We start from the raw sequence: 1,079,835 nt of genomic DNA on the forward strand, positions 1-1,079,835 counted from the left end.
TCCACTTTAGTTATGCACCTGATCTTCAAAACTTATTTGCAAATATTTCATTTTTTATGTAGGTAAGGAGATATCAGTTATGCCTGGGGAAGTTTCAGTAGCATACCGTAATGTAATACACTTTCAACACAGTGGGATTAGCATCAAATATGAACTGCTTCTGACACTTCTCTGCTACAGAGAACATATAAGGTGTTTGTACCTAGAATTGTATTGAAGGGGCATATATTGTATAAGTAGGGGCATAGCGAGCAGATCGAGGGACGTGATCGTCCCCCTCTATTCGACATTGGTGAGGCCTCATCTGGAGTACTGTGTCCAGTTTTGGGCCCCACACTACAAGAAGGATGTGGATAAATTGGAAAGAGTCCAGCGAAGGGCAACAAAAATGATTAGGGGTCTGGAACACATGACTTATGAGGAGAGGCTGAGGGAACTGGGATTGTTTAGTCTGCGGAAGAGAAGAATGAGGGGGGATTTGATAGCTGCTTTCAACTACCTGAGAGGTGGTTCCAGAGAGGATGGTTCTAGACTATTCTCAGTGGTGGAAGAGGACAGGACAAGGAGTAATGGTCTCAAGTTGCAGTGGGGGAGGTTTAGGTTGGATATTAGGAAAAACTTTTTCACAAGGAGGGTGGTGAAACACTGGAATGCGTTGCCTAGGGAGGTGGTGGAATCTCCTTCCTTAGAAGTTTTTAAGGTCAGGCTTGACAAAGCCCTGGCTGGGATGATTTAATTGGGGATTGGTCCTGCTTTGAGCAGGGGGTTGGACTAGATGACCTCCTGAGGTTCCTTCCAACCCTGATATTCTATGATTCTATGAATGGTATTAAGCACTGAAAAGGAATTCTTGAGTTTGGAAGTGTTTCAAAAGTACACTTGCACTAGAACATAATGGGCAGTACAGGATAACAATTAGATCTGCCCTCTATATGTTTCTCTTGAGCCTTTTAAGGTACATTTATCCTGAACTGTAAAAGGAAGACAAGACTACTTTTTATTTCCAAAAAATATATACAAGATTTTCTATTCTACTGACTTTCCAGAATGTATCAAATTTGAAGGGCAAAATAACATACAGCTATTTGGATTGTGAACTATTTTGGGGCAGAGGCCATCTTTTTGTTCTGTGTTTATACAGCACCTAGCACAATGAGGACCTAGTCACTATGGTAATACAAATAATAAACAATAAGTGAACTTTAATGGGCTACACTGTATGCCATGACTTAGAGTGGTGTACACTGCAGCCTACATCAGAGAGGTCTCTTGTTTTATACAAAGAGCAATTACTATCCAGTTACCAGGGATGGGCCTTGGCCCTGAATGTCTGGTGCAAAACTTACCCATAACTTAAGTGCATTTAGCTCCAAGGTTTGGGGTTGGGCCCCATGTCTTCTATGTATTTTTATAAGAAAACAAAGAGTGGTGTTCATTGGTCCTGCTTTGAGCAGGGGGTTGTACTAGATGACCTCCTGAGGTCCCTTCCAACCCTGATATTCTATGATTCCATGATTTGGCCCATTGAAGTCCATAATTAAAGACTCCCACCCTAAGTAGACTTCCAATTTTTGCATCAAACCATTACATAAATACAGTAAGCTATTAAACAAATGGGAAAGGAAAAGCATCCTCTATTCTTCCTCTTCTAAAGTCTTCCCTTGAGTCACTACCATTGGTGTACTTGAATGTAAATATAGTGTCACAGCAAATACATATTTGGTGTCTGAATTGTTTATTTTATTGGCCTACACAAGTTATTAAATCTGAGTTATAATGCATATAAATTAGTGGCCAGTGAGTGTTGTTTAGTTATTGAGAAGCCTTGCCATTGACAGAGTGACCTGTACTGGCTTTCTTGACAGAAAGTGTTGAAGTTATTATGCTAAATTCTGGACAATGTAGTATAAATATTTACCCACCCATTAAAGAGGTGCTGGATTCAGCCTCAGGATGTTAAGCTCCAGGAGAGCATACAAGTTTTCATAGGAAGCCAAGATCATGTTATACAGGGGAAACCTCAGATCTTGATGTAGTAAATGAATGCTTGCACTAACAAGGTGATGATAAAAAGAAGCCTGGACTTGGGCACAAGCACATTTCATTCATGCCTGCAAAAAATAATACATAAAAATTGTAAAAAGTATATATCCCCACAGACCCATCTCTCTGTGTGGGTTCCCATACGGTGCCTGTCAGTGTGGTATCGGAGATGGTGAACTCTTTTCAGTGCTGATACTTTCGTTATAAATTCATGACAACAAAAAAGTCCAGTGAAGATCTGAAACTTGGCTTTCAGTCTCAAAATGCATCTTTCATCAGTTTTAGGAAAAATATCTGGTGATCTTTGAGTCAGGGTTTTGTTTCCATACCTCCTCTACCAGTACCAGAAATGCAGGCACTGCTGGATAAATTAGTGGAGTTTTTAATACTTATTTCCCTGCGCGCCCCCCCCCCCCCCGTTTAAAACAGCAGTGTGAGACTCAATGTCTTTAAAAAGGCCGTGAGCAAGAATTTCACAAGCTCCCTGCCAAAGCTTTGTCAGTACCACCCATTTCTTACCCGAAATGATATCCCTGGATTTTTTTTTTTGTGGGGGGGAAAAAACTGTCTAATATGCTTAATTAAGTTAACCTGTGTGATAGGGAAATGAAGGATTCCACTAAGCTTACTTTTAACATGTGACCTACTGTAAACTAGGATATACCTAGGTCTCCAGAGATGAAAGTCTTGTCCATGAACCTGTTGGGACACCATCCTGTTAGGCTTGTTATTTGTTAAACGAGTGCTGATGTTGTGCTCAGTTTTATAGAAGATTAAAATGCACACATGATTCCTGTCCTGGGAAGCGTACATGCCCCTTTATTGTAGATATTTGGAATGTTGGTCCTTATTTTTGGTTTTGTTCTACCAGGATGGTTTTTGGAAAATGTGCCCAGAGGGTTAAAGTAAAGAGGTTTCATGAGAGGACATCTATTGCTCTTCTACTAAAGCAGAGAAGCTTCCCCTTTCTCTCCTTGCTTTGAAGGAGCAGGGCTCTCCCTCAGCTCCCCCATTTCCTTAGCCAGTGCAGAGCTTCATTTGCTGTTTCAGTATACTTCCTCCACTGAATCTATGTATATGGATTTCTTTTGTGCCCAAGTAAATGGCAGTTAGTCAGGTATTGGTATGAGGAAGAAGTACAGCAGCTTAACTGCGTTAGTGTCAAAAAGTGGTACAATGAATCTGAGCTTCACATGATTGCTGGTTGAGATGTAGAGAAAAAGCCGGCAAAGCCTGAGAATTTGTCCAGCTGCTTGGCACATCATAGGCATTTAAATGTGTTCTAACAGGATTGTTTTTATATATTCTATAGCACTGCAACTATGCTAGTCACCTAAAAAACCAGATAAGACATGGTCCCTGAACAGAACTACTAATGGTCTAATTTTAGATAGGACACAACAAACCAGTAGCCAAAAAGTAGGGGAGAGGTTGATTGTCTATGTAAGTAAAATGTGCAAATGTCCTTGTTAGCTCATTTCTTTTCTGTCTCAATAGTGGAAGGGTCCATTTAGGGAAGGAAGAACATATTTCTAGATCGTGTGCTTTAAAGGATTAAGATGAGAGCATCTTGCACGCGCTCTCTCTCTCTCTCTCTCCTTCAACCTTCTAAACATAGATATCTTGTACTTTTGTACTATTTGGAAGTCATATGTTAAGGGCCATGTCCTCTGCTAGTGTGAAGTCACATAGCTCCATTGACATCCACATGTTTCTAGACACTACTACTGCTCTAAATAGGGTGACCATATCCCAAAGGGAAAATGGGACACCGTATAGGGCTAGCCCGAGCCCTCCTGCCCCCCTGCATGGGGCTGGCCTAAGCCACTTACCAGAGCGTGGGTCCCCTCTCCCCATTTGCAGGGCTGGTGGCACGGCTCGTCCCCCGCATGAGCTTGGGGCTGGCGTCGTTGCTTGCCCAAGCCCTGCCTGTCTCCCCGCATATTCATCCGCACTACACTTTTTTGACAAAAGTGGGCATTTATCCTGTTTGCTCAGGCCACCTGATCAAGTCAGCAAGAGCAAACAGGGCAAATGCCCACTTTTGCCAAAAAAAAAAAAAGTCAGGATGGCTGGGACACGGCTTTAGAAAAGGGACTGTCCTGGCCAAAACAGGATGTACGGTCACCTTAGCTCTAAATAGAGGTTGAGTAACCAGACAAATTTGGGTCAGGTACATGTTTACTGGACACTGTCTCCTTTCTCCTTTGCTGTTATCTATTTTGCTGTCTGTGACTGCTGCAGTTTCGGCGTTAACAGCTCCGACCACCCATAGCATGTGCTTAGCAGCTGCAAGACCTAGATGCCAACCTTCAGAATGCATTTTTCAAGCAGTAATATCTCCTGAGGCTGGCTCTTTGGTTGGCATTAGGAGTAAGGTTTGATGGCAAGCAGGGAATTTTCTTTAGAATGTAGAAGAATAAGGTCTCCATAACACTTCACTCAGTCTAAGCTTTTCTTATGGGGAATTCACTAGTCCCTTGTACACATGAAAATAGGGTCTTGTCTGATTTTTTTTTTTTCTGACACTCCATATTTGAGGCACTAATGGCAAGGCTTTGAGAATTCTCAGCATTTATGAAAAAAACAGCCATGGCCCACCTTGGGTTTTATGGGAGAAAAGGAATGTGAATCAAAAAATTAAATTCACAGAACTTTGTGTGTGGCCTTCTCTGCTATGCAGAACATCTTTGTGTATGTTCATGTCTGCCATAGCTTTGAGAAAAGTCTTTTACTTGTATAGCAACAAACTGTCATAAGTCAGAGTGTTTACGTTCTTAAGTGTTGTGTCATATTTCTTGACTAAGATAATGAAACAAATTAAACAAAACGCCACACAGATTCTTCTGTTAGAAAACTTAGCAAAATTCTTACAGATTCAGATTATAGCAGTAGGTATATTTGACTAGCTTCATTTTCTGTTTTTACAAGCAATCTCAGCTGGCATGCTGAAAGTAAATGCTAAGTACAAATATGCATTTTTCACATTAAATTACACAAGGAACAATGGTCTAATTGTTACCCTCTTTCCACCTACATCCTAACTTTTGCTCAAAGACTTCATTGAAAACCCTAACCTAAAAGGAGCTAGACTGGCTTTCAACAGGAGTTGGGCACTTTACTCCCTTAGATCCAGCCTAAACACAGATCTCAACATAAGAGATCTGATACACTGATTTTTTTTCACCAGCAGAGGATCTCTACTGACTTCAGCTAAGCTATATAGATTTACTCCAGTTGAGGTGCTCACTTGAAATGTCTCAGAACCCTTAAGGCACACATTGCGGTTGATTAATTACATACAGCTCATGGGCCAGATCAGCAGCAGCGACAATTTTCACAAGCTGAGATTTGTCCCCATAAGTCAATGCATTATGAGTTACCAACAATGGTGATTTTCAACTTGTCTGAGAAGGTCAGTGATTTTACAGTGATCTTTGAGGTGTCTTTGATGACAAAAAGGGTGGCTTTAGACTCTTCATATTAGAAGGGTACTTATAGCTTTTCCAGGGAATATAGATGGGTCACCTTCTAAGGGATAAGGTCACCTAAAAGTAGGTGTCTAAATGACTATATCAGCACACAAACAAGAGTGGCCTGACTTTCAGAGCTGCTGATCACCCACAAGACAAAAAACCAGGCCACTCTTATTTAGGTCTGATATGTGGATTTGAAGTTAGACTCTAAATCAGCTAGGTTTCCAAATGTTGCCCTTATTTTTCTAAATGCTTATCTAAATCAAACCCCAAATTTGGATGTGTAACCTAGACCTGCTCAGCATGGTTCTGTCTCCCTAAAGTGGTGGCTGAGCCATATGTAGAAATGGATGAGCCTACTCCAGCCTTAAGAGAGCTGGTTTGTTTAACTGTGCAGTGGAAGATCATGCTTTCAGATGCAAAGGTCCCATGTTTGATCTCTGCTGCCAGTGACCCATCCAAGGAATAAAAGAAGCTTATCCAACCACTTGTGTCTGAAAACCTAAGCTGGAAATCCTAGCATGAGTCCAAGTCTTAAATTGCTCAGTCATTTTTAATCTGTGAATTTTATGTAAAACTATTGGGGAGGGGGGTAGAAATGGTGGTGACACATTAGGGCCATAAAGGCTAGTGGAGTGAGAGGGCTATCATAGCAGAAGATGATAGAATCATAGGACTGGAAGGGACCTCAGTAGGTAATCTAGTCCAGTCCCTTGCACTAGACCATTCCTGACCGGTGTTTGTCTAACCTGTTCTTAAAAACCTCCAAAAAACAGATTCCCTAGGCAATTTGTTCCAGTGCTTAACCACCCTGACAGTTAAGAAGTTTTTCCTAATGTCTAACTTAAACGTCCCTTGCTGCAATTTAAGACCATTGCTTCTTGTCCTATCCTCAATGGGTAAGGAGAACAATTCTTTTCCCTCCTCCTTTTGTGTGCTTGAAACTATTATATCTCTTCTATGAAGAAAGATTTAAAAACTTGGATGTATTTAATCTGGAGGTCATTTTGTTAAACCCTTTTAATTATTATTTAATTATTATCTGAGATGATAAGCGTGGGAGAACCCACCTTTTTTTACTTTCAGTAAATTTTGCCATGATGGAGAAGCTTAGTAGACAAACCTGGATTTGATTCCCAACCTCCCTCCCCCCTCAGTCTCACATGAGAAGTTAAAGAGCAAGGATGAATTAAACACAACAGAACAACTCTGCCTTGTTGCTGAGCAGACAAACACATAACACTCTATTGGCATATTGTACTAAATGTCTTCATAGCACACAGTGATAAGATAATTTGTTTTTCTTGGTTGTGCTGTGTGCTACTCCCCATCCCATAATAGGCCTGAGATAGCAAGAACATGTATTTTCTCCATGCTACTGCTTGATTTTTCTTTCTGAAAATTATTAATCTCTCTCCAGGTGATCTGGATTTACATCTATTTCAGCATCCTTCCCTGAGATTCAATGAGAGAACCATACTCACATCATGAGTAATGCACGTAAGCGTCTGGGAGATTAGATTCTTAATATGATGTTCTACAGGGAAATTTAGGTTTTGCAAGTACTGTATTTCCAGAGGGGGAAGTGTCTATAGCAGAAGCATGGAGATTGTATAATGAAACTGAATTTCTCCATCTACCACTTTTGGTTTAGTTACATTAATGGCACAGGAGAAAAAATGGTAAAATACTTTCCCACACCCAGATCTGCAGCCAAAGAAAAATGTTTTTTCAAAATATCAGTGGAACTTGAACTTCACTGAATTTCAACATGGGATTGAATACCTGTGGAATGCATCATTTGTTCCAGGAGAGCCTTGAGTGAGCCTGACTGTTATAAAAAGCCAGTCAGCTACAAACCAGCTGAGCAGCAGAGAGGCTAAGAGAGGGAGTTTGCCTGGGGAGAGCCCACTAAGGCTTTCATCTTGCAGGCTTCTCTGAGTAGTTACTAGAACACCTGAGGAAGCTCTTAGAAGGAAGGTAATATGGATGGTGAGCGTTCAGCTGTTGTTACCTGCACAGGATGTGCCATGTTTGTCTTTCTTCCACAGGAAAGAAGCGACTTGCTGTTTGTACAGATCACCGCTCCCAAGAGAAGGGGGTAGGTGATGGTGGTCGGGGACTCCCTCCTCAGGGGGACTGAGTCATCTATCTGCCACCCCGACCAGGAAAACTGAGAAGTCCGCTGCTTGCCAGGAGCTAGGATTCATGATGTGACAGAGAGACTGCCGAGACTCATCAAGCCCTCAGATCGCTACCCCTTCCTACTTCTCCACATGGGCACCAATGTTACTGCCAAAAATGACCTTGAGCAGATCACTGCAGACTACGTAGCTCTGGGAAGAAGGATAAAGGAGTTTGAGGTGCAAGTGATGGTCTCGTCCATCCTCCCTGTGGAAGGAAAAGGCCTGGGTAGAGACCATTGAATCGTGGAAGTCAACAAATGGCTACGCAGGTGGTGTCAGAGAGAAGGATTTGGATTCTTTGACCATGGGATTGTGTTCCAAGAAGGAGGAGTGCTAGGCAGAGACAAGTTCCACCTAAGAGCATCTTTACAAGCAGGCTGGCTAACTTAGTGAGGAGGGCTTTAAACTAGGTTCACTGGTGGAAGGAGACCAAAGCTGTGAGGTAAGTGGGAAAGTGGGATATCGGGAGGAAACACAAGCAGGAGAGCGCAAGAGGGGAGGGCTCCTGCCTCCTACTGAGAAAGAGGGACAATCAGAGAGTTATCTTAAGTGCCTATACAGAAATGCAAGAAGCCTGGGAAACAAGCAGGGAGAACTGGAAGTCCTGGCACAGTCAAGGAATTATGATGTGATTGGAATAACAGAGACTTGGTGGGATAACTCACATGACTGGAGTACTGTCATGGATGGATATAAACTGTTCAGGAAGGACAGGCAGGGCAGAAAAGGTGGGGGAATTGCATTGTATGTAAGAGAGCAGTATGACGGCTCAGAGCTCTAGTATGAAACTGCAGAAAAACCTAATAGTCTCTGGATTAAGTTTAGAAGTGTGAGCAACAAGGGTGATGTTGTGGTGGGAGTCTGCTATAGACCACCAGACCAGGGGGATGAGATGGACGAGGCTTTCTTCCAGCAAATAACAGAAGTTACTAGATCACAGGCCCTGGTTCTCATGGGAGACTTCAATCACCCTGATATCTTCTGGGAGAGCAATACCACAGTGCATAGACAATCCAAGAAGTTTTTGGAAAGTGTAGGGGACAATTTCCTGGTGCAAGTGCTGGAGGAACCAACTAGGGGCAGAGCTCCTTTTGACCTGCTGCTCACAAACCGGGAAGAATTAGTAGGGGAAGCAAAAGTGGAGGGGAACCTGGGAGGCAGTGACCATGAGATGGTCGAGTTCAGGATCCTGACACAAGGAAGAAAGGAGAGCAGCAGAATACGGACGCTGGACTTCAGAAAAGCAGACTGACTCCCTCAGGGAACTGATGGGCAGTATCCCCTGGGAGAATAACATGAGGGGGAAAGGAGTCCAGGAAGGCTGGCTGTATTTTAAAGAATCCTTATTGAGGTTACAGGAAAAAACCATCCCGATGTGTAGAAAAAATAGTAAATATGGCAGGCGACCAGCTTGGCTTAACAGTGAAATCCTTGCTGATCTTAAACACAAAAAAGAAGCTTACAAGAAGTGGAAGACTGGACAAATGACCAGGGAGGAGTATAAAAATATTGCTCAGATATGCAGGGGTGAAATCAGGAAGGTCAAAGCACACTTGGAGTTGCAGGTAGCAAGAGATGTTAAGAGTAACAAGAAGGGTTTCTTCAGGTATGTTAGCAACAAGAAGAAAGTCAAGGAAAGTGTGGGCCCCTTACTGAATGGGGGAGGCAACCTAGTGAGCGAGGATGTGGAAAAAGCTAATGTACTCAATGCTTTTTTTGCCTCTGTCTTCACAAACAAGGTCAGCTCCCAGACTACTGCACTAGGCAGAACAGCTTGGGGAGGAAGTGACCAGCCCTCTGTGGAGAAAGAAGTGGTTCGGGACTATTTAGAAAAGCTGGACGAGCACAAGTCCATGGGGTCGGATGCATTGCATCCGAGAGTGCTAAAGGACTTGGCGGATGTGATTGCAGAGCCATTCGCTATTATCTTTGAAAACTCATGGTGATCAGGGGAGGTCCCCGATGACTGGAAAAAGGCTAACATAGTGCCCATTTTTAAAAAAGGGAAGGAGGGGGATCTGGGGAACTACAGGCCAGTCATCCTCACCTCAGTCCCTGGAAAAATCATGGAGCAGGTCCTCAAGGAATCAATTCTGAAACACTTAAAGGAGAGGAAAGTGATCAGGAACAGTCAGCATGGATTCACCAAGGGCAAGTCATGCCTGACTAATCTAATTGCCTTCTATGATGAGATAACTGGCTCTGTGGATGAGGGGAAAGCAGTGGACTTGTTATTCCTTGACTTCAGCAAAGCTTTTGATACGGTCTCCCACAGTATTCTTGCCAGCAAGTTAAAGAAGTACGGGCTGGATGAATGGACTATAAGGTGGAGAGAAAGCTGGCTAGATTGTCAGTCTCAATGGGTAGTGATCAATGGCTCCATGTCTAGTTGGCAGCCGGTATCAAGCGGAGTGCCCCAAGCGTCGGTCCTGGGGCCAGTTTTGTTCAATATCATCTTTAATGATCTGGAGGATGGCATGGACTGCACCCTGAGCAAGTTTGCAGATGACACTAAACTGGGAGGAGTGTTAGATACGCTGGAGGGTAAGGATAGGATATAGAGGGACCGAGACAAATTAGAGGATTGGGCCAAAAGAAATCTGATGAGGTTCAACAAGGACAAGTGCAGAGTCCTGCACTTAGGACGGAAGAATCCCATGCTCTGCTACAGACTAGGGACCGAATGGCTAGGCAGCAGTTCTGCAGAAAAGGACCTAGGGGTTACAGTGGACAAGAAGCTGGATATGAGTCAACAGTGTGCCCTTGTTGCCAAGAAAGCTAACTGCATTTGGGCTGTATAAGTAGAAGCATTGCCAGCAGATCGAGGGACTTGATCGTTCCCCGCTATTCGACATTGGTGAGGCCTCATCTGGAATATTGTGTCCAGTTTTGGGCCCCACACTAGAAGAAGGGTGTGGAAAAATTGGAGAGAGTCTAGTGGAGGGAACAAAAATGATTAGGGGACTGGAACACATGACTTATGAGGAGAGGCTGAGGGAACTGGGATTGTTTAGTCTGAGGAAGAGAAGAATGAGGGGGGATTTGATAGCTGCTTTCAATTACCTGAAAGGGGGTTCCAAAGAGGACGGATCTAGACTGTTCTCAGTGGTAGCAGATGACAGAACAAGGAGTAATGGTCTCAAGTTGCAGTGGGGTAAGTTTAGGTTGGATATTAGGAAAAACTTTTTCACTAGGAGGGTGGTGAAGCACTGGAATGCATTACCCTAGGAAGGTGGTGGAATCTCCTTCCTTTTGAGGTTTTTAAGGTCAGGCTTGACAAAGCCCTGGCTGGGATGATTTAGTTGGGGATTGGTCCTGCTTTGAGCAGGGGGTTGGACTAGATGACCTCCTGAGGTCCCTTCCAACCCTGATACTCTATGATTTGGTGCTCCTAGTCAAAACTGATCAGATACTAGCTGCATGAATAATGGGTTTAGGATTTCAGCCTCTTTTTGCAATTAGCTCCCAACCTCCTCTCTTCCACTGCAGGGTAGCAAAGCCTTCATCCAAGGAAAACACTGATCTCCTCTGTATGGAACAACTCTCTGAAGACAGAGTTAAAGCCGGTCTACTTACAATTATGACAAAGAGCAGTCCTATGATACACAAGAGTTGTACCTTCCAGTCCTCCACTCATATTTGAGAGAGATGCCATGTCGCTCAGTAAATCACTGTAGGTGCTTTCAAATCCACCTGTACCTTAGTATTTTCATGTGAAGGTCAACAGTCAAAAATCAGCATTTGCCCTCATTGAGCACAGTCAGTATCTGAGATAAACATTGCTTTTCTCTGCTCAGAACAGGAAGAACTTCAATATCTCAGATAATATTTACCAACAGCTACCCACAGAATTTTGACGTTTTAGTAGTGACTAAACCACTACACCTTATGGACCAGATTGCAAAACCCCTTCCTCTTCATAGGCCCCAATTTAGGAAAGCACTTAAATTTATCCCTATTCAGGAGAGTACTTCAGCCTGTACTTTAGTATTTAAGCACCCTCCTGAGAGGTATGTTTTCTTCAGCAGGGGCCATAGTGAAAAAATGTTCACACACATTGTCCCACTGACTTTAGTCACCTGAGTAATTCCTCTCCTCTGTGTGTGTCTGGGGGGGGAGGGGGAAAAGAGAAGTGTATCACAATCTAGCCTTAAACCATCATCATTCTCTAATAATTGAGTAGTCCTGTGTATGCACTACTTCTGTGGTATAAATTGTGTGTGTGTATAATCTAAATATATTTAATGACCTATATAATAAGTATCAAATGTGGAATTTAAGAGGTTCTTTAGACCTTTTTGTATTTTTACTTACTATCAAATGCATAAAGAAAAGGAGTACTTGTGGCACCTTAGAGACTAACCAATTTATTTGAGCTCACGAAAGCTTATGCTCAAATAAATTGGGTTAGTCTCTAAGGTGCCACAAGTACTCCTTTTCTTTTTGCGAATACAGACTAACACGGCTGTTACTCTGAAACCTATCAAATGCATGTTGCCTTCTCAGCTTTTTGCTGGTTTCCATTTGTGGTAATAGTTATACTGAAAAACTTAACCTTTGCTAGTTTACAAGTCTTTCCTTCTACTCAGACTAGAATATAATTGTAATACCTTATATCAATTGGAAATTCTAACCACTGATGATATTCAATAGAATATTTAAAATGATATTCAAACAAATTCACAAACTGCATCTTACAAAGAAAAAAGCATCGGAGTCTGGGCAGTGGCACTGAGTGCCAACATTTTATTTTGTAGTCACTATACATATTTCCAAAAAGCTAAAGCATATTTTTCTTTTCAGGCCCTCTGTCTGGCATCCATTTTTAGAAGTACAGAAAAATTCCTCTAGCCTTCTAGATAACTAAGTCCTAAAGTGCTATAAAAACAGTGTAAATATTTCTATTACTGGTGTTCCAGTTACCACAAAAGGGTTGCTAAGCTATTATGCTATTATCTTTGTCAGGAAGTTTGTTTTCCTCTCATGAAGGAAAACTGCCAGTCATTTTAATATGGTTATGCAAATATCCTGTTTTCCAACGGATTCCATCAGAGCAATCAAACACTCTTATCCTCAGTGTAAATGTAAATCTACTGAATCTTCCTCTGTCAATATTCCTAAGAACCACTTGTTGTTTATGTTCTGGAGTGATTGCAATAGCAAATTTATCTATATTTAACTTTGTCCCAGGAGACAAAGCCCACTGTGGGAAGACTTTACTATTGCAAAATGAAGAAGACTTTTACAAATAGTATTTTAATATCATGTTTATTAAAAGAATATAGTTAAACTATGATGTTGCTGTGTTTAATGGAAGGATACAGAGTGTGACATATTTAGGGAAGAGGAGAGGATAAAGTGGTGGTTAATCATTGTAAAATGTAAACAAGTATGTAAGCCTTTAATTGACTCTTTTGAACTGTAAATAGACTCTAGGATAGTGAGAACTTGTGAGTGTGTGCTTGCAGAAAGAGAAATTTTGTTTTAAATTAAAGCATTACCCTCCTTGTGGTGTTTGACGTCTCCACAGCATAGGCCCTGATTCAGCCAAGCATTTAAGCTTATGCTTAACTTTAAGCAAGTGGTTAAGAGCTTAGCTGGATCAGGACATTCAGTTTCACTTTCTGGTTCTCACTCTCACTAAATGTAAATAGAAAGTGAAGCTGACCTGTCCGATCGCATTAGAGATCCAGGTAAATAAAGCATAAAAAGTAACTAATTTAATTAAACATAATGGTAAAAAGTGAGGTGCCAGTCCTTCAAATATGAAAGTTATGAATATGCTTATGACTATCCCTTTGGACTACTTGCATGGGTAAAGTTATGTACAAGCTAATATATTTAGGCATTATTCTAAATAGAATCCTAAAGTCCTCACTCAATTTTCTTCACTAATTACTTCCTTGATTTCAATCACTGTTTTGCTTGAGTAAGGGCTTCCAGCTTTTGGCCACAGTCTCTTTTTATTATTCAAGGTAACTGAGTTTTTATTATCGAATATAAGTAGATATAAACCTGGGTCCAATCATGAACCAAAATGAACCTCACACTTTAAACTTCAGATGAGTTCAGTTAACCTTTTAGTTTATTTGTGTTAATTTTTGCATGCCTCTGCACTGTCTGGTGTTCCTCAGAAATAGATTCATAGATATTTAGGTCAGAAGGGACCATCATGATCATCTAGTCTGACCTCCTGCACAACGCAGGCCACAGAATTTCACCCACCACTCCTACAAAAAAAAAACCCTCACACCTATATCTGTGCTATTGAAGTCCTCAAATCATAGTTTAAAGACTTCAAGGAGCAGAGAATCCTCCAGCGAGTGACCCGTGCCCCATGCTACAGAGGAAGGCGAAAAACCTCCAGGGCCTCTTCCAATCTGCCCTGGAGGAAAATTCCTTCCCGACCCCAAATATGCTAAACCCTGAGCTAAACCCTGAGCATATGGGCAAGATTCATCAGCCAGATACTACAGAAAATTCTTTCCTGGGTAACTCGGATCTCACCCCATCTAATATCCCATCACAGGCCATTGGGCCTATTTACTATGAATATTTAATTACCAAAACCATGTTATCCCATCATACCATCTCCTCCATAAACTTATCGAGTTTAATCTTAAAGCCAGATGGATCTTTTGCCCCCACTGCTTCCCTTGGAAGGCTATTCCAAAACTTCACTCCTCTGTTGGTTAAAAACCTTCATCTAATTTCTAGTCTAAATGTCTTAGTGGCCAGTTTATATCCATTTGTTCTTGTGTCCACATTGGTACTGAGCTTAAATAATTCCTCTCCCTCTCGGTATTTATCCCTCTGATATATTTATAGAGAGCAATCATATCCCCCCTCAACCTTCTTTTAGTTAGGCTAAACAAGCCAAGCTCCCTGAGTCTCCTTTCATAAGACAAGTTTTCCATTCCTCAGATCATCCTAGTAGCCCTTCTCTGTACCTGTTCCAGTTTGAATTCATCCTTCTTAAACTTGGGAGACCAGAACTGCACACAGTATTCCAGGTGAGGTCTCACCAGTGCCTTGTATAACGGTACTAAAACCTCCTTATCCTTACTGGAAATACCTCTCCTGATGCATTCCAAGAGCGCATTACCTTTTTTCACGGCCATATCACATTGGCGGCTCATAGTCATCCTATGATCAACCAATACTCCAAGGTCCTTTTCCTCCTCCATTACTTCTAATTGATGCGTCCCCAGCTTATAACTAAAATTCTTGTTATTAATCCCTAAATGCATGACCTTACACTTCTCACTATTAAATTTCATTCTATTACTATTACTCCAGTTTACAAGGTCATCCAGATCCTCCTGTAGGTTTCAGAGTAACAGCTGTGTTAGTCTGTATTCGCAAAAAGAAAGGGAGTACTTGTGGCACCTTAGAGACTAACCAATTTATTTGAGCATAAGCTTTCATGAGCTACAGCTCACTTCATCGGATGCATACTGTGGAAAGTGTAGAACATCTTTTTATACACACAAAGCATGAAAAAATACCTCCCCCCACCCCACTCTCCTGCTGGTAATAGCTTATCTAAAGTGATCACTCTCCTTACAATATGTATGATAATCAAGGTGGGCCATTTCCAGCACAAATCCAGGGTTTAACAAGAACATCGGGGGGGGGGGGGGGGTTGGGAAAAAACAAGGGGAAATAGGTTACCTTGCATAATGACTTAGCCACTCCCAGTCTCTATTCAAGCCTAAGTTAATTGTATCCAATTTGCAAATGAATTCCAATTCAGCAGTCTCTCGCTGGAGTCTGGATTTGAAGTTTTTTTGTTGTAATATCACAACTTTCATGTCTGTAATTGCGTGACCAGAGAGATTGAAGTGTTCTCCGACTGGTTTATGAATGTTATAAGTATCCCTGTCCTTCTCTAAATTGGCAATACCTCCCAGCTTTGTATTATCCACAAACTTTATTAGCACACTCCCACTTTTTGTGCCGAGGTCAGTAATAAAAAGATTAAATAAGATTGGTGCCAAAACCGATCCTTGAGGAACACCACTGGTAACCTCCCTCCAGCCTGACAGTTCACCTTTCAGTAGGACCCATTGTAGTCTCCCCTTTAACGAATTCCTTATCCACCTTTCAATTTTCCTATTGATCCCCATCTTATCCAATTTAACTAATAATTCCCCATGTGGCACAGTATCAAATCGCTTACTAAAATCTAGGTAAATTAGATGCACTGCGTTTCCTTTGTCTAAAAAATCTGTTACTTTCTCAAAGAAGGAGATCAGGTTGGTTTGGCACGATCTTTTGTAAAACCATGTTGTATTTTGTCCCATTTACCATTGACTTCAATGTCCTTAACTACCTTCTCCTTCAAAATTTTTTCCAAGACCTTGCATACTACAGATGTCAAACTAAGAGGCCTATAATTACCTGGATCATTTTTTTTCCCTTTCTTAAAAATAGGAACTGTGTTAGCAATTCTCCAATCATATGGTACTACCCCTGAGTTTACAGATTTGTTAAAAATTCTTGCAAATGGGCTTGCAATTTCATGTGCCAATTCCTTTAATATTCTTGGATGAAGATTATCTGGGCCCCCCGGTTTAGTCCCATTAAGCTGTTTGAGTTTCACTTCTACCTCAAATATGGTAATGTCTGCCTCCATATCCTCCTTCCCATTTGTCATGCTACCATTATCCCTAAGATCTTCTTTAGTCTCATTAAAGACTTAGGCAAAGTATTTGTTTAGATATTGGGCCATGCCTAGATTATCCTTGACCTCCACTCTATCCTCAGTGTTTAGCGGTCCCACTTCTTCTTTCTTTGTTTTCTTCTTATTTATATGACTATAGAACCTTTTACTATTGGTTTTAATTCCCTTTGCAAGGTCCAACTCTACTTGACTTTTAGCCTGTCTCACTTTATCCCTACATGTTCTGACCTCAATAAGGTAGCTTTCCTTGCTGATCCCTCCCTTCTTCCACTCCCTGTATGCTTTCTGCTTTTTCTTAATCATCTCTCTGAGATGCTTGCTCATCCATCTTGGTCTACAACTCCTGTCTATGAATTTTTTCCCCTTACTTGGGATGCAGGCTTCCGATAGCTTCTGCAGCTTTGACTCAAAATAATCCCAGGCCTCCTCTACCTTTAGATCCATAAATTCTTCAGTCCAATCCACTTCCCTAACTAATTTCCTTAATTTTAGAAAGTCAGCCCTTTTGAAATCAAAAACCCTAGCTGCAGATTTATTTTTATTAATCCTTCCTTTCAGTTTGAACTGAATTAGCTCATGATCACTTGAGCCAAGATTATCCCCTACAACCATTTCTTCTATGAGGTCCTCACTACTCACCAAAACCAAATCTAAAATGGCATCCCCTCTAGTCAGTTCAGCAACTACTTGGTGAAGGAATCCATCAGCTATCGCATTTAGGAAAATCTGAGCCCTATTATTATTACTAGCACTCGTCCTCCAGTCTATATCTGGGAAGTTAAAGTCTCCCATGATGACACAGTTTCCATTAGTATTTACTTTATTAAAAACAATAAAAAGGGCTCTATCCATATCCAAATTAGGTCCCGGCAGTCTACAGCACAGCCCAAGCACTATCCCAGGGGAGGCTCTAATAGTTTTCTTCCCCAATGTAATTTTTGCCCAGACGGACTCAGTCATATCCATTTCATCGCTTCTTATTTCTTTACATTCTATCTCATCATTGATATACAGTGCTACTCCACCACCTTTACCTTTATTTCAGTCTTTCCTAAACAGCACATACCACCTCAATACCTGTAGTCCAGTCATGACTACTATTCCACCATGTTTCTGTTATCCCTATAATATCTGGTTTCACTTCCTGCACCAGTAGCTCTAGTTCCTCCATTTTGTTACCTAGGCTGCTAGCATTCATGTACAAACATCTTAATTTTTGCTGTTTGGCCTCACTCACATCCTATTAGGCACAGTCATTTTACTACCAGTATAACCTATTAGACTTGTATCTACACTGCCCTTCCTCCTATCCACGGCTGTATCCACTCTTATTTCATTTTCTTTCCTCTCAATGCTAAATTCTGGCGTGGAGATTACCTGGACATCTCCCAACCATCTCCCCCTAATTCCTAGTTTAAAGCTCTCTTAATCAGTTGTGTCAGCCTCCATCCTAGAAGTCTATTTCCTTCCCTACTCAGATGAAGTCCATCCCGAGAGAACTGTCCTCTATCCATGAATGCCTCCCAGTGGCCATACATCCCGAAGCCCTCCTTATAGCACCACTGCCTAAGCCATCTGTTGATAGTCATAATCTTGTCACACCTTTGTTGCCCTTCTCTAGGAACAGGCAGAATCCCACTAAAGATCACCTGAGCCTCGATTTCCTTAAGCGTCTTCCCCAGACTAGCATAGTCTCCCTCAATACCTTCCAGTGAGAATCTAGCCGTATCATTTGTTCCCACATGAAGGATAATCAGGGGATTCTTTCCCGCTCCCTTTAGAATCCTTTTCAACCTCAGGTCTACATCCCGTATCTTAGCACTTGGAAGACAGCACACCCTTCTATTCTCTGGATCAGCTCTGGTTACAGACCTGTCTATTCTCCTCAGTAAAGAGTCCCCAATCACATAGACCTGTCTTTTCCTAGTGATGGTGCTGTTCTCCAGTCTATCCCGTGTTCCCTCTGGCTGCAAGTTCTTTCCATTCCTATTCTCCTTTGTAATCCTCTTCAACCCATCCTGAATCCTCCTGGGGCTCATATTTGGTGTAATCTCCATTAACTCTTCCCCTTTTCCTATAGGACTAGCCACTCTTCTCTTCTTCCTTGCCCTTCCATCTTCAGTGATTACCTGCTGAGCCCCTTCTTCATTTTCCAACTCTGCAAACCTATTCCTGAGCTCTATTTCTTCTTCACTAGCCCATCTTTTCCTCTGCCTGGTTCTTTTAGTCACATGCTTCCACTGACCACTTTCCTCACCCAGTCTCCCCTCAGAATTCCCCAGCCCTGCTTCCATCTGCAAGTCTGAGCTTTTCCCTTCAGATACCTCATGTCTTTGCTCCATAATCTGCTCAAACCCCTTCCTAAACTCTACCAAACTTTCCACCTGCATCTCCAAACCTCGGATCTTTTCCTCCATCAGCTTTATCAGACAGCATTTCATACAGACAAAACTCTTACCAGGTGCCTCCTCCAGGGTCATGTACATACCACAGCTTCCACATCCAGTCATCTTGAGTGTGTCTTCCATGACATGGGTCACTCCCACTGCTGCCTTTGTATCTGTCATTGCCTTCTCACCTAAATCCTGTTAATCTGGGAAACACAAACCACACCAAAACACCACCACCCCCAGCAAACAACAAGCACCACAAGACAAACGCCCCTTTCGAACTCCCACTCAAACTCCCCTGTTTACAGCTCTGTTTGCTAGCTCCTGTGCCGCTGCAGCTGTCTGCAGAAATGGAGGTTCCAAAATACTGCCAGGAAATATATTGCACTGTTTCTGACCTTTCTGAAACTGGGAAGCAATGAAAATCTGATCAAAGGTCCAATGAGATCTACAGTGTGAATTCCAGGCAAAAGTGATCATTTCATACTTGGTTGAATAAATGTCTGAATTATTTGAGTTTGGCCCATTAGTCACTGATGATACTCTTGACACTGGGGACCATATATAGACACAGAGCAACTAAAAGGACAGAAAAATATCCATTCTGAGATGGTCATTTAATTCTATATGATTTAAACTGTGGAGTAGAATATCCTGTGTACTGGAAATACCATCTTGGTCTTGCATCTCTATGGATCAATCCAATCTTTTTTGCTAAATCCACACTAATTGATGTGAGAATTTTGATGGTCAGAGCAGAAAAATCCTGTTGCCTTCTAAAAAATGTGCGAGCTATCCTAAAACTCTTTCAGGGAGAATCATATTTTGACAAAAAGGCATTTAATTAACCAACTTCCCTATTTTTCTTGTAGGTCTAATTACAGCTGTCCTATAAAGACCCTTGAATTGGGCCTGAATGGTATGCCTCTAGTGCATGCACCTTTTAAAATAGGTGTTTTCTCCTAAATAAATGTAAGCATTAATGACAAATGTGCAATTAGAAGCCTTAGGCTGAAGTTTTCTATATGCACAGAGCAGATGCAGAAGGAGAGACAGGCCTGTTGCTAGGCTTGAGACATGATTCAGCATCCATACCCACTGAATGATGGCTTTGTAAGGCAAGCTTGGATTGCTGTATCTTCTTTATCAGCACTGTGCATAAAGAACTTTAGTCTAGGGCTAGGTCTGAGATAGCATCCTTAGTCTCTCTTCTAAGACTGCCAACAAGGTTGCCAAATGCAATGAAAGTAACTGTTCTTAATGTGCTTTAATACCAGGTACTTTGGTGTGGTGCAGAAGTATGTGTGTGAAAAAGATGCTTGCATTTATAGAAAATACCACAAGATGACAAAGATGAGCCAATTACTATTTGTTACACACATCAGTAATCCCATTAGAGTCAATCTGACTACTTCCGTGAGAAAGGTAAGCAGAATTTGACCTAATGTATAAAATGTAGAAAAACCACTTGGAATTTGAACCAGCCTTCCTTTGGATGGCATGTGCTCTTTCATCAGTCTCTTCTGGGATAACGCATGTTCTAAATTGTCATAATGAAGATGGCAAGGACAAATAAAATGTAGCTACAGGACCAGATCTTGCGGACAAAGTTCCTGTTGACTTTAACTGAGCTCCCACTAGAATCAGTGGTGGTTTTGCCTGACTTAAGGACTGCAGGATTTGGCCTATATTGATTTGTATGCATGTGCTCAGAGCGTCACTGAACTGCAAAAATCAAGACTCCCTCAAACATAGGGATATTTTCCACTGCAGCTTTTCTGAGAATGCTACCTTTAGTTTTTACTCCTGAAAACCATCATTTTATACTACACAAACACTTTTCTCTTCACTGATTTTTGGTGGGAGAGGCTTGAGGTTTGTTTTACTGCATCATGAAATAGTTTGTGCTGTGTTTGATTCTTTTATCTGGTTGATGTGATCACAAAAGTCCATTTAGGGCTAAGCTTTTTGCTTCCATTTCTAACAGCAATGTTATGATGGAGATACATTAATTCTGGAATACATTAATTCAAATATATTCAGCAAGGACTAACACAGATATAGAAAACATCTTATTATCATCCACTTGCAGCAGGGCTTTCATTTTTCTCTTAGTAACAGGTCAGGGTCAGCCACCTTCTCAAACCAAGTGACCTCTGTCTGTTATCTCAACTTTTATAGACCTAGTATACCAGGTCAATCCCCCATTTGTCTCTCTGGAGAACTGTTAAATCTAGCCTGTTTGATTTGTTTGTTTGTTTTTCCCATTCAGAAATGATAGATTTGGGGCAACCCTTTAACTAGTAATTCAAAATAGCTAGTAGTAACTTCCAAAAGCATGTGTTCCTGTATTTGATTTAAACACTCTTCCCTCAGGAGGGAGAAGGGGGAATGTATGGAGGCAATACCTGAACTGTCCTCCAGACAGAACAACAAAACTGAGTTGGATGTGGACTAACTTGTTACTATGAAATACCGGAGTTGGGCTGGGCTTTTTTAGATCTTTCAAGGGTACATGCTGAAGGATAGTGTCTACTGCAATGAAACAAAGGCCCCACTTTAAGCACTGAGGCAGTACTGTGATAGAAATAATCAATAATCATGGGGATAGAGGTGTGTGGTTTTTATGTATTTTATTTAGGCATGTTGAGTTTTCTTCCCCCGAAACTAAGTTTCAAATATTTAGTCTCTGTAAGAAATTCTCATGATATATCCACTGTCTTGAAGTCTTGTTTACTGCTGATCTGATGCTTTAATATGTGTGAGACATGTTGTAAGTGTTGCTATGTTTGTGAACCAATAAAAAGCACTCTAAAGAAAGAAAAGAAGTACTAGTGGCACCTTAGAGACTAACCAATAAAGAAGTGGAATTTAATTATTTTACTAGGTAACCTGGGGTTTCCAAAGGAGCCTGAGGTAGTTTAGAACAAAATTCCAAATGCATGTTAATGGGATTTGGGTACCTTTACTCCCTAAGGCTCCTTTGAAAACCACAGTCAAACCTGGATTAAGGTGGAGGATTTAGTGTGTCTCTTTTTGCAGACTCCATTCAAGAGTTGAAATAATATCACAAATAGTGAACATAATTTTATGCATTAGCTTACTTTTAAAAGTAAGTAAGTACTCAATTTTTCCAGGTTGTCTGTACCAAATGACTCCCTAAAAGGTAATTAATGAACAGAATGGCTTCTAAACTAGGGTGTTCAGTAAAGTTGTTGGTTTTTTTAAAAGCTTCAGTTATTGAAGGATGATACAGTTTACTAATTAAATTTTGTTTTTCTGTTTTAAATTTAAAGGATTATAATGGGGGATTAGAGGCAACAAAAGGTTAATGGGATGGGTTTGAACCATCTAAAATGTAAAAGGCTCTATCTCAACTCAAAAGTTACCAAAAATGTATGGTTTGTAATTAAACAGGAAACCAGCAGCAATCTGCTTATTTTGGGGAATTTGTAAGGAAAACTTTATACAGTTCTATTATGTCCAAACTCCATGATACTATTAAAAACCTCTCTCCAGTTTAGTACCATCTCTGAAAAATAAGTCTCCTCATTGCTGACGTAGCAAAGCTAGTTTATCAACATTACTGAGGTTTTAATGACATTCCACAGGGAAATGCTTCTAGAAATTAAAAGGTAATATGACAAAAGGATTGCAAAGTTTCTACTCATTGTTCTGCTGATGCTGTCACTATCGTTGATATGAGCCCTCACAAAGTTACCAGCTGTCTTTTACATACGTTATGCACTTAAAACATTAATATGACCTTTAAAGAACATTCAACACTTTATGCCTCTTTCTCAAAATGTTTAGATTTGTTCAGAATGTACTAGTGTGTGTTTCTTTAAGGCAGCTCAGCATTCAATAATGGGTTTTGTGGTGCTGTGACCCAATGAAATGTATTCTGAGGAGCACATTATGTATTAACATTTCTTCAGTAAAACAGACTGTCAGGTTTTATAAGATGTTAGTCTAATCTATTCATTACTGTTGCCTAGGAGTTATGTTCATTTCAACACGTTTCAGTTCTGTTTTGTTTTTTCTGGTGTGTGAATTTAATGTTAATGTACCACTTCCACTGGCTAAAGTGCCATGTGGCATGCAGTTTTCACACACAAGTCAGCCAGAGTGGAAGTCAATAGTGGAAACATAAACACAGGTTTTTATACTAACAAAGTTTTTAAAATGATTAGCTGGAATTAAGAGTGAAATAAGTACTGTAGGAGAACTCATACATGAGATAAGCAAAATGAATCCTTTGTACCTTTCTGGCTATCATGGGCATTAATATCTCTGCTTACAGAATACCATAAATTACATAGCACTTGTAAGTAGCAAATCCTACTTTAGGATTTACTGTCTGTATCTCATTTTAGAAAATGAAAGATAAAAATATTGGGACAAATTCATCACTGGTGCAACTCAGCTGAAATCAACGGACTGACACCAAGGATGAACACAACCCATGTTTATCCAGTCTACCTTTAGTGAGTTAGTCCTCTGTAGTGTGAAAGTTTATTCAGAGAAAGTATTGCCAAAAACAAAATATTTGGTATCATGTCTGTGACAGGGCAAGGACTGAAGCCCATCATCGGATTAAAACATTTTCCAGGCCTAGCTGTACTCAGGCCTTTTTCATAAAGTAAATTCATATTTGGCTATCCTTTGGAAAATGTACTGAAAGCAGTGAGAGGTGAAGGGTAATTTCTAAAGTACAGTAGGAATGAAAGAGTGAACAATAGTCAGCTACCTGGATTTTCAATTAAAATATGACCTACTGTATTTGTCTGTACAGGATATTTTTGTTAGACTTTCTGGAGTGATGCCAAAGAAGTCATGACCCTGCATTTTGCTCATGATGGATGGGATAGATTATGTAGGGGGGGGACTCCTACTGCATTTATAGCCCCAGTTCTCAAAAAAAGTCAACATCTCCTTTTAGTTACACAGCTACATAGGCAATATTGATGTCATCTCTAACTAAGATTAGGCAATAAGGGCCAAATGCAGAAATCTTTAAGAGTTGTGACTGTGTTAAAGCTTTTTGGTTTTTTGGGGTCTAACTAAGAACTTCAGAATTTGCCTTCAGGAATTGTTGTAATAGAACAGACGAGTACTCTATCTGTACTTGACATAGAGCAAGAATTAGAGTTTTTTGCAAAATGTTGGTAACAAAAATATAACTTGTGAACCAAAACACCAAGTTTCTTATAGCTCCAGTCAGAACAAGCTTATTTCCCATATTCTCAGAACTACTTTGTCTATCTTCATTTTCTTATCTCTTTTACTTATACCCTAATATGACCCCATTAGGCAGGCTAAAGTCTCCTCCGATTTTGCTCCTGCAGTCTGAATCTTTCCAGAGGAAGAAACATCCCAAATGGATAAAAGTTATCCAAGAGAAACACTAACAAAGACAGTGAGATACTAGGTGCTTTGGTTGAAGGTACACATCCAGTCATGGCCAGTGCAGTCTGTAGCTTAGGACTGCTCCTGGAGTCCTTTCTCAGCAACATGAGGCTCCCACATAACAGCACCAGAGAATAATGCTTTCTACCATCTCTGGTTAGCAAGGAGCTCCGTCCCATCCTGGTGAACAGTGACTGGGCCTCAGTTATTCATGGCTTTGTCACTTCCTGGCTGAAATAAAATAACTCCTCACTTAACGTTGTAGTTATGTTCCTAAAAAATGCGACTTTAAGAAAAACGATGTTAAGCGAATCTAATTTCCCCATAAGAATTAATGTAAATAGGGAGGTTAGGTTCCAGGGATTTTTTTTTGCCAGACAAAAGGCATTATGTGCATTTTAAACAAGCAATTTAATACAGGTATAAGTTTTAAACAATTTTAAAGAAACAATTTAATACTATAATCATCATTGCTGAGTATGAAGCTTGGTTGAAGTGGTAGAGTTAGAGAGTGGAAGAGGGTGGATTGTCCGGCCGCTCCTCTTGCTGTTCTTGCAAGCTCAGGCACCAACTTTGCCAGCGACGGGGGGCTCAACCCTCAGCCCGTCCACACCACCCCTTTCCCCCAAACCCCATCCTTAACCCGCCTCTTCTCCCCTGCCTTGTCGTCGTCCTCCTCCTCCTTTACTCCGCACGCCATGTCCTTGCTTCTTCCCCCTGCCCCCAGCCTCCTGCCGGCGGCAATCCACTGTCTTGCGGTATTCAGGAGGCGGGGGGAAGAAGCAAGGATGTGGCACGCAGCCTCTCCCTCCTTCCCCTGCCTCCTGCCTGTGGCAATCAGCTGGTTTGGGGCATTCAGGAGGCAGGGAAGAGAGGAGGGATGGGGGAGGCTTGTGGGCCGCATCCTCGCTCCTTCCCCCGCCTCCTGAACACCGCAAGACAGCTGATTGCCGCAGGCAGGAGACGGGGGAAGCAGGGGTAAGGCGCTGATCCACAGGGTCCACAGGCGGGTGAAGGTGCCGGGTGGGGAGCGTAGGGGAGATGATATGGGGTCCGCCAGCTGTGAACAAAGCAGGCAGCCAAATGACGTTATAGGGGAGCCTTGCACAACTTTAAACAAGCATGTTCTGTAATGGAGCAGGGACGCAACCTCGAAACAACGTTAAGCAAGAGGACGGTCAGTGGGGAGTTACTGTTTAGCAATGTGATAAACCTGGGCGTGAAGCCTTCAGCACTTGGGGAAGTGCAACTAGTACAGAGCACTGCAATGCATCTCCTCAGCAGCACAGGCTACCCTCAGCTCATTAACCTTGTGCTCTGCTCTCTCTACTGGCTTGCCATTGAATATTACATCAAGTTCAAGGTCTCAGTCTGAATTTTCAAAGTTGTTATGGCCTGGGCCCAGGCTATCTAAAATATTGCCTAAAGCTCAGGCTGAAGACTACCATGGACCACCATGTTCCTCTGGCACAATGGAACTTTCTACAATAAGGGTAAAACTCATCTGTGCAGGAGTCAGAACTTTTTCAGAGACCACCCCAGGTCTGTAGAATGAACTCCCACAAGAATCCAGGACCAACATAATCCTCACAACCTTCTGCTCTAAGAGCAAGGCGCAGTTCTTTGACCTGGCCTTCTCTAACATAAACATGTTGCAACATGTGTATGTTATAAAAATTCCATAATAAACATTCTACTGAACACACTCCTCCCTCTGGGGACAGGATGAGAGAGCAAACTTGTGATGAATGTTAGTCACGTCGCTTAATGAACTACTGGAAGGCGTTCAGATAATATGGTGATGAGCATGATATAAGAATAGCATGAAATTAGTGCAAAATGGGCCAAATTCTGAGAGGTGCAACACCACAGTTCTCATTTTCTCCCAGTCCCAAGGAGAATGAGAAGAGAGACACCTCACAAGGCAATGTCACAGTTGTAATTTTCTCATAGGACTATCCTTGGCAGCCATATAGTGACTCTGTAATAACGTGCTAGAATCTTTGAAGGGGAATCCCCCTAGAATGGAAATATCTTTAGAAGGAGCATCTCACTAACTATGTTCAAGTCTGTGGGAAATTATGATGCTATGATGATCTCCTCTAAATAGAGAGGAATGATATTTTATTTTTAAATTATGGTTTATTCTTGGCAACTCCCCCATGGTGACTTTGTCCCAAAAACAAGACCTTTAGGAGACTCTCAGAAGCTGGAAACCCCATTAGCAGTATTTATTCAGTAGACCTGACAAAGACAAATCTGTTTTTATAACTTTTCTCCTCCCACCCAGCTGTTCCTTTCCATCCCCATTCCAGAGAAGTTGCTATCTATGTTAATAACCACTCTGTAGAGATGAAAGAAATAGATCTTCCAAATGAAGAGAAGATCAGTTGGAAAGCAGCCCTGTATCTGCACAATCTGACATGTGGCACCTGATCTTACAGTTTTGAAATATTTTCTATTATTTTTATTTGTCTTTTGTAGGGTGGGGCATAAGGGAGTGTTGTACGTAGGCATGCAGAAAACTTTGCTAATCTGAGTGCATTGTGTATGCTGTGAATGTATGACCATAACTCTGCATATGTACATACACAGACTACGAAGTTACCTGTAATTATCTATACAATAGTCTAGACCACTTTCTCTCTCTCCACTGAACACAAAGTGCATTTCTACTCTCCAAAAAGTGACTGTAAAATTGTGGAGTTTCATGTTAATGACTCAACAATTTCAGTATCAAATGTATTGTCAATTTCAGATTTTCAATATCAGAGTCCCATCCCGTCCCTCCAGGCCCACCGTGCCAACCCTTCAACCTCAAACTGAGATCTTAGAATCAAGCTTGGTTTTTTCTTAATTGTATATGATCAATAGCAATGTTTGTAGGCTAAATTATGCCCTCAGTGATACCTACGCAGACCCATTTATGTTAACAAGGTTGCATAGACATAACATGTAACTGATTGGAACTTGGCAAACTCTTCTGTTGATTATGCACAAAAGAAAACAGGATCCAGCTCACAATATTTTATTGGTTTGGTTCTGCATAGTTAGCAGTAGAAAAGAGCAGAAAAATCTTTAGCCTTTAAAGGCAGGTATAATTCTGAATGCATGTGTAACCCAAGCTGACTGGTGCCAGTCCGCGAGCCATCAGCTGCCGGTCTGCGCGCACATTGGAAAAAAAAATTACCGGTCCCCCACATCAGATAGCTTTAGAAGCACTGATCTAAACCATCCCTGATAGGTATTTGTCTAACCTGTTCTTAAACTTCCAGTGACAGAAATTCCACAACCTCCATAGGTTATTTGTTCTAGCGCTTAACTACCCTGACAGTTAGGAAGCTTTTCCTCATATCTAACCTAAATCTCCTTTGCTGCAATTTAAGACCAGAATTTCTTATCCTATCTTCAGTGGTTAAGAAGAACAATTTATCACCCTCCTTTTTATGTACTTAAAGACTGTTATGTCTCCCTTCAGTCTTCTCCAGTCTAAACAAACCCTATTTTCAATCTTCCCTCATAGGTCATGTTTTCTAGACCTTTAATCATTTTTGTTGCTCTCCTCTGGACTTTCTCCAATTTTTTCACCTCTTTCTCAAAGTGTGGTGCCCAGAACTGGACACAGTACTCCAGTTGAGGCCTTATCAATGCTGAGTAGAGTGGAAGAATTGTTTCTTGGGTCTTGTTTACAATGCTCCTACTAACACATTCCAAAATGATGTTCATTTTTTCTGCAACAGCATTACATTGTTTGACTCCTATTTAGTTTGCAATCCACTATAACTCCCAGATCCTTTTCTGCAGTACTTCTTCCTAGGCAGTCATTTCCCACTTGTTCATCACGGTATGTGAAATGTCCATTTTACTTGAACTAAACTTGGAAAAATAATATTGAATTTAGAAAAGGAAAAAGCAAGTTATTAATATTTTTACTTCACTTTCAAGATATTTTCTATTTTTCACATGAATCTGCAAAGCCTCCATAGTATCTAGCACTTAGAGTCATTTATTTTATGCTCAAAATGGCAAAAATAACATTGACTTCAATTAGAATTAGGCCCGCTCTTATAACTCAGTGGCCAGGCATATGCAGCGTTTTGCATTATCTCCGTTATCTTCTATGACAAAGTGAAAATGAAGATGCTTGTGCTTAAGAAGCCTGATGAACTTTCTTCTTTTACACACAGCCCTGTTAAGGTTTGATTTTATTTAAATAAAACATCTTGTGGTGACTGGCTTCTGTACCTCTTTTTAGTAAAACCCTGTGAAAACCATCTCAGGCATTCCCTGCAACGCCACCAAAATTTCCAATACAGCTTTGATTATTTTGTATTTTTTATTTCAGAAGGTGGAGAAAGCTACTAGGGAATAGGCTGTTCTAGATTTGATTTGGACAAAGGAGGAGGAACAGCCTGAGAATTTGAAAGTAGAAGGCAGCTTAGGTGAAAGTGATCATGAAATGGTAGAGTGCATGAGTTTAAGGCAGTGGTGAGTAACCTGTGGCCTGCAGGCTGCACGCGGCCCATCAGGGTAATCTGCTGGTGGGCCGCCAGACAGTTTGTTTACATTTCCGCAGCCATCTGCATCTCCCAGTGGATGCGGTTCGCCGTTCCTGGCCAATGGGAGCTGCGGGAAGCGGCAGCTAGCACGTCCTTGGCAGGTGTAAGTACGGAGAGCTTATTTTACATCCTCCCTCACAGTCATACTTTTTGTGATTTTTAGTAGAGCTAGAATCCAGTCCTGCCACCCAATACGTGCAGGCATTGGCATGTATCTTTGTAAGATCAGATACTTCTCTTATGCAAATATCAGAATTGAGTTGGTATGTGATGATTCATGTTTTGGTATCAGAGGGCAGGGTAGTGCTTTTAATTGCTAAACCTATGTTTAGACCTAGATTGAACAGATAACCAACCTAGAAAAAAGATATGCAAAGCTACATAAAGAGCCTTACATAGTTTCAACTTCCAGTTATTGAAAGTTGTGTAATCAAAGGTAAATGGCTATCTTGAGTACAAAGCGTACAGTTCCTTGGAAACGGTTGTCCAGTGCATAAGCTTTAGCACAATGCTTGACTAACAAATTTTTCCTTTGTTGGACTTTAAAGATTTATCCCCTCATTTAAAAAGATCAAATAAATAAACTCAAGTTTATTAAATCTATGTTTGCATTTAAAACTGTTCTGCTGTTCATTGTAAGATAACTCTGGAGACATGGACTGTGTTATTATATCACTTCCATTAAACATTGGAAGCTCATGTTTTTACAAAAAAATTCATACAAGCATTTTTCCCCTGTTAATCCAAACAGAGAGGTTGTGAACTGTACCTCAAAACAGAACTTTTCAATAGTTCTCTTTACAAATCAGGAGCACCAATATGGTATGCCAACTAGAATGCAATGTAATTAATTGTCCTTTTAGAAGAAAAAAACTTTTAAGGCAGAATACCTTCTGCATATAGCTCATAGGCATTTTTAACCAAAAAAGGTAATATAGCATTTCACTGTTTATAATAGCAACATGAAATACGATGTTTCAAGCTGTTAGAGAAAACATATTTCAACCTTTCCTGCCCATTTCCAAGTTTCTTTATCTTTTTAAAAACTGGCTATGAATCTCTGACAGATTTATAGAAACTTCCATTTTTCAATTTCAAAACGTTTTAACAAAGCTTCAGAGATGAACAAAATATCATCTGAGTTCTGGCACTTGTATAAGAATTTCACACACAGTTTGGAACGAATAAACATGTAAAAATCAATCCCACAGACTGACAGAAAGCGGAACTAATTAAAAAGACCAAAACCGCAGAGATCGTTTTTTTGAGACAAACATGTCTTTTCCTTAAACTTATTTCAATATTTATCACATGAGCAAGGTTACTGCTGCAGTGTATCGTGAATAATATTAATACTCTGGCAGTATTTATAAATGTTTGGCACTGCAATGTGTTGGTTATTAGCATTACTGTAATAATAAGATGAGTGTAAATGTTAAGCCCTGCTAGGTGACTTTCAGTCCAGTACTTTAGGCCTCTGTCTTACCAGTGTACCTACATGGACTTCAGTAAAGTTACTCTTGATTTACACCAATGTAGACAGAGGAGAATCAGTCTCCATGTAGTTTTCATTAAATGTTTTCTTACATAATTCCATTGTCTATTTAACAATAATATGTTAAGCTATTCTGTGGGTGTAGGGCCAATATTACAGGGTGCTGAGCACCCTAAATTTCTTTAGACTTTGCCTTGCACAAGGTACTCGGCATCCCTTGAGATCAGGCCCTGATACAAATCAGGCAAAATGCACTCTCAGAATTACACTATGCTATTATGTTCTATTGTGATCACAGAGAAATGTCAGTGAATTTGCTGCTGGAGTGGGGAACAGCAGTTTAGGATGAAAGAGTTCTCTTCCTCAACGTAGAAAAAATTCCACAGTCAATGTCACTAAAGGAAAAAAAACACTTCTGAAACAAAAATTGTTTCTATCATTTAATCATGTCTCTCTGTTTTTGCAAACTCTGCCCTAGCCATGTTAGGATGGCCTGTGAAACTTGTCCTGAAGATGAAACTCTCTAATCAGTGTTGGCATATGTCAATTGTGAATTAAGATTATAAACTTGTTGTTCAAGAAATTCAAGGTAGGTTCCATTAGAACACTGAACTCCACCTTTATTTATCAGCAGTGTTTTGTTATTTTTTCCCCATTAACTTCCTGCTCATATAAATCGAGAGGTCCAATTTTCACTAGCGGTTTCCTTTTGTTTCTAGCACACTGTAGCATCTGAAACAGGAATACGTGAACAGGGGATTGCAACTGCACCTTCCACTGCAGAATGTACTTCCTTGCCACTGTTACCAAGTAAGGAACCTCTTTTGATTATACTACTGTGCACTAAACTGACTGAAATCCTTTTTTATTTAATTTTTTAATCTTGATTCTTTAGTATATTTTAGAATAAAGTTTATCTGAGGTCTGTTGGATTACTCAGCAGTTCTGTAAACATCAAATGCACTCAGTAAGCATTACAATTTTTAAAATTAAAGCGTTAGAGGTAACAAGTTATAGAACACAATTCTCTGCAGATCCAATTTTAGTTGATGATAATGGAAATTCTCTGTGCAAAACAAATGGAGATCTGCAGCAGAGCTACATACTGCAGATAACACCGCTACAACAACGCTGCATGAAACAGTATCTATAAGAAAGACACGTGGATTGGAGAGCTTTGCCTTCAAACGTGCATTATTGGATATCCAAGCTTGTGTCCACAGTATGTACTGTATGTAGAAGCTCCCTTTTATTAATGTTATGTGGTGTTCTATGAATTCAGGCCATTATTTTTCGGAGGACAAAACAATAGTCTTAATTGGAAAGTGAAAATAAAATAGAAAGTGAATTATGGTGTGTTGACCATCAGACTTTTTCAAACTTGTTTCTTAGTGGATGGCTTAACAATACAACTGGTCAAAATTCAGAATTTCCTTTCGAGGGGAAATTCTGACATTTTGAAATATGCTACAAATGGAAATGTTTGAAAATATTTAGTTTCAGCTCAATCAAAACAACTGGGAGGGAGGGATAGCTCAGAGGTTTGAGCATTGGCCTGCTAAACCTAGGGTTTGTGAGTTCAATCCTTGAGGGGGGCCATTTAGGGATATGGGCCAAAAATTGGGGATTGGTCCTGGTTTGAGCAGGGTGTTGGACTAGATGACATCCTGAGGTCCTGTCCAACCCTGATATTCTATGAAACATCATTAAAATGTTTTGTTCAGATTTTGATTTTATGTAAAATTAGAATTTAATACAATATAAAATAACACATTTTTAAACAAAAAGTTGAAACATTCTGTTATGATAAGTTTGAAGTGTTCCGGTTTTGACCTCATTGAAACTGTTTTCAATTTTTTTTCTAAGTGAAATTTCATTGAGACACATTACTGCAGAAAGTTTTGATTTTGACAAAAGAGCATTTTCCAATGGAAAATTTTTGACAAGTTCTAGATAGTAACTTAAGTATCATGTGTGGAATGTCTCGCTTCCCTAGAACAACATGTTCAAATCCCAACACAGTTGACTCATACTTCTGAGGTAGCTATATTATCATGCAATTTTCTTGCATGAGGATCTTTTGGATGTGAACCAGATGTTCTACGTGAACATAAAAGATGTAAGGGCACTGTTTGCAATAGTAGAGGCTTGCTCTGGTGTCCTTGATCCACCTCTCTGTGTTGTTCATTGTGTTGTATTCTGTTTGGATACCACCCAAAGCGGATGGTTGTCAATGGTGTTGTATGTACATCTGTCTATAAAGTGACAAGGGATGAAAGTCAGTGTACAAATGTAAAATATCTGTAGCTGAAAAAGTTAGCAAAATGGAAAGAAAGCAGTAGGAATCAAAGGTATTTCACAGGGGAGAAAAAAACTAAAGATAAATATCGAAACACTACAGCAAGTACTAATTGTAAACAAAGGATCCACAAAAACATAGAGGTATTAGTCCTGGGTTGCAGCAGAATAGATGATGCCTTGCATTTGCTATAATCCAAACTATCTGTCCCAGTTGTAAAATCTAGCGAATAAACTTATTCCAGTTCATAGGCCATGGAGCTGGGGGGAGACACTTGGTTCATGGCCCAACCATTTTTTGGCTAGGCCAAACTCCAGTGGTGCTGTGACCCCAAGTGCTACTCACTCAAATTTGGATAGGGTAGGGGCTAATGGGCCAGGGGTAGGGTGACCAGATGTCCTGATAAAATCGGGACTGTCCCAATATTTAGTTATTTGTCCCACGTCCCGACTGATGTACAGTCGGGATGCCATTTGTCCCGATATTTTGCTTCAGCGGCACTCCGGCTTTTTTTTTTTTTTTCTTTGTGGCGGCAAAAGACCCAGAGCTGGCCCTGGTGGTGGTGGTGGTGGTGGTGGTGGGGAGGAGTGAGCCTGTGGCTGCCCCCCCATGTGTCCCGATATTTTGTTCTTGTCATCTGGTCACCCTAGTCAGGGGGTCAGTCTGCTGGAGGTGGTTGTGGGATGCCTAAGAGGGCAAGAGAAGGATCAGGCAGGGGTGCAAATCTATGCCCCCCCCTTAAAAGGTGCACCACAGCCCTCACAGTTAGTAAGGTGACTGCTATTGTCTCAAGTGGTGCAGGCTGAGGGTAGTTCTGGATAAATAGGGAACATTGTGCAATCACATAAGAAGGAAACATAAGCTTTTGGAAGTACAAGAACCCAATCACAAAAAATAGCTGAATCATGATCATATTCAGAGTAGTGTGTGTGTATATATAGGAAGTGAATGCCACTGATATTTTTGAAGGGAGGAAGAAAGGGAGTAAAATTTGGGTTAAGTACCAGCTTAACAGGTCCAAACCAAATGCTTTTCCCCTCCCCATTTCCATCCCCACCAACAGCCTCATATTAAATAAGAGAAGGAGTGGAAGCTAACCTGCTTTGGATGTGTGACCTCTACCTTCTAGTGACAGGCCCACAGGGATGATAGGAGATTTGCTGCTACTCTCAGTTAGAGCAGAGCAGTCATTCTCAACCAGAGGTATGTGTACCCTGTGGGTACACAGAGGTCTTCCAGCGGGTACACTAACTCTAGATATTTGCTAGTTTTACAACAAGCTACATTTAAAGCATTAGCAAAGTCAGTACAAACTAAAATTTCATACAGACAATGACTTGTTTATACTGCTCCATATACAGTGAAATGTAAGTACAATATTTATATTCCAATTTATTTATTTTATAGTTTATATGGCAAAAGTGAGAAAGTAAGAAATTTTTCAGTAATAGTGTGCTGTGACACTTTTTTGTATTTTTATCTGATTTTTGTAAGCAAGTAGTTTTTAAGTGAGGTGAAACTTGGGGTGCACAAAACTAATCAGACTCCTGAAAGGTGTACTGCAGTCTGGAAAGGTTGAGAGCCACTGCATTAGAGCACATCTCCTTTAGATCAAATGAGGCCTTTGTTTTTGGAGCTACAAAAGTAGGGGTTTAGGTCCAGGTCTGCACTAGTGTTTGATTTTCCTAGTAATTGTGTCTGTCATGAATGCGTGGATTCCTTACAATAGGTAAATATTTTATCCATGAAGAGCTCAACTCAGAAAAGCTAACTGATTAATGGTCACACAGCAAGTCCTTGCCAGAGCTAGGAAAGATCTGATCTATTGACTCCCACACCTGTGCTTTAGCCACAAAACCATTCTAAGTTTGCATGATGTTTGCAAGCCTATTGAACTGAAAGAATACGTCGTACGCTTTCTTTAATGTGGGTTTATTTACAGTACCAGGAAAATTTTCTCAACCTTAAACTCTACTGGTAATTCTATATAAAACAAGTCAGTGACAGTGACTAGCAAGTATTAGTTAAAACAGGGCAAGCTTAAGATGTATGAACACAGGGAAAAAAGTATGAGTATCTTTTTATGAGCAAAAGTGGAAATAGCAAAATACTGGTAAGTGATCCTTCGCATATGTAATCTCATAACATGACACAGGATTGTGCCGTAGATTGCGAGAGATAGGAAAGCAAGGCATACACTGAGCATTCAGGGCTTTAATTGTCACTTTTCAGTTATATATCCTAGTATATTGTAAGGAAATGCTGCTTCATAACTCAGGATGACAGGTACAACTCTTGGACCATCCCAGAGTAGGAGAAAAATTCTAGGAGACTGTGACACATCACTCGATGAATATTTCCATACAGAACAGCACTGGTCTCAAGCTGAGTCTTATTTATTCGGGGGGAAGATTTATATGTACTCAGTAAAATTCACCCCTGTGAAAAGGGACAATCCCAAGGCCTAGTTACCTCTTATGTCCCACTGCTGCCCTGTTTTTGAGACTTTAATGGTGCACAGACCTCATGCTGACCCTCAGCACTAAGATGAATTTCACTGTGAGCATGTGCATATGTAAAGAGATGGCCTTGAATCCAAACCCCAGATTCGAGTTCAGAGTTGACAAATTTAAAATGGAAAAGTTCAGATCTGAATCTACATTTCAAGCTCCCAAGTTTAAGAGTGTTTGGAATTGCCTATGAAAGGAATGCAAAATTCGGATCTGGAGCTGACATTTGGATTGAATTAACACATAATCCTGCAAATTCCATTGTTTCATTTAAAAAAAAAAAAAAAAGAAAAGGCACTTGCATGTCCTCTGGGATCAGTGTTCTCACTCAGAGATCCCCACACATTCAACAATTTCTACTGAGATGTTAAAATATCTTCCCTACATTGTAAAAGAAACTGGATTTTACCCTCTGTAATATGAAATAATTCAAATTCCACCTAGCAAAAGAAACAGCATACAAGGCACATAACAAGGATTTTTGTTTATACAGTTATTTAATATAAATTAAAAAGCATATTACATTGCCACCCTTTGTTCTCAAAATAATTTTCACTTTAAAAAGTGTGAAGATTTGCAGCAGTTCTCTAATTTAACATGCATGAGAAAAATTTAATCATTCATCCTGCTCCACTAGCTTGCTGGTGCCCCCTTGTGTTTAAAAGAACCGGATACATTTTGCCTGATGCTTTTTAATCCTTTAAGAAGTAAACTTCATACAGGAGAACTTGAAATATTGGAGCCAGTTGAAAAATGAAATCTAATTTTGAGAAAAAACTGAATTTTTGAAGCTCTTTCTTTTTGAAGGGCTCAAAACAGGTCACTTTTTTGTTTTTTCATAATGTTTTAAATGTTTAAATATTCTGAAAAATATTATTGAAAAATTTGAAAGTAAAATTTTTTCACATGAAAATGAAAAATTTGGATAGTGCTGACAATTTTTTAAAAAAGCCATTTTTCAAATAATTGTTTTTACTATCGCTATTAATTATTACAACAGCTCTATTGAACCAAAAATATTTGTTTCACTATTATAGAGGTATTTCATAGAGACATGATTACTAAAACAAAACTGGGTACCTGTGGAATGAGATACTACTCAGTGTAAGGCTGGCAGAAGCTCGCCCTATATTCTTAATCAGAGAAGGCATGGTAAGAAAAGATTTACAAGACTTGGGGCCTGATTCTGATGTCACTCTTACATGTTCTATACAGGCATATAGAAATTCTCTGAGATCAGAATCTGCACGTGTATTATGTAACTAGGCCTGTCACTTACTTGCTTTCACACCTTGGGCAAATCACTTAACTATGCTGAGCTTTAGTGTCTCCATCTATAAAAGGAGATATTAACACTATGTACCTTTTTTACAGCATCTTGAGATGAGGGTGAATGACTATAAGAAGTACCCTGTATGTCTGTCTGTCTTTTGGCACCATAAAAATGTTGTTGTTCATAGACATATAATATCAGCTTCGTTGCTAATGCCTACATTTTGTGTTTAGTCATGTAAACAGACCTAGGGGAGGGAAAAACCATGGCATTCAGGTCCCAAAACTAACACAAATGTCTTTGTGAATTCTCCTCTGAGTCAGCAGCAGAATTGGCAAACACACATGTGATTGGGACTGGGGTTAATGGCAGAAAATTACACCCATCATATCTGTTGCAACTCAGCTGTCGGTGTATAGTCCACATTGATTTAGAAGCATATGAGGACATGTCAGCAGCATATCTACCAAAAAAGAGATACTAGACTGTGGCACAGCAATTGGAATAGTGAGGTGCAGATACAGATTAGATGGATGGTATATGCAGATATAGTACAAAGATCCAATGAGTTCTAAAGGATGCTAAAATGCATTGTGTTTTCAAAATTTGCCTTAAAAGGGACCTCAACCTAGCCACTATATGTTCACAAGTTTGCTTATGCAAGTACAGTAGTTTGTACATGCATTTTTTGAACACTATCATTTGTGGAAACAAATGATGGTATATACACTGTTATCTGAAGCCTCTTAAATTGTATTTTCATCTGTGGTTATGAGGACTTTCCTGTATATACTTCTGACCGCTGCCCTGCAAGCAGCACATATTCTGGAAGAGGATTCCTTAGTCCAGGCTCTTGACTGAGAATCCCGAGCAGGGTAAGATCCAAATGACTGATCTTCAGCTACCATTCTTTAGCGGTAGCAGACTATTTATTTGAGCTCTCTGGGACAGTCTTCATGAAATTCCCAATCAACAATTTAAGTCTCAAATGATTCATTTATTAAGGGTATACAGAGAAGATGAGACTAAAACAAAATGGCCTGCTTGACACTTCTAGACTGAAATATGACAAAAATTAATCTAGACAGGTTCTTCTTAAACGTAAATTATTCTTACTCATTTTTAACACACTACTGCTTGTGTTGAAGCTCGCTGTGTTGCAGATGCTACACCTGGTGTATTTTATGGGTGTGTTAGTTTTAATTATGCAATGGGAGACGTACAGCATCCTTTACACCATTGCTGTTTGCTCACATATGGCTGTGCATGTGCAAATACACACTCTGCCCTTGCACTTTATAATAATCAGGACACAATCATAGCAGCCTTATTTTATTTATTTAGATGTATAAAAAGCATAACATGAATATGCTCATCTAATACTCTGGGCACCTTTGATTATTTTTTTAAAATATAAACAGACCTGTCAATTCCCCAACAACTCAATACATAGTGATGACAGAAATGACCGAAATTAATTCACTGAATGTGCAATCTTCAAATGCCTACATTCATCCAAATCCAACGCTCATATTCTTATATGATATTCAGTCCTGCTTGGATCTATGTATTCTTCCCTGGCTAAATTATTCCATATAGAAACAGTTTTTCTTGGGGCACATACATTAGATGTATATAGGTAGGAAGATTGAAGAAGACAACACATCTGTTCCTTTAACTATCAGCACCATCCTTACATCTGATTTCTGCATAGTTTATTACCTTTTTTTCAAGTGAACCTTCACAGAGGCCATGCTTGAATTTGGGCCTCACTTGTTTTTTTAGCACAAGCTTTCTAGAGATGAATTATTGATATCAACACAGGTAACTTAAAACAAACAAACCTGAAATATTGACAATAGAATACAGTTAAGGATGAAACATAAGGATGAAACATACAGAAGGCAAGAAACTCTGTAGTAGTCCTTCTGCATAAGTACTCCACTAATTATGGTTAACTATAAAAGGGTCTTGCAATATTTGTATGTTAAATACCAGGGGAAATAATTATTGTATTAGACCCCTATGGCACGAGTGGCTGAATGTAAAACATGTGATTGTTTCCTGAGACTCTGTGTAACCATAGTATATTTGGTAACATCACCCAGATAGTTTTGCAACATATTGTTGTATCTTTTATACATTTTGTAATGCCAGATTCTGATACCTTCACTCACATTGAGTAGCACTTTAGTCCATAAGTAGCCCTGTTTCAGTGGGACCATATGAATAATAAAGTACTACTTTTTGTGAATGAGATTGATGAAATCTGGCCCTAAATTATCTGCTCTCTCTGCATCAAATGTGCCATTAAATAATTGACACTCTAGTAGGCAGGAGTTCTAGTGATTTATTCCATGATATGTAATAAAGATGTATCAATGTATAGCTGTCTGTTTCACGTATTTGTCTACCTTAAACCATTATAACTACCGGCAAAATGCCTCTTGATTTCAATGTGAACCAGAAAGGAAGTATAATTATAGATTAAGGCCAGATGGAACTATTGTGATCAAATGATACATGTGCATACAGGAGTGACTGCTGCTCTTATGCTGTTCAGATCATTTTGATTATATGTATGCCACTGTCTTTAAATATCCATCTAACCAAACTGCTGAAGAGATGTATTAGAAGGAGCACTGAGAAGGTTTCACAATACCTGAAGTGAATAAAAGGCTTAACCTCTTCACTGTACAATTTACAAGGAAAAGTATAGAGATCTTAGATTGGAAAGGCAACATCAGTGTGGAACAGGTCACTGAATTCAACAGGTTTCAGAGTAGCAGCCGTATTAGTCTGTATTTGCAAGAAGAAAAGGAGTACTTGTGGCACCTTAGAGACTAACCAATTTATTTGAGCATAAGCTTTCGTGAGTGCATCCGATGAAGTGAGCTGTAGCTCACGAAAGCTTATGCTCCAAATAAATTGGTTAGTCTCTAAGGTGCCACTAGTACTCCTTTTCTTTTTGTGAATTCAACACACATCTCTGGAGAAGAGTATATTATAAATTAAATAAATGCCAAAGCATATAGACAAATACTCAACTCTTTTCTCCATGTGATATAAAGGGGGCTGAAGGAACTTTAGCTGTAACCAGAACCATGAAGGCTCTTGCTTTCTAATCTAGGGGGAACACTGTCTGCCTGCTTTTCTAACTGGCACCTCAGTAGAGTCAGAAAGGCAAGAGTCAGAATGCAGTAGTGGCTGGCATAGGTAGAGCCTGCCATTCAGAACCTATATTTGGGGTTAGTTGTGACTTGAACTACACACCCCTGCAAGGGAGTAACAGGAGTCATAACTCCCCTATGCTCTCTTAGGTCCAGGCATGCAGGAATAAGTGGCTGTCAGTGGGTGGGGAGTGGAGGGAAATGACAAGTGGCTTGGTTCCATCCCTCCTGCCCCCTTGCCTATTCAGCTGGACTGGCATGGGGTTTGCTATAATTTCCTTCCCTCAACAGCAAGAAAGGAGCAAGAGGAACTGTGACTCAGAGTTGTGTCTGAGTCAGTGCCTCTCTGGCTACTCCCATGGCAATGCAGCTTATACACAACTTCTTGCAGTTATATAAAAATCTAGCCTTCAAAGTCCTCTCTGAACTCACAGATAGCATTACATCTCACAGTGTCCTCCTCAGTGGGAGAAGCATTGAGTTCCTTCAGCTTCCTCAAAATGTCTCTTGAAAACTTTTACCAGTACTAGTGCTAAAACTTGTACTAGTTACTGTTAGCCACTGAAAGAAAAGGAGTACTAGTGGCACCTTAGAGACTAACCAATTTATTTGAGCATAAGCTACAGCTCACTTCATTGGATGCATTCAGTGGAAAATACAGTTAGCCACTGAAGAGACCCCAAATCTTGGCTGCTGTAAAGTGAGCAAAGTAAACACAAGTAATACAAGGGAGAATGGGGTGTCAAATGTGTTTTGTGTGTAAGCAGATGTTATAAAATAATAATTTAGGCCCAAATTCTGCAAGCACTTATGCTCATGCTTAACTTTAAGTAAGTGGGACTACTTGTGCTTGAAGTTAAGTATGTGCATAAGTTTTTGCAGGATCAGGGCCACAGTGAACCTTGTGACTGTTCACGGTTACTTCATGTAGAGCTAAGAAGGGAAGAACCCAAGGCAGGAAATGTAGGAATCCCTTTTTATTTTAAAGTAAAAGAGTTTGTATCTGAAACCTTCCTTATCTCTCCTGCTGATCTGCTAACAGGTTTTATTTTATTTGACAAAGTAATACATTAGTTTGGGTAGCAAATCCCCAGTTTGACATCTTTACCCGGTCCTATGCCCTAAAAATGTATCCCGTTTTTAGGGCATATATTACTGTATGCAATGAGTTAATTTGACATAATGCATATTTCTGTTTATAAAGTGAACTCTAAATACCTCTCTCACCCTTGCCCAAATTCAGCAAAGCGCTTAAGTCCTTCTAGCACTAGCTTCAGCACAGCAATTACATTTCATTGGAAGGGGAAAGAATAAGTCAGCCAGGGCCAGTCCTAGTTATGATGCCTATACAATAGGACCCTGATCCTGCAAACATGAGTATATACACTTACCTTTACTAGCTTGGCTCATGTCATTGAAATCACATACTGGCGAGTTGGTGTCTTTACATTTTGGGCCATATCCAATAGCTGGAGTTTTGCACAAAAAATGAACTGACTTCAATGAGAATTCCTCAGAGGGAATGATAGGATATAAACAGCAAGCTATCAAGTGCTTTGAGATCTGTGGATGAAAAGTGCTATATGAAAGCTAGGTATTGAGTATTACATGGTCCAATTGTATTCCTTGTACATGCCCTACCTGTTGACATTTTGCAACTGACGATTGGAGTTGGGAGGTTATTGCTTACAGTACTACTATTGAAGAAAATACATTGGCTATGGGATTGTTCTTGTAAACACAGTCAGTGTTTTGTTTCATGATCATGTGATTATCCTCAAAGAGTGTCACTCTATTGCCAAAGCTGTTCTCTTCGGTGCCCCTTATTAAAATTCTACCACCCAATCCAAGAGAGAATTGGAGTGATTTCCCTGCCTCCCATAGGGTTCACCTCTAAGCCATCCAAGGGGTTCATAAAAATAATCCTAGGACAAAAATAATTAAATCATTCCAGGTCAACTGCAAGACAATTGGGGAAAACCCCAGACCCAAATAAAATGTCTGTTTTCTGTGTTTCAAATTATGTGAGAGGAGCCCTGCTATACTATCCAGGTACTCAGTATATTTTTCAGGAGCAAAGTATAAACATTGCATGCAAGTTTATATTAAATTAAAAATATAAGCTTGATTGCCAAGTGGTGCTGTCTCCTTCCCTGCTTGTGAGAAAGCATTTTTGTTCAAATGGGCAGACAAATGAATAGATTCACTGGTCCATTCCGCTTCTTCCTTGCAAGTACACACTCCAATGGTAGACTGGGGATTATCACAAGAGGCCCTTGTTAAAACACTGACAGAACTTCACTGACATTTACTGAAAGTTCAGTTGGCAGCTATCACAGAGCCTGGCCATTGAAGGGGAGTCAACCTACCTGCCACAGGCTTCTGGAAGAGAGAATGAGCCAACTCAGTTACATCTGAAAAGAATTCAATCTCTAGGTGGCTGGTTGGTATCTAATTAGCTAATGAGCCTGATAAAAGGTTACCAGGGTGCAGCTGGGATAAGTTGTAGTGCCTGGAAGCTGGAGAGGTGCTCCCAGGAGAACTCACCAGAGCAAGGGCTCTGGAAAGTGTGCTCTGAAGGACAGGTAACTCCTAAGCAATGGCTGGCAAGTCCAGCCTATCAGGACTGACATGCTATACCAGAAAAGAGCTGCAGCTGTCAGATCTAAGTAGACCTCTAGCTCTGGGGAAGGGCCAGGTAGTGGCAAGATCTCTAACCCCAAAAAAGGGATCTGGGCAGAGAGAACCCTACTGGAGTGAAGAGATGGACCTAGGTGGGAATAGTCTGTCTCAGGATATCCATCTTCCAACTATGATGCTGGGAGGAAGGCTTGCTTGTATTTTAATTTTATTTTTGATAAATAAAGTAGACCTCCCTACCCTTCAGGAAGGCTGTATTGTTCCCTATGTAAAGCCTTAGTGACCTTCTGGATGACATTGGGGGATAGGGAGCACCTACAAGGTCACATTTAGTACCCCTTCCTGGCCATAGATCCAGGACATCCTTTGACAACAGCCCTGTTCTCCAATGTACATATGTTAATGTTGTACAGGTGCACATTTTATTTGAATGTATGGTACCTTTTTTGAGGGGAAGATTTTTGCTTGCTATACTTACATGAGTAGTCTGATGTAAAAGGGATGAATAAAATGAGCATGATTTTTATGCTTGTTTTTTCCATGAACCAGTTCACCTTAGGATTATAGATTTCAAGGCAAGAAGAGACCTTCAGTCTGAGCTCCATGCTTTGGTATTGGCTCTTTCTCCATTCACAGGATGTTAGTGTGCTAGCCAAATCGCGTATCTACTGGCACTGCCTGTACAATGGTGAAACCAGCATCTGTTTTTTGCTTTATCTGACCATTTTATATCCATGAATGCATCAACATTCCTTATGAAAGCTACCTGGTACTTTGACATTAGATTAGTAAGAAGTCCATGGCCCTGCACTCACCAATGTGGTGAAAAGTACTGTTGCACTCTGTGCCTTGATCATTGCATGAATGCAAATGATCATAAGTGGAAGCAACATAGCCTATAGACTTATGGAGACAGGACTGCTTCTTTGAATGCGAGACTTTATTCTTAAATTTGATCCTTTATAGGAGTACATGACACATACTACATTTTTAATTTTCAAGACCTTTTATGAAGGCTTGATAAGTCATTAACATTTAATATTGTCCCCATTCATCCAGATGTCTGGTTCAATATATAAAACCCCTAAAATAATTACACTGGCTGGCTGGCACAGAAACTCAGTATTTGAAATCTTACTTGTCAGACCAACATTTTCCAAGGCAATTACAAAACAATGTCATCATGAGGAGGGCTGCCTTTGAATGGGCTATAGTCCCATTCAAGTCCTCTGCAAAGAATAGCCTTTATCAAAAGGCATATGTTTTGTGATAACAGCCAAGCCATGAATGACTACTTTGTTGCAATGTATTGTGTGTATGTTTAGGAAAGGTCCCAATGCTCAAAATCTTCACAGATGGTAAGAACCCTGACGTGAGGTATTCCACCATCTTAAAATCCAACTAGTTAAGCCATTCACTTACCACGGATGGCTTAACTTTGGTCAGCCCCAGCTAGATAAATGAGTGATTTCACACTCGCCAATCATGAAAATATCACTTCTACTCTCTTAACTGGATGCTTCTACATCTGTACTTTCTGTGTGTGGGAGTATTCATCAAAAATGATGAGTTAAAGTCCAGGTTGATGAGTGTTACTCTATGCAATAAAACCTAGAAATGAGGTCTATGGGCTAGATTATGATATTTTGTCACACTGAGTAGCACCTAAATAGTCTGAGACTATTCACATCTATAAAGGTTTTATTTAGTAAGAGTACTGAAATTTGGATCCTTATGGCTGCATTTTCCAAGACTACGGTAGGCAGTTGGTTAATTGCGTGTGAAGATTTCCACAGTTTCTACTTTACAAAACCTAATAGGGAAAAAAACCCACCTTTTTTATATTTTAAACTTTGTGAAATATATATTTTGATCTTGCTCATATATAGGATTCTGCTGTGACTCTCCAGCAGGAATGAATGAAATTTAGACAAAGGAAAAGAGAACTGTCTTTGATATTAAGGGCATGATCCTCTAGCAGTTTATACTCACATAAATAAGAGTAGCAAGATTAGGCTCAAATATATCACAGATCTACGAAACAACATACTATACTGCTACTCTAATAATATTTTCAAAATTGCCTAAACTCATATTTGCTTAAAAATAAAAGTTAAAAGGGAGTAAACAATGGGTTTTAAAAATAGCCTAAAAGCATACTGACTCATTTTAAAGCCTCTCAGGATTACATTCTGTCAAGAAATTATCTAAATTCTAAAATTCCCTTGATTATACATTTACCCAACTGTGTCTTTCCACTCCATCATGTCCGATTTCAAACTTATTCTGAGAAAAATTGTTCTTTGTTTTAGTACTGCAGTGACCATAAAAGCCTAACCAGTTAAACCACCAAGGAAACCTGAGAAAGTGAAATTAGGAGTCTGACTACTGAAGCACTCCTTCAGTGAGAGAGAAAAAGAATCAGGTCTGTGGCCTAGCGCTATGCGTAGAAGGTAAGAGTTTGAATTCTAATACCATCTCTAGCCCCCAATACTTCTGCAGCTTTGGCTAAGCCAATTGGAGTTACACTGGCACCCTGTAATCTGCCCTGAATAAGGGGTAGACCATAGCTGCACTGCTCCAGGAGCAATGAGGCATCAAAATGACTCCATCATAATAGGGTCCTTGTGTCCCCCTTGTTCTGTGGGAGAAGTAAACTGTGCCTGCCTCTTCCTTGGTGCAGCTCATTTTGGAAGCAGTGGTAGCCAGTGTATTGGGGAGAGGACAGAACCAAGGCCTGGCCTACTTGTGCAAGAGGGGGAGCAGAAGCCTAGCAGCAGCTGCTCTCACTCCCCCTATAACCTGCAATGCAGGTAGCCCACCTAGGGGAATGAGGGAGTTCCTTATGCACTTTACTCCCTTACACAGGTATTCATGAGCTACAAAATGCCCTGCTTCCATTTCCCCATCTCTAACATCACTGATGAGGCTCAGTGAGTCAGGTCTTTAAAGATATGTAGGCTCCTAAAGGCGAAAGTAAGTGCTTTTGAAAATTCCACTAGGCACTTATCTGCATCTTTAGGCAACTACATTAAAAACTAGGCCCTCAGGAATGATTTTAGATGACAAGGCCTACATATTCTTAAAAAGAGGGGAAAATAAAGTTAAAAATAAAACTCTGGTGGGCACTCAACCATTAAATCCTGATCTGACTAGGCAGTTGAGCACCAGCAAGATGCATGAGGAGGGCCTCCTCACCACAGTCCTATTAAATTTTGGCCTTTCCTTGGGTAAAAGCCCAAAATGTGCTAAAGGATTTGTTTTCTTTAATGAAAGATTCATGGACAGGTTCAGCATCCATGAAGTCTGGGAAAGTTAAAGAAATAAACTATGATACAAAAAAGATTAGGACACTGAAAATCCTCCAAAAGGAGACAGATCAATATCTTCAATAATTACCCTGTTAAGTGGCATTTGGCTTTGACGATGTCAAACCACCAAAGACTTTATAGTGCTAATAGTGTCTTAATTATATTTTACTCTGATTGCTATCAGCAGTCAAGACACATTAATTTTCTCAGCACCCTGAATGCTGGGGGTGATATCCAAGAACTCACCCCAACCCCCTTAAAAGTTCTTCTGAGGTTGCAGTGTGTGGTTTCCAAAAGTTGCCTAGGCTTCTGCAGCCTGCTGGAGGGAAAAAAACGTTAGTGACCTTTGAGAGGAATTCTCCCTGCACATGTCAGCTGCTGCCATCATTCAGGCGGGTTACTCAAACGCCCAAGGTCAGCTCACTTGCTGCAAACCCGCTTTGTTTAAGGGAGATCTGGGTTGGGATTTATTATATTTATCTATGGGTGTCATTGGCAGGGTGTTATGGATACATAAGAAGGCGCCTTCCTTTGCAGGCTACGGTTCAGCACTCCCCCCCCCCCCCTTGCCTGCAGCAAAAGTGGAGGAGAGCGCCTGAAATCTCCTTTGGCCTCAAAGCCTGTGGAAAGGCACTGGGAATGTTTCAAGTTTAGAAAAGAGCCACATACCCTCCGCTCTGCCGGCTCCCCTTTCTCTAAATTCTCCCATCTCAACACCGCAGACTTACTGCAGAGAGGATTGGGCAGCTCCATCCTAACCTCTCTGCATTTTCTAGGCACCCCAATTTCACCCCCTCCCGGCAACTTCGGAGTCCGACCAGAGCCTGGGATTACCACAGGAGCCCGTTCGGCAGTAGTGAGTCTCCTCCTGTAAAGGGAATGCTCCTGTCCCCACAGTCCCTGGACAAAACACCCAGCTACAGGTGCTCCGATCTCAGATGCCTGCCAACCAACGGTGCAGAGGAGAGAGGGCTCGTATTCCACCCGACCGGCGCCTCAGGGCAGAGCCGCACAACGGTTCTGTCTCGCTAGTCCGGCGGACGCCCGCAAGCCAGCAAAGCAAAGCACGGGCGCTGGTGGGGCCCCTGGGTGATGCCGGGAGCTCGAAGCTGGTCTCTGCGCTACCGTGAGCGGGAAGTGCGCCCAAGTCTTCCTCGGGCGGTTCCTCCGGCAGCTTAGGGTCCGCGTGTGCGTCGGTGAGCCCCGGATCCGGGAGAGGTTTGGACCATGTGGGAAGAGACGCTCCCATCCGCCTGCTCCCGGCTGGATTTTCGTGCATAGTTCTGCACCCATCTGAGTCACGCGGGGGGACGGGGGAGGGGGGCTGGGTTCCCACTGCCTTATGTCTCCAGCGGACGCAGTTCGCGTGAGCGGACTGGGCGCAGAGCGCTGCTATTTAAAGTCAGTGCCGCTCTCTTCGCCAGGGGGGCTCCTCGCGCAGCGGCTGCAGTAGCAGCAGCGATCAATTTAAACCTCCTGTGCCGGGCAGAGGCTGCATCTGTGACTCCTTGCAAGGGGAGCAGGGTCAGCTCTTTGGTGCGTTTTAAGCTGCTCTGTTTTCCAGGGCAATTTTGGGAATTCTCTCTCTCTCTCTCTCTCTCTTTCAAATTTGGCTGCCTTCAATTCCAGGGATCCTACTTTTATTGTTAGTGGTGGTAGTAGGATTGCTTGCAAGTGTGCTGTGTGGCAACCTGCAGTAGCGGACTGGCTTCTTGTGCCCATTGAATGAGAGCTACCCCCTCCCCCCCCCAAAAAAAAAAAGGCAAAGAGGAAGGATCCCTTCAAGTTCAAATATTCTTTTTGGTACTAATTTGCAGCTGAGCTTTCCAGGCTTGGATAAGAAATGGATAAGGATGAGCTTGACCTTCACAGAATCCCCCCAGAGGCACCTTGGGGGCCACGTAAGTGTTTATAGCAATGGGGGAGGGGGGATGCAAAAGGTCTTAGAGTTTGGAGCTTGGGGATGTTGTTTAAGGGAACGTCATTTTACTCTAGTCTGGTAATTCTAAAGGAAAACCAGATTATCCAAATGCTTCCCCATCAGAAGTGCCATATTAAGGAACTTACTAGCAATTTTTATTTAATACTTTAAAATTCCAGGAGTAATATCCTACTTAGCAAAGTACTGGCAAAAATAAGTCTTTATTTTCTTCTAAAACATAAAACATGATCAGTCATAGCTGCCCAAATATAGCAATTGAAAGCTCAAGTCTTACAAAGCCAATCTACCCATGAAACACTGAAAAATGTGGTATGTGGTAATGATATATAAACAAATACTATTTCAATGAATTCACATTATAAAACCGAAGACAAACAAAGAAGGATTTAAATTGAAATGTCTTTCCGTGTGTGTATAAATGAGGTGTGCAGCTAATCAGTAATGTATTTGTTAAATAAGGTAATTTGTGTATCCCACTGTTAATTAATGAGTGCAAACAGACATCTATCGATTGGAGAGTGAAAGTACATTCCTTGGCTGAGAACTTACTTAACATTTAGAACCAAAGAACAGATACCTTGGATGATATGGGGCACAGGGAGAGAATTTCCTTGGTTTCCCCATAGAAATAAATCATTGCCGTGTATATGTACATCTATATGCACACACACAAAAAAATTCACTTACTTCAACAGTTGGAAAACAAATGACACTATCAATGTTTATTGAATGAAATTTTCTCCTAGTTTAGAGGCTGTTAAACTCAGAATTGAGCTGCTAAGCAGGAACATACTGTAACACTTGATTATCCAGCTGAATTGTATACAAACGAAGTAAATTTAGAATGGCAACGTTTATAAATTCCATACTTTACAATCAAAATTCCAAATCTAACTATGTGCTGCTAAGAATAGCATGGGGAGCCCTTTCTTCACTCCCTTTTTTTGGATTCCCATGAAGACTGTTATCCTAAAGTCTGCGTATTAAACAGCCAAATATTTAACTGGAGTTCAGCCCATTTCTAAAAGTAACACTGTATGCTCATCAAATCTCAGACTAGCCAGAGTGTCTCAGGATAAAAAAGAAAAAAAACTTGTGGAAATAAACCTGACAGAAAACAGCTGGGTTTTATATCAAAATATTGCTCTTCTGCTGTCCATTAATTGCCCCCATGTTAACATATTTATAGTAGAAAAAGAGGTATAACTTCTTCATTTCAAAGTTGAACATGAAGGGGCACTCTGGAGGGGAAAAAAAGCAGGAAAAACAGGGGAAGCTAAAGTGTTATCAAAGTACATCAAGAGTGAAATCAATATGAGGACCGATTAGTACTAAAAAAAAATACTATTTCTCATGAGGCAGGCAGCTATTTATCATAAAGCAATCAAAGTGATAGCCAAAAGAGCTCTGAGAAATTATAAATAATACTTTAGTGACATTCTCCATTTAATTTACTGATTCACCCATTAGAAGCATGAACTGAATGTACCCAATCCCATCAATATGAGCAGGGAACAATTTTTGGTCTCCCAAATACATCATTGCATTTCTATTGACAAGCCATCCAAAACGCTTCTTTTGAATGTTTATAAAAGTATAAGCCATCTAACTACACTGCAGAGCTGTAGATTGTCAGTTTACCTTGGGAACCTTTGCTCCCACTGAAAAATGATGTAGGACCTATTCCTGAAGTCTCTACTTGGTCCTTACTCAAGCAAAACTTCCACTGACTGTGGTTGCAATTTAGCCTGGAGTAAGGATTGAGGGACATGTTTTTAAAAAAACAGAAGAGAATGGGTAAACAAGAAAAATCTGCAAAAAATTGGTTGACTTATGCGAGACTATAGTCGAGCCTAAGTGTCATCAGTGCCCCTCTGCCATTGACTCATCAGAAGCCCCCTCCAGGAATTTTGGGCTTCATTGGTATCATGAAGGGGAAAGATCAAAGGGGATGAGTGTCCTCTGCTGTGTCATGGCCCCCCAAACGCCTAGGCATGTGATAGTGCGCGGCATTGCTAACAGGTTTCAGCATTCTCTTATGCTGTGGAGTTGCAAGTAGAGGTAGTGCTGGGGCTCCCTCTATAAAGGAGGCACGGGCAACATAGTGTCTGAAGGAACCATGCTGGCACAGGTAAGATGATACCTTGGGGAGCAGTTTGGTGGCAATGGGCATGAGGCTCAGTATATCTTTAGGACTGGAAGATGAGGTCTCCTGCAGAACTAGAATGGAAGCAAATCCCCACTTCCAAGTGAAGTTTAAACCTTCAACCCCTTCTTCCCCTCCCCCTTCCCCCTGGGGTGAAATCTTGACCCTACTAAAGTCAATGGGAGTTTTGCCAGGGTTTCACTCCATACCCATTTCCCTGGCTCTCCCTCTAGAAGAGATTATTCAGCTCTGAATTGGAACTTCTAGAGCAGACCTATAGGTTTATTGTTTTTATTACATTTCTGCCCTTGATAACAACACTTGAGCTATTTCCACTACCAGTTAAAGTGATGAATTATCTCCAGCTAATAATTAATCAGTAGTGATGTGACTAACTAATAACCACTTTGATTTAATTAGACTTTCTCTTCCAGCTCTGCAGTCATTCATCTCATTAACTTTGTTTTAATTTGAAATAACTTATTCATTTATGGAGATGGGTACACATTCAGCCTGAACACCTCCAGCAGGTAGTTTTGATTCAGTGACAGTTCTTGGGGTCTGCAGCCAGATGTCTCACTCTGCTGAATAACTTGCGGTACAATATGTCTAGTCCTCCATAAGCCTGGCAGGCAGCAGAACAGTTCACCAGTCACTGCAAGGGGTTATGGAGAAAGTGAGTATCAGGAAATAAGTTACACAGCAGAGCTGGTAATGGGGTTAAGACCCAGCATGTTTACCACAACCAGAAGCTGCTATAGCTATGGTCTGTTACGCAACTGTAGTTATGAAATATGGAAGAAGGCTAGCCTGCCAAAACAGAAGGCAGAAGAGTCACCCTGGGAAGTGGGAGCATTTGTTGGCACCAAGAGGGAAAAAATGTCCCTTTTAAATTGTATTATACCCCCTGGATTCTGATGAGAAAAGGAAATGCTGGGGACTCACTGTGAGTGAGGAGAGAGACTGTATTCAATCACTTTTCTTGGGGAATCTTAGCAGACATTGCAGATTTCAGGGCCTGATCCTGGTGCTGAATGCCCTCATCTCCCATTGGCTTCAAAACACTGAGCACTTCTCAGGAACTGCTCAGCACCTTGGTACGACTGAGACTTTGGCAAGCCGCTTTCTGGTGCATTTATGGCAGCCTTCTTCACACATGGTTAGAGTAAACCCCAAAAGTAAATACAAGAGAGGCATTTAGCTCTAATTCATCCACCATCAGTAGGGGTATTTACCATACATTCTAAAAACAAAGCTAAGTATAACTCAAAAGCTTTTACAGCCTCACAATGTATATTCTGAGGTCTGAATCCTGTATGGTGCTGTGTATGCTGAAGTCAATGAGAGATGAGGGTGTTGAGGAACTGTCTGGATTGGGCCTATATTGAATACATGGAATTGACCTCATACAAGGTGACAAAGCATTTCAAGAACTGTAGTCTTCAGAGTTCCATTTCATATGCAGTCACAGTTATTTTGTAGGTAAATAATAATCTATTATTTATTTTGACTCCAAGGGCATAAGCAGGCATATGTCACAATTTGTTTTTTTTTTCCCCTTGTGATAATGGCTAGGGTCATGACAATATACCTCTGGATATATAATATCTAACTGGATCTGCTTGGCTAGTGACCATATTATGTGAAATTGGTCTGCATACCTTAGGAGATTCCAGTAATAGCATGGATGGGAACAAGAGGAAAAAGTGTATATGCAAATTTAAAATGATGAGCCCCAACCATGTTTGCCATAAACATTCTGCCTTTATAATTGGATCCTACAATCCACATGCAGGCAGCACTTACTTTGACTTTAAGAGTGGTTATATGCATGAAAGCATTGTATCTCCATCACTTGTAGAACACCTGTCACACTGACACCTTCAATACCCTAGTCATACTATTAAAAAGGCAGTCCTGTGCCAGCTGTTATACCAATGTGTTCTCTGAGAAATTCCTGCTATTTTTGGTTCTAAGTATAGGAAAATATTGCAATGTCTTAGCTGCTACTCTGAGATAATTTAAATAAAGGTAAGCTTTTTAACAGCAATCAAAATAGGTGGCTTGTAAGTTAGAGCCCTCTCATGCAAACTTTTATTCATGCAAATGGTCCTTGTAATATTTATACTCTGGGATTGTTAGTGCTGGTTAGGACTACTCGCATGTATATGGGTTTGCAGGTTCTAAGCCCTTAGAGTGCAACTCCCCAAGATGGAATTTGTCACTTTTTAAATAATCTTTAAAGTTCCATAGATAGATAGATAGCTATCTTTACAGAGAATATCGCTGCTTTTTTTTTTTTTAAGAGGTTACAAGGGAACTTGTACAACATTTTTCTCCTAGGTCAGTTGCACAGCATAGATGCTTATTGGTCATATTATAATCCTGATACTAAGCCTTTTTACAGCACATTTCAAATTGCTTTACAAACATTTAAGGTATCATGTCAGCATCCTGTGAGGCTGGAAAATATTATCTCCATTTTACAGAAGGAAGGATTCAGGCAGAGAAATTCAGTGACTTAACTTTGGCTATAGAGCAAATTAGTTTGAGAACTGAGTTTAAAACTCAGGTGTTTCTGGATGCCAGGCCTGTGACCATTCCTGTCTGTATGCCAGGAAACTTGATCAGTATGCACCAGTATGTGCAAAATTCTCTCTCCTGTCCACACTACAGATATTTATTGCCTGTTCTGCACTCACTGATGTCAGTTGAAGTTCTGCTCATAGAACAAGCTCAGAATATGGTATAGAAATCTGCATGGCTGATGAGATCAAATAGCAAAATTCTGTCCAAGGAGAAGAGATTAAACTAATTTTAAAAGCACCCGGTTAATAATGACAGGAAAGGAAACGCATAAACAACTATTAAATTCACAAATACAAAATTCAGAACATGTTGCCTTGTATTAGGTAAATCACACAACCACTGTTCTGAGCCGGCTATTCTGAGCAGATACTTAACGTTGGCCTTTTGATGCTGCTGAAGTAAGGATGAAAGACTTTTAGACTCTTGTCTTCACTGTATCCCTAAATATAAATAGCTTGCTCTAAAATATAATTTATCCATGCCACCTTTTTCCATTGCTTTTATTTTTGGGGCAGTTTTACAATTGACTTCAGTGGGATAAGATAGGGCCTTATTTAGGACTCTCAGGGTTTGACTCCTTAACTTCAGTGGGGTTTGAAAGTGTTCAGCTCCTTACAGGATCTGGGCCTGCTTAGTGTGATCAATAACAGGAAGAAATTTATTCATTTATGTCTAGTCTGTCATATTGTTCTATTATCTCTTCAAAATCTTGTTTCCCATCCCCTATATGTTTGTGTATAGTGACTGATTTTTAAACTTTTTTTTTTTTCTGGACTGGCATGTAGAAATTCAAAGAACTTTGTGCCAACCCAGGGGGAAAATTATTGCAATATACAAAAGAAGGAAGTGTTTGTGCCAAAAGTCACTAAATTGACCCAAACTGATTTGTGGTACTGATGTCTTAAAAGGCAATTCTGCACGTGCATCTGTGTGAATACACTTTTCCATCCCTATTCTAGCACCAGAGCCACTGCAGGAAAAATTTCAGGGAGAGCAGCAGACCTAGTGGGTGTGTTTCACTGACTTGTGTGCATATGCTCCCTGACTTGATAGTGGCAGTGTATGCACGTGTACGTACACACACACACACAGTGTTATGAGTAGGAACAATCTGTTCATTGGGTTGCTGAGAGATGAACATTCAGGCATCCATTAAAACTGTTTTCTTGAACATGAGTATGGGCCCATTTGGTGGTTATGTGTGTGAGGGAGCTGAATAAGGCCATGTGTCCTCTGCTCTAATATTCAAGTGTGCACACTGCCAATATCAATTGAAGATGTGTATTGAATGGTTTGGGGCATCAGATGTGGCAGCAGTGAGAGGATAAGACTGAACAGACTATGTCAAAGCAAGCTCTGTCATGTACAGTGAAGCCCTGGTATAGTTCTACTTACTGGTAGAAATTATTACATTGCTGTATATATCCTGTGTTCACTGGCACAGAGTCTGAACCTGGTCTAAAGATGAAAAATGATTTTCTATATGTAATATGCATTTCAGCATGTGGTCAGGCAAACCTCGTGCAGATGCTGGTATCTGAGTGCATATTGTGAATGTTCTTTTTGATGAATGACGAGTCAAGGTTTCTAAAAATAAACTAATGGTTTTTCCTTTTTTTATTTCCTGTGACTTAATATATTTTATTCAACCATATAATTACCAGGAGACTTAGTGTAACAGCTGAGTTACCAAGTTTGGATATGGAACTAAACTGTCTCACCATTTGCAGTGGGGGTAGAGGATTAGGATCCTGGGTTTGTGATGTGTGTTGAGGATGGAAGGGGAATGGATCCAGGGTTCTGCTTCAGGCTTCTTTCTAATACAGAATGTTCACATGTTTTATTTGTAGAATATTGGGAAATGCCCTCTCCTGTCCCTTTAGCACTGTGGAGATCGTTGGAAAGACCTTGTAAATAAATGCATCTGCACAATCAGCAAAAGAGAATCTAAGAAATCTATTAAGGTCTGTTAATTACTAAAATAATTAAGCGTGAGGGAGCTTCCTATTAACTATTCCCTCAACACCACTCCTAATACTGAGCAGGCTATAGTCCAAAATAACAATTACTTCCACTTCATTAAGTCAAGCAAAATTTTTTTTACATAATTTAAGCTTCCTAGCACATACTCTCAGTTCATCATCTTGCTGATAAGCCCATAATCTTGCATTCAAATAGGTCTGAAGATATATGCATTTCATTCAGATTTTAAGTAAGCGAAGAGTCCACCTTTTTGTGGGGATTATCTACTAAAATATCGGGATCTTCTAACCTATACAAATCATAAGTTACTATCTTGTTTCTGTGTCCTTGGAAAATATAGGGCCCAATCTAAAATATGTCTGGATGTCAATGGGAAATTGAGGGAGTACATCTCTTTAGAGGAGACTTGGAGCACTTCCCAGGATCAGGTCCATACAGTACCCTGTATATCCAGTGCAAAAGCAAACCTTATAGAGTATACTATCTATCTCTCAAAAAGGTACATCTTTAGGCAGTATAATGTATGCCTGATATAAGGGCTTGTCTTATAGGATATGCTGTATGGACAATGGATGGGGAGGGCTTACTGAAGTCCACTATGCATTGTAATAATAAAAATGGAATGACCGAATTGACTAGAGACATGACTGGGTAGTAATAAAACCTCCCTTCAATATGATAGGTAGAGTTCTCAGGGCTGCTGTGTCCAGACAAGTGATTAAAGAAATTTAGACCATAACAATATACTGTACATGTTTCTAAGTGATCTCTACTCCTTGACCTTGTGTGTATTATAAGATTAAAATAAGAATTTTCTCTTTTCCCATTCCATGTATTCCTTTTCTGGGCTTATGAGATACAGGCTCTTAAGTTTTTGGTACGTACAGTATGTACTATGTCTGTGCATTCTAATCCACACTACTAGCATTTCTTTATAGCCTCTGTTTGCAAATATATTTTGTATGAAAGATTGTTTCCTTTTTGTCCTTTTGGGAGCCATAACATGTTTAGCTTTATCCACACCTGTGCTTAGAATTACTGTTGCACTGTTTGCTGAAAACTAGAATTTCTGTTAATGTCAGTATATAGGGTCTTGTGAAAGGCATCCAAATCATAGATTCTGAATGTCTAGATGACGAAATGAAATAAAAGTTTGAAAGTTGGACCAGGGGGGAAAAAAGTTAGTTTTATCTTTGGATCCATGCTTGTGTCTTCCATTTTCTTCAATGAAAGACACCTATAAACACTGGCAGAATTTAGCCCTAATCATTTTAATTCAGTGTATTGGGATTGCAGGTTTCCAGGGACGTGGAATTCAATGATCTAAAAGTAGAATCTTATTAGTAGGTGACCTGAATTCTGTCTGAACAGTTTTCTAGGTCCTCTGCTGATCACAGGGAAGCAGATTTGAAATATTATTTCACCTTTACAGTCATTATCAATAATGATATTTGGCAGGCAGTTGAGCCTGGGCTAAAATGCATTTCAGAATGAAAGCTCAGTTTAAGGCATGCCTTGGAGACTGACTTAAACCAAACAACAAAGACAAGAAATTCAGTATTATAACTGAAACCCTGAGAAAGGTTCAGCTATTGTGCCATGGTGTTGTACAGGAGGTTCAGGCTTTCCAAACACAGAAATGTATTACATATCTGAGCTATAGTACCTAAGGACATTCTCATACTGAGTAAATTCTCTTTTAAGGTGGGTGAGGAGGCTAGATTGAGGTCCAAGGATTAAACACTGATATGTAACATTAATCTGAATAATCCTGTTGAGGTGGGTTTATAATGGAATAAATCTTTTGTACTTCTATAGCACCTTCCAACTGCAGATATCAAAGAACAAACCATAATGAGCTTGCAATGGGGTTGCACAGATGTACCTGAGGGCATGATTTGGAGAAAACAGGTGTCGCACAGGTCTTACTGAGAGTATGATTTGGCTTGCCAACCCTTTATTACGCATGATTATGATGAGGAGAGGACTTGACTTTCGGATTTGAATTTGTTGGGCTGGCAGTTGAGGGCAAAACCTTTTTCCTTCCAACCTGAGTAAATTTGAAATGGAGTCAATGAGAGATAATAAAACATGGAACTACATAGTGGCATTTTTGCAAAGTAGGCTGCTGCAAATTGCAGTGGAGGAGACCAAAACAGCATATTTCTGCCCTGAATCAGGGGAGTGCAATGATTGTGTTAAGCCATCTTTGCAACCCCACTTCTGAGCTGCTCCAGGTGTTCCTCAGCTACAGCTCAGGATCTGGGCCTAAAGTTACCATGCTACACTCATTAGTTTGGCTGTCTGCTTCAAAGAGATCATTGGCTGATCAGCACATTTAGAAAATATGGCTTCATTTTAGGTCCATATTAGTTTCCTCTCAGAGCAAATATGGTCTCAAACTAGGGTTACGATAATAACTGATAATAATGCTAACATCAGCTGGAAGAAAAACTGTGCCTTAAAAATACCATTTCAAATGATCATGTAAAAAGTATTTTTTCTTCATGCTGGTCCAGTAAATAAGTTTATGATAGACGTATGAATCTTCAAAAAGGGAGAAAAAAATCACTGCCAGAATATAAATGATTCGTTGGATGACAGAAAGCAGAACCTCTACAGCCTGCCAATGGAAAAGCAGAACCCTTTTTCACACTGTAGACTTTTAAAATTTTATAATAATACCTGCTGCATAAATATAAGCCTTCCACGTTAGTTGTTTTTAAATGGTAGGTACATTAATTTCATTTTAATCTTTCTCCTTTCAGCAGCTTGCTAATAATCCTTCTGCTAAAGAAGCTAGGCTCTTGTTTCCAAAATATAATTTTTTTTACTTTTTTCTATTAAAATGAATGAAGCCTCTTTTTTGAGTCAGTTTCTCTGTCTTGCAATGTATTTTTCCAAAATAGTTTATCTAAGGCTAGTCTTGAAAGTTTTTGAGTCTAATCAGGCAAAGCACTTAAGCAAGTGCTTTAATTTTAAACATGTGAGTAGTCCCAATGATCACTTTTGGTGAAGAACAAGGTGGTCAAGTGGCTGAAGGCCTGATCTGCAGATGCTAAGCAGCCTCCATTTATAACCACCTTCAGTTAGGGTTGCCAATCCTCCAGGATTGTCCTGGAGTTTCCAGGAATTAAAGACTAATCTTTAATTAAAGATTAATGTCATGTGATGAAACCTTCAGGAATATGTCCAACCAAAACTGGCAACCCTACTTTCAGTAAAAATTTAATTTGCATAGTACTTTCCAAGATGTTCTCAGCACCCACCACTAGCATAGCCTAAACTGAAACACAGGGACGCTACTCTTTCTTTTAACTACTGAGTCATATTACAAGTTAGAGTCTGCATCCCTTTCTCAGGAATATTTTTAATTACATCAGTGGGTGTTTAGTCTGAGTAAGAAGTGTGGGATCAGTCCACTCTTCCTTAAAGACCCAATCCTGTGAGGTGCTGAGCATCCTGAATTCCAGTTAAATTACAAAGGAGCCTGTTCTACCTCCAATTTAAGCCAGTGAGAGTTTTGCCATTGACTTCACTTCTGGAGCAGAAACACAGGTCTAATTGGAGTTAAAAATCCACTAACTCACAGGATCTAGCACTAAATCTTTATAGCAATGTCCAGTCAAAGCAGTCCTGGAGGGCCAGATACTGGTTTTGGTATGTTCACATAATTCACCTGAAAGCAGTAAAGATCTAGTCATGCAACTGGCTCTCTCCAGACAGACCCCAACACATAGTAAAGTCTGGGGCCCAGAACTGCCCACGCAGAATCAACTGCAGAATTTAAGCTTGGAAGTTTTTGCAGGTTGGAAAAAACACAGATCTATTTAAACGTCTATTAAAAATAATAGTTAAAACAAATGCATTCTGTGTATAAACTGCCTGTGGCTCAATACTAATCAACTGGAGAATATTCAATTGAAAAATAATCAGTTCTCCTAGTCATACTTTTTCAGAGGGGTGACACATCCAAACACATTGAGGTTCAGTTTCAGCTCAAAACACTGGACAAATTTCAGCCCTTACCAAATGTAATCCCCTTGCCCTTTTGTTTCACAGCGGATTTTGGAACAGAATGTTTACATCTTGCCTCCTCTCTGTGTGGCTGCTTCTATTATTACTGTCTTTTTTAGGAATAGGGTTTAAGACATAAAAAAGATGAAAATACAGGAGATAAAACAGAGACAGAAGTGGAGGGGGAAGGAGACACTTTAAAATAAACTCTGAGCTGGAAGTTTGCATTCTGTCCGGAACCTGAATTAGTTTTGGAGCAGCCTCATTATTTTTAATATCTATTTCCCCACTTGACTCTTCTGTCAGCTTTTTCCTTATTTATCATCTAAGTGACCCCTGAGGGGACACTTGTGAAAGAAATCTAATCTGTAGTGAAGGACAAAAATGCAGCTTTTGTTAAACTGCAAATGACTTGATAAGTTGGCAAAACCAAACATTTTTGAATTCCCATAAGAATTTGAAAATACATCTGGTTCTTCTTCCCCCCCAAATAATGCTGCATTGTTGTGGGGATAGGGAAGACGGAAGCAAAAAGGATGGGGCGGGGAGATATTGTCCCAGTAAAACTCAGGTTGAGCCAATTTTTGGGTGGTTGCCACCTCTTTCCACTTCCGGTGGTTGAGCAAATGCAGATAGGTTTGTAGCAGTCTAAGGGGCGGGGGCTAGGGGGGAACAGTTTCTCCCACTGGTTCACATGAACTGCTCTGAACTGGAACAGATGTGGATGTACAGAACTATCTGCTTACAGCAACCATTCCATTTATAACTGCAATTTTCTATTCAGGTCTTTATCATTTTAACTTATTTTGTGCTTCCACATTCTGTTCCAAAAACCACATAATAAAATAGCCCCAATTGGGTGGGTTTTCAACGTGCATTCAAAAATGTTGGAAATGTTATTCTTTGCATGACTTTACAAGAGCAAGACTTTTCTGTTCAATGCTTTATTGGTAATAGTGATAGTCTGAGGCAGTGTTCATTTTGGGTCTGGAGCCTGTGTAAGTTGGGTTCAGAATGCTGGCTCAGGATCAAATTAGGGCTACTCTGGCTTCAGATTCAAGGGTGCTAAAAGCTCACAAAATGTTCCTTACAATATTTAATCTTAAACTGGTCCTTTCATAAAACATATCTTTTAGTGGCCAATGTTCAAACTAGATGTAGAAAATAGATCCCTTCTTGGTTTGGATGAAAAACCTAACCAGATCAGTAATGACCAATTCAGATCCAGGGATTCAAATCCAGTTCCCCTGAAATTCAGGCCTCTGTGTGGATGGTGGTTCAGATGAGCTCCTACATTGTTAAACTCTTCATTAATAAAATTCAGCATTGAATGCTTTCCATTCCATCGTACATAAGAACACAAGAATGGCCATAGTGGGTAAGACCAGTAGTCCATCTAGCCCCATATCCTGTCTTCTGACAGTGGCCGGTGCAAGATGCTTTAGAAGGAGTGAACAGAACAAGGCAATTTATCAAGTGATCCGTCCCCTGTTATCCAGTCCCAGCTTCTAGTAGATAGTGGCCTAGGGACATCTATATCATGAGGATGTATCTTTGACCATCTTGGCTAATAGTCATTTTGGACCTATCTGCCATGAACGTATGTAATTATTTGTTAACGGAGTTATATTTTTGGCCTTCACAACATCCTCTGGCAATGAGTTCCACAGGTTGGCTGTGCACCCTGTGAAGAAGCAGTTTATGTTTGTTTTAAACCTGCTGCTTGTTAATTTCATTGTGTGACCCCTGGGTTTGTGTATTATCTGAAGGAGTAAATGACATTTTTTCTCCACACCATTCATGATTTTATAGACCTCTATCATATTCCTCCCCCCCCCCCCCGAGTCATCTCTTTTCTAAGCTGAATACTCCAAGTCTTTTTACTCTTTCCTCATATGGAAGCTGTTCCTTACCCCTAATCATTTTTGTTGCCCTTCTCTGCTTTTTTCCAATTCTAATATATCTTTTTTGAGATGGGGTGACCAGAACTGCACACAGTATTCAAGTTGTGGGTGTACCAGGATTCTATATAGCAACATTATATTTTCTGTCTTCTCTATTCCTTTCCTAACATTCTGTTAGCTTTTTTGCTGATGCTGAACAATGAGCAGATGTTTTCAGAGATCTATCCAGGATGATTCCAAGATCTTTCTTGAGTGGTAGCAGCTAATTTAGAGCCCATCATTTTGTATGTATAGTTGGATTATGTTTTCCAACATGCACTGCATTTATTAGCATTGACTTTCATCTGCCATTTTCTTGCCCAGTCACCCAGTTTTGTGAGATCCCTTTGAAACTCTTCAGAGTATGCTTTGGAGTTAACTATCTTGAGTAATTGTGTATTATCTGCAAACTTTGCCACCTCACTGTTTACCCCTTTTTCCAGATCATGTATGAATATGTTGAACATCTCTGGTCCCAGTACAGATCCTTGGGGAACCCTGATATTTACCTCTCTCTGCTGCGAAAGTCCATTTATTCCTACCCTTTGTTTCCTATCTTTTAACCAGTTACTAATTCATGAGAGTACTTTCCCTCTTATCCCATGACTCTTTAAGTTGCATAAAAGCCTTTGGTGAGGGACCTTGTCAAAGGCTTTCTGAAAGTCCAAGTACACTATATCAACTGAATCACCCTTGTCTACATGTTTATTTGACACCCCCGCCCCCAAAGAATTCTGATAGATTGGTGAGGCATGATTTCCCTTTACAAAAGCTGTGTTGACTCTTCCCCCAACGTATTGTGTTTATCTATGTGTCTGATCATTCTGTTCTTTGCTATAGTTTCAACCAATTTGCCTGGTACTGAATTTAGGCTTACTAGGCTATAATTGCCAGTATCACCTCTGGAACCTTTTAAAAAATTGGCGTTACATTAGCTATCCTCCAGTCATCTGGTACAGAGGCTGGTTTAAGTGATAGGTTACATACCAAAGTTAGTAGTTCTGCAATTTCATATTTGAGATCCTTCAGAACTTTTAGGTGAATACCATCTGATATTTATCAACTTGTTCCAAAACACTGACACCTCAATTTGGGACAGTTCCTCACATTTGCCACCTAAAAAGAATGGCCCAGGTGTGGGAATCTCCCTCACATCGTCACAATTAAGTCTCATAACATTTCAGTGTAGTACGTAGTTAAATGTTCTGACTCCTGCTGACTGAGCTGCAAAGAGGTTAAGGGACATGCCGACAGTTGCAGAAGGAATCAGTGGTAATGTTGGCTTTAGAATACAGAAGTTACTGACCCCAGTCCTGTGCTCAGTATACCAGACCACACTGCCTTTATTACAAAATTACTTTAGTGGTCAATTTTTTCAGAATGACTTTGTTTGTTTGAGTATCAGGGGACTGTGCTTGTCAAATTTGTTTTAGCTCTCCACTTTCAGCCTTAATACAGCAAACAAATTCCCCCTAAGTTCAGAGACCGATGTCTCTGAGGTGTCTGGCTATAGGAAAGGTGCTCTCATAATAAAAGTTATCACCCCCTGGGATTCAGGCTAGGGTCATGCTTTCAAAGCTGTCCATTTGAAGTGAGAGGTTTTTTGCTTCCCTTATTATGGTATTGACTAATATGCACTTATGGGAATCTTTATGCATGCTGTATTCTCATACTATTCAGTGGGAGTTTGGTATAGTAAAGAACTGCGGGATCAGATAGCAGGTTGGCAAGTTTTGATGAAAAGGAAGAAGGAGCACCTCCCTTTCATATGCTGACATTTTGTTTGTACAGAAGGAAGTTCTGTAGTCCATTTAAATCCCATCTGCCCAATGTATGTAGCTTGCTATATTTTTATTTTACTTATTTTAATTCCCATTAGGAGTTTTGCATGACAAGAAGCCACAGGAGTTCAGCTTCAAGTGCTTTTCTAATGCCTTTGAATATGTTCATGATTACATCGTCTGTTGATGCCACTAGAAGAGTCCTTGTTTAGCCCCTGAATTGAAAGATTTTCCTCCTAAATAACTGTACTTTCCCTGCACCATCCATTCTAAGCTTTCGCCCTTGCTAGATATGCGTGTAACCTATGAAATTCAGGTGCAGGGTGGTGTGCAGATTTCAAATATTTCCAAAGTTGAGGAAGCTTGGATTTGGAATTCAAGTTTCATATATTACATAGACATAGGATTACATAGGATCTAACTGCAAAATTCAGGTCAAGGCTTAGCTCTGGATATCCAAAGTTCATTGGTGTTTGGACTGGGGCCATCTCTAGTTTGTTCATTCTTTTTCTTGAGCCTGTTACCCTGAATTGTTCTGTCCCCTCTACAATTCGTGATTTATAATTGCCTGATAAAATATTGTCAAGTTCTAGCTTTTATTTAAAGAATATCTAATGTAGGCAACTTAGTATACAATTGTTTGATGGGTCAATTCCACCTTTGTTTGCATTAGCCGGTCCCTGTTGACTTTATCCTTTAAGCAGAAGTAATCTTAGGTAGTCTGGTTTTAGTCTATGACTTTGCTATTTTGTGTTCAGAGTAAACAAAGGCTATAACCCCAAGTGGGTAGAATTACATGGGGGAAAGGAGTGTTCTTTCCTTCAACAAATAAATCAGCTCCTTCTACAATGCAAGAGTATATACCAGTGTAACAGGGTGTGTATAGTAAGCATAAGCAGACATACTAACAGAGGGGAAATCTCTGACAAGTTTTACGTATGTCCCCTGTTCAAGTGAAGTCTTTTAGCAGACAGGTCTGTCACATTTATTCCCTAATAACTTTTGACAATAGGCAGACATTACCACAGAGTTTATTTTCAGGAAGATTGTTTAATTCTGCATCTTGGGTTTTTTTCTGGTTACTTTTCCTTTTTTTTTTTCATACAAAGAATCTGGTCATTTATTGAGTTTGAGGTATGGTTATATTTGGGAAGGAAGCAATAGACACAGAGAACTGCTGGACTATATCTGAGGTGTCTGGCTATAGGAAAGGTGCTCTTAGCTCCCATGATTTCTGCAGACATAATTCCCACTGAAGTGAATGGGAGCTTTGTATACTCCAGTGACTGTAGAATCTGAAGCTGTATCCAGGAATGATTTTATATTCCTGAATTATCTGTTGGTCAGCAGGCAGGGAAAGTAAGACACAATTTTCTTGTACAAGGGAGGAATAGAGTGTTGGTTAGAACCAAGCATCCCTACAGGAGCTCCAATTCACCTTGTTTGCAATGCTCTTACAGTTGCAATCCCCAGACTCTTCTGAGCAGAGATTGAAAATTATGTGGAAATATGCCAAACTGTGTGTCAGAACAGGCCACTTTGTTCTTTGGAGCAAAGGAAATTGAAGCTAGGTTTCCAAAGAGAGATGCTAACCCATTTTGTGTCTTAGCACTGTAAACCTGGGTCTGTGGGACCTGGGCTTGTGGACTTGGTGTTTCCAAGTCCATGCTGGAGTGTCCATATGGCATTGTAAACCTGGGCGTACAATTTCTGGACCTGGGTCTCACGGCTAACATGTACATACTGTATTATGCAGACTTTCTGACTCAAGTTTGCTGCTTGAGCTCATTGCACTGCAAAATGAGAGGCCTTGAACCTCAGTTAGTGGGACTCGGACTCTGACCCACCCCCCCAGCAGGGTCCTAGGACCTGAGTGCTTGCTGACCCGAGTCAGACTGATTTTGAGTGTGAATGGAAGGGGAGCTTGAGCTCAAACCTGAGTCAGAGCTCGGGTTTAGTGTGCAATGTAGAAAACAGACACAGATATTCATTGCTTTCATGTCTCTACATTTACTGCTGCAGTCTCTCCACAACAGTAAACTCTAGGCTGAGCAGCTCCTGAGAGGCACTGAGTGCCCTCCACTCCCTTAGCTTCCCACGGTCAGAGGGCACCCGGATGGAACAATGAGTCAGTATTAGGCAGCTGTGCAACATGCATCTGATCTGATTAATGTATTCTGGGGAAAGCAGGGCTGCCTCACTTGGGAGAATGATCAAGGATTCAGGAACAGGAGGAAGATAAGATTTCATTTGGGAATTGCACAAAAGAGACAGTCCATCCTGAGAGGCTCAGCTGGGAAGAAGGGTCTGGGAGGCGTTTAAAGGGCTTTGGGTGGGATTACAATTTTGGTGAATCATGGTTACATTTTACAGAGTGTATAAATAGTAATACTGCAGTACAGATGTATACAACACTTTGCAGTAATAAAAATACTCCAAAGAACATATATTCTAAGGGTGAACACAGAATAGTACAATTACTACAAGAACTTGAAAGACAAGTTGCATTTGGATGTTAATACAAGAATATGGAATTATGATAATGGATTAGACCACTGGTCCATCTAGTCCAGTATCATGTCTGCAACATCGGCCAGTACCAGATGCTTGAGAAGAGGTGTAGGAAGGTGTAGCAGCAGGCAGGTATGGCATGGGATGACTTGACCCAATGGAAGTTTCCTCCCAGCCCCAATAGATAAAGCATAGCTAAACCTCAAAGCATTAGGGTTTTATATTCCTTCTAAAACTCATGTATGGTTTTGTAGTATTTCCTGTTACAACTTTGTATATTCTTTTTATCCATATAAATGTCTAATACCTTTTGGAAATCTGCTAAGCTCTTGGACTCAGTTGATATTTTGTGGCAATGAGTTCCATAGGCTAAAGCACATTCTGTTAATAAGTATTTCTTGTTATCAAGTTTCCCTTTGCACCTTCCAGTTTCATTTAATGTCCCCATGGACATTCAACAGGTGGTGGGTGGGGGGTTAGGAGTGATTTTAAAGGAGCTTAGTGAATATTGATTTGGAAGCTGGTTCATTGCCAGCTTCTGTAATTGGAAGAAGACATGGCGGCCAGACTGTCAGCTGATATAAATCAGAGTAGCTTCACTGAAGGCCATCTATACCATTTGAGGATGTGGCCCAGAGTCAAGAGTGGGCAAGGGGAGTAGTGATAAGGAGGGAGGCAAGGGTAATGATGTGAGGATCAAACAAGATTTTTGTGACATTATAATATAAAAATTACTCAGTATTGTGGTAGTACAAAAGTAACAAATGTTCATTTGGATTTCTGTTGCTAGGGATTTGCTTTGCTTTGTTGTATAGCAGCAAACTAAGGAATTTAGTTTGAACATGCACAAAAGGAAAAGAGGAAAAAGATTAACATTTAAAACTCAAAACTTCAAGTAAATCTTCACTTAGTAAACTCCTATATTCTCTTTCACTTAGTCTTTTAAAGGGAAAAATCCTGCCTTCTAAGTTTTTCACATCCTCTCCAAATGTTCCTGTTGGAGGGGAAAAGTCAGCTTTACGTGGTAGTGCTCAGAGTTTGTGTTAAAGTTTGAGCCTGTGTTTTCTCAACACAAAAGAAGACGTATGCTCATAAAGAGGGAGAGCAAAGAAAACCAAAAGAAAATGTGCTGGCAGTCACTTAATGTTTGCATGTCAGTTACTGGAAAACTGTGGGCAGAACAGGTGTCAAGGTTCCTTCCCCACTCTGAACTCTAGGGTACAGATGTGGAGACCTGCATGAAAGACCCCCTAAGCTTATTCTTACCAGCTTAGGTAAAAACTTCCCCAAGGTACAAACTTTGCCTTGTCCTTGAACCATATATTGCCACCACCAAGCGTTTTTAAACAAAGAACAGGGAAAGAGCCCACTTGGAGACATCTTCCTCCAAAATATCCCCCCAAGCCCTACACCCCCTTTCCTGGGGAAGGCTTGATAAAAATCCTCACCAATTGGTACAGGTGAACACAGACCCAAGCCCTTGGATCTTAAGAACAATGAAAAATCAATCAGGTTCTTAAAAGAAGAATTTTAATTAAAAGGTAAAAGAATCACCTCTGTAAAATCAGGATGGTAAATACCTTATAGGGTAATCAGATTCAAAACATAGAGAATCCCTCTAGGCAAAACCTTAAGTTACAAAAAGACACAAAAACAGGAATATACATTCCATCAAGCACAGCTTATTTTACCAGCCATTAAACAAAAGGAAATCTCTAGCATTTCTAGCTAGATTACTTACAACTTAACAGGAGTTGTAAGGCTGCATTCCTGATCCCGGGGGGAGGGATAGCTCAGTGGTTTGAGCATTGGCCTGCTAAACCCAGTGTTGTGAGTTCAATCCTTGAGGGGGCCGTTTAGGGATCTGGGGCAAAAATTGGGGATTGGTCCTGCTTCAAGCAGGGGGGTTGGACTAGATGATCTCCTGAGGTCCCTTCCAACCCTAACCTTCTATGATTCTATGATCTGTTCCTGGCAAAAGCATCACACAGACAGACAACCCCTTTGTTCCGCGCCCCCTCCAGATTTGAAAGTATCTTGTCGCCTCATTGGTCATTTTGGGTCAGGTGCCAGTGAGGTTGTCTTAGCTTCTTAACCCTTTACAGGTGAAAGGGTTTTGCCTCTGGACAGGAGGGATTTTATAGCACTGTATACAGAAAGGTGGTTACCCTTCCCTTTATATTTATGACAGCAGGGCACATGGAATCACTTTAGCATGCCAACCTGATCACAGCAAAGTGTTGTAAGGTTAGATTTGTGCTGGCTTGCTGATCTTGACTCTGGTTAGACAGAAGTTAAACAGAGAAAAATAGGAGAAATAAGGTGATGCAGAAACTGACATGCTGTAGAGGGACTAGCAGGAGCCTTTGTTCACCCCTTGTGGAGATGATGCTCTTCTGATCTAGACTGATCAGAACATTTTTTTCAGGATCAGGAAAAAGGTCCAGTGATGTGGTAATTGCCCAAGTACCAGCCTGTAATGGTAATGATGTCCTTGGTGTGCTTTAAATTCTCTGCAATATTAATTTATTAAATGCTTTAGGGAATAAAATGTTAAAGGGGTATCAACATTGGTCAGTCAAAAGAGCTGTCCTGTCATCTGCATATGGACATTCCCTTTCATTTTATGACAGTTCTAGTCTGGTCTAACAGTCTTGTAACTTCACTAAGAGCTTTGGAAAACCCTTTATCAACCATTTGTAGGTCAAAGATTAAAGTGACTTTCCACTTCAGAGAAATTAAGGTTTTAATTCACTCCAAAATCCAGCAAAACAGTGGATAAAGCATAGGGTGGGTAGGGGTCTAGGTACACATCCAATCAGAATGGAGACAAGAGCAGAGCTGTAGATACCTTACATGCTCAGAAGATTCAACTGAATGCACAAGAGCTGGGGAAGCCAATGCAGAGAGAGATAAGCATACTAGCATAGGCTAGTAAACCTACCAGCATTTTAAAATAGTGCCAGAGCTGGAATATAAATTTATTTGTGACATCACTGACACTTTCTTCAGTCTCTGGCCTCTCTCACCCTTCCTCAATGATACCTCTCTCCTGCTACCTCCTCCTGTAAATTATTTTACACTAATAACAATATACATAACACGTAACATTAACATACTACAAACTGTTACTGCACTAGTACTGTGCTAGAGTGGAAAAGAAAAGCTTATTATGTAAATCCTAAATATAGTGCTTTACAAGGGAATGGCTTGTAGTCTATTTGTTTTTACCCTTCTGTTATTCACATGAAAAGAAAACCATGTAATGATCTCTCTGGTGTAAATGAAGTTGATAGTCCTCAAAAAATGTTTTATGGTGTGTAAGGGGAGATTCCTGTGAGAGGCTGTTAGTGAGAACAAGCCAAACAGGAGGCATGAAAGGAGGAATCAGAGGCAGCAATATTACAAATGCACAAGTCATTGAAGTCATTAAGCATTTTACAAAAGTTCAGTGTGGAGAGAAGTTGCTAAAATTGGGAGTTTGCAACATAGAATCAAGGAGTTCTCAGTAGATGCTAAATGAACAGAGAAAGATCCATGTGATCTTACTGAATTTAAAAGATAAACAGAAAGAGGGAAGCTCTCCACAGTACTATTCTATGTTCTTGCACCTTCAAAATCTTTGGGCCTTATTTCATAAAATATTATGGAGTATTTACAGAAATGGTGCAAAAATGTTGCAGATACAGTATGGTAAGTTCTATTCACTTTTAAGCGTTACTATAGAATACTGTAATGGCTTTTGTGTTAACAGGTAACTAACAAAAATTACAGGATCACCTTCAGATGGAAAACTTCAGACTTCTGTCTTGTTCTGAGTGATACATTCTCTTATTCACCCCAGCATGTGTACATATTCCATTATCCAGGATGTGGTAAAAACATTTTGGAAATGGCTTTATAAAAGTACTTCCACCTCTGTTTTCCCTTGATACCAACAGCTATTGCACCCCTGAAAAGAAAATTTCTAAAAACTAATTAATGTGCCTGTAAGGTAAGAGAGTGTTAAGTTAATGTTTGTAATGTAAGTGTTCAAATTTTATGCACTATTTGCTTAGATGGCCTTAGAAATTTGTTGTTTAAAGGCAAGGACCAAGGCCCCACTAGGATCTAGGAATGGACTCTAGAGGAGTCAATAAAAATGTGGATATGCCAAGGAAGAAGATAGATGGGTTAGGCCCGTGGCTAGGGTTAGGTCAGATTCCAGGTGGTTTCCATTATCTGCATCCTTTATTCTTCAGCCTACGACGTGCATATAGTTCTGACCATGTCCACTGAACCTTCCAGCATGAACAGAAAGGGATGATATGTCAAAACTTCTTGGACTCTGTTACTATAGATATATTGATTCTCCCTTTCCAGGCCTTTTTCTGGGATGGGGGAAGCTTATTTTAATGTGCAAATAGAGGAAGCAGGAAGACCGCAACTCTACCTCTGTGTAATTAAACACTTAAGTAATGCCAGTGGGAAACAACTGTTTTTAAAGTAACATGATGGAACTGTGTAGGAGTTTTGGTGGCAATAAGCCCAGGTATACTTACAACTGAGAGTGCCCTCTCTCTCTGGCCTCATGTTTCAAATATCTTTAAGGTCGGACCTGTTAATGGGCTCTGCTTAACTGTTTTTAAAGACCTGATTCAATAAGCAGGTATATAACTTAAAGCAAGTGAATCAATGGAACTACTCACATGTGTAATGTTACATGATGCTAAGGCTCCATTCAGCAATGTAATTAAGTCCATATCTTAGTGAGGCTCAAACAGGACGAATGGTTGTTCAGGTTTTAAAGAAATATATAAAGATATCAATACATTTCATAATCCATATAATAGTAGCCTGTATATACGGATTATTCATACAGGGTAATTCTGGTAGAATTCACTGCATTATAGTCTCAGGGGTTTCTTTTATTCAATTCTGCTTCTTTCTGTGAATTCTATTGAGAGCTGGGTGAAATTTTTTCATATTTTGAGGGGAAAATTTCTAAGTTTGTTACCCTTTTTTTTTTTTTTTTTTTTTTTTTTGCAAATAGTGCTGGAATTCCTATAGTATTTCAGAGATTTTCTTTGATATCTCCAATATCACAAAGAAGCATCATATATGTCTTGCTATTCTCTATGCCTCCATTATCAGAGTATGTAGGTGCCAATAATATTCTTCTTTGAGTGATTGCATGTGTCAAGTCCATGGCAGGAGTATACATGACCAGTGCACTAGACCCGGACATTTTTTCCCCTGTCGGTATCTGTCAGGGCAGTGCCCCTAGCATTCGTGCACCATTGCTTTATGGTAGACAGACCAGGGCTGCCCCCAACCACCCTCAGTTTCCTTCTTTCTGCCCATGATAAGTATTCAGAGCATGTCAGCTTGCTACTGTACATTTTCTCCCACTGCAGAAGGTTTATCTCCCCTCTGTAAATAGTTAGCTAATAGTACTTGTTAGTGTAAGTTAGCATGGCTTGCTTTGTTGTTTTTTATTACAGCTTTGAGTATCAAATCCCTACCTTACAAGGGGAATAGTCTCCCAATACTGGGGTTTATGCCCATCTCCAAGCTTTAAACCTCATGCCAGCTGCAAAAAGTCTTTGCTGATGCGTAACTCCTGTTCTGATCTTTGTCTAAAGACCCTTGGTGAGGGTCACTTGCAAGATGATCCACCTTCTGAACCTTTCCGTTCAGGATGGGCATCCGGTATTTCTACCTTGGTTAGCAGTGCCCCTCCAGAAAATGCATTGGAAAGTCAGCACCAATCCCTTTCTCTGGTGCCAGCGAAGAAGCACAGAGCATCGAAACATTGTATTCCAGCTGAGGCCTCACCAGCACTGAATAGAATGAGAAAATTACCTCCTGTGACTTACATAGGACGTTCCTATTAATACACCCAAGAATGATATTAGCCTTTTTAGCAGTTGCATCACATTGTTGACTCATATTCCATTTGTGACTCATTAGACGCTGCAGATCCTTTTCAGCAGTACTATTGCCTCACCAGTTCTTCCCCATTTTGTAATTATGCATTTGATTTTTTCTTCCTAAGCGTAGTACTTTGCACTTGTCTTTATTGATTTATAGCTTGTTGAATTCAGACCAGTTCTCCAATTTGTCAAGGTCTTTTTGAATTCTAATCCTGCCCTCCAAAGTGCTTGCAACCTCTCCCAGCTTGATGTCATCTGCAGATTTTATAAACATATTCTCCACTACATTATTTAAGTCATAATGAAAATACTGAATAGTACCAGACCCAGTACAGACCACTACTGGATCCCACTAGATCCATCCTCCCAGTTTGACAGCAAGCCATTGATAACTACTTTTTGAGTACAGTCTTTCAACCATCTGTGCACCTGTTTTATAGTAATTTCAACAGGACCACATTTCCTTAGTTTGCTTATGAGACTGCCATGTGGGATTGTGTCAAAAGCCTTACAAAAATCAAGATATTTTAGTCTACAACTTCCATCCTATCCCCTAGGCAAGTAACCCTGTCAAAGAAGAAAATTAGATTGGTTTGGCATGAGTTCTTGGCAAATCTATACTGGCTATTCTTTATAACCCTATCGTCCTCTAGGTGATTATAAATTGATTGCTTAGTAATTTGTTGCAGTATCTTTCCAGATATCAAAGTTAAGCTGACTGTTCCACAGTTCCCTGGGTCCTCTTTCTCCCTTCCCACTTTTTTTAAAGATAGATACTATGTTTGCCATTCTTCAGTTCTCTGGAACCTCACCCATCCTCTGTGAGTTCTTGAAGATAATTGCTAATGGCTGCAGGACTGCTTCAATTAGGTCCTTAAATACTCCTGGAGAAACTTCATCTGGCCCAGCCAACTTGAGTACATCTAACTTATCTAAATATTCTTTAACCTGTTCTTTCCCTATTTTGTCTTGTGTTCCTTCCGCCTTGTTGATTGTGTCAAGAGTCTGGTTGAGGTTCACCTTTTTAGTGACGACTGAAGCAAAATAGGCCTTCTTGAGGTTGTCTCTTATTACTCTCCTTCCCTGCTACGTAGAGGCCCTATACTTTCCTTTGCTTTCTCTTGATTCTAATGTATTTATGGAACCTCTAACTGCCTTTTATGTCCTTTGCTAGGTACAACTCATTTTGTGCCTTTCTGATTTTGCCCTTACATGCTTGTGCTATTCATTTATACTCATCCTCAGCAATTTGTACTTGTTTCTACTTTTTGTAGGATTCCTTTTTGATTGTCAGGTCATTAAAGAGCTCTTGATGGAGCCATATTGGCTTCTTTTGTTTGCATCAGGATGATTTGCTGTTTTGCCTTTAGTATCATCTCTTTTGAGAAACTGTCAGCTCTCCTGAACTCCTTTTTTCCCTAAGATTTTCATCCCATGGGACCTTATTTACCAGTTCTCTGAGTTTGCTAAAGTGTTTTTTTGAAGTCCATTGTCCTTATTTTGCGGTTCACTCCTTCCTTTCCTTAGCATTAAATCTATAATTTCATAATCACTCACCCAAATTTCCCTCAACCTTCAGATTCACAGCCAGTTCCTTTCTGTTAGTCAGAATGGAGTCTAAAGTGTCTGTCCCTCTGGATACTTCCTCCACCTTCTGAAACAAGAAGTTGGCCCCGCTCTTTCTGTGTTGGACCATTCCAACTGGTTTTCTTATTTGAATTGTAATGAGAGGGAAAGCTGGCTACTGTCCTTTTTCTGTTGCATTTTCTGCTGTTGTTCAGAGCCTGATCAGTAAGGGTGTGGAGAATATTAAGAACTTTTAAAATAATTGTGTACATTTTATTTATAAAACCTACAGGACGGGAGCTGGAGGAGGGAGAGCTCTGAGGCTCTGTCATTCCCACAAGACATGGGAATCCCTCTAATATCTCTCACATCCACTACAGGCACATTGCCTTGCTGCAGATTCCGAGTGCCTCTGCCCTGAGTCCCGCATTGCACCACCACGACTCTGATAGAACTATGTTGCCATGGATTATACCACTCCTCAGTACTTCTGAGCGTAAGAACCACTAATACAAAATTCTCTTTCACACGTGGAACTATATTCCCATAAGCAGTACATACCAGTGAAGATTCTAAATGAGCATTTTGATGTTATCAGTGTGTCTGGTTATTGTCACATCACATAGCTCTTGATGCAATATTGCTTTATTCAGATAAAGCCAATGTTAGGGTTTTTAAAAGATAATCAGTGGATAGAAATGTCCATCTTCTAGGTGTGAGCAATGATGTTACCACCAATGATGTCTGTAAATCTTAGAATTGTCTGGCCTTCCTCAATGATGCAATATGGTTGATTAAAAATACAGATAAAGTCAGACAATAGCTTGTGGGTTAAAAAACAAAACAAACAGAAAAACCATCACCTCTCACTGATTTTTATGGAGCATATTTTCACTTGCGTGTGCTGCTGCCACAGTATTTCAACATTTTAAAGAGCACTTCAAATTGTTTATTGAGCTGGTATGTGATATGCCATCCAAACCACCAGGGCTAATATCATAAATCACCCCGATGCAGTTTGCATAAAGAAAAGAGCCAACTGGGCATCAACATACCAGAAAAGTTCCAGACAATCAGTGTGTCTCCAGCTATGTCAACATGATCCTAAATTATTATTTTTTAATAATAAGAATGAAGACACTAATTTGTCTGTCTTCAGCTGCTGTTGGTATTTGATTTGCTGAATCTTGTTTCGGAGGCCCTGGGTCAAGTCCTGCACTTGTGCTTGAAGGCCTGCTCAACCAGACGCAGTAGAGATGCTATCTGTTACAACCAGTTGAAAAGGAATCCTGACAGTGCAGTGGAGAAATCCACATAGCAGGCTGAAGTAGGTGCTGCGATGTGCCCTTTTAACTCCTTTCAGCTGGCCCACATTGTTCAGTGGTAACAATGCTAGTATACATATATGTGCTTCTATAATAGTGTGCACTCAACAGCTTTGGAGCTAGCCAGGCTCTGTCTAAACTTAATGGGGAAGATATTTATGTATCCATCCCCAGGGTATCTCCTTCCACAAGCCACCATTTTATTCCAGCCTCTCAGGCTATGAGAAACATCTCAGCACATGAGCCAGCAATATTGGTTAATGCACTTTTGAGTTCCCTGTCTGCTAAATCCAGAATTTACAGCAATGTTTGTGGAGGTACAAATTACCTTTCCTCTGTTGGGTTCATAGGGCCACCAATGGCAGGAATTAGCCCTGTAGAGAGACAATGAATAAACAAGATGAGAATGGTGGAGATCAGTTCTAAACAATTTCTTTTATTGAAAATGTGTAATAAAAGTTAAACATCAAGAAACTGAATTCAGGGCCACATAAGCCAGAATCAGGCCCCAGGTAAAAATTACATAGAGAAAATAGGTTAAGGAATTTGAGGTTTTGTACTAATATTGAAATAACTATTCCTTTAATTGTACTTGTAACCTGGTTGAGCTATGCAGTCGCTTGATCATGTGTACAGTTACTACCATCCTCTGTCTACACTGTGTATTGTGTATGTATACTGGGAGTAAAAGTGTCTTTAAACCAACTTTCCACTATGTTCTCCCTCTCTCTTGCCTGTCCAATTCTGGATCTAGCTAGGGACCAAGCTGACCCTCAGTGAAAATCATGGTACCTACTTCCCCTCCTTTTCCCTGACTGACAATTGCTGCTGTACTTTGCACCGGCTGGCCCCTTAGGGGCCATTATGCCAGTGAAAATTGTTGAAGCACCACATGCAATAGCCTCTATCAGACACCCCACTACTCAAGCATGGCCCCTACACTGGAAAGGAAGGGTGTAGTGCAGAGCCTACTATGCTGTATCAGTATCACTTGGAGATTCTCCTAGGCCAGGGACAAATCTGGCGGCTTTGCTATGCAAAGAAGCTAGAAACTGGTCCAGCAATCTGGCCCTGTATGTGTGTGTATTAATCCTTGGACTGTATGCTTTTCAGGTCAGGGGCATTGTCCTCCTATAGGTTTATACAAGAGACAAGGTGGGTAAGGTAATATATTTTACTAGACCATTTCTGTTGGTGGAAGGAACAAGCTTTCAAGCTTCACAGAGATTTTCAGGTCTGGAGAAAGAAATCAGAGTGTCCAAACTAAATAGAAGGTGGTGCAGATTGTTACACATAACACACATGTTGTAGGAGACCACTTAAAATGAAGAAGGCAATTAACACCTCTTCAGTCAGGACAGTGGAAGATTAGTGGGCAACAGGGTGTTGTAAAAACTGGGCCATGGAACACGTGTCTGTGGTAAGTCCATGGTTTTCAGTGTTCAGCAGAGTTATGAATTTAAATTCCCAGGCTTGTCTTTTGAAAGGGTTGTGCAGATTTCCTTTAAGGATGTGGACTGAGAGGTCAGATTTTGAGTGATCGCTTTGTGAAAAGTGCTCGCCTATGAGTGATATGGTGTTTTTGTCTTATAATTTTTCTGTGAGTTCATTTGAGAGCTTAGTAATTTATCTGGCTTAACCCAAATAGTCGTCATCGGAGCATTTGATGCACTGGATGAGGTGTGCCACATGTTGTGATAGGCATGTGTAGGACTCATAAATCTTGAAAGGTGTGTTGATCATCATAGCAGTGGACATATGTCTACAGGTTTTGCATCTGTTATTCTGGCAGGGTCTGGTGCCACTTTGAGTTGGTGTGTCCTGGTCAGTGGAGAGCTCACTTCTGATGTTGATGTTGGAGGGGCAGGATGAGGGGGTTCAAGGCCAGAAGTTAATATTTTGCTTACATAGGGCAATAGCCTATCCAATGTCATCACGCCTGTTCCACTCTTACCACTGTTGTTCCGTCACATCACATCATAGAGTATCTCCCGTGCAACAACCAAGGGTTCCAAAAATCCAAAAGGTTAAGAAAACAGCATGTGAGTAGATTCAAGGGCAAAAACAGGAAACTTTCTACATAAGGATTGAAACAGTTCCTTCCATAACTCAATATTGCACCATCTTTGGTTTTAATCTATAGGCTGTCATTTGTTACTATTGCCCTCCACTCTAGTCAAATATTGCTATCAATAAAAGTACTGTGGCCAGCTCAAATGAATTTCTTTTCCATTTTCAAACAACAAATTTGCTCTCCGTGTATAGTAATTTTAAAGGCAATCACTTTGATATGATTTTTGAAGAACACAAAGATTGAATGTTAATGTTTTCATTTCAGAAATAGAAGCACATTCATGAAAACAAAAACCTCTTAGCTGGCAAGCAATGCATGATGCTTCTGAAATCAAGTTGAACATATCAATGTGGAACAGAAATTATGAAGACTAAAACAGGAAAGTTTGCTGATAGACTGTAGTTGCAATATGTTGTTGAAATTCTTTTTGGAATTACAGATATGCTGAAGCAACATATCAAAAATAAAAATAAAATGACTTTTGTCTAAATATTTTGATAAAAACACAAACTTTCCATCATATAGAATATTATTTTCCATCATGTTTCTAGGCTTGGAGAACAAAATATTAAGGTTTAATTCCATTTTATTCCACTGTTTAGTATTCCCACTGAACTATCTGACAAACATTTACCCGATAAATGAACTAGTGGACTTGCTTACTATTTTCTTTAAAGCAAAACTATTTTTCAGTTAAGTAAAAATAGAAATAACATATTAAACTATGGTGGAAGCATATAAACTTAATCCCATCTTGGAAGGAGAAAGCGGTGAGGAGAGAGGGAAATAATCCCTCTCTTTAAACTTCTAGGATGAAACTCTGGCTCCATGAAGTCAATGGGAATTTTGCCATTGTCTTCACTGGGGCCAGGAGTGCTTCCTAGAGCAAATCTACTAATAAGAACACGACACTTTCAGGAATTTCACTGGGAAATGATGGAAAGAAATAATGTGTGCTCTCCCTTTCCATACATCTTCATTTGTGCCGTGAATGCATTTCCCATTTCTCTTATCATTCATGTTATCAGACAAATAATCGCAGAACACATAATGAGTGTGGAACGCTATGGCCTGCTCTATGCCTTACTATGCTGGCCTAAAGCTTCTATGCTGAAGATTCACAGTGATTTTAAAGTACTTTGATCATGAAGAAACCATTAATAATTTTATAAATGGCTCCCTCCTCTCCGCAAGAGAAAAATACGTTCTCTGTGTGCTGTAAACATATTTGTTTATAGTCCTTTGTATCATCGATTTAAAGGTTAAAAAAGCTATTTTTCTGAAAAGCAGGAAAATGCACTAACAATAAACCTATTTGCTGGCTGCTTATTTTAAGTTAGATACATGGTAGTTTTATGTATTTTCTATTCACAGTATAAAAATAGGTTTTATGGGCTCAGTCCTGCAAGCACAATTTCCATTGCAATTTGAAAATGAACAGGAGTTTTGTCTGCACAAGAAATGCAGAATCTGCCCCCTTTTTGAGAACACTATTGCATGAAGTCATTTGTAGCTAAGCTTTGATGGGCAATAAGAATGATATGGTAACTATAATGGTTTCTGATGATCTGTAGGCAGCACTGAATAGGTGATATTCTCTTTTGTGTTCTCTCTAGTTGTCAGGTCATAGTACATCTGAAAACTAGTCTTTATCTGCTGGAGTTTCTTAGTTGCAGGGGGGTAGTTTCTGCATAGTGTTCTGTATAAGATACTGAAAAACATTAACCAATTTATCCTGAAATTATTAGTAAGCTACATGGCAAACTCAAAGCTCAGCCATGCTATAATATTTTATCTTTCTTTGAAGCATCTAATACTGGCTGCTTCCAGGGATAAGATACAAGACCACATTAGAACAGTGGTAATATCTGGTATGGCAAGTCCTGTCTGATTCTGATGTCCTTTGGAACTACGCTGTCAGGAAGCAGGGAGATAGGGGTGATTTTGGGAACAGGACAGGCCTAGAAGCACTGTATTCAGGCACATTCCCCTGCCACCTCTGAAACTCCTGAGATTCTCCAGGTTTAGGGATAGAACCCACAGCTCATTTCAGGGGGCACAATTCCTAGCTGGCCAATGGAATAATCTAGAAGAAATTCCATGAATAGAACCTCCAGGAGACTTCTTCTCTTATCCCTTTTTGTAGTGTACAGGAATGGGGTAGTATCTCTTAAGAGAGCCTGTGAGCCCTCTTATGAGACTCCCTGTCTATTATTGCTGAAGCCACCGGAACTTGACAGAACAGTAGTTTATATGCATAGCTTGGCTTTGTGTGTTTGCATATAGGTAGTAAACATGGTTATTTGGAATCCAACTGCCTATGTGGTGTCTTCATATTCTCAGTATTGTGCAGAAAGCAAAGACAAAACAATTGTTTTAAAGGGATGCTACCCAATTCCTATACACCGTACCTTCAGATGGACTTTACTGCAGGAGAGGGTGATCTGGCCCTTTGTGAGTCTTTATTCATTTCCCTGGCTGTAGTAACACTTGCAAGTCCCTGACAAGGAGCTTGTTTGAAAGTATTTAACTTCAACGAGACTTTAAGGCAACGCCCTGTATACCTATTTTTGGAAGAATTTCAATCCATTCTAAATCTCTGAGATAACATGATATAACTAATTGCCATGGGTGTGTTTATTTCATCTACAGAACAGCAGCTTAATACAATAGACCTTTGTTAAGGAGGAGACTCTGTTTATGGTGCATATTGTAGGCTGCACAGTCATAGTTGGCGTCCCTTGTGAAGGCCAAAATATAAAGATTTTATGGGCTGCTTCAAACAGTAATTCATGATTTTAAACTAAACATTATATTAATAAGACTTTGCACTTCTAGTATGCCTTTCAGCTGAGGATCTCAAAGTTCTATACAAATATATTAGTCCAAATTCTGTCCCTGGCCAGCACTGAAAGTTGAGAGTATGCTGACATCTGAATACTGTGCTCCAAGAATCTTGCTCCCAAGATGGGATTCCCCCAGAAATCCTAAACAGGAGCAGCTTGCTTCCTTGGACAGCATATGCCACAAATCCAGCTTGTGCACTAGCAGGCTATGGGCTGGACCTCCTCCTTGGCTAGCAGGCCACACCCTCTTGAAGTGCATGTGTCTGTGTGGTACTCAGATCTCTCCTGATACCTCCTTGAGAATAAGCAGAGAGTCTGCCCTGTTATCTGGATGGGGAAGAGGCTTCCCTTCCTTGAACACCAACAGACAGTACTTAAATTAAAGGTACATTTCATATCCATCCAAGATAGTTCCCAACCTAGTGAGTCTTTCCAACCTTATTTCTATTATTATACCCCTGTACTTACCTTGTCAGTGAGAGATAGAAAAGTATCACTTCTCCCGCCAATGAAATTTAGTAGCTTATTAACATCATACAGTAACACTGCATTACAGTTTAGGACAGGGAATGAAGATGTCTGCATCCAGGTGAAACTTCAAGATCTTCAATGACTACAGATACTACCTCTCTCTTAATGTAGTGCTGAGTCATTGGTTCAGGACCAACTCTCTGGGCTACCTATTGAATCAAGCCCATCCCATTTTGCAGTACATGCTATTTATTGGTGTTCTATGTAAATCTTCAACACAAGAACAGATTCAGCTCAACTGTGTGTAGATTGAGATATCTGACAGTATCACAGCGTAAGGTGAAATGGCAGCATTTAGATATGGAACACTACTAAGTGGCCTTTAGACCACATTTATATGCTTGCAACATCTTCAATAACATACATGCTTCTGTAGAGACCCAAAAGGTGGTAGTGTACAGCATAATATTAATTTACAATAAAATGTATAGATAAAACAATATATAGTTTACTTATACCTTCACCCTGGAAGTACTAATGCATGTGTTTAAGTTTAATCAGTGAGTTGTCCCATTGATCTCAATGTGTAAAGTTAAATATGTGCATAAAAGTCATTGCAGGATTAGGGCCTTAGACTGTAAACTATATAGGGCATGGCCTGTCTTCTTATTGTGTGTCCCGGGGGTAGCACAATGGAGCCCCAATGCCTCCAGATGCTAAAACAATATAAGTAATAATATTTGTACCCCCACTTGTACAAGTTCAGCATTGCAAGCTGTTATGGCTAAGCGCATTTTACATTTTTACTTATTTTGGATTAACAAGAGAAAGCAGTAGTTCGATATTTGTGATAGCTCAAACATACATACATATTAGACCAACATACCTTAATATTTCCCTGAATATTCTTCTCCCACAAGCACATCTGTCCTTTCTCCTGCTCCTCACAGTAGGAGTGACATCCTTTCTCCCGTGGGCCATGCAAATTAATAATAATTGATATGTAAAAGTTCCATTTAAAAGGAACTATCAGAAGTCATAAGCTACAAAAGCGATTTAACCTCCCTTCCTTACCTGCTCTACCCTCTTTTCTATTGTTCTGCCCCATGCCATAGACCCAACACTTCAAAACACACTCACTGAAGTAATCTTACTTCCTTGAGTAATTCCATTGAAATCAAATGGCTACTCATGTGAGTAAGGGTTGCAGGATTAGGGCCTTTCAATTGTAATCCCTTTGAAGGGGTTCCTGTGATTCTGCTCTCATTAGCAGTGATATAAATACAGAATGATTTCACTGGAGTTATCCCAAATATGCGTCAGTATAACGGGAGCAGAATTTGGCTAATTGTTTCTTTTATGTGGCTGTAAATTAAAATAGACAGCTATGGGGTACATAGATAATAAGAATTATGCAAATTATTTAATTAGTCATGCCAATAAATAGCTTCCCTCACAAGAACCTATTAATATTGTGTGTAGAATAAAGTAGTGGCATTCTCAGTAAAGGTTTTAATGGACCATGGAGACTGAACTCTCTTCTCACTGTAGGTCAGAAATGAGCCACATTGGTGGGATGGGGTGGCGGAGTGTTCCCTGACATTATCCCTGCTGTACTTGTCCAGGAGACAAGGAGTGGATTTCAGTTTCCAGGACTTTTGTTTTTTTATGAGCACTAAAATGTATAAAGAAAACAAAGAGGAGGTGGTAAGTGGATCAACTTTGTGGGAAAGATTGTTCTCAGCTTAGTTTAAGCCTGACGGAACAACCTGTACCTTTGAATGTTGCAGATGGACAGAAAATCAAGGAAAAGCAGGGGGTGCTGAGGGAGAATTCTGCTCCAATGTATCTTCCACAGAGCCATGCTGTGGGAAGTCAGATTTCCAGAAAATTCTGCTTTGAAACAGCAACTTTTGTTTATTAGTAGCAGGCGGAAGTATAGTACAGTATAACCCAAACATAGAATCTAGAGAGGAGGAAAGTCAGTACAAGTGGCAAACAAATATATTTGTTTACAGGCTACCAAGCAGCTTTCTTAACATGGTTTTTGTATATACCTAGCATGATGAGGCCATGATCAGATTTGGAGCCTCTGAATACTACTGTAATACAATAAATAATGATAAACATGGTGCCTTAATTTTAAGGATTCTAGTAACAAATTTTCAATACCAAAGCCCCTTTTGAGAAGGACCTATAATATGATTTTTAAACTATTATTTCACACAGTTAAAAATCCTGTTTATTTTTACTGCTAATCGCTGCATGATTTTTAAATTTTCCAGCATTACCACTGTAGAAATCAGACCCATATTTCCTAAATGGCAATGAACTAATTCTTTGTTTGACATGAGAGACTCTAATCCTTACATTCATGCAAAGGTTGGCAGACCAATCTGCTTTTCTCTGTTGGATTTCAGTGTGTGTTGGGAACAACTGAGGTTTCAAACTTAGATGTATTTATTCCAGCCATTTTCTTAAATATAATCATTCAATAGAAAACAAATGAAGATGAGATAAGAAAAAAACTTCAGTTAAATTCTCTCTGAGAAACATTTCTTTCAGCTATCTGCAATAATTTGTTTACATACAGTCAGGGTGACTTCATGATATTCATTTAGCTGTGAACACACTTTACTGAGAGCTGTATGTTGCACTCAGCCTGCCTGCTGATCGTCCATTGATTCTAATGAAAATTTCTTTTGTGGTTTGAGAGTATTAAATGGCCGTTAAGTGCTTATTACTAAAATATTTAAACTAATTGTTTTGGTGTGCAACCAGGGGGTCCAATACTGCAACTTGCCTGACGTCCTGTTCCCGTGGGTACTCCCACTGAAGTCAAAGGGAGGGAGTATTACTCAAGTGAGTTACGGTTGCAGGATCAAGTCCCAAATTTGCATAAAAGAAAATAATCCATTTGTAGTTACGAGAGGACAGTTTGGATGAGAATCTTAACAATTGTGTTTCTAAAGTCTGAGCAAAGTGAAACAAATGTTTTCAACAGGGAGGGAATTCATTGTGGGAGAATACTCCTGCACATGCCATTTCCTTTCTTCTGTTGTCTCACTTAGATTTTACAATAGTATTTTTTCAGGGTGACTGTTGTTTCTTCTGGTCTTCTTATTCTTAATATTCCTTCCTCAGGATCCTTTCTGTTTGGTTCATACAAGTATGTGATTTGCAGCTGTGCTTTACCAACCTTAGTTGTTTGACCAGTGCTTGATTATTTTTTTTAAAACTTTTTGTTTTCATCGCAACTGATGTCTCCTGGGGTTTTAAGTTTGAGTACCTCTTTTTCCCTGAGGATTGTCTGGCTGACAAAACTGGTTATTACCTTCAAGGCCTTCTTCCCCAAAACATGCACTCATGCTTCTGTCTCTAGGCAGAGTTTGGCTGACTTGTTGCATTCACATTAGGGAAGTGACCAGGGAATTCCATCCCCCTTTCTCTAAGAATGAAGGGGGACATCACAAGACTGAGTTGACTCTGTATATGTAACACAACATTCTACCACAAAAATGCAGCCTCCAACAGTAGGTAGTGCCCTGAGGAAATAACTTGTTGGTTGACCTGAAAAGATTCATAGAATCATAGCAACTGAAAGCTTTTGTCAGACTCAGAGGCAGAATCACTGGACGAAAATAAGAAAAGCTGTTGTAACACTATATTTCTAACTGGAATTATTCAGGGGGCTAAGTTGTGACTTGGACTACCTTCTCCTTGTACCCTGGGGCAGCCTGCCTGGATCCTGAGTCCAAAGCTCGCCTCAGAGCAGATAGCTGGGAATTGGTTACAGTCGTCGCTCTCTGGCCTGTGCAGCTTTGACTATATTGGTGCCAGGGGCAGAAGGGGTGTGGTCATAACTTGCTGCTGTTATACATCATCCGCAAATTACCACTCATTTCCTTCACCTCCAGAACACGCCAACAGAAGTGGAATCATGACTCAGAAGTCTGGGTCGTAGTGTTCCAAGGCTACTCCTGGACTGATGCAATTTATGCCCCAACCCTTTCAGGGCAGTGCCTAAAGGCTCCATCTAAGCCAGGAAGTACTGACAATTTCTAAACTTAAAGGTATTCAGTTAAGTGCAAAGATTTTAGAACTCAAGCAAAATAAGTTATTTAAACTTTTCCTAATCTAAGAAGCTTTGAGTTCAGTTTGATTTGAATTTTGAGCAGCGATTTGCTTATATTGTTTGAACCATTTCAACATTCTTTCCTGGAAAAACAAATAAACAAAACCTACTTCATACTACTAAAGCAACAGGATCGTCCACAAAAAGGCCACATTGCTTTTGCCATCTTCTGAAACTTTTCAGCTGAGAACCACTGGAGATCCTGCCACGTCATTTCTTTTGGGGAAAGGATGTCTCAGGATCCAGAGGAAAACTCCCTAGAGTGCAGGGACCCCATGGAGAGCATACCTCAGGCTCTTCATCTTAGCCCCTCCTCCCTAAGCATCGCTCACCTCAAATTGTTGAAGATGTTCATTGAATGCACCTGTCCCTCCATCTGAGCTGCAGAGTGAAAGTTAACATTCAAACCACCAGCACTAAGTCCTAGGGGATTTTCAGGTAAGATTTCTATGTTGCTGCTAGGGAATGATATTGTACACCTCTGAGCTCTTTTTCAGCTGGCTTTCCTTCCCCTTCCAAATGACTGATCCTCCCAAATATTCATGGGATTACAACCACATAGCGTTCAGATGGAGGGGCATAAACCTATATTGGAGAAGAGGAGAATGCTGCAGCTTTGGCTCCAATCCCATCATCCTTCCCAACCTTGCATTCTGTGCCCATTGGCCATATTTGGCCTATATTTGGGTTACTTTCATCTCCTTAATGCCTAAATGTGGGAGGAGAGAGAGAAAGAGGGTGCATGAGAGATGCAACAAGGGTCCATATTAGTATTTCATCATCTCTGTCCTACTCTCCCAATCTGTACAGCTCGCCAAAAAAAAAGAACTGCTGCTGAGAAACAGCAATTATTATGACCAGTTACTCTGTGGATCAAAAATCTTGAATGTGATTTCTCCCTAAAGACACACGAATACAAATCAAGAACCTACCTATCTTTACTAATTGTCAGGATATAGAGACATGTGGACACTAATGAATAATGGAATTGCCTGGCAATGCCACAGGTCAAGAAAATAGAAGACACTTATGCCTAATGTTGACTGAACACGGGCGTGCGCAGTTAATTGAAACTATTGTTCAAATGTTGGCCTCTGCCAGGTGCATACAACACCATCATAATTCATATATGGTCAAGGCTGAGACATATGAGACATGGAGTACGGTATTTTATTATATACTACATTCCTGTAGGTTTAATAAGATGCAAGAGCAAGGATAGTGAAGAAATAGCTCATTGGCCCTCTCTGTTGGCCATTGAGAGAGCAGTAGTTGTATCAGCCCTTATTTGCATCTCATGTAATGTATTCTGATTGGCTAACAGAAAGGGTTGTGATAGTCATACTCCCGGAACATCAAGAATGGCCTTAGGGTAAAGAGACAGTGAAGTTGGGAATTTCCATAAAAGACCTCATGCTAAGAAAAAATACTAGGTTATGCCCTTGCCTCTACAGAACGAAAGCATGTTGACATGCTATGTTTGCTATGTATACTAATATTTCTATAAATACCACTGGAAATGTTTTCCAAATCCGAGAAAACATGAATTGTGTTTAATATGTTTAAAATAAAATAGGAATTGAAATCCATATAGTTTACATGAATGAAAGTCTCAATTTGGAAGAGTGACTTCAACAATAGTTTAAATGCTGCTAAAGTACAAAGGGAGGGTCTGAGGTATAACGTATGGCCATAGACCATTCAAACTAAAATTCAGTTATGCTTACTATTCTGAACAGTATCCCCAAAATAAACTTGATGGTGTGCACCAGAGTGCTTTTACCTTTTATGCCAGACAGCAAATTTGACATCACTAATTATATGCAGGTTGGGATTTTAGCTAAATGGCTTGGACTGACCTATCCAATATTAAATTATATTATGACATTCTGATGTAGAAACTTACTGCAAACTTGTTCTAAGTAGGATTCTATCAATAAAATACTCACATTTCACATGTTTTCTCGTAGTCATAAAACAAAATGTTTGGTTCCTTACCTACTGTGTTTACATTTGTTCTTTCATATATTGCCAGGCTACTGGTGTGCAAACACAGAGGTAAATATACACTGGCAGATGGGTGATTATTTGAATTCACACAATAGTACTGAGTCATCTGGACAGAGTTCCAGTCTGATCTTGCATGTATCCTATTGTAGACTCAATGATTTATGTTCCAAAATGCAACCTCACAACAAAGAGGGCTCAATTAATCACTTCCAATTTTCTCTTTATTTAAGTCTTTACTCATACTTATGTTTTGCTGCACCACTGTATTTTAATATGTTTTAGATTTCTTGGATAACTCCTGGAAAAACACCCGTCAGTTCACAAACACACATTTTACAAGTCCTGAAGGTATATACAGATTCTTTAGCTTAGGAAAGAGGTAATGATCTGCTCCCATGTTTCTGGTCACCTCAAAAGTCCCAATAAAGACACTGGGATTTTATCAGGCACAAGAAATTCAGAATAGTGTTCAATATATTCTATAAAACCATTTGAACACTACATAGCTAGAGAATGAATGACTTGGCCCTTAAGATTCTGCGACTGAGAACAGGGATATCACCTTCATATATGTAGGAAGTGTGTATACATATATATTTTTCCTATGTATGTGTGTACATATGAATCATAAAAATAGTTAATGTTCCATAATATAAATTTGCATTGAGCTTTCCAGTGAAACCCTGATTTGGCCACAGCTCTACATTCTTCAAAAGAAAATCCTTTTGTTTGAACTTCTTGTTCATTAATGATTTGCTAATGTTTGGGATCTATGCCCAGATGCTAAAGAAGAGTGGCACCTCCATTCTAAAGCAGTTTGCGAGCTGGGCATCCAGGTTCTGATGAAATGCTTAAGTTCCAAAGAGATGTTATACTTGTGCCAAGAAACTGAAGAAATGTGGGAAATGCCCCACAGTTCTAAAGTAGTATGGAGCTGTGCACCAGTATTCTGAAGAAGGTGTCAGAAACATACCCCATTCTAAAAGAGTGTGGGTGCTGAGCATCCAGGTTCCCAAGAAGCACAACAGTTGTGCCAAAGTTCTGAAGAAGTGTAGAAAATGTTCATAGTTTTAAAGTGGCATGAGAGCTGGGTTCAAGATTTCAAAGAAGTATGAATTCCAAAGAATCATAGTATCTGGATCCCATAGTTCCAAAGAAGAGTGATAGCTGCCCCAGATCTCTGGCAAGCACAAGAAATATACCAAGGTGACTTACACGTCTCCTCTCACATCCTGAGCCAATGCCTTCACTACAGTGGAACAGCTAACTCCTACATGTCCTTCTGTGGAACTCATCTAGCCTGCAAGGAATCTGGAAGGTATTATTATATCCACCTTCTAGCCCTGCCTAGCCTTTAAGTGAGTTTTGAAGCCACTACATTCATTGAGCCTGGAGCAAGAACTCTCCTCTGCCCCAGTCCTCAAAACACCAGGATAATCATATCATGCAATGAATCTGGACTAATGTAATAATTACAAATGAGATTGTAAGCCTTGCAAGGATACCTTAAAGTCTTTAGTAAAACATACTGGATATTAGGGACACTTTGTCTCCATAGACTTAATGAAGTATGCAGACTTCTTAAAGTCCATAGCAAAGCAGCCAGAAAGAAAAGTTTTTAAAAGTCTATGGGTGTCAGTTTGAAGAAATTCTAGTACCATTCTACCATGTAAAACACCATAAATCTAGGATAGAGTGCTGGAAATGGCCTAACCTGACGATTACTTTAGATAAGCTATTACCAGCAGGACAGTGGGGTGGGAGGAGGTATTGTTTCATATTCTCTGTGTGTATATAAAGTCTGCTGCAGTTTCCACGGTATGCATCTGATGAAGTGAGCTGTGGCTCACGAAAGCTCATGCTCAAATAAATTGGTTAGTCTCTAAGGTGCCACAAGAACTCCTTTTCATTTATATCCTGTAATTAGTAAAAAATATACGTAGATACATTGAGGTACTAGAATTTTTTTCTTGATAACTTTATCAAAACACTAAAGAAATCTCTAGACTAACGACTTTATGCTAGAGTTACATGTTTGGAAGTATCAATAACCTTTTAGGGAAAAAATACACACAAGAACATTGTCGTTTTAACAACCAAACATTAGAAAGGCAGGAACTGTAAATTCAGTTCAGAATTTGATAGTATAAAAACACCCAGTTAAAAACACCCAGTACTCGAGACAACCTTATCTCGCTTTTACTAACGTCTTGGGGAGGGTGATTAGAGCAAGGTTAATTTTTAAAATGATTGATTTTATTTTATTAAATAAATATTTGACTTTTTTTGTTACTTTTAAGTTACTGTGTCTTTGGGGAGGTGTTGGTTTTTTTGTTAACCTTTACTCCATCTTAAAGTACTGGTGTGTATGCCAGTATTTATATATACATACTCTCTCACTCACACACACACACACACACACACACACACGTGTTTACAATGCAATATGTGCAGAACAGTTGAAGTTTAAATGCAAGTTTTGTTCAATAAAACATAATATTAGCTAGTTCATATGTTGGATTGTGTTGTAAATGCTATGTGGTATTAGAAGACCAAACTTTTACATAATCCAGCTACACTGTTCAGGAAAGCATCTACTGACTGCAGTGTTAATTTGCATGAATGAGGATTGCGGCCTCAAGCCTTCGTTACCTTTCACTCTCCATTCCCTCAGTTCTCTGTGAGGTGCTTGTCACTCACGACTTATATACCTCAAAATTGCTAAGCATTTCCACAGCCTATTGAAGTCAATGGAAATCTTTCCATTGAGTCCAGGAAGCTTTGAATCAGGCCTGAAGCGTCTACTAGTTCTACTTATAGGAACTCAGAGGTAAATATTGATATTTTAACACTGAGTAGCTTTTATCACAACACAAAAGATGCTTTGACTGATACATACTTTGGGTTTTATGCAGGTTCAATGGGAGTAGATCACATTGGGTTTTGAGGTTTTGTAAAATCTACTGCAGTATATATTTCCATGTTGATATTTATCACAGGCTATAAGGTTCTGTGATGACCTTTATCACAGTATGTGTTTCTGTAGTGCTAGCTGTGATGATAAGTATGTTCAAACTGGTTAAAAAGATATATAGAGGTTTTTTAGCCAACCTTTAATTCCACTGTGGAATTCACCTCTACGGAATATTATTGTGGCAAATAATTCCTTACAGCTGAGCCAAATCTGAAATAGTAAATTTGAATTTGGCTGAAGGTTGGCAATTTCAGATTAAGCTAAGAATTCGTGAACTCAAAAAACCCAAAGAACTACTTTGCCTGTATAACTTGTATTAAAGCTATACAAGGGTATTTTATCAGCCCAGTTAAGTGCCAGACTCCCTTTTTGCAGCCCCAATTTGCACCCACAAAATGAATTAATTAATGACACATAAGTACTTGTGTCATTAACTACCTGACTTGCCCCTTTCTGAAAATGTACCTCACAGTTGAAGTATAGGTTGAATAAATTCAGAGAAGAGAAAAAACGAAATATGTAAAATGTTGCAGAATTTTATTTGCAGTGAAATGATGTCCCCTCACTCATCTCTATAGTTCACAGTATTGCCAACCCCAAATGTTCAAAAATCATGAGGCAGGCTCACCAAAAATCATGAGATTATGTAAAAATAATAGATTTGGTGTTCTTGTTATTTGCCTTCTGCTTTTTGAGACTTTAGGCTGCACCGGGGTCACATTTTTTAAGCTTTCTCCACAGGCACAAGGGCTAGAAACTTACTTAATTTCAGCCTTTCTTAAAGAAAAGTATCACATATCCACTTGACTCCAGGAGCAGGGGCTTTAATGAAAACAATAATTATCATGGGACCTCATGACAAAATAGTGAGAATTGGCAGCACTGCTTTCACTTCTGTTTAAAGGCTAGTTACTTTCCAGAAGGCTCTTAAACACAACACTACAGTGATCGAGTTGCAGTTCTCATAGGAGAATATTTAAAACCAAACACCAAGAAAATTCCACATTTTTAAGTTGAGGAAAAAAATGGAGACTTCTGAAGTATATCGGGGCCATTGCAGGCAGGAAAGGAAAACAAACAGGCACAGGAGCTCTGGGCAGCTCTTCCTCCTGAAAATAGTTGGAGGGTCAAATCTTCCAGTCCTTAAACAGGTAAAACTCCTACTGTCATCAGTGCCTCCACTCATAGACATTAACGTGCTCAATAACTATACACTTCATAGACTCTAAGGTCAGAAGGGGCCATTATGATCATCTAGTCTGACCTGCACAATGAAGGCCACAGAATCTCACCCACCCACTCCTGCAATAAACCTCTCATCTATGTCTGAGCTATTGAAGTCCTCAAATCATGGTTTAAATATACTTAAATATCTGAGCCATCTTATCCAGGGCTATACATTTTATACACATTGGCTCAGGGACTATGTTTTCTGGCATATTCAGAACAGTGCTGAGCACATAGATGGTGCCTGGTGAATAATACAAGTCATGACAATAATCATTGACTTTATGGACTCTATGGATGCAGTTTCTGTTCTTTGTTCTGGAATTGGCCTCAGTACAGCTGAAACCCTAAGAAATTGAGACGTAAACACATCTGATACTCATACAACACTTTCTAACTCCTGCCTTTACTCAAAGTAAAAAAAAAAATTACAAAACAAAATGGTGTTCAGGTAAAATGTATATTTAACAGCAGCCATTACTCAACAACCCAACATGGGGCAGGACCTGCCACTCCTTGGGGGTTTAGAGCTCTCCTCTCATCTGACTCTCGTTCTCTTTCTTTCTTCATCCTTCCTGACCTCTGTGCTGCTTTTCATGGTGTCAGCTATGACATCCTTCCTAACCGCCTTGGGACTGTTTGCTGGAGTCTCAGAGAATTGGCCTTCTTGGTTTTGCTCCCATCTATCAGAGTCCTCTTTTTTTTGCAGCAGAGAGAGAGGCTGGTTCAGTGGATAGGGAGCTACCCTAAGAACCTTGGGTTCTACTCCCACCATGGACTTCCTTTATGACCTCAGGCCAGTGCCTTTGGGACAGAGTTTCAAAGATTTTTAGGCACCCAAAGATGCAGCTAGGCATCTAGTGGGGTTTACAAAGCACCTAACCTTCTAGGCACTTTTGAAAATCTCACTAGGTGCCTAAATACTTTTGAAAATCTGGCCTTTAGTTTCTCTGTGCCCAGTGCTTCAGCTGTACAATGGGGTTAACAACACTGCTCTACCTCACAGAGGGGCTGTTAAGATAAATAGGTTAGACATTGTGAGGCACTCAGATACTATGGTGATGTGGCCACATAAGTACCACAAGTAGAGTGGGAACTTTATCTATACCACTGCTATCCTTTCCCTTGGTTTTGGCCCCTTCTTTTCACCTATCCCCCTCACAGCTCCCTCTTTTCTGAATGTAACCGGGGCTGTATTTCTTCTGAGTCCCCTGTGTTCTGTCTTCAACACCCCCTCCTATCCACCCCCCGCCAAAGCGCCTTGCAAAGGGGTTCGTGTTTTATAGGCTCTTCTAATGACTTTCAGATCCTTAATTTAATTACCAACTCTTTCTTATCTTAATCACCCTCCCCCTTTTTGTAAACAAAATATGGACTCCCTGCCCCAGGGGCACAAGCTGGGAGCAGCACCTCTCCTCTGCAGAACTCACATGTCACACTCAGGCGGTGCTGCAGTAAGAGCTCTGCCTGGGGCTAGGATGTGCGCTGTGAGCAGAGCTCCTGCTCCCCCAAAATGGTGACTTTTGACTTTTAGGCAAAAAATATGGAGTCTCTTGAACCAAAATAGGAATAAAAATTCTACTGTACAAGGGGGAAAGGGCATGCAACCTCCACTCCACTGCTAATGTGCAGAATCATTTTATTTTTAACTAAAATGTATTCAAGTCCCTGTGGGGCTGAGAAGAGACCATTAGTAAACAAATCTTGAGTTTTAATAAGCACTGTAGAAAGCAATTTAGGTAATTATCCAGAAGGGAGCTGGAAAGAGCGGAGGGCACAGTCAGGGTAGCAGGAGGTAAGGCTGAGAGCGGAGGAACAATAAAGGGTGGGAACAGAGAAGGAAGGCGGGGCAGAGAAAGGAAAGAACTGCTAATATTTCAGATGGGGTACATTGGGAGGAACTAAGACAGGGATGAAAGTGTTTGACCAACCTGTTTCTTTTTTTTTTTAGACACTGACCGTGCATTTCATGGGGTGGAATTTCTGCCAGAAGATCTTGGTGAGGCTCCGAATAAGACTGCAATGAGAGTGAATGAGAAATATTCCTCTCTACCTGCTGAGGAGAAGGGGATTCACATTATCAACATCCGAGCTATTGAAGACATTGGATACGTCCAGCATGAAAGTATAGTGAGTAGAGCAGTTATTAGATAGTACTTATCTTCTGGGGTTTTGTACCCTGGCTTATCACCCTGGAATTCAAGTGCCTTCATTCTCAACACCATTACCCCTCTGCAAAAATATATAAATGTTAAAAATATATATTTGGGGATTTGGATAGTGTGAGTTCTGCACTATTCCTTGTCAGATGTGAACAGTTACCGGCAACCACAATACAGGCAATTTTAAAGGGTTTGTGTTGACTCACATATAGGAGGAAGGGAGTGGGAGAGATTGAGGGATCCTAATTTGAGCTAAATCATATAAAGGGCTTTAGGGTGACCAGATGTCCTGATTTTATAGGGACAGTCCAGATATCTGGGGCTTTTTCTTACTTAGGCTCCTAATACCCCCCCACCCCATCCCGATTTTTCACACTTGCTATCTGGTCACCCCAAAAGGGCTGCTTATTCCCAGATTAAACAAACCAGCAAACAAGGCAATGGCAGCTTTTTGAATCTGTGTGGCTGTATCAAAGAGAGCCCTTAAATGTCTAAAAATATGCACCCAAAAGCTACACATCTGCTTGCATTGATAACATTACACCAATAACCTACAGTATAGATTCCTGTTGTCTGAATGGATTTTCACTGTCATTTGTTATGCCTTCATTAAATTTTTTAATTAAAATGTTTTCTACCTTAAATACCCTGCAGTAATTTCTAAATGTTGTAATGTAGATGCCCAGGTCGTTAGGAATCAGTAATGTCACATACCTGTAAAAGGTCAGAATGTGTATAGGTGTGTTGATACCATTGCTATCCCTCTGATCAATATTGTCTCATTGTTTCCTTGAACTCCCTTGTCCATCTGTATCCATCTGTTGTCTCTTGTCTTAGATTGTAAACTCTTTATAGCAGGATCTGCCTTTTTTTTACCTCCTGTTTGTACAGCATGTAGTACAATGGGGTTGTGGCCCATGATAGGCACTATGGTTATACAAATTAATAATAATAGAGGAGGGAACAGAGGTTGAGAAGGACCGAAACACAAATGTTAAATGATCAAGGAAAATGTACTGGAAATAGAATGTTACCTTCCACAATGGAGAAAGAATACTTAATTGGAATTGACTTGGGAGTGAAGAATAGAGCATGAACAGCCTCCTAAGTATGGGGATTTAAAACTAAAATGTCCTTTTAGTGGTTTTACCTTTAGATTGAGCAGTTTGATCCTCATTTGGTGTAAATCAGCATAGCTCTGCTTATTTCAATGTCGCTACACTGATTTACATCAAATGAGGATATAGCCTACCAATATCTTCTCAACCTTAACCCAAGGTTAATGCAGTTATTGGTTTGGGAATTTCCTTAGCATTTTAGTAGCATTATAGCAAGAAATTCCTGTTATACTTGCCATGTGGAACTGTGTATTCTCCCCCAAGTATATAAATGATATTATAGATTACAGGAGTATAGCCGCTTGGTTAATAGACCAGCACCAATATTTCTTCCAAGCTGTACTTGCAAGCTTCTTAAAATCTTTCCACCTTGCCAGTTCAGATGTGGTCTTCATGATATCCTCATACTTTAGTAATTTTATTGAGGCCAAGTCTATAGACTCCTTAAAGTCCTTAACCGATCAGGTTTTACCACAGTGTAAGTAGGACTCAGGGATGGGGCAGGGCCAGGGGAGGAGGGAAGGAGAGGGGGACAGGTTCTCAGCAGGAATCTGTACAGAGCTGAGAATCTCAATGTCTGTGATATATTAACCCAGATTTGTTTTTATGAGCTGTGGGGTGGGAGGTGTTAGTCTCTATGTTTCCCCGTCCCAGTGATTTTAGTAGTTTCTAAGATCAATTAGATTCTGTGCTGGGCTTAGAAAATGAAATGAGCACATGAGCTGCTTCAATACTTGGTTGAATCCTTTCCGTGCTTATAGTCTCCATAGAAGATCATGTGGGAATGAAAGATGTGCAAATGTGAGTCCATTTGGGACTGAGAGAGGAAGGAGCCATATTTTTTTGTACCCTAGAGCATTGGCACATTTCCCTGCTTTTTTGGATCCTCAGTAGTTCCCATTCTGTTTCTGAATCTTGGTGCTGTTCCCATGCTTGTTTGGAGCACTGGTGCAGTTCTTAAACCTTAGCAAATTACTAGTGAATGACTCCAAAATTAAACCATCTGTACTGTCCAATCCAAACATACGCGCTAGAGCTCACCAAACACTCTGGAATAAAATACATTTTAAGTAAGTTGACCATGCTGCTTGGGGGAAATAACATGACAAAAACCATTACAACATTCTTTTTTTTTTTCGCAAAAAATGAACAACATCTGTTTTTATTGAGGTGAAAATTTCCATTAGAATTATTCTCGAGTGAGTAAGTGTGTGTGTGTGTGTGTGTGTGTGAGAGAGAGAGAGAGAGAGAGAGAAAGCTGGTAGCAATCTTAACTATGGAAAGACTCCAATCTCTCCAGATTTAAAAACAAACATTTGAAATACAAATGGAGTTTGCAAAGGAAGATCCCAACTGAGAGAAGTGCCGCTGGTCCTCATCATCCACTGGGCCAGATTCTTTAATGCAATCTGTCCCCTTTCTGCTGGCTAAAAGGGACCAGAAAGCAAATAAATCTTCTATGCCATCCTTTGCCACCCCTATTACAGAAGGTGTTCTGGGGGGTAGGGAAAGGTATGGCCATAGTGCACTGCTCTCAGATGATCTCCAGATGATAGGTGGCCCCTTGGGTGCAGGCCATAAACAACTGACACAGTAGTTCTAATCTGCTGGAATCATCTGCTTGATCCAATGCAGAACTGGCCACAGAACCTGGAAGGTGAAAATGGCTTCTTTGTGACTTCCACAGACTAGCCCAGTTATTTCAATAAGAATTGAAGACACTCAGCACTTTTCAGAATTGGACCACTGATAGATAATGAGTACCCCAGAAAGTCCCATTCACTTTGTGGGAATAGTAGGTGCTCATAGGATCAGGCCATAACTTTTACCTTTTAGACCAGCCTGCATTTTACTGAGGAATTCATCATTTGACCCCAAGTTTTCAAAATTAAATGAGACCGGTGATCTTGATGGAATCCCCAGAGTTCCCAGGCCTTATTGAGAGTGGCTGGTTGCACTTAAGAGATTTGACTGCATGAAGACTGAAGTATTTTGTATCCCAGAATATTTTGCTGTCACAAAATCTGCTCATCTTTGAATTGCCCCCTGCAAACCAAATGTCCGAATGGTGTTCTTGAAGGGGGATGCTGAGGAGAGGAGTGATGCCATCTGGACTCTTCCTTCATCAACAAATGAACAATGAGTAAATTATATCTTGTTACCATTGGCATAGTTATTACTATGCTTGTAAAACAAGAGAGACATTTGCTTGGTCATCCCAGCCTGGCTCCCTATTTGAAGTGTTTATCAGCTAGCTCCCTTGCAACTCAGGCAGATTGAGAATTGTTGGCCAAAGTCAGAGTATTGCCTGAGTGTAAATTGACTTCAGAACTTGGCCTAATAATAAACAAAATCTTGGGACCAGTTTGTCCCCTGAAGGCACTGGCTTACATTAGAGGAAGTATGGAACTGCCTTATCCCAGGAGGAGTTCTAAGACAGCAGAATCCTGCAGGTTTGAAGGACAGTGGGTTGATACTGCAGAAAGAGATGTACTTGGGCCACACTCACCAAGACCAAAGACACCCTAAATATGTGGAAGGTGCTTCTAGTGAAGGATCAGAGGAAGAGGGGATGATGCCTCTTTAAATCAGACTAGCCATTCCAACAAAAATTGACCTTTTAGCAGAATGTACATATTTTTCATGCATCCTGAAGGATTTTGTTTTAATCTGGTCCTAAGAACTTAATATTGAGTCTAAAGTAGGCTGTAATGAATTGCACTCTGAATGTTGTTATGAGTACAGCCAAACCTTGTAATACTTTGAATTAAAACCTCACTAATAGGTATGACCACATCCTTCAATTAACATAACTGTAAAGATAAGCCCCTCATCTAAGAGAAGAGGAATATGTGAACCCACCTAGGAGCTTTTGCTAAGTGTTGTTGTAGGTCCGGTGTGGGTGGAAGGAAGGAGAGAAGGCTGAACAGACAGAAATAGGGAGAGACAGAAGCCTGGTCTACACTTAAGTTAAGTCAACATAGCTGAGCGCTGGTAGGTATCCTGACCTAATCCCTGGTGTAGGCACAACTAGGTCAGTGGAAAAATGCTTCCATTGACCTAGCTACTGTGGCTCATGGTGGTGGAGTTTCTACAGCAACAGAGAAACCCTTTCCCATCACTGTTGACTCATCTACACTGCAGCAGTATAGTGGCACAGCAATGGTGATGTAGCTATGCAACTGTAGCATCTATAATGTAGAAATGGCCTAACAGACAGAGGGAGAGCCAAAAGGAACAGCTGAAATCCAGGTGTCTGTCCCTGGAAGAAACCTGAAAGAAGTTTTTCAGTCAGGGATGCAGGTTAACAAGAGTGTTCTTGGTGCTTGTGCTTGATGCTTGCGTGGTCCTGCTATTTGATTCCTTTTGCATTTAGAGAGACAGGTCTTTTGTAAATAAACAAAACTGCATCAAAGAAACATCTGTTACCAATTTCTGCTCCCAACTGGGACATCCCAGGGCCCCAAACTTTGACTAGCCACTCAGGTGAAAAAATGGTAACAATATGTAGCTCTCTTCATTTGAAGATATCAAACCTGGCCTCTTTGTGAACACAACTGTGTTTCCCCAGATGTTTGCATCCACTGTTTTATGTACCAAGCAAACTGCAGATGCACATATTGCAGTTGGACATGGAACTTTTTGATTCATGATTGGTGGCCAACTGCTACCATTTGCACCAGCAATTTATTACAGGGGAAAGTATTTCTTGCCTTAAAATTCTGCCTACTAAATTAAAAGCCATAAAATGTAGAAGGGCTCCTGAACCTTTGTAGTGTCACTGCTGCCATTAGTATTTACTGTGGAAACAAGTAAAATCTATTGGCCCATTTCTGCCCTTGTTGTTATGTGTGCACATCCAAAGGCAGAATTTGGTATTGTGTGAGGACGCACTATATGAGAGAGGTGTATAAATAGTGTTATGTATTAATATTTTATTAATATTAATTTTTTGTATTTACCCTGTCAAGTCTAGAATTAATAAAGAAATGATTGATTTAGGGTTCTACTGGAGTTTCAGTCTCAAAAATGGAGTTTCTAGCGTCTCATAACACCAGTGTAAATAGGTTTTAATTTGCAGTGAATTATTCCAGTCTGGAGTACGTATCTTTGTTACCATCAAATTGCAATGAGACGTGGGCTGTACACGAGAGAAAAATTAAACTAAGCAAGGACTGAACCCGGTTCCCTGTCTACTATCCACTTGCATTTTTGGCTCTGCTACATAGCCAGCTGGCTCCTGTTAGTCTCTATCTAAGCTGATCTCTTTCTCAGATGATGCAAACTTGTATCCAGAGATAAGAGAAGTGAGAAATGTTTGCACATGAAATTAATCTGTTTATCAGAATTAAAACACAGATGTCTTTGGTGAAGGACAGATGATCTTACTGGTGATTAGCCTACAAAGGGGGAAAATCAAACCCACCAAGTAGCTCACTTATGAACTAGTGTGCTGGTAATTAGATTAAATTCCAGTCATTTTATCTATTAATTTCTGACCAATAAAACTCCAACTGGTCAATCATCAGAATTGCAGGTGTTAACTTGCAAAATCTTTCACTAAGTGGCACAGGAGGCAGTCCTCAAACTCTCATGTGTTTGAAGATAAGACGTTCTCTGCTCTGTACAAGGAGAAACAATGTAAATGTGGTTTTTTTTAATGTTTGGTTTGTTTGGTGTCCATGTCTGCAAGTGTACTAATTACTCTTCTTCCTCCCCCCATTGTTCACAGTTATTAAATTCGCTGTGTCAGGATCCAGATGCCAACTGCAAACATGGACTCTATTTTCGAGATGGCAAGAGGAAAGTGGATTACATCTTGGTTTACCATTTTAAGAAGTCCTCAGTCAGTAAGACGCTCACTAGGCGAATTCATCACAATGACTCAAGTGCCCGAAGCATCAAACAGGATCATCAGCTTCCTGGGAAGGGTGGGCACCTTGACGTGGGAGAAAGTGAGCTCCACATGGACTATCACGAAGATGACAAGAGATTCCGCAGAGAGGAGTATGAAGGCAACCTCATGGAGGCTGGTCTGGAATTGGAAAGAGATGAAGATGTAAATAAACTTTTGAACTCTTTTACCTTAATAAGATAAGTAAGCGCCAAATACTGAGAAATAGCAAGCAGTTCCTGAGAACCTGAAACCCCTGTTGACTCTAGTGGGAGTTACAGATGCTCATGGCCTCCCAGTATTTGGCCTTTATATTTTGTAGCACCCTCAACTCCCTTTCATACCAGTCATCTCAGCAACTCACTGGGTCAGCCCATAGTGTAGTTGATCTCCCAGTATATAAAAGACAGTTTCTGAAGTAAGTGTTAACTTTTTAAAATTCATATTTTAATTTCTCAAGAAAAAAATGTGATGCAGGCTTCTCACGGCATTTTCATCATCCAGGAATTGAAGTACTCTGAGTATTTAGTGAAGAATAAAACTGGAGCATTTTTAGAACTGTCTTATCTGATATTTTCCAGACAGATACCCATATTTCTCTGGAAAATATCTGATACGAGTATACAAGTGTACTGTACTTCAAGAGCTTAACTGCCTGAACTCTGCACTAAACTAAGATATGTATCAACAGCCCCAAAGAGCCTGATATGGCAGCTGAGATCAGTAACGAATAAACCCTAGAAGTTGTGAGAAGAGTACGTTACCTCAATTTTTGTCTTAGCATAATAGGATATAATTTCTCCTTCTTAATAAATATAATATAACACAAACTGATAGCACATTTTGAAACCACTGGGAAGATGTTACTCAATATGCTCATTAGCAATATTCAGATTCTCTCAGCTATTCCTATTCTATATAATGTCCATAGCATTAATCAACTTCATGGCCTAAACAAGCAAATATATTGTGAACACATTCAGGACAGTAGCATATTTAGCCTCTCATGGTGTGGAGGTGCTGAAACGAATGGAATCCCCTTGGTTGTTCACACACTCTCCTCTCACTTAGTCCACACAAGGCCCTCCATGCAGACACTACAGGTTCTGCGGGTTTGGGTGGGAGCGTGACCAGTCAGTGGCATGGAGAAGTTTTTATGTAGCATTGTCCCAAGACAAACCAGTTGAGAAATTCCCATGGAAATGAGTTCTGACCCTGTTAATATTAAGCACCACATCCCAGTACCTGTCTCTTACTGTCTATGACACCCCTCCCATCCAGCCCCCGAGAGATAGTGGGGGGTGTGAAGGAACAAGGTGGCAGAGAGGCCTGGTTCCTGAGAGTCCTACTTCTGGGGAAAGGGAGAAGCCAGGGGAGTACCACAGAAGGGCCAGCCATCAGTGAATGCCCTGGACATCTTTGCAGATGGCCAGATGTGTGTAAGTTTTCTCCGCGGATTTCAGGATTTCCATATATTTTGGAGAGCCCTTTCTCCTACTCAAGGCCTGCAAATCCTGCCTTCTCTCCCTCAGGAACTCAAACATCTGCAGTATTTCCCTCTAATTATACCCCTCTTATGGGTTTGTCCTGGCCATAACTTTCTCCCTCCTGTTGGAGCGAAACTGAGGACAAAAGTGGAGTGGAGGAGGAGAAAAAGTATGACCAAAAGTGGTGACCATTGTCAATCCAAGAAGTTAATCATTACAATATTTAATACATCTCAGAGTTAGACTTCTGCATACTGCGGGCTTTTAAAATAGCAAATACATTAATACAGACATCAGGGGGAAAAATTTTTGTGGAATTGCTAATAGTGATCTTTAACTCATCTACATAGTACTCTTCATAATTAGCCTCCTTGTTAAAATATGTAGAATTTTTTAAAAATCTGTAATTTAAGAGACTTTTTGAAAGTTCTTAAGATGGACTCACATCAAACCCTGAAATCTGAACATCCCTGAACCTTTTGGACTGTTCAAAACCGAGATGTGAATTTGAGGTACCCCTTAGATTGAACAACTCTATTGGTGTGTTTAAAATATTGACCTAGATCTGAAGTTTCTCATTTTAGGACTATCTCTTGAAAGTTCATGTTATGTTGTATCCTTTATTATAACAGAAGTCACTGACACTTTAATATTACAGCTAAAACTGAGCCTGAAAAAAAAACTCCCAGTTTCAAACACCCCTTGAACTTTGGTCAACATCTAAACTGCATCTAAATTCTGTGGGTTTGGCCCACCTGTAATTCCAATCTGTTTTTAAAAAGAGCTATTTACACTGAAATTGTCACATTTCAGTTTAGCCTCCAAAGGAATGAAATCTGTTCATGGGGGCCTTGTGTAAATAGTCTAGATTAAGTGCATGGATTTCAGATGTTATTTCATCTTTCCGCTATAATTAGAGATCAGTGATGCTGTACATAACTCCTTTCACCTGCACAGCAAAAACAATGTGTTCTATTAAAAGACTGACTATATAAATGATTGAGAGTGTATGTGATCTGCTGCCAGTGTGATTAGCAGAGATAGCCATGGTCAGATTCATTTCAAAGGAAGCGACTATGTTTTAATTAACTGATCCAGCCAATGTGCCTGAAGTTGCAGAGGGAGAAGGTAAACATTTTGTAAATTTTATTTACAATATCTAAAAGCTGGGTTTTAAATCTGTGATCTGCGCATTAAAAGATGCTCAATATGTCCATTAAATATTCATGAATGTATAGATAGGACAAACCCTGGAAAAGCGAAATGAGTTTCCATTTCAGGTTCTATATTCCCAAATGTAAGTAAAAAGAGCCTTCCATCTAATTTGCAAACTATCATAGTAGATTGGCAGTCATCTTGTGCCAAGTCATGCAGTTTAAAATAGTTTACACAGCAGGGTGTCCCCACCTCTGACATGTAGTACTACTTTAAATAATGTTGAAGGTCTTTGAGTTCAAACTAGGACATAATGCATAGCCATCCTGAGGGACACTGTCCTCTCAATACAAGATCAAAACAGAAAAGAAATGTACTGAGATGAGAGCCACAGGGATCTACATCAACTTTCATGTCCAAAGCTTGAACGTAAGGCAAAGGCTTGCAGACACTTGCTTGAGTCTGAAGGGCATTATTGGGAGAGCCATGAAGTCACACTGCAGATCTTTAATATTAGTAAAAGTGAGCACTTGTTACAAGTAAGACCTATATTAAATTGCTTAAACTCTCTTCCGTGGAGTTAACTCATAAATGTTTTTGAAGCTGTGACACATCGGAGGTTGGCAACTATTTATGTCCCCAGAGTAATGTATTTCCAGAAAGCAGGTGCAGAATATTACAGGCTGAAACAAGCTTTTATACTTGCATAAGCAAGTATAGCAGCGAGAATGGAAAGATAAAGCCAGAAAGATTGAAGTCTTTTCCTGTTTAAAGCTATACCTCAATTTAAATTGAATAGCCTATTGATCTGATGAATGATGGGAGCCATTCACTCTCATGCTTTGAAATGGAAAGGGGAGAAAACCACTATCACAATATAATGTACATTTAAATACATGTGCATCTGACAAGGGCCTGAAGGATCGTGGGTGGCTGTAAGTGTCGGAAAATCTCTACCACATATGCGTGAGGATGACAAGCACAGGAATCGGACAAGGCACTCTTCTTTTGCTAGTTGCCCACCTTCCTAGGATTCCCCTTTTCAATGGCAGGATGGCATCTAGACAACACTATTCTGGGGGCAAGGAGGAGGAAGGCTTTTTTTTCTCATGCATATTTGGAGTTTCCAGCACTTCCACTACACACAGGAACAAAAAGGTCCAGTGCTGTCATCTGTTGTCTTTGTGAGTATATGCTATCGAAAACATGGAATCACCCCAGGTTCTTCCTTGCTTTCAGTGTTACAAGCGAGGTGGTTATGCTTTTGAAGATTTCTGTTCTTCAAATGCAGAACCTGTACTACTGGCTTTAAAATTCTCTGCAGACTTACTTGCCTTTGCACATAGATAACACAGCTGTTCATATGAAAGCTCCTCAGTTTATGTGCAGGCCAGAAATAAGGCAAGTAGGTACTTCAACTCCATGGCTCTTAGATCACACAATACAAAAATATCTGAAGAACTAAATATTACTTATAAACTGGGCTGCCAAAGGAAGGCAGAAAATAGATGGGAGCAATTCCTGTGATCTATATGTGTTCATGAGCTCCATGGCTTCCTCTTAATGCCAACTGCTGATTTTGAAGGCTAGCCTCAAATCAAATGTCACCAGTCTGCTCTCGTGAAATGCATTGGCATGCCCTATCTGTTCCTCTTTACAATTACATGACTGCACTCAACACATGCAGCTCAGAAGCAGCAAGCATGAACTCTCTCAGCAGCTGCGTCATTACTGGGGATAGTGAGGAACACACCACCAAGAGCAAATGTGTCTTTTGAAAATAACTTTTATAATAGAAAAGATGAATGAACCACAATTCTGCACAATTCAGCAGGGACAACCCACCCCATCCCTGTACGCTAGCATTTGGAGGGCGGGGGTGGGGGGCAGGATTGTCATAGGAACCATTACACCAACTCTCTGCCTCTTCATATAGTCAGCTATGCTGGCTTTAGGACAGCTTCATGTCAGCCATGCAGTACAAAGTGGCCCTAATGCAGGGAAGAATCTGGACCAATGTATAAAGAAATTGGATATTTTCCTATAAATCTTTCTGTAGTATTAATGTAAAAGTTCACCATTTAAGTTCAGATGTATACAACAGCTCTGCAGATGAAGCATTTTGGCCTCTTAGACGACTGTCATTCTGATCCTTAGAGGTTCTGAGCATATGTTGTGAGACGCTGCTGACTATCCTCAACTCCATTTACATCAATCCATTTAACACCTTTCACAAGATGCTCAAATCTCATAGGTTCAGGCCCTTTTGGGTATGTCTACAACCCTCCCAACCTGAGCCCAAACATCTACATCACAGTTAAGCAGTCCCTTAGCCTGAGCCCTGAAAGCCCAAGTCAGCTGGCATGGGCCAGCTGTGAATTTTTAATTGCAGTGTAGACATACTCTTGTCTAATTCAAATGTGAGTGACTGGGTATATTTTCCTTGTCCATAGGAAATACCTTTTATTTTCCAAGTAACTCTTACTTTCTCACTTTAAAATAAGATAATTATTCTACCTTGGGATAATTATTTTGTTGGAGGACAATGGTGTTTCATGTTTGTGGTTTGAGCACCTTGTGGACAGTAAATCAGAAGATTTATTCAATGATAGTATTGTAGCTATTTAGAAGCAGTTGTTCCCCAGTTTTGTTTTAAACAGATTAGATTTATAATGTTGTCTGGTGGAGGCTACTTGATTCCTCAATATGTATGAAACTGGAAGAAAAATAGCATTTTATTTTATTTCATCTGAATTATTGTCTCTTTCTTCCTTTTTTAGACTAAAATACATGGGGTTGGCTTTGTAAAAATACATGCACCTTGGAATGTTTTGTGCCGGGAGGCAGAATTTCTGAAACTCAAGATGCCCACAAAAAAGGTTCGTGATAATTTTCTTTTTCTCCAACAGTCACACCTCCACATACACACACAATTTACACACAACACTTATGTAGGGCTTTTCATCCTCACAGCACTTTACAAGCATTAACTAATCCTCACAACAATTTTGCGAGGGAGATAAGTATTCCTATTTGCCTTTTACACATAAGGAAATTTGAGGAGGAATGCCTAATTAACTTACCTAACCCTACAGAAAGAATCATGTTTATAACTGGGAACAGAAATCAAGAGTTCCTAGCTTCTGGTCCTATTCTTCACATGATACAAATGAGTTTGTACAGTATTTCATACCTTCAGTACATTTTGAAATGGTAGATTGCAGCTGATAATGGACTCTTAAATATACATTATGGGGGATGCTTATTTTTTCTTACTCCAGCAAAGCCCCAATCCTGAAAACACGTGTGGGAATAGCATTTTGAATGCAAATAGTTCCATTGAGCTCAGAGACTACTCATGTGCATAAAAGAAAAGGAGTACTTGTGGCACCTTAGAGACTAACCAATTTATTTGAGCATGAGCTTTCGTGAGCTACAAAGTGAGCTGTAGCTCACGAAAGCTCATGCTCAAATAAATTGGTTAGTCTCTAAGGTGCCACAAGTACTCCTGTTCTTTTTGCGAATACAGACTAACACGGCTGTTACTCTGAAACCTGTCATGTGCATAAAGTTAATCATGCATGTAAATGTTTGCAGGGTCTGGAACTAAATTAGCTTAGAATAAACTACCCTTCGGAATATTTGGAATATCGTTATAAAAGTGATAGTGTATTTTCTCCAGAGACCAAAATTTAAATAATCTTTGATATGTAGCTGTACCTATTCAATGAACATAACGTAGAGGTGGATTAATATTTAATGATATCCTAAGTGCTGGTTCCAGACACTGCAGAGAAAGAAGTCTCTAATGGAACAAGAGACAGCCTCAAAGCCCAAAGTAATTTATTGTAAGTAAAACTAAATTTAAACTTTTGGTTTAAATATTGTATTAGTAGCATCCTAGCCCACTTATCACTTTGTTTACTTTAATTGTGTTTCCTCTTTTGTTAAGGCCATTAAGTTCCTTGGAGCAATTGTATTACATAGGAAAGGGCATTTTTGTCAAGAGAGTGAGTGAGAGGTTTCTAAGCTTTCAGGCACAGTCCAGTTATTTCCTGTACCTAGCAGAAATGAGGAATGAATTTTCACTTGGCTACGCCTAGAAATGAGCTCAAACCAAACTCCTTCATCTAGGTAGTTTGTTTCTGGCTGTAGAGTGGAACTTTGTGGCTCAGGCTGTGACGTTTATTCTTTTCTTTTTTTATCTTCTAATGCAATTCCTGTATAACTTTGGCACTTGTTTGGTACCATAGGCCCAAATTGCCCTTACTGCACTGGTGAAAAGTAGTTCCACTGTGGTTCCATTACATGGAAGAGGTGGGATGCCAAAAGTCCACGATGCAGGGCATTCACATGCAAGCTTCCCTATGTACCATGGAGATCAGAAGTGTGCTCCTGATGTGGTTACACTCATCAGTTCTTGGGAGAAAGGAATCCATTGCTCCTCATTAGTTTATTTGAGTGTATTTATTTAAATGATGGTTTTATTCCTTATACTTCAGAATCTTTTATGAATAATTTTGAGAGCAATACAGTATTAATTGTTCATTTTCCTTCTTCTCAGGTGTATCAGATAAATCAAGCCCATGGTCTTTTGAAAAAAATTAATTCTGTAATTCAAAAAATAACAGAACCTATCCAGCCAAAAGTAGCAGAACTCAAACCACAGACAGTAAAACGCCTCTCTTACCCCTTCTCCCGGGAGAAACAACACTTGTAAGTGAAAGCTTCATCTAAATTAACCATTTGCATCAACAGGATCCAGACTTTGTAATACCACTTGCAACACAGGCATGAATAGGTTAATAGAAAAATGTTCATCAGCACTGTAGTGCTGATCATCACAGTAGTGATCATTAAAATGGACACTTTTCCTTTTCATAATAAGTGAAATCTTATCTAATTCACTGTGCAGGAATCAGACTTTTTAAGAATCTCTGTGTGGCATTTGTGTTCATTTTAGCTGTCATATAGTATATGTAGCAACCCTCCTGAACAGAGTAACAAATATGTCTGTTTTACTACAAAGATAAATTTATATCATAATGCTTATGGTTTCACTATGGTCCTTTTCACTGCAAAAACGAAGTGTTCAGTAAGATTTATAGATAGGAGTATGGTTTGATAAACATAACTGATAGCCTCTTTAATAGTATATGGGCAGGTAATACATGTATTGTGTACCATCTACAAGGAGAGGGCCTGATTTGGCTCTCCTTGAAGTCAGTGGTAGTTTTGCCATTGATTTCAATAGGAACAGGTTTGGGCCCATTTTGAGATCTCAAGAATAATTTCAATTGTGTATACATACATGTCAGGAAAAATGGAAAAAGCAGAGGCTGGGCGCAGCATCTTCACCACACAGACATTTGTTTTTACCTTTAGTGGACACAGAACATGAAAGGGTGCTGTGCAGTAGGACGGTATCAGGCAGAATCTGGCTGCATGTAAATGACATGTTTGCAGAGTATGTCACCTTTGATATGTGCCCAGATTTGTAGAAATTGACCTGATAAGAGAATTTATAGCATGAGGGATGTTCATCTAATAAAACAATCAGATGCCCGAGTATCACTAAGGATCAGATTTAGTAACTTGTACTCGGATTGAAAAGGATCTTACACATGTCTTGTCTCACTTTTTTTTTTCTTCTTTCAATTAAACTACTTTTAGAGTAATCATTGGATAAAGGAGGCAAAAGATGGCCCAGCGTGATTAACAAAAGAACTCTTGGCTAGATCAAAAAAATCACTGGGTGAAATGCTAGGTCAGTGTTATGCAGAAAGTCAGAGTAGATGATCATAACGGTCCCTTTTGGCCTTAACATCTATGAATCTATAAAACCAATGAACCATGTTGCCAAACCCCCTAAACCAGGGAGTTTGGGATGGGCGTTTCTTTTAGAAGGGATATTAGATTAGATTCATTTTATGTTTATTCATTGACAATAACATTCATTACAAGCAGTAAACTTTACTGCTCAGCGGTATCCTCAGGATAAATGACAAGAGGTCACCAAGTGTAGAAAATTATAGGCAGCTTTTTACCTAATGTGCAATCTTTTTTTCTCCTTTCTAATGTTTTAACAGATTTGATTTGTCTGACAAAGAGTCCTTTTTTGACAGCAAAACTAGAAGCACGATAGTAAGTATTGTATTTTAAAATCATTTACAGCAGGGGTATTCCCATCATGATGTGGGTTTCAAGTGCTCCTTTGCTAGTTTTAATCCAAACTCCCAGTACCAAATGCCACTAATTGTCAATGACAGAAATTGGTTAAATAACAAAATGAAGCATTTCCAGCGCACAGTTCTAGTGTGGCTGCTAAATACTGTTTGGGATTAACAGTATGCCTTCTTTTGCACAGTAACTCAGTTTTGATTCTATTAGGCTTTGTCCACACTTATGGTGGTGTGTAGAGTACAGGCACTATACATGTAGAAACATGCCACTGTGAAAGGCAGGGGGTGTCCACACTTCTCACTGCAGTGTGTAGCTACACGCGGCAGGGAAAGACTGTGGCATTGGGGAGGCTTTCCACACAGCTTTCCGCCTGCTAGAGCCTTTCAATATTGCTGGAGCCTTTCACTACAACTGGGAAAGTCTCTGGCAGCAGACAGGCAGCGGGACACTACATTGCTAAAAATAGCAGCGTAGACATGGGAGGTGTTGTTGGGGCATGTAGAGAGCAACGTAGGCTATATTCACTGGGGGTTCAGGCATTTTGGGCACTCTACTCTGCCCACCTAAGCTGTGCCTCACCGTTTACGCTGCTCTTTATACACATGCTCACTTGGTGTGCAGTGTCTGTACTTTACACTCCACCAAATGTGTAGACGTACCCTTAGAGTCTCAGTAATTCTGGGACGCAGCATGGACTTGGACTCAGATCTGGATGCCTTTCCTGGCTCTGCTACAGGTCTGCTCAGTAACATTGGGCAAGTCACTTCCCTTTCCTATGCCTCTATTCCCACATTTGTAAAGTGAGGCCCCTGACCTCCTTTGTAAAGTGCTTTGAGATTTACTGATGAAAAACACTATCTAAGAGCTAGGCATTACTGGCACTGGTGGATATTTTTAAAGCAGCATTGGGCTATGGAGAAGGATTAACATCTCCTAACTTTTAAAATAATATCTGTATTTAACAACAACAAAAATTACATTAAACCAACCTTAATAGGAACAGAAGTCACTGAATTTCAATCGGAGTTATTGTTTGAATGACCATTCCCCCTTATTATGTTAACTTGTGACATTCACTTCTATGGTGCACTTTAGTCAGTGCTAGGGTAGATTGTCAGAACTCTAATAATATTTAGCAGGTGTATAGAATCTTTCATCCACAGAGTTCTTTACAAAAGAAGTCAGTCACCATTTTACAGATGGTGAAACTGAAGCATCTGGGAGTGAAGTGACTTGCCCAAAGGTACACAGTGAGTTGGTTCAGAGCCAGGAACAGAATACAGATTCTGCCTCCACATCTGGTGTTCTATTCATTAGACACACTCCCTCGTATACTGCTTGTACAGCATTTTATAAATTTGCCCTAATTTACACCCCTACAACTCCATTGCAGGACTTAATGCTCTGTGTGTAGGAGAAGTGCCATAGAGAGACAAGGTGAGTGAGGTAATACCATTTACTGGACAAACTTCTATTCGTGAGAGAGACCAGCTTTCAAGCTTACACAGAGCTCTTCTGAAGAGCTGCTATTATTATTTAATTGTTTTGTGCCACAGACGTGCAATGCAAATAAAGACATAGTCCCTGCCCCAAGAGCATTTACAATCTAAGGACTAGATTGTGCCTTAGGCATGTCAGAGGTGATGTAGTCTAGTGGATAGGGTACTGGATGTGGAGTCAGGAAACCTAGGCTGTATTACAGGCTCTGTTCCTGACCTATGACATCATCATGAGCAGGTAATTTTACCTTTCTGTGTCTGTGTTTCCTCCTGTCTTTTGTCTGTCTTGTCCATTTAGTTTGTAAGCTCTTTTGGGCAGGGTGTCTCTTGCCATTTTTTTCACAATGGAGTTCTGGTATTCTTTAAGGTCCTTAGGCACTACAATAATACAGATAATAATAATGGTGTCCCAATCTCATCTAAGACCTCTCGGTGCAAATAATAATAGAGGAATGATTCCTCTGAGGCTCCTCTAACTTCCTGCCCACTTGTTTCCTTGCTCATCTGCTGTATAGACCCTGAGCATCCCGAGACACTATGGTTTGGGTAGCCCTTACACAGCTGTATGATGTTAAGGGAATCCTCACACACAGACATGCCCCTTGGCTGTGTCGGGGTGGGGGGTAGTCACAATATAGCCCTAAATTAAGAAAAGAGCGAAGGGAGGAGATGAGAGGTTTGGGCAGGGAACAAGGATGAAGACAATATGATCAGGCAGTCCCTTGAGAGGCTAATGCATGTGTCTCAAGAAGAGCTATGTTGTTTGTTGATAGAACTATAGTTTATAACATATCATCATTAGTAAACATATGAGACAATTGAATTGATTTCTGTAACAACCCCCAGCTCAACCAAGTTGCCATATGTGAGAACGAGAGCAAGAGCTCCAGCAAGTTAAGAAATAGTAATATTTAAGGGAGATAAGGTGGGTGAGGTAATAACTTTCATTGGACCAGCTTCTGTTGGTGAAAGAGACAAGCTTTCAAACTCCATGAACCAAAAAGCTTGTCTGATTCACTAACAGAAGTTGGTCCAAGAAAAGTGATTACCTCACCCACCTTTTATCTCTTGTATCCTGGGACCAACACTGCAAACAGTAAGATTTAAGGCAGAATGACAGACAGGAAGAAGGTTGGCCTAGTGGATAGGGAACTTGATTGGGCTTAGGCAAGTCACTTAGTCTACTCTGTGTCTCAGTTCTCCATCTGTAAAATGAGGATAATATTTTCTTACCTCACTTCAATGTTGCAAGGATAAAATCCATCCATGATTATGAGGCACTCATATTCTGTGGTGATGAATCATATACGTACCTCATAAGATAAAAGCAAAGACATCCAAAATTAACCCTTTGAATGTTATATGAATAGGCATATAATTTACAATGCCAGAATATACTTGGGCATCCTTAGCATGTAAATTCTTTACTAAATAGACCTCAAAGATTATTTTGGCTTCATCAAGGTCTGTGTGGTAGAGTCCATATTGCACTTCTGAAACTGGTGCACTCTCTCAAAGCACTAACTTATAGATGTGGCTGCACTAGCAAGTTATAAACATTAATTGGCCCTCTAGAATATCTGTAAGAAGAGCAACAGCACCCTCGGTTATCGCCTGCCTTGAAAGAAGCGAGGAATGTCCCATATATCCACCTGCCCACTCAATTCAAGAGGGAAAGGAAATTGCATGATGTTGCCCTTGGCTGGGACAAGGTGTAGAGGAGATAGAGCAGGCCAGCATCCTGAAGAAACCACTTTGTGACCAGACAGGGCAAAGGGGAGTAGAGTGCTTTCCCTCACAGGGTTTATTTATTATTTCATTCATTTTTAATTATAAAAGAATTTCCCCTAGCCTCCCTCCAGCCCAATATTTGCTTCATTGCATGAGAGCACATCTCTTTGCTACAGGGGTGATTATTCAGCCACTCAGGCTGCCTGGTGGAACATACAAACATGTTTGACAATAAATTAAATAATAAATAAATGCCATTTTCGGCACTGAAGTCATTATGCCTCGGAAATTTTAGAGTCGAGTTATTTTATTGTGTAACTCAGTGTTTGACAAAATGGTGAGTACTTGGAGCTTTGCCTAGATCTAATGGGCCAGATCCCCAGGTAGTAAAATATTCACAGTACCATTTTAGTCAATGAAGTTACGTCAGTTTCCACCAGCTGAGGATCTAGCGCTATATGCCAGTTTAGCAACATACAAGATGCTTGTAGGAAAAGGTCTTTAATCTGGGATCTATGTGTTTCCTATGGCGCCTATGAATAGCATCACTATCATAGTGAACAGTTAAAGCTAACACACTCCTCCTCAAACAAATAAAAATCGCATATCTTACTAACTGGCAGTTTAGTCATCAAGCTTTTCTTCCCCCTTTCTACAGAAAGTGTATATGAAAATAACCACATTCTTTAAAACATAATAACATCAAGCTTTTAATAGAGAACATTGATTTACTAGCTGTGATCAACAGCTCAATTGTGCCAATAACTTTTATTTCGGTTGTTCTCTGAAAAAGATTTGTTTGCACAGAACATGTTGATGTCCACTGGCAGTATCTCAAGTAACTCTTTCTTTTCTTCCATCTTGCAAATATAGGTTTATGAAATATTGAAAAGAACAACATGTACCAAAGCCAAGTACAGCATGGGTAAGGAACTTTACGTAGGTTTGAGATCAGCATAATTTTCAGGTGTCACAAATGTTTGCAAATTTGCAACTGAAGGGATGGTTTGTTCATTTGTTTTGTTTTTATCCTCCATGTTTTGATTTAAGTTCATTTAGTTTAGTTATTGTGTTTTTGATTTATGTTTAGTCAGGAACATTTTTCATCTGTAAAGATGTAGATTCATTGCTGTAAACCAATTTTATGGTCAGATCTTTAAGCAAATTGTAAAGCAAGACTAATATTTTCAGGCACAAAGAGGTCATTCACAAAGGGACTGAATGGCAGTATAAAACACTAAGATATGGCCCAAGAACTAATAATGTGTGGTCATTTCTTGACCACTAGGGGTTCAATCCTATCCACATTAAAGTCAATGAGAGTATTGCCATGGACTTCAGCAGCTTAAGGATCACAGTCTAGATCCAGCCACATAAATCCAGTCTGTTTCAATAGTCACCTAAAATTGTTATCATTTGATATCTCTTTAAGGGCTTGTGTGAAATGGTCTCAGTTGACAAGTCTTCAAAACTCTCCCATAATTGGCACTTGTTGGCATTCTTCACTAACTCAGCAGAGAGGCCATGTATGGGAGTAGGCATGGGGACTAGATTAATCCCTCATCACTAGAAGTAGACATAGTCTCTCCAGTTCAGTGACAAAGTGGAGGAGAAACTTACACTACTGCTGCCGATGGATGTGGGATTTTAGCCTTCAGAACTGATCCAACTGTTAAATTCATTAACAGGAAGAAATAAAAATCAGGTCACCCTGATAAAGACCTACTGACCATGTATCCCCTCTTCAGCTGTTTTATAGTCTCTTTAACACTGATTATGATATGCAGGGATCCACTAAACTATGGCACTGAAGTGAATAAATAGCTCATAATAAACCAAATCATGTGTGGCAAAAACTAAATTTCCTCAAGTCCAGTCATCTCCACACCTGATATCCCACGGAAGACAAAAATCAAATGGAAAAACTGGAAACTGTTAAAACATTCATTTGTCCACAGGTAGTTAAATACAAGTATGAATTACAGGTAGCTCTGACAAAATAGTGACAAAAATGCTGTTAAGAAATCCATCTAATAATGGAGGGATGATTAAGCCAGATGTGCTTTGTATACTCTGACTTTGCAATTTAAGACATAACCTACAGTGTACAGGTGGCGAATCCTTATATGCCTTAAGATTACTTTGGGTGCAACCAGGCACTGTTCCTGTAACGTGGAAAATCCAAATGCAGGAGTGGCCTCCTTTTCTCAAAGCTCCTGTTGGATCGGTTTCACAGCCGAAATGACAAACTTTCACAGTGGCAGGGGGAAAGTCCCACAGCTCAGTGTGAATCTTGTCCTAGAGTTGGCTGCTTTCTTGCTTTCCTGGTCAGAAACAGGAACCACATTAACAGTTACTTGAATGAGGAAAAAGACGTTATGTTTTTGGGTCCCCCTGCTTCTTCCGCCTTCACCAGACGTGAGCATGGAAAAACCACACACAGTGCATGATATAAAGAGGTGATTGGGCCACGTAATCAGTGGGTGTAAATCAGTGTGGTTCCATCTGACCTTGTATGTTCAGTCATTATATAATCAAAGAAAGTTTTGGAACAGATTTGAACAAATACGAGTAACACTGGGATATTTTGGAAGTGCTTTCCTCTGAACTTTGCTGCCAAGTAGAAATAACAAAGCTGCCCAGTGAACACGCTAGTCTTTTGCTGTTTATTAGTGCATACTTGTGAAACTGCGAATTGTAGTCCAAAACTTTTCATGTCCATATGTAGTAGGTGGGGTGCTCAAATCCTCAGCAGTGCAATCACTAGAGCTGCGCATTACCAGCCTGCTACCTATTTCTAACTGAAGGTAGTATGAAACCTGCAGGTAATTCTTACTGCTTGATAACTGTGCAGTCTTGGTAGGATTTTTTTTTTTTTTAAAGTATGGCCTTGAAAGGTGCTGAGCACCTCTTGAGGGTTGAGGACACTCAGCAACTCCTCCAGCAGTCACTTAATGCCTTGTAGGATCAGGGCCTCAATGAGCTTGTAAAAATGTCCAGAGTACCAAAAAACACACCCTTCATTGGTTCATGCTCTTAGGGTGTATCTACATTGAAGAGCATATCCATGTCCATGGATGGTAAGGGGGTTCGGGCATGTGTCAGAGGCCATACCTACATGATAGCGTAGACCGGTGGTTCTCAAACTTATTTGATCAGGCCCCCTTCTTTTTGTCTGTAGTCATTTATTTCCCCCTCCCCCCAAGTATATATACCACCACCCAGCACTGAAGGCAGAGCAGAGAGTAGTGGCTGCTGGCTGTTCACCCAGCTCTGAAGGCAGCACTATGCCAGCAGCAGTATAGAAGAAAGAGAGACCATGTGAAAAATAACACTCATCAATATCACTTTTCACACTGAACTTAGCGCCCCGTTGCCACCCTTACTTCTGTGCTGCTGCTGCCACCTTGGGGCTGAGAGCCAGAGCCCCGCCACCTCCAGGTGATGGATGGGGGTGGGGGAGAAGGAGAGCCGAGCCTACGTGGTATGGCTCCAGCTGTACCCTTTATCCCTGTCTCCCAGGCGTGCACGGACCTTCTGCATGAGCCCCAGCCACCGGGGCTGACAGCCAAAGCTCTTAAAAAAAAAAAAAAAAACCAAAAAACCCCCCCACAGTCCGTGCCTCCCTTGGCACATTCCCATGCTTTCCTTGGGAGACCTACCCCATTGTTTGAGAACCACTGGTGTAGACATACCCTATATTTCTCTACATCCGGACCCATGCTGTTATGTCAGTGAGGGATCAGTAAACAATTGTCTAGCTAGAACACACCACAATATGTCAGGTTTTTTGTTTTCTCTTTGTAATATTCTTAAACTCTTATTATACACATTGGCCCAATTTTGATCTGGTGATAATCAACTTAGCTCTGTTACAATCAATGGAACAATGTCAATTTACTCCAACTGAGGACGTGATCTTAAAAGTCATCATTCAAGATTAGGTAGCAGAGTCACCAAACATATCTTCAGTGGGTAACGATACCCATTCAAAGACTTGTAGAAACTCCATATTTGGCAGTAGCTATATTAATGCCAACAGCTGTAATAAAACTTACAGTATCTCGAAATTATATACCGTAGCCTCCAAGGATCTGTGTCCTGCTAAGCAGTCTTTGGAATTCTGTAGCAAGATGAGATTTCTAAGTGCATTCTTCTCCCATTGCACAATTCTAATCATATGTATAACTTCTCCTGTTATGTCCTCACTTCTCTTAATTAATCCCAAAGTTAAAGAATGAGATCACTCTCCACAAGGCAGAGAATAAACTCCACAGAGCTCTCTCACCCCACACACATTATAGATGCAGCATTAATTGCTTTAAGGCTCATGCATGTAACTAATAGACAAATGTGTAAACAGGGACAGGAGAGGGAAGAAAGACGGAAACTACACTTTTAAATAAAAGATGGAAATGTGGTAAATATGGTAAGTATTATGCCAAGGTCTTTGCAAAGGCTTTCCTTACAACTTTGCTAACCAATCTCAAAAACTCTGAGTGTATGATGAATGCCTATGTATTAGGGTTGCCAACTTTGTATTTCAAAAATAAGGGACTGTTTTCTTAGCACCCCTTCCCCGCCCCTCCTCCTGATACTAGTAATACTAATCATTAGTAGTACTCACCTACATTTGCCTGGGGTATTTCTTGCTGCTTTTTGCAGCACTCGGAAACTCCCGACCTTCTTGTACAGAGATTTAAAAATAAGGGACGTCTCTTGTAATAAGGAACTGTTGGCAACCCTAGTATGTATGTTCCCTTACACAATCAATCCAGCCATATTCTTCTTATGATCCAGCCTTTTGCTTTAAAATCTGCAGCCTTGCTCTTCAAATCAGACTGACTTTTCAGAGAATGTCATTTATTGTAATGACTGGTTTCAAGTCATTGTCTCCTAATTCTTCATTCTCAAACATATGACTTCCTCTTACTCTCTGCAGTTTTCCATTTTGTAAAATGAATCCTGCTTAATGATCAGTATGAATGAAAATGAAACTATATAGAGAGGAATTAAATGGCAGAAGATTTATTAGCTAACCAAATGAGTACTATTTTGAGGGAATTCTTCAGAAATGTTGGATGTTAACTTGAGACTGTACAAATTTAAAATTGTACATTGCTATTATGCCTTTGTCTTCCAAGGAATCACCAGTCTGCTTGCCAATGGAGTTTACAGTGCTGCATATCCTTTGCATGATGTAAGTGATCTTGGAATATATTTTACATTTCTACAATCTGACACCAAAAAATCCTTAGTGTGTTATGTATTAATGGCATCATCCCAAACATCTTTAGTGTTTCACAAGCTTAATTTCCTACTCCGCTTTTATAATGAGTTTTCACAACTTGTACAGTCTTTACCTGTCAGCTGTGTTGGCTTTTAATAATACCTGCCAAGTTAGTTCCCTTGGTCATCAAAAATGCTACTTTAATATAAAGTTAGTGGAGTTATTAATGTGTCTTGGCAAATTAAATACTTTTGCTACTTTTTGACCTTCTGCTCCCAAGGACTCTGGCACTATGGTGAGGAAATGTATTCATATCTGTACTCCAAGTGACTAATTTCCTGGTCTAAATCCCCTGGCATCCCCCTATATAAATAGCAAATGTCAGTGATTGTATGTATAATGGGTTGCCATTGGGGAAGTGTCCAAATACTTTAATGTACAGTGCCAGTAGAGATTGGTAGGATCAGACAGTAAGGAAATTTATATGGAGTCTTTTACCACAGGTGTACTGGTGTGGATCTGTATCAGGTTGGTAGTGACCCAAAGATTTCATCCTCTGACTTGATGGTCTTATAAAATGAGTTGGGGGTCACTATCCATGCCAAAGTGGACTGATGGGTGCACCACAGTTAGCATTAATTGACACCCTTACCCAAGAGACTGAGAAGTGGCTGGTGTTGAAACATTTACAGATGGTCCCTTCCTATAGAGGCTTCATGAATGTCTACAGAGCAGTGTTTGATGCCCCTGCTGCACCTGTTCTGTGAGTGTATAAAGGATCGTGATGTGAAGCTGAAGTAACGCAGTGGTGGAAAAGGCCCTTTGAACCTCATACTCCTCTCACTTGCAGGGGGTTTAAAACTCATGTAACTTCATTGACTTGAATGGGTTTATCACTGGTTTACATTGGTGTGAATGAGATCAGAATCCGGCCTTTTGTCTATCTGGCATTTATCACAAGCATCTGCTATAGAGATACCATTTAGCATTCAAAAAAGATTAAATAAATTCTACTTCATGTACATGCTAATGCTCTGCTGTGCTTTATTAGACATGTAGACAGCTACTGATAGCCACTGATATGTATATTTTATTTGTTCCATAATTGTATTCCTTATCATATTTAGAAATGACCCCAAATCAAAGCCCCAGATTTAATCATCCCTGAGCTTTGGGACAATTTGGATATGGGTCAGCCTTCTAAGCTGGTCTCCTCTTTTTATAATGGATGAACTAAACCCCAAATATCACTCAAATGTGGGCCTATCTCTAATCACATTCTTCCCTTAACATTTTTAGGCTGCCTTTATTACTTATTCATTGCTTTTTACCCTGTGACCGACTTTATTACTTTTTCTTCATGTGCTCGATGACAGAAGACAAAGTGTGCCATGAGAAATGACCCCATATAATACAGCATTATTTTACAAATTGCCTTTCTGTTTTTGATGCATTACGTGAGTGGGATACATGGTATGTGAGCCGCATAACGGCTCTGGGTGTGACTTGTTGGATGATGCCATTTTTCTTTCTTTAAAGGGTGACTACGAAGGTGAAAATGTTGAGCTCAATGACAGAAAAGTAAGTTGATATATGTGATTCAGCAAGTTCTCAAGAGTGTTAGCCTCACAAGTCACCTGTCGGGAACTGGACATTTGCCAAGATTTCCCAGAAAATATCGTGGAAAGGCAATCAGTGCCATATAGCAGAAGTATTTCTAAATGTTAATTTTACTCCAACATGGATGTGTATAAATTACCCCATGTAATAATGGTGCATTTCACATCATCATAGGAAAAATGTCAACATTTACATTCTAATTTCTCTTAAGGTTGCTGTGACATTAAGTACAATCTGGACTGATGGACAGCTGTGTCCCCTCAATTCTCCAACCTGGGGTGCCTTTTACACTGCTTTGCTGTGAGAGCAACCACTCCTGGCCTGCTCACACATACATATGTAAATCACTCCCAGCTATACTGCATGAGTGCTATGCATGAGTAAGGGAATCAGAACCTGACCCTGAGGAAAATAATCTCAAAAGTAACCATTTTGATACTTAGAATTTATTGGGCAAAAAAAGATTGCCTGGTTTCAAACAAGGTTTTGCTGTATGTAACTAAGTTAAGGGCAAATTTTTATTCTTTAAGTCCCAGCCTGTGCTAAGGAGTGCTACAGTTCATCTCCCAAATGGGCCCTACTGGCAGTATTGGATCTCACTTAGTTCCAGTTTAGCCAAGTTCATGACTTAAAGGATGTTGTTACTCTCCTGATGCAGGGTGCTTCAGACTGACTGTGTTTCAAGACACCGTGTTAAGAGAGAGAGAGAGAGAGAATTTCATCAGATCTTCTGTTTTCCATTTTTAAATATATAATATTTTTATAGAAAAAACAAGAAAGTGGGAATGAGAAGGAAGGTCATAAGATAGGCATAATAAACTATGGAAGGACAATTGCACAAGATAATATTTGGTACATATATAGTGTTCTGTAAGTATAATCAACTTAATTCTCATAATGCTTCCAAGAAAAGGGGTTTCCATTTTGCAGACAGAAAAACTGAGACAAAAAGCTTAAGACCAAAGTTTTCAAAAGAGGACACAAAGTTTGGGGGCTTCAGTTATTGGGTTTCTAAACTTGAGACTTCTTGGGGCTGACTTTCAGAATTGGTGCATACCCACAACTCCAAATGAAGTCAGTGGGAAGTGCAGGTGGTCAGCAGTCTGAAAATCAGACAAAAGGCATCTGAGATCGGGCCCCCGAAATCAGAGGCCAATGAGGCTTTTGGGTTTTTTTATTTAATTTTATTTTATTTCATGGTAGAATTGTAAACTGCTGAGATGTCAGGTTTCACCACATCGTGATTCAAATAAGCTAATGACTTTAGGAAACATCAGCCTGTTGTTAGCTATTCTTATATGAACAAAATATCTGAAATTGGTTTATCTGCACCTAAGGGTAATTAATTTAGAACTCCTTGTGTCTACGAGTTAGAAGCCTTTTATTTAATTAATTATTTAACAATTAGGCAATGCTAGTTTTTATGATTTAATTATTTTGCTTCTATGAATCAGTTTAAATAAAACTCTAAAGAAAAATATCACACTCTTTGGTTTTGTAAATAGGCCAGTATTCACATCCCCATTCTCAGCTCCACCTGGGCTATTTAATATTCCACTTACTGTTTTTTAATTGTTAATTCAGAGAGAGGGTTTGACTTTAAGCCTAGCTTTAGGTAAAAGTGACGCATACACTGCACCACGCAAGTGGATAGCCATGGCTGGCATTGACACACAGAGGCACACCTCCAAATTAAATCCTGCCCAGCTATCCCTGTGCTGCAGGTTAGGTTCGTAATTTGCTGTTGGCCTATACCCCCATTCCAGCCAGAAGTAGGGATGATGGGGTGCAGGCTATGCCCATCTCCATGCCCAGTCACCTACTGCATGCTCTGGTAGTGGGAAATAAGTGAGCATGCAGCTCACTTGCTTGCTTCCTCATGTCTAGAACTAAGGTGCAAGTGACCCCTGTGATGATAGATGGAATGCCAAATTGGTTAAAATTAAACTAGAAACAAAGGGGGAAAAGATGCAATTAGAAGCAACTTTTAAATGAATCCTGGTATTTCAGAATTTGAATGTACTTGCTGATTAAATTAATCTGATTCTGATTCTCTGTGCTACATTTCATGTGTTTTGGGTTTTTTCTTACCAAAGATTACAGTTAAAGAAACATATTGATAGCAACCAACTCATGCATTTAAATTTTAGAGGTTTTACTATTGTCAAATGATTGAATGAAGACAGTGGTGACCATGAGAACAAACAGACCTATTCATTGCTATTGCTTGTAGGGATTAATCATTGTTATATTGTTTATACTAATATATCAAACTAAAGAAAAAAAACTAAATAGAGAGATTATCATTGTACTGGTTTCAGAGTAACAGCCGTGTTAGTCTGTATTCGCAAAAAGAAAAGGGGTACTTGTGGCACCTTAGAGACTAACGAATTTATTTGAGCATGAGCTTTCGTGAGCTACAGCTCACTTCATCAGATGCATACCGTGGAAACTGCAGCAGACTTTATATATACACAGAGAATATGAAACAATACCTCCTCCCACCCCACTGTCCTGCTGGTAATAGCTTATCTAAAAGCCATTTCCAGCACAAATCCAGGTTTTCTCACTGTACTGGAATTCGCACTGTACTGGAATTTCTCATTGTACTGGAATTCGCAGGTAGATCATGGGAATCTAGGGCTTTATTTTTCCTGGTTCTGTGTGAAGAACTTTCACAGAAATCAATGAGATTTTTGTACCAAAACTAATATTCTGTGGCAAGATATAAAATGTGCTGAATGGCAAGAAGGATGTCAAGGAGCCAGTTTAATAACTCCTTGTTCTCTCTTCAGAATTGGACTGGGTCAGGAAGAATCAAATCTCAGAAGTGTAGTCTTGTTTACAATGTAAATTATGTAATAAATTGAGTGCTTTCAGATTAACCTAGTTTTGTGAGTATTTAATTTCATTTTGTGAGCCATTAATGGTGACCTTTATTTTCTTTGGCCCAAATCCTGACTGAAAGTAATGAGTGAAGACCATTGTGTTCTTCTTAAGATCTTAAATGCAGTTTCTTGGACACTTCAGTACATTTCCTCTCTACAGATGCAAAATATTAGTGCAGCAACAGCAAACTAGTTTATTCCAGTTTAGTGTCTGTGTGTGTCTCTCTCTGTCTAATAACTCCAAGAACAACCATCCTTCACACCCACATCCATTCTGCTAAAGACTTGACTGATGTATGACTTGCAACAAATCATAAAATCCCCCTTACATCTATCCATTAGTCCTGTTGTTGGAGAGCTTTTAATGCAGTAGAATTCATCATTGTAGCATGCAGTGTGCCAAACCATCAAACTTGTTTTTCATACTTAATGCAGATGCATGTATTGGTCGATTGAGGTATGTGCAACCACAAGAAGAGCGACACCAGAGCACAACACGAACTGTGCAGTAACTTGGAACAAAAGGAGAAACAGCTCATTTACGTGTTGCCTTATTTTAGCTTTCATTTGTGATTTATTTTATAGCTCCTGTGTGAGGAATGGGCAAGCTATGGAGTCTTTTATAAATACCAGCCAATTGACCTAGTGAGGTAAGGAGAATTCTAAATGTCCTGTTTCCAGGCAGAATTTTAGAAGTTTCATAAAGTTTTATGCAGTGTGATAGAATCATTAGATCTTCATAAACACAGATCCTGGAGCCCTTCCCCTACCTTCCACCAGACTGCCCTCATGAAGTTCACAGATACAGATATAGGGCCTGATTCTCTCCCTGGATTCTACTGGTTTCCCAGGCTCAGGATCCCTGGCAGTGGAAAGTCCTCCCTGGGGGATGATAAAGAAAGACACAAACCTTCTATAGGCTTAGAGCCCTTGATGCAGCTCAGAGAGAGAGCCTGGGGGGGTGGGCAGAACTTGCTAGGGATGGGTCAGGGCCGGGGCACCCAGTATACGTGCTGATTCCCTGGCTAGAACATAAAGCTACCTTCCCTCCGTAGCAGGGGCGGCAGGTTTGCATAATTTTTGGTGGTGCCCAGAACAGGTCCAAGTCCCCCCCGCCCCGCCACACACACACACACCTGTCTTGTAAGCTGATATATATTTTTTAAAATAACGTAAAAATGTGAGGCCTCTGGCATGGGGCTGGTAAAGAGGGGTTTGGGGTGTGGGAGGGGCTCAGGCAGAGGGTTGGGGTGCAGGGGTGAGGGCTGTGGGGTGGGGCTGGGGATGAGGGGTTCACAATGCAGGAGGGGACTCAGGGATGGGGCAGAGGGTTAGGGTGCAGGGGGATGAGGGCTCTGGCTGGGGCTGGGAATGAGGGGTTTGGGGTGTGGGAGGGGCTCAGGGCTAGGGCAGAGGGTTGGGTGTGTGGGGGGGTGAGGGCTCTGGGATGGGGCAGGGCTGGGGATAAGTGTTTGGGGTGCAGGCAGGCTGCCCCAGGGCTGGGGCCAGAGAGGACTCCCCCCCCCAACCCTCTCCCTGCCAGCAGCAGCAAGCTCCAGGGGAGGGGCCTCCCCTCCCTCCCGGTAGCACACTCACCTCGCACCACTGTCACTGCACATGGCCCTAGGGCCCCTCTCAGGTCCAGGAAGCCCCCTCGCCTGCCCTCCGGTGGGCTGGGGGGGGGCTGCCATCACATGTGCACCTCCTCTCCTGCTGCTGCCCCTCACTGTAGCCTCACTGCGGGTGGGGGATGGGACTGCCCCTTGCCCAGTGTGGGGCAGGAGCAGTGACTGCAGGCCGGGGGGAGGGTCCCGCTGGAAAAGGGAAGGGTCCGAAGTGGAAGGGAAGGGCAGGGTCAACCTTCCCTGGTGCTAGTGGATAGGGGCATTAGGACACTGCAGCAACAGTTGATGCTGGGAACCAGCAGAGCCCAGCACAGCATGGAGTTGCAGGGGGCAGCCACCCGCTTGAGACAGGGACACTTTGGGGCCCGGGGGAGAAACACGGTGGCAGAAAGTGGGGGCCAGGGGAGATTCAGGGGAGGTACATGGGGGCAGCAGGCTCGGCTGGGAGAGAGACCGGCCCCAAATATTGGTGGAGCTGGGCCCTGAATATTGCTGGAGTCTGGGCACCCCGGGCCCATATAACTTGCCGCCCCTGCTCCATAGAGGCACTGTGGCAGGATATTGATAATACCTAGATATTTGTGCTTAGTTATTACAGTGACTATAGACCATTAGACAGACTGACAAAGCTTGAAAACCAGAAAGTGATGGGTCCAGATGGGAAACAGACATTTAGTTTAGTTACATCAGCCCTTTCAAGTGACTTAAACCAGAAGATGCATTTGAGCTTGCAGTTAAGTTTAAATTAAAGTTCCAATGGGAACGGGGACAAGGCTTTCTTTTCCTAAATTCCCACTTTACTCTCTCTCAGGTTGACCATGCATTCCCAATACATTCAAAAGTCCAGCTTACCACAATGGGAATTTAAGGTGCACAAAAGAATATAAGATTTTGATTTTTTTTTCTTTTTATTGAGGACGAGTTTTGTTTGTCATAGTTGAGATTCAGAGTCCATGGAGTAATTTCAATAAAGAAAAGGGAAAAAATTTTGTTTAGGGAGATTTGATCATGGTAAATCTAAATATATCTGTTTAGACACACACAAGAGCAAAAGAGTTTGGCTAGTAGAGCTAACTGACTTTCTTGGTTCCTCCATCACTGGATTCATTCCAAGGGGCATGCAAAAAGGAATCCTCCTAGGGGAAATGCATTCCAGTTAGTCAAGAGTTTACTTTCCCCTTCAAGCTTAATACTGCTGTGATTCATAATTTTAGCCATGGTATATTTTAAGCTATAGTAAACATTTCACTGTTTTTTTTTCCCCCAATGTATTTCAGAAAATACTTTGGAGAGAAGATTGGACTGTATTTTGCCTGGCTGGGAGTTTATACTGAAATGCTCATTCCTGCTTCCATTGTAGGGGTTATTGTGTTTCTGTATGGCTGTGCAACGGTGGATGAGAATATACCAAGGTAAAAAAAATATGCAAATTCTCACTTTTATTTCTTTACACATCCAAACGGCATTCAGAATCCAGTCTGTTATACATGTATGACACCAATCGTTTATTCAAGCTTTATGTTGGTGCTGAGTTGTAGGGTTGGAGCACTGAAATCTTCAATCCTACCTGGGACCAGGCCATCAGTTGGAATACTGGCCACAGTCCTTTTGCATCACTTATGCAGTGTGATAGAATAATGAGATCTTCATAAACACAGATCCTAGAGCCCCTCCCCTACCTTCCACCAGGCTGCCCTCATAAAGTTCATTCGTATCATTCATGGCATAGAAAGAATTCATACTGAATAGAGTTCAGAAATGTTCTGAGGCTGGAAAACAAGTCTTACAATAAGAAAAGGAGTACTTGTGGCACCTTAGAGACTAACCAATTTATTTGAGCATAAGCTTTCGTGAGCTACAGCTCACTTCATCGGATGCATACTGTGGAAAGTATTCATCCGATGAAGTGAGCTGTTGCTTACGAAAGCTTATGCTCAGATAAATTGGTTAGTCTCTAAGGTGCCACAAGTACTCCTTTTCTTTTTGCAAATACAGACTAACACGGCCGTTACTCTAAGACTTACAATGTGAGGCTTAAGGAGCTCGATCTATTCAGTTTATCAAAGAGGAGTTTGAGCGGTAACTTGAGCATTGTGTACAGAGACTTAGATGTGGAAAAGATATCCGATGGAAGGGATTTTTATTCTTGGTGACAAAGATATAACAAAATCCAGTGGCTGGAAGTCAACTTTGAAATAAGATGCAATTTCCTAGCAGGGATGATGATTAAACTTCGAACATCTTACCTGGGTGATGGTGAATTCACCATCATTGTTTGGACTCTTCAAAATGAGATTAAATATCTTTCTAAAAGATATTCTTTAATTCAGCTTCTGGGAAAAATTCTGCCTGTGTGTGCAGGAAGTCACATGGAACATAGGATGGTCATAGTGGTCTCTTCTGGCATGAGAGTCTGTGAATCCTGATGTTTATTTGTTCCCTTCATGGGCCTTGGAGAGAACAGGAAGCTCTGCATTACCCTCACCATGCTCAAAACACTTGCAGTTCTGCTTCAAGATAATGAGTATGAACAAATATCATGCTTCAGGGATTCAGTCAGTCACCTGCAGGGGTCAGGAAGAATATTTTCACCCAAAGCACAATTGGCCAGATGTATTTGGGATGGGAGTAGGGGGCAGTCACCTTCCTCGGAAAAATCAGGCAGTGGCCACAGCTGGAGATAGGACACCAGACAGGGTGAACTAATACTCTGAAGCAGCACAGAAAATCCTCTTTCTTAGAAGCTTGACTGGTATATCTTGTTCACATGCACAAGATACAACTGATCTCCACATTGGGATTGAAAAGGAATTTCCCTCCAAATCATATTGGCAGAGACCTAGCAGGTTTTCACCTTCCTTTGCAGCATGGAGCACGAATCACCTGCTAAGATCATCTGGGCAAATCTCACCTAATCAATTCCCCTCCATTTCAGGGGCCTCAAGGTGTTGCTGGCACCTCAGTCTCTCCTGTTTTCTGCTTGTGGCACACAACAATTTAAACCCAAGTAACTGGGCTCAGTATAGGAGTAATAGCGTGAAATTTACTAGCCTGTGATGTACAGGGCAGAGTAGATGATCTAATAGTCCCATCTGGCCTTAAACTCTGAAATCTATGAAAAGGTGCACAAGGTACATGAATTCACCCTGTGCAGCCAGTCTTTCTCCTTTGCACAATTCCAGCACAAGCCTTGCCTCTCTGCATCAGGTTGAATTCCAAACTTAGGCTGCAGTCATAAACACACAATGTGACTACTCAGGTGTATAACATCAGTCACATGTGTTTGCAGAATCAAGTGAGTACATGTGTTCATGTCAGATAATTTGGCAAAGTTTTAACATCAGTAAATTTTCTTATCTGTTGGAGTAAAGATACAATTAATCGTAAAATTGAATGTCCCTGCCAGCAGTTTAAGAATCTAGGCAGCCTGGTTCTGGAACAATTATAATTTAGAACTGCTGCATCATAAAATTTCCATATGCCTGATCAGAAATAGTTCACATCAATCAGGCCATTGGAGATGAGAAAAGATTAGTTTTCTGGATGTTTGTTTTAGTTTTTCAGGTATAGTGGAAATATCAGTGCTATAGGATATGTAAAATAAATTAAGATAATTACATAATTTTGTATTGAACAACAGTTTTTCCTTCTGGTACTTGGTTGAAGCAACTAAAAACCCAAAATAAAATGCTACATATCTGTGAAAGTGTAGTGTCATTAAGGCCTAGAGTTTGGCACACCAGGAAGCTAGTTACAACTCCCCATTCCTGGAACCAGCTCTACACCAGACTCTGTCTGATGGACTGCATTAATATATGTATGCTGTCTGGCAATGGGTCCCAAGTGTCTATCTGCCAGCCTGCAAATGCCAGAACACAGTCAGCTTTGGCCACACCTCCTGCACGCCTCATCCATTTGAGCATTTTACATGTGATGGGTACTCTTCCACACCAGGGGAATCTCTAGGAGGGAACATTTGATCTCTTTCTGTTCCCTTTTAATGCTGGAGCTCTCAAAGGGTTTGAAGCAGGTTTCAGGACTGAGTCCACACTATCCAATACTGGGCAAAAATGTTATGTTATCAGTATTCTATCACCTTAATATCTAATAGTGAGTTATTATTATTTATTAATACAGTGCCATAGGTGTGCATGACAATATATAAGTATTCACAGTATTCATCTAAGAGTTTGTTCTCCACAGCAGAAAGATAAAATATGTACAGAACAAAATACATGTTCTCAGAAAGTAGAATCTGGAAAACAGCTGTGGGTAAAAAAACAGATAGCATGTTGACAAAATAGAAGGTCACAGTTAAGCTTATGATGAATCAGCACTTGCTTAAGTTTTGAGTTTATATACACCTAAATCTCCAGAGATGTGACAAAATAATCGTGTGGCCTGTTGATGAGGTATGTGCTAAAAATAATTTATTTTAGCTCACTTGTTGACAGCGACTTTTCTGTCCTTTTCATAATTGTAGATCAGATCATTATATAAATTAATCTTAAAAGAACATAAAAAAATTGTGTAACCAGAACACAGATGGCATGTCTGTTATAAAGTAGTGGAAAGCATCTACTATGAACAACAAAGACAACTCAAGAATACATATGTCTAAACTACGTAATCTGGTCAAATTAGTAAAATCCAGGTGCCGGGTGTTTTTTAATTGTACTATTTAGTTATTTATTATACATTTTCAAAAAAGGCTTCTAATTTTGCATTTCCAGTTTTGCTTCCATAATCTGTTTCATGTGCAAATGATAGAAATTTAGATATCAATCAGGAACAACGATATCTGTGTCCACAAATCATGTAGTTGGATGTCTAGGGCAGATTTTCTGGTCCGATAGGGTTGCTTTGCATCACTCCAACTGTTGACAAGCTTAGCAAACAGCATAGAAGCTCCTCCAATATCCCCTTACCAGCCTCTAGAATAGGGGGGATTTCTGTGTAGACGATGTAGTGAGCTCATCTTCCTGCCCCAGATGCTAGAGTAGTTGCTGGGAATCATAGGCAGTCTTGCTTAAAGTAGAGCAATCCCCTTCCTGCTGTACTTTATGCTGGGCACTGGCACAGGTTGAAATCAGTTTTGCCTATCACCTCACCAGTCCTATGCCTTGCTTAGCACAGCAGGACTAGAGAATCTAGCCCCGAAACTCTGTCACTTTCGCATGCTACTGATTGCACCTGCAATTGATTGTAGATGCAAAATTAGCATTTCAATTGAGGCACCTTAAAACATGTAGTGCTAAGATTCATGACTGTAGTAGTGGCCTAATTCCAACAATTCCAAGACACTCTTTCTCATGCCGCACAGCAAACTTTAGACCGGACTGCCAGATAGTCTCTTTTCCCCATTAAATGGAGTGCAGGTCAAAGCAAAAAACATTGGATCAATTTCATTTAATGAGTCCCTTCTAACAGTGTTGCCTTGATCTGAGGTCACATATTCCCGATAGTGTAGTTCCAGAGACAGAGCTAAGTGAGGGGGTTGTCTTGAGGACAGTAGAGAGGAAGAACAGTTTTGTGATTAAAGCACTGGAGATCGGAGTTCAATTTCCAGGTCTCCCACAGACACACTCTCTCACTCTCTCTGCCTCAGTTCCCCATGTATCAAATGGGGTTAATACTTATTTTTCTCCTATCCTTTGTCTGCCTTTATTTACACTGTAAGCACTTCAGAACAGGCTCTCTCTCACTTTGTGTTTATACAGTGAATAGCATAGGGCCTGATTCATTTCCTCTTGATGTCAATGGAGAGACTTCTGTTGACCTGAATGGGAATTGGATCAGGACTATAGTGGGACCCTGATGTCATTTGGGGCTTCTAGGACTGACCATAATACTAAATAAGTAACAATACTAAGAAGAGGTTGAGAAATTAGAAGAAATTTGAAGGGAGCATTTGGCAGCCCAGCAGGTTGAATGTGCATTCAGTGACTGGGAACATATGCAGAGGACAAATGCCTTATCAGAAGAAATGACCTGTGCATGGCAGATGAAATGTATTAACCTTACTCTTTGCATTTACTTGTCGCTTTCCTGGCAGTATGGAGATGTGTGATGAGAGAAACAACATCACCATGTGCCCTCTATGTGACAAAACGTGCAGCTACTGGAAAATGAGCTCTGCCTGCGCCACTGCTCGAGCGAGTCACCTGTTCGACAACCCAGCAACTGTCTTCTTCTCTGTCTTCATGGCTCTGTGGGGTACGAAATTTATGGCTTTGACGTGGGGTTTTTAATTCTCTTAAATACAGGAGGGAAACAAACAAACAAACAAAAGCTAAACCAGTATTTTTATGCTCAGGCAGTTAATTATGTCAAGTTCCTCGTCACCCAGCCCCCTCCCTGCTTTTTTCCAATGAAACTGTCGTCCCTAAATTTATATGCTGGACTGAAGGTTAAAATTCAGGAGGTTGCTCAGACGAATATAAAATGAAATTGTTAGGCATATGTCATAAAACTGCTGCATGGCATGTCTAGATTTCATTAAGGGGATTGCATAGCTTGCCAACAAAATCTAGTTACAGAGCCAGCTTCCAAATTAGAACATTGCTGAAGAGATGTATAGAGTACGTGGGGCAGAGAGGGAAAAGAGGAGCGTAATGGCCGTTCGTGTCTCAGAACAAAACATGACTGAATTTTGCTGTGCTCATAAGTGCAATTAAGTTTATCAGGGAACAGGCCTGGACTAGTGGTCTGCACAGAGGATCATGAACCTGAAGCTGCTGCGTTCTAATTATTTTTCGAATGCTGACTCCTCCTGAGCTCTTGAGCAAGTTTCTCTGCTTCAGTTTCCACTTGTAAAATTGAGTTGTTAATATTACCTGTCCCAGGGAAGTGTTGTGAGAATGAATTAGATAAAGTTTGTAAAGTGGTTAGAAGCGTTGTGTAAGTGCTAAACATTATTACTATTGTCTCAGCTAGATTCCCTAGTGTGGACAGTAGCCTAGATGGTATCAGAAAACCCCAACACAGGAGATTTCTGTTGAAGAGAGATTCAGTGCTGAAGTAACACAAGGACTTATTCCTTTAGGATAGAGAACTCAGTTAGTCAAGATCATTGCCACTGGTGGGAAGCACAAAGCAATAGTTTCCTTTTAGCTGGTTGGGTGAACAGAGAGAACTCCAATTTCTAGCATTACTAATCTTTGTGGGTGACATTCACTTGCTGTGGGAGGTTTCATATAAGGCCCTCATGGCTATGGAACTGTCACACTGGCCCTGCATGAGGGGGAATACCAGTTAGGTGACTAACCACATCCTCTGCAAGTCAGGGGGTTTCCATTAGGAGAGACAGAGATAGATGGTCTGGAGCCACTTGTGTACAAACCTAATACATAGGAACCCTGCACCAGGGAGCACAGACAAAGGCTAGCTGCCATTCCAGCCCACAGTCTGCATTTCAGCCTAATAGCCTGCTTCCGCTTCGGTGGGGGTGGATTCATTCCTGCCATCCACCACATTGAATAGCCACAACGTCACCCAGTACGTCACTAAAAGCAGCACAAGGAGATCTTTGCCTATGCGGGCTTTTATGTATGAGTAGTGAGCTCCGTTTTTGACACTGTATCTCATATAGTTCTGGAAATACAACCCTAGTTTCCATTTACTGAGGTATATAGGGAACCATTTTTTTTATTAGCAGTGATTTAAGATGTTAGTGTATCCTTCAAAATAAAGTAATAACTTTGTTTTCGTGGCCAAAATTTATAGAAGGTGCAATACCATCTGCTATGACTGAATATTCTGTTCAATGTAAGGTTGGAAGAGGGGTGGGTACCTATCATATAATCCTGTCGAGAGTTGGGTTAAAATGCACACAGCAAACAGGCATAATAAGATAATCAGCAGGAAATCTGAAGGAGAGGTGCAGAATCTGTGGTGGTCAGTGATCTTTTATCTTGAACAGCATCTTGTCATGTTACATATATTGAGAAATGTGATATAACCCAGAGCAGCATGCCAACCCATGTCAGAGACTTTAAATAGTCTGATTCTGTCAAATGGGTAATCAAATATCTACTTGCACTCTCTCTCTCTCTCTCTCTCTCTCTCTCTCTCTCTCTCTCTGTGTGTGCATTGACAGGTACTCCAATTGGTCTGCAGCCTACTCAAATGTATCATGACATGGACGGTTGCCTGGATTCCATTTCTTAGCCGAGTATATTGGTCCCCTCCACCCATTTTTGGTGACTGAAGGGGCAATCTCTATCATTGTGCAAAGTCAGAGTAAACGAACAACTTGGGGGGGTGTCAGCAAAACACCTCCCCTACAACTGCTTGTGTATTTGGATACTTGCATATCCTCCATCACCAGAGCATTTGAAAGCCTCACAGACATTTATGAATTTATTCTTTGGGGCAGAGAAGTATTGCCCTTATTTTACAATGAAGAACTGAGATATAAGGCAATCAAGGCCCTTCTTTTAAAAAAGTATTTAAGCATATGCCTAACTTAAACGCTTGAATTTTTCCATTAACTTTAATAGTACTACTTACATGCTTAAGTACCTCAAAGAGAGGCCTTAGGCCTGGATACATAAAGGTACGTCGGCACCTCTGTGTCATTTTTAGACCCCACCATGATCCACAAAACTCCTACGTATTTTAGAGTAAGGCTATGTCAACACTGCTGCCTTTGTCAGCAAAACTTATGTCGCTCAGGGGTATAACTGTTCCACCCCCCTGCGTGACATAAGTTATACCGACATACGTTTTCATGTGCACAGCACTATGTCGGCGGGAGAAATTCTCCCACGAACATAGCTAGCGCCGCTCGCTGGGGTCAGGTTTTTATGCTGACGGGAGAGCTCTTTGTATGCCCGTCGACATAACGCGTCTTCACCACATGCGCTGCAGCGGCACAGCTGTATCGGTTCAAGTGCACTGCTGCGGCGTGCACTCTACACCTATGTTTCTGCCTCTGGGCTTGCACCCTGCTGCCTCCCTCTAGGCTAGGGTTCCCAGCCATCCAGGATTGTCCTGGAGTCTCCAGGAATCAAAGAGTAATCTTTCATTCAAGATTATGTCCTTTGTGATGAAACCTCCAGGAATACGTCCAACCAAAATTGGCAACCCTACTCTAGTTACCCAGATGTTTATCTCTTACCCTAAGCCCCAGAGCAATCCACACCCGGGGAAGATAGGCATTCATTCACCTAACTTGTGTGCTGGGCCTGATCCCGTCAGTGTGCTCAGAGGCTGCCACATAACTCCACACAAAACAAGGGTGGGGGAGGGAAAGTTTCTTATATGCTTTAGCCCAGTGGTGAGGGTACTTGCCTAGGAAGTGGGAAACCAAGGGTTCAAGTCCCCACTCTGCCTGAGGGGGAAAAGGGATTTGACCAGGAATCTGCCACTTCTCTTAGAGCCCCAACCACTGGACTATGGGATACTCTGATGTGGGACTCCTTCATTCTCCTGTAGAAGTTGTTCCACTTTCAATACATAATTGAATAATTAATATTAATTGGGCTGGAGGAAAAGGGAGAATCACTGTGTATCTTAGTGGTAAGAGCACTCAGTGGTGAGGTGACAGATCCGTTCTCCTCATCAGGCAGAGGGGAGTGGACTTGAACGTGGGGTCTCCCACACCCCACGTGAGTACCCTCATCACTGGACTCAGTGTTACAAGGGAGCTGTCTCTCACCCCCCAGCTGTTTTGTATGGAGTTGTGCAGCCTCTGACCACACCTACTGGATCAGGCCCTGAAGACAAATTTGGCAGAGGAACCCTTATCTTCCCCCAGTTCATGTATCACAAGCTGAGATAGGCACCTCCCTTCAAGGGGTGGGCCTCAGGACATATCAACTATCCCATTGGCTCCTGGCCTAGGTTACTGGCTTTTGTGGATTGCATTCCTGGGCACCTATGTCTCCCCATTCATTGTACAGGAAGCCTAGGCACCTAACTCAGGTCTTGTGGACTGTGGTGTTGTTCCTGTGATTATCTGGGTGCCTGAGACCCTTTGTGGATGTGGACCTAAGTGACTTCCACAAAATCACACAGGAAATCTCTGGAAGGGCTGGGAACGGAACTGCGATAACCTGAGTCTCAGAATAGGGCCTTAACTACAAGATCATCCTTCCTCTCTCACATGGCCAACCTGCCTGGCACCCACACAGTTATTCCACATCTGCTACTGTTGCTACAAGCCAATAACAAGCTTCCCAAAGACAGGGTTTTTCCCATACCATACCCTTATGTTTCTGTGACTTACTGGTCTTTCTCACACCACCTCCAACACACAGCTGTATTGCTATGGAGACAAGAGTTCATTCCTTAGGTATCAGAAAGGTGAAGATTTTGTCACAGTTATTTTTAGTAAAAGTCAGGGACAGGTCACGGGCAATAAACAAAAATTCGCGGAAGCCCATGACCTGTCCCTGACTTTTACTAAAACTAACTGTGACAAAATGGGGCTGAGCCCAAGCCCTACTGTGGGAGGAGAGCAGGAAGGTCCCCCTGCCGCCCATGGTGGCTGACAGTTCCGGATTTCCCCACCACCTGCAGCAGCTCAGAGCTGCATGGGTGCCTACAGTGGCTCGAGCTCCAGGTGGCCCCCCACCACCTGTGGCTGTTGCAAGTTGTAAGGGGCCCTCCATCACCTGCAGCGACTCAGAGATCTGGGGTTCCCCTGCTGCCCATGACAACTAGGAGCTGCGGGGGTCCCCGCTGCCCACGGCGTCTCGGAGCTCTGGGGCCAGCTGGTGAGAGCTCCGGGTCCCCCCCAACCTGTGGCTGCTGAGAGCCCCTCCGCTGTGGCTCAGAGCTGCAGGGACCCCCTGTCACCTGCAATACCTGGGAGCTGCGGATCCCCCATCTCTTAAATGAGCAGTCTGACATTGATTTTCTGTCCCCTAAAAATAAGGCCTGAATTTGTGTGGTTTGAAACCTCATCCAGAATCCCTCAAAATCCAGCTCAAATAATGATCTAGAAAGCAATCTACCAGAACCTTTGAGCTCAGTTTGTGTTTATGAGCACAGATGAAATGTGAAAATGCATGTGTGTTTGGCAGAAAGACATTCTTTCTTTGCTATTTCTTTGAACCTGCCGCACTCAGTTGGTGCTTCTCATATGAGTTAACAGATGGCTATGTTTCAGATGTAATATTTAATTTTACATTTTTCTAAGTTGATGCTGTAAAATGATTTCTGGTAGCAGCATGACACAATGTGTCTTTCATTTTCTCACTGTACATGGAAACTACAGACCACAGTGTAAGAGCTCCCAGGGACACAGAGAAGGGGCAGGGATTCACGGATTATATCATAGACTGTTTTAAGATATAATTATGATGTTACCAGTTTACAGGAAGCACAAGAGTTATAAAGGGGTTCAGCTGTAGGCTTTGTACGTGAGAATTTCACTTGGAGGACTGATGAATGCTAAAAGCATAGCCTGATTCCAGTCACCCTTTTATCTATATTAGTCTTTCTCTCTCTCCCCTCTCTGCCTCCAAGGTTTTACTGAATATCATGGGTACATCTTGTTGAGCACATCTGTTAGTATTCACTGCAGAAGAATTCTTGTGCGGTTAGCCTTTCTCAATGGACTTGCTTCTTTCATAATTACTTATTTACTGAACTGTGCTGGTTTGTTCCCAGCATTAAAATGTATGTCCTCTGAGAACTTCCTCCACCTCAAAGGCACGTACACTGATAAAGAACAGGGTTATTTGCTACAACTCAAGAGTTGTTTTCATATTGCTCCTTTTTCCTGGGTCTAGCTTGTTAAAAACAAAATGACTGCTGCACTGTGGATCCCCTTACAATGGCCATTAAAAAGCTCCCTATTTGCAACACTTATCAGGTTTGGTCTACATGCAGTTTTTGTATAACTATTTTGGTTACGTGTATGATCATTTATTGAAACAGTTATACTAGTAAAACCTCTAGTATGGACATATTTACATCAGTATAAAGGTGTCTTATACAGTATAGCTTAGGGTATGTCTACACTACGAAATTAGGTCGAATTTATAGAAGTCGTTTTTTTAGAAATCGGTTTTATATATTCGAGTGTGTGTGTCCCCACAGAAAATGCTCTAAGTGCATTAAGTGCTTTAACTCGGCGGAGTGCTTCCACAGTACCGAGGCTAGAGTCGACTTCCGGAGTGTTGCACTGTGGGTAGCTATCCCACAGTTCCCGCAGTCTCCGCTGCCCATTGGAATTCTGGGTTGAGATCCCAATGCCTGATGGGGCTAAAACATTGTCGCGGGTGGTTCTGGGTACATATTGTCGGGCCCCCGTTCCCTCCCTCCCTCCGTGAAAGCAGCAGCAGAACAATTGTTTCGCGCCTTTTTTCTTGAGTTACCTGTTCAGTTGCCATACTACGGCAAGCATGGAGCCCGCTCAGGTAACCGTCACCGTATGTCTCCTGGGTGCTGGCAGACATGGTACTGCATTGCTACACAGCAGCAGCAACCCCTTGCCTTGTGGCAGCAGACTGTGCAGTAGGACTGGAAGCCGTCATCGTCATGTCCGAGGTGCTCCTGGCCACGTCGGCCAGGAGCACCTGGGCAGACATGGGTGCAGGGACTACATTAGAAGGGACTTGACCAGGTCATTCTCTTTAGTCCTGCAGTCAGTCCTATTGAACCATCTTATGGTGAGCAGGCAGGCAATACGGATTGCTAGCAGTCCTACTGTACCATCTTCTGCCGAGCAGCCATGAGATGTGGATGCCTTGCAGTCCTTCTGCACTGTCTGCTGCCAACCAAAGATGTAAAAGATAGATGGAGTGGATCAAAACAAGAAATAGAACAGATTTGTTTTGTACTCATTTGCTTCACCCCCTCCCCCATCTAGGGGACTCATTCCTCTAGGTCACACTGCAGTCACTCACAGAGAAGGTGCAGCGAGGTAAATCTAGCCATGTATCAATCGGAGGCCAGACCAACCTGCTTGTTCCAATAAGAACAACTACTTAGGTGCACCATTTCTTATTGGAACCCTCCGTGAAGTCCTGCCTGAAATACTCATTGATGTAGAGCCACCCACTTTGTTGATTTTAATTCCCTGTAAGCCAACCCTGTAAGCCATGTTGTCAGTCGCCCCTCCCTCCGTCAGAGCAACGGCAGACAATCGTTCCGCGCCTTTTTTCTGTGCGGATGCCATACCAAGGCAAGCATGGAGGCCGCTCAGCTCACTTTGGCAATTAGGAGCACATTAAACACCACACGCGTTATCCAGCAGTATATGCAGCACCAGAACCTGGCGGAGCGATACCGGGCGAGGAGGCGACGTCAGTCCGGTCATGTGAGTGATCAGGACATGGACACAGATTTTTCTCAAAGCATGGGCCCTGCCAATGCATGCATCATGGTGCTAATGGGGCAGGTTCATGCTGTGGAATGCCGATTCTGGGCTCGGGAAACAAGCACAGACTGGTGGGACCGCTTAGTGTTGCAGGTCTGGGACGATTCCCAGTGGCTGCGAAACTTTTGCATGCAGAAGGGCACTTCCATGGAACTTTGTGACTTGCTTTCCCCTGCCCTGAAGCACATGAATACCAAGATGAGAGCAGCCCTCACAGTTGAGAAGTGAGTGGCGATAGCCCTGTGGAAGCTTGCAACGCCAGACAGCTACCGGTCAGTTGGGAATCAATTTGGAGTAGGCAAATCTACTGTGGGGGCTGCTGTGATGCAAGTAGCCCACGCAATCAAAGATCTGCTGATATCAAGGGTAGTGAGTCTGGGAAATGTGCAGGTCATAGTGGATGGCTTTGCTGCAATGGGATTCCCTAACTGTGTGGGGTCATAGACGGAACCCATATCCCTATCTTGGCACCAGAGCACCAATCCGGCAAGTACATAAACCACAAGGGGTACTTTTCAATAGTGCTACAAGCTCTGGTGGATCACAAGGGATGTTTCACCAACATCAACGTGGGATGGCCGGGAAAGGTACATGACGCTCGCATCTTCAGGAACTTTGCTCTGTTTCAAAAGCTGCAGGGAGGAACTTTATTCCCAGACCAGAAAATAATTGTTGGGGATGTTGAAATGCCTATAGTTATCCTTGGGGACCCAGCCTACCCCTTAATGCCATGGCTCATGAAGCTGTATACAGGCAGCCTGGACAGTAGTCAGGAGCTGTTCAACTACAGGCTGAGCAAGTGCAGAATGGTGGTAGAATGTGCATTTGGACGTTTAAAGGCGCGCTGGCGCAGTTTACTGACTCACTTAGACCTCAGCGAAACCAATATTCCCACTGTTATTACTGCTTGCTGTGCGCTCCACAATATCTGTGAGAGTAAGGAGGAGACGTTTATGGCGGGGTGGGAGGTTGAGGCAAATCGCCTGGCTGCTGGTTACGCGCAGCCGGACACCAGGGCGGTTAGAAGAGCACAGGAGGGAGCGGTACGCATCAGAGAAGCTTTGAAAACCAGTTTCATGACTGGACAGGCTACGGTGTGAAAGTTCTGTTTGTTTCTCCTTGATGAAACCCCCCGCCCCTTGGTTCACTCTACTTTCCTGTAAGCTAACCACCTTCCCCTCCTCCCTTCGATCACTGCTTGCAGAGGCAATAAAGTCATTGTTGCTTCACATTCGTGCATTCTTTATTCATTCATCACACAAATAGGGGGATGACTACCAAGGTAGCCCAGGAGGGGTGGTGGAGGAGGGAAGGAAAATGCCACATAGCACTTTAAAATTTACAACTTTAAAATTTATTGAATGCCAGCCTTCTGTTTTCTGGGCAATCCTCTGTGGTGGAGTGGCTGGTTGGCCGGAGGCCCCCCCACCACGTTTTTGGGCATCTGGGTGAGGAGGGTATGGAACTTGGAGCGGAGGGCGGTTGGTTACACAGGGACTGTAGCGGCGGTCTGTGCTCCAGCTGCCTTTGCTGCAGTTCAGCCATACACTGGAGCATACTGGTTTGATCCTCCAGCAGCCTCAGCATTGAATCCTGCCTCCTCTCATCATGCTGCTGCCACATTTGAGCTTCAGCCCTCTCTTCAGCCCGCCACTTACTCTCTTCAGCCCTCCACCTCTCTTCCCGGTCCTTTTGTGCTTTCCTGCACTCTGACATTATTTGCCTCCACGCATTCATCTGTGCTCTGTCAGTGTGGGAGGACAGCATGAGCTCAGAGAACATTTCATCACGAGTGCGTTTTTTTTTTCTTTCTAATCTTCACTAGCCTCTGGGAAGGAGAAGATCCTGTGATCATTGAAACACATGCAGCTGGTGGAGAAAAAAAAAGGGACAGCGGTATTTAAAAAGACACATTTTATAAAACAGTGGCTACGCTCTTTCAGGGTAAACCTTGCTGTTAACATTACATACATAGCACATGTGCTTTCGTTACAAGGTCGCATTTTGCCTCCCTCCCACCGCGTGGCTACCCCCTCAACCCTTCCCCCCTCCCCGTGGCTAACAGCGGGGAACATTTCTGTTCAGCCACAGGCAAACAGCCCAGCAGGAACAGGCACCTCTGAGTGTCCCCTGAAGAAAAGCACCCTATTTCAACCAGGTGACCATGAATGATCTCTCACTCTCCTGAGGATAACACAGAGAGATAAAGAACGGATGTTGTTTGAACGCCAGCAAACATACACGGCAATGCTTTGTTGTACAGTGATTCCCGAGTACGTGTTACTGGCCTGGAGTGGTAAAGTGTCCTACCATGGAGGACGCAATAAGGCTGCCCTCCCCAGAAACCTTTTGCAAAGGCTTTGGGAGTACCTCCAGGAGAGCTGTGAATGCCAGGGCAAATTAATCCTTTCACATGCTTGCTTTTAAACCATGTATAGTATTTTAAAAGGTACACTCACCAGAGGTCCCTTCTCTGCCTGCCGGGTCCAGGAGGCAGCCTTGGGTGGGTTCAGGGGGTACTGGCTCCAGGTCCAGGGTGAGAAACAGTTCCTGGCTGTCGGGAAAACCGGTTTCTCCGCTTGCTTGCTGTGAGCTATCTACAATCTCATCATCATCATCATCTTCTTCGTCCCCAAAACCTGCTTCCGTGTTGCCTCCATCTCCATTGAAGGAGTCAAACAACACTGCTGGGGTAGTGGTGGCTGAACCCCCTAAAATGGCATGCAGCTCATCATAGAAGCAGCATGTTTGGGGCTCTGACCCGGAGCGGCCATTCGCCTCTCTGGTTTTCTGGTAGGCTTGCCTCAGCTCCTTAAGTTTCACGCGGCACTGCTTCGGGTCCCTGTTATGGCCTCTGTCCTTCATGCCCTGGGAGATTTTGACAAAGGTTTTGGCATTTCGAAAACTGGAATGGAGTTCTGATAGCACGGATTCCTCTCCCCATACAGCGATCAGATCCCGTACCTCCCATTCAGTCCATGCTGGAGCTCTTTTGCAATTCTGGGACTCCATCATGGTCACCTCTGCTGATGAGCCCTGCATGGTCACCTGCAGCTTGCCACACTGGCCAAACAGGAAATGAGATTCAAAAGTTCACGGTTCTTTTCCTGTCTACCTGGCCAGTGCATCTGAGTTGAGAGTGCTGTCCAGAGTGGTCACAATGGAGCACTCTGGGGTAGCTCCCGGAGGCCAATACTGTCGAATTCTGTCCACAGTACCCCAAATTCGACCCTGCAAGGCCAATTTAAGCGCTGATCCACTTGTCAGGGGTGAAGTAAGGAAATCGATTTTAAGAGCCCTTTAAGTTGAAAAAAAGGGCTTCATCGTGTGGATGGGTGCAGGTTTACATCGATTTAATGCTGCTAAATTCGACCTAAAGTCTTAGTGTAGACCAGGGCTCATTCTCCTTTATTTTACTTCCCTAATGGGAATAACTTATAAGTACCTTTATACCAATATAACTGTGTCCACACTTGGGGATGAGCTGGGGGGAAAGGGGGTCATACCACTTTAACTATACCAGTATAGTTAGAGATCTGCAACTGTTATGTATGGACAAAACTAATACTGTTCAGCTTGCTAGGCAGCCATATACAAATGACACCTGCTAATATCATTACAGAGACACAAAATATTAGTTAAATTTGATTTGAACACCTAACTCCCTGAGGTACCTTTGAAAATTCCAGCCTTAATCGTGCACTTAACTATCCGCTACCAGGAACAAACAAAGGTTTTGTGGGTATATGAGCATTTCTTTTGGCTCCCATAGTTAAAAGTTGGCTCCCAGAGTTTGGCCCTTAGTATTTACCAAGTACTCCTACTGGAGAACTCAGAATTCTCACTAACATAAATTTCCATTTACAATTTAATTATAAATTATTTTTAAAAACAGCTCCTGAAATTAAACTGCCCTAATAACTAGCCACCTTCTGTCCAAACCTAATGGAAGTTTTGGATGTACCAGATATGCAAAACCAGGCCCTTATGCATAATAGTTTTACTTATTAACATCTTGTAGATATCAGGCCAATTCTGCTCTCAGTTGTTCTCAGTGGAGATCCTCTGGATTTACACCAGGGTAACTGAGAATAAATTTGACCCAACACACCTAAGCAGATACTTTAGACAAATTCTAACCCAGGCCAATTTGATTTTGAAGACCTTATAAATGGTCCAAATAACTATGCTCTAACAAACTTTTTTTTAATTTCTAGCTGCCACTTTTATGGAACACTGGAAGAGAAAACAGATGCGTCTCAACTATAGGTGGGATCTGACTGGGTTTGAAGAGGAGGAGGTTAGTATTTAAGTTGGTTTGGTTTGACTCCATTTCCTGGTTTTGTTTTGTTACATTTTAACTTCAATAGTTACACTGTAAATGGTGCCTTACTCTAAACTGTTAAGACTTTGCTTCATGGAATACTGCAAGATTTTTGCAGTAATTCCTTGGTGCAAAGGAAAATCCTGTATGTGAACTATTTCTGAGTTTTTTTATTATGGGTGTATTGCTAGCACATCTTGTTACCATGGAAGCATAATTGTATATCTACAACAACACCCCTCACACACACACACACACACACACACACTGTTTTTAAAAAAATTATGTTAGGTCATACCTAGTAATGCAGGCACGGAATATATTGCTCATACATAATTCCCTGACTCAAGAAAGGATATTAAAAGCAGAGAGACTTACTCACCTCTTAGCTACTCTGCTATAAGTCAGGAATGGCTCTGTCAAAGTTGATAAAGTTTACACCATTGTAAAGCCAGCATGAAGAACTAGTTTCTGAAAATGGCATAGTTGCTCCATTCAAGCCAATGGGAAAAGCTCCCATAAACATTAATGGTGCAGGATCACATTTTAATCAGGAAAATTTTGTGGAAAATACTGCAGGTACATTGGTATGGAGCATTGTGTAAAAACACTAGGACACAAATTTGGAAATTGTCTTTGCCGTGTGTGCCAAAAGACATGTTTGGGAGTGGTTAGAGATAGGAATATCCAAGCAAAAGAGTACTAAATATATAATATATGCAAAAGAGTGCTGAATATTAAAATATTTATGGAATAAAAGGAAAAGAGTCATTTTGAGGATCTACATTTCAAAGCCCTTGATCCAAAGTCCGTTGGAGGCAGTTGTAGGTTATCAGTGGCTTCAATACGTTTTGGATGAGACCCTAGCCGCACAATTCATTTGAGCATCTTTGGCATACACAAAAAACCCATAGAAGATAAGGAGGACAGTTTAGATTTATTCCATCTCAGGTGTTTTGGGTTTTTTAGAAACAATATTTGGATTGCAAATTGGAATTGAAGGCAATGGGAGTTCTGAGTGATAAATATTTTGGGCTTTATTCAGCCCAAAAAACCATTCAAAGCCATCACTCAGGTGCAGCTGTTCCACTAACTTCCATGAGAGCTGGACTGGGCCCAATATCTTTGTAAAGTTCATTTCTTGGGATTTATGCCTGTACTTCTTTTATTAAAAATATGACTGCCTGTGCAATCTAGACATAGTGATTATATTCACAAAAAATATTATTCAGTTATATGGGAGTGTATTGTAGGACACCTTTTATTAAACAGTGTGTCATGCTATCTGATGGGCCTGATATAATTATTCTACAAAAGCTTTTTTATTTTTAATTGACTTCTCAGAAGAAAGTTTGGTTTCTAAGGTCCCAGTCCTGGTAAGTTCTCCGTGCAGGCATATCCTGTGCCAATGCATGCTGCAGGATTGGGACCTGCAATTTTATTGGATGACAATAGGAGGATGCTTTTTTTCCTAGCTATTGTAAGACGACTATCCTTTTATTTTTGGTATCTAATTGTTAGCATACATGAAAGTGGAAAGGATTAACTGTATCTTTCCAACAGCTAACCCCTTCGTGGGTGTGTTCAGAGTTCTCTGCAGTAAAAACAATGTCTGACCAGAGACAGCAGCTGTTAATAAAGTATATTTTACTCTCCACTTAATATGCTCCCCGCTAGCTCCCCTCGTTTAGCAGCACACTTACGCTCCTAACTTCCCACTGACTTCAATGGGACTTAAGCAGATGCTTAAATGCTTGCTGAATCAGGATCTTAGATGGCATCCTAAAATACTAAAATATTTAATCTTCTGTAGGGTACATTTATTCAGTAAACTCTTTGATGCAGTAATGTTAGTATCTCTTCAATATGAACACAAGAGCAGACTGGTTTTTCCTGGTTGTGTCTATCCATCCACTCTATCATGTTGTTGCATGTGATTTAAAAAAAATAAATTCAGTGCAATTTGCAACAGTGCAGTAATCATCTTTTTTGTTTGTTTTTTGTTTTGTTTTTTTCTTTCTTTTCTGGTTTCCTGAAGGAGGCAGTCAAGGTTTGGAATTTTTTTAATTGCTCTACCTTTTTTATTACCTGTCTATCAGTGAAAGGTATCTTTTTGATTTCACCCACTTCTTTTTTCCAGCATCTAATTTCCTTAAAGCTCCCACTACAGCTTTCTTTCCTTTTTTCCAGTGGTTGGTCTTTTTTTTTTTTCAAATCCATTCTATTTTTCCATCCAGTGCATTCTTGTGGGTATTTTTGGAATCCTTCAGCTGTTTTGTTCCTTCTATTTCGGGTTATTTTCCTATATCTCCTCTTTTCATTGTATGTGGCTAGTTTAATATGCAGTGTCTGTTGCCTTGCAAAGATGTACCTTTCTAGGGATGTTGCTGTAGGTATGAATAAATTTGGTATCCAAACTTGGCCCACCTGAGGGCCTCATTGGCAACTTGCCAGTACCCCAAGAGCTGCACATATTTTGCCTAAATTATAGCAGATAACAGCTACCCTTCATGAAGCATGGTTCATAGAGATTATAGTTTGTAGAATGCAATGTTTCATCTTGATCCAAATGGCAATGTCTCATATCAAGATGGAACATCAAATGTTGTGATCTGTAGTCTCTGCAAGCTGCACTGTAAATCACAATGACCCAAGCTTGATCTGCACAGGGTTACACTTGATATATTCTGTAGAGCTTTTTTCTGTTTCCTAAACATTTATTCCAAGGAACAGAATTTAGAACGATATAGTACTTAAAAGATTTTAGCTACAATATGCTATCAACATTACGTTAGTGATATGTATAGTAAATTAGAATTCAGTATGAGAAACTGGAAACTAGTAGGAACTGGACTTCTCATTTGTTCATATATAGATGAACTAGGAAATCGATATAATTTCTTTACTATTAAATGTGACTTATTTCACAGGCTCATCCAAGAGCAGAATATGAAGCTAAAGTATTAGAAAAATCACTGAGGAAAGAATACATACATAAAAAGGTATGGTAAAAATATTTATTTCTTTAACCACGTAAACTTCTTTGGTGAACAAATCCATTTACAGATGACTTGACCAAGATTTTGGAAACAAAAATAAACATAAAGACACTGTTGTATATCACATGTAAGCTTTCAAACATTTCTTTAACCATTAATTACATTTGCAGTAGTACATACATTTCATATATATAAAGCTTGTACAACTCTAGAAATGACTTCAATGTTTGGGTATAAGATATATTTTAATAGAATTCTTCACCTATCATTTGAATTCTTATTAGGCTATGGATAAAGTTTGAGAAATCTATAACTTAACCTGGTATCTTGCAGTATTATAAGTAACTAGAACTTCTCAGGAGAGATTCTCATGCCTTCCTAGCATCCATCATCATAACAACATGCTAATTGTTTGGGTCAAACCTTGAGGTCCTTTACTTATTCCAATCAAAGTTTGGCTGAATAAGAACTGAGCAAAATCTGAATGCTGATTCATATCCTACTGCAGATTTTCCCACAGGAGAGGTATCTGGAAGAGGAAAACTCAGTAAGCGTCTCTGATGGATTTTCCTCCCTACTTTTCCATTGGGAAATTAAGATTTGCTTTCTCCTTCTTTATGGTGTATGTATCTATTGGAATGGACTGTTCACAAATTTAAAAATGCCTCTAAAAGACAAATGTTCAGCCACTGGATTGGAATCTGGCTTTCTGCGCTTAGGTCTTGAGATGTTTGTGGCTTTTAAAAATCCCATGGCATTTAATAAAATAGTTACTAAAATAATTAATAATAATACTAACCCCAATATCCTGGCTGGATTCCAGCTTGGGCAATAACCTTCCACATTTCTAAATATAATCCCCCTGCCATCTCAGCTGAATAAGGTATCCTTCACTTCTGGTCCCAACTTCTTTTGTTGTGTTGTGGTTAAACAGTTGCTATGTGTCACCCCAGAGGTGGCTGCATTTCAGTGGTGGATGAAGTGATACCTGTGAGTAGCTTGTACAGCATAGCAGACATTTGGATTGTAAGACACATTGGGATCCTTCAAGATAGAAAGTATTCTGTAAATGCAGGCTATTATTATAGCCAGTTATCATATGACAATTAGATTACTTAGTGATGGACACCTATCTACTTAGTGATGGAATTATTTTCATTTTGTCTGTTTTGTTTTCTTACATGCTGGCATTTAGGTATAGTTTGGCCATTCTTAAACAATGGCATCAGCTGGTTCGAATACATTTTAGTTAGACTATAGCAGAAAATGTTCAAGCTTAACCTCTTTAATATGAAAGGGTTTTAATTTCAGTGTGGAATATCTTACATGCAGCATTACTTTAAAAAAAAAGAAGCTTTTTTGTGATGAAGAAAGAAGATCTGAATATGTTGTTTTTATTTCCCCAGCAAAAGTGGGGGGCTTTCTACTTTTAATACTTTAGAAATACAGGTCTCACTCCTGTAAATTTCAGCCTAAAGTGCCAATGTATTAAAGCTTGCAGTAAACATCCCTTCTGAGACTTCTTGGAAGCCAGTCAAACCAGGAAAAAACAGACCTGAAATTCCTGATATTTCTCAGACCAAACCTCAAAATGAAAAAAAACCTTTCAGAAGAGAAGTCTTTCAGACTTTCTTTATGCATCATAAAGAAGAAGAAAAGGGCCTGATATTTTGTAAATTCTTTGCAGGTCACCTTTAAAAGTGGGATTTCTTCCAGATAGTTGGTTGTTGGTTTTTTGGTTTTATTTTTATTTTTTTTTAATAAACCTGAAGCTGGAACACAAATCATTGAGCAAACTAATGAAGTACTTGTTGCTAAATTGCACTGTGTACTTACTCAGCAGAGAGAGTGTGGATTAATTTGGCATTGTTAGTCAGTGCTTTGTAACGTTGTATCGCATGGTCCTTTTTTTTCCCTTTGATTGCCATCAGAAGCGTCGACATTTGCCAGAAGAGACAGCAAACAAATGGAGACAGAGAGTTAAGACAGTCATGGCTGGGGTGAAATTGGTACATTTCATTCAAATTTATGGAGAAACTCAAACTATGAGTAATTATGGAAGACACAAATTGATTGTTTTGGTTGTTGAACCGTTGTTTAATATTCACGTTCAGTTGTTATTTTCTCCTCTCTTCGGCACCCAGAAAGACACTGTGTTTACGTGTAGTGGGGATGGCACTGCATGGCTAATCTTTGGGTTACCATATTGAATGGATGTTGCATTTTTGTAATGAAGCATGTGCCACATGTTTGACAGAGTTGCCTGCTGTTCTATTAGACAACATGCATGTAACTTTGAATGAGATATTGTTGTTCAGTACAATGTAGTGTCATCTTCTTTAATGTTACTTTCCTTTGACATTTTCTTTCCGCTCTTAAGAAATCACTCTCATGCTGCAAACTTTACAAATGAAATCAGATCAGAGATGACTTTCTAAATGAGATTGTCATTCCCAGATAGATTGTGTGATCAAAATTAATAGAGTGATCAAATATAGTAAGTGTGATCCTGCAGAGATTTTGCATGTGAGTAACTTATCTCATGGGTAGTCTCGCTGGCATCAATATTATTCATGTGTGTAAAAGTTACTCATAGTTAGGTGTTCACAGGATTAGATCCATAGCAAAGGAAAATCAACCCTGGCAACATTGCACTAAGGGCCCAATCCTGAACAGCCTTCCCCATGTGAGCAATCTATATTGCAATGGGATAACCTATAGGATTAAGTATTCCTCATGTGAGTAAGGCTTGCAGGGACAGTCCTAATGGTGCTTTATTGAAAACATATTCTAACAAAAAAAGTTTAAATCTTTTCTGGGAAAGGAAAATAAAATATTTACACTAGGAGAAATCTAATTTCACAGTGTAATAGTTTACTTAAGTGTGTTTCTCAAAAAAGCTGTTCAGACTCATTTATACAATGCAGGACTTAGCACCAAATTGAAGCTAAATGTGCTGTAAGAAGTTTACCTGTATAAAATTGTAGCTTTAAACATGTGTCCTTCCACCTTCTAACTGGTTGCGTGTTTGATTGTTTTCCTGTGCCTTGGTGTTTTTGTTACAAGAACAAATAGAAGGGATCTTTTTAGATGCTGTATTAAATTACAGGGTGGATTTTTTTTTTCATATTTTAGACTGATAAAGAGAAACTGACATGGAAAGATCGTTTTCCAGCATATTTTACCAATTTTGTTGGCATTATCTTCATGGTAAGTATTTCCTGGCAAATATTTAAGATTCACCTTAGTGAGTCATTGTGAAATCCACCTTTTACAATGGACACATCTTTATCTAGGAGAAAAAACTATTTGATCACTTTAAAGTTTAAATCATTTGAAAATCACTTTGCTCAGGTGGTACTTGACTTTTGTTTTGCTTGTATGTCTTTCTTTCATAGTGTCCTTAATGAGAACTGGGAAACAAAAGATATATTTCTCTATAAAACTGTACACTTCCCATGCACTGCTTTGAAAGGGATGGTAATTTACCACAGGCAGTCTGCTTTGGAGAGTTTGTCAGTCATGGGTTCTTTTGGATTACAGGTTCCAAACTGAGTGTGTCTTCTCTTACATCTGAGTCAGAGCAATCGAAGTTCACCAGTTACATGTAACACAGGGTCTGTAATTCAGAAGATGGGCAGAAAATTGCTGTAGTTATTATGACTCAGATTGTCCCTTCTCATGGTAATAACTGCAGGACAGGTGGCTGGGGATCCCCACTCCAGAGTTCTTAACTAATTGTTTCATGAAATTGTCTCCATGGAATAAGCCCTGGGGTCTCCAATTCTGGATACTCTAAGGAAGGCCAAGGGCATTCAAATGGAGACCATGTGCTTCCATGCCAGTTCTGATCCTGGTGGCTACCAGCCTCTCAGCTCCTTAGCAGCACAGCTCCAGTACAGCCTCATTATCAGGGATTCCCTCTGGCCTTATCTGTCCTCTGCCTTAGTGTGTGTGTGTATGAGCAAGAGAAAAGAGACTCTCAATGGAAAAGATAATATAGGCCGTAGGCTGTATTACCTCTTCCTGGGAATGTCTGTGAAGATGAGGAAGGACAAAATTGTCCTAGGCCCTAGTCTACACTTGGCCTATCCAGTTGCTGCCCCCTATTCCAATGTGTAGACCGATAGAATGGCCTCCGAGGGGGCAGAGGTGCTACACAGGTAGCTGACCCCCCACTTCTGCATTGGAGGTAAAACAAAGAACTCATGGAGATGTTTGAGTCTGGGAACAATGATCTAGGCCTACATGTAGAATAGCCCATAGTTCAGTGTTTTAATTCTTTATTCCGAACGGGTGGGCCTGCACCATTTGGGATCAGAGGACAGAAATATGTTCCTGAAGTCCTCTTAAGGCCCAATCCTGAGAGGTTCTGAGTGCATCCTTTGATTTCAGTGGGAGCTTCTCAGAAAAGTGCTCAGTATCTTACAGGATCATGTTCTTAATATACTCTTCCATTTAAGCAGGGCTTTTTTCCCAAATCTTTCAGGAGTCAGCTATATTTTTCTGGGTTTTATTATACTCTTGTAATAATATGTAGTTGATCTGCAGCACCATTACTTTTAGTTTAATCTTTGAACTCTCACAAAATTGGAGGTCTCAGAAGGACGTTCAGAAGTTTAGACACAAAGAAAAGTTAAGCCATATCACTCTCAGAAATATTCTCCTCTTCATATCTACAGGCCAAATTCATTCCTGGATTTTCCTTTATAAAAAGCCACTTACCACATATCCATTATGTTATGAGCATCAATTAAAAGTGAAGTGCATTAATATTAATATAAACTATACCTCTAGCATTTGCATTTAGCTTTCTTTTTATTAAGTGCTAACACCATTATATAAAATTACTGTTATGATCAAAGTGCTAGGAACAGAGGATCTGTGCCAGAGCCAATTGAAGTCAATAAGAGTCCTTTCAATGATATCAGTGGGATTGGGATCAGGCCCAGGGAGTACATGGGAGGCATTTCAGAGTTCAGTCTGCTTGCTGATGAATGACAGTCTGGTGTTTTATAACAGATAATGCCACCTTTTATTCCCAGGTTGGACTGACATTTGCTATCGTGTTTGGAGTCATTATATACAGAATCTCCACTGCAGCAGCCTTAGCCCTCAGCTCAACTCCCTCTGGCCGGTCTAGTGTTAGAGTAACAGTCACTGCAACTGCAGTTATTATTAATCTGGTGGTGATCATCATCCTGGATGAAGTATATGGCTGCATAGCCAGGTGGCTAACTCAGATTGGTAGGTATAAATCATTGTCAGTTCTATTAGATCAGTTATTTTATAAAGTACAAAAACTACTTATTTACATGGCATCATTTTCTAACTTCAGACAAATAAGCAAAAACAGGAAATTCAACCATAAGGCTGCAATTCTATCTCCTTAGCTTAAAGAAAAAACATCAAAGGGCACATGAAATTGGTTTTATTTTTAGCTGCTTTTTTCTCTCTGCTGCTATTGCTCCAATTATGAGTGGGCAAAATGGATCCAGATAAATTAAAACTCTTGTGCCCAGTCATAACTTATTTTGGGGATGCAAATTATTTTGGGTCTTTCTAAGGTTTGGTAATGTACAGATACTTTTTCTTTTCTTTTCTTTCTTTCTTTCTTTTTTTCACTTCCAATCATTATTTATTTAGCACAGAAAAATATAAAGACATGGAAAAAAGATGTGCCAAAACACTGTAGAACTAATTTTCTTGTGCTATTTTCAGACAGGACCAGAAGCAGAAGGGCCAGAAATTTTATCCAATCTCCTGTTTTATGCTAGATCCATACTAATTTTACAGACACAAATAGTTTGGATATTCTTATTGCAAGTGAGATTCATGGGAGTTCCAGACACAGAGTTGTTATCAAATTGGCCCTATTGTTTAAGAAATACTGTAAAGTAGGTCACCCAAATTACCTTTCTTTTTTCTCTAATCAATTTTCTTATCTTCCCCTGCCATAGCTGTTTGTTTAAATGTGCAGTTCTGCCATCAATACATGGAAGCAGCTCCCATGGACTTCACTTGAGGACAGCCCTCCTGTTTTGTTATGCTCTTTTGTTGTTGTTTTTTAAAAACCTCACATATATTAAGTAGATCAGAATAAGTTATATGTGTGGCTTATTTCTTTTCCCATTGGTCATTGCCTTCAGTGGGATCAGGTTTCTGCACCTCCATTTAAATATGTTCATATGTCCTTAAGGGAATAGTTGTTTGGATTACATTAGGGAGTTTTCCAAAGTCCCAACTTCATAAACCCTTAACACTTTCCAGTCCAGAAGTTTCCTTTATGTGTGTCTTGTTTACTTCAGAGGTCCCCAAAACAGACAAGAGTTTTGAAGAGCGGCTGATCTTCAAGGCCTTCCTTCTGAAATTTGTCAATGCCTACACTCCCATTTTCTATGTTGCTTTCTTCAAAGGCCGGTGAGTAACCTAGACATATAGTTTAAAATTTCAGCTGTTACTCTGAGATTATTTTTGTAGGGACATGTTCTGGTTGAGTCTCAGTGTGCAGCTAGTACTGGGAGTCTTACATACATCTAAAGATACATCTAAAGACATCTAAAGTGTGATCCATAGAATTTATCTGTCTCTCTCTCTCTCCTGGTATTGTCCCCTTACTTGACTTCCCATTTCTCTTTCTCATCTCCTCATGTTATCTCATTTTAACTAAAATTCGTTTATTTTTCTTTGTTAGATGTACTTTTAAAATAAGTTTGCAGATATGTTTCTGTAATACTTAGGATGTATAGAGGAAACTTGGAAAAAACTTTATAATTTAACTAATTCACCAATTAAATTTAAAAAATAAAATATTCCAAACACAAGTACCTAAAATTGTCCTTTCTGAACTTTACTATGTGATGACAAATTATTAACTGATCCTAAAGTCCTTGGGCATGTGTAACTCTCATTCAAAGAATTAGCTATTTTACATGAAGGACTGCAGGATCAGATGTATAAAAAGGTAGAATATAATTCTAACCATTGTTTCCAAACTATCCTAGATTTGTTGGACGTCCAGGAGATTATGTCTACATTTTTCATTCTTTCCGAATGGAAGAGGTAATTGCAATTTATCTTGTGCATATTCATCATTGATCAAGAAAATAACAGTGAATTCACGATCAAATGATTTGGCAAAAATGCTGACTTAATCTCCTTTCTTGGCTTTAGTGTGCCCCTGGTGGTTGCTTAATGGAATTGTGCATCCAGCTTAGTATTATCATGTTGGGCAAACAGCTGATTCAGAATAATCTCTTTGAGATTGGTATCCCGTAAGTAATATAGTTACCTTCATTTTATACCATACGTAAAGTACACTGCATATCAACCTTTTATGATGCAAACATCTGGCTTCTTTTGGTTTATAGTCCTCGTGCAAGAAATCTTTACAGCAAGACTATGCCTGCAATATAGCTGTGCCTTTGTACCCCATAGCATTTTCAAACCCCTCATGCATTTTTGTAACATGCGGACTTCTTTGAAAAGTGTTAGACTATTGATTTTATACTCTTTACTGCTGAGTTTGATGTTCAGTATTTGGTTCAGTTGTTACCAGATTTGAATATCAGTGAGTGCTGATCCCTAATTGCTTGTCTTTACCTTTGGCTTTTACACAGTTTTTGTACAGATTATGAAAACTGATGATATAAGGCTTTTTTTGTGTCTATTAGCATGAATTTAACTGTCATTCCTGAACCATCCAAACAGGGGGTGCTTTTTTAATGGGGAAAAAGACCTGCTAAGCTGATCATTTTTTTTCTTCCAGAAAAATGAAGAAATTAATCAGATATATCAAATTAAAGCAACAACGCTCTTTAGATCATGAGGAGCATATGAAAAAAAAACAACGCTATGAAGTGGACTATAACTTGGAACCCTTTGCTGGGCTTACTCCAGAATACATGGAAATGAGTGAGTGAAGTGGAAAATAATTAAGTTTAAACTGTAATGACTATAACTGTGGAGATGGTGAGTTGAGTTCTTTGAACTAGCAGATATGATTCATGTTACATTACTTTATAAAAATGTCCCCCCTGGCAGTAACTGAAACCCTGCTGGCTGCTACAGGTGACTAACTGGTTCATACGGTATGGCATAATGCCTGTGTGTGTGTATGTATACCACTGTCCTAGAGTGGCTAACCTAGAGAAGATAAAAGAGCCCTATAACAACAGCTCAAGTGGAAAAGGGCTGGCTTCTATCTTCCATACCATATGTTTGTGGTAATAGCTGACAGCCATGGTTCCAGATACCTCGATACAGTACTGAAATACCAGGTGTTATCTGTTGATCTTTGTTACAGTTTAACACACAGTTTGAAATATACTATATTTATAGCTCCATTTACATTTAGCTCCAAGAGACAAATTTTGCTCTCAGTTGCACCCCTGTACACCAGCAATAACTCCACTGAAGTTAGTAGAGTTAATTCTGGTTTAAGAGAGCATAAAATTTGGCCCTGTTTCCTGAATTCTGGGCTGAATCCTCACAGATACTCCAGCAATCTCACACAGATCACACACAAATTGTTATTTAGTAATTAGGGCTGTTGATTAATCACAGTTAACTCATGCAATTAACTCAATTGCACTGTTAAATAATAGAATACCCACCAAAGTTTATTAAATTTTGTGGATGTTTTTCTACATTTTCATACATATTGTATTCTGTGTTGTAACTGAAATCAAAGTATATATTATTTTTGCTTACAAATATTTGCACTGTAAAAATGATAAACAAAAGAAATTGTATTTTTCAATTCACCTCATACAAGTACCATAGTGCAATCTCTTCGTCCTGAAAGTGCAACTTACAAATGTAGATTTTTTTTGTTACATAACTGCAGTCAAAAACAAAACAATGTAAAACTTCAGAACCTACAAGTCCATTCAGTCTTACTTCTTGTTCCACCAATTGCTAAGACAAAAAAGTTTGTTTGCCTTTAATGGAGATAATGCTGCCCTCTTCTTATTTACAATGTCACCAGAAAGTGAGAATAGGCATTTGCATGGCACTTTTGTAGCCAGCATAGCAAGGTATTTATGTTCCAGATATGCTAAACATTCGTATGCCCCTTCATGCTTCGGGCACCATTCCAGAGGACATGCTTTCATACTGATGATGCTCACTAAAAAAAAATAAGCGTTAATTAAATTTCTGACTGAGCACCTTGGGGGAGAATTGCATGTCCCCTGCTCTGTTTTACCCGCATTCTGCCATATATTTCATGTTTATAGCAGTCTCGGATGATGACCCAACACATGTTGTTCATTTTAAGAACACTTTCACTGCAGATTTCACAAAATGCAAAGAAGGTATCAGTGTGAGATTTCTAAAGATAACTACAGCACTTGACCCAAGATTTAAGAATCTGAAGTGCCTTCCAAAATCTGAGAGGGATGAGGTGTGGAGCATGCTTTCAGAAGTCTTAAAAGAGCAACACTCCAATGCGGAAACTACAGAACCCAAACCACCAAAAAAGAAAATCAACCTTCTGCTGGTGGCATCTGACTCAGATAATGAAAATGAACATGCGTCAGTCCGCACTGCTTTGGATCATTATCGAGCAGAACCCGTCATCAGCATGGACGCATGTCCCCTGGAATGGTGGTTGAAGCATGAAGGGACATGTGAATCTTTAGAGCATCTGGCACGTAAATCTCTTGCGATGCCAGCTACAACAGTGCCGTGAGAACACCTGTTCTCACTTTCAGGTGACATTATAAACAAGAAGCAGGTAGCATTATCTCTTGCAAATGTAAACAAACTTGATTGGCTGAACAAGAAGTGGGACTGAATGGACCTGCAGGCTCTAAAATTTTACATTGTTTTATTTTTGAATGCAAGTTTTTTGTACATAATTCTACATTTGTACATTCAACTTTCATGATAAAGAAATTGCACTACAGTATTTGTATTAGGTGAATTGAAAAACACTATTTTGTTTTTTTACAGTACAAATGCTTGTAATGAAAAATAAATTTTAAGTGAGCACTGTACACTTTGTATTTTGTTGTAATTAAAATCAGTATATTTGAAAATGTAGAAAACATCCAAAAATATTTAAATAAATGGTATTCTATTATTAACAGTGCGAATAATAGCAATTAATTTTTAATCACTTGTCAGCCCTATTAGTAATTGATTAATTAGTACTTAATTTAAGCATAGAGTGTCAGCTTACTGCTGTTGAAGGAGCAGGGAACGGGTAGCTGTAATCCACCTTTCCATTCCCCTCATTCTGGAGGATGCTAAGGATTGCTCTGCATTATGCTGGTTGCTGCAGTCTCATAAGCACCATTCCAGGGCTGATTGAAGTGTGGTACATTCCAGCCCCACTCCCAGCATGACTCCTCCCTGCCTCTGACATGCTTCCTATTCAGATGGGGAGCAGGTGGCCTAAACCTGGCTAAACCATCTTTGCACCACTCAGGGGATTTAATTATGTCAAAAGAATTCCCAGCTGCCCCTTTAGGGCATCTTTGTGGTTGTTTTGCCTGACCAGCACAAACTATCAGAACAGGGACTTATGGCTCTTTATGCTTGGATGAAGTACCAATTAATCAACTACATATAGAAATTTGTGTGAGGTATAACTAGCAAGTCTCTCTATGTTGTTAGGGTTTGTAGAAACATTTACGGGGGAAGCATTAATTTGTTGTAACACACCAAAGCACAGTTCATAATTGCAGAGCACTCTCAGTGAAACAGTTTCTCTTTTCAGTTATCCAGTTTGGATTTGTAACCTTGTTTGTTGCATCCTTCCCGCTGGCTCCTTTGTTTGCGTTGTTGAACAACATCATTGAAATACGTTTAGATGCAAAGAAATTTGTCACTGAGCTTAGAAGACCAGTTGCAGTCAGAGCAAAAGATATAGGTAAGTAGATTACCAAATAGCCTAGTCATGAGATAATGTTACTCCTTTTTTATTTATTGATTGATGGCAGGAATTTTTTTATGCTGAGTTGGGTTAATTAACAGGAAGATCTTTATAGTACAATTGAAAACATTAGAGTGTAACTTAGCTGTGAATTGTCATAACTTATCAAAGCTTTACTTTTAAAATATTAAGAGCAGTGTTTTAAATTCAGATTAATATTTTATTAAGTTAGCATAAAACATCTGAGGATCAGGAATGATCAATAAAACAATGAGATACAGTGCATGGTTTTCCACATCAATAGTTCTTCCTGGCCATGCAAGTTTTATTGCGGAAACAAAAGCTTCTGCATTAAAAACTCCAGATCCTCAGCTGGGCAGGGGAGATACATAGGGGCAAAGGGGAGACTGAGTGACTGTTGAAACATGTGGGAGTTATTTCAGCTGCTTCCTTCCTGGCCAGTATGAATTCTGGGACATTGGAGGCTAGAAACAGCAGTGGATCTGGCTGAAACCAGGTCCTACAATTGCATAGAAGCACAGAACCAGGTCCGCTACCTGAGGGATCTCTTGACGGCAGAGGAGATGAGAGATGGATTTGCCCCTACAAGCTATTTTCCCTCATTACCAGTTAATTGGGATACTGGAAATTCACAAACAGAAAACTCAATGAAAAGAATTATTCACGTTATAGTATAGTCAATCTGAGCAAAGAAAATCTACGGTTAATTACCATACAATGTGTTCCACAGTTCTGGGGCATTTCTGAATGCTCCCCACTGTGCCTAGGTATTGAAGGACACATGAAGGGTTGTTTCTGTGGTCTTTTCCTTTCCTTTTGTCAAATTGTTGCCATCACCATCACATCCTTTTTTCTGTAGTTTGTGTGAGTTCCCTGGCTTCTTCAGCAACTGCTGTGTTTTTAAAATGTCTGTGTATTGTAATTCAGTGCTAGTGAGATATTTGAGGAGAATTTCAGATTAAAATGAGTTTCTGCCAAGGTTCCACAGGGCCAGAATATCACCTTGTCATGAAGAAAACCACATAAGGCTTGAGACAGGAATCAACAGACAGAAAGGAGGAGCATGCATAATGAGAGGGGATGTTCTAGAATCTAGATAATAGAAATCCTATGCAATCACTGGCAGTGACCAGGGGCCTACTCCTGCTCCCCACAATCAGCTCTTCACCAAGCACAACTGGTACACAGCCCAAGATTGGCCTTTAAACATGAGCAGAAGAAGGCCCTATATCTGATTCTGTTACAACTCTGCTGGAAAAACAGATGCTTTTGTCTGCTCCCTTAGTTTTTCTGAAACACGAATTAAGTCACTGTTGCTAAAAAGAGATATACTAACAATGACCAGATTCAAAATAAATGATGAGAAAGGTGGAATTGACCGTCTGTTTATTCATAGATGCTAGAACTAGAGGTGCTGAGGGTGCTGCTGCACTACCTGACTTGAAGTGGTTTCTATCATATACATGATTTAAAGTTTGATTCAATGCCTCTCAGGAGCCTTGCTATACAATTTGTTCCAGCACCCCTGTGCTTATTAGTTGCTCAGGGTTTATCTTAATTACATAGGATTCTCTAGGTTACAAAGTACTAGTCCCTGGAAACTTTATGTATAGTAAACACGCACCAAACCAGTAGATGTTAGACAAACTCATCTTGAGTGTCTAAGGGCTACAGAAGCTCAAGTCCCAGCTGGGGTGCTGTTTTGTCATGGAACTGTGACCTTATACATCTAGATACCAGAGTCATTGGCACAGATCAAACCTGGGACATTCAGCACCAAAACCACAGGCCCCTAGTACTTGAGCTAAAGGAGAACTCTTTTAGCTGTGATTAGTAACCAGAAGGTTGTTACAATCCTAGGGGGACAGTTGCTGGTTGGGTGCGTTATCATATACACAAAATCAGTGTGTTATACCAAGACACCACAGAATATAAGGAGAGACTGCACAGTGGGACTGGGTGATCTTTGTGCATCGTCCTTCCAGCACACCCCCACGGTTGATACTAAGTTAATATGCTGTCAGTATATCTTTTGCATGCACAGCCTCCATACTGCAGAAACCATGCTCAGGGGTTCCCAGATACAGTGAAGTGAGCAGCAAGGAGAAACCTTACCAGAGTGGCTTCATTAGAACCATGCTGCTGGTGAGGAGGGCAGAGGCAATGCAAAGAAATAAGGCATCCATGTGGAAAGCCCTAGTTTATGACAGATCCCTTAAGATTGGTACTCTCAACAGAGCAATATATTCTGCAAAGGGATCTTCTGTTGAGATTCTAGTTCCCCATGTGTCATTTTTTTCCTCCTTCCTACAGAAAATTATTTGGGCCCATTTGATCAAGCTTCATGATTTTTTTGCTTATATACTGGCTACTTTCTTCCATTTTGCAGTAACCTTGCCTTTCTCTCCCCCCTCTCCCCCGCAAAAGAGTGGCTGGCTCAGGTGCTTTTAAAAATGAGGCAGGTGTCTAAATATGGATGTATGGAGCCATATTTTAGGCTCCTGTTGGTTTCTGTTGTCTGAAATAGGGTTTGTTACAAACTGAAGACAAACTAAATAAAGTAGTGATGTGCAATCATGAGACGTGGCAGATACATGATATTTTCAGTTAACAACGATAAGTTTAACAATCTGAAAGCATTTACCACCATGTTTGTCTTTCCCATAGGAATCTGGTATAATATCCTCAGAGGTGTAGGAAAACTTGCTGTAATAATAAATGTAAGTAATTCTTTGTCAGTAAAATTTGAATGCAATGGGCCTGATTCTCCACTCCATTACACTGGTTTTCTTCTAACTAATTTCCACTGAAGTCAGTGGAGTCACATGATTTAAAGAAGCTCATCAACTAGAGAATCAGGTCCAGGGTTTAGTTTTACATTGTCACAGCGTATCATATATTATTTATGCATTATAAAAACTTGCAAAATTAAAAGGTTCAGTACTAAAGGCTAGTTGGCAATAAAAGCCATAGTAAACATAATCAGTGGTAGCCTTGGCATCTTTTTCCAGACTATTTTTACTGCATCTGCTGACCTTAAACTAGGCTTGCTTCCTAGTGGTCTAGATATTTTTTAAATATCTTTCCTTGACCACATTTTTAAACAAATGCTAATTTAAAAAACCTGTTACCCCTCTACACATATTGGGCCAGATCTTCACCTGGTGCACGTCAGTTTAGCTTGACTGCATTCAGTTTACACCACCTGGGGATCTGATGTGTTCATATTAGGAAGATTGGATATGATCCATGTCTTTAGGACTCTGTGCAACTACGGAAATTAATAAGAATGTTTTCATTCACTTCAATGAGTGCAGACTAGGCCCTTAGGAAAACATGCAAGACTACTTCGATGTGTCATATAATCAGACTGCTTTGGATCATTCGAGTCTTCAGAAAACTTTTATACTGGGGTTAAAACAGTAGAATAGCTCTGACTTTTGTTTACATTTACACATTTTTCTGTGGGGGTGTATTCCATGTGGTACACAAACAAACACTATTTCATCTCATAGTCCCTTCACACCCACCAAAAGTTAGATCTGTGTCAAAGTTACAAACAAGGTGAAAAGAGGGTTTAGAAACAACAAGAGAGGAGACAATGCTGGACATGTGGCGTGGCTTGTCTTGAATACCATGCATCTGTGGAGTCTCTGGTTTTCTCCCAGCCTTAAGTTCTAAGGATGTGATTTCCCCTTACATTATCTTATAAATAGATCTGGATGAAATCTTTCAACCAAAATTTTTTTCAGGAAAAAATGCAGATGTGGGTCAACTGAAACACTGTGCAAATTTGTATAGATTTTGTTGAATTGCTTTGGTCAAAAAGAAATAGCCTACAAAAAATTCTGAAAAAGTAAAAATGTTTCATTTCAACATTTCAAATTAAACATTTTGATTCAAAATGACTTTTTATTTTGAAATTACCTTGAATTTCATTTTGTAAAAATTAAAAAAGAAAAAGAATCAAAATCAAAATGGAGCCTTTTGTTTTGAGTAGAACAAAACATTTTGTGTGACCCAAAATGAATTTTTTTAACTTTTCTATTCACTAAAAGTTTTGAAAATTTTCATTTTCTGGTCAACTCAAAATTATTGTTTTCTTGAATTTTCAGACTTGACAGAAAACTAAACAAATCTATTATTTGCACAGCTCTACTTTTAAGCTCTCTCTCTCTAGCTCCTGGACAGTTGTCACTATGGAGTCTTCTTCCAACTGGAAGGAGAAGATGAGAGGCCACTCAGAAGTGGTCCTCGGGATAGCAAAGAGCATATAGCCCATCTCCCTCCCTCCAAGCAGGTTAGCTCCACCATGCACCTCAGTAACTTGGGAAGTGATTTCTCACTGAAGACTGATCCAAAACCCATTGAAATCAATGGAAGGACTTCCACTGACTTCAGAGGACTTTGGATCAAGCCCTTATTTCCAAGCAGGGAAGTCTCAGAGGCAGCACCCAGAATTGTTGGCAGAGCTAGTTCCCAATCAGTCTTATATTTTGGTGTTCTGCCTTTAATTTCCCCTTTCTCATCTTTTCTGCTTCTCCTCTTTTGCCTTAGAAAATCTTCCTATTCTCCACATTCCTCCCTGCAATCTCTTCAGGCATTAACCACTGTTGTTCTCCTTACCTTAATCAATCTACTCTCTGTTTTCTATCATAGCATAAGTAAAACTTTTTGTACTGCACATACATGAGCTGCACGCAAATTACAGTCTTTCATGATAGCAATAAATGAGAAAAGCCAAAGCTATTGAGAACACAACTAAATTGTCTGTCCTTGCACTCTGTATATCACGCTTATTTATAAAACCTGAGGAGAATAAGAAATTTTAGTGACTGTAAAAAGGCCATCTGGCCCAACATGCTTGCTGTTTTATCTTGATCTAGTTAAAAACCTCATTAAAATTAACAGATTTTTGCAAAGCAGAGGGCATTTAAAGAGTTGGTTCACCATAAGTTATTTGCAGCACATAAAAGTACATCCAGAGCAATCAATCAGAGCTTATACAATCCATCTGGGACCAGTTGTAATTGGAGCAGAGGGGAATAGCATGGTGTTTTGCTTTTTAGCAATGTTGCACAAGTTATTCTGTACAGTCATAGAATTAATATAATTAATACACAACAGAAAAGCACAGTAAAATCTAAGACACCTTTAAGGTTGGAAATATTACTGGTATTTAAAAAGAAAAATACCTGCTATTTATTTATTCTAGTCATTTATCTAAGAATAGCAAAAGACCAAAACAAAAAAACAAACAAAAAAACTCTGCAAAGTCTAAGAAACTCTAGAGTCTGGGTCTGATCATGGTTGATCAAGTTGTAGTGATCTTTAGCAGCTTTTGTTACAAGGAGATCTTGTTCCCTTTTTGTTGTGATCAGCTATTATCTGATATGCAGGGCCAGCTGAAACAAATCTGGGGTCTCTGCAAGGTCATTTGTTTGGAGCCCCCATCTTCAACTCCCAAAGCTCAGTCTGCAATCTTCTCTTTCTGTCTACCCTAAACACAGAATGTGAGGGCTTGCGATAGGGGTTGAGAGGGAGCTGAAGTGGGAACAGAAAAAGTAGTGTGTCCAGGACTAGTACATGTGTTTGTGGAATTCGAAGAATAGAGGTTTTGTGCTACATAAGGGTGATGGGGACCGAGTAATGAAAACGGGGACAATATCTGGATTCCCCAGGGAGCTGAAGTTATTTACATAGAGATCTCAGCCAACATGAAGCTACTTATACTTGACACCATGCAGCTCTGGAACTTGAGCAGCAAACATCACACTGATGAGGTTTCCATATCCTTAGCATCCCATGGGCTGCAGACTTAGACTTATTGTCTGAATCAGCCCACTGTATACCATTTCTTCGATTCATAAGCATTATGTGGGGAAGATGCACTTGAGTATATTATCCACTAAACATTACCTGAATATTGCGTTCATTCTTTACTCTTATGGCTTAGGCATTTGTGATCTCATTCACATCTGACTTCATTCCACGCCTCGTGTACCTGTATATGTACAGTGAGAATGGCACCATGCATGGCTTCGTGAACCATACGCTATCCTCTTTTAATGTCAGCGATTTTCAAGGAGGAACAGCTCCAAATGACCCAATGGAACTTGGCTACGAGGTTCAGATATGCAGGTACTCTCTTGAATGATAGCCATTTTAAGTTATTTTCCCTGTTGAATGGAGGTACTAGCTTCTTCATGTGTCTGGTGGGACTCATAGTTACACAGTCACATACCACCTGATTTAGGTCCTATTGTAGTCTATTGGCAGCTCAGTCTTCTTTATCCAATAGAGAGAGCAGTTACCATTGAAATCTTTGCATATAGGTAAAGTTACCACAGCACTTGTAGCATATACATTGCTTAGTTTGAGAAAATGAGTAAACATTAAATACTTGTCAGGGCATTTGAAAAGTGTTTATTGCTGACAAAATATTTATCAACTATTTGGGTTACAGGAGGGAGCAAAAAAAAAAAAAAAAAACTCAAACTTCCAACATTGTATGGAACTCCCCTATCCAATTTCAGGATCTAGCATGATTGGTGAGTTTAAAAAGTCATAACCTCCTCCACTTTTAAAAAGTCATAACCAGCATCCTTCCAGCTCAGGATAGGGCAACACCACTTTCTTAATCACCCAAAGCTGCTGGTGGGTCAGTGCAAGGCACTTCTCTCCTTTGCTTGGCCAAAAAGGCTCTGCATCACATCAAGTCACTACAGAACTAGAGGGAGATACTGGTAGTCATAGGAGGGTCTTCTGCAACATGCTTATTCCAGGATGGTGCCATTTTACTGAGATGATCTTATGTTTCCATGATTCTATTTTTGAGGCTTGTAAAATATCACCACATCGTAATGTTGTGCTGTGACATGATGTTTTGATGCAGTCACTTCACAGCATACTGATGCTTTGGGGCAACAAGATGACATTTTGCCAAGATGTCACAATTTTGCATCATGATTAGGCTTGGCAGGAATCGATTTAAATCGATAGATGTCAGTAAACATTGATTTCAACTGACGCACCAAAATAGACGGGGGAAAAAAATCCATCTGTTACAAATGGCACAAATGCAGCCTCCCCCGTGCACCTTGTGTCTGCAAGGATTGGCTGTCTCTGGCCCTGTAGTAGTGCAGAGAGCATCTGCAGCCTTGCTGTCACAGGAGTGAGGGAATCGGGCCATGATGCAGAAGCTGCAGAGACTCGCTGTGGGGCCAGTGATGCTGGATCCCTGCAGCACAAAGTGCAAGGAAGGCTATGGTCCTGGTGGGGCAGAGCAGAGACCCCCGGCCAAGGCCGCAAGGAGGAGGGCAAGCCTCTGGCCTCCAGGAGGCCACCCCGCTGTTGAATGGCTCCTGCCTGGAGATGGAGACATTCAGCAGAAAGGTGGCCTCCTCTGCGGCTGGGTGCTCATCTTCATCCTTCTCATTGCAGTCCTGGCCAGGGGTCTCTGCTCTGGCTGCAGCCTTCCCCATCCATGTGCCTGCAGGGATCTGGTGTCATCGGCCCCACAACTATGCAGGGAGCCATCTGCAGCTCCACCATCACGGCTCCTCTCTCTCACTCACCAGGCAGGAGTATAGGGGCCATTCCCAGGCGGAACTGTTCAGCAGCAGAGTGACCTTCCCTGCTGCTGGGGGCTCATCCTCCTCCTTGCAGTCCTGGCCAGGGTCTCTGCTTTGCTGAGCCAGCACTTTGCTGGGCCTCCCCTGCATCATGTTTCCTAATGTCTTGGGCCCTTCAGCGCCTGGGTCCTTGCAGCTCAGCTGTCAGTGCTGGGAACTCCCTGAAACATCACTGTCAGCACTTTCCCTAACTCCAACCACAACCTTGTCTCCCTTAGTTTCCCACAACTTTAAAAATAGAAGTTGTTTAAAATAATAATAGATATTAATCAAAAATGCAAAAAAATAAAAACTGAAGTCTGCCAACCCTAATCATGATGTACTGATGCAATGACACTACTTCAAGGTCTACCCATCATACTGTCCAGTTGATCCAGTAGTTCAAGCTGACAATAATGGCAACTTTGTCTACACTGTGGGCCCAATTTTCCCATCCCTCCTGGTGTGGAATTCCCATTGACTTCAGCACTGACAGAATCAAATCCTTAGTCTTAGACCCATCTAAAATCCTAATATACATGGAACTAGTGTGATCAAAACAAATGTTCCATATTATTTGCGTTTTTAAAGGAAAATTCTTGCTGAATATTTCAGCTGGTCAAGAAATCTGGGTCAACGTTGAAATGCATTCTTTGCCTAGGCTAACTTAGATATGCATCAGCTTCAAAATGTTCTCAAAGCCTGCAATTGGGGATCAAAGCCAAGAGCAGCAATGAAAGTAATTCAAACAGCAAAGATAAGGACAAAGATTGGAGACATTACAGAAAAAAATACAGGATTTTGGTCTGTTTCTACTGGAAAATGACAGAAATTGACAAGACAAAAAAAGGCAGATCATTCAGAGTTTTTCTTAATTTACACTATTTACAACTGTCGAAGAAATCAAAACTTAACCTGTTAAAATGACCATTAAAATTAAAAATCACTTTTACTGTGACATGAAAGTAAAAACCAGCTAGAATCAGCAAAGTTATCTACTCTTACCTACCTTTCCTTTCCTCTGTATCCCTGAGGTGATCTCTCTTGGGGGAGGAAATACCAGTTTGATTGAAATGTTTTCAGTGTAGAATTATGACTAGAAGGGAAGAGTAGGCTTCATGGTCCAACACAGAGCACTGTGTTTTCTTCTCTCCTTTCCCCACAAGTCCCTTTTTAATTCTCATTCCATCTTTTCTCTCACACTCCCTTTCTTCTTGTAAAATCACATTTTAGAATATGGAGATATAATTTCTGCATACATTTATAATATAATGGTATTAATTTAAATTCTTCCATTTTTTGGTCAGGATACTTTTTAAAAACAAAATAAAATTGCTATTGTTACATCACAGATTCATAGAATATATAAACCAGTGCTATGGTGAAATTCTTCTTTCATATCAACTCAGCAAGAGCTTGACTCCAATCTTCTGTTCTTCCTATGTGTGGAAATCTAAATATTGGAGTTCTGATCCACCATATCAATTTGAGTTCAGTATTTTGCTCTTATAGCTGAACCTGAAACATAAAATACCTCCCAAACTTGGAAGAAGTTGAGATTGTGATCTGAATTTTGCAGCTCAGCCCCTCTTTACTCTGAGTTTATATTGTTCATACTGATCAGAAAGCATAAACATTTAAGAGTTGTCTTCTTCTAATCCACATAAAATTTCAAGGCTGTGGCAGGCTGTTAGTTTTGTCTTGTTTGGCTGGATTTTTACACAGCCTTTCTGTAAGAGGGATTTGTATCAAAAAGATCTGAATTAGTGTTTAATGCATATTCTGTACTAAATCCTAATTGTGTGAACATTTTAAAACAACATCCTTGATTTATTATGTCTTGTTTTACAGATACAAAGATTACCGAGAACCCCCATGGTCTGAAAACAAATATGAAATTTCAAAGGACTTCTGGGCTGTCCTAGCAGCAAGATTAGCATTTGTGATAGTTTTTCAGGTACTGTTTGATGTAAATCTTTTCAGACTCCTAACAAGGAAAGAGAGATCACATATACATACATAAAACTATTCCTTAACTAAATGAGATGAGAGTCCACTGGATATCATTTACCAGTCAGAGTTCCTCCTTGGGGGCACTGATCTTCACAACCTTCTCAAGCATGATGCAAAGCCACAGAACAGCCACAGGATGTATCCCCCACAGGGATACACTGCTCCCTGCACCACATGCAGTGTATATAGACCAGTAACTTTAATGGGAGGTGAGGCACAAGGCCTGTGCATCACTTAGGTCCCACTTAAATCATACAAGCATGGACTAAGAAGGATTTAAGTGCAGACTTGGAATAGCCAATGGGCACTCTGTACACTTGCACAGGGCCCCTAACATAGGGGGTGCTCTGCTCACCGGATTTGGATGGGTGGCATTGTGATGAGCCAAACTTGAGTGGCGCTGTGACCCCACGTGCCATGTAGAAATGCCACTCATTCAAATTTGGCCTAGCCACCAGCCCGTCTTGTCCTGTGAGCGGGAGGCAGGCAGTGGGATTGAAGAGAGTCACTGGGCAGCCAGGATCAGGAGGAGCCTCCCTAGTCCGGGACAGCAGCAGAGCGCTGAGCCAAGATGGGAGGAATGGGGGGCCCACTGGTGAGCCCCCAGGAAGATCCCAAAGCAGTGGGTGAGGGACTGGGGGTAAATTGTTGGTGGGCTATTGGGTGAGCGGGAAGAGATTCAGGGCTGTGGGGTGAGGGGTGGTGGCAAGTGGGGAATGTTAAGAAGCAGTAGAGTGAATTGTGCGGGCCGTGGAGGTAATGGGGGGCCAGGATGTAGGGGCTATGGCAACTGGGGCTGTGGTGTTGGGGGCTTCAGTGAGAGGGATGTATGTCAGGGCTGATGGGATACATGGGGTGGCTGTCAGGATAAGTGGGGACTGGGGAAGGGTTTCTGGGGTATATATATTTTTGGGAGGTGCATTCAGGGCTTGGTGTAGCAGGTAGGTATGGGTTGGGTGCGCTTGCTGGATGGGCCTCTATTCATGTCGTGCAGCTCTGGCAGAAGCTGGAGCAAAGCTCAAGCAGTCACAGCATTCCACAGGTTTGGCCCAGCCACCCCTCTGTCATGACAGGAGATGAGGTGTGGCAGTCACTGGGCCTAATTTGAATGTAGGTCCCCAATTTCCATAGAGCACAGGGCCTCAAAAGCCTTTAAACCAAGCCTGCTTAAGTGATTCATAGACTGGTATGCTGGTCCTGAATGGATTTCATCTAGAGTCATTTCTGGAGCAGGCCAAAAAATGAATTTCCAGCCATGGGAAATGCCAAGATTTCAAAATTTGATTTCCTCTGAAACTGGGAGGAAAAAGTCAAAATCTCTGCATTTTTTGCTAAATAAAAATATTTCATATAATGGATTACATAAACATCAAAATTGAAGTAAACATTTTGACCTTATTGAAATATTTTGATACTATTTCATCAACATTTTTGACAAAATGGTTATGTTCCTATGAAATGTTCTGTTTTGTCAAATCAGCATTTTGTAACAGTGAACTGTTCCCTCAGAAAATTCTCAGCCTACTTAGTCATTTTTCATGCACTGTTAATGTCAAGCATAAACAGCCATATACCAACTACAGTATTTCCCTCTGTCTTCTCACTACTGTATTTGTTCTGCATCAGTCAGGGAGACCTATCCCTGCCATTTTCCTCTGTCGCCTAATATTTATGGGAAAGTGATGGTAAAGCTAAATAGCTGATACATGGAACTTTAACATGCTTGTGAGGAAGAGAAAAGCCCAGCCTAGAATATTGTCCCTTCTGAACTACAACAAAAATCTAAATATCTATATCTATTCTCATTTCATTTGACCTTGCTAACATTTTCTTAAAATTTATTTTTCAGAACTTGGTCATGTTTATGAGTGACTTTGTGGACTGGATTATCCCAGACATTCCCAAGGACATTAGTCAGCAGATTCATAAAGAGAAAGTTCTTATGGTGGAGGTGTTCATGAAAGAAGAACAGGGAAAGCTGCAAATGATAGAAACCTGGAAAGACAAGGACATGAAAAAAGGTGAAAACTGTAACAACCACAGCCCCAAGGTCTCAAGGAGCCACAGCGGGAGCATGTCCTCCTGCCATTCATATCACATTGATGTATAGAAGAGGAGGGTAGTTTTGTTTTGTTGAGGCATTCCACTGATAAACAAGCCATCACTTAAAGGGCAAGACTTGATTTATGGACAACCAGGTGAATGTTTAAGTATGTGCAACCATTTTGCTCTCATCTTTGTGAGAAATGCACTTCTTACAAATATGGAAGGCCACATTCTATTTCTGATAGGATTTTTTTTTAAGTAATGCAGGGAATTTTTATATTTCATAGTTAGATAACACTGTGGATGTTAGTGTGTGTTAACAAAATGCTGGTACTTAGAAATGTTCTCTGAGAATCTGACTTTAGCTTATTAATTAAGAAATAACCAAAGTAAATTTCAAATCATAATTTTAAATCTTTTTTGGCAGCCAATCCCTGAAAGGCTTTGAGCAGATCTACAAAATATATGCAAAGTCAATTTTACAATGTGCTCTAGCATTTCATTTAACAGGAGAAGAGAAACAATATAAACCTTATAAGGCATCTTCAGTTTCAAAAGATGCAGCTCAGCTCCCCTGGCAGACATAATCTGGATTTGAACCTGCAGATCCTAGGCAAACAAAACTCTCCTTGTCAGGAGTCTGAAAAGATTTACATCAAACAGTATATAACTAGGCTAGATACACTGAAGCTGGTGCACGGTAAATTACCCATTGGGAGATTCACCCCATCGACAGGGATAGGGCGGGGGAATAGCTTTTTTTTTTTTTTTAAAGCTGAGACTCCACAGGGACCCTGCTAGCAGTCTGCTGTGCACTAGAGTCTTCCATTTGGGCACTTCCCCACTGTGAAAAATAAGCAGATGAAGTCGGTGCAGCACACGTTAACCTTAATCCTAACTCTGTGCACCACTGACAACTGTTCACTTACCCCAAAAGCTCATCAGGTGAACGATTCATGTTGGTGCAGGTGCTCCAGTGCCCTAGACTGTACTGTGGTCTTGTCATAATCTACTAAGGGTTCTGAAGCAGTACCAGCACAATTTCATAGGATTTCCCAGCAGCCAGAGCACTGTAGAGCATTTTCAAAAGTGTCCCTGAATCATGAGCGCATGTATAGCTACAGTAATTTACACTGCCCTGCCTAATATATAGGCAACATCGTTGCTGAAAGGATACACTGAATCCACCTTTCCCCACCAGCTCCTTCTCTGCAGCCCACTCTCCTTTGCAATGAAGAGGAGGTCACAGCCATTTTGCTTGGCTACAGTCTCCCCAGTGTGGCAGACTTTCTGATACTGGTAACATCTACCAGAGACTATGGCAGGAAGAGTAAGGGTAGATTCTGGATGAATATGGATCCTATTGTCTTTAATGGAAGTTTTGCCTACTCTGGAACTACAGGACCAGAACTTCAATTACAGGACTTTTATTTTGTCTTAAAATATGTTATCTTATATATATAACATTTCCTTAAAATAAATCTAAAATCCTTATCTGTAATGCATATCTAGACCCCATCAGTGCAACTCTTTTCATGTACAGTAAATTTTTAGTTTAAGGTTTGTCTAGTGATAAACTGCACTTCCTAAGAATATTGGTGCAATGAACCTCATTTCTTTTAACACCTTCTCTTGGTGTTATACTGAAAAAGCAAACTAAACAATACACTAAACCAAATAACTAAAATAAAAACAAAAGTTTTTCAGTCTGTCTACTGTATGGTTTGTTACAAAACCAAATGTCAAAAGACTTATAGTTCATGAAAATAAGTGGGGTGGGGATGGGGGGGGTGTCTTTTTTTATTTTTATTTTGTTTGCCAAAGTAATATAAAGATTTAAAATAGAACTTTAAGAATACCACACTTTGTTTTGTAATATTTATTGTTTTTACTATAAAGTATGTGATTACCTTCAGATGTTTTTTCTGTAGTCTGTTCAAAAAGACACCAGAAGAGAAATTATGTGGAAAGAAGTGAATTATAATTACCAAATATTGTTAAAACTAATTTAAAATATTGATCCAACCAAAGATTTTTATTAATAAAGGGCTTATATTTTGTTAACGCTTGTTTCTCTAATATTTTGACTTGCAGGAATGTCACTATTTTTTTTAAATTATAATTTGACATGTTTTAGTAAAATAGGGCCAAATCCTGTCTGATTTATTCTCGCACAGAGTATGCCTGGTAGTACCTGTATGCAAAATCAGGCTCACTGACTGCAGCAGAGCCACTAGCATATGAGTAAGACAAGCAGAGTTTTGCCCATACTTCTTATAGAAAATATATTCTTTATTTCATTCATTAATAACCTAAAAATTCTAGAAGGAAACCAACAGGTAGACACCTTTTATGAAGATAAATGTTTGGGAACTTCCTCTGAAGGAATTTCAACTGTAAATAATTTATCTAATATTCTTGGCTTAATACTGACATTCCTGTAAATAGTAAAACTATACCCAAGTACATATTTGTCATAAATTTTATTATTTGCTGAAATCATTAGAGTAACTGATGGTTATACTTTCTTTTGTACAGTAAATTGTTTGAAATGAGATTTTGTATATAAATACTGTATTACTACTTAGATGACTATATAAAAATCCTTTCATGGAAACCATTTTTTAAGAAAAGTAAATGCTTTAATTTTTTTGTTGAACATTTATTCAGAATAAATTGAAATATACAAGAGTTTCTCCTGTGGGACAGATTCCATTCCCCCGTCATCACCACAGACTGTGTGCAAACATGAGTATTGTTGGACTTGAGAAACGTGGAAAATGAGTTGAATGAATGCATAAATGTAGTGATATTGTTACATGCAGTACTCTTTACACCAGTGGTGGGCAACCTGCACCCCACGGGTCACACGTGGCCCATCAGGGTAATCCGCTGGCGGGCCGCAAGACAATTTGTTTACATTGACCATCCACAGGCATGGCCACCTGCAGCTCCCAGAGTGGCCGCGGTTCGCTGTTCTCGGCCAATGGGAGCAGCGGGCAGGGACGTGCTGGCCGCCATTTCCCACAGCTCCCATTGGCTGGGAATGGCAAGATGCGGATGGCTGTGCCTGTGGACAGTCAATGTAAACAAACTGTCTTCTGGCCCGCCAGTGGATTACCCTGAGGGGCCGCAGGTTGCCCACCACTGCTTTACACTGTGCTTTGTCTGTGTGAGCATTAGTGACAAGAGCTGAGAAATCTTTCTGCCATTATACATGAACCAATCTGTTTATAGACGCTATTGTAAGCAGAGCTGGGGCTAGGCATAAGCAGACTAAGCAATTGCTTAGGGCCCTGAGCAGTTCAAGAGTGGCCTCTATTAATTATTAATGTGTGTTGGGGGGGGCAAAATATTCCTGCTTAGGGCCCCCAATGGACTAGCACCGGCACTGATTGTAAGCCCCTTGTGTGAGATGCTGACTGCCCTCATCTCCCACTGACTTCAGTCAGAGCCGAGGCTGCTCAGCACCTAAGAGTCTTCATTAGCATAGTTTTAATTGGATTCCTGGCAAGGATATGTGTCTGAATAGCAGACAAAAATGTTATTGTATCAAATGGTAAAACTAAAGCTGTAACACTGGCTCATTCTCTCACATCTCCCTTTGCTTAACCCACCTCAGAATGTGGAAGAGTGGAGAAGATGAAAGGGATAGATTGTGCAGATTATATTCTCATTGCAGTTGTCAGACCTGTTCAACTAACATGGTTGGATTTAAGCAATTTAATTTTTTTGTCCACCAACCTTTGGATTGGAGTTTCCAGTAGACCAAAAAAGAGCGATTTTTTCACACCAGTCTTCCCTTTCAGTCCCCAAAATCTGCAATTCAGCTAACTTTGATTGGTGCACTTAGAATTTAACTAGAAAGTAGCGTGTCATGTACTGAGATATTGGATATTGAAAAGTGTTCCTAGACTACACACAGACACTTTAAATAGTTTATTTTTAGGAGCTTAATATAACATATAAGGCCCCAATTCAGAAAAGCATTAAAACACATGCTTAACTTGAAACATTAGTCAGCCCACTGAAGCCAACGTGCAGTGTTTTATATTATTGTGCTTGGGCTGATGTATTCTCCAAACAAAGGTAAGGCCTTAGTTTTGTACTAAAGATGTCTTATCAAGTAGGCTAAGAACAAACCTTAACAATAACCCATGTCAAACACAGTCCCAGTTCATGTTATTCAGGTAATAGATTTGGACCAGAGTGGGCAATCTTGTAAGAAGCCGATAAGGCATTGATTAACTGGTGGTTGGCTTGGTTCTGTCGCTTCTGAAAGACTGATGACAAAGTAGGAGGTAGGTATGCCATAGAGGTGAGAATTCAGTTAGTTATCTAATGCTAATGAAAGCTCTATTTATATTCTTGTTGCAAGTGGAGGCAAGTTTGTTGTTTCACCTTTCAGATAACAGTTTGAGGAATGATTATGTTCATAAAAGATTGAACAGAAACAACAGCGGGCATTAATTCACAACCAGAGTGCTGGGAGTGAGGAAGAAATAATAGTTCTAATTGCAAAGACCTAATTGTGATTCTCAGCTACAGTGTGGGCAAGAGTCCCAGTGTGTGAAGATGGGTAGCACTTGAATCTTTCTCAGCTGAGTACTGCATTAACATGAAGGTGCCTGTTCTCTGACATCCTATCCATTAGCACTTTAGAGCTGCTTCCTGCAGTGAATGTTAAATGCTAGCGATCCAACAAAGGAAAAATCAGTCTTCTCCAAGGGGCAGAAATATAATTTGAGTGCAAAGCTGTAACAACTGAAATTGTGAAATTGTCCACTGTGCACTTAGCAAGTGAAGGCTGAAGGGCAGGAAAGATTAGAGTTGGAAGTGTTTAGCTGGAACATTTTAAAATATTGCTACAATACACTACTTATCTTTCACTAACAAAAGTAGGAGAGACATAATTTCTGTTTGAAGCGGAAATCACTCTGACCCTATTCTGTTGACAGTACAAGACTAAATCTTCTGGATTGCCATTTCATTGTGTTTCTAAGATACAGCACTACAAATACTTTGCAGACTTAAATTGCTTAAGGGTAAATAAGACTCAAGTCAAGGCACAGATATGCTTTTATTTTTAACCTTTCAGTGATGTTTGGTGCTGTAGCTGCTAATGAGCTTTCTGGTTGTTACATGATATTTAATAATAATTTTAAAAATTGCTTTTCATCTTCTTAATTGAGAGGGTGGGGCAGCACTGATACCTTTAGGTATTTTGAAAGCATTTTCATTTTCCAATGACATTTTCAGAAGTAAAGAACTCTTCTTGTTTTTAATCCTTATATATGTCTTAAAATTCACTATTATTCTACTCCCCTTGCTCAATTATTTTCACATGTAAGCTGCTATTTTTCATGACTTAAGCACAATATGCCATTTTAATACAGTAATAAATTAGAGTAATAATCATTTTTATTTTATTTATTTTTATTTTAGCCAAACAGACACATACTTAGGGAAAGAAAGTAATCATTTTTTAAAGTCCTAAAGGACACCATAAATGTTTTTTTCTTCACTTTTGACATCCTCTTTACGGGCCTAATCCAAAGCCCACTGAAATCAAAGGAAGTCTTTCTTTGGCTCCCTTTAGCTACAATGTAAATCAAACGACTAAGAAAGGGAAAGTTGACAGCAATGAATACAAATCAGAAGCTCGGAATTATAGGAAAATTGATAAGGGAAGCCAAAGGACACAAGGAAAAATCAATGGTCAGAGGAATTAAGGACTATAAAATGGAGCTTTTTAAGTGTACTGGGAATAAAAAGAATCCTAACAATGGCTAGTAGATGGAAATGGTAGTATTGTCAATAATAATGCAGAAAAGGAAGAGGTGTTAATAAATATTTCTGTTCCGTATTTGGGACACTGTTTCATGTAGTTATATCATATAATGGGGGGTGAAACACTTTCCAATAGGTACTCAGGAGACTGTTAAACAGCTACTAACATTAGACATTTTTAAATCAGCAATGCCAGATAACTTGCCTTTGAGAGTTTTAAAAGAGCTGGCTAGGGCGCTCACTGGATAATTGATTTTCAATAACTCTTGGAACACTGGGAAAGTTACAGTGGATTGGAAGAAAGCTAATGTGCCAATATTTTACAAGGGCAAACTGGAAAACAAGGTTAATTATGGGCCTATCAGCCTGATATCGATCCCAGGCAAAATAATGGAAACAGCTGATATGGAACTCAATAAAGAATTAAAGGAGGTAATATAAGTAACATCAATCAACATAGGTTTATGGAACTAGATCCTTTCAAACTAAAAATATATTTTATTGATGAAATTAGAAATTTGAATAATGGTAATAGTTTTGATGTAATAGACTTCTGTAAGGCATTTGACTTGGTACTGCACATTTTGATAAAAAAACTTCAGCAACACAAAATTAACACAGCACACATTAAATGGATTAAACACGGGCTAACTGATAGATCTCAAAATGTAACGGTAAACAGGGAAACATTTTCAATCAGGTGTGCATCCAAAGTGAACTTTTCCTAAGTCCCAGTATGACCAGATGGGAATTGGTTTGGACCCTTATAGGGAAGAGCCACAAATGTCACATCTGGAGTTAAATTTCTCCCATGTCCACAGGTGTTTGGCTCTGAGCTTTTGGTTCAGGTGCATCTCTAAATAGAGGGATGTAGCTCTAAAGTCAACAAAAGGACCTCCTGCTGCTGTTTGGTTTAGCCAGGAGTAAGAAATATTAGCCATTCACTATCAGGTGACTGGGCAGAGATGGACAGAAAGGCCCCTCTGCTCTAAAGGTCCTCCCTCAAAGTTACACAAAAATGGCAAAATAGAGTGAGAATGTGGGTGGGAGGGTGGGTGTAGCTGTGTACAAACGCTCTCAGATTGCAAGCCACATTGCTGTAATTGTATGCACTTTGTATTTAAGAATGATGCTGTATAATTATCACAAAAAAGCATGAAGTGTCTGAACTATGTTGAGGTACAGTTAAGCATACTGGAGGTGTCTTTTAATTGTTATTGTTTGAATAAACTAAAAAATGTATATACTGTGTATATATAAAAATTGTATAGATTTGATTGACTCCAATTCCTACACCTTCCATGTGGCACTTGTCTTCCTAGATGATATGCTTTCAAGTGCAAGGAACTTGTCCTTCATTTGTGTTTGTATGTTGTGACAAAACTTTGACCTTATCTCAGTGGGTCCTGCGCTTCCAAGCGGATTATGCTAGCCTCAGAGGCTCACTGTGACCGCGACGTAGACCTTCTCTCTGTAGAGGCAAGGGTCACAGCCTACTGAGCCATTTTCATCATAAGCCAGCAAGGGAGGTGGGAAGAAGCAACCCTCCCTTGCAAAGTCTCGGTTGTATCACAATCTCTGTGATTACTCGGGGAGAGTGGGAGGGGAGGAGCCCGGGCCTGCCCTCTACTTTGGGCTCCAGCCCAGGGACCCTAATAGTAGCAGCTATTGGTAGCTGACTTTTGAAACAGGACAAGTATAATTCCCTGGGCCACTTTCCCACAGCAGCCCCCACTTCCTCTACATCTACTTCACCCCATCTCAGGGCCTCCTTCCTTGTGCCTGACAGGGTTTGTACTGCCCAGTTTCTCCAGCAACGCAGCTTCCTCCTACAGCTCCTGACACATGCTCCTAACTGCCTAACTGGGAGGCTTTTAACTAGTTCCAGCCAGCCCTTGATTGGCTTCAGGTGCTCCAATCAACCTAGCTGTCTCCACTGCTTTCTAGAAGGATCTTAATTGGCCCCAGGTGTCTTAATTGACCTGGAGCAGCTGCCATTTGGTTACCATAGTAACAGGGATTTGTTTAGCCTGTGGCTAATATACCTGTTTCTCACTACTTTCTTATAGCCATCTGGCCTTTTCCCATCACAATGTGTATTTGAATTCAACACTGCACTACGAACCCATCATGTATTGAATGGTTTGTTTAAAGAAGAGAAAAATATACTATATCTCAGAGGTAGCCTTTACTTTGAATGCCAAAGGTGGGGTTCTGTGACAGTGGATTTATTTTCTTACTCATTATTTCTGAATTCCTATGAGTAACTAGCCTAGTCATATCCTGTATCATTTATTGGCAGCACTGAATTATCCAGAATGTAAAAGGAAATGACTACTTGAAGAACACTGTTTGAGCAGGCAGGGCACCTCCCTTTCTAATCAGATTCCAAAAAATGTGTACCTTCCAACTGACTCATACAGAAAAGGAAAGGACTGTTTGATTATGTTCTTTAATGGGAAAAGTAAAATGTACTTAGTCGCACCTCTAATCAGTGACTGTATTTAGATGAAACAATCCCAGATGTCTGCATTGGTACTTGTTTTTTAAGAAATAAATGCACCTTATTTTGGTATTAAATTATGAGTCATTGTCTGTGCTCAATACTGTGACTACAAGAGGCCTGATTCTGCTCTCACGAACATCACTATCAATCAAGAGTAACTCTCCTGAAGTCAGGTTTCAGAGTAAAAGCTGTGTTAGTCTGTATTCGCAAAAAGACAAGGAGTACTTGTGGCACCTTAGAGACTAACCAATTTATTTGAGCATGAGCTTTTGTGAGCTACAGTTCACTTCATCTCCTGAAGTCAGTGGAGAAAACACCACTGGTGTAAAACTAGTGTGAGGTCCCATTCAGAATTACTTCCCATTTTCTTAATGTGAAGCCAGCTTCATTCTTTCTTTTTGTTAAATGGGCGTTTTAGTAACTGATGGAGGGGAGGGGACCAGTTTTTATTTTCTAGTTTATGAGAGCACTGGGAAGCGAGTGCAGAAATAGAATATTTGGGTGCTGATAGGAAAAAGCATATGTTACTTAACAGCACTCCGTTCAGCCAAATAAAGGCTATAACATTGAAGGTTCCAAAGGGAACTCTGTTCAGTTGGAAGAGCTCACGGCTGAAATATTCACACTGGGAAAATCTTGTCCTTACTTCTGCAGCCACAGAGGCTTCTTTAGCAGAAGATCTGCTGCTTTTCTGCTGAGCAAGGTTGGAGCAGGATTCCAGAGGCTGAAATCAGTGGGACTAGTCACATGCTTGGGCTTGTGCAAAACGTGTTCCCAAGAGTGGGACCTAAGTTGGTGCAAAAATTGACCCACTCTCTGTAAAATAATTCATGGTGATGCACTTTAAACCTCTTTTTTATAATTGTCTATAAATTTGTATCTCCACATAGGGGAGACAACACACACACACACTTCACCCCTTAAGTATTTCCCTTCCCCTGTTTTTATTGGGTTGGAAGCTGAAAGGAAGATGGCAGGTAAGTAAGAGAATAAATGTATACAATATTTAGACACTAAGTGATAGCATGTTAGCTTTGGGGACTGGCAGTCAAGACTCCTATAGTATATTGCCAACTCTGCCACTGATTCACTATGTGATTCTAGACAAGTCATTTAGTCTCTCTGTTCCTCAGTTTCCCCATGTGTAAAAATTTATATGTGTCTTAATTAAAAAGTGTGGCTTTAATGGACAGCAATGTAATGTTAAGCTAATGTGTGGATCTATCATAATAGTTATATGTATAATGCTTGTATGTCTGTTAATTACATTGTATGATAAACATTGATTATTTCAGGAAAAATCAAATATAAGAGGTTTTTAGCTAGGAAAAAATAAACAAAAGTTTAAAATTTACCTTTCCCCTAAAGGTAATTTAATTTAATTTAACTGATGCTAGCCTTCTGCTGCCAACAGTAACACAACATAAATGTATCTACAGTTGGTTGGATTAACCCTCCCCTTGTTTCAATAGTAAGTTCAGCCATTGGTAACAATTGATTTTTTTGTTGATGTTGTTACTTGGTCAAATCTTTTAACTGTTTGCAAGGTATTTATGCCGAAGTTCAGTTCCTTGGCTGTACTTGTGTTTTTTTCCCCACAGAAAGCTATTTCAGAAGTCTATCTCTAATTTTCTCTCTTTTAAACCATGATAATTTTACATTTCCAAAAGCCCCTTTCATACTGGACAATTCCCTTTTAGGATCCTGAAGCCCTTTACAAACAGTATAGAAACAGCTTCTTCATCAAAATGCAGCCACCTGTGAAATGGAAGGCAGCCACAACACTGCACACAGCACACGTGTAGAGAAGGGTAAGTTTTGACCAAAGACTCAAGGGCAAACCACTTCATTAATTAAAAGTACCACGGGAGCTTTAATGTCCATGCAGAGCATTCATGATCTCACATACAAAAGACCCTCAAGATGGGAGTAGTGTAAGAACCTCAATATATAACAAATTTCATGGAACTCAGCTTATCTATCTTAGAAGTACAAAGAAATGAGATATTATCCAGCTAAATTACTTTTCTTGTCCTTGTTCTTTTACTTCCCTCTGGATTGTTACTTTATTTCTCCTTAACTGCAATATTCTTCAGTATTTCTGTCTGAGATGCCCATAAGTTCCTTAAAAGAGAATGATGCTTGATACCTATTTAGCTGAAAGTCAGATAGGTAACTTATCTCCATCATTCAAACCTATTTAAACCTATTTAAATTGAAGACATCATCTGTAAGTTCCAGCTACCAACTGACCAACTGTTCAGCAGTTGACAATTGCCGGTTTCAATTATGTTTTCCTCTTTTTTTCTGGCCAGAGAAGTAAGACTGCTTTTTTTCACAGCCCCATTCTGGCTGGGGTGTGTTTTGGGGGATCCATTCAGTTCCATAGGAAGAGGATGCCAGCAAAATGATTGATCACACCAGGCTGGAATGCAATGAATTTCAATATCACGTCATTTTGGATGCCCCCCTTCTGCTTTCTATTTGCCAAGATAAAAACCACATGGCCCTTGCCAGTTTTCTCACTCTTATGACAGTCAGCCCAGCCATTCTTACAAAAGCCACTTATCCACCTGTAAAGCAACAGCAGGAGGGAGGCAAGCTTTCTCAAGTCCCATCTGGTTTGAATCCAGCTTCTACCTCTGAAGCTGCCTGTTGGCTCTCTCCTCACCCTGCAGCTGGGGCACCGGTTTTGATCTGGATAGTCAGGTCATATATGTGGTAGCAGCTCTTTTAAAGACATGTTCCTGAGCTCTCCTCTAATCTGTACAATCTCAGTCATGAGCAACTACAGATCCAGTGAGCACCACGCCCTCTTACCTCAGCTATTCAGGTATATGAGGGAGCAGGGCATCATGCTAAAGTATCAAATTGATTTTGACTTTCATCATATCAAAGGCAAGCAAAATAAATATGAACTGACAGACTTGTAGCTCAGAAACAAGGCAAGAGATTAAATATATACAGTGATACTGCAATATGTATTATATACTTCATACTTTGTACCCAGGATTCCCAGTCTTGGGAAGGGAAAGCAATCTCTATTAAATGAGAGAGAGTGGTCTGATAAAGAAATCAGATCCCATATTTTCCAAGCCTACCATAAGGCACGTCATTGAGGAGAGGGGTGGAAGACATTGTTTATATGAGGCTGTTTGGCCAGTTTATATAGATGCACTGACCTCAGACCCAGAGGATGCTGCTTGAGAGTAGTAGAGAAAGCACTATAATTACAACTGGATACAGCAGCTCCAATGTGATGGGAATGAGCACTGATATCTACATTAGATTAGAGTAAGTAGACCATCGGTCCCACAGGAAGCATAGTGTGAATGTACTAGAATACAGAAAGAAGTATATAGGGGACCAGACTGTAGGTGTCCCAGAATGAGGCAAGCCCAGCCAGATGGGCCAAAGCTGGGCCACGCAAAGCACCTTCCAAAAGTGTAACACAAACCCACTTAGCAAAACCGTTGTTGCTCAGGGGATTTCAAACACAGTGCTATATACGTTACTTAAATGTCATTAATGTACAATACACACAACTTGGTATACTGCTTTTAAAGCAACAACAAGGAAACAAATGATGTACCTTCCAATAGACATCTAAGCTGTACCATCTACACCACGTTTACACGCACAAAGTAACTGAAGCCAACTCGTAGGGCAGAGAGCAAAATCCTTTACAGAATACATTTTGTATTCTTTAGTGGATGCCTAGATACCTTGGAGACTGGCACCTTACAGAAATCTAGAGAGCTGGAGTTCTTACTAATGCTGTTCTCGAAACTCTGCAGCACAGATCTGTTTAATGTTCTATAAAGCTTTGAGCACCCTCTGTCTGATTTTGTAAGATATTGCCCTTGAAATCTACATATCATTTGATTATGTGATAGGATCACTCTCAGAGCTATATATCTGGGAAACTGTCACTGAAATCTGAGCTGGTCAAATGCATAGTTTTTGTTAAACTTTATTCTGCACATTGAAAAAGTTAAAATTTGTTGCCTACTGGCCGACATCTCCTTCACTCAACCCTGTGAATTGGCTTTAGAGGCAATAGGCTAAAGGAAAGCAAACTGCTTGGGTTTTTCAACTGTGCATGTATCAGACTAGCCTTAACAGACCAAATTCAGGCTTGGTAAAAATGGGTGCAAGTCCATTGTGCCAAATTTCAGAGGTGAGTCTAAGGAAATTAAACAGTGTTGATACCAATTTAGACTCCCTTACACTCACATTTACATACTGAACTGCAATTACACCACTTCACATATCAGCTCTGACTCTGGCCCTGAATTTCTAGGTGTCTAAAATAATCTGAGTTTAAGGAGGTTTAATTTACATGCTGAGGGAGCTACCAAAAAGGTGTAAATTACTGTAATTTAGATTTCCTTTGCAATAGACTCAGCTCTGAATTTGACCCACTGACATCACCAAGCCTGAACTGAGTTCCATGTATTTTATTGTTTCACTAATGCAGTTTGATAGATTCATATTTTATTGCAGAATAAAAATACACACTAAGATGCCTCATTCTGTACAATCAGACTTTATATTGTTTGTTACTAGGCCTTATGCCTGATAATTCTTTACATTCTGAACCTGAGTATTTCAAATTGCTGTGCTGTGAATGGATCTTACCTGGACCTCATTACACCAGCCCACAGTAACTCTGGTGTCTCATGCCTTTGTTTAAAGGCATCATCAGGACACAAGAAAGAAAATACTTAGACCTACTCTGTTCCTTAGAAAACAGGGAACGTAAGTGCCTGGAGTGAGTTCTATCATGTCCATCATTATCAGTGTTGATAATTCTCTCCAGTATTAGCATATCCTCTCCATATGACACTGCTGCTGGTAATTCTCCCCTTCCTGCACCATTTGGGGCTCCCACAGAACCAGACCTTTAAGCAGGTCTGATATTCCAGCCAGTAGAGGGCAGTGGTGATGCATATACATTAGCCATCTTATAACACCTGCCTGATAGGAAGTCCACCCATTTCTCCTGGATCAAAAAAGAAGAGAGGAGGCTGGTGACGACACCAGTGTTAACCCTGATTTTTGTGATTAGCTGGAGGTAGGGTCAGAGAAGGTTTCACATGTACCATGGGGATGATAGAATTTAAAGGGACTAATTGTTGGGGGTTGGTTTGTTCTTTTGGGATTTTTTACAATTTTTGCCGGAAAGTTAAGTTGTAGAAAATGGGTTTTGGCCTCCTTAAAACTGGAGCATGAGGATGGAGATGTGGGAGACACAGACAATAACCTTTGAGTTTGTATAGGTGAGACTGAAAACTCTTTGGGGCAGGGACTGTACCTTCTGTGTATGTACAGTGCCTAGTAAACTGAAGGCTTGGCTGGAAATAATTAATAATGTTTGTGGTCTGGGGAAGAGTGAGAGAGCTCCTCCCCACCCCGGACACACAGACACACAGACAGCAGAGTATAGGGGAGAACTTCAGGTTGGTTTACAAAGTTATGGGAAAAGTCAGGGGTTGGTCCCTGTAAAGCCCATAATCACAAATTCCCCAGGGCTTAGCAGCGTCAGTGCTGAATTTAGGCTGGGAGCTTTTCTTAAAACTAAAAGCTTTCTCTGTATAAAAACAGGCTTGAAAATATTAATTGATTGCTGGGTTTGAAAATTTGTCCGATTTTCTTAACAATCATGGGGTATTCATAATTCTAGGCTTCACCTTTGAGTTCAGTGAAATTCTCAGGTCCCTCAGCTTTTAGAAGAACCTGATATCAATTCGTTGCTGTGGATGGCAGTATAACTCAGGCAGCTGCTGCTGCTGCTGATAGCCTGCAGCTGAGTTGACCTCTCCATTGAGCAGCCATTTTGACTTTTGGCCACAAGGAGAAGCATCTTAATAGCATGATGGACAAGGAATAAAGGACTCCTATGTTCTGATCCTGGCTGTGACACTGGCTCCCTTTGTGACCTTTATCAACTCACTTCATCACTTAACTGCTGTGATTCATTCCCCTCTTGTAAAGAGAAAATAATAAGTAGGCCTTGCAGAGTTATGTGCCGATTGATAGCTTGTAAAGCACTATGTAAATGCTAAACTTGACCAGAAGCCATAAAATCCTTCAGCAAATGGGGGCCTAGTTATCCCAAGACTCCCTGGTTTATTTAAACACTTACCATTCACAAATGTTTTCAAATTGCAGGAAACTATGCACAGATAACCAGCCAAGCAGCTAGACCCCTTTTTCCTGCAGCAGGAGGCAGGTAGTGAACTGAATGTTTACACCAAACACACACATTGTGCATAATTTAACATAAAATGACTCTGTTAACTTTATGTATTCCTCACTGTGGGGATAGTTTTCAAATAAGGTTTAATCTGCCCTCATATCTATTCTGAATTTGGTCAACTACTTTTCTGTGTCGTCAATATCCTAAACACTAATCTCTGCAGGAAACTATATGGAATAGGCACAATGTACTTAGCAGTGAGCACCCTGACAGTGAGCACCCTGACTTACTCCATAATTACCCCATTCTAATTTATCTACCCCTACACTGAAAAATCCATGTACACTTCCAGGAGTTCAGTTTCAACATGATGTCATAGTTCAATCTCAGTTTAGGTGCTGAGAACTGAGCAAGGTGTGAAAATAGGCTTGTGATTCTCTTATGATTAGGGCTTACTATTGGATTAGTAAAAAGAATATGCTAACTTAATTCTTAATGTAAATCCACTGATTTAAAGGGAATTACACCAGGCATAAATTTGTCCCACTTTTTTAGTGTGAAATAAACCTTTATGCAGCTACCATAATAATTCAGAGTAAAACTTCTGAATCCTTTCACATTCTTTTCTATTTTTTATATTTTTGAACATCAGTTTTTACTCTTGATACAATTCTTAAGGGGAAGGATTTGATTTAAATATATACACAATCCTTAACTGTGATGTTTTACTTAACATATAATTGAATTGCTTTGCTTTTTCATAATAATTTAGAACCATTTTGACAGTTCTTCCGTTGATCTTTAGACTACAGATTTTGATCTATTTATTCAGTACTATGTGTGTACATGGCACTAGTATTCAGGGTATGTGTGTGTATACGGTAGGATAGATAGTTGTATGGTATTGCCATCTAGTGTTCACTTGAAAATAGAGCACTCCCGGAGGCTGAAAAGTTTGCATCATTCATTCATGTGATTTCCGGTGACAGGCAGATCTCTGTGTAAAAGAAAGCTGCCTTCAGCACAGTGAAGTTTTTCTTCATCTCGGCTAGGCTTTCAGGGCAACATAGATTAAACCAGGAAGTAAGTAGCAACTCCTATGAAATGAAACATATCTTTACATATTGTTCATAACAGCAATTTGATTTCCTTTGGAGAAAGTATATTGAAGTTTGTTCCAAACTTTGGAAAGTATAAGATTTTAGTTACTAATAATGACAGTGCGTTGTGAAAGTGAAAGTAAGAAATGTTTGTAGAGAAATAGCTAATGTTAATTGCCTTCCAGGAAGGTAATCATGCCAAAGAGCTTTACTTTTGTTTTTAAGAACTTGTATATTTAATAAAAGAAAGTTTTAGCTTCTGATGAAAGGTGTTTCCTAGGCAAGTAGAAAGCAAACAACATGTGAGACTTCCTGTATGTTTTCTTACACACAAAATATTTTTTTCTTGATATTCTTTCACAGGGCTTACCAAAATGGACCCATTTTTGTCTCTCTTGCATTCATTTTCCATGAGTTTATCTGACCATGATCTCTCTTCCCTTAAATTTCTGTGCCTGGACAAAATTGGCAAAAGGAAGCTTGAGTCCGTCAAAACTGGTATTGATCTCTTCCTCATCCTCCTTGAACAGCGGGAGATTGCAAAAGAGAAGGTAGATTTTCTCCAGCTCATGATCAAAACCATTAAAAGAGAAGATCTGATAATCCAACTACAGGAGTTCATAGAAGGTGGACAAGGTGATGTTGTCAACCATCTAGATGAGACAGAAAAACGTAGGTGGACACATCTTCTTATTTTTATTTTGCAAACTAACACTGTGGGAACCACTGATAAATGGGGTTTTCTTTAAGTAAGGTATATGTGGAAATCTTTCAATCTAACCCCTAACACTGTTGCATGGGAATACTTTGGAGCAGAGGTCTGCCTCGCTCTTTAAAAAAAAAAAGTGAATAATGTTTCAAATAGTTGGAAATAGTTTTGTGGTGAAATTTACCCCTCTTCAAAAGGACAGTACATGAACTATGCATTATTTGAGTCTCACTTACTCTTAACAAGGACTTCCAAACTAGTACTCTCTCTGGCTCTAAACTGCCACATGGAATTCCACACACTAGCTTCTGCACTGGCCACATGCAGGAGGGTGAGGGAGTACATGCTGCAACCAGCGTTTCAGAAAGGGTAGCATAGCTCCCCTGGCACTCATGGAGAAGTTTTGTCACTGTATGATGCAAGGCTTCTGGAAACTCCATCAGGTCTGAGGTGTTTCTACACTGCCCTCAGCACATCCAGTGGCTTTACTGTGACAGTGTGATCCTTAATAGGTACCTATACAGTAAGAATTAATAGAGAAATGCACATTGTAAATGTCTCTTCGTAAATCATTCATTTGGCATAAACTGGATTTTTCCATTTTGTTTATTTTTCAGGTCAGCAGAATGTAGCTTTTGAAGTTATATGTGACAATGTTGGGAAGGACTGGAAAATGCTAGTTCGAAGACTAGGAATTTCTGATACAAAAATTGACAGAATTCTAACAGCCAGTCCTTATAACTTGCAAGAACAATTGATGCAGTCACTTCGAGAGTGGCAGAAATGGAAGGGAAAGGAAGCTAAGGTTGCTGACTTAATAAAAGCCCTTCGGGATTGCAAAATGAACTTGGTAGCAGACAAAGTCGAAAATGAACTTTTACAACGGGAGAACTAAAACTAAATGAAATCAATACAGTATATACAAAATGCAACATTAAAACTGAGAGCTTAAATGAAAAGGGAGGGAATACTGTCTAACTGTTAGAACAAGAGTCAGGATACTCCACCATTGATTTAGGAGCTTAAATTCACGTTTAGAGACATAGACCAAGATTTTCAGAAAACACTTATGATTTTGGGTCCTTAATTTTTGGGTTCTCAATCTGAGACCATGTAAAGGATTTTGATATTTCAGAAAATGCTGATTGCCTGCCCTTTGAGAATCCTTATTTTTTTGTCAAGTTAGGCACCCAAAATCATTAGTATCTTATGAAAATTCTGGCCTTAGCATCTGATTTGTAGATACTTAAATCTTGATGCCCACAGTCATATTTAGGCACGCAAGTGTGAAATTCTCTTTGCCTCCCACATCTGCCACATAGGAATATTACTACTTGTGGAACCTACCTCAAAGGAGTGTTGTGAAACTTATTCATGTAATGCTTATAAAGAAGTTTGCGCTGCTTGGATGAAATGCTTCTTCCTAAGTATAAAATATTATTCTTAAATTCACAAAAATCAAGAAATTCAAAATTGCAATTCCTTCAGTACCCCCAACTCAGCCCACTATCCATATATGGTATTTTGCATGACTGCAGATGCTTTTAAAATTTGCTTTGAAATATGTACGCAGGGTGATTGGTGTGGGAAACTGACTTCTATGCATTTCCAAATTTTTGAAATTTCCAAATTTTTGGCTAAATAATTTTGTTGGTAATAAAAAAAAAAAAAATAGATACTAGCAATATGCTGCCCTTTCTGCCAGATCTCGAGAGGCAAGGAATATGTTCTGAGTGGTGCTTCAAGCACTTCTTTTCCATGCAAGGGTGTTAAACACCATATAGAATTAGGCCTTAAGATTGCAGTGCAAGGGGCCCAGCAGTTCTGGTGGCCTTTCCTCAGCTCAAAAATGCCTGTTCTCAGAATAAACTGCCTGAGACAAAGGGTTTATATTAAGTGCCTTCCCTGCCATAACGAAAGGGATGCTACCCTGCCACTGTAAAATACATAGAAACTCCTTGCCCTGTAGTTGTGTAGAAGGCCCTCCTTGTTCCTTCTGCAAAAGATTCGGCCCATTGTAACTGTACATCTGAGGATGCTGCTCACAGCCACCACCACAGCAACTCTGACAGCCGACCCTGTTAGTAGAACGCAGAGCACTGACCCCATTTGGATCATCGGCACAATTTTCAATGGGGAAAGTAGAATTCAGTTGTCTGTGCTCTTAATAACATCAAATGTTAAGACAAAGAGATACAAAGTGAATAAAGAAAAGCTTTTCTTATGGAGAAATGAAGTTACTGAAGAAAATATAACCCTATCACCTACAGTTTATCCACCCTGCTATGCAGATGAGGATCAGTTCTTTACTACATGGTGCTCTAACTGAAGGTGGCTCCAGGTCCAATACTGCTTTAATCAGCATTCTTCAGTTTTCCTTGACGTCAGCTCCTTCAAATCTGGCCCTTACACTAACCCAAGATTGTGAAAACTGCACCTACTTTAAAACGTGCTTTCATGCCTTCTCTATCACCTATGTCGAGTGCCAGCATCTTGCATGAGTTCCTCTGAAATCAATATTGATTTGACTTTGACTAGGACAGCAGGTAGCCTCAGAAACATAATGTAAAATTCATACCTAAATGGAGAGGCTTCACTTCTCTGCTAAACCTGTCTCATTTTGTTTGGGTAGCTGATAGCATACTGCTCTTTGTCAGTTCCACTGCACTCAGCACTAGTATGAAATTGACAAGAAGCCTGAAATTCAATAGGAATGACAGCAGGTAGAAACAACACAAAACTGTGATGACTGTCTCCATATTTTCAATTCAGCTGATGACTGAGCTTCAGAAATTGGCAAGTTAACACATGATTACAATTACTAGAAAGGTTGAAGTAATGTGTACCTAGTACCTTCATACAACATTGTCATGAAGGCTTTTCTTTAGAAGCTGAACAGTGAAAGATTGGCACACAGATATTTATGATCCTAATAAGCCGGAGACCAGTGTTTGCAAGTGTCTACATAGAAAGGAGTAAAGGGTGATGCTCTGGCTTCCACATGTCTGCCTTTGTGCATATATAGTTTTAAGTAATTGAACCGTAATAGAACAATAGCTTGCTTTGCCTGTATCTCATACAGATTTCAGAAGAGTTCTTAAGAACTAATGAATAAATAAACAAATTCTGAATTCAGTGCTGAATAAAATGCTAATCTTGAGCTGAATGACAAATTCAACAAATTTTAGTTTGTTAAAATAATCTATGGATTTTTTTTCATTACTCTTCTTGCTCTAAAGATAACATGATCTGTTTCAAAATTTTCTGCCTATCATTCTCTATATTCAGGGGTTTTTTTGGTAATGTTGGTTGGATGAGCTGTTAAGTTTACAGAAAATGCAAATGTAATTTTGTAGTGAAATAGCAAAACCTCCTCTGCAACAACTGAAAGTTCAATGTCCCAAGCAATTTGTCCTCATTACTTTTTCCCCTTTATTCCCAATATTTAACATAACATATGGTATTTTGGATCACAGCAGATATACACATATATGATACAAAGATTACAAATATGGTACTTCTTGCATGTAATTAGAATATCTTCTTTTGAGAACTAACCGGAAAAGTTTTTACATGTGGCTGAGTCATATTTTTGAAGGAAGCAGCACCTGACCCATACTATGGTTAAAACCAAATTTGCTCAAGAAATGGAACTAAATAATATAAAATTTGTTGACTCTGTGAAATAAGGAAGCAATGGGGATAGGGTGGGGAGCGGTAGAATGCACCAAATAGATCAAGTTTGAATTTCTGCATGTAAGATTGAAATTGTAAGATTTTATATGCGCATTTCACAAATGGTATTTCTTAAAACATCTTTCCTTTCACGAAAAAATGAATTTGGTATCTGTGTTGGTAGGGGAGAAAAAAGTAAAAATGTGCAGTTGTCAATTACATATTTTCCTGATTTGATATAACATGAGAAAAGGAAAAATATGGGAGCCTTCATTCAAAGTTTAATTTTTCTTGAGTTCTCAATATCAAAAAGTTGTGATTAAAAATCCAAAATTCAACTTCTTATAGTCACATAAACTGTGAAGGAAACTGTGTCTAGTGATTACTACGGGGAATTAGAAGACCTCTCTTCTGTTCCAAATTCTGCCACTAGCCTCCTCTAAGCTTGGGGAGGAAAAAAAAATCACTTGGCCTCTAAATGCCTCCATTTCCCCAAATATAGAACAGGAGTAAAAAGAGTTCACCGTAGTTATCAGGAGCTCTGAGAACAAAGTATTGTCATTAATGCTTCCTCACCCACTCATAGATTATGAACAGCAAAAGTTTAAATGAAAGACATGCAAAGCTAATCTCTAAAGTCTGTGAATCCCTACATTATGTGGCTTTATAAATGAAGGCATATTACAGCCTTTCTAACCATTGAATATATAGTTTAAAGGGAGAGCATGAAGTTATAGCCTTAAAATAATAAATAGCATGAAAACTCAAAAATGTTAGAAATATTTCCCCATTCTGTGTTTACTAATTGTATTTCACTTTTTGTACAATAAAAATAAACTAGATTTTTTTTAATGTGCATTGTTAGTCAGTTTTGCTTCCTGGTTCTCATGCGCAATGCTTAGATTACAAAAAATGTCAGTGAATGCTTAAAGCCAAACAAAAGTCTCCTTTCAATTATACTTATTAAATTGAATTAAAACATTTATATTGAATACGAAACCTTGTTTTTAAAAAGTGGCAATACTAAAACCTACATTTCGGGCATTGGTTACTAGTGTTCATTTTCATAAAATCAAACAATATAACATGTAAGACTTAATACTGTTTCTCTTGGAATTTCTTATAGTTACTTCTGGGGCACAATTGCCACAGTATGAAGACGTGAATGTACCACATCATTCTGTAGTAGGCCAGTGTAATCTCAGAAAGGTTCTGCCTCCTCTGGAGAGCCTGAAACCAAATCCCTGCAAAAAGTGTTGCATGGGGAAGAGTTGTGATGTAAAAGAGTGCACTAAAATTCTCTTTCTTTTTAAATCTGACCATGCAATGTTGAGTAAAGACTCAGGAGGCTTATTTGGCAGAAGAGAAGGCACAACACTTTAAAAAAAAAATGCATGAACAATTTGAGTCTGTTCAGGCTTCTGGAAACATCTAGGCATACTCAGAAATTAAACAGCCATTAGCATAGTCACTCCAGAACAAGTGTTACACCATACCATTTGAAAATATATATATATTTATATAGTGCATGTATTACTGTGATATGAATACCTGTGATGCCCATTCTAGCAATTTCATACCCTTATCCTTCCACCACCTTGTGAGGGCCAAATACTTCATGAGAATTACTAAAGCCTTACCTACTCAGACCCATGGTCTGCTAATGAGTTGTTTAAAAAAATATATCAAAATGACCTACCAGGGCTAAGGATGCTGGGCACCTCTCCCACCTCTGATCTCAGGCAGAGTACTTCTGGAGAGTTCTTTCATCAGGTCACTGGACAGGGGAGATAGTGGGGCTGTCATCTTCCCTGATCCCCTGCTCCCCTTCCCCCCCACACACTTGCCTTTGTGTTTTGGGATATGAATCATATATAATGTGTTTAAATGTAAAAACAAATGCATGTACCATTACTTTTTCATAAATTAATTAAAGAACTTAAGTACTTATGCTATAGGGTCATCATTAAAATTCCTTGTATGTAAAGGGTTTAAGTGCAATGTTTGTTTTCCTTCCACATTCTCTATCCCTGGAGCACATTTTATCTCACATTTCACTGCCCTGAAATACCAGCATGCTAACTGCTGTATATAGTCCCCTCATTAACACAAGCAGCACATTGTGTGTTCACATGCTGAATCTTTCTGAGCTGTACCTTTCACCTCTGTCTTCTTAACTCATACTTTTCATGTCTTGAGTATTTTTAACTTCCATTTTTAAGTCTGGTTCATATTATTCTTTGAGGTTCTTGCCTTTTCCCTGCAGAGATCTTCTTTTACCCCCTGAAATATGTTGATAAATTTCCATCATTAGGAGAGATTTTCTGAACTACTCTCTTTGGTTTATTACTTATTTCCTGTAACAGTGTTTTTACTGCAAATTTTAAAAGTACAATTATGAAATCACAGAAATGAATTCACCGCCTCTTCTGTGTGCCATAGGAAAGTTAGATTTTTTTTACTGGGGGAAGGTGCTGTTTCCTTCCATGATGTTGAACTACAACTAGTAAAACTATAAGAGCTTTAAAAATGTGTTGCTACATTCATAACCCCTTCATTGTTGGAGCAATTAGAGCTATATAAGGAGTCTGTATGTTGCAGTGGATTCTGGAAATAGTAGATTGAAACGAAAGAAAAGGAAAAGAAAGGAAAGGAAATACATTATATTCTGCCAAGGTTATAGCCAATGAAGCTCAGATTTCTTTAACTTTATAAGGAAACACATACAGACATGCCTATAACATGAAGACACCCATACCCACTTGTATATAGGAACCTATACAAACATGCAGCCATCCTTTAGGCTCTGAAGAGAGTATACTGAAGTAGGCATAAATTTCATCAGAAGAATTATTTCTTTCATACTGGATTTTACCCATTCATCACTAAAATAGCTACAGCTTCACAAAAAAATCACGGTGTGGAGGTTTCTTATCTCAGTACTCATTGTAATACACAATTTTATTTTAATCTGTATGTTTAGTTAGTAATTTCAACATTTCCAGTGACATATGATGAATGACAGAGGCTGAAGTTGTTTAATTTTAGTGTATTTTCAAGCATACCACAGATTTTTTTACTTTAGCAGCAGAAACTCAATTAGCATTAATATGTCCATTTCCCCCATCTTTCTAACACAAGAACAGACATACTGGGTCACACCAAAGGTCTATTAGCCCAGTATCCTGTCTTCTGACAGTGGCCAATGACAGGTGCCCCAGAGGGAATTAACAGAACAGATAATCATCAAGTGATCCATCGCCTGTCGCCCATTCCCAGCTTCTGGTAAAGAGAGGCTAGCAACACCATTCCTGCCCATCCTGGCTAATAGCCATTGATGGATCTATCCTCCATGAATTTATCTAGATCTTTTTTGAACCCTCTTATAGTCTTGGCCTTCACAACATCCTCTGGCAAGGAGTTCCACAGGTTGACTGTGCATTGTGTGGAAAAAATACTTCCTTTTGTTTGTTTTAAACATGCTGACTATTAATTTCATTTGGTGGCCCCCTAGTTCTTGTGTTATGAGTAGGAGTAAATCACACTTCCTTATTTACTTTCTCCATATCAGTCATGATTTTATAGACCTCAATTATATCCCCCCTTAGTCGTCTCTTTTCCAAGCTGAAAAGTCACAGTTTTATTAATCTCTCCTCATATGGAAGCCATGCCATACCCCTAATAATTTCTATTGCCCTTTTCTGAACCTTTTCCAATTCCAATATATCTTTTTTGAGATGGGGCGACCACATCTGCATGCAGTATTCAAGATGTGTGCGTACCATGGATTTATATAGAGGCAATATGATATTTTCTGTCTTATTATTTATCCCTTTCTTAATGATTCCCAACATTCTGTTCACTTTTTTGATTGCCGCTGCACATTGAATGTATGTTTTCAGAGAACTATCCACAATGACTCCAAGATCTCTTTCTTGAGTGGTAACAGCTAATTTAGACTCCATTTTATACGTATAGTTAAGATTATGTTTTCCAATGTGCTTTACTCTGCATTTATCAACTTGAATTTTTTCTGTCATTTTGTTGCCCAGTCACCCAGTTTTGTGAGATCCTTTTGTAGCTCTGATCAGTCCGCCTGGGACTTAACTATCTTGAATAGTTTTGTATCATTTGCAAATTTTGCCACCTCACTGTTTATCCCTTTTCCCAGATCATTTAGGAATACACTAAATAGGACTGGGCCCAGTACAGACCCCTGGGGGACACCACTATTTACCTCTCTCCATTCTGAAAACTGACCATTTATTCCTACCCTTTGTTTCCTATCTTTTAACCAATTACCAATCCATGAGAGAACCTTCCCTCTTATCCCATGTGCTTACTTTGCTTAAGAGCCTTTGTTGAGGGACCTTGTAAAGGCTTTCTGAAAATCTAAATACACTATATCCACTGGATACCCCTTGCTGACCCCGTAAAAAAAATCTAGTAGATTGGAGAGGCATGATTTCCCTTTACAAAAACCATGTTAACTATTCCCCAACAAATTATGTCCATCTATGTGTTCTTTAAAAAGTTTCAAGCAAGCCTGTTTTCATATTACTTTTGTGCTAAGAAATAACCACTGTAAGTGAAAATTTGGTAAAATTGTTTTGCATGCTTTTGTTGATTTTTTAAACCCCTTTACTACTACTGAAGTCAATAGGACTAGTCATATGAGCAAAGTTTGCTGGCTCTGGTCTCAGTACCATAGGTACTTCATATGTTGAGCTACTTTTTCAAAAGGGCTGTATCCATTGCTCTAGAACTATGGGTGTAATTTTGCACACACATATTTTGACATACAATTATATGTGACAAAGTTTTGTCTGTGCAAAAAGTGACTTCTTGTGACAGGATGCTATGAGCAGCACCCTGATCACTGACATTGCTGCAGACTGGGTGACAATCATTGGGCTAACAAGGTAATTGGGGGGAGAATGTAATGGGAGGAAACAAGGGCCGCTCAAGAGGAGCTCAGAGGGTGAGTGTGGGCTGGGGAGGGCTTTAGAAAAGCCTACCTTTGTTGTAAGCCTGTATTACTATGAAGAGGGAAATAAATACATAATTTGGTGTAAGATAAACAGCCCGGTGTGTGTTTGTGTTTGTGACTGTGAAACCATCTGAACTGGCTTGGCAGTGAGGTTCACAAGGTAGCAACACAGGTGCCCTGTGACACTTGTATACAAAAAAAGCATTTGAACATACAAATTGATAGCTGATTTTGTATACAGATCAAACTGACTTATCTGCAGAAATTCAGTACGGACATCTAAAGTTGGATCAAAAAAGAGTGCGTGCAAACACTTGGTCAAAAAATAATTGTCTCTACGTGTAGCCTCTTTAAGTGGTTTAGAAACTTTTCCTATGTTTGTTGTACATGGTTCTACTCCAAAGCTATAATCATTTGTCTTGTAGAATAATCACTCTCTGCTATTATTCAGGATCTAATAAATTCTGTTTGTTAAAGTAGGCATGTCTCCACTTTTAAAAAACAACTTCTCTTACCCCATCTATTAAACTAGACACAGCACTAACTATAGCTAAACAATAAAATCAACCCCCCAATCACCCTTTTTATCTTCTTTTCTGAACAGTAGACTCATGGGCAAATGCTTTCTGTGGCATTATAGCATATATTGCTCAATTATAGCAATTTATAGAAACACTGGGCATTACGAGTGCTCAGCACCTTTTAGGAGTGGACCATACACACTAGATGCTAGATCCTGGTCCTTTACCCCGCTCCAGTGGCACAAAGTGAGCAGAACCAGTGTGGGGGAATTGTTAGCAGTCATACTCTGTTAGCTTAATTACCATTGCATGGCCGCCACCTATGAAGGCGTACCTTGGGGAGGCTGGAGTGTACTGATTTCTGCCCATTCCAACTAGCAGAGCATTTGGTGAGAGCTGTTACAAGTTGGCAGAGTTTATAGCTGCCTTCAGGCTACTCTACACTGGCCAAAAAACAAAAAAAACAAAAAAATCCTAGGATCAAGTAACTACAGCTGGGTCCTGACAGCCCTTCCTCATTGCTGTATCCAGCGGAGCCTGGGCACAGCAGAGTGGTTGGGGCCTAGGAAATAAGAAAATTATTTCCAAGTCTTCTAAAAATGTTCCTAAAATATTTGAGGGTGCACCAGTTTTTGCAGTCACATTCACTCATGAAAACTGGGAATTGTGTGTGAAGCTGCATGTTTGTGCATGCAATTACTAATTTATATGCACACAGATTAAAACTAATTAGAGCAAAAACTATGTAGTGTACAGTCTACCTACATTTGCAATGTTGTTATACATCACTTAGCCAATATTTATTTTGTATAATTCAGCAATGTTTTCAAGTAAAAACATCACTTTTAACAATAGAAAGCAAAATAGATTATATTTCCACTCAATATATACATCTTTTTTAGAGAAAAATGTAAAAATACCTCTAATCCCATTTTCCTGATAAACCAAAAATAGACAAGCAGTTACATTTACTGAGAAGCTTTGAAAACTTCCTGTGCCCTGGAATTTATTTCAGTGCTCATAATAGGCTTAAATCTAAAACACAGTTTTGGTGTAAAGTAGGGCTGTCAAGCGATTAAAAAAATTAATTGCGATTAGTCGTACTGTTAAACAACAATAGTATACCATTTTTTATTTAAATTTTTTTGGACATTTTCTACATTTTCAAATATATTGATTTCAATTACAACACCAAATACAAAGCGTACAGTGCTCACTCTATATTTATTTTTGATTACAAATATTTGCACTGTAAAAAGCAAAAGAAATACTATTTTTCAATTCACCTAATACAAGTACTGTAGTGCAATCTCTTTATCATGAAAGTTAAACTTATAAATGTAGAATTATGTACCAAAAAACCTGTTTTATTTTTGAATGCAATGTAAAATTTTAGAGCCTGCAAGTCCACTCAGTCCTACTTCTTGTTCAGCCAATCACTCAGACAAATAAGTTTGTTTACACTTGCAGGAGATAATGCTACCTGCTTCTTGTTTACAATGTCACCTGAAAGTGAGAACAGGTGTTCTCGTGGCACTGTTATAGCCAGCGTCCAAGATATTTACGTGCCAGATTCGCTAAAGATTCATATGTCCCTTCATTGTTCAACCACCTTTCCAGGGGACACATGTCCATGCTGATGACGGGTTCTGCTCAGTAACAATCAAAAGCAGCTTTCTTTTTTGGTGGTTTGGGTTCTGTAGTTTCTGCATCAGAGTTTTGTTCTTTTAAGACTTCTGAGAGCATACTCCACACCTCATGCCTCTCAGATTTTGGAAGGCAGTTCAGATTCTTAAACCTTGGGTCGAGTGCTGTAGCTATCTTTAGAAATCTCACATTGGTACGTTCTTTGCATTTTGTCAAATCTGCTGTGAAAGTGTTCTTAAAATGAACAATATATGCTGGGTCATCATCTGAGATGACTATAACATGAAATATATGGCAGAATACAGGTATAACTGAGCAGGGGACACACAATTCTCCCCCAAGGAGTTCAATCACAAATTTAATTAACACATTTTTTTTAACGAGCATCAGCAGCATGAAGCATTTCCTCTGGAATGATGGCTGAAGCATGAAGGGGTATGTGCATGTTTATCATATCTGGCACGTAAATACCTTGCACTCCCAGCTACAAAAGTGTCATGCAAATGTCTGTTCTCACTTTCAGGGGACATTGTAAATAAGAAGAGGGCAGTATTATTTCCTGTAAATGTAAACAAATCTGTTTGTCTTAGCGAATCACTGAGCAAGAAGTAGGACTGAGTGGCCTTGTAGGCTCTGAAGTTTTACATTGTTTTGTTTTTGAGTGCAGTTATTTAACAAAAAAACTCTACATTTGTAAATTGCACTTTCACGACAAAGAGATTGCAGTACAGTACTTGTATGAGGTGACTGAAAAATACTATTTCTTTTATCATTTTTACAGTGCAAATATTTAGAATAAAAAATAATATACACTTTGATCTCAATTACAACACAGAATACAATATATATGAAAATGTAGAAAAACATCCAAAATATTGAATAAATTTTATTGTTTAACAGGACTGAGATTAATTGCGATTAATTTTTTTAATCATGATTAATTTTTTTCAGTTAATCGCGTAAGTTAACTGCGATTAGTCGACTGCCCTAGTGTAAAGCCTAGGAAATTGTTCTAGCTATATTTGGAGACTTATCAGGTATATATTGCAACTATTTAAGGAGAAAATAGGTCAATGACTGAAGCTGATGAATGTTGCCTTCATTTACTGTTCTATGTTTTGATTGGACAGAAAGTGGCCTTGTCCAGTTTCATGCAAGAGAATGATTTCATAGCCACCAGTTGGATTTAAACACTCAGTTCTGAATGAAGAGCTCTTTTTAAAAAAAAAAATAACTGGCAAGATAATCTATTTATTTGCTTCTTTGGGGAAAAAGATTTCCTTTATTTTCTGGGACCAGTTAAACATTACAGTTTCCAACACTGCAAACATTTACTTGCGTGAGTAACCTGTTCTCATTCGACTAAAGACTACTTGAGTAAGAATTTGACACATCCCTATATTTTGTTTCAAATGAACACATTACTAAACAAGAATGTACGTCCTTAACTATGTAACCTAGACAGCTGCCAAGAGAGGTATTTTAATGTTTGTTGTATGACCAGTCCTCCACATATTGGCCGTGATTTTCCATTTCTGTATTCTGTGTAGTTATTGTGTGGGGGATGGACAGAGGCGTCTTTAATCCACATTTGTGCTCCCCATATTTTTGGGGAAGCCAGTGGCCTCAACAAACAGAGAGCTGCCCATGATCCCTGTGGATAGCTAGACCACAGCATCCTCTGGCCATTACTCCCTCCCTCTCTCTAGAATCTCTGCAGAATGCCTCCTTTCTTCCCTGGCATCACTTAAGAGAGGAGCTGGGAAGGGGGTTAAGTACAGAATCCTCAGGCCAGATGGGAAAATCCTCTGCTCTGGAGATATTCCCTAGGGACCATTTTAACCAGATTTTCAGTGAGTAGAGTAGAAGGGGCAGATTGCAATGAAGAATTAAGCACAAGGTATAGATTCTCTTTATATACTTTTCATTATTCATGGGAATTAGTGATCACAAAAGGTCTCCAGAGCTGCCAATCCATAACAACTCTCCCATAAGAGATTTAGATGGAATATTTATATAAGGTATGTATGTAAAAAAATGTAATTTAGTATTAAATGTTCAGTGGTCATCCTTAAAAGACTTGGATTTGCTTTGCAAGTAAATAATGTTACCACAGTATTCAGTTTCCCTAAACTTAGTATTCTTACTGTAGCATATGCTTATTATTGGCAATGCTGTAGTCAAGCAAAACTGGAAAGTTTAACTGAGACCACTGTACCTGACAATGACTGACAAAGATGATGCTGCCAAGCCTCCATCCACAAGGAGACTTACCAAAACCGCTCGTGATCCAATGCTGCATCATAAGGAGTGTAAGCTGCTTTGTGTGGACTGAGCTCTGAGGCTAATAACTTGAGCTCCTGGGGAATCAAGACATCTTTCTTTCTAATGCAGCCTTGCCTGGGGCACATCACAGGTTAGCCTCTTTGTCCTGTTTAAAAGGAAAGAGGACACTCCTTAATTTCCTTCCACAAACATGTACCCCCATTTTGGATCCCCATGTCCTTTGTAAGAGCTGAACAACCTTACATCCATCATGCCACAGGAGCTTAGGGCACCTCGAACACTGGCGTTGCAGTGAGGACTATAACTTTGCAGAGGGCTGTGAATTTGCTTGGATAAGACCTAATGTGTCAGATGATCAAGCCCTAGTTAAATCTAATGTATTCAAATTAGGCAGATAGCTGAGTTTGCTCACCAATCTAAAGTAGCAAACAGGGCTGCTACTAGAGTTGCTTCAATACCTGTGTGCAGGACAGAGAACATCCTGTTTTGGAAACGTTGTTATGCTAAGCACTACAGCAGCAGCAATGTCCTGTTTTTTCTAGTGAGAATGGATTGGGGAATATTTCTAGTTTGTTTCAACAACATTTTTTGGTATCACAAAAGCGACATCATTGAAGGCTGACAAAACAAAACACAAATCATGCAACTGAAATGAACCACAGGAGCTGAAAAATCTTTCATTCATGCTCTCCATAGAACTTTCTTCAAGTATTAACAAGTGGCCCGGAATACAGGCTTTTTTCCGGGATTCTGACCGTAAACTGATATAGGTAAGATGTACTGTGTGTCTCCTGGCAGTTCAGCTTCTGGGGTCAAGGACTTCTCTGCTGTAGGCTGCCAGCAACAATGCTGTAATTATTACATGTCGTTGTCTTTCCATAATATGTGGTAAAGCATCCAAACTTTAATGTGGTGGTTTTATACAGCACAGAAAAGCTGCTTCATCCCACTTGGCACCGTGAAGGAAAGCAATTTAAAAGAATAGAGGACAAATACAGACCAATCCAGCAAAATGCCAAAAATTACTGTGAGGTGCTATGGGAACTAAATTCCTGCTGATTTTGGCAGGAAGAACTCTGCATATCTCAGACTCAGATCCACAGTTTCTAGATATTAAAATAAAACAAAATTAGTGAAGGGCCTGAATCAAACCCCCAGACTCATGTACCTCTGATCACCAGAGTAGTGCGGAATCTGAACTTGGACTTGATGCAAATTTCACTGCTAACACCTCTCTATATATTGTATTGAACCACCCCTGGAACTAAGCACTTCATAACTTTGGGAACTCCAAAATCCAAATCCAGATTTGAATTTTGCAGTTCACACCTATCTCCAGAAACTACTAAATTGACACCCTAAATTCTGGTAGGCCTGAAAATTGACACTTTCATTTCGAGAATAACATTGATAATCCAAAATTCCCTCTTGTTTGAAACAGGGTTAGGTCCCCCACATCTACTAGTTACACTGAAAATTCCTTTGATTAGCCCAAGGGTTAACTAGCTGAACTAGCTGAACTTATTCAAGGTTCCCCTTGGCATGTGGTTAGTCAAACTTGTATCCAACAGCTGATTACTACTGCAAAAAGCAATGTTTGTACTTTGCTTGGAAGACGATATATATTGGAATCACACTTATGTTACTTATGCTAAAACAGCACAGTTTACTATGAGATTACAATGAAGAGTTTGAGACTAAAGTCAAATGCTTCCTCTTGCCCTGATATATTCAAACATTTCTAAATAAAATTATTGTAAAATGATCTGGAAAAGCAAAACTATCCTGTAAGGACTATTTATTATGCCAAGTCAAGTCTAAGGACTATAGTTTGCCAGTATCTCCATATGGATCTATTTCCTTGTGGCAACCACCAGGGGGAGCCCTACCTTTTGTTAACACTCTGCATTCTATTTTTAGATAAACCCTAAGCACATAAGGTATAGCTCTGGGAGAGATTCTGTACTGCCAAGAGGCTCAGTAGAGAATGTGCAGCCCCAGGGAAAGGGAGGAAAGACGGCTTTATAACTTCTTTACACTCTCCCAATTCTAGAGCATTATAGGGACCAGCTGGTGTACCATGTGGTGTAAATTAGAGCAACCACAGGCTTCTCTCATTTACAGCAGCCCCCCAAAAGCTTCCTAGGAGCTGTTCCTTAATACGGAGCTGCAAAGACTCTATCAAGTACTGATATGACCTCTTCTGCCTCCTAGCCCCATGCCCCCTGCAGGATGGCAGCATACGATCATTTATGATTACTGTACATACTTGAGAAATTTTCATCACTGGCTGCAGGGCTTTTATGACCATTGTATGGGAATGGAGCAGCATGCATGGGCCACAGTGGAACGGAGGTCATTCTATGTCCATTTTTAGCTCATGTGAATTCAGTGCTGCATGAAAGATGTTGGACTGAAAGCTCTGGAAAATGAAGCCCTTTAGTTATTCATAAATAAGTCAGCTCAAACAGCAGCAGTACGAATTTCCCCATGCTCTCCTGAATAACACTTTCTAGGTGGTAAAGGACAGGTCATTCTCTTTGCCCTTTTGGTCCTTGACTTCACTGATGAGAGAGCCAACCAGAGTGCTATTTGGTACCAATTTCAGTGGTGGTTTTTGTGAGGATGGCATCTAGGTGCTGGTAACTGGTCTGAGACCACCAAATTAATCTCACAGCAATTAAATATTCCAAATCTGAAATATACAAAACCGTGTTCTTTTTACATGAAGAAATATGAACCATTAAAAGAAAGTGTTACTGCTGTGCACATAATAGAACCTCTTTTTGTCCCTTGAATAATATGCATATTGATTTGGGATGGGCTTTGAACTATATTTTGAATTAAAACAAGCTATATGCATTGCCTAAATTAGGCAGAGGGGTGAGCATATTGCATTTCTATGTATGAGAATTTAATGGGTTTTTTTCTCTGTTTTGACAGCTTTACTTATGGCCCAACCTAGGAGTCTGTTCATAAGAAAATATTTATGCTGGCTCTTTTATGAGAGAGTAATGATGTCAATAGTATGGCACAAGTCAAAATGTTTCATGTGAGCAGAGTTTAGAGGAACATGAATTTTAGCCCAGAAACAAACTGAGGGCAATGTTTCCCCTTATTTATTATAGACTGAGTCCCTTAATGATTCGTGACTGTTCCATCCTGGACTTCTATTCCCTTCATTACACACACACACAAGACTATTACTGTCCATTTGCTAGGTCTTTACTGCTATCATCACATTATCGTCCAGTAAGATATTAGCTAATGATTAACTAGTTAATGTTTGTACAGTGCTAATTAAGTGTTAAGTATAATTATTATATACCAACAAGCAGTGCGGAGCCAGGTCTCAGATCTTGTCCCACTCCCTCAAGACAGCAAATATTTTGTCAGAAGGTGGGAGAGGGGACAGTGTTTCCCATCTTTCTCGTCTCCAGAGATAGCTAGTATATTAATCTTACAGTCAGCAGATGGATTTTATGTGGCTTTTATATAAGGAAACAAATGTCACCAGCTTTTACTACACCTCCATAAAAGCTGTGAGATACCATCATAAAGAAATGTGACACCTATTTGAAGAGCAAAAGGTATGTCCAACAAGCATGAGACATCCACAATAGCAACAATTTTTTAACTCTGAGTATGACATCCTACAGTCATAGAATCATAGAATATTAGGGTTGGAAGGGACCTCAGGAGGTCATCTAATCCAACCCCCTGCTCAAAGCAGGACCGATCCCTAATTAAATCATTCCAGCCAGGGCTTTGTCAAGCCTGACCTTAAAAACTTCTAAGGAAAGAGATTCCACCACCTCCCTAGGTAACGCATTCCAGTGTTTCACCACCTTCCCAGTGAAAAAGTTTTTCCTAATATCCAACCTAAATCTCCTCTACTGCAACTTGAGACCATTACTCCTCGTTCTGTCATCTGCTACCACTGAGAACAGTCTAGAGCCATCCTCTTTGGAACCCCCTTTCAGGTAGTTGAAAGCAGCTATCAAATCCCCCCTCATTCTTCTCTTCTGTAGACTAAACATCCCCAGTTCCCTCAGCCTCTCCTCATAAGTCATGTGTTCCAGTCCCCTAATCATTTTTGTTGCCCTCTGCTGGATTCTTTCCAATTTTTCCACATCCTTCTTGTAGTGTGGGGCCCAAAACTGGACACAGTACTCTACAGTCCTTAGATGCCAAATCTGCCAGTGATGTCAACAAGAGCCATGCCTGCTTAAGGATGGCAGAATTGGGTCTAAAGTCCAACATAACAAAGTATAAAAATGCAGTTTTATGATACTGTAGTGGGTTGGTCACCCGCTGCGGCCTTAAAGGGCTTAAAACAGCCCAGGAGGGGGCTGTGGCTGGGAGCAAGCAGTTCCCAGGCTGATTGGGGGAAGCAGGCTCAGTGTGGCCACGCCCCAATCAGGGCTCAGCTGGCCCTTATAAGAGGGCAGTGGGCTAGGAGCAGAGAGTCTCCTTTAGCTGTGGAGGGAGATGGGCCTGGCTGCTGGGGAGCGTACCAGGGTACCAGAGGTCAAGCAGGGTCGGGGAAGGCCAGAGGAGCTGGGAGGCTCCAGACTGGAAAAGCCCCAGGCTGCAGGCCTGGCAGATGGCCTAAGACAGGATACTAGGGTTGCAACAGGGGAACTGATGAGTAGGCAGAGGCAGCAGGTCCAAACCTCCCTTGCCTGTGATGATTAGCTTATACACTGCAGTCTGCCCCAGTGTGCGGTGGCTCAATGGTGACTGGCAGTAGCCAAAGACTGAGGCGAGGTGGGGATAGTGGGTGGGGTGTTCCCTGGGGAGGGGAGACCCAGACACCATGGGGGTACTGCCAGGGGGCAGCACCCTGGGTAAAAGGGGCACTGGGGTCTGGGAGGGACACAAAGGCAAGCAGGACACTGGCCTGCAGAGGGTGCACTGGAGACTGGTGAGCTAATTCCCTTAGAGACCACCAGCAGGAGGCACTGCAGGGGTGAGTCCCGCACTATGACAGATACCCTGGAGTACACACTTCTAATTTGCAAAGAAGATTAACTAAATATAGACAAAACTATTTGATAGTAGAAACGCAGAGTGCTAGTAGTCCAAAATGAGGATGTGCAGTTATTATCCAAACATGCTTTGTTTCATTCTGAATGCTAGCTGTTACTTCATAAGTGGATGCGTCCCTAGCAGCAGTTCGGAAGAGGCTATCCTGAAACCACTGACTGAGGAAGGAGTCAATTGGAGGCTTCAGTGAGTTTTTACCTTGAGGATTATTTTCTTAGATATATTACTGGCCTAAAATCAATTAAAAATAGAAATCTAGTTACTTGGCTATTTGGCTTGAAATCCAATTGTGTATTTGAAAGATTGGTGTCAAAAGGTAGGGTTTTAGGTTTGTGGGGCACTGGGTAGTCTCTTTGGAATAGATACATTCTAAACAGTCAGATAATGTCTGCACAGAAGGTGCAACTATAGAATGTACCTGTCATAAATATAAAGGGAAGGGTAAACCCCTTTGAAATCCCTCCTGGCCAGGGGAAAGCTCCTCTCACCTGTAAAGGGTTAAGAAGCTAAAGGTAACCTCGCTGGCACCTGATCAAAATGACCAATGAGGAGACAAGATACTTTCAAAAGCTGGGAGGAGGGAGAGAAACAAAGGGTCTGGGTCTGTCTGTAGTCGTCTTGGCCGGGGATAGACCAGGAATGGAGTCTTAGAACTTTTAGTAAGTAAGCTAGCTAGGTATGTGTTAGATTATGATTTCTTTAAATGGCTGAGAAAAGAATTGTGCTCAATAGAATAACTATTTCTGTCTGTGTATCTTTTTTGTAACTTAAGGTTTTGCCTAGAGGGGTTCTCTGTTTTTGAATCTAATTACCCTGTAAGATATCTACCATCCTGATTTTACAGGGGGGATTTCTTTATTTCTATTTACTTCTATTTTTTATTAAAAGTCTTCTTGTAAAAAACTGAATGCTTTTTCATTGTTCTCAGATCCAAGGGTTTGGGTCTGTGGTCACCTATGCAAATTGGTGAGGCTTTTTATCCAACATTTCCCAGGAAAGGGAGGGTGCAAGTGTTGGGAGGATTGTGCATTGTTCTTAAGATCCAAGGGTCTGGGTGTGTAGTCACCTAGGAAAATTGGTGAGACTTTTTACCAAACCTTGTCCAGGAAGTGGGGTGCAGGGTTTTGGGAAGTATTTTGGGGGGAAAGACGCGTCCAAACAGCTCTTCCCCAGTAACCAGTATTAGTTTGGTGGTGGTAGCGGCCAGTCCAAGGACAACGGGTGGAATATTTTGTACCTTGGGGAAGTTTTGACCTAAGCTGGTAAAGATAAGCTTAGGAGGTTTTTCATGCATGTCCCCACATCTGTACCCTAGAGTTCAGAGTTGGGGAGGAACCTTGACATGGTGGCAGTGGTGGGATTAACCTGAAATCATTTTGAGATCCAGTTGAGATTTTTTGAACTAGAAATACAGATTTTAAAAAGGAATTTTTTTTTTCCTGTGGAAAGGAAGTCTAGAAAGCAGCTTTGAAACTGAAAGCAGCTTGGTTTTTCTCTGCTTTGTGGCCAAGCAGAGACAAAAGGGGATTATCTTTGTGAATTGCAGGTTTTCTTTGCCTGGAGGCAGGGTACTTAACTCCTGCAGGGAAATTCACAGTCTTCCAACCCAGAGGTTTTTTTTTCTTTTCTTCCTAAAAGTAAATAGGGGGGGTGTGCTCTACTCATTTGCCTGGAGACAAAAGTGGCAGGGGTTTTTTTTAGGATTTTGATTTTTTTGTTTTACAAGGAGCACAGGTTTGAAAAGGAATATTTTTTTCTTTGGGCTGGGTAAGCAGGTTTCCAAGTAGTTGGAGGTTTTTTTGCTTTAATTTGGGCCCAGAGCAGAGACAAGGGAATTGTCTTTTTCTGTAGGCTGACAATCACTATCAGAGAATAGGTATTCTATTCCAGCACAGCAAAATTTTACAGCCAAGTTTTGTTTGTTTATTTCTAAACCTCGGGTGTAAAGTTTGTTAAAAACAGAGAGGTTAGAATGGCAAAATCCGCGGTTCGACTACAGCTCGAATTAGCCAAACTTCAGGCTGAGGAAAGACAAAGGGAACATGAAAGACAGATAAACTCATGCGGCTGAAGAAGGAACAAGAAAGGGAGGCAGAACAACACCAAGCGGCTGCTCACAAGAGAGCTATGGAAGCGAGGGACAAAACTGGAGGAGAAGGAAAAAGAGAGGAAGTATGTGGAGGAGATGGAGAAGATAAAGGCTCAGCAGAATATCCCAACAAACCCTAGTAATCCTTCTCCAAGTACCACTTCCCATCCCAGAAAGTTCCCCACCTACAAGGCAGGCGATGATACTGAGGCCTTCCTAGAAAACTTCAAAAGGGCCTGCCTTGGGTACAACATCTCTACTGACCAATACATGGTAGAGCTGAGGCCGCAGCTCAGTGGACCCTTAGCTGAGGCGGCAGCTGAAATGCCTAAAGAACACATGAACAAGTATGAACTGTTTAAATCCAAGGCGAGAGTCAGAATGGGGATAACACCCGAACAGCCTCGTCGGAGGTTCAGAGCCCTAAGGTGGAAACCAGACATGTCATTTACCCGACATGCCTACCACATTGTGAAACATTGGGATGCCTGGATATCAGGAGCAAGTGTTGAATCTCCAGTAAATTTGCCCTTCCTAATGCAAATGGAACAATTCTTAGAGGGTGTTCCTGAGGAAATAGAAAGATACATCCTAGATGGGAAACCCAAAACTGTAATTGAGGCAGGAGAGATTGGAGCCAGATGGGTGGAGGTGGCAGAGAAGAAGAAAACTGGTCGCAGTTGGAGCAGAGACCAGAAGGGACCACCCCAGACCACACCCTATTACCGGGGGCCGCCCAAAGCCCCACCTACCTCCCAAAGAACCCTCCAGACCCCTTATCGTCCCACCACCCCGTTCTCCAGCAACCCTCCTCGCCTCAGTGACCCGTCAGCTGGACGATGTTTTAAGTGTAACGAGCTGGGGCATGTAAAGGCCAACTGCCCCAAGAACCCCAACAGATTACAGTTCATTGCACTGGAATCACACCAGAGGTCCACAGGCCCAGATACCTCCCAGATACCCTTGGAGCGGAGGGAAACTGTGAGTGTGGGTGGGAAGAAGGTCACCACGTGGAGGGACACCGGAGCACAAGTGTCAGCTATCCATGCTTCCTTAGTGGACCCCAATTTAATCAACCCAGAGATCCAAGTGACGATTCAACCCTTCAAGTCCAACTCTTTCAATTTGCCTACAGCCAAGTTGCCTGTCCAGTACAAGGGCTGGTCAGGAATGTGGACTTTTGCAGTCTATGATGATTATCCCATCCCCATGCTGTTGGGGGAAGACTTGGCCAATCATGTGAAGCAGGCCAAGAGGGTGGGAATGGTCACCCGCAGCCAGGCTAAACAAGCCGTGAGGCCTAGCTCTGTTCCGGAAACTTCTATCAGGACCCAGTCAGAGGTGATGGACCCGGACCCCAGGCCAATGTCTGCAACAGCAGTAGTGGATCCAGTCCCAGAGACCCAGATGGAACCAGTCCCAGAACCGGAACCAGCCAAACAACCAACACCAGACCCCGTGCCAGCACTGAATCCAGTACTTGCAACCTCAACACCAGAGGGCCCCACTGAACCTGAACTGGCAGCAGCCGATAACCCTACACAAGAGGCTCAGCCGGAGCCTGAATCCCAACATAGTGCACCAGTGGAGAGCGGTTCACAGTCAACAGAAACAGCTCCATCCCCTATATCGCTTCCAGAGGGACCAAGCCTAGGTCCACAATCCAATGAGGAACTGATGTCCCCAGCATCAAGGGAACAGTTCCAGACCGAACAGGAAGCAGATGAAAGCCTCCAGAGAGCTTGGACGGCAGCACAGAGCAACCCACCGCCTCTCAGCTCTTCTAATCGATCCAGGTTTGTTGTAGAAAGAGGACTTTTATACAAGGAAACTCTTTCTGGTGGACACCAGGAAGACTGGCATCCTCAGAGACAGTTGGTAGTTCCAACTAAATACCGGGCCAAGCTCTTGAGCTTAGCCCATGATCACCCTAGTGGCCATGCTGGGGTGAACAGGACCAAAGACCGTTTGGGGGGATCATTCCACTGGGAGGGAATGGGCAAGGATGTTTCTACCTATGTCCAGTCTTGTGAGGTGTGCCAAAGAGTGGGAAAACCCCAAGACCAGGTCAAAGCCCCTCTCCAGCCACTCCCCATCATTGAAGTTCCATTCCAGCGAGTAGCTGTGGATATTCTGGGTCCTTTTCCGAAAAAGACACCCAGAGGAAAGCAGTACATACTGACTTTCATGGATTTTGCCACCCGATGGCCGGAAGCAGTAGCTCTAAGCAACACCAGGGCTAAAAGTGTGTGCCAGGCACTAGCAGACATTTTTGCCAGGGTAGGTTGGCCCTCCGACATCCTCACAGATGCAGGGACTAATTTCCTGGCAGGAACTATGAAAAACCTTTGGGAAGCTCATGGGGTAAATCACTTGGTTGCCACTCCTTACCACCATCAAACAAATGGCATGGTGGAGAAGTTTAATGGAACTTTGGGGGCCATGATACATAAATTCGTAAATGAGCACTCCAATGATTGGGACCTAGTGTTGCAGCAGTTGCTCTTTGCCTACAGAGCTGTACCACATCCCAGTTTAGGGTTTTCCCCATTTGAACTTGTATATGGCCGTGAGGTTAAGGGGCCATTGCAGTTGGTGAAGCAGCAATGGGAGGGATTTACACCTTCTCCAGGAACTAACATTCTGGACTTTGTAACCAACCTACAAAACACCCTTCGAACCTCTTTAGCCCTTGCTAGAGAAAACTTACAGGATGCTCAAAAAGAGCAAAAAGCCTGGTATGATAAACATGCCAGAGAGCGTTCCTTCAAAGTAGGAGACCAGGTCATGGTCTTAAGGGCGCTCCAGGCCCATAAAATGGAAGCATCGTGGGAAGGGCCATTCACGGTCCAGGAGCGCCTGGGAGCTGTTAATTATCTCATAGCATTCCCCACCTCCAACCGGAAGCCTAAGGTGTACCATATTAATTCTCTAAAGCCCTTTTATTCCAGAGAATTAAAGGTTTGTCAGTTTACAGCCCAGGGAGGAGACGACGCTGAGTGGCCTGAAGGTGTCTACTAAGGGAAATGTGGTGGTGGTGTGGAAGAGGTGAACCTCTCCATGACCCTTGGGCGTATGCAGCGACAGCAGATCCAGGAGCTGTGCACTAGCTACGCGCCAACGTTCTCAGCCACCCCAGGACTGACTGAACGGGCATACCACTCCATTGACACAGTAATGCTCACTCAATTAGGGTCCAACCTTACCGGGTGTCTCCTCAAGCTAAAACTGCTATAGAACGGGAGATCCAGGATATGTTACAGATGGGTGTAATCCGCCCCTCTGAAAGTGCATGGGCATCTCCAGTGGTTCTAGTTCCCAAACCAGATGGGGAAATACGTTTTTGCGTGGACTACCGTAAGCTAAATGCTGTAACTCGCCCAGACAACTATCCAATGCCACGCACAGATGAACTATTAGAGAAACTGGGACGGGCCCAGTTCATCTCTACCTTGGACTTAACCAAGGGGTACTGGCAGGTACCGCTAGATGAATCTGCCAAGGAAAGGTCAGCCTTCATCACACATCTCGGGCTGTATGAATTTAATGTACTCCCTTTCGGGCTGCGAAATGCACCCGCCACTTTCCAAAGACTTGTAGATGGTCTCCTAGCGGGATTAGGAGAATATGCAGTCGCCTACCTTGATGACGTGGCCATATTTTCGGATTCCTGGGCAGACCACCTGGAACATCTACAAAAAGTCCTTGAGCGCATAAGGGAGGCAGGACTAACTGTTAAGGCTAAGAAGTGTCAAATAGGCCTAAACAGAGTGACTTACCTTGGACACCAGGTGGGTCAAGGAACTATCAGCCCCCTACAGGCCAAAGTGGATGCTATCCAAAAGTGGCCTGTCCCAAAGTCAAAGAAACAGGTTCAATCCTTCTTAGGCTTGGCCGGTTATTACAGACGATTTGTACCGCACTACAGCCAAATCGCTGCCCCACTGACAGACCTAACCAAAAAGAAACAGCCAAATGCTGTTCAGTGGACCGGAAAGTGTCAGAAGGCCTTTAACAAGCTTAAAGCGACACTCATGTCTGACCCTGTACTAAGGGCCCCAGACTTTGACAAACCGTTCCTAGTAACCACAGATGCGTCCGAGCGTGGTGTGGGAGCAGTTTTAATGCAGAAAGGCCCTGATCAAGAATTCCACCCTGTAGTGTTTCTCAGCAAAAAACTGTCTGAGAGGGAAAGCAACTGGTCAGTCACTGAAAAAGAATGTTACGCCATTGTCTATGCTCTGGAAAAGCTACGCCCATATGTTTGGGGACGGCGTTTCCACCTGCAAACCGACCATGCTGCACTGAAGTGGCTTCACACCGTCAAGGAAACTAACAAAAAACTTCTTCGGTGGAGTTTAGCTCTCCAAGATTTTGATTTCGACATCCAACGCATCTCAGGAGCTTCTAACAAAGTGGCTGATGCACTCTCCCGTGAAAGTTTCCCAGAGTCAACTGGTTAAAATCGTCCTTGAGATGTGGAAAATATTGTTAGTCTTTATGTACTTGGTAGTATATTTAGAGATGCATATGTCTTATTAACTCTGTTTTTCCTAGAGCTCCAGGAAGAAATCCCAGCCAGTGTTTCACCCTAGCTGAGATTTGGGGGGCGTGTCATAAATATAAAGGGAAGGGTAAACCCCTTTGAAATCCCTCCTGGCCAGGGGAAAGCTCCTCTCACCTGTAAAGGGTTAAGAAGCTAAAGGTAACCTCGCTGGCACCTGATCAAAATGAACAATGAGGAGACAAGATACTTTCAAAAGCTGGGAGGAGGGAGAGAAACAAAGGGTCTGGGTCTGTCTGTAGTCGTCTTGGCCGGGGATAGACAAGGAATGGAGTCTTAGAACTTTTAGTAAGTAAGCTAGCTAGGTATGTGTTAGATTATGATTTCTTTAAATGGCTGAGAAAAGAATTGTGCTCAATAGAATAACTATTTCTGTCTGTGTATCTTTTTTGTAACTTAAGGTTTTGCTTAGAGGGGTTCTCTATGTTTTTGAATCTAATTACCCTGTAAGATATCTACCATCCTGACTTTACAGGGGGGATTTCTTTATTTCTATTTACTTCTATTTTTTATTAAAAGTCTTCTTGTAAAAAACTGAATGCTTTTTCATGTTCTCAGATCCAAGGGTTTGGGTCTGTGGTCACCTATGCAAATTGGGGAGGCTTTTTATCCAACATTTCCCAGGAAAGGGGGGGTGCAAGTGTTGGGAGGATTGTGCATTGTTCTTAAGATCCAAGGGTCTGGGTCTGTAGTCACCTAGGAAAATTGAGGCTTTTTACCAAACCTTGTCCAGAAGTGGGGTGCAGGGTTTTGGGAAGTATTTTGGGGGGAAAGACGCGTCCAAACAGCTCTTCCCCAGTAACCAGTATTAGTTTGGTGGTGGTAGCGGCCAGTCCAAGGACAACGGGTGGAATATTTTGTACCTTGGGGAAGTTTTGACCTAAGCTGGTAAAGATAAGCTTAGGAGGTTTTTCATGCAGGTCCCCACATCTGTACCCTAGAGTTCAGAGTTGGGGAGGAACCTTGACAGTACCCACAATGGCTGAGAGGATATATACTGGTATCTATCTTCTATGCCTTTGCATAGTGAATGAAATCCAACTTTGTGCCAATGGTCTGCACAAGGCTGTCCTCATTATTTAAATCCTCCATGTGCACTATGCTGGTGGTGGACACCTGGTTGGAGGAGCCATACAGGAGGTCCCTTTATGCCCTGTGTGCTGGGAGGGTAGCTCTGGTCAGGCCAATACAGAGGATGTCACTGATGGCAGGCCATAGGAGGAGCCACTGGATCTACTATTTATTTTTCTTATTTATTTAGACAAATAATAAAAAAATGCCCATGGAAGGCTCTAGGTACCATAATATATAAAAAGTAATATAGTATTATTCCAACAGCATTACAATAATAATTTCAAACTAGAACTCAGCCAACCAGCCACCTGCATTTAAAAAAAAAATACATGGATCCAGTGGCACTAACCGTTCATTCAAGTAGCAAGGGGAAAGGGGCCAGCCAGTATTCCAGCTCCTATGTGGGGGTGTGGGTGGGGGTGTGTGAGACCATTGTGGAGAGGGCTGTCCTGCAAGTCCTCTGGCTCTGGGTTGGGGAGTGATGGATTTTTACCTATTACAGCCCTTGCAGATTTCATCCACATTGTCTACTAATTCAGGTTTCATGAATGCAAAGTGAATTTCACTCACTATGAATAGCCCATTTTTAAAATTATAGTATGAGAGAGGCAATGTTCAATCAATGATGTAAAAACATTACATAGAAGACCAAGTTACTGATCTGCAGCTGGTATGTCCCCCCATTTATTAGAAAAGTGTATTTAAATTTCAAATTTAATACACAGAACTTTGGGGCATGTTTAATTTATGATGGAGGGTTAGGGCAGGTCCATACAGCAGCCAGCAGAAAAGGAATTTTAAAGAAAAGCTATGATCAGTGGAAAATAAATGGAAAACATACAAGCAAACATTCAAAATCCCTACAACTTTAACAAACAGTACAGGTATCTTCTGCAAAGGAGAGAAGACATGCTTGCTGTGTTTCCTTCACTTTTTTTTTTTTCAAATTTATTTTGCATTGACTAGAGAACCATCCCAAAGGCCTCATTTTATTTCTCTGATAACAGTAGATCTGCCCTTTTTAAAATTTCATTGTCCTCCCTGAAGATTCTATTTCTGGTTCCAATTCTTTTCAGCCTGTATGTTGCTACTTGCAGCTACTATTAGATGTTATAACCTCAGTATTCACTGTTACATGGAGGATTCTCACAAATACTTATATGACCTGTCAGATCCTGGAATAGCAGCCGCCTTCATGTCCAAATGCTCAAGGAAGAATTCAGATTTAAATAGTTTGGCTATACCTTAATATAGCCAAGATAGCATTCCTATTGTTTGTTACAAGACAATAGTGTTAGAGGTGAGCTTCCTTTGACAGTAGTTTAGTGGGACACAGCTATTGGTAGATACTGTAATTTCATTAGGAACCTTGGGATCATCTTGGAAGGTGAGGTCGTTTTTGGCCAAGTATATTGCTGTCACCCCAAGTTGAATTTTTTTCCATGCTTTTTAAAATTTTTATCCATTACAGTGCTTGTTATGATTTCCTGGCGTAGCTGTGTTCTCTTTGATGGCTTTGAACTATAGTAGCCATTTAATTTCAACAAATCAGAAATGTCCAGCCAAAACTTCTAGGCAAAAATTTGAAATTATAGAGGGAAAAAAAAATTTGTGTCCACTGCATATGTACATGAATTAATGGATTTCCTAGAAACAATTTTTGTAAAGCAGTATTTTCATGTGAACCGAAAACTTGCACCAAAAGGTTCTTTTGTCTGGGCTATATTATAGTGGAATTAGTAAAAGAATCTACAGGTGGATGTTTCAATCCAATTCAGTTCTATATGATTTTAGTAACTGCTGGATATAATTTCACACAAATGATGCTCCTATAATAAAGGGATATTATCATCTTCAAAGCTAGTCCTTTTAACTCTTCTTTTTTTTTAAGTTTCAACTACAAAACCTGCCACTATAACAACACTGTCTGGTGTTTGGGGTTGTGTTTTTGTTTTGTTTTTAGAAAAATTTTTCTCTTCCCTGCTGTGGTGTGAAGAACCCACAACACAGAATGCTGTCTATACATAAAATGCTATCCAATGCACTTAAATTGACTTTGGATCAGGCCCTAAGTCAATGAGGGGGCCTTCCACTGTAAAAATAGTGATTATTTCCCCTCATCCTCTTTAATTTATAGAAAGCTGAGGTCAGTGGTTCTCCACTCTGGCCCACCACTCGTTCAGGGAAAGCCCCTGGTGGGCCGGGCCGGTTTGTTTACCTGCCGCATCAGCAGGTTTGGCCGATCGTGGCTCCCACTGGCTGCGGTTCGCCGCTCCAGGCCTATGGGGGCTGCAGAAAGCAGTGTGGGCCGAGGGATGTGCTGGGGCGCGCCGGGGCTTTCCCTGAACAAGCAGTGGACCAGAGTTGAGAACCACTGGTTTAGGTGTTACAACTAGTAAATTTACAATCAGTCACAGAAATATAATGTTTAGGTTGCTGGTGTCCTTTGAAGCAAAACCAGAGGTGAAAGTAAGCCGGTACAGCGTACCGGCAAGAGTTAGTGCACCGTACCGGGGTGGATCGGCTTCCCCAGGCGCAATTTAAGGGGCCTGCGGCTCCCAGCAGCGGCTGGAGCCCCCAGCCCTTTAAATTGCTGCCAGAACCCCACTGCCAGAGCCCTGGGGTGGCAGCGATTTAAAGGGCCCTGGGTGGTAGCGGCCGCCACGCCCTGGGCCCTTTAAATCGTCCCCGGAGCCCCGCCGCTACTTCCCCAGGGCTCCGGCAGGCTCCGGGGACAATTTAAAGGGCCCGGGTGGTAATGGCGGCCGGAGCCCTGGGGAAGCGGTGGCGGGACTCTGGGGATGATTTAAAGGGCCCAGGGCTCTGTCCGCCGCTACCACCCAGGGCCCTTTAAACTGCTGCCAGAGCCCCTGACTGCTGCTGTTACCCCAGGGAGGGGGAAGGAGGCGCTTGCCAGTACAGGGTGGGCCGGGGCTGGCTCTGACCTCCCCCAGCCCCGCCCCTTCTGGGGGCCAGAGCCAGCCCCAGCCCAGCCCCGTACCAGTAAGTCCCTAGACTGACTTTCACCCCAGAGCAAAAACAACGTATGTAGCCTGTCTGAAAATTGTTTAACTACTATGGTTACAACTAATGCCTAAACTCACTATAAAGGAGAATGATTAGGGAAAAGAAAATTTTGTGTAGTGTTGCTTGGCCCTGTTCAACAGCTACTGAGGTGGATACATTTTGGTGGTGTGTGAAGATTGTATGTCAGTTTGTGGACTTGATCCTGCAAAATCCTCCAAAGGGATCCATAGGGGTGGAGCCTTATTTCCTCAGTCCTGCTGAAGTCAACAGAACTCTACACAGGCTTAACATTTCACTCATGCAAATCCTTCTCACTTCATCGTGACTAACATACATGTAGACTAACTTCATGTATAAGTATTAAAATAATAACTTGCATTTCTACAACTCCTTTCATCCCAAAGGATTTCACAACACTTTACAAATTTGGCCCAAATCTTGCAGGGGAGTTCCATACAGGCTGACCCCTGCACCCTCTTGGGGCCTCATTGGTTTGAAGATTGAGAGGGCACAAGGCTTCACTTCCACAGAGCTCACTTTAAGGTCAGTGCTCAAATCTGTAAAGTGCTTTGGTATCCTTTTGAGATGAACGGAGCAATAGGAATACCAGGGTTTTTTTTATTTTTTTTAAATTAATGGATTTTATTAGTGCAAGGGCCTCATCTACACTATTGACATCAATACGAGTTTTGATTGACTTCAGTGCAAGCTGGATCAGGCTCTAAGAGAACATCATTGCATTTCTCTTCATTCTACTATTTTGGGCCCAAATCCTGCAAATACTTACACAGGTGGTTAACTTTAGTCCAATTAAAATTAATAAATCAAAAATGAGCAATAATGACTGAATCCAAAGCAATAAGCAGTTATAGCTTGATAACACAACTGTTTATTTCTGTCGTCTTTCATGTTCATTTTGGTTTACTTCTGCTACTAACACACTTTGCAATGTCTCCCAAACATTTGAGCATTTTGTTAGTTATTCAAGAACCATGGCACATTGGAGCTGTTTCTGAAATCCTACCTCTAGCCACTTCTTGTTTTATTATTATTCTCAGTTATCATTACTGTCACATGCTTGTGCATGCATCTGGCCCTTTCAAAATGTAAATTTTAATTAAATGAAGAATATGCATGTGACAAAGTAAATAAGAAATGGATCATTCTTCACATCCACTGTACAATCTTACCTCCCTAATTTATAATTGTTTGAATTTTTAAATTGTTTTTTTCAAACTTCATGTTTTCAAAAGCTATTTGATTAACATTTATTAAAATTTCCTTGCTGATAGTCTAGTACATATTACTGAATTTTGGTGGATGCTTACTTTGAGTTAAATCAAAACTATTTATTTTAAAAATCTTCCCAGTTTGGAGATACTTTTGTGATTTATAATTGAGAGGGGTAAGTAATAAGACCTCAGTCCTGAACTGAGAATCACGCAAGCAAACCCCTAGGCAGAGGGCCCTTTATGTTCAGCAGGGCTGCACTTGGGACTGCCTATACAGTTCTCATTGCAGGAATGGGGACTACCGTTTAGAAAATTTCACAGGATTTTTAGCCATGCATGATTTCCTATCAAATAAAGGCTATAAGCTCATCCAATGCCTTTGAAACTTTAGCCACAAATTTCTTTGTTCAATTTTGGGGGAAAAATTGGAAAAGAACATCTTTCATGCATATTAAGAGATCACCAGAAACCTGGGCTTTTTTTTTTTGCTCTAGCTAAATCAAATAAAATATGATATTGATGTGTTGTTGTTGTTTTCCCTTGGCTTATACGACATGCATCCAGCTCAAAAATGCAATTCTTTAGTGGACCTGATTTTGACTTTATTTATACTAGTGTATATATCAGGAGCAACTCCAGAAAAATCAATAGAGTTACATCAGTGCAGAGCTGACATAAATGAAAGGTGAATAAGACCCTAGTTTCTGGAAATCTTGAATTCTATAGCCAAAGGGCTGACCTACATTTGAATGCACTTATCTTTATAAATGGACACTACCATTAATTATTTCTGTCCTCTTGTCTGTAGGTTACCCTCAGGCTTCTTCTCCTCTTATTTCTTCTCCCTAAAGTGTGATCTTTCTTCTACCTACTTCAAGATACATCTTGTATAGCAAGGGCAAAGTCTAAGTCACATCTATTTATTAACAAAAGAATAATCAGTGCTGTTGGCAAACCTATTCTCTCTACCCATTCAATTCAGCAGGCTATGACTTTGAAATGTGAACAAAACACATTTTCCTGATAAGTCAAAGTCATCTATACAAGACAAGGGGTAAATCAGGTACTTTAAGCTCAATTCAGAGGGGAAAAAGCTATGCATGCAATCTTTGATTTCCCAATGGATCTTTTATGTAAGAGGGTGGCTTTGAGGCACAAAAAGAAAAATCTCAATACAACTGAACCACAGTGAACTATGTGGGCAGCAATTGAATTTAAGGCATAGATACCATTATATACTGCCATGAAAAAACAGCCCTTTTTGTCTGTTCAGATTCTGATTGCATGCTCTATATTATAGCTGACGGGTTGGGTTAAAACCTTACCTCTGGACTCTTATACTGAAACAGGTGTCTGTTCTCATTGGACAGCTGAACCCAATGACCTTATTGTGTAAAACTAGGTAGGACTATAAGAGGAAGAGGGTGGTAGGAGTTGCTCTTTTGCTGAGCTTGATAAACACTGAGATCTAATTTACCATGTGACCAAGAAAAGAAGGCTTTTTCCTCTTCCTATTTCCCAACTTCTCTTGTTTCAACTTGATTATATGATTGTCTTGTGGTGAAACAGCTGAACAAGACATTTAACATGTGGGATTCATTGTGCTGATTACTTTATTTTCACTGACATAGAGAATGGCTCTATGTGGACATGGCTAAAAGTATAACAACATCTTATTATTCATTGAGATACACCCAACTACCAAGCCAGCTTGCTGATCTTGTGCAAAGAGAGGTGTAAAACTCCTTTGATTACAGGGAACTAAGGTGCCAAGGATTTCTTCTCCTCATGCAATGCTTATTCTATACGCTCTGGTTAAGTTTTTGGTATTTTTCTTGATATATTAGAGAGTGAATAGGAACACTAAGTAATCTGTAAAATATACTCTTTGTAAAAACATGAAAATAACTAGGACTTGTGTTGTTTTTATATCCAATATACATTATAGGTATTGTGTACAGACTATAATATTACTTCATACAAAGGTTTCTAATTTTGGTCTTGATCTTGAAATCTGCTGCCCAGGAGCAGACACTTATGCCTATGTGGAGTCCAACTTAGCTCAATGTAGTACAGCATGAGGGGCAGGGCTTCATGTGCATAGGTCTGATTGCAGGATCAGGGCCTAGGGTATTTCTACAGTGCACCTCTAACTGTTGTATTTAAGAGCTGCTGATACAAAAATCATAGCATATATGCTTCCCTCTACTCAATGTGTGAAAGAGAAGCAAATGGGATACCAATGGCAGATACAACTCAAAAAATATCAGGAGAAAGGAGTCAATTCTACATACTCCTTCTTTCCTAGAAGCCTCTGCACCCGTAAGTATCTGTGGAGCCGGGATCTGTGGGACAGGGAGAATGATGGAACTGGGGTCATCTGGAATTGAGGGGAAGCTGATAAACAAAGTAGACAAAATGCTCCCTTCCAACATCAATAGACTGCTAGAGAGAGTTAATGTTGCAAGAAGCAGAATTAATTCTCTTCTGCAGCTCTAGCCTTTTCCAACAGGGAAGGTAGTATGAAGCCACAGAGGAGGAATCAGAGCAGTGTGGCTGACAAGGTGGAGCAGGGAAACCTTCTTGCAACATTTATTAATAAAATAAAAAATTGGAAATAGAAAAATAAATCAGAAGCTAGAAATTGATAAGGAAAGCAAAGGGACGTAAGGAGAAATCTATGGCCTACAGCATTAAGGACAATAAGGAGTTTAAGTATATTAGGAGCAAAAAGAATCCCAACAATGGTATTGGGACACTATTAGAAGGGAATGGTAGAATTAAAAATATTAAAGCAGAAAAGGCAGAAGTGTTCAGTAAATATTTCTGTTCCATATCTGGGGAAAAAACAGATGATGAAGTTCTCTCCATTCAACTAACATCTCAAGAGAATGTGTGCAGCAACTAAAGTTAGACATGTTTAAATGAGACGGTTTGGATAACTTGCACCCAAGAGTTTTAAAAAGCTGCTGAGGAGATCGCTGGACCATTAATGCTGATGTATAATAAGTCTTTGAACACTGTGGAAGTTCCAGTAGACTGGAAGAAAGACAATGTTGTGCCAATATTTAAAAAGGATGACCTGGATAATTATAGATCTGTCAGTCCAAGGTTGATCCCGGGCAAGAAAATGGAGTGGCTGATATAGGACTCAATTAAAAAAGAATTAAAGGAGTGTAATACAATTAATGCCTATCAAGATGGGTTTATGGAAAATAAATGCTGGGAAACTAACTTAGTATTTTTTGATGCAATTACAAAGTTGGTTGATTAAGGAAATAGTGTTGATTATACTTGGATTTCTGTAAGATGTTGGAGTTGGAACTGCAAAACATTTTGATTAAAAAATTAGAATAATTAAGCTGCGACATATTAAAAGTTGGATAACTAATAGGTCTCAAAGTGTAACTGTAAATGGGAAATCATCATCGAGCAGGTGTCTCTCAGGGATCAGTTCTTGGCCCTATGGTGTTGAACATTTTTATAATGATGTGGAAGAAAACATCAGATTATCACTGATATTGTTTGCTGATGCCCCAAAAATTGAAGGAATGGTAAATAATGAAGAGGACACATCACTGATACTGGATCACTTGGTAAGCTGGGTGCAAGCAAACAATGTGTTTTAGTATGGCTAAATGTAAATATATACACCTCGGAACAAAGACTTTAGGCCAGACTTACATGATGGGGGACTCTATCCTGGGAAGCAGTTACTCTGAAAAAGATTTTGGGGTTGTGATAGCTGATCAGCTGAACATGAGCTCCCAGTGCAATGCTGTAGCAGAGGCTAATGCAATCCTTGGATGTGTAAACAGGGGACTCTCAAGTAGGAGTAATGAGTATTTTACCTCTGTATCTGGCACTAGGGTAACCACTGATGGAATGCTGTCTCTGGTTCGAGTTTCCACAATTCAAGAAGGATGTTGATAAATTGGAGAGGGTTCAGAGAACAGCCAGGACAATGATTAAAGGATTAGAAAACATTCCTCACTGTGATAGACTCAAGAAGCAAAAGAAGGTGACAGTCTATTGGGAACAAGTATTTAATAATGTGCTCTTCAGTTTAGCAGAGAAAGGTGTAACAGGATCAGATGGCTGGAAGTGGAAGCTAGACAAATTTAGACAGGAAATAAGGTAGGGGTGTGTGTGTGTGTGTGTGTGTATATATATATATATATATATTTTTTTTTTAAAGAGAGAGGGTAATTAACCATTGGAACAGGGGTTTTGATAGATTCTCCATCACTGGCAATTTTAAAATCAAGATTAGATGTGTTTCTAAAAGATTTTAGAATTATTTGGGGGAACTTCTATGGCCTATGTGATACAGGAGGTCAGACTAGATGATCACATTGATTCCCTACTGGCCTTGTAATCTATGGACCACTTCTTGTAGATGCTTGGACTCCAAGGAGGGTAGGAGGAATGAAATAGTTAACAATGTTGACATTTAAATGATCAGCATCTTCAGGTTTGTCTACCCAGCAACTAGACACCTTTGGCTGGCCTGTGCCAGCCAATGTGGGCTCATAGGGGTTGGGCTGTTTCATGGCGGTGTAGACTTCTGGGCTCAGCCAGGAGCCTGAACTCTGGGACCCGCCCACCTTGTACGGTCCTACGCTGATCCTGAACCAGGAAGTCTACACAGCAATGTAACAGCCCACAGCCTGAGGCCTGCAAGCCTAAGTCAGCTGGCCTGGTCCACTACTGCAGGTGTCTAGTTGCTCTGGAGATATACCCTTTGAACCTCAGTCACATGAATTGGGCACATCATGCCCAATTGAACTATCGTTCGAGGCAGTCTGCAGTCACCTAGAGAACTCTGTTCAGGTTTTCTTCACAACTGTAACAGCTAGAGCCTTTGGGGCTTGTCTACACTAGAGAGTTGTCCCACTATAACTGTTTTGGTATAGTCAAAGCAGTACACCTCCCACCCCCCATGTACATGCACTAATGTAGGTATAAAGGTGCTTTATACCAGTATAGCTATTCCCATATAGGAAAGGGAATAAGTGTGATAAGTCACCTTTATATAACAAGGCAATACTTCATCCACACTAGGGATTTTATTGATTAAAAATTACCCCCTTAACTGATATAGTGATATTGGTACAATTTTAAGTATAGGATGATCCTTATTATTTTAAATAAAAGCTAACAGTCTGGAGAACAAGGAGTAGCTGGGGGATTGGATTGCTGACATGGGTTTCGGCAGCCAGGCCTATGTCCAGCAGTGAGCAGTACAGCGGACAGCAAGCGGGCAGCCTCAGGGCAGTGGCTCTAATGCCTAGCAGAGGGGCTCTCAAACTGGGGGTTGCGAGGTGTTAGCCTCCACCTTAAACCCCGTGTTGCCTCCAGCATTTATAATCTAAAGTATATTTTAAAAGTGTTTTAAATTTATAAGGGGGGGGTTGCACTCAGAGGCTTGCTATGTGAAAGGGGTCACCAGTACAAGTTTGAGAACCGGCCACGCACCGTGGGTGGAGGGAAGAAATCAGCGTTTGTCCCTGTATTGCATGAACAGGCGACCTTTCCACACGCACAACACACACCTCAGTGTTGTTCACCCTCACTGCCCAGCCCGTCCCGTGGTGACTATGCCGCCTCCACCCTGAGCCCTCCCTACCACTGACTCTCTGGCTGAACAACCCTGGTCCCGCCCCAGCCGCGCAGGGCAGCAGCGCGGTTTGTGCACACAACAGAGGGCACGTCACTACTGAGCGCTCTAGGCCGGCCCAGGCTCCGCTAGGTGGGGGAGGACGAGGAGAGTCTCGAACCGGCAGCCTCCCAGCGTGGCGCAGACCCGCAAAGGGGACAGCCGCTCCGTGAGCCCCTGGCGCCGCGCGGTGCATTGTGGGACCCGCACTGATTTGGGCCCGAGCCGCGGAGGGCGCCGGGAAGAGTGGCGGCGGCGGGGGCTGAGGGAACGCGAGGCAGCGGCGGCGCTGGTACTAGTTGCGGCGGGTGCGGGGCCCGGCCGGCCGCTGTGAGGGTAGCCTGCCCACCCCAGCCGCCGCCGGGACACGGAGCGGCACCTACCCGGCCTCGGCCAGTCCCGCAGCGGCCACCGTGGAGGTGGCGGTGGACGGAGCCGGGCCGGACCAGGAGAGATCCCAGCGCCGGGACAACCTCTGCCCCAGGGAGCCGGGAGAGAGAACAGCCCCCGGCGGCCGGGCCCCCTCTGCAACTTCAGCTCCCACCTCCGGGACCTGGGAAGCCCCAGCCCGCCTCCTCGCTAAGGCTCTTGGGAGCCGAGACTACTCCAGCCGCTCAGGGGAGCGAGGCCTCCGGGAAAGGGGCCTTTCCCCAGGCCGGCGCTCCCCTGGGGCCTCCGGCAGGGGAAAAGCCGCCTATCTGCTCCCTAATCCACCCTCGCAGCTCCTGAGGGGTTGGGGCCTCTGGGGAGAGGAGAACAACCCCTACACCGCAGGGACCTCGGCGCCAAACCATCGATCTCTTCCCCCAGTTAGTCTCTGGGCCCTGGGACGCGCCTTCCCCACCTGTGCCCCCCGCCTCTGGGATACCCTTTTGTTTAGTTTTTAGAGCGGACTGATTACTGGGCTGGATCAGGACATCTCAGCGCCGGAGCCTCTTCTGAAGAGTCATTGGTGTGAGGGTAAGTGGAGGGAACAATAACCGAAAGTACAAATACCCCAACAGCCCCACCCCACTTTCAAAACAGCATCCAGCAGCACCCACCACTGGGATTATAAATGTGTGAGAGAAGACCCAGGAAACCGAGGGAAGGAAAGGATCCTACCGTTACTAACAGAGGGGGGAAAAGAGAGAGCTTTTCCAAATTCCCCACAAGAAAAGCCATTCCCTCTTTTCTTTCTATTTTTACTCTTTTGAATAATGCCATTGTGACCTTAGAGGGATTTCTGAACCATGCACTGTTGAAGCTTGTTGCACCAGCAGGATAGAAGTGGCTTTGCCTTTGCACATGCTTCCCCCACCCGGGCTGTTGCAGGAACTGTGGGCCATCAGTAGAGAGAAGGGAAGCTGAGACTGGTTTCTTTGCACCCATTCTTTTTTGCCTTGGGGACTTCACTGGCCGGTTGAAACCGTTGCTGCTCCTACTGGACCTATACTTTGCTCAGCAAGTTTAATTATCCTTTTGTGTGTGGGGTTGTTTAGTAAATGGACATTGTACCCAAGGTGGATGGCTGCTCTACAGTCTGAAAGGTGTCTTGGGATCACACAAAGCTGCTAAAAGAACAGGAAAGATCTGGTGTTGCTAGAATTTTGGGGGCTGTTTTCAAGCCATTTTGTTTCTTCGAACAAGGTAAATAAATTAGTGGTGTTTAAAATAAAGGCCTCTGATGGTTTGACATGATATATATATTTTTTTAAATAGTGAGACAGTATCTCTGAAATGCATTGTAAAATCTTTCTTCCCAAGAATGAGATCTTCAAATTAATTCTGAAATGTAAAGTTTATTCGTCAGATTTAGAGACAAATAAACTTTTACTGATGTAGATGTTCAGATGAAGTATGAAGTCTGTTTTCATTATATAGTAGTTGAAAGCATGGGGGGAGTGTGCGATGTTTCAACCCCTATAAGAAAATTGATTGCTTCACTGCTTGTATGTGTTTGCAAATGGATTTTTATTCTTGTAAGCTTGTGAAGAAGGTTAAGGCACGCTCTGTCCCAAGAATTCCTGAGGTCTTAGTGGCTCAGTGCTAATGCTGAATAACAATGCTTTCTCGTTTCCATTGCATTTAAATTTGAGGAACAGAAATTTCTCCAAGTTCTGTTTCGAAATCATGATGGCTGAGCATTCAAAACGGGCTGTAGGGTTCTACTTAAATTGATGATTTTCCAAGTTTAAGCTCCTCTTGTAAGGCGTTGTTACTTTTATTAAGCATGATAGCACAAAAATACTCTCATATTTTTATTAAATTTCTGTGCCTCAGTCTGTTTTTCTTTACAGGCAACTTTTACTATTGGTATCTACAGTGATAACCTATAATGTACTGCAGGCACGTGTTGAAGCCTTGTTGGTTTTGTTTTAGTACTATTACCTGAGAGGTTTAATGTCCTTTCACATCCTTAATTTGGTTTTAATTTCCCCTGCGCTAATCTGTCTGATTTTCCAATTGCTGTATCCCGATACAGAAATGTGCTACTGCTAATTTTCTTGCAGCAAACTGCTACAGTAGAGATTGTATGGCCAGTATAACAAGATCGAAGTACTGGCTCTCTGTCATGAATTAATCCAGTTGTCTTGATGTCAGAATAGAGTTTCACGAGTTTGGGGGAACCATGTTTTGCTCTTTCCAAATAGCTGAGCGGTACAGTAGATAATTGATTGGTTTAACTGTATCATTTTTTGTTGGCTGTGTGTGGCTTCAGTACTTTTTGAAGGTACTAGCTACAGTTTAAAAAGAAAAAAACATAAATCTCTTAGAAAATGAGGTCACAAGTAGTACTATAGAAATATAGTTTTGCAGGAAAATCACTAATATTTGTCAAAACTGAGTCTTCAGTGAATTGGCTCATTGTACACTGCATCTCTGTAATATTACATGACATAGCGGTAAACACCTAAGTTATGTCAGCCTCTAGTGTTGGTATCACTGGGGAAGCTAAATTGATGATGTATTGTGGATGCTAACTCTTCTTGGATAGGCAGGGTCATTGTGCATTTTGGTTTACCGACATTTTGTTTGGACTTGTACTCCGCACTTTTCGGTTACTATTAATAACTTTACATTGAATCTTTTATTTCAAGATGATGTGTGAGGTGATGCCAACCATCAGCGAGGCAGAGATTCCCTCAGGGGGAAATGGAGGCCATAGTTCAGGCTCTCCTTTACAGTCGGATGCTGATTCCCATTTTGAGCAGTTAATGGTATCCATGTTGGAGGAAAGGGATCGACTTCTGGACACACTAAGAGAGACTCAAGAAACACTAGTATTGACCCAGGGCAAGCTACATGAAGTCAGTCATGAAAGAGATTCCTTGCAGAGACAGCTCAATACTGCACTTCCACAGGTATGGATGCTTTGAATGGCGGATATCTTTTAACAATCTTAGTGTTCGTTTTATTTTTTTATTTCATTCACACATATTGTAAAGTATAAAATATTCCAGAGAGCACAGATGGGTTGGTTGGTGAATGGAAAGTAGGCCTTTCTGGTGGCTTTTATTTAAGACCTAGGAAATTCTGTATGTATCTTTTAAACTACGTCTAACAAAAGCTTTGAAAGGTTAGGTCTGATACTGTGTTAATGCGCACTGTGGTGCCATGGCGGAGCAGAAGTCTCAGAACACTGCAGAATTGACTTAGCTCAGTAATTACATTATGGGGTTGGGTTTGTTTTTTTATCTTCCACTGAAGTATTAGCTGTTCGCCTCTGTAGGGGAGGCAAATTACCAAAGAATATGTATCATGTGTTGTGATATATAGGCATTGTAGTGTGTGGTCAGGAATGACGAGCAGTGTTTATGCACCTTACTGCTGCTTTTTTTTTTTTTTTTGGGAACCCTGCTGCTCGGCTTTAGCTGCAACCCTGCAATAACCAGTGCCAGCAGCAGTTCTGGCTCCTGGGGGGGCACAGGGCTCCGCGTGCTGATCACCGGCTCTACACTTCCATTGGCCGGGAACCGGGCAATGGGAGCTGGGGGATGTGGTGCCTGCGGGCAAGAGCCACACAGAGCTGCTTGCGTGCCTCCGCCTAGGAGCTGGACCTGCTTCTGGCTGCTTCTGGGGTGCAGCACGGTCCGCGGTGCCAGGACAGCCGCTGACCGGGAGCCGCCCGAGGTAAGCCCGTGCCCCAGTCCTCTGCCCCAGCCCCGATCCCCATCTCCCTCCCCCCCCCCCCAACCCAGAGCCCCTTCCTGAAACCCAAACCCCTCATCCCCAGCCCCACCCCAGAACCCGCACCCGGAGCCCCTCCCGGACCCTGAAACTGAAACCCTCATTCCCAGCCCCACCCCACAACCCTCATCTCTGCACCCCAACCCTCTGCCCCAGCTCTGAGCCCCTCCCACGCTCCAAACCCCTCCTCCCCATTTTCTGCATCAACCATTTTCTTCAACTGGCTTGCCAGAAAAAAAAGTTTGAAAACCAGTGCCCTAGTGAACCTATTATTATTTATTTTTATTTTTTCAATAGTCCGTATGCATACTTCCCCTTTCCATATGTTCAGGTAATATTTAGGGTTGTTATACAGTAGAATGAACTGGTGTTTGTTTATGAACACTCCAGAGCTGTGTTTGTGTGAAAAAGAGATTCAAGATTGCTGGGGTAACTGTATTTGTAGCAGTAATGTATTTTGTTGATGTACTCTGGTTTACTGATCAAGGAACTGAATCTGTGATTGGGTCTGCATAGGTTCAGGGAGTCCACTTGTGCAGGTTCAATTGTAGGATCACAGTTCAGTCACTATTTGTCTACTTATATATGGTACTGTTGCGAAATTCATAAAATTGTCTTGTAGTTTGTGCTCTGAACACAGTATTGTTTAAAAAAACACAAACAAATCCTACTTCTCAGACACATACCAGAGATAGCTAATATTCTTCTAGTACAGTAGTCCCATCAGTTACCAAAAGGCCTGTGTTAGCTAATGGAATGCTGTGACAAATATATAGGCTACTAAAATAAAGGAAAAAATATAAAAATGGTGGTTCAGTGCTTTTTTTAACTAAGTTTGGATGTGTTACCTATAGAATTCACTCTAACTGAAGTAGATTGACTGATACGTAGTCTTGGTCTACTTCACTCTCTGTTGCCCAGAGCAATGCTTCCTTCATAGGAGAACTAAGCTGCCTTTCCTCTTAACTTAACTGTAGACTATAACCATCAAATGTATTCTGAACTATTGGGTGCACTTAACGTATGAACAGTGTACGGAAGCTTTTGTAACTTTGCCAACACTACTGGTGGCTCAGGTTAGTGCTATATTAGACTTTAAGTTATATGAACACAAATATTTGCCACAAATAAAAGGGAAAAAATATAACTGGCATGCATAGCAACTTGTGCACAGGTGACAATCGCAGCATATGTTTTTTACACAAATTCTAGATGTTGCGAAAACAAACTTCATGCTAAACAGTATAGAAACAGATATTTCTGGATATCAGCTCTATTATTAAAAGGTGTGCTAACACATCCTATTTTTTGACTCACCGTCTTGCATGGTATAAAAACAATAGTGTTATGGCTTGGAATCATTTATCTTCTGTATTCATGGTAGTCTTGTTCAAAATTTCTTTATTTCGAAAAATCAAGTTTATGTAAGTCAGGAATAAGAACTGCATTGTGCGTATACATCTTTGAGCTTCTAGTGGAATGCAGAGCCTGAATGAGGAGAAAAGCTGCTTATGGTTTTGTTTTGGTACTAAGTTTTATTATGGTAACAGTATGTAGTATTTTATTTTAATTAAGACCTTGATCCACAATCTTTGCTGTACCATTTTGATTTCCACATTTTAGCACTTTTGGGGGTGTAAATATTGATTGTGAGTGTTTGCAAATTATATTGAAGTGAGAGTTCAGGTGCAGTTGTGGTCGTAAAAATATTCAGGTAACTATATAAACATCTCTCTCAAACCATATAGTGGACATAAATAATCCATTTTCTGTTTAATCACATTCATTGGGAGAACATGAACAGAGATGTCAAATGAGATTCTTACAAAACAATGCTGAACATTTAATCTGAAGACAAACTTTTTAAGACCATAATTTACAGTGATTACTTATGGTGCAATGGCCAGGAATCAGTTGTCTCATCTTTATAATTATTGACATTTTTAGCAACAGTTGATTTTCTTTGTGTTGTCAAGGAGCATCCTGGATTTAAATAATGTAGAGTTTTATAGATTAGAAACAACATCTTTAATTGCAGTCAGATATGATGAACACAAATATAATTTACTCTCTGTGGGAAGTACTATTAGTTAAGTGACATGTTTTGCAGCAGCTGAAGTTTCCTAAGGATCTTTGGATATAGCCCTATGTAGAGTTTGTGAAAACAGTCCAGTTTTGAGGTGGCCCAGGCTGTACCTACTGCTGTAGTAAGGTCTGCATTTGATAGCATACCTTATGGCTATCAAATTTAAAAACAAAAGCTTTTGGTCACAGCTGCAAGTTAGTTATCCAGAAGCAGCAGGAATCTCATAAGACTTTCCGATTCGTGCAAATGTTTTAATAGAACCTTGAGCTTGTTTGGAGGTTCTAGCAGGGGAGTGCAGCTACCGTAAACCCTTGACCGAAGAACTGTACTCCTCTATCTGGGAGGTCATCCTCTTCGACCGAGCGTGTGCCAAAACAGGCAAACTCTCTAAATCAAGGTGGTAAAAATAAACTGCTGATTGTTCCAATTTCTTCCCTCCGTCAGCTAAACCTCATTGAAGCCGCAGTCTCTTAGGCACTGGGTAGATTTGTTTACAGCTTCATTGATTGGGTTGAAGGACATGTGGGAATCAGAATACTGTCTGCATATTGAGAATCACTACTGTTCATAGTGCCTCACTAATTTTCCTAATGGTTCCCAGCTTTCCACGTAGAGCATAAGGGGTGATGCAATGTAGCCTTGCAGGACCGTGTGTCAGTGTTCTTGGGGGCCGATGAGCAGTTTCAGAACTACCTTCTGGTAGTCTCTGAGTAGACTTTGAGCTACTCCAGGCTCTGCTTGAGAATGTTCCGGACAGCTGTATGTTACTTTAGTCTGTAGCATTTGGTTTGACTGCTCAGTTACCCTAATTTAAATACATTTGTGAAAATCCTAAAGGGTTTATTTTAGTGGTTGCTTTCCTATTAAAAAACGAAATCCATCTGTAACCAATGGATGAGCAGATGTTAATTGATCGTATATGACTGATGGTATTGTGCCCTTATTAATTTTCAAATTGATTTATCATTCTTATTTAAACAGACCTGTTAGTTAAATTTGATTTTAAAGTGTTGAGCATTTTATGTTTGTGAATTAACTTCAATGTTATCCTGATGTGTTAAATCCTCAAATACAGATACATTTTTAAAAATAACCTGAAATTGTCCTCAGGCTTTGTTTTTCAAGTAATGTGTTAGGCAGTTTGTAAGTGGGAAATTTTGGAGATAAACTAAATATTTGGATTGCTATCTAGTGAGAAGCTTTTAGAAGAGGCTTAGTTTAGATGCAGCTTTGAAAGGTGAGTAAGCCTTCCTTTTTATTTATTATTTCTTCTGAGGTGTTATGTAGAGGTTCCAGTTGGGATAAGGGCCCCAGTATGCTAGATCCTGTACAAATGCATAGGAAGATAGCCTGCAGGCTAAAATGAGAGGTAGCATGCTAAGTGTGTTGTAGGGGAGAGGGCTATGATTAAAGTATGCAGAGTCTTTTGATACATATTTTTGTGCATATTTATAAATAAATGTACTTCACATGCGCCCAGTTTCTCCTCAGTTTAATTAGTTGTAATTACTTGTAAATATCATGGAATAACTGAGTTCTGCAGAGGGATTTGAATGAAGAGAGGCGAGTGGCTTAATGGATAAGTCATACAGAGTGTTCAGTACCTGCACTGAATTAATATTTACATATTGGCACTGTGCTCAGGACTATATAGACAATTCCTGACTGAATAGGAAGGATTTAATTATTTTACTCCATTCTGAATTAGCTCACTTCACTTTTAATATAGTGTTGTGCTGGGAATGGTTGTCTGTTTAAGTTTAAATGGTCCATCGTTAAACATGGAAGTTTAATTTTCACCTGATTTTGAATGAAAACTTTTTCATTAAAAAATATTTATTTGGGGTGGAGCATTGACCCATCTTTTCCAGTACAATAGAATTTTAAAAGAGAATTAAATGTATCCCACTGAAGAATGCTGAATGGAATTAATTCTTTCCCCTTTCTTTCTTTGAAAAATGTTTTTCCACAGAAAGGCAAGTATTAGAGCCATAGTACAAGTCATTGTCATGTGTTTGCAGGTTCAAGGTAAAAAAAAAAAAGTACTAATTAATCATGTTAAGATGAATCAGTTTTCCAAGTTTATTTAATTTTTATTTTGTAAGCAGAGATTGATACCATTGCTGAAGCTTCAAAACAGTGACATGCATGCATGGTTTTTTTGGAATAAGGGATATTTACTAAAATTTAAATATTGGAATACGAGGAAACGAAATGTCTTAAATACAACTTTGAGGTAGTAAAAATACTTTCTAGAACAGCTTTCTTTTGGACCACTTGGCTACATAAGTAAACTTGCATGTAGAAACATGAACAACTTTGATTTATTGACTTGATTTTCAATATAAAAGTAAATAAAAAATGTTCAAACAAAAATGTGAATTTTTGTAGTTCTAGCAGTCTTAAGATCCACAGGACTCTGACTTGGCTTCCACAGCTCTGATAGTTTTTGAAGGAGAGAGAAATGTTTCACTCGTATCATGGGATTCAGTCTTTAAAAATTTTAAGTTATGTTTGTGCGTGTGCTTTTTTGTATTTTTTTTAATTGTGTTTGTAAGGTAGCTGGCAGTCTTTTAGAAAACTATTTTCAACAAAGGTATTTTTGTGTAAAAGTTTGCAACTGTTTGAAAGGTTTTAAGTGAACAGACTTATTTTCTGTACTTTGTCCTGTCAGGCTTTTTTTACAGGTTGGATAAAAATCAGTTATTTTTTAAAAAATCTGATTTTTTAACTTAACATATTTTAAATTTAAATTAGTTTTATTTTTTAATTAAAAATAATATAAGTAAGGCATAAACTTATAATCTGTTAAACATTTACGTTAAATACAACAATAATATTAAGTAGTACACATTTTCTGCCAAGTTTTAAAGAAAAACTGCTGAACTTGTGGAACCCATGGGCCAAGAGTTGTGGAAGTGCTAAACCAGCTTTTGACAGCAGTAGCCTTCTCTGAAGGTACAGAGAGAATATTTTCTTCATTTCAGTTTATTCAACTGGTTCAGTTCAAAGGTAGTTCATTCAAAGTTGAGAAACCAACTGAGAGTTAAAACAAGCTTTTCTGCTGTCTCTGTCTTCCAAGGTATGGACAAAAACTAAGTGTGAGGGAATGAGAGCCCACTAGTTTTAAAACCTCGAAAGATATGGTGATCAGAAACAGTCTATTCACTATCTACTAAATACTTCTTTTGTTTAATAAATGTTAGTTTTAAATGCAAAACATGTTGTGATTTTTGACAAACACATTTTAAGGTAGTTTTAAAATTTAAATGCTGTATTTGTGCACGTTTAAGTGGACTTGCATTGTATCTGTATTGAGCATGATACAAATTACAATTAAAATTATCTAGTAAAAAAGAAATACATTATTCACCGTTGTCTAATATTACAAAAAAGTAAAAAATAAGAATATGAATAACATATATAATTGCTTAATAGATACAGTGTAATCTCTTGGTTAGCAAAAAGCAGAAAACTTAGTGTAAAGGCTATATTTAGGTGCAAATCAACACATTTTAATTGTTACCAACCAGTGAGAATCAGCCTTTCTTTAGGAAAGTAACTAAAAGTTACAAATGCAAAATACAATTAAAATCAATTATTTAAATCAGTGTTTCATTCTCTCTTATTTAAATCATGATTAAAATTGGTGATTTAAATCAATCCACCCTGCATTTTTTACCTGGTAAAAGCCAGTAAACTGAAAATGTTGATTTTTAACTAGGGCCATGCATATACGTACAGTGCTGCAGTGGTGAGCTGTACTGATACAGCTGCAGCGCATCTGGTGAAGACGCTGTATGCCAAAGGGAGAGAGCTCTCCCGTCGGCATAAAAAAGCCCCCTCTGCGAGCGAGATTATCCCGCTGACATAGCGCTATGCACATGAGCACTTATGTTGGTGTAACTTACTTTGCTTGCGGGGGTGATTTATTCACACCCCTGAGCGACATAAGTTATGCTCACATGGGCTATAATGTAGACCAGTAGTTTTCAACCTTTTTGTGGGGGCCCAGTTGAAGAAAATTGTTGATATCGGCAACCCAACAGAATGGGGGATGAGGAGTTTGGGGTCTGGGAGGGACTCAGGGCTGGGGCAGAGGGTTGGGGTGCAGGGGTGAGGGCTGCAGGGTGAGGCTGGGAATGAGGGGTTCAGGGTGTGGGAGGGGGCTCTGGTCTGGGGAAGGGAGTTGGGGTATGGGAGGGGGTCAGGGCTCTGGGGTGGGGCCGGGGATGAGGGGTTTGGGGTGCAGGAAGGGGTTTCAGGTTTAAGGGGGGACTCAGGGTTGGGGCGTGGACTTACCTCAGGCGGCTCCTGGTCAGCGACACAGTTGGGGTGCAGAGGCAGGCTTTCTGCCTGTCCTGGCACCACAGACCGTGCTGCGCCCTAGCAGCAGGTCCGGCTCCTAGGCGGAGGCATGCAAGTGGGTCGCACAACTCGCACCTGCAGGCACTGCACCCCCCATTCCCATTGGCTGATTCCCGGGGCGGGGGCAGTGTGCGGAGCCCCAGGGCCCCCCCGCCTAGAAGCAGGACCCGCTGCTGGCCGCTTCCGGGTGCAGTGTCATGTCGGAGCAGGTAGGCACTAACCTGCCTTAGCTGGGCAGCACCGCTGACAGAACTTTTAATGTCCTGGTCAGTGGTGCTGACCGGAGCGACCCAGTGCCTGACATGCTGCAACCCAGTCCTGACCCGAAGTTTGAAAAATGCTGGTGTGGACAAAGCGTAAGTTTACAGAGAGTACTCCTGTATAGCTTTGCAGTCTTAATCAGAAAATATTATGTTTTGGGGTGTGTGGAGATCACTGGTGTTAGTTTTTTTAAAAATGAAAAATTCATAAATGCAACATAAAGGTTTTGCAGTTATAAGTTGTCAGGAAGTGCAAATATTAATGTTCTTTCAGCAATGTTAATTTTGCTATGTTATGCATCCTGAATGTGTTCGGGTGGACTGATTTAAATTACCTTGATTTAAATCACCAAGTGGAAAGCCTCAATTTAAATCTATTTTAATCTACTTTTCCATTTGTACTCCAGTTATTTTCTAAAGAAGGTGCATTCTCATTAAAACATGTTGATTTGAACAGAGCCATTACCCTAGATTTGTGCATTCCTTTGCTACCTTGGAGCGTACACTACATATACACATTTATTCAAGCAATTATGTAGCTTAATATTTTCAGATTTTTATTAATTTTACCTTTTTTGTCAAAGTGGTGAATGATATCTCACTTATTAGATCATTTACTTTTTGCTCATGATTTGTGTGAACTTGTATTAGGATGGTAATTAGAATTTAATTAAACACACAGAACAGCATATAAAATTTATTTTTATTAAACCAAACAATCTTAAATGTATAAACTTCTCTTCTCAAAGCACGTTTCATATTTCCACTCAATGATTTAGTAAAGGAACGGGGGATTACCTGGGGTGAGTGAAGTAAACTGGTTGTGATAGTTCCAGCTATTTTGTCATGATGTTCTTCACAAATTATCATCCAAATAGGTCATTTCAAATAGCTCAAAACAGTCAACCACTGAATTCCATCATTTAGCTTGGTGAAGAATTAGTTGGGATCCTCCTGCTCCCTTCAGTGACTCTCAGAATCATTGAAATGCAAGACTAGAAGGGACCTCGATAGGTCATCTAGTTCAGTCCCCTGCATTGAGGCAGGACTAAGGATTTATCTACACTTGAAATGTCACAACAGGGGTAGTCAAATTTATTTTTTGTCAAGGTCCAAATTTCTTGGTCAAAGTATATTCAAGGTCCAGCCCCCCCCGCCAGCTTCCCAATCACCTGCCAGCTCCCCGCCTGCCCTGTCCAGAGAGTAAGGTGATCTTATTTCCCTAAATTGAAAATGTGACGCATGAGGCTGACCTGAGCCACCTGGCGTGGGTGCTTGCCCTCCTGTCCCCAAACTTTCCTTCGTGCCCCCAGATAAGCCAAATAGCAAATATGGGGCAGCGGGAGGGAGAGGAATGGGTGTGTGCTGGGATCTGGGCAGCAGAGTAGGGTGTGACTGTTGGAGTACTTTAGAGCTCAGAGACTGGAGGTGAAGCCATTGGACTATGATCCAGCTACCCTTTGGGCTCTGGGATAGCAGAGGGGCAGGAAGGAGGCTCTGGGTAGTGGGAGGGACCAAGGAGACTCCAGAAAGCAGCCCTGGGGAGATGAGCGGAGGCCAGGATGTGCCAGAAGCTGGTGACTGGAGGTGGACTGGGAAGGGAAAGAGGCTGGTTGGGAGGTGGGAGAGGAGCCTGGAGAGGGCTCTAGGGACTGGCCCTGAAGGGGAGGAGGCTCTGGGGACCGCCCACGGGTAGTGGGCTCCGGGAGTGGGGGCCACAAGACCAGAGGGGGGTGTGCTCAGGAGACAGGTTTGGACGGGAGGCTCTGGGGACTGCATGGAGCGCAAGCATGGTTCAACATGGATTCAGCCCGTGTGCGGAAGTGGCCTGTAGTTGTAGCTAGTCGGGGTGGAGGCACAAATAAAAGATTCTGGGGGGTCACATTCCTCCTCCCCCAATTTTTTTGGATGTCCAGAAGCGAGGAAGCAGCACTCCCACTGGCAGTGGCACTCTCCATGAGTTTGCTGAGAGGGAGGAAGCAGCAGGGTGACTGACTGAGCTCCTCCTCCCCCAGTTACATGGGGCTGCTTTGCCTTCTCTGTTGCTGGAGTCCCACGCATTGCCTCTCACCTGTAGATGGTCTGCAGAGCAGTCAGCACCCTACTCCGGCAGCAGGGAAGGGGAAAGGGTCCCATGTAGGAGGCGGGGAGGAGTTCAACTAACTGCCATGCTGCTTCCTCACTCCCTGTGCTATACAGGCACACAGAGCACTGCTGCCAGGAGGAGTGCTGCCTCTTTGCTTCTGGGCATACCCTCCAGAGCCATCCAGAGCAATTTTTGGGTTGCGGGGGAGACATCACCCGGCATGGCCTGCCCCTGTGGTCCATTGAAAAGCATCTGGCAGTCCGTATTTGTACAGCAGTGCATCTATGCATCATAGCTGCAGCACTTCAGTGTGGACACTGCCTATGCTGACATTAGGGTTCTCCAGACACCACAGGTAATATATCTCCCTGAGAGGAAGAAGCTGTTCAAGGTAAAATATAAAACAGATTTATTAACTACAGAAAGATAGATTTTAGGTAATTCTAAGTAGCAGGCGTAGAGATCAAAGTTGCTTACATAAGACCTAAAAATAAATTTGTAGTGTAAATTCTATAGACTAAGCAAGATTTGAATCAAGCAGTTTTTCACCCTAAAAGATATTACTGGCAGCTCACAGTTCTTAATACACAGGCTGTATTCCCATTCAGGCTGGGACCAATCTTCCCCACTTCAAAGTTTTTGTATTCCAGATGTTGAGATCGGGGAGGAGAGAGGCCAAGTGATGATGTCACTGTCCCTCTTTTATACTTTTTTCCAGGGGCTAGAAAGATTCTGGGTTCCCCTTAATGGGCCATGGTTGGTCCTGATGTAAGTGTGTCTTAGTAGATGCTCCTTTGCCCCTGAAAGACTGGCTGTGGACGCACACACACCCACACCCAAAACATCATAACTTCAGATACAATGGTAACACACACAATTCAACAGGTATTAATGTTCAACAAATCAAGACTTCTTAAATGATATCTCACAAGGCATATTTTGCACAAAACACATAGTCATATCACAGTGGTGAACATGAGGCTTCCTGGGTGCTATTCTGAGGTACCAAAGTATCACAGAACTTTTTCATTTCCATGTTCTAATTTTTGTAGACTGTTTTTCACTGTAACTGTTTTAGTGCTTGATGTAGTTATTTTTGTATATCTAAGTTCTAAAAGCTGCTTTGGGCTGTTATGGATTCTTATTTTTAGGAAAAGTATTTTATGTGGTGATAACTGAGTCTTAGGCTTGTAAGTCTGGAGTTGTATTTTTGCAGGTTGGCAATCAAAGGTGATTTTAAAAAAATCCACAGAAAATGCTGTGAAGACTACAAAGTTTTCATTTACATTCAGTTTGTCTCTTGGTGTTGTCTCACATGTTTATAGTTGCATACATTTGGCAGGCAAGTGTAACTAGAGATTTTTTTGTTCCCTTAGAGCAGTTTGTGCTAGCCTTCAAAATGTATTTTATGGGTGGGGTTCAACAATACCATCTTCTGAAACTTGAGCCTTTTTTGTTCTATACTCCTCATACAATTAGTTTTTGCTTCCAAAGTAGGATGTGAAAATTCTAAGACTTAAATCACCATTTAGTTGTGCAATATCAATATGTCTCCATGGTCTAAGTAGGCTGTAGAAATCGGGAAAATACTTAGTACTGCTTGGTATAATTTGAGGTCAAATGTTTAGACAGCTGCACCCATTTTTCTTGTCTCATAGTTTAAAAGCTCATAAGGTAATAATTTGTAATTAACAATTATAAAGAACATTGTAATTACTATTGGAATTTCTGATCATGGTGGTAAATGTGATTGATTCACTTGCAGAAGAGTGGTGGTCACACTTTCAGAATGAGCTCTTTGGAGAAGGCTTCTAAACTCAAAGCCCTGATTGTCATTTACACCAAAGCCTTGTCTGTATATAGAGATTTTTTATTCAGTATAATCCAGGCGTTCTCAAACTGGGGGTCGGGACCCCTTAAGGGGTTGACAGGTTATTACATGGGGAGTTGTGAGCTGTCAGCCTCCACCCCAAACCCCGCTTTGCCTCCAACATTTATAATTGTGTTATAAATTAAAAACATTTTTTTTATATATTTAAGGGAGGGTCGCACTCAGAGGCTTGCTATATGAAAGGGGTCACTAGTACAAAAGTTTGAGAACCACTGGTATAATCTAAGATATGAATTTACATCAATATAGTTATAACTATGGTTGACTTCAAAACTAAACATTTTTTTAGCTTGTATAATAGATATTAAATTCTTAATTATGTTTTAAAGTAAGTATTAGTAATTTTGGGAGGAGAGGAATGCACTGGGGAAATTTTTGACATCTTTTTCTTAAATTACTTTATTAGATAACTGTACCAAAATGTCATGTGCATATCTGTTAGGAAGATGTTATCTTCATGTTTAGAACTGTGGCATATAACAAATGAGAAATCAAATTACAGGCTTAAGATTGCTAAGATTCTTTTATATTAACCAGGTTGGTTTAAAGCGTATTTTTCAAAATTACTTCTAACAGATTCTTGAACTTCCCAATGTATGTTTCAGTTCCCATAGCTATTAACCCTAGGGTACACTTACATTGTAGATCAACAAAATGAGAGATTTTACTTTACTTTGCACAGAGTGAATGCCAAGTTCTTAACTGGCAAATAAACTTGGATAACTAATATTACTTCCTGTATATAATATAGCATAAACATAAAATAAAAAATTTAAGCACCCATAACTTTAGTTCTCTCTCAAATGTTGGTAGACTTGTTACAGGTATCTGTCCTTATTGAGCACTACCTGCTTGAGCAAGTTTGGAATTATAAAACCACTCTGTTCGTCACTTGGCAAAAAAATTATATATGAGAGCACTGAGGGCGGGGGGAAATTCTTGTTGACGCTTGCCTAACGTGGGGCTTGGTTAACCTCCAACAGATGTTCCCAAAACACTCCCCTTTAACACAGTTTGAAAAATTTACTTTATAACTGATAGCCCTAGCCCTAATTCTGCCAGCCAGAGGCAAAGATGAATGACTGTGTGGGTCAGGGCAGTGCCTCAGCTGCTTCTCACAGCTTTCACAAACAGGAACATCATTCCATTGAAACTATTGTGCAGAATGTGTTGTGACCAGCATCTGTTCTTGCAAGAATATTTAGATATCTAGATTTGGTGTCAGTAAAATCTAGGTATTAAATACTCATGTAGTGACTAATTGTCTTATAAACGTTGAATTGCAGACGCATCTTAACTGTATAGAAAGCCTAAAAATGTATTTAATACTAAAATGCCAGTTGGCAAGAATTCTACCATTATTTATTGATTTTGAATACAAAGTGTGCTTGGTAATTTACAAACAGAAACATACTTGTAAGTTCCGTTGGGCAAATTGCAATTCAGTAATGTTTGATTTCAGAGTATTTGATCTTTCAGTACGCTTTGCTTTTGGTCAGTCCTGTAATGTGAGGTCCCAGCAGAAAAGCTGAATCCTCATTAAATTTTCACAAATGTAAATATACTGTAACCAGCGCCAGGCTTAGAATTTTGGGGACAGGAACCATACATACCATCCACCCTTGCCCCTCCACACAGACAGGCTCTCTCTTTTTCTCTGTTATATCCCAGCATGTGTGGGATCCTAGTGGATCCCAGCCAGTTTTTTGTGGGGGAGAGGGAAAGAGTGGGGGAACGTTCTTAAGAAAAGTCTCAAAGATGTAATTGAAATTTAGATGGGTTTGCCTCATACCTTGTCAAACTGGTGGCACAGGATTTTTCTTTTTTAATTAAACTAAAAGTGTATCCTTTGCCATAATGGTGGTGAGGGATGGGGAAAAAGTAGGTGTGGGAGTTTCTTCACTGACATGAGCTCCATAGATAGTTGTAGCTTTAGGCATCTCTGAGAAGTCATGCAGTATCAGCTGCCAATCAAAACATGACTGGGGGATGGCGAAGAAAATTCTGAATGTTCTTATTGTGAAATCCTGGAAAGATTCCTTAGTCCCGAAGAGTGTTAGACTTCAATAATTTAAGGTGGTAATAAGAAATGCGCCTGTGTTCATGAGAGGTTTAGACCAAATGCCATTGAAGAGTGAAATGCAGAGCATTATAAGACTTTATTCCTATATTAACTACAAATATTCTTAGTTTGTATTTAATCTGCTGTAGTTTTGAGGAAAATTCTATATTGCCTAGGACACCCACTAATGCTGTTTACCAGGTCACAATAGCTGTGTGTAATTCAATTAGAAGTCATACACTGCAAAATCATGATTGATTTATACTTTTTTCAGCAATTAAATTTAGTATTTGCTTTTAAAAACATTTTTCTTTTTGTTCAGATTCAACAGGATATGTGGTTCATAAGTCTTTATGTGTGTACTGCAGGTACACTTTTAGTGGAAATATGCTGTCCAACCAAGAGCAGCTAAAGTAAAATACGTTTCATAATACAAGAAGTAACAACAGCAGCCATATGATGGAGGGATGATCGCTATCACCTGTTTATGAATAAATATTCAGGTGTCACATGAAGTTGAGAAGAGTGCTCTTGTTTGTGATGATATTCTTGTTTGCTAGCTTTTGGCTGTAAGTTGCTTCCAGCATTTGAAAGTATTACTTTAAGAAGGCTGTTCAGTGAGGGAGAACAATCTGAATAAGCCATTTTCAGTCGAGCTTCAAATTTTCATTTGTTCACAAAGGATTAATACTGTTAGGAAATATTTATGTTGTATCCAAATATTGGACATAGTTTAATCTTTGATATCTTTTTGGATAAATGAAGCTTCTGCTATACTGTATTGTCCATTCAGATGAATATGAGGTCGTTGACCCTTGAGTCTGTCATTCTAGAAGATTTGAATTTGATTTGTTTTATAGGTGTAAAATAATGTAAGTTGTAGTGACTTTAGTGTGTGTGTAGCATAGTAACTTAAAAATATTCGCAAAAAGAAAAGGAGTACTTGTGGCACCTTAGAGACTAACCAATTTATTTGAGCATAAGCTTTCGTGAGCTACAGCTCACTTCATCGGATGCATTATGCTCAAATAAATTGGTTAGTCTCTAAGGTGCCACAAGTACTCCTTTTCTTTTTGCAAATACAGACTAACGTGGCTACTACTCTGAAACTTAAAAATATTTGTGATTTAGTCATGTTTGACATTAGAGGAAGTGTATAGAAACTATTTTCAGTCCTTTACAATGTTTGCTTAAAGACGGAGGCTTGCCTTCTAATAAAAGAGCAGGATGAAAATAAGCTTATATCCATCATATGAATGGATGTATCAGTAAAAGAAATTTTAAGTGTATTGGCAAGACAGCATATTCTGTGGGCTTTCCTAGTCACATGAGGAAGGGTCTAGTTCTTCTCCATCGATTTTTACTGCACATTAGAAGCAAGAGAGTTGAGTAATGTCTAGACATTACCCCCACCTCCCTCCTAATTCCCCTTCAAAGTGTGGGGAGAGAGGAGGATTACAGTGAAGTGATTGTATTTATTCTATAGCTTCTTTAGACCTATACTCAAAATATTGTACTTAAATTGAGCATTACATAAAGATATACAAGAAGGAAAAACATGAATTTCTAGAAAAACAAACTGCATCTTATGTGTCTTTATTAAATGCCTAAAAACTTCATTAATGCAGAGTTAAGTTTGCCCAGTGATGACTCTCATGTCTTTCTTGAATGTAGAGAGTGGCTAAACAAAAATCTCTGAAAACCAGGAAATGAAGCATTAAGGTAATGTACACTTAAATCTTTGAAAACCAGGAAATAAAAAGTTAAGGCAAATGATGCCCCCACGGTGCAACTGCAGCACTGCCCCGTTGAAACTGGCAATAGCTACTGCAAATTGTTTAGTAGGGCTTGTATGAAGCTAGCAAAGAAAGTGGTGGATTCTCCATCTCCTCAAGCCATGACTGGATGCCTTTCAGAGACTTTACTCAAACACAAGGTACTAGGCTCAGTACAGTAGTAAATGGATGAATTTATCAGGCCTGTTATGTAGGAGGTCAGATTAGCTGATCTAACGGTCCGTTATAATCTCTCAAATCCATGAATCTGCAATAAGTAGACATGAGGAAGGACTAGGCAGGGGCAGGCAAACTTTTTGGTCTGAGGGCCACATCAGGTTTCCAAAATTGTATGGAGGGCCGGTTAAGGGAAGCTGTGCCTCCCGAAACAGCCAGGCATAGCCCGGCCCACGCCCCCTGACGACTCCCCCAGGACTCCTGGCCCATTCAGCCCCCTCCGTCTCCTGGTGTCCCATCCCCCCCGGGACCCCTGCCCCATCCATTCCTCCCTGTCCCCTGACCGCCCCGGACCCCTTGCCCCCTGACTGCCTCCTGCTGTCCCATCCAACCCCTCCTCTCTTTCCTGACTGCACACCCTGGGACCCCTGCTCCATCTAACCACCCCTTCTCCCTGACCGCCCCTGGAACCTCTGCCCCTGACTGCTCCCCGCCACCCCATCCAACCCCCCTGTTCCCTGTCCTCTGATCGCCCTGATCCCTGCCCTCTATCCAACCCCCCTGCTCCCTTACCGCGCTGCCTGGAGCACCGGTGGCTGGTGGCGCTGCAGCCATGCTGCCCAGAGCACCAGGACAGGCAGCCATGCCGCCCAGCTGGAGCCAGCCACGCCACTGCGCAGCACAGAGCACTGGGCCCAGCAAGAGCTCACAGCCCCGCCGCCCACAGCATTGCGCCAGCGGTGCAGTGAGCTGAGGTTGCAGGGGAGGGGGAACAGCAGGGGAAGGCCCTGGGGCTGGCCTCCTGGGCCAGCAGCTCAGGGACCGGACAGGAGGGTCCCGCAGGCATGCCAGCTGTCTTCTTTGTTCGGTATAGCTGAGAAGTGATGCAGGGATTAGCTGGAGCAGTCTGGGAGAGCTGTGACTGATATGAAGAAATGATAAATTTTGAAGGTTGTGTCAGTAGAGGAGCACAAGGGTATCTTCTTGCCATAAGGAATGTCAGCAGCCTGGTGGAAAACATGGCAGTGATCTCCAGGGTTTTGTGAATGGTAAGTGAAGGCAGTATCTCAGAAGGAATCTTCAGGGCACAAATGAAGGGGCTGTGGGTGCGGTTGTATGGTGTAGGCATAGTGTTTAAGTGTAAGTAGATCCTGTTTGCCACACTTGGCCTAAAGTTTTGCCTTAATAAAGAGAAGATATTAAACTTCTTTCTGCAGATCTCAAGTGCTGTCTTCCCAAAGCATTCTGTAGCATCTTTAAGGATAAAGCGCTAAGGCTATGTCTCCCCTAGAGAGCTTACAGTGGCACAGTTGTATTGATGCAGCTGCGCTATTGTAAGATCTCTAGTGTAGCCGCTCTATGCTAGTGGGGGAGAGCTCTCCTGTCGATATAATTAATCCATCCAATCCATGCGGTAATAGCTATGTTGGTGGGAGATGATCTCTCACTGTCATAATACTGTCCACACCACCGCTTATGTCTGTGTAACTTATGTTGTTCTGGGGTGTTATTTCACATCCGAGTGACATAAGTTATATTGACATAAGTGGTAGTGTAGACATAGCCTAATATTCATAGCTCAAAGAGAGAAGTGTTAAAGTTACATTGCAGGGGTGTCATTTACCTTTTTTCTTCATATCTTGGTTTTCAGAGGCTTCAGTTTAGCCACACACTACGTTTTCGAAGGTCTCAAGGCAACACTGGGCAACCTTAACTTTGTGTTAAAGTTTTGGGTAATTTAATTTCCTTGTTTTAAAAAAAAAAAAAAAAAAAAAAATTGTCAGCAACCAGTGTACCACAACCCAGCTCTCCCTCTGTTGCTTCTGGCTTTTTGGCAGTGATTACCCAGCCACAGGCTGCACTGGACACATATAAGTCCATTTGCTGTGCCTGCATGATCTGCTTGTGTCCCATCTCTCTGCCTATCCAGCACAGTCTGGTTCTTGCTCTTGATTCAGCCTTCCCCACCATGGAGAGGTAGGCATCAGCACAGGATCTGCAGGTTTAGAAGCTGAGGAGGTTGTGTAGGGCAGGGGTGGCCAACCTGTGGCTCCGGAGCCACATGTGGCTCTTCAGAAGTTAATATGCGGCTCCTCGTATAGGCACCGACTCCGGGGCTGGAGATACAGGCGCCAACTTTCCAATGTGCCAGGGGAGGATACTTACTGCTCAACCCCTGGCTCTGCCACAGGCCCGGATCCCACGCCACCCCTTCCCTCCCCTGAGCCTGCCATGCCCTTGCTCTGATTTGGCTGCCAGTGGGCAGGAGGCGCTGGGAGCTGATGGGGGAGCTGCTGATGTATTACTGTGGCTCTTTGGCAATGAACGTTGGTAAATTCTGGCTCCTTTTTAGGCTCAGGTTGGCCACCCCTGGTGTAGGGACTAATATAGAGTCAGTGGAAATCTTCTGAAGTGGAGACAGACATGAGGGGGACATTTTTGTTGAGTGATTGAAGAGACAGGTGAAGCTATTCCAATATCCTCTGCTGCATAGCTCTGGCTCGGAATAATTAAAACAGCAATATATTAAAAGGGTTGCATTTTTAAAATGTTCGTAACTTTCTTCTCAACATTATTAGATCTGTCCTCAGAGGATTAAATATATAATTATTTTGAATGTCAGATGGAAAATTAAAACTGGTTTGCTTTTTAAAAGGTTGATAGTTTTAAAAAACATGTAAGCTGTTATCTAAATAGTTGCGTAAGACAACAATTTGCTTGATTTTTATTCAGGTGTTTCAAGTTGTATTCAACTTCGGGCTGAGAGGTAAAACTGCAAAAGTTTTTGTGAAAGATAAGTGATGAAGATAGGTATTGGAATGAAAAATAACTTTTGTGATTGTGTTATAGTCCTGTTGGTCCCAAAGGTTAGATAATTTTTCACAATATCTATTTAAATCCATTTTGTTGTTAAGAATTCTGTTTGAAGCTTTAAGTGGGATGTGTCAACCTCTTGGCTCATGTTAGTGGGTTTGACTGGTTTGTGACACAAGTAATTTACTACAACCTACTTGCTGCATTCCTATGTGCTTAATTATTGACTAATTTATCTTCAGTATTGAGAGATCTCAAAACAGGTTTTTATTTTAAATGTTTAGGGGAAAAAAAGCTAGTTTGATATCCACATTCCATTCTGAACTCTTCTATTCAGCTATTTTTTAAAAAAATCCTTTTGATTGTGCACATTTTAAAAAAACCTTGAGATTAAGAAAAAAATTGAATGTAAACATGTTTCACTGTTTTCAGCTGTAGATAGAACTGCTCACAGTGTAAAATTTTAATTTCAAAAAGAAAAAAGAGCCTACTCAGCTAATGGTTGAAGTCCTATATTTCCTTCCTCAAAAATTATCTATTTTGAAATGTATTCTGCCCCCTAGGGTAACAGTGTGTAAGTTTCTGTAAGTTCTTTTCTGAGAAACATACTTTGTTCTAATCACAATAGAAACTCACAAGATGAAATTGAAAAATAATGGCAAAAGTAGAGAGATTTACTGAAGTTCTCCCGTCAGCAATAGTGGAGATACTAAATTTTTCTGTCTTGTAAAACCAGCAACAACATCATATGGAGGGAGTGTTGTTTTATCCTGGCATTGTAAAATTCTATTGGATAGTGCTAAATAGAGATGTGTCTTTTTACACGAAAATGATAGCCTGAACAGCTATTTATGCAAATCTGGCATAAACTGCATTTTATCGTTTACCACTTTGTCATGTGTTTTTGAGTTTAGTAGTACAGATAGGTATGTTTGTTGCATTACGCATGTTTCAGACTATAATCCTAGTATTCTCTTTAATGTGCAAGGTGCAAAAACCAATTAACCTATATACTCTATTTGCATGTAGCTATACAGGCAGAACCAGACTTGTCAGTCACCGATAAGAGAAGGTGTGGCTAGCTACCCTGAATAGCCTGCCAGTTTTTCATTCTGCCTCTGACTATAAGAAGGTTTGGCAGATCTGTGGCTGCATAACAAAACAACCAACCAACTTTGGCCACACAAAACAAACAAACAACTTTGGCCATACATTTGCCTTCTGTAGCTGTATTTCTGGTTCTTTCTCAACAATGGGATTTAATGGCCTATCTGCTGCTTAGACACTATTGGTGCATCCCCTCCTCTCCCACTGTTGTGGAGTACAGTATGGGGGGGAAGGGGATAAAAGACAAGAAAGTGGGGAAACCACTGTCTGCTCTACTCCACTTGTGGAATACCTAGATAGGGATCTTTGCATGTTCTGTGATCGGGATACCTGCATTTCTCAGCAGTGCTAGACGTGGCAGGACATATTCATGAAGTTCCTCCCCCAAGCTAGAAGCAGCAAATCTGGACCCTGAGCAGTAGGAACCTTGAGCAGGTTTCAGACCCCTCTCCCTGCATGACAGGGGAAAAAGGGATACAAGAGGACTCGTCTATGGAACAGGACAAATCTTCCTAGATGGCAGTTTGCATTAGTGTTACCATCTTTCAGGCTCACAAAAAGAGGACACTGCTGGAGGGCATGGAGGGAGCTGAAAAGGGGGTTACAGTTTGTGGGAGTGCTAGAGGGGGTATATTCACCTCACTCTTGAGATGGGAGACAGTGTGGTGTGGCTCCCTGTCACAGTGGCAGGGCAGCTGGCCCAGGCCCGGGATGCAACACCAGCTGTCTGTCAGCACCTCTGTGTCTCTTCCCCTCCCCAGAAGTCCTGGGAGCCCAGGCTCCATGAGCTTCCTGGCTCTGCGAAAGCTTGATACAAAATGCGTTGACTTTCTAAACAAAACTTTTGGAATTCCGATTCTTCAGGAAACTTCAACATTTCATTTATCTTTCTGTTCCAGACATTTTTTTTTGGAAACTTGGAATTTCCTGTGGAATGAGAATTCCAGTTTCCAGCCAACTCTAATAGTTATAACTCAGCTATTTGAGAACTTCCTTTTTCTTCCCATGTTGTCATTTTAGTAATGGAATGAGGGAATGGTTGTGTGCTTTCTGTTTGGCATTATTAATGAAGAACTTGTAAGGACACGTTTTGCTTTAGTAAGGTCTGCATCTTGGCAGCATTAGAAGGTTTTAATTTATGTAGGCAACTTAGAATGAACAACATCTGAAATACATCTTTGTGTTTTTGATTGTGTATTCCGTATCAGGTTTTCATTAAATGTATTAAACTGTCCTAATGAAGTTTTATCATCCTCCTGCTTGAAAATGGCAAAAAGAATTTAATTGTCATGCAACAAGAGTAAAGATGTTTTGCTTTTCCTATTTTGTTAAAGGAGGACTCCCTTTTTCCTCAAACGGAGCAATCTTTTATGATTGACTTAAAAAAGCCATTTGAACTTCACTCTCAGTAGTAATCTGAATTGTTTTTCCACTGAATAGACTTTTTTTTTTAAGAGGGAGGGTTCATGATAGTCATGGATTGTATGTAATTGATGACAGTGATACCACTATTGTTTTTTGTAGTGACTTTTAGCAGTCTAATGTGTCAGGAGTCCCGGGAGCATATGCCACAGAAGTTATTTTTTGTGTTTTTTTTCCAATCCCATGTATCTTTTGGATACAGTTTACAGAATGAAGCTTTGTCTACACTGCCAATTGAACGACAAAACGTTTGTCATTCACAGGTGCTTAAAAAAGGCCCTCCCCCACCCTGAAAGACACACGTTTTGCTGTGGGAAGTGGCAGTGTAAACGTTGGCAGTGTAAAAGTGGCAGAAGCACTCTCCTGTCGACAACGCGAACCCCGCTCACAAACAGCGTTTACACTGCCCGACGTGTCACTAAAAGGTGTGTTGTGTAGACAAAGCCTTGGGCTCTGAAACTTTTGTACATCAGCTTTGAGTCTGCCTGTTTTAGTTGCACATGTTAACACTGTAGTAGTGATGTTTTAGGTAGAGCTGAGGCGTCCTTTCAAAGGAATTTGTTTTCAGGTATGTCTAGCTTAATTCAAAACAGCTTTGTATTAAAGCTTTAGACTTAGGGCTTGGCTACACTTGCAGATGTATAGCTCCGGGAGTTAAACCAGCCCTCGGAGACAGCAACGGGGAGAGTGCTGCCATGTGTTCACACTGTCAGTTGCAAGCGCAGTGGCATGGCCATATTTGCGGCACTTGCAGTGGCATTTGGAGCAGTGCATTGTGGACAGCTATCCCACAGAGCACCTCTTCCCATTCTGTACTGGCGCTGTGGCTTGTGGGAAGGGGGAGGAGGGTGCATGGCATCCTGGGTCCTGTCCCAGTGCCCCATGATGGATCGCTTCCATCTAAATTTGGTGCCATCTTTAAGTGTTTTTTGTACTGCACACTCTGTCTTCCCTTTCGGTCTGCGGGAGTGGATCCCAAACTGCTGAGAAATATGCTGATGGGTCTCGCCAGCACGTCACGAATTGCGTTCAAGTTACTTCTTATGCTACAAAGTGACAGTGAGGAGTCCGACGATGATGTCGACACACATAACGCATACGACACGAGATTACTTGTGGCATTCACGGACATGCTTACCACCATGGAGCGCCGCTTTTGGGCTCGGGAAACAAGCACTGAGTGGTGGGATCACATTGTCATGCAAGTCTGGGATGACGAGCAGTGGCTGCAGAACTTTCAGATGAGGAAAGCCACTTTTATGTGACTCTGTGCTGAGCTCACCCCCACCCTGTGGCACAAGGAAATGAGATTGAGAGCTGCCCTGATGGTGGAGAAGCGCGTGGCGATTGCAATCTGGAAGCTGGCTACTCCAGACAGCTACCGATCGGTTGCTAACCAGTTCGGAGTGGGCAAGTCTACTGTTGGAATTGTGTTGATGCAAGAGTGCAGGGCCATTAATCGCATCCTGCTCAGAAGAACTGTGACTCTGGGCAACGTGCGTGACATTGTGGATGGCTTTGCACAAATGGGTTTCCCTAACTGCGGAGGGGCTATAGATGGCACGCATATTCCAATTCTGGCACCAGACCCCCTAGCTTCTGAGTACATAAATCAGAAGGGGTATTTCTCGATGGTTCTCCAGGCTTTTGTGGATCACCGTGGGCGTTTCATGGACATTAACGTAGGTTGGTCTGGAGAGGTGCATGATGCACTCATCCTTTGGAACACAGGCCTGTTCTGGAAGCTGGGACTTTCTTCCCGGACCAGAAGATCACCGTAGGGGAAGTTGAAATGCCCATTGTGATCATTTGAGACCTTTAATGCCCTGGCTTATGAAAACGTACACAGAGAGCCTTGACAGCAGCAAGGATCTGTTCAACAGGCAGAGTCAGTGCAGAATGACTGTGGAGCGTGCTTTTGGCCATTTTTGGTTGCCGGGGGCCCCTATACTCAACACTGTCCCCACATTTTCCACAGGATGGGTTCGTCCTGGAAGATATCTTGCTGCTGAGGGTGACCTGGGAAGCAAGGGAGGGTCTTCCGCAACAATGCGGCTTCTGCCCTGGCCCTTATGTGGCTTGCCTGTATGCAGCAATGGTCCCCCCGTCCCTAATGGCACAGTGACACGGACATGTTAGCCTTACTGGGACAAGGAGCACAGTAGCTCTGCCAAGGAACCTGCGCAAGTGGATTGCCCAGCTTCTGCAGGAGACCTTCAGTGAGATCACTGAGGCTGATTACCATGATGTGAGAGAGCACATCAACGCCCTATTCCACATCTAAGCATGCATGCAGCCCTAACCCTTCTTTCTGTAACCCTCCTCACCCCAACAGCCCGTACCCAACAACTCCCTTCTCAAAATAAAAGCCGCTTACCTCATCTGCTGTTTGTTCTTCCCCAAGCACCGTCCACTGCGACTGGTTACCTTCCTCCTGGCTTGAAAACAGCTCCTGGCTGCATGCATCTAGGGATACTAGGCCCCCTTCTGTCTCTGGGCCCCCCTCCTCCTCAGCACCCTCGCTTCCATTTTCTGCCTTCTGCCTTTTTGCACTCTGGGCTGTCATGGCCTCAGAAGTGTCCATTGTGCTCTTCGGAGTGGAGGTGGGGTTGGCCCCAAATATCTCATCCAGCTCTTTGTAGAAATGGCTGGTCATGGGAGCAGCTCTGGAGCGGCAGTTTGCCTCCTGCGCTTTGTGGTGGGCATTCCGCAGCTCCTTCACTTTAACCCTGCACTGCAGTGCATCCTGGTCATGGCCCCTTTCTGTCATGGTCCTTGATATCTGCCTGTAGGTATCTTAATTCCTACAGCTGGAGCGCAGCTGGGACTGGACAGCTTCCTCCCCCCAAACACTGATGAGGTCCAGCACCTCGCCATTGCTCCATACTGGGGATTGCCTGGCGCGTGAAGGCATGGTCACCTGGAAAGCACGGCAAGCAGTCCACGCCTTGCTGAGCAAACAGGAAGGGGACTTTCAAAATTCTCAGAAAATTTAAAGGGCGGGTCTGACAGTTGGTCACCTTAGGGCAGGGCAGTAGAGTTCAAAGTTATGACCAGAGTGGCTAGAACAGGCATTGTAGGACACTTCCTGGAGGCTGATCAGAGCGCATTAATAGACCAGGTGTCCACACTGGCACCATGGTGCTCCAGCTGGGGCGCAGCAAGCTCTATGCTTCTTGTGGAGGTGGATTACCGGGGTGCTCCAGCCGCAGGGTCCGCGCGCTCTAACTGCCTTGCCAGTGTGGACGCCTCTGGAGTTAGGGCGCTTGGGGCTGATTTAATGCGCTCCAACTTGCAAGTGTAGACAAGGCCTTAGTGTATGTGTAGTCCTCAATAAACAGTATATTTTGCTAGGCTTGAAAAGTTTTTAAGAAAAAAGGAAATAAAAGCACAGATAATTGAAGTGACTTGACTCATACCACACGAGATTATTCACATACTGAGGAGAATCCATGTCTCTTGACTCCCAGTCATGAGCCCTGTTTCCTGGAAAACATCACCCCTCTTCTAGCATCACCATCCCCTTCCTGGATAAACTTTTTCCTTAGATGTGTTGAATAAAAATAATTGATTACAACTTTACTGAACTACTTATTGTGGTAATAATTAATATAATTGGGTTGCACACCGTTTACGATACTGATGTATTGTTGTTTGCTTTATTCCAGGAGTTTGCAGCACTTACTAAAGAGCTTAATGTATGCAGGGAACAGCTCCTTGAAAGGGAAGAAGAAATTGCTGAACTGAAAGCAGAAAGAAATAATACAAGGGTTAGTTACTTGTCTGATCTCTATTGATTATTGCCATCTGTGGCTGGCTTACCACCTAGAGCCGGTCTGTCCCTCTTTTTTGCCAGGCCCTTTAAATTTTTCTGTCTAGCTCCACCTGGAGTGGCTGCAATATTGTTTGTTTTAAAATGAAATTACCTCAAATACAAAACAAGCGTCTCTGCTGGGGTGCTGTATTCTAGGCCTCACCAACTCAGCCCTTGCTCTCCTGGGTTGGGAGGAGAGGTCAGCAAGCAAACAGTCCTTCCTGGATGATAACATCTGCTCTCACAGTGAGAACAGGGAGCTTCTCTGCTATCCCCTACCTACCTGGGTTTTGTCTTGTTTGGTTGGATGATTGATTGAGTGATTAGGAGACAGGGAGTTACAAATATCTATACTACAAAAGTCTTGGCTTCAGGCCTTTAAATAGTCTCTCCAAGACTGTCTTCCCTGAGACCATTTCCTCTCTCCCCATGTCTGCCCCACTTCTCCCCAGGATATTTGGTCTGTTGAGACTCTTGGAATGGGGAGACACTTGACTCCATCCCCCTCCAATTCCTCTTTTACTTAAAGGACCAGTAAACCCCATTAAACCATCATTAAGGAAAATATAATTAATTGGAGAATTGAACTTAATATTGAGATTCCATTCAGACTGTGTATCATGCTCTTATACACCAACTTAAAACTCAAAGATAAAAATTTGTAAATTCTTCTTTGAGTATTGTCCATATGGGTTCTCGCTGCTGGTACAATTGTGCCTCATATAAGGAAGTGACAGTATAGCAGTGTCTTTTAAGGCTGTGAATGCACCTTGTGTATATTCCAGCTAACGGCAGATAAAGGACTGCAGCTCTGACTGCCAGAGGGTTCCTTCATGATAAGGGATTTTGAATTAGCGTAAGACTCTGAAGTAGTGGAGCAGAAGTGCAGGTCATGGAGATCCACACAGTTCGTGCAACCATGGTTCGAGCAGTTGCTCCCCAACAACTTCTTCATATATTTCCTGTGTACAACCCAGTCCACGTGATTAGAAAGCAGTTCCCAGACTTGAAACAGACAAGGACCTGAGAAGTCTTATTGAAGCAAAGATTAATATGAAGCTCTGTCAACCTGGCATCTTACCTAGAGGCTAGGTCTGGGGAAGAATGCTGGGTAAAAGGGTGAACAGTGGTCCATGTTGCACCTCTTCCATTTTATTAACTTTATACAAAGATATTACTGAAATGTTAAAGGCAAACAAATTAATATATTTAATCTTGAACTTTGACTCCTGGGTTGAAAGTTCTTAAATCAAACCTAATATTTTAGAAAGTAAAGTCATTCTAGTCTGATGTTCAAAACAGGTATAAACATCTTGTTCCTTATTTACTTTTTTTGTTTTTATTTCAGCTGCTTTTAGAACATTTGGAATGTCTAGTCTCCAGACATGAGCGGTCCCTTAGAATGACTGTTGTAAAGAGACAGGCTCAGTCTCCAGCAGGAGTTTCTAGTGAAGTTGAAGTTCTCAAAGCACTAAAATCATTATTTGAACATCACAAAGCCCTTGATGAAAAGGTAACGAAGTGTGCCAACTAATGTGTGTCGTCCCCCCCCCGTCCCCCTGGCCAAAGTGTGGAACTAATAACTTTTTGCTCGTGCAGTTTTCAGAAGTTAGGTTCTTTGACTATGCCATATCTGCTTTAAGAAAATGTACACTAGTGTAACTATACTGATGCAGTTACTTCAGTACAACCTCCTAATATAGATGTGCTGTACTAAAGCAAAACCAGTGTAACTAACTTAATATAGTAACATACCAATGTAAGCTGCATTAGTGTAAAAAGCCCTACTTTGTGCTCATGCAACATATCTACATTAGGGGTTTTCACACTTATTTTCTTGTATTACAGTAACACATAAAAGGCATCATTGATTAGGTACTGTACACACGAAGTAGAAGACAGTGGACAACAGGTGGTCACAACAAATAGTGGGAGCACAGAGTAACAATGCTGAAGCTTATGCTCAAATAAATTTGTTAGTCTCTAAGGTGCCACAAGTCCTCCTTTTCTTAATGCTGACAGTTGTGGTTAGAGAAATAAACAGCAGTTTATAAACCATTGTCAAGTGTTTTGTAGTCATCATGGTATAGGTGAGTTTTAAGGAGAATAGTGTGGTGTGGCTATGTGGCTTTTTGCAGGGTGCTGTTCCCATGAAAAAGAAATGGCATGGGAGAAAACAAACATGTATGCCGGAAAATTTGACACAGGCAATCAAGGCTGGCATCGCTGATGGAGAGAAAATAGAGATCAGTCTGATCTGAGGCCACAATGGGCATTAAAAATGAAAACAAGTAGTTTGTACTTGATGTTGTGGGAAAGGGAAGCCAGTGAAATGATACAAACAAAATGGTGGTGTGGTTGAAACAACAAACCAGGAACACTTTTTTTTTTTTTCCCCAGCAAGAGTTTTAATTAATTTAAGAGGACAGAGACAGGTAAGCTGGCATTTATCAGTGTTGGAGGAGGAAATTAGGGACGTGAGAGACAGGAGAAAGGGAAATGTGATGGTTGTGGATTGCAGAGACATTTTTTATAAATAGGGTTTGGGTATTCCATTTGGACTGGAGAAAAAGGGTGAAAGGGAAGTTGCTGGGGGAGGAACTCAGAGAGGTGGTGATGATAGGGAAGGTTCAGGGAGGAGTTGGAGTCAGACAGAGTTGGGGTGGGTGTTACCAGATTCAAACAGAAAAAGGCAAGAGAGAAGGGGAGGTGTGATTTGTGAGAGTAGGAGTGAGGAGGTGGTGGAATGGGACAGGAAGAACAGAAGAGTGAAAAGCTGATGAGAGTAACATAGGGAGAGGGTAGAATGCAAGGGGAGATGAAGTAGGGGAAGGGAGAGGAAAAGGGAGATAAATGCAATGCAGAGAAATGGTAAAGTTAGAGATGAGAGCAAAAAGTGTAGAGTGGTACCAATAATCAACAGTGCAGTGTGGTTACAAGGAATCTACTGATTCCTACTGTCTCTGTTCCTAATCACAAATACAAAATTATATAAATAATCAAATGCTCAAGGGACAGTTACTTGTGTATGTAAGTAGTTAAATGAGAGAAATTAGTAGCAGTGTAGTAAGTGGCTCCGTACTTTAAGGTGAACAATTACACCAGGCCTAGACAAGGCAGATCAAAGAAGCAGTTAAGTGAACTAATGAGTGAGTCGGTGAGGAGGTGATGATAATTACCAGTTCAGTCAGTGCAGTCAACAGGGAAAGCAAAAACATGTTTTCATAGAATATCAAGGTTGGAAAGGACCTCAGGAGGTCATCTAGTCCAACCCCCTGCTCAAAGCAGGACCAATCCCCAATTTTTGCCCTGATCCCTAAATGGCCCCCTCAAAGGTTGAACTCACAACCCTGGGTTTAGCAGGTCAATGCTCAAACCACTGAGCTATCTCTCCCTGCAATGTTGTGAAGTCGTTACGCCTTTCTGTATGCTCTACTTGGTTGGAGTTTGAGTGTGCTGCTGCTTCTTGCTGCAAGAGCAGCGAAGATAGGATGGTGGCTGCTCTGGGGCTGGGGGAGTCATGCTGCATCTGGGGAAGATTTAAAGAATAAAATCTCTTCAAGGAGCTTATTTGCACTGGTGTTACACTTCTGTGTAAATTTTCTTAATGTAGAAAATTCATTCATTCTACCCCTTCGTCTGCACATGCTCTTCATTCTTCATAGCCTCACTTTCATCCCACTCTTCCTTTCCCTGGTCCACACATCCTTTCCCTTACATTGACAGCATATGTGTGTATAGAAGAAAATGAAAAAAGAAGGAAAGATAGTGAAGTAGGACTAGAAAGGGAGGGACAGGGGAAAAGCTCCTCTCTGCCCCCGCCAACCCTGGTTTTGTTACACAGGAGGAAGCTGGTTAAAGGGGGAATCCTGGAGCTCCTCAGTTTACCTGTGCATTGGGCCTTCTACCATAGAGCTCACCTGTGCAAATGGGCGCAGCTTAAAATAAACCCCACTCCCAACTAGCAGTTTGATTCCTAAATTTTGTGTCTAGTAAAATGCTTATTTCTTATAACTTGCAAATTCTATAAATTGAAATCATTAACTTCTCCTTAGATAATACAAATATTACAGGTCTTTGAGTGTTCCTTACAAGGGGGAGGTATATTTTAAATACACAGAATTTAGTCTAGGTTTAAAAGGTGGCAGCAAGTGGAGTTCACCTGCCCAATGGAGAAGTTCTGACTCCTTGTTAGGTAAAGTGTCAGTCAAAAGTTTATCTTAAAATCTTAGTCAGTTTTCCAGAAGATCCTTTCTGTGATGCTTGTTAAAACTTCAGAATTTGATGGTGTAAGTCATTGACACTGGTGGAGCAATTAAGCATATTGAAATGGGAATCCATAGTGCTAGGCATATAGCATTTTTGTCTTGTGTTCACAGTTGCTCAGTGCTAAGATAGCTATAAGATTGTTACTGATGACTTTATTTTTCAGGTAAGGGAAAGATTACGAGTAGCACTTGAAAGATGTAGTTTATTGGAAGAAGAACTAGGTACTACGCATAAAGAGGTAGGTCCCTATAGTAAAATAAAATTTTGGGGGATGTTTGGGTGGAAGAATTTATTCCATAGCATCAAATCAGCATTCTTCCAAATAATGCAGATGATTCTTAAAGTTATTTACTAGTAGTTTTTTGTTTAGTTAGATCCCAATTAGATGAGTTTGATTTCACTTTAGTTTTTGTTGATAGAAGTCTATATAGGAACTATACATATGAGCTGATAATTCTGTCTCACAGATAGAATTTTTTCTGGTTTAAGACCAATGGCCGTAGCATAGCAGGCATGGAATAGGTTTTTAGCTGCCTGTATTACATCTTTGCCCATGCATACATGCATCAGTCTCTTCTTTAAAGCATTAATAATCTTCTAAAGATTAAATCAGTAAAATTCATTACTCCAAGCTTACTCATTTGCTTCAAAGTGAGGTCATTGTACTATGTTAGCTATTGCTTATGTGAAAAGTGAAATACAAAGTGAAATGTGCTACAGTTTTTTTTACTTTTGTTTTTAGTTAATGATTCTGAAAGAGCAAAACAATCAGAAAAGAACACTAACTGATGGGGTGCTGGATATAAATCATGATCAGGAAAATACACCAAGCACAAATGGGAAGGTAAGGTTGTTTAACACTGATGGATTTTTTTTGTCGTGTATGGGTTGCAATATTTGTCCACTCTTAAGTATATAATTAAAGCACAAGGTAATTATTACAACTTTATTATTGGATAGGCTGCACAAACGAACTTTAGCTTTGTTATATTGAAACAATATAGTATATTTCAAAGCTCCATGTAGTGTGGAAACTTAAGGTGGTGGTTTTTTTTTTAATGTAATAGAGATCTTCTGATGGTTCTTCAAGCCACGATGAAGACCTTGCTAAAGTTATAGAACTCCAAGAAATTATAGACAAGCAGACCAACGAGCAAGGCCAAATGAAGGAACGTCTCACTGCTCTTTCTAGCAGAGTGACAGAGCTGGAAGAAGATCTTGACACAGCTAGAAAAGATTTAATAAAATCAGAAGAAATGAATACAAAGTTGCAAAGAGATGTACGAGAGGTGAGGAATGAACTGTGAAAGTCTCAGTAGTCCCAGCTAAACCAGATGCTACGTGGGTGTACTAAGCCCTTTCCCTCTTATGGCGATAGGTGCTTAAGTCTGGGGTTCATGGAGATGCTACCTCATTTTAGCAGTCCATGGAGGGAATCTACCACCTGGATTTAGGCACCTAAATCCTGGATTTAGGCACCTAAGTGCCTCTTTGGATCTGGGCCTAATTGCTTAGCTCATTCCTGAGTGCTAATTTTCTTGATGTTGTATCGTTCAATTGTGTATTCTCAAATTTGTGTTTCTATTGTTTGCTAAAGTGATGGTTACTAATTAATTAGTAGAAACATTAACAATCTTGTAGGTGTCCTACATTCTGCCCTCTGGGCTGGAAGAAATGTATCTTGCTAATTGTCAGCTAGGGTCTAGACTTAGATCAAGGAAAATTTGGTGTTGCATATATGTAGCTACCCCAGGGGGAAAAAAGATGTGGAATTTATCCATGCTTGCTTTAGAATAGATGTTCTACCAAAAATTCATGAATATACAAATACGATAAACATTGCTATCTCTGTAATCCTCTAAGGGCAAGGCTACTCTAGGAATAAGAATAAAATTTAGATACCCGAACTTTTGTCAATTCTTTTTTTCCTTAAGTTAACTATAACAAATTGTTTGAAAAATGCCTAATATCTACAATATAAAACACTTCGTATTTTCAAAGATTTCAAAGTACAGAACATAATCCTCACAGTTTCTTTGATTTGTGGAACTTTGTGTAATAAGACCGACTGTTCTAAAGGTGATTTAAAGTGTACTTAAAAGAAGCTGGGAGATAACATTCAATGATATTTTTAAAATAAATTTTAGTCTGGAAATGTAAGCAGTGCTGTACACTATGCAAAAATAGACAATCTGGAAAAGATGTCAAAGCCTAACCCCAAATATTCAAACTTTAGTGCCTAAAATTAGGCTCTTAAATCCATATCTAGCTACCTAAATAAAGATCCTGGTTTTAAAGATACTGAGCTCCTGAAGCACATCTGAACTTTAGTGGGATTTAGGAGTACACAAAACCTTTAAAGATAGGACACTTTTTTTAAAATTTAATGGCTGAATGAGTTTAAGAGCTGAATTTAAGGCTCCAAGTTAAAAAATTTAAGTGCGTTAAGTTCAGTCTAACACACTATAAGGAAAACTACTCTAATATTGTAATAATTCTGAGGTAAATAACAATTAAGCATTCTGTAACTCACTACTTGACTCTGTGCTAGTCCTTTTTTTTATTTTAAAGTGAGTGTGTAATTTAATAACACAATTCTTCTAAGTAAATATTTCAACACCTTATACTTTCTCATTCTTACAGCACAATCAGTAAGTATGTTTGATAATCTGGGCTAAAACAGTATCATAGAATTCTATGATTCTATGATACTGTTTTAGCCCAGATTATTAAATAAATAATTCATAGCTTTTAGTGAGTAAATGTAATTTCTTTATTCTGACAAATGTTTCTCATAATATAGGCCATGGCCCAAAAGGAAGACATGGAAGAGAGAATTACAACTCTTGAAAAACGCTACCTCGCTGCACAGCGTGAAGCTACATCTGTGCATGACCTCAATGATAAACTTGAAAATGAAATTGCTAATAAAGACTCCATGCACCGACAGGTAATAATTTTAATTAAAATATTAAGAAAATTCTGTTCAATATATTCCTGATGAAGATGGTAATATTTAAACTATAGTAATACCCAATGTGTGCTAAGGCACTTACTTTTTATGTGAAGAAGATTACGATATTTTACGAGCAGTCATACTTTAAAAATAAGTCTAATGTGCTATGGTTGCCTGTGAAAGTCTGAGGTCAAAGTTAAGGTTGTATTTTAGATTGTTTTCTCTCTGAAGAATTAGAATTCCAATTTTATGTTGGAAATGAAAAGAATTTGTTGTGGAGGTGAGGAGTCTGTGTATCTGGGTATGATTATTAGTGAAAAGTGTTAATGTTCACTTGGAGGATGTTGTAATTCTAACTGGAGACTTTCTCTAAATGGTTGTGTTGAAAAGAAATGTAGTTAAGTATTCTTAACTAATACAGTGTTTTGTGTGGAAATTCCATGATTTTGTTGTTTAGCAACAAATAATTAAACATTTTGACATATAAAGCTTATGGCAGAGAAGGTTGTGCTCTTGACAGATCTTGGGGAGGCACACTGGTGCTGTCCTTTTTGCATATTTTTGCATGTGTGTGAATTATAGCTGCTTTGGAATTAGTGGAGTGTATTATGTTAAAACTTTGCCTATGATTTCCCACTTTTATCAACCGCCCTCTAAGCTCCTTGTTCACCTACATCTCTGCTTCTGCTGGTTCTCTGGGCTGCCCCATGCTTGATCCCTTTCTATATCTCTTCTTCATGTACTGCAGCTTGCTTCATGCCCCTGGACTCCTTGGCTTGCTGGAGTAACTTTGAGCTCCATTTTTATAAAATGTTGGAAAGTTTAACAGGACAGGAGAGTGTGGGGTAGAGGTAGAAGGGAAGAGCTCCACTGCCCATCCCTTCTCAGCACCACTGTTCAACCCCACTGATTAATCCTAATGCTTGGCTGTTTCCTCCTTTTCCTGTCTCCCCACAATGACTAGTCTGCATCTCTTATTTCTGGTGTAGAGCCTTTATGAACCTTTTATCCTTATTGCCTCTGTGCATGCATGTCTCTAGCCCAGTGGTCCCCAAACTTTTCACATCGTGCCCCTATTTAGCCCTGCCTTCTTCCTCCTCTCTCCCTCCCTAACCCCTCCCCCCCTCCCGGGGAGCTGGGGCTGGAGCCCGTGCCAGGGACTGAGCTGGAGGCGGGGTTGGGAGCAGAGCTGAGGCTGGAGCCCGAGGCTGGGAGTGTCGCTGCAGCCAGGCCAGTAGCCAGAGGCCAAGGCTGGGGCCAGAGCTGAGGGCATAACTCGGCTGGGTGGTGCTTCCTTCCTGCCCTCCGTCGGGGCTGGCCTGGGCCCTGTCATGCCCCCCTGAATGTTTCTCAGTGTCCCCCTAGGGGGGCTTGCCCCACAGTTTGGGGACCACTGCTCTAAGCTAGACTGAGCAAACCTGTGGGAGGCAATGGATATCATACCAGGACTCCCTTTGAATCTTAGCAGAGAGATAGCACAATAAGATGAGCAGCTGGCTGATGGCTCTAGCTAGGGGTCTAGGAAGGGAAGCAGTTAGGTGAGTGGGGCTACCTGGAAGAGAGGACAGAATGAAGGAAAGTGGATTGCTTGGGGATTGAGAAAGTAGGTAGGGAGCAGGGTGTCCAAACTACGTTTCCCAGTAAACCCAGTTAGTTTGGTGGTGGCAGTGGAAATTCCAAGGGCAAAGGGTAAAATTAATTTGTACCTTGGGGAAGTTTTAACCTAAGCTGGTAAAAGAAAGCTTAGGAGGTTTTCATGCAGGTTCCCAGATCTGTGCCCTAGAGTTCAGAGTCGGGGAGGAACCTTGACAGGAACCATTTCTGATTTTGAATAAATTTGATCCATCTCTTTCCTTTGACTTAGACAGAACAGTTGCACCAAATAATGCTCATTACTTTCTTTCTTTATTTTATTGAAAAAAGAAAACTGGTTTATGCCTGAGATATTTGTGTACAACTAAATTAATTTAAACTTTGAAGGGTTATAAGCCAGTCACTTAGCTAGAGGGAACAGAAGGAAACATTAAGTCATTTTTAACCTTAACTTCTAAAATACTGAACACATTTACTTTTAACTTTGCCAGAAAACTAAGTGTTAAATTTAGTGCTCATATAACTAATTTTACTTAAATAGCAAAGGAATTCGATCTCCTCTATAACTACAAACCTCTGCATAACCTTAAAATTGGATCCATTAGCAGTGCCTTCATGATAGTGTGCATGCTGTGGTTGTGTTTATGAAGGAATTCAATTTTTAGTGCAGTGAAATAGCAGTTTTATTTGACAAACTTAATTTTAAAAGTTAGTTTGGGTAGCTGCTTTTCTCCTTTCTGTATTTGGAAAGTACAATCAATGCTGAAAAACTGTTTTCCATTAGTCTAATAAAGGAAGCTGTCTGTCTCTCTACTCCAGTATTTGATAAAGGAACAAGTAGCTACCATGTTAGTTGTAAATGGTGACTCTTGCATTCTCGATCTTTAGAGTGAAGATAAGAACAGACAGTTGCAAGAACGACTGGAACTGGCTGAGCAAAAGTTGCAGCAGACTTTGAGAAAAGCTGAGACTTTGCCTGAGGTGGAGGCTGAACTGGCACAGAGAGTTGCAGCACTTTCAAAGGTGGGACAGTAGTTCACTGCATTGTGAGAGTGTCTTTTCTGTGGTCATTCCAACTATAGCAATTCTGTTCTCAGTCTTATTTTCACTGATTTTCCAAACAGAATCAGTAAAATGTTTCCTATATTCTGTGCTTTCTGTTTATTCATTCTTCTAATTATCTAGCATATGTTCAAAATATTTAAATTCTAATGACTTCCTCTTTCTGTATTTCTATTATTGGGAGTTTGCTGTAGCAGCTTTTGTATCAGCTTTGTGTGTCGCATTGTGAAAAGTGTTTACTTTCCCTTTGCTGTTTGAATTACTATTTTTGTTACTGTATAGAACTGCTTTAGTCCAGAAAGAATGTGCTGGGAGTCATTTAATACGATCAGCAACTTATGACTTGGCAGGGAAGAAGACAGTTTCTTCCTTTTTTTTAAATTAAGGCCATGTCTGCACTGCTGCTATGCCACAGTAGTGCCATCGTGTAAACAATTCCTACAGCAACAGAAGGGGTTTTTCCATCGCTGTAGGTAATCTACCTCTCTTACCAGCGGCAGGCAGATTAATGGAAGAATTCTTCTGTTGACCTAGCTGCATCGACACTGAAGGTTAGATGGGCATAGCTGTGGTGCTCAAGGGTATGAACTTGTCACACCCTGGAGTAGTGTATCTGTTGACCTAACTTTTAGGTATAGGCCAGGCCTAACCAAGGATTGAGCTGAAGATTTTAAGTAATGGGCAGTCAAATTTCAGCTTGCATTATATGTCCTTAAATTGCTGCAGGGAGAATAGCGGCTTATAGTGTGAAGTAATAGTATGTCTAGTAGCTATAAATGGACTTCTTGAGTGTCTTTAAAGTCTGTTTTCATATTTTTTTTTCAATCTTTCCTATCCCTTTATTGGCTTTGTAGTCTGACCCTTTGTCTTCTGGGAACTCTGCTGCTAAAGAGGCTAAACTGTTGGAACTTGCCTCCAAGTTTAGGAAGGTAGAATTTGTACACGGGTCCTTGTTTCTGCTTGCCGCTTTCTGCTTTTTATGATTACTAACATAGGCAATGGGGATGAGGGTAGAGAGGAAATCCTGTGACAGGATTTGTACATTATTGCATTGTTGGAAATATGAATGTAAATTTTCCTAGTGAGAAGTCCATTGTCAGCAATGGTTGAACCATGAAATTCCAGTGTGGGAGGATTAATTGATCATCATTTAACCTAATGAGGATTCTTAGGTTCTGGTAGTAAGCTGTTTTGCACTTCATATAGACAAAAATGGCAGTTTGCACGCAAAAGCATGTTATGCTTCCTGCTAGCACATCAGTCTTCAGTACATTCTTAAAGAGTTAAATACTAGTTCTAGTTTGTTTTCAAATTGACAGGCTGAGGAGAGACATGGCAACATTGAAGAACGGTTACGACAGATGGAAGCACAATTGGAGGAAAAGAATCAGGAATTGCAAAGGGTATTACAAAAATATTTTTTGGTATAGAAATCAACCTGAAAAGTAAAACTCTGATCCCTTGCATGGTAGCCTGTGGTTGAGCTGGGCCTTCCCTTCTTCTATGTCCCACCTCTAATGTGGTGCTAAAAGTTGCAGCGAGGTTGGGGGATTTATGATGATTGTTAGTTGTTGCTCTTAATTAAAGTTAGTGAACTTGATTGTGAGCTTTGAGTTTCCAACTGAAATTTGAAATAAAATGTTGAAAAGTACCGGTCTACCACAATTTATTCTAATTAGATCTCCCTTCTCACAAAAAAAGCAATCTTCTGTAGACCTACTGAGTCAGCTGGCCTTGGAGTTGGCTCTGCAGGCTTTGAAATCGACTTAGTCACTATACTGTAAACTCACACTTGGAAGCCAGCGAATCTAGTACTTCTGATTATCTGAAGGTTTTGGGTATCCCTGAAGGCCTTTGGATGATCAAGGTATTTGGATTAATTCTGAACCTTTGAGGAAAGTGTCTTTCATTGGAGAAAATAAGGAGTTTGGGTTTGATGAGCCTTACAGTTTTAACAGTCTGGAGATCTTTCTAAATGACACTTTTTTTAAAATGTTTTGTAGGACAGATAACTTCAACAGCTTTGAATTAATCATACTTTTAATGCTTCCTAAATAACTTAGGCTAGACACAGAGAGAAGATGAATGAAGAACATAATAAACGTTTATCAGATACTGTTGATAAACTTCTGTCTGAATCCAATGAAAGACTTCAGCTTCATCTCAAGGAAAGGATGGCTGCTCTGGAAGATAAGGTAGAAAATAATTTAATGTGATGATGAAAGTAGCTTAGAAGTTAATGAAATGTTTAGCAATATGCTTGTTACACATTTTACAATACATATATAATTTAGTCTTGTAACTTTATTTGTTAAATAATGTATCTTTTATCATAAACAACTTCCATTTAGAGACACTATCAGCATGACTTTTTGAAAATAGCTGATTCTTAGAAAACTAAGCCAATTTATCAAGAGTGCTTTCTATGTCCTAAACTTAATTCTTAGGGGATGGGGAGGGGGATTCCTTTAATTTTTTTTAAAGGATTTTTATGCTTTCTATTGATGATTGGCGTTGTCCGTATAAACATGTTTGTTTTGGGTCATACAAGAAGTCTGTTGCAGAGTCAGGAACAGAACACAGATCTTGAGTCCCATTCTTCTCCTATATCATTTGCCCTACTCCTCCTTTCCTGGCTAGTCCAACGTTTCCTGGATCATGGTGGTGATCCTGTCAGCTAGAGAAATATCATCTTTCCCTCACAGGAGAATGTCTACTTGACTATAAAAATGGTCACTGGACCAAGTGATCAGTTATTGTGTGCTTCAGACCTCTGTCCAAGGTTCTGTTCTTTGCCCTCCTAATTCAGCTCCTCTTCCAGCTTGTGACATCTTGCAGCCTGCATGGACTTTCACTTATTGGCTTACTTTCATCTGTAGTACTTCAGAGATTCGTCTTTGAAGAAATGCAGTGATTCCTCCCAGTAGGATGAAAGAATCCTTAAAGGAAAACAAGGAATTTCCTTCTGTGGTAGCATTTTCTCCTTTTGTTCAGTGATCATTTCAGTTTGCATTCTCCCGTATTGAAGATGTAGATTCGAGTCTTCTGTAATACAGTGCTCACCTGGGAAAACTCTTCAGTAAAAGTTAAATGGCCCTTTCTTTAAAGACTTCAACATGTTGGCATATTTTATGATCCATCTGAACTTTCAGAGGCACTTGTTTTCACTGTGACAAGCAAGTGGTCTGTCTCCAGCACCCCAGCTGAGTTTCTGAGAATACTATTCCGGGGCTCTAGAGGCAGATGACTTCTTTGCTACAATGCCAAGAGAGCTGGGGTTTTGCTTTCCTCTCTGCTTTTGTTCTCAAAGGGAACTGAGGAAAATCAGGCATGACTGACTAAAGCTCTGCTGTGGCCCTCTTGGCTAATTTTGGGAGCTAATGAATTAAGTGCTTAAAGTTAGGCTCTCTAAATCTGAAATATTTGGCCTCTGGCTTTGTAACATAGTGAGGAAGCAAGATTCAAAGCACTGACCTATTCCCACCACCAGCGAATATATTTTATGCGCTGTGTTGCAGTGCCTATATGTTTGACCTAACCATGGTACAAAACCTCTTTCTGGAATAAGACTGAACTCTCTAAGTTTGAGATAATATTCATGAAGTAAAAAGAAATTTTTAGATATACTTCACTGTTAGTATTAATGCTCAGAAAAGTACTGTTACTTTTCTGTATAAATGAATGATTAATAGGAAACCAACAAAAATGCATAGTTGAATAGAATCACATTTGTCTCTAGCCGGGTCATTAAGCCTTTCTCCCCAGAATGTCCTATATTGTAGCTTACAGTGTTTCAAAACTGAATTAAGATGCAAACAATTAAAAACAAGAATTTTCAAGATAAGTGTGTAACAGGTTTGGGCGGGGGAGGAGAAAATAAGTCAAAAGGTTATAAACTTCCTAAAACATCTTCCCTTTTGCAGTGACAATGCCATTTTCATTGTTATTGTTTACTACAGTTGCATACATTATTGGAGGTCTTGTCCTTCAGCTGAAGGAAGCCAGATGCTGTGGTGGTGGTGGTGGTAATCTTTGTAGCTGACAGACAACTTTCGTAGTCTGAGTTGGGGAGTCAGTTTGAGCATGATCGTAGTGGCTAGTTATTGTATAAAATGTGTATATTTATAGTACAGATATTAATAAACAGCCATATGATGACTATGCAAATCCATGCACTCTTCTTAATGAGAACTATAAGAGTGCCGGAGTTTACAATACTGTATAGCTGACAAATTACTGTATGGCGGTAACTGTACCACAATCCTGATTTGATTGTCTAAGAGTCATCTTTTTCATTAAAATTATTTCTGCTACTTAGAATAACTTTGCCAAAAGGAAACTAGCAAACCGATAAAACCACTGTTTGTTAGTAGAGCCCAGCACAGATACAAAATTTGTATCATCCAATCCTCAATCCACAAAAATGGTCTGCAGATTTGCAGGGCTCTAATTATTAGTCGTAATTGTTTAGTGTTCTGGTAACTTTTATCACTAGTAATTTAATCATATAGAGGAGCACAGACCCAGGAGTCTGAATCTATTTTAATTATATTAAAAAAATAACAGTGGTATGCCCAACAAATAGTTTTCTTTAGTTAATAAATTAAGTAGCTATGAGTTTAAAGAGGTACTGCAGTTATGCCTTATGTAATGGACCTTTGTAATAGCTTTTCTTAATCACCCTTCAAACATTGAAAGATCTACAATGATTAACAGTAACATAACTTGTGCAATAAATTTTATTTTAGAACTCTCTTCTTCGAGAAGTTGAAAATGCAAAGAAGCAAGTAGAAGATCTTCAACATGAAAAGGTATTATACAGATACATTTTGATTTGAGAAACTAACTGTTTCATTGGGACATAGCTGGAATATGATATAAACTATACTAAAAAACTTTCTAGTTATAGCAGGTTGTGTAAAAATATTTAAACTTCCTTGGTTTCTTGCCTTGGTCTTGGTAATTTCTTGTGGCACAATTAGTACTGTTTATTGTAAAAGGTTGGTTGCTTCCTTTGGTTCAGAGGATTATTGTTGCAGCTTTTACAGGTGACTTAAGTTTTTCAGCAGAATTGTCTATTTAATTTAATTCAGGTAAGTACAAACTAGGTGAAAACAAGAGGGCTGTATTGATGATTTACCAGGATTCTGAAGGCCCTGTCTAACTCATATTTTTGCATAGCTTATGCACTGAGCAGTAAAAACACAAATAAAACTTTTCAGTGTCAAGTGCATCTTAATGTATATTTTATAACACAGGCATCCAGTGTACATTTTGAGAAGCTTGCTACTGAACAATATTGTGAAATTTGTACACAACTGTTTTAAAAACTACTTCAAAAATTATGGAGTGGGACAGGAGAAGCACCTATCATACTTGGCTGCTGTGTGGAGCTCTTGTCGGTCGGGGGAGGATTAAGCAGCTCAGAATCATCAGGAGCAGAGCTCTTGTCACGAAAGGTGTTGAAGATGTTTTGGAGGAGAGGAGTGGATTATACTTTCTGGGCATGGGGTCTCAGAATGCACAAAATTCCTTTAATTGTCTGGCCATCCCACTTCTTTCTAAATAATGTCGGGCACAGCCTTTCATTGACTGTTTCCCAAAGTTGTGGTGATTCACATTGTGAGCAGCTATGGGAATGTCTGCTCTGACATCACAATACTTGTATGGCTTATTCAGCAATGGTATGTACTATGTGTCCTAAAATACTTTGCTGTGAAGTGAGTTTCAGGGTTGGCCAAGTTGCACAGGTTTTACATCAGTTATGCAGATTTAAAGAAACTAAGAGCTGCAGGTTATATTAGTGTGTTCTGCAGGATGGGCTTTGAATATCTGTGGCATGGGACAAGAGTTCTCAACCTGGGAACTGCCACTCGCCATTGGCTATCTAGGTTCCTAATTTCACTCATATCAGTCTTCTGTTGAAGTGACTTATTCAATCATTCAGTTACTACTTACATATAAAATTCTGGGAAGCATGAGGAGATCCTAGTTGCAAGTGGCTGGATTTAAGGTCCTGTTTTGTACAGAGCTTCAGTCATCCTCAGGCTGTCTTTACTAATTCAGTTTTCTCATTTACTCTAATCAGTGTTAGCCAGTCATTCACATGTGGATACATCCCTTATTCAGTTGTTTCAATTAAAAGAAAAAATCAGCATTAACCTTGCATAATTGAATGAGGCATCTCAATTACCACAGTACTTCCAATACTGCTCTCTGGTGTTTGGTAGATCAGTAATGGTGATTTAATGGTTACCACTGTTAATATGGCAGAAGTCTTTTGAAGGCCTGCTTCACTGAGGAGTAGTTTTGAAGGCAATCCGTTGCATGGAACACAATAGTGGAAATGAGCTCTATGGGCCTGGAAGATGTACACATTTTTTTTTTTTTAAATGAATTTAATGGCAGAGCTCTTGTATGTTTGTTTCCTGATTTGTTTTTCTTGTTCTATTCTTTGCAGGATCAACTCGTACTAAATATAGAAGCAATGAGGGCTGAAAATGACCAAATGAGGATCAGAGCCACTTCTCTTCATCATAGGTACAAGCATTTAATGAGAATACTGTTTTGCTAGAGATTAAAATCAGCTTTGTTATATTTTGTTTTTCTCTTATAATTTTAAACATGTTTACTGAGTGTAGTAATGAATATTTCTATGCCAAAGTTACAATAGTACTTTCAGTTTAAAAATTAAAACTGGAGGAGCAAGAACAGTCTTTTCCGAACATCTAAAGATTTAATCTATGTTCACGTTTTAGCCGACCACATTTGGGTAGTGTACCAGATTTCAGATATCCAATGACACCATTATCTGTGGCTGACAGTCATACGGATCCCTATAGCACCTCATCAGTGTTAAGACGGCCCCAGAAAGGGCGTTTGGCAGCTCTACGTGATGAACCTTCAAAGGTAATGGAACATTATTACTTTGATAGCAAAATATGCTGGGATTCTTTTGATCTAATAGGCAACTGCAAGTTTGTAGGATAGAAGTACATAGTATGTGACTGCTGCATAGTGTAGTCTTGTTAAATAATGACACTAGAGTTTTTGGCACTTATAATATTTATAGTTTATCATAGTATCTTCCCAAAGTGGGCTACTTAGACGTTTAAAAACTCTTCTTTTTCTTTAAGGGATTGACGTTTTTATTTTGTATACTAAAGTGTAGGTTTTTGCTAGATTGTGCTTTTTTTGTATACACTAGATTTCCTGTTTCACTAAAATACATAATTACCCGTACTTTTAATGTATGTTTTAATTGTTATTTAATAACTGAAAAAGTAGGGATTTTGATACTGTGTTCATTGTTAAAAAGTGTGATAGAAAATATAACTTTGAAACTGAAATATATCATCTGAAACAACCCAAATCCAGATTTTAATTTGTGTGCACATTCAAAGATGATGTAGTTTCAATTTAATAATCTAGCACGCTATCCATCATTTGGCAAGCAATCTCTCTGTACCTTTAAATACTTGAGTTTTGACAGGGCTCAGTTCCTAAATATACTGAGTTGTCCCTCAAACATATGATGGAATTTGGATTAATATTGTTGGCAAACCTTTGCAATATTGCATTAGAGTTGGGTGGGATATGTGTGAGATTTCTATGATTTGAACCATTACTATAAGTCTGCAGTTTTCTAAAGAACTGGTTTTGTTTTTACTGTTTTGTAAATATTGCTTTCTTGATGGATACCTACAGCATGTAAGTGAGAACTTGTTGACTTTGTTTTTGTATCTTTTTAGCTTCTTGAAAGTAATTAAATAGTAAAGGTTTTATATTGTTTTTTTCAATTAGATTGGGATTTCTATTTTTTTTTTTTTAAAACAGGTTCAAACCCTTAATGAACAGGATTGGGAACGTGCACAACAAGCAAGTGTGTTGGCAAATGTAGCACAAGCATTCGAGAGTGATGTTGATGTCTCGGATGGTGAAGATGACAGAGAGACTATATTCAGTTCAGTCGATCTTTTGTCACCTAGTGGTCAGGCTGATGCTCAGACTTTAGCCATGATGCTTCAAGAGCAATTGGATGCAATTAACAAAGAGATTAGGTATAGTTTATCTGTTAATTACAATTATGATAAAATAAGCTTCTTTTATAGCAGAAATTAAATATCTTCCATTGATCTGTGTGTGGTTATGAGTAAGCCACACAACCTCTGTTTTATTTGAAAAAGAAAAAAATTAAAAAGTGGTTATGCTTGGCCAACTTTGTAAAATGCTTTTAATGCTGTATATATGGATGGACATTACCATATAAGTGGTGGTGGTGGTAGTAGCTGTTGCTGCTAATAGCAATTGAGTGCAAAACTTAATCATCATTTAAACTGCCATGTGATAAGTTGCTGGCTATTCTCCCATAAATTTTTCTGTAGTAACTACTACTATCGTAGTATTCTTCCAAGGGTGTTAGAGTGGATGATCTTCTGTACTGTGCAAGAGGTAAAATACCTAGGCACAGTGGAGTAATAATAGTAGAAAGGCTGGTGTCAGAGTAGCAGCCGCGTTAGTCTGTATCTGCAAAAAGAAAAGGAGTACTTGTGGCACTGAAAGCTTATGCTCAAATAAATTTGTTAGTCTCTAAGGTGCCACAAGTACTCCGTTTTTTTTAGTAGAAAGGCTGTAACTTCTTTGGATTTCCTTGTTTCTGTTGTTTTTAAATAGTACCTTCAGTTTTCATTTTAATTATATTGTACTTACTAAATAATAGTTACCACATACTTTGAATATATAACACTTTCATATGAGATTCTTGAAGCATTTTACAAATAAGCTTCACAAAATCCTTGTGAAATAAGGAAGTGTTGACCTCTTTTTATAGATAGGGAAACTGAGGTATAGAGTGGTGTGATAACTTGCCCTTGCTTACAGAGGAAGTCTGGTGCTTTTGCCACAAGGCTAGCCTTCCTCTTAGACTACCTTTCAGTTTCTCAGTCCAAATGATATTTTTACAATATTACAGTATATTAACTCGTCCTTCTATACAACTCCCTGTGTTTGGATCCCTCTCCTTAATTGTGCCTAAACACTCTTTTCAAGCTCTTCCTTTCAAATAAATTCTTCCGAAAGGAAAGGCCTACATATTATTCTGCATTGTGAAGTTTTACTAATTTGACAGAACATAAAACACCTGAACTGCAATACTAACAAAACATCAATCACAGTGCCTTTTGTCACCTCGTAATTCCTATTCTTTTTATATGTTGTCTGTTTGAATTGCAGCTGTCTTGTCTTTCCTGTCTGTAGAGGTCTAGTTTTCTAGAGTCCTACAAATAACCACACAGAACTTAAAACTATTATTCAGCCAGCCCTATCACTTATCTCAGTGTAATTGAGTCTCACATTGCTTTTGCAAATATACTTATTTTACAGTGAATTGATCAACTTTAAAAAAAAAAAAAAAAAAAAAAAGAAAATCACCTAGTCTTTAAACTTTTTTTTTAGATTGATACAAGAAGAAAAGGAAAATACGGAGCAGCGAGCAGAGGAAATTGAAAGTCGAGTTGGTAGTGGGAGTCTAGATAACAATGGACGATTTCGGTCAATGAACTCCATTCCCCTTCCTTTTATTGGTGGGTCCCTCGCTGGTTCCTCTCCTCCTGGCAGTGGCCGTTCCACACCAAGGCGCATTCCACATAGTCCAGCTCGGGAAGTGGACAGACTAGGTATCATGACACTAGTAAGTATCAGATTTTTTTTCTCTACAGTAGAAAATATCTTCATTCTAAATAATAACCCCAGTAACCTTTGTCCTTTGAATCATTTTCCCTTATTGAATTTTTTTTACTTGTGTCCTTTCACCTCCAACATCAGGTTCAAATTGCTGATCTTAACTTTCAAAAAGTCTCCAAGAGTTTGATCTCTCTTTGCTCTGCTCACATCTCTTACCTACGTTTTTCTCCTCATCCTAGTCTTGCTCTGTGCTGCCGCCTGTGCCTGGGAGAACTTGGCCTTTTTCTTCCAAATCCTGGTGCAACAGCCATTTAGCCCCTTCTTTCTTAAGTCTATTCAAATCATACATGTTTTATTGCTGCCTGTTGGTCGTAATCCACATTTCTATTGAATGCTCAACAAATAAATAATTTTATATAAATATGTGAAACCAATAATCTTGAAGGTTAATGATTAAGTGTTGTTTACATTTGAAATGTACAGCTATGAAGTGAACTGAAATAAATCTATTTGAGCTAGCAATTTATAGAGGAAATGTTTTAAGCAAGTTCTAATCTAAATATTTTCTTTGCAGAAATTGACTCAAAAATGAGTTTTGCAGCTGTTTCCATGAAAAAATAGGTCAGAATATTTATTCCCAAGGCTTCCTCTCCCAATGCAGCATGACTTTTTTAAATCTAGTTTTAGTGAGCAAAAATAAGCTGCAAGTCCTGTAGCAGCTAGAAATTGTCATGAATTTTTTTGTTCAATAGTAACTGAAACTGTAATTGATTTAACTTAAAATTCACAACTCCAAGATTTAAAGGAACTGACCAAATCACATGTGGTAATATTTAGCCAAGCTATTATAACTGAATAATTTTTTGAAGTATGGTAATATAAAGATCCTAAACTTCCTCCAGAACTACAGGAGTGGAGATACTGGATTTTTATTAATGTGTATTGTGAATAATGGATTATTTTTTTACATTATTTTGTAGTTTCCTGATAAAAATCCACTTTATTTATGAACATTAGCTAACATTAATCCTGTTAGCTTGCATTAAGCCCATGTCATTGTATCAAATGCTATCACAGAGATAGTACTGCTGCCTTGGTTCCCCCCATCCCCGTCCCAGATTTGTGAATGCAAGCTAGTTTAATCATGGTTTTAAAAATTCAGTGCTGTTACTTTTTTAGTTTAACTTAAAACAAGTGAATTAAAAGCTTGTAGCTGTCTTTAACAAGTACTGGCTGACACTATTTTTTTTTCATTAGTGTTGATTTCTTGCAGTGGTGTCTTTTACTTTAGCCATCCCAAAATTAACTGGATATTGAGGACTGGATTAATCTATGATTTTATTCATCTTTCTATTCTGTTCACCTGTTCCTATAATGATTAAGATTTTCTTTACGAGGAATGGATGATGTCCTTGGGTGGTATTTAAATAGCACATTTAGACCCTGAATCCATGTATGTTTAATATTTGATGCACCTTTCAGGGTTATCTAATTTATTTTCTAGTGATGGAAGTCTCAAGGGTAAACTAAGTCTATACTGTGATTTGATTAGCTTGTTCTTTGTTATCTGGCATGTTGGGGGAATGGGGGATGCCAGTAAGTCAAAAATTCTGGTTAACTAAGAAGGAGGGAGTTTGGGTGCGGGAGAGGGCTCGGGCCTGGGGGTTGGGGCATGAGAGGGGGTACAGGCTCTGGGAGGGAGGGAGTTTGGGTGTGGAGTGTGGGAGGAGTTTTGGGGCGCCGGATCTGGGCGGCACTCACCTTGGTCTGTTCTGAAGCAGAAGCGCAGCCAGGCAGCTCTGCATGCTGCCTCCACCTGCAGCTCCATTGGCAACAGTCCAGGTCAATGGGAGCTGCGGAGCCAGCACTTGGAGTGGGACGGGGGCAGCGCACAGAGCCCCTGTGGCCGTTCGTCCATCTAGGAGCATCAGGAACATGTCGCCACTTGCGGGGAGCCATCTGAGATGAGCGCCGTCTGGATCCGGCACTCCACAACCCCCCCTGTGCCCCAACCCCCTGTCCCAAGCCCCTTCCTGCACCCAAAGTCCCTCCCAGAGCCCATGTCCCGTTAGCCCTTCCTGAAATGTCAGTTTCTAGAGCTTTCCTGTTGGTAAAGTGCCGGATAACACAGCTTTTACTGTAGTAACATTGATAATCAAAACAGAAATATTTGAAGATTGAGCAAATCTTTACACATTTTCCTTGCTTGCTTACCTTTTGCATATTTTTAATCCAAGTAGACTTGGCAAGCCAGTCAATTGACCAGTCAAGTAATGTCAATCAATGACCTTACAATTGACCACGGCCGGTATTCTCAAATATTCCAACAAGAATACCCTGATGTATGTGGCAGCCTACTATTTTAATTGCATCATAGTGCCATTCTGCATTTTTAGTATTTAATTTAATTGTGTTTTGCATTTTTCTGAATGAAAATAACTGATGTAATTTGTTTTTTGTAATTGGGCATAAGTATCTCCCCTATGCCTATTGGAGATGATAAAGTTGTACTTTTTTTTTCTTCCTTTTACTGTTCTAAAATATTAGTACTCTAAAATATTTGTCAATTTTTGAATTAATTGTTAATATTTGACTGGTCAATTGACCAGTTATTTTTGGACCGAATGCCCAAACCTACCCTATCTTTTTAAACATTCTTTGTTTGTATTACAAAGTGCATTGAATTTTTGATACTCAAATTTTTTTTGCCTACAAGTCCTTTTTTAAAATACGTAGCCAAGTACAGTGTAAATCTGTTTCCTAAACTATATAAATGTAATTTTTTACCAGTATCAGTCTGATATGATTATGCTCTATGTACAACTTCAGTTAATGAACAATCTTTGATCTTTTGCTCTGCACACTGTTAAAGGTTGGGAATGTCTAAGAGGTGAGATTCAACAGATTTTGGTGAGGGTGGGGGAGAAGAAGTAGTGGTAATAGACTGGGCATATTCATTCCAACAACCTAAATGTAAGTTACCTCACAATACTGCTGCCAGAGTTCTGGATTTCATGATTAATACTGTAATGCTTCTGCTTATATAAAGTGTAGAAAAGGGAACAAGATTCCAAAGTGGTCAGAATGAAGAGTGTTTGAAATTCATAGGATCTAACTCAGACAACATAGAAATCTGCCTTGAGTACCTTTTGGTTTTGTGATCAAGGGATCTCCATACATCTGAAGAAGTGGGTTTTTTATCCACGAAGGCTTATGCCCAAATAAATCTGTTAGTCTTTAAGGACTCCTCGTTGTTTTTGTGGATACAGACTAACACAGCTACCCCTCTGATACGTGTGATCAAGGGAGAGTCTTTGCCCAAGTATTCTCCTTATTTAAAAAAAAAAAATGAAATCAAAATTTAATTTACTGGTTTTCTTGCTGAGAATGTGTTTTTTTTTTTGTTTTCTTTTTTAATTTTGCCTTGTAGATATGGGTGAAATATTGTTATCCTCTAAAACTACTATTTACGTATCTACGGTATTTCCATTATAAAGCTAGATTTTTCAACTATATGGTGGTCTAAATATTTTCTAGTTTTCTTCCATATATGTTCTGCTATATTATCTTCTCCCTAATGTGTTTTTGTCTCTGCTAATGCTTTGAGTTTGTGCTACAGTTTGCAATAAATCTGGTTTCTCTTAATTTCTTTTCTTTGCATGCATCTGTCAGCCTAGTGATTTAAGGAAACATCGTAGAAAGGTAAACTCTTTAGCCACTTAGTTACGTTCTTTTGCTGTGTCATTTACAATAAAGTATGAGTGCAAATGAGATCCGCTGGAAGAGTTACATATTTGTGAATAATTGCAAATTATTTCATGTTCAGATTTAATCTCTACTATTAAAATAATATTAAATTAAATTAATAAAAAATTATGGGAATAAAGAAATGAAAAGGAAGATGATCTGCTTTAGAGGAAGAAATAGTAATTTAGTTTGAAACACTTTTACCCCAAGTAAAGGGTGTAGTATGTTATCCATTTGCAGTAGCCATTCCTCTGTCTCTGTAAAGGCATACTTGCATTGAATTTTGAAGATTACCAGCACACAATTAAATTACTTAGTTTGAATTTCTGATCCTCATCACACTTGAAGGAACTTCATAAGTGTTGACAAAGGGATTCCTGATTTCAAGAAGTTGTGGTTAAATCTGGTAATCATCTAAGCCCATGACATCTAGAACACCTTGTTTAAAACTCTTCTGGTTCCTCATAATTGGAGTAATGCTTTACGTGGCTTTACTGAAAGAACTAATAAGGGTCAGGTGTGTATATATTGTATTATTAGCATACTTAGTTTTAGGGAGTTGTTAAAGGGAATGTATACTTGCTCTGAGCCCTACTTGCTGGATAGGGAGGCAATGAATTCTATATAAGATTGCCACTGTCCGATTTCCAGCAGAAATATTAATTCAGCAACACTGGTTGTCTACAAAAGTAAGAGGAAGTTCAGAGAGAATGAAAGAGTAGAAATGATGGCCCCAGAATAAAAGAGCTGGGAGAACCTTATCACTGTCAAGTGTAAAAATAATCAATACATTTTCTTTTAATTCTTTGTACAGTATTAATGTAGGATTCATGCTAAAAACTAAACCCTAAAGTTTTCATTCTTTTTTTCCTGTAGTCTCCAGTTTCTGGAGAAGAAGTACGAGATGACAAGACCACAATAAAATGTGAGACATCACCACCATCTTCGCCTCGATCTCTGCATTTGGATAGAGTCCATAAAGGAGCTTTGCATACATTGAGCCACGAAGACATCAGGGACATAAGAAAGTAAGTAAGCAAGATGGCAAAAAGATATGAGGGTAATATTCAGATAACGTAGCTAAGGTTCAGATTTTTAAATAGCTGATTGACTACAAAGTTGTTGTTCAAATCATGCAAGTTTTAAGAAATTGATTTTTAAAACTTCTGAAAAGTTAAAGTAAATGGAAAAGTCAGAATAATTTGTCAGTTGATTTGCTAAAGTTAATATGTATAAGCAGTCCCTTAGCACATTCATTAATGGCAGCTGGTTTTCTATGGGGAAGTTTGCAGGTACTAGCAGTTTGCCTTTCTTTTTATCACTTTATGTAAAATGCATATTATAGAGAAGAAAGTTAGATGAAAGGAAGCTGGATTTTTAATTTATTATGCAACTCATTTCCAGATCTGTGGCTTAAATTCAACCTATGATCATCTGAACTTGGTAGGGAATCTGACATCTAGTGGATTGTAATATACAAATAATCTGCAGTTGCTTGACATAGGTCAGTCACCCTAATAAGATATCTTAATAAGAAAAGGGATAAAGTGTTGAGATATTGGATGTTGTCCGGTGTTTTTATTTATGCTCCATTTAATCTTTTGATACATCTTCTTGTGATGCTTTTCACATCTTTTGTAAAGAGAAATGTTTAAAAACTGGAAATTAATTTGCTGAGATAACTTGACAGTCTTAATCAGCTTCCACCAAAACCTCAAATTGCCATAAAAATGTATTGTGCTGAAAGTAGGGATTATTTTGTGTGTATTCTTTTACAAACTAAAAAGTTTTTTCTTTAAAGTTCTACAGGTTCTCAAGATGGGCAAGTAAGCAACCCCAGTAGCAGTAATAGTAGCCAGGATTCCCTTCACAAAGCCCCTAAAAAGAAGGGGATCAAATCTTCCATAGGTCGCTTGTTTGGTAAGAAAGAAAAGGGTCGACCTGGACAAACCGGCAAAGAATCATTGGGACAAGGTTGGTTTGTTATCTTCTAACTTGTGTATTATCAACAGTATAAAAGAAAGGAAAGACTTAGGCCATATCTACGCTTACTGGGGATTGATGCTGCTGCGGTGGATGCAACGGGGTTGATTGAGCGCGTCTAGTGAAGACCTGCTAAATTGACCACAGAGCATTCTCCGGTTGACTCTAGTACTCCACTAGAGGAGTAAGATAAGTGGACGAGAGAGCATCTCCCGTTGACGCAGCGCGGTGTCATTCACTTAGTTGAAGTATCGTAACTTAGGTCGACTTGCTGCGATAGTGTAGACAAGGCCTTAGTCTCATGGTATACATTTTTAATGTGTTTTTCTAAGTAATGTTTGTTTTAGATTCTAGGTGCATGACACGTGGAGTGCAGAGAGAATAAAGATATTCTGAAATGCTTGTTCATGTCTCATATTCAAGTACTATATGCTTTAGTGTATCTCTGGGGGAAAAAAAGGGCTATCTTTTTTTTTAATTTCTTCTCCTGATCACATCTCATTAATAAAATGAGTTACCAACAGAAACATAATTGGACAATTACTGCTGATTAGTACATTAGAAAGTACTAATTACTTTGTTCAGGAATATGATAGTTATGCTGGTTTATACCAATAAATTCAAGGTAAAATACAAAAAATATGTCACTAAGTACCTTTCTTTATTCCTTGTAGTTGGCTTGGCAGAAACAGACAATTCTTCTCAAGATGCCTTAGGACTCAGCAAACTTGGGGGACAGGCAGAAAAAAATAGAAAACTACAGAAAAAGTAAGTTATCAAATATGTATTTAGGGGAAATGAATAATTTGCGTTTAAAGGAAAAACTTCAAAGATTATGCCTGATGCAGTATCAAGCCTCATTAAGTTTTGCAGATTTATTTTTTACATACATCTCTAATATAGTGTGTTTAAAAATGGGTTGTGGTCTTGACAAACCTGATGTGATGGCATTCAGCACTGAAATCATTACGGTAAAAAATGATAAATGAATTTTGGAAAAGTAAAAATGGACTTAGTAAAAAGGTGTCTTGAAACAGAGATGGTCATTTTATATTCCTGTTCTTGAGGTTTGTTCCTTGTGTAAATTGCTGGCAAGAGTCCAACAAGTGTCTTATCTGCCAGCTGAGAGCCACATAGTGCAAGCCTCCCTTCTTGGAACATTAGGGATCCCTAGTGTGTCCAGCAGCTAGTTCTTTTTAGCAGTTGACTATGAAGCAGTTTCCTTTTTTCATTTTGTCTGCTCCCTAAATTTATTACTCAAGATTTTTCTGTTTCCTCTTGTCTTTTGTCATGGCTTTTGCCCCCCCCACCCTTTTTTTTTTTTTTTTTTTTTTTTTTTTGGTACATTAGTTTGCTGAACACTTACTTGCCAGTCTTTGGATATATCTACACTTTGAGCTCGATGTGTAATTTCCAGGGTAAGGAGACATACCCGTGCTAGCTCTGTTTGCATAGCATGCTAAAAATAGAAGTGGAAGGGTGGCTGCCTTGAGTAGGATCTCCTCTGAGATCCTAGGTATGTATTGGGGCAGCTAGACCATCCCACTCCTCTCGCCACCCTGGCTAAACTTCTGTCTCTAGATAATTTAGAGCTAACATAGTTACATTGTCTTGAGCTGGAGATTGCACATCCAGTTCGAAGTATAGATGTGCTCTTTTAAGTGACATGTTTTAAAGAGCAGTAATTTTTTGCCTGTTTCTGGAATCTTTCCAATAAGAATTAAGGTGCAAAAAAATTTCTGCTTTGTTTACCATTTAAAGATGTACTGCATTTTGTGGTGTTGCCAAATGAACCAGGCAGCAGAGAGGTAGCAAAGTCCATGAGTGCAGAAGGCAGATGAGATCTTTCATGGTGGTAATCTGTGACTTAATATTTAACTGGCAGAATAGAATACTATTGAAAACTTGAAGGTAGGCAGTCCTTCCCACTCACCCTCTTAATAAGATACTAGTTGGCTGTCATTATGTTGTGCGTTATAAAAACAAGAACATATATTTTTTATACATCTATAGTATTACTGTTTTTAATCCACCCAACTATTGTTTTCCTCTGTGTCAGAAACTAAGCTGAATTGATTTAAGGTCAATTATGGGTGTCTTGCTTCATCTTCAGGAAGATTAGGTAGTGAATGTGCAAGAAGCAAGCACATCAGAGTTTCCCTTTTAAATGAAAATGACTCCTAAAGTGCAGAAAATATGCTCTTAAATTCAGTAGCAAAAAAAATAAATGTATGGTTAATTGCCAAGAAAATTGGCAACATTTTTATTTGAAAACTTCAATATTGGTAATCTATTTTGACTGTAATGACACAGTGAACTGTTGCTTCTAAAATTGCTGATACATGGAATCCCACCTTGTGACTGAATTCTGTTCTAAAGATTTTGATAGTTTTATGGAGTTTTCAGATATTACCTCTACTTTCTTGAAAGAGAAATGTTAGCCTAGCTATATCACAGCAGCACCTATTACCATAGCTTTTTGTCTTTGCTCCCCCCCCCCCCTTGGAAAATGTTCTTGATTCTCAATGCCAGCTAAAAAATTCACATTTTGCAAAAATAAGACCCAGCAAAAACATTCACATGCAATTCTGGCTGGCTTCCACCAACTCAAAAGCTACTTCTTGCAGGTGAATAATAATCATTTTGCTTTGAAAATTAATATGCACTTGCTTCCTGGACTGCCTTTCAAAATTTTGTTACCATTGCTGGAAACTATATTCAGATCATTGGCTGTTCTCCATTTACTGAGTTATTTTGAAAATATTTACCTGCATTTGCGAGTATGTTACAAGCATAATCTAACTAATCCTTTAAACAACCCATGATATTTATCAGGTGTTACATATCAAGTTATAATTTACAAATGACAAATCATAATTGGAAATTGTGGCTTTCCCAAGATCAAAATATAGGATTTCATAAACTCTGATTCCCAGTCCTGTACACCCAGTCCTGTACACATATGTGCTTACTGATCAATATGATGGGGTTTACATAGTAAATTTCAAAATGCAAAGAGTATTACCGAAAAGGCATAGGTTGTCATAAAAGCCTTGTTATGCTGGTGGAAATATGTAGCAAAAATGTACATTTTCTTTAATTTTACTGTCCCACAGGACAGAGTGTAGGACTCTTCAACCTGTATGAGTTGGGGTCTAACATAGGGTTGCCAGTTGTCCAGTTTTCGATTGGAATGCCTGGTTGAAAAGGGATCCTGGCAGCTCTGGTCAGCAGTGCTGACTGGGCTGTTAAAAATCTGGTTAGCAAGGCTAAGGCAGATCCCTGGCTCTGCACGGCTCCCAGAAGTGGCCGGCATTTCCCTCCAGCTCGTAGGCGGATCTGTGGACACGGGGGCTCCATGCGCTGCCCCCCCGCCCCAGGCGCTGGCTCCGCAGCTCCCATTTGCCATGGTTGCGGAGCTGCCTGGCTGCACCTCCACCTAAAAGCCGGAGGAAAATGCCAGTTAATTCTGGGAGCCACCTGAGATAAGCGCCACTCGAAGCCCGCACCCCAGCCCTGAGCTCCTTTCCGTACCCAGACTCCCTCCCAGAGCCCGCACCTCCTCCCACACTCAGAATCCCTCGGCCCCAGGCCCCCCTTTGTACACCTCAAACCCCTCATCCTTGGCCCTGCACCAGAGCTCACACCCTCAGTTGGAGCTCCACCAACATCCCAACCCTCAGCCTGGAGCCCCCCTTCACCCTGAACCCCTCATTTCTGGCTCCACCCTGGAGCACACACACCCAGCCCCACTCTCCTACACCCCAACCTCCTGCCCCAGCCCGGAGCCCCCCCCATACCTTGCACCCCTCATTTCTGGTCCCAACCCAGAGCCCACACCCCTAGCCAGAGCTCTGACCACCTCCTGCACTCCAACCCTCTGCCCGATTTCTCACTAGTGAAATTGAGTGAGTGAGGGTGGGGGAGAGCGAGAGAGGGAGGGAGGGGTGGGATGGAGTGAGCGGCGGGGCAGGGTCTCAGGGAAGGAGCAGGGGCAGGGCAAGGGTGTTCAGTTTTCTGCAGTCAGAAAGTTGGTAACCCTAATCTAGCATTCTTCACATCACAGTACTATACTTTTATCAGTGCATTCCAAAAACTTGCCAAAGTGCACTGAACACGGGAAGCACAAATATGTTAGAAATAACTAGAGAAGATCCATCGCCACCTCAGTGGGAGTAATCATAAACATGAAAAGGATAGTGTCAGAGCAAATTCTCAAGGCTAACTGCTCATTTTCAAAAACATGTACACAGTCGAGTATCTGAGTGACTCAGTAAGATTCCATACGCTATATTGCAAATCAATATTCTGGTAGCTTTTATGAAAAGGATTAAGAATTTCACATTTCTCTGAAACCTAATGTAAAAAGTAACTGTAGCAGCAGTGACTAAAAAGCTACTTTGTGCTTATTTTATGTATTACTTCATATCTTTTTGTTTTGTTTCTGTATACACAATCTCAAACGTGTTTGCAACAGGCATTGTTACCATTTTATTTGAAGTCTCTATTAACAATCTTATGTTTAAAGAACTGAATTACAGTATTACATTATTTCATTCTGTTTGTTTCTATATTTGTGTTACGAGTTCAGTTTAATTATAGTTTTACATTTTTCCTTCATTGTTTTATTTCCTTATTATTTACCATTTGATGTGGTAGTGCAAAATCAGGGTAAGTTTATATTTAATTTATTAGGATTGTTGTGGATGTGTGAGAAATTTGTTTGGAAACTTTCTTTGATTTTAATGATGTATTAGAAGCCCTAATTGTTCAGCAAATTAAATGCATGTTTTTACAAGAGGTGATGTTTCTATATTAGGCAGTGAAATGTTCTGTTGAAGCATTTATAGTGAAAGCCTATTAACGGTATTTGTTAAGGCATTGACAAAAACAAAGCCGTTTATCTTACACTGCGTGCTCTGAATGTACATAATGAGAATTTTGGTACTTCATTTAAATGATAAAACTATACAACCTAACAATTTTAACTCTGTTTTGGAAAGCTGTTTAATAGTACTAAATTTTTCAGTGTTGCTGTAGCATTGCTGAGGTTGTCCATTTGCAAGGTTGACTATTGTGCTTTATTCCATGAGATAACTTCATGCTTTTTCTTGCTTAACCTACATTGCTTTTAATTGTGTTGCATATGTCACCTCTCCATTCTGTGAATGACACCAGTCTTGTTACCCTTTTTAGCATCTTCACCACTACAGTGTTAATGCTTTTTCATACTGTACAAGTAACGAAATGATACAAGATTATTGGAAATTGATTCCTTGCATAGGAAATGGAATTTTGTCATTTCCTGGAATTTTTATTTTGACCTCACCCCCTAAAATTTGCAAACCCATATGTAAAATTGAGTGTACACAGGTGATGGGACGTGGGTCATGGATTATGTGGGAGTAGGGAACAGGATGTATCCCTTAACTGTTCAATTCCAGTTTTTAAAAAAAAAAAAAAAAAGATATAGAATTTCTTAACAATGTAAATCGTTTTGGACTATTAGCTGGACTTCATTAAAACATAATTTTAGCCTTAACTTTTTTGTTTGTTGGTTTTGTTTGCAAATAATTATTTTAAATAATCCATTTTTAAAACCAAGATTTTATCACAAAATAAGAAAATAACCTGTCAGTTTTAGGTGTTCATTTTCTGGATGAGTACTTGTTTTTTGCTTGCAAGGTTATTCTCAACCTTATTACTATCGTCTAGTTGGGACTTCAGTTGAACATTAAATCATTCACCTACAAAAAACTATAGGAGAAACAATAAAATCAATGATCTGTCTGTTGATCGCCTGCGACTGGCTAATTTCTCATAGTCTTGACACTTCTATATATATAAATAAAATGTAAGGCTTTTCTGTACCCTGACTGTAATTATTACATTGCAGAGCCGTAGTTGTACTAAAGTAATCTTGTGGCTGTAGCATTCTAAGGCTTCTGAATTTTGACAATTCCTTAAGACAAGAATCATTCAATATTATAGGTCTAGAGATGTGAACATTGTTCACTTTTGATGAACACCTATTGACTTAAATGGAAAGAGATCATGCGTATGTAGCCAAGGATACAGTATCTTGTTACTGCATATATATTTTTAATGGAATACTGTACCAGAGATGGAGCTGGATTATTAAAGAGAGTTTTTGGTGACTGTTGTATTTAAAAATTTCGTGGAAATTCATTCATGAGAATAACTGGTCCAAATTTATAAGCTGGATAAACAATGGGGAAGAAGAAAAAGCAAAATTGAAATATGTTACAAAATTCATCAAATTAGCTAGCTCTAACTTTGGCTGTTTAAAAATATACTGCCAATGCACAAAATCATGCTGTCAGTCTAAATTTATTTTTTGTTGAATTTTTCACTCTTACCTTTAATTAAATATAACATGCAAATACTGTTCCCATGGTATAAATGCCACATAATGCAAGTTCTCATTTGCCTGTTTACTTGGGTCTAATTGTGACAAAAGCAGGTTTTGACCACCGTCTTTGGGACCTCTTCAACGGCCTTTGTAGTGTGTACAATAACTACATGTATGCTGTAATGCAAATAGTTGGGATTGTACTGTCCATACTCTAGCCTTAGTCTTTTTTCATTACAAGCAGGCAAATCCTGCTTAATGGTAGCTTAATGGACAAAATTGAACTTCAAAAGTCCTTACGTAAATTCCATCTGGTGCAGAATGCCGTTGCTTAGGATGTCTGAATTTATTTCCTTGTTGTAGGTTTCAACAGTGTTGATTATGATTTCTTTAATTTAGAAGCCGTTAGAGAGTCCCTGTCCAGTAATATTTTTAATGCTGTGTATGTGTATTAGAATCCAAAAAGCCAAACATAATTTTAGTCCAAGTTCTTTTTTTCAGATCTGTGAGTGAGACTGTATAAGCTTTATCCTCCCTTGGGAGGATGAGGAGGTATAAATAAGTGGGGAAGAGAGAGGTTGGGGAGTATGTCAGATATTTTATAGAAAACAGAGTGAAACTTTTTCAATTAGTGTTTACAGAGGGTTCCTGTGACAAAGAAATATGTTGTAATAGTTGTAAAGTATATTTATTCACTGAATAATAGCAAATTTGCTACATAAGCAGTAAGTGATGTCCGTTTTAACCAGTCTCTCACCAGCATAGATTGATGGTTTTCAACCTTTTCTACCAGATCTCCTTGAAATCCTCCTCCAAATTATATGGGACTCCCCTCTCACTTAGCAATATGGTAAGGGCAGGATGGCGCATGTTTGCAAACACCTGGCACAGAGCATTTTCTAGTTCCAAAAAAGCAAGACTTAGCATTTCTGCTGTACTGAAATTTTACCCTGATCATGCCATACCGCATTTGCTATGGCCCTGTCCTCTTTTCAGGTATCTTAGTGTCTGTAAGATTGTTAAAGGAGAAAAGCTGGATGAAGGAAACAAAATACCAGTGTTAAATAAATGAAACGTAGAGTTAAATTACTATTTCAATATTACTTTCACTTCATTTAATGACTGTTTCTATAATTTTAGACATGAATTGCTTGAGGAAGCTAGAAGGCAAGGTCTGCCTTTTGCACAATGGGATGGCCCTACTGTGGTGGTGTGGCTAGAAGTAAGTGATCCCATTTTAAAACGTAGGGTACCTATACTTGTAGCATTTTTAGTAACTTGAAGATTTGAAGAAACATATATTTACATATATTACTGACATATTATTTTCTATTTGCCAGTTGTGGGTAGGGATGCCAGCATGGTATGTGGCTGCTTGCCGAGCAAATGTGAAAAGCGGGGCCATCATGTCTGCCTTGTCTGATACGGAAATACAGCGTGAAATTGGAATCAGTAATCCTCTGCACAGGTTGAAACTGAGGCTTGCCATTCAAGAGATCATGTCACTAACAAGTCCATCTGCCCCTCCTACATCAAGAACGGTAAGAAAAAAATTGGAAGTAACTTAAGCTAGTGGGAGGGAAATTACTTCTGAAACAGCATCAAACATTTTTTTCTCTGCTCTGTTAAATACAGAAATTTCTTCAGCAGATTCCAGAATTCTAATGTAAGAATATTCTCAGTGGGAAATTTGAGTTTTTAAGAGAAATTGTCAGAAATGTACCTTAAATTGCTAAGGACCAAAGTTTAAAAAGAGGAGACTTTTAGTTTCCAAAAAACTCACGTGGAATAACTATCATATTAGCTTATAATAGCTCTTACTTTACTGCCAAAAACATTAATATTATAAAGTGGACACTGTATGCTATTGAAGTTGAATGAAGATGTCTGCTGATTTTTTTTGTTTAGGGAAAGATTAGCTAGTTTTCATTTCAATATGACGGTCTATTTTAAATGAGGGAAATATTAAGAATAGGTATAATTTGCCAGGTGTATATTGAATCATTTTTTGATTAAGGAATATAACATACATATATGTAACTGTTGTAAATTAAAGGAAGAGTTCATTTTAGAATTTGTAAAAGATTGAGTAAGTTGCTATCAGAGAGAAATTAATTCAGCCGAACGGGTGATAGGAATTCTGAGCAATGGCAGCATCTCAGTATTATTGATCATTAAGTCTGCGAGTCTGTCATGGAGGTCATGAAATCCGTGACCCCCGTAACTTCTGCAGTGGCTGGTGCAGGCTTAGGGGCTGCCTGATCTGGGCAGCAACTGAGCCAGAAGCAGCAGTTTGGGTGTATGGGAGGGGGCTGGGGCAGGGAGGTGTGTGTGGGGAAGTGCACCCACCTCGGGGTGGGGGGCTCTCCGGCTCCCACTGACATTGCCCTACAGCTCCTAGGCAACAGAGGGACCGGGGGCCTCCGTGCTGCCCAAGCCTGCAGCTCCCATTAGCTGCAGTTCCCAGCCAATGGGAGCTGCAGCAGCCGGCGCTTGTGGTGGGAGCAGCATGCGGAGCTGGGTAGGGAGCCCCTGTCAACCTCCCCTTGGCCCTCCCCCACAGCAGCAGCAGGGGTCCCACTCCTGGGCCGCGCACTGCCCCCCATTTTAGTCCCAGGTATTTTTAGTGAAAGTTATGAACAGATCACAGGCCGTGAATTTTTGTTTACTGCGCATGACCTGTCAATGACTTTACTAAAAATACCCGTGACTAAAACGTAGCCTTATTGATCATGAAGTGTGACTATTGCCATGAGAAACTGTCTGTGATTGTATTGGCTCCATGTGGGCATAGTGGTCCACCTGCACGTAGCCAGTGGCAGTATTGGGGCTTGTGATTGGCATGTTCCATATATGCTCTGAATTTTTCTGGAGAACTGCCATGGTTTAAAAACATTTGAGTTACTTTTGCATAATTTAAAGTATTTCTATAATTGCATGAGACATTTCAGTAAAAGGAGAGGGTTGAATTGATATAATTGTATTCTGTCATGTACTGTTACTAAGAGGCGCACTGACTCCTCTTGGAAAATATTGGAAAAAATCCTGGGTAAAGGATATTCTGGTGATTTATTCTCATTCCCCTTTTTATGTTGCTAGAGATATTGTACAAAAACAAACTTCTTGTTGTTGATGATTATTTATTTGTTTTTAATCTGAAGTCAAAGAATTTTGACAGATCATTATGCCGTAATGGGCTAAATTCAGAAAGGAATAAGCAGCAGACAAAATATATTAATGTAAATGTTAGTAACTTAGGAGGAAAAAAAAGGGAAAAATTCTCCAGAAAATAAATCCGTATAGTTAGTTTTAAATACTATGGCTTTTTAAGTACTATATTTTTTTCATACCTTTTCCATAAGTTAGCAATGTTTTGTAATGTAGAATGTCTTTCCTAATAGGGAATGGGTTCTTTTGGTTCTTCCTTACTTAGTGGGTTTATGCAGATGTGGAAAAATTTGTTCCAATAATAATAAAAAGTCATCTTTGTTTATATAACCAAAATCAGATTCTCAAATTATAATTATGCTAAATCTTACATAGGTCTCATCCTGCATTCATATTGCACCCAATGGTCCATTTACTTAAATGGTAGTTATGTGGATCTTTGGCTGCATGATCATTCTGACTACCATGTAGGAAAATATTTCTGGAAATATTTGACGCTTGAACAGAGAGCAAGTGGCTATTGCAGAAACTGCTAATAAGTACTGGTAATAATTTTAGCAAAATACATATGACGTTTAGTAGATTAGTATCACTTCTCATGAAAATAGTGACTTAAAAAAAATCAAGAATACTTTCAAGTGTGCAGAATTACAAAAATGTTTAATAAAATTACAATTGCTGTTGTGTTAGAATGTTGTCCAGAAGTACATGTAACACACCAAAGGAAAATTTGTAGTTAAGAACAAATAATTTATAAAAGGGACATTATTAAAATGAGTATTTTAGAATTTTGTTCAACATTACAGTTCTTGTCATAGTTGATTTGTTAATCACATCAGTGTAAACTGTTTCACACACTTTGTAATTGTCAAATAATCTTTGAAAGGAGATGCCCCATGTCAGTGCACCTTTATGCTACATTATCATTTTAAATAAATTTGTACTTCAGACTTTAGAAACCATTGCTTTTGCCCATGCCTGCTCCTTATATGTACCTATTGCTTTTATATTCTGCAACCTTTCCTCTTTGTTACTGCTTTCTTTTCATTGGATGTGATTGGTTCACTGTGGGGTCATATTAGACCACGGGAAATGTCTGGGTAACACATGAAGAAATGGAAAATCTTACAGCCACGCCACAAACGGTTAGTTACAGCACTACACTTCTGTTACTTTATAGTGCTTTTCCCACTTTTTGATTGCTTGAATCATGTGCCTTTTAGTCTTTCAAAGAATGAAAGTATTAAAAAAGCTCAAGTATTTGGATTATGGCTTCCTTTAGTTACTAACCCTATATGAAACTATAATTCACACTTTACTCTTTTTTTCCCCTTGGGGACAAAAAAAATCAACAGTGATTTTTATTGAAGGCAGACTAACTGTATTGTGTGTACAGCCAAATTAATTTATTTGCACATAAATTTCTTCTTTACAGAAACCCAATCAGTACAAGCATTTTCCTATTTCCATTAAATTTTATATTATTTTTAAATGCATGGTGCTTGCATTCTTTAGATTTTTAGCATGCCATAAAGATACTGCATCTGCTTTACATCTTTAACTTTGCTCTTAATACTAAACTTATAAATACTAACATTTGTGTGTTCTTTTGCTTTTCTAACCACATAACATCAGGAAGATGAGGAGGGAAGCTGGGCTCAGGTTGGAGATTTTATGTAATTTATTATACAGTATATGTAAAGCAACACAATGCAATTAGAGCATGAATGATAATCTTTGTTTTCCTCTGAGAATGTTTTGATAATCTAAATTTGTAGATACTATTACTAACCTTATAAACTGGCAATGTGTTTCTCAGACTGTATTTTGTAGTTCACTCATTTTAAAATTTGTTAGCACATCATGAACAAATATGAAAAAACACATTTTGTTTAGAAGAAGTTACATCTGTCATAATACAGTGGGCACTGCACAAGTGTCTAAATAAAAATTTGTTTTTCTTTCCTCTTAATTTCCAAGGCTGTTTAACATAACAGGAATATTCAAAAGCCCTGCTTATTGTTTGTTACTTAAACGATTTGTCCTCTATGACATTATAACAAGTTAAGAAAGAACAGCTTTCACATTAAACTGTGGTCTGTGACTCTTTTGGGCTGAGCAGCAGAACAGATAAATGGTTAGAGAATTGGTTTAATACCAAATAACTCCTTATTGCATCTAAAGCCTGGAGTGCTGTGGAGATGCTGGCTCTGTGTCAGGCCAATGGTTCAAAGGAAATATCTGCCTTTATGGAAGACTCTACTACAATCTCACTATTACCATGATCACTGGCCAACTTCTATTATCATAGAGATGCTATGTCCAGGCACAGTGTGTTTTTTGTGTCACCAGTAGAGTCCTGCTTGCACAGTTGTTCAGCCTTAGAGCTGTAGTAAATCCCATTTGTAGCCTCAACTAATGTGATGGAGTCTGTCCAGGTGTGTGTGTGTGTGTGAGAATATAATATTATATTATATAGAAAAAAGGATAAAAAGTAAAATAACAGAGAGCTTCTTTAACCCAATATCTTTGAACTGTACAACTTCGTTTCCTCTCTGGCCTCCAGCACAGTCCTGTTACGGAAAGTATAATTTCTTCTTCGAGTACTTGCTCATGTCAGTTCCATCCTAGGTGTGCGCGCACACCATGTGCATAGTTGCTGGAGATTTTTCGCTTAGTGGTATCCTTAGGGCTGGCCTTAGTGCCCCCTGGATGCACATGCACCGGTATAAGGGGCACCGCTGGATCTGCACCCTCTCAGTTCCTTCTTCCCGCCAGTGACGGTTGCTTGGAACAGTCTTCTTGCTCTTGCAAGGTTTCCCTAACAGAGGTCTGTATCAAGCAGAACATTTTTCTGCCTGTCTTCTTTCTGAAGCCTCACAGCACTGCTCTGGAACAGAGGCTTCACACATTAGATGTCGGTGGCCTTCTATATCGAAGGGACTAAACTCTTCCGCAAGACTACACAGCTTTTTGTAGCTGTGGTGGACAAGATGAAAAGACTAACAGTGTCTTCCCAAAGAATCTCATCCTGGATAACCGCCTGCATCTGAGCAGGCGAAGATTCTGCCTCTAGCTATCATGACAGTTCATTCCACAAGAGCCCAGGCTTCATCAGCAGCATTCCTCATGCAGTTACCAATCTAGGACATCTGCAGGGCTGTGACATGGTCATCGGTTCATACCTTCCCGTCCCACTATGCCATCACCCAACAGGCCTGTTGCGATGCCAGTTTCGGGAGAGCGGTGTTGCAGTCGGCATGTCTGTAAACTCCAAGCCCACCTCCAAGGATACTGTTTGTGAGTCACCTAGCATGGAATTGACATAAGCAAGCACTCGAAGAAAAAACTATTACTAACCTTCTGTAACTGTTGTTCTTTGAGATCTGTTGTTCATGTCCATTCCATGAGACATGGTGTGTTCAATATCTCATCAAAGTTATGTTATATTGTTATGTGTCAAACTGATATATTGAAGGGGTCTGAATTTGAGCAACATCTAAAAAGTCATCAAAATTTGATAGAAAAATTAATGGAAATCTTACTTATTCTGAACGTTTTTATATTCCCTTTTTTTTTAAAAAAGCATCCTTTTCCAATGAAAAGATTAAATGTAAAGTGGCAAACTTCAGCTCAACGCTTTCATTAGTGTGTTTTTCCCCAAGTAAAAAGGACCAGTTAAAAAATGGAAGGCAAGGCAACTTATAAAAATATTTTTTACTAATGTGAAGTTTAGGGAAATAAATTTAGTGTTTCTTTGCCTTTTGATATGAGAAAATCACACTGAATAATTCTTACTTTTTAAAAACAGACTCTAGCATACGGTGATATGAACCATGAGTGGATTGGCAATGAGTGGCTCCCCAGTTTGGGGCTCCCTCAATACCGCAGCTACTTCATGGAATGTCTAGTTGATGCTAGAATGCTAGATCACTTGACTAAGAAAGATCTCCGTGGACAACTTAAAATGGTTGACAGTTTTCACAGGTAAATAAATTTAAAGAAGTCTTCATCATACTCTTGATTAAGTATTCTAGCTTGTCCCTAAATATGTTTTTATTTTCCCAACAGAAACAGTTTCCAGTGTGGTATTATGTGTTTGCGAAAATTAAATTATGACCGAAAAGAACTGGAAAGAAGAAGAGAAGAAAGCCAGAATGAAATAAAAGGTTAACTATTTCTGTCTTGGCTTCACCTTAGATTTTAAAATCTTCCCAGTAAGATGCCTCAAAATTGCATTACTTTAAAATTAAGTCAATTTCTTTAAATTGGAAAAGGATTATTTTATGGTGTCGTAAAAGTGCCATATGGAAGCAACCTATTAGTAGGGCCCTATGTAGTCTACAATTCTGTAGCTACAGAATATGCCACAGAACCCACTGTAGAACAATCGTGCTCTGAAATGAGCTTTCATTTAATTTTTTTTCTAACCCTTATTGTTCTGAAGAAAATTTTCCAAGTGTGAACCGAAGAAACTGTTTTATTTAAGAAGCATCTCTGAGATGAGTTGTCCCCATTTTTTCAGTAACTCTGAAGCCTACTGTTATGTGATAGTTTGTGAATATTAACCATTTGTTACTGTGTGGTGTTTTTGTTTTTTTTTTTAATTAAAAACATCCAGTTAATCTCTGGATACTGAAGAGGGGATGGAGGTAGTGTTGAAGCAGGAGTAGGAATTCAAGCCCGCACCTTACCTCCTGCATTCCCAGGAAAGATCAAGTGCAGTAGTAAACTATAGGGAAAATCACTGTTTTTAAAGAACTGAAATAACCTATCAAAATATAGAATTCCCCTCCTCTCCAAGGATAGGAATGTCTAACCATTAAAGGGGTTTGTGAGATGGAAAGAGCTTCTGCACCCACATAAGTGCCGGGCTAAAGGTGCAGTCCATGCAGTCTAAGGAGCACAAGAACTGCTCCATCCATACTTTCTCACAGGCAGGGAGGAGGGTGGGTTATATGCCCCACTTCTTCACACCCACCCGTAAAGCAGGACAGCGTAAAATGCAGTAAATGATGTGGCAATGAGCACTGTCTCCCTTTGCTCTGTGGAGCACAGGAAGGAATTCTGTATTGTCAATAAAAACATCTGCTGCATATTGAAAATTTAGAGACCGCATAAAATGAATTGAATATCAAATTAAATAACCCAAATATTTTATACATATGGAAGTGACCTTATTTATATTGATACTTATTTAAAGCAGATTTCTTCCTCTAAACTCTCTGAGACTAGTTGGCTCCGTAATACCCCTTGCTGTGTGGCCTGTGCCTAAATGACACAACTGAGCCCTATGCCAATGCGATATAGAAGAAACAAGACTTGTAGTTATTTGTATAGACATTTTGTTATGCAGTTTTATATAGCATATTTGTTTTTCCTCTTTAGATGTTCTTGTATGGAGCAATGACAGAATGATCCGCTGGGTACTGTCAATCGGTCTTAAAGAATATGCAAATAACCTTATAGAAAGTGGAGTTCATGGTGCACTTGTGGCCTTAGAGGAAACTTTTGATTTCAATGCATTCGCTCTATTATTACAAATACCTACTCAGAACACACAGGTAATAACTTCATGTCTGCTGATTTTTTTCCCTAGCCATTTTAATAAACCATATGGTCATACAATCTAATTTTATGTAAGCAAGTAATTGTTTTAGTCAACTGTAGAAATTTTAAAAATTGAATGTTATCTATAGTGTCTTCTACCATAGACCTGGAAAAATATCACAATAAAACTTAAAATTTTCCATAATCTCTACCATGTGTTCTAATTTAATGTATTTGTGTTTAAACGGGTTTGTTTTCTCACAGCACATCTTCTCCTATAAATTGGCTTATCCTTTATTATCACTTATTTGTCTCTGTTAATACCCACAGTGTGCTAGGTGCTCTGTAAATACAAAGAAAAGGCGCTGTTTTCACTGTGAAGTCATTAATTTTGCATCTGATATCACGAATTTTCATGACACAGATATAAGATTGACTGCACTGAAATCCCCCTTTAAATGTGTGATTGCAACTTTGCAAGTACTAAATTAGTGCTGTATTACTGTGATAATAGCGTTGCCATATATTCATTTTATAATGTGTACATCGGAATATTTTTTTAAATGTACTATAGATGCTTGTGGCTTGTTAGCCTTTCAAGACTCACTTTAATGTTTTCATTTTTAATTTAGGGTCGTGCTGTTTTGGAGAGGGAATTTAATAACCTTCTTGTTATGGGCACTGACAGGAGATTTGATGAAGTGAGTTTTGATTTATTGGTCTGTTTTAATTTGCATTAAGAAGAAGCCTGATCTCTGATCAACCTATTAAAATGAAGGAATTTGAATTGGATAGTCTCTTTTAAACTATTACTATACAGAGAATGTTTTTTAAAAAGTGGAAGCCTTAACTTGAATTTTCTTACCTTTGTGAGTTACTGTACGTATTTTGTGTGTATAAGATCATATTTAGACAGAATTATTCTGAACGTCAAAGTGTGAGGTGTTCAGCAAATTCGTGTTGCCTATAACTTTAACCATAGTTAGTGTCAGAGATTGCCTTTTTGTCTAAATCTCTCTCTCTTCCTAAAATATAAGAAAGTAACAGACTACTGACACTCACTTAATAAGGCATAGTATATATAGGTGTTGTGTAAGCATGTAGCTCTGCCAACGTACCTAGCCTTAATCTACAGCAATCCTTCTGTTCTAATTCTGGTCCACTCTTGAGCACACTACTAGTAGGCTGTTGGCTTTATAACTTGTAAAATGTAAACTAAAATAAAATTACCAAATTCTCGTATACTTTATATTCTTATCCAGCTTATGATCTGAATGCATTTTTAAAGCAAGAACATCTTAGTTCTGAAGCAATGTAGGTGCAAATAAGTGTTTATCATTGCTGCTTACTACTCAAGTGGGTTAGTAAATCTTACTGTATCATGATGCTGTAGTTATTTGTATTCGGAAGTGATGTTTATTTTCAGGTGCTTATAAAACATGGACATAGAGTAGAAGGTCCCAGTTGTTAAATGAAAAGTTAGAAGTGATACTGTAATATTATGGAAGCTGGAAAATAAAAACAGTAGCAATAAGGTGAAAGATAAGTTTTTTATTCTTCAAGTGGCACCAGTGGGGGATTAAATATTTAAGAGCATGTGTTGATTTGAACTTCTGTGCTGCTGATGTAGCCAGATGTGCAGTGCAAAGTGCATCGTAGGCAGACTACAGATTTGTTGCCTGCTGAGGTGAAGAAAGAACAAGTGTACTTTTATGATGGAACTTACTGTCCAGTGACAGAACTTATAAAGTGGTCTTATGAACATTTGAAACATCTCAGAGGAAGTGGATTTCCCCAGCACATATGTAGCAATGTTTATTTAGCACTCTTATCAAGAGAAATACAATGTTGTTCCGATGACTTTCAGTGCAGAGATGCATGAAAATCACCAGAATGCCCTTCAGAGGCCATGCATGACCTTAGAGGTAGGAGGAAAAAGTTACTTGCTCAGTGAGAGAGAGCTAGTCCCAGGAAAGCTACATCTATTATTGCTCACTTTGGTTTTTGGTATTCTTTTCTAGTGCTGTTTTTAGCAGGTGGGACCCATCTGATTTTCATCTAAATAGTTCAGCATCATTCTGTGTTACATGAGCTGCTTTTTTCCAGTGCACAGTACTTTAGGTAGCTTATGACTTGCCATTTTTTTACTGGAGTGGATAGTGAGAGTGGGTGAAACTGGAACTGTCTGCCTTCTTTACAAAGAACAATTTAAAGCAGAACTTCCTTCTTCTGAAGGCTGCACCCCATGCCACTCCTTTTTCACAAGTCCACCCAATCAGCTGTTTGTTTTTTCCCCTCTTTTTAATGCCCAGTTATCCAATCTATATAGATCTTTTTTCCAAGAAATGTTTTTAAGCTGTTGCCTTTTCAGTTAGCAAGTGCATGTAAGCATGGCTTGGAGCCCATGCTATAAGGCAGTGCTTTTGTGAGATCAATTAAGTAGGATAGTATCTGTTCCATACTTTGGATATGAGACTAATGGAAAGCCTCCCAAGTGTTGCAGTAGTGGTAATGACAGTTCAATAAGTGGCACTTACTCTGTTTCAGTACTTAACTGATGCCTCCACATAGTGCATGGGGGATTGGTGCTGGAGGTGCCCATTTTCCAGAAGAGAGTTAAGACCTAGAGTTTTTCCATTTGCAGTTATTAAAGATATATGGTACTTTTTGAAAGTAGTAACATTAAACCCTAGTTTCCCAGACAGATTCCAACTTGCATAGTAATGTATTTTATAGTATTCATGCAGAATTTCCTACCAGAGACAGCTACATGTCACTAATAGCCTAGTGATCCTTTTTTAATCTTTCAGGCAGGCTGGGATCATTCATAATGAAAGCTTCATGTAAATATTTTTCTTCCTCCTACTACTTTAAAAGACATATTTAAAGTCAATTCCAGAAGACATATTAGGAAATTGAAGAATTCATTTTTTGAGATTTTTGTGGTGCAATTCTAAGGCTTTGTCTACACTGTATACGTCTGGCGGCGTCATGCAGTATACATGTAGCTGCATAGTGCAGCCAAAACCAGGCTGCGTCCATGCTGTGATGTGTAGCTACTAGTCCATGAAAGGCTCTGGCAGAGGGGAGAGAGCAGGGCTTTCCCCCTTGCCTCTACCCTGCTAGAGCCTTTCCCTTTCTCTGTTGTGGGGAAAGGTTCTAGAAATGGGGAGCTGCTGGAATCTTTTCTGTGGCAAAGAAAGACTTGGTCATTGGAGGCAACAGGAAAAGGATGAACCTTTCCCAGCTGCCGCCTCCTGCCAGAGCCTTCTCCTGGCTGGGGGAGTCTCTTCCTGCAAAGGGCAAAGGCTCCCGCAGCAGGACACTATAATAATAAAAATAGCAGGGTAGATGGGGAGGGGTGGCTTGGATGAATAGAAAGCACATAGGGTATGTACTCACATACATACCCACACCCTTCAGGCACATCTTTACTCTGGTTGCCTAAGCGATGCCACACCAGCTACACTGCCGTTTATACCTGTGCTGGGGAGCTATGCAGATATGTACTCTACATACCATCGAAAAGTCTAAAATGCAGATGTACTTAGGAGGTGGAAGAAGTACATACGGCGGCCATAAGACACCCTTGTGCTCTCTGATCTAGTGCTGATCCAGGGTCCCTACCATAATTTAGACAACACCATGGGCGGACTGGCAAGGGGGTGTTTAATTTGTCTCCCCAAGCTGCACTATAGGCTGCAGCACTGCCTAGTTGGAATCTGTGCCTTACTTTGTGTTGTGGCCCCACCCTGACATGCCCCTTCTACCCTCAGCTTACCCTCTAAACTACAGCTTGCAAGGAGGGTTATTGGAAAGTACCTTTACCGCTATCTTCCATGGTGACTGTACCAGAAAATCTTCCCACAATATAAAAAGGAGCTTTTAGGGCACTTTTATGCCGCTCCAGCCTTTTTATGCAGCACAAGGGCCAGAGCAAATCGTGAGGGGTCTTGCTTTAGGAAATGATATTTATATCCATTTAATTCTAAATCCTAAAGAAATTGAGCTAAATATTTTTAGATAAAAATAAATGTTCAAAACGTTTAACCAGATCACTTGTAGTGGATTGTGATACCAAATATAAACAATCCATGAATATATATGCACATAAACATACAAGGCTTTTTTCTACAGGATATTGTATTTCTCGGGCAGGGCTCCAGCTGTCTTGGTTAGTAGGTCCAGTGTCACTCTTGTGAATTAAAAAACATCATTTTTTAAGCTGGTTTCAGAGTAACAGCCGTGTTAGTCTGTATTCGCAGAAAGAAAAGGAGTACTTGTGGCACCTTAGAGACTAACGAATTTATTTGAGCATGAGCTTTCGTGAGCTACAGCTCACTTCATCAGATGCATACCGTGGAAACTGCAGCAGACTCTATATATACACAGAGAATATGAAACAATACCTCCTCCCACCCCACTGTCCTGCTGGTAATAGCTTATCTAAAAGCCATTTCCAGCACAAATCCAGGTTTTCTCACCCTCCACCCCCCCACACAAATTCACTCTCCTGCTGGTGATAGCCCATCCAAAGTGACAACTCTTTACACAATGTGCATGATAATGAAGTTAGGCCATTTCCTGCACAAATCCAGGTTCTCTCACTCCCTCACCCCCCTCCAAAAACCCACCCCCATACACACACAAACTCACTCTCCTGCTGGTAATAGCTCATCCAAACTGGCCACTCTCCAAGTTTAAATCCAAGTTAAACCAGAACATCGGGGGGGGGGGTAGGAAAAAACAAGAGGAAATAGGCTACCTTGCATAATGACTTAGTCATTATGCAAGGTAGCCTATTTCCTCTTGTTTTTTCCTACCCCCCCCCCCGATGTTCTGGTTTAACTTGGATTTAAACTTGGAGAGTGGCCAGTTTGGATGAGCTATTACCAGCAGGAGAGTGAGTTTGTGTGTGTATGGGGGTGGGTTTTTGGAGGGGGGTGAGGGAGTGAGAGAACCTGGATTTGTGCAGGAAATGGCCTAACTTCATTATCATGCACATTGTGTAAAGAGTTGTCACTTTGGATGGGCTATCACCAGCAGGAGAGTGAATTTGTGTGGGGGGGTGGAGGGTGAGAAAACCTGGATTTGTGCTGGAAATGGCTTTTAGATAAGCTATTACCAGCAGGACAGTGGGGTGGGAGGAGGTATTGTTTCATATTCTCTGTGTATATATAGAGTCTGCTGCAGTTTCCACGGTATGCATCTGATGAAGTGAGCTGTAGCTCACGAAAGCTCATGCTCAAATAAATTCGTTAGTCTCTAAGGTGCCACAAGTACTCATTTTTTAAGCTGTAGATGCACTACTAGAGAGTAGGAGGGAGGGGAGGAAATAGTTCAGTTTGAGGATGCACTCTGTTCCACATAGCCCTATTAAAAGGTTCCAAATCACTTAAAAATGAAACAATACATAGGTTAGGGAGGTACTGTAGTACAGTACTATTGTGGTTTTGTACTGTTTTCGTTCACTGTTTGCATTCACTTTCCTTTAATCTTTTGTGCCGTAGTGCTATATTTCAATATAGATATTCCAGCAAAAGTGGAATTTAAAAGGGCAAGGGGATTATTTAAAGTAATTTATACCTGGTTGTTAGTGTTCTCTTGTCTTCTTTTATAACCCTTCCATTTACTTCTCACTACTAGATTATATGGCATTTGTGAATTATCTTAAATCCTAAATCACAAATATACCCTAATGTGCAGTTAAGTTAAAGATAGACAGCCATATCTTTTTTTCCAAGAAATACCAAGTATCTTGACTCGTATAGATGCTTGCAGTTGTGGGGAAAGGTATTGACCCTGCTCTAATTTTAATTTATGGTAAATAATCCCGTTTTTGGAATTACTAATGATACTAATCAATCTGACAGGATGATGATAAAAGCTTTAGACGAGCACCTTCATGGAGAAAGAAGTTTAGACCAAAGGACATAAAAGGCTTAGCTGCTGGATCTGCAGAGACCCTTCCTGCAAACTTCAGAGTTACCGCCTCAATGTCTTCACCTTCTATGCAGCCAAAGAAGATGCAAATTGATGGTACAAAAACTACTTTGCTATTTTTAAGCATGAACTTTTTTGCGTGAGGTTGTAAGTTAGTTAAGTAGCCAGAATATTTTAATTTTAATCTGCATAAAAGCATCTGCCTTGTGCATGTTTATATGTGTAAAACTTTTTATTTCAAATATAAGTTTATTTTTGTAGTAACTTGTGTGATCTTTCTACCAGATATATGGTTCCTTTTCAGGTTTTTTTTTTCTCTAGGAAAAGACTAGAAGGTCTTTTTATTTAGGAAATACTTTTTCTATATCTCGGACTAGGGAAATAAGATGAATATCAGTGCTTGCCACATGGAAAATGTTATTGGTGATGGAATGTACCACGCAATTACAGTTTGAGAACATCCTTTGGGCAAATTTGGACCAAAGGTCCTTGGTAGTGTACCTAGTTTGTTTGAACACTTTAACTAAATACATGAAGTTTAAGAAGAACCCCAATATATTACACAAATATTAAGAATGTTAGTGGGATGCTTAAAATTGTAAATATTACTCTCACTAGTGTAAAATATCTAGTCCAGGAGTTCTCTGCACCATATAATGTTTAATTTGATTTAAATGTAAAATATTAAACATTCACATTCTAAAAATTCAGGTTTTCTTCTCCATGTGCAATCAAAAGCTGAGAGAAATCTTAGAAAGAAGAATATTAATAGTTGTACTTCTAGACATGATTCACTTCTGCCATTTACAGTGCCCTAGCTTGCATGAGTATTGTTTTGTTGGGAATTTTTTGTAAAGCTAAGCACTGAAACTGGAACTAGTAAATAGATGAACTTAAGGTTATTTTAAATTCTGCTTTTCTAATTTATTGTAACCTTAGTTGAGTGTGTACAGTAGCTGTAATCACATTGCTGTGTGATTTTTTTTTTTTTGAAGACTAACTGCATGCTGTGTTCTGCATGTCTTCCTTCTATGATTGTTGAAACAGGCAATGTATCAGGAACACAAAGGCTGGATTCCACTACAGTAAGGACTTACTCCTGTTAAAGGCTTCTGTTGGTGAGTAAAAAAGATAGGTATAGCAGGAAAATAGGCCACTTTGTAAATTATACATTTTAAAGTTTAAACCAAATCCAAAAACTGTTAATATCTAAATGTAAAAAAAAAGGGAAAACCAACCAGTTTAAAATATAAATACTACATTGAGAATTTTAAGGTAGTTCCTTCTAGCTAAGGCTGTCAACCTTTACATAATATAATCCTAATTTTAAAGTTAATTTGCAAAGGAAAATAATTGATCTTTTTTTTCTTTTTTGCTCCTTTATGATATATTTTTTTAAAAGGCATGAAAGGGTTTTTCTGCAAAAAATGTTGGATTTTTGGTCATCTTTACATTAGGAATTCAGGCATTATCTACTTCGATTTTCCTCAAGGACTTCACAGGGTCATCTGGTAGTCCTAGCTGGATTATGACATCTCAGACACCAAGAAAGTGAAACCTAAATTGAGAGGGAGAAGTGAGTAGTTTTCATTCACACTGGGCAGAGTACTGTTGCTCTAGTTTCAGGGCGAAAAGAGGTAAAAGAGGAGGAGCGTGAGAGGCTGGAGAGGAAATAGCCAGCTAAAGAGGGTCAAGGGAGTTTAGTATGGGGTGTCATGGCTCAAGGCTATCTGCACCTCTTACCCCTTCCTTGGTCTCTCAGTGCACTCCCTCAGGTGTGAAGCCTGTTGCCTTCATCTGTTCTTGGGTGGAAACCCACAATTCGCCCACTCTTAGACCTGGCCCAGGACTCTTGTATGTACCAGGATTGCTCAGCAGGTCTGACTAGGTTTGGCTACCTGTGGTGGTCCTTCAAGGAGTATCCCTGTTGGAGCTCCACTTTAGGCGATTGTGAGCCCCAGTGCTTGTAATCGGAGATTTGTAGGAGCAGTGCCTGGTTGGGTTGCATATGCACTTTCCCTGTCTTGCTTCAGGCAGTTACACAGAACTGTGCGACCAACCCCTCCTCAGTTCCTCCTCTACCGCCCTCGGCTTGAGATGGAGCACTTAGCAGTGCCTCTCTGCTTAGAATAGTTACTGTACTTATTTAGTTAATAGTTTGTTGTTAGCTAGCTTTATAGTTACTTCTCCTTCACTGTTTTTCTTCTTTTCTAAAAACAAAAACAAAACTTTTTTCTCTTATAGGAAATTAAGTTTCCGTTATTAGATCCCTTTTTAGAATAGCTTAGTTACTCCACATTTTCAAGTGCTGGAAACACCTGCTACCTCCCATCCATTCAGAGACTGTCTGACCCTATTCCACCTAGCCTGACACATCATCACGTCAGACAATGGGTATTAGAGATCGTTGACACTGGCTATTCCATCCCATTTACCTTCATTCCCCATACCCACCCTCCCTCCCAACCGTCTTCAGAGACGTCTCTCACAAACATCTATTGTGACAGGAGGTAAACCATCTCAGATGCCTAGGCACAGTAGAGCCACTACCAACACAACACAGTGGGAGGGGATTCTACTCACATTATTTTCTAACCCAGAAAAAATCTGGAGGTTGGAGGTCTATTCTCAATTTAAGAAGATTCAACAAATTCATGAAGACCCAACACTTCAGGATGGTCACGTTAGCAACCATAATTCCAGCACTGGAAAGAGGGGACTGGTTCTCAGCCCTTCACCTCCAGAACACACACTTCGTATAACAATATATCCCTCACACAGGAGGTTCCTCAGATTTTTCTAGGAATAAACCATTTTCAGTAGAAAGTATTGCCCTTTGGACTGTCCACTTCCCCAACTGTATTTTCAAAAGTTCTCATGGTGGTGGCGGCTCACCTCCACAGAAAAGGGGTCATAATATTCCCCTATTTGGATGATTGCTTACTCAAAGCAGTGACTCAACAAGGGGCAGTAAAAGCTACTCAAAACACAGTAGCTCTTTTCACATGTCTAGGCCTACAAATAAACACACACAAATCAATGTTCACATCTGTGCAGAGACTGGAGTTCATCGGGGCCTACCTCGACTATCCAGAGGCTACAGCTTTGCTACTCTGACACCGATTTATGACTTTACTAAATCTAAGCTCCACAACACCAAACAGTCCCCAGACATCAGCCAGGATCTGCCTCCAACTGTTGGGCCACATGCGCAACAATGTTCGTGAAATGTGCCAGTCTCCACATTCGAGACCTGCAGGCCTGACTCCAGACAGTGTATGTTCCACACAGGCACAACCTAAACAAACATCTCATGATGCCAACCAAAGTAAAAAAAAAAAAAAAAAAAACTCTGTTTGTGGACCCAACCAAATGATGGCTGCACAGAACCCTCCAATAATAATAATAAATACAGATGCTTCCCTACTAGGTTGGGGAGCACACTTGCGCAATTGTACGGTTCAAGGCTGCTGGTCCCATTGGAATCCATTCTACATATAAACTTACTGGAGCTGTGGGCAGTTCACAATGCATGTTCCCATTTCCTACCTATGATCAAGGACAGAACTATAAAGATCCTCACAGACAACGTTGCTTGCCTGTTTTATATAAACTGACAAGAAGGGGGAGGCATGGTCACAATCCCTGTGCACAGAAGCCATGCTATTATGGAATTGGTGCATCAGTGACAACATCGACATCTCCGCTTCCTGCCTCCCAGGATGCCAAAACATCACAGCAGGTGCATTAAGCAGAAAATTTTCCCAGGACCATGAGTGGGAAATGAACCTGGAATACTACAGAATATATTCAAATGGGGGGTTCCCAACCTTATTGTGATGATCCAAAATGCCAAGTGCCCGCACTTCTGCTCCAGAGCAGGATTGGAATCCTGTTCCCTGGGCGATGCTTTTCTCATCAAATGGGATGAACCCCTAGTATATACCTTTCCTCCAACCCCTCTTCTATCCCGGGTGATACACAAGATCAGGACACCAGATCCTCTTGAAAGCCCCCTGTAGCCGACAAATTTGGCTTCCTTACCTCCTAAAGATGGCTGTGTGCCCACCCCATACACTTCCTCTTCTGCCTCATCTCCTCTCTCTCAGGATGCGGGCCAGGCCCTCCACCCAAACCTGGCAAGATTCCACCTCAAGGAAGTAAGGGACATTCTCTTAACAATTTCCATCCCACCATCAACCTCAGCCTGGACCAGGCCACACAAGAGATCCACTTCCTGGACAGTATGGTGCTAATAAGCGATGGTCACATAAATGCCACCATATACCGGAAACCTACTGACCGCTTTTCTTACCTACATGCCTCCAGCTTTCATCCAGACCACACCACACGATCCATTGTCTACAGCCAAGCTCTACGATACAACCGCATTTGCTCCAACCCTTCAGACAGAGACAAACACCTACAAGATCTCTCTCAAGCATTCTTACAACTACACTACCCACCTGCTGAAGTGAAGAAACAGATTGACAGAGTCAGAAGAGTACCCAGAAGTTACCTACTACAGAACAGGCCCAAAAAAGAAAATAACAGAACCTTCCACCTTCAGCCCCCAACTAAAACCTCTACAACCTATCCTGAAAGATGACCCATCACTCTCACGGATCTTGGGAGACAGGCCTGTCCTTGCTTACAGACAGCCCCCCAACCTGAAGCAAATACTCACCAGCAACCACACAACAAAACACTAACCCAGGAACCTATCCTTGCAAAAAAGCCTGTTGCCAACTGTGTCCACATATCTATTCAGGGGACACCATCATAAGGCCTAATCACATCAACCACACTATCAGAGGCTCGTTCACCTGCACATCTACCAATGTGATATATGCCATCATGTGCCAGCAATGCCCCTCTGCCATGTACATTGGCCAAACTGGACAGTCTCTACGTAAAAGAATAAAATGGACACAAATCAGGCGTCAAGAATTATAACATTCAAAAACCAGTCGGAGAACACTTCAATCTCTTTGGTTACTCGATTACAGACCTAAAAGTGTCAATTCTTCAACAAAAAAAACTTCAAAAACAGACTCCAGCGAGAGACTGCTGAATTGGAATTAATTTGCAAACTGGATACAATTACTTAGGCTTGAATAAAGACTGGGAGTGGATGTGTCATTACCCAAGGTAAAACTATTTCCCCTTGTTTATTTCCCCTCCTACTGTTCTTGTAAAGTGCTGAAAATGGCCCACCTTGATTATCACTACAAAAGGCTTCCACCCCCCCGCTCTCCTGCTGGTAATAGCTCACCTTAAGTGATGACTCTTGTTACAGTCTGTATGGTAACACCCATTGTTTCATGTTCTCTGTGTATATAAAATCTCCCCACTATATTCCACTGTATGCATCCGATGAAGTGAGCTGTAGCTCACGAAAGCTTATGCTCTAATAAATTTGTTAGTCTCTAAGGTGCCACAAGTACTCCTTTTCTTTTTACAGATACAGACTAACATGGCTGCTACTCTGAAACTTCTCTTAAACCGTTGTTGTAGACCAACTATACAACATACATACCTGCACAAATGGAGATGATTCAATACATGGTGCCAAAATGGATAAATCATGGTGGTTTCCTCTCTTCTACTACTGGTACTGGACTATATATTGGAACTTTAAACAAATCGATCGATCAGAGTACACCTCACAGCCGTCACTGCATTCCACCATAAGGTGGATGAGTTCTCGATCTTTGCTTCCCAATCGCCAAGTGTTTTCTCAAGGGCCTTCATAACATTTACTCAGAAATACAAGCCCCTACTCCATCATGGGACCTCAATCTGGTGTTACAGGGCCTTACTGGACCCCCATTTGAACACTCGTGATCTGTTCACTACTTCACCTTTCAGTGAAAGTGGCTTTCCTCGTGACCATCACATCTGCCAGGTGAGTAGGGAAATTGGGAGCCCTTATGGCATTTCCTCCCCCATACACAACATTCTTCTTTGAGTGCTTGCTCATCTCAATTCCATTCTAGGTGTGTGCGTGCGTGCCCTTGTGCACACTCAGCAGAGACTTTTGCCTTAGCAGTATCCGTAGGGTTGACTGTGGCACTTCCTTGAGTGCCATGCTCATGCATCGGTATATCAGGTGCTGGCGATCCTATGCCCTCTCAGTTTCTTCTTACCGCCTGTGACGGTTGGTCAGAGTGTCTTGACTTGCATTCCAAGAGTGTTAGCCGTTCTTTCAGTCCATTGTTCTGTCTCCTTTGTAGTTAGGATTTTTAGGTACTTCGTTTGACCGGTAAGTTAAGTGTTCGATAGTTTTAGTAGTTAGAGTCCCGGCTGGGACTTCGCTGCAGAGTGGGGCATGTCCCATTCCCCAGGCTTTAAGCCACGGTCATCATGTACCGGGCCAGTGCCCATTAGTGACCTGCACAATAGCTGTTTGAAATGTCAAGGGGAATCACATAGAAAACACCAGTGCAAGATCAGCAAGAACTTTCACCCTGAAACTCAAAGGGAGTAGGATATCCACTTGAGGGCCCTCCTTGCGCTTCATCTTGCTTTGGAGCCCTTCCGGTCAGACTCCATGCCTAGCACTTCAGTGTCAGCGCATAGCGCACTGCCGGCACCGGAACCCGCCTGTCACCATGCCCCTTCCCCAGTGCCCAAGAAGCAGCTGAAGCCGAAGGGCCTGTTGGCACCGCAGGATAAGGGGGCTTCGGGGAAAGGACATGTGTTAGGCCACATACTCACCCCGGAGCTACACAGGGGAACTTCTGTGGCCAGACCCCCATCCCAGCCAGGGATCCTGACCCCTCGTAGGGCTACCTGTGCCCGAGGCAGCCCTAGTGGCCAACAACCAAGTACAGTAACTCCTCACTTAAAGTCGTCCCGGTTAATGTTGCTGTTTCATTGTTATGTTGCTGATCAGTTAGAGAACATGCTTGTTTAAACTTGCGCAATGTTCCCTTACAAGGTTGTTTGGCAGCTGCTTGCTTTGTTCACTGCTTGCAGAAAGAGCAGCCCTTTGGGGGCTTGGAACCAGGGTGGACCGGCAGCCTCCCTGTCAGCTCCCCGCACCCCTAAGTTCCATGTGCGGCAGCCACCCAGCAGGCTATCAATTGCCGGGCAGTTCAGCTGTCCCTCTCCCCACTGCCATGTGCTGCTCCTGCCCTCTGCCTTGGTGCTGCTCCCCAGAGCCTCCTCCTTGCTGTGCAGAGGTGGGAGGAAGAGGGATGCTAATGTCAGGGTGTCATCGTCCCCCACAACTTTACCGCATTTCCACAGAGCCAGGGTGGGGGGGGGGGCGCGGCACGGCACGATAGGGCTCAGGATGGAGGGAGCTTGCTGGCAGCAGCTGCTGTCTCAACTTGCTAATCTACTGGCTGTAGCCCATGAAAGCTTATGCTCAAATAAATGTTAGTCTCTGAGGTGCCACAAGTACTCCTGTTCTTTTTTGCGGATACAGACTAACATGGCTGCTACTCTGAAACCTGTCATTAAAAAGGCAATGTACTTAGAGTGGCGTCAGCATACTTAAAGGGGCAATGCTCGTCCATCTCTCTCTCAAACACATTGTGTGTGTGTCTCTCTCTGCCATGCTGTCTCCCCTCCCTCCATTCATGCTGCCTTGTAGAGTGTGAGGCTATATTAACAGTGTGTTAACCCTTGAGGGCTCAGCCGAGTGCTAGTTCATTATTTAGCAGTAAGGCATTCCCTGGGAAATATTCCACCCTCTGATTTGACCACCTCAGCTAAGCTTCACAACCATCATTCCTGTGTACAGTATTAAATTGTTTAAAATTTATTATGTGTGTGTGTGTAGTGTCTTTTGTCTGGTGAAAAAATTTTTCCTGGAAGCTAACCCCTCTTCCCCATTTATATTAATTCTTATGGGGAAATTGGATTTGCTTAACATGGTTTCGCTTAAAGTTGCATTTTTCAGGAACATAACTACAACGTTAAGCGAGGAGTTACTGTAGGCCAGCTGGCACTACAGACGCCAAACCAGGTGATGGACCCGGTTAAGGCCCAGACCTCCAAGGCCTAGCCAGTTATGGATCTCCTTCCAAAGCAGCGTAGTGTCCCCAGTCCCTGGACTGCAGGCGTTGATCTCCATCACTGCAGCCTAGGACTCTGGCGCTGCAGCCTCGATCTCTGGGTGGAAGACCCAGGTCTCTAACACCAAGGTCACCACCTATGAGGTGCGGGATGCCCAAGTCACAACACCAATCCCCGTACCCACAGTACCACCGAACCTCCCACGAGAGATCACCGCAGCACAGATTCCCATTGCCTAGCGGTCCCCCCAGCATCGATCCCCCTTGGTGCGGATCGTTTTTGGTCATGGTACCATGCTTCAGGGCAGGCACCGTTCCTTGCCTTGTCCTTACCAGTCGCCGACAGACTTCTACGGCTTCTTCTAGACAGGCATCTACAGTTCTTCCCTGGTCAACAGAAGGGCAATGGTTGGAGCCAGAGGGAGAGTTCAGCTTCTCACCTAGGAGAGGCAAATCGCCAACGGCCCGCAAGACGGGCATGGCCCTGGAGGCAGTAGCGTGGTAGCAAGGGCAGTGGCCAGCCCTGTGGCAGTACTGGAGCCCACGTGGTGTATCCGTCATGCTGGTTCCGTATTCCCACCATTCCTCTCAGGCTTCATTGGACAAACTGGTGGTGGCTGTGCAAGAGGCAGCATGGTGCTGAGTCTGATGCAAGAGCGGTGCAGCAGGTCTCAATGGCCAACGAGCCATCCCTGGACAGGCAAGTGGAAGCCGCCCCGCCCTGTGGTTCAGTCATCCTCTTCGTCTCCGGACTAGGTGGTGGCGGGCCTCTCGCAAGCAAGCAGCCCCCCTGATAATTTTAAGAAGGACCAGGCACTGCTCAAAAGGGTGGCTGCTAACCTGAACCTGGAGGTTGAGGAGCTAGTGGAGGAGTCCAATGACCTCTTCAATGTCATACCCTCCTCCACCCCAGCCTGGGTCGCATTGCCTGTCCACCCAGGGGTCCTGAAAATTGCCAGGTTGGTGTTGGCAGATCCCCTCTTCCATTCTGCCTGTCTCCAAGAAAGCAGAAAAGAAATATTATGTCCCTGCAAAGGGATTTGAATACCTGTATACCACCACTTCTGCAGGGTCCCTGGTAGCATCAGCACCCCCAAAAATAAAGACAACAAAAGACTAGCCCTATTTAGCAGAAAAGTTTATTCAACAGCCAGCCTGAAATTTTGGGTATCTATCAGGCCTTGCTAGGCGGGTACAATTTCAACTTGTGGGACTCCATCAGCAAATTCAAGGAGGGCCTTCCACAGGACAAAGCCCAGGAGTTTGCCGCCAGTGGATGAGGGCAAAGCGGTGGCGAGAAGCATCCTCCAGATGGCCTAGGATGCTACAGACTTGGCAGTCATGAGGTGCAGCTCCTGGTTACAGTCCTCTGGGCTGTCCCAGGAGCTGCAGACTACTCTCTATGATCTCCCATTTGAGGGAGCAGGGCTCTTCTTGGAGCTGACCAGTGCATGGCTCTGTGTCCTTAAGACTTCCATGCCACCCTCTGGTCCTTGGGCTTGCACACCCCTCAACTGGCTAGAAAGCCATTCCGGCTGCTGCCTCACTCGTAGGGTGTCCCCCAGCCCAGCTTCTACAGAAAGGAGAAAGACAAGGGGTTTAAGCGACATCACCCTTGGTCTTCCTGCTCGTCTGCCCAGCATGGCTCCTCTCGAGATCAGGGCAACCAGAAGCAGATGATTTGAGGACGCGCCTGAGGATGGCGCCCCAGCCACTGCCTAGGATCCACTCCCCCGCTTTTTCCTCGACTGTCTACGCCCCTTCCAGTCAGCCTGGTCAAAGCTGACCTTGGACCGTTGAGTGCTCAACACAATTTCTTTGGGCTACACCTTGCAATTCATGGCCGACCCTCCCTTCCACCCCGCTTCGGGGACCCTTCTCATGAGCAACTACTAGTGCAAGAGGTAGAGAACCTTCTGCACCTAAGGGTGGTGGAGGAGGTCTGTCCAGACATGAGAGGGAAAGGGTTCTATTCCCGTTATTTCCTAATACCGAAAGCAAAAGGAGGCCTCAGACCCATTCTAGACCTGCGATACCTCAACAGGTCCCTCAAGAAGTTAAAGTTCCTCATGGTCTCCCTAGCCTCCATTATCCTCTCCCTTGATCCGGGAGACTGGTACTCCACTCTTGACTTAAAGGGCACATATTTCCATTTTCCTGGGGTACAGGTGTTTCCTCCATTTTTGTTGGGCCACTGCCATTTTCAGTTCACGGCACTGCCCCTCGGCCTCTCCTCAGCACTGGGAGTGTTCACGAAGTGTATAGTGGCCACTTACCTAAGGCACAAAGGCATGCAGATTTACCTGTACCTCCACGACTGGTTAATAAAAGGCTGATACTGAGATCAGGTACGGCATCATCTCAACCTGGTTTGCTCCATCTGTTGCGACCTGGGGCTATTGATAAACAAGACAGTCAACCTTAGTCCTGATGCAGCGCAGAGTTCATTGGAGCGGTCCTTGACTCTACCCAGGCCAGGGCTTTCCTTCCTGAGGCCATGGCAGACCTGATCTCATGTATACAAGCTCACTCTCTCACCAACACATGCCTACAGCTGTTGGGCCCCATGGCAACCTGTACTTGCATGATTCGGCACGCGCGACTCCACTTCAGGCCACTGCAGACATGGCTGGTGTCAGTCTAAATCCCCAACAGACCCAGCATGGACCGTGTAGTCAAGGTCCTGGACCACATTGGTCATCACTAGCATGATGGCAAAACCCTGTATTAGTGGTGGAGTGAGTCCTGTTCACAGCTGTCCCCCCCCCCCCCCCCCCCGTATTCTCCACTGATCTCAGCTTCCAAAGGAAAGAAGCTGTCACTCACCCTGTGCAGTAACTGAGCTTCTTTGAGATGGTTGTCCCTGTGGGTGCTCCTCTACCCTCTCTCTTCTTCTGTACTTCAGAGTTTTCGCACTAGAGTCTCTGCAGTAGAGAAGGAACTGGCGGGTGGGGGTGGGGTTGGTCACACGGCACTATGTAATCACCTGAGGTAGCATGAGATGAAGACAGTGCACGTGCGACCCAAACAGGCATTTCTACTACAAATCTTCAGTTACAAGCGCAGGGGCGCAAAGTCACCTAAAGTGGAGCACCCACAGGGACATCCATCTCTAAGAACCTCAGTTACTGCACAGGGTGAGTGACATCTTCTTTCCTTTGGAAGCTGAGATCAGTGGAGAATACAGTGACCCAATGGAGCATTGTTTAACCTTAATAGTAGGATCACAGGATAAGATAAAAGGATTTTTAACACAATAACCAGTCTGTACATACATCTATCTTACCTAAAGACTTAGGTTGGCCTATCTTATTCCAGAGACCCCCATCCTCTCGGGATTGGGCTTCAGTCTGCTTCCCAACAGTGTCTGCCTACTCCTGTCCTTTTTATCCTTCCAAATAGTTTTGTTCCAGTTTTTCCACTTTGGGGGTTCCTCCCCTTTATAAGCGTGCTCCCCTTTATAAGCGTGGACACTCCCCACTCTGTGCCATGCCAGACTGAATTCATCATGGTCTTCAAAGTGAAAGATGCCTTTCATTGTCCTTAAGTTACAGTAAATGGGGCTGCCTGAAGCTATTGTTTCCTTTCCTGCATACATGCAGGTAACCTCATATAATCCTGTATCAAACACAGTAAGAAATAGATGGAACATATAATATTCATAAAGTATTACAGATAGCTCCAAATACTTCACATAGTGTGGGGGAAGATTTGAAGGGGGCACATGAGAGAACCAGAGGGATGGGGCTGTGACATGGGGGAACTTGAAAATGAGCCAAATCAGGGTATGGCTGGGTATAGATGGGGAAGCAGGTGGGGAGAATTTATGTAATAACTACTTATGTAAATGACTTAGTACATATTCATATAATATGCAAAATAGGACAGGGCATCATTTTTCATATTCTCTAGTTTTCCAAATTCACAGCCTTAATAGGTAGATGGGCAGAAGATGCCCTTTAACTGTACCTCAGAAGATCCTACAACAAGGTGGGAAGGAGCGTCTATGTTAGGTTACATCATATACATCTCAAATCGATCTGTTACTTCTTAAAGAACAGGCAGAAATTCCAAAGTTGTCTGATTTAAATCTGTCACTTGAAAGCGAAAATCATGTTTCTGTAGTGGTGCTTAAAATATTTTTATCGTCTATATTCATAGTTAAATTACTTTCAACGTTCGCTCCAGGGAACTTGGTGCTGATAAGCTTTCATAGCAATCGATTCAATTTCCTAGTATAATTGGAGCTTCAAAGTCTGTAGCCTTTAATATAGAAAAGTACTCTAAAAGAGCTCTGTAGTATAAAATGCTGAGAAAGAAAGCTCCTGCAGGTGAAGGGCAATTTAAATGAGCTGGATCCATCCCTGTATAAATCAAGTAGATACCTTAAAAACATTTCTTTGTGAATGTTAAAGCTCTTAACTCTAATCGCCTTAATATTGTTGTTTTTAGAATATATATATTACACAGTAAGATCATCCAGAAAAAAAAAAGTTAATCTCTTATTGGGAATTGAAGGTATTTGACCTCTGGCCTCAAGCTTCATATTGCAACTGAAACATATATTGGGACCAAATAGAACTCTATACTTCACAAAATGGTAGTAATCCATTAAATACATGCCACAACAATGAGCTGTTTAACTGAGAAACTTGGAATGTAATGTATGTTTGCTTTTTTATTTATATATAAATATATATATAAAAAAATCCTGAGACACTGTATAACAGATTTCTTTTTTATTTTGCAGTTTACCCACACTATTTCTACCGGTGATATGCAGCATTTTGAACTCAAAGACCATATTTTAGAAATCAGTGGAATCTTTAATTTGTTAATACTTGTTAAATGGACACTTTGAGATATTTTATTACAGAGTTTTTAATTAGCAAACAAATTCATGAGTACCATAGAGAAAATATTTTAGAATTAAATGTCTCTTATATTTAAGTAAACCTATGTGACTTCATTTATATAGTTACTTACCATTTCCATCTGTATTCAGTCTATAAATCAAATCCTTGCTGATTTTATCCGTAATTTTAGTCTTTCCAACTGAATGTACTGTAATGCTTGTAAGTATATGTCCCTATAAGCAATATAGGGCTTTTGTAAATTATGCAGTTATTGTAATTATCATTGGGTTTTTTAATAATGAAATTGAAGGTGAAAAGGATTTTCCTGTCTTTGTAAAAGTATCATGACACCAAGCAGTATATATTTTGTCTTTTGGAAATATTAGCTAGTTCTAAACATGAAATAAACCAGCCTTTTTCAGATAAGCATTCAGATAAACGTTTTAGTAAGCAGGTCTAATAGATTATTTTTATTTCTGTTGATAGTTGTACCTTTTTTACAAAGAAAATTTGTCAGGGTGAATTTGTCTTCATTTAATGCTTTAGTACATTTTTAAAATGGGGGAACATTATAACACTATGGAACATGTTTTAGAATTAGTTAACTCCTTCATAACTTCCAGTCTGCTGTATTTGTATAGCATGTCTTTACAATGACTGAACATAAGCCATAAACTGAGAAATGTTTTCTCTCAGCCAAGGAAGAAAGACTTCATAATAGTTCCTGGTAGTAATCCACAGGCCACAAAAAGTGCTTTCCTCCCATATCCTTTTGATTAAAAACATTTGTGGAAAGGCACTGATGCAACTATTCTTAGCGGACCAATCATGAAGCACTGCAGTCTAATATAAAAAAAAAAAGTAAAACATGAAGGCACAGTATGCTGAAGAATAAAGTAGTGCAACTTCGAATAAAGGCCTTATTTTTCTTAAGTCATCTTTTTGCATTCGTTTGTAAACTTGTTCTAAAAATTGTCCAGATTTTTTAAAATTTTTGATGGTTGTAGCCATTTCAGGCTTTGCGTAGAAAATGTATAATTGAATGGCACATTAAAAAGCCAGTAAGAAATCTGTTCAGATCATGGTGCATTATTTATTATGCAACAGTATATATAGCATGTCTTTTTTTTTCTTGTTTGGTTTCTTCTCTTTAGTTTACTTGTACAACTGAAATTCATTGTTACTGTTCTGTGTTTTTTTCTAATCTTTTTTTGTGTACTTCTGATTATGGAACGAAGTATGTACAGCCTAAGTACTTTGAACTATTTTTACCACAGTATTATTTATTGCTTTCTTTCAGTAAAGTTCTGAAGCATTTTTCCACTGCCAATAAAATGCTATTGAAAAAACTAAGATGTAATCGTATGCAAAAATGAAACTATTTTTTGTGGTGAATGCTGGAGAGTTGTCAATAAAGCATCTTAACAATTGATCGCTGCTATGTAGATCTCGCTTCAAATGAAGACATGACTGATTCAGCAGATAACTGATGTTCACTATGGCTTCAATTCAATTTTCTGATGGAGGTCAAAGTTCACATTTGATCTGTTATATTATTCAATATAATATATTGATTTTATTTAGGTCTGTCAATTAATCGCAGTTAACTCACGCGATTAACAGCTGTTTTAATTGCACTGTTAATAGAATACCAATTGAAATTAAATATTTTTGCATGTTTTTCTACATTTTCAAATATATTGATTTCAGTTACAACACAATACAAGGTATACAGTGCTCATTTTATATTTTTATTACAAATATTTGCAAGGTAAAAATGATAAAAGAAATCGTATTTTTCAGTTCACCCCATACAAGTACTGTAATGCAATCTCTTTATTGTGAAAGTGTACCTTACAAATGTAGATTTTTTTCTTATATAACTGCACTAAAAAACAAAACAATGTAAAACTTTAGAGCTGAGAAGTCGGCCCAGTCCTACTTCTTATTCAGCCAATTGCGAAGACGGACAAGTTTGTTGACACTTACGGGAGATAATGCTGCCCGCTTCTTATTTACAGTGTCCCCTGAAAGTGAGAACAGGCACTTTCACATCGCACTTTTGTAGCCATCATTGCAAGGTATTTACGTGCCAGATATGCTAAACATTCGTATGCCCCTTCATGCTTTGGCCACCATTCCAGAGGACATGCTTCCATGCTGATGAAACTTGTTAAAAAAAAAAAAAAAAAAAGCATTAATTAAATGTTGACTGAACTTCTTGGGGGAGAACAGTATGTCTCTTGCTCTGTTTTACCTGCATTCTGCAATGTATTTCATATTATAGCAGTCTCAGATGATGACCCAGCACATGTTGTTCATTTTAAGAACACTTTCACTGCAGATTTGACAAAACGCAAAGAAGGTACCAGTGTGAGGTTTCTAAAAATAGCAACAGCACTCAACCCAAGATTTAAGAATCTGAAGTGCCTTCCAAAATCTGATAGGGATGAGATGTGGAACATGCTTTCAAAAGTCTTAAAAAAGCAACACTCTGATGCCAAAACTACAGAACTCGAACCACCAAAAAAGAAAATCAAACTTCTGCTGGTGACATCTGACTCAGATGATGAAAGTGAACATGCGTCGATCTGCACTGCTTTGGATCGTCATCGAGCAGAACCTGTCATCAACATGGATGAATGTCCTCTGGAATGGTGGTTGAAGATGAAGGGACAAATGAATCTTTAGTGTATGTGGCACACAAATATCTTGTGATGCCGACTACAACAGTGCCATGCAAACGTCTGTTCTCACTTTCAGGTAACATAAATAAGAAGCATGCAGCATTATCTCCCTTAAATGTAAACTAACTTTTGTCTGAGTGGCTGAATAAGAAGTAGGACTGAGTGGACTTTTAGGCTCAAAGTTTTACATTTTTATTTTTGAATGCAATTTTTTATACATGATTCTACATTTGTAAGTTCAACTTTCATGATAAAGAGATTGTACTACAGTACTTGTATGAGATGAAATGAAAAATACTATTTTTACAGCACAAATAATTGTAATAAAAATAAATATAAAGTTAGCATTGTACACTTTGTATTCTGTCGTGTAATTGAAATCAATATGTTTTAAAATGTAGGAAATATCCAAAAATATTTAAATAAATGGTATTCTATTTTTAATTGTGCAGTTAATCACAATTTTTTTCAATCATTTGACAGCCCTAATTTTATTGTTTCAACTGATGTCTGGAAAGTAATTCAATAATGTTTAAGGTATATCCTTCCACTTCACATCTGAGTAAATTAAACACTCAATGTCTTATTTTGCGTAGAGGAAAAAAGGTTAATGTTCTTTTCATTAGTTTGAGGAAGTTCAAAGATTTCTGGCCATTAGAAAGCTATAAGTACAAACTGCCCATGTTAATATATTATTCTCATAGTCTGAATTTTGAATATCAGAATGTTTAGAGGAAAATACATATTTGAGTAGTACAAGCATAAGCTAAGCCACTCTAAGAGAACCACACTTGGACTTGCACCATTTAAACCGGTTTTCAAATTAGTGCAGCTTGTGTGTAGACAAACCTTATGTCTGTCTTTACCTTTCTGTAGTTCATTTTTCAGTGATGAGATGTTTCAACTTGTCCTCCAGGTTAACAGCTTCATGTTCAATGTGATATGAGGAAGGGAGAAATCTTGTGAGTGATGTTTTAAAATACAATCACATAACACTTTGCAGTTTGCCTTTACTTGCATAAATGAGCTTCCCTTCAGTCATTTTGTAGGTCAGCCTGGATACATTTCTAATTGCAGAGAATAATTTTCTCACTAGCAAGAGATGAAACTATAAAAAAAAAAAAAAAACAAAAAACCTCTCCCTCTCCCTTTGCCTGGCCTCCAGTTGAAAAGTTTGCTGTCCTAAAGCTGTAAAGATTTTTCAGCACTGAAATGAGGGAAGCTGTCCATAGTTAAAAATGTCTATTAGAACATCTTGGAAGTGGGGAAATACTGGGGAATAGTCTCCCATAGAATGTGCTGACAACATTTTTGCAGGGGTAGTCAAAATGACAAATGCTACTTTGTGTAAAATGAGAAACAATTAGGAATTGGTAGGGAAATTGAGTAGAAGGCCAAATAGAAAAGTGGTAATGCTACTGATTTTTTTATTGTATTAACTTTTTAACAAATCTTCAATATAATTTTAATTAAAATTTGACCACCTCTCTCTACTACCAAAGAAAAACATAACAGCAATATGCCATTCTTAACTTTATGTAGGAACACTTCTTGGAGTGTTAAAGTAGATAAATCTCAGCCTGAATTTTAAGTAGATTATATATTTAAAAGTTTTGTGTATGTCATTATGCAAAGTGCCAAATGTATTCCAGATGCTTGCGCCACAGCAGCTGCAGTAAAAGTGAAAAGTTTGTGCATATGACTAAGAAGCGAGCACTTCATTAGGTGATTTAAGAAAAATGATAGTCAACTGGGAAAACTTTAAAGAAGTAATTTTTTTGGAGATTTTAAGAGCAGGAACAGTCTCACATACAGAAAACACAATTTACCCAGTTCAATCTCCTCTCCCATCTTACCTTCTCCTATAGTTTATATTTATAAATAAAAACCTTTTGAAAGAAGGGTGACAAGCATTTTTTACTACTGCTGGGCCTGTAGGCTGTATAAATTTATTAGTCTGAAAGTTGTATGATCAGAGATCCCTGTTTAAAACACCTAATAAATTTATATGACAAAATAAACTTGGATCTAGATAGAGTTATGTGTAGTGCTGAGGAGGAGCTGGTGGTCATGGTACATGGGTACCAATGACATAGGGAAGGATAGGAGAGACGTCCTGGAGGCCAAATTTAGGCTGCTGGGAAAGAGACTGAAATCCAGGACCTTTATCGTGGCATTCTCAGAAATGCTTCCAGTTTCACACGCAGGGCCAGCTAGGCAAGCAGAGCTTCAGAGTCTCAATGCGTGGATGAGATGATGGTGTAGAGAGGAGGGGTTTAAATTTATTAGGAACTGGGGAAACTTTTGGGATAGGGAGAGCCCATATAGGAACGATGGGCTCCACCTAAACCAAAGTGGATCCAGACTGCTGGCACTTAACATTAAAAGGTTGCAGAGCAGTTTTTAAACTAAGAGATGGGGGAAAGCCGATTGTTGCAGAGGAGCATGTGGATTGCCAGCAGATCGAGGGACGTGATCATTCCCCTCTATTCAACATTGGTGAGGCCTCATCTGGAGTACTGTGTCTAGTTTGGGGCCCCACGCTACAACAAAGATGTGGAAAAATTGGAAAACGTCCAGCGGAGGGCAACAAAAATGATTAGGGGACTGGAACACATGACTTACGAGGAGAGGCTGAGGGAACTGGAATTGTTTAGTCTGTGGAAGAGAAGAATGAGGGGGGATTTGATAGCTGCTTTCAACTACCTGAAAGGGGGTTCTAAAGAGGATGGTTCTAGACTGTTCTCAGTGGTAGCAGATGACAGAACAAGGAGTAATGGTCTCAAGTTGCAGTGGGGGAGGTTTAGGTTGGATAGTAGGAAAAACTTTTTCACTAGGAGGGTGGTGACACACTAGAATGTGTTATCTAGGGAGGTGGTGGCATCTCCTTCCTTAAAAGTTTTTAAGGTCAGGCTTGACAAAGCCCTGGTTGGGATGATTTAGTTGGGGGTTGGTCCTGCTTTGAGTTGGACTAGATGACCTCCTGAGGTCCCTTCCAACCCTGATATTCTATGATTGGACAGAGACTTCTCTTAAAGGAGAGTCTATTGATAGAGATTCTCTGTTTTAGTCATGAGGAGAGGATGGAAGAAGATAAAGTAATGGCCAGATCAGATGAGAAACATTCACATAAAAAAGAATCTGACACATCAGAAAAGGGCAGACAAATAAACTGACAAGTTTTTAAAGTGCTTGTACACAAATGCTAGAAGTCTAAATAATGTGGGTGAACTAGTGCCTCATTTTAAAAGAGGATATTGATATAATAGGCATCTCAGAAACCTGGTGGAGTGAGAACAATCAATGGGACACAATCGTTCCGGGGTACAAAATATACCGGAAGGACAGAACAGGTTGTGCAGGGGGTTGGGGGGAGTGGTACTATCTGTGAAAGAAAATGTAGAATCAAATGAAATAAAAATCTTAAATGAATCCACATGTTCCATAGATCTCTATGGATAGTAATTCCATGCTCTAATAAGAATATGACTGTAGGGATCTATTATCAACCACCTGACGAGGATTGTAATGATGAAATGCTAAGGGAGATTAGAGAGGCTATCAAAATAAAGAACTCAATAATAGTAGGGGATTTCAATTATCCCCATATTGACTGGTACATGTCACCTCAGGACAAGATGCAGAGACAAAATTTGTCGATACTTTCAATGACTGCTTCTTGGATCAGCTGGTACAGGAACCCACAAGGGGAGAGGCAACTCTCGATTTAGTCCTGAGTGGAGCGTGGGATCTGGTCCAAGAGGTAACTATAACAGGACTGCTTGGAAATAGTGACCATAATATAATAACATTTAACATTCCTGTGGTGGGAAGAACACCTCAACAGCCCAACACTGTGGCATTTAATTTCAAAAAGGGAAACTATGCAAAAATGAGGAGGTTAGTTAAACAGAAATTAAAAGGTACAGTGACTAGAGTGAAATCCCTGCAAGCTGCATGGACACTTTTCAAAGACACCATAATAGAGGCTCAACTTAAACGTATACCCCCAAATTAAAAAACACAGTAAAAGAGCTAAAAAGGAATCACCGTGGCTTAACAACCATGTAAAAGAAGCAGTGAGAGATAAAAAGGCATCTTTTAAAAAGTGGAAGTCAAATCCTAGTGAGGTAAATAGAAAGGAGCATAAACACTGCCAAATTAAGTGTAAAAATGTAATAAGAAAAGCCAAAAAGGAGTTTGAAGAACAGCTAGCCAAAAACTCAAAAGGTAATAACAAAATGTTTTTTAAGTACAGCAGAAGCAGGAAGCCTGCTAAACAAGTGGGGCCCCCTTGGACAATCGAGATACAAAAGGAGCACTTAAAAGACAATAAAGTCATCGCAGTGAAGCAAAGAATTCCTTTAGTTTCTGACTTCATGGCTGAGGCTGTTAGGGAGATTCCCAAACCTGAGCCATCTTTTGAAGGTGACAAAGCTGAGGAATTGTCACAGATTGAAGTGTCACTAGAGGAGGTTTTAGAATTAATTGAGAAACTTAACAGTAATAAGTCACTGGGACCAGATGGCATTCACCCAAGAGTTCTGAAAGAACTCAAATGTGAAATTGTGGAACTATTAACTATGGTTTATAACCTGTCCTTTAAATCAGCTTCTGTACCCGATGACTGGAAGATAGCTAATATCATGCCAATATTTTAAAACGGCTCTAGAAGTGATCCCAGCAATTACAGACCAGTAAGTCTAACATCAATACTGGGAAAATTAGTTGCAACAATGATAAAGAATAAAATTGTCAGACACATAGAAGAACATAAATTGTTGGGCAAAAGTCAACATGATTTCTGTAAAGGGAAATCATGTCTTAATAATCTATTAGAGTTCTTTGAAGGGGTCAACAAACGTGGACAAGGGGGATCCAGTGAACAGTGTACTTAGATTTCCAGAAAGGCTTTGACAAGGTCCCTCACCAAAGGCTCTTACGTAAATTAAGTTGTCATGGGATAAGAGGGAAGATCCTTTCATGCATTGAGAACTGGTTAAAATACAGAGAACAAAGGGTAGTAATGGCAAATTTTCAGAAGGGAAAGGGGTAAGTAGTGGTGTTCCCCAAGAGTCAGTCCTAGGACCAATCCTATTCAACTTATTCATAAATGATCTGGAGAAAGGGGTAAACAGTGAGGTGGCAAAGTTTGCAGATGATACGAAACTGCTCAAGATAGTCAAGACCAAAGCAGACTGTGAAGAACTTCAAAAAGATCTCACAAAACTAAGTGACTGGGGATGAATAGCAAATGAAATTTAATGTGGATAAATGTAAAGCAATGCACATACAATATGATGGGGGCTAATTTAGCTACAACTAATCAGGAGAAAGATCTTGGGAGTCATTGTGGATAGTTCTCTGAAGATGACCACGCAGTGTGCAGTGGTAGTCAAAAAAGCAAACGGGATGTTAGGAATCATTAAAAAAGGGATAGAGAATAAGACAGAGAATATCTTCTTGCCCTTATATAAATCTATGGTATGCCCACATCTTGAATACTGCGTACAGATATGGTCCCCTTATCTCAAAAAAGATATACTGGCATTAGAAAAGGTTCAGAAAAGGGCAACTAAAATGATTAGGGGTTTGGAACGGGTCCCATAGGAGGAGAGATTAAAGAGGCTAGGACTTTTCAGCTTGAAAAAGAGGAGACTAAGGTGGGGCTATGACAGAGGGATATAAAATCATGAGTGGTGTGGAGAAAGTGAATAAGGAAAAGTTATTTACTTGTTCCCATTATATAAGAACTAGGGAGCCACCAAATGAAATTAATGGGCAGTAGGTTTAAAACAAATAAAAGGAAGTTCTTCACACAGCGCACAGTCAACCAGTGGAACTCCTTGCCTGAGGAGGTTGTGAAGGTTAGGAATATAACGGGGTTTAAAAGAGAACTGGATAAATTCATGGAGGCTAAGTCCATTAATGGCTATTAGCCAGGATAGGTAAGGAATGGTGGCCCTAACCTGTGTTAGAGGGTGGAGATGGATGGCACGAGGAAAATCATTACCTGTTTGGTTCACTCCCTCTGGGGCACCTGGCATTGGCCACTGTCGGTAGACAAGAATCATAGAATATCAGGGTTGGAAGGGACCTCAGGAGGTCATCTAGTCCAACCCCCTGCTCAAAGCAGGACCAGTCCCCAACTAAATCATCCCAGGCAGGACTTTGTCAAACCTTACCTTGATCTCCAGGATACTGGGCTGGATGGAAGTCCATGGAAAGCACTTCAAATAACCTTTTTTCTTTTTTTTTTTAACCACCCATGTAATTGAAATTCATTTTCAAATATTGTATTGATAGATTCATGTAGCACTCAGATTTGCAAGTCTAGTTCATTTGGAAAGAGAGACTTTTCTCTTTATTATTTGGCAGGAGGGATGTGTTTTACATTACAAATTCAGTTCCTGTCTGCCTCCTGTTTTTTCTGAGACTATGAACTATAGCATGACTACATAACCACATCAAGCAAGTAAAATCACCATATCAATTGAGGTTGAGCAATTTTTACTCAGACTTTAAACCAGTAGCATTTATTTAATTCAAATGGCCAATTGACATGTCCGGGAAGGGAGACGGAAGAGGGGATTTTAATTGTAGTGCTTGCTGAAACTTTATTAAAGAGATGAAAAACCATATACAACAGAGCTCTCCAACAAGTCCTTCCACAAAATCAGGAAGGACAGGATGTGACGTTTGAAAGTACTAACGTACCTACCGTCCTCCCCAAAAACTAACCCACCTTCTCTCCAGGAAAGAAGCAGCAAAAAAAAAAAAAAAAAAAAAAAAAAGTCTATCAATCCGTTATTTTCCAGTACCGGTCCTCTATAAAGCAAGGTTTAAAATTGGAATAAAGTGTTTTTAATGAGACATTTAGATTATCCATATTTAATGCCCCTTATTCAAATTATAACATCCCTGCCTCAAGGTAACTTTTTTATTTCATTGGGTCCTTTGTTCGGTTAAATTCACGCTAACCAATATTGTTGCAATGGGGTGGGGGCGATACTCTGTAGAGTTATCACGTTTTATCCTTTGGCAAAAAAGTCCCCACTTTTTGCTTATTTTATTGTATTTTATAGCCGTTTAATAGGCGTCTCGATGTTCGTGTTTTCCGTAGGTCTCATCGCCACAGTATGTATCTTAGCGCTCCCCCGGAATTTGCAATCCTTCGAGACTAGTACTTTCATGTGGCTCATTCAGGTTCTCCCAGTTTGACAAGCCTGACTCGTTGAAATAAGCAATAAAAATGATGTTGAAATGAGCTCTGCAGAGCAGCAGCAGGAAGGCGCAGCACCAGAGGATGCATGGATAATGGGCTCTGGAAAGCTGCCGGAGGTGCAGAGAGAGTGGGAAGCGCAATGGAGACGGTGGGTATCCCGGAGTGCGGTCTGGGGAGCAGCTCCGAGCCCAGAAGCAACGATTCTTGCGTAGACAAAGGGATCCGGGAAGCTGCCGGGGGGCAAGCCGACAGGGGCACTCGGCCAGCGCGGCTCGGGCCGCAGGCGGAACCCCAGCAGCCCTGGAGCTTGTGCAGCCATACCCCACCTCCTGACGTGCGATGGAAGAACAGGAAATGGGAGTCTGGGAGAAACGGAAATTGCAACAGCAGCCGAGCTAGGAAGCAGCAGCTGCAGAAGCTGTGCAGTCGGGAAGTGAGCTGGGAACAAAGTAAGTGGCATGAGCGCAATCCCCGGGGCAAAAAGCTGGGGATGAGGAGGAGACATTTGCTTTTCCGTATTCTCCCCTTTCCCCCGGGGCACGCTGCGGCCGCCTTCATCTCTGTGCCAGTTGTTTTGCTCTTCAAAGCGGTGGGTGTCAAAGAGAAGTCAGGCCACCCACCGCCTTTTTGGGGGGCGGGGAACAACCGACCCGGGGTTGGTTCACCACATCTCTCCCTTTTAGCCCCGGTAAAGCGAGCGGGAGCTAGTCTTGGGCCCGCCCTGGCTTGCGTTGGGGGGTGGGGCTGGACGAGTGTGGCTGCTGAAGGTGGTGGGGTTAGAGGAGGCTGCGGCGGAGCTGAACTTTCTCTTACGGGCTAACCCCCCAGCTGAGCAGCACGGTTTGATGGCGGAGCTCCGGCTCTGTGTTGCGGTCTGAGCGGGGGGAGGCTTAGGGCGGGGGCAGGGTACTGTCTGCCCCAGAGAGGTGTTAATGATTTGGTCTGCAGCACTCCCCCCTGATACGCACTGTGCAGCTACATGACTAACTTTCTTTGTTTTCTCTCTCCCCCCCCTTATCCCGTCCTCCTGAACTGTGGCTGTTTAACCATGGCCTTCAGCTAGTCCCCCCCCTCTCCCTGGGACATGCGAGTGAGTGTGTGTGTGTGTGTGGGGGGGGTTGGTATGTGTGTGAACTAGGCAGTTTGAGCTTCTCCCTGGGTCTCTGTTTCTGAGATGTGGAAGTGGACTTCTCTGGGATACTGGGTGGGTGCAGCAGAGCTCTTCATTCTTTCCCTAGGTTTACCCGTTTGAGATTGGGGGCAAGGTTTCCACTCTGTGCCTGGGAGGCTTGTGGTAGCTGTCCATGTTACTGTCTAAAAGCCAGTCATCCCCTACTGAATCTGTGATTAAATGCAGATGGGTGTGACTGATTCCAGGGCCTACAGCAGCTGTCTCTGTATAAGACTTCAGGAGGGAATGGGGTGTCTTTCTGTAATCAGACAAATGAGGAACAAAGCATCATTAGGCGCAGCTGACTCCTAATTCGTTTTCCTTTGGAAGGAGTCACTGTCATCTCGGAAAAAAGAAAAGGAGGACTTGTGGCACCTTAGAGACTAACAAATTTACAGCGGCTACTCTGAAACCTGTCATCTGGGATTAATTTTAAGTCTGGTTTTTAACATGGCCTCTGGTGATGAAAGATTCTTCATGTGTCTCACTCACAGGTTATTTCTGTGTGTGACAATCTCATTCATTCAAACTGTCAAAGCTTGATAGCCCTGCAGGCGTGACAGTCTTTCAGTGTCTATCCGGAGTAGAAAACTGGTTATATCCTGAATGAGACGCTAAATAATTAGTGCAATACACTTCTTTTTCATTGGCTTTCTTGGTGCTTTCCAGTAGGACTTCCACAATTGGGTACTGTGATGGATTTGGAGCTACTCAGTAATATTCATAGGTATTGTATGTTGATCTTGTTATTGGGATTCTTACTGTGTGACTATATTGGGTTAACTCAGTAAAGAGCTGTCTGAAGAAATAGGTAGGTAGAATACTGAATGAAGGTAGGCTCTTCTCAGCAAACAGAAGGGACTGTGCCAAAACTGCTAGCTTTGATTATTTTTGTTTCCTCCAACCTACGAAACTGGTTTTGACCAGATGGACTGGGAACACCAATCAGAACAAAGAAGCTCTGACAGGATTGAAAAGGGACCCTTTCTCAAGAGAGGGCCAGTAGTTAAACTGTTCAGGGGGACCAGACCAAGACACACAACTGCCCCTGGCTGTGTCTGGAGACTTTATACCTTTCTAGGAGGGTGGTAAGCTGGATGTGCATCTATTGCCATTTTAAAATCCCATTTTTCTTCTAATGCTTTGGTCTGTTTTGAAGAAAGCGGTGTGATCACTGGTCACAGGCTTTCAAAGGTGCCTGCACTCAGTTGGGCCTGCAGGTTAATAATGGTGGATACCCAGGCCTCAGTTCCCAGAGAGGTGTGGGAGAATTGCAAAATTCCTCTTGAGATAGGCAAAGGCAGGAGGCCTAACATCTGAATGGGTACACTCTGAGAGATCACAAAGGGAAAAGAGGTGCAGTTAGCTCTTTCACTGTGACAGGTACCCATCCATTATTTTGACTCCAACAAGCACCTCTAGATATAGCATTGCTGACCAAGTTAATTGACTGGCACCTCCCTCTCGTTCAGGGAACCTGTTCTTAGCCCGTTGTGGGAGAAGGGAGCTTGAATTCCTCTACTTCCAAATATGCTCTGTGGAAAACTCTGTGGCTGCTGATTCGTCAACATAATAAAGGACAGAAATGGCCTGATAAATCAAAAGCATATATTTAGCCTCTGTGTGTTTTGAATTGCAGTTCCCTTTTTCCAGAAATTTGACCACATGAGTCAGTGACTCCTGGATACAGTATGGATCATGTTTCTCTGTAGTCTAGTTGGAAAGAGATCTGCCAGATACAGATACAGCAACTACTGAGGAAACCTATTATGGTGGGGCTGCAAATTATGCCTAGTAGAAAATGAGAAAATGTATCTGATTTTAATTATTATTGCTATATCTTTATAGTTACCCTAACAGAACTCTGGTTGGGGGACAGAGGGGGGAGAGGATGGACATTTGTTATAGTATGGTCTTGGACCAGGATTTTTTAAAATACTGTTTATAAAAAGTCCTTCAGCTTCCAGTCTTTCTTGATTACCACTTTTAACAAGGTTGAGGAGGAAACAAATACATTCAGAGTTAGGCTTGAATATTGCTAAACTCAGAATTGATTGAATTATCTTGTAACTTGTAGGCTGCAGTGTAAACACTGAATAGCCATGTAATTCACAAAAGCCAGCTTATTTGTTGGGGAGCTGCCTAAGACAGCCAATGGGAAATGCTGACCAGAGGGGTCAGTGCTAAGCCCCACACTTCTCACAGAGGTAAGTACCTAAGTCCAGGCTGCAGGGAGGAGCCTACCTGTACATGACAATCCACGAATGGATACCACCACCTGGAGTCAGATGGCTTAGGCGTCTAAGGTGTTTCTTGTGGAGAATGAGTTAGGCACCTGCCTCTCTTCCAGCAAAATGGCTTGAGGAGGAAGTGGTGTGGTGCTGATCTTTTAATTCTTAGCCAAGTGATTAGAGCACTCATCTTGGATGTTGGAGATCCAGGTTCATTTCCTGTCCCCCCCTTCCCTCCAGAGAGGGGGGGAGAATTTGAACCAGGGGCTCCGTCTGTTCTGTTGAAGCAGTTCCACTGTGGATAAATAATGAAAGAGTGGTTGGAGCATGCGATTTGGATCCAGAGTCTCCCACCTCCCAGATGAGCACCCTAACCACTGGACTACAGTGTTACTTGTATTCTTTCTCCCTAGCTCAATGAGAACAATCATCATGAGAGACTGAGGGACCCCTACATAGTTCAGTGGCTAGCACATGTTCCTGAGAGGTAGGAGACACCTGTTCAAATACTTTCTCCTGCTCTGTTAGCAAAAGGAGAATTGAACCTGGGTCTCGCACATCCCAGGGGAGTGCTCTAACCAGTGGACTAAAAGTTATAAGGTCCTACTCAATTTTGAATGGGACCCAATCTGGCAGGCTCCCTCTGGGCACACCTGTTGTAGTGGGCACTTGCACACAGCTTAGGTGGCCTGTCTTCCCCGGTTCATGAATTGGCCTAGGGGTTAGGTGGAAGATAGGTGACCAGATGCCTAGAGGTTGTGTACTGCTGCCTGAGGCAGAAATATAGGCATCAAGTAAGTTTAGGTGCCTATACAGTTTGGTGGGAGTTTTGTGGATTGCATGGACGTAGGTGTTTGAGTCTGGGGTTTAGGCATCAAAATACTTTTTTGGATCCCTCCCTAAGTGACTGACAGAAATGGAACTATAGTGTAATCGCATGTAAAAGCACATACTTGGAACATTTATGTATATATTAAAATAAATATATATATATATAGCTGGCACTGCAGAAGCCCTCCTGTCAACATAGCACTGTTTACACTTGGGGTTAGGTCAATGTAACTACATCACTCAGGGGTGTAGGAAAATCCAACATAAGTTTGTAGTATACACCAAGCCTCCGTCTTTCTAGCAGAACAGAAGCAATTATGTTCCCTGTCCTAAGGCACTTCCAATCAAACAACATCAGACAGTGCAGTCCAGCACAAACACCAAGTGGAGGTTCGGTGTTAAAATGGTTGAGACTCAAAAATGTGTGTGGCTAAAAGAGTTGTTTTGAATGAAGACTGGCAGATTTTAGATGGGAGGGAATTTCTGGTATATGGGGTGGCACGGAAAAAGGCACAAAGTTGAATGGGAGAATATACTAAAGATAAGGGCATAAATGCAGAAAACCTAGTATTTAAATTAAAAAAACTTGAAAATATTGAATTTTAGAGAGTGAGTGGTTTAACTGATGTTTGTCCTTAATTTTTATAGAAACTGGAGATGGGGAGGTATATAAGGTTATCATGCCTTTTTGTCTTCTCTGCTCCTATTCTTTTTAAGGCCTCCCTGGAGATTACTCCATAGTTTTCTATCTCAGGGCTGGTCTATATTTACAGTGCTGCAGTGGTGCAGCTGCACCACTGTAGTGCTTAGTGAAGATACTACCTATGCCTAGATACTGCACCTCCCGGAGAGGTGGTTGGTAGCTCTGTCTAGAGCCCTGTATGGATACACAAATGTGTATCCACATCCGATCCATAGATATCCACAGATAATTTTTGCGGATATCCACATCCGTGGATTTGCAGGGCTCTACGCTGGGGTCCGGGCTGAGGCTCCAAGGCGTCCTCCCTACAGGAGCCCGGTTGGGGAGAGCCTCGTGGGCAGCTGTGGGGCACCCACACAGAGTCGCAGACACTCCACGTGCCCTCAGCCGGGCGGAGATCCTTGGGGACGGGGACACGGCTGGGGCTGCTCTCATCGTGGGCAGGTGGAGGGTCTGCCACAGCTCCCTGGCTGGGCTCCATGCTGGTCCGGCAGGGGGGAGTGGGCAGACCTGTGGAGTTGCCCAGGGCAGGTAGCGGCTCCCCACAGCTGCCCACCCAGCTCTTACCGTGGCCAGGCTGCGGTTCCGAGCCGTTCCCCATCCCTGGCCGGAGCCGAGTTGGGGAGAGCCGTGCGAGCAGCTGTAGGGAGCTGCGGCAGACTTAAGGGGATTTTTTCCTTCTGCTTTATACTGAAACATTATGCAAACAGAGTAATAATATGTGTACATATTTTTAATCAATGAATATCTTTAAAAATGTAGTATGTGTACTGCTATTGCCTGCAAGTGGACAAATGCCTTCTAAATCTAAAACATTTTAAATTGTTCAGATTGTTTTCATAATACTTGATATCTGAATCTCATTAATGTAAAACATGAAAGGAACCTACAGAATATAGCATTTAGCAATTGCTGTGCTCATCATTACTAAAGGCTAGAAAAAATATTACTTTTAAGACATAAGTACACATATAGTATCTGAGTGTTAATAGCTTTTTGTGAAGCAAACTTTAATGAGAAGACCCATTTGAACAGAGCTCATCAATGGTTTATCACGTTACTAATAAATGAAGTAAGCCCACACATTTTGACTCTTACCAGAAGAAACTTCCTCATTCTCTTTGAAAGAATGCCAGTTATTATTTCCGGCCTTTTTTTAATGCCATTAGAAAAACCACAGGGAGCTATCAGTCTGGTTTGCAAATGCAACTGGACAACTGATAGTATTAGTAACCACATCTGCTGTAACTGCCAATATTACGAATGTTGTTTAGTTAAACAATTTACTTCTCTAGTATATTCGGAATATTGGACTAGTCCTTAATCAACCCAGTTATAATGTGAAATGAATTTAAATGCAACTCCAGTGTGACAGTACTTCATTTGATGGTGTTTCAGATGTGGAAGGCTACTGCAGGTCATGCCATTTCAGTCAACCAGAGTGATGGAGCTGACGACTGGGAGACAGATCCTGATTTTGAGGTACAGTAACTCCTCGCTTAACATTGTAGTTATGTTCCTGAAAAATGTGACTTTAAGCGAAATGATGTAAAGCGAATCCAGTTTCCCCATAAGAATTAATGTAAAGGGAGGAGCTGGGTTTAGGTTCCAGGGAAAAAATTTTCACCAGACAAAAGACTATATTATATATATGTATACACAGTATAAGTTTTAAACAAACAATTTAATACTGTACACAGCAATGATGATTGTGACGCTTGGTTAGGGTGACCAGACGTCCCGATTTTTAGTTCTTTGTCCCACGGCCCGATGTTGCGGCTTTGGACGCTCCAGCTGCTTTTTTAAATTTTTTTTGGTTCGGCAACTCGGCTCCGGCTGCTTTTTATTTATTTATTTATTTATTTTTGCTTCCCTCATGTGTCCCGATATTTTGTCCATTTCATCTGGTCACCCTAAGCTTGGTTGAGATGGTGAAGTCAGAGGATGGAAGAGGGTGGGATATTTCTTACAGGGAATGCCTTACTGGTTAATGATGAACTAGCACTTGGCTGAGCCCTCAAGGGTTAACACATTGTTGTTAATGTAGCCTCATACTCTAAAAGGCAGCACAGATGGAGGGAGGGGAGACAGCATGGCAGACAGAGACACACACCCTGTGTGAGAGAGGGAGAGATGCACATTGCCCCTTTTAAGTACTCTGACCCCACTCTTAAGTACATTCCCTTTTAAACTAGATCAGGAAGTTGAGACAGCAGCTGCTGCCTACAAGCTCCATGTCCTGAGCACTGTTGTTCCCGCCCTGCTCTATGGAGATGGGGTAAGCAGGGTGCAGGAGCAGGGGGGGAACAGTAGTGCTCCCCCACCCCCCAGCAAGCAGGAGACTCCAGGGAGCAGCTCCAAGGCAGAGGGCAGGAGCAGCACATGACAGTATGGGGAGGTACGGCTGCGGAAGTTGAGACGGCTGCCACACAGGGAACTTAGGGGAGCAGGGAGCTGACAGGGAGGCTGCCGGTCCACCCTGGTTCCAAGTCCCCACCAGCTAGCTCCAACAGGCTGCTCTTTCTGCAAGCAGTGGACAAAGCAGGCGGCTGCCAAACAACGTTATAAGGGAGCATTGCACAACTTTAAACAAGCATGCTCTCTAATTGATCAGCAGCAAAACAATGTTAACCAGGACAACTTTAAGTGAGGAGTTACTGTATGGTTCTCAAACTTTATTATTTAAGCACTAACGATGCTATATGATGAAGATAGTTCCTGCTCTGAAGAGCTATATCTAAGCAAGATATGAAGAGTAGATGGGAAATATTTGGCAGCCTGTACGAGAAAATAAGTAGTATCCTTTTGTGTGCGTGTGATTGCTTAAATTGCTTTATTTAGGTGGGCATTGAAGGAAAAAGAGAAGGGTTTAAATGAAGACTTTGTAATGATTTTGAACTGGGAGTGTGTTCTGTTCATTGGCAATGACAGAAAAGACAGGGAGGTGGTTCTAGTAGAAACAGGTGAATGCGGCAATGAGGTTGTTAACTAATCTTTCTTGTTTCAGTGGCATGAGAGAGCCTTAAGGCCTTCAAAGTGCTGAAACTCTGAAATCTTGGGTTAAAGTCTAATAGTTTTTAACTTATTTTACATGTCTTTGACAGAATGATGTGAGTGAGAAAGAACAGCGCTGGGGTGCTAAAACTGTGCAAGGATCTGGACATCAAGAACACATCAAGTAAACTAGCTCTTCTTGATTCCTTTGTGACTGTTAATGTAGGCAATTTTTGATAAGTTCATATCCTTAGTAACTTACATCCTGATGGATAAAATACAAGAGGCTCTCTATAGAGCATTGGTTACACAAATCCTTTCCAAAGTTGCTAGTCCTTTATGGCTCCCAGCATCTCTAGTTGTAAAATAAGATAAGAATTGATGTTATAGTGTTTTCTTCACTGGAAACATGATTCTTCTTGCCTCCTTTGTGACTGCAGGCACCTAAAAAGTCTTGCTTTCTGGCTATAGGTTGTACAATTGCTCTTTGTAATATTCACAATTACACACGGGTGCTCAGCTGTGCTCCGGTGAAAAGATGTATATCACCATATGACATGGACATTTTTGAGGCAGGTGGTACACATATCTCCATTTCCTGGGGATAGATTTAGGCCCTATATTCCTAGAATTGGCTTAAAAATTGTCATCCTAACTTCTAAAAATTCTGGCATGCCAAAATATATTGTAACAATATTTTAGCCTCTATCTGAAAGGAAAATGCATGTGTCACAATGGACCATCAGCTCACGAGCTTGTTTAAATGGTAAGGTGCCTTTACAACCAAATTCTCAATCTCGTACTTCTTAACAAGGCATGCTTGAAATTTTAGTCTCAAAACTGACTTCTGCTTTTGAAAGCTAAAGAGTGTTCTAGCTCTTCCTTCTATCTTACATATTCATAGGGCACTAGTCACTGCAGTATGTAGGTGCCCATTGTTTGCTGAAGGAGTAAAAGGTCACAAATGCTGAAAATAGGGAATTATTTTTAATAGTTAAATGGCCTACTTTGAGCAGAAAACATCTGCTCAATGTGCAGCAGTAGTGAAAAAAGCTAACAACGTTTGGAACCATTAGGAAAGGGATAGATCGTAAGACAGAAAATATCATAATGCCACTATATAAATACATGCTATGCCCACACTTTGAATGCTGCGTACAGTTCTGGTTGCCTTTTCTCAAAAAACTGGAATTGGAAAAGGTACAGAGAAGGACAACAAAAGTGGGGTATGGAACAGCTTCCATGTGAGGAGAGAATAAAAGGATTGGGAGCATTCAGCTTGGAAAAGAGATGACTAAGGAGGGGACACTATGACAGGGGTCTCTACAATCATGACTGGTGTGGAGAAAGTGAATAAGGAAGTGTTGTTTACCCCTTCACATAACACAAGAATCAGAGGTCACTCAAATTAATAGGTAGCAGGTTTAAGAGAAACAAAAGGAAATACACCTTCATAAAATGCACAGTCAGCTTGGGGAACTCATTGCTGGGATGTTGTGAAGGCCAGAACTATAACTATTAGCTAAGATGATAAGCGATGCAACCTCATGGTCTGGGTGTCCTAAGCCTCTAACTGACTAAAACCGGGAGTGGACAACAGGGGATGGATCACTTGATAATTGCCCTGTTCTGTTCATTCCCTTTGAAGCATCTGGCACTAGCCACTGTTGGAAGACTGGATACAGGGCTAGATGGACTGTTGGTCTGACCCAGTACAGCAATTCTTGTGAACTTTAGGGATCAGTTTTACTCTCTGGAGTACATTGCTGATATTTACAGGCTAAATATACAGCAATTATGCTTTAGGCAGCTTTAAACTCATGTGAGAAGTGTCAAGCACAGATCATTGGTTTTCCCTCTACATCCAGCCTCTTTTCCTGTTTCCGGAGAGAGAGCTTGGCAGAAGGGAAAGGAAATCAACCTATTTTCAGCTCCTCCTTGTTTTATATTAATGTCCAAAAGCCTCAACTGGAATTAGGACCCCATTGCAGTAGGTATTGTACAAATGCACTGGAAGAGATGGTCCCTGCCATGAAAAGCTTACAGTCTTTTTTTTCCCCCTCTCTCCCCCCTCAAAAAAAACCCCACACTAGGGGAGAACTAACAAGAAAGGGGTGAGGAGGAGAAGAGAGAATGGTACAGTGATGAGGGTCATATAAATACCTAGATAGGGTAAACAAAAAAAAAAATCATATTTGGTAACTAGGTAATCAACTTTTCAGGATTAATATCAAATAGCAAACTACTCTTCCCTGTTATAGCCCCAATGCAGGATGGTAGATCTTAAAATGAAGGGTTCTGGATTTTTTTGTTTTTTAAAAACAAATTTCACAATGAAATGAATGTCAAAGTTCTTAAAACCAGACTTGAAGTGCTTGGTGTACTGAAGGTTAAAAAAAAATAATAATTAAATACATATTGTACACTTACCAGCATTTATCTTCTAATCCTAAAGTTAAGATCAGGTTTTTGGATGCAAAATTAGCACATCAAGTAGAAAGTCTTGTCTCTGAGGAAGTCTTAACGTTAACCATGTCTATAAAATTTATTATATAACTACCAGATTCTCTGTTTTAAAGCATTCACCAACTGAGAGAGAATGTGTTCCAAGAACACCAGAGCCTCAAGGAGAAAGAGCTTGAAACAGGACCAAAAGCTTCCCGTGGCTATGGAGGGAAGTTTGGTGTGGAACAAGACCGTATGGATAAAGTAAGTGTAAAATATCTTCTCAGGAGATGTATTGCGGATGGGTCTGATAATGCAAGCCTTACTCACCTAAGTAAATACCATTGTAGTCAGTGGGATGGGATTATTTTTGTGAATTAGGTGTGTCTATATAAAAGTTTTGCTGATTTAATTATATCAGTACAGTAAAAGTTGCAAACTCTCTAGTATATATGCAGTTATATCTGTATAAAAGTGCTCATACTGCTATAGATTATTCCAGTTTGGGAATCAAAATAACTTATGACAGCATAAACCATCTTTATTCTGGTATAACTGTGTCTGCTCTAGGGCTTTTGCTGATGTAACTGTCAGCAAAATTATCACTCCACTAACGCTAGTTATACTTGTAAAACCTTTCTGTAGATCTAGGCTCTGTGTGATCAGGTCCTGTGTCTCATTTTACTCAAGGGAGTTAGTGGGTCATCTGTGAGTAACAAAGGGAAGCCTTTTTGAGAACTGATGTATTGGTGCTCCACACCTCTTCCTGGTCTTGTGATTTTTAGACCTGGTCTGCTTGCTCGTGTCATGTGCTCATTAGTAAGGCTAAGATTTAGTCATGGGTAATTTTAGTAAAAATCATGGACTGATCACAGGCAATAAACAAAAATTCATAGCCCTGTGGTCTTTCTCCTCCTGTAAATGTGTAGGTTTCTAAAGATACTCTTCTAAATTAAGAAAGCACCTAGATATGAATAAATCCATTTTCTATTTCATTTGCTGCATCAATTCTTTGTGTACTTGCGACTGCCTAAGGATGAATGAATAAATATATGTATTTATATTTTCTTGAATTAGAAGCTAGCGCTCACTTCAAAAAAGTATGAAAAAATGAGCAGCGAGAAGTAACCCAGATACCCAGAAAATGGCTTTGTATTTTAGGCAGATTGCAACTATCATCTTTGAAATATAAACTATTGAGTCAATGTTTAAAACCACTGTCAACATCAGTGCAAAGTATAAATATTAATGATCCTTAGGTTTTTTTTAAAATAACTGCATGCTTACTGATGGTATTAACATTAAAAGATGCTGACTAGAAGTTGTTCTAGTTGCTCAACTGCCCCCATTAGTTATCCAACTTGTAATATCATTGCAGCACAATACTGCACTATAAGAAAATTAGAGCTAAAATATTGAGGCCTAAATAAGATTACATTTTAGTTTCTTGCTTAATTAACTTTGTGGGTACCTAGCAAGATGGTTTCCAAGATACTCCATTACCTGTTAATCATATCCAACAGATTTTGGTTTGTTTGTAGGCAGGGCCCTATTGTTTCACAGAAATTTGCTATATAACCCTCTGTACCCTTAAAACAGGCTAACACAAATCAGTGGAGAACTGGGGTAAGAGAATTATTGGATTAAGTTATTAAGTCTACCTTGTGGACTCCAAGCTCTCTCATGCTGGCTACTTATGCCTCCCCTCATCCATTTAGGATTCTAACTGAATGCATTAAATAAACAAATGCTAAGACTGCTTCTAAGTGGATGGGGTGGGGGGGAACGGAGTTAATAACAAATATTGCAGATAGTGCTGTATTTGTAACACTTAACTTTCTGTAAAAGAACAAAATTTTAACTGTCTGGATGTCTGCCCCATCAGTACTCATGATGGTACAAACGGATCTTTAAAATGATACCACAATACCATACAATTATTTATCCTTTAAAAGATCAGTCCCTTCCTTTCCAAGAGCATCTACCTAGCTCTTCACTGCAGGCGAAATCCTGTTTCCTTTTAACTGAATGGGAGCTTAACCATTGACTTCAGTGGGCCAGGATTTTGCCCTGAAGTCTAAGTGTCATAAGTTTGATGTGGACTTAACTGATCACTTGCATAACTGCATGGGTCAGAGCTCCAGGATTAATTAAAATCTACCAGAGTACTGCTTCACCACGGGTTTCCAGGGGAGCTAGGTTTTTTTAAATCAATCTTTTGAATATTTTAAATATACAGAGATACATCTTTGAGTACTTAACACTTGGTGTTTAGTTATGAAATAGGAAGAGACGCTTTCCATTCTGATGTGGTGCCATGGAAGAAGATAAAACAGTGTACAGATTTAATTAGTTGAATTTGATAAAGCAGGAAGAAAAACATCTGGCTAAACATACAGTTTAAGACTTTCAAAACAGTGCTGTGGGATTTAGCCACCGATCTTCCACAAAGTTATTGAAAGATGTGTGAATAAATTATCTGCACTGCTTTGAACATTTTTTTTTTCCATCCCCTTAAAAAAGTCATTAATGTCACTGAAAACTGGCCACCACACGTTATCAACAAGCTACATGAAAGAGACATACTGGGTTGGTCAGAATTATAAAGAAGTATCTAACCTACATATAAATCAGAGTTGACATGCAGAATTTGGCAACATCTTTATTATATTCAGATTCATAATTTCCACATTTTGTAAGTGGACAATTGCTTCAGAATATTATGTTCAGCAAAGCTTCACCTCTCTGTTTTGAGAATATAATTCTTTGCAACTGGAGGTATTTTCAAAACTCACCTTTTGCTTAGCTAGCCAAGGCTTCTGGTGACCTTGTGCTCATTTAAAAAAGAGTCCAGTTTTATGTTTTATGCCAGTTCTGAACTGCTCATTTCACAAGGATTTCAACTTGGGACACTCCTATTAGTGGCTCTCTGAATCAGCAGCAAACTTCCCAAAGCAAGGCTGATTGCAAAATGCAGTCTATTGGATTTTGGTATGGGCTGTGCATGTCTCATTTTTGTATTGTATTATCAGTCATCTTGACTCATGGAAGCAGCTTGGGTAAGTGTTAAGAAATGTATATGTGTTTCAGTGATAACATGTTCCCATACAATTTTCAGGCCAGTTGCCCAAATGCTTCTCTGGACAGAGTAGATGGTAGAACTTTGAGCCCAGGTGATTCATTTAATAAGATATTCGAGAATTCCAGTATGGAATTCCACCTAACATCTTCCTATTGTATCAGGGATGGTCAGTTGAATTTAAAATTCCAGTGTACTCCATATATGTCTGCCAGAGATATTAAAGCAATACTGTATTCTGCAGAGAAAGATGCTGATTTGGGAATCAAGGTTTTTAGTATTTTTTGCGTATCCCAGTAGGCTGAGAATGAAAAATAAGCATTCCTCAATGGCCAAATGTTCAGTGCAGATTGTTCTCAAAACCATCAAAAACTAAAGCACAAGTATTATATAGCTGCCAGGGTTCTGCTGATATAAGGTTATGTTCACTTGAATCAAAACCAATTCTCTACCTCCCCCCACTCATCTACAGATCCATGGGTACAGAGGGGCCTGATGCAGCGGAACCATTGCCATTCCACTGCATTGGACAATATGCTGTGAGCCAGAGCTAGAGATCTATGCCACAGAACTCAGCTCCTCAATCTTTGGCAGAGCCATGTGCAGCAGACTTTTCATTCGTGGAGAGGAGTTGTGGAAGGGCTGTGGCAGCAGCTCCAGCCATTAGATTGGACTAATAATTGCAGAGCCCTCTCACTCAGCATAGGCACACTTGTCACATTTTCCAGTGTCTGACCAAATTATTCAGTTTGGACACAGAGTGCAGAGTTTGGGGGTTATACTAGTACTATATTAGTGCAAATTTGAAGCTTTATCAGTAGCTAGAGTAAGATGCACTTTCCAGTGTGTAATTTCATACCATCTTGTCTTATTTGAAGATTACTCCCGGCTCCTTTGTAATTCAGTGTGACATAATTGTACTTTAAGATGTTATGCCTGGCTCATGTTCCAGTGACTGATTGGAACAGAAGGGAGGGGGGAAAAAAAACATTAAGCCGTGAAATGGTCATGAAACCAGGCTTTGGAAAAGCTGTTGACTGATAAGAGATGTAATGTGCTTTGTACTGTCACTTGCCATTTTGTACTGTATAACAGTGATAACTTGAAAAGCAAATGGTGGGGAAGTGGTAAGAGTCATCTCTTTATTCTGATATAGACTTTGGGAAAGAAAGAATGTCTAGCAGCTTCCTGTAGCATACTTAACTGAAATATTCATGGAAACGATAGCCCTAGCCAGAAGTTGTTTACAGCCATAACTCTAGCTTTCTGTACCATAAAACAGAAATGTGCCAATGATCATGGGAACCAACTTCAATTATATTAGTTTTAATGTTTACACCAGTAATCAAATACCTTTCAACAATTAGCTGCCTACTTTTCTACTGCAATGAAAATTATTTTGATTTTACTTCAGTGATTACCATTAGTCTTTTAGCAGATATCTGTTCTCTGTTTGAAATTGTCTGCTTGCAAAGACAGGAATTTGTGATAACTGTGTGTTGTTTGTAAATAGAGTCGGATTACTTTTCTCTCTCTCTGGTTTAAAAAATTCCTTGCCAAAGTGTAATGAAGTGATTGTGGAATAAAGTGAAATAAGCATAGTGTTCCTAGAAACATTTTGTTGTTCAAGTTGCATGGGGCTCAAATAGTAAACTAGTGATCTGAGGCAGCTAATGACATTTAGCTAGAATTAACATAGTATATGAGAGAGTACATTTTCTATCTGCGTAACTTTTGGATCAATGGATGGTGTTATCTTCCAGAACTGTCATTCCTGTTTTCCTAAATTAATGATTATTTCTTTTAGGCTATGAGAATTCTTGTTTTTTGTTTTGTTTTTTTTTTAATTTCATACCACATCATAGCCTATATTTGAATAATTTTCTTGCTATCCAATGATAAATTTAATGTCTGGTGGATGTGAATGCTGCATTCAGTCTAGGCACCCTTTGATGTTAGCCTTTTGCTTTAAACTTGCAGAATTCTACTAAGTTTCTTTTGTCCAAGAAGTATCTTGTGTTTAAGTTTGTAGTGATGATTTTTCTACTGTGTATGGTCGATAGCTGCATACACCATTATCACTCCTTGTATTTTATTGGAAGTGAGGCCTCCCTTGGATCATGGCAATAGGATTTGATTCAATATCTTTCCTTTTACCATCTCTGTAGTTTATAAATTTAATTTATAAATCCTGAGTAAAAAAACACACACACACCAAGTATATAGTCAGTGTTGCCAGACTCTTTCCTGGGATTTTGATCACTTTCTTTCCTAGGACTATATTGACAACTTGGTGACACAATCCTATAGATTCTTATTCCTATGAGAAATCTTTACATGGGTATTTTGCAGAATTGGACCCTTAACATGCATGGCTTTCACTGTGCAACTGCTACTAATGCTGACAAGTTGACAAGTTGCATGTCTAAAGAGCCACATAAATTATAAACAGGCCTCTAGGTGGTGCCTACTCTCAAACCTTTTGTTTTCAGACTTAGTAAGTGTAGTGTGTTACCATTTTTGTTAAATGCAGTAATCCATTTTTGGATTTCTAACTTCTTTCAGTCAGCTGTTGGCCATGAATATCAATCTAAGCTTTCTAAACACTGCTCCCAAGTGGACTCAGTAAGAGGTTTTGGAGGCAAGTTTGGAGTACAAATGGATAGAGTTGACCAGGTAAGTAATTTCCTACAGTATTGCAGTTACTTTCAGCAGTTGCGTTCATCAGTTTATATAAGGTATTGGTTTTATCACGCTAAAAACTGCTACTGCTAGGTGTAAACATCGCTGTCCCTCATTTTTAGCACTGCACTCTGTGCATATCAGTAAATTGGCTTTGGTTATTATGGATATTAATACTTTCTTAAGAAGCAAAAATTCTTCCCCCACAATTAAGTTGGAGGATGGCCCGATTTGAAGGAAAAGATTAAAAACTTGCCAGTTAGCCAAAGCACATAAGTTTATGTGAATTGAAAGATGAATACCAGGTAGTGAAGGAATTTAGCATGGTTTGGGGTGCCTAGCAAACTGAACCACTAGGCTGACTATCAAAGTGGGGAAACTTTCCAAGACTGGTACAATAACCTCCCACTGAAAGTGGTGGAAGCTCCATTGTACGGAATCACTAAACCTGGCAAGACCCTAATGTACTTCAGGGAACAATCTGCTTTGGCAGTGGCTGAGAAAGATGTTTTGAGGATTTTGGCCCAGAAATCTAAACAGACACTTATGCTCGAGAACCAAGAGGGTTAGAGCATCACTAAGCTCTGATTTCTTTTATGCTGAATATTTTTCTGTTGAAGCAGACTATTGTGCTACTAATGTCGGACTTTTTTTTTTAGAAATGCTTATAACTATTATTTCTCCTACAGTCTGCTGTGGGTTTTGAATACCAGGGGAAAACAGAGAAGCATGCCTCTCAAAAAGGTAACGTGTTGAGGTGAATGTGTGTATGTAAATAAATAACTTTTATCAATATTAGCTGCTTGTTGTAAGACTGTACTACAATAGCTTGTATATGAAACTGTTGAGGAAACACTGTTTGTAAGGTGCCTAGCACAATGGGGCCTCAACCTGCATTGTCAGCTATCCAGTTATTCTGTGTCCAAAATGATTTACTACTCTCTTGTAGTAAGTGGACTCAAAAACTACTCGATTGGCCTTAACAAAATGAAATACTCTGTTTGTCTTCGAGGGTCTGACTTGTCCTTTGTTCCCCACCCCCAAAATATTTTAGACTGGGCTCCCTGGAGAGGCCACTGCTCCCTAGATTTCAGCCACCTGTCCCTGGTGAAGATAAACCCCCAGCGGCAGCTTTAACTTATGCCAGTTCCCACAAGGACTATATGCTAGTGGAGAATGGGCCATAGCAGAGCCTTGCTATTCTGTGCCCCTTCCTTCTCCTTGTAGTGATGATCTTCACCCCAAGCCCTGTCCTGCCTACATGACAGGAAGTGGAGGAGTAAGATCATACTAATGTTTAAAAAAATGCTAGAAATCAAAATAAGAGTATAGGCTTGCATTTAATCTCTTGCTGGTGGGGAGGGGATTTTAATATGGTTAATATTAATGGAATAAATGGTTCTTGTGTTTTGGACAACTATCAATGAAAGGGCAAACTAAACCCTAGCAGAACCCATGAATGGTTCCACTAGCTTAATTTAAACAGAAAATTACTTTAGGCAGAAGTTTTAACAGCATCCAGATTTACAAATAGGGAACACTGACACATACATGTGACATCATGAGCCGTAATACTATGCTAAATTCTGCTTGTTGTGTTTGTACATTTTATTTTGTGGGCTAGTAGCTATTTTGAAACTGAGATATTATGCTGGATTTCTGCATTGCAACATTGACAATGACACATGGTGAGTTCATATGTTTGATTGTGCTTTGTTCTCTGGACTCAGATTACTCAAGTGGTTTTGGTGGTAAATATGGAGTGCAGGCCGACAGAGTAGACAAGAGTGCAGTGGGCTTCGATTACCAGGGTAAAACAGAGAAGCATGAATCTCAGAAAGGTTAGTCAACATACATGTTTTTGTTCTATTTTTGATGTGATGCGGGTGCATTTACCAGGAACGGTCTTGTAAACTATTTCATTTTGGTAAATATTGATAGATTTTTTTTGTATCGTTATGTACACTAGATAAGTCATAAAGGTTACTGAAAACTTTTTCTTCTTGAAGGAGAACTTTAAACCATATACTTTAGTTTAACTAGCACAAGGCGAGGTCAAGTTTCAGTTACATTGTAACCAGAGCTGATCAACAACCTTTTTGCAAAAAAAAAAACTTCTGGCAACCTTGAAATTTTTTGACCAATCTAATATTAAACCCTTAAATGCTCAAACACAGCCATGAGGTATTTCTAACAAAATCACCTGATAGTTAAAATGTAAATTTTCCTAATATGAAGGTAACACTTAGAGATTTCTAGAGTTAATATAGTGTTGTTATAACTGGTTAAAAAAAAAAAATGTTTGCTTGCTTGTTTGTTTAAAAAAAAAAAGAGTTTTGAAATTTTTTAGCAAACAAAGGGACACCTATTTTTCTCAAAATCTTCCCATTTTCTGACCAGTGCTAAATAATGTATTTGCATCACATTATCACATGAAGTAATAAAAAAGGCAACCGTACTGCTCTTGATGTATCCTTAGAATTCCATTGTAATTTCACTCTTTCAATGCCTAGTTATAACTGAACTCTTTGAAAGATTAAAGTTACTCACATTGTTCAGTGCTTTGGCTAGCTTTTACACTGCTGTTTTGTTTTCCCCTACTTAAGGGGAAAATGTTAGGTGATACGTTCTGAAGAATTTAAGACTTAATATCCTGGATCTAGATTAGCCAGGGATGTCAGTATTCTTCTAATACATAATTTAAAACAAGTGGCTATGGTTAAAGCAGTCTTGTCTTAATAGTGTCTTTTTACTGTACATTTGTAAATAAAACTGTGTTTACTCTGTCTCCAGATTATTCCAGAGGCTTTGGTGGTAAATATGGAGTTGACAAGGACAAAGTGGACAAAAGTGCAGTTGGCTTTGAATATCAAGGCAAAACAGAGAAACATGAATCACAGAAAGGTTTTTATTAAACTTTATTACATAAAAGTTTGCATGGGTTGAGTCTAACACTCTTAAGTAAGGGTGAGAATTTCAAAGCTGGGAGGTCTACTGGTAAAATATCAGCATTCTTGCCAGTGAGACTTTTTTTAAACTAGAAAGTATGTAATTGCAAAATCCATCCCCAATCTTGCAATCTGATCCATATGGGAGGACTTTGATATGCATGTGGAGTTTCACAGACGTCAATAGGACACGATGGTCTTCAGATGCAGATCAGATTGCATGACTGGGACCTTTGTAACTAATAAACAGCAATAATAATGATATCTGGATAAAGAACCATATCATAATATGTTTTTTGGTAGTGTAGAGATGGTGTGCTGCATGCATCAGAATTGTCCTTTTCTTACTTGCCATGTAGCTATTCTGTGAATGTTGAGACACTTACTACAGGGTAAATCAGAGTATAGTGTGGGTGGGCTATTCTGCACTTTCTGAATTACATTAGTTTTTTGGATAGCTGTTTCCCCCATTAAAGAGATGACTTGGCAGGGGGAAATGGACCATGAAAATAATTCAGTACCATTAATGAAATACTAGGGTATGAAGTCCCATCTATAATATCACTATTTTGTTCAAAATGTTATCTGTAACAATCACACTAATGGCTTGTGGAATTTTATGTACATAGATTATGTGAAAGGATTTGGAGGCAAGTTTGGTGTACAGACAGACAGACAGGACAAATGTGCACTTGGTTGGGATCATCAGGAGAAAGTGCAACTGCACGAATCCCAGAAAGGTATATTTGAGTTAAACTTCTTAACTACACTATTAACACACTTCTGGTTCATGTTACAGTTTATTTTCTCTGCAGCTCTGGTAAAACTGTTTCATAGTAACATGGTAGTTGCTTCTCCATGTTTGAAATGTTACTGTGTTGCAGTTGGTGGAATGTCTTTACAACCCTTTAACAAATCATGACTGGTATTGAGTGCCACTGAATATATTGACTCAGAGTGCTGGGAGATACGTTGAAATAGCCTTATGAATCTGCACTTAGCTTGGATTCTTGATTTTTTTTTCAGTGAAATTCTGGAAGCCAGCCTGTCAGAATTGATTCCTATATTATGTAAACTGCCAGTTCGTATTCATGGACAAATTCTGCTCACTGTACTCAAACTTTTTTCGTCTTCCTTGCCCTGTCTCCCCTCCCACACCTGCAGGAGGTAGAAACTCAGCATCAGTGATTCTGACCTCTTCCTTCTCATCCAGATTTTCATGGCCTCCATGAAGATGGGAAGGTCTGCAGCCATAGTCTTTTCCACAGTGGATCAGTCTGTGCTGCTCCCACGCTGAAAGGGGATCTCATCTTTTCCCTTTGCCACTTCCTGTGGTATTTCCTTTGAGAAGGGATGATCTGTGCCCTCATCTTAGCACCTTACATCAAAATGGCTGTGCCAGAACAGCTATCAATGAATGGAGCAGTTCTGAACACAGATTTTTTTTTTTTTCCCTGTAGAGCAGTAGCAAGAATATTCCTTATTTCTGACGGTGCCAAATAGGAATAACTTTAGGATTTTTTCCTCCTGATCTGTATTCCTTTCAAAGCAGGGCTATAAAGTACAAATGGTGATGGTATCCATGAAATAAACTTAATTTGCTCCTAAATATTGTCCTACTCACATATTATATTTTTCTTTTGAGTACCTGTGAATACACACACAATCTGATCATGAACATATTTTAATATCCGAGTGCATGTTTACAGTATAAGCAGTTGTGCAGAGAAGTGTTGTCTGCAGTATTGGAAGAGCTGCAAAATACAGCTAAGAACATGGAATTGTCTCTCTTATATTCCTGTTAATATTAAGTGGAGCTGGCCTCTTCCTAATCCCAAGTGGAATTGTTCACATTCTGAATATACACTTAAAAATGAGTGTTCAGATTCTTCTAAAAGTGCTCCTTATTCATCAGAATTGCTGCTTACGGTTATGTTTTTTTTATTGTTTCTAACTAAACTTATCTGTTCCTTTTTCCCTCCCTTATTACATGTAGCTTTTTCAGATTATAAGAGTGGTTTTGGAGGGAAATTCCATGTTCAAACAGAGAGGCAGGACCCATCTGCTGTGGGGTTTGAATACAAGGAGAAACTAGTGAAGCATGAGTCTCAACAAGGCACAGTCTCCAGTTGTAACTTTCCTAGTGCAGTCGCTTCTAACACAGACTTTAAATAGTCATGTAAAAAGACTGATGTTTGCCATAAGTAATCTAAAGAAGACATTCTCTTAAATTTCTATCCCCATGTTATCTAGCAACATCAGGCTATTTCCTTAAAATGAGATGTTAAACATGATCTCATAACAAGCCTATATTAAGGATATGGGTTCATAAAATTCCAAATGCTGCAGCTAATAAAATAGAAGCAGATTTCCAATATTTAGTTCATGGCTCTACACTAGCATTCAATCACACCAGCTTAAAAGTCCAAATGTAACCCTTTGCCTTAGTTGAAATACACATCTACCCCAATATAACACGAATTTGAATATAACGCGGCAAAGCAGCGCTCTGGGGGGGCGGGGCTGCGTGCTCCGGCAGATCAGCGTGTCAGCATGTCTACCGACACGCTGCTCTGAGCGGTGTGTTAAGGGTGCCAGGCCGGGGCCAAGGGGTTGAATAAGGGGCAGAGGGTCTTGGGGGGGGCAGTCAGGGGACAGGGAGCAGGGGGGTTGGGTTGGGGATGGGGTCCAGGGGTGATTAGGGACAGGGGCATCTCGGGAGGGGGCAGTCAGGGGACAAGGAGCGGGGGGGCTTAGATAGGGGGTGGGGTGGTTAGGGGCAGGGGAGTCTCTAGAAGGGGCAGTCAGGGGACAAGGAGTGGGGGGTTTGGGTGGGTCAGGGGTTCTGAGGGGTCAGTCAGGGGGTGGGAAGTGATTATTAATAACGGAAATGCTCGAGGCCAAAGCAAGTTCGATATAACACGGTTTCACCTATAACACGGTAAGATTTTTTGGCTCCCGAGGACCACGTTCTATCGGGGTAGAGGTGTAGTAGTAAAGTATAGCATGTTATAAAGCTGCCTTTGTTCTTTGTGAGATAATTCAGGTAAGAACTACAAGTTCTATTTTCTGCTGACGTCTTAAAAGAGAAGTCTGATAATGTAGAGTCTTTTGGAAACCCTAAATCAGAATAGTATAATTGCAATTTATAAAGGTGGTTAATAAAGCCATGCATTTATTCTGATTGACAATACACACTAAAGAGGAAGATAGCTTGCCTGCTATTTCTAACAGCAGCCAGTATTTTACGTACTGTCGTGATCTAGTTCCAAACATTTGAAGTCTAGGATAGCTTTAGGAGGAGTTCAAATATACACACACAAAGTCACTGATTAGTGGACCCTATATTTTGGGAATGGGAGCAAAGGAAGAAGTTGTAAGTCAGTTTTCCAAGGCACAGACCTTCGAGCACTCTTCATTTGAATGGTAACTGTTCATTTTTAAAATAAGGCAAAAGGGAACTACATGACACATTCCCATTGCAGATACATGGAACACCTGTCTTAATTTTGCATGAACCTTGGATCAATACTGAAATAGCAGAAAACGTGAATTTGGCAGCCGTGTGTCTTTACTTGATCAATTCAATGAATGCCATGCAAATAAAAAGTATTTAAGTGACACTTGTGCCCTGACAAGTGTTACTGCAAACTTGATAGCACACTACTCTGAACAAAGGAAAATAACTTGGGTAATATGACCTATACTACAGGAAATAACAGTTAGTACTGTGAAAGACTGTGCTCTAGAAGTGGTGCACCGTGAGGGGCCATCCCTTATTTTTTGCTTGGTTCCTGTCAACATAGCAATTATTAGCTTAACTTTCACTAAAAGAATGTGAAAAGCATGCACATAGCTCACGACATCTTTCTTGCCTGCTGGTATATGAAGAGGCTTCTGTAGATAGATATGTTTGTATATATTCTGATTTGCGTCAAAAACAAGTTGCATTTTCTTTGGAATTCTGCATGTAGCTGCTTTTTGAAATGGCCATTTGCATTTAACAGACCTTAAAAAAGGGAAAAGATTAAACCTGCCTACTGTGACCTCTTTGTCCTGTTTTTTAGATTATTCAAAAGGGTTTGGTGGAAAGTATGGAGTACAAAAGGATCGAATGGATAAGGTAAATTGTTTGAAATGATCATGAATTCAGTAGTCTGGCGATTGGTTTAAAATTCCACCATTATTAGTGAGGCTGGATTTGTAGTGCTCTGATCTCTATACTTGTATCCTGCTTAGGGAATTCTCCTCTCCAATTCTATATGGTATATAGCGCCTTTCATCTGAGGATCTCAAAGCATTTTACAAAGGTGATTATTGGTGATTATTGTGATTTTACAAAGGCCATTATATTCAGGGGGGAAATTAAAACACAGGACTTAAGTGATAGCGAAATTCCCACTCAGAGAGGAGCAGAATTAAGAAATATAACCCTGAAATCTAGCTGGCCAGTCTTCTCTTCTAACCACCAGACAGTACCTCATCTTACACCTTGTGAATGTCCTCTCAACTAATTAAAAATAGTTGCCTCTGTGTTTACCTCATTTGTCCATTTATAATTTAAAGGGATGTTGCTATGTTTCATCATCCTGCTGCAGTAAGTAGCACACCGAACTGTTTGAATAGTCATTTACCCACTCCACAAACTAAAAGTAGCTCTGTCTAATATACCCCGGATAGAATTTCATCAGAACCCACAATTCTAACTTTAGTCTTTTATGTAAACTTTCAAAAACACTGCTTTATTTCACAAGTTTAAAAGATGAAGGTCTGTATACAGACCTGCTTACCACACTAAATAAACCTATCTGTTAACTTACAGAAGTATCAAAGCTTCAAATTCTTCTACTTTATCAGTGTATTGTCTTGCCCATGATTCCAAACATCAGGAAATCTAACTGAGGGAACTCTTTAATTTATTTAGTTATTTTTATTGCTTGATTTAAACACCTATCTCAAAACTACCTCTCTGTTTAGGGTTTGCTTTTAGTTATTTTTTATGTTTTAGGCTGGATGTTTTATCTTGGTAGAAACCTTTCTGTTATACAGACTGAAAGATTATTTTGTATTCAGAACAACAAGCATTCAGCAAATTTCCCTGTCTCCTACTCTTATGACTCATCAATATATAAATGAGATTAATCAGTAATAAAATTAGTGTTAATAGGAATCTAGTGTGACGTGTCTCTGAATGAAGGTTAGCCCTAAATAGTGTGGTGTATTGAAAGAATTAATTCCCTTTTTCATGTTTTAGGCCCAAAAATGTAGTGGGCTTTAAAAATAATAATTAATAAACCTTGGAGGTAGAAGTCCTGATTTAGAATGTTGCAGCAGAAGATCATGCAGGTGGGTGCTGCCTTGTTTACTGAATGAGCATGTGAAGAGAGAACTGGTGCTGCTTTGTGTAGTAGTTGATACTTTCTCATTTCTGGTAGAATGCATCAACTTTTGAAGATATTGAGAAACTGTCATCAACTTATCAGAAGACCAAGCCAGTAGAAGCTGGTAAGTTTATATTCTTGATTACAGAATCCCCTTTTTATGTTTCTCTCATGGGCTGTAGAAGGTGGGTCACCTTACTCTGGCACCCCTAAGGTTATTTCACCCCCTTTGGTACCAATGAGTAAGAATCCAAGCTTCCTTTTTGTGACCTTGGCAGGTCAGTAGCACCCACATATGCCTTATTTTACTCATTGACTATAAAGTCTCCTCTCTGAGTGACAGGTGACACTCATTTCCCCCCTCAGTATTAACATTTGAGTCCAAATTAGAGTTGCATTTAAACAATACATTGTTTCTTTGTGAGGGAGAAAAAACAATACCAAGAAACTAAAAAGCATCTCCTTGATTCTCACACAGGCTGAGACTGTGCTAAGCTTTTCTAGAATGGGCTAGACAACTTAGGCTTTGTCTACATGAGAAAATTGTACTGATTAAATTAGTTTAGAAATGGACTTAATTAAATTCGGTGCAACTTCTTGTGAAGGTGTTCTGTTTCAGTTTGAAAGTCATTTATATCAACTGTAGGTTATGTTGGCTAAGTTTGGTTTCTAAACTGACTTGAACCAGCACAACTTTCTCATCTAGACAAGGCCTTACAAAGATCAAAGGTAAGTAATGTTGCTGTTGCATGTCATTTCATGTTAGCTAATTGCTTTTCTCCTTCCCCCTCTCCAAATCTTCTGGAAGGCTGTCTAGGAGAGCCTTTCTTTCTCTCTAAAGAAGGCACTTTCTTGCATAGAAATATTGGCCTGAATAAATATTGACTGGCTTTACTTAGCAATCTTATTTGCTTTCACAAACACTGGGTTGAGTTAATTTTAGTTCTCAAAGTATCACAAATACTATTACTCCTGAAGGAATTCTGCACCAAAAGTTTAAGAATTCGGCACACAATATTTTAAAATTCTACAAAATTTTGCACATTTTATTTGTCAGAATAACACAGTATTTTCAATTATTTGCTGACAAGTATTTTGAAATAAATTACCAAAATAATTGAAAATGATGTGATTATGTTGTTGTTTTATTGTGTTGTTTTGACAAATGTGCAGAATTTTTAATTTTTGGTTCAGAATTACCTCAAGTGTACCAGGGTTCTATGTGGTGCAATCTGGATGCAGACAGTTTGGTGGGACGTGTGTGTGTGTGTGTGTGTGGAATCTGGATGCACAGGAGCTGGGGGGGGGGGGGGGGTCTGGGTGCCGGGGCATGGGACTCTGCAGGGGAGTCCAGGTGAAAGTGGTTAGGGTGCAGTGGGGCAAGGTCTGGGTGTGGGGGAATCAGTGGGAGGTCTGGGTGCTGGGAGAGTGGGGATTGGTGGGGTGGGGGTCAAGGTGCAGCTGGTTGGGGCTCAGTGGGGTGGAGGTCTGGGAGTGGGGGGCTCCGGATGCAGGGAGTGAGGCTCGGGGGGATTTGGGGTGGGTTCGAGGGGGGGACCCTGATGCAAGGGGTGAGGCTGAGGAGCAATGGGGCCAGGAAGTTGGGGAGGGGGTCACTTTATGGGAAGCCGCTACCGCAGTGCATCTGGACCCCCCAGCACCCAATTCCCCCCCCCCCCGTAGTGCCTCACCCCCTGCCTCGCACCCATAACCCCCAGCCCAGAGAGCCTCACCCCCTGCACCCAACCCCCTCCTCCCGCAATGCAGAGTTTCCTGCAGTTGGGGGAGGTTTCTGGGGGTTGATTTGATCTAGCCCCGGCTGCTCAGTGAGGGGGCAGGGAGGAACCCAGTCTCCATTGTCCCGTCTCACCCCCGTGGTGACTTACCTCTCCCTGGGCTGCTTCAGGTGCCTGAATAGACACACCTGCACTGCCAGGGAGGGGTGAATGAGCACTAGTGTAGCCTCTCTTTGCTCCCCCACAGAAACCATTTGTCTGTGGGGAAGCAAAGAGAATCTGTGGGGGGACACGTTACTGAGCACGCGCAGTGGTGCAGAATTCCCCAGGAATAATTAAATACACTCACACCAGAATTGTTTGCACAGCCACCTTGACAGCACTCCAAGTAGGGAACAAACAGAGCATTGTGACAAAAGGGTCCAGTTGCACTAGGTAAAATTCACCCCTGTGCAGTGGACCAGAACAAAGGCTCTGCACTGCCTGAGTCCTACTAAAGTCCTCAGAAGTCTCTGGGCCTGATCCTGCAAGCCTGTTGTGCGCGTGGAACACACATTAAATGCAAACAGAGGTGGTTTGCGGGACAGGGCCTTATGCTTTGAATGAATCTTGGAATAGGGAATGTTTCTTTTCCTTCACATGTTAGGGGAGGGAGAAGAAAGGGCAGAGGAGTGTGGTTAAGATGTATTTTGACTATTGGCAGTGTAGCTGCTGAGATACCATGTCTGGGCTGTGTCTGTCTGCCAAGACTTTGAAATATGACAAAAAGCTAAGTGCTGAACCAAGTTGTTGCAGAAGAAGGGCTTGTAGTAACTGAGCTTAAAGAATCTTAAGAACTGATACTTAGATGTAAACAGCTCTCTTAAAAAGCTTTAGTACTGATGGTACTAAACTTCTGTGTCAGACTACTTTAGTGAAATCTTCCTTTTTTTTAGCATTGTTAGCATATGTTTGGGGTGGCAAGAGAACGAATCGCACTTCAGCTCCCCAAAACACATTGAATTTATACCAAGAGGATGTTGCTACAACAGTGTATGTCTATTAATTGGCCAAAAGATACGAAGCTCTACACTCAACTCAGTGGCATTTGTTAGTATGTCTGTAATACAGTAACTTTGAAATGCCACATCCCAGGAATCTTAAGTGCCTCCTGCTACTACTTACATCAGGGGAGGGCAAACTACGGCCTGCGAGCCGGATCCGGCCCCTCAGAGCTTTCGGTCTGGCCCGTCAGATTGCCAGCCCCGTGGCACAGCGGAGCTAAGGCAGGCTCCCTGCCTGTCCTAGCCCCGCACCACTCCCAGAAGCAGCCGGCACCATGTCCCTGCAGCCCCTGGTGTAAGGGCGGGGGGGGGGGGGGTCAGAGGGCTCCATGTGCTGCTCTCGCCTGCAGGCACCGCCCCCATGGCTCCCATTGGCTGAGAATGGGGAACCGCAGTCAGTGGGAGCTTCGGGAGTGGTACTCATAGATGAGGGCAGCATATGGCAGAGCCGCCTGCCACCCCCAGGAACCGCTGCCGGACATGCTGGTCTCTTCCGGGAGCAGTGCGGGGCCAAGGCAGGCAGGAAGCCTGCCTTAGCCCCGCTGTGTGCCACTGCCACCTCAGAGCCACGTGAGGTAAGCAGCACCGGGCTGCACCCCACACCCTGAACCCCTTCTGCACCTGCACCCCAACCCCCTGTCCTGAGCCCTCTGCTGCACCCCAATCCCTTTCCCTGAGCCCCTTCCTACTCCGCCTCCTGTAACCCCAACGCCCTGCCCTGAGCCTCCTGCTGCACCCCTCCTGCACCCCAACCCCCTTGCCCTGAGCCCCTTCCTGCACACCACATCCCCTCCCACACCCCCTCTCAACTCCCTTCCCCAGCCCTACATTCATGGCCCTGGATATAATTTCGCCACCCAGATGTGGCCCTCGGGCCAAAAAGTTTGCCCACCCCTGATCTGCATATATCAGAGGCAGCCGCTCTACTTGCTGCATGGGGAGAGTGTAGCCTGGACTCTAACAGAAATAAGAAAAGAGCCTAACAGAAAGGATTTGGGGACAGGAAGCACAACAGTCCAGAGAAATGGGGCTGCACTGGTGAGGGAAGCAGGGCGTGGTGGGAGCAGGGGAGTGGACCAGATGGCGGGAGGAAGCAGTGACCTGGAAAGGACTTAGGGCCAGTGAGGAAGCAGGCACCTGGAGGAAGGAAGGGGAGCAGTCTTGGCAATTTGGGGGAGCAGGAACCCGTAATGGGATGGAGAGTAGGGTTGATGAGGAAAGCAGAAATTGGGTGGGTTGGCATGGAAGTGGGGACCCAGAGTCAGAGGAAATGGAGATGGGGAAGGAAAAATGGGGCCCTCAGAGAGGGGAACATGGACCTGGAATGGGTGCGATGGGGAAATGGGGACCTGACAGGGGTATGGTGGGGGGAATGATGACCTGGCAGGGCACTGAGCCCCTGCCATGGTGGGTGAGAGAGGAATGGGATCCAATGGTATGAGGGAGTGGAACATGGGTGACACAGAGCCCCTGCCATGAGGTAAGGGTAGGGGGACTTGCAGGGATTCCCATCAATAGAGAAGGATGGCACACGGGAAGCTCTCATGAAGTGTGTGTTCCCCCACTATGAAATCTGGCTGTAAACTGACTCCAGTATGGCACCTTGCAGAGATTCTGTCCAAGTAGAACACTTTTTTTCTGTTTTTCATTTTGATCTTAAATTTTTTTTAAAATATTTGTAATGTTACAGTGAATAATAAAACAAGCAACATCCGAGCTAACTTTGAAAATCTAGCCAAGGAAAAGGAAGACAGAAGGAAAGCAGAAGCTGAGAGAGCGCAAAGAATGGCCCAGGAGAAACAAGAACAGGAGGAGGCGAGAAGGAAACTAGAAGTAAGTAAGATTCAGAGCCCTTCTGGGCAAACTCTGGTGGTTTCTGAGTGTGGAGTAGGAGAGGAGAAGGGTATATCCTCTAGAAAACATGCTCCTTTCTTTCTCTTGCTAGACTTGGACATTTAAGTATCCTGGTGCTAGCACTTCACCTGGGAGCCAGGGCCCCTTTCTAGCAAACTGCACCTCCAGACACACAGCTGGACTCCCACAAGAGCTATAAAAGTAACCTCTGAGTAGCTAATGGAATCCTAGAACTGGAAATGGAGATAATGTTGCTTAACCTCAACATGCTTCATAGAACACAGTGATGCTGGAAATGTGCATGGTTTTTAATTTTGAATAACTAAGTTCTACTTAGTAGTCATGACTGTCCCCTATTAATGAGACTGGATGGTTTGAGTGTTAGCAATAAATGTTCTTTCACATCGAGGTCACTGGCTGAAATCCAGGCAAGGTTGGTAGTTGCCATTCCTAGGAAATGAGTTGATGATCTCAGTCTTGTCTCTTAGGGGACAGGGCACCATGTTACACATATAACCATCCTTGTTAACAATTTCAACAGACGCCAAGGTTTGAATGGGTCTAGAGAATGAACTACCATCTCATCTCTATGGGGTATTGTGAGTTAGACTGAGGGAACCTTGCACAGTTTCCCATAGACTGAGGTCATCTGCCTCCAAGATGGTCAGTGTAGCCCTGCATAGATTTAAAACATCTAAAAATTGGTGTTACATTCTGTGTGGAAGAGAGATTTAAAATACCACAAAATAAATTCATTTATTATTACATAACCCAAGCTATGTCTAAACAAAGAAACATATAACTAGTGTACGTATAGTCAAATACAATAATAGCAGATAGGCTCGTTAATTCACAATTGAACAACTGATTTTTTGCAGTATAGGTTTCGTAGGGCATGAATGCGAATTCTCCCACTCCTGTGTCTCCAGTCAAAGGGTGATCTCTCCATCTAGACTGCTTCAGCTAATTACCTCACTGCTTTTGTTGGTTACATGAGATTTGTTTTGTTTTCCCTCTCATGCTCCTTTTACTTCTAGTTAGGATGGTGTTCAGGAAGCTTTTCTTTAAATGCTATGTTGAATCAGCCAATTTCTAACAATTGTTAGTTTCAAATGCTAGAAGTTGCTTTCTAATCCAAGCTTCGTGTAGAACAATTTATGGTGGCAGAAACCCAGCTCTGGGCTGCTTGGTAAGACCATATTTTAAGCATCTTAAATGTTATATGGAAAAGCAAATACACTGTTGGCATCTAAACTACAGTCTGAGAAGCACATAGCCATTTTAAAGAACATTATAATTCAATCTGTACTTAGACATTTGAGGCTGCTAACTTAGGTTGCAAGTATCTAATGCTATCTTTAAACAGAGAATTTCACTTGTTTTACACTTGTACCAATTTAAAGTAGTATAATGCTTGGCACTTTTCCAGTGCTTTTCATCCAAAGAACATAAAGCAATTTTCAAAGGTGGATGAATATCAGTGTCTCCACTTCATTTTTAGAGGTAAGGAAACCGAGGCACTCAGTTTAAATAGCTTACCCAAAATCACACAGTCAATGGCAGAGCTAGGACTGGGAATCTGTGAAACCTTTCTTTTGGGCTACCCTGCAAGAAGTCTATCTAATGCTACAAAATATTATGTATAAAATAATAATTACAGAACTTAAAGGTGAACTGTAAACAATTTTTTTCCCATTATTTTGCTTCTTAGTAATGCATAAAGAACACCTCTAACTTTTCTCAACTTTTTTTTCTGCTTGCTTGCTTCATCTACGCATCATACATTTCAGGTCTTGGATTCCCTATTGCTATAGAACTCCCTGAGAAGACTCTCCAAGATACTAAAACCTGAGCAATTGCAAAGAAAGAGGAGACTTGTTCACACTCGGACAGATTTTCATAAGAGCGCAGCACCAGTGTGTTGAGTTCTTCAATCTGGGCCAATGTTCAAGACTCTTGTCCTTGTGTGTTGGTTATACTTGTTTAACTCAGCCTCTTGACAAATAATGAGGAGCAAAGGTTTCTGTATAAGCCTTTCAGCTGTAGGCTGGGATTTCTACAGAAGGTCTTACAGGGAAGACTGGGCTTGATAGTCCTAATTTTTTCTAAAAAGTTGAAAAACACAGTATTTCTCTGTCTTTACCCTTCCTTTTTTTTAAATTGTGAAAAATGCCCTGTTTTTATCATAAGGGAGCCATAAAAAAAAAAAAGATATTGGCTGTGTCCCTGCAAAGAGCACATACTTCTATTCTCAGAGTACTGCATGCTCCTGAAAATGTCTGTTACATTAGTGAGAAGAATTAAACACAGGGCAGACATGTTAATTTCTGTTGCTGAATGGCACAGGCAGTTACTCCTGAGTATTGCAGATAAAGAGGCAAATACTAACTAGCTGGCAATGCCTAACTTTTTAAAATCATGGTAATATTAACCTTTCTGTATTTTAATATCCTACCTCGGTCCAAAATTAACCCAAAAGATTCATGCATCCTTTTGCCTGAAGATTGCACCTGAATCAGGGGCAATATAACATGCAGTGGACTGTGTGGAGCTCCAAATTGTTGCATCCTGTGTGGCAGAATGCGGTGGTAGTGTTGCTTTTATTTACACCATGTGGAAACCTTATGGAAGTTCAGGCCACAGCATTGTAGCAAATTTAGTTCTGTCCTAGCTATTCAAAGCCTGTTGTCTTGTCAGCTGGTTAACATGCTAGGAAAAGCTTAAAAGTTTGTTTCTCATCAAAAATGACATGTCAGTTTTATAACTAGAGCATGTGGTATCAAGTTCCCTACACTTGAATTAAAATGCAATTTGAAGCCCGGTTCATGGATTTTAAAATACTGAATACAAATAACATACAGATCGTATGCAAATATTCCAAAGAGCAGAATCAGGTGCTCGCTTTACATTCTACACATAACCTACATAAATTACTCTTTTTCTTCTGATCCACCCTATTTATTCACACACCTTATGGCCAGTCTAAACAAAACACACAGGTTTAATTATGCAATTAGTTAAATGCTGTGTTTTCAAGTAAAAAAAACCCATCCTTTGTCACCAGTCCTTCTAGAGTTAAAGAGCATGCTGGTCATTGCACCCACACTGCTGTTACTTCACTATCCTGGAGTCACTGTTCAAAGTTATCCTGAATTTAATCACTTTTCTTTTTGATAAAGGAACAAGCGAAAGCCAAAAAACAAACTCCACCTCCATCTCCCACCCCACAGCCAGCTGATGAGAAGCTGCCCTCAAGCCCAGTTTATGAGGTTAGTTAAAATCACAATTAGTAGCTTGTCCTAAACACATCTCAGTAGTGAATAGGCTTTATATTTGTGGGTAATTTTTATGGCTTTGCTATAAAGTTATGATGTCCAGTAAAGTGGTAAGCTGCCTTCTTGTAGGAAGTTCTATTTAATGGGTCATAGCGTTTGGGTTTTAAAGCTAGATGTGTCAATGTAGGGAGATATATAGGTAGCCTTGTATCCATTCTCTCCTGTTGAAATATTAATAAGGGGTTAATGTGGGAAATGGAGTACTTACAACAATTAATGTTAGGGTTCAGCCTTAAAGGGTAAAATTGAAATAAAGTGAGAGATGTTTATTCTTCCTAGTATTAAAATGTGATTGTTTTTGTTGTAAATAAGAAAAATATAAATGCAAGCAAAAAAGTGCCTAATTTTGAGAAATAGACTTGTCTTGTATCATAAACCACCATTTATTAGCAATATAACAATATTTACACAATGGACCTGTTGACATTACAGACACACGTGTCTGCTTAGTTGTAATGCACTTGTTGTAATGGTATCTAGAGATTTAAAGGTATCGTGTCACTAGTTCCTGGAATCATAACAGTGATGGCTGACTAACTTGATATCTGTAGAATAGCTGAGCTGTTCTGTTGGATTCTAATCATACTTAGGGTGACCTCAAGACAATCCTGCACATGTACATATTGTTGTCATGTAGTATTGAATATTACCATTTTCAAAGGAAATGTTCTCACTAGTTTGAATTCTAGTGCTGAATGCAGTACCTAAGAACTTCTCTTCTGCACTATTGACGTCTTGCTTGAGGGGCTGCTTATGTGACCTTGACAAGTTTCATCTTTGTTTTTCTAGGATGCAGCTTCATATGAGTCAGATGCAACCTACAAGAATTCCAATACAATATATTCAACTGTACATGAGACAGAATCTAGCTACAAAGCTGAAGAGTCAGACTACCAAGAAGCAGTCAGTCAGCGGGAGTCAGAATATGACCCAGAAACAGTTTATGAAGTGGCAGGGGCAGGAGACCTCTATCAAGCAGGTAGAGTGCTCTTATTTCTGAGTTGGTACTTTCAAATGGTAGGTAGTGAGTCAGTGAATAATTGTGCTAATATGTCCCTGTCACTGGTTTGGGCAGCAACATAATCTGAGTTAACAACATTTTAATTTTTAATTTAAATGTGCTGGTATCAAATTAAAGGGGCAATATGGCAAAGAAGAACATTGACCTGCCTTTATAATGAATGGGCCTTATTTCCAATGCTGAAAATAAATAAGATTCATGATTTAATGTTGAACTAACTATAAGGCAAACTAGTGACCGCTTTTAGCTGAAGTTTAGAGAGAGCCATCCTCTTGCTTCTACATATGTCATGTAACACAAATTGGCTTTGGAAAAAAATACAAAGGTGAACTTCAAATAAAGGCTTATTTTAGCTAGTGCTGGCCAGCCATCTTGAAAATCCTACTAACAAATAATTGCCTTTAGAATTAAGCAACAGACACATCTTTTAACCTTTGCAGTCTGAGACATTAAGCCTAGAAAGTTAAATCTGCTGGTCGGGAGAGTAGAGATTGGAAGGGTGTGTTCCTATTTCATCATGTAACTTTGGGGGTGGGGGTGATATAAGGTGTGCAGGATGGTACTTTTTTCATCTTGTAAATGTATTGTTGTTTTTCTCAAAATTTCCTCATAAACTAATTCAAAGCTGCCTGTCTCTTACCCTCTCACCAAGGCCATGCGAGAATGAAATTTCTCTTCAAAGTTTGTCCCTGGATCTAGTCACATTTTATAGACCTTTTCCTGAACTAAAGCTGTGGGGCTTCATTTTTACCCTCTCATGCTCCTTTCTATAACAGCCTCCCCATCCATCTCAATTTCTAATTTGTTATAAAAATATCAAAGAAACCAATCAAAACCTATGCAAATATTGCCAAAATTGTGCCTCTTCTGGGTACACACTGACACAGTTGGCTAGTTTTTTTCCTTACTTCAATCTGTGGCCCAAATTACAATGGGGATGTGGAAGATGGGTGCCAGATTACACTTTCATAAATGAGGGCTCTATCTATACATAGTGTGGTTTTAGTTCTCTAATGTGTCTGTCTTTTCTAACACTCTTTAGAAGAAAATACTTATGATGAATATGAAAATGAACTTGGAATTACAGCCATTGCCCTTTACGATTATCAGGCTGGTAAGCGCGGGTCTTGTTCTTTTTAATTTTGTAACCTATGAATAACTTTCTGTCTAGTGTAATATTAGCATAATACATATCCTCCACCCAGAATACATTAAGCCCAGCTCTAGCAATTAGATATTAAGTGACTGCCAGGGCTGAAGAGTAACATGAATATTATGGTTATAGAAAGTTTTCCTTGGTGTGATGGGTAGCAGTCACTATACAAAATTAACGGCATACCCAACTTATAATAGATAAGAATTGAATGTTCTCCTTTTAGGATGAAAGCTGCCACTAAAAACAAGTAAGAGGAGGGAGTCTGTTGCTCAGATAAATCTTTTGATTATCACATTTTCTATCCTGTTTTAAATGTCCTTGTTTGGCGCATTGGAGAGAGGAAGGTAGCTAACATTACTAAGGCTCCTCTGTGAATAACTCCCTTTTAAATCACTTAATGCTACTAAAAATACCATTATGTAGGAAAAAGCTGACCAAAGTAGAACTTCATGTGAGAGTACTGAACACATTGCCTCTTCCACTCTTTTCTCAGCGGGCGATGATGAGATTTCCTTCGATCCAGATGACATCATCACGAACATAGAAATGATTGATGACGGCTGGTGGAGGGGAGTGTGCAAAGGCAGATATGGGCTTTTCCCAGCCAATTATGTTGAGCTGAGGCAATAAAGAATATTGTCAACCAATTATGCCTTAATGCCATAGTCATTAAACCTGATTTAATACACTACAAATCATGATGCTTTTTTGAGGATGGAGGGGTATATACATATTGCTTTTATATTTAATACTTTGCTCATGCTTTTTAAAATGTTTATGCCACAGAATTCGCTAATATATTGTAACTCTTATGTTCCCCACCAAGGTCCCTGGTAACGGTTCTTATGTATTTTGAAATATTTTTCCTTATTCTTTGCCAAATTAGTGATTGGCATTAAATACCATTTCAAGGACTATTAGCTGCCTGTCATAAGAATGCATGTTTCACTCATACCTGTAAGTGAACAGAATTACCTAGTGATTAAGTCTAGTTAGTCTTCCACTAAATGTTGTCAGCTAAAGATCATGGCTATGCAGGTAATTTGCATTTCCACTTAAGAAGGAGTACACCTGTATTTCCATATATAGTGTATGGATAAGGGAAGAGAAGGACTTGAAAGTTTACAGTTAATGACAACTACCTAACTTTGAATATTGGCCAATGGTTAGAAATATATTGATGCTATGAAGGAAACAGTCCAGTTATTCGTTATTTCATTTTAAAGTGAGGTCTCTTGGCTCTAACATGGACTTTCTCGTGCTACCACTTTTGTCTTTTCCCCTATGGACATCTTAGCACTAGCTCTTGCTAATCGCTTCGTTCTCTCCCCCCTCCCGAAAAACCCTTTTAAAGTTGTTACAGAAGTGCTTGCAAAATTCCAGTGTTGACTCACCCAGGGACGTGCTTGGTCTTTTCAAGGAACCCCAAACCGGCATCCAAACCAGTACCCCACTACCTACAGTAACGGTCTCACTGCTTTAAAGATTAAAAGGCAGTACAATGTTGGTATATTGCATTGTGTGTACAAATATATTTTTTCTCATACAATGAAACAGGCAGGCTTGCAGTTCAGTAAGACAGTTATAACTGGATTTCAGTCAAGAAATGTTAATACAAATAGCATAAAACCATTCTAGATAGTCTCCACTTCTGATCCACACAAAAACAACTGTCCTCTTTATATTTCAGCAGAAACTGCCAGTAACGTTTGTCCCTAATGATGGAGTTAATCCTGTTTTTTGCCCAAATAGAAATTGAAGTTCTTGTCACTTTTAAAAATTGGTTTATTTCACCACGAAAGTTGGTGTCCCTACCAAAGATAGTAAGTTCCAGCTAATAATGCATATGTTAAATGTGTATATTGTCTGTATCCACCTTCTCATAAAAATGAGAATGGCAGTGTGGAACTGGCACATTTGGACCAGTGGAGAACAGAACATTTTTGTATAAAATGGCACAGTGTATCTAGGAAGAAGGTATCATGTGGAAACCAAATCTTGGGTGATTGGGACAATCTTTAATGAATGTCATGTATGTCATATGACTATATTTTTTTCTCTCCCATGGTTTCATTTCTTTGTCATATTGCATTAATAGATTGGGTTGGGTTTTATACGCAATTTATTTTATCCAATTTTGCATAGAACACCACATAGGAGATATGATTTTTTGTAAATTAAATATTCAAATAAACTTTTTGAACCATTTTCATGGGATACTTTTGTATTTTAAAGCTGATGTTTCAAGAATGTTGAGGTTTCAGTTCAGAGATTCTCTTTGTTCACTCATCTGGTCACCTTCACCATATCTGCTTCCATGTCAATCAGACCCTTAACACCATGAATAATCAGTATTTCCAGTGGACACTGCTACGTGGTGCCCAGTTATTGCAGTGATAGGTACTGTTCTGAATGAGTGTCCCAGCAGCGCTCTGCTGAACTTTCTGAACACTTCCCTAACACGCAGATCCACTGGCTAGCCTCCTGTTCCTGCCCCCATGTGGAAACATTTAGATTTTAAAAAAGGGGGTTATGGGCCAGAGTTTCAAAAAGAGCTTAGCTCTCATTTAGGCACTTCAGTGAAGTGAGCTGACTCCCCCTGCCCAAAACAAACACATGCAGTATGCCACAGCTCCCTTCAGAGAATGAGAGGTGCGGAGAACAATGGGAGCTACAGGATACTACGGTTTTTTGAACACTTGACTCCTAACTGTGTTTTGTGAGGGAGAAAAAAGCTGTACATAACTGGCTCCTAAGAAAACCAGCTGCTGCTTGGGTCATAAAACTTTACCTTCATAGCCCTGCTATTCAAGGTCCTGAAGCATTAGCTTCTCCACTATTTTTTTGATACAAAGCTAAAGCAAGTTGCATATCTGTGTTGTAGAAACCACCTTGGAAGAAGCTGGATGGGAGTAGGTTGTAGCTGTCCAAGGAGACAGCCAGGCCTTCTGGCATCTGGGTGGAAATTGTAGATGGCTTGGGATTTTGTGTCCAAAGAGGTAGCTGAGCCTTCTGGTACTGGGGAAGAAGATACATGTTCTTTTTTCCCCCTTCCCTCATGTGGACAGGGTCATAGGTGACATAAAATTCTGGGGGGCAACTTGAATTCCAAGTTCCCCATCCCACTAACCCTTCACTAGCTAGTAACTAGGTACCCCCACTGCTCTTCCCTTCACTGTGAGACCTGGATCACCTGAAAATGAGTAAGAATGCTAGGTGCATGTTATTGAAAAAATGATCATAACTGGAAAGAGATCCTTGTTAACTGCTACTAGGGTTTGGCACTAACATCCACTTGAGATGAATGAGGCTGATACATATCTCAGAGCTTGTGGCTCTCTGCAGACTGCATTGCTTTACATTTAGTTCATACTTTGAAGGTTTTCTTTGTAACTCAAAGAAAAAATAAGTTCCTAACCCTTTTTCTTAAATTCTGTTGCACATTTAGGGGAGGGGGCAATGGGACTCTGCAGCTGGGAACTTGCCCAATATAGGGGTCTCTGCGTATACCAGATATATTAATTTAAGCACTCTTGCTTTTAAAATAATTTGGACAGACACATAAGCAGCATTAAAGAATAAATATACATGACAATTACTTCAGACATTCAACAACAGCTGATGCCTGGTGTGGAAATCTAGGCTTGCAGTGTCAAGGGTTAATTTTTATACCAGTGAAAGTATAATAGTGTCACAGGATGACTGGCCCTTTAAGGGGGGTTAGAGCTGAGATGCACCTGTGCCAGAGAAGCTTGCCTCCACAGGTGGAGGAAATGAATTCACTGTGGGGAGGGAATGCAGTGGCTAAGAGCTGGCCTGCTTGGAAAAACAGGAGCAGTCTGTGGCTCTCAGAGAGGGAAGAATCAAACAGAGGGACTACAAGCAAAGAAGCCCTGTGGGTCAGCATTCTAGAACGTGTGGGAGCATAGCTAGGAGTACAGGAAGAGGCCCTGGAAAGGCTACAGGGATCGAAAGTCCGGGCCAGTTGTGTAGGGTTCACAAGGCTGGGAATCCATAGAAGAGAATGGGTGTGGGCTCCCCTTATGGTGCCACCCTGTGAGGGGGTGCAGTGACTCCCAGCCATTAAGGAGAGGACTGAGCTGTTGGTTGTTGCTACCTTTCTACCAAGCAAGATGAGGCAGTGACCCGTGCTAAGAAGGGGAGGATAAAGAGACTGAGTAGAGCCCAGGAGGGGCTAGAGCTTCACACAGAGGCAGGGCAGAGGTAGAAAAGGAGACAGACCCTCAGAAAACATGGCTGTGCCCAGCTTAAGGCTGGGACAGAAGACTGGTTTTGTGTTTGTTTGGACTTTGGTACTCTGGAAGAGTCTGAATTGGCTGGAGGGCTGAGTTACCTCAGCAACTGAACAGTGCGGAAGGTGAGAGGAGATGATAAACTGAGACAGTAGTCGGGCCTGGAGCCAGACCAGGTAGGCTCCAGTTATGTGTAGAACAGAAACAGTGTCTGCAAACTTTAGTCTGTGTTGGTTCTAAAAGCCCCTTCATGCATGATGGCAGTAATTGTGTACTGCTGTGTGGGTAGGTGCCCCTGCAGCAGAGGACTTTCATGCTAACTGATCAACACTCTCTCAACAGTGGTAGAACTGATAAAGTGGGAAGTAACAATACATAAAGAAGAAAGCCAAGTGCTTGGCTTATGTCCTCAGGAGTGACACATTGTTAGTCAAAAGGGAGGTAAAGAAGGATCCATCTAGCAGGAAATTGGGGAGATTATGTTAACAGGATGCTATCAATTTAAATCATGCCTCAGCTTGATTTTGTTTTTTGTTTTTCAATCTGAATGTTAAAAGACACCTAAGATCATTGTAACTGAAAATTTAGAGAATATTTTTTTCTTGTTTTGTTTCATGCATTTGACAGCACTTTTGAGTGGTTAGTTCTAGGGCTTTCCCTGTGCAGTCAGTTTTCCCTTTTGTGTAAGTTTTTCACAATCTACTCAGGAATTACTTTTTTTTTTAAACTAAAAATATAAATTTAAAATTTAAAAACTGTCAGGGAGACTTCGGAACAAACACAGCATCTGAAACTACCATACTTCGAACTTTGGTAAGGAAACTTTGACTAGACTGGTTTCAGAGTAACAGCTGTGTTAGTCTGTATTCGCAAAAAGAAAAGGAGTACTTGTGGCACCTTAGAGACTAACCAATTTATTTGAGCATGAGCTTTCGTGAGCTACAGCTCACTTCATCGGATGCATACCGTGGAAACTGCAGCAGACTTTATATATACACAGAGAATATGAAACAATACCTCCTCCCACCCCACTGTCCTGCTGGTAGTGGGGTGGGAGGAGGTATTGTTTCATATTCTCTGTGTATATATAAAGTCTGCTGCAGTTTCCACGGTATGCATCCGATGAAGTGAGCTGTAGCTCACGAAAGCTCATGCTCAAATAAATTGGTTAGTCTCTAAGGTGCCACAAGTACTCCTTTTCTTTTTGACTAGACTGCCAGTTGGCTGGTATCTTCTGAGACTTCTAAAAAGGGTAGTAATTTGCCTGAAGTAATTTTTCCCCTTTAAATGGAAGTAAATAAGGGGCCAACTATGGAGGGAAAAGCCATGAAGGCAAAGATTAAATTATCCTCTGCAGAAACTTACATCTTACAGTTTTATATGTGATGTGTCTATAACCTCAGTTTTAGGCATCTGACAATAAAAATAACTACTGCAATGCTAGTCTGTCTCCTGTCTAGAGAATGGAACTCTCTCATGTAACTCACTCTATAGTGGAGATGAGACTATACCTAATTTGTTAATTTAACAGCTTCCCACTGAGACTAATATCTTAGAATAGGTGACACTTTCCATACATAAATACAAGAATTTCCAACTGCAAATTCACAAGAAATCTGTGGTCTTGCCAACGAGCCCATATCTTAGGAAGATAAGAGGTGCCTTAGAAGTAGTCTATATTTGTTACGGCTGTAATGGTGCAGCAAAGTTTTGCAGTACTATTTTTTTGAATATGTGCTTTTTTTCATTAAATATTTATATTCTGGTAGCACCCATAGATGCTGTGTGCCCATGTTATTGCTGCCTTCAAGGTATTTTCAGGCCTTAGAATAGCAAGATAGTTGATTCTTGTTCATAAGTAGTACTTGCACTCATGAGCATCTGCAACAATACTCTTGTAAGAACTATCCAAGTGTAAAAGTTACCCTCATGGGTAACTTACAGGAGCAGGAAACAGGACTATTCGGTTCTCTCACTAGCTCTGTCGTTGATTCACTGTATGACTTTGGGCAAGTCCTTTAATTCCTCTTTGCTCCCAATTACCCACTCTGTAAAATGAATAGAAATAATACTTAATTCATAGGCATGCTATGAGGTTCAATTGATGTTTAAGATCCTCCAGTAGAAGGTGCTCTGGTAGCATTAAATATTTGTATGCAGTATCCAAACATTTGGTTATTAAATCTTTTAAATGTTAATATTTGTTTGTTTACAATATGATTAAATGCGTAATAAAAATGCTCCATAAAACATTTAGACTTTCCCCTTCCCTATGTCTGTAAAACAGTTAGTAGCAGTGATGCGAAGAACATCATCTGAAGGGAAGTTATGTGGGAGGTGGAGAAATATTCAAAGAATGTGAAACATCCCTGATAAATGCACTTGCATTTGTACAGCAGGAGCTGTGATCATCTGTTGTGCTGTGTGTTTTCTTTCCCATTCCTTTCTGAATATGTATTTGAAGCCATAGGCGCCGACTCCAGGGGTGCTCTGGGGCTGGCGCACCACGGGGAAAAATTAGTGAGTGCTCTGTACCCACCGGCAGCCAAGCTCTCCCCCACCCCGCTCCACCTTCTCCTCCCCGCCTTGAGCGGGCCGTGTGCCCACTCCTCCGCCTACCTCCCGGTGTTTCCCGCCTGGCCACACCAAACAGATGTTTGCATGCTCTGGGAGGAGCAGGAATGTGGCGAGCTCAGGGGAGGAGGCAGGGCCAGGGTGGGGATTTGGGGAAGGAGTTGGAATAGGGGCAGGGAGGGGGCGGAGTTGGGGTGGGGACTTTGGGGAAGGGGTTGGAATGGGGGCAGGGAAGCGGTGGGAAGGGGTGGGGCCTCATGGAAGAGGTAGAGTGAGGGAGGGGCTGGTGCAGAGCTGGGATCGAGCTCCCATGGAAATGAGGGGAAGTCGGCGCCTATGGTTGAAGCAATGTGATTCTAACTTACTTATGGTTTCCCTGTGTATTGTTATGAAATAGTTAAGAAAGTGCATACAAGATTTCATGTTACATGTTCTCAGCTGGTAGAAATAGTTGTTTTGTGTATGGTAGATCTGAAGAGCTTGTCACACTTTGTGCCTGAGGATTCTGTCCTCTTAACTGCAGGCAATCCTGATGCCTTTAGGGAGACCTCTGACATTCTCATCCATTAGATAAAATGTCCTAAATAGGACTGAGTAGCCCTGTCCCTTCCTGCTAATTTGATAGCAATTAAACTATCCAGATATTTCAGAGAGAGAGAGAGAGCTCTTGGCTAATGTGAAGACTCTAGCAAGGGTGTCTTTTTAATTTAAAAGGTATGTAGGTAATGCTTTAATTATATATACAAAGAGGCCGATGAAGATGCAATCCACAATACGTACCTAGGAGGGTTAGTTAGTATATCAGAGTTGTTTTAAGAGCCTAGCAAATCTTTATCAATGTATTTATAGACTGCATTTTCTAAAACCTCTCCATAAGCTGCTGCTTTACTTTTAGTTTGCCCAGATGGCAGGCTTAAGAGGGTGGTGAAGGATGCTCTTGCATTCAATTTGTTTTACATAAAGCCTTGAAGCTGTGGAATATTGTGCTAGATTTTTATGTGCAATGTGTCTTTTCCTGCTGTTTTACATTGTGACCGGACTCCCCATAGTGGGGATAAATCCAACTACGCAGTTTGTGACAATTAACTAGAAACAATGAGTGAAGGAAATTACAGTCTGTAGTATCATGGCACTTGCTCTGAATGCGAGATTTTGCTTCAGCAGAATGACATGAATCATCCTTTTATGATTTCAGGTAAAGGGCATAAAGAGAGCCCGCATGTGGGTCTCAGTAAAATCTCACATTATGTACAGTACCAGGAAATAGTGCCCATCACTGGTATTATCCAAAGCTTGAAAGACTTGCCTCACTAGTCTCAAGATACTTTAGATCTCCATCATGTCAAATGGAGCTGTTTTTAGATACCAAAGTAAGACGTGCCTCAGATTAAATAGTCGTATTCGAAGAACACTTTTGCAAACACAGGATTTATGAGCAAGCCCACATATTTCAAGCCACAAATATAAAATCTCCTAGGAGACTTTAACCTATCAGAATAACAGCAAGAAGGTGGGAGTGTGGAAAATATCAAACAGTATGACTGTCAGTGAAACCATGAAACAAAGGACTAATGACAAAGCTTTTTTCCTATATAATGTACTAGGCATAATTGTAAACCTGACCACAGCAACTGTCATTTTCTGGATCATCTAGGGCATGCAGAGCAAAGGAGAGGGTCATTAACACATGAACAATGAGTCATTTCACTATGATAGAGAGCTCAGGGTACGTTTCATTTCATATAGTTAGCATTTACCCTTTTACTTAGAGACTGCAAGTGTTAATGAGCATCATAGAACTTTCAGACAAAAGTATAAATAATTAGTGCATATTTTACTATACTCAAAGTAAAGGATATTTGAAGGATTATCCTTATCTGCAATCTTATGTTATACTGAGAAGAAAAGTTTATTAAATTTAGGGGAGGATTGTGTGTGTGTGTATACATGTGTATAACCATGCATTCTTAATGGTACTATTGGCCTCTCACATTATGTCACATTGGGCAAAATGTTTGTAGGACGGTTTACAAATAACAGTCATAACATTGCTTCTTGCCTTAGAGATTGAGGCAGTGATGGGCAAATGTTTTGTTGTTGCCACATAAGGAGGAAAACCCCAAAATTTGTAATGCAAAGGAAGGGAGTAGTATCCTGAAAGTCTCCCAAATGCAGAATTCAAATTGATGACAATGTGGTCTATTGAGGGCCTTCTGAAGGAAAAGGGATGGCATTGCCTTGAGTTGTGTTGAGAGTACGTCCAAAGAAAGTTGCAAACAAACAATAGAGCTTTCAGCAATGGCCGATTTTAATGATTAACTTTTAAAGGTCAGCTGGAATCAGGCAAAATTCATGAACAATTATTCTCACTTACATGTAAGCATCCAGTATACTTAATGGTCTGCTAGTTTATCATCCATGGTAGTTGGGATAATGAAAATAGGAGACTCACTGCCACAGTCAGAAGATACAGTGATCTCTCCTGTGCAAGCGAATTGTGTTTTCTCATAGACTCTCTCTAAACCTTTCCCTTTAGGTTAGGGTTTAAACAAACCAAAGAAATGTAGGGCTGGAAGGGACCTCAAGAAGTCATTCAATCCAGCCCCCTGTGCTGAGGCTGGACCAAGTAAACTTAGACTTAGAGAACTAAACCTAGAAGTGGTGACCTTTCAGATTTAAGATAACTATAGACCTGGTGGCTTCCAAATGAGAGGTGACGGCAAAGAGTCTGCTTCCTCCTGTCTATCATCCCACATCCTTTGCCTGTCCCACACAAGATGAGAAGTAAGATTATCATGTAGGCATGTATTTGAGGGGATTCATTTCCTTCTCTGTGTAGCTGAAGGTGAGGAATTGAAACTGGTTGCAAAAGATGCTTAGATGTGTGCCTGACTAGTATCACAAGTTTTAGCCACCGTGTTGCCCCTGACATACCGAATAATCTCAGACTTGTAACAGCCTCTTTCTGCCTGTTTCCCCTTTACAAAATGGAAATAATATTTACCTTTGGGAGTGGGGGAAAAGGGTGCAGGTGGGATTTCAAGGCTTAATATGCCAGTGTTTGTAAAGCATTTAAGAGTTTTGGATGTTAGGCGTTCCCTAAGTGCAATCTACTGTTAAAATATTAGAGAAGCCCAAAATAGCAAACAAGTTATTTGTTGTGCTAATCTATCAACCTCATCAGTTTTTTTATCCCAAAAAAAACTCACTCAAACAAATCACTAGCCCTATGTTAATTTTTGGTATGTAATATTGATAGTACAGGGCTAGAACTAGAACTGTGCTAAGATAAGGACTCAATTTAATTGTTTCTTTTAAATATTGCACGATACCTACATGAACCAAAGCCTTAAGGCAAATTGTATCATTGCCTAATCTCTATTTCCTATCCAAAGTGGGTAAATGTAATCATAAAATATTTTATTCACTGATATTCCCACTAGTCTGTGTCCAGCAGTAAAGTTAGCACTGACCAATTATTGGTGCTTTTAAAGTGAATGGTGAAATAGATTCCACTTCAAAAATATCAGTGATTGGAGAGAGAAAGCAGCAAGTGTTCAAATACTGCAGGATGGGGAAGTGTTATGAACTAGAGATTACAGCTCAGGACTAAGAATCAGGAGGAGGCTGGGTTCCATTTCTGCCTCTGATACTGATTCACCCTGTGACCCTGAGGCATTCACTTCACCCTTTGGTTAAATAGGGATCATGAAATTGTCCTTTCTATCTCTTACTACTTGCCCACATCTTAGCATCCCAGTTCTGAAAATGGCCTTTCACCAGAGGGAGCATATATTCACTAGTAGTCACTGTGTCTCTGTGGGTCACAAATGAGAATAGTAAATTCAGGACAAGCTGCTGGGAAAAATGGGCAGACATCGCCCCTCAAAATAGGTAGTTATTCTTCTATGAGATATAGCAATCCAGCAACAAAAGTAAACTTCTGTCTCACCACACTGGCTAACAAGAAGTCAGAAATGCAGCCTCCTTAGGTATTCCAGTCCTGGATTCAACACCCAGACACTAGACTTAATGATAAGTGGTTATTAAAAACCAATTTCATCAAACAAAAGGGTTCTTCTGATCCTAAAGGACCAGCCACATTCCCAGGTCAATATATAACTCAGTTCTTACCCAATAATCACGCTGTTGCCAATCCTTCAATATCTAATATCTAAAGGTTTATTTATAAAAAGGAAAGAAAGGTGAGAGTTAAAATTGGTTAAAGGTATCAAATACATACAATAATTGCAAAGTTCTTGGATCAGGCTTGTAGCAGTGATGGAATAAACTGCTGGCTTATCAAGTGTCTGGCTGCTTCCAAATCACTGGAAGATCCTTAGTCCCTTGGTTAGAATGCTCCCATTAGTATAAGTTCATAGTCCAGAAGTCTGAGCAGGAAAGAGGTTAAAAGGAGATGTTTCCAGGGCCTTTTATAGGTTCTGCCAAGTGAAGGGAAACCCACTGTTCTAGTTTGTGGAAAATTACAGGTAACAAGATGGTGTTTGGAGTCACATGGGCAAGTCACATGTCCATGCATGCTTTGCTTAGTTGTAGTAGAGGCCATTACCCATACTCTAGTTAGAATGTTCACATGAAAGTCCATCAGCTGTGGATGGTCATCTTCCATGGTCCATTGTGAGTTGTAGTCCTTGCTGGGCCATTTAACTTGAACAGTTCCTTCTCGATGTGCTGTCTAAATACCTTGTTGGCGTTACCATAGGAGCAAGCATTTGAAAGATAGGTATAGAGTTAATATTAATAACTTCAGGTAAAAAAATGATACATACATGCAAATAGTGTAATCATATTCAGCAAATCATAACTTTTCTATAGACGTCTTACATGACATGCTTTGTACAAGATTTGTTGTAGTTATATATATATAACAGTGGAATGATCTCCATGGTCATATTTTAATCAGATAATGTCACGCTAGTACTAAAAGGTAATTGATGTACTGTGTCAATAGATGTAGCACCACAATATGGTAAAGGGGAGGTAAAGACAGAGCGTAGTCAGATGCAGATAATGGGACTTTAAATAATGGTTTCATGTGAGGGGAAGTGGAAAGGTTGTCTCAACTGTCCATACTCTTCTAGTATGGTTTCAGATAGAGGTATTGCTGTCATGGGATTTTGCATGTGTTCTGATGTATGAATTAAGACATTTTCCCCAAGAATTTGAATAGCTTTTTCCATACCACCCCCTGACCCAAACTATGCAATTGCTACTCCGTTGTGGAATGGAAACACTATCTGGACACCAGCATGCCCTCAGCTAGAAGGCTGGTGCAAGATAGACTTCCCTCAATCCTTCTCCTCTAATGCTTCTCTACCACTGTAGGACTGGGAATTCCCAAGCCCATATTTAGTTCAGTATTGTACCTATTTGTGCAACTTTACATAGATAAGTTGTCCCACTGGCATCAATGGGATTATTCACCCACATAAAATTATCCATGTGTAAGTGACTTCATTGCTTTACTCTTGTCCCTGTTCCACGGGTAATGGTTCTTTACTGCTGAGCTCTGTGCAGGTTCAAACACGAGAACTCTTTAGGGCTCACTTGGGTTCAAAGTTCATTTACTTTGCATGTTGAATAAATAACTTTCCTCAGAACATCTACTGTATATTCTTCACAATGTACTCCTAGACTAACCTGATCTTCCTGGGTGTCAGAATGTGCAATGTGGGCCAAATTCAGAGCATGTGGCTCATGATCATTAGTCTAAAAGCCATAATTACAGGAGACTGGGGGCAACAATATGGCTGTTTCTTGCATGTTACCACTTATTAAATAAGAATACGTCTTAAATGGGTTGCAAGTATAAGAGATTAATTAAAAATTAAGCTATTTGGGGAATTAATGTTAAAGCCTGAAGCTGACAGAATGATATTGTCCTGCAAGAATCTACGATAATACTGTAGATCTGTAAAGAGAGTTATCAGAGTTCCCCAGGCTCAGCATAAATTGGTACATGAACAGTTTGTTAATGGAGTCTACATTGCAAATGACTGCTTAGCACTGAGTGAGATTGGGGATGCTGTACTTATTAATGTGTGGGACTGTGCTGTCATCTGATTAGGTTCAAAGCTGCATTACACAAATCGGTGGTTACATTCATTTAACTTATTCATGATGATTATGGTTGGCAGTGACTATTATTGATTGAAAAATAAACTCTATTACTAAAGCCTTACTTTCAGATGGTGATAGCTTTGAGAAACATTAATCTTTTGGACTGATATATTCCTGTAAGATTTATCCCAGGTGTAACATTGCAAGAAGCAGGGCCACAGAGTACATCTAAACTAACATTTTTCTCAGAGAAGCTAAGATGAAACTTAGTGAACTGTCATCTGGTTTCCCTCTTATTCACATTTCAGTTCAGACGTGGTCCCCAAACTGTGGGGCATGCTCCCCTAGGGGGGCTTGGAGAATGTTCAGGGAGGCACGGAGGGGCCCTCGCCAGCCCCCACGGGGGGTAGGAAGGGAGTGCCACCCAGTCCCACCCCCCCAGCTCCACTCCTGGCTTCGGCCCTGCTCCCAGCCTCAGCCCCCAGTCCGGGCTCTGCTCCTCGCTCTGGCTCCAGACCTGCCCCCAGCTGTGGCCCCATTACCCTGTCCACATCCCCTCCACCTCCTGAGTGCGGCCCCACTCCTGGTCCTGGTTCCAAGGGGGAGGAAGCACAGGGACTGGGATAAGGGGGTGGGGGGGCGCAACCCTGAAAAGTTTGGGGACCACTGTTTTAGTTTATGTAAACCTGCTAGATGAATGCCATTCTATCTAATATGGGAAAACTACTTGCTAGTCATTCAGCTTGTCAGAGACATCCTCTTTTCCCGCTCTGTGGTGAACTCCAGACTACCAGAAAAGAGGGAAGCAAAGACTAGTAAAAGGCACCAGTTATAAGGACAAACTCTTCCACCCTCTTCTAGGTAAGTTTTAAAACCATCAATTCCCAACCCAAACAGGACATGTGAGGATACAGGATGGGAAAAGAGGAAGAACAACAAACCCAAATTGCTAGTGAGTCATTTCCCTTATCATTTATTTATCCCCTGTTGTCTCCCATCCCGTGAACAAATTCCAGACTACAGGAATAGGTAACCAGGTACTCATACCTAAGAAGCAGCTTGGAAAACTTAAGGAGTTAAGTTTCCCTCTGCTGTCTTTGTCCACCTGGAAAATTGAGATGAAACATAGCTCAGAAGGAAGCAACGTTACAAGCAGATTATGAGAATCTTGCACAGACAGAAAGTAGGCAGTATTGCAGGCCAAGGGAGTATGCAGCATTATGAGAAGGGGACAAAAAAGTTGGAAGGAAAACTAGCACTGAAGAGGGGAGACAGATGCTACCTGAGGACAAGGATATGCCAAGTTTTTTTATTGAGCTACATAGGGTCTAGCACTCATTATTTGGTGAGGGCAGTTGAAGTCCCAAGGTCCAGCAATTTCTTTTCTGGAGGGGTGGGAGAGATGCTGTCTCAGTCTATGACAGCAATTCCTGGGAAGCTGAATTCATGTAATATAGGCTGTCTTTCAGGAAGCTTGCTGGGCTAAACCAGAAGGTCCAACGCTCATGTGAGAGTCACAAACCAGGGAGCCGTGTTCACAGTTGCTGGGACATGACAGAAAGCAAATAAAATAAGATCTAGCAGCAAGCGTGCCCTGTTCTAGGTTAGCAGCAGCAGCTTCTGCTAACCAGAACCACTTGCAGTAGAACCTCCCAGCCAGGATCAAGATGAAGGAGCCTAAAAGCCTGCACAGAGACTAGTGGTGCCTGTCGGCCAGTGTGCTTTCCCCTGGAACTCTGTGTTGGAGAGGGAGACCCTTTCTTCTTTCAGATTCCGCTAGGGAAAACCTGAGGATGGGGTGGGAAAAAAGAAAGGGGGAAAGAGAGCCCCACCAAGGATCTTTTGTATATTTAGCTGAGTGAAGAAGGAAGAGGGAGGGAATGAGACAGCAGCAGAAACTGAAGGAGCAGCAAGAAAAGGCGCAGAGTCAGGCTGCAGAATCTGAGGGAGAGCTGGAGGGGGTGGTGGTAGCAGTGACACGGAATGAATGCATCCGATGAAGTGAGCTGTAGCTCACGAAAGCTTATACTCAAATGTGTTAGTCTCTAAGGTGCCACAAGTCCTCCTTTTCTTTTTACAGGTCCCAAAAACATCATTAGCATTAACACCACCACCAGAGGAGCCTGGTTGGCTGGAATCTATTTGGTGGGGGTGGAAGGGATAAAGGGTTTGAGAAGAAGAATCCTATGCCTCCAGAAGCAGGGAGGGAAGGATCACGTACAACATGCATGCAGTCCGGTCAAAGTTTCTCTCTGAAAATGTTCCTGCCACTGGGCAGGCACAAGTGCTATAGGAAACCTCAAGATTCTTTATGTACTGGGAATCTGTACTGTTTTCAGTTGGCAAGCGTGTTCTCTCCGTGTGCTGGCCTGGCTCTGTGCAGATAGCCAACCCAGCAGACCATGATGGTATTACTCAGAAAGACCACAGTTTATTGCCTTCAAGACTAGGGTGACCGGATGAAATGGAGAAAAAAAAGTGGCCGGAGTTGCCAAAGTAAAAAACAAACAACAACAAAAAACGCTGGAGCGGCCAAAGCTGCAATATCGGGAAAAATGGCATCCCGACTGTGCATTGGTCGGGACGCAGGACAAAGACCTAAAAATCGGGACAGTCCCGATTTTGTCAGTTCGTCTGGTCACCCTATTCAAGACACAGTACTAACTTCACAGATCAGTGTCTACAGGTACACTAACACATGAATGCCCATTGGCAAGGAGTCAGCTCAGTCAGCAGCAGGACTTTCTGCTGCCCCCTAGGCTAGACAAAGGTGCTCTTTTATACATTGATACAAACAAGTCACGTATTATACTCCTGACATTACCAACCCTACACCTTGTACCTACTGGTTCAAATAAAACATCCCCATTCGTTATTCTGTCCTCTTGTCCTTGTCTTACTCGAGGTTGATGTGGTCCTGTACCATCTCTCAGGAATGTGTTTACATGAATATTCAAAACCTAGTGTTAGAGAGCTTATTCCTTCACTCTCCCACTTCCCTGGTCCTTCTCACATGAACAGAGAGCAACAATACCCGAAGTCCGAAGGTGCAAACAATTAGATGTTTATTGGGGTGAACTTCCAGCAAGCTTAAATACAAGTTCCTTTTTCCTTATTTTCGAATCCCAACTTACTTCCTGTTTGCCCCTAATTTATATAGTAATATTCTTAGCTATACCTTAACCAATCATTCTACTGAAACTTAACTAACCAATCCTAACATATTGTAACATGATTAGCTAACCAATTATATCCCACCACCTTAATTAGATTACACCCAGCAAAATTAATTATACAGCAGACAGAAACAATCACAGAACCAGACAGAGATTATACAGACAAACAATAGCAAAGTGGGAACTATAATGACAAAACAATACAGAAGTGAGGATTTCACATCCCAGCTATTGATAAGTGAGTTCTTGCCAGACAGGATGCTATCAAACTAAGTTTCCTTTTACATTTTCTAGGCACTTCCCTTTCTCTGGAGGTGATAGGAATACACTCGGTCCTGATAGTGCCTGACAGCCCAATAGCACCTTATTTCAGTGTGACTAGTTTGGAATGTGAGGATGTGACTGTTCGCTTCCCAGCTTATGGCTGCCTCTGCTGCTTAGCCAAAGGCCTTAGCCTAAGAACAGGGCCTCAATCTGTCACAGTAAGAGAAGGCCCTTACACCGGCAGACAGTGATTTTGATTCTTTCTTTTATACCTCTGGAACTAGCCAAGTGATAAGAATACCCCTAAATTCTTAAAGTACAGGCCTTTGCAGACAGGCCTGAATATCTATATCCTAACACCTAGTACTTAGGAGTAGCTGTGTTTTAGCAATGCTAGTCATGCTTTTGCCAAGTTCATGTTCCGGACAGTGAACTTGTAAGCAAGCATTTGCTTTATTACAGGAACTGACTTTTGCTCATAGCATGGCTTTTGCTGACTTTGGTTCAGGCCTTGCTCCAGGCTCTCCCTCTCCACTATATGTACAACCAATTTAGGGTTACCAGACAGTGCTTAGTCATGGCCTTTTCTGGCTGGAACATCCCTGTTCTTGTTCCTCTTCTTGAATTTCTCTCTCAGTCCTGTCAGAGTTACTAAAAGGAGCTAGATTCAAAGAGCTGAACTCCTTGCTTTCAGATGAGGAAAACTAAAAACTGAGGGATGCAGGTGGTGGAGTCTGTCCGTTTAGAGTCTGGTCTGGTGCCTCGCACAAGTTAAAGGAGCCTGAAGGCTGCTCTAATTTGTGCTGACTGCCAATGGCCACTAGGAGCTATTCTGCCAGCTGTGGATTGTCATTATGCAGGGTTGCCTGGTGTTCAAGCACAAAAAGAGAGAGAGAGACAAAAGAGAGTGTAAGATTCAAGCTTTAGTTCTTCCTCCAGCTACACTGTTCTCTCTCATCTAGCACTTCCTAAATTCCTATCCATAATTACACAATCACGCCCTCTATTGTTGGGTTTGCACACATCTGAGGGTATGTCTACACTGTAGTGTAAGCCCAGGGGTAGTAGAACTCAAGTTAGCATACCCTGGGTTTGTTAACCTAGGGCTTGAGCATCTACACTCATTTGTAACCCCAGGTTAGGAATTGTTTAACCCTGGGTCCCAGTTTGGGGTTCAGCACCTACACTGCATTTTAGGGTCTGAGTCCAGCCCAGACTTCTTAGTGTCCTCTCAAAATGTGGCTGCTTTAGCCCTTTGTTCACAGTGCAGTGTGGACTGTCCAGAGGAAAAAGAAAGCTGGGCCATGGGATTGTGGTATAATTTAGGCAGACTGCCAGAGCATGAGTCCGATGAGGCTATGTCTATTGTCACAAAGCAATAGGGCTTGAACCTTGGATCCTGGCTTGACTCAGACTTGGACCTTCTACCCCCATGGGGTCCTGGAACCCTGGGTTAGTGCAATTTGTCTGTAGATGGACTAAGGATGCAAACTAGGCTTGAGTCTGAGTTTGAATCTTAGTTTACATTGCAGTGTAGACGTACCCTGAGAGGCTTGGAAGAAATTTTCAATTTACAATATTAATAGTGTCGGAACTGATTTAATACCTTTGTGTGGGCATCTGCTATATTGCTTTTATCTTTGGAAGGTCAGCAAATATCCCATGGATGGTACTGCAGTCAACTGCAATTTCATCTTGTTTTTGTTTAATTTTGGATTTACTTCTCTGGCTCTTTCTATGGTCATGATCTGTCACAGCTTCTGCCAAGCTGTCTCCATGTCTGTGCACCAGAATGTCATCAGCTATGAATGATTTAGTTGGAGATTGGTCCTTCTTTGAGCAGGGGGTTGGACTAGATGATTTCCTGAGGTCCCTTCCAACCCTGATAGTCTATGATGCTGATCCCTGCAAGTTCTGTTAGTCTGTCTTGTTGGCAGCAGTGATAGTCTTCCGCTGTAGGTTTGATCCCCAATGGCATTCTCAACCAGCTGTATTTACCTGCTGGTGTGCCAAATGTGGTGAGACTGCAGCTTCCCTAACCAATAGAATTTGCCAATATACTGAGAATGTTTTTGCTTTTGCCAAGTTAAGTAATATTTTTTCAACTGTAGGCATTTGATAGTGAGATCTCTTTTTAGCCCTTTGTTTAGTGCTGGTTGGGTCAATGCCTGCCATTCTTAATGGCTACTATGCTGGTTATTCAACATATGAGCTTTCCCAATCCTTCAAAAACACCATGTAATCGTCTAGAAGTTTTGCTGCATGTATGCCACCATATATTGTCCGCTTTGGATATGTTGTCTTGCTCATGTGTATATTGTATGAATCATTTGTCACAGGTTTGGTGTTAGTAGATTCATGAATTTACTTATTTTAAGTGAAAGTAGTGGTTTCTGTGGTGTTTGTTCTACCTGCAATTTCAGCTTGTATACTCTCCTTTGTATTCTTCTTGTAATTTACATTGTCCCAGTAATGATATGATTGTGTGCCACTGTATAATTTTAATTTGGCTGTGCTTAGATCCAATTTCACTTTCTCTCCTGCATGATGCTGAGGAAGTAGTCATAACCTAGTCCATTTGCTGATGCCCACTGTCTGTTTGGCATTTGATTTTTGTTTATGTGCTACTGCCTTGTCCTTGAATCTTGAGTTAGTTTCAGCTTTATGAACCATTAACTTTTGCACTGCAGTAATGCCATATGTGCAAAATTTCATATTCTGAGTCACTGCTTTCTTCCTCAATGTGGTGCATTATTTTCTTTATTTTTCTTGTCTGCAAGTGTAACCCACCCACCTTCTGGGTGTGGTATTCTGTCCCATCTAGTGGTACTGAGACCACTTAGAGAGAGGGAGAGAAAATGAGTCTGTTCTACAGCCTTAGCTAACAGTCAGTTGGCTTTTAGCTCATGCAGTAGAGGCTCATGCACTGAGCTCTAGACAGCCTAGGTTTGATCCCGCTTGCCGACGGAGTTACACAAGCATTTGGGATAGTGATTTCTCTTGCCACAATTATTGTATATGATCCCATAGGCAGGGCATTTTCCATCACCAAGTTTTTCTCCACAGATCTTCCTCTTCCTTTGCTTTGTATTTGTGCATGTGCTTTTGCACAAATTTGGGTGTGTTTTCTTGTATTTTCATGCTTTCCCTATGCTAATTGGTGAATTACCTCTGCTGGCTCTCCAAATGCTACGCATTTGCCTTGAGGGGGCCATTTAGGGATCTGGGGCAAAAATTGGGGATTGTTCCTGCCTTGAGCAGGGGGTTGGACTAGATGACCTCCTGAGGTCCCTTCCAACCCTGATATTCTATGATTCTATGATTTGGGTGGAAGCTTGTTCACTAACTATGCTTATGTTTATAGCTCTTGGGAGAGTTAGGCTTTCAGAGCACTCTAATTCAAGATCTTCTATCTTTTGCTTCTGGTACTAATCTATCACTATTAGTTTATCTTTTAAGATTTGATAATCACATTTCAGCCATTTTTGGCAGTTTGGCAATAAACTGATGTACTGTTTCTCCAGATGTTTTATTACACTTGTTGGAAAAAATACCTTTCATATACGACTTTTTTTGCGCATTGAAAATGCTTTCATAGTTCTTCTAAGATTTACATGGGTAGTCTCAGTCTATTGCTGACATCTAGACTCTGTTGGAGCATGTGGCAGTCTTTGCTCAATATACCTAATAGTGGGCTGCTCTTGTAAAACTGACAGACCCCAGTGACTACTGGATTGAACCTGGGACCACTGGAGCTTAGTGCATGAGCCTCTACTGTATGAGCTAAAAGCCATATCCTTAGTAGCTAAGGCTGTAGAGCTGACTCATTAATCTCTCTCTTTAAGTGGTCTCAGTGCCACTAGATGGGACAGAACACCGCACCCAGAAGATGTATGGGTTACACTCTTATTTTATTTTACTTTTTATTCAGTCCCATTGCAAATTTTATTACTTTCTCATTATAATCTAAAGAGTGTCTAATTGCTAAACACATCCTCTTTCTTATCCATCTCCTAGGAGACAGGAATCTGTTTGTGACATGCGCCTCTGGTGTTATCTGGACCGAAGATCTGCTAGGCCACTCCAATCCTTGACTCTGGGAGCCAGTCTTACCCTGCTCTGCTGTGAGAACCCCCACTTCTGGGCTGTTCACACACAGCCTCTGGCGTGTAAGCTGCTCCCAGCTATTTGCAAGCAAATGACACTAGCCAATATCTCCGGTCCCAGAAACAACCCTAGGAACCTCCATCTTGCAGTGTCCAGTTATGCCTCCTGGACGCTGCAAGCGTATATAAGTTTGTCAATTTAACAAAGAAATTGATATGTACCAGGCTTGTTATCCCAAGGGGAGCCCGTGACATGCTTCAAACCAAACGCACTGCTTCAGGTAGAATAAACAAACAGATTTATTAAGTATGAAGATAGATTTTAAGTGATTATAAGTCAAAGCATAAAAGTCAGATTTGATCAAATGAAATAAAAGCAAAATGCACTCTAAGCTGATCTTAACACTTTTCAATGTACTTACAAACATAGATGCTTCTCAACACAGGCTGGCTGGTTGCTCTTCAGCGAGGCTCTCCCCTTTGATCAGTGATTCAGTTGCTTGGTGGTGGTGGTGGTGTATGTAGATGGAAGAGAGAGAGCATAGCAAAATCTCTCTTCCCTTTTATCATGTCCTTTCTTCCCTCCTGGCTTTGCCCCCACCCCCACCTCAGAGTCAGGTGAGCATTACCTCATCGCAGTTCCAAACTGCTCTAAGGAAGGGGGTGACTCCGTCAAACAGATTCTTTTGTTACTGCCTAAGCCAGTGTCCATTGTTCCTGTGAGGCAGGGCTGGGTTTGTCCCATCCATGCCCTGACGAGGTGTGAACTGCCTCTCTGTTCTTGAAGAGTTTTTGCATGGGCTTGCTTTAAGCCAGTGGTTCTCAAACTTTTGTACTGGTGACCCCTTTCACATAGGAAGCCTCTGAGTACGACCCCCACTTATAAATTAAAAACATGTTTTTATATATTTAACACCATTATAAATGCTGGAGGCAAAGTGGGGTTTGGGGTGGAGGCTGACAGCTCGTGACCCCTGCCCATGTAATAATCTCGCGACCCCCTGAGGGGTCCCGGACCCCAGTTTGCGAATCCCTGCTTCAAGCCATGCGGATACATTTTCAGCCTCATAACTATATAAATTAAATTATAACCTTATTTTAACATCCCTATAACACCCATGCTCAGTGCATTATGAGCTTTCCAAAGACAGCCAACATGACAAACTTTGCATTGGATACCATACAATCATTTTATAAAATGTAGGGGTGTAGGGTGTTCCCCCAAGGTACAGAGCGTCACACCATTATGCTGCCATGAATTCCCAGACCCTCAGAGTTTTTGTTTCAGATTTCCTATACCCGCAGGGGCTTTCTCACTTCTGACACTATGTTCAGCATTCAAGCACTGGGGGTAGGAATGAGAGAACAGTGCAACATTCAGGCTTTATTCCTTCTTCCACATATGCTGTGCTCTCTCACCAAGTAGTTCCCGAAAGTAGAGTTCTCTAAGGATAAGTCTGTAACTGGAGCTGGAGGCAAAATTTCCAGCTTGGGTAGATGATCAGAGCTAGCACATGTACAAGCTAGCATGCTAAAAACAGAAGTGTAGCTATAGTGGTGTGAGCAGCTGGATGGGCTAGGGGCCCTGAGTAGTTACCTAGGGTTTCAGATGGGTATTTAGTTGGCTAGCCTGTCTCCCCACTCTCACTGCTGTGACTCAGTCAGCACTATCCTGGGTATATCTACCCAAGCTGGAAATTAGACTTGCAACTCCAGGGTAGGCATTTCCAAAGTTCATCTGCATACTATAATCATACTTAATACTCTCTATTGGGAAGCTACTTATAACAACAGAGGGATGCTCCAGCCCTGTCCCCCTGTGCTAGCAGCTGGGAGAGGGCTGGCATAGGAGCTGCTGTGGCAGTTCTGTGCCATTCAGGGAATCTTCCTGTGCCCAGATGGCTGGTGTTAGGGCTGAGTTCTGCCAGCAAGCCATTGTAGGCTTGCCAATGTACCAGAGGAACAAAGCTAGGATTCTTTAGATGGCAGAACAATTCCTACTTTGTTTTAAATATATGTTTTATTGGCTTAAGCACTCTAATTTTCCCCTTTCAGGATCAGACCTCTGAGAACTAGCGTTGTGATTTTTATTGGCCGTGCTCTAGGCTGATATCACACTGGACCAATATTTTTGGACCCTTCTACAGTGATATATAGCGTTTTTATATACATGATACAGGAAAACTTGTCAGATATTTTCTGGGATCTTGGGCAGTAGTACTTGCCAACATATTAAAACAAAACAGGAACATGAGAATACTAATAGTTTAGAAATAAAACTTTACTAATATGAAAATTCAAAGACAGGCTCATGGTACAGTATGTTTGGAGAGTGATATACATCACTAAATGTTAAGGGACATTTCCATTGCAAAGCCTATTCTCCGGACTCCTGATTCTGATGTCACTTCAGTTCTACCTTGGTGTAATTAATTTGATAGAAATGGAATTACCCTTGGTTTATACTTGAGTAAGTAAGAAGCAATTCAAGCCCCAGCTGTTTATATGTTCACCTTTTTAGTTTGTTTAATGCAGACACTAGACATGGGTATGATCGAGAATGTTATTGCAATGAAGCTGTTAGTATTAATAGTATAAAATACAGCAGTGTTCATTTTGAAAGGATTTTACACACATTAGAATTTGTTCTGCTGTCACTGTCCTTAATTGCACCGATGCAGAGGGGGACCATTAAAATATTAGTGTAGAACTTTAATATGTATGCACAGAAGAGAGAGCATCCCTACAGAAATGCAAAGACAGCTCTGCGCTAGCATGAGTACCCAGCAATCTGTAAGGCTAAGCAAAAAAAGGCACACTTTCAGACTGGAATTCAACGGGGAGGGCCAAGTTGGACCAGCAGTGATACTTGTATTTATATGAAAAATGCCAGTTTTATCTAACGATGGGCCCCCTCCAACAGCACAGTACCTCCTAGGCGCATGCTGGGACATTGGTGTTAACACTGAGACAGAGTCTAGGCTGTCAACTGAAATACAGCCATTTATTGCAGCAATTAGGTTTGCCTTAGAAGTCTTTAAATACCCAGTAGCCCTGAGCTTAATAGTTGCAGAGCAAAAAGTCATGCTCCCTCCAACTTGCTTGGCCACTTCAAGGCTTCGTGTATAGGTCTGCCATGAGCACAGGATACATACCCTGAAGTTTGCCCTGTTCCATGCTTTGAACCAGTTTTGTGGCTTTCCGCGCATTGAGTCCATGAACATAGGGGGTGGTAGCATGACTGATTGATTGGCACCTAAAAATCTTTTCTGTGGAATGATGTATGTGTACGAGAGAGATTATGATGTGGAATATGGAATGGTTGGGCTCTTATAATGGAAGATAATAATGAAGCTACTAGGATAGTGTGGAATTTATGGTTTCTGTAAGGCTTGGCTAATATTCTCAACCCTCCACCTCACTGCTTGCTGTGGGGTAGGGAGGTTTGGCTAGACTCACAAAATCTAGATTCCTAGTTAGCACTGGAACAGCAATAATCCCTTCTTGATAGCCTCATCCATGGGCAAGGCTGGGGCAGACCTCAGGGAGAGGCCCTTAGTTGCCACCCTTCTCACCACCAAAGCTTGACTGGTCCACTCAGGGGCCACAAGGTACTTCACTAGCCCAGGAGCCAGACTGTTATAAGAGCTGATGCAGCTTACATTGCTCCTGCAAGACATGGGTCACCATTGTCACCCGTTAGTCTCTGCCACACAATATATTTCCTTTGGGGGTTGTTTTTTTCCCCTTTCTCAGAGAGGATGGGAGATTAGGGGCAAGTAGTGCATTGATAGTTGTTAGCACTATGGAAGGTGTCCAGTTAAGGTTAATTTAGGTGGGGCAGGGGGGAGAGATTGTCACCGAAGTACCAGGCATTAGCCGTATACCATCAGGCTGGGTCCTTGCTATGTATTGCAGGCATAAATGTTTGGTACAGAAAGATGTACCCTTTCTTTAAACCTCATCTCTTGCATGGGAAAAAGGCACTGGGGCAAGGGTGGTGCTGATCCCTGGGTTAATTTTACAGGACCCTTCTCTTAAGGATTGGTGTTTGGAAACTATAGTGGACTCTTCTTGGGTAGTTTCTTCGGGAAGGAGCTGCATGACTGTCCTCCATTAATTTGGTTAGATAAAGTTGCAGCTGTAGCTTCTTCCATGACTCTATATGGAGCATCTTATGCTCTAGAATATCTGGGCTAAATGCAAGCAAACTTCATATAGCCAAAGGGTAGCCTTGCTGTTGAAGAAAGCCTGTGGACTTTACGTAGTGTTTTTACCATTGGTAATAGTTCTTGAGTTGAATCAACCTCTTATTGCTGAATGCAGGTAGAATGGATGGCCAAATTTTATATATAATAAACATTCAAAGCATTGATTCCAAACTATTGTTGGCTATAGAGCATGCAAACCATGAAATTTAGGTGATTAAATATACATAACCCTTTGTATGGCAGAAATTATATTCAATACTTCTTGCCTATGTGTCTCTAGAATGAGGCTGCTCCAAGCCATGTGCACAAACATTCCCCTTTTGTATTTTACATTAGTGACAAGGTATAGACACTTCTTTGTTACAGCAGATAACTCTGCATGGAGTGTATCCTCCCATATATAGTGGTTGTAACATGTGACACAGTAGTTAATGTTGTGGGCTGTGATTTTTGTTGGCCAGCACATGTCATAGCAGAGATGTGTCTGCTGCTCTCAGTGAAGCTCAGGGAATAATTTGTTGCTGACAGTTTCTAAGAACCCTTTTTATTCCCAGAGGTCTGTAAATGTTTGGTAGAACACACTTTTGTTCACAGCTTAATCACATTGTTGGTAGTTTGTTTTTCTAAGCATGCTCTCATTTATTAAACCCAGGCCAGTATGTATGCAATAACAACTCTTGAAATACTAGTTCAAGAGGGACACGGCCTGTTCAAGAAAAAAAAAAAAAAAAAGCACAGTTCACACAATGAATGCAAGTAACCCTTAAACAGTACAGCCATTGTTATAAATGTCCAAGCTATTGGCATTTACTTAAACACTGCATACTCTTTAATACATCTCTCAAACTTTGCGTCAAATACACACATTGATGTTTAGCTATTGTTAAAGTTACTTATGTCAGAACACATGCTGTATACACAATATATTGTGCATTATGTAATGACAGTGCAATTCTTGAAAATCTGAGTACTTCAGGAGGATTTAACTTGAGTACTTAGTTTACAAAGGGATCTGATTTATAGACCTAGTCCTTAGGGCTAAAAGGAAATTTGCTGTGATGGCCTCACACCTCTAACCTTATGATTGCTATTTCTTGGTCTCACAGGTGAAATCTATTGCCTATGGTAGACTTACTGTAGTTAAGGCCCTGCATACTTTGAGGCATGAGGGTTGTACATTTTGTGGTAAAGCCCCTGGATTCTGAAGTATGCTGAAAATTGTCCATTTCCTTTAAATGTTTAAAATTGAGGTATTTAAGTATAAAAGTGAGCAATATAAACAAAACAGGGCCCTTTTATTTTCCTATTACAGTCTATTAATTTTGTTAACTTCAGTTTTCAATGTAGTTTTGGCAACCCATAACTTCAACAGAAGTTGTCAAAATAGAGTTGGAAGCTCTGGGAGATTGTCAAAAGCCACACCTCTCCTCTACTACCCAGGAAAGCAAAGCAGTAGTTTTGGGTTCAGGTGTTAAAATGAGCAGCAGTGCTATAGTTAATACTTGCTATTTACACTGACACATTTTACGATTGAGTTAATACCCCAATAAGGCAGTCCAAACCCTCCACAGGTGTGGTTTCAGGCACAATATCAGTGCATCGGTTTACATTGATTTGAGGTTTTCAAGATTTTCTTCACAACCACAAGCAAGCAAAAACCTTTTGTAAAATGAAATCTTGGATGCTGAAGCATAGTTCTTCAGCCAAGGGTAGATTCTAGAGCAAACTGTGCAGCTGTGAAATCTCAAACTATGTGGGCCCCAGCTTATAATGCTCTTGACTCATAACTGCTAGGGTCTTACCTCAAACTCTATGGCTTAGATCCATCCTGCGGTTCCTGTTCCACAGAGGTTTATTTTGAGTTCTGGTTTCAGCTTGTGCATGAAAGTGTTCTTTGCTGTGTTCTGTTCTGTGGACTGTGATATGGCCTCCTCAAGCAAGAGAGGAAGTCACCACTAGGGTGCTCAAGGGGCACACTTGGGGCAGGGACGGACGGACGGACGACACTCCAAAGTGCGTCTTCTGAATGCAACATTGTCTTCTTTAGCCTATGAAGATAAAGTACTAACAAACTCGCTCTCTATCTGGATAAACTACAGCTGCATCTGTTTTAGGCATTGAGCGCTATCTCCATAAAGGGCCCATAGGACTCAGCGTTTTAACACCTAATCTTTAGGCAACCTACTGCCTAATTGAATCGACAGCCCTGAGTTAGGAGCCAAGATCCGTGTACTACACAGGGGGAAGAGGATGGGATCTACAACAGCCAGAAAGCTGAATGGGGAACCTCCTAAAGTAGCCAATAGGAAATGGTGAGGGGCGGGGCCCTAAATCCTACCCCTGAAAGGAGTTTGGTGCCTAACTCTGGGCTGGATAGAGGCACCTCTCCCTCCTCAGGATTCACAGCCACGAACCCACTCCCTGTCAGTTTTCCTTTTTTTTTAAAAAAAAAGGCAGCAGTGCCCAGTTGGGGCTTTGAACTTGAATTTCCCACATCCTGGGGGAGTGCTCTAACCACTGGCCGAGCAGACAAGAAGGGCAGCAAAGGCCCCACCACCACCCTCCTTGGTTTTGCATGAGGGCCATTCTGATAGATGTGTTTAAGGCAGCCTCAGGGTGTGTCTACCAGAGCAGGTCCTGCAGGCAAGATAGGTAAGGAAAACCATACTGTGAATAATGACAGGTTTCAGAGTAGCAGCTGTGTTAGTCTGTATCCGCAAAAAGAAAAGGACTTGTGGCACCTTAGAGACTAACCAATTTATTTGAGCATAAGCTTTCGTGAGCTACAGCTCACTTCATCAGATGCATTCAGTGGAAAATACAGTGGGGAGATTTATATACACAGAGAACATGAAACAATGAGTGTTACCACACACACTATAACAAGAGAGTGATCACTTAAGGTGAGCTATTACCAGCAAAGGGGGGGGGGGGAGGAGGAGGAAATAAACCTTTTGTAGTGACAATCAAGATGGGCCATTTCCAGCAGTTGACAAGAACGAATCCCCTCCCTCCCCCCACTGTTCCTCAGATGTTCTTGTCAAATGCTGGAAATGGCCCACCTTGATTATCACCACAAAAGGTTGTTTTTTTTTTTTCTCTCCTGCTGGTACTAGCTCACCTTAAATGATCTCTCTGGTTAGAGTGTGTTCGGTAACACCCATTGTTTCATGTTCTCCGTGTATATAAATCTCCCCATTGTATTTTCCACTGAATGCATCTGATGAAGTGATGCTCACAAAAGTGATGAAGTAGCTCACAAAAGCTTATGCTCAAATAAATTTGTTAGTCTCTAAGGTGCCACCACTACTCCTTTTCTTCATACGGTGAATGGCACCAGAGCTGAGGCATCACATAGGGTGCTGGGCTGCTCAGTGGTGCATGTCCACAGCAGAAATTCGGGCACTTTACCAGTACGAATGTAGGCATCAACAATGTCAGAAGGCAGCAACTGAGCAGGGGTTTCTGTGATGAGTGGTAGCTAAATGGTGTAGTTAGGTGCCTAAAGGTTCAGTTAAGCACCTAAATTCCCCTAATGACTCCAGCCCTTATTTGGTAAGAAATACTAGATATATTCTTCAGCAAACACCACAGAAGACAGAGAGAGAAATTTAAAAAAAAAATCCTGGATTTAGATTTTTCTCATCTAATTTAGTGACTAAGGGAACAAATAACACTTTTGCTTTTTTGAAGTCATGGGTATACTTATGCATCTAGGTCATCAGGCTACTGGACAGCACATAAATTGCTATTCTATTTGTAATATTACAACTTACTTATGTTTCAGCAGTTGTCTCTTCACTTTGAAGTTGTAAAGGGTTCATGGCAAAAATATTTTACAGATGGTCTTGATGACACTTTAAAGGTTTCCTAATTCCTCTCCATAATAGTGTAGCAATGTAAGAAACTGTCTAAGTCCAGAGATGATGCACTAGAAAGGTTATCGTCTATGTGTCTAGCTCTGAAAGTGTATTGCTCATCATCATAAAATCATAGGATTGGAAGGGACCTTGAAAGGTCATCTATTCCAGTTCCTGACTCATGGCAGGACTAAGTATTATCTAGATCATCCCTGACTGGTGTTTGCTGAACCTGCTCTTAAGTCTACAACTTCTCTAGGCAATTTATGCTAGTGCTTGCCACCCTGACAGGAAGTTTTTCCCAATGTCCAAGCTAAACTGCCCTTGCTGCAATTTAAGCCCATTGCTTCTTGTCCTAGTTGCAGAGGTTAACAAGAACTGTTTTTCTCACTCCTCCTTGAAACAAACTTTTATGTACTTGAAAATTATTGTGTCCTGTGACAGGATATCTGGCAAGCAAGCAAGCGAGCGGAGAGCAGGGTACTGCTGTGTCCCATTAACTCTCCAGCCTGGGCGGTCTCTTACAATGCTTTGATAGTGACAAGCATCAAACTCTTCCAGGCACAGTTATCACCCAGCCCAATAGCATATGGAGCCCCCGCCACACATCTGGATTGTATGAATACTCCCTGAGCCACTCATGAATCGCACAGAAAGGCACTAGGCAATTCCACCCCCCACAGTTCCCGAGCCTTGCATCTCGGAACTGTAATATCTTGCCCTGGTCAGAAGCCTGACCAGTAGCCATATAAGTTTATTACCTTTCAACCCCTCCCTGTGTTGAGCTTATAAACTGAGCTGAGATTTTCCAAGCACTTCAACCAAAACATTGTTTTAGGTGAAATAAAATCTTTCTGTAGTTAATAAATCTGTTTTAAAGTGATTATAAATGGTAGGCACGAAAGGTCAGAGATAGTTACCAAAAAAATAAAAGGTAAGCATACAGTCTAAATCTTATTACAGTAGGCAGTATTGGGATCAAGCAGTTTTCTCACCTCACCCAATGTTACAGTTCTTAAAAACTTCAGCTGAGGAGACTGATCCCAGGCTTATAAGGGTAAGCCTGTTGTATTATCTTCCCTGTGTTCATGTTGCTTCCAGCGTAGATGGGAGAGGAGAAAGGCAAAAGCATGATGCCACTGTCTATTTTATATCCTCAATCCACGTGCCTGGAAAACATTAGCCCAGACATGTTCCTGGTGGGCTTTGCTGAGTCACAGGGTTGAGCAATCCCCCATTATGTGGTGTGTGTCTTACAGAATTGTAAATCCCTTGCTAACAACTCCTCAGCCGAATAATGGGTGTGGAGCACCACCCTTGTTGTCACTGGGGAATTAGCAGTTGAGCCTCTCAAACTTCCAAAATATTTCAGTAACAGCCATGCAGCAAAATCTCAACTTCATGCCTACTAACGGTATACATATTTGGATGGAACAATGGGTTTCAGTAGATATGACTTTTTCATATATCTTACATGGCATGCTTTGTAATAAATATAATCATACAACAGTGATGAATATGGGGATTTGCTTTGAGGTTCAGAGTACCACCTGTCTTCCAGACTAAACAAATTTATGTCAGTCTTCCCTCATACGTCACATTTTCTAGACCTTTAATCATTTTTGTTGCTCTTCTCTGAACTTTCTCCACATCTTTCCTGAAATGTGGCACCCAGAACTGGACACAACACTCCAGTTGGGGCCTAATCAGCAAGGAATAGCGTGGAAGAATTACTTCTCACGTCTTGCTTACAACACTCCTGGTAATACAGCTCAGGATGAGGTTTCTTTTTTTGCAATAGTGTTGACTCATATTTAGCTTGTGATCCCCCAGATCTCTTTCTGCAGTACTCCTTCCTAGGCAGTCATTTCCTATTTTGTATGCATGCAGCTGATTGTTCCTTCCCAAGTGAAGTACCTTGCATTTGTCCCTATGGAATTTTATCCTATTTACTTTATACCATTAGTCCAGCTCATTTTGAATTTTAATCCTATTCTCTAAAGCATTTGCCCCCCCTTCCCCCCTCAGCTTGGTATCATCCGCAAAACACTTCATCTTTCTGTGCTTCAATCTCTGCACCTGCAGCGAACACTTACCAACATTTCTAGAGTGGTTAGAGCTTCTCAGAGGAAAGTATTATTGTGTTGGTAAAGTATTACATTTGAATGAAAGAGAAGAGGCAATAGTTTTGGAATGTTGCTTATACTCAGTGATTCCACCCCTCCCTGCATAGAGGAAAGGTAGCTGATTACATTGTTGTAACAAAATGGATAGTGGATAGGAGATGTGGCCTTACCGGAGTAATGGTAAGAAAGTATTATTTTAGCAAGATGCATTTAAATATATATCTCTAGTTTGTCTATTTAGAAATCTGATTAAAATTATTTTGAGGTGTTCTGATAAACTGGCAACAGCAAAGCAGCACAATTTCTAATTCTATACTAGTCTCCTTTGCATCTGGAAGTCAACTCCCCTCACCCAGCTCATGTGAGGAAAGTTCATCAGTTCTCTAACCTTCTGGTGATGGATCTGAGACTGCTACCTTGACTTGTCATGAATCTATTTACATGATCAATATTAATTTAAAAATAGCCATAATGTGGTCACACCAAGCCTATAATTTTCTTCAGGCTCATCCTTAAAAGAGAACATACATACGCATCTCAGTGGAAAAAAAAAGTTTTCAGAAGTTTGTTCAAAGGGAAGCGAATTAACTGAAGCCTGAGATCTGGCAGATATCCAACATCTCACCTCAGTTCTTATATAAGGAAGTTTAAAATAGACACAATTTAAGGTTATGGAAAGGTGTGAGTGGAAAAACTAGTTCTTTAAAATACTAATGTTATTAAGTACAGCTTGAGATTTCTCTACAGTGGCTGTTGTAGAATCTCGGAGGGTAAAAGGAGTATAGTAGGCTGAGCATTTATGCCAGTACATTTTAATAAATATAGTGCTGTTCTCCAACTTGCACATTAACTTCTAAACCTAACCAGGAAACTTCAAGTTAGAAATCCATACTCACGCTTTTTAGAGTTAGGCCTGCATACACTGTGGGTTAAAAAAATCCAACCACAGTTCTGTATCCACATTTTGGGAAATGACCACCAGCCATTACGATCTACTGAACTAGCTCCCCCACTCAAAGCACCCTGAACTTTAGGGCATTTGCCATCTGGATTTGAAAATTCTGGCTTATCTTTAACATTTTAATGAAACTTTTTTAGTGGTTCAAGATTTTCAGTGCGGTAGGCAAAATCTATTTTCATCTTTTGTCACCCTAACAAAAACATGCCTACTAAAGTTGAAGGGGCAGTACAGAGATGCAATCTGAAAAACACATGTTGCAATTCCTTAAAACGCTGCTTATTTTCTGAAAAAATGTGACAATAATTCAGCCTTATTCTTTGACTTATGTAGTTGGCCCAACATGCAGTTGTCAGATTCATTTTGATGAATTTCTGTTGAAAGAATGTGTATATTAATTATATTTTAAAGCCAAATAAATAAAGGTTTTAAAACATTCTGTGCCTATATAAAAATATAACTCTGAGACCATGGCCCTCAAAGACCACTAGATGTCAGCATAAAACATTAACATAATTAAAAGCAAAAGCTTATTTGTTCTAGTTATTGTATCTGTTAGCTTGCAATCAAAATACAGTACACTCAACTAAATAATTACATTCTAAGTGTATGTTCTAGTAATACATTTGTTAATGGAAATTAACAAACACAATCTGATTTCAATTTTCTTTATTTTATTTAGTTTAATTTAAATGATTGTGATTAAGTCATATAGTCTCATGATCAAGAGAAGGCCCCAGAATATCATCTAGATCTTAACATTTCAGTTTTTTTAACCATTTTTAGTTGTGCATTGATAGGGACTTCTCAGTTCAGAAAACAAGGCACTCTAACTATTTTATCAGCTACGACAATACATGGATGATAAAAATGTTCCTTTCCTCTAAGTACATCATTTGAATACAACATGGTTTTATGCAGATCAGATTCAAAACATCCAAGGCACACACTTGTTTTCCTTTGTGTGTGTTTTGAAGCATCATTGAGTTAGGATTTCCGATAACCATACTGTTCCAGATTAGTCGCACTGGACAGTATTTTGTTGTGGTCTTGGACATAAAACTGTGAAGACTGTGAAATGCAGAAACATGTTACAGGAACAAGAGAAAAAACCACCAATATAATTTGGATAATAATATAAATTATTAAATATTCTGCTCTCAGAAAACTGGTTGTATAACCACCTTGATTCCCACATAGAATTAGCAGTTCCACAGCATGCTATAGTTGTGTATTACACAACTATTTTTTATGATTAATTTGATCATCTACTGACATGTATACTGACAGATACAAAGATATTCTGTATAAGTGAATTATTAAAATACCTGAAATAAAACAAAGCTGTTGATATTAGAATAATATGTAGGAAAACAGGAAATAAATAAAAAAAAAAAGTAGAAGAAATAGATCATCATGCCAGGAAAAAAAAGGAAGTATTAGATATAAAACAGAATGACTGCCGTTAAAATATTTATTTCAATATCTAAAAAAATTCAAGTTACAATTAAAGATAGAAGAAGAATGTGGAGCCCAACTTATCCAAAGTACTAATGAAGTCTGGCGGTAGTGTCTATCGCAAGAGGTCTGGACTCTGGATAAGGACTGCTGCTGCTTTTTCTTCACTCTTTGTAATGCGGCTCTCTCCTACAAAAACCGTTAGAATTTCACCAGATTGCTAGGTAGGCCAACAATTCAAATGTCTTGCATAATCAGCTACACTTATTTGATAACACCAAAATAAAGACCGACCTCAAGTCCAGAAAAATGATCAGCTGAAATCACTTCCAAGCCAAAAAAAAAAAAAAAGTTCCATCACTTAACGCAAAAAGAAAAGGAGTACTAGTGGCACCTTAGAGACTAACCAATAAATTGGTTAGTCTCTAAGGTGCCACTAGTACTCCTTTTCTTTTTACGAATACAGACTAACACGGCTGCTACTCTGAAACCCATCACTTAACAAAATTCTTTTCTTTTCAAATCTTATATGTAAATCTGAAATTCAAAACCTATTTGGTTTCAGCATTAAAAATCTTTAACTAAAAGATAAACCAAAGCAAACTTCCCCCCCTAATATTTGATAAACTCACTTTCTCTCTAGCTGTATGCAGTTAAAGCATTTTCTGCTGTTTCAATAACGTTACATTAGATTGTAAGTTTGGCAACTTTTTAACAAAAATTCAGACAGCTTTCACTGTTTGCAATCAGAACCACAACCTTAGTGCAATATTATATTTATTTCTTACAGGAATTTTGGTTGCCATACAAGAGTATTAAGGATCGGGGAAAGTGCAAGTTACAGGAGCTTGATTTTTAATCAATTCGAAATAAGAGGAATTAAAGCACAAAAATTACAGCAACATAGATAACGTGAACACAAATTGTTACACAAACTATATTGAGAAACATTAATATCTAGAAAAGAAAAGAAAAAATGTAATGGAAAAATTATCAATATTTGTGGCTTACACACAATCATTGCCAGATCAACTGGGTAATGCTTGTTTAAGAACTCAGAAAATCACTATTTTTATTAACTTAAGTACCACAAATAATTAGCTTTTGTGATATGTAAATTCTGTAAATCAACAGTCACATCTAGTCATTTTATAATATATGAATGAAACTTAACTTAAAATGTTCCCAGACACTCAGGGAAAGGAGCCTGCAGTTATACACAATTTACATCTTGTGTGATTTTGGTATTGTATACACAAATATTACAGAAACTAGGCATGTAAATGCAATTTATTTAAATTACAGTATATAAACAAAAGTTGATCCTAAAACCTGGAATATCATAACATGTTTCATAGATCTCTAACATTTTCTTCTCCACTATCATAGTAGCGTGAAATAATAGGGCCATTCCCCCACCCCCACATTTTCAAAACTGATGAAAATACTAGGACTTATATCTGTTACTATTGCTTTCTGTAGCAAAGTCATCAAACAGAGCTAGAGACCAATTCATCTTGGCAGAGGTGTATTTTATTGGTAAAAGTAGATCCTTTCAGGCCCTGTTACCCTTTAGATCGTAAGACACAATGTAAAAATAAACTATTTCATTAGCTCTTTAGTGTTTTTAATCTCTGTTCTACTAATTATACTGTACCTATTCTTTAAGTGCCTGAAAAGATACATAAGCAAGAAACAACACTTGTTTAAGAAAGGGATTACCATCAGCTGTAATTTACTTGTGTATGTCAGCACTCATTAAACCTAAATTCAACAATAAGATTGTGATTAAAAAGCAGCTTAAAAGTCATCTTCTACATTTTCTTTTACTACCGTATTATCTAATGTATTTTCTGGCACATATTATAGAGGTAATACCAACTGTAGTCAAAGAAACAAAAAGGAGCATGGTATTAGTGGTTTATTTACTGAATTCTGTAATATCACCAAATGGAAGACAATGATGGCTGAATTACCATTTTTACACTTTTTATAGTATTTGATGGCCTTAAGGTGCCATTATTGAATATCCGAATGAAAATGTCATTCTCTGCAACAATAGCCATGTAACTATGGAAAAACTCAGTACTCTTGAAAGTAAAATGCCTCAATATTTGATTTTTATTACAAGGTTACTTGGAACTTTCAAATACAAATATAGACCTGCAAAGGGTGTAATAACAGATGTTAAGTCAAAAGATTTGTTCCATAAAGGGGGCAGGAGGTTGAATAGTTGCTTTGCTAATGCATTGTTAATTGTGTAATCACTTTTGAAGAAGTATTCATCCTCCTTTGAAGAAGTTCTAGGAAAAATAGAAAATATAACACAGCTCTGCTGGTTCAGATGCATCCAAATGAGGTTGATTTAAAAAGGTCAAGACTTATTATTCCACAGAAATAGTATTAAACCACAAAAGTGTTTTTTTTTTGTATTTTTTGTATTTTTTTTTTTTTTTTCAGTTTTTAACATTCTAGCACTGAAGTGGCACAAAGGCTGCCCAGTAGACCAGCCACTTATTTTCTTAAAATATTGTGCTTATAAACTATCTGTACAACTATTTAAACTTGCAGTAAAGAAAGGTATTTAAATTGCTAAACTTTATGTACTTGTTCTAGGGCTGTTGCAGACCTAATTAGACACTTGATTGTGAGAAGAAAAAAAAATTATAATTAGAGATCGGCTGGACCATAGCAAGGGAAAAAAAAATCAGGAACCTTCCAAAAGATGGGAGAACCTGATGGTATGGTAGGTTGAGAGTCTGGCTGTCCATACATGATGTGCCTACCTTGAACAGGTTGAATGTTCAGAAAGCAAGACCCACAAAACTCTTACAAAAATTAATAGAGGTGTTAATTATAAAAGGGGTCAGATAGAGAAAATTGTTAACTTTTTTTAAAAAAAAATCAAATCTGACAAAATGGTGTATCCCCATGACACACAGAGAGTGCAGAACCAGTCAACGATCAACTCCAAAGTCGGGCCAATTGTATGTAATGCTGATCAGGACTTGATGGATCACTCTCTGGACCCTGCCACTAATAATTTCTGATTACAGTAAAGAAGTCACTAGAGAGTGATGGGAAGCTTTCTGCTCCTGCTTAGGCATTGACTATGCTTCCTCTGCCAACAGCCCAACCCAGACTAGCCAGGAAATGGAAATGAGGAACCAAGTCAATAAATCTGGACCTCTCTGTTTTCCTGGCCTTTTGGAACACTTGCATTCTAGGACACCACATGTCCCCTCCCTTGTTAACATTTACCCTTTAAATATTTTTTTAAACTGTAGATGATCACCTGCTGAAACATTTTTATTTCTACTAACAGGCCTTATCCTGCTCCCAGTTAAGTCAGTGGCAACATTCCCACAAACTTCCATGGAAGCAATATCCTGTCTTCTATCCCAGTTTTTCAGAGTTGTTGAGCACTTGCAACTCAATGAATTAAGCAGGATCTGTGGGGGCTCAACATGTTTGAAAAATCTGACTATAAAAGTCTAAAGATGCACATGGACACAGTATAGCTAACACTCATCACAACCACATTTTAATCTGCTCAGATAGTCAATGTTAGGCCTCATTAGCAGTTTATCTGGCTGCCAAATGGGGGTGTCTGGTTCAAACTAGCCTCATCTTTGTATCTCAGAGAATGCTCTTCCAGTCTATACATAGTTTCCACATTCTACTTATCACATCAGTACACCATGTTTAAAACCTGTTCTGCTACCTTGGAACTGTGCTAAATATAAACGCAGAAATAAAGAAATACCTAAGTAAAGCAGAACAGTTACCTTTGAACAAGTCTCCAACAGCACTATCAGCTTCACTGCCAACAAACCAAAGATCTACACTGGATCAAAATGACATTGTGAAAGAGGAGGTGAAGTAATGCTTCTGCTATTTATTGATTAAAAACGGGTAAAAAAAAGTTAAGCATGTGAGGATCTATTTAAAAAAGCCAAAAAGGGGAAAAAAGTTGAGATTCCATGACAAGAGTGTCAAGAACAGATTACCCTGGATGGCAGGGGAGCGGTGTATATAAAATAAGGTGTTTTCTGCTCAAAAATGAAATGCTTGTGGTTTTAAACCAAAAGAAAAAACGTACATGTTCTGGGTCCAGCTGAAGGGCATCATAAATGGATAGGTAATATTTCAAAGTTAACAATTATCTTTTGTCTCTATCTCCACCCCACACCTCCCCACCCCCACCTTTCAAATAAAATAGCCCCATTAATTTCATTTACTTGGGTTTAAGCTTGGGCACTAAACATACAGTCTGCATTACCGAGTACCAGCAGCTAAATTAAACCTTTTCTTCTTTTGCTGGCACTCACAGACAGCCAAGACATTTTGCGTATTTCAGTACCAGCCCATCTCTATTTATAACAGAAGTTTGAGAGGCAAGAGTAGCCATTTTTATCTGTCCAGTAGCTGTTTCAAAGCTCTTTCTATATTCATTCTGTGCCCAACTCTAGTCACTCCAAGGTCTATCAAGTCTTCCTTCTGAAGGTTTGGTAAATGGGTGCCATCTATTTCATTGTCCATGAAGGTCTCTTTATGTTCACCTAAGTTTAGACTTTCCAACCAATCTGCCACATCTGGTTTAGTCCACAGGTGGACAGGCTTAGTTGTAAAAGGCTTATTTGAGATTGGCTGTTGCAATATTGAGGGAGAAGGAGACCTGCTGCGACCTGTGTTCAAGCCAAATAAGTCCCCAGAAGGAGGCTGGCTGGGTAGGCTAAATACATCAGAGAGAGTTGGAGAAGGAGATGAAGCTGAAGCAGCAGGTGTCAGAGGAGCAGGCATGATGTCTTTGTTAATCTCTGTTGGTGAAACCACAGGGCTTGGAGCATGTCTCACTCCTGATGTCCTACTGTCATAGTCTGGGGACCTGCTCTGCAATGTGATGGGCTGGCTGGGTCCAGGCCGGACTGTAAAAGTGATGGTTGTACTTCGTGTACCTGAGACAGTGCTCATTACTTCTGTGCTCCTGAAATTAAAAACAGAAAACATCCAGAAACGTCAGCAACTGAAGGAAGGATTTTCCTTACCAACAAGAGAAAAAAGTGGCTTTGGAGTAACAAAAATGAAGGTTTTTTTTTTTTTTTTTTTGGACAGATCTCACATATGAATGTACTTTTTGTAACAAGGTCAGGTTAAGGCACAAGCACCAAGAAGTTTCCACAGTTCTTTCCCACAAAACAAACCCAATTCTCTATGATCAATGGTAAGCCATATCATCATTAAAAATTAAAATCTTGCCTATGGGACGTTTAAAAAAATCCAGAGAACATGATAAATTTACATTTTCTGCCCTCTCGACGGTCTCTATAAAGTAATAAAAAATTAAATGAGAAACTTAATGTTATAAACACAAGGACTCTTCGGGTATGAGTTCTAGATATGTAACTAGGGCATGAAGTTTAGCTGTGAATATGAACACCCCTCAAATACTAGGAGTGGTTGGCTTTGGTTTGGTCCCCTCTCTGACTAAGTCAGGATTTAAATCTCACACAGTGAAATAGGATAGCTAAAAAAAATGCAGAGCTTAAACATGAATTTGAAACTTACTTGAAGCATGTTATTTACTTTAGCTTTGAACTTAAAAATATCAAATGACGAGTTAATTTTAGTGCCTATTTTGATTCCTACTCATTTATATAAAAAGTTTCCTGAATCTCTTCAAATGATCCCTGCAGAGACCACCTCTCAGTTTAGTCTTTAAGTGTCCACTAAAGCCTTTGCTGACATTGCCTAGTGAAGGTGCCAATAATTTATATGGATATGGGTACAGGGGATTGGCATTACCAATCTTTTGGTGGAGATTATGACTTTTGTTTATGTTTATGAAAACTACTGACCTGGGCAGCATTTGAACTACCTACCTACCTACCGGTAAAAAGCTCTTTATCCCTTTACAAATACCTTGGGCCATCCAGTCACTGTTTTTTGGAAAATTTGCTTCCAATATTTTTTGACAACAAACAGGCAACCCATCATAAGTGTGACGAGAGTACCAATCAACCAACAGCAAACCAAATTTATGTTTTAATAGTCAGTTCTTCTTTCCTCCCACAATATTGCCACTTTCGGTTTCCCTAATCAGATTTTTTTTCCCCATGGCAAATGACTATCTGTTCCTCATGATGAAAAACTTTCCAGTTATAATGAGATGATCAAGGTGGACATCTCAGGCCTTAAAAATCTATGAATCTATTTTCCTTTTTGTTAAAATGACAAATAAAATAGTTTTTCAGTTTTAATTTATTTGGCACAGCTCCAGTTACTGTGGGTCAAATTTTGTAAGATGCTAGGTGCCTTCAACTCCCTTTGACTAGAAGGAGAATTGAGGGTGCTCAGAGTTTTGACAGCTCAGTCACTTGAACAGCAAGTGTATAATAAAAATATGGCCTGCCTATTTTTTTGTGAACAATGCGGGGATGTCTATTTGTGCCCTGGAAAATGGTTTAAATGACGTGTTAAGTGATGCAGTTCCAAAGTTATACAATCTGGCTACCATGAAAATGGTTAAATTTAATCTATTTCATCAACTGGTATTCTACAGGCATATTAATTTTGAGCCAATAGTTCATATAGATGTTCAAATACAAAACACCTGTACTAGCAGTATACACTATTTCAATTATATTCACTGTGATGACAGCTAAAGGTCAGATAAATCAGATTTATCTGAAAAGCTCAGAGTAACACAACATATCAATTCTTAGCAGGGCCTGATCCTGCAAAGCCTTATTTTTTGAGTAATTTGTATGCACACAAGCAGTACTAATTTCACACAAACCATTTCACAGGTTCAAAGGGAACAGGCAAAATCTTTTAAGGCTTGCAGGGTCAGTCCTTTAGTTACTCCAAAAATATATTAGGAGCCATAGTTTCAGAATTTAGCTAGTATTGCACAGTATTGTAATTTGACCAAGAAAGGTAAAAGTCTGCAAGGTTTTCAGTACCTTCTTGTGAGTTTCTTGTATCCTAATGGCTCTCAGCACCTTGCAGCATTGAGCCCGAACAAACAGCACTAGCAGATTGTAAGACATATATAGTAGGAAAGAAATCAGTGAACCAAGAGAAGTAAATAACTTTACTAATTTTAACTTAGAATTAAGTGGCCACACTCAAATTCCTCAATAAGGCTAGACACCATTTGAAGACCATGGTAGTTTTGCTATGAAAAAGAAGGATTGCACTCTATGGCCATGATTTATATAAACGGCCGAATCCACTAGCATGTGAAAACCTCTCCATATGCCTCCACCTACTGTGTGTCTTTGATTTAACTTTCCTATACTATTATAAAAAAAACCAACACAGTTTGATTATTAATCCATGTGCATCACAGTGGTGCCAAGGGTCCCCATTGTGCTAGGCACTGATATTTTCCTGTTGCATAGCAGTGATATAACTGACAACATTGGGTTCCATCTCCATCTTCCACTTCAAAACATACAGTCACTGCACATAAATTACTGCTGTAATGGACTCCAAGTATATATTTGTTCAGAAAATCATTACTGTACCTTTTACATCTAAACTGCATTATGCAGTATGTTCTTATCATAAATATTTATACTATTTCTATGGCACTGTCTGATAGATGGGACAAATCTGTTTTAGTTGATTAATGAAAGACATTAGCAGCTCTATCTCAAACAAACATACTGTAATGATAACATTTACACTTTTATAGCACCTTCATTCCAAGAAACCCAGAACACCCCACTAACATTAATGAATTTAACTTTACAATTGCAAGCCTCCTCTGAGGTCGCTGTTAACATCATTGTACGGATGGGACAATAGAGACAGAAGTTCTGTGACTCAACCAAGGTCACATAAGAAGTCTGTGGCACAGCAAAAATAGAACTCTCCTCCTTTCCTCATTCCTAGTCCTGTGCCTTAAATCACACAACCCTCCTTTGGCTGTCCTTACATGCCATGCCAATCATTGCATTAAAACATGTGCTATACAGAAATCTATATAGCTTCTTCAGCATACTCAGTGTCATAACATGAGACCATCGTACATTTGTGTAAGAAAAAAATTGAGTAACTCCCATTCTGCCGATGGTTTGTTATTCCTTTTCTATGGCAACTATGTTATTCTAGACTCTTTGAATTAATTTTCTTTCCTTTCATTTCTGTTTTTTAAAAAGCTATATATGAAAGACTACATATTGGTTCTCTACTGTTGTGTGGCTCATCGTTAAGACAGGAAGGTCAGCAAACGGTAGCCAATGGATTCATATATTCTAGTTGGTGACTATAAAGGTGTGAGTGTTTGATCATATTATAGTAGTGATATGAATGTTCTCCTGCCTAAAACCAAATTTCTTTATAAATTACAGACTGAACTCTTTCCCTCCCTTATTTGCATACTTGAAAAGGTAAAGAACATGATGATTATTTTAAATAAATCTATGCCTGTTAAGAATCAGCAAATGATAATATTTTGGTGTAGGTTTCAGAGTAACAGCCATGTTAGTCTGTATTCGCAAAAAGAAAAGGAGTACTTGTGGCACCTTAGAGACTAACCAATTTATTTGAGCATAAGATTGCATCCGATGAAGTGAGCTGTAGCTCACGAAATCTTATGCTCAAATAAATTGGTTAGTCTCTAAGGTGCCACAAGTACTCCTTTTCTTTTTGCGAATACAGACTAACACGGCTGTTACTCTGAAACCTACACCAAAATATTAACAGCCGTGTTAGTCTGTATTCGCAAAAAGAAAAGGAGTACTTGTGGCACCTTAGAGACTAACCAATTTATTTGAGCATAAGATTTCGTGAGCTACAGCTCACTTCATCGGATGCAATCTTATGCTCAAATAAATTGGTTAGTCTCTAAGGTGCCACAAGTACTCCTTTTCTTTTGGTGTAGACATTCACTTGTGTGTGATTGCACTGGTTGCAATGCATATTACACTGTCTCATATGACATCATAATATATAAAGTACTGTGTCACAATGGTGTATTTCCTAAGTGAAAAAACAGTCCATGTGGCTTGCAAACAAGAAATCTTACTAGCTAATTCTGAATCATATTTGCATGATTTAAAATTAAAAATATAAGGGTGTATTTAACAGAGATTCAGTGGCTGACAGCATGCTGCAGTGTATTCCATGGCTCCCTTGCGGGAAAGGGGAGAGGGGGAAAACAACAAAACCCTGCATTATGCTCTCATCAGAGTTATTTTTATATAGTGACTTGCCTAAAGGCCTGCTGTCTATGACAAAGCTCTTCCACCTTCTTTTAGGAAAAAAAGTCTTAGCAAAAGAAAGAGCCAATAATATATAAATAGCAATACAGTACGAAATAAGGTTATTCAAGCCCTAACTTGTGGAAACAAAAATTTTCTTTAATCTTTAATCACAAATGTTTGTATTTTACTTCAGTTCAGCACAATAGACAAACTGAAAAGCTATTTGCTAGAATCTGTTTGCTAGCGCGATCAGAAGAGGCCCTTGGGTCCCATTGTGAGGTGGTTTATGGGAGGAAGGAAGTGAGGCAGGATCACGAATCCTGGTTCTGGGGCTGGTGAAGATAAGGGACAGTGTGCGGGTTGGTGGGGCACAGAGTATTTTGCTGATCTGTGGCCAAATAACTCATTTATTACTGGAGTTTATTCAGTTGGTTCAATAATGAAGCAGACTCATGTGAAAATGGTAAAGCAAAGCAAGAGGATACTATGAGGCTATGTGGCTGCGTGTGAAAAAGCTAGTTGAATCATCATCTGGGATCAATGTAGTGAGTGGGTTTTGCTGTTGAACTGTCCTGCGCTGTCCCAGGTGAATGATTGCTTTGGAGAGACTCTGTATGATCTGACAAATTTTGTGAATTAAAATATTGCAGAAACATTGGTAGTTAACTCATTTTGCAAACATAAAGAAGTCACCCACGAGTGAAGGGGGAAAAAAGAGAGCTTTATCCAATAGAATAATAGTATGTAAACACCACATAAAACCCCCACAAACACAACAGCAAAGCTCTGAGCACACCACATATTTGAAAATCAGGCCACTTATTTAGGCACCTAAATATGGATTTAGGAACCAATTTAAGAATCTTTGCTGAAATCTTTCTCCATGAAAAAGGTGGCTTTAATCTCCGTTTGAAATCAGATCCAGTTCTGTAAATCAATGGTTTTAGAATGGCTACCATTTCTGGATTAGGATAAACTAATCCCAACTGCAGTTAGGAACAAAGTTAACACTAAAAATGTGATACCAAATGAGTGAACATTAAAGAAAAAGAGAAGGAACAACATAGAATACTCTATGCTTTTTGTTGTCACTTACTTCACAGCACTTCAGCATGACACTCTTCTGTTAACAGCAGTCATGGGAGCAAATAAAAATGACAAAATGGAATGACTAAAACATGCAAAACAACATACAAAAGCAAGAGATCCTGTGAAACTGGCTGACAGACAATTAATGAGATGAACTGAAACTAATGGACACAATAGTAACCGAAAAAAAATCACTGGTGGTTTGTATGTTTAGAATAGTCACAAGAAGATGATGGTGTTGAGTTAAAGCTGCAGTCACCTTATAACCAAATGCACTGATATTTACTATGCATAACTCGCTACTGAATTTAACTCTGCCTTACCTGGCTGTGATATAATTATGTCACTTCTCTAGGTAAATATTATAAAAAATTGAGACAGGTAAGAAAACATTTATAATAGCAAGTTCATTTACAAAAAATCATACCAACACACTACTGATTTTTACTCCCTTCAGGGCTCAGTCCTGCAAGCTGCCTAAGTACTTTTGACTCCCATTGTTTTCAATGCAAGTTGAAGGCACTTAGCACCACCACACAGAATGAGGCCCACTGCTAACATAAAAAACATCAAAACATTTAATGAAACAGAACCATATAAGAATTACATCCTGAATAAATAACCATTTCTGTCTAAAGCACTGTGATTTGGTAACAGTGGTGATAGTAAACTACAATAACTATCATTACTATTTATTCCTTATTAGCATGTTGAATCAGACTGGAGCAATTAAGGAAACTCATGGTGAATGATGCCCTTTTCACCTTGGGCTGTTCTACTGCTTTTTTCTTCTGTTTCGGAACCACTTGGTTTATTTAGTGTTAATCACACTGACATTATTCACTGGATCCTCCAGGTTGGATTATGTTGCTAAGCAACTACTTGGTTCACAGAGTACACAGTAATCTGTTAAAGTGGTTAAAAACCCCTGATTTATTCTACTATTTTACTTTATCAGATCCATATAGAAGCCTGTATGTTTTAAAATGAATTTATAGAACTGCTAACATTAGCTCCCAACATTATGGGAAAAATATAACTCCTTCGCTGCTACAATGAAGATTTATTTTCCAAATAACTGCTAAGTTTTTTTTTAATAGATGAACCTAAATCAAAATCCCTGAGGCTGAATATATATCCAGCTATTATTAAAATCTCTTTTTTTATATTGGGCTCAAATAGAATCCCCATGAATAACAAAGCCTAACCTTTTTGGGGAGAGCAGGGTGGAGAGGGGGAGGATGAAAAGGGAGGCAGTGAGAATCAGATATCCAGACTTGGGGCGTAAGAACTTAGGTAATGTAGGAAGATATATTAGACAGACTCTATATAACATTTTGCAATTAGGATTGGTCTCCAAAATTGCCTGAACTAGATGGTTGGCAGGATCTAGGGGTGGGGCTACAGGCCAGATTCAAACACAAATCAAATCCCTTCTCTAGTTAGTTATCATTTCTTCTTTTTGCAGTGTAATTTAAGCAAGTGCATCCTTTGGATTTCTTATCTCTTTCTTCCTGCCTTTGTGCACAAATTAGGTAATTCAGTTGAGACACAAGTAGACTTTCTAGCTAAATGATTTTCAATATTAACATACGTTCAGTGTCCCAGGGCCATCACAACAACACACAAGAATTATTAACATAGCAAGGTATGAAGAAAGAAAGGTCTTGGCTCCTTCTACTTGCTTAATAATTGAGGGTGAAATTCTGCTCATTACTGTACAATAAAATCTCTGTAGTCCTCATTTACCAGAAAACACACAGAGGTCATATTTCATTATTCTCTTTGACTAACGCTCACAAATTATCTATAATTTAATGCATCTATGATACCTTAAAATTTTAATCAGCACCATGAAATGATACAATCACCATGACTGAGCTACAGTTATGACAGCTACAAAGCATCATATAATTGGAAGTAAGCCTTACAGTTAAAGCATCTGTTGCTCGCTGTGCAGAGATCATTTTAGTAATGTTTAGGAATGCTACATAGGCTGTAATTTTGTACATTTCACATGAACAATGTATGTTCTAATTTCATCAGGCATCTGGTGCCAAGTGTTGTGAACATAACCCAAGCTAACCTGTGAACAATGCTTGTATGTGTACCACTGCTTCTCTTTGGATAGGCCTACTAAAATGTGTATCAGTTTCCTTTGGCAGAGTTAATTGAGCTGCTCCTTTAATTCAATACGATTTCTGCATTTCTGAGGTAAGTTTCTTAGTTCTCTTTCTAATACTACTTTGCAGAGAGAAAGGCAGCAACCCCTATATTTAGCTTGCCCAATACTTTTGTATATTAAAAAGAATTCTAATGCCTTGAGGGCTTGAAAATTTGGCAGGAGGATAGTCCAAAGTATGCTGGAACTTAGCAAATAGTTCTGTTTATCAGGCACAAATAGAAAAAACAATCTTGAACTTATTCAGTCATAGTTGGGATAGGACTAAAAGCAGTCACTGAAGTCAGCATGTTTGACCGAATACACAGGGTGAAACAGATCTGCTGAGTAAGGCAGTGATGCTTTTACACAGGCAGTTTCTGGAGAAGAACTACAAATTTAAAGTGGACAGTTCTAGACATTAACACACATGCTAGGGCCAATTTCAAGTTAATGCCAGGATGAAGAGCTAGGCACTCTGTCCACTCCCATGAGTTTGCCATTAGCATCTCACGCCCTTTCCTCTTCCTCCTCTCCACCCCTTCCAGGAATTTGTCATCCATTCTTGCCCCTAGACAGAGCACAGAGGAAGTTAAGCAGAAAAAAGACCTAAAGGGTCCAATCCCACTGCAGTCATTGGCAAGGCTCTCAGACCTCATTGGGAGCAGATCAGGCCTGAAATGCAGAGTCCTGTGCATATTAAGCAGCAGAAAGCTTTCCTGATATTTCACTTTCATCTCAATCTTATTACTTCAGTTATATACTCTCCTACCTCCCCCTCGTAAACACACTAAAGAATTCCTTTCACCATTGATTTTTACATCCTTTAAATAGTTGTAGACCATCTCTTGCCCCCATTTCCTCAATCTCTGCTTAGCCAATAAATAATTATTTAGCTCTTTTAAGTCTTTTCTCATACATCAATCATCCAGCTCCTCAACTCCCTTTTTTCTGCCTATCTTTAAATACCTCATGTGTGTCTACACCTTTCTGATACTGAATTAAACAAAAACACCTTTTCCCTCCCCAAATATTCAAGAGGCATTCTACTAGAATTATAGAAAGAGTGAAATCCCTGTTTGGTGAGGTGATGCATCTTTATATGCAGACCAACACTTTATAGGCCTCTTTTTTTTTTTTTTTTAAACCGTTATGTCACATTGTTAACACATGTCTGATTTGCTGTCTGCTATACAACCTAGGTCTTCCAGCATTACTCCTTCCCTGCATTCTCTGTCCCAAATATATGTTTGGGATTATTTTTCCACAGAATAATTAGCTTGCTGTCAATTTCTCCCCCCAGTAAATGCAGTGCTTAATTTTGACTCATTAAAGAATTCAGTGAAATTAAGAGTTCTGATTATTTCAGAATAGGAAGGAATGGCAAAACATGTACTAGTTATTTGCCACACAATATTTGGAAATAAACAGGAACGTTCAGTTCCACTGTAACCTGGAAAAGAACTCCTAAATATGACAGAATTAAATAAGACTAGGCATATAAAGCCAGGTATTCTAGCTGTTTAATGTGACTTTAGACACAGAAAAGCAAGAACTGCACACATTTAAAAAATGACCCTGCAGTCATGAAGGTAACAGAAAGACTATACAGTCTGGTCTTGTCATCTATGATTCGGCAACGTTCTGTTTTACGGGATTACCTAAGGCATCCTCAATTCAGTTTCTGCTCCACCTTTGGCAAAAGACCATCTACCTTAAGCAACCAAGATATGTTGGTCAATTTGTACAAATTTCATTGAAATGGTCTTTTTTGTATTAAGGCCTCTCAAGTGCATTAGACAACCCACCTTATGTTCTCTGTTTATGTCAACCACAACTGAAAGGCATTCCATTCCCCTGGAATTTTTTACTCATATCTTCAGTCTAGGAATGCTGTATGATCCTTCATACCTTCCTTTATGGCCACCAGTTCAACAGCTTATATCCAGTGGGAAAGAACAAACTTTAACTACTATCCTCTAAGGCTTGAGATAATACTGAGAGATCATTTGGTATTAAAAAAGGCCACTCTTTCTATAATGCCAAACATCTCCCTGATGTACCCAAAGAGTGGGAGCCATGTTGTGTTTCTTCTTTTGGGGCTACTGCCTACTCAGCACAGTAATTCTTGGGGGGGAATGATTTGGATAGTAACTTTAATATATAGTGGCATTACATTTTTGCACATATGCTCCAAACAAAAATAGATTTCCACATGGCAGATCATATCAAGCAATTAACAACACTGCAGACAAAGATGGGATTGCAGGTCAGCAGTCACTCCTAAACTCTGCATAATGCCAAACCTCTCCATACCACAAAGAGGATACCATATTTTCTTAAAATATACAAGTCAAACCCTATTATTCAAATCTCTTGTAGGACAGTGGTAACATTCAGAAAACTGGAGTTAAAGATAAACAATTTTTTAACCCAAATCTAGGATTTAGAGGAATATATCCACTTTTCAGATGTGGCCTACCTATAGTTACTTTAGCAAAATATATACACTTTTCCATTTACCTGCAGGCCTCTGCACATGACTGTCATCAAGGGTTATTGTACCCCTGTTCTTCCAGCTCATTTTTAATGACAATTTTTGTGTTCAGTGTAATACAATATACATTTAAAAGTGCAAGGATATAAGATATCCTGTGGGATCTCTTCCTAGGACTTTTGTAGGTATTCTTTGGAAATCAATTCCATAAAAAATGCATGAGCTAGGCTGCAAAAGGAGTGCCGATCTAGAAACTTTTCTAGCTCCCTGAAATTTTCTTTCACAGATTGTTCAGTAAACAAATACGTGCAATTGAAATATAAAAAAACCTGAAAACAGTAAATATACCAGGTGATTTACAAGGATATTGCATACAGGGGTTATTTAAATCAACAATTTAGTGGTAACAATGTGATTTCAATAAAAAGCTTCACGAAATTGCTTTGTGGATCATGTCTTGTCATACTATAAGGATTAAATTTAATGTTGCTGATTAACTGAGTTATCTAACTAAATCAAATAATGTTATGTTGAGTGTGTGAAAAAAGACTTAAGTGAAAACTGATATTTTATCAACCTCAAACAGTTATGGAATGGAATAAAATTTCAATATAATTATAATTGTTGAGTAAAACTGCAAGAACTCTGTTGTATAAATATTATTGTAAAAGAAAATCCACACCAGTTCTTAAACATAAACCTAAATAATTCACATCAAAATAATGGATACTCTGTCTCTCAAAGGGATAGCAATTGAGAGAACTCATGTAGGAATGCAGATTGGGTAGTCCTGGTGCTTGTTTACACAGTGGGGCAATGCGAACACTACTGGGTGTGATTTTTAAACAGTGTTAATGTGTTGCACATTAATTCAACTATGTAGACCCTTCTGGTGTGGACTAAAAATTCCCTACTGCACCTTAACGTAGTACTGTTTTGAGCAGCACTACATTAAAGGACATTAGGGAACTTTTAATGTGCATCTGCAGAATCTATGAACCAATTAACGTGCAACACATTAGTGCATATTGCTGCTCTATGTACACAAGCCCTTCAAGCTAGTGTCCACAAAAACAGAACTTAAAATGGAAACAACTAATTATAAACTTCCCGCTGGTTTCTGCTTCTTGCTTTTGCTGTTTACTGAACCTTCCTCAAAAGGAACTTCCACAGAAACCTAAAATTTGTGTGTTAAAGGGGTGATATTCTAGCAAAGGGAATTATAATAGAGCTAACTGTAGCTTGTAGCTAGGGGTAGCCCTATTGGCCAATGTGGTGAGTTTTTTTAGAAGCCTCAGAAAGTGGGCTCATTTTTCCAATGAAAATGTACATTACTTTCATAAGTGCTCATTATTTTATACTGGAAATTAGCAGAATAAGAAGGGTGAAAATTGTCAATTATATAGTGTATTTATACCTTAGGGTGATCTTTTAATGTTATCAAAATTCCTATGGTGGAGCCTGCTTATGTAAATTCTCAAAAGCATACCCTTGTTTAAGAAACTGAGTAATTACATCTTGAAAGAAGTACAGATCTTGTTTTAATTCTTTTAGTTTCATTTACCTTGTACTGAGACTTGCAGTTTTTGTTCCAGAAGGCGACTCCAACCCTTCCCCTGGCTTTGAGGATTTCTCTCTGTTCATTTGTTGTAGTATTGAGTTCAATTCACTAATAACATTAGCCTTTGGGCCTGAGAGAATTGGGCTTTTTACCTCAGTTACATCACCCCATAGCTTGGAGGTCCTTTGCTGTAAAACTTTAGCTGTACTGGGCTGTGCACTGATAGGAGGTGGGGGTGGAGCAGGTGGAGGGATAACAAAGCTATCTACAGTTTCTTCAATTAGAGCATCTTTGTAAAGTGCATTGCTTTTGTTGATTATGGGCTTCATTTTTGGCTTAGGAGGTACTGGGGGTTTGTCCACCAGAAACGTTTGCCCATCTGCATAGACTGTACAGGTATCCAAGTTCTCACCACCTTCAGAGGATAAGGTAGAGATGCTGGACACTGTTGAGATAGTGCTGGTTGTCTCTAAGTGATGGTCACTACTAGATCGACTGTCTACCTCCTCAATCCCAGAGTCAGTGACATGATCAAAACTTTCAGGGGGTGGCAGAAATGAGGCAGGCAAACAGTTTGAAAGACCCACTTGTTTTTTACTGTCTAAAGAATTCGTGGATTGGTTGGGGTTAAATGAAGCAGATGTAGGTGTTCCATTTTTTCTTTGCTTAAGTAAGTCCGTTAGAGCAGAACCTGGAGCTAAACGGTCATCGGGGATATCAAAACTGTTAGCAAATTCTAAGGGAGGAGGTAATGGCTCAGTAAAAATAAATTCTTCATCAATATCAATAGATGCTAAAGGGGGTGGAGGGATGCGAAATGGCAAAATGACAGGGTCATCAACAGAGCTAGCTGCTACAATAGTTTTGCAGGGAGATGCAGGTGGCTCAGGTGTAGCAGATACATTCAACCCACTTTCTGCTTCTTCACTATCTTCTGGCATCTCCGATGGAAAATTGTCTGGATTCATTTCCATTTCAACTCTCTTATCTTCAAGGGTGTCATCAGACTTTGCTGCATCCACAGTATGAACCATTAGTAAACCAGCTGACTTCTGCTGTGAAGTATCCATAATATTTATCAGCATGTTTTTCTTTTCTTCAGGCTTCTTCTCTTTCCCCATATCTGTTTCATATTTGTTTTCAGTCTCCTGCCTTCTGAGTGGGCCACGTGTATTTTGCCTGGTAACAGCAGCAGTCACAGGAAATGTTGTTTCAATATTAGATCTCAGCTTTGTATCAATATAAAGTGGTTTATTAAGGTCTGCTTTACCAGTTTCTCCTTTGCCTGGAGTTTGTTGCGTTTGTTCTTTCATGGCTCTATCTCTTGCAGACAGCGCGAGTGCTAGAGGTGAGTTTGGATCTAATAGCTTTCCTGTGAGTGGATGAACATAATTATCCGAACTGGACACATTAACGGTCTGAGTTGCAACCATATCGTTTTCAGTAACTTTTTTTATGGATGAAGAGTTTAATGTCCTTTCATCACTTTCATTGCTAGGTTCACTGCTATTAAAAAGATTTTCAGATTCTCTAGGTGCAGGAACCGGAGAAGGTGACATAACTTGCCTAAAACTATCTTCATTACTAAACGTGTCCTCATCAGTAAATTTAGATTGCCTCATACGTGGTATTGGGGGCAACAGGCCAACATCCTCATCTCCCAAATCTGTAGAAAGGAAAGCTGGAGAATTACGCCTAGCTTCTAATCTCTTTTCCCTGTCCCTCACTGCTCCAGCAATGGCCGCTGCAAATGGACTACTGACGTTTAAATTATCATCAGGTCTGAGCTGTCCAGGCTGCTCTGAAGACTGAGGGTCAATCTCCATACTGCTTCCTTGGCTACTTTTCCCACTACTGCTGGTAGATGGTTCTTTCACAATAATTGTTGGAATTGGAATAGAACAGGTCTTTTCTGGACTATCCTCAACATTAGACTGTTTCACTAGCATTCCCTTCCGCCTTGCTGGTTTGGCTGGCACGTAAACTGCTTTGCTTGCTATTTTCCCAACTTCAGAATATGGGTTTTCTGGCATCTGACCCCTCTTGTTTCTGAAGTTTGCCTGCAACGCAGCATTCCTACTATACAAGTCCTCAGAATCTAGAGAATAGCGGTCCAGTTCTCTTCTGTAATACATCCCTTTGTCCCTCATTATTGTTCCCATATGTTCAGATCTACCTGAAGAAACCTTTGAACCTGAATTCTGATTAAATGCAGGTTTTATTGTTCCATAGCTTCTTGATGTTGGAGATTTGGGAGAGTTATAAAGGGAGGGAGAAGGAGGTGGTGGTGAAGGGGGTAGAGACTGTGGTGGAGGGGGGATATCTTCAGAAGTGTCTGGCATGGACAGACTTCTGGTAAATTTCAACATAGGAGGAGCCAAAAATTGACGTTCTTCCTCTGTTATTCCTAAGAAAATGAATAAAGGGAAAACTTTAAAAATCTGCAGTATAATTAAATACAGTGTTATATTTTTCCACTAAAGATATGACCCTAAGGAAATGTCTACACAGCCCGCAGGAGCGAGCCTCCCAGCCCAGGTCAACAGATTTGGGCTAGCAGGGCTCATGCTACTGCACTAAAAATAGCTGTGTAGACAGCATTTTGAAATTGTGGCTTGGGTTGGAGCGCAGGCTCTGAAGCCCACCCTTCCCCCCTCTGTAAGCTTCAGAGTTAGAGCAACAACTTCAAAGCACTGTTTACACAGCTATTTTTAGAGTACTAGGGTGAACCCTGCTAGCCCAAGTTTGTTGACCTGAGTAGGTAGGCTTGCTTCTGTGGGCTGTATAGACATACCCAAAGATGCTACAGCAATTTTGCATGGCATGGAGCAGATCTGAAATAATAAACCATGGCTGGCTTGTTGATTCCTGCTCATTAAAAGTTCTCTAATTGTTGAATTTCCATAAAGCCATATGGTAGTATTAAAGAGGAGTGAAACAGCAACAAAACCGTTTCAGAGTAGCAGCTGTGTTAGTCTGTATCCGCAAAAAGAAAAGGAGTACTTTTGGCACCTTAGAGTTTCTAAGGTGCCAAAAGTACTCCTTTTCTTAAAGCTGAACTGATTACTGATTGTAGGCAAATGCTTTTGTTTGATGTACCTTCGGAGCCAATATATTACTCTTCAAAAGAAAGTGAAAGTATGAAAAAAAGACAAACTACTCAAAGCAACATTAAAGATTCTGTATGAGTGTGAGCTAATTGCATAGAAGGGAATTTTCTCTGAAATGTGTCAAGAAGGCAAGGCATTCTTATACAGAGAAACTGTGTTTCTGACTCTAGCAATCCAGAAACACACAAAGTAATGCTATGCTTACACAGCAAGTACAATATTAAAGCATTTCTGGGAATTTTGCCTGTATTGTTTTAGTAAAAGGAATATAGAGAACCATCAATATTACATAAAAAGTGACATTTTAATTTTGGATAACATTTTTCAAATGCAATTAAGTGATGTAGGAGCCTAAGTCCCCTTTTCAAAAGTGTTTTAGGCACTTAGGAACCTCTTAAGTCCCTTAGATGTTTTAGAGAATGTTAACCGCTGATACAGAGGGTCTCAACCTATTTACTATTGTGGGCCGCATATGCAGCTCTCTCTGTTATATGGGCCACATCCACACAGTATATACACTACCTTAATGGCCCTGATGGTGTCACATGGGCCACAGCTGTGTGCTGATTGGGCTGCAGGCAGCCCAGAGGTTCAGAACCACAGCTCTATGTAATAAAAGTAATTTATGATTTTACTCAAAGAGGAAGGCATTTTGTATAAAAGGTGGCTATGCCATAAGACAATATCTGGAAATATTGTGTGTATTTTGCTGAACAGCTTTACACAAGCACAATGCTTATAATTAGTTCAGAAATACCTTGAGTAAAGTAGATCAATTTTAACAGCAAATGCACCAAAAACTAAGTTTTCCCCCCTCCCCCCAATAAAAAGGATAATTTTGAATTTAAAAAGTGAGCTTATTTTATACATCTGACCAGTAGGATGCATATCACACCTTGCATAGCACATGATGGTATTTTCATGTCAATAAAAACATCTGGATGACTCTTAGCTATAGTTGATTTATGACAATAGATCTTCCTCGATTCTTTTTCTTTGCACTTTCAAAATTCTGGCCTTCCTTGTTAAAGGCAATTTTCCATAGCTATTACAACCCCACAACACTTGCCTAAAGTGATCAAAGCAAAACATGGAAGTTGTACTAGTTTTCAGGCAAACTGATTTGGTTTTTGAGCTTTGAATCAGAACTAATGAGTCAATTAAGTTGAAGAAAAATGGAGTCAAAATGTTTTAAGCAAGAACAGAAGTTAATAAAAGGTGCCAAATGAATGCATGTGTAGAATTTACATGAGAAAAATTTTACCTATAGATTTTTGTCTTCTCATTGTACTCCGAGGTATACCTAGAAAAAGACCTTGAGGAGTCCCAGGTACAGTAGGTGGCATCACAGCAATACCCTGTCTATCGTACATGGACTATGAAACAAAACAAAAACGTTATGTACAAAAGGGCAATGTTAGAGAGAGACACCATAAGAAAAATAATTCATCTCCTGTTCCACGTACTACTTTGTTGTTCATCTTAAATAGTCAGTGGTCAAATAAAATTATCTATTCTTCTACCACATTTTAAGGGTAAATTTGAAGGTATAACAAGCAATCGCATTTCTGTTTATCTCCCTCCTAAAAACATTGCCACAAACTGCACCGTTGTTCAAGTCACCCTGCACCTACATCTGGGTTCCAATATTTTGACATAGAAGAGAGACCTTAAATTTTCTAGGTGTAGTGTGTTAAATACTCAGAGTTCTAAATCTGCTTATACTACGCGGACGAGTAGCCCCACTGATTTCAAATGAAATTATTTGTGAGACTCAGAATTTGGTCCTAAACTTATATTTTGATTTTATGAAGTTGAAGAGTTTTGACAAGGAAATTATAGTTGAATAGCATGGTTTAGCATGATCATCAGGAACAGAACAGAACAGGATCTCAGCATTTCAGAAATAGTGTTTTTATGGAAAGATGTGTGTCTTCTTCAAGTGGTCTCACCATTGAATCAGAAATATTCGAGATCAAGTAGACAGAATTAGTGACAGCAGTTTCCTACCTAGGCTTATTCTGGGCCTAGATGCTTGTAGGGTATTCATTATAGCCAGAGCGGGGAGTGCTGCCAACAGTTAAGGCTACCTGTTTATAACTGCCAACTTTAACCAACTTTTCTGGGATGAACTTTCCTATGCTAGCTGTCTGACTCATTCTGAAATTTTATTTTTTTTTAAAAGGAAGTTTCAGCTACTACGGTTCAGTTATTTTCAAGAACAAGGATAGGGGAAAACACATAGTTTTGCCCATGTTAAAAAAATGTTCAACTATATAATTAGGAAGCTCCAGGTCCTCCATGCTTTGCAGAAGGGACTTGAAATTTGGCAGGGGGACACCCTGGTGTCAGTGATGCACCTTTTGCCGTCTCTCTGAAACTCCACACAAATTTGGCCAGGTTCTCCAAACACTGTAGTTTGCAGATGCTCAGTAGAGACTTGTTAGAGCTTGGCAGTTACTGAACAGTCTTCCATATTTCGTGTGCACTGCCATTCTCCAGGCCAGGGGCTGAGAAGGACTTTCCCTGCAATTGCTCCTTACTGCTGCCTGGGGCCCATTGTGGTGCCGAATATGGAAAATGGGAGCAGGAAAACTATCCTGCAGTCTTAATGCTCCCCCTGCTTGCAGGCAGGCAAGTGATGAGAAGGAAGAAGCTGCTTGACTGGAATGCAGAGGGGGAGGAATAGGAAAGTGGTGTTACAGGAGCAAGGAGGGAGGAGCCATGGGACTCCGGTGGGAGGGGGCAGGAGCAGGATGAGTTGGGTGAGTAGGACAGAGCAGGAAGGGGCAAGAAAGAGAGGTTAAGATTTTTAAAATATAATTATGCAATAAATTGACAATTAAAATGGGGAGGGAGCTGGGACAATTAAAAAATAGAGATACATCAGGTGGCTGTTATCAAACAGTTGAAGGAGAGACAGAAAGCCATCTTATTTTCCAGTCAGCGTGGAATACATGCAGATCAACAGAAGAAATTACTCCTTGTAAAATAGATTGTGGGCACATCTCAGAACATGGAATAATCAGTAGTCTTCCCCTTTCTCATTAGTGTTTAGCCCGCTTCTAGGGCACCCCTGATCCTCAAGGGGTAAAGCCCTTAATTCTTCCCTCCTCTCTCAATGGGCCTGGGTTCTTTGCACTTGGTGCCTTCACCTGGGCTCCAGCCCAGTGCAAAACTAACAGACATTTGGCATTACAATGTATAGTTACAGGGAATCTAGGACCAGACAGACTATAAGGATATACAACATGTTATTCCTTGAAAAGATAGGGGTAAATTGAGGATGGCCTCAAGCCCCAGCTGTCTCCAAGTGCAGGGAAGGCCTAGTGGACTCAGCTGGCAGTCAGCCCTCCAAGGCGCAGTGGAGTCTTAGGGCTCAGTCTCTTCTTTGTGGAGCTGGGTTCTCCAGATCAACCCCCCTAGTTAAGACACACAAAATGGCATCTCCCTCTGTGCTGCAGATAACAACTCCAGTACTGCTTCCTCTTTAGCTACTGTAACCTGACTCCGGTAACCATTTGTGGTTCACCAAACCCTTGAGGAGGAAGGATAAGGGGCTCTATTATTTTTGGGATCAGGAGGGGGGCTATGTTAGCATGGCAGCTGAACACCTTCCCAAAAAATGATTGTCTGCAACTCACTAAAAGACATTGCCGCTTATCCTAAATCTGTATCCCCCCGATCTGTCTAACAATGTACAGGTTGTCCTCCAAGTGCCTCATAATGGATTTGTGATTTTTATCCTCACAATACGCTTTTGAGGTAGGAAAGTACTATTATCCCTATTTTACAGATGGGGAACTTAAGTAGAGAGATACTAGGGCTCAGATCCACAAAGATATTTCAGCACCTAATTCTCCTTGAGAATCTAGGCTTAAGTGACTTGCCTAAGGTCACATAAGAAGTCTTCGGCTGAATCAGGAACTGAACCAGGGTCTCTTAAGTCCCAGTCCAGTGCCCCATCCTTCCTACTTGTAGACGTCACAAACCTACTTATTTTCTACAATACTGCTGATACAATTCTGAACACTCTGGAATTCCTTCCTCTGCAGCTGACAAGAGCGAAGCGTATGAATAAGGATTGGTGCTACTTCAGTGGGAAATAAATGCAGCTAGACAGTAGGGAAAAATTATTTTTTCCTCATAAGACTTTACAACCAGTGGAAGCAAACTCAGATTTGAGGGTGTCTACATTTGGAACTGGGAGCGTAATTCCCAGATGAAGGAGAAACACCCAAGCTAGCTCTGATCAAGCTAGTGCTCTAAAAATTGAGCGTGGCCACAAAGGAACAAGCACCCAGAAGCGCTAGCTGCCCCAAGTGTGTGCCTACCATCTCCGATTGGTATGTACTCGGGGCATCTAGCACTCTATTTTTAAGGCATTAACTCAATCAGCGCTAGTGTGGGTGTCTTTTCTTGAGCTAGTAATTACACGCACTAACTAGCTTTCCAGGATATAGCATTTCAGTCGTTCGTGCTTTTTATAGCATTACTGCTATCTCCTCCCCTTATAAATTACTCAACTTTATCTATTCAAAACCAAAACAAGCAATGTTGTTGGGAGTAAATAAACCCAGTAATGAAACAAGGATTAGGTTTATTGTCAATGACGAAGCTTAGAATGGTGATAAAGAATAATCATAATGATTAACTACATTTATAAACCCCCCATTGCTGGTGTATACATAACAGCATGGCAACTAGTGTGCATAAAAAGACTGGACTTACTAAAGCAGTACTAACTAGAACCACAGCTTCATAAGTGAAAGCAAGAATTTAGGAACCACCACGTACATTTATATCTGTAGCTGAAGGAAAGCATCTACTGGAAGGCCGCGGTTTAATCGTTGCCACTCTTGAGTCCACAGTTACATTGTCTGTAATTCTTGATGGCTTGGAAACTGGTACAATTTCATCCACTTTATCTGTAACATAAAAGTATTCACTAAAATAAATATAATTTGTCCAAAGACTGAAAATCTAAATATTGCAAGGTCAAAGGAAGAGTTTTACTTTTCAAAAAATGCAAAGAAAAAGGGTGGCTTTTTTTTTTGGCATTTTAACAAGGCAATGCTTGAGCATCAAAAGTCGTGCAAGCCGAGCACTTATTTATTGCTGCTGCGTAACATGCATGCTTTAGTTTTAAGCCTGCATGCATTTAATGTTTACTTAGTGTGACTCGAAAAACAATCCTCTTCTTCAAACCTTCAAAATGTGAAGGGAGAATATCTATATAGAAACGGAAAGAAGACCTTTAGAGATAATGAACCCATAGAGCACTATTTCACATAGCGATAAGCAGACAGTACTTAGTCACCAGAATTTCAGTGATATTTTGAACAACAAGTACTTCAAAAGTGCTCTTTGTGTCTATTCTTCTTCTCCAGTAATTACTTTCTAATCTATTCATCATGTCAGTCTATTAGACAATATAACTTAGCATTATTGGAAACTGCTCCATGTCTCTCTGTTTAATTAAACTTTAAATATGCTTTATATTAGTTTTGGTTAAAACTACCATATTTGTGGTCAGAAATGGGCCCAATAGGCAAAGTTCCAATCTGGATCAAAACTTTCCCAATGCTGGGGAACAGTGGTTCAGAACTGGGATTCTGATTTAGCATGCTATATAGTGATAGGAACCATCTGTGAACATGTGAGATCCCTCAAAGTTCAGGAGTGTTTGGACCCAGGCCCAGCTCCAGTTGTGACTATAAACCAAATGCAGCAGTAATACTATTGAATATATTTAGCACTAATATAACGCCTTAAGTCCAAGGATCTCAAATCACTATGCAATCAACCATAGTCTTACAACTCCCTTATTACAGGTTGGGAAATTGAGGCACAGAGTAATTAAGTTACTTGCCTAAGGCCACTGAGTCATTCAATCTCTGAACTTGGACTAGAATCCAAAACTTATACTCTAACCAATAGCCTTCCGCACTGCCCCTTTCACCTTATCTTTTGTTCCTGTGAAGTCTCAGACTGCTGACTGGCACTAAATGTACTACCCCCAGGCTGGTAGTCATGCTAAGCTAGGATGGCATTTTTCTTTTTAATTTCTCTAAAGCAATAGGGCACCAGTCACGCAACCTATGTGTATTCTCAGAAAAAATGTACTAGAACCAACTAGAAGTGATTCCTTAGCCTGGTAGCTCCTCTTGTCTCAGGCTTCCACAACTTAAAATTTTTACAAGCCACACCTTACTTTTCAGGAGTTAAGTATGGTATGTCTTTGTATGGTACGGTAAGGTTTGATAATTTAGTTTAGGAGAAAATAAAACTAGCGCATTAGGTTATTACTGACTTAAAAACAGCTAGAAGTGGCACCACTATGCAAAGTATCAAATTTGAGCTTGATCCCTCACTGGAAAAACAGCTACGCTCAGACTCTAGGAGTGTGGTAAGGGACAGGAAGTAGGCAAGAGGAAGAAAGATGGTCTCTCCCTAACCAGCAGCTTTGGCTGGTGCAGAAATGGAAGAATTATATTCAGCCTTCTCTGGTTGGGAAGACACTTGTTTTGGGAGAGGAGACTTTTGGAGCACTGGGTGACAGGGAGAGAGCAGGAGAGGAACAGCTGCTAGAATTATTAAGTTGAACATTGTAGGTGGTTGGCTTACTTGGAAGTGTTACTGTCTGCTTTCCACTGGAATTAGTATTACATTTTTTGTTTGTTTTATTTATTTTCATATAATAGACCATCCAGGGAGAGGAGAAAAAAAAAACACGCTTAAAACCTTCACAAGCAAATAAAATAAACATTAAAAAAATCACATTCCATATGGTCTTAACAGTAATTCAAACTGTGCACTTTTCAGAAGAAAATACCTGTAACCTTCTGATGGGCAAAAGGTATCAGAAAGCCATGGGTTTAGCCTTAAGCATTTGAGCTACACAGAAAAAAATATTGCTAGATTGCAGAATCAAGTTTAGGGGTATCTACCATTGATTGTAACAAGGGCATGGGAATTTCATGTTACATCTCTCCAGCCCTTTATATGATCCTAGAAGGCCAAACACTTGTTCTTGGGATCCAGACAGAGGGGTGTTTTGGGGACTGAAGCCCTAGACACCCAAAATCTGTAAATAACAAATATACCATATAAAAACATATTCCCTTTATTTTGAACAGACACATAACCATACACCTATTCAGACAACAAAAAAACTACAGGGAAAGAATGATGAGGCTATGACAGACACTTGAAAAGCATGGAAATATTCATTTAGGGGATGAAACATACATACTCTCCAACTGTACTGATTTTGCAAGACAATACTGGAAGTCAGATCTTAGTATTTGACCTGACCACAATATCAGTTTGTACAGATTTCCTAACAAAATCTGATATTGCTACCACATCAGCTTGTGGGGAACTTTATTCTTTGTGATTTTACAGCTTTAATGTTGTCAGCTCCTCAGTCCTTCTCACCCTATAGCTGCTCCCATTCCAATTGTATTTGGTTCCTTTCCAGGCATAGCTGAGAACAGCTGAAGCAAGTTGGAGTGGGGAGGGAGAAGTTGATATGATTAAGTTGTTTTACAAAAAAATCTTTTTAGGGGCTTCTTGCACCTAGCTGTGGTTCCAACTGCAGTACAGGCAGAGTTGCTAATGCTGCCCAACTTGTCCTTTTGCACTGCTGTCTTTGATCAGAGCACAAATGTAGAACAGTAAGATGGCATTTTAAAACTAGAACAAAAATTTTGAAGCTTCCAAAGCAGCTAGGGTGTGTGTGGGATGAAGTAAAAGTAATCCAAAATGGCAGCAGCTACATGGCGGGTCCTGCAGAATATACCAGAATCTTAATATATGGCCCCCACATTCCACCACACTTTTAAAGTGACAGCACTATGTAAATAAATACATTTTCATTATAATATTAGATATGTGCTACCTACGTCAAGAGTCAACTGGCCTTTTCTTGACTTCTATGTAATTCCACAATAAACTCATCCAAAAGAAATAAAAAGTAGATATTTAGGACAAATTTTTCAAAGGGCTGTGCCCTTAAAATAGGTTGTTCATGTCCGCAGTAGTAGTGCGCAAGCCATGTTTGGGCCAGTAATGCATTTTCAAAAGGCAGCACACTGGAACACTTTTTGTCAACTTTGCTAGTGGACTTCTCCTCCCCCATCTCCTTTTTTGTGTTTTGACATATTTTTGTAATATGTATTCTTGCACCACTAAGAGGGGCTCTCATATGATGTTACTGGAAATGTATTTATTTATGAGGCTACCTATATAAACAAACAAAATTTAGAAGAGGCACAGATGGGGTGCAAATGAAATGCAGGTGCAAGAATTTACACCTGGCATGAGTGGTGTGTTGGCGGCATGGCCAAGAAAGTGGACCAAAATGGAATTCTTAAAGGGTGAGCGCCCACATGCAGTTGGTCATAGGAGAAATATTTTGAATTAGAAAATGTATCTGCAACATGCCTACACCAGGGGTCAGCCCACACCAGTGACATTTCATCATTAACCCAGTCATTTAGCAAAATGCAGCCACAGGCAAAACAAACTGTTATGAGGAGCAGTTTGTGGCTAGTTTGTAGAATAGTAAAATGTTTCCTGCTCATATTTTGACCAACTTCAGTCTCAGAGAAGGGGAAAGGGAAGAGGAGTATCCACTGGCTCAGCAGCCAGAGCACACACCCAAATGCATCCATAGGACAGGATTTTTAGGCCAAAGATTAACGTTCAACATTTGTCAGAGGAGAAATTCAGTATGCTTGACAATCAAACTCTCCTGAATTTTAATGAAAACTTTCATGGGGATCTGGAGAGTCAAACACAGGTGCCATGCTACACCTGTGATAGTTACAGACACCACTGCTCAAGGGGCTCTTGATAACTGGAACCTTTCAGAGGACCACAGAGATATCACAAGTATAAGCCAGTCTGATGCCTCTGCATGCATGCAGCAATTTCTGAGTGCCACTGTATTAAATTTCCCCGAGAGAGGCAGCACCAACAGTCATAAAATAATTGTCTTCCAAAGTGCATTTTCTGTATGTCCTGTGTGCTACTGATCGCACCTATATTCTGCTCAGGGCACCCTCCCCTCAGGAAATTAGATGGCCTAATGGGACGAGGAGGAGTTCCATTCTATCTGTGTGCAGGTCATTTGTGATGCAAAAGTTTAATCACAGAGGTAGTAGCACAGTGCCCAACAGCATGTCATGACTCTTACATTCTCAGGAGGTCTGGCTGCTAGGTAAGTAGCATTGTTATGTTTAAATTAATATCTGTGATATTACTAGGGATGGTGTCCCCTCAATAATATATTTATTTGTTGAAGAAAATGGTACTTATCCCATAAAGACATGGTGAATGACTCCTGTTCCAAATTCCCTGACTCTCTCAGAGGAAAATTATTATGCTGCCCACCCATCAAGCCACCAGATGCATCGAAGAAGGAACTCTGAAAATGAGAGTCAGGTGCCCAGTGGCACATTACTGTACAGGCCCCACAATATACCATATAATCCTGGCAAGACTGCATATTACACAACATAGCCAAGAGATGTGGATTAGCTCCACCTGAAGGGCTAGAGATTGACCTTGTCAGACCCACAGAGGATAAGAATGATCATGATCCAAAAAGGCACTTCCAGGCTAACCCCAACACCTCAGGCCAGCATGCCAGAAACACCAGGCAAAGACTGATTGAACACAGTTTCTGAGGCTAGTATTGCCAAGACCTGTATACTTACCACCAAGTCCATAATGTTTGCTCAGAGGGGATGGAGGTAATGGAGAAAAAAAACTCAAAAAACAGCTGCCTCAAGAAATGACTTGTATTTGTAAGAAAAGCAATGAATGCCTGGCACAGTGTAAAAAAATGCTCCCATGAGGCTAAAGTGAAAGAACAGAGGCAAATGTTCTTCAAATACCAGCAGCACACATTGTTAACAATGCAAATATAAACTACAAAATGTTAGACTAATCTAGTCAGCCAGAATACAATGTTAGCCAAAATGTAGAAATGGTTGAGTTCTGCCACTCATGGCCTTATGGCTAAGAATTAAAAGGACAGGCACATAAAAAAACCCTAAAAATCCTATCGTTATTGTGATTATTTTTTCTTCCCTCCCCCTTTTGCCTGGCGTGTAGGCATGGGCAACGAGGCCCTCTCAGTTATGGCTCTCTGCAGCCGGCCACTGCGACGAGGCACAGTGGCCTGTGGTGGTTCTCGAGAGACACTTGTTCCTTGATCCCCTGGTAAGTATACAGTGGAGGCTGCCACTGCATCCTCACCAGTCCATGTTGAGGCACTGGTTAACTCAACATGGGGGGTGGCTCTTTGGGAGATACGTGTTTCAAGGACCTGCGTCCTTGGCTGTTTGAGGAAAGCTAAAATCTCAGACAGGTAGTTATGGATGGCTCTTGTGGATGTAGCCACAATGCCTAGCTGCAGCTCCATGCGGCCCATGGACTGTGACATGAGACCCATGGACTGTGCATGCTCCCTCTTGATATTTTCCAGCAGCTGCACAATCCTACTGTTGGTTTCCATCAACAGCCTTTCCCCCTCTGTTAGGTGGGGCTGCCCTCTCCAACCCTGATCCCTAGGGACAGGCTGAACACCATGGTGCTCTTCATTCATTTCATCATTCCCCTCCTCCTCCTCAGGAGAGTCACTTTCAAACTGAGGAGTCCTACTGAGTGACTGATCCCCAGGAGACTGTATGTCCATTGTACACTCTGGAGTCCGCTCTGGTGTTTGAAATCCCTCAAAATCTTCCCCAACGTTGCTGTGTGTTTCAGACGACGACAATGGCCACTGCCAACTCTCTGTAGTTCTGGCTGGTGAATCTTCGTCGGAAGCAGGCTCTGAAGATTCCTGTTCTTGTTCAGGCGTGGAGGGTGAGCTCGCTCTCTGACGTCTGGGTTGCCCCGAGCATCCAGGAACCTCCCCATCTTGTTCCCCAGTGACATCTGGCAATCAAATAGAGGAGCAACAACCACTGTATCTGAGGCCAGGAAGATGGAGGAATCTACATGCATTGGACAACACATAGAAAGAAGCCAATTGGGAAAACCACAGTGTTTGTGTTTGGGCAAACAGAAGGGCAGACTAAAGTTTAGTGGCTGAACTGGGTATGTGGCAGTTGAAGTTACTAACCACTTTATATACGTGCACATTGTCCTGCACCCATAACACACACAACTGTGCTGGATCCCACGGCATAACTACCAATACACCTCATTGTGATTGTGACAGAAAGTGTCAGTGAACCTCTCAAAAAGCTCACCTATGAATTGCAGTGGTGCCACAGTCAGAAATCCCTGTGATCAGCTCAGGGTCAATTGTCCAATTGAGTCTCCTGTGGTGTCAGATGTGCTCCACCACTGGCCTGTGTGGTAGCCCTTTGCTGTTCTGAAGCACTGCTGGCTATCTTCTCTTTTGTCCGACGTTTCATATCACCCCTCCACCCCCAGTGTTTTGGGCCCCCCCCCAATCATAGCTGTAGAGCAACTGTGGTTGCCAACAACATTTATCCTGTGAGCAATGGCCTCCCAAGCCTTATCTTTTCTGTATGCATTATTTTCTCAGTGCTTTCTCCAAACAGTATGTGATCCTATTTGAGGACATTGCTCACCAGGACTTTTTTTTCCCATATAAGATAACCTTCATTTTGCTCTCTCCTGGCTGTGTCTTCCCTTGCCTGAGGACATTTGGTGGAAATGTGCAAGTACTTCCCTGTGCACAATTTAATATGGAAGGAGGAGTGGTTAATTATGCTATTGAAGAGGACATTGCAAATGTGCTTAATCTAAATCCACCCATATATAAAAATATACTCCCACCAACTGAAAATGACTAGACTTTTTGCACGCACATCAATCATCGGCTCTCATTACAGTATGATCTACTCAGCACCATTTCTGAATTGTTCACATTTGTGGCTAGAACTCTCACCCTTTTTATGCTTGAAACAAATAAATAATGAGTATCACATGTTTTGGGGAGACAATTTGACTGTAAGAAATCTATCTGGGGCTGTTCAGCTAATACAATACAATAATTTAGCCCAAAGAGCCTGCATTTTTCACTCAGGCAAGGGATATGTGGAAGCACCACTGTAAGACTATCACATCTAAGTAACAGCAGCTGCTGATCATCACCAACTAACTGGTTGCTCTGTAGTGTTGGTGCTAGGATGTGAGGAATGGTGATTCCATGTCATATCTACGCCCTGGCACTACAATCTAGGAAAGTGTTGCTCTTTAAGGACAACATTCTGCTCTTTGATCCACACCATGTGCTGCTCTTAAGAACTTCAGCTGGAGTTGTGCATTTCTGTCTGATGGATGCTTTTGAGGTCAAGTTAATCATTTTTGTTAATGGGCTTATTGTTTGTTCAGGAGTTCCTGGGGTGATTTTTATATATATTTTTGTTCTTGGTTTTTAGGACCCCTTCTCAGAGACCCAAGGATCCATCCCTCTATCAGCACATTTATATACTGATCCCTGTCTGTCTAGATCATCATTAGGGTCCTCATCACTCACTATCTGAATGCCTTGAGTATTCTATTTATCTAAAGGGCTACTTACAGTTAATGATTTAATATAATTATTTAATGTGATTAATTTTTGTGCTGGATATTATTTGTGCATTTAATATATTCACTACTTTAAAGTATTCACATTCAAAGTATTCACATTCGGTCTGTGTCTGATTGGACTGTCCAGTTGCATGTTTTATGGAAAGTGATGATGAGATCGTATTTGTAAAAAGGTATGAGCTCCTTATGGAAATGAATATTAGGGACAAGTTGTCATGCAATCATTGGCTGTGCCACTGCATGAAAATTTTGAAAGGGACTTTGACATTATCCTTCTGTAATACCTGCTGCCTTTGCAATTCTATTTTCTCTAACACAGCCACAGCTGTTACCTTTGTTGCCAAGTATCTTTTAGCAGCTACAGTGTAGGACCATGAAATTAATTCTCAACACTTCTCTAATAGAGCAGACATGCAAAAACAGGGGACTTCTTTTTACCACACAAAGCAAACACACATTCCAGCTAATTTGTATGGAATCAGAGAGATAAAGGGAATATATATTCCAGTTGTGCCATTGGTTATACAAAATGTGTCATTCTTTTGATATATCATCAGAAATTTCCCCATATTTGAATACTCCATTCTCCTGACAAGCACTTTGAACAGAGCCCTCCTAATGATGGTAAATAACAGAGTAAAATATTTTTTTTAAAAAAAGAGCAAAAACTGAAAAAACTAATTTGTGAATATTTTTGTCAACATCATTTAATTTAGTTTGATGGGGGGGGGGCGTTATTTTTGTTGTTTGCACATATTTGGGCACCTGTCAGATATTTATGAAAGTGTCCGTGACCCTGGAAAGTTTCACAAATATTAGCACAAGTGGTTATTTCTCTAAAAACAGAATTATGAAAGCTTACAATTTGTCATTCTCCTACTTAAATATTTTCTGTCTCCAAGTCAGGGAGCTGAAACGGTATCATCTGGCATAGCATTATCATCATCACACAAATGACAAATATCCTAAGCAAACAGTTTGTGAATAACTAATGGGCTGATAGTTATTAAAACTATTGGCCAATACTTATGAATAATGAACACATTCACAGATACTGGGATAGGTTTGCTAACTAGCCACTAATGAAAAAGGGATTAAATTCATAACAAAGCATTCAACCAACTCAAATAACTACGTTCTTGTAAGCTTTATTAAATATCGGTATGGGCCATGAATGCATCACAGGCATAGCCTTACACATACTTTCATTCACTGCACGGCAATCATGGAAACTTTAGCTCAGGGTCAAGAGCTCATGCCACAGTGTCAAAGGTATCAGTTTCTGCCCAAGAAATCCTTTCCTTGATGACTAAAGGTTGCCCTGATTCAGACTGGAACTCGTTAATATAACCAGCTGCTATATTGGAACTGTGAAAGTGGTGTGTCAGCTACAATAGTGGAAATGGAAAATTTGGTTTCCCTAGAAACTGTACTGCTCAGCTGGAGGAATGGATGGCCAAGTGGCTCACTGCCCTGACAACTGGTGACAGGAGGATTAAAACCAAAGTTAAACTGTTACCTAAACTAACTGCCTCAACCCTACCTCCTGGCAATGGGCTGACTCTTCACAAGCAACAGTAAATATGCCAGGTCATTGGTGCAACAGAGACCATAAATGTCTAACAAAATGTGAATCAACAAACCGATTCTGTTCTTAATTGGCTTAAACAACATTTCTCTCTTTTTGAAAGAAGTTTTAAACATAGTGGGCACAAGCACCATGTTGTGGCTGCCCATGATGCAATGCCAATGGCAAGGGAAATGTGAGGAACTGTCCAGACTCCTTCTGACCTCAATGATAATTTGCATCTAATCAAACAATGCCTGTACCCACATAAGCCAGCTTGGCAGCCTGCTTGTTCACAGTGGTACATAAGACTGCACAGTTGAACGCCTGGCTTACACTTCTCACAAAGTCATTTTATTTCCTGGCAGCATAAAAATACCTTAAGGGGTGAAGCAACAAGTTTTGATGGTCTCATGAATTGTGGACTCATTCCACGTCCCTGATCCCACCTTGCCCTGACACAATGAGACTTTAGCCACAGCCCAATTTGTCCAGTAGGGAAGTAAGAAAGGTGTGCGCACATGATGAGTGGGGAAGATAAGGATCTGGGAGTTTAGGGCCCATTGCCCTTTTAAGTTTAATGTTTGGTCACACAGTATGCACCTGTTTTTCAAAATCAAAATGGCCTTTTCAGATCTCTGGGGGATGGTTTCTGCTTCAGCCTACTGATCCTATTGCATTTATCAACAGATGTGACTATTTCTTTAAGCTGGCCTGTGCATAGTGACTAATGAGCCAGTATTAGAGGCCTCCCTCTCCTCTGTGTTGTCAAATGAGTCCTCTGTTTCTCTGGCGAAAGACAAGACTGACTGATTATGTGCACACTGTACTGACACTTTCATGTGCCTGTTGCACTTGATCAGTCTTTTCTGACGTGGTAGCTAATGCAGTGTTGTAACTTCTTCTGAGGGCCAGAGTGACACGTTTGTCATGTGTCTGTTCATTATTTTGTGTTTTCTCATTCCCTGCTCTGTATATAGCAAACTACATATCCTGGATGCTGCAGGCAGGACATCTGCTAAATAGTGGCAGAAGGCAGGACTACACCAGGTTTCTGGAGGCATGGATAAGGTCATGGTGTTGGAGTACTGCTTTGTAGCGCTGGCTCCTTGCACCATGAAAGGCGTTGTCACACTTGCATGGTATCAGTCCTTCCAGTTTGCCAGTAAACATATTTAGAATGCTGGAGATTGTTTACATTGTGTTTTCTGGTTTGTAATCCAAAGAGAACTGCGAGGCCTACCCAGCTGTAGGGATAGCAGGCCAAGAACAGAGCACAGGCTACACTGGGCACTGGACAGCAGACAGACTCTAGGGACAGCAGAAGTATTTAATTAATTTTTGTTCATCTGAGATAATTTGAGAGACTTAAGCCTGTGTTGTGCCTTACCTGCCACTTGGACTGGCAGTGGATCCCTCCCCTGAAGTGTGCTGCTCTTTAAGAATCCCTCCTTTTCAAATCCCACAATTTCTTTTTCACCTCTGCTACTGGATCGTTGCCATTTCCATTATCTTTAGTTTTCCCCACAAATGGAGTTGTTGGACTTGAGTTGTGGGGCAGCGTCTTCCTGCTGACAGGTAGGTGGAGATGTTCCTTGGGCACAACAAGTGTAGCCAGGAGCTCAACAGCTGTAATGCAGTTGAGGAGCTTCCTGGGGACCTGCCACTGCTGCTCTGGACCTGGGCCTCTGCCTGTATCTGCATCATGCCTCCTGTTGCAGGTGCATTTTTCAAACTGCTTAGGTACCAAGGTGATAGGTGCCTTGTAAATACCTAAGATAGATACAGACAGAAACTGTGCCAGGCACAATCAATTATACAAAACTTAATGCAATGCCAATTGCATCTTCATACTGTGGTTTCACCCACCTTTTCTAGCATCCACATTCAAAGATTTTGCATGTACATTTTTCTTTTGAAAACTGATGGCCATCCAGGGCACCCATCCCTCCCGTACTTTCAAGCTTTTGAAACCTTGGTCCTTTATTTATTTAAAGCACACAAATTCTTGATTCCCTGCCTGATCTAAATGTAAGATTGCAAAGTTCATCTCAGTTTCACTACTTTCACAACCACAAACAATATATGCTTCCTTTTTTCTTGTCATGAATCTGCAAAAAGCACTTATTTGTCTTTGTCAAATGGCAACGGGACAAATGTACCTTATTATCTACCTCCTCCCTTGGAACAACTAGATGCATCTAGATAGTACTGGAACCAAAGGTATACTCAGTTATGCACAGGTATTGGAATGCATGTGTATTTTTAAAATCTGTTTGTCAATAGTGTGCATTTATTTTTTTGTCAGAAATGTAACAGCTTTTGTGCAGTTATTTTTGGTTTATGGAGAATTTTCATTGTTTTTAGCATAGAGATCAGAATCAGAAGTGAGTACAAATTAGGTAAGCGAAGTACAAGGGGTCTAGGCCAGCATTTACAAGCTTGCAAGCTTAAAGTTAAGTATCTAATTAAGTAGATGGCTGGACCATGATGGGCTGAATACTTGCAATCCCATTGTGTGCCCTGTAGATGTTCATCACCTCTGAAAAATCAGGCCATTCACTTATGTAGGTGTCTAAAGATAGAATTACATGACTAACTTTAGGCAGTCATGTTGGAAATTGTTAGCATTCGTTACCTGTACGAGTATGACTGGGTGGACAAAATTAGCTCAAAAGAAGAAAATTCAGCAAGGAAGACTGAAGTATTGCCAGCTCTTTAGTGCACGGGGTGATAACATAAAGATGGCCTCAGCCAAAACCCTGGTTCTGAAATGCCACCCTGAAGGGTAAAATCCAGATCCAAATTTTCAACTTGGGATTCTCGCTTGTGATAAGAAAACAATATAAACAATCAAAATCTGCCAAATAAATGCTTTTTAAATAGAAGAATAAAATGATGCAAAGGTTTTAAAATACTGAATAGGTTAAGTGGCTAGTCTATGTTAGATTCAAATGGCCTCTACAGTGTCTTTTTTAAAAAGATATCTGTGCCAAAAAAACTATATATAATAAAATATTTGCAGTTTTCCATTCAAAGTTATGCCAATGTTCATAGATAACATAATCATTTTAAATTGCTCCATGGTGGAGAATTTGCTACAGTGGACATATATATTAAATCAGGAGCAAATGTGGACCACCGACTTGCAAGAGGCTCCACGTGGCCACTGGGCTCCACTCAGACAGCAGTTTGCAGGATCACACCCTAGTTATAATACCAGATTCAAACAAACATTTACCATGGTGAAAATACGATGCAGAAAATTTAACTTCAGCGGCTAGTAAAAGGAGAAAGTAATGCGAGCTTTGACAACATAGTTCCAAATAAGCTACAGTTTCTGAACAGCATGAAAGCAAAGACAAACCATCTAGAGAAAGTTTCCTTTTAAGAAAATTGGATAGAAATACAATGTGTTTGTTTTGAGATACTTCCCATTATACTGGAAGTCCAAGAAAAAGATAAAATATCTAAAAATAAATATTAAAACATAAAAACTGTTTGCTGGTAACAACAGATTAACTAAACATATAAATCATTCACCTTAATATCTATAAACATCAAAACATGATACATAAGAGTGTTTGGCATATATCTATTCACAATTAAGAGGAATTTAGGCTATTTTTCCAAGCAGGCTTTATATGTACTTTTATGACTCAGTATTTTCACCCCAGTGCATATAGATCATGTTTGCATATTATGAACATATCATACCCTTAAAAGATAATTCTGAGAGAGGCAGACACAGACAAGTGCTATTTTTGGTATCTTAAAATTCTTATTATAGGCCCAATTTTCAAGCACCATCTCTTTAACAGTATGTCCGATATCCGAGAAGCACAAAGGCATTTAAAATGTGCCTAAAGCCTTAAAATTCAACCTACCTTACAAGGAGTTTCCTACCTTGCAAGAGGAATGGTCATTGTGTATCACTGGGTCCCTGTATACAAAATAAAAACAAGAACAGAAAATAAAAACAAAAGACCATTCCCCATCCTGCAAGTCAGGTGGGATTTTAAGGACTGAGAACAGAAAATGGCATTTGAATGTCCTGTTTAAGAGACAGCATTTGAAAACTGGGCTCAGTCGGGTAAAAAAAAGAAAAAAAAAATAAGACAGATAGAAAGAAAAGAAATTAAGTCATTTTTGCAATCTTTTATCCTGTGAGACATGTACTTTTCACACCAAGGAAAGAAAATCAAACCACCACGAGTTATCCAAAACATTTATTTTAAGCTTTATAAGAAGTTAATGAACATGGAATAATGAACAATTGAAGAAAAAAGGGAAATGGCAAGAAAAAAAAATTTTTGGGTGAGATGCAGGAGATTGTCGTGCATCTCCCTGGTTCCTGAAAGAGAGAGAGAACATATTAAAAAAAATTGAAAACTTTTATATTTATGCAATTGTATCACACTGGAAACATTCCTGTCTTTTTTTTTTACTGCTCATAAATAACACATTGCTCTGAATGCAGTACTACATATTTAGCTGATGATGACTCATAAGAGTTCTCTTCTCACAAATGCCAGAGCATTCCCATTCACATGGACCCAAATGCCACAAAAACATGTTTCCTTAAACACTTACGATTTCTTTTCCAGCTTTTCCCACAAACTGTTGTTCTATTTGGATAGTTAGGAAACCTTCTTCAATTGCAGTTCTGTGACAAAGAAAAACAACTAAGTACCTGTTATGAAAGGGCTTCAAGTTTAGGAATAATCAGATTAATGCAGTTTAAAGTAATAAAAATTCATAACAACAACACTGATTGCAACTGACAGCTGTATGTTTATGTGGAGACCTAAAAAACCTCATTTCTATTCACTACAGTCAGTGTTTACAAGAGGGACAATTTTATGTGCCCAACTTTAGACACAGACCCTGACTTTCAGAAGCGTCCAGCAATCACTGTTTACCTACTGACTTCAGATGAAATTGCCAGAGTTTGTTTCTGAAAAGTCAGACTTAAAGCATTTACAGCTGGGCACCCAAAATTATGGATACTTGAACATGTAAGCTAAGTCTTTTCTTTCCCCAATACTCTAACTCCAAATACTTTTCTTTTTAATATTTTAAGATATCATAGCTATGGCAAATATGTGGGCCAGATTCTATTCTCTGCTGCACTGGTGTGAATCCACAGTAAATTCTCTCAAGTCTAAATAATCACTTTTAGCTTAATCAGTATAAATGAGAGCAGAATATCTATAATCACAAAAATAAGAGAGGCATACAAGCTCTAAAATCTGTCCTCAAAAACCATTACTGCATGTCCTTGTAATGGTAACAATTCAAAGATTCGTTATCATTACTTGTGACTACAATATCAATTAACACTTCCAATAAGTAGCAAAAATATATTACTTACAAGAACATTCTACAGGTACTCTTCATTAAACCTGGAGCTGCAGTGCCATTTTTTTCTTATCTTTCAAATGTAGTGTCTGGTGAAGGTCTGGAAAACCTTTTTCCTATTTACAATCAATGTTGGTAGCGGAAGTTATCAAGGGAGTTGCAGAAGGGGTGTTATTTCCATTTTATTTCTGCAGACAAATCTTGGTCATATATTCCACCACGTTGAAATTAAAAACGGTTTCTGAATCCAGGGACTTCTGTGCATGATTTCTTCAAACAGGGTAACTTTTTTGTTTCAACCTTAATATAGCATTCACATATTTATTTGCTCTGTGATTTCATTGTTTCAGATGTGTGCCACCTTTGAAACAATGGACAACAGTAATGGAATGGAGCATGAATGTTTGTTGGAGGACAGAGCCAATAATATTCATTTTGAATGCTATAACTGATATTTTTCTCGTAAATAAATACTATTACTTGATGCCAGATACCCAACAGACTTCTGTGCTGATGATTATTATATACCTGCAAGATTGTAACAGCATGTAATCTGGCCAAAAGTAGGGAGAGTCCTACAATCTACATTTATACCTTAAGTCCAATAAACAAAAATAAATGTTTTCTCTTTGAATTGGATACTAAAAGGATACCTTCTAAAAGTTTCCAGCCATCTCTAACCCAGTATTTTGTAATCCAAATTTGTTTTCCTCTCATCTAATCCATACTTTGTTGTATTACTGTCTTCGGTAGGCTCAGCAAAAATGGAATTATATCTGTGTTATCTCCAATTCTTAGTTTCTCTCTTGGCCTTTTAAATTTCTCTACTCCAGCTAAAACAGCTAATCCTTGCTTTTCTCTGCAGAGGCCCTAAAAAATCTGAAGTTGCTTGATAAATCAAATCCATTCTTTGCTAGAAAATCATGAGATCTTTGGACCTTTTTGGATGTAGAGCATACATCATAATCAAAAACTTAACTAAAATTAAATAGTCTAAATATTAATTGAAGATAAATTAAAAGCAGCTTTTCACAAGGCACATGAGTTCCACCTATTTATTTTTTAATGACTAGAGTTCAAGATTCTCTTAATTCTTTTAAATATAAATTTCAAATTTCCAACATTATTTGTACGACTACTGAAATAAAATGACAAATTATGGTGGGGAAAAACATATCACTTAGAGTTCTATGTCATTTGATTAGTGAATTGGAAAGATGACTTTTTAGCTAATATTTTATTAATTTTTGTCGTGAGGGTAATAAATGAAGTGCAATATTATGAAGATTTTCTTCCCCAAATAGCCAATTAAACAATTTTGTTTACAAATATACCATAAGTTAAATAAATTCATTTTTACTTTTTTAATTTGTTTCTCCTCTTTACTTATTTTAATTTACTGCATGACATTTTTATTTGATCTTCCCCAAGACTGATAGGGGCACCTGCACACACCCTAACTGTGGCTTTAAAACATGATGCTGCAACATAAAAAGATTTGTTACCTAACAGACTGCTATGTCTCACTCATTCACTAATTCTTTACCTACAAGCAACAAAAGAAAAAACAGAAAGGATTCTTACTTTAAAAAAAGTGTGTTTTGAAATCTGATGCTGTCCCTCTGTAGTGGGCAATTGTGGTGAGCAGAAAACCTCAGTGCAGCAGACTTAGTATTGTTGAGGTTTCAGTGGTCTGTGATATGATAACTTGAGTAGAAGCTAGAATAATGCCTATGTAATTTTTTTTCTTTGAGGTTATATGACAAAGTTTTTATTACCTAACTGGAACTTTTATGTATGGATGTTAAATGGTATCCCCGATCTGAAGAGAAGTACCAACAGCCTATATACCCTTCCCCTCAACCAAGCCAAGCCAAAAACAAGCACACTCTCAAAAAAGTCTCCTCCCCGTCACCTATAACTAGGAAACATTAATTTTATCAAGTTATCCTACAAAAATGAATGCAAAAATTCTTGATAGTCATATAATGAAAATATATTTGTTGCTATAAAAATCTTATGTCAGAAAACCAATAACTGTTTATTCCTTCATATTCTGAAGAGACAGTTTCTAAGTAATCTTGCTTTGAGCAATAAATGTACCAGCAGTTGATCTTGCTAGCAGCAGAAAACAGTTCCAACATAATGAGAGAGCAGGAAAGATTAAAAAAAAGCAAAGATGAAGAAAAAGAAAACAACTAATTTACTCTGTATTATCCTAACAAGATATAGGAGAAATAGTTCACTACTGAAGAGGCATGCTACCTACAAATAAGCTTCTCTATCAGCAATCTTAACTTTCCTTCCACTGATTATAACTATACTGAAGTATCACACAGAGGCTCAGTCAGGATTGAGGCCCTCCCTTAGGCAAGGTGCTATGCAGACACGTAAAGACACAGGCCCTGCCCAAAAGAGCTTACAGTCTATGAAAGTAAGTGATATACAAAGGGTGAGGAAAAGAGGATACAGCTAAACACAAACAAACTTGTATATACATATGTATATTTACATTTTGGTAAAATATTAAAGATCAATCTATCTGCCCCTCCACCTGGCCATCATTAAGTGGATGACTGCTGTATAGAAATCCCAGCAAATGTGGGTCTCAAGGAGAGATTTAAATGAGAAGAGGGTAGTGGCCTTATGGATCAATCAGGGAGGGCATTCCATGCATACGGGACAGTGTGGAAGATGTTATATTAAAAACTGAAATTGTGCAGAGCAGAATTTCTCCAGGTCAGAGTTTAAGCTGTGTGTGAAGTCCCTATTTCCTGAGACAGACAGTGTGGTTATGTGAGTAACATTTGGCCATTAGGAGGGCAAGTGAAATCACTCATGTAGGACTACACTGATGATATGTTACTTGCCACTGTTTCTCAGTGATTGCCAGTTAGCACAGTAACTCTGAGGGGAGGATATGGAAGGGTTTGGGAAAAAAATCTGAGACAGAAGAAAAATGGGGGTGGACGGAGAAGAGAACACAAAGGAAGAAATGAGGGAAATATTTTCAAATGTGTTCTTCTGACTGAAAGTTAGTTCTTTATGTGTTTGCAAGGTATTAGCTAAACAACTAAAAACATATACAATATTTAATGTACGTTTGACACCATAAAATAAACTGGACCATATGCCAACATTTATAGTTATGCTATTATCTTTCACTATGGAAAGGTGAGAAACAGATTAAACAAGAGACAAAATGCTTCCCCTTACCCTTCTTCTTCCGTACTGAAGCTTGGAAACAGAAAGGGAATGAATTGTAAATCAATTCTGAAGGTAAGCCCATTTTAAATGCTAAATTCTTGACTGATTTTTGAACACAAACATTTTTCTTCTATTCTTAAGAGGTCAATCTCTCCATGCTAACTGTGGATTGTGCATGTATTTTTCAAACCACTTTAAACAAACATCTTGGCATAGCCCAGTTTATCAGGGTTTATACTTTGACTATATAGAAAATTACTGAGTTATAAAACTTAGATACCTCGGCTATGCAGTGTGAGATTTATTTTTTAAAATTAAAAATAATCAATTTGGGCACTTATGATATATAAATGGGCTATGAAAATAGGGCATTTAACATCATTGCAGTTCGGAAGTGGAATGAATTGTAGATACATTTTATATGCCATTAGTTAATACTTTGGATTAATTTCTTTGTAGGATAACAGCAACTGCCATTGGTTAGCAGTAGATGGGACACCCATGCACTATTATGGAGAACAGAGTAAAATATGTCAATACAAGCAGAAATAGAAGGGGTTTGGAAACAGGCAACAAAAGTGATGGGAGAGACTTCCATATGGAGAGGTTGAAAAGATTAGGACTACCTAGTTTAGAGAGGGGACAGGATAGAGATATACAGTATAATGAATGATATAAAAGGAAGGGAATTCCTTTTTACCCTTTCTTGCTATAGAATAACAAGGGAACATTCAATGAAATTAAAAGGCAACACATTTAAAACTGATAAAAGAAAATACATTTGTACATAGCACATAAGTAGTGGAAACTCTTTGCTACAAGACATCAGTGAGACTGAGTTTACTAGATTTAGATGAACGGTGGATGTTGTCATTATTCACATATATAAATCTAGTATAAATACACACACCCTCTCTCATACTTCAGGACATAAACCAACCTCTGTTCAATGGGAGTAATAAGAACTTTTCTGTATGAGCATCTTATTTCATTATTGTCCACTATAAGGTTTCGTGTACCTCCTGTTTATAGCCACAGCTAGTGACAGTACATTAAACTAGGCAGACCACTGATTTTATCTAGAATGGCAGCCCCTATGTTCCTTGGGCTGGTGAATGTTAATATCATGGACATGACGACTGTAATCTTGTAGGCACAGAAGAATTTATGCAGTGCTATGCAGCCTTTTAGGGGATAATGAACCTCTGGATTGAATTTAAACAGTATTCTTTGGACCAAGAAAGCCTTGAAAATGGAGCGTTTGTTTAGTCCCATCAGGATGGAAGTGTAGGGAAAGACATGCTTTAAAAAAAAGAAAGTGCAGGTAGCTTACTGATTCTCAAAATAGTTTCTGATTGGGATGCCAATAGCCGTAAAGCCTCCACTGTATGGAGCTAATGAATACCACCTGAGATAAGTAGGGCTAGGATTGAAGAATGCTCCACCTTTGGGTAGAGAACACCTCCAGCTACACAACAACATTTTGAGCCAGTTAAAGCACTGTTCTTTCCTGAAGTCGTTCTTTCCAGTCCTCCTTTGCTAGAAGGATGGTATGATTCCCCTGCTCACATACACATACTTGGGATTGCTGTCACTGAGCAAGTGCGAGTATAAACAGCAGTGTATTGTAGTGGCAATGGAGACATGACTTAGCTGTACTGAGTATGTACCTATGGGGTGCAGGAGGGCTTGTACTTTGCACAGTTAAGTCGTGGCTTCACTGCGGCTACCTGTGCTACTGCAGCAAATATTGGTATTTATACTTGTGCTAGCTTGAGAAGAGCTAGCACAAGCATATGAGTGAGAACAGGGGACTCACACCCCTCTCTCATAGTGTAGATGTACAGAAGAACTGTAAAGAGGGAGAATTATAGGAGTCTCCTCAGGCTCCATAGTGACATGGAAGACTTTGGTGGTGGGCGGGTAGGAGGGCTGCCTAAAGAATATTTTGCTTATAGCAGATTTGCATGATAAACCAGAATGGTTTAAAATTAAACAAAATTTTAACACTCTATGAAAGAAAAAAGTCTCACATTTTAAACCCTGGAGGAAAAATATTGATAATTAACAGATAATAAAAACTTACATTCAAAAAGGTTATGACAAAAAATAATCTAAGCTATGAAAATCTGAGATTTGTACCATCACCATACTAGCCTAAACTAATAGATGTTTTTGCTTGGTTGTAATGTGACCCAAAATAGTTAGGGCCCTATTCAGTACCCCTTTCTTGGTCTTTAACTTCCACTTAAAGACAGTGAGAGTTTTCATCCCTTAAGGGATGGATAGTGTCCTTCCTTCCACAGAATGTTAGCGCTTTCGAACCTTTATTTTATTAATGTGGCTAATTATCTACAAGACTTGACTCCTTTCATCTGAATGAATGTTAATTAATGCCTAAAATAAAATGATTACGAAACCTGTATTGTTAAACTCATGCAGGATCATAGTAAGGAAAGAAGAGACCTAAGAGATGATCAAGTCTATTATTCTGTAAGTGAGTGATATAGTTCCTTTATATAATACACATCAGATATTTATCCTAGCCAGATAGCTGTATCTAAACATACATTTATTTTTGTCTTTTGCAAATACTGTCAGATAACATATTTGATAGTCTAGGCTGCTGAAGTACCACTTTTCTCCTGACCCAACAGGAAAAAAAATATTCCTTTCTTCAAGTCAGAAATCCCAAGCAGTTATACAAATCTACAATATACACCCTACTGCTGGGACACCTACATTTACATCACTTAGAATTAGCGAGTCAAAGACTAAATACTCATCACTTTGCATTGCTAAAAGTTAACGGAATACTCTATTAAGTTTGTGTTCAAACAGAAGAGTCAAAGTGATATTAATATATACACATTTTCAGATTAGAGAGTCTAAGTTGCAGTTGCAGGTGTACTGCTTTAACAACTGTCAACTTTTCAACAATGGCTTCTGGCAACTTACCTTTATCCACTAATGAGAGGCCACAGAAATTTAAAATAAAACAATATTAGATGAACTGAAAGATTAAAAAGCAAGCTAATAAAATATGATACAGCATTACTGTGCCAATCTTTGATGATGCATAAAAAAAATGTATCAACATTCTCTTGCAGAGCAGTAAAGGCACACATTTAAAAAAAAAATCACTCATGCACATCATGCATAGTTTGATCTCTCCAGAGATGCAGCATTCCTGAAACTTTTCTATATCATGTACTATCCAGGGTGCAGTTCCTTTAAAATAATTTTAAGTTTTCTTTACATCTCCATTATCTCAGCATGCTTGTTAAAAACACTTTCTTACCAAGCTCTTCAAGCTCTGAGGTCATTGACTTAGACCGCAAGGTCAACGCAGTGGTTGGAGCTCGCTTTGGAGGTGGTGGGGCTTTGCATTAAATAGAAGGATATACAGTATAAGTAAATATACATCTCCAAAGCATAGTATATTCACATATACACTTTTTAGATTCAACCAAAGATTATCACATGGAATACACATTTTTATTAGATTTTAAAAATCTATCTCCAATATATTCATTATAGGAATATCAAATACACGTACACAGTAATTTCTTTGGGGGCAGGAAACAAAACATTCAGTATGCTTTGTGAAGGGCCAGGAGCTTTTCATGGATTGTATTTCTAACCATTTCTGGCTTTCCTACTGGTTAGTCAAAAAAATCAGCAGGCTTATAATGATATACAGCAGAAATCTTTAAGCTAAGTGTTTATACACCCGTATTTTTTAAATGTACCTAACACATTGTGTATGGGCACATAAAAAAATAACTTTAAAAAGAGTCTACCTCACAGTCCTTTATGTCATCCTTTCAGGCAGTAGCCCAGGGACACAGATATACTTTACACTATGTCCTGAAGGTCAGCTCAGGCTCTGAGGAAAATGAATTCCAGCTTTCAGTAACCTCCTCTGAAGATACATAAATCAGAGCGCACAAGCTAATCTCAGTGGTCATGATAGGAAAAGAGGTGGTTCCTCAGGTAGCTAGGAGCCAAGTCACGTAGGTCTTTAAAGATTAATGCAAACATCTGGTTTGTACCTATAGGCCAGTGCACAGTCTTTGGAACAGTGATGTAAAGTTAACACTGCTAGAGAAGTAGTAGAGCATTAGATTTTTTGCACCACATATAGCTTCCAAGTGCTTTTCAAGGAGTGCTGCACTGTAGAACAAATTAAAATAACCCTCTCTGGAAGTCATAAAAGAGAGTCATATGTCATAGAGAAATGGTCTTCCATCATGACAAATATAGATAGGAAAACTGGGGACTTCTGGGACAGCAGGAGCAGTCAAGGATCCTGAAGTATCCCAAAACTATGAAGCACCTTAACAAAGAGTAGCAAACAAATCAGGGAGACAGACAAAATTCATGCCATACTCTCTAGGTACACAAGCATCCCCTCCATCCTATCTGAATTAAGGCTCATTCACTTTGCTGTTATCCAAGCTTCTGTCAGTTAGACACTGGGAAAGTAAAGACATAGCATTGTCCAGACTCCATGATAAATATGCAGCTGTGTCATGAATATACTAATTGCACAACAGGCCAAACTGCCTCACTGTCTCCCCCAGTGGCCTTGCAGATACATTGAACAAGAGGAATGAAAACAATCTGTTGAGAAGTCTGTACAAGAGAGATGTTTAATCATCACCTGACCCTTTGTCCATCACCAGGAGGAGATCTTCAGCCACAGAGACCTGGATAGTCTCTGTACAATTCCCAAACCAAGACCATGGTTGACAGGGATCAAAGAAATCTGTGATCTCCAAGTGATTCGAGTGTTGCCTTGTCATCACTTTCTAAATAATCTTGCCCCCCAAAAGGGGGATTATAAAGATGTTAATTTGCAAAAAGTCAACATCAAGAGAAAGTTCATTGAGTAGAGGACTGCTTGGCTTGAGAAAAGCTAGCAACCTGTCCTTCCGTAGGGAAGCGTCAACATTCACAAATTTACAAGTTCCCTTTATTTATGGGCAGAAAACATAACCTATGTCAGTATAAAGAAATGCTAGGTGTGTCTGGAACATGTAGCAGTAAGATAAAACAATTCTATCAATACAATCATTAAAAATAAATGAAGAAAGTAGTTGGGTAAGATTTATTTGGGCTCAGTATATTTTCTTTTTAGGTATTCTAATTTTTAAAAATCTAAATTCCCAGTGGATTATTAAAAAGCAAAGTAAACATAGTGCAGTTCTTTAAAAGGCATGTCTTTGAACAGAAATGCATGTAGTAGGACTGGTATTCATTTGTTCAATCCCTCCCATTCAAAGACTAGTGCAGGCATGACTAAAGTCTGGCCCACAGAATTCAACAGCGTTGATGAGGTATGGAGGGAGAGCTGATCTTTAATATGTAGGATTACCTCAAGGAGACCTCAGCTGTCAGGTCACGCTGATCAGTATGGAACATCCATGTTAGGAACAGAGAAGTTAGTGTGTGTGTCACTGTTGTATGGACGAGGAGGTCAGCAACAATATTCTCTGATTAATACAAATTATGTGCATTCAGTGGTTCCTAACAAGTTGCTACTACAGTTCCTGGTTGAACAAACTTTGGGTACACTTAATCAAGTGCAATTAAAAAGTTATTTGGGGAGATTCAATACCAAAAAAAGTAAGAATACAAAGAACTGTCACATCTCTTATGGGTATAGTCTAATTTCAGTACATGGGTTGCCGCACATCAGTCCCCATTAAAACTAAAGAGTTAAAATAAATTCATGATTTGTGTTAACTCTTTAGCTTTAATGGGAATAAATGGGGTGCTTTTAGGTGAAAAAGCTCCTATTTGGTACAAAGATACTACATTCTGAAAGTAATTTTGCTATGTTTGAAGTTACACCAAGTCACCCTAAAATATCTGCTCCCTTACTGAAGCAGAAGCTTCTCCCTTCTCTAGAGGTGGTAACGGAGGTGGGCACAACACCCTTTCCTCTGCTATAAGCTGAGGGAGAGATCCCCTTCTTCTTGGCTAGAGTGGTGATAGCTCCCCATCCAGTTTCAATCTATTTTAACCAGTGAGCATCTCAAAATGTATTGCTTTCTTATTAACATGTCAAGCTAAATATTTTAGTGCTTCATTTTCTTATTTTCACAGATGCAGTATTTTCAAATGCACTCAACATTAAAATTCTCATGGGACTTTAATAGGAGCAGAATTAGATTCGGGCCCAAGTCCAAGCAGGTTTTAAAATCCCAGCCTTTTTGCCTAGAGCTTTGAGTAAGAGACAGATTTTTTTTTCCATCTCCCTCAAATACTCTAACATATTAAAAAGTCTGAATATAAATTCTTAAAAGCACATTGCAGAATGATCTAGGAAGATGGACTTCAACAGTGAACATGACAACAATGAACTATATCTTGTTCGGCACAGATATACCTATAAACGAAGTCTGGCTTTTTCTTCAGCAAATGGAAATAGCTTGTAGATTACATAGTAGAATGCTGTTGCATATTTAAGATAAGGAATATATAATATAGCAGTAACTAAAATAATGTAAATAGTCTCCAGCCTACATCTTGTTTTTCTTAAGAGCAGTACCAGAACAAATTCAGGCAGCAAAGAAAAAAAATGTACCTTTCTTTCTAGCTGTATCATCTGGATCAAGATTTCTGGTTACTGTGACAACCTTAAGAACTAGATGATTACCCCCTTGTCGAATCATGTTCACCACCTGCCTGTGGCCAACTTTCACTACATTTTCATTGTTAACCTACAAGGGAAAAAAAAAGACCTTATTTTAGATAAGAATTAGGAAAAAAAATTCTTTCAATTTTAAAAATGGGGGAGAGCAGCACAGGAAATTACAGAATTTCTATATTTTTAAATAAGGAAAATCCATTACAAAAATGGAAGTCAACTGACATTGCAACAGGAAAAATATAAACTAGATCTTAAAATATATGCATGATTCTTTTATTTCCATGGTTATCCATGAAATCAGAAGGAAGAGATTTGGGTTAGTTCAGAGTTAAATGTCACGTCACTTTTTTTTTCCTCTATAGAGTACAAGGGGCAAAAATATTGATTTTCTTAAGTTGACTATACTTCTACATTACCTGCAAATATTTATGTCTACTGTTTTTCCTTTCATACGCCCAACAGGATATTTAGAGGGTTTTCATTTCTATTCAGATCCAGGAAATAATGCAATGTCACCCTTTTGAAGAATTCTGACACTTAACAGGCTCTTTTATTTGATGCTCTTCTCTGTTTGCTTTTCAGTGGTCTGCCCTTTCCCCAGCTCTGCGGGAGCCCGAAGTAACAGAGGCAATGACAGCAGGGCTAGAACAATCCAAAAGCATTCTCACAGAAAAGGAGAGTAACAATAAGTTAGCTATTGCATAACCCTAACCTATTACAATGGCACAGTCTGCGGACATGAGCTATAGTTCGGGCTCTGCCGCTGTGTATGTGACCTTGGACAAGTCATTTTGCCTACTCTGTGCCTCAGTTTCTCTACTTGTAAAATAGAGGATATAGAATGCTTATCTTTGGAAAGAACTTTGAGATCTTTGGATGAGAAGTGCAATATTAGTGTAAAATATTATTATATTGGAAAACTATTGGATCTCTGATATTGGAATAAACCTTTGAGATTTATATTTAAGTCACCGTGTTCTACGGCTGGCTGACTATACTGAGTGCCACTGATTGAGCCTGGAACTGTCCTTAATGAAACTGTTCAAAAATTATTCAGAATGTCAAATGGCACAATAAATATTTTCACTGAGCTTAATAATTAATGAAGCAAGACATTTTACTTAACATCTTTTACAAAATCACCACCAGAAAATACAATATACTACTAAACTACCACTCATGTGGCATCCAAGATACGTTACACATGGAGTCATGCATCAACATTGTCAATATTTTAACTGCAGGAAGGTGCTTTCCATCTGATATCCTTTAGCTACTTTGACCACTGTGATAGAACGTCTCAAACAATGGCACAGCTTGAGTTCACTTCTACATATGGCCAAAGGGCAATATGCTCTAGACACTATTTTCTTTTACTGTTGTCCGTATCCACTGATTTTCCCCCACCCCTTAAACTTGCCTAATACCAAATAGCAATTTTTATACTCCAAGACAAGATGCAATTGGAGTACTATTAAGTCCTACATTATTTAAGTTAGTTCAGCTTGCTCATTAACTTGAAGGTGAGCAGTTGAACTCTTATTATTACTACTTACGTCAAGCAATATAGGAAGAAACTACATGTCACACTGGTGTTGGAAAGTATGTGCACAGAGAGCCCTTTCTGCCTCCTTTACCCTGCTGTTTGAGCAGTATTTAGGTGATGAACTGAATAAGGACCCACAAATCATTCAGGACATCACAAACACAGAAATTCCCTGACTGGATCAGATCTCAAGTCCTTCTAGTCCACTATCATCTCTCCCATAAAGGCAAGCACCAGATGCTTTGAAAAAAAAGGACAAGAACCCCACAGGTGGCAGATTTGGGACAACCTGCCTCCACCATTAGATATCTTTACTAGTTAGAGATCGATCTAAGATATGCGTACACCCTCCAAAATGTTATCATTAAATATTCTATCTACTGTGTTATCCACTTGAATTTTGCCAAGTTCTTGGACTCAGTGACTTCTTGTGGCAATATGTTCACAAGCTAATTATGAATTTATCACCTTTTAATATAACTGAATATCCCGTTGTTCTTGTGTTGTGAGACTGGAAAAATAGAAGTTTCTGATCTACCTCCTCTATACCATGTATCATTTTACGTACTTTTAACATGTCCCCTCTTACTCGTCTCCTTTCTAAACTAACAATCCCAATCTTTTCAATGTCTTTTTCTTATGAGAGTGTTTTCATGCCCCTAAACTCTCTCACATTTCTCTGAATCTTCTTTAAGTCTGCAATATCCTTTTGGAGATAGGGTGACCAGTTCTGCACACGGTATTCCAGATGAGGCTGCATCTCTTATTTATTTAGCTGGATAGAAAAATAGGGTCATTTTCCCTAGGTTCACCAAACAAGAACAAAATGCTGTTTTTTCTGACCATTTTGATTTATTTCTGTAGTACATAGACCTGGAGTCTCCGTATTGTCATTCTGTGTGGCTTTGTGCAACGTAAACATCTTAAAAATTAATGGCACCATCTTTAGTTTACATTAGCATTAGAAAAATGATGTTGACTTGAATCTCATGTGATTCTTAATTGTTTCTAAGTTATAACGTTGACATCAAGCACCAAGACTATTTTTCCTGCTAATTGCAATTTCAGGCTGAGAAGATAGCCAGTAAGAGATCCTTAAAACAGAAACAGTTTACAGTATTCATCAGCAGATGGAGACAGGCAGATGTGGTAAATGAGGCAAAATTGCAGACTCCTCTATGCATGTACATTTTGTAATTATCATAAACAGATGGACATTCAAGTCCTAGTAGAATTTATACAGAAACAAATGCCAATTCTTAAAAATACAAATCAGGATGGATGAAAATCGATAGTTTAAAAAAATCAGATTTATTAATTGCAGTTAAATACAGGTTTATTAAAAACATTTAAGATTATATTTGAAATTGACAACCTATGTTAAGATATAAGCTCGTTATAAAATATTAAAATACAAAATACAAAAATATTAAGCAGTATGTGTTTGCTGCCAAGTTCACAGGATTACGTTAATGCAAACTAGGCACCTTTCAGTTCATGCTAGCAGGGTGTACACAGGGCAGTTATAACCTAACACTTAAGTGTGTACTGCAACTCAGACTCCTGTAATCTGCACTACAGAGCTGTGTAGACAAGCCCAAAACCCACCAAAGTTGAACCACATAATATACAGTTGACATCCCTTGTGGAAGTATCATACCAAAATTTAGTCTTGTAGCACTAAACTTTAGGAAGGATGATTTTAACAACGGCAAGATTATAGACTTATAGAAAGAGACCTTCTAAAAATGTTAAAATGAATTACTGGCACGTAAAACCTTAAATTAGATTGAATAAATGAAGACTTGGTACACCACTTCTCACTTTTTATCCAGAATATAGATTCACAGAATTTAAGGCCAGAAGGGATCATCAGATCATCTAATCCAAGGGTCGGCAACCTTTCAGAAGTGGGTAACCTTTTCTCCTTCTATAAGATGTCATGTCTGACAAAAGAACATAAATGGTCAATGATGCCAGCCTGAGATGTGCCAGTGACACCATTTAACACACACAAATATCAAACAAGCTTTTAAAAAAATTATTAAAGGAAAATATCTGACTTCATTTATATGCAGGTGTTAAGAAACATTCATAAAAATCTCTCATTTTTCAAAGCAAACTAAAAGTTACATTAAAAAAGGTCTGACATTGATAAACTCTCTGAAAGACTGAGCATCCATCACTACTAATCACAGGGAAGTTTAGAGCAAAATTTCCCATTCAAAGTTATTGTGATTTGGAGGACAAATAAAAAGAAGGCCCATTCTGCATTGTCAAAAAACCCAAACCAAAACAGAAATACACTCCTGAATTTTTCAGACATTAAATGAAGTAAGATGCACGCACTTTGATGAAAATATATTTTTGGTAAGGGGCCAGTCAGGGAACCATTGTAGTCAAAAGTTCCAAAGCAGTGGTCAACTTGGGTGCCCCTAATACTGTGTGTGCTCATACAGATGTCTTTTCACTTTACATGAGCAAAGGTAGGTGTAAATACACACACTGAAAATCCAGCCCTATAACATGGTGACTGGTGGGGTTCCCTCACTCTGGTGGTGGAGGGTCAAAACTGAATAGCTATAATTGAGATGCTGGCTGCAGTATATAAATATATATATATATTTTTAAAGAGATGACTGAAGGAACATGACAAAAGCAGCTATAAAATTCCTTACAACTTACTAGCATCTGGTATTGGCTGATGTGTCTGAGACTGGGTATTAATTTAGCTACACCACTGGCATCTGGTAGGTTAACTCTTGAGTTCCTAAATATATTTTATGAAACAAAATGAATGTTTTACTTCCTAAGAAGCTCCCATTATTAAACAATTCAACAAGCCAATTCCTCCACTACAGAACACAAGTATTTCTAATCAGAATCTATATGTTGCCTTTACTTTTTTTTTTTTAAATGTGGAGTTATTTCTTTTAAAAAAGTCAAAGTCAGTACTGATTAGAATAACTCCCTCCCCCAATGTTTTCAGAAAAAAGTCAGAGTTACAATAAATCAACCGAATATTAATCAAACATGTGCACACTTTACTATAAAAAGTGATAAATGGCACCATCTGTTGGCATATCATTATGTGCAATGATGTTATTTAACATTTGGAGCAGGAACACATTTATACAAGGCATATTTTTCAAAACCTGTCCCAGATTCAATCTATAATTGAATGCGTACAATGGGTTTGTTAAAGAGGCACAGATACGGGACATTAAAAAGCTGTTGAAACAAAAAGATTTTTATTACAAGAATAAAGATGTTGAAAGGAGGTATGAGGGTACTTTGCTTCTAGAAAGCAATGGAAGTATATCGTGTGGTTAAACCATAGCAGAACCAACCAACTGGTGTCTCACATCCATTAGCACCATCACCACCCTACTGAGGAGACCTTGTATTCTTTGGATTATAAAGAAAGGGTAATTAATGACAAAACTCCATTGACTTCTGCAGGTACAAGTAATTTGGTGATGGTGCTTCTTTGCTTCTATATTAAAGCCTTTGCAATGAATAATCTCAGATGACTACTGCATCTCTCCAACTTGTTCTTTAAAATCTGACTGAAGAAGGTAATTGTTATAGTCAATGAAGTACTTAAATGTATATTTCACCTGTGCCAATTCCTTTAATGGCATAGAAACTCTAGAAGAGTGGATTTAAATATGGATCTTGGTATTAAATGTAATTATGTTATCTGAAATACGACAAACATTTTTTTTTCTTGAAGTTTCACTTGTTTAAAAAAATTCTATATAAAAATGATTATGTTTTCAAACTCAGTGTATTTGTTGGCTGTGGATTTTGTACAAAAAATTAAGCAACAGTCATGAGGCAAAGTACTTTTGGGTTTATGAAAGACAAACATATTATTTTGAATTTGTATATATTAGCATTGATTTCAAATTTGCACAATCAACATGTGGGTTCTCCAGAGGAGAAGACTACGATTGGATATGAAAGCTTTGGCTTTTAACAATGATTGATGACAATAATTGGAGAAGATGCAGATGATAGTTTGATGGAGTGCTGTTCAACAACAGCTGTAAAACCAGACACATACATTTCAACAACTTAATTTCACTAATAGGAAAATAAAACCATGCATTTCCATAGGAATGTAATATGTATATAGCCATGTATCACCTACCATTAAGGCATCCATCCTACTGTATCATTTTGGGCATACCTCTGCTCTCAAGTACACAGTGAAAACTCAACCTAAACTTAAAATTTGGAAAAGAAAGGGATATGTACAGTGGTGCCCCTTACATTTGTAATTTGCTTTAGATAAGTAAAGTACTGGAGGGGAAGTGGAGGATCAAAACACACAATGGTGCTATGGACTAGCCACTCTATGATGGGTACGCTCATAGGTGAGTGCCTTAACCACTAGGCTATCCGATGTTCCCAGGTTGGTCTTTCTCAGTCTCTCCTGTTGAAGCTGGTCCACTTTGTATAACATTCGTGCGTAGTCACCAGGCCAGAGAGAGAGAGAGAGAAAATGACTCTAGAGACTGGTGGTTCAGGCACTCACCTGGGAGGTGGGATAACCCAGGCGATATCCCCCAGCTCCGTGAATAATTCCTTTTATAAAGCGGAACACTTCAACAGGAAAGACAGAGTTCCAACCCATTGCCTGGTGGTTAGTGCACTCACTTGTGGGTGGAGATGTAGATTCAAGTCCCCCCTCCAGAGTGAGGATTCAAACATGCATCTCCCACATCCCAGCAGAATGCCTTAACTACTGGGTATAAGTGGGCAACACCACCATCGCCATTTTGTGAATATAGCCCTTCCTTTCCTTTCCTTTTTTAAAAATACCCAAAATGAAGTGTTCCATTCAACAGAAATAAATGTTTTCAGTTTGCCAAAAAAAAAAAAAATATTTTGGTTCAACTCAAACCAAATTAAAAAAAAATATTCAGAACTGCCAGCTAACTGAAAAATCAGTAATTTGCACAGCTCTAGTAAGGTCAACATTATGTAGGGCCTTCTAAGGGACAGCAGCCTGAATATGCGGCAATAAAAGGGGGAACCAATGGTCAGATTTTAGCCATGGCAGTGAGGCAGATTCTAATGACAACCACAAAACGAATGAGCCAGTTATTTAATTATAACCATCAGGGTTATAATTAATGCAACAACTGCACACAACACTGAAAATTACTGCAATGCCTAAAAGCTGAATCTACTTCAGAAAGGAGGTAAAATATGGAATTGTCCCAAAGAATTCTGTACAGCCAATTTTTGTGGATTTAATATTAAACAAACACACACACACACACACACACACACACGTTTTCCTTGCCCCAAATGTGGCTTTTTCATGCTATGTACTCTTCATGCTAGATGGGGAGATTTGATTATCACTAAATACACATCATCCCACACAAAGTAGCTCCATTAGACCACCATTATTTTCCCCTTTCCAAAAAGATTAGGTTATAAACAGACTTGCCAAGATCTGAATAGTGCTACTGGATTTACGTGCGTATGTACAGTTGAGAAGATGAAAAAGTACAATGATAAAAAGATGTGGGCTTTTCATAAAACCATGTTTTAATGGATCTCCGGTAGGTGCTGATGTGGATTTTCTTGACACGGCCAGTAGGAATTCATTCCAAGGGGTATTGCTGTGATATAGAGAATTATGAAATGTGCTAGTAAAAAAAATTCTTTATAATTTATGTCAGCAGATGTATTAAATGGAAACATTCACCATAGCAGCCTTCCTGTAGGAATATGAAAAAGGAAAGACACCAGTAGAGAGATATGGTTAAAGATTTCTTCGCTTTTTTTAAAAAAATCTATTTAAGTTAATTCCCTCCATGCATCATAACAAGAACAGCCTTATTTGCCAACAGATACATACACTTGCCTTCACCAGGAATTGATCCTTAACTTTTTCTGCTGAGAGAATAGCCAGAAAAATAGATCAGCCATTTGCAAAAGCACTGATGTTAGCAGACCTCAGTCCTCCCTCTTATGGTGTTATCTGGCTACTAGTGCCTAGAGTCAGACTTAAATGTAAACCTGCTGCAGTTCCCATATTTCCCAGCCCAAAATCATCAACCTATTTGAAACAGCGAAAAACAAAATTGTGGATTCACATAGGTCCACAAATACCTCCCTAAACACTTTAAAATAGTTGAGCACCTATGCACATACTTAAAACAGACTAAAACACAAATATTACACAATGTGATCGCCACTTGCTTCTCCACTACCAGTGCAGCTCTCAGTTTGGTGTTCCTGTGTTGGATGGCTGAGGCAAGCTTGGCAGACGGATCCAGGAATGTGGCCTGTCGCATCTGAAAGTTCTACAGCCACTGCTCATCATCCCAAACCTGCATGATGATGCACTCCCACCAGTCAGTGCTCATTTCTCGGGCCCCTAAGTTGTCCTCCACCACCTTCAGCTGCTCAATGAACGCCACCAAAAACCTTGAATTGGTTCTCACTATGTCCCACTGCAAACTGACCACCAGGAAATCATCATGTTCCCCATGGTTCTTCTTGCAGCTATGCAAAATATCAGAGAATCATGTGTCCTGTGTTTGCAACTCTCATGACAGTAGTGCAGAGCTGTCCAGGCTCCATGCCTCTGTCAGAGATAGCAGACAACAAGTAATCTCACAAGTGGGTTTGTAGGAAATTGAAAAGGTGAAAAAATTATGGGATAGAGAATGCTGCACTATGGGAAGTTGACTTTTTACTCCCAGTCACCCCTGAAAGACTTATTTCAGCCCCACCACGCATTGCCAAAACTTTCCAAAGGATGGTATGCTTGATGGTGATGGGCTGCACACTGGGATACTTACCGATGGTGCACTGCACATTGACACAAGCACTCCTGGTGATTACGCACAGTACTGATGCAAGGAGCTAAGTACACACGTGCACAAGCGCTATGCTAACTATGGTGCCTGTATGCTGACACAACTTGTGTCAGCAAAACTTTGTAGTGTAGACATGACCTTATTTTGTTAGTCATTTTCATGCAGCCCTTAGGAAAGATTGATACAGTGAATAAACTAGTGAATAAGTTAGATATTTTCCACTTGGTGGAACATTTTATTTAAACATGTATGTATGTTGCATACATACACATACATTCATGTGTACACATGCATACATTCGTGTGTGTTGGAGTGAGATATATAATGGCCTCTTTTTTTTTTTTTTTTTTTTTAAAAAGAGCCCTGTTCTTTGCAGTATAGATATTAGAATCTGTTTGGATTCACTTTATGGTCTTTCATTCAGATCATTCCTGAGACAACTACCCACCCTTTTGGCACATGTAAATTTATAACAGCAGCACCAGATCCCGTTGAAATACTGAAAAAGGTTTAAGACACAAATGTATTTGAGGAGAGCTGAGGGGGATAAAGGGAGTTAGTTTCTATGTGTAACAGGGAAGTTTTTATGGGAGAGTAGAGATCTTCTTTTGAAATTTCCTGGCCGGATTGCATAATTTTCCAAAGATCTCAGGATACATATTGAAAAGTATATCAACCCTAATGGAAGAGTCCTATAGAATGCAATAGAAAATGATAGCTTTTCTGTAATCTTCTTTTCACCATCCTTTAGAATGCAGTAGAGATTTTTCTTGATGCATAATTCTATGGGACAGTTGTACAAAACTTCAGAGGTCTCCAAGTTGTTAGAGAAATCTCATCCCTATTAAATTCTCAATCCTAATTTCCATAAGGAAACCAACAAAAATAGATAAATCAGTGACTTAAGAATTACACTTCTGTGTGTACACTTGGAGATAGAATAATTTAGAAAATCCAGTATTGGACCTAGTTCCATCTACAGCTTTTTCTGATTATCAGCACAAGTCAGTAAGGGAGGAAACACATACAGACTAATACATTTTAAAAATCTCATCTTCTCATTCAACGGTTGCTCTTAACCCTGATGTTAAAAGCAGCTTTTTCTCTGTGTTCAATTTAGGAGAAAATGGGATCAATATTTTAGGACGCATGGGCAATCAGAATAATAAAGTACCTCCTTGTCCAACATTTTCTTTAGGACTAAAGTTCTAAGAACATTTTTCTCTAAAGAATTTACATTTTCTGTATATTCAAATGAAAAAAAGGTATTCCTTAGAAATCCATCTTTAGAGAACATGTAATGGAAATACACCCAAGTCAACAGACTCCTCTGCTTCCTGATTCCCCAGTGGGTTATTATTTTGCTCATAAAAAAGAATTTCCACATAACACAAAACACCATTTTAATAGTATTGCTGCTGTGTAGCCAGGGGCAGAACCTGTTGTGTTACATTACAGGCCTGCCAAGTTGGAAGAAGGTACTTGTATGAACTATGACAGACATGGAGGTTGCTGCCTGTCTACTGCCCGTACCAGGGGCAGCTGCAAGACTCTTGGCATTTATTTTAGGCAGAGAGTAATTGGAAGCTGTGGTAAGTAAAGAAAACCATCATGAGATAAACACACTGAAGACCTAAGCACCACTCAGTAACTTGGAGACATCCCCATTAAACAGAATTACTGTCTCCATTAAGTAGTACTCATTGCTATTATGAATCACTGGATTTAAGTCACGCTTCCTAGGATATGTCACAATTAAGCACATCTCAGGGTATGTCTACACTATGAAATTAGGTCGTTTTTATAGAAGTTGATTTTTAGAAACCGATTTTTCCAGTTGATTGCATATGTCCACACCAAGTGTATTAAATCGGCGGAGTGTGTCCTCACTACCGTGGCTGGCATCAACTTAAAGAGTGGTGCACTGTGGGTAGCTATCCCACAGTTCCTGCAGTCTCTGCTGCCCATTGGAATACTGGGTTATGCTCCCAATGCCTGATGGGTCAAAAACATTGTCGCAGGTGGTTTGGGGTACGTCGTCAGGCCCCCCTTCCTCCCTCCATGAAAGCAACGGCAAACAATCGTTTTGCACCTTTTTTCCTGGGTTACTCATGCAGGCGCCATACCACGGCAAGCATGGAGCCTGCTCAGCTCACTGTCACCGTATGTCTCCTGGGTGCTGCTGGCAGACGCGGTGCTACATTGCTACACAGCAGCAGCTCCTTGCCTTCGCGGCAGATGGTGCAGTACAACTGATCGCCATCGTACGTCTCCTGGGTGCTCCTGAAAGATGCGGTACTGCATTGCTACACAGCAGCAGCTCCTTGCCTTCACAGCAGATGGTGCAGTAGGACTGATCGCCATCGTACATCTCCTGGGTGCTCCTGGAAGACCTCGGTGAGGTCAATCAGGGGCACCTGGACAGACATGGCTATCCTCCTCTTAGAGCACCGAATGGGAGCCAGAGACTCCAGGTCATTCTCTTAAGTTTCATCTCATGGAGATTCAGTCCTGCCTGGAATATCACACGAGCTGGAGGCTTCTGCCTCAGGCTGCTCTCCCAGCTGGCAGCACTGCACGGTCACACCTACCCCAGCCTACCCCTTGCTCCCATGGCTCATGAAGCCTGGACAGTAGTCAGGAGCAGTTCAACTATAGGCTGAGCAAGTGCAGAACTGTGGTAGGATGTGCCTTTGGACATTTAAAAGCTCTCTGGTGCTGTTTACTGACTAGGTCAGACCTCAGCGCAACCAACATTCCCATTCCCCCCGTGTTCTTGGCGTCTGGGTAAGGAGGTTATGGAACATGGGGAGGAGGGTAGGTGGTTATACGGTGGATGGAGCAGGGGTCTGTGCTCGTTGGTTTCCTGTGTCTCCAACAGACACTTCATCATGTCAGTTTGCTCCCCCATTAGTCTCCGCATCACCTCCTGCCTCCGTAATTCGCGCTCCCTTAATTCTCTCCTGGCCTCTGCCACTGAATGCCTCCATGCATTTTTTTTTGCCTTCTAATCTGCGATAACCTCAGAGATGGAGAGGATAGGGGGACCATCAAAACATTCTATGCTCGACGATTCGGGGGGGACTGCATGGTCACCTGTGCTGCTGAGTTTGCCACGCTGGACAAACAGGAAATGAAATTCAAAAGTTCCCGGGGGTTTTCCTGTGTACCTAGCTAGTGCATCGGAGTTCAAAGTGCTGTCCAGAGTGGTCACAATGGAGCACTCTGGGATAGCTCCCGGAGGCCAATACCCTCAATTTGTGTCTGCACTACCCCAAATTCGAAGCAGCAAGGTCGATTTTCGCGCTACTCCCCTCATCAGAGAGGAGTACAGAAGTCGATTTTAAGAGCCCTTTTGGTCGACAGAATGGGATTGGTTGTGTGGATGCAGTCATTTTTAAATCGACCTAATGTGGCTAAATTCGACCTAACCCCGTAGTGTAGGCCAGGCCCCAGTGGAATATACTGTTATCAGTGGAATTGTATGTTGGATGAATTTGGCCAATCATTTTCACATGGTAACTTGAGAGAAAGATTCCATATTTTTGTAAGATGTGAGAAAAAAAATTCTATTGCTGTATAATCCATTACAGTATTTCACAGAAAACAACAACCCCCCCCCAACAACAAAAACCTCCAAAACACATCAGAACAAAACCCACCACCACACACATCAAATAGCTTTTTATTCCTGTGAACACTTCAAAATGGTACGGTAACTGATTGGTACAGTAAAAGCTGTGTTACGTGGCACTTTACAAACTGGAAAGTTCTAGAAACCAGCATTTTTGATAGGTTTGCCAGGTATCCGGATCCGGGCAGCAGTCACCTTGGTCGGCTCCCCGTAAGCAGCGACATGACCCTGCTGCTCTTAGGCAGAGGTGCAGCCAGGCAGCTCTGCGTGCTGTCCCCACCCCACCCAGAGCACTGGCGCAGCAGCTCCCATTGGCTGGGAACCGCAACTAATGGGAGCTGCGGGGGCAGCACCTGCAGGCAGAGGCAGTGTGCAGAACCGCCTGGCCGTGCCTCCACCTAGGAGCAGCAGCAACATGTTCCTACTTGCGGGGAGCCACCCGAGGTGAGCGCTGCCCAGATCTGGCACCCCAAAACCCCTCCCTAACTGCAACCCCCTACCCCAAGCCCCCTCCCGCACCCAAACTTTCTCCCTCCATTGGTAAGTATAACTCTTAGTTAACCGGAGTATTTGATTAGCCAGCACCTCCTATTCCCCCAACATGCCGAATAACACTTTTACTGTATATGCCTGTACAAATCCGGATCAAAATTGTGAATTTACTTGATATGTAACCACTGTGTTGAAGTAGGTGTCTTACATTCTGAGCATGTAATCGACTGCAGAGAGCTGTCAAGAAGAGACCAAGGCAGTTTATTGTGTACCTTCATGAACAGACAAACACAAGAGTCATCAATGGCAACTGTCTTCCCAATCGAAGGGAACCCCGCTGTCACAATGGTCTTGCTAAAAAGAGTGGCCAGGCTGAAGAAAACTGGTTTTCCCTGTTTGGAGTCCAGGAGGGCAGCGATTTTCCAGCTAAATACCTGATTGGGGCTCTAAAGCTGGTCGATCACATGACAAAGTGGGCAGAAACCTAAAGGCAAGATCAGCTGCAAGCTCTCTCGCTGTCACCAGCTGAACACTGTCAGGCAACAGAAGGATTGCATGAGATGGAGGGACATACTGACCTGACACATGGACTGGGCATAAGGACTTACAAGAAGAGATGAGCATAGACTTAGGGTAGAAAGTATACAGGTTGTTATTGTTTTAAATCTGCGCCTCTTGAATGCTGAGAGAGGAAGAACTTGTCTACACATGAAAGTTATTCTAGAATAAAGCAGGTGTGAATTTAAAGTGGAATAGCTATTCCAGAATAATTCCATGTAAACAAGTCTTAAAAGTTACCTACCCCTCTGATGATTAAACGTTATTGTGGTTTTAGTAACTACCCTGCAATGCCTCTGTTCCTTACTTTAACTCTAGCACCAAGTGACAGGTAAAGTATAAACCAGAGTATCCATAGAATCATACAATCTCAGAAATGTAGGGCTGGAAGAAACCTCCAGAGGTCATCTGGGCCAGCCCCTTTGCTGTGGCAGGATAGTGTATTCCTAGACCACTCCTAACAGGTGTTTGTCCAACCTCCTTTTAAATGATGGGGATTCTGCAACCTCCTAAGGAAGCCTATTCCAGATCCTAACTACCCTTATTTTTTCCTAATATCTAAGCTAAATCTTCCTTACTGCACATTAAGCCCATTATCTGTTGTCTTGAAAGCACATGGGTTCCAAAGGCTGGGTCGGATTACAACAGACAGGTAACTGTCCACTAGCAGGACAGCCAGGTCAGTAATAGGCACAAGTTAGAAAAAAAATTAGCACTGTACAATATCAATAAAACACACATTAAATGGCTTAACTGCCAAATGACAGATCTCAAGAAGTAGTAACCAATGTGGAATCCTCACTGAATGGGGGTATTTCTGTTGGTGTACTGCAGTGATTAGTACTAGGCCCAAAGCTATTTAACATTTTCAGCAATGATCTGGAACTACGTTTAAAATCACTGCGGATGAACGTTGCAGATGACAACAGTTTGATAGAATGGTAAATAGTTATGAGGACCACGCAGTCATACACTCTGATCTGGCTTGTTTGGTAAGATGGAGCCATTCAAATATCTAGGAATGAGGAATGCAAGCCATACCTATAGAATGTAAGACTGCATTCTGGAAAGCAGTGACTCTGAAAAGAATCTAAAGGTCACAGTGGACAAGAACTGAGAATGAACTCCCAGTGTGATGCAGTGGCAAAATGGGCTAATGTGATCCTTGAATATGTAAATAGAGAAGTGGTGAGTACAAGTAGGGATGTGATATTCCTTCCAGAGCATTGGTGAGATGGATATTGTATATGGTGTCCAGTTCTGGTGTCCACATTTTGAAACAGATATTGGAAAAATTGAAGAGGATGCAAGAAAGAGCCACAAAAATAATTCAAGGACTAGAGAAAATGGCTTACAGTGAGATCTTAAAGAGCTCAGTATGTTTACTTTATCAAAAAGACGACAGAGGTGACGTGATTGCAGTGTACAAGTATCTTCAGGAAGAAAACACACTGGGTATTAAAGAGCTCTATTCCCACAGAGAAAGGCATAACAAGAATCCATGGCTGGAAGCTGAAGCCAGACAAATTCAAATGGTAAATAAGGCACAGTTTAACAGCGATTAATCACGATTAACAAAGTCTTAAGGGGAGGGGTGGATTTTTCGTCTCTTGAGATCTTCAAATCAGCATTCCAATCCAAAAAGATATCTCCTTTTGCTAAACACAAGTTATCGATACCTCAATACAAGGGTAACTAGTTGAAATTTAAGGGCCTGTGATAATAGGTGGTCAGACAGTAGAAGATCTTATGGTTCTTTCTGACCTTAACATCTGTGGGGTAAAGAAGGCTATTATGAGAGTTCTCACCTGGCTACTGTTGTCAAGAAACCCATTTTGTTGATATGCTCACTATAACACAATGTTTGCAGATTTATAAATTCTGTTGCTATTTTCAATTGTATCTAGCGACAAATGGCTTAAATCAGGTTAGCTCTTGAGTGGCTGAACAACATATTTTAGCTTATTTTGTTGTAGTACTTGATTACATTACTTGATATGTGCTTGCCTGATGTATTTGAGCTGAGTTTTTACCTCAGGGCAGATCAGCCTTCTGTTAAGTTTGCTTTTGGTTTATTCAAAAATAATTATACAAAACACAGGAAAAATCATTAAATATTTTGGTATATTCAGATATCCTTTTTTGGTAAATGCTCCAAATGTTTATTAAAATTTGAAGGTGAGCACAGCAGAGAATCTGTATCTTAATGTTTACATTATAAACACAAAGCCTACAGTTAATCTGTGCCTAGATTCTATGATGAAACACTATAAATACCTAACCTATACATAAATATAAATAGCTATTTAGAGCTCACCTGTCTACGATAGCTAGAAGAATGCATGTTAATATGTTACTGCTTAATCTCTGCCCTGATCTTTTTTGGGTCAGCGCATAGTCTAAGGTGTGTGGAAGAGTTGCTGATGTTGAGGAGACTTGTTGGGAAGTACACCAACATCTGGACCATTTTTGTAGGTATGTTGTGTCGAAGACTTTCTGCTATGTAATAATACCTCCTGCACCTCCGTCGAATAAGTTTGACCCAAGAAGGAGCCATGCTTTGAGGCGGAGAATCGCCAGGTCAGGATGTAGGGTACGTCCTCTGTTCTAATAGAGGAGGTATGGAATGACTGGAAGAGAGATTGGCAGGCACATCACGAGCTGTGGCAGGTAAGGGTACCATGTCTGTCTCTACCAAGTAGGAGCGATCAGAATGACATGTGCTCCATCTCTTTTTATTTTCAGCAAGGCTTTCGATAGTAGGCGAAAAGGAGGAGAGGCATAAAGAAGGTTCCTGTCCCGGGGAGGAGAAAAGCATTGCTTAGGGAGTGTTGTCTTATCCCTGCTCTGGAACAGTAGCATGGACATTTCTTGCTCGTGTAAGTGGCGAACATGTCTGTGGTCAGCATTCCCCACTGCCTGAATAGATCGTGAAGTACTACTGGGTCTAGTTCCCACTCCTGGTCATTGAGAATTTGCGACTGAGACTGTCCACCATTGAGTTGTGTGTGCCTGAGAGGTAGGCTGCTGACAGTGTGATGTTGTGGGAGATACACCAGTTCCATAGTCTCATTGCTTCTGCGGGGGGGGGGGGGGGGAAGGGTGACCAAGCTCCCCCTTCTCAATTTATGCAGAACATGCAGGCTACGTTATTTGTTAGGACTCTGTGTGATCGTTGGATCAGCAGGAGGAAGTGGGTGAAGGCATTCCTGGCTGCCCTTAGCTTGAGAAGGTTGTTGTGAAGGCATATCTCCACAGGTGACCATTGGCCTTGCGTCATAAGGCCATTTAGATGTGCACCCCACCCCATGAGTGATGCGTCGGTGGTGAGAAGCAATGACAAAGGGTTTTGTGAGATGGGGATCCCTTTGCAAATGTTGGTTGGGTCTCTCCACCAGTCTAGGGAGATTTTGACCCTGGTGGGTAGTCATAGGGGTTTGTCTAGTCTGTCCCTGTTTGGTCTGTAAACTGAGCTGAACCACATCTGAAGGCACTGCATTTAAAACCTGGCATGTGGTTTTACCGCTGTAGCTGCTGCCATGTGCCTCAAGAGTTGTAGGCAGTGTATGGCTGATACTTGTGGGCTCTTTTGAATGGTCTCTGTGAGCGTGGCCAGAGATGAATCTGTGGTGAGATAGGAGAGCTCTGGTCTTTAAAAGAGTCAAGGTCAGCGCCTATGTATTCCAGGCACTAGACTGGAGTGAGCGTTGATTTCTGGGCACTGATCAGTAGGCCCAATTCTGTAAACAAATGAATTGCAGCTCTGGAGACTCAGTAAGTCTCTTGGAGAGGCTGGGTCTGAGGAGGCAATCGTCCAGATAAGGGTAAATCATGACCTCCTGGGAGCGTAAGAGAGTGGCCACCACTGAGAGAAACTTGGAAAATATTCTCAGGGCCAATGATAGCCCAAAGGGGAGCACCCTGTACCCGTAGTGGTCTTGTCCCAGAGTAAATCTGAGAAATCATCTGAGTCAGTAGGACTGAGATATGAAAATAGGCATTCTGAAGGCCGAGGTGTGACAAAGTGGGACTGCTCTTAATGTTTCCTCTGAATACTGTAGGGGTGCATCAGTTTCTCCTATGCATTTCGTAAGTCTCTAGGTGGTGGAATAAGGGGGTGTAATTGTTGCAGAGCAAAGGGCCAGTGTACATAAATGGCCGACACTCTGCCTCCTGGCAACTGATAGCCTGGACCCTTCCCCCCGCAAGGTGATAGCTAAAGGGTTGGAGAACAAAGGAATCAGGTGACCTCTTGGCCCGGGAAAGGGACAAAGCCCAGAGGAGGAGGAGCTGGAGGGCGAGTCAGTTTGGGGCTGGCTGGGGATATGGAGTGAAGCGCAGACGTGGTTGTCTGGCTCACTGCCCCCCAAAATGGACCCGGCTGAGGGGTCCTATTCTCTCTACCTACAAGCTCTGTTTTAGACCATGTTCCTGTTGTCTAATAAACCTCTGTTTTACTGGCTGACTGAGAGTCACGTCTGACTGCGAAGTTGGGGTGCAGGACCCTCTGGCTTCCCTAGGAGCCCCGCCTGGGTGGACTCGCTGTGGGAAGCACACAGAGGGGCAGAAGATGCTGAATGATTCGAGGTCAGACCCAGGAAGGTGGAATCTGTGTGAGCTTCTTGCCCTGAAGACAGTCTGCTCACAGAGAGGAGACTTCACCAGAGTCCTGACTGGCTTCGTAGGGAGCAATTCCAGAGCATTGCCCGGGGACTCTGTAACATGAGGGCTCAAAACTAGTCTCCCTGTTCCAATGCTGGAATGATCATTGCTAAATTGACTATCTTGAATTTTTGAGCCTTGACAAACTTGTTGAGAGCACTGAGGTCTAGTATGGGTCTCCAACCTCCCTTCCTCTTGGGCATTAGGAAATAATGAGAGCAGAACCCTTTGCCTTATAGATGTTGAGGTACTGGTTCTATGGCTCCTAACTAGAGGAGACGAACTACCTGCTGTCATAGTAAACTCTCATGAGAAGGGTCTCTGAGGAGGGATGGGGAAGAGTGTTGTTGAGGGGGCAGGGAGATAAAATGGAGAGAGTACCATTGTGAATTATCTCTAAGACCCATTAGCTCTGAGGTTATGTGCTTCCAGGTGCTGTGGAATGCTGCCAAATGGGAACCAAATGGGTGGGTGGTGGTGGTTAGTTGTAGCAGTTGTGGGAGTGGTCTATCGGCACCTCAACCAACATGTCAAAATTGGTGTTTGGACGTGGATGGCTAGGTTGAGGAAGATTGCGGACCAGATGGTTTATGTCTTGAAAATTTAGTTTGTATAAAGCCTGGTTAAGTGCTAAATATTATTAAGAATTGGTATAAATCATGCCATACACAGATAGGTCTTTGCTCGATGTGGATCTTGTTTTTAAAATATTTTCTTGACCCACTGCTATGTTAAAAAGTTCTGTATCCAAGTGAAAATTGTATCCAAGTGAAAATCGGTAGAACAACGACAAAATGATATGGGACTGGGACTCAGCAGAACTGCATGTTAATCCCAGCTCTGACCTTTACTCACTGTGTGGCTTTGTGCAGATCATTTCAACTCTGTGTTTCAGTTTATCCATCTTTAAAATAGGGAAAATATTGGTAACTTGCAGTGGTTCAGTTTGGCTCAATCTATGAATGTGAACAACTTTGATATATTTAAACAGAAGCCACTGTATATTATAAAAGATCCAATTGCAGACAAAATTCTGATATCTTTACTTATCTTACTCCACAAGTAAAGCCACTGATTTGCATGGGTGTATTCATGGAACGAATACCTATTCAGTGTGGGTTAGAATATCAAAATCTGGCTGGGACCTCATTAATCTACACTCCTAAAAACACAGAAAACTGGACTCTTTCCGCAAAGATTAAACAGTGGAAGCTCTAGTGAGGTCCCTCATATATTAACATTTCATTTTTACACAATGCTATATACTAGTAAATATAACGTAATGCAATATACTAGCAAATGCAATAAAATATCAATGGAAACTAAAACAATTGACAAAATAAAGAACAAACCTTTTGGAACACTTTTTTTAAGTTGTTTTTGATTGCTCTATTGTTAAGTCGCAAAATCTAATAATTCACAATGGGTCTTCTAGTCATTATTTCAAACTGACAAAGTTCTATTGTACTTAATATTCATGCAGAATGGCCCTTTATCATCTCAAGTAACAGTACAGATGCTAGAGAATGATTTATTTTGGGTTACTAAACAACAGTATTAGAAGTATGAAGGAAACAATCCCCAAAACATGTGTGTCATAATGGGTAAATGTTCACACCAAACTTTCCATTAGGTTGGATTTTATTTGTGAACAATTAAATGTAGAATTTTAGTCTTATGTGATATGATGACTCATAGAACACGAGTGCTGGCCTTTAAAGTAGGCCACAGCTACCCTATGACTAAATGCTTGTCCTGGGGCAATATCCTTGCAAGCAAAAATAAAATACACAGTCAAGCAACGTGTTTGCTTTATGCATTGCTTCAAGTCTGTGTGCTTGAAACACCTCACTTTCAAAAATGGGTCTTAGGAGCGTTTCAAAATTTTACCCAAAATGCTCGGAAGCCTTTGTGCTCCACTGTTTGCCAGTGTCACAACTTGTCTTAATTTCTTATCATGGGAGAAGGGACAGTGGAACGTTGGGTCCTTGACCAAAAGAATATGGAGACTATCGAGGCATTTTTATTTGGAAAAAAAAAAAAAGCCAAAGTTCTCTGTGCTCTGCCATACACACATCACACACCCACAGATGGTCCTGCTTTACTAGTCCCCTTACACTTATGAAGGCACCATGACAAATAGTAGACTGACAGCAGTCTTTTTGTTTTGTGTTTGTATAGAGCCTAGCACAATGAGGTCCTGTCTATGACTGGGATCCCTAGGCACTACTTCAATATAAATACATAATCATAATTTGGGATTTTCCAAATATACAGTCCCATTCCTGACTGCAAATAAATCAAGTAATTAGTATTTGTAGAGATCATTCCTTCCAATGCAACTCTACCAATAAGAATGTATTCCTTATAAAACAGATACAATTTTGTCCAGAGAAAGAGAGGCAAAAGCAAGGCAAAAGGTCCAACTGAAACTAGGTGACCTACCCACTGGGCAAAATTGTAAATATCCAGGAGCAACAATTTTTGAACAATAGGCTTACAAAAATAAAAACCTCGATCAGGTCATATATACCATCTCACATTTTGTCCAAAAGGCCAGATTTAAATATCTCCAAAACTTTGAAGAATTTCTAATCTGTACTAGAAAAACACCTTTTCTAAATCTATAGAGAGATAATCTGGAGGAAAAAAAAACACATGTAGGCTCAGCCTAACCTATTAGCTTCCAAGCCAGGAAAAGTTGTTGTACACCAAATCAAGCAGCTTAGCACAATCATAGACTAAGTGAGGTGGAAAAGGTTCAGGAGTAGTCTTGGCTTCATCAGTTCCTAAGCCATTTGAAAAAACTCAGTGTTAAAGAGCAAGGATCACTAAAAGATATTACAAAAAGGATGGAAAATGAGATGCCCTGCTTGGGTTAAACGGGGGGGGGGAGGGATGGAAGGCGGGTTTGAAGAGATGGTCTTTCAATTAAAGGGTGACTTCTGCTTCCCAGAGGAAGGCAGCTAAATCACCATGATGTCCATAGGAGGGGAGAACATGTGGTTCCAGAATTCAGGGAGATGCGATGAGGGAGTATCTTGAATTCATGTGAAAGCAGAAACTTGCAATTAAAGGGAGTGCCAGAGAGAGAGAGAGAGAGAAAAAAAAACATGGCTAGCAGTCCATCAAATCTTCTACATTAAACGACAGCCATAGCACTTGAATTAAGGAGCACTATGTAAGAGCTTTTGTCCTAACTTCATTCTGACAGCTGTCAGCTGCAAGGATGACAAAGCTGGGCCATATCTGGACTTTTTCTCCAGATATGAGCACTGCTTCCACAGCTGTGTGCACGAGAAGACGCTCTGACCTCACAATCCATGAGTACTTCACCAAAACAAGTAATTGGCTTCTACCATTCTTTTTATGCAAATTAACAGTACTTCAACACATCTGTGGGACATTATAAAGCTATTCTTTCCATACAGAGAGAATAAATGACTAGATGTTCTGAGAGAACTAGCCTGCTGATTTCAGTTCCCTCCCTCCCTCCCTCTCCTTACACTAACCACTAGGTTAGCCACTGTCACACACTTTGTTGCTTCTGTAGGCTAAGCTCACTGCACATACAAGAGGCTCCTTGCATTCCTTTATTCCTACCCCTCAAGCTTCCTATGTGCTCATCCCACCTCCTCCCCATTTCAAGGACTCCCTGCAACCCCCATCCTGTGTACTGCCCCATCTGCTCAGGCCAGTATCCCTCATTCTCCCCCACCATATCAGAGGCTTTGCGGGTCCCCTCATTCCCTCCTCTGCCATGTGCCAGAAGCTCCAGGTGTCCGCCCCCCTAATTGTTCCCTCTGATCCCTCCCGCAACACCAGAGGATGTGCGTGATTCCCTTTCCAATCGCTCCTTCCCCCATAATATTGTTATTTCTTTCTTTCTGGGAGATAAATCATTTAGGGTGTCAACATTTTAAAAACTCTGTTGGGGACAATGGGAAAAGCTGAGATGTGTGTGGTGGGGTTTTGGTATGCTGGGAGGTGTTAATAGCTGCCCTCATCCAGTTCTTTGATATATAAAAAATTACAGACCTGACGGAAGCTGACGGATCTGCTATCCAGATGTCAGGAGCCCTGAGCGTCTCTGGAGTGGGGCGGCTGCCCCATTCCATGAGGAAAAGGGCTAGGACAGGCCAGAGAGGCTGCACAGACCACCAGCCAATCAGCAAGGGCCTGTGGAGAGCCAATCAGGACCGGGCTGGGTCCTATACAAAGGCTGCCTAGCAGAGGAGAGGGAGTCTCTCCCTGGCTAGCAAGGGAGGACAGGATCATGAGGTAGCACCTTGGACAGAGCAGTGCTGGGCAGGCTCGAGGGGCGGGGGGAAAGCAGAGGAGAGCTCCAGCCTGGTTACCTGCTAGGCTGCGGCCCCTGCTAGAAAGGGCCGAGAAGGTGCACAGGGCCAAAGGGGAAGTGGCCCAGGTAAACTAGGTGGACAAGAGGGGAGCGAAGGAGGGCAGAGAGAGGCTGCCGCTAGAGGGTCCCTGGGTTGGGACCCATAGTAGCGGGTGGGCCTGGGTCCCCCCCTTTTCTCCTTGCACTGCACCTGACCACAGAGGAGTGTGGCCGAGACAGACTGCAACTTGCCCCTGAGGTGAGGGGCTAGACTTTGGTGCTGTGGTTGGCCACTGAGGCAGGTGCTAGCTGAAGGACTGTCATTATTTCCCCTCCCCCACGGAAGGGCGTGAGACCGAAATAGTGGGCACTGCCGGAGGGCAGTGTCCTGAAGAGGACGCCGCTGAGTGGGGAGCAACGTGGATCTTGAACCAGCAGAGCAGAGGACGGGCAAGAGGGCGCTCCACAGCTGACAAGAGCTAATTCCCGGAGCAGCCAGCAGGAGGTGCCAGCAATGGTGAGTCCTGACCCCGTCACAGTCCCCCATTTCACCCTTCTGAGTTTTCTGACTTTCACCAAAAACTGATAGGGTTTGTCCATTAATGCTTGGAAAATTCCCTGTTTGGAATTGATTGGATACAGCATTCAAAAGTTATTATGTTACAGACCATCAACAGAGAAATGCCATCAAGTTGAGTGTAAGGCCTAGCTTCACTCAGCCAATTACCTCACACAATCTAATTTGTAGAGGGATAGGTTAGTCCTGGCTCTTCCAGTTTAGAGAGATACATTTATAGTGTTTCTATTCTGAAGATGCCAAAGCTCCAAAGAGCCTTTGCACTGCCTAACTATGACACTGACAACTCTTCCCTTACTCTTTATGAGGAGTTCAAGTCCGCTACCCTCCCTTGCACTTCCTCTTCCACATATCCATTTCCCCAGCAACAGATCTTTCTCCTGCTCAGCAAAGAAATCAGGAAGCCTGAAAGTTTAAGTTTTCATAGTTGCTGAGGACATGACGTCTCTCATTCACTATTCTTGCAATTTGTATTTAAAAATCAACTTTAATTATGATTAGGGGGTTTGGGACTGAAACTAATGTTGTCACAGGGAGACATTTCTGGACAGATTTTTATTTAACTGAACATGCATGTGCCACTTGTGTTCTGACATGCAAGCAGCTATCGCATGTAATATATACACAGCTGTATATTCATTATTCTGCTCGCTGCTGGGAAATTAGTAATGAGCTGAAAATGAACTAGAAACCAGTGATTCAGTATTTAGCAATATTTTTTTAGCATAAAGTGATACTTTTCTCCTAAAAACGTTCACATAATTCTCCCTTAAATTCTGATGGTCATGTCATCTATTGTTCTATCCATAGAGGGCTTGATTCCACAATTTTTACTCATTTTAAATAGTACCTTAGCTCCACAAGTACCTTAGCTCACTGTTTGCAGTGGATTCATGCTTGGGTAAATGGCAGAATCAGATCGGTGAAGTGTACACTCAGTTTCCCACATAAGAATAAGAAATTCCTTTTTAAAATATCAGTCTTATTTTATGGATTCACCTTTTACTGTAACAAAAATACAGGAATTTCAATTCATACCTTAAAATAACCCAAAGTTTATTTTAAAAATGGCAACTTTATGAAAGAGAAACACAGCCATCCAGAGCTGTGATGGATGAAGTCTCCTTTGTTTGATAGCAATAAGCAGTAAGACTCTTAGCTAAGTGCCTGGGACAATTATGGATGTCTATGCAATCTATAAATTGAAATTGAAACAATAGATAACAGATTAAATCTGAAATAACAGATTTTGCTGAGTTACGTATTCATAAAATGTACTTATGTATCTAGCAGTGAACAAGAAATAAAAGGCTACTGTGCATGATAGGAGCATCTAACACAAATCTTCTCTCCTGGTTAATTTTGTTTCTATCCTGGTTAACTGTTTTCAGAGTGACCAAATCTAACCCAATGCAACAGAGGATAGTACATATTACTATCGAGAAGTTATTTTTATTTATATATAATAGAGAGGAAAAAAACAGCAAAAAATCCTTTGACACTTGCCCTGCCTATGGAGTAAACAAGAGTGAAAGCTTCCCAAATGTAAGATTTTGACATGTAGGTATCTATGAAATGTGTTTCAGAGTGGTAGCTGTGTTAGTCTGTTCAGCAAAAAGAACGAGGAGTACTTGTGGTACCTTAAAGACTAACAAATTTATTTGGGCATAAGCTTTTGTGGGCTAAACCCACTTAATACTCCTTGGGTTATTTTATGAAATGTGTGTTCAAGGAAGAAAACTATAATATACTGTACTATATAAAATATGCTATTTTACTGGCTATGATCAATGACTTAGGAAATGTTATCCAGTCTCCTCCAATCTGATGTGAAATTTATCTTCTAACTTGTTGGAAACATTTTATATCCAAACATTCCTTAGAATTAAGTAAATCAATTCTAGAAAAGGAGCAGTGCCACCTTGCTAGGTGTTTACTACACATCTATCCCCCACAATAGAGATAACTATATTAAATTCTTTTAAAAATTAAGTATAATTGGCATTTACTGTGCATCAAGCTCAGACTGACATTGGAGTTGCAGCATTTTGTGATTGCATATGCCACTTAAGACAGGTTTCAGAGTAACAGCCGTGTTAGTCTGTATTCGCAAAAAGAAAAGGAGTACTTGTGGCACCTTAGACACTAACCAATTTATTTGAGCATGAGCTTTCGTGAGCTACAGCTCACTTCATCGGATGCATACCGTGGAAACTGCAGCAGACATCATATACACACAGAGATCATGAAATAATACCTCCTCCCACCCCACTGTCCTGCTGGTAATAGCTTATCTAAAGTGATCATCAATTTGGGCCATTTCCAGCACAAATCCAGGTTTTCTCACCCTCCACCCCCCCGCCCACACAAACTCACTCTCCTGCTGGTAATAGCCCATCTAAAGTGACAACTTTGACAACAAAGACAGTGTTTCCAAGAGGGCTGCAGGAAGGGTCTAGTTGGGTCATGCATGCCCTGGCTGTACTTACCACTTCCCCTGGGCAGCAGCATGGGGAGTGGGATCCAGGCAGCAGAGTGAAGGAAGTGCATTCAGGGCGCACACAGTTGGGACCAGCTGCTGATCATATCTGGGCAGCATGGAGAAAGCGGCCAGAGCCAGCAAGGGGATGGGCAGCAGGCTGGGGCTGCAGGAGGGGGCAGGGCTTGAAGAATGAGAACAAGGAGACTTGGGGGAGGTGGGGATGGGAGAGCGCGCAAGCAGGGGCTTTGCAGACCAGGCTGGGCAAGGGAGGGGGCTGGAGGATTGAGACAGGGAGGAGAGGGAGGAAACAGGGGCCGGGGGACCCACCCACTTTAAATAGCACTCTGCAGCCCTGTATGACAGCTTCTAGAAAGCAAGCAACAGTATACAAGTAATGGTTGGTCCCCCCACCCCAAAAAACAAAATGCAGTTTATAGGTCACCTTAGCAAAATGCTTGGGAACCAGAACTTAAGATGTTAAAAACCACTGAATGCAGTTAGTGGAAATATTTTGGCTATAATGTTTAAAACATGTGGGAAAACCTCTTGCCTCAAAGAAGCGGAAGGCGAAACTCTCCCACTGACATAGTGCTGTCTATACGAGGCGTTAGGTCCATATAACTACATCGCTCATAGGTGTAGATTTTTTTTTACATTCATGAGCAACATAGTTCTACCAGTATAGGTCGGTAGTGTTGATCTGGTCTCAGTGGCTGATATAGGAGCATAACTGACTGGCTCGTAAAAGAATCATTACCCTTCTTAGCTAGAAAGGTAATGTCCTCAAGAACATATTGGGTCAGACCAATGGTCCATCTAGCCCAGTATCTTGTCTTCCGACAGTGGGCAATGCCTGGTGCTTCAGAGAGAATGAACAGAACAGGCGATCATCAATGATCCATTGTGCCGCCCATTCCCAGCTTCTGGCAAACACAGGCTAAGGACATTTCAGAGCATGGTTTTGCATCCCTGCCCATCCTGGCTAATAGCCATTGATGGACCTAACCTCCATGAACTTATCTAGTTCTTTTTTGAACCCTATTAGAGTCTTGGCCTTCACAACAACCTCTGGCAAAGAGATCTATGGGTTGACTGTAAATTGTGTGAAGAAATACTTCCTTTTGTTTGTTCTAAACCTGCTGCCTGTTAATTTAATTTGATAACCACTGGGTTATGTGAAGGATTAAACAACATTTCCTTATTCACTTTCTCCACGCCAGTCATGATTTTATAGACCACTACCATATCCTCCCCAGTCATCTTTTTTCCAAGCTGAAAAGTCCCAGTCTTATTAATCTCTCCTCATATGGAAGCTGTTCCATAAACCTAATCATTTTTGTTGCCCTTTTCTGTACATTTTCCAATTCCAACATATCTTTTTTGACATGGGGCAACCAGATCTGCACACAATATTCAAGATGTGGGTGTACCATAGATTTATATATAGGCAATATAATATTTTCTGACTTATTATCTATCCCTTTCCTAATGATTCCCAACATTCTGTTGGCTTTTTTGACTGCCGCTGCACACTGAGCAGATGTTTTCAGAGAATTATACACAATGATTAAGATCTCTTTCTTGAGTGGTAACAGCTAATTTAGACGTCATCATTTCACATGTATAGTTGGGATTATGTTTTCCAATGTGCATTACTTTGCACTTATCAACATTGAATTTCGTCTGCCGTTTTGCTGCCCAGTCACCCAATTTTGTGAGATCCCTTTGTATCTTTTCACAGTCTGCTTTGAACTTAAATATCTTTAGTAGTTGAATGAATGTGAAACATAGAAAATTGGAAGGATCGTTCAGGTTGCAAACAAAGACGTGGATTAACTTTCTCCCTCTTGAAAACAGGATCTAGGTGCATTAACATTTCACTTCAGTGCAGCATTGGGAAACTATCATGTATTTTACTTTCCTTGCTTGCATGCTTCCAAAACTGAACTACGTATGCCTGATTTTTTTTTTTAACATCTATTATCACAGGATCATAGAAATAGAGGGTTGGAAGAGACTTCAAGAGGTCAAATAGTTCATTCCTGTGCACTGACACAGGACCAAGTATATCTAGACCATCCCTGACAAGTGTTTGGCTAATCTACTCTGAAAAAATCTGCAATGATGCAATGAAAAATCAGCAATGATCAGAATGATGCAATGAAAAATCTGCAATTTCCACAACCTCCCTTAGAAACATATTCCAATACTTAACTATTCTTACAGTTAAATAGTTTTCCGTAATGTTTAACCAAAATATTCCTTGCTGCAGATTAAGTCAATTACTTCTCCTCCTACCTTCAGCTGACATGGAGAACAATTGATCACCATCCTCTTTAAATGAGCCTCTAAGATATCTGAAGAATGTTATAAGGTCCCCCCTTCAGTCTTCTTGTCTCATGACTAAACTTGCCCAAGCTTTTTAACCTGTCCTCATAAGTCAGGTTTTCTAAACCTTTTATCATTTTTGTTGCTCTTCTCTGGACTCTCTCCAATGTGAGCCCACAAAGAGAGAACACAAATGAAACTGCTGAATTGCCAGGCAAGCAAACAGACTCAACCATACCCTGCTGTTTGGTCAAAAATGCAATTTGAGGAGTTCAAAAATAAAAATTACTGGCTTTTTGCTTTGGGTGGTAAATTTGGGTGCCCAGTATGTCATGACATTTCCAATTTGAATCTGCATTCTGCAAGAGGGGTTAACATCTCTCTAAGCTCGGCCGCTTGTCAAATATCCTCATATGGAAAGAGTAAAGGGACAGAGCTGTCCTCCCTTCACAAAAAAAAATAAATGAACACAAGAAATCTGCAGCTCACATGGAGACTGAAAAAATTCAAGCAATGGCTAAAAAAGAAACTCTTCTTAATCTGAATGCCAAAAGTGAGAAGCAGCATTTGAAACTACTGCTCATGTATTCCAAACAGCCTACTACATTGCCAAAACAAATCAACCACTCAGTGACCACAAGAGCCTCATTGACCTACAGCAAATCAACAGAATTGAAATGGGGCATTTGTTGCCTAGTAGAACAGTTTGTGTAGACAATTAATCTCATATCTACTGAAATGAAAAAGAACATAGTCAACAAAATCATCAACAATTAGTAAAAAATTACAGTACTTGTCAATTAATCAACTACTCTTGCTGGAAACTCGACTCATCATTTTTTTGAAAGCCAGTATAGATGGAAATATGAGGCCACTTATGTTTCCTCTGGACTTGATTGAGCTGCAAAGTGCAAAAGCAGCAGCCATTAAAATGGAAAATTTAAAATGCTTGCTGCGTCGTGGGTTCATTAAAGAACTATTATTCAAAGTGTTGATCTGCTTTTGTAGTGATGGCGTAAATGTGACATTATGAGTCAAAGCTGGTGTTGGAAAACTACTACATATGGATTTTCCTAACATGATATTATGGCATTGCCTCAACCATAGACTGGACTTGCTGTTGATGAAGCTTTAGAAGTCACCGGAGGTACAAATGACTAAGGCTTTTTTGGATGCATTATATTCGTTGTATGGTCAATCACCAAAAAACTCTCATGAACTGAGTGCTCATGCCAATGAATTACACATGGTCCTAAAAAAAAAAAATAGGCAAAGTGTTCAATTTAAGGTGGATGGTGTCAACGTGGAAAGCAGTCAGTGCAGTCTGGCAAACATACTCTGCTTTGGCAAAACACTTCGAGGAGGCCTCACAAGACTGGTTGAGAGTCGGAAGTGAACGTCTTAAATTTCAAGGACTACACTCAAAGCTGTGTTCTGTAAATTTTATTAGAAACCTTTCTTTAATGCTGGATGTGCTGACAGAACTGAAGAACTTGTCTGAGATGTTACAAGAAAGAGAAATGACCATTCCAAAAGCAGACAACTTAATGAAAATATACATCAAGAGAATCGAAAGTCTAAAAAACAGACCCAGGAGTTCACTCTGAACAAGCCCAGAAGGCTGAACAATCCATGATGTTCAAAAACAGCAAACTAAATAGCGCTGGAAAAAGCCCCAGAATCAACTCATCTCAATTAATTCAAGCAGTCGTTGACAACATGAGGAAAAAACTATTCACAACTACCTCAAACAAAGCAGATCAAAGCACATGAAGAAAGGGCTTTTGATTATAAGAACTTAACGATTTGTCAGTTTTGAATCCAGAAAAATGGCAAGAGAATCCAGAGAATCCCCACTTTGGAGAAAAGGAAATAAGAGCATTGGCTGATCAACTGAGAATCAGTCAACAGGAAACACACTTGGGATTTGTGGAATTCAAGGCTTCTGAAGGAAAACACATAGCTGGAATGTTTAAAAAACTCGTCCTTGCAGTGGACACCCTTGCTGCAAGCAACGCTGACTGCGAAAGAGGATTCAGTGTGATGAATAGTATCATTACAGTGAAATAGACTGCACTTACCACTTATCATGTAGCGGACTTGCTATTCATTTCACGTATAGGACCTCCTTATACTCCGTGGAATCTGATGCCATGTGTGAAATTGTGGCTTGGAAAGGGCCGACGTGCAGCACATTCATCTCAAGGCATGGCATTATGAGAACAGGGACAGCAGCGAGATCAGCTGTACAGGCCAATGCGGGAGTTTCTATAAGGTTACTTCAGGCTTTTATTCCAATATTGAAGTTTTATTCTAGAGTATTGGTAGCAGCTTTAAGGGTACGTCCACACAGCCAACGTTAAAGCGCTGTCACGGCACAGCTTTAACGTCGGCTGTGTAGACGTACCCTTAAAGCTGCTACCAACACTCTAAAATAAAACTAGTAGACAGCTATGTATCGAAGTCATGCGAAGGGATCCATTAAGTTAAGTGTGTAGGTGGGAAGGGGGGTTGTGACACGACCGTACCGGTAAGAAATTTAAATTACTTTAAGTCCTGCCGTTCTTATATACAACACTCCTGTTAATACATCTCAGAATAATATTAGCCTTTTTAGCAACTGCTTCACTTTGGACTCATATTCACTTTGTGTCCATTCTAACCCCGAAGAGCCTTTTCAGCAGTACTTCAACTTAGCCAGTCACTGCTCCCCATTCAGTAGTTGTACATTTGATTTTTTTCTTCCTAAGTGAAATACTTAGCACTTGTCTTTATTGAATTTCATCTTGTTGATTTCAGACCAATTCTCCAATTTCTCATGGTCGTTCTGAATTCTAATCCTGTCCTCCAAAGTGCTTGCAACCCTTCCCAGCTTGGCACCCTCTGCAAATTTTATAAGCATAGATTCCACTTCATTATTCAAGTCACTAATGAAAACATTGAATAGCATCAGGCCCAAGACAGACCCCCCCCCCAGTGGTCCCACTATATTACCTTCCACATCCTGTTTAACAAACCATTGATAACTACTCTGAGTATGGTTTTTCAACCAGTTGTCCAGCCATTTTAGAGTAACTTTATCTAGAAAACATTTTTCTAGTTTGCTTAGGAGAATGTCATTTGGGACTCTGTCAAAAGCCTTACTAAAATGCAGATATCACTTCTAAAGCTTTCCCCCATCCAGTAGGTCAGTAACCCTGTCAAAGAAGGAAATTAGGTTGGTTTGACGTGATTTGGTCTTGACAAATCCATGTTGGCTATTACTTATAACCCTATTATACTCGAGGTGCTTACACACTGATTGTTTAATAATATGTTCCAGTATCTTTCCAGTTATCGAAGTTAGGCTGACTGGTCTATAATTCCCTACTTCCTCTTTGCTCCTCTTTTTAAAGATAGATACTATGTTTTCCTTTCTCCAGTTGTCTGGGACCTCACTGTCCTCTAGGAGTTCTCAAAGATAATTGCTAATGGCTCTAGGATTATTTTAGCTAGTTCCTTAAGTATCCTAGGGGGAATTTAATCAGGCCCTGCTAACTTGAAGTCATCTAACTGTATAAATATTCTTTAACCTGTTCTATCCCTATTTTGGCTTATGTTCCTTTTTGTTCTTAATATTAATTGTGTTAAGTATCTGGTCACAATTAATCTTTTTAGTGAAGTCTGAAGCAAAATAGGCATTAAACACCTCAGACTTCTTGATGCCATCTGTTATTAGCTCTCTTTCTCCACTAAGTAGAGGACCTACACTTTTCTTAGTTTTTATGTTCTTCAGAGTCTCCGTTTAAATATCATCATGTTTGATTCATGCTCATGATCAAGAGATCACAAACTCCAGGATGAACGGGTCATCTATGAAGCCTGACTTCTGACTTGAACAGTGTTACTCAATGTGGGCTGCGGAAAACATGCCAACTATTTTTTTACTTTTGCTCTTCATACTACCATTATTTTTTAAACCAAGCATCACTTCTTTAAAAAGCCATATTAGTTTACTCTCACTTATAAATGTTAGGCAACCTGCCACTGAAGAAGCTTTGAGCTACCTCACTGCCTAGCATTCATATTGCTGGCCTCTAGGTTAGCACAGAGCACCTAACCCGAAGCACACAAAATTGGATTTATGTATTTTTGTCTCACCCCAGGGTTATCACTTAATTTAACAAGAAAAGAAGATGAATTTTATTTGACGTAACTGCAGCCCATCTGGAGGCTTGCAGGAGATCTAACATGGCCCAGGGCTAGGATTTAAAACTGTATGACGACAACTACTAAAAAAAATAAAAAATCCTCACTGAGCCGTATATAGTTTTAGAACTATTTCTCTTGTAGATGCCATTTACTGGCTAAACAATCTCCTGGTATTATAATCACCACATCTCTAAATTATAGTTACCCATTTTTACTTTTCCACTGTCATAACAAGAAATATGTCTGAAAGAGAGAAAGAATAATCTAACTGAGACAGGCATTTTGAGGAATTTCTCTTATTTTTATTAGTGGCCAAAGCGAGTAAAACTGCTCTGCCTTTGTCTGGTCTTTTATATTGAATAAGGATGACTCATGCAAGTCTAAAATAAGCAAACCATTTTAGAATGTGCCTTGACAATGGTAATTGTGTTATATCTTTATAGTCCTATCACATTTGAAATTACTCTATTTCTAACATAGTAACATGCACCTATACGACATTCATAGTTGACAAACTGTTCTCTTTAGATTTTACCTTTAGTGGGTCATTTCTAATTTAACATTTACAATTTGATTTTTTTTTAAATGAAGATAACCCATACTAGTCATATAAGGGGTCAGCAATTTTTAAGATGCCGAATGGGTCCAATCATAAATCCATTCTGTATGACACCAGTGGGTAATGAAAAAATACTGGAAGAGCTTGGTTTTCTAATATGCCACTAACTGTGAAAAAATCGGTTGAGTGTTCACAAACAGAATGAAATGCAATTGAATGAAGCTGAACCAAGTAACCTCTCATTGTTATTCAGAAGAACCACTACTATGGGATAAAGGAAGATAAAGAACAGTTTTTAGTAAATGAAAAGAAGATACAGTATGTGCTGTACACTAATAGTTCATATTGAGCTAAATAAGGTCCCTGGTCTGTAAATATACACAACAAAATTCTGTATCAAATTCCTCACCTCCCACACTGGACTAGTTCATAACCTGATCACAATTTCTGGACTGGTCCCTAACTTTAAATGGACTGAACCAACCATAGGCAAAGATGACGTTTTAAAAAGTGATATATGATCTTGGTATGTGAAACACATTACTTGTATGTGGATTGTTTCGATATAAAAAGGAGACATTTGCATATTCTTATGCATCAAAATATATGATTATGTTAGTTAAAAGCCAAAATATATATGTTTTACACACACACACTTTACATATGAATTTTCTATGGTTTTACTACACTGGGAAAAATTGGTACAATACCTGTCCTTGCTCTCTCCTATAATCTGGAAAAGTTCACAACCAGATCTGAACATTTTACAGTTCCATCTGTAGTTTTCAAATTTGGGGCCCAAAATTCACATTTTAAATACTGCTAAGGCCCTAAATATTAAGTTCTCTCACAGCTTGGTAGAAGTTGACAAAGTAAACAAAGTAAAAGTTAAAAAAAAAAATCCGTGAGTTAATGGGCCATGAATGGTGGATAGCAAAATGTTAATTTCCTCTCCATGGAGGTACACTCGTCTCCTCAATCTGCAAACGTCGACTTGAAAAGAAAGCTACAATTGAGAAGATGACTAGTCAGTTTGAGAATTCATTTTAGAGATCAGATATTGAGTAACTGGGTCCTACTGGCCTTCTGGAGGTTTTTCGCAAGTCCTCTGTATGGGAAGTGTGTTCACTGATGATATCAATCTGGCCAAAGGCTGCCTAAAAGTGAGTTGACTGAAAAAAAAAAAAACAGATGTCCCTGATGTTAATGTCAGCCACAAGAAGTTTTAAAAGTTTCAACTTAAATTTAAATGTTTCCACTAATAAAACCCCTTCTAGTGGCTGGGAAAGGAAAATTATTAGAAGTAGTCATTTAGAAGTAAAAAATAGCCACATAAAAAGGAAGCATGGCCACAAACCAAAGTTCTGGAGAAAAAAAGGGGGGTGGGTTAGGAGCATGAAGCCCCACTATCCTTTAAAGCATTTTGAAGGTATGAGGGACCTCTGAATACAAAGTAAGCTAGCTGGGGAGGACTAAATGTCCTCAAACTTTTTTTAAAAAAATGTATTTAAACCATAGAAAGGTTCAGGCAGGTGTTTTCGGACAATGCCAGCAAATCCCAGACTTCAAATTTTCAGTATGGCCAAAAAGACAGGGTTTTTAGAGCTAAATAAGACTTTCCAGTTTTTGCATGTGGCTTTGATTCAAATTTAATTTGTATGTTGAACTAAATTTAAGTAAGTATGATAGTAAGGGCTTTTCTTATTTAGACCTTAATACAGTGCCACACAGCTGTTTGGTTTAAAAACTGCTACATAGCCCACATCAGCATCCAGATTTTTTTTTTAACCATTTTATTTATTTATTTTTAACAGTGGCAGAAGGGGGGCAGAGAAGAGTTAGTGGAAGAGAAGAAAAATTGTCTACCTGCTCAGCACTTGTATAACATTTGCTTACAAACCCTACAGGACAGTTACCATGCCACTTTTTCCCCTCAACACAGATTCACTGTTACTTCCCTGAACAGGTGTTTGGGATTAGATAGACACAGCTAGTGTGGGGCTCTCAAGTCTTCCTCTAACACTTGCATGCCTCTTGGGGTATGTCTACACTACCTGCCAGATAGGCGGGCAGCGATAGATCCAGCAGGGGTTGATTTATTGCGTCTAGTCTAAATCAACGCCCGAGCGCTCTCCCGTCGACTCCTGTACTCCAGCACCGCGAGAGGTGCAGCCAGAGTCGACAGGGGAGCGGCAGCCATCAATTCACCATAGTGAAGACACCATGGTGAGTAGTTAAGTACGTCGACTTCAGCTAAGTTGCGTAACTTAGATCAATTCTCTCCCGCCGCTCCACCCAGTGTAGACCAGGGCTTGGTTCTTCTTTTGCTCTACAAAAGTCTATTACTTTTTCCTGTTTGTTTCCATGGGAGAAAGAAAGAACACATTCTTCTGTGCCAAACACTAAGTCATCTTGCCTTTCTTGAGGGACAGTGCTTTACTCATTACTAAGGTGACGCGAGTCACAGCAGTAGCAATAGTTTATTATCATGCCTCTTTAACTCACTTATTATCATGCCTCTTTAACAGAACCACTAACCCAAGAACCTATTCTTGCAACAAAGCCTGTTGCCAACTGTGTCCACTTATCTATTCAGGGGACACCATCATAGGGCCTAATCACATCAGCCACACTATCAGAGGCTCGTTCACCTGCACATCTAGCAATGTGATATATGCCATCATGTGCCAGCAATGCCCCTCCGTCATGTACATTGGCCAAACTGGACAGTCTCTATGTAAAAGAATAAATGGACACAAATCAGACGTCAAGAATTATCACATTAAAAAACCAGTCGGAGAACACTTCAATCTCTTTGGTCACTCGATTACAGACCTAAAAGTTGCAATTCTTCAACAAAAAAACTTCAAAAACAGACTCCAACAAGAGACTGCTGAATTGGAATTAATTTGCAAACTGGATACAATTAACTTAGGCTTGAATAAAGACTGGGAGTGGATGTGTCATTACCCAAGGTAAAACTATTTCCCCTTGTTTATTTCCCCTCCTACTGTTCTTGTAAAGTGCTGAAAATGGCCCACCTTGATTATCACTACAAAAGGTTTCCGCCCCCGCCCTCCTGCTGTTAATAGCTCACCTTACCTGATCACTCTCGTTACAGTGTTCTCTGTGTATATAGATCTCCCCACTGTATTTTCCACTGAATGCATCCGATGAAGTGAGCTGTAGCTCACGAAAGCTTATGCTCAAATAAATTTGTTAGTCTCTAAGGTGCCACAAGTCCTCCTTTTCTTTTTGCGGATACAGACTAACACGGCTGCTACTCTGAAACGTAAGAAGGTAAGAAACATTTTTGTACTATAGTGCATATTCTGAGCAGGATCTGATATGATTAAAAGGAGAAATTCTTTACTAAATAAATGGACTGTGAGTAGTGGCTAGTATAATCTTACACCAAACTCCTATCAGCACGCATACATTTATATCAGCACATATACACCCACATCCTGCGGGTTAATTTTAGACAGAGTTAGAATGTTCTTTAGGGCTTCAAATTAGTAGTATAAAATTTAGGAACTGGTTTACAGTCTTTCAATAAGCATTTCAAATCCGGTCCGTTACAAATGTAATTTTTTTCAACAAGATGGCAGCATATGAAGGAGGCTCAGAAATGCCTATTTTGATGAAAAATGAGTTTTAAAATGAAATTTACAGTTTTAAATGATTTATAAAATCTAAATGATTTATAAAGTCCTGTTTCATGGTGCCCTGAAAGCCTAGCTAAGGAATGTAATGGCAGAAAATGCTAATTCATTATGCTGCCCTCAGAATATAGGCCAGGTATAAATATCATGTAAATTTCCCTTTAAATTAGTGAAATGCTCTATTTACATTATTATACATTGAATAAAAATTTAGTTTTACTTTGTTAAAAAAAGAAAACAAAAAGCTTGTTTATTTTAATTTAATTAAGAATAAAAAGTAGGATGACCATACAGGTGACCTATAGGGTGACCATATGGCCCATTTTGTCTGGGACAGTCCCTGTCCCGGCCATCCCGACTTTTCTGGCAAAAGTGGGCCGTTGTCCTGTTTGCTCTTGCCGAATTGATCAGTTTGCAAGAACAAATGGGACAATTTTTCAGTTTTGACAAAAAAGTGGGGTGAGGAAGAACATGCGTCAGGGGGCGAGTGACGATGCCAGTCCCGTGTGGGAGGGAGGCAGGGCTCAGGTAGGGACAGGCAGGGTTTGGGTGAGCAGTGATGCCAGCCTCAGCCTTGCGCAGGGTGCAAGCAGGGCTTGGGCAACACAGACGCCAGCCCTAGCCCCATGCTGGGGGATGGGCCTTGGGTGAGCAACTCGGGCCAGTACCATACGGTACGCCATTTTTCCTTTGGGAAATATGGTCACCCTAACTTCCTACTCCCTCAAGAGTACACCATGTCCCCATATGGACAGGGCCCTGGCTATACTCCCCTACGCCATCTAGGTGGCCAGCTACATCACACAAAGGCGTGCACAGAAAGAAGGAGGCAGAACTTCCTCACGACTACTTTAATACTGAGTAAACACTTCCCAATGTCTTGTCTCAGAGTCCTAGAGGTTTGCTTAACGGGCTGATTAATTCAGTTTTCCCCTGCTCCAGAAAATGGAGAGCAATGATTTTTTTGAGTCCCGAATAACTAACACAGGTGCCCCTAAACGAGTGTGCATGTGGGGGGAAGGGGTGAAGAGAGAAGAAGGAAATAAAGGGCAATTTATTTTAGAAGATGCGGAGGAAAGGGGTAATTTAGTTGTGTGAGCAGGATATTAAGGTACAGCATGAATCAGCAAAAGCTGCTATACTGTTTTCCTTTCAAACAAACCATCTTTTTGACAGAGGCTGCACAGCACATTTATGCACAACAGAAATGCTAACTATCTGGAGGCATCAGTTTAGTGGAAATAATATAAAGTCAGGTAATAAGAAAAAGGTCCAGGCTACATAAATATCTAGAGAAATACATATGCATTTTTGCTCAGATTCAATGTGGTGAACTCTGCTGAAAACCCCTCCTTCCAATCAATAGCTTTATTAAGAGATGCAGATGAAACACGGTGCACAGTACTTGACCTCCACAGCACAGCCAATGAGGTTCTCAGTACATAAGAGATGTTTAACTGGCTCTATATGCTACTGTCAGGAGGACCCCAGTATTGAACCCTAGTCCACAGAGCCCTAGATGGCGCCTCTAGCCTCCACACAATGATGGTACACTGATGCATTACTCCTGACCACCAGTCTTAATGCTTAAGGTCAGCACCCCCTCAGCAGCAACACCCCAGATCCTCAATTAGCTGGACAGACCACATTCTCATTAGCTACCTGGACAATATAAAGATCCCCAACAGGAGGAGGAAGCTGTCTGAACAACAGATCATTGCCTGCTGGTAGCCTTGCCTTGTTACTTTCGCATAATCTTACCTTGCCACCTTACTGTCTTGTTTGACCCTGACCTGCTGCCTTGTCTGACCCTACTTCACTTGGCCCTGCCTTACCACCCTGCTGCGTCACCCAACCCTTATCTCCCTAACCCACTGATCGAGCCCCTTGGATTTTCATCTCCCAGCTACTGATCCCTGCAACTAGTTCAACCATTGCTCTGGATTGCTTCTGATACAGTTTGACCTCCTGGGTACCAGGCATACTTGGCCACTGCTCTGGACTGCCTCTAGCCTGCTTCAGCCATGAGGAGTTACAACTACATATAAAATATCAACTTTTTATTTCAGCTGAATTAAACATTTTTACACAATTTATAGTGTAGACAGAATGGCTTCTCTTTAGTGACCACATGCATCTTAGGATATCCTGTGAACACAACAGAATGCGTACATAGGAAAAAGTTACTAAGTTATCATACTAAGAATGATAAACAATATGATTGTTTCAATTAGAATGATTTGGATCACCCCAGCTACTAGAGTAGATAGCAACCCATAAACATTTAGGGAAGAAAAACAATATTTACTCACCCCAATTGGCCACAATTATCTTCATAAAAATGTTCATCATGTTAGTGATGTTCAAGTTGCAGTGGGGGAGGTTTAGGTTGGATATTAGGAAAAACTTTTTCACTAGGAGGGTGGTGAAACACTGGAATGCGTTACCTAGGGAGGTGGTAGAATCTCCTTCCTTAGAAGTTTTTAAGGTCAGGCTTGACAAAGCCCTGGCTGGGATGATTTCATTGGGGATTGGTCCTGCTTTGAGCAGAGGGTTGGACTAGATGACCTCCTGAGGTCCCTTCCAACCCTGATATTCTATGATTCTATGACCAACTTAATATATCAATGCCTCTTTTGTCTCTAGCTTTCTGCTTTATTCTTCTTCTGTCACTTTGCTTTTTGAGTCTCCTTTCCATTGCTCCAAGGAAGAGGAGATGTCAGGGAGCACTGAGCATTGCACACTTTTAACATGCCCATGAATACAGTAGTATGATGCCTATTATCACAGGTATCGTGATAATGGGTGTTGTGTGGCTGTTTAAAGCTACTCTCTTCACCTTCATTATTTCATAAATCCAGTGCAATGGATTACTCCCAGGTCACAAGTATACCTGGAAATTGGCATCAATGGCAGCCCAGTCATGCTGCCACTGCTCATCGTACTGAAGTGCTAGGTTTTCCATTTTCAAGTGCAAACAGTTCTCGACGCAAATGATTTATTTTAGATAAAAGAAAACAGTAAACCAAAAAGAAAACAGTAAACCAAAAAGAAAAAAAGGTTGGAACTCCCTGAGAAAAGATATTCTCATACCTACTGTGCTAACTGGTTGCTGCAATGCTGAGAATAAAATGGCTGACAGTGGCAAAGTTCTTAGGAATTTAGAAGTATAATACACAGAAAAGGGCAGTATATTTCACTGCTACAGATGGGCTACAACTCAATCAACACTCAGTGCAAGGATAATGGGTCACAAAATAGCTCCTTATTGTTTCAATGCATCGTGCACTGGGAAGTGTTTGAAAAGAAGCAAAATGTAACAACTCAATTTTTGAACCAAACTGTAGTTTAGTCTGACTACTAGTTACACACATACAGTTTTGCCTAGTGCAGTCCCGAGAGCCCAACCAGAACCAGTCTGTAGCCTGACCTGCTCCCTTCTTCCTTTGCCCGGGAACTCATATTAAAAGGAGAAAATCCTATATCTCAGGGATCGGCAACCTTTGGCACGCGACCCGCCAGGGAAATCTGCTGGTGGGCCGGGATGGTTTGTTTACCTACAGCGTCTGCAGGTTCAGCCGATTGCAGCTCCCACTGGCCGCGGTTCGCCGCTCCAGGCCAGTGGGGACTGTGGGAAGCGGCGTGGGCCGAGGGATGGGCCACTCCCAGGTTGCCGATCCCTGCTATATCTTAAAACTCCCTATTTTGATACAGTTATGGACTCTATGTGTGGTATAGTAACACACCCAAGATTTAAGTTACTAATAGGGTACAGAAGTTATTTTCATTCAAATCATTTGTCAAGTGGATGTTGCCTGCTGTGACCAAGCAATAGCTAAATCTTTTCACAGTTTGCCATCACTCACTGGGGCAGAACAGCAACAATGTTATGAGATGTCTTACCCAAGTTTTTTTTTTTTTTAACAGATTATTTTGATAGCACACCGTCATTCTTCCTTGCTCCTAACAAGTACAATTTGCCACTGAATAGTTTATAGTAATTGAGTTTTTCATTCACCCAAGAAAGTGAACTTCCATTTTGATTTTGTGACAGCTGAATCACACCATCTAACAGTCAAATCCTAAATTTTTTCTTCCAAATACCTCACACCTACCGGTAATAATTCACATGTCTTAAAATACGGGGTCTTTGCTAGAGTATTTTCATACCAAATAGGTTCTAACTTATACAGCCCTAGAATCTGCACATGTATGCTAAGTTTACACTGTTCAGTTGGCACAGTCTACGCACAGGGATGTGTTCAGTTGGGAAGCAGGTTGACATGTAAAAGCTCTAACATTCCGATTGCTATGCCAGCTGTGATACTAAATAAAAGTGATGACTCTTCAGGGGAGTAGAAGCAATGTTTAGCCTTTACTCAAATCTACATTATTCAGGATGATAAATTGACAAAATGCACCAAATTTCATCCTCAAGTATTCCAAGCTTTAAATTTCTATAGTGAGTGGGGAGATTTGGGCAAGGTTCTAAGCAAATAGAAATTTCTTTCCTACCAAATTGCAAGCCCTGGCTCTGGCCAGCTCCTTTAACCAAGGAAACTGCTAGTAGTCAATGGTGGGACTCTTTAAAAGGGATTCTGTAAATAAAAAGGTTTCAGAGTAACAGCCGTGTTAGTCTGTATTCGCAAAAAGAAAAGGAGTACTTGTGGCACCTTAGAGACTAACCAATTTATTTGAGCATGAGCTTTCGTGAGCTACAGCGATGAAGTGATGAAGTGAGCTGTAGCTCACGAAAGCTCATGCTCAAATAAATTGGTTAGTCTCTAAGGTGCCACAAGTACTCCTTTTCTTTTTGTAAATAAAAAGGGACTCACTTGTTTAAACATGCAAGACAGATGTGATCTGTACTCTTGATAGCATAAGCAAAAGAACAAAAAACTCTTGCTCTGGCCTGGGAAGCACAGCACGGGCATTGGGGTTATTTATGAATCCCACACTAAATTATATTGCCATGGTGTCAAGGTGGATAGAAAATATCTGAAATTGAGGAAGAGAGAGAAACAAGTGGACATAATGCACAAGATATTAATCTCAAGTCTGTTTCTCCACAATGGGTAAAATTCACCCTAGCACTGGGGAACTGCACAAGTCCCTATACTCCACATATGCCCTTAAGGTAAAGTTTAGGTGGTACATATAGCCTCATGAAGTCCCTCTGTGCTGGAATATATTCACTCAAGGTGCACACACAGTTCCCATTACTACTTTCAGCATGGATGGATACTGAAACAGGAAAAGGAGCAGCAAAGTTTGGATTTCACACAACTCCAGAAAATAGATAGGTTCAACCCTTCAGCCAGTCACCAATTTCTCACACAGAAACCATCCCAACTGCTGTTGTGTCTGTGTGTCTTAGTGCTTGCCCAAACATATGAAGAACATAGGCAAAAAGACGACAGAAAAACTCAGGGGAAGCTGAAGTATGGAAAGATTTCTGCCTCTGTATTCAAGTGTCTGTTCAGATGGAGTTTCTGCCATTCTGTCCTCTTTCCAGCTGCTCTGGTGCTTCTCTGAGATGCATGAGCAGCAAAGTGAATTATATACAATGGAGCAGTAAAATCCCATGGACCTCAGAAAAGGTTGTGGTTTCGCCCCACAGAAGGATTTTTTCACAGAAAGTTCTTTCCCCACCCTATGACTTGTTAAATTGTGGAGGGAGGCCACCACCAACTTTCACACTTTTCCCATTTCACTAATTGGTAGGGTAACCATATTTCCCAAAGGGAAAAAGGGACACCACGTAGGGCTGGCCCGAGCCCTCCCCACCTCCTGCAGGGCTGGCCCGAGCCACTCACTCAAGCCCCACTCCCTGTGTGGGGGGCAGGCAGGGCTTGGGTGAGCAGCAACACACATACTAGATAGGGTGACCATATTTCCCAAAGGCTGGGGCTGGTGTTGCTGCTCACCCGAGCCCTGCCTGCCCCCCTGCACAGGGCTGATTGTTGCTGCTTGCCCAAGCCCTGTTTCCCCTCCCTGTTTGGGGCTGGCATCACTGCTTGCTCCCCACACATGTTCCTCCACACCCCACTTTTGCCAAAAAAGTAAGGACAGCCAGGACAGGTCTTAAAAAAGGGACTGTTCCGGCCAATGACCCCTGTCCCCTGCATTCCAACTCCAAACTCCTTTTCAAAATGTTTTCTGTAACTTTACCTCCCTCTATGCCCAGACGGGTAAAATGTATACGAAACTCTGTTTGGTGTTGAACAAATATGAGGTGATGAGCATTCCAATAAGTGCTCATCTAAACCTAAGAGGAAGGGAAGAGGCTGGAGTGAAAAGTTCCGACTGTTTTAAAGCAGCTTTTGATCTTTACAATGTGATCTTTACTGATTGGCCTGTGGTGTCTATTGCTGTAGCATCTAGGTACTTAGTTACAAGATAAAAAAGCTCACTGAAAACTATCCACAATGGGCAACACTAAGGAAAATGTTTGTGGCTACAGAAACCTTAGCAGGAATACAATTTGTGATGAATAAAAAGAAGTTTGTTAAACTCTGGCTCTGAAGGACCACCAATGGAGAAAAACCCCTCAGTTTCAGAAGCTGTCTCTCTCTACCTTTAACAATCTGGCCCTTAACACACATAACCTGTCATGGCATAGAAAACCCAACTGTCAGTCCTGGACAACTCAGCACAGGGAGCGGTCAGCTAGAGCCTCCCAGCTGACGTTTAATAATGTGACAGGGTAGAGGATGACTGGCTGTCTCTCGGATACAAGAATAAGAGATATTCAAACCCACACACTTTGAATACCACCAGCAAAGAAGAGGAAACCAGTGCTGAGACTGGCGCATGTGTTTTGTTGAAAGTGGCTTGTCTCGTTGGGGAAAGGAGCAGCCCTGTTATGTGTAATGGCTGGATAGACTTCATAAGGCAGCCGTAAGCAGTTACATTAGTCTGTTCTGGAGGTGACAAAAGATTGGATGACTGCTGTGAGGTCCCAGTTGAAGAGGAGTAGTTGCAATTTCCTGAGTAAGCACAGATGATGAAAGGCCCAACACGCTACTGCCGCTCTCTGAGACTGCAGAATAGGATATGGATCCAATGGCATGCACTAGCTTTTGCATCTGAAGACCTGGATTGAAATCCTAGGTGAAACAATATGCTCTCATTACAGCCTTCTCTGATCCAATTTCCTGGTGTGTTCCCCTCCACATCAGTAATCCAAGTTTTGATACTTCCTTTGATACATCTACTGAGTAATCAAGTGATATTGTCACTCGTGTTTCCTCTCCCCCCACACCCCCAATACTCCCTCCTGTCTGTTTTTAACCCTTACTTGCTGTGTTAAATCAAATCAAGACTGCCCTTTCTTCTGGACATGGCCCATGTTCTTTGGGAAAAGCCTAACATATTTGGGGGCTAGGTAGGGGGGTGGGTAGAAAGAGTCCCTTAGGGTCAGTTAGGTGTCTACAAAGTTTTAAAAGTACCACTAGGTGCCTAGCTGCATCTTTAGGTGCCCTGAATACCTTTAAAAATCTGGCCCTGAACACATACAACCTGTTATGACTTGTGAACTAGTGAGTTGTGCTCGACAGGAAGGGGACTGGAACAGCAAAGGTGCAGCAAGCTGCAGATAAAGGGGATATGGCAGAGCAGTGTAGAGGAAGCATGCAAAGCATGTCTGCGTCATCGTGCCTTCCTCAAAACCCACAGCTGTTAGTCAAATTCAGTTAGAAATTAAAATAATAATGAAACGAAGTATAGTAATTTCTGTGCTTGGCAAAAGCAATTCTGCAGAGAAACAGTTTATCAAGAGACAAAAATATCTGTGCTTGGGTCCTATGGTGCCAAGAAGGGATGTGAAGAAGAAAAAAAATTTCTTTTTTTTGTTTATGTAAAAGTCTCAGAGAGCAAGTGATACTGTTGCAAAGGATGTGTGTGGGCGTTGCTGCCAGGATCTCTTTGTTTGGGATCAATTGGGTGCTTGCTGCTCTATAATATACAGAACTCAAACACTGCAGAAGCAAGCAAGCAAACTGTACCCAAAATATGGTAAATTTACTTTTATTCCTATTTACTAACTAATGTTACAGTTGGGTATTTATTTCCCACTATATAGCAGAACATGCACGAGGAAAAAAAGGGGATTTAAAATGTTTTTTAAAAAGCTGTTCTTAACTCATGGTAGCTTTGGGGAAAAAAAGCTTCAAACATTCCATTGTGATGCAGTTCAGGGCCATGAATGCATATTTTTTTCTACTAAACCACTCTTTGCAGGCAATGGAGTAACAATGGATACTTTGGATAAAGGAACCTCATCTATTTTGTATGGTCTTGTAGCTGTTACACTACGTGAATGGGGTGCTGGTTTTAACAGCTGTATTATTTTCAGTCTCTTGAAGGCTTTTTGGGATTAATCATGAGGTAATTTTTATGCTAAAAATTACAACACCCAGACTTTTGTTTCCTCCTCTTTCGTGTTATAACTTAATCTGCTACATAGGGAATTCTCCATTTAACAAGTACAGGAGCTTCAAGGTCAGCGCTTAAGATCAACATTTTAAATCCGGGGTGCCTAGATGCAAGGAGCCTGAACAAAGGCTCAAGGTTCAAAGGCACTGAACAACCAGGGTCCCACTAAAGTCCAAAGGAGCGGCAAGTGGTTTGAAAAATCAGGATGCTTCTAATTTTACTAATTTGATTCGTTTTAGGCATTAAAGTTTGCAAATGTTGGCCCCAGCCGCCATCATATTTGATTTAGTTTAGTGACAAAAGGTTTGAGATCAGAGTAAATTAGTAATAATCTGTTTACCATGTTCATTATTTTAAGAAAGGAAGCACCTAGTCTAAAGAGAAATATAGGACAGAAGTTAATATTGCCAACAGCTATTGGAAACTCCCACAGTACTGAATATTTACTATTTTATAGTGGTGTTGTAGCCATGTTGGTGCCAGGATATGGAGACACACAAGGTGGGTGAGGTAATACCTTTTACTGAACCAACTTCTGTTGGTGGAAGAGACAAGCTTTCGAGCTCCACAGACTTGTACCTGTGATGGCTGGTGTTTGATGGAAGCATTGCTTAGTTGTTAGAGGGTCGATTCCTCCTTAATGCAGAAGGGAGTTGGTAGGGGAGCCCAGGCCCTCCCACTCCACTAGCCCCTGGCCCAGTGAGGGTTACCAAAGGCAAGGCACCCAAGAGTGCCTTATAGCTGCCCTCCCAACCCCCACTCTATAGTCCAAGCTTTGCAGTCTGTAGTAAAAGTACTGAAAAAAAAAGGTATTAACTGAACCTTTAGTCTGGGCCTAGCAGGTAGGCTCCTCTTTCCCCAGAGGAGCTGGCCCAGTATCCCTTCTAAAGAGCTACCAGGGCCGGTCCTTCTCCCTGGCTTGTCAGTCCTTTTCTGAGCTGTCTGGCTTCCTTTTAAGTTCCACCTCCATCCGGGGCAAGCTCTGAAGGTATGGCTGGGCAGGGTCATCTGGGACCAGAGTTGCTCTGTAATCCCCTCAGTCCTAGTGCAGAGTTTATAAAACCCCATCACAGTGCCCCTCAATAGGTATTGTACTCACCTTCCTGTTCGACATGCTGTCAACCGCTCCTTTTTCAGCATGGTCTGACATACCTGCTAGCATATTTTGAAACTGTATTCTACTCTACCACCTAAACTTCTGCCAGGAACAATGTCACTTCCTTACATAAACACTTGCGTGACCTCACTGATGAGAAAGTTCATTTCACTCAGTGAGGTCTACTCTAGTTCTGGTCAGCTAATCAATACAGAAGCAGAATACATGGCATACTGGAATGAAAAATACACCCTGCTGCTAAATATACCCCCAATTTCTTTTGGCCTTGACATTAACACTGCTGCTAAGTTGGCCCATTCTGCATCAAATGATCCTGGTGAATTCACTATGGATGAAATCCACTGAGCTGTAAAGCAGTTTAAGGAAACAAAGGCATCAGGAATCTGTGGCAGGAAGCTGTTAAAAAGCACTGGCCCACCTATTCTTTTGTGGCTGCAGATGCTGTTCAATATCATCTGGAGAGCAGAGCTGGTCCCACCTGATTGGCAAAAAGGCATTATTTTATGGCTTTGAAAATGTAAAGGCAGCAAGTGAGACTGTTGTAACTATTGCAGCATTACTCTTCTATTCATTCTGGGGAAAGTTTTTGCTTCTGTCATGCTAGCCTGAGCCATGGATATCTTAAGGATCAAGAGAAGACTGCAACAAGCTGTCTTCACTCCTGGAGCAAATCTTCACCATGCGCCCTTATCAAGAAGATTTCAAGCATCCCATTCACATTGTATTTGTGGATATCAAAGCTGCATTTGACTACATCGATGGGGATTTGCTTTGGCCAATCTTGAAACTTGCAGGTCTTCCTGACAAGCTCTGTAAAATGCTCTGTCTCTTATATGATGACTTCTCAAGTTGCATTCTTGAGAATGGGAAAAGAACCACATTCTTCCGAATTAGGCCGGATGTTCAACAACAACACGTCGCTGCTCGAAAAATGTTCAATGCTGTCATAGATGATATGCTTGATCAGATGCTACATAAATGCATTTTAGGCAAATGCCTTGATAAGAACCTTACCAATACAGATTTTGCTGACAACATAAAGCTAATTGTTGAATCAATGGACAAGCTGGTTGTGGCACTTAAAGCCCTGGAAAGCTCAGTGGCAAGAGTTGGTCCGAAAATCATTTGGGGTAAAAATCAAAATTCTTCCAAGTTGGTGATTTTGAACATGTTACAAACTCTAGCAAAATCTTAGTGGACGACCACTCAGTCAAGACAGTCAGTGATTTCGCTGACCTAAGCTTGAAGCCCGCACAGCAAAAATGTTGTCAGTAATGGGGTGCCTCCCCAAGAATGTCTTTTGCAAACTGAACACCCTGATAATTAGAAAGATGGAGATGAGACTATGTAATAGTTTGGCATGTCAGTATTTTGACCTATGGGACTGAAACATGGCTCCTTTCTGTCAGATTGAAAAGTTTTTGTACACCAGTCAGATGAAGCATCTTTGAATGTTTGAAAACATCACATGGTACAAATTCAAACTGAACGAAGAAGTCTGCTTCCTAACTAAACAGGTCCCACTCACTCAAACTGTCACTCAATGCTCTTTAAATTGGGATGGTCATCTGCTCCAAATGCCTACCAATTTCCCTGCAAGAACAATCTCTAACTTTGACCCAATGAAAGGATGATAATTTGAAGAGACCCTCCAGAAGACCTAAAACATGATGGCGGAACGGTGTGCCTGTACCTCACAGGCATCATACCCCAGTAGCACATCAGATTTGATTCAGGACAGAATATCATGAAGGTGCATAACATGTACAGATTCCTCTACACAGTCCAAGTGACAGCATGAGAACAAATGCTCACGTCCCATTCTCCTGTTATCTTTTTATTTTGCTTTGCCCTTTTACCACTTCTCCTTTATTGCTACTTTTGATTTTGTAAATCTCGACATATTACAATTTTTATATAGTAATATATGTGGGCAGCAATACTTATTAATTGTCCTTCTGTTAATCTTGTTCAAAACTTCAATAAAAAAACCAACAACGAACTGTGCTATTGAAAACATTACACAGCACTAATGAGAACTGGATCACAACAGCAGCTGGCAAAATAATCCTCTACAATCAAAACTTTCCATTTAGCTTTCTGTTTGAAGTTAAAGCAAATGTAGCCATTTTGCTTTATTTTAACTTCAAACTGAAATTACCTTAGTTTGCATGATAGCTAAGAAAAGATTAAGCAGCATACAGTATCTGTGATTTGATTTAGTGGGTTCCTGAGAGTTATGTCAACTTTAGATAATCTGTAACCCATCAAATTAGAAACACAGATTCCCACTATATTCTCTCTCTTTTAATTTAAAAGGAACCTTGTTGGTACCAGTAAATTTTCCAAGAAATATGTATGACACCAGGGGGGAAAAAAGGTATGTCCCAATATAGAAGTCTATTCTCAAAGAGGGATGCAGCCTTTTGACAACATAGTTAATGAATTTTTTTTTTTACCACAGACTCAGAGCTAAAAGTTACAAATTCAAGTTAAAATACCATACAATTTGTACAAGTGACACAAACCGGTTTCTGATGCAATGTACCAATTCCTTGTTCTGAAAGATCCATTGAATGGATGGAATGACATTAAAATCATTCAATTATTTAATGAATGAAAGCAGATTGCGTGGTTTTCCAGGGATATAGGGACCAAAAATGTAGGGACTGATCTCGTACCACTGAAGTCAACTGGATTATGCCATTGTCTTCAACAGGAGCTATTACTCTTTAAAATTACTCTTTGCATATCTTAGTGTTTATGGGATCAAAATATATTTTAAAGAAACAGTACCTGTTCCCCAAGGAGCATACAATCTGGTATAGACAGAACTATTTAGACACAGAGTACAATGAGATATGAGCATGATGAATCTTAGGTGGTAGTAAAATCATGCAAAATAAATTTTTTAAACATCTTTGTGGAAGAAATGGATTTGAAAGAACAATGGGAGGTCATCTGGCGCATGAGACTAGGTCAGCATGAATGACGAAACAGATGATAGCTGGAAGAGAATATGAGAGAGAGTAGCAGAAGGGAAAACTTGGGGAGAGAGAACGAAGTGAGAGCCTTCAGGTACAGAACCTCCAAGGTATGCCAAGACACTTGAACTCTACAGGGAAGGCAAGGAGAAGTCAACGAAGGGTTCTGAATAGTAGAGTAATATAGTATGAATTGCAGAAGAAAAGTGTGATTTTGGACACAGCATTTTCATAGAAAGTTATTGGTGGGAAGAGTATAAGGGAAACGAGGTTTTAGAGATGTAAAGCAAGAACCAACAAGAGTAGGAGACAGTCAGGACCGCAAAAGAAAGAGCAGTTGAATAAGATATTGAGGTTGCAAGTGAATGTAATGGGAAGGACACCAAAATTTTCAAAGGTGATGAAGAAAGGAAGATATGGAAAGATATGGAGTTCACCCAGGTGAGAGAGGACAGAAAGATTATAGCAGAGGAATAGAGTTGTTTAGAGGAAAAGAAGCTAGGCATACAGTCAAGATTCTGCAACTCAAAGCAATCTCTCTCTCTCTCTATCACAGCAGATGTAGCGCATTGCAATAGAAAATTTGTTTTCAAAGGATGTGACCCATAGGACACAGGCTAAACTACATGCTTCTTTGTAATTGCACCATACATATTTTAGATATCATTTAGAAAAATATAAAACCTAGCTGAATCACAACACTGCCATAATAAAAAGTATATTTAATTGGAAGGCGATTCAACCACTAAAAATCTCTCTTTCTTGAAAATGACTCTTCAGCAAATGTTATAAACTAATTCTGACTGCCACCATAAACTCTGATCTTTCTTTATACTCTAAACAAAGAAGCCAGAAAGGAACTGTGAAATGAGGCATAGCTGGATTGACAGTTCCTTAAAGTTCACTACTGTGCATGAAAGACATTACAAACTGCACTAGTTTGTTAAATTGATTAAACAATGTTCTTGACTCGATATATTTAAGTTAAAATTCCTCCTGAATAGGTGGTAACTTTTTTTTTAAAATTAGTTTTAAAACTGGAACTCAATATTCCTCAACTAAATTCACTATGCAGAGCAATAAGTCTCTTGCAGGACTACTGGAATTTTCAAGGTCATAACTGTCTGTTCATTTAATTTATTAACGTATGAACATTTTTGTTTTAATATACTATACCGGCTGCAATATATTGTAATGTCAGAAAATGTTACCTTCTCAAGATCTAATATACAAAGCACAAGTATTAACAGCAAGTTAATCCATATATTGAAAAACACTGAGATTTCCTAATCTTGAGAGATGAAAGGGACTACTTTATAACTAGACTGAAACCATATCCATTTCCCTGGTGTCTGAGTACCTTCCAAACTTAAAGATGATGACTAGCTTTGGCTAGGCAATTCTTTTTTTCTTCCTCAGACAAGTTATAGGTGTTCTTTATTTTTTATTAGCATAAATAAAACTAACACGTTATGGTGTTGTCATGTGGGATAGCAAGGCCTACGCAGTCAATTCTGCAAGTAGATAGTAGTCTCTTTCTTGCAAGCACAGAACTTTAAAAATGTCTGCAACACATAGTGCTGTCATTTCATAAAAGCGGTAGATGCACATGCTCTGGTGCCACTTGCTCCATTAGAGCTGCCTAGTCACGCCACACAATTTGTCGTCATTCACGATTCTTTTAGACCTTAAGAGAAAATCATATGTGGGTTTTGTTTGTTTTTAGTTAAAAGATAGCAATGAAATTGGCATCGGCTGAATGTAAGAATGTCAGCAAATATTTTAAATCTGCTTCAGTCTCAGAACACAATCTCAAAGCGGCTTATAAATCTTCATTTTCCCATAAAAGAGTATTTCAGCATCACTTCAAGTGTATCTTCTAAAAGTACCTGTAGGTGCTGGCTGAAAATGGCAGCTGCAAGCAACTGTGTATGACCATTTTTTAAATTTTAAAAGCATTTTCTCATCTGAAAAAGAAAACATCACTTTTGAACATAGGACATATTTTAATTTTATCGGGGGTGAGGGGAGGAAAGGCTTCCAAGCTTCAAAGGCTGCCAGCCATAGAGACTCCAGTCAGAGAAGATATTCCAAAATAGAAGATGAAATTTTCAGCTTCTATAGAAATCTGCAAAACCCTTCAGTTTGTCCCATACTGAGGAGTTATTTTCTAGCAATAGTGAACAAGTAGTGGTCCTCACTGCCACCAAAATGAGAGTTCCAACAGTTTTTGATAAAAACCCATCTCTCCAAAAATTAAAGCTGTGTTTAGGGTTGCCAACTTTCTACTCTCACAAAACCAAACACCCTTGCCCTGCCCCTTCTCCAAGGCCCCACCTGCTCCTCACTCCATCCCCCTTCCCTCTGTTGCCTGCTCTCCCCAGCCTCACTCACTTGGTCATTTTCACTGGGCTGGCTCAGGAGGTTGGGGTGCGGGAGGGGGTAAGGGCTCCAGTTGGGGGTGCAGGCTCTGGTGTGAGGCAGGGGATTTGGGGTGCAGGAGGGGACTCCGGGCTGGGGCTGAGGGGTTCAGAGTGTGGGAGGGGCTCTGGGCCAAGGCAGGGGGGTGAGGTGTGGGGGGGTGAGGGTGCAGACTCTAGAGTAGGGCTGGGAATGGGGTGCAGGAGGGTGCTCCGGGCTGGGACCAAGGCGTTCGGAGGGCAGGAGGGAGATCGGGCTGGGGCAAGTGGTTGGGGTGTGGGAGGGAGTGAGAGGTGCAGGCTCCAGGCGGCGCTTACCTCAAGAGCTCCCGGAACGTCCCCCCTTCTGGTTCCTACATGGAGGCATGTCCAGGTGGGTCTGTGCGCAACCACATCCGCAGGTGCCATCCCTGCAGCTCCCATTGGCCGTGGTTCCTGGCCAATGGGAATTGCGGAGCCAGTGCTTGGGGCCAGGGCAGAATGCAGAGCCCTATGCATAGGGGCCAGAGGGGGGACATGCAGCTGCTTCTGGGAGCTGCGCCGAGCCACAGCAGGCAGGGAACCTGCCTTAGCCCCACTGCGCCACCAACCAGACGTTTAATGGCCTGGTCAGTGGTGCTGACCGGAGCCGCCAGGGTCCCTTTTCAACTGGGCGTTCTGGTCAAAAACTGGACACCTGGCAACCCTGTATGTGCTGTTTATTATATACAGACTGCTGAAAAGTCTCAGAAGAGCTTACATTTCCCTCCCAAAAATCCATAAATTTCCACACAATGGGTTATAACAAGCTGAGTGACTTTTCTCAGAAATCAGACATTAGAATGGCCACTAGCAGGTTGTGCAAGCCAGACCACACAGATATTCTGTGGCTAGTAGCTGTCTCTCCTCTGCTCCTTTCTGTCTGAAGGTAGGCTTTGGAATACTTCAAAGCACCGACTCCCCATATACCTTCTGTAGGAGTATAATAGAATATCCTTTTATTATATACTCATTCAAGCTCCTGACATTACAATGGGTACTTAAAATACTTCTCCCAATTTCAAAGTTTGAGATGTTTCCTATACATATAATGGGGGATACAGGTAGAACTAATAAAAATGTTCAAGTAGTTAGAAACTTAGGGCATGTCAGTTTTATTGCTAACATTTCTAAATCTTGATATGAAATATGTATTAGTGTGTCATACTGCGATGTCCAAAGCAACGACAAGTGCTTCACTATCTTATCTGGCCCTGCTGGAAGTTTTCAACAAGTCCACTTTAGTTCAGCACGTAAGACTTCGAAGGAAAAACCTTTGAGAAGGGCAGTCAATCATCTACCCACTGCTATTTTGTGTCAAAGACTAGTGTTTTGGCAGAGGATCAGACAGGCCTAAGAATTAGTAGAATTAGGAGAACCTGCTGAATATTTTGTGCCATCAATCAGAAGGATTTTTTGGAAAAGCAGTTACTGGCTGTAGGTAATTTGCACAGGCTGGATTGTACCTCTTGAGCTAACATAACGCCTGCCAGCAAAAATATATTTAAGGTACATTATATCTTATCTGTTAGGTACTTGCAATCCACCTAATGCTATTATTAGATTTATACAACAATCTTTTAGAGCTATATGTATTCAAAGAACAAGTGTATTTTTATATGAGCTGCCAGGAATGATGTAATGACCTACAGAAATCATCCAACTAATAATATCTAGTTTTAGCCACCATTGAAATAGAGGTTTGATTTTTAAAAAAAAAGTATACAAAAATATAAATGACGTTCCCATCTTCCCTTTCCTTCCTATGCCACAAAGGGGAAGCCTTCTTTGAGCGATAGCTCTTTGAGGCACAGACTCTCTCTATTTGTATAGCAACTATCACATAGGGCCCAGATTCTGACTGGGACTACTATGAGCCTTCAATCTTGAGAGCAGCAATTTGGAGAAAAATTCTCTGGGGGACAGACTTTGTTGTTGTTGGACCAGGCATCCTGCTCCATCAGTTTACATGTCCAAAAATAATCTTGTGTATTCACTCAAACTCTTCTTCAAAAACCCTACACCTGACCAAAATTGCAAAACACACAAACAGAATAATAATTCTGTTACTTTACAAATATGGCAAAAAGAGAAATTGTTGTATACTGAGCTAAGATCAATGGTTGGGACTCTGAAAGTTGCACAAAGAATAACTTTCTCTGTCAAGCCTCTTCTTCCCAGCTTGGTATCTTTAACTGCAAACTTTATAAGTGTATTCTCTATGCCATTATCAATTCACTGTATGTTGGGTTTATTTTTAAATGAAACTAAAAGCCTTAATCCCTTTTGGGTTCTAAATTGCCATCAGCTGTAAAATATTTTGCTGAATTTTTGCATTGCCACCAGGATTTCTCTAAGGCTTAGGGCCCTAGGTTGTGGTCAAATGGCTCAACTACTCACCTTTACAGAAAAAATGAACGTTTTGCCACTTGGCTTATTCAGGTGTCTAACCCACACCACCAACCTGGAAGATGGGAAAGCAGCTTATGTCTCACATTTAAGAAATAAAGGTATTATCCCTTGGAACAGGAAGCTTCAGAATGGATTTCCAACATAAAACAAGCAACTTTTGTTTGAATTTCTGATAGGCTGATTCTGAAAAGGATTCAGATTAAGTGAAATTTTCATGTCTTATAAATAACACAATTTGTCCATTTACTTCAAGCTTGTGTTGGAAAAAAGTAACATTTAATCTGAAAATTCAGAGTTCTGAAGCATCTTTGGAAACAGAAATTTTTATCTTAAAAAGAAAGGATCAATAAACATTGCCTTAAGTACCCTCCTCTGCCCCCGATCCCCCCAAAATAAAGCTATGACTAAAATTGACACAATTGACACAAGTAGCTATGAAAAATCATTAAGGTCATCTGAAGATCCGAAATAGGAGAGAAACTTTGAATTCCTTTGTTGAGTGCCACAACAGAAGTCTTCTTCCTGAGTGAGCTAATACATTCCAGGTAGGTGCAAAATAGCAGCTGTGATGTTACCTATATTGCCCTCAGTTAAATGGATGCATCTCTCACTGAAGTCAGTGGATGAATTGCCCTAAAAATGGGACCTAAGTCTGCACTGAACAGAAAACTTCAGTGTGGCCTATTTCTTTGAATAAACTAGATTGTCTCATTGAAGGTTATTTACTTTTTAATTTTTAGCGGTGAATAATTGCTAACAACTTAGCACTGCAAATGAATGACACAGATTTGCTATGATATATGTCAGCTAATTAAATAGACAGTTTATTTTACTGCTCCACACAGCTATGAGGTTCACACAAACATATCTGGGCTCAGGTCCCAGAGAGAATCTTGTGACTTAATACAGGAAGGATAGTTGTGAGATCAGGATAGAGGAAAAATACTAAACAGACATGGATTCTATTACCAGCACCTCTTGGGAGATTTTTGACCAACTCACTAAACGTTAGGTTGTCGTCACCATTCTAGTACCATATACCTCAAATAATCTCACTAGGTTCAGTATGACTACTTGAAAAATAAGGTACTACTCAACATGAGTAAGAATGGCAGAATATGGCCCTTATTCTCTCTGTGCCTCAGTTCCTGGTGACAGTACTTCCCTTCCTGGCAATAGTGTTTTTTTTAAACTAAATCAGTACTCAGATATTACTTGATGAGTGCAGTAGGAAAGCCTATATTTAAGTGAATTTATATATGTTATAAATATAAAATATAAATTAATTTACATTTATATAAAATTATTTAGAGACTGGAAAAATGGAAGAGCTATTAAAGAAAAAGAACCACTTATTTTCCGACAGCTGGTGCACCACCAGTCTGCCACCAAATCTGCTTTGAAGGCCATTCACCATACTAAGCCTTATTAAAATTAATGATGTTACTGAATAACTACCAGAATTCTGCATTCTTATAGATGATTCTGCAGATAATCTACTATAAGAAAAGGAGGGCCAAATAGTCATAAGGGACATAGACATCAATTTACCATTTATCCATATGTAAACAAATATCTGCCAATGTGTCACCCATCAGAGAGGAGAGAGATAATAGCTGAGATAAACACTTTTCAGTGCTCCTTTAATTTCAGTTATCGTCATAGCTCATTAAGTCAAGAGAACATCAGTTCATTTGCTTTTTATTTTACAGAACTAGGACATTACTACACTTTCCATATCAAGTGCACACAAATATTTTTCCACCATGTATTCTAGTCAGAGAGTTAAAAGAAAATAATTTCTTAACATTTTAATAAAAATGTTACTTTAGGCAAGTAGATTGGTACCGGTCTTTATTATATAAGAAATAAGGAGAGCTAGTGGTGCCTAATGACAAGAAATTCTAAGGATGAAACTGCTTCTACAAAAAGATATTTGAAAGCCTGATAAAGTGTGATCATGGGACAAAAAAATTACCAGTAACCCCCAATTCTTGTCATCCATGCAACCAATTCAGTTCCTTTACTGTGATGAATTTCCAATAATAGATTGGGTCAAATGCCTAACGTTAGGTCAACAAAGAGCAATGTGGTATAGTGAATATGTTAATGAACTATACTTAATATTCTAAATTAGGAGGGAAAAAAGCCAGTATGAAAAGAACAGGAAAAGAATCAAGTCTCATGGAATAGAGAGAGGTAACTAAACATGGGAATTCACTCATTATACCATAGTAATATGTACAAAATAGAATTAGGGTGAAATCCTGGCTCTGCTAAAGTCAGCAGGAGTTTTGATATTGACTTCAATGGAGGCAGGATTCCAATCTTAGCTTTTTCAAAGGCAGCAAACTAAAATACTTTTATAAGCTCAGTAGGGCACAAATGTTATTCAACTACAACACTATTAAAACTATTAAAAATATGAGGAACTAAGATAATTTGGCCAAGGAAAGATGCTTTGTTTCATCACCTACAACTGTGTATTCAGTGATGGGTTAATAACATTTTAACTACAGAATCCCACAAAAGTTTCCCTTTCATCCGGTGATAAACCCCATGCCACAGGGATGTATTCATTCAGACAGAAGGGAGTGAAGGAGGAACTGGGAAATAATTTTTCTGAAGATTTAACAAAGGACTTCCAGGACCTCTGCCCTTCTGAGCTCCCTTAAGCACATCAATGGGCATGTTACACTTTTTGTTGGGTATTAGATCTATGGTTTATGTAGAAAAGGCTCCTATAAGAAAAGGGAGGGATACAGCTACAGCCATGAATGCAAAATGTGTCTGAGGAAGTGGGAACGGGTTCATGTTCTCATTAACTGCAGTACGACAACCAAAAATAGTAAAATGGAAAAGATAATTGGGACGAAAAGCAGCAGCATTCAGCAAACAGGCTAAACTTCAATTAATTGGGAGCATTTATGGAAATTACTAGGACATTTTACAGATGAGGATAAAGCAACACATGCACTAGTGGGATTTACTACATGCTTTTTAAGATGCCTTTAGAGGCCTGCAAATAGTTATTTTTTCAGCAATTTGAAATCTGTTCAATGAAATGCCAGGAATCATGGCAGAAAATATTTCAAAAGGAAGCTAAATAGGATATTCTGAGAGAGGGTTGGTTGTAGATCTTCATTCAGGAATTGGTTGGGCACCGTATCTAAAAAAATCCCAACCCTTAATAGCTATTAGTAAACCTTTATTCCTTATTTGTCAAGGATAATGCTATGTTAAATTATTTAAAAGACTCATCACTATTTACCATGGATTACTTGTACATACAATATTCAAGTGCAATAATAACCTGACATGCAATTACTACTGCCTAAGTGCCTGATAACAAAGCCCAATGATGTCAGTGGAAATGTTGAAAGCTAATTTCCAGAGGACAGTGACAAAAATTGTGTCTCTACAATGAAAATGATAAGACTGTTCATGTGGTAGACACTCTTGTGACATTTGGGGGCTGAAGGAAAACAGAAGAACTTTCTACCATCATTGTCTCCTTAAGCTTGGCCAAGGTGTTGTTTTAGTATGGAAATGGTTAGCAAAAAGGGTAAGTTAAGGATCTTTTCCTAAAGTACCTGAATATGAACTCATGCCCCTCCTGAGTATTGCTGTAGAAGTGGCAGGATTGTGCTGTGATATTCAGTACAAAATATGTGCCCAAGGGAAGGTTTCAAAAGGTCTAGACATTATTGAATAAAAGGTTCTTAAAAAGATATCCTGCAAGACATTGGGGTGAAATCTTGGCACTATTGAAGTCAGTGGCAAAACTCCCATTGCCTTTAAGGGGGCCAGGATTTCCCTCCAGGAGTATCGTCTGTGCCAGATGCATTTAATTACAGAGTGGAAAACAAGTAGCCAGGGTCAAGAATTACTACATACTAAGAGGGAAGAGGAAACAGGTTAAATTTTAAAGCACAACTACACAAGTCACCTGATCCATTGAGGATTGCTACAAAAAAGATCTACATCATTAATAGAAGCATCTAGGCATTTTAACCTTACTCTGTATTCATTCAGGATCTTGTAGAATACTAGTCCCGGTAACACTATTCTTAAAATAGTTAACCACATGTAATTTACATGGAGAAGAGAAAGAAACAGAAGACTAACTCCTACCCGACTCACTTTCCTAACTCCCTACTCATTTTGGATGAACACAAGTTTCAGATCTCACTCACAGCAGAGACCAAAGGGTGGTTAAAGAATAACCAACGCTCTTGTTTTGGGACTGGATTTAGGAATCCTTGGGTATTAAGACAGGATAGGATCATTAATTCCTTAGTTAGTGCAAGTAGCTCTCAGTATTAAAGAAGGGCTACCTTCTCTTCAACCCTGGGAGGCAAAATGAATAGAAGAGTTAGACTTCTCTTGAATATCCAGTTCCACAGCTACAGGATGATTTAACTCCTGAAAAGCAGACACACCATCTGGGGGAGAAGAAACGTTGGTAGACATGACATACCGCAGGCAGTGGCTGGACATACTGGAGCAGAATATTTTTTCAACTCTGAGTCTGTTAGGAAATCCTGTAAGAGAAAAGGAGAATACTCAGTTGAATCCTTGGGGAGTGTCAGTAAATACCCCCCTAGCAGGCTCAAACTGAAGTGGGAAGAAAGGGGATCTTCCTTTCACATGTATGTGCCTGAGAAACAGCTGCCGTGGAGAATATAACTAGCAGAGATAGACAGGCTCTTAAGCTAAGACCAGCCTGGTTGGGATCTGTGCATGGTCGGACTTGACCACAATGTGCCAAGACAGACAAAACCCTTGGGGGTAGATGTTACACAGATGATGCTGAATGAGCAGGGGGATCAGGTACCAAATGATTTTATAAATATAACTCTTAAGATGATGAATTCTCACTGGAGCTGGTTGAAACAGTTATTGCAAAACAATTCATTACTTGGATATTACCCTTTTCCCTGTTCATCAATTGTCAGTGATGTGAACAAGTTCTTGCATAATTTTTCCCTATTGCTTGCCCAGCTTTAACTCTCATCCTTTTGGGTGGCTTAGAGCAGAAGGAAGCCATAATTTAGGACTGCATTCTTTTCGTAAGACCTTATCCTAATTACCATGTCCACCAGTGGAACTGTTGGAGCAGAGTATCATTTCTGTGAAGATGAAGAAGATCCTTATGGCACAGGGAAGAAAATTTGATAGGATACAGGGTCACTACCTGGTCTTCAATAAATCAATGGGTTAACTTGAGCTCCAGTTTCCCTCTCCTTGCACTGGTGCTCAGGGGAATGGCTATTTGTTAGCTGCTAAGGAGTGAGTGGAGGAGAATGCTAAACAGAAGGTCTGAGTTTTCCATTTCCTTTTCTTTTTATATTAACTTATTTTCCTTTCTTGCCATATCATTCTCCCTTGATGAAAGAGTCTTGTTGATCCCTCCATATCATCTGCTTGGTCATTCTACAAACTTATTGAAATGAAGGAGAAGCATGCACAACAGCATGACTGGAAGGATTTAACGAAGGGAGATTGTCTGTACAAAGCAGCAGATGGGGCTGAAAACTTGAGTTTTCATTGTCTGGTAAACGGGAAAGAAGCATCCTTAAATTCCCATTTAGATAGGATTGGTTCAAGGGACATCCCAGTCTGCAAAACTTTCTCCCGAAAATACAAAAGACAATGGTGCTGAAAATAGCCTGGGCCAATCAAGTCTCAGAGTTGGCGTAACAAGGCAGTATCTTGAGGTAACCAGAAATGAGAAAGCAACTCGAGCCACAAGCCATGGAAAATGCCTTGAAATCAGACCACGAAATATTCCTCAAACACAACTAGGGGAAGGTTTTACAAACATATCACAGAATCCATGAACACTGTATAAGCCTAATACTAGGAGTACAACCCTGATTAACCAAAACGTTTTGTTGTGCGCCCCAGGGTTGTGCTGAGCTTTCCCGCCAAGCCCCTACTTGATAGCTTCATCGTGCTTAGGACATCCAGCAAATCTTTAATGCTCTCCAGGCCAACCAAACCTGGAACATTCACCTATCCAGAAAGCCAACTAGCATTACAAAAGTTTGCCAACAGCAAACTATCCACTGAGCACCAAGCTCAGAGGACCCAGGCTGCACTAGAGCCAGCTGGATAGGGGTAAGCTAGTTGGCATGATCTAAAATCAGAGGTGTGAGCCCCAGGCTTAAAATCGATGCTCCACAGTTAACAGACAGCTTCAGTTTCCAATGGCTTAGCCCTCAGTTATCTGAAAAATTTGGTTACCCCAAGACCTTTGATAATTGAGCTACCTAAATCTGAAAGGGTACCAGTCTGGTAAGAAAACAGTTGTTCCAAAGAGAAGAACCCTCAGCTGACCCCCTCCCCCACCACCTAACCAACAAACAAGAACTGAGGGGACGAGCCCATTGTGCCCCATATTCACAAAGCTTCATTCTCTCACTTACACCATACACAGTCTCTGCACTGTGCTTCTCAGGTCTGGGGTCCATGTAGCCCAGCATGGATCAACAAAAAAAGGGGAAACAATTGTTAATACTTTTATATAATGCTGGAGATGAATCTTTACACAAATATAAAGATATGGTTCCTGCCCTTGGGAACGTATTATCTAAGTTAATTACTATGTGACAAGATGCACGGAAGATGGAAGACAAAAAGGCAGGGCAAAAGGGAACTATACTCACGACAAGATGAAAATGCCTATTCTTACAAGGGCAGTATCTTGTTAGTGCATTGGGTTGGTTGGTAGAGTAGATTTCTGGGTGTACAGAATTAGGACAAGACATGACAGGACTAAGGGAAATAATAGGAAAAATGCACAGATGTGTTTGTTGAAGAAGAATTCTAACAGGATGACAGGAAGTGGAATTAGAGCACATGGCCCAAACAGTGGAGCAGAGATGTATAGAACTTTGAAGGTGAAGTCAAGGAGATTAAAACTGATGGCTAGGAGGGTAATATGCTTAGGAGAGGAAGAGGCATAATTAAGAGAAATTTTGGATAGGTTGTTGAAATGCTTGGATCACATCTCTCAAATGTCCCTCATCCCAAGGGATGTCACTCATTTTTGTTCTGAAGTTATTCAAGTCCCACAACAAATTTGGTGTCTCCTGGTTTTTGTTGAAAGTTATTTATCAGAAATAAAGAATCATGAAACTATGGTGCCATTTATAAATGGTTTATAACTTGTTAATAAGTATTATAGGCTTGGTAAAGACATCACTAGCATAAGTCAGAAAGGGTTATAAGACTAGCAGAAGGTGTTATAGATGGTTATAAGCAACCTGTTGGACTAACAATTGAACAAACTATGTACTAAAACCTCTATTAACCATTTATTAACACTTTATAAATGGATGCTTTCTTCTTCCACTCATTTGGGTGTTTGGCATACGTTGTGTACTACATTTGGATTTTTGCAGGTTGAAAGGTTGGATAACAGACAGAGTTAAATGTCCAGAGAGAAGGTGGATTATTATTTGTTTAGCACTGACAAATGTGCTTAGCAATGTACACTACAAAAATCCCTACCCAAAGGAGCTTACAATGAAGTATGCAGTGGTTTCTACTTCATGAAGGAGAAATCTTAGCAGCAAAGAAGCCAGCCTCTTTCTGAAAAACCTTTTTATAAAAATACTCTATTACAAATGAAGTCTTGAAAGCATTTTTTACTTTTTAAAAAAATATTTATTTTTGTTGCAATAAGCCGTGTAGGAATAACCCACATGCACAGACTTGTTGCACTTTAAGATAATTTTGTCATTGTAGTCCTAATCGGAGGAATAACTATGAAACATTAAAGGTAACTTTCAAAAAAAGATGATTTGGGGCAGGTGTCCCTTCTAATAGAAAGGAAAATAAGAGCCTGATACAATATTAGCCTTTCAAGAAACAGAGAAAGAAATGGAATCTTGTTTTCCAACATTATAAACAGCTGATCTGTTGGACACAGTGCAATCTGCACTACAACCAAGTTGATTAAGAAGAGGTACACAGATTATTTTAATTTATTCTAATCATCTCAGAAAAAAGTTTGTTTTAAGTGGCTTATAACAACCAAGTCTACCACCACAAAACTGTAGTAGCTTACCTAAGGAGATTAAATAAGGTACTGTCAAGGTTCCTTCCCCAGGGTACAGATGTGGGGACCTGCATGAAAGACCCCCTAAGCTTATTCTTACCAGTTCAGGTTAAAAACTTCCCCAAGATACAAACTTTGCCTTGTCCTTGAACCATATGCTGCCACCACCAAGCATGTTAAACAAAGAACAGGGAAAGAGACCACTTGGAGACATCTTTCCCCAAAATATCCCCCACAAGCCCTACACCCCCTTTCCTGAGGGAGGCTTGATAAGAATCCTCACCAATTGGTACAGGTGAACACAGACCCAAACCCTTGGATCTTAAGAACAATGAAAAATCAATCAGGTTCTTAAAAGAAGAATTTTAGTTAAAGAAAAGGTAAAAATCACCTCTGTAAAATCAGGATGGTCAATACCTTACAGGGTAATCAGATTCAAAACATAGAGAATCCCTGTAGGCAAAAACCTTAAGTTACAAAAAGACACAAAAACAGGAATATACATTCCATCCAGCACAGCTTATTTTACCAGCCATTAAACAAAAGGAAATTAACACATTTCTAGCTAGATTACTTACTAACTTAACAGGAGTTGTAAGGCTGCATTCCTGATCTGTTCCAGGCAAAAGCATTACACAGACAGACAGACAACCCTTTGTCCCCCCACCCCCCCCCCCCCGCTCCAGACTTGAAAGCATCTTGTCCCCTCATTGGTCATTTTGGGTCAGGTGCCAGCGAGGTTACCTTAGCTTCTTAACCCTTTACAGGTGAAAGGGTTTTGCCTCTGGCCAGGAGGGATTTTATACAGATAGGTGGTTACCCTTCTCTTTATATTTATGACAGGTACAAAACAAGTTTTTCAACACTATAATGGCATATTGTTATTGCGCTCTGAACAGATGCAGTTATTTGATGCATCCCCTGGCAAGGATATACAAAATACTGCAATAAACTACTATAAGGTCACCTCATTATTAATACTTAGCATTTTGATTTACTTAGACTTAAAATAAAAAAAAACATAAGTCTATCCAAGGCATTAAGAATCCCAAGAAATCATTAACAATTCAATACAATAAAATTCCAGCAGCATTAAATTAATCATTTCAGCAGCAACTTAGCCAGACACTTACAGAAACTTCTTTCCAACCCTTTATTGTTAGAGGAAACACACACTCAGTCCTCTTCAAAAGCCCTGTCAAACAGCTTTAAATCTTCAAAGTGCTGAGCAAACCACACATCCATGTGAAGTAGTGATACAGATGGAAAAAGACAGACGTTACATGATTTGTCCAAGCTATCACTATAGTGAGGCAGTGACAGGGCCAGTATTACAACTCAGGAGCTCCTGAAATCTATGCACTTGCTTAATCCACTACACCAGTCTGCAAGTGGGGCTGACAAGAAACCACCGTTCTAAAATTCGTCCTAGAACATTTGGTTTTAGGTTTAGCAAGTAAGAGAATTTGGCAGCAAGAAGGAAATTAAGAAGTAAAATCAAGAGAAGCAATGCCACTAGTCAGGTCACTTGAATGTCTAGAACAGATAGAAATCAGGTGTCTTTCCAAAGTTACATTAATAATATTTAGCAAATGAAATTTCTGAATTTACAATGCAGTAGCAAGGCTATGAAAGGATACCACTGACTTAAGAATCTTATTTTAAGAGAACAGATTTTTTCCCCATTTACTAATGAACTCTTTGGCTATTAAAATGAAAAGAATTTTTAAAATCCAATTTAACTTAAACTCTTTATGCTGCGTCCTTACTCTTTTGATTTCCCTCAGCTTGTGCAATGCAAAAAAATCAACAGTCTGGTCCTCCTTTTCTTACAGTTAATTCCACTTTCAGGTGCTGAAATAAAAGGAAGCCACAGCTGCTGCTGAATGTGCGGGGTTTTTTTAAAAACAAGACCCACAAAAACATTGTACATTGTGGATTTTTTTTAAAATAGTGGAAAAATGTCCTAGCTTGACACACCAAAAAGGCAGCGCGTGTGTGTGGTGGTGGGGAGATGGCAACCGCAATATGGCAGCTGAGATTTGGGCATGGATCTAAATAAGTGGTGCTGGTACTATTTTCAGTGAAGGGACCTTGACATTGGAATTAATTACCTCCCTCAGTCTAGCAGAGCCCAAGTCTGCTGACCTTCAGTGCACTCTGCAATGATGAACTGGTTTTCCTAGACATTTGAGAAAGTGGTGGGTATTAAGAGCTCCTTGTAAAGGACTTCATAAAGTTTTATTGGTCCTTCAGAATCCAGGATCTATGCTAAATGTTTTTGCACGACATCTGCTAGCACCTTATCTATTAACTACACACACACACACACACACACACAGAGAGCACTCCTGTAATAATGAGATTGAATGGGTTTAATAGGAGTAGGAAATTATTAATCCTGAAGAGTTTGTGGGTAGAAGAGTCTACTGTTATTGTCTAGTCTGTAATTTTAAGTATCATCTTTTTATAATACATTGTTTTGTATGTCTGTCTGGAGAGCGTAGTGTTGGACCATTGAAAAAAGTGCTTTTATTGAATTGTTAGCTCTGTGGGGCATGTGAAGATAATGGGAAAAACAGGGTGACTGAGCGATGTAAAACCAGTATGAGGGAGCACACTAGAGAAAAAGCAACAGGGGAGAAGAGTCTTATCTGCGGGTTCACATCAAAAGGTGCATTTCAAAGGTATACTGGACTATAAAAGGAAGGACAATGCACCCCTTTTTTATTCTTCACTGAGGAAGCAAAAAGGACAGTGTTTTTTTGTATTCATGAAAGCTGAAATCTGGCCCTATGGGCTAGTGATACTGGGAGATTGCATTAGCTAAGAACTCACTTTAGACCAGGATTTTAGCTTGTTATAATTAAATTTAGACTCTAAGAAGCATTTACAACTTTTGTTATACATGTAACTTCTTGTTCTTATTACCCTTGCTCATGATCTCTTAAATCTTTGCCTTTGTTAATACATTTAGATTTGTTTTCACTATAACTCAAAGTGCTGCATTGTTACACTGGAGATGATACTCAGCTGAATGAAACAAGCTGGTGTGTGTATTCTAGTCCATCAGAAGTAGTGAACCTGGTAATTACTGTGTCTAGAGACAGGGGCTGGACACTACAGGCTGACGCTTCAGAGGAGTTTGGGGACTGAAGTACACCAAATGTTTATCTGTAAGGCAAAGTAGGAATGGCAGAGCTCAGAAGAGAGTGCTTGAGTGGCTGACAGTGTCAGGGAGCTGACACAGAGCTACCACAAGAAAGTGTGTGTGTGTAGGGGGGTGCCACTGAGGTGTGTGTGTGGGGGTTAACACAGTGACTTGCAGTCCTAGAGAGCCTGAGAAAGTGTCATAATTGTCTTAAAGTGGCACCTTTACTTTCCAAAATACTGCAAGTGTGACTTTTATACAAGTATCACTTCTCGGGCCCATGACCTTGCTGAGTTCAACTCAAAATTTGTTTTTCATTGAGAAACTATAAACAATGAACCTAAAGATGAATCAATTAGGATGATATATTGGCACCTGCCTTCTGAACACTACATTCTGATTTTCATGTGCAAGTGAGTGAGGATAAAAGGCTTAGGTATGGACAATGTTACACAATATATTAAGTAACCAAAATTTCAGCATGACATACAATTGTACTGAGGCCAAATTATGTTCTACGAATTTTCTAATGTGAATGATTGATTTTATATATCTATCTCCCATGATTGTTTATCTGATATGCATTGTTTATCTGATATGCACTGCACTGCACCTGAAAGAAAGTTGCATTGCCACCTTTCTTTAATACAAAGCCAAAAGCCAACCTACACTGCCCTTGCTTCAATTTAAACCCATTGCTTCTTCTCCTATCCTCAGAGGTTAACTAGAACAATTATTTCTCCCTCCTTCTTGTAATAACCTTTTATGTACTTGAAAACTGTTATGGCCCCTTTAAGTCATCTCTTCTCCAGACCAAACAAACCCAAATTTTTTGAAAATCTTCCTTCATAGGTCATGTTTTCTAGACCTTTAATCATTATTGATTTTCATTTTATTTACTTCAGGCCACTTCTCCAGATTGTCCAGATTATTTTGAATTTTAATCCTATCCTGAAAAGCACTTGCAACCCCTCCCAGGTTTGTATCTGCAAACTTTATACATGAATACACTTTCACTTATAATTATACAGTGTATATGCATTCCTGTGTGTTCAGAGGGATATTTTTTGCAATCCACCAATTTTTAAAATAAAAATACTCATGAAGCACAAATTCAGTTAGATTAGGTCTGGTTTAATAGCATGCAATAAATAGTACACTTGCCAAACCCCCCACCCCTGCCCGCCCTATCCCATCTCACCATAAATGGGGTTTGCCAGATCAGCAAAGCTTTTTTTTTTTTTTTTTGGCGGGGGGGGGGGGGGGAAGGGGGCGCACGCTCCATGCACATTTGGGAACCAAAATAATTAAGTATGTTTCTATTTAGGACCTGGTCTTCCAGTCCTCAGACAGACAGAACTCTCACTAAATTTAGTGGGCCTTTTGCCTGAGAAGATGTAACATTCCTTTCCACACCAAGGCTTGTCAGCAGGCTTTGGACCTGGCTCTTTAGAACAAAGAGCACAGTTCTTGCCAATGAGCTAAACTACCTCCATTACTGGGTAGCTGTAGTAAGGTCTTATACTCTGTGGACTAGCCACAAAAGCTAGCTAGCATGTAACATGAAGACTGTAGGACTGTGTCCCTAAGGCAAGTTCCTGCATTTATGAGGTAGTCTTAATAAGTACTGCCAATTCTTGCTGTGATATGACTAGAAACTCAGAACAACTAAAAAAACCCAAAGCAAAAACAAAACAAAAAAACATTGTCAAGAGTTGCCCCCTAATGACTTATTTAAAACAATTAAGATTTTAACCCAGTCTAGTGAATATATAAGAAATGTTAAAACGGGTAAGATTAACTGCTTTTTCATATATTCAGCATCTTATTTACTTAAGAAGCAAAACAGCATGAATGTAGCATGCAATTTAAAATAATTCTAGCTCTTGCAATGTTTTTTATATTTTGTGTTCAGGCTATCTTAATACTGGGCTGTTTGATAGTACAGCAAGTCACGAATTAGAATGAACTGCTATAATTTTGTAATCCTTTTACATGCAGTGCACTTTGTTGTATGTATGAACTGAGATTAGGCTGAAGCACTAGCCACACTGACGTTTGTTTTAACTTACACTTCATTGTACAATGTAGAACACATGACTGTTTCCACCCCCTCCACAACAGGTAATAATTAATGTTATTTTGTCCCTTTAAATAGTACATTTGAATTTGCATTAATGAAAATACATTTCAGATTTTTTTTTTTTTTACATGTTGGTATTTATTTAGCATCAAGACCAATTCAGGCATATCAGGACCCTGGCAGACTCTCCTGATAGAAGCTACCCTATATAATTACTTCTCCTATGAGCCGCTTATTATTCAAACTGTAGGGACAGGGTGAGGTACTTAGCAGTTGCCTGGGAGAAATCGGAAGTTCCTAGTTTGGAGAGTGGGCGTTGGGCCTTAAAGAAACAAATGAGTACATATTGCCTTTCCTTTCATGCAAACATCCCCTTCTCCCAAGGTTGGCCTTACCATTAGCTGAACAGAGGCGGCTGCATCAGGTGCCAGACTGTAGTGGGGTGCCACTAGGACCCAGAATGTAGAAAATTGTGTCTGCTGCTGGTATTGTATTCTCACTGCTCTAGATGCACACAGATGGTGGAGTGATATGCTGGAGGAAGGAGGGCACAAGAGACATAATAGGCAGGCAGGAGAAAAGGTGAGAGGAAATAACAGAAAGCAGCAGGAGCTGCAGGGAGAGAGACGAGGAGGAGCCTCTTGTGTACCTCTCTAGCACCCCGAGGAGCCTGGACTGATTAACACCAGCTTCTCAGGGAGCTTCCTGTTTCCTGCTGCTTTCCTGAACCCACTTGAGGAGAACAGGCACTCAACTGAAGTAGTAGGAGCCAGTTAGGCCCTTAAGAGGCCGATATCTTCCCTCCCTCAGGCCCTGCTACCAGTCTGCTTATTTGTCCCCTTCAATTGCAAGCCACTATAGATGGCACAAAACAGCAGTCATGAGTGAAAGAAGAAAACTCCCCTCTGGGGCAGCATTCAGAAAAAGAAAGCAAGCAAAGGAAGCTTTTCTATCTAAGCAGGAAGGAGCTCTCCTGAGATACATAGGACACAAATGTTCACGGTGAGCCTTCCGGCCCCAGTGAGGATGTGTCAAGGATGTGGTGAGGAGATGCCTGATCTTCCAGTTAGTCAGAGTGCAGGTGACCTGGCAGCTACTGCAGCAGCCATATCTCCATCTCAAATGGATGTAACCATGCACATTCCTGAAGAAAAGTGTAGATCAGAGAAGAGTGTGGTGGAGGCGCAAGAAACAGCTGCTGCTAAGTTTAGTTCCATAAGTCTAGATGATCCAGGACTGTGGACCCACTTGAGCAGTAGCCTGAAGGACTTCCTTGTACTGCATGGGCCACAGCAAGTGAAAAACTTCGTTTCCCAAAGACGGACAATGAAAATAGAAGTTTCCATCCAACACATTACTGGCGTGAAATCCCCAATGGTGACAAAGTGGAGAGGCCATGGCTTATGTACTCAAAAACCCAGAATGCTGCATACTGTTTTTGTTGCAAATTCTTCCAATATAATGTTCCAGCTACGTTGGGTTCTACAGGAACAAAGGACTGGAAAAATCGGGCTAGAAATCTGTCAGCAAATCACCAGAGAGCATTCCATAGGTGGAAGAGCTTGAGATGAGATTAAGGTTGAAGGCCACCATAAATGATCAGCATCAAGAGAAGACTGCCTCAGAGTCTCTTTACTGGCACAATGTTCTGAAAAGGCTCATTGCCATTGTGAGAGTGCTTGCTACTCAAAACCTAGCACTGCCTGGCACTTCAGATCAGCTGTATATGCCAAACAATGGAAACTTCCTTAAAATTGTGGAGCTGATGACTGAGTCTGATGCTGTACTCCATGAGCATCGAAGAAGAGTCACCACCCAAGAAATGTACACACCCCACTACCTTGGAATCACACAGTTACTGGCAACAAAAGTCAAACAGAAGATGGTGGCAGATCTGAAGTCAGCAAGATATTATTGTGTTATTCTGGACTGCACACCTGACATCAGCCACACAGAACAAATGACTTGAATGGTGCGTTTTGTAACAACAACAACAGAACCTAGTGAAAATGTCCCCACAATGGAGACTGTCAGAGAGCATTTTCTAGAATTTTTTGACATTGTTGATACTACAGGAGCTGGTATGACAAATGTGCTTCTTAAGAAACTGGAAGATACGGGAATTGTGGTAGCTGACATGAGGGGTCAGGGCTACGATAATGGTGCCAACATGAGAGGAAAGAACAGAGGAGTGCAGACATGGATCTGAGAGTTAAACGCTAGAGCTTTTTTTGTCTCATGCAGTTCTCATTCACTGAAGTTGGTGGTCAGTGATGCAGCATCAGCTTCTAGTGAAGCTGCTGAATTTTTTAATGTGTTCAAAGCACATATGTATTTTTTTCTGCATCAACTCATCGGTGGTGAGTTTTGAAGCTATATCTGGGAACATCCTCTCTGACACTGAACCACTGAGTGCCACACGATGGGAAAGTCTAGTGGAGGCGATACAGCCTATCAAACACGAAATTGGGAAGATAGATGATGCCATAGTTGCCATTATAGAGGATAATGCTATGACAGGAACTGTTCGTGGGAGAACAGTGGCAGAGGGAAATGGAATCACCAGAAACATACATAACTTCAGATTTCTGTGTGGCTTAGTGTTGTGGCACGACATACTGTTTTGAAATAAATGTTGTAAGCAAGAGACTCCAAGGTGTTGACCTTGATATATGTGGAGCAATGGAACAACTGGACAAAGCAATGTCATACCTACAGTCTTACCGGTCAGAGGAGGGATTTCAAAATGTTTTAAAGAGCACACAGAAGTTGGCAGAGGAACTTCACACTGAAGCTATATTCCCCACCCATTCAAGAATACAAGAGTCACCAAAGAAGACTACATTTTGATTACGAGGCATGGGATAATCCCGTAAGAGACCCCAAACAACAATTCAAAGTTGAATTCTTTAACCAAGTGCTAGATTGTGCAATACAGTCAGTTGAAGAATGTTTCATGCAGCTCAAGGAATACAGCAGTATATTTGGGATGTTGTATGACATTCCAAAACTCCTCACTGTACCTGAAGAAGACCTACACCAGCAATGTAGGGCACTAGAGACTGACACATGATGACATGCGCGATATTGATGCAAGTGATTTAGGAGATGAACTGAAAGCCCTTTCAAGATACATGTCAGGAGGTATCAACTCCAAAGGCTGTTCTGGAATATATGTGTACAACTAAGAGGACCGCCCTCTTTCCAAATGCTTTTGTTGCTCTGCGCATACTTCTAACACTTCCTGGAACAGTTGCCAGTGGAGAACGCAGCTTCTCCAAGCTGAAGTTAATAAAAACACATCTACGCTCCAGAATGATACAGGAGAGGCTGGTCTGCCTTGCAACCATCTCAGTAGAGCATGAGCTGGCCCAGACTGTGGACCTTCAGCAGGAAGTGGTTCAAATCTTTGCAAGTAAGAAGGCACAGAAAGCACCACTTTGATTATTCAAACAGATAAAAATGCCAGTGTTTACTATGCAGACAAGAAAAGTTACATTTGCTGTTCAGGCATTTGAAAGTTAAAGTGTTACTTAAAATTTTTGAACAAGGCATATTAAGTTGTTAGTTCTCCTTTATTGGGGTAGGTAGCAGAGGAGTAGAACAGGAAGAAGGCAGACTTGAGATCTTTCTAAGTTTTGGCCCAAGCAAGGGGACATGGGGGCGTCATTTGAGCTCCTTGCCTCAGGTGCCAAAATGTTGTGGGCCGGCCCTGCCTTCTCCTCATGTCTCACTGTGTGTCATTCATGACACTGAAGTCCTGCACACACTTTATCAGACCTAGAGGACTTCATTCAGTTCTACAAGGCTCAGCAGAACAGTCTAAACCAGGTAGCGAGGAGTTGAGCAGGCACAGAACAGTGTGTCTCATCCTCTTAAGGTCCCTCCCAACCTAGTGCCTCTACAACCTGTTGAAACTAGCCCTCAAACATATTAGAAAAAACAATTTGATTAAGTTACATGCTTAAAATAAAAGTAAAATGTTGTCAATGGATTCCTCTTCAGCCAGAACACACACATTCCTCTATCTGCTTCATCTTTTGATTAATGCTGATCTGTTCTCTCAGGAAAATTGATTCATGATGACTCTCTCCTCTTACAGACTATCCTTAAATATAATTTTCTCTCTGCAAAACCCCCTCACAGTTCATTATGAAGTAGGAGAAGACAAACATTCAAAACTCATTGCAAAAAATTAAACTTCTGTGGTGGAAAAAAACATCATGCTTTGGCTGCCAACCAGAGACCCCTAAGCCCTTCATGTGGACTTGCGCAGATGATCAGAGGAGAGTAGTCATTGAAAAGCTGTTCCCTCCAGCACTGCTGCTGCTGACACTTCCTAGCCTTCCTAGGGCTGACCAGAGGAGAGAAGAAGGAAGGAGAACATTTTAAGCATTTACATTTATTTCCTTAGAATGACGTCACTGATCCTTGGTGGTATTTTTGTTTTGAAAAATTTGGCTTTGCATATCAGATACTGTCTGTAAGGTTGCTAAAAATCCTCCCTCAAATGCCATGGTGATGGGCACAGTATAAACCTACTGAACAGTTTATTGGTTAGTGGGATGAGTAACTATTTTTTCTGCCCCAAGGAGAACATTGTTAACATAGGATAAGAAGATTCTCTTCTGTGAATGCGATTGTTGTTCCTTCTCAACAGGAACAGCCTCTTGGGGCAACTGAATGCTCCAAACTATGCCAAGTGCCTCTAGACTTTTCTAATTTGAATGAGGAGAAGGGTCCAGCACTGAATTAGCTAGGGATTAGGAAGTGAGCAAAAGAGGTATGAGACCCAGGCTGGGTCTTACACCAAGAACATCTCAGCCTAAAAAGGAAATCTAGACCCATGTGTTTTAGATTGTGTATAGATAATTAGTTTCTGTACCTGTGTTACTAACCTTAAAGAGATAGTTTAAAAAATTCAATTATGCTTTGCAGTAGGTTTGCTCTGTGGTTAATTTGTGCATTTCTTTCAGCTTGGACACTTAAATCAAAAGTATATTTTGCTTCTGTGTCTAATTCATTTCACTTACAGTTCCCCGGTTTTGCAATGTCTGGGTTTCAAATGCTGCATGGGAAATGTTTATTTAAAATCTAGCTCTCTTTGCAATTTAGAAAAAATATAATGCAAACCTTTTATAAACCATACAAAGTTTCTTTTTACTAAGTTAAATTTTAGCCCAAATTTGTGTAGTAAATTTAATTTATTTTATTTCATGAAAACCAGAAATATAAAAGAAGAACTGGATCTCTCTCTTTTGGAGCCTATTCCATCTCATTGGTTGATACAAAGGGCAGTCTGAAGTTTTAACATCCTAAAATGGTTTATTTGTTTATTCCTGCACACTAGTTGGCACCAACTACTGTTCAGATATTCTAGCTGCTAGCCACAAAAATTTGATTTGTTTTAGCTTTACACACACCCCCTGGAATTTAATTACCTTACTGCTTTCTTTTAAATCTTCTATTTTGCCTTGTAAAATGCTTTACATTTGCATTTTCTTACATTATGATGTCATGTACTCAAGTTATTTTACTTATTATATACTTGTTACAGTGTTTAAAAGACTTTAATTGAAATTCTAAAGTCTGGGCCTAATGATGGACTTCCAAGATTGGTTTAAAAGAAAGAAACACAAAAATGGTGGTCATCTTGAGACAAGAATGTCAGGACAAGATATTTGTAATGGATAGAATTCTTATCAAGAACAGACATAACTGTGACCATTATAACAAATATATTTCTTAAAAGAGAACTGATCCTGCTCAGCATACCCAACTGAAGTAGCAAATAGACACTCATGATAACTTGTGTCATCTTTTTAGTCACAAAGTTGGGCAACGTGCCACAAATTGAATACTACTTCTCCTTCCCTTTTCTAGATGCAAACAAGCTTTTGAAAAGAGATACTAAAGTCTATATCTTACTCCAATACAAGACTAAGCCTATAATAAGTCCTTTTACAAAGAGCCTATAAATTAAACAAGAAATCTTCTTAGATTGAGTATATTTAAATTTAAATTAAGAAAATGTGGAAAGACTTCAGTGTGAGTATTCTGCCCCGCTGTCCTTCCTAAATAAAACACAAAGGAACTTTTAGCTTAAAAAGTTTGACTGATTTCAACTGCTGCAGAGAGGAGAAAGGCAGTTTTTCTGGGGTAACCAGGATTCAACACGTTTATCTTAAATTACACCTGGAAATGAACTAGTGCCACTCAGAAACATCTGAGAAACCATAGAACAACCCAAATTTATTATACCAACAGTGATACCCTGGTGTAGTAACTGTTTGTGCACGCTGACTTTCATATGATAAACTCTGCATATTGCCATATAAAGGAATTAGTTTATTGATAACGACACTGGGGGGTCTTTACTAAGTATGAATAGAGGATATCTAACATCCCCTGTGTGCGTGGGTGTGATAGGCAATGAAGGTGGATTCTCTCTTTGCGATCATGTCCAAAAAAGCTGAAAATAACTGTACCATAAACTTTAAAGACAAACACCACAACAAAAGCCAAATAACCTTCAACAATATAGCATTCCAACCAATAAAAATTTCAGTGTTAAGTAGAATTACATTCAAGATATCTAGTAATGGGTTTTACAGGCCTATAGCTTCTTTTTGTGGAAAGTTCTTTAAAATTATATTTGGTGAGCCGAGTTAACATACTGTAACTGAAAAAAGTTTTAAGTATACTGTTGTTGATTTAACAGTGTAATGGACTGTTGCCAAGAATGGAAGCTGTATTCAATTAGCTTACAAACATATGTCTCAATGTGTTTAGAAGTGTGGGGGTGCCATTAAATCTGCTAAAATTGTTTTGCAGATGGAATCTGATTAGCGTGCATCTCTGTCACATAATTATGTCCAACAGTAGTTTTTGCTCATGAGGAGAGGAAAAAAAAAAGAAAAAAGTTAAGACGACAGAACCTGAAAACGATGTACTTTGCTCCGTTGGGATGTGTTGTATTAATTTAGAGGGAATATCTGGGTCCAAAGATGTTAACATAACCCAGTCACTGTTCAACATATAATAGTGTTAAACAAGGTACGGGGTTTGGTATGCAAACACTTCAGCTAGCTTAGTACTATGACAAACATGTTATTAAAAATCCTTTAGTAACAGAGCAGAGAAGGAGGAAAAACAGTTAAAGCATTTAATGTAAAGTATTACGTAAGGCTTTAATTTTAACATTTCTTGTTCCTGTTCCCTTTAACTGGAGAGAGTCTTTAGAAGGAAAATACCCGTTTGACAGTCTCTTATCAAAGATGGTAATAACTATCCTTTTGGGTAAAAGAGACTGGTTGAGATGGGCTGGATGGGGTGGATCACATGATGATTACCTGTTCTGTTCATTTCCTCTGAAGCATCTGGCATTAGCCACTGTCGGCAGACAGGATACTGGGTTAGATGGACCATTGGTCTGACCCAGTATGACCATTTTTATGTTCATGTTCTTATGTTCATACATACTTTTTACAGTTCAATTCACAATTTAGAGTAAATTTGTAGGCTCTATTATAACAGATACAAAGTTGATGATAAAAAGTAGACTTGAACTCATGGTATAAATTTATATAAACTTTGCTTCTCACCTGTAATGTACAGTGGAGAACACTAACAGTACTATAGCAAGAAGTCACCAGTTCCCTGATGGTACTGATCTAAGTTTTAAAAAACTTAAGAATGGAATGACTAAATTGCCAAAAAATATGCGCACATTAAAATTTGGTAGTATGCCAGAGCACCAGAGGGTAGCAGATGTGGTACCTAGCTTTAAAAGTTCAAGAGGTGATCCCAGGCATTACAGTCCAGTATAATTTCAGTAGCAGGAAAACTTGTTAAAACAATTAAAAATACATGTATAAAAGATATCATAAATATATATGATATGATCAAGTAAACCAGCATGGCTGTAAAGGAAAATAATGAAACAAATAATTGGAGATAGTTGTATTAAATGAGAACCACTTGACATAACTTATTTGGACTCCCAAAAACCTTATGACAAATCCCTCATGAGGGGCTATTAAGGAAATTAAGTTACAGGGCAAGAGGTAAAGTACTGTCATGGATTAGATACTATCTAAGACAGAAAACAAAAAGAAGGAGTAAGTTATCCATTTTCAATATAGTAAAAAGTTTAACATTGTGGTGCTCCAAGGATCCATAATGGAACTGGTGATGTTTAATATATTTATAGTGACCTGGAAAAGGGAATGAATAGCAAAGTAGCAAAATCCACAGATGACAAAGATTTTTAGTTAGTCAAGTAGTGAAGGCTGTGGAATTTCAAATGGGACCTAAGTAAGGAAAGTGAATTGGCAGTCCTCTAGTAGATGAAATTCAATATGGACAACAGGTGAAATTTTCAGAAGCGCGTAAGTGAGTGAGGAGTACAAGTTCCATTGAAAGTCAACTGATTTGTGCTCCCAAGTCAAGAAGGTATTTTTGAAAATCCCTGTAGGTCTTGCCTTGTATTTGTAAGTTATAGCATGAACTATTTATACATATTACTGAATTCTAAATTCATTGGGAGCCACTCTGGGAAAGAGACTTGTTCATCATTATGCCCAACTCAAGACAAGCTTTCATTACAGTGCAGCAGTAGTCAAAAAGCCAAACAAAATGTTGGAATTAGAGTAGGTTTAATAAGAAGGCAAAACAACGTTATGCTTAGTATAATATGTAAAGGTAGTAAATTTATATGGCTGTTCAGAAGATCTAGATCAGGGGTGGGCAAACTTTTTGGCCCGAGGGCCACATCTGGGAATAGAAATTGTATGGCGGGCCATAATAAATACTCTCAAAACTGGGGTTGGGATGCAGGAGGAGATGAGGGTTCTGGCTGGGGGTGTATGCTTCAGGGTGGGGCCAGAAATGAGTTCAGGGTATGGGAGGGGGCTTTGGGCTGGGGGGAGTAGGATGGGGGGTGGGAAATGAGGGCTCCAGCTGGAGTGGGGCTGGTGATGAGGAGTTTGGGGTGTAAGAGGGTGCTCCAGGCTGGGACAGAGGGGTTTGGAGGGCAGGAGGGGCATCAGGACTGGGGCAGGGGGTTGGAGACTCTGGGCTGCGCTTACCTCAAGTGGCTCCGGAAACAGTGGCCATGTCCCCACTTAGGCTCCTATGCGGAGTCACAGCCAGGTGGCTCTGCACACTGCCCCATCCGCAGGCACCACACCTTCAGCTCCCATTGGCTGCACTTCCCGGCCAATGGGAGCTGCAGGGGCAGTGCTTGGGGCGGCGGCACGTGGGGCGGGGGCAGCATGCAGCCCCCTGGCTTTCCCTACACATAGAAGCCAGAGTGGGGCCATACCGCTGCTTCCGCAAGTGGTGTGGATCGGACCCCGACCCTGATCCCCAGCTGGAGCAGCAGAGTGGGGCCATGCTGCTGCTTCTGGGAGCCATATGGAGCAGCCCCCGACCCTGCTCTCCGGCTGGAGTGGGGCGAGCCCCAGACCCTGCTCCCCAGCGGATGCTCGAGGGCCGGCTTAAAACGGCTGGATCCAGCCTACAGGCCGTAGTTTGCCCACCCCGATATAGATTATATATAGAAATCTAGATCTGATTGCACATGCGCGTGTACACACGCGCGTGTACACACACACACACACGAGAAATATACATCTCATGCTTAATTGTATAAGTCAATCATTGACATGTGTTAGGAAAAAATTTCCTCTGAATGCAATGGAGTTTCTGGCATTTCCTCTGAGACATTACATACTAGCTACTACTGGACACTGGCCAATACCGAGACATCTAATCATGTTATGGATGGAAAAGCAGCGCTGCAAAAATAATACATTAAAATAAAGATTTTTTTTATGACAGTATTACTTTACACGAAATTAGGCTCTGATCCAATGCTCATTGAATAAAATTTTTTTCCACCAACTTCAATGTATGTTAGCTCAGGCCTTTAGTGCTTATATATTAAACAAAAAAATTTCCAAAAAGAGATGAGAAAAAGCTGAATCATATTGGTCGGTCTTCTAATTATATTAGAGATAATTTAGGGTCCAAATTGGACATGCAAATGTATGTTTTGCAAAATCAAGAATTTACAAATTACATTAGAAACATCTTTAGAACAGTAGTATATATTATTTTAATTTTACAGTGTGTTTCTACCGAAGTCTTGATTTTTTATTACTTTTATATTCTGTACATATATTTTACAGACAAAAAGCTTTGTTAAATGTATAGTATTAAGGATGCAAAGTCAAGCATGCAAAAGTTAGGAAATGCCAGAATTAAGATTGCCTTTGTGCATCTGCATTATGACACAGTCTAACTATACGATCACATACTATTTTTTCCACAGGATCCCTGCCTTATTCAGTGCAGAGTATTACCCTGCTCGGAGGATGAAGTAGGTAGTAAAGGTAGTTTGTGTAGCAAAGGAGGTTGTTGTCTGTAGGACCCCTGTTTATTTGTTATTGAAGTTGGAAAGCGAGTAGTAAATCATAGAATCGTAGGACCAAAAGGGACCTCGAGAGGTCATCTAGTCCAGTCCGCTGCACTCATGGCAGCACTAAGTATTATCTAGACCATCCCTGATAGGTATTTGTCTAACCTGCTCATAAATATCTCCAACAATGGAGATTCCACAATCTCCCTAGGCAATTTATTCCAGTGCTTAACCACCGTGAGAGTTAGGAAGTTTTTCCTAATGTCCAACCTAAACCTCCCTTGCTGCAATCTTAGCTCATTCCTTCTTGTCCTATCCTCAGAAGTTAAGAAAAACAATTCTTCTACCTCCTCCTTGTAACAGCCTTTGAGGCAGGAGACTGCAGGAAGAGAAAAGACAAACAGTTAAAGCAGTTGAATGCTGCCCCACAGAGTTAGAAATCTGACCCTGCCTCTGCCACAGGGCTCCTGTGTGATCCTGGGCAAATAAATTAAATCAAACTTATCAGTGTCACTTAATGTGTGTTCCTCATTTTCTGGATGTCTGACCTGTGACTCTGGGGTCTGATTTGTAGAACAGCTGAGCACTCACAGCTGCAACTGAAGTCAATAGGAGTTGTGAATGTATAAAGTACTATATAGTGCTAGGTACTCTGAAAAATCAGCTCTTACGCATCTCAAACAGGGCACCCAAAATCAGTGTATACTTTTGACTTTAATCTCTGGTTCCTTAGTTCCCCATCTGTGAAATGGGTATAATACCACCCCACCACCACATCACAGAGGTCTTGAAGATATATTAATGTCAGTGAAGCATTCAAATGAGTGCCATAAAAAGCCGATAAGGAAATTAGTAATTTCATCTTCACAGCAGGGTTTGAAAAGTGTGCAGTAAAGAAAGTATGGTGCTGCTCATTGAACAATGAGGGGAAAAACAAAATATTGAATAGCTGCACATTAAATGAGTACTGTCCTTCCCATGCACTGAATGAGACACTGTTCCTATGGAAAAAATAGCATGTGTTCACGTAATTAAAGACTATCACAATTAAGGCGATGTTTTTGTCATGAATATTATTAGTAAAAAAGTCAGGGACAGGTCATGGGCAAGAAACAAAAAATCATGGAAGCCATGACCTGTCCCTGACTTTTACTAAAAACATCCCTGACAAAACAGGGAGGGAGGAGGGTCTAGCACCCTGCCCCTCACCCGCCTGCAGCAGCTGGGAACTGCAGGGTCCCCTGCCACTGCCGGTTGGGGAGTTGTGGGGGGCCCCCTTCCAGCAGCCGCTGAGAAGCTCTGGGGTCCCTCTACCATAGCCAGAGGCAGCTGGGAGCGGGGGTGGCCCCTCTTGGTGGCTGAGCAGCTGCAGGGCTCCCTGTCAGCAGCATTGGCTGGGGAGCTGTGGGGGCCTCCCGCAGCCGCTGAGCAGCTCCAGGGTCCCTCAGGGGTCCTCGGCGGTGCCAGCAGCTGGTCAGTTGCAGAGGTCCCCCACAACCCAAGGAGGCTGGGCTGCTGCAGAGGTCCCCTGCTGCTGGCTTCTGCAGGTGTTACTGAGCATGTTCAGTTCATGTACGCATGATCAGTACACCTTAAGTAGCACATTCAGTCAGATAGTTTTTCACACTACAGGGCAGCTGGTCAGCTGTGGGGGCCCCCAATGTCACAGAGGTTGGTGGAAATCGCGGATTCCGTGACAATCATAACCTTAATCATAATGTATTCACACAACGGGGCTGCATTAAGGTTACAAATGCAAGCGTAATTCTGGCATTTCTCAACTTTTGAATGCTTGACTTCGCAAGCTTAACAATGGTCTTGGTGAGTCGCTATCTACGTGGGGATGGCACATGCACAGTCCATTCACAAATAGGAGCTGTGAAGGGATGGAGCATGCTCAGTCAGAATAGAGAGTTGACTCGGCAGATGAAATTAAAAAACTGATGAAATTAAAAATGTCTCCACTAAACATGTATGAACTGTGATTTTTCAAAGACTTATAACAGTCAAATTTGGGTGGATTTTCATTGGCATGGCAAGAGACACCATGGTGACATAAAGGCCACACCCCTTGCCAAATTTCTAGTCTCTGCTCCCAAGCTTAGGGTTGCTAGACCTTTCTAAGAAAAGATTACCAGAATTTTTTAACACGGACAAAACATCATATTATTTCCTAGACTTATTCTTGGAAATGAGTGAATAGTTTGGCTCAAATCTTTCAAAAGCAATCAGCCTGAAGCAGACACCTGGTATTAAAAAAGTTCAGCCCAAATAGTTAGATTCTGGCAAAGTGTCTAAAACCAGGGTCTTATAATGTGACGTGTAGGCAAGCTTAACAATAGATAGTGCTACCTACCCAAACCTATAAATAATTATAATATCTTGTTTTATTTTTAAAGGAAACATTCTAGTGCAGTGATGGTTACCCAACATTGCACCAATGCATTAGTGCATGAAAATGTCACTGTGAAATTTACTAGGAACCATTTTCCTCATCCAAGCTGCAAAAATGGCTTAAAAAGGGAGAGAGAGTTAGACAATTACATTCGTAATTAAATTACAAGTAGAATGCAACTACATTTATAGAAATCAAAAGTGTGTTTTTAGTGCCAAAAGGTAAATAAAATATCTTTTAGGAACAAATGTAACTTGACGGAGTTTAAGGCCTCTCCTTCATCCACGTACAAAGTAATAAACAGCACAACACCTTTTCAGAGTATATGTAGCATCTTGAATGGACACAGTACTTTACATGTTTGGTGTTTTCATTTTACCCCCATTTATGTAGCACTTATTACTCTATCATGGTTTAATTTGGAAAGACAACTGCATGGCTGCTCAAGCAGTAAACTTAAGAGTAAATGGATTCTTGGCTGCTGATGGCCCAGTTTCTGCTTGTTTCCATAGAAACCAGCGTAGGAATGGTAAAAATAAGAAAGTTTTTGAAATGCTACTTTAAAAATAAAGGAACCTTTTCCCTTAACTTCTTTACACTTGCTGAACCTCTGTTTCCATGCAAACGGGATCTGAGTGGCCCCCAGTTTAAAGTTTTTTCCTCCCTTTCTGACTATTTCAACAAAAACTCTGAATGGAGAATTCCCATTTAAAGATGGTAGTTGCTGGCTAAAAGCTACAAGTGCTGAATTACAAAGTTTGGGAACCCATAGCATCTGCAATACTTGGGGAAAACAGAAGTAGAAAAATGCCATATGGATTTTTTTTTTTAATTCTTCCCCCTCCCCACATCACCTTGTGAGGGGCATAATGATCTCCAAGAGGACAAGCTAGCTAATGAATTTGGACGTGAGCCCATATAGAGTTTTCACTGTTGAGATTCTTCAGTTAATAAATGCCTTTCATGACACTTATGCGTAGTAAGGAATGCATGCTCTCACTATAGAAGAGATCCTTCATGGACAAAGGGAAGCAGTGAGCTTGGTCTTCAAAAAACATTTTAGCCCTCAAAACAGAAGCAATTTTTCAAACACTGTGACTTGGCAGGTGGGGACTCACTAAGATTTTGTAGTAAATAACTGATATTAGGACTATAAAGTCTTTGAGAGAGGAACCACCTCTCATTCTTATCACTGTAAAGCAGTAGGAGTACCTACACTAGAATATAATTGCCACTTAGAAGCACCTAAGATGACAGGCCCAGAGGGTCTCACATTCACCACTGATTTTCCAGGTTCTCTGGCCCAACCCCCACAGCTGAACAAACACAGGACCCAACTTGTGGCTTAGATAGAAATGTAGGAGGCACAGAAACTATTCCCAGTCTTTAACTTACCATGCTACAGACCCCTAGGTCTGGTGAGTCTCCAGATCATCATAATCATGATGTTCAGCTAATTCACCTTAAAGACCAGTGCGGGTTGACTGGAGCATATGAAGTTGTTTTCATTCATTCCTCCTCAGCAGCTCCCCCTTCATGGTACTTCCCATATAGATGGAGTCCAAAATGTCTCATTCCTGTCCTCTGCTATTTAATGTATGTATGAGGACACAAGAGAAGATGGACTTCTGGTACCAGCAAAAAGCTGATGACACCCAGCTCCTCCGTTCTTTCACATGGGCAGTCATTCAGCTGTCTGAGAGTCAGGCAGATATAACCATCTGTCTGAGAAGGCCTGGAGGAACAAGTATGAACTACAAGAAGGGCAACAAGTATGCATTACGACTCCACAGCAAAATCATGAGAAATGAACAGAACATCCTGAAGAGAAGGTATAGGAAAAAACTGGATTTGTGAACTGAATATCAAGTAAATGCTGATTATTTGCAATCACTGGGGAACCACAAGATGAGGCTTCTTTCAGGAATTTACATGCCTCTGACTTTTCTGCCTCTATAAATGAATTAGATTTAGAAACACATTTTCCAGTAATTAAGTTTATAAAGTGGCTTGCATGAAAGATGCGATCAAATTGGCTGAAGGAGAATCCTGAACCCATGAAACTACCTCCCAATGAATGCTATCTTTGGGACTGTAGTGCCTCTGAGACCAGATTACAAGACTAAAAAAAAAAAAAAAGTATTCTGCGTATTAAAGTCAATTCTCCATAGAATTTACCTAAAACAGAATGAATAAAAGCTTGAAACTTGCAACTAAAAGTATTAAAAAAAAGTTGGTTCTGCAGTTTTTCTTATGTTTAATATTGAAGTTAATATGAGCAGGTGAAAAAAGAAAAATCAAAACCTACTCTCTGGAGTGTATTTTAGCCATTATGCTATCTGCAACTCTTTGGTCTGTTGAGAGACAGTATAATTTGCAACAGCTTGTGTTTCAGCATACCAAGGTGTGTACATATTGAGAAGTACATGCACACTTCGCATCTTAATTAAGGGGAAAAGAATTTGTAAAGAGCGGCCTTTGGGTATTTTTTGATTTACATAATGCCTTAGGTACCTTGCATTTAAAATGTATAAAGACAAAGGAATGAACCGACATCAAAGGCTAAGGGGATGAGATATAGGGAAAGAGAATAGTTAAGTGACAAAAACAAAGACTAGATGACCTCCTGAGGTCCCTTCCAACCCTGATATTCCAGGATTCTAAGGAAAGAAGTTAAAGCAGGAAGTGTATTACAAATGACTTTATATGCTTCCATACAACCAAACTTGTACAATATTTTGTACAAAACAAAAACAACAGATGTTTATATACTTATGAAAATACTCAAAGCACTATTATAAACACTAATAATTATTCCTAACAGCCTCTACTGTGAAATGGGTAAATATTTTTATTTTCTATTTTACAGATATGGGTAACAGAGACAGATTAAATGTCCACTTGGGATGGGGACAGACCTCCTAATGCTCTAGGAACACAACTGATTCAGGAGTACTGGGTTCTGATCCTCATTTTGTCATGGACTTTGTGTATCCTTGCGCATAATAATGAACTTCTAAGTCTCAATTTTACAAGTTAGGGCAATAATAGTTGTGAGGCCCCACTAAACAATGCTTGTGTATTGCTACTGTGGAAGACTGGAACATCATCCCAGAACCATATTTAAGGTCACTTTGAAATACTGATAAATTGCAAATATGGACAAAGTATGGTCAGCACATCTTTTACAACGGCGTGAAAACAGCAGAGAGAGTTTTAGTTCTTCCAAAGAAAGAGAAACCTCTCCTCCTGAGGATGGTTAACTAATAAGCTAATAATCCATTCACCTTAATGCTTTAGTTTAATACAAGCATGGATAAGATCAAAGAAACATTATTCTGATCAATGCATAAGCAAGGATAGATTAGGCAGTGTCAATGTGTGAGGCCTGAGAAGTGTCTGGATGGAGTTTGAAGATCTGATATTTTTATTGTTTTACTTTTTAGAATCTTGACAATAGCTGCATGAAATTTTTGTCTAGATCTCCTGCATGCTTGTTCACCTGTGTGATAATTAGAGGACAAATGGACACGCCCATCACAACTAGTGGGGAACCACAGTTCTCTACTTCATGATGTGGAACTTTCCCTGAGGAGGAAATGGCAGGTTAAGGAGAGTTGAGGTTAGTGTGATTGCCTCACTGCTAGGGAGTGGAAAGACAGAAAGGGGCCAGAGGCACAGAACCCGATCCATGTATGCAGATCTACATCCTACGAAGTCCACAGCTACCTGATTTCCCCTTCTGTTTGACAAAGGAGAGATCTCCATACAGAGAATCCCCATCACACACAGACCCAGGATACACGATGAAGACCAAATCTTGGGAAGATGTTACAAAGTAAAATTCTACCCTGGACCACGAACATGCATGTGAAATTTCAGGTTTAGTTTCGACAGAGAACTCTAGCTCATTCAATAAATTTGGGCTTTATAATGGAAAATTAACTTCCACCTTGATTATAGAAAACCTAGTCTCCGTAGTTGATAAGCACCCTCTTTAAGAAAGAAAATGAAAACTTAAAAAAAGATACAGCTGTTCCAAAAACCAAACGAACAAACAAACAAGTCAAAACACCACCTTCCAAAATGCCGGCCATACACTATACTTATATTTTCCCTTCTGCTCTCGCATGATGAGGAGTAAGGAAATTGAAGATTGCAAATGCCATTCTTCCATTCCTGGGCATTGCAAGATTACATATGTGTCAATATGCTATAACCTAAACCATCTGAGAATATGTTTGCAGCCTTTCCTAATCAACCATACTCTTTGGTTATATTTTCAATTTCTTTAAACAGAAAGGTGTTTTTTTTTTTTAAAGCAACCCTCAGCAGCTATTTAAAGCTGCAGACATCAGCTCCAAACCAAGAGAAAATGTCAGCTTTTATTGTAGTTTCTGAGTCTGCACAAAATACACGTTACAAGGCTGTACCGTACTTAAGAATGCAAAGCTGAATGTTCCATAAAGGTACACTACCAAAAAGTAAAACAAAACAAAAACAAAACAAAACAAACAAACGACCAAAAATATTTACCTTCTATAGAGAGGCAAAAGAGGATGCTACCTGCTTTTTTCCACCTCATTTACAAACATGCTGTTGAAGCCTTTTGCATGTACTAGATTACATTATGGAGTTATTCTAAAATTTTGGAAAAAAACTGGCCAGAACTTGCAAGGAATGACAGCTTACCATTCTTAGTACATCCCATACCCAAATGCACAAATAAGGAGTTCTTTAAAGATGCCAGGTCACTAGGGCCAGCCCACAACATTTTGGCACCTGAGGGAGGGAGCTCAAATGACGCCCCCATATCCCCTCGCTTGGGCCAAAACTTCAAAAGGTCTCAATTCTGCCTTCTTCCTGTTCTACTCCTCTCATATTCTCCTTAACTTTCAAATGCCTGAACAACAAATGTAACTTTTCTTGTCTGCATAGTAAACACTGGCATTTTTATCTGTTTAAATAATCAAAGTGGTGCTTTCTGTGCCTTCTTGCTTGCAAAGATTTGAACCACTTCCTGCTGAAGGTCCACAGTCTGGGCCAGCTCATGCTCTACTGAGATGGTTGCAAGGCAGACCAGCCTCTCCTGTATCATTCTGGAGCGTAGATGTGTTTTTATTAACTTCAGCTTGGAGAAGCTGCGTTCTCCACTGGCAACTGTTCCAGGAAGTGTTAGAAGTATGCGCAGAGCAACAAAAGCATTTGGAAAGAGGGCGGTCCTCTTAGTTGTACACATATATTCCAGAACAGCCTTTGGAGTTGATACCTCCTGACATGTATCTTGAAAGGGCTTTCAGTTCATCTCCTAAATCACTTGCGTCAATATCGCGCATGTCATCATGTGTCAGTCTCTAGTGCCCTACATTGCTGCTGTAGGTCTTCTTCAGGTACAGTGAGGAGTTTTGGAATGTCATACAACATCCCAAATATACTGCTGTATTCCTTGAGCTGCATGAAACATTCTTCAACTGACTGTATTGCACAATCTAGCACTTGGTTAAAGAATTCAACTTTGAATTGTTGTTTGGGGTCTCTTACGGGATTATCCCATGCCTCGTAATCAAAATGTAGTCTTCTTTGGTGACTCTTGTATTCTTGAATGGGTGGGGAATATAGCTTCAGTGTGAAGTTCCTCTGCCAACTTCTGTGTGCTCTTTAAAACATTTTGAAATCCCTCCTCTGATCGGTAAGACTGTAGGTATGACATTGCTTTGTCCAGTTGTTCCATTGCTCCACATATATCAAGGTCAACACCTTGGAGTCTCTTGCTTACAACATTTATTTCAAAACAGTATGTCGTGCCACAACACTAAGCCACACAGAAATCTGAAGTTATGTATGTTTCTGGTGATTCCATTTCCCTCTGCCACTGTTCTCCCACGAACAGTTCCTGTCATAGCATTATCCTCCATAATGGCAACTATGGCATCATCTATCTTCCCAATTTCGTGTTTGATAGGCTGTATCGCCTCCACTCGACTTTCCCATTGTGTGGCACTCAGTGGTTCAGTGTCAGAGAGGATGTTCCCAGATATAGCTTCAAAACTCGCCACCGATGAGTTGATGCAGAGAAAAATACATATGTGCTTTGAACACATTATAAAATTCAGCAGCTTCACTAGAAGCTGATGCTGCATCACTGACCACCAACTTCAGTGAATGAGAACTGCATGAGACAAAAAAAGCTCTAGCGTTTAACTTTCAGATCCATGTCTGCACTCCTCTGTTCTTTCCTCTCATGTTGGCACCATTATCGTAGCCCTGACCCCTCATGTCAGCTACCGCAATTCCCGTATCTTCCAGTTTCTTAAGAAGCACATTTGTCATACCAGCTCCTGTAGTATCAACAATGTCAAAAAATTCTAGAAAATGCTCTCTGACAGTCTCCATTGTGGGGACATTTTCACTAGGTTCTGTTGTTGTTGTTACAAAACGCACCATTCAAGTCATTTGTTCTGTGTGGCTGATGTCAGGTGTGCAGTCCAGAATAACACAATAATATCTTAAAAAGAAAAGGAGTACTTGTGGCACCTTAGAGACTAACCAATTTATTTGAGCATGAGCTTTCGTGAGCCACAGCTCACTTCATCAGATGCATACCGTGGAAACTGCAGCAGTTTCCACGGTATGCATCTGATGAAGTGAGCTGTGGCTCACGAAAGCTCATGCTCAAATAAATTGGTTAGTCTCTAAGGTGCCACAAGTACTCCTTTTCTTTTTGTGAATACAGACTAACACGGCTGTTACTCTGAAACCTGACAATAATATCTTGCTGACTTCAGATCTGCCACCATCTTCTGTTTGACTTTTGTTGCCAGTAACTGTGTGATTCCAAGGTAGTGGGGTGTGTACATTTCTTGGGTGGTGACTCTTCTTCGATGCTCATGGAGTACAGCATCAGACTCAGTCATCAGCTCCACAATTTTAAGGAAGTTTCCATTGTTTGGCATATACAGCTGATCTGAAGTGCCAGGCAGTGCTAGGTTTTGAGTAGCAAGCACTCTCACAATGGCAATGAGCCTTTTCAGAACATTGTGCCAGTAAAGAGACTCTGAGGCAGTCTTCTCTTGATGCTGATCATTTATGGTGGCCTTCAACCTTAATCTCATCTCAAGCTCTTCCACCTATGGAATGCTCTCTGGTGATTTGCTGACAGATTTCTAGCCCGATTTTTCCAGTCCTTTGTTCCTGTAGAACCCAACGTAGCTGGAACATTATATTGGAAGAATTTGCAACAAAAACAGTATGCAGCATTCTGGGTTTTTGAGTACATAAGCCATGGCCTCTCCACTTTGTCACCATTGGGGATTTCACGCCAGTAATGTGTTGGATGGAAACTTCTATTTTCATTGTCCGTCTTTGGGAAACGAAGTTTTTCACTTGCTGTGGCCCATGCAGTACAAGGAAGTCCTTCAGGCTACTGCTCAAGTGGGTCCACAGTCCTGGATCATCTAGACTTATGGAACTAAACTTAGCAGCAGCTGTTTCTTGCGCCTCCACCACACTCTTCTCTGATCTACACTTTTCTTCAGGAATGTGCATGGTTACATCCATTTGAGATGGAGATATGGCTGCTGCAGTAGCTGCCAGGTCACCTGCACTCTGACTAACTGGAAGATCAGGCATCTCCTCACCACATCCTTGACACATCCTCACTGGGGCCGGAAGGCTCACCGTGAACATTTGTGTCCTATGTATCTCAGGAGAGCTCCTTCCTGCTTAGATAGAAAAGCTTCCTTTGCTTGCTTTCTTTTTCTGAATGCTGCCCCAGAGGGGAGTTTTCTTCTTTCACTCATGACTGCTGTTTTGTGCCATCTATAGTGGCTTGCAATTGAAGGGGACAAATAAGCAGACTGGTAGCAGGGCCTGAGGGAGGGAAGATATCGGCCTCTTAAGGGCCTAACTGGCTCCTACTACTTCAGTTGAGTGCCTGTTCTCCTCAAGTGGGTTCAGGAAAGCAGCAGGAAACAGGAAGCTCCCTGAGAAGCTGGTGTTAATCAGTCCAGGCTCCTCGGGGTGCTAGAGAGGTACATAAGAGGCTCCTCCTCATCTCTCTCCCTACAGCTCCTGCTGCTTTCTGTTATTCCCTCTCACCTTTTCTCCTGCCTGCCTGTTATGTCTCTTGTGCCCTCCTTCCTCCAGCATATCACTCCACCATCTGTGTGCATCTAGAGCAGTGAGAATACAATACCAGCAGCAGACACAATTTTCTACACTTTGGGTCCCCGTGGCATGCCCCCACCCCAGCACCTGATGCAGCCGCCTCAGGTCACCTCATGGTAAGGCCAGCCCTGCAGGTCACAAATGAACTAACTGTGGGCTACTCCAGTGTCTAAACATTGTCAATATTTCCTACTTTTAAGTTATATTTTTTAAAATAGGAAAAAAGAAGCTGTTTTAAAAATGCTTTTTGTTCCAATGACTTTTAGCCAGGCAAATAATATTTATAAAATATGTATTTGTTATCAAATTGAAACAGGGTTTACCAGCCTTAATATTTAGGAAAGAAAGCCTCCCGGGCCAGTGCTAACCCATTCTAGGTTTTCCTGCAATAGCTATAGCAAGTTCACTGAGGAAGAGGAATTGTTTTGCAGAAGCAGTCTGACATTTGTAAACAACTCAAGCTGCTGACTGGTTTTAGGCCACCAACCTGGAGTTCTCTTGGAACAGGCTGGAACATCCCCTCACCCCAAGCAGTAATACCAAGACTGGCTCTGGGTAGTTCTCAACTAGTTTCTCGGTCTGAGGACTTGTCTAATTGGGAAAATTTATTGGTGTAACTATACTACTATACTTATAGTGCTATAATTATAATGGTATCACTCCCCATGTTATAGGGGACCCATTTCCAGAATAATGGAGTGTCCACACTGAGAGTATATGCTGATATATTTCCCCATGCAGACAGACCCTGAGCTCCAAGGGAGCAGAGTTGCTAAGAAATATCGTCTTCCTTGTTGGCATGTTGTAAACCAAATCTAACCTAAGGCAAGGCATGTACCCAAAAAGGAAAGCCATATGGTTAGACTTGCTCTTAAGAGTATCTAGGAGACTGGATTTTTATTTTTCACATGTACACATATTCATAAGCACTACTGCAGGACAAGTTGGAAGAAAAAATATTTTGAATCTGTCCTTATGGTCAGATTTCATGACCTTTATTTTTCATGTGTGGAACCCAACAGATTTATTCTTTCAAAATATCCTCAATTAATTGTACATATTTTACATAGTAGATGATTCTGTATGTAGATATAGTAACTGATGTATGATTTCAGAGTTTATAAGTATGTTCTGTGGACCAGAGTTAAGGCTGTTTTAGGAATATATAAAAAAAATAAATTTTACATGTCATTCATATGATCAGTTAATAACAATGGCGTGAGTAATTACCTAGTTGAATTACCTTAACTCAAAATTTTCACACTTTAAGAACTGGAGGATTTTAGATTATAACATTTTATGTTCTTTACAAGTGTTGTTTACTGTAGCAACCTTAACTGTAAATTAGGTACTTATGAGGGGATATTCATTTCTCATTTATGTTAAACCATTTAATAAGGGTCCCCAGTATTTCATTTGGTGCAGTAACAGTGTTTTTCCAGGACATACAGAGTATATTAAAAAAAAAGTATTAAAAGGAGAAGAAACACTGTTGCCATAGCTATAATTTCTGCAGTCTGCAACCACCTCCACTCCCCATCCTCCTACTCCTTCAAACTGCTAGTATTCCCAACCTCTTGCTCTTTAGAAAGCCATATATTCAAATCCACCTGCACAACTGATTATGCATGTTTATAGGAGTTGAGCTGAAAGGGACTAATCCTAAATACTTAGTATAAAAAGACATGGCATACATTTGTATCTCTTCACATTTAATAAGTCCAAAAACTTGAACTCCACGATTTACTTTGACTAAGAATTCCTTCAAAACCACGAGCGCCTATTAGTTTTTGTTAAATATACAGTGCCATCTGCAAAGAATAATTAATGTATTTAAAATACAACTGAAGATGTGTGGGGGGCAGTTGTTTTTGTTTGTTTTAAAAGACCTATATGTAAAACCCAAGAATAAGTCATCTGGTGATCTTTGTGTATGGAATGCTACAAACTATTGGTAATGTTAGAAACAGAGACCATGGGCACTTTTTTCTACTGTTAAAAAGAACACACAAGAGTATGTTTTTATAGAAATATGTATTTCATAGCATGCTTCTTCAAAACCAATTACGGTTATCTATAGATGGTAGATGTTCAATAAGGTTGACTGAAAAAGATAAACTTCTGAGTAATAAAATTAATTTAACTATCTCAAATAGTGGATTTGTGTGTGTTTATTCCCCCTTGATAACCGGACCTCCAAACTGATTACAGTAAGAGTGGTGTGTAGTCTACATGCTATTAATCAAAAAAGACAACACCCCAAAGTGGAACACACTCAACCTCTTATGCTAAAGGGACTGATGCTGCCACTTCCAGAGAGCCTGTAAAGCTGCTACCTTCCTGTCTGCTCTTCATGTCACTACAGATGACTGAGCAACGGGGTAAGGGGGCACACGTACTCTAGGTCTTCGTATGCCACACTGAGAAAAAGCAAACATTGATCCATAAGAGGAGAAAATTTTGATAAAGGTGATAAGTAAATGCTACAGCTTAGTTTATAGTAGCATAGTCCTAAAAAGGAAACCCTACCCAACTCCTCTTTTCCCCCTCCAAAAAAAAAAAAAAAAATAGGCATACAACATTTTGTACTGCCTAAATGCTATTTTACTCTGAAGAAAAAACAAGTCAATGAAACAGATACAAAGATCAATTTTTCTGCAAATAGCACTTTTGTATTTGATTTAAAAAGAAAAATATGAAGACAAAAGACATGCAAAGACATTTTTAATGTCTCATACTCTGAAGAATTTCTATATCTATACATATCTTACCCCAACATTGTCAAGATAGGGTCTACCAGTAAAATGAAAGGTACTAGTTACAGCTGTTGTTGTTTTCTAAACTTATTTTTTATTTGTGATATGCTACAAGAGGCTCTTTTGTGCCACATCCCCACTTCTATCAATTTCTCAGTAAGTGAAATGTATCCAATAGGTATGGTGAGTAATCCATTTTGCTGCTTACTGATCTTGGGTACTATGTGGGAGAGTCACACTGCATGTGTAAATTACATTAAACAAATACTCATGTCAGAACAAGACACTTGAAAGCAAGCAAGATCCTTAAAGATATACTTCTCCTCTTGGCATAGACATGCAGCTCACAATAATATGAATGCAAGTTACTTACATGTAATATAAGAACTCCCTTAAACGCCTACTTAACTATGCATGTGAGTATTCCCATTGAAGTCAATGGAACTACTGATGTGCATAAAATTAAGCAGGTGCCTAAGTGTTATCAGGATTGGGGCCCTACCATGTTTAAGCTCAGTCTTTTTCTGTGCAGTAATATGCAGTCTGTAACCTTTTTCTTTGTGGTATAATAGTTTTATTTTTAAAATAATTAAAAGTTACAGATTCACAATTACTGGAATTTATACCAGAGACCATGTGTCACTTGGAAAGGAAATATTTAAAATAGCATATCTGCACATTTTTGTAGTTAATGGCAAGAACACCATAAAAAGGACTGAAAATCTCTTGGATGTGCTCTTTTTAGACATTAATACTTTAGAGACCCTGAGCTATCTCACTACAAAACTCACCAAAAGGCCTAATTCAACAACAAAAGATATATCCGTTTCCTGTCTACATATGTTAATAGAATAAATAAATAAAAACACTTCTCAAAACCATTTACAAAAGAAAGAAAATATCTCCAATTTCATAGATGGGGAAACTAAGGCACAGTAAGATTAAGTGGCTTGCCCAAGGACACACAGCAAGTCAGTACCAGAGTCAGGGAGAACGAACAAAGGTCTCTTGACTCCCAGTCCTTTGCTTTAATGACTAAGTCATAATGGCATATGAAATAATTTAGGAATTGAGTTTAGACATAAAAACTAGAAAAATATTTTGCACAAGCCCACGTTTGTAACTCAAGTAGAACTTGCACTCTTACTTTTTCTTAAGTAATACCAGTAAAACAAATGTTAGTAAGACACACATAGTTCTATGTCTTAAGTACAGCAGCAAACAGGAGCTGTTCTGTTCTGTTTTAATTCACAAACTGATAATCATCTATATTTGAAAACAAAATGAATGGAAATAATGGTCAGTCTTGTACTCATTTCATTTCTAAAAAGCTATCACTACTGAATTTCTTATTTAGTGGGCCAAGTTCAGCTCCTGCTTGCACCTTGTGGTTACCCATTCACTTTAATACATTTACATGAGGCATAAGCCAGCACAGAAGTTGGCTCAGCAAGTCTTTTTTCCCCTCTAAACGCTCTAGAATTATCTTTTTCTCCTTTAGGTCATGGGTCAGTCAATAGTGGACCAGTTAGTTGTTCGTAGTCAAAAGTTATTGAAGAGGTAAGACAGGGACAGTGCAAAATTATTGTCAGTCACATGAGTCAGAGGGAGAATATTACACAAGATCTATGAAGACTGCATTTTCTCACTTAATACCTTGTAGCCTCCCATGATGCATACTGACATGAATTTCTACCTCGTTTGGATTCTTGCTACCTCCACTCTCCTAGCATGCCATCAGGGAAGAAGCAGAGATCAGCTGTGGCATGATCAAGCTAACAGTCCCTTAAATTTAAATATCAGTGGAGGGCCCTCAGGTCAAGAACTCACTTCTCTCACTGGTCTGCCAGAGCCCAGCCAGTTGGTTATTCATATACAGAATAGGGCTTTCCTCTTTCACACAGGCTTTTGCTGAACAGATTGTCTCCAGGGAGTGGCAAAATGTAATAGTAAAATGGTATTCCGGATTCAGAATCCAGTTGTTGGGTGCTTTTATAAATTACTTACATAAATAAAACAAAAAATATACTTGACTCATTTAAGTCATGCAACTCAGTTCAAGCAGGTAATAGAATACATGTGGACATAAGTTTGGACTCATGAGGCAAAAATTCTCTTGAATGTTTATGGTATTAATGGCTGGATAATACTATTTCTCTCAGTATTTGTTGCTGTTTTACAGGTTTCTCTCTTCTTCTAAAGTAAAGCAGAGTCCAACCAGTACATTGATTTGGAACAGGCAATTGGGTGCTTCCATTATTAACTCAGTAGTGATAAAGTTTCAAATTAATTAGTCTGACCTATATTCAATAGCAACTTTGTAATAGTTTGACTACCTGCATATAATTAGAACTGTTAACGCAGTAATACATGATGAATATAATCCAAGACAGTTATTCTGAATTTCTGCAGTTTTTTTCTCCTGGCTTTAGTATGTATGATGTACACAACATATTAATACAGTAGGCAACATGCTAGGATAGGATCTGAAGAGTGACATTAAAAAAAAGCCCTAAAACACGGCATGCCACACAGGTATCCAGTCTTCAGCTATTACAGTTATGTTTAAACCTTTGAAGTCTAAAGCCCTAGTCCTACGTTGTTAAAGCCAACTAGAGTTTTGCCACTGAATTTAATGGTGTAGGATAGCACCCCATGATGTATTTATATTTTTTAAAAGAGCAATGTAACTTTTTAAAAACATCAGCACAAAGCAATATTCTCTTAAAAAGCTTTATCTGAAATTACTCTATGACCTAGATCATATTAAGTACTGAAATAACCAAATATGCGTTATAAAGATTATCTATGCAGTTCACATTTTAATGGACATTGCATATCATAAAAAATGTGCCCTTTCAGAATCATATGCTCTTTAGTTTCCTGTGTCTTCATTTAATACAACACCAAATTAACAATTTAAGTGAAAGCTGAACTTGGCAATCACGGCTAACACTGTAATTAAAGCCATGGCAGCAACCAGTAAAGGATTTTTGTTTTTTAAATAGAAGGGTAATTTATCTCTAGAATGTTTTTTTTAATTTAAAAACTTCTAGTATATGCCTCTAGAGCTCATAGATAAACCAGCTACCTTAGAGATTTTTTTTAGGCACTACTGTACTGTCTTTAAAAAAAATGAGAGTTAGCTTTATAGGAGATGGAAAGAACTTTTAGGTACACTGCAGGGGAAAGGGGGAGGGAATTCAAGAAAAGGAAAAAAAAAAAAGGAAAAACCTTAGGTCCTCCGAGCAGCATATCATCTTACACAAACTGCTTAAGACTAATTAGTAATGTAATAAAACAAGGTAATCTAGATTAAACTAGATTACATACAGCTCCAGTAAATAAAATGGACCTATGAGACAATGATTATGTAATGGTGAATTTTTTATTCAAGTGTGTTCTCCATTAAATCATTAATATATTTTGAATGTTGGTATCTTACAATTGGCTTGTCTACACAGGGACATCGAGGAAAATTAAGCCGAACTAACTAAAAAAGTGTTAATTTAAAGTGATTAGGTAAACCACATTAAATCTCTGTGTGGATACTCTTCTTCAGAATGAAAGTGGGCTTAATTCGCTTTAGCTTAATTCACTTTGGAAGTAAATTAAACTAAACTGAATTAAGGCCACTTTAATTCCAAATGAGGGTATTCATGACATATGCAAAAACAAAAGGAGTACTTGTGGCATCTTAGAGGCCAACCAATTTATTTGAGCATAAGCTTTCGTGAACTACAGCTCACTTCATCGGATGCATTCAGTGGAAAATACAGTGAGGAGATTTATATCCACACAGAACATGAAAAAATGGGGGGGGGGGGAGGGAGAAAGCCTTTTGTAGGGATAATCAAGGTGGGCCATTTCCAGCAGTTAACAAGAACATCTGAGGAAGAGCGGGGGGGGGGGGGGGGGGGGAGAGGAAATAAACATGGGGAAATAGTTTTACTTTGTGTAATGACTCAACCACTCCCAGTCTCTATTCAAGCCTAAGTTAATTGTATCCAGTTTGCAAATTAATTCCAATTCAGCAGTCTCTCGTTGGAGTCTGGTTTTTGAAGTCTTTTTGTTGTAATATTGCGACTTTTAGGTCAGAGATCAAGTGACCAGAGAGACTGAAGTGTTCTCCGACTGGTTTATGAATGTTATAATTCTTGACATCTGATTTGTGTCCATTTATTCTTTAACATAGAGACTGTTAGGGGGCTTATTCCTTCACCCACTTTCTTCCCTGGTCCTTCTCGCATGAACAGAGAGCAACAATACCCGAAGTCCAGAGGTGCAAACAATTCGATGTTTATTGGGGTGAACTTCCAGCAAGCATGATTCCAGTTTCCTTCCTTAGTGTCCTCCTTCCCAGCTCTGACACCACAGAGCCTTACACCTGTGTCCCTGTTCCCATTCCTGCCCTTAGCAAAACATTATTCCAATTTCCTTACCCCCATTCCCTGTTCCCATTTCCCCCTTCAGCAAAACATGATTGCAATTGCCTTACCCCCATTCCCTGTTCCCATCTCCCACCCCCACCCCCACTCCCCCCCACATCCTCATTGACTACAGATTATATAGTAAAACTTGAGTTCTGCTTAGCTATACCTTAACCAATCATTTTCCTGAAATTTAACTAACCAATCCTAACATATTGTAACATGATTAGCTAACCAATTATATCCCACTACCTTAATTAGTTTACACCCAGCAAAATTAATTATACAGCAGACAGGAACAATCACAGAACCAGACAGAGATTATACAGACAAACAATAGCAAAGTGGGAACTATAATGACAAAACAATACAGAAGTGAGGATTTCACATCCCAGTATTGATAAGTGAGTTCTTGCCAGACAGGATGCTGTTTCCTTTTACATTTTCTAGGCACTTCCCTTTCTCTGGAGGTGATAGGCAATATCAGGACAGGATTGTATTCCTAACAGCCCAATAGCACCTTCTTTCAATGTGACTAGTTTGGAATGTGAGGATGTGACCGGTCGCTTCCTAGCTTATGGCTGCCTCTGCTGCTTAGCCAAAGGCCTTAGCCTAAGAACAGGGCCTCAGACTGTCACAGTAAGAGAAGGCCCTTACACCAGGAGACAGTGATTTTGATTCTCTCTTTTATACCTCTAGAACTAGCCAAGTGATAAGAATACCCCTACATTCTTAAAGTACAGGCCTTTGCAGACAGGCCTGAATATCTTTATCCTAACAGAGACTGTCCAGTTTGACCAATTTGCACATGGCAGAGGGGCATTGCTGGCACATGATGGCATATATCACATTGGTAGATGTACAGGTGAACGAGCCTCTGATAGTGTGTTTGATGTGATTAGGCCCTATAATGGTGTCCCCTGAATAGATATGTGGAAACAGTTGGCAACAGGCTTTGTTGCAAGGATAGGTTCCTGGGTTAGTGGTTCTGTGGTGTGTGGTTGGTGGTGAGTATTTGCTTCAGGTTGGGGGGTTGTCTGTAGGCAAGGACTGGCCTGTCTCCCAAGATCTGTGAGAGTGATGGGTCGTCCTTCAGGATAGGTTGTAGATCCTTGATGGTGCGTTGGAGAGGTTTTAGTTGGGGGCTGAAGGTGACAGCTAGTGGCGTTCTGTTATTTTCTTTGTTGGGCCTGTCCTGTAGTAGGTGACTTCTGGGTACTCTTCTGGCTCCGTCAATCTGTTTCTTCACTTCAGCAGGTGGGTATAGTAGTTGTAAGAATGCTTGATAGAGATCTTGTAGGTGTTTGTCTCTGTCTGAGGGGTTGGAGCAAATGCGGTTGTATCGCAGAGCTTGGCTGTAGACAATGGATCGTGTGGTGTGGTCAGGGTGAAAGCTGGAGGCATGTAGGTAGGAATAGCTGTCAGTACGTTTCTGGTATAGGGTGGTGTTTATGTGACCATCGCTTATTAGCGCCGTAGTGTCCAGGAAGTGGATCTCTTGTGTGGACTGGTCCAGGCTGAGGTTGATGGTGGGATGGAAATTCTTGAAATCATGTTGGAATTCCTTAAGGGCTTCTTTTCCATGGGTCCAGATGATGAAGAGGTCATCAGTATAGCACAAGTAAAGTAGGGGCATTAGGAGATGAGAGCTGAGGAACCGTTGTTCTAAGTCAGCCATAAAAACGTTGGTATATTGTGAAGCCATGCGGGTACCCATAGCAGTGCCGCTGATTTGAAGGTATACATTCTCCCCAAATGTGAAATAGTTATGGGTGAGGACAAAGTCACAAAGTTCAGCCGCCAGGTTTGCTGTAACATTATCGGGGATGGCTTGTAGTCCATCTTTGTGTGGAATGTTGGTGCAGAGGGCTTCTATATCCATAGTGGCTAGGATGGTGTTTTCAGGAAGATCACCGATGGATTGTAGTTTCCTCAGGAAGTCAGTGGTGTCTTGAAGATAGCTGAAAGTGCTGGTAGCGTAGGACCTGAGGAGGGAGTCTACATACCCAGACAATCCTGCTGTCAGGGTGCCAATGCCTGAGATGATGGGGCGTCCAGGATTTCCAGGTTTATGTATCTTGGTAGCAGATAGAATACCCCAGGGTGGGGTTCCAGGGGTGTGTCTGTGCGGATTTGTTCTTGTGCTTTTTCAGGGAGTAGGTAACCCTCAGTGGGATCAGAGGGTAATGGCTTGTAGAAAGTGGTGTTGGAGAGCTGCCGAGAAGCCTCTTCTTCATATTCTGACCTATTCATGACGACGACAGCACCTCCTTTATCAGCCTTTTTGATTATGACGTCAGTTGTTTCTGAGGCTGTGGATGGCATTGTGAGGCTGAGGTTATGGGGCAAGTGATGCTGCTTTTCCACAATTTCAGCCCGTGTACATCGGCAGAAGCACTCTATGTAGAAGTCCAGTCTGTTTCGACCTTCAGGAGGAGTCCACCTAGAATCCTTCTTTTTGTAGTCTGAGGAACATTACACAAAGTAAAACTATTTCCCCATGTTTATTCCCCTCCCTCCCCCCCCCCCCCATTCCTCAGACGTCCTTGTTAATTGCTGGAAATGGCCCACCTTGATCATCACTACAAAAGGTTTTCTTTCCCCGTCCAACCCGCTCTCCTGCTGGTAATAGCTCATCTTAAGTGATCACTCTCCTTACAGTGTGTATAACATCACCTGTTTTTTCATGTTCTGTGTGTATATAAATCTCCTCACTGTATTTTCCACTGAATACATCTGATGAAGTGAGCTGTAGCTCACGAAAGCTTATGCTCAAATAAATTGGTTAGTCTCTAAGGTGCCACAAGTCCTCCTTTTCTTTTTGCAAATACAGACTAATACGGCTGCTACTCTGAAACCTGTTCATGACATATGGTATCTAGTTAATTCAGATGAATTTTCCAGGATGTCTCCATGTAGCCCAACACATAAGATATATTTAATATTAGTAGGGAAATTATAAGGAGCTGTAGTGTAAGATAATTAAACCTGTGTGAAACATTTTTAGGGAAAAAAAAATATATCAGCCTAGAATTGCCACAAAGGTTTTAGAACCTAGGCTACATTTCAGGGATTTGCACAGCAGCAAGCTCTCTCTGCCATTGTCCTCACAGCTGCCGTCCTCTTCTCTTCCCTTCTCCATCCTGTCCAAGTCCTCCCAGAGGAATGCAAGGATGTGCAACCGCCTCCGCTTGTCTTTAGTCAATCTTCTGTCCTTTTTACAGGATCTTCAGGTTGCACACAGTGACTGTTAATGGAGGGGTCAGAGGAGGGTAGGCTGCCTGCAACTTTTACATCCATTTCACTAGGGACCAGCAGGACAAGAAAACTATATTTGGTACCTGAAACCGTACTGGTACTACCCGCACCATGAGCCTGGCAACTAAGGTGCCCCATAAAGCATTCAGTTACACCCTGATGTTTCCCAAGCAATGTTGGGACATCTCGGGCCTCAAATTTCCTCTGCTGTTAGCAACAGGTTGTAGACTCCAGTTCACCCAGATCACTTTCCAGGATTTTAGGGAAATGCAGGTGCAGATGGCAACTATATCAGATAATCCTCCATCTCTCTTCATGGAAACAGAAAGCTATTGGTGGTCACTTCTCACCTCTACCGATCCTGAGAAAGATCGGTCACCTCTTCCATGAAGCAGAAAGTGGTGTGTATTGTGACGGGGCAAGGCCAGATGGCTATAGAAAAGTAGTGGGAGACAGATATATTAGCACTAGGCTAAACAAATCCCTGTTACCAGGATAAGTAAATGGCAGTTGCTCCAGGTCAATTAAGACACCTGGGGCCAATTAAGATCTTTCCAGAAGGCAGGGAAGATAGCTAGGTTGATTGGGACACCTGAAGCCAATTAGGGGCTGGCTGAAACTAGTTAAAAGCCTGCCAGTTAGTCAGCTGGGTTTGTGTCAGGACCTGTAGGAGGAAGCTGTGCTGTTGGAGGAACTGAGAAGTATAAACCATTTCAGGTGCAAGGAAGGAGGCCCTGAGGTAATGGTGAAGTAGATATTGAGGAAGTGGGGGCTGCTGTGGGGAAGTGGGCCAGGGAATTGTATGCGTCCTATTTCCAAAAAGTCAGCTACCATAGCTGCTACTATTAGGGTCCCTGGGCTGGAGCCCAGAGTTGAGGGTGGGCCTGGGCTCCCCCCTCTCCTCCCCAATTAATCACTGAGACTGGGAGACAACAGACTGTGTGAGGGAGGGTTGCTTCTCCTCACCTCCCTTGCTGGCTTATGATGAAAGTGGCTCAGTAGGCTGTGACCGTTGCCTGTAGAAAGAGAGGGCTACATGGAGGGTCACAGTGAGCCTCTGAGAATAGCAAAATCCACCAGGAAGCATGGGACCCACGGAGACAAGGACAGAGCTTTGTCACAGTATGCTACAACCTACCAAACAGTCCTCCAGAAAGACTTTAATGTATGGTGAGGGAGCCCCTGGGACCTACTGGGAAAAGTGTCTCACTTGTATTTTCAAGTTTGTGGGAAACCAAAACCCCAAGCAAACAAACATTTTCAAAGGCTGTGAGCTTTCATCCCTTTTTGGGTCTGCAAAGCCCATAGGAATTGCAATTGGCATATTTTGTTTATCTCATGGCAATTGTTCAGCAGAAAGGAGGCTGAACTTGATACTTTCTCAAGAAAGGTGTTAGTTGTAATGGGCTGATAGCTCAACAAGCAATGCTTAGGTCCCAGCTACTAATATAGGCAAAGGGCCAGTATGCTTAGAGATGCAACTCTTTGAGAGCAAAGCAGAACAAGTCAGGGAGACGGTCAGTCCCAAGCAGATTCAACAGATCCTCCCCACCACCTTTCCCCACTATTGTTTGTTCCTGCTTTATACCCATGTAGTAGCTTTTACGCCAGCTACAAGGAAGTGGGTCAAGCAGACGTGCAGCTATGGAGTTCATTCAGCTTGCCAACCGGCTCACTACATGGTTCCCAAACTTCTACTCCTACCTGATCGCTCCTCTGGGGAACAGTGCAGGAGCCATATTTTCTTAAATCCACCCCTGCTAAAAACTGTAAATACAATATCTTAATCAGTTGTCTAAATCTCAAATACAGACATTGTAGAGCTTTTTGTTTTTTGTTTTTAAAACATGGCACATTATGTCACCTAGAAGCTGGAACATACAGCTTTTACTTTCTCCTTTATAATTACAGTTAGAGAAGTCATTTAATTTATGACAAATGTTTCAGCAGGTTACTTAGATTGAGCTATTAAGAGCAGTAAAATGGTACTGCTGAAATAAATAACGGAGCGTCCATAAAATGAGCCATTTAGGTATTGCCTAATGGTGTAACTCAAATGGTCTTTTACTGTGAATTCTATATTTTAGCTTGGAACTTTGTTGGCACAAGACAAAATGGGGTGCATCTTGGCTAGAGGGGCTGGGAACATCAGAAACAAGAAAGGCAAATCTGATCCTTTCAGCACCCTCGCTGTCATCACCCAATGACCACCCACCTAACCAAGGTGAAAGAAGGAGGTAAGCAATTTCACTCAGAAGAAAGCAAATCTGTCCTGACTTCTCTCCCTCATCATACAACCCCAAGGCCTTGCCTATACATGGAGTTTTATCACCAGTGGAACGGTTTTGATAGCACTGATTCAGAAGTACCAGCAGTAAAACCAGTCAAAGCCACAGTGTAGACATGGCTCTGGTGCTTTCCCCATACTAAGCTCCCTCTCATGCACCAGTAGAACAATGTGATAAAATCCTTAGTGTAGATATGGCCCAAGAGGAAACAGTACTAGTAAAAGAACAGTGCTCTCACCCCTGGGAAAAGTCCCCTTATTTTCCTCTCTTTAAAATCACCTCACCTAGCTTCTGATTAGTTGGTGCCTTAGCCTGCTAAGGCTTTGCATATCTTGAGCTGCTTCCAATCCTCCTGCTACATAACAGGATTTAATTTTCCCAAATTTTAACTGTGAATTTTGGTCAATGCAAAGCTCATTATAAGATCATATGTGAAACAAATACAGGTCTGCCATCTACTTATAAAACTCCACAAATTGACAATCATAACATATGGTTTAAATCAGGGGTTCTCAAACTGGGGGTTGTGACCCTTCAGAGGGTCACAAGGTTATAGTGTGTGTGTGTGTGGGGGGGTGTCGCAAGCCATCAGCCTCCACCCCCAAACCCGGCTTCTCCTCCAGCATTTATAATAGCATTTAATATAAAAAATGTGTTTTTAGTTTATAAGGGGGGGGTCACATTCAGAGACTTGCTGTGTTAAAGGGGCCACCAATGCAAAAGTTTGAGAACCACTGGTTTAAATGAAAGTGTTAGTTGAATTTCCCTTTTGTGGAATAAATTAAGTTGTTAGCTTTTATACCTACTTTTATTTCTATAACAACGTGTTTGACAGTTTACAATTCCCTGCCCCAAGGAGTTTACAGTCTAGTGTCCCATTAAAGTCAACTGAAAGATTCCTTTGGCTTCAATAAGAGTTGGACTGGGTTCTAAAAGAAGCGTAACATACTGAGTGATAGCAAAGCACTGGGTCAGGTGTATGGGAAGGACAAGGGCTACAACACTTAGATATGAGAGAGACTCTTCATACATATCTTGTTAGTTCTTTTGTTTAGACTTCGAGGACTGCCTCTTCCTATACAGTTGGAGAGTGCCTACCACCTACTGGAGTACAGAAAGTAAAATGATTTATGTATACAGCTTATATTTACTTTGTATTTTTAAACACCACATTTATGCTTTGTAAGTACAACAGAAAAGCGCTCAGCTAGGGCCAAGTCAACACGGGAAGACAGTTTTTGTTTTAAAGAAAAAAAAAAACACAAGAAGGGGAGTGAAGCTCCTTGGCAGGCAGGATGAGAGGGGATATTCCAGGCATAAGAGTGGCATAAAAAACGGCATGGCATTGTTTGTAAGAGAAGACAAGGGGAATGATGAGGCATGCTGACTGACAGATACTGCAGCCACATACACTATCTTTGGTGACCATATTGTCTTAAGTTTATGTATGCCTGTAGGCCAGGGATTGTACACAATAGCAGGAGGGAAGGTTATCTCAGCTCCTCCAAAAACAGTGGTGGTGATGGTGAATCATTTAGGTTGTAAACACCCCCTAGAGAGGTACCATCCCCTGCATACACTGGTTCAAACTGGATTTTCCAGAGACCAATGGACAAATAAAGGACTTTTGGCACAAAAAGGTCATGTTTAAACTGACTTGGGGGCTTTCTGATCCAACAAACAGACAGGACCCTTTGTCCAAGGGCCCCAACCCTTGCAGAAGGGTTGGAAAGACTTTGGACTATTAGGGCTCCAAAAACTGCTGGTGACCTCTGGTAAGCTTTTAGCAGGTGTAAAGGAAGTTTTATTGTTTTTATAGGTTTTATCTGTAATGTTTTAACCTTAAGAATAAATGTGCTTGCTTAGAAGTATGTGTGTGGTAACTTGTAACTGCCGGCAACACACTGTTTCTAGCCCTCAGAGAGAAAGCAAAGCACAGGTGCTGGCCTTTAGGCAGACTGGGTTGTTGGAGATATCAGTGAGTAGGGCACAGGGCCCGTGCAGTTTTAAAAACACCAGTCAGGAGGGAGAGAGGTGTGTGTCTGTGCCCCAGAGAGGAGACGCCTGCTATACAGAAACCTTAAGGGGGTGCCCTCAAAGGACCATAGAGGGGGAACCCAGGTGCTGTTACCTTGAAGCTGACACTGCATTTGCAGTGCAAGTGGGGAGAAGTGGAAGAGACTGGTGTCTGTGGGTCCCTTTTGTACAGTGAATGAGTATCTATTTTCATGAATTACATTAAATTTGCACCGGTGAGACCTGTAGTTGAGTTTCCAAGCACAGCAGTTTATTTGGAAATTTCAGCTAGAACTTGCTTGCACTTAAAAGAATTTTCTAAATAGCAATTTTTCCACAAATGAGGTATCTGCGTGGATGCTGATGTAACGAGATAAGTAAGTATGATTCCTGCAATAGATTTGCTCATCTACCAATTGTCCTAATGAAACAATTTAACTTTGTCACCAGCAGAAGGAATTAGTCAAAACTGAGTTCGTTGTAATAAGCGGTTTTGAATTCTGTGGGGACCTTGGGCTCTCTGTTTTCAAAACACACAGAGATAATCTGAAAACTCAATGGCTAGCATTAAAAGCTTAACAGCTGTCTCATTCTTTTTTTTCCTCTGAAAGTCTTACATCCTTGCTAGTGACACAGTGCAATGATTGTTGCTAGGAGGCTGTTGCTCTGAGTTACAACTCAACTAGCAATGGAAAATAGCATTATGAGCACAGAATATTGGTCATAGCTCTATTAAGGAGACATTTTTACTTGTTGGCCAATCAGTATATAATTTCCCCACACTTGCAGTTTAAATGATTTATTTATTTAGTGACATTTTATTCTTGCTGATATATTTTCATGCATCATATTTAGTATGAAAGTTAGATTTAGATACACATTGTGATACTACACGGATAATTATCTGTAATGAATTTTACTTGGAATATATATTTTTACTATTATTTTTAAAGCACTTTATATTTTAAGTACCACACTGCAAACTTCTATGACACACGGTCAGAAAGGAAAATATTCCATTTCCTCTTGCTTAAATAATATCAAAATGATTTATAAGTAGCTATATCTTGTCCATATCAAGACCGCAAAACAAGATAGTTTTGCTTCTTTCATACACTCTGCATGTCCTTTACACCAGGTAAAACATTTAAAGGTTTAAATTGGTAGCACCCATATCCTACTTCAAAAAGTTAAATATTTCCAGATATGTCTCCTTGACATTTTTGAAGCTTTCACACACATACAGAGAGATTATTAGTTCAAAGTCAGGCCTTGCAGTACAGCCATAGGAACATAAGAATGTCATACTAGGCCAAATCAATGGTCCATCTAACCTGTCTTCCGACAGTGGCCAAATGCCAGGTGCTTTGGAGGGAATGAATAGAACAGGCAATCATCAAGTGATCCACTCCGTCATCCACTCCCACCTTCTGGTAATCAGAAGCTGGGGATACGTACAGTATGGGGTTGCATCCCGAATATCTTGGCTAAAAGCCATTGATGGGCATATCCCTCATGAACTTATCTAATTTTTTTGAACCCCACTATAGTTTTAGCCTTCTCAACATCCCAACAAGTTTTACAGGTTGACTGGGTGTTGTGTGAAGTAGTACTTCCTTTTGTTTTAAATCTGTTGCTTATTAGTTTCTGGTTCTTCTGTTATGTGAAAGAGTAAGTAACACTTCCTGATTCACTTTCTCCACATCATTCACAATTTTAAAGACTGCTATCATATCCCCTCATTAGTTGTCTCTTCTCCAAGCTGAGAAGTCCCAGTCTTTTTAATCTCTCCTCATATAGAAGCTGCTCCATACCCCTAATAATTTTTGTTGCCCTTCTCTGTTCCTTTTCGAATTCTAATAAATCTTTTTTGAGAGGGGGTGACCAGAACTGCACACAGTATTCAAGGTGTGGGTGTACCATGGATTTATATAGTGTCATATTTGCTGTATTATCTATCCCTTTCCTAATGGTTCCTAACATAGTTAGCTTTTTTCACAGCCATTGCACACTGAGCAGATGTTTTCAGAGACCTAATCACAATGACACCACAATCTGCTCCTTCAGTGGTAAAAGTGAATTTAGACCTGATGATTTCATATATATATAATTTGGATTATGTTTTCAAATGTGCAATACTATGCATTTACCAACATTGAATTTCATCTGCCCAGTTATGCGAGATCCCTTTGTTAATCTTCCCAGTCTGCTTTACACTTAACTATGTTAAGTAATTTTGTATCATCTGCAAATTACGCCACCTCACTGTTTATCCCTTTTTCCAGATCATTATGAATATGTTGAACAGCACTGGTCCAAGAAACAGATTCCTGAGGGACACACCACTATTTACCTTTCTCCATGATAAAAAGTGACCATTTATTCATACTCTTTGTTTCCTGTCTTTTAACCAGTTACTGATCCATGAGAGGAACTTTCCCTCTTAACCCATCGCTGCTTACTTTGCTTAAGAGCCTTTGGTGAGGGACCTAGTCAAAGGCTTTCTGGAAGTCCAAGTACACAATATGCATAGGATCATCCTTGTCCATATTTGCTGACAACCTCAAAGAATTCTAATAGATTGGTGAGCATGTTTACACTTTGTTGACTCTTCCCCAAGAAAGCATGTTCATCTGTGTCTCTGATCATTCTGTTCTTTACGCCAGTTTCAACCAGTTTACCTGGTATTGAAGTTAGGCTTACCAGCCTGTCATTGCCAGGATTACCTATGAAGACTTTTTTATAACTTGGTATCTCATCAGTTATCGTCCAGTCATCTGGCACAGATGCTGATTTAAATGATATGTTAAATACCAGAGTTGTTAGAGCTGCAATTTCATAAATGAGTTCCTTCAGAACTTTTAGGTGGTAAGAAGGAACCAAGTGGCAGTTTCAGTACAAAATGTTAAGGGTTAAAAACCTGATGATGCATGATGAAGGGGAGTTGCTAGGGTTGCCAACTTTCTACCCGCACAAAACCAAACACCCTTGCCCACCTCCTGACCCATCCCTCCTCCGAGGCTCACCCCTCGCTCACTCTATTTGCCCTTCCTTCGCTTGCTCTCTCCACCCTCTCTCACTTGCTCGCTCTTTTTCATGGGGCTTGGGGTGCAGGAGGGAGTGAGGGCTTCGTCTGGGGGTGCAGGCTCTGGGATAAGATTAGAAATGAGGGTTCAAAGTGTAGGAGAAGGCTCCAGGCTGAGGCAGTGGTTTGAGATGTGAGAGGGGGTGAGGGCTCTGGCTGAGGATGACAGGTTTGGGGGTGCAGGAGGGGACACTGGGCTGGGGCAGGGGGGTTGGGATGCGTGAGGGGGTGAGGGTTCTGTCTGGGGGTGCAGACTCTGGGGGCTGGGGAGGAGGGGTTCAGAGGGCAGGAGGGGGCTCTGGGCTGGGGGTGCGAGGGCTCTGGCTGGGGGTGCAGACTCTGGAGTGAAGCTGGGGATGAGAACTTCGGGGTGCAGGAGGGTGCTCTGTGCTGGGTTTGAGGGGTTCAGAGGGCAGGAGGGGGATCAGGGCTGGGGCAGAGGGTGGGGCATGGGGTGTCAGGGGTACAAGCTCTGGCTGGCGCTTACCTCAAGCAGCTCCCGGAAGCAACGGCATATCCCCGCCTCGGGCTCCTATGCAGAGGTGTGGCCAGGTGGCTAGGCGCGCTGCCCTGTCTGCAGGCAACGCCCCCACAGCTCCCACTGGCCATGGTTCCCAGCCAATGGAAGCTGCTGAGCCAGTGCTTGGGGCAGGGGCAGCATGCAGAGCCCCCTGGTGCCCCTACACACTGGAGCCAGGTGGACATGCCGCTGCTTCTGGGAGCCACACAGAGCCACAGCAGGCAGAGAGCCTGCCTTAGCCCCGCTGCTCCGCTGATTGGACTTTTAACAGCTCGGTCAGCGGTGCTGACTGGAGCCACCAGGGTCCCTTTTCGATCGGGCGTTCCGGTCGAAAACCAGACACCTGGCAACCCTAGGCATTGCTACAGTTATACATAAACAGAATTTGGTTTTACCTTCTTAATTTAAAAAAGAAACCTAAAAAATTACTTACAAAAATGTGTTATTCAGGTACCAAAGTCAAGCACTTTAGAGAAAAATTGCTAGAGTTATGACTGCCTTAATAAATACAGCATTTTAGAAACTTCATTTTCATAATTATAGTTTCAACAAGGCATCCCACGAAAGCTTATGCTCCAATACGTCTGTTAGTCTATAACGTGCCACAGGACTCTTTGCTGCTTTTACAGATCCAGACTAACAAGGCTACCCCCGACAGTTTAAACAGACAATATATTCTTCCATTTCAGGTTCTGAATATCCAACTTACAAAAACATTTGTTCAATATGATTTTTTAGAATTATCAACTCTCCCATGGAGAATAAAGTGTTTAAACTACTATGATTAAATTTTTTTTTAAAATGGGCATCTGAATACTGAATTTTTCCATTAAGCATCAGGAACAATTCTAAACAGCAGCACAAATATGCTACACACTCAGCAGCTGAATCTGAAGATCTTAAGACAGATAAGCAAGGAAGAAAAGAATCCATCAGCCCTAATGTAAGTTCTTTTGCAGGATCTCCATTCTCTTAAAAAAAAAAAATTGAAAAGAGAAATATTTTGGAGCATAACCTAGGGTCTTAACTTTGTTGACAGAGCAAAAATGATCTGTGACTCTAGCACACTTCTTTATTCGCTTTTATAGGTCATGCCTCAAACCTATTTTAATTCTGGTAGTAATAACCAATGTTCTTTGCAGTTGCCCCTACTTTGACAGCCGTTAAGTGAGTTGAGCGCCTCTTTAATCCGCTGCTCAAATGGATATTTCTCAAAAAATAGAACAAAATTACTATTAAGATTTTTGCTTTAATAATAAAGCATTACATGGACATTTCCTTGGCCACCCTATTGATATTACAGTAGCATCTAGAAGCCCCAACTGAGACTGAGCCCCCCTGGTTTTAGAAAAAATAGGTTTATCTAGACTAGGAAAACCCTATATTAATGTAATCTAGTTGTTCACTAAACCTGACCTAACCTTGATGACTTTTCTCATCTAAACAAATTCGTAAGAGAGACAGTTCCCAACCTGAAAACCTTAAAGTCTAAACAGACAAGATATGCAAAGGGTGGGAGAAAGGAAGTCTCATTATCCTCATTTTATGGATGGGGAACTTAAACACAGATAGACTTCTTGTGTGACCTTGGGCAAGTCATTAATCTATGGTAGAGTTGGGAGTTGAACCCAAATCTTCCAAGTCCCAGTCCGTAGCCTTAACATTCTTCCTCTCTCTCAAAGTAGCCGTAGCCAGAGTATAATCATGGGAATAGGGGAACTGTAACAGATCATCAGATTGCAACTTTTCTTTTCCACTCACTCAATTTGCACATAACAGCCTTTGCAGTACCCAATCTGTACCTTCAGAGTATATATTTAAAATAGCAATTTTAAAAGCAAACTCCTTCATTACAAGACAGTTTCTAGCTAACACAGGGAAAAGCAATAACAAAACCAAAACTAAACCTAATTAAAATTGTAATTCAAAAAAGCTATTTCATTCAAAGACACCATTGCAGAACAATAACTGCAGATACCATGTAAACATATTAAATTTTATTGAACACAGTTGCTGTACTTCATTAAGAACCTACATGTATTGGCGCTCAAAACCACAGCAGAAAGCATTCTTGATCTACATTAAAAAAGGAAACTTGCATATTAGGAGAAAAAAAATACACCACAGGGTGGCCGACTATAAGGTCTTGCGAGGATAGGCACTTCAAACAATTGTCAAACACCTTTTGAAATCAAACACTCTCCAACCATGGAGCCAGCTAGTAAGAGAAACAGACTGACAGAATCAGGGACAGTGAATAAAAAGAACAGGGTACCTAAGGAGCTACTTCTCAGTGCTAACTCAAATTACAGTAGAGTACAGTACTGGACTAAGTTCTAAGTACTATTTGTAGTAACAGTATTTCCACTCCTCAAGTGTTCAAAAATCACGAATCAAGAAAAAAAAAGATTAAAAAAATATTTTGAGTTAGTTTATTTGCCTCCTGGCTTTTGGAGCTTTAGAGTTCACATTTTCAAACTTCTCTCTGCAACCATAAAGGCTATAAATTTTTTTAAAAGAAATAAAAAAAATATGGTGGTAACTGCAGGACTTAGGGCAACAAATACTATGAGACTTGTGACAAATAGCAAGAGCTAGGTATGAACCTGGCAGACCAAGTCATGCTAGAGTGTATTCAGGTAAACTCGCTTGTGTATTAGTATAGATACAAGAAATTGTTAGATGTACAAGTGTGCATTGGGTGTTTAAACTTCATGAAAACTAATGGGACGTTATTTGCATTGTTTTCACTTATTTGTTCCTGTTATAATGTAATAGAAAACATTTACATTGTGTATACCCCTGTAACTAAATCATCCATCAGAGAAATCTTGTGAAATGCTAATGAAAGACTTAAGGACTTTAACAGAAAATGCTAATTTCAAAGCAAGTGGTCATTATGTATGATGGGTGGAGGTCAAAAAACCAAGTGCATTCCTCACTTACTATCATCAAAGGAAAAGCCCAGTGGGTAGAGACACTGTCAGCTGGCTTTCTGTGTTAAACTATAAATATGGATTCAAAGAAAGATCCATTATCTCTGGACTGTTGGGATCTTATGGGGGAGTGTACCAGATGCAAAGCGGAGATCCTCAGACAGTCTGGGTACCCTGAAAGACTTTTGGAAAACTGGCAATTTATTACGTGGCTGCTAGCTCTTGGAATTACAAACTCCGACTCACCTGTTAATATATTTTACCTGCTTTAACTTCTCAATAACTGTCATTTCCTTTTCTTATCTAATAAACCTGTAGTTACTTTACTATAGAATTGGCTGCCAGTGTTGTCTTTGGTGTAAGACCTGGAGTACCAATTGATCTGGGGTAAGTAACCAGTCTCTTGGGACTGAGGCAACCTGATGTGGTGTGATTTTTGGTTTAAGTCACCATTATCATTACATTCAGTTTGTCTTGGTGACAAGATAGATTGGAGAGTCTAAGGGGACTGTCTGTGACTCCATGATAAGACTGGTACAGTAATCTAGGAGTTCACATTTGTTACTGGCTTGGCAAAATCTAAATTATAGAACACACCACTAGCTTGGGGTGTCTGCCCTGTTTTCAGATAGTCTGCACTGAGGTGTGCACTCACAGCGGTGAGCCACTCCAGACAGTGGACAGTCATGACAGGATTCATATGCCACAGGTCAATAGGGCTTAAAGATCATAACCTGATGCTATTAAAAGTTTTAATTTGTTATTGAGAGTGTTAAGGGTTAAAGATTAGTTACAGTGAATCAGTCAGTTATGTGAGGGTCTTGACACAAACGACCTTGAAAAATTACATAAAGAATGGGGTTTATCCTGTAAGAAGAAAGCCTCAGATCAGGAACTGAGAACTTTGCTCATAAACTTTGACCAAAGAGCGGGGCCTGAGCATTGCTATGCCCCAGATGCTGCTGCAGCAGAACTGGTTCAACTGAGGCTCCTGGAAGCCGAGAAAGAACAACATGAGCATGAAGTAAGGTTCGGGTACTCTGGATCAAGAAGAAGAAACAAACCGATGAAACTGAGGATAGAGCCACTCGAGACAGTGCGACATGGGGAAGGCTGGGAGTGACCAGCAGAAGATGCATGGCAGCCCATTGTGCTAGTTATTTTAAATCAAGCATTTACCAAAGGTTTGAAAATGTTACAATGTTAAAAGAGAGTGTAAAGAAACTAAATTCCGATTTTCTTCAAAAGGAGCAAATGTAGTAGTTAATTTGGCTGTTTTCTTCCCCTTCACTACACTCTGTAATCAAAGAACTCCTCCCCCCCCCCCACACACACACTTTTTTTTTGGCAATAAAAGCAATGAATAAGAGGTGTGATGGCAAAAACTAACTTTACGTGCAATATCTATATACTTTTTAAAAATAAATAAATTTGAACATTTGCCATTACCAAGTCTCAGACTGTTTATGAGACAAGAAACAAACAAAACCCAGATTAGATATTCATCTGAACTGACATTATTCTAAGCATACCTGTTTTAGTCATGATGTGGTTTTTGGATATCAAACCCATTTTTCCGCAATTATGTGAAAGAATACACCCCTTCCCTTGTGTTTATAACTTGTACACTATTCTGCTGGACAGTAAGTAATTAAAATCATCCAGCATCTTAGGAAGTTTAAATATAGAAAGTAAAAACACTATCATGTATGGTTTTCTGACCTATTCTATGGTTATAGATATTCACAAGACAAAAAAACCACTGAAGTCACTATATTCAGGAGCAACAGCTGTAAACTATCACTGATATGAACACCTTAACAGGTATGTACAGCTGCAATCGAAGGGACCATTATGATCATCTAGTCTGACCTCCTGCACAATGCAGGCCACAGAATCTCACCCACCCACTCCTGCGATTAAACTCTATAAGTTTATGGAGGAGATGGTATGATGGGATAACACGATTTTAGCAATTAATTGATCTTTAAATATTCATGGTAAATAGGCCCAATGGCCTTTGATGGGATGTTAGATGGGGTGGGATCTGAGTTACTACAGAGAATTCTTTCCCGGGTATCTGGCTGGTGAAACTTGCCCATATGCTCAGGGTTCAGCTGATCGCCATATTTGGAGTGAGGAAGGAATTTTCCTCCAGGGCAGATTGGAAGAGGCCCTGGGGGTTTTTCGCCTTCCTCTGTAGCATGGGGCATGGGTCACTTGCTGGAGGATTCTCTGCACCTTGAAGTCTTTAAACCATGATTTGAGGACTTCAGTAGCTCAGACATAGGTGAGAGGTTTATCGCAGGAGTGGGTGGGTGAGATTTCGTGACCTGCATTGTGCAGGAGGTCAGACTAGATGATCATAATGGTCCCTTCTGACCTTAATATCTATGATATTCCAAGCCAGGAATTCTTTCCCCTGCTTCCCCTCCCACCTTACATGGACTGATGAAAAATAATCCCACACCATCCCTCTGTCAACTTATTTAGTGCATTTGTATATGTACAGGAAACAGCACAGATTTGTTTCCTCTGCCCAGCTCTCCTGTTCTCTTTTCACCTCAACACATCTCATTCAGGGAGTTCCTGGTTGGTGACTCATGAGTTTTTTTTTTCTGCTGGTGGCTTTGGACTCTTACACCCATTTACTCTTCAACAAAACAATCTGTTTCTACATGTGTAGAAGCAGCATCAGTGGAGGAGAAGCCAGTACTAGGTGAAATAAAGCTCTCCATGAACAGCTTTCATGTGGTTGATAGCCATACTTGGGCCTGCAAAAGCTGTTCTCTTATCTACCTTGTTGAACCCCTCTGGTAAGCCTCCATGGTCTCCCTCATACTCCAAGGGGCACATATGTCTACAATGAAATTTTGCCTGCTACATTAAGGGTTAGAGCATCCGGCACAGACAGCTGCAGCGGCACAGGAGCTAGCAAACAGCTGTAAACAGGGGAGTTCGAGTGGGAGCTCTGTTGGAGGAGAAGGTATTTGTATTTGGCTTTGTATTGGTAGTATTTGTATGTGGAGAGGTTTGTAGGGCCTTTGTGCTGGGAGAGAAGCTGAGCCCTGATTAAGGGGCGGGGCTTCTCTGACTAGGGGTCCTAAAAGGAAGCCAGCCAGTCAGGCAGCGACTACAGACAGCTTCAGCGGCACAGGAGCCAGCAAACAGAGCTGTGAACAGGGGAGTTTGAAAGGGGAGTTTGTATTGCGGTGCTTGTTTGGGGTTTGTTTTTGCTGTGGGTGGTGGTGTTTTGGTGTGGTTTGTGTTTCCCAGATTAACAGGATTTAGGTGGGAAGGCAATGACAGATACAGAGGCAGCAATGGGAGCGACCCATGTCGTGGAAGACACACTCAAGATGACTGGATGTGGAAGCTGTGGTATGTACATGATCCTGGAGCGGGTACCTGGAAAGAGTTTTGTCTGTATGAAATGCCGTCTGATAGAGCTGATGGAGGAAAAGATCTGAGGTTTGGAGATGCAGGTGGAAAGGGTTCGGAAGGGGTTTGAGCAGATTATGGAGCCAAGACATGAGGTATCTGAAAGAAAAAGCTCAGACTTGCAGATGGAATCAGGGCTGGGGAATTCTGAGGGGAGACTGGGTGAGGAAAGTGGTCAGTGGAAGCATGTGACTAAAAGAACCAGGCAGAGGAAAAGACAGGCTAGTGAAGGAGAAATAGCGCTCAGGAGTAGGTTTGCAGAGTTGGAAAATGAAGAAGGGGCTCAGCAGGTAATCACTGAAGATGGAAGGGTAAGGAAGAAGAGAAGAGTGGCTAGTCCTATAGGAAAAGGGGAAGAGTTAATGGAGACTACACCAAATATGAGCCCCAAGAGGATTCAGGATGGGTTGAAGAGGATTACAAGGGAGAATAGGAATGAAAAGAACTTGCAGTCAGAGGGAACAGGGGATAGACTGGAGAACTGCACCATCACCAGGAAAAGGCAGGTCTATGTGATCGGGGACTCTTTACTGAGAAGAATAGACAGGTCTGTAACCAGAGCTGATCCAGAGAATAGAAGGGTGTGCTGTCTTCCAGGTGCTAAAATACGGGATGTAGACCTGAGGTTGAAAAGGATCCTAAAGGGAGCAGGAAAGAATCCCCTAATTATCCTTCATGTGGGAACAAATGATACAGCTAGATTCTTGCTGGAAAGTATTAAGGGAGACTATGCTAGTCTGGGGAAGACGCTTAAGGAAATCGAGGCTCAGGTGATCTTTAGTGGGATTCTGCCTGTTCCTAGAGAAGGGCAACAAAGGTGTGACAAGATTATGACTATCAACAGATGGCTTAGGCAGTGGTGCTGTAAGGAGGGCTTTGGGATGTATGTCCACTGGGAGGCATTCATGGATAGAGGACAGTTCTCTCGGGATGGACTTCATCTGAGTAGGGAAGGAAATAGACTTCTAGGATGGAGGCTGGCACAACTGATTAAGAGAGCTTTAAACTAGGAATTTGGGGGAGATGGTTGGGAGATGTCCAGGTAATCTCCATGCCGGATTTTAACATTGAGAGGGAAGAAAACGCAATAAGAAAGGATACAGCCGTGGGTAGGAGAATGGACATAAGTAGGAAGGGTAGTGTAGACACCAGTCTAATAGGTGATACTGGCGGTAGAATGTCTTTGCCTAATCGGGTAAAGAATGTGAGCGAAGCTAAACAGCAAAAATGAAAATGTTTGTACATCAATGCGAGGAGCCTATGTAACAAAATGGAGGAACTAGAGTTACTTGTGCAGGAAGTGAAACCAGATATTATAGGGATAACAGAAACATGGTGGAATAGTAGTCATGACTGGACTACAGGTATTGAAGGGTATGTGCTGTTTAGGAAAGACCGAAATAAAGGTAAAGGCGGTGGAGTAGCATTGTATATTAATGATGAGGTAGAATGTAAAGAAATAAGAAGTGATGGAATGGATAAGCTAGAGTCCGTCTGGGCAAAAATTACATTGGGAAAGAAAACTAGTAGAGCCTCCCCTGGGATAGTGCTTGGGGTGTGCTATAGACCGCCGGGATCTAATTTGGATATGGATAGAGTCCTTTTTAATATTTTTAATAAAGTAAATACTAATGGAAACTGTGTGATCATGGGAGACTAACTTCCCAGATATAGACTGGGGGACGAGTGCTAGTAATAATAGGGCTCAGATTTTCCTAGATGCAATAGCTGATGGATTCCTTCATCAAGTAGTTGCTGAACCGACTAGAGGGAATGCCATTTTAGATTTAGTTTTCGTGAGTAGTGAGGACCTCATAGAAGAAATGGTTGTAGGGGATAATCTTGGTTCAAGTGATCATGAGCTAATTCAGTTCAAACTGAATGGAAGGATTAATAAAAATAAATCTGCGTCTAGGGTTTTTGATTTCAAAAGGGCTGACTTTCAAAAATCAAGGAAATTAGTTAGGGAAGTGGATTGGACTGAAGAATTTATGGATCTAAAGGTAGAGGAGGCCTGGGATTATTTTAAATTAAAGCTGCGGAAGCTATCGGAAGCCTGCATCCCAAGAAAGGGGAAAAAATTCATAGGCAGGAGTTGTAGACCAAGCTGGATGAGCAAGCATCTCAGAGAGATGATTAAGAAAAAGCAGAAAGCATACAGGGAGTGGAAGAAGGGAGGGATCAGCAAGGAAAGCTACCTTATTGAGGTTAAAACATGTAGGGATAAAGTGAGACAGGCTAAAAGTCAAGTAGAGTTGGACCTTGCCAAGGGAATTAAAACCAATAGTAAAAGGTTCTATAGCCATATAAATAAGAAAACAAAGAAAGAAGAAGTGGGACTGCTAAACACTGAGGATGGAGTGGAGGTCAAGGATAATCTAGGCTTGCCCAATATCTAAACAAATACTTTGCCTCAGTCTTTAATAAGACTAAAGAGGATCTTAGGGATAATGGTAGCATGACAAATAGGAATGAGGATATGGAGGTAGATATTACCATATCTGAGGTAGAAGCGAAACTCAAACAGCTTAATGGGACTAAATCGGGGGGTCCAGATAATCTTCATCCAAGAATATTAAAGGAATTGGCACATGAAATTGCAAGCCCATTAGCAAGAATTTTTAATGAATTTGTAAACTCAGGGGTTGTACCATATGATTGGAGAATTGCTAACATAGTTCCTATTTTTAAGGAAGGGAAAAAAGTGATCCGGGTAACTATAGGCCTGTTAGTTTGACATCTGTAGCATACAAGGTCTTGGAAAAAATTTTGAAGGAGAAGGTAGTTAAGGACATTGAAGTCAATGGTAAAAGGGACAAAATACAACATGGTTTTACAAAAGGTAGATCGTGCCAAACCAACCTGATCTCCTTCTTTGAGAAAGTAACAGATTTTTTTAGACAAAGGAAACGCAGTGGATCTAATTTACCTAGATTTCAGTAAGGTGTTTGATACCGTGCCACATGGGGAATTATTAGTTAAATTGTGTAAGATGGGGATCAATAGGAAAATTGAAAGGTGGATAAGGAATTGGTTAAAGGGGAGACTACAACGGGTCCTACTGAAAGGTGAACTGTCAGGCTGGAGGGAGGTTACCAGTGGAGTTCCTCAAGGATCAGTTTTGGGACCAATCTTTTTATTACTGACCTCGGCACAAAAAGTGGGAGTGTGCTAATAAAGTTTGCGGATGATACAAAGCTGGGAGGAGGTATTGCCAATTTAGAGAAGGACAGGGATATCCTACAGGAGGATCTGGATGACCTTGTAAACTGGAGTAATAGTAATAGGATGAAATTTAATAGTGAGAAGTGTAAGGTCATGCATTTAGGGATTAATAAGAATTTTAGTTATAAGCTGGGGACGCATCAATTAGAAGTAACGGAGGAGAAGGACCTTGGAGTATTGGTTGATCATAGGATGACTATGAGCCGCCAATGTGATATGGCTGTGAAAAAAGCTAATGTAGTCTTGGGATGCATCAGGAGAGGTATTTCCAGTAGGGATAAGGAAGTTTTAGTACCATTATACAAGGCACTGGTGAGACTTCACCTGGAATACTGTGTGCAGTTCTGGTCTCCCATTTTTAAGAAGGATGAATTCAAATTGGAACAGGTACAGAGAAGGGCTACTAGGATGATCCGAGGAATGGAAAACTTGTCTTATGAAAGGAGACTCAAGGAACTTGGCTTGTTTAGCCTAACTAAAAGAAGGTTGAGGGGAGATATGATTGCTCTCTATAAATATATCAGAGGGATAAATACCGGAGAGGGAGAGGAATTATTTAAGCTCAGTACCAATGTGGACACAAGAACGAATGGATATATACTAGCCACCAGGAAGTTTAGACTTGAAATTAGACGAAGGTTTCTAACCATCAGAGGAGTGAAGTTTTGGAATAGCTTTCCAAGGGAAGCAGTGGGGGCAAAAGATCTATCTGGCTTTAAGATTAAATTCGATAAGTTTATGGAGGAGATGGTATGATGGGATAACATGGTTTTGGTAATTAAATATTCATGGTAAATAGGCCCAAAGGCCTGTGATGGGATATTAGATGGGGTGGGATCTGAGTAACCCAGGAAAGGATTTTCTGTAGTATCTGGCTGGTGAATCTTGCCCATATGCTCAGGGTTTAGCTGATCGCCATATTTGGGGTCGGGAAGGAATTTTCCTCCAGGGCAGATTGGAAGAGGCCCTGGAGGTTTTTCGCCTTCCTCTGTAGCATGGGGCACAGGTCACTTGCTGGAGGATTCTCTGCTCCTTGAAGTCCTTAAACCACGATTTGAGGACTTCAATAGCTCAGACATAGAGGAGAGGTTTTTTGCAGGAGTGGTGGGTGAAACTCTGTGGCCTGCGTTGTGCAGGAGGTCAGACTAGATGATCATAATGGTCCCTTCTGACCCAAATATCTATGAATGGAAGACAGGCGAGCATCAGATGGTACGGCTGAGATTTTTGTCTCCTGAAATGAAAGAATTGTCTTCCAAGGTTGTGCTTTTAACTAATGCCACAGATGTACGTCTCACATTAATACTAAAAAGATCTTCATAATAAACAAGGCATTTGTGATGTTACACCCCATATTCTTCATAGAAATATGGTTAGATATGAATATAGTATAACTAAGATATACGTTATGCAAGATGGGTCTTGCAAGGTATCATTGGAAAGGTTATAATTTACTGAATGTTTATCCAATTGGTATGCATGTATCATTTTTGTATGTGAAAGCTGAGAATATTGACCATGTCTCTGTATTTCAAATGTGCTATGTTGGATGAGGCCAAACAATGTTAGTGACTTATTGAAGAAAGGCAGACAAGCATAAGGATTACCCCAGGAACTGTGTGTAACAGAAACCTCTCAGAGACAGATCTACACAATGGGAACTGTTTGACCCAGATCACAGCAGAAAAGCTTTCCAGCAATTGGAGCAGTGGGGGCGGGGGGAGGAAGAGAGAGATAAAAGAGGGACAATGACAACATGTGGGGTTCTCACTCTCCCTACAACAACACACCTGAAAACAACTGAGGAACAAAGACTGAACTGTGGGAAGTGACGACCCCAGGCTGAAAGGATTTTTAGCCTGTGTAAGAAAACCTGGGAAAGCCAAGGCAACTTAAGATACCTTAAGAATCTGCCAGCCTGTTTATCACTCAGGGTGAGAATTTGCTAATTTGTATCCTATCTATCTAGTGTGTTAACCTTTGTTTACCTTAGTAAATAAACAAAAGCTGCAATCTGCTTTGTTCTGTTTGCTATCCCTTTAACCACTTAAAATCTACCTTTTGTAGTTAATAAGTTTATTTTGTGGGATTATTAAACCCAATTTATGTAGTTTCTAACGGCAGGGGGCAAGAAGTCTGCACATCTCTTCACACTGAGGAAGATGGCAGATTTTTATGAGCTTGTGCTGTGCAGATTTGTCTATACAGTGCAAGACAGTATTATTTTGCGTTTATCTCCCAAAAGAGGTGTGCACGTGAATGCTGGGGAAGTCCTCTCACACAGAGCTGACTTTAGTCTGTGGCTACAGCTGAGTGTGGCCCTCTCTGCGTGCACTGCAAGAGGCTGGAGAGCCTAATTCAGCAAAACAGGCAGTAGGAACCTAGGCTGGTGGAGCAGGAGAGGCTCAGTGAAATCCCAGTATAGCAGGTGGCATCCCAGAAGGAGGACTCGACCCATCACACCATTACTCCAGTATTTTGGGATCTAAGTTTGAATTAAACATAAGCATATTAAAAAGCAGCAGAGGAACTAGGTGTGAGTCAAATCCACAACCAGACCAGGGCTGCTCACTAAGCTGCACTGACTCATCCCCCAAGCAGAGCCTGCAGTGACTCATCCCTCAGGCATGCTGCAGCAGCCTATCCCAGGGTAGGCCCCGGTCACATGACTCCAAGGCACCCTCACTGCCAGAGCTGCAAGTAAGTCTGTGCAACAGCACCACTCAGCTAGGAACCCTTTGCTGCCTTGCAGCATTACAGACTTCCTTGATCCTTCCCCAGCCCTGTTCCTGACCTACCCCATAACTGCACCCACTTCCTGATCCCCAGACCCTTGGACTGATTCCAGCCCAGCTCTGACCTTTGGCCTGCATCGAGACTCCAAGTATGATTCTGATTTGGCTTGTGTATGGACTCTAACCCCGGTTTTGACCTGTCCCTAGAATTCAGTTTCAGCGCCGCTCTCAGCCCAGTCCTGACTATGTCCAGCTTCAACCCTAGGTACTGGTTCCCAACCACTGCTTCAACCACCAGGCCTGACCACTTAGAGCCCAGACCCTGACAGTTTGCACGCGCGCACACACACACAGAGCCCAGAACCTCAGGGCTCAGATAGAGCACTGGGATGCTGTGCCACAGGAGATAGCATCCCTACTCCAGAACCAGGTTGCCCAGCTTAGTTAGAGAATGCCTCTCTCCTTGGGCCCTCCCATAGCAGCAGCCCTGGAGCGTGGTCTGAAAATCCCCCTGCCAGAGAGATTCAATGGCAACCACCACAAGTTTCAAGGGATTTATTAACCAGTGCTGCTTGCTGTTCTTGATGCAGCCATCCTTGCACTCAAACAATGAGGTGAAGGTGGAACTGATAACCAGTCTATTGTCTGGAGAAGCTCTAGAAGACTGTGTTTTGCCCCTCTTGGAAGGGCCCCACCCTTTGCCCAGGTCTGGACCAGAGTCCTCCAGGAGAGAACTCTCAGACCACAGAGTAGAGGTACCAAAATGTCCTCTACCTACACCGCAGAAAAGACGGCCACTTCACCTTAAAGTTTCTCCACAAACCCAGACCCACTATGCTGCCAGGAAACCACCCTATCCAGCCGTAGTAGAGGGATCACAGCTGGACATAACCAGGAGAGCAAGTTCCCCAAACAGATTCCCTCTGAAGTCCATATGTACCTCTGCACTGGCGGAGCCCTACCAACCACATCTGCAGATTCTCCTCTGCCTCCAGGCCCCAGCAACACCCAAAGTAACCTGAATCTCACTAGTACTGATCAACTCCAGGGTGTCCAGTACCTTTATAGATTTGGCCTTTGCTCATGCCAGCCATTTGCCAATCTGGAGAAAGCCTGTCCCACAGCAGGTAGAAACTACTGACACAGTATACTGTCCTCCGGGACAGCCCCTCTCCTCCTCAAGATCTGGGACAACCAGCAAATTATGCAGTTCAACTTGATCCTTTTGTTGCATTTCCTGATCATATTGGGCATTTCCTGGGTGGCATGGGAGGTATGGTTAAACTCCTGGTTCTGCCAGCTGTGGTGCCTAGTAAGGTCAAGTGGGTGGTGGTGGTGGGGGGGGGGGAGAAGAGACTAAACTGGCCCCTGGGAAAGCATCTCCCTGCTTGGTACTATATCAGCATCAGGAGAGATGGGTTCTTTGTTTCTGACCAAATATATGTCCGGCTAAGTTACCTCAAGGATATGTCTGATAAAAAGAATGCAAGATGTCCTACCCCCACATCAACCCTACATCTGCCCTATAGGCCTCCAGCAAGAGGCAAAGATCCTTGTTGTGCGTATTTATCCTTCATCAGAACCCAAACTCAAGGCCCTAAAATTATTTGGATTAGAATCTGGCTAAGAACTTCCTCCAGCCCTCCAAGTCCCCAACTGGAGCCCCCATCCTGTTAGTTAAAAAAGGACAGAACACTGCACCTCTGTGCTGATCATCACGCCTTCAGCAGTATTACTGTCAAGAACAAATACCCTCTCCTGCTGGTTAAAGAGCTTCTAGAATGGGTTAGCATAGCAAAGGTCTTTACCGAGCTCAACTTGCGCAGTGCATACAATTTGGTCTGCATCTGAGAGGGCAATGAGTGGAATACAGCCTTCCACACCAGGTTTGGCCACCATGAGTAACTGGTTATGCCCTTGGGCCACTCCAGTGCCCTGGCTACATTCCAACATTTCATGAACAATATCTTCAAAGATGTCCTAGACCAGTTCATTGCAAAATACTTGAACATCCTCATCTTTTCAGAGCACCAGAATCTCTATGACCAGCACATCCAAAAACTGCTGGAACACCTCTGGAAAAAATGTCCTGTATGCCAAACCGGAAAAACATGATTTCAATTGCACCACTGTCAATTCCTGGATTGTGTCATCTCACCTGATGGGATCAGTATGGATCCACAGAAAGTTTCCACCATTGTGAACTACACCTTACTAAAGATCACCCATGATATGCAGTGTGTCCAGGGATTCATTAATTTTTATTGGAGGTTCATCATGGTATTTTCCTGAGTAGTTGCCCAATTATCCAACTCCTCCATAAGAATTCCACGTAATGGGCTTTTGAGCAACTAAAGAAGGCCCTCGTCGCTGCACCTATATTGAGGTACCCAGACCTGTCCAAGCCTTTTGTTGTTAAGGCAGATGCTTCCAATTATGCCATTGGAGAGATACTGCCACAGGTACAGGTGTCACCAAGCATTTTCCATCCACGTGCATTTTATCCAGAAAGCTAACTCCCATCGAATGCAACTATGAAATCTATGACAAAGAGCAGCTAGTCACCAAGACTGCCTTTGAGGAGTGGCATCACTACTTGGAAGGCACGTTTTCTCCCATCTAGGTATTCATGGACCATAAAAATTGAGAACACCTACAATCCATGAAGGCCCACAACCACGCCCAGATCCAACGATCCCTGCTCTTCTCTCTTTTAGAGATCTCACTACATTATTGGCCCAGAGGTTGCAATGGGAAGCCTGATGTGTTGTCCCGGAGTACCTTAATGGCAAGGAAGGACGATCAGACCCCACTACCTTTCTGAAGCCCCGCCATTTCACCCATGTGCAAGAGAACACAGACCTGTTAGCCTTCGTGAAATCCTCTCTACCAAGTTGCCAATTTGTGACTAAACAGATGTCTCCCAGTGCTAAGTCTGACCCAGGTATCTGTTAGAAATGGGGTACTTCTGTTCAAAGACCACATATGTGCCCGAAGGCCGATCCTGCCTGGCAATTCTTTGACTGTTGCCATGACTCATCTCAGGCCAACCATTTTGGATGGTATTTCTGGTTGCTCAGATTGCACACCTCCATGAGATCTTACATCAACTGACGTGAGGTATGTTGCCATATGAAGGTTCCCCACCCTAAGTCCCCTACCTACTCCTTTCTGACCCTCGGAATACATATCAATGGATTTTATTGTGGAGCTCCCTAACTCCCAGAACACCACCACTATATTCACATATTATGACCTCCTATCCAAGATGTCCCACTTTGTGCCCTGCCACAAGATCCCCACCACAGAATGGACAGCCCTTTTCTTTGAACATGTTTTGAAGCTTCATGGGTTGCCCTCCAACATCACGTCAAATCACGGACCACAGTTTGACTCCCACTTTTCAGAGGAGCACTTTCACCCCTTAGACTTTGAACTACATCTCTCCACAGCCTTTCATCCCCAAACGGATGGACAGTCAGAATAGGTGAATCAAATTTTAGAACAGTAATGAAAAACTAAAATGTTTGTTTGCAAGCTGTCAGCTTCTGACTTAAGTTCTGTCATAAGATTATGTGAAGCCCTGATCTCATCTAAAGTATTAAAAACCTCAACCTGACTTCATAGCGGATGGATTGCCTGTACCCTGGCTGACCATCTTGTCATGTCCAACTTTGACATTTTAATGTAATGCTACTAAGCTTTTTCAACACATCCTAATGACTAGTAGAAACAGAAAATGATATACAATCTTTGAACAATTCTGAAAAATAGAACTGGGAGTACAACCATTGCAGCAGCTTTGCCAACAAGGTTCAGTGAGTAGGCGGTACACTGGACAAAAGATGCATACTAATTTACCTACTGAATTTGATTTTGAACACCTTTATATGCTGCAACTATGCTAGCTTATTGTCATAGCTTTGCCCCTTGCAATCAGCCATATTTTAAAAAAAAAACAAAAAAACAGACTTTTTTCAGCTTCTCTAAAATAATCTCCATAACACATCCCTCCTATTTTGGTACACACATCAATGAAATCTACAAAGCTCTCAACAACCTTTCTCTCTGTACAACATACCTTCCCTCCTGAACAGAACAAATGCCTCAGATGTTGTGTGCAGTGCAGTCAAACATAAGAGATGTATTTAGCTTTTCTAACCCTGTCAAAAATAGCCTGCCATACTTTTCTTGCACTCCTATTGCTAAATTTATTTTGAATTTGGTTTCATAAGTTTATCACCTTTATGGTACCAGCCTTATTAGCTTCCGCATGATCTCAACACATGAATTTATTTGAATTGCCTGCAAGGTATGTTAATTACCATTATGAGGACTGCCTAGTTTCTCATCTGAACCTCTCAAAGCTAAACAACTTTGACTTAAGTACAGCAAAATATCCAAGAGATAACACAAAATATTGTGCCATATGTCCTGCATCTAATAGCAGGTTTGAAAACCTTTGTTAGCTGTGCAAACCATTTCCAACTATTGTGTAAGTTCCATCCCATGAATGATTGCCTCCATATGTTCCTTCTAACGTTCATGTTAGCTACTCACTCACTAAAGTGGAAAAAATTTGTGAACCCAATTTTACAAAGGAAGATGAGGAATTTGGAAAAGTAAACAAGAGAAAGAACAAGGAGGCAAGAGTTGACCTGTACATCGATCAAGATTTCTGGCATAATTCCCCATTAAGAGTTTTGACAAAGCGCTGCAATTTTAATACCTGCTTCCCTTCGCATTTGCAAGTAGCAGAACCATCCATAGATTGTTCACAAGGAACATGGTTGAACTTTGCAGGGTTCAAGAAACTCTGTAAACCACTCACGTTTCTTCTTTTCCACAGGCCTGTTGCAGCTTGCGCTTTTGAGCACTATTCTTGTGCTTGTTGGTATTCATGGTGGAAATCACAGTTGACTAAAAACTCACCTACCAAGCTCTTCACTAATGAACTGCTAGGTTTGGAATGACTGCAGTAGCAGATGAAAGATCTAACTAATGTCTCCATGAAAAATTCAGAGAAATCAAGTGAAAAATCATAATCTCTCTGAAAATCAGAGCTATATCAGGGGAAACTAATAAGCCAGAGCTCAGGAATGCAGATGAGATCAAGTGAAGGCAGCTGTTACAGAAAAGGCAAGGACCACAGGATGGGAGAAAAGAGCAAGAAGTAAACAAGGCCCTTTATCGGCTTCTGAGTGGACTAAGCCTGGTTCCACTGGAACCATTTGAACCCCCCTTGCACAGCCTTGACCAGGCTGCAAAGCTCTGATTCAGATAAAAAGTAACCATTAGGTTTAAGATAAATATTATTATGCATTTAAAATAAAGGTACTGTCAAAACATATAATAAAAACAGAAGCATGCAGGGTTTCCTGAATGCCAATTTAAGAGTAGTTTTTAAGCAGGATTTCAGTAAGCCCATCTCTGCACAAAATGAAAATGATAAATTCTGAGGATGGGTGGGGAGAGAATAGGATCTTATTAATGTAGGATAATATTGTGCAAATGGAGTACTACTCTGGCCAACTATTTTCCATCAGTTTCTTCTGGTAATTTCCTCCCCCCTTTTGATATTTGAGGCACTTTTTATAGCAGTGTGATAATTGGTTTCATCTGATTTATGATTAGATGGTCACTTTAATTTTGGTATCATCCTGTATATGGCTATTGCCCCTATTTTTAGGTATTTAATTTGTCGTATATTAATTGAGCTCTCCAAGTTGATGGATTTGCACCATTCTGACAATCTGAAGGTCAGCTCATGTTTAAGAAGGGACAACAAATAAATTTGCCATGTACAGCCATCTGAACATTGACCTCAAGCTATTTTGAACAACCAGCAATTGTGCTGAACTGTACTAAATTCTCTTTACCGACAATTGCCAACAGAGCATTGTGACCATTTTGTTTATACCTGATTTGAATTCAAATCAATTACTGTAGAATTTAAGAGACTTCCATCCTCCACTGTATAACGAGCCTAGTAATAAACTGTTAAGGAATATTTTAAATAGGATTAGTAAAGTCTGTTGACACAGTCATTAAAGTTCAAAACAGAAGCTGGCCTAAACACAGCTTTTATATATAACCCCCTAGAAAGCAAGTTAAGTTATAAATAGTGATTTGTTTAGCCGTTAAATTATAAACAGGGTTACCATACAAATTAACATGCAACTGTGATCATTAATTATTGACTGCAGAGAAAAGAGAAATTTAAAAAGTACTATTCCTGATTACAAAAATCGTGCCAGTTGTCATACATAATCTATAAAATGTCATACCTTTCATATTCCCAGTTAAACACACAAAATTCATACATCCTGGAAGATTTAGGAGAATTAATTATGAGACATGAAAACATATAGATAAGTTATTGGTTCAAATCTAGCCAAAATCGGTAGTGACCAGTACCATACAGTAGCCTATATGAAATACACTGGTAACCTCAATCTAGTTCCCAATGAACAAATATCTACCCTTTAAAAAAAAATAAAAATAAAAGAAAGCACAACTGGCACTCTTGGTAGAAAAATAAAGTACAAAAACTGAAGACTGTGGCCTAGTGCACAGAGCACTGGACTGGGATACAGGAGATCTAGGTTCCAGCTCTGCCACTAGGGTGCAGGTGACCATGGGCAAGTCACTTCACCTCTGTGCCTCAGCTCCCCCATCTGTAAAATGGTAAGTCCTTTGTAAAGCACTATGAGATCTACTGATAAAAAGTGCTATTAGGTATTATTAATGTACATAGACACTGAACTACTTTTTGCCCAGAGGTGGTCCTTTCCAAACATAGTTTAGACACATTGGCAAGGTCAATGTGTGTGATGTTTACATCATTGCGGCTTGTGTCACAACACTTCTGTGAATAGGTAAAGTGCTTTAGGTTGGGATTTTCAGTGCTGTTGAAGTGAGTTTAGACATCTTTCATTAGTTATAAGAAAAAATTAAAATTAATGGAAAATGCATCTGATCCTCCCTAGACAGGTTTGAAAGTTCCAACCAGAGTCTCCAGACCTAACATTTGGGCCAAACAAGAAAAGAAGATTAAATAAATGAAAATAACTTCTGGAGACAAGCTAAAATTCACCATGTCGTAGAAAAAGAGGGTTTAAGGAGACATTTCATGCATAACCCATTTGCGGCTATATTAAAGACGACACCATGTGTATCTACGAACGTGCTGGTTTAAGGATAGCGTTTCAGCTGTATTTGAATTTCCTAGTATTTGCCAATTTATAGAAGATCTTTAATTTTAGATTTGACATTTTTGGAGGGTAAATACACATAAGTGATTGCCTGACTCATTATATTAAAAGGTGTTGACTTTAATTGATGTGGACATGGAAACAATAAGACATGCACATGACATTATACGGAAGTATGGAGGCTGCAGGTTTATTTAACAAATACCTAACTGGGGCAAATTACCCTAAACTACTCAGCAGGGCTATTTCAGTGCAGATCTCAAACAGGCACCAATGACCCCTGTTGCATTATTAACCAGATGATGAGGGTGAAGGCAGTTGCCCTAAGGCCTGCCAAAGGAGTCTGTCAAGATACCATAGTCCTGACCTCTCCTCTCCTCACCAGAGGTAGAAGAGTCACAAGCTGTGCCAAACATTGAGGTATGCCACCTTACCATGCCATGCGAGTGCCCAGGACAAATGCTAGAACAACCCACTGGGATATAGAACTCCCAAATGAACCTTACTAAATCGGTAAACAACACTGGAACCTAAAGTTGTGACAACCGTGATTTAACTAACAACTTCTCCCCCTCCCCACAACTAGACCTCTTGGATGCAGTGGTCCCACACAACAGCTCGCTAATTTTGTCACTTAGAAAAAGCCTTTCTAGACCTATAACTGGTGATCAGCCATTCCTGTCATCCCAGGATATCCAGGAAACCCGATATAAAGATGGTATGGGTTGCTGACACACTGATTCAGCCCCCCTCTTCCCCTGGAAAACTTCCCATACTTTCCTTTCACCCTCCTAAAGACAGAAGTCCGTAACACAGACCTGCATCACCTCCACTGCCTATTGGCAGTAGTGGTGGGTGGGAGACGCCCAAGTACCCAGACATGCCACAAATCACTCCCTACCCACACAATGAGGAAGGAGCAGGAAAAAGGGAAAACCAGTAACTCTCAACAGGGGAAGAGGAGGAAGGTGGAAAAAGGAATAATGCTTCCAGGACAATACTATTGTCCACCCCTGAACGAAGAGGTCTACACAACTTCCAGTCTCACCAAAGCCCAAACTCGGATAGCAGAGTAAGCATTTCTTAACATATTAAGCGATTTGAGGGATAGTTCTCAATTAATACTGGGTTGTACGACTAAAACACCCGCTTTAGAGACAGAGTTTAACTTTGGATTCAAGGACACATTTCTATCTCTGACTAATATTTCTAGGACATTGCTTAGACCCATTACTCAGATGCTTTTCGTGAGTGATTATATATAGAGAAAATCCAAAAATATTTAGAACTCTCATAATAAAAACTTTCAGAAATACTTGCAACAAATATTTTGTACTCATTTAAAGAGAGCTGTTCTTGCATCTAGTAACTGAAATAAAGTCATAATGATCCACCTTTTAGTTAAAACTAAATGATCTGTTAAACTAACAGAGTTTTAAAAAAGAAAAGGAGTATTGTGGCACCTTAGAGACTAAGTTGTCATTATGTCCTGTCACGATCATTACAGAAATAAGGAAGATGAGTGTAAGTTTAAGCCCCAGGACTGAATAACTTACTTTGTTAGAGGAACAGAACATGTTATAGAGTAAGTTAACCGAAGAAAAAGATTATGAGGGAGGCTTCACTTTTGTCAACAGTACAGACTGTAATTTCTGGAGAAATTAGGTATTACATTCCTATGTATGTATTCATTAAAAAGCTTACTGTGCTCTTACAGAATCTTATGCTACACAATTGCTTTAAAAGAACCTTATGACATGGGGATATAATAAGGACAATAGGTAATTAATCTCTAGGATGCTATTCCAGAACTTCAGATGTTATGCCTTTTATGAATTTATGCTTCCGGGGCAAAACAGAGCTTGAACTTCACCTGTGTCTTGACATATACTCAAGATGTTAGCCTAAATCAATAATACATGAGGATTAGCTATGTGGTCTCTGATATGAATCAGTACTAGTCTCACTACTTGTAGCTCTAGGGAAAAAATATTATATATTTCTGAGCACTCTGATACCAGCTACTTTCCATGAGCCAAATGATATTGCAAATGCATGCTCCATCTTAAGTTTTCTTCCACAATGAGTTATTCTATCTATAATTGTCATACTACTTTGACTAAGAGTTCCTTGTTTCAGCAACCAGCTGTGATACTGGATTAAGAACTGACACTTTCTGATATGGGCTGCTCTGAATGATTCTGGGTGTGTAGAAGCACATCCACCTTCCATATCTCCAACCCCTGGTGCCTGTGGGCTACCACATCTGAGTCTACAGATCTAGCCACAAAAATCCAGCAAAGAAAGATGCATTTAGCTACCTGATCTTTTCCTGTTAAGCTTTTGTTTGATGGAATTTTTCAAGAACAAAACCTTAGACCTATGATAGGCCTACGATTGCAATTACTTGCCAGATTCCTCTGCACAGGCTAGTCAGCCCTTATTGACCTTGGGTTCCAAATCACCTCCAGCATCAAGAGAAAAGGAAGCCTGCTACTTGTCATAAAGGCTTTCTAGGAGTTCCAATTATCTCAAGGACACAAGGAGAAAGACAAACAGCTATGAGACTGGATTGGGAACGTTAACAGGCAAAAAGTAGCAACTGACTTATAAGGGAAACATGGCAGCTGACATGAATTTGCTGTCAAAAACAAAAAACTGAAAAATGAGAGAAATACTGTTTCTTCTGTAATCTTTCACATTTACAATAATCTTTGGTGTTACTTTAACACTTGTAGGGAAAAATTATTCAGGCAGTAGGGTGGGATCTAAGCTCATGACCTTTAGTTTATTTTGCAGTTTTCCTGATACATCTGTGGTTCTGGAAAGTAAAAAAGGCAGAATCCCACATTCAGAAGGAGAAAAGTTTTAGACATTTTCAGAAAAAAAATGCACAGGTTATTCACTGAGGAAGATGAATAGCATTTGTAATCCCTGTGAAAACAGTTTCTTCTCACCATGTTCACCTCATAAACCTTGTACTCCCAACAGTTATAACTCTGTCTCAACACCAGGTAAGAATGGTAAGTCATCAAGACTGATGAGCCAGATATTTCTTTAAAACAATCTTGAATCAGGCCATCCAGTACAGGAATTAGGTCTTTAAATGCTAAGAGGAGAAGCAGCTTCTCACGTGTGATTTGAAAAAAAGAATTAGGTTCTACACTACAGTGGCAGTGTTTAAGCACTTCCATGGTCTAGTGTGGAAGCTAGAGCCTTCTGTTAACATACAACTGCTACATAAGTGCCCTTATTTAGATTGAAATGATGACAGTAGGAGAGAAGAAAGACTGCAACAAGTTTGCTGTTGGTTCTGAATCCCATATGTACAATAGCATGGAAAAGAACCTTCTCCTGTGAATTAATTTATTTATTGAGAACACATTAGAAATTAAATGCAAAAGAATCAGTAATTAAATTAAAGCAGTATTTTGTCCGCAATACTGAACTCAAAAGTAAAAAGACTCCAAAAAAAAAAAAAGATGGTTGCTCCGACAACTTGCCCCCTGCAATTCTCCCTGTATCTGTTGTATTTTCTGCCTGTATCGGTTGTATTTTCTATCCCTCTTTCTCTTAAGAGTAATATTAATTGATGTTTATCAGCACACACAAGAGATTATATAGACTGCACAATGTGCATAGCAGGAAAACCTCAATAGTGCAAATTTCCTGACCTGAGTGACCGCAGTCTTAACATTACATTAATTCTAAGATTTTTATTCATTGAACACACTAGCATATTAACAAGCACCTTTCAGTAACAGGGAACTTACTAACCAAACTAGAAAAGGAGAAATTAAAAATGTCTAGACCATGTTAATATATGTGAGTTAACTGCAAAGGTGCTTCAATATTTGGATGTTGATTTCACAGATATTTAGAAGGTGATCATATTCCTTGAAAAATAACTATTTTGAAAAAATAAATATTTTCTTGTAGTGCATGTTTTTCATATACCAAAGAACATCATTTCTAAATTCTAGACAGTCTTTAAGCTTGTAAAAAGAGATAACTAGGCATTCAGTGCTTCACTACTGGAAGGCTTAGAATCTTTACATAGCCACAAAATCAATTGCCATTTTCAGAATAAGCAACATCACTGAGAAGACAGCTTACTGAACATAAAACATACTGCCAGCTGTATCATTCCCCAAGTATGGCGACAAGAGAAAGTCTTAACATAAAATGTTACCACCACTTGGGGGAAGGAGAAGAAACAACAACCCCCAAACCATATATTACAGTTGTGCTTCATCAGGGATAGAACGTTGGCCAATGTGAGTTTTGTTCATTTACTACACCTTCGATTGATATAGCTTCACCGGCTTCCTTCCCCTACAATTCTGCAACTTTGTGGCACTACCTCTTATTTATAGCATTTGTATGTACCTCATATTTTAGAAAAAATATTGTCAAGGTTCCTCCCCCACTCTGAACTCTAGGGTACAGATGTGGGGACCTGCATGAAAAACCTCCTAAGCTTATCTTTACCAGCTTAGGTCAAAACTTCCCCAAGGTACAAAATATTCCACCCGTTGTCCTTGGACTGGCCGCTACCACCACCAAACTAATACTGGTTACTGGGGAAGAACTGTTTGGACGCGTCCTTCCCCCCAAAATACTTCCCAAAACCTTGCACCCCACCTCCTCGACAAGGTTTGGTAAAAGCCTCACCAATTTGCCTAGGTGACTACAGACCCAGACCCTTGGATCTTAAGAACAATGAACAATCCTCCCAACACTTGCACCCCCCCTTTCCTGGGAAATGTTGGATAAAAAGCCTCACCAATTTGCATAGGTGACCACAGACCCAAACCCTTGGATCTGAGAACAATGGAAAAGCATTCAGTTTTCTTACAAGAAGACTTTTAATAAAAATAGAAGTAAATAGAAATAAAGAAATCCCCCCTGTAAAATCAGGATGGTAGATATCTTACAGGGTAATTAGATTCAAAAACATAGAGAACCCCTCTAGGCAAAACCTTAAGTTACAAAAAAGATACACAGACAGAAATAGTTATTCTATTCAGCACAATTCTTTTCTCAGCCATTTAAAGAAATCATAATCTAACACATACCTAGCTAGATTACTTACTAAAAGTTCTAAGACTCCATTCCTGGTCTATCCCCAGCAGAAACCAGCATACATACAGACACACAAACCCTTTTGTTTCTCTCCCTCCTCCCAGCTTTTGAAAGTATCTTGTCTCCTCATTGGTCATTTTGGTCAGGTGCCAGCGAGGTTACCTTTAGCTTCTTAAGCCTTTACAGGTGAGAGGAGCTTTCCCCTGGCCAGGAGGGATTTCAAAGGGGTTTACCCTTCCCTTTATATTTATGACAAATATAAATTAGTGCTTTTTTTATTTCTCAACCCATAAAGCTAGGCTTCCATAGTACCATGAGACCAAAGGTACAGGACTCAAGGAAATTTTACAAAATATATTTTATAAACTTCTGAAGTTTACTTAAAATAGCTTTCCTATACATAGTAAGGTCACTATTTTAAGGTCTAGCCTCAGAACTTAACAACTTAAGCATTAAGTCATTTAAAAGAGGGGATTCATAGATTTCTAAAGTAACAAAGACTCTATTCATAGCTGTGATTTACAGTGATATATCCACATTTAAACTTCAAAGACTGACTATCCATCCTACAATTTGATTTTTGAAAGAAAATGTGACTAAAAGGCAAGAGAAATGGTTATTTATACACACAGAAATCTACAGTATAAGAAAGATCTCAAACATACAAAAGCCAATACCATAAATTGGTCAATGGATTTTGAAATTCTTGTCAAAGAAACTTATGCAGTTATACTTTGGGTTCTGTATGTATGCATGCAGGTTGGTTCTCCTAGGGCAAGGCCACTACTCCAGAAGCTGATCAAAATGTGCCTTTGGCTTGGTTGTGCTTCCTGCATATCCTTGGGAGACCACAGAAACGTTAGTGACGTTGGTGCATAGTGATTCTGTACTGGCAGCTTTGATGGTGCTTGTGACTAATTATTCCTCTGGCACGGGTACAATATTTATAGGAGGACTACATTGTAGTACCCTTATTCATAAAGAATAAATTCATAAAGAGTAACGCCTAGTGGTTTCAACTACTCTTAGAGTAAGGCAGTAATCAACTTGCATAGTATCACATCACAATCTGGCCCTTAAATTGCAAACTTTCCAGGACAGGGGCCATCTCTTAAGATATGTTAGCACAGTGCCCAACAGATCCAGGTGCTAACCTTGACTGAAGCCTTTGCATGTTATAATAATTACTGACATTCTTTCAATCCCTTCTCTTCCCCAACGAAGTACGTTTCCATATTTTATTTTATCATCAAGCAGGTATCTATGATATCTCAGGTATTTCAAGTAAATACGAGTAATGTCTGAGGTACTTTGGGACTATCCAACTCCACAATACAGCAAAGTCATGGCAGGATAAAGACATTTGCTATCGGTGACATATATAGCAATTTCCTGCATATCTTTGGGAGACCTTATTAAACTAAGTTTAAGTATCTTTGGGAGTCTGTTGCAGTAAATGCAAAATGCATTTTTGTGGGCTGAAATTTCATGCAACCTCTCTAGGGGGAGATGTGATGTGAGACCTCATATTCACAAGACTATATTGAAAATGTGTCAGACAAGAACAGGCTTTTGGGAGTAAGTCTGAAGTGGATTTTCTGGGGGAATACATAGGGAGAGGTTAATGCATATTCCCCCCACTTTCCCCAACAAGCCTTTTGAAGCTATGCCCTGAAAAGTGCATCACTACCTGCTGATTACCTGTTCCCAGAGACTAGATCAAAGGCCCCAGCTACATAAAGAAACAGATGAACTGCCCAGCCTGCACTCTGGTTCAGAATTGGAGACAGTTATGAACTTGTAACTATGAAGAAAAGCCAGCTGTGGGTTTTGAAGGTCTGACACCAACCAGAGCTTGAGGTTCAGTTCGGGTGACATTTGGTGAGCTTTTTAGCACGTGTAGGATCTTTCATTGTTTTTAAATGTTTTCTCTGTAATGCTTTCGCCCCAAGAATAAACGTGCTTGCTTAACAAAAGGTGTGCGGTAACTTGTGTCTGTGGGCAATTACACTGTTCATAGCCTCTAGAGAGAAAGCAAAGATACTGGCCTGTTTAGGCCATCTGGCTTGCTGAGAATATCAGAGTCAACAGGGAACTCTGCAGCCTGGAAAAACCCTGGTCCCAAGGTCACCAAATAGAGGTGATGGCTGGGACCCAGAAGCTTAAACTGGGTGCCCTGGTTGGACCATGGAGGAGGAATACTTGCCCTGAACCTGTGATACCAGCTTCTAGCTATCATCTGTTCTGAAGCACACTGGTTGCTTGGATGTCATTCTGGGCAATGGTTTTGTATGCCAGACAACAGCCAAATGATTTTGTCTGCCTTTCAGTTGTATTTTTAAGAGAGTTATTTGCTTAGGTTTGAATAACTGAGGTCTTGTGGGAAGTCAAGTCCTTGTTAATCTACCCATTTGCACCTGTGGTGAGGAAGCTAGTTCTTTTATTAATGTATTTTTAGGATCCAACGAAACTAGTGACTGATCTTTAGGGTCACAGTCAGTGAGCCTGAGTAGCATTCTCATCTATCACGTTACTCTGTGGGTATTCTGCTGAGAATGTGAGATGTTCATACTAGTAAATCTAGACATGCAATGTGGAGTAGTGTCATTGCCTACAGGTAAAGTGCTTTGTTTGCAGTACTCAGAGAAGGGTCTTAATCAGGTGCCGCTTTTCTGCATGGTTTCCTTGCAAATCCAGTGGACTCTGATGAACAACAGTTTCAACGTTGGGTTTCATGCAACTTCTAACACCATATAATGTTTAATAAGCTCTGAGGTGTCAGGTTTGTTAGGGAAGAAGGCAAAAGCCATCTCATTAACTGCAAAAATGCTCAGCATGGTCCGAGTCTGTTCAGGTTTGTAAAAGCTGAGATAAACAGTAGGTATTCCCAAAGGCCAACATAAGCATAATCACTCCTATTTTATTCCTACAGTCACACCAATACCGGCTTGATACCAACACCTACATGATTTAAAAGTAAGAGAGGTGTAAACCCAAAATTTTCACAGAAAGTTTCTTATGGACTGTGACCAAAGGGAGGAGGTGTAGAAATTTTTATTCCATCTAGCATCAGGAATGTTGTACTCACAAAGTGTGTTCAGAGAGAATTGTGTGACTAATTGGTAATCAGGGATTTCCTAAAACCTCCAACTGCTGGTCAAACCAGAACCCATTTCAGTTTTCTTTGAGCACAGACCTAGGAGACATTAGTGTCTGATCTATATGTTTGGGAAATTAAACTATTGCTACGAGATACTGCATACACAGAGGTTCTTGCTAGCCTTCCAGTACCAGATTACTTTTTCAGTGCAATGTACTATGCATCCAGATAAGTAAGAGGCTAATTAATTAAGATGAGCTATTATCAGCAGGAGAAAAAAACTTTTGTAGTGATAATCAAGATGGCCCATTTAGACAGTTGACAAGCAGGTGTGAGGAAACTTAATTTAGGGAAATAGATTCAATATGTGTAAAAAGAAAAGGAGTACTTGTGGCACCTTAGAGACTAACCAATTTATTTGAGCATAAGCTTTTGTGAGAAGTGAGCTGTAGCTCACGAAAGCTTATGCTCAAATAAATTGGTTAGTCTCTAAGGTGCCACAAGTACTCCTTTTCTTTTTGCGAATACAGACTAACACGGCTGCTACTCTGAAACCTGTCAATATGTGTAATGACCCAACCATTACACATTAGAAGTTATTCTTCTAATTTACCTGTTCAGGTAAGGATTACAGTACAGTAGATTGGTTTGTCCTGGTGAGCTACATACAAAGACTACACTGTCCAGCAATAGAACCCAGAATGTTCTACAATATGCACTGCCATTCTCTCAATGTTCAAATGAAGGAGATTGCCAACTTGGCTGCCTTTCTTTTTTTATGATGCAATGACAGAACTTACTGCAAAGTATTGTTTTAGGGTGGACATTAGCCAGTCAGCTTTGAGTTTTTTAGCGGAACAAAGACAATGAAAACACAGAAAATTTAACACAAGCCAGTATTAGCCGTTTGCTTTACAATTTTTTCATTTAAACTTCTTTTCTGGCTTACACACTTCCTATTTTCCAGTGTTAACCAGAGCACAAGTCAAGAAAATACTAAAGAAGATTCTATAGGAATGCATTATACATTCTATAAAATAACCCTGAATAATTCCACAGAATTCTCTTTTCTCCATTGCTTGCCTAGCCATTTGAATTTGGCTATGTAAACATCTGTGCAAACAGAGATTAACTTTACAAGAAAAAGAACAATGGATGTCCTGATAGAGGAGGGAAAAAGACTTAAGAGCACAAATTTCAGACACTCATCAAATAAGTGCAGGCCTCAGTAAACTCTAGTGGTTAGAATTCTGAATGCAGGAACTCATAACGTTTAGTAGAAAAAGAAAGACTGAATCAATCAGAATCTCTGATGCAAGGTTTATTTTAAAAATAGCCTTGGGCTACATCCCATAGACCTCCTCTTTGTCTAAATCAAAGTCTCACACAGGACACTGTAACCTGTCTTACTTTTACAGGAGCTCATTAATTAAGGATGCTTTCATACATGCTACCTTGAGTACTCTACTGTGGCTGCCACTAAATGCTTTGATGTGGCTGTTCAGTGAAACACTGATGTTTCTTTGGGGCCCTCTCATAAACTAATTTTTGCGACAAGGCAAAAGAGAAGCTGCCCCACGTGCACCCTTCATGTGAAAAAAGAGCTACGCTGTAAATATCACAGCTGTGAATGGTGCATAGAATTGGGGTGAAGGCACCTTCATTGACAACAACTTCATTTTCTCATTTTTCTGAGCAAAGACTCAAGTATAAAAATGATATAACTGCTACTGATAACAACCCCATTTTTAGAGAGACTAAAAAACTAATGCAACAGAGAAAGTCAACAATAAAAACGGAAGGATAAACAGACTGAGGCCTATAATGAGCCATTTTATGTAAATCCTTCAGCGTTTCTGAATCTACGCATTTCTTTTGGCTTTTTTGTGCAACAGGATAAAAAGTCATCTCCAACCTCATACAGGGCTGAGATTATATACACTAAATTTGGGGTAATTCTATATTAGATTTCAATCTGACAGTTAAAGATCCATTGATCTAAAAAACAACAGTGGTTTCCTATGTTATGATCACTTGTACCTAATTACATTTAAGTAGTCTATAATCCTAGCCAGTAATATTATGTACACACACACACACACACACACACACACACACACACACACACACAGGGTGCTTTAAAAAGAGAGTCTATTTCCCGAAGTTGAAAATGATTAACAAAATTGACAAGAAGGAAACATAAAACAGCATGAATGATTATTGGGAGCTGTTTCAAAATGTTCTACTAGATACTCAAACCATTTCCACTATCAAAAAAGGCTTCTTTTATTAAAAAATTATCCTGGTTAAAAATGGAAATGAAAGGAACAATAAACATTTTTTAAATTATTATATATCTCAAATGGGAAAAAGGGGAAGTTGATAGCAATCGCTATAAATTAACCATAATAAATACAAATAATTGATAAGAAAAATGCAAACAACTCTATGGCTAGCATGATTAAGGACGAAAAGAAGGGATTTATAAAAAAAAATCTAGAAATAGAATAGGTCCGTTACTAGACAGCGATGAACTAAATGTCAATAATAATGCAGAAAAACAGCAGTAGTGTTATACAGTATAAACATTTCTGTTCTGTATTTTGGAAAGAAGCTGGATGATGTAGTCACTACTCATTATCATAATAAAATACTTGCTATTCCAACAATACCTAGGCAGGATGTTAAACAGCAACAGCTAAGTTAAACATATTTAGATCTGAAGTACCAGACAACTTGCCCCCAAGAATTTTGTTTGTTTTAAAAGTTGATCAAGATGCTCTGTGAGCCACTGAGGTTGATTATTTAAGTAATCTTGGAATACTGGGGAAGTTCTGGAGGAATGGAAAGAAGCTAATATTCTGCCATTTTTTAAACTGTGTAAATGGAAGTTGCAGGTAGTTATCAATTAGTTTGATGTGACCCCAGGCAAAAATGACGGAAGGGCTGATACAGGATTCAATCAAAATATTGAAGGCTGCAGCATAATTAATGCCAGTCAACAAAGTCTTATAGAAAATAGGTCTTGTTAAACAAACTTGACATCGTTTTTTGACGAGAAAGAGTTTGGTTGATAAAAGCAACTGCATTAATATAGTTTGACTTCTCTAAGCCATTTTTCTTAGTGCCGTGTGACATGACTTTCCGAACATAAAATAAGCCTAAACAGTGTAGCGCATATTAAATGGACTAAAAACTGGCTGATAAGATTTTAAAAAACAATTGTAAACGTGGAATGATCATCATTGGAATATTTTTAGTGGTTCCTCACAGGGGTCTGCTCTTCGCCCAATGCTAATCAATATTTTTATCAATGATATGCAAGTAAAGCTGGCAGATGACACAGAAATTGTTGGAGAGATAAATTATAAGGATAGGTTAATTCCATACAATGATCTGGATCACTTAAACAACCTGTGGTTTAATACAGCAAAATGCAATGTACTTTCATAGAATGGTGGACTGTAATTTGGAGAGGACTGTTACTGAGAGGGACTGAGGGTTCATGGTGGATAGCTAACTGAACATGATCTTCCAATGCAGCATGATGGCTAAGAAAGCTAGCATGATCCTTGGTTGTATATGCAGGGGAATACAGAATAAAGGGAGTGGGGAATAAGAGTAGGGAAAAATTACTGCTACAGAATACAATATTAGAGAGACTGTTACTGGAATACTATGTCCAGTTCTCTTGTCCACACCTAAGAGGATATTGACAAAATGAAAAGGGTTTGGGGAAAAAAAAATCTAAGAATTATTTAAAGTCTAATCTCCCTTACAGGGAGATACTAAAGAAATTCTATTTATGCTAGAGAAGTGAAGAAGTGATTTGATCATGATCTGTAAGTACCTACATGGGCAAAGATCTTTTATAGTAGAAAGCTCTTTAATTTTGCAAACAAAGTCATAACAAGATCCAATGGCTGGAAGGAGACTGACAAATTCAGACTAGAAGACAGACAAAATTTTAACAAGGAAGGTAATTAACCACTGGCACAACCTACCGAGGGATGTGAAGGATTCTCTGTCACTTAGCTACCTGACTCTTATTGATTTGAATGGAAGCTTGGCACTTATTTCCCTTTGAGGATCTGGGCTCTAGTCTTTAAATTAAGATTAGAATTTTTAAGTAATGCCATAGGTCAGCCAGAAGTTTTGTGGGCTTGAAATAGGTGAAATTCTATGGCCAAATGTTATATCGAATGTCAAGGTAGATGATTGTAATGGTCCCTGCTGCTCTAAAATCTAAAACTAAATGTTATGAAGTTTTTTGGATATGAACATAGGGCCTGAACCTACAAAAAGTCACTCCAAGTCGCTTCCTCCCACACATGAATGAAATCCCCCTTAGTGCAGAGGGACAGCATAAGGCTTTCCCACCACTTACATTCTCAAAATAAGGATTAAGTGGGATTTAAGACATTGTGTGGGTCCCCTGCACAAGGGTGAATTTCAACCATATCTGTGGAAGAAAGCTAGTCATACTAGTACCTTTTCAGGATTAGGTTTGTAAACAACAGCTCTATTTAAAAAATAAAACTATTCTTAAAGTACTACCTGAATGCACACAAAATATTTAATTACTATTTTTCCTAATTTACACAAATCTGATATTCCAATGCAGATATTAAAAATGAAGCTTCACTATACTTTTCAGAATTACACTATCTAGGTTACAACAGTAAAAGCTTGCTAGTCAAATCAGTTTAATATTGCATTATTCTTGTATGCAGTTCTTATCCACCAAAGCTTAAAATGTACCATAAAGAAACAAAAGAACTTCTACTGCTAAACCTGTGACTCTAAAATCAGCTCTTTGATTATACAGCTTTTAAAATTTGATCAAAATGATTACTACTTCTCTTTGTATCTACACTCAAAAGAATGGATATTCTGATCTCAGGTAAATATTAAATGAAGCCATATACAATAAAAATAAAATGATTTGCTTCCATTTCATCCATACTTAAATCACAAATTTATACCAAATAAATCTTCAAATAACAACTGAAGAAAAAGGCAAGAATGTGTTACAGACTCTTAAGTACCAACTAGATTAAAAGGAGAAAGGATTCCTATTACGATCTCTCAGTCTAGAAACCACTGTTCCATAAATCTAATATGGATTCCCTTCTATGTATCAATTCAGAATTGTTGGTTTTTTTTCATAGTTACCCACTGAAATATTCACTTAATTTTAAATCTTTCAAACCAACCTTGAATTTTGCTTTCTTCTTTTTATAACAATAAAACATTAGATTGTTAGTTACCAACTTGGAATTCCAGTTAGAACTATAAAACAATCAATACTCCAATAATAACATTTCAATCTGCCTGAAAATGCAAGTTTTTAACATCACTTAAAGAGGAATGAATAAAATCATTTTAGTAAAATGTTCCAGACATGGTTTCATTTTTATAGTAGGTATACTTTAGTTTAATGATGACATTGCCATTACAATGATGATGCATTATTAGATATATGTCACACACATGCACATACACACACTAGTTCAAATATTAATTGTTTTGGGGAAGTTTAGTGGCCTGCACTAAAGTCAAACTAGGAAAAAAAAAAGTCAAACAGGAAGTCAAACTAGAGGACCACAATGGTTCATACTGGCCTTAAAAATCTATACTTCTATGCTAAACCTTTGCAAAGTTGGCAATGTAATTATGCCTCGTTAAACTATTTTTTAATTATACCCTAATTAAGAGTTCATGGGTTACATTTAAAAAAATATGTGAGAGGCTATACCCTAGATGTATTGATAAAGAACTATACCTTATACAAATGAAAGGATCTATTTCTATGTGAAAATGAAGTTACTCAAAGTACAATTGCCACATATTTTCCTAAAAGTTTCCAGTAGCAAAAATAAGCCTATAAATACAGTATCCGAGAATCTTTGGATTAAGTATCAGTCAGTAAAATAAGAAGCTGTTTCAAATGTAAGGGAAAATTCTTGATGTTAATTTTGCTAAAATAGGAGAGACTAACAGCCATAAAAGAGAACTATTACACAAGCCAGATATGGGAACAAGGAAATAGCTTCCTAATGGCATCAGCATGAGTGAATTACACTAGATACTATATTCTGTGTTTCTATAGCATCTTCCATCTAAGGATCTCAGAGCACTATACATTAAGAAAATTAAACCTTGAAACCCTCCTATGAAGCAGATGTGGTGTGACCTATATTTTACACAGGGGAAACAAAAGGCAGAGAGGTCAGGGTGAGGGGTCTTGGTCACCCAGCAAGTCAGTGAGAGGGTGAACAGAGAAGTACCGTGTTCTGACTCTTTCTTGCAAACATATTGATTTACAATCCTCCAGCATATACATAAAAGCAATTTTTTTCATGTTTATAAATATTTATACAATTTAATCAACGTATAAGTGCTGTAAAAATCCAATTGCTCAATATAATCATACTCATCAAGTCAGCTTGATCACTGAGAAGGTTTACTTGTGGAACTATGACTTAGCTGTAAGTGCCAAGGAAAACTATCCAGACATCATTTGGTGCCTTACTACATTAGTAATTTGCTCTATACTTATTCATTTTTTCCACTTGGGCAGGTACTACAGTGTAATAATGCATACAGATATCAAAAATGTAAGAATAATTGAAAGGACAAGTTACACAGTATTCCTCTAATTATAAAAGCCAAATGGGAAACAAATTTCCTATCTGATGGATTATCAATGCTAACAAGAGTTATGTGAAATCTAGAATACCCAAGTGCTTATTAATGTGTATATTATAACCTCCAGCTCTTGCCTGTTCTCAATCTGAAAGGTCATTCTTGCATTTTTCCTTCAATTTTATTTGTGCTGTATCAGAAGAGGACCATTTCCAGCAGTTGACAAGAACGTCTGAGGAACAGTGGGGGAGTCTGTTCCTCAGACATTCTTGTCAACTGCTGGAAATGGCCCACCTTGATCATCACTACAAAAGGTTCCCCCCCCGCCTCCGCTCTCCTGCTAGTATTAGCTCATCTTAACTGATCACTCTCCTTGCAGTGTGTATGGTAACACCCATTGTTTCATGTTCTCTGTGTATATAACTCTCCCCACAGTATTTTCCACTGAATGCATCCGATGAAGTGAGCTGTAGCTCACAAAAGCTTATGCTCAAATTGGTTAGTCTCTAAGGTGCCACAAGTACTCCTTTTCTTTTTGCGAATACAGACTAACGCGGCTGCTACTCTGAAATCTCCCTCTTCAAGGCAGTATTTAAATGCATGCTTTAAGTGCTTTACTGAACTGGGGTCTAGAAGTTGATTTAACTCATTATGAAGCTTGTTAAGAAACCAAAGTTATAGTTTTAACTATATAGTTATAACTATAGTTATAATTTTGTACAGTATTACTTATCCTACAGTTATTACACCTCTTCAAAATCTCCAAAGCAATTCTTTTAAGTCATTTTGTCAACCTGTTATCTCCTTTTTAGGAAGTTAGCCATTGTTCACGATCAATCAAAGCTGACTGTGAATAGCCCCTGTGAAAATTGACCACTTAAAGACAAAAAGAAAAGGAGTACTTGTGGCACCTTAGAGACTAACCAATTTATTTGAGCATAAGCTTTCGTGAGCTACAGCTCACTCACGAAAGCTTATGCTCAAATAAATTGGTTAGTCTCTAAGGTGCCACAAGTACTCCTTTTCTTTTTGTGAATACAGACTAACAAGGCTGTTACTCTGAAACCTGTCACTTAGAGAAAATTTAGTGCTGACACTTTTACAGATCTTCAAAAAAAAGCACTATAAAATAGCAGGTTATCCTCCAAATGCCTAGCACTACCAGAATAAAATCTTAAAAACAAACTAGCTAAAGACCCATCACACCAGTAATTCTCATTTTTAAAGTATCTTTGCATGCTTAAGCATATAAATTGATATGTACTTACTACTGTAAATTAGAAGTCAATGATCTGCTAGGTTTCATAGTAGTTACATACCTCAAGTAAATATACAGTATATAAAATGTACTTAAAGCTCAGAGGGGCATGTACATTTGTGTGTATCCTGAAAAAACTATTCAGTCTATTCTTTCATGGATACATAGGGAGTTCTTGTGCATATTTGCATGACCATGGAGTTACAAACTTAAATTGTCTTTACATTCAAGATAGACTAGAACCCTATATCTTTCATTTCATCTATGCAGAATTTGTTTTGTATTCCAACTTAAAAGTCTGACAAATACAAACGCAACTCTGAGAGGGGAAAAAAAGATAAATCAGCACAGAAACACAAAACATCAGAAGGAAAATCTGAACACTAATACATATGCATATACTGTGTGAACAGTATTGTTTTTAGTTTGTAGATTCATGTTGCAAAACATATCTGGAAACATAGCATCAACTGTGCTGACAATATAACAAGTGATGTTCTATTTGAAACAAAAGTTGTAATGGAAGCATCCTCCAAACTATCATGGCCTGTGTTACAGCAATAAATCAGTCAAAAAACCAACCAACCAACCAACCACTCAGTACTTCTTGCTACTGGTCTTTAACAATCCTCTGCTAACTGGCCATATCTACCAAATATAAAATCTGGCATGGAGGCTTTCTTGTGGATGCAATTAAAGGACATAATGTAGTTTACCTTTTGTATAAAATTAATTCAGACGTCAATAAAATCTCTTTACTGTCTAGAAATTAATTTGCATTTAGAATGTTGTCACCAATAATTTATACTGTGCTATTGAAGTCCTTTCATTTATTCCCCACTGTTACCCAACACAAGATTGCAAAAAGGGGCTTAATATAAATGCTATAAAAATTAAGTTTAGCGACCCTTCAAAATATATTTTTTTAAAGTCACAGAATGAGTAGTCTATGCAACTACCCCAAATCAGAAGTAGAATCAACCACCAGGAGTTTCTCGCATGGTATATTTTCAAACTAAAACCAAAAGCTCTACCCGAAACATTTGAATCTCTGTGTTATTACTTTCCTAAAATGATACATGAAACCAAAATACTATTGTTAATATATTAGCAGCATCCTCTGCACTACTGGTCATAAGCATAATTTACAGTTCTTCAAGGTAAGTTTTTCAAAATAAAACAATGTTTTTCCCCCATCAGAATTCACAATCAAATTCCATGTTTTCCTACCTCAATCAGGAAGTCTCCAGTTCTCAAGCCAGCTTGCCATGCTACTCCCCCTTCATCCACAGATTCCAGGTACTGCAAAGCAGGAAAGGCTGGAGTTGGGGTGAACTCTTCAATAGGTGTATCAGCTTTGAAAATAAATGTCATATTACAAATAAATAACACAGTATTTGCAAATATAATTTTACTGAAAAAAGACTATCATTATGATTTATGTAAAAACATACTAGGTGCTGAAAGTAAACTAGGCCTCTGCCGCACAAATAATCTATATACAGGCAATCCCTTGGCCTTGGTACTCTACAGTTCTCCATTTTTGAAAAGTATATTTCCTTTTATTGCCACATAAAGCAATCAAAATGTGCAATAATAGTTCAATTTTGATAGTGAATGTCAAGGCCTTTTGGAAATGTAGTATATGTTAAAATGCCCATCTCATTCTCTGAAAGAGCTGACTAACATGGTTTATGATCTATAGCTGTAAGGAAAAGTCTTATCAACATTAAATGAAAACGTAAAAATCAAGTTAAGTTATTCTTTATAATTTATATGCATCTCAAAACATGAACAGAAGAGATATCAGTTTCTATAGTAGAGAAGGCACAGCAGCCCCAGTAGCAGCCCTGTATCAGAAAAGATTTAGGATTAGTAAGGGCACTGGATCTTTTACCTGAGGAACTCAGACTCTCGTGAGAGAGAGCATGAGAGTGACTGAGAAATACTTGGGCTTCCACAGAGGGTGTAACCTCTTTTTGCTGCATAGACAACTCATGCCAGTTAATCAACAAACTGATAAAGACATTGGCTTTCCTGGGGGTCCCCACACACATGCATTTAACTAGGACGACAGAATAAATCCTTTTACTGGTATTAAAACAAAGAGATCGTATTAATAATTTTAGTGAGGGAAGATAAAAAATGGTGTTCCCAGAATGAGGGTGTGGAATATCCTTCATGACCACATGTGGGCAAGCCTTGGAGCCAGGCAGGGCAAGGGAGAACCCACAGAAAAACTGAGGGGGAGCAAGAGATGGGACATACCATCAATATATTTTTTCAAACATAAAAGGAGTAAAATTTACTGTCATTGAAGTTAAAAAGCAGAGCACTAAATGTAAGGCTTTACTCTTAAGAATCCTCTAAAAGTAGATTTTACTCTAAGAAAAAGGTTAACATTTTAACATAGGAAGAAAAGCAATTTTTAGAACACACTACAGGCCATGCAACATATGTGCAGCTTCTGAATATATAAAAAAGGATCATATTTTCATACTAAAACTGTACCAATGTCACCTTGCACAAGGTCCACACCTATTTTAAGCAAAACCCTAACCTGCCTTTTCTATTTTCTATTCACAGACAATTTTAATAGACTGACATTTGAAATACAGAAGGTAAGATTTTTTTTTTCCTCTGAAGCAAGACACCTGTAGTTTAGCTTAGATAGATAACAGAATGGCAAACATGGCAAAATGTTGCAACCGCCCTGGAAATAAAAATAAAACTAAAACTTTCTTCCTCAAGGAAAATTATAATGAGACAGCTCTGTACAAAATCCAAACTGCTCAAACAGAAACCACTAAAATCCATCTGAGTAGCACAGCATACAGCAAACACTGTTGTCTAGCAACCAAGTGCACCAAGAATAAATTCCTGTTTATTTAGAGATGTGTGTATATATATATATATATATATAAATATATTTTTACACATGCACACAGACACACACAGAAAAATACATACCTTTTGCCCCTCTGAGCACAAATCCAAATCCTTCATTGTCTTTTTTCTGCAGGACCACTGCCTTTTCTTCTATAATGCAGTCACTGTAGAGAGAATTCCGAGGATAGCGACCATTATTACATCCCTTCATCACCACTGTAGTAGCTGCTCCTCCAGTGTGCAGGTTCATCATCATCACAGCCAGTTAATCAAATAATATTGCAGTAACCAAGCATGGGGAAACAAAACAAAAAAAACAAACCAACAGCAAACAATGTGGGGGAAAGACAAAAGACAAAGCTTAATGGTAAAAGAGAACATGACAATGCAACTTAAAGGGAATGAAAAGGCAGACAGAGGAGAGAAAGAGGAAGAAATCATGCATGGTGGTTTGTGTTCTATATGAATGACTGAATGAATGTGTGATCATGTCATTTGTGGGTTAGCTAGGATTGTAAAAGAAAAGAAAGTAAGTGAGCTGAATGACAATATCATTAATAAACTCCTCAATCATGGATGTACCAGATGCATCTTCTAGTGAAGCCAAAATGAAACCAACCAGAAGAAAAATGAGGCAGCATTTTAAAATTTAAATTAGATCTGTTTTCTGTATTAGCCAGCTAAAAAGGCACAAATATAGTCAGAAAGCTATGCCTTGCATCAAAAGCCCTTTTTCAATCCTATTGAATGTTGCATGCTGCAAGAATCCCACATGATCATCTGACAACCTACAATGCTAACAACGTGCAGCTGCCTTGGCGTCATCAAGCACAAATCTCCACAGCATCAAGAATCTGCATAACTGAAATAGTAACAAGGCAAGTGCAATCATGAAAACAAATTTTTTAAAAATATTTCCTATTCCTTGCAAAACAGATAAATGCTATAAAACAGGGAGATAGTGAAAAGGACTCTGTGCAGACAGTATTCACTTAAAGAAAATGTAGCTTTAAGATTCTTTATCACATTGTCAAAGAAAAAAAGTAGACACTGGATGAAGAAAATGCAGATTTGCAAAATAAGCAAATAAAAACAGGCTTAGCTTGGACATTTTTTAAAATGTGCAAGCCTAGCTACAAAAAGATTTAAGTGGCCTGAACTTTTTTCCTCACCTTTCTTTCATCAGTACAAGGTAATTAGACTTAGGTTAATATGAAGTGAATACAAGGTAAGAAAACCAAACGATTTTAATCACAGCTATCAAATACAGATACTACTGCCCATTAAAAGCTGCATGGCACTTTTTAAACAAGGACAAGGTTAGAGGTTAAATAACTAACCACAAACAAAATGTACTACGAAACATAATGCTGCAGGGCTTAAAACTACACTACTAGTAAAGATGGAAGTAAATATGAACTAGGAGTGAATTATAATTCTCTCTGTTCCATACATGCAGATCAACTTCAAAAAGGAGATGCTTGAAGGAGACTTGAAACAGCACAATTGGCTGTTACTGCTCACCTATAGAATCCAGTCACTAAGGCTTCTTTTGCAGAGGAGAAGAAAGCATTCATTATTGCAAGAGAGTCCAACTGTTTTGGTACTATTATAAAAAGAACCCAGAGAGGGATGAACTCTGATAAAGAAAAAATGGTGGGAACTGCATGTTTAAAGCTCTGAATAGAGATGTATGATTGCATCATGACACTTAAAGGGTAGGCCTACACCAGCCGCCGGATTGGCGGGTAGCGATCGATATATCAGGGGTCGATTTATCGCGTCTAGACTAGAAGCGATAAATCGATCCCCGAGTGCTCTCCCATCGACTCCGGAACTTCAGCTCCACGAGAGGCGCAAGCGGAGTTGATGGGGGAGTGACGGCAGTCAACTCACCGCCGTGAAGACACCATGGTAAGTCAATCTAGGTACGTCAACTTCAGCTATGCTATTCTCATAGCTGAAGTTGTGTACCTTACATCGACTCCCCCGCAGTGCAAACCAGGGCTAAAATACCCAGAACTAACACCAATGGACACCTTCCAAACTCTAGCACATTCATATATTACAGACAGTTTCTTATAGCTCAGCTTCACTTTAGAGAAATCCATTTAACAAGCACTTCAGGTAGAATGATGATGAAGGTAAGTATCAGACGTGCCATTTAGAACCCACCCTCTCTCCATTTTCGATCCCACCATCAATATTCCAGTGTCAAAGCAACTAGCTGAATTTCCCCAGCAGTAATGTTCTTTGCGCTGTGGATAAGCTGTGTTGGTCCCAGGATATTAGAGATACAAGGTAGATGAAGTTAATATCTTTTATTTGACCAACTTCTATTGGTGAAAGACAAACTTCTGAGATACACTTCGGCTCTAGGAAAGGTACTCAGAGTGTCAGAGCTAAATACAAGGTGGAACAAGTTGTTTAGCATAAGTAGTTTACACGTATTCTAAAGAGACCATTCAAGGCTAAGTAGCCTGTTAATACCTCTGCAGCCAGACAGCAAAAAAGTGGGGTTAATGGGTTACAGATTGTTGTAATAACCCATATTAAAGACGCTGGATTATGGCTATTTACAATAATGTAAATCATACTGTTACATTTTAAGAATACCCAAACAACAAGAAAGCAACAAAAAGATTTGAGAAAATGAATCTGTGGCCATTCCCTCCTCTACCCTGCAGGAAGGAGGGACTTGCCTTGACCTTATGGCTGTCAACTAGTGTCTCAGAACAGAAGTTAAAAGTGGGACAGAGTAGGCATAAATTGATGTTTTCACTGCTGCAGAGCCAGGAATCCAATAGCAGGCAGAATGAGCAAGGGAAGCTATCAATAGGCAACAAGCTCATTTTTTCATCCCCTAAAACGACAAAATGTCTAAGCATAAATTGTTTCTAATATAGTTTCCTTAGTTTATTTTGTCCCAACAGGATTCTTTTATCTAATATTATGCTGGGTGTACCATGCTGGAAGCCTGTTTACAGTTTACATGGGTCTACCAGACTAAATGGTGCCCATCCCATAACTAGGTCAAATTATCATGGATCAAGCCTCCTTGGTAGCACTCCCTCAATCCTGGAGGTGGTGTGAATACTTAGCTACAGGGTATTTGTATAAGGCCTTAACTACCAATGACGAGTAAGACACACACAGGACTGGTCTCCAACAGATAAAAGGAACATTTTCCACGGTCTGTTTGAGTAGAAAATATGGCTCCACATGAGACTTATTTCAGAGTAACAGCCGTGTTAGTCTGTATTCGCAAAAAGAAAAGGAGTACTTGTGGCACCTTAGAGACTAACCAATTTATTTGAGCATGAGCTTTCGTGAGCTACAGCTCACTTCATCAGATGCATACCGTGGAAACTGCAGCAGACTTTATATATACACAGAGAATATGAAACAATACCTCCTCCCACCCCACTGTCCTGCTGGTAATAGCTTATCTAAAGTAATCATCAGGTTAGGCCATTTCCAGCACAAATCCAGGTTTTCTCACCCTCCACCCCCCTGGATTTGTGCAGGAAATGGCCTAACTTGATTATCATGCACATTGTGTAAAGAGTTGTCACTTTGGATGGGCTATCACCAGCAGGAGAGTGAATTTGTGTGGGGGGGTGGAGGGTGAGAAAACCTGGATTTGTGCTGGAAATGGCCTAACCTGATGATTACTTTAGATAAGCTATTACCAGCAGGACAGTGGGGTGGGAGGAGGTATTGTTTCATATTCTCTGTGTATATATAAAGTCTGCTGCAGTTTCCACGGTATGCATCTGATGAAGTGAGCTGTAGCTCACGAAAGCTCATGCTCAAATAAATTGGTTAGTCTCTAAGGTGCCACAAGTACTCCTTTTCTTTTTACATGAGACTTAGTGGCTATAAGGATGACTATACACCAAACTCCAGAAGGTAAAAAAATGTGAATTTAGGTTTGTCCTGTTTTGAACTGAAATTAAGGAACAGGCATTTAACAGAGGAACAGAGGATAATGTTAGTTTTTCCACTATTAGATTATGGCTGTCAGGTTAGTAGAACTAAATTGATAGGTTATTGCTGATACAGGGCATTAGTTAACTTACCACTGGACTGGTTAAACCTGACATACATTATATACAAGATGAAATGTAATTAGACCATCTGTTAGAGTGTGCCGGCCATTACTTTATATAACATTTTTTTCCCCAAATGGGCGGTTTAACCTATGCCCCTTTACTCCCCCATAACAGTTTGTCGGCCCCTGACTTTGAACTATTATTATCTGGCAGAAAGAAAAAAGGTTCCTAATTCTAAATCTGTTGGTGTGCAAACCAGACCACCACACCACTGAAGGAAAAGTTATTATATAAAACATACTCCTTTACATCTATGTAATGCCTTTTAAATCTGAACCATTTTGTGAGGTATGCAAAAATTAGGGATTCTTACAGACTGGGACACTGAGGAAGGGAGGTTAGGTGTTTTGCCCAAAGCAACAGAGAGAAATGCAAGTGGCTGCTTTGTACACATTTAATCTCTCCCAGGGCAGAGAAAAGCTAGCTTTTATCCATTCCAGAGGAGCTCTCAGCGTGGGTTCCCAGTTTCCATTCTTTTTAACGGTCCGTGTAGGCAGCTACATTTGAATTCTAATACTGCTTGAGTAATGCAAGGAATCCCAAATTGCAGCTCACTGACATGACTGAGATTTGAGGCAATTCCTACAGTATATTTTATTGCAAGATACAATGAAATTCCAGTGAAGTACAGGTTCTGCCACTGCTGGGATGGGTCAATCTGTCTTACTATTTATAGGTATCTCCTTTACTGTAACAAGCTCTGGAATGAGAGGCGGATTCTAGTAATTAAGAACGTCAAGATTAATGAAGAGACGACATTTGATTGCTTAAATTTCCCTGGCCATTGATCATCCAGCTGTGCAATTCACTGAAGCAAAATGTAGAGATAGAATAATTCGTTGAGCGGCTATTAATTATTTTCAAGTGGCAAGAGTGCATTTGGCAGTATACAGAATAAGTGGGAAGATACACAAATGGTCCCTGTCCCAAAATGCTTACAATCCAAATAGAACCAGCCTGATATTGTGTTACACTTATCATCAAACTTTTAGTAGTCTCTCTGCAGTACTTCCCATGCAGAGACCTCTGATCGTGCTGATGCTTATTTAAAAGTACATGCTGATTCTAAATTCTGGTTATTTATTTTGAAAAATAATTGTATGATAGGCATGAGAACTACAAAAGCTTGGGAAATAGCATCTCAGGTTGCAATTTATTCTTTAACCTCTCTACTGTGTAGTCTTTATATGTATACTGCCCTCATGACCTTAAGTATTGGATATGTATTAGCATTATTATTTTTATTTCTATGAAGATTGTTTTTATCATTTTGCAGAATATATGTATGGCTGTTATGTATTTTTATTTCTTCTAGTACTATTTGCTTTTGCAAGGCAATTGCCATAAACCGAATAAAATCCAGCAGAAGCAAGTTTTATTAAAATATAAAGCATGACTAAGGTTTGTCCCCCCCACCCCCAAGAAGTATCAAACACTTCACACATGGTTTCAACAGAATAAAAGTCTACTCTTGCTAAAACCATTTCAGTTTGTCATTTCTGCAAGGAAGAAAGGGGGAGACAAATTCTAACTTATATTGAACTCTTCCTTTCATATAGGATAGCAGAAATCCTTTTGGTTGTTAAGAGCAAAATTTCTTAGGTGGCATTAAGAAAATTTAACTTAAGGATCTTTAACAGTGATCAATTTTCTGTATGGACAGTAGCAAATATTACTTTTCAAGACATGATTCCACTGAAGGAAAATGTAACCTTTTATCAGGATAAAAATATTGGGACACATTCAGGAAACTGGACTGAAAACCCTCCTCAGACACGAGAATAAACATCCCTACCACCATTTACAGGAGGACTAGACAGTAAAAGAAGTTGATGGTACACTAGTTGGACTGTCGGAGAACGAAGGGATGAAGGGAAAAGACTAATTTTTTTTTAAAGCTGTCCTTTGGTCTCTGCAATGACTGTAGTTGTGGAATTCATGGATTTGCAAAATAGAAGCAAAAGGAGAATATCAGCTTTCATCTAAAAAAGTTTCTCCCCTTTTCCTTGCACAGATTAGTGATACTCTTGAAAAAAAAACAAAACCAATTAACTGTGTTCAGATTCTGCAATAGGTGATTGGGTGATGACCTAAACATTCCTCCACACACACGCAGTTTTTATGTAAAATGAGTCAATTTAAGTTTGGGGTGTCTCACAAAGAACCCTCTTGTGAATCCTCTCCAAAAAGTCTCAGGGCTTGCTTTGTGTTTACTGTGGAACCTTGACAGAGAAGAATCTATTTTATTTAAGGATGGCAAAAATTAGTTTGAAGACCCCTCCCACAAGAGCTAAGGGAAGCCTCCCTTAGCTCTTGTGGGAGGGGTCTTCAAACTAATTTTTTTATTGGGTTCATTTTCCAATAGCAACTATTTTCATTGGGTGATGAGTAAGAGTATCATCAAGAATGTAGGAGATAATCTGGCCTTGGAATTCTAAAGCTATCCCAACAAAACCAACTGTAATAACAATATATAGAAAACATGGAAAACACCGACAACTGTCTCAACTTAAGAGTGATAAATAAAGCTAGAAAGAGACTTTAATGTTAAAAGAAAGGATAACTGAGATATGTCTAAGACCAGCCATTGGGTTTGATCCTGCCAGGTGCTTGCAGAGAACCTGCAACTTCCAGTGACCTTGTAAACTGGAATAATAGAAATTGGATGAAATTTAGTAGTGCAAAGTCATTCATTTGGGGACTAAGAATTTTTGCTATCAGCTGGGATCTTACCAGTTGGAAGTGACAGAGGAGGAGAAAGACCTGGGTGTATTGGGTGGTGATCACAGGATGACTATGAGCCATCAATATGATGTGGGTGTGAAAAAGGCTAATGCAGTTCTAGGCTGCAACAGATGAGGTATTTCTAGTAGAGACAAGGAAGTGTTAGTACCATTATACAAGGCACTGGTGAGACCTCATCTGGAATATCGTGTGCAATTCTGGTCTCCCATGTTTAAAAAAAGATTAATTCAAACTGGAACAGGTACAGAGAAGGGCTACTAGGATGATACGAGGAATGGAAAAAACTTACCTTATGACACTCAAAGAGCTTGGCTTGTTTAGCCCAACCAAAAGAAGGTTGAGAGGAGATATGATTGCTCTCTAGAAATACATCAGAAGGATAAAGACTAGGGAGGGAGAGGAGTTATTTAAGTTAAGCACAAGAAAAAATGGCTATAAACTGGCCATCAACAAGTTTAGTCTCGAAATTACATTAAGGTTTCTAACCAGAGGAGTGAAGTTCCAGAACTGCCTTCCAAGGCAAGCAGCAGGGGGAAAAACACTTAACTGGCTTTCAGACTGAGCTTGGGGTCAGGAAGGAATTTCCCCTGGATCAGATTGGCAGAGACCTTAGGGGGGAGTGGGGGAAGGCGGGCGGTTAACCTTCCCCTGCAGCATAGGGCACGGGTCATTTCCAGGTTTAAACTAGTGTAAATGGTGAATTCTCTGTAACTTGAAGCCTTTAAACCATGATTTGAGGACTTCAGTAACTCAGCCAGAGGTTAGGGGTCTATTTCAGGGCTGGGTGACGTTCTGTGGCCTGCAATGTATCACGATGGTCTCTTCTGACCTTAAAGTCTATGAGTGATGCACCCCCTTACCAGTGCCCCTTGTATGATGGCCTGGGTAGCCTTCTTTCAGCAGACACACTTTCAGTAGATTTTTTTCTTATTTTATTGAAAAACAAAACAAAAACAAAACCACCCAACTATTTCCCCCTTTCTGACCTCTTGGTTTACTGCACTTTCCCCCCACCCCCCCACTTTTTTTTTTTAAACTGCACCTTCCCTGATGACTTCCTTTCCCATGCCCCAAAAACCTCACCAAAAAGCCTCATGTTGATTAGAATAGAAAGGGTGTCCACAGATATTCTGTGAGAAACCACTTGTGTTTCTGTAACTGAGCTGTTTCCTGAACTAGTCAGCTGCAGAAGTAGTGTGTATGTTAGGGATAAGTAAGGTAGTAGTGAGAAACAGCAGAATGCTTTCAGATTGCTGCTCACTGCTTTACCTATAGCAACATGCCCATCTTCTAGCCCTCTTGCCCCAAAAGTGTTTAATATTGCAACTACCCTGTTAGTATATATTCACTGCTAGTCACCACAGCTTCTAAACACTGTACAGAGATTAAGTACTACAATAAGATGTCCAAGGAATGTCTCCTCTTCTTCCATATAGGAATATGCATCAAACTTTTGGACAAGTAGAGGAACCAAGAGGGATTAGCTGAAGATTTTGGATATTTGTCACATACTAAAAAAAAAAAAAAAAAAAAAAAAGGACTTGCATTTTACTATAAATTACAACTTTAACAGCTTTGAAAAAACATTTGATGAATGTTGGTGAGCAGGGGAGTTGCGCTATTGTTTCCAACCTTATGATTAGTAAATTTGCAAGGAAAATAAGATTAACCGTAGTGGTAAAAAGTGATCCTGTCTTTAAAGACTACATATTTTCACTAATTAATCTTTTAAAATACAGCAGGACAGCTCTCTCACTATAAAGTTTTCTAAAGAGAAACTTGGACTCTCTCACTCATCTTTATGTCACTCAAAGTCGAACATATAAATTATACTGCTTTCCATAGAGAAAAAGTGTAAATAAAATAAATGTCTCTCTCTTTCATTCTTGTAGTCATCTATGTCATAAACTAAGATTTATGTAATCCAGTTTGGGAGGGAGGACAGAGGAGAAGTTAATCAAATCTTTGTCACAAAAATAAATTACCAGAGTTGTAATACCTTAAAAACAACAACCTGGAGTTGGTACATTCACATCTACTGCAGCCAGCCACCTGCAACAATTTGTTCAACTGTTCTTGCAGCCGAAATGGCTAACAGTTTGTGCCAGCCACTGAGGCAAAAATGATCAATGAAACCTTGTGACAAGGCCACTCTGGTATCCTACATGTTTGTGGCAAATGTAAAATTGGTGCCTGGAACATTCAAACACTGTCTGAAATGGCTCAAGTTGTCCTTGTTAAGCAGCTGAAGAGTCTGAGCTTCAATAGTTGCACCTTATTTGAAGTATGCTAGCAAAGAAGCAGTGAAAACAAAGTTGAGGACTCTATTTCTTTTCTCAGATTGCCCCAATGGGTTGCTCCAGTAAAAGCTGGCTATTGTACTTTCACTTATTGTTCAGTGGGCATTGGAGAGTTGGCAGGTGAGTAACGAGCAACTCAGCAATGTCCGATTCTGTACTGGCTGTGGGCATCTTACCATCATCACTGTGTATGGTCCCACCAACACCATGGCTGACAATGAAGCTGAAGGTTTTACCAGAAACTGCAGGTAGTCTTTAATGAAAGCTCAAGATAAGACAAGACATCATGACCCTGGGCAATTTTAAATGTACAGATAAGAAAGGATTCCCAGAGTGGTTAAGTACAGTGGGGAACTTTGGTGCTGAGCAAAAGAACAAGGGGTAGTGACTGCTGGAATTTGAAGCTATCAATGACATGGTGATCATGGGCTCGCTCTTCCTTTACCTGAAAATTCACAAGCAGACTTGGTATAGACAAGTTGGTTTCACTAGGCTTGTGATCATGTTCTTGTCAGTAACAGTTGGCAGACACAAGTCATTGATGTATGAGTTTGCATATTTGCAGAACCTGACACTGACTCATGGCTCCTGCTGACAAAAGTGCACCTTTGACTTCAATGACAGCCAGTTAATGGGCTGAAGCTCTAATTAGAAATGAATTATCAAATGGCTTTCCATTCTGAACTTCTCAAAGTCACTGAAGAATTAGAGACTGCAGTCTCACTTCCTCTGTCATCTGTTGAGGAGTGGCATTATTTCAATACCTCAGTGCTCATAACTCCCAGCTTGGTACTGAATTCTTAGCCCTTCAAATATCAACCATTGATCACACCAGTTTGAGCACATTTGTCAAGAGCAAAAGGAACAGCTGAATGAGTTCAAACACTGGAATGTTGTCTAGTCTCTAAGCAAGAAAGATAAAGAATTCTGGTGGTCAACACAGATAGCCATGTTAGTACAGGCAGTTGCCAGGCACAATTTCAGCAGCCTCCATTCAACTTTGCACTGATTGTGGAGGAAGGTGGCACCATTTTGCCCAGTAAAGAATTGGGATGGTGGCATTAACCAGCCTGCAAGATCACTAGCATCAATGGGAAGATCATTTTTAGATATTTCTCAATTGTCTGGTGCCTACTTTCCCTCTTCCCACTATAGTATAAGTGTGAGTTCCGATAAAGCAAGAAGGGATCTGGTTTGCCATCCATAAGTTGAAGTCTGGGAAGGCACCAGGAGTTTGTAATGATACCCCCAAATGGCTAAAGACAGTGACTACTATTTTTCCATCGTTGCATAGGCTGTGCTAGACCATCTGGCACACTAATATCATACCTGATGACTGGAAGGGCATTATTCTGTCTCTGTTCAAAATGGGCCACAAGGTCAAATGTAGCAACTATAAATGCATTGCGTTGTTGTCACTCACAGGGGAAAAGTCTTCTCAAAAAGTGCATCACCGATTCAAGATATTACCATGGAAGCAAAGGCCAGTCTAGTCAGTGTGGCTTTAGAACTGGGCCATTCCACTATTGACCAGATTTTTACCTTGAGACAGCTTTTCTGAGAAGATGGCTGAATTTAATAAGCTATGCATAGCACTTTTAAAATAGGTTTTCATCAGGCCTTTGGTTCAGTGCATCAAGCAAACTTGTGGGATCATCTGATCAGGTGACTTGGCATCCCTGGGAAGATAGTGTTATTAATAGAAGAGCTCTCTCTACTGGGGAACAGAAAGTGGTGTTTGAATTAATGGTAGATATCCAGCACATTTTCCTATTTCCACAAGAGTTCAGCAAGGCTGTGTCATCACCATTGTTGCTCAGTATCAGCACTGACTGACTGAATAAGCTTGAAGAGGCAGTTGCTGGTGGCATTGAGTTGAACACCATTTTACTTGGAAACCTCAAAATACATCAGTGACATTGCCTCATTCGTTCAGTTTGATAAATTACTGCCGTTGATGACTGATCTTACCAGGCAAAAGTTAGCATGTATTGATTTAGTTATCAATTCAGAAGAAAAACAAAAAATAAAAAAAATAAAAAAGCTCCACAACTAGTGTGTCCCCCCCCAGCCATTACCATTAAGCGCCGCCAACTCTAGATTACAACCAACACAGTACAGTATTAACCTGCCCAGACACAATATCAAGCAGATGGCAATTCTCAGATACTTGGTGCTGACATATTTGAATGGAAGACCGATGAATTACAAAATGCGTTTATCAGAGACAGTGCTTGAGTATGTTCAAAAGATATGGACACTTTCATAGCAGCTGCCATCATGTTATGGGTCCTTCAGTGGTGTCTCAGGAGAAGTCATTACATCAAGCTTTTTATGAAGCTGTGAATCTAAAGAACCATGGTTATATCAATAGGTTTCAGAGTAACAGCCGTGCTAGTCTGTATTCACAAAAAGAAAAGGAGTACTTGTGGCACCTTAGAGACTAACCAATTTATTTGAGCATAAGCTTTCGTGAGCTACAGCTCACTTCATCGGATGCATACTGTGGAAACTTGATCATCATACACATTGTAAGGAGAGTGATCACTTTAGATAAGCTATTACCAGCAGGAGAGTGGGGTGGGAGGAGGTATTGTTTCATGGTCTCTGTGTGTATATAATGTCTTCTGCAGTTTCCACAGTATGCATCCGATGAAGTGAGCTGTAGCTCACGAAAGGTTATATCAATGTTATTGCATCACAGTGAAATGTGGGCACTGCGAAACACTAAACAATGGATGATTGACATTTTTGATTCTCATGGGCTTTGTCAACTGTTCTTGTCCTGCCACTTCACACAGATCAGAAATGAGGATATTCTTAGACAACCCCAGCTACTGCCTCCATCAGCTCTGGTCCAGTTTCAGCAGTTTTTCTGATACAGGGAATTACAAAGTGCATTTACCAAAAAAGACAGCTGCCACACAGCTGACAATCAGATGGTTGCCAAAAGCTTTTGTGGCATAAGACCACCACCAATGACAGATACAAACTGAACATCCAGCGAGACCATCCGAAGGATTAAGCTAGTGTTGATACTGGTGGCGCTCAATATGAAAAGAGGCAATATCTTTGTGATTTGCCTTGTTGATGAAGGAAGAGTATCAGCTGAATTGGACATTACTAATTTTGGTTTCTCCTCTCCTCCTCCCAATTACCATTGTTTATAAACCTCACTAACCTATGGTAAAGCAATGCAATGCTTTGTCCACCAAAATAGAAAGGAAAAGTATGACAAAGTATTCTGATCTATCAACTTCCACAAGATTTATTCCACATTAAAATTCCGATTTTATTTTTGTGACAAATATTCAACACAGGGCAAATTGAAGAAAATAATGTTGAAATTGTAAACCTATAGATATTCCTGATGTGAAAATTTATGCATATACTTAAAAATATATATATGGAAAAGGAGAAACCAGGACACAAAGTTCCCTCTTCTCTCCACTGAACAGTTGCTTCATTACATGCAGTATCCTTATTACTCATAGGGCTCTAGTATCAATTCCTCTGAGTTTGGAGTTTGAACTGAAATATTTCTATTAAATGCTATCAACATCAGTTCTAGTGCCATACATGAAGCACAGCTATGAATGAAGGATGCAGTATACGGGATGTCTAGTAGTACCTAATGTGATGGTTTTATTATACAGATCCCGATCCAGTGAAGAATAGACAGAATCCATCAATTCATACATATCACGCAAACAGTCAGACCGTTGCAACTTTTAGCTACTACTCTCTATCTTGATTAGAACAGGTGGCCTACTGCTAGAAAACTAATTATTGATTGTCTGAGCTGTCCACTCCTGCACTGTCATCCTGAGCAAAGAAGATGACTCCAAGAGCATAAAACCACCATATGGGGACCACCTGGTTTAAATAGACATGGGCACTTACCTGATCTACTTTTGATATTGGTATTTCTTCCTACCTGAAAACAGCTGCCTTCATAACCACTGTTGCTCTTGCCATTAAACCATGAGGAAAGGGGAATTTCTACTGAATCATCTTAACACACTAAAATAATTAACACACTATAACAATAATTAATCTTAACACACTAAAATATTAATATCTAGCTCTCATAGCACCAATAGATCTCAAAGCACTTTTACAAAGGAGGGCATCATCATTATTGCAATTTTACAGATAGTGTAACTGAGGCCCAGGGAAAGAAATTACTTCCTCAAAGTTGCAGAGCAGAGGCAGGAATTGAACACAGATCTCCTGAGTCCCAGTCCAGTGTCCTATCCACTAGGTTAACTGGCATCAAAATTTTATTTTTAAGAAGAGATCACATTTTTATATTTTATGTATAAACACACAGTCCTAAAGAGGTTAATCCATTATGCTTGAGCGGCCAGAAAGAAAACTAATCAAGGGGATTGTAACAGAGGTAACTAAAGAACACCGCATTAGGGGTTGGTTTGGAGTCTTATCAAACCCTTGTATCAGGAAACTTGGGGTGGAGAACTTCTAGGAACACATTCACTCAGGGTATAGATTGTGTATCTGCACTTCTGGTTCCAAGCAGTGTTGAAACTCAGGGCATGGAGGGGAGCTGCAAATATATTTGGGCTGAAGTTGTTTCCAAACATGACCAAAGTGTTGTGGGATCTGGGCAGAGGGTAAGGTGGGTTCCCCTGCCAAAAAAAACCAAACCAAACCCAAAAAAAATCACCCCAACATTTTGATCATCTTTGTTTGGCACAAGATCTTATTCAATTGCATCTCTCCAAAAGGCTACAAAAAGGATATGGCAGAACAGCAAGAAAACAATAAAATGCTTGTGAATTGGCAATTATAAGTGTGACTTACAATAAAAAGAAAAATAGGGGAAAACTCTGGTCTGGCATTGATGGAAAGCATGTGGATCTAACACACAGAAGAAATTACTCAAGCACTATTATGAAAATATTGCTCCTGTAAGAATGACAAATGACAAATCAGTGTCACCTTGGGTTGTCTGTTGAGCCTGCTGTATACATTAGATATGCCAGGGATATATTCTAATTTGCACACCCCATCCATTAGACATTCTAGACAAGTTTCCACATTTTCGTTTCCTACATCATTATTTTGGTTTGCTTTCCTTATGGAGATTCCCACTTTTCTGTCCATGCCTAACCCCTACTCCATCCTTTATTTATAATTTAAATCTCCAAACACAGTGGGTGCATTTACCCAGGGTGATTACTTACCATGCGTGTCCCCTACAGTTTTCTTGTGCAACTTGCAGCATTATAGCTCGCATGGGGTCTATTACAAACAAGCCCCTTGAAGTTGTTTGCCTGACCAGTTTACCCCCAGAAAATTGTTAATGCCACACATAGCTGAACTATAAGAACTTAAAAATGTAGTTCCTATTTCTTATTCCTAGTGAAAGGGATATGCCAGCCTAGCAAAACAAAAAGAATTAAGATTGTTACCTTATTTAGACTAAAACATACATGCTTTATATAATGTTTGCTGTTGAAATGTATTGGGTTCCGCATTAAGAAAGATACACAAAGGAAACTGAGACACAGAGACCAATGCCAAAAATGTCAACTAATTTTGGGTGCTTGGATTCATTGTATAGCCTCAAGTCTGATTGTAATTTCATTCTTTAATAGTCTCCAGTATGCCCCCCTGTACGTTTATATTACAGAGGTAGAAAAAAAGATGCTGCCTGCAAATCACAGACCTGTCTTTTTACTTCCTATTTCAGCAGTTTCTCTGGATGCTCTCTACAATCATAAATGTAAAGAGCTCAGCCACAGTAGCATGTATGACAGCGTAAGAGGTAATGTGCTTTAGCAGCTGCAGAAGCTGTTTATTGGAAAGCAAAACCATTTTCATTATTAACCAAAAAGTTTTGTTTTCAAGTATTATAGATGCGACATCTAGGGTGACCACCTTTTCAAAATGTGAAAACAGGACATGTGCAGAAGCCCCATCCCGCTCTGTGGCCCCAACTCCTGCTTCTCCTCTTCCCCCAAGGCCCCGCCCCTTGGCCAGGCCAGAGCCAGGGCGGAGCCAGGCAGTGGTAAGAGCTGCCCAGGGAGCCCAGGCCACTGTGGGGAGCTCTGGACTGTCCATCTGCCCTGGGTTAGGTGCTGGGATACGCAAAAGTAGCCTCCAACCCATGTCCCTGTCCCCGGGGGCATGCCGCCCACAGCAGGTAAAGGGTCCACAGCTCCCAACAGTGGCTCAGGCTCTCCGGGTGGCTCTTACTACAGTACTACTCTGGCTTCTGGCCTGGCTGGGGCAGGGCATTGGAGGAAGAGGAGAATAGGAGGCAGGGCCTGATGGCGGGGTGGTGGGGTGGGGAGGGGAGGGGCACTAAGGCCCACCTCACCCCCCCTCGCCCCTCCACCAGGAAGAGGCTGGTGTTGCCCCTGAGCCTCAGGCAGGTGCAGAGTGGCACCGCAGGGAATCTGGGACAAATGCGGTCTTAGAGTCATTCCCCATCTTTTCTCTGCCAGTCAACCATGGCTGGCATCTGCAGAGTCAATGTGGCACCATGCTCCAAACCGATGCACTTTGCTCATGGCATGGGTGGAGACTGAAATTGATTAAGATCACACCAAGGGCACGTAGTCCCATAAGAACCAAGTTGGGTCGCTGAGCTCAGTGGTCTTTGCTCTCTGTTGCACATCAAAAAGCAGCAGCTGGAATGAACATTCGCAGTCCCCTGACATCATTTATTCAGTTCTGAAACTTTGCCTCTGTATTCCCCCATTTACTGTGTTGCTATTGTTTGTTCATCCAACATTGTCTCACCTCGCCACAACCCATACAGGTGCTACCTTTGAGTTGCCCACCTTCACTCTCCCTGTTCGTTATAATTCTCACCCATCTTTCACTCCTCCACATTTACCGACTCTCTTCTTACACACAGAATCCTTTCAACTCCCTAAACTTAACTCTGGGTGTCTTCCCACCAAAATAACCCAGAGCTTTTATAATAATAAAGTAAAGAAATAATAATAATAAAACAATTAAAGACAAGGAACTAACAGAATATATGCCTTAAAACATCCTCTTCACTACGTTTGTATGCTTTGCCCCCCCCCCCCCCGATACACTGATTTGTCACTTTTTTATATTGTAATCTTTCCCAAGTACGGACTTTGTCTTTATAAGCATTGTGCTAGGTCCTGTACAAATGGTGCTCCAATCCCCAAAGGGACCTTTGAGTCCCGATTAAGTTATATTACAACAGTAGAAGCAAGGGAGTAAAGCACTTCAGAGATTTGTCATCTGGAGCAGCAGAGTAGAGATAATGTAAGCCTGAAAAAGGAAAGACCTGAAAAGGGAAGCACGTATGAGAGTGTCAGGTGATGTCTGGGGTGGGTTGGCTCTGTTTCCCAACAAATAGCTGGACATGAGGCAACTGGGAAAGCTAAGGTGGTGTTTATATTTTTTATTTTAACTGCTTAGCCATCTGGAAAACATTCTTAGTTTAAAAAGAGATTTGGAACTATTTTATTTTCTTATTTATCTAGGAATGAGTTTCATCTCTTGCTGAGAAAGTGATTGAGAAACTAAGTTGGCTATTAAAGCACTTGGTCTTTTTCAAAGCAACTGCTATTGAAACCACCATGATACATTATTTCATTTCACCAGAGTGCTGCCTCTCCTACTACTGTACTAGATCCTCCTTGCTCAGCTAGAGGGACAGATATGGCAAATGACTGGAGCACACAAGCTTTCATTTCCAGCTCCCTCAACGTTACACAAAGTCTGCAGCAAGCAGGCCAGGTACCTTCTTAGCAAGAAGAATGCCAAAAATAATGTTGCAAAAAGAAAAGGAGTACTTGTGGCACCTTAGAGACTAACCAATTTATTTGAGCATGAGCTTTCGTGAGCTACAGCTCACTTCCACGGTATGCATCTGATGAAGTGAGCTGTAGCTCACGAAAGCTCATGCTCAAATAAATTGGTTAGTCTCTAAGGTGCCACAAGTACTCCTTTTCTTTTTGCGAATACAGACTAACACGGCTGTTACTCTGAAAAATAATGTTGTGAAGGACTACATAAAGTTACCTATATAAAACAAGTTGATAGCTATAAACTCTCTTTCCTATGGTTATTATTGCTACAGAATAGAGGAAAACTTCACAAGTGGTCATCACAGATCTTAAATCTAGGCTACAATGGATAACATGACAAAAATTTGGCAAATCATCATCTTCTTACGATAAGCTAGTTACCAAATAGAACTGGATACTGCAAGTTGGGATTGATGCCTGTTAGCAAAGTTGTAACTTACACTTACTATCTATACTAAATCCAATTTTATCAGTGGTAGAAGTCAGTTCTAGGAACTCAAATTTACCTCAAAATATTTAAAATAACCAAGTAATGGAAAGTAATACGACTATATCAAGTTTCTACAGAATCACTAAATCAAAATATTAAATTATCCTGTCATAAGTTAGAGGAAGAATTTTGTTTAGAAGTTCTAGACCTTTCAGAGCCATTTTAAAAATTCAAGCTGTCTGAAGAGTTCCGGTTCTTTTAAATAATTTTATTACACAACTGTGTAAAAGCTACTTTTTGGCACTGAATGAAGATGCTACGCGCACACACACACACACACACACACGCGCGCTTCAAGACATGAATAGCGACTTTGCAGCTCATGTTGAGGTCCCCAAAAGCGTGCTTCTACTCCCATGGAAAGGAATTGCAGAACTCCATTGGCTTCATTGGGAACATCAACAGTCCTGAAAATGTTTAGACTATCTGAATCACCCAAGTCTGCAAGATTTAGATGGAAAGACCTTCCATAGGAATTCAGAGATCCCAAAATAAGTGTTACCCTCTTAACATAGGGACTCTGAAGCTCAAAGACCCATGGGTCGGTATAAGCAATTTTTGGATATTTATCTGATCCAAACCCAAATGCCAAACTTTTGGATGTACACCCTTCTAACTAAGACAGTTTTCAGACAGCTTTAACATATGCTGTGAGCCCTGGACCAAATAATGATCTAGTCCTAGCCTCAGAATCACGGTATGAGAATACAATGTACACAATATATGAAATAGCATATTTTTAGAACTAAATTTTACAGCTTTGACTTGATCGGATATGACATCTTCATATTACAATTCAAATTAGGGCATCTAATAATCCAAGAAATCACATTGTGACACACAGTTCCAAATAAAAATCACTAATTGTAGCCCACAAAATGCAGACCAAGGCATAATCCATCTTAATTCCACAGAAGCAAGAGAGAATCACTCAAGAACCCGCAAAGAGCTAATTCAGTAACATGACTGAAATGCCACCATTCTCTTACACTGAATGAAGGATGAGTGACAAATCACGTGACGCCTCTACCAACTTTTCAACCATCTGTGGAGTGTATCGGTAATGTTCAGACAGGAGGATATTCTACAATGCAAAAGCATCTACGGCTGCATTACTTGTAATCTAAAAACTTAAAGGTAACTTTCCCTTTAAAAAAAGAAGACTAGTGTACTACAAATGAGTGAAACAATTCAGAACAAGCAGCCATGTCTAACTATTTAAACACTGAAGAACTGTCTCCCACCCCAAGGCATTTCACATGCTCTAACATTTTTTCCTCATTATAACTGCTGCTAACTACTTATTGTCCATGCTTTAGATGTACGTGCATGCATAATGGCTAAGTCTACCTTAATCATTAAATTTCAGCACTAACACACCAAAGGAAATTTTCTTCTGTATGAATAAATGCACATACACAAACTATAATCACAAGCAGCCTTGATGATAAAAAGTGCCTAACATCTGCCAAACCAAATTCAACTGAAAGAATACGGAAGGAATCCCCAACTATATCATGATAGTGAGATAACCCATCTCTCCCCACCAAGGAGACAATAGAATGTCTAAAACCCAATGCCTGCAACCAAGAACCGTTTTAAAAATACCTTCCAAAAAAATGCAACAAAAAATATAAAATTGTCCCAGAAACAGAACAGAATAACAGATACACCCAAACTCGATTATACTGCTTATATAGGTTACACTTAACATGAAAAATTCATAAAGAGGAATAGACATCATCTGACTGACAGATTTGACTAAAGGTATTCCCAGAAAAGCATACTGCTGGCTAATTACACTCCCAGCCTCTGCTTCACTATGCTCTAGACCTGGAGAACCCAGATGAGAGTGCAGAGTGCAAAAACCTCTAAGATACTGATAGTGCCAATGCAATCCTGCAAATCTTATTAATAACCACTGACTATATTGCCAGTGATAGGTGTACATACTAAGGGTATGTCTACACTACTAAATTAGGTTGATCTTATAGAAGTCAATTTTTAGAAATCGATTTTATACAGTTGATTGTGTACGTTCCCACTAAGCGCATTAAGTCAGCGGAGTGTGTCCTCAATACCATGGCTAGCATCAACTCATGGAGGGGTGCACTGTGGGTAGCTATCCCACAGTTGCTGCAGTCTCCGCTGCCCATTGGAGTTCTGGGTTAAGCTCCCAATGCCTGATGGGGCAAAAACATTGTCAAGGGTGGTTTGGGGTTGTCAGTCGCCCCTCCCTCCCCCTGTGAAAGCAACAGCAGACAATTGTTTTGCGCCTTTTTTTCCTGGGTTATCCGTGCAGATGCCATACCACGGGAAGCATGGAGCCCGCTCAGCTCACCACTGCTGTTGTGAGCACTGTAAAACACCTCAAGCATTATCCTGAAGTATCTGCAGAACCAGGCTAAGAGAAGCCAGCATGAGGACGATTGTGATGAGGACATGGACACAGATGTTCCTGAAAGCATGGGCTGTGGTAATTGGGACATCATGGTGGCAGTGGTGCTGGTTGATACAGTGGAATGCCAATTCTGGGCCCGGCAAACAAGCACAGACTGGTGGGACCACATAGTGTTGTGGATATGGGATGATTCCCAGTGGCTGCGAAACTTTTGGATGCATAAGGCCACTTTCCTTGAACTTTGAGAGTTACTTTCCCCTGCCCTGAAGCGCAGGAATACCAAGATGAGAGCTGCCCTGACAGTTCAGAAGCAAGTGGCGATAGCCCTGTGGAAGCTTGCAATGCCTGACTGCTACTGATCAGTCGGGAATCAATTTGGAGAGGGCAAGTCTACTGTGGGGATTGCTGTGATCCAAGTAGCCAGTCTGCAATCACTGACATTCTGCTATCAAGGGCAGTGACTCTGGGAAATGTGCAGGTCATACTGGATGACTTTGCTGCAATGGGGTTCCTTAACTGTGGTGGGATGATAGACAGTATGCATATACCTATCTTGGCTCCGGACCACCTTGCCAACCAGTAAGTAATTCACAAGGAATACTTCTCAATGGTGCTGCAAGCACTGGTGGATCACAAGAGACGTTTCACCGACATCAACATGGGATGGCCGGGAAAGGTGCATGACGCTCGCATCTTTAGGACCTCCGGGCTGTTCGAGCAGTTGCAAGAAGAGACTTACTTCCCAGACCAGAAAATTGCCATTGAGGATGTCGAAATGCCAACAGTTATCCAGCCTACCCCTTGCTCCCATGGCTCAAGAAGCTGTACACAGACGGCCTGGACAGTAGTAAGGAGCAGTTCAACTATAGGCTGAGCAAGTTCAGAATGGCGGTAGAATGTGCCTTTGGACTTTAAAAGCTCGCTGGCACTGTTTGCTGACTAGGTTAGAGCTCAGCGCAACCAACATTCCCATTGTTATTGTTGCTTACTCTATACTATCTGTGAATAAGGGGGAGATGTTTATGGTGGGGTGGAAGGTTGAGGCAAATCGCCTGGTGGCCAATTTTGAGCAGCCAGACACCAGGGCAATTAGAAGAGCATAGCTAGGCATGCTGCGCATCAGAGGCTTTGAAAACCAGTTTCATGACTGGCCAGGCTACAGCGTAACAGCTGTGTGTTTTTCTCCTTGCTGCAAACCCCCTTTGTTGATTTTAATTCCCTGTAAGCCAACCACCCTCTCCTCTTCAATCACAGCTGGCAAAGGAAATAAAGTAACTATTGTTTTGAAACCATGCATTCTCTCTTTATTAATTAAAAAAAAAGTGAGATAACTGACAAAGTAGCCCGGGTGTGGGGTGCGGGAGGAGGAAAGGACAAGACCACATTGCTTATTGTAGCCACACTACAAATCAAAACTGTTTGAATGACAGCCTTCTGTTGCTTGGGCTATCCTCTGGAGTGGAGTGGCTGGGTTCCTGGCATCTTCGTCCGCGCGTTCTTGGGCATCTGGGTGAGGAGGATATGGAACTTTGGGAGGAGGGCAGGTGGTTATACAATGGATGCAATGGGGGTCTGTGCTCCTGTTGGCTTTCCTGCAGCTCCAACAGACGCTTCATCATGTCCGTTTGCTCTCCCATGAGCCTCAGCATCACCTCCTGCCTCTGCTCTTCGCACTCACTAAATGCTTTCCTGGCCTCTGCCACTGAATGCCTCCATGCATTAAGCTGTGCCCTATCAGGGCGGGAGGACTGCATGAGCTCAGAAAACATGTCATCGCGAGTGCGTTTTTTTCGCCTTCTAATCTGCAATAACCTCAGGGACGGAGATGATAGGAAGAGCATAGAAACATTTGCAGCTGCAGTGGGGGAAAAAAGGGAGAGTAAAATTTAAGATGATACTGCTGTGATCCAAGTAGCCAGTGCAATCACTGACATTCTGCTATCAAGGGCACTGAGAACAAAAAAGGGAGACTCTTTCACAGTGAATCAAACAATTCACAGCAGACAGCACATGTGCTTTAGGTACAAGGTCACATTTTGCCTTTTACATTGAGCGCATGCGGGTATGGTGACACATCTCACACGGCTGGGCAACAGAATTCGGTTTCCAGGCAGCCATTGTAAGCCTTTTGGTACACAGGGTTGGCTTCTTATGCCTTCATAACATGTGGGAATGGTTTCAAACTGCAGCGCCATCCTCTCCCATAGCAAGCAATGCCAGTTGGGTTTCACATTTAAAAGGAGGGGCTGCGGTTTTCGGGTGGATGTGCAGCACACACTTACCCCCACCCTGCTGCGTGGCTATTCTCTGGGATGATCCCCTCCCCCCGTCGCATGGCTATTGTCTGGGATGATCCCTTTTAGCCAAGTGCAAACAACCCAGCATTAACGGGGTCCTTTTACTGTTCCCTTACAAAAATTCCCCTATTTCAACCAGGCTACCATGAATGATTTCACTTTCCTGAGGCTAACACAGAAAGATAAAGACCGAATGTTGCTTGAATGCGACCAAAACCCAGGACCATTCGCTGCCATGCTTTGTGCTGCAGTGATTCCTGACTACTTGCTACTGGCTTGGCATGGTAAAGTGTCCTACTGTGGAGGATGAAATAAGGCAGCCCTCCCCAGAAACCTTCCGCAAAGGCTTTCAGAGTACCTCCAGGAGAGCTTTATGGAGATGTCCCTAGAGGATTCCCACTCCATCCCCAGACTCATTAACAGACTTTTCCAGTAGCTGTGCTGGCCGTGAATGCAACCTAATTCTTCAGGGCAAATCAAACATTAAAACACTATTGCTTTTAAACCCTGTACTGTAGTTGCAAATGTGCACTCACCAGAGCTGCCTCCTCCGCCTTCAGGGTTGGGGATCCCGCCTTGGGAGGGTATTGGCTCTAGGGTGATGAAAAGGTCCTGGCTGCCAGAGAGAAAGGATTCACCACCTGCCTGCTGTGCATTCTCCTCCTCCTCCACAAAATCCTCCTCCCTGTTGCGTGAGACTTCCCCCTTGCAGGTGTCCGTGGACAGTGGTGGGGTAGTGGTAGGGTCCCCCCCTAGAATGCCATACAGCTGATCACAGAAGCAGCATGTCTTGGGCTCTGACCCAGAGCAACCGTTTCCTCCTTTGTCTTTTGATAGGCTTGCCTGAGCTCCTTAACTTTCATGCAGCATGGCTGTGTGTCCCTGTTGTAGCCTCTCTCCACCATGCCCTGTGTGATTTTGGCATATATATTAGCATTTCTTCTTTTTGATAGGAGTTTGGCCTGCACAGATTCTTCTCCCCATACAGCAATCCGATTCAGTGTCTCCCTTTCAGTCCATGCTGGAGCTGGTTTGCAATTTTGGGGGGACTGCATGGTCACTTGTGCTGCTGAGCTCGCCATGCTGATCAAACAGGAACTGAAATTCAAAATTTCCCGGGGCTTTTACTGTGTACCTGGCTAGTGCATTGGACAGCACTTTGAACTCCAGAGTGGGCACATTGGAGCACTCTGGGATAGCTCCTGGAGGCCCAATACCGTCCAATTGTGTCTGCACTACCCCAAATTCGACCTAGTAAGGTCAATTTTAGCACTACTCCCCTCACCAGGGAGGAGTACAGAAACAGATTTTAAGAGCCCGTCAGGTCAATGGAACGGGGCTGGTTGCGTAGACGCATTCATTTTAAAAATTGACCTAACGCGGCTAAATTCGACCTAACCCCGTAGCGTAGACCAGGGCTAAGTGAACTTCTGACAAGTTCCTCCCTTTAGGGCCATGCATGGAGGGATGCTGGATTCACCACATAAAATTAAATTAAAATGCATGGTTGCCACACTGTGATCAAGGAGAATGCCCTTTCTGACTCCCTGTCCAGCGCCAGACCTCCCCCAAAGGCATCCATCCAGTTTAAGTATAACACATATGGACAAGGACATGATAGAGTTGTGAAGCACCTGAGACAAGGCTATAGGGCTATGTCTACCCTGTAATTAAACATCTGCGGCTGGCCCATGTCAGCTGACTCTGACTCTTGGGACTCGGGCTAAGGGATTGTTTAATTGCAGAGTAGATCATAGAATCATAGACTATCAGAGTTGGAAGGGACCTCTGGAGGTCATCTAGTCCAACCACCTGCCCAGAGCAGGCCCAATCCCCAACTAAATCATCCCAGCCAGGGCTTTGTCAAGCCTGACCTTAAAAACTTCTAAGGAAAGGGATTCCACCACCTCCCTAGGTAACGCATTCCAGTGTTTCACCACCCTCCTAGTGAAAAAGTTTTTCCTAATATCCAACCTAAATCTCCCCCACTGCAACTTGAGACCATTACTCCTTGTCCTGTCATCTGCTATCACTGAGAATAGTCTAGATCCATCCTCTAGACTGTTTTGGCTCTGGCTGCAGCAGGAGTTCTGGGACCCCGTGAGGGGGAACGATCCAAGAGGTTGGGCTCCAGCCTGAGCCCAAGTGTCTACACAGCAATTAAACAGCACCTTTCCCCATGCCAGCTGATAGGGACCAGCTGTGGGTGTTTAACTGCAGTATAGACATATAAAATCAGCTTGTCTCTTAGGGTAAATTGTTTTTCTTGTAGCACACACTTAATACAAGTATAAAGGATTACACCATTTGTAGTCACTGAAAAGTTAGAGCTCAAGATCACTGAAAGAGATCCCTCAATCACTGTCGGATGTAATACAACATTAAAATAATCCCATAACCATGGTAATCCAAGCTTCTGTATCATGTAAGAAACCTAAAATGCCAAGTGCTATGTATCACAGATACAGAATAAGGCACAGATGGTAGCATAACACTTCTGTTAGCCATCACTACAGCAGAGAGTATGGGGGTACACCTGCTTAACCTCACATGAAAAATCACTTGTCACATTTTGCAAATCATTTAGATAGATTTGGATTGGTAAACATGGTGACATTATTCAGCATATATCCCCTTCCTCTTATAAACTATGAATCTGTAAGGGCATAATGGATATCTGTCCTCTTCTTCACAGTTGAAAAGAGGTTTAATGAATCACAAAAACGTTTGTTTTACTAAACTTCACTTGTCTAAAATGAAAAATGCCACATTCAGGATGTTTGGTTCAAATACATCAGCCTATTAATATGAATGTTTAAATCATGTACTAACTTTTGCACAGTGTGTTTTGCTCTGGTTAAAAAAAAAAAGGAGGTGGGACTTTTTCAGCAGAGTATTCAAGAAACTGAAAGGGACACATGTGAGAACCAAGTCACCCTTGAAAAAGAACTGAATCCGGAGTTAAATCAAAGTGCTAAGGATTCAATCCTGTCTTCCACAACAACCTGATTATCTTATAAAAGCAACAACTTTAGTAAAGCAGCAATTACTTTGAAAATAACTAGTCATTGCACTATAGTCTTCCCTTACAGTGCCAGGATTCATGACAGAGAAAGTGATCAAAGCAAGGTACAAATCTGGAAATAGTTCATTGGGAACAAGACTGCTGTCAACAGAACATTACTCCAGAACTGTATTAGTTTGACATCTCTCTTCCTTTCAGTTATTCTTTTCCCTGTGGGGAGCTCCTAACTTGGGGACTAAATCTATTAGGCCTAGGCAAAAAATGTCTATGTTATGGGCCAGTTTTTAATATGGGCTCCTTTTCTGCACCCACAGATGACAGACAAAATTGATGTCTCTGTTTAGATCAGAGATAGACAAACTATGGCCCGTGGGCCAGATCCGGCCTACGAGCTGTTTTAAGCCAGCCCGTGAGCTCCCGCTGAGGAGTGGTGTCCGGGGCTTGCCCCTCTCTGGCTCTCCAGCCAGAGTGCTGCATCAGGAGCCGCACCATGTGGCTCAGCCCTGCTCCAGCACTCCAGCTGGGGCACTGGGTCCAGGGCCGCGCCACTTGGCTCCTGGAAGCAGCTGCATGGCCCTGCTCCAGCTCCTATGCTCCAGCTCCAGCTCATAGTAAGAAGGTGATATGGCCCTGCTCCAGCTCCAGCTCATAGTAAGAAGGTGATATGGAAGGGGGGGGTTCAGCTGTTGTGACCTGCACTGGATGTGCCATGTTTGTCTTTCTTCCACAGGACAGAAGCGACTTTGTACAGACAAAGTGCAAGCTGGTCTCCATATTGGAAGAGAAGATTGAAGGTCTGGAGCAACAGATAACGACCCTGCGTTGCATACGAGAAACGGAGGATTTTCTGGACAAAAGTCAGGATATGCTTCTACGGGCACAAAGCTCTAAAGATTTAGAGCAGGTTGCACAGCAGAGCCAAGAGGCCAGTGAAGAAGCTTGGCAACATGTGACCTCCAGAAGAAGAAGGGAGAATGTCCGGGTTCCAGCAACGCGGACACAGGTAACTAACCGCTTTCACGTTCTCTCCACAGGTACCGTTGCGGAGAGTGGACCAGATGATATGTCTGGGGGGAGAAAGCAGAAGGAGACTCCGCCAGTTGAAAGGCATGAGATGCACTGTCCTGAGATGGGGGGTTCCACGACCACCACTCCCAAGAGAAGGAGGCGGGTGGTGGTGGTCGGGGACTCAGTCATCTATCTGCCGCCCTGACCGGGAAAACCGAGAAGTCTGCTCCTTGCCGGGGGCTAAGATTCGCGATGTGACAGAGAGATTGCCGAGACTCATCAAGCCCTTGGATTGCTACCCCTTCCTGCTTCTCCACGTGGGCACCAATGATACTGCCAAGAATGACCTTGAGCGGATCACTGCGGACTACGTGGCTCTGGGAAGAAGGATAAAGGAGTTTGAGGTGCAAGTGGAGTTCTCGTCCATCCTCCCCGTGGAAGGAAAAGGCCTGGGTAGGGACCGTCGAATCATGGAAGTCAACGAATGGCTACGCAGGTGGTGTCGGAGGGAAGGCTTTGGATTCTTTGACCATGGGATGAGTCAAGGAAGGAGGAGTGCTGGGCAGAGACGGGCTCCACCTTACGAAGAGAGGGAAGAGCATCTTTGCGAGCAGGCTGGCTAACCTAGTGAGGAGGGCTTTAAACTAGGTTCACCAGGGGAAGGAGACCAAAGCCCTGAGGTAAGTGGGAAAGCGGGATACCGGGAGGAAGCACAGGCAGGAAGGTCTGTGGGGGGAGGGCTCCTGCCTCATACTGAGAATGAGGGGCGATCAGCAGGTTATCTCAAGTGCTTATATACGAATGCACAAAGCCTTGGAAACAAGCAGGGAGAACTGGAGGTCCTGGTGATGTCAAGGAATTATGACGTGATTGGAATAACAGAGACTTGGTGGGATAACTCACATGACTGGAGTACTGTCATGGATGGTTATAAACTGTTCAGGAAGGACAGGCAGGGCAGAAAAGGTGGGGGAGTAGCACTGTATGTAAGGGAGCAGTATGACTGCTCAGAGCTCTGGTACAAAACTGCAGAAAAACCTGAGTGTCTCTGGATTAAGTTTAGAAGTGTGAGCAACAAGAGTGATGTAGTGGTGGGAGTCTGCTATAGACCACCAGACCAGGGGGATGAGGTGGACAAGGCTTTCTTCCGGCAGCTTGCGGAAGCTACTAGATCGCACGCCCTGGTTCTCATGGGTGACTTTAATTTTCCTAATATCTGCTGGGAGAGCAATACAGCGGTGCATAGACAATCCAGGAAGTTTTTGGAAAGCGTAGGGGACAATTTCCTGGTGCAAGTGCTAGAGGAGCCAACTAGGGGGGGAGCTTTTCTTGACCTGCTGCTCACAAACAGGGAAGAATTAGTGGGGAAAGCAAAAGTGGACGGGAATCTGGAAGGCAGTGACCATGAGTTGGTTGAGTTCAGGATCCTGACACAGGGAAGAAAGGTAAGCAGCAGGATACGGACCCTGGACTTCAGGAAAGCAGACTTCGACTCCCTCAGGGAACAGATGGGTAGGATCCCCTGGGGGACTAACATGAAGGGGAAAGGAGTCCAGGAGAGCTGGCTGTATTTCAAGAAATCCCTGTTGGGGTTACAGGGACAAACCATTCCGATGTGTCGAAAGAATAGTAAATATGGCAGGCGACCAGCTTGACTTTACAGTGAAATCCTAGCGGATCTTAAACATAAAAGAAGCTTACAAGAAGTGGAAGGTTGGACATATGACCAGGGAAGAGTATAAAAATATTGCTCGGGCACGTAGGAATGAAATCAGGAGGGCCAAATCGCACCTGGAGCTGCAGCTAGCGAGAGATGTAAAGAGTAACAAGAAAGGTTTCTTCAGGTATGTTGGCAACAAGAAGAAAGCCAAGGAAAGTGTGGGCCCCTTAATGAATGAGGGAGGCAACCTAGTGACAGAGGATGTGGAAAAACCTAATGTATTCAATGCTTTTTTTGCCTCTGTCTTCACTAACAAGGTCAGCTCCCAGACTGCTGTGCTGGGCATAACAACATGGGGAATAGATGGCCAGCCCTCTGTGGAGAAAGAGGTGGTTAGGGACTATTTAGAAAAGCTGGATGTGCACAAGTCTATGGAGCCGGACGAGTTGCATCCGAGAGTGCTAAAGGATCTGGCAGCTGTGATTGCAGAGCCATTGGCCATTATCTTTGAAAACTCGTGGCGAACCGGGGAAGTCCCGGATGACTGGAAAAAGGCTAATGTAGTGCCAATCTTTAAAAAAGGGAAGAAGGAGGATCCTGGGAACTACAGGCCAGTCAGTCAGCCTCACTTCAGTCCCCAGAATAATCATGGAGCAGGTCCTCAAAGAATCAATCCTGAAGCACTTAGAGGAGAGGAAAGTGATCAGGAACAGTCAGCATGGATTCACCAAGGGAAGGTCATGCCTGACTAATCTAATCGCCTTCTATGATGAGATTACTGGTTCTGTGGATGAAGGGAAAGCAGTAGATGTATTGTTTCTTGACTTTAGCAAAGCTTTTGACATGGTCTCCCACAGTATTCTTGTCATCAAGTTAAAGAAGCATGGGCTGGATGAATGCACTAGAAGGTGGGGAGAAAGTTGGCTAGATTGTCGGGCTCAACGGGTAGTGATCAATGGCTCCATGTCTAGTTGGCAGCCGGTGTCAAGTGGAGTGCCCCAGGGGTCGGTCCTGGGGCCGGTTTTTTTCAATATCTTCATAAATGATCTGGAGGATGGTGTGGATTGCACTCTCAGCAAATTTGCGGATGATACTAAACTGGGAGGAGTGGTAGATACGCTGGAGAGCAGGGATAGGATACAGAGGGACCTAGACAAATTGGAGGATTGGGCCAAAAGAAATCTGATGAGGTTCAATAAGGATAAGTGCAGGGTCCTGCACTTAGGACGGAAGAACCCAATGCACAGCTACAGACAAGGGAGCGAATGGCTCCGCAGCAGTTCTGCGGAAAAGGACCTAGGGGTTACAGTGGACAAGAAGCTGGATATGAGTCAGCAGTGTGCCCTTGTTGCCAAGAAGGCCAATGGCATTTTGGGATGTATAAGTAAGGGCATAGCGAGCAGATTGAGGCACGTGATCGTCCCCCTCTATTCGACATTGGTGAGGCCTCATCTGGAGTACTGTGTCCAGTTTTTGGGCCCCACACTACAAGAAGGATGTGGATAAATTGGAAAGAGTCCAGTGAAGGGCAACAAAAATGATTAGGGGTCTGGAACACATGACTTATGAGGAGAGGCTGAGGGAACTGGGATTGTTTAGTCCGCAGAAGAGAAGAATGAGGGGGGATTTGATAGCTGCTTTCAACTACCTGAGAGGTGGTTCCAGAGAGGATGGTTCTAGACTATTCTCAGTGGTAGAAGAGGACAGAACAAGGAGTAATGGTCTCAAGTTGCAGTGGGGGAGGTTTAGGTTGGATATTAAGAAAAACTTTTTCACTAGGAGGGTGGTGAAACACTGGAATGCGTTGCCTAGGGAGGTGGTGGAATCTCCTTCCTTAGAAGTTTTTAAGGTCAGGCTTGACAAAGCCCTGGCTGGGATGATTTAATTGGGGATTGGTCCTGCTTTTGAGCAGGTGGTTGGACTGGATGACCTCCTGAGGTCCTTTCTAACCCTGATATTCTATGATTCTATGTGCGCCAATGGGAGCTGCAGGGACAGTGCCTGTGGATGGGGCAGCGTGCAGAGCTGCCTGGCCGCACCTCCATACTGGAGAAGGGACATGCCACTGCTTCTGAGAACCGCTTGAGAAAAGCGCCGCTTGGAGCCTGCATCCCTGAGCCTCTCCCCATGCCCCAACCCACTGCCACAGCCCTGAACCCACTCTAGCTCGCCAAACCCCTCAATCCCAGCCCCACCACAGAACCTGTACCCCTTCCCCAGCCCTGATCCCCCTCCGAACCCCTCGGTCCCAGCCCAGAGCACCCTCCTGCACCTCAAACTCCTCATCCCCAATCCTACCCCAGAGCCTGCCCCCACAACCAGAGCCCTCACCGTTTCCCACATCCCAACCCCAATTTTGTGAACATTTATGGCCCGCCATACAATTTCTATTCCCAGATGTGGCCCTCAGGCCAAAAAGTTTGGCCACCCCTGGTTTAGATGTACTGAATTTGCAACCAGTCAGCTGCTTAAGCATCTAGTTGTGCTTAGTGTTGCAGATTCAAGGAAATTAGGTCTACTGAGGACCTATTTAAACCAGACCCTATATCTACTCCATTTTGCAGAACAGAAAAAGTAATGGGGGCATTCCTCCGCTAAGTGCATGGGCTAAAGAAACAGTTTTGCCTTTCTTGATGGAATTGTTCCATAATATACACAAACTAATTTCACCTGTATGTAAGAAACTAACACACATTCTTCAAGCTAATTCATTTTAAATAAACTAATGGCACAGTGTTTCTACATAATGTATTTTTAGTTTTTTTAGAGAAAGTGTGTTTATTTCATATAGGTTAAGTGGATTCTTCAATGTCTGTTGATAAGGCTTATTATAGTTCCCACAACTTTTTTTTCCTATTAGCTCAAGCTCCATTTTTACAACCTGGTAGTCATTACTACACCTACTGGGTCCAGTTTGGTAACCTAGTAACTGGAGGAGAAAAAAACCTAAGCATCATTATTTTTCTTCCATACTTGAGCTAGCCTGGAAGAGCCCAGGAAAACTTTGTTGTCTCCCTTCTCCTCTTAAAATACCTCATTGTGAAGCCAGTGAAGTGATCTACATGAGAAATGCTCCAATATTTAATTCCTAATGGAGGGTAACATGATGCCCTTTCCTTCAATTCTCTCACCATATTTATTAAACCAATTGAGCAATGGAAACTTTTCCTCCACTTCTTCCTCAAATTAAGCTCTGCTCACCCACAGAAGTGTTGTACTACTACTTATTTTCAACAAATAGGACCAGATTTTCTGTTGGCAGAACTCGACTGAAGTCAGCGCAGTTATGCCAACAAAGAATGTGGCTCATTATTTAATGACAAACTTTGTTTGTCAAAAACTTAGTTCTATAGAATATTTCCTTTGACAAAACATAAGCATTTAGGAACTCTGAGAAAACATGCTTGTAGTCCAGGGTGGGGTGGCTATAGCTCCTCGTTTTACCAGAACAGCTCCATTCCTTATAGATGAAATAGCCCCATCACTAGAGATTTACAGAGTAATAAAGGACCACACTCTTTAAACAAATCTGTTATTATTGGGCACTTAACTAAATATTTAGTATCTCATACTACATCAAGGGAGTTGTAGTTTTATGTAGTTCACAGCGTACAGACTATGGAAGTCTATAGAATCATAGAATATCAGGGTTGGAAGGGACCTCAGGAGGTCATCTAGTCCAACCCCCTACTCAAAGCAGGACTAATCCCCAATTAAATCATCCCAGCCAGGGCTTTGTCAAGCCTGACCTTAAAAACTTCTAAGGAAGGAGATTCTACCACCTCCCTAGGTAACGCATTCCAGTGTTTCACCACCCTCCTAGTGAAAAAGTTTTTCCTAATATCCAGCCTAAACCTCCCCCACTGCAACAGTCTACCTAGTATACTTTATCCTGTGCATCTTTGCAACCATGAAGGTGCAGTCCTGGTTCCTGTAAAAAGCCCCACTAATGGGCCTGATCACAAAGAAGCTATGTGAAGGTCCAAAATATGTTCCTCTCCAGCTAAATCAGAGCATCAAGGGTGCTGTTCTGTGACCTGCCACACACTGGCTATAGTAGACTGCAGCAGCAACATACAGGGTGAGGTAAAAGAGGTCAATCCGCATAGTTGCATGTCCACCAATGATGTTACCAAAACATTATTCTGTGTTCTCATGTGCAGTGGAATACCACTATTCCCACTGCCTTTTCAGCAGCACATGCCTGCTGAGGGAGAGTAGGATAGGATCTTGGTGGATGGAAGTCTTAAAACAAAAACAAAAAAACACCTCACCACCAGTCACTTAACTAGCTTTATTAGGAATTGCAAAATTATCCACTAATCTTCAGGACAAGGATGCTAAGAAAGTTGTGTGTCATCTTACGTTGCTAGCAAATATTTTTAAAATACTTGCATGAAATTGTGTCTTCATTAAATTACAGCATTTCAGAATTTATCAAAACACTGGTTTAGGCAGTGCATATTTCTTGAAAAAATTAATCCTAATTAGATAGTCAGGACAGGAGAGTGGAGAGCCTTCACACCAGGGAAAAAATAAACATTTTCAATATGCCACCATTATTATCCCAGTGCTATGGTAAAAGATAAGATTGAGTTTCTGTGCTGCAAGATCACCCTCCCTGCCAGAAGTTGGTCATGCTCATGGTGTGTGGGGGAGGGGAAACCCTGTTTAAAAAACAAAAACAGATACTTAGCAGAAACAGCAAGAAAAAGAATCCCACAATTTACAGTTAAATTGATTTCTACTCAATGTTGCTTCAGATGGAGAATCACCCCTTAAAACAACTAAATATGAGAACCTATTGCATGGCCCTCTTACCAGGGTTTGTGGTCCTGTAACCAGATAGTGTTCCACTTACACTGCAAAGATCATCATCAAAGGCTCAATTCTGCAAAGCACTGGGTGTCTTGAACTCCTACCGATTTCCATGGCAGTTGGGAACACTTGGCCCCTTACAGAATAGGGCCTTAAATTCTCCCTCTTTAGAGAGGCTGCAGCACTAAAGTAGATTCAGTTGCTCTGGCTGAGTTTTGAAGACCCAATTCCTACCTGAATAATATGTTAATATAATCCTATATTTACAAAAGATGTAAAGAGATTAGTTTTTTTAAGCATAAAACAAACTTCTGTAATCCGAATATTACTAGCTAAAAGGAAGACATCTTACCTTAAAGCATCAAAGCTGTCATATGATCCAACTGTGTAGTGTCTAAACAATTTCTTTGTTCTATCCGTTCGAGTTTCTGCGTAAAGATGGAAGATACAAAACTTTTAATAATACTTCTATACTTATAGAAGGAAAAATAATCTAGTGCTCTTTTTATTTGTAATGTGAAAACAGATATTATTTTCTCTCTTTTATATTAATACAAACCACTGGAAGTACCTCAAAGTATGGTCTCAAGTGCTTCAGGTGAGAAAAATGTTAATTTTGCAAATGATAAAAATATAGATATTCCACATCGCACACACACACACACCCCGAATACAAAATTAGCAGTAATTTTTCTTCGAGTACATCACTTACAACAAATTCTCCTTACTCAGAAAGATCAGATCAGATGTTGCAAGTTACTTGACAAAGCTGTCCACATCACCACCTGGAAGCTCCTGACAACCAACCAATCTGATTTTCCCCCTAGATTGGACTAAAAATATCAAACCCCTTTTTAGTAAGTAAATAAGTAAGTAAATAACATGCATGCAAAATAGTAATTTTGGACTTTGGGACCACAATCAAAACCATTTGAATAATTCATAACTAGCAGTAAGAAAATGGGGGCACAGGAAGAGATGTGTGCGCTCTCATCCATCATTGCCAAGCAAATCACAAAAGAAAACAACGTCGGTGTGGAATTTGTACTCCCTTTACATCTGTACAGGGGTAACACTGTTGGAATACAAAAGGCCTCAAAAGGGATGAAGTATAGCAATATACCTGCCAAAAAGCCATTTGAAAAAGAAGTCAGCCATGTTACAGCTTGGGAGACACTTCTTTGAAAAAATATATAAACCCTACAGATGGGAATGACAGCATCAACCTAATCTCCAAGACCACAAACTCTTTTTTCAAATAAAACCCCCTTCCACTTTTCCAGACCCTATCATCATATTAACACTGGTTTAATGTTGATAAAAGTTTAAGTAAAGGTTTAAATTTAGCATCACATATACAAAATAATGTGTAGTTGTTCTCTGAAGATGTACAGCAAAACCTATCAATAAAAAGGAGTTTTTAAAAAGTATATCAGGAACATCCTAACAATGGTATTGGTCCATTACTAGATGGAAATAGTAGAATCACCAACAATAATGCAGAAAGGGTAAGTGTTCAATAAATATTTCTGTTCTCTATTTGGGAAAAAAGTGAAATAGTCATATCTTAGGATACCACTTTCTCCATTCCACTAGTATCTCAGGGGGATACTATACAGCAGCTCCTAAAGTCAGACATTTAAAAAAAAAAATCAGCAGGTCTGGATATCTTGCACGCCAGGGTTCTTAAAGAGCTGGCTTAGAAATTTGCTGGACCATTAATGTTGATGTTCAAAAAGTCTTGGGGCACTGCAGAAGTTCTAAAAGACTAGGGGAAAAAAAAGCTGATGTTGCGTCAATATTTAAAAAGAGTAAATGGGATGACCAAGGTAATTATAGGCCTGTCATCGATCCTGGGCAAGATAATGGAGTGGCTCATGAAAGAAAGACAGAAAGGAAGGTGGTAATAATTAATGCCAATCAACATGGGTTTATATCAGCCTGATTTGATACCTTTATGAGATTACAAGTTTGATCAAAGTAATAGTGTTGATGTAATATAGTTAAACTTCTGTAAGGCATTTGACTTGGTACCACACAACAACATTTTGATTTAAAAATTGAATATAAAATTAATATGGCACACATTAAATGGATTAAAAACTGGCTAAATTATAGCTCTTCAAATATAATTGTAAATGGAAAATCAAGTGGGTGTGTTTCTAGTGGGGCCCTGGAGGGATCAATTCTTGACTATTTAACACTATCATCTATGACCTGGAAGAAAACAAAATCATCACTTAAAGTTTGCAGATGACACAAAAATTGAGGGAGTGGCACAAATAAAGAGAATGGGTCACTGACATAGGAGGGATCTGGATCACTTGGTAAGTTGGGCTCAAGCAAATATGCATTTTCATATGGCTAAATGTAAATGTATACACCTAGGAACAAAGAACATAGGCCATACTTACAGGATGTGGGACACCATCCTGGGAAGCAGTGACTCAAAAACTTTTGGGGATTGTCAAGGTTCCGTCCCCACCTCTGAACTCTAGGGTACAGATGTGGGGACCTATATGAAAGACCCCCTAAGCTTATTTTTACCAGCTTAGGTTAAAAACTTCCCCAAGGTACAAACTTTGCCTTGTCTTTAAACTGCATGCTGCCACCACCAAGCATGTTAAACAAAGAATAGGGAAAGAGCCCACTTGGAGACTGCTTCCCCCAAAATATCCCCCCAGGCCCTACACTCCTTTTCCTGGGGAAGGCTTGATAAAAATCCTCACCAATTTTTACAGGTGAACACAGACCCAACCCTTGGATCTTAAGAACAATAAAAAAAAATCAATCAGGTTCTTAAAAGAAGAATTTTAATTAAAGAAAAGGTAAAAGTATCACCTCTGTAAAATCAGGATGGTCAATACCTTACAGGGTAATCAGATTCAAAACATAGAGAATCCCTCTAGGCAAAACCTTAAGTTACAAAAAGGCACAAAAACAGGAATATACATTCCATCCAGCACAGCTTATTTTACCAGCCATTAAACAAAAGGAAATTAACACATTTGTAGCTAGATTACTTACTAACAGGAGCTGTAAGGCTGCATTCCTGATCTGTTCCCGGCAAAAGCATCATCACAGATAGACAAACCCTTTGTTTTCCCCCCCCCTTCCCAATTTGAAAGTATCTTGTCCCCTCATTGGTCATTTTGGGTCAGGTGCCAGCGAGGTTACCTTAGCTTCTTAACCCTTTACAGGTGGAAGGGTTTTGCCTCTGGCCAGGAGGGATTTTATAGCACCATATACAGAAAGGTGGTTACCCTTCCCTTTATATTTATGACAGGGATTGTGGTGGATGATCAGCTGAACACGAGCTCCTAGAGTGACACTGGCCGAAAGTGCTAATGCCATCCTTGCATGCGTAAACAGGGGAATCTTGAGTAGGAGCAGAGAGATCATTTTATCTCAGTGTTTGGGACTGGTGTGACTGCTGTTTGAATACTGTGTCCAAAAGAGTGCCACGAGAATGATTAAGGGATTAAAAAACATGCCTTACAGTGATAAGCCAAATAGATTGAGCTCTTTGAGTCTAACAAAGATGGTCAAGGGATGATTTAATTACATCTATAAGTACCTACGTGGGGAACAAATATTTAGTAATAAGTTCTTCAATCTAGCAGAGAAAGGTATACCATGATCCTTGGCTAGAAGTTGAAGCTTGACAAATTCAAACTGGAAATAAAGCATACATTTTTAACATTTAACATTTTTAACAGAGGTTAATTTACCATTGGAATAATTTACCAAGGGTTGTGACTGATTCTACATCACTGACAATTTTTAATCAAGATAAGATGTTTTTCTGAAAAGATCTGACAGCAGTCATTTTCTGCAAGATCTCTGGCCTGTGTTATACAGGACATGAGACTAGAGAATCAAAATGATCCCTTCTGGCCTTGGAATCTATCACCATTTTGGGATCTGAAATCACATGTGATCCAAAAGGAAACCTCATAGCTCAACGTTCTAAGTCAGGGATCCTGCAAAAGTGTCAACTAGCCACACCTGCAGAAGAACTGCAGCAATCCCTAGTGCCTCCACCAGTTAGTTTCTTTCGAACTGAATGCAAGTCATAAAATATTCAAAAACTACCAAAATATGTAATTAAGAAGTTATGAGAGTCATCTTTGTGGAGAGGTATGGGGTAAGTGTTTATCTGTTGCCATATTTATTTTCAGAAAGAACAAAAATATCTGTATGTAGTTAATTTTTTTTCTCCAAAATATTCACAACTCTTGGAAGCTACATAACTTCCTAGGAGCTCTCTAAAATAAAACAAAATTTTAATGATCTAGAGAATGGGCAGCCTATTCTCCAGCCTCGTGCAGAACAATGGTAGCTGTTTTCTAAGCAATATGAGATTTTTTTTTTTAAATGCGCTCCGCTCCAGAGGGCTAGGTCATTTGCTTCTGGATACAAGGGCCATTGAGATCATCCACAGCCAACCAGCATAACCTACCAAAAATCATGTCATGGAACGATTATCACGATGACATTTTGAGATATCAGATTACAGAACAATTTTAGAGTATTCAGCATGGTTGTTATCCCCAGAATACATCGGGGTAGTTCCCAATTCCAAATAAGACAAATATCTTGGACATGAAACACTTTTGGGCGATTTCCAGTCACTACAGTTTGGTTTGGGAAAATCCCTCAGGTTTCCCTAAAGTTGTCCCTAAAACTACCACCAGATTACAGTGATTTGATAATCTGTCACACAAATTCAATACAAGAGTTTCTATATAACTTGAGATCACCAAGTCCTCAGTGTTCACTAAGGTTGCTTCATACAGCCCATAGTCCTGCAAGTTGACCACTAGATTATGTTTCCTTTTTAGGAAAGATTGTTCTTGATATTTGTGATCATTTATTGTACTTAGACTTGAGAAAACACTCTTTAGTCAGGTTTTATTTCTGTACCATATTAAAAATAGTCAAGGGCTAAACTTTGACCAAGCACTGTCAGCACTAATGCAGAAACTCCAGTTCCTGGGAGCACTTACTAGGTTGATTAAGCTTTGATTTAAAAAAAAATCTTTTCAAATTCAAACTATCCTAAAAGCTAAACAAGTAAACCTATACACAGCTGCCTCTGCATTTTGAAATGTAATACACTTTTAAAAACAGAAAAAGGAATGCAATAGATTCTGTATACCGGTAGACCAGTTCACAAGATATGTATGAAAAGTTGGCCATAAAGAGATATGAAAAGTTTCATATAAACAGATGGCCAGATTGTCCCCTTCCTGTGGAATGGTGACAGAGGAGAAAAACTCCATGGCTCTATAGTTCCCAACAAATTGTTTTGTTGGGGCCTGGTGTTTGTCTCCTCCCATGTCAACATGAGTTGGTGGTTCACCAGACAACTCACAGATCTTACCAAAGCTATATGTAACACCCTCATCCCAACGGTCCTTTTACCTGCCTCTGAAACCGGAACCAACAGTGTGAAGAAGGCCTCACTGAAGAGGCCTATATTCACTTTTCAGTGGGATTCACCACTGGTTCCTGTGTGAGAGAGGAGGATGCAAGTAATACACGTCAGGCTCAACCATGGCCCAGAAAGTTAGCTGCATGGTCTGGGGATGGAGGTAGGGAGGAAAAGCCTTGAGGAAGATGCATTCCCCTTTCACAGAGGAAAAGCTGTGAACTTAGCCTACAAAATAAACTGCCCAAAGCTATAAGGCTGGATTTGAAGTAGCTACACAATATTCAAGTGTATTGGTAATAAGCTACAGGTGTGTACCATCTGAACAAGACACTATTGTAAGGGATGTGTGATGTATATGTATTATGCATTTGCCCCCAGGTGTACTTGTTAGCTTATGTAGTTGATGACCTGCTGTGACCTTGAAGACTTCCCCAAAGAACAACTTTGAAGTGACCCACCTATAAAATGGCCTAGATACCAATGAGCAGATTTCTTTTGGAAATTGTACTGAACATCACAGAAACACTAATTATATCAAAAGGTAGTGAGACTTCATGTGAAATCTATCCTTAGATCCCATTTACAACGTGTTACGAGCCTGTTTCAGAAGCCAATTTGAGAGAATAAAGATCAGAAAACAGGACAAAAAAGAAAATTTCGGTGCTCTCAATACTGTTAGTTGAGTCTATTAAGGAGCCAGATGCTGCTGCTGCAAGAAACTGTTTTCTACAGCATGATATCGCGGTTCTATCAACATATCCAAAGCAGATGGGAGGAAATGCAAAATGCAGTAAAACAGATTACATTGTTTAACTACTCCAGTATGTGCAAACCAGCAGTCTATTGTTTTCATTTTTGTGCCTTCCAATAGTGTATTCACAAGGAATACTGAATTCCTAGGGGAAACATTTAGACTTACTAGTCTCCCATCCCAGAGTCCAAACACGTTATGGACAAGGTGAACTCAATTTCCTGGGTGGATACATCAGCCCTGAAGTTCTGTGGCACCCGTCCTCCCCTTACATATATCCCTGTTCACAATCCAGCCTACCCTGTTAGCCAGCATCAACAAAATAACAATCCACAAAGAGAGAAGGAAGCAGTCACCACAAATTGGAGGCCCCAAAAAACACAGCTTCCTCTCCCTTCCGTACATGAATGAAAGGGATACAAAAAACCTATAAGTAGTTGCACAACAAACAATTGTTCTGGAATCCGGCCAGAATTTGGGGCAGAAATAGATTTAGTGGCACTGATGGATTAACCCATTCAGTCAATGGATGGAAGGCAGACATCCATTCTCATCCTCATGTACCTCTCTGAAGCATTAAACACCACCAATCATGAGATACCGCTGTCCACCTACGAGGTGTTGCAGGAGTCCAGTCAACATGCTAAAATGATTCAAATCCTTCCTGGAAGGATGAGTCAAAGGGAAGGGAAGAGATGGGATAGGAAACTAGACCCTTCAGTTGTAGAATCCCACAAGGATCAGTTCTCACCAATCCTAATTAACTATATTCCGGTTGAAACCCACACACCTTCTGGGTGTGATGTTCTGTCCCATCTAGTGGCACTGAGACCACTTAGAGTAATGAGTCTGCTCTACAGCCTTAGCTAACAGCCATATGGCTTTTAGCTCATGCACTAAGCTCCAGAAATCCCAGGTTCAATCCTGCCTGCCAATGACTGGGGTCTGTAGGTGTTACACAGGCACTAGGAGAACCACTAAAATGACATGGAGTCAAGAGTGAGCAATATCCAGATGACACACAGTTCTACTTATCCTTCACCACATAAGAATACACTACCATAACCAAGATAGCCCTTTGCTCAGAGGTGATCAGCTCATGGATGAACAGCAGCTGGTTCAAGCGGAATCTCAGCAATACAGAAATTATGTTGGTAGACAGAGGAAAGTTAAAAGGTTGTCTGAAGCTCCAGGATAAGGACAGTGGTCGACAACTCCATTCTTCAGGCACATTAGAAATGTCCACTACAAGAGTAAAAGCTCCTCTGTGCAGGATGCAGAGCTTTCTTGGGGGTTGGTCCCAGTCTGTGGAGCAAACTTCCACAAGAACAAAGAATCATCTAAAGCCTCCTCACCTTCTAGTGCAAGGTGTACTTCATTGATTGTTCTTTCTCTAATACAAGTACTCAGAAGCATATACATATAAACAATAGAAACCTACCAAACCACAACACTGCACACATTCTTCACCTTGGGAAGGACATGAGAGAAAGAAAAACAAAACAAAAAACCACGACAGATGTTATTCATGTCTTTTAATGCACTTCTGGAAGGCTCTCAGATAGTATGGTGATAAGGGAAGTGTAATAGCCTGTATGGAATAAAACAACTTGACAAATTTATGCCTAGTCCATTGAAGCCCATAGAGTTGCACCAAGAATGAGATCCTCATAATACAGGATAGATGTGGTACAAACTTAGATTAATTTAGCTCATATTTAGTAAAGGGGAGATTTTACTGCTCAAGACAGATACCCCTGGTATGCTGCAGTATAAAGACAAATGACAGTATGATGTCACTAGCATACAGGCTGAAAGAAATGAAGGTATTCATTGTGACGATATGTGGACTGAGAATTTTTTGGCCCACTTCCCACCCAATGAGAGGCAGTCCTTCAACTGGGGACACATGGATGTGGTTTCCACATGGATCTCCCACTATACTAGCCTGATCATTGGGCCAGAAGATTTCCTCCATAGCTGCCCCACCTCCATACCAAGAAGATACAGTCCTATTACTCACAGCAATGTTTGCCTAGGGAGCAAAGAATGATCTTATCCCTTAACTGGGATGTCCCTATGACACAGAGCAGCCAATGTCAGCCAAACTGGTCCTATTACAGTATTATATTTTTAATAGATTTCTACATTTTAAATGGTTTTGGAGTATAAAAAAATAGTGAAAAAAACATGCAGCAATTCCCTTTCTTTTCTTCCCCCTTCTCCTGTTAGCAGTGCATTTCAACAGCTGTGTGTTGGTTACCTAGGAAACTGCTGTGGGTTGATCATTGATTGGATATGTTCTCAGACTGCTTGCCAGAGTTGTGGGCAGAGTTTAGAGTAGCAGACATGTGCATGTGATGCATAAAGAAAGTAAATACTAGACTACTTCATTTCTTTCTTGTAATATTAGAGACAACCCAAAGCATTAGATGCTTTATCCCCATTAATTAATGTGAGTTATTTGTAAAGTCAGGTTATATTACTAAACTATTTCATTTATGATTATAAGTGTCACCATGCTAGAGAGATTTTTAGGACTTTGGTTGTATGCTAATGAGCTAATTTATAGTAGGGGGAAATAGCTCTGCATGCTGTATGGAAGTGTTTCCCCAAAAACAAGCTAACATAGCCATTCCAAATTACCACTCATGGAGTTATAATCCTTCTTTGTTGATTAGCTGGTCACAATAAATTCAATAGCTTAGTGCCGCCCCACTAAGCACATTTTCGCCCCTCATATGGGTATCTGGGATATTTTTTTACGTGTGATATGTAACCACAGACATTCCATACTTTGGGCCAGGTTCTGGCCAGGTGCTGTGCATAGGTCTGTCAGAAAGCAAGTATCTGGCAGAGATAGGGAGTGAAGGCATCCACCACACACTCTCTGTTCCCACTGCCAGAATAAAACTTTTGTGGAAAAGCCATATACTGTCCCAAAAGGAAGGACATTAGAGGGTGCTTCTTCAAAGTCAGAGGATGTGGACTGCATTGTTGTTCCTAGTCCAACAATGGACCCTGAACAACATGCAGGGGGCAGGAACAATCTATGCAGGGAGCACAGGATCTGTTCAGATACCAGCCATAATATGGATACTGATTTTGCACCACGTACACATGTTCATTTTGGGAACTTTGCCTACTTAAACCAGAATTTACCCTAGAGGTATATCACTCTTCATGGCACAACACAGTATTTTTTCAATTTCCCACAAAATATGTATACATGCCTATCATTTCCCCCCCTGCAGTAAGCATAAGAAACCCTTTTAGACTGAAAGGAAAAACGTTACCAATATAGGTATAATTCTGACTGAAGCAGTGTTGCTCCTGCTACAGTGAAATGGGGAGTAAAGACAGCTAGCAGATTTGATAAAGGCCAGAAGTCATGCCTCAGTTCTCTACCCAGTTGTAGCTTTTAAAGCTTTCGGCCAGGCTTACAGTGGAAACTTTTGCCAATGTAGCAATGTTGGTTAGGGGAGTGATTTTTGCAACATTTCTAAACTGGCAAAAATCCCATTGTAGACATCCCATCATAAAAGTGCTTTTGCCTGTATAGTTTATTTTGCTTGGGGAACCAATATAAGCAATACAGGCAAATGCATTTTTAGGTCAATATAAGCTGTGGTTACACTAAGAGAGTTATGCCAGTAAAGCTATACCAGCAAAAAACTTAAATGTAGGCTAAGCCTTAGAGGTTCACATCCAAGGCCTAAATTGGACCATCAATGCTGAATGGTCTGATCATGCATCTCTTCCACAATATCTTCAAAGCAACTAATCACGTAAGCATTGCAGGACAATGCCCTTCCAATATGCGGTCTTCAGAAGCAGGTCCAGAACTTCCCTTTGTCCTACACAGTATTTCGTGCAGTTTTGAAGCTAAAAATAAAACAAATTAGTTCTGTAGGCAACTTTCATCGCGAGCAGAACCTGTCTAAGGTACAGAGACTAGAACGTACCCCCAAGTTATGCTACTTCGGAACCAAAACCTGCAGTTAGGTACAATGCAAGGTGATAGCTAATATCAGAAGAAACAAAGATTATCTTGAGTACTTTTTTGTGCAAATTTGAAGAAATAGCATTATGACCTCTTTTGGGGTGGTAAGATTCACTATGATTACTGATAGGAGATGGTAAGGATACTAACGAGAGATAGTAAGAGCTCAGGAACAAAGTAATTTCTTTTTAAACAAAATTAAAGGTGGTCTTTGTTGACCACTGCAAAATCCTTTTACGAGTAAGAGGGGAGGAAAAAAAGACTTGCTTAATTCTAAACAGATTTTAATTTTATTGAAATTTTAGTGTTCACCTCTCTTGGGCTCTCACAGCCTAAGACCAGTTCTTCTTTAGACAGAAAAACGACAAATTTTTTAAAAGTATTTGAAGTTTCTTCTTTTGAAATAGGCACAAAATGCTTGAAATAAAACTACTTCCTTGCAGTACTGCTACCCTGGTTCTTCTGGAATTATGGATTTTAAATAAAAGACCATTGGTAGTACAATTTTGCAGCCTAGATGGTGATTATTAGGACAAAGATTACTAGGATTATGGTGAATTGTCTTAGTCACAGAAGATACTGAAAGGGATGATCAAATTTAGTGAATCATGGAGTTTGCAAAGGAAATCTTACACATACCATCTTATTACAAGGTAACATAAATTAGAGTTATGAAAAGGGCATCATCAGCCTGGAACAATGGTAGAGAACACTGATTCAAAATCCCTAGCCCATGGACCACCAGTGGTCCGCTGATCCCATAGTGTTAATTGAAAACTATTAGTGCACTTAACTTTCTTGCAAGTAGAGCTGGACATGCACAAATTTCTCCATCACATGAAGATTTCAAAAATTCCTTGTTAGGACAAAACAGAGACCTTTCAAATTTTAGGTGTAAAACCAGAGACCACTCTTCCCCACATCCTCCCCAGAAATAATCTGGAGGTTAAGAGATTCACCTAATTTCTAGAGAAAGCGCCGAGATGGAAACGGACACATGGAATAGTCTGTTGGTTCACGCTCTCGCCTGGGATGTAGGAGACTCAGATTCAAGTCCCTGGTCTGAATTAGTGAGGGCCTAAACCACCAGGCTATTCTGTGGCTCAGTCTTGGTCTTTCCACAAAAATTCCATCCTGGACCTGAGCAACCTTCCCAATGAAAGTTTTGTCAAAACTGATAGGTTTCCATGAAAAGTTTTGGTTTTGACCAACTGATAATATCGACAAAAAAACGGTTTACAAAATTGGCTCTAATTGGAAGAAAACCAAAAGTAAATACTTGCCTAATATTTTTCCATATAAGCAATTGTTATAGCATTAGCTTCTCTTCTTCCAGTAATGTTCTGTGTTTCAAAAGAAAGATTACATAGCTGAGACCATCAAATTAATGCTGTATGTAACAAGATTGACACCATTATGTTAACTCTGTTTCCACAGGTTTTGGTTTTTTCTGTGTTTGTTTTTATTGTTTTTTGGTTTTTTATTTAATGTCACCTGCATGCATTTACTTATGAAGAAATAAATGAAAGTATGCAAACATCAAAGATGGAACAAGTCTCTGGGATGGATAGTGTTTCCTCACAAGGCCTTTCCTGTTTTAGGCAAACTAGTATTGACTCATTTGCAAACCACAAAAGGGACAGAAGGGTTTGCTTTAGGGTGGCTCAGAACCAGCTTGCTTTGCTGAGCACTCACAGAGGGTGGCATTTGGCAATTGCTCCTCTTTCCTGAGGGCTCTCTCCTGTGGGTTTCTGTATTCTGTCTTGTTAAGAGGGGCGACACATGCATGGAGGTCACTGGTTAGGGAGGAAGCATATGTTGTAGTATCCCCAGCAGGCTGGAGTCTCCATTGAGTCAGCTGGAAGAATCGATTATATTATCCATGTAAGGAGAGATTCGGGCATGAATGAGTACTAGCTGGCTTTAATTCAGCCTACATAAGACTGAGGTGATGTTGGTTGGTTGGAGAAAGAAACTAGAGACATGGCAAGGGTAAATATTGCTTCCTTTGACTGAAGATGTATTATAATCTTTTAGTCGTCTTCAGGGTATACTGCAGGCTCTCTTGCCCAAGAATGAATGCATTTTGGGTACTGATTTATCTGGGATTCTAGGGATTATGTGGGGAGTTGATTCATTGGTATTATATCTATGTCACTGATGAGTAATTTAACTTGATCTGGGGGAAGTTATCAAGTCTGATTACTAATTTAGTATATTTTTAAAATGATGCTTGAAGGTGCCAAGAGCATTGGATGGGTGCTTTTATTATAGTTTGTAAAAATTAAAAGTAAATTTCAATAGTAAAAACATCTCCCTGTTGAGTTCAAATCCTAAAGGAAGAGCCTTGAATCTCAACCTAATCCATAATCATGAGCTGTTGTAATTTTATCAGACACCCCCCCCCCCCCATTATATCAACCAATTCCAAAGGGGGGGGGGGAAACCCCAAAACAAGTCAAGTAGAAACAAAATTAATCTCACAGAAACATATCAAGAGCCTAATTCTGAGATGATCAGCACTCAACTCCCATCCTATTTACATGATAAGGCCCAAAGTTAAAACGTAATCCCAAATACATTTTGCTAAAGCTTTTTATAAAGTTATGACAGTTGGATGAGCAATTTGTAACAAATAATTTATTTCAATCAGTTTTCACTCTCTGTTCTTAGCTGTCTGTCAACATATTGCAACATCCTCAAATGTATTCATTTTTTTAAGTTATGCAGTGAAGATACATCTTGAACCTGGGAAGTCCCAAAGTAGGCTGCACGCTAGTACTTTCATTGTGCTCTAGCAATTTCCACATGGGACATTACTGGTGTAAAACAGAGAACCTGGTGTAATACTGCATAGCAAACTATGCTGCAAATCTGTAACTTGCTGTGTAGACACAGAGTCAGAATATGCTGTTATTGTTAGAGTACCCACTGGTACAATGATTTGTTAGAATATCTGTAGACTGCAAAACAATAAAGTGCAGACACAGTCAAGCAAAACTGATTTAAGAATAAATCCAAACAGTCACAAGATTTGTCATTACTTATAACTTGAGTTTTTATTCCCTACAGTGAAATGCTGACTAAGGCTCTGAGCCTGCAAATGTTTACACATGCCTAACTTAAACCACAAGTAGTTTTAGGACTTCCATGGGATTTGCATGCTTAAATTAAGCACATGCATGTTTTCACAAGTGACCTCTTGAAGCCCCATTCCAGAATGTGAATAACTGGAGTAAAATGGAACTACTGATGAGAGTCAAGTTACTCACTTGGTCAAGTCTTTGCAGGATTCAAACTAGAACAACTTCCAGCATGTATTTATATTCTTATTCATTACATCCAACATCAGTCTCATTCAGTTAACTGAATGCTGTTTTTCTAATTGTTACTTCCAGTCTCAAAACTGACTGCAGATTTTTTATTTATTTTTTTTTCTCCAAGAGACCAAAGCACAACAGTGGGGATTCAGGCACCACGCCAGTTTAGGCCCACATGAAATGGAGTTAATATATTCCATCTCTGGAAAAGAGGAAGATGCCAGCTGCATCACTAAAACATTCTCAGCAAGTATGTTTAGGGAATGACACAGATGAGCACCATTTGCCCTCTTCCAGCAAAAGATGATGCAAGGAGGAGGAGGAGAAGATTAAAGATAGATAAGACAATGCTAGCAACAAACAATCCTTCAAATACTGACCAGATATAATCATTCCAGCATCTGCTTACACATTTACTCCCTCATGATAACCAACACTTTAGTGGTACCATTTTTATAAAGCCTATTTACAAGAGGATATAATTCAGACACAAAAACCTGGCATGGACTCTCGCTATAGGATTTTTTAAAAAAATCATGGACTATTGTACTTACAGTACCAGATACCAATTTTAGTTACACTGTTAATTCAGAGTAACGGCATTTGCTACTTATTTTGGGGATCTACAACATGTATGCTGAATTCTCATGTATCTATAACAGTAGTTTTATTTAAAGTTTTAAAATATTTTTAATATAAAAGGATGACGCCACCTATTGGGTATGAATGAGCATGGGATGTGGGATGATGCAAGGTTCCTCCCGGTCCTTTCACCTCACCCATCCTCCACCCGCCTCGAACAATACTTAGCAGAAAAATGGAACCTTACAAAAAGCTTGGCAGCTGTGTCCACAGCAACTGATCAGTTCTAAATTTGAATTGCCCTGCTATTTCCCCACCAGATATGCCCTAGAATACACTGAGCATCAGATTGAGAAACCTTGAGAATATTTTAAATGATATGCTGGGTCAGCCGAGTAGAGAACTCAGTTCCAGTGCTGAAGTGTACTGAAAAGAGAAGCGAAGCCAGAGGTATGGAAAACCTGTGTGGTACGAGAAGGAAGGAGATTAAGGTCACTTTAGAACCTAAAGCTAAATATCTCCGAAGGACAAGAATGTTTCTAAATTTGGATCACAAGCATCCCTTTTATAGCCAGTACATCAAAATGCATTTTAGGATACCCTTAAAAAAAAAAAAAACACACCAAGAAAAATGTCTATTTGAAAATGCTTATCAATACATTTAAAAATTGAAAGCTTAAAAAACAAACAGGATCTATATTTAAATAGCAAATTACAGATACCGTCAATGAAACAAACAATGAAATTCAGTTAACTCAAACTTAACCCTTAACTCAGTCTCATGTCACCCTACATTTTCCGCTCGTGTACTTTAAAAGTCCAAATTTCACTTTTGATGGTACTGTATATATCCATGTGCAGCAATATTATAGGGAGATGAGTTCAGAGAGATTACACGCTGCATCAGAATGCTGTGCGACATTTTATTGCCATTTCCCCAGGATAACTTGTAAATTACATGGGGATTTTAATTTCAAGGTAATTAATCTGAGCTGCTATTTCATTTTAACAGAACAATAGCATTTTGCAAACTTGTATGAAATCCAAGACATCTTATGGAAGAAATTCTGTTCCTTAAAGCAATCTGTTCACTAGTACAGTACAGAACCTACTGTCTACTGCACCTATGATACTCCGCAAGCTACACAAGGTACTGAGATGACCTACTTTATTTTGATGGAGGCAATTTATCCTAAAACATGTACAAATATGTATTACATGCTAATGTACAGATAAATGAACACAAAGCCTACTAACTGAAATGTAAACTGATTTATGAGATTGTAGTGATCAGTTTAGAAAACTGGACTGGTATCCAGTCCAATGGAGAGATGGAATGGAGTTTGAAAGAAGAAGTGACTAATTGAATATATTTCTAAATTAATGAAGGTAGATAATTGCCTTCACATCCCTAAATTAGAACAACATTCATTATAAGGACAAGTTCCTTTTAAAATTCTATGACCGGTTATCCCAAATATAAAAAAAATTTAAAAGATGAAATTAAGCTTTCCATATATTTCCAAATCCTACAGTAACACATCTGGAATTGTACCTTTTCTTCTCACTTTATTTTCTAATTTCTCAATTATTCTTTAAAATGTGCTGTAAATTACAATATATTTTAGGTTTAAGAAGAAATAGACTATAGGCTAGGCACTAATAAGAATGTATGAAATTATGAGCACAAATGCAATACACCACATTATAGTTTAAAATTTTAAAATAGAATCCTTATTTTCCAAGCACTGCTCCATATTGTAGTCTCATCTTTACATTTAAAAGCCACGCAACGAGTTATTCATTTAAGTTACACAATACCTCCAAAATGAACTTTCTTCTTGAATCTTGAGTTCTCAGTCATAGTTTCTAACCTAGGTGTAACCATCTCACTAGAATGTGTTGTTCTTTTGCATCCCCATGACGAAACAAACACAATCCAGATAGTAAATTTTGAAATGTAACTATTTCAGCTGTACACAAAAAGTTGCTCCAAAGTGCAAGATTAAGAGAAAGACAGAGAAAGAAAAAGGAAGCTTCTAAATTTTTAAATCCATAATGACGTTCACAGTAATTCTTACTCTTGTAAACAAGAATAATAATAAAAAAATCCAGCATCAACCAAAGAATCTGTTATTTTATACAAGTTGTAGGCTCAGAATCACAGCCCATATCCTCCTAGTTCCACACTGTACCAACAGATTTTTTTTTTTCCTGGTGCAGGTTTCCATGGAAATGCATCAGTCACTAATCTAAATAAGTGCGGGTGAAGGACGCCTGAAAACCTAGAGCAATTACGCATGCCATTAGAGAGGAAAAGAATATGATTCAACCCAGCTATTAGTAACATGGTACAGCTATCACGTCTATATTTTTGTTGTACTGCTCCAAACAAAACTGCTTTACTGTTTCTGAAAACCCACTCTTTTCTACTGTCTCTTCAAAAGTCCACATTAAAAGTATCTCTCAGGTAGTGAGTGTGTGCTAAATTCAGACCATTTCAGATGCAAAACACAACACGAATAGTTAATTAGCATGCATTTGTTTTACCATGGTTATTTATTTAAGCATGAATCCTTCCCTCCATAACTAAAAGCAGAATATCTTTGACCAGCTATTCCTAGAAGAAATGGGAAGGTTGATGCTTTGATCTGCATTAAAGGGGTCTTAGTTCCCAAAGAACCTATTTAAATATAAAAATCTGGGTTGCATAGTGTTTCTCTACAGGATAGTTAATTGTCACAATCAACAATGGGCAAGGGTTTGTATCCTTGTACATAAAATCCATGCAATTCAGTACCCAGCATATTTATGTTTGGTACAATGCATAGCAGTATAGGGTTCAGTGTCTCCCATATCTGTGGGAGAGACGCAGAGAACTCTTAGCCCTACAATGACCTTCTACAATCACTTCCTTAAGGCTCACTTCTGCTGTCATGCAGAAGCCAAATGACAATGGACGGACAGTTGGCATGCTGAGACTGCTACATAGTATACTGAACCGTAATTTCTCTGTTGTCTTGTCCTCTTCCCTCCATCCCCATTTGTTTCTCTTTCAGCTATTGCTTCCTGTCATAGCCTAAGGAAGCTAGCAATTTGGGGAATGGGCTGCATTTTTATTACAGCACAATGTAGCTCTGGATAACAATGGGGATCACCAGATGATACTGCACGACAAGTACAGTCAATTGCTTTGTCAGGAGGATGAAACTATTTAAAAAATATATAGATGGTAGCACCCCCCATTAAGGTTGTCTGACTCTTCCCATTATGAGATCCTGTTTTCAGTTGCAAATAACTTTGTCAAACATTAAACCTTTTGGGCTGAAATTTTCCAAGCTGGAGGTCTGCCTCAGACTGAATATTTTTTGAAAGTTTCAGCCCAAGCTGTTCAGCCATTTCTGAGACCAAGGATAGGGGAATATACATTATTTTGCCCATGTTAAAAAATTCTGGTGACCTTTTCTTTGAAAAGTTGCTGTTCAACGTGCCCAGTAGAAATTTGAGACTTTAGCAGCTAAAACCTCTGAAGATTCTATCCTCATTGAGCATGCACACCCTCACCCAGCTCATGGCTCCCAGTGCTGACCAGACTGAACATGCTCCATATCCAAAAAACAATTTAGTATGCTTCTCTCTAGCCCACAGCTACAGTTGCAAAACCTGACTTTCCCTGGAATTGCTGCTCCCATCACATGCAACCTAAATTCTGACATTTTAAACTTTTTTTTTTCTGAACTTGAGAACATTGTTAAACGTAGTTGTGCTAGCACCATGTTATATGCTGTTCAGACAAGAATATAGTGGTTACAGAACAGGACTGGGAGTCAGAATACGTGGGTTTTGTCCTGATTACATCACTGGCTTGATATGCGATTGTGGGGAAGTCACAACCATTGTGTGTCTGTTCCATTCACCTCACCACAAAAAACAAAAGCAAAAAAACAAAAACAACCCCACACACCAAACACACCCAGTAAAATATGTGATAATTCCTTTGTAAAACACTTTGGATAAAGACCACGGTAAATGGGAGAGAAGTAAGATGTAAACTAACTCCTGCTCCCAAAAGCTTACAATCCATACAAATAATTGGGTAGATAGCAAAAAGTAAAGACTGAGTAAAGCTTAGCATGTTTTGCCAAAGTCATGCATTTCCAGAGCCATTTTTGATTAACTGTTGGATTTTTGTGCTGGTCCTTTCAGGACTAAGGGGGAGTATATTAAAAGTTTGAAGGCAACGAAGTTTGCTTTCACTCCTTGTGCAAATACCAATTATTTTCAATCTGCCATTCCTTCAAAATTTTGCAATCCCAGGTCTTTCTGTATAGTCATATTTACCATTTTTGTGAACCACAATCACAACTACTAAGGGAAGAAGTATATTGAGAACACAGTAGATGCATGGAATAACTGCCTACAGTCAGATCAAAGGTGACATTCAACATTTTTCTTTTCTCTGGACTATGCATGTGTTGGTATGGACTTCACTGGGTACAAGATCAGACCCCATTCCCTCTGATTCAGGTCTCCACAAAGCTTGACGTTTCTGTAACTCCCTTATATTGGTAATCCAGTTGCCTTCCATAAGGATTCGTGTTTTGTCAATTGTGTTAAATTATTTTGCCTCCATTCCCTAGTTTTCCTAACGTTTTAAAGTATGTGTCCTCATTGGAAGCCTCTTCCCGCTCCCCCCACCAATAAACCGTGTCTAGTCACTCAAACTATGAGATCGTCTGATTGAATAAACTATGTAGCATCAGGGCAGGGCAGTATTTAGACTGGAGATCACCATGGAAACCCTAGTGGTACAGTAGGTTGTTTTGTTGATTCACTAAGAAATATGTTTAAATAAATTATTAAATCTTAAGGATGGTCCAGTTTATTGTTACCAGTACACCTGGATTAAATGCAACACAAAAAGGACCTGGCTGCTTTTGATCAATAAAGATACCACTGAACCTTCTGCAAGATTAGAGATGTATCAGTTTTGTATCCTGGCCAGATTACTAAAATTCAGTCCATATTTCAAGAGGATAATTTGCTTTTTTCTATCAAACTGCTGTGCACCATTAAACAACTGTCCCATTTCATCCAAAAAGCATAAGAAGTGGTGACTCAATTGATCCTATAAAAATGGAAAAACCTGGAAAAAGTAGAACAATTCCACTTTATCTAATTTGGTACAGGGACAGTTGATGGATTCACCAGAAAAAATGCATGTCACTGTGCAATGTGGTCTGCATATCTGTGAGCATCTATTGGTTTTACATGTTGTCCAGTTTATGCCCTGAAAAGTAACATCCGAAAGCCTTTGCAATTAAATTCAGCTAATATATCTACAAATGTACAAAACAGACTGTCTCATTTGCAAAGTATACTGAGGTCATCTGGCTGAAAGACAACAGGAAATGCACCCTCATCAGCTTCAGAATTTTGGAAGACTGCAAGTGAACCGGACTTAACTTTTATCTGAATAGTGAACATAAACCCTTGAAAATTTCTAAGTACTGCTGGTTTTTTTTTTTTGCAGACACAGACTAACATGGCTGCTACTCTGAAACCTCTTATAAAGTGGATTTTTTTCCCCCAAGCCTGTTACCTTACACTACATTTTCCAAAGCAGCATTAATACTGGACATTGTCAGAACTCCACACTGTTTCAGAGTCCAATGCTACAAAAGGGATTTTCAAGGGAAGATACTTATGCCTCCTCAGAGCTTTAGCTCTTCCAGGATCACTGTTTTATACAGTTACAGTAAAATCTGCTTGATGGTCTCTCTCAACAACCTGATCTAATACCTTGCTTCCTCTTCTCACTACTGTTCTTCACTGAGTTGGATGGTTAAACTATTTTTCCCCACAACAGTAAAATCCTCTTTGTAATCAACATACTTGTTCCCAGAATAAAGTTGCTCTTAAAATAGAATTTTCCATTTGCTAGCTCAGTCACCTAACAATCCAATATTTTTACATCTGCTAATTAAGTGCTAGCTATGCAAGAATATTTCATTTAACTCATTAGTAATATAAGATCTAAGAATAATAGTGTTTATTGCAATAACAGTGAACAATTACAAGATTTCTGAGATTATAAAGTAAATTGAATAACAAGTGAAGAGAATGTAATGTTTTCCACATCCACGGAGAGCCATCATTTTACTCCAGTCAGAACGTTTATTTTAGATTAAACAAAAACCAAATAAGTACAAAAGTAAAGCCTCTAGGAGAAAGGCTAGGGTATCTGTATGTGTGCATATGCCTGCCCTCCACTATTGTGTGTCCATTTAAATGCAGACTATTAGTTTTCTGCGGACTTTTTAGAGATAAATATCACAGGACACACAATCACAACAGTTACATATATCACAGAGAACATACCAGAATGCTGGAAAACCCAAAATTATATTTGTTATGACTCTTAATTAACTATCATATTAATCTTACAGAGTTTAGGATGAACAATTAAGAGGCATAAACCATAGACTTACTCCTATTCTCCAGAGGCATTATTGGTGCCAAAGATTCCTGCCTCACCTCCCTGGTAGAGCATGGCATCGCCTCCTCCTTTAAATCTCCAACTAAATATAGCTCTTCTAGCCTTCATTAATTTTTCCCCCCACATTCAATCCTATTCCATCGTCTCTTCCCACTCCATTTCTCTCCCCCGCCCTCATTGTATTACCTCCCTATGCTACCCTATTGTTTGCTCACTATGCCTGCACCCCTTTACCTGTGGGCCATTCCTTCTATCCTCAGGCCAGTGCTAATTTCTCTGTGCTTGGGAACTGGAAGAAAGTGTCAAGAATTGATCCTAGAGTGCAAGTTATTCTTCCTGCCAGAACCCATCAGCTGCCTGAGCCAGGGCCAGGGCGCTGAGAGAAGAGAAGAATGAAGCCCCCAAAAACCCACAGGGCAGATCCTCTGGTGGTGTAAGTTGTGATAGCACCTTACACTGACAATTCATGGCTGCTCTGGGAACTCTTGCTTTTCCACCAAGTTTGAGTTAGGAGGACAGTAGAGATTGTTCCAAAGGAGTTACAGCAAGGCACAGTGTCATTTTGGGTTGGATTGTCACTCTTCTATAGCACTTTTGTCTTGTATTGACATAGATCTCTGTTCTTAGCACTGTGTAAGTCACACCGATATAACTAATGTGTGCTGAAGCCTTGTACTGCTAATGTAAGTTACACACATAAAACATGGGTTGTACCTCTCATTGTGAACAGGTTACAGTATGAGTATTTTGTTTGGTATGCTGGAGTGTCATTCAGATTGCGAGCTCCACCAGTGAAGGTTCAGTGAGGGCCCTCATTTAGAGTCTATTGACCAAAACTAAGACTAAAGAATTCCTGTGGCTAAACAGTTGGCCATGAGTTATTTACAAATAGGAAAATTTTACAGAAAGCTTAGAGAGTTTAAGTGTTTAAGCTGTCTAATCAAATACTCGGGTGAACAAAGCTGACCTTGCTTATTTCCTTTGTGGTACATTAAAAAGGTCGGTCTCCAAGCATCCCAAAGTCATCATCATTCCTCAGAACAATCAAGTTACCATTGTTCCATAGCTTTGCATATAGGAAATGATTTTGTTGGTTATTGCCAGAGAAATCTTGCTAAAATCCTGAAATAAGTGTTAAAAGTCTTGTTCATCACATCCACTTTCTTGTACAACTGACCACTGGGCAGTGAAATACTGAACTAGCAGACAATCTGAGATATCCATTGCCTACAATATCTAATCCTCACTTGTGAGAAATTATTGAAAAGCAATTAATTTTCAGTTCATTTAATTAAGCTAAGAGCTTTTTTGCACTCTTTTAGAAAGAGCATATTTTCTTTACTATTCTACATAGCCCTAACACCAACAAAATTCCAATCACCATTAGATATCGCACCTGTGTGTTTCAATGCTATCCCAAGTTAGACTGGGCCAGGATGCTCAGGCTGCTGACAGTATCCTTGCTGGTCTGCTAAATGGCTTCTGACACTGTGTACTTGGACCTGATCTGAGCTACCAGTAGCCATTTCATTGTTACATTAGTCTTTGGAGGTTTTTCTAGCTAAGTCATATGGCTTTTGTTACATCTGTATGAAAACCCATTTTAGGTAAAACGGTTTGTATCTCGGTATACCATTCTGTTCACCATGCCCAAGGAAAACAGAAAACGGCTCCCTCTGCCATAAGCCTGTGGAGCCAACATACTATCAGACACTGAGAAATAAAAGCTTGTGTGTCACTAAAATGAGTGATTTTAATTTTGAACAAACATAGAAAGTGTATCAGTGGGGTAAAGAAGGTCACAGAGTAGAATGGCACTAAATCACCTTCAATACCATTTATCTGTCACAGCAGCCACTAATTTGTTAGTTACGTCATCCAAAAACATTAAATGACTTCTCTTTAGCTAATGAAGCCTTCAAAAGCCAGAAGAACCACCAGCATCAAAAACAAAATACATCACAAATGCTGGAGGGAAATTATGTATGGCATTAGGCCATCTCTCGCTAGTGCTAGACTGTCTATAAATTTAAAGTTTCTAATGCTTTGTCAAAAATAGTTTTAAAATGTCTAAAAATAAAAGGAAAAGGCCTTCCTAAAGTAAAGATTGTTTATAAGGACTTTGAAATCTTTATAGTACATGATGCCCCTGGGTGCATCACTGGCAGATTGTATAGCTATACCATTAACTGCTACTCACGTCAATATGGGTCACGCAAACAATGTTTTATGGTACAAAAGGTCCTTTGCATCTTCAAATATGACAACTATAGGAATGCATGTAATAGATATTATTCAAATAGTACCCATGATATCATCTGTACCATTCTATTTGAGACATTCCCTATATTTAGGATGAAGAATTGTCTGAAGTCACAAAAGTCAAGGTTTTACACAGTGATCATCATACATGAAGTCACTACTACCACTAGGAGGAATAAGAGGCAATTCATTTTCAAATAAATAAATAAATCTACCTTAGTGTGACCCAGGAACCTCTTAGCGCCAACTAGGCAAGGGACACAGAGTGGGTGCACAGGAGCTACAGGGATCTCTTGGGTCCTACATGTACATTCTAGTTCATCAAAAGAATGTCATGTGAGGTCTCAAACAAGAGACCGTGTCACAGTAGTCATCAATACTGCAAAATGAATGTATGTATGTTGTGCAAGTAATTTTTTTTTTTAAATTATACACACACAGAAAATTATGTTCTTAAATCTGTCTAGGAACCGATTACCACCAAAGCTGAAAAACATGTTCTCTGTCAGACAAAACAATTTATCTGGCTGTTTACATGTAAATTAAGTACTCTATGTGATTCCTGAGGCAGAGAGTCCAGCCTTCCAGGTACGGCTTGGAAGGAGAGGAAGATACTGCACCTGGATTAAATGTGGGCTTCTCCCAAGCAGTAAAGGCAATACTGGGGCTTGTCACTGACCGAGAACGAACACAGGCAGGAGGCACAGATCTTGGACCCCAGCATCTTCAGCATAATCCAATACCCAGGTGTGGGTGCTGAGGTGGAGAACCAGTGAAAACAGAGTCCCCAGAATCTCTTAATTCCTGAAACTGCTACTAACACTAAAAACTACAACAAAAACAAAAAAAAGGACTATGTACAATTCTAAAAAGTGTCCTCTTTTCTCTCGCTGACGCAAACAGCTCCGAATTGGATCATGTGGCAGTGAGAAGGAACTGACGGTGTGGATAGGGCAGACCGACCTTGATCACTTCAGATGAAACCATGAGATGGAGCAAGGGCACGTACATGAACCAACAGACACTACTCCTTTCAAAATTCTCTGGCTCCAGATTCATGGCTTATGCATAGTACCCTCAGTGGAATACTATTGGGACCACCACTCGAAGAAGAATTCAGAATTAACTCTCTGAAATCTGATCCTTTAAAAATAAAAAGCATAATATTTTAGCCTGCATGAAAGCCATTTCATTTGATTGCTCTCTATGCATTGGAATAAGATTAAAGAGAATGAACCATGTAACAGTTCTTAAATTGTGTAAATCTTTAGAATTCTTCTTTTGACCTTCAAAAGTGATCTAACTGGATGAACAACAATTATGTTTAAATATGCATTGTAGGACCTGCAATGTAATGGATTAATCATCACTCAAAATACCTTTTACAGAAATGTACTAGACAAATTTTGACTGAGATATGAAGACCTAAGATATGGGAGAGAAAATGCATGTAACTATTTTTAAGTGTGCCATTCTGATGTATCCTGAATTTAGTTTTATAAGGGACAAGTAGTTAACACAGAGTAAAAGACTTTAAAAACTGCCTTACGGTATGCATGTCATATCTGAGATAGATGGCAGGGATGAGAGGAGTAGAGCTGGACTCACGATTCATACTGAATAGTTTAGACACAAATTCAACCTTGTATGTAGAGCTGGGAGAAAAACGGATTTTGTGGTTCACTGGCAGTTCTGAAAAAAAATTGTCCATCTCCAACCGAATCCAAAAATTGTGAAATAGATCTTTGTGAATTTAAGAAATTTGGGTTGAATGATGTGTTTTGTTTGACCCAGAACATTCTGTTTCAGGTATTTTTAAAAGGCTACCTTCACAAAACAGCTGGGGGAGAAGGTGATGGTTGTCTCTTTATAACTTTTAGCCCAGCTCTTAGGGTGCTCATCTGGGATGTATGTTATTCATAGCTGCAATCCATAGTCATTCATAATGACAATGAAGAGTCACTGGGCTAGGAAAAGAGAGTAAGGAAAAGAATGAAAGTGACTGTAGCCTCGTGATGAGACTTACTCAGGATGAGACAACCATTTTATATAAATAGTCATTGGACTTGAACTTGGAACAGCTTCAAAACAAGAGGAAGTTTGAGATCAGAATATCCCATAGCTCAGTGTTCTGGGCACCCTCCTGCAGTGTGCAAGACCCAAGTTCAAATCCTTTCTCCACATCAGACAAAGGGTGGGGGGTAGGAATTAAAACTGGGTCTCTCACATGCCAGGTGAGAGAGTCAACTGCTTGAATAGAGGCTCTAAGGAGGACACCTGAACTTCTTCCATTATGAACATGGCATCTAACTCTTCCGCTCCCACACCTCCCCAAAAGTTTGGCCAAAACTATCTGTGTCAAAATTGTAAACGGTTTCAAGTCAACCCAAAGTGCACTTTTCAGTCAATCAGCTATTCAACTGAAAAATTTTGCCCAGCTCTATTTTTTTGTTCAGGAGTTTCTATTTGCAATTGCTCTAGAACTGTGTGACACCTTACTGCAGGTTTCGGCTCTGTGTACTCCACAGAGAGCCGGACCCAAGTTTCATGGCAAAGTCCCTGAATTCTGTGGAACACTGTTAAAAATTCTGCAGCAGATTCAAATCGCTTAAAACAAACAAACAAAACCCAAAAAACAATGAAGTTTATATTGACTTTAAAGATGAAAATAAATATAATCACACAGAACATCCCTACAGTTATTTATATTGATAAACAATATTGTTGCTGGTGCTACAATTTCAGTTTTAATATGCTACATTTTTCTTTTTGACAATGTCTAATCTGTCACATTGGCAGTTAAATCCAAAACTAACTGGTATGAAGAGACAATTCAAACCATTGATGAGCTACAGTTTCAGTCTGTATGTTCACTCAGGAAGACAGCATCACATTTACACTCTTATGTTTTCAAGGTTCTGTCTGCAACATGAAAGATAAAAATGTAGTTTTCGTTAATTTTAGTTTTTTGTTCTAATGAAAAGATTGCCGTACAATTGTGCTTCAGGATCAAATTCCACCACTCTGAAATGCATAGGGCCTTGCATACATGTTGTAGTTAGAACTATTCCCTGCCCATGTGCACAGTTGACTTATGTCAGATTCACAGTTGACTTATGTGAGATTGTAAGGCAAGGAGGGACCACTGTGATCTTCTAGTCTGACATCCTGTATAACACATGCCACAGAGCTTCTACAAAACGATTCCTCGAGTACATCTGTTAGAAAAAACATCTAATCTTGATTTTTAAATTGCCAGAAGAGACTGCATTACAACCCTTGATAAAGTGTTCCAATGGTTAATTACCTTAAGTTACACCCTATTTCCAATCTGAATTTGTCTAACTTCAACTTCTAGCCATTAGATCGTGTCATCTTTCTCTGGTAGATTGAAGAGCCCATTATTAAATATGTGTTTCCCATATACATACTTCTAGACTGTAATCAAGTCACCCCTTAACCTTCTCTTTGTTAAACTAAAATAAATTGGTTTTCCTCGAGTCTACCACCAATTTATCAACATGACTTTCTGCTTCCTGTTTGGAGGACTTTTTTTTCTTTTTTTTTTTTAAAACACACACACACACACACACACAGCTGAGGAGAAAGCAAATATTAATGACTGCCAGATTCACATGCAACATAGAATCATAAAGGTTAGAAGAAAGCACAAAGGGAAATCAACTCTAGCCCCCTGCCAAGATGCAGGATGTATTGGGTCAAACATCCAAGACCGCCTCCTTTTGAAAACTTCCAGTGAAGGAGCTTCCATGACCTCCCTACGCAGTCTGTTCCATTGTCCTACTGTTCTTACATTTCGGAAGTTTTATGAACCTTTATATTGGCACGCATAAAGCTCACACTTTCTGGAACTATTCTTGTACCAAAACCCCCCCAACCAACCCACCCACCCAAGTGTTTCCAGAAAATAAATAAATAAAAAGGAGTGAAAAGTAATACAAACAGAATGAAAGTCATTCTAATGCATGTTGGCAAATACTTTGACAGTATTAGCCAAGCTCTAATGAAGATGCTTGGGACTGATCAGGAAGATGAAGACAATTGTCTTCATATTCATTAGTTTTCTCCTATACTTAAAAAGTGAAATCACTTATACAGTTTGTGTTTTTTTAAAAAGAGACATAAGGCTATACCTTTATTGCAGAGCCAACTCGCATTATCTACATTCAAGTTTATTCCTCACAGGTTAGCCTAGCTCAGGTGTGAGTTGCCACACTACAAAATGAATACTAGAAGTGCACAGAATGATTGGGTTAGCTGCTAACGATCACCCTGTGCTGCTACCTCAAATTTAAGCTTATACCCCCCCGACAGGCCAGCAAACTTGAGTTAATTCCAGCATGGTGGTGCTTTTAAGTGTTTCAGTGCAGAGAATAAGGGGTAACACTCAAATTAGCAGCGCAGTGAATTCAAGCCTAAAGAGATTTTAAAATGAGGTCTGATGAAACACAACTAATATTTCCTTAAGGTTGCTGGTCTAATCAGTCTTAGACTTCTACTCATATTCATTTTCAACGTTTGGTTTGGTAGGAAAGTCTGGCCCAAAGATGTCCTCAAGGAACATGCAAAATATGTAACTGTTTGACACCAGCTGGATGTTGTACCACATTTATAATATAATATAGACTATTCCGATAGGATTCCACTGTTTTAGTTGCACCTTGCAAGAATGGTAGTAGTCAAAATATGCCATGGTATTCTGCCACATCAGTACAGCTTTCAACAGTGGGTGGTGTTGGAGAACTGTTTAAATTAATGGGGAATGAGTAATCTGTGTCAGCAAAAACACCCATGCTCAAAAAAAGAAAGTGACCTGTAGAAAATGCTTATTAAATGCACTTGTGAGACAGACACATTAATTGCTATCATCTTGACATATGAAAGTTCACTCGCTATCCTACTTGTGGTCTTGTTCTCTGTATGGCAGTGAAACCTGAATGGGAACTTCGTTAAACATAAATATGGCATAACATTCTATTTGGTGTTATGTGTAAGAATATTTTGAGACATTTAAAGACTGTATTTACAAAGTATGGTTTTCACCTTGGACACCATGTGTTGAAAAACATCAATAATTTGAGTAGAAGATAGGTTTCAGAGTAGCAGCTGTGTTAGTCTGTATTCGCAGAAAGAAAAGGAGGACTTGTGGCACCTTAGAGACTAACCAATTTATCTGAGCATGAGCTTTCATGAGCTACAGCTCACTTCTCACGAAAGCTTATGCTCAAATTGGTTAGTCTCTAAGGTGCCACTAGTAGTCCTTTTCTTTTTGAGTAGGAGAGCACCTCTAACACTTTGTCTTTCATTGTGCAGCTGTGTATGTAGTTACCACACTTCCACTTGTGCAATAAGAGAGATCTGAATTCATAATCCCTAAACAGCACTGACAAATGATGGGACAGTTCAACCTTCTTAATACAGCTCCCCCATAATGACCTTTTGGTCTTTTTAATAGGAATTCTTGATTAAGGAGCATCATTTTATGCTGCTGTTTAGAGAACTCATTAAGCTTCTAGACATTCCCATGAATCTGTAGACAATCTCTGCTTTGGGATTCAGATACAGTCTGCTGCCTATCCAGCTACGACAGGCCCATTGCCAAGGTCCAGCGTAAACAAAAAGTCAGAGTAAAATGTTCAGTCCCTCTGTAGCTGCAACATGCAGAAAAGTATCAAACTACTTTATCCCTCAAAAATCATTAAAAGGGGATTCTTATTTCTTCCATTCTTTTCTTAAGATACTATAGTATGTTGTGTTTAACTACCATTTTAGGGTTTTCCAGTTTATTGTGGCAGATTTTAGTATTTCAAAAGTGTGCTTTCCTGAAATCCAAAACCCTTAATACTGCTACATGCCACAAATTCATTCCTTTTACTGTGCACTGAATTCAGGCAATTCATGGTCACTGGTTCTAAGGATCCTTCTTATCTTGAGTCAGTCCCTCCCTAAATACAGAATCAAGACACAGGAGCACACACATTGTATTCTGTGCGGTCCATCACTCTGAATAGCCACAAAAACCCTTTTAGACTCAGAGCACCTGACAAATCCAAAAGAAAGGGCAGCCTGAATTTTGCTAGGATGAGAAAGAAATGGAGGTAGTTCAGAGCTCCATGGAGAAAGCAAATTCACCGATTAGAGAAACAGCTATTCAGCAACATGAATTAGTATATATTGTAGGGGTTTCAGAACATGTGCACACAGTATGTAAACTGCTTTGCTTTCCCTAATTTTGTTTTGCTATCCCTTTTTTAAGTGGATTTGGGGAGTCTACGTGCTTCAGCTGAAGGGAGTGAGATGCCAAATCCGCATCTTTGTTGCTGGCTAGCATCTTGAAAATGCGGATTAAAAAGGAGTCCGTCAGTAACAAATTTACATAATCTGTACTATGAGAATTTCTGACATCTTCTCAACCCAATTGCCTAAAACTAAGTGGTGGGGGGGTGGCAGTAGTAGCGCAAATATAGAACCAGAACTAAATTCCTCTATTGTCCCCCAAGCAGGGCGAAGAGAATATTTAGAAGACAATGATGAGAATGCTGGAGATGGTCATAAACCAGAAGCTTGTGGATTTATGGATCTGAAGTTTAAAGAGCTGCAGCTGAAACATCAGTGGTAGACAGGCAAAGCACATGTGTAAGATGAGAAACATCAAATTTCAATCTAATACCTTATGGCTGATCCGTATTTAACCCCATCCTGGTTTAGAAAAGCGTATATAATGAGCAATGAAAAATAATTTACTTTACATTGATAAAACTGTCTGATAAATTTGAAACTAATATCTAGTAATTGAACCAAGACTGGTGATGCGAAGATTCTTGCAATGAGAACTGAAGCATAATCCCTGTTAACCATCAAGCAACTGATCACTTACAAGCACCTTTCATTAAAGTCTATTTTATCCTCAGACTCCTGGCTCAGTAAGTACTTTCCTAGTTACCAAAGCTGCTTTTTCCAGCTAGTTGCAGAGATCAGCTTTGCATAAGTCGCATTTCTTCTAGTTCATCATAATGATGAAGGTTGTTTTTTGTTGGGGGTTTTTTTGGGGGGAGGGGGGCAAAAAATTCCATGTTGCCATTTTGGGTAGCCACCAACTGAAGATATATATAAATTTTCCTTTGAATCCTCTCCTTTATTAGGGAAAGACGTGACAGAAGCTTTGAGAATAATGAGTGATTAAGGGGAGATGCCATTTATTATAATGTGATTTGCAGATTAATCTTGTGGATAGAGCTACTAAAACAAAACAATAGAAGGCAAAAATGCTCATGAAGAGGATGATGAATGAGTATAAGGCATATCTGAACACATCTAGGAATAAGATATTTAACCAAGAGAAATGTAAGGACTGAGCTCTTCAAAAAAAACAAAAAGCACCTATTTAAATGCCATTTTAAAAGAATTATCTGTCAAACACGCTAGTCAATGTAATGCTATCAAACATAACACTGCAAACAAATTGTAAGAGGAGAGAAAGATTAAAATGTTATGAGGAGAAAAGGAAGGGAAAAGCAAAAAACAAAGTTTGACAGCATAGAGGAAGACATGGTAAAAGGACAAAAAGAAAGAGAGGCAAGTAGAAAAGATTTAAACTGGAAAAGCCTCCATATTTTATAGCTTAACAGAAAATTGCTTAACATACTTTAAAGAAGCATTCACGTTGCAAGAAGGTTTTCCCTCTCTACAAGGTAATGTAAGATTTTACATCTAAATCAGGAAAACACCTATTTTGTAATGGCTTTAATGTTTATCCTTCCTCCCCTTCCTCTCCCCCACCACCCAGTTGTGGTTAAATCAGTATTAAGGTATTTGCTTTAGTTACCATTTCCTTTTCACATCACTAGTGTTAGCTTAACGTTCAATGAAATCATACATCAGTATTTTATTTTGTAATTTCAAAAGACCTCTGCTTTATTCTGTAGGAGAGAGAAAAAGCCACACAGTTTGCTCCGAGAAAACAGAGCTATAATGAGTATTTCTTAGCCAAAAAAGAACTAGCAGTTTCATGAATGCATAATTAGAGAGCTCATGAAGTGGACTTCCCTACCCAGAAAGGCAGAGGAGTTAAATTAGTGGGAGGAGAGAAAAGGGCTCTTCAGCTTAGTGGAAAGTACAAATTACTGAAAAGAAGGGGGGGGAAAAAAAAAAAAAAAAAACCTCAACACACCCTTCTTGGAGATTTTATAAATCAAGTCAATTTTTAACTTTATGCTTGCTTTGGATATCAGGAATGTCTGGATACTTTCAAGTGATTCAGGAAGACAGCCATCTTTCTGACCCATCCACTATCACTGCAATCAAATGAAATTCTAAAACAGAAAATTATACAATTTCTGTACTTGCTTGGTTTGTGGAAGTGTGTGTGTGTTACTATCTCTGTTCCTTTCCAAACCAGACGTTAACAAAGCCTCCTTCCACCTCCATGTCAAAATTCTACATGGAATTCTTACACTATGAGAGCAATTCATTTACATTACCACTACAATTCCAGCCACACACTCTCCTCATTCAAAGAGGCAAGGTGCTTGTGGAAATGAAAAAGAACTACTACACTAAAGATTTTCTGCAAGGCTATCATTACCTTGGTCATTGCTGACGCCCAGAAATTGGAAGAGCCCATTTGAAAGAAATAAAGAAAGTAAACTAACATTTATACAGTATCAAACTATGAAATGCCTTTAATTACTACATGCATAATTAAAGACCCCCTGATTTTGCTGTCCAGACTGCAGAATAGAATAAGGTATCTTTATGGATACCATTCCAGTTTCTTGAAAGATGCTGCAAACCTAAGCCATTCATTTTTTATATTCAATATCAGTTTTCAGGGAACATGGATGACTGAGGCAGATAATCAGAATGGCAATGTCTGTATTCAGACTAAGGAGATGTCTCCATACAGGTGCAGAGGACTGCAACATGGCCACTCCTGATAAGTAATCAGACAGACATTCATGAAACAGAATTTGTACATCATACATTTTCATCTAGGTGCTGCAACAGCTAGGCAAGCAAGCAGCTAGCTTGACATAACATTCTAGTTTTGTTTATATTGTAAATATTAAAATTTGAAAGCTGCTAATTGCTTATAGGAATAATTGACTATGTATATTAGCAAACAGTGTTACCTATGTTCTCTCCTTTGCTTCAGGGTGTGTGTTTATTTTTTTACACCTCCTTTGTTTGCATCTTTTCTTAATTCAGATTGTAAGATCGTAGAGGCAGGAACTTTCTCTTACTGCAGCCCTAATCCTGCAGTCTGATCCATGCTGGTAGACCTCAATGGCTGTGCAATATCCCAATAAAGTCAATGGGACTCTGCCTGGGATCAGGGCCCCCACACATGAATCAGCTGCATGTGGGGCCCTCGGGTGATGCAGGGGCCCATTGACTTTATTAGGATACTGCACAGGCATTAACGTTCTACTTACCAGTGCGGATCAGTTTATGGGACTACGGCCCGTGTGTGAACAACACTCAGACCAATGGGGGACTCAATCTGATTGGCAACCCAAGACAGATACTGTAATAATATTATTGTTGGTTATTAATAGATGCAATTGAAATTTTGGATTTTATTCTTGTGAAGAAAAAAGTATTTATAATCTAGCTGTTCCCTTGATGCTCAAGTACTGTGCAAGCAGAATATGTCATACAATTATCATTCATGTGAAGTGTCTGAAGCACAGTCTTCAGTGACAAGTCTCCATAGGAACAAAACTGTAAGTGACATTGATACTGTTTAGGACATTTAAGCAGTTAGGATTAACATTTTTATCCTGTCTTCTACTGAATAAACATAGCAAAACAGAAAAGGTTTCATTTTAAAAAATTCAATATACAGTTTTACCTGACTGCTGTATTTCCCATTACAAATACAGTAATAAGAACAATGTTAATACCACTTCTTTTTGCATTTTTTTCTTTAAAAAGGTACACACAGAACAGACAAAAGTAAATACAAAGGGAGTTCAACTAGCCTGCATAAAAAAAAAAAGGAAGCAACCGTGGTACTTTGAATGGACAAAACCTGTTGAGTTAGAAATTTCAAAATGAATTTTAGTTCCACTGTGAAAATTTTATCCTTTAATTTTAAAAGCCTGTTTTCCCCTCAAAGTTGAAATCAATTTTAGAAGTTAAACACCTTTTAAAGGAGGATTCTCCTAAAGTCAATTGGCAAATGAGTGGTTTATATATATATATATATATATATATATATATATATATATATATAAAGATCTTGATTCTGAGCTAGATTCTTCACAACAGTTCAGTTACACCTGACAGTTCACTACACCCGACAGATTGAATCTCCCTTGAACAAGAAAATTGTTAGGTGGTGCAGTACCACAACAGTGGTTTCCTTTTCCACTCTCCTCACAGCTGCCAGCTTGGGTGGCAAAGACTGGGGGCCAGGGCTCCCCCAATGCCCTAATAATCCCTGGTCACCTTAATGGCTCCTTGGGGCTCTTGCAACCTATGACAGGTTACTGCACTCCCCTAGAGATCACACCAGCGCAGAGCAGCCCCAGCCTCTTGTGAGTGTGAAGAGAAACTTTTACAAGTGCTTCTCAGCCACAGCAAGAAGTCCTGGATCACTGTTTTATTTCGAATTAGAATTCCCCCACGTGTAACACGTAACATTAAAAATGTATCATTGTGGATTTAAATTGGTAAAGTATGTTTAACATTATGCAGAAGGAGTTCTTCCATCCCTACTTGCCCCAACCATATACCTGTGCTCCACTAATTTTGTGTGTATTAACTTGAAGATGTCTCTAATTTAGAAATTTACACTTTGTATACAGTTTGACCAAGGTTGTATAAAGTGGAGTCAGTATTTTTTCCTATTGTATGCAGCATTGATAGTTGCTGAGATATTTCAGAACCAAAATATGTAAATCATCTCATGAATGAAAGCACATCTAATGATTTATCCTGGTCTTGAAACTGAAGGCATGATACAGATTACATGCCCCCATCCTTACTTGATTGGCAGTAACTTAGATGAATAGTTGGTACAAATCAAATTCCATCATTTTCCTTGGAGGATCCATTATGTTATTTTGTATAAGCAGCACAGGAACGGACTCCATGGGTGCTCGTGGGCTCAAGCACCCACAGAAAAAAAATATGGGGGTGTTCGGAACCCACCAGCCATAGTTTTGTACTTGAGGTCTGCTCACAGGGCACTCTCTAGCTCCAGACAAAGCTTGATAAGTTCTGTGCGGCTAACAGCTTCTGCCCTTGGGGCAGGGAGTTTGTTTATAAACAGAGGCAGGGTGACTAAAACAACAAAAGGCTGGTCATTAAATTAAGGGATTGTTAGATGATCCTGAAAGCATTGTGAGGCACTCCAGTTAAAATATAGGAAACAAAGGGTAGGAATAAATGGTCCATTTTCAGAATGAAGAGAATGAAAAGGTGGTGTCCCCCACAGGCCTGTACTTGGACCAGTGCTGTTCAACATACTCATAAATGATCTGGAAAAAGGGGCAAAACAGTTAAGTGGCAAAATTTACAGATGATACAAAATCACTCAAGATAGTTATGCCCAAAGCTGACTGCAAACTGTTACAAAGGGATCTCACAAAAATGGTGATTTGGCAACAAAATGGCAGATGAAATTCAATGTTAAATGCAAAGTAATGCACGTGGCAAAAGATAATCCCAATTATAGATACAAAATGATGGGGGTCTTAATTAACTAACTGTTAAGAATCAAGAAAGAGATCTTGGAGTCATTTGCAGTACTCTGGAAGCACTAGGCTTCCAGAGTGCTGCAAATTTGTAAGACTCCTCCTCACTGTGCCTGTATCATCCTGAATTGCAGAACACTCATTCTCCAGCTTCATAGAATCATCGGACTGGAAGGGAGCCCGAGAGGTCATCTAGTCCAGTCCCCTGCACTCATGGCAGGACTAAGTATTATCTAGACCATCCCTGACAGGTGTTTGTCTAACCTACTCATAAAAATCTCCAATGATGGAGATTCCACAACCTCCCTAGGCAATTTATTTCAGTGCTTAGCCACCCTGACCGTTAGGAATTTTTTCCTAACGTCCAACCTAAACCTCCCTTGCTGCAATTTAAGCCCACTGCTTCTTGTCCTATCCTCAGAAAGTTAAGAATAATAATTTTTCTCCCTTCTCCTTGTAAAAGCCTTTTATATACTTGAAAACTTATGTCCCCTCTCAAGTCGTCTCTTCTCCAGACTAAGCAAATCAATTTTTTTTTTTTCAATCTTCCTTCATAGGTCATGTTTTCTAAACCTTTAACCTTTTTTGGTCACTTCTCTGGACTTTCTCCAAATTTGTCCACATCTTTCCTGAATTGGGGCACCCAGAACTGGACACAATACTCCAGTTGAGGCCTAATCAGCGCAGAATAGAGTGGAAGAATTACTTCTCACGTCTTGCTTACAACACTCCTGCTAATACATCCCAGAATGATGTTCGCTTTTTTGGTGACAGCGTTACACTCTTGACTCATTTAGCTTGTGGGCCACAATGACCCCCAGATCCCTTTCCATAATACTCCTTCCTAGGCAGTCATTTCCCATTATGTACGTGTGCAACTGATTGTTCCTTCCTAAGTGGAGTACTTTGCATTTGTCCTTACTGAATTTCATCCTATGTACTTCAGACCATTTCTCCAGTTTATCCAGATCATTTTGAATTTTAATCCTATCCTCTAAAGTACTTGCAATACCCCCCAGGGTGGTATCATCTGCCAACTTTATAAGTGTACTCTCTATGCCATTATCTAAATCATTGATGAAGATATTGAACAGAACCGGACCCAGAACTAATCCCTGCAGGACCCCACTCATTATGCCATTCCATCATGATTGTTAACCCTGATAACTACTCTGGGAATGGTTTTCCAACCAGTTATGCACCCACCTTATAGTAGCTCCGTCTAGGTTGCATTTCCCTAGTTTGTTTATGAGAAGGTCATGTGAGACAGTAGTAAAGCTTTTGATAAAATCAAGATATACCACATCTACCACTTCCCCCCATCCACAAGTCTCGTTAGCCTGTCAAAGAAAGTTATCAGGTTGGTTTGACAAGATTTGTTCTTGACAAATCCATGCTAACTATATTTTTCACTTTATTATCTTCTAGATGTTTACAAATTGATTGCTTAATTATTTGCTCCATTATCTTTCCGTGTACAGAAGTTAAGCTGACAAGTCTGTAATTCCCCGGGTTGTCCTTATTTCCCTTTTTATAGATTGGAAAAGGGGCAAATATAGTGCCAATGTTCTGGAACCTCTCCCGCCCTACATGACTTTTCAAAGATAATTGCTAATGGCTCAGATATCTCCTCAGTCAGCTCCTTGAGTATTCTAGGATGTGTTTTATCAGGCTCTGGTGACTTGAAGACATCTAACTTGTCTAAGTAATTTTTAGCTTCTTTTCTTATTTTAGCCTCTGATCCTACCTCATTTTTCACTGGCATTCACTATGTTAGATGTCCAATCGCTACTAACCTTTTTGGTGAAAGCCGAAACAAATAAGTCATTAACCACCTCTGTTTCCACATTTCCTGTTATTCGCAAAAACAAAAAGGAGTACTTGTGGCACCTTAGAGACTAACCAATTTATTTGAGCATAAGCTTTCGTGAGCTACAGCTCACTTCATCGGATGCATACTGTGGAAACTGCAGAAGACATTATATACACAGAGACCATGAAACAATACCTCCTCCCACCCCACTCTCCTGCTGGTAATAGCTTATCTAAAGTGATCACTCTCCTTACAATGTGTAGGATAATCAAGTTGGGCCATTTCCAGCACAAATCCAGGTTCTCACCCTCCACCCCCCCACACACAAACTCACTCTCCTGCTGGTAATAGCCCATCCAAAGTGACCACTCTCTTTACAATGTGCATGATAATCAAAGTGGGCCATTTCCAGCACAAATCCAGGTTCTCACTCCCCCCCCCTTTTTTTCAAAAACCACACACACAAACTCACTCTCCTGTTGGTAATGTTTCCCTCTATCCCCCTCATTGAGTAGACAAAAATTCTCTCCAGTTGTCAATAGGATAGACTCAACTGAATAATGTAGCTGTCCTTAACATGCATCAAGACCATACCAGGGAACTAGATGTAAAGAAAATTGCTGACAGTTATCCAGAAAGCTACAGTGAGACAAATGTCTTTAAACTGGAACGTTAGTGAAGATAGCTTGTAGGTGATTGCAATTATTTTAATATACTGTAGATCATGATAATGGAATTATGTAGTTCATAACAATTTAATCATTACTAAAATAGTAAGGATACCAATGAGAGACATTCAATAACTAGAATATGAAAAAAGTGTATATAAATATGCTAAAATAGCCCCCCCCTAAAAAAACACACACCTCTTCAAAAGCACACACCAACAGAAACAAAAGTGAGCACCTATGATAAGTGAACAGAAAATATCTATTCATCTTTATTTTCTTTATGTGTTTGAGGGGAGATTACTCAATCAAGGGCTAAAGTTCTCCTTGCAGCTATTGTACAAGGGCTCAGACCTCCTGGTCATCATTAAATTTTCATGTGACTATTTGAAAGGAGAATTTGGCCCAAAGACTTAATCAGCCATCTCACAGAATGCCAGGAGAACTGAAGAAAGTAATCAGAAAAAAACTACAGTAGAATCTCAGTTATGAACACCAGAGTTACGAACTGACTGGTCAACCACACACCTTATTTGGAACCAGAAGTATGCAATCAGGCAGCAGAAGAGAGGGGAAAAAAGCAACTATATTAAGTCAATGTTCAGTTGCAAACGTTTTAATGAACCACCATAATGTTTTTTCAGAGAGTTACAAACAAACAACCTCCATTCCTGAGGTGTTCGTAACTCTAAGGTTCTACTGTATAAAGGGAGACTCTGAAGACGACTAGGCTGTTGATTACTGGGAATTTTAATTACTTAAGCTTTTGTTCAGAATACAGCAGACATTGCTGAACATACAGAAGCTAACATGTTTCTAGCAGGAATACAAAATTGCATTCTTAAGCAGTTTAGCAGCCTATACAAGCACAGATTTTCTAGCATTCAATCCAGAACAATGAGTCAAGAATTAAATAAAATTGGACACGAGAATACATTTTAAAAAAAAATGTTGGCCCAAACCATCCCAACCAGTGGTAAATCCCTGAAAAGCTGTGCTGCTAATGACCAATCATGCTATAGATCGGGGTGGGCAAACTTTTTGACCCAAGGGCCACACCTGGCTGGGGAAATTGCATGCAGGGCCATGAATGTAGGGCTGGGGCAGGGGGTTGGGGTGAATGCAGGGCTGTTGACACGGTCGTGTTGCTAAAAGCTGTGTAATGTAGACAAAGCTCTACATAAGAGCTCTCCCAGTGCTCTTAACAACAACCACCACCACCATACCCCCACCCCCACAAAAAAAACAAACCACCACCTCAACGAGGGGCGTAGCTCCCAGTGCCAGGGCACTGTTTACACTGGCACTTTACAGCGCTGCAACTTGCTGTTCTCGGGGAGGGGAGGAGGGTTCACACACCTGAGTGATGAAGTTGCAGTGCTGTTAATTGCCAGTGTAAACAAGCCCTTAGTTGTTTCCAGCAGTCATCCTGGGTGGGGTAGCAGGGAAGAACTGATGACCTGGATTGCCTCACTCCCTACCCTTAAATAGGATTTGCATAAGGTGGGAGTCCCTTGTTTCCCTAGTTTGACCCCCCCCCCGCCCCGCCCTTCCCTTCCTGTAACTTTCCACTGTAAGTCCCAGGTAATGTTTAAGTATCAGGTGACAAGACCACCTGACTCTGTAGGGCTCTTGTAGACATTCTTCACAGGCTGAGCCACAGGTTTATAGGAAGACTAAGCTCTATTACAGTCCATTATCCTTGTTAATGGGCCATCCGCCCTGTCTGGCTTTTCCATTGTTGTACTGAAGTGCTAGCAGTGGGCGTCACCCAAAGTAGCAAAGTTGAAATACAGATACATAAGTCAATATTCCTAATTTCAGATACAGAAAGGATACATGCATGCAAATAGGATAATCGTATTCAGTAAATCGTAACCTTTCCAATGGTATCTCACATGAGCCATCTTGCATAAAGTATATCTCAGTTATGTCATATTCATATCATAAGCACATTTTCATAAAGAATATGGAATGACACATTACAGCAAGGATGGAGTCTTATGTTTGAAAAACTAACATTTTGAGTGCTACCACAGATAAACACAAATTGTTAGAAGACTAGTGAATTGTGTTAGTCAAACACATGCACATAAAAAGCAAAAAATCATTTATTTTTTTAGAATACCATGTAATCATTTCTCTAACATTATTTAGTGTATCTCTGCTGATACAGCATTTCAGAATTTAGCTGAAAATTCTGGGATTTGGGATTATGTAAACCATGACACTGGTTTGTGTGACTTATCTGGAAAATCCTTGCAAATAGTAAGGTGAAGCAGAGCGTCATGAGGGAAATTGAGTACTTGTGCACCTTAGAGACTAACCGATTTATCTGAGCATAAGCTTTCGTGAGCTACAGCTCACGGATGAAGTGAGCTGTAGCTCACAAAAGCTTATGCTCAAATAAGTTGGTTAGTCTCTAAGGTGCCACAAGTATTCCTTTTCTTTTTGCGAATACAGACTAACACGGCTGTTACTCTGAAACCTGTCATGAGGGAAATTGTTAGTTTCAGGTAACAAAGTGGATGGAACCAGGGGGATTGACAGCAAAGAAAAAAAATGACAAGTAGACAGATAAAAGCAAATTTTAACAGGATAAATACAAATGTATTAGTTTAGGTTGGTTATTGTGATTTATGCATGAGAATGTTTTAATTAGGAGTTCAGGATAGGTACACAGATAACTTGGTAAACTGAGTCTGCATGCAGCTACAGAACGAGGGATAAAAGATAAGTGATTGGAGAAGACAGAGGGGAAGAAGAGTCAAATACAGCAGAAACAAGAGATTTGAAGAGAGTCACCCTGTCTCAGGAGAGGTAATCCGATCAATTTTCTTTCTGGCCTTCTCTGTTTTTTCATGCATATGTAATTTGTAAGTGATAATAGCATTGTCTTACATCATACCAAAATAAGCGATAAAAGAAAGAGAAGGTTACTCACCCTGTGTAGTACTGGGGTTCTTTGAGACGTGTCCCCTTTGGGGTGTTCCACTTTTGGAGTTGGTGCATCACTGTGCCTTTGATAGGATTTCATCTGCAGTGTCTGCCCAGGTCGTGCATGCGCAGTCCCCATCTTGCAGTGCCATTGGCACCTCATCTACTGCACGCATGACTGAACCCCCTCAGTTCCTTCTCTACTGTAGTAGTACAGATTTGAACTCTGAAGTAGAGGGGAGGAGGGTGGGTAGTGGAACACACACAGGGACACACATCTCAAAGAACCCCAGTTACTACACAGGGTGAGTAACCTTCTCTTCAAGTGATGTCCCTGTGGGTGCTACATTTTAGGTGACTGAAGAGCAATGCCCAAAGTTGGATGGAAGGGGCTTCGGAGTTGCATGAGTGAGTGAGGATAACACTTAGTCCTAGCAGTGCATTGGAGCTTGAGTTCTGGGAAATCGCACAGTGTTCTACGAATGTGTGTTCAGATGCCCAGGTGGCAGCTTTACACATATCTATGATTGGAACATTGTTTAGGAAGGCTACTGAAGTTGCTATCAATCTGGCAGAATGAGTTCTGATCCCAGATTGGGGTTGCAGGTTTTTTGTTGGTAGCAGAGATGAATGTACCCTGAGATCCATTTTGATAGTCCCTGTCTGCAGACCACAGAGCCTTTAGAATATTCCATGGTGGAAATGTAAAGCCTTGGTGATTTTCTGAAAGGGTTAGTTCTGTCAAGGTAAAATGCTAATACATGTCTGACCTCCGGGGTATGTAGTCCTCTGCACTGCCATGAGGATTAGGAAAAAATGTTGGGAGATTAGCTGATTTAGGTGGAAGAATGAAGATATTTTAGATATAATTTTTGGATGTGATCTTAGAGTAACCTTGTCCTTGAAGAAAACGGCATAAGGTGGGTGGCCCATGAGCGCTCCTAGCTTACCCACATGGTGGGCCGATGTAACAGATACCAAGAATGCCACCTTCATTGACAGATGTGTCAGAGAGTATGTCACTAAGGGTTTAAACGGAGGCCTGGTAAGGCACCATAACACCAGGTTCAGGTCCCATGATGGCATGCATCCATGTACTTTGGGGTAAACATTCTGAATGCCCATAAGGAAATGTTTGGTAATTGAGCGCACAAACAGCAACGTCCCGTTGATCTTGTGGTGGAAGACTGTAGTAGCTGCTAGATGTACTTTGATCAAACTAATGGATAGTCCAGACTGTTTTCGTTCCACAATGTGGTCCATTATCAAGGGCAGAAGTGCAGAAACTGTGGAAATTTGTTTGCCTTGGCACCATATGGAGAATCTCTTCCATTTTTTAAGGTAAGTATTGCGCGTGATTGAAACACATATTACTAAACAATAGAAAAAACTGTTAGTCATGATGGAACCACATAGGAGCTGCACTTTCAGGTGAAGTTTCCTCAGGTTCGGATGGTGAACCTGTGTGGTGTCCCATGAGAGAAGGGTCCAGCTAGAGAGTGGAGTGTGTTGTGCACATACCAACATCCACATCAGGTAAGAGTACCAAGTCTGTCTCCATAAGTGCTGAATCTATGGGTGCTGCAGCATTCCTTGACTTGAAATGGTTTTCATTATATACAGAATTTACAGTTGGGTTTAATGACTCACAGTACCCCCACTATAAAAATTGTTCCAGCACCCCTGTTTGGGCCACGTTGGGGCTATCAGGAGTTTTGCCTTCTCAATACGTATTTTGTGTATCACCCTTGATAGAGGTGTTGGTGGGAATGAATATAGAAGTGGTACTTCCCATTTTAGGAGGAAGTCATCCCCTAATGATTGGGATCCCAGACCTGCTCTTGAGCAAAACTGTGGACTATTTGCAGTTCTGCGATGTTGCAGAGAGGTTGATGGATGGGTGGAACCATTGTTGGAATATGTTCTGCAAGACCACATTGTTTAGTTTCCATTCATGATCGCAATAGAAATCCCTTCTTAGAGAGTGTCCACCGTAGTACTCTGACAGCATGGAAGGTAAGAAGCTGAGATGTAGATATTTTGTCTGATGCACCAATTCCATAGTTTCATGGCTTCAGTGCCTACGGAGTGGGATCAGGCTCCTCCCTGTTTTATGTAGGGCATGCAAGCAATGTTGTCGGTCATTACTCTAAATGTTCTTGTTCAATGGCAGGAAGTGGAGACATGCATTGTGAATTGCGCACTTTGCACATAAACCTATCATGTGAGGGAGACCGCCTGCCCTGAATTGTATAGTGTTGGAGATGGGCACCCCAACCTATCAAGGTGGCATCAATTGTGAGTATCATGGAGGGTGGATCCTGAGTGAAAGGGATCCCCATGCACACATTGTTGGGTTGTGGCCACCAATGTAGAGAGTCTGACTGGGTGGCATCAGAAGATGTCTTTTTAGGCCATGTTTATGTGGTGTATAGATGGTTCTGAGCCAGTGCACATGAAGATGTGCATATCGTACCAAGAAGGTGGTTGCAGACACGTGGCCCAAAAAGCTGGAGATAGATGCATGCCAATATACGTGGACTGTTCATTACCGAAGAGATGAAGTTGGTCACAGTTGCAGCAAATTTTTCCCCCTGTAGCTCCCATCAGGTCAGCTGTGGAGCCTTCATGACACCCAATATAGGACCCTTCCGACCTGGCCCCTCCTCAGTTCCTTCTTGCTGGCTACTCTGACAGAAGCATAAGGAGGATGGGTATTGGAAAGGACGTGAACAGTTACTCGCCTTCTTGTAACCATTTATTCTTCGAGTGCTTGTTCAAGTCTATTCCAATCAGGTGACTCCCAAGCTCTACCCTGGAGGTGGGGTCAGAGTCAAGGAATCGCTGATTGGAGTGCCGCTCTGCTGAAAGCTGTATCATCTCTAGCGTGCTGTGTGATGGCATAACGACAGGTGAACGTATGCCCGGAGGGCCAAGTAGCTGCCCTGCAGATTTCCTGTATCAGGACCTGGGCCAGAAACGCAGCTGATGAGGCCTGTGCTCTTGTGGAATTAGCCTTAAGAGGTGGGACTGGGACCTTGGTCAGCTCATAACATGTGCGGATAGAGGCCATGACCCGATAATCTTTGAGATGAGACCCAGAATCCTTTCATGCGGTCTGCCACAGCCACAAACAGCTGGTTTGACCTCCTGAATGGCTTTGTGTGCTCAATGTAGAGTGCAAACACCCGAACATCCAGTGAGTGCTGCCTTTGCTCTTGGGTACTGTTGTGTGGCTTGAGATAGAAGACACATAGAAAAATGTCTTCGCTAGTATGGAATTGTGAAACTACCTTAGGGAGAAAGGCTGAGTGAGGTCCGAGTTGTACTTTGTCCTTGTGGAAGATCATGTAGGGTGGGTCGGAGGTAAGGGCCTTTAACTCCAACACCCTCCTGGCTGACGTGATGGTGATCAGGAAGGCTACCTTCCATGACAGGTAGAAAAGGGAACAAGTCGCCATTAATCTGGAGAGGACCATGTTAAGGTCCTATGTCGGAATAGGCTGTCTAGCCTGAGGATATTGCCATTCCAAGCCCTTAAGGAAACGTCGTACCATGAGGTTAGCAAATATGGAGCTTACAGACGTATCCAGATGGAACGCTGAGATATCTGCAAGGTGTACCTTGATGGAGGACGCTGCCAGGACTTGTTGGTTGGGTGAAGAAGGTACTCCAAGTTGAGTGGTATAGATTAGTTTAGGAGTGTGATGTTGGACACACCAGAAAGTGCACCTTTTCCCACTTGGCCAGATAAGTGGCCCTGGTGGATGGTTTTCTGCTGCCGAGCAGGACTTTTCTTACTGGTTCCGAGCACAGGAGCTCCACTGGGTTTAGCCATGAAGCTTCCAAGCCATCAGCTGGAGGGACTGGAGGTCTGGGTGGTGAAGGCGACTGGGGTCCTGCGTGATCAGATTGGGGTAGAGTGGTAACACAATAGGAGTGTCCACTGACAATTCCAAAAGTGTGGTCTACCAATGCTGGGGCCGACAGAATTACTACAGCTCTGTTTCTGTGGATTTTCAGCAGTACTCTGTGCATGAGTGCGAATGGTGGAGAGGCATACATGAGACACAGTCTCCCCAGGGGAGCAGAATGCATCCAAGATCGAACCCTGGCTGCATTTCTGAAACGAACAGAACATTGCCACCTGGAGCAACAGGAGGTGCCCAAACAGACCAACCTGGGGAAACCCCCACTTTTGGAAGATTGAATACATGACATTCAGACGGCTGGTCCACTCATGATTGTGAAACGATCTGCTGATTTGGTCTGCTAGTTCGTTCAGCACACCTGGGAGATTGTTCACTAGGAGACATTCTGAGTGGGCTATGCAGAACTCCCATAGCTGAAGAGCCTCCCGACATGGGGGGGGAGGGGGGAGAAGAGGAGGGGAACGAGTGGTCTCCACCTTGCTTGTTGATGTAAAACATGGCTGTGGTGTCCATTATTTTACATACACACACACACACACACACACACACACTAACCTAGAAGCTGGAATTGGCATGCTAGCCATAATGCTCTGAGCTCTGATATTGGTATGTCTGGAGCTCTCCCAGGTGCACCCCCAACCCAGAGTTGATGCGTCCATTACTAGGGACAAGGTGGGTTGGGAGCTGTTTAAGGGGACTCCCTTTCAGACTGTGTGAGGTCAAGCCACCACTGGAGGGACTCTAGTACTTGGTCTGGCACTGTGACCACAGATTCCAGGCTGTTGCGCCCCGGGCGGTATATAGACGCAAGCCATGCTTGAAGTGGTCTGAACCTCAGTCTGGCATGCCAGACCAGATAAGCACAGGCTGCCATGTGGCCAAGGAGACCCCAGCATCCCCTCGTGGTAGTGGTTGGTTACTGCCTGAGGCTTTGGAGAAGGTCTGTCATGGTCTGAAATTGGGTCTCTGGCAGGAGTGCCCTTTCCTATACCGAGTCCAGCACCGCACTGATGAATTCTATTCTTTGAGTCGGTAACAAGGTGGACTTGTCCACAATGAACAGGAGACCCCATCTCTTGAAAGTCGCTCTGACTAGTCAGACTTGGAGACTCCACTTGCACCTGTCTCCTGTGGTGGAAGGCTGCTATGGCCGACATACACTTGGTGAACACTCCGGGGGGGGGGGAGGGGGGAAGGAGGGAGGGAGGAGGGGCTGTTGACACAGACCAAAAGGGAAGGACCGTGAACTGATAGCATCTTTTGGCTAGCTACAAACTGCAGAAATAATCTGTGCATGGGCTGAATAGCTATGTGAAAGTACATGTCTTTCATGTCGAGGGCGGCATACCAGCCTTCTGGATCCAAGAAAGGAATAATAGTGCTCAGGGAGACCATGCGGAACTTCAACTTCACCATGAAACTGTTGAGCCTGCGCAGGTCTAGAATGGGTCTGAGCGCAGCGCTGGGACTCTGAGTGGTGCCCCCTTTCTGGTGCCAGGGATCGGTGACCTGGCGATGCAGGCTGGCACATCATTTTTGTCTCACCGTGGGATGGTAGTGCCCTCGTTGTTGCTGTGTGCTGGTCAGAGAGAGTCTGAGACCTCGGTGCCATCATGGTAATGAGGTCCTGCATGGCCTCAAAGGTGTCTGGAGTGGACGGCGGCCCCACCTCCTCCACCATGTGGACTGGGTAGTCCAACAGTCCCGGGCTCAATGGTACTCCTTGAGCGTCTGAAAGTTCCTGGAACCGACTCCAAGAGTCTTGGGGCCGGGTGTTCCTCTCTGGGATGTGCCCCCGTTTGCCGAGACCACACGGTGGGGTCTTACAGGAGATCCACCTCTTCCCTGCTTGGCGTCCTGCTTTTGTGGTGCCAGAGAGTGTGACCGGTGCTGCGCAGTTCTCACAGCTTTAGGCATGGGGGAAATTGGCAGTGCTGCGAGTCTCTGTGCTCAGAGATTTTCCACAGTGCCGATTCTGCCACCAATGCTGGCATACTCCTGCTGTGCCAAGGCAGGCTGTGATTTAAGAGCCATCTCCGTAAGGAGCGGTTTCAACCTGAAATCCCGCTCCTTTTTGGTCCTTGGTCAAAAACCCTTGCAAATCCTGCACCTATTGGCTTGGTGAGCCTCCCCCAGATACTTTAAACAAGCATCATGGGGGTCACCTGTTGGCATGGGCTTATTCCAGGACTTGAGCCATACGGATCAAGGCATGCCCCAAGAGGAAAGGTTGGGATGGAAGGGAAACCCCTCACTCCTAACAGAACTACTAGTAACTAATAAAACTAGAACTATAAACTACTAAGGTAAACTACACTAGAAAGCTAGGGGAAGTGAGCAGAACTTGTAAGCAAGCCACTCGCAGTTCCGACAACTGTTGCAGGAGGTATGAAGGAACGGAGGAGGGGCTGGGGCAGCAGGGACATGTACTGAGTGCATGAAGGCACCACTCCAGGGGACTCCACAGCTGACCCAATGGGGGCTGTTGGGGGAAAAATTTCAGGCAATTATGCACACAGCACACCCCCCCCCCCACCTGATTGGAATCAATGTGAACAAGCACTTGAAGAAGAATTGCTGCTTCCTGGAGGACAACTGAGATGCTGATGATTGTGGCCGAGGAGGTTGGCATCTCTGGGCCTGTGTCTCATATTGGTGCTGATGTAGTGCAAATGCATTAGTGAGGCCAATATCTGGTTTGCCTTCTCCTGTTTGCAGGCTTGTAAATACCCAGTGTATGGAGTGTTGCTTGGGAATCTTTCATGGTATGGAGGACTTAGTCCGTCTTTGTGGCAAATGTTTTCTGCCTGTTGAATGGGAGGTCCTCCACAGTAGACTGATTCTCCCTGTGGAAGCCTAAAGAAGAGAGAGCCATGATGCCTGGCGCATGACCACCACAGTGGCTGTAGAGCTTGCTGCTGTGTCAGGCATGTCTAAGGATATGAGGGATTTAAATGGTCCCTTTTGTCATAGTTAATGAAGTCCTGGGATAGCGTTAATAAAGTCCATACATTGAGTAGGTGTTGTGGTCATATTTTGCTAAGAGGGCCATGTAACTGGCAACCAGGAACTGCTGGGTTGCTGAGAAATAGACTTGGTAGCCTAAACGGTTTAGCTGTTTGCAGTCTGTGTCATTAGGTGTCAACCTGTATTGTTGTTGTCTACCAAGCTCGTTGACTGTGTCAACTACTAGAGAATTTGGAGCCAGGTGGGAAAATAGGAAGTCTACACTTTTTGAGGATATATAACTTTTGTCAGCCCTCTTACAGGTGGGTAGCATGGTGGTCGGGGTCTGCCAACCTGTTTTGGCTGGCTCCATTAGCGCATCATTGATTGCGAGTGCTATTTTGGAAGCCGAGGCGGTTTGGAGGATATCCAACTGTTTAAATTGGGCCTCCAAGACTTCCTAAAGAGCGATCTCTAGAGTGTCCACTACCCATTTGAAGAGCTCCTAAAACTGTTTAAAGTCATCATTGGCTATTGGTGGACGAGGCATGATGGCCTTCTCTGGGGAAGAGGAGATGTTGGTAGGGGGTGCAGTGTCTTGTGCTAGATCCTCCTCCTGTTCCTCAAAGGAGTTCTCAGCTGTTTCCAATTGTGCAGGGCACTGATAGTGGTGGTGGGGATCTAATCCCCTCCCTGTACGGGCTATGCTGTGATGCCTTCCATAAGTGGCCCAGGGGTCTCAGTAAGGCAGGTATGTTGGGAATGGCGTAGGTGGGCCCATCCATGGGTGGCCATACCATGAGCGTATGCATTCTCCATAATAATGCCTCAGTCATAGGGGCCCAGGGGTTGGCATTAGCTGGGCAGAGGAAGACAATCTTGAAGAGAAAACAGTCTCTTTCTCATCAGTGTCCTCCTCACTGGACAGAAGAGGGGCTGGTGGTGAATCAGACATTTCCGGTACAGCATGCCCCAGAGAGCCCTCGGTGCTGAAGAGCGGCGATTCCAGCATCAAAGAAATTAATAAGTCCTTATGATGAAGGAAGAGTTGCGGTGCTGGTGGTTTTGGTGCAGGGTCAGCACCACTGATAAAGTTATCAGCACTGATGGCTGCGGTTGTCAGTGCCACAACGGGTTGGTGGGTAGTGGGGCAGGCTGTGGTGGCAGAGTCTGTGGTCAATGTCTGGGCGCCACTTCTTTAAGTGGTGTTGATGGTGCGATGGAGGTAGGCTTGCCTTTTCTCAACTCTGAACCAGCATGCCTGTGGTTGGCAGAGGCGGCAGTGTGGTTGGCACAAAGGAAAGAGACCAAGTCAGAGCTATTTCTTTTTGGTCGGCTCTGTCTGAGGCAAAGTCGCTGCTCTTTTCCTCATTGACTTTTCTGAGGAAGGAGCCTTCCTCTGCGACGAGGGTGAGCTCTTTGGGCACCCCGTCCAGAGGGAATCTGCTGGCTGGGATTTGAAGCTGGACGCAGGGACTTTTCCTTGAGAACGAGCTTGAGACATAAATCTGTCACTTTCTAGTGCAAGCCTTTAGGTTGCTGCAGTGGGCACATTTCTGCGGGATGTGTGACTCACCCAGACAGCGGATGCAGTGAAAGCAGCCATTTGACACCAGCATGGCATCCTGACATGAAAGGCTGTACCTAAAGCTGGATGAGCCAGGCATAACTATGGTTCACCGTAAGGGTAAGCCCTAACTAATATAAGGGCAGGAAATGTAAGGGATAGAGTAATGGGGAAGAGAGGGTAGGTACCTACTAAGGAACTAAACTACTCAAACTATTTCAACACTAAACAAGCTAACTCTGTGACACTGCGGAGAACTCTGTCTCAGGCCAAGGATGGTTGAAAAGGAACTGAGGTCGGGTTGTGCGCACACTTGATGACTCGCCAATGGCACCGCAAGATGGGGACTATGCATGCACGACTTGGATGAACACTGCTGCTGAAATTCTCTGATCAAAGGTGCGGGAATGTACCAACAGCAGATGTGGAGCATCCACAGGAACATCACTCAAAGAACAGTTTAATCCTAAATGGACAGAAATGAAACAAGGTCCACATACTCAAATTACAGCATCCTAATCTACATTCTTCTGCAAACAAAAAATAAAGGAGGACTAAATCAAAGCAGATCTAAATTATGAGGCCTTCAGAAAACAACTTGTCAAAAAAGAAAAACTACAGAATAAATCACATCATGAACTCTCAGGCAAACACAAACATCCCAAATTCTCATTTTAAAATTTTCTTCAATTTTCTTTTAAAAATTAATGTTAAAACTCACTTCAAATCAAAATGAAACATTCTAGGTCCAACAAAATGTTCTGCTTAATCAAAAACAATCTTTTTTTCCAGAACTGCCAGAAAACTGGGGGGGGGGGGGCGGCTATTTGCACAGTCTCCCTTAAACAGTGGCAGTCAATCATCCTATCACATTTATCCAAGTTCAATTATAAGTTTCTCAACATCAAGTACCATCTCTCTCTGGATTTTACAAAGTGCCATAAAGACATTTTCAAGGCTACGTAAAAAAATACTAAGAACACATTACAGTATTTCAGAAGTATACAAGACCTGCACCCTTAAATACACTATTTAGTATGGCAGACAAAGTGCAACTAAGCAGCTGCTTCCATGGACTTATAATACCACCCTAAGACTGAGTGCACTGTGTAGTTTTTTTACACCTGGCAAAGCTACTATAATTTCTGCCTTTGGAATCTTTAAATCCCAAGAGAATGCAGAGTACATCCCAGAAGAGAAAAAGCATCAAGATTTAGATCTAACCTAGAACCTTCATAGGCCAGATATTTGTGCACTGCAAAGCGATAGTTCTCTAATGATATTCTTAACGGTTTATTTCATCCTGTTCTGCCAAGTAGCAGAACTCTAAAACTAGCTTCATGTTTTTAAGCTGCCCCAAATATTCTGTCATTGAGAAAGCTTTTAATTGGTCAGCTCTGCACTGGCTCACAGGGAAAAAATGTGCAGTGTCTGGGATTTAAGTGTCTCTTGTCTTATCAGAGCAGAAAAGAAAGTAGGGTTTGTTTGGTTTTTTTTAAAAACAGTAATTATGCACAAGTTGCTCTTCTCACAGCTGGAAACTTAAGCCCCTGCTTTCAAAACATAGCTGTGTGTGCCATGTCAGAGAGAAATCACATGCTCAGGATGATGAAGCAATTTGTTTCCACATTTACTCTTCACACTTCACTTTCAGCCACATTTACTCTTTATTGGGATACCTTTCAATTAGGGCCCATTACCCTAATTAACCCCAGCCATACTTCTGTGTAGAAACCCTACTGTGTAGAAGTTAGGGCAACAATATACTGTAGTTCTCCTGCTTGGTAAAACTTTTTATGGTGTCTACACCTGGTTACATTAGTCTTTCATCTGAAAAATAAAATAAATTTGAACAGCTACCTGAACTGTTCTCCAGAATGGAACAAGAAATAATCTATGAAGTTATAGGTGGGGCTACCACATATTTGTATTATATATGTATGTATTAAAATTGCCCAATACATCCCATTCTAAGACCCTGTTTTAAGTTGCTTTGACAAACTAGAACTGTTTGGGTTGAAATTCTCTGTGTTCGGTGTCTATTTCAGGCTGAATTGTTTTGGAAGTTCAGCCAAAATGGTTCAGCCATTTCAGAGAATGAGGCTGAGGGGGAAATGCAGTTTTTCCCCACATTAAACTTTTGGTGATCTTTCCTTTGAAGTGTTCTAATGCCACTATGCCTTGGAGAAGGAATTGAGATTTTATATGGGGTGGTCTGTATCTTACCTGTCCCTGTGAAAATCCACACCAAAAAATTGGCCATTTTACAAGACTATGTAAAGTCACAGTTCATACATGCTCAGTAGAGACTTGCTGGAGCTTTGTAGATAAATTTCCTGAAGATTACATCCATACTGGGCACCTCCAGCCAAGAGCAGAACAGGACTTTTCCTGCAATTGCAGCTCTGGACTTTTCCTGCAATTGAAATCTGTCTTGTACTCTCAATGACATCCTACTGGGCCCCAGCATGGAAGGGCAAGCAGAGGGGACAAGAGTTGAACCAGATGGGATGGGGACAGTAGATTGTGACTAGAGGCTGGAAGAAAGAGAAACTGGGACTGGGAACCAGTTGGGCAGGAAGAGGGTAGAGATTACTGTGATTGACTAAGCAGAGACACCAGAATAAGGAATCCATGCTGAGGCTGAATTACAGGTGAGGACAACCTTCCTATCACATTTCATTGAAGCTACCAAATCCTCCCTAAGAAGCTAACTATCCAGAGTGATAAACCACTGCATCAATCCCAAGTGCCTATAGCCTGCATCAGTATCAAGCACCAGCAGTGACAATGAACTATCAACCTACTTCAGTGAGAAGATCACTCCCTTTTGGGAAACCTTCTCAAAATGGCATATACACTGCCTATAGTCACTAACCAACAGCTTACCTGTATTCCCAGAGTTCAATGCATTTACTCATCAAGAAGTTCTAAGGGAGTCTTAATTCAAAACTTTTGAATTTGACTTATGCCCTTCTTGGCTTGTGAAATCATCATGAGCAACTTGCATCACCCAATGTATCATTCATTGACAGAGAAAAGGACAATTCCATCTAGCATGCAATAGTCCGACCAACCCTGAAGAAGCCTACCCTGGATACATCAGTTATAGCTGACTACCACCTCATTTCTCATTTCTGAGCAAACGACAAGCTCACTTAATAGAAGCTAATATTTGGCCCCTAACTCAACACAATCTGCATTCAGGCCAGGACATGGAACTGCAACTACTTTAGTCAGGAATGAGCACCTCTTGTCCATGAATAGAGGACAGACCTCCCTTCTGACCCTCCTGGAACTGTGCAGCATTCAAGACAGTCAACCTTAAGATACTTAAGTTACTGCTGTCTCACCTGAGAGGTGTGGCAGGTGTCCAGTGTAACACACTAAAATAGCGTGTCCCTCCCGGAGAGATGTACCCAATAAGTAGTGACAGGATACTGCACCTACACCACTAGACCCCTCTCTACAATAAGAGAAAAGCTTGTCTGTGTGGCAGACAGAACTGCTTTTTTTTTTGGAGAACCAATCCAAGACAGTGGACAACTGCTACAGGAACTAAGGGCTATAATAAACTTTCATCACCTTCTACTCTAAGCAAAGGCACATTTCTTTGCCCTTCCCTTCTCCAACATAAATACAGTAGAACCTCAGAGTTACAAACACCTCAGGAATAGAGGTTCTTTGTAACTCTGAAATATTTGTAACTGTGAACAAAAAGTTATGATTTTCAAAAGTTTACAACTGACCATTGACTTAATACAACTTTGAAACTTTACTATGCCGAAGAAGAATGCTGCTTTTCCTTTATTTTTTCAGTAGTTTACATTTAACTCAGTACTGCACTGCATTTGCTTTTTTGTGCGTGTCTGCTGCTGCCTGATTGTACACTTCCAATTCCAAATGAGGTGTGTGATTGACTGGTCAGTGCTCAACTCTGAGGTTCTACTGTACATAGCAACAGGTATATTTAAAAAAAGAAAAACCGCATGCCCCTCCACACACACAAAAAAATCACCCTACCAAAACAAGACACTTCAGTGCACTCAGTTCAATCACTGAGGAGAGACGAGAGAACACATACATGAAAGATGTCAGTCATATTAAGGGCCAGATTTCCAATTAGACACAGTAGGCACACAGTAGGAGCACTGGCAGTCTTGGGGCACCTAAAAGTTTAATTTTTTATGGAAAAAACCCACAAAGGTCAGCTGTAGGCAAGGGAGGGCACTAAAGATGCTGCACCTAGGGGCACGTAAGGTATAAATCTGGCCCTGGTCACATTGCTTAATTCAGTACTGGAAGGCTCACAGAATCGAGGGTGATGAGTGCAGTATTAAGAACCTATACAGAAGAAAATCAGTGGAGGGAGGACACTGAAATAGGTGAAGGGCAAGGAAAGTGGGACTGGGAGTCAGTGGAGATGGGAAACATGGGCAGACAACTGGAGGGAGAGACACAAATTAAAATGGAGCCAGGAGGGAGGGGAAGAAAACAGACTAGCTGGGCAAGCAGACAGGGATGTGACACCTGAAGAATGGTGACTGGCTAGTGAGCAGAATGGTACTGGGACAAGAAGCCTGGGGGGTGGGGAAAGTTAGGACTGGGAAACAGGCTGGAGGAGATGGAGCAGAAGGGGTCAGATTTGGGGGGTTGAGGGGAATGGGCAAGAGTGTCTGGGCTCACCCGAGCACACCCCTACAGAGCCTGGTACAGAACCTAAGATTCCAGAGTCTCACTCTTCCTCTGCTGTCAGCAAATGTCTGTAAAACCCTTGGGCAAAGCATCCATCCCCTCTCTAGTACCGGTCCACATAGTGTATGACAGCCTATTATTTTCCTATGGGGGGGAGGGGAATGGGAGAAAATAGTATGATCATACAGTTAAGACTATCATAACGCAAGCTCACTAGAGGGGCAAATTAAGGTTGCATGGGCAACCTTAAATCTGGTACTAACTTTTGAATGCTTGACTTTGCAAACATCATAGTGTTCTTTTAATATGTGGGCAGGGGGGGTGGCACAGGGATGTAAAATACAATAGAGAACTTCCAGCTTCAGGACTTACAAATTAGAATGCACTGTAGCATACAGAAACAGACTGGTTCAGGTGAAACAAACTTGTAGCTTTCTTTGTAATACACACACACAGTTTCTTATTCTGCAGAATCTCAAAGTGCTTTAAGCAAACAATTGATAGGTGAAATACTTCATAAAGTTTATTCTATCACTGAAGACCAGCAACATTTGGTGCAAACATAGCAAATAACTATTTAGATCTGCATGACAATGCTACGCAACAGTGTAGAACATCTAGAATAGTATGAAATACTATGCAAAATTGAAATTTCATAGGGGTGGGGTGGAAGGAATTTAAGTTACATGATATTGTTACCCTGATTGGAAATGCCATGGGATATTTAAGACAACCAAATAGGACACCAGCTTTACATTTAATCTGAATTATAATGCCTTCAGTAAAAACTATGAGGAGTCCTTGTGGTACTTTAGAGACTAAAACTTATTTGGGCATAAGCTTTCATGGGCTATACATGGAGTGGAAAATACAGGAGCAGGTATAAATACATAAAAAGATGAGAGTTGCCTTACCAAGTGTGAGGTCAGTCTAACGAGACAATTCAATTAACAGTAGGATATCAAGGGAGGAAAAATAACTTCTGTAGTGGTAAGGAGAGTGGCCCATTTCAAAAACTGTTGACAAGAAGGTCCTATATTGACTGAGAGGGAAACAGTGCCACCTTCTGAATCACCAAAACCATCCAGAAATAGTCATCAGGAAAAGATGAAGGTTACCTATAAACAGGAGTTCCTTGGGAATAGCCTGTGCTTATTCTATTTGTGGGAATACATAGAGGTCCCTCGGAAAAAAACTGGGCCTTGCATTGTCAGATTCTCCCTTTAAGAGTGACAGCTATCTTTTCAGGAAGCATTTATGTGGCCCCTGCTGAAGGTGGTGTCTTGACATTAACAGTCTTGCCTGTTACCAGTAAGTTTAAAAACTATCAAATTAGAAGGTTGCAATGAAGTAATTCTGGAGGTATCTAAAGTCCTCAGTTTTTCTCCAAGTCAAGCCGGATTCAGATGTGTGGACATTACAGAAAATGCACTAGCTACACCTCCTCCCAGTACCGAATAAAGATCAAGTATGCATACTGCTTCATTTAGATCTGTCAGCTGTCTCCTGATGCCACTAGTCATGAGGTTTAGATACATCTGGAGTTATTAGCAGGGATTTTATGGAGAAACTTAAGTGGCTCCATTTTATCCTGAAAGTCCCATAAGTTAGAGTTGGGCAATTGCTCATCTCCCCCCCCCCCCACCCCCCGTACTATGCTGGAAACTACAAGTCTATCTTGCCACCTGCCCTATGTGGCAGTAAGCCACACTCATAAGGGGTACAGTACCTTAAATAGGCTGACATCACCTAGCCATGAGTGCAAATGAGTAACAGCATCCATCTGATATAGCCTTCATCAAAGCTCCGATCTAGACAAATCAGGTAACTGTGGTAGGCGAGAGGAATGCAACTGTAATATGCAGCAGAGATTACATTAGTCACCAATTGAAAGAACTGGTGTTTGCTACTCAAGTTTCTAGTATAAGGTTGTGGCGGGGGTCTCGTTAGATTATTGCCTGCACTTCAGTGCAGGGAAGAAGCTGGAGCCTCAACTACATTTTCCCATTAATGAAGTCTGATTGCAAACATCATAAAGCACACTGTCTGGGCCCTGGTCACCTTAAATGTATTCTACTATACAGCACTGTGGATAATACCAGGGTCATCCAAAAATTTAAGTTAAGCATCGATATGCTCCACTGGCCATTAAGTGGAACTTCACACAGAGCACATTATGCCAGTATTATGTACCCTAAGCCAGTTTATTTCAGGATGGATCTTAAGTTCTTGGTTTTGACCTAACAAGCACTATGGTATAGTTTGGGACCTAGCTGCTTCAGCAACTGCCTCTCCCTATTTGATAATGCCACAACTGTGATCATTTGAGGAGCTTGAGATAACACCAGCTTGATTAACAAAACGGGGACCAGTGGCAAAGCATCTCCAAGGAGGTGTGTTAATATTTTTCCCCCACTCCCTTCCCTGACCATAGAGAGGGGCAAGTGAGCATGTTGATTGACCTCCTGAACACAGCTTTCTTGGAACTTTGCCAAGTGGGTGGGCTGAAGGATATTTCATGTTGGTTGGTTTCAGTTTTGTTGCCTTGGAAGGCCTCTTCATTTTATCTGGAATGTTTATCATTATGCTTTTATATTTGTGCAGATACCTAGAGCCGTGGGGTCAACACTTGTAAAGAAGCATGAAAATAAAGCATTTACACAGGCACATCTACATTAACCTATAAGCCAACAGAATCATCCCTACACAGAAAAGAGTATTAATGAACTCTAAAATACAGCTGATTATGTCCAAGTCAGACTGCAAGAACATGAATGTGCAATACTTCAAACAGTCTTTACTCCCCATATGTGCAATTAAGATCAGGTAATTAAAACACTGCCTCCCCTACCCCAGAAGGGCAATCCCACAGAGGATAAGTTAATCAATCATGTTGTAATTTCTCTCCAGCCAACATTAAAAATGCAATATGTAGAATTTTACTTTGAAATTTTTTAATTTAAATTTAATTCTTATACTTACACATGAAGACAGTGAACTGAAATGCTGTGGAATCGGTAGACTCCTTTTTAGACATTACTGATTTTTTCCTTAAACTTCCGCTCCCAAACAATGCCATCTAGTGACCATCTACTGAACAGAACTGCATCACTGATTTTAACTGTTATGAAAGATGTTATAATATACAATACTTACTAGATTTTCCAAATCTTTATTTTATTTTACATAGACAGGATGAAGGTCTTTTGATTAACCTGTAGACTGGGACTAAGACCATCTGGTCTGAGTATTTGTAGCTCTGCCACAGACTTCCTAGGTGAACTTGTGTTAATCACTTTGTCTCTCTCTCAGATCCCCTAGCCACAAAAAGGAGATAATAGTTCCCTATCTCATAGGATATTTGGAGCACAAATCCATAAAGACTTAAGGCCATTACAAGTATCTAGAGATGGAGGTTCTGTTTGCATTCCCAGAGTTGCAGGTATGGACCAGATCCCAAAGTGTTCATACGGAGAATTTTGGATACTGACCAATAGAAGGCATTATTTTAATATACAAAGCTATACGTATGATGCATCTAGGCATATGTATAGTATTTCACATAAAACAGTAGAAACTTCAAGATTCAAAACCAAGAGATTTTTCACACAGACCCAACTTCTTTGACACAGGCAAAAGTTAGAAGAAGAAAAAAAAAAACCATGCAACCTTGCACCATGTCCTAAAGAACCTAACAAATTTTATTTCTGTTAGTACAGTGGAATGGCTCAATTTATAATTTAAGTGAATATCTTTCAACAAGATGCCCAAGCCCAATTCCATAAAGGACTTCCATAAAGATGCTAATAATACTGCTGGCATAGGAAAACACTGTGGATTTTAGGATTTTAAAGAAGACTGATTATTCTTTAAACAGGGTTTAATTCAGAATCCCTTAAGATTAGTTACCTTCATTTAAAAAAAAAAGTAATTAGCTGTTTAATAGGTCTGTTGAGTATGATATTTTGTGCACTTTAAAATGCAGTTATTTACAGAACAATAAACCTGCAAACTTACTGCAATTCTAAAACAAACAAAAAACCAGCCAAACAAACAAAAACCCTCCACATTTTGCACTGCACTGCACCCAGTTCCAAGAAGGATCCATTTTGGACAGGGACTGTTAGACATATCAGCTGCAAAGGGTAGGGAAGAAATGATGGGCTTGTCATTAATGCTTCCTACTACGAGACCAGAATCTTTTCCCCAAATCTGTCACAAACTCATTATATGACTTCAGGCAAGTCATTTCAACTCTCCATGCTGTACTCTCTCTTGCTATAAAATAGGGACCATATTTGCCTAATCCACAAGGGGGTAGGACCTGTTGAATTCCTTAATGAACTTTAAGAGTGTCATATGCAATATGCTACACAAATACAGACTGCGCTATAAAAAAATTATTATAACAGCAAGTTCTTATACTCTGCTATCTTCAAAGATTAAAAACAGTGTAAGAAAGTGATCCAAAGCAAAACTGGCCAGGCAAGATTCCAGCACAAGAGATAATATTTTTCTTTATTAAAAATAAACTTAATGAATTGGTTGACTAGGTCAACAGTAAGTATAGGGTGAGCATGGAATTTCAGAAAGATAATATTTACTATTTTGGGGCACTTTGAACAGGTGCCTAGATACTATGGCGACAAGGGCCACAAAATACCTAAATTGACGTTGTCTTGAAGGTGAGAAAAGGGAAAAAAAAAAAATCTATGCAACTATTCATACACTGCAGATATGATCTATAAAACTCAATTATTTAATCACACTTTAGAAAATTAATGCTTTCATTTAAGTCATCTAGAACATACTAACTATCCACCCTGCTTTACACCTATGCTTCACAATTGACAGGAGAGCTTTTAGGTTTCTGGATTTCCACTAAAACTAACTGAAGCAGGGCATCAGATGAGAGGAAATAGTAGTCCAACTCCAGCCTAAGGTATCTCAATTCTAAGAGTTTAAAGGTCTTCTAAAAACTACTCATGTATTGGTACAAGGACACACATTAGTATGGAAACCTATTTCCTTTCCAGCAAAACTTATTTTCTTAGACTAAATGACAAGAGCCCCCATACTGACATGTTACAGAATGATTCTATGGTCTTACTACTTGTCAAGCAATCATTCATTCATTCCATATATATCAACCATCAGCTGTCATTTTCTTTTTTGGTGAAGGAAAGGAATTTGTGGAGCTTGATGGAGTTAATATCCATTTAAAGTCATTAGAGTACATATGAATCAGAAATATATTTTAATTCACATGCTCTTATAACTTTGTAGCAGTGACTTACATTCTTGCTAAAGACTGCCATAAAAATAATAGAACTGAGTCTCATTCTGGAATAATAATTAGTATTCCAGGGTTTGTTTTTTAAAAAAGTTTCGGAAATAGGTTAGGATATTGCTCCCCTCTCTATGAATTTAAACACCAAAAAACCCACAACTTCTTAGAAACAATAACCTGCATATGCAACTTCCAATAATACAAGAGTAAGAACAACTTATTTGGTCCTCAAATAAAAGCAACTCAGAGTGGTCTGTATTTGGTGATTACCCCATTATACTTCCAAAGCCACTAGAAAGTGGATCTGGTTTGTTAGCTTGAGCATATAGGCAAACTTGAAAATCTGAAGATCCATGACTCAGTCTCATTCTGAAGTTATATATTGTACTTAGATATTATTTTGTTGTATTCTCATTTCTGAGAATTTTAAATTCCCATGTCTCAGTGAAGACAGGAATACAGGCAGGCTGTATTCGTATAACAGGTCCACTCCTGCATTTGAAAACAATTGAAGTTTTCCTGTGGGGAGCAGGATCAGACCCTTATTTATTAAATTTAAATACAAAAGGAACATACATCATCTCCACAACATACTATAGGAAAGAGGCATAAATTCACTAAAATGCAGTATTTATCTTGTTCCCTCTTCTCATCCCAGAGTTATCCATGAGGCGCATAAAATTTTACTTTCAAGAAGCCTACATCTCTCGACTGTATATATTTGGTAGTGTCGAATGGCTTTCAAATGGCTTTCAGTAAAAAGCCATGTCTAGTGACTGATAGATAAAGCCTTGATACAAGAATACTTATGCCTGATGATAAAGCCTTGATACAAGAATACTTATGCCTGATGCCACTCATTCCCTCTACTCAAAATGAATATCCTTTCCAAAATAACTTCCATCCACACTGACATCTGAAACAGAGAAAGCTATACTATTACACTTCAGAGCTAAAAAAAAAAGTAAAAAGACATGTTTGAAGTTCATACTATATGCAATAAGTGCAATGGAATAAAAGTGCAGTGGAATAAAACGTACCTGGCTAAAGCTAATCTCAAGGTTCAAGCACATAATAGGTTGATTCCCCTTCTCATAGGGAGAGCTGGTAGCACCACCCATTATTACGGTTGCCCAGCTCATCCTATTATAACACCCTGTTTTAAGTTGCTTATAGAAAAAACTTTAATTGTTTGGGCTTCAATTTTCCACACTAGATGCATCTACCTCAGGCTGAATTATTCTGGAAAATTTCAGTCAAAGTTGATCAGCCATTTCTGAGAATGAGGCTAGGGAAAAAAATACATTCCCCCATGTTAAGTTCTTGAAACCTTTTCTTTGGAAAGCTTTAGAGACCCTGAAGGTTTGGAGCAGGGATCTGAAATTTGGCAGGGGATGGGATCTTTATGCCAAGGGTGTGCTTTTGCCATTCCGATGAAAATCCACCCATATTTGGCCAAGTTATAAGCCTTTGAAAAGAGTCAGTTCATATTTGCTCAGTACAGACTTTAGCTGATAAAACCTCCAAAGATCCCATCCTAACTAAGCATGCTCCATCCCCTTACTGTTTCTGCAACCAACAGGACAGTGCATGACCAATCCCCACACAACGACTGAGCATGCTCTATTACAGATGCAAAGCCGAAGTCTCCCTGTAATGGCTAATCCAGGCCAGGGTAGAACCCAGCTCCTGAAATGAGAGCATGGAGTTGTCTCTGCGATGCTCTGAACGAAATAGCGTAGATGAGGAAATAGTTTGATTCAAATTCAAAGGGGACAAAAAGCCAAACCAAAGGGAAGGGTGTCTAGTGAGAATGTGATTGTGAGGGCAGGGGGGAAAAGCTGGATTTAAATTTCTGCAGGACCCCTGCCTTAAAGTATTATGTGATTATGGGTATGCATTATGCTAGTTTTTAATGGGGCTGAATTAAGGTTGCATAGGCTACCTTGATTAAGTTTGGGGTGCTTGACTTTGCAGCCATAATTGTGTTCTTTTAATGTTGTTGTATGTGTAATTTTATTTGTATTACGGTAACACATGGATGTCCCAACAGAGGAAGCTCTTCAGAGTTAAACTGGCAAAACAGACAAAGAAAACACCATCATTCATTTAATAAACTTGAAGTCCATTCTCAAATCAACTATTTAAATCAGTAGCTATTACAGAAGATCAGTTTTTTTTCCCCAAAGCTGAACACTTTACTTACATGTATGAAAGCTAAATGCCTTTCATTTTTATAAAACTAAAAACCAAAAAACAAACTACACCTCAACACCTACCTGTCATATATTACCATGAAGAGTAAACTGAAAGGACTACATTTTTCAAGTGTGATTTGTGATTCTGACTGCCTCACATTTTTGAGTGACCAAGCTGAGACACCTTAAAGGGACCCAGTTTTGAGAGGGCAGGTGTCAGTAACAATTTCTTGTAAAAAAAAAATAAATAAATAAAAAAAAATCAAATCTCCCAGCAGACTCCAAAACAGTTTGAATGTTGCCATGCAAATTATATAAGAGAGCATGGTCTCTCTAATGAACTAACCTTAATTAGTATCAATAGAACTCAGGCAGGGAATACACTACATAGCTTTGATGAATGACTGAGTGAAAAATGCAAAGATACATACAGACAAGACTCCCTGAATGTACATCTATCCTTACAGAGTAGAAATCAAGATAGCTAACAGACACTTTTGTATTCAGCACAATGCTGATTTGTATCTCTCATAAATAAGCAGCAGGGTAACTTGAAGACTCTTCATGTTTAATAATGTACTTAACCAGCAGGATCATTCATGAGATATTTATGCTTAAATGATTCATCTTAAAAGGCTTCTATAGTATTTGCATATTATTTTGTACCATGACAAACTAAGTAACCAAAAACAACTTAAAGATATAGAAGACCTTAAATACTACTGACCAATAGATCTTAACTATCAGTTTGGAACTAAAGGGCACTTGGTTTTGCCTTATATGTCAATCAATCATACAGACCAGTCTGGAGTGACTGATAATCAGCTCTATACTGGGTCTTTTTGTTGAATTAATTCAAATTTAAGCAGATCACAGCAAAAAAAAAACCAAACCACCAAAATAGCTGCGCCCCACACACACACTCTGCCCCCCACCCAAAAAAAAAAAAAAAAAAGGCTGAACAAATTGAAGTCAGTCACTGGTAAATGATAGGATGTTCCTGTGTTTGTTTACAGTTCCTTTTGCAAATGCATTCTTTTGCCATTTTTGTTTTAATTGCATTCCTTTAAGGCACTGTATTCAGGAAAATTAATGTTATAAGAACCCCCCGCACTGTCCAAATCACATGCAGCTGTATTCTTAACAGAATCACAACAGTTGTACAACTAATGGCAGCATCTATTTCAAGATCACTTTAATCCAAAACATTGAAGAATTTTGTATTCCAAAGCAATTTCCCATAGGTTATATAGTTTTTATGCACAATCCCACAGTTTTTTGTTTTTTTTTTTTTTTACAAGAAAATACAATTAAAGTAAATACCATATAGTCTAACAACACAATGATGCAGCTTTACTAGTTTAAAACAGTTTCTCTCTCTGCACGGGCGCACCCCTTCACAGAGCTCCAGTGACCTATGCAGATCTAGTTGCATGATTCAGGTCTAATATTTATGTTAATTAATTCTCCAAACCAAGATGGGGGGTGGGGAGAATAGCGTAGTACATCTCTAAAGTTACTGTTTTTCTACTTCAGTGCGACAAGAGCTGTACGTTTAGACAATGGTGATTATATACCAAAAAGACTACACAAAATGTTATCAGATATTTAACATATCAAACTACTAGCCTCCAAAACCTGTTCTAGGTTTTGAGTTACAGAAAAGTGAAGTAACTTTAAGCACAATTATATTGTCACTATAAATTAGCATTTATGCTTATTCATATTTCTCTCTAAGAATGATTTAGAGATAAACTTGCCATTTTAAAAGAATCAGTGCAGTGTTTTGCATATAGAGCTACATAGGTATTTAGTAGGATATATTCTATTTTTTTTAAGTTAACTATAATTACAAAACCTAAAATTTAAGCATACACATACAGAACAAGGGCAGTCACAGACAGTTTGTATACAAAGGCATAGGACTCAGAACATAGACAACCACCCTGGTTACTCTGCTTCTAAGATGTATCTCTTTTCTCACAATCATCATGATGGGTTGATTATTTTTCTCTTTTTAAGATTAGCTCCTTGGGACAGGGACTGCGTTTGGCTATACTGATATTGGTACAGCACCTAGCAGTACTGAAATATAAATGAAAACAACAAAAAGTTCTAAATAAGAACTTTTTGAAGTTTTAGTCTTCTTTCAGGTGAGCATATGTGCACCAGTAATCTCCCCCCACCCCCCCAAGACAGCCCTCTCAGGACTGATCTGCATTAGGAACCCTAACAGTACCGCTCCACTCTTTTAAAGAAACTCATACAGATTACTTGGGAAAATTAATACAGCCTGGGGAGAAACTGTATTCTAGGATTTGTACAGAGCTTCTGTTGAAATATCTCCACACCCCAACAGAGCTTCATGATTTAAGGGTGGGCTGGATGGCTCAGTCTGCAAGGTTCAATCCCTCTCCCCCCCCCCCCCAAAAAAAAAACCCACAAAAATCAGAAAGAAAAAACATAGAAAAGGAGCTTTAAGTTTTACTCCATCAGCTAGATGGAAAAAGGTAACCCAGTTCTAGGTTTGTAACATATTCCTTAGGCCCAAGTCATTCACTTCTAGAAAAAGTCATTCTTTTTATCATAAGGGAAAAATGAATCATTACACCACCAAAAGAACGTTTCCCCACTGCTGTTTAAAATACAAGCTAAGCCCCTTAACTTGCTCTCTGTAAATGAAGCAAAAATGAGATAAGAAACAAAAAAAAGTTTACCTGTTTGGTCCATCTTTCTTCCTAGCAGAAAGCAGTTCTCTTACTCAAATCTTCTTTCATAGACCATACCCTATGCAAAGGCTTCTGGCCACTTACTCTCAGGCTCTACTAGCTTTCTAAATTGTTATAACTGCTTGACCTTTAAAGTGGTGAGTGAGGAATGAGAGTAATATATCTCCTCAGCATCCTTGTTTCACATTTTGTGGAAAACAGTTGTTCAAAATAAAGAGACAAGGATGTTACTTTGCATACTAGCTTCTCTACTAATAGTGGCTAGCTGTTTTATGGCTAACTGAAAACAGGTGAATAATTTAAAGCTTGGGTCTTATTAAGCACTAGGTGCCATTTTAAAACTGAATTAGAAGACAGTTCTCAACCAATTTAGTTTTAGTATTGACCAGAGAAGAGTGAGGTTCAGTGGAAGAGCTTGGAAAAAGCTGAAAAGCATTACAATAGATTGATTAATGGCAACAGAGTGATTAATGACTAGAACTGGACCATAGTTACTTGACATTAGTTCATTTTGCTTTTTATAGTTAGATTTTTATTTCATAGCTATGGATCAGATCCATAAAGGTATTTAGGCTATTAACTTTCATTATGGGCTTATATGCCATTAATCTATGTTGCTGGGAAATCATTTAACTCTTGACAGTAAATAAGTGTTTCAGAAAAGTCTCAGGACCTTCAGTAACCAGCTAAATCCCTCCAACCAGAAGTTCCTTGTCTCAACAGGCTTTCTTTCTACACATTGCATTCTCCTGCTAGCTTTTCTCCCAACCTGGCCCCGATCCACAAAGGAACCTAGGTGCCTAAACTCCAGATTTAGACATCTATTTCCCAGTTTTAGGCACCACTAAGACCCACAAAACCCCCACTCAGCTGCTGCATGCTAACCCGATGTGTGGTTAAACTCATATGGTGTCTAAATTTTTGCTGTAAAAGTTCCCTAGGCACCTGAATATCTGCCTCTGAGCATATGTACAATACTTCACTCTAGGCCCGAAGCCCCAGCATGATCCTCAAACCAAGTGGTGGTACTGCCACCTCACTCATAACTTTTAGCCAAGCAGTTAGGGCATTGAGCCTGTATGTGGGTGAGCACCCTAACCCCTGGGGTAAAATGTATAAAGTAGGCACTATCACTTTGGCATTGCTTGCAAGAATGGCTTAGTCATCTAGCCCATCTGACTCCAAGAAAGGGATTCCAACCTGTGGGTCACAACCAGAGATGGGGGAGGGGAATTAGGACCTACTCCTTTCATTGGCATCTCCCATTGGTTAGTTTAAGCAGCTCCTCCAATAGCACACTGGTTCTTGTGGATCCCACCCTTAGGTACCTATCTTGCCCCATGCATTTTACAGGGAGCCTATGCACCTAACTCAGCATTTTTGGATCCCATTGTTGTGCCAGTGATTTTCTAGGCACCTAAAAGTTGGGTGTTAAAATGCCTAAGTCTCTTTGTGGATCTGAGCCCTGATCACATCAACAATTAACTACAGCTGACCTCTGACATCTGAGAACACATTGTTTATATGCTTCAATCAGTAGGAAATTTTCAAATGCTGGCATCTCTATTCTTATTTTCTCTATCCAAACTTTTCCCCTTATAGCTTCCATTTTTATGCTTATTCACAATTTGCACCTTCTCTTTGGAGCAGCTACTTCACAGAAAGTCCTGTCTTCACAATCACATATGAAATCGTTCCCTAAATCCACCTGGTTCTTATGAAGAATAAATCCTAGCAACACTGTATCTCATGGCCATTTTATTCACTAGAAAGTAGTCATTCGTGCTTTAGGCTACAGACTCTTCAGAGTATGGGTTGTGGTTTTCATTGAATCTTCCCTGTTGTAAAGTGCCATGGCAGGTTTTATATATATATATAAATGAAAAGTATTGTTTCTTTTATCCAAAGGTCTCCAGGAGTATCACCCCTGTGCAGAGGGTCAGCACAATCCCTTAGAGGGCTTAAATAGGATTTATGTATAGGCTTTGTGCTGGCCCTCTGAACAAGCATGCATTTCATGTATAGGGTTTTACACCTAAGAGTCAGAATGTATTTACTGGGTTAATACATGATTGTCAAGTGCTAGATGGCCTGATGGCATTGAGATGCCAGGTGGAGAAAAGTTCTTTCTTGGGCTCTAACTGATTAGCCCAGAAGGGAAAGCTTTTCAGATTGAAAACAGAAGTTGACGTTTCATGTACCTTTCCTTTTTTTGTTTTGTTTTTGTTTTAATACTTTAATACATAAACACCAGGTCATATACAAAGTTATATCACAACAGGAGTATTTAACAGTGAAGTCAAACAAAGTAACAACAGAGAATGGAGGAAAGCATTATAAGGGTTGGCAAGACCCTTACAGTGATATAGTTAAGATTCCAAGCCTTATGTCTGCTTTATTATTTTGATTTTCATTAGCAATTAAGTAGCTGAGGACTTGGCCCTGATCTGGCAAATACTCATGCCCATAAGTTTATGACCATGAGTTGAATGTTTGAAGCATTGGAACCTTACAATCTAATAAATAAAATAAAATATTTTAAACAAGTTATGCTGTTGCCAATAGCTGGCTGAGATTTAAGCTCTCATAAGGAGGATATAGCAATTGGCATCTACACATTTTGTGCCAGCTGCTCACCAGGTTGCATCATGCTTATGTTTCCTGTCTTTGTGGGATGAGTTTTATACTTTAGAGCAACAGGTGGTGGGTTTTTTTAATTATGAACTGTTAATTTAGCTTTTCTTCTTGTATCTTTTCCACTTCAGGCCCCAGTTCAGAATAACACTTAAGCATGTGCTAAGTCCCATTGACTTGACATCCTTAGGGTTTAGACATGTGTTTCAGTGCTTTGCTGAATTAGGGCTTCGGAGAGGACGCATAGTATTAAAGCACAGGGAGTTAGAAAGTCTGAGTTTTATTTTTGGCTCTACCACTTCATCAGTGTGTGACTTTGAGCCTGGCTCTGCTACATGCTCAGCTCCATGCCTTGGTTTCTCCAGTTGTAACAATAACTTTTGCAAAGACCTCTGAGAAAATTGAGATGGAAGTTAAATACAAGATAAAAATACAAAATATTATCGTTACTAAAGACCAGGCCTAGCAGATAAACATCACAAAAATATGTCTGATATATAGTTTCTGCCAAACTTAGAGAAAGACTTGGGAGCTGAGATAGGAATCTCCTGAAACAAATATATGCAGATAGAAATATCAGCTGCAACATAGTTCAGGGACTTGCCTTGCTGAAGGCCCAATTCCTCTTCAGGGGGAAGGAGATGTGTAGGTACTAACTGAACTACTTCTGGGAAAACAGTTCAGGGGTCTGGCTGGGATTTGGGACCCTGCTAAATCAGGATATGGATATGTGGGGGGCCCAAAGAGGGCTTAAAAAAAACAGTCATCCTAGTCATGTATTTGTTAAATGTGTACTGCTCATATAAGTTGCAGCCCCTTACCCCCTTGAACGTTAAATATCTAGCATGATTTCTCTATAACTACATTCCCATCATTCACAGTGGCATGTGAGTCATTGGCATTCATTATGATGACACATTGAGTTGACTGTGACTATAAACAGCAAGACCAGAAATTGAAAAATATATTTTCATGATCAGTAAGACTAAATTCTAAATCAGCTTCTGAATGCATCTATTTATCCACCATTCAAATCCCTTCTTCAGTTCATAGCTATTTCATGGAAGTGCTGTGTTTGAACTCAGGAAACAAGTTCGCTGTGCAAATAGTCTGCAGATTATGTATTTACTCTATCTAGTGTGTAACATTTTAACATTTATTAAAACATCTATTCTTCCTCTTAAATGAATCCTTGGTATTGGGGGGAACTAATGTCATAGAATCATAGAATATCAGGGTTGGAAGGGACCTCAGGAGGTCATCTAGTCCAACCCCCTGCTCAAAGCAGGACCTAATCCCCTACTAAATCATCCCAGCTAGGGCTTTGTCAAGTCTGACCTTAAAAACTTCTAAGGAAGGAGATTCCACCACCTCCCTAGGTAACCCATTCCAGTGCTTCACCATCCTCCTAGTGAAAAAGTTTTTCCTAATATCCAACCTAACTCTCCCCCACTGGAACTTGAGACCATTACTCCTTGTTCTGTCATCTGCTGCCACGGAGAACAGTCTAGAGCCATTCTCTTTGGAACCCCCTTTCAGGTAGTTGAAAGCAGCTACCAAATCCCCCCTCATTCTTCTCTTCCGTAGACTAAACATCCCCAGTTTCCTCAGCCTCTTCTCATAACTCATGTGTTCCAGTCCCCTAATCATTTTTGTTGCCCTCCGCTGGACTCTTTCCAATTTTTCCACATCCTTCTTGTAGTGTGGGGCCCAAAACTGGACACAGTATTCCAGATGAGGCCTCACCAGTGTCCAATAGAGGGGAACAATCACGTCCCTTGATCTGCTGGCAATGCCAATACTTATACATCCCATAATGCCATTGGCCTTCTTGGCAAGAAGGTACAATGTTGACTCATATCCAGATTCTCGTCCACTGTAACCCCTAGGTCCTTTTCTGCAGAACTGCTGCCTAGCCATTCGGTCTCTAGTCTGTAGCGGTGCATTGGATTCTTCCGTCCTAAGTGCAGGACTCTGCACTTGTCCTTGCTGAACCTCATCAGATTTCTTTTGGCCCAATCCTCCAATTTGTCTAGGTCCCTCTGTATTCTATCCCTACCCTCCAGCGTATCTACCTCTCCTCCCAGTTTAGTGTCATCTGCAGACTTGCTAAGGGTGCAATCCACACCATCCTCCAGATCATTTATGAAGATATTGAACAAAACCGGCCCCAGGACCGACCCTTGGGGCACTCTGCTTGATACCGGCTGCCAACTAGACATGGAGCCATTGATCACTACCCGTTGAGCCCGACAATCTAGCCAGCTTTCTATCCACCTTATAGTCCATTCATCCAGCCCATACTTCTTTAACTTGCTGGCAAGAATACTGTGGGAGACAGTGTCAAAAGCTTTGCTAAAGTCAAGGAACAACACGTCCACTGCTTTCCCTTCATCCACAGAACCAGTTATCTCGTCATAGAAGGCAATTAGATTAGTCAGGCATGACTTGCCCTTGGTGAATCCATGCTGACTGTTCCTGATCACTTTCCTCTTCTCTAAGTGCTTCAGAATTGATTCCTTGAGGACCTGCTCCATGATTTTTTCAGGGACTGAGGTAAGGCTGACTGGCCTGTAGTTCCCAGGATCCTCCTTCTTCCCTTTTTTAAAGATGGGCACTACATTAGCCTTTTTCCAGTCATCCGGGACTTCCCCCGATCGCCATGAGTTTTCAAAGATAATGGCCAATGTCAAAACCAAGGCTATAAAGTACCATGTTCAAGTTCTTTGTACTACATTATCAGACACACAAATGTGTCCAATATCATAACCGTACATTTATACACTGGTCATGTATTTTACATAACATAAAAACGAGCAGTTATATGACTGTATAATGCAACATTCAACTAGTTGGTACACGAAAGAGAATAAAGTTCTGCCTTTGGGGGTTTTCTGTTAATCTTTACTCCACAAACTGTAGATCTGTTTGTTTTTTAAATTACTACTTCACTCATTTTTACAAGAAATTATGTAAATATAATACAGAGGGAAGAATACACTATATTATGTTTGATAAACTGTTGTTGTGTTGTATAGGGAATTACCACTACTCCTTTTATTACTGCCAGGAGTTATATCAATAATTTCTAACCTAAAACACTGAAAATCTCTTAAATCTCCTCCTCTTTCTGGATTAGGTATGGTTCTCTTGTTCTGCATAACATTTGATTAACGGGAGCTACAAGCGTGAGCCGAGGTTGAATGGATTCAGTTATCTTTCCTGTAACTGATCAAATTATTTGTTGCAAATGAATGACCAGACAAATGTAACTCTGTTTTCTGTTGGTAAATTGTTCACAAAATCATTGTGATTTCTACAACCATATTTGGTATTTCCTGCATAGTTTATGTGTTGGCAAATTATACCCTTTGCATATTTGCTGTATATGACTCCATTCTCTGACAGGATTCCTCTTCTGGATTATTCTTTCTAAATAGGAGAAAAATGAATGGCAAATAGTCTTGTTCATGTACAAATTCCCTTGTTCACACATACCAATAAGTGTAATCCTACAGTCCCTGATTCAAAGCCCAGGAAAGTCAATGGGAGTTGTTCAAATAACTTCAGTTTAATATGGATCAGACCCATAAACACAGCCAATTCCCCAAACTTCTGTGCAAACAAAATTCTGTTTATGTGAATGGTTATGGCCAAACTCAACAGCTAATTGAAATTCGAACAAATGTTCACGAATACGGTTTTGGAAATTTTCACTAAGCTCTAGTATTTACTGAAACACAAATAAGAACTTGTCCACGGCTTGAAAAATAAGACTATCAATTTTTATTTGATATTATTTTTGACTATTTAAGAATATACTCAAGCATACCATTTTAATAATTCTTCTAGAAAACTAAATTTCAGAGGTAAAATTAGGCCTCAATCCTATAATGAAGTCCTTGGAGTTCAGAGGGCAGAGCTCTACCTATATGATTTTCAGTTCAGAATGAGAGCCTTAACTGGTGTGTAAACAAATACCAAACATAATCTAAGTTTTTTCATGACCCAAAATAAATTTGCTCATTTTCATGATATTGTTATTGTAACGCTGACAGACCCCGGTCGTCAGCGAGCAGGACTGAACAGGGGACCTCTGGAGCTTAGTGCATGAGCCTCTACTGCATGACTTAAAAGCCAACTGGCTGTTAGCTAAGGCTGTAGAGCAGATTCATTTTATCTCTCTCTCTAACTGGTCTCAGTGCCACTAGATGGGACACAACACCACACTCAGGAGGTGTGTGGTTTACACTATGATCAGTCATTGTCAACTAAAATATTCTCAACTAGTTCTCCTGATATTGATAGATCACTTACCCAGAAGGAAAAGCAAATGTATTTTCTGCTGTCTTTGGTTATAGGCAGGTGTTGATGCAAAGGCCAAGGACAGATTCTCAAATCATTTTAAGATCTGAGGCTGCAGTCAAAAACCAGCAGAGTAGGAATGTCCAGTCACTGCTATCCAGGCCCATTTTCTTATAGCACTCTTATAACTCTGCTCCTTCTGTGAGCAGATGCCCTAACACCTTCTTTAAATTCACAAAGATTACATCTCACAGAATTAGTCAGTATTTTGAAAGCATTTTCTTTTAAATGCAGCCTCTACTGTTATCAAGCCTTTTATTTTGGATGACTCAGATGGCTGAAAGAAGATAAAGAAACAAATATTTTGCCTAGAATTAGAAAAACTCAGAAGAAAATGAGGCACAGATTTATGAACATGTCAAAGTAATCATCACTCTGGGATTTGTCCTGCTATACTCTAATAATGTATTCTACCGACATTGTCCACTGAACTAACTAATTGCCTAAGAAGTGTTAGGCTACATAGTTTCAAGACACAGGATACCTAGTACTTATAATTTAGTCAACACTGGTTTATAAATAGAATGGTTTTAATAGAAGTTCTATTCCCATATAAATACCATTTGAATAGGCATGTACATGAAAGTGAAATATAGTTAAGCAAATCATAAAAGGACAAATTCTGGGGCTTTTTCAGGATAAAAACGGCCACTAAGGCCAAATACTACTATAATTTTAAATAAACGGTTCATGTAAAGACCAATTAAGTTAAGATTCAATTACAATGTCTTGTGAGAGATCTGTATTCGTGAAAAAAGGAATTATTAGACTAGACAAATTTGAGAGACTGATATCAAAATAAATGTTCATCATCCATTCCTAAATACTCCAAAATCCGAGAAGAGTGTTTGGCTATCATAGATGATGGAGTATGTCAAATAATTAAAAAAAGAATACAGGCTAAAATTAGCAATTTTAAATACTGAAGTGATATGGAGTAATATCTTTGAGTAACAAGGTTTGAATACAATAAACCTTCCTAATATGGACATAAAAACCTGCTTCTCTATCACCAATCTCTGAGCAAAGATTTAATAAGAATTCATTATTTTTACATAATATGGTACATTTGCTTACTAGTTCAGTATGAAATTTTAAACACAATGAAATTGAACTCAAACATAATGTTAAAAATAAATATGCAAAGTAAATTTAGTGATATATTATCCTTGCTATTTTAGGCCCCGATCCTGCAAAGACATTTGTACTTGATTAATGTTATGCACATTGACTTTAATGGGACTACTCACAGGGGCTAATCCTCAGCTGGTATAAACTGTCATGGCTCCATTACATACCCCAGAGTGTGTAAAGTTACATCTTTACACATGATTTTGCAGGTTTGAGGCCTTATTCTGTTGGAATCACTCGTTTCCTAATGTAAAAATGTTGCCATTCACAATAGGGTGTCACCATCATAAATGAGAAATTAACAAGCTTCTCCTTGCTGATGGCTTAACAAGGAGATTTACAAAGACCTGAAACTCAAAAAAAGAGTCATACAAAAAGTGAAAACTAGGTCAAGTTACAAAGGATGAGTATAAAAAAAAAAGTGGCATTTGTAACTGTGTTGGACCCAGGATATTAGACAGACAAGGTGGATGAGGTAAAAACGTTTCTCGGATCAACTTCTGTTGGTGAGAGAGACAAGATTCTGAGCTTATACAGAGTTCTTCAGGTCTGGAAAATGAACTCAGAATGTCACAGACAACTACAAATTGGAACAGATTATTTAGCATAAGTAGTTAACACATATGTTAAGGGACCATTGGAGGTGTAGTGGCCCATTAACACTCCTCCAGTCACAGGATGAAAAAGAAAGGCCGGGGACAGGTTTAGTGGGTTATAGATTGTTGTAATAAGCCATAAATCCAGCATCTCTATTCAGCCCATGATTTTAGTGTCTAGCAAAGTTAGACATGCCTACCACAACATGCAGCACACCTCATCCAGTGCACTAAATGCCTCAGTAACAACTACATGGGTGATACAAGAAAAGCACTATGCTCTTAAATGAACTTGCATGGAAAAATGATAAAAGACCGAAACACCCTATCACATGTGGGTGAAGGCTTTTTGCAAAGCAATTACTCTACCTCTAACATCTTAGTCCTCATCCTCAATGGAAACTTGAACCACTCCTTCAATCGATGAGCCTGGGAGCTTGAATTCATAACTTTGCTAGACACGAAAAATCATGGTGTGAGTAAAGACAATGAATTTATGGCTTATTACAACAATCTACAACCCACAAAACATCCCCCCAACCTTTCTCCCAACCCCTATTACTGAAGAGATGATAACTGCCACTTCACCTTGAAATTTGTTTTATCAATTTATGCTAAACAATCTGTTCCATCTTGTATTTAGCTGTGACACTCTGAGTACATTCCCCAGACTTAAAGAAGAGGTCTGTATAAGCTCAAAAGCTTGTCTCTCTCACCAACAGAAGTTGGTCCAATAAAAGATATTATCTCACTTATCCTCTCTCTATCAAAAAACCCAAACAAACAAACAAACCCCAAACACAAGCACGTAGGGACAAAATTAGAAAGCCAAAGTACAAAATGAGATTAGGGACACAATTGCTAGGGACACAAAGAGTAAAAAGAAAACATTTTACAAAAGAGCAAGAAGACAACCAAGGAAAGAGTATGCCCATTACCCAATGAGGAGGGAAAGACAATAGCAGAAAACACAGCAATGGCTGAAGTGCTAAATGCCTTTTTTGTTTCAGTTTTCACCAGCTTAGCAGTGATTGGATGACTAAAATAGCACACATCAGTGTAAATGCGGTAGAATCTGAGGCTAAAATAGGCAAAGAAAAAGTTAAGAATTAGGGCTTGTCTACACTTACCAGGGTCCAACAAGTGGCGATCAATGCATCGACAGTCGATTTAGCGGGTCTACTGAAGACCCGCTAAATCAACTGCATATCGCTCTCCCGTCAACTCCTGTACTCCACTGGATCAAGAAGAGTAGGGGGAGTCGATGGGAGAGTGTAGTGTGGACCCCACAGTTTGTGGATCTAAGCTATGTCAATTTGAGTTACACTATTCACATAGGCCAGACATATATCAGTATAACTATGTTGCTCAGGGGTGTGAAAAATCCATACCCCTGAGTGCTATAGTTATACCAACCTAACCCCCCACATAGAAAGTGATATGTTGATGGGAGAGCTTCTCCTGCCAACATAGCTTCTGCCTCTCAGGGAGGTGGATTGAGTACCTCCTGACAGGAGAAGCTCTCCCGTCGGTGGAGTAGTGTGTTCACTAAAGGTTTACTAAGACTTCTGATACTGTCTCATGTGACCCTATCATTAGTAAACTAGGGAAATGTAGCCTAGGTGAACCCACTATAAAGTGGGTGCACAACTGGTTGGAAAACCATACTCAGTAATTATCAATGGTTCACAGTCAGAGTGGAAGGGCATATCAAGTGAGTCCTGCAGGGATCTGTTCTGGGTCCATTTCTCTTCAATATCTTCATAAATGATTTGGATAATGGGATAGAGAATACATTTACAAAGTTTGCAGACGATACCAAGCTGGGAGGGATTGAAAGCACTTTGGAGGACAGTATTAGAATTCAAAATGTCTTGACAAACTGGAGAAATGGTGTGAAATAAATAGGATGAAATTCAATAAGGACAAATGCAAAGTACTTCACTTAGGAAGGATTAAGCAATTGCACAAATACAAAATGGGGAATGACTGCCTAGGAAGGAGTACTACAGAAAAGGATCCCTTTCAATCCTATAGTTCTATGATTCTACAATCAGAACATGTTCTTCTGTAATTTATTTGTTTTACAAATTAGCACAAGTTAGACCAATGGAGACATTAGCAGCATAATCAATTATTATATGAAAAATCTGTTTGAGAGTGGGATTATTGCTTTATTGATTTAGTTTAAAATGTTTATATGCTTTGAAGACATAATGGTAAAATTTTATTCCTAGATTGTTCACGCAGTGCATAACGGTGATGGTGCTCTTAAACTCTGATTTAGCCTGAAGCATCTTGTAGCAGGCCAGAAACTGAAGCCTTAACTCCTCACAGGCCTACCTCACCCTATGATACATCACCCTCTCTGCTTCATATCTTCTTGGCTGTTCTAAGCAACAGTTCAGAAGGCAGTTATATACACACACACACACACTTGTGTGATGTTGTATGATTAAAATATGACAATGTCTATCATTGTTGCTACCACAGTTACATAATTGCAACAAATTTTATATGAAGTATGTATGTAAGGTATCAATGGAAAAATTTACAATCAAATATGATTATCCTGTTTGTATGCATGCATCATCTTTGTATATAAAGTTATGAATATTGACTGTGTATCAGTATTTCAAATGTGTTTGCTCCTGAAGTAACATGCAGAAGGTAATTTTCATCCAAAATGGCCAGCACATTGTGAACGGACTATTCAAGTTGATGGCCCATTAAAGGGGACACAGCTTTTAAAACAGACCATAGAAGAAGCCTGTCCTCACCCAATGGGCCTTCCTGTGGACATTTTAACCAGAATATGAGTAATGGCTGTTCCTATGACTTATCAAAGCATGCAAGGGCATGTGACTTGATCTGGACTCCATCCTGAGTCTGTAATTTTCCACAAACTGAGAGCATCCCTCCACATGGAACAAGATATTAAAAAACCCTGGAAGCATCTCCATTTTGCCTCTTTCCGTCTCTGATCTCTGGAATATGGAATTGCACTAAAAAGAGCATTCCAATCAATGGGCTGAGGACATTCTAATCTTTTGGAAGTTACCAAAGACTTTACAAGCCAGCAGTTTATGCCATCTCTGCTTCAAACCTGATATAAGAACTCTGCAGTTGTTGTATGTATTTGGTTCCTTTAATCATTTTAACTCTCCTCTTTCTTTTCTCTTATAAATAAACCTTTAGATATAAAGGATTGACAACAGTGTGATTATTGGGTAAGATCTGAATTATATATTGACCTGGGTATGTGGTTGGTCTCTTAGGATTAGAAGAGCCCTTTGTTTGATTAAACAGGTTTTAAATAACCACTCATCATTAAGTCTAGTGTCTGGGTGGTGAAACAAGGGCTGGGATACCTATGGAGACTGCATTTCTAACTTCTTGTTAACCAGCATGGTGAGACAGAAGTTTACTTTTGTTACTGGATTGGTATATCGTATGGAAGAATAACCAGGAGTTTGGGGTACGTCTGGTCTGTTTATCCTGAATCTGGTATTCTCAGCTGTGACCCACTGAGGCATGATGACATTACGTCACCCTCATACCTTCTTCGTTGTTCTAAGCAGCAGCTCAGAAGGCAGTTTTACATATTTTATATGTATGCTTGCTATCTGCATTTTTGCTGCCATGACCAGATGATCCCACACTTTAAAGATTACTTTTGCAAATTAGATAAAATGGGAAGATTAATGGAAAATGCCAAAGCCCAGGATTAATAGGAGCATGAAAATAGCACAACTGCATTTGGATTTTCTGAGACACTGAAGAGTTTGTACTCTTCTATACAGAAGCTTGGTGGACATACAGAAAAGGAGCAGAAAGAATCATGGAAGGGAAGACGCATGCTTACATGACTGACTCACCACTGCAAAAATCCCAGTTCTATTCGAAGAGTATAATGTCCAAAGGGTAGCCTATTCTTTGATTTTGTTTTTATATTTCTCCTTAGCTCATATTTATTTTTAGTTTATTTCGGTTCTTTAGGGAATTGTACTGCCCTTTTTCAGCTGATTAGAGACATTCCTAAGTGGCTCTTAGCAACCGTGAAAATCAGAGCGAAAAGGTTGAAGTGCATGTCAGCTGAGAAGTAGGGACAGCCCAAAAATTATACAAATAAAAATGTACAGAGTTAAAAGATATAATTGACATTAAAATTCAGATGTATGCTTAAAAACAAAATTTGCGGGCCTAAATTTTGCTTCTCAGAAGCCACAGGCTTAGGTTCGTTTGAGTTTTTTTCCTTCTAAATAAGACTTAATCCTCACATAATTCTATGATGTTCAGGGGAATTGGATGGATTAGGAGATTATTCAGGGAAAACAGAATCTTCAGACTTCTAGGTTACACCTATGAACTTAACTCAGGTCATTAGTGAAAGAAAACCAGTGTACTTTGAGGCATGTTAAGTAAACTGTGGAAAACAGGTTGGTGGTCTCAGTTCATCTTGCAGTGGACAGGTTTTACCTCACAAATATTACCATCATAACAGACACTTTTGTTAAAGTCTCACTAGAAAGACTAGTGACTGAATAAATGTGGATACTTTTCTCACCTGTACAGACTCGCTCAATCAGAGATGATTACATTGGCAGGGTTGAGTGGGAAGCATACACTGTTCAATGTTTTATCTGGTAGGTAAGTAAACTGAGGCTTTGCATTACCTATACTATCAAGCCAGTTCACAAGCAGTGAATTCACTAGAAACCCTTTCCCAAACTGCTGTTTATTATCATAGAGAAAACAATTGCTTTGTCGAGCTAGGCTAAGATGCAAAAACTTACTGTTGTAGGTTCATTCATTAAACTCTCATTACTTGAGGCAAAGATGGAGTTGATACTACAGTCTCAGCTACAGAGGGTTGTCAGAACTGCTTGAACATTAGTGCACTGAGCTTCTAAATCAGCTGCTTTTTTGTTGACTAGCTTGCCAACGCACCTCCAATCTAGTCCCCTTACACACATCACTGCTCCTAGTCTATCCAGATATGAAAGAATGAAAGATTTTTTCCATGTTCTAATGTAGGACAGTTCTAAGTTAACACCAATAGTTTGTGTAAATGTGGTTTAAATCATATTCCTAAGCTTTTTTTTTTTAAGTCACAAGACTGGTGTACAGTATCCTTGCATAAGATTACTGTGTATAGTGCTTGACATCCACATATAGTATTGCAAGTGTACATTTTGCTTCTGGTACTATTTAATATCCTTATGTAGAACAGACCTTTATATACAGATAAAATTGTTTTCAGGACCTTCATAGAAAAAACTCACTATTTAATAAACTACCAAAGTTCATATAATACTAAGTAATTTATATACCAAAGGGTCATATACTTTATTGCTTCTGTTGGCCAGGTTCATTGCTCCACCTGTTCTACACTTCCATCCCCCTCTATTTCAGTGATTCCCTTCAAATCCCACCACCTTCTCTCATGACAGGGGCTCTTGGTGCCCCCCATCTCCTTCTATCCCCATACCAGGACCCCCCATTCGACCTCCATGCCAGGAGCTCTGTGTTCCCCCTTCCTCCCATGCCAGGGGCTCTGAGTCTGTCCCCACCCCCCCCCGAGCTCTCCCAATTCCTCCTTTTCCCCATCCCAAGGTCCCCCAATCCTCCCTGCCAGCGGTTGTGTGTGCCCCCCGTCATTCCAGAAGAACTGTGTGCCCAATAGTTTCCCCTTTTTCCCTCATTTTTTTTCCATCTAGGCCTATTTGGTCCTCAAGTATGTGATGGATGCACAAAGGGGATCCATCTAGTAAACTAAAAGGGCCTCTACCCCCTCAGCCCCCCTCCACCCCCCATTCAGAGGGGAAGGACCAGGAAAAAAAAAAGAGTTCAACTGATTCCAGGGACAACACATGAAAAAACAGGGATGGGAGTGAGGGACATAGATTTACACTCAGGGTACCAAGGGGGTCACCAAACAGACCCACTGGGGACAGCACCCACTCCTAGAAAGAGCCCAGAGAGTTAGTGGATGGCACCCAGAGGAACTCCACCTGGACACATGAATGGACAAGTCCACTGTCCCAGTTGCATGAACCTACCCCCACCCGACCCCCAATCTAACCCCTTCCTCCTTAATTGATACATGGCCAATTTGGCCAGTACCAGGAGAAGGTTGATGAGGGGGTCCCGTGACTTTATGTGGCCATGGATATGGAGTATACGAGATAAATCTTCAGCATGTCAACATTTTATATTGTATTGGGATTAAGGGCAGAGCTGACCTGTGGGGTGTTTTTATGATGGAAAATATTAATGGCTCACATCAATCATTTCTTTGATCTTTAGACAATTACAGAGATGGTTGAAGCTCATGCTATGTCTGCTAACCAGAGGCAAGGGGGTCTGTGTCTCCCCATTTCCAGTTTACAACAGAATTAATAGGGTTCTTCCCACTGATGCATAGAACATGAGATGAAGGACAAATCTGAATTTTCATTTTAAAAACATTTTCCAGGTCTCATGATAGTGAAAAACCGTTTAAAAACATGACTCAAGTGTAACTAATGCAGTGACATCTGCCTAAGTGTGCAGATAGTCCGAGCCGATAGCTCTATGAGGGATGAACTGCCTCATGCATCTCAATGGGGTATAAATTTCAAGACCCACTGTTCTGGGGACCCTCACCAAAACCATGGGCCATAGCGCAGGGAGGGAATAACTGGGAAGAGCTATGTCATGGTGTGCATAGAACCTCAGATTGTGTTAATCTGGGCGAGAGTCATTGAGGACAGTTCTTGCACTGGGGCAGACCTCCAGCTATGGTACATGAGAGAGAGAAAAAAGAGTCACAGGCAGCATTGGGGGTTTCACAATGCCAAGTCCACTCCTATGGAAGGGTCTCAATAGTAATATGGCTGCCCAAGGTGTGAACATGTTGTCTGTAGGAGGGAGATTTTATATCAGCATGGCAAGAACGATCTGCCCATACCATTTTATTGAGAACGTAATGTTTAATTGTAGTTTGTTTTTCCACAAATCAGCTCTCTTTCGCTCATTTGTGGCATGCCAATGACCAGCTATTATTAAACATTATTATCTAAATTTAATGGAGAAGGCAGGTTGTTGGGATATTTTAAGGTTAAGTATAACAATAAACCGCTGGTGTGCTGGCATGGTATCAGGGAGTAGGCAGCGGCACGCACTATTCGTTCGCTTAATAAATGAAGTGTTACCCCTTTCCCCTCCCTTCTCCTTGTTAAGTGTTGCAGCTGCATAAAAAATGTGGGGATCTAAAGGATAAGGAAGGGTAAAGAAGTGTTATCTCTTCCACCCCTCCTTTCCCAGCTACATAAGCGAGCCCTGGATCACGGCCCCTTCCTCCCGCCCCTGAGAACTGCAAATTAAGGGAGATTTATGGCAACAAATTGTTGCAAAGAAATGTATTTTCAAGGTAAAAATGCTTGTATGACATGTGTAATGCTGCAAACAATGGAAAGGGGTGGACATACTAACAGTATGGGTATTCCTATTACTTAGTAAGGGTTTTGGGGGTGTTGTAACATATGTAGGTGTTACATATTAACTTAAATAAAAAGAGTGTGATGTAATTAATCCAGTGCTTACTGGACAATTGGGTCCAAGGGAACAAGTACCGCAATAAAGAATCTCATCTACTCAAATCCGCCTCTGGGTCAGCCTGCTCCTTCTTCTAACACAGGTTACTTGAAGAAATGTTCTGAGATCCCATTTATAGAAAATGCTATGAAAAAAATCAGTTACTGTGCTAGTGGATGAAAAAAAGAGTGCTGAATTCTGCAGTGCAATATGGGACACCGTGAGAATCTTTTTTTTCTAAAGAACTGGCATGAAATCTCTGCTACTTTGCACAGTCTATGGTGTGAGTTCTCACAACTTGTGCAGGTTTGTGACACTTCATAGCTGATGTCCTTTAAACAGTCCCAGAAAATAGAATTAATGTAATCCTTTCACCAAGTAATCCTCTCACCATGCTTATTAACTTTTTTCCTATCTGATTTTTGCATTTTTACTTTCAGGGAGTGTTGACTGAGTTCTGCCTGTAAAGCAGTCAGCTTACACTGCATTTGTTTCATGTGCAGAAAGGAAATGAAATAACTGCATATGATAATTAAGTCATCAACTGCTTTCAATACTTACCATACCCTACCATACTTCAGTAATCATACTGTTCTAACATATCACATTTTTCTGATTCATCACTGGTGGCCCCTCATGTCGTTACTGATTGAATACTACGAATAATTCCAACATATAGTGTTTTACACAATGAAGTATTACACAGTGAAGTATTTGTTCATTCAGACTCCAAGAGGGTGAGTTTGTTTTCAAAATTACCTACAAAACCCACATGTGAGTACACAACTTCACAGGGAATTATAGAAAATTTGTCCATTATGTTTATCAAATTATTTTTCCATTCCCAAAGAGAAAAGTGTATATTTAAAGATTATTTATTGCCAAAAATACTGCAAACAATTCTGGTCATTCATGTTCAAGAAACATGAATTCAAACTGGAACAAGTGCAAAGAAGGTCTACTGGAATGATCAGGGGAACAGAGAGCCTAAAAGAACTTGGATTGTTTAGCTTTCCAAAACAAAGGCTGACGGGATATGATTGCACTCTATAAACACATCAGGAAGTAAATATAAGGGAGGGAGAAGAGCTAGTTAAGTTAAAGGACAATGTTGGCACAAGAATAAATGGTATAAACAGGCTATGAACAAATTTAGGTTGGAAATCAGAAGAAGGTTTTTAATCATCAAAGGAGTGAGGTTCTGAAACACCCTCCCAACAGGAATAATGGAGGCAAACCGCCTAACTAATTTTAAGATGGTACTTAATAAATTTATTAACAGGATTAATGTAACAGTGATAAGAGGGTATTGGATTCAATGACCCAGGAGGTTCCTTCCAGTCTTATGTCCTATGTCATATCATCAGTGCAGTAGATAAACAAAGACAATGTATCTGCCCTGAAAGAACTTACAATCAAAAAGAGAGAAAAAACAGGATGAACCAGGAAGTGTAAAGATGGGGACGGCATAGGCACCAATACTTCAACTGCATACTCATAGATGGACTCCTGAACCCACATGGGGTGACTTCAGCAGGTTCTGCAAGGCCATAGAGGTCCACCCACATAGATCCAGTTGCAAGACTAGAACCTTAGGGCTAGCTCCACAAAGGAGACATAAATAAACAGCATTTCAACGCTGAATCTAGGTGCTCTTCTGCCTAGTAGAATGCACAGCCCCAAGTTAGACTCCTAGGCTCACTATACAATGCATGGGGAGAGTTAGGCACCTAACAATGGGATTCATAAAAGCCGGCAGGCTGAACAGGAAGCCACCTAAACTAGCCAGCAGAAAATGCCAAGGAGAGGGGTAACAGGGCCATGAGCAACCAGACCTAGTAGTTGGAGTGAGAGTCTACAGTCATGAGACAGGAGTTAAGATTCTTCTGGGTAAGGATACCAGGAGGCCAGAAGCAGCAGACAAACTAGAGATCAAAATCACAAGTCAGATGCCTGGAAATCAGGGTGGGGGCACAGGCAGGGCAGAGTGGAGCCCAGTTGTTTGAACAGCTTCCTGTTCCTGCTGCTGGCTTAAATAGGGCCAGTGGGCCAATCACCCACTCTGGAACTCCACCTGTTGGACCTCAGGGATGGACCCTCACACTGGGTCCTAGGTAAACAAATGCCAGCGGTCTGCCAGAATGTGGCCTCTCACATAAATCCTGTTGGCCTGGGTTTGAGACCTGTGGATCATTACAAGAGGTTGTCCCTCAAAGGGATTTAGGCACCCTAAATCTGGGCTGGAGAGAGGCACCTATCTTTGCTCAGGATTCACAGCTACGAGCCCTCTCTTGGAGTTAGGTGCCTAAAATCAGGTCAATCCTTTCTCAAGAGAAGTGGTGGTGATGGTACTACCACTGCCCTTATACTCTATAGATAAGGATAGGGCTTTGCCATGGACGTCACAGATTCCATGCCTTTCAGAGACCTCTGTGGCAGCTTCAGCCCTGGTAGTGGCAGGACTGTAGATATCAGCCAGCAGGGGCCCCAAGCCACCGGATACCACCGGCCCTGGGGTCCCCGCAGCTCTTGGGCTACGGCAGCAGCGGGTGCTGAAGCCCTCCCGCCCTCCACAGTGGGGCTTGGGCTCTTATTCTCCCCCCCAGGCCACCCTACCCTACCCGTGGGTCTTGGACTTCAGTTCTCTCCCTATCAGTCCCACACACACACATTATTTTTAGTAAAAGTCACAGACAGGTTGTGGGCTTCTGTAAATTTTTGTTTATTGCCCACAACCTGTCAGTTATTTCTACTAAAACTAACCAAGACAAAATCTTACCTTACTTATAGCTCCATGGCTAGAGCGATCACCCCAGATGTCAGAGACCCAGGTTCAAATCCCCACTCTGCCTGATTTGGAGCAGGGATTAGAACCCAGATTACTTATCTCCCCAGTGACTACCCTAGGCTTGCAGGTTCTAGTTCCTGCAAGCCACTGTGCTTTAAAGTCATTCCCACTCACACTCACTCTCTGGCTCAATGAATATTTAAGCATTCACACTGAATGCACCATTTTAAAGTGCTGTCTACACAACTATTTTTAGAGTGCTAGTGCAGGCCTGCTTGCCCAACTCTATCAGGGCTGCCCGGCGGGGGGGCGGGGCAAGTGGGGCAATTTGCCCCAGGCCCCGGGCCCCACAACGGCCCCCACGGGAGTTTTCAGGGGCACTTTGGCAGCGGGGGGGTCCTTCAGTGCCGCTGAACACACCCAGAGTGAAGGACCCGCCGCCACGTTTTCCGCTCCGGGTCTTCAGCAGCAGTTTGGCGGCAGGGGTCCTTCCGCTCCATGTCTTTGGCGAAGTGCCCTGAAGACCCGGAGCGGAAGGACCCCCGCTGCCCAAGACCCCAGGCCCCCTGAATCCCCTGGGCATCCCGGACCTCTGTCATCCCGGGCTGGGAGCTTCACTGCTGCAGGCTGTGTAGACATACCCTAACTCCTATCCCTGATTCCTCATCCCACCACTTCCTTTACATAGTAAAATAATCAAATCCTACAACACCCCCAGTTTTTCAGCATTCATTAATTCTTTAACAGTCTGGCTCAGCGTTTCCTTCTCAAGCCTATTCTGTCTACACAAAGGTCATACTTGAACACAAATTATGCATGGGCAGACTATAATCATCTGTGAAATACTGATACTTTTTGCATGAATGCCCGTACAAAAATTATATTGTAATGTCTTTATATCCTCAAGAAGTTCTTAATTCACATATCAATCATCTAACTCACCTTAACAGCTCATTTAGACCATTTCATTGTATCCAGTCCATACTTCTAGATATCATTAATATACTCTGGAAGTTGTTATAGTTCACAGTGAGTTCTCAGTCTGAATATATGAGCATGTCCACATTCCCTTAAAAATAGGGAAAGTAGCTATGGTGCATTAGGTGCATTATTCTTTAAATAAATATTGTAGCCAATTTATTTTTGATTCATGAATGCTGTAATACCTGGAACCATAAACTGTGGTTAAATAAAATTGTCTTTGCTTTATTTACGGCACAGCCACATAGTAATGGAGAACTCAGCTCTCTGTGCCATGGTTAATAGCAGTACAGCAACACTTTTAAGTGGCCTTTGTGCTATGTACGTGGAGTATACCTTAGAGGCATTCAAAAGAGTATCATTTTTCAAAAGCTGCAGTTGAACACAGTAACAAATGTATTACAGTTCTCATTCTGCACTGAGATTACCATGGGCACAGGTATCTGCACCTAAATGTGTTCGTTTCTTGCCAAACATCATTGCATATAATAATAATACTGGTTTTAATTTTCAGAAACATTATCCAGCATTTGAAACCTGCGAACTACTAATTTTTTTTTTTAGATTACTGCATTTAAAAAAATATAGCACTCACTCCACCAATCCCTAGATTTTTTTAGTTCTATCACTAACTTTTTGCAGACTAGGGTTTATGAAGAAGATCTTTTAGACCCTTAATTATAACTGCATCCTCAAAAATTTATGAAAGGTTCAAAGTAGTGAACAGATTTTTTTATTATTATAATAAATGGCAGTTTAACACATATTTTGTCACTATCCCAATTTGGGAGTCCAACAGCCAAATTTCCTTCAAGTGCTTAATCAACCAGTGAGATACTTTTCACACACTATTAGAAAATAAAACTATGACATAGTGCCTTAAAAAATGTCTATAGTCATTTTCTCCCTGAGAGCTATACCAGTACTTTACAGTAGAGTGCTTTCTGAAAAAGATTGTTTGGCTTGGACAAAGACCAGGAAAGTTTGATCAATAAATACATCTTCACTGATCTTTATTTTTTTTCAATCCAGTGCTCAGCCTTATTTAATATTTCAATTTCCAGTGTTGCACAATAAGGCCATGTAATATATTCTAATTTAGGCCACCTCAGTGCTCAACTAGACACATTTCATTTGTTACTGTGCAAATTATTGTTGAATTGTATCCACTTACCTGGTTTGCTTTCATTTGGTTTACACTGCACTTCCTCAACACAGTCTGCGGGAAACCATCCAACAAGTCCTCGGGTGCTGCCTTCCCAGAATCCACCTTCACCAATGCTTAAAACTAAATACAAAAGAGAAAGACAAATGGAACATTAACTTTTTCACCATTTTTCCTCTGGAATAAACCTAAATTCTAAGATTATTTAGACAATGGCACACCCATGAAAATGAACATAGCACAATAAGCCAATTTCTGCTTCCCAAAACATCCGCACAGAATCACCTGCATAGGTGATTCTCAGGTATTACTACTGGGGATGGAAGCAGGGAGCCTACTGTTGAAACAGAGCTTAAGGTGCACATATGACTCCCAAGGCCCCACCACGATCCTTTAAATATACTACTGTATTTCTGCAATACTGATGTTATAAATCATAAATCTCAGCAACAGGAAAGAATGAGAACTGAAGATGCTAAACCAATAACAGGCTCAGATTCTTGGTAAACTGGGTCTCAGAATTTTATTTTTTTAATTACTCATCAATGTTATACTTCCTAAGGAAAAAGGAGATAGTATTTACATTATATAGTAATGAGTTCTTTAAGATGCATAGTCTCTATGGATGCACCACGTCAGGATAGTCTCTTGATTGGAGATTTTTGTCAGCAGCGTCCACAGGTCCACACCTGTGCCCTACACATCCCTGAGCTCCAGTGTGAGGGTAAATAGGGAAGGGCAAACTTGCTGCTACTCCAGTTCCTTCTGAACCTTAAATTCCAGAGTCAAAGATCCCAAAGCAAAGGGGAAGGAGAGCAGGTAGTGGAGCACCCTTAAGGACAACACACCTCAAAGAACGCCAGTTACTGTACAAGGGAAGTAAACTCTCCTTCTTTGAGTAATTGTCCCTATGGGTGCTCCACGTTAGGAGATTTCCGAGCAGTACCTCAAATACAGACGAGGGTGTTGAGGATATTAATTCAGTGCAGCCTTGCCAATGTTCAAGATAGGTACACTCTTGGATAAAACTATGGAGGTAAGTTAAGTGGTGAAGTGGCCATTTGTACTAGGTGGGTGACAACCCACCAGAGGTCTCATAACTTGCCAGGATGCATCCCGACATCCCATTTTGATACACTTTTGGAGGACACTGGATGCCTTTTCATTCTTTCCACAAAATAATTAGTCTGGGATAAGCCCTAAAGGGTTTAGTCCTATCAAGGTAGAATCAGAGTATGGAGACTGGCTTCCTTTCCTAAGAAGTTTGGGGTAAAAAATTGGCAGTTGAATGTCCTGACTGATTTGGAAATCTGATAAGATCTTAGGTAGGAAGTGAGAATGGGGATGTGAAGTCACCTTAACCCAATAGAACACTATGTATGGTGAATCAGCCATTAGCATTCCTAGTTCTCCTATCCATCTGGCCGAAGTGATGGTTATGCGGAATGAGGTCTTGAAGCACAAATGAAGAAAGTAACAGGTCCCCAAAAAGTTCCTCGAGGCACTGAGGACTAAGCTGAGGTCCACAAGTGGAGTAGGTTCTTTGAGATGTGGAAACAGGTTGAACAGAATGAATCTTGCAGCAGCAGTCACTCACCCTCAATCGGACAGTGGAACACTGTAATGGCAGCTAAGTGAACCTTAACTGAGGTCAGTGATAGAGCCATGATTTTTAAATTTAGCATGTAATTGAAAATATGTGTGAGGAGAGACTCAAGAGGAGATTATGGATCATTGGACAAATCAGCCTCAGAAACTATTCCACTTCTCTAGACGAGTTTTCCTTGTGGCAGGTTTTCAGCTTTCCAGCAGCATTATTTGGACCTTTAGACACCAATCTCCTTCTATGTCAGAGTGTTGTCAAGGAGCCAGCCCTTTAGGTGGAGAGACAAGATGTTGGGGTGAGTCTTGGTGCCGGATTCCTGGGTCAGGAGGTCTGCTGTCAGAGGAAGGCAAACAGCCCATCGCAGGAATTTGTTGGCCAAACCTATGTTGGCCATGACAGTGTTCTAAGGATGGACACTCATCTCTCATTTCAGCTTGTTCAGGAACTTAAGGAGCAATGGCACTAGGGACTAAGCATACAGCCAGACACAAGGCCAAGAGGAGCATCTCCCCGTGACTTGGAAGCATGCCCTCCCCTCAAGCAGAAGTGCCGGCACTTTCTATTGAACAGTATCACAAAGAGATCTACCTTTGAGGAGCCCCTGGTGAGACAAATTTCCTGAAATACTGCGTTGTTCAGATGCCAGACGTGGTCTTCAAGGAAAACCCTGCTCAGGGAGTCAGCTGCAGTGTTCTGTAACCTCTGTAGGTGAACCTTTGAGATTTCTATGATGTGAGATATGCACTAATTCCACTGAGGCAAGGTGGGCATAGGGGGTGTGTGTACTGCTGGGAAAGGAGACCCAGAGTATGGGGCTACTGCTGGGGGAAGAACCGGAGGTAAGGGGTACCGGGGTCCAGGAGGGACATGGGCCTGAGGCAGGCAAGATACCGGCCAGCAGAGGACTCTCTAAGAGCTGGAATTGAGCTAATTCCCGAGGCAACCAGCAGGACGTGCTGCGCTGGTGAGCGTCGAGCTGCTACATGTGCAAATGTAGGTGGACATCAGAGAAAACCTGTCCGTAGGCAAGTACTTTATGGCAAGTGTGGAGTCCAGAGTGGCTCCAACAGATTCTATTCATTGTACAGGTGTGAAAGGAGATTGCTCTGTGCTGAGTTGGAGGCCCAGAGTGTGGAACAGGGATAGAGCCTTGTTGGTTGTGAACTATACCTTGAGAAAGGAGCAAGATCCAGTTGCTGAGACAGGGGAAAACAATTATTCCCATCTGATGAAGACGGACTGCAATGGCTGACAGGACTTTTGTCAGGATCCTCAGGTCAGTTGAAAGGGCAAAGGTCAGGACATGGATAGTGGTCTTTGCCAATGATTAATCATGGGATGTATCTGTAGAAAGGCTGCATAGCTATATGAAAATATGCATCCTGGAGGTCAAGGGCAATGAACCAGTCCCCTAGATCCCAAAATGGAATTATCGCTGCCAAGGTTACCATCCTGAACCACTGACTGTGGACAAAGATGTTTAAAATCCTGAGATCCAGAATCGGTCTCCATCCTCCTTTTCTCTTGGGAACCATAAATTAGAACCCTTTTCCAGTGAAGTACAGGAGAGAATGCAACTCCTGATGTAAGAGACCCTTGTGAGAAGGGTCCCAGAAGAGAAGTGTAGAAGGGGTGTAAGAAGGAGGGATGGAGCTGAACTGGATGGAATTGAAACTACCTCTAGGTTTCATCTGTCAGAGGTGATGAGCTCCCAGGAAGGAGAAAATGGGAGAGGCAGACTCCATAATGTTGATGAAGGATGGATTGGTGCATCAAAGGATCTGGGTTGGTGTGACCCTCAACCAATGCATCAAAAACGGTCACTTAGAAGAAGCCATTGACTGATGTCACTGTGGAGGTTGGCCCCTTCTTAGGAAATCTGACCTGTTTCTGGGTGGTTCAGTCTATTTCATGGAGGTTTGGTAGTGGACAGAGGGAGACTGTTGAGCTGTTTGTGACTGACTGTATTTTCTCTTTGTTGCAGGTATATAGATGCCAAGAAATTGCAAAATTGCCCTGTCTTTGAGAGAGTGGAGGGATCAATCTGTGACAACACTGAAGAGCTTAACCTTTCAAACGGAAGATCCTCCATGGTATTCTGTACTTCCCTAGGCAGGCCAGAGAATTGTAGCCACTACACAACACAGCACATGACTACAGCAGTTGCTATAGAACTCAAAACTCTGTCCTCTGCATCAAGTGAAGCCTGAAAGAAAGTCTAAGTGATCATCTGGGCTTCTCATCTGGTGATGAGAGCTTGAAATGTCTCCCTCCACTCTTGAGACAAGTGATCAACAAAATGAGAGAATTTCAAGTAATTTGTGAAGTCATATTTCACCATCAAGGCCTGATAGTTAATAACTGGGAATTGTAGAGTGGCTGAAGAATAATTCTTACAACTGAGAAAGTCCAGGCGCCTAAGCTCCTTGTTGGAGAGGGCTGATCTAGACCAATACTGTCCATTTCTTTTGTTGACAGAATTGATGACCGAAGAGTTAAGGTTAGCCTGTTTGGAAGTAGGTGGGATGGTCACTGGTGTTTGCCACACCGTGTTGGCTAGTGACAATAAGGCATCATTGATAGATAATGCAATCGTGACTTGAGGAGTGATCTGGAGGATTTCCAGCAAGGAATGTTGAGGTTCTTGCATTTCCTCCAAGAGAATCTGCAAGGGCTCTGCAATTCTGAATGGCCTTGAAGTCATCTGTGCAGGATGGCAAGGTGCACATAACTGCCTCATCTGGTGAGAAGGTGGATTTATTGGATGGTAGTGACTCCCCTACGCCTAGCTCTTGCTCTTCTAGAGGTTCCTCCTGAGGAAGAGGGTCAAGAACCATCAGTGGCTATTGGTCTTGAAGGGTCCTCTTACACAGCAGTACCGTTTAGAACTGTTTGCCATAGGCGACTCAAGGATTCCAGAAACCCAATTCCAATGGGGCATAACCAAAAGGGATAGGACCCAAGGGTGCTCCTGCCAGGGCTGATGAATCAGATGTATACTGTGGGGGGTCCCATTCTCAGGATGGTATCTCAAGGGAGGAAGGCTGGAAAAGGAAGGTGATGAAATCCTGGACGGATGCAAGGAAACATCCTTTCCTATGTCTAGTGAAGGAGCTACAGATGTCAGTACCAGAGGCTGAGGAGAGAGTGGTAACCACTTTGGTATTGGGGGTTGAGTCTTCATGAGATGGTGTGGTAGCACCAGAGAATAGGCTGGCTCCAAAGCAAATGTTGGTACCTACAGGAAAACTTTCAGCAGAGGGAATTCATATTTTTCCAGGATATGAAGATCTGCATGGGAGAGGAACCAGAATGATGCTGGTGACTCTGGGTACTGTTCCTTGGGATTAAGCATGTTGAGCAATACTGGGGATGCTAGTGATGAGCGATCTGTGCACTCCTTGCCGTGACACTATGAGGACAGTACAGAGATGATTCAAGTCCTTGTTTTTCAAAGAGTCCATGCATTTTGAAGAATCCAATTCCAGTATCAACACTGGTGACACCCAGCGTTGCTTGCTGGTAGACTTCTTGGAACTGGAAGTCTTTCTGGGTGATACCAAGGTATCAATATCACAGGAGGTAGGAGTCTCAGCATTACCCACACTGAGATATGCAACCTCCTTGTTCCCTGGCTTGAAGAGTGACCTTTCCTCTCTTCTGGGCTCCCTCTCTAGGAAATAGGGCTTCTTCATATTAGAGGATTTCAAAAACTCCAAAGGCTCTCCATATGTTCTTTGCTTACCAGAGGCAAGGCTGACACAGTCACCAGAGCATTCTGAGCTGTTGACGCCAATGTCTCAGACCCTGCCAGTCTCAGGGAACACTCCATAAGTAGCAGTTTTAATCTGTTCTCTCTCAACTTTCTGGATCTGCTTTTGAAGCCAGATCAGATCTTGTACTTAGAGGGGATGTGAGACTCTCCAAAGCAGAGAAGCCAGGTGAATGTCCGTCACTGAAGGGGAAGGACATGTGGCAGGTCTGGCTGGGTGTGAAAGCCAGGATCTTTGGCACAATCCAGTAAAGTCCACAGAAAGAGACCAAAGTAGGCCCCAATTGAAAATAAGGTGGGGGACACCCCCAAAAGGACAAACTGTGTACTAAAACTAAACAAAGCACACTACAATAACAAGAGAAATACAAATGAGGTAAGGGATGAATGTGCTATGTAGTGGACCCTGACACTCCAGCTCAAACTGTAGGTGGCTGAGAAGGAAGTGGAGTGGCTGTAAGTTTGCCTCTCCCTATGTAGCCTGGTAGTAAAACACGAAGTGCAGGGCACAGGTGCATACCCACAGACACGAATGACAAAAATCTCCAATTGCGAGTGCATTGGTATATGCACATACCTTATACAGAGCACCCATGGGGACAATAATTTGAAGAGCACAATACTTTATTTAACGATTAACTCCAGAGACTTGGAATCTGGGTCAAGTAATATGAATTTCATGGTGTGAGCATATAATGAACACTCGCATATCCCAAAGCTAATATACACAATGGGGGTACCTTTTGAAACACTCTGCTGATTTTCACAGTGGAAGAAAATGACAATGGGGAGTGAATGAACTTCTAAGAGGAGGAAAAGATTTACTTTGCATAGGTAATCATTTTGAAATTGCTCTTATCTCTTAGCAAGGATTGTGACAGAGGACTTCAGAACAACAGTATAAATACAGTACTATTATCAAACATTTAGAGTAAATGAATTACAATAATTAAAATAACTAAAATATATTTTTCCAACTCTGATGTTTAAAGAAGCTCAGATAAATCACTGTACATTTAGTACCTCTCTAAAATAAGAAGCCTGAGATATTCCAAAGAAAAAATTAATACAAGGTTGTGTAGACATTTTAAATAAAAATAGCAAAACCAATGCCAAATACTTAAAATAGACAATTAATTTGATCTCCCTCTCACACACACAAAACTCCTTGTGAAAAATAATGAAACTTTAAAACTATAGTGCTGTTTCTGATTGCAACTGCATTTTGGAAAAGTGCAGCTCTACTGAGTTCAGAGGACTTGAATTTCAACTTGATTTACACTGATGTAAGTGACATGAAGAATCAAGCCCATGCATGGCAGGATATGTAGTACTTTCTTTAATACTAACAGGAATTCCAGTTGTCGCACCCGAGAAGGCCAGTATAAAATTATATATGGTATTAATGTTTACCTAGATTTAAGGCAGTAATGCAATAGTAGCTATTTCTGATACTACTTATTAATGTCTATTAAAATAAAAATACTTGATAGGAAAATGTTCCTCATCTGTCAATTCTATTTCTTTTAAAGTTTAGATATATAGACCTTACAGAATGAACATTTCAAATGTCATGCTAAAAAGTAAAAAGTACAAACTTAAACCCACAATCCAGCAACTGGATCCCCAAGCACAGACCCCTGAATCTATATAGAGGAAGGGTGGGCAAACTTTTTGGCCCAAGGGCCACAATGGGATGCGAAATTGTATGGAGGGTTGGGTAGGGAAGGCTGTGCCCCTCAAACAGTTTGGCCCCAGCCTCCTATCCGCCACCGACTGCCCCCTTCAGAACCCCCGACCCATCCAACCCACCCTGCTCCTTGTCCCCTGACCACCCCCTTCCAGGAGCCCCCGCCCCAAACCGCCCCCTATCCAACTCCCCCTGTTCCCTGATCCCCTGACCGCCCTGAACTTCCACCCCATCCAACCGCTCCCTGTCCCCTGACTGCCCCCCGGAATCCCCCTACCCAATGTGTTTGCCACCACTGCCCCCTTACCATGCCGCTCAGAGCGGCAGGAGCTTGCAGCCCGGCTGCCTGCGTGGCGGCGTAGCTGCAGGGGAGGAGGGGCAGCAGGGGAGGGGCCGGGGGCAAGCCTCCCTGGCCAGGAGCTCAAGGTCCGGGCAGGATGGTCCCACAGGCTGGATGTGGCCCGTGGGCGATAGTTTGCCCACCTCTGATATAGCGCCCTAAAGGAAACAATTAAGCATCTGTACAACTTTATATACACGAGTAGTCCTACATATACTTAAGTATTTGCAGGATCTGGGTTTAGGGCCCTCATCTGACTGAGCACCCTCAGCTCCCACTGAAGACAATGAATATGTATGAACTTTTGCTCAGGCTACATACAATATACAGTTAGAGATTGACTAAATTTCAATGCATTTTTTTAATCTTCCTAAAAGCCATAGATATTTTGTGTGCATAAACAATCCCAGGTCTGTGTTTAAAAGGGAGGGAAAGTGACAAAACCATACTCGTGTTTTAAAGATATTAACAGAAGAAACTCAGTATCACTGTGAGGACCATTTATAAAGAAAAAAACCGAACAATTTATGCTGATATATCCCACTTGCTCTTGGAAATAATTACAGCATGTGCATATAACACATAAAAGTCTGAGGAATCTCTTCCCAGCTGTATAAAATATATTTACAATTCCTATAATAAAAAAATATTCAATCTTATGTGACTAGCTCAACAGACAAGAGGCAGAGATCTCCTCCTGAGCTACTACCTCTCATCTGATAAAACACTGGGGGAGATTCTGCTCTTAGTTATACTGATGAAAATCCAGAACAGTAGAGAGAACTGAGGAAATCTCCATATATACGTCAGTGTAACAAAGCAGAATCTGATTCATGGTCTTTAATCTTCATATAAGAACAGGGTGTATGTCTTTACGTGTGAAGGGACAGATGAAACTTTATTAATAAGAGATACAGATATTATATTTATTTTACGATTGAGTACAAGTTACTATTGTAGATCAATTCAATTTTATTTTTTTCCAAAAAAGGTGGAAGCTAGCCTGGGATCCCAGTCAGATGGAAGAGATAATGAAATGTATGAAAATGCAGGACTCTTGTTGCAAATAATTATTTTTTGTACAGAGAGTTCTGAGCACTTAATCTCAAACTGATTTCATTTTACTAACTGACAGGAAGGAGAACGTAGACTGCCACGCAATGGAGAAAGACTGCCTCCTTCCCCTAGCTAGTATTTTATTAATGTAAGTCAGGACTGTGGCGCTACGCCTCCATATTCTTCATAGAGATATTGTTATGATATGATTATGGCATAACTATGATGTATTTTATGCAAGATTACGCATGTGAGATATCATTGGAAAGGTTATGATTTACTGAATATAATTATCCTATTTGTATGCATGTATGATTTCTGTATCTAAAGTTAGAAATACTGTCTATGCATCTACATATACATTACATAGATCCTTCTGTTTCTACATAGAATTTATATTTTGGTTTGTTATAAGTCAGGTGAGTATTTCACACCCACAGGGAAAGTTTGACATGTTCATGCTAGTAGCAGCTGAAAATGGCTAGTCCATCCTCATCAAGGTGGAAAAAGGCATGTTTCTTTGAGTCCACAGGTGAATTCAAGGTAAAGAGTGACTATTAAATGCCACAAGTAGATTTCTAAGAATCCCACTTTGGATCATCATTAAATGAACGTTTAAAGTGTTATCAACTACTAAATGAGGGGAGTTTGGCAGAACTATATGTAGGATGCTTGCTTGATAATATGGTGTCTGTGAGGTGGTAGGTAGCATTTTGGGTAGAATGTATTAGTCTTTACAGTTCTGGGTATTTGGTTTTAAATGATACTGCATATTGCTGTGTTAGGGCTTGTACCAGCTTGCACATAAGTCAACAGAAAGATTCAATAAGAGTGGGAATGGGCTTTTGTAAATGTTCTTCTTTTGCAAACAAAAACAGGTTGATTGGCTTCTTGGCCCTCCTACTACAGAAGCATGGTATCATTGGTCCCTGATCAGGAGATAGTTGGGGGTAGTGGGATAGCAAACCCAACAGTGCTTTTCATTAAACTAGAAAAAAATTTAAGTCTTCATTCTTCACTATGTTGAAACTTTTCCAAACTAGGCAGAAAACCATGTAAGGTCTTATAGACCTAGTCTCCCCAAAAGTACAAAACTCAAACTCTGCTCATCCAGGAAGCCTTGTACTAAAATTTTTTCTTGGATAATCTGCCTTCCTGATTTATTACTTTTAATGGGTAATAATAAACACAGGGGTTAATTGGTTACATGGATGGAGTCCTGGTTTTTCTTCTTGGAGCTAGATGGAATTCTAATTAATTGCGGGGTGGGTGTAGAAAAACACTCTTTTGACAGAACTTTTCAAAGTTAAGTCTTCATTTAATTTGAGTTCCAGGTGACTAATAAGCCCCACAAGAATACTCATCTGGACATAGGCAGTATGTATAATAGGCCAGGGAAGGTGTAGCCTGCCCCTGGAAGAGCTGCAGCCACCAGATGCCAGTTGCAGGGTTTGCACAGGAAGTTTTCTGCTTATTATTATGCCCCATGCAGGTTTCAGGGCAGCTGAGCAGCCAGTAAGTGCTACTCAACTTCCTGGGTTCATCAGTAATCTCCCTCCAGAGAGAACCCAGGAAGCTGAGTAGCACATACTGCCTCCTCAGCCGCCCTGGAACCTGCATGGAGCATATAAAAAGCTCAGTTTCTTCCAAAAGAGACGAGCTTTTACCTCACAGTGCCCTTGGGGTCTCAGGAGGGAAGGTGCAGCTGGCCCGTGGCTCCTCCAGCTGCGGGTATGTGTGTGTGGAGGTCTTGTGGCTCCTGCCATGGCGGGGCTTGGGAAGAAGGGATGGGGGGGGTCTAGCCTTCCCAAAGGGGGGCTCCACCTGCTGCCCATGCACCTGGATGAGGAAATAGCCTTGCCATCTAAGACCCCAGAGCAGGAGAAACTCCTTTTTGCCAGTCCCTAACTCACACAACCAACTCCTTAGGTTATAATGGCAACTTCCTACTCTCCTAAGCAGACCCAAAAATCAAAGCATGAAGGAACAATGAGAATGTTCAATCTATTTTTGAATACAACTAAGTTAATAGAATGAGGCTATTAACAAGTGTTTTGGAGCATGACATTTCTCTTCATCTGAAGTTGATCCTAAGTCACAGATCTTACCTACTACGTAATTAAGGTCAACACAAATTAGTTTGACTTTGTTCTAGTTTTTCAAGTACCTTTTTCTAATTTTAGATTGTATTTTGCTCCCATCCAATCCTCTCCCTTTCCTACTTGTTACTGTCAGAAACCCTCCCTCCCTGTTGCTGGTGTTGAAGAGGATATGCCATGTAAGCAGATCCTTTTGACCATACGAAGCAGCATCAAAAAGATGTTATGGTGTTATTGGAGAGCAGTGGGACAAGTCTGGAGTGCCAGCCGGCAGGTGGTCAGGGAGCAAGTATCTTCAGCCCTGCAGACATTCAGGGGAGTTGGGAAGAAGCAAACCCAGTCTCCTCAAAGATTGCTAGGTCCCTGAGACTCCAAGACAAGGAGTAGAAATGTTTCTTGGTGGAGGTGAGCAAATAATTGATCATTCAGTGGACAAACTGGGGGGTGGAGAGGGGTTATTTAGAACAGAAATTGATTTTTTTCAGCTTTGCACAGAAAAAAAACAAAGTTTTGTTCACTGAAATTTTTTTGCCCAGCTCTAATCCTGAGGAAATCTGCAAGTACTTTGTCTGTTAAATTAGCCTGCCTGAGTTCTTCTGAGTTCTTATTACTGAATAGTAGTTTTTCCCTATCTGCCATCAGGAAGGGACCACTCTTAATGGCCCCACTTTATACTAGATACTGGGGCGGTAGATCCACTTTTGTGAATTATAGAAGAGTTGCATGGTGCCTGGCAAGGCAGATTCCAACAACAGAACCAAGGGCCAGTGTGGAAAAGATAAGGCAGTGAGGGAGTTCAATGGAATCGGGGCGCTCAGGAATTCTAAATTGGCCAGCTTTTTGTGAACTTCTCTCCCCAGGATCACTCTCATGGTGCTATTGTTTGCTTTGAGCCTCTGCAGGAAGTCAGATGAGGGTTACAGTTGCCTATGACTGTGTCTAGAATATATCTACAGTATATTGTAGCACAGTGATTTACATCTTGTAACCAAGTACTACTGCCTTGGCCATTCATCAGCACCAGATCACTAGACTCATACCATATATTCTGATTATAATCTTTCTGCTAAAGTGGGTAGTATGAAACCATCTGTTAAAAAACAAAAAAACACTAGCTCCAATTTTAAGTATATTGCCATAGGTTGTCCCTTGGCTGGGGCACCCTCCTGCGGCATGACAGGTGCACCCCCCCCTCAGTTTCCTCATGAAAGGAACAGTCTCAGATACATAGTCTTTGGCCATAATTTATTTGTGTACACTAGTGCAATAGTTACCGCAAAACCCTTGTAATAAAACTACTCTCAACAAACCCTCAGTAAACATAAAGGCACAACAGGTTTTCCATTCCACTCTGCTGGAACAAATGCCTCCAGGTCAAGAGTCAATAGCACCACTCTGTTCCCACTTCTATTTGCCTCAACTCCAGAGTACCACTCTCCAGGCCATCCATGAGAGACTAGTCTCGTGACTCTCACCACGGCCCCAGCTCGGGTCTCCAGTAAAAGAGACCTCCCCACAGTTCTATGAGTCTCCAGGACCAACCCCTTCTCCTAGGAACACAGATAAAAAAACCCTACTCCTCCACCTTCAGGGCCCTGCCTTCTTTCTGAACTCATTGGATACTATTCACATTTGTTGCCTACACTCCCCCTAAGCCTCCTTCCTAAATACTCCCAGCCATCTTACTGACCCTAAACACTGCAAAGATGAAAGAAAGGTGGTTTAAATAGCCAGCTGGTGATTCCCTTGGCATAAGGGAATGCTTGGGTGGTACAGCTTGGCTGGTTTTATACCACTAGCTTAGTTCACAAAGCTCAGTGGGTGCTTCAAAGGTCTCGGTGGGAGGGAGATGTTAATGTTAGTACAAATTAAAGCACTCACCCCCACCCTCCTCCCACCCTACAATAGCCATGTGTTGTTACAACTACAGCTGGGAAAATATCCGATTTTTTTGTTTACTGGCAGTTTCACAAAATGTGTGTGTGTTGGGGGTGGGGAGCTGAATAAAAAAAATGACAATTTTCAGCAAAGAGAAAAAAAATCTGTTTTGGGTCAAACGAATGGACCCAGAACAGAGATTTCCCACTGGCAGCCTCCTTTATAATTTTAAGGCAAGCAGCCAAGAACACAGAAGACCTATGCTCACTTCCTCCCTCTCCCTGCTACAGAGAAGGAATCTGAACTTGAATCATCTCCTACATTGTGACCTAACCACTGGACTATGGGATAGTCTGGGACAGGTCTCCCTCAAAGGCTCCTGCTGAAGCTGTTCCAATTGTTATAAATAATTAAATAATTGAAGCACAACTTGAACATGGGTCTTCTACCCCACCCCAGGTCAGGTCACTAAACACCAGGTTACAGAGTCATTCTCATTCTCTGGTCCAATGACTATTTTTATTGTCATTCATAGTAGTAATTCATAATAATTCATAAAGTGTCAAATTCACAAATAGCTTTGGATCAACCAAAACTGAATTTTTCCTATGAATAAACTATTCCTCTGAAAATTTCACCCAGCTCTAGTTTCAATGTTCTGAGATATTAGTTAGCAAGGGTACAACTTTCTCTGTCATTTTCTAGTATAGTTGACTTGTGAATGAGTAAGTTAGCTTGTAACAAGTCACAATTATTCTTATCAGGGATTTCAGTTAAAGTAAATATACGATACACCACACAGTACAGTAGAACCTCAGAGTTACGAACACCTCAGGAATAGAGGTTATTCATAACTCTGAAATGTTCATAACTCTGAACAAAACATTATGGTTGTTCTTTCAAAAGTTTACAACTGAACATTGAGTTAATACAGCTTTAAAACTTTACTATGGAGAAGAAAAATGTTGCTTTCCTTTTATTTTTTTAGTAGTTTACATTTAATACAGTACTGCACGGTATTTGCCTTGTTTTATGTGTGTGTGTCTGCTGCTGCCTGATTGTATACTTCCGGTTCCAGATGCAGTGTGTGGTTGACTGGTCAGTTCGTAACTTTGGCGTTCGTAACTCTGAAGTTCTACTGTATTCTACTTTTAAGGTTTGCTTATCCAATAGTTTAACACTCTGATTACTGAATTTACTCATGCAGAGTAGGAAAATTACTGTTGAAAAACAAAACAGCTTTTCTGTAGTTCTTCTCTTGTCAATATTTTATTTACTATTCTAATTTGTGCAAAAGCCCAGGACCCCAACTTTCTTTTTGTCTAGAGGTATTGTCTGTCAGTAATTTCTTCAAACCCAGTAGGGGTTCAATAATCTTTTTCTTCTCAAGCTGAGTTATAAGATGGATTTCACTATAGATGAATATGTTTTTTACATGCTTGGGTTGCCCAGTTGGCTGAGGTCACACTGAACCAGAAGTAGTTAAGCACTGATCAGAATTTCTAGTGCTAAAAACTACTGACATTCTAGTTATCATATGGACCTGAATCACCACCACCACAGTACTCAAAGACTCCAAGTGAGATCAAAGACTTATTATGCTAGGCGCTGTATAAACACAGCTGGAGACACTCCCTGTCCAGAAGAACTTGCAATCTATATCAGAGGAGACAAACAAAACACAAGACAAGTGCTGGAGCATATTTGAGCTATTTAAGGGCATTCCATGCCTGGGGCCTGACTACAAGGTGCTGAACACTGTGAACCCCAGCTGAAGCCAATGGGAGCTCAGAGTACTCAGCACCTTGCAGGATTAGAAAAGAATGTACAGCCCATACACTTTTGCTGATTTTTAAAATGTAGCTGTGTCATAAGCATACAGCTAAGGGTAGCATAAAATCCCTCCTTTACCTGTAAGGGGTTAAGAAGCTCAAATAACCTGGTTGGCACCTGACCAAAAGGACCAGTAAGGGAAGAAGATCCTTTCAAATCTGTGGGGGGAAGTTTTGTTTTTGTGGTCTTTTGTTGTTCTCTCTGGGACAGAGAGAGACCAGGGCAGGAAAAAAAAAAACTATCCTAAATCCCTACCTGAAATAAGCATCTAGATTAAAAAAATTGTAAGTAAAGCGAATAAATGCGTTAGATTATCTTTTGTTTTAGCTTGTGAATTTTCCCTATGCTAAGAGGGAGGTTTATTCCTGTTTTTTGTAACTTTAAAGTTTTGCCTAGAGGGGAATCCGGGATATTTTAAATCTTATTACTCTGTAAAATTACCTTCCATCCTGATTTTACAGAGGTGCTTCTTTTACTTTTGTCTTTATAATAAAGTTCTGTTTTTAAGAATCTGATTGGTTTTTAGTATGCTAAAAACCCAAGGGTCTGGTCTGGTCCTATTTGGTTGGTATATGAGTCTCAAGCCTCCCCAGGAAAGGGGGTAAAGGGGCTTGGGGGGATATTTTGGGGGAAACAGGAACTCCAAGTGGTCCTTTTCCTGAATCTTTGTCTAGCTCACTTGGTGGTGGCAGAAGTACCATCCAAGGACAAGGAAGGATTTGTGCAGGGTGTATCTTCTTTATTTTTTCCTATGAATTTATTTGGCGGTGCCTCCACCCCCCTCACTCCTTCCTGGCAGGGTCACCAGGGCAGTTTGGGAGAAAAATTCTAACCACAGGGTAGTCCCCACTTACTTGCCAGATAGTTGGAGACTTCCCAAAAATAACACAAACAAACACATACAATATATTCAACACAATAATTATATTAAACAGGAGACAAATGTAACATAACAGGGTAAAACACTATTTTTAGGTTCACCGGTGCCCACACTGCTAATACCTGTGACTTTCCCCAGTCACGTGACTTAATGTAGCAAATGTAAGATTAGTGTCCCATTGGAACGCGTACTTTGCTGGGGCTCTTGATGACCTATGACCACAAAATTCTTCTCTGCAGTGGTTTAGCAGTGTGGCTGACTGGGTTCAGTACAGCCCAAAAGACTCACAAGTGGGAGAAGGTGGTAAATCCCTCCACAGGTTTAATATGCATCAGGTTATAAAATCCCCAAACCCTTACTCTCTGGCTTGAGGACACAGTTCAGGAAGTAGGGGGTCCCCAAAACAAATTTCCTGACTGACTAACTAAAAGATGGTGCACTCAGACTAACTAAAAGATGGTACATGAATGATCCTCAGGTTCAGAGATATCTCTGGACTCCTCAGTCACTACAGAGGGGCTGATCTCTGCTGGCAGAGATCCTCTTGAGGCAGGAATCAGGCTCCTTCAGGCCCAGGATTTCCCCTCACCACAAAGGGGTGCAAGGCTCAAGGTACAGATTACACAACTGTACTAAAATCCAAACTGTAGTCTCCTAGCTCAGTGTCCAGACACACACACACACACACACACACACACACACACACACACACACAGAGCAGGCAGCAGCCCTGAACTAGCAGGCAGACCATGTGGTGACTGGTCTCACCTAGGGAGCTGGAGAGCTAACTCAGCCTAGCTGGGGAAGTTTCCCAGCAAAACTTTACAAACTCGGGAAGTTTCCCAGCAAAACTCTACAAAATCGTCAGTGGAGAAGGAAAAGCCCAGCTTAGGGATCTTGCTTTCAGGTCCCTAGAGGCCAGTTCTCAGGGGGAATCTTGCATACAGGGCTGGGACTTACCAGCTCCCCACACAGCCAGTACTGCCCTTGCCCTGGCAGACTCTGAGTTTGACTTGGCTCCCCCTCCCTACCAGGGGCAGTGTGCCTCTCACTGAGCTGACAGCAGACAGAGCCCCAGGAATCTAGATAATCTCCTTGGGGCTTACAAGTGGTTAGATAAATCCTATGTGAAGCAGATCCATAAGTGAGCTAAGCAAGGTCACTGGCAAAGGACAATTTACACTCCCCACAGTTTCATAGCTTGTTTAAGATCATGTGCTTTCATAAAGAATTTTTGTTTAGTGTATTTTTCAGTCACCAGAAATGGTCTGTCTCTCCATCATGCAGAGTGCTACCCGCCACTAGTATCTGTTACCATTTAGAAACAAAATATAATAGCATAGACTTGAGTCACTGGTAGCCCTATGCAGGATACCCATATGTTACTGCATTGCCTTATTTTTGTGATACAGAAAACTACAAGTTCTTCACCAATAAAAGACAAGGAGCTTTGGGAGACATCAATCTCTCTCTAAGATTCATGGTTCTGTAAATAGATGCTGCTGAAGTTTGAAGCATTTTTAATATATAAAAAATACAGTGGTGGTAATAGTAATTAACGTATTTTGCATCGGCTATATTATCTAGGTTAGATATAAACATATGGGTGATTTACAAATATACTGTGATGGATTTTTAAACAAACTGAAGAAAACAATAGAAAATACTGAAGGAAATAATTCTCCATTGCAGAAGGCAATAGATATTTTCCGTATCAAATCTCTATGATATTACCTGGCCAAATAGAAATATCAGGTTTATTTTTATAAGTTAGACATAGCCCTTTTTGTATCATGAGTGGCAGACACACAAATGATGTCAGTGTGTATGACTAATGGGTAAAAAATAAAGCGGATATTTTTATCTAGGCTCTGCAACATCCTATTAATACACCACACTGTAGTTAGTTTAAGTTTTCACTTGAACCTGGCCCACACACAGCTTTCTCTGAACACTTCCAGTCCCAGACACTTTGATCTATTGTCATTCATGCATTTCTTATGAAAAGAAAATGATACCTCACTGCTAGGTACTTTATGATAAAGTAACTGGATATATAATAAACAGACTTTGCACTTACATAGGGTTCACAATCTGAAGATCACAAAGTTCTTTGCAAAGGTCAGTAAATAAGCAGTATAGTGCCATTTTATAGAAAGAGAAACTGAGGTACAGAGCAGTAAAGAGATTTCCTCAAGGCCACACAGCAGCAGGGTCAGGAATAGAATCCAGGTCTTCTATTTTCCAGTCACATGCTCCAATAAAAATCCATGCTGCCACCCTATCAAATTATTCAGAAAGGACAAACCAACTTTGGGAACAAACATCTCACTCAAAAATTACCAGTTATCCTTACTGAAGGCCTTTCAGTTCAGAAATGTATCCCCTCCCTCTCCAGCTTTTCCAACTGTTCTCTTCTTATTCTTTTAAATTAATCTATATGAGTCACTCCCAGCCAATCCCACTCCTCTGCATGTCGTTCTCTCTCTGTCCCTGAGTTAATTATCCTTGCTCCCAGCTTTCATTGTAGTTCTTATCATGGGATGTTAGGGTTTCAAGCAAGTCTGAAAAATGTATCCTGCAGCACAGAGGCACACAGTGCATTCTGAAGACACTTTGATTACTGGAAGTCCCAAGGAATCCTAAAGTAAATATTCTAATTTCAATATTTTACACTGAACACACACCACAAAATCATAAAGTTATAGATTATGTTTTTCTCTGTTTATATGTTGTTATTTATCTTGATTTCAGATAGATAAAAAGCACATACCCTAACTTTTATATGCCTCATGTAAAAATAAAAAGTCACACAAAGAGATCATACATCCTAAATTTATTAGCAAAAAGTGTCAATGAACTGTTTTTGTCTGTGCTGAGTGACAGCTCTGTACTGCAGAAATTGCATTTAATTTTAGTTTTATTTAAATTTTAATTAAGTTTTATGAGTAAACTGTTATGCCATTGGCTGAAAATATGGCCTACTATTTTGTACAGTGTCTGAAGCAGCTGGTCACTTTTTCAACTCAATAACAATAGTATGGGGGGAGCCTTCAGTTATAGGGAAAAACTATGTATGTTCTTTTGTTGTCCAAGCTTGTGAAGGCCTTACAGCCAGCTTGATATTTGTTTTTATGTATGCATGCCATGCAGGTCACATGTTAACTTTTGAACACCATATTGGATCAATTCCAAAATGTCAGGGAATGTTCTAGGCATCAAAGGACAGAATCATTTTGATTTTTGGAGAATTTGGAAAACTGAAAGGGGAAAAACGGGGGACAAATAGAGCGCCTTCTATCTGACTGGCACAGCCACAGCTTCAAGTAATTCCTCCAAGCACCTCTGCAATAGTCTATAGATCAAATAACTGGTTGATGACACCCACTAATACCTTCCAGCATAGGGGCACCCCTCAGCTCATCCTCCATTTCACCTTGAATGGTCTCTTAGAAAATGCGTTAACTACTTATGCTAAACCATCTTGTGGCTTATAGCTGTGACATTCTGAATACCTTTCCCAGACTCTGAAGAAGAGCTCAAAAACTTGTCTCTTTCACCAATGGAAGTTGGTCCAGTGAAAGATATTACAGAGACAAGGTGGATGAGGTAATCAATTTCCCAATAGTTTATCATGCATAGGCCTGGCTGGACATGAGTAATTGAACATGGTGGAAGCATCATTTCTTGGAAAACAGAATTAGGGAGGTAACTAGGCTGAAAATGAAATGTTGGTGCTAAGATAAATAAACGGGTCGTAAGCCAAAAGAAGATATCTGAGCAAGGTAAGATAAGAGGGGCATCACACAGGTAACCATTTACTTAAGATCAAGATAAGGTAAGTTGGGAAGGTAAAGATGAGGTAAAGAGCAAATCGTACATGGACCAGAGCATGCTGTATAGGAACTGGTTCCTACAAAGTAACCAAGCCAATCAAAAAAACACATGATGCAGTGTATAGTAAAAGCAATGTAATGCGTAAATGTGTATTTGAAAAGAGATTTTCTGCGTAACTTTGTACGTGTAGCATACCCCTACAGCTACCTCCTATGCTAGAATATGATCAACTCAGCATAGCTTTACCATATGCCAAATAAGGGAACCTGAGTGATGAGACTGGAATCTGAATCCTTGGGGAACCAAGTGGAAAGGGTTTCAGGGGAACCCCAACAACATGTTGACACCCTGAATGACTTATTACCCAGACAGAAAGAAGTATAATGGAAGACTGGGAAGAAGTAATGGGGGGCATGAACACAGCCCATGGCATGGGGGAGGGAGAATGGAGGACCCTTAATGGGTGAGGGGGGAAGGGGAGACACACAGAACCCCTAGTCGGAGGGAAGGTTGGGAAAAATCCCTGGCACAAAAGGGAATGGAGGTAAGTGGGAATGCGAGTACACACAGAGCTACTGGAATGGGGGACAAACAGAACTTCTAATGGGGAGAGGTTGTAGGGAGCCCCTGAAAAAAGAGGGGGTGAGGTGGGAGGGTGGTACACAGGTAGCTTGTGAGGGGGTGGAAATGGATGGATGCAAGGAGCCCCTGGTGTGTGCAATAATCTTGGCCTACACAAGTGTGCAAACTCCTAATGTTGTTCTGTCATTTTTCTTGCAACTTCATCACCTTGCAGTGAGGGGTTGAGAGAGAGGGTCCGGAGTCTGTTGATGTACATTTCATAGCAAGGGAAAATAGGTAACGAGAATTTATATTGAGGAAAATCCATTATGCTTGAAAGGCAGAGGCCCTGATACAAACTGGAAACAGGTATCCTGAAAGCACAATATGTCATCCATTGCCAAAACAATGGACATGCAAATAAAAGTTCACTCACCTTGGCTGGCGAGTATGGTTAAAGCAAATTGCAAACTGATCAGAGAGCCATAAACTCAACTTAGAGCCATAAAGATGTGGCGAGAAGAAAGTATTATCAGAGTGAGTGGGAAAAATAATCACTGCATGGGAATCCAAGTCTTTCATTTTCTCCAGACAGTACAGCTGATCAATCACTTAACACTGTGGAGAGGAACACTAACACCTCAGAGCTGCCCTGGATCATGGGACTTGATAAGGACATGCAGAGGAGACAAGAGGAGGATTGCAGGTGACCAGCACATATCCAGAGAGAGAAAAAATACCTAAGGCTTTGTCTACACTGGCAAGTGAAAGACAAAACTTTTGTCATTCAGAGGTGTTAAAAAAACATCCCACAGAAAGACAAAAGTTCTCTCGATGACAAGTGCTGGTGTGAACAGCATTTCGACAATGCTAACGCCGCTTGTTGGGGTTGGAAGTTTTTTGCCTGCAGGAGAGCTCTCTCCTGCCGACAAACAGTGACTACACTGCGTGTCTTTTAGTGGCACAACTGTAGCAGCACAGCCATGTCGCTAAAAGCTGGGTAGTATAGTCATAGCCTAAGAGATATAAGATTTCCTCTATTTTATTGTAACTAAAGAAAGCTTGATCTAGTACACTTCTCAGAAGCTAAACTGCCAGATATTCAGTCAAATTGTTTGTGCTCCACCGTCATTAATCTCAGTTTTTAACAAGGTCTTGCTTTGACATGATTATTTGATTGGTAGAATGTAAATTGAGTAATTTTATGCATACAGCCCTAAAGAGACAAGAACCCCTTGACCTTCAAGCAGAGGCAGTGATGGTAAGAGTTTCTGGAGCCCAAATCAAAGTCTTAGGCAAATTGGCATATACATAAGGCATATCATTTAGAGCTGTGGTCAGGCTCACATAAGGGGAGAAGGCTAAAGATTAAGGAAGAGGGGAAGACTAAAGATTAAGGAGGAGAGCCAAACTGTCAGGCCACAGGTAGCAGAAATGTCTGTCTAAACTCACAGGGTCATGTGTCCCTTAGCCAATAGTAAAGCTCCAACAGTGTTACTGACAGCCATCTTGATGAAAATTTTCTAAAATGTTAAGTTCTAACCACTTCCACTTTAAATTTTTGTTTCTGTTGAAAATATTTAAACTTTTTAATTGTGCTGTTTCCCATGTATTTATACTAAATCCTAATTTATGCTTTCCAGTATTTCCATCATGTTTAATAATCAGAACAAGAAGAAAATGCTACAGTAATGACTTTATTAAGATCAAATATTCATAATCACTTGGGGATGGGGGTGTGGTGCACCCTAAATGTCCTGAGGTTTCTCTATTTTAAACCACAAAGGATCATGAAACCATGGTCCAAAGGGCTGTTTGGCAAATGGGGATAGCTGGAGTGCATTGTCCTCAGGTGCTCCTCACACCCCACACAGACATCTTAAAATGTCCTTTCCTAATATGCCCCTTGTGCTGTTGGCCATTAGGAACTCCCCCACACTGGAGTATCTCTAGTAGAAGATTTGGAGGCTGTATCCACTCCCTTTGCCCTAAAAGGGAAGGGAGTACAGTAGAGCCTCAGAGTTACAGATACCTGGGGAATGGAGGATGTCTGTAACTCTGAAATGTTCCGTAACTCTGAAGAAGAGATTACGGACTTCAGCCATGGGGGCAGAGTAGGGGATTGGGGCCGAAGCCACAGGGTGGGGGGGGCGGAGAAGGGAAGGGGCAGGGCTCCGAGTCGGGGTGGGGAGGCTGAAGCACCCACAGAAAAAAAAAATAGTGGGTGTTCAGCACCCACTGGCAGACGCACCGATCAGCTCCTCCCTCTGCCCCCAGTGCCTCCCGCCTGCCAGCGGGCCTTGCCGATCAGCTCCTCCCCCGCACTCCCAGTGTCTGCTGCGATCAGCTGTTCAGCGGCAAACAGGAGGTGTTGAGGGAGAGGGGGAGGAGCGGGGACAGAAAGAGGTGGGGGAGGGGCGGAATGTGGGTGGGAAGAGTCAGGGTGGGGGCTTGGGGCAAAGGGGGGGGTCCAGCATCCCCAGGGAAATCCCAAATTCGGCGCCTCCATCTGTAACTCTGATGTTCTTATCTTTGAGGTTCTATTGTAGAATGATACAGAGAATCTGCCCCTATGTCTTAATGATTAATGGTTAATAATCTGAGAGGTGGGGGAATCAAACATAGATCAGCTAAAATGATCATGTAGATAGGTACTACTGACAGCCTACACAGTGATGCAAGTTTTCATCTGTGGGCCAGATGGGAAAGGTGTGTGTGTGTGTTTCCTGCCCTTCTACCCACATTTTAACCTCTACCAACTTCACCAATCTGGCACTATACTACTATCCAGGAGGGCAAGAACAATGGCTTCTTTCAGTCTGCCGTCAGTGCAGCCCTTCGTCTCCACAAACTGAGCATGTCACATCTGGGATGCATCTGCTGTCTTGAAAAGTAACACTAAGACTATGTCTACACTGCCCTGCAGTTCAGACTACAAGCTGCAAACAGCAGTGCACACCAAAGTGCTGTGCTGTAGCTTCCCTGTGTGGACACTGCAGGTGCAAACTGAAGGGTTACTATTCTCATTAACATAGTCCTCTTCTAGGAACCTTTTAGTTTGTGCCCACAGTGTCCACACAGGGTACTTACAGCACAGCACTTTGGTGTGCACAGCTGTTCGCAGCCCTGCAGTCTGAACTGCAGGGCAGTGTAGACATAAGTTAGATCCTGACTTGGATTATGTTCTTGGCTTTCAATAAACTAGTAGCCATTAATTTCCCTTTTACCTTAAAAGGTATTTCCCGCCCCAGCACTATTTAAAGTGCCCCCCCACTCGTGCCATGGTAGAACAACCAGGAAAAATTTAAGTGTCACATGACCCAGTATATCCTTCTTCCAGAGACCCAGAGAGAGACAAAGGAAAAAGCTTCTGGGAACTGCAGTCCATGCCGGGCAAGGGAATTGCTTTGTTTTCATGTTACAAGTTTTTTGTTTAAACCAATAAATTGTGCCCTGAGGTAAGGTCTGAATCAGACTCGGGCACAGCATTCCTTCCTGGGTTGATGAGATAGCCCACCATCTTACAACATCCTTAAAACTCAACATTTGCTCCTCTGCAATAACTGCAGTTCTGTACCTCCTACTCTAAGTATAGGAAGATACCATTGTTACTGCAGGTACTTTTGAATTTCAATGGCACCCACTGCATAAATTGTTTATAACAAAAATGGTAGTTGAATACATTTTGGTTACAAGATATAACTAAGTCCACAAATTATTAGTAAAATTTGGTGTAAAGAAATACTGGAGTGAAAATAATAGATATATTAACATATGAGCTAAAATAAATTATTCTATTATAGATGAGAAAATGTAGGGCTTTAAAAACAAGATCTGTGTATAATCAGAAAAGAATGCTATGGTTACTCAGGAACTAATGGAGAAAAGGCTAACCTTTTATCCTATCCCCTTTGTGCAGATGAATCTCTCCTTCTCCTTGAGGTTGATATGGCTTGACGACAATAAAAAGTCTTCCAGGTACAGCACTGTAAAGTTTGCGTTTTGGACCCTGATAATCCAAGGCAGCGATAGCATCCTTGTTGGCACTGGGATTATAACCGGCACTGGGGATTGCAATGAAACAGCATTAGTTTATAATTTAAAATAGACATTAATATGGTTCTGTTCTCATGACACAACAGAACATATTTAGCGGGGAGAATATGCAATAAGTATGCAGTTTGCAATAAGGTAGCTATTACTGGAAAAACAAAACTAGTTTGTTAGTCTAGCCCAGTTGTTCCCAAACTTGATCCGCCGCTTGTGCAGCGAAAGCCCCTGATGGGCTGGGCCAGTTTGTTTACCGGCTGCGTCCACAGGTTCGGCCAATCACGGCTCCCAGTGGCTGTGGTTTGCTGTGCCCAGCCAATGGGAGCTGCTTGCCCACACTGCTTCCAGCAGCTCCCATTGGCCTGGAGCAGCAAACCGCGGCCACTGGGAGCTGCGATCGGCCAAACCTGCGGATGCAGCAGGTAAACAAACTGGCCCGGCCCTCCAAGGACTTTCCCTGCACAAGCGGCGGAACAAGTTTGGGAACCACTGGTCTAGACACAGTATTTTTTTAGATAATCTTTGAAGTGGAAAAGGTCAAATAATGACAGTTTTATTAAAACAAAATGTGAAAAGACAATAACTAAGACAACCATGCAGTTTTCCAGCCCTTCAGCTAATTTAATTTACACACTTTATGGATTATATATCTATCTATCTATCTATATATATATACACACACACACACACATCATAATGCTGCGAAAGAAATAAGTAGAACACTTTAGACCACTAAAATCTACAATTACCGCTGTGATTCGGTGTGTTCACAATAGTTCTATAGGAATACGCATCATTCACGGGCCTGAACCAAAACCACAACTCTGAATGTGCCCAAAGATGCATCATGTCTTTTGTGTTTGATACAGTATAATTTCAGAGGAAGTTTCTTATCAGTGATCAAAAGATGAACACCTATCTACTTGTTTTGAATAAGGAAGAATTCATTGATAAAGGGTGGAAAATAAAGAAGCTTGGTGCTAGATCACATCACCACAAAGACATTTCCTTTAGGAAATCAAATATTATGATAGTTGAGAAACGATGTCTGGTGCCAGGGAGGAAATGGTAAAATTCAAGTGTGGGTAGAAGAATCTTAAAAGGCATCATAAAAAAGGTGGACCATGCTACAGTTCCACTGCTAAGGATAAATGCAAGGAACAAGAAGCCTTATGTGGAAATGCTGAAAATAGAATATATGCAAAGGAAACAAGAATACACAGAAATAATCAGTGTTTTCAGAGAAAAGATAAGGGCAGGGGAAAAAACAGAATGAGTTAATACTTGCGTAATTGCTTGGGATGAGAAGGATGGGTTTTTTATTTGGCTTAGTGAGTAAGATATCCTTTTAAACAAAAAAACACCATTATGGCAAGGAAGAGCAAGCAGGATTTTTGTCTGAGCTAGTATATATAGATAATTCAGAAAACTTCACTGGCGAGCTCAGCCTAAGGGGAACAAAGTGAGCTTTCACAAATATATTTTTGGTGTAAAGAAGACAAAGTGAAAGTAGGCATTCTAATGTATGAGGGAAACAAATATCAATGATGATTAACGGTCTTTAACAAACGGGGAGGGGAGAGAATAATCCACTAGGAAAGAATGAAGACTGTGTCAACAAAGCTGTTGATAAAAAGTAAACAAGGGAAACTTGGAAGAAGTTTAACATAATGGAACTTCTGAATAAGGAAGGGTTTGCCCCACCCACCCAAATCAATTTCACTGCAGTAAACCACACATTATCAGGAGCCTTTGATCTCAGACTTGATCATTTTCTAGATTTATTTTTCCTTCTTTTCTTTTAGTGCCAAGGACTGATGCCAATAAAGACAGACTCCACTTAATGTTTCAAGTGGCTGTGCAGACTGGAGGTCTGTTGGTGAAACCTCACTAGGCTGTGGCAGCTGCTTAAAGTAAAAGAGGTAGTGGTAACCCTAGGTCTCACTAGCCATCTCCTTCTATTCATCTCCACTAATCTCTATGCTTATATAACAAGTATCCTTGGCCTAAACAGCACTTCCTAATTGCCTAGACTAAGCAGGTTTGCCACCCTGTTCTGACTAGATCAGCCATCCTGTGCAAGTTACAGCCCTGCAATATACACAAAGCAGGTATTCTTATACACTCAACCCCCATTGGCATGGGATGGTATAGAGGATTTCTAATCTGGTAGAGTATAAATCCTCCAAACCTTATGAGTTAGGACATGAACCATCATCACTTCTATGATTTAAGAGTCCCCTTTCCTACTGAGAGAGTGGATCTCCCTTAACCCTATTGCTAGGACCAAGTACCACAGATGCTGCTTCCTTTAATCTTAGCTGGCATCTTCCATTCCAATAATTCCCAGTTTAATCATGAAGGCTGGCTAGTATTTCAAGAAAAATACCAGATGGATGAAATAGGTCAGGACAATTGTACATAAGGTCACATCCTAGCCTCTTAGGTCATACCTATCAAAAGATTCAACCTCCCTTCTTCGCGGGGGAGGGGAGGGAGTAAGGCTTTTCTGTTTTTTTTTCTTCGTTTTCATAGACTGATTTTCTTGTGAATACTTCCCATTTCAATCACTATCACAGGCATCCTCCCCTCACTGATGGGATGTATAAACTCCTTGCACACAGAGGGAGAGGAAGGTGTTAATGTAGATCCAAGAAGAGGAAGAAAGTGGAGCAGCTGGGTTTAATCACAACTGTAAACAGGCATGGCTTTCAGATAACGGGGAGATGAAAGCTGTTCCTGAGAAAGGGAAGAACTCTTCAAAAAGCTCACTCAGGAGCAAGAGGTGCTCACCATGGAGCCACAAAGATTGATTTATGGAAAATGCATGTTTATTGGGGGACTGGCTGGAGCAAGCTACTCACTTTCATTCCTTTTTGCTTTCTTTGGTTTAGGTTGCAGAAAGCCACAAAAAACTTTCGTTGAATTGACTGGGGCTTTTTGGACTAAAGCGAGGGACAGTTTTATGTGAACCACTAGCAAATCGCAAGGGGAGAGAACAAAGATTACCCTTCAAGCTCAAAGTAAAGGCTTGGTGACACTTCAAGGAAGAGAATTGGTGGAGGGAGTCCTGTGCTTGCCCCCATTCATAACTGCACAACATCTCTGTGGTAACTACAGCAATGGCTGTGTAACCACACACCTTCTGGGTGTGGTATTCTGTCCCACTTAGTGGCACCGAGACCACTGTGAGAGAGAGAGAGAGCGCAATTAATGAGTCTGCTCTACAGCTTTAGCTAAGCGCCAGCTGACTTTTAGCTCATGCACTAAATTCCAGAGATCCCCGGTTCAATCCCGCCCCCGACAACCGGGGTCTGTTGGTGTTACAGTGGCACAGAACATTAGGAAAGTGTTTCAGTGGTCTTCAACAAATTTAGAAGCTGGAAATAAGAGCTAGCACCATGTGACCAACCAGCTTTCTGTGGACCACCAGCAGATGCACTGGAGACACCGGGGATGTATATTCATAGGTTATATCACATGGCACTGTTCCTATTCTATGACAGGTTTCAGAATAACAGCCGTGTTAGTCTGTGTTCGCAAAAAGAAAAGGAGTACTTGTGGCACCTTAGAAACTGACCAATTTATTTGAGCATAAGCTTTCGTGAGCTACAGCTCACTTCATCGGATGCATCCGATGAAGTGAGCTGTAGCTCACGAAAGCTTATGCTCAAATAAATTGGTTAGTCTCTAAGGTGCCACAGGTACTCCTTTTCTTTTTCCTATTCTATGTTTGGATGGGTGTGCAAATAGTTTCAGTACAAATACTTACACATGGAGGACTTAGCATTTGGTTTCCACAAATTTTCCGGCATGAAATTGGCTTCCATTAACATTTGTGCTGGTGAAACTCACTCAAGCATTCACAGACAGTGAGAATAGAAGAGGGATGAGAGCAGCCAAAGCAATTTCATTTAAAAAAATTAATTAATATTCACAGAAAGTTTTTGCATTATTTGGTCAGCTCCATAAATCAACAAATTATATTCCAGGAACCTAGAGATATTATTCTAGTAACATTGTATATTCTAATTAGAAGCCAAGTTTTTAAATAGTTTTTAGCTAGATTGTCCTTTGGAGAAAGCAAAACACATTCCCTCTAACTGGAAGGAACAAAGAGGAGGGTCCCTGGCCTGCAAAGACAATTTAACAGGTGGACCCCTGCATCTATGCAGAATCCTAGTGTAGTCTCCAGATAGATACAAGGATCTGTCCACGTGGTTCTCTATGCAGGAGTGAGGCCTAAGGTAATAATTGAATGACTTTGCACAGTTACTACAATATACAACATTGGAACACTTTGCTATATTGGATCAGACCACTGGCCTATGAAGTTCAGAATCCTATCTCATGAAGTGGTCAATGCCATATGTGATTTAAGCAAAACTGTTGTGAATTTTCTAGATTGTAACATTAGAAATCTCTGGTGGTATTGCTAATATCACCAGCAGAAAACATGTGTTAGCTGGGTGCCCATAACTGAAGAGGGGGAGAAGAAAAAAAGGAGCAAAGTAAGGGAAGAAAGTAATAGGAAAATAACTTCAGCCAAATTCTCTTTTGCTCTAATGACTACAAATTTAGATATCAATCTATTATACATAGTATCAAAGTGACACCCAACAGTAGCCAACACTGCTACTTGACAATATTCATTTTCTTTTTTCATATTGAGATCAGGAAATATGACAGAGAAAGCCCATTATTTTGAATGACAATAGAATTAAGTTTATTGGATCAATGTATTTAAATTCTATTTAAGTCTCTCACTCTCCCCCAACTTAAACTGTAATTATCCCTTTATAAGGCAGCATTTTGGTGTGTACTGACATTCTTTAAAAGATAAAGCATTCACACCTAATCTATCAATTTTGTTCTATTAAAATGTATGCCAGCATCCACCTTTCTCCAATAAAGCAAGACTTCTTATACAGTGGGCACGGCCCATAGGTAGGCACCCACTTGGTCTCACTCACTAGTCAAAAGGGAAAAAATAAAGCAGCAAAATCCTCAAGTGTTAGGGCCCTACAGAAAGTAGGAATGGGAGAAGATGCTTGCTTCCTACTACCACCGCCTCCAGCTGCTGCCCCTCACCAGCTCTTCCCCCACCAACCCCGCTAACCAGCCACACAGGAATTCCTCAGACCTCCACTTTTTCTTCCTTCTTGCATACTGCTCAGCTCCAGATCAGTGGAAATGGGACTTCAAGAAGCTGTGGAGTTGAGTATGTTGCCTCTAACTGGCCTTGAATGCTGTCTGGGAAGGGGATTGGAAGAAAGCAATTGACTCAGGTTCCATCAACAACCTGGACAACAGTCCCCCTCGCCCAACTGTAGAGTAAGCAGACTACAGCCATAAGAGATAGTTTGGTCCCTACTACCTCAGAGAGTCTCTCTTTTCCCATTATTTAGTAGAGCTATTACAACCATACAAGACTCTCAAGCTACTTGCATCTAGAGCTCTGTGAAGAAATGATCTTTCAATTCATTGGCTGAACCAAAATATAGAAAACAAAAAATTATTTTGAGTCAACCGGAAACAAAAATTTTAAATTTCAAACTTTTTGGTAAACCGAAAAAGTAAAACAATGTTTGTTCTGGATGAAATGTTTCATTTTGTTTTTGAGTGTAACCTTTTAAAAACAAAATCAAAATTCAAAACAAAAGATCATTCGGAATTGAAAAAAATCAGAATGTTACATTTTGAAAGTGTCTGAAAAACTGTCTCCAGATCTACTAACACCCTGCTTGAAACAGGAGGGGAGTGGTAGAGGACACCAAAGCATGATTTGGTAACCTTCAGATCATACTGCTAGGTTTATCTATTTACGCTGACTTTGTGAGGAAATGGATGGAGTGGATAAGAGTATCTGCAAGCAATGATTAGAGGTGTTGACAAGTTCAGCTTTTGGACATTGCTCCAATGCATGTGATTTTATTCAAATGTTCATATCTACCCTAGCCCCAAGATGGACATTTATAATAAATCTGTATTCATGAATATCATGGTCAGTGTGTCAATAAAATGGTATATTTCATGCTGTAGAAATATTGAAAAAGATCACCTGATGTGCCTATGTTGCTGTCTTTTTGCATCCTCTCCTACCCTGTTTAATGATGGTGACCGACTCCGAGAGGATGGGGTATAACTCCCAACAGCTTTTACAGTTCCATTAGGATTATTCTGCATCTGTTGAAGTAGGTGAGGTGAAAGGCTGCGGTGTGAAGAAGCAGAAGATGAAGCTGAACAGTCAGGAATGTTGTTGATGTTCAGATTGTTATCGCTGTTGGAACGAAGTAAGACACGAGGTGCTGCCAAGGTGCTTTGGGGCCTCCGCCTCCTGTTTGAATAGGTAGGAGCCTCTCTAAATGGCACTGTATTAAAAGGGGGAGGGGAAAAACAATTATGGTAATCACATCTGATTTGATCATTTATGCATATTTATCACTCCTTAAAAAGATTCAACAACATATGGCACCTTTTTCGGGTGCTTAGAGTAAAAGAGAAAAACTATCTTCACTGATTACCTAATCAAGCTAAATAACAGAATTATATTTAAAATGTAATTAAAACTGAAAACCACTTTCATATGCAACATACTTCGACTTACTGGTTGTAATACATAGTTAAGCCCCACAATACTGGAAACATCAATGAATAGTAATGGCAAACATCTATTTTTTGCCAAGCTTTCATCGACACTATTTGCCCTCTCTCTCAAGCTTTCTTTGAAGCCTAACACAAGTTCATGGACTTGAACTGATCCACAGAAACTTCTTCTTTCATGCTGTATCTTTTGGGTTCCTTTTTCCTATAGAGACCTAAACTGAGAGAGAGAATTTGGTTCCATTGTCAGTTCAGGAGTAGCCTGGAAATCTTTAATATTAGCGGTCACCTTATCTCCATCTGCTAGGTTAAAAATTCAGGACAGTTTCTTCTTCTCTTAGAACTCTTACACTGACATAATCCCTAGGTGTCTGTTTTTCTAATCTAGGCATTTCTATTGCACCTATTATTGTATATAGAGCAGAGAGTGCAGTATCCTGAGGTAATTTGCTCACTTCAGCTCCCACAAGCATTCACTGGAGAATATACCAAGACATATCTAAACATAGCAATAAATCATTTAACTAATTTCTTTTAGTAGAAAAATATACAAATCAGGAACCTGATCCTGCAAATGCTACTAGAAAAGCACTGCAATTATGGGACAATTTATATTAGTAAACACTATGCCCCAAGACTCTCCATTTCTCAAAGTAATGGGTTCTTTAGCCTCAAATACAGTTTAAAGAGACTTTTCTAATAAAAGGCATCTTATACACACCCTAGATCTGATGGTTCTTCCTACTATTTCATAAACTAATAGACGTCTAACCCTGAAAACCCTTATTTATTTTAGTTCTTATTTATGAAAAATAAGCCCGTTAACTTCAGTGGGACTCAGAGAGATTGTAGGATTGAATCCAGAGTTCACAAATCTAAATCTGCAAAGTAATAATAATGATATCACTAATAAAAGGCAGCCTGTAATAATTCAGAAGACTATGCAGACTGTAATTTTCAAAAATTATATAATATTTCAGTTAGGAAAGAAACCCCAGATAATATTTTGCGTGTATACAATGTCATTCATCTTGAAGGATAACTAAATACACAATCAAAACTTTAAAAGCATAAGTTTATATAAAATAGAACAAATATGTCATACTATACAAACACACACATATTAATATAGATATTAGCATACATAGAAATGACTTCATCCTCCTCTAATATACAGCCATCCCTGGGGTGAAGCACAACAAGTGCTTACGATAACAGAGCAATGTTTCACACAATTTTAGGACAGGAAACGAAGAATATTTTAACCAATTGTAACTGCAGCTTAAAGAATGAAGTTCCTCAAAAAAATTTCACCAGAATTCTTGACTGACAAGTGATTCTGAAGAGGATCATAAAATGACACAGTATAGCAAACAGTCAAAATTCCAGGTAGTTGAAACTCTCATTTAGGTTAAACTTTCTGTTATAAATATTAACAAAAAAGATACATATAGAGAACAGGATTTGAAATTGATATTAAATTCTACTGTATTTTATTTGAAGCAAAAATTAAATAATAGTGATCTTTACCAACAAGGCTGTTAAGAAGGATGAGACTTAAGAGAGTGCTAAGTTTATGATGGAAATGGCAAAAATCTACAGAACCTATGAGAGGGGGATTTTTCAAGTATATCATAATGCCCACTTATAAAAAAAATGCATTTAGAAGAAAGTCAATGGAACTTGTGCTCCTAACTCCACTTAGGTGCTTTTGAATGTATGACACAATGCTTCTAAAAGATTCAGCTCAAGGCCAACCCAAACGTCTTAAAAAAAATTCAGAACACAATCTTCCATAGTGTGTGTGTCTGAATCTTCTGCAAAAAGGTACAATTTCTTTTTGAATTTTTATTCATTGCCACTTTAGAATACTTTCTGGGAAATAGAATATTTTCTGTTATCTTGCCATGCTACATGTAGTGTGTGATATGGATATACAGTTTGTATATAGCTATGCTTGGGACATTTAGCATATTTCTTACTAACAATGCCACTGAAGAGAGGCAGATTGTGAATAAGATCTTATGGGTTAAAATAAGGTAAAATATTTTCTTTTAATAAAGATTACACAAAATAATGTGGATACAATAGGTACAGGCTTGCCTATTTATATCCAATTGAAGTCAATGGGAGTTTTGCATTTGGCTTCGAACAGGACCAAGATGTGGCCCCTAGAATTATTTGTTAGTTCACAAAATGGACAGGATGAAGACTCCACACTAAGATTTTGAATGCTCATAGTTAAGCTCATGAAAAATTAGAATCTATCTACTGAGGGTTTATTGTAAAAAAAGTTGAAAGGTTTGGGGGGAGGAGGTTTAATAGTTCTGAATATTGCGGAGATATCAGAGGACTAATTGACAGAATGGGATGAGTATTTCTGAGCACATTTACATTGATAAGTTTGAGAAGAATGAAAAATGTTCATACCACTCCAAATAAAAAACATTTATATATTTCCCAGGTTTCATGTAAAATTATCTTTGCCCACTGAATACTTCAAAAAAAGGATTTTAATAATCATTTTGGAATTAACATTTGGTTTGATATCAATTTTATATTCTTAAAGAAATAGCTGCAAGTAAAATTAGTCTTTACTTTTTGAATTAAAGACTCACGTTTTCTTTGTGAAGGTAATAAAGGGAAAATTATCAAAGCCACAATTAGGATTTTTTTAGGCACATATCTATGCAGAAAGAGTTAAAAAAAACCTCTTTCATGCCCAAAATGATTAATATTCCAACCAACTGTTTTTTCCCCGGCAATCTGCAAACTGTAAGTGGGTGGATATTTTCTTAGCTGCCTCTTACATGGCAATATTTATATTATTTTCACAATAAAAAAATAACTACACCACAAAATAATGAAACAAATGTGCATGCTTTAAACTCTGTTGGACTAATTTTTATTTTTAGTTAATTATTTTACAGATCTTATAGATTCTTATTGCAAAGGTTGTTTGGAGAAACAAATAATATAAAATGACATGAAAACATCTCAACGAATTCCATGCTTTTAATTTCAAATCAAGTAATTATTGTACCTTTATATCAAACCTAAAAATTAAACAATACTTTCCTTCCAGCTGTCAGAATTTTATATCTGACAATCCATACTTATGAGGGGGCTATTAAGGAGCTTACAGTGATAATATTGACCGAGGAAATCCTCATTCATCTTCAGATGGATTTCTTAGAAAACAGAACATTTTCTATATCTACCTAAGTTTAAGAAAAAACTAATATGAATAAGTCAGGTATCAACTAGATCTAAAAATTAGTTGCCTAAATGGATACTCTGACACACAAGAATTTTGAAAAAAGAAATGGCAAGAACTGATTAATTATACAATAAGTAAGCAGATCATATTAAAGGTACACAAGAAAAATATCAGTTCTCAAACATCAAATGTTCTGAGTTCATTGCTTACCTTCTTTCTTTGTTAAGGCATTTAACAAAGACTTCATTTTCTCTTACTTTAGCAGCAATCCCCTCATTACATAACCTTTTCTAGGAAGAAAGAGGGAAAAAACTACCCAGTTTCTATGTGTTTCAACTGCCTGCACCCTGACATAAGCAGCAGGTTTCTGGGCACCGTGTAATTGCAAGCATAGCTGGGCATGCAGTACCCAGCGTTCTGGTGACAAAGCCCACCCCACATTCTGTCTGTCAGCTGGGAACCAACTGTGCGTAGACTGGAGCTGCTCATAAAAAAAATCTTGCTATCTTTCACTGTATTAGTCATGTGAACACCACCACCATAGTCTTTCAGACGTTACTCTGCTTTTGTAATCATTACATTTATGAACAAGCAAACACAGGACTGAAGGAAGGAGAAGCAGTGCAGGCAAAGAGGGGAAAACATTTATATTTGGAAAGGGAGGAGGGGAATCATTCATGGAAAGATACTTCATATCAGCATTTCAACAGCTAGAACTTGTGAAGGGAAAATCCTGAAAGAAATGGGAGCTACTGAATAAGTGTGCTTAGCTTTTAAACTTGCATAGCTGAATCTCAATGTTCAGATACTTTCTATGCTTTTTGACATTTGTTTGCTTGTCTTTTGCAATGCTGTCCAGAGTCAGAGTCAATATGAGAGTGTATGTGCATCTAACAATAAGCAAGCTTCACACCGTGCCTACATTAAAAATTTAGACAAACTGCCACTAAACGGCATATCTGAACATGACCCATATTCCAGTTTGAAAAGGATGAGAAGCAAGCACCAATTATTTTCCACTCCCCCTCTATTATGATAATTACACTGAAATAAATAGATTTTTTTTATACAAGGGGAAAACACATTAAAAGGCAACCCCAGCTACTTTATCGAATTCTATGCAGATGACAATAAAATTCTTTAACCATTGCAACTTTTCAAAGGTTTTATTTATGGAAAATGTCTATGGATACCAATGAAAGCCAGTGCAAACATCCTTACAGAGGAAGAACAAACAACCAGAAAGTTGAAGATTACCTTTTTGAAAACACTACAAATAGGACGTGGGACTTAGGCATTCACAATCAAATGAATGCTTAGCTGTTGCACAATTCCATTTTGGATATATTTATAAATATTTCAGCAATGCAATATACAGCTTCTAAGGAGTAAGATTTACAAAGACTAACCCAGACTTAAACATCATACAGCATAAATCTAAACGGCGTACTAATAATTACTCCATTGCAGCATTCTCCGCTGATTGTTAGGATAAGATCCGTAGTTAAACGCTAGATCTTTGTGTTGGTAAGACCACTGCTCCATCAACTAAAAGAGGGAGAGGGATCACATGGATTACTTAGTTGGATTTTACTTCCATATGCCTGATACGCCATCTATAAAATAACTCACAATGTAAAGAAAAGTACTTATTTATGCTTGACAATTAACAGTTTAGAATTCATTTAACATTTCAATGTTCACGTAGCTATAATTGTTAATGAAAAAATACTCTTACAAAGTGGTATGTGAGGATAAAAATTCAGCGCACTAATTTAAAACAAAATACTCAATAGGTGGAAAATATACAAAGGAAACTGGGACAAGAGTATATATAAAGTTAAATGAATGGATTTGACACTGGTTCACAGATTTGCATAGAAAATCTATGGGCACAGGAATGGTCTTTTTGACAATCGAAACCATGCATAGCTTTCTGTAGAATAAGCTTGGACTCTTATTCATAAACTTATAAATATATGCATTTTATTACGCCCTCATGGTGAGAATTAAAACAGCGTCCAGAATAAGAACTCCCACATCAGAACTTGACATAGCCACTAATACGAATGCATCAGCGTCTGCACATTAGAAAGATATTCCTGCTATTTCAACTTAATCTCACCGATTACCTTTTAGAGTTGGGATTTGGAAAGAGACTACTATTATCAATACTACTTTGAATTTCTATAATGTCTTCCAACCAAGGCTAGCCAATAGCTTCCCAAGCATTAATAAATTTAGCAACAATAAATCTGTGTATTATCCCCATTTTACAGATGAGCAAAAGGAGACACAGAAGCTGATCCTGTGCTGCACTTGCTGAGATGGACAGTGAAGAAGGTGTAGTCAAGAGAAGACATTTGTGATATCTGGATTCTGGGCTACTGTATGGACCAAGATGGCCCCTAGCATAAATTAGATCAGCTCCAAAAGCATCTCTAACATGTAGCAGTTTCCTCAGAGCTTCTTATTGGCTGTCCCACAGCCAAGAATCCCTGTAGCATTGAGCAGTAAGGATATGCCTCTAGACCAGTGGTCTCCAAAGTGGGATGCGCGCACCCCAGAGGGTGCGCAAGACAATCCCTGGGGGTGCGCGGCAGGAAGTGCACTGCCGGCACGCCTGTGGCAGCTCTTCTACATAACAGCTCTTCCTTTTTTTTTCTTCGGCAGCACACCTGCAGCAATTTTTTCTTTTTTCCTGGGGGTGTGCAATCAAGAAAGTTTGGAGACCACTACTCTAGACCAGGGGCTGTGAGGGAGGGTAGTTTCTCAATCCTACATTGCTTCTGGGCTTGTTGTGGTTACTTTGTGCAGCATATAAAGCCTAGGCCCAGAATGAGCTTCAGATAGCTTAAGAGAACTGCCCAAAGTCACACAGGAAATGAACGGAACCAAGGCCTCTCGCTGTCCAGTTCCGTGCCTTAATCACTACTAGCTAAATAAAAAAAATGTAAAGGCTAAACAGCCTGGATTTACCAATACCATGGTTTCTCAGACTTGCTCATCTGTCCCTAAGAAGGGCAAGGTAATAGACTAAAAAAAACAAGTAGTACCCTTCAGAAACTCTGAATTCCAAATTCCTATTGTGCATGTCTAATATGGGGGTTAGCTACAAAACTTGGGGACCCATTTGCAGGATGAGGACCTTAACTGTCCTCTGTTCAATCCAGCCTTAGTCCATCACTGCTCAAGAGATCCTTTCAGATTTAAAGGCAAATTTTGATAGTTTAAAACTGAACTACCAATGCACTTTAGCCTTGAGATCATCTTTTTGCTACTTGGTGATTATAGTGCCTACCATAATGGGGTCTACATCTCTGACTGGGCCTCCAGTTACTACCACAACACACACAAAAATAAATAAAGTGTGCTACCAAGAATGCAAAGTATGGCATAATTATGTAACTGAAATTAGTTGATAGAGTGAAATGCTACAGGTGTAAACCACACAAAAATGAAAGATACATTCTCATGGTTCTCAGATACAAAAATTAACAATTTTAAAGAAAAAACTTTCTCCAATTCAAATAAAAGTCATTGATCCCTGCCACACAGGATTGCCAGGAATCCAGTTTTCGAACAGAACACCAGGTCAAAAAGGGATCTTGGTGGCTCTAGTCAGCACTGCTGACCGGACTGGTCGGCGGGGCTAAGGCACGCTCCCTGCCTCCGCGCGGCTCCCGGTGGCATGTCCCCCCTCTGGCTCCTAGGCTCAGGAGCAGCCAGGGAGCTCCGTGTGCTGCCCCCACCCTGAGCTCTGGCTCCCCAGCTCCCATTGGCTGGGAACCACGGCCAATGGGAGCTGCAGCGGTGGCGCCTGTGGACAGGACAGCGCACGGAGCCACCTGGCCATGCTGCCACCTAGGAGCCAGAGGGGAACAATGGCCACTTCCAGGAGCTGCCTGAGGTAAGCACCACCCAGAACCTGCACCTCTCACCCCCTCCCAAGCCCCAACCCTCTGCCCCAGCTCTGAGCCCCCTCCCACGCCCAAACTCCCTCCCAGAGCCCACACCCCACACCCCTTGCTGCAGCCCAACCCCCTACCCCAGCCCTGAGCCCCCTCCCACACTCCAAACCCCTCGGCCCCAGCCCATAGCCCCCTCTGCATCTGAAACCCCTGCCCCAAACCAGAGCTCCCTCCCACACTCAGAACCCCTAATGTCTGGCCCCACCCTGAAGCCCTCACCCCCTCCTACACTCTAACCTCCTGTCCCAGCCTGGTGAAAATAAGTAAGTGAGCAAGGGTGGGGGAGAGCGAGCGACGGAGTGAGGGAGGATGGAGTGAGGGGGCAGGGCCTCTGAGAATGGGCAGGGCAGGAAAGGGGCCTCAGGGAAGGGGTGGTGCAAGGGTGTTCAGTTTTCTGCAATCAGAAAGTTGGCCACTCTACTACCACACTAAGAAGATAGCAAAAGCTATGGAATATCCTGCACCTCATCTGGATAATATCTCTAACATAGCCACAATAGTGAAGAAGTTACTCACCTCGTGCAGTAACGATGGTTCTTCAAGATGTGCCCCCCTAGGGGTGCTCCACTGTAGGTGTGCTTGCATCTTGGCACTGCTGATCAGAGAACTTTTGTGGTAGTGTCCATTAGGCCCGCACATGTGCTCTCTCTCCTCCTACCTTGCCACAAGGAGAACCAGTGCACATGGGATAACCTTCCTCAGTTCCTTGTCTACCACAGAGCCATAAACAAGAACTCCAAAGGGGGAGGTTGGGTTGTGGAGCATCCATAGGGACACACATCTCGAACCATTGTTACTGCACAAGGTGAGTAACTTCTTCTTTGCGTAATGTCCCTATGGGCGCTCCACTGAAGGTGACTCCCAAGCAGTAACCACACAGGAGGGCTGGGGCTTCAGAGTCAGGTCAGTTACAGATGACAATACTGTGGAGCCAAAGATGGCATCAGAGGTGGAATCCCCAGTAATTGCATAATGTTCTGCAAAGGTGTGGACTGACACTCAAGTTGTTGCTCTACAGATTTCTGAAATAGGGACATTCTTGAGGAAGGTGACGGATGAGGAGATTGACCTCATGGAGTGCATGCAAATACCATCTGAAGGTGTCATGTTGCAAACCTGAAAACGTTGTTTAATGCAGTTCGAGACCCATCTGGAGTGTCTCTGGGCTGATACTGCTGAGCCCTTAGATCTCTCCGCAGTAGATAGGAAAAACGTAGGAGATCTCCTAAAAGCTGCTACCATCAGCATGGAGACACTCAAAGTCCGGTACCCAGGGCTCACAAAGATCTGGGGAGGCGGGTACCATTGACATGCCTAAGGACCTGATGGGCACAGGCACCAAGCAAACAATACTGATGGAAAAAGATAGGAACAGAGAATACTCCAGTAAGAAGATGCTGCTGGTATGCACTGTACCGTTGGCACCGTCATCAGTGCCCCATCCAGCACTGGAGAGTTCAGTGCAGGCAAGATCCCTGACTCCCTTTGCACTGCCAATGGCATCAGGTCGGTTGTCACTGCCGGAATTCCAGCACTCAAGAGCACTCAAAGTATCTTGTATAATAGTCTCCCCTATTTGGCACTGGAACTTGGTACCAAGTCTGCTCCAAGAGCAGGAATCTTCTCTGGTACTCTGCCATGCACCTCCACTTTCTAGTGGAGAATCAGATAGCGAGCCAGAGTAGTTCATTTCCCACTCCTCCTCCCATGCTCCCTATGATGCCTACTATCGAGAGGCTCCTCAGGTATACCCTCAACCTGCCCATCCACCACCATGGTACGGCCAGCTATAGCAGGGCAAGAGAGAAGAATCAGAGCCATTACCGTACCGGCCATGTAGGACCATGAGTTGGTTTAAGGCAACAAGTCAGAGGGGGCAGAACAAAAACAAATACTTGCCTGAAAGAAAGTGAGAAAGCCCTCTTGCAGGCACAGCTCCCTCCCTTTCATCTCTCTGGTCCTAGTGTTCTCCACTGCCATTCTCCAGTGCCACTCCACTTTCCCTTCCTGACTGCAGCACAGTCTCTCTGCTGTGACCTCCAGTAGATTTTGTCTTGAATAGCTGTTTAAAATTTAGCTCCCTCTAAGCAGACTAGTTACTAACTCAAGTCAGTACATTCAGCCCTGTTCTACACTGGGGGCGGGGAGATCGATCTAAGTAACACAACTTCTGCTATGTGAATAATGTAGCTGAAATTGATGTACTTAGACCTACTCACCGCGGTGTCTTCACTACGGTGAGTCGACTGATGACGCTCCCCCATCAACTCCGCCTGCACCTCTCGCGGCGGTGGAGTACAGGAGTTCACGGGAGAGCACTCGCGTATCAATTTATCGCATTGAGACTAGATGCGATAAATCGACCCCCGCTGGATCGATCACTGCCCGCCAATCTGGTGGGTAGTGTAGACATACCCTCAGTCACCCAGCCTAGAGATCTAGTATCTCAATTTTGTTTTCCAGTGGATAAAAGATAGGTTACCCCATCTCCCTGAAGTCTTCTCACTGACTTATGTGGACTGAGGGAGAAAAGCAAGACTCTTAAAGAAAACACACTGGCTTTTTCTTCAAATTGTCTGTGGTTGAGAGCAGGAGCAGTGAAGGGAAAACGAGAGAAAAAAAACAAGCCATGAGTGGATGGCTCATGAATGGAGGATTAATTAGTGGCTCTGGGTATCTGCAGTGAACTGACCATGGGTGGATGAAAGGGGAAACATGAGAACAAGTAATATAGTCTCTGAGGGGAAGGAAAACTACGGTCAAACTAACAGGGGGAAATATACTGGTGGCATGAAGGATGAATGTGAAAAGACAGAAGGGGGAAATTGATGGGGGATTGTGGAAAAGGGAAGAAAAGACTGAGGGAAACTCAAACACAGAAAAATGAAAAAAGGAGGGAGAACAAGTCAGTCATCTCCTGAGTTCCTCTTATGGCCTCAGGTCATTTTGTAGGGCCCCTGCTTCAGTTTCCCCACTTTCCAGGAATCTCTGATTATCAAAACAATCTCTTCTCAAATTAAGCAATCCCCCTCCTTGAGGATGGATTCATTTACATAACAAAATATACAGAACAAAAAGTTCTCAAATTCCCTCAAGTCTATGCTCCCAGTCTTCCTGCTGAGAGTCTCCCAGGCCTTCTCTTCCTAAAGCCCTTTCCCCTGAAAACTCAGGATTCCCTGCTACAGCTACTCACCCTCAGCAGACTCCATAAACAAAGTGTTTATCTCCCCCTTCTCATTCCTGCTACTCTTTACAGGAGAACCAGCTCCTCTTTACCCAGCTGGTTCTACTAATTAAACCCCATACCTCATCCCAGCTGTGGCAGGCAGGGCTAATTGTACAAGGCTAGCCAGCTCCAGGCCTCCAGCCTTTAAAGGGGCAAATCACCCTGTCACAAAACCCTTCAGGAGAAAAGTTTGAAGGGAAAAGGAAAAAACTAAACCGACATGTACAGTCCAAAGAATATAAAAGGAATGAAAGGATATTAAAAGTGCACTAGGGAGAGTTTTTAAAAGTTATCACAACGGACATTTTAAAAGCTAAGTGTTACATTAAATCAGTAATGAAAGTAAATGGGATAGACTGGACAGAGAAGCGGGAGGAAGGGAGCACATGCTGCAGCTCACCTATGGCAGAAAAATGCCTAGGTCTGGGACTGTCACACACACACACACTTCTAACAATGGTCAAACAAGTTAACTGACTTCCATAAAGAGAAGTTTCACTGTGAAATGTGGGAGGAAACAAAACAGGTGCCTTATATATAATATGTATGAATTACCTCATGTTGCATGATGGTATCTACTTCAAAAATAATACTCATGGCTGGGAAAGAACAAATCCCATAACTGATATTTCTCCATGCTCATATCTGGGCTTGAAAGATATTTTTGGACAGAAAAGTGACTATACTACAATGACCCCATGTCACTCAACCTCTGCTTCCCGTGCAAGAAACCTGTTAATTACTTATTCGTTTCTAATGACTCTAGTGACCAATAGCTCTACAAAATCAACACAGTGATGGAAAAGGGAGGGAGGGTAGATTCTATTCTGGCTCATACATCAACACAACTGTGAACTAAATTTAAAGAGAAGGATTAAATTCTCAGTTACACCTCTGCAGTCTATGTGAAGACAATGAGTGTGTAACTACTGGAGACAGAATTTAAAGAAAGTAGGGTTACAGAGGTGTAACAGGGAATATCCTTGGCTAACAGAATCCCTTACTGGTAAGGCTGCATCAGGCAGAAAGACTCCAGCAGGACTCTCTGATCCCAGCCTGTGTTAGCAGGTATGGTAGACAGAAAAAACAATTATTTGAATTGCATACTAAACATCTTTGATATGAAGTCACTGACAGGCATAAGCATGTAATCCCACAATGTCATTTTTACACTTCAGTACACGTGCTCCTTAAGAATGATGATTAAGTGAATCAATAATTCTTATCCCTTCTTTCCCAAAGTAACCAGCTAAGGCCTGATTTTCAAACCCTACGTAAGTATACATTTTGCATATGCAACCACATGGACCCACTTTCTAATGTGCTAACATATGTAAATCCCTGATAGAGAGAAACAAAGCATCTATCCCTTTCAAATCTCTTATGGATGTCTGTCTGCCTAGGAGTATATGCAAATGAGCTGTTTGCATGAGAACTTTCAGTGGTGAGCGTGCAGAGTAGGTACAAATGAATGACTATCTAGGGCTGAAAAATCAAGCCCTATAATTAAAGCTGATAAAAAAATGTTGGAATGATTTTCCAACAAAACTGCCCTTTTAGAAAAACCTCCTGTGTGATGGGTGAATGTCCACATGGACATATGTATCCTTCCTGTTGAGAGCTGCGAACTACATACCTCCCTCAAGGGAAGGGATTATAGATGTTGGTGTAACCATCCAGAACTTCAGCTTTCAAATAAAAGATGTTGAGTTGCAGAAGGTTCAGGGTGCGTCTCCACCCTCCATCTTTTTTTGGGATTACAAAAGACGAGGAGCAGAACCCCCTTCCATGATACTGAGTCTGGCATGCTCTATAGCCCATTGGTATAAAAGGAATTCTGCTTCCCATTGAAGAATTATTGCGTGAGAGTTGTCCCCAAAGCGGTGTTTGTGAGGCGGCAAGGAGAGAAACTCTATGGAGTATCCCTGGTGGATAATCTCCAGAACCCAGCTGTCCATAGTGAACTTGTTCCAGCTGTGGGCAAAGAGTGTAAAATGATGATAGAGGACGGAGTGATTGGCCTCAGTGGTGGTTCGTGGGTCCTGACCAATATGTCAAAAGTGGCTCTTGGTTGGTGGCTGAGGGAGAGTAGAGGCTGTGGCAGTAGAGGAGGTTAAGAAACAAGGCCTCTGATCTTTTGGTTTTTGCATGGAGGCTCAACAGTGAGCTGATAAATAAGATGCATGAAGACAGGGTGCCCTCTGTCTATATGATTGCCTCTGGTGCTTCCTCCTGGGCACCAGAGTACAAATCACAAGTAATGCAGAGTTGATCTCAAGTCCTTTAATGAGTGCAGAGACTCATGCATTTTCTCATTGAAGAGATTCAACTCACCAAAAGGGAGGTCCTGCATGGTGATCTGGATCTCCCTTAGAAACCCTGATGATTGCAGCCAGGAATCCCTCCTCATGACCAGAACAGTGGCCAAACTTCTGGAAGCCATGTCTGTCACACCTGTTGCAGCCTGGAGGGCCACTTTTGCCCCAAGCTTCCCCTCATCTAGAAGAGACTGAAATTAGGTCCTGTCTTCTCTGGGAAGCTTGTCTGTGAAGTCCACAAGCCTGGAATAGTTATTAAAATCATATTTTGCTAACAACGCTTGATAGTTAGTGACACAAAATTGCAGGACTGCAGAGGAGAATATCTTCCTCTACAGATGGTCCAATCTCTTAGCCCTGGTCTACACTAGGACTTTAGGTCGAATTTAGCAGTGTTAAATCGATGTAAACCTGCACCCGTCCACACGATGAAGCCCTTTATTTCGATTTAAAGGGCTCTTAAAATCGATTTCCTTACTCCACCCCTGACAAGTGGATTAGCGCTTAAATCGGCCTTGCTGGGTCAAATTTGGGGTACTGTGGACACAATTCGATGGTATTGGCCTCCGGGAGCTATCCCAGAGTGCTCCATTGTGACTGCTCTGGACAGCACTCTCAACTCAGATGCATGATTGTTTGCCGTTGCTCTGACGCAGGGAGGGGAGACTGACGACACGGCTTACAGGGTTGGCTTACAGGGAGTTAAAATCAACAAAGGGGGTGGCTTTACATCAAGGAGTATTTCAGGCAGGACTTCACGGAGGGTTCCAATAAGAAATGGTGCACCTAAGTTATTGTTCTTATTGGAACAAGAAGGTTAGTCTGGCCTCTGATTGATACGTGGCTAGATTTACCTCGCTACACCTTCTCTGTGAGTGAGTGAAGTGTGACCTAGAGGAATGAGTCCCCTAGATGGGGGGCGGGTGGCGGGGGGGGTTTGCAAATGAGTACAAAACAAATCTGGTTTATTTCTTGTTTTGATCCACTCCATCTATCTTTTACATCTTTGGCTGGCAGCAGACAGTGCAGAAGGACTGCATGCCATCCACATCTCATGGCTGCTCGGCAGAAGATGGTACAATAGGACTGCTAGCCATCCTCATCTCTTGCCTGCCCGGCAGAAGATGATGCAATAGGACTGCTAGCAATCCGTATCACCTGCCTGCTCACCATAAGATGGTTCAATAGGACTGACTGCAGGACTAAAGAGAATGACCTGATCAAGTCACTCCAAATTTAGTCCCTGAGCCCATGTCTGCCCAGGCGCTCCTGATCGACCTCACACAGGTGACCAGGAGCACCTCAGACATGACGATGACGGCTACCAATCCTATTGCACCATCTGCTGCCACAAGGCAATGGGTTGCTGCTGCTGTGTAGCAATGCAGTACCGTGTTTGCCAGCACCCAGGAGACATATGGTGACAGTGAGCTGAGCGGGCTCCATGCTTGCTGTGGTATGGCGTCTGCACAGGTAACTCAGGAAAAAAGGCGCGAAACGATTGTCTGCCCTTGCTTTCACCGGAGGGAGGGAGGGAACGGGGGCCTGACGATATGTACCCAGAACCACCCGCGACAATGTTTTAGCCCCATCAGGCATTGGGATCTCAACCCAGAATTCCAACGGGCAGCGGAGACTGCGGGAACTGTGGGATAGCTACCCACAGTGCAACGCTCCGGAAGTCGACTCTAGCCTCGGTACTGTGGAAGCACTCCGCCGAGTTAATGCACTTAGAGCATTTTCTGTGGGGACACACACACTCGAATATTTAAAACCGATTTCTAAAAAACCGACTTCTATAAATTCGACCTAATTTCGTAGTGTAGACATACCCTTAGAGCCTTTATCTGCCAGGGTGGCCCTTTGATAGTGTGACCAAGCCCTTTCAACAGCTGCCTAAACCAACAGCGAGTCAGGGGAAGGATGGGAGAACAAGAATTCAGCCCCTTTAGTAGGAATAATATATTGTCTCTTGGCCCTTTTTGGTGTAGGGGCACAGGATGCCAAAGCATGCCATACCATGCCAGCCAGATCTAGTATGGCCTCATTGATTGGCAGGGACACCTTACTCGGTCCCGAGGCCGAAAGATGCCAGAAGCCGGCGATGAGGATCCTGGATCTCCTCTAATGGGATCTGTAGGTCAATGGCAACTTTTTGTAACAGCTCCTGGTACTGCGGGTGGTCATCTGGCAGTGAAGGAGAATGAGTGATCGCCTTATCTGGGGATGAAGCAGAAGTGCCCGTCAGAACCATTGGCACCTGCAGATCTACTTCCACCTCCTCCTCCTCGTACACCAAAGGAACTGGCTGGTGAGAGAGGAGTGAGTACGACTCTTGAAGGTCAAGACGACTGCCATAAGGATTCCACAGATCCCAATAAGGGTAGAAAGAAGGATCAGTTGGTTGCAGAGGACCCCAAGGAAATTGGTAACAGCTGTCCCGGGAGGGGAAGGGGGTCATACCCAGCAGAATGACAAGTGTAACCTCTCAACTGGCTACTGGGGCTCAACTGCCTGCACAGAGATACTGGTGTGGCCATCTCCTCTAATTCATCTGACTCGGAGGTCTGCTCCATTGGTAGTGGTGGTGCCATCAGCACCAGGGCGCTCTGCCAGATGGCTGGAAGTGAGACAGCTCTTGGGACAGTGCTATAGACTATTTCTCCAGAGTAAGGACATCTCTCAGGAGGGCCAGGCCAGAAAGAAGCAGAGACTGTGGATAAGGAAGCAATATATGTTATATAATACTTGGTACACCGCAGGGTTCCCGAAGTTAAGTCTGATGGATCCTGTGCATGTGCAGTGACCAGCTGGTCTTCAGATAGACAAGGCAGTATTGATGATGGGTCCAGACCGGCACTCGCAGACGGAACCAGTGAATATCTATGCTTACACTTCAATATAAGGTGACTGATGGAACCAGCCACTCATCCTTTTTACTCATCTTGCCCTCCATTCTGGGGGTCTTTATTGGAGCTGGTTCCTTAGGTTCCATACACGATGTCTCATCTCATCTGGACAGGTTTGAGGAAGAAGTGCATTTCTTATGGATAGTCCTCAAGGGGGATCTGTCCTTGCGCCCATGAAAGCACCCTACACTCTCATGGGAAGCCCTGGAAGCACAGTCCTTGGGCTTAGATATCGAGGGCTCCACTCCAAGGCACATGCTTGGAGGGGCACTGCTGGTCAGTTGAGGCCGATGTACAGGGTGGTTTTCCTGGACCAGATTGGAGAGGGGCCTCACCCTTCTCCACCAGGTGTTTCCATAGGCAAAACTCCTGGGCTTCTTGAATCCTAGATGGAAAGGAGCGACACTTCACAGAGATATGTGCCCCAACCAGGTAATACAGGCAGTGTTGATTGTTCGTCACTGATGAAGAAGGATCGAGGCAGGAGATGCAATACTTGAATCCAGGAATCTGGGCATATTCCCAGAGCTGGGGAGGGGTTCCCCAAATGGGAAGAAAGAAACACTCTATACTATACTAAAAACGTTAACTACTAACTACAAATTTACTAATATAGCTACTTACAAATGTTTTATTCATAAATTATGGAACCATGGCGGGTAGAGTCCCCCCACCACATGACTAGAGCCCCGAGCCCCCCCGCCTGGAGGAGCCCCAAGCCCCTCCTGCACTCCCTGTGGGCTGAAGCCCTGAGCCCCTCACACCCAGAGGAGCCTCCCGCACCCCCATGTCCTGAAGGAGCCCCCCGCTCTCTTCCCCCACTGCAGAGGATCCCCGAGATGGCTGGAGCTGCCCCAGCCACACCACACCTCCTTCCTGAGCCCCCAAGTTGTCCTGCGGGAAAAGCTCTTGTCTCTTCCCAAAGAACCTGAGCTTTTGATATCTGACCTGCAGGTTCCGGGGAGGCTGAGGAGGTGGCATGTGCTGGAGTTCAGGGAGATTACTGATGAACCCAGGAAGCTGAGTAGCACATACCATCTCCTCAGCTGCCTCGGAGCCTGCATAATGCATAATAATAAGCAAAAACTTCCCCATTCAAACCACCAAAACCCGCAACTTGGAGTCCGGTGGCAGGAGCTTAGCCTCCCCATGACTATTATACCTACCCCCTATGTAAGGGACAAAAGTGAAGGAGAACACAATTCTGACTCAGGCCATGTGGCAGTAAGAAGGAACTGGAGAGGCATCAACCAGCACTGCCTCTTATACCCTTGGTTGGGAGCACAAGGAGAGCCACTGTGAATGTATGGGCCAACGGACACTACTTTGAAGAATTTCTGGACTCGGATACATGGTGCACATGCATACCCATACATGGAATACACAAAGGGACCATCACTTGAAGAAGAATCTGCTGTTCCATCCTAGTTTTCATCCAAGAGAAAGAAAACTCAAAGGGCACATCAGCAAGCATGTTTTTTTTTAAAAGCAATAGGTTAGGCTCCAAAGTGCCTCACCATTCTTCCTGCTATTAAGACATTTGGTATTAAAAAGAACCTGAGATTTTGCTGTCTTTGTTATTGCTTAAAATAACAGCATTTTAAATTACATTAATAGGCTACATTTCTCCATCTCAAAAATAACTGTTAATGATTCATACTTTTATAAATAACAGGGGAGTAAAAAAGGAATCTTGCAGTGTTAACACGGGGTTATCTTTGTACAAATATGTAGGTGTTTGTAGTATTTGTAATATTCTCAGCAGTCAATTCCATTGAGAGAGAGGAAGGCTTGCTCACTAAGATTTGTACGGTAGATTAATAATTGAAGCAATATTAGCAATACTATGCCTAGCTCTAGTAAAAGGCATTGTAATTTGCATTTCACAATGTTCCACAATGTTCCCCTTGCTATCAGACAGAGTGCTGAGTAGATACAAGAAAGGATTTTTTTAAAGTTACCCTGCCTTTCATTTTGGCCTGCCAAGCCTCTGGTTGGAGATTTGCATTTACAACAGCATATAGGAGATTATTTTATGATAAGAACATGAAAAAACATTCTTCTGTTTACATCATTTTAGTAAGTAAGAGTAGGTAAAAGATTAATTTGCAACTACTAGAATAAACTAGACCTATTCATAAAACCCATTAACAATAACTGATTTTGTATACACATCATTTTGGAAGTATTACCACTTACTTTATTCTTACATTTTCCTAGCAGTGATGAAGGCATTTAGCCACATGATTTCCATTAATTCAATAGAAAATGCATGGCTAAATTCAATGCACTACTGTGAAAAGTGTTAGAAGTGTTAGAAATCTTATTTGTCAGTCACACCCCAAAAACATCATGGGTTCTGGAATAAAAAATTGAACTTCTGTGTTCTAATTGCAAAAAATCTGTTCATCAGACTAAGTCTTGTGCATACAGGACTACACTGAAGCTCAGAGATTGCGAAATGCATGTCCAAGTAAAAGAAGCGGAGATCACATAAAAAAGAGAAATTGCATTAATGAGTAAGTTGCACATTCTTCCCTACTAAACCATCTCATTTCTTTTCTTCTAAGAAAAATCTAGATGTACATGTTCTAGATATTTTGGGATAGCATTATATCATGCAATTGGATTGGTAATCACATACTAAGGCTAGTAGCCTTTATTCACACAATCCCATTGTAGTAAGAATGATTTACATGACTTGTGATTTGGCACTATACATCTAGGACCCATTTACAGGCACAACTCCAAGTGAAGTCAGTGAGTTGTGCCTGTCTATTTAAGGGCAGAACTGGGATCCCCAGAGGTAATAGAGCCATAAGCAATAAACAGCACAGCTTTATGAACACCACAGTTTGTTAGACAAATTATTGCTCTTTTAATGAAGTTACAAAACGAGTCAATATAGATAAAGCAGATGAGGTATCATGAAATCTGTATTTCAGATTATGTATTGCATTTGAAAATTTCAATTGCAAACTGAATTCCAACTGGTTTTACTATTCATTTAGATTTGTATAGAAAAGTAAAGCGAAAGAGAGGAATCAGTCCTCTGCTGTACCCAGTAGCCACTGAGAGCAGTTTAGTGGGAAAATCACAAGATCCATTTGTGGGTCCCCAATCCTGAACTGGTCAGTGGCTGGTTTAGTCTTCAGCACACTTTAGAGTAGCTAGAGAGCTGCTCTAAACTCAACTTTCCACAGCCCCCAAGGCACTTTCTACCTACCAGTGACCGCTGGAGCTCAGTGGTGTATTGGCCACATGTACTCTGCTCAAAACACCTGTGGCATGTCTCAACCAGGTGCCAGGAAGGGGATTGCATAAGAGTTAGTTATGCTGGTGTGGGGCCAAGGGATGGAGCATAGTTTAGAATTTATCTCCCAGTGGACCAAAAACTGGCTGCAGGGTTGTAAAACAGAGAATGTATACACAGCAATGCACTGAGTTGTGGAAGTCTTGTTTAATGAAGTATTAAGGAGATTGGTCTTCTGTCATGACTGATTTAACAGCCTCATTCTTGTCGGAAAGAGGGAGCGAACAGCACAGTAATGAAATTTACAGATGTTCCTAAATCACACAAACATCTGCAGCAGGGACCATGCAAGCACCTAGCATATCATGGGAGCTACCCAAAGCAAATAATAAAATAGAGGATATACAAACACCAGTGAGGACTGAGAAATAATACCAAGGGCAACAGAGGGATTAGAGGTATGGGCATAAAATACAGAGAAATTAAGGGTGAACATATGCAAGTTAATAAATCTGGGAACTATCTGAAACACTGATATGCTAAGGAGACCACTGTCGTAGAATATTGCTAAAAGATATTCAGGCATGACAGTGGCCAGCATATTGGAGATACAAGTTTGCAGTGCAACATGCAGCCAAGAAAGCAATGTAACTTGGTTTGCACACACATCATATTCAGAAATAAAGTGGTAACAGGCAACTTGGTTCCAGGCACTTAATTACCAGGAAGATATTGTCAAATCAGAGTGTTCAAAAAGAAAAGATACATAATTAAGAGGACGAAGAACTAATTTAAGATACTAGGCAAGTTTTAAGAGTAAACACTGTGGGCACTATCCAAATGCCATTGAAGTTCACAGAATTTTGCCAGTGACTTAATTGGATCTTATTGCAGTTTTCCTAAGAGATGGTTAAGGAGAGAAAGACACATGGGTGAAATCCTGGCCTATTGAAGTCACTGAGAGTTTTGTCACTGAGTTAAGTGGAACCAGAATTTCACCCAGTAAATCTGGAAATATTTGAAGAACACAAAAAGCAAGGGAAAAAATGAATTATTTAAAGAGATACAAAGAGGCATGACTACGAATAACTGGATGAATTGCAAGCACAGATTGTGCACAAACAGGGAAAGCACAACTAGCTCCTCCCCCTCCCACGCCCCCCAAACCTCTCACACAGTTATAGTACTCATGTCCTCCTGAGTGCATAAACCACTCTCTGACCCTGGCATGCAAGCCACTTCTAAAATGTCATGAAGGAGGAAGGGCTACTCCACACCAGTCACCACAGCATAAACATAGCTATCTAAAGATAGTGTCACCAGTGGAGTCTCTCTGCAACCCCATGAAGTTCAGAAGGCACTGTGCCATCTAGAACTCTGCCTAGGGTGGTGCAGTTTTTCACTACCACCAATGCTGGACTGTGCCTTAATAGTATTTCCTAGCCTTATGAAATAATACTCAGGAAAATTGCTTTGATAGTGAGATCTATTAAGAATGTGGAATAATCTCTCAGTGGAAAGTGGTGGAAAGCTCTGTGCTTGGGACATTTAAAACAAGAACAGACAAAACTCTAAAACATGCTGTATGGAATAATCCTGCACTAGCCAGGGCAAGGACAGGGTGTCAGGGACCACGGGTGTCAAACCCTGGTCCCCAAGGCTCTTAGGTGCCAGTAAATTCTGAACTGTCACCCACTAACAATTACCAGAACTAGAAGCTGAACTCTGACAGAGGAGTCCAGTCTTGGGATCTGATTGCCCTGATTGGTTCCCTGCTTGTCTTTAAACTAAGCACAGGAACAGGAAGTTGTCCCTGCAACTCGGTTTCCCGTGCTTGGGACAGCTTCCCTTGCACTACCTGCTGCTACTGCCTGACTCTGACCTCCAGGTAACCTGCCCCTGTCTGTGACCTGACACCTATCTGTTTGCCCTCTGCCATATCTCAGATTCCAATCTCCTAGTATCTGACCTGATCTGACTCCCAACTCCCCCTCTGACCACTAGGTCAGACCACCTGCAGCCGAGTCATGACTACAGGGTGACCTAATTGTCTTTCCATCTAATTCTACAAGTATTGCATTATTAATATTTTAAATCCACCCTGTGTGGGGGCTCAGAATCTTAGTTAAATGCTGGTACTTGACCAGTGTCCTACTCTCTCACTGTTTAAAGTACCTGGGCTGGATACTCGGTTGGACCAAATATGGTAAACTGAAGGCTGAACAGTACAGAAGAACAGGATCTTTAGTATTTAAAGTTTTTTTCAAAGCTACTTGTATGAGACTGTGATCATTAATGGTACAAAAATGCATAGCCTTTTCCCAAAGTGTCCTATATATTGTTAATGGTAAATAACATCGAAGACTAAGCACTGATGATCTCTGCATCATCTTGTTATTCAGTTTCAATGCAGATTTTATTTTAGGAACTGATTAATTAAGCCCTAGCATCTGATTTTAACCTTCAACTGTTTTTTTTACAGGGCTGAGCTGGCAGTACCATTATTGTTCTGCACTTTTCTGGCATCAGTAAAAGAGGTAGCAAGGCCTGAAATATGAACTGAAGTCAAACCTTAAATGTTAGTAACCTCTCTGACCACCCCTCTTGAAGCACTCGTTTCCTCTTGTTTCCTAGACACGTGTTATGGAATCTAGGAGACTTGAGACGACATTATTGCCTCTTACAACCTAATTACTTTTCATTTATCAATATATTTAATTTTCAATCTCTACTTATTTGTGGGGGCCCACCAGTGACACACACAGGGTAGGTCTACACAATGCACAACAGCAAGTCTCGGAGCCCAGGTCAACCCACTCGGGCTCATGCTATGGTGCTAAAAATAGCAGTGTAGATGGGCTCCAGCCTGAGTGGGAACATCTACAGTGCAATGTTTAGCTCAATAGCATGACCCCTGTGAGCCGCAGTCAGTTGACCTGGACTCAGACTTATTGCTTCAGGGCAGTAGTTCTCAAACTTTAGCAACCCAAGGACCCGCATTTTGATTTAAATTTTTTCAGGGACCACCCCATTCAGCCCTTGCCCTGCACCCTTCTGCAGGTGGGGGTGTAGGATGCAAGCTCCGGGAGGGGACTTGGGATGTGGGCTCTGGGAGGGAGTTTTGGGTGCAGGATGGGACATGGGGTGTGTGCTCTGGGAGGGAGTTTGGGTGTGGGAGGGGGTCAGGGGTGCGGGCTCTGGGCTAGAGCCGTGGGTTGGGGTGCAACGGGTACATCCCTTTGGCAGAGGCTCCTAGGCGGGGGGACCAGGGGATCTCTGTATGCTGCCCCTTCCCGCAGGCACTGCCCCCACAGCTCCCACTGGCTGCAGTTCCTGGCCAATGGGAGCTGTGGAGTCAGCACTCGGGCTGGGGGCAGCGTGTGGAGACCCCCTGCCACCCCTCACCAGGGGCCACAGGAACGCGCTTCTGGGAGCAGCATGGAGCCAGGGAAGGTAGGAAGCCTGTCTTAGCCCCACTGCGCTGCTGGACTTTTAGCATGCAGGAGGCGCTGGGAGGGGAAGGAGTTGAGGAAGGAGGGGGAGCAGTTGATCAGCGAGGCCTGGGGACCCCCAGGGATCCATGGACCCCAGTTTGAGAAACATTGCTGAGGGGGTGTTGTTTGTTTTTGCAATGCAGATGTACCCTTAGAACGCTGTCCTTTGTTTTTGTCTGTTTTTATTACAGCAGGAAAGGTCATTTCTCTAGTAGTGATGTAATTCAGTATGGAGGCAGTATGTATTGTCCTGAATCCATTCCAAGAACTACTCTTTGTTTCAGAAAGTGGAGGAAGTAACCAGGGGAACAGCCATTTTAGACTTGGTTCTGACCAACAGGGAGGAGTTGGTTGTGAATCTGAAGACGGAAGGCAATTTGGGTGAAAGTGATCATGAAATGATAGATTTCATTATTCTAAGGAAAGGATCAAGTGAGAGTAACAGAGTAAGGACAATGGACTTCAAAAAAGCAGACTCTAGAAATTGGAACTGGTAGGTAAGGTCCCATGGGAACAAAATCTAACAGATAAAGGACTTCAAGAGAGATGCCAGTTTCAAACTGGGCCAATATTAAAGGCACAAACTATCCCAGTGCAAAAGAAACAAAGGAAAAATAGAAGAAGAAGAAGAACAAGAAGAAGAAGAAGAAGAAGAAGAAGATAGGAAGAAGAGAGCAAAATAGCTCCATCCATTCTTTAATGACCTGAAAATCTAAAAGGAATCCTACAAAAAGTGAAAACATAGAAAAATTGCTAAGGAGGAGTACAAATGAGCAGTAAAGCACCTAAGGACAAAATCAGAAAGGCTAAGGCACAAAATGAGTTACAACAAGCAAGAGACATGAAAGGCAAGAAGAAGAGGTTCTTGAAATATGCTAGGAGCAAGAAAAAGCTGAAGAAAAGTGTAGGTCCTCTCCTTAGTGGAGAGGACATCAAAAATGCTGAAATGTTTTGTGCCTATTTTGTTTCAGTCTTCACAGAAAAGACTAATGCCTTTTCAACACAGTTAACATTACCAGCAAGGGGGAAGAAATGCAAACCAAAATGGGCTGGGTGCGGAAACAGGTTAAAGAATATTTAGATACGGTAGATGTATTCAAGTCAGCAGCCAGCAGGGAATCCATCCTAGGGTACTTACATAACTAACTGAAGCAATCTCAGAACTATTAGCAATTATCTTCAAAAACTCATGGAGGACAGGTGAGGTCCATGAGGACTGGAGAATGGCAAACATATCTATCTTCAAAAAGGGGAACAAAGAGGACCCTGGAAATTAGACACCAGTCAGCCTAACTTCACTCCCTGGAAAGAAACTGGAACAAATTATTAAACAATCAATTTGTAAGCACCCAGAGCAGTGATTCTCAACCAGGGGTACATGTACCCCTGGGGGTACTTAGAAGTCTTCCAGGGACTACATCAACTCATCTAGATATTTGCCTAATTTTACAACAGGCTACATAAAAAGCACTAGCGAAGTCATTACAAACTAAAATTTCATACAGAAAATGACTTGTTTATACTGCTCTATATACTATACATTGAAATGTAAGTATGATATTTATATTCCAATTGATTTATTTTATAATTATATTGCAAAAATGAGAACATAAGTAATTTTATTAGTGGTAGTAGGCTGTGACACTTTTGTATTTTTATGTCTGATTTTGTAAGCAAGTAGCTTTTAAGTGAGGTGAAACTTGGAGGTATGCAAAAAAAATCAGACTCCTAAAAGGGGTACAGTAGTCTGCAAAGGTTGAGAACCATTGACCTAGAGGATAATAGGTCTAAGGAATAGCCAATATGGATTTGTCAAGAACAAATCATGCCAAACCAACCTAACTTTCTTTTGACAGGGTTATTTGCCTAGTGGATAGGGGGAGGCAATAAACATTATATATTTAATAAAGCTTTTGATACAGTCCCATATGACATTCTCATAAGCAAACTAGGGATATGTGTTCTAGATAAAAATTACTATCAGGTGTGTGCCCAACTGGTTGAAAGACGGTACTCAAAGACAGGTTTCAGAGTAGCAGCCGTGTTAGTCTGTATTCGCAAAAAGAAAAGGAATACTTGTGGCACCTTTAGTCTCTAAGGTGCCACAAGTACTCCTTTTCTTGGTACTCAAAGAGTAGCTATCGATGGTTCACGGTCAAAATGGGAGGGCATATCTAATGAGGTTCTGCAGGGGGCAGTACTTGGTCCAGTACTACTCCACATTTTCATTAATAACTTGGATAATGGAATGGAGAGTATGCTTTACAAAATTAGTGGATGACACCAAGTTGTGAGGGGTTGCAAGCACTTTGGAGGACTGGATTAGAATTCAAAATGACCTTGACAAATTAGAGAACTGGTCTGAAATCAACAAGATGAAGTTCAATAAAGACAAGGGAGGAAAAAATCAAATGCACAAATACAAAACAAATAACTAGCTAGGTGGTACTACTGCTGGAAAGGATCTGGTGGTTATAGTGGGTCACAAACTCACTATGAGTCAACAATGTGATACTGTTGCAAAAAAGGCTAATATCACTTTGGGGTATATTAATAGGAGTGTGGTATTTAAGACATGGGAGGTAACTGTCCCATTCTATTTGGCACTGGTAAGGTTTCAGCTGGAATATTGTGTCCAATTCTGGGTTCCATACTTTAGGAGAGATGTGGACAAGTTGGAGGGAGTCCAGAGGAGACCAACAAAAATAATAAAAGGTTTAGAAAACCTGACCTATGAGGAAAGCTTAAAAAAACTGGGCATGTTTAGTCTTGTAAAAAGACTGTGGGGGGATGTCATAACAGTCTTCAAATATGTTAAGGTCTGTTATACAGAGGATAGTCATCAATTGTTCTCCCTGTCCAATGAGGGTAGGAAAAGTAGTAATGGGCTTTATCTGCAGCAAAGAAGATTTAGAAAGTTCTTCCTAATAGCTAATCTATCTATAAGGGTAGTGAAGCTGTGGAATAGGCTGTGGAATAGGCTTCCAAGGGAATTTGTGGAATTCCCATCTTTGGAGGTTTTTAAGAACAGGTCAGGCAAATACCTGTCAGGGATGGTCTAGGTTTGCTTGGTTCTGGCTCAGTGCGGAGGGCTGGACTTTCATGACCTCTCAAGATCCCTTGGAGCCCTGCATTTCCCTGATTCTATCTAGTGTAACAGATTGATTTGACATTACAGAACCAAAATCTGTTAGAATAACCTAATTTTAATATCTAACAATCATATAGTACTTTTCATCCCAGAGGATCTCAAAGCATTTTAAATTTAAACTGATAATTAAAACTTTGGAGGGATCATTTTGTCTGCCACAGAAAATCATAACATTTGGAGTAATGCTGGAAAGCTGTATAACACAGTACAGCAATCACAACAGATGAGTATGGAAACTGAATTATAATATTTCAGCCAATTGAAACAATGTCTCAAACGTAATAAATCACAACATTTGAGTTTGGGTTTGGATAAGACACTGGGGTTAACATGGCATCTCTGGGTGCCATGGGAATTTTCAAGGCTCAGATTCTGTGGTTAGGATCTTGATTTGACATCTCACCCAAAGACCACAACACAATGGCCTCTGACACCATTCTGGGGTATTGAATGAGTAGTCACTATTGATTTGGAAGGAAAGGTACCATTTAGTGAACTCCCAATAGCACTTCCAACAGTAATTCGACATTTCTTGAACGTCTCCTATCTGAGTATTCTTCTAATCTGTTCTGTTTAATTTGAGATTTGATGTTGAATTTAACATATGATGATATCACTACAGTCTATCAGAAATTTCAGAAGGACTTTACGAAAGGAACATTCTCAGAAGAAATATGTTTGTTTTCCATCTTATTTAAAGGGGGATTTATCCCTCTGGTTAGTTTGGTGTGTTTGGTTTTGATTGTATTCTTAGTTTGAGGGGGAGATGTTCTTTGTAATCTTGGCATCTTTGTAATCTCACCCTCTTGAGGGAGGGCTCCAGCTGGAGGTGTGAGCTCCAGGATGGGGCCAGAAAAGAGGGGTTCAGGTTGTGGGAGGGGGCTCCAGGCTGAGGCAGGGGGTTGGGGTGCAGGAGGGGGTGAGAGCTCTGGGATGAGGCCAGAAATGAGGGGTTCAGGGTGTGGGAGGGGGCTCCAAGTTGAGGCAGGGGGTTGGAGTGCAGGGAGGGTGACGGCTCCAGGGGTGGGAGCTCTGGGGAGGGGATGGGGATGAGGTGTTTGAGGTACAGGAGGGGGCTCCAGGCCGGGGCCAAGAGGTTCAGGGTGTGGAGGGGGCTCCAGGTTGGGGCAAGGGGTTGGAGTGAGGGGTGTGAGGGCTCCGGCTGGGGATGAGGAGTTTGGGGTTCAGGAGGGGGCTCTGGGCTGGGGCCAAGGGGTTCTGAGTGTGGGAGCGGGTTCTGAGCTGGGGTAGGGGGTTGGGGCATGGGAGGGGGCTCGGGTGTGGGAGGGGGCTCATGCCTGGGACAGGAGGTTGGGGTGCGGGAGGGGGGTCAGGGTATGGGCTCTGGGTGGTGCTTACTTTGGACGGCTCCCCAGAAACAGCGACATGTCCCTCAGCTCCGAGACAAAGGCACGGCCAGGTGCCTCTGTGCGGTGCACACTGTCTCTACCTGCAGGCACTGCCCCCACAGCTGCGGAACTGGTGCTCGGGGCGGGGGCAGTGCATGGAGTCCCTTGCCACACCTCCGTCTAGAAGCTGAGGGACATGTTGCTGCTTCTACGGAGCTGCGTGGAGTAAGGTAAGGAGCCTGCCTTAGCCCCGCTGTGCCGCCGACTGGACTTTTAACCGCCCAGTCAGCACCGCAGGGTCCCTTTTCTACCGGGTGTTCCGGTTGAAAACTGGACACCTGGCAACCCTATTAGAAAAATAAAATTGAAGGTAATCCCATGATCTGAGTAGTGCTGGTTTCAGTACTTGTTGGCTGAAGCCATGCAGAGGAGAAAACAAGTAATATCTAGAGTCTATTTAGTTATATAGCACTTTTGATCCCAAGCTTCGGTGAAAGGTGACAGAAAGGTAATCTACCAGAGAGAAATAAGAATTGCTTGGTATGAAGGGTGGGTTCTAAATATAATAGAGACAGATAAACCACAACAAAAAACTAGCAAACAATGGTTGGTCCCAAGAAAGAACAAATAATTGCACTAACAAGAAGCATTAAAAGAAGAGGAGTACTTGTGGCACCTTAGAGACTAACAAATTTATTTGAGCATACTCCTTTTTTTTTTTGCGGATACAGACGAACACGGCTGCTACTCTGAAACCTGTCATTCAAAGAAGAGACATCCTACCACTAGAAGCAGGATCAAGAGGAAGGAAACAGTGATCTGGAGACAGGCTTTACTGTGACAAATAGACTCAAAAGAACAGAAAAGTGAGAAAAGACAGTTCCAAAGGATTGGCTAAGAGAGAAAAAGCACATTTCTTAGAAATACCTATAGAAAAACAAATCATGATAAGAAAATTGTGAGAAGAGGAATGACAGAATCAAACAGGAAGTTAGCGACTAATATGAGAAGAGATAAAGATAGGACTAGTTCAGGCAATATCGTTCAGTGTTTGAGAATTTTTAAGTGAGTGGAGATAAGAGAAGGGAGATGTAAGTAGTGACATAAAGCAAATATTAGGTGTCACTGGGCAGTTATGAACTGGATGAAGACAGACCATCATAAATAGCACTGAAGAAGTTGAGGCATGAGCATGTAGTTTGAGTTGTGTCTTTGAGCCACTTGGCGTGGCATGATCTGCTGACCTACAGAGCCTAATCTCCACACTAGAATATTCAAACAGGGTTTTAAATAGTACGATCAGGGCTTTATCCAGCATGGTTTTGAGTGTCCTCAACTCTCTAATCATTTGGTCAGTACGTTGCAGGACCAAGTCCGTAGAAAGATAACCATAACAAGAGGAGGATGACCCAGAGTGCATAAAATAAAAGCTGCAGAGGCAGATGGAAGCTTGGTTACAGAAGAGGACAGAAAAGAAAGAAAATTAACTCAGAAAGAATAACAAAACATGCAATGAAAGTATCAACCTAGCTCTCAGTTCTTTGAGAGACTGAAGATGACAAGATAATGGGCAACAATATTAGAATGAAATGCATGGACTGAGAGAATGGACAAAGAAGGGTTTCGTACCATGAAGAAAGATAAATGGAATATAAAGGAGATTGAAACTAATGAAGAAAAATGCATATATGCTCAATAGCAATATGGTCTGAACACTGAAAATACACAGAATCTGCAATAATGTTGGATCCTCTGTCTTTAACAGTAGTATAAAAAAGTGAAAAATGCAGTGATGCATATAAGCGATGCTGCACTAAGAATATTGAATAATTTCTAGCCACCCTTATAAACAGAACTGAAATAAGGAACTGATGGATTTTAATTGTTCAAGGTTGAGAAATATATATATGTTTTAGAAAAATTAATTAAGACTGGACCTACTTGCTGTAAGGAAAAGCTATTAAGGGAAGAGAACAGACATTACAAACCTATTTGATCTTGTGTTTTATTCAAGAACAAGCACTTTTTTCCTAATTCAAAGAATGATTAAGTATTAGTAAAGGGTTTGTGTATAATTTTATTCACATTAAAATAAGAATTAGTTGATGTTCACAGTAAGAACTAAGAACATTACTTAGCTTTTTTAAAAAAAACACCATAGGAGCAATCAACACAAAATATTGTGGTGGCCACTGCTAAGTAAGTGATGGTGAATTTACTAGTTACAGCATATTTTCTAGCTTCATCCTGTATGGTACCTAAAACGCCTTTGGGCCACATCTATATCAATGAGAGTTACGTGCCTACATGTTTTTGAAAATCCCACTATCTGCATCTTTAGGCACCCAAAATGCCTTTTAAAATCTGTCCCTTCGTTTACAGATTTACTCACATGGCCTTGCAATGGTGGGGATAGGGCCAGTAAGTAGTCTCACCTATCCTTGTGTAGGCTATATTTTGTGTGGCCAGGATTGAGCCGCTGTGCTCAAAGGAATGGCAAGAGTAGCTACCAAGTTGCTTCCCCCAGGACCAACTCACTGGAAAGGGAGTAGGCAAAGCCATGGCTCACACCCACAATTGATTTTCCAAGCCACACAACCAATTAGCTCCCAGAGGCCACAACTCAACTTTATATTCATATCACCAACTCTGAATAGTTAATGGCAGTAGTGTTAAAAGAAGTTACGATGCACAGTTCTAAAAATTGACACAATAGTTTTCAAATTCAAATATTTTCCCTGGTTTTAAAAGATCATTTAACTGAATTATTCTGAAGTCCCTGGAACAAACTGGATGTACCCCTTTCACATTTTTTAAATCAATGCTAACAATCTACAAAATTGCATCATACTGTGTGCTTCCTTAAAAATTACCAGCCTTCAGTTTATTTCAAAGGGACTGCACTTTTTCTTCATCTGTATTTAAAAGCAGCTGCACATAAGCTTGCCTGGCTAAACAAATATGTCTAATTTGTGTAGTGTTCTAGGACAGTTGGAAAGAAAAGCACAATTAAATTGCAGCAGTGGAAAATATCCATGTCATCATATACTTGCATTTTTATTTTTAAAAAAATATCTTATGAATAGAAATTTATCAACATTTATCCTGCAAATTAACATTTTCTATCCAAAAGATGCTGCTTTATCCTTGGTTTGAAAATCTTAACTCCATCTATCATGAAGTCAGTTCTGAAAAGTCATCACCATAGAATTTTGTGAACCATAGCAACCACTTGGTTTTCCCAAGGAATCACAATACTTTGATATTGTTAGACAACACCTTTCTCTGTCTGGCTTCTTAATGCATTAAATGAAACCATTTGAAAACCAAAGCTAATATCAAAGTTTAAACTGCATTCCACTGAGGTCTATAGCCACATCTGAGGCAAACAAAGTGCCAGCCTTAGGATTTTCTAAAAAAAAATTTTTTCCTTCATGACAAAGCCTTAATCTGCTAACAAAATAACATTTAAAAGGTTAACTTTAAAATGACAGATTCAAGTTATTATAGATACATTTATACAGTTATATTTATACATCTGGTGATAAATCCAGGACACTTGCATGCCTAATGAGGGAAAAAGCTGGAAAGCTATAATGCTCAAAGAGACCTAATGGAGAAATTAGATATGAATTTACAACGCATTAAGATATAAACAAAAAATCAAATGACTGAGCATGGAAGTTATGTTATCTTATTATACAGTTCTAGAAAGTTCTAGAAAGACAATACCTGGAATACTTCAACTCATTTCTTGACACCTCACTACCAGCTGGATGTTGATAAACTGGTTATGTTTCAAGAAAAGTTATATCAATCCTTTCATCCCTCTAATAATTTTTTTTGAAGTTTGTCTAAGCCACTGGTTGTCAAACTGTGGTCCTCAGTGCAGTTGGTGATGGTTTCTGTGTAGCTGAATGTTCACAGGGTGCTGGTTTCTCTACCAATTTCCAACTCCTAAATCACCTTTAAGAAACTCGAACTACATTAAACAATTTACTAAAGTTATTTTTCCATGCAAGCAATTGCTGTAGATTCCACAGGGATGTTATGTGACTGTAAATGGGAGGAAAGAGCAGAGATAGACTTACACTAAGCAGTAAACTGCCACCAAATAAAAAGAAAAGGGACCATGACAAATGATCACAAGATAAACCAAGGATAAAATCCTGGATCCACTGAAGTCAATAAAAGTTTTGCCATTGATGTTAGTGGGACCAGGATTTTGCCCCAAGTATATTGTAAAGACCTAACATGCATGAGGACTTTTAAATATATTTTTAAGTTTGGCATGGCAAGATACACGTGTTGCCAATAAAATATTATTGAATTGAACCATGACGGTGAGAGAGATTATAATGTGGAATAATCTCCCAAGGCAAATGATGGAAGCCCAACTGCTTGAGACATTGAAAAGTAAACTGGACAAATCACAAAGAAATATACTGTAGGGAACAATGCTAGGCTGACAAAAGGTGATCATAGAAACATTGTACTGCCTCAGCCCTTTTGCCAACTCTAATTTCTATGACTATTTTTGTTTAACAAAAGATGGAGGAAGTTACACTAAGGCAAAGCCTTGAGTCTTTATGAATGATTAGGAAAGCTGATAGCAAGTAAATTTCAGCTACTACAATTTAACTTTCTCAAATTACACTCTTTTTGAGACAACATGTAGGAAAATTTGTTATTCTCTAAGGTGCCACAAGTACTCGTTTTCTTTTTGTGAATACAGACTAACACAGCTGCTACTCTGAAACCTGTCATATAGGAAAAGGAGTAGGAATCTACTTGTTCTCATGTGCAATTGCAATAAATCTGTTGGTTAGCTTTTACAGAAGGAAAAACCCCACAATTGGAACAGTGTTTATTTCAATGATGATGCAATGTGATGGGTGCATTGTGTAATGTCAGATAACATCACATGATGTGTCCTGATCTAACCCTTCTATACAAAATGAGAGGCCCCTGCAAATACAGATTTCTGTTTCAAAGTTCTTAGCTGGGTTATTTAAAAATTGCCATTTGCCTTCAATAACTAAGATTTTCAATTAGCTAACCTTAGTATGGGCAGCTGTTCAGATCATTTGCAATAAAGCTGTATCCTACAAAAAAAAGTCACCTTCCCTTAGTTCCTGAGAGGATCATCATTTCTTATTTAATTTAAGTACATCTATCCACTTACTGAGCTGTATTCTGGAGGGGTGTGTGCAAAGGTGACTTTAAGCCATGTTTGTGCAAATCAATCCTGTGACTGCCCTAAAGCTACTCTAATTTGTACAGATTTCCCCCAAGGAGCTGTTCCAGCACTCAGGGGGATCACCACTGGTACGGGGATACTGGCCCGTAGCCATGCCTCCTGTGGTTGGAAGCCTGGGCCTAGGAGTCACTACAGGGAGAGCTCCCTGGGCCAGTAAGCCACTTTTTGAATAGCACAAAGCAATTGGAGGTAAGAAGCCTGAATTACCAGGAGCACCAAGGATCTGGCTCACTATATTTTGCATCACTCTCTGTTTTCACTATTCAAAAGCTTACCCCAAAAAGTGCATTGCGTAATTTTCTCTTTTGTTGAAGGCAGGTTTATAAGAATGAACTCAGTTCTCAGCACCATTTTTACAGAATGAAATGTGATATTCTCTACTGTGTGTTTATGAACACTTTATCAGACAAAGATAAAATAGGATTAGGGACCCATGGGGTTTTAAAATTTCTCATTAAGCAATTGTCATGACAGATTCTGACAAGAGCAGAAAATGTCACAAAACTAATCAGTTCTCAAGACAATCCCCAGATTCTAATAAAAACAGAACATGGTACATCTATACATTTTCACTACAAAGACTGTAATAAGGATAGAAAATGCTGCACAATTGAAATCCTGACAATCTATAATCCCAGCTACTCTACAGGTTGACAAAAACAGCATCTATGAAGCACTACAGCATAACTTTTAAATTGAGACTAACTAATAAAACACCAAAAATATGTTGGCAAAGTTCTTATGTTGTGGGTAAAACCAGCAAAAGCCATGACATTTAAAGTTAAAAACAACAATTTAATGTGGGAGGGAAGACACAAACTGGGGGCATGAATTAAGATAGAAAGACTGGCCCAGATCCTTGGCTGCAGTCAATAAGTGCAAAGTGCAGCCAGGGGAAGGGGATACAAAGGTGGCTTAAAGTCACTTTGGTGCTCCCCTATCCTGGGCTAGCGGTGTGCCTGTCAAGACTCCAGGCATAAATTGAGGGGTTGTCTACATGGAGAAGTTGACTAGAATAGCTATTGAGGAATAAACTACTCTGCAATAGCTATTTCAGAATAGCTCCCTGTGTGGGCACTTTTTCTACTCTGGAATAAAGATAACTTTATTCTGGAATAAATTAGCACACTTCCAAAGAGGAGTAGTTATTCTGGAATAAGATCATTTTTACTGCTATTCCAGAATAGAGAGTTCACCCAGGGATAGCTATTTCCAGTCAATTTTCCCATATAGACAAGCCTTAAAACAGCTTAAAGGATGCTTTCAATTATACCATCTGGTGTATATCTAGGGTTAAGCAGTAACCACAGCTACTTTCTCACAGACCACATGACCTTCACTGGCAGCAATACTAGAGAGGTTGCATATTAACTGTCATTCCACTGGGGTGTCTCCTTAAACTGCGGTGATCCTCCCAAGGCTGGATATGCTGCCTAAAATACTCTTTGCAATGCCTATATGGTACAAGGAGGTCCTAGTGAAGGGAAGAATGTGGGGCATCATATATAGTTTTACAGCTTCTGATTTTGGCTGATTTAAACCATATTTATTATCTTATTCAATGCACACACACTAAAAATACTGTTAATGAGACATTATGGTTGCACAGTTAAGCACTGAATCAATATATGCCAGATTTAAGGATGAATGCACTCTACATGCTTGTGAATACCCATTACAACACAGGGCCTGATTTTGATCGCACTTACGCCCAGTGTGAATCAGGACTAATTTCATGGAGGTCATCTCCCCACCTTCCATTACCACAACTTGAGTGTAGCCAGCTGTAAGTGCAAAGCCAGAAACCAAAAAGGACACTCCTATGGTTATGAAACAACTCCTGCGTGAAATCTAATAGGTCGTCAACTGCGTGCACATTGAAGTCATTAAGTACTATCAGCCTAGGCAAATCAAATGCTACCACAGTGAGGAAATGAGTCACTCCCAAGTGTTTTTCAGCACCAATGTCCTATACATAAAGTAGGATAAGTGTTTACTCTCAGAGGGAGATACATCAACAGTAATTGATTATTTCAATATTTATTTTAATAGCCTATAGAATCATAGAAATGTAGGCCTAGAAGGGACCTCAACAGGTCATAAAGTCTAGTCTTCTGCACTGAGTCAGGAACATGTACCCCCAGACTATCTCTGACAGGTATTTGTCTAACTTGTTCTTAAAAACCTTCAGTGATGGGGATTCCACAATCTCCCTTAGAAGCCTTCTCCAGTAGTTAACTATCCTTATAAAGTTTTTCCCAATATCTGACCTAAATCTCTCTTGCTGCAGATTAAACAGTTACATCTTGTCCTTCAGTGTACACGGAAAACAACTGATGACTGTTCTCTTTATATGAGTCCTTACCATACTTGAAGACTGTTATCAGGTTCCCCCTTCAGTCTTCTTTTTAGAAGACTAAAGATGCCCAATTTTTCTTTTAAGCTTTCTTCATAGGTCAGGTTTTTTAAACCATGTCTCTTTGCTCTCTTCTAGGCTCTCTTCAATATATCCACATCTTTCCTAAAATGTGGCACCCAGAACGGGACACAGTACTCCAGCTGAGGCCTCACCAGTGCCAAGAAGAGTGGGACAATTACCTCCCATCTTTAACATACAATACTCCTGTTAACACACCCCAGAATTACATTAGCTTTTTTCACAACTGCATTACACTGTTAACACATATTCAATTTATGATTCACTACACCCCTCAGATCCTTTTTAGCAGTACTGCTGCCTAACCAGTTATTCCCCATTTTGTAGCTGTACATTTGATTTTTCCTCCGTAAGTGCAGTACTTCTTGCTTGTCTCTACTGAATTTTATCTTGTTGATTTCAGACCAATTCTCGAATTTGTTCAGGTCATTTTGAATTTAATATTATTAGAATATATTATTTTTTGTATTACTATGTCTCTCATATAGATATGTACCTTGGTCCTGCCTTAGCCCAGGAGCAGGACTTCATGAACTCTTGAGGTCCTTTCCAGCCCTACATTTCTATGATTATTCATACCAACATCACAAATAATCCCAACAAGGCCAACTGAAGAACCTACTATATTCCAGGAAATTCAGGATGATGATTACTGATTATGGAAGTTTTCCATAAAAACTGAATGAACTGTGCATTAAGTTAGTATCTCCAGAATAATCTAGCCCATGATTTTGGATTTGTCATCTACCATGCATCCTCAATAGGCTGACAAAATCCATGCATTATATGGTTTACATAGCTCAATTGTTTTACCTGTGTAATTTACGTGCACTAGTTATGCAATTTGTATAAAGAAGAAAGTAAAGCTTTATATTTTTTTCCCATAGCTCACTCGAAGTAAATGAAAACATCTGAATAAAATATTACTGGATTATTCAATGGCATGGAAACTAGTGTTTTAGTTTGCAGACAAGAAGCAGTAACGTTTAGGTGAAGGTTACTTTTTAGTTTTAAAATAGATGCCTCAAATTTCATGCCAGCATTTTATTGATGACAACTGGTTCAAACCAAAAGTCCTATTTACTTCCCTAGGTACTTCCTATGAGATTATAAAATGCCAAATTATAGTGGAAACATTCCTGTGAAATGAAGAAATGCAAAATCATGATATGTGGCAATCAATCTCTGATATGTAAGATACCCCTTGTCACCCTCACAGACCAGTTTTCTGACAAATAAAAAGGAATTTCAGAACAAAAATCTAAATAGCAAATACAATATATCAGTTACAGGGAGAAAAATAGGATGGTGACAAATAACAAAAGCAGTCTGGCATCAACAACGCACAATTAAGAGTTAAAGATGGAATAGTAGTTCAGAAAAAACTAAGACATGGTTCATATCGCTGGCCAAATATGAGCTCCTTTGAATAGTTGAAACCACCTCCGCCTCACAATTATCACCACTCCAACTGCTCATTTTCTCCCAACACACCACATCCCCCTTCACTGATGTCTTGTCACTCACTGCAGAATTTTTCCAGGCGTGGAGTCTCTACTGAACTCTCTGAATACTGAAATATAGTAGATACAGAGCACCACTGAAATAGAGCCATTTCAGGATGGACAACAGCAGCCAACTGGCACAGAGCATTCCAATGAGAAAAATGGGAACTTGTAGCAAATCGATTAGGGGTAAATCTTTATGATATGCAAAGCATCAGGGAATTTTTTTTAATGTCCACACAATCTAGATTGGAGCTCTGCTTTTAAGATCTCTTCTGGAAGGAAACTGTTATTTACCCAACAAGGACCACATGGTTGACTTGACTCTACCAGGATTTGAACCTTTGATTTCCTGAGGGTTTCTGTATTTCAAATATGTTTTCACTACTAAGCTAATCCGCCTTGTACCTGCTTTATTTGTATGCATCTCTTGGTATTTATATGCACCAGAAAAATAAATGACTTCGTAAGATTTTAAGACCACAAACAGACATGTTGGATCCACAATGGATTTCAAATATTACTTTCACATAGGGCTGTCGATTAATTGCAGTTAACTCACGCGATTAACTAAAAAAAAAAGAATCATACTAAAAAAGTTAATCGTGATTAATCGCAGTTTTAATCTCACTCTTAAATCATACCAATACCAATTGAAATTTATTAAATATTTTGAATATTTTTCTATATTTTTAAATATACAGATAGCTAAACATTCATATGCCCCTTCATGGTTCGGCCACCATTCCAGAGGACATGCTTCCATGCTGATGATGCTTGTTAAAAAAAAAATGTGTTAATAAAATTTGTGACTGAACTCCTTGCGGGCGGTGGGGAGTCAGGTGGGCAGAATTGTATGTCTCCTGCTCTGTTTTACCTGCATCCTGCCATATATTTCATGTTATTCCAGTCTCGGATGATGACCCAGCATGATGTTCGTTTTAAGAACACTTTCACTACAGATTTGACAAAACATAAAGAAGGTACCAGTATGAAATTTTGAAAGATAGCTACAGCACTCGACCCAAGGTTTAAAAATCTGAAGTGCCTTCCAACATCTGAGGGGGATAAGGTGTGGAGCATGCTTTCAGAAGTTTTAAAAGAGCAACACCCCAATGCAGAAACTACAAATCCCGAACCACCAAAAAGAAAATCAACCTTCCGCTGGTGAAATCTGATTCAGATGATGAAAATGAACATGCATCTGTTCGCTCTGCTTTGGATCTTTATTGAACAGAACCTGTCATCAGCATGGATGCATGTCCTCTGGAATGGTGGTTGAAGCATGAAGGGACAAATGAATCTTTAGTGCACCTGGCACGTAAATATCTTGCGACATGGACTACAACAGTGCTATGCCAACACCTGTTCTCATTTTCAGGTGACACTGTAAACAAACCAGCAGCACTGTCTCCTGCAAATGTAAACAAACTTGTTTGTCTGAGTGATTGGCTGAACAAGAAGTAGGACTGAGTGTACTTGTAGGCTCCAAAGTTTTACATTGTTTTATTTTTGAATGCAGTTTTTTGTTAATACAAAATTCTACATTTGTAAGATCAACTTTCACAATAAAGAGATTTCACTACAGCACTTGTATTAGGCGAATTGAAAAATACTATTTCTTTTGTTTTTTACAGTACAAATATTTGTAATGAAAAATAAATATAAAGAGAGCACTGTTCACTTTGTATTCTTTGTTGTAATTGAAATCAATATATTCAAAAATATTTAAATAAATGGTATTCCATTATTAACAGTGCGATTAATCACATGATTAATCGTAATTAATTTTTTTAATTGCTTGACAGCCCTATTTCATATAATAATTTTAGCATCACTACCATGTTACACATATCTCATCAGCATTTGTTAAGGCAACTAATTATCCATCTAAGTTGAGTACCTGCAGAGCACTGACTAGAGCAGTCAGGAGGGCATTACAGTAATAACAAAGAGGAGGGTGGAAAGAGGAAATAAATGATGCTTCAGTGAGCACAAAATCATGATGCTGAGAACAAAATTAATCAAGACAACAAAGAACACAAAGAGAAAACATTATTCAATTGCCTATACACCAATGCTAGGAGCCTGTATAACAAACAAGAGGAAATGGAATTTCTCATTTATGCTCAATCTTGCTGATATTACTGAAATCTAGTGGGATGATTGTCATGACTGGAATGTTAAAATCAATGGTTATACCCAAATTGGCAATGGGGAGTGACAATCTATGTCAAAAATACCAAGACAATGATCTGGAATGTTTATGGATAGATAAAGATAAAGCACAAGATGGGATACCGACCACCTACCACACTAGAGAACAGAATGAATAACTCCTTAGGTGGCTATCTATAGAGCCCTGTAAATCTGTGGATATCCACTTTAAATTCACAGACTATGTTTGTGGATCGGATGCAGATAAAAATTTTGTATCCGTGCAGGGCTCTACCTATCTCTAATGTATAGGGGGAAAAGGCTATGTGATCATGGGGGACTTCAATCTGAGTGACACATGCTGGAGGTCACATGCCGCCTAAAACATCCTCAGAATTTCTTAATATTAAAGATGACAATTTCCCATCTCAGAAAACATTGCATCCAATATGGGGAAATTCTATATTAGACTTCTATATTAGACCCAAGGAGCTCACTCTATTCACCTTAAAAGAAGGCAGCTCAGGGGAGACTTGATCACAGTTTATAAGTAATTACATAACGAAGAAGAATTTGATAATTGCTTCTTCACTCTAGAACAGAAAAGACAGAGCAAGATCCAAAGCTGGAAATTCAGGCTAGAACAAATTCAGACTGGAAATGAGGCACAATTTTTAAAAACAGTGAGAGTAATTAACTGCTGGAACAACGTACCAAGAATTGTGATAGATTTTCCATCACTGGCAAACTTTAAATCAAGATTGCACGTTTTTCTAAAAGGTATGCTCTAGTTCAAAGGAATTCTAGTTCAAGAGGAATTAATTCAGGGAAGACTTATGGCCTGTGTTATACAGGAGGTCAGACTACATGATCCAATGGACCCTTCTGACTTTATAATCTATGATTTTATAGTTTTTGCAGCTCATACCAAGATACCTGGTAGTCATGTTTCAGAAAAAGCATTATTAAATAAATTTTTATACATTTCCTCAAATAAATTCAGAATTTGCTATGTCTGTCTCTCATGTATATTCTCAATAAAACTGTAATTATCTTAAACCAAACCTACATATGATGTTCAAAAAGAAAATCTTCAGTACTATTAAACATAGAGGTTCTCATTCTGATCTCACTTAAGCTCATTTCAGAGCAGTGTAATTCCATTGAATTCAGTGAAGTTACTTGTGATTTACATCGCAGAGAGAACAGAGTAAGATTGCAGGCTCTTCATCAGAATATGACTCATCCATTCATGTATTCAGCTGTGCACAAGTAAGGCATCTCCTGCTTTGGGACTGGTCTGGTTAAGTTAGTCTGGTTTTTTTACATATCTATTGACTTCCAGCCACATGATAGGCAAGCAACCTGCTGAGTGTTCTTTAATACTGTTTTTGTGTATCTTGCTTGAATAGGACATTGGCTGTAGCTTACAAGGAAATTACATGAATGCAGCACCTATGTTATTAGTTGAAAAAGGCTGATGTGTTTGTATATTGTTCTTTTGAGTAGCCTCATTGACTAAAACAACTTATTAAAACATTGATTTTTTGATGGGTCTACTCAGGTGAATGATAAGTATAAATGTGTTTGATGGCTTGCAGGAGTGGGCCTTATGTCTGCATTGATATTTAAGGGCCAGATCTTTGGCACTGCTCCAGCAGCCCTGTAGCCTGCTCAGTCAGCCCTTAGAGCTCTCTCCCTGCCCAGCAAAATCTTCAGGTGGCAAGAGTCAGCTTAGTGGTTCCTACATCATTCCCCATCTCAGTTGTCAGCATACAGGGTGTGTATCTGGGGAAAAGAGAGTGTGGCTAAGCCAACCTACACAATTTGGGGCTCTGAGTATGCTCTAGCTTATGTGAAGAACTTGGGCCACCTTTCCCGAGCCTTTTGTCTTGTGCCAAGGACAGTTCAACTAGAACAGGGACTCAGGCCCTCTGTGGTTTACATATGTGTTTTGATGGCTCTTACTGTTTTCATCTCTCTCTCTAAGTTTCCCACAGTAAAATATGAAGCTTAATGAATCTAAAGACTATTTTATAGACTATTTTAAAAAAGAAAAAGAAAAAAAACTCATCTAAAAAAGAATAGCACTGAACCATATTCTTAAATTTAACTGAAAATTTAGCTGTATTCATTAACGGTCATTATGAAGCAAGAGTCTATATTTGTAACGTGTCTGTTGTACTGGAGGTGTTTATAAAGTGCCCTGCTGTAATCTATTAGAACTAGTCTCAAGGCTAACGTCACTGTGACTTGTTGTTTCAACAGAACTGGCAGCAGAACTACCTTGGCATCCAAAAACCAGTGCCAACCAGAAAAAGAGATTTTTTTTTTAGATAATTTTAAATTTCAGATTTGGCCTAATACCTTTGGGAGATAGGTTTGTGTTTTAAGTGCATATTATAGGTACAGCTGGTTACTTTAAAACAAACCCCTCATGCAAATTTCTTACTCTTAACTCATTCCAATTCATTTTCACTATCTTACTAGGAAGACTTAATTAATAAAAGAACTTCTGATATTGATTGTCTGAAAACATAATGGTTTAATTTTTGCTTGGTTTGCCCATGCTTTGAATATAAGAAGTATTTCTTAGTCAGATTACATAAAGTACAAACCATCAGTTGGTAGGAATAAATTTACTGGATTTTTGTCCCTTTTCTTTTTCTCAAATGGAAAAACATCCCTCTCTGGGTCAGAAAGCAGTTTCAGTTATATCAACATAATCCACATTAATTTCATGGAGTTCAATAGGTTTAGTCCAGATTTACACTAATGAAACTGAACTCAGTTTGGCCCTGTGTTACTACGTTTAGAAGCCAAAAAAGGTGCTTAATCAACTGAAAAAGGATGAGCTCATAGGTGCAATACATTGCCTCCTCTTGACCCTCACCAGTGATGAAATCCAGCTGCTGAATCCCCAGGTATTTTAAGCCCCTAGAGTCTGAATAGAGTCCAGGCATTTTAGGGCCTGTTTTAGGGCCTCTTGGAACACTCTTGGGGAGCAAGATCTTGCACCTCATCCTGAGAGTTGCAACCAAATGGCCTCCTGCCCAGCACCTAGAACGCCTTAATCTCACCCTATATCTTAAACACTCTCTCCCCCAGAACTCCAGCCTTGAGGTGTTCTGGGTCCACAGTTTACCTCTTCAGGATGCAGGTGGTAGGTGTAGGTTATAAAACATGCAGACACTTTGTGCAGAATTCTAAGACGATTTCTTTAATCACATGAGATATACACAGCTCTATATATAAATAATAAACCCGACACACATCTTCCTGCCTCAGGTTCTTCACCACTCCAGAGTACTCTTGGGCTGGGGCAGAGTCATCTGGAGCATCCAGAGACCTTCCACTGCAGCATATGGCTTGTGTTCTGTAACATGGAGCTTTCTCTAGCCCAGCTAAGCTTTTCTGACCTTGGCCAGTCCATCCCCCCGATCCTTTCTCCTTCCCCTACACTTCCTGTGTGTCTCTGTATCTCTACTTCATATGTCCCACCAACACCTCTGTCTCTTAGTCCTGGTGACTTTCCACTCTCACCACTTTCCTCCTTCTTCAGACATATAGGAGGAAGTATCTTCTCCTAAGGTACAACGAAACAATTGTCATTCAGGTGCTACCACCTGAAGAAACTGCCGTTGAATTCTAACAATCCGCCATTGTACCTGTTCTGGCAGGGATACTGAACAGCCCTGCCAACAATGGCAGAATCCACATAGATGCAGATAGAGGCATTCAGAATATAACAATTTCAAAATAACAACTTCACAATTTCAACCACATTTCATAAATTATATAGACAGATTTCCCAAAATCATCATACTGTGGTTGAGAGATTAAATTATACTTAGTTAAGGGTGAGGGGGGGAAATATTCACTATTTTGAAAAAGGGAAAGCATGCAGGGTATATCAATCCCTTGGTACCTATAATACACAAACTGGTCATTTGCATCATACGGATATTATTCTACAGTGTTCAAAACAAAGAGCTATCACCATAACAACCACTGCATCACATAACACACGGATACTGTTCTTAGAAACATCACTCAACACTGTTGATTTTAAAATAAAATTTGTATCATTCTTTTTACTTTGGTTTTTATAATTATTTCGGCCAAGGAAGAGATATAAACTTCAAAAAACAATATTCAGTGACACTCTTCTAGGTGATGATTCCATGATATTTTCATCAAGAAAAATATGAAAATGAAAACAACACAAGAAAAAACAATCCTATTATGCTTTTGTATGGTCAAAAAGCTGCCATGATGTATCTCTTCCATCAGATACAAACACCTGGATATTAACATTACCAACTCTTCGGACAGCACTTCTACAGTATGCACATTCCCTACTGAAACACACCTGCTAAGATCATACAGAAACTATGAGACATAGAATCTAAGAATATCAGGCTTGGAAGGGACCTCAGGAGGTCATCTAGTCCAATCCCCTGCTCAAAGCAGGACCAATCCACAACTAAATCATCCCAGCCAGGGCTTTGTCAAGCCTGATCTTAAAAACCTCAAAGAAAGGAGATTCCACCACCTCCCTAGGTAACGCATTCCAATGTTTCACCACCCTCAAAGTGAAAAAGTTTTTCCTAATATCCAACCTAAACCTCCCCCACTTCAACTTGAGACCATTACTCCTTGTTCTGTCATCTGCTACCACTGAGAACAGTCTAGAGCCATCCTCTTTGGAACCCCCTTTCAGGTAGTTGAAAGCAGTTGAAATCCCACCTCATTCTTCTCTTCCTCAGATTAAACAATCCCAGTTCCCTCAGCCTCTCCTCATAAGTCATGTGTTTCAGTCCCCTAATAATTTTTGTTGCCCTCCACTAGACACTTTCCAATTTTTTCACATCCTTCTTGTAGTGTAGGACCCAAAACTGGACACAGTACTCCAGATGAGGCCTCACCAATGTTGAATAGAGGGGAACGATCATGTCCCTCGATCTGCTGGCAATGCCCCTACTTATACAGCCCAAAATGCCATTGGCCTTCTTGGCAACAAGGGCACACTGTTGACTCATATCCAGCTTCTCGTCCACTGTAACCCCTAGGTCCTTTTCTGCAGGACTGCTGCCTAGCCATTTGGTCCCTAGTCTCTAGCAGTGCATGGGATTCTTCCGTCCTAAGTGCGGGACTCTGCACTTGTCCTTGCTGAACCTCATCAGATTTCTTTTGGCCCAATCCTCTAATTTGTCTAGGTCCCCCTCTATATCCTATCCCTACCCTCCAGCGTATCTACCTCTCCTCCCAGTTTAGTGTCATCTGCAAACTTGCTGAGGGTGCAGTCCACGCCACCCTCCAGATCATTAATTAAGATATTGAACAAAACTGGCCCCAGGACAGACCCTTGGGGCACTCTGCTTGATACCAACTGCCAACTAGACATTGAGCCATTGATCACTACCCGTTGAGTCTGACGATCTAGCCAGCTTTCTATCCACCTTATAGTCCATTCATCCAGCCCATACTTCTTTAACTTGCTGGCAAGAATACTGTGGGAGACCATATCAAAAGCTTTGCTAAAGTCAAGGAATAACACATCCACTGCTTTCCCCTCATCCACAGAGCCAGTTATCTCGTCATAGAAGGCAATTAGATTAGTCAGGCATGACTTGCTCTTGGTGGATCCATGCTGACTGTTCCTGATCACTTTCCTCTCCTCTAAGTGCTTCAGAATTGATTCCTTGAGGACCTGCTCCATGATTTTTCCAGGGACTGAGGTGAGGCTGACTGGCCTGTAGTTCCCCAGATCCTCCTTCTTCCCTTTTTTAAAGATGGGCACTACATTAGCCTTTTTCCAGTCATCTGGGACCTCCCCCAATCACCATGAGTTTTCAAAGATAATGGCCAATGGCAATCACATCCGCCAACTCCTTTTAGCACTCTCGGATGCAGCGCATCTGGCCCCATGGACTTGTGCTCATCCAGCTTTTCTAAATAGTCTCGAACCACTTCTTTATATAGATGTATATAGTTAAGATTCTGCCCTACCCCTGTGCTCTGGAGGAGGGTAAGTGTTGCTACTCTGCAGCTGCGGTTGACAGCAGGAATTCTGATGCAACCATTAGGTGCATTAGGGGAAACTCTGCCACCTGTGGAGATGGAGCAGTTTGCTTTCCACTCTGCATCTAGCTATATCTACTGGTACAGAAGGTGATGGGAGAGCCCTGGCTTTGCCCTTCCCTCCCCTCCCTACCAATGTAACGTGTACATCTGGGGCCTGTTCCATTAACGCTAATGCAAAGACTCATTGGATTTCAGTGGGCTTTGGATTAAGTCCATTCACATAAGCTAGCCAGAATCTGATGCCATTTTATTAAACACAGCCCCAGTGAAGTCAATGGAGCTGTCTTCAATAGTGAGCTAACCCCATGTCAAGGAAGAGATTCCTTTTCCCCAAATATTTTTCTTGCTTTTCGAGGTTCTCATTCTCAGGTAAAGAAAAATATATAGTTTTCTTAACTGCTGAATATCATGTCTATACGTTTTTGTTGCTATTCGTGAGTAATGGATACTATTAGAATATTGCTATCACTGTAGAAATTTCATACAGGGGACACTACACACCACTTTCAGTGGCATGTGTAGCTACATGCTACAATGAAAAGCAAGCTGCATCTACACTGCAGTGTGCAGCTACATGGGTTAGTGGAAAGCTCTGGCAGGAGGGAGGCAGTGGGGAAAGGTTTCTGCAGCCCCCTATTGCCAGAGCCTTTCCCCACTGCTGGAGTCTTTCCCTGATGCAAGAAAGGTCTCTAGAAGCACGGAACTCGCAGACCCTTTCCCTGCTGCCAGAGTCTTTACCTCCAGTGAGGAAAAACTCTATAGCAGCAGGGAACTGGCAGAGCCTTTCCCCACTGCCAGAGCCTTTCCCCACTGCCTCCCCACTGCCACAGCCTTTCCTCACTGCCGGAGTCTTGTCCTGAGGCAGGGGAAGGCTCCAGCAGCTGGGAGGGAGCAGGACACCACCCAGCAGTATAGATGAGGAGGCAGGTCTTGGGCGAGTTGAGAGCCATGTAGAGCTACTCAAGTATATAATCGTATCCTTCAGTCATGTCTGTATTATCTGCGCCTAGGCTGTGCCTCACAATCTACGTTGCTACGTAAACCCATGCTATGGGGCTACCTGAGTACATAATCTATGAGCTGCAGTGTAGCAGGGCGGTCACCCTGCTCTGGCCCTGAAAGGGTTAAAGCCCACCCTGGGAGAGGGCTGGGGCTGCGAGAAAAGGCTAGGCTGATTGGGAAGGCAGCCACAGTTGGGGCCACACCCCAATCAGGCCACAGCTGGCCGAAAAAAGGGCTATGAGCCAGGAGCTCAGAAAGAGACTCTCTATCTCTCGCTTTTGAGAGAGAGGGACTGGCTGCCTGGGAGAAAAGGGTATCTGGGGTGAAGCAGTGCTGGGGGAAGGCAAAGGGAGCCGGGGAGTTCCAGCCTGGTAAACCCCCAGGCTGCAGGCCTTGGTAAAGGCCCAGAAAGGTACTGGGGCTGCAGAGGGGCAGCCTGGGAATCGGCAGAGGCAGCTGGTCCTAACCCCTTGCCAATGATGAGTGGCCATTACACTGCAGTCTGTCCCAGTGAGCGGGGGTTAGATGATGACTGGCAGTAGCCACTGAGGCAAGGTGGATTTAGAGGATTGGGGGTTCCCCTGGGAGGGGACACCCAGAGTGTGGGGGGGTACTGCTGGGGGAGAACCCCAGGGTAAAGGGCATCGGGGTCCAGGAGGGACAGGGGGCCAGCGGCAGGTGAGACACCAGCGGGCTGAAGGCCCTCCGTAAACTGGAGAAGAGCTAATTCCCAGACGACCAGCAGGAGGTTCCATGCCAGTGAGTCATCATTTCGCTACATGCAGAAAGCAACATGCAGTGTAGCTGTAGCCACAGCGGTCCATTATTTAAACCAGGGCATGCCTTTTTTGGTTCGAACATCAGTTACATTATATTATGACACAAATGGGGGGACATACAGAGAAAAGCTAACGTTACTGAATATTATGTGCCATCATGAAGGAGTGTACAGTGCTGTTTTATAGAGTTCAAAGCCCTCGCCTAGTCTCCTTACATAACAAAGCAAATGCTGTACTAGAAACCAGCTAATACCAATTCACTTTCATGTAATCAGAATAAAAAATGTTAGCTTCATTTCTTAGATTTCTGCCCATCTTTTCTGATTAACATCACTACAATGATATTGTAGAACCGTTGCCTCACTATGATTTTTTTAATAAACTTGGGGAACAGAACTGTGGAGGTAAAACAAACAAACAACTTTATCTTAAATGTATACAAAAGAACATGACTAGTACTGCCACAAACCATAGGGGTTTGGCTGAACTCTTGGAACTTATGAACAACAATCATTTTTAGCTATTTTTAATTCCTGGGACCTGAAAGAATAGTCTGAGAATGCTTGAAATTCAGCAGTCAGTGGCTCCAACATAAAACCAATAGCACTCACTGGAATTGCTGGTAATTCATTACTTCTCCTAATGTAATTTTGTTTTGGACTCAGGTTAAACTGTTACCCATTGTTTGCATCCCACTACCATTATTTGTTATAAAACAGTGGTCACATCATCTGCTAACAGTTACAACATAGTACTACATGATATACCATAACACTTATGCTTAAAATAATGCCAATGCATCTCAAATACTGATGTCTGATAACCATTTGCAAATTATGACATTTTAAAGCTACAATTGTATATGCGGTAGCACTACAAACTCTGGTGTACTGCGAGCTGCATTAGAATTGCAAACTGTCTCTTTAAGATTAAATAAAAGGATAGCTCTAGAGGAGAAGTAAAGGTAGCTTTGAACTAATGCAGTCTGGGAAAGAGCCTTCACCCTAGGGGTCAGATCCTCAGCTGGTATAAAATGTCATAACTCCATTAACCCCAGCTGAGCTGTGATTGATTTATGCAAGTTGAGGATCTGGGCCCAGAAGTCTGGGACAAGTCAGAGTCCTATCCGCGTAAGAAAAAGCGTCAAGTTTTCTGCCTGAAATGCAAAGATAACAAGTTGAGAGAGGGCTGAATGGCACCTGACACAACAACATTGAGCTGATAATTGAAAGAAAAGGTAACTGAACAAGCTGAGTGGGCATGACTAGCTGAAAGGTAGGAGAGGAGAAGATGTGCAAAGTCTTCGGAGAAGTGGTCAGGAGACCAGTGGGAAGTGCACTCTGAGCATGCCTGAGGTGTTGTCCATTGGTGGTCTGATCAGAGGTTCAGGGTGACTGGGGAGAGAACAGATTGGGCCTGGGTTTATCAAATACAGTCAGTTAACTCAAAGGCAATTCTTTTTGCTAGAAAGGCAAGCAACTGTTTAATTTTCCACCCAAACCAGTGTAGACTGTAAACCAGAGTAGACTGTAAACCAGAGAGCTGACAGTCCCCCCATTAAATTAAATTAGCCCCCCCCCATTTTTAATTTATAAGGGGAGGTCACTCTCAAAGGCTTGCTGTGTGCAAGAGCTCACCAATACAAAAAGTTTGAAAAGCACTGCAGTGTAAATTGACTTTCAGAGCCTTGCACACTTAGCAGCAGCAAGCAGAGGATGAGGATGCAGGACACAGTTTGACTTGATCAGAAGAGGAGAATACAGCAGGCAAGGAAATAGAAAGGAGAGTTCTGTGGAAAATTTTGATTATTTGCTGCTGGTGCAAAGCACAGTTTGATTTGATTTTAGGAAGATGGTCTCTCTCTCTGATATTTTGCTACAGAATTTAATGGCTATAGCCAGTAACAAGCAGTTTAATTTGCAAAATAATCCTTGATTTACACACAAGCTAACTATTTTAACATGTTTTTATAGAAGCTATATACATTCACACGTACTGGGTTGGTTTTTATTAAAAAATGAAGAATTTCTGCAATACATCAGGCCATCCTCTTTGGATTTTTGGTTACAAAAATGCAGCCAGGATAAGCAGAGACCTACATACCCTGGGCCAAAGAAGTGTAAAACACATAGCACTGAAGAGACTGCTAAAAAATATGAGAAATGTATCAACAAATTTCAGCATTAATAGAAATCTAAATATCCCCATGTTTCAGTTCATAAAGAAGAACTAGTTTGTGTAATTAATGTTCAGAAAACATGGGAAACTTTCTGATGAGGCCAGTCCTTTTGTTAGTGAATCAATTTAGAAATTATCTAAATTTAAAAGCAAATGGACATTATCCATAATATTATTTAAGTATTAGGGGTCAGCTCCATAGCTGGTGTAAGCTGATATAGTGCTACTGAAGTCAATGAAGCGACACCAATTTATACCAACCAAGGAGTTGTCTCTAGAACTTTTACTTGATTTTTCAATTAATTATTACATAGCCTCAGTGCAGATTCATTGTCAGTCCTGTGGTTGCAAAGAGATTTTAGGTTGGGTTTTCAACAGTGCTCAGTATTGCCCTTTCTTTTATTGAATCTGACAGAACTTTTAACATTGACTTCAAATAGGAGCAGACCAGCAACTGAGTGTTTGTTAAAAATCCAAACCTTAATGTTATAGCAAAGTGAGGACATAACTAAACCTAGGAGACCAACTGAGAGATGAACACATTGAAAACACAAGAACAAAAAGTGAGAAACCCTAGCAAAATAATCAAAAACAGAACAAGCCAAATCTATAAGAATGCCTTTAGACAATCACAGTAGTAACTGTGTTTCATTTTAATTTACTTGAGAGATTGAGTCCACAAACGAAGTATCAGAACCACCATATTTTCTTATTGATTACCAAATTTGAAGTCTTAGCTGTCTGTGGACAAATTATCCAAATTTATTTTTCCTAGTCTGACTAATGAAGGTCTTCAGATTGCCCGTTTTCTTGCTTATAAGTGTCAAGTAATACTGAAGCGCTGATCATTTTCCTGTAAATTTTTCAAAGAGGAAAATATTTGCATGAGACCAGGAAACAACAGATTGGAATGAAGCATGAAGTAAGGGCTAAGGGTGTCTATTTGCTGCCAAGAACACCTTCACAATTTGGGTGGAAAAAAATAAAAGGGAGAAAATCCCTGTCAAGAGACTGATCTATCTGTTTTGCACTATTCAGAGTCATTATGGGGAGACTGATGACATTTTATGCCTGCCAAGTCTGAAGAACCCAAACACATCCCTTTTCAGGCAGTAGAAACCAAAGGAAGTTAGTTCCATTTTTCATGCTTATCTGGCTTGTCAAACAGTCTAGCTACCTTTATGCTGCTGGGACCAACGGAGCAAATATTTTCTATCTAAAAGCTGGGGTTCTTTGTCTTCATTCCTATCAATGAAGAGGCAGGGCAGGGCTCTCTTATTTCCCTAACTGCTTTTTATTTTTTAGGTTAAATAAGTCTTTGGCCCAATGGGCTTATTACCTTCCTCTCACTGTCTGACTGAATTAAAACAACCACTAAGCACAATACATTTGAGGTCTCAGCACCTTTACAAATCTTTTCAAATAAGTCATGGTGAGATTTGGGGATGATTCCACCCCTGCAGTTGGAAATCAAACTTCTTGAGCCTACAAGCTGCTCCACCTCAGCATGCCCAAAGACTGGCCAATAATGTACAGTGGTCATGCTAGACAAGGCAAAAGGCCCTATTCATGGGCAGTAGAGTGGATGATGAATACATAATGTTGCACTCTATGGTCATCTTAAAACTGAACTGGACAAAGCAATTGAGAACTGTATAGAAAAATCCTGCCCTGATAGGGGAATGGACTAGAGACCTTGCCACTCTCTACAGCTGCAAAGCCCAGAACACTTTGTGAAATTCCATTGGCCACAAGCTCAAAGGCTCCTTTTGGATGAATCAGTTCCATAGTGTGTTTGAGCTGGATGGTATTATGATAAACAACTTCCTAATAGGTAGCTTTATAATATGATAATATACTTATGTATAGGAGAATGTCTAGGAACTTGGAAGAACTCTATTTTCAGGAAGTGCTTAATGAGAGAGGACAAAAGAAATGGAAAAAGGAATAAAGCCTAAATGTTGAATTGTCTTGGCTCTCTCTGTTCTTGTGTTTGAACACTAAACATAGTGGAAGAAGTGAATCAGCTCCTGCATGTATGTGAAATCAGAAACGAAGAATATTGCAAAGAAAAAACAAACAAACTAAATAAAGAGAAAATAATAATCATGGCAGCATACTAGATTCCTATCCACTAGCAGATGGACATGTATTTAGCAATTGGACATTCTTTAAATCACAATAGAAAAGCTTGAAATAGCAACAGGATTGCTGGATAAAAAGGGAAACAAAATATGAACAGTCATAGCTGTAAGTAGGGTTGCCAGGTGTCCGGTTTTCGACCGGAACACCCAGTCGAAAAGGGATCTTGGCAGCTCTGGTCAGCACCGCTGATGGGGCCATTAAAAGTCCAATTGGCGGTGCAGTGGGGTTAAGGCAGGCTCCCTGCCTGCCATGGCTCTGCGCGGCTCCCGGAAGCAGTGGCATGTCCCCGCTCCGGCTCCTAAGCATAGGGACAGTCAGGGGGCTCCGAAAGCTGCTCCCACCCCAAGTGCTGACTCTGCAGCTCCCATTGGACGCCTGCCCCAGCCCTGATCCCCCTCCCGTCCTCTGAACCACTTGGCCCCAGCCCTGATCCCCCTCCTGCACCCCAAACTCCTCAGCCCCAGCCTTACCCCGGAGCTCGCATTTCCAGCCAGAGCCATCACTGCCCCCTCCCCCCCCCGCATTCCAACCCTGATCCCCCCTCTCACCCTCCAAACTCCTCAGTTCCAGCCCAGAGTATGTTCCTGCACCCAAAGCCCCTCATTCCCAGCCCCACTCCAGAGCTTGCACCCCCAGCCAAAGCCCTCACCTCCCCTTTTCCCCAATCCTCTGCCCCATCCTGGAGCCCTCTCACACACCCTGAACCCCTCATTTCTGGCCCTGCCCCCTCCCATACTCTGAATTCACTGGCTCCACCCCCCAGCCTGGAGCTCCCTCCTGCACTCCAAGCCCCTCATCCCTGGCCCCAACCCAGAGCCCACACCCCTAGCCAGAGCCCTTACTCCCTCCTGAATCCCAACCCACTGCCTCAGCCCGGAGCCTCCACCCACACCCTGAACTCCTAATTTCTGGCTCCACCACAGAGTGTGCACCCCCAGCCAGAGCCCTCACCCCCTCTCACACCCCAACCCCCTGAGCCAGCCCAGTGAAAATGAGTGAGTGAGGGAGTGAGAAGGGGATGGAGTGAGCAGGGGCACGGCCTCAGAGAAGGGGTGGGGCAGGGGTGGGGCCTTGGAGGAGGGGCATGGCAAGGTGCGTGGAAAGGGTGTTCAGTTTTGTGTGACTAGAAAGTTGACAACCTTAGCTGTAAGGTGCAAAGGCTGGCACATGCCCCAACAGCAGCAGGAGGACCGATGTAAAATCCTAGAAGCACTACAAAAGCATTTTCAATCCATAATAAGCATTATATACAAAAGATATTTTTCAGTATTGCCAAAATTGTTGACCCATGCAATTATCAAATCTTAAAAGATGAACTCATTCATGATAGATTAGTAATAGGGACAAAAGTTGTAGGAGCTCAAATAATAAAGCTCAGAGAGTGCACATTGCCTCTTCCAAGAGCTATAGACATGTACAAAAGCTACTAGTGAAGAAGCTCGCATCTAAATGCAGAGCACATGTGGAGTAGACACAGATATAATTCACCAAGTAGAGCAGGGAAACAAGGAAAAATACACCAAAATTTGTGCAGAGGCAAATGCACAAATAAAAAGCAAAGGAGATAAATAAAATGCAAACAAAGACCTGTAGGACTGTGGAGAAAAACATGATAATGGAAGATGCCCTGCATATGGAGCCATATGTAATAACTGTGGCAAGAGAAATCATTATGCCAAATGTCTGCAGACAATAAAAACAAACAACCAAACCAAAATGAACCATACTGAGGAAGTAAACAGTGACTCAGAATGAAAATTTGCACATACTGTATGAGACATTAATGCAGTGTACAACTATAAAAAATAAATGGTTTGTAAAACTCAAACTCATACCATATCCAAAGACAAGGCAGAAGTACACAAACAAAAAGGAAACTGAATGCCAAACTGAAAGTGGGGCATCAGTGAATATGCTAGGCTACAAAGACTTCCTCAGCATTATACAAGAGAAGAATGTGAAATTGCAACCAAGCAAAGCTAAATTAATATTATATGATGGCAAAAATCACAATACTACTAGGACAATTTAAATGTAAAAGAAAACATCAAATAAAAGCATAGAGGCTGAAATTTCAGGTAAAACAGAAGCCACTGCTACCAGTAACAAAGTGAATGCATGACTCTAATGACACAAAACCTAGGACAAATGATTCATACAACCTACCTCATCAAGCTCATCATCAGAAGCAAACTCTCCACAAATTAGGACACACCAACTCAAATCAGCACCAGATCCTGCCAAACAAGAGATGTGGACATATCTCCACTGTTATGATGATCTACAACCCTCACAACACACCTTTCAAGATCCATTCGTCCTACACATACGTATCACAACATGTAGTGTACCCAATCTAGTGCATCAGATGCTCCCAACAACACCTATCTGGGTGAAACGAGACAATCACTATGCTCTTGAATGTACTCACCACACGGAACAATGGTAAAAGACAAAAATCCCTTATTGCCCATGGGTGAACACTTTTCACAAAGCTAAGGTGACCACATTTCCCTATGCTGAATACGGGACACCTGGTAAAATTAATCGTATTCAAGCAAGTTCAACGGCAATCAATGAGAACTATGCAGTACAAACATTCAAATTAACATCAGGTTGACTGAGCCCCTGTTAAAAAGAAATACTGCGTAGTTAGATTCTTTTTTCTACCTTCTTATCTTTAAGGCTTTAGGGTTCACAAGGGAAGAAGTGACACACACACTCCTGTACTCCTCTCTCACATGCGGGAGTGACTGACCAATCCAACCCTCCCTGCCCGAGGTTCTCCATGCTCCGTGCCTGGCTGGGCCCCCGGGATGGACCCGCCTCTCCTGATACCTGGCACCATGTCTTCCCGAGGCAACATGTGGAGAGGGAAGCAGGGTCACATGACCCCCTCCCCAGATTTCTGCCAGGGTTCACATCAGAATGTAGCCAGCCACAGTCTTTCGGCACTGTGTGGGAGGGGAGGGGAGGAGAGAGGCGGAAAGACATGGGAGCTACTCCTAGCCGTGGGGTGCGGGGAGGGAATATCTGGCCCGTGGGGTGCGGGGAGGGAATATCTGGCCCATGTCATTGCAGCACTTATCTCTTCTCTCCCCACTGTGTGGCTGGAAGCAGCTTGTCCCTTCCTGCCCACACAGTGTTCAAAGACAGCTAACACCTCCAGGCTGCTGCTGGCTACCAACATAACCCAGCACGGGCAGGAACGGGTTAAGCCCTAAGGATGCATTGTGCACCAGGGCCCAGGGAAGAGGGTGCCAACCCTCTGCCCCAGGGCTGCTGTGGAGCCTGCATGGTTGCGGTGGGAACAGGCTGGAAATCGCTTCCTCCCCGCCACTCCAGAACTTAGCTGAGGTGCAGAGAGGCTTCCCCGTGCCAGTGTTGTGTGGGACTTTAGCACATGCATGGCTTGGCTCCTCCTGGCCAGAGCCCCAGGCTGGAGGGTGTTGGGCTTTCCTGGGGCACCAACCCAGCCAGAGGCAGTGGAGGAAGGAAAGCACCTGTCAGCCAGGCTGTTGGTGAGCTGAGCACTCCGACCAGGGGCTGGTTCTCCGCAAGGCAGGGGGAGTGGGATGCTCCCTGCCAGGGGCAATATGAAGGAGCAGCGGGGCTAGGGGAGGGGCAAAGGAGCAAAGCAGGGAGAGGACAGTGAGAGGTGGAACACATAAAGGGCTGATGGGTAGGCAGCAGAGGTGACACATAACCGGCCACTGCCTGGTGCCTCCCTTCACTCACCAGACACCTCAGATTGCAGCGCGCAGCCTGCACCAGTCAGAAATGGGACTGGGGAAGGGCCCTGCTAGCCAACAGCCAGCATGCAGAGCGGGCTGCGCTGACGGACCAGCAGGGGGAGCGGGTGACCCTGAGCACTGCATCTATGCCCCGCCAATAGCCTTGCACACCCACCTCCATTGTTGGTCCCTTGACCTCCCTCACTCAACACTGGTGGGTAGGCGGCTGGCGAGCAGGGATTGGGCCAGCAGCAGAATCCACCACTACTGATGGTGGGGAGAAAGAAAATACGGGACAATTTGCCCTTTTTTAAGAAAAAGTCGGGATACCTGCAGGAGGTCTTAAATACGGGACTATCCCTTCAAAACAGGACGTCTGGTCACCCTACACAAAGCAATAGCTCCATATCTGATCTCTCAGTCCTCATCTGTAAAGGAAATCTGCACAACACATTCTAAAGACAAGCCTGGTATATACATAACTCTGCTGGACACTAAAAACCATGGACTTCACAAACACACTTATTTTATGGCTCATTACAACAATTTGTAACGCACCCTACTGCCTGTTAACCCTTAGTTGCTCACTTCATTTTAAGTGGTCTTCTACAGCGCGTGAACACCTTATGCTTAACAATCTGTTCTGCCTTATATTTATCTTGGACATATTGGTTACCTTCTCCAGACCTGAGAAAGAGTTCTATGAAGTTCAAACACTTGTTCATTCCCCCAACAGAAGTTGGTCCAATAAAAGATAATACCTCACCTATCTTGTCTCTCTGATTCATACAATAGGCAGACAAGGAAAACAAAAAGCGTAAGAGAAGACAATTCACTGTAGCATCTGCTAAAAGATTGCTATGATGTTTTTGAAGGATAGGGTTGTCTTCCAGGCATGTTATATCTGGAAATCAATAAAATTATTCAGCCAGTACCTTGCTTGCAGACTATCCATTGCATTAAGAAAAAAATAAAGGAAGCAATAAAGCAAATGAAAAAAGAAGTAATCATTGTTAAATCATAGAGCTCACAAGCTGGATAAGGAGAATCGTAACCTCTGTGAAGCCTGGTAAGCTGTGCATTTTCATAGACCCAAGCAATTTAAACAAATCATTAAAAAGAGTTCACTACCAAATGACTAGAACTGAATATTTTTACCTTACTTGAGAATACGTTGGTAATATTACTTGACTTGCCAAAAGCAAAAATATTCTCAGTACTTGATGTTTTGAGAGATAAAGGTATTAATTTAAGGACAGAATCAAAGGGCTCTGAAACTTTAACAAATGACCTTTAGCCCCAGATGAGGGTACTTTACCCTTGTTGCTATTTTTAAAAGAAAAAACAGCTTTATAATTTTATGGGCTTTATTACAAATTAATAAAAATAAAATTAAAAGTAAGTAAACTTCAAACCAAAACTACTTATTACAACTCTTACCAGACTAAGAATTAAGCAGCACAATTACGTAATCATATTTATAATTGGAATTGCATTAATAAATCAATTTGACAATAACATGGAATGGAATCAACACCAAATTACTAGGTGAGCACAACCAATACTTAAATGATGAAGTTAATGTAACATATGAATAATCTTATTTAACCCTGGAAACTTAAGAAGATGAAGTTTGCTTCTCAGCCCTATGAAGCAATAACCAGATTCCATCAAAGTTACCTCTTTGACTCCTACAGTGAACTCTTTTCCCACCTAATCTATATTTCTATAATGCAAACCATAATTTCCCTTTTGAGGATAAAGGGGAAGTTACTCACCTTGCAGTAACTGAAATTCTTCGAGATGTGTCTCCCTGTGGGTGCTCCACTCTAGGTGTCAGTGAGTCCCAGCACCATTGATCGGAGATTTTCGGTAGCAGTGCCTGGTCGGGACACAGGCGCTCCGTTGGTATCTTCCGTCTAGTTGGAATCTTCCTGAGCACCTGCGTCCCGCACCTCCCCGCCCCAGTTCCTTCTCTACTGTGGAGCAATTATACTAGCACTCCAAAGTAGAGAGGAGGAAGGTGGGGAGTGGAGCACCCACAGGGACACACATTTTGAAGAACTTCAGTTACTGCAAGGTGAGTAACTTCCCCTTCTTCTTCTTCGAGTGCTGTCCCTGTGGGTGCTCCACTCTAGGTGAATGTGTAGCAGGACCCACTATGGTCGGTGGGACTTTGGAGATGCGGCAGTGAGTACTGTAGAGAGTACTGTATGGCCTACTATAGTGTCTGCCATGGTATCTTGCGTGATAGCATAGTGTTTGGCAAACGTGTGTTCAGATGACCATGTCGCCGCTCTACAGATGTCAGAAATGGGTACGTTATGTAGGAAGGCAACGGATGTTGACATAGCTCAAGTGGAATGAGTTCTAATGCCTTTGGGCGGTTGAATATTTTGAATACGATAAGAGGATCTGATGCAGTCAGAGATCCACTTGGACAGACGTTGTTTAGAGACAGCCATACCTTTCGATCTTTCGGTGATGGAGACAAAGATTCGTGGAGATTTACAAAATGGCTTAATCCTGTCTAAGTAAAAGGCAATTGGTCACCTGACATCGAGAGTATGTAGGGATGCTTCGTGTGGAGTCTTGTGAGGTTTGGGATAAAATGTAGGCAAGTATATCGGTTGGTTAAGGTGAAAGGTGGATACCACCTTAGGGAAAAATTTAGGATGTGGTCTCAGAGTGACTTTGTCTTTGGAGAAGATTGTGTAGGGAGGACGGGTCATCAGGGCGCTTATTTCACCTACTCTCCTTGCTGATGCTATTGCAACTAAGAAAGCTACCTTCATGGATATATGGAGAAGAGAGGAGGTAGCCAAAGGCTCGAACAGAGGTTTCATGAGAGCGTGAAGAACGAGGTTAAGATTCCATGTAGCTGCCATTGGGTAAATTTTAGGGTAGAGATTTTGTAGGCCTGTGAGAAATCGTTTTATGGTGGGGTGGGTAAAGAGTGAATAACCTTCGAACAGGTCTTGGAAGGTGGTGAGCACCACCAGGTGAACTTTGATGGAGCTGAGCGAAAGTCCGTCCTGTTTTAGTTTCAGGAGGTAGTCTAGAATGTTAGGGAGGGTCACCGTATTGGGCGTTAAGTGATTACCTGAGCACCAGAGGACGAATTGCTTCCACTTCTGCAGGTAAGTTTTATGAGTGGAGTCTTTTCTACTGTGCAGAAGGACGTATTGGACTTGCTCGAACCAGGCGAGTTCATGGGTTTGGAACCATGAAGGAACCAGGCTGTCAGGTGGAGCTTTTGGAGCTGGGGGTGAAGAACCCGTCCGTTGTCCTGGGAAAGGAGATCTGGCCTGTTGGGGACAGCCTGTGGATGATAGGAGGACATGCGGACTAGGTAAGGATACCACATCTGTCTCAGCCAAGCCGGGGCAATTAGGATGACCCGGGCCTTGTCGCCTACGATCTTCCAAAGAACCCTGTGTAGCAGAGGAATTGGTGGAAAGGCACAGAGGAGAGAGCTGTTCCACGGGATGAGGAACGCATCTCCTAGGGATGCAGTCCTGAGTCCCGCTCTGGAGCAAAACAGCCGACATGTGGGATGCAGTTCCCTTTCGTGTTCTGTTGAGAAGTGTCTGCTGAGTGTATCGGCAGTAGTGTTGTGGCAGCCTGGTAGGTAGGAAGCGATGATTTGCATTTGATGTTGTGTGCACCAATTCCATAGTCGGATGGCTTCCATGCAAAGGGAATGTGATTGGGCTCCCCCTTGTCTGTTGATGTAGTACATACATGCTATGTTGTCTGTTAAGACCCAAATAGATTTGTTCTTTATGAGGGGAAGAAAGTGAAGGCATGCTCGCCTCACAGCTCTGAGCTCTAAGAGATTTATGTGTAGGTACATCTCTGATGTGGACCACCGGCCTTATGTCCCCCTAGATGCGCTCCCCAGCCGATTAGGGAAGCGTCCGTGGTGAGCATAAGCATTGGGGATTGCTGCTGGAAAGAAACCCCCGTGCAGAGGTCTTGTCCTCCAATGTAGGGAAGCTAGAACATTGGAAGAAGGAGTTAGCAGCATCCCTAAGATGCGTCTGTTGGGTTGAAATTGGAATTGAGCCAGCCCTGAAGAAATCTCATGTGTAGCCTGGCATACTGGACCACGAAGGTGGTGGCTGCCATGTGACCAAGGAGCTGTAGACAGATTCTTGCCTGTGTCCTGGGACGAATAGAGAGCGTGCGTATGAGCTGCGTGATGTCAAGGAATCTGTGCTATGGGAGCAAGGCCCTGCTCTGGATTGAGTCGAGATGAACTCTGATGAACTCGATCTGTTGTGTAGGTGTCAGGGTGGATTTTTGGATGTTTATTTGGAGGTCTAGCCTGTGAAAGAGGGAGATGGTGAAACGGGTAGCTTGAAGTGTCTCGCCATAGGAGTTGCTTTGATGAGGTAATCGTCCAGGCAGGGGAAAAGCATGATCCCATGTTTGTGGAGGTAAGCCATGACCATGGCTAGAATTTTGGAAAAGACTCTCGGCGCTGTGGAGAGGCCAAAAGGAAGAACTCTTGTATTGAAAACGGTCGTGACCAATTGTGAATCGTAGGAAGCGTCTGTGAGCTGGATGAATTGATATATGAAAATAAGCGTCCTATAGGTCGAAGGCTGTGAACCAGTCCCCTTGATCCAGTGCAGGAATTATTGTGCCCAGTGTGACCATCTTGAATTTTTGTATCCTCACGAATTTGTTCAGTCAGCGTAGATCCAGTATAGGCCTCCATCCCCCGTTCTTTTTCTGGGTCAGGAAGTAATGGGAGTAGAATCCTTTCCCTCAATGTTGCATCGGCACAGGTTCCAACTGCACCTCGCTGGAGAAGGTGAGCCACTTCTACACGAAGTAGGTGCTCGTGAGATGGGTCCCTGAAGAGGGATGGGGAAGGGGGAAGGGTAGGAGGATAAGATTTGAATGGGATAGAGTAACCGGACTGAACTATTTCGAGGACCCAGCGATCCTGTGTAATACACTTCCAGGCATGTTGGAAACTCTGGAGGCGGTGGCCAAATGGGCAAGTAGGCTGTAGAATCAAAAGGTGATCGTGCAGACCCTTGACCAACGTTGCAAAATTGTTGTTTTTTCCCAGATGGGTGGGAGGTGGTTGCTTGAGCTGGATTTGTCTGCGCTTAGGGGGTCTAGAGTGATTCCTATTTATGTCATATGGTTTGGGTTGAAGCCGATAATATTGTTGTGTGCGTGGTCTTTGGTAAGGTTGGGTATTGTTGTCTTCTGGGAAGAGATGGGTGAATACCCAGGGTGCGCAGTATCGCTCTAGAATCTTTCACAGTGTGAAGTAGTTCATCGGTTTTTTTGGAAAACAGTTTGTCTTTATCAAAGAGAAGGTCCTCCACTTTGGTCTGCAGATCTTTAGGGATGCCAGATGCAGAAAGCCATGAAGATCTGCCCATAACCACAGCAGTTGCTGTAGTACAGGCTGCTGTGTCTGCCATGTCTAAAGAGGCTTCTAGGGCTGTTCTGGAAATCAATTGGCCCTTGCTCAGAATTCATTTAAAGTCCGCTCTCTGATCCTCTGGAATGTAGGAGGCAAATTCAAAAAGTTTATTGTAGTTATCTACGTAGCTGGCGAGGAGTGCAGAGTAGTTTGCAATACTGAATTGTAGAGTGGAGGACGTGTAAACCTTGCATCTGAAGACGTCAAGGCGTTTAAGGTCCTTGTCTTGCGGGGTGGGCCGATATTGTGGCTGTTTCGTCCTTTGTGCGACTGCATCCATGACAAGAGAGTTCGGTTGTGGGTGATCCTTAGCATGAACATAGTATTTACGTTCGGCCTTTCTGCAGGTAGGTAATAAAGAAGCTGGAGTTTGCCAGAGAGTGTCAGCTGGTTCCAGGAGAGCTTCATTTATAGGGAGTGCGATCTTTGAGGGTGCAGAGGGTTGAAGGATTCTGAGGAGTTTGTGTCATGTCTCCTGATCCTCTTCTAGGGGGATGTCTTGACTGAGTGCCACTCTCTTGAAAAGCTCTTGAAATTGTTTACAGTCATCCACGTTCTGTGGAGGCAGGGGGAAGAGGGCTCTGTTTGGAGCAGATGGAGAATTAGGGGTCGGTGAGTAGGGATATGGTTCGTAGCTCACATTCTCAGGAGGGGGTTCAGGTACTCTAGAAGTGGACAGAGCTGGAGATCGAGGCACAGAAGCAAGCAGTGGTTTCATGGAAGAGGTCTGAGGATGAGTGGTAGGAGGATGTGGCCAAGGGTACCACTGGGGCCAAGGCATAGGGTAGGAGAACCCACGTGCCGTCCATGGGGGGGCAAAGTAGGAAAACTGAGGCTGGTGGCTGAGGCCCGTAAGAGGGTCTGGTGGAGGAGGAGAGGCAGGTGGGGAGAACTCTGCCTGCTGCTGTATGTCGGGTTCGCTGTCAGTGAAAGTAGCCAGTTCAGGTGGTGAGAGCAGCTGTTCGAAGAGTAAGCCCTGTGTATCCAGGAGCGGAGAGTTAAGCTCAGGTGGCACTGATAGATCACTGGCAGTGAGGAACTGCTGCTCCTGCTCCCTGGGCTGCGCTGAGCCTGGACTGTGCTCTAGCGCATTAGCATTGGAAAGTGAAAGTGACAGCGGTGCCAGGGGTCTGTTAGAAGTGCCCTGCGGGGGGTCCGCTGCTGGTGCCGGGGCAGGAGGCAGGATTGGTGCCGACATTCTTCCCAGCACCGGGGAAGAGCACACAGCCGGCACCGCGGCTATTTTTAGCGCTGAGGCGCTCAGGGCAGCGGAGACCTTCCTGCCTCTGCGGTCTGTGGGAACCGCGGCTGAGGCTTTAGAAAGGGCTGAGGAGCCTGCCTATGGTGCTGTCAGCACAGAGGGTGAGGATCTCGCGGGACACCCTTGTTGGTGTCTCTCCCTTGAGACTGCTGTGCTTCTTGCCTCTGCTCCACAGAGGGTGAAGCAGTGCTTCCCACTGGTTCGGATCTGGCCAGGGTGCATGTAGGAGCGGGTTTAACTGTCCCCCTCTCCAAAAGGGGCTGCAGGGATTTTTCCATCAGACGCATTTTCAGTCGCAGGTCCCTGTCACGCCGAGCCCTTGACTTGAGGCTCGTACAGTGGAGGCACTTTGCAGGGATGTGGGTTTCCCCGAGGCAGCTCACACAATGTGAGTGCCCTTCAGACCGTGGCATGGAGTCCTGACAGGAAACACACTGTTTGTATCCTGAAGCCCCTGGCATTGTGAACTAGAAATGGCAGGGGAGAGTGTCTCAGCAGCAGACAAGCCTGAAGCGAAAAAATTTTTTTAAACTAAGTAACTAACTATGTAACTACACTAAAAGAAGGGAAACAACTGGGATGTAACTAATAACTATTTCTATATTCTTTGATACTTTTTTCCAACAGAGACCAGGGAAGCGAAGTAGCACTGCCCCGAGTCCCGTCCTCAGCCGGGGACGGTAGAGAAGGAACTGAGGGGGGTGCGGGACGCAGGCGCTCAGGAAAATTCCAATGAGACGGGAGATGCCAACTGGGCGCCTGCGTCCCGACCAGGCACTGCTGCCGAAAATCTCCAATCAACGGCGCTAGGATGCACCGACGCCTAGAGTGGCGCACCCACAGGGACGGCACTCGAAGAAGAAGTAGTATTATGCAGACACTCTTCTACAACCCAGGGTGACATGAAGCAATTAAGGTAGGATTTACTTTAAATTAGTATGAGTGCATGCTGTGTGACATGCACACACACATCTCTCATTTACATGTTTAAAGGTGTTAAAGAAAATTCAATAACACAGATGGTAAGCATCCATGCCAGGTATACTATAAAAAGATAAACAAAAATGAAAAAGGTTACTTAGAGCAGAGGTTCCCAAACTTTTTTTGCTGGACTCACTTTCTACATTGGAGTCGCATTACAAGCCCCACCCTCAACCCCAACTCCTGTCCATCCAGGGCAGAAAGTGAATCACCAAAGGGAACAGACAGCTCATACCCAGGGCATGAGCAGGACCCAGCTGGCTCTGTCCCTGGAGGAATACATGGCAGCGTGATGCAGAGTAGAACCAAGCTCCCCACCCTTCATCCCCCTTGCTCCAGGGCTTCTTGCTCTGAAAGGCTCCAGAGGGTTTAAAATATGTGGGGCTCCAGCTTGCCAGGTGTGTGGGTCAGGGCAGGGAAGTTGTGGTGAGAGCGCACAAGGAAGAACTCAGGGAGAAGAAGAGAGGGAGAGTAGTAGGCTGCTGCCAGGGTGGGGCTGGGCTACGTGTGATGGGGCCATGCTCCTCGCTTCCCTCCAACCACTAGGGACTCCCTGCACACTCTCCCCACTGTCTCACTGCCCTGGCCCAGACACCATCTGGCCACAACCCCACACCCTATCTTGCACCCCCCGATAACCTTGTCGCACCCCCCACAATTTGAAAACCAGTGACTTCAAGGAAAAGGTTGGCTTTTTAGCTTGCTGATCTTTGGAGAATCAGAGTCAACTCTGCATTTCAGTAGACAGGTGATGTCATCTCTGGTCTTGGTCCTTGTGATGGGGTATACAAACTTCACACTGGGCAACAAGGGGTTAAGCAGTCCTTCTTGGTGTTGTGGCCCAGGAGGAGGATCTTTAAACCTTGAAGGCAGTGATTCCCATTTGCTACACCCAATGGCACCTCCCTGGAGATCTTCTGAGCAAATTAGGAGATCACAAGTCTTGTACCAAATAACATGGTCCAATCCAGGTTGAGGGTGGGATAACTTATTCTTGGGCCTCTCTAAAAAGCCCCATCCCCTACTGGCAATCTATGTAAAAGAATAGATGACCCTCCAAAAATATGAAAAACATGGATCAGGAGATGATTTTGTGGATGTGGGTTTGCCCCTTCCTCCATGGGGGTGTAGTTGATGAAGTTCCTCTCATCTTCTATACATTCCAAACATATATTCAATAGCCTAATGATCTATTATGGTTCCTTACATCACTCATAATTTCCTTATATCACTCATAATTTCATTCTCCCAACACTTTTAAACATATAAGGGTCTTTTTATTAGTAAAGAATTGGGGAACTAGCAATAGTTTCACTTACTCTGATGGACTGAAAGGCTATCTCAAAGCCAAAGGAGCTGTCTTGGGTTTATTAAATATAAACCTTACCTGAGCTAAGAGCAAACTGAAGTGGATACATTTGGCCCATATCAGGGCCATTTACCTCATATTGCAAAAGATAAATATTGACAAGTGTTACTGAATAAAGAAAGCAGCTACTTCTTCACATGCTGGATGCCAGCAAGCTGATTCAGATCACTGATAATGCCATTTGGGGTCATACCTGCAGTGGAACAATATCGACACTGCCAATAAGACATACTAACAAAACTCTCAAGGATCAGCATGGCTGATGACATTCAGGTATCTGGACATGAGACAATATGGCAGACGTTATGGCAAATCATGACCACAATCCCAGCTAGTTCCTAGAAGACTCAGGGAAGTAAATCTAAAACTGAGTAAAAACAATATGAAATTGCAATTGACTGTAGTACCATACATGAGAAACTTGTACTCCAAGAGTTAGGACCCAACTCCAAAAACATAAAAACAATACAGCAGATGCCCATACCTAAAGACATTAAATTAGTTTAGAGACTGTCAGGATTTGTATCTTACACAATTTTTTTCAAGGCTCTCAGATGTACGGAAATTCCTGAAGTGACTACCAGACAAAGATACAGTATGGACAATATGATGCAGCCATCACACATATCAAGGAGCTGGTGACCAACTATCCCATCCTGAAATACCATTTTGTGAACAAAGAGGCAACCATATAATGTGATGCCTGTGAGACAGGGCTTGGGGCATCACTCCTATAAAAGGGCTGCCAGTAGTTAGTCAAGATCACTAACTCTCTTTGTTCACACAGTGATATTTTAGTATGAGATAATTTGCCTTCGCTTGATGTATCACATCTAAAATTTAGTCTGTATGCTCTTCAGGGCCAAGACTGTATCTTACTTTGTATTTTAGGCACTATAAATAATGTTAAATAAATATGCCACATAATTATTTGACAGCTGTTCATTTAAAAAGCTCTTATTTCATGGTGTTTCATATACAGTGTGACAATAAATGGTTTGCACCAAAAATTATATTCCTTTAATAGATATTCATTTACAAGCCAATTTTCAATAGCATTGTATTATTTGGTGTAATACTGGAAGTTTGTTCTTTAAAGGAGATTATTCATTAAATATTATTTTTGAGAGGACTCCTCCACTAACAACTATTCTTTTATATGAACTAAATTTGTAAGTAAATTTGTAATCTGTAAGTAAATAAATAAGAAAAAAAGGGTTCCTTTGTATTGTAAACGCTAAGCATTTCACCTACTTAACCGCAAAAATAAGGTATAGCAGCAAAATTAGTATGTGTGGGTGTTAAAAAGGAAGGTACAAGCTCCTGATCTAACATAAACATAGTGGAGCAAGGGAGACAGGCAGAGTAGGGGAGTCACTGACTGACTGAGGGCAAGGAGGGTATTGTGACAAAGCTCTGTCCTTGCCTCCGTGGGTCCCGCGTTTCCTGGTGGATTTCACTAGCCTCAGAGGCTCACTGTGACCCTGCATGTAACCCTTCTCTCTCTAGAGACAAGGGTCACAGTCTACTGACCCATTTTCATCATAAGCCAGCAAGGGAGGTGAGGAGAAATTATTCTACCTTGCACAGTCTCTGTTGTCTCCCAGTCTCAGTGATTAATCAGGGGGCAAAGGTGGTGGTGGGGAGCCCGGGCCCACCCTCTACTCCGGGCTCCAGCCCAGGGACCCTAATAGTAGCAGCTATGGTAGCTGACCTTTTAGAAACATGACATGTACAATTCCCTGGGCTACTTCCCCCACAGCAGCCCTCACTTCCTCAAGCTCCACTTCACCCTTACCTCAGGGCCTCCTTCCTTGTGTCTGATATGGTGTGTACTACTCAGCCTCTCCAACAGCGCAACTTCCTCCCACAGCTCCTGACATGCACACTTACCTGACTGACTGGGAGGCTTTTAACTAGTTTCAGCCAGCCCCTGATTGGCTTCACATGTCCCAATCAACCTAGCCTTCTCCCTGCCTTCTGGAAAGTTCATAATTGGCCCCAGGTGTCTTAATTGACCTGGGGCAGCTGCCATTTCACTTATCCTGGTACCAGGGATTTGTTTAGCCTGGAGCTAACATATCTATCTCCCACTACTTTTCTATAGCCATCTGGCCTTGCCCCATCACAGTATGCAGAGATAATAATAGCAACCAGGGTACTTAAGTGACTGCTTTAGATGCCATTTGAATCAAATTTATCTATAGGGAAAATATTTGTTTTTCTGCCTGACACAAAATACGTTATTGTATGTGGTAGGGCAACCATATCATGAAATGGTATCAATTTTTAAAACCACATCCATCTAAAGGCCTGCTCTAAATTTAATAAGATGACAAGTGACTTCCCATTGGCCTGAATGGGAGTTGGATTGGACACTAAGTAATTCCAGTAACGTGAATATTAAAGGCCAGAGAAAGACTCATTGGTACATCAAAGCCTGTCCCTGATAAATTCATGAGTTAAAAGCCTAGACCCTGACTCTACAAAGATATGCTATAAGTAGACCCCGTGAGTTCAATGGGATTACTCAGAGTGCATAAATGTCAGCATGTGAACAAGTTTTAATATTCTTCACCCCACTAATATTGAATTAATATATTTTTCCTTTTGTCTTGCTCTACATTTACTTCTCTTACTGACTTTGGTAATTTCTTTCGTTTTCCTTCCAACTTCTTTATCAAGAAATTTGTCCTGATTGTCTTTTATTTCAGCATCCTTATTCAACTTCTCTCACCTCTTGCTCCCATTGTAAATGGGAGAGTAAAGCCCTGGAACCTGCACACAACTTTCCATCTCTGGAAATTTTTTAATCAAGATTGGATGTTTATCTAAAATATATACTTTAGTTCAGAGGTGGGCAAACTACGGCCCATGGGCCGGATTCGCCCTGCCAGCCATTTTAAGCTGGCCCTCAAGCTCCCTCTGGAGAGCGGGGTCTGGGGCTTGTCCCACTCCGGCGCTCCAGCCGGGGAGCAGGGTCAAGGGCCACTTCACGTGGCTCCCAGAAGCAGCAGCATGGCCCCCCTCCGGCTCCTATATGTTTCAATGGCCCCACTCCAATGGACCCCTCCGGTGCTCCAATGGGAGCTGCAGAGGCAGTGCCTGCAGATGGGGCAGTGTGCAGAGCCACCTGACTGCGCCTCTGCACAGGAGCTGGAGAAGGAACATGCCACTGCTTCCGGGAGCCGCTTGAGGTAAGCGCCACCTGCAGCCTGCATCCATGAGCCTCTCCCCACACCCCAACCCCCTGCCCCAGCCCTGATCCCCCTCCCACCCTCCTAAATCCCTCATCCCCAGCCCCACCCCAGAGCCCACACCCCCAGCCAGAGCCTGCACCCCTTCCTGCACCCCAAGCCCCTTCCCCAGCTCTGATTCCCCTCCCACCCTCCAAACCACTCAGTCCCAGCCCAGAGCACCATTCTACACCCCAAACTCCTAATCTCCAGCCCCACCGCAGAGCCCGCACTGCACTCCTCCACCCCAGCCTGGAGCCCCCTCCCACACCCTGAACTCCGAATTTCTGGCCCCACCCTGGAGCCCGCACCCCCAACCAGAGCCCTCTTCCCCTCCCACACCCCAACTCCAATTTTGTGAGCATTCATGGCCCATTATACAATTTCTATCCCCCAGGTGAACCTCGGGCCAAAAAGTTTTCCCACCCCTGCTTTAGTTCAAACAGAAATTAATTCAAGGAACTCCTATGCCCTGTGTTATGTAGAAGATCCGATTAGATGATCACACTGGTCCCTCCAGCATTTATAAGCTATGAAGCTGCATTAAAGGCCATTGCATTCCTACTGGTAGTTAGTGAAACCTCTCTCCATCCACTAACTTTCCTCCACAGCATTCCCCCCGCCCCCTCCACACACACACTTTTCTTACTTGTTTTGTTGTAGGAAACTTCAAGTTTAAATAATCTTGAACAGATTTCAGCTCCTAAATTAATGTAAAACAAACACAAACCCACCTTCTTTTACGCCACCTCAATTTAAGCTACTCAGCCCAATTCAAATTTTCTCTATGAAAATAACTGGGTTTACACTTGTTTCTTGATTTCTTGTGAGATTTTCAATCTCACAGGAAATCACTACAGAGTATGTAACAGTACAAAACAATCCACATCTAGAAAAGTCATATCCTGCCACATGTCTATCATAATCCTGAATTTCCCCGCTCCTAACCTTGTGTTTTTTCTTGTACACAGTGAAGTCAATGTAGCTTCAATGGAGAAGGATCAGGCACCTTATTCTGAGTGCCTGAGTCTGCAAGGTACTGAACTCCTCTAGAGATGTGTTGACTGCCTTCAACTCCCATTGATTTAAATGGGAGTTTAGGGTCCTTGGCACCTCACAGGATTAGGCATTAGGTTCAAATTCACTCAAGTACTTCTTCAGCTGTAAAAATAGAAGTTTACTAATGCAGAGGCTTTGTGATGATCCTTGGAATTTCACCCCTTACTGAGCAGCCTAAAATCTTCACCAAACATGTTTCAACTTAGCTTAATACTACTTTCAAAATTCTGGTCCTGGTCATCTTCTAATAGTTTAACTCTAATTATCTGTTTAGTTGCAATGGCAGAGTCGTTTTAACCATTTAAATGCCACCTTTAGAGGATAATGTACCCAAACCACCTACCTTCTTTTTTTGTGAAACAAGAACTTAATCTATGTCTTTAATAATATCAGTTTCACATATGACTTACTGTGTTTTCCATTTTTGTCTCTCATTGGTTATTACCAATTTCTTCTCATATATTGGCTTGATATATACTTAAATCATATCTTTTCCTTTATTATACTTAAGCTTAATTTTTTTTATTCATACTGCATGTGTTACTAAATTGCAACATAGATCTTTGTATATTCAAAAACTTTGTATTTAGTAGCTTATATTTGTTGTATGTATTGACCCCAGAATGTCAGCCCACTGTACCTTACGCTGTAGGTCCTGATTCTGTAATCAGGTCCATGCAGGAAAATCATTGCACCAGTTGAAGTCAATGGGAACAGGAGTCTGGCCAAAAAGATGAGATTGCAAGACTAGACCATAATGTTCTGAATTCTATTGCATTTATTCAGAGTTCAATATTTTATCATTTCCTTTCTTACTTTCATTTTAGATTTGAGAATAAGCCTAGCAAATCATAAGCAATAATTATGTACTATGTAATTTGGGACACACTGTACTCCAATTTCACATTAGATCAATTTGAAGGATAAAAAAGTCTTAACTATAATTAATCTATTATCAATATGCAACTTTATATATTTTAATATGCACAAGAGCTAAACTAAATTTAAAACAAAGATCAGCCAGAAATATACAGTTTCTGAAAATAATGTTTATGTTTCAAAATTGATGTAAATTGTGTATTTAATACATGTCTACGTGCTAGCATACACAGAGAAAAACCTTACTTATGATCAAAGGGATTAGAAACTACTGTATCTTATTCAAAGTCTGATTCTAGTAGGTAAGACAGGTACACTAACAGATAACAAACAACCCATTTTCCAATTTGATCACTTATATACAGTCTGACAAAACATGTCAAATGAATTGCTCTATTCCTTAGTATCATTTGATAATATCTGATAAGTGATGGCAACAATCAATTTATTTCCTATTTTAATCAACAGCTTATTTTGATGAGAACCAAATTTATACAATATTAATGTGAAGTTTTCCTATGGCTATTAGCAATGAATATTCATTTATGGCAGGGGCTAACAGACTACAACTACAAAAGATGAGGAGTATCTACAGTACAATATATAGCATATATTTTATATGGTGAATGATAAAGATCTCAATGTCGCTGACTTTATATTTATTTTAATAACATTGTGCTTTTCCATGAGAAAATACCTTATAGCATATGAAACAGGTTAAGATTAATCATACATCTGAAATGCCAAATGAACATGGTTATATCACACACTTGCATCTCTTCTGGTTCTATTAAATAACATGATTTTTATGTCTTTTGATATACTGTCCCTTTTCTTTTTGATTTTATTGGTTTAAATTGTTTTTTTTCATAACTGGCTTAGACAATATGCTGCAGGAATCTGATCTGTAAAAATTAAACTGCTAAATGGCTCTTAAAAACAAACAAACAGAATATGTACTGGACCTGATAGTACTTAATTTAAATATTTGCAACTGAAGAGCCAACAATACTGACCTCAATTACTCTGATCTAATTAAAGAAAATAGGTTAGAAAAGCAAGTTTATCATGAATAAACATAATATCATTGCTATTTAAAAACAGTTATTCTGTTTATTTAACAACAAAATGCATGTTTCATCTTAAACAGTGTATTTACTGCCACAATGCTAATAAAACCAAATTATTTTTCTTAGGGATAACAAGTGTTGTTGTTTTAATTCTAAAGCAATTGTCCTATACTAAATACGTATATTTTAAAGAATAAGCTTAATATATTAGCAGACTTTTGGCATTCACAAAAATTATTAAATTACAAAAAAAAAATCTGTTTTAAAAAACCCACAAACCATCACACATACACATCTCTGCATAATTATAGAGGAATACAGGAACTCAGACTTGAAGCCTAGCAACAGTATCCAAGTATTAGTTAGTCTGCTAATCAACTACCAAAAACCTCACACACCAGCTCAATGGGTTTCATATTAAAAAAAAAAAAAAAAAAAAAAACCACAAAAAACCCTCTTGCTTCTATCATCAGACCTGCTAGAGGACAAGATGTACGGTATAAACAAACCTTGTTCACTTGAAGAAGAACAACCCATGTCATTTAATCCATCTGATAATTCATCTCATCACAAAGAGCCAAGGCAAAAAAAGAGAGAGATTTAAAAATAGGTTATCCGAGTCAAATGATTATCAGTTTGCAACATATTTAATATCTGCATAACTGTATCTAATGAGAGCTTCAGGACTTCTATATATATTATTGTTGGTTTTTTGTATCTCCATCCTATAGAAGCCATAGTAAATGCTGTGTAGCAAATGCTTTCTAAACCTCCTGTGCTCATTTACTTGCAGACAGCTGTAAGCTGGACGAAAACAATCAGGGATTAACTTTTCTATTCATCACATCTTTTAATACATTACTTTCCCTTAGCTGGGAAAATAAATAAATAAAATAAGACAGTACAACTAATTAAAGGACGAATGAAAATGGGTGTAAATCTGTAACGTATAACTGCTGTGCAGTTCATGAAGATTGTATAGTACAACAGATGTAATGTCTCTTTCAAAATAGAGAAAAAAGATGGAACTGTATAAGCGCAGAGCTGCAAGATATTTCTGGATTCCAAGGAGTTTCAAAATATGTAATCATTAAAATAAGGTGTTTTAATATGTTTATCATCCCTGGAAAAGCTCATCAGGGAGCATCTTAGATTAGAGTAAATTGAGTGATGTACTGAGTGTTATGAGGCTTTTACTTCATAATAACAACTTTTCTTGCCTTACAAAAATACTTTTAACTTATTTCAAACACAGTTACTTCAGAACAATAATTGACATAAGAATTTTTATTTACCCTTTGGACATCTGTAAAATGAAAAAAAAAAAAAGAGTCTGTTGTTTAGAACCTTGTTTAGCAAGAAATACAATGATATGAGAATTTACTTTTAATCCCTCAGTGTTAACCTTTCCCCCCTCCCCTCTGAATTCTCGATATCTTACACAGGATTAGGTTTTCCAAAATGGCACGCACTCTTGTTAGAAGCAAGACTGCTCTGAACATCCCTTTTTAATACCAGTGAGTTTCTTATGGCACAAGAGTTATTTTCAAGAGTCTTTTTTGTGTCTGAAAACTGGTAGGGTCCAAACTAAGAAATATATCGCAGTTTTTTATCTGGTAGGTAATTGTTCTCCTGTTGGTGACTGCCGCAGAAAAGTCATCTAGTTACAGCATATACTAACGGGGATGCAGAGTTACTTAAGCTTAACTGACAATAGGTGGTAGGAAAGGCAGCAAGGTATCTCCATTAAGCAAAAGAAAAATCTAATGATCTGAGCAGCAAAGGCCTGGGTGAACAAGCCCACACAACTGTTCAGACTTTTTAATGGGATAGCATAGTTAAAGGGTTTTATATAGGAAGCTCTAGGGATCCTACAAAGGGGCTCCATGGAACTCCAACTGTCACATGTAGGGACATCATTGTTTTCACACAACATATACACACAACATGGAAACTGAGGCAGAATTTGGTCTTCTGACTCCTTCTCATCCCTGGATTACCAATAATAGCTGTAAGTAGAGGGTCTGATATTGCAACCTTCATTTAAGCCAAACTGCCCTGGAAATGAAGTGGAATTTTGCTTGAATAAGAGCTGTAGTGCTGGACCCACAGAATGAAAGCTGATGCCATCTTTGTAGGAAAAGAAAAAAAGCAATCCAGCTTCATATTAGTCATTTTCTACTGGATTGGAAAATGCCTATAAACTCCATCAGTAACACGGCATTTTCTTAGCATTGCTCGTTGGGACTGGTCCACACCCATGAAGAGCCCTTTGCAAAGCCATTAATTGGGCTCTCCCTCTTGACAGAAAGGTCCAAGGTTTGGTGTGTGATTTCCTACCCTACCCCACTCTAAACGTCTCTGAAATGTTAGGTGGTGGGAAGGGAATAGGATAGGGGAACAGGTAATGAACGCAGAAGTAAGGTGTTTGTGTTTGCTTTTGTAATGCATTAGGAGAATAGTGGACTAAGATTTCCTTTTTAATAGGCGGAGAGATCTGCAATGTGTGCCAACTCATACTACTATAAAAGCAGCAATATCCTGACTTTCTAGTGGACTCAAGTTATAATCACTGCTACGGAACAAAGCAGCTTATTCTTTACAAGGTGTTATACAGGACCATGAATGGTAAACATCACACTATGGGTGCTAGGTCTCCATGATTGCAGGTTTGGCAGCATTACGGGACACAGCCCTGTGACTATTACTGATATAGTACAAGACTACCACTTAATGACTTCTGTGTGGAATGTACATGTGTTCTCCAATTCCTAATGCAATAGCCTGGGACAGCAAAATGGTCTAAGAGGAACATTAATTAGTAAATGTAAAAATAGAAGATGGACCCATTGACTGGGCCCTTCTCCAAAGATTACAGGTCACAAGCGATTAATAATTTTGCACGTTTGAAATGCCTCAGTTTTAGAAATACAAAAACTTGTTTCTGTCAGGATAAAAGAAAACCTGCTCATGAAGTTATTGAAATTAGGTCCAATCTGCCATTTCCTGTCATGAGTAAATAATTAAAATAGACCATCCCTAAAATGGCACAACTGAGAAAGAGAAGGGTGGACTTTTTTATACAAATCTTAATTGCCATTTCCATTAGCTAGATGCCTATTAAGTTTTTATTTAAGGAAGTATTGATAGCCACACAGAGTCTATCAAGACTACCAAAAGTTAGACGATTGCTGGCTTTGTTCTTCAGAAAAATAAAGGCTTGGATTTGTTCCAGTGCTTATTTTGTAGTTAGAGAATCCTGTCATATATTCCATGCAGCCAGTGTTCAATTTCCATCTCTCACTTGCCACCTGCAGAGAAAAGTTCTGAAATACATGAAGTATAAATCCTGTATCCATAAATACTGAACTCCCTTTCTTCCTATAATGACAGGTTTCAGAGTAACAGCCGTGTTAGTCTGTATTCGCAAAAAGAAAAGGAGTACTTGTGAGCTGTAGCTCACGAAAGCTCATGCTCAAATAAATTGGTTAGTCTCTAAGGTGCCACAAGTACTCCTTTTCTTTCTTCCTATAAGCAGACATGATTTGTTGTTTCTCTGTTTTGTTCTGTCATCTTAAGATAATGCACATATATTTTTCACAGGCTTTAAAACTAACGGCTCATTCCACATTAATGGTTCCTTTCCTTTCCTTTCCCTTTTTTTTTTTAACAGCAAAACAAAAATGTATGAGATTGGTAATAATTTGATTGTGTTGGTAGGTTGATTTTGTCTGCTTCCTATAACCACTGAACTCCATATCCTCCAACCATTCAAAAATCTTCCATTGGGCAAGAACATAACATAAGAACGGCCATACTGGGTCAGACCAATGGTCCATCTAGCCCAGTGTCCTCTCTTCCAAGGGACCTGAAGCCAGGTGCTTCAGAGGGAATGAACAGAACAGGTAATCAACAAATGATCCACCCCATCGCCTATTCCCATCTTAGAATCATAGAATATCAGGCTTGGAAGGGACCTCAGGAGGTCATCTAGTCCAACCCCCTGCTCAAAGCAGGACCAATCCACAACAAATCATCCCAGCCAGGGCTTTGTCAAGCCTGATCTTAAAAACCTCAAAGGAAGGAGATTCCACCACCTTCCTAGGTAATGCATTCCAGTGCTTCACCACCCTCAAAGTGAAAAAGTTTTTCCTAATATCCAACCTAAACCTCCCCTACTGCAACTTGAGACCATTACTCCTTGTTCTGTCATCAGAACCACTTAGAACAGTCTAGAGCCATCCTCTTTGGAACCCCCTTTCAGGTAGTTGAAAGTAGCTATCAAATCCCCCCTCATTCTTCTCTTCTGTAGACTAAACAATCCCAGTTCCCTCAGCCTCTCCTCATAAGTCATGTGTTTCAGTCCCCTAATCATCTTTGTTGCTCTCCGCTGGACACTTTCCAATTTTTCCACATCCTTCTTGTAGTGTGGGGCCCAACACTGGATGCAGTATTCCAGATGAGGCCTCACCAATGTTGAATAGAGGGGAATGATCACATCCCTCGATCTCCTGACAATGCCCCTACTTATACAGCCCAAAATGCCATTGGCCTTCTTGGCAACAAGGGCACACTGTTGACTCATATCCAGCTTCTTGTCCACTGTAACCCCTAGGTCCTTTTCTGCAGGACTGCTGCCTAGCCATTTGGTCCCTAGTCTCTAGCAGTGCATGGGATTCTTCCGTCCTAAGTGCAGGACTCTGCACTTGTCCTTGTTGAACCTCATCAGATTTCTTTTGGCCCAACCCTCTAATTTGTCTAGGGCCCTCTGTATCCTATCCCTACCCTCCAGCGTATCTACCACTCCTCCCAGTTTAGTGTCATCTACAAACTTGCTGAGGGTGCAGTCCACGCCATCCTCAAGATCATTAATGAAGATATTGAACAAAACCAGCCACAGGACCGACCCTTGGGGCACTCCACTTGATACTGGCTGCCAACTAGACATGGAGCCTTTGATCACTACCCGTTGAGCCCAACGATCTAGCCAGCTTTCTATCCACCTTATAGTCCATTCATCCAGCCCATCATCCAACCCCTCCCACTTCTTTAACTTGCTGGCAACAATACTGTGGGAGACCATATCAAAAGCTTTGCTAAAATCAAGGAATAATACGTCCACTGCTTTTCCCTCATCCACAGAGCCAATTATCTTATCATAGAAGGCAATTAGATTAGTCAGGCATGACTTGCTCTTGGTGGATCCATGCTGACTGTTCCTGATCACTTCCCTCTCCTCTAAGTGTTTCAGAATTGATTCCTTGAGGACCTGCTGCATGAGGTGAGGCTGACTGACCCGTTGTTCCCCGGATCCTCCTTCTTCCCTTTTTTAAAGCTTCTGCCAAACAGAGGCTTGGGACACCATCCCTGCCCATCCTGGCTAATAGCCATTGATGGACCTATCCTCAATGAATCCTCCATGTCCAATGGACACTCACTGCAAGGTTGCTCAGATTCCTAAATATTCCCAAGTTTGGATGATAGGCATCCACCTTAATGAAGAATTGTTGTTACATAGGTATAAAATGTGTTTTCATAATCTTGCTCAATTTCAGGAACTTCTCTAAAACAGAGGACATTTTTCTAGAGATGTCAGATAATAAACTTCCTTAAAAGACCTCCTAATCTGAATCATCCCTCTTACCTTCATCAGGACATTGGATTGAAATTTATTCCTACAACCACTCCTCAGCTGTCTGATGGTCATTTTTTCCATCATGAAGCCTCCTGATTTTAAAAAGGAGCATTACTCATATGGAAATATGTCTGATCTCAGCCAAAAGATAGATGAAGATAATGGGTAATAACACACTCAGTATAAACAAAGGTCAAGTTGGTGAAGTTTAAACACCAGCATTACTCTATACATTCAGCATCACAGAAGCTCCATTCTCATTCCTTATTTCAGTTTTTTCACTCAGTATCCTGCTTTGTCCACATTGTGGAACTATTCCATAAATATACATTTTTGTGACTTCATTATTAACAAAATAACGTTAAAAATGTTAAAGGAAAAGTACCTCCGTTAAATCAAAGTTAATGTGAAGAAATTCAAACAAGTAATGCTTACTCTTTATCACAACCACCACCATCATACCTATCCATCTATAGCCAGCACTGTAGTACCAAGATGTCTCACAAGCATTGATGAATTTATCTTCACAACACCCACATGAGGAAATGAAGCATCACTATCTCCATTTTACAGAAGAGGAATAAAGGCATTGAGGGAGGTTAAGAGTGACTTTCCCCAGGTCACAAAGAAAGTCTGTGCCACAGCCAGGAATTACGCTCAGATCTCCTGAATCCTGCTCAAGTGCCTAAGCCACAAGGCGATCCTTCCTTCCCTGGACTAAGTCTCATCCAGCTACTTTTCAACTACATTCCGTTTTCCCTCATATACTCAGACAACTGGGAAACAACACTGTCCATCCTTGATGAGAAAATAATGTGGAGCTGAGCATTAATCACATATTGAGGACATTGCAGCAATGGAGTCATGGGCTGCGTGTAGGTGGATCCCTTTTCAGTAATGGGGCCTTTGCCCAGTAATTAATAATTATACTCTGCTTTTTCTTGATTTCTTTCTTGCACAGTGTACAATTTTTTTTAAAACAAAAGAATAAACTATGTGCTTATTGTAATGTAATACTTCTTTGTGTACAGAAGAATTGGACAAAACCAGAATATTAAAAAGCAACACTGCAGGAATAAATTGGAACATTTGAATTAGCCCTATTGACTGCTTTCATTTTAACATCTACAAAGTTGTAGAACCATCAAAAACTAGTTGTAAGCACAGGGTAATAAGGTGACATGCTCATTAGGGATAGGCAACTGGTTCATTTTCAGCAATTGCTTGACCTCATCAGCTTGACATTTTCAAACCAGCACTGGTTGTAAATGCAGAAAGAAGAAACAGAAACTAAATGAAGGGAGCTGTTTTCAGTGTACTACCATGTTAAGTATAAGGCTACTTAGAAGGCTTAAGTTTTATGCAAGTCTCTTCAGTTTTGTCCAATAACCACACATCTTGGAAAAAATAAACAAAGAATATCACATGAGATTAAAACTCAAGATATCTGATCTAATGTTCAACTGCAAGCAATGAGCACAGGGAGCCACTCAGAGAGGAAGTTGTAAAGATGGCTTTAATCCACATTTGTATTCCGCAATCCTCAGCGGGATAGGAGCTGTGCCAGTGCTCCAGCATAAATGAGGCTTTGTCAACACACAGTCTTGCACTAGTTAGTTAAACCAGTGCAAGTGATTGTGTGGACACTCTTATTTCAGAATGAGTGGCTTTTTTGCTTTAGCTTGAACCTGTTTCTGACTAATGAACTAAACTGAAATAAACCTGATATAAACTGAAATAAGAGTCTCCAAACAGTCCTTTGAATCAGTTTGTCTAAGTCAGAGGTTCTCAAACTGGGGGTTGGGACACCTCAGAGGGTCGCGAGGTTATTACATGGGGGGTCACGAGCTGTCAGCCTCCACCCCAAACCCCGCTTTGCCTCCAGCATTTATAATGGCGTTAAATATATTTAAAAGTGTTTTTAATTTATAAGGAGGGATCGTACTCAGAGGCTTGCTATGTGAAAAGGGTCACCGGTACAAAAGTTTGAGAACCACTGATCTAAGTAAGCTTAAAATCCCATTTTAAATGAAATCCATGCCTACATATAAAGTTGCAATCTCTTCAAGCAGCTTCAAGGCTGTTCTAAAGCAGTGTTTTTCAAAGTTTGGGTCACGACCCAGTACTGGGTCACAGCATGTAAGGCACTGGATCGCTCCAGTCAGCACCACCGACCGGGATGTTAAAAGTCCCGTTGGCGGTGCTGCCCAGCTAAGGCAGGCTAGTGCCTACCTGTTCTGACACCTTGGAAGCACCTTGGAAGCATCCAGCAGGAGGTCCAGCTTCTAGGCTCCCATTGGTCAGTGCCTGAGCCCCAGCCCAGAGCCCAGCCCAAAGCCTTCACCCCCAGCCCAGAGCCCTGACCCCCTCCCACACCCCAACCCCCTGCCCCAGCCCTAAGCCCCACCCAGACCTGGAGCCCCGCATTCCCGGCCCCACCCCGTATCCCTCACCCCCGCACCCCAACCCTCTGCCCTAGCCCTGAGCCCCCCCACACACACCCCAAACCCCTCATCCCCAGCTCCGTTGGGTCACAGGCATCAACAATTTTCTTCAACTGGGTCCCCAGAAATTTTTTTGAAAACCACTGATCTAAAGTATGTATACCCTGAGGGGCTATCACAGGGGATTGACCCACACATCATCCTTTCCTTTCAGCCACCCTCTACTTGCTGCAGTTAGGGGGCATGGCATATGGGAGGAAGTGCCATGCACGTCCTACCCAGTGGAGGATCTCTGTGTTGAGGTGATCCTCCTGTGATCAGCTACACCAGCTTTAGCACTGCTTTGCACTGGTGACACAGTGCACATCAGCCTTGATGAAGGGGAGAATCTGGCCCTCTCTGGCTTGTGTGTGTGTGTGTGTGTGTGTGTGTGTGTGTTTAATCTCTCCAAAACAAATCACACCTACTCAGAACACACCTATGATCCAGTAGGGGTATTTATATCCAATTTTCTAAAACAAAGTACTCTCTGAAAAACAATTTGGCCTTTTTCCTATTTCTTCACGTTTTAGAAAATGGAAAAAAACTTAGAATATTTCTCTGTATCAACCGCACAGTCAGCCTTCTGATTATATTTCACATAAAACCAGATTTAACTGTTCTTTATAGGATTTAAATCTGGATTTAAAGATTTCCAATCAACATTCCATAAAGCTTTTCATTGTCACTATTTTGTAAATATTTTAACTTACCAATATCTGTTTCCTTGTGATTTTTGATATATTCAGCCAGCTCAAAATTTCCTGCTATTATGGCCACCTAAAAGATTGTAAAATAGTTCAAATTAATATGTGCTGAGAGTCATACACCATGCAAATATATATGTTACATTATACAGAGATAGATATTGTTACACACAACATAAATTTATTGTTCCATATAACAAAATGGGATAAAGTGCATTTACTTTGCATCTCTGACCCTCTCTCCTCCATGCACATATTATTATATTTATGTTAATTTGCTGAAAAATACAAAGAAACAGGAATCGTGTATCACAGACACAGACAAAGCAGGGTCTGCTGCAATGGGAGCAGAGGAAAAAATGGAGCCTAGACAGGAAATGGAGCCCAGAGAAAATGGAGCCCATTTCAACCCAGAACTGTGAAAGGGAGACCCATCATTATGGGGGTACTAGGACCCAGGTGATGTCTCTCCTCCCCTTTCACTTGGGCTTGGGAGAAAGCTGCAAAGAGGAGCCAGACAGTCATTACAGCCAACAGGAGCAGAAGCAGACAAAGCAAGGACCTTTCGTCCTTTGAAGAACTTTCTCCAGTTTTGACTGGACTTTCTCTGCCCTGTGCTGATTGGCTGTTTGCTCCAACCCTCTCCATCTCCCTCTACCTCACACTCTCTTCATCTCAGCATCATTCCTCTTCCCCACTTCCCTGCCCCCAGACCACCTTCCCTTCAATGTCCCCTCTCCCTTCCCTTTAGCTGATCCCTTTTATTAAACCCACCCAAAAAACAAAAATAAATAAAACATCATGTAACTAACATGACGTTTGCCATCATCACATTGGTGTCTCTGGTTGTGTGTTATAGTCCCTTCCCCCACTATGTATCTGTCTTCTCTATTTAGATTGTAAGATATTCAGGGAAAGGACATCTTTTTTGTTTTCTCTTTGTACAGTGCCTAGCATAATGTGGTCATGGACCATGACTAGCACACCTCGGCACTATTGTACTACAAATAATAAATAATCTTAATAATAACAACAATAAACCATCTCATTAAACCATATTCACTTTACATATTAAAAAAAAAACCTTCTGAGGGGGCTTACGAGATTGATAAATGAATAGGGACCCTTTCATGTCTAGTGCCAGTTCCAGTTATTTCACATGCAGATGAATTTTTCATTGCTGAGATGAGGAGCATCTGTGGAATTCTGAACCCAGAAATTTAAGATTATTGTTCCTATCTCCCTTCCCTGAGAAGAGAAGCAGGGATTGCAACAGGGAAATGAGAGAGGGCCATAGAAGCAGTATGACCAGCCACAAACAATCAAATATCATGTATCAGACACCAAACCATTAGATTGCATTAAAATCATTTTAATATTTACATATTTTAATAAACACAATAACTCCTTGCTTAACATTGTAGTTATCTTCCTGAATAATGCTACTTTAAGTGAAACGATGTTAAGCGAATCCAATTTCCTCATAAGAAATAGGGGGTTTAGGTTCCAGGAAAATTTTTTCCCCAGACAAAATACTATATTTTTATCTATATATTCACAGTATAAGTTTTAAACAAACCATTTAATACCGTACACAGCAATTAAGATTGTGACACTTGGTGGAGGTGGTGAAGTCAGAGGGTGGAAGAAGGTGGGATATTTCCCAGGGAATGCCTTACTGCTAAATGATGAACTAGCACTCCGCTGAGCCCTCAAGGGTTAACACGTTGTTGTTAATGTAGCCTCACACTCTACAAGGCAGCAGGAATGGAAGGAGGGGAAACATCATGGCAGAGAGAGACAGAGGCACACACAATGTGCGTGAAAGAGAGAGAGAGAGACAAGCATTGCCCCTTTAAGTAGGCTGACCCCACTCTGAGTACATTGCCTTTTTAAGTAGATCAGCAAGTTGAGACAGCAGCCGCTCCCAGCAAGCTCCCCCATCCTGATCCCTGTCCTGTCGTGTGTCCCCCCACCCCCGCTCTATGGAGATGGGGTAAAGGAGTAGGACGGGTAGGGGGACACCTTGACATTAGCAGCCCTCGTTTCCCTCTCCCCCGCCCCCATTTGCACAAAAAGCAGGAGGCTTCCAGGAGCAGCTCCAAGGCAAAGGGCAGGAGCAGCACACCACAGTTGGGAGAGGGATGGCTGAACTGCCTGGCAAGCTGCATAGGGAACTCAGGAAAGCTGATAGGGGGCTGCTGGTTCACCCTGGTTCCAAGCCCCATCAGCTAGCTCCAATGGGCTGCTCTTTCTGCAAGCAGTGGACAAAGCAGGCGGCTGCCAAACAACATTATAAAGGAGCATTGCGCAACTTTAAACGAGCATGTTCTCTAACTGATCAGCAATGAAACAACTTTAACCGGGACAACTTTAAGTGAGGAGATACTGTATATGAAAATAATAAATAATTTGTTTTTTTACCTGCCTGCCAACTGTTAAGCCTTTCGGGGACACCACCCACTCTAAATTCAACATTAAGGGTATTTCTACTCTGCAATTAAAAACCAGCTGACTCAGGCTCAGGGGGCTTGGGCTAAGGGTCTGTTTAACTGTGTTGCAGAAATTCTGGGGCCCTACCACCTCAAAAAGCACTAGAGCCGGGGCTCCAGCCCAAGCCTAAATGTCTATATTGCAATTAAAACAGACCCTTAGCCCAAGTCCACCGCGTGCACTGACTAAATAATGCGAGTATCTCCATTGTCTATGTGCAGGGGTACTCACTCACACTTTTGTAAACCTTTTCCCTTTCCCCACTCTTGCCCCAAATATTTTTTCACCTTCCAGGGTTCTCACTGCCTCTTTATATCAGTGAGAACCACCTTTTTTCCAGACAGCAGCCTGGCTTCTCTCCTATTGGGAACAATGGGAGGTAGTGGCCATCTTTCTTAAGAGCAGTAAAAACTGCCACATGTATTGGCTGTAAAGAAAAGATGGGGGAAACCTGTGGCCTCAGGCCTATTATAACAATGAGAACAGGTGGCCATTTTGAAACAGGAGAACACTTTGGAAATTTACTGCTAAGGGAGAAGAGTTTTCACTAGCTCTGCTACCTCATAAAATGCTAGGTGATGAAGTAAATACATGGTTTTTTTAAAAAGTATCTGAGATGTTCTCAGAGTATGAGATGTATAAAGTTTGGAGTTTGTGTAGGCAGTGATTGTTTTAGGTATTGTACCAAAAAAAGGTGAGACTCAGCAGAACAAATTTTGTAAAGTGCCCACTTTTAAAAATTACACTCAAACTAATTAATAATTTATTTAAAACCTCTCAGAAAAGTTACTCACAGATTATGTCTATAAATTTGAAGAAGATATTCTGTATTGTGTATGGAAAACAGTTTGAATTCCTACTGTAAATTAAAAACTCACTGTAACCTAATCAACACCTCCATATACGTAAATGTAAAATAACTGCATCTATTTTCTATAATTTTAGATCAGCTCAAATTATTTGTACAGTATTCATCATTCTGCTATTAGTGCAGTCTCAAGCATCTGCACCATATGTTTGGGCCTCAAGGTAACATGCAACCATGTATCCTACTTTAACTTTGGAAAAAGTCTCATTAATACTTATGAATATGGTTGTTTGCAGCAAAGATGGGTGAACTGTTTCAGAAAAAATAAAAAGTGGTTGCCTCCTTTTCCTCAACTCTCCTCAGCTCCCAACATATATAGCCATGGCTGCTTTGCTGAGACATTCCTGAAGGCCTGAAACTGCCTCTCCATTACTATCCTCCCTCCCAACCCAAAACATACAAATCTCTTTGAAGATTCAGTTATGAGAACAGAAGTTTTGATTATCTTTGTGGTGGTCCCAGCATAAAAACATTATGCAATAATTACCTTTTTATCACAGGCACTGACTTCTCTTTTTTGCTGGTGGGTGCTCCAACCCCACTCTACCCCAACGCTTCGCTCCCGCTCGGCCTCTTCCCCTGAGGCCCCGCCCCTACTCCGCCTCTATCCCTGCTCTGCCTCTTCCCGAGACCCCCCCCACCTACCGCTTCCTCCTCTCTGGCCCTTCCCCTGAGCCCCCCACTCCTTTCCCCTGCCCTCTCCATCCCTCTCGCCCACTGCTCACTTCTCTCCACCCTGACCCGCCGTTTGCTCCTCTCCGCTCTCTCCCCCGAAGAACCCCCTGCCCACTGCTCTCCTCTGCCCCTCCGCCGAGACCCCCCACATGCCCACCTGCTGCTCACTCCTCTCTGCCCCCTCCTCTGAGTACCTCCCTCCCGATTCTCTCTCCTTTCTGCTTCCCCCGCCTTAAGGGTGAATGACGGGAAGAGAGGGTGGAGAGGAGTGAGCGGCAGGGGCCTCAGGGGAAGAGGACTAGTGGGGATGAGACCTCAGGGTGGAGTGCAGGTGGGGCTACAGTCTGTGTGTGCTGAGCACCCCCCTTTTTTTTGTTCATGGGTTCATGAGCCCTGGAGCACTCACAGACTTAGCACCAGTGCTTTTTATCATTTATCATGGTTTAAGAGAGTTCAGTCTACGCAGTTTGGGGTCTAACCTCCACTAGCTGGTCATTAATTGACAAATTGAAGTCCTCTAAACAAGCCACTATTGCTTAAATATCTCACAATAACAAATACATTTCCAATACACCCCTTTTACTAGAGCACCAAATAAAGCCCAAAAGGGAAAAGGTTGTACATGCTGCCTGCCATGTTCACATCATAAACATTTCAAATGTTTTCTTCTTTTTAGTCTCCACTTTCCTCTGTAAATTATTTCATAGTCACTTAAAAGTATATTGTCCACTGTAAAAGCTTGATGTAATAATTATGATTTCTTACAGGAAACACATTTCTTACTTAGGTTTTAAACTCTTTTGGGCAGGTACCATCTTTTTGTTCTGTATTTACATTGTGCCTAGCATAATCCAGTTCTGGTCCATGACTAGGGCTCCTAGGCACTATGGTAACACAAATAATAAATAATAACTTTTCAGAATATTATTAAGCCAGAAGATATTGAGGATGTTTAAATAAGTAAACAGCAGCCAAGCATAAATGAAAGCATAAAAGCAAACCACAAATGCTCTAAGTGAAATTAGACAAGAATATGTATGTTAACTATATATACATATATTTACAAACACACAACAGCTCTACAGATGTATTTTAAAATTGATTATCAGCAAACAGTGCAACATATACATTTTTCCAACTAAAATAACTCTGCCCACAATGTAAAATAGTACAATGCAAAATGTTTACTAGGGATAAATGTGTAATTATTTTTCTTTTCACAATTTCAATATTAGGGAAACTCTGTACCTTGATACTTTCAGGTTGCGCAAAGTTGATGAATTACTAAGAGTAGAATTTATTGCTATGAGTCATTAACAATGGGTCAGACCAGTTCCCATTACTATCGGATTGCAGTCCAAGGAGTACAGAAGAAGAACTGCATCGTAACCTTCTTGGACCCCTATCAATTCATGTGAGGAATCTGTTCTGGAAGAAGGCGTTAGGGGTTGGGAGTGGTATGTGTGCTGTGTATCGTCATCCAGAAACCAGCAGGGAATCTGCTGAAAACTTAACACTCTCTAAAGCCATGTCAACTTTTTTGCACCCCTTTTCTATGGTTTTAGGAAAGTTTTCAGGAGAGGATATCCTGTCAGGAGAAGGAAGCCTTTTGGCACAGCAGGTGTTGGGGTGGAAGAAAGCTACAGTCAGCCAGGAGACAGTGCAGAGACACAGGGTCTCCATGCAGACAGTGCTGGCCTCCAGTATATCTCACAAGATTCACATTGCTCTTGAGAGATCTCCATGTTTTTGAGATGCACACCCCCTATTCAGTCCACGGGACTAGAGGCTGAGATGGCCACTGCAAATCCCATCCCCCTTTTCCCAACAGAACAGTCTGGGGGTCAGGTTTTCCTCCCCGTGTGCATATTTCCCTGTAAAGGAACAATGTGGACCAAAAGCAATACTTCAGAAAAGATTAATGGCCCTTTTTACTAGACTCAAAAGGATTTAACTCTTCTATAAAGGTAGGGGGCATTTACATGCTTTATTCCCTCAGGATAAAACTCACTATCGGCGAAGGGCCTGAATCAGACCCTCCATTCTGCAGAACCCTATGATAAGTTTGCACAAGGGGGACTCAGTTCTCCCTACAAGCTGAGGAAAGTAGGTGTCTCCTTTGCAGAGGAAGGTTTTTTTAATTTAATTACCCAACATAAGACAGGAGTACCTAGTTTTCCAGTGCCTTACCCCTTCTGTTGTCATTTACAACAATGCCCAAGTGGGTGCCCAGTGCTACCAAACAGGTGCAGAGCAACAGAGAATTAGGTCCACTATGTCCTCATTGCAATTTCTAATGAGGGCCTGAGGACTTTCAGACAATTAGCCATTATATCTTAGCTTTATATGTAGCTTTTTCCTACATCTCTTGATTGAACTGTATATGGATTGAAAATCTGAACTTTATGAATGCCTAGAAGAATGCTGTGCAATTACCTCTGCAACTGCATTTATGATTGGTACTGGTTGGAGGGCACAAGTATGTCTGTATTCTGAACTAGAACTAAAAGAAACTAAATTGACCTTTTGTATAAAAAAGGAAGTTTAAATCAACTGGAGCAACTGCATTCTTTATAACCTTCCATGTGTCCAAGGTGTTTCTAAGACACTTATCACTTTGCTATATAAAATAACTTAGCCATGCTGCAGGACATTAACGGAGATTCATTATTATTTTTCATTTTTATTGTCAATGCATTGTCCCCATTGGCTTATTCTTAAAATACCCTAAATAAACAAATCATATTAGTTCCTTAGTATCAGCAGCCAAGTTTTCCTGCCAAGTTATGTGCTCAAATAGAATGCATTGGACATGGCAACAGGCTGAGGTGACTCAAGCTGGTTAACTCCCAGACGAGAAGTTTAGCTTCCTTACATACTGCTCACATCAGTGAAACTATCATGGGCAAACTATTCTTACTGGGTATTCTCAGGATGGAGCAGCTTTGACTAAAGTGAGCAATAATTATTATGAAGAAGAGCTGGCTGGAGAATTTCATAAAATTCAAAATGTATATGAAAAGTGGCGGGGAAAAATCCACAGATTTTTTCACTATTTTTCAACCAACTCTATAATGCAGTATTATAAAATCATACTCATTGTCATTGCCTGTGGTATATGGACTGTTCTCTGTACGAAGCTGATGGGCACTATAGAAACCTTAACATGCTAAATAGAGAGATAGTAAACCATATCACTGTTACAATGGAAACTCTGCTTGTTTTCTTTTTGTAATAATTTAGGACAAGATTTGGATACCTGTACTCAGCGGGCTTGTGGTGCAAGCTGCTGCTCAAGATGAGTAAGGGTATCATAATATGGCCCTTATCAACGAATATCCCACTATTTTAAAGTGTAACCCATGAGTACTAAGGTGCTGTAGACTCTATGAGCCTAACAGTAAAGCTGTGCAACTACAGCAGAACCTCAGAGTTATGAACACCAGAGTTCAAACTGACCGGTAAACCACACACCTCATTTTTGAACCAGAAGTACACAATCAGGCAGCAGCAGAGACCAAAAAAAAAAAAAAAAAAAGGTAAATATAGTGTTAAATGTAAATTATTTTTTTAAAAAAGGGAAAGTTTAAAAAAAAAGATTTGACAGTATAAAGAAACTGTTTCATTTAAATTAAGATGGTTAAAAGTAGCATTTTCTTTCTGCATAGTAAAGTTTCAAAGCCGTATTAAGTCAATGTTCAGTTGCAAACTTTTGAAAGAACCACCATAACGTTTTGTTCAGAGTTATAAACATTTCAGAGTTATGAAGAACCTCCATTCCTGAGATAGTTGTAACTATAAGGCTCTGTTGTACCATATATTTTAGTTCGCACTATACTGGCAGGATTGATTCACATGGGTTCATGCCTTATGACGTGCTTAGAGTTTGGGGAGTTTCTTTATGTTATAAGCCAGCGACAAGATTTTTATTCAGCACCACCACGTATTAACATGCTCAATTCAAATGGGGAATTCAGAAGAGAAATGCAACTGTATTAATGAGCAGACATGTTACTGAAATGACAGAATCTTTGATCCACAGCAGTAAATCTCAAAATGTACATGCAAATATGCTGTTTGACTAGTAAACGTGTTTTATTACTCAAATGAGAGATATTTATATTAAATAGCTAAAAGACAAACAATAGTTGAGGGAATTATTTCTGTGTTTGCTGTTGAACCCATCATTCATTCTGCTTTAATATCCTTCAGTGTGGCTACAACACTATATCAAATACTAACAGCAAAAAATTAAGAAAAATGTATCAATTTTTTAAAAGAGCATGTAAAAGTAAATAAAGTACAAGATATTGCATAGCACAACATCATTGTACTTTACTGCATTGAACTTGGTGGGTGAGGTGGAGCGGGCGGGAGGAAGGAAAGGCAAATTTTAAAAATCCAATGGTGCAAAATTATGTTGGTTAAATTTTTAAAATTCTAAGCCAGCTAAGGACAATAACACAGAGTGCTTTCTCCACCAACCTTTTTCTTGAACCAAGAATTGTATGTATTCTGAGCAGCATTCTTGTAATGAAGAAAGGTTGTAATGGACTACAGCGAAGTACATTATTAAGCTTTTATGATGCATCAATGTATTGCAAGCTATCAAAGGAAGAAGACCTTATATGGTCAATTTTAAAACTAAGCTCCTATTTAAAACAGATTAATGTTGATGGAAAAACTCCCATTGATTTAAATAGCAGCTGCACCAGCTGCTAATGTATATATAATTACATTTAATTCTATTTCTTTACATTTTAGGAAAACTCACTGATTAGGATTTTCCTGGAAAGCAGTGGAGTTTGATTAATTTACATTTTAAACAGATTGATAACTGAGTTCCCGTGGGATGGAATTTCTAAGAATACTGCTACTTGAGAGCAAGGCAGAGTGTAAGATTTTTAATTTAGAGTTATTTTTTAAAAACATACCAAAGGAGAGCATTTCTCTACAATGAAAAAAATGTTGCATTCCTAACATAAAACTGAAAAGAGACTAATTTGCAGAGGTGCAGTTACTTGGCCAAAGGTGGAAGTTTCTTCTTTATCTTAAGAAATTAGTGTATGTCCTAATGCATATGGACACCAAAAGTATCACGTGAACTTTCCTTGATGTGAGATGTTACTGTGAGCTTGTTGGCACTTCCAAGATGAGATTTCTTGCTCCAGGTTCTGTCATGCTGAGTCATGTACTATAGCTGTTTTGTACTGCATACACAGTGATTCCATTAAAATTCAGGTTCTTTTTCGTTATGAGTGAATATCTTTTTGTTTAGTACTTTTGTCCACAAGTAAGGTGTCTCAAGTCACATCCTTAAAGTCCTTACATCAATTTATTCTATTAAACTTGCATCACTTCATTTATAATTGCTTGTTCATTAAAAAAAAAATTCTCTGTCATTTCAACTAAAAGTTCTGTGTCTTTGCCAACATAGTGGATCAAACTATCAAAAGTCAAGTAACTCTTAGGTTACGTCTACATTTGACCTAGGTGGTGTGATTTCCAGCTCTCCTAGACATACCTGTGTTAGCTCTACTTGAGCTAGTGCGCTAAAAAGAGCAGTGTAGCAGAGGTAGCACAAGTGGTTGCTCAGGCTAGACACTGAAGTACGCACCCAGAGGGTCTGGGTTAGTTTGTACTCTAAGCTGCCGCCTGTGCTACCCTGGTCACATTGGTATTTTTAGGTGCTCACTCGAGCAGAGCTATAGACGGTATGTCTATGTGGACAGGAAATCACACCATCCAGGTCAAATGTAGGTGTAGCCTTAGTTTCTATGGACTCTTTCCATCGGAGGTCTATCTGATACAGTGTGTCTCTAGGTTTTTATAGTGGCACTAGTCAGTGTAATATGTGAGCAGCGTAGTATCCAAAGTGAATTATTTTTCCTCCATTCCACCAGAGTGTGCTGTACATTCACATCCTGGCTTGCCTCTCACAAAGTCCCCATGCAGGCAAACCCTCACTTTTTAAAAAATGTCAGCAATAAACATAATAAATATACAGGCCACAATCTTGTAAAGATCTATGTGTGTGCTTAATTTTGCATTCTAACTTCAGTGGGATTACTCACAGTGGGACTAGCAACAGTGAAAGAGGCGGGGTCTTAAACCGTAGAAAGAATAAGGGGTTAATCCACACAGATGGAGGCTTCTATTTCTGTGATGCTCTGTCCATACACCTTTTCCCTAAAAAGAGTGTTAAAAGTATGGAGTCATTGAAATAGATATTTGAGATACATGCTGCAAGCCCCTGCTGGCATCCTGATGCACCAAGCCTTTGGGTTAATGATTCTTTGCTTAAGGCACCTGAGTGCAGAATTTAGCTAATTATAACTGTCAGAGTATTGTGACAGGGTTGGGCCAGATGGCTATAGGAGAGTAATAGAAGGCAGATATATTAGCCCCAGGCTAAGTCGGTCCCTTTTCCCTGGGTAAGTTAAGAGGGAAGGTTCCAGAACAATCAGGAACCTTCTGGAGACAATTAAGACAGGCTGATTAGAACTACCTGCACCCAATCAAGAAGCTGCTAGAATCAATTAAGGCAGGCTAATCAGGGCACCTGGGTTTTAAAAAGGAGCTCACTTCAGTTTGTGGTGTGCGTGTGAGGAGCTGGGAGCAAGAGGCACTAGGAGCTGAGAGTGAGAACACGGACTGTTGGAGGACTGAGGTATACAAGCATGATCAGACACCAGGAGGAAGGTCCTATGATGAGGATAAAGAAGGTGTTGGGAGGAGGCCATGGGGAAGTAGCCCAGGGAGTTGTAACTGTCGCACAGCTGTTCCAGGAGGCACTCTAGACAGCTGCATTCCACAGGGCCCTGGGCTGGAACCCGGAGTAGAGGGCAGGCCTGGGTTCCCCCCAAAATCCTCCCAACTCCTGGTCAGACACAGGAGGAGTCGACCTGGACTGTGAATTCAGAAAAACGGCCAAGCTGAGGGTGCCGTGAAGCTCCAAGGTGAGCAAATCCACCAATAAGCACAAGATCCACCAAGGTAGAGCAGGAACTTTGTCACAGTATATAAAGCAAGAGTGTGATCAGAATGGATTCTTGATGTGCTTTGTTAGAAATAAAACTTGTTACAATGACCCTATCGTCTCACTTACTGTCTCAGAGGCAGGTCCCTTTCAAATATAACTGTTTAAAATGTTTTACTATTTCTAATGCCAAGCAATCCCAGCTGGATTTTCACCAGTTTTGAGAGGAAGGGAATGATTTTAACTGACACTTAGCTAGTTGATGTGGATGGTAACTAAGTGATAACTCAGCATGTGACTTTAAAAGGTTTTGATTAGTCTGGGAAAGGTTAAGACACAGAGAGTCTTAAAATTTGAAAGGAGTGTCCAGGAAGAAGCAACAAATTCAAAAATGTTGCTCCTGGGTTTGAATACAGAGCTGTTTTTCTGATGTTGCTGCTTCTACTGTTTGTAACCACCCTTATTCAATGCAATAGCCCAGGGGTGGCTAAACTGTGGCTAATGAGCCACATTCAGCTCTTTTACCATTAAAGTATGGCTCACATAGCCCCCCCCCCCCATTCGCCACCTACTAGACTTGAGGGGGAGCTTGGAACCTCTGTCTTGCAGCAGGTGGTGGGTAGGGGCTTCTGCCCATGACGGGGCGGGGGGTTCCTCGGGCTTCAGTCCAGTGGGGAGGGAAGTCTCGGGGCTTCTGCCCTGCGGGGAGCACCTGCTAGGACTCGGGGTTTCAGCAGGAGCAGGGCTGAAGCCCCAAGCCCTGTCAGGAGCCTCCCACAAGGCTGAAGCCCTGAGTCCTGTCAGATGCCTACTGCAGGGCTGAAGCCCCCACAGATATGCCCCAGCTCTTGAACTTCTGAATACTGTCATATGGGGCTCAGAGTGTCAATGAGTTTGGCCACCCCTACAGTAGCCTCATTGTGTCCTTGAGATCCATGCATAGAGGGACTCTCTGCACACTGAGATTTTTCTACTGCAAGGAGCTGCTTCCATAATACCATTTCCTGCTCTGAATCCCACAAAGACTTCTTTGTAAATCTGGAGCTCATTCTGATAGAAGTTGATGGAGACTGGAGAGGAAGAGGAAGAAGCAGGTAGAGCCCATTTGGATGCACATCATCCTCCTTCCCAAGCCCCATGGAGAAACCCTGGAGAAGATAATAATACAGCCAAAGTATGTTATTTTTTCCAATAAGCTTTTTTGCTAGGCGTCCCATGAGCTATCATGGAGGGAGAAGGGCCAGACTCTATTAGCACAACTCCAGTGGAATCATACTGCCAGGGATTTTTTTTTTTTTTGGGGGGGGGGGGAAGAGGGGTGACATTGCCAAGAGGCCAGAGTCAGTAAAAAGGCACAAAGACACTAATGTAGATGGGTCTTGGCCTCCTGGGAACCACATCCGCCCCTGAGGATCCACCACATTACAACCCACAGAAGACTAGACTATTATGTGTCACAGGCAGAGAATAGGAGGAACCAAGGTGCACCAGCATCTGAGCCTCTTGCAAAGACAGGGAAATGATAAACTGAGATATACCCAGATAATCTTGGCAATTGACCTGTATGTACACATTGCAAAGGAAGGTGAAAAACACCCAAGGTCACTGACAATCTGACCTGGAGAAAAATTCCTTCTCAACCCCACATAAGATGATCAGTTAGACCCTGAGCACATGAGCAAGAACCAGCTAGCCAAGCATCAAAGAGAGATTATGCTTGATCACACCTCAGAGCCCTGGCCATCCCCATCCAATGTCTCCAGCTGCGGCCAACCATGATGCTTCAGAAGAAGATCAAACTTCCCTCGCAACTTCAGACAAAACCAAGAGTAAGAGATGAGCCTTAAAGATACTGTGACCACAAGATACTTTGAGAAACTGCCTTCTTCAATAAGCAATCTTTGGGCCTAAGCCTCCTGGCTAAGGCAGGCAGTAAACACAGTCTAGGCTCTGACTCCCTGGGTGGGGCAGAGCAACAAGCAGTCTTTCACCTGAGCCTTCTGGCTAAGGCAGGCAGTAAACACAGTCATGGGGACTGCAGCCTTCTGGTTGGGGCAAGCCACAAATAAGGCACAGACCTTCAGGCCCAGGGTGAGTAGCATACCATCTCATGGTTCGGTTGGTGGCAGGGAGGTAGGGGAACCTAGGGCCACCCTACTTCACCAGGTCCCAGCGCAGGACCCCGACAACAGTGGGGGATCATGCTGAAACACAATGACTCATATTGCAACAGCTCAACCCCTTGGCTACTTCCTACTACAATCTATTGGTGTGGCTCCATAGTCTGCAGGTCCTCAGTCTCCACAGGGTATGTGACAGATGGCAGTCCCAGCAACTCTTCCCCACTCTTGGTCTCGTCTAGGGGCAGGGTGCCGCATGGCTCAGGGTCTGGTCCAGAGTCCTGCAGTGGGCTAGAGACATTTGCTTCCTTCACCGGCTCCAGCCCAACTGAGCTAAAGGGCCAGCCTCATATACTTCCTGTCCCTCCCCTCTGCTTCCTGCATGGGAGGGGGCGGAGTTAGCTTGGTTCCACCCACCAGAGAGTTTAGTCCTCTGTCTCAGGCTTGGAGGGAGGCCACTCTGTGTCACTACACAGGCAAATCCTGAACAGAAACTCAATTCACCAGGAAAGCTGGATTTCCAGACAAAGAACTTTGCACAAGCATGGAAGCAAAAACTGAGTCTGTATAGAGAGTTGACTACGGAGGATGAAGATAAGAAAATAAAGCTAGAGCTTTTTTACTATCTTATTGAGGGGGAAAGGATAAGAAGTGAGTGAGACACTGTTGCCAGAAATAATTTCTGAAACACTGGAACAGCTGCTAAAGGTGTTTAATGAGTTCTGTGACTCCAGACAGAATGCGACTGTAAAAAGTCTGGATTTTGACCTGAAACCAAGAAGCAGAAGAAGGAAAGGAAAGTCACTTATTGTGTACAATAACAGGACTTTGAAATATGTTGTCCATATGCACATTCCACTGATGGTACACATGCACCTCAAGTGATAGAGATCAAAGTGTTTTTGGCCAGCAGTACCCATAGAGTGCCCATGCACTCTTCAGTCCTCATACTCTGCTGCGAGGATATAAAAGAGCAAGGCATACCTGCTGCCATTCAGTTCCTTCTCACCACAGAACCCTTTAGAGAAGAACTCTGAGGCAATGAGGATGGAAGGGCAAATTGGTGGAATATGCATATGGACAATACATCTTGAAGAATTATAGTTACTGTAATGGTAAGCAACCTTCCTTTCTCCTTCAAGTGAGTGTCCATAAGCTCATTCCACTGAAGATGACTCACAAGAATTTATCATATCAAGGAGGGGGAAGCTTGGAGTAATTAACGAAATAATGATTGAAGGGCAGCTTTGCTGAATGCAGCATCAGACCTACAGGCTTAGGGCATAATGTCGAGCAAATCATGTGGATTGATGCCTTACACATGTCTGATATTGTTAAGTTTCTGAGGGTTTGTCTACACTGAAAAGTTACGACAGCATAGCATAGGAAAAATCCACACCCCTGAGGGACGTAGTTAAGCCAACCTAACCCCCAGTGTAGACAGCACTAGGTCGATGGAAGAATTCTACTACCTCTCAGGGAGGCAGAATACCTGCAAAAATGGGAGAACCCCTTCCGTCACTGTAGTAACTGTCTACACTGACGCACCACAGTGGCACAGCTGCAGTGCTGCTGCTGTAGCATTTTAAATGTAGACATAGCCTGAGTATTGATGCTGATGTCGCTTGCACTCTAGTGTAGTATATCCTAATTGTGGCTGGAGGGTCACTTTGGCCACCTCATAACATGTTTTAATGCAGTCAGAAATCTAATTGGATAGTCTTTGTACTGAAACAGCAGAGGCTTTCATTCTTTCTGCATTAGAGACAAACAACCTCAGCAATGTTCTGAAAGGTTTTGTTCTATTCTGGTAGGCCAAGGCTCTCTTTACATCCAAAGTATGTAACATTGCCTCAGATTTGGATGTATGATGTTTTGGAAAAAATATTGGTAGATGTATTGGTTGATTGAGATGGAATTCTATTACTGCCTTTGGAAGGAACTTACGATGTGTTCTCATTGATACCTTATATATGGTTGTTCAGCCATTATTGTGATTGAACCTCTCATGTTCTTCTGGCCAAAGCCATAGCTACCAAAATCACGATTTTCATTGACAGGTGCAGTAGGGAAGAGGAGGCCATGGGCTCAAAGGGTGGCCCCATGAGGGTTGTGAGCACTAGGTTCAAGTCCCATGGGGGACTCTGTTCTGTGATGGAGGGATTTTTTAAGAATCTATTCACCATTAGGTAAGCAAAGACCATATAATCCTTCACTGGCAAGTCCTGAGCTAAGATTACTTCCAGATGCACTTTGACCTGACAAGCTGACAGATGGATTCTGAGTTCTAATGAGTTGCCAAGAATCTGTGGGATTGAAGAGAAAAGAGGGATCAATTACTTCCATTGGCACCAATAGGAGAATCTCATCCATTTTGATCGGTAAGTTTGTCTTGCTGAGTCTTTCCTACTGTTTATCAGATCCTCCCTGTGATGGGGTATACAAACCTCACACAGGAAAACAAGGGGTTAAGGAGCTGCTCTGGGCTCAACCAGACCCAATCCACCACACGTGGAAGAGATGCACAGACTGAAGGAGGAGTTAAAAGGGAGGAGACCAGCTCAATTGTGGGCAGAGCCGTGAAGGGAAAGGACCTCTACCTTGTAGCTACTGAAAAAAGGGCTGAGGGGAGGCATGATATCTCCCTCAACAGCTGCATTAGGTCCCTGCCTGAGGTAGGGAGCATGTGCATCTGTTATACTCAGAGTAGGAGGTATTTCCCCTTCTCATGTACTACCCAGTTTATTTGTGTTGATTCCCTGGGTTACGGACTACTCCTGAAGGGAGAGATTTGGAACTGACCTGGCCAGAGGACCAAGGCATGAGAGGAGGCAGCTGCTGCCCCAAGATGGAGAGAGCTTCCATGCCATGCCTGGCTGTGAAGAGGTGCCAGATGGTGAGCTGACCTCCTTCACAGCCTCCTGTGGTAGGCTGAGAACTTTAGACAATAGTAGGGTGGTAGGATGTAGCCCACAGAGGGCAACCTTATAGTGCTCCTGGATGTCAGACCTTTGTGTTACCCTCACAGAGCTCTGGGCCCGAGTCTAGTGGAGAAGTAGGGCCCAGGCTCCCCTACCAAAGCCCCCATCCTGCATGTCAAAGGGCCTAAGTCCTGACCACTAAGCAACATTCCCCATGAGCAAAGATCATCACACTCCCTAATTGGGGAAAAGCAGGGCTGCTCTACTGACGACATCCATTCAGCCTCCATGCAGTGAAGTTCAGGAACGTCAGATTTGGGCATAGGATCAGTCCTTCGTTCTGAGACAGTAGCTCTGGAAGCAGAGGTAGTGTCCTGGGCTGGGATACTGATAGATTCAACAGATCTGTGAATCAGAACTGTCTGGGCCATGCTGCAGCTACAAGGATTAGTTTGGCTGAGTCTTGTTTAAGTTTGTGGAGCATTCTTGGAATTAATGGGGCTGTAAGCTAAATTTACATCAGACTTCCTGACCACAGAGCCAGAAATGCATCCACTATGGACTGCAGACTCATCCGTCCTCTTGAGTAGAATCTCTGACATTCACAGTTGATATCACACTCATGGTTTGGGAGAAAGTGCCTGCTGAGATTGTCTGCTCATCCAGTCCAGTCCATATAGGTGTATTGGCACTAGGTATATTTGATGGTTGACATACTAATTCCAGAGTCTGACAGTCTCCTAGCAGAGTGGAGAGGAATTGGTCCTACCCTACTTGTTGATGTAGAATATCTAGTTGTGTTGTCAATCATGATTTGGATGGACTTTCCTGATATTAAATAAAAGGACTTGTAGAATTGTGGAATATTTTCCTGCTGTAAGATGCAGGGACTTCCTCTATTACTCTGAGGAAGACTTCTTGTCACTATAGATCCTCATAAAAAGGGACGGGGAAAAGGAGTTGGGAATAAGCATTGCAGAAAATTGGATGGAATAATCATGTGTAATCACATCCATGGTCTATTGGTTGATGATGATAAGGGACCATGCATGCCTGAAATGAGCTAAGCAATTCCAAAATGGGAGGTTGTTGATTTCCAGAGTCACTGGATGTAGGACACATATTTCAAATATCCCATCAAAATTAAATGTTTCTGGGACCATGAAGACTTGGAGGTTTGAGGTGGAGAGGTAGGCTATCTCCTGTTGTGGAAATGCTGTCATTTTCTGGGTCATTCTGAAGATTTCTGGTGGTAAATGTATGGCTGAATGAAGGGGTATTGCTGTTTCATTTGCTTCTTCTTAGGAGCTGGTATGTAGAGTCTGAGGGAATGCAAGGTGGCTTATGAGTCCTTCAGCTTGTGGAGGTCCTTGTCAGTTTTAGAGCTGAATAATTCAACTCCTTCAAAGGGCAGATCTTCTGCTGTGGTTTGTATTTCTCTGGGGAAACCCAATCTCTGAAGCCATGAGGCCCAGCACATAACATTAGCCATTGCTATTGATCTGGCAGCCATATCCAGTACATCCAAAGCCATTTGGAGACTTGTCCTGGCTACAAGCTCACCCTCAGTAACCAGTGGTGTGAAGTCCTTCCAAGTGTCACTGAGAAACTGCTGGCCTTTGCTGACAGTCTTCCCATGTATGGAAAAGCCATATCTGGCCAATATGGCCTGATAATTGGCTACATGGAACTGTAGACTTGCAGAGGAACAGGTTTTTCAGCCAAATAAATATAGTCTCTTTGACTCATTGTCAGTCAGTGTCAACCTATACTGTCTTTTCTGTCATTCACCACCATAACTACAAGGGATGATGGGGTCATGGTGCATATAAAAGAATTTTGCTCCCTTAGAAGGCACTTGCTCTTTTTTATCTGTCCTGAGAGATGTAGGCGGTGTCAAGGCAGGTGTCTGCCATGTGGTTATGGTCTGATTCCATGATGTCCTTGTTAAAAGGGAGGATACAGGAGCACGCAGCACAGACACAGAAAAATGTTATGAACTGCTAAGTGATATCCATTATCTGATCTCCTCTTATGTGAAAAAATAGACCTTAAAACTGATTTCAGTGGTACAGATTACTCAATTATTTGGAATAATGGGAAACAGTCTTCCTTCCTAATTTCTCTTCAGTTGATGAAAGGGGAAAAAAAAAGTACTTACAAGGTACGAACTGGACTCGCATGCAACTTCAGAAACCTTTTATGATAATGTCTGTTTATTTATTCAATAAAAACAAAAATAGATCTGGGGCTCAATTCCTTTAGGAAATATATTCTTTTGTAACATCTTAGTGAAATATGACAATTTGACAGCTACTATACTAGGCACAAAAGCACAAATTGCACTTAGGATTTTTCAATTAAGCTTAAGGACATAGAAATAAATAAGAGGGAAAGCTTAAATCTCTTTCTAAATCAGTCAATGCAAATACTATAGCTATATGGCTTAAAAATATATACTAGGGAACTTCTAGATTCGGTATTTTATTATTCACTTTCAGAAATCAAAGGGTGTAATCAAAAGGTATAGTATTTTGTAAATGTACTTATTGCACTTGTGACTTGGCTTTGAGCTTACAACATTGTAAAACACAGATTCAGGATGCAAATTGCTAAAGTAAAGTGGTGTAGTAGAATACAGTGAAATGTTTAGTTTTCTAGTGCTTCTGTTACATATTCTCATAGCATAATTCATTGGCATTGTTATAAGATACATATGATTCAAATAGACTTACATATTTTCCTTTGAAAATGTCTGCATGGAAACCAATTCCAAGACTTTCTATACAAAGTAATCAATTGTTGAGTCAAGGTCTAACACATCTAACTAGAAAAATAAGGGCAAAGGGAAACCTGTAGCTTTATAATATTTTGTATACATAATTTATGCATTACCCTTTTGTGGTTCATGTTGAAAATCTACGTTTCATGGTCTAGAATGTCAGAATCCTAGAATAATAAATATATTATTGATTTAAAAGAAATTGAGGTTTTGCAAATTATTTCAGGTATGCCACCATTTGTAAGTTTTAACAAAACTCATCAGAACAAGAAGTATCTAGAGTTTCACTACTTTGCCATTCCATTTTTCTCTTCTATACAGCAGTTGATAGATGTTTCCATTAAATACAGCAATAATCCTAATATATGTTTAATTTCTGCACCAGAACATTAAAGAGGTGGCTGTTTTTGCAGAACCACTTTACCAGTAATGTAAAAGAGCATAACTAGAAAATTCTACTTAGCATTTTCAGTATCAAACAGCTTGTATTATTGGGAAAAAGTCTAATTATATAAAGTAATACAAACAAAATATATATTTGAAAGGCATTTAACTTTATACTAATATTCCTATCATCCAGCAGATGGCAAATTATGAATGACCATTGTCCCTTTTGATCTCTTCTAGAAGCATACTTAAAAAAAAAAAACCCAAGCTCTATCTTTTTTTTACTTCTACTTTTCTATCTCTGTTCTCTGCTTCACTTTGCTCCATTGGATTGTGGGGTTACATTTACCTTTTGGATGCTATCTGCTTACATCAAAATTTCATCTTCATTTCTTGGTAATAGAGGGCATAATAATGATATCTTCCTTTAAATAGTCCTTTGAAGATAATTTCTTCACCACTGAAAATTTCTTCTCAAAAAGCATACTGCTGCTATTCCCAAATTTGCCAGCACATGTTAGCATACTGTGTACAAAAATCTCTTAGCAACCATACCTTAGTGTCTAACATTTTCCTTCTTCCAGCTATGATTCATGGTGCCATCTGGAGCCAGATATTGACAGGCAGTAATCCTAAAATAGCCATTATACATTTGTTCAACAACTAGTTTTAGCATCTGCAAGTATAAATTATGGGAAAGGACCAATATTTCTTTGAGACTCTTCACCATTCTCTTGATTATTATAATATTGTTTAGATAAAGGTCTGCCTTGCTCACTTTGCATTTCAATGAAGATCAGTGTACTTTTATTTGTTTATATTGCAGTAGCACCCAAAAGCCCATTATGCTACTTGCTATCCAAACACATAAGACATTGAGTTTAATGTATAAGAATCTAATTCTGGCTCCTTTACCCATGCTCAGCAGTGATTTGCTCTGTAAGCTGTCTCTCAGAAATCAATTTTTAAAAAGCGCAACACACTTGAAATAATAAAAATGTAGGCCCAAGCCCTACTGAAGTCCCCTACAGGGGACTATTTGCATGAGTAAGAAAAAGAGAATTTAGCCCTAAAGTTGAATTATGTACTCAATACTGACACACATCATTATGTTTGGAGACAGTATCTCAGTTTGCTCTGGTCTAGGTAGGGTAAGCAGGGTTCAGTCCTTAGTAGTATGTAACTTTAGCGCCATCGTGGCCAAGATGGCGTTTGCAAAAAATGTGCAAAAAATTCTTTATGAACCTGCAGTAATAGCCACAGAATCCCAGAAATGACTGTAATTCCTTGAGAGTCGTGTCCTCGGCCAGGTAGTTACCACCTTCACTTTCTCTGGGTTCGTAGCTAAACCATCTGCAGACACTATGCGTCCCACATACCGCACAGATGTCTGGCAGAAGATGCACTTGTCTAAGGATAACTTGAGGCCAGCCTCTTCCAAATGATCCAGGACTTTGCACAGCTGAATCTCATTTTCTTCTAAAGTGAGCCCAAATACCACTATGTCATCCAGATACACCAGACACTCTAACAGGTACATGTCCCCTACCACCCTCTCAATGAGGCTGAAACATGGCTGGTGCCCCAGACACTCCCTGGGGCATGTGATTAAATTGGTAAAACCTCAAGGGGCAGATGAACACTGTCTTCTCCCATTCCTCTGGGACCTGATAGTATCCACTGCAGAGATCAAGGACAGAGCTGCCATTCAGGCTACCCAAGATATCATACACCCAGGACATTGTGCATTGGCCAGGGATTGTCTGCAGGTTCAGAGTGCGATAATGGACCCACATGCACCTTACCACTTCTCTTTCGTACTACAATGATAGGTGACGCATAGGGCCTCCTGGATTCCTCAATGATACCTGCATGAGCCAGTTCCTATAGGTGCTGCCTCACACCTTCGATATCAGCGGGAGCTAATTGTCTTGACCTCTCTCAAAAAGGCCGACCATCCTGCATTCAGATATGGTGCTGCACATCGTGAGCACACCCAACATCCCACTTGCGCATAGAGAAAACAGCCTTCCTTTTCACTAACTTCTCACAGAGGCGGTCCTTACATTCGGCAGGAATGGGGGAATCCCCAAACTGGAAACTATCCCTCCCATAAGGTCTAGCCTTGATCTCTTGAGGTGGGGGGCCCCTTACTCACTAGTATGCGGCTTTACATAAACAGTGGATTGGCAGCTCCTGCAGATAGTTGTTCCTGACCATCTCACGGCTCTTCTGTACCAATCTCTGGAACAGGTTTGCATTTGTCCCTAGAATTAAAGGTGCATACTCTGTTCCCTCTGGATCTGGGCAGACCAGCACCAATGTTTCTATTTCTTGGTTTATCCCTGCAACGTCCTTTGAAACTGGACATTCAACAGGATAGATCTGCAATAAGGGCAGAAGTCACAGCATGGGAGGCAGGTGGAGCTCCCCTTTGGGGCGGCTACCTCCCGGCTCTGCACACCACCACCACCCACACCCTCCCCACGGCCGGAGCCCTGACACCACCTCCCGCCCCCCGTGGTTGGAAACCACCTCCCCGCGGCCAGAACCACAAGCCCCACCACAAGGACTGGCTGAAGGCCCGAGCCTCCCCGTACACCCTTGCCCAGAGGAGCATCGAGCTGGCTGAAGCCCCGATCCTTCCTTCCCCCCTCCCACCCGTCTGGAGGAGCCCCGGGCTGGCTGAAGCCTCAAGCCTCCCTTCTCCCCGTCCAGAGGAGCCCCAGGTTAGCCAAAGTCCTGAGTGCCCTCCCCCGCACCAGGAGGAGCCCCGGGCCAGCTGCAGCCATGCCATGCCTCCCCTCCCTGGACCCAACCCGCCCAGGGGAAAACGTTTGTTAGAAGGCACTTTTGATATGCCCCCATGCAGGTTCCGGGGCAGCTGAAGAGGCAGTATGTGCCCCCTCATCTGTCCTAGAACCTGCATGGGGCATAATAAAGCAAAAACTTCACCGCCAAACCCTGAACTGGGGGTTCAGTGGCTGCAGCAGCACTTGGGGAGGCAGAGCCTCCCCTGGCCTATTATAGCCACCGCCATGAGTCACAGCCAATTCCCCAAACTGTCAGGCCGGACAGAGGATGGAAGGGTAAATGCCGCAGGTGTTCTCCATAGTAAGATTCATAAAGTTGTGACCTGTGAGCCGCTGTCCAGCAATGCCTCACACAGTTGTCCTTCTATACAAATGGGTATTACAGCCTGTGGTCCTACTAGCCCATCTGGGTAACTTCTGCTTGTGGTTCTTGCTGGGAAGCCTTGAAATATCTGGGTCTTGGGGTGCTCCTTCCCCAAGCCCCGCTTGGCATTTCCCTGAAGCTCCCTAATGGTTTGCTGCAATCTCCGAGATACCCTTGCATGGTCTGTTTTCTTTTGGCAGTCAACAGCATAGTGCCCATCTCTCCCACAGTTGTAACAGAAACCTCATAGGCTATCACCCCTCCTACTACTTTCCCCTCTTGCAGAGGGCACAGTATGTCCCTGAGCCTTCACCATGGCCACTTCTCAGGTCAAATGTCTCAGCACCGCTGCCACTGATGGGGCCTCTGCTGTCTCTCCGAGCACTGTGGTGGTGTAACTGCCTTCTTTGGCTACACCACTGTGTTAACTTGCAAAAATTGCTCCTCCTCTTTCTGTAATTCTTGAATGAGATTGTGGAAGGGGGGTGGGGTTTGGGCCCGCTCCCTCAGCTGCAGTTGCCACAACATCAACCCATTTTGTCAAGTGCCCCCAAGAATCTGGTCCAACCTAGTGGAATCAATGCACTTGGTGGCAATTCCTTCCTTCCGTACTACCTGCTGTAGCAAATCCTCTAGTCTCCTGATGAAATCTGACAATCGTTCGTGAGGCTCCTGATAGGTATGGCGGAAACGATAATACAGGAGTTCACAGCTATCAGTAGCGCCATAGACACTCTCAAGAGTGGCTAAATAGTTTTGCACCATTGCAGCTGGTTGGGAGACTTTCAGGGCTCGGACAATTCGCATGGCAGCTCCCCTCAGACTCTCGAGCATGCGTTTCCCCTTCTCAGCATCAGAGCATTCCCATTCTTAGACAAGGGGCATTGCAAAATCCCTCCAGGTCTCAAAATCATCCTCCTGAGAGGATATGGGTGACACCCCCGAGAAAGAACGTAACTGCTTGTATGGTGTACTTTCATATGCCAGATTCAATGCATCTTTGAGAGCGTTCCCCAGGCCTTTGGCCCACTCCACCAGGCTGGGTGCTGCAGGTTTTGAAGCCCCTCCTAATGCCAAAATTAATTCCTCTTGTGTCCGCTTCTCATCCACCATCAGAGCTTGCAGTTTCTGTGCTAATGAATCCACTTCAAGTGACACAGGCACACAAGCAGGTGACCACTCTCACCCAAGAATTGTCCAGAAGTTGCCTCCTACTTGCACCTCTTGGGGACCCTTATCAAGATCTGCTTTCTTGGAGTGAGTACATGGTGCCATCATGCCCTTCACTTTGCGGCTGTAAATACAGGTATGGACCTTCATGCTCCCCAGTATTCTTGGTGCATCTAGGTGCTCCTCAATTTCATTGGGTTCCATCTCTTCCGGGAACCCTGCCACCGGCACAGCCTTGGTTACTGAGAGTCATGCCCCTCGGCACAGGTCTTCTAATAATCCCCTCTTCATTTTTATTTTATTTTTTTTACTGAGAATAAAGTCACTCAGGTGTTTCTTTGCTCTGTGAAGGAGCACCCAGGGTGTGCAAAATAGGTGTGCATGTGTGTACTGCTATTGCAAGTCCCCATACAGGTCACCAAGTATGAAGGGGATACCCCAGGTATCTTTAACACCATCGTGGCCAAGATGGAGTCTGTTCTGCGGGCAGCTCCGGCCAAGAGAAGGTGAGTGCAGGAATGCAGCAGGGAAAGTCCCTTCCACTCCAGGGACACCTGTTCCAAACTCCCCAGAGTGTGCACACACACACCAGAAGAGTACAATTAATATAGGAAAGGGAAATATTTATTTACAGAGGGATGAATAGAGAAAAACAACAGAGGAAATATAAGGGGAGCAGTAAAACAAGGTTGCATTCAACACAAGGCACAAAAAACCAAGTGGTTGGGCAGACACGGAGCAATGTGTCTGAACACAGAGTTCAGGAGTCCTGGGCAAAGTTCCAGTCCAGTGATGAGTCTTGGGTGCTCCTGGTCATCTTTGGCGCCAGTAAACTTTCCCCAACAAACCACTCCAGTGCCCTCTTCTGCTGCTCTCTGCAAAGCCACACAGAGAGACAACCTCCCCACTTAACTAGCTAACAGCCTCGCTCCTTATTCCCAATGCAAAGTAACGGCCCCATACAACCCAGTACTCACGGCCTCATACAACTCCGGGCAGATGTGATACTGGGACCATCTCCGGTATGTTGTTCTTGGGTGATTCCTCCCTCGCAGAGTGCTCCTCCTGGCTCCTGTCCTGGGGTATCCCCGGTCAGCTGCTCAGTCTCTCCCAGGGTTCGGGCAGGTTCTTGGCTGCTTCACTCTGTAAGAGCCTGCTTGCTGCAGCCCTTCTGTCTGCAGCTCCAGACACACATACCCTGTCACTCACCCCTCTCTTTCTCTCCCCATCCTCCCAACAGCACTTCCTCCTTCTGGAACAATTAGCACTTCCCCCATCACGAAAAAGATTTAAGGAGGCCAAGCTCTCTGAACCCCAAGGGGGTTATAAGTACAAAATACAACTAACTAGTAACAGTATCTCTAAAATTTACCGTACAGAGTTAAATAATAAAAAGCAGCAGTATATGGCATGAATTACATACTTAAAGCAGCAAATCAACATTGTGGGCCTGATCCAAAGCTCACTGATGTCAATGAGAATCATTCATTGACTACAGTGGACTTTGGATCAGACACTGTGTTGTGAATTCATTACGGCATTCTAAGATAGATAACAGATGGAGAAATTAAGAGGCATAGTCTAGGGGAGAAATTGGGTAATTCATTGGATGAGAAGTGCACGAGTCAGAGGTCATAAAATGCACAAAGTGCATTTCATCAGTAAAATAACTTGTGGAAAATAGGATGGTAATAAGTCACAGGTATGGGAGTGTATGGAACACGGGCAAAACAATATCAGTAAGAGGGCAAGCATGTTGGCCTACCCAGCTTGCAGAGATAAGAAAGCAGTTCCCACATACAGCACGATCACAGGGAGCCTAACCCAGCAGAGAGCCCAAAGAGAACACAAAATCCACAGTAGAAATGATGGTCTTGGAGGGGCTGCAGAGACATCCTGCACTCTACCCATGAATTGGGGGATAAATTATATCCATCCCACCCCCAGGGACATCTTTGCACAAAATCCATTTACTGAGTTTTAGGGCAGAAGAAAAGGAGATCTCTTCTACAGTGAAAATATATCATATCTATAGCCAAAAACATTATTAAACATATCAATTACATATTACATAGAGAATCTGCTTCCTAATTTTCAGTGCTATAGTGTTAAAATAGATTAATATTAATTAGGGCTGTCATCCAATTAAAAAAAATTAACGGCATGATTAAAAAAATTCATTGTGCTGTTAATAATAGAATACCACTTATTTAAATATTTTTGGATGTTTTCTTCATTTTCAAATATATTGATTTCAATTACAACACAGAATACACAATATACAGTGCTCACTTTATATTTATTTTTATTACAAATATTTGCACTGTAAAAAACAAAATAAATATTTTTTCAATTCACCTAATACAAGTACTGTAGTGCAATTCTTTATCATGAAAGTTGAACTTACAAATGTGGAATTATGTACAAAAAATAACTGCATTCAAAAATAAAACAGTGTAAAACTAGAGCCTACAAGTCCACTCAGTCCTACTTCAGCTAATCGCTCAGACAAACAAGTTTGGTTACAATTTGCAGGAGATAATGCTGCCCGCTTCTTGTTTACAATGTCACCTGAAAGTGAGAATAGTTTGCATGGCACTGTTGTAGCCGGTGTCACAAGATATTTACGTGCCACATGGGCTAAAGATTTATATGACCCTTCATGCTTCAACCACCACTCCAGAGGACATGCGTTCATGCTGATGACAGGTGCTGCTCGATAACGATCCAATGCAGTGTGGACCGACGCATGTTCATTTTCATCATCTGAGTCACATGCCACCAGCAGAAGGATGATTTTCTTTTTTGGTGGTTCGGGTACTGTAGTTTCCGCATCAGAGTGTTGCTCTTTTAAAACTTCTGAAAGCATGCGCCACACCTTGTCCCTCTCAGATTTTGGACAGCACTTCAGATTCTTAAACCTTGGGTCGAGTGCTGTAGCTATCTTTAGAAATCTCACATTGGTACCTTCTTTGAGTTTTGTGAAATCTGTTGTGAAAGTGTTCTTAAAACGAACATAGACTCATAGAAGTGTAGGACTGGAAGGGACCTCAGTAGGTCATCTAATCCAAACCCCTGCACTCAAGGCAGAACTAACTAATAACAAGACCATTCCTGACAGGTGTTTGTCTAACCTGTTCTTAAAAACCTCCAATGATGGAGATTCTACAACCTCCCTCTCATCTCCAAACTAAACGAGCCCATTTTTTTTCAATCTTTCCCAATAGGTCATGTTTTCTAGACCTTTAATAATTTTTGTTGCTCTCCTCTGGACTTTCTCCAATTTGTCCATCTCTTTCCTGATGTGTGAGCACCCAGAACTGGACACAGTATTCCAGTTGAGGCCTAATCAGTGTGGAGTAAAGTGGAAGAATTACTTTTCGTGTCTTGCTTACAACACTCCTGCTGATATATCCCAGAATGATATTTGCTTTTTTTTGCAACAGTGTTACACTGTTGAATCAAAGTCAGTGAATTATAATCCCCAGATCCTTTTCTCCAGTACTCCTTCTTTGGCAGTCATATCCCATTTTGTATATGTGCAATTGATTGTTCCTTCCTAAGTGGAGTACTTTGTATTTTCCCTTATTGAGTTTCATTCAATTTATATCAGACCATTTCTCCAGTTTGTCTACATCATTCTGAATTTTAATCTTATCCTCAAAAGCACTTGCAACCACTGTTCCCTCTAAGCTGTGCACGCATGCGCGTGCACAAAGATTCTAAACCCTGCACACACAGGGAAACACTGCGCACACATTTGTCTCGCATCCTGACTGCACATTGGTCGGGACACCTGCTCATTATCACCACCAAAGTCCCGGGGCTGGCGTGACAGCGCTTCCTGGGGCAGCTCCCGGTGGCCCGCCCACCCGCTGGCAGGAGCCTGCTGTGCGGGTGGCTCCCTCCTGCCCAATCAGAGCTGCAGGGGCGGGGCTTGCAGGTGCCCCCTCGACTCGACCAGATCCGACCTTAAGAGCCAGAAGGACCTGCTGGCTCTTAGGGTCTCTGCGTGCTGCCAGCGCCTGCAAACCCTGCTCCACAGCTCCGGCAGCTCCCATTGGCGCTTTTCCTGGCCAATGGGAGCCATGGAGCTCACTCTTGTGGCAGGCACAGCACATGAAGAGTGGAGACCCCCGCCCCTCGCCGCTCTGACCCTAGGAACCAGAGACCTCCCAGCAAGGCTGGTGAGTGCAGCCAGGGAAGGGGACAGGGTATGGTGGAGTGAGTGTCTGGGAGGTGTGCGGGGGGTGCTGGGCAGTGGGGGAGGTTTGTGTGTTTTGGGGTGCTGGGCAGTGGGGGAGATCTGTGTGTGTCAGGGCACTGGGCAGTGGGGGGTCTGTGTGGGACATTGTTTTGTTGTGGTGGTGGGGCTGTGGGGGCACTGGGAGGGAGGAGAAATCTGTGTGTATTGGGAAACTAGCGAGTGGGGGGTTCTGTGTGGGGTGCTGCGCAGCTGTGGTGGGGCTGTGGGCAGTGGGGGGGTGCTGGGCAGGTGTGGTGGTGTGCACAGCACTGTGCATTTGTGTCAAATGTGAGGGGTTGTGGGGGGGGGCTCTGGGCATAGGGGGTTCAGGGGGTGCAGAGCAGGGGAGCTCTCTTCTCCTCCCCCCACCTCCCACTTGCCCAATGTGTCCTGGTATTTCACTCTTGCGATCTGGTCACCCTATTTAAGGGCGACTTTTGACATTGTTCACCTGCCATCTATCAACACAGCCAGATTCTACTAGCTGGCAAGGAGGGTGAAGGGAAAGGAGGGCAATGAATCGTACCCCTCCCTGCCAGCATTTCGAACATGGAACGTTGATCACATCTGGACGGTCAGGCCGGTTGGGACCCACACATCTCCTTGTAGTCTGTTCATTTGGCTGTGTACAAACTCAAGTACATGCAAATAAGTTAGAATGCGTGGCCATAGTTGCTAAGGAACTGCAAAGATTTCCCAGAAATGAACAAAGGTAAGTGTTATTTTCGTGATTGAAATCTTTCAAAGGCATTGGACTTCATCCGTTTACTCATGATGTTTTACCATTTTCCCGCGTTTTTTTGCCACAGATACATGGACGTGATCGGAGCTATGCACAAACTTCCAATATCCTGATCTGAATGATCTCCCGTTTGCCATTTTGTCGAATCACTCTGTTAAGCACATTGAAATAGTAGCCATCTAATAAAAGTATTAATTTTAAATAAACCAATCTGGTAAAAAATCAATCCCAAAATGTCACTGTCTAGAGGTCTAAAGCGTAAAAGAACAGCGACTTCATTTAAATCTGGATGGCTGCATGAGACTACAGAGACGGTTACACTGAAGTCACATAGTGTCATGCCTGTTAAACTTTGTGAAATATTCACATATGATGAGGACAACGGAGTGGTTTGTGTATACTGTCGAGATGCCGGAGCTCCGGAAGAATTTTCAACAGGAAGAATGTGGAACGATGTATGGAAGTTGGATTTCTTAAAGTGTCATCTGTCAAATAAATCTCATATAAATGGTGTAACAAAACTTAGAAACAAAAACCCTTCCTTACGGAGCAGATTGCTCATGATTCTTGAAAGTCCAGCTGAAAAGCAAAGGAGGCAAATTAATCTTGAACCCAAGCACTAAAACCCAGAAGAAATCAAGGTACTTATTGACAATGTGTTGTTGGTTATTAAAATGAACAGCTCAATGCTTTCTGTTCAGGATATTAATTATCATATGGAAAAGTATGTGCGCATACCAGTGAGCTGGAGAAGTAAAAATTATACTTTTGAATTTCTTGAAATTATCAACTGCATTGTCCAAAATGACCTCATGCATGAAAAAGCATCGGCAATGTTTCATACTCTAGCTGTTGATGAAAGCACTGATATATCCATTAACAGATACTTGATACTCTACTTTAAATATAGATCCATAAATTCTGCAGACTATAAAACTTCGTTTGGTGGACTATTACGATTGCAAGAATGTGATGCTGTTTCAATAGTGTCTGCAATCAAAGAGTTTTATAAAAAACACCAACTTGATCTAATGAAAATGGTGATGTTTGCATCTGATGGTGCCTCCGTGATGTTGGGCAAACTCAATGGCGTGGCAGCTCAGCTGAAACACGATATTCCACACCTGGTCCAGCAACATTGTGTTGCACACCAGGAAGACGAGGGAATTTCCGATGCATGGAAAGAGGTCAAGCTGATAAGAGACATCAAAACCTTAATGAGAACTGTCTACACAGTGTTCTGTCAGTCATCCAGGAGAAAATGCAAATCTCAGGAAATAGTGGATGCTTGTGAATGCGAGTCAATGGCTTTCAGGCCACTCAATGAAGTGCACTGGTTATCTAGGCACTTTGCACTTCCAGCAATTATTCACAACTATAATCCTCTTCTGGAATATTTTGAGCAAGACAAAGATACTGATCCAGTTTCTAAACACTGCCACAAAAAGCTGAATACCATGGAATACCGAATAACATTAGAAGTTTTGAATGAGGCTGGCTTCACTATCCACGATGCTCCAGAAATGGGGCCTTACACCTCTTGAAGCATTTCACCTTGCCCACGGTAAACTGAACAAGATCAGAAGACAGTACCTTGGAGATTCAGTCTTATGGAATGACAAAGTTAAGGCTCCCTTAGATATGAGCTCTCAAGAAAATAATTAAATTGATACCAGTTTCATAATAACTTTCATAAACATCTTGTGTGCACATTTGGCAGACAGGTTTCCAGAGGATGAAGTTCAGGAGTGGTCCGCTTTTGATTGTGCAGCAATAGTTAAGTGTGACTTCAATTTTGGAATTCATCAGGTCAAATCCCTATGTTCAAAATACAAAGACTTTCTTGCTGAAGAGATTGTTATAGTCAGTCAGTACAATGACTTCAAGTTTGCAGTGGCCGAAAGAATCAAAAGCCAGTTGGTTTTAAGTTTCCTGGATATCGTAACATTTGCTCACCAGAACGAACAGTTTCGGGATCTTGCAAAGTTGATGGATATTGGAGGTACATTCCTAGCATCAAGTGCAGACTGTGAGAGTGGCTTTAGCTTAATAAACACTCAAAAAAACAAACTACAAAATTGTTTACAAGTAGATCATTTGGACATGCTGATGTGCATTAAGAGTTACTAGCTGGATGGAGGACTGATAGATCTGAGTTTATATTGAATGGGCAAATGAAAAAGATCGCAGGGAAAAACAGTAAGGTTAGTTTAGCAGTCTTTGACATTTCAAACAATAAGGAAATTAAAATGCATTTGTAATTACATATCCTATTCTTGGTTGATAATCATTTATTGATTTTTTTAGGAAAATTTTAAATTTAAAACACAAACTTTTGTTTTTCTTATTTTACTTATGATGTGTCTATCTGAAAACCCATATGAATTGACACAAATTGCAAATTAAAACTTTTTAAATGTATAAGCATTTTACTCGCTTGGGCACATTTGCCTCATGGAGCACACATTTGAACTCTGCTTCAAAAATTTGCACAGAAGAAATTTTTTGCACACACAGCCTGTCAAAAATTAGAGGGAACATTGCTTGCAACCACTCCCCAGCTTGGTTATGTGCTGGGTCATCATCCGAGACTGCCATAACATGAAATATATGGCAGAATCAGGGTAAAACAGAACAGGAGATAAACAATTCTCCCCTAAGGAGTTCAATCACAAATTTAATTAATGCATTTTTTTTAACGACTGTCATCAGCATCCAAGCATGTCCTCTGGAATGGTGGCTGAAGCATGAAGGGGTATATAAATGTTTAGCATATCTGGCACTTAAATAACTTGCAATGCTGGCTACAAAAGTGCCAGGCCAACGCCTGTTCTCACTTTCAGGTGACATTGTAAGTAAGAAGCAGGCAGCAGTATCTCCTGTAAATGTAAACAAACCTGTTTGTCTTAGTGATTGGCTGAACAAGAAGTAGGACTGAGTGGACCTTTAGGCTCTAAAGTTTTACATTGTTTTGTTTTTGAGTGCAGTTATGTAACACTACAGTACTTGTATGAGGTGAATTGAAAAATAAGATTTCTTTTATCATTTTTACAGTGCAAATATGTGTAATCAATAATAATAATATAAAGCAAGCACTGTACACTTTGTATTCTGTGTTGCACTAGAAATCAATATATTTGAAAATGTAGAAAAACATCCAAAAATATTTACTGAATTTCAATTGGTATTCTATTGTTTAACAGTGCAATTAATCACAATCACAATTAATTTTTTTAATTGAATGAGTTAACTGTGATTAATGGACAGCCTTAATATTAATAAATATATTTAAAAAAAATAAATTAGAATATATAAAGAGCTAGAAGGTAATTGGAGCATTATATTAAATATATTTAAATAAAATAAATTAGAATATAGAAAGAGCTAGAAGGTAATCGGAGCATTATAGCTCAAAACACATAGTAACATAAGATATGACAGAGCAATTCTGGCCCCAGTGAAGTCAATGAGAATTTTACCATTGATATCACTGGAACTAGAACTTTACCTGAATAGGTATTTTTGCAACATATTTTACAGAATATATCGCTATTAAAGTTTGATTCCTATGTATTCAGCATGCCACACATTTAAGATATATTAACAAATGGTGCAGGCCAAGGATAATACACCATTTTATGTATTTTCATTGCTGAAATGCAGTTTGTATTGACAACAGATTTTCCTGCAACCGTGGAAATCTGTGAAGGGCTGTCGGTATCCAAGCAGTGGTACTGGGATTGACTAGCATAATGCATGTAAGTGACAGTTAGGAGAAGGCTACTGTATTATACGACCACACTTTATTTGTTTGTTGGATGTTTGTGCCCTGCAGTGTTTTTTTAGTGAGGCTTTGTTCTGATGTGATTGCCTTTTTGGGCAGCCACACCCATTTTCCAGAGGCCTTAATGTTGTTTAAAAAGAAGAATTTGTTGTATTTTACACTGTTCCTTCTTGAAAACCCACAACTTATATTCTGAAAACATATTTAAATATTTTATTAAAGCTAATGTTAAAAAATTATATAATATATACGTTGAGAAACCAGTGTCTGTACATCTGGGTATAGTGCGTAGATTATCCACAAATACAAAGTTTGTTTTTAAAGTCATAAGATACATATAGTGCATAATCAGCAGTAACCCAAATTTAGGTGAGTAACTTTAAGGATACAGTTTAGATATTAGCATCCGAGTATTTGGATACATCACTCATGAAAAGTTATACAGGGAGTTAGTTGTAGAAAGCAAATATAGGAATGAGTATAGATTGTCCCTCAGTAATTGAGCATTTAGGGTAGATTTCCAAATGGACAAATACAATTCATGAGGAAAGTATTTCAGTTACTTTCTCCACTGCACTTCTACTACTCTCATAAATAAGCCATGACTGAATACTGTCTCAAGATTAAACTGAGCCTGCATGGAAGAATATAAAAAATGTAAGCCTTAAATAAATCATTTCTAAATCATCTCACTCACTGGGCTCTAAAATACAAACTTCCCTCAGATGACAAGAGGACCTGCTGTGATGTAAGAAGCATCTTGCCAGCAATCATTAAACTAAAAACATGGACAAATAGATTAAAGTCATCATGAAACAAGAAAGGAGGGCAAAAAAAAAAAAAAAAAAGGTCATTAGGGACAACAAACCAAATTCATCCCTGGCAGAACTCCACTGATTTATATAGAATAGTTTTTAGTTGAGAAGCAGGATTTCTTGTTAGGCTTACCTACTTTATATCAAATTATATTTAAGCCTCTTCCTTCCCTCACTCCAAGCATGTGAAAACCTAATGTCTTTCACTTGTTAAAGACAGGAACTTGCACTTCTGTGCTTTTTTGCTAGCTTACAAATGCCACCTAGCGAGGAATTCACAAGCCAGATGCATTTCTGAAATCCCTTAGTTTTGTTTTAATAATTAATATGAGAAAGGAAGAGCAAATTCTGTAATGTGTACATTTAGAATTACAGTCTCATTCCATGGCAACATCCAGTACAAACTGGAAAGATCTATCAACAGCTAGTTATTACATAATCCTTATTACTGCTAGATGGTTGAGCAGTAATTTTAAGGGAGGATTAATTGAAACTAGATAATGCCTGGCTGCAACATCAGATGAAACACATAAGAGACAGAACCAATAATAAAATAGATTTGACTTAATGTTCCTATTTTTCCCTTCCTGTGAATGCTATGCTAAATCAGAACACCATCAAATGCAATTTGATTCAGCAGAATTGTTGTAGAAAAATGTAAGAATGATACAGAATTTCTGCTACATTACACTTACTGTGAAATTATTTAACTGTGGAGCAATCACAGCCAAGCAAACCTGGGAGGTTGCAGTGTGGTTAATGCACAAGACTTTTGCCCCTAAACCCAAGTTTAAGCTCCAGAAAGGTCAGAAGTGGTTATATTTTCACAAATAGGCCCTTTTGCCAATGTTTTTTGGTCCAAATGCTTACAATTGCTATTAACTCAGCAGTTTTCAACCAGGGGTCCATGGCCCCCTGGGGGTCCATTGGCAGGTTTCAGCGGCTCTGCCAAGCAGGGCTGGTATTAGCCTTTATGTGGCCCAGGGCAGAAAACCCAAGCCTGAGCCCAAGCCCTGCTGTGCTACGATGAAGCCAAAGCCTGAGCAACTTAGCTTTAAAGGGCACCCTGTGGCGTGGGGCTCTGGGCAACTGCCCCGCTTGCTACCCCTTAATAGAGGCCCAAACTTTTATATGCTGAAAAACAGTTGTGGCACAGGTGGGCCATGAAGTTTTTATAGCATATTTGTGGGGCCTCAGAAACAAAAAGATTGAGAACCTCTGCTCTATCTCAGAAGTACTGTATGTTCAAGGGATCCTGATTCTGCAAACACTTACTGCAGAATGTAGTGTTTAGTACACTGTGTAGTCACATAGTTTGAAAAATTCTTTGAGATTCCTTGGAATTAAATGCACCATACTCACAAGATACTTACTATTATTATTATATAAATTTAGTGGATTCATCCCAATCTACATTTGTTACGTTGCCAAAGTTTAACCATTTAGTGGAGAAAATTGTATATGATCATGTAATTAAAGATTGTATCATAATGGATATGCACAAGGGAATCAAATTAAAATTGTACAGGCACACTTAATTCTGGCATTTCCTAACTTTTGAGTGCCTTACTTTACAACCTTAATGTTGTTTTAACATAATGTTTTGTTTGGTTTGTTTTTGTACGGAAGTTTACTAAATACATAAACAGATTGGCTCCTGGCTTCTTCAATGTCAGTCTGTCTCCCATGCAATAGTGCTGTATTTTGGAACACCTGAGGCACTCTGGGTTTAACGGGGAGAGGGTGAGTTAGAGAGAAAGTTCTCCAAGAGTTTCCATAGCATAGACATAGGTTGAGAGAGAGTCTTACAGACACCTCTTCACCCATTTATAATCCCATAACATGTAACCAGGGCAACTGTTTCCTCAGAAAAACATTATTAGGACAGCTTTGAATGTATTTTAGCTGTCTTTAATGTGAAAAATGTTCTGTCTTTTCAAGCTAAATCATACTATTTACTTTTACTCTTCATTTTACCCTCTCATGTGTCTGCTTCTCTCAAATGGAAACAAGGTCAGCACCCGGGGACCAGCCAGCTCCCCACAGACCACCATTGGCTCAAATTGCTTTAATAATTTCAACCCCATATGGTTTTCAAATGTACAGTAGGAAAGTGGGTCCCACTTTAGTTTTATTAGCAAAGTGAAATAAAGAGATGGGACCAAATCAAAACTCTGGATCTGAAACCATCCCCCTGGCCTATGGGGCTATTCAAAACCCAACAATCACAAAAGGCTCCTTTACTTACTACAAGCCAAGCCACTACCCTGGATCTGCACACCTCCAAACTCTGGGGTGTTGTAATTCTGATCCACATTTGGCGGCTTGAGCCCACCATCTGGTGAAATATTTGGGAAGGTCTTATGGAATTACACGGTCTGTTGGCATCCTCATGAACTGAGCTCTATGCCACCCCACAGGCCATCCTCTACACCTATTTTTAAATCTTTTACTAACACAGCATATACTTCACTATGCTATATCCATATATCCTCTGTAATCAATTTCTGCCCCCCCGCCCCCAAAGTTGTACTTACTGACTTACTGGCTTTGCTTTCTTATCGTCTTTAGGGGCCAATACTTTTAAGTTAAAATATTCAAATCTCTCTCTTGTCTAGGTGTTACTTCTTAATTCCATTCCTTCTTAACCCAAGTGTAAGTATTAGTAACAAATTCTGCACATACACATCAATTCTGTTGTACAGGTGTGTGGTTGCAGTGGAGAGGGAAAGAAATATGGGATTCCGTGAGGAAGGTCTGCACCCGCTGTGCACCACGAAGCTGTACTATACTGGGATTCTCTGCAGCCTAATACACTGTGGAGTGTTTTGAGGTATTTTGGAATGGGTGAGGGAGGGAAGTGGCATGGCCAGTGAATCAAAAGACTAGACCCCCAAAGAGGAGGAGGAACTAGAACCATTGGGGATACAACCCCTGAATGTGTAGTGGTAGCTGCACAGTATCAATGCTGCTGCTCCATGACCTCAGTGGGAAAGGTTACTTCCTGTATTCTCCCCAATACATCCAGCTGTACATTACACTAAGATTTGATCCTTGATAATGATACTTTAGGCTTATGTAATGGGAAACAGTTAACTATTGTTCTGTCAACACTGCAAATTCAAGCATGGCAGGGAATCTGAGTTAGACACAGTTGTCCCCTAACTCAGTTACCAACATTGTTCCAGTTTCTAGTGTCAAATGGACCTCAGTGTTCCGTGAGCTTTTTGTGTGTGGCTCTTCTATATTCTGAGGTATAATTGCATTTGTCAAGATGTTTTCCCCACTATAATAGGCTCCACTTGGGCTCTTCAAAGATAAATGTGGCAAAATGGCATGTTCTCTGCTTCAAACTTTTTTACCAGAAAAAAGCATGTGTCCCCTATATCAATACCACTGCTAAATTGTTGCATGAAATACAACAATTTTAGTGATGAGAAAAAATGTCAGTTATTCCTCATTCTTATTTGAGTATATCATCATCACGCTTAATTTCATATTTCTTTCATAAGAAAACAATGGTAGATGTTCATACATTTGGGTTGTGTGTGTGTGTTTAAGATAAATCAATATTCTGATCTGGTTTGACTTATAAGTATTTACAAATGGGACAGAAAATTCCTTTTGATGCCTCCATGTAAGGGTTTTAATAGGATCATCTCTAGAAATTCTTCTTACCATCTCCATTGCTAGTTTTCTTTCTACTTAATTGCGTCTTCTGAAGGAACAATCTCACCAACTCTGCATTTGAGTTTCATGTATTCCTTCCTCCATCTCTATCCATTCAGACTCTTTGAAAATGATTTATGGGAATCTGCCCTCCGTTTTGGCACAGCAGGCTGAAAGCTTGAAAAGAATGTTATTCTAGTCTGTGGATTTTCTGCATAGCTGCGTAATCAGTGGAGACCCTTTGTCAAGTAATTAACACATACAAGAAACAATGTTTTGTTTTAATATGACATGTCAAATTTCAAATATTAGTGGGCTACTTTGTATTAAAGTAAGTCTGCCATAGGTTTAGGGCCTGATCCAAAGCCCATTCAAATTTTTCCTTTAATTCCAATGAATTTTGGATCAGGTTTCCCCAGGCTATATCCTGTGCCATGTTATTTGCTGGGTGAAGAGGAAGAGGTGTGGAAGGCAAATCCTTGCATCAATTATCTACTCTCAAAGCTATAAAAGCACAAACAGAAAATCTGATGGTAAGAAGGTATAATGTGTATCCATAGAAACTCCAGAGCAAGCAAAATTAATTCTGTTCTTCCATCTTTAACACTCCTGTAACTCTACTTAGCTCTTTGAAATATCTGAAATAGGTCTGTGATGTTACATACACATACACTAGTATGTGTATGAGAGTCAATTCCTAAGGGCAATATTCTTCCTAACTGTGGACTTTCTTGAATTTGTAACTAATTTTAAATCAGATTATTAGTATTACTTCATCAGTGTTAATATCTTATTTTCTCAGTAGAAAAACCCAGTCAAACATTCCAGTACAAATGCATGACAGTCACAGTCTGCCCTATGTTTACAAAGTAGACTGCTGAACTGCTAAAATTTATTTTCTCAATCACAAATTGTGGTTTAAACTAATACAAGATACAATTCTTACACCTTTATTCTCATGTAAATGCGTAATATAAACTCTCCATATTTCATGCAACTTTTTTAAGCCTCAATACCTTGACAACTTGGCTTGTTTGTGGGCATAAAATGTCAGAATCAGACTGCAAATATAGGAAAGAGGTACACTGGATTCTAAACTCTTCTGGTCAGGAACTGTATCCTATCCTCCATTTCAACAGTGAAAAATCACTATGAGGCTCTTACCCTCATTGCGACCTATTAGCATTAGGATAGTACTAAATTTTAAAAAATGAACCAAAAACGTACAGAACAAATGTTATAGTTTTACACAAACGAGGACAAAAGCAAGATCTTTTTGATAGGTTAACTAAGGACAGCATGCATCATGGCAAGACATCTGTAAATATTGTCATGGATACGCTGGAATGTGCGGGGACAAATTTTCCACACAGGCACTTTAGTAAAAGGGTTACACCCCAGGGATGGGAATGTCAAAAACTTAGCTAGATCACATTCCCTTGTCAAGTTAATTAACATGCTCCATTAGTATTGCAATTACATAATCTACAAAGAGAGGAAGCACTTCTATTTTACATGTGTAAAGGTATATCTTAAGGGAATGGACAGATGTTCATAATTTAAAATTGGCCTTATATTTTCATGCTTTCAAAAATAAATCAGAGAAAGAAGACTGTCTGTGGGTAAGACTCATTACCTCCTTTCTTTAAAAAAAACCCCTACTATCACTCAACGAGACAATTTATAAAATTCAAAATATCCAAAATAACTTAGCATAATAAAGGTTAGGCTTAGGGAAGCCTTTAAAGCAAACTGTCCATGTTGGATAATCAGAGAGGATATACATAAGGTTAAAGTTATATCCTCACTTTAATGCAGTTTCAAACTCCCATTAATGCTAATGGGGATTAGGCATGTTCAGTCCATCTCAAAGGGGAATTGTATAGATAATTCATTTATTTTTGTGATGCGCTTGGATACTATAATGATAAGCACCATAGAAAAGCTCATAAGGAAATTAATAATTGTGTCTTCACATCAGTATTTGAATAAGGGGGACAGTAAATAAGGCCTGGGACCACACACTGAGCCACACAGAGAAAACAAAATATTAAATATGTGCTCACTATAGGACTAATGTCCATCCTGCCTTCTGAATTCCTCCTCCATGATGTCTGGGCACAGGAGAGACAGGAGAGACAGCTTTCCTGCTCTCAGCTCTAGTACCTGAACTCTTCTGAGCACAGAGAAGCTAGGAGCAGAAATTGCAGAAAGTCTAGCTTTGCCCCTGTAGCCCTCGACTGAGGCATGCACCATTACGGTGTGGGGATGATGCATGCACACTCTGATCACCGACGATGGAATTTTCTGAGATTTTAGAAGCTAAAATCAAAAATGTCTACTGAGACACGTGCAAACTGCTTTTTTCCCCCCCAAAGGCCTACATAATGTCCCCAAATTATGAAAATTTTCACAATGATGGGAAAAGGCACATACCTGCCACAAAGGCCACACCTCTGCTAAACTTCAAGTCCCTGCTCCAGGGCATGGGAGCACTGGAGCATTTTGACGTGGGCAAAACATATTTTTCCCTAGCTCCATGTTCTGAAATAACTCAACCATTTTGGCTGAAGGTTTCCAAAAATAATTAATCATGAGGCAGAAATCTGGCATGGAAAAAAATTCAATACAAACAGTTGAATTTTGGCAAAGTTATAAGTAATTAAAAATAGAGTCCGTATAATGAGAAGTGTCGGGCAACTTTAATAATAGGCAGTGTTATCAGCCACTGCTGACACTACTATTTCTGCTGAAGTCTGTACAGTACAAGCAAATTAAGAACTCATGTTCACTCACATTGCACCCTCAAAGACAGCTCTTCCCTTTGTATTGGACCTAGAATGTATCCCCAAGATAGTTCTTACGTACAGTTAAATAGTGGGATTTTAAGCATACTGGCAAGTTATAAAGTTCTGCATGTTCTTACCCTTATGGATGTTTTTCCATCTAACACTGCACTGGATTTGCTTATGTAATACAACCCATCGGAAAACATATGCAATATTTGTATGGGGTTATTGTCCATTTTAAAAAACTAAGATTGTTGCCTTACAAGATGCACATCTGTCAACTTCAAATTGCACCACAAAACTTCAGTAGCTCACATATACTGCAAAACACTGATGCTCCTGAACTACTAATAGATTCATAGATACTAAGGTCAGAAGGGACCATTATGATCATCCAGTCTGACCTCCTGCACAACGCAGGCCACAGAATTTCACCCACCCACCCCTGTGAAAAACCTCTCACCTATGTCTGAGCTACTGAAATCCTCAAATCGTGGTTTAAAGACTTCAAGGAGCAGAGAATCCTCCAGCAAGTGACCCATGCCCCATGCTACAGAGGAAGGTGAAAAACCTCCAGGGCCTCTTCCAATCTGCCCTGGAGGAAAATTCCTTCCCAACCCCAAATATGGCGATCAGCTAAACCCTGAGCATATGGGCAAGATTCACCAGCCAGATACTATAGAAAATTTATTGTAATATGTGGAAGAGATTATTTTAGAAATAAATCTAACAGCATAAAATGGGGCGGGGGGGAGATCAGGTGTGTGGTGGATGATTGATCATGGCAGGATACTGTAGATTCTCTAAAACAGTGGTTCTCAAAGACGGTCCGCCACTTGTTCAGGAAAAGCCCCTGTCGTGCCGGACCGGTTTGTTTACCTGCCGAGTCTGCAGGTTCGGCCGATTCCGGCTCCCACTGGCCACGGTTTGCCGCTCCAGGCCAATGGGGGCTGCGGGAAGTGGCGTGGGCCAAGGGACGTGCTGGCCACCCTTCCCGCAGCCCCCATTGGCCTGGAGCGGCAAACCGCAACCAGTGGGAGCCGGAATCGGCCGAACCTGCAGACGCGGCAGGTAAACAAACCGGTCCGGCACGATAGGGGCTTTTCCTGAACAAGTGGTGGATCGGCTTTGAGAACCACAGCTCTAAAAGATCTTGCATAAAACTGGTGGAAATAACAGACTGATCTCATAACACAGAAAGAAGGATGCTGCAATATTCAAAGATTTGCTCTAAGGGTTCTCCCTCATGCTCACATGAGAGCAGCACTGCAGCTGCTTATTAGGCCTTCCTACAGTCCCATGATCCCCCTCGTCCCTCCTGATTCTAGCCACAGCTGAAGACAACACCACTTATCCCCTCTTCCATTCAGTCACTGGAGCAGGAAGACCACCCCAAGCTCTTCTTTTCTCCACAAATCAGGCAGAAGCGAGATGATTCTACCTCTTTTTATCTACAACCAACTAGAGAGATGTACTCCTAAAACAGCAATTATGTTAGATAACAGAAAGGCAACTAAGGATCTAGTCCTGCAAATTCTTACTCAGATTAACAAAGCAGCTTCCATGAGTAAAGTTTACTTCCAGGAGTAAGGGTTTGCAGGATCAAGTCCCCAAAAACTGAGGAATGTTTCTTTTGTTTCCTGTTTTTTATTTTAATGTGAAGCTAAAGTCGTAGCCCAGATAGGAATGAAATCACATCGTGACACTTCTATAGGTGGCACACAAGTTGGCACCGAAAATACAATTTTGTTTCTCAATTTTTATTAAAAAATAAATAAATGAAGTTTAGACAGACTTTTAAAACCACCCACAAAATTCAGGAAGTGTTTAGATACTTTAAGGAAAAGGTCAGTCTTCATATTGGACATTTGAAGGTAGCATAATTTTCGCATAATTTTGTAATAGTTCCATTTGTGCTGTCTGATCGACTGGGTCAACAAAATAAAGACAGATGGTAGTGTATTAATTCTAATGCTTCTTTATTGCAATGCTGCCATTACAGTTTCCTCTGCTGCATTCACAGCAACTAAAGCTTCCCCAGTTTAACATTCTCCACAACTGAAAAATGATACACCACCTAGTGAAATCCATGAATATCTACACTGGACATAGGACCATGACATTGTATTCATTTAGGATATGTCTATACTCCAATTAAACACCCGCGGCTGTTCCATGTCAAATGACTCAGACTCTGGCTAGGTGGCTGTTTAATTATGGTGTAGGTGTTTGGGCTCAGGCTGGAGCCCGAGCTCTGGGACCTTCCCCCCTCACAGGGGAAAGGGGCGAGCCTGAACACCCTCACCACAATTAAACAGCCCCTTAGCTTGAGCCCTGCGAGCCCAAGTCAGCTGACATGGGCCAGCTGCATGTTTTTAATTGCAGTGCAGACATACCCATAGAGAACCAGCAGCTTTACAAAGAATAAAGTGCTCCAGTAGAGTAAAATGAATTGAATGCATTAGTCCTCACCGCCTTAGGAAAAGGGACCCCCCAAAAAATAAAAAACCCAATCCACACAAATAATATAAATGACCGCATACCATACATAGGGATTGTTGTCCCACAATAATGGGGTATGAGTCACTAGCCAGCTATGCAGCAGCACTTCTCCTGAGGCTTCCAGCTGTCACTTACTAACCTGCTGTGCCTGTGCTTCCAGCATGGTTAGGCTCATCTGACCCTTCCAATCATTAGGAGCCTGACAACCACCAACAGTGGATTTTACACAGATGTATACATTTGTGGAGTTGTCCTTTTCCTAGTTTTCTGAGAAGGACACAAAGAGACAGACTACTGCTGTGATTAATAGAAAAGGAGAAAAAACAAACAAAGGATGTCCGACCTTTCACGCCTCATTTATATTGTGTTTACTCACACCACAAGAAATTTCAGAACAAGAAAGAAAACTGATTCTCAAAGGAAATAAAGCAATCAAAAAATCTAACATCTCTTACAGACACAGACCACACTGGCACATACCCTGCTCCTTAAGAGAGAATGGATGTTTCCAATTTTGTTACTTCCATCAGTTTTCTTAATCCATCTCTGGATAGGAAACCTGAATCGTTATGTTGGCCTCCCACCTGTCTTACTTGAAACCATTATGTTGTAGTGCTTAACAACACCTAGTAACTTGTGCATTTGTCTCACATTTCATTATGCCATGTCATACTGGGTGGTGATCTATTACAAGTGTGAACCTGGTATCTAAGAGATAATACCGTAATGCACTATTTCCCAAAGCATGGGACATGTTCCCAAGTTTGAGCAATGAACTGGCCAGAGTTGCATAGTTGCATGTTCTCCAGAGTCTCAGCTTTCATGTTAAAAAAAATAGTTAGTCTCAAGCTGTTATGGTGGTTTGGAAAACCTTCAGGGTGAAGCAAGTGTAACTAATGCAGGAGGCATCTGCCTGGGTTTTCAGAGAACCTTTAATGTTAGCTCAGAGGTACAACTGGTTCCATTCATGTTCATTGGAACTAACTCAGACGCCAATTATGATACATTTAAACATCAACATTACTTTACTCTACTATTCAAAGCATGTAAGAAAGGACAGGAAGTACTATATTATGAGCTCTATTCCAGTGTTATCTGAAGTGGCCTGAAGGCATGATATAAAAGATATATGAATTAAAATAAGGAAGCCTTTAATATCACATAGCAGAGTTGAAAAGGGGTGCAATTGCTTTCATTTTCCTGAAAGGGGGCTCATTTTGGGAAATACTACCTTAACGCTTCCAGTGCCCACTTCACAATAAGACATTTTTCAATCATACTGTACCATTGCTTTCCATACAACTTTCTACTTATAGAATTGAATATTCTTCTCTTTTCCACTCTTGGTACAAGACAGCTCTCAGTCCTGTCTCTGACACATCAGTTTGCATTATGAATGGTTTATTAAAGTTCAGACTAATTAACACAGGTTCTGAAAAAGGGTCTTCTTCAGGGTATCTAAAGGTCCCTGACATTCCCTTGGCCAGATTACTTTTTTTCCTTTCAGGTTTCTTAACTGAGCTTTAGTATGAGAAAACTGTGGAATGAACTTCTGGCAAATCTTGGCTAATCCCATGAAAGATTTCACTTTCTTCTTGGTGGTAGAGATGGCAGCCTCTGCTTTTACCATTGATACTTCAACTTTTACTTCCTCATTCCTAGTATTCTTGATTTCTGGCTTCAGGGCTGCCTAGTACATGTTGCTGGGGATTAATAATCAACCCGGGTTAGATATGCCACACACGGACATGACTCTCCAAAGGGAAAATAAAAGCAAAAAATCCAAACAATCTCTTACAGGGGCATATGACACTGTCACATATCAATAGTTTTTGGACCCAACACATTGTTAATGGAAATTGTTTAAACTGTGTCTGCCACTTGGCGCTAGAATACCAGATACTACAGCCATGGGGGGCCAGATTGATAGAGGAGATTTAGCAAATTAGCAGCATCCCCTCCAGATGCAGTGACTGGACTTGCTGTACATCCTTCATGGTACAGCATCCAAGACTCAAACCTAGACCCCTGTGGTTTATAGGCAGCAACTCTATCAGACCACAAAAAAAGCTTGTCTCTGGCTATGTCAGTAGAACCACAGCACAGCTTGTCTCAGCTGGGCATCACCTGTTGCATGTCTTACATACCATACCTGAGATCATCACTAAACAAGGCATTAACAACACTAGTACATCAGCTGTTTTGAGTTCTGTATTCAATAGCTTGTACAACTGCTACCCTTATTGGTAGTCCCACTAGAGAAGCCATTCTGATATTCGGACTACAAATTGACCCTAATTGTGAGCTCAACTGAGCTGTAGCTCACGAAAGCTTATGCTCAAATAAATTGGTTAGTCTCTAAGGTGCCACAAGTACTCCTTTTCTTTTTGTAAGAGGTGAGTGAAAGTTCATAAAATGTCACAACAACCTATAACAATAAATCTTGTGGGGAAAAGGTGTGGAAAGGAGACAGTCTGAATTAGTCCAAACAAAAAAGGCCTACTGATATAATTCAAGGACTCTGGTAAGATTATGCCTGGTAAACAAAAACAGTGTTTGACCAGAAATCAATAAACCAAAATTGATGTGTCAGAAATTAGGCCTAACTGGTGAATAAAAAAATAAGGGGACAGGCTATTCCACCCATTACTCCCTTTGGGGGTTCTTGTTCCCATTACTCCCTTGGGGGAAAAAGCTGCCTACCACAATGCTGACTGACTGAAAGACGAGAGAAGAGGAAGGAGACAGCTTCACTTTCATGGATGCCACCCCCATGTCTCTTAGGACCTCAGACTTTTTTATCCTTATGTCCTGACATGGCCAGACCAAAGAGAGGGAGTTAGATGACATCACCAGCGGCTCTGGCTAAATTCCAAATAATATCTGGGATGTGAAACTGTCATTCCCCCTCCCACACACATATACCTTCTGTGTTCTTTTCCTTCCCCACCTTATTTCTTTCTCTTTTCTATCCATCCCCTTTTATCATCTGTCCAGTAAGATTATTTTGCAACACTGCTGTAAAGCCTATGACCAGAAAGAGGCAGCTAAATTCAATGCCCCAAACAGCCCAATGCTTGTACAATTTTGTCAAGTCTCAGAGTGGCTGATAAGACCATGTATAGTGCCTATGTTTCTCCAGCAGTGAGGCTGCAAATGAGAATCAACATCAAAGTCAGAAGCTGGATATTCACTCTTAGCTATTTTTTCTCTCCTTCTTTTCTGTATGTTTCTCTTGTTTTCTTCTAGGAAACAGGATCGGACTTTAATAGCAACAACAGCAGCTCCAGCCTATCTTAACTAATTTCTTCTCCTTTCCACAAAAAATACAAGTTATTACCATCTAAGACACTGTCAAACATGGAGGTTTTCCTTCTAAAAACTCTCCAGCTAAAGAGAAAGAGACCAAAGAATGTTGTTAAAATGAAAGCCTTGCTTAATAATTTACATTTCAAACTCTTTAACTGTCTCCCCCCAACACACACACTCCGTTTCTTTAATAAAGGGTTAAAAGGATTTTTAATAATGTATTTGCCATGGTACTAAGCAGGCTGAGGTCTCTGTATACCAAACCCTGAGCGTTGTTTAAAACTGTCTGATGTTGGACCGTGACTGGGTTATGTTAACACCTTTAACTCATTGGGCACATATATTCCATCTGAATTAATACAACAGGGCTAAGACTAAATTTCTCAGTCTCCTTAAAATGATTCATTCCTGAACTGGGATGAAGCTCGTTAGTAAGGTGGTGAGGGAAAGGTTTAATCACCTGTACTGTATCTGTTCCATTATGAAAATGGTGGTTGATATGTTTTTAAAGTACTAGGTACATATTAAAATGATGGTCCAAAGCCACAAAGTTTGCATCTGAATCTGAATGTCCTGAAGCTTCAGAGTTTTTGCATCAGGGATTTCTTTTCCAGACCCACTTAAAATATCATGGTCTCAAATTTTACTGTAGCAATAACTGGGTTATTCGTCTGTTTCCATCTTAAAATGAAATCCCCATTTGTCATAAATATAAAGGGAAGGGTAAACCCCTTTGAAATCCCTCCTGGCCAGGGGAAAGCTCCTCTCACCTGTAAAGGGTTAAGAAGCTAAAGGTAACCTCGCTGGCACCTGACCAAAATGACCAATGAGGAGACAAGATACTTTCAAAAGCTGGGAGGAGGGAGAGAAACAAAGGGGTGTGTGTCTGTATGTATGCTGGTCTTTGTCGGGGATAGACCAGGAATGGAGTCTTAGAACTTTTAGTAAGTAATCTAGCTAGGTATGTGTTAGATGATGATTTCTTTAAATGGCTGAGAAAAGGATTGTGCTGAATAGAATAACTATTTCTGTCTGTGTATCTTTTTTGTAACTTAAGGTTTTGCCTAGAGGGGTTCTCTATGTTTTTGAATCTAATTACCCTGTAAGATATCTACCATCCTGATTTTACAGGGGGGATTTCTTCATTTCTATTTACTTCTATTTTTATTAAAAGTCTTCTTGTAAGAAAACTGAATGCTTTTTCATTGTTCTCAGATCCAAGAGTTTGGGTCTGTGGTCACCTATGCAAATTGGTGAGGCTTTTTATCCAACATTTCCCAGGAAAGGGGGGGTGCAAGTGTTGGGAGGATTATTCATTGTTCTTAAGATCCAAGGGTCTGGGTCTGTAGTCACCTAGGCAAATTGGTGAGGCTTTTTACCAAACCTTGTCCAGGAAGTGGGGTGCAAGGGTTTGGGAAGTATTTTGGGGGGAAGGACGCGTCCAAACAGCTCTTCCCCAGTAACCAGTATTAGTTTGGTGGTGGTAGCAGCCAGTCCAAGGACAACGGGTGGAATATTTTGTACCTTGGGGAAGTTTTGACCTAAGCTGGTAAAGATAAGCTTAGGAGGTTTTTCATGCAGGTCCCCACACCTGTACCCTAGAGTTCAGAGTGGGGGAGGAACCTTGACATCTGGGTTATTCGTCTGTTTCCATCTTAGAATGAAATCCCCATTGGTACCCCATGCAGAAGGCCAGCACAAGTTCAATATGTCATATAAATCAAAACAGGGTTTAAGAATACATAGGCCTTTTGCAGATCCTCTGCACAACGGCAAATTTCATCCTTATAGTCCTTTTTTTTTTTTTTTTACCTGAAACGAAGATTGGCTGTTATAATTCTTTAACTCCTTGTTGGCTCCTCGGAACAACAGAACTCTTGCACAGCTGTCCTGCAAATTAGAGAAGGAGGAACTCATTGATTATAATCTTTAATCACTAAAAATAGGCTTTAAATTATAAGATTTGGTGGTTATTTGGCATATGTTTTTGAACATAAAACAATAAGTCAACAGCCCAAGAAATATGAAACTCTGTTCCAATCAAAGGATTTAGTTGATTAAAATAATTTTAATTTTCAATACAGTTGGAAAATTCTTAAATAATGTAGTTATGGGCAAGGTTCAATTTTTCAATGTACTGGAAACAGCATAAGAATGGTCATACTGGGTCAGACCAAAGGTCCATCTAGCCCAGTATGCTGTCTTCCGACAGTGGCTAATGCCAGGTACTTCAGAGGGAATGAACAGAACAGGTAATCATCAAGTTATCCATCCCCTGTCACCCATTCCCAGCTTCTGGCAAAGAGAGGCTAGGGACACCATCCTAGCCCTGAAAGCAAGTGTAAGTAACAACTAAGGGGACTACAGTACTTACTGAGATTTAAATACCTTGTTAACAATTCAGAAAAACATATTACAAAAATTACATCAAGTTATTAAACAAACCAGATTTTACAGCAAAATTAGTGTTTTCAAATTAAACTTTGTACATTAAAGGTCTTTGCTCATGTTGATACCTTCCAACCAGTGGGAACTGTTCAAGGAATAAATTATTGTGTTATATGATCAAGGGTACCACAACCTCGACCTAAATAATTAATATAGACATCCACTAATCAGAGAGGACAGTTTATTACCTCAATTTTACTTTGATTTATCAGTATATATCTCAAACTAAGCAGTTAGCTGTTTTTAATGCAACAGTATATTTAATACAAGTTTTTTTCAAAGAAACTTTTTTTGAGCTGCTGATACTATAACAAAGCCAGTCCTCCATACACAAATAACAACACCACAACACAAAACTAATATACCTTGACCTCCTCCCCAAATGAGAGACCAGATTACATGAGATCAGGTTCTGGTACAGAGTATGTAGTTGAAATCCTATCAGTATATTTTTTTAGTTGAATACACTGTATTGCAGTAAGACACTAGTCTGTACTGTTGTAAAATATTACTGATAATAACCTTATAGAAATTTTTCTATAGATCTGACATTTTTCAGAGCACTTGACTTTTTCTTGATTCATATATAGTATTCTATTTCCACATGTCGTCTTTAATGTTCATCTCGGGACCTGTGCTTAACCAGTCCACAATTCAGAATGTTTTTATGTTTTCTTGTCAGGTATGTTTCTATTAGCTCAGCTAATCCTGATTCACAGACAGGTGTACATACGGAAATTGCCCTTAAAAGAAATTTTCCTCATTCTGCTTTCCGATATACTGAGCCAGATCCTTGGTCCTGGTAAATCCCTTGTACTGCCCCCTTCAGCACAAAGAGGACTTATAGTTGTCCTAAATGGCCCCTGGGTGCCCCCGGGATCAGGATTCCATAAAGATAGGTAACATAAAGCCCCTTTTGCCCACTACTCCCTGTTCTGCTTGACAGGGTAAATCAAGCAGTTTGGCTCTGCATTTCTAGTCAGGATTCTAGCACCTGTCACAGAGAGGTAATTTAATATTCTTAAAAGGGATAGGATGCTAGACAATATAGTTATATATAGGGCCCTACCAAATTCATGGTCCATGTTGGTCAATTTCATAGTCATAGGATTTTAAAAATCATAAATTTCATGATTTCAGCTATTTAAATCTGAAATTTCATGGTGTTGTAATTATAGGAATCATGACCCAAAAAGGAGTCGTGGGGTGGTCACAAGGTTATTGTAGGAGGGGTTGCAGTACTGCTACCCTTACTTCGTTGCTGCTGGCGGCGGCTCTGCCTTCAGAGCTGGCGAGCTGGAGAGCGGTGGCTGCTGGTCAGGAGCCCAGCTCTGAAGGCAAAGCCACCGCTTGCAGCAGTGCAGAAGTAAGGATGGCATGGTATGGTATTGCCACCCTTACTTCTGTGCTGCTGCTGGCGGGGTGCTGCCTTCAGAGATGGACACCTGGCCAACAGCCACCCCTCTCTGGCCACCCAGCTCTGAACGCAGTGCAGACGTAAGGGTGACAATACCGTGAACCCCCTAAAACAACCTTGCGACCCCCCTGCAACTTCCTTTTGGGTTGGGACTCCCAATTTGAGAAACACTGGTCTCCCCCATGAAATCTGTATAGTATAGGGTAAAAGAACACAAGAGACCAGATTTCACAGTCCATGACACGTTTTTCATGGCTGTGAATTTTGGTAGGGCTCTAGTTATATAGCAGGGGTGGCCAACTTGAGCCTGAGAAGGAGCCAGAATTTATCAATATACATTGCCAAAGAGCCACAGTAATACGTCAGCAGCCCCCTCATCAGCTCCACGCCACCCCCCACCCCGGTCCCAGCGTCTCCAGCCCACTGGCAGCCCCACAGATCAGCGCTTTCCCCTCTGTCCCCGCACCTCCTGATCAGCTGCTTCGTGGCATGCAGGAGGCTCTGGGGGGGGAGGTGGAGGAGCGAAGGCATGGCAGGCTCAGGGGCAGGAAGGGGTGGAGTGGGGGTGGGGCCTGTGGCAGAGCCAGGGGTTGAGCAGTGAGCACCCCCCAGCACATTGGAAAGTTGGAGCCTGTAGCTCCAGCCCCAGAGTCGGTGCCTATACAAGAAGCCGCATCTTAACTTCTGAAGAGCCGCAGGTGGCTTCAGAGCCACAGGTTGGCCACGCCTGTTATATAATATTTCCTACCTGTGCTAAGAACTGCATCAAACCAACAGCTCAGGAGAGCACTTTACAGTGCTAAACAGGGACAGGCAAGGAAGAGAGTCTGTCCATCTGTCTGTATCTATCTATCTATAATTAATTCATGGGACCATAATGTTTTTCCAAAGATTTTACATGTTACTAATCAGCCAAGGGAAAATTCACGTGCTATAGCCTAAAGAAAGACCTAAAGATTTAAATAATGTTGATAGGGCTTTTGTTCTAGCGATGCCAATAAGTGACCCCTATTTCAAATTCATACCAGATGATCCTAGGCTGGCACAATGCATGTATCATTCAGGTAATATTCACTATGTCCATATGTTCTACCGAGAAAAAATGGGAAGGCTGGATTGCAAGCTTGCATATTAAAGTTCCAAATTTCCCAACTCGGTCCACAATTTGTTCATTAAGGTATTGTGTGTTCTGAAACTCACAGTATTTATAAACTGATCATAATTTAATTTTCAGAGTACCTAAATTCACATTTATTTTATAATTTATTTGTCTTTCATAAAACACAAAATGGTTCTGAAAATACATTTCCCCTTCCCCCACCCCTCTCTTTTTGCAGTTCCTATCCAACAGTTCAAGTATTATGGTTTGTTTCAAGGGTTTTGTAAATTTAGTGTGGGCAATGAATATGTGTACTAAGCTTCAGCTCACAATAAGTTTTATAACCACAAAATATTGGGATTTAGGGTGTTTTATACAATGTGAGAGACTCTGCCAATGGTATAATGTGCAGGACAGAATTGCAACACTTTACAGGCCTTTTTTGCTTAAGTTTCAGTTAATATATTGGCTACATTTTGCAATTAAATACATTGGGATTATACAATAGTTATTCATTCCTTTGAAAATTTTGGATGTGATTTACAAATGTAATACAACTGTTGTATTTTCTGCAACACCACAATATAATTGTATTCCTAGTGCCTTATCAATAGAGCTAATCAAAAAATTTCCATCAAGATGTACCATGAAAATGGTATTTTTCCCTAAAATGAAATTTTTCACAGAATATGTTTGTTATGGTAGAATTTTTTTATAAAAAGATTTTTTTTCCAGTTTGCCCCCTTTCTCTTCCTTTCCCCCCTCTTTTTATTTTTTCCCATTCAGTGAAAAGAGAGATAAAAAGGAAGGGGATGGGGAAGGATTAAAAAACATTTCTTATAGCAAAGAGCTGAATCTATTTAGCTAATACAGAGAAGGTTAAAAAGGATTTGATTAGCCTATAAGTATCTACCAGGGGAACAAATATTTAATGACGAGCTCTTCAATCTAGCAGAGAAAAGTATGTCCAACTGCTGGAAGTTGAAGCTAGGTTAAATTCACACTGTATTTAGGGTAAAAATGTTAATGTTGAGGTTAATTAAACACTGGAACAATTTACCAAGAGTCACGGTAGATTCTCCATCACTAGCAATTTATAAATCAAGATTGGATGTTTTTCTAAAAGATATTCTCTAAGAATTTTTTTGGAGAAGTTCTATGGCCAGTGTTTTAGAGGAGGTCAGCTTAGATGATCACAATGATCCTTTCTGGCCTTGGAAATCTATGAAGAACTGAAAACCCAAAACATTTTCAGATTTTAGGGGTTTTTTTAAGTATTCATGGGACAATTCCCATTAAAAACTATTTGCATTTTTCCACCAGCTCAGTTTATCAGTTCAAAAAAAGTCTACATCACATGTTTAAGATTCTTCCTACCAATGCTACAATTCTGGCTTTTGACAAAGTGCAGTATTGACAGTTTAATAACCTTTGATATTTACCATTTAATGCAGTTTACTTATGACACATAAAATAAACATGAAGCAGCTTTTTAGCCGTCAGGGGTTTAAGTGAATTTTATAAAGATGTGTGGGCTGTCAGCAGATTAGATTTGTTGCCTAAAATCAAATATCTATTAGTTGATTTCATAGTAGCACAGTAAGTAAAACAAATTCAATAGGTTGTATTTTAAAGGAATGTACATATCATACTTGCATAATTTATAAAATATAGACTAATAATTTTATTGAGAGACCAGGAGCTGTAAAGTGACTTTAAAACAAAATCAGGTCATCATTTTATTTAGGTCATCATTTAATTGGCATCCAGGAAGGGGAAATTACTGACTGATGAGAGTATTTCCCAGCAACTCAAATTGGGTTTAAAACAAAATCAAATGGGTAATGACTCCACCTACTGGAATTACAGGGTAAAAAGGACACTGTCACCCATCCTATCCTCCCCATCCACCTCCCTCCCCTTTGCCATAAGATAAAGCATCCTTTAACAGAAGGAACAAAGGAATGGTTTAGTAGAGATCTGTAACAATTACTTACTGGTTCTAACAACAACACTGCCAGTAAATAATTATTCATTTTCACACATCCCTGATCAGCCAGCCCAGGAAACAGGAAACATGTGGGTTATAACAGTGAAATCACAGGATGCAAGGTTCCAGTAAAAGATCCAGAAGGAGAACGTCTTGTCTCAGAAATGTCCACTAAAGCTACGATATGCAAGGATTGCAATGTGTGGTAAAGGTTTGTGAACTATAGTATGTGAAGTTTCAATATAAGTTTTTTGTCCTCTTTAATGTTCCACAAAAGTCCATCTGGTGTCAATGGGCCCTCCTTGTTAGCCACGACATAACACCTTTTGTTGGAGAGCAGCACTTTACACTAGCTAATGTCTCTCTCCTCTCTGGTGATTTACAGAGGCTTACAATACAAATGCTTAAATATTCCCTTGCAACATGGGACACAGATGTTATAAGTGAGATGAATGCATGCAGCAACCCACAAGCATTCAAAGTCTGAACACGAAACGCATTCTTATGTTAAATTATTCCAAAAATCGTCTCTTTTGAAAAAATCAAGATATTTTAGAAATACTAAAGGAAGTGAGGAAATCTGCTTTGACAAGTCTTTTTCAATCAAGATGGTAATTAATTAAGAAGCAGATGCTTTAACAGATGTTTTACTAGTTACAATCATGCCTCATTACTTGTGTTTTTCTAATGCAATGTAGCATTCCATGCACAGTGTCCTAATATGGTTTTAATACATACAGTGCTGGAATGTTATAAAATGACCCAGTGTGAAAGTAAAAGCACAAAGCCCTGTTTGCCTTATACTTAGGAGTAGTCCCATTGACCTCTCAAAGTTACTCGCTTCAATAAAGCAAGAAGGTTTTGCCTTTGAATTTGCATATCCAAATATGCAAAACAATAGGCTGTAAGGGGGGAAGCATATTTACCAGTAGCAGCTCATTGGTATGACTGCAACTTAAACCTAATGCAGCCAAACTTCACACCCAATAGAGGACTAGATTGAGAGTTTACTCTCAGTCCTGAGAAAGTGTGATGCTCCAGTAGCAGCTCTGGAAAGAATCATAGAAGACTCCTGAGGTCTCTTCCAAGAACTTCAGCTTGGACATCCCTCTGACTTCCAACCCCTCTCAAGATCTTGGCAAAATAGGCTACATCATTACCAAAAGCACCAAACTTGTCCCCACGTCCAGTTAGCTCTGCTTGCTGATGCATGGAAGACTCTGCCAACTCTCCACTTCTCCCTATGCACTTGCATGCAAGGCAAGAGAATCAGACACTCAACTTCTGCTCTCTGCCTAATGTCTGGATTCAAGTCTAGAGTAGGCCCTGCACAGCCAACTCAGAGTGATGGATGGCATCTTAAACCCCTTTACTCCCATGCATAGCCACTCACCGTAGTCTGGCCCATAATTATTAAAAGAAGATTTGTCCAAAATAATTGCAGATATAGAGAGCTATATTTTAAGAGCTACAGCTCTGTGTTCCTTGCATCCTTTTATTTAGTTTATCTGCTCAGGGTCAAATTCTACCATCTACAACTCATGCAGTCCTTTTTCCAGATGTAAATGAGGGCAAAGTTGACCCCAGGGTGAATAAAAATTAATGATTTTTTAAAAAAATAAATTAAAAAAAATCAGATGTTTTTAATTTAAACAGGATTTTTTTTTTGATAAAATGCTTTTTGAGGAAAAAAACCTATCTTAATTAATTAGTCTCTCACAGTTTGTATGGCAACTTCCACCTTCTCTGTATGTATGTATATATATCTTCTTACTATATGTTCCATTCTATGCATCCAATAAAGTGGGCTGTAGCCCAAGAAAGCTTATGCTCTAATAAATGTGTTAGTCTCTAAGGTGCCACAAGTACTCCTTTTTGCGGATACAGACTAACACAGCTGCTACTCTGAAACCTATTTAAAGATAGTTTTAATTAAGATACATTATAGCTCAAAGATATCTCATCATGGAATAGGGATTATAAATTCTGATTCTATAGTATGGGACAATATATTCATGTAATGTTTAAGAAAAGTTTTGTAAATGAGTTCCAGTAGTTCATGGATTAGGGACCCAATCTTATGGGGCTCCAGGGGTTTCTGTATAGATTATTTAGGTTAATCGTTCTATCTACGCAATGGGACTCAGTGCTCAGTCTAGAAGATACCATCAGAGATGCTTAGTTTTGCTGTTCTCAAACTGTGGATTTGTGTCGCCAGAGATAACATGCTTGTTAACAGCAAAAATGTTTTTAAATAACTAAATAATATAAGGAGGTGAGAAATGACAGACCTCAACCCTATTGTCCATCTGCAAATTTGTGTACACATAGTCAATCCCTTACCTCTCTCTAAAAGTGCAAAGTTTCAAAAAGTTCAATGAGTAGAAGATTGCTGGGGGTGGAAAAGATCTGGACAAGGAGAAGAAGTCTGGAGCAAATGTGAGAAGGGAGGGACAGGCAGTAGAAACAAAAGTAAAACTGTTTGAGCAGCATAGTCCAGAAGTCCTGAGGTTTTTCTGAGTATAGCCTTCATTGATTTGAGATATATCATACCATTCTCTCACTAGAAGGGAAAACCTATAATGGCAGCAGGCCATAAAAGAGACCCAGTTTGAGAATATTTTAATGAAGTTCCTTTACCTGTGGGTAAGACAGGCATGCGTGCAAAATGCAAACAGTGCAACAAAGAAATGCAAGGCCTGTTTGTCGGCATGAAACAACATCATGCCTTCTCAGGAGGAAGCTGCGTGGAAGATGATGAAAAGAACATGTCTGAACATGCAGGATCTTCAGGTTGGTAAACTTTTTTATTTCATACTTCTTTCTTGCCTGTCTTCCTTCTGGACTATACTTGAATTCTCATGTTTGAGCAAAAAATATAGTTGTTACACTGTGGTACTATCATTTTAGATGCAGCTGTGATAAAAAAATAAAGAGCTGAAACAGGCAGATCTTCCTTTTACAATTTCACCTTTAAAGTAGCACTGAGTGTTAGTGAATGCAATGAGTAATATTAAACGAGCAATATGGTAATAATAATTAAATAACTGCATTGACTTATTTTGTTTATGAGAATCCATCCTCAACATACAGGATTCTGAAGACTATCCACCTTCAAGATCACTACAATTTTCTATAGTTTCAGAATTATCTGCCAATGATAGCATTTCAGTCACATCCTGTATGTCACATAGCCACAGTACATCACCTGTATCAAAAAGAAAAAAAAAACTCCATCATCCAGAAACAACCACAGATAAATTTGTGATAAGAACCAGCCGATTACAAAAAGAGGTAATGGATGAAAAAATTGCCCGGTTTGTTTATGCAACAAACTCTCCTTTCCGTATGATTGAGAACCCACACTTCATTAACATGGTTAAGTCATTAAGACCAGGATACAGTCTACCCAACAGAGCAGATGTCGCAGGCAAACTGCTGGATAAAGTGTATGAAAGAGAAAATGAGCAGTGTGCAAAAGATCTAGAGGCTAAAATTGTTAACCTCAGTCTTGATGGGTGGAGCAATGTCCACAGTGATCCTGTTGTATGTGCTTGTGTGACAACAGAAGAAGGGAATGTCTTCCTTACAGAAACAATTGATACATCAGAAAATGCACACACAGCAGAATACTTACAAGACGTAGCAGTAAAAGCTAAACAAACTGTGAAAAAAAATTCAAATGTCTAGTACGCAGCTTGGTCACAGACACTGCTGCAAATGTATCGAAGATGAGAAGAAATTTAGAAGAGAGTGAAGAGAGTCTCAAGCTAATAACCTATGGTTGCAGTGCTCATTTGATGCACCTCCTAGCCAAAGACTTCAGTGTTCCAGAAATAAAGGCTAATGTTGTTGAAATTGCAAAATACTTCCGTAACAACCACTTTGCAGCAGCTGCTCTGAGAAAAGCGGGAGGAACCAAGCTAAGTCTCCCACAAGACATGCGATGGAACTCAGTAGTGGACTGTTTTGAGCACTGTATCAAGAACTGGCCTAATCTGATGACAGTTTGTGAACAAAATCATGAAAAAAATAGATGGCACCGTCACAGCCAAAGTTCTCAACATTGGGCTTAAGAGAAATGTTGAACACATGCTGAGTACCCTGAAGCCTATTTCTGTAGCCTTGAACAAAATGCAGGGAAATAACTCTTTTATTGCTGACGCTGTTGAAATTTGGAAGGAACTGAGTGAGATCTTAAAAAGAGAAATATGCAATGACAGAGTTAAATTACAAGCATTAAAAAAAACAACGGAACAAGCACTATCTCCAGCTCATTTTCTTGCAAATATTCTCAATACTCAGTACCAGGGTCAAACCTTAACTGCTGAAGAAGAGGAGTTGGCTATGACCCGGACATCCAGCAATCATCCCTCCATAATGCTAACTACAATAAACTTCAGAGCTAACGGTGAACCATTCAAGAAATACAGGAACTCCTCACTTAACATTGTAGTTATGTTCCTGAAAAATGCGACTTTAAGTGAAAAGATGTTAAGTGAATCCAATTTCCCCATAAGAATTAATGTAAATGGGGGGGGGGGTTAGGTTCCAGGGAAATTTTTTTTTGCCAGACAAAAGGCATTATACACATTTTAAACAATTTTAAACAAGCAATTTAATACTACAATCATTGCTGAGTATGAAGCTTGGTTGAGGTGGTGGAGTCAGAGGGTGGAAGAGGGTGAATTGTCTGGCTGCTCCTCTTTGCTGAACTTTCTGAACTCAAAAAAACACATCTAGAGATTGTTGTTTTGCTTTCCTTTTTTTTTCTTGGTAAATTTCTTTATAGCAAGTCATTAGATGACCAACTCCCCTAATCACTTTGGAGCTGCGTTCTCTGGTAGGATCGTCATCACTCAGGATTTGTAAGCCAGCTTCAATCATTTGGAAAGTTTCAGAAAGCTTAGGGGGTCTTCCATGAGGGTCCCCACATCTGTACCCCAGAGTTCAGAGTGGGGAAGGAACCCTGACATGGTGGCAGAGCAGTGGGATCATTTTGGACCAAAAGCACAATAGGATTTTAAAAGGACATTTTTTTTTATCCTTTTGTCTGCTTGGAAAGCAGGGAGGTTTTTTTTTTTAAGCTGTGAGCAGCTGGAGTTTTTTTTTTTTTTCTCTGCCTGAGGGCAGGGTAGTTAACTTCCTGCAGGGGAATTCACAAGTGGCAGTCAAATTTCGATGGGTTGGTTCTTCTACTTCTTGGCCCTCTTCTTCCATTGCTCTCATCACCTCGAGTTGCATCAGATCTTCATTTGTTGGCTCTTCTCCGTGTGATTGCAGAAGTTGTGTAACATCAGCTTCTTCCACCTCATCAAAACCTTTCTTGGCCAAGCAGAGGATATCTTTCTTCATAGCGGGGACAACATCTTTAAATCCTATTAAGTCACTGGAGATAATGAGGCAGGCAAGGAGGCTGTAGATGCTGTAGGCTAGGAGAAGCACTTTGCGCAGCAGCAGCTTCCCCTACTCGGCAAGCACCAGGGGCGGGGGGCTCAACCCTCAGCCTGCCCACTCCACCCCTTCCCTCAAGCCCCCACCTTTGACCCGCCTTTTCTCCCCCCCACACCTCATCCTCCTTTACTTCGCAGGCTGCTTCCTCACTCCTCCTTCCCCTCCCTCCCTCCTGAACGCTGCAAGCCAGCTGATTGCCGGCGGCAGGAGGCAGGGGAGGGAGGGGGAGCCTGCTCGCCAAGTCCTCACTCCTACCCCTTCCTTCCTGCCTCCTAAACGTGGCAAGCCAGCTGATTGCCGCAGGCAGGAGGCTGGGGGGGGGGGGGGAGGAGCGTAGGGAGGCTGCCTGCAGTGGAGAAAGCAGGCAGCCAAATAATGTAAGAGTGGAGCATTGCTCAACTTTAAACGCCCATGTTCCCTAATTGATCAGCAACGTAACAACGTTAACCAGGATGACTTTAAGCGAGGAGTTCCTGTATATGTTTGCTGATGATGTTTTAAAGAAAGTCACGCCAGTGAACTGGTGGAAGTCACTTTGGAATGAAAATTGTTTCATAAATGCAAGATTTTCCACAGGAAGAAAATTTCAGTTCCAGTTCTACTCTACTTCGTACATTTCATGAAAGATTTTTTTTAAAAAACTCCCAAAAAAGACACAGAAATACAAAGCTATAGAAGAATGATAACTAACCTGGTTATAAAGAGCACAAATATGCAATGCTGTATTTCCTGAAGCATTCTGTGCTCCCATATCTGCTCCATAAAAAAGTAAGTGTTCTAAATGCTGGACATGTCCATATCGGCAAGCCTATAAAGACATAAATTTAACATTTTGATTACTATATAGTCTTACTGTATCGGGTAAATATCCCAATTACACATTTCTTCATCCAAGAATATGCTACATCCTTATAGCCTAATTCTCAGTTATTCTGTATGATTCTAGAGTACCAGTAGGAACACCGAGAGACACCACCTCCATCATTCCCCTCCTTTATTTCTTCCTCCTAAGGTCCACCTTGTAATAACCCTCCTTTCAGTACAGCAGCATTTGGTACAGTTCTGGCCCTCCCAAGAGAGTGCTTCTATATCTGATGAAGCCAGTCATTACCAAGGGACACATTTCCTTCTCCAACAGCTGAGACTGCTGTCTCTGCAGTGTTGCTATGTTTACCACAGGAAGGGTTCAGGACTCACACTTGGATGCTGTGCACAGCAGCTGACACTAGGTGCCTAGGTTGGCTCCAAAAAAAAAACACTTTAAAATGGAAGTAAGATTTGAAACGAAAATAATATTTGATATAGTAAATATAAAATTGAGCAAGTTAAGGGTCTGATCCACCTCCCATTGAAGTCAATGGAAAAAACTCCCACTAACTTCAATAGAGGCCTAATTGGGGCATAAGGCCCAGATCTTGTAAAAAACGTATACATGTGCTCGAGTTTGCACATTAAAGTGGAAATCAATGGGAGTCCTTATGTGCATAAAGTTAAACATGTTTCTTAAGAATTTGGAGGATAACAGTCTAAGATACAATAAAATAAACAGTTCCAAATTATGTACCTACCAAAATGTGCTTGTTACTCCTATTAATGCAGTGGGAACTATATACAACAGAACAAAGACAAAATATTCATTTACCTGCAAAAATTATGATTAAAAACCATGAGCCAGTAAATTAGCATGCTGCATATTTGACTGAAAAACATTTATTTTCTGTTTATAGGCTCTAGAGTAGAAAATCAAGCTTTTTCTGGAAAGGTGACACTAGATTGCACTGAAGATGATCTGATTTCTGAACACTGCTTTTAAAGAGTGAAGATATATTGGGGAATTAAATTAGCTGAAGTATTGTAAGTCAATGATTTTTCACAACATTGTTTCCTTCTGAGTATCTTCCTCTGATCTGTGAGCACAAGAGCTATAAGAGTGTACTTCAGAAATATGTATTGTATAAAGAAGAATAAAAATCATTACAAAACATAACTCAGTAAAAGATGATTGAGATTCAACAATAACTGCAGAGGTCCTGCATACAGAGGGTCTGACTTTGATCCAAAGAGAGAAAACCTGTGAATTATTTCGCCAGACACACTGCCCAAATTTCAAATACTGAATAGGTGGAATTAATTGTTCATTGAATGAGACCATGAATTAATCTGGTGAACAATTTTCATTAATGAATAAATCTGAGGGGAAAAAAATCACAGTATTTCTATCTATCAATCTTAGTGACTTATCTGGCTCCCACTACCATAATACATGAATGTCTCAGAATCTTTAATGTAGTGATTCTCTTCCCTGTGAGGTAGGGAAGTGCTATTATCCCCATTTTACAGATGGGGAACTGAGGATAATTAACCTGTCCCACATCACTCAGTTATCCTATGGCAGAGCAGGGAGTGAAGCCAGGTTTTCCAAGTCCCAGGCTAGTGCCCTAACTAGTGGACCATTATTCTTGTCTCTGGTCACAGACCATTCACAAGCAGAAGGGGGGGACGGGACAATATTTGTTAAATATTTTACTCATTATGAATTATTTGCCCAAGTAGAGGGGGAAAAAATAGATTCAATGAAAATAGAACAGGAAAGATTTATTCTAAAATCTTTCTAAAATCTCTAAAATAATATCCATCAGAAAGATATTATTCACCAAGGAGCAAATGGAACAGCCATATAGGATGCCCAAATCTATCACTGCAAAATGATAATGTATATTTGTGTTTGGAAGTACAGTTTAGATTAGAATAGACAGATACTGAGTTCCAGAATTCAGATGCCTGCATCTCCAATAGTCAGCCAGCTAGTCAGTGCAGGCATGCAAAGGACTAAAATGTTGGAATCTCAGGTTTCTAATCCCAATTTTTCTATTGACTCACTACATGATCTTGGGCAAATCACTCCATCTCTGGGCTAAAATCAGCCCTGAAACAAGGGGACAGCTCCCATTTAAGCAACCAGGAAATATGACTGTTCATGCTAGAGCTGAATTTAGCCCTTTGTGTCTGTCTGCTAATCAGTAAAATGAGGCTAATAATGCTACCCTACCTGTAAGTGTTTCCACGGACTGCTGTGGCTCCCTCTGATGTCACGTAATGGTATGCAGGAGTCTTTGCCTCTAGCACCCCCTGTTGATCTGCTGTTTGGCACTGTGATTTGCCTGTTCTGTCCACAGTTTATCCTTCCAGCTAAATTGTGTCTAATCCAGACCTCTTCTGAGGTAATAAAAGTCCAACTAAGTGCATCATCTCATCTAGATATTTGCCTAGTTTTACAACAGGGCTACATAAAAAGCACTAACAAAGTCAGTGAGGTGTGAGGTTTTCTGCAGGAGTGGGTGGGTGAAATTCTGTGGCCTGCGTTGTGCAGGAGGTCAGACTAGATGATCATAATGGTCCCTTCTGACCTAAATATCTATGAATCTATGAATCAGTACAAACTAAAATTTCAGACAGACAATAACTTGTTTATATTGCTCTATATACTATACACTGAAAGGTAAGTCTAAAAGTCTAAATGTCCCAGTGAAGAGATCCTTTCACCCTTCTCAGGCTACTCCTCAACCTGCCCTCTGGTGTCAGTCCTCAGCCCCTCCCCACCTCAGCTCAACAGTCCTTGTGCTGGGAAGAGGGTTATGCCCTTCCTTAGGGCTACTAGAGGAAACCCAGCCTCACCCTCTGGTCTGGTGGCCGACCCAGAGACCCCATGTTAAGCAGCTAGGTCTGTTCTTTTAGATGTGCTGCTGTTTCCCTGGGCTACTTGCTACCTCCAAACCCCTTGTGCTGTTTCCCAGGAGCCTGTGGTTAATACAGCCTCTCCTCTGGTTCCCAGACCTCTCAGGCTTCTCCCTAGGTCCTCCCAGCTCCTTGTTCCTCCCCTGGAACACCGACCCACAATGCTGCCTCCCTGGGCCTTTCCCCCTTTCCAGAAGCCAAAACAGGGACTAACTCCATCCTTGGGGTCCTCTTCAACTTGCCTTCAGCAGGCTCTACCCAGAGAGAGTGAGAAGTCTATCTCCTGTCTCGTGGGTTTCCTTTCTCCTGAGTTCTCTCCTCTCTCTGTGTAGTCTTCCCTGACCCTTTCACAGCTGGGGTTTCTAAGGATAATTAAGCTGTCAGATCAGGATCAAATGATGGATAGTTGCTATATCACAAGCAGGGCTTAGCCCATCTCCCCTTAAAAGGCCACCCAGCCTGTGACACTACCTCTACGGGGTTCTGTGAAAATTAATCACTAGGGCCCAGATCCACAAAAGTATTGGGGGTTACAATGTTCATCATTGTGACGCTTAACTTTTAGGCACCTAAAAAATCACTGGAACTAAAATGGAAGCCACAAAGCCTGAATTAGGTGCATAGGTTCCCTATACAATGTATGCGGAGAGATAGGCACCTAAGAATGTGATCCACAAAAGCCAGCATGCTAGGCAGAGAGCAGCCTTAACTAGCCAATGGGAGATGTTCATGAGAGAGAGGTGCTAAACCGCACCGTTCTCACAGAGTTAGGTGCTTAAGTTTGGGCTTCAGGAGACAGCTATCTCTGCTTGCAATCCACAGCTGGGAACCCCTCTCCTGGAGGTGAGTGGCTTAGATGTCTATGCTGTTTCTTGCAAGATGAGTTAGGAACCTTCTTAACTCCACACAAAAGAGAAGGAGGAAATGCCACCTCTCTTATAACTTTTAGGTCAGTGGTTAGAGCACCCAGCCGAGGATGTGAGAGACCCAGGTTCAGTTTCCACCCTCTGCCTGATGGGGAGAAAAGATTTGAACAGGGGTCTCCCACCCACCCCCCAGCAGAGTGATCTAACCACTGGGCTATCAGATATTCTGATGTAGGTCTGCCTCAAGTTCTCCTGTTGAAGCTGTTCCACTCTCCATAAATAATTAATTAGTCATTGGAGCAAGAGGACTGGACCTCTCTCTCTCTCTCTCTCTGGATAAATACTAAAATAGTAATTGTGAGTTAAAGTGGAACAGCTTCAACAGGAGAAACTATGGCAGTCCCACAACAGAATATCTCATAGTCCAGTAGTTAGGGCACTCACCTGAGAGGGGAGACCCCAGTGCAAATCCTTTCTCCCCACCAGGCAGAGAAGGGAATTGAACCCAGGTTTCCCACATTGCAGATGAGTGTTCTACCACTAAAAGATATAAGGGAGGCAGCACCAAATCAGTTTTTGATGGGGTCTGATCCAGTGGGTGCACTGAGTGCATGCCTACTGGATCAGGCCCTGCAGGTGAGATAGGCATTCCCCCCTATCATCCCATGGTTGTGAATCCTGCTGGAGCTTAGGCAGGAGATAGGTATCCCAATGACTAGAGGGAGGCAGAAGTGCCCAGGCAAAAAGGCAGAAACATTGGTGCCTAGCGAACTTTTACAGTGAACATTTACGCACCAAGTGAATTTAGGATTTGATGGCAGCTGAGCAGTTTTGTGGATTGCAGTGGCTACTGGGACTGGGACTTAGGTGCCCAAATTAGGTACTTAATACCTTTGTGAATCTGGGCCTAAATGACTGTTCTAGTAAATAAGTAGAAACCAAGCTGTGATTAATGACTTCTTTACTATCCTAAGTCACTTCACATCTCTCAGAAATGATAAGAGATGGGACAGCTTTATACTGCCATCTTTCACACATCAGAGAGGGGTACTGACATTGTTGCTTTCTAAGCATGGATTGCTCAATTAACCCATAATCCAGATTTAAACTTCCTTGATTTATCTAGGATTAAAACCAAGAAGATGGTTTTGGAAAACACAGCCCCCTTTCAGTGAGAGAAATAATTACTATAAATGTATTAAGTTGGGTTTTCATACAGAGAGGATTCTTCTTTGTACTTCCAGAGATTGCAGGTGAGACCATTCTTTGAAAGAAAAGTTCCTCCCTATCACTGTCACCTAGACTTCTGAGGGAATTAAAGAAACACTTACCTACCTCCAATTCACCCCCCCACAACCAACTATAATGGTGGTTAAACCCCTTTTACTTACTTCCTAATAGAAATGGACCCAAACAAATAACCAAGATACGAACACCCTGGAACACTGAAAAAGCGTTGATCCAAGTCCAAACGTTGCAACTCATACCCACCTCCTACTGAGAAAAGAATTGTGTACTAAGAAAACTATGATGAAGGAAAAGTGGGCATCCTTCTTAGGTCAGAAAACCTGATTTGACATCCTAGGATATTTGCCCATGAACACATAGGCAGATATACCAGACCAATTCATTTTAGCAGTAACCAAGAAACTAATCCATACGGAAGACAGACTGAGAAAATAATTGCACCAAACATGGGAAACTGCTGGAATTTTCAAATATACTAGTGTACTGAGATGCTTCTGATGCATATCAGAAGAGGCTTCTAAAGTATCTCTGATACATTTCCATGGAAATCTTACTGCCTTTTTTTTTTTTTTAACTGTAATTCTTCCAAAACGTTATCCCCAGGCCACTGGTAATTCTGCATCTAAACCTTCCAAGAGTCCAAACTAGCAAGGTGGTGAGTGCCATCAGATCCAATTAATCTCAGTGAGAGGTAAATATGCTCAAGAACTCAGAGAATCAGGTATCAAGTGTGAAATTCAGCCCTGTGGAGAGGTTCAGCAAAAGGCCTATGTACCGTTTACAGCACTTCATCCAAGTTCCAGAGCATACAGAGGAAAGAAATTTTTGCTATAGTTTTTGCGCATGCACACATGCGCCCACACACACAGAGCTTCCTTCGTTTCTTGTCTCACAACTTTAACGATACAAAATGACCCAATATCTGATGCCATAACACAATCTGTGTGCAGCAATCCTTCCAATCCCTTTGCCTAGAGCAGTGGTTCTCAAACTGTGGGTCAGGACCCCAAAGTGGGTCATGACCCCATCTTAATGGGGTCGTTGGGGCTGATGTTAGACTTCCTGGGGTCCAGGGCCCAAGCTGGAGGCCCACCACCCGGGTCCCAAGACCGAGGCCCACTACCCAGGGCCTGAGACCGAGGGCTTCAGCCCTGGGTGGCAGGGCTCAGGTTACAGCCCCCCCATCCCCGCCCCGGCCCCGCCTGGGGCTAAAGCCCTTGGGTTTGGGCTTCGGACCCCCCACCCGGGGTCGGGGATTTGGGATGGCTCAGTCTTCGGTCCGCCCTCCTCGGGTCATGTAGTAATTTTTGTTGTCAGAAGAGGGCCATGGTGCAATGAAGTTTGAGAGCCACTGGCCTAGAGACTAGACCCTCCTACAAGGAAACACCAGCAATGCCAGATGTTATCGGTTTTATGCTGATCTCCTGTAAGCTACATACCTCCTTCTCTTAATACAGTGACTGCACTTAGAATGCCACAACCCACTGCTTCATTTCATGTACGTTAAGCACACTGCTGCTAAATCCCTTATTTGAAGGTCTTAGAGGAAATTCAGAGCTATTAGGAGAACACATAGGAGAAGAGGCCTAAGAAAAAACAAGTCTCAGACAAAAAGCATCTTACCAAATCATATGGATTTCTATGAAGAAAGAGATACATAGGCTTCTGGAATACAGAGACAGGATGCCTATCATTTCCCAAAGAAAGACTCCTGGTTGTTGTTGCAAAGCTGAACAAGCTATACCTGAAAAATAATCATGGTACACCATTGTCTAGCTCAAGAGATCACCAGAACCTTAGGGCATACTGAGATTAAACAAGGCCCTAAATCACTCTCTTATGTGGACCAGGTGACAGCAAATGTATCTACCTACCAAATATTGAACACTACTTGAGCAGAGCAGTCAGGGAGACCCAGTTATGGAGAAATGGGAAATGTCACTTGAAACTTTTTATCTAGAAGAGAGGAAGCAAAACTCAAATTTTGAACTGGTTAGAGCGAACCAGTGAGAAACATCCTTCAGTACAGCACACTAAAGGATTCCAGATTCAGGACTTGTGTCCACATATTCATTATATTACCACCAATAACTAAGGTCAAGATATTTCTGGTATAAAGGAACAAGCAGCATGACCAAGAAAATAGAAAGTGGCATCTGCAAAAGAAAGATCTGGCAATATTTTTGCAGTGGGGCATTCCTAACAGAATGCTACAATGCAGACTTCCAAGAGTCCACTAAAGGGATGTGCAATACCAGCCAGCTGGAGCAGTAATTTGTGCAACTATGTCCATAGAAACTGTGAAGCTTGACTACTGCAAAACTCTAGTAGACAGGATATTCACTTTACTAACAGCAAATTCCATGGTACTAAACAAAACAAAAGAAAAAGAAATCCCTGCATATATAAATTAAATACCTTCCAATAAAAGATTTTACAGAGTCCCACACAATACGCAAAATCCTGGAAAAGCGATCTGTTGAGCAGGCATATTTCCTGACCTCACAGTCCCGCAGCTGTAAATATAAAATCTAATGAAGAGTAATCTTTCATACCTGATGAATCTCTTGCCATCCATTTTCGTCTTTGCAGCTGACTGTAGCATGTTCATGAAGTAAAAGTTCACAACAATAAGGGTCTCCTCCTACTACCGCGGTGTGGTATAGTGGTGTCAATCCACAGCTGTCCTTGTAGTTAGGAGATGCTCCAAGCTCTAAAAGGGTCTACAAGTAATTATAAATGGTGGACATGTCTGAGCAAATAACCGAAGGGCTCTCTGTATATTTATACCTTTCCAAAGTGCTGTTTAGGAGGTGGCATTTTTTGTTCCTGTTCTACAAGTTGGCTGAATGGGCTGAAGTACAGACAGCCTCAGAATAGCTGTGGCACAGTGCCAAAGGTCCAGGGTAATTCAGGCAATTGGTGCACTCTGTAAAGTCCTAGAGTTGGTACTCAGGGGATCTGCAGGTGACAGAATGAGTAGCAAAGACTGCCCACTACCCATCCTGTTATCGAGTTGAAAAATTGGGTGTTTTAATAAAGTTGTGGCTTTTGGCCACTCTTCAATTGCAGTGTGCCTTACCAAAAACATTGTGTAATTTGAAATCATGTCCAGAAGGAAGTAATGGAATTTCATAAACACAAGATTTAATCTAGAATGTCAAAATAATCAACAATACCAGTTAGAGCGGGAAGAAAAAACAAAGGGGCCAGTATTAAAAAGATAAAATGTATGATTCATGCTATTGGCATTCACTTTCAAAGACAGATCATAGAATCATAGAATATCAGGGTTGGAAGGGACCTCAGGAGGTCATCTAGTCCAACCACCTGCTCAAAGCAGGACCAATCCCCAATTAAATCATCCCAGCCAGGGCTTTGTCAAACCTGACCTTAAAAACTTCTAAGGAAGGAGATTCTACCACCTCCCTAGGTAACGCATTCCAGTGTTTCACCACCCTCCTAGTGAAAAAGTTTTTCCTAATATCCAACCTAAACCTCCCCCACTGCAACTTGAGACCATTACTCCTTGTCCTGTCCTCTTCTACCACTGAGAATCGTCTAGAACCATCCTCTCTGGAACCACCTCTCAGGTAGTTGAAAGCAGCTATCAAATCCCCCCTCATTCTTCTCTTCTGCAGACTAAACAATCCCAGTTCCCTCAGCCTCTCCTCATAAGTCATGTGTTCCAGACCCCTAATCATTTTTGTTGCCCTTCGCAACATTTAAACAGCATTTCGTGCAGACAGATCTTACACTATTTATCAGTGCACAAGATTAAGGCCATGTCTACACTACCACTTATGTCAGCAAAATTTATATCACTCGGGGTGAAAAAAACACACCCCTCAGAGACACAAGTTTCACCAGCATAAGTGATAGGGTGCACAGCGCTATGTCAGTGGGAGAGCTTCTCCTGCCACGTAGTTACCAATGCTCATTGAGGGTGGTTAAATTATGTCGACCAGAGAGCTCTCTCTCATCAGCATAGAGCAGTTTCATGAGGGATCTTACAGCGGCGCAACTGTATTGATACAGATGTGCCACTGTAAGGTCTCTAGTGTTAACATAAATGATGTTTCAGAAGTGATGGTGAAACAGACGCTTCTGAAATGAAAGGGCCCTTTGTTGAATGCAAATCCTGAAAGTCAAAAGCCTAGGGTAAATACTTAAGCAACCACAGATTAAAAGATCCATTAAGGACAATATGATAATTAACTCCAAAGCATTTTCCTTTATATATTGTTCTGTATAAAATAATGCATAATGTGGCTCTGAGAGAATTTACCTTGAGGGTTACTTGGTTCTTGGCTCTAGCTGCTTTGTGCAGAGCTGTCATTCCATCTTTCGCTCTGAAATCTAAATGTGCCCCTCCATTTTTCAGAGTTTTAATCACTTCTACAGTATTATCATGCTGAGCTGCCAAAGTTAGAGGAGTTTCTAAAGACAAAAAGAATATAATGTGTGAGAAAAATACAAGCAACTTTAACCAAAAAAAGTATTTACAAATATTTCAAAAATATTTTAATTGTTAGATTTTAAGTATAAAACAGATGAAACACTGCCTTAGGAATAGCATAAACTATCAACTTACTCCCTTCATATATTGGAACTATAGGTTTTGCTAAGACCGAGCCTTTAAAGGGCAATAGATTCAGCGGGTAGAATTTGGTTTTGTTTATACAGTAAAACCAGAATGTGTACCACTTTGTGCGTTGATTTCATTAATCTCTTACCTCCACTCTCTAGGTCATGGTAGTTGGGGTCCAGTCCCCGATCCAACATCTTTGTGATTTTTTCCACTGAGAGATGGTGAACATGATCCATAAATTTTCTCAAATTAGCCTGAAAGAAAGAGTGACGACTGAAAAGTCCTCAGATCGTACGAAGAATATTCCAGTTACGACTAAGATCTTCAGCTGGTATAATCTCCATAGCTCCATTGACCTTAATAGAACAGTGCCAATTTACACTAGTTGAGGATCTCTGGCCCTAAAATGGTACTCAATCAGAGCATAGATTCTATGGAATGCAATGGTCAAAATTAAAAACAAGAATATGCTGCTTACAACATTCAGGAAAAAAATTACTAGAAGTCCTATTCATAAAGAAATCAGACTGATAAGATGGAGATCATAATTAATCCGACCTGTAAGAGTCTCTGAAGATATGTATGTCAGTATTTATAAAACTGGTGATGTACTGAAAACTTGCTGGGTTTATATAAAGTTCATATAAAATTACTTGTAAATTTATGGCAAAGTCAAACATAGGAAATGTACTGTTAGAAAAATTCTCAAATTGTAGTCACTGGACCACTAGCCACTCATGGACGTTTACTGGTGGTCTGCAGACTGCTTAGCTGGTCACCCGAAGCAGATCTCCCCTAATTTTCCAGTCCTAAATTACATACTTTTCTAAATATTCCTTTTCCACTTAAGCAATTGCCTTAGTTGTTGCAAAGATGCTTCACATTCTACAGTCAGTTGTGAGAGGGGAGGCATTCACAAGACAACTTCTGTTTAGATGTGGTCTACATGAAGAAGTCTGAGAATCCCTGGTGTATTGAATATAAAATCCAAGTCCTTCAGGCTTTACTCACATAAGCAGTTCCTTGACTTCAGTGGGACTATTCACATGAACAGAGATCTGCAAGATCAATGTTAGAACTATCCAGGCTGCACTCTGTATGTATTTTTTAGACTGTCATTAGAATCAAAGGATTCTAATCAGAGGGTCATTGTGCATCTGATGTTAGTACTTTTCCTGCCAGATACTATCTTTCAGAAAATGGATGCTCTCCCTTATCACCAGTAAATTGGACATACCTTTGTATGAAGCTTGGCCAGCTGTTTTTCATCAAGATTTAATTGCTTATACACTCTCTTCTTGTACCGAAACTGATAGGGAAACAAAGAGATTAAGTCAAAATTTCATATTTTATTTAATAGTGAAAAAGATCAGAAATTATCAGAATGTGGCATCTGTTAACAGTCATGTAGATTTGGGCAAACTTCAAAAAAGGGCTTGGGAGTACAGTTTAAATAAACAAATAATTAAATAAACCCCAAAATGTTAGAATGCTTAGAACCATACTATTGAAATTCTACAATCCTTATAAGCTAAGTTTATACTTGGTATAAGTATCCAGAAGTTAATGAAATTACATGAGGAATGAGTTTGGCCCCTTGAATCTACACAAATAAACTGGAAATACCATGTGAAGAGCTTTCCCCAAAGACATTTCAGCACTTTCACTTCCAGCCACAGACAGAAAAAGGAATTGCAGAGGTATGTGAAAATTTAAAACATGCATTTAAAAAAAAAAATCAGCAGAACGTTTCTGAATCCTTACTCATAGGAGTAGTTCTGTGGATGTTAATGACACATCTGCTGTGAATAAGGATTACTCATGTGCATAAGGGTTACAGGACTGACTTTGGTCCAGCTGAGGCCACTTCTTATTCTGTTCTGACCAATTTGCCTATTGCTAGAGCAGACAGATCAGCTGAAAATTCATGGGGTCACCATTACACCATGATATATATTTACCACTGATCTAGCACACCACAATTTATAGTTCATTAGAATGCTAAATGGCTCTTCTGTGATTAATTGACTTTCGTGTAAAATGTATTTTTAAACATAGATTTCACCCCCACCTTTCTTCTCACAAGGCTAAATGGTGGCATTTATGACACCTCCCTGTAAGGGGGCAGTGTGGAGCTGCAGTACCCCCGGACGAGAGGTGGGGAGATTGTGCTCCTTGCCCATTGGGGTGCATAATCTATTCCATCCTAATGAATGAAGTAGACTGTTTGCTCTGGTCTGCTGGCCTCACCCTGTACAACAGTGCAGGAGGGTCACGCCATGATCCAGGCATTGTGAATGCCTCAAAACAATAAGCTTTTACATGACGTGCAATGTTGAGGAAGCGTCTTGTGTGCCACTACACAAGGTCCCTTCACTATCTGGCCCATAATCTTTCTTGATTATGTCTGAAGTTCAAAGCCCCCTCTCTCTCCTCCCCCTTTTTTAAAAAAAATATTAGCTTTTCATGGAATTTCTGTCTCTTTGTGTTCATTAAGATTCTACTGTAACTACTGTTCATGCTCTCAACATGCTACAGTTTTCTCTGAACTGGTAAATACATGTTGTGAATAGAGACAAAAATAGATCTTTGTTTACTAGGTAGAATTCAAAGAGTGCCATGTATTTTTTGGATAGGGCCTGAATATCAGCTTTTCGGGCAGAACACTTTCATCCGTTACTTGCCATGTACTCGAATACTGCAGAGAAAAAGGATCCTTTCCCCATTTATTGCACATAGAGGAATTCTGCTGACAAGTCCTCTACTGTTAAAACAGTACTGTAACAAGTGCACTGGCGAAAACAGTAGACTTAAATATAGTGATTATTTACTTTGTTCAGGGTTATAGCACAAACATCAGTGACTGACCCTCAGAATTCAACTGGTAGAGTAAGTAGGGCTCTGAATTCTCACTTCCATTAGTTTTACACCAGTGTAAATCTACTGATGTCAGACCTGCAAATTTCACTTTTTTTTCCTGTCTACTATAGTTTTTTGGCCTTTCCTAGAGAGAAAGTTGAGCAATTACTGACTCAGTGTAGGAAGTATTACATATAAAATCAGAGAGTAATTTATGTGAGTTAGGGAATAGCCGAAATATAAAAACATTTCCAGATAATCTCCTGTTTCCCTAATTTTACTCAAAATTTAGATTACTCATACTAAGGGCTTGTCTGAGCAGTGAGGTAATGCACACTACTGGCAGGGATGGGAGGGTGATTTCTAAAACACACTGATGTGTAGTGGCATAATTGGTCCATGTAGAGCCTGCTAGTGTCCACTTAAGGTTCCCTAGGGCAGTGTTTTTGAAATGGTGGGTCCCACTCTGGGAGTTGTGACGCACTCAGGTTTGTCCCATATGCCAGGTTGCAATACCCACACCTGGGAGTCAAGCCAGCACCACAGGACAGGAGCTGTCATTGCAGGGTAAGTGTAGGGCATCCTTCCTCTCCAATCCCCTGTCCCCAGGTTCTCCCCTCCACATTAGTCCCATCATCCTCTAGAACTTTCCTACAACCCTCTGGTGGATCGGGACCCACCATATAGGAAACATTGCACTAGGGAATTTTTAATGTGCACCAGCAGGCTCTACATGGACCAATTAATGTGAATTCTGGATTTCACATGGCCCTTGCTATATGGTGTGCTACACAGTCATTTTTTCAACTAAAAATCCCAGTGTATCAATAATGAGCAAAATAGGTCAAGCAACTGGTTACTTGTTCTTTCATCTGGGAGAAACCATCAGCCCTTCCAGTCCTCTCACTCATCAGAGGGTGCCAGGATTTATATAGTCCCTTTTCCCAGAATGTCTTGCTTTATCTCAAGACTACACCTGGCTGTCCAGGAATGACATTTCCCAGCAGCCCATCATTGCTAAGGGGAAAGAAAAGTTCCAGCATGCCCTACAACTGGAACTGCAGTCTGGTCCTTAAAGCATAGTTTAGCACCTTAGATTTCTCCATCAAATCATAAAAAGTGTTACCCTGAAATGTCTTTCTGTCAATCAGTGATCATGACTCCTGTTCTACTGGTATGCCTCCTGAGGAAAATTCTGGAACAGAGTAGTGCTGGCCCCACAGGTTTCTAGTATTAAAGGGTTGGTACATCCCACCACAGAAAGTCATTGAGCCTGATCCTTAACTTTTATGTGAGTAATGCATAAAATACCCCCTGAAATAAAAATGTTTCAGATAGTAAAGCTTTAAAATTTTTACAGTTGTATTAAAATACCTCTAAGGAGGGAACACCTTTATTCACTGGTTGTGGATATTCCCTAAGGAGTCGTTCCTCGTCCAAAAATTTCCCATCTCTCCCGTTGCTGGCAGGCTGAAACAGCCCATAATTCAGGACATCTTTCAAACTCTGATTCAAAGTGCATAAAATTCGTTGTTTTGCTACCCACACTGAAGCTTCAGGATTAAATCTAATGCATTTCTGTAAAGCCAAATAAAATAACACGTTACAAAACTTATGAGAGATTTATAAAGATCATTCTAAAGTAACAAAAAGCCACATAAGTAATATTGTGAGAGCCTGCAAAGAGTGCACAGAAATTAAATACAAATGCAATATAATATACACTTGCATATAAAGCAGAAAATTTTGCTCAGCCACAAGGCAAAATATTCCACAATACTTGGTATCTTTCATTTTCAGGCACATGTTCACAATACCTTATCCAACTTTTTCTAGACAAAGAGGAAGAGAAGAAAGCATATAACTTGAGCTCAAAATGAATGAGATCAGCTATAACAAATTAAACGAATAAACTGTACTTGTCTGCATTTCCCTGCAAAAGAAGCTGAAAATCTACATTTAATTAAATTCTAAGACAAAGAACTGCATTAACAAGGAGATTAGATTTCAGACTTCTGTTCCTTAACAACATCAAACACAGAGGTGCTATAAAAACATAGGGCATCCTGAGTTCTTTCTCAGACTTTAGAAATCATATCTTCTTTCACAGATCATGTGCGAGTATGCAACATCTCTTGGTACAACCCAGGGAAGGCAGGCTAATGGGACTTCAAGCACCCTTTCAATTTTGATTTTGTTTGGTGACCGTGTAGCCTCCCGCATAATTTACATTTAAATTACAGCAGCCTGTCCTCAGCTGCCTTTGTGTGGCCGCAGTGATATGTGCAGTGGGCCCGTCCTCTCACCTTGATATGCCCCTCCCTCCTTCTGCACTGGGGCTTGCAAAGAGCATGGCATAGGGCTGCTATGTCAGTCTCTCTCCTGGACAATTACAGACTGTTCTGGTCCCCTTATGTTTCCCCAGCAGAATACAGGGGCTGCTCTGGGGCCAAAAGAAGTACACCCAACCCCAATAATATTTCAAATACAAGAAAAAAATCAAAATACACATAGCAGCCTTAACTGTGACCACAATATGAACTCAGCTTTTCAATATGTCATTAATTTCTGTTTAGGTCATTTCCGAAGATCTCTATGTTCTTAACAATTATATTCTTCAACTTGCATTTCTTCTATATGTAGATAGTAAGAACGGAACAGTACAGAAAAATACAAATTGACACCTTACAGGAAAAGGAAATGCTTTTTTTAATCTGACGTATCAACTTAATTTACAGCTTTCTATAGTACTCATCTTTGCAGCATCTGTAGGTTATATATTTTATAAATTCTCTAGAGATAAATCACTCATATGTAAAAAACTAAGCACTATGAATTTATTAATGATAAACATGTCAATACTTGACAAGATACCATGCAGTTCTGAAAGCATGAACCTCTGATTTCATACATTTAACCAAATCATACAAATGGCTAAATCAAGTGCAAAATTTACCACTTTATGGGTTTATATGGCAATGTTTTTTTTCTAAATCAGTTTCTCCATTTGGGGGAAATAGTCCCATTAGTGCAAAACATTCTTGGATCCTGAGAGGCATGAAGGACTTTCAATTCTCCATTAATTTCACTGGGCATTGCAGGTGCTCAGCTGGTCATCAGCATATCTCAAGATTTTGCCCTATAGAAATAGGAGTTACTAGCAGCATCTCGCCCTGTATATTATTTGTGTGGCAAGCTGACCTGCTCACAAATTCCAATTTAGGGGATTGCAATCAACGTTTGGCTCTGATTCTGCCAATTATTCCTCAAATTAAAGATCAGTTGACACTGATGATTAGGTATCCTCTATACATCTTTGTTGCCTGGCAAGAAATGTTCTAGCTAAGCTGCCACGATAGCATCACACAATCACCCATTTGCTGAAGGAATATGGTAGGCTTATGAATACTAGCTTAAATCCAGCTCTACAATGCTTTTTTTCATGCGTGGATCATTGGGGATCACATCTCAGTTTATTTCTCTTTGTGACTGGTACGAACTGCAGTTTTTTGAGATGTGCTTCAAATACTTACCCGGGCTACTGTTAGGATACATAAGGAAATTATAGGGGTCAGGGAACGTGGGGGGCAAGGAGAGAGAATGTTGTGCTCAGGAAAATAGTGGGAGAAGAAGACAAAGGGACATGGTTACTAGGCTAACTATATTGTTGTCCCTTTTTGGGGTCTCTGAGTGCATCCACCACAGGTGTCAGGCTGCAGGCCTTTACCTCTCCTGGAGTGGAATTGCCCACTCTCAGCTCAGGACCTTGGTTACAGCCCCCTGGTACCAACCACGACTAATTCAGCAGGTCCATCTGGGATTGGACCCTGCAATGGTTTCTCTTTTGGAGTCTGTTACAGCATACGTTCACAGTGATACAGTAACAGCCTCTTCAGAACAAACCATGATTTATTTTGACTAATGGTAGACAGCACTTAGAGGAGTAGATTTAAAACAGAAGCCTGCATCCATATTCCTTTACCTAAACTCTATCTCAATCCATAGCTCAGGCAGGTCTGGCTTATTCCCCATTTCTGAGTTGGGAGGAACACCCCCACACTGTTTACAGCCTTCTCCCTCTGTCTCTGAGTGTCTCAGTTAGACTGACACATTTCTCAGCTCATCCCCCCCAAACCATCCTTTTCTAGGGTCTTTTAGGGCTTACATCCTCTTTTGATCTCAGGTTTATCCTAGATGAAGCTAGCTAGATGAATTCTCCCACCAACTCATAGACTCGTAGATATTAAGGTCAGAAGGGACCATTATGATCATCTAGTCTGACCTCCTGCACAATGCAGGCCACAGAATCTCACCCACCCACTCCTGCAATAAATCTCTCACCTTTGTCTGAGCTATTGAAGTCCTCAAATCATGGTTTGAGCCCAGTCACTGTTATCTTAACTCTTTTGAAGCTACTTATGTGAGGGTGAGTTATCTCTGTCATTGTGTCACCCTTCCTACTAGGTACTGTAACAACCTCCTTATATGTTCCTTTCATTTAGCTCTATACATTCAATCAGGCAGCATACAAAATTGAACAGGAAAACTAAGTCATGCACAATATTCATAAAAGATATTACAGACATTTTTCCAGATTGTAACAGGGGTCCTGGAAGGCAGACTACAGGATACAGGCTGCTCTCTCTCTCTCTAATCTTTATGTTGGTGAGTTCCTCCTCTCCAACCATCACCTTATTTCTTTCAGCATCATTCATCAGCCCCCCCACCCCCAAACCCTGTCACTCAGCTTTTCCTGACCTCCAGTCCATCAGCATTGCTCTCAGCCCTCTTCTCTCTGCCCTCTCTTCCATCAATATGATTGTTGAGTCTCTCCATGCTTGACTTTTTTGTCCCTCTGTCCCATCTCAAGGTCCCCCATCAACCCCCAGACCTGTCTCCTCCTCCAACAATCACTTCCTCAGCTCCTGTTCTCACATGGCAGAGCATCTCTGGAAGAAATCACGTGACCAGTCCAACTTCCTCCACTACAAATTCATTCTCTCCACATTCTTTTCTTCCATTTTCCTTGCTGAACAACTCTTACTTCTCCTACAGAAACCCATTTCTGCAATCCCAGTCACCTATATGCCATATTTCCGACTCACTTCTCAACCCTCCGCTCCTCCTGACTCTACTGCTCTCTCTGCACAGGATCTCACAGATTTCTTCCAAGAGAAAATTGACAAAATACATCTCCCTTCCTTCTTGGCTTGCCTTTCCTTCCTCCTTCCCCTCCTATTACTCTCTCCTCCTTCTTCCCGTCACAAATACAGAAATTTATCAGCTTCTCTTTTTCTCTAACCCCTTCATATGCCCTGGTAACCCCATCCCATCCTATTCCTTGCACCCAGCCGCATTCCCTGTTATTCTTCTCCTTAACTTCTCACTCTTCTCTGGCTTTTCCCCTTCACAATACAAGCATGCTTTTGCCTTTTCCTTCTTAAAAAAACCCACCATTATTTAGCCTACTTTCCTCTCCAAATACTGCCCTCATCTCTCTTCTCCTCCTCATCTCTCAAATCATTGAACATTCTGTTTATAATTGTCTGGAGTTCTTTTCCTCCAATTCCATCCTAGACCCTCTCCAATTGAGCTTCTGCCCCTTGTTCCCCACTGAATCCACTTCGCCTAAGTCTCTAATGACCTCTTCTTAGCCAGAGCTCAGAACCACTACTCCATCCTCATCCTCCTTGACCTGTTAACCACCTTCAATGCCACTGACAATACGATGTTTCTTCTTCGTGAAATCTTCGTCCTCCCTTGACTTCTGTAACTCTGTCCTCTCCTGGTTCTCATCTGACTTCTCTAATCGCTCCTTCAGCATGTCCTTTGGAAGAACCTCCTTATTCCCTCTCCAGCTTTCTGTGGGGGTTCCACAGGACTCTGTCCTTGGTTCCTTTCTCTTTTCCCTCTACACCTTATCTCTGTGTAATCTCATCTGTAAACACATGTTCAGCTACCATCTCTATGCTGCTGACTCACCGACCTGCCTAGTCCACTGCTTCAACCATATCAATCTCTCCACTAGCTCCTTCTTCTTTAATCCTATCAAATTTAAGCTGTTTGTCTTCACTTTCAAGGCACTTCATGGCCTATCCTCCTCTATAATTTCTCAGTCAGTATCAAAATATCAACTCTGGCTGCCAATCAGCCTCTGATGCCAGCCTCTATTGGCCACTTGTTAAATTTTCAAATGAGCACTTCTGTGCTTTCTCCGATGCTGCTCTTCATGTTTGGGAACATCTACAAAGGTATCTCATTATCCTCCTTCAAACCTTCCTCTGATATGATGCCTACAAAAAACTTGACAATGGTTAGGCCACTGGTGTGCTGAAACCACTGCCTATCATGCTGACCAATATTGTCTCCTTGTTTCCTTGTACTCCCTTATCTGTCTGTCTGTATTCATCTGTTGTTTCATCTTATACTTAAATTGTAAGCTCTTTGGGGAAGGGACCATCTTTTTGCCCTCTGTTTGTACAGCACCTGACACAGCGGGGTCCTGGTCTGTGACTGGGTGTCCTATGCACTATGGTAAATACAAATAATAAATAATAACAAGAACATGACTAAGAGGAAATGGAGACAGAAGGTGGTTGGGGGGTGAGATGATAAAAAGACAAGGAGGGGAAAGTGGGGTCAGTTGAAGGCGAAGGAGGCAGGACTGATAGGAAAGGAAGATGGGGAGGGCAGAAAATAGCATCTCCCACAATATATAGGTTGGGCAAGGGTAAGTGGACCCTGCATCTGAGAAGCCAGTGGGGAGACACATTTATCCATGTCCATTTAAGGTTGAATTTTCAACCCGAAATGATCACACAGAAATGGAGGGAAGTTGAATTTCCCACAAACACAGACTTTGACATTGGTAGACCTGCCTACTCTTGCCAAGGCTGTAGGCGTCAGCTGAGCACTGATAAATTCATTTCTGTAAACCAGTCCAGGTCACCTACATAGTAGTATTGTTCAAGATAGGTGTTAGACTTGTAAGGATGCGTTTAGTCTCTATGAAGTGACTGTAAGTTGCTCTATGTATTAATCTTACATGTAATGTCTGTAACCCATGCTATAAGGTAACATGTAAGCTTTGCTTTATAACTATACAAATGCCTGATCTGAATCTGTGAACCCAGGCAGGAGGAATGGTTCTCCCGCTCATCAAGAAAGACTAACAAAACTAAGTGGGCCATTGTGAAACATCACAATATGAAGACTAAGGGTATGTCTACACTGACAAGCTTCTGCACCACAAATTGTACCACTTTTATTAAAATGCCGGAATTAAACCACTGTTGCATGTCCACACTGTGTTCCTTGTGACACTGGAGTGCATCCACATTAGCAGCTCTTGCAACGGCAAAGACAGCAGTGCATTGTGGTAGTTATCCCACTGTGCAACTGGCCGCAGGGTGCTTTGGGAAGGGTTTGCAGTGCCTCATGGGACAGGCACAGTGTCACATGATGCAGGTTCCCCAATCCCATAGTTCCATGGGCATCCTACTACATTGCCAGCTGCTTTTCAACTGAAGCAGGCAGGGAGTGCGTGACAGGGAGTGTGTGTGTGTGTATGGGGTGGGAGGAGAGACAGTGTGTTTTGGGGGACAGAGGGTGTGTCAGCATGCTGTCTTGTAAATTCAGACAGCGGCAGGAAGCAATCAGTCCTGAGGCAGTGGGAGGAGGATAACACAACATCAGCCCCCGCCTCCGTTCCTGGGCTCTCTGCTCAGCAATCTCTCTCTCTCTCTCACACACACACACACACACACACATCTGCCTCTTTGTTCAACAGCATGAGCATTCCACATTAATGGTTTGCTTTGTGTCCTGGAGCAGATCAGCACAGCACTCAAGAGCTGTCAGAAATGGTGCTTTGAAAGGGAAGGGGTGCATGTCTCCAGGGCAGCCGAGCTCAAAACAATGAGCAGAGCAGTCACTTGAGGCATTATGGGACAAGTCCGGAGGCCAATTACAGCACAGAAAGCAATCAAGTGTTCACACTGGCAATAGGGTGCTGGAGCCTCTACGCAAATAGCCTTATAACTCTTGTCAAGGTGGGTTTTTTGCAGCGCTGCAACTGAGGAGTTTCTGCATGCAAAGTGGCTTGGCAGTGTGTACACATCTGCAATTTGAGAGCAAAAAGCTGCTTTACTGTGCAGAAACTTGCCAGTGTAGACAAGCCCTGAGTTAATGGCCCTCTCACACCCATGAAGGTGCTATGTACAAGGAAGCTCATGCCATGAGCTTGAATTCTGGAAGAAGGAAATAAAGATAGCTGACGGGAAAATTCTTCATCTCTGCTGTATGGTCTCTCACAAGACTGGAGGTAGGAAACAAAAGCACAGATCCCCAGGGCATTCAGTGCTGACAGATTACTACAATTCTGCCACTTGTGGAACTATATACTGTAATTCATTTGTGTACATATGTTGCCTGTTTTAACCTGTAAATAACGCTCTCATTTCTTTTTCCTAGTTAATAAATCCTTAGTTAATAATCCTTAGTTAATGGCTATAAGCATGGTCTTCAGTGTGAGATTTGAGGTACAAACTGACCTGGGGTAAATGACTGGTCTCTTGGGACTAGAAAGAACCTGAATCTTTTGTGATCATTTGTGTATGTTAACCATTATCATTAAGTCCAGCTTGCATGGGTAGCAAGGTAGACTGGAGTTCTCAAGAGGACCGTCTGTGACTCCATGGTAAGACAGTTATAGTGCTTCAGGAGTTCACATTTGTATACTGAGTTGGTGAATTCTAATTATAGGACATACAACCAGTTTGGGGAGTCTGCCCTGCTTTTTGATCGTTTGCTCTGAGGTTGGCACTCACAGTCGTGAGCCACTGCAGACAATGTGACACAGACCAAGAAAAAAGTGATATATTATTCATCATAATTTTTAAGTCAATATCAAGATTATAGTTTTTGGATGGGAGTGTCTCAACATTTTGAATTATTGGGACTTGTAACAATGCCAACTTTGAGTCTACAGAGCAGATCCATGTGTAACCCTTATTCCATGAAGGTAGCTAGTTGATGTCTATGAAGGGCCTTGGTGGTATTGATCTGGTTTTTAGTGTCACCTATTTACTAGTAACTGGATCTGATATAACCAATTAGTGCTTCCAGTTCTCAGAGAGGTTGTGAATACAGGTTCTGAATCTAAGAACAATTCCAGGATGGCATATCGCTTATACCAAAAAAAATGAGTAAGATTACTCCTCAACACTTCAAACATCCTACAACCCTCATTCCCCCAGCTCCCTGAGGCCTTAGAATGTGCCCTTGGCATTCCTACTAGAACATACATGCTTCAACTATGATTTTTGACAGTTCTACATTCAAATGGATCCAGGTTGGCAGACAGGTGTAGCTAGAAGGTGCAGTGAGACAGGAAACAATTTTAAATAGAAGCAGTGGTTAAAACTCTATGGGGACAGCAAACTGAGGCCTGGTCTACACTACAAGTTTATGTGGGATTTGGCAGCATTAAATCAAATTAACCCTGCACCCGTCCATACAACTAAGCCATTTTTTTTTACATAAAGGGCTCTTAAAACTGATTTCTGTACTCCTCCCCAAAGAGGGGATTAGCACTGAAATCGACATCACTGTTTCGAATTAGGGTTAGTGTGTACGCAATTCGAAGGTATTGGCCTCCGGGAGCTATCCCACAGTGCACCATTGTGACCGCTCTGGACAGCACTCTGAACTCAGGTGCACTGGCCAGGTGTACAGAAAAAGCCCCGGGAACTTTTGAATCTCATTTCCTGTTTGACCAGGTGAGCTCATCAGCACAGGTGACCATGCAGTCCCAGAATCGCAAAAGAGCTCCAGCATGGACCGAACGGGAGGTACTGGATCTGATCGCTGTATGGGGAGAAGAATCCGTGCTATCAGAACTACATTCCAAAAGACGAAATGCCAAAACATTTCAAAAAATCTCCGAGGCCATGAGGGACAGAGGCTACAGCAGGGACGCAACACAGTACTGTGTGAAACTTAAGGAGCTCAGACAAGCATACCAGAAAACCAAAGAATCAAACAGACACTCTGGCACAGAGCCCAGACATGTCACTTCTACGCTGAGCTGCATGCAATTCTGGGGGGGGGGGGCCACTACCACTGCCCCACCCTTGTCCGTGGACTCCGATGATGGGGTACTCTCCGCCAAGCCTGAGGATTTTGTGGACAGAGAAGATGGGGAGGATGAGCTTGAGAAGAGCACACAGCACACCGTTCTCCCTGACAGCCAGGATCTTTTTATCACCCTGACTGAAATACCCTCCCAACCCAACAAAGCCAGAGAAGGGATCTCTGGTGAGTGTACCTTTTTAAATATAATACATGTTTATAAAAGCAAGCGTTTTTTAATGATTAAGTAGCCCTGAGGACTTGGGATGCATTCGTGGCCAGTACAGCTACTGGAAAAGTCTGTTAATGTGTCGGGGGATGGAGTGGAAATCCTCCAGGGACATCTCCATGAAGCTCTCCTGGAGGTACTCTAATAGCCTTTGCAGAAGGTTTCTGGGGACAGCAGCCTTATTCTGTCCTCCACGGTAGGACACTTTGCCATGCTAGTAGCAAGTAATCTGGTATCATTGCATGACAAAGCCTGGCAGCGTATGGTCCCAGTGTTTGCTGGCATTCAAGCAACATCCGTTCTTTATCTCTCTGTGTTATCCTCAGGAGAGTGATATCGTTCATGGTAACCTGGTTGAAATAGGGGAATTTAATTAAGGGGACATTCAGAGGTGGCCGTTCCTACTGGGCTGTTTGCCTGTGGCTGAAAAGAAATCCTCCCTGCAGTTAGCCACGCGGTGTGGGGGAAGAGGGGGCATTGGCACTGAGCTGTTCGCGTTTGGCTAGCAGGGATCTTCCCTGATACCAGCCACGCAGTGCGGGGAGGGGTAAAGCGATCATCCCAAAGAATTGGATGGATTGGGGGTGGGGGGGTTAGTTTGGTTTCTGCTGCTGCACGTTAACAGGAAAACTGCAGCACTAAATGGCCAACTCAGCGTGCTTTGCTTGGTATGGGAGAGGCGGGCGCTGCTGTTATGAAGGTTGCAGAAGCCGAAAGACTATGGCTTATCGTGGTCGCCTGCAAGCCGAATTCTGTTGCCCGGCCCTGCGTGTGTGATCTCTAACACCAAAGCCGCAGGCACTCAATATAAGATGCAAAATGCGACCTTGTACCAAAATCACACGTGCTATGTAATGTGAATAGTGTTGTTCACCGTAAAAGAGTATAGCCATTGTTCTGTAAAATGTACTTTTTAAAATACTTCACTCCCTTTTTTTCCTCCAGCAGCTGCAAGTGTTTCAAGTCTCCCTCCTCTGTCCGAAAGGCCATCTCAGATAAGGCGGTGAAAAAAACGCACGTGCAATGCAATGTTCTCTGAGCTCATGCAGTCGTCCAGCACTGACAGAGCTCAGCAGAATGTGTGGAGGGACACAATAGCAGAGTACAGGAAAGTGGCCGATGAACGTGAGGAGAGGTGGCAGCAGGCACCCTGGACAGTAGTCAGGAGCTGTTCAACTATAGGCTGAGCAAGTGCAGAATGGTGGTAGAGTGTGCATTTGGACGTTTAAAGGGTTGCTGGCGCAGTTTACTGACTCGCTCAGACCTCAGCGAAACCAATATTCCCATTGTTATTGCTGCTTGCTGTGTGCTCCACAATCTCTATGAGAGTAAGGGGGAGACATTTATGGCGGGGTGGGAGGTTGATGCAAATTGCCTGGCAGCTGAATACGCACAGCCAGACACCAGGGCCCTCTACCACCATTCTGCACTTGCTCAGCCTATAGTTGAACAGCTCCTGACTACTGTCCAGGGTGCCTGTGTATGGCTTCATGAGCCAGGGCATTAAGGGGTAGGCTGGGTCCCCAGGGATAACTATAGGCATTTCAATATCCCCAACAGTTATTTTCTGGTCTGGGAAGTAAATCCCTTCCTGCAGCCATTTAAACAGATCAGAGTTCCTGAAGACGTGAGCATCATGAACCTTTCCCAGCCATCCCACGTTGATGTTGGTGAAACGTCCCCTGTGATCCACCAGTGCTTGCAGCAACATTGAAAAGTACCCCATGCGGTTTATGTACTGGCTGCCCTGGTGGTCCGGTCCCAAGATAGGGATATGCTTTCCGTCTATAGCCCCACCACAGTTAGGGAATCCCATTGCAGCAAAGCCATCTAGTATGACCTGCACATTTCCCATAGTCACTACCTTTGATAGCAGCAGCTCAATGATTGCGTTGGCTATTTGCATCACAGCAACCCCCACAGTAGATTTGCCCACTCCAAATTGATTACCGACTGATCGGTAGCTGTCTGGCGTTGCAAGCTTCCACAGGGCTATTGCTACTCACTTGTGAACTGTGAGGGCTGCTCTCATCTTGGTTTTCTTGTGCTTCAGAGCAGGGGAAAGCAAGTCACAAAGTTCCATGAAAGTGCCCTTATGCATGCAAAAGTTTTGGAGCCACTGGGAATCATCCCAAACCTGCAACACTATGCGGTCCCACCACTCTGTGCTTGTTTCCCAGGCCTAGAATTGGGGTTCCACGGCATGAGCCTGCCCCAGTAATACCATGATCTCCAAATTGCTGGGGACCGCGGTTTTAGAGAAATCTGTGTTCATATCCTCATCACCACGCTTCTGTCACCTCCTCGCCTGGTTTTTCAGGTGCTGGTTCTGCATAAACTGCACAATAATGCATGAGGTGTTTACAATGGTCATAACTGCTGCGGTGAGCTGAACGGGCTCCATGCTTGCTGTGCTATGGCGTCTGCTCGGGCAATCCAGGGAAAAGGGCATGAAATGATTGTCTGCTGTTGCTTTCACGGGGGGAGGGAAGGTTGACTGATGACATTTACCCATAACCACCTGCGACAAATTTTTGCCCCATCAGGCATTGGGAGATCAGCCCAGAATTCCAATGGGCAGCGGGGACTGCGGGAACTGTTTGTGACCAAGTTCCTCCTCTGCCTTTGTGGGTCCTGCGCTTATTGGTGGATTTGCTCACCTCAGAGGTTCACAGCAGCCCTCAGTTTGGCCATGTTCATGGCTCAAATCTGCCGTTCACTCAGTTAGCCTCGTCATTGGCCAGCACGGGGAAAAGGAAGAAGAACAATCCCCACAGTCTCTGCTGATCCACCTAGTGGATCGGGGAACAGGCCAGAGACCTTCCCCTCTGGTGGAATCCACAGTCCAGGTCAACTCCTCCGGTATCAAGTAGGGAGCTGGGGGAATGGAGGAATGGGGGGAACCCGGGCCCGCCCTCTACTTCAGGTTCCAGCCCAGGACCCTGTGGATTGCAGCTGTTTACAATGGCTCCCATAACAGCTGAGTGACAGCTACAACTCCCTGGGCTACTTCCTCATGGCCTCCTCCCAACACCTTCTTTATTCTCACCACAGGACCTTCCTCCTGATGTCTGATAATGCTTGTACTTCTCAGACTTCCAGTAGTACGCCTTCTCACTCTCAGCTTCTTGTGCCTCTTGCTCTCAGCTCCTCGCACGCACACCACAAACTGAAGTGAGCTCCTTTTTAAACACAGGTGCCTTGATTAGCCTGCCTTAATTGATTCTAGCAGCTTCTTGATTGGCTGCAGGTGTTCTAATCAGCCTGTCTGCCTTAATTGTTTCTAGAAAGTTCCTGATTGCTCTGGAACGATCCCTGTTACCTTAGTCAGGGAAAAGGGACCTACTTAACCTGGGGCTAATATATCTGCCTTCTATCACTCTCCTGTAGCCATCTGGCCTGACCGTGTCACATGCGGGATAGCTGCCTACAGTGCGCTGCTCGGAATGTCAGTGCTTGCCACGGTACTGTGGACGCACACCGCCAAATTAATGTGCTTAGTGTGGATGCATGCACTCGACTTTATACAATCTGTTCCCAAAAATTGACTTCTGTAAAATTGGAGTACTTTCGTAGTGTAGACATGGCCTGAGTGTTTCTTATAAAATACAGTCTAACACAGAGATCCTAAGCTCATTCAGGTCATATGAGATCTGCATAAAGCAACTGCAGACCCAAAGCTTCTCTAAACCTAAACAGAGGGCTGTCTCAAAAGCAGGAACACTCTCATTCCACCAAAGGCAACTCACTTCAACTCCTCACAGGTGCTAACAGAATTCACTGTCCAACTTGAACCTTTCTCTTCAACAGGCCAGGCAAAACTTCTTTGACTGGATCAGAACAAGGAACACCAGACAGCTTATCCTATGGAACCTTTCACAAACCTTTTCTTTCACTTCCAGGGGAGTGTGTATTGGTGGAAGGGCCAGCAGGATCAATGCAAAAGATTGCAAAGAGCTCTTTGAGCACTACCAGACTCTGTTCCCTTACCTTCCACAAAACTGTTCTGCTACCTTACTCAGCTCCCACCCCACTTCCCACTCAATATTGCTTTGCTTCAGGAAAGGGCAGGGAAAATAGGTTGTGAGAGCAAGTTTCCATTTTCAGTGAATACTTTGTACTGGAGCAGAGAACTTTGCGGTTTAGGTACAGTATTTTTCACACTTCAATGCAGGGCACACGTGAAAGAGGCAGAGAGTGGATTTAAAATATAACACATTATAGGATATATCATTATTCACACAGAAATCTGTAGCCATCCCATGGGAAACTGGTGTTATTTCACTGCTTGAACACTGGCACCAGAAATTATAAAATGATTAAACTAAGAACATATGAACATAATGACCATATTGGGTCAGACCATGTTCCATCTAGCCCAGGATCCTGTCTTCCAAAAGTGGCCAATGCCAGGTGCTTCAGAGGGAATGAAGAGGCAATCACTGAGTAATCTATCCCCTGTCATCCATTCCCAGCTTTTGGTAAACAGAAGCTAGGGACAATCAGAGCATGTTGTTGCATCCCTCACCATCCTAGCTAATAGCCATTAATGGACCTATCCTCCATGAACTAATCAATGTTATGGAAAACCCAAGGTGTGCGGAAGAAATTGACTATACACCAGTTCAAGCTTCTTGCTTTTATTTATTGTTGTCTCTCTCATTTTGGGTCTTAATCTCACATCTTAAAAGGCTGTTTCACACATCTGGGTTTTGAAAATGTAATAGTTGTTTGTACAGAGGGCTTTTGTTCATGGCATTATTATAGAACAAATAGCATTTGATCTTATATGCACAATCATTTGTTTAGTGGTAGTATCTTCTAGTAAGGCTATCTCAGGGAACTGAGAATAATATAGTCTAGAAGTGCATATTTTTTTCCCAGCCAATAAAAGGAAATTTTTGCTGTGCCACCGATCTAGACTGTTCTCAGTGGTAGCAGATGACAGAACAAGGAATGATGGTCTCAAGTTGCAGTGGGGGAGGTTTAGGCTGGATATTAGGAAAAACTTTTTTTCACTAGGAGGGTGGTGAAACACTGGAATGTGTTACCTAGGGAGGTGGTGGAATCTCCTTCCTTAGAGGTTCTTAAGATCAGGCTTGACAAAGCCCTGGCTGCGTTCTATTTAGTTGGTGTTGGTCCTGCTTTGAGCAGGGGGTTGGACTAGTGACCTCCTGAAGTCCCTTCCAATCCTGATATTCTATGATTCTATGAGCTCTTTCACTTGACTTGGCCTGTATTATTGGCATATATGACAAGCCTTAACAACTTCTTCAATGCCTGTTCATTTGAGACCAGCATAAAATGTCTCTTGTCCTGCTTTTGAATCCCTTTCATATCTATACTGTACTCTTTTGAGAGCATCCCTATCCCATGGAAGATGTCCTCAAACTCTTCCTCAATTATAGTAGTCCGCTACCCCTTTAAAGAGTGCACCCTTTTGATGAGACCACGGGCTTGACTTGGTTATAACCCAATAACGGGATCTCTTTTCCTGGGTACTATTATGAAGTGTAACTGTAATATGGGGCTTTTGTCTGTTAGCGCATCCGTTGTGGAGTGATGGGAAACTACACCAAGCTGGGTTCATCCCCCTCATGCCATCATACCCAATTCTGCATTGTTAAGTCCTTGTCATGACCCAAAAACGTAGCTTTTTCCCAGGGTCACACTGTGTTCACAGGCTACTGCTTGGCATTCATGCTTTTTGCCTCTCTCTCTCTCTCTCTCTCTGTTCTTGTCTTTTACAAACCTTTCTCTTCTGCCTTCCTGCACACATAATCTCAGACCCAAAATGTTACTCTGCCAAAAGCTCCTAGGCAGGTTCACACACTCCTTTTGTCTTGGATGTGGACTTATTCTTACAGTTCTGTTAACAGAAGGGTGAGTTCATACCTATCCATCTCAATGAGGTTTTAACTTTCCCCGACTTCGCTGCAGGACAGTGAGCTCTCTGACAGTGGCAGAGTAACTGGATGAGCTCTTCAGTTCTAATCATCTTAGGCCTGGTCTCCACTAAGAATTTAGGACAGGTCTACACTACAAACTTGCATCTGATGAAGACGCTCTAAGCTGATGGGAGACAAGTCTCCCATCAGCTTAACAACTCCACCTCCATGAGAGACAGTAGCTACGTCAGTGGAAAGCCCTATGGTCTACACAGAGGGATCAAGATCGGTATAACTACGTCGCTCAGGGGTGTGGATTTTTCATACTGAAGTAAGTGTGTAGTGTAGACCTGGCCCTCCATCGGTATATCCAGCGATGTCTCTCAGAGGTGTGAAAAATCCACACATACCCCTGAGAGACGTAGCGATACCAACCTAATCCCTGGTAGAGACAGCACGAGGTCGATGGAGGTGTATTACCTGCACTAACGGGAGAATCCCTCCTGTCAGCGTAGGTAGTGTCTACACTGTAGCATTTTAAGTGTAGACGTTCCATTAGGTCACATCTAAACTATAGCCCTGTACTGGTATAACTACCTCACGCAGGGATGTGAAAAATCCACCCCTCCAAACAATGTAGTTATATTAACTTAACCCTCCCCCCCCCAACACCATCACCACCACCACGTAGACAGTGCTACATCGATGGGAGAGCTTCTCCCATTCACAGGGCTACCACCTCTCGGAGAGGTGGATTAACTACACCTATGGGAGAAGCTCTCCCGTCTGTGTAGGAGCGTCTTCACTTATGTGCTTCAGCAGTGCAGCTGTGCCAATGCAGTGTTTTAAGTTTAGACCTGCCCTTAGTCCAGCTCTACTTGCTAAGATAAAAACATTTGATTTAACAGAAAGAATGGCATTAGAGAAGTAATATCCACCTTCTCAACTATGGTTCACACAGTAAATTATGTAGAAATCAGGGCAGGGGGAGGCTGCACTGGGAATATTATTTTAATTCATGTTCCAGCTATAAATTATTAAACTAATATCTAAAAGAGGACTCCACAGGATTTTTGTGAATGATCAAACATCCTGTTGAAAGGAAGAAGGAGTACTACACTCCTCATGCCACTCCTAGGCGTGACTGCAATAAATAATGATAACCATGCAAATATAAACTTCAGTCACACTGCACAGCTCTCAGCAGGAACACAGCAAAACAGGTCACACTGGCAAAAGGTTTTAGCCTGATTTGGGGAAGTTGTACATTAAAAAAGAGAAACAGGAAAAGATGCAGGGAATATGATGTTTTACAAAGAGGAATGGCATCAGATGTTGGGTAAAACGAGATACTTTACTATTCCAGAACCTTGGCTCCAGGGTTGCCACCTTTCTAATTGTTCATAACTGGACCATGAGGCCCAGCACTTCTCTGCCTCTTCCACCAATGCTCTGCCTCTTTCCTTGAGGCCCCACCTGCTTCCTCCACCTCTTCCTCCAACTCCCTGCCCCAGCTCCCCTTTTTCCCCAAGGCCTCGCCTCCGTCACTCACTTCTCTTCCCTCCTCCCCTATCGCTCATTGAATCGTCTCCACCTCCCTCCCTCCCCTGCCTAGGCTCCCTCTGCTCTGAGGCTGGCATGGAAGATGCTGCAGACTGACAAGGAGCCTGGCTGCAGGTAGGAGACAGGACTGGCTAAGCAGGGGCTAGCGTAGGTTAATGATCTAGCATCTCCCCTCACCCTGCAGTATCTGGATTTTTGGCGTCCGGTCGGTACATCTGACTGGACACTTCCAGGTCTTCTTTTCAACCTGATTTTTGGTCAAAAACCAGGCACCGTGTCCTCTCTATAAAAGTTCTGGAGAGTATTATAGATACTAACTGCCTCTCACATAGGACACATTGTATTCAGACTGCTCTTAATTTATGGCTCAAATAAGTAAGACTTACCGGTAATTATGCTTTACAGTTCTTCTACATAGAATCATAGAATCATAGAATATCAGGGTTGGAAGGGACCTCAGGAGGTCATCTAGTCCAACCACCTGCTCAAAAGCAGGACCAATCCCCAATTAAATCATCCCAGCCAGGGCTTTGTCAAGCCTGACCTTAAAAACTTCTAAGGAAGGAGATTCCACCACTTCCCTAGGCAATGCATTCCAGTGTTTCACCACCCTCCTAGTGAAAAAGTTTTTCCTAATATCCAACCTAAACCTCCCCCACTGCAACTTGAGATCATTACTCCTTGTCCTGTCCTCTTCTACCACTGAGAATAGTCTAGAACCATCCTCTCTGGAACCACCTCTCAGGTAGTTGAAAGTAGCTATCAAATCCCCCCTCATTCTTCTCTTCTGCAGACTAAACAATCCCAGTTCCCTCAGCCTCTCCTCATAAGTCATGTGTTCCAGACCCCTAATCATTTTTGTTGCCCTTCGCTGGACTCTTTCCAATTTATCCACATCCTTCTTGTAGTGTGGGGCCAAAACTGGACACAGTACTCCAGATGAGGCCTCACCAATGTCGAATAGAGGGAGACGATCACGTCCCTCGATCTGCTCGCTATGCCCCTACTTATACATCCCAAAATGCCATTGGCCTTCTTGGCAACAAGGGCACACTGCTGACTCATATCCAGCTTCTCGTCCACTGTCACCCCTAGGTCCTTTTCCGCAGAACTGCTGCCTAGCCATTCGGTCCCTATCTGTAGCTGTGCATTGGGTTCTTCCGTCCTAAGTGTAGGACCCTGCACTTATCCTTATTGAACCTCATCAGATTTCTTTTGGCCCAATCCTCCAATTTGTCTAGGTCCCTCTGTATCCTATCCCTGCTCTCCAGCGTATCTACCACTCCTCCCAGTTTAGTATCATCCGCAAATTTGCTGAGAGTGCAATCCACACCATCCTCCAGATCATTTATGAAGATATTGAACAAAACCGGCCCCAGGACCGACCCCTGGGGCACTCCACTTGACACCGGCTGCCAACTAGACATGGAGCCATTGATCACTACCCGTGATCTACATCACAGATTTTCAAACTACATCACAGATTTTCAAACCCTATTCTCTATAAAATAAAGCTAGTTTTCCATATAAGGAATTTTCTAGGTTCCACTGTGATTGTGTTTAACAATGTGAAGCTGCTTCCTATTTAAAATAGTTTCCAATTAACTTTTCCCTTTTCTAAAATTGTTTTCACTGCTCTGTCCCTTATCAACCCTATTTCTAATCTGCAATAATCACTTCCTTCCACAAGGGCTCACCCCAGAACAAATCCTGCTTGCACCCTTGTCTTTTCTGCTATGAGAGAAGATGGGTGAGGGAATATCTTCCATTGGATCACCTTCTGTTGGTGAGAGAGACAAACTTTTGAGCCACACAGAGCTCTTCTTCAGGTCTGGTAAAGGAACTGCCAGCGTCACAGCAAAATGGAAGGTTGAATAGATTGTCCTCATAAGTAGTTACCACATATTATAAGGGACCATTCAAGGTAAAGCAGCCCATTAACACCTTTTCTGCTTCTGGCTGGCTAATAGATGACTTAGGCCTTGTCTACACTACAAAGTTTTGTTCGCAAAAGTTATGCTGCTTTAATTAAAGTTCTTTCATTAAAATCGCTGTTGCGTGTCCGCACTGTGCTCCTTGCGTCAGCAAGTGCATCCACACTAGCAGCTCTTGCATCGACACAGGGAGCAGTGTGCTGTGATAGCTATTCCCACTGTGCAGCTGGGGCAGGGTGCTTTGGGAAGGTGTTTGCAATGCCTCATGGGGCAGGTACAGCATCACATGATGCAGGTTTCTCAATCCCATCATTCGGGGAGCATCCTAGTAGATTGTCAGCTGCTTTTTCAACTGAAGTGTGTGGGAGAGAGAGAGGAGAGTGGTGTGTCTGTGGCAGGAGAGACAGCAGGCTGACCGACCTATCCTGAGGAAGGAGGGGGACACCCCACCCCACGTCAGCCCCTCTCTCCCGAAGCAGCCCGCTCTGCCTGCCTGCCTATGGTTCTGTGATTCCCTCCGAGTTCTCCCACAACCTCCTCAGCTGCCGGGAGCGGCATCCTGCACAGCTCTGTGAGCTCTCCATGCTGAGGAACATCAAAAAGCAGCACAGCAATCTTTCTTCCCTCCCTCCCGCACTTCAGGCTGCTGCTGTGTTCCCAGTGCAGGGCAGACCAGACGCATTCCACTCTAATTATTTGCTCTTTGTTCCCCAAAGGGAGGAGCATGCTCAGTTGTCAGATACTTCCTGGAAGCTTTGAAAGGGAAGGGGCACATGCCTGCAGGGCAGCAGAGATCAAAACACTGAGCAGAGCAGTCATGGCAGGCATTGTGGGATACTGGCAGAAGCCAGTTCTGTCGACAAAACAAACAGCAGTGTGTACACTTAGGTTTTGTCGCTTTAACTTTGCAGCAAAAGGCTTTATGTTGAGGTGGTTTTATTTTTGACGGCAAAACAACAGAGTTTTGCTGCCAAAAGTAGCTTTGTAGTGTGGACATCTCCCCTGTTTTGTCGGCAAAATGCAGCTTTTGCCAAGAAAACTTTGTAGCGTAGACAAGACCTTAATCTCTGTTGTCCAGCCTCTCACAACATTTGCAGCACTATTTCAGTCTCTCTGGGCTTGTCTTCACATACTGCGCTACAGTGGCTCTTCTCGTCAGCGTAGTTAATCAACCTCCCAGTGAGGTGCTAGGTATGTCTGCAAGAGAAGCTCTCGGACTGACACAGCACTGTCTATACATGGGGTTATATCGCTGTAAGTACATTGCTCAGGGGTGTGGATTTTTCACACTCCTGAGCCAGGTAGTTATACCAGTATAGGTATGTAGTGTAGACCTGGCCTATAACTAAATGCCTACAAATGCCACATTCTTCTGGCACCTTCTTCTCCAAGTTCCTATTGCTATTTTCAGCCTCTCACATTAGAATACCCCATACCCAACCCAACTACCCCATAGGAGCCAAATTCTGCCCTCAGTGCATCTTTGCAGCCCCATTCAGAATCTTTAGTTCATAGTTTAGTTCACAAAAATGTTCTTTTAAAGACATTTTTAAGAAGAATCAAAGAACAACAAAAATATTAAGGGCACCTTGGCACAGACAAATATTTGGCTTGATGTGTAACCGTTTACTATTATTTATTTAGCATTTACAAAGTGCTCAGCACTGGGCACAATGCAGAGGAATAACAATTCCTGTTCCAAGGAGGCCACAATCTTTCACATCCTAACAATCTTACAACCACAACCTGATCCGAATGTCCATTTTTAAGCACACGTAAATAATAAGCAAGCTACCTAGAGAAAGGATCATCTCGTGAAGAGGCTGCTGATCTTTCTGACGTGAAAAATTGAGGTTTACAAAACTAGTAAAACCAGAGAAGAGAACTTTTAGATCACAAGAGAGCAGCATCTGTAGCTCCTATACCATAAAAAAAAAAAAAAAGATTTCCAACAGTAAGAAAAAGAAAGCAGGGGTTTGCTCTAAATTTTACATAGTGTGTAATAAAAACATAAGCAAGAAGCACCTGAGAAGCATAACTGGTGCTGAACCTTCCAATGGCATTTTTGTATGTGCAAGTGGGTAATGAATACGATTCATGAAAAACACACTAAACAAATGCTTAACCATGCACTTAAGGGTAAAACTAGTTCCTTCCTCTGGGGAAGTTCTGCAGGCATTAATAATGGAGGGGATGTAGAAGGGAAGACAAAGCATGAGGAGACAGAATGTGGTTGGGTCCAAGTTGGAAACGTGTCAGAGGAGAAGCCCCTATGCAGATCTTCCTGTTCCCCACTCCCCACATAGGGATGGTTCTGCGGCAGAGGCCACAGAGGTTCCATATCTTAGGCCGAGGAGTATTCTTCTCCTTTACATCCTCTAAAACATCTGCCCAGCACTTGGCTGGGCACTGTGCTCTGCATTCATTCCCATGCACATGAAAGTTACACACAATACATGACTAATAATAGACTATCTAGAATTATTAAGTGAATGAATTCAACTTAGAATCTAGTTTCTGCTTGAGGAAATGAAAGGCAGTTCTGAGGGCAGACTGAAGACTCTACCTTCCAATCACTACACTAAAACACTTACTGCCACTTCTAAGAGTTTGAGGAAAGAGAGCAAACTGCAGTTCAGAGATATAGAATATAGCTTCAAGTAGTTAAAAGCTCGATGATTTTTTTTACGACAGCTAGTTTGAAAGAGAGGCAAACTTAAGAAGCTGAGGAACAAAGTCTGAGTTTCATTATAAAAATAAGTCAAGTTTGACCGGTGTCTTGAATGATCTCTGCAGACCTCATGCTCATTCTCAGGCCAATACTCTGTTGCCAGCCCATTTGAGGTAAGGTGATATTTGAACACGCTTGCAATTACGCTTTCCCCCAGCCCCATCAGCTGTTCCATGGAATGGTCTTGGAGGTAATAACCTTTTTGGTAGGGGTAAAGGGACAGTAGGTCAGTACGTGATACAAAGAAGGATGCACCAAGATGCCCTAGACCATTCACCATTAAAACCAGAAAATAAGAGTGATTTAACTCCAAAAGAGTCATCAGGAGAAATATGTATGCAAATAAGTACATATTTACATCTTTATATCACAATGATTGTGCAGTCACAACAGTTATAACTGAGAAATTGCAATACAATGTGTATTGTAATTCCCTGATTTCACACACAGATCCACAACTTTCAAAGATTTTTGAAAAGTTTAAGAGAAATCTTATTGAGTTGTTTTTGAGTTATGGGGTAGTGAATAAACTAAAACACTTAAAAGAAAATTTCACTACTTTTTTTTTTTTTTTGGTAAAACCACGGCTACTGAAAGAGAGGTGAAATTTGAAACTTGACATATTCACAAAAACTCAGAGACACAGTCCTCATTAGAGATGAGTCTTTGTGTGTTTTGAAATATATCTATCCATTAGGTTTCAGCGTAACAGCCGTGTTAGTCTGTATTCGCAAAAAGAAAAGGAGTACTTGTGGCACCTTAGAGACTAACCAATTTATTTGAGCATAAGTTTTCGTGAGCTACAGCTCACTTCATCAGATGCATACTGTGGAAACTGCAGAAGACATTATATATACAGAGACCATGAAACAATACCTCCTCCCACCCCACTCTCCTGCTGGTAATAGCTTATCTAAAGTGATCACTCTCCTTACAATGAGTATGATAATCAAGTTGGGCCATTTCCAGTACAAATCCAGGTTTTCTCACCCTCCACCCCCCCACACACACAAACTCGCTCTCCTGCTGGTAATAGCCCATCCAAAGTGACCACTCTCTTTACAATGTGTATGATAATCAAGGTGGGCCATTTCCAGCACAAATCCAGGTTTTCTCACCCCCCGCCCCTTTTTCCAAAAACCACACACACAGACTCACTCTCCTGCTGGTAATAGCTTATCCAAAGTGACCACTCTCCTTACAGTGTGTATGAAAATCAAGGTGGGCCATTTCTAGCACAAATCTAGGTTTTCTCACCCCTCCTCCCCAAAACACACACACACACACAAACTCACTCTCCTGCAGCAGGAGTGTGGGGTGGGAGGAGGTATACGAAAGCTTATGCTCAAATAAATTGGTTAGTCTCTAAGGTGCCACAAGTACTCCTTATCTATCCATTAGTTAACCAAAACATACCCTTTTGAAAACTAAGTACTGAGAGTGCACCACAGAAAAAAGACCTTAAGACCAAGATTTTCTTTTTAAGAGGGGAGTGCGGGTTGGGGAGAACCTAAACTTAGGTTCCTACATCCATAGTTAGGCACCTATATATATGGGCTGATTTTTCAAAAGTGCAAAGCACATAGTGAAATTAATGCTCAACACTATTGAAAACTAGGTCACCTGTTTAAATGCCTTAATATGGATTTAAAGTTCTGGCCTACTTCTACTCATGTTTACTTAAGAATGTACTGTGCATGCAAGCACAGCTAGTTAAGCACCACTTGTGGATTCAGTGAACTTATAAGTGACTTTTGTAAGTACTGCAGTTTGAGTAATTTGGAATTTTTTTTTAATTATTCATTGTTCTTAAAATACCAAGGAAATTAAATGTAAAAATCGGAGTGAGAGCAACTTTAAAGACACACTGTTAAAATCACAAATTGTCAGGAAACACAAAAGCAAAAGATCTCATAAAATATTAATTTGACCACACTCATTATGTATACTATTGTCTAGTCACCTCTTTCATGTTAAATATGTCTCTTACGGCCATTTTAAACACAGCTCTAAGTAAAGTCACATGGCTGCACCATGAGTCAGGCAGGGACACAATCTCTGCTGCTGTCCCTTCACTTAAGAAGGTGCAAACTCTTTCCTGGGAAAAGAGGCCTGATCCTACTTGCTTCCCATTCTTTAAGGGTGACCTGCACCCCAGGACACTAGCAGGAAATACTCCCCATAGTCAAGAAAATGCAAAGACTGTACTTACTATTATTTATTTCTACTGCAATAATATCTAGAGAGGTCTTGAGCAGGTTGGAGACCTCATTGTGCTAAACACTGCCCAGACACATAGTAAATGACAGTCCCTGCCTCAAAGAGATTACAACTCAGCCCTGCTTCTACACAAAGGGCTTAAGGGCAACCGGGGAGATTCTTCACAGCTTTCCTTCAACTATACACTCACTCAAAGGCAAAATACAGTTTGGCCCATTGCATTACACTATTTTTCTCATAAAATATCTACCCTAAAATATACAGGAAGTACAACATGGCTGAGTTAATGTGGCTCTTGGCCATACATTTTGCATTCCTGGCTTCTTCTTACTCTGCCTGTGCAACCAAAATAAAACAGCTTTTTGTAATAATTGTGCTGTTTATGTGTAAACTGTGTTGAAGCAGTCTGTGCCCTCCATTTCCTTGGTACTAGAAATGATTTCAGAAATTATTTTATATACTTAGTTTAATGCCTTTTCTTGGTGTGAACACAATCTTCACTTGCTGTAATGTGTTCTACACACATGCAGTAAGGATAACATATTCCTCAAATAACAGAGACAATGAACAGAGACAACAAGAAATGACTATATTACCATAAATAGACAAATAAAGAACTACTGCAACCGTTGAAAAATAGAACTACTTATAAGCTTCAAAAAGAAAAGGAGTACTTGTGGCACCTTAGTCTCTAAGGTGCCACAAGTACTCTTTTTCTTTTTGCGAATACAGACTAACACGGCTGCTACTCTGAAACTTATAAGCTTCAGTGAGTTTGCTGAAACCTTTTCAAGGCTTACAATATTTATGCTGCTGCAGCTGACAAAAATGTTAGAGTTCCAGGTCAGACTAAAAGCATAGGAAGGTAAAATTCACAGAGCTGGTGAAAATGTACAGGTTTTTGTACAGTAACACATCTTGCCCTATGATGTTCAATGTTTGATCTAACATGCACAATGAAATAAAAGTGATGAACACACAGTCACTGTAGAAGAAGGATAAGCCTTTGTTAAAAATAGAAAATCAGCCATTTACTCAAAGTACTGAAATTAGCTTTTTTTAAAAAGCTGATTTAGTCTGAACCTCTATTCTGAAATGATAGTCAAGAACCAAAACACAAAAGTAATTTGATGCAATTTTGTTCTCCTTTGATTAAGCAGTGTAATTTTAAAACATCTTTTCTAGAGTAATTGTAATTATATAGGGAGTGGGGGAGAAGATTGTGTTTGGCTTGTAGCTAAAATACAGAACTGGAGATTTGAAATCTATTCCTGGCTCTGCCACAGCCTTTAAGTGAAACCTAGGACACTTCACTTAACCTTTCTAAGTCTCAGTTTCTGGCCAGTAAAATGGAAACAATAATGCAGTCCTACCATCACAGTGGTATTGAATATATTGGGCTTACTTTTGATCTCACTGCCAGTGTACATCTGGAGTTACAGTTGTTTGGAAAATTGGGTTTATTTTTATGTACATTTTTGATGAAAAGGAGAAAAAAAATGCATTTGTGTTGGAAAAACAAAAACCCAAACCCGGAACATTTTGGAGGGGTTTTTTCCCTACAAAAACATGAACATTTTGAGGAAAGCAGATACTTTCTGCTGAAATTATTGTTTAATCGAAAACCCAATCTTCTGTTGAAAAAAAGTTTTGATGGACATTTTTCAACCAGCCCGAATCTGGAGTAATTGAAAGCTGCATCTGGTTTATTAATGTTTGTAAAGTGTTTTGAGATGGGTAGGACTAGAAGTAGAAAGTATTGTCAAATAGCTTTATTATTGTTACATATCAGAAATAATTCATGAACTGAGAGTTCTTCAACTCAGCTAGTATCTCTCTAGCACTCTTTAAGAGCAAAGGAGCACTGATAAATGGAATTCAAATCCTTTAGTAATACTACAGTTGTCTATTGAGAACTGAAATGTGTGGGAGATGGATATGGCATGGACAAAATAAAAAAGCTAAATTAAATCTATGACAACAAAGTAACAGCAAAGCAAAGCAGTTGCACCTCATCAACACCTTTATATAAGCCTTTGAAATGTCACTGCTAAATAAAGCACAATACTCAGTTTCCGCCATTCACATGAAGAGGATTTTGTGTTGTAACGAAGCTATTAGCAGGCAATGCAGTTCTATGAAGCCAGCAAAATGGCCCATATTCACAAAATCCATTTTCGGTCCAGAGTTAACAAATTTAAACATTTTGAAGTGGGCAGGACAGTGGGGCTATGCTCAGGTGTAGGAATCTACCTGCTCAGATCAGATCAAAGTTCTGGGGCCTAAGTCATTAAACAATAAAAATCAAGAACCATGCTGCAAAGCACCAATACAATTAAGGTATAACAATAATTAAGCGTAAAACTGACTTGAGGTAGCCATTTTAATCAAAAGATGGGCTGGTGGAAGCAGGAATGGAGTTCTAGTCATGCCAAGGTAGACTCTAAAAACCACACTGGAGGACTTTATTGCAAGCCATAAGAATAAATATTTTTACATATGATCCATTTAAGTGTCAAACACAACAGGACTTCCTTCTGCCAAATCCACAACAAAAGTCTGCAGGCTCAATGCAACCAAGTTCCAGAGTAAAACAGGAAAACCACCCTGACTCTCCTCAACTCCTGCTTCTTCTTAGAGAACCTCCTTTTCTTATTCAAGACCCACCACCCCACAGCACTTCCCCTTCTTAGACCCCAATCATTAAACAGTATACAACCTAATCCTGTACCATACAAGTCAATGGGAGTTCTGCCACTGACTTCAGTGGGAACCAGAGTAGGGGATGGTTGCATGTTTCAAGCAGTGCTCTAGAAAGCCAGAGGATTTGGGCACAGTTCTCAACTCCACCATAGATTGATGTGACCTTGGGCTGAAATTTTAAAAAGAGCTCAGGGTCCATCATTTGGGCCAGACTTTCAGAATAACCTGGCCACAAATGTCACCAGAGGAACAGCTGGGTGCTGAACACTTCCAAAAATCTGGCCTTTATTTAGGTACCTAAAGTGGTTTGGCAGTGATGGGGTGCATATAAGTACTTAGATTAGAGCTGAGTGAAATTTTTGGACAAAACTTTATTTTTCCAAAAAATGCACCCTCAGGTGGGCTCTTTTTTTCAAAATGTATTTCCATTTTATTTTTTAAAAAGGTTAAAAAAACTCAAATAAAATGAAATGTTTCATTTCCAGTCTGAACAAGTTTGACGTGAAGCAACAGTTTTTTGACTTTTTCATTTTGCTAAAAAATTTTAGTTTCAGGTTGACCGGAAGCAAATAATTTTTTTTTTTTTTTTTTTTGGGTACACGCTACAGCTTCAGTGGGTGTAAGTTATGTCGCTCAGGGGCGTAAAAAAGTTACATCGACCTAAGCGCTGGTGTGGACCGTGCTATGTCAGTGGGAGAGCTTCTCCTGCCGACATAGCTACTGCCACTCACGGAGGCTGGAGCGATTAAGTCAACGGGAGAGCTCTCTCCCAACGGTGGTTTAGAGCGTTTGCACTAGAAGCACTACAGCATCGCAGCTGCATCAGTGCAGCTATGCCAGTGTAAGCTCTCTAGTGCAGTCATAGCCTAAGAGCCTTCCTCTATCAAGAAGAGAGAGTTAACCCCTCCCTGTCAGCTTCCAGACTAGGACGACCAAGTGCCCAGTTTCAACTGGAAAGTCCGGTGGAAAAGGGCACCTCATCCGATCTACTGACTGGACAACAAAAATCTGGTCATTATAGGTAGTGAAGGTGCCGGTCCTGACTCTCACCAGCCCCTACTCAGCCAGGACCATCTCCTAGCTATGTCGGCCAGCTGCAGCTCCCAGCCGCATCTCCACAGGTGAGTCCCTTCCGAACTGGGCGGGAGGTGGGGGGAGGAAAGAGAAGAAGAGCAGCAAGTGATGTGGGGGAGGAGGAAGAGGAGCAAACAGGGGGCAGGGCCTGAACTTCAGGGGGAAGAGGTGGGCAAGAGAGGTTCTGGCACTCCTGTTGGAATGTCCAGTTTTTAAATATTAAACAAAGTTGGCAACCCTAGTCCAGACAAGACTTCTATATTCTACTGCTTAATTTAAAAAAAAAAAAAAAAAAAAGAAATAGTTTCAGCTTTTAACATGCATATACCATAAATGGCAGCATGAAATGACATAAATTCTGTTCTGCAGACGTGCTATCTATATAATCATCATTGAAAATAAAAATAAATTTATAAAGTGTGACGCCTACTGTCAATTATCAAAATGCTAATTTAGGAAACAGCACTCAAGAATGCCCAAGATTATCCAGGGAATTAATCATAAACTAGGACAGCTCACAGTCCCAGGTAAAGTCAATTATTAATTCCCAGGAAATTCTCCAAGATGAGATCATTATAGCTATTGTAACAGTTGGGGAGCAGGGAAGAGTGGGTATTTATGAAACCACAATGATCACAACCTCCCTAGGGGCCATGTTTTATGTTTCCCCTGCAGGTCACCTGTAAATAGCATGTGTACCCAGATGGGCAGCAGGAATGTGGGATCCAGGCAGCCACTTCCCCAAGCTGAATGCGCTGAGGTGCAGGCATGATGGGAAGGATGGCAACAGCAGGAGAAATCTATCCCTACCTGTCTCCTTCTCTCTCTCTTTTTTTGGTAAGGTGGGGGGTAAGGTGAGGAAGAGATTTTGATGAGCTTCTCACCCTCACCTCAGGGTCCACAAGCTAACAAACAGTTCTCTACAGTGTCATGGGAAGAGAAAATGTAAAAGATGCTGAGGTGCCAGGCAGCTTTAGAGATGGCATCTGAATTCTGTTTTCAATCTGTGTTCCATTGTGGTTATAGTTCTCTAGCTCTTCTTGTTGTCAGCTGTTCACAGACCTTCTGAAACTTCCCTGGTCTGACCCATCTTAAAAACATTTTAGACATAAGGTCACAGCTTTCATTAAGTACATATGTGAGACTGACTGTATTGCCTGGGCTGCCTGTCAATATAATCTCTTTAGGACAAACACCCATTCTGGTGTCTCACTTGGGTTGTAACTTGGATGTCAAAACAAAATAGGACATCAGTCTTAGACACTATGAACATTTTAGCATAAGCCAGATCTTCAGGTGATAGAAATTGAAATACTCTATTGACTTCAATTTACCCACAACTGAGGATCTGGCCAAACATTTAAAAACCTTATAATGCAATTCCCCTTACCGTTTGCTGTAGGTCAGGTATTATAATTCGTATCACTAATGTGTTGCTCCTACTGTCTTCCATTCTGCTGCTTGGTTTCTCTGATGTAGCCCTGATAGTATCATAAATAGTTTCTTCTTTGGAGCTGTCTGATTCAGATTCAGCAGAATAATCTGAAAAGCTTTGTGCCATCTCATCTTCACTTGATGTTGGACTGCGAGGCATGTTCAGTTTCTCTTACTTCATATGGCTATCAACACAAAACACAAGACAAAGGCAAATTATAGGTAAAGTTTCAAACATGGTTCAGATTGAGGTTTTAGTGTATTTTTTAAGATAATGTACACTTAACAATGAAGTTATCTGTTTTCTCTTACCTCTTTTTCCCTCCCCCCATTTGTATGAGTTGGCAGAGTGCAATGGAAATAAATGTGGTTAGCAGTTCACTAAAGAAAGAGGGGCGGGGGGAAAGCGAGATGACCTTTCTTCCATGTCACACCCAATCTTCAAAAGGATCCAGAATAGATGACAAGAGTACCAGCCTTGATCCTAAATGGTAATGTTGTAAACTACATTTGGATTAAGTCTGTCTCCAGGGAGTAGTTTTCCCAGTACAAACAGTACTTTCAATAGAATAATGTAGATATAAAAAGAGCTTCCAAATTAAATGTAATGCTAACAGAATGGTTGATGTATTGTGAGTCTTATTTGTACAAAATGTATGGATATGACTTCAAAAAAGCTACATTATTAAAAGAGCAGAATGGTCTGACAGGCACAAACTATTTGAAATACAGGCAGTCCTTGACTTTACAATGTTCAACTTATGACGAACGGCACTTACAACGTTTCTGAATTGACACCCTGATTTGACTTATGACGATTGGTTTCAACTTTATGATGCTCAGTCCCTCAGTGGGGAGTATGTTGCAGTTCCGAGTTATGACATTTTGACTTACGACGCAATTTTCAGGAACCAATTGTGTCATAAGTCCAAGGACTGCCTGTACATTTCACTGATGAATTGTGGGGAGGTAGCAGGAAAATTGTCCAAAGAAAGGCTTTTTGGGTGAGACGCATCAGTATGGATACGGTGCAAATATGCAGACTATTTCATGGAAGTGAAGGACTGATAATACTGCATGGAGCCAGACTTAGTGCATGCAGATATAGTGGATGCCTTGCCCCAGGCCTGTCAATGTCCATTGACATCAACACTATTGCAATCCTGGCTATAGCAAACCTCCAGTCATGCTAAACTGAATACAGATTTTTGTGATGTTGGCAAACATCCAATATGGAGTAGGCTAAAACCAAACACATTTTCACTTGTAAACTAAGTAGCTTTGAACCAAGGTGTCTAGCTTTATATTTCTACAGCATCTTCATCAAAGGGTCTCATATGCAGAACTGGTAGAAAAATTTCTTTCAATCTTTTTTCAAACACACATCAATACCTTTTTTCCAAAATGGAAATGTCCATTTTCAGTTAATTTTTTCAGATTTTCATTAAAAAATTGCTTTGTATTTTTTGCCAACCAAACACCAACATTTTTCAGTTTTCACTTGCCAAAAACCACAAATATTTTTTCACCATTTTTCAATGAAACCCCACAAACAAATCTAAGAAAATTTTCAACAAAAAATATTTTTTTTTATTTTTATCAGTATTTTTCAAAGGGGGGAAAAATCATTTCCCAGCCAGGTTTACTCACACTGTTAGGCAAGTACCATAGGCATTTTACAAAAGAGGCAAGCTAAGCACAGAAGGTTGATCAATTTGGTCAAAGTCATTCACAAAACAATTCAGTGGGAATCCAGAAGTCATGATACCCCAGGCTGTCTACAACATGCTTTTCCTACCACAAATATTGGGTTAACTTCACTATACCATGAAGCTCTCAAGGGAGTAGATTTGTCAGCAAAGACATCCCGGGGAAATCCTAAAGTCCATATTTAAATTGGCTCAGTTTACTCAGACAATTCCCACTGACTTCAGTGGCAGTTTGCCTGAGCCAGGACTGAATAAAAATTAAGATCTACCTTTGACCTGTGAACTTCAATGGATGCCCTGACTGTGTAAAGACCTCACTATTGGGCCCCAGTGTATTTGGTGAATGGGGTAGAGAAATACTAGAAGAACATTTTACTATGGTGTTTCAGGATACAATCTGAGCCAAATATATTCAACAGTGCTGATTCTCCATTGCCCAACACCTTGTGCAGTCAATTACACCAGTGCAATTTGAATGTGTGAAAGTAGAATGAATTATATTGAAATTATAATTCATTAAAGAAATGCTACTTGAAGGGTTTGTTGAAATATAGTTGTCAGGAAAAGAAACATTAAGGAGTGTGAGACAATGGGTCCTCAAACTAATTAACTTAGAGCTCCTACTGAGCTAGGAGATTGGTAAACGTTAGTATGCAAATAAGATATGTATGTATATTTGTCAGTTTCTGCTTCCTTTTGTCTCTTATGTTAAATTGGCTTTGGCTTTGCTGTATAAATAAGTTAGCTTGAGCCTTAGAGAGGGGCTCACATATCTGGGTGCATTGGCAAAGCGCTTTGCTAATAAAACAGAGTGGTCTGGCAAATTATGTGAGTCCTGAATCTGACTTTGACAATTTGGAGGTTCCACCGAGATGGCAATCGTCTTCACTGGGGTCGTGTGACTCCTGACTGATCTTAGGACGGCCGTGGCAAGCCGGCACCTGGGCTTTTGGCCCGAGCGGTCCTCTGCCAGAATGGAAGGGTGCATGACCACAGGAAATCTACGCCATCGAACCTGTTGGTTCCCACTCTGTTCTGGTAGGGATCCCGGGATCTGACATCAGGATTCTGGTCAGGTAATTATTTCTGTGTTTTGTCTGAACTGAGGACTGTCTTGTCTCTGTGTCTATCCGTCCTCCCTGTGGTGTGTTTGAGTCTGGGCACCGTCTCCATCCAGGGATCGGCTGACCAAAGGGTTCCTGTCCCCACGGTCTGAGTGAGTGAAATCTGCAGAATCGCAGCTGCACCGCGCCTTGGGTAAAACCCTTTGTGTGAAAGCAAGGGCGATTGAGGCAGTAGCCTGTGGGCTCCTTTTGTGTGTTGCACCAGGCATCGCTCTGCCGAACCCAACTTTTCTTCTTGTGTGATTGGTGTATAAAGTCCTCCTGTAGGGGTAACCAGACGTCTAAGTCGGGACAGTTCCCTAAAGGAACGCCGGCTCAGTTTATGTATTTTAGGAAGGGTCCGGACTCCTGTAAATTTCTGGAAAAATGGTCTAGGCTAACTCAGGAGAATCCCAAAATTCAGTGGCCACTGTTAGGATCTTGGGCCAAAGACCGAGTAGACATCTTAAAAGACAAACTCGGCCAACCTAAAACTAAATTGGCAAAAGGAGAGGTTGATTGTTTCATGCAGTGGTGGGAAGAGGCAAATCATAGGTGGACTGAATCAAAACTTGCCTCTCTCAAAGATTCTGGCTTCTATCCCACCAGATGCAACTCATTTTACTCTTGTTAATTTGTGCTCTGCTTTCTTTTCTGTCCTGGTTCACCCTGACTCCCAGTTCCTGTTTGCCTTTTCTTACAAGGGGCAACAGTACACATGGACCACACTGCCCCAGGGGTATACTGAAAGCCCGTCATATTTTTCCCAAGCATTAGCCCGAGACCTTGCTGATCTTGTTGTCCCGTCCAGGTCCACACTAGTCCAATATGTAGATGATCTACTCCTCTGTTCCCCTTCATTGTCTGCCTCTGAAACTGACTCTTTAGTGCTCCTTACTGCCCTAGCAAATAAGGGTCACACAGCTTCTCGCTCTAAACTACAACTCTGTCAAGCTTCTGTCACATACCTTGGCTTTCTCCTCTCCCAGGGTTCCCGTGCACTTTCTCCCACCTGCATCCAAGCTATCCTTAGCTTTCCCCGACTCCGCTCCCCACGCCAGGTTCGGAAGTTTTTAGGCATGGCTGGATTTTGCAGACAATGGATTCCCCAATATGCCTCCCTTGCAAAACCTCTCCAGGAACTCACTCGATTCTCTGTGCCTGACCCCATGCCGTGGCCCCCGAGGCCAATTCTGCCTTCGTTTCCCTCAAACAGGGTTTGGCTTCTGGCCCTGCCTTAGGGCTGCCTGACTATTCTAAGCCTTTTACCCTTTTCTGCCATGAGCAATCTGGGTGTGTACTTGGTGTTCTCACTTAGATGCGTGGAGAAAAGAACCGCCCAGTGGCTTATTTCTCTGCCACTTTAGACCCTATTGCCCAAGGCTTACCCCCCTGCCTGCGTGCTGTGGCTGCTGCAGCACGCCTAGTCAAAATGTCTGATTCCCTTGTTCTCCACTCTCCTCTTACCCTCCTGGTCCCTCACTGACCTCACCCTGCTCCAAGACTCTGCCCCAGAAACCGAGAAAGAATCCTGGGTTGCCCAAGGTTGCTCTCTACATCCCGATTCTTTTTGGTGCTCACCTACTGCCGCCTTTGTAGCCCCCTTTTCACTCTACCCGTCTCTGGCCGCCCTGCTACACGGTGTTTCGCATGTCAGAAAGGAGGGGATGGTCTCTGCTGTAACTAAGACAGGATGGTGGGCCCCCCATTTTAGCTCTTTTGCAGCCCACCACTGTGCAGCCTGTACCATTTGCCAAAGCCATAATACTGGTAAACCTGTAAAAGTGGCCCAGGGGTTCTGGGGTCTGCCTCAAGCACCGTTCTTGCATTGGCAACTTGATTTTGTACAAATGCCTAAGTGTCAACAATATGAATTTATATTGTTATGGTATGTTTATTCTCTGGTTGGAGTGAAGCCTTTCCTTGTCGCAAGGCTGACTCACTGTCTGTTGCCAAATGTTTGTTAAATCATATTATGCCTGCCAAGGGAATTCCTGCTACTCTGTCCAGTGATCGGGGTACTCATTTTACTGGACAACTTGTTCAACACCTGGACCGTATATTGCATATCAAACCCCTGTTGCACTGTCCCTACCACCCACAGAGTGCAAGTGCAGTTGAAAGACAAAATGGTGTACTTAAGAATAAGCTTGCTAAAATTTGTGACTCTACAGGATTAAGCTGGTCAGTAGCCTTACCATGAGCCCTTATGGACATGAGATCCACTCCATCCCAAAGCCATAAATTAAGTCCCTTTAAAATTGTTATGGGACGTCCTATGCGAGCTATGACTACCATTACTCCCGTTCCAGATTTGAACTTGACTCACAGTGCGGTCCTTCAGTATTGCAAGGGACTAATGCAAGCTGTAAGTCACTTCTATTCACAGGTTCGAGCTGCCTGGCCCAAGGAACCCACCTCCGATGCTTGCCACAACCTCGAGCCAGATGATTGGGTCTACGTACGGCGCAATCATCGAAAGCATGCCTTGGAACCCCGGTGGAAGGGTGCTCATCAGGTACTGCTTACTACACAGATGGTTGTTAAACTATCTGGCATCGCAGCGTGGATACATGCTTCACAGTGTAAGAAGGCACCATCCCCAGAGAACCAATCATCACCTCAGGACAACGCAGAGTCAATTTTGACTCCAGAAGAAGATGTAGAGGAACAGTCTGCAATACCTTACAATCTACGCTCTCGTAAGGGTTGCCAGAAGCAGACGCTGTTCCTCGGCTGCTGGTATCTTACGGTCTGGGGAGACCATAATGACAATTCTTTTATCCAGCAGCAGGTGTGGATAGCTCAGACCCTTAATATTTCTAATTGCTGGGTCTGCAGCCACATCCCAGCCCACTCTCAAACTGGTGTTCCTGTCCTGGCTATCCCACTCAAGTCCCCAGACCTCACTGGAGGGCCTCGTCCGTTTAACAAAATATGGAACAGCAATGACACTTGGGAAGCGGTGGGAATAAATGCATCTAAATGAATAAGTGTGGTGGAGGGAAAAGGTCATTGGTGTTGGGTGTGTAATGGGACAGGGCTGGATCTGGGGAAAAGCCGTTGCCTTCAGCATATTGTGGCCAGTGGTGTATGGGATTATTCAAACAAAACTAAAAAGTGGTGGGCCAGGTATGGCGATATGAAATTTTTCTCAACCTGGGATCAAACAGAGAAATCAATCTCATGTTCCCCCTACAGTAACCTTAGTGAAAACAATACAATCTTTCAATGTCATGCAAATAACACCACTCCTCGTAAGAAGAATTACCCTGTATCCTTTGGGAGATACTACTCCTCCTTTGCAAACACCTATATGACAAATGGGTGCAACCAACCCTTCCCGGCCTTAATAGGCCATCACTGGGTGTGTGGGACCAGAGCGTATACCGCACTACCAGCTAATTGGTCAGGAATCTGTTATCCCGCCCGACTCTTCCCACAATTCCGAGTGCTAGGAACCTTCCCTCGAGAACGCCTCCGCAATTTCAGGCAAAAAAGAAGGGACTTAACAGATGCCCAATGGTATGTAAATAACATAAGCCCTTTAACCTGGGAAGAGGCCATTAGCGGTTCCTTAATACCATTAGGGGTAGTAATACACCATGCAAAAAGGCTCCTAAGGTTACAAGCAGTAGCTGAAATAATGGCAAATGAAACCGGAGAAAGTTTAAGAGCCCTGGCCAAAGAAACAGGGGCAATCCGACAGATGGCCCTCCAAAACCATCAGGCATTGGACATAGTGCTGGCGGCAAAAGGAGGGACTTGTGCTCTCATTGGAAAAGACTGCTGTGTGTATATACCAGACAACACCAATGAGGTAATAGATCGTGCTAGCCACTTAGAACAAATCGCATATCTTCCTCACGAAGAGCCAAGTTCTTTATGGAAGTGGCTAATTTCTCTGGCATAGAAAACTGGTTGTTTCAGGGAGCCCTAACTCTCCTGTTTGAAATCCTAATAATTTTTGTATGTTTTCAGTTACTTTCCTGTTGTATCCAAAATTGTGTCAAAATTGATGATTTTAAATATCATTGATAAACAAAGAGATAAAGAACGATTGATATGTGGAACCCAGTAATTGTTGGTCATTGCATAGCTTGACCAAAAGGAGGGATTGTGAAAGTAGAATGAATTATACTGAAATTATAATTCATTAAAGAAATGCTACTTGAAGGGTCTGTTGAAATATAGTTGTCAGGACTATATTAGGTCCTCAAACTAATTAACTTAGAGCTCCTACTGAGCTAGGAGATTGGTAAACGTTAGTATGCAAATAAAATATGTATGTATATTTGTCAGTTTCTGCTTCCTTTTGTCTCTTATGTTAAATTGGCTTTGGCTTAGCTGTATAAATAAGTTAGCTTGAGCCTCAGAGAGGGGCTCACATATCTGGGTGCATTGGCAAAGCGCTTTGCTAATAAACAGAGTGGTCTGACAAATTATGTGAGTCCTGAATCTGACTTTGACAAATGCAAAAGGGGTGTAAAAGGCTACCATTCTGATTTAACATTTTATGCTCACTTTACAAAGGAGCAAATGACTACACAAGGGACAGGGGAATGCAAAGTCAGGCCCAATGCTTCCAATTTCATGGGAGATTAATGGCAAACATTGCAAAAGCACATCAAATAGTCTAACGTCACGTCATCCTGTTTTTGCTGGTCAAGGACAACTCCATTTGGTATCCAACCTTGGGCACCCAGTGTTACTACTCTCAGCTATAAACCTATAATTAATAATGAAGACTAAAACAGAAAATTTCAAATATTTGAAAGCAAGCCAGTTTACAACCATTTAATGCAAGAGTATTTACAAAAGAAAATTCTTGGGGGAATATTTTACTGCTTCAGTGAGCTGTAGATTAATGTGGCTTTCCAAAGTACCTTTCCAAAGTCAATAGAAAGAATAAACATTTCAATGGATTTCTTATTCATCCACTGATGCTAAATCATATGAAGCCAAAATATATTAGGTCAATACGTAGCAGAGCAAAACAGATTAGCTGGTGACAGCTAGGAAAACACATTTTAAAAAAATATCACATTTTTTCATCTCTCCCTAAAAACCATTTCTGAGGGCAATATATGGAGAGGATTATTCACCTTGTGCAGTAACTGGAGTTCTTTGAGAGGTGTCCCGCTCTGGGTATTCCACTTTAGGTGTGCATGTGCCTCTGTGCCTTTGATCAGAGATTTTTGGTAGCAGTGCTCGTTCAGCCTGCACCCCACACATTCTTGTGCTCATGCCAAGGCTATATGGAGCTAGGTGGGTGAACCGCCCTCAGTTTTTCCCAACTGCAAAGTCCCCCAAGGGAGATTCTGAAGCATAGGGGATGGAGGGCAGGTATGGATCACCCACAGGGACACACACCTAAAAGAATAGCTCAGTGGTTTGAGCATTGCCTGCTAAACCCAGGGTTGTGAGTTCAATCCTTGAGGGGGCCATTTAGGGATCTGGGGCAAAAATTGGGGATTGGTCCTGCTTTGAGCAGGGGGTTGGACTAGATGACCTCTTAAGGTCCCTTCCAACCCTGATATTCTATGATTCAAACTCCAGTCACTACCTAAAGTGAGTAACTTCTTCTTCCAGTAATACTTCTGTGGGTGCTCCACTTCAGGTGACTCCTGAGCAGTACTTCCCTAAGGGAGGCAGGAGGTTCAGTGCAGAGTCCAATACAAAAAAGAGAACTGTATTGTGTACAGCAGCATCTGATCTTACCCGAGGCACCAAGGCATAGTGATTAGGAACAGTATGAACAGAGGACCAAGTTGCTGTTCTACAGATGTCTGAAATTGGTACATCCTTAAGTAAGGCTATAGATGTAGATAGTGATCTTGTGGAATGTGCTATCACCCTCAAAAGGGGTTGAACATGAATTCTTTTGTAACAGATGTTAGTGCATCTGGAGATCCACTTTGATAATTTCTGTTTCAAAATTACCGAATCCTTGCTTCTGTACACAATGGATACAAGTGAACTAGGAGATCTTCTAAACAATTTGGTTCTATCTAGGTAAAAAGCTAACGACCTCCTGACATTTAGAGTATGGAATATGGCTTCTTGACCACTTTGATGTGATTTTTGGGTGGGAAATGGGAGAGGAATGGTTTGATTAATATGAAATTCTCAGGACACCTTAGGTAAAAATCTTGGAACAGCTATAGTGACATTTTTCCTCTGGTGAATATGGTAAATGGGGGGTCTGGGTAGAAGTGATTGCTACCCGGAAGGCTGTCTTCATTGATAAATCTAATAGAGAAAATGCAGCTCTGACCCTGCATTCACACCCTACACACTACTGTAATAATTATGTATAAAATATGCCTTGAATACTAATAACTCACGGATCATTAATAGTCTTGTGTGATGCAAGTACACAGTATGTATTAAGATTAGCTGGTGACTATATGAATTATGGCTAAGAATTATGGCTATATGCTGAAATTAAGAATTTGAAGTGTGTTTAAACAAAGCATATCAGGGGAGTTGCTAAACAGGTATGCCCTATACAAAGGAATATGTTTGCTTCTCTGACCACCCCAGTCATCAGGCAGAGACAATGAAGGTATATCTACATATCAGGTAAAGCTATCAAGCCAAGAGCATGCTCCAGCAGGAGAAAAAGTTTGGGTTTCACTTTTCAGAGACTACATTGCAAAGGTTTACTGATCTATAAAGACAGGGGAGCTCGGTGTGGCCAAGAGGATGTGTGGGGCACGTGAGTGGGCCAAATGAGCACCTCTCTCAAAAATCTCCAATCAAAGGCACAGGGCACAGGCACATCTGAAGTGGAGCACCCACAGGGACACCACTCAAAGAAGAATGCAGGAGAGTAGATTTAAGCTATCTTGTAGAGGGATGATAAATTACATCTAAACAGCACATAAAAGAAGAGCTGATCTGTTCAAACTTCCCAAGTTTTGCTGCATAAGTATTTTCACATAAAAACTACCTGCTAAAGAGCCATTGCTAGCACTGTAGAGGAGAATAACTACTTGAATCTCTGGCTCCCAGGAATCAAGCAATTAGGTTTAATAAAAAGTGAAGCCACAGCAAGAGTTCCTTGGACTGTCAACAAGGCAAATGGACAGGAAGCACCTGACTGTTTGGGTTCGGGGTACAGAGAAATGAACCAGGAGCAGGGAAAGGGGAGAGTGAAAAGCAGTGTCTACACTGGCAAAAAAAAATGAGAACTATAATTCCCCATTACTGCAGCTCCTGTGGTGGTAGCAAAGGGGAAAACAACAGTTTAGACAAGGTTCAGGCACAGTGTGACCTAACCAACAGAAGAGTTGTACTGATGAAGAATTACAGTTCCTAGAGTATGGTAGACCCAGCCAGAGGGTAAGAATACACTGAGTCCAAACTCGTGTCCATTTGTGAAGTGAAATTCACAGACGATTCTGTTCAGCTTTGCTGTTTGGACTGTGAGCAGCATGAAACTGTAATTTGGTGCGGTTTTTAAATAAGTTAAAAGAGGTTTGATTTTATTGCTGTGGCTGAGATCAGGTTGGTAATTTAGCTGACAAAGCCCTGTTACATTTTTACAACTGTCTTGGTTTTGTCCCCATTACATTACAAAGGCTTTTCCATAAAGCATCATTATTATTATTATTTTGTATTACAATAGAACCCCAACTGAGATCAGGACCCTGTTGTGCTAAGTGCTGTATACACACATTGTAAGAGACAGTCTCTGCCCTGAAAAATCTTAAAATCTAAATACACAAGAAAGACAAAGGGTGAGAAGAAAAGCAGAGTGGTGTGACTTGCCTTAGCTCACACAGAGGGCAGGTCAGTCACAGAGCAGGGAACAGAATCCAGCTCTCCTTAATGCCCACTCCAGAGCCTTATCCACTGGACCACACATCTTAATTGGTCTTGCTTGCTGAAGGGTATTATATGGCCAAAATATGAATTATCTGTAGCTAATGTGACTGCCTGGAATTCATTTTTTCTTTCTGGAAAAAATATAATCTTTGCTACCTAGAATTATGAACAGTACAATATGACTGCATTTTGTGGTAATGTAATAATAATACTTAGCTCTTAGATAATTCTTTTCATCAGTAGATATCAAAGCACTTCAAACTTTAAAGTATTTAACATCAAAACACCTCTGGAGGCAGTGAAGTACTATTATCCCCACTTTACAGATGGAGAACAGAGGCATAGACTTGTCCAAAGTCACACAGGAAGTCTGTGGTACAGCAGGGAATTGAAGACAGGTTTCCCAAATACTAAACCTGTCCCCTAGTCACTGGACAACGCTTCCTCTTAATACCACATTAGTGGTTGTTTTTAATATAAAAAGGATTACATCAAGAAAAAATATATTTGAAAACATTAGGACTGTGGCACAAATCAATGAAAGCCAGGAAATTAAGTTTCACATATTACTGATGTGCTTCATTGAACAAAAAGAAGAGTGGTGAGAGAGATAAGAGAAAAGCACCAACCATAATTTTGAATCTCCTAGACTGTTTGGTTAGTGCTAAACCTTTTGTGTTTATTACTTTTGTTTTTTTTAAAATGTCTCTTGATTATCTTTTTTTAAAATCTTTATGGATGGTTATGATATTTAAGTATCGGGGGGCAGCCATGTTAGTCTGTATCCACAAAAACAACAAGGAGTCCGACAACACCTTAAAGACTAACAGATTTATTTGGGCATAAAGTTTGCATATGATGCATCTGAAGAAGTGGGGTTTTTACCCATGAAAGCTTATGCAAGAAATGGGTTTTTTACCCACGAAAGCTTATGCCCAAATAAATCTGTTAGTCTTTAAGGTGTCGTCGGACTCCTCGTTGTTTTTATGATATTTAATGGAATCTGAACAGCTCTGATACAAAACACATCTTGGGATGTGTATCATACTCATGTAATCAGGTATAGACATAGATAATATAAATACAATACAATATACACACAAACATACCAAAGATACATCATACAAAGGAAATTCAAAAAACTTCAAACCATGGCAATATTAACAGTTATGTTATAATTTTTATTTGTCCTGAGAAAAGTTGAGCCTTCCCAGCTCACCTCCTTCCAGTGTCTGTTCCCAAGTGGCTGATTTATGAACACTGGCCAAAATCTCCCTCACACACACACCGGGGGGTTCTGGAACAATTTTTATAGTGGGGGTGCTGACAGCCATTGAACCAAACTGTAAAGCCTGTATATAATGGAAACTACTTCAATCCAGGGGGGTGCTACCGCACCCACAGCACCCCTAGTTCCAGCACCTATGACACACAGAGACACATACAGTAGGAGGAAAGCTCTGTGAGGATTGCCTTACAGAAATTCCCTGACAGCATACCATGGTGGGGGGGAGAGGGTTGAGTGAATAGTGCACCCTAGTATCTGTCCCCAAAGCCAAAAATTTTGGCAGACAGTAGGAGGCAAACTGTACGGAGATCCTTCACCTTTGAAGCAGTTGTGGCATCCAGTTCCGTGACCTCTGATGCTACACAAATTTCCCATTAAAGGGGAAGGAAGGAACAGAGACTACAGTGAAAAGTTATATTCTCTTTTCTTACTAAGCTCTAAGGGCCAGTAAAGGAATGGCATGCATCCTTCTGGCTCAAACCAGACCCAACTTAAGGCCACCCACTCCCTGCAACAATCTATCGAGTCCCTGCCCCCTGCAGATCCTGGCTTCAAGGAGCACCCTCCACAGGGGCAGGGAAAGAATAATAGTGCTGTAGAGGTAGCTGATCTTCTCTCCTGCCCTTTCCACACAGAAGGTGGAAGAGTCACACACAGAGGGTCCCTGTGCAGGTGTTGAGGCGACCCATTACATTAATTCCAAGTTTCTAGCATGCCACTAACAAAAATGAGCATTAAAGTCCTGATTCTGCATTACTTGACTTGAGTGATAGTTTTGGTTTTTCAAGGAATGCAGCTTAGCTCCATATGAACATCCACTTCAGAGCACTTAATTATTGATGAATTAATCCTATACTGTTAGTCTGGTAAATAAATAAACGTTAGACTCATTTTACAGATAGAGAGCTGAGGCTCAAGGAGGGGAAGTAATTTGCCCAAGGCCAGAGAAGAAGTCAGTGTCAGAGCTGTGATTCAAACTCAGGAATTACAAGCTCCCAATCCTGACAAGAGCAGTGTGATTTTGATGCAAACATTCACTTTTGCAATAACATTTTTGTGCTGGAAGGTGACAATCTATCCAAACTACTACTTTCCGAACAGTTAAAAATGTACCTCTGGGAACTTCTCAGTTACAGAACCAGCATTGTTGTCAGGGGACAAACTGAACTGTGGGAAAAGTTTGCCATTTGAACAGTAGCAACTGGTTGTTAAAAAGGTATTTAATAATTAACTTTGAAGAAAGACAAACGGAAGTCTCCTTCCTGAATAGTCTCAGTCCTGAGAGAAAAGTAACAAGCGGCCTTTCTGCAAGTATCCTGAGGTGTGTACTTAGGCTCTGCAGATTTGTCACACACGCCCCATGTTAGAGAAGATCAGTTGGTGCTTCTCCAGTGACTGTGGATGCATTTAAAACAAGAAAATAATGCAGATGGATTTTAGGAGAGAGACTGTGGGGAATGGTCCCAGTACATTCACACCTCTGCACACTGTGCAGAAGAAAGGCTAGTTAGAAGGAGGTTAGAATTTGAGATCACTTTGCAGAAGTAGTTTCAGGCTTCCAGCTTGGTAAATTAACTGACGGAGGAGAAAAATCTATACTTTAAAAGTCCAGACAACCTGCTGAATGCAGATATTAAAGTTTGTTGATTATCAGAACAGATCTCATGATCAGAACAGCACAGTATGATGCAACCCATGTATCGTGAATTTATATAGAAATACTCCGTTTATAATAAAATCTCAGTATGCTGCAATGTGCAAACTGAAATTATGATCATAGAGAAGTTCAGATAAAAAAGAAACTGATATATGAGTGGTAGGATACAGTCTTGCTCCAATAGTATGATTGTGCCAATAACCATATGCAGTTATTATTAACAAAGTCTGACAGTGACTAAGGGCCTTATACAAAGCTCACTAAAGTCAATGGAAATAATCCCATTACACCAGTTTTATGCTGGTATATATTCATTGAAGTTACACTGACATAAAATTGGTATGACAAAGTGGAGAAGAATCGGGTTCCAAATGTTCAACAAACAGCACTTGAACAGCGAGAAGAAGAGTAAAGAAATTTAAAAGTCAAATTTGTACACAGACATACACTAAATCATTATTATATTATTGCTGGTATAAAAGAGAGATGAAAAGAAAACATGTACAATCTAGGATTTGCAATCAAGTGGACGGGAAATAAATCAATTTACATAACATAGTTTTGTAACTTACTAACTAATAAGAAGGCTACAGAAACTGCAAAGTATGAGAGCATATAACAAGATAATTCTAGACCCCAAAGCAAATTTGGGAAGGTTCTTAATACTATTAATTCAGAAGCTAACTCCTCTAGTAGTCTTCCCTCTTCAGTGGAATCTGATTAGTATAGTCTCAAAACCACAATCCATTCAAGTTCTCATTCTTGAGGATAAAATATCTGAGGCAGCAAAAGTCTTTCTACTTTGATGGATAAAGGCATGATGATACAAATCGATGATTTTTTTGAGAAAAAAGTTCAGATTTTTTTAATTTAAATTGGATTTTTTTGATTTTGCTGTTTAAATTATAATAAGTTTTTCTCTTTTAAAATAAACCTCTTTAAGATGAAATCTGAACATAATACAAAATATGTTAAGGCTTAAATTTATTATAATCTCTTAAAACATTTAAGTAAAATACAAATATACTGAATCCATGAGACTATAAAAAATTGAGTTAAAAGATGCTTTTCTCTATAAAGAAATACATTTTTCCCTGATTCTAATTTTTCAGGTCAAGCTTTATAAATAGGACACAATAGGTCATGTACTATATTAAGGGCTCATTTTGTTTAATAAAAAAATTGTATGCTGTTTTGTGTGTTTAATTAAATTCCAGTTACTAGCCTAATACAGCTTGACACAAAGCATGAGCAAAAAGTTAATTATCTAGTAAATATGCAGTATATCATTCACCATTTTCTAGCACACTAAAAATATACAGTTAACAAGAATCTGAAAATACTGAGCTGTATAATTGCTTGCTTAAATGTAGATAGTTATAGTGTACCCTTATAGGTAGCAAAAAGATGCACCAAAGCTAGTGATGTTTTAATGGTTATATCAGCCAATGAGAATGGCCCTTTCTTTAGAAAATAACTGAAGTGCAAACAGAAAAGTTTATTAAATTGATTATTTAAATCAAGGCTTTCCACTTGGTGATTTTAATCATGATTTAACTAGCTGGTTTAAAGCACCTTCACTGAAATCAATAAAGCACCCTGGATAAAGGCTTAGAAGACTGCAGCGAAACTAAGAAAAAAAGGTGTGTTCTTATCTTGTGTTAGATAACACATGGTAACTGGCATGTGGTAAAATCCTAGTGAAAACAAGGCAGTTTGTAGCCTTCATGGGTGACAGCGGTCAAGTTAAAAGACGTGGGGCAAGTCTAAGTTTTACCTTGACCTGCTAAAGAGTTAATAGAACTACCTTGTACCTCAAAATAAGAATATACCTTTTTCCTATGAAGATAAGGCTGAAGAAGGTTAGAGTGGACCTCCACTTAGAAACAGAAAATATTTTCGTAAGGCAGCTATTAACATAACTAGTTCCCAAAACTAAGTATGGAAAAGGGGCCAAGTTCCAATATAACAGTGGCCAAATCCAAGATCTGAGTTAAGTTAAAAGTCAAATTTGTACACAGAAATTGTCAAGGTTCCTTCCCCACTCTGAACTCTACGGTACAGATGAGGGGACCTGCATGAAAAACGCCCCTAAGCTTATTTTTACCAGCTTAAGTTAAAACTTCCCCAAGGTACAAACTATTTTACCTTTTGTCCCTGGACTTTATTGCTGCCACCACCAAGTGTCTAACAAATATAACCGGGAAAGAGCCCATTTGGAAACGTCTTTCCCACAAAAATCCCCCCAAGCCCTACACCCACTTTCCTGGGGAAGGCTTGATAAAAATCCTCACCAATCTGCATAGGTGAACACAGACCCAAACCCTTGGATCTTAAGAACAATGGAAAAGCAATCAGGTTCTTAAAAGAAGAATTTTAATTGAAGAAAAAGTAAAAGAATCACCTCTGTAAAATCAGGATGGTAAATACCTTACAGGGTAATCAGATTCAAAACAGAGAATCCCTCTAGGCAAAACCTTAACTTACAAAAGTTACAAAAAGACACAAAAACAGGAATATACATTCCATTCAGCACAACTTATTTTATCAGCCATTTAAACAAAACAGAATCTAACACATATCTAACTAGATTGCTTATTAACCCTTTACAGGAGTTCTGACCTGCATTCCTGCTCTGGTCCTGGCAAAAGCAACACACAGACAGAGAGAACTCTTTGTCCCCTCCCACCCCTCCGCCCCTCCAGCTTTGAAAGTATCTTGTCTCTTCTTTGGTCATTTTGGTCAGGTGCCAGCAAGGTTATCTTTAGCTTCTTAACCCTTTACAGGTGAAAGGGTTTTTCCTCTGGCCAGGAGGGATTTCAAGGTGGTTAGCCTTCCCTTTATATTGATGACAGACGTACACTAAATCACCTTAAAACATCACAGTTAATCAAAAAAAAATTAAAAAAAGAAACCTTCAAAGGTTATTATTTGGAACCTAGAAATATATCTCACTTTTAATTTATAGCGCTGTTAGCTCACCTGATAACATTTTACTTACAATCAACTAGCAAATAGCAGAATATTAACTCAATTGTCTTTGGAAAAGTCCTCTTAATCATTCTTTGCACACACACAAAGTTTACTTTACGTCAACCTCTCACAGAAAGTCTACTGTTAGCAAAGATTTAAAATATTAGCGGGGTGCTGGGGGTGCGGCTGCACTCCCTGGCTTGAAGTGGTTTCCATCACATACAGGGTTTACAATTTTGTTAGATGGCTTTCAGGACCCCCACTATACAAATTGTTACAACGCCACTGAATGTTGCAACATTTCATTCATTTGCAGAATCTGATTAATAGCTTTTTTCTCTTTTTTTCACCTCTTGAATTATTTTCTGTAGCTACAGTTTAAATGATCTGTGCTTTTCAATTTATATTATGAGTTTGCGTTTACATAGAAACAAGCAGTGTGAAACTAAGGGCATGGCTACACTGGAAACTTCAAAGTTACTGTCACGGGAACGCTCCCACAGCAGAGCTTTGAAGTGCAAGTGTGGTCGTGGTCCCCACGAGGGGATTAGCTCCCAGCTCTCGGAGCCTGTCTACACTAGCGCTTTAAAGAGCTCAGACTTGCTGCACTCAGGGGGGTGATTTTTCACACCCCTGAGCCAGCAAGTTAGAGCACTATAAACTGTAAGTGTAGACAAGCCCTAAGTGTACAACCAAGTTTGGAGGTGGTTTTAGGAATATGGCAGTTTTTCCAGGAGGCATTTTGCCTTTGAGGCTAGGGAAACTCTACTCTGATAAACAGCACATCTTGTGTTTCTTGCTTAGAAACACAGGGTACTACTTTCAACATTTCACTCAGTGAAACTCACTGTACCCCATCTTTTCAAAAGCAATTGAAATAATCTTAAAACATCACAGTTAATAAAAAAGCTTCAGATAAGGATAAAACCAAATAAAAATCGATGACCATAAAACAACTTGTGAATGCTGTGTGCCCTCATGCAGTCTCAATACAAAAATTGTCTCTGTTTATTTATCTTGTAATTTTTATTCATATTATCTAGGATACGCTTCAGCCTGGAATATTTGAAGTCCTTCAGTTTCGGCCTTCCTACCTTAAACATTATTGATGACTTGCAATAATCATTTCAAGATTCTTTAATGACAGGTTTCAGAGTAGCAGCCGTGTTGGTCTGTGTCCGCAAAAAGAACAGGAGTACTTGTGGCACCTTAGAGACTAACAAATTTATTAGAGCATAAGCTTTTGTGGGCTACAGCTCACTTCATCGGATGCATAGAATGAAACATATAGTAAGAAGATATATATATACATACTGTGACAAAGTTCCTCCTCTACCTTGGTGGGTCTTGCGCTTATTGGCAGATTTGCTCGCCTTGGAGCTTCATGGCAGCCCTCAGTTTGGCCGTTTTTGTGAACCCACAGTCCAGGTCAACTCCTCCTTTGTCTGACCAGGAGTTGGGAGGTTTGGGGGGAACCCGGGCCTGCCCTCTACTCTGGGTTCCAGCCCAGGGCCCTGTGGAATGCAGCTGTCTAGAATGCCTCCTGGAACAGCTGTGCGACAGCTATAACTCCCTGGGCTACTTACCCATGGCCTCCTCCCAACATCTTCTTTATCCTCACCATAGGACCTTCCTCCTGGTGTCTGATAATGCTTGTATTCCTCAGTCCTCCAACAATATGCATTCTCACTTTCAGCTCCTAGAGCCTCTTGCTCCCAGCTCCTTACACACGCACCACAAACTGAAGTGAGCTCCTTTTTAAACCCAGGTGCCCTGATTAGCCTGCCTTAATTGATTCTAGCAGCTTCCTGACTGGCTGCAGGTGTTCTAATCAGCCTGTCTGTCTTAATTGTGTCCAGAAGGTTCCTGATTACCTTAGCCAGGGAAAAGGGACCTACTTAACCTGGGGCTAATATATCTGCCTTCTGTTAGTCTCTTGGAGCCATCTTGCCCGACCCTGTCACAATACCGAGAAGGTAGAAGTTGCCATACAAACTGTGAGAGGCTAATTGATTAAGATGAGCTATTATCAGCAGGAGAAAAAAACTTTTGTAGTGATAATCAAGATGGCACATTTAGACAGTTGACAAGAAGGTGTGAGGATACTTAACATGGGGAAATAGATTCAATATGTGTAATGACCCAGCCACTCCCAGTCTCTATTCAAACCCAAGTTAATGGTATCTAGTTTGCATATTAGTTCAAGCTCAGCAGTTTCTCATTGGAGTCTGTTTTTGAAGCTTTTCGGTTGCAAAATTGCCACCCTTAAGTCTTTTACTGAGTGGCCAGAGAGGTTGAAGTGTTCTCCTACCAGTTTTTGAATGTTATGATTCCTGATGTCAGATCTGTGTCCATTTATTCTTTTGTGTAGAGACTGTCTGGTTTGGTCAATGTACATGGCAGAGGGGCATTGCTGGCACATGATGGCATATATCACATTCTTTAAGACATCCAGAAATTTGCCAGACTATTTTAGAAGGTTTTACTTAAGTATTTTGTTGACATACTGTGGTTTGTATAAGACATTACACTTTGTCATATTAAAGACCTGATCCTGCAAGCATTTTGCACAGGGAATTTCCACTGAAGTTAATTTTGGTCTTTGAGTTACTGAAAAAAAGAACAAAATCTTCTATGTATCAAGGCTATGAGAAGGCTGATATGCTTCTTCACAAGACTGCTTCTTGAGATAGTCAGTTTTGCAATTGATCTGGTGCATGACCTTGGGAGGTCATATCACCAACCTGTAAAATGGGAATAATACTTGCTTGATGAGTGAAAAGTACTACAAATGCTAGGCATTATTATTAATTTATTATAAAATAGTGCTTTCTGTGCTCACCCAGAACTACTTGTATTTATGTACTTAACCACAAGTATTATGTCAGAGTTTGCTATTCGAACTCCCACAAATCTGCATTTATTGCTCCAGTGTCCATTCCGTTCTTTGCTTCTAACATGCTGACTGTTCTCATTGGCTGCTAATGTTTTTTTAGCCCTGTGTTACATAACTAAACAAACAATCTAAATAAATATTTTAAAAGGAGAGATGTGTGCTGAGGCACAGGGAATAACATCCTTCCACACCAAGTAGAATCCTTCTTTACCTTCTTCTTTGAGAGGACATAACCTAATACCTTCCACTGTAATAATAATTCTTTGAGATCTATGGATGAGAGGCACTGTAAAAATACAAAGCACTTTACAAACATCTAATTAAGCTTCAACACATGGGCTATGTATATTTGCCCCGTTCCTCACTACAGGCTCCAAGAAATGTTTGACAGACAAACAGATACAATACAGAGCAATGCAAGAGCAGATACCATACAAGAGCAACAGAATGCTCTTCCTACTGCCCCATCAATAGGCCCCACCTGGAGGGAACAGATTCTTTACTTTCCTGACTCATTCAGTCCTTAGCTTTTCTGCTGTGATGATCAATACAGCTGACAATAGGGGAAACTTGTCCACTAGAAACTGGATTGGGGCAACCAACTTATTTTACCTAGGCCACAAAACAACCATTTGTTTTTGTTTTGTGTTTTAAATATAAAAGAACAGTATGAAGGGAATTTTGAACCTCCATTTATTCACCTGTTACTGTTATGTATTTGGCTGGTTCCTTTATGATTCTCACCCATTAGATGATAACAAAATTATGACCTGATCCAGCAAGGTGCTGCATATCCTCCATTCCATTTGTCTTCAATGGGAGCTGAGGAGCTCTGTACCTTGCAGTGCTGGGTTCTGAAACATCCAGTTACAGAACTTTTAAAGTTCACTTATAATAACAGTGAATATGATAGAGAGGAGGAATCATGTTATTTTTATGCTTGAAAAGCAATGAGTTCACTGTCAGTAATCAATAAATAACAAATAATTACAGTAGTAATATCCCTAGTCCCTCCCTTAGCTATACTCACAATTACCGTATGTTGCACATGTAAGATAATGAATAGATATACTTTAATGGAAAACATGACCATTGATTCTGAAAAGTGGCCATGTACCCAACTCATTGTTCTAAAGCTTTGAAAAAAATATACAGTTTATTTATCAAAAGTAAATAACGGAAGCCAGGGCTTACTCTCATTAATAGTTCTCTCAAACAAATAGCCCACTGAAGCCAAAGGGACTACTTATATCAGTAAAGCTTAGAGAATTGGACCCACAGTAAACAACAGTTAAATGTATGGTACCACATATGGACTCTTAATACTATGTCTGAACAATAAAGGTCATGTCAGATGGGTCTGTAGAAAGAGAATGAATCCACTATTCTAAACTTTAACTTTAGAATAAAGCTTTGAGCAGTTTTCATAAGCTCAAGTAAATTTTCAAAAAATGCCTGTGACTTAGGTACCTAAGACCTATTTTCAAAGGTGCCTTAAGCACTTAGGCTCCTACGTCTCATTAATTTTCGATTAGACTTGAAGGACCTAAGCTGCTTTATTAAAATGGAACCTGGGCTCCTAAGTCACTTGGGTATGTCTACACTGCAGCTGGGAGATGTGATTCCCAGCACGGAGAGACAGATTCAGGCTAGCTCAGCTCAAGAAAGTATGCTAAAAATGGATGTTGCAGCACTATTGGTGGCAACAGCTAGCTTCCCAATCCCCTTGATCTGAGCATAGGTGGCAAGCCCAAGATGCTGCTCATGCTGCAATGTCCACACTGCCATGCTGCCTTGAGTTGAGCAAACAGGAGTCTACCTACCTTCAATGGAAATCACACCTCCCAGCTGTAGTGTAGACATGCCCTTTAGTGCTTTTGAAAATGTTACCCTGAATCTTTATGTTTACTAAATAATAGGTGATGGGTCCATTTAGACTTTTTATTTTTTGTTTTATAAACCTCTAGAGTACGAATGGTGACCAATCACATCTAATAACCAACAATATCCTTATAATATAGCTATAGAATCTACATCAATCAATAGGCCAGACAGATAGCAGAGCTAGAAAAAATTACTGTAGACCGGTTCCTATCAAGTTTCTTTCAGTTTCTTATCCCTCTATTCTGGCTAGAGATACGTACAAACTACTGGCCCAATCGTGAAGTCCCAGTATATTCAAAATTCCCCATTGATTTCAGTGAAAGTTTTGTGCCCATAAGGATTAGGTACTAGCTTCCCGTTCCCATTCTGTATTTGGAGTCTGTAGTCAGGAGATATAGATTTGCTTTCATGATTTTTAAAGTATCTTGATTTCTAGGTGAGTTAAATTTTTGACTGATTAGTTATTCTTTCTGGCTCCATAAACCTAGGTCCTTCAAGTTATAGTACTTCTTCCAGATACTATTTATGGAATGCTAGCAGTATGCTTGGCACTGTAAAGAACACAGAGGAAAATCAATGCGCTCATAGTCACAAGGAGCTTACAGCCTAAGGCTATGTCTACACTACACTACAATGTTGTTCAGGGGTGTGAATAAACCACCTCCTGAATGACATAAGTTACACCAACATAAGCGCTTGTGTGCACAGCACTACGCTGGCAGGAAAGATTCTCCTGTCAACACAGCTTCTGCCGCTTGCAGAGGTGTTTTTTTTATGCTGACATGGTTTTTTTATGCTCTCTCTCATTAGCATTGAGCGTCTTCCCCAGACACACTGCAGTGACACAGCTGCACTGTACGTGTAAACATGCCCTAAGATGACCAGAAATTCAAATTAAAAAAAAAAATCCATTTGGTGACCAGAAGACAGATTTCTACTCAGTGCAGAGTTTGGTTCGGTTTGATTTTGTTTCAAAATTCAGGGGAGCATTTTAGCATGTGCTTAACTTTAAGCATGTTTACACAGTTAAGCACATGCTTAATTGTTCTTCTGAACAGCACTGAACTTAAGTGTGTAATTTTGTGTTTTCATGCATCAGAATCCAGGAGAGGGAGACTATTCAATGTACAAAGGTATAAAGACAAGTCTGGGAGAAGGATACAGAGGCAAGTGGCTTGTTCTATGCAAAGGAGCAAAGAGGGTGGAGGAGGAGATGAAATCAAATCTGTACATGGCAGCAGAGATATCCAAGGCCTTAAAGACAGTGGAACGTGAAGCTGAAGGCAAGATGGAGGCAATGTAAAGATACAGCATAGAGAGTGATATAATCAAGGTAGTGAAAAAAATGACATTTTGCTCCTTTTGGCTTATACCATTTCTCTCTTTAAATCAAACTTCATCTTTAGATAAACTATACTAAGAATTCATAAAGAGTAATTATAGTGACTCTTGTACTAAAGGCCACCTCCCTCTGGAAACCCAATGTCTTAAGTGCCTTCTTTTAAGTAAACATGCTTTCCAGCATATTTTGTTTGACCTTTAGTTAAAGGCCACCTGTTTTACACAATCAACTTTGACTGGTCCCTTGGGTGACCTCAAAGCAGGTTTCACTGTGGTAGTTCGAGGTCTGTGTTCATTTCCATGGCAGTTTAGTTATGGTCTCTGATTTTCAGCCTCCATTTGCCAATAAACAAACAAAACAAACAGAGATGTTCATAAGTAAATTCCTTTGACTGAGTCTAGCTCATATCTTCCAGGGATCTTAGGCATGTTTCTGTGCTATGCTCTAGAAATGTAACAGTGTTAACAAATTAGATGATATATGAAAATTACTGCATTTTGATTGATTGCATGAATTCCAATAAAGCTATTATTCATACACCCAAAGATAAAAGTGTAATAGTTTTTTTTTCCCCCGGACCTCCTAAAGTATCTACCTTCTATAATGTTAGCTTCAAAAGAAAAATTGCACTTCTGAAATTAATGTCCACAACACAAAACTTTTCATATGTTTCTGCATCGAATTATATATATAGTGACTTTAGTACATTTGCAAATGCATTAACCTTCAACTCAAACAATATATACCTCTCTATTCAATACATTTTGATGTTTTAATCAACCTCCTTAGAAAAATTCTTCAAAAGTTTAAAAAGACAAAGAATATAACACTTCTCAATTTATATACAGCTACCAATGTTTTATTTTGTTCATGAAAAGACCCCTAAGACAATGGATGCTTATAGTTTATCTACAAAACCCTGGACTGAAGATCTTAAAAGGTGCATAGCTATCAACATACAAAAGAGTTTGTGTTTTATTAACTCAATATGATTTTTTCCTCAGCTATTTAAAAGGAGAATCTTACTGTATGAATAGTTAGCTATTCACAGTTCTCTGTAAGTGAAGTTGAAGTAATACACTACTTTGATTTTAAAAGTGCCTTTTCCCTTCTTATTTATATAGTAATAGACAAAGTATAATTCTCTCTCTGGAAAAAGTTCATTTTCCCTTCATTACCTGCATAATGTAAGCATTTTCGGAAAGCAATATTATCTTCCAGCCTCTGTCTGCACTTGGCTACGTAAATATCAAAAAGACTTTAATATGTGGAAGGCAAAGGACACAAGAGAATTAAAAAAGATTTACAACAGGAGAGGAAAAAACCCAGAGCTTATTGAAGATATTGACCTCGAGTCCAGCTCCCTGGCGTGCAGAATAGCTCAGTTGCTTACTAATTTACTATTTGTGCTTAGTGTATCTGGTTTTTTCCCCCATCATCGTCCACAAGAAAAACATTTTTTGTGATATTTCAAATACAAAGGTAATTAAATTTTATTAGAGAAATACTGTTTCTGCCTTGTTACATAGATTAGATCAAGGCACTTAACACAAGAAGATTCTCTTTTTTTTCCAGCATATGGGTAAGATGATTCCATCATTTGTGGCTTGTTATATATTAAAGTTTTACCTGAACTGACTTCTTTGTGTTTTTGATTAGGTTCTTCTTTTATTTATTTGCTGCTTAGCCAAAAACATTGTTATTTCTTATCATTTACAATGTTTTGGTCCGAACAAGACTTTCCCATTTAGGACAAAGGAAACTTCAAAATGATGCTCTATTTTTGCTTTGTAGGATTACAGATATCTTATGTATTAACTGGAACTGACCAGTAAAATTCAGATGAAATATTTTTTGTTGAAATTTGCTGATTCATTGAAATCTAACCTATTTTTTCAGAGACACATGAATTTTAATAAGGTTTTTCTGAAATCCAGGTAGAGTTCCATCGGAAACCTGCCTGGTTTCTTGCCAGCTTTCCTACTTTGCTCCTTGGTACCCTGCCGGGTTTGCCTCATGACCAGGAACCCCAGGGCTTCCAAGATCTGCAGCAACCTGCATGTAGACTGTCCCAAACCCAGGGCTCTATTTCCTTTACTGGATAATTTGAATTTTTTTGTTTTCTTTCTGAGTTGCAACCAATCCAAATTTTGAAGTATAGAACTCCTCCACTCAGGCCCATCTATGTTAGTTAATAATAGAGATGTGTGGAGAAAGATAATTCTCATGCCAATTTCAAACCCAACCACGGCACCACTCAAAATATGGGTTAATTTGGATCATTATTATTAGGTGTATTGTAGTAATGCTTAGATGCCTCTACTGAGATCAAGACTATTGTCTACACACTGTACAAGGCTAGGGCTAGAATATGACCCTTCCAGATTGCTCATGCAGGGGAGTAAGTTGATATCATGGGTGGCAGTGCATAAACTGCTGAGTCACTAATCCCCTTTTCTACACAGTAAGGTGGACAAGAGTGAGGAGCCAGCCCTGTTCCCCCAACACATTAGTGAGCACTCCTGAACCAGCATGGAGGGGAAAATAGCTGTGCTATGAAAAAAGGCTGGCAGAGCTTACTTCCCCCTGTGAAGCAAGGGGAAAGCCACAACTAAATTGTAGCTCTGGGTACATCTACACTGGAAAAAAACAACAACGCAGCAGCAAGTCTCAGAGCCTAGGACAATTGACTCGGGCTCACGCTGTGAGGCCAAAAATAGCAGCATAGTCGTTTGGAATTGGACTGGAGCTTTGGCTTTGAGACCCTTCTCCCTCGTTGGGTTTCAGAGCTCAGCTCTAGCCCAGGCCTGAATGTCTACACTATTATTTTTAGCCCCATAGCACGAGCCCCACGAGCCCTAGTCAGATGACCTGGGCTCTGAGACTCGCTGCTGTGGATTTTATTTATTTTTTTGTAGCGTAGACATGCAATTAGAGCCATAATTCAGTATTTGCTCTGCCCCTTACTTAAAGCAGATTGTGAGATTACAATCTAGCTCATAGTAAGGGACAGCCCCTGCCCCTAAGAGTTTACACTCTAAATATACAAGACAGACAAAGGTGGGAAAGAGGCAGAATTACTATCCCCATTTCACAGACGGTGACTAAGGCACAACAAGATTAAATAGTTGCCCAAGGTCACCGAGGAAGTCTGTGGCAGCACTGGCCATTGAAACCAGATCTCCAGGATTTTGATTCAGGGCATAGAAAGATAACACTCCCATCTTTAAATGCTACCCAGCCAGGCAAGTTCCAACGCAGGTCCAAAAACACTGGTGAAATTAACAGAGTATATCTCTAGCTAGATTTGCTTACTATCTTCAATAACCAGACTAAGCAATGTTCACTTTTTAGTAGAGAAAAGTAGTGAATGAGATTTATGTATATAGCTGGTATGCAGACAAAATAGAGACCTAGAAAATAAAATAAAATGATACAAGTATTTACAAACAAAGCAGGATTTGCAACAAACTCTTTAAGCCTTCACTGGCTTAACTGCCAGATATAGTTTTGCATTTAACATTAAAAATAAATAACAGACCAGCTTGCACAATGATATTCCTTAGCGTTCCTTCAAGGATAATTCTCTCCTCTGCATTAGACAGAAACCACATGAACATGCCCAACCCAAGAACTGCAGAACTATCAGATCAAAGCACCAGACCTTTTCAGTGAGTTATAATAGCTTTGGCTCAGGGATTTAGATTATTCTGAACCATTCCTCCTCCATTGTAGCACACGGCAAAAAAAAGGTAACTCTATCCTATACTGCTGTCAGCCTACCATAAAGCTTCCAGGCTTTTGTCAACATGGTCAAGTTTTAGGTGACCGAACAGAAAACAAAAGCTGAAATTTTGCATGTGACAAAAGGTTTCAATGCAATTTAACTATGAAAGAAGGTATGTGGTTTAAGAGAGTCATTTTTCTTCCCTGCCGATCACATAACACAAGAGCTAAACAAACAATAAAAACAATACTTAGCTCTTTATTTAGAACTTTACATCTGGAGGTCCCAGTGCTTTTCAGAGGAAAAGAAATATAATCATCCCCATTTTACACATGGGGAAACTGACAAACAGAGAGGTGAAGTAATTCACCTGAAGTCGCACAACGGGGTGTTGGCACAACCAGAAATAAATATCAACTTCCCTTGAACATAGTGGGCTGGATTCATAGCTGTGCCTCCAGGAGGTGTAGCACGTAAGACATAGCCCAGTGGAGTGGCAGGGACAATAGTAGCTTATGTGCCATTCTAATTTTGGGCTGCTCCAGGAGCCAAAAAATCCTTGAAGTAAGTTACAACAGCTCCAGGAAGCCTATCTTGGGTTACACTGCAGCCCAGAATCCCTACGGAACTGGGGTTGCCAACTTTCTAATCCCACAAAACCAAACACCCTAGCCCCACTCCTTCCCCAAGGCAACACCCCCTGCTCCCCCCTTCCCCAAGGCCCTGTCCTGCTGCTCACTACATTCCCCTCCCTCTGTGGCTCGCTCTCCCCCACCCTCACCATTTTCACAGGGGTGGGGTAGGGGGTTGGGGTCCAGAGGGGGTGAGGGCTCCATGGTGGGGTCAGAGATAAGGGGTTGGGGTGCAGGAGGGGGCTCTAGGCTGGGGGGCGGGACAGAGGGGTTCAGGGTGTGTGAGGGGGCTCTGGGCTGGTGGTTGGTGTGTGGTGAAGGCTCCATCTGGGGGTGCAGGCTCTGGGGTGATGGGTCTATTTAGACTTTTTATTTTTTGTATTTATAACTCAGCAACACAGGAGACTGACAGGAGAACTCGAGGGACAGGTGTAGGACAAGAAATATTTTTTACTCATGTATTTATTTGTAATTGACTAGATTTCATGTTGATGGTACCCCTTTAAAGCCTGATTAGGTGAATTCATTACCATTTGTGATTTCATGAAAGAACACTTAGGAAATTCAAACAAGTGAAATTATAACAGGCTAATCAAGGAATGCAAAGGGAATATAAAAACCCTTGAAAAATCTTGATTGAATCACGATCTAAAATATTCTTAACAACGGGTCACACAAATTAAGCAAAATCAGACTCCAGGACTACAAATATAAGCCTTTACCAGCACAAACCTAATAACAGTTACAGAGATCTTTCTAAATCATATGTAAGTGATGAACATAGCTGATCATACAGGACCTTACACCCAGAAGCCTCTGTTATAACAGCTGTCATAAGAGTAAGCTGCATTAAGAAGAGATGCACTGACCAAGCAGTGATGCCTATGGATACTGTGCTTTTGAAGGGCATGGTTCTTTAAGGTGCTCGGGGAGCACAGAGACGGGCACCACATAACAGAACAATCAGGAGGCAATTCAGTGCACTGAAATACATGGCATTTCCTTTCCCCTAGACAGATTTCTTTCATGAAGGTGCAAATCCAGCCTATGATTTTTAACCTGATTCTGTCCCTTTTGTAGTATCTCTTGTAGTAGAGAATAAACCTGGTTCAAATGATGATTCTGGTTACAGATAGGCTCAGTAATTCTTCTCCCTGGCTCTCAAAACTTCCAGATTGACCAACACAAGCCTGAGCTACCTAATGGCTCTGCACTCTAGATGAAATCCTGAACCATTGAAGGTGAAGAGGTTTGCCATCAGGGTTAGAATATCTGGATGAGTGTTTATTTTAATATATATGACAGAAAGAAAGACTGAAGTTTTGCAAAAAGAAAAGGAGTACTTGTGGCACCTTAGAGACTAACAAATTTGTTTTTTCCTTGTGGCACCTCCTTTTCTTTTTGCGAATACAGACTAACACGGCTGCTACTCTGAAACCTGTGAAGTTTTGGGGATCAACCCAGACCAGTGCGGGGATGTGTCACCATCTACTCTGCAACTCTGCGTGCCTTAAATGCTATGCTGCTGTGACTCATGGCCCATACACCAACTGCCACCATGCAGGTCACACCCTGGCTTCTACCACCCAGTTACTGTTTGCAGAGTGACACTAAGACCACTGCCTCAGCCATGATTTTCCCCAGCACCATCTCCCCGCAGTGTCCAGCCCTCTCCTAGAACACTCACAGAAGTAAAGTTTTTTGCTCCTTTAAAGAGTCAATACAATACTGCTCATTAATTCAACTGAGGTTTGACAAACAATCTTATTTTAATCACAGCACTGAACTGATTTATAGTAAAAGTAAAACAAGTTTATTAAATAAAAAATAGATGTAAGTAAGTTCAGGTTCAAGGGATAAAGGCTTGGTCTACACTACCAACTTACGTTGTTATAATTGTTGGTGTAGATATCACTATGTCAATGGGAGATCTTCTCCCGTTGCTATAGGTACCGCCTCTTGGGGAGGTGGAGTGCCTACGTCAATGGGAGAAGCTCTCCTATTGGCGAAGGCAGCATCTTCACTAAGCGCTACAGCGGCACAGCTCCACCAGTGCAGCTGTGCCACTGCAGCGTTGTAAGTGTAGACAAGCCCAAAGATTAGAGGGTTACAAACAAACAGAAGTAAAAATACACTTTCTAATGGCTAAGACCTAACTTAACAAACTACTGTCTTTCTTCAAGGTAGTTTCCTCACCAATTTTCCTTTTCCAGCAAAGATTGTCTGGCTCTTAGCCAGGTTTCCCATAGAGTCAAAAGCACTGGTTTTCCATGTCTCCTGAGGTGTAAGATAACTTAGGGTTTCACTACCCCTGCTGTATAAACCAGTAAACCTTTGAAATGTATTGTTCTTAAATGTATCCCCAGATAGAGTTCCTTTTTCCTGCTTGGTGTGGAACCATGCTGTCTGGTGTAGACTCCATGCGGTCTTCTCCCCATGGGTGATTTTTACACTGCAAATGACCACTTTCTGCAACCTCCGATACAAATGAATAGCCCACTGAATTTGGCCACTCCTGGTTTGAGGTGTTGACCTCTTTTTTTTTTTTTTTGGAGAAAACCTGTTTATCAACTCCCCCCTGACATGCCTGGTTTAAACACATTATAGCATAATTCCATCACCTCTATATAATCCTTTGAGGGTTCACAGTACATACATCACACCAAATATTAATGATCAGTGAGTTATTAGTTTTTTAATGACATATTATATGACACCTTTTACACACATTATAAAAATAGTGACTTGGGAACTGAACTGGTCAGACCAACTGAAATTCACTGCTAGATACCAGGGACCTCTTGCCTTCTAGCACAGAGATCCTTTTTTAGGATCACAATAACATAATGCAAATGTAGTCTTTATTATGTGCGGTTGGTATCGTATTTCATCTTAATGATGTAATAAAGCCCTCATGCACTCCCACAAAGTTTAAATTTTTAGATGAACAGAAAAATGTCTGAACATGGGCACAGGAGGAACGGAGGGTGTGACACTTGTATAATTTAGCCTAAGAAACTGGAATACACAGGAGTAAAATATATATCAGGGAATTTTCTAACACAATCTATGAACCACTTTCAGTAATGGAAGGTGAAAAAGAAGTGCAGTATGACTACGTAAAGGAACATTAGTGGTATTAAGAATTATTTTTATTATCTAAAAGTGTATTTCATGCACTGATAGAAGTTTTACACATACCTATGATTCATTATAGATCAAATATCCTTATTTTACACTGGGTATATTTTTTTACACAGTAAGTGCTATGGGGAAATAAAGACAGAATCTCGGGTATGTCTACACTACGAAATCAGGTCGAATTTATAGAAGTCGTTTTTTTAGAAATCGGTTTTATATATTCGAGTGTGTGTGTCCCCACAGAAAATGCTCTAAGTGCATTAAGTGCATTAACTCGGCGAAGTGCTTCCACAGTACCGAGGCTAGCGTCGACTTCCGGAGTGTTGCGCTGTGGGTGGCTATCCCACAGTTCCCGCAGTCTCCGCTGCCCATTGGAATTCTGGGTTGAGATCCCAATGCCTGATGGGGCTAAAACATTGTCGCGGGTGGTTCTGGATACATATCGTCAGGCCCCCGTTCCCTCCCTCCCTCCCTCCGTGAAAGCAAGGGCAGACAATCGTTTCGCGCCTTTTTTCCTGAGTTACCTGTGCAGACGCCATACCACGGCAAGCATGGAGCCCGCTCAGGTAACCCTCACCCTATGTCTCCTGGGTGCTGGCAGACGTGGTACTGCATTGCTACACAGTAGCAGCAACCCATTGCCTTGTGGCAGCAGACGGTACAGTACACTGGTAGCTGTCCTCGTCATGTCCGAGGTGCTCCTGGCCACGTCGGCCAGGAGCGCCTGGGCAGACATGGGCGCAGGGACTAAATTTGGAGTGACTCGACCAGGTCATTCTCTTTAGTCCTGCAGTCAGTCCTATTGAACCATCTTATGGTGAGCAGGCAGGCGATACGGATTGCTAGCAGTCCTATTGCATCATCTTCTGCCGGGCAGCCATGAGATGTGGATGGCATGCCGTCCTTCTGCACTGTCTGCGGCCAGCAAAAGATGTAAAAGATAGATGGAGTGGATCAAAACAAGAAATAGACCAGATTTGTTTTGTACTCATTTGCTTCCCCCTCTCCCCCGTCTAGGGGACTCATTCCTCTAGGTCACACTGCAGTCACTCACAGAGAAGGTGCAGCAAGGTAAATCTAGCCATGTATCAATCAGAGGCCAGACTAACCTCATTGTTCCAAGAAGAACAATAACTTAGGTGCACCATTTCTTATTGGAACCCTCAGTGAAGTCCTGCCTGAAATACTCCTTGATGTAAGCCACCCCCTTTGTTGATTTTAGCTCCCTGAAGCCAACCCTGTAAGCCATGTCGTCAGTCGCCCCTCCCTCCGTCAGAGCAACAGCAGACAATCGTTCCGCGCCTTTTTTCTGTGCGGACGCCATACCAAGGCAAGCATGGAGGCCGCTCAGCTCACTTTGGCAATTAGGAGCACATTAAACACCACACGCATTATCCAGCAGTATATGCAGCACCAGAACCTGGCAAAGCGATACCGGGCAAGGAGGCGACGTCAGCGCAGTCACGTGAGTGGTCAGGACATGGACACAGATTTCTCTCAAAGCCTGGGCCCTGCCAATGCATGCATCATGGTGCTAATGGGGCAGGTTCATGCTGTGGAACGCCGATTCTGGGCTCGGGAAACAAGCACAGACTGGTGGGACCGCATAGTGTTGCAGGTCTGGGACGATTCCCAGTGGCTGCGAAACTTTCGCATGCGTAGGGGCACTTTCATGGAACTTTGTGACTTGCTTTCCCCTGCCCTGAAGCGCATGAATACCAAGATGAGAGCAGCCCTCACAGTTAAGAAGCGAGTGCCGATAGCCCTGTGGAAGCTTGCAATGCCAAACAGCTACCGGTCAGTTGGGAATCAATTTGGAGTGGGCAAATCTACTGTTGGAGCTGCTGTGATGCAAGTAGCCCACGCAATCAAAGATCTGCTGATATCAAGGGTAGTGACCCTGGGAAATGTGCAGGTCATAGTGGATGGCTTTGCTGCAATGGGATTCCCTAACTGTGGTGGGGCCATAGACAGAACCTATATCCCTATCTTGGCACCGGAGCACCAAGCCGGCAAGTACATAAACCGCAAGGGGTACTTTTCAATAGTGCTGCAAGCTCTGGTGGATCACAAGGGACGTTTCACCAACATCAACGTAGGATGGCCGGGAAAGGTACATGACGCTCGCATCTTCAGGAACTCTGCTCTGTTTCAAAAGCTGCAGGAAGGGACTTTATTCCCAGACCAGAAAATAACTGTTGGGGATGTTGAAATGCCTATAGTTATCCTTCGGGACCCAGCCTACCCCTTAATGCCATGGCTCATGAAGCCGTACACAGGCAGCCTGGACAGTAGTCAGGAGCTGTTCAACTACAGGCTGAGCAAGTGCAGAATGGTGGTAGAATGTGCATTTGGACGTTTAAAGGCACGCTGGCGCAGTTTACTGACTCGCTTAGACCTCAGCGAAACCAATATTCCCACTATTACTGCTTGCTGTGTGCTCCACAATATCTGTGAGAGTAAGGGGGAGACGTTTATGGCAGGGTGGGAGGTTGAGGCAAATCGCCTGGCTGCTGGTTACGCACAGCCGGACACCAGGGCGGTTAGAAGAGCACAGGAGGGAGCGGTATGCATCAGAGAAGCTTTGAAAACCAGTTTCATGACTGGCCAGGCTACGGTGTGAAAGTTCTCTTTGTTTCTCCTTGATGAAACCCCCCGCCCCTTGGTTCACTCTACTTCCCTGCAAGCTAACCATCCTCCCCTCCTCCTTTAATCACCGCTTGCAGAGGCAATAAAGTTATTGTTGCTTCACATTCATGCATTCTTTATTCATTCCTCACACAAATAGGGGGATGACTACCAAGGTAGCCCAGGAGGGGTGGTGGAGGAGGGAAGGAAAATGCCGCACAGCACTTTAAAAGTTTACAACTTTAAAATTTATTGAATGCCAGCCTTCTTTTTGGGGGGCAATCCTCTGTGGCGGAGTGGCTGGTTGGCCGGTGGCCCCCCCACCGCGTTCTTGGGCGTCTGGGTGTGGAGGCTATGGAACTTGGGGAGGAGGGCGGTTGGTTACACAGGGGCTGTAGTGGCAGTCTGTGCTCCAGCTGCCTTTGCTGCAGCTCAACCATACACTGGAGCATACTGGTTTGGTCCTCCAGCAGCCTCAGCATTGAATCCTGCCTCCTCTCATCACGCTGCCGCCACATTTGAGCTTCAGCCCTGTCTTCAGCCCGCCACTTACTCTCTTCAGCCCGCCACTTACTCTCTTCAGCCCGCCACCTCTCCTCCTGGTCATTTTGTGCTTTCCTGCACTCTGACATTATTTGCCTCCACGCATTCATCTGTGCTCTGTCAGTGTGGGAGGACAGCATGAGCTCAGAGAACATTTCATCACGAGTGCATTTTTTTTTCTTTCTAATCTTCACTAGCCTCTGGGAAGGAGCAGATCCTGTGATCATTGAAACACATGCAGCTGGTGGAGAAAAAAAAAGGGACAGCAGTATTTAAAAAGACACATTTTATAAAACAGTGGCTACACTCTTTCAGGGTAAACCTTGCTGTTAACATTACATTACATCATATCCTTTCGTTACAAGGTCGCATTTTGCCTCCCTCCCACCGCGTGGCTACCCCTTCAACCTCCCCCCTCCCCATGGCTAACAGCGGGGAACATTTCTGTTCAGCCACAGGTAAACAGGAATGGGCTCCTCTGAGTGTCCCCTGAAGAAAAGCACCCTATTTCAACCAGGTGACCATGAATGATATCTCACTCTCCTGAGGATAACACAGAGAGATAAAGAACGGATGTTGTTTGAATGCCAGCAAACATACACTGCAATGTTTTGTTGTACAATGATTCCCGAGTACGTGTTACTGCCCTGGAGTGGTAAAGTGTCCTACCATGGAGGACGCAATAAGGCTTCCCTCCCCAGAAACCTTTTGCAAAGGCTTTGGGAGTACATCCAAGAGAGCCGCGAATGCCAGGGCAAATTAATCCTTTCACATGCTTGCTTTTAAACCATGTATAGTATTTTAAAAGGTACACTCACCGGAGGTCCCTTCTCCGCCTGCCGGGTCCAGGAAGCAGCCTTGGGTGGGTTCGGGGGGGTACTGGCTCCAGGTCCAGGGTGAGAAACAGTTCCTGGCTGTCGGGAAAACCGGTTTCTCCGCTTGCTTGCTGTGAGCTATCTACAACCTCATCATCGTCATCATCATCTTCTTCATCCCCAAAACCTGCTTCCGTGTTGCCTCCATCTCCATTGAAGGAGTCAAACAACACGGCTGGGGTAGTGGTGGCTGAACCCCCTAAAATGGCATGCAGCTCATCATAGAAGTGGCATGTTTGGGGCTCTGACCCGGCGCAGCCGTTCGCCTCTCTGCTTTTCTGGTAGGCTTGCCTCAGCTCCTTAAGTTTCACACGGCACTGCTTTGGGTCATTGTTATGGCCTCTGTCCTTCATGCCCTGGGAGATTTTGACAAAGGTTTTGGCATTTCGAAAACTGGAACGGAGTTCTAATAGCACGGATTCCTCTCCCCATACAGCGATCAGATCCCGTACCTCCTGTTCAGTCCATGCTGGAGCTCTTTTGCGATTCTGGGACTCCATCATGGTCACCTCTGCTGATGAGCTCTGCATGGTCACCTGCAGCTTGCCATGCTGGCCAAACAGGAAATGAGATTCAAAAGTTGGCGGTTCTTTTCCTCTCTACCTGGCCAGTGCATCTGAGTTGAGAGTGCTGTCCAGAGCGGTCACAATGGAGCACTCTGGGATAGCTCCCGGAGGCCAATACCATCGAATTGTGTCCACAGTACCCCAAATTCGACCCGGCAAGGCCGATTTAAGCGCTAATCCACTTGTCAGGGGTGGAGTAAGGAAATCGATTTTAAGAGCCCTTTAAGTCGAAATAAAGGGCTTCATCGTGTGGACGGGTGCAGGTTTACTTCGATTTAACGCTGCTAAATTCGACCTAAAGTCCTAGTGTAGACCAGGCTTAGTCAAAGCCAGAGACTAAAATAACACATTAAGCCAAAACCTCAAGATGCCTTAACTAAAAGTGATCTGAAAGGAATTTTTCACTTCTTCTGTAATATTCAATAAAAGTAGAATACAGTTGTTCAGTTCTCCCTCTTCAACTAAAAAAAAAAAAAAAAAACCGAAACAACTGTGACAAAGTTCCTCCTCTGCCTTGGTAGGTCCTGCGCTTTCTGGCGGATTTGCTCACCTCAGAAATTCACGGCAGCCTTCAGTTTGGCCGCTTTTGCTACAGGCTCAAACCTGCCATTCACACAGCTAACCTCATCACTGGCCAGCATTGGGGGAACAGAGAACAATCTCTTGTCCCACCTAGTGGGTCAGGGATGGGCCAGATCCCTTTCCAAATTAGACCTTCCCCTCTTGTGTCTCACAGACCAGGTCAACTCCTCCTGTGTCAGACAGGGAGTCAGGGGAATGGTGGAGAACACGGGCCCACCTTCTACACCAGGTTCCAGCACAGGGCCCTGTGGATAGCAGCTGTCCACAATGTCTCCTGTATCAGCTGTGTGACAGCTACAACTCCCTGGGCTACTTTCCCATGGCCTCCCCCCAGCACCTTGTTTATCCTCACCACAGGGCCTTCCTCCTGAAGTCTGAGAACACTTGTACTCCTCAGTCCTCTAGCAGCATGCCTTCTCACTCCCTGCTCCTTGGCACACCCCCCACTAACTGATGGGAGGTTCTTTTTAAAACAGGTGTCCTGATTAGCCTGCCTGCCATAATTGATTCTACTAAGTTCTTAATTGGCTACAGGTGTCTTAATTAGCTTGCCTGTCTTAGTTCGTTCTAGCAGGTTCCTGATTCCTCTAGGGCAGCCCCTGCTCTGGTCAGTCAGTGAACAGAAAACTATTCATCCAGTGGCCAGTATATTTGCCTGCTACCAGACTCCTGCACCCAACTGCTCTGGGTCTGTCACACAACCTAAACTGGAAACACTACTTCGAATTGTCACCTATTCACCCCCACTACAGCATTTGAAGATTCTGTGCTTCCCTCACACTCAGGTCCCATCATTCCAGACTCCAGCCCGCCCAGAATCTTGTAGCCTGTCTTCTCACACAACCACAAAGAGCAACTTCATCACTCCCATCCTGAAACAAATCCACTGCCACCATATTCAGGGCAGAAGACAGTTTTAGTGTAACTCCAATGGAGCCAGTGAAGTTTCCCTAGCAAAGAATTTTGCTCCTGGTTTTTAGGTGGACTTCTCCAGCCTATCTTAAAGACCAGAGGCCTGTTCTGGCACTGCCACTGATTTTAAGCTGTTTTTTCTACCTCCTTCCTCTGCTTCTTTAGTGACATCCTCTTACTTGCCCCTTCCCACATATGGACCAATGTCAGTGTGCAAACCTTCTTCCTCTGCAGCCCCCAACATCTGCAACAGTCTCCTTCTAACTCCTCATTGACTTGCCATCAATTTTCAAAACTAATGTGAAAAACATAGCTTTCCTCCCTTACCTGTGCCTCCTTCTGCAAATGATTTTTCATTTTATCATTGTCTTTGTACTATTTGACTCCATAAAGAATATTGATATAGAAAGCCTGATCCTGCACCTATTGTAGTCAAAAGGAAACTTATCACAGCGATTCCATAATTCATGTGAAATACCCTGTACAAAATAAAGTTATATTGTATTAAATACACCCAGCTATGTTTACCCAAAAGTAAATTATGACTAGCCCAATGATCCAGAACACAATGCCACGTAAAAGATGCAAAGCATCAGATCATGGACTCTAATTCCTCTAGCTATTCAAATCTTAGAGCAACACAGCACTTAAGGAGAAGATTTATAGCCTATACCACACGTACCTGTACCTCTCCATTGCTTCTCATTATAAAGCAGCACGGCATTCTCATTTTTGACTGTCTGCTTTTCCCATTTGCAGTGATCATGAGTGCTATGAATGTGAATGGAGAGGAATGAGAAAAGGCACCCCAGAATTAGAAAGTAAGCAAAAGCCTTACACCATTACATCCAGTAAACTTCAAACTGTGCTTCTGTCTATTTTTGCTGCTTATATACCATCCAAATTACCTTCAGAGCAACCCCTGTACTTTGTGCCTCAGGCTTGATGGCTCAGCCATACACTGCTGAAGTCTTTCCATTCCCCCCAGAATATTTAGCACAGCTGAACAAATAATTAATAATGAATCTGAATTCATAATGAAATATTGCTTATTTTTCTCATTATGTTTGGAATCAGGCTGATTATTTCTGCTCACCCATCATGAGGTTTTCAAATCCATTGCATATTTGAAGATATATATACACCATATAGGTGGAGGTAGTATCCATTTGATACAGTAAATTATTTTAGGCTTGTGATAAATTGTGCATGTAAAACATATCACATACTAGTGGCCACATCACTGTCACACTAAGTCATCTTTCCTAGAGCTTGTATACACAATTTAGAAATTCACTTTCCATGAACATTTTTGCCAGCCAAATTTAATGATTCACATATTCACAGAAATAAATATGAGAAAGGCATGAAATTTGCCAAAGAGAATTAATTTTAAAATGTAAACAAATTTGCAAAAATGTTTTTGTATTATTACCACCTCTACTAATTTGCAGTCATATCTATCTTGTGTATTTATAGGCACCAAAACTGCAGTGTGTAGGCACCAATGCAATCAACCAATACACCTATAAATGAGTAATGAGTACTACAAGAAAATTTTTCAAAGAATAATTCTAAATCCTACCAGTTGTCAGCCTACAGTGCCAACAACAACATACCAGAAATAGGGCTATAGCAATATATCCACTCTCTTAAATGATCCTCTAGAAAGAGCTGTGAGCAGCACAATGCAAACAAGAAATATATTATATACTAAATGTATCCAGGTTCAAGAAAATGAGTTAGAACAAAGAACGTTGAAAGAGGGATCTGTTGTGGTAGATAGCACCTCATAGATACTGTACAGGAAAACTTCATTTAGAAACACAGAGAAATTAGCATTAGAGTCCAACAGACCAAATTCTGCTCTCAAATATATCATGAAATGATGTTGCATGCTTTAACTTGTCTGTCAGCTTTTCTGAAGCACTCATCACCCTAGTATCTGGGGCCCTGATTGTCAAAGTGCACAATTTTACCATTGTCTTCAATAGGAGCAGAAGCAGTGCCTACATGCTGTGCAAGGCAATTAAGGCAGAATTTGTCTTAATGTGAGTAGTCTACACAATTAAAAATGTTAAGAGTTAAATGTTGACGTAATTATCTAAAAATTATAAAAGTCCGTAACACTGCAAAAGTCCTTTAAAACTATGAAAAGAAAAGAAAAGGACTGTCATCTTATTGTATGTATAAATGGGGTTTATTTTAAAGATTTTTAATTATTGTCAGTACCATATTTTAGACACTGCATTTGGAAAAGTTTACATGTACCCATTAGTTCTTACTAATTAAAAGCCTAGCTAAACAGAATTTCCCACTTAGCAGGCTTTTGAGGTACTGTCTTCTATGCTCTGTTTCTCCTCTTTCTGTGAGTCTCCAACCTTTCCTCCAAATTTTAAATCATTTAGTGTCACATTACACATCATACTATGCCCGCTCCAGCATCTGTCTAATGCTAAACTATGTTTGAGAACATGGCAGATGTTCCTCCAGTGTTGTGGGGCCTTTATCATGACGCTGAGTTCCCAAGTGGCATTAACTGGCACAGGCTCCAGCAACATGAGAGCAGCATTATCAGGGAATTCTCAGTAAAAGTCCTATCCTATAGGACTCGGTTCCTCTGACTGTCCAAATTAAATCTAATTTAAATTGTCGTCTAGTTTTGTTCTTACTTTTTTGATTTCTGAGTTAAAATTGAAGTAAGTTCGTTCTGTGATGGCTGCACTATGAGTCCGTGAAATAAATATATTTATAATATATAACAGATGAAATAGTCATAGGTAGGCATGGGAGGCATAGCTGCAAAGATCCCTTAACTGTTTTAAAATATGTTCTCATTTAGAGAAGAAAGACAAATGTGTATAGAAACGAGAGGGGAACAAAGACAAACATAGGAAAGAGGAACATGGAAAAGAGACACAAAGAAGAAAAGTAAATGGGCAGGCTGGGAAGGCAGGCTGAACAGAAGATATCGAGGAGGATGGAATATGTATAGGAAAAGGGGATCCAGGGAACTTTCATGTGTAAAGTCAGTGGGGGCTCTGCACTGGCGCAGTGGTCCACCCATACAGACGTTGCAAGACTGGGGCGTAAATGATCAATCATAATCAAATACAGAAGCCACTCAAATTCTTTACTAACCTCAACTTCAGCAGTGTACAATCAGTGTACGATTAACTCAGAAAAAAGACTAATTAGTTAAAAAATTTCTGTCATTTCCAAATAGTGGATAGCCTTTAAGCCCAGCTAGTAGGAAAGTTTAATGTTAGTTTACTCTTGTACTCTGTAATGTATACTTTAAAAGGTGGTGGTGGAAAAAGGAGAAGTATATTTGAAGATATATTAAAACTTTTTTTCTTTTAGAGTTAGCCTGAGAATTGTTCTGCTATAGGACCAAATTTTGTGTGGATAACAAAACTAAGCAGGTGGAAACAAAGAGTACATTTCCACTAGGGTTTTATTTTTGTCAGAGGGATACTCCCAATCCAGTTTTATTAACTCTGCTGCTGCTGCATGCCTTGAAATCAATGCTGAGAATCTTAGTGTACAATAGAGGAAAGAAAACCACAGACATGAATAAACACCAATGATTTGTCTGAAATAGCAGCCGATTGACAAACTTACCGTTTAGCACAGACTTGGAGAGCAGCTACATCAAGTTCATCAGAATCTAAATCTCTTTCATTTCAGCTTTCTGTAAAAGGTACAGAGAGGCACAAAGAATGACACAGAGAGAAAAAAATTCAGCAGCCAAAAGACCACTCCTACTTTCTAAGATCTGTTTATAAAACAGGATGATTCACAGCACAAGAGAGCTAATGGCATGTTATACTGTAAAACACTGAGACAACTGTATAGCACACCACTCATCTCAAAAAATCACACCGAGTCCTAACATTTAAATATTACACACAAACTCTTAAGGGAGAGCCCTATCTTCATTTTGTGTCTGCAACAGCATCGAGTACATTCTTGCATATATTACAAAGTAACAACAGGTGGGTCGAGGAATTTGTATTCAGAAATGGATTGAGATTAGATTGAGGTTTTGGTTCTAGACTGAGTCAGAGCTAGCAAACTCAGAATTGACAATGCTAAATTCTTGTGAGCTGTACTTGTGATACACATGTGTGATACAAGATTTCAGCCCCTTGTCACAAGTGCCGGAACTAGAGGTGCTGGGGGTGCTGCCACACACCCTCTCCCTTGAAGTGGCTTCCATCCATATAGGGTTTACAGTTTGGTTCAATGGTTCTCAGCATCGCCACTATAAAAATTGTTCCAGCATTCCTGCCCACTGGAACCAGGAAATAGGCTGCTTCTGATTTTGGACCTGGTCCTGTTCTCAGTTGCACCAATGTGTATCCAGAATAACTACACTGACCTCAGAGGAGTTTTGATACTATAAAATCAGTGTGAAAGCAGAAACAGGCTATATATCTTTACTCTGAGAAGAGATTTTCTGTCTTAGTGACAAATTGTTTCTTTAAAGCAACTTTTCTTCTACTGTAAATTGATCAATCCTTTCTGTAAATTCACAAAATCACTTTTTTTTAAGTTGCAGAAAGCGTGAAGCAGCCTTTTACTTTTTCAGAAGATTTACAATTAAAAACAAAAACAAAAACCCAAACGCTAAGCAGTGAATTGCTACTAGTCCCATTGATTTCAGTGGGACTACCTGCAAAATAAGGTGTGACTTCAACATGATTAAGAGTGGTAGAATCTGGCCCTTAACAACTCCCCATTCCCTAGTGGTCAATTGCCTTAGGTAATTACACAAGAAAGTTCATTTAGATAACCTCAGTTTATGCAGTATTTTACGGCATTTCCTACAGTAAGTATAGTTAATACTACAGATAATGAGGCAACTTTCTCTGATTACTGCAGGTAAAATTAGATAGCGTTTTAGGAACAACACTGTAGTAAATGAGATTCTAGTTTTACTATTATCTTTCTTTGCTCTAATGTAGTACTAGTAGATGGGAAAATCGGGCTAATTGTGCTGGGAAGGACAAATATATCTTGCTTTTGGGTACCTAGATGCTATGGGGTGAGGCACTCTATCCATGGATTGGCGTACTAAGAGATCAGAAATGACACACATCAGAGACCCATTTCAGACGCAATGCACTCACAGTTCCTATCATTTGCTAGAGGAAGTAGCATTGAGCCCAGTCTTGTTCCCAGGACAATCAATGGTTTAGTCCTCCAGTGTTATCTGATGCAGCTGAACTTGTGTATTTCATGAGCCTCCTGAGAGCAGACGGACCTAGAAATCTTGATTCCAATTTTACTTACACTAGTTCTATCACAGTGCAACTGCCTGGACTTCATTAGAGTTGCATCTGATTTACACAAACATAAATGAAATCAAAATTAGGCCTTTAGTCATGTTGCGCTTCTTATAGGTCTTACAGGTTGTGTGGTATTGTTATGTGCATGTTGGTAAATATATTTAAATAATTAACTACAAAAACAAATGTCATTACTTTTTAATTAAAATGCATTAAACTAACCTAAAATGTTTCATTCAGAAAATACTTAAACATTCATTTAGAGCAATGTTTCCTGCGCAGCTTTTACACATAAATATTTTATTTTAATACTGTTACACAACATCAGTATGAAAACAAATTAAGTAATGAACATATTTGCCACACTAGGCTAACATATTTTATACCATACAACAGTCAGCTGCAGTTCAGATGAAACCTAATAGATGTTAGAATAGATGTTTAGACCAAGAGGCATTGTGAGCTGCCACTATTTCAGGCAACAGAGTTGACTGTTCTAGGCAGAATTAGAACCCTCCATGTCAAACAGTTTTCACAGTGGGATGTAGAACGCAGTAAATCATCCATGGAGGTAGGGAGGGAGGGAGGATTCTATGCAGAATTGAAAAGGAACTTACCAGTTACTGGGGCACCATGTTCCATAACACGCTTCAGATGGTTCAACTATGCAACTATGGTTCACCTGCACAACTGGACATACACTATCTTTGTAGTGTATGTCTTGTTAGGAAATTCCCATGCCACCTTAATCACATTGTCATAAACTAGGTGAGGAAGAATTACACAGCTTCTCTTCAAATTCGCAAGGGTTTTTGCTTCCCTGCTGTCAGTTCCTGTGCCAGGCCCTGGCTGCCAGGAGTAGCAACTGCAGGCAAAGTCCAGCTCTGCCCCAGCCTCCTTGGGCTGGAGCATGCCCAGTGCAGCTGAAATCTTTAGAGAATTTAGATGACAAATTCTAACTAGTCTGAGCATGTGCAAATTGAGATTTTTCAAAGGTTTATAACTTGGCCAAATTTGGGTAGGTTTCCAAGGGAATTGGAAACGACACATCCCTGATACCACGGTAATACCCCCAAATTTCAAGTCCCTTCTCCAAAGCATGGAGGTGCCAGAGCTTCTCACTGAAATGGTTGTAAGAATTTTTTTTTCAAACATTGGCAAGACAATGTATTTTCCCCTAACTTTGTTCTGAGAAATGGCTAAAGCATTTTAGCTGGAAATTTAAAAAAAAAATTAAAAAATCAGCTTGAGGCAGACACTCTCCATGGAAAATTTCAGCCTGAATTCAGACAAAATAATAAGTAAACAGGGTCTTATAATGAAAAATGTTACTCAATCTTAATTATAGGTGCCGCTAACAGTTCTGCCTATAATAAGTGCTAGTACATGGCTAACTTAGATTTCTAGGCATTACTATACCACAAATAATACATAAGGCTACCACTGGTTTTGTGTCATATTTGGCAAGTCTTTTAATCACTTTGCTTCATTTTCACCTAATGCAGACATTTTGAGGATTATTGGTACACACTTTACATATAAGAAGAGCTGTATAAATACAAAGTCTTGCTACTTTTTCATGTTCAGCTGCTATTGTACTTACACAAATAAAAGATGAAGGCAACTTTCAGCTTTTGTCCATGTGCAGGAAACTCCTTCACTTCACACTGAGAAGGCAAGAATGCAGGGATTTCATTATCTTACAAAGTTCAAACTCTTTTATTTACAAATTCACAGTGAGTCAACAGCAGGACTCTACTACGTTTATTTTGGCTGTAAAGTTGCTCTGCATAGTTGAACTTCACATCAGCCCTATGCTGGCATTCAGAATGCCAGAAGATAATGGAATCCTTTGTACTCTGTAGAAAAACATCCAGAGTGAAATTCACCTCTCTGCTGTGGGTCAGTACAAGCTCTACACACAACTTTACGCCTCAAAACAGAGGTTAAGTAGGACCCACCAAAGAGAATCATCAAGAAATCCTCAGTAAATCAGAACCATTTGTATATCTATTATATATACACACATATTGGTAAACTACAGGAGTTACAGTCAAAATTTCTCAAATTGGGCAAGTTTTTAAAGTTAGGATTGTGTACATATTTGCATAAACCTAACTAGTGTGTGCAAATCCTAAATCCTTACATGCAAATTGGTGTATTTTCAAGTGCACATGACCAGTCATTCATTCAATTGACCATATGTATATGTAAATCTCTCTTTTGTGGGCACACATGAGAAGTAAAGTAGCCTCAGTTTGCTTTAGCTTAACTAAGGCCACTTTACTTCTCAATGAGAGTGTTCACACAAGCGTTTAATGCACTTTAGTTAATACTAATACAAGCTAATACTTGATACCTTTGCTTAACACATATTAACTTTCCTGAGTGTCCCCAAGTAGACAAACACTTAGGGTTCTCTACAGCAGTGGTTCTCAAAGGCAGTCTGCTGCTTGTTCAGGGAAAGCCCCTGGCCCGCACATCCCTTCGCCTGTCCCGCTTCCCGTAGCCCTCATTAGCATGCAGCAGCAAACCGCGGCCAGTGGGAGCCGTGATCAGCCGAACCTGCAGACACAGCAGGTAAACAAACCAGCCCGGAGCGCCAGGGGCTTTCCCTGAACAAGCGGCAGACCAGCTTTGAGAATCACTGCTCTACAGTACCCATCACCATAGTACAGTAACTCCTCACTTAACATTGTAGTTACGTCCCTGAAAAATGCAACTTTAAGTGAAACGATGTTAAGCAAATCCAATTTCCGCATAAGAATTAATGTAAATGGGGGGGTTAAGTTCCAGGGAAAAAATTTTCACCAGACAAGACTCTCTCTATATATATCTATATACAGAGAGAGAGGGAGAGTATAAGTTTTAAAACAAACAATTTAATACTGTACACAGCGGTGATGATTGTGAAGCTTGGTTGAGGTGGTGAAGTCAGAGGGTAGAAGAGGGTGGGATATTTCCCAAGGAATGCCTTACTGCTAAATGATGAACTAGCTTTTGGCTGAGCCCTCAAAGGTTAACCCACTGTTGTTAAAGTAGCCGCACACTCTACAAGGCAGCACGAATGGAGGGAGGGGAGACAGCATGGCAGACAGAGACACACACCCTGTGTGAGAGAGTGAGAGATGTGCATTGCCCCTTTAAGTACACTGACCCCACTCTAAGTAAACTGTTTTTTGAAGTAGATCAGCAAGTTGAGATAGCAGCTGCTGCTGCCTGGAAGCTCCCTCTGTCCTGAACCCTGTCATGTGTGTCCCCCCACCCCCATTGAGATGGAGTAAGTGGGGTGCAGGAGCAGGGGGATGGGGACACCCTGACATTAGCCCCCATCTCTCTCCCCACCTGTACAGCAAGTAGGAGGCTCCGGGGAGCAGCTCCAAGGCAGAGGACAGGAGCAGCACAGGGCAGTGGGCAGAGGGATGGCTAAACTGTCGGCAATTGATAGCCTGTTGGGTGGCTGCCGCCCAGGGAACTTAGGGGTGCACGGAGCTGACAGAGAGGCTGCCGATCCACCCTGGTTCCAAGCCCCCACCAGCTAGCTCCAACGGGCTGCTCTTCCTACAAGCAGTAGACAAAGCAGGCGGCTGCCAGACGTTATAAGGGAGCATTGCACAACTTTAAACGAGCATGTTCCCTAATTGATCAGCAACGTAACAATGAAACAACGTTAACCAGGAAAACTTTAAGTGAGGAGTTACTGTATCTAATGCCTGGTCTACACTCCAAAGATAGTTCAATTCAAGTCACTTTGTATTGACCTAATTGTGCATGTGTCTACACTCATATACGTATCTGGGCAATATAAGCACCCTGTTACAGCAACACAGTAATACCACCTCCCCAAACAGCATTGAGCCATAGTTAACCTATGGAGGTCAATGCTGTAATGGACCAGTGCATAGGCAGTCTGGCCTACTGGTCAGAGCAGGGCTGAGGTCTGCCTATCAGGGATGGTAGTCACTGGGCAGGAGCTGGATCAATCGTAAGGGCCAGATTCCATAAGCAAGAGTTAGGATCAGAGTCTGACCAGGGTCAGAGACCTAAGTCCAGAAACAGTGCCAGGTTGGAATCAGGAGGCAAGAGTCAGGGACAGATTCAGGCTGGGTTCAGAGACTGGAGATCAGACACAGTATCAGGTTAGAATCAAGAGGCAGGAATCAGGATTGGAGTCAGGCTGGTGTCGGAGGCCAGAGATCAAGCAAGGTCTGGTGCTGCAGAAGGCTGAAGTCTGTGAGGTTGCTCAGTTAACTTCCTGGGGAAACCTCTGCTGTTAAAGAGGCCTGTCAGAGGGCCACAGGTTACTGTCACTCTGGGTCTCTTGGGCAGCACTTTCTGCAGGCACCTACTCTCTATAGTGCTCCTTGGCTGTGCCTCTGTGTGGTTTCACCCTTTAAAACCTCTGCATAATTTTGAAATGTCTTTTCCTGGTTGCCCAACTCGGCCAGCACACTTAGCAGCTCTCCATTATTGTGTGCAACTACCCAACCAACCAGGCCAGCTCCACACACTAGAAGCATTCCTCCCTGGAGTAGATGGGAAGTATTGGATCTCTTGGGCCTGTAGAGAGAAGATGATGTGCAGGCACAGCTAGAGAGCAGTCGCAGAAACATGGACATCTACCAAGAGATTGCGCAGGGAATGCAAGAGAAGGGGTATGACAGGAAACAGCAGCAGTGCCATATGAGAGCAAACCAACTGCGGCAGGCATATCCCAGGACCAGAGAGGCCAACAGTTGATCCAGTGCAGAGCTGCAGACCTACCGCTTTCACAAAGATCTGTATGCCATACTTGGCAGAGACCCCACCAGCACCCTGCAGAGTACCATGGATACGTCCAAGGAACTAAAGACACAGAACAGCGAGGAGGATGGGGAACATCTGATGGGGTATAGGGTCCAGCTATGGTGCAAGCCAGGACCTGTTTGAAACTGCACCACTGTCTAGCCAGTTCCACCAGCTGAGCCCGATGCAGGGGAAGGAACCTCGGCCAATGCATGAATTCATTTTCCATTACAATGTTTAAATGTCCAGATGGCATCGAACCCCAATTTAGAAAGGAACAGGTATCAACTTTTCATTCATTTACTCAGACTAGAAGAGGTAGCGGTACGTGATAAAGGCATACAAGTCAGATATGGTTATGAAAGAAATAAAAAATAAACACACAAGCTATTTCCTAAACTTTACCAAGACTATTAGTTCTAAAAGCAAAGCAGGTTATCTCACCATAAGCTTCAATACATTTCACAGACTGACTGCTTCTAGCCTGGGACACTCTTCCCACTGTTCAATGATGCTTCTCTTTGTCTTCAAACCATCTAACATCCATGTGCCAAGGTAGCGATGGAGAAGTGACTAGAGGCCTTTTTTCCTCCTTCTTATACCCCAATACCTTGTGCTGGAAAAATCCTTGCTGGGTTATAGGGTTAGGCAGTCCCATTGCCTATGTGCTCTGCAAAGCGTCCTTCAGCTGAATTGTAAATTCTTGTTTCCACTTTCTGAGTACATGCTGTTAGCTCTGAGGCAACATGTAAATCCTTTGTTTAGAGTTGGCGGTTAATAGTTTTCTAACACCTGTGGTCAGTCCTTTGTGTCTCTGAAGGGCTAGTCGGTGGGTGTTTCCCAGATTTACAAATATGTTTCAGTAACAAACATATAGCAAAATCTCCTAACTCCATGTGCAGTGTTAATACACACATTTTAACAGGACAATGATGTACAGTAGAACATGAGTTTTCAAATGATACCTCACAAGGCATGCTTTGTACAAAATATATCATAACCGTACAAAAGTGGCAAACATGGGGTACAGCTGGGGAATGGTGTGTCACAGTCATATCCCCCATTTCTGCAGTTCTTCCTGTAGCTCTGCAAATACTGCAGTATTGTTCATCCTGTGGTTGCAACACTCATGAAAATAGTGTGGGCTCCATGCTTCTGTCTGAGATGGCTGACAGCAAAAAGTGCCCAATAGGTTTGTGGGATTTTTTAAAATGGTGCAAAAATTATGGATGGCATTATGGAATGGAGAAAGTTGCAGGATGGGAACTTGACCATTGGCTCCTAGTATCCCCTTCATGACAATGGGTGTTACCATACACACTGTAACGATGAAGTAAGCTGTAGCTCACAAAAGCTTATGCTCAAATAAATTTGTTAGTCTCTAAGGTGCCACAAATCCTCCTTTTCTTTTTGCGTATACAGACTAGCACGGCTGCTACTCTGAAAACTGGACTAAAGTAATTCACACTTTTGGTTTCACAGAAGTTACTAAAATATCCATGTATTAGGGTAGCAGCACTAACTGCTATTATAACAGTATGCTTATGTATGCTTGCTAGGGGATTAAGGCACTCTGCACCTTTCAGGATTAGGTTATAAACCACCCATTATATTAGCCTGATTGCCAGTATCACAGGTGTTCCTTGCACAGCCAGCTCCCACTCATGTACATATTTGTGTTCCACAACTTCCTGACCCCCAATGTAAGATTTTGAGTAACATGGTAGGATGGTACCAGGGTTTAGAGGGTTGGTAGTGTGATTGCGCATATTGTAGGTTCAACTACTACTTTGAAGAGATTTTTTTTAAATGGTTCATTTTCGTTTGTTTGGTTTTAGAGCAACATTATCAAGAGAATGAGGATCTTGAAATTTAATTAGGAAGAATCTTGAGATTTCGGTGACAGAAATGTCTGTGGAGTAGAGAGGGGGGAGTCAGATTGGAGAGGATCCAGGAGTTCATTTGAGGTGAGGAAGTTAATACAGCAGTTGCAGACAGTCTACTTACTGAGCTTAGAAGTGAAGGGAAGTAGGAAAATGGAGACAAGTAAACACAACGGTAGGTATTTACTTAGGAAAGGGGAAACTTGGGTACATTTGTACTCAGAAGGGATAGAACTTCAGGTAGAGCTTTCTCAGTGTTAAATGTTAAAGCCATGGCTACAGTGAAGTCACGTATTAAAAGGAATCCTTCGGTTCTTGCCGTGCTCTGGGATATTTTAGTCTTTTTTCTCGGCAATCTTAAAAAATCATAGAAAATACAATAGAGAGATCCTTCATAGTGTGGCTAAACATGTGGAACATGTGGTCACAGAGAATGGTCTTCAGAAATGTCTGATGCTTTGCTTCTGTGGCCTTCTCATTGGCTATGGGATCCAAATTCATTTTCAGCATGAGGGACAAGGCTTTAATTCAGCCCAAACACAGGCAGTACAAATACTTGCAGTTATTTCATTTACAGTTAAGGCATGTGGAAAAAATGCACACCCTCATGTATCTAATCTAATTGATCTGACTGAAGACACTTAACAGGTACAGGAAAAGGTCAGCTCCAAAAATATAGCAGAAAGAGTCAAGTTACAGTAGGGCTAACCATTTACATGGCCAATTTGGAGTCAGACTATGAAGGTCACTCATATGGCAAGGAAAGGTAGGAGTGCACAAAGGGACTCACCCACACCCTGCTCATCTCCCTCTTCATTCACCCCAAGGGCACACATCAGCCCCAAAATGGGAGGAGAAGATGTAGTGCCAATGCTGAACCAGGAAACTTTGAGTCGGACATGACCTTTTCTCTGAGCTTCCCATGCAGCAGGGTAGTTCCTGGTCACTTGCAAAGCAGTGCCTGCATTGCACAATCTACACTGTACAGAGGACGAAACAAGGACTTATTTTCCTTTCATAGAATTTGTGTGTGAGAGTTTCAGGCCATCAGTTCAGGCCATCAGTTGGAGGTTCTTTAAACTTGATCCTTGATTTTAATGGCCCTTTCTCAACCTGCTTTTTTCCCTTCCAAAATACTTTGCATGTTGCGTTTTTGATAGCTCTCACTGTACAGTTGATCAGTTTACAAACAAATGAATGTTCAGAATGTATTCATTCCATATTATGCAGAGTGCAAAAACTTTTGAGGGTGGTGTTTATAACAAATTCACTACCTTGCTTGAAATAATCTGATTTTTTGAGACTACCAGCCCAACTTGATATAACTGGCTATCCAGACCTCTCTCACACACTGTCTGAGCCTAGGTAGGACATAGCAAGCTTTGTCTATTAGGTTGCTGGGGGCCTTGAGAAATCAAGAGGTACCGTACTGGAGATATGCCATCAGCCATCATATGTTAAATTGCCGTTGTGCAGTAATCTTGTTCAAGTAGCTCTGTGTAACTCCTAATATGAAGTGTCATTGCACTGCTTGACACCAGCGAGTTCCAAATTATGGGAAATACAATGGGACCCTTTAGGGCAATAGCTTTCTACATTTTTACTTTATAAATTAGGGCATGAATTCACCGCACCTCACTCATCACTGTACTGTAAAGGACTATGTTTTTTGTAGCATAACCTTCATTAAAAAAGGTCCCTTTAGGGAAATGTTGAGAGAATTGGGAACAGGGGACCTGTAAATATTTAAGTCACTAAGCAGAAGTCATGAGAGATGTGAACAATTGAATTGACAAATGACTGCATGAAGCAGAACATTATATGACCCACATAATAGGGATTCATGAGAACTCTGAATTTTCTTTCTTGATATGATCAAAATAAGAAGAGACTGCAGAAGCACTATAATCTATAAATGAAAACCAGAAAATAATCTGTATCCATAAACTGCAATAAACCAAGCTGCAGAAAAAATATGAAGATATTTCACCTGGGACATTTATAATTTAAATCACAAATCCATTTTAAGTGGGCTAAAGCTCTTCCTAGATTCCAAGGCCAGAAAAGACCATTGTGATTATCTGCACTGACCATAGCACAGGCCATAGAAGCTCCCCAAAATAATTCCTAGAGCAGATCTTTTAGAAAAACATCGCATCTTGATTTTAAAATTGCCAATGATGGAGAATCCACCATGACGCTAGGCAAATTGTTCCAATGGTTAATTACTCTCACCATTAAAACTTTACACCTTATTTCCAGTCTGAATTTGTCTAGCTTCAGCTTCCAGCCATTGGATCATGTTATAAAACTTTCTCTGCTAGTCTGAAGAGACCATTATTAAATATTTGTTCCCCATGTAGATATTTATAGAATGTAATCAACTAACCCCTTATGCGATAGTTTGGGATTCATTCAGGCCAGTAACAGGTTCAGTCAACACCTGCCTTGGATCTCGGGGTGCCTTAAATGCTATGGGACTGTAGCTCAGAGCCTTGGCACCAGCAGCCAAGTTACTCTTGGCAGGGAGACCTCAGCAACCCATCCAGCCCTGAATCCTCCCCAAAAGCGTTCCTCTGCAGTGCTCAGCCCCCCTTGCTGTAGCACTCACAAAACCTCAAATTTGCTGCTCCTTTAAAGAGACTGTACAGAGCAACCTGATAGCTTAACTGGGGTTAGCATACCCTCTTCTTCAAATACATAGCACTGAATGGGTTTATAGCAAGTCTAAGAAACAACATGCCTTTGCCTAAGACTGGCTGGGCTTCGGCACTGTCTGCCAAACACATCTGAGGAACATAATTCCAACACATCTGTACAGTTTTTTTCATGTTGACCACACATACATCACACAAGAATATTAATGATCAGTGAGTTAATAGTTTTCCAGTGATATATTACAAGACACCTTTTAAATCAATATCAAGACAACAGAACATGGGGTGCACAGAGTTGGTCACGCCAGCTGAGACTCACTGCTACAAACCCAGGAGCCCCTTGCCCTCTGCCATTGGGTTACACCTGGGAGGAGGGTCAGAATCAGGTGGGGAGCATGGGCCATTATAGCAGGGATAAGGGGGAGACAAGAGAGAACAGAGGGGGAAAATCAAATCCGTTTCTTAGATGTCTGTATACTAATGTGAGAAGTAGGGGAACAAGCAGGAAGAACTTGAAATGCTAGTAAATAAACACAACTATGACATAGCTGTTATTGCAGAGACTTGGTGGGATAATACACATGACTGGAATATTGGTATAGAAGAGTACAGCTTGCTCAGGAAGGACAGGCAGGGAAAGAAGGGGGCAAGTTTTGCCTTATATATTAAAAATGTATACACTTGGACTGAGGTTGAGAGGGGAATAGGAGACAGAATTGTTGAAAGTCTCTGGGTAAGGATAAAAGGGGTACAAAAACAAGAGTGATGTCATGGTAGGGGGTCTACTACAGACCACCTAACCAGGTAAGAAGAGGTGGATGAGGCTTTTTTTAAATAACTAACAAAATCATCCAAATCACAGGACTTGGTGGCGACTGGGAACTTCAATTACCCAGACATCTGTTGGGAAAATAATACACCAGGGCACAGATTATCCAACATGTTCTTGGAATGTATTGAGACATTTTTTTATTTCAGAAGGTGAAGAAAACTCCTAGGGGAGAGGCTATTCTAGAACTGATTTTGACAAACAGGGAGAAACTGGTAGAGAATTTGAAAGCCGAAGGCAGCTTCGGTGAAAGTGATCATGAAATGGTAGAATTCATGATTCTAAGCAATGGTAGGAGCAAAAAACAGCATAATAAAGATAACGGATTTCAAGAAAGCAAAGTTTAGCAAACTCAAGAAGTTGGTAGGTAAGATCCCCTGGAAAGCAAGTCTAAGGGGAAAAACATTTCAAGAGAGTTGGCAGGTTTTCAAAGAGACATTATTAAGGGCACAAGAGTAAACTATTCCACTGCATCAGAAAGATAAGAAATGGGGCAAGAGACCACCCTGGTTTAACAAGGAGATCTTCAATTATTTGAAACTCAAAAAAAGAGTCCTACAAAAAGGGGGAAATAGGTCAAATTACAAAGGACGAATATAAACAAATAACACTAGTATGTAGGGACAAAATTAGGAAGGCCAAGGCACAAAACAAGAGTAAACTAGCTAGACATAAAGGGTAACAAGAAAACATTCTACTCATACATTAGAAGCAAGAGGAAGACCAAGGACAGGGTAGACCTGTTACTCAATGAAGCAGGGAACAGGACAATAACAGAAAATGTGGAAATGGCAGAAGTGCTAAATGACTTTTTTGTTTCAGTTTTTGAGAGATCAGGGCCCAGTGGATTTGATCTATTTCTTTAAGTCAATGTGAACAATAAAATTAAATTAAATTAAATTAAATTTTAAAAAAAACACCCATTTAGGAGTTTTCCCTCCAGTAAACGTGTCCAGATCCCCTGCTTTTCTATAAATTTTATATCTGGCACCGACAGTAGCATGGGTGGAATCTACAGATTCAATAAAGTTCTATGTTTCTAAAATCAGTCACTCTTACTCTCCAAAATGTAGTTTTGCGGGTTTCAATACTGAGTATTCTGAGCTCAAATACATTACTGTATATGAGGAATAATTCCATTCAATCCAGCTGCAGTACTCTTAGGCCATGTCTACACTAGTGAGCTTACAATGGCACAGCTGTACTGATGCAGCTGCACTGCTGTTAAGATCATTCATGTAGCCACTCTGTGTCGGCACAAGAGAAGTCTCCCATTGACATGACAAAACCACCTCCCTGAGCAACGGTAGCTATGTCGGCGGGAGAAGCTCTCCCGCCAACATAGTGCTGTCTACACCGGCACGTCTGTGGGTGTAATTTACATTATGCAGGAGTGGGGAAGGGTGTTTTTTCACACCCCTGAATGACATAAGTTATACTGACAAAAGTGGTAGTGTAGACATGGCCCTAATTTACACCAGTGAAACTCAGATCAGAATCTGACCCTGTATTTTCTTCTTCCTGATCCTAATAGGTTAAAAACTGGCTCAGTGATGGAAAGTAAAATTCTTCATTCCTGGCTTTACCCAAACATAAAAATTACAACATAATCACAGTAATAGGTATTAGTACAAATTATGAGTAATCAGTGAGGAAAGAAAAATCTGTCATCCTCAGTTCATGCCTTATGATTATTTCATTCACTGTATAATGAAAAAATCATGTTAACTAATAAATATTAGGTGATTTAAAAGTGGGTGCCCACCTTAGACGCTTATGTCAATAGAGACATACACAGACCAGTTCACCATAATTATTTTTCTAGGATGAAGTAAATGCTAAATTTTCTATTGCAAAATCTCCACCCCTTTGTTTTACCAGAAATATTTTATTTACTATATGAAGGGCCCAATCTTGCTTCCACTGAGTTTTGTCATTGACTTCAATGCCCTTGGATGCATGCAGGGAACTTCCACTGATTTAAATGAGAACTATCGCCTAGATCAGGGGTCTCAAACACGTGGCCTGTGGAGTTATTTGCTGAGGCCCGCCAAGCTCCCCGTGCCCCCATCCCCATGCCCCCAGAGTTATTTCCTGCGGCCACCAAGCTCCCCTCCCCCATCCCCCCAGTGCACCACATCCCCACTCCTCTGCCTACCTCCAGGTGCTTCCCAGGAGGGAAGGGGGGGGAGGAGCAGGGAGCCGCGCAATCAGGGGAGGAGGCAGAGGAGTGACAGGCGTGCTGATTTGGGGAAGGGGTTGGAATAGGGGCAGGGAGGGGGCAGAGTTGGGGTGGGGACTTTGGGAAAGGGGGTTAATTGGGAGCGGGGTTGGAGCCTCATGGAAGGGGTGGAGTGGGGGCGGGGCCTGCAGCAGCGGGGGAGGGAGGATGTCAGTGTTGCAGCCCTCGGGCCAATGTACTAGTCCTCATTTGGCCCTCGTGGTGATTTGAGTTTGAGATCCCTGGCTTAGATTCACAAAGGGACATTATGCAATGCTCAGCATTACAATGTCCATCTCCTATTTGCCCTGCCACCCAGTGGAATTCAAAGCCCCAAGTTCAATACCCAGGCTCCCCAAGCATTGTAAGGGGAGAGTTAGGTGCCTAAGAAAAGGAATCACGGAAGCCAGAAAGCTGAGCAGGGTGCTAGCCAGAAGTGAAATGCAGAGGAAAAGGGGAGAGGCTTGGGGCCCAGATCCTAAAAAGTACTTAGATGCCTAATTCCCACTGATATGGGGCCTTAGGCACCTGACTCAGACAAATAGGATAAATAATTAAATATTCACTGGGCAAGAGAATAAGTGAGAAAATGATTCTATAGCCCAGTGGTTAGGGCACTCACCTGGTACATAGAAAACCTGAGTTCAAGTCTTTGCTCCACATCAGGCAAAGCAGATATCAGAAAACAGGTCTCCCAGGGGAGTGCTATTCTGGGGATACGGGCACACTCATCTGCCAAATTCCCAGCTACCTTTTGTGCGGAGGTAAGGCATGCTCTGAGCATGCCTACCAGATTGGGCCCCACAGGTGAGATATGCAAGTGACTTGTTTGAGAATCCCACCATGCTAAGGCAGGGGTGAGGGTTGTGAGCTATGAGGCAGCATCAGGACATGCCTATTGATGGAAACTTAAGCACCTGGTGAATTTTAGATGCCTATAGAATTAGGCAGCAGCTGAGCAGTGGTTTTAAGAATGTCAGTGGTGCCTAAATATTGAATTTAAACACCTCACTGCTTCTCTAGGTGCCTAACTGCCTTTGTGAGTCTATGTCTATATATCTGAAGCTAGATTGGACTCTGCGCTTCCAGGAAAATTCACCATGTAAGTCAAAAATAAATGCTCAATGGCCAGGTATAAACTGGATGTTTTGTATTCTGACAAGAAATGGACCTAATTTTTTAACTATCTGCAGATTATTTTTAAAAAAAATGTCAGTTTTATTAGTAATTAACTCCACAAAAAGAGACTCTGCACATCATGAAATTAAACAGGCCTAATTACTTTCTGGAGATCATGCAGCATTCCTTAGCCTTTGTAGTACTGAAGTACTCATGATAATTTACTTGATAAATTTCAAGAACAAAATATTAATTTTTTTAATGAATTCAGATTTTTTCTTTGTAATATGCATTAGTAAATTTATGTTACAGTAATAATTTAAATCAGCAACAGTTATAGCCCTCAGTACACCCTGAGGTTGATTAAATTACTTGAAATATACCATTTTATTTTATCTGGTGTTTCATTAAAACATTAGTTTAACAGGATAAAAATTAGTTATATTTGGCTACATTTAAAATATTAAGAGGTCATTGTAAAAGTGTACTACAGTGTCCAGGGCCTCTGGTCTCTGCTACATTGGCCTAAGTCTGGAGTAAGTCAATGGAAATGCAAGAGATTATGGACCCAACCTGCACAACTACCAATATGATATATGCCATCATGTGCCAGCAATGCCCCTCTGCCATGTACATTGGCCAAACCGGACAGTCTCTATGCAAAAGAATAAATGGACACAAATCAGATATCAAGAATTGTAACATTCAAAAACCAGTCAGAGAACACTTCAACCTCCCTGGACACTCAATAACAGACTGAAAAGTGGCAATTCTTCAACAAAAAGACTTCAAAAACAGACTCTTAACGAGAAACTGCTGAACTGGAATTAATTTGCAAACTGGACACCATCAAATTAGGCCTAAATAAAGACTGGGAGTAGATGTGTCACCACAAAAACTAAAAACTAATTTCCCCATGCTAATTTCCCCCTACTGTTACTCACACTTTCTTGTCAACTGTTTGAAATTGGCCACTGATTACCACTACAAAAGTGATTTTTCCTCCTGTTGATAATAGCCCACTTTAATTGAATTATCTCATTAGAACTGACCCCCACTTGGTAAGGCAACTCCCATCTTTTCATGTACTGTGTATATATATATCTTCCTACTGTATTTTCAGCTCCATGCATCTGATGAAGTGGGTTTAGCCCATGAAAGCTTATGCCCAAAGAAATTTGTTAGTCTCTAAAGTGCCACAAGTACTCCTAATTGTTTTTGCTGATACAGACTAACACGGCTACCACTCTGAAACCTGATAGATATTGTGGAGAACAAAGCTCAGCCCTCTAGATAACAGTAGGAAACAAAGATATGTTGTAACAAATCTATGGCTATCTACTACTTATTATTTTACTTTGTTGCATGCACAGTCAGAAATTCATAGCAGGAGCAGGATTAGATTTTATCTTTTCCTTTTCCAAAAACCCAGCCTCTTACACTTGTACTAAAGGATACTTTTTTGCAGCAGTTACCAGTATAGGATGTGATATATACAGTTTAGCCATTCTAATTCTATCCCGTAGAAAGCAGTGTTGAAACATACACACTAAACAGATCATTACAGCATTAATGGAACAATATTTAAACTCCATTGCCAATTCCTATATTTCTCAACCTGTTGTTTCCCAAATCTAGGAAGAAAACCAGAAATTACTACACTTGCATGTGGAAATATGTACGTACAGTACTAACCCATTTGCTGATGCCTTTAATTACCCAAATGCTAAACTTGATAGGCACAAGAGGAGTATGTGGTGGCTGAAAATTGATCCTAATGTTTTTATTCTGAGGACTCAAAATACATTAAGGCCTGATCCATGAGCTAGTTAATGTGCGTACAGCACTTTGAAACTATAAATTCAGATATTTCTAGAGTGCCAGTCACAATAGTATCTAAAGCCCTAATTCAGCAACGTAGTCAAGCATATGCATGACTTTAGGTACGTTAACTTCAATGGGAGTATTCACATGCTTACAGTTAAGCAAGTGCTAAAGTGCTTTTCTGGATCAGAGACAAACTGCAATAGTTAAGATTTCCAAATCATTGTCCAAAGGGCATCTGAGAGGATTCTATTCCTCAGCCAGCTTCTAGAAAGTTATGCTTACTTTAATTGGTGGGATATGCATGTGTTAGTTGCATATGCCCAGAAGTACACATCAGTATATTATCGGTATCATGTAATCATTCTGCCTATATTACTATCACCAAAGTTTTGCTCATTAAGGCCATGTCTACACTACACAGTTTTGTTGACAAAAGTCAGCTTTCGTCAACAAAGCAATGGAGGCATACACCAGTGGTGGGCAACCTACAGCCCGCGGGCCGCATGTGGCCCATCAGGATAATCCACTGGCGGGTCATAAGACAGTATTTACATTAACCATCTGCAGGCATGGCCACCCACAGCTCCCAGTAGCGATGGTTCACCATTCCCGGCCAATGGGAGCTGCAGGAAGTGGTGGCCAGCACATCCCTGCAGCAGGAACGAATGATACAGCTGTTCAAAGACCTTGTCCTCAGCTGGCGTAAATCACTATAGCTCCACTGATGTCCACAAAGCTATTCTGATTTACACCTGTAAGGCTCTGGCTTAGTATGCTTTACTTATCTACAGGTACCAAGTCTGCAGACTTAGGCTATGTCTACATTACAAAGTTAAGTCGACTTGAGTTACGTCAACAATCAACCGCTTTGCAAATCCACACAACTCTTCTTGTGATGGCAGAGCATGTCCACAGTTGGTGCTCTTACTTTGACAGAGAGAGCAGTGCACCAGGGGTAGCTATCCCACTGTGCAACTCACGATCATCTGCCTCAGAGTGCTCTGGGAAGTGATTGCAGTACTTCATAGGGGTGGGCTCACCATCCCATGATGCAGTTTTCTCCGTCCCATCATTCTGTGGGCTTCCAGCTATGTTTCATGCCACTTTTCAACAGCCCCTGTAAACTGTGTGCCTGCCATCTCTGTCTGAAAGCATGGATCCTTCACTGCTCTCCAGTCCTGTGATGAGCGTTATGAACACAACGCAGCTGATCCTGCAGTCTTTCATGACCTGAAAATCTGATAATGATACTGTGGTATCTGCCCTGCTGTATGCCATGGAAAGAAACAATTCAGGATTCCCTAACTGTGCAGAGCAATCGACAGCATGCATATCCCCATTTTGGCCCCAGACTACCTTGAGACAGATTTCATCAACAGAAAGGGCTTCTTTTTTATAGTATTGAAAGCGCGGTGGATCATTGGGGTCATTTCTCCAACATCAACGCGGGGTGGTCAGGGAAGGTGCATGACACACACATCTTCAGGAACACTGGCCTATATAGAAAGCTGCAAGCAGGGACTCTCTTTCCAGACTAGAAGATTCCAACTGAGGATGTGGAAATGCTAATTGTGATTCTGGGAGATCCAGCCTACCCCTTTCTTCCGTGGCTAATGAAGCCTTACACCAAAAACCTTGACTGCAGCAATGAGCACTTCAACAATAAGCTCAGCAGGTGTAGAATGAGCACTGAATGTGCCTTTGGCAGATTAAAGTGTTGCTGGTGCTGCCTTTTTGGCAGTCTAGACCTCAATTAAGAAAATATTCCCATGGTCATAGGAGCCTGCTGTGCTCTGAATAACATTTGTGAAGTTAAGGGGGAAAAGTTTCCGCAGGAGTGGAGCGTTGAGTTGGATCTGCTGGCAGCTGCTTTTGAGCAGCCAGGTACCAGGACTGTTAGAGGGGCTCAACAGGGGGCTATTTGAATCAGGGAGTCTTTGAAGGAGCGTTTTTTGACAATGAGCCCCAGTAATCTGTCTTTCTATAATGCACGGAGCCAAGCATTGCTTTCTTGCACTGTAGTATAACCTTTGTAATGATTGCTGTGTGTGCATTAATTTTACTCTGCGAATGTAGCAATTGCCAATGTGCATGAATTTCAACAGCAACAACCATGTGTAGGAGACAAATATTCATTTTCTTTCTATAAGTACATTTTTCTTCAATAGCTATACAAACATTTCTATTTTCTACAGGAGACATAACAGTGAAGAGCACTTTTTGAAATGAGACTCTCACAGCTTGGTGCATGCCTAGCGGTCATTGTGAAACATGTCCCTAGGTCATTGTGAAAGATATCTCTAGGGTGGAGGGCATGGGGTACTGCAACGGCCTGGGAACATGCGAGGAATATGTGGAGAGAGTTTGGGGATGGCATGGAAGGCAGTTCTGTATGGATTGCAAGGGGAGGCAAGCAAGGATGGATTCTGCCTGCAGCACAATCAGGGACCCTAGATTGTCCAGCTGAGGATCTAGTCCAGAGGTGGGCAAACTACGGCCTGTGGGCCACATCGGGCCCGTGGGACCTTCCTGCCAGGCCCCTGAACTCCCGGCCAGGGAAGCTAGCCCCTGGCCCCTCCCCCGCTGTCCTGCCTCCCCTGCCGTCACGGCACCATGCGGGCAGTGCAGCTTGTGCCCACCCACCTCCCAGGCTTTCCAATAAGCCTGTCCTGCTGCTCTGAGCAGCATGGTAAACAGGCGGGGGAAGTGGGGGGTTGGATAAGGGGCAGGAGGTCCCAGGGGGCAGTCAGGGGACAAGGAGCAGTTGGGGCAGAGGTTCGGGGGGGTGGTCAAGAGACGGGGAGCAGGGAGGGTTGGATGGGGGTGGGGTCCCCAGGGGCAGTTGGGGCGGGGGGGTCCCAGGAGGGGGCATCAGGGGACAAGGAGAAGGGAGGGTTGGATGGTTCAGGGGTTCTAAGCAGGGCAGTCAGGGAAAGGGAAGTGGGAGGGGGCGGATGGGTGGGGGGGCAGGCTGTTTGTGGAGGCACAGCCTTCCCTACCCAGCCCTCCATACCGTTTCGCAACCCCGATGTGGCCAAAAAACCCTCGGTCCAAAAAGTTTGCCCACCCCTGATCTAGTCCATTGGGATCAAATTCATTCCCAGTATAACCCAATTGAGTCAATAGCATCACACCAGGGATGAATTTGGTCTTGATTTATTTGGCTTTCCCAGAAAGGATAGCTGACCTTCTGATGTGTAGTATTTCCTTAGCAGAGACATGCTACCAGAGAATTCTCTCATGGAATAGTTTGGCTGTAAATTAGAAAGTAGAATATTTACATTCCATATGTTATGAAATCCAGATTATTTAATAAAGTTTGATTATTAGATAAAATTGCTGGGAAAACCATGTGCACTGTTGTCCTAACTTTCAAATATGGGTCACATTGTCTTCTGTCATCTGGTTATTCCATTTACAATCTCAGCTTGTTCTCTTGCCCTCTGGCTACATCTTTTAAATGAGAGCGAGAGAACACCTATCTTTCAAAAATGTATTAAATAAAATAGTTCAAATGTGTAAAAATTAGGTACCTATCCACATTATTATAACACACACAATCCTATTAAATTTAGACAAAATCCAAATGCTATCTTAAAATAATTAGGTACCTATTTTTATATCCTTACAGAAGGAATCCAACTATTGTAGATCACTGAACTGGCAGGACAGGGCTTACACTGCTGTAGGAAAAAGCACCCTTCCATGCAGAAATAGCATATTTTAATGTGCCCTGAAGCAATATGTGAGCATGCAGCCTCAGTTAAGTGAATATCCATCTGCACAAAAAATTTATGCTCTATTTATAAGACCTTTATTCAGAGAAGTAGGATGTTTGGATACAAAATGTGACTTTGTGACAAAATCCACTGGGTTCTTACGTTTTTTTAAATTTTAAACAAAACTAACACACTGCACACAGTAATCCTGGCATAGTATAAACTATTCGGGGTGCACCAGAAAAAAAAAGTAACTGTCAACAAAAAATGACTTGAAGAAGATCTCTGTGTGGCTCAAAAGCTTGTCTCTCACCAACAGAAGTTGGTCCAATAAAAGATATTACCTCACCCACCTTGTCTCGCCCAAAAATGAGGCATTTATTACTTCAGAGGGCAAGTTATACATCTACACATATGGAAACATATTGTTATGCTGGAAGGTGTTAGTTACTGCCATGAAAGGGGTCTTTGCTCTACAGACAATTACAGACCTGGCTAACACTCTTGCAGGTGCTAGGCACTCGTCTTTCATGCAAAATGGAAGGGGCAATTAACTGTACATAATGGGATCATTACAAACAATGTAATTAACTTTACATAATGGGATCATTACAAACAACGGAAGTTAGTGCATAAGGCAGTGGGAGAGTGAGAGGTTTCCCTGGGTCTGGTTCCTAAGGCAGGGTCTAGGTCAGAGATCCCCAAACTGTGGGGCGCAACCCCCTAGTGGGGCATGGAGGAAAGTTCGGGGAGGCACGGCTGGGGCCCAGGCCAGCCCCCTTGGGGGACAGGAAGGGAGCATCACCCAGTCCTGCCCCCTGGGTCCCCAGCTGCCAGCCTCAGCCCTGCCCTCAGCTGTTGCCCCAGCCTCGTCCCCGCCCCCAGCTGTTGCCCCGGCCTCTTCCCCCTTACCCCAGTCTGCATCTCCTCCCCCTCCCCACCCTGAGCTGCAACCCACTCCCAGCCCTGGCTCTGGTGTGGGGCACAGACAGGGATAAGAGAAGGCGCAAAATAAAACATTTGGGGACCACTGGTCTAGGAGATTGTTTGGCAAGCTGTGTGCATTTGTGTGGCAGAAAACCAGCACATAGGAAGAGAAGCAGTTATGAGTGTGGCCCGAGGGAGAGCAGAGAAAAAGTTCTTTGGGCACAGACCTGACTGGAGGGACAGGCTTGGAAACTACCTGCTTTTCTTTGTTCCTACTGTGTTGAGGGAAGCTGTACTTGTGTACATTTTCAGTAAATACACAGGATTGCACCAAAGACACCTGACTCAGATAATTATTTTCTCCTCCTAAGGGAAACAACCCTGCAAAGCCCTGAATATGGGCTAACCATTCAGATGAAAAGAGGCAAGAATACAATAGTAGCATGAAAAGCAAAACACCAATCTCCTTAATACTTGTGGTATTTTTGAAAGATCTACAACATAAAACACTGGAAGTATATAGCAGGAGAACTTTATTTCATCCTAGATTTCACTATCTTCACTAGCTGATTACATCACAGACATCAGTTTCCTGTTCCATTGTTTGTATCACTTCATAACTCACCTTTCTTTCAGTGGTTTACGATTTGGCTGATAAACTTTATTCTGGGCTGAAACATACCAAGATCTCAGCTGAGTGGCAAATTATTTTGTAAAGCTTCCAATGAGAGTGAGGAATGTGAGGAGGAAGAAAAAGGAGAGAAGTAGTTTTTAAAGGGATTAGGGGAAAGGACAACATGATCATCATTGGCAGCAGAGACAGGTGAGGTTAGCAGCAAGGTTTTTGATAGACTGGAAGGGGATGCAGACAACTTAGAGAGGGGGAATACACAAATCAAGGCAAGAGATGACCAAGGCGTGAGAAGAAAGATGTGGGGAAAGGAAAGAATGGATTTTAGAGCTTTTATGGAGAAAGAAACAATACAGACTGGAAAGAGCCTGGATGTAGTGAGGAGAAGAAGAGAAGATAGAAGACAAAGAGGACACACACAGTGCAAGACTGGTCATGGGAAAAAGGGTTTTGGGAAAAGACAATAAGCTCCATGTGTGGCCCAACTAGCACACAGCTCTGTATTCTGGTCTGGCAGGGGGCGGGGCTGGCTGAGGGAGAGTGTCTTGCAACCTGCACCAGCGCTCCTACCAGCAGGGGGCTGGTGAGTGCCGCAGTAGGGCAGGGGGCAGGAGAGTAGGTCTGTGGGTGGGGTGGAGGGCTCTGGGAACTAGGGGTTTGTTCCTGGTTTTAGGTGGGGCTGCTCCTGGCCCGCCTTCTTGGGTGCTGGCTGCTGGCCAGCTGGGCGCTCTGCTCCTGGCCCAGTTTTGGGGGTCCCGGCTGCTGCCTGGCCCCACGTGGTGGCAGGGTCCAGATCCAGGTCCCTGCATCTGGGTCCCCGCTGCACAGTTCTGCACTGCTGGTTCCCACTGTGCTGGCTGGCCCTGCACAGCAGCAGCCGAGTCTGGGTCCCCGCTGCGCTGTCCAGCCCCACATGGCAGGATTTGGGGATTTTGTTCTTGAGAGAAAAAATTGTCAGCAAGACCAAATTCCACTTTTAGTTACACAGTTGTCAGTCCTGAGTAACTCTTGAATTTAATGGAGTTACTTAGTTAAAATACCTAGATGGGTAGTAAGTGAGAGCAGAATTTGGCCCATGCCCAGACCTCCACTCCTGACTCTGCTCTGGGTGGGGGTGCTGGGCATAGGGGACTGTGGGTGGTTTTAGGGTGGGGAGGCGCTGTGGTTCTCAACCTGTGGCCCACATAACACACTATGAGCCACATGTGGTTGACAACCACTGGTCTAAGCACTTACAGCATATAGATCACATAAATATCTCTCATGGCATATTAGTACCAGTAAATGCAAACAATAATATTAAACCCCAATTGTATTAGCACATCGTGATAATGCTCAGATGTTGATATTACTTAAGAATGAAATAGTTGTTTATTTGTGCTCATTTTCTATTGAATGGAAACATGATTTTGTGTTGCTTTTAGCTACTCTCCTGCGATTTAAGTCCTGTCTGAAATGCAAATGTTTCTGAGTAACAGAGTCTTAAGTCAATATGATGCCAATAATGCACTGAGGTTTTGAAAGGAGTATTTTAGCAGAGGATGAAGTTTCTATTCTGACACTTGAAAACACACAGTTATCGATATTTTGTAGATCCAACCAACACGTTCTTCAACAGAATGTCTTTGATTCAGCTTCCACTGAAGTCAATGGAAAGACTTCCAATTATTCCAATGGAGGTTGTATTGCACACCATAAGCAGATCAGATGGAGAAATTTTTTGACCAATATTTGCCTGTCTTCTTTTCTGGAAAGAATCAAGACCTACAAAGTTCACAACTGGAGCCAAACATTCCCAAAATTCAAGTACTGTATGTTAAGATTTGAGGTTTTGATTTGGGCACAATTCTAGAAAATAGACTTAGAAGAAGACACAGAAAATTACAAAAAGTGCACTTTTAAGTAGTCATATTTGTGTTGTAATTATAGAAACCTTCTACCAAAATAAAATATTTGATAGACTAAAAATAATTAACATTTCAGCTAAATCACAAGTGGGTAATTGCAGTGACCATAACAGATTCAAAACACGTTTTTAAATTCTAATGCTATATAACATTTCAATTATTTTTATCAGCCAATATCATATAGAGTCAGAGTTTAACACCAGAAGGGACCACCAGAAAATCTAGTCTGACCTCCTGCACATTGCAGGCCATTAAATACAACCCAGTTAATCCTGCATCAAGACCAAGAACCTGTATTAGACTAAAGTGTTACAGATCTCTGAAGATTAAACTACTGTGTGACACAGACAGAGAATAGAAGTGATGGAAGTGAACCAATGCCTGAGGCCCCAGCAATAGAAGGGAATTGATTTGGTGAAATACACCCTGATCATCCTGGCAAGTAACTCAGGCCTCCGTGCTGCAAGGTCCCTGCCAATCTGAGCTGGGGGAAAATTATGCCCCAGAAATTATGATCAGATAGACCAGTGGTGGGCACCCACGGGCCGCACGCAGCCAGTCAGGGCAAGCCCCTGGCGGCCCCCCAGCAGATTACCGTGTCGGGCTGCAGGTTGCCCACCACTGAGCTAAACCCTGAGCATGTGAGCAAGACCCATCAGGAAGTATCTGAGAAAGAGAATACTCTGTATCCCCTCACATCACCAATCACCATACCAAGTGTCTCAGCTCCAGCCAGGGCCAACTCTAATGCTTCAGAGGAAGGAGTTAAAAAAATTAAGGGGAAAAAAATTTCTTCCAGAGCACCATCTGAAGCCCCAAAGCATGAAAGTGAGGATATAGGGCAGGAAGGGACCCACTGGGCCACTGAGTCCAGCCCTCCACCATTGCAGGCAATCATGTCATAAAATCCCACTGAGAAGTTGCTTCATTATGTCTTACAACTAATTAGGTTCTTTACCTCTCACAACTACTAGAGATTTCAGAGTAACAGCCATGTTAGTCTGTATTGGCAAAAAGAAAAGGAGTACTTGTGACACCTTAGAGACTAACCAATTTATTTGAGCATAAGCTTTCGTGAGCTACAGCTCACTTCATCGGATGTTTTCCACAGTATGCATCCGATGAAGTGAGCTGTAGCTCACGAAAGCTTATGCTCAAATAAATTGGTTAGTCTCTAAGGTGCCACAAGTACTCCTTTTCTTTTTGCAACTACTAGAGACTATTCCAAGTGATGTATAAAAACAATGTGTCACACTACACCAAATCCAACAAAAGAACTCCTAGTAGATAAATGCCACTGTCACATGCTGCTAACTCAGTGGCTCTGCCATCCCTTGAATAAGTTACCTCTTCTAATGAACCTTAGCAGAAGATGAATACGTATTTATGATGATTATTAATTGGTGTTTTGCAAGTGACTATTTAATAGGCACATAAATATTAAAAATACTTTAAAATATACAGTTTTAATATCCTGTACATCCACTGTCATTTGTGGGTTATATCATTAGTTGTTCATAACTGTTCAGACTACCATCATTCTATTAGTGAAAACATTTATGAATGATGAACCTTTCAAGAATTTAAGCCTGAATGACTATTCAAGTGAAAATTCAAACAAGTGGTTTATTAGTCAGTTGTTTTCCTCCTTTTCCAGAAGTTTAAATAAGCCAATGTATCAAGTCCCTTAAGAACCAGTCACATACACCAACTAGCATGGAGACAAAGTAAGCAGTTTATGAAAAATCCATAGGAAGATATTAGTTCACAAACTACCAGGTGAATAATTAAGAATAATAAATAAATACTTATGTAGAAGTCAGGACAGGTTCACAACCAGGAAAACAAACGAAATACCTGGAGTAAATTGTTTGTGACAAAAAATTCAACTAGCTAGGTATATACACACATGAACGCAGAACTGGCAAAGGAGCTGGATTGACAGTGAAGACCTCTTCAATACACAACTACAACGTGGGCAGAGCACTACACCCTCCCACACACACAACTTGGTATACATCTCAGCCCTGGTATATATCTCAGCCCTGATCTGGCATGACCACAAAACTGGGCACGAGCATAGTTCAGTCTTCACTCATTCTTTTTCCTCTCTATTGAGACCAATTGAGATGATAGCATTTGTGATGTGGACATATGTCCCCCTGCAAACAGGATAATCAACATAGTCCAGACTGAAAAAGTGTTCTTTCAACAGATCCGCTGTCTACAGCTGGTATTTATTTAATGAGAGATTTGCAAAATTACTATGATTTCAATAAAGCAACTGCAAAAGCAAAGGCTGCTAAGAGGTAATGCAATGATGGTGTTTGCACAGAAAAAACAGTCTGTTCTTTAAATCTCCAATGTGTATCATATTGCAGTAAGTGATGATATGCAATCACATACCCCATGACACAGTGAAATGCACACATTTTGGAATGAAATAAATACCCCTTTCATCCACATTTCCCTAAACAAGAAACTTTGACAGACCCTGTGAGGGAAAAAGTGTCTTGAATATTACCAGAGGGGAATTTCAGATAGTAAGGTGAAAACAGTGAAACTGACCACACACAAAATGATCTCAAAAGTACAAAGTTGCAAAAATAGAGAAACATACATATTTTCTCTCATCTCCTTTATTTTGGTATCTTAGTTGTCATTTGTTATACAGCAGGGATATTTTCAAACAGGAATCATACCTAGTCCATCTCCACTGAGTCAACAATTAAGTGAACCAATGAAACAAACTGAAATGAACAAAAAACTAAAAGGTTTCAGAGTAGCAGCCGTGTTAGTCTGTATTCGCAAAAAGAAAAGGAGTACTTGTGGCATCTTAGAGACTAACAAATTTATTTGAGCATAAGCTTTCGTGAGCTACAGCTCACTTCATCAGATGCATGGAAAGCTTATGCTCAAATAAATTTGTTAGTCTCTAAGGTGCCACAAGTACTCCTTTTCTTTTTGCGAATAAACTAAAAGTTATCCATGGCAATTGGTGGGTGGGCAGATGTGGGTTTGTGTTTGTATTTTAATTTTTCTAGTATTTCTCAGTAATGATCAAAAGCATCCTCAAATTCTAATCACAAAGGCGTCAATTCAACAAACACTTAAGCATATGCTTAACTTTAAACACGAGTAGCCCCATTGAAATCAATGGGGCAACTCATACTTAATTAAGCTTAAGTGTTTTGTTAAGTCCGAAATGCCCAATCCTAACGTTCCTATGCAGACAACTCCGATCAACTGCAAAGGGAAAGTGAAGGTGGGTCTTTGTTTCATCTCAAGGATCAGACCTTAAATAAGGGGGGAGCCTACAACTCTTACTCACATTGACTGAACTGTTTGGTATAAGAACTACTTCCATGGTACCCTCAGTGACACATGTGCAGTTCCATTGCTATGTTAGTGGGATTGCACAGGTGTAACTGACTGAAATGTTATCTTTCTGGTGATGGTGCTCACCAAGCACGGAATCTTTCTGCAAGTTCTGTTGGCTCTGCAGAGCTAAGAAGAGTAAAAAGCATTCAGACATATTGTTGTAGCGTAACTAAGTATATTTGACTCTTGACACACATAGAGGAGAGCTGTTGATTAAGGTGCTATTTTTAAATAGGCAGAACTGAATCACACTTTGGCTGCATTTTCAGCAAGGTACTTAAGTGCATGCTTATCTTTTAGCATGCAAATAATATCACTGATGCCAATGCGGCTACTCCCATGATTAAAGTGAAGCAAATGCTTAAGTACCTTGCTAAATCAGAGCTTTTAACAGGTTCATCCTTTCTCTCTTTTTATCATTTGCCACTTTTTATATTCTGGGATACAATTTTCTTTCTTTGGATGCACCCTATCTTTTATCCTCCATAGCTCACTGTCTCCCTCTTTTTTCTTTAAAGGAGAATTAATTCAGATCAATGTTTCTCAAAACAAAACTAAAGAAAAGAGGAGATTCTGGATTTGTCCTGTACTTTTGGTAAACCTGAATTATTTTCTTTTAACCTATCTTCTGAAACTTAACCCTGGCCTACTGGACAAATATATGTCAGTATAACTCCATCGCTTAGGGGTGTGAAAAATCCAACTGAGTTATACCAGCTTAACCCCCAGTGTAGATAGCGCTATGTCAATGGAAGGGTTTCTTCCGTCAACCAAGCTACTGCCTCTCGGGGAGCTGGAGTACCTATGTGGACAGGAGAAGCTCCTCCGTTGGCATAGGTAGTGTCTTCACTAAGCACTACAGCAGCAGCAGCACAGCTGCCCCGTGTAGACAAGCCCGTACTCAGCCTCACTTCCCTCACCAAGATCTCTTCACTGTGACAGTGAGTGCCTCTGCTTAAGGGTAGATAAGGATATAATTTACAATGGGACACTGAAATTGTAATCATTGCTACCACTGACATTTACAATAATATTCAACTGTGGAATGCAGTTCAGCAAATGAGACCTGGGAAACTGCAGAAGGGTTAAAAAGTTTCTCCTGAGAACAGAGAAAGTGGATGTGTATGCTCTGGATAAGAGTCAGGGTATGTTTTTCAGTTGCCATAACAAATTACATGAAATCTTTTATCTGTCAAATGAAATTTTGGTTGTAGTATCTTTTCAGGAGCAGTCTCAATAAAACCACAGTATCATTTGATTTGGTAGAATTAAAGGTCAGCAGAATTTCTCCTTTCCTTGTTTCTTGGAGCTGCAGCTTTGCTACATAAGCTCAACTGTATTATGTAATAATGATCTACATTAATGATGCCTGGTTTTGGGATGGTTGCCATAACTGTAGTTGTCAGAGATGGTGGATCCATTTCTAATCTTTAAAAGATTGCCACTGTTGCACTGAGAGAAAAGAGACTGTTATTATTTCACATAATTGAATCAATTTTATCACACTGCTCTATTTTCACTGCTTCTGTCTGCCATTTATCAAAAGATTGAAAGTACTGTCTTTTGAACTGCTATGTTCTGTTCTCATGTTATAACTGTAGACTTGAGCAACTGGTGTTACAAAGAACTGAGATCAAATTAAAGAGGTCATCTGGAATCCTGAAGAACATGATCAACGGTTGAGAACACCCAATTCTGATACAAGATTAGAAGTGATTATGCATATTTAAATGGCATTTCAGGTGGAAGATAAGTATTTGGAAAAACTAACCTTAGATAGACGTGTGCTTTTCAGAATGTCCCCAGGAACTGACAATACCTGCAACCTTTCCATTCTTTTCTAAGATTAAACAGCTCTACCCAACAAATGCAGACAAGCTATTATGCATTCAGAACACTAATTGACCAAGTCCACCTAAAAATATTTATACAATGAATATAATGAAGCTATATATAGTACGATAATTCAATATAGCTGCTGGGAATTTGCCATACCCTAGGCTTTCTGAGAGGCAAAACCAAAGGATTATACCCATAATCATTCAGTCTATTAAACCAAGCAATCCATATGCAGAAATTAAGAGTGGGAAATCACATTCTAATGCTCCAAACTACCAGTTCTCTGATGCTATGTATCTTGGCAACAGTAAGAGGTGTCAGATGTCACATGTTATCTTAGCAAAGTGCTTCAGTATAAAAACCAAACAAATCTGGTTTCCCTGTTATATGTATTTGGGAAGAGTAAGGGAGAAATTCATAGTTAACAAGATTAGTCCAGCATCCATTATCAGTACTGAAAATTAATGGAAAACATTATTGCTCTACAGTACAGGAAAAATACATACCCTTTATACATTCTCAACATTGTAAACTATTTCCTGGCAATGTTTTAGGATGCCTTTTCAGTCAGAAGTGTCAAATAAAAAGATATTTTGGGCAAATTCACTCTTATGTAAGCAGGTGTAACTCTGCCATTTCCAAGGGTGTTGAACCCACTTATGACCTTTTGGCCCCTTTCATACTATTTTGGAAACGACAGATGGAAATATCCAGTACACAGGAAATCCATGGAGTGGGGATATATAAAATATCAACTTACTACAGCTAACTATTAATAGTTACATCAGCTACCTAAATATATTACTTCTATAGTTATATGGCTGTTTCTCTACACACATGGTGACATTCAACTATGTCACATTTATGTATTATTTATTTAAAACAAAATTTACAAATGATTTGGAATTATCAAGTTATGCACAAGGTTTATGTAATCATGTCATCAAATTATTGTTCCATTCCCCAATTCCCTCTATAGCTTGTTACATGAACTTGTTACTCCTTGTTTCAAATTTGGGGGTGAGCTCTTCAGGACAGGACCAGTGTTTTCCTGTGGGCTTGTACAATAACCAAGACAATGGGGACACCATCCTGTTTGGGGGCTCCAAATGCTATTGCAATGCTAATATGCTTATAAAGTTCAGGGAAATGCATTAAAGATTAATGTTTTTGAAGATCTCTGCCTATTATTGGCTCAACCCTGTAAGATTCTGAGTGCCTGATGCATGACACGTGCACCCTGAACTCCCACTGAAGTTATTGGGACATAAGGGGACTCAATGCTTTGCAGGATTGCTACGAGAACAAGAGACTTCTTTTTAAGAAATCTGTGGTTATACATATCCTAGGTATGGCTGTGGACGGGGTTTCTGGAACCTTATACCAGCCAAATAAGTGGCCTGATCCCAAGAGATGGTGACCGTCCAAAAGTCCCACTAATATCAGCAGATGTTGTGGTGCTCAGCATCTCTCAGGGGCAAGCTCACAGTGAACCTTTTACCCATGCAAGGTTCCCTACTTCAGCATGTATCTTATCTGGCTAGGTGCCTATTATCTATCAGAATAGGTGCCTAATCTGTTCTCCACAGAAGACTGCCTTCCTTAGCATCATAAGTGTGATGTCTCTTAATTTTTCTTAGCTCTACCAAACAATTTTGATGGCCCTTTTTGTCTTTGTAAAATATCCATTAGTAGATCACAATTTCCTTGAACTTCTTCTTCACAGTGGATGATATTTTTATTATTCTTTGGATTGATTTTGAATTTTCTGAATTTGAGGCTAGTTTTGCTAATTGTGGTAGGTCATAAGACACAGGTAATTGTTTTTGTTCTCCAAGTGAATAAGTGCACAAGCCCTTCTGAAACGGGCTTCAAAATTCACTTTCTATGGACATGAATTTATGTGACACTGGATCACTCAAATGTTTGCAGAAAATTAGCACAAAGGGCATGAAAATGACAAATTCACTTAAATATCTGAATGGATAGTAAAAGAATTTTATGCATTATTCACCAAGCTCCAGCAACTGGTATTAAGGAAAAAATAATATTTGGGTGGAACTGCAGTACCAGTGGCTCAGAATTATTCATGCCATATTAAATATCCAAATTCTAATCATCACCATTACAGTCACCAGATTTATATTGGCCAGCAATATGATACATTTGACAGGTAAATATTGCAACACTTCGATGCAGTTGCTGAAGTATTCATGGTTAGTTTCTTACATGAGCAAAAGGCCTTTATAATGTTGCCTTTTGAAGTGACATGTCACAACCAAGAAGCATGCCTATGACATGCCTTTCACTTCACTGAGATGCATGCCACATGCCATTAAAGGCTGCTACCCCCTCTTGCATTCTGCATAATTAATTTTCATTCTGTTGCATTAGTTTGCACACGGTGTTCTGAAAGAGTTACTTAGAATGAGAATCATCATCAATATTATATGCCTCCAATGCTTTTTAACCCAAGTTGTTATTATTTATTTATTGAGTGTTTGGTACTTTACAAAAAATGAGAAGAGAATATTCCTGACCCAATTAGCTCAGTTTACAGTCTAGTTCAGATACACACAAAACACATAATACAAGTTATTTGCTAATTTTTCTTAACAAAGTTAAAGCCTTTAAAAAAGTTCAGTGTGTGAGAAGAGATATAACTGAACTGAGGCTTATGTGCTGGATAATAATTTCATGGATGGATTAATTGAACTTAAAACTCAGTGGAAATGCTCTGATGTACAGTGAACCAGATCAAGTGGGATTGAAAAAAATGTTAAAAGAAGGAATCATTCCTATCTGGTAATGCTAGAGGTAGATACTACATTGGCGGGCACCAGTTTTCTATCACATGCAATATTATGCTTGTCTGCATAAAAATATAAAGTATAAATAGACCATACAGACCAATCACTAACTTTTCTACAGACAATTAGAAGAGGAGGGTTATATATACTGTAACTAGATGACAAGATTTTCCTGTAGCCACCCATGGGTGGCAAGTGTTGGAACCCTGCAACAGAAAACCAAAGACAAATTGCAAGAATTTGAACTCATGTAGTTTTGCCTTCCTGGGGGAATGTCTTGCCCTGTATCTGGAAATAAACAAGTTTCATTATAATCCTTTAAACTTTAGTCCATTACAATGGACAGGAGAGGAAGTAATGCCAAACAAACAAATTATTGTGACAATAAATAAACTATACGAGGTAACTTATTGTGTCAGTTTTTTTAAAGGTTAAACTAAAACTTTTCTTCCCTCCCAAATCCCACCTCAAAACAAAATATACAAAAAGTTTTACTTCAGGAATTGATTTTAAAAAGGCTTCTGCCTGATAAAAGAAAAAATAGCCACCTGACATAAGATTAGTAATGTATATTGTTATTTGGATTCAAGAATATAATCACAATGCCTTGATCCAGTAGAAACCAAAGACACACCCTGAAAAGTACAATTTTTTTCTGCAGGGTGTAGGCTACCACATTCCCATGTGTGACAAAGCTCTGTCCTTGCCTCCGTGGGTCCCGCGTTTCCTGGCGGATTTCGCTAGCCTCAGAGGCTCACTGTGACCCTGCATGTAACCCTTCTCTCTCTAGAGACAAGGGTCACAGTCTACTGAGCCATTTTCATCATAAGCCAGTGAGCGAGGTGAGGAGAAGTTATCCTCAGTAATTATCAGAAGTTATCCTCAGTCTCAGTAATTAATCAGGGGGCAAAGGTTGTGGGGGGGGGGAGCCCAGGCCCACCCTCTACTCCGGGCTCCAGCCCAGGGACCCTAATAGTATCAGCTATGATAGCTGACCTTTTAGACACATTACATGTACAATTCCCTGGGCTACTTCCCCCCATAGCAGCCCTCACTTCCTCAAGCTCCACTTTTCCCTCACCTCAGGGCCTCCTTCCTTGTGCCTGATATGGTGCGTACTACTCAGCCTCTCCAACAGCGCAACTTCCTCCCACAGCTCCTGACGTGCACACCCACCTGACTAACTGGGAGGCTTTTAACTAGTTTCAGCCAGCCCCTGATTGGCTTCAGGTGTCCCAATCAACCTAGCCTTCTCCCTGCCTTCTGGAAAGTTCTTAATTGGCCCCAGGTGTCTTAATTGACCTGGAGCAGCTGCCATTTCACTTTTCCTGGTACCAGGGATTTGTTTAGCCTGGAGCTAATATATCTATCTCCCACTACTTTTCTATAGCCATCTGGCCTTGCCGCGTCACGCATGATATAGTCATGTGGAAGTTAAAGCTAACACAGTCTCATTTCAAGGTATCTGAAGGACAAGGTATTACCAGGACAACATGAGAATGGGAAAAAGGATAGAGGAGGAAAAAGGAGAAAATAAGTAATTGTAGAAGATGTATGATTTTTATCAGACTGAATCTGTAGAGCTATAAAACAGCTCAAAGGCTTAGCCATATCTTATAACCATATATACCAAACTGGAAGAAGAGAGAAATCTGCCACCTCGGGTATTTGAGACAGTCTATTCCAAATAGCATTTTAAAAACACTTCAGAGTGCCTCCTCTTGGCATAAATCAGTATGATTCTGTGAGCCAAATACACAGCTGGTGTAAATCATTGACATCAGTGGAGCTGCACCAGCCTACATCAGCTGAGAATCTGGCTCTCATAGTCTAAGGAACTACTTTCATATTTTAGCAAATCCCTTTCACTGGTTTTGAAGTCTAAAATTTTCTTATTGCTTTATTCTGGGCATTCATTTTACAGATGACTGACAAGTTGAATGGCATTCATGCTGATACCAAGAATTATGCCATTTTCAAAACTTGAAAACATGATTGTAGAAGAGCAAAGGCCAGAATAGATAGCAGAATTTATCAAAAGCTAAATCTTTCTGGGATAACATTTTTAAATATTTGTTTGGTGATAATGTTTACTATCAGAGTAAACATTTAGTGATGGCAACATGCTTGCTGATTCACTCACTAGCATATTTTTCTACTGAAATGTTTTTTCCACTGGAAGGAGAAATGTTTCATTCAGACTTGTTTTGCAGATGGTATTCCCAGCACTTTTAGAGATGTAGACTGGATAACAACTTCCCCACTGGTTGGGAAGTTGGCAGATACCACAAGATATCCAGACAATGTTCTAATGGGTGTTGGAAAGAAGCCTATGACCATGATACATGCTGGTTACCAACAACATAGGGAGGATTAGCAGTAGTTCTGGAAATTAAATTTACATTATATGGGGATAGGATCATCTCTAGCACCTCGGTAGTAACTTCCTCTGAAAAGTTTCTGGTTCCATAAATAGGTCCAACTACATGGATGAGAGCAGTGGGAGGGAGAAATTTCAGAGTTACAATGCATGGAAAAGAAAATGGTGTAAAGATAAAGGGCTTAAGTTCATTAGGGAATTTTGGGAGGAAGGAATAGCTTATGCAGAAGGGATAAGCTCGACCTTACCCAAAATGAAACCAGATGCTGGCATCAAAAATTAACAACACATGGCAGGATTATTTAAAATAGCAGCGAGGGGAGAGCCAACAAGAGCTGTTACTCTTGTCAGATAATAAAGATAAGTTGTGTCAGAGATAGGTATCAAAACACTTCGTTCTGAAACCAACCAATAACTTAGTCAGCAAAAAGTCACCAAGACATAGATGTTATATAAACCAAGAGTTCTGAAATAACTTGAGAATGCAGTGGCTGAGTTAACAAATATATGCAGTCTCTCATTAAAATCAGCTAATCCGAATACTGAACAGTAACAATTTTTGTACCCTATATTTTAAAAAGGCATTAGAAGTTGTCTTAGAAAGTACAGATCATTAAGTCTTATTCAAAAAAGTTATTAAGGAAAAAGTAATAGGGTGAGAGGCAAAATACTTCCATGGATCAGAAATTGGCTAAGAGATTGAAAACAATAATAAATGTTTAATTTTTAACATGGCAAAAGGTTGGCAGTAGCCTCTGCCCATGGTTCTATACTTGGACCAATGTTGCTTAACAGATTTATTGGTGATCTGAAAGAGGGAAAGAAAAAAGATGTCACAAAATCTGCTGGTGACACAAAATTAAGACTGAGGGACTTCAGAGAGACCTATTAGGGCAGTATTGGGCAACCTGTGGCCCGCAGGCCGCATGCAACCCATCAGGGTAATCCACTAGCAGACCTCCAGACAGTTTGTTTACATTTGCATGGCTGCTGGGAGCTGCGGGCAGCCGTGCAAATGTAAACAAACTGTCTGGTGGCCTGCTAGCGGACTACCCAGATGGGCCGTGTGCAGTCCGCAGGCTGCTGACCACTGTATTAGAGCCACTGGAGGTAAATGGGTAGCATAGTGCTACATGAAATTCAGAGTTGACAATTGCAAGGTAATGCACCTTGCAAGGAATAATTTTAACTGCTTATACATATTCCCAAATTCTAAATTAGGTAATTACTCAATGGGGGAAAAAAATCTGGGCATCACTGTGGACGCTTCAATCAAAACCTCAGCTCAATGCTCAACAGTGGTCAAAACAGTGAAAAAAATTTTAGTATATATAAAGAATAAGATAGAAAATAATGTTACAATATACAGCTTGTAATTCAAAGTGTTACACTGTACTGCAATGCCACTCTGGCAATTTTTTAAAAATTCAGCAGTCAGTCTTGTTAAAAGAGGCAAATATTATAAAATTTAAATGATTGGTGACAACTAAGTTAGTGCATTTGTAAATAATGGCAGATATCCATGTCAAGTAGTTTAGTTTTAGCCATATTCACCTCGGTGCAAGAGGCATGTAAATTTCTACTTGGTGGTTAACGATGAATGTTTTCATATACCGTTGAGTATTGTAGCTGATTCATCATAATAGAATACTAATTAAAGCTTAAAAATACACAATATGGGCTCCTCTTGGAAGACCCGGTAACTTCAGGTAAACTGAAACCAACATGCAGGTCAATATTTATTGATTTTTATTAAATCATAATTCATCTTTAAAAGTAATTAAGTCCAATACCCTACATGCAACAACTCATCGCTTTTAAAAATTGAAAGAGCATACTGTACTGTGAGCTGTAATGGGCTCCCAAGTTGTTTTCAGATGAATTAATTCTAGCATTCTAGATTAGATTTCCCCAGAGACAGTTTTGGTAAATTGTGACATAAAAACAATCAAATTTAAAACCTTGCTCTATTTCTTCTAATCTTACACAAATAATAATGTTTTCCTGCCCAGAGAATAATGTACATCTAACTTCCTCTGTTAAAATTTAAAATATGAGCCATCCAGTTCAGAATACTGAATATCTTCAGGAAACTGATTCATACTTCATTAAAGTGTGTTAATGTAACAAAGTATATACTGTACATAAACTATATCTATAATTAGAGCATTAACCGATTTCTTCATTAAATGAATGCAATTTTAAAGCACTAATCAAAAAGCCACGAGTATAAATATTCTTACTTTAATTGGTTGCAAATGTGTCATGTAACTTTTGAGACCTAGAAAGCAGGATTGTTGTGTAGTATCCTAAGAGTGCCAGAATACTGATCCACTTCAGGTCCTAAAGTAATTTTCCCCAAATAAACTTAATTCCTTAAAATAAACCTGCCAGCCAAAGTACCTGTAATCTGAGGTGTCATCGTAATTTCTAATGTGGATAAAATTCTCCTTCCAAATTCCCACATGTGCCTGTCCCATTCCTCCAAACACTGCCGCCCCCCATCAAGTCCAAGATAAGGGAGCTGCCATTTCAGCTTGAGCTCTTCAGTCCATTTCCCTAATGCTCCTCCTGACCCCGCTCAGAGCCCCCATACAACCCGCCTAAACTCCCAACCCCATATTTCCCCCAGACTCTTCTCCCAACCCCATCCATGCCCAAGTCAGAGACTGAAACAGCATAGCTGAGAGTCAGTAACGGAACATTTTATAAAGGTTTAATAATTTTAAGTATTGTTCTGCATACATGTAAAAGCCACTCGATTATAGCATAACTACAGGTAACAGGAAATGGTGGAGTTGAGAGACAGCAGTGGAGAGACAGAATACACATCTTGTCATCTTAAAGGTATTTCTGAAGAGTCAGTTCTCTGAGCAAGTGTGTGGGAAGTCGGAGGTGGCTGGGAGGAGTTGGGGCAGCAGAGGTCCTGGGGTGGAGTTAAGCTTGAAGGAAAAAGAGCAAAATTTCAAACCATAAATAGTTTACTTCAGCTGGGTGGGGGAAAAAAAACAAAAACAGTCTTTAATTGAAAGTCTCCTTAAAGCAAGTAGCCAGCTCTGCAGCTTCTTCTTACTCTCTGACCCTGCCTCCTCGCTGGACTGGGCAGAACAGGAACACAGAGAGCAACCTCTTCCTATCAAGGGTCATCTCTAGACTTCCACTTCCTCCTCTTTATAACCCTGTTCTAATTAGCCCCTAGTTAATCACTTCCTTGCCTACCTTGGGGAGAAGTTATGTTAGCAAAGAAAATGTTAGCAAAGAAACTAAACACATTATCAAAGGGTAGCACAATTCAAACTGGAATAGAGGAGAGCAAATCAAAAAGGCATAACGGATGTAGCTGAATCTTTAAATCTCCCACAGAGTGACGAGGAGCATGGGGATTGAGTTTTCATTGGAAAGAGCTCCTTCCTCTAGGAGTTTTAAGTGTATAGCATTTGAAAGCATTTTTCCTTCCCCTTCACTTTGGTCCTTTTTTGTTTGATTATTTTTCTTTTAGATATCCTACCTTATTTCAGGGGATTCAGGCATCCCTCAATACTTTAATACCCTTCCTGATATGTGAATTTGCTGTCCTGGAAGATGTGTGCCTGGCTGTGACTGAAATGAGGCAATATTTCTCCTGAGATAGATTTTTCTGTCCTTTCTCTCCCCTTTATCTTTACCTCTCTCCTTCTCTAATACCTTCCTTCTTTTCCCTCTCTTAATTCATCCTATTTTCGTTCACTTCTCCTTTCCCTCTCAACTGAGCTCTTCTTACCCATCTTCACCATACAATCTCTTCCATTCTCTCCATTATTCCCTCCTGAGGAACTCTCTGGCCATTATTCTGGGCTGCATTCCTGCCCCTTTAATGCCAATCCTATAGCATAAAAGAGCCAGAAAGCAAATCTGATCATGTGGGAATTCCCACAGTGCAGGGGGAGTTCAAGAGTCATAGAGTCAACACAACAAATCCTACATAGCCTCTGCTCACAGCACCCAGAAAAAAAGACCTAGGGCAAGAGTGGACATTTTGGGGCATGAAGTGGGGGTCAGAGTGCACTGTAATCCAGCTATTCTGCACTGTAGGCTGGTCCCTTGCACAACTTTTCATTCAAGTGTAAGATCAGCCTTTGAGGCTACTCGACCTTAGTACAGGGTCCAAACTAGGCCTGCCAATCCAAGAATTGCAGAGGGGTTGTAAAGGTAAAATATCATTTAGCAAATCCTCTAATTAAATAGGTTGGTTAATATCACACAAAGAATGAATCTGACAATAATTGCCAAGTAAATTTCATTTCAACCCTAATTTCAGATTGTGTACATTTTCACAGCTCCATTGACCTCAAGCTGAGGATTTGCACCCTAATATCCGAAGGGTGCAAACATAAAAGAGGGAGATACAATATTTAGTGGTTGAGGGGGGTTAAATAAAAGTAATGGGTACCATCCATATGGTTCATTGCCAGCCCTTAATAAACCAAATTACAATAAGGATGAAATTAATTTAAGAACATATGCTTAAGAGTGAGTTCTATTAATTACATGGAATAGTGTCCCAATGGAAGTGCCATTGCTTAAGTCTATTTCTGTTATTTTATTTGAAATGATAATTATTTTCTCATTCTCTGAACATTCAATAAAGATTTAGGTTACTGTTTTCAGAGTAACAGCCGTGTTAGTCTGTATTCGCAAAAAGAAAAGGAATACTTGTAGCACCTTAGAGACTAACAAATTTATTAGAGCATAAGCTTCCGTGAGCTACAGCTCACTTCATCGGATGCATTTTGACAGAGCCAGAAGAGTACCCAGAAGTCACCTACTACAGGACAGGTCCAACAAAGAAAATAACAGAACGCCACTAGCCATCACCTTCAGTCCCCAACTAAAACCTCTCCAACGCATCAAGGATCTACAACCTATCCTGAAGGACAACCCATCACTCTCACAGATCTTGGGAGACAGGCCAGTCCTTGCTTACAGACAGCCCCCAACCTGAAGCAAATACTCACCAGCAACCACACACCACACAACAGAACCACTAACCCAGGAACCTATCCTTGCAACAAAGCCCGTTGCCAACTGTGTCCACATATATATTCAGGGGACACCATCATAGGGCCTAATCACATCAGCCACACTATCAGAGGCTTGTTCACCTGCACATCTACCAAAGTGATATACGCCATCATGTGCCAGCAATGCCCCTCTGCCATGTACATTGGTCAAACTGGACAGTCTCTAAGTAAAAGAATAAATGGACACAAATCAGATGTCAAGAATTATAACATTCAAAAACCAGTCGGAGAACACTTCAATCTCTCTGGTCACTCGATTACAGACCTAAAAGTGGCAATACTTCAACAAAAAAACTTCAAAAACAGACTCCAACGAGAGACTGCTGAATTGGAATTAATTTGCAAACTGGATACAATTAACTTAGGCTTGAATAAAGACTGGGAGTGGATGGGTCATTACACAAAGTAAAACAATTTTCCCATGTTTATCCCTCCCCCCGACCCCCTACTGTTCCTCAGACATTCTTGTCAACTGCTGGAAATTGACACCTTGATTATCCCCCACCTTGATTATCACTACAAAACGTGCCCCCCCCCTGCCCCGCTCTCCTGCTAGTACTAGCTCACCTTAAGTGATCTCTCTGGTTACAGTGTGTATGGTAACACACATTGTTTCATGTTCTGTGTGTATATAAATCTCCCCACTGTATTTTCCACTGAATGCATCTGAGGAAGTGAGCTGTAGCTCACGAAAGCTTATGCTCTAATAAATTTGTTAGTCTCTAAGGTGCCACAAGTACTCCTTTTCTTTTTAGGTTACAGTGCAACATAGATAAATAATGGTTCTTTTTATAATCAGGAGAAAGACAATGAAGATGATTCTCTATTGTACTCTGGTCCTGTCCAGCTCTCCATGTTTAATTTTTATTAATCGTTTTCAATTTTTTTCCAAATACTTTGATATGCCTGAGTGTTGAACATTAAAAAAAAAAAAAATTAACTACAGTGTTTCCAAGGGTTCTCTTTCAAAATAAATCCAGTTAGAGTAAATATTCCTTGTGTGTAATCAGAAGGACTTTATTCCCAAAAACATATTGTTGCAATGCCTTGCCGTGCTGATGTACAAGAAGGGTCTTTCAGCATTTCCATTTCAAATCTGAAATTCTGGGAAGCACTACCTAAGCCAGAGGTGGGCAAACTGCGGCCTGCGGGCCACATCCAGCCTGCGGGACCATCCTGCCTGGCCGCTGAGCTCCCGCTAGCCCCTGGCACCTCCCCCGCAGCCACGCCGCCATGCAGGCAGTGCGGCTTGTGCCCACCCACCTCCCAGGCTTTCCAATAAGCCTGTCCTGCTGCTCTGAGTGGCCTGGTAAGGGGGTGGGGAGAGGGGAGGGGTTGGATAAGGGGCAGGAGGTCCCGGGGGGCAGTCAGGGGACAGGGGGCGGTTGGATGGGGTGGAGGTTTGGGGGGGGGTCAGGAGTCAGGGAGCATGGGGGGTTGGATAGGGGGTGCAGTCCTGGGGGAGCAGTTAGGGACGGTGCTCCCAGGAGAGGGCAGTCAGGGGACAAGGAGTGGGGGGGGTTGGATGGCTTGGGGGTCCCGGGGGTCCTGTCAGGGACGGAGATGTGGATGCATCCGATGAAGTCAGAGGATGGGGGGGGTTGGATAGGGGGTGGGATCCCAGGGGGTGGTTAGGGGCAGGGGGTCCCGGGAGGGGGCGGTCAGGGGACAAGGAGCGGGGGATTGGATGGGTCAGAGGTTCTGAGGGGGGCAGTAAGGGGGCGGGAAGTGGGAGGGGGCGGATAGGGGGTGGGCGTCAGGCTGTTTGTAGAGGCACAGCCTTCCCTACCTGGCCCTCCATACTATTTCGCAACCCCGATGTGGCCCATGCAAGTGTGAAAATGAAGCCTGTGAGAGAACAACAATGCATTTTTACTCACAATCCACTAAGGTGAAAAAAAAAGCTGAGGGGAAACAGGTACTTTAGTCTGGTGTGCAGGTATAACACTGTGTCCAGTATACAGCATGAGACAGTGAGTAACTGACCCTGATCTCAGTCTCTACCAAGCACTGTTCTGAAGCATGCTTGTGTGAGTCCCTGCACCTAGTACTTGAAGTAACTGAAAACCCTACATACGGCAGCTGTGTGCATCATTTGTACATACTGGATTGCATTTATTCCCTGTACACATCTTCATGCTTGACCACGCACATCTCATTATAGGCACAAAGGTGTGCTCACATTGCTGAACATAATGCATATCTCCATACTCTGTGAAAGCCTCTCTGCACAGGAGCTGAGCAAATGCTTAAGAGTGACCATTAGCATATGACAGGTTTCAGAGTAACAGCCGTGTTAGTCTGTATTCGCAAAAAGAAAAGGAGTACTTGTGGCACCTTAGCGACTAACCAATTTATTTGAGCATAAGCTTTCGTGAGCTACAGCTCACTTCATCGGATGCATACTGTGGAAAATACAGAAGATGTTTGTTTTTATACACACAAATCATGAAAAAATGGGTGTTTATCACTACCAAAGGTTTTCTCTCCCCCCACCCCACTCTCCTGCTGGTAATAGCTTATCTAAAGTGATCACTCTCCTTACAATGTGTATGATAATCAAGGTGGGCCATTTCCAGCCCATTGTAAGGAGAGTGATCACTTTAGATAAGCTATTACCAGCAGGAGAGTGGGGTGGGGGGAGAGAAAACCTTTGGTAGTGATAAACACCCATTTTTTCATGATTTGTGTGTATAAAAACAAACATCTTCTGTATTTTCCACAGTATGCATCCGAAGAAGTGAGCTGTAGCTCACGAAAGCTTATGCTCAAATAAATTGGTTAGTCTCTAAGGTGCCACAAGTACCCCTTTTCTTTTTATTTAATTATAGGTGATGCTGGTAAACATCAGGGGCTAGAATCTGGCCCCAGATCTCCAATATGATTGATGTCTCCTCCCCTTAGTGATGCTACTGTTCAAAATGAGTGGGCCAAACATATGAACTTAAATATGTTGCCACTAATTAACAGACCACACTCCCCTCCAGAGCTACGACTAGAACCCAAGATTCTTGATTCCCGATATTTCTCTGCCATCTGGCAAATAATTGTGTAACCCAGTGGTTCTCAACCAGAAGTCTGGGGCCCCCTGGCAAGCCATGAGTAGGTTTCAGGGGGTGGGTGGGTGTCCACCAATCCTGGCCAGCATTAGACTCGCTAGGGTCCAGGGCAGAAAGCCAAAGTCCAGTCGCATGGGACTGCAGCACGGGCATCAAGCCCCACCACCTGGGGCTGAAGCCAAAGACTGAGCAACTTGGCTTCGCGGTGCCCCCTGTGGTATGGGGCCTCAGACAATTGCCCTCTTTGCTAACCCCTAACGCTGGTCCTGGCTTTTATATGCAGAAAAAAAATTGTTTTGCCACAGCTGGGCCATGGAGTTTTTATAGCATGGTGAGGGGGCCTCAGAAAGAAAAAGAACCCTGGGTATCCCACTGGCAAAGTATGTGTCACATCCCCATACAGTGGCTCGTCCATATAGAGTATAACAGCTTACTGCTGCTGACAGTTATTCTTTGAGCTCAGGAAATAAAGATCTGTGCTGTGGAGCCAAAGGCCTTAGGTTCCAACTCTGCTGCTAACCAGCTGCCAGGGGCTCCCTGTGCCCCCTATTTCTCCCTTCCAATTTTTGCAAAAATCAATAGGGCTGTGCCCACTGATGACCAGAACTTAACCTGAAATTTTGGAATTGATCAGATCTGGCATTCAAAAGTTATCCCATTACATCAAAATGTTGTCATGCCATCAAGTTGAACATAAGGTCTTGCAAGCTCAGGCAATAATCTGTATGCACGAAGAAGATGAAAGATGGTTACACAGGCAACAATAACTCTCACATTTCCTGATTTTTGAGGGCTTCAAGACATGAAGACATCAACCTTAATGTTCTTTTAATAAAGATCTTTTTATGAAATACATATACTAATAATAAATAAATAAGTAATAAAAGCCATTGAAAACAATATTTGAAAGTGTTATAGAAAAGAAACCAGACTGGCAGATACCCTATTTGAAAGAGGTCAGATTTGTTTTATTTTGTTCGTTTGTTTGTTTTGTAAAAACAAATACCACTTGTATTGTTTTCATGCACTATTTTTAAATTCAATGGAAACCGTGTATTTAAAAACAAACATTCCTCTGCTGTATTTGCAATATAAGTAACCCCGCGTTATGCTGAAATATAAGAACCTGGAAGAGATATTGATTCGAAAATGACCATAAACACATTTGAAACTGACTGTTTCCATTTTCTAAACTGAAAAATGCACAAAGTAAACAGCATAGAGTCTAGAAAGTAAATTAGATGTTGAAAGTTCTTTTGGCTTTATGTATTTCAGGTGCTCTTTGGAAGACAGGCAGAGAAATTAGTTTCTTTTAAAAAAGATTTTTAATATGACAGTGTTCTTTCTAAAGTAAATGAAATGCAAATTATTATGCATATATTTACATTTTTATTAGGACAAGATTGATAAGCTAGAGAAAGAGCAACCATCACTGTACACGTTTTAGCACTCACGTTTCTGGTCTGTTAGAAATCTGAACAACCTAACGTGGGAAACCTGCAAAAGTCAGAAATAAATACTAAATGCCACTCACCGCTCCTATCCCTGTCAAGGATTCAACACTAGCTAGGTTGCAAATGTTATTAGCTTTTGTAAAAACTTTAGTTTGATAGGAAATGCACATAATTACACTGAATCTCTGACTAAGGAGTTACATTTACAGGAGGAGGGGACTTGTGAAACACTCATCATCAGACACTCCAGTGTCATTCTGTCCCATCCACAAAAGCCATGAAAAGCAAAATCTGCCACTGAAACTGAAGCAGGAAACTTGATATGGCACCATCACATTGGAAGTCTTACATAATTCACTTGCCCCTTTTCAGAACGCTCTTCACCTGTCTGAAAGGTGACATAACTTCCTCCTCCCACCTCTACCCCTTGCAACTCCTTTGTGCAGAGAAACTGCCATGAACACACCTTACCTGGGATACATCTTAAATCCTCAGGGTAGTAGCTCAGGGGAGTCAGTGCAAGGAGGCAAAAAAGGATTATGAAAAGCAAAGTGCTCAGGGAGTACAGTGTGACCTCCAGTTGCACAACGAGAGAGAGCAATGAGCCTGAGCCAGGATCTCAGCCAGCCAGACCAGACTCCTCCCCCAACTAAGCTCACACAGCACAGCCAAGTAAAAGATAAGAGGGAGATGGAGGGATGAAGCCAAGAGGGGAGTGGAACTATTTCTGAAGTTGGAGCAGGGAGTATACTACCTCTGGGAAAGGAGGAGACAAGAGGAGGAAACAGAAAGGTGAGGAGCATAAGCTGGAAGGAGAGAGAAAAAGGAAGGATAATGCTGGAGGAACAGAAGTTGGGGCAGAAGAAGAGAAGGTGGGAAAACCTCTACATAGAGAAGTGGTGGGCAAACTACAGTCCATGGGCCAGATCCAACCCATGAGCCATTTTAAGCCGGCCTGTGAGCTCCCGCTGGGGAGTGTGGTCTAGAGCTTGCCCTGCTTGGGCGCTCCAGCCGGGGCACATGGTCAGGGGCCACTCCATGCAGCTCCCAGAAGCTGCGGCATGGCCCTGCTCAGGCTCCTACACACTCCAATGGCCCCCTCCAGTGCTCCAATGTGAGCTGCAGGGGCGGTGCCAGCGGACGGGGCAGCATGCAAGAGCTGCCTGGCTGTACATCTGTGTAGGAGCCGGAGAAGGGACATGCCGCTGCTTCTGGGAGCCACTTGAGGTAAGTGCTGCTTGGAGCTTGCACCCCTGAGCCTCTCCCCACACCCCAACCCCTGCCCCAGTCCTGATCCCTCCCCTGCCCTCCAAACCCCTCGATCCCAGCCCGGATCACCCTCTTGCACCCCAAACCGCTCATCCTGAGCCCCATCCCAGAGCCCGCACCCGCAGCCAGAACCTGCATCCCTTCCCACACCCCAACCCCCTGCCCCAGCCTGGAGTCCCCCTCCCGCACCCTGAACTCCTCATTTATGGCCCCACCCTGGAACCCGCACCCCCAACCAGAACCCTCACCCCAACCCCAATTTGTGAGCATTCATGGCCCACCATATAATTTCAATTCCCAGATGTGGCCCTCAGGCCAAAAAGTTTGCCCACCCCTGACCTAGAGGAAAGGAAGAAGAGAAGACAGGGCTGCAATTAGCCTTTTCTGGGCCCGAGGGAAGCAAGATTATGATAGGCAAAGGGGCCTGATCTGAGGAGCTGTCCCAGCACTAGACAGAATAGTGCAAATAATTTGTCAGATGCTTCTGATACCTCCCCATATGCTTTTAGCTCTAGCACATGGGGAAGGTGCACAGGATAAACCCTAGATGTCTACCCACAATTAAAATTGGCCTGCTTTTCAAAGGTGCTGTGCACCTATAGTGTCCATTAGCTTCCTTCCTCAGCAGCACCGATGCAAATCAGGCGAATTTTATGTAGGTGTCAGTATGGATCTGGACGGCTAATTTTAGGCACTCAGGTTTGAAAATTGTGGCCATCATAATTTAAACAGAGCTGTAGTCCAAGCATATTATAAACCAGTTTTGTGTTGCCTCTATGGGTAGAAAAAAAAATATTTCTATTACAGTGTTGCTTAAATGTTCCAACAAATATCAGAACCCTATTGTGCATTGGCCATACAAACGCTCTGTAAGAGATAGTTTCTGCCCTGAAATATTTTGCCTCTAAATAGACAAAGCAGATAAAGGGTAGACGAAACATATTATACCGATTTGATAGATGGGGGAACTGAGCTACAAAAAAGTATTGCAAAACCAAATTAGGGAGGAGCCCAGATACTTCACTGCTGAACCAAGTTTCAGCCTAGATATCTATCAAGGGCTTAGAATTATTTTTGTGTTTCTTTGTTTTTAATAGAAATCAAGAGGAGCCACACTATTACATAGCTAGATCACAATCATGACTCACAACTGTGTTTAAACAGTTTTTTTTTTTTTTTAAAGCACTGACAGGGCTGTTTGACTGTGGGAGGAGAACTAAATAGATACAAGAAACATAGGCAAAAGAGAAGGAAAGAAAAACCCCAAAAATAATGGAAGCAAGAACTTTTACAGGAAAAGTTATCTGAGATATGGTTCATGTGTGTTTATTTATTTACTATTAGAGATATTGTTGTTGCTGCTGCTTTACAAAGTAGGGCCCCGAGCCTGCAAACACTTATTCATTTGTTTAATCTTATGTACGTGTATAGCCCAGCTGAAGTCAATGGGACTGCTTGTGTTCTTCAAGTTAAGAGCATGCCTAAGGGCCTTAAGGAAGAAATGGTTTTTTTGGACAATCCATGTCCAATTCCTCCTTTCCTCTCATTCTCTATATATTTTTCTCCCATTCATTTCACTTCTGTCTTCTTACCTCCTTCTTTACAAGGGACTGAGATGTGGTTCATTAATATTTTCCTCTCCGCCTTGCATGCACTGCTGTCCCCAAAGCTCTACCAGACCCACCTCACACAAACTCCCACGCAGCTCTTGAACCCCGATCTCTACCACACTCTGACTTCACCTACCTCCACACTGCTCAGTCCATAAGTTTTCCAAGCCTACACTCTTCACTGTCCTTGAACTTCACAAGCCCTCCAAATGTGTCTTCCACCATCCCCTTCAGCTCACAATCCCTAAATTTTACCTAATACTGCTTGTGTCCCACAAACACAGACAAATCTGTCACCACTCTCCTATTTGCCACAGAGGGTAGGAATGTGTTTCCAAGCCAAATTCCAGCATCTTCCCCTGCTAGCCAAATTCCTGATCTCATTCTGGATCCCTAGACTGTGGGGCTAAATTCTGCTCTCACTTACTACCCATTTAGGTATTTTAACTAAGTAACTCCATTAAATTCAAGAGTTACTCAGGACTGACAACTGTGTAACTAAAAGTGGAATTTGGCCCTGCTTACAATTTTTTCTCTCAAGAACAAAAACCCAGCTGCGAGCTTACTTTTCTAATGTTACTGCCAATGAAGGACTGACTTTGAAACTCCCACGAGTTTGTCACTGTAGTTCCAGAACTCCTTGGTGCAATGTGCAACAGCTGGGCTGCAAAGGCCAGTTTCACTGTCCACTTAAACCGGCGCCACCTGGCGTTGCATTGTCCCAGCGCAAAAACCGCACATTCAGCACTAGTCCTCTCCGCAGGCAGGGCATTTCACGAGTCCCTCTCTCACACTCATTCCGGTTTATAATTCTACATTTAATCTTCAGTGGATGGGGCGGGTAATAATCAAATGCAAACAGTGATACAGAAGTAGGAGAGAAGTAGGAGAGTTGGTTAGATCTCTGACAATCAGATCAGTCTTAGTTTTCAGCCCCGCACAGCATGGCTAGGCAGGAGTTCCAGATGATGTTTATAGGTCTGTGCAGTTATGCTGGTAAAGCAGAGAAGGGCTGTGGCACCTGATACCCACTCCCCTTTTGTGCAAACATCCTGCTTCAATGGACCTCACAAAGCGGATGCTTTTCAGCAGGCGGCGAAAGAGGGGTGTGAAATCTTGCCCCCTTTACCTGCTGGCTGTAGCAGTGACTAGTAGAGCTTCAGCACACCGAGCAGGTTGTGCTGATTTAGAGCAGGGAATGAATACCCGCTATAATGAATTAATTCATTCATACATTTTACAAAGGCAAAAGCCCCACCCATTTCTTACTTTGTATCAGTTCCAAGGGCGCTAGCTGCCGCCCCTCACACGGAAAGAGATCAATGGTTGACCCAGAGCTTGTGAAGCAATTCACCGGACAGACGCTTATAGGAAAGAGAGAGAGGTGCCGCTTGAAGTTTCACAGCGGGCAAGGGGCTGCGCAAATACAAGGCACGGGAGCTAGAGGGCTTTGATTCCCCTTCCAGCCCCCAGAAGTGTTTGCTCAGCCCTGGGCACAGAGACCCCAGCCCGCCTTTTCCTACTGCCTGGGGGTAGTTAGCACGCGCTTACCTGTGGTCGGCACGCCCGGGCTCCGCTCACCACCCCCGCGGGCGGGTGGGTTTGCTCCCTTCTCTCTGGGGTTTGTAATCCGGCATGTCGGTCACTGGGGAGACGCTAAAGTTGTGGGGGAAGGAAGGCGCGTCTCCGGCTGGCGAAGCGCTTCCCAACTTCCAGGGAGCATCTGGGGGCGGGCAGCGGGGCTGGACGCTGCACACACACACACGCTCTGCAAATGGATGTAATGTGACAAGCGAGGAGCGGCTTCCGTCTCCGTGCCCCCTGGAGGGCAGAGAGCTCTGCTCCCGCCTCACTTCCCGCTGCTAACCCCAGGCACAGGGAGAGCCTGTTAACAGCCGCCCTTTCCCTCAGGCCCGCGGCGCAGAGCGGCTCACTTCCCCCAGCCCCCCGCGCCACTGGAAGGACTTGGGAGGCGGAGGCAGCGCCTGGCTGAGAGTCTCCTTCCCTCAGCCGGGGGCGGCTCGCTGCCTGACACCGGACAGCGCGTGCCTGGGGGCGCTTGGTTGTCAGCGCAGGGAGCTCGCTGGCAGGGAGAGGTGGGCGAGCCCGTGCCATGGCCCCCGGCCGGGCTTCCCGGAGCCTGCAGCTCGGCAGGCACAAGTTGGGGGTAGGAGGAAGCCTCCCTCCCTAGGAGGTGGGGTCTGCCAGAATATACAGTGTCCCTCCCCACCCCCCCAGTTCTGGCTGGAAGTTAATATTCCAGCAGGTTTTGTGGCAGAGCAAGAATTTTGCCTCAGGAGGTAAAAACACAAACTACATGGACATCTGCAGAAACTCAGCCCTAGAGGGCAACCTGGCCCTTTATTAGGGGGGAATTGACTTAGGGGGCAATGCCTATGCCTGTTGGCCCATCTAGGGATGGGGCAGGGGTTGTGATTACACCAAGACCATCTTCTCAGCCTAACTCTCTATCAGGGGGGTCTTCTGAGATACCAGGAGGCCAGGGGGAGAGGAGAGTCTTTGCTGTCCTGTGCCTTCCCTAATGGGAGGGCAGCCTGTGGCCCTTGTGTTTGTGCTCTCAGAAGCCAGCAGCGCCCCATGGACGCCCCCTAAGCAGCACCCAGCTGCTGGTCACACCAAGCAGAGTACCAAAAGTCTGGACCCCCTTGCCAGGCAGGTGCCCTGGGGGAGGCCCTGCATTTGGTGAGCAGGGACAGTGCACTGTACCACAACAAAAGAGTAGAGTTAAGATTGCAGGGGTGGCATCTGATGTATCTTATTCTTAACTTTTCCTTTCCTGGGTTTCAGAGGTTAAAGTTTAACCACTCTCCACTTTCTGGAAGGGCAGAAGGCGCCACTGGGAAATTTCTCACTGTGTTTGGGAGCATTTAATTTCCTTGTTATGTTTTCTATCAACAATTTCTCAGCATCCCTATGCACCACGGCCCAGCTCTCCACCTGCACTGACTCTGGTTCCTTGGCAGTGATTACCCAGCCACAGAATGCACGGGCCACATGTGAGTCCCTTCACTGCCTCTGCAATGTCTCCTTGTACTCGTCTCTCTGCGTGTCCAACACAGCCTGGTTCTTCCTCTTCAGCTCTCCCTGCCATGGAGAGGCAAGCACTGGCACAGGCCCCACAGGTTGAAGAGCTGGGGAAAGAATGCAGGGGCTGGCATGGACACAGAGGGCACAATTTTGAGGGGGGGGGCAGCATGGATTTGAGCATATTGGGGGGGACAGAGATAAAGCCACCCCAAAATCCCTCACCACACAGTTCTGACCACCTCCTTTTCATTGCACTCTTCAGTGCACTGTTCCAACAGTGCCATCTCCCTCATCGTTGCTCTGACACCGGTATTCCTTCCATCTCTAACACTCCCCAGCTCCTCTATCATTCCTTCCACATGTCTACTGTCCTGACCATCTTGCTGCTCCAAGACCCCCGCCTTCTGTGTGCGCGTGTGCACACACACACACACACCCCGCAGCTCCACCCTCCCACTTACTACTCTGTGCCCCTTTTAAAGTTGGAGGCTCTATGGGAACAGGGGAAAGTAGTGGGATTGTGAAGAATGTATGCACCAGCTGGAGGCAAAAAGGGGAAAGACAGTAGAAATGCAGAATTCCTGTTCTAAATCTAGGCTTATGGGAACAGGGGAAAGTAGTGGGATTGTGAAGAATGTATGCACCAGCTGGAGGCAAAAAGGGGAAAGACAGTAGAGATGCAGAATTCCTGTTCTAAATCTAGGCCTAGTTTGTGGCTCTACACATCCCTTTGCGGTGTAGAAAGCTTCAAGAGATGTTGTGACAATCTGTACCTCTATGTTCACCCCTTTTTATAGGATTATGATAAATCTTGTACAAAGTATGCCTTGTGAAAAACTCATAATTTGTTGATCATTATTGTCCTGGTAAAATATGTGTGGTGATACTGTATGTAAAGTTATAAGATTCTACTGTATGATATTACTAAAAGCAGCCACAGAGACAAAAGAAAAGGAGTACTTGTGGCACCTTAGAGACTAACCAATTTATTTGAGCATGAGCTTTCATGAGCTACAGCTCACTTCATCGGATGCATACCGTGGAAACTGCAGCAGACTTTATATACACAAAAGACAAAAGACACCTCAGTCAGGGGCCAACAAAATCAAATGGAACATCACTTGGTTAAGTGACCATTCTTTGGCAGGAAATAGGGTGTGAGAAAGACATTTACATCTTGGCAAAGAAACAGCTGGAGGTTCCCATCCCCAAAACTCCTCCACTCCCTCTGCCATCCACCCCCATGTCCCCCTCTCAGCCTCCCGCCCACCATTGCCCTCCCTCAAATCCCCTAGCTCAACCCCCTCCAATCCCTCACCCTCAAATCCCCTGGCCCAAATCACCATAATTCCTCATCCTCTTCTTATTCCTCTCTCTTATCACTATGACAATCAGCGTCCAGACATCCCAAGAGGAGAACAGGGGGTATGATCCCCTCAAAATAAGCAATTGAATCAACTGGTTGCATACAATGTTATTGTGCATAAAATATGTCAAGTAAGGTCTTTAATGAAAGCTTGTAATGTTCTCAGTTTGGTGGTCATGAGATATGTATTCAGACTGTGATTATGAAATTATGTATTTACGTAGGCACAAAAATGTGCTCATAAATTTGTGCTGTAACATTTAGTTCCACCTCACAAGAAGAAAGTGGTCAGACAGGCAGGACAGGGCAAAGCTGCCTCCCCACCCAGATGAGACTAGCTTCAAGCACTTAGCACTGTATAAACCCAAGAAAAGACAAATGATGGACCATTAAAGTTAATGGAAAGACATTGAAACTGAAAAAACAAATCGAAAACTTAGGAAGGAGTTTTCCCCACTCTGAAAACCCATGAGTCACCGTACCAGGTGAAAAGGGGATGGGGGAAGCCTTTTAAAAGCATGTTTGTGGCTGAGGTTTTTTAGCCATAAACTGAGGGTCAACACTAAGGCAGAGTGCTGTCCATGAAAGGCTCAGTCACCTCTATGATAGAGAGCACACTGGGAAACTGTTCAAAGAAAGAAAAGGAGTACTTGTGGCACCTTAGAGACTAACCAATTTATTTGAGCATGAGCTTTCATGAGCTACAGCTCACTTCACAAAAGCTCATGCTCAAATAAATTGGTTAGTCTCTAAGGTGCCACAAGTACTCCTTTTCTTTTTGCGAATACAGACTAACACGGCTGTTACTCTGAAACCTGTTCAAAGAAAATAGGTAACTTGTACTAGAAAGGGAAATTTAGCTAAAATAGAAGTGCAAAGCATCTTTATGTATATTTTCTGTGTAACTTGTATGTGTTTGCTTCCCTTGCTAGTTCATCTCTGATGAATCACCTGTGATTTTTCTACTGAATACACCTTTTGTTTATTTTATCCCCATCAGGTATCTATTATGCAAACTGTGTAGAGCATGTGTGCCAAAATGAACTGATAACTGGGTGCAGGTTTCACTCCTTCAGAGAGTGAGGAACCACAGGGGAAAAGTCAATGTGTCTGGAAGTTAAGAACTCAGTAGATTGATTTGGGGAGACTTGTGACTGGAAAGGCTGTTAGAGTCACCCTGCAAAGAAAAACTGGGGTGAGACTTTTATGCTTTTAGGCTGGCTAGTGGTGTCAGGATTCTGAGCCATAGCAGCTTAGCATTAAGGCACCCTAAAGTTACAAAGCAGGCAGTGACAGAACCCCTTACCCAGAACCCTGGGTGACCCCAAAACATCACAACCACCCATCCCCATTTATCCCCCTCCACTCCCTGCACCATTCCAACACATTCTCCCTCACTACTTTAATTCCCAATATTCCCTCACTCTGAATTAAAAAAAAGTTATAAAAATCTGAACATGAACAGCTCATGTTAGAGAGGCTGTGTATCAGGAACCCCTGGACGAAATGACCTAACAACTTGATTTCCTTTGATTACACTCTGTTCCATTGTTCAGAAAACAGGATTACATTAGCGTTTCATTTCCCCTCCATTTAATCAATGCTAATTTCCTTGACAATACTTCTACAGTAAAATCAGGGTCAGCATGTGAATTTTAGAGCACTTTAAATATCACTCAAACCAGAAATGTTGGTCTTGGGGCAAAACTCACAGAATGCAGATAGAGAGAAAGGAACAGCCACATGACATGTTTTCTACAAACTGCTAAGGGAAAAACTTGAACTTATAGTACCTGGGTTCAACTCAAGTTTGAGGACCACAGCACGTCACCTTGAGCCACTCAAGTACTGTGACAACAGCCTGCCTGGAAACGCTCTTGTTTCAATCAAGCCCTCGTCTTGACTTCAATCTGTTTGGCTCAGCAATTTGGCACAAGCCGATTTCTAGATACAAACTCTAAGGTCAGTAACTTTTTCAGCAGTGCTTCCCCATACCTTACACTAGCGGAAATGCCAAACTACTGAGATCAGTTGGGGGATAATTAGAGCTATAGTTTAAGCCCCAGGTGTGTGCAAAAAGAAGTTAGAAGAATGAACATTTTGTAATATGCTATTTTAGGGGGGGCTGTATATCTCAGGAACCCCTTGCTGAGATGACCCCATGTGTGGAACTGTGACACTGCCCAGCATTTCAACGAAACACATCAAATTTCAAGATGATTTGAGTAAACATGCAGGTTTTAGAATAGTCCATCTTTAAACAAAAAATGATGCTCAACCAAAAAGATAGCACAGCTGGTGCTCTGGCATATTATGGCTCCACTAAGCCATTGTATGAAATGTAAGTAGAATAAACTATATGTAAATTGCCTTAAATATTCATTTCTATAATATTTTAGACGTTTACAAAACCACTTTGTACAGTTTTAAAAATATTTACTGTTACAGAATTCAAATATTTTTTAAACAAGGAATTTCAATTTTTGAAATAAGGAATATTCTGCACCACATTAAGAGTGAAGATACATCAAATCCATTAATATTTATGAATATGGGGCTGTATGCACTGAAAATGGATTTCAGTGCACAAAGTGTTATGTGCATAGATTTATTAACTGACAGACTTTCACAAAGAAATTTCTAGCCACTGGTCATGTTTCTTGGAGTTGTATAGAAGAGTCTTCCTTCTGCATACATCCTAAAGGGGTGGGGGAGTTATGCTTGACCCTCTCAGTTGCCTTTTGGAAATGAGATGGCACTTGAAAGGTTATCAGGACATTCCTAAATAAGCAAAAAGAAAAAGGTGAATCTGGTTCGGATGGGAGGTTCTTACTTAATCCTAACTGGTCCCTAGTTTGTGCTCTTTAAATTTTAAAGCATCTGAACATTTGTTCTTCCTGTTGATAAGAAACTGCTTTGCTGATTTGCCCTTTTCATAACCCTAGGGATAGTACTGAAAATAGGGCAGTTATGTTCCTGGAGTAAAATTCCATGAATCCCATCTTTTTCAAATAAAACCCTGAAAACTATGGGTTTTAAAAAAAAAGGGCAACTCAAGAGTATTTCAGTTCTTTTTATGGTGAAAAATTTGAATGTGCTGTTGTTCATTATAACCAGAACAAAAAATACAAAGAGAAACTGTTTATATCCGTGGTAAAAGCAGATAAATAAGGGCTCAGGGAGTGACCTCAAATGCTTTTATATCAATAATATCAACAGACCAGCACAGCCAGTCCATGCATTTGGAAAGTTATTTTGCTTTCACTCTGCTCAGGTAACAGTTAAGGGTTTTGCATTAGAGTGAAAGTGTGTTGAAGCTGGTGTACGTATTGCTTTTGGGTAGATGTTCGAGACAAAAGCAAAAGGTTTATGAAGCGTTGGCAAGCATTGTGAAGGTGGAAAGAAATGCACAAGTCTTTCTACTTAACTTCTTATTTCCATGCTTTTAAGATTTCTGGATGGAGTCTGTCCACAGGCTTAACTGTCACTAAATGTAGTTTTTGTTTGCTAGTTTTTAAGAGGGTGGGGGTTTTATACCACTTTGGCATACCTCAGTGATTAGCTTCTCATAGTCAGGGAGAAAGGGAGCAGCACCTGCCAGAGAACTGGAGGGAGAAACTAAGGTGCTCCTGACTAGGTCACAACTTCTCATAATTTTCAGTAGGTTGCACATGTTTCAGTAAATTCTGTCTAGACTATTTTATCCCTATTTAAAAGTTACTTAATGTAAGAGCAACCCTCCATGTTTAGCAGTAATGACACAACCTCTCAGCTGGAGGAAACTGCCATAAAGGAAATACATACAAAGGAAATGTATACACAGGATGCATCCGATGAAGTGAGCTGTAGCTCACGAAAGCTTATGCTCAAATAAATTGGTTCGTCTCTAAGGTGCCACAAGTACTCCTTTTCTTTTTGCGAATACAGACTAACACAACTGTTACTCTGAAACCTGCCATAAAGGAGTTTCTGTAGCCACTTATTGAAACAGTTCATAGCCTCTCATGGACTTCTGAAAATGGGAAACAGGAGCAATACAGCAGCATGGTGTGTGTGCCATCATTCCACCAACAGATCTGCCTATTGCATTCCCCTTTCCCTGCCAATAGGAAGAATACCACTCAATCGGCAATCATGACAATGTGGGGCACCAGCAAGAATGATGGCCTACAACGGGGACTGAATCAATGACCTCCACAGCTAAAAAATTATGCATCTTTTGATCTTGTGCTAAAGAGCCAGGTTCACTAGCTCACATTTGTCACAGACTCACATCTGCTGTGGATTGGGCACAGCAGGGAACACAACACAGACAAAAGTTATAACAAACAAAATGGGTGACAAATGATTGAAATATGAATTGTGGATTTTTGGGGATTCACACCATAATTTACAGATTAGCATAGCATAGCATAAAACACTGTTTTAAAGAGGTCATCTCACTGTGCCAGTCCCATGCAATCATACTATCCCACTCCATAGATCACCCACAGGGGTCTGAATGCCTTGACCTTCAGATCCATAGGCCCTTACTATTTGAGCTACAACAGTAACTGCAAATAGCTTTCTAGACCAGCTGTTGGAGAACAACTTGTGTAACGCACTAAAAAAGTTTGTGTCAACTGTTAATTAATCAAGCATAGAATATAGGTGATCAGGACGCTTGAAGAAAGAGTAAAGGTTTCAGGCTAGGGACCCAGGAAACCATGTGTTCCAGTGGACACAGCACAAAATGGGGAGTCAGCAAACCTGAGTTCTATTCCTGATTCTTTTATGATCCTGTTGGGTAAACTTGAGCAAATCACTTCATCTATTTGTGACAATTTCTGTAAAATAGAGATGATATTTACTTTCTTTTAGTAACTAACTTTGAGATTTATGGATAATGGCTGGGATTTATAAAGGAGTTTATGGGAGCTAAGCACTGAAATCCTAACTCCTACATGCTTATGCGCCTTTGAAAATCCCTGCTAAAAAGAATTATAACCAAGTTTTACTATTATTATGAGGTACTTTCCTGCTTCCATCTCTTGTGACTCTCCAAAATTTTCCAAGTCAAAGTTTCTTGCTTGGCTGGATGCTTGGACCCCTTTGGGTATGTCTATACAGGGATAAAAAAACCGCGGCTGGCCTAGGTCAGCTGACTCAGGCTCATGTGATGTGGGGGCTGAAAAATCACTGTGTAGACATTTGGACTCAGGCTGGACCCCGAGCTCTGGGACCCTGTGAGAGTGGAGGGTTCGAACCCTAGCCCAAATGTCTACACAGCGATTTTTAGCCCCTCAGCCTGAGCCCAGCGAGCCTGAGTCAGCTGACCCAGGCCAGCCGCAGCTGTGCTGTGGGTCTTGTATCTCTATGTAGATGTACCCCTTTTGATCCCATCTTTTCAGGGCTCTGTGTGCATCTTTCCAGGTCTGCATCTTGTTTTCTCTATTCACAGCAGTGTCCTATTGGCTGGCTTTAAAGTAAACCTGGTAAAGTGGAACAAATGCTGGAATATTTGCTGTGATTGTGAAAGACCTTCTCCAGCAGTACAGTAAAACCTTGAAAGCTAATGAAAGCCATTAAAAGCATCAGTTACACAAAGATCTGGAAGTGCTGTAAAATGTTTCAGTACTTCCTGATAGAATATAATAAGATAATTGTGCCCTTTGAAAGAATATGCCATTTAAAACTACTCTGCAACAATATTTATTAAGGATCTATGGAGTCTATGATTAAAAAAAAAATCCTAAATTAACAGCTGACAAGGAAATAAACCTGTTCTGTTTCCACTCTAGTTGAATTATTATAGAGCCATTCAGTAGAACAAAAACAAACCCCCTCTTCTCTTAGCCTTCACCAGTCATGTTTAAGGAGATTAATTCTACATACAAAAGGTAATACAAAAGTCAAAAGAAAACATCAAACTGTAAATGAACTGACTTTCCTCACCCTGGAGCTTGAAGTATCTTTTCCCCTTTCCCTTAAAAAACTCTGAAATATATAATTTGCCTGTTCCGGTTTAATGGTTAACCCATCCTAACTTCAAGGTACATGAATAAAAATACAATTATGCAATATTTTTACTTAAATAGTTTTGCTATAGTTAGCCCCTCAGAGGCACTCTACCTAGTTTCTGAGTTTTCAGATCAGTTTACATTACTACATTTACAATGATCACTATAGCTGTTCTAGTTTACCACAGATAAGCAACAACTAAAGTAGAATCAGCTTAGCAATGTATAAACTGGCCCAAGGATATCTTAAGATCAAAGGTGACTGGGTTAGAAAGTAGCTTCTACATTATTTAATCCTTCCCACACCAGTGGGATAGGACCATACTTCAGATTATATTAAATACACGCATGTTAAAACAAAGTGATATACACTAGGTACGCTGCATGATTGCATGTAGAAATAGTTAATTTGATTTACAGCTACCTCTGGTTAAATCTAACCTTTCGGAAACAATCTAATTTAGATTCTAAAGACAATTAACTATTTCATCTTACTACTATTTATAAAAACTAGTGGGCTTAAGCAGCCAAAATATCCATTGAAATCAGTAACAGTAAACTAAACATAGTTTCCATTTAACTCCATGGGGGTGTATAAGGAGTACAGTTTTGGACACAGTGTATGTAAATTTAGTAAAGACAAACATTCCAGTTTTAGCAACACAATTTGAAAAAGAAATATAGACATTTAAAATGTCTGAGGAATATTGCTGGGTGCCATGTTTATTGTCTCAATGCAAGATAAGTTTTTTGGAGCTGCCTGCCCTGCAAATTCAAAGCCAACCTGGTTTCTTTCCATCTGTCACTTCATTGCCAGAAGTAAAGATTCTTCAGGCCAAATTAGTCCCACATTATACCTGTGCAACTCAACTTTCTTCAAATTAGGCCCTCAGTACCAACCCATTGTAACTGATTATAGTTAGTGCTCAATCCACTAAATGGGAGTATTATTATTGACTTCAGTTTGTATTAGATTGGATCCCTGCCATTGATGTACAAGAAGGAGCAGCTTTCAGTTCATATTTTGTTAGCTGTGCTGTCTCTACACAGTTAGTAGAAGTAAAAAGCAATAAAAAAACCTAAACATTTTTGTCATTTAAATCAGGAGATTTGATTCTGAAAATACAAAAAGATATATTGAAAAAGAAGGAATTACCACTTCCAGTCTGCCAGTAGCCTGTATCTGAAAGTGGCTAGAAACAGGTGCTTCAAAAGTGTAAAATGGTAGGCAACTCTGAATAACCTGCCCACGGGAAAGTTTCTTCCTAGCTCAGTTAATGGTTGATTTATGTCCCTATAGTGGTTGGTCAATCAGCAGGCCTCCTGGTTTGGGCCTCTGACCTCAGTCTTTATTTCAGTTCAGTAAGTCCTTTGCTTTCTGGATGAGGTCCTTACTGGACTGGCCTCGATGGTAACCCTTCGCTGCCCTTCTTGGGGCCAGAAATTGCGACCCTGGGGTGCGTTGGGGGATTCAGACTCCTCCGGGTCCCAGCCCAGGTCCCTGAAAATGTAGAAGCATCCAATAGCCTGGGTTTGGCCCACTCTTGCTCATGTTCCCTGGGCCACTTCCTCTCATCCTTCATCTCATCCTCTCATCTCAGTTTGGGGTATGGCCACAAGTGAGTTACAGTCCTTGCCTAGAATCCCCACGGTCTAGGGCCAAGGCCTGTGACACTCAGGTGCCCTTGCCCTTAGTTCAACTCATAATTAAGTTTGAAATTTATTGCCATTCAATTTCATTGAATGTTCTTTTGGTTCCTGTATTACAAGAAAGGGTAAACAGGAATGTCCAACTTATTTTATACCATTCATTCTTTTGTCTACACATCTCCTTTCTAAAGCAAACAGTCCTTCTCTTTTCATCCTCTCCTCATACAAAGTCTCCCCCACCGCCCCCATGCATTTAGTTATTATTGTCACCTATCTCAGGACTGCTTCTATTTCTATGTTTTTAATAGATGGGGTAATCCGATCTGAACGTAGAATTAAAAGTGAGGGCATATTGTTAAAACTAAAGATTAAAATGTAATCTGTACACTTTTAGAAAGAATAAGCAGCATACATTAACTTTATTATTTACCAAAGAGCGGATCATACTTAATTGTTGACCACAAAACCATAGTTAAATATGAAAACTTCTCTCTTTTAGAGGACAAATTACAATTGAACAAATTTCTTGCAAATTTCTTTTTAAAGTTAGTAAATATTTAATAAGGGAGCTATCTTTACTCAGAGCTTCATAAAGTTACTGTTTATCTTACACATCTCTATGTAAAAATTATGAAAACACCAATTATAGATGTCTTCAGAATATCAAATCTACAGTATAACCCTATTCATAACAAATATGAAATTTCCAAGGACAAAGCAAAATATTTTGTTCATCTGAACAACAAAACATACATTTCATATTTCATTAGCACTGTAAAAGCAATTTTTTTGAAGTCCAGGTGACTTACAAAAATAAGAGCTATGGGCATTATTCAGTAGCAAATATTTTCGGTCATATATGCTGTGGAAACTGCAGTGATAATCTTCTAATCGTCTCCCCACAAAAGCATATGCTGCCTATATCAGTCAGACAAATTTTTATTAAATATAGTCCTATCACAGCATCTTAGTCTAACATTACATTAAGAGACTATGCTAAAAATAAAAAGGTTTTATGCAATGTAAAAATTATATTATCTGTGTGAAAAGGCTCTTGACACTGATGTCCTTAACTTCACATTGTACTGGTGAACAAGTAGAATGTAGGCAATCATAACACACACTTTTTTCACGCTGCCTAAGCCAGGACGACTTAACCCTGACTTAGGAAAGACCACTTCTAGGAATAAATGGTCAGTTCAGTCTCCATGGCTTACTCCAAATTTGGTCTCTGATTGAATCTTTCAGACAGGGTGACAAAGCGATCCGTGATAGTATTTTTGGGCTAAATCCACAAAGGGACATAGGTGTGCTGCCAGTCAGGGAATTCACAGCCCTGAGATAGGTGCCCAGACTCCCTACACAATGCACAGGGTTAGACACCTGAAAATGGGATTCCCAGGAGTCAGCAACTGAGCATAGAGCTAGTAGGAAATGCTGAGGAGACACAGGCAGTAATGTAGGTCAAGACCTTGCCCTTCAAGGGAATTAGGCACCTAAATCTGGGCCTGCGAGAGAGGCCTATCTCTGAATTCAGTAGAGCAGCTGATATGGGTTGCAACTAATAAAGAATGAAAGGAGGGTAATATGATTAATGCTAAAGAGACAATTAGGATCCTAAATCCCTTTGTGGATTAAGCCCTTTGTTATTTAGACTATTCGTTAGTTGATTCAAAAAAGCTTAAGCATGTGATTAATTTTAAATATGTGTTTATTTCACCCTTATCCAACAAAGCATTTAAGAACGTGTACATCCCATTGACTTTCAAAGGTCCAAACTGTGTTTTGTATTAAGCAAATGTTTAAATGTTTTGCTGAACCACGGCCTATAAGATCTGGACTAAGATCACCAAACTCATTAGATGCTGACTATTGAATAATTGTCTGTGAGAAAAATGGTTCACATACAAATACACAGCTTGGTCCTGCTCCCATTGGAAAAAAATGGCAAAACTCCCAGTGCAAGAACTCATCTTCCCCCCTTTCTCTCCCCTTTCCCCCCGCCCCTCCGATCTGGCTCCTTTACACATAATAAAAAGGCTGGAGTGGCATAAAGGGGCTTAAAAGCCCTGGATCCAGCCACTGGAGAATTCCCTGGGTTTAGGAAACAAGGGGGAGAAAGGTTAAGTTGTCTTCTGAGGACGCTCCCACCAGCCCTTGCACAGAGTGCGTGCTGTGCAGATCTCAGGGTGGAAAGAGCATGTCGGGGTAAGGCTGCAACACAAAGTGCTGGGGAGATTCCAGGCAGTGCTGTAATCAATACACAGCCAGGGACAGGCTGCCATAACTTAGGTCAGTGGTTTTCAAACAGCAGGTTGCAACCCAATACTGGGTCGCGGAACGTAAGACACTGGGTCGTGGCGGCTCTGGTCAGCACCGCCAACCGGGCCGTTAAAAGTCCCATCGGTGGTGCTGCCTGGCTAAGGCAGGATAGTTCCTACCTGTTCTGACACTACGCTGTGCCCCAGAAGCGGCCACCAGCAGGTCCGGATCCTAGGCAGAGGGGCCATGGGGCTCCATGCGCTGCCCCTGCCCTAAGCACCAGCTCCGCAATCCAGCTGGGGGGACGGTGCCTGCGGGCAAGAGCCATGTGGAGCCTCTTGCAGGTCTTCACCTAGGAGCCAAACATGCTGCTGCCACTTGTAGGGCACAGAGCAGTCCGTGGTGCCAGGACAGGCAGGAAGCCTCCCTAAGCACCCCCACTGCACCGCTGACTGGGAGCCGCCCGAGGTAAGCTCGCATCCCAATCCAATGCCCCAATCCCCTGCCCCGAGCCCCTCCCTTCACCCCAAACCCCTTATCCCCAGCCCCACCCCAGAGCCTTCACCCCCAGCCCAGAGCCCTGACCCACTCCAGCACCCAAACCACTTCCACCAGCCCAGAGCCCCTCCCACACCCTGAACCCCTCATTCCCAGCCCCACCCTGCAGCTCTCACCCCCACACCCCAACCTTCTGCCCCAGCCCTGAGCCCCTCCCAAACCCCAAACCCCTCATCCCCAGCTCCAGTGGGTTGCAGGCATCAACAATTTTCTTCAACTGGTTGCCAGAAACAAGGTTTGAAAACCACTGCCTTGGGTTCTCTAACTTAGGGTCTGTCAGTGTTACACCATGGAGCAGCCCAAGATCAGGAGAGTGCAAAGGTGGTTTGAACTATGATAGTCCTCTGCCCTGGGCTGAGAGTTCTGTGATCTCTCTCTAAGGAGCACAGCTCAGCCTCTCACTCTTTAGGTATGTCTACATTGCAATTAAACACCCATGGCTGGCCCGTGTCAGCTGACACAGGCTCATGGGTCTTGAGTTATGGGGCTGTAAAATTGCAATGTAGACATTGGTGCTCAGGTTGGAGCCTGGGCTCTGGGACCCTCCACCCTCATGAAGTCCCAGAGCTCAGGCTTCAACCCAAACCCAAATGTCCACACCAGTTTTACATCCCCATAGTCCAAGCCTAAGTCAGCAGACATGGGCCAGCTAACCCCAAGACATAACCCTTTGTGATTTCAATGGAAGCAGGATGGGCACTTTAGTAGTGACTTGTGTTATCTTCCCCACCAGTACAATGTGAAGTTTGTCATGTTAACAATGTCATTTTTTTCCTCAGATGAAAAATGATAATCCTGGTGGTGCCATGAGAATACACTTGTGTAATTCATGTTATATCCATGCCATCTGGGAAGACAACATATGTCACTACAAAATAACATCCTCCACCATGGGCCAAAATGTTTAAATGGTTATAGGTGAATATACTGCACACCTATATAATTATGTTATATTGGCTGCCAGGCTGCAAAGTTGGGATCTCTATGAGGATTAAGGTAGGGAGAAACCTTTCACCAAGGCCTCATAGCAACATCAGAACAACTCAGAGTGTGTCAGGTTTCAGAGTGGTAGCCGTGTTAGTCTGTATCAGCAAAAATAACAAGGAGCCCTTGTGGCACCTTAGAAACTAACAAATTTATTTGGGCATAAACTTTCGTGGGTTAGAACCCACTTCATCAGATGCCTGGGTGAAAATACAGGAGCAGGTATAAATACATGAAAGGATGTCATGTGTGTGTCATTGACCAATCCTCCTCCTCCTGGCGGCTATAGTCTATTCAAACGGCTCCACTCCTCCTGTGTCCTTGCCCATCCTCACACCTCCTCCTGCATCCTGGGGCATAGGGAGTCCCCCTAATATGCACAGAGGCCCCGATCAAGCAAAACAGTTAAACTTGTGCTTAAGTCCATTCCTAACCAGAAAAGCATTTAAGCATCTCCCTAACTTTAAGAACATGCTTAATTGTACCCAGGTGCAGAACTGCATGGGTTCCCCACATTCTGTCCCCTTGCTTTTTCAGTAATCTCCTAGGTCATGGTCATGCGTGGCCACAGATTATGTGGCTGGATTTGGTCCTTTATGCATGCAATATAGACAATGTAATGAAAGTAGTTTATATTTAACTATTTTGAAAGCAGATTTCTCTCTGCAGACAATACCCTCGTGGAGAACTGAGTGTGCTGACAGCTATCACTTCCAGTTCAGCTCATTGATGCTCTTAAAATCAAACTTCACTTTTCATTTAAAAAAAAAAAGCAAGTTGTAAATCAGAGGTTTGCAGCCAACTGTAGGGGACTAATACATATATAAAGGGAGGAAAAGCAACAATCTTCACCTAGTATTTTAACTAGAATTGTCATTATTGACATGATTAGTATTTGGTAAATCTAGGGGGGAAGTACCCCAAAAAATTAAACATCAAATATATTTATCTTTAAAAATCCTTTGTTTCTGGCCAATCTGCAGTAGGAAAGACTATCATGACATGCACGCTGATGAAAACCACTTTCTGAGTTATTAAAAGCACTGATTTTACCTTGGGGCACTGCTATCTTTACTACTTGGTTTGACTGTATTGCACTTGGCTTGTATAAACTGTAGCAATACCTAAAAAGCATAATCTGCACTAATTTTGATGTCTGCTCATAAATTAGTTTTTAATTTATTTTTAACTATGGAATAGGCAAAGGCTAATTATGTTGGCGTCAAAATTATTCCACCTTTATTCCAAACTTAATTGTAGGATTTTTTAGATTCAAAGACATTTGAAGGTCCAACTCTCTCCTAAATCAGAGATGTTGCAACATATGTGATCTGGGATATAGGATAAAAGCAAGCTATAAATACTCTTAAGATATGATCCCACAACTCATGTTAACTTAGCAACTATCAGGATCAGGCCCATAGCATGGAAATGAAAGAACATTAATGCCATATTCTGGGTAAGATAAGAGTGCCTGTAAAACCTCTGAACTATCCATGGAGAATAATTAATCCCCATAGGGTTGCCTGGGGTAGTCATATTAAAAGGCATGAACCACGTCCATGACCCCCAGATTCTACCTTGGGATTCTATCTCTAAGGATATGATTGCAGAACACCTGAAAAGGGTGAACTTTACAGATTTTAGGGGATGGCAAGAAAGCTTATTCCACCAACTTCTGAATGATTCCCTTCTTAGCAGCAGCTTTTTGGACAAGTGTCTATGTGTAGCTCAAGGCCTGAATTTCCCTCTGTGTGATAAAGTAAAATATGGTCAGATAAATTATTCATATAAAACAAAGACTACCTATGGCCAGTGGCTAGACCCTATCAAATTGCAGTCTTTTCAATTCTCACAAATTAGGCAAGACTGGATCAGATTACTACTGAAATAGGAGTTCTCTAGGAAAAATGTCAATGGTGCAGGAAATTGCATTTGTAAGTCAGCAGACAGGTCTCCTCCCCTTAACTCAGTATGCAACCTGTGCCACAACACTGTATTATAGGTACCTTGCTGCAGAAGGTGCCATCTTTTAGATGGGCCATAAACTAAGAATCTGATTGTTTTTTATCATAAAAGTTTCCTTTGCACCTGTTGTAAGAGTAGTTGTGAAATAAGCAAATAATTCATAACATTAATATCATATCTCTTTCTGTTCATGACCAAATTACAAAATCCTCAAATTATGTTTCAACATTATTCACAAATTATTTTCTAATTTTTGAATGTGAAACATACTATTTGAAAAAAAGTACATTGCCATAATGGTGTATGTATTCAAATGTTAGGCAATGGTTTGGTTAGTATTCTCAATCACATCTTGGGTATATGGAATTTCTAACTCTCAGGTAACCATTTATCCTTGTCTTGTCATTTTTTTAAATGAATCTTTCCTTTTTGAAATGTCTCAGACTATTTACTCATTCTGTATATGCATTTATGTAGTGCATAAAAATGACACTACCAGGGATAAAACTATAGCAATTGACTTTATATGGTCAAAATATAAACTTGAAAGTATGGAATTAAATGAGCAAACGTGACACAGTTCCCTCATTGCTCATGGCATCACCTTCTGGCCTTCCTGGGGATTAACTCTGCCAGGTGCTGTGCCCTCCTCAACAGTCTCTCTGCCTGTCTTCTTTTCATAGTCTGCAGCCTCTCTTGCTCTTGATACTGCAGCTTCTGGTCCATGGCTTGGCCTTATGGCCAGGTCACTAATTCCTCCCCTTGCGGGGAAATCATAGTCCATCTAGACAACATCTTTAATGTCCTGTGCCTCTACCCAGTGGCTGGTAGGGGAAACCAGGCCTGCCCTCTACACCAGGTTCTAGCCCAGGGACCCTGTAACATGCAGCCAAGACCAGTACCATCTTAGCCCTTGCTGCTGTTTCCCTGAGCATCTTCCTACATACCTGGCTCCCCACTTCCTGCTCTCAGAGAATAACTGCAACCTACCTTCTGCACTCAGCACCTGGGCTTTATACAGGCCCCTTCTGGTCCTGCTCAGCTGAGCTTCCTTCTAAATTGATGGCCACCTTGTAGCCTACATCTCTCCCCTACTTGCTGCTTAATTGGTTAATTAGAACTGCTTGGCCTAATTTACTCCCTCAGGGGACAGTGTGAGGAATACATCCCATCACAGCAAGTCTATGTAAAACAAGCCTTTGTGTAAACCCTGATTCACAGGTCTACTTCTATTCTTTAAAAAAACAAAACAAAACACATAAGCATGTGCTTAAATCTATTGACTTTAAATGTACTTAAGTACATGCTCCAAATCAAGCACTTGCTTAAGTACCTTGCTAAACAGGGATGGACTTCAGTATATGCTTAAATGCTTTGCTGAATTCAGGCCATGCTATGGTCATGAGACTAAGCATTGTGTACTTCTGGATGTGTTCTGATCAAATAGGTAAACAGGCATTATGACAATTTCCCAAGACACCCAGAAAAAGAATTTTTTAATATCAAAACTGTTTTTTTATACTTTAAAAATTATATCCTTGAAACTAGAGAGATACTTCTATTGAATGCAGTCTTATATTCTTAAGAGGATGCAGCTAATCAGCTGTAGGCTGTCCTGCTGCTAACTCAGGCAACAAGCCACTTGCCACTTTAACAGATGTTCTCCTTTTTATGCCAATGGGAACCTTCACTGACTATTTTTGCTGTTATGATTTTACATATAAAAACTTAATGCTCAAGATCAGGAATAAAATGTTTTTAACCATTTAATAGTGTTGGAAATGTCCTTATGAACAAAAATATTATGGTAGACTGAGGTATTTGCTGTTAAACAATAACATCATTGTAAGGCAAATTAATCCCCAATTTAATCAGTTAAACTGGGGATAAATCTAAACTCATGTCTTCTTAGAAAATAAGAACTTCAGTGGAGTTTGTTGCTAAATATAGAGTTAATGGTAACAGTGAAAACAATGGGTCTCTCTTGATCTCAATCCTAATGGGCGATTCATGATGGATAGAGGCTTTTTATCCTTGTCACTAATCTGGTCTGCCATCATCACAGATTATGTTACTCCATCAAAGGAAGGTGAGTTTATGGATAAAATAGCCTCCTACTATGCAAGAATTGAAATGTTTATTAGTGGCCAAGCAAGGCACCTCATTAATTAAGCTTCATGATACCTGTCAAGTAGGGTCATTTTCCATATGAATATATTAGGGTACAGAGAGGTTAAGTGACTTGTCCAAAGTCATGAGTCAGTGACTGAGGGGAGAAATTCAGCCCTGAAGTCCTGATTCCCATTCTCCTGCACTAGCCCCTAGACTATGCTCCCTTCTTAACCGAGTCTTATATTTATGAAATTGGGTAAAAACCACCATATATTAAGAAACCCTAGATTTTATTCCCATTCTACTTTTTGTAAAATGTACATTATGTTTAAAAATTTGTGAAAAACCTGTGAATGCTATTGCATTAGTTTTAATGAGGCAAGAAAACATTCAATCCTATCTCTAACTTTCTGCTGTGTTTCATAATTGGCTAGGTATATTATGGCTTGTTTTCTTCCTCTGAAGTATCTGTATAGACCATTGCAGGAGGTTACAAGTTATAGGAATAAGTGCACCTTTATCTATCAAAGGTGCTCCTATGAGTCAATTACCATAATATCTGAGCACCTCACAATCTTTAATGTGTTTATCTTCCCCAACACATTGGTGAGGTACATAAGAACTATTATCTCTATTTTACAGATGGAGAACTGAGGTAGTGAGAGATTAAGTGACTTGCCCAAAGTCTCACCGAAAGTTTGTTGTCAAGCAGGGACTGGAACCCCAGTCTTCTCAAGTCCTAAGCTATTGCCTAACTGATGGACTATCCTTCCTCTCCTGATTGGTTTTAGTCTGTTAGTTCATAGTTTTCTGAATTTCAGGTTTGGCATTTCTTATATAAAAACTTCATTAAAACTTTAAAAGTCTTCTCCCCCACCACTCGCAAATGTCTTTTTTGGGAGAAGGATAGGGGAGAGAAAGAGCACTCATCTACATCAATGAATTTTAAAATGTAGCTACTACTGCAATAAAAACCATACAACAACCTTTATCTATGTTGTTTACTCTTTAAAAACAGCACCAGTTCTGATAGCTGACCCTAAACCTAATGCATGCTCCATTTGTGTAATGTAAAATGTATTGTACAGTTTTAGAACCTATTCTACTCTCATCTCAACATTTAGTGTTAATTATCTCACTTTCAAATCTAGTTGATAAAATAAAGAATTTCCCCAAAAGTGTATATTTCAGTAAATTATTCCATAATAAAGTGATATTGAAAAGAAATCATCTTTCTTCACAGTCTGAAATACAATGCAAATAAAAACATAGACATCTTGTGAACAGGTTTGCAAACAGCTTGTCACAGTGAAAAATTATAATCACTTTGACATGAACATTCTAGTTTCGTTTATTATTGAACCATAATTCTACCAAAGGGAGTTCATTTGTGTGAATTATAAAACTCATATCGGCTGTTCTCTTCTTATAATTTACCCTTGAGGTTTGCATACAGTTTTATTTTAAAGAAGAAATGAAAAACATTTCTGCATCTAACCAGTTTTGGATAAAAACGTTCCACCTTAGTTTTAAAAGCACTTTAAAGAGGTAAATGTTGTTACAGCAAAAATATTATATGACAATGATATAATAGGCTATTATTCAGCTATCTCCAGTATGTATGTATGTGTATAAATCTTACTGAAGTCAATGGATGTTTTAATTAAAATATCAGGCATTATGACCAAATTTTCAGAGATGTTGAACACCCAAAATCCACTTTGGCTACAATAACAGTTACAGATGTTCATCACCTCTGATAATCAAGCTAATAACTTTTAAAACATTCCAGTATTCCAGTATTGAAGAGTATTTTTATAGACCCATGAGAGCAAGTTACTGTAACTATTAATTTATAGCCATTTTTTTACATGTTGGGTGAACACGTGAAAGTCAGGTCACTTTTGCTGCTGAAGATGAAAATCATACCTTGAAAGATCAAATGAACGGCAGAATTGCTGGCCCAAGCCCTTCACGCCTTGATGGTTTTCTCTCCACACTCAGAAAGACCATCAGGTAATGGATTTAACCTTTACGTCAATGAAAAATTACAGATCAGCCTGTCAAAGATAAGTTACAATAAAGTCATGTGCGTCCTCTTTCCCCTTCACTTATTGTCATAAGTATTACATCTAATTTCCTTGACCACAGTCTCACTTTGCAAAATGGGAATTTGAGTTATTCAGCCAAGTAGAAGGCATTTAAAGGGAGCGAAGTTATGACTGTTCACAAAGCAGTCATTCTGAAATTCAGGTCCTGCTCCCAAACTGCCCATTGACTTCTATTACTGAGATATTGTTCTACCTCCAACCTCTTCTACTTCTTGATATTAACAACAGGTTGAGACAGCTGAAGCAGTGAAAAATTCTTCCCCTTGCAATCGGTATATTTCGAGGTGTGGAGTAATCAGAGAAAAAGTCAAGTCACTCAGGGAGTATTTACACTGAGCCTGGGGGGTGTGGATTCCAGTGCAGGGAGACAGGCTTAGGCTAGCATTGCGGGAGCTAGCATGCTAAAAATAGCAGTGTGGATGTTGCACTGCAGCACAAGCAGCAGCTCAAGCTAGCCACCTAAACTCAGACCCAGGGGGCCAGGTGCGCTTAGACTCTGGCGCCTAGCTCGAGCTGCCGACAGTGCTGAAACATCTACACTGCTATTTGTATTTTGCTAACTCCAGCACAGCTAGCAGAAGTCTGTCTAGCTGTGCTGGGAATCAAGCTAAGATCCAGTTGAAGTGTAGACATACCTCCCATTTATTTGTAGACTTGTTTCATGCAGCTATGACACAGTGTTTCACAGGCAATTCAAACATCTCCTGCAAATACAAATATGTGTAGATCACATTACCAGATCCTACAAAAGCTCTTTGTAGACACAATAGGATTGAAATTGAACCCTTGATCTGGATTCCCAAACTTTGGGAACAAGTGGATTGAGATCCAAAGTTTGCAGCTTCGGCCTCATCTCTGGATATAGGGCTGGGAGGACTGAATTCTGAGCAGAATGTAAAGCAGTGGGAAACTGAACATCTCAGGAATTCCGGGGCTCAAAATAAGAAGCCACTATGGACTTCCCCTGCCTCCATGTTCATAAAGGCCTCTATATTGGCCAAAGATTTTTTTAAAAGGAAATTCTTAAATTAAACCCAAGGCTATCATCTCAGTTCTCTTTATCAATTATTTCTACAGATTGAGTAGCAGACCCATATCTTCAGAAAAAGAATTTCTGAAGTTACCATTATGTGGTTTTATCTATCACATGTATGAAAAGCTAGTTTGTTTCAAATAGTAACAAACTGAGTTCAAACAGTAATTTTCAAACCCAAAGAAAGTGTGCATTTTCCCTGCTGATTCTGAAAATGTCACCTGTGTTTCAGAACTATTAATTTATAAAACCAGATATCACAAGCTCCAGCTTCTATATGTGAATGTGATAAATCTAACCTCTCTTGTAGTTTAACAATAGTTGAAAGCAATCATTCAGAGTGGTTAAAGATGTGATACCATGCCCTACTGCAGAATGCAAGACTACTGTAAGGTTCAACAACTTCTCTACAGATTCAGATTATTTTTACACTCATACTCTCATTATTTTTCTTTGTCTTAAAGGTTTTTTCTAGGGGACAATTTCTCGTATATCAGACATTAAATCTGATCCCTTTATACCCTTCCCTTCTGTGTTTTTGTATGTGTGTGTGTGTGTGTGTGTGTGCGCACTAAGTTGTTGAAAATATTTGCTTTAAGCCAGTATCCCTGTTTGGGCCCACAGCAATAGCAAGCCTAGCAGGATGTGGCAGAAGAGTCGTTAGCAATATAGTAGGTGGTACTCTTCCTGGCAAGTGTGCTAAGAAGAATATATGAAATGAGAAGTAAAACACAAAATACCATGTAGACTCCCATAGCACTTTTTCAAACATAGGAATATTTTGGCCAATCTCCAATTTTAGTAATTACATTTTGACTCCTAAAATTCCCCCTAGGTTCAGTTGGATACAATTGTCTTCATGTCCAGTCCTAAACTTTTGGGCTACAGAGAAAAGGTGCTTAACTGATACTTATGTACACAAACTATCACAAAACACTCTGAAATTCTTCCAAAGCAAAGATGGCATTGTTTATATATTAAAAAAAAACCCTAAGATGATTATTAAAGATGAGCCCAAGACACAAACTAGATCTGGCTCTGAACTTTTCCGAAGTCTGGGTTGCACAGATCTATGGTTTGTGGCCATGTAAACAGGACCAGGTTTGAAGTTTGGATCCAGACTTTTCAGTCAAGCCTACCTGCAATTATTATTGTAACAATGTGGAACTGGACAATCCCTTCATTTATATGATGCCAGTTTGCAAAGTGATCAGCACAGAATTCTGACTTCATACTTCAGGAGGAGAAGATGGGCTGACAAAACATAAATGAATATCTGAAACAACAGTAAATAGAACTGCTTTTTTTCTTAGTTGTTTCTCTGTCAAATTCCATTTCAAAACTGTTTTATCCAGGATATTTTCCTACATAATAAAAAATAATGGATTAAGATGATGAGGTTTAATAGCAAATAAAGTTTAAAGTTTGTCTTTAGAAAAATACGTTTACACTTATGTATCATTTGCTTCTATTACAAGGGAACTTTAGCTGCATATTCAGCTCATATATTGTTGGCCTCTGAAAGACAGGATATGTGTACATGGTAATCATGGGGTATGATTGCAGCTCATGTAGCCATACCTGAGCTATCTTCAATCTAGCTATCTTGGGTAGTGAAACGTGCACTTCAGTATGGGCCAGCTGCCCAAATAATGAGCCGCGATCCTGGGTGGGCCTGTACAGCCTACACTGAATTGTGTGCTGCCACAGCTTCATTGGTCCAATACCCCAGACTAGCTAGATTAGAGTTAGCTAAGGTTTGTGTACACAAACTGCAATCACACCCTCTGACTGTAAGATAGGCATACCTATAGAAGACAAGGCCGGCCCCTTCCAAATTATTCCTAATTCTTTTACACTATACATGCCTTTTCATAAATGATTGTGCCATCCTTACTCAGGGTGAACAGGACTTTACTAAGGTAGTCCCATTGAAATCAGTAGGACTGTGTGTGTATAGTAAGGTACTATTCATTGTGTGTTAAGGGTGGCACAATTGGGCTCTTTAGGAGGCAACACTGAAGTTTGGGTGGGCAGTGAAATCAAGTGATGTGACAGTGAGTGATGAAGGCGCTGCGAAACGAGCGTGGATCCCATAACAGTTCATTTCCAGACCGTCTAATGACTGAGTTTTTATAAAGGGTGTTGATTTTTTGGAAAGAATATCTAATATTTTGGGATGCTATCTGGGTTACATTAAAACACATTTCAATTTTAACTCTAACAAATTCATTTATTCATGACTTTCCCTATTTTGTTGGGGGCAGAGGGCGGTTGTAACAAGTACCTGAAGTTCAAATTGGTTGGTGTGTGAAGTCTGGAGGAGGAACAGCTCTATTTTAACAGATTTTATAAGGCAGAGAGTTATACTTGGGAGGAAAGAGAAGACAGTGGCTGCTGAAAATGAATAGAGCAGATGGGGAGACTTTTGTATACAAGGAAAGCTTTAAATATGTATCACTAGGATACAACCTATATCCTCATGGTTTGCTGTGCGTCTCCATTCCTTCTCTCCTGCCTCCTTTCCATGCTTCCTCTATGTTCCTGGGACTCCACTGCCACAACCCTCTTCCCTCAGTTCTGAGGCCAGGGAACAGATCATCTTCCACATGCTCCCAAGTCCCTTGGCACCCAGTCCATGTTTCTCCCAGGCATCTGCTCCCCCTCTGTTCCACTTCCCAGACTTCTGTCATGCCAGACTTCCCTGCTCTCCCCATTCCCCCCACAACCCATACCACTCAGGCGCAGCCCAGCAGCTAGAATCAGGCAATCAATTTATACATACTGTATTAACGTTTATGACATAAACAGAGAGCTCTATACACGAACTCACTGGGTTCCTTGATGTCAATGGGAGTTTTACCATTGATTTCACTGGAGCCAGGATTTCACGCTTTACATCTCTTAAAATTCCTTCAGATACTATTACAAAAAACACTAAAAGTTACTTCTTCTCAATAAGGCCAACAAAAATCAAACAAAATGTGTAGTTTCTAGAATTTAGAGATACCATGAGACAAACAAGCATTAATCCTTTTTCAAAAAGTAAATTGCAGCTACATTTTCAAAATAGCATAACTTTAGAATTCTGATTTTTACTATGCTTCCCAGAAAAACTTTAACCTGACATGCAAAATATCAGAAAGATTGGTTTCTTTTCAGAAATATTGGGGGAGGAAAATGGAGCCTACGATAGGAAGCTAGCTTCAGCTTTAACTATGGAGTCCTTGTTATTTCTTCATAATACAGTAAAGTATAAGAGCTGTATCAAAAAATGGATAGCAGGGCAAAATATAAATGCAATGAGCTCTTAATCTTAATTTTAGTATTATGCACTTTGATTTACCATTACAGTTAAATCACTTTATAAAAATACAATGCCTATATTTAACCTTTTCAGAGATGCCAGATATAGCAATTATTTGTTGACATATACTATTCCAGCGTAGTCCAGTATGTTTTAGCAGTCTTTTCATCTCACTGGTTTGAATGGCTGTTCTACTTAAAACAGAGGCACATGCACAAAGTCCAGTAGTAATGGAGGGCTTAATTAGTTCCTCTAACATGTAAAGTAATACAGAATAAATCCATTTAGCATTCCATGTTGACAAGGGACAAATTCGCTCTGGTGTAACCTCATCAACTCTGTGGGATTACACCAAGGATGAATTTGGTGCAATATCCTAAGACCTAATAACCCTTTCCTTAGTATGATTAAGACCAACTTGAACACTGAAAAAAAAATTCCTACGTTACTTACAAGTAATAATACTTTACCCTTCTGTGGTATCTTTCTACTGAGACACTCAAGGTACTTTCCAACTAGTAATTAAGCCTACCCCACCCTGCGAACTACATAAGCATCATACCCATTTCAGAGAGTGATAAACCAAATTCCCATTTGATAGCTGCTAGATTAAGAACTGGAAAATTTGACCTCAAGAGGTTAATGACCTAATTTTCATCCACAGATCCCATTGGCTTGAATGGGAGCTGTGACTATTCAGCGCCTCTAAAAAAAAATCAGTCTATTTTAGTGACTTACTGATGGTCTCAGAATATGTTAGTGACTAAGCAGGACATGAAAGAATTCTGGAAACCTGATTTTACAGCCCCTTGTCACTCGACCATGTTGTTTGAACTGCTGCCTTTACTTGAATCCTATCCAATGGAATATGCCAGGTTTGTGGGGACTCTTGTCTTTTATAGCATATTTCCTCCCTGGCTTGATAAGAATGAATTAGCTGTGGATTCCTGAATGCCAATAGAATTACAGGGAGGTGTGGGGAAGAAGGGCAGGGTCTCTTCACATTAGTGAGTGTGGTGCACGGCTAGAAAGGGTTAAACATCCTGCTAAATAAATAACCCTCAAAAGACTTATGGGACGATAATGTTTGTGTTTTTGTGTATTTACATATATATGAGTAAGGTCGAAAATGTAATCAACAGTCCCTGTCCATGTTGTATTCTGTTAATTCAGAGATCAAAAGAATATCCTGGCATTTAAATGAATTGTAAACAGGGGTTATCTCTGTATTTCCTCTTTGTTTGAAATGTATAGCAAATCATTTGTGAATCGTGGAGGAACAAGCAAATTACCTTATGTTAATTCGTATAGCTAAGTACTGGTGATGGACCTCCTTCAAAGACATCCTAATTACCTTTTGTTCCCCAGAGGAACTCCCAACTTGTCAAAGAGGACATGAAATTGTATAAAAGATCCTTGGGTCCTGATTCTGTCATCTCAGATCTGCTTAAGCTTCATCAGGGGAAGTTTGAGTCACAAGACTGAGGTCCCAGTTATGCTGGATCGCCCTGAATATGAGATTTCAACATTGGACTATAACCAACTAACTAAATTCTAAAGGAACTCTTTGCAACTACAAAGCTTACCATCTCTGCTATGAATCTGAACCTCAATGGATTGAACTAATGTCTGGATGTATATTGATCTTTTAACCATACTCTCTTTTGTTTTTTATTAAATTTTAGTTTAGTTAATAAGAATTGGCCAGAGCATGTATTTGGGTAAGATCTGAAACATTCATTAACCTAGGAGGTAACGTGTCCGATCCTTTGGGATTGGTAGAACCTTTTCTTTTATATGATGAAATAAGATTTACAGAACTTTTCATCATATTTGACCTAGGTACCTGGATGGAGGCCTGAGACTGGATCACTTTAAGGGAACTGTGTTATTTGGACTTCTGATTAACCCGTAAGGTAATAAAGAAGCTGTTTTATGCTGGTTTGGTAAATCTAAGTATTGGAATAGCCACCAGCTTTTTGGGGATTGTCTGCCCCATTCTTTGCAGTTCACCCTAATTGAGTGACCTCAGCTGGCCCCCTCTGGGACCCTGGTCACAGTGAGAGACTACAGGTGAAAAGTCATTTATTTTCTAACTGCAGTCTAAAATCAGGTTGTGCATCATATCAAACAAAATGGCTGCTAAGGACCTGATGACCCACTGCAAACCTAATCTGAGAAAATTACCTATAAAACAAGAACCCCAAAACATATTTACACACACACGCACACAGTATCAAGCAAGGTCGTTCTGTAACTGCCCAGCAAAGTAATGTGCAGTTGTATGTGACTTGTCTGAGTTTCAATAATCTCCTTAATCAAGAGATCCATAAAGGTGTAATATAAGCGCAGAACTGAATAATGAGAGTGAATAGAAAGAGAAAGAAACAAAATACTAAACTCTGTTTATGGGCTAATTTAAAGTACTAAACTGTCTCTCTAGAAAGGTTTCAGAGTGCTACAGGGAAGCATTTGTCTTTTTTGTGATACATTTAAAACAAGATCCCAGTTAGATCAACTTGTTACACAGCAAGACTTTTTCATTTTCACCCTATCAGCCAGTCATAATGAGCCACATTCTGGGCTCTGTCATGGTCTTCTAAGTACACACTCCATATAATCGTGCTCACCAGCTTACTTCAGGCATACAGTAGTTATATAAGTACATGCACAGTCAATAACACTTTGAAATAATGGACCATATTTGTCAATGAAGCCAGTGAAGTTACCCTGGAATAGCATTTGGGTCATTAACTCAAAGACATAGGAAGCTTCTTTACTAAGTAAACACTTTAAACCCAGAATATTTTGATTCATGTATTCCTCTCAGGACACATATATAGCTCTCATTAAGTTGACTTGCACCATTGTAAAATTTACATCAGATAGAGAATATTCCCCTTAATATTTAATGCAGTGCATGCTGGCTCCAAAAAGGCCAGTTTATCTATAGATTAGATTGTGTGACTGGAGGTCACATGCTACTGACTCTGCATGTCCCAGGCAAGTTACTGCTTCTCTCTTGCATCCAATGAAGTGAGCTGTAGCTCACAAAAGCTTATGCTCAGATAAATTTGTTAGTCTCTAAGGTGCCACAAATACTCCTTTTCTTTTTGCGAATACAGACTAACACGGCTGCTACTCTGAAACCTGCTTCTCTCTGTATCACTTTCCCTAGCTGTAAAATTGAGATAATAATGCTTCCACCTATCTCCCCTGACTGTTATGAATAAAGATGCTCCGAAACTGCAAAGTGTAGCTCCAGATCTGAACTTCCCCAAAGTTTGGGGTATGTTAACCCTGGAGTTTGAACACTTCTCTAGTTCTCTTGATTTGATGCTTAATTCATACGGACCCCAGTTCAGCAATCTATAAAGTCTTTAAGCACGATTAGATTCTTTGATGAATAGGGATGGATTTTAGGATGTTTTTAAGTAAGTTGCTGAATCAGGGCCTTGTGCTTATAGTTTGAAATCCTGAAATGAAACAGACACTAGAAGTGTTAAGTATTATTTTTATAATACTATGTGTAAGTAAAAAAATCTTATTTCAAGACTTTTTTTCTGACAGAAAATGGTGTTTTTCCTAAATAAAAATTTTTGTGGGAAATTTTCATTTCATTCAAAATGTTCTTGTTGGTTGATGCATAAAACCAAAACCTCAGATTTGTATTTCAAAATTGAATATTTTTCAAGAAAAAGCTGAATTTCTTTTGTTTCCAGTATTGTTTTTTTTTAATTTTAGTTTAAAAAAAAATCACAGAAAATGTTGAAAAATTTGAATTAAAAAAATCCTGAAAAGTCAAGTGGCATTTTTCAATCAGTTCCAATTCTAGCTTTTGGCAAGTGTATCCAGCTACCATGGAAGGGCATTCAGGATGCAGAGGGAGTGAGAGAGTCTATTGATGCTACAGAAGGTAGTCAAAAATCCTTTCTACCCAAGTTGCTTCTTCTCTTGATTTAAATTCATTTCACAGTGAGAGCATTCTATATTAATATATTTTAATCTACTCATGTTTAGTTTACTTTTAACAGCCTAGGAACAAAAAAGTTGATACTGCATCAGCAAATATGCAGAATCCCAAGAAAAAACAGAAAATTATGTTAACCATATTTGGACCACAAGCATTCTTTGGGAATGACAAATAAAGGAAAAGTGTTTGACTAGGTTTATTATAAACTGAGTCCCTAACCAGAGTCTAATAAAAGTATTGGGGAATAATGAGAATATAAACTGTGTTGCAACTACTGAAATGTAAGGGAAGAGGTAACAATTGTGTTTGTTTCAATGAAAGGGTAGGATTCTTGGGCTCAAGTCTCAACTGTACCACAGCAGCGCTTAGTGCAGCTCGGGAAGAGGCATTTAGATAAATCCTAAGGCTGGCTGTGGCCAAAGTGACCTTCAGTTCAAGTCAGAGCAGCCTAAAGTTTACAGCCTAATTCTGATCTGATTTACACCATTGTAACTCAGGAGTTCCTGCCAATACAATGTTGCCAACTCTCACACTGTTATCTTAGCCTTGTGATATTTTGTGGGAAGGTGGTTTGTCTTTTAGGGCTGCTTTAAATTTCACATGATCTTGTGAGTCCTGGCTTCCAACTTGTGAATTTTCCATTATTCAGAAAGGTTATCCCCTCTCATTACTTTCAAAGGGGCTAAAAAGTCAAGCTGATTCAGTGAAGATGGCTGCCATTCCTTACAGCCTGTATGTGTAGAAGTGAGACTGTCCTAATAAAGATAGCCCACCCCCATTGTTTCCCATAGTACTGAAGCCAGGCTGCCCTAGGGGATGATAGCTGCCAGAGGACTGAGGAGAGTGCAAGGGAATGTGGGATGGCAGGAGGAAATGTAAAGGTGTGTAGGGGGATGTAGAAGATGATCGAGGAAAGATGGGAATGAGGAGTGGAAAAAAATGTGCATTGCAGAGAGGGACCCTAGGGAGTTGCAGGAATATGTTGGGTGGCAGAGGAAAAATGTGAACTGTACAGTTCTGTAAAGGGGAAAATGAGGGGAAGCATGAAGTGAGAATGGGATTGTGGGAAGAGACATGATGGGCTACAGAGGAGGCATGGAAAGGAGAGAGACAGGTTAGTGATAGGGGGAAGGGATGGAGTGGGGGAAAATGGCAACTGTCCGATCCTAGGGAATAGGAGAGGGAAAGTGGAGTCTCTTCGCTTAGCAGCCAGTGGGAAGGTTAGCGTTTTTGCATGTAAAGTCCAGATGGAATTTTGAATCACAAAAACACTTCAGTGGTGGGTGGCTACTTCTAATCTTTTCCAGGAGGCAAATAAAAAAACATTTTTTTTAAAAGGTCCATCTCATTTATTGGAATCTGATGTTTGGGATTTAGAGCCAGACCTTCAGCTGATGTAAACTGCTGTACCTCCATTAAAGTTGTCATCTGAAGATGTGGCACATAGTATTTTAAGAGCACAATAAGCCTGATTCACCATTGTTACTTTAATTTTATAATGGTGGAACTCCATTGCATGGTTATGGAACAGGAGTAATGCAGTGGTGAAAGAGGCCCAATGGATTGGCCTTTTGACTTGTTTTGGGGATGAGAATGTGAAATGTATTGCACTAGTGTACACGCTCTCACATTTGAAAATGTACAGTTTGATTTATAACATTTAAAGCCATTTTCATAAATATATAATCTTAAAGCTAAATTATTTCACTGTGACATTAGCTTTAAAGTACAATGCCACTGTTTGACCCCATATACACAGTGCACTTAGGCTGGATAGTAAGCATGTAAGAGTAAAAGTGTAATTCTACTTTAATGTTCCTTTTATAAAATATTCATAAGCATTTCCTAACTCATTCAGTTTTTATTAGCTTGAGAACATTTATACAATTAAACATAGGAATCTACAATTCACCATACCAGGTCAGGCCAATGGACCATGTAATCTGATTTTCCATCTCCAGTTGTGGCTAGTACCTTGATGAAAAATCCCCATATTGCACTTGGCTAACTAAAGAACACTGAGAGTCTCCCCATGTATACCCTGATGCATGAGACTTATTACCCTAAGTATCTTTGATAGAACGTGGTAGCTGTGTTAGTGGACTTGAAGTTGTAGAGTCCTTTTAAGAATCCAGTTCCTGTATTTGACTCTATGGTATGCTGTGAAATTTCACAGGTTGATTACGTATTATGCAAAGTAATATTTCATCTTACTTCCTCTGTTTCCCTAATAGCCCAAAGACCTGTGCGGTGCCTAAGGGCTTGTCTACACTGGCAATTTACAGCACTGAAACTTTCTGGCTCAGGGGTGTGAAAAAACTTTGTTATGGCACAATGAGTATTACTTCTCTGAGCATGACTGAAAGTTGTCTATTCTTTACTATACAAATATAGTATATCTGTTCTAGGAGGAATAGTCCACCTCTGCCAAGAGCATGAGTTCATTATAGAAACATTGGGCCTGATTATCAGTTAAGCTAAGCCTCCTTTTATTCCGTTCTGGCTGCATAAGGGGGCATTAACGAGGCCAGAAAAGGGTCTGAGGTGGCACAGACCTTGCATAGTAGTTCTATTCCAGCTTCTTTTCCATCCCACCCACTCAGGTAAATCTGTCCTTTTAAAGTTCATCACTGTTATCCCTTATTAAACTGTACCACAATCACTACTTCTGCTGTTGCTTCCTATATATTTAATAATACAGTCATGTCCTCCCTCGTAAGTGCCATCACAAGGTGGCCTGTAAAGCAGTGGGGTTAAGGTACCAGTCCAATCATTTTGCAAAGCAGCTTTGCAGCCAAGTGGTTCATAGTGGCATATATCTATATCTATTTTAAAGAACCACATTTTTATTATTAGAACTGGGTGCATAATGCAGAAATCTTCAGTGAATATTCATCCCCATTTTCAAATTAATGCATGCTCATGCCTCTGGCATGTTTGTTTTGTGCAAAGAGCTGGACAATCAAATTTTCATGGCAAAAAGTTTCATGGAAGAAGAGTTTTGAAGTCACATGCATGAATATTCATGAAAACCAAACTGAAAAATTTGTACAGGCAAATATTTGCACCAGAAGTGCTTGCACCCTCCCCTCAGCCAAGAAGCAGAAATTTCACATGATTTATCTGGCTAATGACATCTAAATAGCAACTCACATTTTGAAAATTCATAGAGTTTTAAAAGCTATTAATTAACACATTCAAACAACAAAGAAAATTGAGGCAATCACAATCTCCTCACAGTTTTTCCATAAATGGAAGAGGGGAGTAAATTCACTAAAGAATTTCACCCTGATCTAACTATTATGTTGTCAGAATGTGCAACTTCTTTAATCTTTTAACATATGGTTCTCAGTCCTTTAACATGACTCTGCTCTGGGATCCTGCAATGTATTTCTACAGTTATGTTGTATTTCCTCTTTCCTAAAATTTATGATCAAGTAGATTTCCCCCTATCACTGATTATCCCTTCAATTAAAACTGCTAAATTGCACCATCCTTTAAAAATCACAAGAGATTGCTTGAAATCCAGCACAAGTTAATCTGTCTTCAGTTTTCCATTACAAAATTGTGGACCTAGTTCTAATACCTGTCTCCTTCTATATCAAATTCAGTCTCCTCACCCTCATTTTTACGGTTTTGCAGTGTGCCACCTCTGTCTGCATTGTATTACTTGGAATTATGAGAAAATATTACCTCTGTCTCTTTAAAGGCAGACAATGAGCACTGGGCAGGATTCAAATCGATACCTCCAGGCAGGACAATTAATATGCAAAAAGAATTTTTGTTAGGCTAGAACAAAGAGCAGTTGGACCTTTGGAATGGGGAATGTTTATATAGGAAATAAAATATGAAAAGGTGGGGCTCAGGGACATTTTAAGTTGCAAAGAAAGAGGACATGAAAAACATGAACCATCTTATATTAACCAGAGCACTGAATACAAAGAAGGTATCTGGGAAACATCCAATGGACATTTCACAGGCTTTTCAGGGAATACATTGATCTGTGTGTAGCAAGCACGTCGCAGGGGACAGAAAAAAGTAGCCTGGAAAACTTTAATTGAGAAATCCCAGGGAGAAAAGAGGAGATAACAGCTACCTGGAAACTAGGGATTGTCTCTCTGACAGGTAGCCCAGCCAAATGGCCAGAGGAGAGAAAGGGAAAAGTTGGAACAGAGAAGATAATTTTCTAGAAATAGAAGATTTTGCTTGATCATTTAACCCAAAGGGTCCCTACCTATCGAGATGAGCTTTTGCGGAATTTCAGACTAGATAGATTAAAACACAAGAAATATGATGTTGAACTGATTCTCTCTGTTCATAATCGCTCTTGTTTTACTATCATTCTTTCAGGTGGTTTTTAGACTGCTTGAGAATTTGATACCTTCTCCATAACCATGGTGGGGTCCAATACTGACTTTTCAAAATGTGTGGCGGCTTCAGGCATGATAGTTTTCATTTTATTCGAAATTTCATTCAGGTTGTTCTCCTCTGTCACCTTAGGCAATGCCTCAATCCCATTCTGAAGAGAAGTCAAGTAATTTTTTTAATTCTGGACAAGTCTAGACATAGTGGATCTGCTGAACATCTTATATTTTTAAGTTTTATGTTTATATTTGAGGCTAACAGTTGATGGTCTGACCCACAGTTTGCACTTGGAAAGGTCTTTTTGTCCATTGAACGCTTGATCTTCCATGTCCCTGTATCATTACCTAGGGAATGTGGTTCTGTGTTACACTGTCAGGAGGCCTTCATGTATATAAATATCTAGGGCGTTGGGTGAAGATGGTGTTTGTAGTGACCAGATGATTAAAGCAGCAGAATTTGACTAAATGCTTTGCTCTCTCATTCTGTAAACCAAGACATTGTTTCCCATTACTTCTTTATGATAGCTTCAGTTCCAACATTTCCATACAGTTCTCCAATTACAAGGGTAATGTCTTTCCTCGTTTTTAATAAGTGTCTCTTCAAACTGGTCATAGAACTCAATCATGGTGGCATCAGCTGCTGTTGTAAGGGCATAAACCTGTATGATTAACATATTAATTGTCTTCACTCAAAAGCAAATATGAATGATTCTATCATTGATTGGATTGCATCTAAGCACACTCTTTGAAGTCTCCTTAGATAAGATAAATGCAACCCTGTTTTCTCCCATTTTGTTGGATTCTGAGTAGCACACAACCTACCCATCCACCATCATGAAAGGACCCACCATTCTACTGAAGCTCTAAGATTCCACAGCTTCCGTTCATAGATACTCCTCACATTCCATGTTCCTACTTTGATGATTCATGTATAAAGGTTCAGGTCATTCTTTTCCTTGGTGTAAACATCAGGCACTATACTTCCTGAAGGATTTTGTGCAGCACTTTCATAATCGCTACTGGTACTCTTAATGGCCAGAACCTCCTCCCCAGTATAATTTTGTCACACCTTCTGGCCTGGGTGTGGGGGTTGGGAATCGCCTTTGTTCTGAGAAGGTGTTTAAGCTGATGCAGAGTGAAAGTGGTGTGGAGACAAGGAATTGAGCAGATAGAGTCAAAGGCAGGCTAGATAAGACATGAGTGAACATAAGTCAAATTGCGAGGAACTTGAGAATTCTAAAGGGAGTAATAATACAGAAGATATGTTCACAGTGGTCAGACTTCTTACTAAAAAGGTTTCCCCAAGACCAAGCATAATAAAAGATCATGATGGCAGAGTTCTTACTGAAGGTGATGATATCAAATGTAGACTATGCCAGTCTGTGTGCCTCATCAGAGCCACTTACAATACAGAACAACAGAAAAGAGTATGGAACTGGAGCCATCAATCCTGTGAGAGGAAGTGGTGTTGATGCCATTATGAAATGAAGCCTGGGAAAGCGCTGAGGTAGATAACGTACGAGCAGAATTGCTAGAAGTGATTGGTGATGGTGGTGTTGATCTCATGTGGAAAATGTGCAGTGAATGACAAGAAATGTGCAGTGAATGACTAGAAATTGGCTAGTGATTGGACAAAGAGAACCTTGCTGCTCTTACCAAGGAAAGGGGATATAACTGAGTGCAGTAACTATCTTACCCTCACCCTGATATTGCATACCTATAAAGTGCTGCTCAGGATCGCATGAAGTGAATGACAGAAGCAGAAGTAGCACCATAACAAGTTTGTTTCAGAAAGAGACGAGGCACACGTAAGCATATCACCAATCATGAAAAATGTAGGGAGTATAATCACCCATCGATTATGTGTTTCATTGACTACTTCTGACTTAGATGCAAATAGCAGCAGTCATAGCACATGGTTTTCCATTTGGATGGATGTGAGACAAGGGTGCTTTCTGGCCCCAAGTCTTTTCAGCAACTATGCACAATTTATTATGAGACAAGCCCTGGAAGTGACAAAGTAGAAGCAGCTGGGATTTCCATTGATGAACACCTTGTAACCGACTTCAGATACAATGCTCTTTCCTGCAACAGTTGATGCATGCAACAAATGTTGGAGTCTGTAAAAACAGTGAGGAATATGGACTATCTCAGAATATGGTGAAAATGAAATGCCTGTATGTTGAAGCGCCCAACAACAAGATGCAAATGGCCATTACAATTAATGGTCAAGCTGTAGAGGCAGTAGAGGAATTTAATTATGTGGGATTGTATATAGCCAACCAAGAAGACTGCGCCAAAGAAATCAGAAGATGATTAGGGATGCTCACTCAGCCACGGCTTTCCTTACGAAAGCATGGAAAAACATGACATCTCAAAATGTATGTAAGTTCGAATGGTGAAAAGCTTAATTTTTTCCATAGCACCTTATGGCTGTGAATCCTGGGAAACTAATGCTGCTGACAAGAACAATACTGAAACCTTTGAGATGCGGTGATGGCAGAGACTGCGATGTATCACTGTGATGCAATACACCCCTGTATTCACACCCTACACCCTATTGTAATCTTTGAACTAGGTATGCCTTGTAAGGTATCATTTGAAAACTCATACTTTGCTCTTCAGTACTGTCTTGATCAAATATGTGTGGCAACATTGTATGTGATGTGATAAAATTTCCCTCTATGGTGTTATTAACACATAGTCCAAACCCCACAGCTCTTTTCTTTCTCAATACCTGCCTCTCTTGTTCTTTATTTGTGATACTTTAAGACCTCATCTTCTTGCATCTGTCTATAAAGCACAATGCACACCCCATGGTGTTATAGAATCAGATAATAATATATGTACTGTTAAAGACTCTGCCTCAAACCTGCAAAAGAAATTCAGATAGTAAATTGGAGCTATGTTAAACCCCTCTCATACTGTGCAGCTCTGAAGCTATTTAATAGCAAACCCTGCATTCATTTTCTTCTAAGTATTCAACTTGCTTTGCTTTTAGATTGTTGCCTTTCATTATAAGATAACTGAATCCCTTCACCATCATTTTTCTCTCTTGAAATTATGTCCAGACAAATATTTCTGTATAGCGAGGGGTCTAAATTCAGTAGACATAATTCCATTGTAGCCAGTGAAGTTGCTTATAGACAGCGCTCTTTAAAGTGTCTATTTTTTATCTGTATCAGCTTGTCCATCTGAGATATGGTAACACACCCAGTTGCTGTGCTGTGTATCACACATCCCTGGCTAATTCTAGCCTATTTAATTGAGCATTTCTGAATGTTCTCCCCAGCCTTTCCATGTCTTGTTATGAATTATGTTGGTCACATCATTAAAACCTATTTTGTCCAAAGGTGGCAGATATAGACATAGAAACAAAACAATAAATTAACAGCATTTATGGGGCTGGAAGTACTGAAATTTTAAAAAGAAAAGGAGATCCTGCTGTCAGGGTGCCAATGCCTGAGATGATGGGGCATCCAGGATTTCCAGGTTTATGGATCTTGGGTAGCAGATAGAATACTCCAGGTCAGGGTTCCAGGGGTGTGTCTGTGCAGATTTGTTCTTGTGCTTTTTCAGGGAGTTTCTTGAGCAAATGGTGTAGTTTCTTTTGGTAACCCTCAGTGGAATCAGAGGGTAATGGCTTGTAGAAAGTGGTGTTGGAGAGTTGCCTAGCAGCCTCTCGTTCATATTCCGACCGATTCATGATGACGACAGCACCTCCTTTGTCAGCCTTTTTGATAATGATGTCAGAGTTGTTTCTGAGGCTGTGGATGGCATTGTGTTCTGCACAGCTGAGGTTACGGGGCAAGTGATGCTGCTTTTCCACAATTTCAGCACGTGCACGTCGGCGGAAGCACTCTATGTAGAAGTCCAGTCTGTTGTGTTGACCTTCAGGAGGAGTCCACCCAGAATCCTTCTTTTTGTAGTCTTGGTAGGAAGGTCTCTATGGGTTAGTATGTTGTTCAGAGGTGTGTTGGAAATATTCCTTGAGTCGGAGACGTCGAAAATAGGATTCTAGGTCACCACAGAACTGTATCATGTTCGTGGGGGTAAAGGGGCAGAAGGAAAGGCCCCGAGATAGGACAGATTCTTCTGCTGGGCTAAGAGTATAATTGAATAGATTAATAATATTGCTTGGTGGGTCAAGGGAACCACTGTTGCATATAGTAGTTTAGATAGTTTAATGTCCTTTTTCTTTTGTAGAGAAGCAAAGTGTGTGTTGTAAATGGCTCACCTTAAATGATCACTCTCATACAGAGCTGAGCCTAAGGAATCAAACTAACCCATGAACTTTCTTCGGTGTTCAGTGTTACAGAGTTTTCATATTTCTTGCCTGAAACCACTCAAAGGGGTTGACACTGCCCTGGCCTTATCATCTAGCTCAGGATCTACCAAAACAAAACAAAACAAAAAAGGCCTTGTTTAGCTGGCGTAGATATCTGAAATTTTGTTTTTATCTACTAGGTCTTTGTAACCTTAGTGTACCATTCTCCACTTTTGGGTATTATAACAGGAGCAAAGATACTGTGACCTAGTGGTTAGGGCACTGAACTGAGACTCAGGAGATATGGCTTCAGTCTGCAGCTCCACCACTGGTTTGCTATGTGACCTGGGCAAATCGCTTCCCCACTTTGTCCCTTAATTTCCCCATCTGTAAAGGATAGTTGATCTCCTTTGTAAAGTGCTATATAAGAGCTAGGTATTATTGTTATTTTTAAGTGGTAGATTTTTAAACAGCCATTTTAAATAGATTTAATTCAATATGGTACATTGTTGTCTACATACCATCACTGAGGATTTACCGTAGGTTACATTTAATATCAGGAAATTAGCAGAGTAGTAGAAAGATATAAAATGAAATATTTCACACAGATTATTGCTTGTGCTTTCATAATTTAATGTTTGTTTTACAATTACTCATTTCTACATGGAGCATCCCATGTCATTAAATAATTAGGTTAAATTACATTTTGCTTGTTTTTAAAATCAGCTAAGAGTAAAACCTAACAGTGTTGGTTTCAAGTTTTACAGTTATGCTTGTGAGTGTTGGAATGCCTGTTTTTTGCACTATCATTAAAATAGATAATAAAATCCTATTTACCCTGGGGTACAGTTCAAGACCTTTAAGTAGCTGCTACTCCCAAATCTACTATAAATTGCAAATAATATCTATTGTTGCAGTAATTTATACTGATATAGAAAAAGCTACTGATTATCTGGGTTCACCTCTGTGAGACTCAAAACACAAAAAAGTCTGCTTTGCTTTTTCTTTAATCATTACACTTACTGTTATATACTCCAATAAATGGCATGTTGTCTTTTTAAAAAAGCACAACTAAAGGTTTACATTATTTTCAGTTTGCAACCAACTTTTTACTAGACTGTTTTGTTGAAAATTATAAGGCATTCACTCAGGCTGCTCTAATTCTTATGTGACATTCTTCAAAATATCAAAATGATGTGATGTGCCTGGTTGTCCCTGATTGTCAGTAGACAAGGGGGCATTATGGATCATTTTAAGGTAATCTTAAAATATAGGCCTATATCCTGCCCTCATTTATACCCATGCAAGCTCACTGATGTCAGTTGAGTCACATGGGTGTAACTCAGGGTAGAATATGGCTCCTGTAACTATGCAAAGGTTACATCTACACTGTGAGGGTGCCCCCCATAAAGCTTTATGGAAATATGCTTATGAATGTATATATATGACATAACTGGAATATGTTTTATGCTACATATTCCAGGTAATATATCTCTGTAGAGGTTATGAGCTACTGAATCTATTAATCCTATTTGTATGCATGTATCATTTTTGTATTCAAAGTTATGAATATTGGCTGTATACTTGTCTGATTCTAAGTAGGTTTCAGTGAAGCAGCTGGTCAGTTTTCTGAGAAAAGACTATTCTCAGTAAGTGCCCAATCAAGAAGCCCTTAAGCCAACTTGGAGATGCCAATCCACATTGAGCTTTCCCAGGAATGTGGCTTGGCTGGTAAGGAACTCAGTCGTGCATGGACATGTGACTTGCCCAGGTGACTCCAAAACTCCATTTTGTAGCTGGACTTTGCATAGGAGAGAGGAGGGGGTCTCCACCCACAAGAGAAAGTCTATTTGAGATCCTTCCATTTTGTCTTCAGCTGGCTAAAGAGAGATCCTCTCCACCAACAAGGATACCTGAAAGAAACTGGAACAAAGGACAGTAACTACAGGGGGGTGAGTGATTCCTGGACCCAGACTAGAAGAAGACTAGTCTGTAAAAGAAAGGTTACTGGAACTGGTGAGGTTTTATCTGTATTCAGTTTGATTAGATATAGACTTGCGTGTTTTATTTTATTTTGCTTGGTAATTCACTTTGTTCTGTCTGTTACTACTTGGAACCACTTAAATCCTACTTTACATATTTAATAAAATCACTTTTTACTTATTAATTAACCCAGAGTATGTATTAATATTTTGGGGGAAAACAGCTGTGCATCTCTCTCTATTAGTGTTATAGAGTGTGAACAATTTATGAGTTTACTCTGTATAAGCTTTATACAGGGTAAAACAGATTTATTTAGGGTTTGGACCCCATTGGGAGTTGGGCATCTGAGTGTTAAAGGCAGGAATACTTCTTAAATTGCTTTCAATTAAGCCTACAGCTGTCAGGGGATGTGGTTCAGACCTGAGTCTGGGCTTGCAGCAGGCTAGTGGGTCTGGCTCTAACCAGGCAGGGCACTGAAGTCCTAAGCTGGCAGGGCAGGAAAGCAGGAGCAGAAGTAGTCTTGGTACATCAGGTGGCAGTCCCAAGGGGGTTTCTGTGATCCAACCCGTCACATACACAACAAGCTAGAGGTGTGATTTCCCCAGCTCATGTACACATACATCACAGCAGCTTGATGAGAGCTGGCGTGAGTATAAATAGTAGCATAGCTGTGATAACATGAGCAGTGGCACCAGCGGCCAGGCTTGCACTTGGCATGGCTAAACACTCCTGAAAATGGTGACTACATACTTGGGACAGCTAAGAGGTGCCTCCGCTGCCCGTGCTACTACAGTGACACTACTATTTATACTCACTCTAGCTCCATCGAGCAACCACGAGTATTTGTACTGGAGCAGGGGAATCACACCCCTAGCTCTTAGCCTAAATAGAGCCAGAGATGTGTATGACACCTGCTACAGCTTCTGAAATTAGTAAAGCTTTTAACAGTGCTAGAAATTAACAGTCAGCCATGAGGCCAGATTGAATTTATGTGAACTGGCATAGATGACCCTAGAATGGCTGCAGCATACTGGATTACCTTAGGCTCTGACAACAGATAAACCCCATTTTATAGTACATCATCATACTTGCGTTTGAGCATTCACTGTACTTAGCAATCCTGTCCATTTTGCATTACAATCTTAAAACAGAACGTGGACTTTTCCATATTTCATGTGTGTGTTTTCTATGTACGGGAACACGCAGTTTCCAGTAGTTCTTAATTACTTAAATGTTTTATAAATTTTTCTCGCAAAAGGTCCTCCTCCTTCATGCCTAAAGAGTGCTTCCATAGGCTGCCATAGCTCAATTATACATCTTTCATCAGCCCTTTGGAAGAATCTTTTGCACATTAATATGAAATCAAAGAGCTCTGGGTTTCATGTTCATAATGATTAAGATGTCTCATGTTATTTTAAATTAATCAGAAACTCCTTTGTTGCTTAGAAAACAAAAGAAATCCTCCATCCACCCAACAGCTGACAGTTGATGCAGACAGTCAAGTGTAACTGTGACAGCTGGTAAATGAAAATAAGCGGGTACTTGAGTATTCTTTCTCTCTGCATCTTGGGTCAGGGAGATCTACTGGAAGGCAAAGTCCAACTTTTAAAACAATTACCATGAACATCATTAAGAAATTCTTTTTGCGTTGCAGAGAGACAATATCTATGACCATGATTCAGATTATGCAGATGTGCACCAGCTGAGTCATGATTAAGAACTCCACCACAGTCTTCCCTATAATCTTTTTCACAACAAACAGCAAAGCCTTTGTGCTTTTCTAGCTGCTTACAACATTAAATAATTAAGGAGCTCAACTTCCCCATCCCCCATAAAACAGATTATGTATAGCCATCACTTCATGCACACCACTTCTCTGGTGTGATGCAAAGTAGCTATTCAGCAGGCCAAAACAGTGTTCCCCAACAGCATTGGACAAGTGAACAAGAATATGGAAACTAATTGAAAATGCAGGCAAACCTGGGTAGATAGAATGCAGTTACACCAATTATGATTTAGGAAGAATGTCAAGGCAGACACCCCTGTTGTTACAAAAGATGTCATGAGATTTTTAATGACCACAAGTGGTCAAAACTTCAGTATGAGGTCTTGTCCAAAAGCTAATGGCATTAGCAACAGCACAATGCACCGGCTTGATTTAAAGAACGCGTACCACCATCATTTCCCACAGCACCTTGGATACGTCTTCTATCCAGATGCTGACCTTGCACTACAGAGATACATCTGTGAGACCTGAAAGCATCACAACATAGGGTTGTGTTCCTCCTATTTACTTAAAATCAATTTAAATATTAAACTAAAAAAGTGGTGTCTAAAACATCTTTCTTCGATTAAGGGATGACTCAATGCCTATTGACGTCAATGGGCATTTGATCAGGCACTCTCTCTCTCTCTCATAAGCTTGCAAACTCTCCAAATAAAAGCCAATTATATTGAAAATCTGTATACGATTCTCTCTTAGCCCAAAAGAGATTTTTAACCAAGATATTTTCAGGAGTTTATAAAGTTGTCCCAAGGTAAAAGCTATCAAATCCTTAATTATGGCTGTACCACCTAACACAACGAGGTTAAGCAGATGTCTCATATGGACAGATGGTCTTGTGATTAAGGCACTGGACCTCGAATCTGGAGACCAATTCCCAGCTCTTTAAAGAATTTCTGTGTGACCTTGGGTAAATTACTTAGTCAGTCTGATCTGATTCTGCAAACACACACATGCAGAACTTTACTACTGTAAGTAGCCCTCTTGATTTCAGTGGAAGTAATCATGGTAGTAAAGTTAAGCATGTAACTAACTGTTTGTAGGCTCAGAGCCCCTGTGTTTCAGTTCCCCATCAATAAAATGGGAATAACACTTTCCCACTTCAAGGGGTGTTTTAAGGACAAATTCATTAATGATTGTGAGATGCTCAGATACCATGGTAAAGACCATCTAGGTACCAAAGATTTATTCTCCATCACTATTAACAGGTCAGGTAAATAGTTAATTCATTGGAGATGTTCTCACACAGAAGGGGAAATGGAAATTATTTACTACTGGTGGCTCCAGACCAAAAATGGAACTGAACAGCTTAATGGGAAACATATCATTTCAGAAAGGATCACTGAATGGCTACCAGAGGGAGCAGGGGAAGAAAACAAGAAAGTGATGAAATAATTATAATATACGAGTGCATTATTGCTTTGATCTGACTGATATAATTCAGCATTTCTAAATCATTTAGATATTAAGTGGCAGATGTGCATGCCTGCTGCTTACTAGAGAAAGCCCAACTGCTTTTTGTGAATTTAGCTTTGGGAGGAAAAGTGTCCCAATTTCATTCTGCATTCAGGGACAGGTAGCGCAGACCAATTAATCACAATAGCTCTCTTGAACAGTCTCACCTTCTTTTGTCTTTGAAGAGTGACACAAAATAAAAATGGGTCATCACAGAAGACTAAGTTTGGTATCATATCCTTGAAAAGCTGTTATACTTACAAAGCAGACATAAGGGAGACACACAGAAAAGGGGTTAGGGGGCTGGGAAGGATCACTGCAATAATGACAATTAATTTGGTTCTTTGTAAGCACCATTAAAATGCTTCAGTGACAAGGGCGCTGATACATTTCAACTATGCAGATTTTGGAAGAATGATGGAATTTCTGGGTAAAATGAAAAAGAAAAGATGGACAAGTGCTCTAAGATAGATTAACACACTGTGTACCCAAGAGCTGTAATTATCATCCGCAATACAAAAACATGGTTTCTCACCTTTTGTAACTGTTGTTCTTCAAGATGTGTTGCTCATATCTATTCCAGTTAGGTGTGTGCGCACGCCGTGTGCACGGCTGTCAGACACTTTTCCCTAGCAGCTATCCGTTGGGCTGCATTGTTCCTAGATTGGTGGATGATGGAGTAATGCAATGTGAAAGTATGCACAGAAGGCCACGTCACAGCCCTGCAGATTTCCTGGAGAGGTACTTGGGCTAGAAAGGCTGCCAACAGGGCCTGTGCCCTCTTGGAGTGAGCTATGATGGCAGGCAGAGGAACCTTTGCCAAGTCATAACAGGTGCGGATACAAGCTGTGATCCAGGAGGAGATCTGCTGGGAAGAGACTGGCAATCCCTTCATCTGCTCTGCTATAGTAAGGAACAACTGGGTTGTCTTTCGGAACGGCTTTGTGTGCTCGATATAGAAAGCGAGTGCTCTCCTAACATCCAGTGAGTGCAGCTGTTGTTCTTGAGGGCTGTTGTGTAGCTTTGGATAAAAGCCTGTCAGGAAGATGTCCTGGCTAATATGAAAGCTTGGGAAGGAAAGCTGGATGAGGTCTAAGTTGTACCTTGTCTTTATGAAAAATCATGTATGGGGGCTCAGAGGTGAGGGCCCACAGCTCAGACACGCGTCTTGCCAAGGTGATAACCACCAGAAAAGCTACGTTCCCAGAGAGGTAGAGGAGTGAACAAGAAGCTAAAGGCTCAAAGAGAGGGCCCATGAAGCAGGAGAGGACTAGGTTAAGGTCCCAGGCCGAGATCAGGGGCTTCATCAGGGGATGTATCTTCTCCAGGCCTTTCAGGAAACATCCCACAATGGGGTGAGTGAACACCAAACACCCAGAATCACCTGCGTGAAAGACCGAGATGGCCATGAGGTGGACCTTGAGGGAACCAAACGCCAGACGCTGGTCCTTTAGGTACAGAAGATAGTCCAGGATACAGGGAACAAGAGCCTCGAGCAAGAGCACCTGCCTTTGGGTGCACCAGCTGGAGAACCTCTTCCATTTTGCCCTGTATGTGGCTCTAGTAGATGGCTTGCGGCTTTCTAGAAGTACCTGCCTCACCAGATCCAAACAGGTGAGCTCTGCCTGATTCAGCCACAGATTCCTCAGGCCGTGAGGTGGAGAGACTGAAGGTCTGGGTGAAGGAGGCAACTGTGGTCCTGTGTAATGAGGTCGGGAGTGAGAGGTAGCCATATCGGTGACCGGATCGACAAGTCAATGAGGGTGGGGTACAAGCACTGGCGAGGCCAGGCTGGGGCCACCAAAATATGTCCGCCTTGTCCCTGTAGATTTTGAGAAGCACTTTGTGGATCAGTGGGAATGGCGGGAAGGCGTATAGCAGCTGCCCGGACCATGGAATCATGAATGTGTCTGCGACCGTGCCTGGGCTGTGGCTTCTGAAGGAGCAAAAGGTTGGGCACTTCCTGTTGGCCTGTGTGGCAAACAGGTCGATTTGGGGAAATCCCCAACTGCGGAAGATGGAGTGGATGATGTCCATGCTAATTGACCGCTCGTGTGTGAGGAAACGTCTGCTCAGGCTGTCTGCCAGCATGTTCTGAATGCTCAGCAGGTATGAAGCCTGGAGGAGAATGGAGTGGGCTAGGCAAAATTCCCACAGTAGGAGGGCTTCCTGACAGAGAGGAGAGGAGCGGGCTCCGCCCTGCTTGATTATATAAAACATAGACATGGTGTTGTCCATCAATACCACTAGGGAGTGGCCCTGCAAGCAAGTCAGAAAAGCTTGGCAGGCGAGGCAGATCGCCCTGAGTTCTTTGACGTGGATATGTAGAGCCAGCTTCTCTACTTGCCCATAGGTCCTGAATTGTCAGGCTTCCTAGATGCACTCTCCAGCCCAACGCGGACGCGTCTGTGACTAAGGTCAAGGTAGGTTGTGGCGAGCAGCTCTGAGGGTCGGGGCTATGGGACCAGTGCTGTGAGTTGGACCCATGCCGGGAGTCAGACCGGCACGGGTCATAGGCACGGTGCCAGGACTCGGAGAGTCATCGAGACTCTGAACGGCGTGGAGATCCATGTCGGGGGCAGACGGACCCAACATGGCAGGCTTGCCTCTAGATGATGCCATGCTCTGAGGGAGTGGAGACTTATCCCTCATAGTGGGAGACTTAGGTGCTGTCATCTCGATGAGCCCCCTAGTGGCTTCAAAGGTGTCCAGGGTGGACGGCATCATAACTTCCCCCACATACAGCTGTGGCGAGTCCAGGAGAGTAGGGCTTCCTGAAGACACAGGGACCCATCGTGGCTGTGCGCAGCCCGAGGGTCTCCCGGCCATAGGCCCATCCCCTGCACTGTCTCCTTCCGGGGGTGCAGTAGCCGTAGCAACCCGCTGGGGGGATTTCCCTTTGGCATGTTTCTTGCGGGCAGCTGGGGGATGAGAGCGGTGCCAGGGAGAATGCGTCTGGGGTCCGGGGGACCAGAAGCTCCTAGGCTGGCATGCCAAGTCCTTTCTCGGTACCACAGATGGCACCGCAGGAGGAGCGCTCTGCACCGAGGCGCTCGGAGCCAGGTCCTGCTGCAGACAGAGGGCTGACTCCATGAGGAGTTGCTTTAGGCATATGTCCCTCTCCTTCCAAGGCTTGAAAGCCTTGCAGATCTTACACTTGTCCAATTGATGGGCTTCTCCCAGGATTCATAGGGGTCACCGGTGGGCATAGGCTTAGCACAGGAACTACAGGGTTTGAAGCACTGAGACGGCATGCCCTGAGACCCTGCAGGACGTGTATTGGAGGGCAAGCCCCCCCCAACCCGCTAAGTAGTTAAACTACAATTAACAACTAACTAAGAACTATTAACTAACAATGAGTAACTATATACAGAGATTAACGGAAGAGCTAGGGATTAGTGGGACACTTGCAAGCAAGAGATCACTGTTCCAACAACCACCACTGGCGGAAAGAAGGAACTGAAAGGGGGTCAGGCCAGCAGGGTTGTATATAAAGCACCATACCGGCACCACTCCAGGGGGCTCCACAGCTGGACTGACGGGAAGCTGCTAGGGAAAAGTTTCCGACAGCCATTCACGTGGCACACACACACACATAACTGGAATAGATATGAGCAAGCACTCGAAGAAGAATGGGGAATAAAAGGAGGATGGCACTGATGAAGAGTGGGTCAAAATTATGAGAATTCAAAGGTATACACAAGGCAGGAGCAACTAAGTAAAGAGGAGAAAATATTTACAGAAAAATATTAAGTGTAGAACAATTGGTACAAAAAAAGCAAAGGTAGGGAATGGAAGAAATACTTTATAAGAGGTTCAAGTTTTACTTTAAATCAGGGGTGGCCAACCTGAGCCTGAGAAGGAGCCAGAATTTACCAATGTACATTGCCAAAGAGCCACAGTAATACGTCAACAACCCCGCATCAGCTCTCTTCAGCTCCCAGCGCCTCCCGCCCACCGGCAGTCCTGCCAATCAGCGCTTCCCCCTCCCTCCCCGCACCTCCCGATCAGCTATTTTGTGGCGTGCTGGAGGCTCTGGGGAGGTGGGGGGGGAGCAAGGACACAGAGGCTCAGGGGAGGGTGCGAGAAGGGGTGGAGTGGGGGTAGGGCCTGTGGCAGAGCCAGGGGTTGAGCAATGAGCACCCCCCGACACATTGGAAAGTTGGCACCTGTAGCTCCAGCCCTGGAGTCGGTGCCTATACAAGGAGCCGCATATTAACTTCTGAAGAGCCGCATGTGGCTCCAGAGCCACAGTTTGGCCACCCCTGGTTTAAATTAATCCTTTATCTGAGTGCTCAGAATAGAGGATGTGAGGATAGATGCCACACAAACACAAACTTCTTTAGGGGGTAAAAGGAAAATACTGAAAAAAGGGACACATAAAACAGATGGGCAAGAAATGACAATGACTGACAATTAGAAACTCCTGTGATGTATGGAAGCCATAAGCAAAGAGCTTCAGGGTAGGGGTGGTGAAATTTTTCAGATGAATAGTTTATTCACCAAGAAATGCAGTTCCCATTGGCCCAAAATATTCACAAATTTGACAGGAAAAGTTTCTGACATTCAAAAATGGTTGGAAGAGAAAGAGGTGGTGATGGTGGGGCCACTGCCTCTTTCCCAAATCCCATTTAGCCCAGTGGTTAGGGCACTTACCTGAAATGTGAGAGAATCAGGAACAAATCCCAATAGCGGCAATGTAGGAAACAGTGCAGGGGAACAGTGACAAGAAGTGGGACAGTGCAGACTTTATCTGCTGGTTGTAGGGTCCCTGGGTTTCCCCGCCAGCCTCTGGGAAGTAGCAGCATTGAGAGGCAGCAAATCAGAAGACTGCTTGGGATGGTTGGTAAACAAAACACCCAGAAAGGGAAACTACAATGACCTGGCCAGAAGGCAAAGCCATGAAGTGGGAACAGTCAAGTCCTGACAGACAGAGAGAGACATGGAGAGAGCACTTGCAGAAATGGGTGTCAGACTGGCAGAGCTAATCCCCAGCTGTGGCCACAAAAAGGCGTGCCACAGTGGTGCGTAGAGCACTCTGTAACAGGGTCCCAGAGGAAATTCAGAAAACCAAGGATCTGCAAGCATAATTTCAATAATAAGACATAGATGGAAAACCTAGTACAGAATAGATATTGGTGGTGACCGCCTAGAAAATTATAGCTAAGTGGCAGACAGTGAACATGGATTTACCCACAGAGGTCATGTCTGAAGGCACTTTATGGAAGAAGAAACAGACTAGATTTCACACAGAAAAACTGTGGATATAATTTTCCTACACTGCAGGAAACTATTTTGATAGAGTAAGAAGCCAGAAGTTAATCATGACCTGGGAACACCACAGAGAGATATAATTCAGCCTATGAGATGGAGAAGGAATAAGATGTAAGAGATCTTACATTACAGTACACCAAGAGAGAAGGATCTGGTAGCACTGGATGATATAATTAAACATTACCAAATACTGGGAAACATGAAAAAAAACAAAGAAAAGTCTGAGATGCATATAAAGTTACATTGGATTTAGACAGTCCAAGGCCAGAAGGGACTACTGTGGTCACCTAGTCTGACCTCCCATATAACAAAGGCCATAGAACTTCCCCAGAATAATTCCTAGAGCAGATCTTTTAGAAAAACATCCAGTACCAAATTTAAAAATTGTCAGTGATGGAGAATCCACCACAACTTTGGTAAAGTCTTCCAATGATTAATTACCTCCACTGTAAAAAATGTATCCCTGATTTCCAGTTTGAATTTATCTAGCTTCAATTTCAAGTCACTCGATCACATTAGATCTTTCTCTAGAATAGATCGATGAGTCCATTGTCAAATATTTGTTCCCCAGGTAGGTATTTACAGACTGTAATCAAGTCACTCCTTAACCTTCTCTTTGTTAAGCTAAATAGATTCTGTTCTTAAGGCAGGTTTTCTAATCCTTTAATCATTTTTGTTGCTCTTCTCAGAACAACACAATTGGATACTGTGTCCAATTTATCATATTCTTTACGAAGCACGGACACCAGAACTGGACACAATATACTAGTAGTGGCATTTTTCTAATCTGCACAGAGGGAGAGTTCCTAGAAGTTTCCTATCACACACAAAATTAAAGCATCACAGTTTCATAGCTTATAACAGTATTCTACATGGGAGCAGCAAGTTATGTTTGAGATTCTGGGTCAGCTTCTGTTCTCTGGTTTCCAATGGAGCTACTTCTAATTCAGTTACCCCTGATTCACACTGCGGTAACTCAGATCTGAATCTGAGCCAACATTCACAGTTCTGGTTACGCGAAAAAAAGGAAAACCTAAAGGCAGAAGGGGTTCACAGGAGGATAACTGGAATAACAGGCCTTAACCATCCTAAATCGTTAGAGAAAGACAGTTAAACATGCTGTGGAAAAGAGACAAGTAAGAGACAACCTCACTGAGATATGCAAAGTTCTTAAGGGAATAGAAATGATAAATGCTAGAAGGGAGGGATCAGCAACGAAAGCTACCTTATTGAGGTCAGAACATGTAGGGATAAAGTGAGACAGGCTAAAAGTCAAGTAGAGTTGGACCTTGCAAAGGAAATTAAAACCAATAGTAAAAGGTTCTATAGCCATATAAATAGGAAGAAAACAAAGAAAGAGGAAGTGGGACCGCTAAACACTGAGGATGGAGTAGAGGTCAAGGATAATCTAGGCATGGCCCAATATCTAAACAAATACTTTGCCTCAGTCTTTAATAAAACTAAAGAGGATCTTAGGGATAATGGTAGCGTGACAAATGGGAATGAGGATATGGAGGTAGATATTACCATATCTGAGGTAGAAGAGAAACTCAAACAGCTTAATGGGACTAAATTGGGGGGCCCAGATAATCTTCATCCAAGAATATTAAAGGAATGGGCACATGAAATTGCAAGCCCATTAGCAAGAATTTTTAATGAATCTGTAAACTCAGAGGTTGTACGGTATGATTGGAGAATTGTTAACATAGTTCCTATTTTTAAGAAAGGGGAAAAAAGTGATCCAGGTAACTATAGGCCTGTTAGTTTGACATCTGTAGTATGCAAGGTCTTGGAAAAAATTTTGAAGGAGAAGGTAGTTAAGGACATTGAAGTCAATGGTAAAAGGGACAAAATACAACATGGTTTTACAAAAGGTAGATTGTGCCAAACCAACCTGATCTCCTTCTTTGAGAAAGTAACAGATTTTTTAGACAAAGGAAACGCAGTGGATCTAATTTACCTAGATTTCAGTAAGGCGTTTGATACCGTGCCACATGGGGAATTATTAGTTAAATTGTGTAAGATGGGGATCAATAGGAAAATTGAAAGGTGGATAAGGAATTGGTTAAAGGGGAGACTACAATGGGTCCTACTGAAAGGTGAACTGTCAGGCTGGAGGGAGGTTACCAGTGGAGTTCCTCAAGGATCAGTTTTGGGACCAATCTTATTTAATCTTTTTATTACTAACCTCGGCACAAAAAGTGGGAGTGTGCTAATAAAGTTTGCGGATGATACAAAGCTGGGAGGCATTGCCAATTTAGAGAAGGACAGGGATATCCTACAGGAGGATCTGGATGACCTTGTAAACTGGAGTAATAGTAATAGGATGAAATTTAATAGTGAGAAGTGTAAGGTCATGCATTTAGGGATTAATAACAAGAATTTTAGTTATAAGCTGGGGACGCATCAATTAGAAGTAATGGAGGAGAAGAAGGACCTTGGAGTATTGGTTGATCATAGGATGACTATGAGCCGCCAATGTGATATGGCCATGAAAAAAGCTAATGCGGTCTTGAGATGCATTAGGAGAGGTATTTCCAGTAGGGATAAGGAGGTTTTAGTACCATTATAACAAGGCACTGGTGAGACCTCACCTGGAATACTGTGTGCAGTTCTGGTCTCCCATGTTTAAGAAGGATGAATTCAAACTGGAACAGGTACAGAGAAGGGCTACTAGGATGATCCGAGGAATGGAAAACTTGTCTTATGAAAGGAGACTCAAGGAGCTTGGCTTGTTTAGCCTAACTAAAAGAAGGTTGAGGGGGGGATATAATTGCTCTCTATAAATATATCAGAGGGATAAATACCGGAGAGAGAGAGGAATTATTTAAGCTCAGTACCAATGTGGACACAAGAACAAATGGATATAAACTGGCCACCAGGAAATTTAGACTAGAAATTAGACAAAGGTTTCTAACCATCAGAGGAGTGAAGTTTTCGAACAGCCTTCCAAGGGAAGCAGTGGGGGCAAAAGATCTATCTGGCTTTAAGATTAAACTCGATAAGTTTATGGAGGAGATGGTATGATGGGATAACATGGTTTTGGTAATTAAATATTGATGGTAAATAGGCCCAATGGCCTGTGATGGGATATTAGATGGGGTGGGATCTGAGTTACCCAGGAAAGAATTTTCTGTAGTATCTGGCTGATGAATCTTGCCCATATGCTCAGGGTTTAGCTGATCGCCATATTTGGGGTCGGGAAGGAATTTTCCTCCAGGGCAGATTGGAAGAGGCCCTGGAGGTTTTTCGCCTTCCTCTGTAGCATGGGGCACGGGTCACTTGCTGAAGGATTCTCTGCTCTTTGAAGTCTTTAAACCACGATTTGAGGACTCCAATAGCACAGACATAGGTGAGAGTTTTTTGCAGGAGTGGTGGGTGAAATTCTGTGGCCTGCGTTATGCAGGAGGTCAGACTAGGTGATCATAATTGTCCCTTCTGACATAAATATCTATGAATGGCAATTTAATAAAGGGGTAAGCCGGCATAATTAATTGATTAATGTCTGTATTAGTTAATGAAGGTGAAAAGTTTTATGTACTAAGCAGTGTTACTACAATAAACAAAGGAAAGGCAGCAAACATATTTATGCATTTTTGTTTCCAATACACACATTAATCTCTGACAAAATTACCAAGAGGAAAATGGACAAAAAATGTATATTCTGTTGAGAGTAGACAAATATTTGGAGGAGAAAATTAATGTGGGACACAACATCTGACGATGGGATAAGACAGGCCCAGGTCTGAAACAAGCTTGTTACTGATTTCAGACCAAATGAAGTCTTGGCAGCAATATGGTCTGGGAAAGGAGGAGACGGATATAAAAAGCTCAGAACAGGATGTGTTGTCAGATTTTTTCAGGCAAAGGGCCAGCAAGGAGCTTTGGAAGAGACTGCAGTAGGTGTCTCTCAACCAACTGACAGACCCCAAACAGAGGAAGCAAGAGTAACTCGTGGGTCCTTCTGCACCTACCAAGCCCTAGAAACCTGTTCAGCCTCTCCAAGGGAAGAAGGAAAAAAGGGCAAGAGGAGGAAGGTTTACACAAACCTGCAGTAGAGAGCTGGTGACCTTTCTTTCACTCCAGGGGACAGTGGGGAAAGGATCTGTTTTTATGTGGTTTTTTATGAAGTTGCTACAGGACCTGGGACACAGAGTAGGGACTGAGCATACCAGTCCCCTTGAAGGCAGAGCATGGATGAACTTCCCAGCCCAGCCTTGTGGGCTGAGCTTTCATTTACATTAGAAGGGAAGGAGTTATTTAGTATGAGAAATGTATTTATTTATTATTGGGGTTACATGGGGAAATCAAAATCAGCCTTATAATGGGTCTGATTGGGATTGTCAAAGAATCCAAACACCCAAGTCTCACTGAAATACATTGGGACCTAATTCCTGTAGGATCCTTGAAAAATTCAAGCCACTGCACCTCTCAAGACACTATCATCTCTCTATCATAAACCACCTACACAGCCTTGGATCTTAGCTCCAGAAACACAGGCCACTGCCCCTGGAGTGAAAGAAAGATCTTTGTTTTCAACTATAGAAATACCCTTAATTATTCTTAAGAACAGTCAGCCAAATCAAAAGCAGTATGTTCACACAAACAGATAGTGCCCACTTTCACTGTCACTAAAGTCAATAGCAAACTCCCATTGACATCCATGTATGCAGGATTGGGCCTCAAACTATCCAACATAGTAACTGTTGTTAATTTTGATTAATTATAACCTATTTTCTTCAGATTAACCAGTGCACTATTCTTGGAGACTCACTTGTTTGTAAGGTTTGAAACTGAGTAACAAGCTGCTTTGGAGGTAGAGAGGGACAAAGAAATGCTAGACAAAAGTCAGCATCTCAAATTGGGGTAATTTTAAAATCATTTGTAACTCAAGAACTGTTTAATTTTATTCAAACTTTGCAGAAATATTTTCCTTTGCCTTCAAAATAAATGTGCCAATTTTCAGGCCAAATCAGCTTTCCTGACTCTCAGTGACAGGGATTCTGCTTTGTTTTTTAAATAATGGAAGTTATTTGTAATGGTGGAGAAACTATTGCCCTCACTGTAGTTAATACTAATGAGAGCACTGGCATCTTTCAGCAAAAAGACCTCTCAAATGTGAAATAGTTAAAGACCAAATCCCTAAAACAAGGAAGGTAGAGAAAAGCAAATTTTATATTTTCCTAACGAGATTCACACATTCGAGTTCATAGGGAGTTTTATTGGAGCAAGACAACTGTCACAAAAATTACTGAAGTGGATACACTTTAAAAGCCTTAGAGCTGAAGTATATTACTTAATTACAAGCAATAGATTTCTTTAAAGAGACCACTAGCTTAATCTGGAAAAGTGAAGAAAAAATATGTTTTCATGAATCTCAGTTTTAAAAGTTATCTGGAGCTTACTTTTCTCTCTCCATGAGAAATTCTGATTGCAAAAAACAATTTTGAAGAGTAATTTTTCCTCCCTGGTCATTGAAATTCAGAATATTACTTATAACAAAGTCAATTTTGCAAACAGCTTTGCTCAGCAAGACTAGAATAATTTTCTCCGCCTAATAATAATTGTACTTAAGTCTGCTGTGATATGTCTCTTTGGTATAAATACACCGGTAATAGATTTCAGACAATTATACTTTGTGGAATTTATTTTGATGAGGTTTTTTTAAGTTCTCATAACAATTAATCTTGACAAATTAAAGCTGTTCTTTAAATGTGTACATCTGTATGCAAGGAACACACATGCAGGCATTCAAAGCAAACAGTCTGGGATTTAAAGGTGAATGGCAATGCAAAGAAAATGAAGTGCTGTTTTATTCCTTTGTGCTCCTTACAAAGATATGACGTGGCTTCAAACATTCTCTTTCCCCCCAAAATAAAAGCTGTTTCTTGGAAGTTTAGCAGCTAAAATTTCAGCTGTGATATCAGACTTCTGGTTCTCCAAAAACTGTTAGAATTCTCTAGGAGGAAGAGGGAAGTCATGACCTTTGATTTCTATTGTACAAATATATAAAAATTATTCGGGGGGCATGGAGGAGGGGGAATGAAAGTTTGAGCCCCTCTTTATCAGACAAAAAGGAATAGTGAAAGAAAAAATTCCTCCCCTTTGCAATTCTCCTTTAACTGTCAAATTCCCTGGGTTGCTGAAGTGTGAACCTTCATGACACATTTCAGAGAAGTAGCCGTGCTAGTCTGTATTCGCAAAAAGAAAAGGAGCACTAGCGGCACCTTAGAGACTAACCAATTTATTTGAGCATAAGCATCCGATGAAGTGAGCTGTAGCTCACGAAAGCTTATGCTCAAATAAATTGGTTAATCTCTAAGGTGCCACTAGTACTCCTTTTCTTTTTGCTTCATGACACAGTTCAGATTGACAGTACAGAGAAAAATCTTTTCTAATCTACAGAACAATAGCATTGAGTGACATCTTTCACCAGGTGCTAAAAGGCAGCGTCTAGAGCTACAGTGAGCTGAGTTCCGATTGCAGGGCTTCATTCATCGTTTTGAAGAGTGTACATCATAGGTTTTTGGGCATTCCAGGCAGATTGGCACAGGTTTGGATGATGTCAGGGAAAAGAACATAGGAATAGGAGGGACCTCCTGAGTCATCAAGTCCAGTCCCCTGCGACTGCAGGCAACCCCATCATATAATCCCATCCATAAATTTAACAAGCTTTATCTTAAAGATAATTAGGTTGTTTGACCCCATTACTCCTAGTGGAAGGCTGTTCTGGTACTGCATTCTGCTGATGGTTAGAAATCATCTTCTAATTCCCAGCCTAAATTTATTCATGGCCTACTTATGTCCATCTGTTCTTATGCCCACATTGTCCTTTATCTCAAATAGTTGGCTTCCCTCCTTGGTGTTTAATCCCTGATGTATTTATTGAAAGCAACCATATTCCCTCTCAGACTTCATTTTGCTAGACTAAACAAGCCAAGCTCTTTTAGTCTCCTCTCATAAAATAGGTTTCAGAGTAGCAGCCGTGTTAGTCTGTATTCGCAAAAAGAAAAGGAGTACTTGTGGCACCTTAGAGACTAACAAATTTATTAGAGCATAAGCTTTCGTGAGCTACAGCTCACTTCATCGGATGCATTGAGTGGAAAATATCGTGGGGAGATTTATATACACAGAGAACATGAAACAATGGGTGTTACCATACACACTAACGAGAGTGATCACTTAAGGTGAGCTATTACCAGCAGGAGAGCGGGGGAGGGGGACGACGTTTTGTAGTAATAATCAAGGTGGGCCATTTCCAGCAGTTGACAAGAACACCTGAGGAACAGTGGGGGGTGAGGGGGAGGGATAAACATGGGGAAATAGTTTTACTTTGTGTAATGACCCATCCACTCCCAGTCTCTATTCAAGCCTAAGTTAATTGTATCCAGTTTGCAAATTAATTCCAATTCAGCAGTCTCTCGTTGGAGTCTGTTTTTGAAGATTTTTTGCTGAAGAATTGCCACTTTTAGGTCTGTAATCGAGTGACCAAAGAGATTGAAGTGTTCTCCAACTGGTTTTTTAATGTTGTAATTCTTGACATCTGATTTGTGTCCATTTATTCTTTTACGTAGAGACTGTCCAGTTTGACCAATGTACATGGCAGAGGGGCATTGCTGGCACATGATGGCGTATATCACATTGGTAGATGTGCAGGTGAACGAGCCTCTGATAGTGTGTTTGATGTGATTAGGCCTGTGTTTGATGTGATTAGGCCCTATGATGGCATCCCCTGAATAGATATGTGGACACAGTTGGCAATGGGCTTTGTTGCAAGGATAGGTTGCTGGGTTAGTGGTTCTGTTGTGTGGTGTGTGGTTGCTGGTGAGTATTTGCTTCAGGTTGGGGGGTTGTCTGTAAGCAAGGACTGGCCTGTCTCCCAAGATCTGTGAGAGTGGTGGGTCGTCCTTCAGGATAGGTTATAGATCGTTGATGATGCGTTGGAGAGGTTTTAGTTGGGGGCTAGTGGCATTCTGTTATTTTCTTTGTTGGACCTGTCTTGTAGTAGGTGACTTCTGGGTACTCTTCTGGCTCTGTCAATCTGTTTCTTCACTTCAGCAGGTGGGTATTGTAGTTGTAAGAACGCTTGATAGAGATCTTGTAGGTGTTTGTCTCTGAGGGGTTGTATCATAGAGCTTGGCTGTAGACTTTGGATTGTGTGGTGTGGTCTGGATGAAAGCTGGAGGCATGTAGGTAGGAATAGCTGTTAGTCGGTTTCCGATATAGGGTGGTGTTTATGTGACCATCGCTTGTTAGCACCATAGTGTCCAGGCTGAGGTTGATGGTGGGATGGAAATTGTTGAAATCATGGTGAAATTTCTCAAGGGCTACTTTTCCATGGGTCCAGATGATGAAGATGTCATCAATGTAGCGCCAGTAGAGTAGGAGCATTAGGGGACGAGAGCTGAGGAAGCATTGTTCTAAGTCAGCCATAAAAATGTTGGCATACTGTGGGGCGATGCGCGTACCCATAGCAGTGCCGCTGATTTGAAGGTATACATTGTCCTCAAATGTGAAATAGTGATGGCTGAGGACAAAGTCACAAAGTTCAGCCACCAGGTTTCCCGTGACATTATCGGGGATAGTGTTCCTGATGGCTAGTAGTCCATCTTTGTGTGGAATGTTGGTGTAGCTCTTTTAGTTTCCTCTCAAAAAATAGGCTCTCCATTCCCTGATCATCCTAGTAGTTCTTCTGTGCACCTGTGCCAGTTTGAATTCATCTTCGTTGAACGAGTGACCAGAATTGAACACAGTATTCTGGATGAAACCCTATCAGTGCCTTGTACCATGGCATTAACACTTGTCTTTCTCTACTCACATGATACACCTCTGGATCATATTTGCCTCCCTCCCCCTGCCATATCACATTGGTGGCTCATAGTCATCCTGTGGTTGACTGTCATTTTTAACGGAAGACACCCTTCCCCCCCCCCCCCGGTTTATAGCAGACATTCTTGTTATTAGTGTGAGAGTATGACCTGACCCTTCATAGTATTAAATTTCATCCTATTTCTATTACTCCCTTCCTGAAGGTCATCTAATTCTTCTTGAATAATACTCCCAGCCTCCTCAATTTTTTGTCATCAGCAAATTTCAATTAATACACTCCCTCATCTTGTGCCATGGTCTTTAATGAAATATTAATGAGATCAAACCCAAGCCTGATCCTTGAGGAACTCTCCTAGTAACCAATCTACAGCTGGATAGGGCTCCTTTCAACTCGTCATCTCCCCGTTAGCCAGTTCTTTACCAAACTTACAATTTTTGTACTAATGCCACTTTCTCCAGTTTCCTATGTAATACCATGTCAAACACTTTACTGAAGTCCAGATAGATTAGCTCTGTTTCATGTCCATGAACTAAGAAATCAGTTATCTTATGAAAGACAGATACTAGGTTATTCTGGCACAATGTATCTTTGTTGGTAAACCCATGTTGCTTTTTATCTCATTTTCCATTCACCTCCATGTCTTTAATTATTCTTTCTTTCAAAATTTGTTCTAAAGCCTCTCATACTACGGAGATTAGACTAACAGGGCTATAGTTTCCCAGACCACTTCCCCCTTCCTCCTCAACTGTAGGTACTATATTAGCTATTCTCCAATCATATAGTACCACTCCTGATTTACTAAAAACCCTTGCTACTGCACTTGCAATATCAAGTGCCAGTTCTTTTACCATTCTAGGATAGAGATTATGCAGCCCCCCTGACCTCAGTGCTTCAGCCATCCTACCTTTGTCCCCAAGTTCTAAATTGTCATCCTAACTGACTGAGGCAGAGTATTCATTTAATTTTGGGTCATACCTAGATTATTCTTAATCTTTAACCCATCCTCGTTGCATAGTGGCCTCACTACGTTTCTGTTATTTTAAGATTGCTCCTGAGAGATGCTGAGCGCCCTCTATTCCCACTGAAGTCAGCTCTCCGGATCGGGTCATTAGTGAACAGAAACTGTCAGATCAAAAACAAACACACAGAAACAGAATGTGATAGTGTCAAGGAACGATGTGATAAGGGATGAAAGATCTGAACTGTGGTGGGTCAGAGGAACGTCTCTCTCATTGTACACAGAAAGACTACTGTAAGCCAGGATGTGCATGTGCCAATGTCTGTGAGAACACAGGAAACCTAGGGGAACAAGGGAATTCTTATATTACTTAAATGAATCTTGTGGTTTTGCCATTAGCCAGGAAAAGAACAACTATTCAGCTAAATCCAATAAAGAGTTATCAGGAAGATTTTTAAGTGACACATCCTGAATAAGCAATGAATGAGCATTTGTTATTTATTTGAGAAATGTTTAACCACAGTAACTGATGTACACTAAAGAGTATTATATACCAGCATGAGGTGATCTCTGTACCCCTCACTCACCTAGGGCATCATCCAAAGACCATTGACTTTAATAGGCTTTGGAATAAGCCCAGAGTGCAATAAAATAAGTGGATTGGGCCAGACCATAAGCAGTTTCTTATCTCACCCAAACGGACAATGTGAACATGCTCTAATAATAGCCTATATTTTTATAGCACTGTTCATTGCTGACCTACAAACAGTACTCTATTCCTCGCTTTCTCAGGTTATCTAATACCTGACCTTCTCTCTCTCTCTCTCTCCACTCACACAATCTCATTGCTGTGGGTGCAATAGCCTTCTTCTCTCAGCTTCTGCTACTTGGAGTGGTCTACATAACATCTATTGGCATAGCGTTTGTACTTCACATGAGTATTACTCCTCCAGTCACTGAAATATCTCAATATCTTTCATGGTGACACTGAAGACAGACATTTCTTCAAAATGACATAGGGCATGTCTACACTTACCTCCAGAGCGATCAATCCAGCGGGGGTTGATTTATCGCATCTTGACATGATAAATCGACTGCTGAGCGCTCTCTTGTCGACTCCGGTACTCCACTGGAGTGAGAAGCGTACACGGAGTTGACGGGGGAGCATCAGCAGTCGACCTACCGCAGTGAAGACACCACAGTAAGTAGCTCTAAGTACGTCAACTTCAGCTATGCTATTCTCGTAGCTGAAGTTGAGTAATTTAGACCAACTTTGCTCGCCCCCCCGCCCCGAGACCAGGCCTTATTAATGACAGAACGTTCAAGTGATTTCCTATGGAAAGTCAGTGCGGTTCCTCAGAGGAGGCAAGGTAATAGTCATCTACATCATACATGGGACAGACTTAAATAATATAATAGTAAAGACCCCATTAGGGATCCCATCATTGCTACTACTGGTGTAACTGTACCAGTAGTTGTTTAATAATGGGAAATTTTAGAAAGTTAGTTTAGATGAGTCTTTGGGGTGTGTCTATACTGGGAAAGTATATAAACATTTTTCAGTACCAATGCAGCTCTACAGATGCTATCAGGAGTGGAAGTTGTAATGTAGACAGGCCTTGGATGTTTTTACTGCTTGTTTTGACTAACTGCAGTTTCAGATAGGCTTGTCTGCACGAGGACAGAGATTCACCTCCTAACTGGGTCTGTAAATGCTAAGATCTCCTTGCAGGTATCTATTCTACTGTTGTTAAGCATATTTCTACTACTGTAAAATGTTATTTCTTCTATGGCCTTATATAATAAGTCTATTTTAATGTTTACTAGGAATTTGAGCCTATATCTGGAACATTATGAGGTACAAAGTAGTAGCCACCAACTGGAGTTCCATGCCTAGTTCTTGCATGGGGAATGCTTTCACATAGACTTATATTACCAAGGGTCCATTGAGTTAACTTCACTGAGTTAACACTGGGGTTGTAAGTCAGTGCAGAATTCAGCCCAGAGGGTTCAGTAATAAATAGCCCTAAAGCAGAGGTCCACTCAGTCCAAGGAAAATCACTCTCACTAATTTGTTTTCAAAACTTTACCTTCTCTTACTCTGTTCATGTCCTGTATTTCATCCAGATTCTCTCTCAGCTCGTTGTTTACAGGAAATTCTTGAGTTTCCCAGTTGAGATCAGCCTAATAGCTCCTAACTGAGGTGCTCTAGCATGAATCCATTTCTTTCAATCAAGTGCCTTAACTGGAGACATTACTGTCCACTCAGGTGTAAGAAAGAGGATCGATTAGCATAGCAGGGAATTAAGTGCTTGAATGCTGGCTTTGGTACAAGTCTGCTGTCCCCTGAGAAGTAATGAAGCACATAGTTTTTGTTTGATTATTGTTGTTTTTATCTCCTCTGTCTGTCTGCCATGCTGCATGAGGCTTAAACTCAGTGTCAGCTTGTCATCCAAATGCAAACTATGCCAATGAACCATGACTATTGAGTGGAGGTTTGGCAGTTGGGTGAGAAGAGAAGCTGCCGTGAAGTAACACAGGAAGAGGGATGTTTTCTATAGAAGTCAAACTTCAGAAAAACTAGGGATCCTTTCATTCTGCTGGCAGATATCACTTCCACCACAGGCAAGAGTCCTCCAGGTTTCAAAGTTACTGCTTGGAAAAAGCTTGTATATGTAACCACTTTCTCTTCATCTGGCACACGTAACATAGACCACTCCCTTCTCCACATTAACAATCATGTCAGAGACAATGTCAGCTGCCCATCCCTGTAGAGAGCAACACAGGAGTGTTGTGGGTGTTGCAGGCAGTACAATGTTGCAAGCAGATACTCAAAGGTGACTTGGAAAGGACTTTTGAAAAATTGAGCTTGTGACTTTTTTTTCTTCTTTATAACCTAAAAGGAGAGCCTGAGATGAGTGTTGTCCAAAATCCCTTTCTCCTTCCCCTCCCAGATTTTCTTTTACCTTGCAAACATCAGGAATGGCAAATCTGCTCTTCCCTGGCTTTGCTTGAGGATCTCTCATACCTTAATTGAAGGGTGAAAGGTGGCTGAATCATTATCAACTACATGCTTTGTTCAGAACACTCAGTGTAAAATAGCTGTGGATGAAAATCAACTAAAAGCAAAGCTTTAAAGTTAGTCTCAAACTTCCCCCCTCTGTCTTGTGAGTCCAGTAGTCACTAGTTTTCCAGTTGCCACAGGCCTTTCCTATACTACTAATCTGGGGGAAATTTCCCACTGGTGGATTACGATTGGTGCCTCTCCACCTGTGCTAGCAAATGTGGGAACACTAGTGTAGACAGGGCACTGCTGTGTTTACCACTGTGTCAGTTATTTTATTGCAGGTTTGTAAAAGCCTATAGTGGTGGAGAGAGACTTCACACATCTTCTCAAATCATAATAATTAATAATAGTGTATTTATTTAGTGCATAGCTGAGTATACTGTGCAACAGAATAAAATAAAGTAGTAAAATAAAAAAAAAAAACAGTAGAATGCCATCCACATAAACCCCAATGAAAAACAACAAACAAAAAGGAAAGGGCCCAAACAAGCAAAGGGAATGAGTAAGGATACGATTTAGTCATGGAGGTCATGGATTCTGTGACTTTACTGGGCCTCCATGATTTCAGCTTCCGCTGTCAGCAGTGGGGGCGGAACTGGGGTTGTGCGTCCTCAACCCACGGCTTCAGACAGAACGGGGGCTGTGTGTCCCTCCCCCGCTACTCGCTGTCACTTCAGACTGAACCGGGGTTATGTGCCTCGCATGCTGCTCTCTACAGCTTCATCCAGGGTTGTGTGCTCCTCTTGCAGCTGTGGCAGGAGCCTGGGCTGTGTGCCCCACCCCCACAGATGCAGCCAGGGCTGGAGCCGGGGCTGTGCACCCCATGGTTGCAGCCGGAGCTGGGGTTGTGTGCCCCCAGCCCACGGCTTCAGCCAGGGCTGGAGCCAGGGTTGTGCACCCCACCAAGTGGCGGTGGGGCTAGGGCTGTCGTTCCCACCACCACCACCCCATGGGGCTCCATTTGTCATTCTCCCCCGGTTACTTTTAATAAAAGTCAGGACAGGTCATGGCTCCCATGAATTTTTGTTTGTTGCCTGCGACCTGTCCGTGACTTTTACTAAAAATAACTGTAAATAAGGTTAAAGTCTTAACCTTTGGAATGAGTGATTGAAAGACAAGGTGATAAGCATAGGGCCACTATAAAACACCATTAGGGTGCATCTGAAATGAGACAGATTTCAAAGGTGAGTGAGTTTTCTGTCATGACCACTTAACTCATTGAAAGCACCCATAGAAACAGTAGCCTTAGCCATGATATATGGGAATGACGTGTGTCACTCCAGAGCTTCAACTTTTGTTAGTCAGTGATAGCTCTGCGTTGGTGTAACTCTGTGATATTGCATAAATATAGATCCTCAGGCTTCTGAGAAGGAAAATCTGTCAATGGATGAGTCATCTCATTTATTGCAACTCATCTTAACTATTTTAACTGTTGTATTTTTAGAACCGATTGAAGCTCCTGATGTCCTTTATGGCTTCCCCTGGAATAATCTTCATTATTCCTTTCCTCTTGTACAGCCTCTGTTACCAGCACAAAGATGACAGTAACATCATCTTTTGTACACCTAGTAATAGGAATCAAAGTCTCACACCCCTATGTCACCAGTGTGAATCCATTCCAGGATGATAGAATATGAAAGCTTTTCACCATCTGACAACCAGTTGTTGGACAAATTGAAATGCTACTTTTCAGTTTTGTAGCGCCTTCCATCAAGTACTGTTCAGTGCTTTACAATCCCTAATTTTAGCCTTAGATTCCCCTGTGAAGTAGATATTATCACCACTTTACAGAGTAGGAAACTGAGAGAATAGGTAATTTGAGCAAGGTCATATTGCCAGTCAATGGCTGTGCGAAGAATAGACTATACGTCCCCTGACTCCTAGTCTTGTGCTTTAAGAGCAATGATTCACTTCTTGAGTTGGTGAATCAATGCCACAGATCTCCATCTTACGAATACCATCATCAGCATGTGCACAAAAGTTAAGGGTGTCTATTGACTGAATGACCCTCTAGAGGTGATGCCTCCACGTTAGCAGGGAGGCACATTGGTGAGGTGAGTGCCTATCCCTCCTATTTAAACAGAAGCCTTCTGCTTCCAGGATCATCAATCTGGCATCTTTCACCAACACAACATTCACTTTTGAAATCTTGCTAAGGAAATGAGTAGGAGGAAGGAGAATATTATCATGGAATAAGTGTGATCATTCATTTCCTTAGCAGTTACAGTTACTATGAAGTATTCCACGTAGGGACAAATTGAACTCCAATTACTGCAGAGCCCAGCTTCCAGTCACCGCCGTTACCCTGCATTCCTTCCTTCCAAGGTTTATACCTCCAGACAATTCCCCATTTGATTAGCAGGATGGAGAAGATTTTTGCACTTCAGCCACCAGAGTTGTAACAGCTGATAAAACAGCTTGCCTGACATCTCATTGTAAGTGATCATGTAATCAGGACAGCAGATGCCCGCCCCTCAAGAAGGAGGACAGCTCAGCTGTGCAGCCCTATATAAACTAACGTCTTTCTTCATGCCAAACTCTCAGAGGTCTTAAAAAAATTAAAGAACTGTTCCCAGTTTATATCTGTCCTATTGCCAAATCAGGAAGCTCTAAGGCAGCAAGCCACACTCCCTTACACTTTCCTATTATGTGCTCAGTTGTTTCTTCTATTACTATGTTATCCAGAACAGGCTATGGAATAGACACCCTGTATGATGGCACCAGGCAGCACAGGGTGTATTATTCATTCTGGATATGTCTGGATCCAGTGGCCTGAATAAAGAATCCCCGTTATATCGATCACACTAAGTCTGACTCTTCTCTACCATGGGGTACATTATATTTATACGTCTGGGTGGATAGTGAGCATTGAGGTTTGGTACCACATGTTAGAGACACAAAACCCACATGTGGAGGCATAGTCCCCTGTAGTTCGGTGCTCCTCTCTGCCATGTAGGAACCCTGAAAACCCTGGTTTGCAAATGTCACCAGGGGAGAGCTATGGCCAAAAGTCACTAATAGGACCTCAATAAAAGTTTGTCTTGTAAATCTTGCACAACCAGGTGTGTGACAACACACTCCAGAGTATTTGCTTTTTAAATTTCAAGTCCTTCTATTTTCCACCAGGGATGCATGCCGGGGCCACACTGAGATCCCAGAGAAGAGATGCTTATACCACAAAGACTGTTGCTGATTTAAGTAAATATATTTGGCTAAGTTCAATAACAGATTTCACTTTGTAGGAACAAATTTACTGAGAAGGTTGGAAAGAAACTTCTATGAGTAGGTAATTCCATAACTGTCCACTGTGGGATTTCTCACACCTTTCCCTGAAGCGTCTGATACTAGCTGCTGTCAGAGACAAGATGCTAGACTAGATAGACCATTAATCAGACCTACAATTATTTTCCTACGCTATGAAATCTTAAACTGCAATTCTACTCTGAAAAATGACTGTACAGTCTGAGGGCTGAATCCTGCTGTCCTTACCAAACTAAAGACTCACTGAAGTCACTGGACATTTTTCCTCAAATAAGAAATGAGAAAGATTTTGGCCTTGGAGCATTTATAATGGGAGATATAGAAAGTCAGTTTGTCTATTATGCCCCAATATTGTGTAAGTGTGACACCTACTGGTAGGCAGTGAAGATTAAAACATATCAAACAACTCAGTGCATTGCTATCATTGTAATGGTCTAGGACTGTACATTTACATAACCGCTTGCCCATACATTCAGCAATTATTATACTTTACAAAAGCATCAGAAGACATTGCAACAAACCTTAGCTAAAGAACTTTGCTTCGTGCTAACCTTATAGGGTCAGAAAGCTGACATACCAAATCCATGACAGATTCTTTCTTCAGAGACAAAACTATTCATTGAAAAATAGAATTTAAAATAATAGTGATGCCCTGTCCCTTTAAGTGTTCAGCTGGCTCTGTATTTCTCCCCTGCCTAATGCAAAGCCTCACTTTCATGTTAGTTGCAATTTTGCAGTCAGAACAATAAAGCCACCACAGGAGACAACTGGGTTTCCATCAGCTCCCTCTGCATCTGTCTCTCTCCTCTTCTGCTGGCTCCAGAAATATAACAAATAGATGCCTCATAAATATTTCCATTTCTATTTCTTTCACAATTTCCTGAAGCCACTAAAATATTTAAATTTCATAATAGCAATTTCATCTATAGCTAAGGCAGTTAGGGTAACTTACTTACATTTTTTAACAGAGTAGAAGTGGCATGATGACTTGTTATATAACATTGTGCATGTGGCATAATGGTTTGCCACTTGGCTACTACAGGATCTGATCATGCAAGAATCTATGCACTAGTTCAAACAGGAATTATTTGGGGGAAATATTATGGCCTGAGTTATGCAGGTCAAACTAGATGATCACAGTGGTCTCTTTTGGTCTTAGAATCTATGAAAGATTCTGATGGGGAAAATGAGGCAAAGCAAAAGGCAGCCATGGGAGGACTGGTCTTGTGGTTAGAGAATAGGCCGAGTCATAATAATAATAATGATGTGGGGTTCTAGTCCCAGCTTTGCCACAGATTTCCTGTCTGACCTTAGACAAAAAACAGAACCTTTCTGTTCCTCAGTTATAAAATGGGGATTAATAATACTACACTGAAAGGGTGTTATGAGGATTAATTTATTAATATTTGGAAAAGGGCTATGAGATCCTCACATGAAAGATATTATTGACATGCAAAGTACTTGCCTAAGGTCACAGAGAGAGTTAGTGCTGGATTGGGGAGTATAACCCAAGAGGTCCTAGCTCCCAATGCAGTACTCAGTCCACATCTGTTTGAACAGTACGCACCTGGAATTCTAAAAGGTAATCCTCTGGTGTTGAGGGAAGCCAAGTCTAGCCAATTTTTTGGGACCTAGCATAACAATTTTCCTATTATCCCTTTCAAAGAGCCATAATTGAAAAACTTTAAGTCTTTCACACTTTTACAAATGCATAAAGATTGGTATCCTATTCCTAATACATAGCATAGTTGTCAACAATAAACTGCTTGCCTAGACACAAGCCAGCTTCAGGAGTTGATGCATAGTACTGTTCTGCTATCTGTCATGAATGACCGTTAGCTATTAACCGAAGGCCTGCATCATTCTTCATATTGTTAGTGCCCCTCAACTCTTTTGATGCTATTCCAGATGACATTTACTTATTCTGTGCAGTCACATATGCCAGACTCTGAAGTAAAATTTTAATTGGATGTGATCAAATGTAAGCTGTCATTCATGTTGGTCTCGTGAGGATAAATTGTTGTTCTTGCTTGTTTTCTTCTGAAAATAATTTATGGAAGGACTGTCTTTTAAAGTAGTATTTTCTAGGTTCAGTTTTCAACACTTCTGTGTTCATTACCTCCCTACATTGTCTGCTTCCTCAGAAATAGTCACATCGACATTCATGAAGGCAAATCCTCTCACAAACTGGTTTCGTTCCTTTTTCATACTCATACAGCAACCATATGCAGAATGACCTATATTTTAGACTAAGAAAGAACCAGGGGGAAAGTTCCATGGGAAAGCAAAGTGTGTGCATCTCCTTTTTAACATGCTTTGTCAACTCTGCCTTAAAAAAATAGCCGTTGCCCCTGAAGACAGCAGATTCCTTAAAAATTTAAAGACAGTCACAGAAAACAAAAATCACAAGCTAGTGAACAGAAGCAGCAAACAGGGGAAGTTTGCGAGGGAGTTCTCCAGGTGAAGGAAGAGCAACTATGTGACCCTGGGGGTCAGTTTGTCGTCTGTTTGTTTGTTGCCATGTGCCTGCTTGTTTGAAGTTTATAGTGTGGTCTGTATGGGGGTCTGTGTGCTGAACCTAGCAACCTGGTAGGCAAGAGTTAGAGCTTCCTTGTCTGCCATCCTTTGGTCCCTAATGCCTTTAGAATCGCTTGGCAACGAGGTGGAGCTAGCTCATGGAGAACGGGGGTTTAAAAAGCAAGCCTGTAAGCGATCTGAGGATCTAGCAAACTGGGGAGTTTTGCAAGGGAGTTTAGAGAGGGAGCGTGAGAATCAGATACATCTAATAAACATTCTCTAAACTTCGGCCAATAACTCACCCCTCGCTCCTGCAAAAAACACACACGCAAAGAGCAAACAAAAAAAACCCTGCAAGAGTACAAATAATGCAGGCAGAAGTCGAGCAGCAGAGTTGGGGCTCTCCAGTTTATTGCACTGAATGCAACATGTATGATTACCTGCCTTGTGGGCAGGTAGCATGTGTGTGCATTCAGTACAAGCAACACATGGCCCTCAGAGACTAAGGATGCGTTCTTGAGACCAGAACTGGAGGAGCTAAGCGAGACAATGAGGTATACCAAGGAAACTTTGAGGGACACAATACAGTGGCTCCATTCCCAATCTGACAGCTTCAGTGGTGTTGAGGAAGATGAAAGCCTTGAAAAGGGGAACATCAAGCTGGAGGTGGAGAGAAATGACCCCATAGTTGACACCCTTCTTCCAGATGTCATGGTACCCTTTTGCACAGAGTATACCTCTCTGCGGGAGGGGATACCTGTTATTTGAAAGAGACAGGCAATAGTAATGGGGGATTCAATTGTTAGAAATATAGATAGTTAGGTTTGTCATGACTGGGGGAGCCACATGGTGAATTGCCTGCTGGGTGCAAAGGTTACAGACCTGCTGACACATCTAGAGAGGCTTATGTGCAGTGCTGGGGAAGCGTCAGTTGTTGTGGTACGTGTAAGTACCAGTGACACAGGGAAAGATAGGAGAGAGGTCCTGGAGACCAAATTTAGGCTGCTAGTTAAGAGATAAAAGACCAGAACTTCCATGGAAGCATTCTTGGAAATGCTTCCTCTTCCAGTTTGACAGGCAGAACTTCAGGGTGTCAATGCATGGACAAGAAATGGTGTTGGGAGAAGGGATTTAGGTTTATTAGGAACTGGGGAACCTTTTTGGAAAGGAGGAGCCTAGACAGAAAGGATGGGTTCCACCTTAACTAAACTGGAACCAGATTGCTGGCATGTAAAATTTAAAAGGTCATACATGAGTTTTTAAACTAAGGGCTGGGAGAAACCTTACAGGTGTGGAAAGCATATGGTTTAGACAGACATATCTCTTAGGGAAGGATTTATTAAAGGGGATACTCTATATCCTAGTAAAGAGGAGAGGATAGAAGTTGATAAAGTACAGGTAGGAACTGAAGAGAAACAGTGAAATGAAAAAGACTCCCATTCAATCACATTACGTAAAGGCAGACAACTAAACATCGGTAAATTGTATACAAATACAAGTAGTCTAAATACGAAGACAGATGAACTTGAGTGCCTGGTATTAAATGAAGATTGATAGGCATCACAGAAACTTGCTGGAATGAAGATAATTAATGGACATGGTAATACCAGGGTACAAAATACACAGGAATGACAGAGTGGCTTGCGCTGGTGGGGGAATGGTACTGTATGTGAGAGAAAGCATAGAGTCAAATATAGTACTAATCTTAAATGAATCAAACAGTACCATAGAATCTCTATGGATAGAAATTCCATGCTTGTATAATAAGCGTATAGAAGTAAAATATATTACAAACCACCTGACCAGGATGGTGACTGTGATTGTGATGCTTAGGGAGATTAGAGATGCTACAAAAACTGAAAACCCAGTAATAATGGGGGATTTCAAGCAACCCCATATTGACTGGAAACATGTTACCTCAAAATGGAATGTAGAGATAAAATTTCTAGACACCATTAATGACTGCTTCTTGGAGCAGCTAGTCCTGGAACCTACAAGGAGAGAGGCAGTTCTTGAATTAGTTCGAAATGGCACACATGATCAGGTCCAAGAGGTGAATACAGCTGAACCACTTGGTAACAGCAACCGTAATGTAATAAAATTTATCATCGTTGTAGGGGTGAAAATACCAAAGAAACTCACCATAATAGCATTTAATTTCAAAAGGGGAACTACCCAAAAATGAGGAGGTTACACAGAAATTAAAAGGAAAAGAAACAAGAGTGAAATACCTGCAAGCTGCATTGACATTTTTTAAAAACCACCATAATAGAGATTCAAACTGTATGAATACCCCAAATTCAAAACAAAACAAAAAAACAGTAAGTAGTCCAAAAACCTCCACCATGGCTAAACACAGTAAAAGAGGTGGTTAGAGACAAAAAGACATCTTTTAAAAAATCAAAGTCAAATCCTACTGAGGAAAACAGAAAAGAATATAAACTTTGGCAAGTCAAGTGTAAAAGTATAATCAAGCAGGTCAAAAAAAAGAATTTGAAGACCAATTAGAAAAAAAGACAAAAATAAACAACTAGAAAAAAAAAATACAACAGAAACAGGAAACCTGCCAAACAATCAGTGGAGCCACTGGTTAACAATGTGCTAAAGGAGCACTCCAAGAAGACAAACCCTTTACAGAGAAGCTAAAGGAGTCCTTTGCATGGGTCTTCACTGCAGAGGATGTGAGGGAGATTCCTACACCTGAGCTGTTCTTTTTAGGTGACAAATCTGAGGAACTGCCTCATATTGAGGTATCAGTAAAGTAGGGTTTGGAATAAATTGATAAATTAAACAGTAATAAGTCACCAGGGCCAGATGGTATTCATCCAAGAGTTTTGAAGGAACTCAGATATGAAATTGCAGAACTACTAACTGTGGAATGTAACCTATTACTTAAATCAGCTCTCTACCAGATGACTGGAAGATAGCTAATATAACACCAATTTTTTAAAAAGGCTCCAGAGATGATCCTGGCAATTATAGGCTGGTAAGCCTAACTTCAGTACCAGGCAAATTGGTTAAAACTATAATAAAGAATTGAATGATCAGAAACATGGATGAACACCATATGTTGGGAAAGAGCCAACATGGCTTTTGTAAAGGAAAACCATGCTTCACCAATCCATTAGAATTCTCTGAGGGGGGTCAACAAACACGTGGACAAGGATGATCCAGTGGATATAGTGTACTTGGACTTTCAGAAAGCCTTTGACAAGGCCCCACACCAAAGGCTCATAAACAGGCATGGGATAAGAGGAAAGGTCCTCTCATGGATCAGTAACTGCTTAAAAGATAGGAAACAAAGGGTAGGAATAAATGGTCATATTCACCATTTATTCACAGTGGAAAGAGGTAAATAGTGCGGTCCCCCAAGGATCTGTACTGGGTCCAGTGCTGTACAACATATTCATAAATAATCTGGAAAAGAGGGTAAATAGTGAGGTGGCAAAGGTTGTAGATGATACAAAATTACTCAGCATAGTTAACTCCAAAGCTGACTGCAAAGAGTTACAAAGGGATCTCATGTGACTGGGCAACAAAATGGCAGATGAAATTCAGTGTGGTTAAATACAAAGTAATGCACAATGGAAAACATAATCCCAACTACACATACAAAACGGTGGGGTCTAATTTAGCTGTTACCATTCCAGAAAAAGATCTTGAAATTGTCGTGGAGAATTCTCTGAAAACATCTGCTCAATGCGCAGCAGCAGTCAAAAACAAAAAACAAAAACAAAACAAAACAGAAAAAGCCAGCAGAATGTTAGGAGCCACTAGGAAAGGGATAGATAAGAAGACAGAAAATATCATATTACCATCATATAACTCCATGGTATGCCCACACCTTGAATACTGTATGCAGATCTAGTCACTCCATCTCAAAAAAGATGTATTAGAATTGGAAAAAGTACAGAGAGGGGCAACAAAAATTGGTAGTATAGAACAGCTTCCATATGAGGAGAGATTAAAAAGACTGGGACCTTTCAGCTTGCAAAAAAGATGACTAAAGGGGGACATGATAGAGGTCTACAATATTATGACTGGTGTGAAGAAAGTGAAGAAGGAAGTGTTATTTACCCCTTCACATAACACATGAACAAGGGGTCATTCAACGAAATTAATAGCCAGAAGGTTTAAAACAAACATAAGGAAGTACTTCTTCACACAATGCACAGTTGCTGGAACTCATTGCCAGGGGATGTTGTGAAGGTCAAAAGTATAACTGGGTTTAAAAAAAGAATTAGGCAAGTTCGTGGAGGATGGGTCCATCAATGGCTATTAGCCAAGTTGGCCAGGGATGTAACCCCATGCTCCAGGTGTCCCTAAACCGATGACTGCCAGAAGCTGGGATTAGATGACAGAGGATGGATCACTTGATAATTTGCCCTGTTCTGTTCATTCCCTCTGAAGCACCTGGCACTGGCCACTGTCAGAAGACAGGATATTGGGCTAGGTGGTTCATTGGTGTGACCCAGTATGGCCATTCTCATGTTCTCATATACTTGCATACATTGAACTTGTTAGAATTCTGTATGCCCATCAAAGCAAACCATGTTACCAACTCTTTTTAAATGAAGGAAACATATATCCCATTAAGAATAGCAAAATGTCATGAGACAAAATACATTTAGAGAAAGATAAGACCAAACTTTGAAATTACATCTTAAATCAACACAGTAATTTACCTGATTTAATAAATGAATGCACTTTAGGACTAGACTGAAGTGCCTCTCTAGGATTGTTTGAGCTGACTAAGTAAACACAACACTAAAACAATGCATTAGCAAACATAAGATCCTATTAGGAGAGATTCAGATTATCCCCTGGCAATACATTTTCCTTCCAACATGAAGCATCTTGCTGACTATTTATTAATACTAGATGGGATAAGATTTGACTACATTACAAAGAATAATTGGCAAGAAACCACCTGAAGCCCTTTCAATCATCACTGTAAGATATTCTAGGCAGAAACTGAAAACATTAAACTGGAGGTGTGTTCAGAGAACCCATTATTTGTTTAATAGACCTGGGCACAAATCTATAACACAAATCTGCAAAATGCAATTCCTGAAACAGATCAGACAGGGAGCATTTAAACTCATTTAAGTACATACTAGCAAGACTTGCCTTTTCATAGGCCAAATCCTGTTCCTATGGAAGTCAAAGGGACATTGATTTTAACAGCAGCAATATCTGACCCAATGTGTAAATCCATAATATTGTAATTAAGAGGAAGGCCCAAGCCACAAAAACCAATTCCAAGCTCCAATTCAGATCCATGGTTTTGGTTTGGCCAGTTGGAGGGCTGTCTGTGCAGTTTGGATCCAGACATGGCTCTGAATTTCCCAGGAGCATCCTCATCTGTCTGACCATGGTTCTGTTTTACATACACACCCCAAGGAACGTTCAGATGCTATTCACCTGCATACACTTTGATGCTATGGGCTTGGATTTTATGACCAGGGCCTCTGTTCAGTGCCGCCTGCACAGACTCCCTAGTAGGTATGATAAGTTACACAATAGGTGTGGCTTGATAACTCTGACCTAAAGAGACTTCTGAAGGCTTACAAGAGGAAATTCAGAGCACGGTATAACAGTTGTGCCTTATTTATCCACTTCTTTTCCTGTGCACACATAAAGATGACCTGGATTTTGTCTATATTTACACTAATTCCTTCAGATAACTTGCCTTGTACATCATATTTACATTAGTTCCATCATATAATTTTAAGCTTTTTGGGGAAGAGACTGGTTGTTCTGTTTTGGTACAGCACTTAACACCATGAAGTCCTAGTCCATGACTAGGACTCTTAGGTGCTTTAGTAATAATAATAACTACTACTAATAATAATATTAAGTAATAATAACAACCGGTTCAGGACATACAATATTGGTCTGAGCTTGTTCCCATTGAAATCAATGGCAAAACTAAATCAGGTCCTATAAATTTTGGAAAATCATATCAGTGAATAGAAAGATTAACCATGTGTCACATGCTCAGAATTTCCTCTCTTTTTAAAAACAGGATATATATTATGGTGCACTAATGGCACTAAAACCATGGGTGGCGCATATCGTAGGCTGGGGGGAGGCTATGCCTCCTTAAACAGCCCAGGGTGACCTCACCCACGTTCTGCATGGAAGGCCCGCTTCCTGCTTGCTCTTTTCCCTTGGCCCCAGCCCAGGTAGGCTGGTTGCTCCTCTTCAGGGAAGTTTGCTGGGGCTGAGGCTAGGGTGGCCGTGGCCAGCCTGCGGCTGGGACTTGGGGCGCCTGGGGCTGTCCAGCGCTGGGGGCCCCCCGGGTGCTGGGGCTGTGCCTCTCGGCACTCAGGGGAGGCTGGGGGTGCTGGGGATGGGGGGGGCAGCCTCCTGAGCGTGACTAAAACCACATGACTAAAACCAAACTCAAATCCACAAAACCAAGAAATACAGACTAAAACCACATATCTACATATATCACTTTCCCTCAAATATATGCTTCTCAAAATAAATCAACCAATCAATCCTACTGAATCATAATCACCAAGAGCATCCCAAAGAACCTTAACTCTGCCCAGTACAGAATAGCATTTAAAAATAAATTAATGCAAATATCTGGAACAAGAAACAATACAAAATAACGCATAAGAGATCAACCTACCCACACTGCTAAAATGCATCACTGATCTCTGTCTCAAAACAATTCACCAAAAATATGGTACATTACAAATGTGGAATCACAATGCATGGCATACACTATCTGGTCCTTCACAAACAGAATGTCCCAGTACATCACTGAATGCAAACATGACCATTTCTGCAATAATAACAAAAAGTGCAGAGCTCATAAAAAGGCCAAAATATAAAATCTTCACCATAAATAATATACTGCACTGAAAAATCAAAACCACAGGCAGTCCACATTCATGAGCTGAAGATCTAGATCTTTAACAATGACATTTCAAAATATTATAACATTCACAGTTAACCTATTTCCACATACATTATACGCAGATTTTTCATTTGACACACATGCAAATTAAATGTATCTTTAAAAACTAAGGAGTATATAGTATATCCATCAGAAAATAATTACTAATGACAATGTATTCCAGTTCACAGTTCTAACATTTCAAACACACCTTTGTAATAACTGGTTAAAGTTACTAAGGGGACATAAAGCTAGACCCCAAATCATAAACAGGAGGAAATAAACATTGACACAGGAACATTGACATCAGAGGGATGAGTTAAGGTTATCTGGGTGTGATCTTGATAACCAAGGCTGAGCTGGATGGGGAAAGGATGGTATATATGTGAGCATTTAAGAGTATATACATGCGGGGAGGTGACATATGTAGGCATGTGCTTTATACTGTATTTCCTGGTAAAACATGCAGTATTGAAATTGTCATTATTGCTTCCTAGCACCCTTTACTGATGTCCATGAAGAGTTTTTTTAAAAAAAATGTGATGTATTTTACATTGTAAACCAAAATCCAATGTTTCTATTCAGACCTCCTCCCAAACGGATTCCTGTACTTTATAAACTCTTTTCAGTCTCTATGCCTTGCTTCACTTACACAGCAGCACTGGCGGTTGTCTAGGAAACCCATCTTGTCTTTTTCCCTGCATCAGGCCTCTGGTAATGAAAGAAATCCCTTTGCATTCTTGGGTCATGTCAGGCTAATTCAGCTCTCTCTTTATGTGTGAGCCAGGCAGCTGATTTAGTGCGTGATTTGCAATGGAAAATGCTCTTTATGAGACTACCAGGATGAAAAAACTGCCATAAGGGAAACATTCCTCGCAGACCATTACAGTGGCTAGCGAGACAGGAATGTGTGGGATCTGTATTCAGAGAGTACTGCTCCTTCCTACTTCCACTGAAGTCAATGTCAAAACACCCATTTATGTTAATGGAAGCTCGAGCCGGCCCAGGAAGTACTAGTCTCTGTTAAGTAAGATGAAATCTGCAGAACCTTCTCCCACCAACTTCAACAGGATTAGCCAGGATGAAGATTGCAAGAGAGGGCCCCTGATCTCATTTACTACACAAGAAAAACGTAATCTCCACTGAAGATACTTACCTAGCATTTACAAAGGGCTCTTTATCCTGAAAGCCCTCTAGAAACATTAACCAATTAATCCTCCCACTCCCCTTGTGAGCTAGGTGAGTATTATCCCCATTGTACAGATGGCAGAAAGATTAAGTAACTCACCCAAGGCAACAGAGGGAGGCACAGCGTGAGAGTCAGGATTAGAAAATGTTAACTTAATGTAGCCTGGCTAAACTGCCTATCATCAGTTATTCATTATTCTAGATACAGAAAAGAAATGGCAATTCAATACTTTTCCCCTAATGCTAATCCACAGACAAGTCGTCTTTTCTGGGGAAGGTTTCGCTCATGAGTCTTGCCAATCAATCAAAATCTAGCCAATCAAAACCAAATCTAGCCAATTAGTGACTTTTGTTTCAAAACCCAGCACCAATGTCCTGTTTAAGGAATATTTAAGGAATATTCTCTATTGCTTTGTAGCGGGATATGAATACACCATTGCTGAAATGAATTAATATTCAAAGTGATGCATTTAATGACGCGCATACCCTTTATTCTTGCACGTCTACTACCAAGCATTAGAGTAGTGACTCTCAACCAGTGTTCCCTCTAATTTTCCCCACACACGTGCGGAATGAATTTTGTTACGTGCACCAATATGGAGGTGATGTGTGACACATCACCTCCATATTGGTGCACGTAACAAAATTCATGTGGTGGGGGTGGGGCCAAGGTTTTCAGAGTGTGGGAGAGGGTTCAGGGCTGGGGCAGAGGGTTGGGGTGCAGGGGTGTGAGGGCTCCAGATGGGGGTGTGGGCTCTGGGGTGGGGCTAGGGATGAGGGGCTCAGGGTTGGGGTGGGGGGATGAGGACTCCGGCTGGGAGTGGGGGTGCACACTGCCCTGGGGCTAGGGAAAGGAGAGAGAGAACTTCCTCCATCTCTCTCTCCCCGCAGCAGCACCAGGGCTCGGGGGGAAGAGGCGCCTCTCCTCACCACGGCAGCTCCAAGGCTGGGGCCACAGGATAGGTGCCTATCCTCCAGCCGAGGGCAGGTCCAGGCCAGGCCTGGGTTCAGGCTGGGGGAGGGGCACCTGTCCCTTGTCTGTGGCAGCTTGGGGGCTGGGCTAGGTTTGGGCCCAGGGAGGCCCTGGACGGGTGCCTGTCCCCTGGCCACAGCAGACTGGGGGTCGGGCTAGGTTTGGGCCCAGGGAGGCCCTGGACGGGTGCCTGTCCCCTGGCCACAGCAGACTGGGGGTCGGGCTAGGTTTGGGCCCAGGGAGGCCCTGGACGGGTGCCTGTCCCCTGGCCACAGCAGACTGGGGGTCGGGCTAGGTTCAGGCCGCGGGAGGGGCACCTCTCCTCTGGCGTGGCAGGTCCAGGAGGGGCGCCCCTCCCATGGCCGTGGCAGGTCCGCTGGGGCTGAGTTCCCTGAGTGCCTGCATGGCGCTTAATAGGCTGCTGCGTGGCCACACGGCTGCACAGCTTACAGGGAATTTAGCTCTCAGTCTTTCCAGACTATTGTTGCCCTTTCTGATTTGTCTTGTGTAACCCCAAGTTTCACCTCCCTTAAAAACTACTTGCTTACAAAATCATAAAAAGACAAAAGTGTCACAGCACACTATTACTGAAAAATTGCTTACATTCTCATTTTTACCTTATGCAGGCAGTCCTTGACTTAACGACGTTTGACTTACAACGAATAGCACTTATGACGCTTCTGAATTGACACCCTGATTTGACTTACGACATTTGTTTTTTTTGACTTTACGACGCTTGGTCCCGCAGTGGAATGGATTGCAGTTCCGAGTTACGGCATTTTGACTTACAACGCAATTTTCAGGAACAAATTGTGTCGTAAGCTGAGGACTGCCTGTAATTATAAAATAAATCAACTGGAATGTAAATATTGTACTGACAGCTTGCAGTATAAACAAGTCATTGTCTGTATGAAATTTTAGTTTGTACTGACTTTGCTAGTGTATTTTATGTAGCCCATTGTAAAATGAGGCAAATAACCAGATGAGTTGATGAAAAACCTGTGTGTACTCCCAGAGGTACACGTACCCCTGGTTGAGAACCACTGCATTAGAGCACTGATATTTACATTAAGCCATTGTAACAACTTCATCCTTTTCCCCTTCAGGACGGTTCAGAAGTGCTGGTTTGCCTCTTTTATAAACTTAACACGGGCAGTAAGTATTGCCAGCTCCAAGCCTTCAAAAGTCTGGGCTCCAAGCCTTCAAAAGCATGAGAGTGGCTTAAAAATACTAAATTTGGGGCTTCTCTGTTCTGAGCCTTGAGACTGCACTCAGGTCACCTTTTCAAATATTCCCCCACAACCATGAGGGGCAAAAATTTACTTTTTTTTAGAAAAAAGCTGAGATTCTCACAAAATCACTTGACTGAAGGGGCTTGACGAAAACCACCAAATACCATGAGAGAGTTGGTAATACTGCACTAGGGTCATGGCCAGGAAGAACATGAGGGCAAAGGCTGGGCTTAAGTAGCTTGTGTGGCAAAGAAATTAAATGACTGGAAACACAGGGTACGAGTACACAGCCCGCAGCACAAGTCTACCAGCCTGGGTGGTATTGCACTATTGCATTAAAAATAGCTGTGTAGACAGAGCTTTGAAGTTGTGGCTCAGGCTAGTGATTAGGCTCTAAAGCCCACCCCCTCCCTCAGCTCCAGAGCCCAAGCTCCAGCCTGAGCCACAATGTCTACACAGCTATTTTTGATGCGCGAACATGAGCCCTGCAAGCCCATCTGTTTACCCACGCTGGGAGGCTTGCTGCCATGGGTTGTGTACACATACATACAGCACTTTAGTGGTCAGGCTGTGGTGTACCACTGGCCTCTACCATGTAGAGTCAGACCTTCTCAGCTGTGTGCCATACATACTGATAGCTAAGGCTGCGAGTCTGTCACAGAGGTCATGGATTCTATGATTTTCTGGCGTCCTCCGTGACTTCTGCAGCGGCCGGTGTGACTGTCCCCCCAGGCTGCCAGAGCAACTCTGGTGGCCCCCGGGCCAGTCGCACCAGCCGCTGCTGGGGCAATCTTGGGCCACTGTGCCCTCCCCTGAGCTGTGTGCCCCCCGCTCAAGCACCAGCAACGGCCCTGGCCACACGGCCCCTCCCCTCCAAGCACCAGCAGCGATCCTGGGCCGTGTGCCACTTCCCCCTCCCCAGCACCCTTAGTGCCCCCAGGCCACCCCCTGCTCCAGAGCACCCCTGGTGCCTCCGGGTCACCCCCCCGCCTAAGAGCACCTGTGGCACCCCTGAAGCACCCCTCCCCCGAGCATCCAAGATTTAGTCAGGGGTACGTAGAACAAGTCGTAGACAGGTCATGGGCTGTGAATTTTTGTTTACTGCCTGTGACCTGTCCATGATTTTAACTAAAAATACCCATGACTAAATCTTGGCCTTACTGATAGCTAAAGGAAACTTTCAAGTGACTTTGGGGCAGGAGTATGCCTAAGTTTTATCCCCATGGTCACCACATGTGAAGTTGCTGTGGTGTGCGACATAATGTCAATAATTATATAGTAGCTGATAATGGATTTGTTTGTTGTGGGGTGTATCAAAACTCACTGTCTTGGAGCACTCCCTCATATCACAGTGGGGTGTTGACATAGATGTGTCTCAGGTTCCCTGCCATTTTCCATGACTTTGCCCAGCCAGCAATGCCTTCCAGGATGCTTCAGTGACTTAGCTCTCCAGGTAAGCCATATTTAGTCTCACTTCCTTCTAGAGTACCCAAGTTCATAGCAAACGAAACAAAGTCCCAATTTCGAACTGGGCCCAACTCCTTTCCAAGGGATCTGCCTTCTCTCCTCTAATTCAAACACTCTTCTGCCCACCCTCTAGACTCAGCTTTCACCCATCCCGGACTTCTTTCTCTCTCTCTCTCTTCATCCTCTCCTGAGCTCTTTTGGGTTGCTTCCCACTCCTTGCATAGCAACCACTCCCAGGCCTTCCTACCTGTAGTCTTCCCATAGGCCTCTGCCTGCCTTAGTGCTCTCCTCTGGCTCCTTGCAGCCTTCTGCTCTGCTCTCCAGCCAGCCTCCACTTCTGGGCTTCTTTCCTCTGACATCTAGCACCCAGCACAGGTGTAGCAAGACAGGGCTAATTGAATAGGGCTGACTGGACCAAGGTCCCTGGCTCTTAAAGGAGCAGACCAACCTGTTACAGCGGGTTTTCCTCTCCTAACCAGTGGAGGTTCCCGTGTTTGATTTGTCTGAGTTAGGACTGGCTGAAATTCGTCTCCTGTGCAACTGAGGAAAGGTAAAGCCCTATGACAAGCTGTATGACAAATCAGGGCCCCTCCCCCAGAGTCTAACAGCTGCTTCCTTTGTCTTTTCATGTGCAGTGAATGAAATAGGCAGGGAGAGAGATTAGGGTGTTTGTCCCTTCTTTTTGTAGTTTTAGTCCCCCTCTTGAAAAACATTTCTAACTGAGACCCAGGAGACAAAGACTCTATATGAAAAGCTATTTCCTGCTGGCTTTTCCACCTGTTTCAACTTCCTTTGTCTTCCCTTCCTGTTTGATGACTCTGTTACTGCTTACATGCAAATTAAACAGAGCACACAATCCTTTGTTTAGGACAGACCTGTTTGCCAGCTTCTAATTAGGCAGAGCTGTGGGGTTTGGAACATGTGTTAATAACACCATACAGGGGAATCCTTTTACTTCACATTTTTACAGTGTGGCCCCACACTTATTTTACCAGGACAATGCTGACCAGCAAATTAGGATGACACCTAATTTTAAATGACACCTCACAAAGCATACTTTGTAAAAACATTATTACAATGGTGTGTAGTGTGTGAACACTGGGATATATTCTGTCTCAGTATGAATGAGCAATTACAGCCCCAGGTAATGAGACTTTGCTGGCAGAATGCACAGCCTCACTCGTCACATAAAGTTCTTATCATTGCCTCACACTCTCTCTATCTTTGAAGGAAAGGTTCACCAAATCCCTTCCATGATAAATCATAAAAACGTAAAGGACCAATTAATCCCCAGTATAAGGCCATTGATTTCAAGGACTTCCTCCAGGAATGATTTGGTTCCATAATCTTTATACATTTCTGTCTCTTCCCTTTTATTTCTGTGTACACAGTACACCGCAAATGCAATTTTCTTTTTGACTGACACATCTGTAATCTCGTGTGTACCATCCATGAAGATGATCAATAATCATTTAAACCTAAAGGTCGTTATTGCTCCAGTATTTTCTATTTCTCCTTTATCTATTTTTCCATGTAATTTGGTGTTCCCCAGGTGCTCATGTTTTTATTTTTATAAAATGATGGGGTCTAAGTTAGCTGTTACCACTTAAGAAAGATCTTGGAATCCTAATGGAGAATTTTCTGAAAACATCTGCTCAGTGTGCAGTGGCAGTCAAAAAAGTAAACAGAATGTTAGGACCATTAGGAAAGGGATAGATAACAAGACAGAAAATATCATAATGTCAATATATAAATCCATGTTACACCCACACCTTTAATACTGTGTGCAGTTCTGGTCGCTCCAGCTTAAAAAAAAATCGTATTTGGAAAAAGTACAAAAACGAGCAAGAAAAATGATTAGGGGTATGGAACAGCTTCCATATGAGGAGAGATTAAAAAGACAGGGACAATTCAGTTTGGAAAAGAGATGACTACTGAGGGCACATGATAGAGGTCTATAAAACCATAAACGGTATGGCAAAAGTGAATAAGGAAGTGTTATTTACCTCTTCACATAACACAAGAACCATGGGTCACTCAATGAAATTAATAGGCAGGATGTTTAAAACAAACATAAGGAAGTATTTCTTCATATAATGTACAGTCAACCTGTGGAACTCATTGCCAGGGGATGTTGTGAAGGCCAGAACTATAACTGGGTTCAAAAAATAATTAGATAAGTTAATGGAGGATAGGTCCATCAATGCTCAGGGATGCAACCTCATGCTCTGGATGTCCCTAAACCTCCAACTGCCAGAAGCTGGGACTGGATGACGTGGGATGGATCACTCGATAGTTACCCTGATCTGTTAAAAGAAAAGGAGTCCTTGTGGCACCTTAGAGACTAACCAATTTATTTGAGCATGAGCTTTCGTGAGCTACAGCTCACTTCATCAGATGCATACCGTGGAAACTGCAGCAGACTTTATATATACACAGAGAATATGAAACAATACCTCCTCCCACCCCACTGTCCTGCTGGTAATAGCTTATCTAAAGTGAGCATCAGGTTAGGCCATTTCCAGCACAAATCCAGGTTTTCTCACCCTCCACCCCCCCACACAAATTCACTCTCCTGCTGGTGATAGCCCATCCAAAGTGACAACTCTTTACACAATGTGCATGATAATGAAGTTAGGCCATTTGTGCAGGAAATGCAGGAAATGCATTTGTGCAGGAAATGGCCTAACTTCATTATCATGCACATTGTGTAAAGAGTTGTCACTTTGGATGGGCTATCACCAGCAGGAGAGTGAATTTGTGTGGGGGGGTGGAGGGTGAGAAAACCTGGATTTGTGCTGGAAATGGCCTAACCTGATGCTCACTTTAGATAAGCTATTACCAGCAGGACAGTGGGGTGGGAGGAGGTATTGTTTCATATTCTCTGTGTATATATAAAGTCTGCCGCAGTTTCCACGGTATGCATCTGATGAAGTGAGCTGTAGCTCACGAAAGCTCATGCTCAAATAAATTGGTTAGTCTCTAAGGTGCCACAAGGACTCCTTTTCTTTTTGCGAATACAGACTAACACAGCTGTTACTCTGAAACCTGATCTGTTAATTCCCTCTGAAGCTATTTCTGGTACTGACCACTGTCAGAAAACAGTATACTGGCTAGATCTACCATTAGTCTGACCCAGTAAGGTCACACTTATGTTCTTATTTCTATTACTTTAAAAAAAAATTCTTCTTCTCTTCTCTTTTGTCTCTCTGGTTCCTTGAATTCTCTAACTTCACTGCCTTTACAATTTGAAGGGGCCCAGGTGTCAGCAAAGCCCTAGTGCTGGGTTCACCAGTTTCTTAACTTATGGTTCCAAAAAGATGATACTTTGCCAAAAATACAGCCCAATTAATTTGGGAGTGGAGTCAGGGAAAACCCAGGCAAATAAAATAATTGAAAAACGTTATCTGTACTTTTTAAGAGAGCATGAGAAATCAGTGACAACAAATAATTCACTCTGGATCACAAATCATTTTAGTGAAGACAGGAAAGTACTGTTGAGCTGAAACAAAATTTTTAAGTGCAGAGCTACAGCTGACAGGTTTCATAAATTACTATTTTGAAAGAAAGGCATTAATGTTTAAATATTACAGGTATAACAGGCATAGTCCACTGAAGGCACTGGAGCTACACTGATTTACACCAGTTGAGGATCCAGCCCTATGTATTAATAAAGATTTCCCCCTGCATATTACTGTCACAGAAAGAAACATGAGCCCCTTGAGGAGAAATGTCGATTTAAAAATATTGTGATTTGCTAGGCAGACTTTCTGCTTTTGGATGAAAAAAAAACAAACCATAACTGGTTATTAGAATCTTGCTGGGGGCGGGGAGGGGGAAGTTGTTTGTTTTGTTTTTGTTTTATTTAAATGTCACATTATTTAACATGTTTCCAGAAAAGAAACTTCAAGAATGTTGATGAATGCCTATTCTATGATATGGCTATTAAAATCTGTACTTGCTTTGGAGAAACAGTTGGAGCTGTGAGGTCCAGGAACTTGGCAAACATCAATGTTCATGAAATAGAGCTCCTTGTAGAATCAGAAAAGTAAGAGCAATTTGCTAGGTCCATGAAAAATTGGTCCCTACCAAGCTAAAATAGAATTAAAAACTGGTTTTCTTGTATTTGTATCATTACAGTTCAGTTTCGTTGTCACACCTGGGAAACCAGCCTGCAGTTTATTAACATTAAATCTATTACTCATTGTAGTTTGTGGTGTTCTCTCATTTCTTCAACAACCCTAAGGAACTGGGTGAAGATGCATTAAATTCTTTCTAGTTTTCTGCTGCCTAGGATAATTTTTCTAATACACGATGCCTTTTCTCTCTCTCTGCATTTTTAGGTTCTCTTCAAAGACTAGCAGGCAAATCATTTAACAACAATCTGAGATAATTCAAAGGATCAAAGCAACACATGTACAAGTACAGCCGCTAATACAGTAGAAAATGCTAAGGCTCCACTGTGTTCAGAGTGGGTTTTATTTAATTTGTGCACATCGCTCCACTGAACATTTGCTGTATCACCAAGGGTGGGTGAATTTGGCTACTTTGCATCTCAACAAAATATTAATATCTTACATTTACATAGTGCCTTTCATTACCACAATCACTTCACATACTATGAGCCACATCCTGAAGTCCTTATTCACTCAAAACTCTCACTGAATCAATTAGGATTTTACCTGAATATGAACTGAGACAGGTCTTCAGCATATGTTCTTACACCTGAGCTTCTCAAACCCTGTGGGCAGTGGACCACTGACAGAGCTAGATCGTCATAAGGCTGGCTCATTAAAAGATAGCTAACAATATATTAAATACTTTCCTAATTAATTCTCCACGTAAGAAACTGCTGTAGTTAGGACAGGAAGAAAGGCTAACCACTGGGAGAGGTGGGTTCAAGTCCCTGCTGCCTGTGTGCCCTTGGACAAGTCACTTAACTTCTCTGTGCCTCAGTTCATTATCCGTAAAATGGAAGTAATCGTACTTTCCTCATTCACAAGGGTGTATTGAGAGGACAAACTGCATTAAAGACTATGAAGCACTCAGATGCTAATGTAAAGGGGCCATAATAGGTACTTAAGATAGAGAGAGATGGTGTATTACCATGAATGGCAGGAGAGATGGTCTACGTGATCAAAAATGGGAAGGAGGGCTGTCTTTGAGACAAGCACTCTCTTAAAATGTGGTCTGCAGCTCTCTACATTTAAAAGAATCACACGTTACCTCTAGGCTGTGGGGAACAAGTAGACAAATAGCTAACATGCTGTATAAATTCCCTGCTCTTTACATTTAAAATGATCACACTTCACCTCTGGGACACAGAAAGCAAGCAGACAAATGGCTGCCTACAATGCTGTACGGTTAGGGTGGGTAGGAACGTGAACTTCTGTCCAGGAACACTGGGTCAAACCCTACTCGTTAGTAGTGCCTTGGAACCTCTACAGCAGGGGTCGGCAACCTTTCAGAAGTGGTGTGCCGAGTCTTCATTTATTCACTCTAATTTAAGGTTTCGCGTGCCACTAATACATTTTAACGTTTTTAGAAGGTCTCTTTCTATAAGTCTATAATATATAAACTATTGTTGTATGTAAAGTAAATAAGGTTTTTAAAATGTTTAAGAAGCTTCATTTAAAATTAAATTAAAATGCAGAGCCCCCCAGACCGGGCAGTGTGAGTGCCACTGAAAATCAGCTCACATGTGCCATAGGTTGCCTACCCCTGCTCTACGATCTATGTAGAGCAGAGAAAACCTGAGTTCTTAAGGTCTCCTCCAAAAGAGCGCACACCAGCTAGGTCACCCTCTGTAACAGCATCAACAAATCTTTAGAATCTGTGCAACAGCATGGGATGGGGCCGGGGGGAAGATCAGTCTGGAGGGAAATTACAGGCAAAGGGATCAGGGCACTAGGGCTAGGGAGCATGGAAAGGGAAGTTACAAATGAGCATACTCTCCTCTGTGTGACCTATGTTGCTGTTTCCTAAAGGCCACTGTACACACCTGCAGAGGCGTCCTGGCAGTCCTTGGACTCACGACACAATTGGGTCCTGAAAATTGTGTTGTAAGTCAAAACGCCATAACTCTGAACTGCAATCCACACCATTGTGGGACCGAGCATTGTGAAGTCAAAACCAATTGTCATAAGTCGAATCAGGGTGTCAATTCAGAAACGTTGTAAGTGCCATTCGTCATAGGTCAAATGTCGTAAAGTCCAGGCCTGCCTGTATATAGTATATTGATTGAGCACTGGGTAGTATCCATATAAGAAGATTCCAGAATTGTTGCCTTTCTGTATGGCACTCTGAAGCCTAAAATGTGTGTTGAGACAGTGTGAAGCAATGGAAACATCTACAAGCATCTTTGAGGGCTCTTTTTGTCTAGACTATTACCAGGTTCAATCATCTTGGGGTTTCACAGTCTGTTACCATTGGATTTTTAAGTTCTCAGTCATTTTTGGCTTTTTTTTAAACACATGACTTTATGAATTACACCTGTGAGACAGCATGGGCTTTCAGCTACTAGTACAGCAATAGGAAGTAACTGCCATGAGTGAAGATCGAAAATACCTCCTCAGTACCTAGTCATGTAAATGATATGACTTTGAGAGAAGCCATGCCTTCTTCCCTTACATTGCTCTGTCAGCACAAAGACGTGGTTAGCAGGTCAGGGAATGTAATTTTGTCGCAGAGCATCTATTTTACTCCTTAAAAGCCAGAACAATAGGGATGATTGTTGGGTGATGACTTACCACCACCAGCACAACAGCAAAGTCTGCCATTGGACTCTACAACCGGAACAGCCACAAACCCTCTTCCAAAGATGATCCACTTCCTCCATGTCACATCAGTCCTCATTCAGGTGGGGAAGTCTGACATAGCCTCTATAATGCAGGTACCTAGAGTATGTTTTTACTCTAATGTCTCCCCCGAGTAGGTAAGCTTGGTGTATATGCCTTCATAGACACTGTGAGTCACCCATAGCCTATCAACAAAAGTATTTATTTTACTGAGATCTAGAAGAACAAGATTAAGTTGCACAACAACAAAAGAATGAATAAAGCAGAGTGCCCACAGCTGATTATATAAGACTATTTCTCCCCAGTGGTCCTGTCTTATATTTCTTCAAAAGATGATGCTCCACCTTTGGAGCCTCCAGTGGGTTTGAAAGCTGATGTTATATTTTAGAAACAATAGGGCCAATTAAAAATGCAAATGACCTTTGCCAATATCCCCTTTTGTAGAGCACAGTGATTTTTACTATGTCATCAAGATCCTATCCTATTAATCAGGCTATTACCAATCTGATTTCTGCACTACACTCTACCTACCACGTGAAACCCCTTTGATGGTGTTGCAGCCTCACAGGTTTACCATGAGTCTCATAATATTTGGTATTTTTCTTAAAGTTCCAGCTCCTGGTATAGTAAGAATCGCAGCTAGCATTCTTTTTCCCTTTAAAGGAGAGGCTTAGAGTGCTCATGGTTGGAAGAAGAAGAAAAAAAAAAGAGAAACCATGACCAGAGTGATACAGCAGGTCAATTAAAAATATCAAATGTTTTGTTTTATTAAAAATATAATTATTTTTAACCCATTGGTCTGATTTTTGGGAACTGACTCATGATCTCTGAAAGCTTGGGCTTGGTAATACTGTTGACATCACTGGAACCCAAATAGCGTAGCAATTGAGATTGCTGAGTGGGATTTGCACAGGTATAACTGAGGACAGATTTCAGAGCTTACATGGGTATAGAGACTCTGTTGGAGTAAAAAGATACATGAGGTGTATTGTGGAAGAGGTTTTGCAGCCAGTGCTGAGTCACCCTCTTAGGGGTTGGGAAATCCCCACCTGCTGCATTCTGATGTCCACAAGCCCCTGTGGAGAGCTAAAGCAAGGCTTAAATGGGGCTGAAAGCAATTTCATCCCAAGGGTTTGCCAAAATGGTTTTATTTTTTATCAGTATTTGCTCATCGCACATAATTAATTCTCTTTTAAAAAATGCATCTGAATTTTGAATAAGATTGCACACGTGGATTGTTAGGAATGTATTCAGAACATAATTGAGCGCCTTCCAATTGAAAATAGAATCAGCTGCAGGATGCAGATTCCTATTCTGAGCATTGAGAACTCAAGCATTAGCCTCAGCTGGCCAGATGAATATGCCAGACAAGGATTTTGAATAGAATTTTGTTTGGCAGAAGAAAGAAAGAAAAGAAAACCCACAGGAGTGTTCCAATTATCTGCACAATAACTGCAATTGCATTCACAGATGCTGTACTTCAAGAAATTGCTATCTACATTTAAAAACAATAAATACAGTATACACATGAATTTTCTTTTTAAAATATTTTTGCATAGTTGTGTTCATTAAAGGACACTCAGCCTGCCTCAGGCTAAACAGTGGAAAGAAGTTTGAGTAGTGTCATTTGAAAAAGATTTCTGGAGCTCTAACCCAATTGTTAATACTGTAAGATCAACCCAGAAAACATGGAGTAACTTTTCATACAAATTAATGACACAGAAGCACCTGCACAAATATTGATATCCTTCATGGGTTGGAACCTAACTACCTGAGAGGTCACTCATCTCTGCGGCTGGGTTCAGTGTGGGATACTCAAGATAACAAGCCTTAGATTTAAATACTAGTGGCATTCTCAATAGTGGGCTCCCAGCTCTTCTGTTTCAGGTGTACAACTGAACCAGAGTCAGTTGATCTTTATGGTTCAGGACAAGGGTCCATATATTTTTTTCAATGGTTTGACTGAGGAGAAGGCAGGGCACGAGGGAATTTTTAATCTGGGGAAAATATAACTGGGCTGAAGCATGTCAGAAGGCTTTTAATAAACAAAAAAATGAAATATAGGCAATTTCCAAAAGTATATCTGCTTTTATGAGACAAATGTGTATCAGATACATGCATTTTCCTAAGTAGCTCTAAAAGCAAAATGTTCAGATTTAAAAAAAAATAAAACACACTAAATCAAGTTCTTTTTGTCTCATTTTCAATGGTTAAATTCCATTAAAAGGCACACTGTCTCTGGTAAAAACCATATACTTACCTAGTTAAATAGCACTGACAGATTACCAAAACAGAGTATTTTTAAAAACTGAGAGGCTGTTGGTTTCCTTTTTGGATTGCTTAGATGAAGAAGTCAGTTTCACTTTTATTTCTAGTCAATCCCACCTTCAGGTTCCAGCACAGTGCTTTAATGTTTGTGTTGCAAATTGAGCAAGGGAATGAACCAAAAAAACTCCTTCCACTGGATTATATACAAATATATATGGAAACACTTCTACTGATTTTAGGCTGGGTAACAGGTTATCTTTACAAAACCAAATTTTTTTGCTACATTTTGACCAGACAGTGTCCCTTTGCTGACTGTTTCTTCTATTTAAGTTTCATTTTAGTCAGTCATTTTCAGAAACCTTATTATGAGGCAGCGTAGTATGCTCAATCATTTTTCATCAGTCACACACGTCATGCTAAAATAACAATGTAACTTGACTGGTACATCCTGACTTGTTTTGTGGCAACACCACATTAGCCAGGATACTTGACCCCTTTACTGCTTTGGGGCTCTCAGAGTATGACCTGTAAAAATGAGTTTGTGGAATTTTTGCTCAGATTAATGGGATGTGAGTACGCACAGAAGGGAGATGTACAAGGAGTTGGGGAAGATTTTTTAAAAAGCATGAACAGTTAAGGAAACCCTTTAAAAACGTCAAAACCAGGATAAACGTGGCATTTTTATTAACAAACCTGATTATATTCTATTTCACCATTACAAGGATTTGTAAAAATAAATACACACCACTAATCTGAGAACCTAAGGATATCCCCACAAACATCACTCGCTGCAAGATGTACTGGTTAAAGATTATTCTTTATTGCCTAGAGAGATAAGATCAATTTCAAGAGCTGTTATATAAGAAGGCTGCTATTCTCAATCCACATTAGATCAGTTTGTCAGCATCTTGAGTAAGTGGTGATATAAAGCTAGATCAAGCCATTAAGCTTATGGTAAAATTTATTTTGAAGATTCTCAGTGATTCTTACAAATATTTATATTTGTTTGGAAAATACAGTTACTGACAATTAGAATTTATGCTGCCGTTCAAAACTAGGAACAAGACAAGGATTAATATTTTTGCCTGCTACTGACTCACTGGTCTTTCAGCTCCCATTCTCAGAGAGCAGTATTTGGGTGAAGAAGTGAGTTTGCATAGGGCGAGAATTAGCAGCTAACAGAATTAGATAACTTCTTTAAAACATTCATAAAGTTCTTTTTCAAAAGGCTGTGGATGTTCTTACTATCAATGATAATGAACTAACATGAAGTTCTACATACATTTAGTTTGTCTCTGAAAAATACATTAAGGGAACAATCACATTATCTGATATCAGGATCAGTTAACGATACTTTCCTAGAACACTAGTTTTGTTATGAAATAAGCCCCATGCAACAGAAACTTTTTCTCTATTAGAAACATGAACATAAATACGGATTTCAATTCATGGAGCAAAGGCAAACGCCTAGCATTTTGCATTAATTACTAATCAGTCCCTCAAGAGTATTAGTCATCACCTTTTAATTTCTTGTCCAGATGCACAGAGGAGCTGGAAATGGCATGGAAAACACACAGCATGCAGATGGATGATCAACTGTCAACCAAAAATGCTGGTTCCGTTCAATGGGCAAACAGTTCACTGGCAGTACCCAAGAGGCTAGCTGAAAAACAAATGGGGCAGCAGCAGCACTTGATACTAACTGCTGAGCTTGACATCAGTTAATCACTTCTTGCTTACCTGCTGTGGTCCAGGGCAATGTCTGTTATGTTGCCTCTGAAGGGAACAGGAATTATTTATATCATCCTCTATTTTTTCATACTTTAAAAATGTTGTCTTGAAATAAACCTTTGGTCCTTTTACCTCAAAGAAAAAACCTGGCTTCTATAAAAGCTGGCCATTAAAAAAAGTACTCCTTCCCCAGAGCACAGGCCACATAAACAGGCTGTGAGCTGAGGAAGTATGCATTGAATCCATTTCCCTGGCCATAGAAAATCAACACACTACACAGTTGGTGTGTTTTTCCCCTCCTTGAAAGAGAGGAGCTATCTTTGCTGACAAGTCCTCTTTCTAGCTGTGAATGAAGGATTTAGGAAGTACCAGTGCAGAGTGCAGTGACATCAGTGAGAGAGAGATCATTGTCCAGTTGTTAGATCGCTCGACTGGGTGTCGAGAATCCTGGATTATATTCCAGACTGTGCCCTTGGAAGACCTTGTCCAATCACTCTTCCTCTCTGTGCCATGCTTTCTCAATCTAGGAACAGGTATAATACTTACCTAGCATACCTCATAGTGAGTGAACTCGGAAGGCCTGGTATTAAAGTCATGAAGTCAAAGGGAGGCTTTCCTAAGGAGTGCAGAATCAGGTCCATATGTCAAATAAGTTTGTTTGGCACTTGAAACATAGCAAGGAGGGTACAAACGCTGTCATCAGTTTCAAGGACAGCACATTACAGTACACTGAGCCATTTGGAAGTAAAGGCAAATGTTTTTTTATAGAAATTGTGAAACTTTTGTTAGTTTAATTTTAAAATTGCTTATCTTGAATACTTAGTTGGAATTTAACAAAGCAATTTTCATGAGCTAATTAAATTAAAATAGACTGTTATGACTACTTATTATTATATGTTTATACTAATTGGTTACTATATAATTAATGTAAATCACTTTAGCATGGATAATTACACTTTTATTGATCCATTAAACCAGAAGAGTTTGATAACACATTTGAAAGGCCTGTTATTTACTTAGTATTAATTTCTTTGGCATAAAAAGGACAGTGATAGCAAGTTAATTAAAATCAATTAACTGATTAAAAAAAAAGACATTTAAGCAGAACAATGTGGACTTTGCACTTTAGGACCCATCTAAATTTGCTGTGTCTGCCACTTTCTCACTGTGGGGAAATTCATCCCTATACAGAGGGACAGGAAAAAAGCTATGCACCACATAATACTCAAATAAGG

At 41.0% G+C, this 1,079,835-nt stretch overlaps 5 protein-coding genes across 25 annotated transcripts; 4 read left to right on the forward strand and 1 right to left on the reverse strand.

Moving 5' to 3' along the window:
- Positions 1-47,290: 47,290 nt before the first annotated feature.
- On the forward strand, positions 47,291-163,789 carry ANO1 (anoctamin 1). 6 transcript variants are annotated; one of them, XM_077820152.1, is made up of 28 exons: positions 47,291-47,348; positions 90,854-91,032; positions 96,915-97,241; positions 102,499-102,597; positions 104,283-104,434; positions 105,808-105,862; positions 110,005-110,056; positions 113,495-113,560; positions 114,276-114,331; positions 115,901-115,942; positions 119,455-119,519; positions 121,772-121,906; positions 126,550-126,710; positions 138,045-138,127; positions 140,190-140,201; positions 141,082-141,153; positions 143,082-143,159; positions 144,286-144,360; positions 146,196-146,397; positions 147,459-147,570; positions 148,155-148,212; positions 148,324-148,424; positions 148,919-149,064; positions 151,877-152,029; positions 154,721-154,773; positions 158,010-158,194; positions 161,518-161,623; positions 163,529-163,789. In XM_077820152.1, exons 1-28 carry the CDS (start codon positions 47,291-47,293, stop codon positions 163,787-163,789), a joined length of 3,144 nt encoding a protein of 1,047 aa, XP_077676278.1. The 6 variants fall into 6 exon arrangements, with proteins under 6 accessions (XP_077676278.1, XP_077676281.1, XP_077676279.1 ...); XM_077820155.1 differs by lacking the exons at positions 47,291-47,348; positions 143,082-143,159 and having other exon boundaries at positions 90,925-91,032; XM_077820153.1 differs by lacking the exons at positions 47,291-47,348; positions 113,495-113,560 and having other exon boundaries at positions 90,925-91,032.
- Positions 163,790-179,195: 15,406 nt separating this feature from the next.
- FADD (Fas associated via death domain) lies at positions 179,196-184,563 on the forward strand. Its single transcript, XM_077818506.1, has 3 exons — positions 179,196-179,306; positions 179,687-179,995; positions 180,650-184,563. Exons 2-3 carry the CDS (start codon positions 179,698-179,700, stop codon positions 180,925-180,927), a joined length of 576 nt encoding a protein of 191 aa, XP_077674632.1. The 5' UTR covers positions 179,196-179,306; positions 179,687-179,697; the 3' UTR covers positions 180,928-184,563.
- Positions 184,564-215,993: 31,430 nt separating this feature from the next.
- On the forward strand, positions 215,994-304,517 carry PPFIA1 (PPFI scaffold protein A1). Of its 4 annotated transcripts, none has more exons than XM_077818508.1 (28): positions 215,995-217,474; positions 218,926-219,189; positions 243,732-243,833; positions 245,226-245,390; positions 248,310-248,384; positions 248,889-248,990; positions 249,214-249,435; positions 250,950-251,096; positions 253,584-253,718; positions 255,077-255,160; positions 255,821-255,952; positions 258,506-258,568; positions 260,218-260,297; positions 260,516-260,666; positions 261,594-261,817; positions 263,211-263,445; positions 268,062-268,213; positions 268,987-269,159; positions 269,843-269,936; positions 276,682-276,763; positions 276,882-277,082; positions 282,521-282,696; positions 282,781-282,878; positions 284,098-284,273; positions 284,892-284,960; positions 290,133-290,298; positions 291,250-291,320; positions 302,980-304,517. In XM_077818508.1, the coding sequence occupies exons 2-27, from the start codon at positions 218,926-218,928 to the stop codon at positions 291,306-291,308; spliced, it is 3,627 nt and encodes a 1,208-aa protein (XP_077674634.1). In that variant the 5' UTR covers positions 215,995-217,474; the 3' UTR covers positions 291,309-291,320; positions 302,980-304,517. The 4 variants fall into 4 exon arrangements, with proteins under 4 accessions (XP_077674637.1, XP_077674634.1, XP_077674635.1 ...); XM_077818509.1 differs by having other exon boundaries at positions 215,995-216,805; XM_077818510.1 differs by lacking the exon at positions 302,980-304,517 and adding an exon at positions 295,667-296,143.
- An 8,804-nt stretch (positions 304,518-313,321) lies between these two features.
- Positions 313,322-349,815, forward strand: CTTN (cortactin). 3 transcript variants are annotated; one of them, XM_077818513.1, is made up of 16 exons: positions 313,322-313,446; positions 319,332-319,415; positions 321,038-321,111; positions 323,507-323,636; positions 329,017-329,127; positions 329,823-329,877; positions 330,864-330,974; positions 331,927-332,037; positions 332,711-332,821; positions 336,149-336,204; positions 337,517-337,586; positions 341,932-342,074; positions 345,275-345,364; positions 346,220-346,409; positions 347,494-347,565; positions 348,101-349,815. In XM_077818513.1, the coding sequence occupies exons 2-16, from the start codon at positions 319,332-319,334 to the stop codon at positions 348,235-348,237; spliced, it is 1,545 nt and encodes a 514-aa protein (XP_077674639.1). In that variant the 5' UTR covers positions 313,322-313,446; the 3' UTR covers positions 348,238-349,815. The 3 variants fall into 3 exon arrangements, with proteins under 3 accessions (XP_077674639.1, XP_077674638.1, XP_077674640.1); XM_077818512.1 differs by lacking the exon at positions 313,322-313,446 and adding an exon at positions 313,469-313,586; XM_077818514.1 differs by lacking the exon at positions 313,322-313,446 and adding an exon at positions 314,195-314,895.
- Positions 349,816-385,087: 35,272 nt separating this feature from the next.
- Positions 385,088-901,109, reverse strand: SHANK2 (SH3 and multiple ankyrin repeat domains 2). 11 transcript variants are annotated; one of them, XM_077820162.1, is made up of 27 exons: positions 900,906-901,109; positions 872,417-872,620; positions 869,421-869,492; positions 868,329-868,437; positions 867,881-868,032; positions 866,148-866,315; positions 858,435-858,551; positions 847,148-847,225; positions 799,910-799,980; positions 795,616-795,655; positions 787,836-787,839; positions 785,504-785,554; positions 783,723-783,732; positions 775,307-775,356; positions 764,940-764,960; positions 721,059-721,368; positions 714,842-715,011; positions 691,405-691,518; positions 607,158-607,233; positions 574,205-574,287; positions 572,465-572,589; positions 429,620-429,755; positions 426,326-426,406; positions 405,105-405,235; positions 401,572-401,683; positions 397,201-399,604; positions 385,088-385,661 (listed from the first exon to the last, which is right to left on the reverse strand). In XM_077820162.1, exons 1-27 carry the CDS (start codon positions 901,107-901,109, stop codon positions 385,088-385,090), a joined length of 5,667 nt encoding a protein of 1,888 aa, XP_077676288.1. The 11 variants fall into 11 exon arrangements, with proteins under 11 accessions (XP_077676288.1, XP_077676289.1, XP_077676291.1 ...); XM_077820163.1 differs by lacking the exons at positions 764,940-764,960; positions 775,307-775,356; positions 783,723-783,732; ... (1 more) ...; positions 787,836-787,839; positions 795,616-795,655 and adding exons at positions 423,034-423,054; positions 425,983-425,991 and having other exon boundaries at positions 397,201-399,628; positions 799,914-799,980; XM_077820165.1 differs by lacking the exons at positions 764,940-764,960; positions 775,307-775,356; positions 783,723-783,732; ... (1 more) ...; positions 787,836-787,839; positions 795,616-795,655 and having other exon boundaries at positions 401,599-401,683; positions 799,914-799,980.
- Positions 901,110-1,079,835: the final 178,726 nt, after the last annotated feature.

Source organism: Eretmochelys imbricata, chromosome 6, assembly GCF_965152235.1.
Source record: "Eretmochelys imbricata isolate rEreImb1 chromosome 6, rEreImb1.hap1, whole genome shotgun sequence".
Classification (NCBI taxonomy): domain Eukaryota; kingdom Metazoa; phylum Chordata; order Testudines; family Cheloniidae; genus Eretmochelys; species Eretmochelys imbricata.

Coding starts and splice junctions, on each gene's coding strand:
- ANO1 (XM_077820152.1), top strand. CDS start 47,291: ATGGATAAGGATGAGCTTGACCTTCACAGAATCCCCCCAGAGGCACCT. Junction 102,598..104,282: donor TCAAGATGCCCACAAAAAAG/GTTCGTGATAAT, acceptor CCTTCTTCTCAG/GTGTATCAGATAAATCAAGC. Junction 104,435..105,807: donor TCCCGGGAGAAACAACACTT/GTAAGTGAAAGC, acceptor ATGTTTTAACAG/ATTTGATTTGTCTGACAAAG.
- FADD (XM_077818506.1), top strand. CDS start 179,698: ATGGACCCATTTTTGTCTCTCTTGCATTCATTTTCCATGAGTTTATCT. Junction 179,996..180,649: donor TCTAGATGAGACAGAAAAAC/GTAGGTGGACAC, acceptor TTTATTTTTCAG/GTCAGCAGAATGTAGCTTTT.
- PPFIA1 (XM_077818508.1), top strand. CDS start 218,926: ATGATGTGTGAGGTGATGCCAACCATCAGCGAGGCAGAGATTCCCTCA. Junction 219,190..243,731: donor TCAATACTGCACTTCCACAG/GTATGGATGCTT, acceptor GCTTTATTCCAG/GAGTTTGCAGCACTTACTAA. Junction 253,719..255,076: donor GAGTTGCAGCACTTTCAAAG/GTGGGACAGTAG, acceptor TCAAATTGACAG/GCTGAGGAGAGACATGGCAA.
- CTTN (XM_077818512.1), top strand. CDS start 313,488: ATGAGGAGGAGACATTTGCTTTTCCGTATTCTCCCCTTTCCCCCGGGG. Junction 323,637..329,016: donor AACAAGACCGTATGGATAAA/GTAAGTGTAAAA, acceptor AACTTCTTTCAG/TCAGCTGTTGGCCATGAATA. Junction 345,365..346,219: donor CCTCAAGCCCAGTTTATGAG/GTTAGTTAAAAT, acceptor TTGTTTTTCTAG/GATGCAGCTTCATATGAGTC.
- SHANK2 (XM_077820162.1), bottom strand. CDS start 901,109: ATGCCTCGCAGTCCAACATCAAGTGAAGATGAGATGGCACAAAGCTTT. Junction 872,621..900,905: donor TACCTGACCTACAGCAAACG/GTAAGGGGAATT, acceptor TTGGCTTTACAG/AAATGCATTAGATTTAATCC. Junction 399,605..401,571: donor GAGAAGACAAAAATCTATAG/GTAAAATTTTTC, acceptor TCATTTTCTTAG/GAATAACAGAGGAAGAACGT.